Here is a 1153433-nt window from a genome sequence, read left to right on the forward strand (position 1 = left end):
AAAAATGGTTAGTACGGGACAAAAAATGGTTAGTACGGGACAAAAAATGGTTAGTACGGGACAAAAATGGTTAGTACGGGACAAAAAATGGTTAGTACGGGACAAAAATGGTTAGTACGGGACAAAAATGGTTAGTACGGGACAAAAAATGGTTAGTACGGGACAAAAAATGGTTAGTACGGGACAAAAAATGGTTAGTACGGGACAAAAAATGGTTAGTACGGGACAAAAAATGGTTAGTACGGGACAAAAAATGGTTAGTACGGGACAAAAAATGGTTAGTACGGGATTTTTTCTAGCCATAAAAAAAAAAAAAAAAAAAAAAAAAAAAAGGGTTGTTTTTCTATTAGTCCTGGCATTTAATTGTATTGATAATTCAAAGTTAGGACCAGATGTATTAATTAGGTTAGGACCAAGTTTAACACATTTTTTATTACATATAGTAGTAATTTAATCAATCAACTCTGGCTATTTAATGATCTTTATTTAATTTTCACGACGTTTCGGCCATGGATTTTGGTTTTTATCAAGTGCTAAAACACAACTTTCTATATAGAAACTTAATTTAAAAAAAAAAAAAAAAAAAAAAAAAAAATTGAGTTGGTTGATTAAATTACTACCATTTTTTATTTATTATCTGGTGATTTCAGAGATTTTTACATCTTTTTTTTTATTACATAAATTTTTTTTTTTTTATAGACATCATTTTTTTTTATTTTATTACAGATTTTTTTTTTTTGTAATGTTATTTAATTTGCTTTATATTAATAACATTTAAGACCGGATTTAATGTAATTTTTATTAATTTCATAAGTAAAGAAGTATTCAATAATTGTCACGCTATTCAAATTATTTTTTTTTATCATTTTAATCTATTTTGTAGCTTTTTATAACTGTTAGGATCAGGTTACGTTTTTAACATTTTATATTTTATACAAATATTTATTCATAATATTGTTAAATTTACCGTAAATAAATGATCGATGGAATTCGGTTTTTTTTTTTTTTTTTTTTTATCTATCTATTTGAAACCGCATTCAGCAAGAATTGTCACCTTATTTATTATACTTTTTATTATTGATCCATTTAACATCATAACGTTTCATAACGGTTAAGATTTTATTTATCATACTTTTCAACAATTACAACAAGATTAAAAAAAAGTTATTTACAACTTTTACTTAATTAAAGATACTCTGTCGTAATAATGATTTTATTAAAATTGTCGATTTGGTTTTATTTAACTTGATTTTTTAATTGTTACAACAAAATTAATATTTTTTGTTATAATAACAATTTTTATCGTTAAAAAGAAAAGAAAAAAAAGTTTTCTCTTTATTAAATTAATGAGTTTTTAAACAATAAAAGATTATTTTTAATAATATTATAAATATTTACGAATAGGTTTTTATTCGATAACAGTTAAAAAAAAAAAAAAAAAAAAAAAAAAATTCAGATTACTTATTTTTTTTTTAAATATAGAAGAAAACGTCTTGAATAAACATGATTTACAATATCTAAATAATGATTTTAAAGTAATCATAATATTATTATTGCAATTAACGATACAAACTCTTCAAAAAAAAAAAAAAAAAAAAAAAAAATGGATGTAAAAGATATTAGCAGAATAGTTCTCTTTTCGATACGAAAACATACTGAAATAAAAATCATGATCTTATGTTTATTTAAAGTATTTGCATGCTGACCTTAAAGTAACGACAAAATTAGTTATCGCAATTACTGATTTAGATTATTTTTAAAATAAAAAAGCGTCGTTAAAAATATAACAGTATATTAACAGAATAGCTTTCTTTTCGATAATAAATAATATTAAGAAAACACGTGACCTAACGTCAAGTTAAGATATCTGGTGACAAAATGGAACCTAAAATAATAACAAAATTATTATATTTTGCATTTTAATGTTTAAAAAAAAAAAAAAAAAAAAATGTAGGTGTATGGTTAAAAATATAAAAAATATTTACAGAATAGCTTTCCCTTTGATAATATTTATAAAACATTGTAAAAAAATCATAACCTAACGTCAATTTAAAATATCTAAATGGTGATTTTAAAGTAATGACAAAATTAATAATCGCAATTAGGGATCCAATTTATTTATGGCCGGTATTTCAGAAAGTCTTAAATCTGTCATTTTCGCGCTGGTAACATATCTTTGACTGATATATCGATGTTTCGTACCGTTTACTCTTGTGTCAATAATTCATTTATGACCGACATGTAAGTAAGACTCTTACCGACATATTCGCATCAATAACTTATCTATACCGATATTTCTGTTTGTACTATGAACCAGCCTTGTTCGCTTTCAATAATTTCATTCACCACTGGCGGCGCACTTTTCGGGCGAGTGTTTTATGTCGCTTTCTTTCTTACCATCATATGTGCTAATATGTGGTGCTAGCGCGTGCCGGAGATGCAGCACCTTTATAATTTTAGATTTGTTCTATGGCGAAACATCTGTCAGTCGATCATCGACAGTTGTACGGGTTGAAACAAGACTAAAGTATAACTGTGTTCTTTTTCGCTATTTTCGTCAAGTGTATTAAGTTATGTTCGAATAACTCAAGTTAATAAACGTTAAATTTTTGATAGGTCGATACAAATAAATGTGTATTTAAATATTTGTAACTAATGTGTGTATATGTATTTAATTCAGACGATATATTTTATTCCATCGTGCATATTTTTTTGATTCCAAGTACTTTGTCTAGAATGTCAAATACGATTTGGGGTAGACTTATTAGGTTAGGTTCTGTCCAGATATTATTTGGCGTTTCATGAGCGCGAGTGAGTGTTATAATATAACTGTGTAAATTTAACTAATCTATTTAAAAGTAAAGAAGTCTACTATATATTTATGTGATATATATATGAACATATTACAATATTATATGTTTATCTACTTCATTTAATAATAAAATACTTTGAAAGGCGAGTTACATCCGATCGAGATATATTCTGGTAAGAAAAAGAAAATTAAATAATATAATTTCATAAAGAGAATTCTTTTATTTTATTATTAAACAGATATTTACATCAAATTAAATTATTCTAGAAACTTTCAATATTTGCAGAAATTAGTAAATAAGCACGTTTACATATAAACAATTATATTTTATTAAAAACATTAATTCTGCTTTTACAGATATATTCTTTTTCTAATAGATATGCATATTCTCTCTTTGTTTCTCCTTCCCTTATTGTATTTTTATTATAAAATTCTTTCGTTTCTAAAAATTAAAAAAACTTTAAATAATTAAAATCTAATCGTATTGTTATAATAGCTAACTTTATTATTTTTTTTATGTTTACATATATATATTATTTGTATATATACAATGTATATACAAAAATAATAAGATTTAAATATGTATATAGTTCATAATAATAATATGTAGCAACATTGAAAATTTTTATTACACAGAATGTATACTACAATTCTTCCTCTAAATAACACACCAAGTTTTGATTCCCTTGATTACGTTTATATGACAATATTTTTTATAAGTATATATAGTAATAAATCTTATTCTTTTATGACAAATCATGAATAACGCATAATATTCATTCATGTAATACCTATGTATGTTACGCGTACATATAGTTATAAATTAAAAAATAGTAATAGATCAATTTCACTCATAATAAACATATTTTTAATCACATGATTAATTACTGATTTAAAATAAAATATATATTTCGATAAAAATTATAAAGTTATTTAAAATTATATTTTATTCTTGTAATATCTTATTCACTATTAACATAAACTTTTATATAATTATTTAACTACCAATAATTATTTTATTCTTAATTAGGAAAAATATTAAGACCGTAGAACATTAATTTTCTTCCAAGATTATCGACAAACATGATAAAATATTATTTTCAACGTAATAAAGTTTCTATTCCCATTTTATGTTTAGCCTGATTTAAAAGGAAAAACTATATGTAAATTTTTAATAATAAAAGAAAATTATATTTTATTTATCATTATTGAAAATTATTTTCTTCAAGTTTTGAAAGCAGTTTCCATATAAATTAAATTTTATGTCGTTGATTTTTTATTGTATATCAATAACTGATATCGTGAGATTAGTGCATGTACGATATATTTCATTATCATTAAATCGACATTATGCAATGTATCTAATGAACGTAGGCGCTTCTTGGAAGAAGTGTATACCTGTCGGTGAAAATAGAGTGACGTAAATGTACGATGGTATAGGAGAGCGCGTGAAATTTTCAAATCGTATTCTACGAAATAGACGTCATTGCTACGCAATGTGATCGTCGTTATTGTCTGCCACGCCAAAAACCGTTTTTCTATACAAGTTCAAAAATTCAGAGCAGAGCAAATGTTTTTTTAACAGAGTAACTAAAACTCTTGCACCATTATATAACGGCTGAATAAGATATTTTGTTATTAATCTATTCAAAACGTACTACACATTCAAAATAGTATTTATTATTGAACATACTCGATAAAAATGAATCTATGAATTTCAGGAAGACATATATAAAGTCATATTAAAAGTATCGAATAATTGAAAGAATCAATATTAATTATTTATTGTTGTCGCTTTTTCCTGTTATCGATGTTTCTCTCGTTGTATTGATTTCACAAATAGCTGCCATCGCGAATAGTTTGACAGTTCGAAGAGTTATATACGTGTAACTTTAATATATTTTTAAGGCAAAATTATATAAACAATTTATTCAAAAGCTTTAAGAACCGTTTGCAGGATTTTAATGCACAAAATAATCTTACAATTCAGACAATGCGAACGTTTCAGCTAACAAAATTATATCTATATATATATATAATACTTTAGTTTATTTTTTTTTATTTTAATTTATTTTTTCATATACAATTTTATCAACTTCCCAATAATTATATTATATACGAGCTATTTATTGCGTTTTTTTCGAAAACAAATTAATATTTCTTTATTACACTATACATATCTTAGTTTTAAAAAAATTCTTCAACAAAGAATTTAATATACACACAAAATATCATTTTGCAAAATAGAAATTTTTTATCATGCATTTTTCTAAATACACAGATTAATATTTCTTTAAAAAATACACTCTCTTTTAATAAGTATACTCTCTTTTAATAAGTAAAGCATCAATCAGTTTCAAGCAGTTTTATTTGGCAATATTTATAATTATATTTTTAATTAAATTTATAATTTTATTATCATTTTCATAAACTAAATCATTTGTGCATTATAATATATGCGCAAATGTGATTAAATATGTTGCGTCGGCGAATTCTTCGAAGTTACGTTCTGTTCGTGGCGTTTATCTCGAAAAATCTACATAATGCGGTTAAAAGATTGCTTCGCGGAATTCCTTGCGAAGTATGTCCCACGTCTTTCCGCCGTGTTGTTCCTGATATAACCAGACCAGTTTATTAATCGAGAATTGCATATATAATAATCGAGAATCGCGAAATCGTATAATTACAGATAAGAATTTATTGGCAAAATTATTATATATTTACCTATTTGTATTTTTATATAAATTATATATTATATATTTTTATTATTATATATTAGTTCTAATCTAAAAACTTTTTTAATTAATTTATTTGCCAATTTTTACAAAAATGTAAATATTAAAAAAAATGATATTTAATCTATTTCTATATCGGACAATTTAAAATTTGGTGCAATATAACAGTAGATAATCTACGATACTTAATTCTCAAATTATCTTTACTGCAAAATCACGGGCGTCTTTGTTGCTTCTGTTATTGTTAAACAATATCACAAATTTCAAAAGCTTCGTGCATTTATGATATGATAAATACGTCAATTTAAACAAATTTTATACAATAATGTTTATAATATTCTTTTCTTTTTCTTGCAATATTTGATTTATCAGATAGATATAGTTTTTTACATTTTTTTATTTAAATGCAAAATAAATAATTTTATTTAAAAATGTACTATTCTGCGAGATTCAGATAGTGTATGTTAATTCCGTAAATTCATAATATCAAAAAACACAGTGTATCTTTTTATAAAATATATATATATATATATATATATATATCATAATGCATATATATATATATACGTATATATGCGTATATATGTATATGTATATATATATTTATATATGTATATAAAATAATAAATATAAAGTGCTAAAGTTTATCTCAAATTTATTATTGGATTTTTATCTTATTTTTATCTCTCGCAAATGTTTTAAAACATTTTATATAATATATTGTTTATTTATTCCAGATTTTCAATTTAAATACAATATATTTTAAAAAGATAAAGTTAATATTCACAGCCACCACACATTATGGAACATAATACATATAATTATATTTACGTCATTTGTTTATATATTTTTTAGCCAATTTATGCCTTTTATATATTAAAATTAATAATAAAATCTCTCTCACTTTCACTCTCTCTTTCTCGCTCTCGCTCTTGCTCTCGCTACACACACACAACGCGCGCATATACATGAAATCTTTTATAGTTGTATATCGGATAAGAATATATTTGATCATATTTTTTCACTCAAACAAATGTTCTATCTTCACGAAAACTTCCATCTTACTCGACCACGTGCTCGCTATTTAACCTTCGAAGACGTGTTTTGAGGACAATAATAGCCGTGAAAAAATAAAATGAAATAACGTGTGCGCGTGAACGTATACATGCGTCATGAAAAGAGAACCGAAAAGAAAGAGGTCTCTAGATGGATGCTTGGCCTTCTGGTATTACGACACTCGACCATTCGAGGTCCCGAGTCCCCACTTCGTGGAAGTACGACTTTGAACGACTCCACGAATACTTTGAAATCAATGACACATGGAATTCATATACGAGAACGAGACAGAACTAACAGGAATGTAATAATACAATAGATAGAATATTTTTAATAAAAACGCTACACGTTGCAATATTAAAAAGTGATACAACTTTTCTTTAATAAGGGCGCATTACGGCAATTTTTTTCAATTTACTTTTAACAGCAGTTACTACAAACAAGTTATTATTTATAAAAAAATAAAATATTTTTATAATTTTATTTAAGACTAAAAGAATTGTAAAAAATTATAAAAAAACTATAAAAAGATAATAGAAATTGGCTTAAATAAGAATTAAAGAATATCCATTTTTTCGTGTAAATTTATTATATGCAAGATATTTTAAAGATAAAATAATAAATACAGAATTATTTATTTTCATTAATACACGACCAAACTAGCTATGGTTACAAAAAAGTAGATCACGACGTTACGACCATTGATTTCGGTCCTTTTCAAGTGAGCTTATAGTAAATTAAATAAATCACGATCACCTGAGAATTCCACAACAGAATTCCTTTCCCACATATTAAAATAGATGTTTCACATTTAAATTGACTTTGTAGAGTGAATCTCTAATACATATATATGTATCTTGAATATTTGTGTATAAAAGATTTTTTAGACTCTTTTTACAATACACGTTAAAGAGAAATTGTATTGCGATTTAAAATAAGCAAAAACTGAATATTTAATTCTTAATCGTTTATTTCATTGTCAGTCATTGTTTCTCATCTAATTTCGACTTTCAATTTTTGATGCAAATCACGATGCAAGCTCAATATTGAACACAATATTGCCCTTATATATTCTTTTATGCTTAGTTTTTCTGCACACTATATATGCATGCACATACGTGATATTGTACATATGTATGTAGGTCAAATCATGATAAAATTCCGCGTATTATAACGCATTATATCACATTCTTAGATACAATTGTCAAGATGCATAAAATAGTATGCGTATATTTACATGCGAATGCGTGCACGTTTATACTCGCAATGTACGCACTCGCTACCTAGAAATCTAGGTCAAAGCAGAATAGAATTTAGACTAATAATGCAAATGCGCACGACTCGGTCAATAAAACTGTCTGCAGATACATGTGAATTTCACGCCTCTTACTGGCATTTTTTATCGGATCCATCCCAAGTGTACAAATGTGTAAATCACGAATATATTAGTAAACAAATATTTAATTCATATAATTTTATAAGAAATATAATTTTATAATTTATATATATATATATATATATATATAGAGAGAGAGAGAGAGAGAGAGAGAGAGAAATAATTTATAATATATACACATACTATTATACAGATTATCTATCAATTCATTCCCTACATTTAAAAAAAAAACGGTTCAATATTATGATAAACCGTAAAATACCTGTTTGATCATTTCAACTCAAACATAAAATATTCTTACCAATAAAGACGCAATAAACTACTAATAAATCCAATTGTACTTATTTTCATGCTTGTCTTTTTTTTCAACACGAGACACGTATACTGATTTTACTAAAAAATGGCATTACGAAGTACGTAACAACGTTATGTGTTACATAAATAATTATTTGTTGCGCTACCTATGTTAATTTTTTGAATGGTTGATTCGTTTTTGAGCAAATTCTTGTTAATTTTTTTCTTTTTTTTTTTGTAGTCATACAAATATAGTAGGGTCACAATGGAATCGCAATTGTCATCCTATAAATGGCGATTACGAAGAACTCGTGTTGCAGTTTATCATCCTTTTAATTTCTTGGTAAAGATCGATAATTATGAGGGAAAGAATGTTTATTATCGTGACTGATCTTATTATTAGGATGGAAAGTATATATATCTTTTCTCGATATGACTTTCGCTATTTTGATACTGTTTATTCTTATTCTCTTGCTATTCTTTCGTCACGTAGAAATTGTAAAAAAGTTGTGTTTTGTTATATATATATATATATATATATATATATATCCACTCTTTATTTGTTGGGGATATATGTATTTTAAAGAAATATATATCGCAAAATTTTAATCTCAATTAACAATAAATATCAATTCATTTCAACTAACGGAGAATTATTCCTTCCACTTTTTATGAGCTCAAAACACACGTTCTCAAGAATTTTTAAACTTAATCTTGAAAGCTATATTATGGCCCTGGCCGATAATATATTATCAGGAGCAGAAAGAACGATATACTTTGTCTGCTGTCATATTCTTCAGAAGCATCGACACACACGCTACTTTGCGTTACCTCGAATTTTATGATTTCTGAGTATCGTTTACCGTTATTTATTATATAGACTGATAATCTTAATAGAAGAATGACATCGCATTTGTAGTTCTCTTAAATATAAGCGTCATCTGTATTCGTCTTTGAGTTGCTTATTGTTATGTAACGTTATAATCTTCGCTTGCGTAATTTTATCTACCATATCTATCCATCACAAAGTAAAATCTATTAGAACTCTATTATCAGAAATGTACAAAAGTATCTCGCGATTAATATCTTTTCATAGCTCAAGTAAATTACATTATATAATATTCAACGGTGTAAATTTTATACAGCAAGATTAATTTCTTCTTAATTAATTGGTTGCACAAACTTTTCTTATAAGTACGAATCTTTATTATCGTTCGATATCATCGTGAATGATGACGCGTCTGCCATATTTACATATATGTATACTTTACAATTATTTCTTAGTATCGATGCAATCACACGTACAATCTCATCACGAGATAACGATTAATCGTGTGTGTGCATGTGTGTGTGTGTGTGTCTCGCATGCGCATTATATCGTTATCAAGAATGAAATGACTTTGAAACTCTCTTGTATGACGAAACAAATTATTGACTTTTTAGTACAGAATACAAATTCTCTCATTGTAACCTACTTGTAATCTATTATCATAAATGGAAGAGAATGAAGCAGGAATAATCAATAACAAACATTATAATTTCTATCTATATTTTAGCGCTAAACTGTCCGGAAATCTTTAAATTAAAATAAGAGCGGAAAATTCTAACAAAAGAAAAATGAAACCGACTCTCCACAGTATACGAACTATTCAATCGTCTTGCACTTGCTCGAATACTTGCTACAGTAGCACACAAAGCATTGTCATGTAATCTACTTATTGTTAGTTTGACAAGAACGCGACATTAATATTAAATATATGCGTAAAGGGATATCAAAATTAAGACTACTCACATTTTTCATTACACGCACACAAGAGGTAAACACGTGCGCACATAAATATGCATAAATATGATCATCTTTTATGACATACTGTATTTATGCAGTCACGTCTTGCGAAATAAACTTAAATAAATATAAGAAATCTTATTAAGGATGTGCATAGTCATAATACAGATCTTTTTACCAAAGATCTTTTAAATATTTGCCTAAAAATTTACAAGTTTCATTTTCAAGTAATGTACACAAATGAACAATTTAATAATTGCTCCTCATTGATAAATATAATACACAATAAATTATTGTTTATTAATATATTATTTGCTTTGTTATTTCAGATTAGAACGCTGTAACTGTATTATATCGATTGCAATGTTCCGGTCGCGAGTGTACGAAGATCGCCAACGTCGACAATGATGTGTCCGAATTGCCGCCACCGCTTTCCAGCATCGGAATATTGCCAGGAGCGGAACAAAGCAGAAACTAACTTGAAAGAAACGGAGAAGCAAGAAAAACAAAAGAAAAAGGAAGGTGAAAAGGAGAAAGAGACCTGTTACGTCGCTGATCTTCTAGTGTCGCACAGTTATACCAACGGTGACAGCAACTTTATAAACCTGTCGACAATCGTCCATGAGCCTACCGTCTTCCAGTCAGCCCATTGCTGTTCCAATATTCAACTTGTTGACTCTGAGATAATGAAACTCTCTTGTGATGCTCAGATGTCGGCGGAACAGAATCCATTCTTAAAATTACCGATCGATCAATCGAATAATCAAGATTCTTTGTTTATGACGATGAAAAATGTTAGCTACGGAATGACATCTTCGGAAAAACATGCCACGACCACATGCAAGCCCACTGATGACGGCATCACATTTACTACATCACCCAATATATACTCTGGTGGTTGTTTAATCCAGAGCACGGAAGCCGGAATTCTAGTGCAAGCCCCACCCATCGAAATACAGCGAAAATTCACCGGTGGTGGTTGTCTCGTGGAGAAGAAACGTTTGCCTATCGAGGACGAGCGGTTAGCGATGTTTAAATACATGGAAAACTTTGCTCATCAAACATTTGTCACGCCACCAAGCAGTTGTTTAGAATTGCCTGGAAGAAGCAGAAAAATATTGTCTTCATCCAGGACCATGAGAGGAAATAGCGAAATAATAGATACAGGATCGAGGCAGCGGAAGATATCGATCGGAACAAACGATTGCTGCAAATGCTACGGTACAATTCAACAAAACCTTTGCCAATGTCACAAACGATTGTCCGATGCATTCGACGACTCGTTACTGTTTAAGCCCATTGGTAATAGCATACAGATTCGAGTGAACGCCAATTCGCAACTACCCGTAAACTTACGTGAGTGCCGAATAAACATTACGGCGAAAACAGCAATTCCGTCCAGCCAGATCGCGGCAACGAAACTACGCGCTAAGAATAAGCAAGAGCGTAATGATGAAAAAATTAATTCTAAGGAGACGAAAAAGCAGGAGAAACAGAAAAAGGACAAGGAAGAGAAAAAGGAAAAAGAGGCCGCTGTCCATTCATCAGCGTCCATGACAGCGAAATGCTATGTCACTGATCTTTTAGTATCTCACAGTTACACCGACAGTGATAGCAGCAGTTTCATAAATGTTCCGCCAATCATTCGCGAACCCGCCATTTTTCAGACAGCCCATTGCTTCAATGCTCAATTCGCCGAGCCCGAGATAGTGGAACTCTCGAATAATTTCAACGAAACCATTGCTACCGTGCAATCGGACAATTTATATTATGCAACGGAGAATCGAATTTTCGCCACTGGAAATAACGGTTGTAACAACAACGAGCAGAAAGATGAAACTATTTCGGTGCCCCATCCTTGGGTGATGTCTAGTCCCTGGAGTCTAGATACAAAATTGTTGAGCAAAGACATAAGATTATGCGAGATGAAAAGACTGCTGCAGACTTGCGGATGGTACCATGAGAACATTAGTTGGAAGCAAAGTGAAAATCTTTTAAAAGATATGTCCGTAGGACGGTGGCTAATGAGAGATAGCTCGGACAGTAGATACATCTTCGCGATATCCGTGCAGACGGCTAGAGGACCTACTTCCGTCAGGGTTTGCTATTTCCTTCAACATTTTCAATTCGACGCTGAACCAGGACTTGCATTGGCGATTCCGACTTTCGACTGTCCTATTACAATGTTGGAGCACTACGTCGAATATTCGAAAAGGATGGATCGCAGAGAAGTGTGGGTTGATTATAGCGGGCAACTTTACAGCCAAATCTATTTGACCAAACCTTTGATGAAAGAAGTCAAATCGTTGTCACATTTAGCCAGACTCGTTGTAAATAGAAACAAACTGCCCACCGAACATCTGCCACTCTTGATCAGAAACTATCTCGCGGAATATTCGTACACCCTTTAAAAGTGCAATCATATTTACACAAGATCAATGCGCTTACTTTTCTCTTCCGATATCTATAAATAAAAATTTATTTTTCTACGCCTCTACAACAGTAGTTGTTTTTCGATGAATGATCTACAATACCTTGATTATATATTAATCACAAAAATTATGCGATAGCAAAAAGAAATTGCGGTTTGTACAAATGTGAATGAATATTCAATTTGTTATACAATAATTATACTCATGTTCTTATTACTTATACGTAATAAGTTCAATGTCTAATTTTTAAACTTCGCTAGTATTTTTTATTCCTTGAGAGACATTATATGTATACTTTATCACAAAGAAAACGTTTTCTTTGTGATAAACTATAAAAATAAAGTATGAGTTCACTTTTTTGTTATCTATTTGTATGATGATCAAAATTAAGAGCACACTCTTCCTCTATTATTCCAAAACTTTCTCCTATCTTTATTGTATTGTATTGTATTCAACTTGAAGTAAAGATAAATTTAAAATGAGTTTTAAAAAGAAAAAAAAGGAATAAATTAAATGCATATAGATAGATTTATCCATAAAATTTTTAACCATTTTTTCAGTGTTTATTTCTTTATTATTATTATTATTCTTATTATTATTATTATATATACATATACATATATATTCGAAATAGATATTATATATATAACAAATAAAGTATACATGCATCTATATGTATATATAAGCATAATAAATAGAAAGAAAAAGATTAAATATATTTTCAATGAGCACAGAAAATATAATGCTCACAGGCCTCGAAGAATTCAAAGGCAATAATCAGCAAACTTACACATATAAAATGCTTTTTTTGCAGCAAAATAATATTATAATATATTTGTATATTAAATGAGCGTGCGAAACTTAGTTCTCTCGTTCTTACACACATATCTTACATGTATATATATATTAAATAATATAGTACATAACAATATATGTTTCTGCTGCCAAGCCAAGATCGTTGACCGATTCTTGCAAAAATTTATTGTTCGAAATCTATAAGGGTACCATTTACATACCCTATTTCTATAATTAACCTCATATACATCTATATAACATACATCTATATAAAACTAAAAGATTTCGATAATAATTACAGCACTAATAAAGTCATATTATTAAGATGCTGCAAGATATTTAATTAATATATCATGTAGAAAGAAATCGAAAGGGTGATTGCGTATATTTATCTGTACAAAATTTCTGTTGGCATATAGTAAGCAATAATTTATGTTATTAATAAATTATCACATTTGTACACACTATACATATATATATATATATATATATATATATATATATATATATAACAATTGATTTAATTAAGTATTATATCGTAAAAATAGCATAACAACCAAAGAAAAATTAATTTTTTTTTATTTTTAAATTACGTCGTCGATTGAGCTTTAAATTATATTTTTCTAATTTAGACACGTTATGTGTGTGTGTTAAATAATAATAAAATATTTTATTAATTTTCTGTATAAAATTTAGAAATTGTGTGTATATAATTATAGAAAATTTATTTATACATATGGAAATTATTAAAGCTACAGAAAAATCTAGTTTTTACTATAATTTCGCTCATTGTCAGCTATTATTCTATTTAAATTACTTCATATTTTTTTAACATAATTTATAATAATGAAAGAAATATTGATATTTTACAAACCAAAGGTTTTTCTACGGTAATAAACAATCAACGAATCTTACTGACGCGACGCAAAATCCCAAAATCCTAGTATCAAAAAAACAGATGTATACGAAATTCAGGTACAAAGTTACTACATGTATGTGCACCTCGCACATTCGCAGCTTACAATTAGTCGATTTACACATAGATAAATTTTATATATAAGATAGATATATTTTTCAAGAATTATACACTCTCTTAACATAATTAGAAATAATGTGAGTTATAATAGATATAAAAATAAATTTAAAAAAGAACAGAAAAAACATTTGAATGTGCCACTTGCAAATATAAATTAATATAGAGTAATATATACACATGCATTATATGAGAATTATTGCACCTTTTAATATGTGTGTATATATATATCTTTTAGACAATTATTTTGAGCCAAATGTGTTTCTATATTAGAAATACACAAACAACTTTGCGAAAAAGTGTAATGTTTATAATACTTAATTACGAGGCGATATAAAAATTGCGCGCGTGTACGTGAACGTGTATATGTTAAAGTTATAGGCACAGTCAGATTGTGAATACAATAGACAAACAATAAAATTACGAAATCTATATGTAGTTGTTACTAGGTTAATAAGATAATTACATAGCTAAAATGCAAATAAATTAATGTACATATTATTTAATATAGCTAATAGATTTCAAGAATTTTTACGCGTACGGACGTCCTTCTTTCCATTTTAAAATCAAAATTTTATCTAATTTTCATAAACATAGTAAATATAAACTGCGCTATATCCTATTGTACATAAAAAAGGCGATTACCTTCGGCTTTACGGTTATGATAAAACTTATTTTTCACGTGTCTATGCTATTTTAATCATAAGCAAAATTCGTACGTCAAAATTGGAAAGAGAATACAATATTTCAGAAATCTATCAATTTTTCTTTTCAATTCAAATAAATAAAAAATAAACATAGACTTCCTCCTCCTCTATCGCGCAAATATAATCCTCTCTAATCTAACATTTGAGCAGAAAGCTAAATTTTCCGAAGCTTTCTTCCTTTTTCTGATTTTGCCACGTTTGATATACACAATATTGATATCACTATATTTACTATGTCTATGCTATGAATAAATTCAAAAACTTTTTCGTTTTTCAAATTGGTATGCAACTACAATTATCAGATGTATCGGTATACTGCTTGAACCAAAAACTGCCATAATGTACAATTTATTATTCATGTGTCTATGTTGCGACTTATTTATATTATTTATATATAGATATATATCATGCGTCCCTTTATATACGAATAAATAATAATGTTGATGCTTTGGAACAATTACAAAATTGGGCCTATCGAACTCAGATATTTATTAAAAGCTGCATAGAGTTGTCCAGCTCTCTCAATTTCCCCGTTTCTGAAAAAATGACACGATATAAAATATAAATATATATAATATAAAAGTTTACTTAACTTTTTTCTATTGAGAGAAAAATTATTTTTTAAGGATATTTTGAAAACTGAAAGGTATATTATTCTCCAAAAATTGAATTTATCAAGAATTTTTTTTTTTTTTTACATTGTGTACTAAATAAATTTTTAAATTATTTTCTAATAATGGCTTACATGGATTTTTGTTATATCACACAGTAAGTATCTCACTATTGATTCATCTCATGTGTGATTACAATTTATATACAATCAGATAAAAGATTAAAAGGATAAAAATGAGAAAAAAGATTGAATCTTAAATACTTCTTTTAATTGTGTGTTTACGTAAACATCTACACAATACATAGAAATATCGCGCGCACGCATATAGGAAAGAAAGATTAACTGCACAAGAATATTAAAGAACGTAAGAAATCTCTAAACTGTTATGAAAGCAAATCTGTCATAAACTGAATCATTGATATTCATTAAAAGAAACATAAAAATTTTATTATACACGAGTGCATAGATCTTGTCTCATAAATATGTTTTACTTTTATTCACTAAAATTAATGTTAAATTAGCAGATTTACCGTAATTCCGTGAGATTATGTTCCTTGCTAGAAATAATGTCTTGAAGTTGTTTTCTTTCTCTATCGCGATCACAAAGCAGTTCACTGTGAATTATTTGAACTTTGTTCAGTCGTATATTGAGTTCAGTGATCTGTTGATTCATTTTTTCCATTTGAAGATTTTGATCTTTTAATTTTGCTCTTTCCTCAAAAAGTTCTTGTTTTAACTTTTCACTTATCCGTTTCTCCTGATCAAGTTCATCCTTGAGCAATTTGTAATGTTTTTGAGGCTCGATTAACTCGCTCTGAAAACTTGTTACTTGTCGCTGTAAGAGGGACACAGTTCTTTGAGAATCGGTCAATTTCTCTTCCAATGTGTTCTTCTCCTCTTCTATTTTCTGATAATTTTCTTCTAATCTTGTATACCTGTAAAAGAGTATTTAAAATAAAAATTGTAGGAGAAATAGAACTTGCATTCTTTGTTTACTGCGCGTTACATCAACGCATCTTAGTGCTGTTTACTTGAAAAATATTGTGAAAAATCTTGCAAAGTATATATTTTATATATCGCATACCGCGACCATGTAAAATAATTTTAGTAACTCTATATTTTGAATGTATAAAAAATTACAAATAAACTGATATAGACTCGGTGGATTTCGGTATGATTGGTAAGCGAGTGTGTCAATTATAATACTTTTTATATACTAATGAGTTTTCTAATTTAAAAACTTTTTACATTTATATTAAGTTTAAAAGATATAAAACGAAATAAAAATTAGATATTGAACAACCTTAGCATTTTGTGTTCCGCGTCGTTTAATTTTATCTTTAGAAGATCTTGTTTTTCGTATAAATCGTGCGACTCGTTTCTGCTTTTATGTAATTTAATCTGGCAAACTTTAAAAGCTTGTGTGATCTCTTTTAGCGTATTCTTTAGAATGTTGAGTTCAACTTTGTGCTTATTATCACGCTCTTTGAATTCTCTTTTCAGACGATGCATCTCAATCTTTTTCTTCGATAGCAAATCTTCGTACGCTCGTGTAGTAGACACGAGTTTGTCCCTTCGTAAGCCAATCTCCAATAGACTTTTGTGAATTTCTTTTTCATATTGTCGAATCTGTTAGATGTAAATTAGAGTTATCCAATTTAACAATTTAATATTGTAAACTATAAGTATATTAAATATGCAAAAATTGTTTATGTATATAACGCAAATTACATACAAGGATATCTTGTATGGTTTATATTACTGCGTTTTACATAGATTGAATTGTTTCCGAAATTTAAAGATTTTTATTTTTTTGGATGAAAGGATCGTATCGATAAAAGAAATTTTAATTATATATTTTAATTGAAATATTTCTACAGCAATTTTTCTCTCAAAACTGACAAACAAAAAACATTTTTAAGAAATTATAAGTTTTTTAAATTTTACCTTAGAATCTGCCTCTTTTTTCTTTTGCGAACATTCATTGTAATCATTTTTCAAATCCTTGTAACTCTTCTGCCAGTTTTTTTCTGCTTCATGAAGACTCTTCTGCAATTCGGCAATTTCCCTTGCTTTATCCGAATCAAATTTCTCCTTCTCCTCCTGCAATTGATTAATCTCAGTCTGTAGCAAGCATAGCTGTGTCCGCATATCATCCATCTCTGCGATTTTCGTCGTGAGCTCACCAGTCAGCAGATCTATTACTGTGGTACGTTCCTGTAACTTTTTACCGAGATCGACAATCTTGGCATCTGTCTCGGTTGTCCTATTATTATCTTGATCCCTTAAGGAAATATTTACACGTGCGTTTGAACTTTCGTTGTTGCCTTTCAATTCCGTATTTATTACCGAGTTTATTTCTGAAGGATTAATTCGATTGTTAATCTCTACATCTGTAGATGCTTGAAGAATCTCAGTCTTGGTTTTTTCTTTTCGACGCGGTGTTAAATGCTTTTGCTTCGAACAAGTAGCTTCAAGATCGCTAGTAGTTGTTGACATTGTAAAACCGTTTTCCATTAATGTCCAAAATTTCGTGAATTTTGCGTCGACAGATAAAGCAACTTTGAAATATCTATGACGATTTTCTTGTAGCTGTTTTTCAATTGCGAGTATAATGTCTTCAGGTATGCAATTTCCATGCAGAAAAAGATTGGTCATAATCTTGTTCTCACATACCGCTTTTAATAGCAGCCGCCCGCCTTGCAAACCCAATGTATTCCAGGACAAGTCAATACTTTTTAAAACCTTGTTCCGATATATCATTTTACATAGATGCTCAGCACAATGCGGTGATATTTGATTGTACCTGCATCAACATCATTGATTAGCTCTTTTCATTCCTTACTCGATTGATCTCAATTACAAACTATGTATATACCATATTATTGACTCTTAATTTAGTATCTTTATAAAAATTAATTTTATTCAAGCAATTTTTCTTTGCTATGCTTGTATATTTCTTATATAAGTGATTTGTTTTAAATAAATAGAAAGAAAGAGAAAGATGTACAATTTAACAATAGATATTGTTAGATAATTAAGAACAAATTTTGGAGCTGTCACACAAATAAATTCTGTACAATTTATCATTATTAATGTACTTTTACTAATGTAATGTACTTTTTGTCAACTAATGATGTCAAGAGATATTTTAAATCAAATATAATTTTTCTAATGCGAATTCGAGAATAAATATTTAAAAAATATAAAAACTTGACATCTGATATAAATAGTAAAAGATACATGAGTGAAATTTATATAAATGCCACATAAATTTACATACATCTTTGATCCACATAATAGATTTCTTTATTTCAGTTCCACTTTATTTGTATATCTTGTTTTTGCCTTTTGAATAAACCAAATATTATGTATAAACCTGCAATTTCAAATGCAAAAAATAAAAGAAAGCAAAACTAAAACGAATATATTTTCATGTTACCTGAGATCAAGTTGTTCAATGTTGTGATTTCTAGTTAAGCCATCGCAGAAAGCAGCAAATGAATCTATGTGCGATCCTACACTATTCCATTCGATATGTAATTGTTTAAGCGTGTTGTTGTATGCAAGGACCCGTCCTAATTGGGCAACGGAGGATCCATTCACATTATTGCCCTTCAATTTTAGAATTGTCACAGCAGTACCTTCGCAGAATGCCTTGAGGATACTATCAAGACCCTTGGGTAGCAACACACAGTCGCTTATATCAAGCGTTTTGATTGTAGAGCTGGATATTAATGTTTGTGCTATAATCTTGCAAACTGGTATTATTATTGATAGACAAGACAATTGTAACTCCCCGGTGATACTGTGGAAAATGAATTACAGTTGTGTCTAAATTTAAAGCAAATTTTTTTTTCAAATATGTAAGTAAGATAATACATAAGTTTGATCATATAATATATATCTTATACTCAAAAATTTCTAGTAATTACAATTCCCAACTTTGGTAAAATATAATAAAATACTTGACGCTTTAGTATAATACATTTAAAATTAAATTCCAAAATAATATATGTGAGAAACAAGTTTTTCCAAATAATAAATTTTAATTGAAATATTTATATTTTTATTACTGAAGAGAGAAAGGAAAACATTTTAAATAAATATTATCAAGCGCATTTTGTACATATAACTATAATAAAACATAACATTTTTTTATTAGATTTTATATTCTTGAGAAAAAGTAAATAATAATCGCTCCATTTCATTGATTAAATTAATTACGTTAACGTCGCATGCGAAAACAAAATGTAGGTATAAGTATAGACATATATATATATATATATACATATATATACCTGCTAACTTTGATCGCATTTGAGATTTCAGGAAATGAGAAAATCCCACGTTTTTCGCATAAGCGAACAAAAAACTCGTAATCTTGTAACATTATATAGAATTTCAAGTTTTTATGATAATTTTTCTACAAATAATTTTTCTATAAATATATTACGTGCATAATATATATTCATGTCAAATATCATAAAAATTGCTTTTCATTTATCATCCATTTTAATATAAAAAGGTATCGAATGCGAGTTTACGAATGCTTGAAACTTCAAACTGCTCAACGATTTGATTTGTGCAGTGATACACATTCATGTGTGTGTAAAATCATTTTACTTTTTGTGTAGTTTTACTTTGATGACTATTCGTCATGAGACGATAGGTTTCTTTTCACAATTAATAACGCAAATTTTATATAAATAGGAAAACATTAATATATAACCTTAAATATTTCTTGAATTTAAAAATATTTGTCTTATCTTATCTGTCAATATAAGGCCTGGTCCACAATAAGTAATTTAAACGACCAATCAAAGTTGTCAATTTTTCTTCTGAAAATGGAATGTTTTCTTCTCTCTGCTACAACGTACCAGAACCACAGATTAATAGACAGATCGCCAAAGGCCTGTCTAAAGAGGAGACCGTCATTTTTGCCTCTTACCGACACACTTTGCCCCTGGTTCGAGTCCAGGCTAATAAAATCCTTTGACTTTACCAAAAAACTTTGCCTTTGATGCGAGTTCAGGCTAAAATCTTTTTATTTTACACGTATAATCAAAGGAGTTTTTTTTAGCCTGGACTCGAACCAGGGGCAAAGTGTGTCGGTAAGGGGCAAAAATGACGGTCTCCTCTTTAGACAGGCCTTTGGCGATCTGTCTATTAATCTGTGACCATGTGCCATGTGTCATGTGTGTGAGGCCAGAGAGAAAGACAGCGACGTCTGCTAGAATTTGCGCTACTACGCATGCTTGAAATTTGGCCCTCCAACCTCCAATGCTCCAATTCGCAATTCGCAACTTTGCTGACATCACTGGTATCAGGACGCATGCGCAGTGCGGCCTTACGTGGCATCGTTTGCAGTCTGGATTACGTTGACGTACATTTCTTGCAACGTTTTCGTGTAAACATTTTCGGTGATATCAAGTTTTGTTATGATTCAAACATATTTTATATAACGTAAGTAGATTCCATAATTTACGATTATTTTAAATTTTTATTACTTTCATATGTATTTCGTTTTCAGAATTCAAAATGTCACACATACGCTTTTATTACTTGTAATATTTCATGCCTTTTAACGCATATTTTTTTATTTTCTTTGAACGAAAAATTATCACACACAAACATGCATTATTTACGCTATATTATAAATATCACTATCTTCTCATGTATATTGTGGTCTCGCTTTTTTTTCGAAATACATTTTCTAATTATCTCAAAGTTTATTTTATTCACATACAGTGTATGTATATGTGCGCGCGCTTCCGTATGTTAATTCTGTAGTTAGTGAATAATACAGTTTTTCTATGCATATTGGGGGGAATATACACTGAATTTTTGCAACTATTTTCATGTTACTTTTATATATAAACTAATATGAGTAACCTGCAATGATCTTATTGTTAGCGCAATGTATCTTCAATTTATACTTAATTAATAAACTTTGTTATAACAGATGCAGCATATTCAGGAAATAGGCAGGCAGCATCCATACGCTGCACCTGTGTCTCCGATGAACAGTCAGCAAAACTTTTCAAGACCAACAATTGTAGGACAACAAACTTTGACAGATTCTCAAATGCACCCTCACTTATCACCTATGCAACCTGTGAATCACTCTCAAATAACAAATCCTCCAGCAACAGGTGCTCCTAACTCGCAAATGTCTCCACCTTTACCGATGGGTCCTCATGGACAAGGGCAATCTTCTGCAGGTTATCAAACTCAAATGACCAATCTCCCAAATACTAGCCTATCTCAATCTGGAATAGGACCGTATAATTCTGCACCACCATCGCAAGCTGCGACGAATCTGACAGGCTCCATAAATCCATCAGGGTTACCACAATTTGAATCAAAGCAGTTTGCTCCTCCTCCTTCAACAATGGGACAACATGTAGCGAGTCCTCCAAGTGCTAGCCTTTCTCAAGCTCGACAGAAGCAATATTTACAAACTGCACCTCCAATACTAGGCCAGACTACAGCAAATCCTGCAGGACCAGGCCTACCGCAGTCTGGACAAAGACAATATGTTTCTACAGCACCTCCATTGCCAGGACAGACTTTATCCAGTCCTTTAGGAATGAATCGTGTGTCATCTACTCCAAGCTATCAACAACCAACGTACCAACAGCCAGGCTATCATAATCAGATGGTACATCTGTGATTTAAAATTATTCTATTTTAAGATTAAATTAGGTTGTTGATTTATATATATATATATAAAAGGAAGAAAAATGTGTGTGTGACACAATTGTCTTCTTTTTATAGGATATGTATAATAATCAAAGAAGTCCGTATCAAAGCGGAATACCTAATGCTACAGGATATCAATCAGGATTACAACCCCAACAAGCTAGGCGACTCGACCCAGAACAAATGCCGAGCCCAGTATGAGTTTAAAAATTTTGTCCATCCAATTTATTTGACAATATTAACTTTTATTATTCTAATATAAATCTAAATACATTTGCTACACAGATTCAAGTGATGCAGGATGATCAAAATATGAGAGGTGGAGTGTTTATAACGAATCAGAGAGGTTTGATACCACCTTTGGTGACGACAAAATTTGTAACTCAAGATCAAGGAAACGCATCCCCTAGATACATACGATCCACTATGTATACTGTTCCTACTACTGCTGATATTATAAAACAGGTACATATTTTAATATTGAATCAACAAAACTTTTACTATTCTATTTAATATTACAATTTGACATCCATATCTTTTACAGACCAATGTACCTTTTGGACTTGTGATAAGTCCAATGGCTCGTTTCGTTCAAGGAGAGTGTGAACCACCGATTGTGGATATGGGTGAAATTGGACCGGTACGTTGTGTGCGTTGTAAAGCATACATGTGCCCATTTATGCAATTCGTCGATGCCGGTCGAAGATTTCAATGCATATTCTGCAAAGCCACAACGGAAGGTAATGATTGTGGATATTCTGTAAGATTTTGCAAGGATTTTTGCACTATATATATGCATAATTATCTTATTTATTAATAAATAATTATTGCACTTATTTATATTTTTATATTTTCTCTATGTGTTTAGTACCAAATGATTACTTTCAACACTTGGATCATACAGGTCAACGTTTAGATCGTTATGAGAGACCAGAATTAATGTTAGGTACATTTGAATATATAGCTACAAAGGATTATTGCAGGGTAATGTATCACAAATTTGCAAATAATTGCAAATAATTAATAAATAATAACAGAATTATTTGCACATAAGTTATTTGTAGATTACTTGATCGGTAAAATTGCTTTTAAACTTTTCTTTTTGGAAATTATTCGCAAATATGTTACACTTTAAAAAAATTAAAGAAAGCATAAAATAAAAATTATTTATTTATCTGTTAGAATTATATTAAATTTATGTGTATATTGACCTCTGCACATTTCTTCACACAGGACAATGTTTTTCCAAAATCACCAGCCATTGTGTTCGTAATTGACGTTTCGTATAATACAGTTAAATCTGGTTTAGTAAACTTATTGTGTACAAAAATGAAATCCATAATAAAAAATCTACCTATTGATGCTGGACAAACCAAAAGTAATATGAAAGTTGGTTTTATAACATATAATAATACTGTACATTTCTATAACATCAATCCTTGTCTTGCTCAACCACAAATGTTGGTTGTTGGAGATATTCAAGATGTATTTATGCCGCTTTTGGATGGATTTCTATGCGACGTTGAAGAGAGCGAAACAGTTATCGATAGTCTTATGGCACAGATTCCACAAATGTTTATGGACACTCGAGAAACAGAAACGATTCTTGCTCCTGCCATACAAGCTGGATTAGAGGCGTTAAAGGTACTTGTACAAATAACAAATATGTGTATGAAAAAGAAAAAATAAACATTGTAATGTACACAAAATATTTTTCTTATCAATGATTTTTTTAAATTATGTATGCATTCGGTAAAAAAAATTCTTATACAGTATCATCTTGATTTTTTTAGGCGTCTGAACGTTCTGGTAAATTATTAGTATTCCACTCGTCTTTACCAATTGCCGAAGCTCCTGGAAAATTGAAAAATCGTGATGATCGGAAAGTACTTGGTACAGATAAAGAAAAAACAGTGTTGAGTATGTATACTACGATATTTAATTTACGATATAAATTATAAATATTATATATATATATATGTATATACATAGTTTAAAGATATTGTTTTTTTGTAATTATAAAATAAATAATTTTTATTCATAGTACCGCAAAACAATGTCTATAATAATTTGGGTCAAGAATGTGTCGGTGCAGGTTGCAGTGTGGATCTGTTTATCTTTAACAATTCGTATGTAGATATAGCAACGATTGGTCAAATTTGTCGTCTCACTGGAGGAGAGATTTATAAATATACTTACTTTCAGGTGAGCGCTTTATATCTACATTAAAAATACATGTAAGAAATAATAAGATGGTAGATTAAATTTTTAAATTAAAGACTTTAAATGTGTTTGTGCGTGCGTGAATATACACGTAAAAGATTACATTGAAAAATATAAACTTTCTGTTGTAGGCTGATATTGATGGTGAAAGATTAATTTCGGATATTATTAATAATATTAGTAGACCGATCGCTTTTGATGCTGTTATGCGAGTACGTACATCTACAGGTGTCAGAGCGACTGATTTCTATGGACACTACTTCATGTCCAATACAACTGATATGGAATTAGCCAGTATAGATTGCGACAAGGTAATCAATTATAATAATAATACATTAGAATTAGCTAATATTATAATTACAACTTTAGAATTTTTACTTAAAGTATTAGAAGATTAAAAGAGTTCTTTTACTCTATTTATTAATATGTTTTGTAATCATATTTTATTTTAATAAATTAATTTGATTTCCAATTTACAAGGCTGTTGGAATAGAAGTTAAACATGATGACAAACTGACAGATGACGAAGGTGTGTACATTCAAGTAGCTTTGCTATATACTTCCTGTGGTGGTACAAGAAGATTACGAATTATAAACCTAAGTCTGAAAACTTCGTCGCAAATGGTCGAACTATATCGCGCATGCGATTTAGACGCCATTATAAATTACTTTTCTAAGCAAAGTAAGATATGTCTTTAACATATAATGATAAAAATAATACTTTGTTTAAAATAATATAATACATGTAATAATCTTATACTTAGATGTATTTAAATTACTGGAATCCACTCCAAAAACGATAAAAGATAATTTGATTGCAAGATGTGCCAATATGCTGGCTATATATCGAAAGCACTGTGCGACACCATCTAGTGCTGGACAATTAATATTACCAGAATGTATGAAATTGCTTCCACTTTACATTAATTGTTTATTGAAAAGCGACGCTTTGTCCGGAGGTAAATATATATATTTAACCAGTTGTATTTATAAAATAGATATTATATTAAGTACTAAGTTTATCTTTCTTTTTTTAACTTTTTTCTTAGGAGCTGATATGACCATCGACGATCGATCTTATGTTATGCAAACGGTTGCAACGATGCCTATTTTCATATCTATTGCATACACTTATCCTAGATTATTTCCGTTGCACGACGTTGATCCTCAGGACACAGAATTACCACCAATGTTGCGCTGCTCTATTGACAAATTTGCAGACGATGGCGCATATCTACTTGGTAATATCAAAGTTACATACTTTTCAGTCATGTATAACTTGGAGAGATTGTTGAAATTATTTTTTTTTTATTTTAACCAATAATTGTTACATATTAGTTTTTAATAATAATTTTAATTGCCCTATAATTTTAAATAATTTTTTAAATTTTTATTTTTAGTTACTTAATTTAAATTAGCAATTAAGAGAGCCAAACGCGAGAATGGTAATACGTAAGTTAGTTTCGAAGAAAATTTATTTTTTAGTTATACACAGGACATACAAATTTTACCTGATATATAATATCAAATACTTAAATAATCTCCTGTCTGAGATTTATTTTAAATACTATCTTGTAACGTTCTAAATAAGCGTAGGCTAGAAAAGTATCGGGACAAAATGCTGAATCGAAAATCGAACCGCAGTCTCTCGCTTGCCGAGCGACTATTCTTTAATAAATATAAAACAATATGGTATCGATATTATTTTATGCATTTTGTGATTTGTTTTATTTATAGAAAATACTATCCATATGTTCTTATGGTTGGGTATGTCACTTCCCTCCCAATGGGTACAGAGTGTCTTTGGTGTGCCTTCGGTGGTTCAAGTCGATACAGATCGCACTGCATTGCCAATATTAGACACTCCTTTAAATAATAGAATCACGAATATCATCAATCAAATACATGTTGAAAGACATCGCTGTATGAGAGTAAGTTATTAATTGCAATGCATGAAAATAGATATTATATTAATATTGAAGTATAATATATTCTATTGTTTTTCTTTTATAGTTAACAATAGTAAGGCAACGTGAGAAACTGGAAATGGTATTACGACATTTTTTGGTAGAAGACAGAGGAAATGATGGAAGCCCTAGTTATGTCGATTTTCTATGCCACATGCACAAAGAAATAAGAACACTTCTTAGTCAATAATTATTTTTTTAAGTAATCAGTTACCTTGTACTTGAATTTCAGTTCTTTTGCATCAATAATTTGTTATTACACTTGTCTTAATAGGAATTCAATCAAGGTTTTATATTCAATCATTGTACTTTTATTCACGCATCTATTTGAGTATTGAAAAAACTATATATATATATATATATATATATATATATATATATATATATATATATATATACATACATATATATATATATATATATATATACACATACATATATATACACACACACACACACACATACATAATACATATATATAGTGTATATATGAAGTGGGCTGAAAAAAAGCTTCGAAAACAAACGAATGTATTCTTCAACAAATGTAGAGACGCCTTCTCTCCTCAAAAAAAAAATTAAATTAATCGAATAATTATGTTATAGGGAGAAGTATATATTTCAGTAAATTCTAACACTGCGATAAGTTAATTTTTATTTATACATTTGTATCTTTGTGTATCTTAATAATATAATTGATAGGAAATGAGTTATCACAGCGGCACCTTTGATATCATTTCTCTATGTATGATCTAGTTTTCATCTAAATTTAAAATATAGAGAGAAATCTATTTACAACTGCGTCGAATACATACGCATTTGTAATATTACAGTCTATTTTGGACTTGCTCTAGACAGATATGTAAATCTGTTCGACAGACAGATTTAAAAAAAAAAAAGAAAAAGCGACTAATCATTCCGACAAATATCGATACGTATAAAAGAATAAATATGCATCTCAATCGTACAGCAGTTATGAGTAATTAATATAAACATGAAAGAAATTGTATTATTACTTTATATATTAATTACATCATTAATGTTATTATCTTATTAAGTTAATAAAGTCTATTATAAATCATATAAATTCTAACATATTAATTAATATTTATATTAATTTCAGAACACGCAAATACGCACGCGAGCGCGTATATGTTCTATACTATTAAACATTATTTATTATAATATTATTTCTAAATCAAATCAATATTTGTGTGCATGTAGCATATTATTCTTTCTTGAATATTCATGCTAAATGAAGATAAAATAGGCGAAGGGAATTATTTTAACATATAAAAATGTATAGTTGACGAAAAGAATGAAAATATTAATTTACAAAAATGATTGAATTGCCAAAATGATATTACTAATTTGGAAGAAATACTTAATTGGAAAAGTATATTATTTTTATTGTATTTGTATCACAATATAAACTTTGTTTCTCTCTGTATAAGCATTATCACAAAATGTGCAACGTATAATATATATCATATCACGTCAAAATATGCATATCGATTAATCATTTGACATGAAAGTCAAATTCTATAAGCAATACAATATTAATATTCTATGCATATGCACACGCGATACATATGTATATACATACACATGTGTATATATACACATACGCATGCACGCACACCCACCCACATACAAAAGAAAGAGAAGTAACAATTTTATTAACACAAATTTTTTAATATTAAAATTTTGATGAATTTTGAATATATCTGTTATACATTGTACAAGTTGTCCCTGAAATAAATGAATGAATTAAAAGGAGCGTATATCTTTTGATTCATTTGGATTCTCGGGGAAAAAAGTATATATTCTTATATATATTTATTTCAATTTCAATTATTATTTTTCTTGTGTATTTATATAGTATATAAAAATGATAGAGAAATAATATATAGACAAGAGAAAAAAAACATTTTATATATAATTATATAATTCTATATTATTTTTATATGATTATATTTAATTATATATTATAATTTTTTCCTGGAATTTATCTTGATATTTTTTCGTTTGTCGAAAGAACTCGAATACAAGATTAGGCATATATAGGTCTTGACACTTTCACTCTTCAACCATTGGTGTGTATAGCTTATTGATGTAATCGCATTCCGATATTTTGCGCTATTAAGGTAGTTCTATCGTTTTTCACAATTCTTACGAATTTTTAGAAATTTTAATATGTTGTAGACGAAGTTAATATTTATCGATTATGAAATTTGGAAGTTGATTCACCGTTTAGTTTAATAGTTATTTACAATTAAAAATAGCATTTTTTCTATACATCACGTAAAAGAATGGCATTTTCATCACATTTTAATATATAACAATAGAACGGATCTTACGATTTTAATAAAAAACCAGTGGGGTATACAATATGAGTGTGGGATTATTTAAAAAAAAATGAGCGTGTGGGATTATTTAAAAAAAAAAAATGAGTTGTTTCTATGTGAAGAGGTTCAGACTGTACAGACTCAACTAAAATTTAAACGATGAATTTCCTTATTGATTAGAGGCGAAACTTTTAGTTGATATTGTAGCGATAGAACTACCTTAAGTGAAATGTTGTTTTGTCACTTCAGTCAAGAACTGCTGCTATTATCGTGCAGATCAAATTATAATTCGATTATACATTTTTCATATATGTAGGATAAGTAAATATATATAATAAAAATCTTTAATTGGAAGAAATTTTAAATTGGATTATTATTAATTATTATATACAAAAGAGCAATGGATAAATTTAGTTGCTTTTATGAGCCTTTAAAGTTTGACGAGGCCTGCGTAAATGTGATATCTGATAATAATTATACATGGCTTTATTCGCTTTCTACGGATTGTTTATCGGTAAGTACAATCATTTAACACATATTATATGAAATATATCATATAATATATTTATATATATAATCAATAATTTTTCGAAGTTGTAATAATTAATCGTGATTTCTCATATATATTATATATATATATATATATATATATATATATATGTATATGTATATATGTATATGTATATATACAATAATATATTGTATACATTATAGAAATTTATCACTAGTAACGCCAATTTATCACTTATTTCGAGTACTTAAATTACTGTATATCAGTATTTTAAGTACTCGAAATAAATGATTAATTGGCGTTACTATAGTGATAAATTTCTACAAGGGATATATATATATATATATATATATATATATAAAATATATATAATAGAGATTCTCTGAATAATATATCTTTCACAAATATATATATATATATATATATATATATATACCGGCCAATATATATACAATATCTATACATATATATATGCGAATTCATTGTGATCACACATTCAGCTGAATTGTTATTTCTTACTTGATATGTTTATATAGTGTCCATATAAACGAATAGCACAGATCTCGGCTAATGACAATTCTAGCTTGAAATTCAACACAGTCGAAACAATAAAGTGGAGAGTGTTTAAGAATAATGGCACTAATGAATATATATCTGCCAAAATTACAAGGTAAACTTTTATAGTTTAATATAAATATATTAAATTGTTATACTTGCATTTACATATACATATATATGTATACAATATGTAGAAGAATAACGTGCGATAATTATGGATGTAAAATCTTTTAAATATAGTCAACCATTTTTGTATCAATCAGATTGAAATATATATGTTTTATATATATATATACATATAAATTTTGAAATGTAAATCTTTTATTAAGAAAATTTTATATACATATACAATATATATATAGCGTCGACATAATTAAGACGAGATATACACGCGTACAGGGTGCGTTCACAAAGTTTCAAGACTGATTTTTTCTGTGTAGGGGAAAGCGCGCAGACCGGTTCCACCGACAGGGTAAAGTAGTGGGGGGTGTCGGTGTCAGCTAACCGGCCGTTCAGCGGCGACAGCGGCAGTTGCCTCCGAGACGCTGGAGTGAGTAGATCGCTAGTGGCGTGAGTGCGTGTCAGTGACCTCTGTCGAAAACTCGGAAAGTCGAAAATGCAGCGTCATTTGGAGCAGCGTTATTCGATAAAGTTCTGTGCGAAACTGAACAACTTCAACTTCCTCTTGAATCATACCAAAAGTCTCTGTAGCGGTTTTGTTCAGTTTCGTACAGAACTTTATCGAATAACGCTGCTCCAAATGCTGCATTTTCGACTCTCCGAGTTTTCGACAGGGGTCACTGACACGCACTCACGCCACTAGCGATCTGCTCACTCCAGCGTCTCGGAAGCAACTGCCGCTGAACGGTCGGTTAGCTGACACCCCCCACTACTTTACCCTGTCGGTGGAACTGGTCTGCGCGCTTTCCCCTACACAGAAAAAAATCAGTCTTGAAACTTTGTGAACGCACCCTGTACGCGTGTATATCTCGTCTTAATTATGTCGACGCTATATATATATTGTATATGTATATAAAATTTTCTTAATAAAAGATTTACATTTCAAAATTTATATATATATATAAATATATATATATATATATATATATATATAACATATATATTTCAATCTGATTGATACAAAAATGGTTGACTATATTTAAAAGATTTTACATCCATAATTATCGCACGTTATTCTTCTTCTAATTGTTTTTTAAATATTACTTTTTAGCGATATTTTTTGCGAACTGTTACCGAATCTAGGTCAATATGGATTATACAAATTGATAGTACAAAACAACACCTGCAGTTGCAGAACATTGAGAAATCCGACATATCCATATTCTGGTAAATTTCTAAATAATAGTCTTGAAAATTTCGTATACATATATTTCATAAAATTATTTTTTTTCCTTAAAAAATATTGCGGGCATGTATATATATGCGTATTGCTATGTGTGCGTGCGTGTGCGCGCATGCGATATATGTGTACATATATGTATACATATGTGAATAAAAGGATAAAACTATATAATTAAAACCATATATGTAAGCATGATATAGTGATAAAGTATCTTATCTTAGCAATTTTATCATTTCGTTTATCTGTCGTTTAACTCGATAATACTATACTGATATATAAAACATATATGATATCAATAATAATCAGAATGTGTGATTTATTATGTATGACTGCAATAATAAAATAGTCGATAAAACAGTCGCCAACGTTTGTTTAAATAAGTTGGTTTAAAGAAAATGTAATATTTTCAATATTATTATGGATACATCCGTCCATATATATACAGTGCTTGAAATTTTCATAGTTCCACGTAATGTATCTTTTGTAATATTACGTGGAACTATGAAAATTTCGATCACTGTATACTATAAAATATATCTGTAAAATATCGATATATATATAAATCTTTTACAGATATTTTATTGCGAGTATATTATACATATACATGCAAAGTATATTATATATATGCTGTTTGTTTTCCCTCTTTATTTTTTTTTATTTACAGAATTTTTTATTATTCTGGGGATAATTGTATTTAGCTTATTTGCCATATCTACTGGGAGATCTTTATGGTACAAATTTAAGAAACAATGTATAATAAACATGAAGGAAGAAGAAATGCCAAATAGCAACAAAGGAGCAACAATAAAACGTCGCATAAAAGCTATCGATACATTCAGAGGGTATATATATTTATATATATATATATATATATATATATATATATTTTACAAAATAATAATGTAACATATAAAATAAAACGTATAGAATAATATATATAGTCTAGATTGACACAAATTCTTTTACAATTAGTTGACACAATCGTTCATATAATGACTTGCAGGGTCAGTACACTTTTTATGATTTTTATTAACGATGGCTCCGGTAGTTATACCAAATTGGGGCATGCAACTTGGAATGGTATGTTACTAGGAGATTTAGTATTTCCTTGTTTTATATGGATAATGGGAGTTTGCATGCCTATAGCTTTGTCAGCGCAATTAAAACGTGGACTTTCAAAGTTTCAAATCAGCTATTCCATCTTAAAGGTAATTGTTACAAAAAGATAATTGTTGGTAAGAGAGATAAAATTAATTTTACAATATATATATATATATATATATATATATATATAATTGATTTTGCTGATGCTAACAATTATAGCTAAATCAACTATATATATATATATATATATATATATATATATATATATATATAATTGATTTTGCTGATGCTAACAATTATAGCCAAATCAACAACACACATATATATGCACATAATAATACACACACAATAATATAAATTGTAATAGTGATATATATATATATATATATATATGTATATATTATCTTATACTTTTTATAAAATATGTGTGTATGTGTATAAAATATCAATTGATGTGATGTGTATCGCATACCTTATCACATGTCCAATATACTTTTTTGCAGAGAAGTTTCTTTCTATTTCTAATAGGCGTTGCGCTAAACACGTTAGGAACAAATGCGCAATTGGAAAACATACGCATATTTGGAGTTCTTCAACGATTCGGGATTGCTTATTTAACTGTTGGCTTGCTCTATCTTTGTTTTACACCCCAACAATCAACAGCTATTCGAGTATGGAAATATATATATTAAATATTCTTATATGTAATATAGATGCGTAAATGTGCGCATATTGCATATACATATATTTATTACAATACACAAACTCCATCTATCATTATTTTAGATTATTAATAAACAATTAATGACTTATACACTTTTACAACATAGACAATTTCTTTTCTTGCTTAAAGATAATGCAATTTCCAAGATTTAACACTCTCGTAGAGGGTCTTTCGACGTGCATAAAATAATTTTGTGCAACCGGCGCGCGAAAAATCGCCCTTTACGCACATGATGGGATTTTAGAAAGGGCTCCCTTTTCACGCACCGGTCACACAAAATATTGTAGCCAACATGTGCGGGTCATAAATCGACCGATTTACGATCCCCCGCACTTGTTAGCTAATATACTATAATATGTATAACTACACGTCTTGATAACGTAAACTTTAATCAATTTGTAGAACTTGCCACAAATTTGGATTATACGCAAGATGCAAGACGTGTTAAGCCTTTTGCCACACTGGTGCGTAATGCTGACTCTATTAACGGTGCATTGCGCTTTAACATTTGGTCTACCAATCCCCGGATGTCCTACGTACGTACACGTCAACTTCAATACATTTCTGTCTTGTTAACTTTTACTTCAACTTGTTTAATTTCGTCCTTCGATTTATCATCCATCGTGAAGTGAAAAATGAAACGAAAGTTAATTATTATATACAGCGGATACCTTGGACCAGGCGGAAGACACGAAGACGGTAAATATTTTAATTGTACCGGAGGTGCGGCTGGATATATTGATAGAATTCTATTAACTTCAAATCATATTTATCAAAGACCAATCATCGATTCCGTTTATGGATCTGGTTCTTTTGATCCCGAAGGAATTTTAGGTAAATCTTTTTTAGATATACTTGCCAAATGTATACCATTATACGAGTACATATGTATATATAGATGTATAGTGTTACATTACGGTGATATATTCAACTTTTCATCCTTTTTACAATTAAATCTTCTTCTTCATATCATGTTATGTTTCCCTTACATAATAATGTACTATATTTCATTAATATGCCCGAATTGATAGTAAAAAGGAATATAAAATATTAATAATATATAGTAGAGGTACATATATTTTCCTATACTATTTCTAAAATCACGTGTATATAAGCGTATATATTGTGTTTGTCTTCAGGATGCCTCATGGCAATATTTCAGGTATTTCTAGGTGTACACACTGGTGTAATTCTAATGATATATAAAAATTGGAAAGAACGTGTTATCCGGTGGCTTTTATGGGCAGTGTTTTATGGTTGTTTGGGTTGCGCCTTTCATTTCACTAATTTTATACCCGTCAACAAACATTTGTGGTAAGATAATATTAACAAAATGAATTACTTGTTTAAACATTTTGTTGTGTGCGCAATTTTATTTTAATAGAGAAATTTTATGAAACTGATAGTTTGTAGTAATAGTTGTAAATGTCTGTAGATAGTAAATAACACTTGTATAATTACGCAGGTCTTTGTCATTTGTACTTGTTTCAACTTGTTTTGCTCTGGCTTTTCTTTCCGGATGTTATTTGTTGATTGATGTTGCCAACATTTGGCGAGGTGGCCCTTTCAGAATACCCGGTAAGTAAAAATGTGTACAATCTAATCTGACAATTAATTAATAAAGTAAGTACATTAATGTAGAATATAAAGTTAAAAGAAATGCTATCTAAAACATATATAGAACAAACTAGAAAATATAGATTCTCAGAAACACGCATTAAACGTATAAAAATGTATTCTTATATAGGGAATTTGAATGCAAATTGGATGCACTATAGTGCGCACTAGTGCGCATCTAACAGAATTCGCTATTAAGTAAATAAAAGAATAACAAAACGTACATCTAATTTTATTTTGTTATAACAGATTATAAAACTATACTTTAAATTAACGGTAGAGATAAGTAATAAGACAGTAAACATAGAAAACAGAAGAGATTAATTTGCAGAAAGAAATAGCATTATTTGATTTTTTTGCAACTATTTCCATGCGCGCGCGTGCGTATGTTTCAACATTATTATACTAGCGATAGATATATCAAGAGATGTATCAGAAGACGCACTGTTATATTAATTTGTTTCAACATTACGCAAATATAAATTTACAGGAATGAATGCATTAGTGTTATATGTGGGCCATATGATGTGTTATCAAATCTTTCCATTCCATTGGAAAATTGGCGCAATGGACAGTCGTGCTTTGTGTTTAATTGAATCAATTTGGGTTGTAATATTATGGACGGTTATAGCATATGTTATGCATCATAAACGAATTTATATCGCACTCTAACAATGAGTATAAATTTACAATTATTTGGTTATATAATGCAGTATAAAATGTAGCAATATTATATTAAATATATACCATACACTGCATTTTTTTAAATTTTGCACACACATAATAATCCACAAATAGTATATAAGTAATTTTAGGAAATAATATAGAAACTTGTACCAATAAAACACGATTTGAAAATAAAATTGATAAATAATATGTTATTATATATATATGTATGTATATAAGCCAAACTGATATGATTTTCAAGTAAATAAGTGATTGCATAATATACGCATTTTTCTCTGGCAATAAATAATTATATAATAATCTCTATTAGTATTTTACAAATAATTTATTTTATGACTTGGATAAGTATAATACAGTGACAATTTCAGGTAATAGGATTAACAACAAGTGCGTGTATTTACACATATATTTTTAAATAATAATTAATATTGTTAAAAAGTGTTATTATATTTTCATATAACGATTTTATTCGTCTTACAATTAAATAAATAAATCACGTGCATCGCTGCTCACGTAGTATAATATTTACGTGATGCGATGCGGCGTATATCAAGATACACCCAATCTCCTAATATATAGAATTCTTCAAATTGCTTCTTTGGAAATTGTTAAAAAATTTTTTAAATTATTTCTCGTTTATGTATAGTTGAGTAAAATTTCAAAAATAAATATAAGTCAATGATGTAAGTGTAAAGGAATTGTACGTGAATGTTGATCGTTTCGACGATAAAAAATAAAATTACAAACTTTTATTTTTATTCGTTAGAAAATCTGACATGAGAACATTTCATTTATACAGATTTCTAATCTGAATAAATCTAATGTTTAAACAAGTTAAAAATTTGTTTATCATGGCAGTGTATCTTTTGTGAATCGATATAATTTCAAATAATTCATTTGCAATTGTCTTTGAAGAAAATCTTTGGTTAATTTTTCGCTGGAGTAAATAAGCATTATAAGGATTATCTTGTAAACAAAATAGAAAAAAGCACACCAACAATTCGGCCTTGTATAAGGAGAATTTCACTTATTCTTTTTCAGTAATCAGTTGCATCGGGACCTGAAAAATGAGAAATTTGATATTATAAAAACAATTTTTACATATACACTAACAATAAGTATAAAGACACAATTTAAAAAAGAAAGGAAAAACATATATATATATATATATATATATATATATATATATATATATATTAGAATATACACGCATTATGTATAAAATAAATATATGTTTAAAAAAGCGCAAAAATATTGCTTCATTTATGTATGTACATACAATAATATTTCGATTATGTATTAATCTTTGTTGCTACTCGCTCCCTTTCGCTCTCTCTCTCTCTCTCTCTCTCTCTCTCTCTCTCTCTCTCTCTCTCTCTCTCTCTCTCACACACACACACACACACACACACACACACACGCGCGCGCGCGCGCGCACTCACTCACTCACTCTCTGGTATAATTTTGTTATTCATTACATATATGTATATATCTGTACGAAATTTAATACAAAATAACTACAAATATCTTCTTATTATATAAAAGTCTCATTGAATAATTTCTTCCTTCGCTAAATGCCTTTTATTCGTATCTCGAATATATTTCAAACTTATTGTTAATAAAATATCATTCCTGTTATTCGATCGATATTAATCACAACGTGCATAAAGCAACCAAGCAATTTAACAATCAAATTTTTCCGCACAATTGCGAGGAAGAGGACAAGAAAGAAAAAAAGAAACATAAAACAGTCACAAGGAGAAAAAAGAAGAGAAAAAGAAAGATATAAGGAAAAAAGTTATAATTGAATTAGCAAGAAGATGAGATATAAGGAAAAGAAGAGCAAAGAAATATATATATGTAAAGTGAGATATATAAAAAATGAAGAATAGGAAAGAGGGAAACGTGGAAAAGAAATCAAGAATGATAGATGAATATATGGAAACGATATGTACCGAATGAAAAAAAAATCACGTAGCCCGTAGAACATCTCGGGCATACCCAACCCTGCCTTGCGAAGAAAATCGAGAGAAAAGTATGTCCGTGGATCATGGAGAACAGTTGCTCGCGGCGGCGAGCAAACATATGGCCTCATTCCACCCTGGGACGTCAGCAATAATTGGTTTTAGAGTTTGTACAGGATGTTGGGATAGAAGGAACCATCCGCGGCGGATCGTTAGTTCCGTCGTCGTGCCGTGCTAATAGAGTTTGCGGCACACTCTTCGTACTCTTGATTCTCGGGCACAGTACATTCACCTTGTAGGTCCAAGAAGGTATCTTGCTTGAGAGTGTCTTGAAAGCTAGAGAAGGTACAACATCATGCTCGCGTAAATTGGCTAACTTGGAGCTCTTCCAAGTTCGGAAATACGGATCAGTTTTTGAAGAGATTTCATCTTCTTGCTGACTCGCAAGATGATCGGTTTCAACATTCGTCAAATCCGCCGAATGATTTGCATTCGTCGTAGCATCTTGGTGAAATCTTCGCCAAGACTGCTCGTGAATGGGCGAATATTCGGGAGAAGTTAAGCCACTGGAATAATTGGAGCAGTACGTGTCGTCGTAATTGAAAGCCGTAGTTTCGAGTGGCAAGCTAAGATTTTCTTTTCTAGAAAGATTTGTCCGAAGGGAGTAACCGGACAGAGTAGAATCATCGTTCAAAAGCCGAAAAAGTCGCGAATGAGTCTGCGTTCGTTGATATTTTTTCATATTCTTCAAAGTACACTCCGAATCCGTGTCGGCCTCGGATATCATGCGACTTATATCGGAGGTAACTCCGCTATCCTCGTCGTCAGTGTCTTCGCGAGAATCTTGAACATTCGACAGGCACTTTACGTTTTGCGTCTGACAGAAATCCAGATCGACAGATTCATCGTGTTTGTCGTGTTCGTCTCTTATTGTTATCGCACAATTTTTCCGATCCTTTTCATCTTCAATAGTAGTAACATTCTGAAATTGGAAATGGTCTTGCATCAAAGACGGAGAGCATTCGAATGTGGCAAGTTTCGGTCTACCAATCATTCTGTCAAAAGTGATACTTGAAATTCGATTATTATTATTAATGGATTCTACTTGAGTGGAATCAGGATTTTTATTTAATAAGATATCTTGAGTGGAATCAGAATTTTCATCATTTAATAAGCTATCTTGCGTAGCGATTATCGATTCGGAAATAGCATCTGCGTCTACATCTGCATCGGGATCTTTCGATTCTGGTTTTGCTGCGGAGTTTATTCCGTAGCCATGTCCCATTTTCGCAATTGTGAATTCCGCATTCTGTCCTTCGCAGATAGATCCCGTTGGATCTTTCCTTAATGTGAAATCTACATGCGCATGTGGTATTGCACTCTCGACACTTCGCGTTGCATCGCGCGTCGCATCGTCCGAGTCCGAAAGGTGTGTCTTTATCATAAAATCTACATTAGTGTCGTTGCCAACATGAAAGTCGACACAAACGTCATTCTTCATCGAGTACTCGTCGCGGGATTTTTCCGCCTTTATCTTGCTATCGCCGACTATCACGGTGGTGATGTCCTCGTTGTCTTCGGATATGAAAAACTTGAATCTCAAAGGCAAACTCACGCTGACCATCGTACTTTCGATATCGGGAGGATCGTCGGTCGCTATCGGACCATCATCCTCCTGACTACATTGCTCCAAGTAACGATCGCTCTTGTAGGAATAAGAATCGAACGTATCTCGATCATCGGTTGAACGATTCTCCCCGTTATGTCTCTCGCTCTCGCTCGTGAGAGCTTGCTGAAACGTCATACGAGAGTCCGATCGATCGTCCAAATAATCGATACACTCCTCCCTGAAATCTATCTCCTCTCCGGTTCGATTGCAATTTTCAGAAAAGTCTCGCGAGCGTCCACATAGATTGTTAACGACAGTTGAGCACTCAGCGCGGACTACGTCAGTGCGATTCTTGCTCGAAGAGAAATTGTGCGGATCTCTCTCAATTTTCTCGTAAGGATTCATTCTTGTGAAATAAGCTATATATGAATCGGAATCACTATCGGATGACGTATTATTGAAAGTAGTATCATTGCTAAGGCTATGATTTTTCTGACAGGAATTTAAAAATTGTTCATTGTCCGAGATAGAATCGCTCGAATCACTGGAATCGTTCGATTCAACGCTAGAAGCGCTAGAATCGCTAGTATCTATGTAGGTATAATTTGGCACGTTGATGAACGGACCAAATGTTTTTTTTTTCGCTATGTCAATATTATTAACGACTGTAATATTGTCAGGATTCGTCGATATACAGTCTTCCTCGTCAATTATGTTCATCGCTGTACTAATGCAATTATTTTCTCTATTGGAGTTCTCGCTGACATTTTTGGGATCGTATGTCTCGTTCGACTGTGCATTTAAATGGTTAATCTCATTAGGCAAAATGCTGTTTTTTGACTCATTAATCGTGCCGTTTTGCAGACAATCTAATTTATCGTTTCGAGCAAAAAATGCATCGTCAGCGATAAAACGATCATGATAATTGCATTTGCTTGCATCGACGTAGTTCGAATGTGGTTGAATATCGTTGTAACCTGCTGGGGGATAAATTACAGCCGCGTAACCGTATTGCCCCGAAGGATTTTCTTGATCCGTAACTCTTAGTTGTGTCATCGTATAATTTTCATTATAAACCGGGTAAATAGGATATCGCGGATATGCGTAAAAAGGAAAGGAATGTCTGTTCGTTTCATTCGCGGTTTCGTTGGATGTAGCATTATACTGCACGGGATAATAGCCCCACCAACCCTCGGGATACCAGAAAGGAATAGGTTGAAGAGGAAGTAATACACCCTGCTGATTGCCCGGCAAGTTATTCTCTGTTCGACAGGTGTAATCTGCTTGACGATTTTCTTGCGTGGCTACAACAAACAGCACAAGGCACATTCAAAGTTAAATTTTTCACACATCGAACGTAAGACAGCTGTCGTGCGCATCGTCTTTACTTGGACATCTGAGATTTTCTTCTTTTAATCGCACATTGTTTTGTGCATTATATAATAATCCATCAAATAAATAGTACAATAGCGAAAAGCAGACAATTTTCTAAATTGGAAATGCATTTGTATATGTTTGAAATATTTATCCGCGCTAATTATATTTCGCACTTCTCTTTTTTTTCTTACGCTGTGTATATTTGCCCAACTGATCTTAAATCGATACATCTGGCATAATGGAATAAGCGAAATTATTGATCAGCTATAAGAAAATGAGAAAAATAAACTATATCCTGTGTTCAAAGGAAAGTGTAACAAGTTGTAGCAAACAAAATTTTTTATGGTGCGCAATCTCTTTCAATATCTACAATCTACATACTTGTGTATAATCTCTCTCCCCCCCCCCCTCCTTTTACTTTTTTCTCAAAAATATCAAATAAAATGAATAATTTCACTCATATTTTTATTATATTTTCAATAAAATAGTGTGTATATATGTATATATGTATATATGTATATATATATATATATATATATATATATATATATATACTATATTTTGTTATATTTGATTACACAAAATTATTGTTAATATCTACAATATAATGATTAAAATTTATAAATATAAATAAAAAGTGTGTAAATAAAGATTTCTTTGAATATGCATAGATTTTTATATTATATATAGTACATACACAGCACTTCTGTATAATTTATATTATTACAATGTGTAAATATATATATTATGCTGTATATGGATTTTGTTGTGTATCTTATTTTATATTGTATATATATATATATATATATATATATATATATATACACACACACAATATTAACGTAAAATAATAAAACTAATAAGAACTTGCTTATTATTCGAGTTATTATAATATAATAAAACTAATTATCGCAAATACGTGAAAGAATATATTTTGAAATGTGAATATATATCTTTCGTCTTTATACGATTCTTGATCAAAATAAAAAATATATAACATACATACAAATAACTATTTTGCATTGTGAAGCAGTAATAAATATGAAATTATTAATATAGATCTCTTATGTAACAATCTCATTAAGATAAGACTTGTATTGTAAAGTGGCATATTCTTTTATAAGTTTATTTATCTTCAATGTAAAAGAATACAAAGCGAGCAGAATTACGGCGTGAATGGAAAAAAAATATATAAAATAAATTTATTAAGTGTAATTTTTTATACTCGCCCCCTTTCTCTATTTTCTCCCCCCCCCCCCTCTCTCTCCGACTAAAAATATGTACCAAATAATTAATATTTTATTAAATTAAACAAATAATTTGTATTCACACATACGTACACACATGTATATCTTGCGTTTTTAAAGAAATATAAAGTAGCAGCAAAGAAATTTGATTAATCCTGTGAACACAGGATTCGGGAATGTGTTTGAGTGATGCCAAGTATGTTACTTCAACAAAATTTTCATTAGAATATAAAGCTCATTACGAAATATTAATGTACACAAGTATAAATAAGCTTTTACAATTAATTTATGAACGATAAATATGTATGTGTCGTACAAGTGCTTTTACACGCGCGTATTAAGTATTATATAGAAAAGTTAAGTAAATCTTTCATCTAGTGATAAAAATAAATGTAAATCTTTTGTAGAGACTTTATAATCGTTTAAAAAAATGTTTAATCAGCCAGATAACTTTTATACGAAAAATTGATTTCGAGAAATCTATATGTATAGTAGACGTACGTATACTTACCATTACTTTCTGGTGCTGTCATCGCTTGTAATATCCTAAAGGATCGAGAAGGAATTGCACTACCCATGTATTTCTTTGGTTCTTGCACTTGTTGTTCACTGGGTGGCAAATTTGCTTGCATCTCTTCTACGTAAAAATTAATGTGTATGTGTGTGAAAATCAAATTTACAAATATTTAGATTTTTATGTATATATTCGGTTGCTTTGATAAAATTTTAATAATGCAAAATGAATCAATGTGAATCAATATGAATCGCATATTTAATCGCGTACTTAACTTACCGAATACTTTTGAATTTCTATTTTGTTTCTTATTTGAAACATTTTGTATATTACGTGGCGCTAAAACATACAAAAAGAATTATATTATTTGCACATTATATTATATATTCAATCTTTTTAAACTTTTCTTATATGTATTACATTTGACTTGAAAAAAGAAACGAAGAGATATATTGTATAAATAAATCTCTTTATCTTTAAATCTCTATGTATAAATTATTATTTAACATACAATGTATTGTATATTTTACTGCTTGAATTGATTATTAAAACAAAATACTATATATATATAATAATAATATTATTCTTATTATTTAATAGTCTTAGATGAAAGTATTTCTTGTATAAAATTGACTTATGTACCTGCACATGTAACTGTGGCATCGTTCGAATCTGTCATATTTTGTAATAAACGGAAAGCTCGCGAAGGTATTGCTGCACCACGATATCTCGGATCTTCCTCTTGATGAAGATAAGTTTCGTGATCGACTATTGTAAAAAAAAAAAATACAAATGCAATATTTGTCTACAAATTGCTAGTATACAGGGTGTCTCATACCCAATGAATCACTGATATACAGTTAAATTCCTGACGTCATTTAGAGACGATTTTTTCTTAGCGAAAATATCGAGGCGTCGATATACATATACTTTTTAAGTTATAAAACGATTGAAAATAAAGGATTTTTAAGGACAAACTAAAATTGTGAGTACAAAATACCCCGTAGAGTTTCAGAGTTTTTTCAAGTATTATGATTAATATAATTAATATAATTTGAAAAGTTAAATTTTGTTCATTATCTTATAACCATTTTTAAAAGATATAATTAATTAATATTAATAATATGCACACGTTACAAAGATATATTAATATAATATATACATGTATATATACGTATACATAGTATAGCCTCGTATACTAACGTGATATTACGTGAATATTAAAATAATAATAGACAAAACGTAATAATAATAATAATTGTACCTTGCTCTTTAAATTTATTCATAAGTAGCCTTTCGTCTTCACTCAATTCCAATCTACGTATTTGTTCTGTACCCACGTCATTGACTGTGTCTGTATCGGTAATTTTTTGAAGAACACGAAATGATCGTGATTGAACTGGTCCAGCCTCGTGCTGTTGAATCGGGTTGGGATTCCGCTGTTGCATTCTGTTCCGACAATTTTAATCAACGATCGCAAGTATTTTCATAAACAAATAAAATATAAACGTTAGAAATTTAAAAAATACATGCTTTGTGCTCTCAAATCTCTACGATCGATCTCTCTAAAGAGAATTCAACTTACATTCTTGCAGCCTTTTCGGTCATATTATTTTCGGCACTACACGGCACTGACTTTTTGTCGTTGTCTTTCACTACAACAGGGATAATATAGGTTGTTCCGACCGTTTGTTCCGGCCGAGGCAAAGCTGCAACGCAAATTTGTTCTTGATTTTGTGGATGATTTTGCGCCTGATTCTCCAAGGTATATTGAGCAGGCATCTGACCCCATCGCTGTTGATGATGCAAAGTTGGAGGTTGTTTAAATTGATGATGGCCAGAATCACGCTTCACATCAAATACCGACGGTCTATCCTCGATCTAACGAATCAGATATCAGAACCATGAAAACGAGAAAAGATACGCTACACCAATCAATTCAATAGTGCTATAAAAGCTATGTGTATGTTGAGAAATAACTTTTCTCAACTTACTCGAATGGGTATAACACGTTCGTGCTGATGTGATTGCGGATTAGTTTGTTGGGACATTGCGGAAACAGCAATTTGTTTCTGTTGTTGCGATTTTGGCTGCTGATAGAGCTGCGGAGTAGGGTGTTGTTCTTGTTCTTGCTTTTGTTTTGTTTCCGAATGATGCGGAACTGATTGCTGAACTTGAACATAAACTGTCGGAGAAGGCGCGCTTTCCGAAGAATCGTTGTTAAGAACCGCCGTTTTATTAATACATGTGCGTTTCGCCCACTCGGGCAATTCCTCCTGAGGTTTGTTCTTATTTTGCAACCAGGGTGTAGGAGCCTTAACCAAAGTAACTTGTGTCGGTGTACTCGGACTTTCAGGAGTGCTTGATTGATTCATTACTGTAGTAATCGGTACTGCCTTATTTGTATCTATCTTTATAACATTCTTTGGTGGTTCGGTGGTTTGTTTGTCCGCGGCTATAGAAAAAATATTTACAAGATAAAAAATATTCTTCTTTTGATTATAATTATTCTAATGTGCAATATACATAGGTATATAACATATATATATGTATATCATGTATATACACGTATCGTGGCTCCCGTGATGTAAAAGATACAAAAGAAGATAAAAAATAAATTTAGATGATTACCATTCGATGGAGTTCTATTGATAAACTGAGATGATGATATTCTGTTAACATGAGGCTGAGCTGGCACATTGGAAGGAAAAACTGGTACCGCGACCTGTGGTTGCACCAAGAAATTTGTCGCAGTAGAAGCCGCGACCGATGGTTTCGATTCGGCAAGTTTCGGTGGCCCCTCTATCCCTTCATCATTGGCATTTTTCGCAACTCTTCTCGCCATCCGCGGACTACGAATCTGCGAGAGATCTAGTTTACCACCCATACCTGGCGTGTAAGTAAAGGGCTTCTTATCCTTTGTTAACATTGCATTCTGAATAGCTGCTGGTGGCTCGTAAATACCGTCGTTATTCACTGTCTGCGCTTTCTTCGTTCCTGCATTCTGCAAAAAAAGTATCGCCGAATAAATTATTACTATGATAAATGGTACGAACGAAATAATAATTAAATTGCATTAAACATAAATTACATTAGATTAACAGCAAATCCAAAATCATATATAGATTATACTTTGTCAACTTTTAAGATTCCAATAACAAATAAAAATAAGCTCGATAAATAATTAAAGCTTATGATATAATAAGCGATCGCTGATTAATGCTATTGTATGTTTTTTTATTACAGCAAAAAATCAATATCCATATAATTTACTTTATTTTACCTCTATAGTATTTATCCTCATAGATGGCAGTTGACCAGACATTGGAGGTGGAGGGGGCGGTGGTGGAGGAGGGCCTTAATTAATTAAAATTGTATATACGAATTACGAACAATATTTTACATTAAATACAAAAAATTGACAACTTGATCAATGTATTAATAGCAATAATATACAATAATTACTTAACATCTCTCATCCTGTATCAAATAAATTTAATTTTATCAATTGATTTGATAGGTATATTTATACAAAAAAATTACATTTTTATCTTTTATATAAATAAATATTTTAATATGTGTACTTACCCGCAATCATGGCATCCGGATTCCTGTAAGTAAAAAAATTAAACAATTTATTAATACAAATTTAATAAATAATGAAAGAGAGCATTAACAATTTTTATATGCAAAGATGCATATAATATTATATGTCGAGTTTGTGAAAAAATGCGCGCGTGAGTGCATACGTGCGTGCATGCGTTTATATGGTCGCGCGCATGTGTGTGTAAATAGCTTTCCTACAAAATCATTATTATGTATATATAATGTGTGTGTATGTGTGCGTGTAAAAAATATTACATAATATTTTTCATTTAAAAATTTAATGTATCATTTCATAGTGTGAGATAATGTGTGTTTTCCAAATGACAGAAGAAACTATATAATTTTAACATATAAGATTCCGATAATATATATATTTAGAAAGTCAAAATGAATATGTTCATTGGCATGAAACATTGCTATCTTATCTGTGGAATGTAATTACTTAAAACATGAGTCACATTTGCGTATATATACGTTATATTTACATGTTCCCCTTCTCTCTCTCTCTCTCTCTCACACACACACACACAGAGTATGAGTGTATATGTAATTTATATACGTAACATTTATTTATTTATTAGCGCTAACAACTTACAAACGCTCACAGCTTACAACAAGTACCTATAATTAATAAAACATTTATTTGAAAATTTGAAACAAATCTTTGCTTACATTTTGTGATATGTATAAATCCATTAATTTACAGAATAATAGAAAAAATTTATCAAACTTTCAATAATATGCAAAACAATTGCAATAATAAGTAATTGCAAATTAAGAGCACGCAAAATAAATATATATTAAGCGTTCGTGTTTTCTTCTCATTGATCAACATCTAATGTATTGTGCGCGATAAAGATTAATTTTTAAAATAATACAGTTAGACTAACTCGCGTAAAACGTGAAAATAAAAATCGCGAATTCAAGGTATGCAATAATTTAATAAAATCTTTAGATAGATTTACTTAAATCTGAAATTACGTATAGGTACATTTTGCAATATGTTTTTAATTCGTAAACAATTTTTATGTAAAATTACATTACTTTTAAACGAATTTTAATCTTTGTAAAGAAGAACAGTAATTACCGAAAACTTAATATTTATATTTGTTACTTTGCGGTACAAATAATTTTTATATAAAGCCGACCAAATTTGATAGAATTAAAATTCGACGTAACAATGTAACTATCATATAAAGTAAATTGCATAATTTTATTGATGATGAAGGAATATGAGTTATTTAATTGCGAATTAGACAATCCTTTGGCAATAAATGATAAAGGGAGGAAAAATTGAAATTTTTTTTAACAATAAAAAGTTTAAAAGTTCAATAATTTGAATGCGTAACAATATAAGCGTTTTATAGTCTTGTCATAACTATTTTATCACGTGGCTCTCGATTTCAGCAAATGTTTATTGATCGAAAAAAACAATGTGTGCGTTCTCATGGAAAATTTTCCAGCTTTTTCTACGTTATTTTAAATAAGATGCAGCATAAATAAGCTGTTCACTATCCACGACTGCCACTCTCGCTCTCTCTCTTATTGGGCTCTGACTAATACACGTGTGTATGTGTGTGTGTGTTTGGGAGCGGAGGAGGAAAGGGGTGCGAAACGTCCGTTTTTAATTTTCTATTTTAATCATGAAAACCATGAAATCTCTTTCAATAGTGCTGTAATATCTAAAATTCTTTCGGATTATATACCTGAAAAATGTACAGAAATATTGTTGAAAAGAACAATTTGGTTAAAAATATATTTTTGACCCTTTTTCTATATCGTGAATGTTATGCATTTGTCAGTGTAACTTGAAGTTTCTTGGAAAAGCTCGATCATGGCAAATCGAATCTAGTCAGGTTGATGACGATCACGCCATGATGCTGGGAACCCAGCCAACAAATCTCGCAGCAAGTAGAAATATATTTAGGTAGATACGTCGAGCGAGAATAATTTTAGCGCGGGCTGACCTGCGCATTGAATCCTCGTATAAAATGCTTCCAATTATTTTATTTTTAGGATTTCTAACGCGCGCCGCAATAAATGCGCGATAAATGAATTCGAGCGATTTCACGATATAGGAATATAGAACGAAGGGTTTTTCGAAATCGATTTGAGTGATAAAATTGAAAACTTTAAAAGAAACTAAATATACTTTTAGCCGTTGTGACTGAGTGAAAAAAATACTATTAGTAATGTAAACGAGAGAGAGAGAGAGAGAGAGAGAGAGAGAGAGAGAGAGAGAGAAGCAGGGCTTCTTTATACACATTAATCCAATATAATTTTTTCTATTTGAAAGGGAGATACATATGTATTTCTCTGGTCAAGCTGTGCGTTAAACATTATTGTTGCCCGACTATAGATGGCACAAAAAATGCGCCGACTTGTGAGAAAGTTGCGCCTGAAATTGAATCTCTTCGTTGAACGAGCATTGCTCGTTTCGATGGTGAAATATGTGTCGAGGGATTCTCCTTGGAACACGATGGCAAGGCCAATTCAGCCTTGCGACGCCCGATTCGACGCACTATGGTCGAAAAACGAGTTCCACTTCTCTTGCTTTCACGAGAGAGAGATAGAGAGAGAGAGAGATTTGTCTCTCTTCCTTCCATCATCGATGAAGCACACCGTACAAGGAATTTCAATTTTTTCGACTTATTTCTATTTATATATATATATTTTTTTTTTTTTCAAAACTAATCTATGTATTATATAAAGAGTATAATGTAACTCAGTTTTGACTATAAAGTTGCGAAATTTAAAATAATTGTCAATTAATCAATTGTTTGTTAATCAAGTTGTTTAACGACCATTATTTGTAATGTTTTAGATTTTAAATCATACATATTTGAATCTCGATTCTCGACAGCAATCTCGTTTATAAAGTAAAGGGCAGAATTTTATAGTGAATCCAAGTTGTAGGTGCAAAAATAAAAAAATGTCAGATCACTCTCAAAGAGGCGCGCATAAATAAAATTCGAAAAATAAATGGTAAAATGATCTTACCCGGCGTACGTTGAAGAATTCATAGCCAAATAATTGTTGCGTTTTGCACGTTTGGCTCTCTTATATACGATATTAGCCACTATCCGATAGAAAACGGAACGGCAGTTCTCTCCGCTGTTTCCAAAAGTTGAAAGACAAGGCCGATATGTTAAAATAAGGAACGAGAGCAGCAGCGATGCCGACACTAGCGCACGTCCGCCGCTACTACAGAGAGAAACCGTCACTTCGATTCTCACAGCGTTCGCTAACTTTGCAGGCTAGTATATAAGTATATATGTACCACGCAGCTGACGATGCGCGATGACACAGTCCACAGTCTTACATCTTTACCGATTTGATCGCCACATCGCGCCACATCGCTGGTCACCGCGCTCTCATAGTCGTTCTCCGCCGCTGCTTGCCAAAATAGCTCATGCTTATTTTAAGACTCGAACATGAGAAAATAATACATTTCCCATTATACGCGTGTACGCGAAAATGATGGACCAAGTCCGCGCTTACCGCATTGTTCATCCATGCGCGCGCGTGCGCGTACACACACAAAGAATTTTGTATTTTATTCGTGTATTTGCATTGCACTTATATATAATCATTATATATATATATATATATATATTTTTAAAACCGCACATATGTATGATACGAAGCCCTTGTTATAAAAAATGTTGAGTACGTAAAGTTTACAATTTTCGTGACTTTATATATATATATATACGCTCAGTACGATTTTTCACTGTGTTGTGTGTGTGTGTGTGTGTGTGTATCGATATGCGTTTTCATAGTGTAGTTGTGTGAATATTCCCCCTGTATCGCCAGGTACTAGAACTTGGAAAATTAATTTGATATGAAATTATTTTATATTTCGATATAGGGGAGATTATCCGATTTATTATATATTCTATATTGGATGTGGCAGAGAAATAATTGCTGTATAATCAATCACGAGATCCTACATATAGATCTTAAATATAAACTAAATAACAAAGATTTTAATGATATACGTCCTAATATTCTAAATATAGTACGTTAGAAATATTCGTAACGTGAAAAGAGTTTGAAACTTGACTGGATAATAAGTATAATATGTAAAAGTGCCGACACAGTATATATATATATCTAAATTAGCGGCGATTGTGGCTGGAAGCTACAACCTCGTCAAACGCTGCCTCGTGTTCCGAAGTAGCGATCATGTATGCCGGAAGGGTCAGTCCAAGTACCTTGTCGTATCTGGATCTCGTTTCCGATGCATAATCATATGGTTCAGCCTCTTTAGTTTCCTCTGCCATATGTTGCGCTTCGTCGGGATAATCATTGTCTGATTTCTCCAATTTAACGTAAGACGTTTTACTAGCGGACGCGCTAGGTTCTAAAGGATCGAACGCGCGCGCTCTCGTTTTTGTCGTTTTTCTCGAACTCGAACTCGAACGTTGGTCGCGAGGATGCGATGCGGGATCGATTTGAAATTCCTTCGTTTCGCGAAACGCTAGCTGATCGGGTTCTTGCCCGGTGACAAATACGCATTCCTCCTTTTGAAAACCATTCTCATCGATGCACCGATAGCAGGTCATTTTATCACGCATAGTCTTCCTACATTTTGATCCATCTTTTTTCTCAAAATTCTGCAGAAACTCCTCAATCTCCGCCTTCTTGTTTGCTGTGTTCAAGTATCCAACATCCACTTGTTCTTGTCCCTCTGTCGCTGTCGTGGCGTCCTTCAAATCATCCTTCGTTTCACCCTTCGTTTCATCCACCGTTGAAGCTTCGTAACTTTCTTCCGGGGCGTTGTACGAGTCTTTCGCAGTTTTAAAGCTCTTCGGCGATTGCTCATCTTCGCGCGACACTTGCCGATATTTATCGTTCTCTCGTGAATTGCCAAACGAGCTAGATTTGCTGTAAGAGAAGATCTTATCGCTCGGTTGATACGAGTACGAGCATTGTTCAAAATCGTTGCCCGTTTTCGAATCCTTGCAGATTGTGCATGTCATCGAGTCTTTCTGAAACTTTTTGCAATTATCTGTGTTGATATTTTCAGCATAACGTTCCGAGACGGGTTTCGAAGATGATGTTGTTTCGTCCTCGTAAGATTCGGCATCATCTTTACCCGTAGCTAGAGGCTGGTAATTGCTCGGTCCTTTGGAATTGGAGTAATCGCTGCTGTAGTCGGGCGAGTCACGCGACGTACTGTCAAAATCACTTGTAACTCGTTGAGATCCCTTCCTTTTCTCCGATTTCCGTGGATAAATGGAAAGTTTGGATCTATCTGTATAAAAAATAAAATTGTATTGCATTTAAATAGAGTGTATGATAAAACGTTAATTTTTCGAAACGTACGTTTATGTAAAGTGTTGTTGGTGTTGAAGTGAAAAATACTAGTTATACTTTTTTGATAAGTCGAATAATGTAAATTTATACCGAGCTGTATTATATATACTATATATTTTTGTCATGTTTTTGCGAATCAAGGTTCTCGAAACAAGAGTTAATCTTATACGAGCAAGAACATTAAGGATTAACTAATGATATAGACTTACCCAAATAATCGTGCGTAGATTCAGAACTTTGTGGATAATCGAACCTCTTAGATTTTTCTAAAGTTTGAGTTTTGTTTAAATCATGAGCAGAATTTGAATTAGAGATTTTATCCGGATATCCGAAGCTTTTCGACCTACTATATTTATATAGCTTATCGCTGGGCTGATGGTTGTAAGTACACTTTTCATAAACCCCACCAATCTTAGGGTCTTTGCATATCGTGCAGGTTTTAGAATCCCTTTGGATCTGTTTGCAAGCTGCCGCCGAAGATGCATCCTGTACTCGCCGATCGGGTTGATCTTCGCTAGCATAGGAATATTCGCGCGACTCCTTCACAGGATTCCAATCCTTTTTCGGAAGATTGGATTCTTCAGAGTCGGAGAATTCGGAATAAGGATTTGATTCAGAATGTTCAGCGCTATCGACGTTATCGACGTTTTTCTGTCCCTGAGGTCCTTCGAAGGAGTCAGATTTAACATAGGCGTTTGCTTTCTCACGCGGTTGCTTTACATACGAACATTGCTCGTACTTGCTATTGGTCTTGGCATTTTGGCAAATCATGCATACCATAGAATTTTTCACAATTTTGTCGCATTTTTCTTCCTTGTTTTCGTACGTGGCCGGCGTATCGTACGTGGAATCGATGAAATACTCGTCGGTGAATCGGTAAGGATTTTGCGGCTTTCCGTAATCAACTTTGTCATTCTCCTCTCTGTCGTTAGACCTATTAATTATTAATAGACACCGTGTATTAAAATACCAACTACTCTCGTCTCTAGTTATAGTCTATATACAATTATCTATATGCTACACAATTGGAGCAATTTATATAAAAATTATTGCTCGTTTTGAAAATAGAATTGTATTATAATAATTGTAGCTCTTATGCTGATAATGTCCGTTAAACTGCAATATTTTATTTCTCCCTTTTTGAATAAAAAACATATATTCTTCACTTTTGCACATGTAATTAATTTCTTATATTGTACGATTAAAAGTGCAAATGTCAAGTTTGAAAAAAGTATTATTGTACATTATCGTTACCTTCGATATCTGGGGCTGACGAGAAAGGTGGACGGAAAGTGCTTCATCTTTGTACTAGCGGATACGCTCTCTTCCGGAGAACTATTATGTGTAGATATACAACGTTCGTACATAGATTTAGTTTTGGGATCCTCGCATTTGTAGCAAGTCGTGTTTCGTATGTCATCATCTTTCCCGATCGATTTGACTTTAATCTTTCGACAGTGCACAATTTTTGAATTTGGAAGTAACTCTTTGTACTTTGCAGTATCCTTGCTGGTTATTAAAAATGGAATTTTAATTTTTTTCAGATTTTTTTCTTCAACTAATTTTTTCTTGATGTTAATAGGAAAACGCTGAGATGGACTATTGAAACGGTCTCTATATTCATCTTGACTCGATTCAGAATTATAATAATGAGGCAGTATTTCGGAAGAAGCGCTCTCGTAAATGTCATGCTGGCTAGGTACTTGCGGCGCGTCAATAGAATAGCCCAAACTCTTCAAATTACGACTGTACTCGTAATCGTAATTTGCATTTACGTAACACACAATTAGAGCTGATATGATTGTATATATCTGCAAAAATGTTGGAAAACATTTATTCGATAATAGTCGAGATGATATAATGTAACAATGACGTATTACGTATATATAAAGAAATGTTATTACACGAATCGTCTATACAATTTTAAGTTTCATTGTAAATGAAGCTAAATTTCACTTCACTAACCTTGCAACGAGTCATTTTCGAAGATCATCGGTTGCTTCTTATTTGCGTTTACGCGAATAAACTTTGGTAATTTCGGTACAATATCCACACACAATCAGCATCACTTTCTCGACGAATGATCGCGCCTCCGTGTAAAATGCTTTATATTGACTTGTGGTAAACGACAAATATACCCTACCAAAGCATAAATCTCTGTTCTTTTGTTAGAAAAATTCAAAGAATCATCAACCGTGACGCGCTCCAATCAGATTGATCGAAACAATCGATCGATTACCTAAACTACTTTTGCTTTTGCTTTACGTAACTCGGTGCGAGCGATCGTGTTACAGTTTGATGAAAATCAGTGAAAACAATAAAATTATACGCGGCATGTACGATTATGTTGTGATAAGACAAATAAGAAAAATTTCAAAAAAAAGGTATTTTTTTATAATCCGAATGCAATTGTTTTCCTCTAGAGACATTTTACATATATTACTATATATATAAAATTTCTAAAGGTACAGGGCGATATAAATGCGCGTTGTAATATACCTATATGAAAAATTTATATAAATATGTCTCGTTTTCAATAAATTTATACCAACAGCACTTTCGTGACTATTATCAACTAATTATACTAATTGATTGCTCTCATTTTAGGGAATCGATTAATATAGTTTATTACACAAGCAAAAGAAATTACGAATACATCATGTGGTACATTTTTTTAGTAGTAATTGTGCTCTTATACAAAGTTATGTTAAAACAAATACACACGAAATTTTAAAACAGATGATAAAAGAATATCCAAAGATAATATTGTTACTATCCTATTTATACGTTCGGGAAGCAAAATTGTACAATGTGAAAGTATTCGAGGATCAATGACCGCGCGTCATATCGTGTATTTTCGCTTCGGCGCACAATAGTTTGTCGAAAAATATATTCATCTACAATTATGTGATGCATTTAATACGTTTTAATAATATATAAATTTTTTTAAAAATAGCATATTATTATATATCTCTTTATAAAAAAAAGTTAAGTGTATATTATAATAAATATATATAGTTGTAAAACAACATGGTCCCTTGAACAAGAATTAATGATACGCTATATAATAACCAAATAATATAAAATTATGATACGACAATCAATATAAATATAGATAAACAAGTTGTATAGTTATATATATTTGAAATTATAAGTGCAAGATTCTTGTGGTTTTAAAACTTTTGAGAAATAAAAATTTCCAAATTTTTTTACACTTTAATATACGTATAATTAAAGCTTTATTTTGCCGTGCAATATTTAATTAAAAAACTAAATATTGTTTGAATGCGTGTAACAACTTTAGGGATTAATATATTATTAACGATAATTTGTTTAATAAATTCACTTGAAATTTACTACTTATATTTGCTTAGTCATTGTGATATATTTAAATTGATTAAATGTGTTCTTTAATAGTTTATTTACTTATATAATAAAAAGGAAAGGAAGAGAGAAAAGTAGTGTCTGTTTTTTGACAATGAAAGAGAAACACGTAAATACTGATTTGTGAAATAAACAGATTATAAACTGTCATCTATGGCTTACTCTTTAAAGGGAAAATGTCGTGGGTAAACAGAAATATGAGAAACACGCGGCGTAGTATGACTTAATTGTTTGCCGAAAGCTGCGTCGGTGGGCGCGGGCTTCATTTGAAGCTTTGATGCGATTTTCTGCATAATAATCTTGTCGTTCTCGGTGTGTTTTTTCGTTTTTTTGTCGTTTGATTTTTCTTTCTGAGAAATATTACGCTTGCGATAATAAAGAACTTCGCCGGCCAAAGTAATCATTGCTAAAGCGAGTCCAAACAAAGTTGCGATAAATACACCTCCTGTAAATGGAAAAAAAAACTAGATATAAAATGTGTTATGTATTATAAAAAAGATAAGCGCAGCAGTACCGATTTAAGCAATAATTAATCAAAAATTTGTTAAAATTGTCTGAAATAATTATTTTCAACTTTTTATCTAGTTTTCATTATCTTTCCTTTTTTACGTATATTACACACACACACACATTTTTAATAATGTAAAAGAGTTAATGTTAACTCACCCAAACTCTCTAATGTGATGCCTTCATTTTCGTCAGAATTCGGACATTGAGTTTTCAACGTCTGATTCCAATACTTGGCAGCCAACGTCTCAAAATACCTGTCTTTCTGTAAATCGAGAATCCTACAAATGATATTATTTATATAAAACGTTTGTCACCGCATTTCCATAATGACGATATATTATATTATATATGTATATACAAATGTAGGTATAGATATTTATATATCTACAATTTTTATTTTTTCTCAAAATTAAATCAGAAAGCAAATTCATTTTCTCTCACAATTAATCATTATACGTGCAAAAACGTTTTCGACGCAACGCTACCATTTTAACGCTTTTACTATTACTGATAACAAATGCGAGAATAATTTCGAAATAAAGGAATAAATGAAATACGATTGATAAAAATGTAAAGAGAATCCATGACAGACTTTCTACTTATTTCTTCTTGTAAATGACTGCCCTGCTGCACGGCGATAGCATACGGTTGCTCCGCGAATACTTCGCCCACTTCCGTCAGATTACAGTTTTTCGTCACTTCGTACTTAATCTCGGACGAATCGTGAATAAAGGCAAACTCTGCATTTTCACTCTCTATCACCTAAAGAGATAAATAATCGATCGTTAAATTCATATTTGCTCACAATTTAAAGAAAAAGGAGAACATTCATTTCTCTCTTTTTCTTCTACCTTCTTAAAACCTTCCTCGGTCGTCTTTACTGGCCCGACTTGAGTGATGGCTTGCAAAATATGACCGTATTGTTCCTTTATCGGATAATCCCAGACGCGATATTCTACCTGATCACTGGTACTATTTAGTGTAATTTCTTTCCATACCCTACCAATAAATGAAATGTGAAATATACGTGGATATACACACGTTACTATATGTAAATCTACAACTACCAATATACAATTCAAATTAACGAAAGAATAATAATGTTTACACACGTGTAAAGCTTGTCCTCGGCATTTTTCATGTTTGTAAAATATTGATGAGCACTAGAGTTGGCCAAAACGGTGTAATTTATGCGCGATTGTCTCGCCAATTGTTCCAACGATTGTACAGGCGACTAAATAATGTAATATACATGCGAATATAAGAAATGGCGTGTGTTTCACACAAAATCAACACGTAAATATCTGTGACATCGGTGCTTTATATATACTCTTATATACTCTCATACATATATTATTCGTCGAAATAAAGTAAAACAACAAAATAATCTCAAATGAGTTTAATAAGAATAAAGAACGATAAAGATGTACCTGCATTCTTTCTACAGTAAGGAAAGCAGCCAAATTTGCAGTAAAAGTCGCGAGCATCAGTACAACGAATAACCAATAGGCTGCGACCAGAGTTCTGCTCGACAATGCTTTTGGGGCTTCGCCGCCACCCTGTGGTGTGAAAGATGTCAATGCAAACCAAAAGCTTTCTTTCAACGTAAATTCTCTGAAAAGCACAATCTATCAATCTGTTTGTTGTAATATGTGCCCAAAAAATCAAATTACAAGTACAAAAAGATACGACAAAAGATATATGAGCTTAATAAATAATCACCAAATAATTTAATTGATACTTGCGTACCGACAAGGATAGGGGTAGAGTCGTTTATTGTTTCTCGCACTATATGGTGAATATTTATCCAATATCCAAATCATGATACCGGTTAAAGTTAAGGCTCCCACGATGCTAAGCCAAACTTCAAGTCTCAGTACCGTCATAAACTTGAATAAGGAAGTTTTACGAACTGGCTTCCTCATTACTTGAAAACAAAAATTAATATAAATTATTCAATAATTCGATATTCTATATCGTGAGCATCTCGAGCTTACAAAAGACCTGCAACTCGGATATTGCGCGAATTGCAACCACACAAAGAGAGAAAAAAAATGACAAAAAGAAAAGACAAAAAGGATATTGCATACATATATTTTTAACACTGTATAATTTATACACTGTTAAAAAACAGATATAAATTGCGTACCAATGAGTATACCGGACTGTTCGAAATACGGTGCGACAAAATCAATGACTTCTTCCCGTTCCGACGTCATTGTCAATGCCGCCACAGCAATATCAGTCTCCTACACAAGATAAATATATATATATATATATATACAATAAATATCGATAATAAAAATAATTACGTATATATATATATACATATAGTATGTAGCAACTTCAACAAAGATTGGCCTACATTCATATTGTATATTCTTGTATACTTGTAGCAAAAATATAAAAAAATGTATGTGATAACGTATAATGAAAGAAAAAATATAAATAGAGAAAATAATCACACTACGCAACAATGTTGAGAAAGAAAATGAGCAATTATTAAAACAGTCGATTGCCGTCTTTGTACTCGCGATGACAGTGCAAAAGTAAATGTTGAAAGAAAACGGAAAAAGACATGCAAGTTGAAATGTCAGTGAATATCATATTTTATAAATTAAACTTACTCCTTTAGCCAGATCGCCTATTACGCCGCTCCATTCGCCGTTGGGCAATTTCTTACCAAATTCTTCATCTTCAGGAATAACAAGATCGTAATCAAATTGCATTTCGTAGGATAATTTTTGCACAAAATCAATACAGTAACCCTCCCAGATTTGTTTTCCTTCTTCATCGCGCATTTCTTGGCCCGTCGCTGGATCTCTCTTAATAACCGACCAAGGAACTGCCTATTTCAAATTAATCATACACGCAAATTTAAATCAAGATTTAGTAGACTAAAGTTCCACTTGTGATATTATTAACAATATAAGAAATGGCAAAGCATCATCAAATTGAACAATTTAAAAATGCGGCAAACATTTTGCATGAAATATGATTAATTTGCAACTGAAAGATCAGCGTAAACTTTATTTTGCTAATAAATTTAATGTGAATTGACAATTTAACAATTTACCTTTATATTGCTTTTTTTTCGTTGACATTTCGCAGTTAAAGTAGTAAAAATAATAATAACTCTTTCTTTGTTCAGAGATGTAATGTTGTTCCTCATCGTTTAATGATACGTAACGAAACGTTCGTAAAGTAGTGAACGTAGTGAAACGCAGTTCTTACCGGTGCCGTTCCAATCCGGAAGAATCGCCTGGCTGGTTCTATTTTCTTCCCGTCTGCTTCTTTAATTTTTGTACGTCTCGTCCAGGTCGCGAGCGCATCCACAGAGCCACGACTAACCGTTTGTAGCTCGATCTCTGCTTTGTAAGTGATCATCGCCTTCTCCGACCAGTATTCAAAAGTGTCATTACTGTCCAATCTCTATAGAACGTGAAATAAGTGAAAACAATAAATGTTGTATAGGTATCATTTATGCAAATACGTATTGTATTATTATAAAATGAACGCATCTTTTTCTTATCAACTTTTAATCGCTAAAATTGACTTTATAGCTAATATACTTACCGTCATTAAAATTTTGTTAAATGTTTCTGCTGTAGCATTCGAAATTAAGGTGGGGTCGATAGGCTTATCGCACTGACCTGTCTTTGGTGTCACACTTACACCCGCCTTTTGAACGTCGCTCATTAAGCTTATGATCAAGCCAATCAAACGTTTGAAATAAAAAGGGAATATCTAATATGTACAATATAATATGAATTTTTAATCATCACATCTTCTCTTTTGTATAGAAAACTATATATATATATATGTATGTATATAGACTTGTATAACTTATTGAGAAAATATGTATTTCTTTTCGAAAAAAAAGAGAGAAGGAGAAACAAGAGAGCTAGGCTTCTCTTCGAGGTTGTGGCCAACATGTTATATTAACCGACGCTTTCACATTTAGCAAATGTGGGTAGATTTTGTGAGAATAACACATACATCACTAATTTCAAAATTTCATTTTGTTGAAACTTATTACCTTGAAATTTGTGGGGCAATTGCAAGATGCTTCGCCCATTAAGCGGCAACAAATGTCGGGCTTCATAGTAAGAACGGTGAATGAAACATTTAATTGAAGATCACCGGTAATATATCGAAAGTCGTGATAATTATTGTCTGTAAACACTAAATTCCAAATACCATCTCTTTTAACGAGCCCTCCTCCGATAGCCTAAAAAATGGCATTTATATAAGCTTAGATTGTATAACATATAAAAACTCTGAAGAAATATTTTTGTTAGATATTACATGTTCTAAATCTAAATTAATAAAAAAAGCATTTCTAAACCAAAACTGATGATACCGTTTTAAATAGCTCTTCCATTTTCGATGTACTAGCATAAATAACATAATAAGATGGCGACGGCCGCATACTCCGTATTTTCGACACTGTTCTTTCTGTCAATTCGTCAATGACTACCAATCTAATTATCGAATTTCCAATAAGATAATAAAGGCTCTGATTTAGCTCTAAAATCGTTAATATACATCTGATGTATATTAAATATAGAAAAACACACTATATTGTGCATAAAAAACCTGTGTTACTTTCTTTACATTGTATATATATATATATATATATCTATTTCATTTTGATTCATTTTATGAAAAAAAGCCTATGTGCATGGATGTAAATGATTATTATATAATATAATAAAAGAAAGTACGTGTAAAATATCCAAAGTGTGTGCAATCAAACGTACATGTACATATATACATTATTACATATAATATCAACATATATCGGCGGAGAGTACTATATATCGGCTACATATCTTTGCGCGCACCTCTTTCATCTTCAAAGATTAGACCAACGTCCGTTGCATTTTTCATAATCAAAAGATCATCGATCGCTTGAACATATGGATTTATACTGCAGTCGCCACGTTTGTATATTATTCCTCTTTCGTCCGCGACTATTCGTAGTTTGTCCCAGCCGGTCCACGTCATATCCAATATAATACTTATTCCTTTATATAGAGCGGCACAAACTATTGGAAGAAGTAAAAAATAATACTTTTACGTGGATTTTGTATAGAATTTATACCATTAGGGAGCAAATTTTCGTTTTTTTAAAGATAAATATACAACATATATAAAATCAGCTTACGTAATTTATATGTAATTTGCAAAAGGTATATATTTATAAAGAATAATTGATATTAAAAAGTATAAATCTCTGATTTGAGCTTATATACAAACTACATAAAAAAAATACCTTTCTCGAAACTCGCGTCAACACTCTCGCGATTTACTGTAACGGTAGAAACGTGAACGGTAATCATATCGTTGGCAAAATTTCGTTCTGCCTCTGGAATCGCATCATTTAATGTACCCAAGATAGACGAATCGGCCTCCTCTATCACAACCACTTGGAAACGAAATCATTTATTATCGTTAATCACATTGTCGATCGAGACACCGCATATATTATATCCCATATATATATTAGATATTAACTATGTTCCTCTTTGCATTTATATACATTAAATTACATAAATTATTCTGTTTTAAAGTCCTGATATTTTTGCGCATAACAGATATGTATGTACACATATAGTCGATGCCAAGTATGTATATTCACATGTTTAATTTATTTATAAAAAAAATAAGAATTGCGAAAAGTATATACGTATATCTTTAGAATATAATATCTTTTTTTGAAAAAGAAAACGTATCTAATAAATAGACGCACGAGCAAGGAGTATATTCAATCGTCAAATATTTATAATTAAATTGTTAGGAATATATATATAAAAAGAGAAAGAAAAAGGAAAGAAGAAGAAGACGAAGGAAACGATATTAAATGTTGAAAAATTTGGTAAACCCCATAAATATGTGTACTTACGTAAATTCATCGGCGTTTGACAAAGCACAAATGGCAGAAAGGAGGCGAGAATCAATATGGGCGACATTCTCGTCCTCATAGCGAATTAAAGTCGATTAAGGTCGCACGGATGAACGAACAACACTTTTGTCCTCCTGTTTCGGGCAGCAGGTGCTAGAACAATATGATGGTGAACGGGAGGACATTGGCGCGATGAAGCGACGATGGTCACGCCTGCGCCGATGCCACGACGATTGCTTATGAATATTATATATCGGCACCTATCGAATCATGAATCCCTTTTTCCTGCTCCCTACTCACTACGACTATCGGCCATCGGACCATCGATTTATCGTGCAATTTATAAAGTCGCGCATAATAACTCTGCACCAGGATCATCGCGGGAAACGGTAGTAACAGCGCCGGATTTTCATGACCGTCATCGTTTGTGTGTATGATATGCTTGTTGATAGAAATCTTACTACACGTTACTTTCATTCAATTTTATTACAGGAACCGAAACTACATTTTATACATATTGCGTAAAAATCCCATTATCAGTGTGTCTTTCTTTTTATTTAATATAATTTAATATGTACGCACGAGCGGCCACTATTTTTCTCTAATATATATATATATGTATGTATGTATTTTGCAAAATTATGATAAGCATTTATTATTCGAAAATAAAACACAAAAATTGAAAAATTGTTTACTAAACGCAACAACAATAATAATATAACGATAAAATTGATGACGACATCAAGACATCATTAAACGTATACTCATATGTCGTCACAATTGAATTAATCGTGATATTATGACAATGTGCGTATTTTGCTAAAGTTAAAAAAATTATATTGCGCTTGTTGAATTATCAAACCGCAATGTACGTAAGCTATGTGATTATATACATATATACTTGTTAGTTATTAACTGTCTGTGACTCTTGAAGCCCATAACAACTCTTAATAAATGATGAAGTAACGATATTAAGTTTCCGTAATATGCCACTATGACAAAATGATCGATACGCATATTATTGATTCACTATACAACACATATGTCACACACTGCGTTTACTGCAGGTATAATCGTAAATCGCTCCATCGTTGAAAACTCCAAGCATCTGATCGATAATAAGCCACGTCAGACGAAATATCCTAGAAATTGTGAATATACACAAAATGTAACAATTTCCACATTGTGAGTATATATATATATATATTTTGCAAAGAAATATTGTCAAAATTTATTAAAGATAAGTATATCAATTAATTATAAAATATAAACTTAATAATAAGTGCATCGATCTCAAAATTTTTCCTCCAAAAAAAATAGAAAGATATTTCTTTCAAACATTCAACACGCAGTACAGTACTAATAATATAATTATTTTTAATAATTTTAATAATAAGTGATGTATTATTTTTACATATATATATATATATATATATAATTATAATAACTAACAAATATATTTAATTTTATGCACGCTTTATATTCTACATCTTTTTGACAAATAAATACATTATATAATCTACATTCTACATACTTAAAATAAATGTAAAATTTCTCGATCTATAAAAAAAGAATCGTATTTATATAGTGAATCTATTTGTTGATACACACATCTACACACATCTCGGTATAGTCGCGGTACTCTATATCTCTCTATCAATAAAATATTCGAGATTTCTTCCGCGGGGCTGATTAGTTTCCACTTGACAAGACAGCGACTCGTTGATGCGCGGTCACAGGGAATAATAATGTCTTAAATCAAGATTGAGATCGGCATCGCAGATGTATTTAGGCATGACGGACGGCAAACCGCGACAGGTGCACAGAAATGAGGGAGATGCTTCGATAGTTCTTACGTTATTTTTAGGTTGTTCTAAAGTTGTGGCGACGTTTTCAACAAACAAATACTGCAATGTAATGTGATCGTGGACTAATTTGATCCACATTTTTTTCATCGAGTACATTTTTAGAATAAATATAGCTAAATGCAATTTTAAATAACTCGTTACGTATACGTATGTCGTCGCGTGTGTACATCGAGCGCTACATTATTTCGCCAACTTTTTATATCTATACATATTGCAAATTAATAATAATGCAATGTATATGTTATAATTAATTTCAAAACATATATTTTTTCTTGATCGATAATTGTGACAAAGATAATTAACATTGAATAATATATTATAGATATGTGTAAAAAATAATGCCGCATATACAATAAATATAAAAATATATCATTATTTTATCTCTGTATTTAACTATAAATACACAAGAATATCTTAACACGCGAATTTAAATTTATATTAAAAGATATATATTTGTGAGAGAGAAGAACCATTAAGCCAATGCATATATATGTAAAATGCATATAATTATTTCAACTAATAGGATATAAGGATAATAATATTTTATGTTAAAATTATATATTACATCTCATAATTTATATTCTTTTTATACATATGCACAGAAAAAAGAAATCCTTGATTCAAGTATATTTTTATTCTTGAACGCTATTTGATTGATTTAAGCAATTTAGAATGCTCTTTGTAATCGTAAATTTTCATTTCCCTTAATAATAAATAAGTTTGTGTGAAGTATATATTCTTGTTTTAAAATTCATTATATGGTAAAAACAAACTTAGTCACATTTTAACTAACAATAAGAATTATTATATATATATATATATTTGAAAGTACCGCTTATATCCGATGCTCACTTGTCACTTGTCCTTGCAATACTTATAAGTAAATTTCAGCTTCAACCAAGAATATTTTGCACTTTAAGGATAAATTATCCTTTCCAAAACTACTTGTATTTAGCGCTATATATTATAAGAACACAATATACTTGAATCAAGGCATATTTGCATTCTTTCAAGGATACTGTTTTTTCTGTGTGTATTAAAATGAGTCGAGCAGACTTTTTTTTTATAAAAGATGCAACGCACATTTAAATGATACATTATATGTATAAACATACTATACATTATATATATCAATCGTTGCATTATGTAACATTTCAAATATTTATATTCTGATAAAAATATACATATATTGAAGCATTATAAAAACATAAAAATGTGTAATAAATGTGCTATCAATAATAGGCAAAATAATTAATGTGATACATATGTATAGTATTTCTAAAGTCTGCGACCCAGCACCTAGATCTCAGAAAAATGGCTTTAGATATGGAAAAATATTTTGCAAATATATGTAAATTTTAAAAAATTAAACCTCTCAATAAACAGATAAAAATAGTAAAATAAAGATTATTGTAATATATATATATATATATGCTTTAACACAAGATTTATTTAATTTATACAATTTTTTATTTGTATCGATATAAAATAAGAGTAACATTATGTATAAATATTTACCTGCAAATGGAAATTTTTAGTTACTAACTCTTGACAAAACTTGTGACTTCCTTGTCGTTAGATGTCGCCAATGTCCAGTTGAGATATCTGGGACGCGCGCTATAAGCTATTAAAAAAAAAAAAAAAAAATATATATATATATATATATATATAATAAAGTTAAAATATAAAATATCTTTACAAGTAGAAAATAAAATTTATAAATTTGTATAATTATAATTATTTATGTTTAATATATATGATTTTAAAGTTTAAAAATAAATGCATAAAAATCCTCTGCAAATAAAGCATATATTATATGTAATTAATATATGTAACAAAAATTTATAATACTCTTCTTATATATAAAAAATATTTTAGTAATGTTAATTAAAATATACATGCTTTTTATTGTAAATACAACAAACTAAACAACTTCAAAAAATAAATTTTCCAATCCAATTCTATTCATATATAAATTAACGAGAAATTACACAATTTGCAAATTAAGAATATATCATATAATTCTTTAAATGTTTAAATCAAGTAATATAATGAATTAAGAAAAATCAACAAAATGCATATTAAATCGATGTAATAAAGATACTACAGAGAAAATATATATACATATAGAATACATAAACAAAATATATATATATATATATATGTATATATATATAGTAAAAAATATAAACGTATCGATATAGAAATCAATATATATTTTATTATTTTTGTACATTTTGTAAATTTGGATTTTGTATATATTTTGTATTTGATCGATATACGCGTTTTTTAAAATCAAATTCTTTTAAATTATTGGTGATTACATTCCAAAATATTTTGTTTTATAATTGTCAGTTTCCACACACACGTACATACAGACAAAATATCCGTGAGACACGGACATATATTTTACTGCGTTGAGTGATACACTGCTTGAATATACGTATATATATATACGTATATATGTTTTTATATGTGTATGTGTGTGTCTTGTGTGTGTTTGTGTGCTGTGTGTAGACATGAATGAACGTGTCCAGTCTCATTCATATACGTGTATACTTGTGTATATATATATATATTTATTTATTTATTTATTAATCGGTCTATTCAAAGAAATCGTTTTTGCACTTTTTTATTTGTGAATTCATTTTAGCGATATTATATTATTTGTGTGTATGTACACATTTCAAATATAATAATTGTAATATGTAAAATTTAATATTTGAATAAACTTAAGATTCTCTCATCCATATGAAAAAGTGAACATTAATTAAAACAAAAATAAATAAAAAGAGAAAAAAATTTGCATTTGTAGTCAATTATTATATATGAAAACAAATAGGTTCGATACTAAATAATTAATTTGAATCTCGTTATTGGTAAATTATTATTTGAATCTTTAAGCCTTTGAAAGGAGAGACGCTTTGATAGTTGTAGATGTTATAGATAAATGACGTAAAAATGCTGATAAGTAACCATAGTAAGTAAGCGACTGACCACGATTGCCAATGATCAGTAAGTACTGCTCTTTCTCTTTCTCTCTGGCTACTCTAGCAATATGGAGTATAGCTGCGTTGTATATATGTATGTGCAAATGTGTGCATACATACCTATATACATACGTACGTACATACATATAGATAGATAGATATATATGCATATAGGTACGCATATAGAGCAGCAGCAGTAGAGCGACGACGAATCGCGAAAGCAGTGCGAAAGCAACGTGGCAATTTAACCTTGCGAAATAAGAATCGTTCTCGAAATCTTGCGTAGACAGATATTGCGTATAGAAGAACGTAAAGCGGGATAAGGATAAGAGGCATTTTATATCGCTATGATAGATATCCGAAATCGTGGCGAGAGAAACGAACGAACACTGGCGCGATGACCAATCCTGTAACTGGCTCGAACGGAAAGCGAGATCACGTGTCGCAGCTGAAGCTGAAAAGCGTAGTCGGCCAATCGTCAGAGTCGACATCGACAGTCGTCGTTCATCGTCGTCGCTCGACTGCGCTCGACTGCGCTCGGCTCTCGCTCGGCTCTCGCTCGGCCTCGATCGTTTGTAGTTTGCATCTGACAGTGCGAGTGTTTGATTGTCGTGTGACCGTCCGCGAGGGCCCGTCTGGGCCCGTGAGAAGACAATCGCTTGCCGATAATAGACACACCACAATGACACATTCGACAATATTGTCAAGAACATTTTGCATTTTTCGGATAGATGCGACAACGATGATCGACGCGCGAATTACGACAACGTTACAACAGCGTATCCATTTACCACGATAGCGCCTTGCTGCTCGCTGCTCACTGCCAACAGGAAAGGAGCGTATCGAATCGAATCGCGTAGCTCTCGACACGGATGTGTTCACGTTGTATACGCACATTTCAAACGAAACAAAATATACAAGTATCCAGGAAGTTGGAGCGTAAAGAGAGAGAGAGAGAGAGAGAGAGAAAACTATCGTTGCCACGAGCAAACTGCAATAACGTATACATATATATGTATGCAAAAGAGGAAAAACGAGACAGAAGGCGATCGGAATCATACGTGTGGATTTCTCTGGATGAATCGACGCGATAGAGGGAAAGCGACAGAAAAAAAAAAAGCAAAAGAAAGGACAGAAGACAAACAGGCGGGCGTCATTCGGAAGTAAAATAGTGTCAAAGTCCTGTTGTTTGCAATTTGTACAACGTTACAAACTGTTGGTAAACTGTGCGCGGCATCTGGAACGTCAGTAGGACAAGTGAGTGCGCGCGCGTATGATCGTCAACGTGTGTTTTTCCATGTGTGTACGTGTGCTCGGGTGTGCGCGCGTGTATTGACAGAGTGGCGCGCGCGCGCGCGCGCTCGCGCGCGGGCGTTTACTTCTCGTCTCGCACCGTCTCCGTCCAACTAGTCGATTCACGGCGTGCCTCGTTTTCGCGCTCGCGCTCGCGTCGCGAGCGCGACCGCGACCGCTCGTTCCGCCTGTTCGCTAGCAGGAGTGCGGAGTTTTCACCGCGGCCTGGCTCGGCTCGGCTCGGCGCGACGCGACCGCGACACGCGTATACCACGCGTAAGTACGTGTGCGATACGGGACGCGCGCGACCGGCTTGCCGGAGCGGATCGAATCGGAGACCGTGGAAAAATTCCCGGATAATGGAGAGTCCCGCGTGTGTGCCGTAGATTCGAGCGATCCGCTGCAAATATTTCCGTGTGTATCTTTACGGAGAAGGTGGAGAAGGACGGAGGAGGAGACGACGACAACGACGACGACGACGACGACGAAGACGACGACGACGACGACGACGACGACGACGAAGAAGAAAAAGAAAAAGAAGAAGAAAAAGAGGAAGAAGAAGACGAAGACGAAAGAAGAGGAGGAGGACGGAAAGAAGCGAGAAAGAGAGAACGAGAGAGGGAGGGATTAGGTTAGACTGAACTCGCGTCACCCCGTCTCCGCGCTCCCCTCGCTGCGGCATCGGAGCGCTCCATCTCGCTTTGACGTGCACACCCGTCTTTCCATCTGATCCATACGCGCCTGGGAGACCAAGGGAGAGAAAAAGAGGGTAAGACAGTACACGGCTGGAAATCCGAGGAAAAGCTGGAGAAAAGCACGAATGCCGATCGCCGGTGGAATGCTGCTGCTCCCTGAATCGGCTTCCCACTGCGCACCTCCCGTCACTGGCATGCGACGTCTCATCGATAGACTTTCAGGTTAGCACGAGTACATACATACATACATACTTACTTACTTACTTACTCACCTTACATCCGCACCTCTCGCGAATTTAATCGGCGCGAGCCGTGTCGCGACCGTTTGACGCATTCACGTTTCCGCTCTTACGGAATCGGACCAAATTGTAAATCAGACGAGACGGTCTTTCTCTTCGTTTTTACCGCCGCCGCGCCGACACACTCTAATCGTCCACAATCTTTATATAGAGATTATTTATAAAGATTAGACTTCTCTCCTCCCTGGAATTTGGATCCCGCTACCTTTTATAACCTTCTATCCATGTCCCTCTGTCAAGTGTGTTAATCGTAAATTATTATACGAGAAACATTTCATATTGTCAAAATTCAAAACATACATCTCGAGAAATTGTATTGTAATAAGAGATAAAAATTCATCCGCGCACGGCATATAATATTATTGCTGTGTCGCGTATCGCGCAAAAGTAGAAACAACGTATCTCGAGATCGCGTCTATTGCGACTATCCTTATCTTGATCATCAACGACGATAGTTTGCAATATATTGCATAATTTTGTGACAATCGGTATACGAAATGTAAACGTATATAGCGAGCGACGTCTAGACAGAATAAGAGGGACAAGACCGCGTAGACGACGACGCTGTTGTAAAAGCTTCGCGCGAGACAGTGTTCACATATATACGTTTAGTCATCATTTTTTTCTTCGACCTTCGTTACTCCTCGCGAATATATAGTACATACCTACAACGCGTCGCTACATCCTAGTATTCTCTTACAATCATTCAATTTCTAGAACAATTAATCGACTACTTTATTGTCTCTATCGCCCGTGTGTGTAAAAAGTCTGCATCGTTGAATGTCTCGCAAAATTGAAAGGGAACGGGATTCAAATTTTTCTCTCTCGGGATTTCGATTTTGCTACGATTCATTTTCTTTGTCTTCGCGATGGAACGGAATATTTAATATTCTTTCGTACAATCTCTGTTGAAAAGCAGTAACGAAAAGAAAATCGAAAAAGGAATTTCGATTAATTAAGTAAAAAAACTTTTCTACGAACCGACATTTTATTAAAATGTTTGAAAAGGAATTGCGCGACGCTTACGCTAATCGAGACAAAACCTATATATTTCTTGAGAAACTCAAAAGTTTTGCTTAAATATACTTGTCACGGTTTTTCATTTTCGCGATCATTTTAGCGATTAGCGAACATTTATCAAAATAATGTCATTTACTTATTGTTTGTCGAGTATTCATATTATTGTGATCATATTCTTGTTTTATTCGTTGATTGATTATCATACTGCATGTAGCAGCGACCCAAATTTAAATGGACACTTAAAACTGATAAATATTACATGCTTCCGTTAAATGAAATTACGACGATATACAATATGTATCACTAGCGAAATCAAATTGCTTTTGACTTTATTGACCCTAGGTCATCGGACGGATTAAATCATCGGTATTATGTCACGTATATAGTGTTATGTTACACATCTAAACGAGCATTTATCACTTGCCGCTGTTTGATTGTGAATGAAACGTTCTGAATATACACAAATCAAAATCGGACAAAATATACAAACTGAACAAGTAGTAAACAATAGAATAAAAGAGTATTCGAAAATAAATCGTACGCAATATCTCTTAATTTAATGATTCTAAAATAATTATACATTTCTCTGCCCTTTTTCCGCTAATACATATATGTACCTACGTATACTCCAAATTATCAAATTTTTTTGTCAAACCTTTTTTACGATTAGAGTTTTATCTTTAAAACATACAGAAACAGTGTTACAATTTTTTTTCTCTCTTCTAAACAGCATTCTTAACATTCTATTTGTAATAAAATTATTTAAAAATTGTTAAAAGTTATTTTTCTACACAATGTATACGGTATATAAGACAATATCAACGACAATGTCGCGTGAAGATGGATCAAATGTACGTGAGATGTGAATTAATAACGATAATTTAAATTTTTATACATCGTTCAAATTAGAGTCTTGTATTAAAAATTTTGCGCGGTCGAGCAGTTTGATAAACAAAACGATGCACGTAATCATTTATTCATATACTCTAAAATTATTTAGAGTTTAATTAATTTTGAAATTAGTTTTTTCTTGAAAAATTGCGACGCATAAAAGAAGTTAGTTTATTAAAAAAGTATTAATTCTCTCATTATTATTATTAATATTATGGTGGTTTTATTAGTTTTCAAATGTGTATATATTCTATACTCTGGTTATAACAATAAGATAAAGACAAAAGAGGAAGAGAAATGTATAAGCATGAGCATTTGCGTGCATGCATAGTGCGTGCGTGCGAACCATCGTCTAAAATTTTACACGGAACAGAGTTAAAGCTGTCCCCGATGGCAAATAGTACATAAATTATTACACACACATCTTTAATGTCGGCTTTAATTTACACAACAGACATACAAAATATTACGCGATATGGATTAATCCAAGAAATTTATCGACAAATTATTCAAATCTATGCACATTTCAAAAATACATACCTAATATATTTTTTTTAGAAAAATTATTGGCGGACGCACGCACGCACACTTTTTCACGAAAGATGATAGATACTAGTTATATCAAAAGTTTTGTATAATTTTCCTCAATCGATGGAACACTTTACTCGAATCAATAGAATATACAAAATTAAAGAATTTCAATAATTTTCCATTATTCGAATAGAAATTTGCCAAGTTTCAATCTTCGAAAAGTTTTATCGGAATAAATCTGAGATGCTGTCGCGAGTTTTAAATAACCTTTGAAATAAATATTAATTTTTGCGCGAGACGAAAACGTGAGATATAAGCTCTTTTTATTTTTATTTTTCAAATTTTTATTTTGATCTTTTACATCTAATCGCTGAGATTTTTTATTTTTAACGTGTAAACTCTTTGACTCTTTATTGAAAAGATCAGAACTTTATCAATTACACATTGTCTCCCGATTATTAGATCGTTGCTCGGAATCGGTGGTTATCTAATCGGGACACAAACTTGTTTGCCTTTCAGGGCCTAACCCATAAATCTTGTTTGTGGCTCGTTTAAACTTTTTCTTTGGCCAAAAGTGAGAAATGAGATAAAAATAAAACCGCAAGAAACAATATTTTATAATGGGCTATTTTGACTTTAGATGAGAGATTTACTCACTCGAGAAGTAACAAAATAATAAATTTTAACAGATTTTGAAAAGATTAATTACGATATACCTGCACCCTATGCAAGAAAGCGAGAAAACTTACACGGTTATTAAATTATTTGTACTCAAAAATGAGTAAATATAAATAAACAAATTTGGTATCTCTGCTATATCTAATCGTTGTATAATAACTTTAATATTAAAATAGTAAGATTGATTTTTATCGTTATTGAAAGTCGACAGGTTAATTGTTTCGATGTACAATAGGTCGATCGATATTGATGTACGCGCACGCTCCATTAATCGAAATCGATTCTTACAAAAAAATATCGCATGATAGATCTTGATTTTATCAAACCCTTGCTATTCTCAAGAGCTGTGCATTTATGTGCACACCTCTTACAATATAAAGGCTATAATCTGTGAGTAACAATATAATCGGCAATCGAAAAATGACTCGAGTACTTTTGCATTTGTTCCAATATAATGTGATCTGATATGCGAGAGAAGACGCGTATCATATCATACTTACGAGATTGCAAAATGAAACATCACCCACTATTTTCTCGTACGTAAGACTTTGCCAAAATTTGGATTTGAATGAGTAGGAAATTGAAATCCCATCCAAGTACCTATATATATATATATATACACATATATAGCGAGTACCTACTATATCCTATTCCGTCACAGCTGGATTAATGGAGTGGTACTGCGTCGGATATACATATAGATATTTGGTCCATATAGCGGCGGGTATAACGAGCCGCTTAACGTGCAAAGACGCGCTAACGGGAGGCAAAGGCCAAAGGGGCACAGCACAGGAGGAAGGGTGCTTATGCAGTTTGGGATAATATGACAAAGATCGAGAGGCATACGAGACGATAGGAGGGCGAGAGCACGGAACAGAGGTAGAAATGCCAGGTGTTTCGTGGTGTAGCGTAGGACGGGTCCTAACCACCCCCTGCCTGCCACTTTACTCCCTCCTGCGAGTACCTTTACTGGCCTCCGGCCGTTCGGTTCGGCACGGCGTGCGCACGCGCCTTTTCTCTCTTATAGCCTTCCTATATACATATATATATATATTATATTTTACAATTAGTCTATCCATAAATTCTATCCACTTTGCGATCATCTTCCTTATTCAAACCTACATCTTTCGACATCTTTTTATTCTTTTCTATTTATGATCAACGCAAATGTTGACGGAATATCAGTGATCATTTATATAATCTTAATGGAATCCTCGAGTGTCCCTGTTGTAATATCGTACATCGTTACATCAATTAAACTCGTCTCTCGTTGTTGATTCTGAACAAGCTTGACATCTCGATATAACGATTTCGATATCATTTTACTCATCTTCGTGTTGTCGCATCGATCCTGCAACAGTATACAAGTTGTAGTCCACAGTGAATTCTGTGGGGTGTTGCCATAATATTCCTTATACCCAACTGCTAGAAAATTCCAACATTCTTCGGGCTTCCATATCTATTTCGATTTTATCGAGAATCGATATTTAACGTAGCCCCTGTATTCTTAATATTTACTTTAAAACTTTTGTGAATGCGCAATTTATCTAACTTTAATACTTTTTATATTAGACTATCGAAAACACGGTCATGGTCATAGAGCTATTATGTATTTTGTAAAAGAAATAATAACGTTTATCTATATGATTAAGTGTACAAGATGTCTTAATTTTCTATCGAAATTATAGGAATAAATATTTCAAACTATTCCGGAAAAAATACTTTTGCAACAAGAGTTGCATATATAATTTTCACAAGTTTCTAATGGAAAATTAACAATTACAAGATTTTTGAAGATCTAATAAATTTATTGATTAAAATTATATGATTGATTTACATATAATTCTCCTAGTTGTCCTATTTCTTTAAAAATATTAACTCGTCAAAAGATTTAATAATCACCTACTAATGAGACTAGTCTATTAATTATTTAACATATATACTTAACAGCTCTCGTGTTGTCGGAAGTAGTAACCAGCTCGTCTTTATACAATCGATACAATCGACACACCTATTAGATTAAATTGCAAAAAAATGTACGGCTCTGTAATCGACGAAATTCATATTATTGATAAGATTAAAACGATATAGAACACATTTTAAAATAATATATTAAATACTGTAATAAAATCGCATAGTATGTTCAATATTATAAATAATTTAAACTCAGAGTATAGAGAAATAAATAATATTATAAGAATACAATCACACACAAGTAAAATTCTAAACAAAATGTCGCAAAATCAGAAATCTTTTGTAGCATAGAATAATGAATTGATTTTGAAATTGACGTAAGCGGAGAAAAGGATATCGATTTATGTGGTCCGTAGATTTTTTTTTTTTTTTTTTTTTTTTTTTTTTTGCCGTTTAATTATTTCATTCTACGATTGTATCGCAATAACAATATTTAATAGTAAAAAATATGCGCCAACACAGGCTCAACCTTTGAATAAATTTTTACTTTTATTCTCAATCTAATTTATCATTGTTAGTTGCTTTTTTCTCGAATTTAATGTTTTTTAAAAAAATATTTATATTTGATTTAACATATGTAGTTAAAAGTTTAAAATAATTTAACATCATTTCCATTAAAAGCGAAATAATTAGAATAACTTGCAACGAGAAACTGTTTCTAAAAATAAAAAAAATCAATGAAACAGTTGAGAAATGTAAAATTAGAAATGTTATTATTTGATTAGGCCGCACACTTTATGCCATTTGATGATTTTTGTATTGTAAAAAGTATAAGAATAAAGGTGAATAAGTTGATTATATTGCACTGATAATGGAACATTTTTGTTTCATTTATATACCAACGTTCTGTCCGTCGCTATATTGTAACAGATCGATCAAAATATTCATTCAATAGTACTCTTGTTTATCAATTTTGATTTATCAATCGGTAATTCTACTCGATCGTAAAACAATTATCCTCCATCCGTGTATGGTGAACACATTGAAACAAAGAATCCTGCCAATAACTCTAAATTGCTATTGCTTATATAGAACTTTCTTCTAAAGTTATAAATATCAGAAGAAATGATTATTAAAAATGATTGAGCTCGACTAACAAACAATAAGATTGAGATTACAAGATATATTAATGGAATGGGGCTTGCGTATTAAATGAGAATGGAATAAAAAAAAAATGCATAACTTTGCATGTCGAAAGAAGATTATTGACAATTTTTGTAAATCGTCGGTAACAGCAGTGAAAAATTGCTGCTAGCAGTGATGCTTGCAAATAACGAAATTACAATTGGAACGGAGCGCGCAAATTATATTATATATATATACTTTATAGCGTATAAATGACAGGAGGACAAATACCGTCATATACGTGCAACATTTTGGCAGACCGATCAATTTTGTGACGAGAAATGATCGAAAAGTGCACGTGTTTTACCGCCTGCGCACGCGGCATGCACGACAAAAAAAACCATAATCGCGCACAGGAGGAACCATCTGCGGCTTCGAAAAGCATGATGCGGACCATGTGCCGGCTGCCAACGATACTCGCAGCCCATCGTGTCAAGTCGACTGCTCCAGAGAGAAAGAGAAAAATCTGCTTCGCACATATGTATATTATATTTACGGAAAATCCGAAAATACGGATAATATCCGAGAAATATGCGATAAATGTGATAAATGCGATAAAATCTCACAATGGCGCTTGCTCGTGTATCGTTACCATGAAAAAGATTAATGATTCTATGACAATCTTGTTTTCTGCGAGTTTATGTCCGATAAGTCGATAACTTATCAAATTATGATTTCACAAGACGTTACGAACAAACAAGATGCATGGAGAAGTTGCACGATATATAATTCTTGCAATGTTGTATTTAAAGTTGGATATATTAAATATAGAATAGCATTGAAAAAAAAATTATATATATATATATATATATATATATGTATGTATGTATATATAGAAAGAGAGGAGAGATTTGAGAGAATTTTGTCAAAAATTCGCACATTTTCACCAGTAATGCTCGCATGCCTTGCTGGTGAATGTCACGACACTTTTAGCTTTCGAGTTTAATACCGTATACCGGCGCACAAAAACATTTGCGTGAGAATACAGTGAAATCCGGAAGTAATTACCGCGCAGTAACCGGCTTTTATGCAATCGCGCGAACGCGTGAGTAATATATCGCTTATACCAATTTTTACCAATTCATCAAAATCTTATTTATTTCAGCCTTTCTTTGTTTCTTTACATCGCTTGCTTACGCGACAAATATATGTATAAACAAAATGAGAGATTACATCGAAATGAAAAACATGTTGGCTTATATATAATGCGCGTAACGCTCACTTTTACACAATTACAATACGTATCGTGTCTTGTTCCTCTCTCTTCAAATATTGTAAATTTTATATACTTTGTAATACTTTGCAAACACAAGTGAAAGAAAAAGAATTTTCTCAATTATTAGCCGCGAAACTGTGTGTGTGTGTGTGTTTCGCAGACCTCATTTCCGCACAGAAACTCCATTCTATTTAGTAACATGAATGATACACGTTTTTCTGCAAAAAATTGCATTACTTTTTCTACATCACAATTACATCGATCTAAAAAGGAGCGAGAAAAGGGAAGGAAAATTGTTAATTAATCGTATCGAACGTTGCAATATGATGATATTGTAGCAGCATATAATGACATAACGTGGAAGAAGCAGACCATAGGCCCGTGCCAGGGCCGGCCAGGATATGGTCGCCTCGCGAGTGAGCGTTGCGAAAAGCAGGTAATGGTGTTGAAGTGCATTCGGCAGCTGCTCGCCATGAATACCGACATGAATACCCGAGGTGGACGAGGTGGACATGTGCGATCCCGTCCGTCTTCTTTAGACGCACGGGGCCCCGCCTATGAGTATCCCGAGCTCTATCGAGTGGAAAAGATACGTCCTGCTCTAATCCACCATTATATTATCGAGAGAGCGCGTCATTTTTTCTTTTCTTTTTCTTTTTTCTTTTTTTTCCGTATCAATCGATCGAGATGCTTCCATTTTTCTCGATACGCGTCTCAATTGCTATCCCTTTCAGAGAGAGTTCAAAGACCTTTTCTGTATCTCTTCGGGGGATAACAGATTCCTACTACAAAAATTGACATTTTTCGAAATTAAGTAGAAAACAAGAAACAGTTTTCTCCCGTTTGCCTGGACAAATCATCGATCGTTGAAACGAATTAGCGTAGCATAGTGTGAAAAACGATAACGATAATAACCAAATGATGATTATACATCATTTTCGACCCGACAGAAATTTCTGTCGATGATATCGTAGATTCATTGACCATCTGGCAGAACCGGCTGCACGTTTTCTACCTCCTACTTTGAAAATTATGATATACACTCGTTCGTTATCGCAAGCGCTAAATTTTATTGCCAAAAGTATATAAATTTTAAATAAGCTTGTAAAATTTGATTATATAATATTTATAAATCAAGTGTACGGCAAATAAAAACATTTTTTTTTTCCATTTTTTTTACGTTGACGTAACATATCCAAACTGGAGAATTTCCGTGTTTAGATGAGTCGCAGCTGGTACCGGACCGGTCTCGCTGGTATTCGAGACCCTTCCTATCCGGAAAATTTCCCCTCTTCATCCATCCTCCCAATCCCTGTTTATCCGTCGATAGCTGTAGCTTTTAAAAGACACGTGACCAAACGCGTCCCCAAGATTGTAGCGTGAATGTATGCATGTTTGTAAAATCGCTATCCGCTAATACATGATATAAGATATATAATATACACCATCGTACAGCAACAGCAATTTTTTCAGACGGCTGGACATTTTTATCACGATCAATCATGCGACCTGTATAACCATAAATATCTAGCAATGTTACCTTAATATCTCATTTACGTTGAATTGGACTTGTGCGAATTCAAAAGCTATAATCTTTAAGATAAATTTGTTTTCTAATAAAAAACGAGAAAAAATAAGAATGGTTAAAATAATATTTCTTGCTCGAGACTGCAATGCGTGTAAGCGTGAGCGGATGTTACGCTAAGAAACGTGCAATTAGAAAATAACCTAATTCAAGGCGATTCGCCTTAAGAATTATTTCGCCGGTCCAGAAACGACGACGACGACAAGCTTAAGACGTGACACGGCTAGCAGGGAAATGGCCAATTATCAGAAAGAGAGAACGTGGGTCGTACTTAAAGTTATGCTATGTAGGCTAAAGCGATACCCTCTCGCCGCTTTTCTCTTCATTGCTATTATTTATTTTAAATATATATCGAATACATATTTATTCAAAACTCTGTGCGGAAAAATGCAATTTGATTATTTAAAAACGTGTAAAAAAATCATAGAGAACAATTTCTCTCGATCTAGCCTTGGAAGTAAAAATGTATCAAGATACAACTAACCGATATATATGACTAGTTGATTGAATATTTGAATAGCGATTGACGTCATACTTAATGCTTGACGTAGAATTTCACATTTGCGCGTGTCATGCATAATGTGTGACTTACTTGACGGAAAATTATTTCGATAGTTTACAGAATTTATAAAGTCGAATAAAAACACGACGATATATATATATATATATATATATATATATATATATATATATATATATATATATATACGATAAGACTTCTCGAGAAAAACTACTCTGATTACTTGGTTTTCTATTTAGTGGTAACTCTTAAGTGGCTATGTTTTTCATACCTAACATAGAGTAAAGGAGGAAACTTGAATTCTCGGAGATAATACGAGTGTACTTTTTAATTAAATTGAAATGATGATTGAAATATAAATTTATGAAGTATCGACAACGTTTAGATACTTCTCACTCTCGTTGACTGGAGGCATGCATAGTTGCGACGAGTACGAAAAAGGAAAAGAGAAAAAAAGAGAGCGCGCGTTCTACACTGACAATTGAATCCGGCGCTCCCAAAGTCCCAACAGCCGTCCTATCCTATCCTACCTATCCTACTGCCATCGGTCTGGGAGGCCCGGTGGTGCTTAGCTCGCTAGATCCCAAAGTCTTCGCTCGAGATAAAACACACTATAAATGGCCGCCCGGACGGGTATCTGGTTTCAGGAAAGCGGCGGCACGTGCGCCAGAGTTCTGGCCCAGGTGGTGGAGCCCGTGGTGCTGTGGAGAAAACGCAAGAAGGAGAAGTTGACGATAGAGGATATGGAGGGATAAGAGTCCGAGAGATTAGCCCGCCAGGGACGATGACGAAGGGTGGCAAAATCTGGTGTGACGACAGCGGTATTACCAACCGCCATTATCATTCACCGCCTTACCTCCACCATCTTTGTTACCGTAATCATTGTCATCCGTCGCGTCGATGGTATCACCATCGAAGGGACACCGACGACGAGAACGATAACAACAGCGGCGATAACGGCGATGACGACGACGACGACGATGACGACGACAACGACGACGACGACGACGACGACGACGATAGTGGTGATGACGAAAACAATGACGACGACGTTGCGGACGAGGACGACGACGACGATCACCACCACCACCATCACCACCACCACCACCACCATCACCGCCACCGCCACCATCACCACCACTACTATTACCACCATCACCTCCACCACCACCACCACCACCACCACCGCCACCACGATGACCACGACGAGACGTGTCTTGAACGTCTTCATCCTTGCCTTCATCAACGATTCTACGATCGGCGATCTTGCAGGAGCAGCGACGTTATTAACTCGGCTCGCGTCGACGCCGATCATGTCGAGGTCCATCAAACCGAGACGACGACCGTACATTCTTTCGTACGAACTTCGCCTACTACAACCACGACAGCCAACACCACTACTACCATCGCTAACCCCTCTATCGTCACTGCCATGACGAGAAGATGCAAAAGTCCACCCTACTTTGCGACGATATTACTCCTTTCCTATACTCTCTTTTCTATAGCAGGTTAGTATGATATATACATATAACTCTCTCTTATTTGTAATCAACTCTTGTCTTTTAGTTATTGTATTATCTCAGATACAATGATATCAAACAGTCTACAATCTTTTACAATCTGTCTCTTTCTTTTTTTTTTCTTTTTTTTTTTTACCAGAGATGCTCTCGTATGTGAGGTGCTTTCGCGTCGAATAAAGCTCGCGTCCTCGTGACAAAAAAAACGTTTATTTTGTACGCGACTTATGTCACGACTTATACTCCCGAGCAAATGTGTGTAATATAATAATACTTGCGCGTCACATTGCACCTGGTCTCTACCAGGTAAACTCGACGAGATAATCGACGCAGAGTATCGTTATCCATTTTCCTGTTTCTCTTTCGCGCGCTGCACGAATTATTACACAAAGACTTCGTCTGTCAAATATGCTTATCTTTCTTGGACACATCTGTACTTGCCTTTCTATCGCGCGGTTATTTTTTCAACTATATCCTTCCGAGATAAATCGAATAATAAATTTAAATTTTCTTCAATTAGGTTAAAAATTTAACCGAATAAAATTAAAAACGATTGTGACAAAATAAATTGTACGTAAAAGACAAGTACTGCGCGATAGAGATATTAAAACATTAGAGATGGCCAAGAATTATTATATATAGAAAGGAGGGGGAGGGAGGGAGAGAGAGAGAGAGAGAGAGAGAGAGAGAGAGAGAGAGCGAGAGCGAGAGAGAGAGCGAGAGCGAGAGCGAGAGCGTGGAAACGGCAGATTGTAAAATTACAACAGGTGACAGGCAGCAGCCACGCGCTGCAGGACAGATGCAACCTTTGCCGCCTTTGCCGTACTTTGCAGCTTTGTGTACAGTCTCGCGCCTACGAGATGCTCCCTCTCCCTCTCTCTTTCATCTTTTCGTCCCTTCTCGTTTCTTCTCGCCAGGGTGGCCGCCGCGTGCGGCATAGCCGCGTTAAAGAAAAAGCGAAATGGGTATGAGAGGGTGTGGAAGAGCGAGAAATAAGCACGTTCATCCATTGTGCTCAACGAGCCTGGAAAAGCCGACAAAATTTCTAAAATGTCTATTCAGCCCATCATTCGCTTATTCTCTCGTGTCAATAATGGGGATTAAACGCTTATATATATATATATATATATATATATATATATATATATATATATATATATATATATATATATATAGGATCATTAGTTGTCGAACGTATCTGTCTAATACAATTGATTTATCTATGTATAGTGGCAGATTTGAAATCAAGTTTTTATTCTATATATAGTATTTGAAAACGGGCAAACTCTTGCATTGCGAGCGTAGTTTCTCTTCTTTCAACTTACTTATCAAAGCTTACTTATCCGCAAAAACGCAAAAATAATACATATATATACTGAATTTGACCTTTTTACAGATGCCTGTTCGTCGCGCTCGACGCCAAAACCAAGGCCACCGACACCAACGGATCGGCCGAACATCACATTCCACATGTACACGTGTCCGCAGGATTACGCAGATTGGTATTGCTTGAACGGCGCCACGTGTTTCACCATTAAAATTGTCGAGTCCCCCCTGTACAACTGTTTGTAAGTACGAGTTTATCTTTGTTCAACGTTGACGGATATATGAGTCATCAGCCGACGATAAATTCACATTAAAATTTCACCTGTAGGGTCTTCTTTTTTCCATGGTAACGAAAATTCTTGCAGACTACAATACATAACGATCGGAATTTTTGAAAATATATCGATATTTATGCAGGAGCACGTACGGAACACTTTTTGATGGCTTAGTCCGTCGGGCGCCTACTGTGCAACCGTCGCCAACAATCGCGGCGGTTCTAAGCGAAAAAGCCACCAAGGGAGAAACGGCACCGTTCGCCTCGTTCAACTCTTAATCTTTGACTATGCGACCTCGACACGTACGTCGAAATTCCTATCGGCTCGCGTTTGACACTCCCTCGAGTTCGCTGTCGTATTTTTCTAGGATTGGATTTGTACCATCTCTCTCTCTCTCTACATCTACATTTTTTTCTTTTCCCTTTTCTCTACTATAAATGTTTAAAATACAAATGTCATTCAGTTATTAATTTAACAAGTTTATCAAGTTGACGGAACATCAAGTTGCGGGCACAAATATTGCGAGAGAGACAGAGAGAAAAAAGAGAAGAGAAGAAAGTCTATCGGATTAATATTGGGATAACATCGAGGAGAGCAGCAGAGCACATTGTGCTCGCTCAACCTTACCATTTCCCACGGTGTTTGCTTTGTTGACCGCGATCTACCGCCTTGAATCGAGTCATCTTCTGCTTTCAACTTAAATTTCAATCGTAAAAGTTAAAATGCCGAAATAAAAATACATTTGTGCACAATTTTGTTAGAAAAAAGAAAGCTTACTTATGAAACATTTAAATAATAAATATCGACATACAAAGTTTGTGCGTGATAATTACGACAAATGAGAATAAATTACAGCTATGTATTGTAATCCCTTTTACAAAATACAGCACTTAATCAAATTTATATTTAGAAATATTAAATCAAATTATGTTGAGATGTAAAGGGAAAAAATTTGCACACGCGCGACACAAATCATAAGAGCGCTCGTTTACCAACAACTTTGATTATATACATATCTTCCTGGTTCTTTATAACTTATAACGTTAAAGCTGAAAGAAAATCACGTTTTCGATAAAGTTTTAATTTTTGTTACTAGCAGTAATATATAGATATATGTATATAAATTGTGATCGAGAGAAATAAGCAATAAGAAGATATACTTGTGAAAGAGACAATGTTGATTCAATCATGCGCATCGATTGATAATCCTAAATAAAAATGCAAATGGGAAACGCGAGATTTAAATCGTATATTAATGCCATATTTGCGCCATATAAAGGGGACATTATATTAAGTAATTATAGCGTGTATAAAATAAACCAAGTAACGAGCGGTTTAAACTTTATGCATACACTTATATAATCAATTCTGAGTAAATATTAATTATGTTAATTACTTTAGATGAATTTATCCATCTGATTAATATTTGAATAATAAAAAAGTTGAAATTTATAAAGTATGCTTTTCCAGGTGCTTTCCCAAAAGTAACATCGATTAATTAAACTTGATATTGTACTTTGCAGATGCGCGAATGGATTTATCGGACAGAGATGCGAATTTAAAGATTTGGATGGTTCCTATTTGCGTAAGTATACATTTCTCTCGAAACATTTGCATATTTGCTTTTAAAAGTACAAAATAAAAATGATGACCTCTCTTCGACAGCCTTACGGCAACGAGTAATGCTGGAGACAGCCAGCATCGCCGGTGGTGCCACAATAGCAGTATTCCTCGTCGTTATCATTTGTATAGCGGCTTACATTCATTATAAGCGAAAGCAAAAGGAATTGCGGTCGAGGTAATTGATCGTTCATTATTATCGTTGTTATTTCATTCGCAGCACGAATTTTTTGGCGTATCCGGCTGATATTTACGCTCGCAGTCGCGCAGTTTTCGATCAAGCTCGTGTCTTCGCGACGTCATCGACCGATTTCTCCTATATACATACTTATTGTAGCAAGTATTACATTCGACTTTTTTCCGTCACAGCAGTAACGTCGACACGGTAGACGGTCCTGATCGAGATCCAGAGTTAAGGCCATTTAGCAATCGCAGTCGCTCTCTAATGATCTTTATGGCCAAGAATCCAAACAGCTCGGTAAGAAAAAGAAGATGAATACGACTGAAATCTAAGTGATTTACAATTCTAATTGTGATTTACAACTTTGATTTAAAATAATGAAAATTTTATTCGGATGTTTTTTCTTTCTTTGCTTTAGGCCACAATAGAACAGACGAGAATGCCGAACTGGAATTGCTCAGAAGCGGAATCAACAAGGATGACGTCCATCAGCGAAAGCAAGCGTCCGAGTCAATAGCGAACTACGTGACGCGTCGTCCACGTACGACGCGTTCCGCTGCAACGATTCGGCAACACGCGAAACATACGAAATATCGTCGAATAAATCGATAATAGCTCGAGATATAGATCTCGAGATAGCAGCGGCCTTTAGTAATAGCCTTTAGTAGCGAACTTGTTGAACTGCAATATCCATTTGATTTGAAACATCTTAACGCGGCGCTGAGAAAACAAAGCGAATCAAGTACATTGAGTACTTGATTTCCGAGCTAATGACACATGTACCGAGACGACGCATGTCAGCTCTTTTCGATTCTTGTGTCGAAACATTCCCGTATTGCCGCTCGAGTTCCCCGGATATGAGGGAACGTTCGAAGGGACGTTCGACGCTCGTCAGTTATATCGCGTGTATTCCTTCCAACGAGTATCTATCTCAATGATTCATCTGCAGAACAAATCTTTCATTTAGGGAATAAAAGAACAAAAAGAAATGACAAACACAAACCTCGCAAACAAAAGATGTGATGTTCGAAAATGAAACATTTCCGTATGTATTATTTTTTGAAGGTGACAGGAATATTGTCTTCGTGCAAATTAGTTAGTATCGCGTTTCATTGTCGCAAGTCGCAAGTCATTATCAACAAAGAAAGAAAAGAAAAACAAAAGAGAAAGATACATGCATCACGGTTGCAAAAGTAGTGCCTTTCTACTCTCGTTTTTAAGAAAGCAAAATATGTAACTTTGATACGTTTGATCGAAAAAGATCAAATAGAACACCGCTCGTTTATCTGTCTTATATCCGCGACGAGCGTCGTTCAAAGACGAATCGCTGTGTTATTATGAGCGCAGGACGCTGACACACGCTAGTAACAAATCTTCTTGTAAAACACGAAATTAATAGCTGAATGTCGCTAATAATAGACAAGGTAAAACCTTTTGATGCTTGGTACACATTATCCGTACTCGACAACAAACTCTGGTTCATGATTTTCAGCATTCCGCAATCTATCCTCCCCGCTCCGCTCTGGTTGATTAACGATATATCACGAATGAATACATTCTACGATATCTCGCGGCGCTCACCGCGAATATCTAATATGTACATTGCGATTTACTAGTTTGCATTATATTCTTAATAATAAGTTCTTCCAAAATAATCTTTCTGAATGCGTGATTAATCGTACCATTAGTATCAAAGGGTTAATAATGAACATTGTGTCTTATTATATATGTAGAAGTTTCTAGAATTTAAATTTAAATTATAAATCCGACGTCTTACCAGAAAGCAATAGTTTCCTAAGCGCATATGAAATACGTTTTGCCGCTCAAAATAAATATGCTATCTATTTACTTACTAATTGGTTTAAAAAACCTATTGACGTCAGATCGCCATCTGACGTTGTATTGTTACGTATTGACAAAATATTTTTTCAACACGCTTCGCTCTTAATGAAATATCGTTTAATAAATCTTAGGCATATGGTACATACACGCAATGACATACTTGTAGTAAATCAGTCTTTATTTCTATGTATCCTATAACTAAACAGTAAAAATTAAAAAGCAGAATATATCTCAGAGAAAGAGAGAGAGAGAGAGAAAATAGAAAAACAAATATGCTAGAAAAATTCAATGACTTTATAAGCGCAGCTCATAATTTACTAATAATAGAAAAATTAATAATATTTACTTTATCTACTGTATACTTTACATGAAAGAAAGTTGAACATTTCTGTCCAATTTATCTCCCATATTTATCTTGTTTTTCAAAAAACTGAAATGAATGCGGAATGAGATATGTATCATTCTGTTAGATATTAATCCCAATCATTTTTTCATTAATACTTATTCTATAATATATATAAAATAAATATATCAGAATTATGGAAGAAAGTGCTATAGTGCGCCCAATCCTATTGATCATGCATTCATTCTCGTTCTTTATTTATTTATTTATTTATTTACATAAAAAGTACTGGAATTTTTTTTATCTTCACATTACCTACAATCTACATTGCTACAAGATTTATTCAATATTTTTTTCTACACATCTTTTTGTTCGAATTCTTTCAACTTTCAGATTACGATGATATGATTTTTTAAACAGTATTAAAATGCAATAGAATGGGATTAATATGTTTGCTTGGAGATACCTCGAGGCTGGGCCTCTTTATGTTTCAGCTTCTTGTAAATAGTGAATTATTCTACCTTAAAATATATAATTCTGGATCTCTTCGATAATATCGACTACAATAAAAATAACATTATCATCGACAACTACATTGTACTACATCCTATCATGGTACTTTGTTGTATCACGCTATGCTTTCAAAAAATCCGAAATACATATTTTTATAATTATATAATTCGTCCAAAATATATCGAACAGTGACAGAGAAAATACTGAAAACATTAAACGACATGCTTCAATAATAATTTGTATATTTGTAGATACTCTCGAGTATAAAAGAACACCTTTTCTAAATACTTTGTTTTGACCTTTTTCATATTAACCACGCATCCATCTGTCACTCGTCGCATCGAAATACATTTAATAATAATAACAGCGAACAACTCTTTATTCGAACTATTCGAAATCCCTGCTTATTGTAGAAAGATTGAGAGAGAGAGAATGAGAGAACGTAAGGAAAGAGAGTGTGGCCTAAACAGTTAGAAAAGCAAATACAAATAGTATCTTTTTAATGTATAAAATAGTTATCATTAACAGTGTGTATTCTAATTTAATTTCTCATATTTCATATTGTATACGTGGTTCCTAATTTATTATTATTAATTATTATTATTATTATTATTATTATATATTATATTATTATTATATCTTTTATTAATGTAATTAATTATTATGACTATTAATTATATTATTATTAGAAGTTATTCTTATAAGTTAAATGTGTATTAATAAAACTAATCACTAAGGACTCGTTCGAGGATGAAAAATGTGTGAAATTGCAGTATTTGATACGAATGTTGAGACTGGAGTGTGATTGTGTCATTGTGTCACATTCAATCTTAAAATGCATTTGTTAGATATAAAACTAGCGGATGACACGAAGAAACAATAGTGTCTTTAGTTTGAGCGCGCTTGAAATTAATTGTAAAAGATTTACTAGTAAAATATTTGTTGTATAACATATTAATATCATATGCATTTAGTACATTCAATGTATACACAATATACAGTTAGATAAAAACTATAAATGTCCTAAATATACACATATTACATTTTCTTCCAGATTCGATAAAATATTGATTGCTGCAGGTTTAATGTGAAAATATAGATTATATATCCCTTATAGAAATGTATCACTAGTAACGCCAATTAATCACTTATTTCGAGTATTTAAATTACTGTATATCAGTATTTTAAGTACTCGAAATAAGTGATTAATTGGCGTTACTAGTGATACATTTCTACAAGGGATCCATATTATATTATCTTCAAATTAATTAATTTATCCGTTAGAAACACAGTATATGCTGCGAAAAAATGGTCACGCAATTTCCTCTAAGGAGGGAAATATGCACATGTTATTGTTACATTAAAAAGACATTGTTGCTTGAAAAATAAACATGTCTTTTGTGCCTCCAATAAAAATTAAACATGTAGATTATTCGTAAAAAAAAAAAGACTTTGCAGAATACTAAATTATCTTAATAAATTGTCTTTAAATTAAATGTGTCTAATAAATTAAAGATCACGACGATATTTACAAAGAAAAATTTGTATTAAAAATCTATTGATATTTGAGTAAATAATTTTTTACCAATAAAACTATCTTAAAAACTATCACAAAAAATATAAATTTCTGAAATAAGTTAGAATTTGTTAAAAAAGAATTAATGTATAAAAAAATTAGAATCAGTATAAAATAATCATCAGAATTATCCGATGTAATATACATATATATTTTTATAATATAATGTATAATATTTTTAATATCACGAAATTTATATGTAATATGTTGTGTATATTTGGACAAATATAAATCACAAGTTTTTTGATGTTCTGTAAAAAATTGCCGATGACTGTATATATTTAATGATGATAATTTAATCATGATAGTTTTATTGCTTAAAAATTCATTCATATATAATATATATATATGAGTACTTGTGTGTACTTGCTTCTATTTATTTATTTTTTTACACTTTGGTACTTTGCTTTTTTTCGTGTCATCCAATTTGGTTGATTAAATTTTTTTTCTAATTTAATGTTTTTTTCTAACTCGACCAAATTAGTCAAACGAGAGAGAGAGAGAGAGAGAAGAAAGTAAGAAAGAAAGAAAGAAAGAGCGCGTGCCTTATTATAATTTATACCGTGTAAATTATCGTCATCAGCGATCATACGAAACATTATATATGATAAGCAACTTTAGAAGAGTATACTTTAATACAATCAATTATGATGTACCAATGATAATCTGGCATTTTAGCGCATAAGACACAGTACACTGAGTATTGTATTCCGCAAAGAAGACTATACATGAATACATGTAAAATAACGACACCAAAGTGTCATCCAAAAAAATGACACAAATATGCCATTTTCTTTGCGATAATTTTACTATTTCATATAATAATTTGGATAAATAATATTATTTAAATTATACCATGTTATTTTTTAATTATAAAGAAGTAACTACTATTATAAACATCACGGTTCCTTATGCAATAGTAAAACGAAACATGCGTTTGCCAAACGAATTTTATTAAAATTTTTTTATTCCTTAAATTCAAATGCGAAATTTCTTATTTCTAAAGCCATGCCTCGAGCTATGAAATCTCACAGCAATCCAATGAATATATCAAACGGTACACACATATATGTATACATATATGTGTGCTTTTCCTTAAAAATCATATATATTTTAACAATCGTGTAGCATGCAAAACCACTAACTAAGAAATAATAATATATGAGCATAATTTTTATTTTTCCCAAGTATTTTGTCATTTTCAATCTGCAATAATATGTAATATTGTTCGCACTATTATATAAGATCTATTAGATATAATTATTAAGCATATAAACAATAATATTCATCGTCAACAATTTTATATAGTTTTATTCTTTATTCTCTCTCTCTTTACGTCGATTTTAAATATATCGATTTTATAATCAAAATTTCCGAATTGATAAAATCAAAATATCTTGATATTTATTTCGTATACCGTTTTTCGCCCATTAAGCGCTTAAAAATAATAATCTTGTCCGCGTACAATGTTCGAGAACTCAAAAGCATTTTTTTTTAAGTGCATTTTACAACAGGATACAGTGTGATGGATATCCTCATCTAACATACCAAACTTCCATAGCATATGATAGCATGTGCTGCCCGATGTTATATTATACCAAAGACATCGATTAACTGGAAGAATTAATTGTTTTAAAGAGATGAGAACGCGCACGTATGCAAAAAAAGAAGAGAAAGAGAAAACAGAACAAAGGAAAAAAAGTATTAAATAGAATTTGAAGAAAATGAAAAGAAAGAAATATTACACCAATCAGTAATGTAACATCCAAATATATTGTTATTATTTGTAAAAAAAAATCATACATACATATATATGCATGTACTAAACTTGGCGCGTTCTGTGGTTGAAAGCTTACGATATATATATGTTGAATATTTTATCTATTATTATTAATTATCTATTATTATTATTATTATTATTACTATATTATAATTATACTTTTATTATTATCCACAGCATTATCATTATTATATTAAAAAATAAAAATCTGTAATTTTGTTTCAAAACCTCCGAGTAACATATATAAATATTGATATTCGTATTATTTATCTAACTATTTTCTTTTATTAACATTTATTCCAACATCCATGACAATATCAAGCTTGTCTTATATTCACACAAATAATATTTTAAAAAATAGATATTTTATCATTCCTACTTATATACGATTTAATATATTCTTTATTTCTGATATGGAATTCAGATTAAAAACTGGATTGAAGTCTCATGATTATCTATACACTTTATATCGAATCAATAATTCTGTTTTACTATATTTTTTTGCTGGATGTAATATATGTAATATATATTAATTAACTATATCAAACAATATAAAAATCTTGAAGATGAAATAGCTAGATCATAGAAAATTGCACACATACACACACACATGTATTTACCATAATGCAAGATAATCAACAAATTTTTTGTATTTTTATTTTTTATATTTTTTAATTTTTATTAATTTATCTTTACCGGTGTATAGTATGATATACAAAAAATAATTTATTTCGATAATCTAAGAAATAAAATATGATTTCTCATTTCCTAAATGCATGTATTAATCTGTTTGTGTTATAATTCAATGTATTCTAAAGAAAGGATGAGTCTTAATTTATAACTTATTTGAATTATCATTTGGCAGCTTGGCAACTTTGGACATGTTATTTTTGAATTTTTTTAAACTTTCCAACAATGAAAGGAAAGAGATAATCCTATATCTAGTATATTTTTACCAAAGGAATAAAACTAAATTGTTTAGGATAATATGTAATTTTATAATATTTACATATTTTTTACACATAAAGCTTATCTCTTATATCACTATAAATCACAATAAAACGTTTCAATATTTCATAAGAGAGTTTTACAAAACAAACTAAATAAAATGATTTTTATAACAATGAAGAAAATTAATCTACATTTTGAAAATAAATATTTTAATATATAAACTAAATAGAAAAATAAAAATTAAATTTTACATGAATTTACGTTGTACGAATTACATAAAATTAGTGCAAAATAAAATTAAGTGATCATTATTTGTTAAAACAAAATAAAAACGTGAACAAAAATTTTTAAACAAATGAAAATTTTTAAATAATAGTGTTATAATATAATTGCAATACATTCTTATAATATTGTTTCTCATTGTACTTTTCCTTAATAGTTGTAAAGCAAATTACAATAATCACTGAAAGATAGAAATGTCAGCCTATCATTTAATATATTTATTAATTGGCATAGCATATTTTACTTTGATTCCATACGCTGTAAGTAATTTTTCCAAAATGTTTTATTACGCGTATTTATAAACGCTTGTAATTGTGCAACGACAACCCATCTTAAAGATTCATTTGGCGTCCATCTTAATATAGATGACACAATAACATTGAATTTATGTCTAGAAAGACTGAGCAATGCAGATATTACGCCTTCTTGTTGATCGTGTGTACCTATTTGCAGAAATGGATAAAATTATATGTGCATGTTATGTATTACACATGTATTGTTATATAATGAAGACTAGCTTTTCATGCAAAATTAATATATCACCTTCGTCAGATTGGATAAGATCGCGGAGCTGTTCACTAAGTTCCTGCACAATATTGTCTTTATCTTCTAATGGAAATGAGCGCATAAGCCTTCCTATAAATAAGTAAATAAAATATTTATATATGTATGTATACATATACACAAACATGCATATACATACAACACAGAGAGTCCTATGTGTAATATGAGAAATAGATTTAGCACTACTTTAGGAATGGATTTAGAAACTTAAGCAATAAAAAAATTTATATAAATGTCATTTTAATACTGATCTTATTCTTTCATATCTTTCAAATATTTTTTCTGATTTAAAGTTGATTATTATATATTATCGGACACTCTGTATATAATGTAGATAATATCAATATGTGTAAAATATGATACTATTTATTTATTAAAAGTTTCATCATAGTTCAATAAACGAAAAATGAATATACCGAGTAGAGAAAATGCACTATATATACAAGGATGTTCATAGTTGATGATCATTGGCAATAGATCAGATTGAATGATATCTTTATATGTCCAAGATGATCCTTTTCTCTTTGCAACAAGAATAATGGCTGTATCTAAACCATTACACCGTTGAGCTACAACAAATGTGTATATTTATATACATATACATACACTTTATACATGTATATGTAGCAATTTATATAATTCATAAAAATATGATACAAAAAATATGCTTACTTTTGAGAAGAATCATGAGCTCTTTAACAAACGTATCATTTCTTGCTTCTGTGGTATAAGAATATTTATAAAATGATAATATTAAATTCTTTAATGCACGTAATTTCTTTAATAATTTTGCTGATGCGTTGTGTTTCTCGATTTGTTGCGTGAATATAAGAAAGGCTATACACTTTGGCAATATTTCTGCAAAAAATAATATATATTTATCAATATAAATTCACATTTTACAGCTATTTCTATAACTAATAAAACCATTGCCAATACAATATCCCAAATCTGTTGTTATATGGCATATAATATACAATACCTTTGTTAATCTCAGCATTGGGAAGTACTTCAGGCCAGGACGTTAATATCGTGTATAAAACATTTATCGACATAAGATTCATGCAATAGAGAGCATTGCAGCACATTATGCGTACTCTCGCCCTGTCTTTCTGTATACGTGACAGGATGAGATACATCCGTGTGAGTAAATTCGCATGTGTCTATACATATGAAAAAATTATTATTATTATTAATATTATAGGTTGGCCTAGTAATCATAATATAATTGAGAAAGAGATAATTTCTCGTGCAAAAATAAGTCAAAAGTATAAATTTTACAAAATTTTGTTTTTGAGAAAAATTACATTAAAAATTAAAAAGTTAATAATATCTTCGAGGTTTCTTTAAATCTAAATGATCTTTAATAATGTTATGTCATTGAATTCATTTTATAAGAAAACTCTAATATTTTATTCAGTAAAAAACCAATAATATAACTTAAATTGGAGAAATTAGATATAAAATATCAAAATTATTGTTTTATACATGCACACACATGCATAAGATATACATATATGTGTAAATAAAAAATGTTGAATATAGTTTTTGCCTTTTGTTGATTAAAAATAATCACTATGCCGAATTATTATGATTACTGAACCGCCTAGTGTAGTTTAATTTCTTAAATATATACACATACATACATACGTATAATAACACACACTTTATATTTTATATTAACTGAATATAAATATAAACCTTTGCTTTACTATTGAGTTTGAACAGCTTATGTTCAATAGCAACTTGTACATAATGAACAACCGTTGGTTTCGATACTTCTAAATCGATTAATAACGCCGTAAGTCTCTGCTCAAATATTGTCATCAATGGTGCTGGAGGAGTGAATGACTTATCCAGAGGTTCGTCATGTTTGACATTCTCCAACAAAAATTCAACTATGCATCTAAAATAATTGAAGAGAAGAAATGTTCTGTTTATTCATACATTTTGCATAAAGAAAAATTTCAAATCTATAATATATTTAAAATCACGTGTATGTAAACGCATAGTTCAAATATGTATTAATACTTTTAATATATTTAAAATTTTATTTGTGTGCGATAGTTATATATTCAACAAGTTATAGAAAATATACTAACTTGGCTATAATGCGCGGTCCACATTGCGTATTTTCTAATTTTTGTATTATATCGTAATGTACAGAAGAATCTTCCCAGGCATTATTTATAAGTCTTTTCAATTGCTTCTTCACAAACTTGTCTAAAATATAAATAATATATGTATAATACATATTAATAATTTTATTTAAGATAAATTAAAAAGGCAACCTAAAAAACTAGCTAGAAATTTGGTATTAAAGGATTGCCATCTTGAATATTATAAGTTGTTTTTTACATTTATTTTTTTTTCCAATAATTACTTTTTTTCTAAAGAGTTTATATTGTGCTAGATAATCCATATATATAAAATTTAAAAAATTTTAAATATTTAATATATTTTAAATGTTACTAAAAGAAATTTTAAATAACTTAGTTTTAAATATTTCAAAATAGATTTCTTTAAAATATATTTTGATTATCTTTCTTTCTCTACTTATTAAATACCTGTAATTTTATGATAGGATGTCTTCTTCTTTGACAGCTTATAATTGGTACATTGGTTGTTAATATAATTATTTAATAAAGACATTGGTGTTTGAAATTCTTCAATATCATCATGGGGGATATAGTTAATAAGTTCCATTTTTTTGTCTTGTTGATTCGTGCATGCATTTTCTTTCCGAATTTCGATAGCTTGTATCTCAGTTATTTCATCATTAACATGCATCTCTCCTTGCTTGCCTAATGTATTTTTTACTTTGTTGAGAGATTTGTGTACATCATTGTCATCTACATAATTTTCAACAATGATTTCACTATCTCTCTGTAAAAATTGTTCAGAAGCTTCATTAGATACATTTATATCCATACTCTTTGGTATTTCATGATCGTCACAACTTTCTCTAGTTGTATTACAAATGTATTGTAATTCAATACTTGGTTTTGTTCCTTTTTCAATAGCATTGGTCGCTTTTACTTGTAAATTTTCAGTAAACTTATATGTATCAGACTTCGAATCTTGACAGAGAACATTAGATTCCGACTGGATAATGACTTGTGTTTTCACTGGGATAGATTTTTCAAGCTTTATATCTGTAGCCACGTTATCGGAAATGTTATTATGCGATTCATCCAGCTCATCGCAATTATTTGACATCTCTTCTTCTATTATACCCTCCATTAATATACTCTCTTTGCTTCTATTTTCAATCAAGACATCATCACGTTTATCAAATTCCGATACTATAGATGCACATTCGGTATCTATAACAAACAAAGTAAAATTGTCATTATTTTTAAAGTAATTTTCACAATTTGTTGGAACTAAGTTTTTCTCGAATATTTTTCTAGTAGATCTTTTGTCATCAATACTGTTAGTCTTACCATGCTCCTCCTCAACATTCGTTTCGTTACATTTCTTACTTATTGCATAATCTTCTTTATTCTCAGTTAATGAATTATCTTTACAAATTTGTACATTTAATCGTTGATGACGCTTTTGTTGAAATGCTTCTAAAGATATATTTTTTATAATGCCATGTGTAAAATCTTCTTCATTGTTGTTCGATTGAAAAATCGACATTTTTGGAGCATGTGCAATCCGTAATTTTTTTGTTTGTTTATAATCGTCAGGGTATAATTCAATACTCTCTTCTTTATTTACATGTGAATTTGCTTGCACCTTCCTCTTCAAGTTCCGGATCTTTTTAAACAAACGATCACCAAATTTACTTTTATTTTGACTTTTTCTTTTTATTTTATTTTCTTCTGGAATTATATCAATAATTCTATCATCAGTATCAATGCTAATATCACTGTTACATGATAAAACTTTTATTTTTATCGGGTCATTTGTTTCGATAGTTTTCATATTTTCACTTAATGAATTATTGCTTATTTCCTCAATACTGTCATATAATTTGTCAGTACTTAAATGTGATGTCGTTAGATCATCTTCAACAGGCGCTGCTTCTGCCGAATTTAATGCATTCTCTTTGCAGAAAATAGACTCTCTGTCATCAGTGTCATTAAGGAACTTACTGGGCACATTTACATTCGACATTACATTACTCTTATTTATGCATAATTTATGCTTAGATTGTAAAGTATCACACACAGTCGTTTTTGTAATGACTTCAGATTTATTATAAAGCACATCTTGTAAATATCTTTCATCAATGTCCTCAATTTTCCACACAGATGCATTATCTTCATTAAATTTGTTTAATCGACGTCTTTTCAACTTTACCTTATTTCTCTCTGAATTGATATTTTGTTCATTTTTAGAGCATGCTTCTTTCTTTTCATAATATTCTGCAATGCCTTTGCATATTATGGCAAATAAATTCGAATTTAGTAAAGCATTATTGTTATAATTCATACTACAATGACAAGAATTGGTATCTGATTTTTCTTTCAATCTTTGTAATTTTTTAATTTTATTTTCTAACAACCGAATTTGTTCTTTTATCTCTTTGATAGAAGCAGAGTGCTTAACTAATAAGTTATTGGAATAAAAATGTTTTCTTGTACATTCTGTACATTGAAATGAAGTACATGTTCCAGAAATTGGGCTGAAATTATTAGATAGTACTTTGGTTGCAATATTCGCATTTCTTAATTCGTTATTTTCGCAATTTTGCATCATTGCAGATATTGATTGAGATTTGCAATTGTCAATTGTTGAATCATTATATTGATTACGTGGATTCAGACATGACATAGATAGTGATCTAGAGAGAATAAAGTCTTCATTTATATTTGTGGAATCTGGACACGTACCTAAAATGAAAAATGTATAAGGACAATATATGTAAAACATAGATATTATACAATATAAAATATACACATACATTATATATCTGTATAACATATATGTGTATAAATTAGTTCACTTATGATCTATCATTATATCGAATAATTATATTAAATATTATTCTTACTTACTGGGAACTAAACTTAATGATGAAAGAATTTTTTTTGATGGTGGATCAAAATTTTTCTCAATTAATTCTGGATATCTGCACATTGTTTTGCATATTTTTTCAGGGGTTATGGCTGAGGACAAATGAGATTCGCATTTTGCGCAAAATAACGGATACGGATCATCCTTCATATTATAAAATTCATCAGTCATGATGTTTTTTTCTTGTACCTCAGGTTGTTTAACACCTAATGATACGTTAATACCAATATCCGAACTAGATTTTACCTCTGTCAATATTAATTCACACATAAATAATAAACATACAACAATAAGAAATTATTTGTTTTTAGTTTTATACTTACCTATACTTAATTTAGAAGTATCAGAATTATTGGATATAATTTTTTTCTCCTTTCTTTTATACATCATTTTTGATTTTTGTAATTCATGTTCCAAATCTCTAATTTTGTCTTGTAAAGAAAGAAAAAAATTCTTATATTCTTATATTGTTGAAGATATAAATATAAATATGATTATTTTTTCATGTATTGATTAAATAATTATGTATATAAGAAATAAATAAATAAGAAATATTTAACTTGTTTTACCTGCGAAAACAGACTTTTGTAGATCATATTCCATAATTTTATGAGAACATTTTTCTTCCAAATCCTTTATTTTATATTTTAATTGTTGTATAGTTTGTTTATCTGCAGCTATATTTACTTCATATTCTTTCAACTTGCTTGATAACTTTTCATTCTCTATCTTTTCTTCTGCAATTTGCTGAGGATTGTAAGATATTAATATATAAAACATGTGTGATTCTTCAGACAAAATAAGAATGTATTAATTAAATAAAAAGATATAGATAAGCAATTAATCATTCAAGCTGGAAACTCGAGATTTACTTACTCATAAATAAAAAATATCTCATTCTGATCATGCTACTAAACAAATATTATTTTCTCTTGCACATACGCATATAATTTCATATCTTACATGTTACATTTAATAAAACTTGTAAACCATTTGATTCTTTCTCTTCATCTTAATTTTACTCTATATTTACATAATACTTTCAGATACCAGCTTGAAAGATAATACTTTTTTATATTCTCTATTAAAACTAAATAAAACTAAAACTTAATAAAAAATAAAAGAGAATATTAATGATAATTAAATCTAATTATTATTATTTACAAGTTCAAGTTTTTTTGTTTCATCTAGCATTAATTGGTAGTTAATTTTCATATGTTTGCCATCTTTTTTTGTAACCATCAAATCTGATTTCAAACTATCAATTTCTTTCACTTTGTCAGTATATTGCTTAATTAAATCACTGAAACAGATTAAAGATCATCAAATTTTATCGAACAATTGATTTTAGTACAGTGTATTGTAATAAAAAATGTAAAATAACATGACATGAAAAGAAACACTTACTGCGTCTTACACATTTTCTGCTTCAATAAAGAAGATGATTCCTTCACTTTTTTTGATTTATAATCGTCTTCCTAGAATTATAAAATTATTTACCGATTATATTTCAGCAATTAAGTTTAATAAACGTAAAAAAAATTCTTTAAAGATAAATTAAATCTTACAGCAATCATGATTGTTATCAATTTTCCCAATACACAGGAATAGGAAAAGTGACAGTTATTACTAACGTACCGGTAAACCAACCTATTTTTTATCCGCAAAAACTTATTTTCGAATTCCGAATAAGATTTCCGCACGACGTCCATTTAAATAATTTTCATACAGGAAGAATTTAAAAACATTTAAAAACAATTTAAAAAAATTAATGTTTTTGTCATTTTGAAAAGTAAAATTGTTTAACGTCAGAATCTAACCTTTATTCTCGCACATTCATGCGGTCGAAACTGAACTGTGCTGTACATAATACTTACAATTGTAGCTACGATGTTGTGTAAATTCTTGTTATTATTATCCATCTTGCGTTAAATAACAATATATAATATTTTTATCGGAAAATTGATTTTCACACATTGCTTCTAACAAATATCAATATTTCCCGCTATCGATACACGCTTGTTCATTCTGCCAAAGAATATAAACAAGTACACAGAAGCACAGATCTATCGGGTCAGCCGAGCATGGCGTACTTGCATAGTAGCAGATAGTACCGCAGCTACATGATGGCGTTAGCGACGAGGAATTGTTAAAGTCACTAGATCTTTATTCGGAGTCTGGCCGGATCTCCAATCATTATATCGGCGCAATGTAAATCCTCCATTAACATTGGAGCAATCAAGATGGTGGTTTAATTTGCGTCGTCATACGTCATCAACAATTTGAGATCTTATCTCGCGGAAAAATGCGAATCAACGGTTTGATAAGACGAAAAAATCATTGATATATTTAGAATGATAGATATTTGTACAATGTTAAAAATTTCGCTCATTTCGTAAATTTTATATTCTAACCTATATACTACCACCATATTGAGTATTTTTTCAAGTATTTTAAGAAAATTGCAGATTAAATTATGTAAAAGTACGACATATCGTTATGCCGATATAAAAGAATTTCATAGTAATAAATAAATGTAAGTAAATCGGAATCGATTCAATGAAATAAAATTATGTAATTTTTTCGTTAAATATGTATATTATATTATGTTACATAGAAAATATGGAATCAAACGAGGGAAATAGACTTCCAAACGGAGACATCCAGGTACACAGAGATGTCGATTGGGCTAGATATGGTTTGCGTGATCCAGAAATGCAAAGAAACGCGAAAAGAAATAACGGAGACAACAACGATGCATTTGATCCTGAAATGTATCAGGCTGGAGCAAATGAATTATTCGCACAAGAATATGTAAAAAAAAAAAAAAAATTTTAATTTAATTGTGTAATACTTAGAGTACTTAATATTATTATTACACTTTTTGCATTAAACCTCTTTTAGAGTTCAGATCCTTGGTGGAAATCGAATTTCTTCATCTCTCAACCTGTATTATTTGGTACTTGGGATGGGGTTTTTACATCTTGTCTTATTAATATATTTGGAGTAATTGTATTTTTGAGATCCGGTTGGATAGTTGGTCAAGCAGGTGTTTTGAACGCAGTATTAATCATCTTTTGTACAGGTAATATCATTGCTTAGGAATGATACATAATCGTGTACAATCAATATATATTTATTTACTATATTACTAATATATTATATATTGTACTAATTCCAGCGAGTATTGCATTTGTGACAGTATTGTCAGCTGTAGGAATATGCGAACGATGTAGAGTTGAAAGCGGTGGAGTTTACTTTTTATTATCGCATGTATTGGGTTCTAGATTTGGTGGTTCTATTGGATTACTTTATTGTTTTGGACAGGTGAGAATACAAATAAACTTTTTATTTCTCAACATTCCAAGAATCTGTGTGTGAATTTTATTTTAGGCGGTAGGTTGTGCTCTAAACGTTTTAGGTTTTGGGGAATCAATGGCTGGCCTTGTAAATTTGGAATCGACATGGGCACAACGAGGTTTTGCATGTGCAGCAGTTGTACTGTTATCTGTAATTAACGTTGCAGGTGTTAAATGGGTTGTAAAATTGCAATTTATTCTTCTTCTAATCCTACTCTTTGCTGGAGTTGATTTTATGGTTGGAAGTTTCACCCATACCAACATCGGTAAAATAATTTACTTGAATTAAGAAGATAATATATACAAAAGTAAAATAATTTATAGAATGTTTTTGTCTTTCTTTGTATTTATATATTATTAATACATTTATATATTATATAGATTTGAAGTTACAGTACCATTTTTACTTGTAGGTTCTGGTTTTGAAGGCTGGTTATCAGGGAATTTGAAAAACAACACTTTCCCCAATTACCAAGATGGATATAATTCGTTTACCGTGTTTGGTGTGTTCTTTCCAACAGTCACTGGTGTCTTGGCTGGAATTAACATGAGTGGAGATTTGAGACATCCATCTAGCGATATCCCCAATGGTACTTTGGCAGCATTAGGAACTGGGTAAGAAAACTTGCCCCTGATAAAAGTTATCTTTTGTGAAAATGTAATTTTTCATATTAAAATTCTTCTTGCAGAACAGTTTTGTATCTATGTTTTTCACTGACTCTTGCGGCAACTTGCACCAGAAATGCTTTACTCACAAACTTTACAATAGCATCTACAGTATCAGCAATTTCGGTGCTGCTACTCGCTGGTCTCTACGTATCGTCGTTCAGCAGCTGTTTGGGTGCTATGTATGGCACACCGCGCGTTCTTCAGTCTATCGCCAGTCAAAATGTCATACCAGGAATGAGATGTTTGCAGAGAGGGGTAATTATATATATTTTTTTGTTTTTTTTTTCTTTTTAATCAATTATTTCTAAACTCTTGGCATAGCATTTTTTCGAATTTTACAGTATATATAAATTTGAATGAATACACAAAAACATAATGCAATGAAAACCATTAAGTAAACTATTAAGATGCAGAAAAAAAATATAATTTTTTTATCATAAAATTTTACAAACAAAATTTATTAACAGCAATAATACATATTTTTAGAGAGGACCAAATAAAGTACCTATATATGCTATGCTGGTTGTTGCTGTGGTGACGTTGACTTTCATCATTACCGGGCAGATTAATACACTCGCACCAATCGTAACAATGCCTTTCTTATTGACGTACGCGTGCTTAGATTACGCGTATTTCGCTCTCGCACAAACATTTGATCTTCGACATACACGTGAACAAAGATTTCGTACACAATCTCCAACATTTGATCGCAACTACGGTTCCGCAAGTAGAAATAATTCGATAACAGATACGGATAATGATTTAGACAGCTTATTTCCCGAGAGAATAAGACATAATAATCTTGTGGTAAGAAATTATGTGTATTTTTTAATACTTAATTGTTATTTAACTTGTGATATATATATATATATATATATTTTTTTTTTTTTTTTTTTTTTTTTCATAATTATATATATATATATATATATATATATATATATATATATATAACTTTATCGAATTATTTTTATAGAGAAATAACAGCGTTTCTGATAATAACGTATATGTGGATTCGTCACCGAGCATTGAAGATAATGCTAGCGCTATCAGTACATCGGAACGAAAAGTTCATATACATAATAAACTGGAAAATTGGTACAGTCCTTTGTGCAATAGATGGTTTTCGTTATTGGGTGTAAGTACATGAACATATTGAAAAAATTGTCTGCAAAAAATATTATTTTTTCGTACTAAGGAACAATTTTAAAATATTTAATCGCCTGAAAAAAATGTTCAATTTCTATGTGTATATTTACATTGCAGTGTCTTGTAAAATTGCTTATAATGTTTCTCGTACATTGGGGATACGCTATCGTTAATATCGTCGTGGTATTTCTCGTCTGGAGTTATGTCGGTCATGCCAACCCTGCTGTTAAACCTGGAGTTTCGGCAGAATTTCAATTTTTTAAATGGTTTCGGACTGCATTACTTAGACTTGTCGGGTAAATCTGATTATCAAGCATTATTGAAGTATTCTTAAAGCTAAACCTATTATGTTTGGCTAAAACATTTCTAAAAAATTATGAAAAAAAGAGGATGCGAGTGTTTGTAAAAACTTTTTCATTGCTGTTAAAATTATTTAACTTTGTTGCTTTATTGTTACAGGAGAAAAGTTTATGATTACGAACAAATTGTAGTGACTCCAGTGCATCCAGGTGTTGAAACATGCTCGGCTCAACTAAATGAAGAAAATGAAGATTTTTCAGGGAGAAGAAGATATCATCAAACTGCTACTGTCACAGGTCAATATGTTAATGTCGATTAGATATGGAATTATCTACCCGAAATCATAAATTACATATTAGAATTTACATATTTTTTCAATATCTATTTAGAATACGGTCTCATTGTCGCGAAAGCAAATTACAAACATATATGTCTAATATTTAATATGATACTTCAAGACTTGATAAGGAGCAGCTTGCAACAATCTTTTATTTTATAAATAATAATTTTTAACTTATTTTATAAATATTAATTGCGCAAGCGGCTAATATAATAATTGAATTTATTTAATGTACATACCCAGCCAGAAATGAATAATCAAATCGATGTCGAATCAACGACATCGATTCGACGACGATTTACCCGATCGATGTCGATTCGATATCATTTTTGGCTGCGTATACACACATTTAAAATTTAAATTTATTTAATGTGCATATACACACATAAAAATGCAGTATAATTGCAGCTTTCAGGGTATTTTAACAATCAATGAAATAGATTAAATGCAAAATTGATTGTATGAAACGTACAAAGAATTGATGCTAGTTAATATTGATGCTAGTGTTAGATTTTTATAATGCATTTACTTGTCACGAATGCCGTGTACACAATTGGGATAATCTACTTTTTTTTATTCCCTACAATGTCATTCAGCTTGATTAAACGATTAAGAGAAAATATTAATTTGACTGATAAATTCAGAAAAGAATACTCTTATATTATGATATGAAAGTATTCTTATACTATTAGTATCGAGTTTTTTTACCATCGCGTAAATAATCAAGCAATAATGACAATACGGCAATTCGCGTGAAAATACTCTGTAAATACCTGATAATATATTTATACATTATTTAACACTTTTATAATATATTCTCGAACAAATGCACAAACGAACAAACTTGTGTAGCTGCAGGATATAAATGTATGTATGAAAGAGAGGGAGGGGGAGAGAGAGAGAGAAGTCTAAAATATGTATATTGACAATTTTTCCTATTTATTTTGTGAATTGTTTTTATTAAACCAAATACTACCAAAATAAATATTTAAAAAATTGAAATTATGATACTTATTGACTTATAGATTTTATGATACATAAGTGAAATTATAGATATAAAGAACGGATAAGAAATATAATTAAGAGAAAAAAATAATGTACATTAAAAAATAGCTCGAATTATTCAATGATTTTTCAGATATAATGCAAAAAAATTTGTAACACTTTTCTTTTATTTTAAATTTACATAATTTTTAAAGACACTTCTATAAATTAATGAATGTATTGGTAATTCTATTAAAGAGTTTTATTATAAATAAAAGAATGTAATATATATATATATATATATATTCTTAATGTAATCTTAATATTTTATAAATAATCTCTATGGCATAAAACAAATATTTTTTACATTTTCTTTTAAAATAGAATATTTTTATTCATTTCATATATATTTAAAATTAAACTTATAAATAATTTTATTAAACTTAAGTTATACAATGTTCAAAAAGATGAACTAGTAATACTCTAATTTTTAGAATCGAATTTTTTTTAAATAAAGTCACGAGAAAAAATTCTGTTTGACTTTTTTTTTAATTATATAAACGTAGTATCATATTTTGTGGATTTCATAATTAATAACAGATTGTTCTATATAGTAAAATTTGTGACCGAAGTAGCACTATCACAAAAAAGTATATCAATGTTGATGTGTATTAGGAAATTGTTCAATGATTTTATTGCACTCCCTTAATAAAAAGTCAAATATTATATATACATATATATTAATTTTAAAACAGAAAAAATACATAAAAATCAATTAGAAGCAGCTTTTTTTTTACTATTTTCATATAAAGATAATCTTACATGATAAAAATTATTTTAAAGTATTAACTTAACAAGAATATTTTTGTTAAACATATGTTTATATAGATATCATGAAAATTATTCCATATATAATCTATCCTACAGACGAAACTATTAAATCAGCAACATCTGGATCTTGACAAAGAACAGATAACTGCATTGTAACTTGTGTTCCGTTTAGTGCTAATCTTGCACGTGCTAATACTTCCTTTCCCCCTCGGAAGACACCGCTTAGGAGCAGATTGTGCGCAGCTGCTCCACTTTGTACCTTGTTACTGCGTTCTACAGCCTCTAAGCCCATAAATCCCGTAAGACTTTGAATCGCTCCTTCCAAGGAAGTCACCGAAGCTCCCAAGGCAAATGTTTCCTCTAACTTGACAAATCCTTTCGCAGCAAACGTATCCCAAGCGGTATTAAAATCAACGCCTCTATTACCAACGCCACGTACTTGATCGGCTAAAGTCACCTCCAAATCTTCCAACTAAAATATATATATATATATATATATATAAATGTAGGAAATAATTTTTGATATATGTATAATACAACAAAAATTCTGTTACAAATAAATATTTAAACAAATATATTCTCTCTTATGAACTTTAAAAAAAATATTAATCTTATCGCAAATCTATTCACTTTATCAACGATTCGCATATATAATGAGAAATAAACATAAGAATATGATTCTTCTTATAATATAAAATTAATTTTCTTTTTACCATGTATTCATCACGGTATCCTTGTTCCGCATCTGGTATTCCTGTCGTTGGATCGCAATCTCTCGCCATAAATCGAAGAGTTGTAGCAATGGTAGCGACACTCGCATGTACATCTTCCGGATATTTTAATACTGTATAAGTGGTTCCTGGCTCGTTGTAAGGTAATCGTGGACATGGTACCATGCATACAACAGAGTAGCTAGAAATTGAGATAGCTCGTTATAACATTTGTTGCAAGAATAATATACAAAGTAAATATAGTCACATTGATAATTACCCCTCGGAAGGCTCAACAGCTACTACTACATCCTCGAGGAGCTGATCAGAAAGAGTATTGACACAGTCAAACTGCAAGATGAGATATTCGGGAAATGTATGCTTGATACATTTAACGTTGTATTCTGTTTCGGATTCGGTTAGTTCAAACACTGATGAAGATTTAAGAAGCGACGTGTCTCGGGTAACCACAGCCAAATGCGGGATTTGTGATAATTTCTCCATAAAGCTTTCTTCTCTGGTCAAACGAGGTTGTTTGACAGTGGTGTGTACTTCTACTTGAGCTGGTTCTTCTATCGTCTGAGCCGGCGGTACCTGTAACATATACACAAGGCTCGATAATCATTGATAAATAATAAAGATATGTAATAATAATATATAATTTTTTATTTAAAAAAAAAAATATATATATATATAATCGAAAACTTTCCGACAGAGAAAAAGTAGAAAAAGCATCAAATATAAAAATTAATCTCGTTAGAAATGTCCCTCGTCTTCTTTACGATTGATATTCCGAGAAAATGAAAAGAAAATACCTGAGAAATGTCAAACAATTCTTCCATAGGTGTCTGCATATAATTCCGCAATGCTCTTTCTAGAGTCGGCACAGACAACGCAGGTGGTTGCACCAAGGGCAGCATGGTCGGATCGTTTTGCTGCTGCAAGATGGTGCAGTAATAAGCTGCACGATCGCGAACCTCGTCGTCTGAATCCAGCTGACAACGCGATAACAGGACCAAGACATTTGGGAGCAAAGGTGGACAGGCAGCGGCGAAACGCGCTAGAGCAGTAACGGCTGCGGCGCGCACACTGGCGCTCTCGAGGATTACGCGATTGTAAATGAAACGGATATATCTCGACGGTTGTTTCGATGTTGGGCCTTCCTGTCCGAGTAAATGCAAAATGCGGACAGCAAGGGAGATGTGCTCGCAGTCCTCGATGAATTCGCAGAGATGCGCGAGCCCCGCTTCCTTGGCTTCTGCATTTCCTTCCATTACAGCTATAATAGTGTCGGCGATTGCCGCTTTGTATTCGAGTCCGCCTTCGTCTCTCAACATAGCAGAGAGAAAGTTCATCAAAACTGCATGTTTACGAGGAAACTTTTGACACAAAGCTCTGAAAGAAAACACGGGAAAAGAATTAAGAACAAAATAAAATGTTTATCCAAATGATTTGCAGCATCAAACTTACCTGATGGCTTGTACCACCACCACTTTAAACTCGTCCGAAATTTCCGACACAAATGTAGCGATCTGCTTCATTAAACGGTCCACTGAACTTTCCGCTCCAGTTTTTAAAAGAGTAGTAATCGCTAAAGTAGCGATCGACCTGTTCGAGTCTGTAATCAAATTTTCCAGATCCAAATTACACGCTGTGACTGCCGCTGGATGAGACATCGCGACCTTATTCAGGGTTCTAACAGCAGCAAATCGAAGGGCCGGTTTCTGCGAACCGCAGAAGAGTTGCAAAACGCTAATCGCAGGTCCGATTTCTCTGGCGCCACTTCGTCCAAGATTGACTAGAGCGTGCGCCGCCTCGTACACCACCATTTCCGATTTGTGACGCAGACACGATTCGATGAAACCGATTAATTCCTCACCCTCATCCACCTCGTCTAATAATTTATACGCCATTCTAATTAGCATGCACGCCGCATAAGGGCTTTTTGGACTTGTTTTCATAAGTTTAGCAACTAGTTTGATCACTGCATGCTTATCTGTCTTGCGCGCTTGGTACAGGACACCCAAAGCATGATACTGAACCATTACATTGTTAGAATTTAATGCTTCTTGCGCCTCGTTCGCCCATCTCCTCGCAACGTCACCAGACACGCTCGTCAAATGCAGAGAGGAGACAAGAGCAGCACTGGATACAGCTGGTGAACGGTCGACTATGGCTTGCTTCATATATCGTTCAATGGCTGCTAACATACTGCTATCGGTTATGGTACAAAGTGCCCGGATAGCAGCAGCCCTATATAAGTCCTCCTTTCCTGTCATATCTTTCGTAAGACTGGAAGTAACTATAATTACATCCTCAGCTAAAGAACTCAATTCTTTGATGCCTAAATAAACCAATCGCCTCAATATAACATCGCGTGATTGAAATAGTTTGGTCATAGCGAAGAAAGCCTCTGTCGCTTCCATTGTGCCCAATTGTTCGCCTTGATTGAGCAGATACAAGATCTTGGTAAGAATGTGAGCACATTTTCTTGGATTTACAGGTGTATTATTAAATGTGCGGGCTTCTTGCAGAACCGTAGTCTTTTCCAAGTTTTGAAAAGGATTTCCACCACCTGATTCAACAAGAAAAGTATGTGACGATACAACTTGACATTAAACATTAAATCTTATGTATCGCAATAATTAAAAATGTATATTTCCGAAAAAAGAAATTATATACGATAATTATAAACCTAAGGTTATATTTCAAAGTTATAATTATTATTGACATTTGTGGAAATATGTTTACTAGTAACTGTCAGTTGAAGGATTAACCTATAATAATCGGAGTGCAATTTGCACACGATCAATGATTATGCACAAATATTAATAATTACCATCTTCTTCCTCTTTCTTGTCTCGTTTAAACGCAATCATTTTGTTGCGAATAAAATATCACAAAGTAGAAAGATGCTATGACACGTCAGCCCGTGCTTCTAGGCTTCTACACGACCATCGCGGTTGGGCTGCGTTCGAAAACTATACATTCGGTGTGGTTTCGTGATTTAAGAAATGGAGGGGATACAGTGGTATCGATTCTGTAATTTCTTCTAAAGTAAAAATGTGAAAAGTGAAAAATTTCCGCCAATTACAAATTGAATTTAAAATAAAATCGATATGCAATTGATGGAAATTATTCACTTTAGAAAAAGTTACAGAATCGATACCAGTGTGTTCTCGGGTGTAGAGTGTTTCCGAACGGATGCGTATCGAATCGGGAATTTTTATATTCGACAGCCAATTGGACGATTCGCAAAAGACTCGACAATTGGACAAAATTACTAGATTTTCCGATGTCATTCGACGCTGATTGGCTAGATTCAAAAGCTTCTACCAATCACGTTCGCTGAGTGGGCAATGTTTACACAGGAATCGATATGATTTATTTAACACTTGTAGGTCGGAACTCTCGTAAATATTACGTCCGTGATTGTAGCAGTAACCGCAGAAAATCCAATATGGTGTCTCTCGTTCAGCGGTTTACGTCGGATGTACGTATTTTGAGATAAAATCCTAGTCCGGCGACCGCATAAATAACAATAATGATGAAAATTCGATTGAAAGGGTCGCGTTGCACGTAAAAACTCTCATGCCACTGTGTCTCGCGCACGATTGACAGCCGTAAAGGGATCGGTGCCTCGAAGACAGTGGCCGAGAACTCCTGTCTTCCTAGGTGTGTAGACAATTTTCAGACGTAAAAGGAAAATTCAAAAATGGAAACTGACAAGGTGGAGAGTAACACGGGAATAAGTGATTCGGAAGCGGCGACGATCAAAATCAAAGAGAAAAAACGGAACTCGATCGCAGACATCGCGACCTTAGATATCAAGTCGCGCCTTAATTTGGACAAAACGGAGGAGGTTTGCAACGAGCCTCACGTTAACGGGGTAACTCAAGTGAACGGTGTCTGCGATTCTCCTCAAAGAACTGCCGATGTCGCCGATCTTTCCCCGCAATCCGAAACAATGGAAGCTAGTCATTTAAACCAACATGGTATGCGATGCTAGCTTACTGTACTATGTGCGCAACACAAATACAAACTTCTCTAAAGAGACTTTCTCTCTATAGAAATAATATACGTGCGAGCATTTTATTGCTTGTGCATATTACTATCTATTACTATAAAAGATGTGTCATATATGTTAATCTTTATATAATACTTAATATATATTTTTTTGTATGTATAATGTCAAGTTAAATGCAGACTATTCTAAAGTTTTTTTTGTTAATATTTTTAAATTATATAAACTATACGTCAAGTTCAAGATATTACCTGTAACAAAATTGTATAATAACAATAATTGTTTACTTGTACTTTTATATAGAATACTAAGATTTGTAATGAAAACTCACTCTTTGTTACAGAACAAGCAGAAACATTATCCATGGAAAGTAAAGACAACGATATCCAATATGTTAGCTATATGAGTGAATTACAAATGCCTGATATTATGAAATTAATACAGAAAGACCTAAGTGAACCATACTCTATTTACACATATAGATATTTTATTCATAACTGGCCGAAATTGTGCTTCCTGGTACGTGCATTTTAAAAGATTTTTACCCTATTTCTGTATTCGAGTAATGTTTTGTATATTGAACATTATGAAATGCTAGAATGTTAATAAGATCTTGGCGAGTTTTATCTATATAATATATATATATATATATATATATTTGTGCTCGGACTTTCGAAAGATATTAATATGGCTTTGGATAATGTGAAGGAACTTAGCCACAGTTTTGGTTCGATTCTTTTCACTTTCAGGTGTAGAATTTATAGGAAACTTGCTTTTTGTTTGTCAAGGCAATGCATGGTGATGAGTGCGTCGGTGCCATCGTCTGCAAACTGGACATCCATAGGAAGGTGATAAAGCGCGGTTATATCGCGATGCTAGCTGTTGATGTGAAATTTCGAAAACGGAAGATCGGATCGAATCTCGTGAGGCGAGCCATCCAGGCGATGGTGAAGGACGATGCGGACGAGGTAGTTCTGGAGACGGAAATCACTAACAGGCCAGCGCTACGTTTATACGAGAATCTTGGATTTGTGCGTGATAAACGATTATTTCGATATTACTTAAATGGCGTGGATGCATTGCGACTAAAATTATGGCTCAGGTGAAATTCATTCACATGCTTGTGTCAATAGGTATTTAAATAATTACAATGTTGAAGAGATGTAACATCTATGCTCTACTATATCAGGCAAATGTGTGACATTAATATCAAAGAGATTATATGTTTTTACACATACAAATATATTTTTAATCGCAATATTGTGCTGTTTATTGTTTCAACATTATTAGACATTTAATTTTTGATTATTAATTATGTTCAAAACATGTACATATAAATAGCTTTATGTTACAAGAATATTCTTATTATTATATTGTCTTTTATGTCTAAAACAATATTTAACAATGAATTTATTTTTCACATCAAGCTAAATCTACTCTATCAATTTCCAACAGCCTACTGACTATATATGTCTATGCAGGATAGTATATATATATATATATAAATAATATATCATTTATTGATAGTGCCTAACTGTTGCCTGACTGTTAGTTACTTTCTTTAAAAATTTCCTGCTTTCTTTGATATTAATGTCAGTTAAAGAGATAAATTTTAATTGCAGCTTGAGGATGTAAAAGTAAAGAGTGATAGCAAGAGACAGAATCGAGAGTGAAAAGTGTACTGAAAATAATCAATGTATTGCTGCAAATCACATTGATCAAATGTACATCTTGAAGCATGTTTTATAATTACTTCAAAAGAAATTTATATCGTTACTACTATAATTTATAAGCATGAAGATTTTATATAAAATTATAAATACAAAATGTGTTTTGTTATTAGATAGATGTAACTACAAAGATGAATGGATTAAATTAAAAGAAATGAAAAAATGCATAAACATTAATATAGTAAAAAGCCAATTTTTTCATACAATTTTACATACAATTTTTCATACAATTTTCTTAATCTAATGTAATCAATTATGGCAATAGACTTCAATATTTATAAACGAACATTATCTTCATCATCAACAAAAATTTCCAAAAGTGAACTGAAAGATAATTTATAAAATATTTTAAATAAAAAGGGAGATATTTATATATGTATATATATATTTTTTTCATTATCTTTCAGTATTGAATTCAATTTTTATTTCAATGTCAACATATATAATTAATGGGTTTAATAACATTGATTAAAAATTATTACATCATACATTATAGACAATTATCGTGTAAAGTTGTGTCAAGTGTACCATTTTGTCAGTGTGAACAGCAGTTTAATAGAAATAAAGATAAAGAAGAAAAGACAAACTCTTTCTCTCTCTTTCTCTCTCCGCGACTGAAGAACAGTGCAACTTTAGATAAAATATTTCTTAACTAACTTAGTTAAAAATTGTAAAGTAATATACATACACACAGGACACACATGCGCGAAATATATATATATATATATATATATATATATATATATATATATATATTATTAAACGGATGACGAAAAAGAAATTATCATTTCACAATTGAAATATTACGTGGGAAATGACGCTTCATGAGAATGGTATGCATTACTGTCGATCCATTATATCTATCCTTGTATAAAATAAATGCGAAGCACAGATCATAATGTAACTATTAAAAATGTAAAAAATGTTAATAAAAATACATAAATGTTTTTACAGATGTTTTATGCGTCACATTTATTTACTTGTAAAAATTATTACTGTATTTCCCAAAAAATAATTTTTGCATTTTAATTATATATATATATATCTGTAAAATATATTATTTATTTATTTTTAATTTTCTTTAAATATTAATTATTGAAACTATATATAATCTAATTTGTCCCTTATTGTATTTTAAGTATATACTCTAATATAGTAAATATCTTCAATAATTAATATTTAAAGAAATTTATAAAAATATATATTATAAATATATATAATACATATATTAATCGAGTAGAAAGCTAAAAGTATTTAAAATAGCATATTTTTATAAAGAAAAAAATTTATTTTTAATAGAACTTTCTCTTAAAATATACATAATAAAAAAATATAAAATAATACATGTTGGGGGAAAAATTGGTAATTTAAATTTATTTGTGAAAAAATTTAATTAAATTTAGACTGCATTTTTTTATATATTGTAAATATAATAAAATAGTAAAGAAATAATATTTTATTAAGAGAAGAACAACCAATGTAACGACTGCTAATTGGTTCCGCCATTTGTCAATCTTCAACGTCATCGCTTCTTGTCGTAACCAATTAATCTTTTGCTTTGACGGACAACTGTAAATCGATTGGCTATCTTCTAGGGACCCTAGACGCGTCCAGCGTGCAAGAGCCCTATTCGTCAATTATTTCGAATATCTACATCTAGATAGTTAATACTCTATGTATTTTATATTTTCTATGCTCAGTTAGCATTCGCCATTTGTCTCCCAAGCCCACTCGGAGTCCCTTGAAATCAACCGGAGGTGTACGTTGTGGTAAGCGAAGCCTGTTTCTTTTTATAATCCGAATCGTATCGTCGATAAAAAAAAGCGATCCTTTCACAAAATATATGAAATGACATTCCATGTTCTTTCAACTTGCAATAAAATTCTATAAAAGTTTTCATTTTAGAGACCAAATATACATTTTCAAGCTTAATTAATTGCATGATGCAAGCGTCTCTTCTCGGCACCGGATGGTTGCCGCCAAGAAAATACTTCGATAAATTATTGATATATTGAACGGTATATTTGTAATATTGTTTTATTACCGTTTATTATTCGTCGATAGTCTTCGATTTCTTGTAATCTATCATTTGATGCGCGATATTCAATGTATTTGGTAGTAGAATTTTACGGTTAATAGCATGGCGTCGATAGCAAAGCGGCGGCCATTACACGAACGCGTTTTCGGCAAAATCGTTATTTGTAAAAGAACGCAATGATAAATTAATATGTTTATAGATAATTCTTTCTCTCTCTCTCGCTTGTTATTTACGGAAAACAAACATGATACATATAACATGTAACGTTAATTTGATTATCGATATTATCTATATTTTTTAAACGAAAAAGATGATTAGAGCATTTATTTCCTTATATGCATAATTTCGACACATTGCAATATTATTTTAACAGAGAGAAAGAGCGCACATTGTATTTCTTATATATTTCTTTAAAGAGACTATATATATATTTTTTTGGAAAGCAGCAGTAGTTTTATATTTATATATTTCTTGATTATATATATGGAAACAGATTTTATATATTTATGATCATCTTTTATAATATACAAGATGTGAAAAAATATTTTAAAGAATTAAAACAACTAGACTTGGTATATTATTAATGAAATTATTTTTTTTCATTTTTATTGCCTCTTTCCAAAGAGATAAATGTTTAATTTATATTAAATAACATCTCAATTTATACTATTATATATCTGATTTTATAAATTTCATTCTTGATCTTAGTTCCAATCTTGGAGTGATTATTTAAGACGACAATGGCGGATAATGATGATCTCTTGGATTACGAGGATGAAGAACAAACTGAACAAGTAGTTGATGGAAGTGGAGATGTTCCTGCAAAGAACAAAGAAGTAAAGGGCACATATGTCTCTATCCACAGCAGTGGGTTTAGAGATTTCCTTCTTAAACCAGAGATTTTACGAGCTATTGTTGATTGTGGTTTTGAACATCCATCTGAAGGTGAATAACATAACTGTTTAAACTTTCTAATAGATTTTACTTTAGTTTAATCTACTCAAAATTACAATGATGAATCTCAACTTAGATAGGGACAACTGGATTTTCATGATTGAATACTTTTCAGTCATGAATGCTGATAACTATTTCTGATGTTACAGCTTACTAATATAATCATGTTTTTTATTTCACTACATATGAATAAAACAAGTTTATTGTTTACAGTACAACATGAATGTATTCCTCAAGCAGTACTTGGCATGGATATACTGTGTCAAGCAAAATCAGGCATGGGGAAAACTGCTGTATTTGTATTAGCTACTCTTCAACAACTGGAATTAACAGAAAATCAAGTCTACGTCTTGGTCATGTGTCACACTCGAGAATTAGCTTTCCAAATTAGTAAAGAATATGAGAGATTTAGCAAATATATGCCGCATGTAAAAGTAAGTTTTATAAAGTTTTAATTGTATATAAGCTATATATGTATAAAGAAAAATATTGATATAATAATAATAGTTTTACTTTTTCAAATTTTAAATTAATACATATAAATCTCATTTGATAAATATGTGGTTATTACTAAATATTTTATATGCTATTTATAAAAAAAAAATAGAAAATCTATATCTTCTGATCTTTCTAAAATTTGAATTTTTTTTAGGTTGGTGTATTTTTTGGTGGATTACCTATTCAGAAAGATGAAGAAGTCTTAAAAACTGTATGCCCTCATATTGTTGTTGGTACCCCTGGTCGTATCCTCGCTCTTGTACGGAATAAGAAATTAAACCTGAAACATCTGAAACATTTTATACTTGACGAATGTGACAAGATGCTCGAGTTATTAGGTATGGTATAAATAATTTAAATATTATTTAACATAATATTTTATATATTGTTGGAAAGAATTTTTACATGATGTACAAAACAAATCTTAGTTCACATGATGACTACCCTTTACCACTACCCAATTACTGAGCAATTATTTAAAATTTACTTTTTTAAATATTTTAAATGAGATGCAAAAATAGTTATATTTGCACTACAATTATTGTTACAGATATGCGCAGAGATGTACAGGAAATATTTAGAAGCACACCACATAGCAAACAAGTCATGATGTTCAGCGCCACATTGTCCAAGGAAATACGTCCTGTCTGCAAAAAGTTCATGCAAGATGTAATTACACAATCTTCCTCTTCACTTCAATCTACAATTGCTTCTACTTCGTTGGTCCCATATTTGTATCCAGGACAAAGCTCAGCCCACACTATAAATATCATTATCAACGCATCCGCGGGTTAGGCGACTTAAACGTCACTTCGAAGAAGTACAGAATTTGGGAATGAATCCCATTCGGTATCTTTCGTAAACGGCGCACAATCATATGCTCGACACTCATGCCTAACATAATGTCTCCTTCCAAGCCTAAACTTTGTATTGGATGTGTCAACATCTGCATACATATATATATATATATTTATATATATATGGAGAGCAAGGATATTTGTTTTTCAATTGATTCTTTGACCGTTCAAAATGGCATATTTGAAAGATCTGATTTAGAGTTTTGATCAATGATAAAGTTTTTAATTTGTTGATTGCTATGCATTTAAAGAGCAATATAATACATAAAGATGTGTTAGAAATAATGGGAAAAAAGATAGAGTATAAAATATTTCTGCATTTCTATTGATAATTGTTATGACTTAATAGGATAGAATTGAAATATGTACAATTAACTTGCAATATGGGTGGGGGGGAAGGGGGGAGGGCCCAAGAAGACTTCAAGACAACCTCAAGACAGAAGAGTGCAAGAAAGAAGATACAAGAGGATACCCAGGGGGATAATTAAATTAGGGTTATAACTAGGGGAAGAATCTAAAATGAGAGCGTAGCATATATAATTAACATATATTTACGCGTTCATTACAAAACATTAAAATTTTCTTTATGCAAAAATTTTTATTGCTCTTTACGGTCTTAAAATTGAGGCTGGACGAGAAGACGAAAATGCCATGTATAAATCGAGCAAGCTATTTCTGCTATAGAAAGCGATAAAGTCACGTGAAAGCCAAACGCAAATCTTCAGGTATCACGATTCTTTATTTTGCACGAGTGAAATAAAATCGAGTCGCGAGTCTATGGATACCGAAAGTGTTAAAAATTTAAGTGAAAAACCGAGAATATATGCCAGCTAATTAATATGAATCAATTCTGGGCATCTTCTCAATGTGCCAGAAATTTGGGAGAAGAGATTTGGCATCGAGTGGCCAGCGGATGTGATTGGACGTTCTCTCACGAGTGCGTCTTCTTAAGTTCAATTGGGGTGAACTGCCTGTTTTCGTTGTTGACACTATCCAGAGGTGGAACTCGCCGGACCGTATGTAATCTGTATGATTAATCCCGATCGACGAGATAATTCCACATTTATTCTGCAATCAAAACACGAGAGAGTCTATACTGAGAGACTTTCGACATTTTACAGACGTGTATATATATATATGTATATATGCATATATATTATGGATATATATGTATATATTTATATGATAACTTACGAATATAATTGCATCTAATCGTCTCCCAAGAAAGAAAACAAAAAGTAGTACTTTTTTTTTTTTTTTTTTTTTTTACACCTCAAATATCAACTCTTGTTACAGCGATATGTAAAAAACAATATAACTATATCAAGGAAGTAGTATTATACATTTATTTTTATTGATTTTTAATCATTGTGTATGTTGTCTTTTCAAATACTATATATTTAATCACGCGATACTTGGAGTATCAGTATACAAAATGACGTTATAGAATCACAAAATCCCACAGTCTGAAAATTAGATAGGCATTATAAATTGATTTTTGTTTATCTCATGGAAAAATAACGTTCTTTGTGCAGCCCATGGAAGTCTATGTTGATGACGAAGCAAAACTCACTTTAAACGGTCTGCAACAACATTACGTTAAATTGAAGGAGAATGAGAAGAACAAGAAATTGTTTGAACTACTTGATGTTCTTGAATTTAATCAGGTTTGTTTTGCAAATTAGGACAATCTTGCAATGCATTTTTCTTATTGGAAAGAATCTTTATATGATGATTCAACAATTTTCTTACTTCATCATGATGACTCTGTTCTACCACTATCCATCAAATCTGACCCAGATTCTTCCAAGTATCTACATCGAAATTGTCTTAAATTAATTGTTTATTACGATAACACAGGTATCTTGAAATATAGACGATATGTGATTTATGAATTATGCTCTGTATAGGTTGTCATATTTGTCAAGTCTGTCCAAAGATGCATGGCTTTAGCGCAACTCTTGACAGAACAAAATTTCCCTGCAATTGGAATTCATCGAGGTATGACACAAGAAGAGCGATTATCTAGATATCAACAATTTAAGGATTTTCAGAAGGTAAATGATTTAGTCATCGAGTTTAATAAAGCTCAATTTAGAGAGAATACATAATATAAGTAAGTTAAACAAAACTATAAATATAAAATATGGAATAACATTATTTTCAGCGTATTTTGGTAGCGACAAACTTGTTTGGACGAGGTATGGACATAGAACGTGTGAACATTGTATTTAATTACGATATGCCAGAAGATTCCGACACATATTTACATAGAGTGGCACGCGCTGGTCGTTTTGGCACAAAGGTAATAATTTAACTCTGTAATTTCCAAGATAAAATTTGATATTCCAATCTCTATGTATATATGTGAAAAATAGTTTCACATTTTCTCTAAATATTTGAAGAAGATTACAGGGTGCCCGGTAATAGTCACGTCAACCGTCGTGTGCAGGTAGAGCACGTTAAACTGAATAGAAACGTCTTATACTATTTTGCTAAATTCGCAATAATTATTGAATTATTAATTAAAATATCTAAGCGAATGAGCGATGGAAAGCGGTAGGCCAGACTCGGTGGGCATGTCGGATGGCTGTCGCTTAATAGCAAAAGTATCATTTTACTTTTCGGCGCCGCTACATTGTTCAGCGCTCGCTGTATGACGCCGCCTCTCGATCATATAATGCTTTTGTTTCTAAGCGACTTAAATAAGTCATTCGACATGTCCGCCGAGTCCGGCCTACCGCTTTTCACTCGCTCATTTGCTTGGATATTTTAATTAATAACTCGATAATTATTTTAAATTTAGCAAAATAGTATAAGACTTTTCTATTCAGTTGAAGTGCTCTATCTGCTCACGACGGTTGACGCGACTATTACCGGACATCCTGTATACAATATATATGTGTACAATTGGTAATCTATATTTTTGAAATCTGTATAAAATTTATGAATTTTATTATATTTTACATTATGCTGACAAAATAAGAACAAAGTATTTGATATTGGCTTATTTTTGGAATAATCAATTTAAATCGCAGGAATGATTCTAATCTGATTAACTTTTATGGTCTACATTTTTCTTTTTTTAATATTTAAAATATTTAATAATTTAGGAACATTTTGATTTCAGGGTCTTGCCATCACATTAGTAAGCGATGAAAGTGATGCAAAGATATTGAATGATGTTCAAGAAAGATTTGACGTAAATATTACAGAATTACCGGACGAAATCGATCTTGCTTCATACAGTAAGTATATATATATATTTTTTTTAACTACCATATGTCTAATGTCATATTAATCATTATTTTTATTTTTAACAGTTGAAGGGCGATGAATTGAATTGTACTATCACAATAAAATCTTTTAAAACACTATTTAAGTGAGTATATTTATAATTTAATAAAAAATAATATTAAGCATAAAAAATATATATTCAAATAAAATATTTTTTGGGGTGGTGCAGAAATATTTTATTCCACCTATTAACAAGAATGGACACGAAATAATGATTGAAGTAATTATGATAAATATATAAAAGAATAAAATAATGTTGCACACTCTTACTGCAAAAAAAGTCATGTATAAGTGTATTATTTTAATAATATGACCAATTCACATAATCATACAATTACTTTGAAAATCTACACAATAAACTATATAGACATAATATATGTAGAGTTTCTAGAGTGTTTAACAGTAGAGGTCGAAATGCACGCAGAAAAAACCACTGTTTCGTGTTCCCTTGCTTCCATGCGAGGAGCAGAATGAGTCCTTTTCTACATGCATCTTTATTTCCATCCCTTAAAACTAAATACTCTGTTTATACTATGTCTAAAAACTAATCTTAATAAAAATGTACATTACACATTATATGTCTTATTCCATTAGATTAGACTATATTAGAAAACAAGTCCTATGTATAATAAATTATTGAAGAGTGCAGTCTCCTTACATTTCACAATCCTTTCCTGTGAAAGTATTAAAGTACCAAAATAAAAACTTTTTATAATAGAAAATTCCTATTTATAATTTGGATTTAAAGATAAGGATTAAAGGAAAAGATTTTTTTTACAATTTACGAAACAAAACATACTATATATTCCATAAGAAAAATATACTATGATCATATTGGTTTCCAATTTAACTCTTACAACAATAAGTTTTTATTAATACTTTTATTGCCTATCACACTACTGCAACGTGCAGAAAGAAATTTAACATAATTTTTTTATATACATCAATACGAAGATTTTACATACACACATATGTATATATGACTCCCATTAGCATACGAATGTACGATTAAGATCAATGTTATTGCCATGAATAAATTGTCTTTGTACTAGCATTACATAAATCCAGTTGCACCAAACTTTTTTATATATAAAATTATATAAAACAAAAAATTGATTAAAAGAAGCTTTCGTAAAAAGTTAAATGATATTGAGGTATTCATAATGAGTTAATTGCAATAGAATATAAATAATATAATTAGTTTTATTTAGGTCTTGGTTTATTTTGTGATTTATTCCCAACTTGTGTACCGCCTCCACGGCTTAACGGTGCTGGACCTCTCCCTCCTCTACCAAAAGTACCTGTAAAATATAAACATGTACCAATAATTCAAAATTTTTAGAATACATATTGTAGTTTATGATTTACATTTTTTAGTTTTTTAAATCTAATTTTCAAAAAACTGATTTTTTTTAATTTACTTTTAATTTAAAAAATTATTGACAAGCATTTGATATTTTTGCTATGTTTAAAATCTGTCAAAAAATTTACAACTTGGTGATAGAAAAATAAACAGAGAAATATATATTGCAAATGATTATGGCTAGTTTAAAGACTAATGTGGCAAGCAATGCGCAAATTGTTCCTACATTTAATATTCAGAGCCTACCTTTACAATATATATGTGCATGTAAAAGATTAAATTTACTACAGCATTACCTCTTCCACTACCACGACCTCTTTGACTCTGGCCTCGACCTTTCATTTCCCCACGTCCTCTCGATTTCATTTGTATATCTTCTTTCACCATGTCTATTACTTCATCAGGAATTCTCAAATATTTTATTGTGCTGCCTCTTATATAGCACTCGGGCATCCTCCAGAACTTGTCACCATCCTACAATACAATTGTTAAATATTAATAGCAAATATTTATAAACAAAACTAGGCTTTTTGAGTTAGTTCCAATCAATTTAATGCATTTCTAGATTACTCATAACATTATTCATTTTTTTCAGTTTATTGTCACATTTCTTATATAAATTACACTACATTATATTACTACAAATAAATTATACTACATTATATTAAAAATTAAAGATGCATGTAGGATAATCATACCCTTGAAGTACATATAACTTCTCTGAGGTTTATGTTCATCCAGTTGTCGCAACTAACTAAATGACCATTATATGTCTCTCCATTCTTTAGCTCTACCAACTACAACAACATTTAATTTGATTACAATATATTGCAATTTAAATAAATATATACTTTTTTTCAGAAGATATATAAAAATTCCAAATTTACCATGGGATGATTTTGCGCCGTCTTTAACAAAGTTAAAGGTAACTGAAAAATTAAAATCATATATATATATTAAAAAGATCGAAATATTACCTTTTTCGTTTTTACATGAGAATACTAAACATACCATTGTATTTATAAAAATGATATATTAAAATACACTCTATACATAAACACCTTCTTGTATAGGTTATGCGTCAATTTGAAAATAATACTTCCATATATTTTTCTTTTCTCTACAGTCCCTAGACTCCCTAGATATTTCTGCACTTGAAAAAAAGATGAATATATATAGATTTTAACAAGAGAGAAAAAACGAAAGACTACTGGTGTAGAAGCGCAAGCAAAACGAACGGACCCAAGTTCGATTAAACGTCAAACCTCTGATTGGTCAATTATGCTAGTTACTTTAGGTATCGATCGCTGTGATTGGTTGCGTCGAAACATGTATTTAAACGAAACGCTCTCTACCGGTGTTACTCTCACTTACGAAACTTTATAGTTTTTGGCTGAATGCGTTGCATGCACAATAAATTATCAAAAAATTTTGCAAATTGCAATAATACATTTTTTATTACAAGATTTTGAAGTTCGGCAAACAAATTGCAAAGAATGTACGTATACATATATAATTTAATTATCTAATTTTATAAAAGTAGAAGAAAAGATTATAATTTTCCTTTAAATTAGAAAAAAAATTTCATAAACGGAATATTATAAAAGATATTTAATTATTTCAAAATTTTGCTATAATATATATATATTATACACACGCATATTATGACAACTATAAATAGTCATATATTCAAGCTGCACTCATCACAATAATAATAATAATAATAATAATAATATATATATATATATATATATATATATATATGATATATGGGAATTGCATAAATATATATAGAACATACATAGTTTTGTGAATAAAACAATCTCGCAACGTTGTATATATATATATATATATATATATCGTCTATATACTATCGCTAAACTATATGATAAGATCTTGAAGAACATGTTTTATCGTTTTATTATGTAAATTATATATTACATTAGATTATTTATAATATATATACATTTCACCATTAGAGTTTGTTGGCGTTCCTTGACACGTTATCAGACGTGTTTCGTCTGAAAATTTTTTTTTCCTTTGTGTTACAAATATACCCGCTGATCGTGCCCCTTAATCAATTTACTTTTTAAATATCAATTAATTATAATCCGCTGATGGCCGAAAGTCGTATTGAGACTGGGTCAAAAAGAATTTATAAGAAGATTTCACCATTAATAAGAAAAATGTAGAAGAAAATTTTACATTATATGATAGCGGTAGATATAAGATTATATTAATATTATTCAAAATTTATTTAAATATAAATTTTTATCGTAATATGAGTAGTTTAATAAATTTATTATAATTTGAGAAAATCAGTATAATATTTCGAAATATAGAAAAAAATGGATATAAGAATATCTTTTGAATTTTGTACGCAGACCGGCAAAATAATAGTGTGCTAGCTTTGAGACTTTATAATTATATACGCCAATCACACGCGCGGGTTGCAAACAATAATTATACGGATGTTATAAACTACTAGTATATATATATATATAATATATATAATAAATGTTGCTGAATTGAATAACAATCGAAAGACGATCACTTGTTTGAAACTTTGCGGTATCCTTTGCAAAGACGAAGAATGGCGGTATTTTTTAATCAGAGCCATTGTCTCTTGATTATATTTACATTTATCAACAATGTTATGTTGAAGTTAAAACGGATGTATATACGAGCGTGCATACATACATCGGTATACGTACGTCCTCGACCAGTGCCGATCTTCGCAGCACGCAAGCCCACCACAGGTAAGGCTCATATACTCGGCTTACATATGAGTATCTCGCCCACGACGAAAAACAAGTCGCGTGCGCGCGCGAGACTCCGACATTATTGTCACGCGCGACAGTCCATCGCGCCGTTTATCGCGTCTACCGGCATACAATTGCTCGCTACCAAATTGGAGAGAGAGACATTTCCACGTATTTTTCTTTGATGCATGTCTGACAATTCGTATGCAAAAAATTGTAAGTATATATAAAAAAAATATCGTCATTCTTCTCTCGCCATTATGCGGATTTTATGTTTATTCATACTTTTATGTATATACGTGAGAAACAATGAAGAAGCATAAAATAATATCGATATAACAATAATTCTCGAACATTTTTAGAGTTTCTGCTACTAATTATTTTTTTTAAATATCAAATCTTTATTTTTTAAGAAGCATTATAAATAAAGTGTTCGCTTCCTTTTCGATAAAAATCGCCCAATGTCATGTTTAAAAGTTATCTGTACAATATATACTATACATTTACATATTTGAGAAAGGAAAAATTATTATTAACTAGCCAAAGTTATACAATTTTCACGAGAATTTGTCACCAAATTTGTTTGTATATATATATATGAGATATATTATTAATAATAATTATATCTTATATATATATATATATATATTTAAAATCGTTTCTTAATTCATGATGCATTTCATAAAACTCATTTGTTATCGTATTTGAGTGCTATATAATATATGTAATAAAAATACAATAAAGATAAAAAGTTTTTTGAGAAAACTTGCGACAGTTTTCACAATTTTATATATCATTTCTGTAAAAAAGAAAGAAAATTTCTATCAAAAAATATTTGTGTGATCACTATAAATATATATATATTCTATATAAACAAAGTTCTCTCGCTAATAAACGCGCGAAATCAACAATGTATCATATGTTTGAGATAGTGAGAATGTTATCGGTACGCTATAGACAAAAATGTGGATTAACAATAACAATATTAGATACACGTAGTATTAATCTAGAATTTAAAAATTATTTTATATCTATATATGTGACTCTCTCGCGCGACATGGAAAACAATTATTAATCTTAAAAAAAAAAAAAAATTACGAGAAGAAGATATGCACAATTTTAAGTATTCATTCATGTGTTATCTCTCTTATTACTAAAATGATATTATCAGTAAGAGAGTACACGTCGTATATGAAAAAGATAAGTGCGAATCACTTTTTCGCTGATAAGATCGCAAATTGTATGAAGAGACACGGTATATTGAATAAAACGAATAATGACAATATAAATGTAATATGTCAACGTGTAATATGAGGATATATAATTGTCAACAATTTAGATTCAATCTATTTTAATATGCAGTGGAAGAGAATGTCTCTTTTTCTATCTCTTTCTTTCTTCTTCATTTATATAGAGCCTTTTTATTTTAAAACAATAAAGTAGCAAAGCTAGCGAGATCTAATAATGCTCTTATTTTCAATACATTCCTATCATTGAGATTCTCGTAAACTCGTGCAAATTTTCGATAACGACGATATATAATTGAACTAAAAGAATGATAAAATCCAAATGTAGATTAAAATAGGGAAATACGTATCGCGTGATGCTCCGATGAAAGATTATAATCATTCATTTACAAGTGTAACACGCATAGTCGGCACGCACATATGCATACTGACAAAAATATAATAATGGAGAATGGATGCATGCGTGAGTCTAATAGAAGCCATTTTAGCCGCGACTTGTTCGAATATTCGCTCTACGATGACGTTATAGTCACTCGCTATCTATATGACTGTAAGAGACGGTCATAAAGTTATATATATGTACATATAGGTATACACACATATACCTACTTACATATACCTAGATATTTCGCTTTCGTTTCATCGCAAAATAACAGAAGGTTCGGTCGAAACTTGTGTTACACTTTTCCGAGGTATCGACTTTTCCTGCCTAGAAACACAGACCATGATTATCTTAAAGCCATGTCTCGCGAGTCGGACTTTTTCCTTTCTTCATTAAAAAAAAAAGTCTTCAAGATTATATTAAAATATTATATAATCAAAGGCAATTTATAATATGATATGTAGTACTTAAATATCTATATAATCCATATCATGTAATTGTTGATGAATTTTTCACTTTTTGTCTTTTCAAATTTCAGATTAATCTCATTAAATTGAAATAGTTTTGTAAATAGTGCAATAATTTCGGTAAATTTATATCAAATTAATTTTACTTTCCCGCATTTCATTCATAGGAAACTGATCGTGTGTGTTTCAATCAAAATTATATATGTTTCTTTAAAATCTTATACTTGAATCGTGGTATGAAAATTATCATTCACGTAATTTCGATGTTTTCAAATCTAAAGACTTCATTCAGAAATTATTTAATTGTCTGCGCAATTATAATCTATAATATACTATATATATATATTGTTCTATAGTATGTATTCTACACACAGAGAATAGATATTCGCAGTACACCTTCAAAGTGTGACATTTGGCTTCTTTCTTAAATAATTAACCGTTCACATATACATGTACATATATATGTATATACATAGAAAAACACCCATACACATATATATATGCGGGTGAAATCAATCTCTGTTCATTATGGTATTGTTGATTGTGTTGACGTTTGAAAATATTGACGGATTGCCAAGTTAATCCAAACTATTTCTAATATAGATTAGAAATCGATCGATTTTGAAGAAAATGACAAAATTTCTTTGCAAATATCGCGATGATTGTCGGGATATCTGATATGAGACTTTATTATCGCGAGTACATTTGCATTGTGGTGTATAATCCATTGTGCTTTAATGGTCTTAACGGTCGTATTATTATTTCGAATAAAGAGAATCGAGTTTGTCCTCGACGATGGAAGTAGATTCTAAATAAAGTATGAATACTTTGTGAAACATCACATGTTATATGTGTATAGTAGGAAGTAACGTGTGCGCGCTAATCGAGGATACGCATAATCGTATATAAACTACACTGCGACAAGTGAGTCCTTTACCTTAGCCATCTACACGTTTTGATTTAAGGGTAATTTAAGTATGAATTGTGTTGTGTGTATGTGTAAATTCTATATTATTTTTTACTTTAAAATATATGACCACATATAAAATGCACGTGTATATAAAATATGAAAAGCAAAGTATCTCAGCTCTATTTTAATTTTAAATCTACATTTTTGGATAAAGAAAAACAATTCCACAGGGATTAAATTGATAGATTGAGAAAGCGTCCAAATTATAAAATCGATACACGGAGATACGTATTATGTCATTAACGATTTCCAATATCTATGAGGCACATTGTCCTTGTGTAACTACGAAAGGCTTCATTAAGTGACCTTATATAGTATGCGGTATATATAGTATATTGGTTAATTCTCTTAGGCACGTAAATATGTGCAAGATTTAAAATTTAGTACACGTGTTTGCTTTACAAATATCGCGAGGCGCGCGCGCGATGATATAACGATGAGAAAAAATAATTAGCAACAAATATTATATATATACATGTAGCTTCAAAATATCGTTCATTTCGATATATATATAATTTACTAGCAAATCAGAGAATGAATGAGTAAGAATATCAAAGTAAATTATATAGTTTTCTTTACGTAAATATATTAAATTTTCGCGTCGCTGAATAAAATTCATATGTAAAGGGAAAAATGCAGTTAAAATATATAAAATGAGTTTTTATTTTCCTCGAAAGGGTTAATTCGATCAAGGACTGAAAAATTGTACGAGACCTCGCACGCGACGTGAGCGTCGCTCATACAAAAAGAGAGAAAAAGGGAAAGAGAGAGAAGAGCGTGCGCGCGTCTCGGCACGCATGTGTCGTCAGCATTCGGCATGTGGCCTCTGGCCATTGATGTGTGCGTGTGCGCTAATCGCGCACGTATGTACATAACTAACATATATGTACGCGCATCGACGCTCGCATCACATATATCCACAATCAACCGCATGACGGCGCCACAAGAAACGGCGTCGCGACGCTGACGGGCCGTCGTAGTCATCGTCGGGCGGCGCCGATCGCGGGGAATGTACGAGTATGTGGGTGGCGGGTAACGAACGGGGAACTCGGGGAAGAGGTAACAGCGCCTCCGTCGCGTTTGGTAGTTGTTTTCAGTCATTTTAATCGCCGCGCGTTTCGATCGCGTTATTTTCATGGCTCATCCTCGAGACTCTTTCGAGCAGAAACGCACGCGCGCGCTTCTTCCGCCGGCTGTCGCTCTCGTTTTCTATCCATTCCGTCTCTCCCTCGCTCTCTCTTTTCCTTCCCTTCCTCGTCCCTTTTTCCCTTTCATTCATACTTTCTCGCATTCTCTCCTTATCATTGCCAATTATTTTTCTCTTTGACTTTCCTCTCTCTCTCTCCCTCTCTCTCTAAGACTGCCTTTTATAACGCAGTGGTTCGCGCCCACTCGGCCTATATAGTTAGCCTTTTATTGTGAGTAGTAGCTTCGGTGCGAAAAGTCGGCTCCGAAAAAGAATATGATATCTATTACTAGGAATTTAGGGAGTAGCCGGCGTGAAGAGCGAGCGTGATGTCTTTTGCGAATGCACGCGATGCGATACGATGCGACGCGTACATGTGTGTGTGTGTCTATGTACTACATGTGTTGTATCATCGTACCGGTACGAGAGACGCACGACTCTAACGTCTTCTTCTTTCCGTTGCCGTTATCGTCGCTGTGTGTCACCCCGTTCTAATCACCCCGCATTAGTGACTAATTAAATTTTGTAACGAGACCAATCCTCGCATGGCTGCCGCATCGCGTGTCGGCGATCACGTCGACCCTCGTCGTCGTCGTCGAGGAGACACCTTGGAGCTGCCGGCAGCAGCAAGCAGGTACGATGCCGTATGTCGTATCGTAACGCTTACCCCATTGCGAACAAATGCCGGTTCCTCTTCATCTTCTTTAATCAACAATCGAGTATGCGTATGCATGCATGTAGTACATATGCACGCCTTGTTGCGTCCTTGTATGTGTGACAGGCTGACAGGAGGGGTGCAAGTGTCTATCAAATATATTTGTCGTCGAACTCGTCGATCAAGAATCCGCATTCTTCCTTTGTCAGTAGAAAATACTTTATATCCCACAATGAGTATATTTATGTCTGATTTACGCTCGTTCACGTGTTCTTTGTATGCGAGTTCGTATAGCGCGAAGGTGCTGGCTGCGTGTGCGCACAATGAAGCTTTTAAATCTGTGAGAAGAAAAAATCGTATTAGAAAAAATTGATCTTTTGCATTTAATATGATTGTGTAAAGCGATTCAATGATTAAAAGTCTTGTGAAATAAGTGGACGATTTTTATACGTATATTTATAGGGCGCGATCTCATGTTTAAAATTGAAAAATGAGAAAATCTTTATAAAAAAAAGATCTAAAAACATGGTAATATATTATGCTGATCCAAAAGTAATTTCTACTTCATGATAAGATCTGTTCGTTTTATATAGTTGAACTGGTTGCACTAGTTCAAAGTTTATCTATTCCCTTCCAATGTAAAAAAGTCTCAACTGTAAACTTAATGCAGTCATTTCAACTAAAACAAACAGACTTAAAATGTCTTAATTATTAATTATTTAGGAAATTATTCATTGGACTCACAAAATAAATTTTAACAATAAGCTATTCACAGATTAATAGTGTGCAATGTGCAAGTTTTCTAATATATATGTATAAAATTAATATTTTAATTATATATTAAAGTAAAATGGATATTCTTTCGAACAATATCAATTATTGTATTATCGCTGAAAAAATTATCAGATACCGATAAAATTTTTTATAATAATCTCTTCCTATATCAAAGAGAGATATATATATTCGCCTTTCTGTTATGCGCAAACAGAATATTCAATCGCGTATTGCATTCACCTATGTCGTGAGGTCTAAGAATCAACGAAGTACTTTTCCAATTCTTGACTTTAAACAATTTTGTGTTATGTATTTTTTAAAAGTTTTGTAATGTGTAACGTACACACTATACTGGTAAAAATCTCAATAGTCTTTAGTCATTGTGTCATCTTTTAAAGACGTCAATTGTTCGAAGCCATTAAATTAGCTGGACAAAAGACAAGAGTTACATATAGATACATAGGAGGAGTTATGAATGCTGTTGTGACTCATTGTGTGTAAAGTTGTGTATGAATGCATCTATCGAGAGGACATTTGCAAAGTATGTATATATATGTGTTCCCATAACGCATTTGTATCTTAACGAGAAAGAGAGAAAGAAAGAGACAGAGGGGGGGGGAGGAAGTGCCATTACTTCTATTAAATGCAAGATACATCTGCGAATTGTGTGTATATGTGTGTAAATGCGTACAGGAGAATCTTTGATATATAAGAACACACATATACATGTATATATGTATATATTCACTTACAATACGACGAAGATTGTGACTGGTGCGATTAAATGAGATCACTTCAATCTGTTTTTTCTTCATTCACTTTGATCTCACCTCCTCGCGAGTGCGCACAGTCACCGTTAGTTACACCGTTGCATCAGCGATATTCCTTTCAAATATGTTTATTTCATCGAAGAAAAATCCAAAACTTGGCCTGAAAAAATTTATTTGATTAAATCTTGTAAAATCAGTAATTAACTGATTAAAAATATGAAAAGTATACATGTATATATGTATAGCGCAATATTAATATATCCTATTTAATATAGATTACGTCTGTGGAGATTCCTAGGAATTTAATCATCTCTTTGATAATACTCTTTTTCTCGATTTATAAAATCAATGTCAATTACAAGATAACTTTGTGCAGTATCAACGCTGGAAAAATAATTGTTTTTTTTAAATACTAAAAATAATTTAACAGACGACACATTGTTAAAAAAATATATAATTTTCTCTAATATAATAATACATATCTCTCATGAAATCAACTCTTATAGCGCTTCTAGTATTTGACCACTATAAACGAAAGCAAAAATGCTTATATGGCGCGACGAGCAAAATTTCGCGTGTATATAGATGATGACGTACACGATACGCTGTTATGGCGTAGAAATTGATCGATTACATTGTCGTGCGTGAGCACCTTCAACCCTTCGCCTTCGGTTTAATTACTGGCACGCGATTATTCGCTGGCTGTCGGCGCATATTAAAAAACCAGTTCCTATTTTCAAAGCTCATTCGATTCGCACATATGCCTCTGCGATGGTCTTCCGGAATTTTTAGTCCTTCTGAGATAATGATCTATAATGCACTTTACTCTATTATATCTTCCTTTTCCTACACTGTAATTATCAATCTTTTTTCATTACATGATAAAGTGATTTTACCTTTTGCTACATCGTGAAAAATATATCTTTATGTAATAAAACTTTAAATTAAAATTTTAACAAAGAATCTAATTGAAACTGAAAGATATGATTTTATTTTATACGAAGAATGTGTGTGTGCGTGCGTGTGTGTGAGAGTGTGATTTTATCATCTATTTCGATATCTTTATTTTTATCCATACACTAGAGCTACAGATATGCAATTCGATATTTTTGAACAAAATCGACTCAAATTAAAACTTTGTAATTAACAGATAACATGTACTTAATGAAGAATATTTTGTACATGAGTTTAACATTAAAATGTGACTTCGATGCTAATAAACTATTACATTAAAATATTTTTTAATTGCTTCTATCATTTTTCGCTATTATTATTTAATATGTCGCGTTGTCAAATTAAGATAACTTTCACGTGTCACATTTAAAACAGATTTTGATTCATCGATTATTAAGAATGTTAAATTACGCGTATAACATTTTCTCGTTTTTTGTCAAGTCTTTTTTCAATAATTACTTCAAAACGTGAAATGCAATAGTCGAATTACGATATTCGCGTAAATGAATTGACATCTATAAATATATATTTCACAGCTTTACGTTTGAGATCTGCAAAAATTCGCAGATATACAGAAAATATCGGAGCATATTAACATTAAAAAATGCATCGTACGAATCTGTTTCCAAGAAAGAATACCACACGGTATTTGCAGAGCCATAAAGACAAAGTAACGTTGTCGCGTGTAAGTGCCAAATTAACCCACTTTGTAGTTGCGTAGCAAGTATAATTCGTGGTCTACTAGAATTTCGTGTTCCTGACACAACGATATTGCAATACATAATCGGTTGTATCTTAATATGTGAACAAATGACATTATGTTCACAGTGTGCGCGTGAATATCTAATTACGTATGAATCATGTATGAGCTGGTAATATATCAATGTAGATAATATCACTTTGTTGTAGATTTATACAAGACATATCCCTTATTAAACGCAAGACCTTTCTTGAATAGCAGGTTCTCTCTGATCAATTTTTTTATCGATTTTTTTTACAGAAAATTGTAAAACACTAATAACGTTTTGAATAAAGCGATTGAAAATGAAGGATTTTTTGAAAATTCAGAAGAATCGACAGAAATTATATATTCATATCAAAATCATATCAGTTAATTTCATACATACTTCAGTTCAAGTATATACTTTAGTGCGATAAGGATTTAATTTAAATTGCAAATATATACATAAATGTATATATAATATTGAAAATACGAAAATTATACAAGGTGATACTTTTCGATATTCTTGTTAAGAAAAAAATTGAGCAAGGAAAATCTGAAAGAAAAATTCTAAAAGTGCGAGGGATAATCCGCATAGAAATGCATTATTACGTCGATTATTTTCTTTGCTACAAAATAAATATAGATTATTTTTTATATGTACCTATATATTGGGAAAAGCACTCAAATTATTTGCATCTGATAATACGCGCGAGTGTAACTATATTTTATCTAACAACATTCGATGGCTTATTTATTTACAGATATTTGCCACAACGTCCGATACCTCGGAAAATACGGGAGACCTGAAAGAAACAGGTGAAGAAGAATTCTAAATCTCTCTCAGGATATATAATGCGCAAACTGACAATTCATAGCTTCATTAGACGGACAGGAGTAAATGTCAGTACGTAAATCAGTACGTAAAAAAAAAAAAGCTGTTGCATCTCTATTTCTTTTTCTACGAACGATACACGACAGTATCGTGTCACAATGTCGAAGGGCGAGTCTCGCGATATTGCGCGCTCAAATTTTGAAAGAGCGGTAGAATATCACGTTTAGAATCGCGTAAGAATATATTTCGGCTATATATTATTATAAGAAATATGGAGGATATAAAAGTGCCGAACCTGGGGCAAGCCGCATCGGCCGCGTGTTCTATGGCGACCAATTTCTTGGCTCCTGTGAAGACTGAGCGCCAGATTTATGAAAACTCGATGCTCGAGGATGATCCTAATGCCAATTCGGTAATACCAACGTCGCAAGAAGATAAGACCGTGCCTAGATGGGGTCCGAATCATAAAGGTGCCCAGGAACTTGCGAATCTGTACAGTACCGGTACGTATTAGATAAGGCTCTCATTGTACAGCTGTAGCTCGGTTTCTCGTATATTTCTGAAAATATGACAAAATATAATTTTTGAGAACATATAAAATTATATTTGCGTAGCAATGATAACGTTCAATCGCCTTGAAATTTATTATATCACGACTTACTGTTAATTGCTTGTATCGATTGCAATTTTTGCTTCGTCAAAAATACAGTGAGCACAGTATTAACAATGTATGTACAAAATTTATAAATATATATTTTGTCTAGTGTAAAAGCGAATAAATTTATGCATTTTAGGATGATGCTTTTAACTCTTTGAAAATTTTTAGAAAACATTGTCTTACATATTAAATTAGTATTAAAAAATTATTATAGAATAGCTACTTTTTCAACAAATTCATAAGAAATAAATAATTATACTATATGATAAACAATAATTACGATATAACATACTTTCAGGGAAAAGAACGCAAGAATGTATCTGCGTAGGGATTTGTATCACACTCATAGCCGTGAACTCTGTGCTTGTGTTAATCAGATTACGATTGGAAAATTTAAGTTCTATAGCAATGGCTGCATTATGCGGTATTATCACGGCTGATTTTGGATCCGGTCTGGTTCATTGGGCCGCGGACACCTGGGGATCCATTGAACTTCCAATTCTAGGGAAGGTAAGACACTTTCACGTTAGAAAAATGTGTGCAAATCGTAAAATTTTGAATTTACAAAAATATCGTCTTCTTTCTTTTTCTAGAATTTTTTAAGACCATTTCGTGAACATCATATAGATCCTACCAGCATAACGAGACACGATTTCATAGAAACTAACGGTGATAATTTTATGGTCGCGATACCAGTACTGTCCAAACTCACATGGGATTTTCTGACATTGCCCGAAGTGGAAATGCAACAGAAATTTGTTTGGACATGCTATTGGTTCTTGCTCGCCATTTTTGTAGCAATGACTAATCAGGTAAATATCCAAATAAATTTATATCTAATCAATTTTAATAATATGGAATATATAGAATAATATACGTTTACAGATACACAAGTGGTCACATACATATTTCGGATTACCTACTTGGGTTATTTGGCTTCAAGAGCACAGGATCATCCTGCCAAGGAAGCATCATCGAGTGCACCACGTCGCGCCTCACGAGACTTACTTCTGCATTACTACAGGATGGTTAAATTGGCCTTTAGAAATACTCCACTTTTGGTACATTTTAGAGGTGATAATCGAAAGGACTACTGGTTGTAAACCTAGAGCCGACGATCTGAAATGGGCACAAAAGCGTTCTTGAGAATTAATAATTGCCCTCTTTTCGTTATTGTACATTTTATTATACGATCGAGATGTTTAACAGCCAAATGTTAGAACGAAACTCAAACATCGAACTATGAAATAGAAATTAATTGAAAAGTTTATATGGGCAATAGTAAACAGATTCGTATATACATGGAATCCTCGATTGCTGGAAAAATATATATACACACTCACACACATGTATGTATATACATATTTTTTTAAACTAGTGTGAGGCCTTTTCTGAAGATAAATAGCGTCAGCATAAGGATGAGATTATTGGACTTTAAAAGTTTACACGTTTTTAATACGCGCAATAATATCTATGTATGTGTATATACATGCATATATATGTTGTGTGTGTATGAAACAAATAGGTTTACAAATTTGCAATCTGATGATTCCGTCGACACCACTATATTGATAATATTTTAATATACCGCACAATCACCACGCATCAAATTGCACAAACTATGAACTTATTTCAACACAATATACAAAGCAATTTGAAAAAACATCTGACATTAATGATCAGATATACAGTAGGCTAAAGTATCTTAAAATATCTTTTGAAAAAATGAATTGCATTTTTCTAATGTGTGGTTAAATGAATAAAAAGCAAAAGTAAGAAATTATACATAATAACACGTGATAAATACACGCATATTTGTGTATATATGATTTCGGCATATATATATATATATATATATATATATATATATATATATATATGTTATGTATGTATGTACATACATACATATATAATTACATGTATAACAGGATTTGAAAATTATTGAATCGATTAATTTTATTATGCAAACTATCTGCAAAATATTATTAATTTTTTATTTAACATTTTTCTTTTTCTTTTTTTTCATTATAATTATAACTCATTGTCAATTGCAACACGCATTTACTCTGACTTTTAACTGCTCCATAATTTCGTCTCTTATATAAGTAAAACTATTGTAAATGCCCTGAACCTCTTGAAAATATTTGTATGAGATTAATCAAAATTTTTTTATAAATACATACAAAGAGAAATACACAAATATACATCGATTGAAACTAACATTGCCAATTTCAAGTTTTGAAATTTTATAATTTTTTAATTAAGTTTTTCTAATTATTATAAAAAGTAATTTTAATACAACGAATTATAGAAAATTTCATTATACTTGTTGTTAATTTTATTAGTTTACTATATATACTTTTCAATAATTTGAAAATTTGGTTGTTGTTATTCTACAAGCAGACTTATTTGTGCGATCTCTTGTAATATCTTAAAAGAATATTAATTATTAAAATTTGGAGCTAAGAATTGTATAATAGTATGTTAGATGTCTGCTTGATAGTAGTACGTACGTATTAATATGAATAACAATGTAATTATTCATATGCATATTAAAATCGCATAGCATATTAAGAAATATGCATACATGCATGCTATAAAAATAATTAAAAGCGTCTTTTATTGTAGAAAAATATTTAAAACTAAGAAAGAAAATTACAATACATAAACGATTGATGAGAGAAACAAAGTAGAAAGAAATAATTATACAAACAAAAGAATGGAAAATTTCTACACAAAGCTAGTAATGTTAAAATTTTGTTGCACGCATATTTGCATCTTGCACACTCGTTACATTTCTTAGCTCGAAACGTATAAATAAGAGGATAATAATCTCGAGGTGCTAACCAAGTACAAGTCGTAGGTCGTAGGTTCAGGGACCAAAAGCGACTTACCGCTCTATGTGTAACAATCTTTTGAAAGCTTAGTTTAACTTAGATAAAGCTATAATATGTGCAGTTTACTGTACGTGTCTGTGTCGATAAACTATTTAACGATATTTTCGCTCATTTACGAACACTTTACTTTTGGCTAATTTTGGCTAATGTCAAAGCATATAACTGCAACACATATGTTCAATATACTTTCAAACTTGACCATAATTTAAATTCCTTATGTGCAAATATCTTTTAAAGGAAATATTATTTATAAGGAATCGCAGTCACTGTGATTATTGTAACCATTGTTATTGTTACTGTTATTGTTATAGAAGAGACAAAGTGTAAATTTCAAACAAACTGGTCAGATTCAAATCCAGCTAGATTTGAAACTTATTCTTTATTCTCATATACAATGAGAATTATTTAATATCGCTGTGAAATATTAGGCTCAAAGAGATAACTTTATTTATTTACTTATTTATTTAATTAAATATTATCAGTATATATGAGATATACTAATTATTTTCTTTTTGAATCCTATTACACATGACGCTTTCTCACGTGCGATAAAATAATTTTGTAAATAATTCAAATGCGTTCAAGTCAAACTCTAATTTCAACGAAAGAAAGAAAAAACAGGCTTTATACATATATAACAATATAATTATACGTAACATGAAAAGACAATGCTGTAAAAATTTGAATTGCAGTAAATGCAAACACAAGGCAGAAGCATTTATTAAACTATACAAAATGCTGATTTAATCAAGTATTAGACATTTCTAATACAAATAGAATTGTACAGCTATTTATAATAGATCATAGAGGGAATTTGATAAGAATCTATCGGATTAGCAGATTTTATTCTAGAAATCTACATTTTTAAAAAGAGAACACAATAACATTGGAAAAGCTAATTGTTTAACTATAGCAACATTATTGTAAATAGTCGATATATACGACATATGTTACTGAAAATGTTGGAGATTTGAAATAATAGCAAAACACTACCGCTACATGTAAATTCTACAAACGAACAAATTTGCTTATTCATTCCTGTTATGTGACATAATATAATATAATTTACGTTGCCATCAATATGTACATGATATAAGGCTATAACTTACAATGCAAGCGCTCAGATCTATAACATAGAAGCTGTTTAAAAATAAAAATCTAAAACTATAAAAAAAACTATACTACATTTTAATTTATTCATATATATAATAGTAAACGTTGTGTATGTGTGTATGTGCACCTTTGTATACACAATATTACACAAGTTCTAGTTATATATGAACGGATTAAAATGTAATATATATTTTTAGTATACAATACACACATTTTTATATGCGAGGGATAAATACTGTGTTTCGCTTAAATATGATTCTTATGCTGAATAAGAATAAAATGTAATTAGATATATGCTGAATGAAAGTTTGATGTGTAATGCAAAAATTTGTATAGTTATAAACAAAATAGAATGTTGATGATGTGATAATATTTGACAAATAAGATCAGACATAAATATATCTGATCTTAAAATTATAAAATCGTGGAAGTAAAGCAAAATTTTACAAAACTAACGGTATAAGAAAAAAAGAAGATAAATGCAAATACGCATTATTCTAAATATTTTATATAACCGAAATATTTATATGTTATTGCGCGCACGACAACGCATAGAAAATAATCGAAAAAAAATGCCAAGACACTAAACTGCTATTTTCATATAATAATGATCATAATTATGTTCTTATTTTTTAATGATGTGGGAATTGTATTATACTGTGGCCTTAATCTTTCTAGAATACTCTACTTTGGTGTGTAACTTTAATTCAAATTTTATTTTTACTTAAAAAATGTTAAATGCATTAATTGAATACTATTTATTTCACAGAATGTTTATATTTGCACTCTGCTATTCTTTTTCTTTCATTGTAAGTAACTCGAGTTATCACAATTCTCAGCAAAATTATATAAATAATAAAAACAAATCATATATATAACACACGAACGCATTTGCTGCTGCTGCTGCTACTGCTAAAAGTACAAAGAGAATAAAAGACAAGAGCTAGCTGTGCATATATTATAAAATGTATGATATTTGTGTAATATTTTGCATATGTTATCTATATATGAGTCCTTTAACAATAAGTATACCTACTAGATTGAGAGGACAAGGAACAATGATATTTTTATAATGTAATCTTTTTTGTTTATCAAATTGTCAACAAACAAATTATATGTACTCTTTTTAGCAATTAATTTGCGCATGAAATGCTATCTGAAAAATAAGCAATCTGCTAAAATGATATAAAATTAAAGCAAACTTTTTTATTACTATAAGAACATTTTTTTATGGAATATTAATATTTAAGGAGCTCATGATGAATAAAAAATTTAAGAGCAGTATGTGTTGCTTAGGAAACAAGTACGTATATGTTAAAAAATTAATAGATTGACGAGTATACATATATGTATATATAAATAAACAAAGAGTATCACATTTTAATCTTTCCGTATAATTATCTCAGACTATAATAATTTATTAGAATTATTTAAAAGATACAATATATATCTACGCAATTGAACTATCTTGTTTTGTCATAACATAAAATTGTGCTTGCTAGATTTAAAAAGTAATCAAATCTAAAAAAATATTTTATTTAAACGTAATATATATAATATATGTATATATGTGTTTAATTATAAAAGATTTTTCCCTTAAGAAATTTTATAATCTGATACATTTTTCTGAACAACCATTATATAAATATAATTGCTTGGAAAGATTAAACACCTGAAACACACCTTGTATATATATATGTATGTATGTGTGTGTATATATATATATATGTATATATATATATATATATATATATATATATATATATATGTTCTGTAAGGTTACTCGTCATGAGTTTGTTAAAATAATAAAATGATAGATCGCGCGGTAAAATAACTATTTTAATGATCCACTGTGTGTGGAACGCCTTTGATATATTAATGAAACAATAAAAAAAACTATCTCTTCAAGGCAGAAAATCGTGTGTGTATACTGTTATAGGATAATAAAAAATTTATTCTAGCTAGTCGTTATACACTTTATTTATTAATATATTCACTATTTTTCATCCTTTTTTCACGAAATTTACGAGAGAGTTTAAGGTTAAAGAAACAAATATTCAAATAAATATATGAAATTAAGATTTTCCATACCTTTTCTTCAATATATTGTTCAATCTTTATGAAGAATTTTATTTTTCTTCTCAAATTGCATCACTTATTGCTTGGAAATATTGATCAACAATATGTTTATATGCGATTGACTCAAGAAATAAACGCGCGCACTTGAAATGATAACAATTTGAAAATTTTCTAAACTTGCGTGCAGTGCAGCCAACATAAATAAACTTTAAATACTACTGTCAACAGCCCGATATAAAGGTTTATTCACACAAATTTGTGTATGGATGAATAATGCATGTAAACAGAAAAATCAATCAATCACTTATCTAATACGAAGAAAATAGCAATATAGGACATCCTATACGTCCTAAAAATTTAATTGATTAATTTCTTTATGCATACATGTATTATATAAATTTATGTGGAATGCGGATAGACCTTAAGGACCTGTTTTGACGTAATATTTGTTTCGTAAGCGCTATCAAGATAAATAAATCTGTCCCGATTTACGTCCAAACAATAATTTGCACTGTCATTGGTAACAGCTAATCCATCTAAAAATGAAACGAGAAAGATATGTCATGTAAGATGTTTCCCCTCCTCCAATAACAATTTTTTCCAACTCTCTCTCTCTCTCTCTCTCTCTCTCTCTCTCTCTCTCTCTCTCTCTCTCTCTCTCTCTCCCCCTCTCTGTTGAAATTAAGATCTCTCCCTTCTCTTTCTTTCTTTAAACATCGACAACTACGTCGACCTAAATATTTTTAAAAGTATTACATATAGTATTTATATTACATATCATTGCATATCACCAAATAGCTACAAATTATTTTACACTCAATTAAAGTCAGTGCAGCTAAAACGAACGAATAATATAATGGCTTTTGTACGAAGGACGTGGTTGGATTTTTGGATTAATTCGATAAGAGAACACAGAGAGAAAACTTTTTCCAGCTTCTCTTTATAATTGCAAATGTGATTTTTTATAAAATTCAAGTTTGTCGCTTATTTTATGCAGCTATCTCAATCAAATCTTTAAAAAGTATATCCAGACACTTTTTTTTACATGAAATATTGTGATACTTTTTAAACTTATAAGAGATTAAAAAACAAGTTTTGCATATTGAAATTGAGAAGAGGTAAGAAAAATGTTATGGTCTTATTGTTACTAATTAACTTTTAAATCTCTTCATCTAGCCACATTACCTTTGGTATTTCCTGCTTTTTATGATATTTCACAAGAGTATTTTTATAATATTTCACAAGAGTATAATAAATCAAATTGACAGATTTATATACTGGGTGAAAAGATGGAACAGAATTTTGGATTTGTGGATATGTTAGAAGAGAGACGAAAGGATTGTGACTTCTTTTGGGCAACACGTCCCATGAATCCTTTATTACCACACATGTTGCCAACGGAATTAGTTTATAATAGGGATGAGATAATACAATCTGTTTTGCTTGATGCTCAAGTCAGAGCTGTAATTGAAACAATGGCAAAGACAACAGCAGTTGACGTAAAAGATGTTGAAAATAATGCTCGTGCCATGATAAACGAGATGGCTAGTAGAGCAGATTTGGCAACAGTTCGTTGGCTAGGTATAATGAGTTTGTGAATTCTTGTATTATATTTTCACATTATTTTATTTTATAACTTTTTTATAGTCAACAGAATCAGTATCTGCATATAGTTCTTATCAATTAATAACACATTTGTTGTGTGTGTTATATATTTATATATAAAATTATATCAAGTAAAAGTGAAATAATATCATAACGATAGAGTGTTATTTTAGCAGATGTGGTTCTACTATAAATATCTCATATGTTCGAAAATTTCAGGTATTTTCATTACAAAAGCTATGAAGAGAATGTTCTGGAGAATTTATGTAAATGAAATCAATCTTTCCAACTTGAGGAGGGAAACACAGATATCTCAGATACAGTATGTTTATGTACCGACTCATAGAAGTTATCTGGATTTTATTCTGCTGTCGTACATTCTTTTTTCTTACGACATGGCATTACCGAATATCGCGGCTGGTATGGACTTTTACAATATGAAAATAATTGGAGAACTATTGCGAAAAACTGGAGCGTTTTATATACGACGTAGTTTCTCTAACGATTTATTATACAAGCAAATTTTTCGCTCTTATATCAACAATATCGTTAGTCATAGCGATAGAGCGATAGAATTCTTTCTCGAGGGTACTCGAAGCCGTAGTCAGAAAAGCACAATGCCGAAATATGGTAAGCAGTAGACATTTTCAAAATTGCAAATAAATATTATGTATCCTCTATTTTTTAGGTCTTCTAGCCATTATCTTGGAAAGTTTACTTCAAGGCGACGTACCCGATATACATTTTATACCTATGAGTATTAGTTACGAACGACCACCAGAAGAATTATTATTTACTTACGAAATACTAGGAGTTCCGAAGCCGAAAGAAAGCACAGCCGGACTTTTTCGATCATTTTCTATATTACAGAAGCCTTTCTCTTATGGTCGCATTTACTTTAACATTGGAAAACCAATTTCTGCTCGTCAATTTGTAGATACAGTACATCGCAAAAGGAAAGTCATAAATCCCTCTTTCAAAATCTCATCATCGATTGTAGAAGATGTAGCTTATCATATAATAGAATCGCACAAGAACAATACTGTACTTATGCCGATCAATATCGTTGCCTTGCTCTTCAATGAAAGACTCCAGATGAAACCAAAGGAACCGTATACACTTGATTCATTGACCAAAGATTATCGATGGTTTAAAAACTTTATTACCAAAAAATTGAGAGCGTTAATGTATGAAACCAAAAAAATGTAAGTATATTTGGTTTATAATAATCATTTAATGTTTAAAATTAATTAAATTATTATGTATAATAAGTAGACTTTGGATTATATGCAAATTGCATATTTGTTACTTTTTGCATATTCTATGAAATCATTAATAATGTGAACAAATTATAATGTTAATTAATGTTTATTAATTGAAAATAAGAAATATATAATTTGCATATAATCCAGTCTAATAAATATTAATTTGTTTGCATGTATAAACTACATTCTAAATTATTCAAGTTCTTAATACTAATTGCCTTAGCTGTCTAAGCTATAGATTTGTTCAAAAACAACTATAATATTTTTAAGGTATATTTTGTGACTTATAGTAATGATTATATATTTTATGACTTTGTTATAGCAATGATAATGATGAAATCAAACAAGAGATATTAGAATCTTTAAAACCACATGACGAATTAATTGTATTTGATTCATTAAATACATTAAAACTCAAACAACGACATAAAGCAAGTAAATTACTGAATCAATCATCAAATATCAAAGGACATTCTTTATCTGAACGCACTATGCAAATAGCAGTACCTGCCATTAATATTGCAATTTATATCAATCCAACTTTGACTTTTCTGGCAGAAACAGCTTTCTTTACTGCAACGATAGAAGAAAATGGTACTCAAAACGGTAATAATAGTATTTTTATTTATATATGATATAATAATAAGATATGATGTAAACAATTTTCAACTATTTATATATATTTTCTGGTAAATGGAATACATTAGATTGATCAAAGGGCCTGTTTTCTTACTTTTTTCTTCTCTTCTGTATAGTACTTATATTAACAAATAATTTTGTTTTTTTCATCAATCTTCTATTTTACTACACTAGGAATAGCTTTTGAGCGATATCAGGTACTAAGAAAATTGCTCAGCACTGAGTTTGTAATACGTCCGAGTGAAGATAAAGATTTAATTAAAACAGAATGGGAAAGGACATTGAATATATTACTGTCGGAAGATTGCTTATATATAGCGAAAGACTCGATTCGTCCAGGAAAAAATACGCAACTGTTTTCTATTTTGCATAATGTGATATTACCATTCATAGACGTGATATATGTGATATGTACTTTATTATTCGAGGTAAGAATGAACATTTACTAGCAAGAAACATACTGTGATTAAGAAGAGATAATCTGCATTGAATACATTTGTTTTAAAAATGTTATTTTAGTGGAATGAAAGAACATCAGACAAACTCACGGATCGGACGATTCTTGTGGAAGCGCAGAAAGAAGTTGAAAGATTAATGCTCGAAACTAGAGATTGGTGTCAGCATCCCTACTGTTTATCTCTTGATCTCTATAATACAACATGGTTCAATTTATTATCGCAAGGTATTATTATTACACACCCGGAACGTAGCAATATATATCAAACGGATAAAGCGAAATTAGCATATCTTATCGACGTATTGCGTGAGTTACCATTACGACGTCCCGTAGGAACCTACGTCGACGCGCTACCTTTCATTATTTTAACGTCATCGGTGAATACACAAGCTAAATTGTAATGTTCATTTATTGCGAAATAATAACGGTTTCGGTATGTTAATACTAACAGTGATGTAATAACACTAATTGACAAATTGATTAACTTTATACAAAAATTTAGATAGGAAATGGACTAATAAGCCAGGCACAGCAAACTTTTCTTAAAATATCTTTCAATCAACATTTTGGTCCTTTCTTTTATTTGGGCCATTTTTTCATTGTTATTTGATTAAGTTTAATTAATAAATATTTTGAAATACATTATTATATAATATGTACATTCCAATTTTGCTCAACAAAAGAATGATTGATGATGAGATACCGATATCCATATACAAATATGCTCTATTATTGATGATACAATGATGAGAATCAAATGTTTTTTCGTACATGTTCTCATAAAAATTAATATTGGAAAATTGGAACTTAATAATTATCATAAAGCTTGTATAATTTTTAACCATTTATTGTTTCATATAAAACGTCCAAACGTAAATTATTTCGACATTGACTATGAAGATATTAGTAACAAGAGAGAAAATTTTAAAAAATCTTATTTTAAAAAATAAAAAATAATTGAAATTATAACATGAATATTTGCAAAATATTAAAATTATTTTTATCCTTCTAAGCGGACTTAAATTTTCATCCATATTTAAATTATTTTGAAATAAATTTATCGATTCGTCACACACACTTTACTAAAAATTATGCAAGTTTAAAAAATAGATGAAAGATATTAACTTTCGCATTTATTACTTTTTCTCTCTTTTAAAAAACATTTTATTCTCTTTTTTCGACATATTATGTTTCACATTGAATCATTCACTCTCTATAATTGTATTCCCACTACAAAATATTCAAATTTAAAAGTCAGAAACAAAACTATTCATATTATTAAGTATTCTAGCGGCGTCGTCATCGAGATCAGTGGATCTTTTTCTTTTACCAAGAAAAACCGTTGCAGCTGTTGTAGTTGTCACAGTATTACTCATATTCCGAAACAGGAGCTGCAAAGATTCCATTGTCAATAACACGCCAAAGAAAAGAAAAAAATATAGTTGTAGCTAAGGTAAGATATTCTAGAAGAGAGAAAGAACAAAATGTATCTGTGTCGCAAACAAAATATTTCTTACCATTACTAATCGAACAAGATAAACGGCAAACGTGAGGAATGATATAGCCATCAGGGCTCCTTCTATCGATGGAAATCCTAAGGAATGATCATCGTGACCGTCATAGCCATGTCCGTGATAATCCGCACCTCTTACTTTTCGACTTGGCGACATGGTAGCGGTGAGGCGAGACTCTGTCAATGAATTAAAATGTAAAAGCTTTAAAACAAAATCATACTGCTCGAGATACTATAAATCTATTTTTTTTTTCAGCTGAACTGGCTGCATTAGTTCAGAATTTATATTTCCTTCCAATGTGTCAAAAAGATAAACTCTGAATTAACCAGTTCAGCTAAAAAGAATAAACCTTCCCAGATAGCAAAAGTAGTCATTTTGACTACTTCAATGACTACGTCAAATTATGTTATTTTGAAAACACGTCAAAATGATGTCATAATTACTGTGGCTATCTGGGTTATGTGGTATCACAAAACGGTACGAAAAGATTTTACCTATTTCCGACATTAATGTTTTTTCAAACATTTTGAGAAAGTGAAGTTTTCCTTCGAATGACACTGGCTGCGACTTCAGGGTACGATGAACATTCTTAAGTACGTCTATGGGCAAATATTGAAATATACCATCGTCCCTTTTCAGTGTGTAGTTGTAGTATTTATCTCGTGTTTCTTCTTGTTTGTGCGTAGTAGTAATAGTCGGCGATGATTGAGTTGTAAATGTATTAAATCCCGTCGTATCCTTTGTCGGTGAAATTGTATTATATCTGTTACTTAATTTATTCTAAAACATTAAAATTGTTTATAATAATTAAATTAATATATATATATATATATATATAATTGAAACAAAGTTTTGCTTTGTTGAACAATCATCCTTTCGTTACCTCAGTCACAGAAATATCACTTCTCGTTGTCGGGCGATGTTTACTGATCTTTGTCAAATTTTCGCCTATTTGTTCGGGAAGTAAATTCGATAATGTCGTCGACATTATGACAGAATTTATTTTCTTAATCTCACTTTTTTTCTCATCCATCAGATCTACAGTTTTAATAGGATAATTGTCATAAGTTTGACTGCTGTTTCGTTGATTATCGGGAAAGGAATTAATGTCAGCGCGTCTAAATTTGTAAAACTGGTCCTGGACAGAAGGTATCCTAAAGGAAAGAAAAAAAATGATATTTAATTTAATAATAATTTAAATACTATAACATGTATATATTTTACAGCCTACTTACCTATAAATCTTGTTCTCGTCCGAGAATTGCGGCATGTCCACCCATTCTGCCACATTAATGAAAAAGAAGTCCAGAAAAAATATGGAACATAGAATGCGAAACGTATTGCGTGCAAACATATTTGATTATACAAATGTCGCGTTATTTTTACTTTGTTATATCGTGCACGAGAAAAACGCACTTCATCCTCATCCGTGATTTGTATCGTCTGTAATTGAGTAATGGAACCAGCTCCAGCTTCTATACTCCTACGCTTCTTGCGTATCCGTAATTCAGAAAGTGTCTGACAATGATCAACGGATGTGCTGCAGGGGACATTATTATTTCCAGCAGAGATGTTCTGTTAGGATTAAAGAGAACGAAACGGCTGATGATGCTCATGCATCTGGAACAATTGTCACGCAAAAAGAGCCGCGCTCTCTTATTTCTTCATGATTTATCTCTCGTAAATGCGATACCATATCATTTAATTTATATTTTGACTTAAATCTTTCACATATGATATATCAATTAATTATTTTTTTTCGAAAATTATTTTCTAAGAGAATTTTGCGCGCGCGCACAAAATTAAGTAATTTAGAGAAAAATGTAAGTCAATTTCGAAATAAATCTCGTTATTTATTTTGTTCTTAAAAATAGTTGTACATTACATAGCTTATTTATGGAAAAATTGTTCTTATAAAACTTGCGAATTGGGAAAAATGCGTTATCACGCTCACTGTATAATGTTTTCGTTTATTCTCTTTATAATCTTAATTACTTTGCGCAATGTAAAGTTATGAAGAGAAACGCGTACATACATAGATCTAATCGTACTCTCGCTGTCGTTATTTCATTACTGCTACAAGAAAAAGGATCAATAGTATATAAATTGAAACTTTCGCCTGACATTGTAAGTACATAATAGCCATAATCTCTATATAATTATTCAGGTATTTGTATTTTGTAATGTTTTTTTTATATCGGAATTAATAATTTTCACATATCACTTAATTGCACTACAATACAGCAATTTTTTTGTTTAAATTATCATTTTTTGCATTTTAAATATGTCGATTAAAATAAGTTAAATTTATATGTGTTTAATAACATGAGCTGATATAAATCTCAAATATATTACATAAACATTAAATATTCTGCCATTAAACTATGGAAAAGGATAAGATTAGCATGATGATATACTCTTATATATATATATATAAGAGTATTTGACAATAGTATTTTTACTTCTATGTGTGTTAAAGTTTTTTTCCTTTTTTTCTAAGAAGAAAATTTAAATGCGTTACTATAAGAGTATATATTATATTATATAAATGCATTTTCCATGAGCAGAATGTTAATATCGTATATACGACTTACAGATCTAATACATTTGTATAGCGTAAATAGATTCTTAAATATATAATATATATATATATATATACACACACACACATATATATATATATATATATATATATATATATATATATGCATATATATAATATGCGCATAAACATTGATCTACGATATATTCTCTATGAATAAGATTACAATAAACTTTGAAAAATTGTTATAAAATATAACAATTAATGCCTGCGTTAACGCCTATTTGTATCTCTTATGTTATATGTAAGTATTGACCATTTTTTTATAGTCATTTTGTATTATAATGTTTGGATACTCATTAGATATCTCATTTACTGTCCTTATGGAATGTAAAAATCGCACTGCCGCATCACATATATGATATAGGATAAAATTATTCTCTATACTCTATAATATTAATTGTAAAATTGTTTGAGGTATAGGCCATATATGTTTTTAAAAATTAATGTCAATTTACGCGATTTAATATGTATTCAAAAGTATTCAAGATCGAGAATGTATGTATATATGTGTATTTTTGTGTTTTGCGTGCGTGTACATACTTTACAGATTAATATATTTTTAAGGAATGTCACTTGTATCTTATTTTTATCAGATTTAATATATTCCAAGTACATTAATAAATAAATTGGTAGGGTAGTGCAAAAACATTATTGCGCGCGCAAAACAATTTTTCTACTAAATTCTATTTCAAGTAAAATTATATATTAGATCTGACTTTTTTAAAGAGTAAACGGAAAATTTTCTTTAAATGAAAATAAGTGTAAAGAAATATAATCAACGGTAACTACTTTATTAATTAAAAATTATTTTAAACCATTGTGCAATTTTTCTTCAAATTTATTTAATAAATATAATCAGATCTTTGCATTATCTTAATTTTTAATTTACATTTAACAATACTAATTTCTCTGCTGATTCAGATCAACCATTTCTCTCGTATTGATCGATAGAATTGTCATTTCTCATAATAATGTGATAAATAAAATTTACAAAATAAAAATATATATAATTTGCATTTAAGTACGATTTCCATATTTTACTTAATAATTCTAATATTATGTAATTCTTGCAAAGAGAAAAACTTGATTATATCAGTGTAAATACATTAGTGTTAGTGCAATACAGAAGCGTATACAGAACTGTATTAGAAAAAAAAATATATATATTTTAAGCTAAAAGTTATAAACGATTAAATTAACATCAAGATTCGATTGCTGCTAAAAATTAAAATTTTATACATGTATTGTATAATGCTATTTTGTTTTATATTTTATATGTATACTTCTATATACATACAAATAAATATATATATATATATATATATATATATATATATATATATATATATATATATATAATCCATATGTGTGCGTGTATATGTGTGTTTAGATAAAAACTTTTCTTTTTTAAAAAATTCTTAAAAAAAAAAATAAATTTTAAATATGCATAACAAAATTATTAAAATATATGGAAGATCAAAATGTAAAAAGATATAAAATTTATATATAAATTATACATTTTGACAACAAATAATCTAATTAATATCAACTTTAATATATGATATTTTCGATATATATGTTAGCATGTCGTGCATCTCAACATTTCAATGATTATATCGCTATACCCATACATAGAACATTTAAAAATACATAATTGAGACTCATACACAGAAGATATAAATATTAATCTTTCTTTAAATATGCATAAATATTAGTAATCTGAAATTAATAATAATTTATCACGCATATCAATCTACATATATTATAAATAATTTTATAATTTAACAATATATAATTTAGAATATAAATAATATATATAATTATAAAATATACTGAAATTTATGTATATAAAAAAAAGGATTCTATGTATGGGTTAGTTATGCTCATTATTAATTTGTTATAAAAGCAAATAAAGTTTTTACTCCCCTCCTCCTATAATTTGTTGCATACTTAAAGCTGCAAATTACATGCTATATATTAAAGCATAAAAATAAATTCTAAAATATCAATTATATATTAAAAAGCAGATCAATAAAATATATAATTATATCAACAACTACTTTGTTTCAAAATCAACTTTTTTAAAATGTAGTAAAATGGACGAATAATTTTTATCAATAACATTTAAAAATTTGCATTTTTTAAAATAAACAAATCAATATTAGAGTAAGATCAATATAAGAGTAAGAACAAGACAGACCAAAAAAGAGATTCAAAAATTTAGAAAAAAACATTTGTAATAAAATAACATTACTCATTTAGAGTCAAGTAATAAAAATGTGTATATTACAATATTGCTTGAAATAGAGAAACAATCTCAACAATTAAAATACAAAGTACACATTTAAAAAGAAAGATTTGAGTACTTGTCAATCAGTCAATATAAATATTTCATGAGTAATGCTGCTGTCTATGTAGAGTATTTTTCGTTCATTTATATATGTCGCTATATGTAATATATCGCGAATCAAAATTATTTTATGCTAATAATAAAAATGTAATAATGTTAACGTTATGAAAGCTATTGTGAATGTTACATTTAAATATTAAGTATATTGAAAGAAATAACAGATATATATTCCGAATAATATAATAATAACTTTCAATATATAGATATCGATCTCATTCTTTGATCTAAGTACGAAAAGAAAACGTAACATTCAGGATATTATACCGAAAGGAGTTGTACTAGTTTTCACATACTTCTATGGAATCAGGCACGAATAAACCGTCGTAGAGTAGCTCGAGCACATCGAACCCAGCCTTTGTGCAGTGACAAGGAAGTCGGTAATGTTTCAATGTTCAAAACAGACGAACAGTTCTGTCATGTCTCTTGATTACCGTATGCCATCCAACGTGCGTCGTCGCTTTCATGAGTCAAGTAGCGATAGCCAACTTTTTCCTCCAATTTCCTCAAATCGCACCACGTTTGGTAATCCTTTCATGTAGATAAGAAATACAAATTTTAATAATAATTAAAATAAATAAACATAGTATGCGTGATGACGTATACTCACTTGTAACCATACATGCTGCAAACTTTTGTCTACCGTATATCTTTTTCTCTGTTTAACTTGTAAAAGATTATTAATCAAGTCAATAGCTGAAAGACAGAAACAATGAATATTATATATAATATTATTATATAACAATTTAATGTCTTTAGAAAAAATCTTTTTTTTTTTTTTTTAACAGATCTTGTTTCTTCTATAAATATAGAAGAAACAAGATCAAATAATAGTGAGAGTTAAAGAGGCGGCAGGTGGCCGTGCACGCTGCGTCACCGAAACTCGCCTGAGGCGAAGAATAAGGTGGAACGCAGGTTCGAGCCCACCCCAGACTCCCCCGGTAGGATTAAGGAAAATTTTAAATCGTCGGTGGCTGTGCGTTGCCGAAGCTCGGTTAAAAATGACTAGTACGGCGGAACGCAGGCTCGAACCCACCAAGGAAGGGTTAAAGTCTCTTTGGCGAGAAGCCTGGGGACTCTAAACAAAGTAATAAAAAAATAATAGTGAGAGTTAATTACCGTCACTTGAAATTTCCTTCCACGGAGTTGGCGGATACATAAAGGCGGCATTTTGAATCTGTTCGTTAATATCCTCTTCCTCGTTAAACGGGAATGTGCCGCTCAATGACACGTAAATAATTACGCCAACGCTCCACATATCTAGGGATCGGTTGTAGCCTTTATTTCGCAAAACTTCTGGCGCCAGATATGCAGGGGTGCCGACGACGCTTCTTCGGAAGCTTTTCTCCCCAATTATCCGCGCAAACCCAAAGTCGCATAATTTTACTTGAGTAAAGTCTGTATCACTGCTCAATAATACATTCTCCGGCTTGAGATCGCAATGCACGATGTTCTTGCTATGAAGATGTTTCAATGCGACCAGAATTTGGGTTATCAAGAATTTGGTGATTCGTTCGCTGAGTCGTCCGCGTTCAGAGCTCAAAATCATTTCCAGCATGTCACCCTTTAATTTCTCCATTACCACGAATATTCGTTCTGGCGTTTCGAACATACGTTCCAGATTCACAACGCCGCTGTGCGATAAATTTTGCAAAATCGCTACTTCGTTCTTCAATTGAGCCTCTTGTTTGGTGGGAAAACGTAATTTATCAATAACTTTGATAGCGACTGCGCGACCGCTCTTGCGATGAACACCCCCGTAAACTATGCCAAATTGTCCGGATCCTAAAACTTCATCCGGGAAGATTTGATAGAGTTGTGACATATCAGTGATGCTTTCCTCCGGTTCGGTAGATTCTTCTTGATCTATAAATATAAAGCATAATTTCTTTCATCACAAAATTTTTAATCGAAAAATAATATCTTCATATACGAGTAATAAAATTAAATAATATAAAAAATATAAAATATATAAAGCAAGAAAAGGAGTTGCACTAATTACTTTGCACAGAATATTATGACAGCAAATCAAATATACATACTAGTTGATACAGTTACAGGCATAAGTGCTTGTCTAATAGTAGTTTCCCAAGATCTAGCTATATGAGCTCCGATACCGCTTTCGGGAGGAGAGACTTGGCCGCAATTCTCTCCGTACGATGGATCCTCCCCGACATAATAATCGACATTGGCAGTTTTTAGTTCAAAACAATGTATTATATCTATAATACAAAATAGGCACAATGTGTAAAAAAGATTAACTAAGAAAAGCTCATTGGGTTTAACACATACAATTTTAAAAAGAAAAAAGCAAAAAAAAATAAGTAAAAATATATAGAAAAATATAAAACAAAAAACAAGAAAATTTAGCTACTAAATTGTTTTGCAAACAAGAACATACATACGTGTACGAGGTATTTTAGCGGTTTCAATTGTTGAAATTTCAGATAATGGTATTTCTTTGTAATATTTAGAACTATTCTCATTCTGGAATAGTGTTATAGACTTTGTGTCAAGCCGCCAATAATGTTTCTTTCTCTGAAAAGATTTATATCAATGATTAATGACTCTTGATATGTAGGGATTAAAAGATATAAAAGTAATATAGCTAATATGATATAGAAAACAAATTACAATACATGTTATATATGTTAAATAGTATATATTTTCGTCTATTAGATGACTGTTAATTTAAATAATAAATTGAAAGGGAGATAAGTGTTACAGTATTTTTGTAGATACCTACAACTGGATCACGATTCGTGAAATGCACCATCCAACCCTCTTTTAATACTTTGGAGCCTCGTCTTTTAGTATGTTTTACACTTTGTACTATCCGCATTAATGGAATGTTGTTACTCGGTGTAGAACTACAGCTGTTTTTTAAATACAAAAGGGAGAAGATAAGGAAATATAAATAGTGTTTCAAAAATAAATAAAGTGTTTCAAATTTAAAAATAAAATTTAAGATATTTTAAGAACTGCATATTATATAATAAAGATTATACCTTGATGGTCGTGATTTTTGATTTTCATCATAAGCAACGTCGTTATTACTTTGTACATGATCCTGTAAATGTACAATTTTGCTATTAGCATTTTAAATCAGTCTTTTCAAAAATTCTATTCCAACATAAGCAGAAGAAAATAACTTACTGTATAATCATCGGGTATCTTGGTCTCATCACTCGTAAACGATACATCTTGCAGCGGAAGTGATGATTCTGTGTCACTGTCAGCATCACCTTCTTCATTCTTAATATCACATTTAGTTTCTAATTCGCTGCTAACACCACTATCTGGATATTCACCTATGTGCAAGCATTTTCAATCTATTATTTATTATACTGTATAGAAAATTACAAAATCTCTTTACAATCACAAAAACCATTATACCTATATTGTCTCGCAAGTTTTCTCCTGTACAGTCTTTAGGTATTTTATCCAAACACTTTTTGTGCGTATTATATTGACAATCTTTACACTGCAGGCCTTGTTTAAATATGCCCTTTAGCAATTTTTTACAGTGCCCACACACAGTCGGACGTGTATATGTATGTATTACGAATGTATGCGGAATTTTTATTCGCGTTGCGAGTTCTCGCTCAACCCAAACAGGCCGTCCTCCTAATGACGGTGAAGCGGACTGTTTTGGTGCCATAATACTCGGTATTGCCTACAAGATAGTATATATTTATTTATTTACACACACACATACCGACAGACACACACATACATACAGACAGACGCAAAGAATTTCATAAATAAAAAGAATAAAAATATCGTTTGTATTTATTTGTTTTCTCAAAAATATACATAAAGTTAATAAAACCATAATAAAAAATAATACTTTTCACTCATACCAATGTACTATTATTTTGGCTTGTGTTAGATGTGCTATTTGAACTGTGATTATCATCGGTAATACTAGTCAGGCTGCTAGTGGAACCTTGACTTGGTGATCTTGGAACATTTAGCATAGCCGAACTACGTCGTCTTTGACTTGTATCTTGGGAACAATTATTTGGTACTTTAGTGACACATCTCTTATGATAATTCGTACCACAACCTACAAATTTACATAAAATAAATTTTGTAATTATTAAATTACAGATATATTGTGAAATCAACATACAATATAATACAGCTTGTATCATTTCAAGTATTTATCATATGTACCTTCACATTTGAGACCTTGTCGAACAAGCCCAAATAACATTTCACCGCAAAAATCGCAAAATGTTGGAACTTTGTAGGAATGTACTGCTAAAGCATGAGGTCGAATAGGAATGTATTCACTTGGCACTTGTGCTAAAATATTCAAAACAATATTATTATAGAAATATATAAATTATATATAATTATATGTTGTGTCTATACGTGTGTATAAATAATCAAAATTGTACATTGCAACTTGGAAAATACTTACCAGTCAACACGATTTCAATTAGCGTTTCATCAATTACTTCTGTAGCATTTGTAATAAGCTGTAAAACATTTGTAGAATTGTAATCGTGCTTGAATAAAATTAATCTTTCAAATAGATGATTTAAGCCATGCTCTGGACACTTGGTGTTTATAAAATCACAGGCGAGGTCTTTCAGAGCCTTAAGAGTAAGCGTGCTACTGTCGACTGTGACTGTGTCACGTGTCAGACCAAATTGGAATAAAAATGTAACTTCTGTTCCCTCCATGATGCTTTGTGATTCTTTCCTGTAAAATATATTTATGAATGTAAAAATAATATCATGTAACTATTATGTTTAGATATTTCCCAATTTATTTTATTACAATGCGATAGATTTGAAATAATTTATCTTCTCTTTATTCTCAAATGTGAAGAAAAAAATTAATAGGAAAACCAATCGATAAAACATTTTGTACTTTGAAAAAAAGTAATATAATCTTCTATAAAGATTGAACCAAGACATATAACAGAGATGTAAAAGAAAAAACCTGAAATATACACATATGATGAAAAATGAGCAAATTGCAAGACAATTTTTAAATATATACTAAAATGTAAATTTAAAAAATATGAATAAATCTCCAGTTTATTATACTATTTACGTGCAAACATAATTGAGTCATTTGTCATCAGTCATAATGCCAAAGAAGTTTCATTAAAAAAAACCAGTTGTGGTCTATCAAAAACAGTCAGTTATTTCTGATTTAAGTATGTTGGTCTCTTCTGGTCTGCTAAGAAATTATTCATCGGTTTTTTGGAAAAAAACGACCGAAGGACGGACGAGCAAGCGAGAACAATCTGACGAAGACATGTAATCTTTTACGACCCAAAGTATCCTCAATGACGCGGCTTACCCGGTAAGAAGAAAATTCCACACAATCGATCTGTAATATCTCCAATATATTCGATATATCCTCGCGCAAATTGTTGTTGCGGAACAAAGCTAGAGAAATAGCGAGAAAACGGCGGGGAAAACGACTCCGCACAGCGATGAAATGTTCAACATCGAGGAGCTTCAGACGCAGTCTCTTGCAGGGAGAATATTGACTCTCTTTACGTACTTGTTTGTGCGCCTCGGATGAGCTGGGACTCAGATGTAGCTGTACGACGCGGCTGTTATCCTTCCTTTCAGGCTCGCGGCGACATAATTGACAGAACGGCGACGAAACAACCAGCCAGCGGTGTCACACCGTAATGCACGCACGGCGTCAAGTCCATACCTGAGTCTGACACACATTCGCCGATGACATTTTACAGTTATCTCCAGGTAACCGACCTATCTTGACGTAAACCCTCCGTCAGCCAGTTTTCCGCTACGGCTGGTCAGTCACTTTTCATTTCCGGTGGAACCGGCAGCGCTCCGAGAGCAGTCGGTACTATTCAATTCCTAATAATATCTCATATACATATTTAATAATTAATTATGTTGAATATAAATAACTATTATATAATTATAATTTACAATATAGTAGAACGGATAAAATATTCTTATGAATAATTTATTATCATGATTATCGATGCCGAGCCCACAGGGCTGCCGATCTTGAATAGTACCTCGTCGGTGCTTTCGCACATGCGCATTATTGCGCATCGGACGCAAAGCGCCAGCCAATCGAATGCTCGCGCGCGGACAAACTGCGAGTCGATTGGCTCTCGACGCGTCTTTTGTCCGAGTTGCTGTATGCTCGTCTATGTTTTTTATGTGTTCGTGGTTGGTATGGCCCACACGGCCCTTCACCATTTTTGCGGGTACACGTGTGCTGGCTTGATTTTAATTGTTAAAAGTGAAAGTTTAGAAAAATCACGCGATTATCATGAAATTTAAACTCGTTATCGACTCCGTCTCTCCCGAGATAGGTATAATATACTTTTATAATTAAATTCTCAAAATTTTTAATTCTAGAATTCTAATTCTAGAAAAGACAAAGAAGTCAGGTTAATGTGTTTAATATTTACGTTTTCTTCATTTAAAAATATTGTTTTTCTCTTTTTTTTTTTCAAATTTCTCTGATTTATTTACACTGCTTCAATGTTATTTACTTTTATTATTTTTAATTCGCATTTTAGTTATTATCTGTTTAAAACATTGTCATGTATCTGGAAAAACTCGTTCCATATTTTATAAAAAATAATAGTTATTTTTTCAACTGTAATATTACACAGAGTTTGAAGAAACATTATTAAATGTTTATACATGATAAGATGTAAAAGATTATGTATTTTATAGAAAGACTAAGTTTCTTCATATTATTTTATATTTGTTATATTGTTTCACAAATACAAAAATATATGATTATTAGTTCTTATAAAAATACATCCGCTCTTATTTTATATTTTTATAGGAAGTTTTAAAAATGTTTCTAAAATAATTGGAAAATAAATGAGATAAATGCTATAAAATTTATTATATAGTTACAATTATGGTATTAACTTGCCATAAATTATTCAGATATCTGCGTATATATTTTGTAACAGTTTTTAGGTATCTATATTTCATATTTGAAGAATAATTTAAAATATAATGATACAATTGTTTTATATACATATGTATATATAAAAAAATTTGTGATATTTGAAATATAATTCTTATTACACAAGAAAGTTAATAGACAATACATGGATATAATATTTACTCTAATTTTTATATTAATATTATACATTATTGTGATATTAAAGGTGCGAACAAAATTGTAATGTACATTAATTATTTTACTCTTTTGTGTAGAGTTGCTGATAGTGACTGAGATAATTAATGCTGAGGGTAGCGATAGTATAGATATAATATATGAACAAGGATTGCACGGAAAGGTTTCTTTATATGATAAAGATAACAAATTAATAATAGAAGGAACTAATAATGAGATTAATCGATACTTGGCAAGAACAATAAATACTGCACTTTATGGTAAAGAATATGCAATTATTTTTGCATACTTACAATCAGTTAAAGCATGCAAAGATCCAATTGTTAATGATAATGCTATTTCTTTCTAATAAAACTTTATTACATTGAGCTAAAAGTTTAAGATATACTTACAATTAGTTTAAAATAATGTAACTTATTATTTTATATTGTATATTAGGTGGTACCTCTCTTCATGAGAGAACAGAAGTCGATCATTGGATGTCGTATTCCATGCAAAAATTTACTGATGTATCAACAACAGAAAATAAATTGAATTATATCAATAATATATTAATAACACGTACATGGCTAGTTAACAAAAGATTAACATTGGCCGATGTATACTTATTTTGCTTTTTGCGAAACCAAGAGTACATAAAACATTATGGAGAAGCCTATACTAACATTACTAGATGGTATAAGCATATGCAATCACTTCCTGCATTTAAAAACGCATTGCATATAGTTAAAGACATAGAAAATTCTACATCTTCTGAAGCAAAGAATACAATGCCTGAAAAGGAAAAATCTGTTGTTAAGCAAACAAACATGAAGAAACAGGAGGGTAAATTTATTGATTTACCTGGAGCTGAAATGGGCAAAGTAAAATATAATATAATCACGTAAATTAATTTGTAATTAATTTCTAAAAATGTTGTAATGACTTGACACTTATCTGTAGGTAGTAGTAAGATTTCCACCAGAAGCAAGTGGCTACCTTCACATTGGTCATGCCAAAGCGGCTCTCTTAAATCAATACTATGCCGAGGCTTTTCAAGGAAAACTCATCATGAGATTTGATGATACAAATCCGGCGAAGGAAACCGTAGAATTTGAAGAAGCTATATTGCAAGATTTAGAATGGTTGGAAATTAAACCTGACAAGTTTACGCATACTTCAGATTACTTTGATTTATTAGAAAAATATTGTACTAAGCTAATCTCAAATGGAAAGGCATTTGTGGATAATACTCCGGCGCATATTATGAAGAAACAACGCGATGGAAGATTGAAATCTGAAAATAGAGACAATTGTAAGTAGTTATTTTGTAAGAGAAGACTTATTTTAATTCTCTGATAATGTCTCAAATGATTTTATTCTACTTTTCTAGCTGTTGAAAAAAATCTTGAAATGTGGCAAGAAATGAAAGAAGGTACTGTTAAAGGTATAGAATGTTGCGTTAGAGCAAAGATAGATTACGAGTCAACAAATGGATGTATGCGCGATCCAACAATTTATCGTTGCAAACCAGAACCCCATCCACGTACTGGAAACAAGTATAAGTATGTATATATATATATTTTTTTTCTTGATTTTATTCAGCAGACATTTATTATATCTCGTCTATGGAAAGTCTGGTAATGCGACGTTGGTTGTGCAATGGCAACAACTAAACAGTAATTGCTAAAGTAAAGATATATTGTATTCTGTCTATGTTGAGTATTTCAATTATATTAATTTTTCTCATTTTTGGATATAGCTTTTTAAATTGTATATAATAATAAAATGTCTTAATATTATCAATCATGAAGCTGATTTTAAGAGAGATGTGTTAATTTATATTAACATTTTACATTTATAGTTTATATATACATATATGATATTGTTTTTACATTAAGTTAGTTATCTCAAAATAAGTTAGTTATCTCAAAATCTATTAAGTTAGTTCTCAAAATTATTATTATTTTTACTAGTGTGTACCCTACTTATGATTTTGCCTGTCCAATCGTGGACGTTATTGAAGAAGTTACTCACACTCTACGTACAACGGAATATCACGATAGAGATGCTCAATTTTATTGGATACTCGATGCCTTGGAGCTGAGTCGTCCGCATATATGGGAATATTCACGTTTAAACATGACTTATACAGTATTGTCTAAACGGAAATTGACGTGGTTCGTAGACGAAGGTATAGTCGACGGATGGAACGATCCGCGTTTTCCGACTGTGAGAGGTATTAAGAGACGAGGAATGACACTCGAGGGTTTAAGACAATTCATCATCGCACAGGGTAGCTCTAAATCTGTAGTCTTCATGGAATGGGACAAGATATGGGCTTTCAACAAAAAAGTCATCGATCCCGTCGCGGTCAGGTATTTTAAATGCTGTTAAAAAACCAGATATACATTGTAATAGTGTATTAGGAAATATAATTTTTTTAAACATTTACTTACAATTTCAGGTATACTGCATTGGATTATGATAAAGTAACAGTTAATGTAATAGATGCTCATGAAGGGTGGTTGAATGTGCAAAATCATCCTAAAGATCCTTCCAAAGGTAACAAGCGAGTGCGAATATGTCCTAAAGTATTGATAGAAAAAGAGGACGCCAAATCATTAATTGTGGGACAGAATGCAACCTTTATAAATTGGGGTAATTTAATGATAGAAAAGATAAATGTGGACAAGTCTGGTAATATTGTAGACGTGAACGCACGATTAAATATAACGGATAAATATTACAAAAACACATTAAAGATTACATGGATAGCTGCACCATTAGACAAAAATGACCAGGCGGTCAATGCCGAATGTGAAATAGAGTTAAATCCAATAATGTGTTATGCCGTTTACTTCAATCATATTATGGATAAAGCAGTCTTGGAGAAAGATGATGATTTTAAAGATTTTGTTGCCAAGGATACAAGGGTAAGAGTCACGAAGAATTTTATCTATGGAAACAACGCGTGTTAATTTGCCAATTATATCATGAAATTTTTATTTATAGGCAGAAGTTAAAATGTGGGGTGAAACAGAATTGAAACGTGTAAAGAAGGGAGAGATTATTCAACTTCAGAGAAAAGGCTTCTTTATTTGTGACGTTCCATATGCACCTAAAAGTTTATATTCATTGCGTGAACAACCTCTTATATTGTTTCACATACCCGACGGACACGCGACAACACCTTTTCCTATTACGAGAAAAAAAACTGTAGAAAACACGAAAGAATTAGCTGGTCAGAATTCTCATATCAAATCTGAAAAGATAAACTCGGCGCAGGAAGAAATCTTAGAAAACTTTGAGAAAGGTGTTTGTAAGATAAGAGACTTTTTGTGTGATATAATGATACATCAAGAGATGAAACTGAAACAGTTCAAGTCCGCTTATAATGAGATAACTGGACTTGATTATGAGAAAATTCAAATCACTTCTACTAATACCAGCAGCAGCGATACAAAGATCAAAGCAATATCCGAACAACTAAATAAACAAATAAATAAAATACAAGAACTAATAAACTCGAAAGCCGACAAGACCATTGTCGACAAGGAAATGAAAAATTTCCTAAGCTTGACAAATCACTATAAAAATGCCATTGATCGAGAGGGGAAATTAACTGAGAGTACAGATACTGCACAGACGAACGAAATTTCACAAATGAAAGCAATATCTCAAAAAATACAAAGTAACTTGCGAATTTTGGGGAGTATTATTGATCGAGAAACGAAAAATTTTTCAAATTTAAAAGAAGAATATAAAATGATAACCGGTCACAATTGGGAGTCACCTAAAGTTGGTTTTACTACTCATAAATTGCGGATCAACAAAAATTCACAAATGGATAACATATACAAGCTAATGGAAAAACAAGAAAAAATAGTACAAACTTTAAAAAGCTCGAAAATCGAAAAGGATGTTATCGATCGCGAAATGAAATTTCTCGAAGATTTGAGAAAGGAACTTACTATAGCTTCTCGTGATACGAGTACGGAAATTTCCAAAGTAGTAGAAATATTTGAAAAAATAAAAGAGCAAGGCGATAAAGTGCGAAATTTAAAGAGCTCGAAAGCCGACAAGAGCGTCATTGATAAAGAAGTGGAACTTCTTTTGAGCTTGAAAAACGATTATAAAAATGTAACTGGGCAAGATTGGAAACCATCTGAACTTACTACAGCTGCTAGTAGTGCTACAACAATGGAGAAGGAAACTTTGAAAGTGACAGAAATATCTGAAGAAATAAAGAAGCAAGGAGATAAAGTACGAAATTTAAAGAGTTCGAAGGCCGACAAGAGTGTCATCGATAAAGAAGTGAAACTTCTTTTGAAGTTGAAAGACGATTATAAAAATGCAACTGGGCAAGATTGGAAACCATCTGAACTTACTACAGCTGCTAGTAGTGCTACAACAATGGAGAAGGAAAAGTTGAAAGTGACAGAAATATCTGAAGAAATAAAGAAGCAAGGAGATAAAGTACGAAATTTAAAGAGTTCGAAGGCCGACAAGAGTGTCATCGATAAAGAAGTGAAACTTCTTTTGAAGTTGAAAGACGATTATAAAAATGCAACTGGGCAAGATTGGAAACCATCTGAACTTACTACAGCTGCTAGGAGTGCAACAACGACGGGGAAGGAAACAGTGAAAGTGACAGAAATAGCTGAAGCATTAAAGAAGAAAGGAGATAAAGTACGAAATATAAAGAGTTCGAAGGCAGACAAGAGTGTAATCGATAAAGAAGTAAAACTTCTTTTGAAGTTGAAAGACGATTATAAAAATGCAACTGGGCAAGATTGGAAACCATCTGAACTTACTACAACTGCTAGTAGTGCTACAACAATGGAGAAGGAAACTTTGAAAGGGACAGAAATATCTGAAGAAATAAAGAAGCAAGGAGATAAAGTACGAAATTTAAAGAGCTCGAAGGCCGACAAGAGTGTCATCGATAAAGAAGTGAAACTTCTTTTGAAGTTGAAAGACGATTATAAAAATGCAACTGGACAAGAATGGAAGCTTGCCTTGAACTTGGAAGCAGAATCAAAAAAGAAAAAGGAAGATGCTTCTAAGCTTGAAAAAGTGTCACCGGAAGAAATTGCGAAAAGCACGACCAGTAAAGATACAAGTAAAACGGGCACGAGATTAGGATTGGAAGCGAAAAAGGAAGAGAACTTCTCCGACTGGTACTCGCAAGTTATCAAAAAGAGCGGAATGATCGAATATTACGACATATCCGGATGTTACATTCTTCGTCCGTGGAGTTTTGCAATTTGGAAGATAATAAAGGAGTTTATCGACAAGGAGATAACAGCGCTCGGTGTTCAAGAATGCTATTTCCCGATCTTCGTTACTCGTGGGGTGTTGGAGAGGGAGAAGACGCATATAGCGGATTTTGAGCCGGAAGTCGCATGGGTGACAAAATGTGGCAAATGGGATTTGTCAGAGCCTGTAGCTATACGACCGACTTCGGAAACTGTCATGTATCCATCTTACGCCAAATGGCTGAGGTCGGATACCGAGTTACCACTCAAGCTCAATCAATGGAATAACGTTGTGGTATGATTATCATTCTCGTCAATACAATATTTCATTCTAGATGACTTTGCATACCAATTGTTCCATTTTTACATTTATTTATTTTCACAGAGATGGGAGTTTAAAGACCCCAAACCTTTCATACGCACCAGAGAATTTTTGTGGCAAGAAGGCCATAGCGCGTTCGCTAGCAAAGCGGAAGCGGAAGAGGAAGTGTTGACTATCTTAGACATGTATGCCAAAGTCTATGAGAATTTATTAGCAGTTCCCGTTATCAAAGGTCGTAAAACTGAAAAAGAGAAATTTGCGGGAGGCGATTACACGACTACTGTCGAGGCGTATATTTCGACCAACGGTCGCGCGATACAGGGAGCAACGAGTCATCATTTGGGACAAAACTTTTCCAAGATGTTCAATATTCAAGTGGAGGGTGTCAAAGAAGACGAAAAGACATTTGTCTATCAGAATTCGTGGGGTTTAACTACACGAACGATCGGAGTCATGATAATGGTAAGATTATTATTATTGGTAATTATACATTCTACATATTATTGTTACATATATGTAATTGCAACATAGTTTATCCTTTGTTTTATATTTATTCACAGGCACACGGAGACGATAAAGGTTTAGTGTTACCACCGCGTGTAGCATCTATAGAGTGTGTTGTTATTCCTTGCGGCGTAACTGCGAATATGCCTGCAATAGAGAAAGAATTACTTCAAAGCGAATGCAGCAAGTTGGTTGATGAGTTGAGTTCCGAACAATTTAGAGTGAAAGGCGATTTTAGAAATAATCGAACGCCCGGATGGAAGTTTAACCACTGGGAGCTAAAAGGCGTACCCGTGAGAATCGAATTGGGTCCCAAAGATCTTGAGAAGAATCAAGTAACATTCGTACGAAGAGATAATTTCCAGAGAATACCTGTCCAAAGAAATGCGGTAGCTACATCATTGAATTGCTTATTGAAAGATATACAAGTGCAGTTGTTTTACAAGTAAATATCGTAAAAATTGTTTTAAGCAACGAGATGTGCTTGCAATAATAGTTTAGTTGATGACTTACGGTTTTTTAATTTACTATTTTATAGAGCAAAGGAGAATCTCACCACGCACATTAAGCAAGTAGAAAAATGGAGCGATTTTTGTCCCGAGCTGAATAAAAAAAATTTATTACTGTCACCTTTTTGCGGTGAACCGAAGTGTGAAGATAACATTAAGGCGGATAGCGCGAGGTAATATTCTTTTTTATGTAAAAGAAGTATTTTTCACGCGCTTACAAATTATTTTACAGTTATTTTAAACGCCGCATACTCACATCAATTATTCATAGATCACAAAAATGTTCTTTTATTAATAATTTAAAATTAAATTTAAAAAAGAGATATATTTTTTTTTACTTAATTTAAATGTTTGATTCAAACGTTTATGAATAATTACAGAGAGGATACTGAAGATAACTTTGACGTGTTATCAATGGGCGCCAAAAGTCTTTGTATACCATTTGAACAGCCGATATTAACAAAACCACTGGATGAACTAGAATGTATTCATCATAGTTGCAAAAACAAAGCAAAGTTTTATACTCTTTTTGGGCGCAGCTACTAAAACATAGATAAAAGTAAAGCTCGTTTATATAATCATAATTTTTATAATTTGATTGAAATAGATTTATGATAAAATATAAGATATGATAAAATACAAATTTTATCATAATGTAGAATTAAATATGCAAAATAATCATTATAAATATATTTTTCGTTCAATTTATGAAATTAGGATACTTTGTAATGCATGCAAATTTTTAAAATATATTATAAATATGCCTAAGTATATATTTTATTTTTAATTGTTTTATTATCCATTTGCTCATCCATTTTCCTTTACTTATTTCTTATTTAAAAAATTCATTTTTTAATATAAAATGTAGATAAAAAATTAATCAATAAGCAATTAGAAATTAAGATTAAGGAATACAACAGACATATTAAAATAAAAGAATTGTATTTGTAATGCGTGATAAATTCATAGAGAACGTGAACACATGAAATGTATAGCGAGAGAAGCTATCTGTGATTACATCGGATCGATCTAGCGTGTTGCGCGATTGTTCTAATTGTTCCAAGTATAATGGCTGCGCTCGAATGAAACGCGGATCTTTACCTTCCTCCCGTCATACACCAAGCGCAAGCTGGTCCCGGGCTTGTCCAAAATTCTAGTGCGCTCAACCGCCTTTCTCTGTCTCTCTCAAATGACCGAACGGATCCGCTTTCTTGTCGGACGCATCGATGTAACAGCGAGAAGATACCGCTCGGTGCCGCTTCAGGGAAGAAATCGCGTCAGCGAAACCTGCTACTGCCAGCAGCCGAAGAATAGCGAGCGACCAAACAAAAAATAATAGAGCTAGAGATTAAAAAGAAATTTTCTTGGTCCTTACTTTCTCGTGGATATATACTACACGCAGGAAGATCCACGTTCGATCGACTGTCCATCCTCGAGAGTGGATTCAGTGGAAAGGTCAGTGATGAAGGGTCGATGAAGAATCACTTGGCATGGCCACGCAAGTCAGCTCCCGAAACTCGGAGGTAAACGCTCTCGAGCAGCGGGGATATCTCATCGGCAAAAAAATCGGACAGGTGCATTCTTATCTCTATATTTGTCCGTTTATAATTTTATTTTGCGCGCCCGTTTCCATTTTAATGCAATTTTTATATATCTTTACTGTTTGAAAACTTATTATTAGGCATATGACATTGGGATTAATGAACATTTTCAGGGCTGTTACGCAACCGTCCATCTGGCAGAGTATATCGATGGAACGAATTCCAAGAAGATGCGTCTGGCTTGTAAGATCTTCGACAAAAAAAAGGCGCCGGACGACTTCTTGAACAAGTTCTTTCCCCGCGAACTCGAGATTTTAACAAAGATAGAAAATCCGCATATTATTCAAGTAAGACAACAGGAATTTTAGTTGTCGAATTGGCGAAGAAAGAACAATTTCATTGAAAACACATTATATTCTTCCTCTTTCTGTTTTCAAAATTGTTTTAGCTTCTTTAGCCTTTGTTGAAACAATTATAATAAGATGCGTATTTAAAAAGTACTCTTGACACTCGGCATAAGTGAAAGTGTCTAACATTTACAATACTGAATCGTGTCGGATGCAGGTGCACAGTATCCTGCAGCGTGGTCCGCGCGTCTTCATCTTCATGCGTTACGCTGATAACGGCGATCTGCTGGATTTTGTGATAAGCAACGGCAGAGTGCCGGAACAGCAGTCGCGGCTCTGGTTTCGTCAGATGGCATCCGGCTTGTACTATCTGCACAGCAAGAACATTGCCCATCGTGATCTCAAGTGCGAGAACATCCTCCTCTCGCGCAAGTTCAACGTAAAACTGGCAGACTTCGGTTTCGCCAGGTTCTGCGTAAACCACGAAGGTCGGCGGGTCCTCAGCCAGACTTACTGCGGCTCGGCCGCCTACGCTGCGCCGGAGATTGTCGCCGGGATCCCGTACAATCCGAAATTGGCGGACGTGTGGTCGCTCGGCATCATCCTCTTCATCATGCTCAACGGCAGGATGCCGTTCGACGACGAGGACCTACGGAAGCTCCTCAAGGATCAGAAGTCGCGCAACTGGGTGTTCAGATCGCGCGTCCGTGACACCGTGTCCGTGCTGGCCAAGAACATTGTCCGGCAGATCCTCGAGCCAGACATCACCCTGAGGCTGACTCTCGAGAAAGTGCTAGGTCACGAGTGGATGAGAGCGAGGAAGGAGGGAACCAACTCGCTCGCCGGAAGGCTCGTCCATTCAGCTCCACCGAGTCATACTCCGGTTGCAACTATATTATTCTCGTTATCGTATTTTAAGCTCTCTACGATCACAAGCGAAACAAGTGAATTTTTTCCTACGTGTCGCGCGATAAATTTGTTTCTTCACTTACGTCCGATAGTTCAGATTGCTAAATATGCAAATTTTTTTTTTTTTTTTTGTAAATTTATAATTCAATTTCTGTGTGTTTCAAATTTCTAACAGAAATTCATCTATCAGAAATATCATCTTGTATAACATTTTATATATCATTATGTTATAATTTACGGTCATAAATATCTTCTGTCTAAAAGCTATACAAGTGCAAGGAAAATTTTCACACAATTTTTCGCTTTATTATATCTCATATGAAAAAAATTGGATATTTTGACGTTTAATCAGTACGATAAAAGATTTTACTTGTTCACTACAAAAATGTAATAGATGAAAAATTTCAAAATTATTCTAATTTATTGTCTCGAATGCGTTATTATTTACGAATCAGAGAAATGTAACAATGATGCATTTTTTAGACTCTGTGTAAGAATGATTTAAAATGAGCATAAATGATTTGTCGCCCATATTAATTAGATGTGCGGAGGTGGTAATCTGAGCGGGTCACGTGCAAGAACCGAGAATGTACCTGTCACAGCGAGAACACACTCTTTAAGAAAAGATTCGGAAAATCAGAATCAGCCGTCCTCAAAGACGATAAATATTTCGGGAAAATTGCAACTGCCTATCACCGTTGGATAAGACAAACATTTATGAACATTTCAAGACAATACGCAATTAGAACAACGAGATTATACAAGCTAATAATTTCTTAAATTTAATCATTTTTTAAGATATTTACACGAATCTTTATACTAGTATTTTTTTCCATTTTCTATTGATTACAGTCAATCAAATATGTGCAAACTTACATGCATGTTGATAATGTATTATGTTATTTTAATAAAAACAAAAATTTATAATTTGGCGTAAATTCTTATCTAAATAAGAAAATTCATTGGCATTAAATGGTATTCGATATAATTCATTTACTATTTAATATCTACAAATTGCAGCGAAATAAATGCTAAACTATGTGTATATGTATAATATATATATATATATATACATGTATATATATATATAAAATTGTATATTTTACAGCACAATGTGGAGAATAAAAATTGAAAATTCTGCCAAATGTATTAATAATAATATAATAGGTTTATTATACAATATTACTCTCTATTAATATACAAAACTATATAATCTTTTTTTGTTACATGTACATATATAATGCATTATTTCTTATTATTGTAATGTATATAACGATGTAAGTGACATATATTTTTCTACATCTAATTTACATTAAAATAACAAATAATTTATACACACACTATCTCTTGCGTTGTAAAGTCGAACTCTCGTTCGATGTAGCACCTTGACATTTGAAAAGAACACAAACACACGCATTATATGAAAGAGAGAGAAAGGATTATAATCGTTCGTTTAAATATTATGCGATATAAAGAAATCTACTAATTAAAAATAATTTTTTGATTAAATAAAAATTAATACATTTCTTTGTTGTGCAAAGTGTTATTTTAATATATCATGATGTTTCGCAGGTTTTCTCATTTATGCGTATTAGATTATTGACTATACATACCTATATTCGTTCATCCAATACTATTCATTCACAATGGCAGATTTTTCACAAGTAGAAAAAAGTTTCGTATAAAAGTATAATTTGTCTTTGTTAAAATAGAGCTTTGCAGACTATTTGTTGTATAAAATCATTATAGATTGTCTTTTTCTTTTTAAAGAAGACTATGATTTCAATAATTGTTAATATATGGTACTTTGTAAAATTAAGATGCTTCGATCAAGGAGCAGTAAATAAACTTTAAAATAGGCTTCTGTCAAAAATAAAAATAGCTATAATCTCTTAAAACTCTTTCGTTTGCGCGCAAAGGGAATACAATATTCTATTTACATCATATAGCGTTAAAATGTGAGATATATATATATATATATATATATATATATATATATATATAACTATGATCAGATTTAAATATTTTTACAAATGTCAGATAGCGTGCAGACGTTTGAACAGAACGCGACGCATGTAGATAAACCGGCAAAACGTATTGTATTATCGCTTTTTAGAATATGTTAAAATCTATTATAATTTTTTCTCTCACATACATTAGATTAAACCCATCCACCAGTCAGTTTGTGGAACATCTCCTCATTCAACGTCTGATTTGCTTCCTTCGAACGCATCGACAAGAAAATATACCCTCCTATAAATTCGTGAACGACTTTGCAATCTGCCGACTGACATTCGAAAATTATATTCTCTTCTTCGAATTGCACCATCATGTGCTTTACTTCCCAGTTAACGTTCCACGCCTGTGAAACAGAAATAATCATGCATTTCTCAGAAGATGTATTTTTAATGGGAGTATGCCAATTTTGAATATTTTTGTGGCTTTGAGTGCGAACATTAAGAAAAGTTATTATTTTTATATAACACAATTTTCAACATATCTTTTTTAGTATCCATATGCTACTCCAATTTTTAAAAAGTTTTATTTTTAATTTATATGTCAAGATATTTTTAGAGGAGAATTTAAAAAATCTAAGAAAGTAAGTTTAGTAAAGGACATTTGAATCCACGATAAGACACGAACTATATGTAGATAGAATATAAATACGCGGAATGCATATACACACACACAATACATATATATATATATATATATAAAAGCACATACCTTCATAGTATTATACCTCCAAGTTTTCAAATGATCACCACTGTGAAGCTCCATTCGCATTAATCTGTTATTGGCAATACCCAGTAATTCATCTTTGTTCTTGCCAGTAAATCGCACGACAAAGAGCGAAATACCATATTCCGGAAGGGATTGCCAAGCCTTAATGTAATTCAGCTTTGCTTCAATAAGAGATAGGTCTTTGACGTTTGCGTGCGCTTCCAAGATCCTTTGAACCAACTAAGAACAAAAAAAAGTATTGATAACACTTGTCGATCTCTCGTTCATATAGATTTGTATGCGCAAAAGTGATTCATTACTTTTCCTTTGAATTTCTTTGCAAATCGGGACGCGACGTAGTCCTCTGGTATGATATCCAAAGCATTCGGATTGATGGCCGGTGCGGGTGCAGGCCTCTGCAGTTGTAGAAAAGCTGTGATACTGTTGACCTCGCTTTCGTAGGAAGCGTCAGCGAGAGTACGTCCCTTGGCCGCTAATCTGCACGCAGCCATCCACTTTGCGTATTGTTGTTCCTAGAATAGTAAAAGATATAATCAAATATGTACTCGCGCGCGTGAGTCCCAATCAAATACTTGGTCTTCATTTTTTTTTTTTACAAAAGCTTTTTAAAGCTCGAGTTATTTTATTCGTCTTATTTACAACTTACAATCCGTCTCAGACAGCACCAAGTCTAAAATTGGCACACAAGATCATTAAGAAATTTTTAAGACAGCTTTAAGAAATCTTATGATATCAAAAAGACATCTTAAAGATATCTTATGCGCTAATTTTAAACTTGGTGTTGTCTGAGGTATATATTAGCTTTATATGTCAATGCATATACATATACAGAAGCGACATTTAATATGAAATGGTGAAATGAATAATGTCGCAACTTGACAACATGTGCTATAGCGAGTTAATCCGCTTACGTTATCACATCTGATCCACATCTCAGTCATGCCTTCGGCACTGGGCACCTCAAGCCTGATACCGTAGCGTCCTTGCGACAGATGTACATCCGGGGTGACCTCGCAGCCGCGCAAATTGATCACGTAGACCGGTGATTCCGAACCGCTCGCCTCCTCCCTGTTCTTGTAGAGTCTCAGCTGAAGATCACGGCACGTGAACCAATAACGTTTGAAGGCCTTTAGCGTGAAACGCTTCGGCTTGAAGAACCGTAGCTCGTCGCAAAGCTCAGGCACCTGCGTGATGTCACTGGGCCCGTTACTGATATTGCTACCTTCCAAAGTCACTTGTAGATCCGTCAGGGCCGCGTCAATGTCATCTTCGACGGGTGAGGTCGCCCCGTTGCTATCGTACGTGGGCTGCGGCACGCTCGCCTGAAGATTAACTTGTACCTGCAAAGAGAAAAACGTAGGTGAGACACATATCGAGAGATATTTTACATTTTTTTTCTTCTCAATGCTCGCCGCACAAGTATAATATATAGGTGTATAAGATATACAAGATACATTTTGTGGGTCGAGGCAAAAGATGATTACATCTTGTCACGTGACGGCATTACGGTTACGGCAAAACACCGGTTGGCAAAGCAATCGACTTAAAGACGCAGTTATTTGCATGCGTTACGCATCGCGTGGGGTTCTTTTCTCGGAACAATGGGAATAAACATATCAAAAGAGAGGGAATAAAAACACATATCTACACATTGATAAAAGTAGAAGAAAAATTGCAAACTAAACGTATTTTTATCTATATAATATTTATATCAGTAAGTTGAGATGTTAAAAATTAATAAATATACCATTTTTTGCTAATTATATTATTTGCATAATTATTTAGTTACAAATACCTGCAGTGCTGCAAACATCAGCATTTCTTCTTCGGTGCAATCAATCTCCTCTGCGAGCAATTGCCACTTAGCCTGTTCGTAAATCATGTTGATGCGGACCGCGTCGGTCTTGGGATTCAAGTCATAAAAGGAATAGAATTTAAATTTTAGCCTGAGCGTGTCAAATTCGCGGATACCCTGTTCCATAATCGATAGAGAGGAGTCCAGCCAGGCGACGTTCATTCTTGCCCTCTCGATCAGACTCTTTGGCCTGATCAACTTTGTTCGCGTTTCTGGTGAAATTGACGTCGGACTCTGCGCCAAAGATTCTGACAATCCGCCGTTTAATGCCTCGAGACTCATAGTGCTGTTGTTGGCGTTGAAGGAGCCCGTGCTACCGAAACCGGAAGAATTATTGTTCCTCTTCCATGTTCCGGTATGCTGTAAATTTAGAAATAATGTAAAGGTCCACGTTATTAATGTTGCAAAAATATCAACCAATTAACTATCGTCATTGCACTATTTAGTTTTTATTTAATGTTGATATGTCATAAAAAGATTATGAACCAAAGTCTGGATGTAGAGAAACATGGGTTTTTTATCAATTATTTTTTATGACATCCATACTATAAAGCTTAAAAATAGTGACAGTTGTTTCAAAAAGGTTCAAATAGTTTGCAATGATTTGAATATGTAATAACCGAGTTTATAATAATTGCGAATGACACTTTGGATAGTTTGCGATAGCATTAAAATATTTGTGTTACATATGATAATTTTGGAATGAACGTTTTCTCGTCCAAGTTACAATTATCGCGGTCTCTTTCTTTCTTCATTCTCTTTTTATCCTACATTTTATATAGAGATGTCTATATATGAGTAAACCTACGGAGACGGGAGAGCTGATCGGTGTGCTGTGATTTCTGTTGTTGGATGTGACTGGCGCGCACATAAATGGACTGGATTGATCCAAGCTTCCCGTAGATCCTCTGGGACTCTGGCTAACTGGAATGAAGGTATTCGTGTCGGCCGGCACGTTCCAGTGACCGTTCTTCTGATTCTCGATCTTCTTCTTAGCCGGCAAGTCCTTCAAATTGTATTTCAAGTGATTCGGCTCGAGCGGCTTGCAGAACGAAAGCTCCTCCGGATGTCTAATACCTGCGGCAATATTCGCGTGTTAATCTCGTGTTTTATCTCGTGTTCATCTAGCTAGATTAAAGAGATACATTTATTATTTCTCTTCTAAACGAAAGGCAAAGTCGACGCAGTCATGGCATTCATTCCCCAGTAACATAGTAAGTATATTCTTATAAGGGAATCGAGTAATTGACGGACAAAGATCGCGTGCAACAGTACTTTGCATATTAAAGTCTATTTATAAATATGATACACACTGATATCGGTTGATGTTTATTTAATAGAATCGATCAAATGAACGATTCACATTTAATCACCGGTTATATAAATCTTTCTAACTTTTTCCAACGACAAAACATTAAATCGACATTAAACAATAAACCCATCAATTTCGTCAAATCAAAGGCTCGCGTATAATTATTTTCTTTCATACATAATTCTGGGAATTATTTTTAAGTCATTATAAAACACGAGATAAGCTGGTATCTCTTCTGGCATTTTTTCTATTCAAAAGTCAGCTTTATCCTCTCGACCGAATTATCGCGTTAACCCACTTCCTTGATTAAAAAGCCAGCTTAGAGCTTGGTGAATCGACAAGCCGCAATGGCTTGTGCAACCTTCGCGTGACTACAAATTTATCATTTCTATGTCTCAAGTATAATATTCCTGCTGATATAATTATACGCTTTAGAGAAGAATTGCGACGCACTTGTATGCAAAATACTATTGCAATTTATTTATTATGTGCATGTATATGTATCACTTATAATAAAATACAAGTGTATCTAATGTATTAATAAATAAAATACAAGTTTATTATAATAAATAAATCCAAAAAACTTTGTAATTTTTGTTTAAAAATCTGTCTATATAAAAATTACTTTATTATTCTTTCATATAATTATAGAAGTACTGCGAAATAAATTACACAACGTTATTTTGAAATATATTTGAAGTGTACAAAGTTCCTCATTTGTCAAAAATGTATATTCTTTAAACTGCCTATATTTTATTGTTATTCCAAGTAATTTTTTCTTATCAAAAACCAAAGAGCGCAACGTATACAAGAGACATCTTTTCTTTCCCAACTTTTACTTTCCTAACATATCTTCGTATCAATTTAAAAAAATATTTATTTCCCGTAATTGACGTTAACAGAGGCACGCGATTGGAGAATCTGACGTCACGCTTGTTTCTATTACTTGTTCTTAAATGAAGTTAATAGGTTCGCGACTCACCGAGTTCCTTGCACAAATTAATGACCGCGTTGAACGTCTTGACCGAAAAATCAACTCGACAATCGAGGCAGCGCATATCCGGCAACTGTACCCTTAGAGTTTTATGCATCGGCGTGAAATGCAATAATGCATCCGCTGCTACGCCGTATTGGTCCAGCGTGCTGCGAGTTCTGGTCAACCAATGATTTCGAGCCGGCCACCAAAGTGCATGATCCGACCAGTCCATTGCGATGTCTGCAAAAAGAGAAGAAAATGGATAAAAATTCTCAAACGAGGAAAAGACGATTGTCGTTCTTAGAATATCCTTTAAAATTAATATATTTCATTCTTTCCAGAATTAATAATAAATTATAATTCGTTTTACTCTCTCCTCTATTGTTGATTCGCGATAATCGATATCTTTTCAAAAATAATTTATAAAATTTTTATCAATGGAAATGTTTATTTTATTATATTAGTTAAGTTTTTGATTATGCTTAATTGAAAAATACACAAAGAGAGTTTTTTCTTGGAATTTACCCTGAAAATCTGCCAATCGTGAGACAATATGATAGCAAGAGTTTATCTGATTAATATTTTTATTACAATAAAAAATATTAATATCTACCACAATAAATATTAATCCAGAGAAACTCTTATAAAATTCTTCCACGATTACCATATAATTTTCAGGGTAGATTCTAAGAGAAAATCCTTTCCGTGTATAATGTAACAAGAATGAAAGAAATATCGAAGAATCTGAAAGTTTGTCGGCTGAAAGAATACTTAAAGTAGAGAATACGCAAAATGTTCATGAATTCCGAGCAAATATATTTAAAAACATGTATAGGTAGTAATGGACAAGTTCGAATACGGAAGACGAGAAGGGGTGTCGAATAACTCGAGGGTTTTGTCCCTCGAAACCGCAGGGAACAAGACGTGGAACATGAAGCAAACGAGCGTTTACACTTGGACGAAAAGTCAATTTTCACAGCTGTTCGCACAGCACCCCATATACCGTATATTTCCTATAAATGCTCCATTTAATGACTTTGGGGTACCGAAAATCTGTACAAGTTCCAACCCCGAGGGGATAGTTTAAAACTTTCATCATTAAGCTGCACACATGGGACCGCGATCAAAAGGAACCATGGTATAAATTAGTACAAAGTAGACTTAATATTGAAATATATAAATGAGAAGAAATATACGTAAATATAATTTATTAAAAAATTTTATATATATATATATATATATATATATATATTCTCTTAACAAGAAGCGGAAATAAAAATAAACCCAAGTAAAATCTGAACATGGATACGTCATAATCTTAAAATAGAGTAGTATGCAAAATATTTTGCATACAATCAAGTGGAATATTTTTTTATCGTTAAATCGGAAAAATGGCGCGTTTCGCGACCTGAATCGAATCGACAGCTGTGATCTAAAAATATTTCGCAAATTTTATCGCCGCGTGAGTAGAACCAGCCACTCGCTTGTTAACTGCTTGTTTTCGTACGCGTACGTTCGAATAAACAGCCCACGAGGATTTTCGCCTACACAACAGATGTACAAATTTATCTCTTGTGTCTTTCATTCCTGTTTCTATATGCATTTCCTCTCCGTTCCACTTTTAACCGTGACAATTGCGTTGCGCGATGAATACATCAAATAAAAATTGTCTATATTTGATATGAATTTCTCATATGCATATATGTATACGTATTGTATATATATGTCAAGAATATAAGTATTATTTGCATAAATCTAATGTGAAAAAACCCAAGTGTAATTACGATGACAATACTTTATGAATGATAAGCAATTAAAAATGAATTTTCTCTCGAATTTTATAGAGAAACTTAAGGAATTATAATAAGATATTATTTATTTCTCTATCTCGTTTTTTTTTTAATATTAATTATATTTTATTTCAAGTTTATTTGATTTAATTAAAAATATGTATACAATATGTAATATTACGAAAGTTGCAGTAAAAATCTTCTTCGATATTATTTCATAGAAATTTTTATGTTAAATATTTTATAAGTTGGTCTACTTTATTGATTGTATGCTGATAATTTTATATAAAAAAAAATTAAAAAATTATAAAATTTGCACGCTAAAATTTTTCATATATTTGAAGTTTTATTTTCGAGAAGATATTTCAGGTGATAGTATATGTATAGTTAATAAAATCTTTAATAAAAATACGAGAGACTAGCAGTTATCTATATTTGTATACACATTCTGCAAGAAAACATGAATAGAATATTAAAGTGCAATACATGTGACAGCACTCAACATGTAACATCAAAATTGAATGAGTAATGAAAACATATATGATTTTGAAGGAATGTGTAAGTAGAAATTTTATCCAATATACAACGTCTCTACAATTGCGTAAAAGTTTGTCATGCTTACATTAATAATAATAATAATAAAAAAGTCGCCGAATTATTTCTTGTTATGAATTTATATAATTGAATAAATTTTTAATTTTCTTTATTTTGTTATTCGCATAAAGTTCTATATTTTATTCGAAAATATTTGTATAATTGATATTTGATTTATTTTTACCAGTCTCTTGTGTGTCTAGTTTAATAAGCAGACTGATTTCTCGACTATGAGAGTACAGAACGGAAGCAAACGGTATGTTAATTGGTTGGACAAGAAAATGTTGGCGGCATAACAATAACGTGCTGACGTACATACACACGTCTACATTTCTATATACCGCTAGGAGCGGCATCGTGACACACAAATGGTGAACGTTTTCTTCCTACTGATTTTGTAATCCATATTTTCTAAGCCTCAGAAATACATCTAAGCCGCGAAATAATGCCGAGTCAAGATGTATATTTTTTATATTGAAAAAACAATATAAATATATACGAATATTTCTTCGTTTCATCCCTTTTTCAGTTTCTACTTTTTCATCATTATTCTTACTTACAGCGAATTCGATTGAATGCACCAGTGCGCACTGAGCGCATATAAAGATTTATCACACACAAATTCACAATGACACAAGTAATTAAAAAAAAGGAAAATAATTAATAGTAAGAGCTATTATTATTATTGTTCAATATGAATAATGATAATAATAGATTTTACTATTTGTGTCATTGTAAACTTGTGCATGATAAACCTTTATATGCACTCAGTGCGCACTGGTGCATCCAATCAAATTCGCTATTAGTTAGAGAATAAGTCAAAGTGGAAAGCGGAGAAATTTACGAGCCGATCTGTAGGTGCAATGATGAAAGATGTAAAATGAAGGCGTTGCCAAGTATAGATTAGATTTTTGCAGATTAGATTTGCTTTGAGACTCGCCTTCGTCCCGGTAGCAACGACCGCGATATTTGCGCATGACGCCTATTTATAATCCCTCTCAAGAGTACGAGGGATCCATGCTCGCGACACTCGCGACCGGGCACACGTGAAATCGGTCTCTGGCACGAAACAGAACGCGTCTGTTTTTGTTACGTCGTCGAAGTAGAGAGAAGAGAACGCTCTCGCGTAGGCGGTTTAGCATATGAAGTATCCAGGAGCCAATGTTTCCTGATACGACGAGGACGATTCTATTTTAACGTTCGCGCTTCAATCTCAAGAGTCTGGGTCTGGGGTGCGCAGGCAAAACGATCAATTTCTATTATGTATACATATGTCATATTCTCCACTTTTTACTCCTTTTACTTATTGTTAGCTTTTACTATGGCTACGATCGCGTATGATTTTATCCTACACAGAGAGATTTTTATTAGAGTTTCTCTCATTAATATTTGCCATAATCAAAAATTTATTAATAATTAATATTTAATATCTACGTAATAAGATATAAAATATGTTCGATTAATTTTACTGTGTATGTACATATTAATATTTTTTATTGTGGTAAATATTTTGTTTAATTAGAAAAAAACATAAAATTGTTATTATATTTGCCATGATTTTCAGGGTAAATCACTTTTCTAAACGCGGACTTTAAAACTGAAACACGCAAACTGCGAAATAATTATTAATCTTTTTTCTTTATTAATTACATGGAAATCTCGATAGATCTGAACCTCAACATTGCGAAGTTTTGTGTGACGAGAACATCCGTAAACGCGTCTAAACACAACGAAAAGGCTGAAGGCTTATGGAGGGCACGTGCAGCCTATGTAAACTCCGCAGGAGCGTTTACAAACGCTGTACGAAATAAGGAGGGTGAGCTTTAATAAGAGAACAAAGCGGAACGCGCACGTAGCCGCATATAACATCCCCTTTTCCTCTTCAACGACAAATGTTAAGCGGAAGTTGGCACATCAAATTATGCCACACAATAATGACGCACTCGTAATCGTAGGTATTATATACATATATATATATATATATATATATATATATATATATACGACCTATAATAAGAATTGTACTCATTTCTCCCATTCCTTATCCCAATTCCAGTACGGAAAGCAAAAGAGCTTTCACGTATGCACTCTCTTCATCTCGCGTGATGAAATGTGAGATATTCAGCGTTGGAAAGGAGTTGGAAGGACACGTGCTACTCAACTGTTTGTCAAGATCGAGGGAGATAGGGATGCTTCCCTCAGGGCTAAATCGAGCAACCGGATCAAAATGGTATACGGAATAATCATTTCAACGCTGCAATTAATGAAAAATATGAGCCAATTGTTGCGCTTTCACCGTCACAAATAAATATATTACTTATTATCACAATGTCGAGATTGTTTTTGCACATTCTTCAACATTTCATATACCCAATATAAAAAAGAAAAAGTATAGACAAGAGAAAATTAAATTAAATTTATCTTTGTATGTAATGACCTTATTCAACGAGGATTTATATAATGCACTTTGTCAAAATGCGAGATATGATATTACACATTTTTAATTTCTTTTTATCCTAAATAAAACCTTAAACATCCTAGTCATTCATGTTTGAAGAAGTTAATAAATATATAAAAAAGAAACAATTGATAATTGTATAATTATACAATATCAAATTGTATCGAATAAAATAAAGTGCAAAATAAATTAAATATGTATATGTATAGAGGAGAGATAATGATTTGTATTTATTTATATATTATAACATGTCATAAAGTGTACCAAAATTAGCGCAATGAAATCATAGTACGTTTCTAACGTGATAATTTAATGTGCAATTGTAAATTTATAATGTGTAATTAAATATCTTTTTCGTTAAAAAAAATAAATAAATAAAAAGGGTTGGAAATCCGAGTCTACCCTTCATATTTCTCATTCCTCCTCGTTTCAAAGTCCAAAGCGTTTTGAACATCGTCGAGTCACCCCCTTATGATGCACAAAGGCACACATATGTTTGTGGTGCTAGACCTTGTGTTGGCTAGAACTTACACAGTTCCAATCCTTTTGGCTGCGACTTTATAAACGCGAAACTTCAAATAACCATAAAATCAACGAAATAAAATCTTGATTTAAAAAAATGAGAAAAAAGCATTATAATTTAGCAATTTTGTTAAAAAAATAAATTATTCCCGTTATTTATTTTAATATTTATTATTAAAATAAATTATCTTTGTTGTTAATAAATTGTGTATGCAAAGATAAAAAAATCTCGAATCAAAAAATTATTTCTAATTAACTTTTATTTTTTAATATTTATCCATAACTATAAACTTAATCTATATTCCACATTATCCACAATTACAATGTAATATAATCAAAAACATATAAGCGATTAGGCTAAAAGATTATTCAGTCAGCAGTACAGACGAGAGATATGCAAATTGGCAGACCTGTTGCTCTGCCTCTATTTAAACCGAATCCCCCTTTAATCGGATTTTCACGATACAAGCGATTGAGGAGGGGAATACAATCGCTTTGATCGATTATGTTGTTAGTGATGTAACAGCAAGAATGCGTAAACTTACTAATATGCATCGACTTTATCATCCAACTATGTATATCACATATATAACTATATAATTACATCACAATACTCTATCTTATGCGTATTAATAAACTTTACATATACTTCTTCCTTACATACACACACATATGCAATTTAATTAAAGAAATTTATTAAAATAAAAAACTTAATATTTTTAAAAATGAGAAATAAAGAAAACATTAGACGCATTTAATTAAATTTCGCCGCAAAAGCCAATTTGTCAAACAAAATACTCGTCATAAGGTTCAAAAGGTAAGCAAATGAAGTTTATCGTGTATGAAAGGTCAGTCAGCAGAGAAAAGGGAAGAATTTACGACGATAAAAAAACATTTGCTTTCATATGCTGGCTTAATTGCTCTAAAATAAACGCTGACTCAGGTTCGACGCCTTTAATTCGGCTTAATCCATTTGTAGCGCCGCGATACGTAGCTCCAGATGTACCACTCGTAATTTAATATCATGCGAGACGAAAGATCAGCCGCGAAATGATCAGTTCGTTTTCAAGAGGCATTAAGAAAGCATCGTTACAACTTGGCACCGCATAGCTAGATAATTAATTCAATAAATCAAGAAATATATTTTAGATTACTTCATTTCGCTATTCAGGTAAAATTTCATCGTCATATTAAAATTATTTATTGTTCGCATTATTTGTTATTCATATATACCTGTATTATAATATGAATAACAAATAATGCAAACATTAAATAATTTTAATATTATAATGCGGATACAATTTTATTTGCAGCATGTGTATTTACTGCATATGATAATAATTTAATATTTCTGCTATTTGAAACATATATTTATGTAAACGTAAAAAGCGAAATCTTGCTCGTGAGAAGCATATTATTATACGAATCACACGTTTATAAAAATCATACGTTATCGTGCAACATGCGACGCGGATGCAACTTTTATGAGAAAGAAAGATATGCTTGTTTAACAAGTGTAGACAAGTTTTTATCAAAATTGTAGTAATTGGAGCTAATTTGAATGTTTATTTCATCTCGTCCCCGTTAGTCGGGAATATAACAGTCTGTTATACTTGAATATAATTGCATAAGCAAGACACAAAATATGATTATAATAAAAATGTATGAATGTTGCAAATTTTGTAGTTTGTTGACTTTTTAGAAGCCAATTAAAATAATTTACATATTAAAACATTAATCATATATACTGGTACTAAAATTTTAAAAATTATAAAAATGTGGTTAATCAATTTGAATTTTGAACGATTCGTTTATTAATAAAACCGTGTAAGACTCCATAAGTAATCCAAGTATCACATGGTATCAATTGATCGTCCTCTCATGTGCAACAGGTGTCTATTTAATGCACCTTGCGTCGTCGTGCATTGGAATCACTAGTTTACTAAAATATAGATTTAAACATACATACATATACAGTATTATGATCAAGAAGGGGATAATCAAATACATAAAAAATGCATGCAAAAAATAAAAATTTCTTCTGATTAAAGCTTTTCTTTTTCATTCAAATATTGGTACACCTATATGAGACGTATGTACATATATATACTTATTTTATATTATATATTTTTGATTTATTTTTTTCAAATAGAAGCTCTTCTTTAGCATTAATATAATATTATGTGGTCGAGTTTATTTTTTGGGAAAAAATTAATTAAAATAAAAAAAATAAAAATTAAATATATGTATAGAGAAATAAGAGCATCATACAAAAATGTACCTTTTTTATTTCCATATCTCTTGAATGAACAAGTTACGATAAAACGTGATTGTTCGATACAACGTCGGTAAATGAGAAAACGCAAAGCAAAACGCGATGACACTATATACCTGTACAAGACTTCCTCCGTGCAAATAAATGAACATGTATGCTGAATTTAATTAGCCAGTCAAAGCTGTAACTGTTTCGTTACTGTCGTTCTAGAGACTTCGTCATCACCATCATCCTCATGTCATATATAATTACAATACATAAAATGTAAAATATATAGTATGTTCAATTAATTTTACTATGTACGTATAGTAAAATTTACTATATACGTATTAATATTTTTTATTGTAGTAAATATTTAATCAGAGAAACTCTTATTAAAATTCTTTCAATACCATGTTGTCCTATAATTATCATGATTTTTATAGGGTAAATTCTAAGAGAAAATTCTCTCTGTGTATATTCCTTTTCTCGATAGTCTTCGTCTTTTTCAGAGATTGCATATTTCGTTTAATAATCAATCTTTTTTTAAGTAATAAACTATAATAATTATAGGGTAATAAAAAAAAGTAAAATAAGAAATAGGAAAAAATACCATCATCTATCATTCATTCACCATGTAGCATTTAATATTGATAAAATTAAAATTTTTTATAACTAGGATATGTTTTTGTTTAGTATTTTCTTTACAGTACACTTCACGGAAGCTCTACAAAAGAGAAAAAAAAATAAAAAATGAGTTCAGAGAACGAGAAAGGATATTTTCCAGCTGTTGAATGTTTGCGTTATCTAATCAAATTGTGCACAATAAGATTAAAATATTTTCTCAGCAACGCCTATCTTGCAAGAGATATCTAATCACAAGATAGAGTTATATGATTTTATTATGTAAAGTAGCACGATCGTTATATTTTTTTAGCAATACAAGTTTGTTTTGAAATCTACTTAACGGTTGATGTTTCTAATAAAAATCAAACATCAGCAAAATCATTAATTTAATGAAATACAATAACTTAAAAAATCGTTCATCATAAATCATACTAGTTTTTAGATTTTGATATTGAAATAAGTTTTAATTAGTTATCTGATAAATATTTGCGCCATTTATATACGTAAGATGTAGTAGATTTATATTAAAAATAAATATTTATACACACACAATTTTCTCGCAATATTTTTATCAATTAAAAACTACGAGTTTCACTAACGTGATCGATAATGAAAAGCAAGCAAGTGAAAATAGTTGTCTTTAATCGAGTTATAAGAGAGAAAGACTGTACTGGCATTTCCGAAGCATAAAAGACTATCATAGTTTATCGACGATAGAATCGGGTCAAGAACACTCCTTCCGTTCGATATTCGTTATCCGTGAAATAATCGATACGAGAATTTTATGAGATTCAACTTCGGAAAAAATAAAATATTCTCAAAATTTCTAAAGGAAGATAGATTTTTGCTTTTTTCAGGATGGATCCGAAGATTTGTTTCACTGATCAAACTTTTTGTAAGAAACAAATGTTTGGATACATATAATTTGGTAAAACCCCGCTATAATATTGCGATGTAGGAACAATACAAAATGATGTAATCGATGGCAAATGCTACAAACATCAGACAGGCATCGCTTAAAAATACGCGAATAGGTGGGAAGATTAATGATGACTACAGATGACGACGTAGGGATGTATCGATTTGGTGAACGTAGGCCGATAACAACACGGGTGTGTCTAACAAATTAGACCAATTAGACGCAGTTGCGCAGATAGGAACCAACTTTTTCAACAGTTTTTTTCAATACAACTATTTTTTTAATTATCAGAAATAAAATTGTATAGTATATTGGATGAAAAATCAAACAGCACATCGCATGTTAAGAAAATTTCGTAAATTTTGAGTAAATTTTTAAAGCAATAGAATATAAAAATGTTGCATAGAGAGTTGATTTTTTTCCAACTGACATAACTAACATATGTCTATATTATGTAAGAATCTCCATCTCAAAGCCTATCAAATAATTTGGGGTTTAATGTGTTATTTATTGAAGTTAATCGCTTCTAATCAACCTCTAATTTTTTTTTGAGAATGTCTCTGTCTCTCAATTAACAGCAAACTGGATTATGTTCTTTCTCCCTTTCGATGAGCTCTTAATCATCCTTTTAAAATACCTCAGAAGTTGTAAAATTTTTCGAAAAAGAGAATTTTATCTAACGATTATTTCAAACTCTTCTGAAAATGGAATGTTATATTCGTAGAGGCGTTTATTATATATTCACATTTAATTTAGAGATAATACACAAACGACAAAAAAATAGATTGAACCAACATTTAAATTTAATTGCGTGCGGAATAGTATTTACATATATTACTATATAATATTATTATCTATGCTTCAGGCATATAAAGTGACGTGCGTGTGCGTCGCCCACATGTGATATCATACGAGATGAAAGATTGCAGGAAGTACTTTTACATAATCCTACGTATTACAATGACGCTCTTATGCTTCTCGACCAAAGCTCCTGTACCTTTTCCACCTTTTGAAGTGAATAAAGAATCGCTGCGCTATTCGTAAAAAAATTATATTCATTGCAACATGGTGATACAATAAGTGATTATATAGATTTATTGTTAGATCAGCACAAGAACATTCGAAAAGTTAAAATTTTTTTCAAATCTGTTTAACTATAATTTCATCAAAAATGATACATTTTTTTATATTTTTACACGGAAAGATTATATGTATATAATATGGTATTTTATAAGAGTTTCGTTGATTAATATAAGATATAAAATATGTTCGATTAATTTGATTATATGCATAGTAAAATTGACTATGTACTTATTAACATTTTTTGTTGCACTACATATTTCCATGATTTTCAGGGCAAATTCTAAGAGAAAATTCTCTTCGTGTATATAACTTCATATTTTATCGTAAAGTTATTGGAATTTATAAAATGTTTAAATTTGTTCTATAAATATAAAACTTTCTGAAAATAGTTAAAAAGACAACACATACGGAATGGCGGCGAAAGAATCCCATAGCACGACAAGCGAATAGTTACACATGTGCAATTACGCGGATGACGAGGGAAGGCGAGAACGGTTGAGAGCGCGGTTACAGAGAGAGAAAAGGATGCCGAGAACCAGGGGAAACAAAAAAAGAGACTCCTACAAAGGGAGGAAGACGAACGAGCGGTAAAAGCGAACCGAGGGCGACATAGAGGGCGACATAGAGGGGGCGGAAGGGACGACAATAAATGTCAGAACAACGACCTCGCGGTGGCTGGTCGACCAGCCCAGACAGATCGACCATTGTGAACAAAATCCTCATCGCGACGCACAATTCGAGATTATCAAAAGTTTCGTCTTACCCCAAACAGAGACACATCGACATATTCAGTGTCCAGCAGACTCGATGAAAAAAATTCCCCGACCTTTTAGTATTATTTTTTCCAAATACATATATCATTTGCATATATCTATACGATAAATCAATTCAATGTTCAATCATGAAATCCGTATTGAGATATTTTTGTCAGCAATGAAAAGGTTCGGAAGTTGAAACAAAAATTTTCATCAATTCTCTCCGCGTGAGAGATATGTATATATTATAAAAAAAAAAAAAAAAATGCAAATAAATTGCTAGTAAAAAAATGAATGAGTTTGAAATTGATGAAAGAATTGATATCTCCGAAGTGGTGAACAAATATCGCGTTTGCCTCGAGGTGGAAACTTGATGGCGCGTGAAAAAAGATATTCGCGGAACGATTACAAAACGATTACGTAGTCTTATTTCTGATTTTGCACGATATAGTTTTCCTCGGATCTCTCCCTGCAGCAAGTCGGAGTAAGAAATATGGCGTCATACGATAAATTTGGTTTATGGCGTCTGTTGCTCTCCTCTCCTCTCCTCTTCAGCCCTTTCGAAGAACTGGGTCACCAGTAATATATTTATAGAAAGGGGGTTCCTCGAGGGGGTAAGGAGATGACTAGCAAGTCTGGAGAGATATTATTGGATTCACGCGATACTATAGTCACGGATCTTTGTATCTTCTTCAAACAAATCACTGAACGCGCTGGCTTAAAAAGGTCAACAGACGGTAGAAGACTGCCTCAAGAATGTCTTCTCCATCTGGCACATGCAAGTCAAAATGTACTTTTATGATTATTTTCTCTGAGAACGCACGACAATGTAAACACACAAATCCAACTTAATTAGACCGCTTTAAAAACCTAGCAATATACATATATATATATATATATATATATATATATATATGTACAATTACCATCGTTATGCGAATGCTTGCAAATTTTATAATACAAAACTTTATAATGACAACATGACATTAATATAGATATTAATTATAAATTATAGTCTTTTAAAAAATGACATATTTAACAAGGAATTTATTTGAAATTCATTGCTGTGTCTTTTCCATATAGACCGCCACAATTTGTTAATATTTTAAATTAAATTTGTCTAAATTTGCATTTCTCATTATTATGCGTTCGCAATCTCATTCTGATTATACTGTCAAAAATATGTAAATTGTATAAATATGTATATATTTTCATTAATATTTATCGTGCAGTTTTACACTTATTATTTATTTAATTTTATATATTTTTATGTAATATACAATATATTACATATTTTTTTCCAGTGTAGTTTGGTCCTTTAATACGCGCGAGAAATTGATTATGGAGGCTGGATGAGGGAATTTAAAAGCGGGATCGCGAGACAAATTGATTTCACTCTCGACGGCGACCGTCACAAAAGATATCCCGACCGTTTTTCGTTACAAAACCGCGCGAATAGAGAGGAAAGCGAGCGGAAAAGGCAAAAGAGAATGAGGGAAGGGCGAAGGGTTTGAGGGAAGAATGAAAATAGCCGAGAGGGAGTCGAGCGCAATTAGTCGCTCCACGGGAAATGCACGCGGTAATGAGACACGGATTCGCGCGCACTTCCGGTACGTCGAGTATAATTTCATCGCGTGTGACTTCGCTTTCTCGTCAACAGAACAAGACCATTCTTTTCGAGACATTGATTACGAAAATTATTGTTCCTAAGGTTGAAATCAAGTGTAATTTGTGTGCAGTGTTTGTTGGTATATCTAAAGAAAATTATATGTATGATCATCTAGATAAAACTTTGACGTTATCTTATCTTTATATAGATAATAAAAATATGCATCTTAGATTTAAAAAAAGTATTATCCTTAGTAAATTGTCTAGAATAAATTTTCAGATAATATTGATTTAGAATCGCGATTTGCTAACAAAGTATATAAGATAAATCTTTAAATTTAATATCTATATAGTTATTAAATATTGCAATTGGTTGATATCATTCCAGAGTAACTTTCTATTATTTTTTTTAGTAAAAGGAAATGTAAATATTTTCCCAAGACATTAGCACCCCATTGCGAAAAGATCGCATTCGAGAATGTTATGTATATGCATAGTAAAATGTGCGGTTCTCGTAAAGACCTTCATAAAGTGTTGCGAGAATACGAGTAGTAACCTTTTCCAGTTTGCGCGGGAAACGAGTGGGAGAAAGGAACCAACACTGTAAAACATATATTTGCACGATTGTGAAAGTTAACTCAGGGTTAAGGAGTGAAGATATACATATGTATGTATATATATATATATATATATATATGAGAGATGATGATTACCAATATTTGCATAGTGAAAATAGTGATACGAGACGTCTTTTTATGGTAAATAATTCGGATCATAATTAATCTGTCTATTTTAAAATACTTGGATTTTTTTAAATACTTTATATATAAATAAAATAACCGATGAAATTTATAGATTTCGTATTTTTATCATATTTAATCGGTTGTGATATTTTAATGAGAATTAAGAGCTCCTATATTAAAAAAAAAATATAAAATAAAAATTATACAAAGTTTCATAAAAGAAAATAGTATGCACGTACATATAAAAGTAATAAGCATATCGCTTTATCAACTCTCATATATCCTTTAACTTTACGCTGAATATCATTGACTTCCGTTGATTTGTCAAATCATTTTGTTATTTAGAATTTCCGTTTTGCAGAAAGCAAAACTTCCATTTAATTCATGTCTTGATCATGAATGAATGTGCGAAATCGATAATGATATGCTGTTTTCCTAGATGCAATTTATTCTAAAAAATATTTTTTTTCTATCTTATAAAATATATTAATTAATTATATTGACTTATAATATATACATGTAAAATTTTAAAAATATAATTTCTTAAATGCGCGATTTTATATAATTACAAAATTGTTAAAATTAGTAAAGTAAATTAGACTCATATTTACCCCTCATGTTTGATCCTCAAATTAAAAAATGTTTATGTGCGTCCAATTTATCATTGCACATAATAAATATTGATTAGCTCGTAGCTTTTTTTATAAAATCTATAATTACATTATAAAAATATTGACCTATGGTGAAATAAATAGTATGTGCAAAAATGTTAACACAATATGTATTACACTTAGTATACAGTTAAGATATTAATTTTTCTCAGGTTCTTTATCATTACTTATTAAGTGCTGATACAATGTAAATATTGTATAACTCAAAAAATATGGATAGAATGATTAATAATCATATGTGGCCGATTGCTTCCGGAAACAATGATAAGGCGTGATTGTGTACATTGCCTCTTTGTTCCTCAGCATTGATACAAGATTTCGCTGCAAGTATTAATGCATAACTCGGCCGCAGTAATTATACTATACCACTCGCATTTTTTCATGTGCAATACTCCGATTACTATGAATGGATCTCTTTCATGTAAGAGCCACACGCGTTCTGTACCCGATAAACACTCCGATTCATGTAGGTACGTCAAAAACCTTCTCCCTATATACAGAGTGTCCAAAAATATTCGTAACGAAAATATTATGATATTATTTATAATACAAAGAAAGATGAAGGAATAAAAATGAAAGGATAAAAGTATAGAATAATATGTGTAACTTGGAATCGCAACTATAGTTATAGAAATGTAATTTCATCTTCTGCTTGTGTGTATATATAAAAAGTAAAATCCTATTTTCTAAATTTTTTAAATATATTAACTGATATAAAAATTTTGATTTTTTCTGAAGAATTAAATGTAAAATAATAGTAAATACATATATGAGATACGTTATACATACATGTATGTAATTATACAGAAAATTTTCTCTTAGAATTTATCTTGAATTATGGTAAGAGTTTCTCTGATTAATATATTTAACATAATAAAAATATTAATATCTACCACAATAAGATATAAAATATATATTCGATTAATTTTACTATGAACATAGTAAAATTAACCAAATATGTATATATTAATATTTTTATTTATGGTAAATATTATCTCATAGAAACTTATAAAATTTTTCCAATACCATATTATCCCACGCTTTCAGGATAAATTCTAATTGTATAAGAGAAAATTCTCTCCGCTTTATGTTTTCATGGTACAAAAATTGGTAATAATTTTTTCAATTCGCGCAATCACAAGATCCATTTAAAAATCGTGAAGCTTTTTCAATATAATTTTCAAACTACTCTGACTTTGATTATTGTGCCTCCCGTTGTATCGTTCATCACTATATCGAACATTGATCTTTCATACGTTATTCAAACTTTTTGAAAGACTCTTAATTATTGTATATATCTATAAATAAAGCAACGCGTAACGCTTTTGTGATAATTCGACATAAAGCGCATTGTGCAGACGCCGTCACTCACAATGGACGTTTCAACGAGACGTTCAACTACAATGAGAGGAACAATATTGAGCGTGTCAAAAGGGCGTGAATGAACGGAAATCCCGAGTAATCTAAAAAAAAGAGAGAAAAAAGGACAAAAGGACAATAACGATGTCGCCGCAAGTTGCATTTTGCAAAAGAATAGAATAAAGAAGAAATTGCTCTTTGAAGTTTTCGCAATAACTTTTTATCGATATCATCATAAGTTTATCAATATACGTATATAATTGATAAACTTATAATATATATAATTATATATTTATAATAATTATTATAAAATAATTTGTAAAATAATCTTGTAACTGATATATCGACAACATTTTATTAATATATTTATATATGATAGATCTACATATTGTAGAATTTGATAAAGAATTGATTAATGCAGACATATAAGTTTAAAATACATACGTCGAGTCTTGCTTTGAAATTGAATGGATTTTTTGTCGAAAGCATTTCCATTCATCACGTTTCGATGAAAATCGTACGAATTCGCGCGTGATAAACATCGCATCGTGGCACTAAATACCATGAATGGGCACGAAGGCGTCCGTCCGAGTGAATGGAAAGCGCGAGAGGCGGGTTTCGCCCACGCATATCGAGAGAGACCTCATACAGGTAGATGGATAGTGCACACGTCGGTACACTTAGTTACGCGCTAATAGACCTTGTGGAAGATGGAAGGGGACCCCATATCGGCGTGTGTAGGCGCGAAAGTTCACCGCCTAACAGTTCGATTCATATGGAACGGTACCGGAGAGATCGGCAAAGTCTTATTCAAATCATGTAAACGAGAGAGATCATTTATTTATGACCGACGAATATATTTTCATTTCATTCGACTATATTATTCAATCATTTCTTCATCAAAATCATTTTAATGCAACGCTGCATTTAATTATTCTTATTCGAAGCGCAAAAAGTTTTAGCTTCTGATATACATATATTATTTCATTCTACACGGAGAGAATTTTCTCTTAGAATTTACTCTGAAAATATATATGGTATTGAAAGAATTTTATTAAGAGTTTTTCTGATTAAAAATTTACAACAATAAAAAATATTAATATTTTTATTGTACATATTAATAAAAAAAAATCTTAACCATGATTTTCAGGGTAAACTCTAAGAATAAATGTACTTAGTTGATTAAAGTTTTACAAATCTTTGGAGAAAATAGAAGGAACGTGTAATCATCGTCTAAAGAGGAAAGCTACATCATTACGAATAAACGGCTCGATAATGTACGATGAGAGAACGAGTATGCTAATTAGTTAGTTTGTGTCGCGGCAAGGTGCCTGAAGGTGAAACCGACGAGTAGCAAGGTTCGAGAGAAAAATATGTGATAAGATAAAAACCAGCTAAAGACTAATAATTGCGGCACATAATATTAGCACAGCCTGATAATTCGCGTATATGCAAGATTATACTTTCTCTTTTCTCAAGTATGCTATTTTTTTCGCGATGTTATGTTTGATCGTTCGCCTTAAAATGCCCGGAACGCGTTAGCACAATGCTTGCGTTTAATAAGATAATATTTGCCTATATACATCTTTTTTCATTTTATATTTTGATTATACATATAATATAAAAAATCAACACATATTTATGTGGAATGTTTGTAAAAAACAAATTATTAAAACTTGTAAAAGTTAAAACTAGTTTTTATAAATTTTAAATTTAAAATCTTTTAAAAGCTCTGCGTAAGAAAATAATTTCTAATCTATGCAAAGTTTTTTTCCCAACATTCGCAGATTACTATATATATACCTATATAGATGTCACGCGAATTTATCATCGTAATGCAATTCGCAGATCATGTCGTGTCTTCCGCTGAACGGTGCCTATATTTTCGCAAAAGACTAATGCATTACGTGGATGAGTATTCTGCGGACGTTATTCTTCAACATTACCCGCGTAATAATGCGAGTGCATCTACGAGTGCAATTGCTTCACGTGATCGATAATGTCCATGCAAAGTTAATTCAAAAAATCCAAAGTTTTCTCGAGAGAGATAATTCAATTTGCAGTCATAATAGTCTATACGCGATGAGTTGATACATATAATTGATTTACTATAAAATACGATAAAATAAAAAAAAACTTGTGGCAAGTTTCTACGTATATTATGGTCGACAGTTACGAAATTCGCGAGAATAAAATTGAACGGCGCGAGTTCCAGGCATGCACGCACACATACATATACACACCCGCATACATGCGGGCATATATATAGATGTACATATATATACAAATATATATACATATATATAGTAGGTACCAGCAGCAGCAGTTCGGGAGCAAAACTGTTCTGCTGACGTCACGAGCTATCTTTAAACTTAAAGCAAGCATCGAGTCCAGCGCTCCGTACGCACGCACGCACGCAAGCACGCACGCAAGCAATACGTTCTGCGTGTGCGAGCGCGTGAGATCAGAAACGGATGCGATGCGATGCGCTGCGCTGCGACGTGCTGCCGTACTCCCGCCGTTGCTTGCACAACGTATCGTTGTCCCAGTCGCTTTCTCCTTCTTCTATGTTATGGAGAAACAAATCCGCGTGCTAGCTCGTGTTTGCGAATATAAATTGAACAATCAAGTGATTTTATCTTAAATGCAAAAAGCGATAAAATTAGTTCTCCAATATTCAAACTTTTGTTTCCAAACTGCAGTCTATAAAAGAGTATTATACTTTGTTTTCAATTTTTTGTTCAATTTTTCACAATTATTTTCTTCTCCCTGATTCTGGGTGTGTATATATTTTACGTCTTATTTTTCAAATAAAAACAAAAAAATATATTTGTTTTCTTGGAAAAATATTAGTGTATACGTATACGTAAATACTGATGGAAAATAAAAATGATTAAAAATATGAATTATAGGAAAAAGAGTGGCGAAACATTATTCAATTAAAATTATAAAAAAGTTCTTTTGAAAGAAATAAATGATTGGAAAAATAATTACGTGCAAATTGTTGGTTTCACGGCAAAACCCATGATACATATTACAGAAACGCACCGTATACCGAGCAGAAAAAGGACAGCTTGCAGAATGCAGTCACATCCGCGTGAATCATCGTTCTTCCTGCCTTTAATGCGATTTCGGTAATCGAGGTAACTAACGATGTCTCATGAATAATCGTTTTCTCGTTAATTCACGAGCGGATATATTCTACGTATTAATGTTATTCTAAGTGTTAATGTAATTTTTATTCTTCCGTAATAATATTCTTGTATTAATGAGTCATATCGAATTTGCTGTAATCAATTGAAATATGTACAATGATTTTGTTTGCTTTATCGCTCTAGTTTAATAAACAGATCCATTGCATAAAAAAACCAAAGAAATATACAGTCTAGTAAAATATGTACGATATATTACATATATAGAAACTCAGGCTATTTTAAATATTTTAAATATTTTTAAATATTATAAGTACTTATTTTGTTTCAATTAATCTTTCTCTATATACTTTAGATGAAATAAATTTAAATAAAATAAATAATAATATTTAATAATATTTATAATTCTATTTTCCATATAATCATATGTGCAATATCTTATTTTTTCGTTCAAAATTATATCTTTTCTGTAAAGTAGGTGATTAAAGAAATTATGCAGTTTTATATCGTTCTTTACAAATGACATCTCGTCATTAAAACGCAAAATAAAATAATGTAGAAAATAAATACGAAATAAGTATCACGTCCTCGTATCGAGTTGCGAGCGGCGTCGATGTCGATCGCAAAGAAACGAAATAACGTTCTGCACGAGCGAATGCCATCAGCCGGAACGATCGTGCTTCACTGTCGCAAGAACGATCGACCCCGATCGAGCATCGATCGCGACCTCAAATCAATAATAACAATAATAATAATAATCTAGATTGCGAGCGCAATATGATTCCGCTATAGCAAACACAGGACAGAGATTAAATTCTGTGGTTTGCACGGATTAAATGTACGTATCGAGAATCGAATATAAAAAATATGTAGATATAGATAATTCCGCTTATCAAACTATTTTTCTCAATTTTCTTTATTTTAATTGCCAAACAACATTACGTCAAAAGAAGATTTTAACTTCTTTCATACAAATTGTATGGCAAATAAAATAAAATGATTTAATTTAGCTTAAATAATATATAAAAATGTATTATATAATATATAAATATAATATAAATGTAAAACATATAATATATAAATATATTATATATTAAATATAAATATAAATATAAATGTAAGAAAAATAAAATTTTTTTAAAAATTCATTTTAAAAAGCAACAGCTTTTCTCATTATTTGCAATATGTTTAAGATATTTTAATTTGTATACTTAGCCATCTGTTACATAATTATATACGAATGCAAATCGCCGTTTGATTAAAAGAGATTGCTCGCGAAGAAAGATCAGTCATGCATACAAGCGAGCTTCCGGACGTAGAAAATATGTGTAACAGTGAACTCATTCAACAATCTATGATTGTGTATCAATTATGTGCAGTCAATTTTACGCGCGATATGTTCGACAATGCATTAAAAAAAATCATTTGTATACCAAATACAAGTTTAAATTTTTATTTAAAAATAATACTGAAATAACGATATAAATCTCAAGTTTAGAAAAATATATTCATTATTAAAATCTTGTGACTAAATCATTATTATTAAATACAATCGTTTTTACTATTAATCATAGGTATTAAAAATATCTAACTTAATGTTATTCTCCTTTATTATTCTTTTTTAAATTATATATTATTTATTTATTAATATAATGGATTATATAAAATCAATTTTGTATTAAATATAATTAATATAATTATTGTATATGTGCGTTATATATCTTTATTATTCTCTTGTTGTATACCGGTATTAAACTATGTATTATATCGCGGCCTCCGTATATGTATTCTATCATGCAGTCTTGAAAAGCACGCGACAGAAAACATATTTGTCGTATTATTGAACGGTCAATGAACGTAACAATATGTACACCATGTAGAGGCAAGAATCGATCTACATTACGCGAGACAGAGAAGGATAAACTGATGGTCGGGGCTCCTATTAAATCATCATTTAATACGACAGCATTTACTGCTCGAGCAGCATTTCGTTTGAGAAAATAGATTTAGATCGCAGCCTCGACGGAGGCTGGAGCTTTCGAATGATTTCCAAGAGAATATTTCACGAAATTTCTATTTGTATCGATCCACTGTATATATATGAAATAATATCCAACCATTTTAATTCGTATAAATAAGATAATGATAATTACTTCTAATTACTTATATATTTCTAAAGTATTAATTGGCCAAAATTATTCATTTTGGTCATTGATGAAAGAAGCAAATTTTATTCTACAGTAGGTGTATCCGTAAATAATCCCATCATCTCATTTGAACGAATAAGTACCATATACGGACGCTCTAATTGAACGGAATGAACGGGGATGTCGGTAGTTATTTCATCGAACTAACTAGCCGTTTGTCGACTTCGCACATCCTTCTCCTCAACGCGCAAAAACACGTTTTAACCATTTTTCTTTTGAACAAAATATTAAAAAAAGATTACGTAATATTCAGAAAAATCTAAAAAGATGCATAAGTGCGCGAATTTAATTAGAATGCAATAATTTTCACATATTTATTCAGAGGAAAGATCGTATTTTTTAGTGTCTCGTATAATTAAAATAGTAATATTTTTAATTTTTATAAAATTATTTTTATATTAAAAATGAACTAATAATATATTTAATTGCGTTCATAAATATTTTCAACTTATAAATTAATTAAATTAAATTATTCCTGTTTTGCTTTCACCCGTACGACTACTATACTATTACTCTATTGCGAAAGAAACATGGGTATTTTATTACGAATGAAAAAGCTTACGAGAGTCGATATGAGCAATATGATTCAATTTTATGTAAATCACTTCAATAGACTGGCTATCGACATTTACGCCCCTCAAGATAGATACTTATAACGTTTAATCACTCGTGACATAATGAGACTTCCAACATGAATTCCGATGACGTTTGCTCGATATACAGAATCACCTGCATTTCGTCATCTGTATATGTAAAATGTAGAGAAAAAGAATATATCTCGATATATATTTTACTATTACTTTATAAAAGTATAGACGTCGATTTGCACTTTTATTTTTCGATATAACTAACATGAAGAATTTACTTTGCAATATAACAATTTAAATTTTAAATTATAATCTATTAATTTTAGCAGTTTTTTAAATTTTACGAAGAGTCTCTTTTATATAAATAAATACACACGATACGTACATGTATATTTTATTATGCAAGAAATTAAATGCATTTTTAAATGCATCCTGCTATGCATCAAACGTACGAGCCAAAAAATGAATTTTTTTATGTTAGACGAGCCTGATATTTTCGCAAACTAATTGTTTCTTCCATTATCGTTTTTTAGATAATTTTTTATCGAACGAAGAATTTGAAAAGAAACGTTAAGCCGAACATTAAAACGAAACATGTGACCTAAGAAGCGTGTACATGCAAAGCTAAAATATAGAAGCAAGACGAGAAAAGAAAACAAACTCGTGGGTTAAAAAAATACAGATGAAGAGACAAAGCAAACATTTCGACCTAATTAATATCTCTATATGTATACACTCCTAATCGCTACATCAACTCAAATCGAAATATAAATCGTCGACGAGAAAATAGCTGTCATCATAAAATTCCGAGATATTCAGACATGTGCGTATGGTATATACATATACGCTTTAAATAAAATTCGTGATATATTCGCATTTTATCTACGTTTTTTTATTTTATCTACAAACCAGCAAATATTAAACGTAAATTAGTGTATATTAATTAAAATTAAAATTCTCATTAATTTTACTGTTATACACACAAACAGTTCGCAGTTTAAGTAAATGACACTTTTTCGAAGAAAAGAAAAGCAATATACTATATACGTTCCAGTAACATATTTTAAGAGTAATTTAGAAAATCATATTAGAATGTAGGTCAATCATTAAAAATATTTCTGGACATATTAGAAGGAACACATTAATAAGGGTGTGGTCTGTTTGATCTTATTGTCGTTCAACTCGTGCTCTTAAGTTACCTACAAGGAAAATTCCCGTTACGACCCGAACACATCGCGGTCTTGAAGCGAATATAATGATGTGCGCATGGTCGTTTCATTTTTCCTAATGAAAGATATGACGCGTAGCCTACGAGCTGTTGGATATATTTTCAGAATATTATCTTTCCGGTTATAAAAGTACCACAGTTGTGCCAATAATAATATCGATGCAAAATTTTGTGCTATAATAAGGACATTTACTTAGGAGATAAAGAGCATAAAGGTATGATGAAGGTTTCACATAAATAAATAAAGTATTAATGCAACGAGAGAGACAGATCTTGAAACATTACGTAGCTTGCATATATAATATTACATATATAATTGATATATTTGTGATTCATTAAATTAAACTCATACACATAGAGAATAGTTTCTTTTACAATTAGAATTTACCCCGAAAATTATGGTAATCGTGGGACAATATAGTAGTGGAAGAATTTTTATCTGATTAATATTTATATACATGTTACACAATAAAAAAATATTAATATCTATATTACAATAAGATATAAAATATGTTCTACTAATTTTACTATGCACATATATATTAATATTTTTATTGTAGTAAATATTAATGAAAGAAACTCTTATAAAATTCTTCCAATACCAGCATATTGTCCCACGATTACCATGATGATTTTCAGGGTAAATTCTAAGAGAAAATTCTCTCTGTATATAGTTTGTGCGTAAATGTACTCTTAAAAATTGTTTTTGAAAACAGTTTATTATTCGAATAAAATTTGGTCTATTTTTGAGCGATACCCGCGGTTGCCTTTTACAACTCTTCCGTCTCTCCAATTTGTCTGAACGTTGAAACCAAGAGTCATAACCGCGTAAAAATTCGTGTTAATGATGGTGAATTTGTCGTCGCGACTCGTAGACTTATAAGGCTCGTCCTTCGTGCCGTTCAACCGCAATAACGAGGTCGTTCGGTCAAGGTTTCGGAGCGGAGTTTTATCGACGCTGCTAAAAAATCATCGTCATCTCCGCCATTTCCGTACGGCGCATGTCCGAGAGAGAGAAGAGCTCATCATCTCGAATATATTTCGGTCCAGCGGAAAATATATTACTCATTCTCGACACGTACAGATAGATCCCTCGTGCTCTCGAGTTATCCGAAAGAACATAACTTTGTCTTTATCAAGCATGATTCACTCGCTGAATTTATGAAATCAGACACGTTTCTACGGACCGTGAAAAATCGTGAGAAAATTGCTCGTATTTCGGAGAAAAAATCCTCGGTTGATACGCAATTTACACAACAATATCTGTCTTATTATGTACTTATCGAGAGACCGGCAATTTTCTAAAGGTCAGAATAATTTTGATATTAAGCAACGGACGAAAATACATATATACTCGATACTCAATATCTCATTACTCAATGTTAATTATATAAATTATGTCAGTCGCAAAAAATAACGATATGAAGATATGTAATCATTTATCCAAAATGTCTTTAACCAAGTAATCATTTACTTATGTCATCAAAGCTAAAGAATTCGTATGAAGTAATCTTTGTGACTCATAATATTGAAACGTAAACATCGTCATCACATTTTACGTGGAATTATGTGTTCGTTGTTTATATTTGACATGCAAATGTTTTCTGGAAATGTATTTGTTTAAACAAAAACTAATTACATTTTCATATTTTTAACTATGCACATTAAATTGTATATGATAATAAAATAAAACAGGTTTCAAAGTTTGCGATGGACATAGATATTCCAAAGACGTTAAAAGGCTTTGACTCGTTATTTCGATTCTTTTCAATCAACGATTGATTATTAAATCAGACAGGCACGTTTGTAGTCGACTCGTCGTATTAATAATAACGCGACGCGGCTGATTCTTAACGTCATCTCCAATTAACGCAGCGCTAAAACCAATTGAATTGAGATTGCAAGCTTAATAGCAAGTGCAACTATGTGCGAGCTATTAGCATATCTACGTAACGCGGTTGCAATATTATCGACCATATTCAATGTCAATTATCGTCTCACAAGAATGTTCGAACTGGTTGGACTTTGAAAGGTCAAGGATAAACAATTTTCAACGCAATGTAATCAATAATCGCGATTATTCTAATCCGTCAAAGTATTTTACATGCTGAAATGTAGGCTACAACTTAACGGTTCTCTTGAAAAAAGCATAATATTTTGTAGAAACTATAAAATATTCCAGATAAAAATTAAAAATATAACTTTACACACAATCATATACAGGGTATTAGTGATAACATCGAAAGCATGAAAACTTTTTCTATACAAATTTTTAAATGATTAGATAAAGAATGCATTCAGCCAGACGACATTTTCAACTTTAAAGAGTAGGTATCCAAACCAAAGGAAAGCAAAACGATAATTTAAATCTCTCGAGTTTCTTTCAGAAAAAAATAGGACAAAAAATATTCTCGATCCAATATCACGCGCAAACAGAATTAAATCACTCATCTACAATACGTCGCCTTTTCGTCCCTCGATTTTTTTATTCGTAATTATAAGAACGATACGAGTGTAGTCCGTGCACCAACAATACATTGTTCCATTTCCAAGTCATAAATCTTGTGACAAAAGTGATATTTCTTCTCTCGCCCCAGACGAAAGATATATATTAAAACTCTATAAAGATCATTAATTAATCTCATTCATAAGGAATCACTATAGTGTGCGTCTCTGTGACCATTTTCGCCAAAACGATTCGCCTCCATCGCGAACCGCCTAAGGTAGCCGACGTGATATAAAATTACGGTGTGTAATCCGACACTATACATGTAATCTGAGCAGATAATTCGACTTAAGCGCTTCGCGGTGACTCGACCTTCGGATTTTAACCTTCGCGCGCGCTTACTTGTCACTTCGATGGCTAGAGAATCTAGAGATACGTATAAAAATCGACCCGACACCCACATATCTCCCCCCTTTTCATCTTTGCTACCTGATTTCAATGGTCAGTCAGAGATCGTAAAAAAATACACGAGTTTGCCAAAAAACCTGATTAATATGCTCTCTGTTTTAATCTCGAAATAATTTTTATAAAGATTTCGTCGTGCTTGAAATTTGCCTTGATCAAACAAGTAAATAGCGTGCATTTGACGCATGATATAAATTCAAAATGACGGAATTCGAGACCGTGAAAAGAGAGAGCTTCGCGGCGGCAGGTCTTCTATGGCTTCGCGGAAGAGTCGTAAGAAGAATGCAGTCTTGTCGTCGAGTTCTGACGTACGGTACATCGGCTCGGGTGTCGCTGACTTTTTCTTCTTTCACGAAGCCACGTGTCTGACCAACGAGCGTCAATTATTCGAGCGGCATTTCATCATCGTGCATTTTGATAAGAACTAATTGTAAATATCGAATCAGACACGCTCGCAAAATGCCATTCGATTTAGTTTTATCTCTGGCATTGTATATGTATATATGTAATCCTCATCTCACATAGAGAAAATAATATACATATATATGCAGGGTTGGGTAGTTAATAATTTTTTAAACTTTGATTTTTTAAAGTTAAAGTTAGTTGCTTATATAAAATTAATTTAGTTAAGTTCGAAGTTTTATGAACAAAAAATTAACTCAGTTAAAGTTAAGTTAAGATTAAATTAACTAAAGTTAAATCAAAAGTTAATTTTTAAATTAGAATTTTATTTATTAATTCTTTTAAAATATATAATAACAAATAACAAAGAAATTTTGAATTAAGCTAAGTTAAAAGTTATTAACTTTTTAACCTTTTTTCAACTTTAAACTAATTAACTAGTTATATTACCCAACCCTGTATATATGTAATTATATAAGAATAAAATTAGATGAAGCAAAAAATAATAATTAAATATATATATATTTATATATATTCCTCGAAACAAGAATGAAATTGTACAAAACATGGAAGTTTTAAATAATGTACCATTGCATGTTGTGTAACAAAGAACGAAAATACTCGAACTATTTCGAAGTTGCTTGCACAACGTGTTTACAAATTATAATGTTGAATTTATGGGGCAAACAAAATCAGCATGAAGAAATAGCTAAGAAAAGATGAAACTTGAGATTGTGTTCGAATCGTAGATACGGGATTATTCTCGCGACAATCGCGAGACATAACATAGTTTAATCGTTTTTTGCATCATTCGAGTTTTATTGTGTGTGTGTGTGTGTTTATTTTATAGTCCAAACAAACTATTTAAAAAAAAACATAAAACATTTATAATTTAATTTTAATTTATAAATATTTGTTAAACGTAAAAGAATAGCTGTTAATAAAAAAACTCTATAAATTATACATATTATACATAATTAAAAATATCTCTTTAAAAAACTCTCTTCTATATATATTTTTGAAAATACTTGTTAGTTAATAAATATCATTGATAATTTATTTTTGAAATTTATTATTCAAAAGTCATAGAAAACATGAAATTTTTTTCTCGTATATTTGGATATAAGCTGGAAGCAGGACAAACAATTTCGTGCACATACCTGAGAGGACATTGTATATATTTTTTCCTTTGTTTTCTTAATCTAATTAAAATTGTATAACTATTTTATCTAAAAGCAGTAAAAATACAGAAGATCATTTTTTCAGGAGAGAGAAACGTGAAACAATTCAAAATATATACATGTGTGTGTGTGTGTGTGTGTGTGTGTGTGTGTGTGTGTGTGTTCTCAAAATAATTAAGTAAGAATTAAATAAATGTTAAAATTGAAATTTGCGCATAAAAATAAAATAAGATCTTTATATTATTTATTTTTTGAGAGTAATTCTTATGTTAAAAATATAAATTTTTTTCTAATTTGTAATGATTTTTTAATCTAATGTCAATTTATTCTATGTTGTGTGTATATATACAGGGTGTTATAAAAGTACCGGAACAGCAGAATAACTCGAAAAATATGTCTTAGAAAAAATGTTAAGTACTGGGTTTTTATGATTTTTTTCCTGGCTATCTGAACGTCAGATAGCCAGGAAAAAATCATAAAAACCCAGTACTTAACATTTTTTCTAAGACATATTTTTCGAGTTATTCTGCTGTTCTGGTACTTTTATAACACCCTGTATATACATTTTTTGAAATAATTATATATACAATTATTTTGAAAATTTCGAAGTTTTATATATATTAGAAAATTCATGTTTTCCATATTATCTAAAAAATATATTAAATCTGACCACATATTTTAACTTAATGTTTCTCGTTTTTCAGATACACACACAGAAAATTGTAAAAAATTGTTTGATCAAAATCGTGATTTAAAAACTTTGACGAGATCAATATTAAGCATTGTTTAGTCAATCTTGCAAATATTTGTATTGTATGTGCATTAAAAAAAATCTATAGAAAATATATTCCTTTCTAATAAGGCTATATATATTATAATAAATAGATATATATTCAGGGGCAAAGACTGAAATCCCTGTGACTCATTGTAATGCATCGGATCGCGGCTACGTGCGCTGCAGGACACCCGGTGTATTTACATAAGACTCAGGGGCCGGTAATACGCGTCGGTCCGGTTCGGGTTCGGAGTGGTCAAGCAGTAGATAGATGCAGCGAGAACCTGCACGACCGCGCTAACCTGTTGGGGCCGGGCTGGTGCCGCAAAGTAAAAAAAAAAGGACCGGTCAACAAAAGATATGGCTGCCAGATTTTTCTACCTGGCAGCGCAGTGTGACATGTTCGACGCCTTTTTTCTTTGAAAAAAGAACAAAAAATCGATAATCCGATGTTTTTAAATCAATGTATACATAGTTAATATTTTATTCATATTTATTCAGTTTTCTTCGACAACATCGATTCATAATTTCATCCCTCGCATCGCAAAGGTTTCGTAAAAACAGGATTGAATAATGCATCCGCCACTCGGTACTTTACGTTATAACATATTCATGAGTCACGACCATCTCTATATATTGTGTAAAGGGCGGATAAAGAGTTGGATTATTACTATGATAAAAAATATTCTATTTTAATTATATTAACTAAAGGGTAAGCATAATTATGTATTTTATTGTTAGTACGTAAAAAATAATCTGCGCGAAAAAAATCAAAAAGTTAATTGATTATTTTCCAAATAAATATAAAAGAATCAAATTTAATAAAATTGTTCGCGAAGTAAATAAAAACATATGCATTCTCCAAAAGAACTTGATTTTCTTGGACATTTTAAATTGATGTAATTATTTTAATCAAATTATTATTTATATTCATTATTATAGAAGAATTTGATGTAAAATCTTATAATGTCGATTGTTCTTCATATATCAGCACGTGATTTGATATGTTTAACCTTCACTAAAATATTACGTACTCGATGAATACTCAGTTGACAAAAAAACGAGAATATCGAGTGTAAAATTATCATTATCGCATGCAAGCGAATCACGTTCGAGATATGACGAGGTATTCCTTATCGCACGACCGTCGAATAAACAAAGTGAGCTTGAATTATTTTTTCACCGGAAATGTTTCTTCGCTACGTTTATTCGGAAATTTTATATCGCCACGCAGCTCCGCGAAAAATTATAATTTGCAAAAGTAAACAAACGACGACTAATGACAGAATCAATAAAGAAATTGTGTATCCTTGTATTAAATTTTATTTCTCAAATATTTATTTTCCTTCACATATGTGTACATACAGGATGGCTACGTGACGTCAAAAAAGAGAGAACAGAAAAAAAAATAGATTAAAGACAGAAAATTTTTTTCGCATATACAAATTATGCATGTTTTCGATTTTTTATATATAAGACTTTTTCACACGCCTTCGCATTTTCTTCGATTATCTCACCACGAACAATAAACCACCCTATATATACATATACTCCGTTCTCCATCTTCTTCTTTCTCAATCGATCGAAATTGGCTAATTCAACGAGAATGAAACCGTCCCGCATCAACTTGCTTAATTATGAATGGTATGAAGACAATCAATGATTTTAGTCTCGTAGAAAAACAAAAGAGCTTAAAAAAAATTAATCTCAGTAAAGATTTAAATAACACTTGAAAAGATTTATTTATGAATTAACATTATATGAAGTTTTTGCATCGGTAGTTATTTTAATACAAAAAACTAACGTGTAAAATATATTTTCTATCAATTTTTTGTTTCTATTTTTAATAATTAAAATGTATTTTTGTGAAAAAAAAAAAAAAAAACACATTTATATATTTTTCTCTATAATTTATTCTTTATATTTTGCTATATAGTTACTCCAATATATTCGATCAAAATAAAATAAATATTTATTATAAATAAAACTTGAAAATTTGAAAAGTTGACTCGTACTTTACAATCACATGGTATAGTATATTTTATCTTGATCTATCACGGTAACGATACCTCGAGCTGATTTATTTCTTGTTTCTCTTTAGTATGCGCGAGAAAATATCTTCTTGAAAAAAAAAATGAATTTTGTATCGATTATTGTTTGTAGCCTCTTTCGTAATAAACTGATTTAACAAAATTCATTCAGCAGAACTCGCATCGTTCTACTTGAATTTAACGAGTGCACATGCATACGTATATATGCATATACACATAAGTATATACAATGCATGCGCGCCATTTTGCCGGCTGTTTGAAAACGCCTGTTGCGAGCTCATGTTGTGATTTCGTACTTATTGCTTATCGACAATTTCAAATATCACACATTATAAGAGCTCTGTTCGATGCGTAAATGTGACAAAGTACTGTATTTTACCTGGTACGGCGTGTAAAATCAAGAGTCGGAGCTAGACGAGATCCCGACGAGAGAGAGGAATGACAAAGAATCGAAAGGAAGAAAGAGAGAAGATAGACGTATGTACATGTACTCACCGAGATCTTCCACGAGACGCAGCATGACACCGCCGATATGCAGCTCTCCCTTGACACGTAAACTCCTTTCGACCTGCAGATCCGTGACGAAAACGCGCAGCACCCAGCTACCGTCTACTTCGTGGCCGTCGGAATACATGCTGCAATCTTCTGTTTTCTTCTGGTTTCAAATGTACAATATGCAAAGAGAGAAGAAAACAGTTGTCACTCGATCTCACAGTTGACAGATACTCTTCGATTTTCGATCGCGAAACGCGCGTTCCGATACTCAAAGATCTTGTAAACACGCGCAACGTAATATTCGACGTCCGGCAATAACCGACACCGTGTCACACGCAATTGAACGCACCACTGCCGTTTACCTTCCCTCGATTCGCCTTTCCTGGGCGCGCGCGCACGCGCTCATACACATTCGCACACACTCGCGTAATCGCGTAAACGGCGCGGCGGAGCGAAATTCGCGCGACCTTCCACCTTCGCTCGCTCGGACCCGAATGGCTGCGCGGCGCGGCAGTGCGCGGCTACATTCAGGAACGTCACGTCGGACGGCTTCGGCGCTGTTCGGCCGCGCTCGGCTCCGCGACTCCGAGCACTGCCGAACAGCGCCGAAGACGACCGACGCGACGTCCTTCGATAATATTCGATATGGCGCGATTCGCGGACATAAATATTCACACTTAACCTCAACTTTTTCACTCACTACGTAATAAAGGCATAATTGCAAGCTTTTAGTTATACTTTTGCACGATTTACATGCGTAATTGCTGCCGATAAAAACGAAGAACATAATGCTTCGGTCACGAATATATATGTATCACTTAACCTAATTGTTCAAGATACTGTAAATAAATATATACTGTACCGGTTGGCGACGCGTTAAACTAAAAAAAAAAAAAAAAAAAACCAAATACTAAAAAGTTATCAAGATTTTTGAATAAATATTCTACACAGCAGTTAATATTACGATAAATCTGAAATGCATGTTATTGTGATATAACAAAGCATATTATTTGTTTCTTGAAATTTTTACGATGCTTCAGTTTTATAATTATCGCGCAGCAATATATTTGTTACTTGTCCTAAATCTGATTTTACATGAAATAATGTTGATATTTTTCAACATCTTTAATGCAATTAAAATCTCTTTGTAAAAGATACAAAATATGTTAATAATATAAATATGAAATAATAGTATAATTGACTTACAATTTACTATTCACTTTACAATATTTTTTTTTATATTTTGTTGATTTGTTTATAGTATTGTTTATAGCACAAACATTGGATATGTATTTTGATTTAAAATTATCTAATGAAGAATTCATTTAAATAAATGAAATGAATAATATTCACATTATTAGATTTAAAGAAGTTTTGTTTAAGTCAATACTCCCTCTAAAGATGAATTGTAAAGTGAAACAAACAATTTCTGTAAAATACCTCAACTGACTTTATTCTCGTAATCTACATTCATAGTATTGGATCGAATGAACATACATTCATCTGCAATGTCCAGGGTGAAAAGTGCACGACATTGTGAAAGACTGTGTTAATGAGTCTCCTTGCGACAAATAATCTCATTATTCCGTTTTGAATAAATTGTGGACAGAATGTCACCTAATTAAACTATCACGCTAAACTATTACAAATGCTTTAAATGTCTAAAATTCATAAAAATATTCACTCTCACACACTAAGTATTTGCTCTGAGGATAAGCAATCGAGTTTAACGCCACGCCCTTGCGAAGAGCACTTTTCACCTGGAACGAGTAGAGAAACGATATTTATACTGTGTTCGTCGTGCGATAAACAATTGTTTCTATCTAAGAGTACAAGGAAAGAATACTGCGTTTCGCCACGCGATATTTTGTTCTTTCTCTTTTTGCGATAAAAAAAATAGTATATTAGATGCTCGTTTGTTTTTTTACATCCACACGTGACAGTTTTTTCTCCTCACTCATCGAACTGAAACGTATTTAAGGTTACAGCACACCTGGAGGGAATTTGCAGTTGCAATTGAACTTGCAGTCGCTTTTACAGTCCATATAACATCTTTGGTACTTAATACTTTTTAACATTGTACTCTTAGATATTGCTGATGCGCCGCGCGAATTAAAATCAGAGGCATACGCGATCGAATTGATTAAAACAAGGAAAAAAGTCATTAATCATTAAAAACAATTGTGTTAAACATATGAAGAGATGTACGATATTAGTTAAAAATTATTATTATTCAACTCGATATTGCACTGACCTGATTTCGAGATCGATAGCATCAATAATTCTTGGCGGCCAATTACGATCAGTAATTCTCCATCTCTTCCTAGATCACAGCCTTTCTCACCGCGACACAAATAAGATAAGAAAATTCAGCTAACTGTGTGAAATGTTGTTGATGCAACCGATCCGATAACTATTCGTCTATCAATTTTCGCGTGCGTGCGTGTCGTCCACTTGGAGAATTTGATAAGCTCGAATGGTCCGATTATACATATTTTTGCGCAAGCAAAGACAATATCTATGATCTATTACGGACGTCAGCGGGTAAGCAGAACTTTATGAAGAAAAGAAAAAAAGAAGAATCGATTCGCACGATATCGATCGTAATTGGCGCGCTCCAAGAAGTGGCGTTGTAGCTCGAATGTAAATCATCATTAATAACATTAACAATTTTCGTGTTAAAGATAAACCTTCAACGTGTAGAAGAAATGTCAATGACATTACAAGATATTATGTCAGACATTTCGACACGCGATGAAACGTATTTTAACAACGCCTGATTCGAACATCGTTCTTTATGCACGTAATTCGTTTCTCTCGTGCACACAATTTTGAAAATAGAGCTATAAATGCTCGTACTTACAAGCATTCACTATTCGCGCAACATCGCACTCTTCCTCCGATGCTTCGAAAGGAATAACTTTTCTTCAGAACTATTCACGGCTGTTCGTGTTTCTCAAACATTTAATTGCTTAAAATAATGCCTGCAATATACCGACATCATCGTTGGTGGAGCGTCAATTTTATGCAATAATTTCTCCTCATTTTCAGAGAATTTCTCTAGAGATAAACTGTATTCTCTATCGAATACGCCTGTAAGAATGATGATCATTATTATTGTTATAGAAATTGAAATTAATATGCTACAATCAAACTTGATAAATAATTAGACTCAATAATTAGATCAGTTATTTAGTCAAAAGCTTTACATAATTTTTTAAAAGATTATACCCACCTTGGTCAATATTCGTTCTGCCCAATACAATAAATGCCAAAAACAGAATATCCCTATATATAGAAAATGGATGATCGCCTGTTTGATGTTTACTTCTTTCTAAGGCCACTCTTATTATAGGTTCTGCTAAGTCGTTGCAACGGACATATGTTATCACTGCTTGCATCAATCTAGAAATAAAACAAAATTAATAAAATGACAATTATTTTGTATATTTACTTATTAAAAAAAAAGGTACAATTATTTAATAATCCAGATAATTATTGTTTTAATTTCTCCTTTAATTCATAAAAAAAGTCAATATATAGATATTTTTTAATTTAATTAACCAACTACTATATTGTGTTTACTAATTAGTAATTTGAAAGACAATCTATTGAAAACTTACGTTCTATCCTCTGTAGAATTTAATTTCCATTGGAGATACATAGGCAAACGATCCATATGTAATCGTTCATTGTCCCACATTGTTCTGACACCCACCAATCCTACAGTTCTTTGAAGTTCTGAATTCTTATCGTTATTCAACCAGAGATCAGGTAGATGGCTTGTTAAATTAATTCTTTCAAAGTACCAAATCAGATTCCAATATACTATCGGATGTTCCTGAATAAACTTATGCTTAGTGAGACAGGCATCCCCCTCTTGACTTAGCACGCTCTCCAATTCTTTTCTCAGAACTAATGGGTTTAGATAAGGTACCGTTATCGGTTCCTTCGATTCCTTCGGTTGATCTAGCAATTCCACCAATGCTCCCATTAAAGGATCGTTATTTTTTTCGCTCGCTTCACATCTGCATAAATAAATGTTAATATTATTCTCAATTCTTTTAATAATTATGAAAGGATAAGGACGCTTATAATATGGTTTTTTACCTGTAATCTAATATTGTAACTGTAAGAAGAGGTACAGTAGCCTTATCGCAATACTGACAAACTGTATTTAAATTGGAATCTTCTGGTTGCCAACCAGCCATTATTTCTTCATCGTATAGGATAGCGGCGCAATGATGGCATCTACTGGCACTGGAAAGCACAAGCTCAATGGCAAGACGTTCCTCCAACTCTCTAGTGCCCTTTGGATACAGACACTCTGTGAGTTCGTATAATGAACACAAATCTAAATTTCCTCCATCACCTGTTTAAAAAAATGAATATTATTGCAAAATATAAATATATAATGTGTTCATCGTTTGTGTAATTTTTATTACAAACCAGCTGCTCTCATGGAAGTTTCGTTTCGATCTTGTAAAGATCCATCGGTAAGAGAATCTAAAGATTCGTGTGATATTCCATAAGCTATTTTTTGTTCACGTTCCTTATTTTTTACTGGTGTACTCGTCGCTGAGATGGCCTCTTTTATCTCGTCGAATTTTTTGACGACAGTTGTTGCAGCAGATTTCAAGCTATTCAGACCACCAAGTATTATTTCGTTGGATTTTTTTCCTGTTAAGCTTGATGGGCTAAAAGAAGAATTTATGCTTTATAGAATCGAGAACGCACGATCAGAGGAAAATTAATTTGTGTGACTATTATAAATGAACAATTCTATAACAATAAAAAGAGACATAGAAAAATAGAACGCATATCGAATAAGCATCTATGCAGCTATTTACATTACATACCTGATATAACTGGAGAGACTAAGAGATTCAATAAGTTGATTCGATGATATTAAATCCTTATTTTTAGCAAACGCCAATCCACCCGTGGAGTATCGTCTACATTTAACGTATAAAATAAAAACACAAATGCGCATGCAAAACAATAAATAAACGAAAATAACGCATCGTTCCTCCATCAATGGGATTAAAAAAATATTTAATTATCAGAGACGTTATTATATATGTATATATTCGTAATTTTCACGTGCATTGATTATGCAATTTGCATTATATATTTTGTTAAAAAAAAAGTAGATATTTATATAACAAAAATAAAAGTATGATTCATTTATGTACTTTTTATGCAAGACAGTTATACTTTTTCTTTCTTCTATATTTACAAAATATTAAGTATAATGGCATCTTGAGCATATATCCACATTTTGGAGGAATGAAGAGACAATGCACACTGTGCAAATTATTATTTAACTACAAACGGTGCATGTTTTTAAATTAAATATCTCGCAAATATCTTACCCAAAACTAAGTTTAAGACTAGATCCTAAGCTAGAGAGGCTGGATGTTACACTATCCTTATTTTGAGACCAAAGACTGCTTATTTCTAGTCTCTCCTTTTCTCTCTCCTGTTCACCTTGTTGCGCCACAGAGTGAGGCATTGTCTCGCTTCTCTGTAAATGTCCACCCACTGTCATGCCACTTTCATCTACTGCTTGATGAAAGGTCGCACTACGTGGGAGAATGTTGCTGTAAACACATTAGAATGCTTTTTGTGTTTAAAATTAAATATATGGAATGAAATGATATATACGTATTTAAAAATTATGAAGCATGATTAACGCAGCTAGTCTTTACAAAAAGGAAATATACTTTTAGTGTGCAAGTACTCGTGATTATTTTCATCACCAGTAACAGTTTCCCATTAGATGTAACTGTGAGAATTATAATCTTATGTTTTTTTTCTTTTTGAAAAAGTATTTGTTGCCATAATTTGACTCTATATTTATTTCTAAATTTCACTTTTTTTTATCTTTTATCTAAATATTTGTATCAATATATATAAATTCAATGTTTTACATGCAGATACAAGTTATATATCATACCTTCTAAATAAAAGCGGCCCTCCTGGTCTCTCTTCAGTCGTATTATTTAAAACAGTTAAAGTACTTGTTGAGCAATTTGAATCATTCTCCTCGGAAGGTGACACAATCGGTGTTTCGTCATTAATGAGAGCACCCAATGGGTCATTTTCCGTAACTGGTGTGCGTACGGGACTTTTTAATGGTGATTCAACACTGCGCGTTAGCCTACGTAAAAAATATTACGTCTACATAAGCCTATACATGCAAATTAGCACTGTAAGATATTCAACACATACACGCAGATTAATTATTACATAAAATTTCTGTAACAAATATTCTATACAATAAATATACTCTCTCTTGCATTTACTATCGTAATACTAGTAAAATAATATGATGTATATAATCTATAAAAGAAAAACAAGCGATTTCAGCGACTTGAGCAAACCTGAGAGCGAGACTAACGTTCACAAATCCTAGTGAATAGTGAACATATAAGATACCTTGGATTACTAGGTGCCCGTTCCAATTCGTCCGATTGTAACATACTCAATGTCGCTTGGTCTTTTACAATACTATTCTGCCGAAGAAGAGCTTTAGCTTTCAAATCAAATGATCCGAATCCAGGTAAATCTGATACAGAACTGCCTTTAGTGGCTGCCGAATGAAGGGAGATCGTTATTTAGCAGAAAACTGGTAAAGTTGCATGTAAAAAAACAAAAAATGAATAAAATAAACTCACAATCACTATGCGCAGCTTCAGTGTCTTGAGAATGGGAACTGTCGAGACTAGACCGAGAAAAAGCATGTTCCATGCCTTCAGTCTTATCGGTAGTTAAAAAATCTGCATTGGAACTCAATCGTCTTCTAGCGCTCTTCTTCCCAGCCTTTTTAAATAACGCTGCGCCGACAATGACATTTCGCAACTTGTTCCACATCAGTTGACTCGAATTTGTCATATCGGAAGGCCATGTTGCTTCGAGAACAGCCTATTTTAACATATAAAGAAATATTAAAATTTTAATGATATTTTAACATAAAGAAAATTCTTTACTAATTTTACATAACTGTGGAAATTTACATTTTGACAGATATCTTATATTTATTAGTTTAATTTAAGTTATAACTAATAGTTTACCTTGTTGTAAAATCCATATGTTAAAGCGTTAGGTTGTACGCCGCTTCGTTTCATATGAAACAGTAACTTTACAGCTAAAACTGGTTGACCATATACACCACAAAGTTGCATCATAACTCTGTAGCATACCTAAAATGTATATTTAAATACATCAATGTTTTTCTTGAACTATTTAATTATTACTGATCTATAATTCAAAGTTTTCACATACCTCTTCCATAGGATCGAGACGTAATTTTTGCATTTTAACTAATAATTCGTAAGCTTGATGCAAAATTGCAGCGGGTTGATTGGAAACTTGCAACATGGCTGGTAAATGTAAGAACCAAAGACTATAACATGTACCAAGCAAACATCTACCCCATCTGTCAGGCATCGCAGCCTGTATAAATACACAATAGCAAATTTTATTAACTGCGTGTAAGATAAATGTTTTATTATAATATATCGTTTTATTTACTTGTTTTCTAGCCATCCTTTGAGCAACTTTGATTTCATGCTTTGTTCTACGAGCCATAGGACTCCCAGGTACCATACTAAAGGCACTTAAAGATGGATTCTTCAAAGAAAAGTTCTTTTGAGGCCTCATTAGATCCGGGTTCAATTTGAACAATTTATATATTATTGGTGTTTGATTCGTTCCTGCTTCAGGTGGAGGTATAAATACTGTACGTTCGCTGTGTTGAGATTCATCCAGTTCCAAAAGAATTACTAAAAATTTAACAAGAAATAAAAAACCATTTTTCCATATTACATACACTTTAATAATATAGAAAAATATGTATTAATTTATTCATACCATTTTCTTCCTCAACTCGTTCTGTACACTCATCGAAAAATGCTAATCCTGCCATATCCATATCAGAAACAAAACTTCTTTCTTCTATAAATCTGTAAATTTATTCTTTTATTAGAATAAAATAAAAATTATACCTAGCAATTACACGATATTTTGTGTGTGTGTGAATGTGTGCGTGATTATAAAATTGAAAAGAAAAGTGTAAATTTATTCACCTGGCAAATATTTGCGTTTTGACGAGCATGGAGTAAAATTTAGCGTGGGCTTTATCGCGAGTTCTTAAAAACGCTTGAAAATTAAATAAACTTGTCGAATCTGTCGTCCCTACAGTAGGTGCTTTTGTAATTGGTACCAAAAAACTTCGGTATCCTTTGAGAATTGTTGCCATAAATCTTAAGAAAGCATCCTGTATTTCAAGTTCTAAAGCTTGCTCTTTTCGTTTTTGTTGAAACTCTCTGTCCACACTAAAATCTTCGTCGCCCCTATCTGAAAGCATAATAAATAAATATCAATAAATAAAAAAAAGGAAATATAAATTAATAATAATATACCTTTTTGGGAACAATTAGTTTTTCCCCACGAGATTATTTTTGAGGACAACATCTCCAACCAATTTCTGAGCTGCCTAGCTGCTTTCTTAGGTAATAATTTTACATTTAAATATTTTTTGTCTTCACATATTGCTATGTTATTGGTATCCAAATTTACACAGTTGACATCAGAGGGAGGATCATATAAATCAAAGAATCTTGAATCCACGCCAATCAGAAATGGTAATGGTGCATGCAGTACCTGTAAATGTGTATGTAAATCTTAATAATTACCATTACAAATTTTTTACATTTATAATCAAACATTGAAAAGAAACAATATAAAAATGTGTGTGTATATGTATATGCATTACCTCTGCTAATCCTAGAGGACACAATGGTATATAAGGGCATTGCCATTTAAAAGGAAACAAAATCATAGCGATAGCTTCGCTCACTGAAGTAAGTACATCCGGACGTAAGGAATGAACCAGTATTTTCTGCTCGGTTAATATTAATAATAGTATTAATAAACAATTGTCAGGTCCCAAGTTTATCAGCAGTTGCCTGAAACTAGCGCCTGATCTAGGCAGAGCCGAATCCTCCGGTTGCGTCAAGATCAATCTGTCTCGACTGCTGAGTTGTACCAAGATTCTCGGACGCTGCGGGCTCGGGAATGGTATATCGCATAAAAAATATGAAATGTACTTTTCAATCGGTACACTTTGCGGTTTACCGTTCACCATGCTATGCAGAAAAACTAGAAACTTTTCGAACGTGTCGAAAAACGGCCAATGGGACAGTATACATATAGATTTACTAATATTCAGCGATTGGCTCGCAGAATCTGTGTATTGCAACTTTTCCAATTGCAGTATACTGAGCTTCTTAAGTATACCAGATCTCTTGAATAATTTTATTTTTTGTGACTTATTTTTGGTTATCACTTCTATACTATCTGCTGAAACAAAAAATATACATGTAATAAAATATAAAATTTAAGAAAAAATATTCCTTACTTTCCATATTAGATATAACAATCAATTATAGAGAAAAGTCAAGAGATTTGAAAATTAAGATTGTGAAATACATTAGTACCATTATTTTTATTATTCTCGACTGTATCCATGATTTCTTGATTATTTTTACAATTTGATGTGTCTGTTTCCAGTTGAAGCTCCTCGTAAAACGTTATCGCTGAGCCATACATTTTTTGAGCAGCATCGCCTGTTAAGACAAATGTCGAGAATACTGGTTTAGGTTTACACGCTACTTTAGGCCAACATTCTATAGTCGCACCCATCGGTAGACAAAACATGGCGACAGAATTCGGAAAGACAAAACTATTGTAATCAGCTGTAGGATATTTGTAGAGTATTGCTGGCTTAAATGATATCAAATTAGCGCGATTCATGGACTTTTTGTAGCACAAAAATACATCGCTGCCTAGCATTCCTTTGTTCAAATTCTTATTGATGACACAGAATGCATGTGGAGGGCTCTCCCCTTTATTTGCCAAGATAACGCATATGTCAGTAACAACGAGAGAATTGCAAGGCATCTTTCGACTCGCTCGTCTGTAGGTTACAAAAATTTTTGAAGTAGAATTATTTACGTTTGCCACATGGCCTTTAGGAGTCTCCAACACCATTTCAGCATCTTGCATAATACGTTCTTTTCCATCGTATATTACACCTACGAAGAATAAAATATATAAATTTAACATATCTAGAGTTTACTATATTGCTTCTTTTAATGTTGATTTCATAATTCCTATTTTCTAAAATGTATCCCTTTTTTCCTTACCAATATCAACCAAAGGAGGTTTGTCTCGTCCTCTTCTGTAACATAAGTAACACTCGTTTGTTCGTAAACTCCCGTGATTCAAATCGGCCGGGAAACCTGATACGGATTGTTCCAATAATGTATATCCCTCGGGACAATATTCGCCGAGAGCGGGAAATATTACGGCAAGATCTGTGATAGGAGGTGGCATGTGCATGTCTTTGAGATGAGTGCCTTCCTGACACCAATCCTCCAGTTTATCATTACTGTCATTAATATCCTCGCTAAACTCATCATCTTGACCGGGTAAACCAGCGATAACAAAATAATCCGCTACTCTTCTCTCGTCCATATTTTTGATGAACGATGCAGACGTATTATATCAGAGTACGTAACAGCCTTCGGGTCAGGCTTTATCCTCCGTACATCTCATACCGCAGATATAACAGATATATTAATTTCGGCAGATACAAATATTATTTCTGTACATGGCACAAAGTTGATTGTTCTCGAACCACTCTAGTATACATGTGGCACTCAACGTGCGATCTCTCGCTCAGGATTCACTGGCACGTTATCAAAAGTATTCCCCTTTCTATGCTGCAACAATCTGGATAATCAACTTTCTACGTAACGCCTTAATAATATTATTACATATGAAACATTATAATCTGCCAGCACTGTACGCTCTTTCTCTCTCTCTCTCTCTCTTCTTTATGAGCTTATAATCTTATAAAAATATTTCAGCTATCCATTGGTGTGTCTCCGTTGCAGTGGAGTGGAGTATTCTTTCGGCCTCGCTGTGTGTTATTGCTTAAATATACGAATAAAACTTGGTCAGAGTCGCATAGCAGAGATTATTTAAATTTCTTATCGAGTAAACGTCTCATGCAGCATACAAATATAGAATCCCGTCGTACAAAAGAAAGCGTACAAATATACCTTCTCATACAAATCGCATTGATTATTGTTGAATTTCGCTCAGAGCGGATGCAATTTTTCGCATAATTCCGAGCACTCGGTCGTCGTGCATCGTTGACGTTTATACAAGCGAGTAGTTTGATTTGTAAATAAAGAGAGACGGTGTGTGCGTTGTGTACATACAAGAAAATCTTGTCGCAAAACGCCGGCGTAATCTCTCGCTTTCGCTCTCGTGCGCGCTTTTTCTGTTCACTCGCTGTCAACACCTGTCAAATCGGTCGATCGCATATTTGTCCTGAAACGAAAGAAGGGCGGAATTTTCACTCTCTCGTACTCTCTTACGAAACGGAGCCGTATAGGTTAGACGTCACACGCGACGATTATGCACAAATGCACTCGTTCTCGGTTGTCGCGCGACTCGCATGACTGCCATGACTGGCGAAGAAAGAACGCGCGAGTGAGACGATCCTTGTCTCGCTCCCGACGTAAACACCGAGTCGACGCGCTTCGTAACTGCGTTGTTGTTTTCGCCGTGCAAAGTCGCGTTGTCGGACGAACTTGTCGCAGGAATTGGCGTGTAGGTAGAATGTCAGATGGCCATACCTAGTTTCCTTTTTCCTTACGGCTGGCAAAATGGCCGACGATCGCGAGGCGACGACTCCCGGACGATTCCGCGAGAGCGGATAATTGTTACGCGCTTATGTCTGAAATTAAAGTGTATTGGCCGCGTCGCGATGCATCACTGATGACCATTACCGACGACTGCGAGTCGCTGTCGCATGCGCCGCCAAGTGCGTCATGCTCCGTTTTTTTCCTCCCGTCCTCTACCTGCCTCTTTTTTCCTTCTCTTTTTTTCCTATTCAACACATTTTAATGAGTATCCTCGTCATTTCGAATCGCCGGGGATAAATAGATGTAAATAAAGACTTTCGAATGCCACGGGTCAATTGTTTATCGGCGGATACTACTGCGCTAATCGCATATAAATTATTCTTGCTTCAGGGAACCAATTAAAAGTTTTCGTTCGAGATTATTTGACCTTCTTTAAATTATAATGTAATTTAATAAATTATAATATAATGTATATGAAAACTTTGTTTTTTTCCACAATATTCTTTAACGCAGTAGTGTAAAACAAATGTAATAGAATTTTTACTTTATTCTCTCATATCTTTTTTACAAATGTCTTCTCTGCTTGACAATAATCTATCACTTAAAAATATATATATTGGAGTTGCACCATTTGTATTTTAGATGAAATATAGATGTGCATTCTAATTTTGGAAGAAAAAAGATAAAAAAAATATAGAATGGAATAATTAAGAAAATCTTTGAGAGAATAAATGTCGCTTACAATTAGTTGCATTTTAAATATAAAAAATATATATAAAAAAAAAAAAATGCAAAATAAAAATTACATCTCAAATACTGCTTTAAAAAGTTATAATAGTAAGTTTAAAAAATGACCGAGTTCCATTCATACAATTATAATAGGAAATATAATTTCATGGCAACTTCAATACTATATCTTCTTTATTTTGTATCTGCTTTTTTAATTTTTGGGCGAAATGCTTTGAACACGGTCTTTACAAGACACTGTTCCAACAAGGGACTTATATCTTTGTGAGCCTTGTTTAAAATATCCATGGAATGTACAATGGTATCTGTATCGATACTTCCTACTACAAACATTTCAGAAACTTGGCCGTGTTGTGAAAGAGCAGCCTGTATTATAATCCCATGATCGTGAACTGTGCCTGATACAGATTTTGTACAACACGTAGTTTCTTCCTTGTCTGTTGGATCCACTAAATACGTGTGATCGTATATGCCCTGGAGAGGTAAATAAGACATTTCTTAGCCGCACAGATTATATCAAATTAAAATTAATACACAATACACTAATTAACTCACTATAGTGGACGCAGTGACTAAACCAAACATTGGCACACCAGCGTTTGCTAAGGCTAAACTAGCTGCCATTATCGCCGCAGCTAATGCAGACCCACCATTATCAAGAACTGTTGCATAAACGTCAACTTGGAAATTGGGAAACTCTTGCTAAAATAGAGATAATGGTGAGTAATTATATAAGTGCATTTTTAAATTATCAGTCAATTATCGATTTTACAAGTATTGTTTTAAAAGTGTGTGAAAAACATACCAAACACACAGCTGGTTCCAAAGCTCTTTGCAATATTAAACTATATTCCTTCTCTTCGGCATCTTGCTGATACAGTTTCCGTTTGCGATGAGAGAAGGGTGCAAATTTGAATTCACAAAATAATTCCCCTTGCACGCAATAACCAGTTTTATTAGGCACTTCTCTAGGATCGAATACCGAGCAGATGACTTTGGTATTGCCCATTTCGATGTATGCGGAACCTTTAGCCTGGCTAACTATACCTATTTTTAAAACTGCCGACAAAATTTTCATTTTAAATTTTCTCTAAAAAAAAATTGAACTTGTGGATTAATCCATAACTTTAATCACATAACCTTACATATATTTCTAAGCTCGTCATTTGACCGGCCGTCATGTCTTTTTGGAGCATTAAATTGTATCCCTTTGTCCTTTAATTCCGAATGGATATAAATATCATATGGAACAGAAGCTTCTGGTCCATTGATGCGTTTCTGATCAGTCGGCATTATGTATATGGATTGCAACAGGATGCACGTGTAAAAATAGAACAACAGACTGTATATAGGACAATATAGAGGGTGTTTCATATGTAGTCACCTGTCAATTTCTTGACCATTTCTGGTGCTTTAGAGAGTCTATTTATTACATTTTTAATATCTTTCAACTTGCAAAAGTACATTGATATACATTTTTTAAATAGAAAAAATATGTGTATAATAAATAAGATTTTTACTATATACATAGATATATTAAATGTTTTTATACATTTTGTTAACACTTACAAAAAATCCTTCCAATTAAAAAAAATCTTTGATTTCATTGCTTAGAAATGATCAATTCCTCGATATTTTTGTTGATAAAAATAGAAAATGCTTTATTCGATAGATTTGAACATCCTATATATATATATATATATATATGTATGTGTGTGTTTGGGAGTAAAATCGATTTCAAGATAATTATACAATATTACGATATATATTAATTATAATAAATTTATTATTTATGAAATACAAATTTAATAAATTGAAAAACAACACATTGTTCATGCAAAAAGATGTTTTTATCATATTATGTATAAAATTAATATAGTCGAGTTATTAGCTACCATTGCTTTTTTTATTTTTTCGTGATATTTTATATGTAGCTAATAGGTCACTTTTTGATTTTGCAGCTTCGTCTTTCAATGCAACAATTTTTTTATTTAATTCATCCATCTATAAAACAGATATACAACATTAAATATTGAGCAAATTAAATAGAAGCTGATAATTGGAGCTGACTCACAGATGTACAATTGTACTTACGTATCTTTTTATTTGATATTTTTTATATAAATCATACATTTCATGCACCGTCCATTCCATTTCATTCTCCTTATTCAATTTTACAAAGGTGCAGTTTGATGAATGTTTTATATGTTCATTCCTATAAATTACCATAGAATTTTAGAATGCTTATTACAAAAGGAATAACACCAGGCGATGAATATGATATGCAAAATTATTTAATTGCATGTAACTGACCATGGATCATCGTGTGCTTCCCAGCCATCGAGTTGTTTTCCACAAATAAAACATTCAACCAGATCTGGTTCATTGTTGTCTCCGATAACATAAAATCCAGCAGCAGCCATACTTTTAGCATTACACTTGTCGGATGCTTTTAAAGGCCAGCTATTGAATGTTTTTATTCTGTTTTGTTTCCAAAAGAAAGATGTAGGGTCTCTAAAGATAAAAATTAAATTAAATTATTTCAAGTAAAGTTACCTAACCTAATTTTGGCAATTTTGTTTTGAACATTTGCTAAGTTTGTAACATCTATAATCTGTAAATCGTGATTTGAATGCAATTCGCAAATTACGAGCAGAGATGAAAAGATACACAAGATGTTTCGATTTGCTCTTTTACTTCACAAATCTTACTTATTTACAAATATTAACTTACGGTATTAACAGATTCTCTTTATCCATATCGCTCGAATATTCGCTATTAATTACAAACAAAATGTGTACAAAAAGTCCTGATAAATATCCTTATTTTATATTCGTGGAAGTAAAATTCGCATATGTATGTGTCTGACGCTGAAACAAACTGAAAATTTAAATTGTCAATGTCAATCTTGTTTTCATTTACAATTGGCCGCGTTCGAAAGCACGAGTTTTCGAAACGTCAACCAATCGGCATCGCGCATGATGTGAAGATTGGAATCGGACGGAAAGTAACTAGAGTTCCTTCGTCCTGATTGGTCGAGCGTCAAGGAGTAAATTTTGGAACGCCACCACGAATTTCTAAACACGTACGCGTACCTACGTGAAACTAGCCGACAAAAATGATAAAATACGATTGTTTTCATTTTTTCTGAATATATTTCGTTTGTAAATCGTTTGTGACAAATTAGGTTTTTTGTAATTTTTTTTAAATCGTAAAGTTAGCCGACACTTTTTAACAAACGAGAATTATTTAAGGAATTATATAATAACAAGAATAACACAAGGATATATTAGATAAGTATTATTTATTTATAAAATAATATTAATTTACAAGTTGTAAAGTATGATAAAGTACGCGCTATTAGCTAGAGCCCTAGTACTTTGCGCATGCGCACTATAATTATAAAATTATTGCAAATAATAAAGAAATTATTAACTCACAAACAATTATATTGATATATTTGTAAATCACAAACGATTTCCTATCGATTACAATTGTTAGTTATTACAAAATCTGTTTATTACTAAAAAGTGTCGGCTATATAACTTCACGATTAAAAAAATTATTAATTGTCACAAACGTTAAAAACAGACTCACAATCGATCACAAACGATTTACAAACGAAATATATTCAGAAAAAGTGAAAATAATCATATTTTATAATTTTTGTCGGCTAGCTTCATGTAGGTCGTACGCGTTCACGCATGTCGTTCGAACAGACTTTCGACCGATCCATTGATGGAGTTTGCGCGACGCTCATCCCCCTCATTCGCGATTATTGTTGCTTTGTTGTGAAAACGAACAACTGTCAAAACCGCCGATTTTTCTCTCGTATCGGCGGACGTGCTGTTCGTTCCTGAGCGAAAGTCAGCGTCGTCTCGATTGAGAAAGCACAAAATGCGTTCTTTCCGCGCGAATGTGACGAAATTGAAGGCGCGATGATCCTCCCCAGCTGATTGCGGTCGCTTGCCGCCGCTGTGATTCCGCAGCGATTTAAACCGTTCGGCACTCGCGGACGATCAACAACGAATAAATCCGGAGAAATTTCTTATCTCGATTGCGACGAATCGCGGGAGCGAATATCGCGTTTACGGACGAGTTTACGGAGGGGAAACGTCAAGAGCTGATTTTGACGATTTTTTGACAGCTCCGATTTTTTGCATCACTGTGTTCGGAAGAAAAAATATATCAACGAAATTATCAAATGATAACTGTACGATTATTCTGTACGAAATATGAAGATGGCTTCCTCGGAGATTGACGATTTTTTGACCGGGCCGTTGGTCACCTGGGTAAGTTTGGATGAACTCTCGATACAATGAGAGTGTATATTTAAGTATCGATTCGATTATATTACATGACACATTCGCATATTTTTGTCTCGATAGTTTGTCAGCTGTCTGGAAGATCCCAATATAAATTATGAAGATTTAGTGGATGGTGCTTTGTTGCACAGTGTCTTTCTGCAAATGTAAGTGAATGCAGTAAAAAGATTGAATTGTTAGTTGTTTAGCTTATATACACGCAGTTGCGATTATATTAAGATATTAAAATGATATAATTCTCAAAAAATAAAATCTGTTTTTGTTATTCATCAGCAATCCAGAACCACTGCACGACGAAGTAGTGCCTTCCAATGGCAATCCTGTTGTTCGAACAAAAAACTTGAAGACTATAGTACAAAATATGAAGCAATTTTATGAAGAGGAATTGGATCACTTAATTTTAAAATTACCAGACATTTCAAATTTAGGAAAGGAACCGGAATTGTATATAGCAGATATGAAATTGTTGCTGTTGCTACTTCTTGGATGTGCTGTCCAATGTCCAAATAAGGAAAAATTTATTACCAAGATAAAAACACTACATGTTGACATGCAACTTGCAATAGTGGAGTGCATTAAACAGGTGCAGTATAAATATCATTAATAAAATTTATAGATGATAATATATTAATTTTTGTGATTTAATATGTTTAGGTTACAGATCATCAAGATATAGTCATTACACAAGATGGCATGGAAAATGCTAACATGGGTTATCTGTTTGTCCAAATTAAAAAATGGCTCCAAGAATTGAATTTATATCGAGAGGTATATTATTTGTCTCAATCTTATAATTGCTTGTAATGGATGACTCTTTTATTCATGTTTTTAAGAAAGCATCTCTATAATTGTTTATTACAATTACATACAACTAAAATAGAAATGGAGAGATGCAGCGCTAGATGATAGTGTTGAAAGAAATGACTCCTCTATCAGTGCGGAATCTGAAGAAATGAGTAAGACGCAACAATCTCATCCTGTCACCAAAGCAGAAAGAGAAGATAATCATCATTATGCGGAATTGGCTGACTGGAAATCTAAAGTTCGGAAACAGCGCCAAGAATTGTATGTGTGTCTTTCAAAATATTTTTTCTTTTTATCTGATTAAGGCGTTTATATATTAAATTTTGATATAATTAGCAAGAAAGTAATTTTTTACAAAATATGAAAAAATATAGAATAAATGTTTTTAATTGATTGTATTTTTTGAAAAAAATAATTTTCAATGAAAATGTCTAGATCTCTGTTTGATCATGCATGATGCGGTGATATAATTAAATTGCACATGTCTCTCAATATTGTATACTGTTATAACTTTTTAATACTTATATAAAAATTTTATAGGGAGGAAAAAACGGAAGCTTTACTTGAATGTAAGGAAGAATTGGAGCATAATAAAGCATTACTTACAAAACTAAGACAAGAGGTAATGTATATTAAATAAATTTTTATAGTGGAGAAATCTATATGTATAAAGTATATAATTTTAGCACCAAGAACTGATGCATGAAGCTCGTACTGCTAAATCGTACAGGGATGAATTGGATGCTGTAATTGAAAGAGCAGATAGAGCGGATCGTTTAGAAATTGAAGTAGCACGGTATAGAGAAAAACTCACAGATATTGAATTTTATAAAACTCGGATAGAAGAATTACGTGAAGACAATAGGTAATATATTTACATTATTCTTATAATATTTCAACAATATAAGTAAAATAATTGCTACAAAATGTTTATTGTATGTATTTAAGAGTTTTAATGGAGACTAGAGAAATGCTTGAGGAACAATTAAGTTCATCAAGAAATAGGACAGACAAAGTATTAGAGCTTGAATCTGAAATTATTAAATATAAACAGTTACTTAATGATATGGCATTGGTAAGAAGTTTCAGAAAATTGTGCAATATTATAAGCCTAATAGAGAAATACATAGAATTAATAATAAATTAAAAATAATTTTTAGGAACGTGCTGCTGATAAAGAAAAATATCAAGAACTTGTTGAAGAAAATACACAATTGCATCAATTGACAAAAGCTGCTGCTAGTGAGGCTGCATTAGCAGGATCTAGCGATTCTGAAGAACCAGGTATTTATTACAGAATAACAAAACATTATTATCATTATTTTTAATAAATAAGGCTAAATATGATTAATTTGTTTAGTGCACGATGATAATAGACTGTCTGAACAACTAACAAGTAATGCTCAGACGCGAGCATTAAAATTAGAATTAGAAAATCGTCGTTTAAACACTTTGATCGATTCATTAAAAGAAAGTTCGTTTTATGAAAATTCGTCTCGCATTTTGGAGTTGGAAAAAGAAATAAAGAAACTTTCATTGAAGATTGAATCATTAAATGATAATAAAGAAAGACTTACACAACAAAATTCCGATTTGGAATTGGTCTGCAAGCAAGCATTAGAAGAAAATAAAAAACTTCAAAATACCTTAAAAAATCAACGAACTTCTTTTGAGAAACAACAACAAGAAATCCAAGTACGTTAAAATTAAAACTTATACTTTTCTAAATCTTTTGTTTCAGTAATGATAAATTTATGTTATTATTTTTTCTTTACCATCTTTAGACTCATCATACAAAAATGATGGAATTGGAAAAAAATTATGATATAGCAGTGAAAGAGAAGCAACGTGTTCAATTATTATTAGAGAGTGTACAACGACGCGCTGACGAATTGGAACGTACTCTGGAAATGACAAATCAAAAAGTTGAAAAGTTGAAAGTAATTGAAAACAGTGCTAATGATATTAAATCCAAGTGCCTTGATCTTGAATCGAGATTAACAACAATAGAAAAAGAGAAAGACACAGCACAACGTGACATTTACAAATACAGGGAAATGATTGAAGTAAATATTAACTGTACATGCTATACCCCATAAGTATAGTATACATATGCTTGTGTATAAATAATTTTTTGTATTTTATTTTAGGAAAAAGATGTAGCTTTAGATAAAGCAACAAATACAATAGAAGTTTTGGAGAGAAAAGTCTTGCAACTTGAACAGGAATTACAGGATTGTCTTACACAAATATCAAGGTATGTTTGAAGAGATTTATCATTTTTATAAATTGTTATATTTAATAATATAGTGAATATTATGAAATGACTTTCATTTTAGATTGCAAGAAATTGAACAATCTAGCAAAGAGCTTGATTCACGAGCTGCAATTGACAGAGAAACTTTAGAGATACTTCAGTCTAATCTCGTAGCAGAAAAATTAAACAATCAACAGTTGTATACAGTTCTAGAGAAACTTGGCCTTAGTGATAATATATTGTTATCCCAACCGTTGGAGACTATATTGGAAAAGTATGGATAAAATATAATTTTATGTGAAAAGAGATTCTTTTTTCCTTTTGTTACAATCTATATTATGTGTACAAATTTGATTGTGTGTTATAGAATTGCCCAAATACCAGAAGTAATAAATCACGTTAAAAAATCATTTATATCAGAGAGCAGTGAGAAAACGACGTCTGAATCGACCACCAATTCCGACAAGGAAAGCGATTTGGAAACTATGATGGAAATACGGGTATATTTACATTCTAAAGATATAAAAGCTATTACATTAATTTACGCAATTAGTACTTTATTACATTATATTTTATTATTTATTTTCAGCGAGAATTGGAACAGGTGCAAACAAAGTGGTCTCTGTCTCAAACGGCAATGGAGCAGTTATTGTCTGAAAATGCAAAACTTGAAGTTCACATAACAACGTTACAATCACAAAGCAATTCATTAACCGCACAACATACCGCTTTACAATTGGCAAATTCACAGCTTGTCGCGGAAAAAGAAGAGGTATTTATATTCCAATTTATTTATATTCCAATTTATTTATATTCCAATTTATTTATATTCCGTTTTACTTAATTTTTGTATCATTTTTATTCTTATTTCTTGTATTGCGTTTGTAATAATCTGCATATTTATATGATTTTTATCTGTAATTGTACACGTTTAGCTTTTGAAAGAACGCAGCACGCAACAGTATGTATATTCCGCGCTACTTCATGATCAGAATACTTTGCAATCATTACACGAACAATTAAATAACGAATATGAGAATTTACGTCGTGAACGGGATGCCCTTAAATCGAATTTAAGAGATGTAAAGAATGAAATCAGGACGTTGCGCGAGACTTACGAGCAACTAGAAGCGAAAAGTGAAACATTGCAATCTGAACGGGAAGCTTTGATTAATAACACAAAGAGCTTAAATAATTTACGAGGAGAGCATTCAAAGTTGAAGGTACTTATTTTAAATGTCTGAAATGCATTGTTCGATTTTGCATGTATACTTTGTTTCATTAATGTAAATGTATGTACATGGACTGTAATTGCACAAATATTTTAGGACGACTTTAGAAATCTGTACACTGCAAGTGAAAGATTAAAAGCAGAGTATAGGAGTTTGCAAGATGATTACAGAAAGAATAAAATCGAGACGAATCGCTTGAGTCTAAAGCAAACGGAAATGCAAGGCCAACTTAGCGTCAAAGATGAACAATGTTCGGATTTGAAGATAGAAGTCAATAATCTTAATGAACGATGTGATGTATGTACATATATAATTATGTCATACGAACATACAAAGCAAAATTGATTTGCCTTGTGAAAAACGTCAAATGTATATTTTTTTTCAGATGCTTTTAGAAATGAATTCCGGATTGGATAATGATAGACGTTCCTTAATGGAGCATATAAGTTCATTATTTGCGCAATACCACGAACTTTTAACGCATTCGCTTCAAGATAAAGAGCATTATCATATGGAAGAAAAATTATTTGCGTTAGTATAATGGTTTAGTTGGTATTATATACAAAAGTTAATATTCCAAATTTTTACATTTTATTTACAATCATTTTTATTCTCCAATTTGCATTATTTATTTTCTTTATTTCGCAATGTTTAAAAAATATCGATTCGTGTGTTGCAGGGATAAAGTTAATCATTTGTATAGACAAAAAGAAAAGTTGGAGGACAAGATTATGGAGCATTATAGACAATTGAACAGTTGCACTACCAAAAAGTACGTTTAGTAAATATTTTATTTTATATATAATTTATATATCTTTTCTTTAAATTATATACAAGATACAATTTTTCCCTGTAGTAACTTGTATATATATTTCTAAAATAGAAAAGGTTTCGGGGCCAGTTTAGTTCGTAGAGTCAAGAAAGCTGGATCGGAGCTTCTTAATAAGGTGAATATAAATAACTATAATGATTATTTATTTGCTTAATATTTATGTTTTACTTTATATTTATTGATCTTACACAATTCCATTCACATTTTAAATTTTATTGACCACTATTTAATATCTATTTGTTAAAAAATATATTATTCTTAAATGGATAAATAAAAAAAAAGAATTGTAAAACATGTTTATTAGAATCGACGCTCGTGGGCTGAAGATCCCAAACAATCGGATAGTAAAACGTACGAGTCAGATACAGGCTGGAATGATTCCGATGCGAGTACTGACGATTACCGTTTACCCGGTAAATAATTTGTCAAAATGAAATATTTAATTCAATGATTTTAATGAAGCCACACAGTACCAATAATATAGTTTATGCAATTGTAGGGCCGAGTAGAGTTTTCGGATCAGATGCACTTGGACAAGCTGGTACCAGAAGAACAGTATACTATAATGACGATTCTCCGCCATCATCTGCTTCTTTACCCGTAAGGAACAATATCAATAACAACTGTTACTGTTTTGCAATAATTGTATAATAATCATAAAATCTGTCGCATTGAATATAGCATTATTAAGATAATTATTATAATGCAGACGGACAGGATACTTAGCGAACCCTTCCAGGAGCAAGGAAACGACGCTGTACAGATGGAGACGAATGCAAAATCGGAAACGCAAGTTGAGTCACGGCCCTTTTTGATCTATAATAAAGTATCGGCGGTCATAAACGAATCCAAAAACGTCAGCAGTACTCCGATAAAGGACGCGACGCGGGATGAAGTACTCGCGGAAGCCTCCGTTGACAAAGAACCAAAGACCGGAAGTCCAATATGGTACGAATACGGTTGTGTATAAATTCCCACTGCCTTTCATCCTTCCATTGAGATGTTGGAGACGGAAAGAGGGAAACAATGTATAAAGTATTTTCATATGTATATTCTCATTCACAAGGAAATGTACGTAAGTATTTTTTTTCCTATTTTGATCCATATTTTTCCTTGTTAATTTAATTACATACGTTTTGTATGCTATAACGAATAAAAGCTACACGAGTATTTGTTCAAAAGTATCGCAAAAACATCAGAAAGTATTATGAGACTAAAGAATTATTTCTTCTAAGTAATGTTTTTCTAGTAAATAAACTACCTATAATTAGATGATTAGAACTATAATTAGATGCATTGCTTCCAAAATTATTAAATAAATTTAAGAATAGAGCGCTAATACGAGTTCCTAAAAAGCTGTTTGTTAAGATAAGTTGAAGATATGTTAATTTCATTGACGTGTAATTTAAGAATTTTTCGTGTAATGTATTTCTGCTTAATCTTATTTATTTTTAATCCAAATCTTATTAAGACTATGATAACAAATATTACTCTTTTTATTCTCTCTTTCTTTCTCTTATGAATAGAAGAGAAATTGGAAGAAATGTAACTTGTTGTTCAAACATTTATGAATCATTTTCGTGAATGACTGCCAATATATAAAATAACAAATTTACAATAATTAACAATAGTGTGCTCGATTTCATTTAATGATTAATTGGTTCTATTTTTACGTATTTATACATATACGGTACTCGTATATGCTTAATAAGGTTTTTTAATATGTACATTGCTAAAATTGATAAAACACTACTTAATATGTACATTGCACACCTATCTGCCGTTGATAAGATTTTAGAAATATAAGGTAAAATTATTCTCTTTTTTTTTGTAGACGCCAAGACTAGTAGTAGACAAGAATTTGTACTGAAAATAAGTAGTATAAGTGTGCATTAATTTTTACAATTACACTGATTACCTCTTCGACTTTTATTACAATATATACATATACATAATAAGTGCTGCTAGATTATTTTTTACGTTTTGATAACTTATATTTTTATAATAATTGTGTGTGTTTTATACATATAGGTAGTATATATACATTTTCCGTGTCTTAAAATTTTATTGCGCGATTTTACACGCAATAGAATGTAACTAAAATATATAATTCATCGATTGAACATATTGAATAACGTCCGTTCTTGCCATTGTCGAGTATTATTTTCTAATGCGTCTTCCTATGCAGAATAAAATATAATATCGGTACGTGACTTGTAATAACAATTTCGTTATATCGCATGTTAAATAAAAGGATCATTTAAGATGATACCAAAGTATTCTTGCTTCTTTCGTAAAATTAAGATATTGATAAATGAAATATCGATTGCGGCACATGGTGATCGATAATGAACATTATACCAAGTACATCCTATATATTTTAATTAAATTAACATATGATTTGAAACGATCGGGTCGCTTCCTATAACAATAGTATTAAGAGCAGAGTTAAGAGTTATCAAACATAGCGTGACATAGTCGAGAAAACGTTGTAGGTACGATTCTGAAATATATTTTCTAGAAAAGAAAAACTTTAACATCTTTATCTTATAATGAAAGAGTTTTACTTTTTTGGACAGTAACAATACTGAAATTTTTTTCGTGCCGAACAACGGTATGATAATTATAAAATATGCCTTGTTTATAAGATATGATAAGATGGCTAATTATTTCTAGAAATATATTTTAGAAATCTTTCGGAAAAATATACATAGCAACAGCTTACAAATTTTTGAATTAGGCAGGAATTGATAATAACGATGAATTAGTAATTGATAGTGATAATTTTGGCATATTTAGACTATTTAATAACTATATATTTATTATATAATCCCCTATATATTAAAGCCGTCGTCTTTAATTTGCGATTGTTGATTCACACGATAATTTATTCCGTATTCTCGATGAGAATTGTCTGTTGAAAAAAATGTTAGAATCTCGAAATAAAATTATCATTAGGGTATCTCGATCCTGCGTGACTTCCGCGAGAAATAAAACAGCTGCGATCATCTATGGCATTTCAGTCGAGAATCTCACGCATAGTAATGTTCACCGGTTGCCTATCCCCTTCGTTTTTTGCCGGTTTTTCTGCTATTAGCATTAGTACGCTTTGGTCAAAAAATTGTCCATTGCGCGACCCTTTCCAAGTGTTTCTCAGGCTCCTCCTGTAAATTTGCATATTTTCTAGCCAAGGAACTATGTTCCTTCGTTAAGCACGTTCTATGCACTTTTTTCTCTCTTCTGGCCCGTATTCATGTCGCACATTTAGCATTGTGTACATATATATATATATATATATATATATTTTTTTTTTATATAATTTTTATTTTATATATTATTTTTTCATATTGAAAAAGAAATGGATAATTTTGTTACAATATTGTACCGCTCAAAAATATTTCTATACATAAATTAATATTTTTTACATTCAGAGGAAAAATAAAATAAAGTTTATAGAGATATACGTAGATAAAATAATATTTTGTTACTCAAAAATTTAATTTTGCATTTTTGCGTAGATTTCTGTCACGTAAAATGATGTCTTTGTCGCTATTGTTTGAATAATGGAGCAATGCCCTAAAGAGAGAGAAAAGGAGTGAAATGATTGAATGAACGGTAACATCGAGCTCGCGTAATGCACGCGCAATCGGCATCGCTGTATGCAAATCGCGAATAAGCGAGCAAGCCAGAGGCAGAGTCGGAGCCAGCGTCGCGACGCCTTTGGTTTCTACCGGCGCGGCGCTCTCTCACCCTTTCACGGATTACGAAGCTGTCGCAAAAAACGTCCGCCTCGCAGTAACGGTCTGCCGGCAAAACCTCCCTTTCCGCCTTGCTTTTTCTACGTGCGAAAATAAAAGTCTCTCGCGCTTTTCCTACCCCGGTCCGGAGAAAGGCTGTGGGAATGGGGAAGGGTACGGAGAGGAGAAAACGTATCGGGATGGACGGGAGGGAAAAGGCGGGAGAGGGCAAAAATAAGAGAGAGAGAGAGAGAGAGCAGGGGGTGGCGGCAAAAAGAATCGCAGTGATGTCGACGAAGGAGGAAAAAGAACAATCCGCGGTAGTGAGAAGCGATGAAGGATGGTTCAAAGAAAGAGTTGAGAGAGAAGGAGAGAAATCTATATTTTTCAGGGAAAACTGAGATTCCTCGAAAATTTTAGGACTCTTTTAATTTAATGTGTTATTGCAAACTTGGAGAACGAAAGAAGAGAAAGAAAGAGAGAGAGAGAGATAAACTTTTGATAACAAATTTTGCGATATAGGTATTTTTTAAGTCACTTTTGAAGTGACAGCTTAATAATCTCAGTGGAAACCAATTGATCAAAGAATACAGAATATGCTTTATAAATTTTAAATTGTATCAATAATTACTATTGAATGTGTATATAAAATCTGTAACTATATATACATTCTTAAAAGATGCGAAAGTTGTTCTATTAGAGAGATGTACACATTCGATACATGTAACATTTTATAACGAGAAATGTTCTTTTTATTTATATTTCAATATGATTGCAGTTTTCAAACTCTATCAGCCTTGGCATTATATCTCGAAGGAGCGAGGATTATCCAGACAAATCTTTTGTATCGCCTCAGCAAACACAGTATATAAATGTTATATACTTAAGCATGTTACATGTAACGTATATGTTAGTTGTAATTTCTCACTCATAGATGTAATATTTTTAATATTACATATATTACATTGTAGTTATATTGTCATTGTATCCCAAGATAGCACTGACTTATCAATACATCAATGTGCTATTTGGTATATAATTACAATATAACTACAACGTAATATATGTTATATTAAAATGTTACATCTATGAGTGAGAAATTACAACTAACATGGATGTTACATGTAACGTACACGTTATATTACCTGTTATATTCCGTTTTATTATAGCAATGTAACAATTATATATCGGTGTTTGCTGAGCCCAGCAAACACAGTATATAAATGTTATATACTTAAGCATGTTACATGTAACGTATATGTTAGTTGTAATTTCCCACTCATAGATGTAATATTTTTAATATTACATCTATTACATTTTAGTTATATTGTCATTGTATCCCAAGATAGCACTGACTTATCAATACATCAATGTGCTATTTGGTATATAATTACAATATAACTACAACGTAATATATGTTATATTAAAATGTTACATCTATGAGTGGGAAATTACAACTAACATGGATGTAACGTACACGTTATATTACCTGTTATATTCCGTTTTATTATAGCAATGTAACAATTATATATCGGTGTTTGCTGGGCTTGTTTCTGCTCAGCAAACACAGTATATAAATGTTATATACTCAAGCATGTTACATGTAACGTATATGTTAGTTGTAATTTCCCATTCATAGATGTAACATTTTTAATATTACATATATTACATTGTAGTTATATTGTCATTATATCCCAAGATAGCACTGACTTATCAATACATCAATGTGCTATTTGGTATATAATTACAATATAACTACAATGTAATATATGTTATATTAAAATGTTACATCTATGAGTGAGAAATTACAACTAACATGGATGTTAGATGTAACGTACACGTTATATTACCTGTTATATTCCGTTTTATTATAGTAACGTAACAATTATATATCGGTGTTTGCTGGGGCAATTTCTCCTATTAACCCTTCAATTTTAACGTTCAAATGCCAAGGCATGCAACGCAGAAGGGAGGAGAGAGCGAGAAGGAAGACTCTAGGGGTAGGACATGAATTTTACGGGGAGCCACATGGTGTTCCCCGTGGAGGAATTGGGGTACCACCCTGCAAAAATGTCGGTTTCTCCACGTGCGTACAGATACGTAAAGGAGGCAGGCGTGTATTTCGCAGGGATTGCACGGTGCATAGCGGCTAAGGGTGTTGCGCAGAGGGAAGATAGGTTTTTACGACGCGCCCTTCCCATCGTTCCATCCCCTCGTCAGTCGTTTCCCGCCGTCACGAGGCAGGCAGGGGGCGCGTTTTTATGACAGCCACGACGGGGAGGAGCTTATGTATACCACGACGACACCGGTAAGACGAGCGGTAGAGGAGAGACGAAAAGGGGGACACATGACGGTTTTCGCATCTCTCCCATGGACCCCTGCGAGAGACGAGAGAGAGACTCTGCGGAGCTCGATCTCTGACCGATTCGCGCGGCCACGCCTCTCCAACGATTGGCTCGTCGCGGAAAATCGTGACATTCGTGACGTGCCCCGGCAGGGGTAGCGATGCTAATTATCCGTCGTGGCCAAAAGTTGAGATTCGCTTCCGCTTTTTGGCTCTAGGACGCGTGTCTAGTGTCATACAAAAATTTTTACTACTATAATTTAACTAACCCTTAAATTTACTATTTTTTTAATTGGACATGTATTAGTATTCAAGTTAAATATACGTTTTGTTAGATTTAATATGTTGCATTTAATTTAAATATTTTTATATGTTCAATTAACAAAATAATACTTAGTTGAAAGGTATTTAGTCAAATTAACCATTTTTTTTTCAGTGTACGTAATACATTTATGTATTTTTTTCGATCAGAAACTGGATATTATTCGTTGAAATAGAATCTTTTTTAAAATTAAGGAGTATAAAAAGGCTTGTAAGAGCTGTGTAATTAAGTTTACTAAGAATCAACGCATATAATAAGAAATTATAAGATACAAGCAAAAAATTAAATAAAACATGAATCTTTTTTATTACGTATTTACATATATGTAATAAAAAATTACTATAAATATAATTTTAGTAATGCGTACAATTATGATTTAAATTTTTCAAAGAGTAAAAGTATATTTAAAACATTTTATACAGCGTGTATCTAAATAAGTGCGAAAAATTTTAGATAATTCTTTGTCGAAAATTAAGGGAAGTTTTTTAGTTTTTTATTAAACATATACTCTCATATCTCACTCCCTGAGGAGTTACACTTTTCTAAAGAGGGAGGTAAAAATTGGAGTTTTTTTTCTCAAATTTCAGACTAATTAAGAAAATAAAACTTGGAGACAGAATCAATATATGTTTATATAAGAAAACCCTTTTAATTTTTGACAAAGAATTGTTTTAAATTTTTCGTACGTATATTTAGATACACCCTGTATATTCTTTAAAGAATTAAAATTGATTATTTCATTAATGTTAAAAACGATATCTGAAATGTACGTAAATATAAATTAATATAAAGTTTTATATTAATTTATGGTATATATTGGAAGGAATTGAAAGTTTTCCATTTTCCGTTAACGCTCTAAAATTATATGTAACACACAAAAGGTAAACATCTCTCGCTTATTGACGCAATATCACTCTTGTTTACCATATGCTTCATGCGTGACATATGGGATGTCCTAGTTTCACAGTTTTTTCTTTCAAATCTCCCGCGGATTCTGCCTTCTTTACGATCATTTAAAAGTTCCTTTGTTTAAAAATTAAATTTGTGATACATTTTTTTATATTTATATAAGAATCATGTTTTCTTTGTCACAATCAGTCGAGCGTGTGTATATTAATGACGGGTTGTTCGAAAGTTTGTATAATGTATCATTTAAATGAATAATTTGACACGACAAATGATGTAAATAAAATATTTGTCAATCGCATTCTTACTCCGCTTTGATTGACAAATTCCGGGACGCGGCGCGGCGCGCTGCGCCGCAACGCTATTGGTCGAGAAGCATCGGCGGCGGAGTGGGGGAAGCGCGAAAGATACGCGGTGTATTCGTCGCGCGGCGCGCAATGTGTACCGCGCCAGCATTCGAAACGCGTCGGTGTTGTAGTCTCGCACGGTGCGTCACGATCTTTTTTTTTCATCACGTTCGTACATGGTGCTCGCTCTCTCTCCCGCGTTTCTTTCTCGTTATTCGACTACGCCTTTATTTTTCCATCGAGTCGCGATATTTTCTTTTCTCTTTTCGCGAGTTAACCTAATCGTCGCGGGACGATGATTCGCGCGGCGCGATAACCGCCGAGATCTTCGGGAAGGAGAGCTTGCGCTGGTTCTTTTCTTTTTTTTCTTTCTTCTTTCTAAATTCTCGAGATCGAAACGTAAACGCGCGGGCGATCGAATGCGCCTCGTTGGATGCTGGTCGATCTGGAAGTCCGTGCTCGTCGCGGTCCCGTGAGCGGGTGCTGCGATAATCCCAGGTAGCACCGATGGACGCGCGCGTGGTGGTCGTCGGTGCGCCAGCCGCGGAGGAGACGTCGGCGGCGACGACGACGGTGGCGGCGGCGGCTGCGGTAACGCGAGGCGTCGCGACGCCCTCGCCGGTGCCTTCCGCCGCGCCGAGCACCGTCGTGACCGCTACCAACGGCGGAACCGCGTCCGCGTCCTGCGCTCCGCAGAATCCGCTCGTCGTGGTGGCCAATCCTTCCGGCAACCATCAACAGTCGACCGCCGTGCCCAGGATACTCAGCAGAAATGTCAACGGCACCTGTAAGTTCTTTTCAAAATTATTTTACCGCGATTTTCAACATGTTGGAGAAATCGTAACGATTTCATTTTTTTTGTGCCTGTGTAAAATGTTTCGCAGCGATTCTTCTTTTCTTTTAGTAAAGGTAGGATCTTTTAAATAAAGATATTTAATAAAGGTTCTTTCTTTGAATAAAGGAGAGGGAGAATATTTTGAAGCATTTGTAGCATCAAGTGGAATTATTTGCATATGTGTATGTATTTTTTTTATACATACAAGATATGGTATACACATGTGCGATTATTAAAGCGCTTGTATTTTATTTGCGATTATTTAATATCAAATTGTTAATTGCTCTTCGCACATGAACAATTAAATTATCAATTTGGAATGCAGGAAAGGAATAAAATAAAATTATGAGGTATATATAATTTTCGAGATGACACCTCGCATTGTGTTATTGTTTCGTCGTATCAACGACGAAAATGATTATTGATTTATTGTAACAATTAGACTGATTGTTATATTATATTGTGTGAATTACATTTGTAATTATTTTTATACACTTATAAAGAAATAGTAGAGGAGAAGAGAGGATTAAATTATAAGATATTCATTGATTATATTTGATTTAAGAAAATTAAGCATTTATATAATAATTACTTAAAGGAAAACACATAGCAGGTTGATGATATAAACTTGTATGCATTTTATACAATGTGTAAAATCACTCAATTACAAGTTTACAATAAATAAATATTTTTATTTTTATTTGCATAATGCATAATTGAATAATGTATTTTGATTTTTTAAAAATCCATTTTTTTAGTTTATCTCTTTGATTATGAGAATAAAGCTTCTCTTAAATATTCTAAACAAATAAATAAGAATATTCTCTCTCTTTCTCTTTCTCCCTCGGCGTGATAATGGTTCTAATCCTCCGAAGCTTTCTGTTTTTCACTTGCTAAGGTGCAAATTTTATATAAAACTTTAAAACTCTTACGCTTTGAAGAAATCGTAGAAAATTCGACAGTATTTTAATCCAGGAAGCCACGAATTGTAGAAAGAATTTTCTTTTAGAATTTATCCTGAAAATCAGGGTAATCATAGGACAATATATAGTATTTGAAGAATTTTATAAGTTTCTCTGTTAATACTTTTACCACAATAAAAAATATTAATATCTACCACGATAACATAAAATACTAATATTCGATTAATATTACTATGTACATATTAATACTTTTTATTGTGGTAAATATTAACCAGAGAAACTCTGATAAAATTCTTCCAATACCACATCGTGATTTACTACATCCCACGATTAGCATGCTTTTTTTTCAGAGTAAATTCTAACAATAAGAGATAAAATTCTCTAACAAAAGGTGGTCTCTATATACAGGGTGTCCCAGAACTGGTGGAAAAGTTTTTAATAGCACATTCCTGGTATATCATTTGAAGACGATTTTTTTGAGTGAAAATGTTGAGGGAGGCCATCATTTTTAGCATGTTTCCAATTCATGTTATTATGTACCTTTATAACTAATAACTAATTGTAAGCCTTATATTAAAATTCCATTAAAGCAAACTCTACCTAAAATTAACCGAAGAAAATGCAGCACAAGACTTAGTTTCCAAATAAGAAAATCAAGGGATTTTCAAGTGCTTGTAATTCGAAAATGATTGGTGTCTCGAGATTTTCGCTGAGGAAAAATCGTCTCTCCACGATACCAGGAATCTGGCAGTAAAAAGTTTCGGGACATCCTGTATACATTTTGCCAAGGGATCGAACTATGATTCGATCGCTATACCGCGCGCACTCGTATATATCCGCGAACTCGTTTCTAAATCGCGCATCGTGCGCGAGTCGCATTTCGATCGCAAATGCTCTGCTCTCTCGCCGGTGGATTTACGCAAGAAATGTAATCGCCAGCAGTTACCTCCCGACGAGGCGAAGAAGTTTCGACCGAGGAGCTATCGTGGGCTATCGCGCTTCTGTGTATGTTCGTGTGTGTGTCTTTCTCTCTCTCTCTCTTTCTCTGGTCGAAAAACTGGATGAGTCATACCGGCGGCAAAAAGCTTGCAGCTTCTTTCTCTCGCTCCCTCTCTCTCTTTCTCGTGCGAGAAAAACAAGATTTTTCTTCTTATTCCATCTCGACGAAACTGCGGGCGAGCTCGTCTTCGTCTACTCAGGGCGTTTTACCGCGACTCGGTGCATCGAGGCAAAAAGCGCTCGACCGAGTTCGATATGTCGCTTGTTTCGAAAATTCTTTGGGACGTGGCTTTTTGCGTCGTTATTTATCGCTTTCGTAATTTCCCCGATCTTTACCTCCGCGAAGAATACCCGTTAGCTCGCATGCTGTTTTCTCCAATTTTTCTCAAATGGTTCGATAAAAGCTTTCTCTCTCTTTCTCTTTTCACAAGATATAATTATTATGTTATTCTGTTAAAAATCGTTAAAAAAAAAGCAAAGTGGTATAATTTCATAGAAGCTCTGATGATTAAAAGTAGCATATCGCACAACACGATATACCATGTAACGCCCCTGACGCTTTTTGCGGAAAATGTTTACCGTTTCTACTAGCAACATTAGCGTGACAAAGCGGGAACAAGCGAAGCAAGTAATTAGTAAACAGCAAAAACATACTCATTAAAAACATAATATTTTTATCTCGCGAGTTATATTTCACCGAGGCACACATTTTACTTGCAGGATTCGATATTATTATCGAGTTTTCACTAATAACACAATAACACTTATATATACGCAACGAATCAAATCAAGATTACGTTTGCCATTTTTTTTTCAAGCATTTTTGACATCAATTTTATTATGTGTATATCGATGGAAATTCTACACGGACAGAATTTTAAAATTTATCCGGAAAATTATGATATTCGTGGAACAATGTGGTATTGGAAGAATAAAAGTTCTTTCTGATTAATATATTTACCACAAGAAAAAATATTAATATGTACATAGTAAAATTAATCAAACATATTTTACATCTTATTGTGGTAGGTATTTAATATTTTTTATTGTGATAAAAATATTATTAATCAGAGAAACTCATAAAATTCCATATTGTCCCACGATTATCGTGATTTTCAGGGTAAATTTTAAGAGAACATTCTCTCGGTGTAACTTTCATCGATATATATAATAAAAATTTACTATGCACATAGTAAAATTAATCAAACATATTTTATATTTTATTGCGGTAGATATTAATGTTTTTTATTGCGATAAAAATATTATTAATCAGAGAAACTCTTATAAAATTCCATATTGTCCCACGATTACCATGATTTTCAGGGTAAATTCTAAGAGAACATTCTCTCGGTGTAACTTTCGATATGTATAATAAAATTTTACTATGCATATAGTAAAATTAATCAAACATTTTATATCTTATTGTGGTAGATATTAACGTTTTTGATTGCGGTAAAAATATTAATTAGAGAAACTCGTAAAAATTCTTCCAATGCCATATATTGTCCCACAATTAGCATGCTTTTTAATTCTGTTTGTGTACCGAGACGCTTTTGTATCTTGGTGCATCTCGCGGTTTCAATGACGTTTTCGATATTATTAACACTCGAACGGTCTCTTTCACTCGTATTCTCTGTCCGTTCGCGATGCCGCATGACTCACGATGCATCGCGCAAAACCTGCAGTTTCTTCCTGGCCGGCGAGCTGCGTTTTTGCCCATTTCTTACGAACGGAGCTCGCTCGTGTAAGCGTGTTGACTACCATACTATACGACGACGGTGACGATGACGATGTGCAAAAAGCGCATGGTTTTGCTCCGCGATATTTCCGCGAAAGATGAAATTGCTATACGGAAGTAGAGGATCTTTCTTTCCCGCTTTACATTTTTCTCGGACGATTACTTTAATCATTTTCATTTCGTCGTATATATATATATATATATAGTATCTTTAACGTACACGTTATTTATGTCGATAAATATCTAATGTTTTTTTTTACCATTATATTGTGTCGTGATTTTTTTAGACAAAGATTTTTTCGATCTCGAGCATGAGATTATTAAGACAGATCAAAGAGTTACCGTAATTATATGCTTGCGTTATTATTACTACACGACGGTCTGATAGGCGACATTATACATTTTATAGGGGATAAAAAGGGGCTCATATCGACGCCGGCGCTGCTGGCGCTGATGCACGGCGAAAAAGCTCTCGCTTTTTTGCGGCAAGTTTGCCGTGTACTCGTGCCTTCGCTTAAGAAAACTTGGCGAGCGTGGCTTTTTTGCGTCGGGCGCAAGAGAGCTCGACCACTCTCTCTCTCTTTCTCTCTGTGTGTGTGTGTGTGTGTTCGCTCGCATTCCCTCTCTCGAGTTACACATTACAACGGAAAATTTGCCGCCGCCGATGTGCACGCGGATTTCTATAATAAAAAGGAGAAAAAAAGAGTCGAGTCAAACGCGCGATTAATCACGTTCGAAAAAAAAACTTGTCTATATATTCTTAATTATCTTTAGCATTGAGATACCTCTTATATTCGCTTGATATATCTACGAGGCGATTATTTATTTCGTCGATAATTTCAAAAATTGATTCATTTTGCACAGAGAGAATTTTCTCTTAGAATTTACCCCATATCTACGACAATAACATATCAAATGTTTGATTAATTTTACTATGTATGTACGTATTTTTTATTATAGTAAATATATTAATCAGAGAAACTCTTATAAAATTCTTCCGTATCATTATAATATCATTATGAGTTTTCTTCGATTAATATTTACCACAAAAAATATATCAATATCTACCACAATAAAATATATAGTTTAATTAATTTTGCAGTAGTAAATTAATATTAATAAAATTTTTGATAAAAAAATTCTTATAAAATTCTTACGTATTAATATTTTTTATTGTAATAAATATATTAATCAGACAAACTCTTATACAATTTTTTCAATACCATATTGTCCCACGATTACCATGATTTTCAGGATAAATTCTAAAAGCAAATTCTCTCTGTGTGCGGCAGAATATGATATTGGAAGGATTTTGGAAGAGTTTCTCTGATTAATATTTTTATTATTAATTTACTACTGTAAAATTAATTGAACATATTTAGATGTATTTTATTGTGGTATAGATATCAATATATTTTTGTGGTAAATATTAATCGAAGAAAATTTTTATAAAATTCTTCCAATACCATATTGCCCCACGATTATCATGATTTTCAGGGTAAATTCTAAGAGGAAATCTCCGTGTTTAATTTTTGCTAAATTGGCACGTAATTCTCCGATGAAACATACAACATTGAAAATGTTGTAGCGGTAGTAATTTATTGCATCGTATTTTACTTGCGAATGACTCGTCTCGTTAACTTTATGCTTAATACAGCCGATAGAGCCATGTCGGACATTATTGCGCTCATTACAGCCGTTCCCTCAGTGCTCGTTAATATTTTCACCTTATCGTTTGCCGCTTTATAGCCATTTTTCTCTCCACGAAAAATATCCTCGCCTATAATAGCACTTCCTTTCCCCTACTTGGCGATAGATTTTCATAATTGTTTCTCGATTATATGTTCCTCTCATTACGCGAACTCTTCCCAGTTTCGTGTTTTTTTTTTTTTTAATCGAAATGTTGGAAGAAAAGTAAAATTTAATATTTTATGTTTACATAAATTTTTACATATACGTGTAATTTTGAAAAAAAATTAGAGAGTAATAATAGTCAGTTTGAAGACAACTTAAAGTTTACGAAAAAATTGAGAAAAAAATAAATCGTTAATAATTTCTCTGTTACATATACAAAGATCGTTTCCTTCTTACTTTGTAAAATCGGAAACAATTTTTATTGTATTTTTTTTAATTGCTTTAGGGAAGTAAAGCTGCACGCAATGGTGACCGAAAGAAAAAGGAAACAATGAAAGAGACACATTAAATAACTGCAATATTTCAAGCATGCAAAACGTGCTCATTATTATCAATTAATAAAGAAACATTAGCATTCTAGGTTTAATAACGTATAATATGATGTAAAACTGGTATGACATGATTACGCAATCGGAATCGGACGCAGCTGCTTATCCCTCTGGCGTTCTCCTTCCGATCGAATCGCTTTTCGGGGTTTTGTGTACGTTCACGCCCGGTGGAATCAAAGAAAATCCTCCGGAGAACCTAATCTGAATACGATCGCGGTGCCGGTGGGTGGTTGCATTCGAATAAGCGCCTAATTCGAGCGACGAATATGAATGAATGGGGGTTCGCGGCTCTACAAAGACCAGAAGAGAGACAGAGAGAGAACGATAACCCTTCGTTTGTACATCTTATGCTGACCGACCGTTGCGAGAGCCGCGAAGTCTCCTCATTCTTCTTCCGAGGTTTCATCTGCCCGGCCGAATAAATCTCGATTCTTTATGTTGGAAATTAATTTTATTTTTTATTTATTATTTAAGAGAGATATATAGGATTTAAATTTTGAATGATAAAGAAAATTATGGTAATCGTGGGACAATTACGATATTGGGAGAATGTTATAAGAGTTTCTTTGATTAATATTGACAGCAATAAAAATATTTTATATCTTATTGCGATAAAAAATTTATAAATCATCTTGATTTATAAATTTTCAATTTTGATAAATGTTTACAAAAATTGATCTTCGTTTACCTTTTTTTTTCATATATCTGTATCATATATTTTATATAATTATAAAAATAACGAGAAAGAGATCGACGAGAAAGGGAAATTTCATTTTCATCGGTTTAATAACGATCGTGTGGAAAATGCAAATGACAGATAACGATCATCCCATCAGCGCAGCGTGTCGCTTTGTTTCTCTTTTACGTTTCTTGAATCCGCGCGTTCCCACAGGAGACAGGAGAGAGCGAGGCGCGCGAATAAATTAAAAAGGCTTGCGGGCCTCGGGAGTTCCGCACCCTGTCGGCGGACAAAGGGCGATGCGAGACTCCCCGTTTGTCTGCATTTTTTTGTTCTAAGCGATAATCCGGCAGGGTGATGCTCGGATGCGCCCGCGTCTCGTCTCCTCGTGTATCCGTTTTCGGAGTCCATCCGATGACCCGCGAACTCACTCCGTCTTTCCCTCCGTTCGATATACATATACGTATACACACATACATATATACATATATATGTATATGCATATCGCGTCGTCCTTTGGTGCGAGAGATAGCGAGGAAAAAAAGAGAACCGGCTGAAAGAAGGGAGAAAAAAAGTGGAGACCTCGGGAGGAATTCCGGTGCGCTGCTGCCTCCTCTCGGTTCCTTTCCCGTCGAGTTTTTGCCCTCGTGGAGGACATTCTTTCGCTTTTTGCCACCGTGGGGGCCCCCGCGACGACGACGACGACGACGGGGGCAACTTTTTCTCCGTTTTATATTCTCGGGGCCGTTCGATCTGCATGAGTCACACGCGAAGATATTACGTTCGCTCGTCGGGATGAAGGACGATGTCTTTCTAGAGTATCCCACGATCAGTCATTTCCGTTGAGAGCCACGATTACTCCTTCCATCCCGATAAGGGATTCGCTTACGTCATTTGTAACAAAAACGTAGACTACCAATATCATTTTTATTACAAATTATTTCTATTAATTTTATCGGTTGTAATCGTTTTAATTTTATAAGTTTCCCCGATTAATATATATTTACCACAATCAAAATTATTCATATCTACCACAATATAAGATATGAAATATGTTCGATTAATTTTATTATGTATATATATATATATAGTAAAATTTACATATTAAATTCTTTCAATAGCATATTGTCCCACGATTATACCATGACTGCTATAAATTACAAGAAAAAATTCTCTCTATAACTATTTGTTATATTTTATAAAAAAAGTTTTCCTTGGACTTTATATTTAAATTGATGCATATTTAATTGAATTAATGATTGATTCGCGATTGCTGACATACATATATATATATATATATATCGTTATAGTTTTGAAAATAAACGCACGTGAATGATGACGGGATCTGTGTACCGCTTAGTTGACTACAGGTGTAGATACAGATTAACGTTGACAATGGACACGTCGATTAGTTCCCGCAGGTGATGAGCTCGTTCACTGAAAAAAAGGACCCCTCAGCGCGGCTAACCCTTTCGCTTCTACGCCAAAAAAGGGTCTTCCGTAAAAGAAAAAAACCATTTATTCAAAAGAGGTCTGTGGGAAACTGGCTTTTTACAGTCTCTCAATAACATTTTTATATAAATTTAAAAAAAACTTATCCTTGTATGCGTGTGCGTGCGTGTCTTGTAAAATTTGAGAGAGCATAGCATGATGAAAATTGAGATAATTAAGCATTTTTTTAATTTTCAATAGATTATTTTTTAAATTGTATATTAATAAAAATATTAAATTCAAAATTTATTCTTTTTGTAATTACATTACAATATTAATTGAATTCGAATTGTTGAGATATTGCTAAAAAGTTTATAGTTAATTAGTACGAGACATTATTACAATATGAAAAATCAAGTTATGTAAACAATTATCTAAAAACATGAAAGGATTATCATTAATAATACATTTTGAAACATTTCATAATTATTCTAAATTTCTCTTTTTATATTATATTTTATCATGTAGTCATTGTTTGACATATTTAGATACGTCAAAATTAATAAAAACTAAGCATTATAAACCAGAGCCACTATAAATTTGTAATATCTAGACTTGATAAAAAAAAAAAAAAAGAGTTAGTTGGATAAAAGTTCATAAAAATAGCTTTACAACTATCCTAAATTTTTAACCATTATTGCGCACAAAGAAATGCATTATAAAAAATGTCATTTATTTAGAATATTTCAACATATATATATATCTGAGATGTAATTATTATTCAATAAACATTTTTGTTGCAAATTTACATCTTTTAAATTTAAAGTAAATATTGGATTATATTAATTAATTGCATTTTATTCGATCGAGATATACAGTTTGATATAAAAGGAATTTAAGAAAATTAATAAATGTAATTAAATTTGTTGAATTGTCAAGATTTTCAAGATATTAACAGTGAACATCTCGTAACGAGAAAATTAAAATGGCGCGTAAATAGGAGCGTTCAACAGCAATCGGAGAAAGTGTGACGTAAGATAGAGTAGATTCACCCCTCACGGGAGGGGTTGGGGTTGGGGTTGGAATATGGGCCGCACCCTTGGGCTTTAAGATCGCACATCCGACCAATACCAATGACGATTTTAAACGACCTCCATTGGGAAACGGTTTGCCGCTCTCAAGGATAAACAATTTATCTGCAAAACAGAGTGACTAATTTCTCAGTGGTATCCAATTCATTATTTCATATACTTTTCAATTAGTTTTTTTCATTCATTAAAACACGCATCTTTAATCATTTTGATTGAAAAATCATATATAAATGCTGGATTTATTTCTAAAGAGAAAGTATATAGATTAATATTTTTTCTCGTGGTAAATATAATTCTTCCAATACCATATTGTCCCACGATTACCATAATTTTCAGCTGAATTGTAAAATTCTCTCCGTGTATATATATGCATATAATATAGATTAATTCCTTTTTTTCATCATTTCGACATCTTCGGCTTCTCGTTAATCGAGCGAGCTCTACTTTTTTCCATATATACAGGGTGTCCGGTAACTAACGGACCAACGATTACAAATGGATTCTTTGGTCAATTTGGGAACGATTTTTCCTCAGCGAAAATGTCGAAAAAGGTCATCATTTTTTACAACTTTCCAATATTTGTCACTATGTATCTTTATAACTAAGCCTCAAATTAAAATTTTATTATAATAAACTCTACCTGAAATTAACCGAAGAATGTAATTATGTTAGACTTTTAACTCCAAAACGTTTATAGTTTTCAAAAAAACCAATTTTTTTCAATCGCTCATAACTCGAAAATTATCGACTTCTCAACATTTTTGCCAAGGAAAAATCGTCTCCAAATTGGCCGCCCTTAATCATTGATCCGTTAGTTACCGGACTCCCTGTATATATACATATACTCTTCGAAGGGACGAGTCGTTCCTTAAACCTCCCAGGGGAGTGAAGAGGAGTTTTGGCGCGGTTTGAGGAAGCCAAAAGATGAGGGAGCCAAAAGAAAAAGGAAAGGGAGAGAAATAGACGAAAACAAAGACACATTGTACTAAAGATCGAGGAAGAATGGGAAGGATGTGGGGGCAAGGAACGACAGGGACAGGATAGAACGCGAGGTATAAAAACGGAGGAACGTGTGTGTAGGGGGTAAAAGGACGCGAAGGATAAGGAACGACGAAGGCTCCGAGAGAAGAAGAAGGGAAAGATTCGAACGGCGAGTCAGTCCATCTGCCCGATGTTTTGTACCGGGGAAGGGTTGATGGGAGGGAGAAAGGGGCAGCGTGCACGGGGTGACAAAAACTCACCTAACCCTTCCTTGATTACAATGCCGGCAAAAAGCGAAATACTAACCGCCGCGCCGCATCGCGCTGAAGAAAGGAGGGAAGATATAACAGATAGAGCGCGCGGAGTCGAGAGAGAAGAGAGGCAGTACGCGCTCCTAAGAAACTAGACTCGTTTTTGCGGGACCGAGAGCGGAGGAGAGCGTCCGTTCTCCGTGAAGTATCGGACAAAGAACGTGCACCACTAACTCTGCCTCCTCCTTTTCTCCCTGGTCTTCTCTCGCCACTCCGACGAACCTTCTTGGTTCCATCGTGTCCGGGCGCCTTCTGGGTTTATCCTCCGTGTCTCTCTCTCTCTCTTTTCTACCCTTCCTCTGTCTGTCTTTCTTTCTTTCACCCTTACGAGAGCCTAGCGCATCGTCTTTCCCTCGTTTCCTCCCCATTATCTTCGGTCTGACCTTTAGCGGAGAGTTTCGCAGCTCCCTCAGATGAGAATAAGTGCACTTGTTATTTCCGTGGTTCGCAGCGGGCGACAAGGCAAATTAAGCGTTTCAATGATTATTTATTTGTCGATCGCATCTCGCGTTATTCCGACCACTTGCGTTTTCTCTTAGAATTTACTCCGAAAATTATGGTAATCGAGGAATAATATGGAATTTTATAAGAGTTTCTTTAATTAATATTTACCACGATAAAAATATTCTATATACATATATTATTACCGTATTGTTCTATGATGATTATCATGATTTTCAGGGTAAATTTGAAGAGAAAATGCTCTCCGCGTAATAATAATTAATCAATTTCTCGTAGGTCATTAGCTTTTGCTCTTTTCGTCCATCGATGACTTTTCATCGGACGTGATGTAAAAAGTGTCATCCTAGTACTGTCTGTCACGAATATCGTGTCTTTTTGTCAACGGAAGATGTATAATAAAAATAGCAAGCACACGCTCGTGACGAAATTGATACGGTCCAGCGACTTCTCTTTTTCGCAATCGCTGTCATCTATCGCGACCTTGATATCGATATTCATTATTCGTCTCGCAAGAAAATCGATAGAAAGAATTTAACAGAGACAATTTAATTTGTATAACATTATCTAAGACAATAATATATAATTCGATAAAATTATTCTTTATTATAATTTCCAAAATTTGCCGGAAAAATAGACGAACGATTAAACGTGAAAAATTTCCTGTTTAAGTTGTTCGAGTTGTGCATTTGATTTGAACAATTTAATCACACAATTTATTCGAATCTTTTGTCCGAGTTCTATATGGTCTCGAATTCGATTCGTGGCAATCGTCATTTGACTCCCGTAGCGACAATTCGGTCTTCTTTCGCCACGGGATACCGTCATGGTGATTTCCTTGGGAATCATTTTCTCCCTCGCGAGAGCAATCATGAGTCGAACTCGCGCGAAAAAGGGATAATGCACTCGAGGACGTTCCCGCAGGATTCGAAATGCTTTTCTTTCACCGGTTATAGTTAACCCTTTGCGATCCAACTCTACTTTTGTTCCAACCATTTCTATACGTCGAATAGAAATTTATTACTATTTTAACGATTCTCTAAATATTTCTCGTACTTAGTACTAGAAAAAAAAAAAAATACTCATTTTCTTTTAAATTGTTAATCTAATTAAATTCTGTTTTTATTCTCTGATCAAACAATCGCTAATGACAGAACTGCCATGTGCGTGTATGCGAAAATGTTGTGATCAACTTTCTCATCGATAACACGAATATTACACCGCGTGGGCAATTTTTAGGCGCGATTAATTGCACAAATCGTCCGAAATTTAAGAGAAAGAAGTATCGCAAAGATGACAGATCGAAAGAATTACGTTTCCCGCGAAACGGCGTCCATTCGGGATTAGCCAACCTCTTCCCTTTGTATCATTCGAAATTGTGTCTTCTCGTAAAGAGACGCGCGCGGTCTCACGCACACACACGTTCGCCGTTTCTTAATATTGTAATTATACCGGGAAACATAATTAAGGCGCGGTTTTTTGCGGTCGCATTCGTCGCATGACTTGGACTATGACGGGTTATATGCGCATCACGGTCGCCAGAGCCAGAAGAGAGTTCGGATTCGCTTCTGATTTAGCGCGCCGCCGCGCCGTTTCTCTTTTTCGCCGTGGCCGCGTCTAATCTGGTTCTCCTTGCGAATGCCTCCCCGTTTTTCTCCATCTCCGGCCATCGAGAACCTGGGTTCATTCTTGCCACAATCATCGTAAAACATATATCCAAGGATAGAAAACAATGGTAATCCCGAAGTTGTCGGCGCGACAGCACACACGATGATTCCGCCGCGTCGTGTGGAATTTCTCCGTTTTGGAATTTACGTTTCTCCTTTTTCCAACAAACAGGTTCAAATCATTGCTTCGCCCCTCTATGTCACGAATCAAGTTTGCTCCGATATTGGAAAGTAATTAATACATTACAATTTTCTTTCTCTATCTTTAATTCTGTATAGAAATCATTTGGTTGAGAAAGGAATTATATATTGTTTAGATAATAATGTATATTAATGTTATTTATCAAATGCACGTAAAGGATCAAAAATATACGGAGATAATTTTTTCTTAGAATTTATATACCCTTGAAAATCGTGGTAATCGTGGGATAAAATATGGTACGTATTGAAAGAATTTTATAAGAGTTTCTCTGATTAATATTTATCACAATAATAAATATATTAATATGTACATAGTCAAATTAATTGAACATATTTTATATCTTATTGTGAATATTAATATTTTTTATTATGGTGTAAATATTAATCAGAGAAACTCATAAAATTCTTTCAATATCATATTGTTTCACCCTGACTTTCAGGGTAAATTCTAAAAAAAATCCTTTCTGTGTAGAATAATATATGTAGTTGGAAAAGAAACTACTAATTATTTTTGTGTTAAATATTAGATAGTAATGTATATTATTACGTTATTTATCAAATGCATATATTTATTAAATTTCCCAACAAAATTTCAATTAAATTTTGATTAAATAACATTTTCCGACACAAAACCAGAAAGGTCGATTCTCTATTTGACGCGGTTACAACTTCCACCAAGTTTAATGCGAAAATGAAATTTATCGCCTATATATATATCTTTCCGATCGCTTTTTTTTTCTCTTATTTTGAAAATCGCTGGACCGGTCGCGCAGGTCATCGTCGCCGTAGAGAACTCGCAGACCACGACGACGACGGCCTGGGGTACGCGAGCCTCCAGGGTTTCGCTGCGGTGGGATCAGGTTTTTCTCGCCGTCGCGACGCGTCTCTCCGCCTCCGGACCGCGTTCGCGTTCCCGGCCGACAAAAACCCCGTGCCAAAAAAGTCGTTATGTAAATGCGCCGCGAAAGCCCGGCCTAGGCCGCGCCGATGTTCTGTTGGTCACAGGTACGTATACAGGGTGAATCGTGCAATTCGATCACCCTGTGACGAGTCTCGCTTTCAAAAAGCGAAGGTGCGGCCGTGAAAAAAAAAATTACGGAATAAAAAAAGAGAGAGGCGAACAATCCTGAAAGACGTAACTCGATTTTCTGCATAACTTTTCATTATGCGAATTTGATAGAGAAGGGATGAAGGGTTGCTTCGGTTATTCGATGCGAATGAGAGAAATACACAACGATCATTTTCGTAATTTTGTAAATACCGCAATTAAAATTTCTTTTTTAAAATACACGAAAAAGGAATATTATAGTTACTTTTTTGTTGACTAACGAGAATGGTTAAAACCTGAATCGGTTTTGGAGTAGTATATAGCTGCTCTTGCGCTTTGAAATTCTTATTCCATCTCCAATTCTGGAATTAGGTCAAGTAAATAAATGCAGGATGAATTATTAATAAATTCAGCTAATGCGGCGTAAAGTTGATGATGCGAGCGGACGATTGCGCTTGTGGTTTTATTTTTTAACAAAAGCACGATCGAAGTGTTGCTGCGCGGATGACAGGCTTAGTTAGATGATCAACAACGTGTATATCACATACGCGCGGTATTAATAAAGTCATGAAAACGTGAATAAGATGTCAGCGACGGCGATATAAATAAATGATGGACAATAATAATGGGATGCAAGGTGGGAATCGACATAAAAACCGCGAGGAAAGTTCGTGCACCTCGTGTCTATATGAGAATTTTTCGGATCGAACCAGCGAAAATGCAAGATTCGCGATATCTGAAAACAGAAAGTGACATTTTTATTTTTTCTTCTTAACAATTTTATCGAGGAGCAAGCATAAACAAAATTCATATACGCGCGAGAACTAATAAGATAATACCGTATATATTTTAATAGAGAATGCCAGAGTATCTCTGCAGGTTTATTGGTAAATTTTTTCTCCTCGCAAAAATGTCATTAATTTTTAAGTCTACTCAGAGAAAATTTTCTTTTAGAATTTACCCTGAAAATGAGACATTATACGGTATTGTACGAATTTTATAACAGTTTCTCTGATTAATATTTTTATCACAATAAAAACGATTTTTAGAGTAAACTCGAAGAGAAAATTCTCTCCGTGTAGCAATTAAAAAATGAAAGGGTTTTCGCAAATTAACATAGAATTGTCACAGAGAAATAAATAAGGAAGAACAAAAAATGTCTAGCAATAAATAAATACGAATGGCATAAATGTTTTTCCGTCATAAATATCCTTTTTGCAAGACGCATGTCTCAATCGCATCTGGTTCTCTTTCTTCGTTTAACCCTGCTTCCTGCTGATCCAAGACCGAGACTCGAGACACGGTGCTTCCACGTAGATCCTTTTTTCGCGGGTCGCGCGGTTCGCGCTAGAAAAATCTCGCGGAACAAGTCGCCACCCCATCGTCGTCGGGGACTTATTCGCGGGCCCGAGAGAGAGCGTGAGACCGGGATCCGGGCTCGTAATAAGATCCGCCGGCCAGTTTTTTTTACATCTCTCTCCCTCTCTTTCTATTTCCCTTCCACCGATCTCTTTCTTCGGCTTCACCCTGCGCTCTTCTCTCTTCCCTGGCGCGCTACCGGTATTAATTTATACGCGGTACGTGTGTGCACGCCGCTTTTTCTCGCAGTTCCTCGAAATTTGCAAGAAACTAGTCGGACACTTTGGCGTCTCCTCGCTTGGACTCGCGTGATCGTGTCGTGTCGATATACGACAACGACGACGTATAATAATGATTGTGTGGCGCGGATGCTTCGAGAGGCAAGGGTGGTTGTGGCAAAAATGCTGCTTGCGATCGAGATGGACGACGTACTATTATACAAATTCATTTAATCCTCTCTCCGTAATTTATCTTTCTCATTGTGGTTTAAAAAAAAAATAGAAAAAAATTAACATAGAGATATGTATATTATTATAAAAAATGGAATTTATATATATTTAATCGTTCTCAAGAGCAGGAGGAAAATTAATAAATCTGACATTTTACGGTCAAGTTTTTGCAAAAGTATCCTAAATTCTCAATTGATGATTAATAAATGTCAGATAATATTTATTTGGGAGCACAAATTTTTTAAATTAATACAATGTGAAAAATTATAATCTCTGTTTAATTTTTTCAAAAAGTTGATAACAAATATTATTAATGAAAATATATGTAACTAATAATATATTACAAATATACACGGAGAGCGTTTTAGAATTTATCCTGAAAATCATGGCAATCGTGTGGGACAAAATATGGTATTGAATAGAATTTTGAGTTTCTCTGATTTTTTAAATATTTAACACAATAAAAAGTATTAATACGTACATGGTAAAATTAATCGAACATATTTTATATCTTATTGTGATAGATATTAAAATTTGTATTGCGGTAAAAAAAATATTAATCGGAGGAATTCTTTTCCACGATTTTCAGACTAAATTCTAAAAGAAAATTCTCTCTGTGCAGCAATAAAATATATTTTCATACCATAATTAATAAGGCAAAAAGTTAATAATTTAAAGTATCCATATATATTCGTATCGCCCTTCGAGAACCGGTTCGATGAATTATGTCCGCGCTGACCGCGGAATATCAATGGCTCTTATATCAAGCGCAGGCTGTCTAATTATGACATAATTGATTGTGTCGACTGTGAGTGCAGAGAACGAGAAGCTAAGCGAGGAGGGAGAGAAAGATATACAATCCGCACACAGCGATCATTACCGCTGTCGGCGCAAAACTGTACCGATTCGGTCGGAACCGGCGATTCCTCGGCGTTGTTAATTGTGTCGGAGCTTCGCTTAATGAACCTCTTTAACGATCGTACAATACTATGCGATTTGCAGTGGTGCAGACGTCCGTGCCGCAGAATGAGGCCGAGTTGCAGCTGTACCGAGTGATGCAGCGCGCCTCGCTCTTGGGATACTACGACACGCTCCTCGAGATGGGTAAGTTGTAATGGATGTTTACTAGTTGAGTCTAATCCGGAAGCTGTTTTATTGCATAATTATATCCAGGAAATATATAGTTTTTTCTCATCTTTAGATTTACATGTAATTTTTGCTTAAAGGCACTTTATACGATTTTTATGTAATCTTATATAATAATAAAAAACACTTTTATTAGCAGGATATGTAATATGTAACTCTAACAAGCCTGAAATATTTATATTTGCTCTGCCTCTCGAGGTGTATGTAATGCAATAATATGAATCAATTTGTAAATGAATATTACATAATTGACCGTAAAGAGATAATTCAAGACTGCTTGATGCAATTCGTGCAGTTTAAAAAATCCTTTAAATTATTATTTGGCACATTTTTTATTTTTTTTAACTGCGGACTTTTTTAATCTGAATGACGATCTGTGTAATCCTTATAATTTTATTAATATTGTGTGTCATTTATAATAATGCAAAATTATAGGAGGCGATGACGTGCAACAACTGTGCGATGCAGGCGAAGAGGAGTTTCTGGAGATTATGGCGCTGGTCGGCATGGCGAGCAAACCCCTTCACGTCAGGAGGCTACAGAAAGCTCTGCAGGAATGGCTCACTAATCCTTGTAAAGTATCATACGCATTACACAAGTTTCGAATTTTATTTAGAATATTATCGCGTAAATCTCGAATTTTCCCATAAAAACTTGAAGCTGAAAATGAATGCCATTTAATGTCATTGCATTATATAAATTATCTAATTCACGACAATGACATAATAGCTGATTAAAATTGTGTTTGCAGAGATTATTGTATTTTTTTTAAATTAACAGACACAGATTTTTGATGTCATAAACTAATTTAGAAATACATAGACAAACAATAAGTTCTATAATTTTTTTTTTACTTTAGATAAGTAAGAGTAAATTTGTAAAAATTGAAATTTTTATATAAATGATGTATTTCGACAGCGTTGTTTCAAACACCGGTCGTGCCGACGAACGCCACCGCGAAGAGTCCGGTCGCCGTCACCGTGGGCTTCGCGTGTGCGAGTCCGCGGTCGCAGATGCAGAGTCTGCCGACCAGTTTCGCTGCGACCTCCCAGACTTCCCTGACGTCGATGCCCTACGTGACGACGACGCCCCAGGTGCCGCTGACGCCGTTGCCTTGCCGGAGCGCCAGCCCGGTCGTGCCGGTCACCAGCGTGTCTGTGCCGACGTCCTCCACGACCTTTCGCCAGAGCCCGAGCCCCAACACCACTTTACCTTACACGACTACGCACAGTCCAAATGTGTTGCAGGTAAAGATCACCCTGATCAGGTCATATCAAACATCGAATTTATCATTGTTTTCACAACTTTTTTATTTTATAACATAATTTTTTAATATAACATATGCATTTTATATAATATATTTAATATAATATAATATAAACAACTAAAAATAATATAATATATTTTAAATATAAAAGACTGAGCTAAATATATATTTATTATAAATAAGTATAATTGATTATATTTTGATGCCAATAGGTAGGAACATGCGAGTCTTCGTGCGGCAGCGGTACAACACCTAGTCCAAGCGGCGGCGGCGGCGGCGGAGGCGGAGGCGCACCTGCGAGTCCGCCGCAGCCGACGCCAACCCTCTTGCAGTCGCAGGTGCAACGGCTCGCCGAGGCTGCGGAGAGGCTCGTCGCTACCATAAGGCCCCTTGATCCTAAACCCCATAACGTGAAGAAAAAACTCTGCAAGAACTTGGAGGTGAATCGTTAACTCTAAACCGACGAAGAGCGTGTGCTTTCAAGCCTATCCCAAATTACGAAATGAATCTTGAAGACTATCTACGGGCAACTGGTTTTTTTTACACTAGATATTACATTCTCTAAAGAAAAATGGTTCTTTTTAAGTGACTAATTAAATTGTAAAACTAATTGTAAATTGTATCATTTTTGTATTTAGTATTCATTCAGAATTTTTAAAAATGTAAATCTATCAGCATATTAATTATATTATCTTATCGTTATACAATGCGCGTCCACCCCTAATTTATAATTACAAATGTTAAAACTTAAGGAAATATTTTACAATTAAATTAATTAAATATATATATATATATATATATATATATAATAAAATTAATTAAAATAGCAAATTGTACTTTTTGAATGTATATATTACAGATGGTGATGACAATGTCCGATAGTGATCCGCGCAAAATGGACGAAATTCGGAAGTACGCGGCGATTTACGGCAGGTTCGACTGCAAGAGGAAACCGGAGAAACCGCTTACGTTGCACGAGGTGTCTGTGAATGAAGCAGCGGCGCAAATTTGCAGATTCGTACCTGCCCTTCTTACTAGGAGAGACGAATTGTTTCCTTTGGCGCGTCGTGTCGTCCGCGATTCCGGGTACCATTACTCCAAGAGCCAATAGTAAATATCATACATTTATAGAGAACTTTATATAAAATTCACAACTCATATTTAAAAAATTCAGATTTATGATTCAACGTTTATCTAAAAGATCCTAAAAGATCAACAGTTTATTTTCAATTAAACTCACGCTCAAGTGTATTTTGATAAACAAAAGACACCGATTTATTAATTAAAACATCTGAGAACGTGAATTAATATGCGTATAAGTGTACTGAAAATTGATGACAGCTTTGTACCAATGTTTACAGCTTGTCGATGTTGAAATCACGCGAAAACGGGGAAGAGGTCGATGGCGAACGTTCGAAACGCCAGAAGCTCGAGCTGGAGGGTGAGAGTGAGGACGCGACGCAGGTTAGATTATCTCGGCCACAGAAGTAGATCCCTCACTGTGCACTGATCTACCGCGTCCGCATGGTCGCTAATCACTAACTGTCACGTAGAGATCGCCATGCATTAACCATCCGCACTTGTATACGCGCGAAACAAAATGGATGCAAAAGCTCTAAAAAAAGGTCAAGTATAGTTGCGTGTGCATGCGCTTTCACCTGATTGAATCGAAATAATTGTCATTTGTTTGCTGTCATCTATGTAGCAAAGATCTATTTATTCAATATTATTTCACGAATTTGCAATTTCTACACAAATTGTAAAAAGATACAATTCCTCTCTCTCTGAGAGGATGCATGCTAGCTAGAAATGTTTTTCTCATTAATATTATTTAAGTTATCTTTCTAAGATAAGAATTAACGAACAAGATAAGAATCATCTCAGTTGATCCTGTCTTTATACTGATGCTTATTGCATGTGCTTACACTAAACTTATATGCTTAAATAGATATGTAGATACATTGTAGATGAATACAAAGTTAGAAAACGCATGGAATTTTTTATGAAAAAATAAGGTAAAGGTCCTTTTAATATCACTACTTGTTGGATTCGATAATGAAAATATTTAATCGATGATTTCGAAAGTTGATTCATTCGATACGACTTGCTCGGACTCTATGCTTTATGCCTGGTATCCCGCCAAGTCGTGTTTATTCACTTTTTATAGTACATCTATTTATATCTACTTACTTATCTATTTGTGTGACCTATATCTGTCCACATCTTTTCTTCTCTTAATTTTCCTTCTTCTTTCATGCATCCAATTTCCTACTTCTACTGTCTGTAGCAGTTCACCGTTTCAGGAGGAGTTGGACCTTCGTTGTTCCGGGACGGACATTAATAATTCCATCACGAGGAGACACAGGTCATCGAGGTGATTATCCTTCACTCACATCTAAGCATAATTTCTAAGTGTTTTCTCTCTGTATTAAAAATAATTCAATAATAAATTAAAATAATTTAAAATAAAAATTAATTTAATGAAAAAATTATATAATCAAAATAATTTATTAGAATCGAGATTTTGTAAGAGTAAAAATCTCGTCAAGATTGAATATGTACTTACACCTTTTTTCCGCTTATATTATCTGATTGTCCAATCTATATATGACAAGTATATATTGATGTTCAGATATTGGCAATGTTTCAGTCCAGTCTGGAGGAAGAAGAATAACAATGGCATATTCAGTGCTAGCGTGGAGGAAATCAGCGATTCGGATAGTCAATTCTCATTCTCTAACGAGGAATCTTCCTCTATGCATGTAAATATATTGTAAATATATATTATAATATCATTTAAACATTCTATCTGCATCGTAGCTTTTTACATGAACTAAAGATCTCTGGGTTAACAGAGATATAATATCTACACATGTGTGTTGCAGGATACAAACGAGGCGGAGGCTGACAACACCGATAAAGAAGGTGACTTTAATCTAAAGGTGAGCAGGCGACTCAAAGTCCTCGTTTTCTTCTTCATTTTTTATCTTTTGTTGTTCACTCTATGGATATATTAGAAAAAACTGTGTATAAAAAGAGAAAAGAAAAGACTAAGGGCATCGACAACAAGTTTTTTTATCTGCTACGCTCTTTTCTTGTTACTCCTGAATGATGATGCATGATTTAAGAAAAAAGCTACCGGTTTAGAATAATAATAAGATAGATAGTGATAAGCGTCATCACATTTTATTGTGGCTGTTAATTATGCGAATAAATTATGCATAGGTAATAGCCTCGCGAGGAGACAACATAATTGCTGTGGCGAATCCTGCGTTAATGGAATGCAGCCATCCTGTAAAAGAGGAGCCCGCGGACGAGAAATCCACACTGTGATATTACTTAGCGTTATTTACTGCCGCACTATCGACGTCACGATGGCATAAATGGCTGGTCCTGCTAGTCATCATTGCCGTTATCACCATCATCACTTGCGCGCATATATGTATGTCATCCATATATATGTTATCGAATAACGATGGCATTCCTGGCAGCGTTCGCAGTAATCGTGAGATTTTACTCGCTAGGATTTTCGCGCTACGCGATCGCGATCTTTTTCTTGCGTTTGTTTGAATGAAATGTGAAAAATGTTTATGATATACTGCCTCTCCGTTATCCAATTCTAGCGAAATGCAAACACACATGATATTATATATATATATATATATATAGCGATTACGAATGTTTATAGGAAGAAAGAGTGAGAGAGAAAAGGTGATAGAAAATAAAAAATAATAAACCGTTTAAATCAAAAGATCGACTGAAGGATGTAGTATTATAAAATGTAAATCGCATAAGTAAATATGTAAATATATATATAAAGATCTTTTTATGCGTCTCTCATTGTAAATACATAATTTTATTTAAGAAATTTTAATCACAGCTCTATTATTAGTTTGTTACTTTATACTCGTATAACTCTGTGATATAAGTGAGATCTTACAAATTATTTTTTCTTTGCAAAATGAAATTCAAAATTTTAATTGAAGAATCTTTTATATATTTCTTAAAATTTTTCTTCGTACACAGAATGCAATATGTTTAGAACAAAATGTAATAGCTAATCGATCTTCCACTATGCATTTATATATTATTTTCGAAAAGCGTAACGTGAATATATTAAATATTTAAAAATTTGCGCATGCGTCATTGTGATCTGTCCATTATGAAATGCGTTCGAAAATCCTAGATAGAGTACGATTTCATTGACCAATCAGGACAAAGAAATCTTTTCCTTTTCTCCTGATTGGCCAATCCCCCTTTCTTTACTCTACAGGTCAGATTTTCGAACACACCTATAATTTCGAGCTTGTATTCTCGTATAGATGTCTCTATATATCATATCACACATAAAGCGTTGAGCGTTGCTGAAGATAAAGAAGTCTGACGTGGTTTAGGTTATAGCTAAACTGTCTGTGATTACATGTTATCTCTGATTCGAATTATAATGGAATTATTCGAAGAACACATCAAAGTCGGTGCAGTTTAGTGCATCAGTGCAGATTTTGGCAGGTTTGTATTCTTACCGCAAATTTCAACTTTTATATCGGTGTTTCTTGACACAAAGAAAGCGGCAAGTAAAGAACCACGCTTCAACGGCGATAACTGCAACTGGGGTGCGTTCCGTTATGCACTGCAAGTACTGACATTACTACCAATAGCGTTCCGATATAGATAGCAGTGCACTGCGAAAGTACTATCATGAGTATATGACGTCATTAATTTTGACGTTATTTCCTGTTGCGATTACTGCAACCGGCGAGGTAAAGCACTCGCAGTAATCAAGATGGCTACCTCCATGTGTACGATGGAACTAACTTTTAAATTCCATATCTGAATATAATGATACAATATTTTTAACGTAATTTTTACATTTTATTCTATGTATTTTAATTTGTCGTCTCATTTCATTTATTAATTCCATTTCCAAATCGCTTTCACTTGATGCCTCACTCGAATCATATATATTCTCGATTAAATTATATGTAATTAATGCAATAATGGTATTATCCATTTCACCAATTTTTCACTCGATGATTATTAGCGAAAAAGGTTAGTTAAAAGTCTGCTGAAAGCGTACTGTAGTGCGTTCCGTTTTACTATTTTGCAGTAGCTTCAAAGTGCACAAAATTAAAAAGGAACGCTGTCAACAGTACACTTGCATGACGTCATAGTGCCAGTACTTGCAGTGCATAACGGAACGCACCCTTGGAGTCATAAAATCACGTGATAAAAAAATGAGTGGAGGAGTGGAACAGATAGTGAAAGAAAGGACGACGCACAATGAGATATTATCGTAAAAGAATAATAAAATAGAATCGAATAGATTCTTATCTGAAATTCTCAAAAACAATCGCCAAATAAAAATATCGCAAAGACTAGTTAAATAAGATTGTTTTATTGTGCAACGTGAAGTGAATTCTTTTTTATGACATACGTCACCTTAACCTATGCAGAGGAAAAATCTTTGTGCAGTCGAATATAAGTTCCTAATTGGTGCATTAACTTCCAAAAGTACTTGAATCCAAGTATTGTATCCAATTTGTCAGTGTAAGTACATGATATAAAGCGAATTATAATAATAAATCATTGCAAAACGCTTGATGAAATAATAAACGCTTAATGAGATTATAGGGTCTGTTGTGTTGTAGATAAAACATTTAGTTATAAATTTTAAGTGTAAGACAGGAAATAAGAGCCAAATCGCGGATGACAGTGCGTTATTCCAACAAAATTAACATTTTTTCCGTTAGAATTAAATATCTGTGCACAAGTCACCAAATTTTCAGGGACTTTCGGGTCTATATGTTTCTCTCGCATTTATATTTCCTTAGAGGGGAACAGGGGATGTATGGAATTAAATCTATTGTAGAGATTATTTCAATTTTAAATTTTGGCCGTGACTAAATAAAATTTGGTGCCTTGTATTTAATTCTAACGGAAAAAATTTTAGTTTCGTTGGCATAACGCACTGTCATTCGCGATTTGGCTCTTTTTTTTTTATTGCCTGTCTTATACTTTAAATTTATATTTATATTACAGAGCCTTGTTAAACTCTTAATTAAAACATTTAGGAAAGATATGCAACGTGATTAATTGAATAAGCTGTAGTATTTTCAGCTTGAAAAGTGAGTTGATAAAAATATTAATAATATTTGTTTTTTTTTGCTTTCTATCTTTTCACATATACCCACACATATAGACACGATTTAATTACATATTTATTTTGCTCTAGAACAGAGTTTCATTACAATTTTTTATAGAAAGAACGAATCTGATTTGAATAACCTACATTGTAATATGTATTTGATATATTTTAGCAAAAAGGCTCGCTTTTAATAACGAATTTTTCAAATTTTTAAGGTACATTTGCTTTGAACGTTTATGCATTTTTTGTTCTTACATTTATAAATATTAAAAAAAAATTTTTTTAGTACTTAAGTCAAAATAATTAAAGTTGCTTACACTATTATTATAAACACAATTGAATATATATAATAATGTCAGTATAAGATAAAGAATCTATATGTATTTAATGAAAAGATAAATATTATTTTATATGTTTTATATATATATATTAATATATTTGTAGAATGGCAATAATAAGCTTTTAATACAATGTTAAATTTCATAACATCTTTATTAATGAAATTATAAAATATCACTTTTATGAGTTTTTTTTATATTAAGGTTTAAAAACTGTCTTATGAGCTGTCTTGATGAACTAAGTTTTGTCAGCAGTATGTGCATGTGTGTGTGTGTGTGTGCGTGTGCGCGCGCGCGCGCGCGTGTGTGTGTGTGTGTGTGTGTGTGTATATATTTTTTTTTTTGTTTTCTAAATATACAAGAATTATATATGCAAATAAACAATTATATAATTTGTATACTATTTCTTGAAAACTTGTACTGGTCTAAACGTTGTACCATATACATAATACCATCATATATTAATCAAGATTAATTACAAAGTAATTTGTTTATTAAATATGTTATAGATGGATAGCTCTGACGAGGAATTATTTACTGCAACACCAAATTCTAATAAATCAATATTAAATACAAGTTCAAATTTGTCAACCACGCAAACAAATGATTTAACGCAAGAGAGAGATTGCAATAAATGTTCCATCAAAGATATTGCAGTGAACGTTACACGTTTATCCAATAAGCAGATAATGAATGAACAATCAAATACACACTTAGTTACAATTAGAAAAAGACGGAAATTAGCACGATGGAGAAAGGGAAAGTATGATAGAAGGAAAAGAACTAAAAAATTAGTGTCTCAGCAAACATCCCAAAATAAGAAACCTACTGAAGTTACTATGGAGTTATCAGAAGCTAAGATGCTAGATGATAATACACATGAACATGAACAAGAAGAAGAGGAATCGTGTGGAGCTATTGAACAGAATGATCTACAAGATGTCCAAGATATCCAAGATATACAAGATGTCCAAAATATCCAAGACGTTCAAGATGTGCATGGAAATGTTGAAAATTGTATTGAAGCACAAAATGAAATGAAAGACTTATGTTCTGATAAAACATATGTATGCGCGCGTGTTTTACCATTCAAATTTTCGAAAGAAAAGAACACGACATCATTTAATGAAGTTACTGATGCAGTTGCGTGTTCCTATGTTTCATCTCCGTCATCATCAAATATTGAGACAATGGAGAAGGATTCTCTGAAGAATAATAATCAGATTTATGTATCTTCTTCATCTAAAAATAAAGAACAATTAAGGAAAAGAATACATCATCAAAGATTGAAATGCATGGTTAAAAAACTTACATTGCATAAGAGAAAGTTTAAAAGAAAAATATCTTCGTCTATATCGTCTATATCGTCTATATCGTCTCTATCGTCTTCATCGTCTACATCATCAATATCTAAGCAATCAAGAAGAAAACGCTATCGAAGAATACTGTCGAATGAATCTAGCGATAATGAAATTGCGGATGAAACTATAGAAACGACTAGAGATGATAATCGAAACAAATCTCATGAGATGGATCAAGAAACATCACGAACGAATATGCAGATAAGTCGTGAGGTGCGTGTTAGTTTAACAAGATTGGAAGAAATGGATGACTTGGATATTATTAAATGGCGAACAAGCAGTATAAAAAATCGTTTAGAATTGTTTGAATCTCAATTGATAGAAGAACAACATTTGAATAAACAGAAGCATGCAACACCGAAACGTCGAAGAGACAAACTAATTCTGTCAAATGGATGCAACTTGTCGGAAACAGAAGATGTCCATAAAAATCTATCACAAATGTCAGTGTCTAATACTCATGTCGAGAAACATAGTTCAGTGAATTTATATGATTCATTGGATATGGTCAAATTAAGGAAGAAATACAAGCTGTTCAAAAAGCCTAAAGTTTTGATAATAAAACTGGAGGCTTTAGGGAATTCTGTCAAAAATGGAAAATATTCGGCAAGTGAGGTCGATTATTTAACAAAGAAATATATAAATTTTATAATAAGTTCTTCGTCAAAATCTCGTAAATCGTCATTGTATGGACTTGCACACTTACAAAGCAAAAGCACGATGGACGATAATGTTAACGAAGATAATAATACAAACTTCAGTTTGTCTGGCAGGCAAAATATGACTAAAAATTTCAAACAACTGGATATAAATAAAAGTCCAATAAAAGGTACAATTCTTTTTTTTTCATTTTGAACTTTTAACTACAGCTTCTTTTTCTTTAATTGTAGAATATTATGTGATTTGTTTGAATGATTTATCTATTATTATTTAAAATATGTTTTTCTTTTTTTATATAACCAATATTTTGTGTAACATTATTGAAAGATCAGACCTAAAAGTATCTGATATATTATTATCAATCTTTCGAAATCTTGTGCAATTTTATATTCAGAATTTTTTTTTAAAGTTGTATATACAGCAATGATATACAATATGTACATATTTTAGATATTTTAGATTAAGTTAATTATTACATAGGATTTTGCTATGTTTTTTTTAATCATATATTTTTTAGCTAATTTTAAATCAGTTTTTTTCTTCAAAAAATTTGAAATTTTATAATTTAAAATAAATATATATACATATTTCAAATAAATTTTCTAGTTACAAAGAAATATATTTTTTATTGATTCTGAAGCAGACATTTTATTTTGATAAAATTTTGATTTAAAAAATAAAAAGATAAATATTCAAAATTAAAAAGTTGATAGCCTGTATATTATAGATAATATTATATCATTTGTTTGTCTTATTAATTCTTGACTTTTTTTATTGATTAATTATTTATGTTTAATACTTATGCTTAATTTTTGCAGATGATCAAGTTGTGGAGAGCAGCAGTAATGAGAATGCTTTGTTTAGTCGTAAAATTTTGCTTGCTTCTAACCAAAAACGACACACAAGTTTATCATCGAGAAACAAAAATAATAATTCGCCAAAAAATAATCATACACTACTGGAAATATGGCGAAACGCATTTTGTGCACAGTTAAAGAAGAAACCGCAAGAAACAAATGCCGAGCAATCTGCTCCTGTACAATCGAAGATAGTCTCTACTTTGCAAAACTTGTCAAAGAAATTGGCGGACACGGAATGTAAGAATCCAGGTTCTTTGACTTCGACGTTTACATCTTCCACAAAAGATAATACACCAGCAAGATCTCCCCAAAAACATGCTTCGCCGAAAAAACAAGAACCAGCACAATCGGCAGAGTGTAATAACACATCTAAACTCGAATTATTCACCAGTAATACGAATATTCCAAGTAAAGCGAGAGTTGAAGACACTATTGCTAAGAACGATCTTCAATCTAAACACAGTACTATTTCCAGAAGTCCGTGTAAAGATGCTACAGAAAAGATTATATTAGATCCTTCCTTGAATTCAAACATTTCGAACAAAAATGAAGGAAGAATAAAAGAGAAATCATTTGAGAAAACGAATAATCTTCAATTGTCAGTTAATGATGTAATACCTATAAAGATGTTGAAGACCTCAGAAGTGTGCAGCAGTAATCAATTGCTCAAAGATATATTTACGTGTATTCTATGTAATATGTCGTTCGAGGATTATCCATCGATACAAAAACATAAGGCAAAGTGTAATGCATCAAAATGCATAACACATACGAGTGGAGAAGGAATAATAAAGAACATTCGCCAAGATAGGAAAAAGAGCTCAAAACCATCGACTTCTTCTGTCAAATCTTCTGTTAATAAGACAAGTGATTTACGTAAATCCACTCGCTTTATCAGTAATACCGATAAAGCAACCACTTCATTTTTGCCCTCATCACGAGTGTCGAGTGGCAACAAAATGCATAGTAAGAGTTTACGAAAGCAAAAAAATAGTCCTCAAAAGGACACCAGAACCAGATCGGTCAAAAATGTAACATCAAACTTCGATTTAAGATCGCAAAGGAGAACGAGATTTTTAGAAATTGGACGTCAAGAATCTAGTAGCGTACAGCGCGATAAGAGTAAACAATGCAAAGTTTGCTTACAATTTTTTGCTACCTATATGGATCTATTTGACCATATGTTTGAACATGCGACTAATACCATCAATATACCAATTAGAAATAATATTACTTCTAAAAAATCTGACAAAACCAATCAAGTCTCCGATACTTTAACAGAAGCACCTGCTAAAAGGACCAGAAGTATCGAGCAAGAAAAAGGATTATCAGAGAAGGCAAATGAATCGAACACGGATCGAAATCTCGCTGCTTTGGAAGTGTTGCAGCGCGATGCAGTTAAGGAGAAAGACAAGATATTGAATTTATTACAAGCAGAGGTGAAACAAAATTTGCAAAAACAACAGTCGATACCTAATGCAGCTAATGACCTTGAACACACGGATAGGATTCGGTACATGGAGAGAGAAAATATATGTACTGCTGCATCGAAATCAACGAAGCCTAGCATCTGCGAGTGTCATATGTCCAAGGAGAAGATTGTCGACGGAAATGTTCAGATTGAGATAGTATTATTGTGCGAAACTTGCCAGACGCTTTTTCGACGCTTCGAGTGCTTTGAGACACATTGTCACCGCGCCGTTAATGCACTTTGTGCCAAGAACCGACGACGCAACAGAACAATGTCCAAATTGTTTTGTGTTGCCTGTCAGAGAGTGCTGAGCTCTCTCCAGGAGTTAAAGATCCATCTGACGATGCACAGGCAATTGTTCAAACGCAAAACCATAAAACTGATCTTCCGCTGCAACATATGTAAAGTAATCTTCCATACACAAGGACCTCTGTTCAACAAACATTTTCTTAATCATATGAAGAACCGGTTGTATTTGGCTAGTCGCTTGTCATTTTCGAGAACCTGCTACGTTGGCTCGAAACTCATCGAGACGTTGCCGGCCGTGGGTAACGAGAAACAGATGGAAGTTTATATCGAGGTAGCTGATTACAAATGCCAGGATTGCAATGCGCTTTTCACTTCGGAACGGGATCTGAAGTCGCATGAAATCCTCTGCCGATCCAAGTCTGCCAATGACAATGGATCTTCGAATGCAAGTTTGGCCATCTCTGAGAAGATTTTGCTGATATGTGGATTTTGCAATAAGACTTTCTACAAGAGAGAGCTCTTCCAGTTGCATTCCTTGGAGCACAAACAAAAACGGGAAATACATTCGCATTACACCAGCGTCGCCGTCACCGCCGTTACGAAAGTTCTTATCTGCAAAGTGTGCACGACCGTATGGAAGTCCCTGAAAGAATTCGAGGAACATTGGCTGACTCACGACACGTTACAGGAAGAATACGTGTGCTCTCTTTGCGAGAAGCATTACGATACTATCGAGCTATTTCAAGAGCATGCAATCACGCACAAGAACGATGCCGAAAAACAACACGGGCCGATCTCGTGCAAGGTGATATATCGTGACTCGAACTCTGAGACGAATTTGCAAGGTGCCACTGTAACCGACGATAATCCACCTTGCGCGAATTTGAATTCTTCTGATGGAAAAAAATCTCCCGAGAAGATTATTGCGGTTGATAATCCGATTCAGAAAGAACAGAGATCTGTACAGCAAAAATCGCCGCTTAAAAATAAACAATCCATGAGAGTCAAGACGACGTTGCCGAAAGTTATCTCGGTATGTCTTCTTAACGAGACGCAAAATATTCGGAACGACGCGAATGTCCAGCAGAAGCAAGTCTCCTCGAGCAATAAGGCAAAACGAATGTCAAACAATAACGAAAAGAGCAACAATAATTCACAGAATCTCGAGGACCTTTCGGAAGCCGAGGAGCTGATAATTGTGATGTCGGAGAGCGATGACAGTTCAGTGTCGAGCAAGATTAGGAAGACTCGGTCGAAGAAATCCGATGACGCGCCTTCTATTAAACGTAGCGATGCTCAAGAAAACACTACGATGTCCAATCCGGTTGCTTCTGATAAGCAGAGACAAAGCGATGCTTCTGCGATCGTTGTCTCTGCAGAAACTTCCAGCAATGCCAACAAGACTTCGAATTCAAATGCCGATGTTAATTCGACGACTTGGACGAGAACGCTCGAGACGAATGATCCGAAAGTTTCGCAAGATAGCGAAATAATCGCTGATCGTACGAATATTGTAAATTCAACAGCAATGAACAGTACAGACGGTGACTCGACGTCGAGCTCGAAACCTTCCGGAGAAAGAATCATGAACATGTCGTTACCGCAGAACGTCATGAACGTTATACCCAAGTCTTTTCTACGCGTAAAGTCTTTGGCGGAATTAACGGGCACGAGTTTATTGCAAAAATTTCGATGTCAAATATGCGATCAGTCCTTCGATAGTCTGCACAAATTAGTAAAGCACAAGTCAGTGCATAACACCTCTCTGTTGGCCCAAAGCCAGTTGAGTGTCGATCAAGCACATACGCCTAATAATGTGCAAGAAAAGTCAGAGTCTAAGTCTTCGATGAACACAACACAAACAACCCAACGTCTCGCGTCTCATCCGGCGGTGACGAGCACCGTGCCTTTATCAGACATCCTATCTCTATCCGGGAATTCTCTATCCAGCAACGCAGTTTCATCCAGTAACGTGCCTTTATCCGTCAATGCACCTCAATCCGATAACGCATTGCTATCCGGCAATGCGCTTCCATCCGGAAACCTGCCTCCGTTCAGCAGCCTGCATCCATCTGGCAGTTTGTACCTATCTAACAACATGCCTCTATTAAATCAGACGACCAATCACGGCATTTCTGGACAATACCAAGTGGTTGGTATAAAGCCGTTGAAGAAAGTCGCGACGATGGCTAACAGAATGGTAAATAATGTGTCGAAACCGAACGAGGTACAGCAATATGGACTCTCATGGGCCATGATGAATAATTCCAATAACGCGCCGCTGCAGCAGGTGACGCAACAAAAGCCAATCTACCATCAAAATTTGCCAGCTCAGGTCGCTTATTCCACAACGGTTCAACCTATCAACCAGAGCATCGGTCCCGTGGCGATTAGACCATTCATGCAAACTACTTATCAAACGCCCAAACCGTCTCAACCATTATCGGCGTATCAATCATTTCCATATCTGCAACAGCAGCAAATACAGCAACAGCAGCAGCAAGGACAGCAACAGCAGAAGCAGCAGCAACAGCAGCAGCAGAAGCAACAACAACCACAACAACAGCTGCAGACAAGTATCAACAATGACATGCATAATTATTCGATTATATTACCCAAAGAAAGCGTGCCTTATCAGTTGACGTCGAATAATACAATGCCGACGAACTCAACTGACGTGATGCTCATGACTATGAACACGATGCAGCAGGTATCACAAAATCCGGATCGTTACAATTGCATATACTGTCCGGGTTTCGAGTGCAGTTCGGTGCATGCTTTCTCGGCGCACCAGCGTTCACCAAAGCATGAGGCACGTAGTCGTTATAACAGTACGTCTTACGTGTCTCGGACCTGAAGCTATTATGATTGTTATGAGAGATAATCGAAGGATGAATGAATGACGAATCGATCAGTTTTTGTTACTCGTTGACACGACAGTTTCGCTTAAAGTTGCTTTTACTAATTGTAAGTAAAAGTCCGGCAATACTGCCGGAATACAACCGGTTTTTTTTGGCCTAAAACAAATTTCATTTTAAGTCGATAGTGTATTTTGAATTTTGCATGATATTGATAACACTGACTGCAATTAACTGCGATATTTCTCTTTCTGTTCAGAATGTCTTTATTTATTGTTTTGTGAACAGGTATTAATTAAAAGTATATCTTACAATTGCTTTTCATACAAATGCATGTATACATATATGTTCAAAACTTAAGAAAATATCTCAATAGATATGCCTTATTTAAATAATTTTTCTTATTTATGTAAACATTTTTATATTTATACATTAACTTTTATAATAGTTAATCAATAATAATGTATGTATATATACATGTGATAAAGACTGTGGTATTTATATTTCATTGACTGTTTTTTTATCACTTTGGTGTATCAATTTTCTCTGTATTAACTATTACTCTCAATTTTTGAAAGAATAATTTTTTTCCTTTTTCTGTTGTCGAAGCAGTTAATCATTATCAGTATGTCACACATGTGTGTGTGTGTGTGTGTGTGTGCGCGTGCGCGTGCGCGTGCGCGTGTGTGTAGAAAAAGATTGATAATGTAATATTAAAAATGCGAATTTTAAACATAGAATTCTCTAATATACAGTTTAATCAACATGTGAATCGAAATTGCTATATAGCTTTCAATTTTATAGTTTCTGTGTATAAATTATTTTCTACGTTAATGTTTATGTATCTCTCTATGATATTTATGTGTTCCTGTGATACTGAAAATAATATAATATCGCAACTATTGATATACATAATTGATGAGAAACTGAAAATATAACACAAATAAAGAAATAAATATTCAAAAATATAAGAATATACAATAAAATTAAATATAAATTATATAAAATCACAAACGCACGTTAACTACATAGAATAATAAATTCTATATACATAGATTCTTAATAAAATTGAATAAAAATTTGATTTTTGTAAATTAGTCTCAAACTAATGATTGCGATACTGTACGAGTTTAATTCATATAATATTCATATTTTCCAAAATACCGTAATTGTATTAATATGACTGTTAATGTAAATTATCAAAGCGATCAATATAGTTTATATTCGACATCAAATATGCTTTTTGTATATAAATTACAGCAGCAACCAACAAAAATAGCAATTCTCTGACTGAATTGAATTATTCCTTTATTAAATTATTGGAAGCGAGAAATAATGTGAATACTTTGCAAAATATTTCGAAAGAAATTAGTTTTTTTTTTCATATACCGTTTGCAGTTGATAGTACAGATTAATGAATCTTTCAGAACTCTTTCTGGTTTGTGGTTTAAATAAATAACGGTAAATGTCGGGATTGTCAATATTTCCATTTTCTCCGAAAACGTAGAACATGCAGATGAAACGCGTTCACTATGCAGTGAGAAAATTAAAGCTTTAACGAGGTTTTAAATACGTATAAAAAAATTAATTTTTAATCAATTTTATATTATATGTTGCAAAATTTTTTAATAAAAATTGCTCGCCAATCAAATTTTAGAAAACAAAAAATAACGAAAAACATTATTTAAACATCTAATATTTCTATAATACTCGTTTGTATAATTATTTATTATAGTGTGTTTCTCGCAATTTATTCTAGAGTTCCGATTTTCTCTGTCATTTGTATAACATCAACGAAAAGAGTAAAAATTTCATTTATAAATTCATAATAAATTTTAATTTTTTTGAAATTTATATTATTAAATCTCCAGAACATATAATTTGCAATACATGTTCTTACAAATGATGAAATAATACACAATGGAAAGGAGTATTATATTCGTCGTTATACGGCTGCGTTATTTCTTTTATATACACATATAAAAGGAAAAAAGATAATTATCCTAGCTATAGTAATACAGTAACTCACAAAAGTATCCCCTTATTCTTAATTTAAAAGATTAATTTTTTTTTAAGAAATATTTTGAGAATTCTTATTGCAATGTATATTTTTATTAATAGATATCTATCAATGTCTCTAATAAAAAAATGAAAATTGTTTGTGATAATCAAAGGGATACTTTTGCAATTCATTACATATATATATGTAGTAAATATTATATCATTTTATAAATAAATAAATTGGCGAACCGCAGAGCGATATTTGTATTGATTATTGCAACTTTTATTTTTATTATATCTTTTAAATGAAAAGATTGATTTAAAATTAATGGATTATATATTTTGTGTAGCTGAAGTTATTACATAGATATTTGATGTTTTTTGTGAAGTTTTGGACAATTTCGATTTCGAAGTTTACAGCAATTTCAACTTTAGTCTTAAATTGATCGTAGATTAATCTTACAATCAGGCGCAATTAAAACCAGCATAAAGATTTGTTTAAATTATATTGCGAACATATGAAAATAATTTTTGATATATATTTTAACACAGTAATGTATACATTAGTCAGTTTGTTACTTATTCATGGAATTATACCGATATTTATTAACTATTTTTACATTGGCTATAATCAGTGATTAAATGAAAAAAATTTCAAACCTTTTACACTTTCGAAATTATCACATTAAAGCCGTGTTACTTTCGATTAATAATCTAACTTAATCATTTCATATTTCATCATTATAATAAATACTTTTATTTGTTTAGCTCATTATTGGTATTACACAAGTATGTTTTAAATACATTTTTTACGTTTTATATGTAAATTAAGAAAGTATAATGATTACATACACACACACACATATGTACACATGATTAAAAAAGTAAAAATTTAATTACAAAAATAAAATATGAATGTTTGCGTGTGTATGCATATGTTAACTATCTTCAAAAAAAATGAACGATTAACAAAATTATAGAATATAAGTTAAATTTTATGACTTTGTCATTCTGGCGATTTTTCAATTGCCTTTTAGAAGTATTACATTACGGAATAAATAAATATCATATGAGCAACATAGTCATTTTGAACATCATTTTGACACAATTTGACGTCAAAATGACCACTTTTAGTGTCTGAGCTTGTATAAGATACACATGTTTTTAAATAAATGTTATTTCTTGGGATTTGCGTTTGTCTCTTTTATTCGATATTTTGAGCGACATTTTTTACAGATTATTCTAATAATGCGATTGTGATGACAGGTAATGATAATACTATAAGGACTATTGTTAATGCGAATGATTGTTATATTAACGAAAATATCTAGAATAAATATTATTAAAATTTCGAAAAGATTTCGCAATAATTTTCATGAAATTTGGTGAAAATTTCTCAAATAATATCTCAAATAACAACAACAATAATAATATCTTTATTGCATGCAAAGTAATATACACTTGAACAAAACAAAGATGTAAAAAGTATGTACAAGATTATACTACAGAAATAATTGAAAACAAAAACTAAAACAAATATATTCAAATAATAATGTATAGCATCAGATATAGAATACTTAACAATTAATAAAATGAGGATTGAGAAAATCTCTAAGAATTTTAAATGTATAAATATATAATAATAAATTATATGGAGAGCTGCAGAAGTTTGATAAAAAAATGGAAATAAATAAATATAAAAAGAGTCAGAATATTGAAATATATATTCTATGATAAAATATTTTGGATTTTGCTTTTTGTACGCAAAAAATAAAAATTTATACTTTTTAAACACTATCTCGGTTAATTTTTATTTGCAATAAATATCTCTTTAAGTATTTGTTTTGAAGTATTTGAGATATTTTCATTCAAATCGTGAAAGTCTGAGGGAAAGCCTTTTCGAAATTTTATTATGCATATATCGGACGTCAACGCTTTCATCTGTCAATCTTACTGTCATGAACAATTCTTATATTAAGGCAAGCTTACATATTAATTTATATGCTAAATTGTACATTAGCTGACCGTATTCGCCGAAAGATTCAGGGAGCCAATTGTCAACAAATTTTATTCATATTTTCAAATCTTATATTAGATATTTATCGAGTTGAATTATATTTTCGTGTTAAAAAAAATTAATTTCGATAAATTCGTTGAAAAATTAATTTTCCATGTTACAGATTTGTCTTTAAAGCATTGTGAAATTGAAACCCGCTAAAATAGATAAAAATTTTTAATTGGATCCTCTTGAACGCAAATTATCGGCGCGGTCATGCCAATGGCATTTTCTTTATATCTTACGCTTTGGCACATAATTCACGTTGCACAATATCAATGCGTATTTTATTCCAAGATGAAAGTACTTGTACGTATACTACTTATTAATAATGTATAATACATGATATAGGTATAAAGTGTACAAATGCTATTTCTTACAAAAGCTCTTTGATGGTATACGTGAGAGCTTGAAGAAAGTTTAAAGTTTCTAGAGAAAATAGATACAGATTCTAAATAAATGTTTGCTATATTATTTCTTATATAAACATGAAGAATTATCATGCATAAGAATGATAAACACCGTCGCAGAAAAATATACGATGATAGAAATATCATTCTTATGATATTGAAGGAAAACGAATTGATAAACAACAAAGTATTTTATAAGAGTGATCCTATATATTAATGAAAATTAATTTCCTATTGATATATTGTTAATAATATATTCTAATAGTTATATGTGCTTGTAATGGAATTATTAGGATTAATGATTTGTACACGATGGAAATGCTTAGGAAATAAGATTCATATACGATTTTAGTATAAGATTATCGAATTATTCTATCTTAAAGGATTAAATATCGCTACGAGAATTTTTTCACGAAACCTTTCACGAGTCAATTAAGTCTCGTCGAATGCTCGTCCTTAAATTTAATAATACTGATGCAGGTATTCGATGTTTATCTTCTACATTTTCTATTATTTTACATTATCTTTGTCTTTATAAAAGTACGGAGAGAGCCTAAACAATGATTCTTATCAAGAAGTATGAAGTCTCACTCATTTTAAGTATTACGAGATCGTCTTGTCATCTCTAATTAATTATTCATTTACAGTGAAAAGGTATATAATAGTCGCATAAGAATGATATTTAGAAAGGATATTAACGTAAACTTTAACTCATCGTGTTTTTCAGTTAATGTTTCGTTCAATTATTTTGTACATCTATGCTTTTTCTAATGTAAAAGTATATTAAGAATTTGCTATATATTTTTTAGATAAAGAATAAATATTATTTTATCAACACAGAATATTTTTGTCGTCGTTATATAGAAGCTTAAATTATTACTTGATATTGCGTTTCTTATATCTACAGTCTATCTTCGAAATTAATAGTAAATAAAGATTTAACATTTAAATTGATATTTAAATATTTTTTTTTTGCGTATCACGAATGATGGAAAAGATATCTTTATTATTACTTATGCGACATATATATATCTATATAATTATAAAGACAAAAGCACTTTTCTATATTTACAATAAAATAATCATTTCTAAATATCATTCGTATTTATCCTTCCTATAGATACCAATATTGAGCTTAAGGAAAACTGATTGTTGCTTTCCAATAACTAATGTAACGTCGATTAATCGTAAGTGTATATATAGAGTTCGCATTTTTATATAATTAATTGTACAGTAATACTACAGAGTTAACGAGATATCGCGTTGGTGGAAAAATATCGTACCTTCTTGTCGATATATGTATAATAAATTGTGACACTCTTTGGACGTTCCATTTTATCAACGATTTATAAGCTCCGTTTCTTTTTTTTTTGCTCGACGGAACTTGTGACGTTTTTTTTTACGATTACATTTATCATTTATCAGATTACGTTTCTTCTTCTTTTTTTAATTAGACTATAAGAGGACAATATAAACATGTATGTATATGTCACTTTCATATGCATTATTATATTTACATCAGCGTCATAAGTATACTTTATCACATGAAGTTCCTTCTAGTATGACGCCGAATGTATATAAAGGTAAAAGTGAGAAAAATGGAAATATTTCGTTTTTGCATAGTACATTCATTAAATGCGCTGAGATTTACAAATGTCGAATTGATGAAACGTTGAGAATAAATTTATCAAAATAACATGACACGATTGATGGCATGTTTTATTAAGATCTCTGATTAAGGTGTTTATGAACTTTTCGTATGCTTAATGTAAAACGTCAGTTTGTCTCATTTCTCTCGCCTTTAACATTATAATTTTAAATGTCTAATGTAAGTGATGTGTTTATCTTTAAGAAATTATTATTTTATTACTAATATAATTGAGAGTTATTACAGATTTAAAGTTGCAAATGCGCATATAATCCTTTTCGTTTTATGTTACATACATACATATGTATGTTTATACATATATGTATATTTATATATATACATATATATATATATGTATATATATATATATATATATATATATATATATATATATATATATAAACACATTCATACTTGCCAGATGTATGTGTGTGTACAAAAAATTTAGTATTTATAATATTAGTCGAGCCTCTCAGTTTCTTAATAAAACAAAATCGCTTATCTTGGTTTTTGTCCTATGTATTTAAATGGAATATATTGCGAAATAGGAAATTTCCTATAATTTTTTGTACAAAATTGCTTACATTGTCTATAAACTATTGGTTCCGTTATATAGTTATGTCAGTCTGATGATTTGGTATATATGTATAAGAAGTGGATCTCTCCTGAGAACTCTCTACATTTAAAACACTACATTTTTCATTAATGTATAAATGTTTAATCGATCAAAAATCTACCTTTAATTAAATCTAAGTACCCAGATAGCCACAGTAATTATTATGACATCATTTTGATGGCAAATGCATTTTGACATCAAAATGATGTCATATTAATTACTGTGGCTATCTGGGTAATAAAAGAACTGTTCTTACAAAAGAAACAAGTTTTGTATTATATAATTGTACACATAATTGTGCTATGAGATTTAATCAAAATTGAATAAAAATTAATTTAAATGAGAAAATTTACACTTTCGAACTTATTTTATAATTATACAAAATGAATTTTTAACAATTCGTTGTAATTTATCCAATTGTTGCAAGGAATTTTAATATTTGCTATATTCCGGAAATTATTCAGAAGAAGCAAGTAGATAAAAGTTGTATATACAATATTACAGTTTCTCTATTTTAAAGTTATATTGACAGTGTGACTATAGTGTAATTTAATTTTTACAGTGCAGTTTGAGAGCTATCGACTAGCCCTATTAAATATATACTATTGCATCATTAAATTGACAGTGTGGATATACAATACAATACGAATATAATATACAAGGAGTAATGAGATACTCTTATGAAGTAACTTACATAAGACTGATATACCTCCTTCATCTACTTGATCTTTCATTTATGATAACACGATGAAAAAAATCGAGAAAGTTCGTGAGATTTTTACAAGAATGATAAAGTTTTTGAATCGAAGAATAAAATACAATATAATAACAATAGAGCACGTAACATACAAATTGACACAAATATGGAGAACACAAGTATTTCGTCAAACTTTATATTTAAATGTCTAATATAAATTCTGTCAAATATGTGAAAAATTTGAGATCGAGAGATGCTTGCATATGTTTTTGTGTAAATTTCTGTGTGTAAGATATAATCTTTTAGAATCTATAAAATTTAGCAAACAACAAATAAAATCGCATAGGGAGGGTTTTATGATTGTCCTTTGTGTTCTTCGAAAGAGAGAGTATTTTGTGTCATGTGAAGAGAATAAGAACGTAGAATATTGAGCGAAAAAACTCCGACATAATTATAATTTGTTTTTAAATAGGATAATATTGTATAATTGTTAGTATACTTAAGAATAAAGAAGGTTTTTGCATGTCTGTGTGGTGTTAAAATCTGAACTGAATATTATATGAAATATTTAAGATATTTTGCTTTCTTTTTCAATCTAAAAACAATGAACCTATTTTTTTATAATTAAATTTAATAAAAATAATAATACAATTTTTAAATCCCTTGTTTAGGCGAACTCTTTCTTTTTAATTGTATTATATTTTTTGAAAGAATATAGAAAAATTAAAAACTGTCAAAATGCTTGCATCAACCAATGATGCTTGCGCTTTAGGTGAAGTTTCTTCGCTCTTGGGACGAAAAAATGTTACGTTACGTTCCCGCCTTAGAACCTGCTAACAGCTTCGTCGTCGGTGACGAAGTAGTTGGAGCTCTTCGCGGCCGAGCTGTACATGCTGAAGGTGGGACTGCAGACGATCATGCTGCTCGTGTTGCCGAGTTCGGTTTCATTCGTCATCGATGAATGCCTGCCGATGGTAGCCAGCCTCTTGTCCTTCTTCACAAGTGTCATACGGCCGTCCTCTGGTCTCAACGGCATCGACGGATAATTGGGCTGTCTGGCGAGCGTCGTCAGCGTCGTTCGGTCGCCTGTGTCATTGAAGCTGCGCAAACGTTTGAGAGCAAGATCGGAGAGAGTGTTCTACGATCGAATCTTTTACGCCAGATGCGAATCAATCTTTGTTAAGAATTTATTGCGTTTAACAAACAGCGGTGTTCAGTTCATTAAAACAATAATATTTATTTATTTTTATATTATTTTGTAATTAAGAAAAATTAATATTAAAATATAAATTAAGATATAAATTTTTTTTGTTTAATAATATGCACAGACATCTATAAATTTTCGAAAAATTTATAGAATGACGCAGTAAATTTCAGAAAGAAAGTAAGTTTTTACGATGGACATAATCTTTTTTTTTTAATTATACTTTTTTTTAATTATAATGTAAAGGTATATAGATTCAGAAAAAGAGAATAAAATAAAAAAATTTAATTTGTAACGGTCTGCAAAAAAAAAACATTCTCTATCATGTTTTCTTTTATAGATACCTGTGATGTCGCACGATGCCTCTCTTTATTTTGCAATGCTCGTTTCCAGTCTGTCCTTCGGTCGCGGTTCCATGGGTTTTGCACGCTTCTACCCCCATAGATGGTACAGGGGACAGAGACCCTGGACCAAACGAACCGCTGCTTTGTCTCCTATCCAGAATGTTAACTAATTCCACGGACGGTGTCGGCGAGAATGTGCCCTGAGGACACATGACATAAATTGCCGTCTTATGGCAGAGTTAAGGAAGACGTGCGGAAAATCTATTCGAATACACGTCAAGATTTACAAAGTTCGCGATCTTATTTTCGTGGACTCTATGAGAATCCTTCAGTCTTCGTTTCTCGATCTTTCTTTGATAAGTAATTAAATATATAAAACAAAAATTCAAATTTAAAAATTTATACAAGTAATAATCCATGATTTTTTCGTACTGATTGCTTCATGCATTTTTTGTACAATTGTTTCAACCCCTCTGCGAAATTGATCTTCCCAAAGATATCCAAATAAAATTACATTTTTAAAACAATGCGTATATTGCATTGGATAATCATAATCTTCAAGCAATTTAAGCAAAAATTATAATAAAGAAAGTAAATTAACAAAAGTAATAAACTAAAGTATCGGGAAAAGAAAATTATATATAGCAGATATAGCAAAAAATTTATTTGAATTATAATAAACATATTGAGAAGAGAGGATAAAGGAAGTAAGTTTAGGATCTTTCGAAGACTCTCAAGAGGATAGCCCTCTTTTTTATTTTTATAAAATAAAGAATAAAGATGCAACTCATAAATAGCGAACCATACATATACATCCATACATAAAACAAATGCATAGAATTTAATTCACATAGAGACAACTAAAAAATACAAAAACCAAAATGCGCGGCAAATTAGACGAAGAGAAGCTCGTCTCCTTTACAAGGCTGACGATTCATGGAGATCGTCGTCTCTCACCTGCAGCGACGGTCTTCGCAAAGGTCCGCCTTCCATACCCACTAATTTCACCCCTTTCACACTCTTTTTCGGACCCACGCTCGCAGGCGGATTTTCCTGAGTATTAAGATTGTACTCTGCGTTGCTTCTGTCGACGACCGCAACTCTGTCATTGTTGTCACGCGGCTTCTCGTTGCTCGGTCCAAGTTCGCAGCCGACCTTGGCATAGGACGGGGCACACGGAGCGATCGGTGTCGCCGGAATAATCGCCGGGATCCCGATCGACCGAGTGGGCGAGAGCACCAGGCCGGCCGGACCAGTTCGCAGGTTTCTCACCCCCAGGATCTGGCCCCGATAAGCATCGGTCTGAACGGACGCGTACTGATTCGCCGTAGGAGTCCGCGCCGGCGTCACGCAATTCCGCAAGTTCTGCAGATTCTGTAGATTATAGTTCGCCCTCTGTACGACCGAGATGCCGATGTTCTTCGTTCTCGGGTCGACGTGACCGCTCGTGTCCCCGGAATCGGTCACCACGTCCTCCACGTGATGATGATACGTGGTCCTCTCGTCGTCGTAAACCCCCGTGCCGTCGCACGAGTCTATGCCCGAGGTTGATTTCTGAAAGTTCACAATTTCGATTTATTTCACATTTTTTCATTTTATCTTATTATTTTTCGATTTGTCACAGAAAAAGAGGAATACTTCATTCAAGTATATTTTTAGTCTTGAACGCTATTTGATCCATTTAAGCATAGAATGCTCTTTATTGTAATCCAAAATCTTCATTTTAAGTTTGTGTGAAATATATTTTATTCCTAAGATATTATCTTGTTTGAAAATCGTTATATGGTAAAAACAAACTTATAGTCACATTTGAACTAAGAATTATTTTGTATGATTAATTACCGAAGATGAGTCCATGAGCGCGGCGCCAGAGTTGCTTTGCACGACACCCGAAGGTTCCTTGGATTTGCCGGGCGAATAAATGCTCAACACGTCGCAACATTCCGGGAAATAACCCTTGCCGAGCAGGTTTCTCGTAAGAAAACTGGTGAAGAGTTGAGTGAAGAGAGCGATTATCATGACGGCGGTGCGAAAGGGAAATTTCTGGGTCCGCGTCCTCGCGTCGTAGAATGGATATTCAATCAGGGGATATATGCTGAGTCCTTTTTCGCCGCCTGAAAGTGGCCTTTTACGTTCAAGTAATTTTATCTAGAGATTTATGAGAAATTCAGAAGTTGGAGTATAATTACGTCTCTGACGTTTTTATTTATATCATCTGAATAATTATGCTGAAGACTTGTTACTAACCAGCAAGACGAAGAGTGATAGCGATAAAGTATCCAGCCAGACAGCCGTAAGTATCCACCATGGAGGGCCAATGAATAACAGCTAATAATTGCGGGAACAGGACGACGTAAACGAGATCGGCACACAAATACCTTGGAATAGATACGATACCTTTATGTATCGATTGTACTTATTTATATGCGAGACAGGCGCATAAAGCTATATAAAAAGACTTGAGATAATAATGAAGCCAAATGTCATAAAACATGGAAAGTGAAATTAATGATGCTAAACAAGATGTTCTTTGCAAGAAATATTATTGTCATTAATTTATTGTCGCAGCTGTATCTGTTTGAAGTTTTTCAAATATGTATGATGCAAATAGAATTCTATTTTTATACTTACGAGAGATAATAAACACTGCTGACCATGAGAGCAACGAGAGTGGACAGCACGGAAACTGCGATTACGGAAATCCTCAAGACCCAGTTCAGTTCACGTTCGGATGCCTAATAAAAAAAGTAGTTTGAATAACGCCTATCAAAACCATCTATTAAACAATGATTATATACGAGTATTACTTTTGGTCGAATAGTGAGTTTGTAGACGTTTCTGGTGAACATGGAACTACTGGCGAGTATGCTGGAGTCTGCCGAAGACATCACTGCCGCCGAGATCGCGCCAAGACCTCAAAGTTAATTAGTACAGATATGGTAAGTTTTATGCTCAAATATTTTTTTTCGATTAAAAAAAAGAAACAATTCTTCTTAATCAAACCTACCAACAAAGGAGACCCATTGCGGCGTGAGATATCGCAGGACCATCGGCAATGCGGCGTTTCCATCATCTGTGGTGAACGATCTGTTGTATCCTGGAACTATGGACCAATCGGTAGCACGGGCAACTACTCCAATCACGGCCGATGGTACCGCGAGTATCAGACAACCAAACATCGCAGCTACTGATAGAGTTGTTGCGACAGAAGTGCTCTTAATACTTAGGATTCGTTGAAAATAACCCTGAAGAGAAAGAGAAAGAATTTTATGTCAAGAAGTTTATGCATCACACATTTATGATAAATCTAAAAGACATTTTGATAGTCTGAATTAAACTTGTGGTCTTATAATTTTTTATAAATAACAATGAAGAAAAAATGTTTTAAATGATTTGTATTAGTAATTCTTTTTCTTTTTAAAATAACACATGATTTTTTGCTTAAACCGTCCGCAAACTGAATTTATTGAAATGATTATTCTTCAGACGTGCTCTGAATATTCTTTCGACGTCTGTTTTGGATTTGAATGTTGAAAGTTTTAATTACCTGCCAAGGTATACCGCCAAACACCAGGAGCAACATGCCGTCCACCCACTCGCCCAGATCCTCGTTCTTTATATGTCCCAACCAGTCTCGTACATTGAGATTGTTCTCGAATGATACTGCGGGATGAAACATGGAGAAGGGTGCTGCTATAACTAAACCCAGCATAATGCATAATAGTTGCAGCGCGTCTGTGCACGCCACGGAATACAACCCTCCGAAGACTGTGTATCTGAAAAAAAACAAGATCATCCTTCTCTACTTTTCAGTAGTCGATCAACAATAATTTGTATTTTGATTTAAAAATATCTCGTTGAAATCAAATGGAGCTTGCAACCTTTCACGAATGCAGTAGTTAAATAAGTACAGAAATATATTATTGGAATAGATTTGTATTTACGAATATTGAAAATATTGAATTATTATTCTTACACGGCCGCTAAGAATGCTGAGGCGCAAACGCTGATATTCGGATCTACGCCGGCGACGACGGCCAGCGAGCTTCCTAGTGCCCTCAGGACGGCGCCGCACCAGAATAAATCGCCACACAATGCCGGAAGAAAGAGCAAACCCCCGACACCTGCGCCATATCGTTCTTGAAAGGGATCCAGCATTGTCACGTACTCGGCCTTCCTCATCGGACGTACGAAGAGCATGGCGCCTATAGGTGTAAGTTTAATTTGTCATTAATTAGTAAATTTAGTTACTAAATTAGTAGTAAGTAAATAAGTCTAAGTTGCCATTCATTTTATTAATTAATCAAGCATACAGAACACAAAAAACAAAATCGTCAGTCGACAATTCTCCGATTATTTTTTGCAAATATTGATTTGACATTTGGAACAAATGTCGAATTTATAGAGATCTTAAATCAGGACTATGTGTGAGATATATTTTGCATATATAATTGATAATGTTCGTACCGAAAATCAAACTGAGACTATATCCGATAGGAACTTGACACCAGGCCAGACCCTTCGTAAACATGGCCTCGGCAGTCCCGTTGACGAAAGCTCCTCCAACCCATGTCGCTGCACATGTAAGAATGTATATCTTATTGTATAACTCACATATATAAAGAAAAAAATTATTCTGTTTTTTAGATAGTTGACTTTAATTGATATTTTTAGGAGAAATATATATGTATTATATACGATTCTTTTTTTTTTATAAAAACTATTGTAATAATTTAGCTTTTTTATATATCTATATTTGTCACAACAAAAAGTATATATGCTTCTTTTCTCTATGTATAAATAACCAAGTATATTGACCACGAATATTTTTTCTATCTCATTTATATCACGAGAAAGGGGGATGAAAAAGAAGATAATTAACATCATGTTTTCTTATATTGCGAGTCTCAAAGTTTTTATTTTACGATAACGCAGAAAGAGAGATATTTAGTATAAATGGGAAAGACGAATAATAGAATTGTAAATTAAATAACGAAAATATAAAATGCGAAAATAGGTGAAAAGTAAGCGAATTAAAAGAAATCGATAGAAATATATTTCGCAAAATTTCGTATTCTATTTCTTCAGAATCAGAGTTGGTTTAAAAATAATAAAATCCAAAATGGGAGCAAGGAGCGCAGAGTGAATCAATATTAAATAAGATTACCTTTTCTTTTACACGATGTTACAATGAAATGTACTTGACACATGTCGATATCAAGAAGAAAATAAGCTCAAAATACGCGAGTGCTTTCTGCAAGGCAATTTCGTAAAATATGATGGAAAATGTAACGAACGTGGAAAGAGAGAGTGTTTCGTGAACACAACAGCTCATCGTAAATTATTGGTTTCATAGTGAGTTCAACGCCTGCAGAGAAACTGGTACCTACACCGCAGAAATTTTTTACATTGATTCTCGAAGAATTAATTTTGATATATTTTTGATTTTTTCCTTTTTATACATTAAAGTGTACAAAATATAACAAAAAATATATGCAATAGCTCACACTAAGGATTTAAAAATAAGAAAAAGATTTTCATAAATATATAAGAAAATTTTCTGCATTATAAATGAAATTAAAAATATAATTTAATTAATTTTTGTATTCATATATCTTTATAGATATATATATATATAATATATATATATATATATATATATATATATATATAAATTAAAGTATAAGTAATAAACACACACATATATATATATATATATATATATATATATATATATATCATTTTGTTTAATCTAACCTAATATAATTACGCACGCAAAGCGAAGTTATATTATTCTTTGATAATAAAATCTCAAAAATTGCGACGCATGCATACAAAAATTATTATTGCAATCAATGCATAAAATATATTAATTAATTATTCTACGCATAAAAATTCAATATTTAAATCTTTTACAGAAAATATGAACAAAGAAATAAAATTTTCTACAAGAATCTTTTGTGTTTAAATATCTACGCTTTTTTTAAACTCGCGCGAGAGTCCATACTCTATACTCCCATTACGCTGCGCGACTCGCGCGAGACTAATTCTCGTGAAGGGTATTGCAAGCGCGGGCCCGATGGTCACATGACCAGTGGTCACGTGACCACTGGTCATGTGACTACTGGTCATGTGACCATCGGGCCCGCGCTCGCGATACCCCGCATAAGAATTAGTCTCGCGCGAACCGCGCAGCGTGTTAGACGTGTGGGATGTATTAATCTAATGCAAAGGATTCACATTTTCACACGCTTGTGTTGTCTAGTATTATAAATGCTTCATCAATATTCGTATACTTATATATAAATATCACATTTTGTTTTGATTCTTGGCCTTGCTATCATTTGAAGCATTCATTGAGCAGGAAATTCGTAATACGGATAACAGGGTTGATTTATCCTAATTGAGATCACATATTGCGCGATCAGAAAAGCACAATCGTAATAAATTTCAATAATAGTTTTATGCTAAATTCATATATTTTGAACTGTCTTGACATTACTTTTCTAATATAAATATAAGGAACTTTTCAAACAATCTACAAGTTATTTATTTGCTACAATAATAGTTCTTATTTCATGATCAAAGTATGAGAGGCTCTATATTTATTATTTTTTTTATATCGAATCTTGAAATATAATTACCAATAAGAGTGAAAGAGCCGAGCATAGGACCAAGGCGACGATTCGCCAGTATCATGTCATCTTGACCTTGCGCAGCCTTTCGTCTCTTAAACGCGGCGGCCCATATCCCGACCCCCAGCACCGCGATGTAAAACAAAGTCACGCCGATTACGCCTGTTACGTACAACCCCATCCTCTTCGTGGTCTCCTTCCGTATGTGGACCCTGCAACTGAATGGTTGATAGTAAAAACGAATGCGATAATAGTCGGTGTCGCTGATATATCCGTAACAGGACTCTCAAACTCGATATGTTAACGGATCATATCGTAGAAGTAGAGGAAAGGTGGCTATTTTCCGTCATCTCTTGATAGGTGATCCTACATGTCATCACAGAAAAAACAGTATTCTTGAAAGAATGCAAATATGCCTTGATTCAAGTATATTTTATCCTTATAATAGCGCCAAATATAAATAATTTTGGATTATCCTTATAATAGCGCCAAATATAAATAATTTTGGATAAAGGATAATTTATCTTTAAAACAAAATATTCTTGGTTGAAGCTGAAATTTACTTATAAATATTGCAAGGACAAGTGACAAGTGAGCATCGGATATAAGCGGTACTTTCAAGTATATATAATAATTCTTAGTTCAAATGTGACTAATCGTAAGTTTGTTTTTACCATATGCGATTTTTAAAACAAGAATATATTTTAAGGATAAAATATACTTCACACAAACTTATTTATTATTAAGGCAAATGAAAATTTTTGATTATAAAGAGCATTCTTTGCTTAAATCAATCAAATAGCGTTCAAGAATAAAAATATCCTTGAATCAAGAATTCCTTTTTTTCTGTGATGTTTATCCGCTTTTATTCCATCCTTTCTACAAGATCCAGTTGTAGGTCAAACAAGCCATGGAAAGGAGAAAGCTGATCATATTTTCTTCGTTAGCTTCTTCTGAGTTCTTTGATTATCGTAAGAGAGTTTTGTCTCGTTAAAATTTTTATATAGGTATTTCTACATTCTTTTTTACTTATTAAAAATTGCTGCTGCATTGTTTATTTTTCGATTCTTTTATTTCTTTGCTACAATAGCTTTCTTCTTACAAACAATTTTGTCAAAAAAATTTTAAATGTCATTGATTATGATACAACATAATGACAACAGCATAACAACTGATTATAGTTAACAACCGGATGTATGTTGTTAAGATATTTTTTAGATGCGATTATATGTATACTATAATCTTGAAATTTGATGCATATCTTTTATGTATAATCTGTACTCCAAATACTATTTTTCTCTGTCTGTCTTTTTTTCAACATTATATGTTTAACAAGCTTAATAATGACTATCACGTGTGTCGATGATTGGATAATAGAGAGATAGAGAGATGGAAAAAAAGGAAAGAGAGTAAGAATGTAAAGCCGCGTTCTCGCGATCAATACCGCGTATTAATTGTTCCGTCTTCTTAATTAAAATCTCTCTACAAATAAATCTGCGTAGTTACGCCTCCGTTCATTAGTCGATACTAATGAGAAGAAACCTCTAGCCTTTGATATTTAAAAAATCGATATTCGCGTATCGAGAAAGACAGTAAATCCAACAAAGTTAAATTACTATAAAATATGATCAGATATGTATATTTTATATATATTGCATAATGTTATATTAATGAATAATAAATTATTTGCACTTAAGAGAATTGCCAAAAAATTCTGATTGTTATTTTCTGTTAAATAAAAATATATAATTTATGAAAACTTTTTTAACACACGTTCCGATCTCTTCAAAAAATAATGCAACATTTATGATTTACATTTTGACAATTTATTTTTACATAATATATACTATGGTAGAAAAAAAAATATATATATCTAAGGTAATCAAAAAACAAATTTTCGAAACAATTAGCACATTTGAACTAACAGAGATATAATTAAATTAAAAAAAAAATAAAAGCCTAAGAGTTATGTGATGTTTGAATATATTTTTATCTAAGATCGAGAGCTTATTTAATTGCATACGATATCACACGTGGTCATGACCGATGACATACAGGGTGACATTTATAATTAAGCAGCATTTCGTAAGCTGCTACGCCAATGCACAATTCATGACGCGTTCTCGACGTAGAAAAGCTAATCGAGTGCGATGGCAATTGTATAACACAGTTTAAAATTCAAGTATGCCCCAGATATTGGACAGGATGGGTCGTGGGGTCATGACCCTTAGCGCGCATGGCGCACCACCAACTGGATTCTACAAATTTAGAAATGCTCTGCATTATTAATTCGCGGGAGACGGCACTTTCGACAAACTGACGTTTCACGTACGAATGTTCTACGTGTGCGTAAAAATTTGCCACATGTACACAGGACACGTGCAGAAATGAATCTATTAAAGAGAAAGAGAGAAATATACGATCCGTTCGCGATATTTATATGAAAACTGTATCTCTCTAGTGCAGATGTGAAGTAGCAGTAAACTTAAAAGTACAAGATGCATCCAGAATCAATATTTATTCTTAAATGTATCGCGATATTTTAATGACTTTGTATATACAATTTTTCACGTTTAAACAATATTGTTGCAAAAGCTTTATCCTTCCACATTGATTAAAAAATAGTTTTAATATAATATCTAGTTTAATAATCTATATATGCTCAATCTATATATGGAATAAAATATTTAAATAAAGTTACCATATTTAATTACACGTACAAAAGAATAACAGAATAATTTTTATAAATCTATGTATATTAGATCTATCTATTTAAAGAGTGATGAGAGAGAGAGAGAAAGAGAAAGAGAAAGGAGATAATTTATTTATTTTCATGTTATTATTCACGATTTATTTTTTTAATTTTATGATTGATTTTTGTTTTATTTTTATTTATTTCAATTAGATAAAATATCAATCAATTCTTATTTATTGAACAAATATTTAAATTTTTTAAATTTACTGCATGTTGCACACACTGAATGCATAAAAGATCCTTTATAATTCTGACATATAAAACCGTTTTTAGATTAAATTATTAAAGTTTTTCATTTTACACACACATACATACACGCACACACGTATGTAAAGCTATTTGTTCCTCGTTTCTCACAGTTCTAAAACTATCGGCACATCTCTTTTAAAGCATGTGTGCTTTTACAAATGCGTTTGCACGTAACAGTTTTAGAATACAACCACGTCAATTGGTGATCTATTTAACATAGCTCTATATAGAGATGCATACGTACAGTTACATACTTAAACGTCAATAATCAATAAACACACGTTGCAGTAATAGTTCTATATATTGCGAATACCAATATTTAATAATTTACTTGTGAAAACATATAAAGAACAATATAATATTAGGAAAATAATTTCGAGAACTCGAGGATGTTATCTTTCCTTATTGATTTGGAATTTATATTTCACGCAACAAAAATGTATTAAAAAAAATAAAAAATACAGAGAGAAAAAAATGAAAAATTTTTTGCACGCTATTGAAGATAAAAATAAATTACGAAATCTTATTCTTGACTTAATATCAAGCGCATCCTTTGAAAAAATTGAATTTTTAATTTTAATTAAAAAGATATTTAATACTGAATAATATTAAAGAATTGCATATAAAAATTTACACCTATATTAAAGAATTATATTAATAAGAAAAAAAATGGAATACAATTTTTGATAAGAAATCAATGCTAGAATTCGATAGATGTACCGCTTTAAAAGTGCGAGAACGGGTAAATTTATTTCTTCCCAGATAGGGAAGTCTATCTCTCTCGTCGATAATATGCTCACACCTATAATCTCGCTATCTCACCGATACAAAAATAGAAAAACATGCTAATATATGCGCTTGGTCGTGATGAAGGGTAAGCAGGTCTCTCAAAGGACGAGACAAAGCGAAGAAAAAGATGTGAGAAAAAGCTGTTTGATAATTTTATGCGAAAGTGCTTTTCAAGGCTTACCAATCGTAGAAGAATTTGTCAACAGGATATTTCCAATTATGAATATCACGGCCAAGGGCCCCGTTCCGATAGGGAAGAGGTGAATAGAGTAGAGAGGAAGAGATTATATTTACTATGGGGTATAAGAGCTTCTTGAAAGAGAGGAATAAAGAGCGATAAACCAATGTATATTCGACACGATTAATAGATGAAGAATAATTCATCTTATTATTAGCGAATAATTGCAAAATCGATGTCAGAGTAAAAAACGTAAAGTAATTTGCTTACAATTCGCATTTTATAAAATGCTAATTGTGCCAATTATATTACTAAAAAATACACATATATTGAAAAACAATAAATACAATAAATATGCAATCTTTGAAATGCATCGAATTTCAATATGTAACATGTGCATTGTAAAGTTAGAAAAAAGCAAAGCTGATTGTGAGTTGCATATGTCAAGTGAAAGCTGCATCAGTGAACGCATATTGACACCAGATGTTAAAATTGCTCGAAATTGACTGGGAAAATTTCTGGTGAATTTCGCGAAGGCGTTGGCGAGAAACAGTTCGCGCAAGCTGAAGATCACTTGGCTCACCCTTGACGCGAATAAAATCAGCGCACACGGTTTATCTTTGAACGTGAAGTCCGGGCCTAGACATCGGCTAGTTTGCTGCCAACTTTTCAAACCAGTCAGAAACATATTTACGTCGGATCGATCTCATATCTTCGAGTTTACACTCCAAAGTGAAAAATATCGTGCTTTTTTTTCATTGATAGCGACACTACTTGCAGTGGCATGAATAATATCGAACGAGAGATGTCGATTTCTTAATTTCATATACATAGAAAGATAAGTGTTTCTAATTCACATTTTTTAGTTACTTTATTCATATATAAGATGTAAGATGTGAGAATTATTCTTACTACTTTCGATTGACGAGTTTTAGATATTTCTATAAAAAAGATTTTACTCTATGTTCTTTTTTAATTCTTTTTAATAATTAAGATTAAATATTTTAATAATTAATTTTTGGGTTTAAAAATGCTATTTAAGATAGTCTAAAAATAATTATTTATAAAATATTTCTGCTTAGCTTAAGTAATTCTATCTATGTACTTTTAAAGGGTTTGTAATCCATAAAAAATGTTTATAATTTTTATTTATTATTGTTATATATTTTATTTATAAAGCGAGCAAGTAATCCTCAACACAAATGAACATTATAAATTAAGAGCGTTGGATTGATAATAAATGAGTAAAGATTTTAGATACTTGAGAATGATTCCTACATTTAATGTTTACGTTTTACGATACATCAATAATACGATACAAAATATTTAAATATAGATTCGTCTTTACATTTTAAAATTAATGTAAATAAATATGTTTATATATTACAGGAAAAATATATTTTCATCGTTCTGACATTTTTAATAAAACTTTAACAAGTAGAGAACAGTGTTTTAAATATATATTGCTAAATCCACCACTCCTCCCTCTCTCCCTCTCAAACATTTATTTACGTCCAATTATTTTATTGAATAATAATTAGAAGAAAACAATATAAAAAATGAAAGAGAAAAAAGAAGAGAAAAGAGAAGAAGAGAAGGTCGAAATTCGGAATCATATTACTTACCACGAGCTACCCCAGCGAGATCATGCAGAGAGAGAGAGCTCCTCTCACGCGGACACAGCCATCTCACCGTCTGCGTCTCGATTTCCTCTCTTTTCGCGGGGTGGAAAAGTTCGAGCAAGAAGGAAATCGGGTTCTCTCGCCGGCGCGACACACGAATTCGATGCACTTGGTCCCGACCGGGCGTTAGCCGTGCGACAGAGAGCAGCCTGGCAATACGACTGAATCTCTTTGACGGCACTCTCGCAGCATTCGGCTGACACGCTGCTGGACCGCCAACCACCTCGCTGGGGGTAGCTGGGGGTAGCGCGCGCGTCACGGACAAGGACGGAGCACGCGCGCGCGCAAGATACAGATATACAGGGTGCCTCGTTTCATTGCCGCTATCTGTAATAAGTGCATCCACTGTGGAGGAGACAAAAATCGATTGTCACCAAATTCTCTCTTTCAAATATATTAAGTATAGTATTATACAAAATATGCAGTGTTTGCTGTTATCTCGAAATAAATATCTAGAATAATGTTCAGATAATTTACTTTAGAGTCAGAGCGCATAAAAGTATGAATATATTTTTATATCCCTTTTATAATTTATATTTTTTTATAACTGTGTTTACACATAGGCGATTTTAAAAATAATATTATCTGGAGGTTGTCTAGATTCTAGATGACTCGCCATATCATTTTATTTTTTATGTAGATATATTTAAAACAAAGTCATCTTCATCTTATCTAATATGAATTTACATATATTTTCATCTTATTCTAGCTAATTTTAAAATCTAATTATTTTAATTATTAAATTATATTATTAATATATATTATCTAATTATAAAATTTAATTATTTTTTATTGTTTCTCAAACACAATTTGAATTTTTTATTTATGCTTTGTAAAAATATAGCAAAAATGTGATTTATGTTGCCAGATAGTTAAAAATGTAACAATAACAATTGTTAATTTCCAAAATTAATTTTCTCGATAACAAAAGTTTGAATGAAATAATTTTATCTCTAATTGTAGAATTATCTCGTTTTTAATTGCATTAATAACGGGGTAATTCTACATAAAAATAACATTCTGTATAGTCCGTAAAAATATTGTGTATTGAGATCGCGAATGAAGAGAAATGAGAAACGAGTTTCAGATCGATCGTAAAGTGGGACAAGTGATCATCATTCAGAATCTCAATTTTGCATAGTAAGCTGTATCTGACAAGGGTTGTCACAATTTTCATTCAACAATTATTAAAATAATTATTGAAAATTATAAAAATTTTTCTATGAATTTCAACCCCTTTAAAAGGTACATAGATAGAATTACTTAAGCTAAGCAAAAATATTTTACAAATAATTATTTTTAAATAGAATATCTGAAATAGAGTTTGAACCTAAAAATTAATGATTAAAATATTTAATGTTAATTATTAAAAAAAAAAAATTAAAAAAGCAAACAAACAAAGAGTAAAAGATCTTTTCTATAGAAAAATCTAAAACTCGTCAATCGAAAGTGGTAAGAATAAAACGAACACCTTATATATGGGTAAAGAGTGACAGAGTAAACGAGAAGAAGAGCTGGATCCATCTATGGGCCGTGATAAAAGAGGGAGATCTAGCGAAAGAGAAGTATAAGATCCGAAAAGAGACCTGCGATTCTTTAGAAAAAAGAAGGAAAATATAAGGGAGAGAGAGAGAAAAATTCGCAAAAGTAGAGAAAGACAGTTACGCCTGGGTGGGTCAATGTTTCATCGTGACAGATGTAATGTCAATGCTACAGGAGATATCGAGAAACAGCGAATAGGTGGATTCTAAAAAGATTCATAAATTTTTTTATTAAAAATAGAAAATAAGAAAGCGAGCAGAAAATGTCGCGTAGACAAGTTCTAGATTATATAAGGAACAAATTGAAAACGTTCGCTCGAGTTGAAGATGGAGCCGAAGACTCTTTGGGAGATTCGATCGAATGAGAATATTAATAGAAAATACAATAGAAAATATGTGGGTTAGTAAAAGGAACTTGTAATAATTCGTGAAGAAAAAACGTATAAGAATCAAGAGAGGAAAAATTGAACAAATAAAAATAGAGATATAGTAAATGTATAAATAGATAAAAATTTTGAAGAATTATATATATATAGATAAATTTATTCTAGACTACGTGAAATCTCCTTTACATAATAACTATATTATGAGCTTATTTAAAAAAAAAAAGAGAAAAAACAAAAAGATGATATACTTTACTTCCTAGACTTACCTAAACTTAAAATCCTAGAATAATTAAAAAAATAATCTTATTCATAGAACGTATAATTAAAAGACATAATTTGTATATCAAGTATTAGAAATATAAAAAATATTTCAAAACCAGAAAGAAAATTCAGAAAGATACACAAAAGAAATAGGGAGAGCAAGAGAAAGATAGGAAAATAGATAGATCGATAGATAGAGATAAAGTGAAAGGGGGATGAAAAAGGAAGAGAATAAGAAAGCGACGCGAAATGGAAGGAAAGAGTGCGAGCTAGTGAGAGGGAAACACGTTCGTATACGGGGGCGAGGGGATAGTATTGATCTGTTCGCGCAAACTCCTGGTCCTTAGGCTCCCTCCGCGAGCAGAGCCGTCAGACCCTCGCCCTGCCTGTCACCACCCTCGTCCTGTTCCACTCGCAGCTTCCGAAACGCACTCCGTGCAATTCAGAGTTCTTGGGAGATTTGCAGCTTCCTCATTCTTCTTAAACACCGTTTCATATTTTTATATAATACAGAACGCACATTCTTTCTCGTCTTGTTCTACTTTGACATGTTACAATATTATCAGAAATAGATAATAATCCTTAAGGTTCGCCAGTAATAATTAAAAGTCGACTTTTACCATTGAGGAAAGATTTTTATTAATTATTACTGGCGAACCTTAAGGATTATTATCTATTTCTCTGTGCAATCCAGAGTTCTTGGGAGATTTGCAGTTTCCTCATTCTTCTTAAACACCGTTTCATATTTTCATATAATACAGAACACACACTCTTTCTCGTCTCGTTCTACTTTGACATGTTACAATATTATCAGAAATAGATAATAATCCTTAAGGTTCGCCAGTAATAATTAAAAGTCGACTTTTACCATTGAGGAAAGATTTTTATTAATTATTACTGGCGAACCTTAAGGATTATTATCTATTTCTCTGTGCAATCCAGAGTTCTTGAGAGATTTGCAGCTTCCTCATTCTTCTTAAACACCGTTTCATATTTTCATATAATACAGAACGCACACTCTTTCTCGTCTCGTTCTACTTTGACATGTTACAATATTATCAGAAGTAGATAATAATCCTTAAGGTTCGCCAGTAATAATTAAAAGTGGACTTTTACCATTGAAGAAAGATTTTTATTAATTATTACTGGCGAACCTTAAGGATTATTATCTATTTCTCTGTGCAATCCAGAGTTCTTGGGAGATTTGCAGCTTCCTCATTCTTCTTAAACACCGTTTCATATTTTCATATAATACAGAACACACACTCTTTCTCGTCTTGTTCTACTTTGACATGTTACAATATTATCAGAAATAGATAATAATCCTTAAGGTTCGCCAGTAATAATTAAAAGTCGACTTTTACCATTGAGGAAAGATTTTTATTAATTATTACTGGCGAACCTTAAGGATTATTATCTATTTCTCTGTGCAATCCAGAGTTCTTGGGAGATTTGCAGTTTCCTCATTCTTCTTAAACACCGTTTCATATTTTCATATAATACAGAACGCACACTCTTTCTCGTCTCGTTCTACTTTGACATGTTACAATATTATCAGAAATAGATAATAATCCTTAAGGTTCGCCAGTAATAATTAAAAGTCGACTTTTATCATTGAGGAAAGATTTTTATTAATTATTACTGGCGAACCTTAAGGATTATTATCTATTTCTCTGTGCAATCCAGAGTTCTTGGGAGATTTGCAGCTTCCTCATTCTTCTTAAACACCGTTTCATATTTTTATATAATACAGAACGCACACTCTTTCTCGTTCTACTTCGACATGTTACAATATTATCAGAAATAGATAATAATCCTTAAGGTTCGCCAGTAATAATTAAAAGTCGACTTTTACCATTGAGGAAAGATTTTTATTAATTATTACTGGCGAATCTTAAGGATTATTATCTATTTCTCTGTGCACCTTAAGGTTCGCCAGTAATAATTAAAAGTCGACTTTTACTATTGAGGAAAGATTTTTATTAATTATTACTGGCGAACCTTAAGGATTATTATCTATTTCTTTGTGCAATCCAGAGTTCTTGAGAGATTTGCAGCTTCCTCATTCTTCTTAAACACCGTTTCATATTTTCATATAATACAGAACACACACTCTTTCTCGTCTCGTTCTACTTTGACATGTTACAATATTATCAGAAATAGATAATAATCCTTAAGGTTCGCCAGTAATAATTAATAAAAATCTTTCCTCAATGGTAAAAGATTTTTATTATAAGAAATGCTTCTGAAGGACCTACAACTCTGATCATCAGCTCGAGAGATGATGAGAACAACGGCATTTGTAATATTATTTTCACATATTTTTCTAATATACTGTCATTGATAGAGAAATTCCATTACTTTCGAGAATTTCTATTATTGTCCTAGATATATATAATTATATATATATTTTTTTTAATGCTACGGCTTATTTCCGAAACGAGATAATCAACAATGATACATAATTGCACAAACACGTTGAAGAAAATTGATCAAAGTAATTATAAAATTAAATACCTCGTCTCTTTTAATCGATATAATTAGATCTGCAGCGTATTAATTTTTATCGCCCACGCAAAGATCTCTGATCATAGCTAAGCTCTCGCAAGGCCAATCGATGATAATTACACACCTTGAAGATACGCTGTGACCCTGTTCTTCAGGCTCTGAGCTTGACAGAGTTTTTTTCCTCGGAGGGTGCGATCGACACAACGTGTGCGTCAATGCCGATAATTCTTAAAGTGGTGCTAGAGTGATGAGAACTACAACTTTTTCACATTTCCATTTAAAACTTAATTCGCAATAAATAAATAAATAAAAAATAAACAAATTGAAAAAATTGACAAATTTATTTTAAAAGTTATACAAATCTACAGGCTATTTTGCAGACACTTATATTCTTTAAACCTACATGTTTTCTCTCTTTTACTCATAATTTTTTATAATATGAAAAATAATTATATCGTTGTTTGCGTTGAAAAAAATAGCTATAGTATTTGGTGAAATTTACATTAATCTTTGCTTATTATGCCATCCTGCTGAGACTTGGAAGAGTTTATACGTATAATTTTCTGAAACGATGTTGGCAATCGATTTTTTTTACCAGAAGTCGAGAAGATAATTACTGTATGCAACAATAGCGGTTTCTCTCTCGTGTCAATAATGAGCACGTTAACGATGTTGCGGTGATCGATGAATGGGGGACGGTGTCGTTTTCACACACTAAACAAGCTGTATCGCTTTTGGCCTGTAGGCGTTCGATTAAATGTTAGGGAGGATCGAATTCGGTGGAATGGCCCAAGCATCGCGGTAAACGCATAATCTTCAATCACGAGGAATTTGATGAAACTGTTGACAAATGTGAAGGTTCGACAGTAGATGTGGTGCGATTGGAAAAGAGTTTTGGTAGACTCGGATTCGAGATGTCAAAGTTCAAATTAACTTAAAATAAAAATAACTAAAGCCTGTTAACTAATAAACCTTTCAACTAAATTACTATTTTGTTCATTAAACATATATATATATATATATTGGTATTTAAGTCAAATATATGTTTTGTTAGATTTAATATGTTACATTTAATTTAAATATTTTTATATGTTTAATTATCAAAATAATATTTAGGTAAAAGATTATTTAGTCAAATTAACAAATTTTTTTTAATATACGAGAAAGAAAAAAGAAAGCGATGGTGACAGGAAGAGGGAGAATGTCAGGGATGGTTGTTAGTACAAACTGTAAGAAGGAACGAAGAGCGATGCATTGGACAAAGTGAGAATAGGGAAATTTCCGAGATGATAAATTTTATATATAAAATTTCAAATTTCTCCGAAAATAAATTTATAATTGTTTCTTCTTATGGATCATTTGCGTCCGATGACGCGATGAACTCTGGCCTCTTTTCCAAAGCCTCCTATTATATGTTTAAAAATATATTACGCCCTAGAGAGCATATTAAATATCTACCCAGTAATACATGTACTTTACATGCGCTAGCAACTTTTTTTAGACTTTAAAATCATTTTTACAGAGGCTGTTATTCGCGTTTCCTCATTTATTAATAATTTTTATAATTAGTTTAATTGCATTTGTCGGGTATATGTAATATCGAAAATTAATTATATTTTCTCATTAAAAGAAATAAATTTATATATAATATAATAAAAGAATATTATTATTTTAAATAATAATTGGAGAATATAAATGAGATACGTGTAATTGTAATAATATAATGGATAACAATTACATGCGATATATTATCTATCTATCGATCACTCGCAATAAATGCTATATTTAGCCTTATCGGAAATTTAAAAGATCTTTAAATAACGAAATAGTGTTATGTTAAATAAACTATCCGCTTTAATTTATATATATATATCATTATTTCATTATATTTTGTTTTTATTTTGTAATTTTATAATTGTATATATTAAGTTTTTGCAAAAGTTTGTTCCGGTTACAAATATATGGCGCGTAGTTTATTTGTACCATAACAAAAGATGAACTTTATTTCTGGTTCCATTTTCAATAGCGTTAAATTAAAATTATATTCGGAATTGATTTATCAGCCATCAATTCTGATTGAATATGGTCAACATATTTAAAAACAAAAAAGTAATTTAAAAGAAAATAATTACTAATTGTAAGTAATGCGCCATATATATTTGCGCCTTATGAATTTTTGCAAGCACCTAATTATGAAAAAGAGAGAAAACGCAAAAGAGTACTGTTTTTAAATTCTTAATACTATTTTTATTTTATATGAAAAATAATTTTAAATGTATGTATATCTGTCATACATCACATATATACATATCATATATGTATATTACATACTTGTTAATCAAGTACATTTCGCCTATATATTATATTTTCAGAACACGATTTTATAATTTACTCTGTAATGATTTTTTCATTTAATTTTGGTGGAAAGTAAACGGATCTGATTAACATTGATGTTACTGACGGCACTTGCTTTTTATCATGCATAGATTTATCCGCAGGATAAACAGAGGCGAACTCGGTGGCGACTTTTCGAGCTGTCAGCGTGAGCATGCTCATTAAATCCATCTCAGTCCCGTGTTCATCTAGAACTTTGCACAAGCATTGTACATACCATGTACCTTCCACAGGATTCCTCCAAGTATAAAAATCTGGAAGTAAAAGAATTAAATGGAACGTATTTATATTTTTTGAGTATATTTTAGAGATCAGTTTTATTTTAAAAATGTTATTAAAATTTTCTTTAAAAATTAAATCTTTAAATTCTAAAAAAGCGTTTTAAAGCTTGTGAAATTTTTACTATTAAGAGGTCACAGCTATTTTTCATTTTCTTTAATTCTGGTATTTTTTACATACAGGAAACGACGAACTTAACAATGAGAAGAAAATTTTCCATTTTGTTAAGTTTGTCGTTCTCTGTATATAAAAATATACTAGAATTGAAGAAAATGAAAAACAGCTGTGACCTTTCGAAAGTAGACTTTTCAAGCTTTAAAATTCTTTTTTAGAATTTAAATTCTCATTTTTGAAAACAAAGTTACAGTTATTTCAAATTTGCCTATTTTTTAGATAATTATTTTGATACCTTAATTATTGCGAGGAGTGTATTTAATACTTACCTTGAACCGAACTGTGAGCTATTAGAAAATCTGCGTGAGTGGGAATTTTGTACGATGTGACAGAGTCGGTAGCTTCCGATGGTGTCAAAGTGCGAGGAGACAGCACCACACCGCTGTCAACCTGGTCTCCTCTGCAAGCCTAAAGAAATATCAGACAGAGTAAGTAAGCTGAATAAACTAAAGGTATAAAATTAAATGAACTTTGAAAAAATGTCAGTTGTTTTACCTGGAAGAAGAACAATTTTGGCTTTCCCGCGAGTGTTATACACTTATCGGCGGTAAATGGTTTCCAAATTTTGTCGGATCTGTAGGCGACGTCTTTCGCCCATATCAAGTCGTTTTGGAGTCCATGAGTTAGCACGATAATGCAGATGCAGTCGTTATTCGAGTGGTCATATTGGCTCACTGCAACATATATTAAATAATCTTTTGGTTTATTATTTCATATATTTATTATTTTATGTCCAATATTACATATTTAATTTTGATATATTAAATAAATTAAACATCAAAGAATTTAATTAAGTAATTGTCTTTTGAATATTACATGCTTAATTTTGATATATTAAATAAATTAAACATCAAAGAATTTAATTAAGTAAACATGTACCTAATTCATTATTTATATATAATATAGTAAAATGCAATTAAAAGTAAAATATTACTTACTTTTCTCTATCTTGTCCATAATTTCTGCGTGGCTTAAGTTATTTTGCACTTCGACATCAAAGCCGAGTCTACCAAAACTCTTCTCCAATCTCATCACATCTACTGTCGAACCTTCACGTTTATCGACAGTTTCATCAAATTCTTCATGATTGAAGATTATGCATTTACCGCGATGCTTATGACTCATGTTATAGCGATCAGCATCTATCGATACTGACATGACTGTAGCAGATGTCGAAGGTCTAAAAATAAAAAAGAAAATAAAAAAGAAAATTTAATTAAATGAAAATGTACATTAACTTGTATAAATTTTATGTAAATATACTTTTTTATTTTTACAATTAATATTAATGTTAATGAATTTTAATTCAAGTAATATTTGCGGCTTTTATCTGTTGTTCATATCAATAATATCAAATGTGTGTATGTGTATGTGTAATTTTTTTTAATAGTCAACTTAATAAGTATTTTCGCGTGCATTTATTCATACATAATATTCACATATTTATTAAAATTCTTACACTTTTATCATTTTTTTACCAAGTTTTTAATTTTCTGTTCAATCCGAATTTAATATTGTTTAATTATATATTCTATGTAATTATCTCTTTTAATGTAAAATGATTCGTGAAAATTGATAAAATATCAGATTGGATCATTTATGGTTTTAGTTGACAATTGTCTTTATAAATGTAGATTATAATAAATAATATCTTCTTACATATTAATCAAATTGTTATTATCGCTCATGTTAAGATTTGGGAACATATTGGCATCGATTACATCTGATAAATTATACATGTATACATTCTTCGTGCAGTCGACCTTGACTGTTTCTGCGATGTCCAAATTTTGCTCTTGATCTTCATCCGGCGATGTCTGATAAAATAAAAAAAAGAATAATTTAAATTCATTGGGAATTATGTGCATGAAGCCGTTTAAGTTAAATTTAATATTATCAATATATATCTTAAGGATTAATTTAATTCCGTTTGATCATACGTACACAAGAACCAGAACATATATTTGCCTGTATTACATATAATATATTTCTTATCTATTTTATCTTTTACTTCCAAAAAATTATCTTATCTATTTTATTTTCTACTTTAGACATTATTTGAATCAATTTTTATTAGATTTATTATTTGCATTATTATATAATAAAGAAGAAACGTATCGTATAGTAAGAAATTCTAAATTATATCTGTTATTATTATTATTATTTGTAAAAATAATTATTATTTATATGAATAATAGATTTATATATAAATAAAAGATTAAAAGAATATTATATATGTTAATATAAACTACTACTATATATATATATATATATATATATATATATATATGTTATTTAATAATTACCTGAATAAAAATTTAAATGCAATAAAATAAAGTATTATTCGAATAAAGATAATGTATTTCAATCACACACGAATATTCTACATAATACACGAAAATTCCCTATTTTATATATTATTCACAAGATTGTATTTTTCTGTAATCTTCAATTTTAATTTTCGATAATTTAAAATTACATAATTTTAATTTGTAACAAATCATATACAATTGACAGCTACTCGGAATTTGTTTGGCTTATCGCAAAGGGCCGGTTTAATCATAAATGTACATACATAATAATCTGAAGTAGATAAAGATTTGCTTCGGTATCGGCATGGAGTCACAGTGTCTGTGGTCAGATTTCTAGTGCCGATTGAATCTATTACCGAATTGGATCTACCTATGTATTTAGATACATTGGGTGACGCAACATTTTCGATAAATATCTCATCATCATCCATCTAAAAATTAGAATTATTTAATTACTTATTTATTACTTATTATTATATTAGACATAAAATAATAAATATATGAGAGAAATAATAATTATAAATATTAAAAACCTTCTTGAAAAATAAAAGCTAAGAATATGAGTAAAATAAAAAAAAATTAGAAAAAAATATAGAAAAGGAGATATATACATATAAGAGAGAGGTATATATGTACACACATGCAAGATAGATACAATAAGATGATATTATTGAAGACGCGAATCATTATAAGTATATGTTAAAATAAGTACAGTAAAAGAGAAAAATTGACTATCAGAATAATCGTTTGCTAATACAAAAGTATAGTTAATAAAAATTAACAATTTTTCATAAAATATATATACACAATATATACTTATTCCTTACGCAAAGTAAATAATTAATATAAATATTAAAATAATTTTACCAAAATATCCTATCCACAGAATAAAATTAAAAAGTTCCAATAATCACAAATAATCAGAATAAATAAAATATGCTTATTTATATATAAGAAATCTTTTTAACAACCAATCTAATTCCTCGAATATGAAATAGTAATCATAGCAAAATAATGACATAGGAACTCCGCAACGTGCTCAAAACAAACATTTAACAAAATATTTACAGATGATTATAAATAAAGGACGTGATAATACCTATATTATATTTTGTCGTTGACGACAAATAACTGCGTTTTAATTAAAATTGATTGATTATTATGCAAAACTGCATGTGTGAGTGTGATTATATTTAAATGATGAAATGTTGATACATTGATAATGCTTTATTTTTAAAACATATTAAATTTTATTTTAACTTTCTTTTTAATATATTGCTCTCTTGTATATTATATTATATCTATATATTTTTATATCTTTGTCTACATTATTTGAAAGAACAGTAATTTTATCAAGTTTGCGCTATTCTTCTATTTGTTTTATTAATTTAAAAAAAATATACATTTTTTTCCAGAAACCTTTTTTTCAAAGAAAAGAGCAATTAAAAGGGCAGAAAAGTCTCATTTGTTATTAGAGAGAAGTGTTAGTTAATTAGATTAGTTTGCTATAGTTAGTTTACTCACAGCGATACCACTGTCTTCCCTGACAATTTTTTTGAGCCTTATTGTGACATTTTTCATCATTTCCCACGAATTCTCATGATATTCATCGTTATTTATACGGTCAGTAAATTGCTTGTGCAATTTAAAAATTTGTTCACGTGACATACAATCCTTTCCGTATGCTTTTCTTAGTAGATAAAGAGATTCCAACGAATTTTTTTTCAATTTGATGAGAAATTCTAGATTAATGCGTTGCATAAGTTTTGAATTCGATTTTGATAGCATGATTTCGGGAGTCCAATGAACCAATATTCAATTTGGCTGATATAAATTGTATAATTGTTTATGTATGTAATACACACAATTTAAAACGTATGAGTGTATGTGTTTATCTTTAAAAATATTAACTTTTCAGATAATAAATTTTTAGCCAGTGTCAAAATGTATACTATAGCAACTGAAGCAATTCAAACTTATAAGAAGAGAGTAGCTTATCTGTCAACTTATATTTGATTTTTGGATATATAAATACAAACATTGGTTATCATGATTCGTACGAATTATTTTTTGTTCGTGCGAACATTCGTGCGTGTATGTGCGAGTATATATAAATATATTTGATATATATATAATTATAAAATGATTAATTATGAAATAATTCGTATAAAAGTGACCGATAAAGTATTTACAAAATTTAAAGTATATAAAAAGCTTACATAATAAATGATTCAAGGAGAGATCGCATATTGGAAGTAAAGAATAATTTTAACGTCTCTCATTTTTAAGAAATTTTTTGTAGAAAATAAAAATTGAATAAATTACATGGTTAACAGATTTCTAATTTTAATAAGTAAACAAAACTTTTTTGATAATATAATCCATTTTTTAAGTAAAAGTATAAAAAGTTTTAATTTTCGATTGTATAAGGCAAGTGTAAAATTTTTTTTTATTTCTAATGTAATAATATGATTTTGTGTATAAATTGATTTCTCTTGTCACATTCGATGTATAAAATATTTAAGAACACTGAAAAACAAATTTGTTAAGTGCTAGCGACTAAACTTTTTACTAATATTATTTTCTTAATTAAACATATAAAAATATTTAAATTAAATATAACACATTAACTCTATCAAAACGTATATTTGACTTAAATACTAATATATTTTCAATTTACAATAAAATAGTAATTTAAGTGAAAGGTTTAGTCAAGTTAACAAATTTTGTTCAGTGTAAAAATAAAAAAGCAATAATTGGAGATAAAGTATTAATTTACGTAATAATTCGTAAATAATAGTTACGTAATAATTGAAAGTTATATTTTTTACAGGTTTACACATTATAGTATCTGCAACATGATCGTCGTAATGCTAATTTATAAAAATCTAAATTTTATTACACGCAGAATAGAAAGACGTAAATAAAAAGTTTATTGATAAATTGCAATGGATAACAAAAAAACAGTATAAATTTATATATCTGTCTTTATATTTTAATATATGTATATTATATATGCATATCTACATTCTATTAGGAGCAAGTTTTATATTGATAATTATTAATATTAACACTCATCTGATTGAATCAATCTTCCTTATCTATCTTTAGTGAAGCAATTTATCTAAAAAGTAGCAATCGCGATAATAAAAATGAATTAACCAAGACTCGATATGCAACAAAGACTTCATGACTACATTGCGAAAAATGTTGCAGTCTATTTAAGCTACCAAATTAGTCATCCCTCTTCAGATTAGAGAAAATAATTGTTGATAATGACATATATAAACCACTTTCATCGATGACCTGGATTATCACTTTCATTTTTTTTGAGCAACTATATATATATATTTATTTAAAATTGTACCGAGTGTTTGTTTTGCGCATTATTTTCTTAATGATAAATGTTTTTGATTTCTGTTTAAAGAAATCGAGAGAAAATTTAAAGATGAAATTTAGCAATATAAATATATATATATATATATATACTTTTTTTTGTTACGTAAAATATACATATAAATTTCTGTTTTTGTTGTACTAAATTTATATATTGCCCTAAATTTTCACAAATTTATATATTAGTCATAAATGTATAATTAAAATAAATATACATACATATATATTGTTTTAATTAAAAAAATTTGCGTGACTAATTTAAATATTATACATATGTACGTATAATAAGTATATGTATTGTTTTATGTAATAAAGAAATCGCGATGATTGATGTAGCTTACATTTCCTTTCTCTCTCATATGTATAATACTCGCACTTTAAAGCTTTGATGATCCTATATAATTTTCCGATAGAAAAAATTAAATTTAATAAAATTATTATTTTTGCAGACATTATGCATGCTCTTTTTCGATATTGTAATTTTCTTACCTGTGATCTTTCGGGTTCGCCTTCGCTATCGATCGTTGAAGATTCCATATCGCGAAGACAAAATGAGTACACACCGAGGTCACTGAAGCTTGATTGCTTCTACGTCGACGAAGACTCTAAAGAAGAGAAAAAGACTATGTCAAGATTACGATGTCAAGTCTGCGAGACAACTAAAAGGGCCGATCTCGGATGATTCAATCCACCACCAGATATCTATACGATTATCGAACCCCCCTACTGCGAGGAATTGGCTTATCAGTTTTTATCACGTTCGATTTGTGTCGCGTCCGTGTCGCACTGCCAAATTGCCGGTGAAGCGAAGTGCGTTATTGTTCGTCAACCGCAATACCTTATTGTATCGCAGGATGCTCGTGGCTTTGATACGCAATACTCCAAAACCTTGGGAAGGTCGCCGTTGTAAACACAGAGTATAAGTAAGATTATTATCTATTTTTCTGTACAGACTTTAGGACGAAGTTCTACTGATATATACAATATATATAGTTTTATACGTATCGCTGTATATCTGTTTTGCTGTTTGTATTCTGATTTGTGTCGAGTTTTGCGTACTAAAATTATAAATATTTATATAATAATTTTCTCTTTCGTAATTTATAATTTATTATTTTTATTATTTTAAAACAGACTTGACAAAATTGGTATATATATATAATATTTTACATATATATATTTATAAATATATATATATATATTTTTTTTTTTCAATTATATATATATATATATATAATTATATATTATTTATATTTTTATATTATATATTAAATATAATTTTATATATATATATATATATATTATTAATGAATGAAATGACGAATTATTAATAATATATAATTAATATTAAATAAATATTAAATAAGAAGAGAAAAATATATTCAATATAATTTTACTCATTCGCAATATTGTTAAATAAACTTTTACTACTCTCGACATTTTATTTTGCAGTAAAAGAAAGTATTATATGTGCCGGGTCATTGCTCCGCGCGTTAATTCTGCCAAGTCCCAGGCGCGACTAAAAGTTCAAAATGATTGGCTGCTCGAGGAGAAAGTCTCGATTAATCGCGCGGATGCATCTATCATGACTGTCGATGCAGGAGTGCATTATTCGCTACAGTTTGTGTTTCCTGTGCTTCGTAATATTATAGGAAAATTATGAGGAAAATACGCAATTGCGAAGATAGTGAATAAGTCGTTTGTCGAGTGCAATCTCGACTGCCTGACAAAGTAAATTCTCGTCTTGAAATAATATATATCTTGAAATTTGTTTTTTCTATTTTTTTTTCTGTATCCATTGTATTCGAGCGTGTTTGTCGGACTGTTATTGTCATTGTATAGTTATTTGCTATGTATATATTGTAGGTAAGTATAATTGGTGAAACGCAGTTTGTGAGAGGTTAATGCGTATAAATCTTATATATTTCCATTATTTTTGTTCTATTTTTCATTTATTTATTTTTAATATCTTGTTTCTTTAATAATATCTGGTTTCTTTTTTCATTATTGTCAGCTGATGTATAAACTTTTGCCAAGTAATTTTTTCACGAAGAACTTGTACTTGTCGTTACCATGTCATTGCACTTTAATATTTCTTTCTTTCTCTTTTTTTTTAGGCTATATACATATATTTATTTTTCAGTGAAACTAGAAGAATTTTTCAAACTATGATAATATTTTAACAAAACTTATGGCAACATGTCTACTGTGAATCAATATATTGTAACCAATCCTTGTCTCGATGCTAACAAATCACTTGGAATAGACGAAGCATGTTTTAGTATCATTAGTGAATATAATAGATCAATCACATTATATTCTCATCTATTGGAATGCTACTTGGTATATATATATATATATATATTTGACAGATCAAATTTTTTAATTAAAATGGACATTTGCATTAATAATTTTAATTTTGTTTGTAATTGTAGTGCAAGGATGTACCACTGGTTTCTTTACCAGGAAAAAAGAATACCACATTAGTCATCCCTACAAAATATCCTCTACATATATTTTATAAAGATACACATGAAGTGTGCCAGTAAGTAATTAGACATATATATACAAATTTGCTACAAAATTATATTATTATTTATTATATATGTTTTTTCTATCAAAATATATATAAAAATATATTGCAATGTAACATAATTTGTTCACAGCACTACATACAATTTTAAAGAACATGGAAGTTATGGATGGAATATTTCTGAAGAGCAATTATGCTCAGAAATTTATACAATACGTCAACCAGTAAATAGTTACCTTCGTAAGTTGAAAGATTTTACAATTTTTTTGTAATATTAATATTAATATTAATTTCGTGAATTAAGACTATTTAATGTATGTCTTTCTTTGCAGCAATATTCACAGCTTTCATGGTATTTGTTCTGTTGATGATTTTATATGCAACTGTCAAAGTTATTATACGTGTGATAAAAGGAAAATTATCTCCAGATAATATACACGATGTAATTTATATTAATATATATTATTATATGTAATCAAGGACATCTCTGAATATTTCTTGTATATTTCTAGGATTTGGATAGACTTCAAGAAGCAGAGACATCAAATCCAGTCATTAAAACAAACAGATCTAGTACTAGAATTCGTTCGGTTGATACATTTAGAGGGTATCTTTTCTTTTCACATATAAAATAAAGTTTAATGCACATCTACTTAATGTGCTAAATACTTTTAAAAATTATTTCAGGATTGCTATATTGTTAATGATATTTGTCAATAATGGTGGTGGCAAGTATGTGTTTTTCAATCACAGCGCATGGAATGGTTTGACAGTGGCAGACTTAGTACTACCTTGGTAATTATCTGTGCTCTATTGTGTGCTATTTATACATTGTGTTCTACTGTTATTATTCTCTTGTATGTGTTGCAATTCAGGTTTGCATGGATTATGGGATTATCGATTACTATATCGAAACGATCCGAGCTTCGTGTATCTAATTCACGCAAAAAAATTATTTTGCGTTGCCTGCAGCGTGCATTTATCCTTATACTTCTCGGACTGATGTTAAACTCAATTCATACAGATTCGCTAAAGAATCTTCGTTTTCCGGGTGTTCTTCAATTGTTGGCTGTATCGTATTTTATATGCGCGACAATCGAGACTATATTTATGAAGATGCACTCTCAGGTTCAAATCACATTTTATTATATCAAAAATATTACGCATATCTGTTAAGAAACTAATATGTGATAATTAATAATCTTTTAGGATGATTTGTTACAGTTTGGTCGATTTACAATTCTACGAGATATCTTGAACAATTGGGCGCAATGGTTGATCATTTTGATAATTGTAATGACGCATACCTTAATCACGTTTCTCCTGCCTGTCCCGAACTGTCCAACAGGATATTTGAGGCCTGGTGGTTACTCTGATTTCGGAAAATTCCCAAACTGTACTGGAGGCGCAGCTGGTTATATAGATCGACTTATCTTTGGAAATCATATCTATTCCAAAATAGAAAATCCTGTGTATGGTACCATCTTACCTCACGATCCTGAAGGTATATTATAAGAAAACTTTTTGATATAAAATTAAATAAGCTTAAAAAAGTTTTACGTTAATGAGAATGCTAAATTTATAAGTAACATATTGTATAATACAGGTATAATGAACACTATGTCTATAATACTTGTTGTATACTTGGGAGTCCATGCTGGAAAGATCTTGTTACTTTACTACCAATGCAATGCTAGAATAGTACGTTGGCTGTTATGGTCAGGAGTCACGGTAAACTTAAATTTTTTATATAACAAGATAATATAAAAAAACAAGATTTATAATTTAATTTAAGTAGTGCAGTATATATATATATATATATATATATATATATATATATATATACATACAATATATATATATATATACATATAATAATTGATATTTATATTTATCCACAGGGTATTATTGCTGGAATATTATGTTATTTTGATAAAGAATCTGGAGTGATACCAGTTAGCAAGAAAATGATGTCACTTTCGTTTGTTTTAACTGTATCCTGTTTTGCATTTTTACTATACGCAATCTTGCATTTCTTTATCGATTATAAGCATTATTGGAGTGGAGCACCATTTATTTATGCAGGTTTGTAATATTATTTAATATAATTATTTCTTTTTCCAATATCCTTTCTTCTCTTAAATAACATAATCACATTTATTTTATTCATTAAAAGTGCAATTAATATTAACTTTGTTTTGCATTTTTTTCAGGTTTAAATCCAATTACTCTTTATATTGGACATATGATTACAAAGGGGTTATTCCCATGGGCATGGCATTTGTCCCATCCTACACATTGGTCATTCCTTGCTATGAATTTATGGACTACAACTTTGTGGGGTATTATCGCATATTGGCTTTATTGGAAGGACATTATTATATCTATTTAAAATTATCTATAAAAAATAATATAAAAATTGACCCATAAGTAACATAAATTCGCGAAGGATTAAGTAAATTATTGAAGATTATTATACTTAATGTGGATGTACAAGCTTATAGAATTATGCGAATAATGAAGCAATTCAAAGTTGTGATAAAAGAATGACAAAATGGAAAGAGAAGATAGCTCTATTGTATAGATTTGCGTAAATCATTGCTCATTAACAGATAAAATAATTTTTATTGAAAGTATTATGGTGTTAATTAATTTTCTGAATAAAAGTGTTTTATAAACTTTGTCAAACTATATTTAATTTTTTCCAACATTAATTTTCACATAGAATTAAATTATTACATCCTTTTTCAATAAGTAGTGAATTATACAATATAAATAATATGAAACAAACAACACAATAATTTATGCAATAATACATTAGTATTGATATATAAATATTTTACTATTTATACATTTCTATCTTTTGGATCTTTATAGGGTAAATCTAAGATCTTAAAGATATCTTCTTCGCATGTAATTTTTTCAGGTTCTCCTGGGCAACCTGAAAATATACATATATTTCTTACATTTATGAAACATTTTAAATTGTTATACTTTTACATATTTTATTTTTCTTTTCAATTCTACCTTCAACTGTAAGAGATTTAAGTGCATATTCATTTAAAGTGTATTTCTTCTCTAATGCATGTGCTCTCATATTTTTGTTGAACAAATCACTTCCTGTGAAATACAGTATAGCACAATAATATTGATCATAAAATGTCAATCGTATGTCCAACCTCCTGAAAGGTTTATCCTCCGACAATTGACATACTCCCTACAAAAGCAATATTATAATTGAGATATATATATATATATATATATATATATATATTGTGATCGAGTATCTAGAAGTATTTTGTTTCATTTTTCCAATACCATGTATTTAGTAGATCCAAGAGATATTGTATCTGTGATCAATTCTTTCTTTTCAAGGCATTCAACAATTGTTTTCAATGATACAGCTTTCTTTTTCGCATCTTTTGCTTTTGATATATAATTAGGATGTGTGACAAGAACATCAATATCTCCACTTTCTTCTTTGCCTCGTCTGTAACTTCCACAAATAGTAACAAGATAATCATGATTAATTTCTTTGATAGCATCTTTTAGTATCTTTTCTATCTGTACAATTTCTGCTCTAGGTATTTTTTTCTCAAAGTCATCAAAATATCTAAAAGAATTTTATGTTAGTTAAAATGTCTCCAATTTGTGAATTGATTAGATTCATACTTCAATCCCAACTTTTGATGATGCGTGAGCTTGTTTTGATGTTTCTTAAGATCTTCTAATGTTTTGATGCCAGCATCTACTAATTCTTTGGCCTTGGCAGGACCTATGCCAGATACCCGAGCCAATAAACTAATAGCGATGTTATTTTCATCTTTTCTAATCTAAAAAAAATATAATGTGAAGATTTACACAAATGTAAATTTTTGTCTGTATTATTAAAACAACAAAACTAAAAATGATTCGAGTACATCTTCCAGTTTTTGCAGTTTTCCAGTTTGAAGAAATTCATCTATCTTCTTTGCAATTTTTACTCCTATACCAGGTAATTTCTTTGCTTCTTCCCCGCTGCAAACTTTCTCTGGTAAAGCGCTTAATGTTCCAGCTGCTTTGCGATACGCATTGTACTTGTAAACATTTTTACTGACATTACGCTCAAAATCTGCTAGTTCTGTAAATAGATATTGTTTATATGCAATCACACATATTCTTTTATAATATAAGAAATAAGTAAAATTGGATTTCTTTTTTGAAAAAGTTAATTATTTATAACGTGATTATATAGGAAAGAGTATATTTATTACCCAATAAAAAGTCACATATTTCTTGATTTGGATTATTTGCGTTGTTCGTGGCTTTTCTTTTGCCCATTATGTAGGGAGAAATGCGAAACAAATTTCGAAATAATAATCGATTCAGTTTGTCACTTTTTAATTTTGCAAAATATCGTTATTCTGTGCCGGATGAGAGATTTGAAAGCTTATTTTGAAACACAATATTTTTTTTTTCAATTCTTGCAAAACTTCGCAGAGCATCGGCTACATCAGAATGAACCAATGACAGATGGCGTTAGTACATGCGCGCGGAATTATAAAGCATGTATATAATACGAATATTTAACTTTTTTACGATTAAAATAAATTGCATACTTGCATATATATTTTATATATATACAAATATTTTATAAGGTACATATAAATAAATTTATCAATTAAAATTTGCTGCAATAATGATATAAATCATATATAATATCAAAATAATACAATGTATAATAAAACATATTTTAACATAAAAATTATTTGTATATATGTATATAAAATTATTTATAACGATTTGTTTCAACATTTAACATTTATTTCAGGCAAATATGTATATATAGATCCGGAGAAATATAAATTGATCTACCTCTAAAAACAAACTCTTGCTCAACAATTCTTTCTTATATTTCTATATCTTACATGTATATATATGTAAATGTATATGGTATGATAAAATCTCTTATTTTTTCAACTAAAAGAAAGTACAATCGACTTATTTCTTTTATGATTTTCTTGGCATTATATGACGAAATTTTAAACAAACAGTGACAAAAGTCTCGTTAAAGTTTGGCATCATATTTACAAAATTCATAATAAAAGAGAATAATTCTAAGAAAAATCACTATATGCATTTAAGTACTTCTTGCACTATCCTGACTTTAAAGTTTAAAGAATAGCCAATTCAGGATGTCTAAATCAGGACAAACATATACTGTAATTGTATTAAACATTGTTGTAAGAAGTAATTCGCTATTTCCAATTTATCCAATTTCTTATAATAAAGAAATTTGCTAGTCACTTGAATTCATTCAAGCAGCGCAATGATATATTCCTAGAGCTGGCACTGTTGCTAAATAGAATATTATAAGTTTTGGCATTACCATATTATTCGACTGCATGGCGAATACATTAATTAAGATGGATATATCCATAATTTTAAAGAATTTAAAGAAATAAAATTTTTCTACAAATGTTTCTAAAACCCTGCTTCAGAAACTTAAGAGATTATGTAAAAAATATAAATTTCATTGAAATCACTGCAACTCATAATTTTTACTTATTTAAAAAAAAAGTAAGTAGTAAACTAATAAAAAATAAAAAATCTAAAAAATGATTATATGGAGCCTCGTTTTTACTCGGAATATAAACAATATAAAGAAATAATATTGTCTGGACGGATCTTTGTATCTAAGTTACATCAAGTTAATTCATCATTTAAGCATGATATAAGTACTTTTGATTGTATGCTACTTTATACAGAAGGTATACGATTGTAAGTTGCATAGCTTTTCACGCAACAGCCTGAGACAAAAGAACAAGTGGCAAGTACAATGACCAATATAACAATAAATATATAAGCACGTAGCTGCGGAAATCTGCCTGGTAGCCATAAAATTGTGAACTCGACAGTTTTTTCTTGAGTATCTGTAATATATACACACATGTAATTGCCTATATATATTCTAGATAATTTAATTCTATACCTATGTATGCGAGTCCGTAACCCATATGTGGTGTACCCATTCTGTAAGAACAGGTCGGTATTTGTACTTCATGAATATCCCCTACATCCATTCTCAATTGATACAGAGGCGTTTCGTATGGCGGAAGAATCCAAATCTCGCTCAATTGATCTGTTGCTGTGTCTAGACTCACATGCATCGCTTTGTGCTCGTGTGCAGTAAAAATCACTTGCGGTGATAATTCTTTGATTACCTATAACAAATAGTGATGCAGTGTGAATAAGTAAAAAGTGTGTTATAAACTTTTTTGTTATCTTAATGCACATTACATTTTGCACAAAGCTGCCAGGCATAAACAACAGAGGCATATGACTAAGAATAACATTGGTCGTGTTTCTTTCTGCGTAATCATTAAGAAATGCATCCTTTGGCGCTTCTGGCATTGTACGCGTCAATCTATTGACCTATAATAAAATACATATATATACATATTTATTTCTTAATTAATATGCAAAGGTATATCTATTTATATATAAATTTCAGATTTACCTTGAAAAAAGTAACGGTTTTATAAACTAATGTATCTGGCTGAGTATATGCAAAATTGAATCTTTTATGAATGTTAGAAGAGACACGATCATCCTCACCTCCTATGTCATTATCCCCTGGTAAATAAATTTTCTAAAAAAAAAAAAGAAAGAATACATAAATTATTAGCAATAAGACATAAATTTTTTGTGAGAAGGAGAAAAGATATTATGTGATCAAAGTACCATTATATCTTCTGGCATTGAAAATATCGAATCCAACCTTCTCTTATATCTTTCAAAATCTTCTGCATTAGCTACATGACCTTCGTCCATAAGATCACCAAGAAAAGCAATAACATGTGGTTGAGAATATTTTACTGCTCTTGAGAAAGTTTTCTCTAAGTACCTGAAAGCACGATACAAGCTTTAGAACAAGACTGAGATTATTATAACATAGGTAAAATATAATAGAATCATACCTGTCGCTGTCCCATCTCGCTATCCATGAACCAAAATAATTCTCATATTTTTCCCCGAGTATTTGCGGGTCTGCAACGAGGAGCACCTTGACGCATTCAGAACACTCGCGCATAGCCCATTTGAACTTTTGCACTTCATATACAAGAAATTCATTGTAAAATATTGTCGCAAGAATGATGAAACCGATGGATATTATTCTATGTTTCAACCTGTTTAATACAATTTATTAATTATTTATTATAGTAGTTTCACTATTTATTACAATTAGATCCTCTTTTATATTGGCTCAATATATTTTTATTATTTAATTAATATATACATATATCTTCACATTACATTATTAATAATTTGTTGCAAATTTGTACTGACAAGTTTTTAATTTTATTTGAATAAGAAATTGATCAACAAAGAATAGCAATCATAATTTATAAATTAACAGACTCTCTCTATCTTTTGTATTATATTTCATTTACACTAAAAATGATTCAGTAAATCAAATTTTAATTTTAATTTAGTATTGACAATAATGTATTTCCAACATAGTTATTGGTAATTGTACTAAATAATTACCTATTTCGCCGTAACATCTCCGTGATTTACAACATTATACGACTGTGTATAAAATTAAATCTTCAATCCATTCATTAGCATATTACCGGCAATATTATTCGACTTGATAGCGTCGTTGGCACACAATGCGATTTTTTTCCTTAAGTAGCTTTAACCTGTTAAATTAATTATTTGACACAGACACCATTGTGTATATTTATGCGGAATAAATGCAATATATTTTCCTTCTTTAAGAAAGTATTTGTAATTCTAAAACAATTATCTGACACATCTTGACGTTTATTGATGTCAAGAATTGTTTACGTTATCTTTTTGTCTATGCAATAAAATGACATCACTTACTACTACAAGTGTTTTTATTGTTTCCTTTTCCAATCAATTCCATACTTAGCGTGGTCCATTAGCTTCTATTCTGGCTTCAGTTCGTTTATTTAGGTTAACTTTTATCCGACAAAAAGTTATGCGATTACAAGGTGCGCCCGATAAACTTCGGAAACATAATTCGTTATCGTATCACTAATATTGATCCCTGAGATCTGTCAAAGTAAACTTCGTGTTTGATTTATATCAGTAAAATAACGAAATTAAAACGAAACGTTCAACAAACGTGAATGCGTCATACTATATTTAAAACTATATATATATATATATATATATACGATATATTACATATATTATATATTTACATATCTATAGATATATTACATATATACATATTTTTTAAAATTTATATTTATATTTTATTTCTATTTATAAATTATATTTATATTTATATATTATTTATTTATTTATATTTATATTATATTCTTTTATTTATTTACATTATATTTATTAAAATGTCTGTTTATATATTTCCTGAAATAAAAATCAGGAAATATAGACATACATTTTTATTCGATGCAATTAAATCTTGAAATTGAATGCATATTTCATATTGCGCAGCTAGATTCACACATTCCATTCTGGGAATAATCTGGGGGCTGGGGCCCCCGAGTCTGAAGCGCCGGCCCTAGGCTGCTACATATGTCAAATGTTTACATGCGTCGTTCGCGGCTCGCTTCCGCCCATCCAGTACACCTACGCGCTTCATGGATTCGTTTCGAGGCTCTGGAGAAGGATAACGACGACGTAAAGAAAAAGCGTGCTTTTACGGGAACGCGGCGACGTCGTCGAAGAGTGTCTCGGCGCGAAAATGGGTAGCTTCGCGAGTAGAATCGCGTCGATGTCCAATACAGCTGTTCACAATGTGTATCGTGGCTGCAAGCGCAAGTACATCGAGGAATACGACTGCGATTCCGAGTCCGATTACATTGAACGAACGCTGCATACACCGAAAAAGTAAGATAATCTCGCTTTGAATTTTTCCCCATTTTTTTTGTTCCCCGTCTGTCGACAGTTTCGCGGGGTTATACCTCGATATCGTAATGTCATTTCATATTTTATCGCATAGTGAATATGTCCTCTTTGCAGGAGAAAATTGCTCACGACGGCACAGTACATATACAAAACTCTGTTCCAAGAAGAGAAAGGCAGTGACATAACTGTATTCATACTGGGAAGAGCATGGAGATTACATAAAGTTTATATTAGTCAGGTATGACTCACACAGGCGCGCGCATTCTCCACATGCACACGATACAACACATGTATATGTTTGACCCTGTTTTAATTTTCCTTTTATAAATGTAACATTTCAATAACAGATTCTTTCATTAATTTTGCGATGCACATTTTTGCTTATATAAATATATGCAATATATATTTTAGTAATTATATAAATATAAAAAATATAAACTACACAAGTATCAAATTTAATTGTTAGAATAAAATCTATTCGAGAAATTAAGTCTTGTTTGCAAAAATTTATGCACTTTACAACTACTAAATACTTTTGTTGCAAAATTTTAGAAAAACAATTCCAAATTGATACAAAACATCTGTTATTTTGATTATATTTTATATAGTTCTAATGCAAGATTATTTAAAAAATGTATATTTTTTCTTTGCAGAGTCCATACTTTGCTAGCATGTTTTCTGGTTCTTGGAGAGAGACTAATGAGAAAGTCATTAATGTAGAAATCACAGATCCTAACATTACAATGAATTGTAAGAATATACATATTACCTATTATAGTTTAATTAAATATACAGACAGTTACTCTTACATATTGTATCAAAAATTTAAGAATTATACAAATATTATCTGAAAGAATATTTACAATTGTTTCAGCATTGTCTACGGTCTTAGGTTCGCTCTATCAAGACGAAGTCATTTTGGAGCCAAAAGAAGTTATTTCTATTTTGGCAACATCTGTTCTGTTTCAATTGCAAGGCTTAATAGATGAGTGTGCGGACATTATGATAGAAACTACAAATAGTGAGACTGTTGTGCCATATTATAATGCAGCTGTGTCATATGGCGTACCTACTGTGAAAGCAGCTGCGAAACGATGGTTGGAAGTCAATCTATTGAATTATGGATGGCAACATCCTCCTTTTTTAAAAGAAATTACACCAGACTTAATGGCGGAATTAGTTGCCAGTCCTGATTTAGTTGTCTTGCAAACAGAATTTTGCATATATCTTATGTTGCGCATATGGTAAGTTTATAAGTGTCTATAGATATTTTATTCAATTTCGAAAAATGTCGAATAAACATTAAAATTGCATTTATGGTATATATACATTTTTGTATTGTCATGTAGGTTATTTGCGCATGTACATGATTATGATGATTCATTGAAAATTGACGATTATTTTAAAAATCACAAGTGGACGGAACCATTTCTAACGACTGATGAGGGAAAAGAGTACGCAACACCCTTCAAGGCATTAAAGATGAAATATTTGCTTTTACACGAACAAGATGACAAGATCTTGTATAATGATAATTTAATACCACCAGATTGGTTGTACAATGCTTATAGAGAACAGTGGCATCATTTATTAAGAGTTGATGGAAATTTAGATAGAGGGTAAGCTTAAAGTTAAATATTACAATTAAATTTTTTAAAAATAAATTTAGATAAAAACTAGATTATTTATTTATTTATTTATTTTTTTTATATATAGTCCAATGCAGATGACGGAAGAAGAATTTTCAAAGGAATGCTTTCGATGTGGGAGATGTGTCGAAAAACCAGGCGAACATACTTGGAGATGGAAAGCATTCCATTATGGACTGGACTTGGTAATGACTGTTGACACAACTGGCTTGCGCATTATGAGAAATCATAGAGCAGACACAGAACATATTAAAGCCAATCATAAAGAACATAAAATTCTAATAAAGTAAGCTTGTAATTATCTTTGCTTGAATTTAAAAACAAATTTTAGATTAAGAGTAATAACAAAAATATGAAATTTTTCAATTTTAGAGTCTGTTTATTTTCATTGGACGAGCAACGTCAAGTAAAGCATGTTCAAAATTCGGGTATGCTAAGATTACGTTTGAAGAAGAATACAGAAGTAAGTTACCATTTCAAGATCAATTATGTAATATAATTTACATAAGATTATGTAATATAATATGTAATTTTTGCAATAGCACATCTTTTTTCAGCACGAGATAATGTCTTTGGACAAGCAGCTAACTTACCCCCTGTACATATCAGTCAATATGCAACTAGTCACACCACTCTCATTAGAAGAAGAAAAGACGTCGGTCGACGTCGTGCTTTCGGATACTTAGCATTTCAAGAATGTAACACTTTATGAATATGTAAAGGTAAAACATGTCGAATTTTCCATCAGTAATGCTTTGTAACATATTCCATTTGATTACGAATGTTGGATAAATTCGTAGACACATGTTACTATTTGGCACAACACTTAAGTAGCAAGAGAATCAAGAGATACAGATTCTTAGTAGAGATCAAATTCTTTCTCTTGCAGTGATATACAGGATCCATTTTTACTGTACTAGTCTTTTATACTAGGATTACTAGTTTATTATTAATCTTAACAAATTCTTTTTAGTTTAATGACTGACAATTTTTCAAGCAAAAATATCCTAATCAAGGAATTAACGTTACTATCAAGTATAATTAATAGTTGAAAATATAAAAGAAAATGTTTTAAAAATTTGGGAATAAAATAGATACAATTATATTTCTTAATTTATTTTGAGTAAACTATAATAGAATTTTAATTTTGGTTTTTGTTATGAAGATGTACATATAATGTGCATAATTTTAGAGATTGGAATATTGTGATAAATAATTATATGGTATTTTTGCTAAGGAAAAATCAATTCTCCGAATTGGTTAAAGAATTTATCACCAAAAAACACGGTAGAAATGGAACATTCTGTATATACTTTTATATCAATGTATATTGGATTTGATATAATTGATGCATTTGTATTAATTATGACGATCATTCCAACAACTGACAAGAGCCTTTCCCTCCCCCTGTCATTAGATAGATTTAATCTTTTCCTCTAATCATTCCTGAGCATGTTTCTTTAGACTGAATAAAATTGCATTAATGATAATTTAGTAGATTAGATACATTGCATAATAAGAGAATTCTCTGTTTGCTCCTTTAATACTTTAATACTTTTTTAATACTTGACTTATTTTTTGTGTAACTTTAGAGTGTGAAAAATAGTTATATAATTAGAGTAGGTATTATAGAAAATGATTAATTTTTCTTTTTCGGTGCTTATTAACAAATTGTAATAATTTGATTTCTGTATTATTTTTTAGAGACAAATATTAAAAGACAATGTGATAAATAAATGACATTGTCAATTGAAAACGGAAAAAAGCGCTTTTAAACGCTTTTATTAAGTTGAAAGTTACAAATAAGCAAAGTCATGTCTCTGTATAAACACACATTTTTATTAATAGTTTATAGAGGAGAGTAATTTATTTTTTTGATTGCACCATTAAATTATTTTGTTTGTAAAACTGTTTAGATACCACAAGGGGTTATTGCAATATTAAACATTTTTTAATGTATTTAAGAAGCTATATTTATATACGCGTAAATTATATATATTTATAAGAAAATTTAAAAAACTTGGAAATATTTTTCTCCATGGTTTATATTTTTTATTTGTCATAGTTTATATTCTTTATTTGTTCAATTGAAAAAAAGTATATTTCATTAATTAAATAACACGCATTATGCAAAAAAGAGCGACTGATTGAGCACTTTCCTGTCTTCCCAGTAAAGAGTTTTTTCGGATATATATTGTAGTGCCTTTTCCATATCTATCTACTTAAAGAGAAACTAATGCGTATAAGCAAATTAACTTTTATATTATGCATAGAACGATAACTTTTGTAGACGTTTTTTTTTGTAAAAATATTCTCTTATTGCAACAATCTTTCGGTAAGATTATAATAAATTTGATAGATACATGTAGTTTATGGGATTTTTCTCATATACCTACTCAACTCATATCCTTACCTTCTTAAAATAATCTTTTCAACATGTGCAATTCAAGTTTAAATAATCAATTTTAAATAATAATTTAATTTTAATGTTAATTGTTTTAGTGTGACAATTACTTTAATTGATTCCTGTATAAAAATTTCAGAATTGAATATTTTATTTCACACAAACCAATTATTTATTAGCCTTCAGAGAAATTCTTATACGACATTGTAATTGCTCGCTAAAAAAAACGGGTTATTATGAAGATTTGTAAAGAAATACGCCTTGTTAATCGCTCAACACTTTATTATTGGCAGAATACTCTTTCTTTCTCTTTCTGTACAGAATATATGATATTGTAATGTTACATTTGTGTATACGCGATACACACAACGAACATTACGATTTAATGTGATTTGATACAGGCATTCTTTTGACATGTGTTACAGACAATAAAAGGCGTTCTATGAAAAATGTCATAGAATCTTGCGATTTTATTACGACGATCATCAATCTCTTTGATCATATTATTAAAGTAAATCTTAATTGACGCATTAATATGGGAAATAATTTTCACGTAATTTCGAGTGATGTAATTTCAGTAGAAAATTTACGCTATCGTAGTTTGAAAATAGTGATTTATAAATTGAAATACTTTCATATAATAATATAATAGTAATATATTTTTTATATCACACAATAATATAATATTATAATATTATATTTTATAATATAATATAATAATATAATATAATATATTTTTTATATTACAATATTTTATTAATGTAAGAGCTACATATCGCTATTTTCAAAATATGACAGCATTTTATTATCGATATAAGTTATATTATAGCATCGTTTTCTTTAGTCATTAAAGTATCACGTGTGATAGATATAATACAAAGAAGCAGATTTTATGCTTGCAATATTTTTCTATTTAGAAAAGATTATAAAATTAATTTGAATAGGTCACACATGTAAGAGCAATTAATATACTCATTTATTTCGCGCAAAAAATATATAAATGTCACAAGCATATGGCTACAATAATATAAGAGATTATAAGAAGAGATTGAAAATTGAACAAATCATATCAAGAAATTAAGACAGTTGCAAAAATCCGATAATGAATTTAAAAAATGTAGAATATAGAAGCAGGATATATATATACATATATACATACACATATTTCATAATTGCGTGAAATTTTACATATACGAGACATTTGGATATTCAACATATGCTTGCAATAAGATCGTCATTTTCGAGTCATTCTTGAGAAATAATGTATTTTCATGTCAAAAGAATGCTAGTCAATCTCAACAACAATAACTCCAAATTTTTTTTTTAATTATGGAGTCGCAATATTTCCAATGACATGGAATAAAATCACTCGTCTTGAAACGACAGGGGAGATGAAAGAGAAAGCGTTGGAAGAAGGTAAAGTTTTTTTTACTATCAAATTTGCTAATTTATATAACGAAAATTGTTTCTAGTCTTAAATATAGAGCATTGCGGTCAATACTAAAAGCATGTGATTTTACATTTAATTTATAATCTTCGATAGCATCAAAATTTCAATCATTTACTCCGACTTCGTATCCATTTCAACATTTTTTTTCCTTTTTCCACCCTTTTCTCTCTCTTTATTTCTCCTGTCGTTTCCAGTCTTAACAATACCATCACGTCCATCAAAAGATTGTTGCCATTTGTCCTCTAACAATAATAATTATCAGCAGTATTATTTATATAACAACGGGTCGCGTTAATGTATACGTACTAACAATAACTATAATAGTAATAATAATAGTAGCGGTGGTAATAGTAATTATAATAGTATAACGATTGTTATTAATGGCGACGACGGGTGATGGACAGCAGCAATAGTGACGATCACTTTTGTATACTACTCTGTAATACTGTGATGTAGTTTATATTGATAAAGCACGCTATTTCTCTCTTTCTCACTTAGATTAATTTTTTTTATCGAAAAAAACCTAAACTAAAAAATCTATTATCTTCCTCGTTATTGCTCGCTCGTCATTTGCTTATATCGCACATTGCTGTATTTTTTTTTATCATTATTACTATTATTATTAGCATTAGTATTATATAGTGTTCGATCACTATTAGTACAAGCACATGTAGCAGTAATCGAAAAATGAAATAGGTTTATCTTGTTAAAAATGTAATTGTGGGCATGAATGAATTTCTATGAGCTGTGATAAGGAATGTGATTTTTGTAACGAGTTGACAGATTGAGAAAAAAAATTCTTTTTAAATGTCGACATTATTTCAGCTTTTTCGATCAGGAATAACAATGATCGACACAAATTCGCTTATTGCCGAACACCCTGTATTTACCTTCTTACTTTTCGTCGTCCGTGAGCAAAAAAGGAGAGCAACGAATTATATTAAGGGCCGGTTTTTTCAATGTCAGTCAATTTATTTGATCTCTCTGTGTATATTTATTATGAGCAGTATGCTGTACAATCTAAAAAGAGAGAGATAAAGGAGATTTATCCGTTAGATAAATTATAGCGGAGATTTTACATATACCCAAAGGTGCAACAACCGGCCCTAATCGAGTTTAGCGTTCCGCTCAATTATTATCAATTATTATTGCACAGACACATGCACACATACAATCAGCCATGTATCGTCATCACACATATATATATGCACATACGCATACAAATGGCGGTTATTGTACGCTCAGGTGACTCAAAAATTGCTTATTTGCTTAAACTGCACTTATTGCAAACTTTTGCGAAACACGCGAATAATCGTGGACGCGATGGTGGATTTTCAACCCTTACTAGAGCTAAATGCGAGGTTTCTCTCGGCATATCGTCGATATGTTATGTCCCGTTCTTTACATAGCGCTACTTTAAGATGTTAAGGTATAGTGTTTTACCTTAAATCGGTTTAAGGAGATGTTTTACATCCATTCAGATTTTACTTCAGTTTAATTAGAGAACTCTTGATTTAACATCAAGTGTTTCAAGTCAAATAATTGATATTTTGGAATAAACATAATGATTTTTTAAAAATTAATAAATTTTTAATATTCTATAGTAATTATTAATTTTGTTATACATATATATTTTAAAAAACTGGCAAGAGAAATAATAATAAAAATTATATGTCATAAAAATAATAATATATATCTATAAAAAATAATTATACTATAAAATTACATGATATAATATTAAATATTATATATAATAGAAATAAGTCCATTAAAAAAAATTTAATTAAATAATAATACGTGAGAGAGAGAGAGAGAGAATATTGAAGTAGACTGAACGAATGCAACGAGTGCATCCTGCATATATACATATATGCCGTTTCATCATAAACGCTACATGACATATTGCACTTCTAGAAATAAGCAGGTCTATCAATCTCGCGTGCAATTCCATTTCGGCTTTGTTCCAACAACAAAATATATATTTTTTTTATTTTGCGTGCATTATACGTACATCGTAATTATGCATACACACATACATACAGAAACATTGCATTCATGCACAAACACACATTTATGCTGAGTAGTAGCAGGCGGGGTGCGAAATGTGTCGCGATGCCGCTACTTTGTTACTTTACTTTATCGTGTGTGTGTGAGATTTTTTTTTGTTATACTAATCATAATTCCTTCGTAAGAGGTACCTGTCTCTTTTCCTACCCTTCTTAGTTTCGATAATACACTTGTCGTGCAAGAAAATAGGTCGGTCCTATAAAAAGGTGAGCAAATCAACAAGAATCGATAGGAATGCATTTTACGAAAGTTTATAAATTTAAAGTTTACAAATCTTTTTTTATAAAATTTAGAACCCTCACGATGTATGTGAAAAAAATAATTGCACGTTACTTAAACACGTGTGAATAATAAAATTTCGTAAATTAAGAGGTATTTTCAAAAAATTAAATTTCTAATCGATTCCTCTTAATCTACTTGAGCAAAAAATATCCGCAGAAGTTCTCTATTCGACACTTGGTTGAGCCGACATTGCAAAAAATCACGCGACAAGTGCGATATCAGCGAAAGACACGAAAGACACCGATTTTCTTTTTACGCATAGATAGGCCGCGTTTATCTTTTTTTTTCTCTTACTTTTTCTTTTTTTCGCGAAGATATGTACTACTGAAAGTGTTGCCTTCGCGTATCTGGCAGTTATCACCGTTACGCTATATTATAATCCGGCTATTTTTTGCAGACCGTTCGCAGCCTAAGACACTGTCGAGGAGTCGATTAAATCTACCCGATTACTACCTATGAGATTAAAAATTTCCCTAAGATGTTCACTATGTCTTTCGAGAGACATGCCATATTATTCCAGTGAATCCTTTGAGAGAAAACCGTGGCGCAAATGTATGATAATTCTTTGTCTTTGATGAGAAGCGAGAAGTCCAAGATTTTATATTTGTTTGGTGAAATATATTTATATCGCTTGTAACTGACTAAGAAAATAAATTTTATACGTAACAGAATAAAGTGAGTCGAATGTATACATTTACAAATTATAGTAATTGTTCATGTTTTAATAAAAACTTGCTAGATTAATATAAATAATTTGTATTATCTTGAAATGAAAGTTGTTTAAATAGATAGATTATATGTAGATATATTTATATTTTATAGATATAAGTCCCAACTTGACATTTATGTCTCCATATTTTTTGATCTTCCATGACAGTTATCTACGATTGCATATTTCTTTTTTTATTTTTATATTTTTTTGAAGAAATAAATCACTTGTCTTTAAACTTTATCGCAGAAAAAAAACTAACAAGGATAATTGTTTGCTCGATCTGTCTCAATAAGACTACATACTATATCATTAATTTGGATTGTATTATTTATCTCATGGATATAGTTTACCGTTCGTAGCTTGATTGATATTAGAATTATGTAACATATACAGAATATCCGATATTCTTGAATATTACTCAATATTAATTGCATATCCTTTCGAATCGAATTTCAGTTTATCAAAATTGTAAAAGAATCTCAAGAATAATAAAAAAAGAGAAAGAAGAATAAAAGGAGCTGTAGAAAAGAAAATGATAAAAAATTGCACTTTTTTCCTTAAGGCTTTTGCAATACGTATGCGCGCGAAAAATTAAAAAGATTCCTGAAAAGTAGGGAAAGTGATTCGTTGTATAGCATTCAGACAGAAAGAGGGAAAAATTCGATAGCTGAAATTCTAGCAAAATATTCGTGGAAGCGATCATATCGTTTGACCATCGGTTCAATTAGGCCGGGAGACTAAGATTAGGCTAAAAATAGCATTTTTTCCTCGTTCCTCTATCATCCCTCGAATCGGGGAAACCGTCTGGCGAAATTGACTGTAATCTTGCGTATCTCGATATACGAACGGTCCGTTTGTTATTAGCGGCTGGCTGGATTGACTCGGGTGACTCGGTTGGACACGATGAATCGTTAGGCAGAATTGGGCTGGCGAGAGACAGGAGGGCACGACAGGAGCAGACTCGGTATCGCCAGAACGGCGGTCAGGAGGGACGCCAATGGCAGTAAGGACGGCGTGCGGAGACTCTCGACGGAGTTGCAGAGATCACCAGTGCACGAGCAATATTTCGCGCGCACGTCGTGGGTGCCGGTCCTCTTAAGGCACTCGCCGTTGTCCGTGTCATGCGTGAGGTAGCCGCAGCTTCGGACGACTCTCACCTTGCCGTATACTGCAACAATACGTATCACGGGGGATTGTTCTCTGCTAATTAAGGGGAGGTTCTAGTCTAAAGGCCCGAAAATTAACGTAATTTCAGGAATTTTTTTTGAGCAAACGTAAATCTTTTTTGAAAAAAACTGTTTGTGGCATTTATTAGTACATATTTGACGAATCATACAAAATTTTGTCGAGCAAAAATAATTAAAAATGGTGGCTCCAGCCCTCACTGAAGAAAGCGCGGCGATAGTGAATGTGCGCGAAGCACTCTACAGCCCTGCCAAGTGATTTGAAACGAAAAAACGAAAAATATTCTTAAACTAGATGAAATTCGGGGGGCCTTATAAATTTCCGATTTTTAAAAAACCCTTTTAAAAAAAATGGCGGCCATTTGAAAAAAAAACCTGTTTTTCCTATTTTTTTGGCTTTAACGTTAAAAAAAAAGATTAAAAATTTTTTTTTTGAAAAAAACGCTTCCTGAAGGCCCCCTAAATTGAATAAGCTTTAATTTGAGCCGTCAAACATCGAAATCGGTTCAGTCGTTGAAGCGGAATCGTGCTTCGCGCGCAAAAAAAAAGGTGTTTCGAGAAAAACGCGTTTAAAGTTTGACAAAGAAAGATAAATAAATAAATAAATTAGATATGAAAATATCCTTTTGCCTACACATTTTCAAGACCCAAAGAATGAAAATAAAGCAACAAAAAAAAATTTTTTTTTGATCGATTTTGACCAGAACCTCCCCTTAATCATTCCTTTCACCATTTCAAGCTGTCTCAAACAGCACGCATGTCTTATTCTTAACGTCTTTTTAATATGTGTGCTGTTAGGGATGTATTTAGATTTTGATATTTTTTTAGAATAAAAATGCGCATAACCATAGGACGTTTGGACTTTTGAATAAACACTGGAATTTATTTGCATATTTAATATGAAAAAATGAAAATAAAAAGGAACAATATATAAGTATAAAAGATTAAAGGAGAACAAGAAATATAAAACAAAAGAATATTTTAATTATGCTCCCCCTTTGGGGAAAATCCTGCGGAAGCACATGTATACATATATGGCTGATAATTGCATTCTGCTGCAATTAATTAACACAAAATGAAAATAAGAAACAATATATATATAAAATTAAAGGAGAACAAGAAATATGAAACAAAAGAATATTTTAATCATATGTTCCCTCTTAGAAAAAATCCTGCGGACGCACATGCATATATGACTGATAATTGCATTCTGCTGCAATAAACACAGCTACACAACAAGTTTGTTACATTACTATTGTTATTTGTAAAATATGTAGGATATTGCGGGTTTATTAATGATAAATAGAATCATAATTGTAATCAATATATAAATTATATTTGTTAAATAACAATCTATAGAGATGCAACTGCAATTTCTCGTGGTTTTTGGAAACGATTATTAACAATTAAATATAAAATTGCTAAAATATATACTATATTTGAGATATAATTGAAATATTTTTGATAGAATTTAATTACATTTTGTATAGAATATACAATTGCGGAAACAAAGCTTTATCTAAGAGTGGCCTCACCTTTTTGACTGATTTTTCGGCAAAGAGTAGGTTCTAAATGACTGAGATGTTCCAAGCGAGGTTGGAAGCTGCAGTTCACAGTTCCCAGACTGTACGGATCGAACGGGTCGCCGCATCTCGGGTCGTACTCGCTGTTGCATTGATAACAAATTATCGCCTCACCTGAGATAAAAAAGAAAACCGATTAAAATAGTTTCTCCCGAAAACTTTAAAATTCCGAAAAGTTTCTAGAGTTTCTAAGGCATACTTTGACACATGCAATAAATGTAAAGTGCGCATATATTTTCCTTATGCACTGTAAAAATGTATATAATATTACATTAAAAATATATGTAAAATTACATAAATAATAGATGTAAAATTACATGATAAATAATGAAAAGATGTCGGTATATATCTTCATTATTTATCGTGCAATTTTAAATCTATTATTTATGTAATTTTACATATTATTTTATGTAATACGTTACACATGTTTTTACAGAGTGCAATTATATAAAGATCGCGCGTCGGAATGCCAGCAGACTATTTTACATATACATGTGTTTGAAATTCCAATAATTAAAAATAGCAATTTTAAAAATTTGCGATTTGATCGTATGTATATATGATAGGTTCGAGACAGGATATCAGACTCGAGCGCGTCGATCGGGGAAAGGTCTGGTTCACGTTTTCTCGCCCTTCTGATGACGTAACGCTGCACGCGCACCCGTTGCATCCCACGACTACGGAACTAGGCTGATACGGCGCCAGCTGATATCGAACAGGCAAGGCACGCGATGACCTACACTCAGCTGTGTCGTGGATCGATACGAAGAAACCGAATTTTATAACCAGGTATAAAATTAGGCGATTAGAAGGAGAATGGATGAGCGACATGAGTAAGTCAATTGCACGTTTTACTTCGAGTATCTATGATTGTGACCTCACATTTGCCAAATATTAATCCTTCATTTTCTTTGTACACCTCTATACATTTTTCCCTCTTAATCTTTACATTTTTTATGTATTTTTTAAAATATTTTTTTTATATTTTACTATTTATTTCTGTATTATTTCTTATCGTAATATTCGTTATAATTTTATTTCCGGACAAGTATATTCCTAAAGTACGAAATAAAATATTACTACTACTCTTACGTAATTTATTCCTATTACACGCGATTTTACTTGAATTTATTTTATATATACTTTATTACAATAGATAATATATAAAACGTGTATAAAAATAAAATTTATTTTTATTCAAGCTACTTTTGTAAAAGAGTTGAATAAAATTAGGAAATTTGCTGACGATGAATTAAATATATTATTAATGATATCTAAACATGTCAGAGGATAAAACATTATCGTTAATCTCAATCGAATTTTGATCGTAATAATAGACAGTATTGTACTTTCACTCTAATAATGTATAATTTATATATTTACAATCGAAGTTATATAATTTTCTCAATTCGCATTATTGCCTCTACATTAACGATAAATTTTTTATGAACAAGAATCGAGGAAACTATATAAACACTATAAGCATATATAGACAAACTAGCAGAAAATATTCTTATCTAGAAAAGCAATCTATATATTTTGGAAAAAAGAAAGCATATATATATATATATATATATATATATCTTATTAATATATCTTATAAATATGATATACGAGATAATGTAGATAAAAAATAAGAAATAATGTGATAATTAGGAGAAAAGGGAGATTACGCACAAGACTATACTGAATACTCAGAAAGGGATGAGGAAAAAAGGGGAAGAGGGTGAATGAGAGGAAAGGGGTCGGAGAAGGAGAAAGTGGGTCGCTCGATAACTTTCACAACGGTAGCTTTCGTAGACGCTATCCTAAATTTCAACAAATTGTCGGAAATAGCGCACTTAACCGCGATGTATCAAATTGCGGATTGCCGATGCCAATTACTCTCATATATCGGCAACTGCTTCGATCGGCGCGAATGGAAAAAAAATCGGACGTCGCGTTAAGCATCTTCCGATCCCCTGTTCGCGAGAAAAAAATTGAGAGAGAAGCGGAATTTTTAATTCGAAAAAAAAAAAAATAACTCAATCGTGTATATTGAATCGATCGCGCGTGATAAAGTTCGCCCGAATATCGAATATCGAAGAAAGTGACGTCATCGCGCTATTACTCTCCGTTGTGTCTCCATTTTTCGTCCGAAAACTTTCACCTTTACTACGATAAGGTCGTCAACATTGTAGATAAGGTTTGTTAAGAAGATAGCGAGACGTCCGGCTTATTTTGCACTATCAAAGGAAACGAATTTATCTATTTCCCGGGTTTGACTTTTCCGCTTTCGCACTCGCCGGACACGTATCGACAACGTCAGCTGAGAAAAATGCGATTAAAGCTCGACGATTCGTTCGATCGAGGTCGTGAATTTAATACCAAACAATGAAATCTAGCTGGACAATAACTGGCTTAATTTAAAAAAAAAAATTAATTGTTGTTTAATTTCCAACGTTAAGTGACTCTGCAAACAATTTTTCTCATTTTGGCAAAGATGCATAAGCGAATTATTTTGTTAAAATGTTTAATGCGTAATTTTGCAATCATTTTTTTGTCACAAAAAGCAAAATTTTTATTTCACGATAATTAAATAAATTGCAGCTCAAAAGCTCGGATAAATGCATAAAAAAATAACTATTACTTTTTTCAATTTATTTTCGTGCGATTTGAAACGATTATTCGGTGGCTCTGTGAATAAATTTGTAGCTTATGCCGAATGTGGAGATATATAGTATAGTTTTACGATATTTTTTCACGATAATAAAATTCAATCCGACAATATCACGCCTCGCTTATTTAATCCGAGATCCGAATCTCGAAGTACCACAAGTGCTACTGTTGTAAGAATTCGCCGATTGGTTTTTCACTGGCCGTAATACCGCGTATAATGCTAATATCGTTAAATAATGTCGCAAATCGATGCATAAAGTGAGAAAAGAAATAGATGAGAGATCAACTATGCCTTAAAAAATAGAGAATCGAGAAAGAGTTAATTTCTACGAAAACCAAACTCTACTCTTAAAATAAGGAATCAGTTTCTCTCAAACTTTTGATAGTCATGTCTTTTTCAAATACTTAGAAATATGTTTAATCGAATGCCAAATAGGAGAAATGAATTTATCTTGAAGTAAGAAGACGTAAGGAATTGTTAAAAAATGAATCTATATCTTGAAGTAAGTTGTAAAGAATTTATCAATAATATAAAGGACTTATCTTTTTTTAATCTGCTAGATTGCTCTTTGTAAAAAATAAAATAAATTGATAGAAATAAAAAGAAATTAAAGCCAATTCTCTTTTTCATCAGAAACAATTTAGAAACTTCGAACCGAGAAGTTGGTATAGTTGCTCCTTTAAATGACCTCCTGTTTTACTTATGTAATAATGCTGAGTTCAAATCTTTGCGTAACAATTTCCAATTCTTTATAGCAATACATATTCGCGATAATATCGTTTAAAATAAATGATACTATTTTATATAATTATGTATAAGTAATTTAACTTGCGTGCAGAGTGAAATTGAAAAGATACTTATTAGCTTATTTAACTGCAAAGTAAAATTTAAATGAAATATGCAGCAGGTATAATGTAAATTTGTAAATCGTTACATTGATAGCGTATTGCAAAGAGATATTTTTTTCCAAGAAATTGCAAACATCTTATAAATCCACTTTGAAGATTTGTTTTTACAGGAATCAATTTCTTTCGATACATTTAATTCGTCAAATATATTAAGCTTGCAACGCGTTTTCACTTTTGCATGCACTTTTATATTTCTCGCGAGCTTGGAACAAGCAAAAAAGAAAAGAAAAGATTTGAAGATGTTATTTCCCGAATGATACAAGACGTTGTAAAGACATCTAAAAGACACACTCCATTGAGACATTCTTTAAACGTTTTTCAGATAACGCCAGGTCTATAAGACTTCGTAAAGATGTCTAAGAGATATTTAAACATCTTTTAAACATTCTTTTCGTAAGTTTAAAACATCTATAAAAGAACCTGCAATTTCTCGGATATTTTTTAACTCTTTACAATCGTAACTTCTTCGCTAAATTGGAGAATGCACAATTTAACGAGAAAAAAATTATCTCGTTATAATCTTTATAAAATTTTGCATATGACAAAAAATGATAATTAATTATATTAATGTAAAAAAATATGTAATATATTACATGAAAATGTGAAAAATTGCATAAATAATAAGTGTAATTTTACATATTTTTGAAGACGGGAAAGACTTTACATCCGAAATTAATTGAAATCGCAAAGATTTGAGTATTTCTTTCTTTTTTTTTTTAGATTTTTGTGTTGTACGAATTTTGCCAAGTCACCAAACAAGATATAAGAGATTTCCCTTATTCGTCTAGACGGTGCATTCACGGCGATAACTTTCCCTGTTATCAGCTCTTCGCCGCATTGCGCCGTATATACGTATATTTTCTACGACTTGCGAATAAAATGACCGAGGTCGTATTTTATCGATCGTTCCGGCGTTTTAGGAGACGATATTCGCAAATGACAAATTCCAATTATCGTCCAATTAATTAATACGTATTGAGAATATATGGGAATGTTCTATTCAACTCGCGCGCGAGGATACTTCGATGTTCGAACTCGTTACTCACAAACTTTTCGTTCAAATTTCCTATGCGAACTTTCAAGTGCTTCTCTATTGTACTAACAACTATATGTACATTTTCCTGGAAAATGTGCCAATGAAAACTAACGCGACTAGTCGCGACTCTAGAAGCTCGTGAGAAAAAATATTCAAATTTTTCATACATTCTTTTGCACAATATTAAGAAAAAAGTTTTGTGTAGACATTTAAAATTGTATAATGACTGCAAAAAAATGCATTTAGAGTACCTAATTTATTATCATGTCAAGTACAAAGGCATTTATAATTGTATCAATTTTTTAAACAATTATAATAGCTTGTGTGAGATAAAAATAAGCATAAAATTATTTGCTTACATATTTTTACAGTGCTTCGAATAAAAAAAGCTACTATACTGTTATACTACTTTATTCCCGCATTTTATATCCATGGTGAATTGTAAATCTAAGGAATCGAGGGGAAAAACATTTTTATATATAATTATATATAAATAATTGTATAATTATACCATATAATCGTAAATCTATCTGTGAAATATGTCCATTTTTATACATAATTATATAAATTTATATAAAAATTATAAGGGTTCATATATATAATCGTGCCAAATTATATATGAAACATATATTTATATATATGAAGAAATACTTAATTATTGTATATAATTATATAAAATATAATACTTAATTATTATATATATTTTTATATTTAATATATATATATATATATTTTTATATAAAAAGCACTTTCATCTAATTATGTATGGACATATTTGATATATAATTTTGCAGTTATGTGTATAATTTTCTATATTTCTATATATAATTTGATATTGTTATATATAAAAATGTTGTTCCCGGGTTGCTTTCGCGCGCGTACAAAGAGCTAAATTTTTGATATCCGATTTCGTTCCTTCTCCTTTCGCGCCAACTGAAACGATCATCATCGGATAGAGGCTCTCTCGCTCCGACAATAATCGCGCTCCTTGAAAGAGGATCGATCCGCTAGTATATAAATTCCCAGGAACCGCGAACTGGTGAGTCCGCGATCGGCACTCACCGCGATCGAAAGTCGCCGCCAGGACGAGGACGAAGCCGATGATCGGCGCGGCTCGACTCGCGATCATGGTCATCGCCGTCGTGATCGCCGGACCATGTGCTCTAATCGCGCCGGATCCGCGGTCGTCGCATGGAAGTCGAACGAGCACGTCGTCTGGGGGAGTGCGGTTCCGTCGTCGTCGTCGTCGTCGTCGTCGTCGCCGGGGAGAAAGGATTAGGCAGTGTGGAGTGAGCGTATTTTAATACGGAGATTTAATTCGCGTCCGCAACCGGGATGAGAGAGAGACTCTCCTTTTCAGGGACGGTGGTTCGTTCTCGGGCTCTCGCGCGCTCCGTTCGCCACTTTGCCCGGACGCATAGCAACTGACGCGCGATATCCGACCGTGTCAGAGTTTCCCTCTCGGCCTCGGCTCGCTCGGCGCACTCTATATCTCCGCGCACTATGCGGCAGATTCCACCCCTATCCACCCTCTCTCCTTCGCTTCTTCCCTCCGTCCTGAGAGACGCATACAGACTACCCTTTCTTGTCGCAGCGAGATTCCGAAAGTGCACTTTCGAGAAAGCGCACTTTCATCTCCGACACACATCTCTGTTCTTATTTCATTCATTATTATAATCGCACAAATTCATGGGAGACCGCACAGGGGGGCATTTACCTTCGTTGGAATTGGTAAAACATTTTTAATCATTATTTGCACCCCTTTTGAATAAAATTGCTGCAATTTAGTTTTAATATAACAAATCAAAATTAAATTAAATTTAAAAAATTAAGAAAAATTTTAATCGTGCATCCCTCACCCCCAACTGAAAAAATCCTGCGGATGCCCATGCAGATCACAAATTAGGATAGTCTAAGAATAACGTATTCCGTTTCGATACAATTGTCACATTTTATCTCTGACATTCTGTTGTTATTTCATTAATAATTATAATCACAGAGATCCATGGGCGTCCCCTTGGAATCGGTAAAAAAATTAAGCATTTGCTCCCCTTTTAAATAAAATTACTGGAATTTATTTGCATATTTAATATAAAAAATAAAAATTGAGAATAAAACAATTTTAATCATGCACCCCCTCTGAAAAAAATCCTGCGGACGCCCATGCAGAGATCACAAATTAGGATAACGTATTCCGTGTCAGTACAATTGTCGATCTTACAATAATTAATATTTAGTAACATAAATATTTTGTAAAAACATGCATATAAAAGATTAAAAGCTTATCGTTACATTCTTTCGACAATACAATTTTAAAGAATTGTGATAACAATTTTTATCTTCAAACAAAATATTATATCGTATCTCTACAAGGATTAATGATCTAAAAAATTCACAGTTTGTTAGTTTCCATACATATATATATATATATATATATATATATATATATATATATATATATATATATATAGAATCGTCTGCATTCTCTAGGACGCGATGTCTCACGATGACAGTCGGCGACTTCCGCTCAGTCGGATATATTGGCTTTTCAATATCTTGCTGTTTACTGTATCCGCGTATGTGTACATATATATAATGTCCTATTTCTTTTATCTATTTTCCTGGCAGCAGCAACGCCTTATAAATTATGATTTCTAGAAAGAGAGGAAAATAAAAGAGATGAAAAGGAGAAGACAGTATTTTGTATGGTGTGTTTCAGGCACATATTTTATAGTCGTGTTTCTCTCGAGGACAAAATAATTTCATTTAAAGACTAGATTACCCAGCTATTTAATATTAAAAATTAAGAGAGAAATAATATATATAAAAACAATATATAATATAATAAAATAATTCATTAGGTTCTTGCTAAGGTAAAATATTTAGAAATTGAGAAATACATAAGTGAAAAAAAGTGCGAAAAGTAGATGTATGTAAGGAGATCGCTCCTTATAAAGGAAACTTTCATCTCTCCGTTGTGTATCTGAATCAGGTGAATCGTTATAAGAAAGTGTCGCGAGGAAACCCCTGCATCGCACAGGAAGCACTAGTATCGAGAAGCACTACAGTTTGACATAAGTAAATAACATATAGGTACACCTTTTTCGAACAAATGGAAAATTTCAATAAACGCACAGGATTTTTTTTTCTAGAAAAATATTTAAAAAATATATTTTAACGTGTATGTATATTATAATATATATTGTTGCGTCCACACGGGCTGGAGATCGATATCTCGTGACTTTCACTATTACTAGTCACACTCGTGCTCATGAATGAGGAACAGTTTTAAAATACAACTTAATAAAAACACAGAAACATACAAGGAACACGCAACAGGAATTATAGAATTAATAGAGCCGTAAAAAATGCGCTCGCACGAGATATCGATTAGCGTAAAATTTTATATTATCTCAGGACATTTTCCCTTTCTGATTAATAACATCTCATGCATCGGATGATCTTATCATCTCGTTTCGTATCGATCGAGCATAGCGAATTACAAATATTATCGCAAATTTTATCGCTGACAAACAAGAACGCAACAATATTATTATATAATTTTATATTCATACATACTTTCTACATTTATTGCGAAATGTGGACATTTGAGTCTAAATTTTACTTATTATATCTCCTATAAAAATTATGTTGTATATTCATAGACTGAGAGCGACACTTTTTTAAACACCATATTTAACGATAAATATGGGATATTTAAATGCAAAAATATAATATTTATAAAATATATATTTGATAAAATCTTTAAGACATTTTTTATCAGACATGCTTTCGATGTTATTTAGATGTTTACGTCATTGTGCTTTATCAACATTGCATTTCATTATAAATATTATTTCTACATCTTTCATGGAATATATCATTATTATATCATACGTTATTATTAATTAGTCAGAGGTATGATCGCTTTAATGTCGCTATTATAAATATATCGAATTCATTCTAAATTTTTTTCGACACGTTTCTTACATCGAATTCCAAATAGTTTTTTTGTCTGTCTTGTTAACATAAATACATAATGAACCATAATTCATCAGAAGTGAAAAATAGCGATGCTAAATTATTCTTAAAATTATAACGTAAATTAGAACAGTTAATATAAGATAAGCTGTACAATATATATATAAATCCATTGGCAGTAGGTCGAGCACGTTCAAAGCGCGAGTTAAATTCGCTTTGGCAATAGCAGTGCCAGAGAAAGTAGAACATAGCTTCAAATCTATATAATATATTGAAATCATTGTAGGAAAATATTTTTAGCAAGGTTGACATTTTTATGAAAATTAATATTTTTGAGGAAAAACGTCACGTTTAATATAGAAAAAAGTACTTTCACGGTAATATTTCCATAAGTTTATTGCAAATAAAATTTTGGATAATAGATTATTGTAAATAAGCTATATATATGTATGTATATATAAAATAAACTTACGGAGACAATGTACATATTTAAATTATGTAACATTGTTCTGACTTTTTGTTTTCTAGTTATAACTATGATCTTGGATATCCTTAGAAGGAATTCATTTTGTATCACAAGGCGACACATAAAATTACATAACACGAAATAAGACGTCAACATGGATACACAAAACATTTCTTAAAAGGGAATGTATTTTAACATGATTAAACATTCTAGAATCCTCAATATCTTCCCCTCTATTATATTATCAGGGGTATCGTGAGAAATCCCTTAAACACAAGATAACTTACAATGGCATTGGAAAATTGAATACGTTATTTGTAGGAAACAATTCTAGAGTGATTGTAATCGATATTTTAAAATTTTTTATACGTTACTGTAACTATATTTAATTATAACGTCACGAATAAAACATAATTAAACCTAAAAATGTAAGTCATATACGATATAAATTACATAGCAGGCAATGAAACTCGTATAATTATTTCAATTTTTTAATTTAAAATTTATTTACCGTCGCTCTAGAACTGCTTTTACTCTGCGCGGTTTACAAATAAAATTGTTATATAACGTTGTAAAACAAAGCACGTACAGGCACGTTTAGTGTAAGTACTAATATCAATAGCCTCGTATAACAAACACCTCTACATTCGTACGATTACGCGTTAAAAAAGTTTTTGTTCAAGGCCAATTAATAGCCAAAGATTGACGTCGAGTCACGTACAATAATAAATTAATATCTTAAAAAATATTTTCGTTTTAAAAAAACATGTGTATGTAAAGTAAAAATTGCATGTGCAATTTGATGAGAAGCAATTTGACTGTAATAGCTTGTCATAGATTAGCTATGGAGTAATAATAATAATAATAACAATGAGAATTGTCATTAATATATATTCCCCAAAATTTTACTTTTACTTAAATTTTTTAAAGATATTAATTATTTTTAACGTTTCATACGTGTCTCACATCCCGTATATTTATATTTTTTATAAAAACAAAATTGTCACGTATAACGAGGCACATATTGTGATATAATTTCAATCTGTCCACTACCTTTGATGCAGTTTCAAACAACCTTTATTTCTCGGGCTCATCGGGATGCTCTGTCTTGATGTGATGGGTGAATGTGTACTGCGTCGTAAAGCGTTTCTTGCAATAAGGACACTGATATGGCATCACAGGATGTGCGGACCTCAAATGCGCTACTGCTAGCTCTCTCGAGACGAATGGTGATTGACATACACCACATCGATGTCTAGAGATAAATACAATACAAAATATTACTTTTTTCCTTTGCCTGTGTCTCTTACTTTCAAGAACAAATCACATAAATTCAATAAATAAGATCAAATATATTTATGTATTTAAAAAGATTTAAATATATAATTTTTTAAAACATTTCTTTACCCATTAGCGGTTTTGATGAGAGTCCGTTTAAGAGGTGGGGGTGTACTTTGTTCACTGATTTCAATTTTTGGCTCAATAAGAGACATATTGTATTCCAACGATGTCTCTGGGCGTAATTTTGGCATCGGTTCATCCTTTTCAACTTTAATCTCGTGTTTCTGTGCCTAGATGTAATCATCGGTTAATGTAATTATTGGCTTCAAGATATGCAGAATGTATGTATATATTGTTGGATATGTAACACTAAAATTGTGCGTTAATCGTACATTACATACCGTACTGCTATGCGTGCCTTCGACGTGCATTCTCATATGAGCATTTCGTGATTGCGAACTTGCGAAAGATGCGTCACACTTTGAACATTTGTATTTCTTATCCGTATCGTGAGACGATGTCTTCTGCTGAGATTTTGCGGCAGTTTTCTTTCCAATTTGTGCCTTGCTCGTGCATTGATGAGTGAGAAGCGATACTTCTTTGAAAAAAATTTTATTACATTTTGCGCAGTGATAAGTTCTATCCACTGTGTGCATCTTTTGTTGCGTTTTATCCATAGACGATGATTTGTTGCAAGTAGCAGATGTATATAGCGAAGCATTATCGAGCGTCAGGCGTTTATGGCAACTCTATCAATAAAAAAATAAATAAATAAATAACTCGTTATTTAAAAATGCCACAAATGAACAATCATACTAATAATTTTATTGAATCTCTTACCTCATGCCTAAGCAGTTGCGATTGTTCCTTAAATGACTTTTTACATATGTGGCATACGAAGTTTTTATGGGAATTGTCCGAGTGTGTTTGGAGATGTGTTAACATTGTTGTATGGTCGCTAAACCATAGTAGACAAATGCCACATCTTGCAACGTTTTTGAATCCACTAGAATTGCGCTTTGTTGAAGATTCGTCATCTAACAGAACATTATTTTTCTCCATCACCTATAAATAAAATAATAAATAAAATTTTAATCAAGCAATTTAATATCTGTTATAATTTTAATTTATTTTATAGATATCGTACGTTTTTTATATAGAGAAAATTATAATAAATGTTTAATCAAAAGATCTTGGAGATTAAACAAACCTCGGAATAGAATCTATTCTTGGTACCACGAGTTTTAGCTTCTCTCGCTTCTCTTGCTTCTCTTTCAGCATTCAAAGCTTCCTCCTGCTCAACTGGTGACAAAACTGGTAACATTGTTGGTTGCACATTATGCTCGGTTACTCTGTGTGCGGCCAGACGTATAAAAAGTCCGAACGACCGGCCGCAAATGTCGCATTTATGTCTTTTCGGTTCATGAGTACGCATGTGATTTGATAATGCACTTTGCTGAGTGCAAACCTATAATGGGGATAATATAAAAGTATATAGTAGAATTTAACAAAAGGATTCTTCATATAGAAGTATAGAAGTACAAATTATAATTTAATACCTTTCCGCAAGTGGGACACATAAGAGACTTTACGTTTTCATAGAATTGCTCTTCTCTTTTAATTTCCTTTGGCCGTTCTGCTATCTTTGCAGGCTCTACGACAGGTAGTTTCTGCTGTATTATCGAATTTGCTTGATTATGCGTGTGTAATAGAATGTGATTTTGATAACTTTTTACAGTGGGAAAAAACCTAAAAACAGATGCATATATGTTTATAATATATAAAAAGAGCAATCTATAAAGTAAATTGTATCTTTAAAATAATCATCTATAAATTACCTATTGCACAATGAACACCAGGTGTTAGTTCCAATCTCAGTCAATTCGGCTAAATGATCGCGCAATCTATGTTGCCTTAACATTTCATAGCTTATAAACTGTCGATCGCATTTATGACAATCTTGCAAGTTTTCCGTATAGTCTAATTTGACTTTTAAATGATTATTAGCTTCGTGCTTTGCTAAGACTTCCACAGAATTAAAAGATAAAGAACATTTTCTACAGGTATATACACGCGGGCAGTGCAAATGCATGTGCTTCATTAGACTGTCCTTTGTTCTGAACAGAAACAAAAAAAAATTAAATTAAGTTATGGAATAAATCTGGCGAATATGGAACAATCTGTTGCGATATATCGCAAAATTATTATAATAATACTGATTACAAATACTTACTTGTAATAACTGTTACAGGGTGCGCACCACCATTCGGAAGTTAATTTTACTCTAGGTTGTAGCTGTTGATGATTATTCATTGTCAGACTACCAGTCAAAACTTGTTCCAAAATACTGGTTCGTTTCTCTTCCTTTCTCGTTTGATAATCTGCCTTGAAAAGTGTGTCTTCCATGTCTTCAAATATAGAAACATTTGTACCCATTTGCATATTTGCGTCAAATATATCTGACAATTTGCGTTTCTTCTTCGATGGCTCACAGATTGTAGTTTCAGCATCCAAAATTGGATCTGCATTCATCTCTTTGATTTCCACCTCGCAAGGTAGTTCAGGCAAGGTCTCCATGCAAGCATTTTGCAAGTGATCTTGACTAATCTGATTGAGCGGAGTCACGGAATCATCAAAGGGCATAGCTATCGATAGAGGAACCAATGGCGGTGGTGCTCTAGACTTCTCCTTGCAGAGTTGCGCCTGCGAATGATAATTCTAATGAAATCCATGATTATTAAAAGAAGAAAAGTAAGTTGAAAGAGCAAACTATTCCATCGACAAACCTGACATGGATCCGCTGAGTTTTTCATCGCGTCCAGGAATATCTGTACAGAGTCTGTCCGCGTACACTTGTTCAACATGGCATACATACTCTTGTAGACGTTCAGGCAATACTCTCTGAACTCGTACACGTCGTCCAGCCTCGCCGCGCAGAACTGACAGATCTGTTTGGGCAAGGGATCGGTTTTGTAGACCAGGACGGGCAGGCAGGCCCGCAGCTTCTGAACCACCCTGCGTTGCAGACCCTCGTCCCCGAAGATGGGCAGCATCTCGTTCCTCTGCTCCAAGCACAGTCTGCAGGCGTTTTCCAACTTGTCCATCGCATCGTCCATCCCGAAGAGAGTCGGGTTCATTAAGGAACACATATCGCTATCGTGAATTGGGTTAATTCACACTCGACCAAGTTGCCACAATCACGAGGCACGTCGACGCGAGCATGTTTCTCCAATGTATTTCAATATCGCGAAATGCGGTTCCTTCACGCGTACACATGTATATCTTCTCGGGGGAACTTTACTTTCACCTTGGCTCGTTCAGCTTTTGAAGCCTAAACTGAAGACTTTTGGGGAGCGAAAACTCGAATTCACTCCGACTTTTCATGCGCAACAGTCGGTCAAGCGTCTCAACTATTACGGCCGTTCTTCTCTAACGTGGACACCTTCTACGAGGAAAGCGAGGGTTGTACCTAGTCGACGAGAGCCTGCTTGTTACCATGAAAAGCCTCGCCATGCGCCATGCAGACGTCCTGCAGACGCCATTCTTCAACAACTCTCTCTTTCTCTTTCCCTCTCTTTGCCTCTTCGTCGTTGCTCTGTGCTCGTATTCATTTCATTTCATCACGCTCGAGCCTGCTCGGATCGGGCAAGAACTGAGCGAATATGTCCGTTGTCCATGGATGGGAACGAATATTTTTGTTCAGACACCTTTGTTTCAACTCTATTTATTTATATGAATATATTTTATGTCCTCGCAGGTACTTGATCCTGCTTTTTGCACTATAACTAGGACTACTTTTACAGATGCCATTTAAGGAAGAAGAAGAAATGGAGCGAATATTATGCAAAAACATTAGAGAATATATATAGCTCTAAAAAAATATATAAATCTTATAAAATACATATAATTTTATATTCTTGTATTGAATATATTATTACGAGCATAATTTTTTATGAATTATTTCTTCTAGATTTTTATTATATCTTATTCTCCTCTCTCTAGATTATTATCTTTTAGCATTTTAAATCTTTATTCAATATAATAGTAGATTATTAATTGTAAAAGTAAATATATGTGCTCTACTTATATATATTTTACAGTATAATTTATACTGCTTATATATATATATTTGTTGAATATAATTTATTACATAAAATTACATGATTTTTCAACATATAAATATATATATATTTATTTAATGCTTCATCTATGTGTGACAAAACTTTAATTTCACTATCTCTTTATAGTTTGCGAGCTAACAAGATATACACGTATTTATAAACCATTCTAACTCATATATAAATTACAGACAATACATCAAAAAATGATTAATTTATAGGAAAACTTAAAGACAGTGTAAATGTATTAAAAAATCGTATCATCGATTTTTTTATAAATATATAGTGTAGAGTATAAATATATAATAAGAGATTATATATAAACATTTTTTTGTCCAATAGACTAATAGATCTTTGCACAAGCCCCTGCCAAACCACTATAAAATAAATCTGTTTATATTATTAATTATATTTTAGTGCCAGGCAGTAACTTTAATAATATTACTGTAAGAAACAATTATTTCGCTTTTAGAAATTATTTATTTTCGGATTTAATTTCAACATAAAACACAATGATAAAATTAATCAATTTAGCAAATTATTTTTAGATATTTTTTTATATTTAAAAAAATAAATCCATTTTTTTTTTATAAGTTTTCAATTTTGTTTTGCTATATACATTGTGATTATGTTCCATAGATAAAACATATTACATATAACAAGTCACAATGTGTATAGGATTTATACATTTATTGACAAAGAATATGTAAGCGTATCAATATATAAACGTATTTCTGTAATCTTATTGACTAAAGAAGAATAAAAGTCACTCTAGCTTCAAAAATTACTGTAATAAAGATATTATCATTAGCAGAGCGTATATAAGGTCATTTAAGTTATAAAAGATAATAATATCTGTCTTAGTAAATGTGTCTGGTAATTAAATAATTTTAAAATTTTTGAGCGAAATAAACAACATATATTTTTTGTTATATATTATCTTCAAACTCATTTATTTCCTAACTGTGCGAAGGAGTTTACTTTCTATAAATTGGGGTAGATGTTCTTAGTATTAAATCTTTTCAGTGTATATTAAATTAGTTTATCATAAAAATATAATGTCATTCATAGATATATATGCATTTTTATCAAGCATGCCGAATCAGACAGTAATATGCAGTAGTACTGCATTATATAATTTACCGGTTTGCATAGAAAGTCTCATATTCATTAAAACAAAGAGCGTTTGACGATATACCTTTATGATATAACGCGGTACTCTTATATCAAATGATTAATATTATAGATGAAATGAAAATTCATAAATGATGAATGATTTTCATGATAAATCTTCCTCCATAATTCGGAAAGTGTTGAAGTGAATGAACTCTGATGACGTTTCAGATAGCAAGCATATGAATGACGTCATTTTGACATCTAATGACGTCAGTTTGCTACTTGAGGCAGGCCCACAGTCTATGGTTTACAAACTTTTGCATCTAATAACCCCAAACTGTAATTTGCGGATTACTGTTGTAATCCGCAAACTTCATATTACAAGGCATTAATTGAATTTTTATTTCATAAAATTCATCTTGCGTTTCATTGTTTGTGTTTTAGCAAAGCATTTGCTATTGAAGGACCTGTACAGAATCATTCATAGATATATATGCATATATATACGTGTGTATCTCTTTAATACACATGTACACACATACACGCATACAGTTTATCACTTTCAAATGATATAGTAATATCTAAAGTTAAAGAAAGAAAAATGGAAACCACTAAAAAAGATTTGACAGGTGTATGTCAAAAAATAGTGGGAAGACCTTGTTCCATAAATATGTTACACTGTACATGCTCTATATAACTTTCCCTAGCACAGGCCAACGTGCAAGTTTAATGTGCTATAATATTGTACATGCTGATAACTATTCACAACCGAATGAGGAGACGAGTCAAAAGCTTAATTGATAAAAAATCAGTAACAAAATGAATTATATTACATGCTCCAGATTCATTCCTATATATATATATATAATATATAGATCTTTCTTTCTCTCTTTCTTTCCTCAACTAAAAAGAAGTTTTTCATTTTACTTACAATCAATTTGTCTATAAAGGAATTAACAATCTTTGACATATGTCGATTTTTTTCTTCATTTTTCTTTCTTCTCTTTCGTGCAATTAAAATTTATCTATGTAAAATACCTAAAGTTCATTCCTATTGTACCACTCTTATTCATTATCTTAATGCTTTAATCAAAATATGATTAACTTCTTTCTTCCTTTCTCTTTTAAGCAAATATTTTAATCGGACGTCTATATTTTAACAGCAAGAGTTAGGAGCAGTCGGCGCGTGTTTCCTAGATATCTGCATTCTAATTGTGTTTATACAACAATATGTAATATTTACGTATAGACAGAGTACTTTTAAATGCGGCGTGAATGCGAAATATCTTATAATATATTTTTATATAAATATATCAAAGGATAAACTTTTCAAACGACATATTTGTTACGCTTCCTGATTGAGAGACGAATTATTTATATACTTTTACACATCCCTACTATCTCGCTGGCATGGTTGGCATTTTTTCAAGGAAGTCCTGCTCGATTACAGTCTCTAATTGTGTGTTATTTATCGGCACGTACGTGTCACATGTGGCGCGACTAAGACTTGAGAAAAAGTGATGCAAATCTTGCAGAGAGCGAACGTTATTTGATGTCAGTAAAAGCTCTCCTGGATTCCTTTTGGGCGATGGACCGTCTGGTTTGAACTGAAAAAATATGAAATGAAAAAAGGATCAATATATAAGTTTTTTTTGCAAAAAAGATTCATTCTCAAAATATATTTAATATACAAAGTATTTATAATTGAAAAGAAAATTCCATTTTTCTTTATCAAAAAGAATTCATCATTTCTTGCAATTTTTTAAATATTTGTATTCAGTAATTTTTATTTATGGAACTTTTTTTATCATTGCAACAAAAGAATTTCATATACAATAAAGGAACAATGCTAATTAAATAACACAAATAAAAATTTACGTTTGTAGCATTGAAAATGTTATGCAATATGTCCTACGATTGACTAGAGAGCTGTATAGAATTGGCTTAGTTGCAAAAACGAATATACATATATATAATGATTTCTCATGTATATGCTAAAATAAGTAGTTCAGTTGTAGTGCGTGTATATTCACACATCGAATCCCTGCGAGCATAATTATTTATATTTTTATATGCAGACTGAAAGATATTAACAACAATATAAAAAGAAAGCTTCTCCGAAATTCTAATTTCTCTAATCTAAGCTCTCAAAATTCTCTACGTTTCAGCAGAAAAGGTTGCATTAAATAGAGATTTTGCGTTGTAATAACAATGTCTTTAAATGGAACCGATACACGGAGTAGGGTCACAATAATAGAGAATACTCGTGCGATATAATCCAGTATGCACGTAGTTTGTGAACAGAAGCGCTCGTACAGAAGCGACTATAAAATACACAATGGCTTGGTTGAAAATTTTATCTTGTTACGTTCTGTGGACCATAATAGCTGTTATTGCACGTGAGTATTAACACGACACGTGTGTACGTGTGTTATATTTATTCATCTTCGTTAAAGAGTGACAGACTCGCATAAAATATTTTATTTCTTCTCCTCTTTTATCTTTTTTTACATTTCGTTTGTGCAATTTGCACTTTCGATTATACAGATTGTTTTTACTAAATATGCTTTTTTAAAAATCAATTTTAAATCGATTTTTTTTTCTTGTTAGCGCAAATTTCGAGCAATTTTATTGTTTAACACAATCTTTTATTAATTTACAAATATTTTTTTATTTGTCTTTTGGCAATTTTTTTTTGAAAAAGTCTTTATATTTGAAATCGTTTATAACTTGTGAGTTTTGGATATTTTGACATTCTTCTAAAAGAAAAATTGATTCAAAGTTGACAGTTAAAAAAGCGCATTAAAAAAAAAATAATTTACACATTTATCTAAACAAATTTATAATATTATTCATAAACATTCATAAATATAAGAACACTCCTCCATCTATTCCAATTCTATTTTTGATGCTTTAAATGGCTTTAATCTAAGTTAATTGTGATGCTACTTAGAGAATATTAATGAAAACATGCGAGATCTTTCCTATCCAATTAATTTAATGAATTCTCTCAATTTTCTCTTACTGAAATATATCATTTAATCCTTTTATTTTGACTTTTAAAATATTGTTAAAATAATTTTCATTTTTATTTTAATAATAAGTCTTAGATAACATAAAGCGATTTATAAAACATCATCGACATAATAATCGATCTTATTATTTAATTTGAACATGCATTTGGAAATTCTATTTGCAAAGTATCATTTAATTGAAAATCAAAACAAAAAGATTTTTGTTCTTGAATGATCAATTAAATCTTTTCTGTCTTACTGGTAGGATTTCCGAATCCTTAATGAAGATTGCAATAATTTAATTAATATATCTGTTTCACAGAATACAGGGGTGATCCCGATTACAACGATTTTGATTTTTATGAAGATCTACCAGCGGATTCGAGAGGTTCTGATAAAAAATATAGCAGCGTTGCTCAAGATGATTTTTATATCGCAAAAGTTTTCGACGATGCGTATCCCGATTCGAATCTCCCTGACTTCAGAAATAATCTCGATACCTTTAAAAAGAGGGGTCCGTTCGAAAACAAGCAGTTCAACTGGTACAAAGTGTCCGAGAAAGTTTACAGATATACTAAGCATCGAATTCCCGGGTACGATTACGACGAATTCGACTATGGACGTTCCAAAAGTTTTCACAAATGCGACGAAAAATCGACCTGGACGCATTGCCTCTGTCAATTCACGTGTTCGAAGCGAGACGTAGTAGATTGTTATACACCCTGCAGAAGCGGGTGCGAGTGTAAGGAAGAATACGTTTTCGACGAGAAAGCGCAAAGATGTCTATTACCCGAGCAATGTTCGTCGGAAGATAATTATAATTACCAAATGTAATCGTTAGAATATTAATCAAATATATTTACAATATTTTATTAAGCTTTGTCAAGCGATTTTTTTCATGACGCAAAAAGTATAATTGATTAAGGCTTCTGGATCCTCGCTGTGGCTGTTAGATTGTGACATCAGAAGCGAGGAGCCAGGAGCCTTAAAATGTGCCTAATAATTTATTATATTACAAAATAAAATTACAATCGAGAAAACTTACCTTGCTATCCATCAATTTCGCTATTCTCGTAATGTGCGGTACAAAGTCCGAGGATAGATTATTGTTATCTACATTTCCTGCTGCTGCGTCTCCAACGAATGCCCATTTATACCTGTGAATCAAGTGAAGCAATATATAATTATATACAAATAAAATACGCATTGTATATCGTCTTGTTTTCTATACTTACATCTGAAATTGCGGTAATCTGTGCGCGGGCAACAGTAGCGCGAGGTCCAGCAGCTTGGCAGCAGCTAGTTGCAGTTGCAACCAGTGAGGATGTCCGTGTGCTTGAAGTCCATTGCTGGCGTTGATAGCCCACGATGAGTCCAAGGCAGATAGCAGTTTAATATGCGAGCTGTGCATACGAATACAAGTATTTGTGTCATTTAGATCAAACTCTCTTACAACATGAAATTCAAGAAACATAATTGCTTTTAGGTCAGATACAACAAACAAAGAATTCTCCCCACAAAGTTCAATCAATGAGAAGGTATTATTAGTATGGTATTTTTTGACACTCGATATATACTCAAACAGTGATATATAAAATAGTTCTCTCAAAATATCTTTTTTTTATATTAGTATTAAATGAATGTACATTTGTTTCATTTTATTCCGAATAGATACTAAAAGAGTGTACTTTTTACGTCACTGTACATTCGAGTGCTTTTATACAATATTAACAGTATGCGTACGCGTGCTATATGTACGTTATACGTTGGAGACCATTAAATTACCTGCTATGACGACTGCTGTCCCAACACCATTCAAGTTACGGAGGCACCACAAATCCCGAGGATGCCGAAACAGGGAGCCAAAAAACAGTATGATATTAGATAGTATCCATGTTAATAAGGGGAGGGAGGGACATATACAAATGTTCCAACATTCTCTTACTTAACATTCTTAATGAATACAAGATTTCAAGAAGTAAAATCGCTTTTACGTCTTGCATTTCTATTCTACACAGCATTCACGTCTATATTTCGAGCATTTTGGAAACCTTTATTGAATTTAAGATGCCAATTTCAAAATCAATTTGGAATATTACCACACGAATCGCGTTAGTACGGTGATAATATATCTACAGCAAGCTCTTCATTGCAAAACTTGCTGTTCACAATCAGTTCTTGAAAACCAAAATAAAATGCATAGTTTTGAAATATAAAAAAAAGTAATCTCTTGATATTTTGAATGAAATAATCCCAATCGCGTATCGTAAATGAACATGCACATACGAAGCAACAGTGTCCCATAAGCAAAGAAGCACAGGCATCGGAAGAATTTGCATACCTGAACTCTTCGCTGTCCGTACTCAATTCTTGCTCGATATAAAGAAAGACTTGAACAAGTTCGCTAACTATGACTGGCCACAAGGACGTCGCGTGTTGCGGCGACATTCTCAATAGCAATACGCGAAAACATAGAAATACTTGTGCCTGAATAGACGGGATCACTTGAGGTAGGCGTAGACTATCTGCTAAGCGTTCTGAAAGAGCAAAATGATCAATATGTAGAAACAATTATATATGTTACAATCATAATAGGTTATATATATTTTATACTTATATATATATTCACCTTGTATCTCTGGCATATATTTATGATATTGATCCATCTCGCTGCAAAGAATGACGAACGCCAATCGCTTCAAGAGCTGCGCTTTCTGCTCATACTCTTGTTCCTTTGAAGAAAATATACTAATTCCGCTGCCTTGAGCCATGGACACGCGATCTTTTTAATGAAACAAACAAGTGTAACACGTTAGTTTCTATATGTATAAATGATGAGCAAACAAATGTACTGCAATGAAATCAAATATGTGCATTACTCATTAAATCTCTGAAGGTAGTATTATCATGCGTCATTAGATTGTCTATTATAGTTCTCCAGTACGGTAGGCAGGACGGTGTCATTTGGAAGAAGGCCGAATCGAGTAACAAGTCTAAAACGTCTTTGCGCCATGCTTTCCTCGTGTATTGATATCCCGACAAGGAAGCCAATAATTGAGAACAAGCGGTAAATGAAGCGATATTCTTCATACTGTAAAATTAAATAAAATATTATTTTTTCATCTTATTCACATTATAATGTATGTATATAAAATTTATTACATTTAGCCAATTTCTAAACTCACGTGTGATTTTTCAGATAAGGTGTAACGTTATACATGAGATTTGTTAGCAGCGTTACAACACGTTCTTTTTCTTGTGAACCATAACTAACGTCCAATAATGGCGCGAGTATTTCTGCTAATACTGCTTGCGCTTGAACACTGTATGCTGCATTAGGTGGAGTTCCAGGTGTTACTGTAAGATATAATTCACATTGACTATACTATAAGAAATTAAAACTGAAGCTATTTGCAATCGCCAGATTGTAAAAAAAGCTCGATAACAAAAACACTGCGTGCGTTATATTTAAAAAATTCTATAATCTGACATCTACAAAATAAAATGTTATATTTTACGCACCAGCACCATTTTTTCCCTCTTTACCTTCCGAAGAGCCTTCCACTACTTCGAATACATCTTCTCGAACGGCTAAATTCCTTCTTAGCCACGTTGTTTGCTCTAGACACGCACCAGCTATTTGTGAACACGATTCTATCAGCTGAAATATATTTATTACATGTAGTCGTTGTGTTATTAATTATAGGCATATAACATCAGATAATTACCTTTGCAGATACATCTTGTAAATCTTTGATATCCTTTTTCTCTTGCATAGGCGGACACTTTTGTACATATTCGTTCAGTATAGCCAGCAAGAGAAATTGAGCGGGTGCCGTTAGCGATAAACCATCTTTCAATAAACTAAGTAAGGACGCCCAAGACTCGATAAGCGACTGCGACGTATTACTCTGCATATATATGTAAAGTAATTCTAGCACTGAGACTTCTAGTGAGAAATCTTGTTTGATTCCGTGTATCGGCGGTGGCGTTTTCACTACTTGATGCACGGTGTGCACCAAAGTGTCAATCGGCATCACACGAATAGCACTAACCAAATGAACCATCACTTGTTGATTGGGACAAGCTTCTGGAAGTATCTGCACCAAAACGAATTTATAGTGAATAATATATTTTTTTCAAAACTAATAATACTTATTTCTAATTTTGTCATCTCTTTTTTTACCTTCTTTGACGCAGTGGATGGTTGGCGCCTTTCGTGCCAAGCAACCGCGACCGCAGCCAAAAAGTTGGCTCCGTGATGGAAAGAGATTGGGGATAAGAGTTCCAACAATTGATATTTCACTATTCTCGGACTGCCCACCACGCAACTTGCTTGTTCGCTACACATTATTGTCAAAAAGAGTAAATTATACAATGTAAACAATTTCCATGATCAAAAAATATAATAAGACGCATACTTGTCTTTTGTTGCTAGAACTGCTTGCCATAAGGCAGATAAGGATGCTATTATTCTCGGTAAATGACTCAACGCTGTTCTTCTGGCGTGTTGTTGCAGTTCAGTTGCGCCAGTTTTATCCTTCGTTGTGGATAGATCCTATAAAAATATAAAAACTTTATGAAAACAATTCTAGAGGCCAAAATTGATAATTTCTATCAAATATTAAAATAGGAGAATAAATATATATATATATATATATATATATATATATATATATTAATTTTCTTTTATCTAACTAACCGGAGAAAGTGGACTCGGCATAAAAACATGTATGAGATTATTGAAGATCTGTCCGGGATTAGCACCAGGAATTCCTGTTTGTATTGTACCACTTAGCGGCTGATTAAACGAGAATCCAATTTGCTGGGAGGTATCCAATAGACAATAGTGCAGTAAGTATGTCAAAGCCTCGAGATGTGTCACTGTATAATCCGCGGGCAAACAGCATTCTACCGTGGTTATATCTTGTAACTTTGATGCCGCCTCCTCATTAATATAATACGACGCTAGGTGTTCAATATTGTTGCACAGTTGATGAATAACTGATGTTACAACAGACGTTAAAGATGATCCCATAAAAGGGAGACTGGACGTGACAAGAGTTGTCCAATGTTGATGAAGATGCCTCATATGATCCTGTGAAATTTCATTGAATACATAAATCATTTGTTTGATCGATTCTTCGCTTAATTATCCCTATCAATTATTCATGATTTCATACATATTCATTTGGATATATTTCATAATTTGTCGTGATTAAATTCTGATATAATTTGTATTATAATATAAATTAGAATATAATAAATTAGATATAATGTAATATAAATAATATATATTAAAAATAATATTATAGAAATTAAAATATATATAATTATAAAAGATTGGAAAAGTAAAAGATGACATAAATAATTTTTGTGTGATAATAATAGAATATATAATATCGTAAATAAAGAAAAAATATATAAAATATATTGTATTTTTTTTTAATTCTATAAAATATTTAGGATCGATCTAACAGTATACATGATATGTAAGTAAATTACGTACCAGTTGCAGTGCACTAAGGATACTAGCGAGAAACATCGGTTGCTGTGGAATCGCTGCTCCAGAAATATATTTCAGATTGTTCCCGATTAAATTCGTAGTCCTTGTCGGTGAACTTGGTATAGACGACGTCGTTGGATTAATTTCTTCTCCTTTTTGATTACTACACTGATGTTCCAACATAATTAATGCCAACAACAACCTTAAAAAGTAATAAAATCGTTACAAATAAAATTATGAGTATGAATCTAATTTTAATGCAAATTTTGAATAGTTTCATCAAACTCACATTGAATTAGCGATATAAAATATTTCTATTATCTATTGCATATATTTACCGTAATAATTGTATCTGGAAAGCTTCTGTATGATCGCTCGCTCTATATTTACATTTGTTAACATCGTTATCGATAAACGGATCGTTAAATAGTACAATTTCTTCGGTGAATGTGAAAACATCTTCATTCTCTTTATGAGCGTTTTTCATACTCATAACACTGGACACGAGACAGTGTAGAGCAACCTTTTGTACTTTACATTTAGTCAGTAGGTCGACTATGTAGCAACTGAAACCTTTCCCAGAATCGCGAACAATTGGGATTAATTCGGAAAATATTAGCGTCAGTAATTCTGCACTTGCAAGTTGTACCTGTGTAAAAAATAACATTTTTGTAACAATATTAAAACGATATTTGCTATAAAACTTAAAAGGAGAGAAACAGTTTAATAAGTTTAATAATATATTTATAGGATAAAGAATATTTTTTAGAGTCTGAACATACCTGGCGATTACCCGCAATTTCTTCATACGTAAGCCTCATCTGTCCGAGATTTGGATAATAGCTTCTCGCAAAGTACAGGCACACGCTTATCAAGACCTCGAGATACATACTGCTTCTATAAGCGGCTATAAATTCCGTGTTAGCTATATCACCATGAAAGTTTCTACCGAAAACACTTTTCCGATGCCTCGCCAGTAGATTTAACAGCACTGTATTCTTCGTCGCATTCGCCACACCTGTCGTCGCCGCACAACACAGAAACATTCGCGTATTTGTCAAAAGTTCGTTCCTGAGCGTGCGTAAAGCGTAAAGGGTTCTGGCCGAATCGTAAACTCCGCAGTAGAGCAACATGTGGGAGTGAAGATTGTGAACACCCAGACCGACATTAGTTCGATTAGTTTTTGCGGGATGCTGCTGAACTTCCTCCTGTAAGTAGAAAATCTCGTTGAAAGAAAATGTATTGTATTGTAAGTCTTATATAATTTTGACGCATGATAATATTAAATCTGGTTTTAGTATTCTTCTATCAATTCTTAATATTAGATCTATTCTTTTCAGCTGTTCAGAGTTTATCTTTTTACTCCACGTTAGAAGGAAATAGATAAACTCTGAATTAGTGCAATTAGTTCAACTGGGAAAAAAAAACAGATTTATTGCTATAAAAGATACTTGCACTCTTTGGTGGTTCGGCAATGTCGCACAATTGCATTGCGCGATCGAGCACCTCGTTCAGAATCTCTTCGACTATACTGGCGCTGCTGGAATTGCTAAAGTATTCTTCCGCGGTGGTGCTAACATCCAGATCGCCGTCTTCGTCGTCGTCCATCGTCCAACTGGGCACCTCCGCACTCGCTTCGAAACTACCGATCATTTCGTGATCGTAATTCGTGTTAAATTCGTTCGTACTGTAATATCTGCCTTTCATGATGGTGCCCGCAACTTCTCTGGAACCACCCGGTAGGGCGTTCACGACGGGTTCCTTCTTCTGTTTGGGTTGTTTATTAGTTACTTCGGGACTGCTCGAGTCCAAGCTATTCGTTATAGAATCCAGAGACGAGTCGACGTCGTCGTTGAGCTTTTTGAAGTTATTCTTATCTTTCGCTTTCAAACTAGAAGAGTTTGCCGATTCGAAAAGACTCTCATCTAAACTGGCAGTGGAACCTTTATCGAAATCTATCTTCTTGAAACGTGTGGCATTTTTAAGCAATGCCGTCGTCAAGTTTGCCTTACGTATACTGGGCAGCGAGTCGTCCTCCGTCAAGGAATCGTTTGAGTTTTCATTACAATTGATTGAGAGAGGATTCACGAATACGGAGATCTTGCGATTGCCGGATATGCTAGGCGGCACCTCGAGTTCCTTCATAAACTGATTTCTTTCCGTGACATAGTGATTGCAATTATCACCACTCGCTAACGTCGTCACGGCGAAAATCCGTTTTATTTTCACGGGATTTATCGTCTGTTTCTTCTTCTTACCCTTCTTCCATTTTTTATCCTCATCCACGTTATCGCTCACGTGATATATCACATTGCCGTCGACCGAACTAATCGCATAAATTTTTGCGGCACCTTCCGTATCGTCCTGAATCTCCGATTTTTCCTCCACCGGGTCGTTTTTCGTTAGGACGGTATTACTGTGTTGTATACTCACGTGGAGGACGCTCATACGACATGTGGATGGATCTAAGAGTATTGTCAACAAGGGATCTATTACACGCGATATGTCGCCGCGCATCAAGGAATGTAGTAACCACGATTGAGCTAGTAGTTTTAACGGCGAGTTGTCCGCAAGTTGAAGATTGTCCAGCATTTTTAACAATGATCTAGACAAGGAACAAGAACAATGTGAAACTTGTAATATGAATTGCAACTAAACAAATTACAATTCTCTTACTTACTGGTCGAAAATTCTGAGACAGCCGCGCAGCCGCGGATTCGTTTCGATTTCTCGTCCTAAGTGCCATAAAGTGGCAAATCTGCCGAATGCTTCGATCTTTCTTTCAGGATTCTCGGAGGTGAGCGCAGATCCTATTAAGTCCTCGACCGCGTCGCAGGAATTGTATAAAGCATGATGTAACTCGTGCAACAATTCTACGCAACGCATCCTAAACTTATGGGCGGGAAGCTCGCCCAAATGATGCCACAAGGAATGCGCCAATACCTTTAATACATTAAGCAATCATTCAAGCTTTTCAACATGCTATCTTTGCCAATTACATGTCTAACATAAGATATTGCAAGAAGAATATTACACATATTATATATTACATACCTGAAATACATTGGTATATTGCATTAAGTAAGTTACGTGCCATTGTTTCAACAACGGCACCATGATCACTGCCGTTACACCTTCTCCACTCTTTGGATGCGTCTCGATGTCGTTATGGGCCTTCAACAACGCCACTAAGTCCAATAATGTGGCTATGCTCGTTAATTGTAACGCTGGTTGCTTCTGTAACCAGCAGGAACAGACTATCAAGACTTTCAACCAATCTGGAAGAACGTGCTCGAACTTGGGTTCTTCCTCTACGAGTACATCGTCGCCGGGCAGGAAGTATTTTGGAAACGTGGACAACTCCACGAATAAGCTGGACGCTATTTTCATGGCCTCGTTCCATTCCGAATGCGTTGCGATATCAAGGAACAGGTGAAAAATATCCAGGCACTTGGTATCTTCGATTACAGATGCATCTTGACTAAAGAATCCTGAGTCGTCTGTATTTAATCTGGAATTCAGCAGGAGTTCCAAGCAACGCATCCTCTCGTCGAAACTCTTTCTCGGGCAAGATACTACCAAGTGATTGAACATATCTTGCACAGTTCTCTCCTTGCTAAGTATTCGATTGCTAATTAACTTGACGTAAAATATTTCATATTGACGGAGGCACTTTTCCAACATGGAATGCTGTGCCTGGAATGCCGGAGATGGTCCCCTACATAAGGATCCTGTCGATCCCATTGGACTGACGTTCGTAAAATGTTTTGACGTGGTGGTCAATTTACTGTTCGAGGAAGAGCTTATTTCGTTTTCGACACAGCTTGCTTTAATGTCGTCCATGCTTTTATTCCTAGGCAAAGATTTCGCATCCTCGCTTACTACAACCGATATATTGGTACCGTCGGCTTGTATGGTGTACGTATCAGTTAACTTGGGAGTGCTTTTACTTCCCTTCTTCTTCGACTTTTTTTCGCTCCTCTTAGCGGCGCCGCCGGAATTAGCTCTTCTTCTCGTACTTGGACTCTTTTCCGCGAAGGAGATACCGGATATATCGGGCTTATTCAACTTGCTATCCGACTGACTTTTTTCCAAAGGAATCGCCGTCAGGGAATTATCACTAGGAACTGTAATGTTATTCAGAGATGTTTCTACTTTGGTATCTACTTCGTACTTGTCCGCATGAGTCGTCACCATCGTCGGTTGTACCTTCGACAAAATCTTGGCGCATAATTTCAGACTTTTCGAGATCTCCATCGAAGACAAAATATTAATATGATATAAAAGCTTGTTGGTTATTTCGTAAAACAAACCAGGAAGGTGCTCAGATGGAGTGTCTATGAATGCATCTAATGATACCGTCTCAAGTAAGAATTCCGTTAGTATGCACACTTCTACTAAATTTGGCATTCCACTACCAACAGTTTTTACAGTAGCATCCTCTATAATAACCTGTGTTTTTGCTCTTGTATTACAGGCCTTTCCGAATAAATGTCCACAATGTATCCAGATGTATGATGGTTCCAATGTCGAAAATAACAGATTCGCAGATTTCACTACTTCATTCGTTTTTGGTATGTGATTCAGTGCAGATTGTTTACAGGCATTATAAAATGTCCTACAATACAATGCATAGTTAGAAAATATTTTTAAGAAAATGATTAGCATCTTATCTCTTTTTATAATCTAGTAAAGCTATATTTACCTAAACACTTCAAACAAAATATCGTCCAAAATTACTGGTCCAATATCCACTTTATCGAGTAACGAAACAAGTATTCTATATGGCTTCAAATCCTGTGAATTTTCTTCACACACTTCTTTAAGCAGACATTTTATCGCTTCGACTAGCATTTCTTTCGAATACGTATCGAAATATGTTACAGAATCCTCCTTGGTGTCCACAGTTATGTGGTTCTTTTTCTTTAAAATCGATGTACTCACTTCAGTACCCAATAACCAGGCAAACAAACACCTACACGAAAATATGTAGTAAGTAAAGAGATTTTTTGAAGAATCATATATATATTTATTGTATCTTTCTTTACCTGTTTAAGCTCATGTCTCTTCGCAATATAGTAACTAAAGCAGCTTTGATTAATAATATCATATCTTGATGTGTCAATTGACTGTTATGTATAGGAAAACCTATTAATAAAAAATCAAGTGCACTTCTTTGCACTAGCACCGAAGTGTCTTGTACTCCTGCGCATAAGGCTGATACCTGATTTATAAATTGAAAAAAATTATTAAAAGATCACTTTAGTGTTCTAAAAAATTTATCTAGTATTCAAAATGTAATTTTTTATCTTACCATAATTTTAATATTAGTACCCATAATGTATCTTTGCTCCTCCATTGACAGTTTCTTGTTGAAGTGTGCTAGCACAAATGATATAGCAGGCAAGCGAATACCAGAATTTGAAGCTAAGCAATCCCAGAGACATGCATAAAAGTGTTCCGCACCCACACCATCGCACACTTTTTCCAGTAAGGAATTTGTCCTGATAAAATAATATATATACTCATAAATATTTGTGTATGTTGTGATATGAGTCATTTATGCATTATTCATAAGTATTATCTTTAGATTAATATATGAATAAAGTGTCAGAAAAAGTTAATATAGTTTTGCATAGAATATTAATAACTTAATAACCTATCGAAATGATCAGATCCATCTTCTAAGCCTAAAAGAACACCGCTTAAAAAACCGCTTAGTCCTGGCCTCAATCTTTCACCAAGTGGCACAAAGTGTGTCTCGTATACTGTTAACAATGATGGTCTGACATTCATAGCGGCATTACCCAACAATGGAAACAGTCCTATTAAAAAGATAGATGAAAATGTAGAATGTGTTGAAGTTGTATGTAATTTTTTTTCCATTACTCAACACATATACATACCTGCGCTATAAATAAAAAGCTCATGACTGAGTCTATTAGTGCCCATACACTTAAAAATAATGTCATATGTTTCTAAAGCTTTCAAATGAACACCAGAAGGTAATGCTGGATGCATACATTGGGCTAGTCTCTTTGATATTTTAATTCTCCTTGGAATAACAGGAAACTTCATATGACTTAGCAACACCTTGTTAAGCTTCCCTAACGCAGAAATAAGATCTGCCCATTCACTCGTATATTCAAAGCTTTTTAAAGCCTTGTCAACAGCGGACACATAGCTGTGTAACAAATACAATATTTTATTAATAAATTTTTTAATGATAGTATGATATAAATATTAGTTTTCATAATACACATAAAAATTGTATTATAAATATAATTTATATTCATTATTATACTTACACTCGATATTTCGAGTCTTTCATTAACTCGTACTCCTCTAGAGCGATAGAACCCATTGTTGTCTTTTTTGTAATTTATTTTACGACTAAATAAGCTATGTAATATTATGTCTCAGTGTCACTTTACATGATCCCAATTATATTTTGTAAAATGAATCATTGCAAAGTTCCTTCCTGCTTATACCACAGATCTTATCATATAACACATCGTATTTAGATAAGAGGATACTTCAATACCTAGAAATTTACAGCTTTTATTATTACAGGACCGAGTTACACGTATAGTTATGCTTCGCAATCGTGTATTTTTGTTCAATCCAACCAGATATTTCCATATTCAGAAAATCAGAAATATTTTACCCGAATTTACAAGGAAGGAAAATCCTGCTTTTTCTTACCGAATGAATAATCGTCTATAAAATATAATCGGATCACGATTCATCGTGTGTTTACACAACCAATCTATCGGCTCTCACTATCAGCTTGGTTATCACGACACAGAGAACCTCACTTTATTCCCGTCGAAATGTTCAGTAATAATTGATTATTGATATATCTTTGAATCGAATCTTGATTTTGAATTACAATTTGTCTATCAAGAAGTCTCCACGAAAGAACTGATTTTTGACACGTAGCTTATTGAGAAAACGGTACTCCAGCTGACCTCCAGCTGTCTCGAGCGGGTTTGACGTTTGACTCGACGCGCTTCCGATTTTCGAAATTGACGGAACACTGGCCCCTGCTTCTTCGGGCTTACCTCTAACAATAAATGTTGACATTTCGTGCATGTGCCATCGACGGAGATGGCAAGGCTGAACGTCGGAGCGTCGACGCATGTTCGACGATTAAAAGCACTCTTGACATACGTGGACCCACGCTTGTCACATACATATATGTATATACGCGCACACACGCACAGCTTGCGGACACTAATATATTTTCATATTCCGTCAATCTAAATTAATTTCGGGATCAACGGGATCAAGTAGCATAACTCGCCAATTTTCCCTTTTCCGTTCCTAGTTTCTTACTCCACTCTCGTTCGATAATATATATATTCATGGACGATGACGACATTGGATTTCACGCGCACTGCGTGTGCATCATGTGCGTATGTCGGTGTGCGCGTGCATATAATATGGCTGCATTCGAGAAATATATAGAAATTTGTTGAACGAGTTGTTATCATCGAATTAAAACATCCTCTTTTAGATTAGATACACCAATGAAAATTGAATGGCTGTCCAAAGTTTTTTCTTCATTGCTTGATAAATTAAAACAAATTCTTAAAAAACCAACCTCTCAATGTTTAAAGTCGACCAGACTGGCAATAATTTATTATAAATAATTATTTGAAATACAACAACGTTTCGGCTGTCATTGCAGCCCTTTTCAAGTACATCAAATTTAAAACAGTAAATCAACTTCTATGCAAACTACCGACAATGTTAACGCTTGTTTTGATGAACAATGTAAGACTTTACTGTTTTAAATTTGATGTACTTGAAAAGGGCTGCAATGACAGCCGAAACGTTGTTGTATTTCAAATAATTTTTTATAATAAATTATTGCCAGTCTGGTCGACTTTAAACATTGAGAGGTTGGTTTTTTATTAATTATTACTGGCAACCTTAAGGATTATTATTTAAAACAAATTCTATTTTTTGGTATAAAAAATATATGTTTGAAATTCATATCATCATATATTATCATTTTTTCTCTTGACAGTTGCGCACGAATGATAAAACATGAAGAAAATCTCTAATAATTAATGACATTATATTAACATTTTTTCATAAAATTGTCCTTCATACACAATCTATGAGCACCAAAATTACAGACTTATAAAAGTTATAAACACATTTCCAGATAAGATGAATTTCATCTATAGTTAATACACTGACTTATTTAATAAACTTATCAAATAATCTACTTTTGCAAAAGCTTAAATACAGCCCATCTAATTGATGTATAAAATTCATATGGAATGTTTACAAATATCATTTTTAGCAAGGAATAGACATATCGACAATATTTGTTTACATATTATTATACATTAATTCGAAATTATTAAGAGAAATATTTAAATATTGAAAAACATTTACAGACTTTCATAACATAATTTAAATCAATTTTTCTAAAATTATAACAATGCAATACACACATTAACACAGTTTTATCATTCTATTTAAAATGAATATATTATACTCATAAATTAACCCTCTATTGCCTCAATTAATTTTTGAAAATTGGAAAAAATGTGTCCAACAAATATATAAAATAATAAATTAAGTATCTATATTATTAAATAATAAAAAATGTAGAATCTTTATATACAATTTTAAAGTTACTGATTAATAAAGAAACAGGGACCAGAAATGAAATAATAGTAAAATTGGCATGAGACTCAAAAGATTTGAGCCAGCAGAGGGTTAATTCAAATGAGATAATTGTTATGTTAAACATATCCAGTATGTATCCCATAAGATTGTACATTATTGTGTATTTTGATATTAAATCCCACATATTTATGACTCTGCATCAGGAACATAATTTTGCACCCAAAGGTTGTGCTTTTGCAGTACGTTCCAGTCTTTTCTGCTGCTGTTCTATTCTTTTCTTCCTCTCTCTTCTCCTTCTTTGTTCTCGCAATGCTTTGGTAGGGTCATTGAATTCTTCCATAGCGTCTACTTCCCAAGCAGCAATATTTTCTTCCCATTCCTCCAATTCATTCTACATTCATAATATAAATGTAAATTTCTACCAATATGTCCTAGTTTTAGTTTTTTTCAAGTAAAAACTTACAGTTGGAACAGGATCCATGGGTATAAATTTTGTAGCATTGGGAGACGAGCTATCCAAATGTTTATCCTTTATTAAAAGTTTTGTCTGTCTAGTGATTTTTGGAGTCATATCCTATATAATGTTTAAAAATAAAGTTAGTAAGATAAAGTATAAGTTTATTTAGATATCAGCGCATTGGAATTAGTTTTAAAATTACCTCAAAAAAGTTAAGCCGTTCCTCAGTAGGTACTTCAGGAGGTTTAACTACTTGTTGTCGATACTCATCTATCTTTGCCTGTACCGTGTTGACTGGTTTATCCGGTATAACGACAACTGGATTCTCTTCCCATTTATCCCATTGTTCTAATTCCTTAAATAAATAATATTTGGTAAGCATTAAATTAAAGTTTGAATACATGAAAGCTAGCATTTCCTTATTTTTAATAAATCTACAAAAATTAGCATTTTGTGATATTACTATAATTTTTTAAACTTGTTTTGACATATTTTAGAGCAAATGTCACAATAATCTCAAGCTATGAGATAAAAATGGCGCGTTAAAAATAAATTTGCATAACCGCACAAATGAGCAGGCTTTCGTGACATTTTGACAGATTCATCAATGGCGATAATTATATTGACAGATGAATATTGATAAACATACCGTCGAGTTAGTTAAGACATTTGGTACGACACCGACCGTGGACAGGGGTTCGCAGTCGCAGGACGATCTTCTACGACGTCGAAGGCAGCACATCGCGCGTTTTAATAATCCGAAAAATATTACGAACAGAGCCTTGAGCCAATTTATCAGAAACTCCACAGCCATTTTTCACGGTAGCTAGCTAACCTCCCTCCTCGGAAGACAGAGATCCGTGCCGGTTTTACCGGGTGCGAGGTCGATGATCCATCTTGCGTGTCGTCGAGTCTTCACATCCTCCCGCGTCTTTCTCGCGCGAGACACGATGACATTTCAGGAAATTGTTAGCCCTATTAATTCGGAGACCCTCTTATTGTTAGACGACACATAACCTACATCGTCGACCCTTCTTTTTTGGTTAATGTTGGTTACGTTGTCAGGTATCGCTCGATTCGACTTGAACGTAAAGTCGATTGTCGATTATCGATTAGTATCGAGGTGCGATTCTCGAGATATTCTTTCAACGAGGAAGGAGTTCAGTCAAGTCGCAGACCGTGTCGCATCTTTACGCGAGTTTATCGCTTCGTCCACGTATAAATACACAGGTATGTACCGATTTTTCTGAATGTCTGTCATATTGAGACTCGGGCTTCTGTCGAGCCGTTGACGTTAAATATCTCTAGTGTCAAAGATGCGATAATCTAATGCGCGGTAGGCAAAAAAAATGCATATATGTGCGTTTATTTTTATTACCATTACATGAAATATGTTGACACACATAACTCTTCATCATTTCCGTCATTTCTCAGAAATTACTTAAATATTATGTTATATATATATATTTTTTAATTCTATATATATATATATATATCAAAGATTAATAAAGTAAATCATGAGAAATAATTATAAAGAATCTTTATTTTATCGGGGACTCAGCAGGGCTTTCAATTTTTATTTTTCACATGGATTATAATTGCATTTAGATGCATATACAGTATTTTTTCTGGTCTATTAGTAGTTTTAACTTTAGAAAATCGTTTTTCAGGGAAAGTTAATTGGATCATGAATTAAAATCACATAGATATGAAAAAAGATGTACACCATATACCATAGATATACTTGAGATACATATATATCACTATACTTTTTATTTATGTTGTTTTTAGCCGCGCGTGCATTTCTCACGCCTGGCGTCGCGGTCGTACTGACACTTTTCATACGGAGCGCACTTCACTCCGTTGCAGTAAACGGCTTGTTGATTTTGATCTGCAAGGAAAAACGGCGGCTGCGGTAATTCTCCCGGTGAGTTTGTAAATTTATATTTTCAAGAGGCCCATATGCACATGACAGATTGCGTACATTATTCGCGTATGCAAAGGAAAAGAACCCATACAGCACACAAGTTTATAGCAATATTGCAACAACATTGCAATATTGCACATTGCATAGCAATATTGCAGAATATTAATACGCATGAATTTGCAATGTATGCAGCAATATTTCAGAAATATTATGAAAATAAAATTCACGCAAAAAATATTAGGTACAGAACATTTAGTCCGATCATGTATTTGGCACATTTCCAATAATTCAATAGTAATATGACATATTTATTTTATTGCATTATTACTGCAATGTTATAGAATAATATTACTGAAAGCGGACATTTTACCGTTGTTGCAACCTTGCAACAAGATTGCTACAACATTTCACAATGTTTATGCAATGTTGTAATATTGCAATGAAATGTTGCCACAATGTTGCTGCAATCTTGTTGCGCACTATGGGAATAGTTGCAAAGAAATGAATTGCAAAAAAAAAATAAAATATAATTCTTGTTACGTACTGCTCGAACCCTTATATCCTCCATCGGCGCCGGTGTTTACAGCGCTCGATTGGGCGCACGATGTGGAACCGCATTTATTCGGGCAACATTTTTGATTGAAAGAACATTGTGCGTCGCCCATGCATCTAGGGGTGCAATTGGTCACTGAATTTCTCAGTGGACAGTTGCCGCTTTTATCTGTAGAACGAATGCAACGTACTATTAGTAAAGAGAATTTCTACAATTTATTTTTGTTAGATTAACACTTTTATATATTTTTTTATATTAACATTTCTTAAAATATATATTGAAATATCAAAGGGCAAAATAAATTTTTTTACACTTTACAAAATGTATTATTAAAATATTTACCCGTTCGTTATTACTTCAACATGTATACACGCGTTATACAAATACATTTTTATGGTTGACGTATTGTGAACAGCAGCTCATGCGAGAATATATTTTAATTGAATATTGCGTTGCTTAAATGTCCATATTAAAATTTTTGCATTGCAATACGCCGTTCTTTTTATTTGATACGCAGCAAAACATTTTGATATAGATATTTAATCAGAAAGAAATATTTTTATCGGCTCTCAGTATTAAGAATATAAATAATATTTATATTCTTAATAAATATGTAGATATTTAAATTATATAATTTCTTTTGAATTCGTATCATATGTATATTTATATTTATACATATAAATGTCTCAGAAAATAAGTAGATTATAATATTTAGATAAGATAATATATATATATATATTTTTTTTTCTTTCTTTATAAAGAATTTGGAATTAATTCTTGAAGAATTTTTAGCGAATAATTTAAGATATTAATAGTATGAGATATAAAAAGATAACTGAATTTTTTATAAACTGAACTTTAATAATGCAAATAAAAAAGTAAAAATAAAGATTTAAAAAAATATTAATACATAATAAAATAATAAAAATTATTTTATTTTTAATTTAAAAAATAGATTCTATCTTAATATTTTCATTTCATTAAATTAATAAAATAATGATTTTCCTAGAAATTTTTTTACCAAAGTTGAATAGAATTTTTACACATGGAAAAATTAGTGTTTCAAAATTTTCTAACTATTAAAAAAAATCAAGTTTTATAGCAAATAATATATGTTTAGTTTTATTTTTTTTATATTAAAGTTAAACAGTATTTTTACTTTTTACACATGAAAAATTAGCGTTTTGAAATTTTCTAACTACTAAAAAAACTCAAGTTTTATAAGAAATAATATTATGTATGTCTATTTTTATTAAATCTTGAGGAACATTTGGTATAAAATAAAAGAGCTATAAACGCAATACTTATTGTTAGAACAAAACAGGTTTTCCAAGATTTATGAAAGATATGCAAAATTACACATTACATACATTTACATTTATTATTCTCGGGTATAATTAATAATGTTTACTTACGAAATTGAGCAAAGGTGCTGACAACTAGCAGCATCAGCACCACGGTTGAAAATAATAAACTTTCTGCAAAGTACAAATATTACATATTAATTACACAAATAAACTGCAAAGTATTATATAAATTTTTTTGATTAATTTTCATTTTTTATAATACGAACTTAGATAAAACTTTATATTGATGCATATAATTATATATATATATATATATATATATATATATGTGTACGTATTTGCATACAATTGTAAAATGTGTGTATGAAAATTGAAAATGATAAAAAAATAATCTGATATATATATACATATATCTTATAAAATAATAATTTGATATTTTTATAATGCAAACTGCATGGAATTTGTTATTTTACTCGATTTTTAGAGTTTTGTGTCATGATTAAGATATATGCTAATATATCGTGTGGAAGTTGATATTATTTTTATGCTGTGAGAAGTGTGTGCGATGTCAATCATAATAATCAAGGCTACGAAGCGTTTAAATACTTACGTTTCATTTTATGAGCTGTTCTCGAATACTTCTAAACGCACAACGATAACAACGTCCGCCTTTAAACACTTTCCACCTCCACTTTGACATTGAACAAGTAAGGACGAAAAGAGAGTGCGAAATAAATTGCGATATGCGTGTTCGTCTATAATGTGGTCGGATTCAGGAAAATGTTGATACAATTACTTGAACTTAAGTGCTTTTTTAGACGTTGTTTATGTAACGTTTACATTGACGTAATTGATAGCAGTGAAATCCGGAGATTACTCATCGCTATGAAATCACGTAATTAATGTTACGATTTTTTTATTTTTTTTATTTTGTATAACAAAACAAATCCGTTTGCTTTTTAAAATCGTGCATCTGCTGGATTATGTGTTTCCTTGAATATCATCGACGAATGCACTAGAGGTTTAAATTCCTTATTTTTCAATTTAATTTAATACAAAAAAATCTTTATATAATTTAAAATATAACTTATATATAATATTTTATTTTTATTGCTTATATTTTTGTTAGGAAAGAATTTGAAGGAAAGAGGATTTAAAAATCAGAACATCTTTGAAACAGATAAATATATCTTTGATCGCTAATTGAAAGCATAATTAATTATATTTGTAAATCGTTACTAAGTGTTTTAAATCCGTATTTCACGAATAGCTATTAAAAAACTCGACTTAATCTTCTTTTATATTATTCATAGTCATTAAATCCTTATTTACTATCTTGAATTATTGATTCGCTAAATAAATTCACGATTATTAATAAGTAATTTACTTTATAATATTTATCAAATTAAGAAATTAGTTGCATATAAGTGAGAGTTAATTTTATTAATTTATATATAATTTATATTAATTTATACGTCTGCACATATTTAAGTGTCGGCGACTTCTTTATTTATATTATATATATATATATATATATATATATATATTTTATATTTTAAAATCTCGAACGTAACAGTAGATGCGCCACTGATGACAAGTACATTTTTCTTGATTGTAGTCTTTTATACAGCCTTGGCTTTTGTTATATCATACTAGAATTATATGTATATGTCGATCAACAAGATTTATTCCCAGCAAACACCGATATATAATTGTTACATTGCTATAATAAAACGGAATATAACCAAATAGCACATTGATGTATTGATAAGTCAGTGCTATCTTGGGATATAATGACAATATAACTACAATGTAATATATGTAATATTAAAAATGTTACATCTATGAGTGGGAAATTACAACTAACATATACGTTACATGTAACATGCTTCAGTATATAACATTTATATACTGTGTTTGCTGGGTTAAATATTCCTTTACGATTTATTACGGATTATTCTCTATAGGTGTTTTAACAGTACGTTTTCGTGTATAGTTTTTCTACATTTTATAGAGATATAAATTTAATTAATTAATTTTTTAAAATATTTAATAATCTTATCTTTTTAATATAGCAGACAAACTAAATCATATAAATACAATTTGTCTAATTGTTTCATGGTCTAAAAAAATTTCTGCCGATTAAATGGATTCTTCTATTTTTCCATCATACAAATTTATTAAAATTATGATAAAAATATGTCATTTTTTCTTTCTTAATACAATAATCGTTGTTTGAAAGTTACAGAAAATAAAATTATAATAAATTAATAAATTATAATAATTAATAATTAATAATTAATAAATAATTAATTCATACATACGTCAAATATAAAAATCATAAGCATATTGAGTTTGTATATATTCGTTATTATACGGGGACAAAAATAAGGATTAGCAACATCGTTAGTAATTATTGTAATCATTTCCAAAACGTGAAACATTAGGTCTAATTGGAGTTTCGCTGGATTCAAATATTTCAACCTCTGGTTTTTGGCAAGCTAGAGCCCCACATCTGTTTTTGCAGCACTTTAGATTTCCTTTACAATCGTTGTCGTTATTGCAAGTCGATGAACAGACCCATCTTCCTGTTGGAATCGATGGACAAGATCCTGGTTTTTCTGCACAAAAAATTCAATTTCTTATTATATAATTATGATTATTATTATACTTATATTTTTTATTATATAGTTATAGTTTATATGAATCCCTATATGCTGATTTATTACTTCCACTAATTTTATAATAATAAAAATAATAAATTAGTTGTAAGGCTTATTTTCCTCTTCTTTTCTTTTAAACATTTTTTATTTATTATAGTTACAACAGAGAAAGATACACAATATTAATAAAACGACATATTAGATTTACAATTATATTTTTTAATTATATTTTTTAAGAATATTATTAATAGAATAACACTCAAAAATTGTTGCTAATAAAAATGTATAGCTATGATAAATTTTGATCTATACTGTAATGTTCATTTATATTGAATTCTATTGAAATTTTTGCAATTGTTTGAAAATATCGCGTCGATGTTACTGTTTCAGATGACTAATCAACAATAAGTCTAAGGAGCTTACTCCGTTGAAAATTACTCACCTGTTTGAGTAGGTCGCGTCATCGTGACAGGCATAGAGCAAATAGAACCACCACATCGGGTCGGACAGCACTTGCCAATTCCAGCACAATGTGCGTCAACGTAGCAGGAACGTCCGCAAAATTGTACAGGTAAGGCAGGTGGACACGAACCTGCTTTTGCTACAAATCTGGTCTGTGCTTTTGCGATAGAGATTATCGCTACAAAGATTAGAAACAGGATCAGCAACTTCATTCTTTTGCTGTTTCCAAACACTGGTTTGTAATCTTGCGTATCACGGGAGAGGCTAAATACGACAAATATTTTATTTCAAATTAATTTATCAATTTAAACCAATAAATAAATTGAAAAACTCAATTTAATCATAGAACTGATAATAGGAATCTTTGTTATAAATATCAAATGGTTATAAATAGCAAATGGATACGATATTATGAATGATTACTTTTAACTGAATGTTATGAGAATTATTTTCATAGAAATATTAAATATTAAATTAGTAATTATGTTACACAACTCTAATAGTTAATTTAAACAAATTTTAAATACAATTTTTTCGGAAAATAAAACAATTGTCATAATTATAAATGATCAATTATTGCTTTCATCAATTAAAAAATATAGACTATTGTGGCAAAAATTTTTATTTTAGCAGATTCTTCATTAATTTTTTTTTTTAATTATAAATTTGAGAAATTAAGTAGAATAAAAGAATGATTCACTGATATTAATAACCTAGTCTGGAATTTATATTCAATGCTAAATGTAACACTAAGAGCGACTTATATCTTGACCTCAACTTTGTCTCTCACTATTTTATAATGCGTAACACACTATTTATATTATGAGAAAATTACACTTCTGCACTCAAGGTTTAAAAAATACTTGCTGATTTGTTTATGTCATACTTTTTACTCTGGGAATATAGGAGGTAAGTAAAGATGATCAGAGTCTTGTCGTTTTTGCCAGTCAACAGAATAGTATATATATGCCTCTGATATATATATGCCTACCATTCGTCAGCTTCGTTTTTCCCCCTCTTATATTATCGTTCACTTTTACTTACAACTCTATAATATCGTACACGTACATATAAAAACACATATATGTATGTATACTCATTTGATAATTGTTATAATTTATAATATAAATATTTGAAAAAAAATTTTATTATTTATAATACTATTGATATTAAAAAAATTTTACGTGTGAATACAATCTTTTTCAAAACTACACTGAAAATAATTTATTAAATTTAAATAATTATTTCATTACTGTCTTATAAATCATTTATTTGAAATTAATAATATTGATTTGATGCTAATAAATATTTATTTGATATAAAAAATTCTTTTCAAAACAAATAAATATTTATTTGTTTCAAATAAATGATTTATAAGGCAGTATATATTGAAATAAAAATATTAATTTAATAATTTTTTTCAGTGTATATTTATAATATATTAATTATATTAAATGTGCTATACCATCTTGATATGGCATAAGATGTTTATTTAACTTAAATTTCGATTTGATCAAGATAACTATTATTGTTGCAAAATGATGGAAAAATATTTTTATAGAAAAAAATGATGCCTTTTTGTCATGAGTGATAAATTTAGCATAGCTATTCTTATATGCTGCCTTAACAATTATGTCTTAATATATATTATGCTTACCAAATATGCCTTTAAATGAGGTTATATGGTATAATCAGAAAACGTTGGTGGTTAACCGCAACCGCAATTAGAATTATTCATCAACCTCTAATTAGTTCCAATTTGACCGGAAGGAGACAAACGGTTTTCGAATCGTTCTCGTGACAGTTTTCTTCGTGACAAAAGTATTTAACAGGGTATAATAACAGGGAAAAAAGAAAAATTTTTTACATATAATATTTGTCTATATTATTTATCAAAGAAGTAACATAATTTTTATTCAAAGTACAAATTATTTCTCGTTGCAAATATCAAAGACATTGCACATTAATGAATGTATAATACTTGATATTATATATCGTAACAAACTTACTTACGTTACGTATAAAGAGAGTAACTTGCATTGCCGAGTGACATTTTATTATTTTAGTTTTGTATTTATTATGCATTTGAAATGCATTGCATTTCTTATCGCTTAAAAATATACAGAAAAATAAAGGCTAGACTTTGAATGTTTCTCTGTCTATATTTTTTTAATAATACATACATATAAATATAAAATAAAATTGGCGGCGGGCATAATAAAAAATATTATAAAATATTTACGAAATTATGCATTAGTCTTAAAATTAATGATAAATGCATCCTTGGTACTCAAGCCTCTTTATACCTGAGAAAAATCGAGACGATTATAAAGAATAAATGAATAATTGATTTAATTAATTGGGCTAATTAATTTAATCTAAATATATTGGGTTCTAGTGTTATACATATAAAACGCTATATAAAAATAATACAATATTTTTAAAAGTTAGACTTGATGTTTGTATAATCAAAATGGACGGGAAGTGGGGAAAGGAATTAAGGGAGAGGAAAAATGCAAAAATACATCTGCATTCCTCATCTGTAATTTTAGCATTCTATTATTGACATGCAAATTCTAAACTCCTTTGCATCCGGAAATAAATGTTTTGTCTACGCGTTTTTAGTTATTTAAATTGTTTGTTTGATACTAGTTATATTCTTTTCTTTTCATGTGGAATTCAATAAAGTCTACAGTTTATTTATAAGCCTGAGTCACATCCTGAATTCTAAAGTTATAATGAAAATATAATAATTTTATATCTTAATTTGCACGTAGACTAATCAAATTGACGCTTTAATTTTGTACGAATAATATGGTATGAGTGAGAAAATTCACGAATATCTTTGAGTATTTTTACAAATTAAATATTTTCGCAAATTGAATATTTTTACTGTGCATATATAAAAATAATTATGAGTAATAACCACTGCCTTACACTTAACAATCTTCCTCCGTAGATAGATGTATAACGTCATAATTATTATACATAATTATCGAGCACATCACGATACATGATATATAGTAAATGGCTAACACTTAATTATTTTATCTATTATAATAGTTCAGTCATTGATTTAAAATATAAAAGAATCAATGTATTAATTTGTATAAAAACATGTTAATGAGTATTTTTGCACATGTTTCAATTTCTGTTTTCTACTTCTTAGTTGTACCTGCAACAAATAATAAAAATACATTAAAAACGGTTAAATTATATATGAGTTACAGACTGTACAGATAGTTTACATAATTATATTTTTTTTATTCATTATTTATTCTTTTTTAATTATAATTACTTATATCTTAATTGTTTGGAAATTATATTTTTTTAAAAATTGCGAAATTATGAATTATGCATTATAGCATTGAGGCAACGAATAAAACTCGTATTTCAGTGATTGATTGATTCAATATGTTAATATGTGATAATCAACAGCTCTTATCTTTTCGAATGCTTTAATTACTAAAAAAAAAAAAATAAGGATTTTTCTTTGAACGTATATTTGTTACGAGTTATAAGAACAAGTTAGTGTGAATCCCTCATAAATCTTTTTCTTAATCATGATTTCTACGAAATTTTTATAATTTTCCCTTGACCTATTCTTGGAGAACTGCATTGAAATATGTTGCAATAGGTCAGTGATTCATTTTGCACGTGGTTCAAACAAAATAATTATCACGTCATTTTCATTATAAATTCGAGTTTTCAGTATTATTATGAAATTATATAATTATATAAGTTATGTAATTATAATAATTACCTATATAATACAATAATTATGTAATATTATTATATAACAATAATATTTAATTTATAATTAAAATTAATTAATATTAGATATCATAATAATAATATTACATAATATTTGATAAATGATTAAATTACATAATATCAATTACAAATATATATCGTACCTCTCGGTGGCACGGGTGGCGCAGACAATTTCTTTGGTATGGCGCCGAGAACCTTGGCAGCCTCGTGACTCATATTAACAGCAAGGTTCATGTAATCCGGCACTTTGGTCTCAGTGGCCTCGTTCGTATTTTTCGAAATGTTGGTCGAGTCCGCCGGTACGTGTCCCTCGTCGTGTTTCATCCCGACTGTCTCTTGACCGCGCACAGTGAGCGCAGAATCAACCTCGTCGATGGACGGTTTCACCTTCGTTATTTCGGAACATGACGCCTCGACGCTCTCGTCGCCGTGATATTCCTTCATTGCAATCTCGCAATCTACGCGAACAGAATCCGCGGCTACGGTTTCGTTGCAATCTGGAATGCACATTCCCGGCGGTGCAACTGGCGGTGGAAAATTCGACGTCGACGGCTCGATATTCGTATAACTGTTGTTACCGGTGTGCTTCGCCGCTGCGATCTCTTCCGGATTTTTGTCCGACGAGACGTTCGGAATAAAGTCGAGATATCTCGAATGTTCGCACGGCGAACTCGGTGTATCCGGTTCTCTCGGAGAACCGTCCGCTTTAAACGCTGCGAAAATTCAATATTGCAAATTCACATTTTTATATATTTCTCAAATCCTAGATATTATAAACACGGAAAAAATTAGTTAAGCTGTTACACATAAAATTTAGTTATCATGCTTAAATTTTAGCTATGATAGCTAATATTTTTTTTTCGTGAACGTTTAGAAAGATGTCTAATAAATGTCTCTTAATTTTTCGACATTTTTCGAACGTTTTCGCACTTGATGCATAAATGTACGATTTAATGAATGAAATAGTACCATGAACGGGTAAACCTGACGGTGGAAACGCGATGTAATACTCATTATCACCAGCTCTGGATGGTGACTGCGCTTGTCGGAGGTCGAGATCACGCGCGATAGAGACGGTCGGTGATGGGGAATACCCAGATGCTGGTGAATACCTGCCTGCGAACGGCTTGGGCGCAGGTGGTATTTCGTAGGATGTCATGCCAGTCTTCTCGTCTCTGATATTTTGAAGCTGAAAAGTCATTTTAATATAAATATAATTAATAATGGGAAATAAATGGAAATTATGCGTTATTTTGTATTTATTCTCTTTTTCTAATATCTATTTTTCTCGAATGTATTTTTTTTCTCTTGTATGTGAAATGGTAGTATAGGCTCATTAAGAGCCTGACGCGGAAGATGCTGCGCGAAAACAATTTTTAATAGATAATTATATGTAGAAAAATTGTTTGAAGAATTTTTCTATACCATATTGTTCGAGCGATTAAAGAAATGATGAAATAATTTTTTCATTCCTTTAATCGCTCGAACAATAAAGAAAAATTCTTGAAACAAATTTTTCTCTATATAATTATCTATTCAAAAATTTGTAGCTCGCTTCCAATTTTATATATTGTTAACAATCGAGCCTTGATTTAATATTGAAAAAAATGTTTTAATAAAAAAATATTTGACAGGCTTCTTAAATATCATTTTTAATAATTAGCGTAAAAACATATTTATACATATAAGGGAAAAGATAGCGATTGTTTTATTCCTCTGAGTCATTTAGAATTGATCGGTTCTAATTTCTGATATATTGTACGTACTCTTCTATCGTCGGAATCCGAATGGGTTCCACTATCGCCCAAACTAGTGCCACTGCAGCCACTGACAGTGCTCATTCTGCCAGATGAGGACGAACCTAGAAAATTGTATGAACGCGTTAATAAAGTGTCTCACTATTCATATATAGCAATTTATAAATTATAATAAGTCTAAAAGATACTTAAAGATGTTCAATTCTAGATATCTCTGAAGTTTTTGTTTGAAAAGAACATTCTGAATGATAATATTCATGTTAAATTACTGAAAACTTACTGGAAACACTACGAAGACTTAAACTGCTGACAGGTCTGCGATCAGCTAATCCACCGTTAACACTTTCAGATTTCGAAGACGAATCAGCGACTGTACTAACAGATTCCTTCGTATCTGTAACAAAATTCAGTCGAAAAATTTTAATTATTATTTCCCATTTCGATAATCTCACATGAAAATGAGCGAAGGAATTCTAAAATGCAATTACGCTTGCCTTTCTTTCCTTTGGAGAAGAATTTTCGTATCTTCTCGAAGGGCGTCGGGGTCTTCATTTCTTCTTTCAATTTTCTTTGTATCCTGTCGTATTCCTCCCTCATCGCAGTAAGCTGTCGTTGCTTATCTTTAAAACTTTGTTGCACATCGTTTCGCTTCTGCCAGTTTTCAACTAGTCTCTCTACTTCGGATATCGTAAAGACATTATTTTTGAAATCGTTTATAATCTCCAAGAGTTCGTCTTGAGGACCCGATGGCTCTCTAGACTTGGTGCTGCCGTTAGACGACGTTCTGTTGTAGAGAAAATTCTGACATATCTTTTGAACGCAATTTTCGTCTCGTACTCCTGGCGAATTTTGATGACATTCTTGACGAACGCCTTGTATAGGTGTACTGGTTCGGGATTGTGGTGAATTAGTTGTGTTTGTGCTAAGTATCTTTGAAGTACCTTTAAATATCAAATATTTTTCGTCAGATATTTATTCTTATGTATCCATTTTTGAAGATGAGATTAGATAAAAATGAGTCAAATTCAAGGTTAACGTAATCTATATAAAATTGTTGAATCCTATACAGCACAACAAGATTGCAGCAGCATTGTGGCAACATTTCATTGCAATATTACAACATTGCATAAACATTGTGAAATGTTGTAGCAACGGTAAAATGTCCGTTTTTAGAAACATTGTTCTATAACATTACAACAATAATGCAATAAAATATATATGTAATATTACTATTGAATTATTGGAAATGTGCCAAATACATGATCGGACTGAATGTTCTGTACCTAATATTTTTTGCGTGAATTTTATTTTCATAATATTTCTAATGCTGCAACATTGTTTAAACTATATTGCAAATTATATATTGCCTATATAATATTTCTGCAATATTACTATGCAATGTACAATATTGCAATGTTGTTGCAATATTACTGCAAACTTGTGTGCTGTATGGGATCTTTATATTTAATTATATTCAATAAAATATATATTAATATTTGAAGATGCTGGCAATTTTTGGAAATACATTATAATAAAAATAATGAATTATATATGCTAGTTAAGATGAAAAATTGTGAAGAAACGGGTCTTTTACCAGCGGGCTGCATTTTTATGTAACCTTGAAAAGATAGAGAATCCAGTCCGTTCGATATGGCAGTGGTCGTTGGTGTGGACGGCAATATTACTGGCGTAGGTGTCGGCACGATCGAATAATTCGCTGCTAAAGTGTTGTTCGTGGACGTACTAGGAACCGTCGTCGTTTGTAGAGTCGAGATTAGAGTCGTAACTGGTCTCGCGATCGGTGGTACCAAGTAAGCTTCGCTCAAAGGTCTCGGTCGACAATAATCTTCCTTTTCGCTGCCGGTTTCATTCGCTGACGAGACGTCCGTGCTTGAATTCGTTCCTAAATACATTTACATTTTCTTTTTCAACAATAATTGAACATTATTTTTCAAGACATTAGATTGATTTGGTTTTCGAAAAAATATGTATTATTATTGCGATATATTGCTTAAAATACCTGTCGATCGGTTGTTGGTCTGGCTTATGACTTTGAGATAGCTATACATGTTGGTGAACTCGTTCATTTGCTGAAATTCCGATTGGGATCCAAAATCACGCCCGAAACATGCAATGCAGAGTTAATAACATCGGTTAATTTTTTGATTGATTGAGATTATGATTTGAAAAGTACGAATAAATAACATGCAAATTCGCGCGATTTTTCTTCTTGAAATATTCTTGCTTCGAGATAAGCAAGGAAAGTTTAAAAGTGATTAAAAGTAAGATACCTTTCAAAGAGAAAAAATGAAGAATTTTATTCTTATTTATCAGACATACATTAAAATAAAGTTAATTTATTCAAATAAGTATTTTTTTCAAAATGTTTTTGTTATTTCGCTGAGGCAAAATCTTTGAGGTTGTTTAGATATTATATAATAAATAAGACAGAAGCTTCTCATTAAATAAAAATAAAGTCTTTGTTCTTTCTCTTTTGAAGTACATACAATTTATTTACTTTGAAAACTTTTCTCGCAAGGCAAGCACGCGTATAATAAGCGTGAAAAGTCTTGAGAGAGGCGAAGAATAAAATCTCGCGAAAGTACCGATTGCGCTCGACTATTTGCGACGTCGGTCTAAAGGCGAGGTTTTTGTACCATGTAACCCCGTAGTTGATGAGCCAGTCTCGCGTGTCCGGCTTGCTCGGCGAGGTCGGTCGGTGTTAATTCGGAGACATTCTTCAAGTCGCAGGCCAGATCGCCACCCGGACACTCCAGTAATTGCCAGGCCAGTTTTTCCAGACCAAATCGCGCGGCGAAATGTAACAATGTCGGATTTTCCTCCGGACCTGCGAAATCAATACGAAAATCGCGTTGTCAATGAAATTGACTCGAATACATCACTTTATATATTTATTCAGTTATTAAATTAGATGTTACTTACTTGTATAATTTTTGTGAGAAGGTATCATACCATTCGGAGAGGATAGAAGATTAAAGTTGGGCGGGATGTTTTTCTGAAACGCGTGGACCATCCAATTGTCCAACTGTTCGCGATCGGTAGCGCCGAAGCCAAAAGTCTGCAACAAATAAAAAAAACTAAAGGCTTTATAATATCCCTTAATAATAGTTTATATAATTTTCCATTATAAAATAATTTTTAATTATTTTATAAAATAGCTGTAGTAGTTTGATATTAGATTAAATGAATTTTTATGCAAATAAAATTAAAATGAAATGAAATTACCTGGCACATAAATTCGAGAGGATTATCGTGCGCCCTGAGGATCTGATCTAATTCTCTGAGTCTGCTTTCACACTTGACTTGTCTAACTCCGAGCGAACATCCGTTTTTAGATATCCTCACGCCGACTAACATGGACACTTCGAGACATCTCTCCGGTATTGAAAATTGTAGCGCATAAGGATTTCTTCGTTTTACATTACTTATATTGATAGCGTCACCGCAGCGATCAACGACCACTGAGACGTTATCCTCGGAATTCAATGGATCATTTAACAAAACGATTAGCTTGTTCTGCCCCTGCGAACGCGTGCGTACATTCTTTATCTTCAACTCTTGGAATGTATATATTTAAAGAATTTTTCTCAACAATTACTTACTAGTTTGACCTTTTTGGGATGCACGGAAAATGCAGTTTTGTCGTTTCTAAGGGCTGGTGGTGGCATAGTGCCCAAAATTGCGACCGCCGCGCCCAGTAACTCACTTACGAAGGTCTCGTCCTGATCTTTAACGAAAAATTTCCTCCACTGATCGTAGGCGATCAGACTAGATCTATGAGTGTCGTTGATGTGATTATCTTGGACTCCTAACATCATCGCCAACACTTTCTCGGCGACCAGATGACTGGTCAGATGGACGGCATTTTCCGGACTGGTCCGGATACGTTCCAGTAATATCGGACACACGATGACGATCTGAAGACGAGACGATTGAATCTTCTCTTCCATTTTTGGAGCTATCGGTTCCTCGATCGCCATATGACGTACTCTGAAACGATACATTATCGGTTTAGAAAATCAGGCCATTTTATTAAATTAGTCTAACAAATATTGCCTTCTAGGTATTCTATTTCATTCTTCTTACTTGAACGGGGCTCGCCCTTGTTGACGACTGATTTGCTCGAAACATGCAGTTAAATAATTAACCCACAAGTTGGAAGCTTCGCTGTCCTTGCTAGAGACAAAGAGGACATCGTCTTCTGCGTGTCCGTCTCTCGATAAGATTGTTGAATGCGACCCTGAAACAAGCAATTGAAACATTAAATTAATTGACTCAAGTATCTATAAGATACTTTTTATATAGGGATATTAAATAAAGCTTATATTTTTAGATGAAGATGTGGAAGGCAAAATGTTTTTGCTTTCTAAGTAGAGATAGCTGAGGATTATACATAATTCTATCACTAAATAATTATTAAAATATTACTAGATTTTAATTATATAATATATTTTATTGATTTGGGGCGGGTATATTAATAATTTGCGTTTTTCCCAGTATATTTCTTTACTACCGTCCTTTAATTTACGGAATGTATTCTATGTATGTCACATAAGCATTATAAGCAACCTTGCATGATTTAGGTTTGTCATGACGCACAAGGGATGCGTTTAATTTCGGGTGACGCATATCACGGAACACGCGACGCAACTATAATACGTTTAATGAAATAATGTCGCAGATAACGTGGCTATTTCATGCTACACGCGAAAACGATGACCGTAGGATGATGAAACGTTGTCCTAAAACGTAAAATCAGCACACTGTGTATCGCCAGTAATTCGAATCAATTGAACAAACTTAACGTGACATATAATACACCCTAACTGAATGCTAGTAGCAGTAAATGATGATTTATTCCAATTTTTATTTTTATATTTATAATAGTAATATAATTTATATAAAAAAATATTGTGAACGTTTTCGCTAAATCGGCTCTAAATTGGCTATGGAAAAGTTATTGAAAGAGGATTTAGTCTATTTTTTATGCCTTATATATTTTTATAGAATTTTTTCTACAATAACAAATATTAAATAAATTTAAATGAAAAATATTTCCAATAAACTATTTTATGACAGAGCTAAAAATGAAAAAAATTCTGCAGTTTCTATTAGCGGAGTGTTACGACAACTTTTTTTAATCTCGTTTGATCTCTAATACGTGAAGCGCGTGACTTGCGTTTTCAATATTTTCAGTTTTAAGCTTTAATACTTGGGTTTCAAGACCAGAGAAATTTATTCTGTTCACGCACAAAAAAGTTTATTTAAAAAATTTTTTTGTTGAAATATTTAATATTACTGCAAATATTTTATTATGCATTATTTTCAAAATTTACACGTTATCTTAATGTTTTCTATTTTCTATTTTATTCCGATCTTAATTGCTAGCGGTATCTGACAACTTTGACGAGAAATTACAATGATAATATTGCGGAAAATACATTCGTTTGTAACGCACGTGGGTTGTAAACCGCTCTTCTATCATCTGGATAATGATAATTATTGCTGTAAAAAGATCAATGCACTCAAAGAGACGCATGTCAGATTACTTTAAGACACACAATTTGCTCTTTTACGATTATCGGGATATTCTCGTTAATTATTCACGCAATAATATGCATTTTCGAGAATTTATATTTTCTCATTTTGACTTACGTGTTAATGCGTAAAGATTTAAACAATTTGGCCGATTTTTTCTTCTTGGTCGAGGACTAACGCAGACATCGGCCATCATTTTTCTTTCTTCTGATTATATTTGAAAAATTCAATTGCATACGTTTTTAAAAGGCAAAGCATTAAAAACACATATTTCTTTCCGTTGCTTCCGTTTTAATGACAAAGTTTTAATTTTAATATTTCATTATCTTACTATTATACTGAATGTTTACAGTTGCACAAATTTTGATAAGGTTTTTTCTCGGAACAAAATTGTCTCTTTTAATCGGATGAAGATGAGTCGTCGGATGACGACGTACGACTGCTCGAAGTATATCTCAAGAGGAAATCGTACCGTTTATTCCATAGCCCCACCCTGAATGCATTGTTTTCACGCTCAGCTTTAGAGGCGAATTAGGCGATGCCCATAATTTTTTTGTACGCATGATGCATATTAAATTGCGAACTCTCTATCCGAATGTCTGTTTCTTCATTATGGTTGCATCAAACAATGACAATATTATACATTCGTATCTCTCTCAAATTTCTGGCGATTTAATTAGCGCTTTATTATTAAATTTTTTATTATTAATTTAATTTATTTATATTATTTTATATTTGTTCAAAATATAATTTATTAGACCTGTTTCAAATGTCTAAGTTATCCATATTATATTTAGCAAAAAACATTTTGAAAAGAAATAATAACTATTTAAATATTCTTCAAAAATAAATTATTTATGAACTTGATTAAAATATGCACTTTAAATGAAGAAATTTTTAAGATGTATATTTTTTTAATTAATGTAATAAATAATTTTTTTGCAGAAAATTTTAAAGATATTTACTATCATTTTCACAATTTTATTTATATATAACAGTAAATATATTCTTTTAAAATTGTTAAAAATTTTAAATATATATATATTTTTTTTATTTTTAATTTGTTCAGAAAAAATTAAAGAATTAAAGTTGTTAAACAATCAATATAAATATTTATCAGAAAAAAATATTTTTATCGGCTCTCAATATTAAGAATATAAATATGATGTTTTTTTTCTTTTAAATCGGCCAACAGAGCCAAAGCACGAAAAATTAATTATTTGGAACTGTATCTCTTGGTTTGAGATCACTAAGTTCTATATATAAATTAATCTCGAAACTTACATATGGAGAAATAAATATTTATATTTTTGTATATTTATGTCACGTTGTAAAATGCAAGCAACATAGCAACATTTTGCTTTTTATTTTATTTTAAATGTTTTAGAAATGTTTTAAATATTTTATAAAACCATTATCTCTGTGGGAAAATAAATTAATAAACAATTAAAGAGGTATAATTATAATTTCAAATACTAATTGTAAGTAAAATAATTTGTGGATAAACAGTTGATAATTGTATAAACAATAGCGTTATTTAAATCTCATTGGTATTCAATCCAAACATTGCTTTTGCATATGATTAATATATTGTGTGTTTGTATTGGATAAATCAGAACATGCACAGCTGACGCTTAAAAAAATAGTAAATGTACATTATAAATCGTCGACGTGAATCGTTAAAAACCTACATTTTACATTTTCAATGTTAAATATTATTAATTTTATAATATATAGGATGTCTCGCGATATTTCTATACAATTATGCTCCATTAATCTCATTTGTAATTAATTTATAATAATATTTAAACCACCATTTGATTTAAAAGCATGTTTCTGCGAGGTAATTTCATTATACTCTTATCCTTAATTAAGCACTTAATTTTATTACAGCTATTGATAAAAAATTGATAAAAACATAAGATTAAAAAATAATTACCAAAGTACTCTGCGCTCCTTTTGGCGTAATAATCTTCAGCTTTTATCCTCATTTTCATTTCGCTATTATGATATTTCTATGCGATTAATGTAATTCATCTAGTTTATCCACTCATTTCGAAACACTGAAAAAAACGTATCATCTACAATTGACACTAATGAATCACTTAATTGATTTGACGACAAAACACTTCCACGAAGAATAGAAATTAAATAAATTGATATAAATCGATAATCTTTTGATTTTTATAAAAAAAAAACAATAATTTAAAGACTAATTTTTATTTATAATAATATACTGTAAATATTAGTAAACATTTTTTTAATACTAATTTAATGGATATTGAAAGTTAAAGTAATTGAAATTATGCCGACATTTAATTAATATATGTTAGAAAATGAATAAAGAAAAAAATACATGTATTGTACACATATGAATGACGACGAGCGTGAAACCGATCTCGAACGTAAGGCACGGCAAGACTGAGTAGACATTTCAGTGTTTCTCGGAGGATGCACTGACCAATGCTTATGTCTGGCGCAGGCGCATCGCCAAGACATTATTCGTAGAGAGAGATTTTCTGGGTCCGGCACGTGGCGATCCATCGATTCTTCTTCTTTTTCGATCGCGAAATCATAAAAATATTTTCTCATTATAAAACTATAGTATATTTTAGAAAGAGAATTATTTGTACACTCTTTCTTCTATAAATGCAAATTTTTTTAAAGAATGATTTTTTGAAGCATATTGCTAGGAAAATAAGAAATTCGCAGAGACAGCAGAATTTAATTATCATGTGCATCTGTTTTATATAAAATTAAAAAAATAGACATTTCTTATATATTCGATACATTAAAAAAATAAATAACAAGAATGTTTTCGTATTATATCAGTTTTGTGAATATTAAGTACACGATTTAAATTTTTGAATGCTATGTGAAAGATTAATAGAAAGCGAAAAAGAAAAGATTAGAAGATGATGAAAATTATCATTTAGTCTAATCATAATAATTAAAAATCCGTATTATGTTTTAATTATTTTCAATTTTATATAAGCTTTTTTTGTGCGATTTTTTTATTTTACATTTATTATTTTCGTATAAATAAATAAGCGCCACTTGTTATACAATAACTTATTGTTAGAAAGCAAATATTATGAGTTTCAAAGTTGTTTTAAGAAAAATATATAAGAAATTCAAGTAATAATTTATATTAGCGCGTGGATAAGAATATATTAATTAAAAATGGAACATTCTACATCTAATCATAAATCCTATTTTCGGTATCTCATATTCTACGTTTAACTTGTTTAGACTCTTCTTTATGATGCAAAAATAAGAAATATAAGAATGATATAATGCTCCTTTTTCATTTGTTTATCTTCAAAGTTTCTTAAATTCGAAGACCTAAAACAGAGGTCCTATTCACGGATGAATCAAAAGTCCGAATTTACGCGTCGCGACATTTAAAAAGCGGTAATTATTTATTGACTCTTTTATTTGTCACGCTTCTCCCTTTAATTATCTCTATACAATATATATATATTATATATATATATATATATATATTAATTTGATCGTGAGCAACAGAATACATAAAACACACAATTTTCTTAATATCTTCTTATATCTTTTCTTTTTCTTGAATCTTTTTATACGAGATCCGAAGAAAAATACGACGATTTGATACAGTTATTTAATGCAGAATTCGACACGTATATTTTTAGTATCCAATATGTCGCATACATGTAACCACATAGTTAGTATAGTTGATGCAAAGAAGTTAAGACTGTCTCAATTAATCAGATTAGAGGAGGAGACTGAGTCGTACGATGGACTCGAGGGACCGAATTAGGGAATAATAATGCAGATGTCTACGAGAGCAGTTCCTCGTATCTTACACTCGACATTATCTCCGTTACATTTACATCGTACATGGCTCATTGACGTGCTGAGATTCGAGCGGGTATAGTGTTTCATCCTAAATTTGACTTGAAGAGAAACCGACTTATTTAACTTTCATGCTTACTTAGATTTTATAAGATTATAATCTGTGATATCAAAAGGATTTAAAAAAAATTTTTTGCGATATGCTGTTTATAGAAAAGAGATTTTAGATTAATTAGTAATTGGCAGGGTGCAACAATATTGCGATATACACGCACAGATGAAAAATATGGGCAGTGCAAATATTTTTATTTAACGAAAGTATTGATTTTTTTAACTGGCCATTTTCATAAGCGCAGCTGTTCTACCTTTCGTGATAAATCCAGAAATAACGTACAAACTAACGAATGCTGGGGCTATTTTTGTGACGGAAAAGGCAATAGAAATATATTACGGGAATGCAAAACGGATACGAAATCGCGTATATACGCCAACGCAGCGAGATGCATTTAACTGTTGCATTCGGGGCATATGTGCTGTTTATAAATTTCTCGGAGGGACGAAAGAGACGATAACTCGGCAGCATTTATAGGTCCCTCGCTTTCTCGGAAATGTCGACTGACAAGAGAATCATTAGTCGTTACGAGGAATAATATGACCGATAAAATTTTCTCATTGGAATGCAAATTTCGATTATATAGACTATATCCCAGATGTTAAGCATTTTTTTTACACAGATTTCTTTGTCAATTTGAAATTAATTTTTTGTAACAAAAAGATCAGAAAAACTTGTGATTGATTACAAATGATTAATATTATAGAAATTTTTGAAAATTAAATTTATAAAATACAAACATAATAATGTGTGTATTTATACATGTATTAAAAAATACTATTGATTTAAGATCTTTTAATTATTACAATTTACTTTATTGTTATACATTATTTTTGTTTAGAGAAACATTTTGTAGATGTTATCTAGAGAAGTGAGCCGTATTAACTATTCTGGCGCCGGTTATATTTAGCTTGTAGAACCTTTGAGAAAGGATATGTAGTTCTCTAACAAGCTTATACGAAGATTTAATCTTTCAATGAACTATGATCCAATGATACAGCTGAATTTGAAGAATAGCTTATTATTTTTAATTCTTTGCAGTCTATTTTTTTCTTGACGGATTCAGAGATTTAATATTTTAAGAAAGGTATTTGTTTATGAGTAAATTTTCAAATTTTATTTTTTCTTCTCTTTTAAAAGAAAAATATGTGTTCCCTCATCGATCGTCTAGTCTTTGTTATACTTTTATCGATTGTAATCGATTGAAGTCAAAGTATCGAAATAACGAAGTATCGAAATTAAATTTTCTAGTATTTCTAAAAGGATTTTAATAAACTTTTTAATGATGAAATGAAATATGACGACAAATTTTATTCATTCTCTCTTTTATATATTTGATATTTAATATTAACATAGAAAAGCTTTTTCGAGTTTTTCAACTTCATACATACTTTTATATATTTTGAAATTATGAAATATAAATCTGCAAAAAAGAAATATAGTGAAATTATTCACTGTTTTTCGATATACATACATATTTCATTGATAAACTTTATAAAACGATATTTTTACACAGACATCTAGTTCTGTGTTATAAAGAAAATATTAATTACATTATAATCAAGAGAGGCATAATTATAAGAATGGTTAAAATTATATTTTTATTTTATTATATAATGACATAATATGTCTCTTGAATAATTCATAGAAAAGATTTGATTTTCTAAACGTTTATCCGTATGTGTAGACAAATGCGATTTGATCGACGATTGAGGAGCGATCGAATGAGAGTTATCGAAGAATAACTGCGGATGTGTGTACAACTTTTGGTTTGCTAATAAATCGTAGTTACCGGACATCGCGTATTGACCAATCAAAGCTCGTTTATGTACTTGATGGTCGTTTTGATCGCGCCTCTCGAATCCCTTTTCGAGCACGAATCTCTAAATTGACGTTTCAAATCAAACGAATCGAACGTATATTTTCAGCAGATCAATTTTCGATATTGCCATTTCGATCGTCAAACATTTTATTTTCGAGATTTCATCGATCTTTAATCCTTATAGATTTTCTACGCACGATGTGTACAGGTTTTATTTTTAATTAACAATTAAAAGAATTGAGATAAAAGTATTTTGATATATTTATGAAATATTACGTTTCATTGATGATGTTATATTCATTATTTTTGATACATTTTTATATTAAATTTTACACTAAAATTTATTAGCAACAAAATATTTGTTAATATTATTTATAATTTTGCAAGAATTCTGGACAGCATAATTATATGTGTGAGTTCTTGATTTCTATATTTAAATGAGCTTTGAACGAAACTATTTTATAGAAAGTTTGGCCTCTGTTTCGTCGCGATTTTTTCTTTGGAAATAATATTTAAAAATTCTTAAAATAGATTCTTTTGGTATATTAGAATTGAAAGGTGTAAACAATTCGCAGTTTCGAGCAGTTTACAGAAGTTCCGCTTTTCTTGGGTTTCTGGACAAAATCTCGAAGAACGTAAACGTTTATAGTAGGGATAAATATCGCAGCAAAAGGGTACTCTTTCTCCTTTCGTCCGGATGTTTTCGTCGGTCTTCGAACATATACATGTACGTATCGTGCCGTCTCATGATAATCCTTAATAAATTCAAATAAAATAAATGCACAGATACACAACAAGTAGAACACAACTCAATATGCAGACGCAGACGCTAATTGCACTAATTACACCGCTGCGATCCAAACGGTTTAATTAACACAATTTTAGAACTCGAGGTTTGAGAGCAAGATAATTAATGATGATTAATTCCGCGAAGATGTGCTATCTGGCAATTTTTTATTATCCATACGTGTATGGTAAAAAAATCAAGATAAAAATAAAGATGAAAATAAAAATAAAAAAAGAAAACATTTCGTTCTCAAGATATTGCGATATATTTATGAAGATTTCTATTGAATTAATGTGCATAAAATTTATCCGATTAATCGAATCGAGTGGTCTTTGAAGGAATGATTTTTGAAGCATGATTTATTATCATGTCGGAGAGATCGGTACAACGTGACGCCTTCTGGAAGTTAACTGTCAGCGCCGGAAGCATTAGATCTGCGCTGGGGTAACACCAGGAAGTACAACCGGTAAATAATATGAGGATAGAATCGAATATGCTGGCAGAATGCTTAATCTCGCGGTTACTGACCCCTCTGTCTTTCAATAGATTTATGCGACTCGGTTTATCGCTCAGCACATCCATTTTATTGGATATCGTGCGCTGCAACTTGGTCTTTGCAATATATATATAACACGGAATAATACGTTTTCTTGAATTTATGCAAGTCAATGTGAAAAACGTTGCATAACTAATTCTCTCGCTTGCACGTACATATATTAGATTTTATTATTAGCAATATAACTAGAGAGGGATAACTCTCTTCCCCTATGTGTATATGTAAAAGATCAAATTTCGTGGGACAAGATTATGTTTAAAGAAAATTAACTTTGAAAATTGAGAAATTAATAATATTTTTATAAATAAAGTTAGGTGAAATATTTCATTATAGTTGAGATTTTTTAATTGCAAAAGAGCCGGACGTAATCATTCCTTTTTCCTTTAGATGGAAAAATAGAATTCGAGGCATATGGTCTTTTCCCCAGACGAGAAAAGAAAATTGATGGTAGAAGAGAAACGTATTCTTTCGATGAAAATTGAGAAATTAGTAATATTTTTATAAATAAAGTTAGGTGAAATATTTCATTATAGTTGAGATTTTTTAATTGCAAAAGAGCCGGACGTAATCATTCCTTTTTCCTTTAGACGGAAAAATAGAATTCGAGGCATATGGTCTTTTCCCCAGACGAGAAAAGAGAATTGATGGTAGAAGAGAAACGTATTCTTTCGATGAGGCTATAAGACGTACGCCAGTATAACCGTCTGTGACCTCGTGTCAACATATGGACGGATATTTCCGTTTCGTGTCGGCAACGACACGCTTTGCAACGCTTGCAACGGAAGATACGTGAAAACAGACATCCCGAAACGAATCTAAACTTTCGAAATACATTTGATTATCTATCTTTCTTCACCTTCTGTAAATAAATGGACCTTTAAGAAAATGGGTTAACTTTGGTTGAATCGGTTTTTTTTTCGATACATCCGAATTAAAGTAATTTCAAAAGTTGATTTTTTTTTGCGTAAAAATTCTCTTCTACGTTATCAAAAAGCAGATTAAAAATTACATTTTATATATAATTTAACGAATATATATAGGGATATATAAATATTATTTCTCTCCACCGGATGTGTTGATTTGACCCAATTGTTGAGTCATTTAATTGAGATAACGGAGATATCATGCTTACCATGAGATATATACGTTGTCTTATTTATTTACACATATTTTATACAGGATTTATTGCCGGTAATGCAAATAAAATTGCTATTTTTGCTTGTTGCATGAATATCTACGATTCATTTCCGGCTGTAATTAAACAGCGGCCGGATGCTGGTCGAGGTCGCATCTTCTTTGTTAAAAGCATGTGTTACAACCTTACATACTTCACTTTCTTAATTAAGACATACGCTTGATGCTTTACACACACATGTGAAGTATCATCATACCTTATTACATCTTTTAACAACGTTTCTTAGTTACGTATTCTCTGCACAAATAATATTAATCAAAATAATAATTTTAAACAGTTATAAATTATATGAAGCTTTTAATATATTATGACATTTACACGACTTTTTAAAAATCTATTTATTAAAAGAATATCTACAATAATTTAATAGCAAAATATAATTTAATAATAAATATCTATATATTATTTTAATAAAATAAAAAAAATATTTATTAAAATAATATGTAAATATTTATTATTAAATTATATATTTTACTATTAAATTTGAAAGAAACTAAATTTAGTAGAAATTTAAGTGAATAATGAGGATTTTATTTAATATATTGCAATGCAAACTAAAAACTTGAGATATACGAAAATAATTTACAATTTTTCTTACAAATTTTCTAGTACGCTGCTAACGCTAAGACATTTTTATTAAGGAAAAATTGATTTTATATGCATCAGAGAACCTTCCGTTGTCCGTGTAACTATTCACGTAACGTCGTAAATTTTGGAGTTTTATGACCATATGCACGTGTCTACGTACATATGTGTGTGCAATCCGACATGACATCGGAAAAGGACGAAGTTGTTCGTAGAATACTAAAGGTTGTGAACTTCCGGACCTCATCCGACCTGCGCGTTCATCTGCGAAGTCCCTGTTTTTATCTCTTACGCGATCTCGAGATTACCGGATATTCTTCGTTGGTTGCTTGGCTTAACTTTCATTCGGATTTCACCGATTTTGTGCGAGTTAAATAACTAATGGTATAATTATAACATATTCAATATTTAAAATATCTATTTTTAAAAACTCTTAAGTACGAATTAAATGATTAATAATATTATTATTATTGCTGATAATATATGTTCTCGTTTATAGATAGTTTTTGATTAACTTGATCAAGATTTACAGAAATATGAATATATTTATAACGATAGAAGAAAGTATTATTTTTTTTACAGAAAATAAAATTTAACAACCAATTTTATACATATATTCTCGAAATAATAATAAAGAGTCTTAAATTTTTTTATTACATATTATTGTTTTCTCAAATCAATTTTAATATTCTTTTAAGATTAAGTATATTATATCGACTTTTAATTAAAACGATAATTTTCATATTATTTCTCACATTAATAGGAGTGTAATTTAATGTGCTTGATCTTAAATAAAAATAAAAATTGAATAAACTCGTAATAAAAGACAATTTATATTCTTTTCTCATATATAGAATATAGCGTTTAGTTCTTTTTATATAGAAATTGGTCAATAAAAGTACAATCACTATTGCAGTGTCATAATTAAAGGCAGAATGAGCCGCGAAAGTGTCATCTAAATGGAAATTGGCGAACAATCGATGCGTTAAAACGATCGAAATTGTGTCGCAATGCTCCGAGTTTTATAACATGCAGGCGTGATTCATGCGGGCGTGCGACAGATGTAACGTGGGAATGCGAGAACTCTTCACTCTCGCAAGTGCACTCTCCTCTCGCCACAGAAATTATAATCATCATCATCCGCGATGAAAAAAATTCACGCGATTGCCTCAATAATTTTGTGCCATTTCAAAAATGCATTATATGCGGGTAAAAAATATTTTTCATTGAAATTAAAATCTTATATTCAAATATATAAGATTTGTTGACTGCGAAGCAATTTTTCCGCAATATAGTTTCGAACTTTTTATTTATCATTACTTTGAAAAAATAATACTTTTATATTAAATACATATTAAAATGAATTTTGTTAGTCCGATAATAATTTTTGAGCAATTGGCCGATGATCGTGGCGATATTATTGAATTAATAATTGAGAGCGCATGAAGAACATGTATCCCATCAATGATGCTTTAATGATTGAAGAACGCTTAAATTAAACTCGATAAGAAAATCGCTACACATATTAATCGATATTTACCTTTATTAAACGAGCTCTTGTGTCTTCTCCGTCTATTCCTGTTGCAAGACGTTTGTCTGTCTTCGTTACACGAAGGAGCATCAATTTGGTCGACCGATGTCGGAGCTGCCATTGCGTCCACTTCTAATAAATTCCTACATTCTCCCGTTTGTCGTCCAGGAGTCGTGTTACTACATATGCTTGCTTCTTTTTCGAGAAAAGTGCCGATCGAATGTCTTCTTCGGCAAGCGGTCGAGCCACTCGTAGGAAAAGTGGAGGAAATATTGTAATACCTGAAAAAGAATTTTCCTTACTTTATTTCAAACAATTATATTTGATAATGTAATAAGAAAGAAATATATATGTACGTATATATATTTGCATAATATTTTTTGTTTCTTATACATATCTATATATATATATATATTTTATATATAGTTTAATATTACAATATTGTATAAATATTGTGGTATGTTGCAGTAATCTTGCTATAAAGTTGCAGCAACGGTAAAATGTCCGTTTTCAGTAATATTGTTCTATAACATTGCAGCAATAATGCAATAAAATAAATATGTAATATTACTATTGGATTATTAGAAATGTGTTAAATACATGATCGGACTGAATGTTCTATACCTAATATTTTTTGCGTGAATTTTATTTTCATAATATTTCTGAAATGTTGCTGCAACGTTGTTTAAACTATATTGCAAATTCATGTCTATATAATATTTCTGCTATGCAATGTGCAATATTGCAATGTTGTTGTTGCAATATTGCTGCAAACTTGTGTGTTGTATGGGTATATATATATATATATATAATTTGAAATTTAATTATACGAAACATATATGGTACAATTGATAAAGAATGACGTTTTTCGCATAGATGAAGTAATAATTTTGTATTAACCTGGCATCGTCCAGGAAGATCTCTACGGTATCGTCATCGTCATTGCTATTGTCATCGCTGCCATTATGATTCTTGGAATTGCCCCCTGTTAGACCACAGTAAACCATATCGTTTGACAGAAGTTCGCTAGCGGATTTCAGGACTCTTCTGCCTCGACCAGGACGATATCGATCTCTCTCGGAATGCGAATGCGATCTGCATCGACAAGACAAAAATATTTTCATTATTATTCATCTGGTTCGAATCTTGCAATTTGCGATCGGTACTTTTTGCCAAAGAGTTATACATATAATTCTATACAATATTTAAATAAATCAATAATATTGCATTTATTTATTATATGTATTATATGTATATATTTATTATATATATATTTATTACATTGAAAAAGTTTATTGAATTCAAATAAATATTTATTTCAATACTGCCTCATAAATCATTTATTTGAAACTAATAATATTTATTTGATATGAGAAAATTCTTTTCAAAACAGATAAATATTTGTTTGTGTCAAACAAATGATTTATTAAACAGTATTGAAATAAATATTTATTAATTTAATAATCTTTTTAGTGTATATATTTATTATATTTCAACATCTTATCAAAGAATTCTATCCTCATGAAAGAGTGATATTTACACAGGGTTGGGTAATAACTAGTTAATAAATTAAAAGTTAAAAAAGTTAAACTTATTAACTTTTTTCCCAAGTTAAATTTTTTTTACCTCCGATTACCATTATTATTTTTTTACAAATTATAAACGTATCATTTTTAAATTAAAGTACAATTAATTTTTATGTTCATTTGTCATCAGTTGTAATGATCAAAAAATACATTTCTATATAAAAATCAAAATTTCTTTGTTATCTCTTATTATATATTTTAAAAGAATTAACAAGCAAAATTTTAGTTTATAATAAATAATATTTTTAAAAGTTATTTTTGATTTACCTTCAGTTAATTAATTAAATCTCAACTTGAACTGAGTTATTTTCTTGTTCATACAATTTTTCACTTAATTAAATTAATTTTCGTACAGTCGAAACGTTTATCATTTGTAATATTATTTTATAACGTATAATAAAAAAATTTTTAATTAACACCTTATTAGCTCGTTAAGTTGGCCTTTTAATTTAGCACATATTTTAAATTAATTTTATCATTAACTTACCCAATCCTGTATTTACATACCTATGAGGCAAATAGGGCGAAGGTGGCGCGACATCGGACGGTCTCGGGTCGCCCTTGAGGAACTTTTGGTGGTCCGCGTTCGCACTCACGGACCTGAAGAGATTCCGGAAGCTTCTCCTCTTGCCGGACGGCTGGACCGCGCCATTTCGCGACAGCATCGGGACTCGTTCTTCCGGCGTCGACGTCCCCGAGACGTTGCTGCGGCTCTCGTGGTGCACGCTGGACGTGGATTCGGAGATGCCACTCTGGGAGGAAGCCGCGCCCATCTTGCCGCAGGCTCTCCGTCGAAACAAGGCGGAGAAGCCGCCGCCGTGACCTCTGGGCGACCTCAACGGGGACGTCAACGTCGTCGTCGTCGGCTTCGTCGACGACGGTGCCCCGCCGGACAGCGAGAAGTACGACGGGTTATCTGTGAACATGCGGATCGGACGGATCCGGGTCACACAAGCACTCGATCTCGCACTGATTCGTTATATTCTCTTCTCTGCGCAAAAATTATTTATTTATTTATTTTGAGCTCCGCAATTTTTATTACAAAATTCCGCGAATTCCCATGAAATATCTCCATCATACAAAAAATACGTCATATTATATAACTCGTATAATTAAAAATTGTTGCATACAGCACGTTCAAAGGAACTTCTTTCTTGTTAAATATTTTTTATTAAGAAAACTTTTTTTTAATATTACAATTTTTATATTAGAAATTAGTAATGATTTTTCAAAATTTTTTTTATTTCATATTTTTTAATTAAAAAAAAACTGAAGGGAGGGAATTAATTGATTAATTAGTCCGATGAAATCAATTTTTATTCGCGCTGCATTCAAAAATACAGAGTTATCTGAATGCTACGCGCGCAATTCTTTCAACCCGATTTTGCACAAAAAATGTCCCTCTAATCTGCATTGAAATGTGCCATTTAACGATGTCGCGCTTATCACGTTGCCGGTTATCACGTCCGCGTTTAGCCGCGACTATGCTAATAGAGGGTCTACCTGTGACTGTGGGAGCTGAATTACGTTCATGGGACACCATGAACGAGCCTTCCTACGATTACCATTGGATTCGACCATGGTGGGGGGATACACCGAACCGGACGTTGCATTGTTCCCTCTCCACCTAGAGAGCCTCGGCAGGAATACGTAGTAGCCGCACCGGAAATACATCACCCCGATTTGCAATATTCGCGCTCTTAATCCCCGACAACGGGCATTAATTGGATAAATGTTTATGCAAGTTATATTTGTACGACATTTTTTTATCTATTCTTATTTAGTTGTATTTTATTACGAGTTTCTCTTGATCGCGATTTTTTATTATATATATTTTTAAAAGCGGGTTAATTAAGATCCAAACGCGATGCGAAGTCTTCTTTCTTGTTTAATATTTTTTATTAAGAAAACTTTTTTTTAATATTATAATTATATTAGAAATTAGTAGGTAATAATTTTTCAAAATTTTTTTTATTTTATATTTTTTAATTAAAAAAAAAATTGTTTTTAACAAAATTAGATTTGCATTAAGTTATAACATTTTATTTTTTCTCATTTGGAACTTCTCGATACTCTAGACTCTAGGGTTATCTAATGATGCTGTGTCGGAAAATTCTTTTTTTTTTCGTATAAATTATATTAAATTTTTCTACATTTTAAAGAGAAAAATATCTCGACAAATAATTTGATCTTTAATTTAAATAATTAATAAATTATATAATTAATTGAATCGAAGGAATTTAATTGGATACGAGAAAAATAGAAGAGTATCCCCGAATTTCTTGTGTCATTACGTATACGTATTAACATCGTGAATTGAAATCTGACACTGCGTGAAATTACATTGTGAATTATGGCTTGCGGTTTTGTCCAACAAATGTTGCGGGTAGGCTACTATCGTTCGTCTGCGAAGGAAAATGAGAGATGTGAGAGACGCGTGATTATGCGTAAACGGCGTGACTCGCGTACCGAATGTCGCATCGTTAAAATCTGTATGCAATCTCTACCGATCTTTGCAATTGCTGCATCGGGAAAAAATAAAACTCACCGACTGCCATGATGATATTTTCTATAGGAACGTTCAGCTGGATGCCGCGAATACCTGCAATATAAAATAAATTTATGTTATTGTATGCAAATATTTCAGAGAAACGGAAAAAAAAGAGTAAAATTATTAGATATATATTTTATAAAATTATTTGAGAGAGACAACTCCTCAAAATTAATTTAATTATTTACTTATTTATTTTTTACATTATGAAAATATTTATCAACAGAACAGTTTTTCTACCAAAAGTGTGTTTTGTAGCTACAAATTTCTTCCTAAACAAGCTTTTAAATTGTCTTTCAAGTATAAATCATATTTGTTTATTTATTAATTAATTATTTATTTATTTAATTAATTATTTATTTTATTAATTATTCATTAGTTAATTATTAGATATATATTTCATAAAATTATTTGAGAGGGACAACTCCTCAACATTAATTTAATTATTTATTTATTTATTTTTTCCATTATGAAAATATCTATCAACAGACCAGTTTCTCTACCAAAAGTGTGTTTTGTGTCTATAAATTTTGTCCTGAACAAACTTTTGAATTGTCTTTCAAGTATAAATCATAGTTGTTTATTAATTAATTAATTATTTATTTATTTAATTAATTATTTATTTCATTAATTATTCATTAGTTAATTATTAGATATATATTTCATAAAATTATTTGAAAGAGACAACTCCTCAAAATTAATTTAATTATTTACTTATTTATTTTTTCCATTATGAAAATACCTATCAACAGACCAGTTTCTCTAACAAAAGTGTGTTTTGTGTCTATAAATTGGCCTTGAACAAACTTTTGAATTGTCTTCCAAGTATAAATCATATTTGTTTATTAATTAATTAATTATTTATTTATTTAATTAATTATTTATTTTATTAATTATTCATTAGTTAATTATTAGATATATATTTCATAAAATTATTTGAGAGAGACAACTCCTCAAAATTAATTTAATTATTTATTTATTTATTTTTTCCATTATGAAAATATCTATCAACAGACCAGTTTCTCTACCAAAAGTGTGTTTTGTGTCTATAAATTTTGTCTTGAACAAACTTTTGAATTGTCTTCCAAGTATAAATCATATTTGTTTATTTATTAATTAATGATTTATTTATTTAATTAATTATTTATTTTATTAATTATTTATTAGTTAATTATTAGATATATATTTCATAAAATTATTTGAGAGAGATAACTCCTCAACATTAATTTAATTATTTATTTATTTATTTTTTCCATTATGAAAATATCTATCAACAGACCAGTTTCTCTACCAAAAGTGTTTTGTGTCTAATAAATTTTGTCCTGAACAAACTTTTGAATTGTCTTCCAAGTATAAATCATATTTGTTTATTAATTAATTAATTAATTATTTATTTAATTAATTATTTATTTCATTAATTATTTATTAGTTAATTATTAGATATATATTTCATAAAATTATTTGAGAGAGACAACTCCTCAACATTAATTTAATTATTTACTTATTTATTTTTTACATTATGAAAATATCTATCAACAGATCAGTTTCTTTATCAAAAGTGTGTTTTGTGTCTAATAAATTTTGTCCTGTGAACAAACTTTTGAATTGTCTTCCGAGTATAAATCATGTTTATTTCCCGCGTTATTTTTGACTCGCCCTCAGGCAGGACGTGGCGAAAACTATAGAAATTTGGAACGTCCGAGAGATCGTTATCACGGTCGGGACTCTTTCCCTTTCGATTGAGAAAATCATAGGCGGGAAAATCTACGACTGTCTGTCGGCGCTTTCATTCATCGCTGAAAATACGCGCGAATATTATATATTTAGCACGGTGAGAGAGGCGCGCATCGTCTCTCACGACCCGTTTACACTTACACGCAGAAGAGGGTGGAGAAATGGGGGTCGAGAGCGAACTCATTCACATGTTATGCACGCGACATTATCAAGTTGTTCTCTGCATCACGTTGTCCTCCGTGTCTCATCCGCTGCTGTTATGGACAACGATACCTATCACGGTGCTTTGTACGAGGAAATCTCTCTTTTAACCAACAGATTCTTTTCTATAAAGCCAACCTCGTAAATAAACATCCTTGTATCTCGTATTTCAATTTATTTTTTATATAATCATTTGGAAAAATTATCAAACAGATAAATTTTCTGTAAAATCGTTCTGAATGGAGGCAGCCATATATTTTGATCAAACACGCTTATTTTTTTTTTAATCCCTTTATTATGAAATTTGTACTAAATAAAATTTTCATACCTTCAACGTGCGCACAAAAAAAGATTGATGCTAATATGTATAATTATAGTTAACGTTTAATGTTTTTGAAAAATTTAATTAACTTGAAATTTATAATTTAGTTTTTTTTATTATCGACAAATCGTGACAGAGCTATTTTTGCACGAAAAATTGCAATAATTTTTCTTGAATTATATTAAACTTATATGATCGTTATTGGCCTCAATTCACTGATTGTAATTGATGAAATTAAGCGGGAATCTGTGCGTTTCCTCGAATTTAGTTCAACGAATACACGCGACTCCGCGACAATTTTCTGCCCTCATAGTTGCTGCAACGATGGCAGTCTCTATTTTCGTACAACTGGGAGAGGCAGAACGTGCCTGGTAGAGGCAGAGATAAATAGAGAGGTAGAAAGAAAGAGAGAGAGAGAGAGAGAGAGGGAAAAAGGGTGATTGTACCCATGAAAAGTCAAGCGTTTTCATATACTCTTTCACCCAAATAGGGAGCGAAAGAAATAAAAATAGTTCTTTTAAAAAATGCGACTATTTTAAAAATTTTTATGAAGCACATATATTATTAAGAATTTATAAAAAAGGTGAAGCTATAAGAATCATCAATTTAAGATATATTTATCATGTTTTACAATTTATTTCTTTCAACAGAGAGAGAGAGATAACTAATGCATATGTTGGTGCACGTTAAAGGTTGTTGTATGCATACAAATTTACACTATTATAAGTAATTAAAATTAAAATAATAAGATAATAAATATTACGACTTATTATCACCCATATTATATAATAATAATAACAACTTGTAGTATTAATTCTCTTACTGTTGTAATTACTTATGCTATTGTAAATTTGAATACAATAGCTTTTTTAATGTGTCCTGATGCGCAGTAGTTTATCCAATCAAATTTGTTATAAGTGACTGTGCATATAAATGAATTATGTACATATTTTATAAACAAGAGATTTTTCACGTGCGACGTGACGTATTTTATTTTACTTTTATTATTTCCTACAAGTTGGTTCGCACGAACGCCGCGAATAATTCTGCAGAAACTCGCAACTACTTGACTCGTGAAAAATAAAATTCTGAAAAAATGCTAAAAATATACATGATATTTTGCAAAAGCTCGTATTGTATCGCGTATCCATATAGCTGCGTGTAAACGCGCGGGTTTCTCGAACAAATCACGCGCATTCGCGGCTATTAATAGAGGCCCGTTCCTTCCGTCGCGGAGGACTGCATTGCGTTGCATCGCGCCCTGCAACTGCACCTGCACCGAGGTAGTACGGGCCCGATAAAAAGGAGCCTGTATCCGGTGGTGCACGTGCCCCTGTAAAAGCGCGCACATGTGCGGCACACGCTATATCTAGAATGTAGCGCCTTGTTCGAGACCACATAAAGACGCGCTTTAGTTTCAAGTATAATTGAGAAGTTCTTTCCTTTCTGTGTGGAAAAGAACGGACGCTCGGCGCCTTCGCTTGATTGTTTTTTTTTTAATTGCGCTTTTGACTCACATGGAGTTTCTCTTATTATTCTGGAAATTTTTTCACATTTTTCGATGGTTCTTTTAAAGATAAGATAAGTTAATTTAATAGTGCCAGAGGGTTATTTATAAGGAAAAGATTTTTATAAATTTAAGACTTAATTTTTATATATTTGCAGGTATGTATTGTGCATTATTAATTTTTATATTCAGTGATTTAAAATTTATATTGTTTCCTTTTTCTTATTTTTACTTTATATTGTATTTTTCAAGGTTTATAAAGAAACTAAATATAAACTGATATAAAATATAATCGTGTCTAATTTACATATTGGAGTCAATGTTAAATAAAAAAATGAGAATATTTTTTATGTAGAAACTGTATATAGATTGGTTTATTAAAAATAATTATATGTAGATTATTTTGTTATCGATAGAATATTCATTCAAGTTATTCTTTTTCCATACAAGTTTAAATATATTAATGCATAAAGTAAACATTGATGTATGTAATAATAATATTTAAAAAAAAATGTAAAAATAAGAACTAAATTTACATAGGTCCTAGAAAATACAAATATGCAAATATAAATGTTTTAACTAATTTGTTTAGTACGTGATCTGCAAACTCACCTTCAGTGCTTTGCTGTTAATATTGCTTGCATTAGTGTTGAGTTTTTTTTTCTATAATTTGTTTGAAATCTTTTAAATTAAGATCTCGAAAGAGAAGAAGTTTGCAACAAACCACATTTTTCATTCATTATTTCAACACTGAAATAAATGAGTACTTTTTCATTGCTTCTAAAAAAATTGCCAATTCTCATTTTTACTTCTTCTTTTTTCTCTTCTCTTGAATTGTACGTAAAATATTAATATTAATATTCGTCTCTATCTCTATCTTATAATCTTCAATCACTAAGCATTTTCATACTTAAAAATTCAGGATTTCAATATCCAATGATTACATGAAAAATTTCAATGTAAAGAGATTATATATTTGATTCAGTCTCAATTGTCGATGAGCAATATTCGAGAATGTGATTCATTCATCGAGACGATCGATGATTGCTTCAAGATTTCTTCAAGTACATTTTCTGCATAACATACGATTGGTGTAAGAAAACAACTGAAACAATTTTCCCAATCATTAGATATATTCACACAATTTGCTTGGCATTTAATTAATATAATCGGTTGCGATCCATGACACCGATCATTTCCGATTCCGTAGCACTTGATCAGGAAACAAACATTAAACCTGCAGTTCTCTCTTCTTTTTCACGCTTCGTACACTCCAAAGTCATCTCTGTTGCACCCATCTCCATAGAAAAGCTCACTAGGGGAAGAAAGTCTTTTTCGTAGCCTCCAAGTGAACGTTTAACGTTGAGATTTCGCAAACTTCGTCAGGGTCATGCTCGGTCAGGGATCATGCACGGGTACGGCGCAACACTTCATGAAGAACTGACAGGCCAGACCTGGAGGGAGCCCCACACATCGGCTGCACTACCATATGATCGCTCTTCTATGCTCTCCTTCTCTTCTTCGCTGCCACCACCCACGCATCTGGCAATCGTACGAAGAAACGCCCATGTATGCTTCGTAGCGAAATGTTATTTCGGGATAGACAAGGACGGGAAAGTGTTGGGACGCCGAAGGACGACCCGCGTACGATAAAGAAACTCACGTGGCTTCTTCTTGACCCTCGCACCATTTTTTCTTTCTCTCGTTTAATAGGAAGATTCGTCCTATTCGTTATCGTTTGACAGCTAGAATGTCCCGGGACACGTGGCGAGAATATTGTTGGAAATTAATCTTGTGTATTTTTTTCAGTAAATTGGATCGACAAATATGATTTTCATTTAACTTGTGTTATTGGATATGCGGAATGAAAAATCCTTTACTAGAATGAAAATATTTATAATAACAAATCTGGGTTACTATATATGTGTATATTAAAAGAAACCAAGAAAGTTACATAATTACAGTTTTCTTATTGTTTAAGTTAGATCGACCCAGTGTAAAAGACTGATAAAAAACTAATTATTTAGCTTTTTCATTTTTTTATATACATATATAGTAACCTAGATTTGTTGAATTCTAATAAAAGATTTTTCATTCTGTATAGCCAATAAATATTATAGTTAAATAAAAATAATATTTATCGACAAAACACAGTCAGTATCCCCTTTCAGGCGTGACTCTTTTTTTCGCAACATACTTTTTTTTCTATATCCTTTTTGTAATTTAAATTTTTTTATAACTGTGTTCATAAAGCAGCCTTAAAACTAATATTATCTGGAAATTATCTAGATGATTCGCCATATAACTTTGTTTTTGAGATAAAATTAAAACAAAATCATTTTTATCTTATATCTAAGATGAATTTACATATTTTTGGGCGAATTTGTTCAAATTAATAAAAATCGGGGAGTTTAAATATTGGTACGGTTCTTTACAGATATTTAAAATATATATATATATATATATATATATATATATATAGTGCGAGTATTTAGCAATCTCTGTTGAGGTAGTGCCGCGCGTGCATGCTGCGTGTCTGTCACGCATATGCGTGCGGAAACGAAGCGGAGCATGTGTTTCCTGTGAGCGTATCTTCTCGAGCGGTGAAAAGGGTTCGACCCTTTCGACACGTGTCTCGTAAAGCTCTTCGAGCGGTACTATACCGTGACGGTCAGTAGTGATTGCTTCTTGATTTGGTCGCAAAACGTAAGAGGTGAAAGGTGTATTAGTGTAGACAGTGTTATTTGCTGTTATCTAAATAAAATTATATAGATGATTAGCTGGATAAAACTTTGGTGTCACCTTATCTAAAAATATGTATTATCTATATCTGCAGCTTACATAAACAAAGTTATTTTTATTAAATTTTAGATAATTTAGTAAAGTTACCTTTACTAAATTATCTGGAATAATGTTCAGATAATTTGGTGTAGAGTCATGGCACATAAAAATAATTAATTGGTAGTAAAACTTAAGCAGCAAGCGATAAAAACTTATAAATAAAAATATGAATATATTTTTATATTCCTTTTATAATTTATATTTTTTTATAACTGTGTTTACATAAATAGTTTTAAAAATAATATTATCTGGAAATTATATCTAGATAAGTCACGAATATATAATTTTATTTTTTAGATATATTTAAAACAAAATTATTTTCATCTTATCTAAGATGAATTTACATATTTTTGGGCGGATTTGTTCAAATTAATGAATCGTACTTTGAAGTTGTACATAAATTAGAAATGAGTCTTAATTATAGAAAGTTATTACGATGGTCTACAGTCTAGTAAGATTTTAATTTAACTTTTATATAATATCTATCTATATGTTAACAATATGTTAATTTATATTGTTAAGAAATCTTGAAGCGAGATAAATGAAACATTTTATTTTCTTCACTAGGCTTTGCTCGTGCTTTTTTAATCAATGAGACTCTTTAATTAACAATATTTTTTGCAATTTTATTGAATTTTTTATTCCACCTAAAACTGAAAAATTGTAAAATTGAAAAATTGTAAAATTAAAAATATTGTTTTAAATTTCAAAGGTTTTACTCGCAAGAAAATTCACAAACTAGGCGCGTAAATAGGTACCGTTGTGTAGGTACTGTACGTGTTTGACATGTGTCAACTAAACGGCTATACGTCTTTTCAACTGTTGAATGCTACTACACCGACATTGTATTTTTTTTCTTTATGTGACATGCTGGTAGTGCATTAAATTTTCAGAGAACGTTGTTTCTGAGAATTTACTATAAATCACACAACAGTATTTACGTATCTCTCTTTATTTAAGATTTCTTTTAATAAAAATGCATATTAAAATAATTACAATTTTTTATTATCTAGATTAAATTTATATAATTACATAAATTTAAAAACATATTAATTTATGTGATGAAATTATTTATTTAAGTAATATATTCAAAACATTTATAAATTTGTATTTATTAACATTTATAAACATGTATTTATTAACATTATAAAAATATTTGAGATTGATTTCTATACACAATCCACCTACATATCAAATATAATTATTTTATTCGATATATTATGACTTAAATTTGTTTTTCTTTTTATATATAATATCTAGGTAATTTTTTTTCGTTCATTATTTGTGATCCGTAAAATTGCTCAACTCTGTTATTTATGTCATCGCCTGTAGACAATATGGTGCGCTAGAGAGTTAAAACAGTGGCATCAACAGTTGTAAACGAAAGTGCCGGTGATCATTATCTGTCGTACCCCCGTAGAACTGAGAAGAATACATAATTGATTCATGCATTCATTCACGTGTCTTTTTCGTTCGTCCTTTCTCGTAATTCCTCACAAGATTTGAATTTCTAATCAAGCCCGTCTCGCTTCGACATCGCGACAAGTGATCTTTATAGTATGTCTCGCAAATTGGATTTTTTTAAAAATACTGTACAAAATAATAGAAATGCGAGAGAAATAGAGAGAGGTGATTAATTTAATATTTCTATATTTTTATAAAAAAAAAAAAAAAAAAAAAATTAAAATTGCAGCTCGTTAAATTTCTTTTTCTTTCTCTCTCCTTTTTTTTAATAATATATAGAATATCTCGCATCGCTCAACTCACCTTAAATATAACATTTATTTTTGAATAAAAAAAAACATCAATAAAAGAAATCCCGTTCTCTCTCTCTCTCTCTCAGTCGGTAAAACTGTGAGATAAAAGAGGTTCAAGGTTGTTTAACCGCGAGTGAAAGCCACGAGTCTGGAATCTCGCGTCAGCGATACGTAGATGCGTTGAGTTCAATATCGCATAGTGCTCTTTACGACACGTACAAGTGCGTGTTCTAAAGAGAAACGCTGTGCAATCTCGCGAGAGAGCTGTCAGAGAGAAACACGGATTAAATCCTTGGTCTTGTAAGTGCTATATATTTCCATATGCGACTGCTTGAGAGGAAAAAGTGGTTTCGTAACGACAGCACGATCTTGAAAGCCATTTCAACGAGTTTAAAAGTTTCGCATTGATAACGATGCATTCCACGTACATTATATAAGAACGAATGTATCCATCGTCGCGCTGTCGATATTATTCGTTGAAATCGCGAATTTGTGTCGAGTTTATTTCTAATATATTTCAAATTAGGTTTAAATTGTCGTTCCTAGACTAACTTTTTAATTTAGAATAGCTTTATCTAATATAAAGTAAGGTAGTAAAATTATCCCTCCTTATTTCCTTTTATATTACACATTATTATTATTTTGTAATAAACAGGCTTTTTTTAATAAGCTTTTTCCAAGTTTTCCCTTCTACTAAAATCAATATCGCGATCACTTTTGCGATATAATAACTAACAGTAATTATATTGCAATTTACGATAATTTAATTAATGAACTTCTAACTTTTACTAATTATAAGAAAGTAAGGAATAAAAATTTTGCATTTTATATTTCTCAAATGCATAAAAAAAAACGAGACGCGAGAGCATATATTAAAATGCGTAGTAAAAAGATTGCGTAGAAATTTCTCTCTCTCTCTCTCTCTCGCATCATCTCGTATAATCCTCGCAGAGATGACGGCGAGAGATTTATTTAGGTGAAATTTAATTTGACAGAACTTCCTAAGAAACAGAGGAAACGAATTTGAGAGAAACTGTAAATTATATCGAGATTCTAGAAATACGTGTGCACGTACGTATATCTGTATACGTATGCATATGCATGTAGAGCAGCCCTTTACGGAGCGATACAAGGGAAGCAAGAGAGGGTGCAAAGCCGGCAAGTCGCAACTGCGCGTTTTGCGAAAGGGGATGCGGGCTCTTGCTCCGGATTGCGAGTACGCAGTCGCGCGGGATTCCCCGGGAATCGGGTCTTTCCGGGTCTGCGACACGGTTTTCCCTTTACTCGGCTCACTTTGGTGCCCGTCGTAGTCGGCGACGTGCCACTCACCGATTCACTTGCTTCGCAACAGGTGACGGACGATCTCGATCGACTTAGTTCCTCTCTCGCTCGCGGACGAGAAGTTTGGCAATCGAGGACACCCGGCGAGAGGCTACAAAGGGGAGAGCCAGGAAGGGAGTGTTCGTACTTGAGGGTTGCGAAATGAATGTCGAGGACGCCATCAATTACTCGCCCAGCGAGGAAGAGGACTATTACGCGCTGTTATCCTGCGATGAGTCTTCCACGGTAAGACAGCACAATTTCTATTTATTGCGTTTATTTTGTGCTTCATATATCAGCTCAAATTTTATGTCAATTTGATGGATTCATCGTTCGATGTGATGGACTATTTGAGTTTCCTTTCGATTCACGTTTCACGCGTTTGTTACATTAAAAAAAAAAGAAAAACTTAGAATCAAAGGACCGTATTTACAAATCAAATATATGTATGCAGCAAAAATGTGAAACTAAATTTTGAGGGAAAGTTGGGAATACATTTTATATTTTTTCTGTGTGTAAAATAAAATCAATTTAGAATTGTAAAATTTGCGTTTGCTTTTTTCTCTGGAGGCGGTTTGTTATTGCGCGGAAAATATTCGCTCCTAAACTATTCGTGTTGCATCGCGAATTTTTTTTGGATAATTCAATATTTTAGTTGGTTTTATTATACAGATTATAATTGATATAGAATTTATCTTAAATTCATAATGTTTATCAAGCATATATTATTACATTTTGACAAGTTGTATGTATCACATGGTGATATGTCCGATCAAGCTTTCGTTTTTGTGAGCTTTTAAATATTTGTAAAATATTTAAACAGTGAGTGTGCATATATCATGAAAATTATAATTACAAAACCAGATATCTTATTTCGAAGTCAATTAGATTAACTTAATAGATGATGCGTAACTAAAATAGATAAGATAACAATAAAACAAAAAATATTTGAAGAAATATTGCTTAATAATTAAAAAAAAAACAGCTCAATACTTACTTAAAATTAATCTTAATATAAATAGAACATTCACATAAATAAATAAATTAATTAATAAATTGAAAAATTCTTTATCATGTACAGTAAAGGTATTTAAAACAAAGGTATTTTGTTTATGTATCACTATTAATTTAAATTCTAATTTTCATATTTGATTGTTTGTGACACAGCATTAATTAATAAAACTAATATTGTCAAAATGTAAAATTCATAAGGAGTAATCTTCGTCAAGAATTTAATAGTACTGATATGTTTTAATGGTGACCCTTCCAAATATATGCACATGTACGAAACCAATTTTCCCTACTGACATAATTTAATTAAACGTCGAGTTGCTTCCGTAATAATTACAACCTAGAAGGAAAATGTAATTTAAACTCGCAATTAATTGAATACTCGATCAACACAATTAGGTACAGTCTCATCTGTTCCTCGTTTACGATATACTGCCTAACTTACGAATTTGCGAATTAAGCAACAATATTTCTGTTGAAATCGAATCACATTCTCCATTGTGCGTGAAATTGTTCTGATTTGTAGAAACGCGAAATTCGTTATTTCATATGCAATATAACAAGATTTTAACGAGTGAGATATAACGAGAGAATTTTTATTGTTTGTGCTGATATAATTTTTATTGATGTTACCAATATAATTCGTATACATTAAAAATAAATTCTGAATTCTAAAATAAGTATTTAATTGATCTCGTTATTTTTTATTGGAGTACACAATGTAATAACGATATTAGAAAAATCTTAATAGAGATATAAAGGTCGTTTGCCTCTCGATTCTTCAGTTTATGTTTTGCTAGAGTTATCTCTGTGAACTTTTTGATAAAAATTCTCCGACCCCAGTCGATAAATTACAGTCAATGTGTTCATGACATCTCGTTTCCGTCGGCGAATGATACTATGAACGTGATCTTGCGGCAGACAGCCGAGATATTTAAATATAATATCTGTGTCATAAATATTGAAGTATTTTACAGAAAGAGGAGAAAGTATTAAATTAAAAGTATCGAATGTATTGTGATTTTTTCACTTTTATATCTGTAAGATTTTTACCATTCAGAGTGTGTCATCCCAGAACATTATCTCATGAATTAAATTGAACGATGTTCCGTTTTAATCAACTAAATGTCACATTTTTTTTATGATTTTTTGAATCGAAAGGAAACAAATTATTTCAAAGTACAATTAGATTAATTTTTCCATCTGGCTATTGAATGATGTCGTGGACAATCCCTGTTTAATTTTAAAAATTAGATCGAGCAAATCACGGCGGAGTATAAGGTATTAGCTCTTCAGTATCATCCGGACAAAAACGAAGGTGACAAAGAGGCCGAAAAGAAATTCCAACAATTGAAGGTACGTCTTCCACACATAGAGCAAAGTTGAATTTTATTCATCTATAGTCGAATTAAATTGCTCAGGTTTTTTCGAATCTTAAACAGATGTACTCATTTATATTATAGTATGCGAAAGAGGTTTTATGCGATCCTGAGAAAAGATGCAATTATGACAAATGGCGGAATAGCGGTATCAAGATTAGTTACAAGCAGTGGCTTGGCATGAAGGAACATGTGCAGCAGGTAAGATGTAATAATTTTGCAATTATTGTTCACGACGGTATGTTCATCACAAAATAGTCAATGGTACGTAATTCATTATTATAATTGGAATAAATCAAATTTATTTCTTTTTATTTGTAAATTTATAATTTTAAGCAACTATTACAAGATTTATTTTTCCTGCAAGCATATAAGATAAGTATTTGTAAATTTATTTGAAAGATTTGAAGAAAGAAGATTTTACATATCGACATGCTGTTTATTATAATGCATTGATGCTTTGATCAAACATCAATTTGATGTTTTATATCGCGTTTGACTATTGTTACGTCTTATATCGACTTGTGAATTTTCTCCTGTTCACAGACTATGCATTGGAGCACGCCGAAGACAAAGGACAGAATGCTGCCGGATACGACTGGAGAGGCAGGTGGTTCACCGGCTCATCTAAGAGGTCATCCTACAAATGTTCATAGAAGGGCTTCAGAGGGTGGAGCCATGAATCTCTATTATCGTTCGGGTCACGGAGTTCCATTCGACTATCAGGAGCCGAACGAGGTCGTCAGTAAGTTTCGCAATTATGAGATTTAAAAGACATCTTGAACTTATATAATTGTCATCGGTACCGACCTTTATTACACCGGATACTCTACATGAAAAGAACGAGAAAATGTTGTACTAGATAAATATATCTACCTGTATACAAGTGTACAGGGCGTTGGTTAGATTACGTTAGCATAACAAATTATATCGCACGAAAGAAATACGCGAGTTTCATCATCGAACAATTATCGACATTTTTTTCAATCTTGTTTATATCACGTAGATTCGTTTCGGAAAATAGTCGAAACGTCATAAAAATTGATCTGACAAAACGATGAAAATAGAATGCATTGTTTGATATTTCGGGCGACTTATTTCTTCATTCGGGATGCTAACTTGATCCAATAAACGATTCTGTACACCAGTACGTGGTCGCGCGATCGCGCGCATACGTATGTGTCGCCTTCAGATTTATATTTTGTTATACTATACTAAGCACGAGACGAGAGAGAGGAAAGGATCGTGGAAAACGCTATAAAGGACGTTTTGATATTATTTGAGCTCTCTTTCTCTAAAGTCTCTCTTGAATAACGTCCGACCTGGACCAGTTGTGAATTTATTGTATACCCGAGAAGTCGAGTCTCTCGATCGCGCATTCCATGTGTATGTCTCTTGATCTTACAAGATGTTTAGCGAACAAAAGTTAAACAGTGTAGTATCGACGGGGGCTGTATAGTTATCTGTGATTCCGCGAATAAATTTTCCACTAGAGATTAACTGGTCGTTTCAACCGTATAAACACTTTAGAACGAAATACTCAAGTGTCTGTTCAATGAAACTGTTGAGTTTGCATGTATATTATAGAACAAGGACGGTATTTTTTATTAGATAATTTTTTTATTAGATCAAATCTGTATTTTTAAGCATTAATCGAACGTAAATGCTTTTATTTGAAAAATCAGGGAATTGAAGGTGGTTTCCAACACGAGCAACGATAGATGCACATATTTTCTAAAAATATCGAATTTATATATATCATACATATCTACGATATGTCGATATGTTGTGGAATTGAAAAATAATTGAATCGGAATTTCGGAAAAACGTTGAAAATGCCGGATTTACTAAATACGATGTTTTAATGGAAAGACGTAAATATATATACATATATATATATATATATATATATATATATATATATATATATAAAACCCTAATATTCCCTCTATTAAAATGTAAAATATCAAGAAAATTAGTAGTTTATAAATTGTTATGTTTAATGTGATAGCAATATACATATATTAGTATATATATATTTTTTTCAATAAATGTTGTTATCGATTCATGTAAAGTTGTCCTAAATTTTCAACGTTCTTCCGAAAACTCGTTTTAATCACTATTACTACGTCGTTTATAAATGTTTAATATCATGAAAAGCGCTTAAGTATTTCTTTCTACAATGGGATAAATCGACGATGGCGCACTTGTACCTGTGTCCGATGTCAAACGCAAAATACATCGTTCTTTCCCGACGACAATCGCGACGGCTATTCCTTGAAATTACGATAAGCATAGATAGATACTTTACTTTTCCTAAAATTGCGAGATTGAACATTTAAATCGACACGGTTTCGATGAATCATTTTTCGACGCCATGAAAATATACAAAAACGTATCTCACATATTACTATAAATAAAGAGGAATTAAAATAGTAGATAAATAGTGAAAAGTTACGCACGGTGTTTCTAGCGTCGAGATTTGAACTTGCCGGAATTATATCGATTTATATCACTTGGAAAAAAATTGATGAGATTGTCGGTGTATCATCGCATCGCATTTGTGCACTCGAGCCTTTTCGAGAGTCGATGTAGCAGTCGAGACAATTCGTCGTCGGTGAATTGATTGCGTTTGGCATGCAATTGAAAATGCCTATAATCGGTAATTAATAATAACTTAGCGATAATTTTAATCCTGAATGTGTCGATGTGTATAATCTTACAATATAATACGATAAACGGTAAAAGCGTCGTTACACATGGACAGCTCGTCTTTCCCTTAAATGCATTAAGGCGGTGTTATTAATGCCTTTCGATTTTGACATTTCCGAATCGAGCACGTGGTATCTAAATATTCGTGTAATATGACAATTTGACATATATATATATATATATATATATATATATATATATATATAAATCTTTAAATCTTTGGCATATATATAAAAGAATAAAAATACATAAGATATTAAAAATAAATAAGAGATTATTTAATATGTATATAAATAAAAAAATATATATCTATATATATAAACCAATAAGAATACCATTTTTCAAAAATATATTATATATATGAACAAATAAGAATAAAATTTTTCACGAATAATTTAATACATTTGATTCGGTTATGGTTAAAGTGGAACTGGAAATATTAATGACATTGAATGTATGTTTCTTGCCTGAATCAATCTCTCTTCCTATTCTCATGAAAAGAATATGATCTTTCTTATCCTTCGCTCAATAAGGTCCAAAACATATCACGACAGGTCCATTTCGTCTTCCCGTTTTATTTTCAAGTTCCAATAACGTATAGGAACCAAACCAAAATATAACTGTACTTATATCTGTCTTATCTGTACAAAATAAGACAGCGGGATAATAATTGAGGTCACTGGGTAAATCGAGAGCTCATTTTGCGCCTACACAGGCGCAGTGCATAGCTAGCAAATGGCTAGTAGAGAGGCAAAATCAATACTGTCAACAATGAATTTAATGACATTTTTGTATTTTAATTTTAGATCATCAGATCAATTTTGTTGTTGTTGTGATAGAATGAATCTCCATTGTTGGAGAAGATAATATATATAAAATGTATACGGAGCAGTGGTTATATCATATTTTTATAGGTCTTGCATAAACAAAACACAATGTAATGAAAAGTTAAATGATAAAATTAGATAATTGAAGAATCGATTATCCTACCAAGGGTCTCAATTCCCCTGCTTAATTCTAAATGTTAGAATCCGTATTCATAGTAACGATGAATTAAAGGATCCGCGGTTAGTTTGCGTTGAAATACGCAATACAATTTGTGAAAAAAAAAAAACAAAAAAAAATACGCAAAGCCAATAAGGAAATGCAGGTCAAGTTGTTTACTCGCTTACCTCGTCGAAACGCCATATTTGATCGAGCGTTTGCGAAAGAAGCGCTTTTCGAATTGGAAATTAGAAAAACGTAAAGTAGAAGATAAATAAAAGTATTAGAGAACAAAATAGTATAACAAGGAAGAGGAAACAAAGAGATGCAACTTTAGATGAGACATCCTTTAAGATAAAGTCTCGGAAGTATTCGCTTTTTTGTTCCATTATTTCTTCCCTCACGTTTCTTAGATCCTTTGTTGAGAAAGCTAAGCAAATATTTTTTGCTGTTCGACATGTCTCCCTATCGGCTCTGTGTATGCTCGATATTAGTGCGCAGTCAATCAAATTAATCGAATATGTAAGCGCTCGTTCGCGCTTCGTGGGATTCGCCGCGTGATCGATCTTCCTCTAGACTTGCGAGACGACAGACACGTGGTTAAATTAAATGAGTTATCTCGTTATAAGAGAATCATGTTTAATATGCCATAAAAAACAAAGGCTGATAAAAAATGTTTTTCTTACATTTCAATCCATCTTAAGCAGAGAAACAATATTACTAATCTCTAAATTTTTTTTTTCAAAATAAAGCTTTATAAAATAAATTTTATTTATACAATTTAAAGTTATTTTTTATTTTGCGAAACATAATATATAAATTAATAATTTATCGCGGGTATATTTTACGATAATAGTTGATATAACAGAAATATTCATTTTCTCTGTAATTACATTTTTTATAATTGTAATTTTATATATTTGATAAGCGTATTTTGCATAATGATTGTCAAAAGATTCTTTCGCAAGGATATTTGAATTAAAAGTTTTTTTTCGATTAAAAAATAATTGGGTAAAAAATCGGTCGAGCAAATCACAAAAAGTTTTAATCTCGTCGCGAAAATACCACGAAGTTTAGATTAGATAAAAACGGCACCGGGTAATGATGTTTCACCAAATTATTTTAGTCCTGGTTTGCCGACTTCTTCAACCTTTGAAGAAAATGGCAATTAGATCGATAAGTCGCTGAAGTTACATGAAGAGGGAAACTGAAAAAATAGTAAATATACAGTATTTTCCCTTTAACACATAAGTTAAGAGGAAAGAGATTAAAAAATGTTACTGTTTATTAGAAATATTATTCACATAATTTTTCGTACAAATATGCGTATACGTGTGAAAGTAATAATATAATGTCCAAAACTTGAGGCAATAATTATTATTTCATTTATTGAACAAACTTGTTGATATTGAAATTTTGAATTAAACTAGCGTCATATAATGTGTGTGTTGATTAAAACGAATATGAAAATGTTAATTCTAACACAGTTTTTCAATAATTTTATTATTTTGTAAAAAAAAAGAAAAAATAAGAAATATAAAGATAAAAAATTGCAAGAGCTTTTGTAATGCTCCTGTAAAAAATTGTATGACAAATGACAAATGAGATTAGAGTGCGGCCGATCTTGCCCGCTGCTGTCGAAAGTCTATTGGACCACTCTGTGTATAGTATGTGCTCTATATCTATATTTTTCTAGATGGGCTCGTGGTTTTGGTCTGCAAAGTGTTATTTACACGCCTACATCTTACATACCTATCTATCGTTTACGATTGACCTATCGCAAACTCCTGAGAGAAAGGTCGGAGTCTGTTCAAATTCTTATCAATATGATAACGCTTACGATCAAAGACCTCGACGTTCCTTTTACACTTATACACGCGCATTCGTGATAATATGATTGGATAAACTGAAACTTGTTTGTTTAGAAAATTAAGTCATATACAAAGCTGATTTTTTTTTTATTTTAAGAGATTTTGCGTTAATTTAGGAAACTCGAATATCAAATCATGCTAATTCCAAAAATTCAACATATTTAATTAAGTCTTTGATGTAAAAATGTTAAAAGATATGTTACATCAGAATATAATAAAATGATTTTCTCTATTCCGTATTATATATAAAACCCACCTACGAAGAAATATTTAAATTTAAAAACCTTACAACATGCTGCTATGTTTTTCCACTTATTATAATTAAAAAATTATATATAAAAAAATATATTTTAATTATAATAGGAGTAAAGTATTTCTGTTTTATAAAAATAATGTTTTATAGAAACAATATCTTTTGTATTATTTATTATATACAATGAAAAAAGAACTAAAGATACGAAGAAAATAAAAGAATAAAGCAGACATGTATTAGATTTTTCTTTTTCGAATATATATGTGCTTTTGTAATTAGTGTGATTTGGAATTTAAATGTTCATAAATGACGTTTATTAAAAATATAAATTCAAACTTATCTTTATCATAGCTTTTAACACATTTAATTTCTAGATTAGAAATGCTTTTATATGTAATATAAAAATTTGAGAGTTAAAATTTTATTCAAAAAACATCATATATATACATATATGCATGTATATATGTGGAATTTTTTCTAACATTAGCACATTTGTGAATGACAAGTTATTAATAGTGTTCATTAGTCCTTTTTAAACTAATTATATAACGCTAATTATATTATCCAATGTTTATATAGAAATCGATGGCTGTCTTCCACTTGAATATTTAATAATCGTACTTATGAAATACTTTGAACAATTAACTACAAAGCCATACAAAGTAAATTGTAGTTGTGCATTAGAAAAAGTAGCGGATTTCTGCTTTCTTATATGTTAATGACAGGAAATTAATGCCGCAAAAAATTAATTAGTTGTTTAATAAAAACGTAATGATCAACATGGCATTTTTATTAATAATACATAGCTAAATATTTGAATATTTTTAAAAAGATCATTACTTTGAAGTCTTTATGCTTCGAGAAAGATATTCAATATGATTGCATAAAAGCATTCTATTATAATTCTATTATAACTCTTATGTCAATATAGCTACAATAGAATTTTCTGTATATTTAATTGTACATTTATATAAAAAAAAGAAAAATACGTACAATAAAAACGCATCTTTAAAGACAATTTTTTAAAATGAAAGTTTTTGAAATAAAATTTAAAGAGGTATATCGCTCATTTTATACAATGGCAAAAATGTATTGTCATATTGTATGCTGAATGCGCATGAATTTTATTTATATATAAATTGACTAATGATTGCATAATGCAATCACTTTTACAGTTTCGTATGAAAACATCCCGAGTTTGTTAAAAATATTACATCACAATGTTAAGATATACATATATAGAAATAATCTTGTCCCATTTACTGGTTGGTGAACAGTATTTTCGATCGCCCTCTCTCATGAGTTGTGCGACATTTTTTCGCGCGTCGCAGTATATAGATGTAAGATGTAAATGCGCGCGTGTGTGTGTGCATGTGTGTGTGTGTGTATATGCATGATGCGTGTATATGTCTATACGTTTAAATACGTAATCAAATACATATATTGTATATTCGTCTCGCGCTGGTCGATGCGGCGATGTATTACTCGTAATAAAACAAAAAGATTCAATAAATGTGTTTAATTATGAAATTACTTCCGCACTTTAATTTTCATAATTAAACGTGTGTTTAATTATGAAGCATTTGCATTTTAATCATCTTTAAAGTTCACGATATGATTTATGATGACATTATTTAAAGCAAGTTTTTTTTAGACACCTTGTAAATAAAATAGAGAAACCTTGGCATTCTGATTTTTTAAAATGTATTGTGTAATTTACTTATATTTTAAGTTTTAATACACTTTAAAAATAATTTGTAAATTTCTACATTTTTACTGTTTTTAGGCATATTTCTCATGCTTTTTTTCTGTATGATCTACATAAAATTATCTGCTTTGTATTACATAGGTTGTGTAATCTCATGTCAGATCATAATTCAACATTACCATTTGATGCTTCATTAAGGAAATTAATGTGGCTTTCAGGCTAATCGAATGACATTATTACAGTGGTAATATCGATAATTGTCAAGTTACTGGTAAACCAGGCGATTATCATTTAATATCATCTTGTTTTATCACATTTTCCCTAAACCGAAAATAAACGAAAAATGATGTCTCTTAATTTGACGTTAATATAATTACATTATCCTCTATTATAGTTATAAGTGAAGATAATTCAAAATTATTTACCAATTAAAAATGCAATTTGCAAAATATGCAAGTAAAAATGTCAAATAATGTTATTGGTTCAAACTGTAAACCTTTATAGATTATTATTATTCATTGGAATATGGTAATTTTTTTTCCCATGGAAACTCGCTCTTGTTTTGTGATTATTACGTTCTATCGACTGTGTTCGAGTTGGCGTATACTGTTTCCATAAATTTTCGAAGAACTTTGTTTTCCATATAGAATGGGAGGCTCGGCACGTTGCGCCGGATGATTGGGAACTGGAGCGAAACATTTGCTTCTCGCTTCGAAGGTTTCTCCACAATTTCGGTCGTTTATCTGACAGCTCTCTCCCTCTCTCTCTTTTAGTCTCTGCGAGTTTTATATTCATACTGAACTATTCATATGGTATAATTAGAACGCGTAGATGATATTTTTTAGATATGTGACGGATTTCGACTCTTTTAAATAAGTGTCGAAACTGTAATTAATGTCTATGTACGCGAGAGAATTTTGCTGAAAATATTGACGGAAATTAAATCGAACAATCGTATATCGTATTTTTTATATGTCAGTTTTCGTACATCGCGTATCAAAGTCAGGGTGTCCAGCAGACCCAATGAAAAAAATTCTCTGACTTTGTCGATTTTCCAAGACCAGAAATTTATTTTTTTCCTGACTTTTTAGTATTATTTGTTCCAAATATATAATTTGCATATGTCTATATGATAAATCAATTAAATGTTAAATCATGAGATCCTTGAGATATTTTTGTCAACAATGGAAAGGTTCGGAAGTTAAAAAAACAAAAATTTAAATCAATTATACAATCTGCATTATGTACAATAATTGAAACAAACATGTCACTACAAACTATTTAAATAATCACCTTTTTTATTTATATTATATTAAATTTTTTAGTTTTATCAAACACATTGAAATAAAATAACACGACGATGAAGATATAACATAACGAACACGCTGTCAAGGAAAAGTTGATATTTATTTAATAAGAAATGTCAAATTATTGAGACAAATGTAGAATAATGTGAAAAAATTTAGGTAAATAGTAAAATTTCCTGACTTTTCCCTGACAATTCGAGATTTATAAAATTCCCTGACCGCTAGACGTCCTGAAAGTGCGGCATCAAGTGGACGCAGAATAAACCTATTCTTTCATTTGCCTTGAGATACGCGTATAAATACCTTTCCATCTCTCCACCTTCCCTCGCGTAAAGGCATAGAACGCGCATCCCTCCACTGAACTGAAGCAAACAGCCCTTTGAATGCCATTATCCTACCTACGTTGTTACTACTTAACGTTGCGTCCGCAAGTGTGGCTGCGTTAGATAACGAGAGCTGGCCGTTGTTCCCGATCGGCTTTGCCGACAACGGCTGTCTGTCGAGTCCGCATGTGTCAATTTAAACTTTGACCTACCAGCACCATTTCGAAACGCTTCCAATAAACCACCCACGCTTCTCTCTTTAACCTTCGCAAGCATTATCATTCGACAATTTTTCTTCAAATTGAATTTTTGAGGGCGCTTACCACTTTTCTACTTTTCGAGAAGAATTATCTCGACGCGAAGGAGGGAAACAAAGAAAAAGAAAAAGATGTAATTATACGAGATAACAATTCATTTATATTGCAGAGTTTACAACAAATAAATGGACAAGGAGATTTTATTTGAATCAGATAATGACGTGAGAAGTTGTGACGTATTTGAAATAAAATCCAGAATCACGTGATCAAATTCACGTGCCACTCGTGAGACAAAATATTTATTACTAACGTGCAGTATATATTTGCATTTGCAAATTAAAATAATTTTGTTATTTTGCGTTAGAACGGAAATGAATAAATATATAAGTTAAAATTAAAGATAAATAGTGCAATATTCGTTTATATGGTTTCGATTGAATAAATCTCGTGAAATATACACTTTGACAAGTTATAACAATACAAACGTCGAATTTATAGTGTGCGAATAATAAATATTCAAATGTAGGAGTAATAAAATATGCGATCATATTTATCAATTAAACACGTTGAAATGTCGTTCGATTCGCAATCGATTTATAGTATACTTGTTACTTTATTTATTAATACAAATTAACGAAAGTGATACCGACATCTTTATTGCAATTTCGCGCAATATTACATTGTAACTCGAGGTAATAATGATTAAGACTTGATATTGCAAGCATAGAAAATTTCCAACGAAATTGACGTTATATATTATTACTAGACATATCGTTCCTTAATTTTTATTCGAAATAGGCCGCGATATTACATGTCGTTTCTAGTACAAGATAATTTATAGCACGGATATTAATAATAGTTAATTGCAATAATTATACGAAAGGAGTAATCTGGTTTCAAGACAACGAGATAAACGGAGCAGCTCATGTTGCTGCCTACTCGAGTGTCGTCGTACGAATAATAGCGAGATGACGACGTGTAAACAATAGCGCGATCTACATATGTATGTATGTACGTCATAAAGACGAGTGTCGTGAACATTGTAATTTGTAATATTTTGCTTTTGTTGCTGTGAGGCTGTCATTTGTACGCTATCGCTCGCGCGAGTCGGCAACAAAGCAAAATTGCTCCGAAACTCGATTTATTCCGCCTCGATGATTATTACAATTAACGATTAATCCGCGCGATTAATTAACTTTTGCTATAAGCGACGTGTAATAATACCGCTGTTTCAATCAAATAATCAAAGAGCATAATATGTATATTCATTGATATAATACATGAATTTTGCAGGATTTAGATATCGGAAATATACTATGTTTGATACTATCGAGATTCTATTATGTATTTTGTGTCCGTTTATCGCAAGTCTTAATTAGCTATTAGCTCAATTCGCGATAATATGCGTATGTAATATTGCGCGATATCACAATATAAATTGTCGATACATTTTCGTTAATTTTATTAATAAAATATGGTAAATATATATCGATTTCGAATCAAAACTTAATGTTTTTAATTGATAAATATGTATATTTTGTTAATCCTGCATTTTAATATTTATTATTCGCACATTATAAATTTCGCATTTGTATATTACTATAATATGTCAAAATGTATTTTGCGAGATTTATTATTCGACCAAAATTTATCGTATAAACAAATATTGCAATCCACGAATATTTATCTTTAATTTTAATTTCTATATTAATATGCGTTATTAAATAAACACCCGCAAGAATATTATGTCCCTTGTTTTTCAAGTTATGAATTATTAACGAATGATTGATATACAATATTATATCTTTTTATTATTTTAATTACTCGATCCCGCGATTTGTGCGCGATTAACATTGAAAATGCTGTGCATAATATTGTGTGATTATTCATAATTTAATTATTTATATTTTTGCGACATGTAAATATAATGAAGAAACAGCAAGAGATGAAGAAGAGAGGTAATAAAAAATTTAGGGAGACGTCGCAGTGAAACAACTGACAGGTGAACACAATTTATAAATTATTTGTTATTTGCATAAATTATTTACATTAATTATTCGTTCGTCATTATCCTAGTGATTCTTTGTGTTATTTACAAAATGTACATAATATAAACTACTCCAGATTTTATTATGGAGTAAAATATCTATAATAAAATATTTATATTAATTAATATTTCTAGATAAATAAAAAATATTTCAAATATTGCAGGATTTATGAGTTTTAAATTATTTATGGATATTATAGATTTTCACATTTATTGCGTATTTTTCAAGAGTTTAGAAGAAAACTTTCTCTTCTTAATAATTATGCAATTTATTTGAATAAATATTTGTTTGAGGTACGAATTGTAAAAATTTGCACCGCAATAATTAAGTTTTATAAAATATTCGTACTATAGACAATTATATTTTTCTTGCTTCGAAAAAAGTTGCCTGTAAGATAAATGAAACACTATGACGTGCGTTGTAGCTACGTTAATCCGTATCGACAGAATTAAGCGGAAGGGAAATACGCCACTAGGAAAGAGGGCAAATCGATATCGCTTTGCTCTCCTATGTATTTGTACATACACGTACATGGAAAAGTGTGATTGTGTTATATGTTCTCTCGTGATATTGCTTTGTGAGAAATTGCGTTTTATGATCGTCGTAAAAGACGCCCACGCATTTCGATAACAATGTCGCGGAAAGAATAAGAAGAAATTCTTTCTCTTCCTTTTCCCCATTTTCCTGGCAAAAATATGAGATTTTTATGATGATACTTTTGATCATTTATCTGTACGGAGTGTCATCTAGATTGATTTTTCTCCTTTGGAACCTTGTAACACTGTTGATAAAATCACTGATCAGATACTAAAAGAGATACTGACTGTAAGTAAGATTATATATTTATTAATTAATTTTATGGGAATGAAGTTAGTGCATCGTAAAAAAACGAGCATTGGGTAATTCTTCTCTTCTAAAGCGTGAGAAATAAAAAAATTAATGAAACAATGATAACTATATGAAGGTGCAGATGTACATAACACATACATGCTTGGGAAATGATGGGGTAAATTTTAAATTATACCGCATATATTTTGGAATGAAATGTTCGATGTTGAAATTGGATAAGTCAACTTGGCCGAGTAAATGGAGAAAACTGAGTGACCGTCGTCGACCATCGACAATATCTTAGTTCAGGACATTGCTGACAGGTAGCTGCGGCGCCACAACGTGGAGGATCGTCTCGAGGGAAGCTTCAGTAGCGGTCTGTACCGCGGCGTGTGAATGTTTGAATTCGGATCGACTCCTCGATATATCCGGTATGTGACATACGCGAGTGCATCTTGACACTGGGAAAAGAATCCCCGAAGAAATACGAAGAGGAACGATCCGCGCATTTATCGCGAGCCTCCGAATTTTTTTTCCAATTTTTTACTGAACTTTCCTTCACCGTGAATGAACACGCACAAGCAGCAGCTACACGCGGGTAAGCGTCTGGTCGCCCCCATTATTAGAATCAGACCGTAGACTCTCGGATCGATACTGATTCTCTGTCTCTCGCCGCCGGATTCCGCGCGACGGATGCTGTGCGAGAGAATTCGCAGTCTCTTGCGGAAATCGCAGATCAATTTATACAATTGTCGATTCATTGGTTTCCAATGTGTTAGATTGCTTTCTGATCAGTTGAAGTAGAGAAATTTTATTTTCATCTGGACCTGCGTTATACATACCGTATCTGTCATTTATTATCCGTAGATTATTTTTATTATATGTCGTGCAATGTTTCTTTGTATTTTTAGATCAAAGAGATTACTTATGAAAATGAAGATATTATTTTTATTTTCATTTTAGAGCTAACATCATTCAAATTATAATCTTCAATTATTAGATATATTTGTTTCTTATTAATTCTGTAAATCAATATAATAGCAAAGAATTTGAAATTTATTCTCGAAATTTTTTCGATCAATGATTCATTTTATATTCTTTTAAGAAAAATCGAAATGTAATCGTGCACAGAAATATAAAAGTGAAAATATATATTTCGATATCTGCATGTATAATGTGTCATCCACAAATATTGTATAGAAAGTGGAGAAATCTTTTTCCTATTCGCGGCAACTGTAAATTTATGCAAAAACCAACAATTTAATCGTTTGATTCTTTGTTGCTGTGTACGAAAAATTAAATTTCGGATTTTCCGAAAAATATTTTGTATGTATGCATGTGGGAGAGAAATGATGACTATGTGGCATTTAAAAAGTAGGTCTTACCCGAGCAATGGTATGCCGTGTGTCGCCTTGAGCAATGCATTGCCCTGGGAATTTCAATGAGGATTCAGCGTTTTTTTTCGCTTCCTCTGACGTTGCGTAAGATGCTGCATGCCATTTTCCCCATTGCATCCGGTTCCATTTATCTTTGCGGTGCAACGCGTGCGAAATTATGTTAATAATCGCTTATCAGTTATTGGCAATCGCGGAAAATTGGCCGCGATTGGTTGGATCTCGGTGAACACGCTTGTTACTGATCGATAAGTGCATCGCTTATGGGTCCAGTGCATCGAGTTAATTTGCAACACGAATTGAATTCGCGCGGCGTAATTGTTAAAGAAAGCGATGCACAAACCGCGATAACGTTTTTCTCTTCAATTTCGCATTTTTTCAAAGTGCAAATCAGATATCGAATGTTTGAAAACTATCGAAGATACTTAGATTCATTTATAACGCTGAAGATTATTTAGAACATGAATTTAAATAAACATTACACTCTTTTTTGTCAATTTTTTGTCATTATATATTAAATTTAAATTATCGGAAATTCTTAGTGAAATTTTATGATTAGTATTTCCTAAATTTCGATAAAGAGAGATAAAGCAAGCGAGGGAAATCGAACCGTTTTTATTGTATAATATTGCTAAAGTAGTTTTTACGGGACTTCCCGTAACATATAAATTTTACGCATCCCTGGTTGCTGTACCGGCAAATTAAAGTCTGTCGCGGATTTCTCGTATGTCACTAGACTATCCTCTATAATCCTATCCTACTTTCTAAATGTCAGAAAAGAAGCGAGAAACCTCGAGCTGAATACTATGAATTCGTACACGTACTATGTATTCGGAGAATTCGTAAATGTGATAATTGCGTGTAATTGGCGCAATAAACGTTGATTAGAAGCTCGTTTAGACATATACTTGTATAAAAATATAATTGTTTAAATGGCGAAAAAATTGCCATTTATCATACATGATATAGATGAGGCGTATACATAGATAATTTGCTATAATGAGACGAGATTTATGCACTTAAAGTGCAAAAACACGCGTTTACACCTAATTTTCCTGAATATTTAGCTAGCGAGATCTGTAAATGTAACACCGTCCTCTAAAGCACCATATAGAAATTTCTCTACGCTTTCTAATTGCATGAAAAAAAAGCAGTCGTGTTTTGCGTAATTAAAAATTACCTTTCTAAATAAAATATTACATTTGCCGAGGGAGAGTCTGGTCGACAATTTGTTAAACGAGGTTCAATAAAAAGTTCGCATGTTAACGCGTGATAATTTTATAAACGCCAACATTTACTGGCAATATGTTATTACACAAAATTGACGTTTTCCCTAGATATATTTCTTATAATGACGCATTATATTTATATTTTTCAATGATGTAGAAATTCGTAATGGGATAAATATGCATTAACGAGGTTCAACGAGACGTTTCATAAACTCTAGAATATTTTGTATCTCAATTATTTTTTACTTTTTGACTGTGAAGAATAAAAAAAAACATGAAAATAATTTCGACAGTACTTTTATACGCTTGAATATTCTTTCTCCAACATTTGTTTCTTCAATCAATATTCTTGGCATGAAGCATGAATACGGTTCATCGAACCTTAAATGTGATCTGATGTAAAGTATGTACATACATCTGTGGTTCGCAATGCTTCGACATCAATATGCGATGATATGTATTTATGCGCACGATACGAGATCGTCATAACATGCGAATCAATTGCCTATATTTTGCATATTTTAGAGAATGCGTTTTACATTTTCTTGTATATATCTATATATATATATATATATATATATATATATACTAATATATTGGCATTTGCGCGTCAAATAAAATTAATTAATTAAATATTTTTGCAATTTAGCTGTCATAAAATGGGAAGTTTTAAAACGGATAATATATATGCGGCAAATATTTACCGACTACCGTATTTTGGAGAATGCGTTTTACATTTTCCTGCACAGGTGACTATATACGCTCTTTTATATTTACTAATTAATTTATATTAATAAATTATATTTACTAATAAATATTATCGGCACTTGCGCGTAAAATAAAAGAAATTAATTAGATCGGAATAAAATAAATTAATTAAATATTTTTGTAATTTAGCTGTCATAAAACGGGAGGATTTAATACGGATATGTGCGGTAAATATTTACTGACTACCGTATTTTTCTGATGTTTCCGCTTCTTTGAGCAGATTGAAAGTAAATTTAATAGAGTGCTTGTTTTGACGCGATAAGGTCGCGAATGTCAGGAAGTCCTGTTCGCGAAGAAGTTCCTTGTGCGCGGGAATTTACGCGTTTTTTATTTGAATAGAAAATAAGAGAAAGTGTGCGATGCGTTGTGTATGAGAAATGAAATCTGGCAGATTAATGGTATCAATTATAAAACATTTCGCTAGAAATTATAGTACAATTGCCAATTCTTGACAGTGACTTAATGGCTTAAATGACATTATAATTATACATTTGCCGAATTGCAAAGTCATTATATATTCGCTGATTCTAACAAAAAAACCCGGAAATGTGATTTTTATGAGGCTAACAAATTTTTATTCATTCTTTAGTTGGATAAAAACATGGATTATTTTTAAAGTGTCTGTATTTTATTCTTACGTAACTACAAAATTAAAGAAGACTAGATTTGCGTTTTTTTTTTACAAACTATGCGATCTTGTGCAATTTTTTTCTCATAACACACGAACACATTAAATAATTTAATCTGTAAATATTTCATATTACGTGAAAAGATGATTTAAAAATTATTTAAGCAAAATCTTTCTCGCAGAGGAGCGAAATTTGGCCTAAAACTCGATTGCTATATAGATTTCTCTCTCAACGCGAAAGCATTTGCTTTGCTCGAGGTGAAAGTTGACTTATTGTGCAGCGAGCGTGCAAAATGTCTCGATCGAGCCTTTGCTATGTTGTAGCCTCTATATATCTGAGAACTGTCGGCACGTCTCATTAATTAGTTTCTTGGGACGCTCCAGCTGTCTGAGATACGATTCTACATGTAAATCGGGATTGAAAAAGATGATACCTTCAGAAAAAGTCGATCTTTATCTTGATTATCGCGAAATGAAATGACTATCAGAGCATGAAACTAGAAACAAGTAGATTAACGAACAACAAGGCGCACAAAAGGGAAGTGTAGAAGTTGTAGCAAATTCTAATTACATTCCACTGAATCTCTATGTGCTATAATAAGGATGTCTTATCAATTAAGAAGAAAGTACATATGTTTATTTATACGGAGCTCTGATGTAAAGTAATTCTTCAAGCATGTAATTTATAATGCGTTTCACCAAGGATTGTATAGAGATTTGACAGAATAAATGGTATGTTTTGTAGATTATATAGATAAAATAATGACCGTGTTAAATTTCAATTTACATTATAATTTATTGAAATATATTTCGCGAAAAATTAAATACAATTAAAGCGCGCAAACATTTTTCATCATTTTAATTATGTTGTTTCACTGTCGCGTCATTAGACGATGCTTCAAGAAATCTAACAAAAAGTAATTAATGCTCATATAATCGTCATCAATGAAAAAATGCAAAAGTTAGATTGCAGAAGTCACTGCACGCGATTCTTGTATTTAATGAGCTGTTATTTAACGCGTAAAAAATCATTATAAGTATATATCAATACTTTGGAAGACTTCTCTATCGTAGAGTAGGTATACAATAAAAAAGCGTAATAGCCAATGAATGGATTCTTGAAAAATTGTCAAATTACGAAATTATTTGTGTCTAATGATCTGAAATATATCTCCGTTACCTCAATAAGCGGTTATTATGATGAAGCGAAATTTGATCGTGACTTGGATCACAATTACGTGAAAGTTGCAAGGACCGTTTTATTCCTTTAAAAGTGATTAGTTTTTATTTCTTTCTTTAAATTAAATTTGATTCTAGCGCAATTTAGAAAAGAAAATGATACTTGTCGCAAGTTCATCTCTTTCGCACGCGTGAATTCCACATCTGGAAACGCTGAGAAAAAGATATATCATTTGTTTCCTAGCAAGTTAAATAGATTTAATTCCATATTCGTTGTTAAACTAATTATACGAAAACAGTAAAACGATGTATGTACAAGCGTAATTGTATTAAAGATTAATCCGCAGAGATAGAGAAAATTATGGGAGAAGGCTTTCTTTTTCTTTTCTCTTATTAAACAGAACTTTTGGCTTATATAACAAATTATTCCGTCGCGTTACGATATTGCTCTACGATCGAAAAAGTGCAGGTGTTTCGATACTTTTTTTTTTCGTATCAATGTACGGCCCTGAAATCCCGGATGCCGTTATTCGAGTGGGTCGTTCTACTTGCTCTTGCGTCAAGCGAGACTTTGTCAGCCTTTCTAAAGCGCCGCTAGAGAATCTCAGGGCTGCTGAAATATTCTCAAGACATTTGCAAATCATCTCGACAGAGTGTTTGTGTGCACTATAGTGCCTTTACGAGCAATACAATTTAAAATATCATTTTCTTTCAATTTGCGGAAAGTGCATTTCAAATAAATACGAACATACGTTATAAATACTGCATTCTCTCTTGTCCAATAGAAATAATTTCATGATTTATTATTAATTTTATTTCTTTATTATTAATAATTTTATTATATATTTTATTAGTTGGATGCGCGCGTTTATAATTCATTTGCTACTCACTGATTCGGAAAATTGACAGCTAGCCAAATCTTTCAATCTGCTGAGCGTTAATGTATTTATTCCTCATTTTTGTCACAGTATTTCTATAATTTGTCGTATTTTTCAAAAGTAAAATACTCATAAAAAATATAAACAAATTCAAAGAAATAAAGGAAATGTTTCCAAAATTGTTGGGTAATATATATGTTACCTCTTTTTCAAATCTTTTCAACAGTTTTCTACAGCAAGAGCGACCGTGGAAAACGGCATGTAATGTAAATGTATTATTTCTTTTAAAATGCCACGAGTCTTTTGTACTACGACGCAGGAATAGAACGGAATAGAAAGACCTAGGCACCTTGTAATCTTGAAAAGTCGTAACGACGTTGGTACGTACCAACACGATGAATAAAGAGCGAGATGAGAGGAACGTAATAGAAAGAAAGAGACAGAAAAACGCTGAAACATGCATAGAAATGCTCAATTAATTTGCTTTGTACATTTATACAGGACTACTGGAGACGAAGAGAGGGCTAATTACATCTCGTTTTGCGGCACGAGATACAATTAAGCAATTATAGTTATCATAATCATCCGGGCACACTCTTCCCTCGAAGTAAGCTTTTTACGCAAATGCGGATCGAGTAAATTAATTTTTCGCGCCTTACGGAACACTCTCTTCATTCACTTTTTATCGAGAAAGAGAAAAAGGAAGTGATTACGATTCGCGATTGTCCCGTCAACTGGCTTCATGATGTGTCGCATTTTCCAAAACCGGTTGAATGAAAACCGGTCTCACATATGGGTCTCTCCCACGTGCTCATGGGAATTATTGACGATAACGGAATCACAGAATGACGAGGGAATCGACGATGAAGTGCATATAATTATCATACATTGTTGTTGTTTGCAACGAAAGTGCGAGAGAGAAAGAGAGAGAAAAAGAGACATGCGACCTTGCGCTTCTAATTTTTTCTAAAAAAATCTTGCTCATGTTTATAAAGCGATCTGACGAGACGTATATATATAACACGCTGGTTATTTATTGGACGATAATTATAATATCGTGTGTTGTTATAAACGTTAAGACGGCGCACGTGATAGGCAATTTTTGTATAACGCGTACATCGTCTCTTTGATCGAAGTACAAAAAATAATCACACATATGTGTAATGCATAATATACGCATTAATTTGCACAAATAGCCGAGAATCATTGGTGCGTAAACTATGACTAGTTAGTTATTACTTGGAGAGGCGGAACTAATCACTTTTTCCACTATTCAACATTGCATTGCAACTTTATTCATTTCTGCTTCCTTGTTGCGATGTATACCATAAACTTGGTTGTACATTTTTTTTATATTATTGTACTTGATATTATTTTTCTTAAATTATATATTGTCCTTCAAATTAAGAGAAATCGTAGTTATTTTATAACTGACTTGATCAGAATTATTCCATTATTTCTTCCTTGTAATCAAAATATATTTTTTTATATACTTCAATCCAGAATAAAACTAGAAAGTACTTTAATCAAATTATCAATGCTCAAACCACGCGTCGAATATTCAAACCAACGATTCATATTTTGACGCATTAACGTTTTTGCAATTTGATTGCGAAATGAATTGACGAGACTCATCATCCTGTATCCCACGTATTACCCAATTCTGTCACGCGTTGGGAACACTTTCACCATTTTAGCCACTATAGTTTTCACGAAAAATTCTGCTCGTTCGGTTTTTTGTATTCACGCGGGAGACAAATTGTATTGGCGAGTACCGAATTGATTCCACGGGGTTGAATGAACAAATGGAGTATTCGGGCGAGCGATCCCGACATACCCAACATGACACGTATACCTATTCGCGTTAGCGTTTGCGATCATCTTAGGAATTTTTTTTTTTACGAGCAAGTACACGAGAGCTATTTCGTTTATGAGTTAGGAAGTTGCACACCGTCGAGTAACCACCGAGCGTGGAACCTGTCGTACCGGTTTCCGCTGGATTCCGGTCCCCGCCGGAAGGTTAGGTTAGGTTCGACGGCATCGGGAGAAGCGAACGGGGTGATTCGCATCCTCGAGGCAGTCTTAGAGACATACCCAATCACGATCGTATCTGCGCTCTGCGGTTTAATTAGACGCTGTCTTGCCTCTGGAAACTTAGATAATCCTTATTCCCTCGGATTTCAAACTTTGTCCTCGATCAATATATGATTTGGGGAAGACGAGATTAATTGGGAGAAGCGTCGCATCCCAAGGAAAACAGAAAAGTCAAAATGATGTCGATTTGACGTCATATTGACTAAATTTATGTCATTTTTTGGTTAATATTTCACAATGTTTATGCAATATTGTAATATTGCAATGAAATGTTGCCATTATGCTGCTGCAATCTTGTTGTACTGTATGGGATCCGATCGAGGCTACTCTTCGGGGTGAGCTGAATCTTAATTAAATATTGAACGACAGGAATATAAAATCCCAAGGAGAACAGAAGGTCCAAATGATGTCAATTTGACGTCATATTGACTAAATATTGACCAAAATTGACATAAATTTAGTCAATATGACGTCAAATTGACATCATTTGGATCTTTTGTTCTCCTTGGGATTTTATATTCCTGTCGTTCAATATTTAATTAAGATTCAGCTCACCCCGAAGAGTAGCCTCGATCGGATCTCATATAGTACAACAAGATTGCAGCAGCATTGTGACAACATTTCATTGCAATATTACAATATTGCATAAACATTGTGAAATGTTGCAGCAAGATTGCTGCAAGGTTGCAGCAACGGTAAAATGTCCGCTTTCAGAAATATTGTTCTATAACATTGCAGCAATAATGCAATAAAATATATATGTAATATTACTATTAGATTACTGGAAATATTTTTTGCGTGAATTTTATTTTCATAATATTTCTGAAATGTTGCTGCAACGTTGTTTAAACTATATTGCAAATTCATGCCTATATAATATTTCTGTAATATTGCTATGCAATGTACAATATTGCAATGTTGTTGCAATATTGCTGCAAACTTGTGTGTTGTATGGAAATATGTCATGTTTTTTTTACTGTCTAATTTATTTTTAATCTTATTCAGTAATTTCTTTTATTTTTAATAACGTGTAGGATGTTATTAAAATTCTTGTAGAAGTTTGGGTTTAAATTAGTAACGTCGTAAGTCATTTATGACTGGCAACACAATTAGATTGCAGACTCCGTTTTAATTTCAATATAGCTTCGCGAGAATTTTCTACGAGGAGATACGCGATAAAGTTGCACATCTATCTCTCGTTTCAGATAAAGTAAACGTGCATGTGCATTCGCGGTACCGGCGAAGATAAAAACGCTACGACTGCAATGCGGAGATGTAGCTTGAGAGAAAGAGAGAGAGAGAGATGCTGATGTTAGCTGCATAAATCTCGCATGCTTTATCACGTGTGGTCGGAAGTGCGACGTGCGTTTGTAGTGAAAAATACCTCTGGATCTTCCAGCTATTTATCACCAACTAGATCAAGCTGTCGTTGAAAGAAGATATATCACTATCGATATATCAATAGTCGATATTCTTCTCGATTATATAATACGAAAAAAGCTTTTAATCATTTTATATATATATATATATATCTTGGGACAAAATATTAATATTTCTGCTAATCAGCCATCTGTTGATAAGCTTGTACATACTGATAACATCGACATTCATTTTATCACTATTGACAAAATACTGACTATATTGATTGTTATGCAATGAAAAAAGTTCTTGAAATATACACTTCGATGACTATATTAACATTGATCGATCAATCATTGATAATTTATTCAGGAATATATTTACTCAACGTTTAACGTTATTATTAAAAATGTATAAGTATTTTATAAACGATCGTTTTGTATAAACTTAGGTCTTTCAAATATGTATATATATATAATTCTTGTTAGTACGCCGCATAAATCAGAGGCAATTACGCAATTTTAAAATTATTTTACGAGGATGCATAACGATCCCACGGTTATGCATGTGGAATCTCATGCATCATATGACGTTTTACGCTCTTTGAAGCGGAATAGACTCGCTTGAGTGCACTTTCTCAGAGGAATTTATCCCATTCGATCTACATATATACGATGCTTAAACCGGTGCATTATATGTACATTACAATTAAAAGATCATAATTATATGAATTGGATATGTTGTAATAAAATTTTTTGTTAATATTATATTACAGAGATATCGCAGAATTTTGAATATAATATATAACATTATTCTTTTTATGATATACATACGAAATTAACTTTTGTTAATAAAATTATCAAGATATATATATTGATAATTTTGAAATTGTTTATCAAGAATGAGCCGCTTTTTATGGATTATAATAGATCGATAATAATATATTATTCATCTCTCTCTCTCTCTCTCTCTCTCTCTCTTTCTGTCGTTCATGCAAATAAAATTTAAAATGTGAAATAAATTGGAAAAATTAAATCTCATAAATAATCATCCGCGATATTTGTACTAAAAAATATAATGAAAAACAATATTATAAAAAATAATCGGTTTTTCGCACATCATCTATAAAATTTCGCATATACATACAAATATTTTGCGTTCTGCAATCCTGTTTACTATTTTTATAAATTCCGATATATTTCTTATCTCTACATTCCACAGTTTCTTTTCGAAAAATAAACTAAAATATTCAAAGTGAATACGATATGCGATTGCTAATTAAATACTATACATATTCATATATAGTCTTCTTACGAAGCTGCGAACGAGTTCGTCGACACGAGAAGAGAGAGAAAGAGATACCGTGACGATAAAATAATAAACACATTATACTACCAGCTCGTCCATTGTCTGGGCAGTTGCTCTTTGTGACCCACCTAACAACGCTACCCTAGGCATCGGTTGCATACGAGGGCCCTTTTGCATGGATGGAATTCACCACGGCTCGCGTGTGCACAGCCGGGTCACGGCTCGAAGGGAACGTGAGAGCATGTATCTACACATGATCTGCTATACACTGTCGCGGTATATAGCCACCTATGTATGTAATATCGCGTATGCGTATGGAATTCCTACACGAAGCTATACAGGCTTAGGCGCGTCGACTGGGCGTTTAAAAATAAGCTGGGGAAATTACACACGAGGGATCTCGTGTGCACGATCTTTTTTTTCCATCGATAATTGTGGAAAAATAACATGTGAAATTGGAGCTACAGATTTTCACAGGATAGAATCTTTTTGTCATCTGTGTTTTTTTTTATTTAGCTTTGTACGATTTCAATGGAAATCGATTCTTTATTTAGGATGCATTGTAATCTGACAATGATTGGCATAAAAGATTATAAAGCAACTGTCTCTTATTGTTGCATGTCTAATCTTTCATTCATAACGTTTCGTCATACGAGAGAAATGTATTTTCCTCTTTTCGTGTTTTATTTTTTATAAAATCGATAAAATTAATCCACAGAAATATTTATTTGCGCACAAATATTTGGAAATAAATTTTATAAAATTTTTGTTGTGGGACAAGATTTACATGATAACTGATATATATAGGTATATCTTTAAAGAAAGGCAAAATTTATGAAAATAATCTGAATTACAAAAATATTTACTTTGAAACAGATAAAAGATGTGAAATTTAAATTGACATAAAATATTGTACATATATAAAATAAGTATGACTTTATTTGCGAGTGTTTAATAAAGATGCAAAGGATGAAAATAATTTATTAAGAACAAGCGTCTTTTTCGATCTTAAGTTTCCCGACGTTGTAGAGCACAGAAAATGAATATTGAAAAATGTAATTTAATACAAGCAGCAGCCGCTGCTGAAATATTACAGACAATTCAGACGCCGCGTAGTTTAACTCCTAAGCATCAATTTTTCAAGCTTCACGTCGTACGGGAGATGTTCCCTAGAGTTTTACGAACATTTTTCGTCGGTGTAAATTTCCTGCACGAATTCTGTCGCATTGTGTATTTTAGAAAAAAATCATATTTCTTGTATATATACGCTTATACTATATTCCGACGCGTCTCCGTCGAGGCAAAATTGGCTTCGAAAGTGACGAAATTCTAAGAACCGAAAATAACTTCTCACGTATAAACAATATATATATATATATATATATATATTCAAATTGTATTTCAATGTATTCATGCGTGTACGTAAAGAATAATGATCTTTGCACTTCTTTTAAATTTTGCAGGCATCTCTTGATATATTCTTGTTTACAACGAAACATTTCAGAAACATATTTCAATTGAAAAATCTTTTTACAAGAAGTCGTGATTGTTGTACAAACAATTTTATGACAGCGTAAAGTTTTTATTTTTGTAAAAAAAATTATTTTATTCCTTTTATTAACCGGAGAAAAAAGTAAAATTCACTCGATAATAAGTACTAATAGCAATCTTACTCGCATTAAACAATTTGGAGTAGAATTTTTTTCTTTTATTTTTCTTCTCTTGTCTAAAAACTTTATTCGTTAAAAACTTCCCATTTATTGATGAAAGTTAACACAGTCTAATTATGAATTTCATTAACAAACTTTTACTGTGGAAAAATCGGATAAATTTTAATACCTACCATATTTTTTTCTTCGATAGTATATTTTCCTTTTATATAATTCCGGCCTCAATTCTTTCGAAACAAACTGCTGTCCTATTTATATATACAATACATAAATTAAAAATTTCAATTAAAAATGGCACGATGAGAAACTTTAATTTGACGAGGTGTAAATTTCATTATCGACCGGATGTGCAGTCGAGATCTCACCGAGTCAAAGTTGCAGCGAACAATGCATCGCGGTTGCGACGGTTGTAAAAGGAATTGTCAATTGCTCTTGCGATGCAATCATCATTTGGAAAGCACTGTGGAAGATATTAACATTGCTTTCAATGCTAACCGAGTCTTAAAATGTCGGAGCAAGAGCACAACATTGTTGCACGCAAAGAAAAAAACGAATAAAATCCTTCTATTATTATCTTCTCATTATTTCGTATACATGATGATAATCATAATATAAGTTTATGTGGAATAATATCGGCTTTCATATATTTCCTGGAAAAAGCAAATTACGTGCTTTAATGCTCAACATGCGCGTAGGAGGAAAAACCAGTAGATGATTAGCATTAATGTTCTTGTAGCCACGAGATACAGGGGTCGTCGTGAATGAAGAGTCACATTTATCTCATTGAGTCCTATCAAACTCAATTACCAATTCTATAATTAACCGGCTAGCTGGCCTACTCGAACGTGAATAGATACAAGAGGGATGTGTTATTTTCGAAAACTGGGCGTGGAAGAATGGAAGGTGCTATCAAACGGATAAGTAATCAGATAAAAAAAAGAGAGAAAAAGAAAATGAAGAAAATGCTAAATATAAATGATAAGCAAAAATGGACAACCATTTGACACTTTATAGATAAAAATATAACCAGTTAATAAGGCGTTTGTAATATTCCGCGAGAAAAACAAGCAGTCCCGGATTCTTTCCTGAAAGGAGAAAAAACTTGCTTAAAGACAATTCATACTGGTAGAAACGGATAATGATTCTAATTGTTGATTTTATCCGTAAGATATGATCGATGACGCATTTTTTCGGAAATTGATCAAAACAGATATTCAATAGATAAATCATTTTTCAAAGATAATTATTCTTTTATTACGCATTTTTTGTTGAGAAATTAATCACGAGATAAAAGAAACGAGAAATTTCCATGCAAGAATCAAGTAAGAGAATAATTTAGAAGTTTGATTTTGAGCTAAAAGCTGGGTCTTTACAAATTACGGAATTCTCTCTCGCACTTAATTCTTCAATTAGCTCGACGAGTCTATATTTGAATGACTATCATTGACTATACTACTTCTACAAACGTGCATCGCGGTTGCACAACAAAACTTCTCTCTTGGATCGTCGCAGCAGGTTGATGATGTACGGCGAAGAGGATGATGATCGTGGCGATGCCAAGTGAAGGAGGAGAGCGATTATTAGCGGATCTCCGAGAGTGGGAGAGGCAGCAGTCGGTGGGTTCAGTCCGCGTCGAACCGCCGCGAAGCGCGGATTCATAGTCACGCTCGTGCGGAACTCGCAGTTTTGCCTTTGTCTGCTTTGCCATTGATTTCGCAATTATCTCTCGCATGATTGATTGTCTTTTATAACTGGAAGTAACCTCACGAATGTTGCTGACAAGGCGCACCGAGAGGATCCCCTTCGCAAGGTACGCTCGCAACTCGACGTCAAGTCGCTTCTGCGTCTGACAACAGCAGTGCTGACGTTCTTGACGGGACGCGCTTCTGTGTTTATCGTAATCAAACTCACAAAACAGAGATAGTCTGCATCCTGTGCCTGTCGTATCTTCACGACGTCGGTTCGTGTTTTCTCAGTAAATGACATATGTGAGAGTACAGTTGTTTCTCTTGAATTTAAATCTATAATGAATCGAGTCTAATTTCGGAGCAAATATGCGTGAGAGAAGTTTAGATTGGATTTGGAGAATACAATAAACATATAAACGAACCCAGTACATTTTTGTTATGTCGCATCGCATCGACGAATAAAATTGACATTTTTATAAGTTGTTTCTTGAATTGTAATCTAATGAATCGAATCTAATTTCGGAGCAAATATGCGTGAGAGAAGCTTAAATTGGATTTGGAGAATACAATAAACCTATAAACGAACCCAGTACATTTTTGCTATGTCACATCGCATCGACGAATAAAATTGACATTTTTATAAGTTGTTTCTTGAATTTTAATCTAATGAATCGAATCTAATTTCGGAGCAAATATGCGTGAGAGAAGCTTAGATTGGATTTGGAGAATACAATAAACCTATAAACAACCCTAAAACATTTTTTCTATGTCATATCGCATCGGTGAATAAATTTGACATTTTTTAACTTGTTTCTTGAATTTTAATCTAATGAATTGAATCTAATTTCGGAGCAAATATACGCGAGAGAAGCTTAGATTGGATTTAGAGAATACGATAAACCTATAAACGAACCCAGTAAATTTTTTCTATGTCATCGCATCGACGAATGAATTTGACATTTTTATTACCATATATATTTTTACTATTTTTACAACAGCAATATCGGTGTTAATTCATTTCAGCAATTGCAGAAATCCTGTCGTTTGCAATTTGCAACAAATATCGAATCTCGCGAAATCTGACCCTCGACCTCTCGATAGCAATTCATTCCCGGATTAGTCAGATCGTGTTTGATAGAGCATATCACAGAAAATTACTTTAGCATATTTTTCTAGAATGATATTTTTTTTCACGGCATTTGCCGCCGTGAATTAAACTTGCATCGAACAAATAGAATATGCAATTCTCATTTGTCGCCAAAAATTAATTTCAGATATATATGTCGGAAAAGAGAGAAAAATGAATCGTAGCAGCGCGTTTAATATATGCCACATTGTTACATTGCACATTTTAATCGCTGGATTTGCGTAATTTATTCGTTTTTATTCGCATTGGTTCCTCCACTTGTTCTATTTACCTGTTTGTAATCGCATTGTGTTGAGCGGGTGTTTTGTTATCAAATGGAAACCAGATATCAATATACGATAACGCATTTCCTCATTAATCCTCTCTTCCCTCTCATTCGTGCGTTTCCTAAGCGTTTAATTGTTGAATAACTGATTGCGGTGAATTTTGTTGTTGCTGCGAGATAAAACGTGGATGTTTAATTAAATAATTACTCGGTCGATGCATATTGTATATGCTCAATTAATATTAAAAAAGCAATCCAGTTATACGTATAGGTAATTAAAATTAGCAAATAACAGTTAATTATATCAAGCATTTCATTTTATATGATATGATATTTTTTTCTTTTTCTATATTCCTTGTGTGTATTTTTTATATGTAGTAAATATTCAATTTTTTATGATTAATTTTTTTATTTTATATTTTACGTAAATATTCGCGTTAATCAATAAGTAATAATATTGCTAGCTTTACCGTTTTCGTTAAATAATGTATTATCGTTCGTAAACGCAATACATCTCGAGACCATGAATACTGTATAAATTATGCGATACTATGTATGATACTGTTAGTCAGCCACGATGCTACGAAGCGAAACACTGGATGGATTAACCCGCGTCCTATTGTCACTATATCTCATTCACGAAGCGGCATGTCGATCTTACAATTGGATGCTATACAATATCCTATATTGTAGCTTCCGTACACCATGTGTGATTAAGAACAAAAGGGAATATATGATGCTGTGCAACTGTACATAAACAAAAAAAAAGTTGCGTTTGTTAACCGTGACGCAACGAATGAATACGTCGTGCTTTTGCAAAAGTGAAATAATGACACATTATAAATATAAAGTGGTATGCGTCATCGATAAACGCTGTACAAAAATGTGGAGAAAAAAATTTTGTCACGAACTTTGTACATTACCGATAAAAAGAGATACAGTTACATATATATATAGATACATAAATTCCATTTGCTGAAGGTTACATATATATTATTTAGCACGTAATTATATTTATATAATATTTCTCAACAATGTACAATAATGAATTCGGTACGAAATAAAACGTACCGCGCAATTTTGAGGCGCATCTGTCCAAGGTGTCAAATCAAAGTGCAACAATGTGTAAAGCGATACACGCTCCAATTTATATTTTAATTTTTTCGCACATTTGCTTTATGGTAGCATCATATTTTTGCAACTTTGTATTTTTTTTGTATATGATTTAATGGAAAAATAATTTATGTGGAGAATTTTTATTTTTATTTCTTCTTTACAAATAGTAACTTAAAGTTAACATCTAGTAGCTAGATAAAAAAATATAGAATGTGTACAGTTATCAATAGTAAGTAGTAAGTACTATACTGTTGCGAATTTACGTTAGTTTAACTTAATAGACTACTTAACTGCGCAGGCGTGACTATACTAGTGAGCAGGAAATTAAATTATGCTTCCGTTACATAGGTGCATCTAGGTCATGTGATTGAGGCCTATTTTCTAATATAATTTTCAAGGCAAAAGTATCTTTGATTCCAACATTGTTATTATCCTACACCTTGATCTTCTTGATCCCTTGATTGAGTAACACAAGTTTGCACATTTAATTACCCGAGTTATCAGCTTTTCAGATTATATATGTACGTCAAGTTTGGCATTTCAAATTATCTATGTTGCTACATTTTATCTGTCGACAAATACTAAATATTTATATCGTGATCTAATATTCAATTTGACTGAAAATGGGTAACTTATTCATGTAGTATTATTATATTGTGAAAGAGAACTGGGAAACGAGAGCAAGTGTAATTATTAAATAAGTGGAATTAATCTCATAAATAAAATATCAGTCGTGTCATTAGTGCAAAAGCGGATATATTTATGTAAAAGGATTCCGATAAATATTTATCCGCCCTCCTAGATCAGATAGGAAGAAGCTGTAACACGACGAGAGCACGAACTTACATCTGGCACTTTAGCTTTGCCCACGCTAAGTTTATTTGAAAACTCTGACTCACGAATTCCGAAGATTTCACATCGATGATTCCAGGCGGTAGAATTTCGAGTCCTATATTTTAGCGTGTGCGAGAAATAATTTTGTTTTTTAAATTAATCGTCGCGTTTCCATTGAATTTTATTTCGAATCAACATGGAAATTCAAAATCAACCCTTGTTTTGCGTCCTCTCATTCTCGCCTTCCAAAAATGTCGATGATCTCACGACAGAAAAGAAAAGATCATTCTTCGTTTATATTCAATGGACGGAATGAAAGCAAACACGGAGTGAGCACAGTTCGTGATGTCTTTCGCTGTTCATAAAAGTATTCTGCGACTGGTACACGGTCGCACGCGGCTTCTGTGTTCGCTTATGTGTGTGTGTTAACGTATACATCTCATGGATATGTGAGTGATAGGTACCCACACCTCCGAGATATACCGTCGATTCAGAGATTATGTGTGTACGTAACTAGCACACACGAGGCATGAGAGGGAGAAAGAAAGAGAGAGCAAGGCCAGGGCCGTATATCTAAGAAGTTTTATCGCGGATCATGGAATTTTTCGCAGGAAACGCGCCTTCCTCCATAAACGTTGTTTATATCTCTTGATCCTCCCAATCTGTGCTAACTATCATTAAGCGAGAGATTACTTCAGTCTTCGTCGGCGCGAAACGATACGAATCAGATGTGTTGCCTGTCGCACTTTACGTATGTGTGTTGTGTTTTAGTTGGTATTTATTACTTAATTATAAATAGAAAAATAATACGAGTTGTTCTCTGCTTCTCTCTCCAATTAAATACACTTTACGCACACAGAGTTGATTTTTATGTTTTTTTAATTAATTTATTTGTAGCTTTAAAGTAAAAAATATTTAAAAAGATATATATATATATGTCTGACTTGTGACTAAAGTGAATAAAATAATACGATTTGTTCTCTGCTTCTCTCTCCAATTAAATACAATTCACGCACACAGAGTTGATTTTTGTTTTTTAAATTAATTTATTTGTAGCAAATTTAAAGTAAAAAATATTTAAAAAGATGTATATATGTCTGACTTGTGACTAAATTATAAATGAAATAATACAAATTGTTCTCTGGTTTTCTCTCCAATTAAATACATTTCACGCACACAAGGTTGATTTTTACGAAATGTTTTTTTTAATTAATCTATTTGTAGCAAATTTAAAGTAAAAAATATTTACAAAGGCGTATACATATATGTCTGACTTGTGACTGAATTATAATTAAAAAAATAATACGAGTTGTTCTCTGCTTCTCTCTCTAAATAATACACTTCAGCACTAACACGCACAGGGCTGATTTTTATGAAATGTTTTTCTAATTAATTTATTTGTAGGAAATTTAAAGTAAAAAAATATTTAAAAAAATGTATGTACATCTGAGTTGTGTTATCGCGTGGTTCTGACCCGTGATGATACGTCCGCGAGATATACTATTCGCATAAGCGTAACGTGTACCCGGCTGTACCATTCGCCGTTTTCTTGCACGATCACGATTTAACCGTGACGTAATTCCCGTGCGACCCTTATATAGCCCCCAAGGAAATCATCCTCGTGGATTCCGCGACGCTGGTTGCGCTATATTGTTAACAATCGGTTTATCTCTCTCTCCCTCTCTCTCTCTCTCTCTCTCTCTCTCTCGTGAGAATATGCGAAGACAATCCACGCGCGATGTTCTTGAAAATCTAAATAGCAATTAGTATTGTTTTTCGTGACATTGTGAAAATTACGACCCATTTATGGTAAATCATGTGAAAAAGAAAAGAAACGAGCAAGGGATAGATTATAATTATAGGCATCGTACATTGTATTTTTTTATTTATATCCGCAGTAATTTTTTTCTCTCTGTTCATCGTTTGATGACAGAGAATAATTTTTAAATTTATAGAGAGCTTCTTGTGCAGAAAATAGTAGTCTCTGCAGCAATTAAAATAATTTGATGGATGCATGCAAATCAAGTTGCATACTCTTCCGCATATTTTTTTACGCCAATTAGCGTTATTCTACGAAATTAAACCGGAAGTTTACTCATATTTGCTCGCTGCGTTATTAGGATACGAAATATACGGTTAGAAGCATAAATCTGTTGTTGAAAATAAAATTGGAGTGTTAATTAAAAACGTGTGTATTGTATCCGTGAATGATTTAATGAAAGAAGTAATGACACATGTGGGATTTTTATTTAATCACCTTTACAAGGATATTATCATATTTTTAGCGTCAATGTCATTCGAGACACAGGCTGTATTAGCAATCTACAAATAAAAATAGAAATTTTACGAGTTTCCTAATTGCTCTTGATTTACGAAAGGGTGTGTGAGTGGACACATTCCCTTCTAACAATAAGTATTATGTACACGAGAGATATGGGACAATGACGTAAGAACATGCGTGCAGCACGATAGAATTCGTTCCTTTTTATTATCTCAAATGGTATCTGCAAGCATTAGAGTGGTTAAACGATATTAGAGTAGTCGAGAAACACATACACACACGTACGCAGTTGGACAGATAATTTAATGGAGATAGTATATTTTTCTATAATAATAATCTTAATTTTATACCTAATGTAATATATAAGTTGTTTTCTATTTATTAACGCATTGATTTTATCCTTATAGTTTATCGAATTATTTTCGCTTTGCGAAATATGTGTAAAAATTCGAGACTGTCGCAATTTAAATTTTTGCACAATCTATATTATGATTATCAATAATGACTACAAATAATAGGCTTATATTTGACGTTAATAAGCTTAAATTTGTTAATAAGCTTAAATTTCTCAAAGTGTGCTTACATATAATGAGCCAGGAGTGCGTGCGTGTGTTGCCTACGCAAAGCAAACATGGAATTTGCGAGTTATTTATAAAACAAGGATTTTTGTATAGGGCTTCAAACCGAGTAAGAGTTCCACAGGCTTTTCACAAGTTTTAATATCGTTGACGTACATCTAAGATTATAGAATTAAAAGCAAATTATTATATAAATTAGCAATTTTAAAGAATTATATAAATTAATTTAAGAAATTATATAATTAATTTATACAATATGACATAAGTTATCTATTTAATTATATTTTTGAAATAATGATTAAATCTCTGTTTTCTTAAGATTACGAAGTTATATATATTATGAAATATATTTAAAAAATATAAAAAATAGGGTTGCATTTTCTACATATATATAATAAAACGAAGTTTGTAAGAAGAAAATTTGCGTATTATTCGTGAAATAATCGAGAACGTGAAATAAATATTCCAGCTTGAAGTCCGGCCACAGTAAGGCGTCATGAAGGAGGTCCAGGAACAGCAGCAGCCGGAATCAATGGAATCCAACGAGTCGGTTTCCGGCTCGAACGAATACGCCTATCGACCGCTCACGACAAAGCACAGAAGGGCCGGAAGTACCGGGACAACCGGTGACGAGGAATACACCACGGACGAGGATGAGCTCTACACGGATGAGGCTGATTGTTCGATCGGCGCGACGCTGCATCCGCCTCATCCCATCCTTAAATCAGACCTCGCGAGGGCAGCCACGGACCTCTTCGGATACGCCGCTAAGCGCGAGGACGAAGACGAAGAACCCACTAGTCTGTTCGATGAGGATGATAACAAGTTCCTAGGTGATAGGTGCGTTCGAGCATTCGTTTCTTCCACATCAACATTTTTTGTAATATATAACTCAGAGTTGAAATAAAATTATGTAGCTTTACTAAATTATTTCGAATAATAGTCAGATCATTTGATTTGGACATGAAAATACTTCAGAGTAGAACTTATAAGCAGTAAGCGATAGAAAGTTAGAAATAAAAATATGAATATATTTTTATATCTCGTTTATAATTTATATTCTTTTATAACTGTGTTTACATAAGCAATCTTAAAAAATATTATCTGAAAATTATTTAGACGAATCCTCATATAATTTTATCTAGACATATTCAAAACAAAATTATTTATATCTTATCTAAGATGAATTTATATATTTTTATCTCTTTATTTAGTTAATTTTAAAATTATCTAAGCACAACACTGCTTATATTATAATTTGAATAAAGACAAATAGAATACACAAAGAAAACAAGTTGAAAAATGTTTTATGTGATGTTTTTATTATAATAAAAAAATTTGGATTGAGTATTATTATTAAAAAATATTGTAATATTTTGTATATTATTATATAAATTATAATGTGTTTTTTTTTGCGTGATATTTTTGTTTGTAGTTTAACCAAAACCACTCCACTTATCGCGTACAACGAAAAACTACAAGGTGTTCTATCGAGACATCGAAATCCATCAGAGGAGAAAAAGACAGTAAAACCCTGCGAGCTGAAATCTCAGGACTTGGAAGTTTTGGAGTCTACAAGTCAACATACAAAACCCTTGGATTTTCGATTGAATGCAACTGAATCTGCGGGAGAAACAAGCAACGAAAAAATTGATACAGACTCGACAAAGGATGACGATTCCCACGAATCCTCGAGAAGATTCTCTCTTCCTAAAGATACTAAGGTAAGATTTTCTTTTTCGTCTTTGATCATTCTTGACATATAGAAATAAAAGGAGGATATTAAGGAAATAAAATATTCTTATTGTGAAATTGTCTTTTATATTAAAAATAAATGTACTCTTTCTTCGAACAAAAACTAACAAAAATAACAAAAAATAAATATTTAAGAAAAACCAACATTTAACGAATGTCTGAAAATTATTTTAGTCGGAAGTACCATTGAAGCAAGAACTGTGCGTTCCTAAGAAAAACAGTACTCCGCCATCGCCTACCACGTTGCAATGGGAAAAAGCAGTGGCCGAAGTGAAGGAGCACGCGGTGGCGAAGCTGCAGGAAGAACTTAAAAGTGCTCATGAAGAATTGAAACTAAAAGACGAGGAAGTAGCCAGACTCTCGCGCATCAGGCAAGATGTGGAAGCCGAGCTGGAAGAACTCACTGCCAGTCTCTTTCAAGTTAGTCCAGTTTTATATTTGTCAAACAGAAAAATCAAAGATCAATACATTTTTATACATATACATGTAAAATAAAAAATACAAATTAATTAAAAATGTTTAATGAAAAATATGTAACACATTGTGAAGCGTTAAAAATTTAGCTATCAATTTATGTGAGAGTTTAAATGCTGGCAACTGCTGAAGCAGTTGTTATTTTGAATGATTACATGTTTGATCGTTCGGATTCATTTAATATAAGATATGCGTGTTTAGGAGGCACATAATATGGTTCGAGAAGCTAATGTACGTCAAGCAACGGCAGAACGTCTCCTAGAAGAAAGTCGCATGAAATCGGAAGTGCTCGCAGCCGAAGTAGCAGCTTTGAAAACTTTGGTGCTCACATCTACACCATCAAGGCCCAATCCCCATTTGCATCCTCAAATCGATACGAAAGGTCGTCTCAGTAATGGGGAAGAGAGTCAGCAAGGCCTTTTTACGAAGAAACATCGAAGGTAATAATTAATTTTTACATTAGATTATTAATTTAAAAGTATTTCAATGTATCTTGAATATAACTCTGAATATTTATATTTCTTACATATTGTTATTGAGAAAAAAATTAAATTGTTTATAATTTCTAACAAATAATTATCTTTAAAGTAATTATAATTTGTAAGATAAAATTATAAATTATTTGTAAAATTATGGAAATCACAAATTTATCGAAAGATTTTTAATGTTTGATATTATATTTAAAAATATGATAATTGCAATTTTGGTGCAGATCGCCGTCGCATTTTAATTTAAAATACGGACGCGAGAATTCTCCGCCTGATTCACCGGTGAAGGAGCAATGGCTACCCTTACCAACTGACAAGGAAATTCTCGAAAGAGATTGGAAGCGAGAACGCGAAAAGGAAAAAGAACGGGAATGCAAAGACTTTGGTTTGGAAGTCGATCCGAGAGTACATACAGAATTTCTCAGATGGAAGGCGAATCCTTGCGTTGACAAGAGCGATTCCTTCGTCGCGAGGGTATTTAGGGAGGATATCGACTTGTGTCTGGATTTTCCTAATAAAGAATTGGGAACTAAAGTCAGACAAGCCGTCCTGGACGGTATTATTTTTATCGAGGCGGTTAGCGACAAAACAAAACTCGCTTTTCCCAAGTACGTATTTACGAATTATATTTCAATACTCGATATTACATTTTATAGTCGTAACATTTTGACAAAGGTTCCGAAATATGCATTGCATTACAAGCAATTATATTATAACAATGTGTTGCAAGACTGTAAAATTTTTTCAATCATTTAAAATATAAAATATTTTGATAAAAAAATAGCGACAATATTTTAATTGCAGAAAATGCGCACTGTTGGAGGCGCCACGACAATGTCATTATCGTATGCGACTTGGTGACCAAGAGAATCAATGGTACTGCATTTCGCAGATCTGTCGCAATCGAGTAAGTTTTATTAATGATTAGTTTAATTTATTTTTTACATCATAAACGATCCTGCTTTGTAAGCAATTCTGTGTTTTATATTGCAGATTATAGCAGTGTGCGATTTTCTTAATTATCTGAGATACGTCGAGCGCGGCCTCGTCAAAAGCTCAGGTAAAATATAAATACATTTTACATTATAATACATAATAGAGAGTAAAGTTTCAATCAGAAAATTATGTATTGAAAAGTAATAATAATTGTTTAAATTTAATAATTAATTAGGAATGTAAAATGTTAAATGGGAGTGTTGAAAATTGTCAAAAATTTAAACATCGAAAAACATCTCTCTCTATTAATATTAATAATGAAATCTAATTGAATTTTGTAATACCCTTTCAGTTCATGACGTGTATTGGGAAATCACGCGGCTGAGAAAGGAAATGGTTTTCGCACGATTGGGTCTGGCATTGTCATCCTGAGGTACGCGCAGACGGGATGTTATTTAGTCTCGAATTAATTCTAGCCAGGAATTTTTTGGGAGTAGAATCGATCGTGCGTAGATTGTGCAAAAAAAAAAAAATTGATAGAATTTAGCGACGATCTCGTCGATCATCGGCCTTTCGCCTAGCAAAAGATGGTAGTTTTTATTATCACTTCTGAGATATTAGTCTCTCTTTAACTCTGTCAAATAATTCTGACGATAACGATGTTTCCAAGAAATTTACATATTTGTTGAAGAGGCTATATTATTTATGAGAAAGTAATTTATTCATGGAACTTGCTTCTATTTTGAATATCTCACAGCGCGATCAATGAATTAACTCGCTGTATCAACTTTTTTCTACATCTTTACTGACATAAAGTTAACTCAGGATTAGATTGACATTAAGTTCCAGTAAAAGAAGCGTCATATTTTTGCCGCGTATGAATTTCTTCGAAATATTGATACCCTCTGTGGCAGAGGTCTTAGGTTTAGTTATATTTGCAAACAAGTTAAAAGGTGACAATGAAGCTGATTACAAGGCTGTGAATGATCTTGACATGCGGATCAGATATTACTGATGGCTCTCCTATATGAAAAGTGTAAATAATAGAAGAGATTTTTGAGAGATATTGTATCATGTTTTCTCAAGTTTAACTGAACATCATCAAACTTATCGTTAAATTCACTCGTATGAATTACAACGTTCAACAATTGAATTTCAACGTGTAAATTACAATACAACGGTTCAACGACAGTTTTGAATCTATTGACGTTTATTCCATGAGATAGTTAACGGTTAACAATCACCTTATATAATCATATTATATAAAATTACATTACGTCGTGGTTTGGTATTAACATCGAAGAAGAAACACTCAGTGTGAATTATTTATATTTAAATCTTAATTTTTGATTTGTCATTGTATATTGATGTCGTATTAATGAGTCGTCCCGATGATTATTTTGTTGTATTAATTTATCGATTTGTACGTTGCGTTAATTTCTATTAATAGCTTCCACTAATTAATGGTTGTTAATTATTAATATATTAAAATTCTTTAGTGTTTGTACCGAATCCCGAGATTGTAAAATTGTCACTTAGATCTAGTTATACTCATTGTTGGATCATGATGACTATATATTATATATATACATTCGATATTATTACTCTTAGGAAAGAGATTTACATCTGTGTGGACCATACGAATCTCCAAATTCTTAGTGTACATAGAACTCGGAACTTCTATATCATGTCTCATCTTCTACACGTCTATCATAAAGCATCCGGTTGTACGGAACATTTGTTTCTACTCTATAAATATTAATCATGGCATGTTGAAAGTATAGATTCTTTGACAGAGATTACGTTAATAAATGTCAATCAAGACTGATATTTACATCAGTCATGTATTTTCAGAGATTGTATATACAAAATATCTATTATATATTTTGTTTACTACGAAAAAAATATTTATAATGTTTTCCATTTTGAATCACGATATATTCGATATAATCGATTCTTCGAGGTAAATAATCTCTGCAACAATTCGCTTGATTCGAAATATTAAATTAGAAAAATGATCGAGATGAATAGTTATTTCGATTCTTATAAAGCGATGCTGATTTATTAATAAGGCTTTTATTTTGACTCTGTGTTGTCTTCCATTATTTATCTTTATTCGCTATGACAGTGAGCAAAAATATGCAAAATAATTTGTGAATTATGTAACTCATGCCAAGCGTGCAAATTGTGGCCAACGATAAAAACGACTCTAACAGCACCACATATCCCGAAGACGTTCAGAGAACATCCTGAAGATGTTCGAATGTTCTCTGAATATTCTCTAAATATCTTTCGGATATGTTGTGCTATTAGAGGAATGACGTTCTCTTATTATGGGGGACGTAGAAAAAGACTTCTTGTAAGCAGTTTTCTCCTGTGAATAGAAATGTGTTAATTGTATATCAAATGTGTAAATAGCCTTCTAACATTTCTTGAGATAGAAACTTGTATTTAAAAACGAAATATAAATTATCGCCATTGCAAAAATGTGATGTGACTAATTATTACAATTCTTTTAAAAAATTTTCTCTTCCTCTCTCTCTTTCTCTCTTAATTAATTCCATTTTATAAATTATCGCTTTTTCGCAGAAAATTATAAAATACTGTATAATGTTGTACAGACATAATACCTTAATAGACTTTACCTTAATATATAATATATAATATTAATATAGCGCATTAATATTAACGAGAAATAATTATTTTCTCTTGATAACATTAACACATATATCAGGTGGTGCAATTGTAAATCCATCGACGCCATCTAAATTAGGATGCGGATATTCCGGAGATAACGTAAACTGAAATTTCTGCAGCAGACACGCAGTGAACAAAAACACGCTGTTTCTCGCCAAGATTTCGCCCAAACACTTTCTACGACCTGTTTTATCGTAAATTTTATTACAATCTCTCTTTCTCTCTTTTTTATATATATATTTTGTGTGCACATAAAATTACATGCGTATTTCCTTCATACCTAAGCCAAACGGCATTAACCAGGGATCCTCGACGTAGTCTCCTTTATCGTTGATGAATCTCTCGGGCCGAAATTCTTTTGGATCGCCCCAATGTTTCTCGTCCATATGGACACTTCTGAAATTGGCCAACAAGGTATAGTTCTTTTTGATTTCATAGCCAAGTAAAGTAGAATCGATCATCGCTCGATGAGGAATTGACGTAGGGCCGATATTTGCTAGTCTGGATACTTCCGCTATCGTTGCATTCAAGTATGGTAGTCTGAAAATTCTCGCGGTTACTTAAATATCTGCGCGAAACAATATTTGCGAATGAAGATAATATATTGTATGTATACCGATTTTTGTGCGCTACACGAGGTAGAATTTCCTTGCCCAGCACCCTCTCAATTTCCTCGTGTACTTTTCCTTGCACATCCTGCCTCACCGCGAGATGCGTTATTATAAAGCCAATTGTGTTGTTCGTCGTTTCTACACCGGCGGTAAAGAGGTCTTTCAGGACGCTAATTAATTGCTCCTCTGTAAATAAGAATATTCTTAAATTTATGCAGTTTTTTAGCGCTTGAGAATTTAATGCATACATATCCATTTATAGAATTTATTACAATATATCATTAAAAAATAAGCTATTTTCTTAAATGATGCTCTTTTTTATTTTCTCTTTTTGATATAATGGTATTATGATTTTTTTATGATTTATGTATATAATATGATTTAATATACAGGAAATACAACTGATATTGAAATTTGTGTTTTCATTGTATGCGGGACATTGTATACCGTCGAAGCACGATATAATTGAGCTAGATTGCTCCATTTCCGCTAGGTAAACATCAATAAAGTCTCGAAACTCGCCGTGCATTTTAGTTTGTTTGTGCTTCGCAATTTCACTCTGAAACAAGACATTTTGTATATACGGGTAATAAAGAAAATAATATCGTTAGACGTAATGTATTGCAATTACCCTAAAGAATTGTGACATTCGTGCTAGTCTCTGATTTAGTACGGTAAATCCGGTAAAATTTGGGATAATGTATCTTAAAAAAGGCAAATGGGTCAAGATGCCGCCGGTGACGTTGCTGTTTCTGATCAGATCGTTTACCACTGATAAAACTTCTCTTAATTTTGGGTTCTCCTTGGTCAAGTCGAATCTACGATCAATGTTTTCAAAGTTATTTTTGGAACTTAATGACACAGTAACTTTAAATATCATACCTCGATCCAGCGATTAACGTCCATAAACTATTAAGGACTGCTATGGAGGTGATATTGTGTAAATTTGTAATGGATCCTGATTTAGCCAACGATTCTATTATGTTGGTTAAGGAAACTGCATCGTTTAATATTATATCTTCCATCGCCATTTTTCCGAATCCAAATTCTTTTAATGTTCTCAGAACAAATCTGAATAACTTGTAACAAGTTGTAATCTGATCTAATTTTTTTTAATCTTATACAAAGAATGATTTAACAGTATTTTAAAAAGAGAGTGTCTTTATACATTTTTTAAAAATATTAAAAAAGTATTAAATCACTTATTATTATTGCCTTAATTTAAAGGATAATATACGTAATAATCAAAATTTAATTTCTAATTGAGGATGAAAAATTTCTTTTATTATATAGAGATAGAGAGAAAAATTGATATATTAATAATATTGTAGATATCACACACAGAGAAGACACTTTTTATACAATAAAATTATATAATATTTATATAGGTATTTTGATATAATAATCGTACACAAAATACCTTCTTTGATTTCGCCAAATATCACCATCGGTGAATATTACACCTCTTCGTTCACCCCCTGTGCGATGTTTATATAAAAATCCATGGGGTCTACCGTCGAATTCAGGTCGACTCATCATTTCGAGCACGGCATCCCTACCGGAAACAATAATCAGCGGTTCGGCTGTGCCGAGTTTCAAGCCGACGATGGGTCCGTAAATGTCGGCCAGCCGACACCAAGCATGAGAATAAAATTTGGTCTCCTCGACCAAACGTTTCATGTCGAATATGTTTCCTACGAGTGGCAGGCCGCGAGGTCCTCAAATAAAATATTTTGTCTCATATAAGCAAATTTTATGTCGATTCAAAATATTGGAGCGAGCAAACCAAATTAGAAACACTCATCGCAGAAAATAGAATTTATTATTATTATTATTATTATTATTATTATTAAACAAAATAATTTCATTTACCTGGGGGAAATTTTGATGAGTGTCGCCAGTCGTGCAGGATTTTTATCGTAAATCCTATCGCCAGACAAATGATTGCAAACCACATTATTTCTTCGTTATTTAACAAACATTAAAATCTTCTTACATTTTAAAGAAAAATTTGGAGAACAAAATAAATTAGGGATATGATCGGACGAATAAGTAAATTTGACATACAATGTCGAACATATAAATCGATTGTACTTTATTGTCACGCATCGGATTGTCAACTGGCACGAATCGGAACTGCATAGGTCTCGCGGAAATGCCTATATATGAGGAAAACTTCCTTTCACTAGTATATTAGCCAAGAGGGCTTTGAGCTCAAGGTTGTTCCGAAATCATATATGTGACTAGACCTGCACATATTTCTTCGCAAGTGTCTCTATCTTTCGTATTTTTGTTTTATTTTGTATCATGTAACCAGATCTTTTACGATAGCTGGACATAATTAGAATGTTCTGAATCGTATGTTATGCAAACTTTGGTTATTAAAATTTTTGCTATTTTTATGACACTTTATCATGTGCGTTGAATAACTTGGTACATTTATTGGTAAAAAATCCAGCTCGGTATTAATTTTTACATTATTTTTTAATAATATTATTTTGCAAAGCGACGTGAGGCGAATTAGAAATATGAGATGGTGCTTTTGCAAAAGTGTGTACCTTACAAAAGTAGACATAGAAAAATCATTCGGAGGAATACGGTGTTATATATTGGATCGTTGTTAATATCGATGATTATAGTGGTGCGAGGTGGTGATGACGGAGAAGTTATAAGCGACAGATGTGAGAATCGTAAAGTACAATTTCCAATCAAACCCGCCCACATCAAAGCGTTCCGATCTCTCATTTCGGCGCCGGAACTCGAAGCAATAGGGTGTTTACGATTTCGTGTTCGAAACACGTGCGATCTCCCCATATATCAATCTTCCTCTTCTATTCTCCGACTCGTATCGACATCCGTCTCCCTTCGATTTCTTCCACCTAATGTGCCACGTCAAATCGAAACGAGAACGATCGAGCGAACCGATCGCGACATTAACGATCGCGAGCCATTTCAAGTCGTCGAGTTAATTCGACTGCGATTACTCGGTTCAATTGCCGAATCGTAGTACGCGGGTTGTTGACACTGTTAGGTATTGGTAGTTTATTCATAAACTTATTAATCAACTATATCCTTTGCACGGCTCGTTTGTACATTGCAAATAATTAGACTTCATATAAAACAGAGATACATATAAGAAATGAAAAATAATTATTCTCTTCTTATTTCTATTATTGTCGAAATCATGCAAGAAAAATTTCACAAATAAGGTACACTTTGAAAAAATAGGAATTTTTTTTAATAATAAATTTTACTTGTTATAGATTCATTAGATAGAAGTGTATATATTTTTTAGCATTTTTCTCATACAGAAAAATTTGCCTATTACTTTATTAATAACAAAATGACGTCGTAGAGGAGGCCATTGGCGATTCCGGAGTTTTCGTTCTAAAATCGCAGCATGCGATGGTAAATTGCCTCTTGGCGTTCAGTAGCTATAAAACGTTCAGCGGAGAGACAAAGAAAATTGTACAAAGCAATTTGGCCTCACTTCTATCGGTATACAATAGATGACCGCGAAGTCGCGTAACATGCGTATGACGAATGGTTGTGTGCTGGTGGCAATGTTGAGAGAAAAGGGGGACCGAACACTAATAATCATTGAAAGAGCAGGAGCGGTTCTTGATTTTCCCGTACGCAATTATTAATTGACGTTATTCGCTGAACGATCTGTGTTCTATTAAGCAAAAATTCATTTCACGAGATGATTTTTTGTCATATAGAGACTTCAATATGTTCCTGCAACATAGTGCAATGAAAAATTGAAGAATATTTTCACAAGAATACATTTTTATATTAGACATAACTTATTTATAAATGGACATAATTATATGTAAAAAAAAGACAGTTATATAAAATATAATTAAATGCTATTTGGAGCGAACTGAATTACTGTAATTCAAGGACGTAAGATAACTGGAATTAATTAAAATTGCAATTTATTAAATGTGGCGAGCAAAATGTTCTTCTTGTCATGTAGACGAACAAAGCAACAGGATTTTATCGTGCATAACGAACGAAGACTTCTAAATTAAATATTTCACGGTCAATTATCGATTGCCTGTTAAACTAGAATGGATATATAACCATATGTAGAATCTTCTCTCATAAATCTAAAGAAATCAACGTCGTACAGCTCTCTATAGTCTCTGAAATAAAAATTTTTATATAAATAAATACCAAATAGTACAAATGTCATTACAAAACAATACAAAAATGATAAGCGAAAAGCTTTTATTTATATTTTTATTCGAAAATTGTTTTATTAACAGATCGTACTAAGTATTTTCGATTAGTTGAAACTACTCGTACAAAATACTCGTCGTTCGACCACGTAAGGCTTTTTGATGAAGTAATTATGTCGACAGGATGCATTGACGGCAAGATAAGTTTAACTGATCAATCGAAGAGGAAAGAGCTATACTAGAAACATTAACGCGAGGAACAAACGGACGAGACGTTACCGTTTCTGATAACAACTCCGGAAGATCGAGATGTTGGATCGTGAGCTTAAAGTCGGAGCGGGGTTGGAAGGATTTGATAATAGGTGGGGATGGTGGCCTGTGCATTTACCGAAGGTGCTGGATCTAGCCGAGTTGGCATTCGTGAGCAACAGAATCCGAATCAACATCGGACGAGGGCTGCCGTGCGTCATTTTGGATCATTCGTCGTCAGTATCAAAAGGGAAATCGTGACCCGATTCTTGGTGATTACACTCTTATCGTTTAGTCGAAAGCTAGACATTCGATTAATCTATTATCGATATGTATTATCAGGTAGATTTAGCGCAGAGCAACGAGTGGGATTCTGATCTGATGTTGGGTGCAAATTGATCGAGATCAGGACATAGAAGATTTGAAACGAACGGAGAAGCGACACACATTTTGGCGGCGATGTTGGTTCGCGCGCCTTATACCCTATCTTTCGTTCTTGTGGTAAGAATTGTCTTCTTCTGTCAAACTTTTTGCATCGCAATCTATTTAAAAGTTAATATAAATTTAAAATTATTGAAGAATATTTTTTGTCTTGTATAACCAGAGTTTATTCAATTTGTGAAAATTATTTAATGATAAAACCTTTTTGCATAATTTTTTGTGTAATTTCGATGTTTAATTGATCACAAACACATCTAAAAACACATTTAGAAGAAGATAGAGAAATTGAAAAAAGTTTTTATTAATGTACAGAGTTTGTAATATATATCTATAAACAAGTATATAAAAAATTAATGAAATATTATGTTTACAACAGACTTTTTTCTCTATTTCGATAAACTAATTATAAAAGTTCGTTAAATTTCTCACTTTAACAAAATCATAAATATATCAAATGCACGATGGAAAAGCAACTAGATTCTTTGTTTGTCTCGGCGAATATTGCCGTCTTATCGTATATAACATTTTATTACTCGATCATTCTCACTTTCGTGCCGGCGTACTGTGCGGTCATTTCGTTGGTTAATCTCGCGTGCCGAGATATCGGGTTTGCATGGATGGATCGGATCAATTGTGTGAAACTGGTGTTTTCTAAATTAAATCATTTGCATGATCGCGTCACCGGACGATATTAAGCGTCTTCGCGAAACTTTCACATATATTTCGAGAAATTGTATTACGTATTTGTTCGTACAAAGTAATTTATTTGTACTTTAATTAAATATACATCATTGATATTGAAAGATATTTTTTAGAATGTTTTTAATAATAATTTATCGACGAAATATTTATATTTGTTCGATTAAAATAGGTGTGCAGTTGGTTTAGACATAATGCTGCGATTCCATTTCCCTCTCGTTCTTCAGACGCAAGTCGAGTATGTAATCTGTAATTAATGCATATTTCTATTTGCATTAATCTATTTTTATTTCTGCAACACGTTTATAATTATTTTTATTTCATTATAACTCTCAATATATTTTTTAATATATTGGTCCATAAATACTTTATTCTTATATTGTATCTTAAATCCTTTGTATATGTTTTACATATTTTTTTTTCGATTTCTTATTGTTTGGCTATTTATAATGCTTTAAATTAGAAAATTTGTGTCAAGTTTTGTTCTTTTTAGCGTAATTGGAAAAAATATTTCTTCAGAATATTTTTATATTTTTGTCGCTATCGATATATTTGTAATTTTTTTTATAATTATATGTTTGAGTACAGCAGTTTCTACGTTTTTATTAAACAATGCTTAATTAAACACTGCTACGATTTTTCGCCATTATTGCAATGCTTCTATTAGAATTTCTTATTATTTATTTATCAGCTCATAAATAATTTGTGAATAAATCTTAATTATTTTTTACTGAGATATATATTAATAAAATTATGCATTATTATGATTTGTTTTGGTGCCCATATAAGTTTGTATATACATATATTCGTATTTAAATTATTTTGTACATATTTTTCCAATTTTATATTAATTTTCTGTACTTAATTCTTTAGATACGGGATGTTATCAAAAATAAAGAAACAGATTCTTCTCAAAGTTACGATGTTACTTCGCAATCTCACGCAAAGAAGCCGGAATCATTGGATGATTCAGTCTACGATGATGGTGACAACGAAATTTATAAGTAAAGTATAATCTCATTAAAATAAATCTATATAATAAAACGTATAATCCGAATTAATATTAAGATATAATTGGGAATAATGCGACTGATGAGAATAATAAATATAAGAATATTAATTCGTTAATACAAAATATTATAATTGCCCGCATTATCAGTCAATGATTCGACTTTTTAATCTTTTTTTTACACAGCATAATAAAGAATGAAAACGTGAATCAAAATGTGAATCAAAACACGAATCAAAACGTGAACATGAATGTCGTCAATCATGGGCGCAATCGTCATCGAGTCAAACAGTTTCATAAACAAGGCAAACAGGAACAAACTTTTAAAAAAGAAACTCCTAGAAAGGAAGTTTCTAAGAAGGTTACATCACCATACAATTACTACAAAACGCTGGAAAATATTTCCGAACAATCGACGAACTGCTCAAGCGGCAAAAAGGAAAATCAAAGGTACTCGAGTAGCTTCGTCGGAAACATAACGAATCATACGCTGAGCGTCGACAAGGAGTTCAACGAAGTGCTCGGCAATAATTCCAAAGTAAAGAAGATCAGCAGCGTCCACGAGGACGAGGATATCACTTTGTGTTGGATCGAGACGACGACCATTAAAGAGAACAAGACCGTACAACCGCCGAAGAGACTGGTGATCCGCGAATATACGATTTCCTTTGAGAATTCGGCGACTATACCGGATAAATATCTCGAGTGCAAAAAGCTTGAGGGCGAATTAACAACGAACGACAAAGAGATTGGTAAGACGATTTTATTCGAGGTTTTGGACGAAGACACCAAAGTCAGCAGGATCGTCAATTTTACTTCGGTCAGTCATGTTGGTGACATTATTGTCTGGCAGCACAAAAAGGTAAAATGTGGAGTTGGTCCGGTAGTCAAGAAAAACATTGTAGAGTGGAACGACGGTTCGAAGAACCCGAAGAAGAGAGTGGAAATCAAAGTTAGTCCGAAAATTAATAAATTAACGGCAAACACTGAAGAAGAGCTCTGCACCTCTTCCGAGGAAGCTGAAAAGGGACATTCCACTACTGAATCCTGTACGGAAAGCGGCAGCTGTGAAGTGACCACAAAGTCTGAGAATATTTCAACCAAAAATAAGAGCGAAGAGATCGCCAAATCATCAAAAATCGAAAGAAGCGGTGAAAGCGAGAGCGTAGAAGATCTGTCTACCGGTATCACGAAACCTTCGACGTCATCTAGCGAAGAAGTATTTAATAATACAGTTGAAACATCTACTGTAAGGAAAGACATCTCGGACTGTGAAGAGGACTCGTCGGATCCAATTTGTACGACGCAAGAGAATATCACGCCTTCTTCATCTTCGGAAGAACGATCCTCCGAATCAGGCGCGAAGGATGTATTTCGAACTGTTATTAAGGAAATAAAAAAAGAGACTCCTGGCAAGAGAAAAGAACCGAGAATTGCTTCTGAATTGAGCGAGGAAGAAGTTCCTGATTTAGTTACTGAAGCGACTACTCCGCTCGCATCTACGACAGAAATTTTAGTAAAATCTTTGGAAGAGCTCGAATCCCAATCGAAGGACAAAGGATCTGTTACAACTCCGGAAAATATAGATAATAGCACACCAGAAACGAGTACTACGACAAGCGTAACGGAAAATGAGAAAGAAGAGCTCGCGACGACCGAAGAAGATAAGGAATATACTTCTCTCGAGTTGACGAGCGAAGAATTAAATGAGATAAATCAAATTCTGCTTTCAGATTTAAGTACAATAACTTCAAGTGAAATTAGTGCTGAGCAGGTTATTACGACTACAGCATCACCGTACGAATTCACCGAATTTGTGAAGGAATCCGAAAAAGTTAACAAGAGTTTAAGCAAGCTATCTAAAGTTTTAATCGAAAGGGTAACCACTCCGTCATTATCGACATCTGAAAAAGTATCTAAGGAAAGCGGACTAATACCCGAAGAGGTGTCGACAATTGGACCGAAGATTACAGAGAAAGGAGCAACTACTTCCACAACATCATCTACGGATGTCAAGTCGACAGCAAGCAACAAGCTTGATTATTCGTGTGGGGACTCCGAGGATTGCTCATACGTCAGCAGTTCGGAATCTTGCGAGGAATCAGAAAATTGCAACAGTGCGACCACCGAGTCCTGCGAATCAGGGATTTGTTCCGAGGAGGAAATCGAGGATCGATCGAAGAGTCAATCGGTCGTGACAACTGATTTGTCCGAAGAATCAGCGACAGTCCAAGTTCAGCACACGACTGTAGCAAGTGTTGCGACGACTATATTGCCTGTTCAGGAGACGGAGAACATTTCAACGATCGGCAGCGTGGACTCGCATCGAAGAAGCACGACTATAAGTACGCCGCGGCACAAATTGACCTTGAAAGTAAAGGTTCTTCTGGAACATGTCGACGAGAGAAAGGAGAAGCACAACCTAGTCGAGGTTGAGAAGCATCTGTCGTTGAACGAGAACTCGGCAGAAAACGATCATTCCGACTTTCTGAAAAAATTGAAATCCTTGAACGACTCTGTCAACGAGGACACCTTAGGCGCATTGTTAAATTGCACCAGCTTAGGCAATTTGACAAAGAAACCGATGCATATCAGTGTCACGCAATCGAATCATCCTATCGATTATAGTTATGAGGAATTGGAATCTACGATATCTCCTTCTGCCTATGAAGAATTCATTCCAGAGCAGTCGACTTCTGGACGCAGCCTTGAAAATGAGGACTCCCAGTATCCTGATTACGCTGAAGAGAACGAGATATCTCGAAGACGAAGACGCAGAAGCCTGGATGATCAAAAAATAGGAGATTTAAGCGGATTCGATACTACTAAACAGAATCTCTCTGATCAATCGATTTCGGCTAATTCTTTGAACGTTTCAGAAGATATTCATTTGACGAACGAAACTATACATCTTTCCACGACGACGAGTAACCCCGAACAGGAGACAAGTGCTGCGTATATAGAGAATGAAATCAATATAACCAAAGAAGGAAATGACAGCGTAACGTTTTCGACAATAAAGGACAGCGATATTGATTCTTCAAGTACTTTGGACTATCAGGATGTTAATGCGACAAAAGAGATCATACAACTTTCCACGACGACAAACAATCCTGAAGAGGAAACAAGCATAGGACGTGCAGAAAACGGAAACGATACAACTACGGAAACTGTTTTAAGCACAGTAACTTCGATAAAGGAGAATGTTGACAACGGGACGGGATTAGACGTTGTGCGACAGACATTATCGGAGATACGGGAGGACGTTTCAGTCGGATTGCAGCACGTGATGTCGGAATTGATGCAAAATAATCTGACTTCTGTCAATAGCATTAAGAAAATACTCCAAACGAATGTGCTAAATGTCATAGCGAATCCCAAGGATGCCAGGATTCACTCGAGGACAAGACGAGCGGTTGAGGAAGAGGTCGGACACTGGTTGAACGAAAGGATCACGAAGACGCCGATGGGCGGCAGTCTTAGAAGTTTCACCGAATTCACTTTGTACAAAGTTCTGCCTTGAATAGATGTTTAGCAAGCTCAAGTTTGATTTTAATATCACATAAAAGATAATTTTGAAAAAAGCTGAAATCACACACACACACAAACACAGAGAGAGGGAGAGAGAGAGAGAGAGAGAGAGATTGCATTGTGTGTGCGTACATTTCTCATTATGCCCTATTAATTTGATCACATAAATTTATAAGAAAGACTTCGTAATTTAATTATAAGTTTGTCTTTCGAAACATGGTAGAAAATTGAATCAAATTATATAAAAGTATGCTTTTATTTTTTCCAAAAAATGTATTTACAAATGTATAAAGAAATATAATATGTGCAATTAATAATAAAATTAAAGAAAAATATCATTTGTTGATATAACTTATATACATATTTATTAAGATAATTTTCAATAAATTGCCTTAGCAATATGAATTTAATCAGTCAATTTATCTGGCTTTTGATATGGAATAAGGAACACATATTTACAACGTTTAATAAATCTTTTAAGCGCACGATTGATTATCGCGCGAACGATTATAGCTCACACGTTTATAACGTTCGAAAATAATTAATCGCGAACAACAGGAGCACAATTGCATGGACCGAATCGCTGTTATAATGGATTGTACTAACGAGGAATTGTTACGTACTTTTATTGTTTTCATTAAGATGAAAATAATCCCGCGAGTAATAAGCATGACTGTTAAGCACTCGATAGTTAATAGCCTGTTTATTATTTTTTCCCTATCAGTCTATAACATTTCTTTTATGTCGGAAACCTCTTTGATAATGTGTAATTATAAATAATTATACTATCGCGCCGCATACATTCTCCTTTATCTTCGTTTGAGATCAAATGATTATTTCGCGTAATATTTTTTAAATATTTCAATTTTCTTTCTTCTCGATTCACATTACTTTCGCTATTCAATTACAATATGTATTTGTTACAATTAAGAAGATTATTTATTTCTACATTTTTATAAACTATTTAATAATTAAGAACGATATATTTAATTCGACCCAAACTAGCCAAGAAAATTTTTATTTTATTTTCATTTATTTGTGGAAATAAAATAAAAATTTTCTTGGCTAGTTTGGGTCGAATTAAATATATCGTTCCTATTTTAAATACCACTAGCAACGTTTTAAGTATTTAATTTGATTTTATTTAATAATTGTTAATATATAATTACATAATAATATATCTGTTTTCATAAAACATTACATCTTATGCAGATTGCATCGATGCATTTGCATAATTTGATTGTATTCCTGAGCATACGTATTTCTCTGGCAACACGCATTTCTCCGATGTCGGTTGGAACACTAACGTTTTCGGGCACGAGAGATTGCCCATTATGGTGTAAGAGGTGCCATTCCAGTAACATAGATAATACATCTTACAATATACGTCCTGTATCGGGAATCTGCCGTATCGAGTGCAGAGTGGAGTTTGCTCGCACGTAGTCGAATTCTTGGGCACGCATTTGCCTTGATCAGGATCGAATATGGCAGAATTGGCACATGACAACATCACCGGCGTCAATTGTTGGCCGTCATCTATGCACATGTAATAATTTCGACACGTTCCATCGACGATCTCGAAAAACCCAACTTCGGTGCAGTTGTATTTCGTCGTATCTTGAGCCTCGATGACTTTGAGCGCTCCGAAGCACAGAAGACACAAAAGGATGATTGAGAAACGTTCCATTATTGCGTGTCAAGTTGTATCGATTCGATGTGCGACTGCGATCCAATTTATAATGTCATTTATAACGACGAAGTTTATGGTCCAATTATACCACCTGACATACGCTCGTTTATTAGGGATTTAATTAGGATTTAATTATCAGACAATGCAGGTAGACATCTACATGATCACAGTACACAGATAAAATGACAAGACCTTGGCATCAATTTACGCATCTCATCTCTATTTAATATCTTGAAGCTGCAATCTAAATTTTCTTTTTTGATTAATCTTCGTACAAATTGAATTCTTCAATATTTCTCTATTTTTCCTCAGAGTTATTTTTATCAATTTGAATATCTACCATTTTCTAAATCAAGTGAAATAATTGATCGGCTAAATATTGATAAATTCAATTACTAATGCGATGAAATTGAAATGTATGTTCAATTTGAAATCAAGACAGTACGCGAAGACCATCCCCAGAGACGTTTCTGTTCAGGTAAAACGTTGGACGATTTACTTATCTTAAAGCTGCAATCTAAATTTTCTTTTTTGATTAATCTTCGTACGTAAATTGAATTCTTCAATATTTCTCTATTTTTCCTCATAGTTATTTTTATCAATTTGAATACCTACCATTTTCTAAATCAAGTGAAATAATTGATTGGCTAAATATTGATAAATTCAATTACTAATGCGATGAAATTGAAATGTATGTTTAATTTGAAATCAAGACAGTACGCGAAGACCATCCCCAGAGACGCTTCTTTTCAGGTGAAACGTTGGACGATTTACAATGCGCCGTTTTGAACTGGCGACAGCCTTACGACGAGGAAATCGAGGGTGAATCTACGGAATACAAAATCGCCAGAAAGCGGCGAGAAAGTCGCGCACCGGGTTTAACGTCCTGGCGTTATTAAATTGCACGTTTCTATACGTGCTGGCGTTATGTGTCGATTATGTGCGCATATCCTGTATGTAATCATCGGATCAAAATAAATCATTTCTACGCTTCATTTCCGCTCTCTCGTATCAAACGTTTATTTATTTCGCAGCTTGCTGCTAGAGAGTTTCAAAATCTCTAATACAATTATTTTTCATATAAAATATAATTCTATCATCTACACATAAATGTTTATTGCTTATGCATTTATTTTCTTGTTTTAAATGAATTTTATTAAGATTATTTGACAACTGCAATTTGTTTAATATAGCTTTTACAGCCCTTCTTTGTTCACAAACATTAAATTTAATAGAGCTTATTACTATTTTTATTAAAATATAATTTTTCATCAAATATAATTTTAATTAATTGTCCTATATATTTTTTTATAATAAAAATATATAAAATATGCGCTAAAGAATATTACGTGAAACTCGGTTACGAGCATTCGAACAAAGGAACCATTTGATCGACATTCCAACCCTCGACTCCAGATACCTCTTCACAATACTCGTACTTATCGCCAGGACGATCGAGGGATGAGATTTTCCGATCAGGTAGAAAAATCCTCCGTTTTTCCTTCGTGGAAGGTCTCACAAAAAGAAAAAGAAATCGACCGAATTGCATACGGAGGGATCCTTATTTCGGAGCGAGGGAAAGGTGCAACGGGAAGGAGAGAGAGGTGTCAGATAGGAAGGAGAGAAGCGCGAATGTATATAAGTGACTTGGACCGAAGACGCTTCAATGGACTCTCTCTTTGACCCTGATCGAGAGCGCATCCTTCCTCCTATTTTCATTTTTTTTCTTTCCATCTCTTTTCCCACGCGTGATCGGGTCGCGCGTTTCAGGGTCCTGCGTCCTTCCACTTCAACCTTCACCTTCTCGCGGCGAGGAACAGAATCGAGTGTCCGTCGCGCATTACGCGTTGTGACGATGCCACAAGGTTGAAAGCTAACGAGAAGTCGATTTGTTATAAAAAAATTTTCGAACGAAGAGTGTGATTTTGGTTTTACGTGCAAACTGTGACATGTTCTGGACAAGAAGGCCCTGACTGTGGGAGAAATGGATGCTCGAAGAGTGAGTAATACTAGTAGTAAAAATCGTTAATTATTAATCGCCACTGTTCCATCAATAAATATAGTCGTGGAGTTGTTATAGCTATTACATTAAATTTCAAGTTTATATGCACAATTTGATTAATTAGTATTCATGTAATTATATCAACAACTATAGTTAAATTGTTAAATTTTGCCACTAAATTTGATGTCCATGTAACGAAAATGAAAAGAAACCAATATTTGCTTGTATTTATTATGAGTTAAAAATTAATAATAAACTAATTGACAAGTTCACAAATTAATTGTAGAAGCATAGTAAAAGTCTTCTAATAGTCTGATTATTTTTTTTACAGTAAAAATAAATATTCTGAAAATTTCAAGTCTAGTAACATTGCAATAATGTAGAACATTCGTTATATTTTAAGATATTTATAATATGAAATTATTTCATCGCGATAAAATATAGTTTTTGACCGAAAAAAATGCAAATTGCTCTCTTTACGTTTCTAGGCCACTTTAGAGAATTTAATGATGGATTATTTTAATACGTCATAAGTCGACTTTATGCGATATCGATAACGAGGCGAATCGTGTAGATTGCACGATTATAATATACCAAGATAATATATATACCGAGAGTCATGGGAGTCTTGACGACATAGAAAAGATGTGCGCCGCTTTCGAGTTTAATATATTGTATAGTATGTTGCATATGGATGAAATAAAAGCGTACTCTCTGCATTTATATTAAACATTGTTTCATCAGTAAAACTCTAGCATTCGCACATATACTTTGTACTATATACAAATGATTTTTACTAGATTAGGGACTTGTAATACTTCTAAGGGAATTTTGAAATACAAACAATTATGAAAAAATAAAGAATAATAAATTAAAATGATATTTTAAATATATAAGTAAAATATTTATCATCGGGAAAAATAATGCAGTAAATAGGACATTTTACGTAAAATTAAATATATAAATAAAATTCTTATATTTTATAAAAATAATCAAATTGTTATCTATGACATATACATGATATATTGAAAAGTGAATTTTATTTATGACAAATTATTGATATTAGTAATCACGAGTTCTTTCTAATCCTGAAATTGATTTCCAATTGATTCGATTTTCTAAATCGGCGGAAATCATCTCAGAGTCACGTTTTTTAATTAATCGGCAGAGAGCAGAGTAATAGTATGTTAATGCGCACGGCCGGCGTTTTGTGTCTCGAGAATCATGACTGATTTATGCACACCGCGAATCGTGCTCGTCCGAACGACGAAGACGTATGCCGCTTTCGAGACGGACGATCAAGCTGTTGTTTGGCACAGCTCCAGTCGAAGAGGGAAACTCTTTCGGACGACCTGAATCTGTCGCTTTCCGTTTGTCCGTTTCATCTAGTCTCGATTTCCAAAAAACGTGTACGGAAGCGCGAATATTTCGCAATTGCAATTTCTTATACATTTACTTAAGATAATTAATTTTTTAATTAATTTTTAAATTGACGGGAAGATACGAAGCATTATTTCTCGTCTGTTGAATCTGGAGTTAATGTTTTGTTAACAAAAATGTGTAGAAAAGCTAATAATAAAATTTGAGTTATGGGATAAAAATTGAAAGTGTTTTTGTGAATTAAAAATAAGAATAATTATTCGTTATTCTGAAATATTTATTACGCTTTAATGAAATTTAAATGTAAAGCTTAATTTAAAAGATATCTATATTTTTCTAACGAGTTTGTTAAGGAAAAATTGATTTCAATAATCTGTCAATTATGATATTGTAGTATTATTTATGAATCAAAGTCTAAAGTATTTTTCAATACTTTTACTGTCAGTCATATTGTTGATAACATTGCATGCAGACAGATTATCTGATAACAAATGAAATGTAGGAATGTGAGAAATTATTTAAAGAAGTAGGAAGAGAAGATTTTAGACTTACTTTCCATTTGTACGTGTTTTATCTATTCAACTTTAGTGAAGTGTAATTACTGTTCTTTACGAACATGCGATATCTAAGCAAATACAAGATTATTTTTGTATTGCAATTATGCATATTGTTTGCTTTAATACAATAACATTTTATTTGCACGAGATTTCGCAAGATTTCTCACTGTCTGTCAATATTAAGAAACGAAATAAATATACTGCGAGTCTTTATGAGTAATATCTATTATATTGTAATGATTACAATGGTATTGATTTAAACGAGCATAGTGGAGAAAGTTTAGCTAACAGAAATGTTTGCATTGACAAAATAAAGGTGAAGCCTTCTTCCGTTTGTTGGGCACATTTTTTCGTTACATTGCGCTATCAATAATTTTCTAATAACGCGTTTTCTTTTCTTTTTCTTTTTTTTTTATAAAATTGACAATCCTAATTTTAATAATACTATTTTCAACTTTTATTGTTACATATAATCTTGTATTTTGCAAATATTTATGCAATAAAATTTTTTAAAACAAGAGAGTTAAGAGTGTAATTAAAATTAATATTTCTAACTTATTTTGCAAACAAGATGATAATTCGATGGGAATAATTTTTGTTCTTCCCCAATTAATAGTTATAATAAAAGAAGCAATTATTTCAATTACTTATCCTAACAAAATCATATGAAAGGCAAATACAAATGACATATTTTTTCGACATTCGTCGAACTGGAGCAGAGAGCTCGCGATTTAAATACGCGATGATAGTTAACTCTCTCTGTCTCGGCGCTCTTGTAATTATCTTCTGCGGCATTGAAGTACCGTTAGGGCTCGTCTCTTTCCAGCAAGATCTCCTGACTTTTCACTCGACTATTCCCACGGGATGGGGCTCGGAAGAATTTAGACTCTGTCTTGAAAAGTGACAGCATAATATAATTATCCTTTTAGCCTTGTTGCGTTGGACATTACAGTTTCAAAATTATTTTACAAGAAAAAAAGTGAATATATATACTCTCAAAAATATTTCGGAGGTACATAAATTTCCTTATATCCGCATTTGCTTCATACATTAATTTCGCCATACAATTATCGCGCTGTGTCAATAAAGAAAGCCTCGCGCGCACGTGGTCCAATACGTTGAATAACACCGAAAGTTTCGCCTTTGGATATATCGATCTCGTCGATGAACAATCTCGATTTCACAGGAGATACCTCACATGTGACTAGAGGATTTCTCATAAACGCGATGACGGTTTCATTTCGGACGACTTTATTTATCCCAGGCGATGGAGAGCGCGCAGCCTCATTATATCGGCACCGGTTCGTCTCGATTAGCGCTGACATTCATTTTCCGACAAACGCGCGTATGTCGCGTGGGACACGCACGTACACACACGCACTCGGATTACACGCGAGCGCGAGCGCACGTTACATCGTCTTCTCTCCCGCGTTGTAGGTCTCGACTCTCGTAATACCCACAGCCCACTTACCTACATTACTCGTCGTACGAGTGTGCGCGCGGCAGCTATACATCCACGACATCCTACGACGAGTTCATGAGCGCAGTGGCGTAATCAATTTTAATAATCGGTCGTTTTACTAATGAATTTCTGCGGCAGCGTGAGACGCTCTTAATGAGAAAGCGCGCGAATGACCTCCGCGCGATTGCATCTTCGTCAGATTTTTTTTCAAATCACGTTTGTTGAAACCTTCGTTATTCATTTCTGCGTCTTTAAGGGGATCCTAAACGCTGTCTCGTTAAAAAAATAAATAAATAAATAAATTTGTTAATCCTGAAAAAGCTTTATTATTCTATTCAACCAATAAAAAGAAAAGGGTGCGCAAAAATGATGTTTTTATGATGACGATTAAGTAGAACGGCGAATCGTTTGTATATTTATTAATATTATTTTTTGTTACCAAACGTAAAATTGATGTGTAAAAAATTGTAAATTTTCTTAATGAAAGAAGATGAGTGCATTTGAAGTCAATTGCGTTGACAGCAAGAAGTCTACTTATTTTAAGAGCGGAAGTTATGTCACTGAGATGCATCTTCGATTTTCAATGTCGTAAAGTTACGCTGCTGCATGCAAACGCATTCAGTTTTCTCATCGTGTCGAGACCCCGCAATGTTGCGATCGAAATCGGGTATAATGCAGCAGCCAAATGGAATCATAATCTTTCATCCGAACGTGAACGATCGGAGAAAAGAATCGATATACTGGCTGTAGCATGCTCGATACGATCCGTCAGTCGTAAATAGTGGATCGTGGAACCGGTGTGCCAAATTGATGCTCTCCTCCAGATGTTCTCTCGTTCTGATGATCGCCAGCCGAGAAATCGGATCTATTCGCTTCCTAGTAGATTTCGACCTGTTCTTCTATCCTTGATTCCAGCCTTGACTTAAGAGTGCGGAGTCACTATTATTCGCAATCCATGCTTGATTAATACCTTCCGGGTATTTGTAGCCTACTGACTTCTCTCATTAGCGTTTTCATCTTAGGAAATGGCTACATCATTTCACTTTGCTTACACTATTATGTTAAAAAAAAACCATAAAAACAGATTTACAAAAATTCATGGTAATTAATAAAAAATCGAATTAATTTATATGTTACACGTCTGAAGAAAATTTTCTATTTGTACGTACGAAATATCTCTTTTTCTCTTTCTTTGTAAGAGACGCGTAATTATTTTGACTCGCGTGTTACAATCCAGAAAGCACTTTACCTCGAACACCTGTGAGCCGTAAACGCAACCGTCTATGAGATGCGTCGCGAATAACATGTTGCAGGTAGAGAGAAGAAGACGCGCTCTCGTCGGAAGTAATTTGCATAATGCACGTGCCTGTATATGTTCGCGAGGCCGTAATGCGTTATTATTAGAGGCGAGTCCGTGCATACGCCTCCTTATTTCGATGTACAGGCACGCGTGTGTCGCCATTTTTTTCCATTTCTTCACTTTCCTACGCGGCTTCCGGTTCGCTCGGGACAAACACGGTCACCCGCGACTACTCTCGTTCTCTCTCACGAGAACGCGGTGAAGGGCTCGGGAAGGAATTAGCACGTGGAGCACTCGCATTCAATTCTACGTGAGAGAATCTCAGCATCTAGCAGGTGGGTGTTGCGAATCGCGACAGATTCTCGGTCTTTCTTTGAAATTCATTCGTTTTCCTCGAGACTTTCCGCAATAAAGATTTCCTTGTACCAGTTCTCCACATTTCTACCTCTTTTTCAGAGAGAGAATAATTTGCATATCGAATTTCGTCGTATTATTATTTTTATACTATTTCTGTGTTAAATTATATTCTTTATTTTATTTTATTAGAATCATTATATAACATTCTTTAATTTTGTTATTATATTGTATCTCAATATACCACTCAAAAGCAGTTTGTGATAGACTTTAAAGATTGAATTCATAATAAATATTATAGGCAGTAGGGGTGTAATATTTGGAAATAAATTCATTATACGAAAGATTGAGGAATTAATTATAAAATCGATTAAAAAGGTACATTGGAAATGTCTTGTCTGCAATTATCGATGTAATTATCAGATAATGATATTATGTTAATATAACTAAAGAAAAGAGAAATGGATGGAAGAAACTTTTCCAGCAGAAGCAATCTATGGAATTGAATCCGTGGCACAGAATCCCGACCTTACATCGCATTCTATATGCCTTATGACCTCTCATCGGTAATGACTTAGAAAGAACTCTTCGAAAGAACGATGATTGCGGGTTCTATCTCGGTGAAATAGGTCGAAAGAGCCTCGGAATCTCGAACGACATTTACGCGTGCTTTTCACTCACTTAGAAAGCCAATTTTGAAATTAGTGGTAGAGCGTCGGGCGAAATCTAATAACGTTTAGTTTAATAACGCTAAACAAGTGTGAAAACTAAGAATTACTTGGGGTATGCATTTGTAGCAGTCGTTGGAAACCACTTCCGAACCCAAGTGCCACCAAATTGTTGGCTGTTTCGCGTAATGATATTTGCGGTACAGGGATATATTGTCCGTATCTTGTGTAAATTTTGTGCGTGATTTACTAACGTAAAACGGGGTAATCAACTGCATCCAGGACTAAAGAGAGGGAAAACCAAGTCCAACGAGGACTCCATTCTAAAATAACGAGGGAGAAGGCGTCTAGTTTCGCGCACGGCATACATAATTCTCGGTAGAATGATTCCCATGATGCGACCTAGTTTGTTCTACCGCACGATTATTTCCACCGTCGTGTCATTGATTGTTGCGGAAAGTGTACATAATAATATTATACATACGAGCTTTCATCGGTTCAATGATACCAGGAATATCGACAAGGAGAAAAGCAACCAACAATTTGAACAACCAAACGATCTTGTCATTTTTATTCTCCTGTCGCTTTTATTGTTTAGAGATAATTGTATAGAGAGAATGTCGACCACTAATATTTCTTATGCCGTGGGGAATAATTTGTAGACGTTTTTCTTCTTCTCTGCACAATAATTTTCTTTAAATGAAATTACTATTCTTTTATAAATCCTCGTTGTAAAGCAATAATTTGCTATTTCAGGCCTTGCCATTCTTCCTGCTAGTGATCTGCGCGATCAGCGCGGCCTCTATCATCAGGAATGGCCGGGGTGACTCTAACAACATTCGACGCATTCGCAGAATCAATTTGAGCGAATACCTTGTTCCACCACCACCGCCGAGGTTTCATTCACCGAATAGAATCCCAAGATTGGTTAACCTTCATTCGGTTGAGGCGCCAGGATACTTTGCGCAGCTGATGAATTGGTTGAATCCCTTTGCTTCCGGTTCTCCGTCCGACTCATCAAAAGTGCCACCTTTGTCACCACCGCCACCACAAACACCCTTGCATGCCGAAACTGCGTATCCTCCACCGAATTTTATTCCACCTCCACCTCCAGCTTCAGGGATCTATGGGGATCCATCTCCTGCGACTTATGATAAACCACCTCCTCCTTTACCCTCCCTCAACAATCACCAGGGATATCCCCCTTCGGATAAAGTCAAGAGCTGCAATCCTTGCAACAAAGTTCCCTGGATACCGATGCAGCATGGTGAATTTTCTCATTCGGGAGATGCTTCCTACGCACAGCCGCCACAACCGCTGCCTCAATTACCATCATCAAATGGCGAATATCTGCCACCCAGAAATCGTGAAATACCTTACGACGCTCATCATGCCGCGTCGCAGGAAGTTAGAGCTCCAGATTATTCTTTCGCGTCACCCATCGGTGGACAAGACGGGTCTTTCATCAACCCGCTGCCAAATCCACAACTGTATCCTGGAGCAATGCCGCCGCTCTTCAAGGCGGAAATATTCAATAATCCTGCTGTACAAACCGTTACGGATAATAATTCGGAGTTATCGCCATATCTCAACGCGCCGCCACCACCATCATCTATTTCCGGAGATGTTGCATCCACAAACGACTCTTTTCCGGATACAGCGCAGCTCAGTTTTAACAATGGAGCATCCGTTCATCCAGATCTTTCGAGTTTCCCCGATCGAGAAGTTTATCACGAATTAAGATATACCAATCCTGACGCGAGCAACAGAGAGTTCGAACACTTTAATGCTCAGAATTATAATGTTGACTTATCTCCTAGCGGCACTCAGGTGTCTCAAGGTCATTCAAATCTTGTAGCAGATAAGGAGAGATTTGATAATACCGCGACACAAAGTTCCATAAGTCATCAAACGTTTGGCAATTCTGGCGATGTGCTGATTGATCCAAATCCTCCTAGTAGTTACGGAATTTCCGGTCGCGATCAAATACCGGGCAATCTCGAGCATGGATACAACGATTTGTCCTCCAGCGCCAACGTTGCTGAAGACTCTCACGCACCTTTGCGCGCTACAGGATCTTCCGTGAAGATTGAAGATTCAATACATTTTGAGGAGTCACTGTTGCTAGATTTCACGCACAAGGGTGAAAGTCGGACGGACTCGTCCTCGTTACCGCCGACCTCTAACGCGTTCACGGATTATACAAACACCGAGACTACCGGGACGACTTTGGCACCTGACGATGAGATTTTTGGAACACGTCACGCAGCTACGACAACAGAATCTTACTTTTCCACGGATCGCTTCCGGCAGACAGTCCATTTTGTGACACCTTCGGAGGAGTCGAAGATCAACGATAGCGTTGCACAAGGCTCGAATGGAAATATTTATGATCATAAGGCTCTTCGGGGACAAGACGTTTCCTATATTCCGCCATCCGATCAGGTTGGATATTTATGGTCGAGTGTCGCATCGACGACTTCAAGGAGTACAGAGGACGGAGGACTTTGGGACACTCTGAACTCTGCATTGAGTCCTTACGACGACGTAGAGGAGGAAACATTGAACGAAAGTGTTAGTATTAGATCGAAAGAGGAGAATACATCTACAAAACAGCAAGGCGCAAAGAGGAATAAAAAGGTGATGCGATTAAATAAAAGAATACATCTTCCAAAATTGTGTGTTGATAAGTATTATAATTAATTTTTTGCGATTATAAATTCAGGTACAGCTCATTATTCCCTACACGTCACAGTACACACCACTTCCGTTCCATTCATCACACGAACGAGAGCACGAGCGAAAGACTTTGCATGTCGCGACTGAATCCAATCACGACAAATATTTGGCCGAAGAATCAAGGAACAGAATTAAAGTCACCAGTCCTCCGAATTCTTCGTATATTTGGCCGACTACTTCGGTATTATCGGAAGATATTACTAGGAAAGTCGGTACTAAAGTCAACAACTCTATAGACGTACATAAATTGCAAAAGAATATTGATAATTGGACGATACAGGTACTTTATACTATTCTAATAAATGTATTTTTGTAAATGGATAAGATAAAATAATAGATTTCAAATTTTTCATCCTGCAGGGTAAGGATAAATCTGTCAGATGTATCTATAATAAATGATGAATTCTAATATAAAAAGATATTAGTTATAAACATTAGTAAAGCATATATTTTTATTTTATTTTTTTGTAATGCATCAAACGTTATGATAAGAAGGTGTATAACCTGTTACAATTTTTTTAAGCATCAATTTTCAATAAATAGAACAATACTATTTCAATTTGATTCTTTATAAATATTATATAAGATAAAAATATATCGTGTGTGCATAACAATTTTTAAATTCTTCTTAAATCCAACATTAATACTGGCAGATTAAATTCTAGATTGCAGAAATAATTTTAATGATAAACTTTTGACAATGTAAAGTCTATAATTAATGTAAAAAAATTATAATAATGATTGTAGTATACAACAAACACGATAACGTGTTCTTATTTGTGTTCAATTTAGGAATATTCAAGGGGTACAACTGTTAGTACAATATCGCCCAGTTCGGCAAATCCGTATCTTTTCCCTTCAAAGCAGATTCCTAGTGAGTACTTGACGACCACCGAACCTGTTAATCATGGAATCGGTCCTTACGATGATAACGTTAAAACCTTTACTCTGGCCGGATTCACTTTCAATGATCTAGACTACAAAGGTTCGGCTAGCAACCGTGTAGAAGGACCGCGAGTACAAGTAATTAATTCAAATTTTAAGGAAACATTAATATAAAGAAATAATCTACACTCCATTCCTCTCAGCCAATAGAGCCACACGCGATGTTATTGCGACAATTAAGAAAGAAAGAAAATTTGGAAATTAAGGAATTTGTATCCTATGGTTGGGATCTCAGAAATTTCTCTTTGTTCCTTCTCCTAACTTCCCCTGTAAAGAAATAGGCGAGAAAAATATTGGTCCTATTGGCTGAAAGAAATGGAGTGTAGATCGTGTTTTTAAAAATTGAGGAGCTGACTTAATATTCTTATTATTGTTTCGATAAAGAAATAATGTCTAATTTTTCTTCGACGTCTTCATTTTAAGGTGATGCAGGTCGGAAATGCAAAGTCGACCGAGAGTCCTACTGACTCTTCCACCGCATCCACAAAAGACGACGTTACATGGCAGGGCTTCTCCGTGGATGTTTCTTCGGCGAACAAGGAACGCGTCTACGTGGTGACGCCTCAGCCTATTACAACCACTACTAAGTCGAATTCTGCCGACAGGAAGAAAGAAAAAGCAGCGAAAGAAGCGGACAGAAACTCTAAAGCCTTGGCGACAGACACGAAGAAAACCAAGAAGAAATCCAATTCGTTCGAATCGATCGAGAAAGCCTATCAAGTGTTACCTCAGGCTGTGAACAATTTGGCTGTGGCTTCTACAGGTCCAGATAGCGTTCCCTTGTGGGGTATCATGGAGCACGAGGAGTTCGCGTCGCTTGACGAGAGTGAACACGAGAGTGAAGAAGACAGTGAGTCCCTTGAAGTTCCTGTGCTGTATACTGGACATTCAAAGGTATGTTTACGATTGTATTATTTTTTGTACATGCAACTTATAATTATATCCTTTATCTCAATTATTTTATATCTGCCTGTTTTAATTTATTTTTTGTTTTATTAAGTTTTGCTTCTTAATGTTTAATATGCTACAAATTTCTTTGCTTCTAATATTTCTTTTAAAATAAAATAAAGCAGCGTTTTTAAATAATTAATCAATTATCGTTCTAATTTATTTTGTTAATATTTATATTTAAGCCAATTGAATTTTGTCGATAATAATATGAAGTAAATATTTTTTATTTAATTTTATATTATAATCTATAATTATTCTAAGTTATAAAATATTTTAGAAGTACACTTTTTTTTAATTTTTTATATCTTTTTACATATTTTTTTATCAAAGAAATGTGAAGAAATACTTTTATTTAGTGTGATTGATAAAACTTTTCAGATAATATTTAATTTTTTCGTTTTATAGGTATCACGTGCCAGGCGATGACGCATTAATCGTGAAAAATGCTCAAAAGGATTATTTGTGCATGTGCAGACAATATTGATGATATGTTTCAGTGAGCGATGAGTGAGTGTGAACAGTTATGTTCAAACGGAGTTCTTTCACTATATTTCGACGAACATTTTAACTTAATAATATTTAATGCAAACCGGTGAATCCTCTCTCTATTTCTATTTTGATTCTACGTATGTGCGTAAGTGATTATTGTGGCCAGTGTACTAGATAAATGTATTTTGTAATCCGAGCATGTGTATCTTTATGAGTTTTGCTATATGATTGTAATTCAATAAGTCTAAAAACACAAGCAGAGAGACTAGGAGAAACTATGACAGCGCGGCATATATTTGCATTAAGTCGTCATCACGATTGTTGTCCGCTATTAAAGTGGTTGGAAACCAAATATTTTAAATACAGAGAGAATGCCAATTTTTATACATAATTTGTAAATAAGAGCTACATAGTTTTAATAATTTTCATTTTGAAAATTCTCTTTTTTACAAGAGAACTATACTGTTTTTGGCGGTTTAATCGTATTTACGTTATTTGGATTAACATAAAAAATAAGGAATATGTCATAATCTTTTTTATATTAAATTTTTGTATTTAGAGATTTGTTTTTTAATTATTTTAAAACGTGTTTTCTCGCGCGAAATCTTCCACAAAAAGGTTAAAAAGATTATCATTTTTCATGATCTTCCTGGCTTTAATATTACATGTCTTCGTAACAAAATCTAATTCAAATCCCTTGAAAGTAAAGTCTGCTAAAAATTAATCGATAAATAATTTTGTCACTTATTTGATTTTTTTAAATTTATTTAAAAATTCTTACTTTAATTGTTTCAATTACTTTTATTATTTAAAAAAGAAAACATTGATACCTCAATATTTCTGTAGAAAGAGGAAATAGATTTTAAATTAGTCAAAGAATATATCAGTTAAGCACAAATATAGTAGCAAGATATTTTGTATATATTGATCAAACAGGTCAGTCTAATATAAACTGGGTTTTAAGCAAACACGGTTTTGTTTCCTGAAGTGCTTTCATCTATTCTGGAAACTAAATCAAGGTGAGTTTAAGGTCGATCTTCTCAGAGTCTATCGTGAATATTAATAACTTTTCAATGCAAAATTTTTCACATTCATACTTTATTTAAAATAAACGATGTTTCGTCGCGATATAAAAACAATAAATAATAGAAAATAAGAGAATAATAAATGTTGATTTATCTGATATATTGGTATATAAAAAATTAGTACATTTTTATTTTTATAACAAATTAAGATAATACTTTTAATTTTTGCAAATTATATCAAAGTGATATGTGCTAAATATTATTTAAAATTTTTCTGCACAATATAATAAATGCGAAATATAATATTCTTGCGGTAACGTGTTATACTAACCCGCGTACTTATGTGTATAAATTACTAAAACAGCGCAAACGTTCTCATTTTGATTTTAGAAAATAGCAGGCGCGGTTCTTTGGAAATACAGTCGCGTTTACATGATTTGAATTTGTGTTTTATGCACTTGCCAACAACGTTCGATCATCACTTTCGCTGATTTCGTAAAGCTGGACTTCCGCCAAAACGTGTCACGAGCATATTGCTGCATCTAAATATACGTTCGCAGGTACGTGATATGCATGTATGCATATCACGCAAGTGAGTCTCTTCCGATTCTATACGGTAAAAGAGGATTGTATGTCGCGAATTTCGCTCGTTGTTTGTTATTCGTAGTTTGAGTAAAATCGTATGAAAGGAAAATAATGTAATACTTGAATATTATTATAATGTTACTATATATATGTTCGACAGAAAAGATTGTACATATTTTTTACACTCAGAAAAAATAATCTTGCTGTAAGAGAGAAATAAAAGTCTTTCTGTACTTTACTTTTTTTCTCAAGTCGTCGCACGTTATGAGAAAATTAAGTGATATCGCGCGTAAATCATAACTCTTACATGTAATAAAATAGATGTTACATTTAACGAGTAGAGACTTGACAGAAAAGAAAAGAGGAATCTCCGACATTGTTGAATAGATTGGCCGGCTTGATGCAACATTATCTACATTTCATTGACCTTCGAACTTCCTTTTCAGATCTCTTCAGGAAGATCACACATCGTGAGACGTGAGAATTCCCGCTAGAAAATAATGGGAAAGATGTTCCATTGTCTACTACAGTTGTCTGTCTTTAAAGACTCTAGTCATCTCGAGAGGTGTTAGTGCTCTAATTGGATTCATTTCTAAATGATGTCGAACAAGGACACGACCTTAATTGCGAAGTTTAATATGCCGTTCGAGAAACGGGTAAGAATTTTTCATAAAAATATATTTTATTATAATTACATATTTTTATTAATTTTTTACCGAGTTTGAAATTTATTTTACAACGTAGATGCTGTTGAAAAAATAATTAATTTACAAAAAGAGAATTATTTGTACGTAATCCTATATTAACACGTTTCAAGCAATTTTGACTTCCGCCGTGTAGACTTTCTTCGTACAAGTAACATCTCTATTGTCCAAATAAATATCGTAGCAGCAGTCACCGAATTCATCAATATAATACAAATTGTATAATTCCCTGTATTATCTCGTATTAAACCTACAAATCAATTTTTTATTTAAATTTAAAATCTATATAAATTTTTTCTTTCTTTTTTTTCTTTGGGCATATATATTTTATATAAATATATATATATATATTTTTTTTTAATATATATATTTATTACTTAAGAAATTTGATAGTCTCATTATTAAATTCTCAATAATATTATTTATATATATATATATAATATATATATATATATATATATATATATTAAAAAAATATATATATATATTTATATAAAATATATATGTATAAAAAATAATATTATTAAAAATTTAATAATGAGACTATCAAATTTCTTAAGTTAAATTTTATACTATTGTATTTATACTATTGTAGTACCTAGCATAGGACCAGCGCAAATAAGCATCAGTCCGTTGGTCAACATTTGCATCCCCGAAGCGCCGGGTAACTTTTGAATGGGAACATAACTGGGTACCACTAAAGTCATATACACCGAGCGAATTCCTTTTGCCATTCCCAAACCGATTGCAACGATTACTACCGAAGCGAAGCTATTTATAAAGATGAGTGCTGTACCAAAAATAAGTAGAGATCAATTTTATGCTGTTATGTATCGTCTAATTTTTATTTTTCAATTTTATTATTTTTTTTAATCAAAACTCGATAGAAAATAATCAATATACGTTACCCATTCTGCTAATTATCAAAAGAAATAAGCTAAGCATATACATCTTTCTAGGTGTCTGACGTAGCCATTCACCCAGGAACGATGATATGCTTCTGCCAAAGAGATCGACTATTGCGATGATGCTCAATATGTTGGCAATTTGTGCCGTTGTCATTCCCATATCGGCGAGAATGAATGGCGTCAACATGGAAAAGTTTACCTCCGCGAAGATTGCCATCGACATCCCGAACATAATGTTTACGTAAATAGGATCGCGCAGAAGATCAAAATCGTAAAGATTAATCAGTCGATGCAAAATTCGGCAGATGGCGGATTCATCCTTGTGACTGCAATGCAATTACTACATAATTTGTTATATTTTATAATAAAATATTTTATTAAATTTCTTGTGGTTATAAAGTTACAATTATATATATTGTATATATAAGAATAGTAATTTTTATTTATATGATATTGATCTCCACTGTATAAATTAAAATTCTTTGAGGTTTTTTATTATTATCTTAAGCATAAGTTTATTGTTTTATATATCTTTTTTGAGGGAACCAGTTTGATAAAATTTCATATACTTTAAGAAGTTATAAGCTTTACTAAAATAATATTATACATTATTTAATATTATATTTTCATAAATATTCATGCATATGTATATTAATGAAAACCGTATATTTTTATACTTACTCATCTTCGTAATTTGCTTCAATTGTCGAGCTATCAGTCTCTTTTTCTAATAGTGAATTATTTTCCATAACAGTCTGATTTACACCATTATTTTTATTTACTCCATTATCAATAAAAGTCAATTTTTTCGTTATTGGTGCAGGTTCATCAAAAATCTTTATACTACTACCGAGATTTATACTTTCCACACTTTTTGCTATAAAAACATATATAAAATAATGCTAAAATACAAAGTTCATTTTCTTCGAATTGCGGATAATCATGATAACATTTCGTATATTACGCTTAATTGAAGTCTATACATATAATAACACTCTATTAATAACTTTGTAATATCTAGTTAAAGATATGAATTTGTTATTTCGCTATCTACATATAATCTTTCCAGGAAACCACAAAAATTTTAATGAATATAATAATCAATATATTTACCTGAATTTTGCAATGTGTATTTTGAATACTTGCGATTACCATTTAAATTTGTCATTGACGGTCCTTTCATTATTTTATTATTTGACGTTTCGGTGTCATAATTTGCATCATACACTGAAAGAAATGTGATACCTTTTTTATTAAAAAAAAAAATTTTTTAGACACAGAATTTAATTCTGTACAATTTTTTAAATAAATTAATAATTCATTAAAAAATTTAAATTATCGGATTACATACTTGTTCTATCTACAGAAACTTGTCGAGATAAGTTATCAAATCCATAAATGCTTCCAACTTCGACATCGTGATCGATACTACTCATTTTTCTTTTTCTTTGATAATTGTTCAATGTCAGTCTCGAAGAATGTATATTGGTTTCATCTTCCGCGTTATAAGTCGATGTATCTGTTAATCACAAATTATTATACACAAGAGAGAATTTCGAGTATTGAAATATTTTTAATTAGCAAGTAGATACCTCCTTCGTTATTCTTCAAAATTTTAGGACTTTCGGCAACTTTTGTCTCTAAGCAAAGAGGTGCATTTTTCATATGCCATTTAACTGGCTGTAGCAGCAGGCCGCCTATTATCGAATGAAGACTGTAAGCGGCAAGTAGCAAGATGGTTGCCTGTTTAATATTACATTTTTTAAACTACATATACATATTTTTAATATGTGATTTATAATAAACGTTGTCACATTTTCGTAATTATTTATTATAATTTGTACGATAAATCACGATTGAGAATTAGAAAAATAGATCATTAAATAATTTGTGTTAGATTTTATATTACAAAGATCGATAAAAAAATGTCTGCCTTATGCTTAGAATAATATTAACATTAACTATAGATGATAAAACTAAGGAGAAAATAAACAGTCCATGCCGACCCGCATCGATAAACAATTGCTGTTGTATTTATGATCGGTATAATTCAACGCAAGAAGGATCAGATCAGATGCCTTATCGAAACGCAAATATAAATACATATATCTTTTCCTGCTCGGCAGAAAGTGTGTTAACTTATCAATTCTGATTCTCCTATTCTCGGCATAATCAACTTATATATCAAGAAAATATTAAGAAAGGATATTTGGATTTGTTAAATATTCTTTTAGCGAGACATAATATTTGACATACCTGTATACCGTAGAATGTCAGTAAGAAGGATGCTATTTGAGGCATAAGAATCGGACCTATCCCGATGATGGTTATCGTCAAGCCCATAGCTCGATTTCGTCTTGTAGTGAAGTAAGAATTAACCGCCAAAGAAAATCCAGACATCGACATACCCAAACCAATAGCTATGTAAAAAGAGTATAAACCAGATCGAGTTAATTCATTCTAAGCACGGATACACGCGCGTATGTATCCGAAAAACTTGAAAAATATTTGATGTCTGAATTAAAATAAAAAAATTAGTTTTAATAATTATTTACACACATTCGAATTGTTTGCGATATAACATAAAAATAATTTTTTTACAATTATTTATTATTATACAGAAGCGATTTATAGAAGTATTATATATATATGCATAATATGTATATATAGTATATACCATATATATACAGGGTTGGTCCGGAAAGTAATGCGTCGCATTTTTTTGTGACGCGACTATACATCGCAGAGCGATGGGACCGGTTGGGGAGGAAGGGGGGTACCCTTAGCTTTCCAACGGTAGGTCGCTCAATTGTTTCCATGCGCTTGGAGGGTTAGGACGGCTTATTCTGTGAACCTCTGCTTAGTGGTCGCGTCGAACTTGTGATGGAGAGAACGATAGAGCAACGCTATGCGATAAAGTTTTGCGTGAAGCTGGACAAGACGCCGCTGGAAACTTTTGAAATGCTCAAGAAAGTTTTCGGGGACGATTGCCTTTCCAAATCGCAGTCAAACAGATGGCACAAGATGTTTAGAGAAGGTCGGAAGGAGGTCGCCGACGAGGCCCGCGCAGGACGCCCGTCAACATCGCGAACGGACGACAATGTGACTCGTGTGCGCCAATTATTGAATTCAGACCGTCGAATGAATGTTCGCTTAATGTCGGAATTATTGAACTTGCCGAAAACGATTGTTCACGAGATTGTATCGGAAGACTTGGCCATGCGGAAGATTTGCGCAAAACTTGTGCCCAGAGTGTTGACCGATGCGCAAAAGCAACACCGAGTGGAAGTTTGTGAAGAACTCAAGCAACTCTGTGCAGATAATCCCAATTTCCGGCGGACTTTTTTTTATTTCCTCGGCTGAAAAGGGAGCTCAAAGGACAACAGCTCGAGTCGGTTGACAACGTACAAGCTACTTCGACGGCCTCCCTGACCAGCATCCCAGTCAAGGCTTTCCAGCAATCTTATGACGCATGGAAATCGCGTTGGCAAAAATGTATTGACGCAGAAGGGTCATACTTCGAACAATTTTAAGTTGTTTTACCTATGCGATCAATAAATTCTTTTTTAAAAAAATGCGACGCATTACTTTCCGGACAAACCCTGTATATATATATATATATATATTTTAATTACGAGCGCAAAGCAAAGTTATATTATTCTTTGATAATAAAATCTTAAAAATTGCAATTCATGCATAAAAATATATTAATTAATTATGCAATGTATAAAAATTTAATATTTAAATCTTTAACAAAAAATTATATTTTCTGTTAAGGATTAAAATATTGAATTTTTATGCATTGCATAATTAATTAATATATTTTTATGCATGCATTGTAATAATAATTTTTATGCATGCGTTGCAATTTTTGGGATTTTATTATCAAAGAATAATATAATTTCGCTTTGCACGCGTATAATTATATTCAGTTAGATTAAACAAAATAAAAAGTAAAAATATATACATAAAACACATTTATTATTATAATAATGTGCTCATCGAAAGACTTAATTTGTTTTACTTACATGTTAATATTCCATAGCAAATAATGATGAGAGCAAAAGAGTTGGCAAATGCTGTTAACATTATTCCAATTGTGAAAAGTATACTTCCAGTTATCGCTACTTTCTTGTATCCAAAAGTCTTTAAAAGAGCTCCATTAATCATGCCGAACAGCATACCAAATGCCAAATTTACATTGATTATAATTGACGTATCTGTCGCATTTAGCTTAAGTTTAGCAAAAGAGTCTTTGAATATCAATCCGAATGCTTGTATGATCGGAATGGTTGATATCTATAAAGTTTTTATTTGATTTTATTTAATCTTTGTTTCGATTCTGGGAGAAGAGCTAATTTGAGTTTATGTTATAGTTTTTTTTGTTACACTTATATTATATTTTTAATGTATTATAAAATGTGCATAACTTACGCCATTTAATGCACTCCCCAGGACAATGATCCATCCCCATCCTCCATTTGGTGGTACTTTTATAGACATTTTATTTATATTTAAATTTATATTTAAATATAAAATACAGTGCGGCAAATTTAATATAATATTATATTTAATATAATATTAATCATCCAAAGAATAATAGAAGAACATGCAGAGAACACTAAAAATTTATACAAGTTTATTAATATTTCGATCTAACTGGCCAGTACAAATTATTACGACCATTATATACGTTTTGACTCTCAGGTACGGGTCCTTATCAAGTAATAAGTAACTGTACAATAAAAAACATACATTGATGAAGATGCGAAACCGTATTTTACAAAATTATTACAAAGAAATTTAAGAATAAAATATAATTTACCCTTCAAGATGCTGATTCGATAGCAATGATATTACTAATGTTAAACTAAAGATAAGTAAATTATTTTAAAATATCATAAGTCAAATTTACAAAACAAGATTATAAAAATGCTCGAAAATAAAATGAAATAAATAAACAATCATATACTGTGGATTGACTTATCATAAATTGGGTTTTAATTTTCTGTGTCTTTTTACAAATTAATATATTATTGTTATATTTTTTAATAAAAAACATCTCAGCTAATTCTCTCTTCCTTTTATGTTTTTCATAATGTAAAATCTTAGGTTCCATCCAATTAAAATCATGGTCATATGTTATTCGATGTTTGCTGATTACGTTAAAATTGCTGAGATGTTGTTTAATATTTTTGCAATGTTCCTTTACGTGTGTAGCTAATTGTCTTTCTTCATCTTCATCAATGTATGTTTTTTATTGTGCAGTTACACTTGATAAGGACCCATACCTGAGGGTCAAAACGTAGTGTTTGTGATAATTTGTACTGGCCAGTTAGGTCGAAATATTAATAAACTTGTATGGTTTTACTCATTATTGGCGACTTCATTTATCGGTAACTAAAAATTTATTTGATTAAATAAATATATTTAATATTTTTCTTAGATAAATATTTAATATCTTATAGTTAATATTTATTAACATTATATATTTAATATTTAATAGTCATTAGTTGTTGTAAAGAGTTTTTATTTAATAATTGTTTACAGTATATTAAATAATACATTATAACATCATTTATTGCAATGAATTAATTAATCATGTTATGATGGTACCGATTTTATATCATGATCGTGACTTGCGATTTTGCAGGCTTAGTTGCTTGTCAATCGATTTTATCTACGTTGGTCGATACTATGATTGTTATTTGACGTTTATTTGAGAATGTGCCATTCGAATGTGACATGAGAAACGTCAGAATCGATCTTTTTTTATTCACGATAAGTAAATAAACTTTTTACATACCACTCACTAATATTATATAATATTATTCGCACTGAAAATTTACAATTAAATATATAATATCTACAATTTCAATATTTATAACACAGGAAAGTTTGCAATACTGAATGTTATGCAATTTCTTATAAATTGTGTTAAGATCTTTCCCTCTTTATAAATTATAAATCGCACTGATTTTAATTTTCACATCTGTTCAACACTGATACACAAAATAATGTAATAAGCTAAGCTACATAAATATCACAATATATATTTTCCTAGTCCGATTACATGTTGTATCTTGCGTTATGATAAATGTTGTACTGACGGTAACGCATATTTTTGCTAATGATAAAAGAGATTCCAAAGAGTAATCTAATCGCAATCTATGACCATTCAATTATCAAAGTACAGAAAATATCTTTCATCAGATAAATCATTTGGAAATGTCAATGTCACACATACATACATAAGATCTAATATCACATCAGTGCAAAGCAAATATAATTAATAGAAGTATAATGTATATTTATTATTTATATTATTCTATTACTTTATGAATTAGTAATTGTAAAAATATTCTAGCGAAACTTCTACAAGCAAGACATGCCTTAACATAAAATAAAACAATTTTATATACTTTTTATTACATATTTTTTTATTATTACGTACAATTAAATTATGATTAAAGATTATACAATATATTTTATTAGTGTATATTTAAATATAAAAATACATAATTGATAAAAAATTCTTTAACTTTAAATGTATGTAACAATAATAATGATAATGAAGATTTCACATTGTTCTATCGCTTTTGTAAGAAAAGTGAAACAGAAGATAAAGATTAAAGTAAAAAAAAATTGGATAATATGCAATTGAGCGTGCTATTTATGTATTCGAAAAAGCAAATATGTTTATGCGTGCATATACATATCCATATTGTAATGCTTATAATTGCATAAGTGAACCTTGATGTGTGTGTGTTGTCGAGTTGTTATTCATTAATAAGATTAATCAGAGCATACGTAGAGATTTATATGTAACCGTTTCATCTTATATTAAAGAATTGTGTGAATTATTATTATTTAGATCGGAACTGTCTTTGGTCATCGAATATATCTATCGAATATATCTTGCTTATATGCAATATATTGTATGTGTTAAAAATAAAAATAATCGATATTTTTATAAAATCATTGATGATTGCACGCAAAAGGAACCGATTACATTTTGAACCATTTAACAATAAAATTTGTAATTCCATACAATTGTTAGAAATTTCGTAGAATCATGAAATTAAATACTTTCACGTTTTAACGTATACATTATTAAATTATATCACATACAATACTTTATACGTAAACTTATAAATTTTTTATATTATTTTTATACACAATTTTCAGTCAGTCGAAAATACTAAGCTATTATAAAATTAATTTTAATTAAACATTTTGATGAGAATTTTCTTGTTCTTCTAGATTTTGTTGATTCAATCTTAAAATATTCTTACCAGGAATCCAAAGTCCACTTATAAACCACAGAAAGACACAGGACAAGCTTAGAAGAGATGTGAAATATAGCGCACCAACATAACTGTTCGTTAAATCGTGCACTAAACCTAAAAATATTTAATTGCAATTAAAATAGAATACTAATTTGACATTGTTCTGTTTTATTATTAAAATTAAAATTAAAATTAAAATGCTCGAAAAAATTGCACATTTAGAATCTCTCTTTACCGATAATTGGTCCCACGCTAATAGACAGGATGCCATTACAGACCATCTGAATTCCGGATGCGGATGGCAATTTCTCTAATGGCACATAATCGGGAATAATTAGAGCTTGAAAGACAGCTTTGGTTCCCTTTGATAATCCGACAATTAGAGATACTCCAATTACGGTGACGTAAGAATTACCCCATGTTGATAGAACTGTTAAGAAACTAACATGAGCATTGATTTTACAAAAAATGTACATAAAACGCTGATTGTGAGAATGAGAATATTAATGCGCGTATTGATTCAGATAGACATATAATAATTTAATCATTAAGATTATAATGTATAAGTAGATGAATCATATATAGTATATATGTATATGTAATGGTACTATAATAAGAAATACTATAATATATAAAGGATGTCAAACAATTTGATTTTCACTGAAAACCGTCGTTTGTATAATATTAATATTTACTAATGATAATATTTCGTCGATTAATAATAATAATAATAATATTAATATCGTTTAATAATATTAATATTAATAATTCATAAAAATATTGTAATGAACGATTCGCGCGGATCGTATCAATTATTATATTATGTCCAGCTATCAACCCACCCCAAGGATCGCGGTCTCATCGGGATTCGTGAAGAGATTCCTCGTGTTCGTATATTTTATCTACGTACTAGTCCTTCCTAGGATCGATCCCAGCAGGGATATCACGTAAAGGTTCCTGCACGTCCAGCCAACTTTTTGCGCCATTAGTGGCACACAGAGTCGTCCTGCGATATCTGCAGCAGCCTGGATCGACATCACCGTAGCTATCGAGGTTCTGTCAAGACTCGCCAATTCGGCCAGGACGAAAGGTATCATTGCGTTGAAATTCGTTTCCGCCACCAACGAGATACTCATACCTATTTTTTAAGTGTGTGTAATACATATGTAGCTTAAAACTTTCTAATTTTGCTCTAATGTAAAACGCTTGTGAATTCTACCTAATACTATGGCTACATAACAATTGTCATGCAGAAGATCGAGATCCAAATTTGTGGCGATTTTTTTCAGAAACGAAGTTTTTCTATTTTCATTCTCTTTTATTTTGCTGTTCTCCAGATGATGATTCGATCGTCTTTCCTTTCCGGTATCTTCCTCATCCGATCGACACTCTAAGTTTGCCTCATTCTCACTACAGGAAGTCTCTGTTTTTCTCAAGCTCTTTTCTTCCTTCAATATATCAGTAGTTTTATCTACCAGACTAATCTGTTAAAAATGGGAGAAGTCTTCCAAATATGCTCTATTTTTTTATATTGTTGATGTGATATACAATTTGATGACTGAAATATATAAAAAAATAGAATGGAGAAAATCTCAATATAAAATTATGCTTCTTCTCGTATACTTTCAACCCACCTCTTTCTCCTTTTCAAACGGTCTTAATAACGATGCACCGATGAAAGAGTGTGCGGCAATTCCAGCAAGAATCAAGAGAGTGCCGGTCGTGGCATAATTCTCGAGAAGTACATCTATCAAGAGAGGCATCAAGATTGGACCCAAACCGGTCATTGTAATCGAGAAACTCATAGCTACATTGCGCTTCTTGCGGAAATATGTGTTTAGAGCTAAGGTTGTCGCTGGAAAAATGATTCCTTGTCCGATACCTGTCAAAGAATATATATTAAATATATATAATAAATACTATGCTTAATAATTAATACTATTATTTAGTTGACCGTATAATAATCAATTATATTATTATTCCCTAGAGTTCAGATGAGGATTGTGTTGTCGTTTTTATTAGAGCTCTGAACATTTAGGAGAGAAAGAGAGAAAGAGTGGAAATTTCTGTGGCATTTAGTACAAGCCATCACGCACATTATTTGATCTAGTAATTATTTTGTAACACAAAGTTATTTACCGATAATAACGCAGTAAGTGATAATAAGAGTAGGAAGAGACACCGCGAAAGCGGTAGCGCAGATTCCAAGGACAACCGTTAGGCCGCCAAAATATGCGACTTGACGAAAGGCGAATCTCTTCATCATCGGACCGCTTATCAGGCCTAGACTACACGTTATTGTTCCATTGAGATGAAGAATTAGGCTTGTTTGCGTCGCGGCGATACCGAGAATCATGAAACGCTCCGCGAAGATAAGACCGAAACATTGTTGCATTGGCAGCACGGCTAACTGATAAAAGCAATTGCAATCAGTTTTTTAAAAATTATTGTCAACATTTTATAATGTTCAACATAAGATACTGTATTTACCATAAGTACTGCAAATATCGATAAATTACTATTATCTTATAATCGAATTTTGAAATAAATCTTCTTAACTATATTATAATTTTTGAAATATACATATATATATATTAAATAAATTTTTAGATGCAATTTTTCGTTAGAAAAGTAAGAAAGGGAATAAAATTTAAATTTTGACAAAATTATTTTTAATCAAAATAAAAATCACAGAGAGGCTAAAATGTTATGTGTTAATAAGGAAGTAATCGGGCTTTGAATTATAGCAATCATAAAAGAAAAATGAGCTTACATTGATAACAGTCACGCCGACAACGATCGCCCATGCCCAGCCTCGATCCGTTTGGCCACGTGCCATCCTATCAATTTTATCGATCGCTCTTTTCTACAAGTGCTTCACATGAGAGTTACGTGACTCCTAGAAATTTTCAGTTGTATTCCGCGTTCGTACTTTTGGTAAACTGCTGGCTTAATCATCCTCTAATGCGATGTACGATCTAAAATTCAGATTGGCCAAGTGTTTGATAAGATTACGAGTTACAATATCTCTTGGCAAGCTATAAGATAAGGTTTCTTTTACTTGGATTCAACTTCCAATTATTTGTCGTGAGCTGAGCTCATTAAAATATTCGTATTTAATTGTTGTGTGATTACATAATAGATATTTCTTTAAGATATGTTATTGGATTCTGTGATGAAAAAAATTTGATGTATTTGATATTAAAAAAGGAAATAATATATTAAAACAAATTTTTAAATTAAATAAAATATTTAATTAAGTAATGCATAAATTTATATAAAAAAGAGAGATACATATATTATATACTATCTCTGTGTATGATCGATAAAATTGTGTGTGTGTGTGTGTGTGTGTGTGCGCGCATGTGTAATGCATTAATTCAACATAATGTATACGATTAATAAAGTGATATTGAAGTAGTAATGAAAACGAGCAATTTGTCTCCATTCGACTCAATTGACTCTAGAAACTGCGAACGTGTTTATAACAATAAAAGATAGAAACGATTTTTACACAAATTGTCAAAGTTGAAAATGTCATTTCTAATTTCAAATTAGAATAATTTTATAGTAATTATATATATATATATTTATTTTTACATTTAATTTTTAACAATTTTTCAAATTTTTAATATATTATTAATAACATTGATTTTTTAAATATATTACATTTTTATTATATTTCTATTTCTTTTATTTAAATAATAATTATAACAAAAAAAATCAAAATTAATTTGGTAAAAATATATCCTTCAAAAATTTAATACCGTTAATTTGATAACTTATTACTTAAATGACGCGGTAATAATTACGCGTAATAACATGCTTCATTTCTTTTGCTTCGTCTTCCTCAGAACAGCTTAACTTTTTTATCTGTAATAATGACTCATGCGTTCTTGTTTCCTCTCGCAAACTTGGCGATCAAGCGAACATATTTAGCGAAGATATTTTGGCCAAGAGAAGTTCATCGAACTTACATTGATAAACTTTGATATTTTTATCGAATAATGATATAGTTAAATACTTATAATCTAATTAAATAAAATTAAAATTTTTCCAAATCTCACGTACAGACATCGATTCCGGACGCGAACAAATTTCTCACGTGCGTTTAATTTTGAATCCATTTAATCCATTTAAATACCGAGCACATGTTTAAAATGCACATTCTTAGGACGATATATGAATGTTCTGCACACGTGAAAGCTGGGAACATGTGTTCTGATACGAGCAACGGACGCTCGGAGACTGGCTCGAGGAAGAGCGTGAGCGATAAAAACCGGCTCTGCAACTCCATCCGAACGTTGATCGTTCGTAACAAGTGGTAACAACAAGCGCCTTTGTTCTGGAGCGCGAATGCAGGCGCACGGTGCTGCACTCGGTGTATTTTTTTATCAATCAATTCTTTGCACACATTGCGGATGCAAATTAATCAACCTTATTATCTCGTCTATAAGTACAATGACACGAGTGACACGTATGTGTGTTACATCATCTGGAATATATATGGAGCATCAAGATTTTATCGCGCTTTTAAGTTCATAATTTTATATCAAGATATTCATTAAATTTTAATAAAAATAAATAAGCAGATGTAAAAATAAATATTGATTGTATATGTTGGAGTTATTACGCATGCAAATCACTTTCCTTTATTTGACGTTTCTTTTATCAATTTGGAGTCTCTAAAAAAACAGAGTATAAACATTTACGAAATAATAATCAGTTTGACAAGGAAGTGGGTAAAAATACGAGATTGGGTTCGTTGTACCTAAAAATACGGCGTATACAGTTGACTGTAGATAAGATAACAGAGCATGAAATTACAAAATTGTCACGGAGATACTTTTTATTTGATTTAATGCATGAAAATTTTTTAAAAGAAAATAATATGTAGCCTAAATTAAAAATTTTTATTGACGCATAATGGATTATCATGTTAGATAATTATAGGAGATCAATTAAGAGAAAACTCAATTAAAAATTATACTACTTTATTTTACTAATATTCTTCTTTCAAAAATTGGACATTACACAAATACACAGATTATCCTACACGCACTTACTATTAAATTTAAATTACTACTCAATTATATCCATTTGTAATTGTTTAACTACATCAAGTTGTCGTTCGCGAGAAGCACTGTATAAAAATTCAACGCTCCACATAACAAATGTAACAAGTGTCATGGCGGTCATTATATGGATGCAGATTTTGTAACTACCACTAACATCTCTGACGTATCCTTTTACAAAAGAAAATAGATAATAAATTAGAATTTAATGTCAAATTTAAATAGGCACAAGAAAAATATAATGTTATTCCTGATACAAAAAATCGATATAAAACATTAGGAACCGATAGAATTTGTAAAAAATTTTATCGTTTCCTATTGTAACTTATTGTTTCACTTTTTATATTCTGAAAGAAATGTTATCGTTTCTTATCGTCTCTATTGTTCCTTTTATTTTTTGTTAAAACTGGATTAGGTTGTTAGAATACGATAAAATTCTTATAGTAATATATTGCTTTTTATCGTTGGAATTTATCGAGAAAAATGATTGAAAATTTATCGTAATCAATTATATATTCATAACTACGAGTAAAACCGATGCAATCGTTTGTTTTTCATCGATCGTTTTTTTATATCAGGGATACTTATTATATCGTATCAACGTACCGATTAAAGGACTTATAATGATTACGCACAAGCCTTTAAACACCATAAATATTCCAAATGCACTCGGTAGTTTCTTCAAAGTACAGCATTCCGATATGCAGAGATTAAGATTCACCAATGTGGCGCCGCGCAAGAAACCCGCTATCACAAGCATGGTAATCAATGGTATCATTGCCGTTTGTTCTGCCAATACTGTAAGCAAATTTTATATTTTCTGGTGTTTTGTCTTCACAACTTTAATGGAAAAATTACCGGAACGTGCGCTTCCAAGGAAGAGGCAGAAGACCCAAAAGATCACGCGCTTCTTCCAGCCGAACTTGTCGAAAATCGTCGGCAACAACAGCCTGGCAATGATGTCAACGAATGCGGTCAGGGATAGGCAAAAGGCGACCTCCGCTTTCGTCATTCCTGTCGATCGTCAAGTTCCTACGAGCAATCTATGTAATTCCCGAGCAGTGCCGTAGAGAGGATGTTTGCTTTTTTTCGATCATCGAATTTCCTACAATATTGTTGAGTACAATATTGTTGTGCGAATAACTTGTAATTTCGATCTTTATTTGTTTGTAACGCAGAAAGATTTTATTCATCAACGAAAAATAATAGACATCCTTTGCTACGGTACACTGATTACGATTTGCAATTAAACTCACCGATATCCGAGAGGAAGAAAGGCATCATTAATTTATAATTCGATTCGGCTACATAGTAAAAACTACAGCCTAGAGAGACATTTAAGTACGTGGAATTCTTGAGAAGATCCAAGTCAAAGGTTGCTTTTATCTTCTTCATGAACGATTCACTTTTAGATGAGAGTTTCGGTTCATTTTCCGCCTTTTGATCCTCGGTCCAAATTGCTCCATTTGACATCCTTCGTGATCCACTAGGATTCGTTTTCATTAATAAAGCCTCGTTTTCTCGTTCCTTATCAGTCTTTTCCTGGAGAAGAATTTTATACATGCTATGTTATTTCACATATTATCATTTTTAAATTAATTTTCTGAATAATTTAACATGAAAAAATTCGCGACATAAATTATACGCCATTTGACAAATATGTTTGTCGCTTAAATATCATTTAATATTTTTTAGATAAGAATAATTACTTCAACTGGTTGTGGCAATGATAACGGTTTTTCTTCAAGTGGACGTAATAAACATGATCCCACTACAGCATGCAACGCCCATCCTCCCATGATAAGTGTTGTGCCACGAAATCCATACAATTCCAATAGCATGTGTATCAGCTGTACAATGTATCATTATAGATTATACGAGATTTATTTGTTTTTTTTTAAATATATATTTCTTACCAGCGGTACGAGCATCATGCCCAATGCAGTTCCTGCCATGGAAAATCCAACCGCTTGGCCACGCTTTTTGTCGAAATACGTGTTCAGCGCGACGAAGGCACAAGCCATTGCAAGGCCAGTACCCAGGCCTAAAAATAATCATTAAGTCTTAATAATAATTAAGAAAATATATGTAAAAATTATTTTTAAACGTGTAACTATTATAATAAGAGGAACTGTATGCAAAAAACTATATAATTTATAGTAATAATTTTATACCTCCTAAGATACTGTAGGTGCAAATAATATAAAGCATGCTATTTGATCTGGATGTAAGTATCAAACCACTACAGCTGAGTAAAGATCCAAAGAATGCGATTTGTCGGTAAGAATATTTTTTTAACAATGGCCCAATTAGAAAACCTATAAATTTATAACAAATAAATAATTTAATAAATAAATATAGTTTCTCTTTTTTAAATTTCAAAAATTTTTGATTAGATATTGAAAAAAAGTCGCATTTACCTGAAAAATTAATAATAGCATCTAAAACGCTCATTATAACAGACGTTCCTGTAGAGTCCACATTGAGTTCTTCTAGCAAATCTTTGAAAAGTAGTCCGAAAGATGGATCCAAAGAGCGCAACGAAAGCTGCAATTTATGTATTTCATATGTATTGTCAGTAATACATATACAGGGTGTTATAAAAGTACTGGAACAGCAGAATAACTTGAAAAATATGAGTCCTAGAAAAAATGCTAAGTACTGGATTTTTATGATTTTTTCTTGGCTATCTGACGTTCAGATAGCCAGGAAAAAATCATAAAAACCCAGTACGTAACATTTTTCCTAGGACTCATATTTTTCGAGTTATTCTGCTGTTCCGGTACTTTTATAACACCCTGTATATGTATATAAGATAAAAAATTTTTAATTGAAATAATAACAAATATATGTAACAATACATTAATTTGCACGATATGCAATAATGTGCAACATATATAATTATTACAATTTTATTTTATGAGTGCATAAAATTATATCTTTATCTCTAATAATTTTTTTACATTCTTTATTAATTTTTTTCTATTATATTTTTATTAGAATGTAAATAAATTACTTTGACATACTAAAACGCAATAATAATTCTGCTGGAATTTACCGAAATTAGACTGCTTCCAAAACAAACGAACCAGCCCCAGCCTCCATCCAGAGTTCTCTTAGCCTCTTTTTTTGTATTGTCTGTCATTTTCCAAGAACTGTTTTTAATGCGGTTTTGTATAAATTAACACTAGTGTTGAAGGACAATTGCACACATATACTGACAATGAGAGAGCTACGTTGTCTGTCAATGATCTCCTTCAATTTGCTCGAGCGGTTTTTGATCGGTTTTAAATAGCTCTCGCTGATGACCAATCAGATACGTTTGCAACAATATTATACTTCTTATTTCTGATTGACTAATTGTTTGTCACGATGTCAGCAATTTAATTCTTCGCTCGATTCCACTCTTGCTTATATAAAAGAGCACAGTGGACAGTCTATAATGGAAAATTTTGAATGAATTGACATATAGCAATGTACGATCGATGTCTACGTGTACGATCGAAATAACAAATAATCTTATGCATTCATGTATTAATGTATTATGTAATGACAAGGAAAAATATTACATTAAGATATACATTTACATAACAAAGAAGACACAATCTATTGTAATCGAATTCGGCGAACATAGTGAATGAAAAAAATATCTATTGCACGTTTGGAATTTGACGGAAAATTACGTCAACTTTTTTTTGCGACTTTTTAAATATTTTATCCTTAATCATGTCACAATATGCACAATGTAAGATATTGATTATGTATGTACCTATAATATATATATATATATATATATATATATTCTATATCTCTTTTAATATTATCTATATTAAAAAGATAACACATACACATATAAGAAAATCTACGATTATACAATGTATTATCTATAAGTATAGATATCATTAATAAATTTAGTCGAATATGACATTATATGTATATATTCTACATCATAATTATTTTAGTTCTAATCTTTATAACTAATTATCTATACACATTATGTCATGTAAAAATATTTTTTTTTGTGTTATAATTTTTTTACTGAATGCTTCTATAAGAATTATACTGTATTATTATATAGTACATATATACATACATACAATACATATAATAAAATAATGATGAAATCTTTGGTTACGTATCTTTATGCAAAGTTTTATTTAAACATTCGTGATTGTTTCACGTAATTATGTCATTTTTCCTCACTTCTATTGTATTTTGCATTATGCATATTTTCTGTAACAATTATTTTCAACATTATTGTAAAATTATGGGTAAATTTAATACATGTTAAAACTTACATTTTTTTATTGTAAAATTTTTATTTTATTAGTTGCTTCTATTAATTACGTCATCTCTTGTGCCACTTATTTATTTTTCACTGGTCACTTTTTTCTTGCTTAATAATGCAAAGATCTTTGTGGCTTGCTAACATAAATGTGACTGAATACGACTTGGTATAGTTGGCACGTAATTGTTAATACGCCGGTCTACTGGTCACACACAAATCAGTTACAACACTGGCCGACCTTCGTCGGATGACCGTTTTATCGGTTTCCATATTGTATATGTATACATATATATAGGTAACTACTCACGAGATAAATATAAAAGCTAGGTTTATATACAAACATGTTATTTTTATCAATACGCATTAATAATAATTTATTATAATAAAGTTTATGTAACGTGTAATATAGTGATATAAAAATAATTTATACGTTATATATATATATTATTATTATTATATATTACAATATATTGAGTTATGTATATGTGCAATATATATACTTTAATAGAATATAAATTTTGATTGTAATTATAAAAAAATTTAATATTATTGATATAATGTGTAAATTTATATTGTAATTTTGATATTTTATGTAAAATAGATATAATTATATTGATACTATAAAGTTTTTCTCATATAATGCAAACAGCCCCTTAACTTATGTAACTGCAAAAAATAGATGTATATATGGTAAACATTGTTCAGGTTTAGTTCTTCTCTATAAGAAGAATATAATTTTTTTTATAATTCTTATAATAATTTTTTAGTACACATACAAATTAATCTTAATTATATATATTAACCTTAATTAACTAAAATTAAATTTGTAAAAGATATGTAAAAGCAATTACTTAAAAATATCGAAATTTAATTGTTACTTTTTTTAATTATTGCCAGTTATTTAAAATATTACTGCACAGTGAAATGTAAGATTTTACTAGATAATTGCCTTAGCAATAGTGTCAATTTTTGTTAATCTATCAATGATAAATAGAACAGTGCATCAACAAGTTTAACATAAAGTCCGAAATTTTTGTATAATTATCATTAGCAACAAATATTTAAATTCTGTATAATAACCAAAAAAGCATTAATGCGCCGAATTATTAACTATTAATCAAAACCGATCACGTCGATAAAAATACTACATTTTATAAAAAATTAATTTACGCAATAGAAGCTTATATGTGCGTTATTATTTTCTTTTTCTTAATATTTTGCTCAAGAGAAGAGGTTTGTATTTGTTTTGTATTTATATTGACATTTGATAAAAAGATTAAGTGATTCTTGAGATAAAAACGATTTTCTGCTCTTGTCGACAATGCATTAAGCAATTAGCTTTTGTTGCTTATAGATTCTGGCGCCAACGTTTGTAAACTTCACTGTTACAAAGTGGAATAGTTGAGATAAAATTGAAAGTTTTATAGTTTTTGTATTAATAGTGGATATAAAAACAAAATATTTATTTTTTGTAACCATTATTATTATGAAATTCGCAAGAATAAATGAGTATCTTTATATAATTTAAATCTTTAATATGTAATAAATAAGCTATCACATAAATCAGTTTCTTAAATAATGTATAAAATATCACGATTCGTTTTTCATTTACAAGTTTATAAGTTTAAAAGAGCGTAAAACAACGGTAATCGATATCACACATTCTTGTGGTTTCTGCATTTCATATCGTTAAAGATGTCAGTATAGAAAAAAGTCGTTTCAGTTATGGTATTTTTACTATTATTAGCGGTTTACAATAGTCTTTATTTCCTTACATAAGATCAGATTCTAATTAAATTTCATGTTTCACATATCTCTAAAATATATTATTACAGTCTGTTCAATAAGAAAGTGACTGCCATAATTTGGAAGAAATAAAATTTCCATTCAATTTTATTTTTTTTATTGAAATACACATTATTAGTTATTGCGCAATTACTTAATATTTTGTCCAATTACCTTCATTACTCATGATAGCTTCACATCTTTTTCCATGCTTTCGACGAGGTTTTCTGCATATTCATTTCACAAAGATTACTATATCTTCTTAATTTTCTTAATTCTTATCTTCCGATGTTTAGGTTTTTTCAAAGTTGATTGAAAAGACGCGTTTCTTTCATGCAGGCGACTTCGAATCGTATTTAGAGAGATGTAAATTCCTTTATTGCGGAGTTTTATTTGGGAAATAGCAAATTTGGGGGAGATAGCAACTCAGATAACAAAGTATATGCATTCTGTACTCATATTGTACTCATATTTTTTAAAACATGATGACAGAGATAGACAGCTGCAGACTCATATACTCAAAACACGGACATATTATGATATCTTAAAAATGTTTACAAAAAAATGTCATTATGAGTACATAATTATGCTCAAATTAATATCTGAGCTCACATTTTTCATCATACGTATGTAACTTGTGCTCATAATATTTATCATCATAATATGATTACAAGACATACAACACATTTCAATTATATCAGAAGATTATGATGAAATCTGATTATCAGGCATTTCTATCTGAAAAGATCATTTTATCCTCTATCGTTGTTGTCACGCGGTTTAGTCTTCTTTTCGGCAGGTAAGTCTACATTCCGAACTTCCAAGTATCGCTTTACCAACTTTTTAATGAATGTCTTCGACTTCCATATATATTTTGTACCCACTTTATCTGACAGTTTTGGTGCTTTTACATGATTCAGTAAATAGATTGCTTCGTATCGCTTCAGGAATTTTGTACTCATTGTAAGAATATTATTCAGAATTGAACTAATAATCTTGTGTGTGAAATAGTATATTAAATTTCTCTGATATTATACAGTGTGCACATTGTAGCTCAAGCTTTGAAATATTTATTTATATACATTTAAAAATTGTTAAAAAATGCGTAAAGGATCATACTATATAAATAAGTTTGTATCCGCTGACAATAAAAAAATTAAGATAATAAAAAAGCACCATTGAAAAGCTTCCCAGCGAGAAATGATGGTCGAATCGATGTCGATTCAATCAATTTGACATCGATTCGACGACGAATCAACGTCGATTCGACCCTCATTTCTCGTTGGATTATTATGCTTGAATAAATGACTCGCTAATTTAGTTGTCGAAGTAAAAGAATAAAAAAACGTAATAAATGGATGTCTACTCTTTTTTTCTTTTACATTTTTTATATATATATTTAGTTATTTTTGCAAAATTTTATCAAAAAACGAGTAATGGCAAAAAGATCTGTTTTTTCGCCCATTTGATAAAATCGAATTTTGGAATCTCAAATTTCAAACTTTTTTTATGTCAAATATACTATATGATGAGACATTAATCCCAGAGAAATTTCAAGATGAGCATAGCCACGGTTCCGGAGAAATATAAAGAAGTGAAAGTGATAGTTTCTCATCCCTGACTAGAAATTATCACTTTCATCTTTCATCCCCTTGTATCTTTGGATTCGTGCTTATGCTCATCTTGAAATTTTACTGGGATTAATATTTTATCTAATTGTACTATTTACCATGAAAAAGGTTTGAAATTCGAGCCCCCAAAAATGAGCGAAATTTGCCATCACTCTTTTATAAAAAATCAATGTTTCCTATATTTAGATGCATCTTTCAATCATTAACACACATTTGCATATTTTTTCTCGATGAATTTTTATTTTTCGTGCAACATAAAAATCTTGGAACTCTTACAATTGTTCTTTTAAACTTATATGACTAAAGAAAAAAATTTAAATAGATATTTATAAATTATCAAAATTATATTTTCCCTTCCTGTTTGATAGGAAAAGTTTTTTGGGAAAAAGGAAGCAGTCTCATTTATTAAAGATTGATTAATCTTTAATTTAGAGAATTAAATATAGAGATTCTTTAATATCTAGAAAATAATTAAATTTTTAATATTTAGAAAATAATTAATATAAGAAATTAAATATTTATTAATTTTTAATTCATTTCATTTTAGACTTTTATTTAGTAACTAGAAACAGAAAAATGTAATTGTATTAAGTTTTATCTGACAGATAGCAATCTTCTTTTTTCAGATAAGTCCTAAAAGAAAAGAAGATATGCTATCTGTAAGGTAAAAGTTACGAAGAAGTTGGAAACGTCCACCCTAAAGATACCAAAATCGATGTTTTCAATAATTATTCTCTTTTCAAAAAAGGTAATGTTTTATCGCTAGTCAAAAGTCCCGAAGTAACTATTGCCTCTTTTCTTCTATAACGATTCTTCCTGTCATCGTGCTCACGTTTACTTCGTGAGCGGCTGTCATTACATATTTTAACAGTTATATGTATATCAAAAGGTAATAGTGTAGTGAGACTTTAAAATTGTGAGAAATTAAAATTTGTCCAAGTTTTATAATAATTTTTTTATTGCTCGTTTCACATGGCCTCGTAATATTTAATAAGTTATCATTGTGTAGTGAGACTTATATATATATTAAAGGATTTGGTGTACATAAGTATTAAAATCTGATAAATAAATACGTGTTTATTAATTTTGCTATTGAGTGGTTTCAAATACAGTAGTCTCTCAGTTAGAAAGAAACATAGAAAATAGGTGAATTAAAATTATCTGCATAAATAATGGAAATTGTAATGTAATATGTACATAATAGAAATTCGAATAATTAAAATTATGCATTTAATAGAAATTCGGCGAATTAAAATTATGTATATATTATAAATCCGGTGAATTAAAATTATGAACATAACAATCTCAATCATGAACACATTTTTTGCTTTTTGCAAATTAACTCTCATATTAACATACACACATACATTATTTAATGTTCATGTGGATATATCCGGACAAGGTATAAAATGTTGTACATAGTGTCGATCGTTAAAGATATTGTCGTGGTTTATTGTACATATCATACAGTTGTTTGGATAAAGTGAAACGTTAATAAAATTACAATATACATATTGTAAATTAGCAAGATTGTCTTTTAGCAATACGTATCTGTGCGAATTTCTGGTCCAGAAGGGTAGAATCGTAATACGATCAATTAATTAATATCTTGTCGAGAAAAGAAGGTGGAGAAATCATATAAGACACGAGAGACTCAAAGGAAACAACGGTTACTTACAAGTAAAACATATAAATCGTGGAGAATTTTTGATGAATTAAAATTATGTATATAATTTTAATTAATATTATGTATATAATTTTAATTCGCCGTATTTCGATTATGCGCATATAATTTTAATACGTCGAATTTCTATTATGTATGTAATTAATTCTTAAATAATAAAAGACTTATTTCTGAAATGTTATACATAAAAGAACATAAAAATAGTATAAATTTAAAGAAAGACATCGAATCTTTTGAAAGCCGTTATTTTGACATTTTAGAAAAATTATCTGACACACTTTTTTAATAAAAAAAATTAACCTTTAACTATTGACAACATTATTGACTATATAAACAGGCTTTGATATAATAATGACATATATTATTCCCTGATATTGCTGAGTCGCAACAACCAACAAAAAACATCAATATGTAAGTTATTGCTAATTTATATTTTACGGAGTGTTCTTTTTTGAGATTATGTTTAAATTTCTTTTTTATATTTTATACATGCGGCTAATCGTATTGATAAAGACTTAGTAAGGTCGAAACGTCTACATTTATATTATGAATAAATAATTTTTAATTATTCTTACATCTAAATTATTTTGGCTCGTATATATTAAAAGGATTCCTGCTTTTTATGTTTTATTAATCTTAAATTTCCATTATGTACATTTATAATTTTAGTTCACCGAATATTTATAATGTACATAATTTTAATTTACCGAATATTTATAATGTATATAATTTTATTTCGCCAAATTTCTATTATGTACATAATTTTAATTTGCCGAATTTCTATTATGTAAATAATTTTAATTCGCCGAATTTCTATTATGTATATATTAATTTTCTAAATTAAAATTATGTACACTCGCAAACCAAAAAGATGACTGCTGAAATATGAATTTCAGCGGTCATCTTTTTAGTTTGCGAGTGTACATAATTTAATTAAATATTTAATTAAAATTAAACTCAAATTAGAAATAGTATTATATAGTGTGTTATACGTATACATATTTATTATTTATCTGGCTCTTTGAACTCTAGAATTTTGAATTGCAACTTATCCTATGTTCATAAATATAAGTTTAGAGATTCCAAAATCTCTGGTTATACATTTTCTTGAAGTATTTTGAAACAAATATACGTATAAAAGTCAATATTATATTCTCATCTATCTCGTTAGATTCGTTTATACATGCGTTACTACATACGTTACTACATGCATTAAATTTATTATTTCAAGATTGAAAGGAAACATAATATGACAGTAACAAAAACGAATAGCCCATCGACAAGTACACCTACAGTCGATAACATAACCGGAAATAAAAAAGAGGAGGACAAAACTAGAAAAAGAGAAGAACTACTAAATAATGAGGATGATATTACGTTAGCAGATCGGGCACCAGACGGCGGCTGGGGATGGGTGATTGCATTGGCAATGATATTTACCTATGTTAGTATAAAAGTGATATAATAATGCTTATTGTTAGCATAATTTTTGAACCAAACAAATTATTGCACATCTGCAAATAATATGGCCTTAATTTTTTTTAAATCTTTTCTAACGTAAAAATAGATTTTATATAGAAATATGTAATTTATATTTTAGCTCACCACGATTGGCCAAATAATGTCATTTAACTTAATCTTTGGCGATTTCATCCAAGCTTCTGGACAGGCTGTCTTGGCATCAAATCTCTTCCATGCCTTCTTCATGATCTCCTACTTTATTGCATGTAAGCGTTTTATATTTATAATAACTAATCTCGAAGAGAATGCTTTAAATTATGTAAACTTATCGATAAATAAATTTAATAAACACATATAAAAATTACAATTAGACAATAGAAATTTGTTTAATATCATTTTTCTTAAGATTTTTTCCTTAAAAGAATACGTTTGCATTTGCATTTGTGCAATCTATGATAAGAAGATTCTCAAAGATCTATGATAAGGAGCGATTCTCGAAGATGGTATTCCACAAAACTGCGTTTTTAATGGAAATTTCCTTTGAAATAAGTTTAAATATAACACTTTTGTCATAAGTTAATTGAGATTTGCAAGTAAGTTAATTTGCATGAATTTTACACAGTAATATATTTTTTGCAGGCTTAGTGACCAACACTTTGTTGAAAAGATATTCTACAAGACCGGTCGGAATTGCAGGAGCGCTCTTATTCGCAATACAAAACATTATGCGGGCGTTTGTCAGAAACATATTTGACATGGCATTTCTTTTTTTAATACAAGGTTTTGGAATGGGTCTAATCATAACAGTCTGCTATACGGTTTTCAATGCGTACTTCGTGAAAAAGAGAACGAAAGTAAAACAAAAAATCATTACTCATGCTCGAATTTATTTTAGAATTTTAAATGCTCAGAAAATTATCTTTTCAAATTCTTCAGGTGATGAGCGTAGCGCAAGTCTTCATCGCGTTGGGTGGAATTATTTATCCAAAATTAATCGGAAAGTTAAAGATAGTGTATGATTTTCGCGGTAAGACTCCAATAAAAAATTCTAGAAAATTGCAATGAATAATGATTTTCTCATCATTTGTATTAGGTACCGCAGCGATTATCGGCGCAATAAGTCTTAATGGTATCATCGGCATGGCACTGATGCATCCCGTGGAACGGCACCTCAAGAACATTGATGTTGTTCGTGCTGAAAAGGCGCGTGAAAAGGAAGAAAAGTGTCAAGAACTGGCACTATCGAGTCAACGTCATTCGACCATCTCGGGAATCGAGAGTGAAATTAACGAAAGGTCGGAATCAGTATCTATGCGGGAAAATTTAACGAGGCGGATGTCGACTTTATCCGCATCCAGCGTAGCCAATTTGGCGACTAGCGTCGGTGCATTGAGTGATATACGTCAACAATATCTGAAAGAGCAAATCTTGGAGGACCAGACAAATAAAGAAACTCTGAAGGAGAGAGAGAATGAGAAGGAAAACGCCGAGGAAAAACAAGAGGAGTCAAAGTGAGGATCATTTCTACAATTTAAATTCAACATGTCTTAAAATTTTATAATAGATTAGTATATATGCTTAATAGATTTTCAGTCGCTTCAATCTCGGGAATCGAGAGTGAAATTTGCGAAAGGTCGGAATCAGTATCTATGCCAGAAAATTTAACGAGTGGGATGTCGACTTTATCCGCATCCAGCGTAGCCAATTTGGCGACTAGCGTCGGTGCATTGGGTGATATACGTCAACAATATCTGGAAGAGCAAATCTTGGAGGACCAGACAAATGAAGAAACTCTAAAGGAGAAAGAGAATGAGAAGGAAAACGCCGAGGAAAAACAAAAGGAGTCAAAGTGAGGATCATTTTTACAATTTAAATTCAACATGTCTTAAAATTTTATAATAGATTAGTATATATGCTTAATAGATTTGATCATTTCATATTGATATAATTTAACATTAAAACGAATATACAAAGTGATTAATTTTCTTAAAGGTATAAGAAATTTGTGAAGGAGCTTCTGGACATGTCGCTCGTAAAAAATTGGGCTTTCTTGAATATATGTTTTGGCGTTTGCTTTGTGTCCACTGCCGACTTTGACTTCTCCTCTTTTCTGCCTTTAATCACGACCAAATTGGGATACACTGCACAAGAAACTGAGTTAACTGTTTGGATTAATGGAATTGCTGAGCTGGTGTCGAGAGTTTTACTAGTATCTTTCACAATGATAGTGGATGTAAAGCCAAAATATCTGTTCTTCGCGGGTATGATTTTGATGGGATTTGCAAAACTAGGTGAGCACCTTCCTGCGTGATTAATAAATATAATAAAATTAAATTAGCTTCCGTGAATAATAAATCGATTTTTACGCACATATTTTCAGTTTCTAAGATAAAAAAATTACAATTTCTAGGTTTTTTATTATGCGAGCATACGCTTAAGGGAGTGTTAATTACGACAGCGTTAATCGGTTTTGTTCGTGCGTGGCTGTTGGTTTCACAGTCTATAGTCATTATCGATGATGTTAGCATAGAAAAGTTTGCCTCGGCTTACGGTTTCTTTGGAATGATTTCTTGTTTACTTTCTTTAACCTGCAGCGCCACCGTAGGTAAGAAGAAAACGGGGTAATATCATTGTTGATATTCATATATTTATAATTGTAATATTATACGTGCATATATTGTAGGACTTATTATTACTGGGAACTATGATATGTATCAAGTCTTTCTACTAGTATTACAATGTACATTCATTATACCTTGGGCTCTACAGTTTATCTTTGTGCATCTTAGAGAACGACGAAGGCCACATGCACAGAATATTATTATATAGTCTTTATCCAAAAAAGAATATAGAATATATGTCAGGTATTTTATTATAAATTTTTGACCCACAACTCATCGAACATGTTGGAAGAAAAAACAATTATCAATTAAAGTACATTATCGTGCTTGTTTCTTCTATAATACTATTAGTTTTATTATTTAGCTTTATTATTTGCCATCTTTAATATAAATCAGTGTAGGTTTTTTCTTATTTAAAAGAAAAATTATATAAATTATATATAATTTTATAATTATATATAATTATATAATATATTTTATAATTAAATATGGTATTTTAATAATGTTTAATCTTTTTGTATATTAAAATATTGAATATCTTTAAATATAAATTAGATCTAATATTTTTATATTTAGAACACTAACTTGTATATGTTAGTCAAAGCCCGATGTGCGAGCGTTTCTAGGATCGACTGGTAAATCTTGCGGAACAACTAAGCGTGTTGGTCAAAGTCCGAAATATTTTTGTCCGAAAGGCTTTTGACTAGTACGGTTTTAGTAAATCTTAGGAATAACTAATATGGCTGTTAAAGTTAAAGACTAAAAAAAATCATTTCGAACTTTGACCAGTTAATCTTAAATGTGGTTTAATTCGGACTTTGACTAAAAAATATAACCAAGATTCTTGACAGGTTTTTATTGTTAACATAGCTTGTAATTTACTTTACTTTTGTAGTTATTTTTCTTAAAGCACTTTTTTTAAAAATATACATATGTTTTAATATCTTTTAATAATTAGTATAAAATAAAATTATCTTCTCTCGCAGCGATCACTCTAGAAAAAACAAATTTTTTATCGCCTTTGTCATTAAAAAAAAAAAAATATTTTCAAATTAGACACGCTATTACTGCACAGTAAAATACGAGATTTTACTAGATAATTAGCAATAATATCAATTTTTGTTAATCTATCAATGATAAATAGAACAGTGTACCACAATAGATTTAACGTAAAATCTGAAACTTTTTCCTTTTTCATTTATATATCATTATCATTAGCAACAGTATTTAAATTTTGTATAATAACAAAATAAAAAAAGCATTAATGCGTCGAATTATTGACTATTAATCAAAACCAATCACGTCAATAAAGATACTACATTTTATAAAAAATTAATTTGCACAATGAAGCTTACGTGCGTTATTTTATATTCTTTTCTGAAGACTTTGCTTGAGAGAAGAGGTTTGTACTTTTTTTGTATTTATATTGACATCTGATAAAAAGATTAAGTGATTCTCGAGATAAAGACGATTTTCTACTCTTGTCGACGATGCATTAAGCAATTAGCTTCTGTTGCTTGCAGATTCTGGCGCCAACGTCTTTAAACGTGACTATCACAAAGTAGGAATAGCTGAAATAAAACCAAAAGTTTTACTTATAGTTTTTGTGTCAATGGTGGATATAGGAACAAAATATTTGTTTTTTGCAACTATGATCATTATGGAATTCGCAAGAATAGGTTAGTATCTTTAATTTTAATTTTTAATATGTGATAAATAAGCTATCACGCAAATTTTCATTTTCTTAAATAATGTATAAAAATATCACGATTTGTTGGTTTTTTAGAATACAAACTTATGAGTTTAAAAAAGCGTAAAACGACGACAATTGGTGTCACATATTCTTGTGGTATCTGCATTCCATATCGTTAAAGATGTCAGTTTAGAAAAAGTCGTCTCAGTTATGATATTTTAATTTTTTATTAGCGGTTTACGATAGTCTTTAATTTGATAGTATATAGTTTTTATTTTTACATAAGATCAGACTCTAATTAAATTTCATGTTTGACATATCTAAGATATATTATTACAAGAGATTTATTTAGAATTGAACTAATAATCTTGAAATAATAAGTATATAAAATTTCTCTACTAATATTAAACAGTGTATGTATTTTAACTTAAGCTTATTGTAATTAGCTTTGCAATATTTATTTATATACATTTAAAAAATTGTTTAAAATTGCGTAAGAGATGATACTATGAAGTTTTTATCCGCCGACAATAAAAAAATTAAGATAATAAAGAAGCATCATTAAAAAGCTTATTATGCTTGAATACATGATTCGCTGATTTAGTTACTCATTATCGATAAAAGAATAAAGAGACGTAATAAATAGATGTTTATTCTTTCTTCTTTCATATTTTTTATACATATATTGGATTGTTGTGCAAAAATTGTAGAGATAATTTTATTAAAAAAATTTTATATATATAAAAAATCAATGTTTCCTATACTTAGATGCATCCTTAATTATTAACAAACGTTTGCATAGTCTTTTCTCGGCGAATTTTTATTTTTCGTGCAACATCAAAATCTTTGAACTCTTAAGATTGTTCTTTTAAATCTATATGACTAAAGAAAAAAATTATTAATAAAAATTTAAATTATCAAAATTATATTTTCACATTCTTTTTGATAGGAAAATTTTAAGAGGAGGGAGGGCAGTCTTATTTATTAAAGATTGATTAATTCTTAATTTAAAGAATTAAATATAGAGATTGTGCAAATAGAAAATAATTAATAAAAGAAATTAAGTATTTATTTCTAACCAATTTTTGTTTAAGACTTTTATTTAGTAACTAAAAACAAAAAAGTAATAAGTCGGTTTTGATATCTTTCTTTTACAAATAAAATTTTTTTATTATCTTATTTATCTCATTTATTATCTTATATTTATGTAGTGACTGTCCTTAAAAAATGAAAGAATTTAATACAATTCCATTTTCATAATTAAAGCTTATTTAATGCTTAAAGATTCTACGATCTTTTATGATCTTTATTAACTTGTGTATTCCGTTTATTCCTACACTAGTTAACATATTTAAAGCATATTATAATATCAGGTCATTTTATCATCATTAAATAATTTATTAATTCATTGATTTATTAATTAATTGATTGATTAATTGGGCATTAATTAATTGATTAATTAAATATATTAAAAAAAACATTTTCGATAATTTCTCACGCATACTATCTCATATTATATTTAATTGGTACACCTTATATAGCAGAGAGTACTTTTGTTTACATTCTCAGATTCTCTCTTGTGTAATTTCTTCGTGATATTACAACTGGTAATATTTCACTCCGGATAAGAATAGGTATTTAATATGATGGCATCTTGTATGTAGATAAGGGGGCGATTTCTTCAAAATCGTTTCTTACATGTTTCAGTTAGGTTACTGCCTTCGATTATCGTGGAAGTATATGTCGAAATCGTTGACGTTTGCCATATATATCTATCCGTGTGACAAATTCTGTTAGGTAAATACTTAAATCTTATCTTTAACCTGATTAAGAAAAATAAAAGAGGTATAATAAAAATTAAAGAAGTATTGTTTGATTTTATTAAGTTGACATTGCAAAAAAAAAAAATTTTATATCTTATTGTATATAAACAATACTAACAAAGAAGGATATAAATAATTTTATGTAAAAATGTTTTTCTGAAAAGAGATTGTTTTGCAATTACATTCTTAGACCAATTTGATTTAACTATTCGCGGTATATAATATTTTATTTAAATTATCTCGTCTGTTTTATATTATGCTTATATTTATATATTTAAAAACCAAACTTTAAATATCAAAGATTATTCGTTCTCCAACAAGGTAAATTTATTTTACAACAAAAGAATAGAAAACTATTTATTGTACTTTATATATAAATCTGAATAAATTCAAAATCGCTTTCTGTATGATCAAGTTGAAACTATTCTCAATGCAGGGTTAAAAAATAAATTACTTATTTGACAGATATTTTTGCAGAAAATTATGATCGTAAAATATTAAATCTCGATGTCTTTCATTTAAATTTTTTCTAATTTTAATAATACTAATTAAAATAAAATATATTTACCATATATTTAAGATATATAACTTTGTTTTCGTATTTGCTTCTTATTAAATTCTTCTACACATTTTCGATCGCTTTGCCCAAAAAGAAAAGAAAAAATACAATACTTATAAATATATTTGAATAAATACATTAGGAAAGCGATGCATTTTTTTTTCTACATGCATTAAATTTATTATTTCAAGATTGAAAGGAAACATAGTATGACAGTAACAAAAACGAATAGCACGCCGACAAGTGCACATACAGTCAATAACGCAACCGAAAATAAAAAAAAGAAGAACAAAACTAGAAAAATAGAAGAACTGCTAAACAATGAAGATGATATTACTTGGGAAGATCGGGCACCAGACGGCGGCTGGGGATGGATAATTGCATTGGCGATGATATTTACTTATGTTAGTATAAAAGTAATATAATAATGCTTATTGTTAGCATAAAAAAGTATTATCTTTACTAAATTATTTAGAATAATTATCAGATAATTTTGGTTTAGAATTATACCACATAAAAATACTTAAATAGTACAACTTAAGCAGTAAGCGATAAAAATTCATAAATAAAAATATGAATGCATATATTTTTATAACTCTTTTATAATTTACATTTTTTTATAACTGTGTTTATATAAACAATTATTATATAGAAAATTATCTAGATAAATCCATATAATTTTATTTTGTCTAGATATATTTAAAACAAAATTATCTTCATCTTATTTAAGATGAATTTGCATATTTTTATATTATCTTTAGCTAGAGCTAATTTTAAAATCATCTAAGCACAACACTGCTTATTGCTAGCATAATTTTTGAAACGGGTAAATTATTGTTAATGTACAAATAATATGGCCTTTATTTTTTTCAAAGTCTTTTCTAACACAAAAAAGGTTTTATATAGAAATACCTAACTTATATTTTAGATTACCACGATTGGCCCATCACCGTCATTTGGGATATACTTTGGCGATTTCATTCAAGCTTCTGGACAGGCTGGCTTGGCATCAGGTCTCTTCAATTCCTCCTTCATGATCAGCTTCTCTATTGCAAGTAAGCGATATTTATAATGACTAAATTGGAAAAGAATGGAGTCATTGGTGTAAACTTATCGATTAAAACTGATAAATAAATTTAATAAACACATATAAAAATTACACTTAGGCAATAGAAATTTGTTTAATATCATTTTTCTTAAGATTTTTTCCTGGAAGAGTACGTTTGTATTTGCATTTGTGTAATCTATGATAAGATTCTCAAAGATCTATGATAAGGAGCGATTCTCGAAGATGGTATACCACTTTTATTTTTGTATAACGATACCAGTGCTTTAAGTTATGCTAACTTCTGCTGTAAATTTATAGGCATTTAAGTATAATTGCATTACATCATATACACGTATTCTATTTCGACACAACTAGTTTTATTATGCCGGATTATGCTTTTGTTTTACAAATCAGCGCTTTTAATGGAAATTTCCTTTATAAAGAAGTTTAAAGATAACACTTTTGTCATAAATTAATCGAGATTTGCAAATGGGGAATTAAGTGTATAAATTTAAACTGAATTTCTATATATGTATCTTTCTTATCAAGTATGATATAATTCGACGGAAAAAGAGAGATTTAATTTATACCTATAATTAATAATATTAATATAATACTATAATAATGTTGTGAAACATAAAAATATATTTGAAATATAACACATATTATTTAAAATTTATTAAAGTTTTGAAAAAAATGTGTCAAATGTTTAGCATTTTTAAGAGATTACATTTTGTTTTTTTCTATATTACTATATTATTATATTTCTATATATTATTATATTTTTATTGATAAAATAAAGTTTTCTTATTTTTTTCTGCATGAATTTTACGCAGTAAAATATTCTTTGCAGGCTTGCTGACCAACACTTTGTTGAAAAGATATTCTACAAGACCGGTCGGAATTGCAGGAGCGCTCTTATTCGCAATAACAGACATAATGCTGGCGTTTGTCAGAAACATATTTGACATGGCATTTCTTTTTTTAATACAAGGTTTTGGATTGGGTCTAATCATAACAGTCTGCAATACGGTTTTCAATGCGTACTTCGTGAAAAAAAGAACGAAAGTAAAACAAAAAATCATTACTCATGCTCGAATTTATTTAAGAATTTTAAATGTTCAGAAAATTATCCTTTCTAATTCTTCAGGTGATGAGTGCGGCGCAAGTCATCATCGCGTTGGGTGGAATCGTTTATCCAACATTAATTGAAAAGTCGATGATACTGTATGGTTTTCGCGGTAAGACTACAATGAAAAATTCTAGAAAATTGCAATGAGTAATGATTTTCTCATCATTTATATTAGGTACCTCAGCGATTATCGGCGCAATAAGTCTCAATGGTATCGTCGGCATGGCACTGATGCATCCCGTAGAATGGCACCTCAGGAACATTGATGTCGTTCGTGCTGAGAAGGCGCGTGAAAAGGAACAAAAGTGTCAAGAACTGGCATTGTCCAGTCAACGTTATTTGACCATCGACGTCATTCCTACATCCTCGAAGACTAAATGGAGCAGTCTTCAAAGTCTTAAGGAAGAAAGCGATATACAAGTGCCCTTATTAAACGACACGTTTAAGGTATCGTGAAATTTAATTGCAACTGACTTAATTCGTAACTTTTCGATCAACAACATTCCATCTTTCTCAATTCGAGCATACATTGACCATGTAAATCAGCCTTCTGCGCAGAGAGTCGCTTCAATCTCGGAACTCGAGAGTGAAATTCGGGAAAGGTCGAAATCAGTATCTATGCGAGAAAATTTAACTAGGCGGATGTCAGCTTTATCCGCATCCAGCGTAGTCAATTTGGCGACTAGCGTCGGTGCATTGGGTGATATACGTCAACAATATCTGGAAAAGCGAAACTCGAAGGACCAGACAAATAAAGAAATTCTGAAAGAGAGAGAGAATGAGAAGGAAAACGCCGAGGAAAAACAAGAGGAGTCAAAGTGAGGATTAGTTTTACAATTTAAATTCAACATGTCTTAAAATTTTATAATAAATTAGTATATATGCCTAATAGATTTCATCTTTTCATATTGATATAATTATTTATTAAAACGTATATACAAAGTGATTTATTTTGTTTAAGGTACAAGAAATTTGTGAAGGAGCTTCTGGACATGTCGCTGGTAAAAGATTGGGCTTTCATGAATTTATGTATTGGCGTTTCTTTGGTGCTCACCGCCGACTATGCCTTCTCCTCTTTTCTGCCTTTAATCATGACCGATGTGGGATACACAAAACGCGAAAGTGCGTTAACTATTACGATTAGTGGAATTGCTGAGCTGGTGTCGAGAGTTTTTCTAGCAGCTTTCACAATGATAGTGGATGTAAAGGCAAAATATCTGTTCTTCGCGGCTATGATTTTGATGGAATTCGCAAGAATAGGTGAGCATCTTCTCACGCGATTAAAATAAATATATAATAAAATTAAATTAGCTTCCGCGAATAATAAATCGATTTTTACGCACTCTTCAGTTTCTAAGATTAAAAATTATATAAAAAATTTACAATTTCTAGGTTTTTTATTATGCGAACATACGCTTATGGGCGCGTTAATTATGACAGCGTTAATCGGTTTCGCTCGTTCGTGGCTGTTGGTTCCACAGAATATAGTCATTATCGAAGATGTTAGCATAGAACAGTTTGCCTCGGCTTACGGTATCTTTGGCATTATTAGTGGTTTAGTTACTATAGTCTGCGGTGCTATCGTAGGTAAGAAGAAAACGGGATAATATTGCCGATATCCATATACTTATAATATTATACGTGTATATATTGTCGCAGGATTTGTTAAGGATTGGACTGATAGCTACGATATGTATCAAATCTCTCTACTAGTATTACATGGTGCATTTATTATACCTTGGGCTCTACAGTTTATCTTCGTGGATCTTAGAAAACATCGAAAGCAACGCGCACAGAAAGTCATTATAAAATCTATATCCAGGAAAGAATAAAGGATATGTGACAGGTGTTATTACAAATTTTTGATCCAACTCAACGAATGCGTGAGTGAAAAGAAAAAAGCAATTATCAATTAAATTACGTTATCGTGCTTGTTTCTTCTATAATACTGTTAGTTTTATTATTTAGCCCTGTTAATTTTCATCTTTAATGATGTATATCAGTGTAGATTTTTTCTTATATAAAAGAAAAATTAGTATTTTAATAATATTTAATTTTTTTGTATATTAAAATATTATATATTTTTAAATATAAATTAGATCTAAATTTTTTGTGTTTATAACACTTATTTGTACATATAATAAATAAATTATAATTATGTAATTTCAAAATAAATATTATAATATTGTAATATGTATTACATAATATATTCAACAAACTAGTGCATAAATGTCACAGATTCTTTATGAATTCTGTTTCTTTATTATCGCAAATATATTTTTTATCAAATATTAATTTATATGAAAAAATGTCTGCATTATATAAATATCTTTTTTTTCTTATGAAAAGATTATATCATATAAAAAAAAAAGTATTGTTAAAAAGAGGATCAAACAAAAACTTTTATATAGTACTTTACTTGTAAAATTGTATTAAACAGTTCCATTAATCTTATTGTAAGTTAGTATTAAAAAAAATATACAATACATATCATATGTGGATTGTATGTAACATGTTTGTATATTGAAAAAATAACGCGCAAGAGTAAAATGTTTTACGTCATTTATTTATAGATATATATACACACGTACTATTTTAAAATTGTCATAACAAGGTATGAAATAATGTATTTGATTTACGCAGATAAGGGAATGTTAAATGCCGATTCTGGATTACGAGATACAGGCTTGCGTGGCTCAACCTTGATTTTGAATCCATCGTGCCTTTTCAGAATAATGTCGCCTCGTAATATAAAATCTTTATCTGCCACATCAGAAATGATATGGTAATTCCTTAGTATCGTCGATAATAAGACTTTCAATTTCAGCATAGCGTATTTTCGCCCCACACAGGATCTATATAAAATATTTTATAGTCAAATGTAAGAATGCGTCCTGCTGATTTTATGATAAAATATATTTTTTTGTTAAATATGCATGCAGTATTCAATAAAATTATTATATAAAGAACTAAATTAAAGTATATAATTTTCTGTGTCGTACACCTTCGTCTATTAAATACCTTGGTCCAGCACTGAAAGGAATGAAGGCATAGTAATGTCTTTGCTGCATTTTTTCCGGTAGGAAATTGTCTGGATTAAAAACTGTCGGATTTGGATAATATTTTTCCAAACGATGCACTGCGAATTGTGGTATCAACACCGTGGCAGTTTTAGGAAGAATATAATTACCTGTAACTATCGTTTGAAAATGCTTCATTATTTTTGTCTTTAAAATTATACACAAACCAATTTTTATAATAAAGAAATGTTTAATTCGCAATATATTATTATTGCATTCAATCAGATATGCTTACTTATTTTTACGTCTTCGTTAAGTTTTCTAGCAATCGCAGGCACCGGTGGAAAAAGTCTCAGAGTTTCCAAAATAACTCTTTCAAGATATTTCATTTCCAAAGTATCTTGGAAAGTGCATTGCCTGTCGCTGTCGCCGAAAATTGCATCTAATTCTTCATGCACGCGAGTCTGTGTATAGTAAAAATCACACTGTTATATATAAAGATCAATAAGAAATCATCAAGTTGAAGGGACAGCAATCGATTTGCGATTAATATCGAAATCAGAGAGCATCGATAATTCTAACAAGAACGAAAGAAAGTGAATGTCACCCAAACTGCAATGATTAAGGTACGGTTAAAATATATAATTTTAACTTAAACAGATTATTCTAATTAATAATTTATTAAAAATGGGAGATGCGGTTAACGGTAAAAAATTGTTTATAAAAATGTGTGCTTCTTGTCATACTACAGAAATTGGTGGAAAACATAAAAGAGGACCTAATTTACATGACATCATAGGCAGAACTTGTGGAAGTATGTGTATAAATGTGTCGTAAGCTTCTTACATATACAATTTGTCAACTCATTAAAAAGAAACTGTATTACATAATAACACTATATAAATATGTATAAAGTAATAATAATTCCATTTATATAAATATGCAATCTTGACGATACTTATTTGTGTAATGAGTAACTATTTTAATTTTTTTAGCTGTTCCAGGATTTAAATTTTCAGAAATCATGAAAAAAAAAGTTGTTGTATGGAACGAGAAGACTTTACATGATTATCTCGAATTTCCTAATAAGTTTGTTCCAGAAACGCATAAGACATTCCATGCTATTAAAAAAGTCGAAGATCGAAATGATATAATCGCCTTTCTAGCTACTTTAAAATCTAATTAAATCTTTAAAAAATTAGTATGATATCATTATTCGATAAAAACGCAACAAGCAATTAGCATAAAAATACCAGTATCATCGTATAAAATAAGAAACATATATTGTAAAATTATTAGAATACTATAGCACCTTTTTTACATATATGTATTTTCCGTAGAATGTTAATACAAAAATGATTGAAAATACATATATATTAAATATTTTTAATTGTTGATTATTAAACATTATATGCAGGTTGTTATTAAAATTGATGTACGTAGAAAATGATTTATTATATCTGAGAATTTTCTTTTGAAAAAAAGTTACAATATGCATATAAAAGAATATAACACAAAATTGGGTTTTATAATTTTTTGTGAAATAAATATAAAAATAATTAAATATAAAAATTGGTAAAAATTTCTAAAATATTAATATTAAATTGTTGCGAAATTTACCTGAATATCTTGATGATTTCCTAAGACACATAATGCAAAACTCGAGCCGGCGGCCGTGGTATCATGACCCTGTAATACAGATCGATAAATTTGAATAAAAACAAATCGATTTTCAAACAATGGATCAAATTAACATAACTCGTGTACAGTAGCGTGACTTGCAATACATGACTATTTTTAACAAAAGATGTGCAAGAAAATTTAATTACAAAATTTATTCTACATATTAGAAGATTAATTATATAATTGAGTTGACTATATTTAAAAAATGCAGCACGTACCTCAAACATGATAGTATTTACTTCCTCTCGAATCTCCTCGTCAGTCATTTGTCCACCATTTCTTTTCAAATCCAACATCATATCTAGGAAGGCAAGTCGTTTCTTTTCACTTACGTCGTTTTCATCGATGTCATCAAGATCATCTCTTACATAATGCAGCTTTGTATATTTAGTAACATTATTTTTATCATTTCCGTCATTTCTGGTTGCATTTAAACTTTCCATAGGCTTGCTGTTTAGCACTTCTTTTTGCTGTTGATTTTTTATACATTTCTCTTCGATTTCCTTAGATTTCTCTTCAATAACACGATTTGTCAGTGTGTGAATAATATTGAGCAATTTCTCTTGCTTCTTCGCAAACTTTGAAAGTTTAAAAATTAAGTCAGAACGTAATGAAAAATTATAATGCCTTCGATGTACAATATCGCTCATTCTGCAACATTTCAATTATTATTACATTGAGTTTTTTCGTTACAAATGTAATAATAATATAGCAATATAATTTTAAGACAAAAACAATATCTACTTCATCACGGCTACGGCATAATCATATCCAGTGCTTTGCCTCTTTTCTCTTTTGATTCCCATCGCAGTTTCAGTTAAAATGTCAACTGTTACACCTGATAGATAATCATGACAGTCGAACTCTTTTCCAACTTCATCGCGAAGTCGTCTCACGAGATCCATGCTATTCTCATAAAACAGAGGTACAAACGTCTTCAAAATACTCGTGTGGAATGTAGGCGCTATCACTTTTCTATGTCTGCGCCATTTATCGCCAGTTGTGATAAGCAAACCATCTCCGAGCCATGGTTGAAAAAATCTATATAAGGAGAAGAAAAATTTGAAGCTGTCGAAATCTCTCCTTTATTTAATGTAATAATACTAAAAATCACTCAGTGTGAAATTATATAACTATATTAATTTTATAAAAACATTATAATATGTAGATTTTTGATTATTTGATTTCTTACTCGTATTCCACGGATTTGTCGATGTGTGCAGGGTTACTTAAAATTATTTCAATATCCTGTGGATCTAACAGAAAGATGACTACTCTTGTTCCCAAATATCCGCCTAATACTAATCCGTATGTATTAAGATATTCCATGGTTTTGGATACTGTGATCTCTGGAGACAGTCTAAAAGTGATTAATGCGTGACCTAATATAGGTACATGTGGTGGACCTGAAGCAAAGGAGCTTAATGTTAAATATTAAGTAAAATATATAACTTGAAAATCGATTCTTATTTTATAACAAAGAAATATTATTACTTATCAAATTAAATTCATTTTTGTTGAATACTTACATGGTAGCTTTTTCACAAAGCAAACTGCTCTAGAACACTCGACGTAATAATACAATGTAATTAACGTTAGGATAAGTATAGCCAGCACACAATAAGCTATATTAGATAAATACAATATTGTCGCGTCCATTGCAATGACAATATTATATTTTATTTTGATATTACTATATTACGATCAACTGTTTTATAATAACGACGATGTTATTCAAGTTTTTTGTATAACGCTATTAATTAATAGAATCACTTTAAAAAATTATAAAAAATTCAATTTTTTCTTATTTTTTATCGCCAATCGTGAAAGCGTCAAAGATTTTCACAGTTTGTATAAAATTGGTTTTTATATAAATATTCCAATTTGCTCGCAACAGTCAGTAAAAATAGTTGTTCAAGAATGACACACGATGACAGTTTCGCTATCACTACTGCGACTCACTGTCAGGCAGAGAATTGTCTATCTAACTCTCTTCTCTTAAAAAGCTCATAAAATAGGAAGTTAGCTCATAAAATATGTCGTTGGTTTTGTATGGAAATTTTATCTTGCATTCTTAATGTGTATATAAAATACATTAATTTACCACAAGTATGGCGCCATAACACAAAAGTGGCGTCATAGTGGTGAAAGATAACATCAGAATTGCAATAGACCGGTTACCGCTTTTTTATGGTCATTCTTTAATGATTTGGGTGAATATATCTCAATACTTACATATGTATAGTTTTAATTATCATTTCCTCACCTAAATTGACGTTGGAATTGACGTCAATACAAATTTTGAGGTCATATGTCTCGTTCATTCGTAATTTTCGAATGAGAAATTTATTTATACTATTTATAATGCGTGTTTAAATTATCATCCAGCAATCGAGCTTTGATTTAAATTTAATCGAGCATGCCAATATCTAATTTTATCAACTTTGAAAGCATTAGAGCAGTCCATTAAATTTTTGATTTAAACTCTTTTCAGTAGAAATTTAGAAATGTACCAATAAACATGAAAATGTTAACAGGATGTGTTTCAAACAGAAATGGCAATATTCGATTTTAATATTTGATAATTTTTTTCTTTTAAACATATACGTACACGAATGCAAACATTCGCATAAGATAAACGATAAGATGTAGATATTTTTTGAAATATATAATAAATTAAATACAATAAATTATATATACATGTAAATATACGTTTTATACATATACATATATTTACATACCTATATATTTTATAAAATATATTTTAAATATAATAAATATAATTTTTTAAATATATCATTATATCAAAATATTGTGCTGAAAAAATATTATAATCAGAATTATTGTCCTTTAAAAAAAATACCCGCTCCCGAAATGTATATTTGTATAATATATAAAAAATATAATTTTCAAACTTATATAGTATAACGCTTACTCGCGTTTGCACGAGAATTAAATTATTTCACCGTTTTCCTGAATTAAATCAAAGATACTGGTTTGCGTGGTTCGATCTTGATCTTGAATCCGTCATGCCTTTTTAGAATAATATCGGCGCGTAAAACGAAATCTTTTTCTGGCACATCAGAAATGACACGATAATTTCTTAGTATCGTCGACAATAGGACTTTCAATTTTAGCATAGCATATTTTCGCCCCACGCAGGACCTTAACAAAATTTTTTAATGTCAAATATGACAACGTGTTGTGTTATTTTCATAAAAAAATTTTTTGCGAAATGTTTGTAATATAATATAAAAAGTGAATTTAAGTATATATATATAATTTTCTGTATCGAAGACTTTCATCTATATTAAATACCTTGGTCCAGCACTGAAAGGAATAAAAGCATAGTAATGTCTTTTTTGCATTTTTTCCGGTAGGAAATTATCTGGATTAAAAACTGTTGGATTCGGATAATATTTGTCCGAACGATGCGCTGCGAATTGTGCTATTATTGCCGTGGCACCTTTTGGAAGAATATAATCACCTGTAACTGTTGTTTCATAAAAATTAACTATTTTAGTCTTTCAAATTCTACATAAGTAAGTTTCTATAATAAATAATAAAAAAATTTATAATTATCCATATTATTGTTGTGTATCAGGTATACTTACCTATCTTTACTTCTTCGTTAAGTTTTCTGGCAATGATAGGTACCGGTGGAAAAAGTCTCAGAGTTTCCAAAATAACTCGTTCGAGATATTTCATTTCCAAAGTGTCTTGAAAAGTGCATTGTCTGTCGCTGTCGCCGAAAATTGCATCCAATTCTTCATGCACGCGAGCCTGCATAGTAAAATTTATCAAGTTGAAAGGACAGAAAAAAAGATAGACTTGCGATTAATATTGAAATCAAATATCATCCATAATTTTAACAGAAAGTGAATGTCACACAACTGCAATGACTATATAAGATTTAGTGAAAAAATAAGAGAAAATTGAGTATGAAAAGATAAAGAATTTTAAAGATTTCTTTCCAAAAATACTAAATTGCAAATAAATTTACCTGAATATCTTGATGACATCCTAAGGCGCATAGTGCAAAACTTGAGCCAGCTGCTGTGGTATCATGACCCTGTAATAAATCACTAATTGGTTTTTTAACAATGCATCAAATAATATAACTTACAATAGCATAGCTTACAATACACCGAATTTAAAAAAAAAAAAAGTGAAAGGAAACTTTTTATTATAAAATTTAATACGTCAGTTAGAAAATTCATTATACAATTGAGTTTACTATTGTATATTAAAATGCAATACGTACTTCAAACATGATAGTGTTTACTTCCTCCCAAATCTCCTCGTCAGTCATCTGTCCAACATTTTTCAATTCCATCATCGTATCTAGGAAGGCAAGTCGTTTTTTTTCATTTATATCGTTTTCATCGATATCATCGAGATCATCTCTGACATAATGCAGTTTATATTTAGCATCATTATTTTGGTCATTTCCTTCATTTTTGATCGCGTTTACGCTTTCCACAAGTTTGTTGTTTTCATTTTGCACTTCCTTTTGCTGTTGATTTTTATCTTCTATATCCTTCGATTTTTCTTTAATAACATGATTTATCAGCGTATGAATAATATTGAGCATTTTCTCTTGCTTCCTCGCAAACTTGGTAAGTTTAAAAAGTAACTCAGAACGTAATATAACATTATAATGCCTTCGATGTACAATATCGCTCATTCTACAATATTTGAATTATTATATTGAATTCTTTTTTTATATATAAAAATTCAATAATATAATATTATAATTTTAAGACAAAAAACAATATCTACTTCATCACTGCCATGGCATAATCGTATCCAGTGTTTTTCCTTTTTTCTCTTTTAACTCCCATCGCAGTTTCTGTTAAAATATCAACCGTTACAGCTGATAGATAATCATGACAGTCGAATTCTTTTCCAACTTCATTGCGAAGCCGTCTCACGAGATCTATACTATTCTCATAAAACAGAGGTACAAATGTCTTTAAAATACTCATGTGAAATGTGGGCGCTATTATTTTTCTATGTCTGTGCCACTTATCACCTTTTGTGATAAGCAAACCATCTCCAAGCCATGGTTCGAAGAATCTGTAATAAGGAGAAGAAAGATTTGAAACTATTGATCTCTGCCTCTTAATATTGCTTTACGTAATATTGTACTACGTGAAGTACTTCAAGCATGAAATAATATATAATTTTATAAATATGTCGGCTGTAGGAGCTTAACGCGATGTTATTGCGAAAATTAATTTTTTCACTAATTATCGACGCAAAAGACATTGCGTTAGGCTACTATAAAATTACATGTTGATTTCGAGAGCCGAGTAATATTCTTAATATTATATAATATATTAATTTTATTGCATATAATATATAAAAGCAATATAATAGATGTAGAATTTTTTGATTTTTTTTACTCATATTCCACAGCTTTCTCATTATGCGCAGGATTACTTAAAATTATTTCAATATCTTGTGGATCTGCCAGAAAGACTGCTACTCTATGTCCAATATATACGCCTGCTGCTAATCCATATATATCACGATATTTCAAAGTTGTATTAAACATGTCTTCTGGAGACTTTGCAAGAGGTATTAGTAGGTGGCCTATGATAGGTAAGGATGGTGGACCTTGTGATAAAGAATATTTTAAATCAATATTAGATAAAATAATAATTCACCTAAAAATTTTTATTGAGTAACGAGAAAAGGAAAAATATTATTGCTTTTTAAATTAAGAAGTTTAATTTTTGTAGAATACATACCTGGCATTTTTTTAATGAGACGAACTGCTCTAGAATGCTCAATGAAATAGTACAATGCAATTAACGTTACGGCAAGTGCGGTCAGAAGCCAATAAGTTGTATCGTTAAAATACAATGTTGTCGTACCCATTGTGGTGATAAATTATTTTATTCTACGATATTACTGTGTCTTACGATATCGTATTACAATTTTGTTCTGCGATAACAGTGATATGTTATTTTTCGTATAACGCTATAATAAATAATATACTCACTTTAGGATATTATAAACAAATTTCTTTTATAGTTTTTTAATATAAAATATTTTATTTCTTGTCGGCAATCATGAACGCATCAAAGAGTTTTGCAGCTTGTACAACAGCAGTTTTTATACGTTTAATTTATTTGCAACGATATGTGACAATAGTTGTCGAAGAGTAACACTCGATGACTGTAATAAGATATTACCTTATTTCTGCGATACTATTATCATACATATTTTTTTAACTCATTTCCCGGAAAGCCAACTCAGCAAATTTGTTTCTTTTGTTTTGTATGCTAATACAATTTTGAATTCTTATGCATAAATTGATGTAAATGACATTCATACATTAATAAAATGCAATGTAAAAAAAATGTTACCTTAATATAAAGAAATTTATATATATATATATATAAATATATATTCGTATAACTTTCCAAAAGTAATACTTTATTAGAGTCATCGAGTGTTACTCTTCGACAACTATTATCACATATGGTTGCAAATAAAATATTTTATTTCTTATCGGCAATCATGAACGCATCAAATAGTTTTGCAGCTTGTACAACAGCAGTTTTTATACGTTTAATTTATTTGCAACGATATGTGACAATAGTTGTCGAAGAGTAACACTCGATGACTGTAATAAGATATTACCTTATTTCTGCGATACTATTATTATACATATTTTTCTAACTCATTTCCCGGAAAGCCAACTCAGCAAATTTGTTTCTTTTGTTTTGTATGCTAATACAATTTTGAATTCTTATGCATAAATTGATGTAAATGACATTCATACATTAATAAAATGCAATGTAAAAAAATGTTATTTTAATATAAAGAAATTTATATATATACGAGGGCAGTCCGATAAGTACTTAGCCTCATCGCCTGATGGTGCCAGTATCGCAAGAGAGTTTTACTATCGTGTAGTACATTCTCGTAGACGGCTACTGTCAAAATCAATTTCAGCCGAATCGGACTCGTAGTTTTGTTTTGACCGCGTGTGGAAGCGGGCGTGTCCGCGGATTTTAGAAAAATGGAAAAAGAGCAATATCGGTCGGTGATTCGATTCTTGTTTTTGGAATGAAAATCGCGCAGCAAAATCAAAGATGTCAAAATGAAAAATCTATATATATATTCAATGATATTAGTGTCTGTTATGTGCCTCGGGAAGTATACAAGGGTCGCGCCGAATTGGATAGAAATCCGGGGCGCCAGGAAAGTCTTTAGGTTTCTTCCAGAATCAATTGGAGTTTTTTTGTTTAATCAAATACATTTTTATTCTTATTCACATGTACTTTGGTTTTTTAATTGCATCTTACTCAAGTTATCACTCTGTTCAAACTCCAGTATTATACTTATAATTCGCGTTTGCGGGTTCAATCGGCTATTACTTGTCGTTCTCACGCGTTAGCGTCGGCATTGATCTTAGTTCGCGATAGGTAAAATCTGGCTGCGATTTATTTAATGACAGCCTTGAGCGCGTCTCTTGCTTATTTTATATTGCCGTGATTTGAAAGGTTTTTTGACCGGAAAGAGTGCCTGGCAACAGATTTTCTCGGTCAAGAATCTAGGTGTAAGCGAAGGAAATCCAAAGTCCTTTTGCTTCGCTTGCACTTTAGGCATTTTCACACGTACAGTGCAGCGTTTCCTTTGTTTTGTGTGCTAATTAAATTTTCCATTTTTAATGTATGCGAGATATGTAAATTATATATACATTATTGGAAAATATAAAATATCATATATACACACCTATAATATATACATATAAAATAAAAAAAAATATATACATAAATATATATATATATATATATATATATATATATTTTTCTTTTTTTATATTAATATTATATTTTATAACATTGCTTTTCCATAATGTATGTTATTTACATATCTCGCATACATTAAGGTAGCAAAATTTAATTATATTTAATTATATATATAAATATATATATATATATATATATATATATATATATATATATGTATACATATGTATATTCGCGAAAGAATTTGTTCTGTCAGAAATATATCAGGTAAATTACGATTTTTTTCGCGTATAATTTCTGGCAATATAATTGCAGAAAAAATAATAAGAATAATTAAAAATAATTTAAAAAATAATTTTGTATGATTTAAAAAAATAATATAATTCGAAGAAAAAAGGCCATATTATGAATAGTTATATTTTATATATTTCGAAAATTAGATGAGAGCCGCTAGTAATTAAAAATTCAAAATAAAATTGTAATCGACCAACAACTTGAAAAGGGCCAAAACCCATGGTCGAAACGTCGTGTTAATTTTTAAATAAATAAAACATTGCCAGTGTTGGTCGATTATAATCCTTTTTCTAAATTTTACTTCGTGAAAAAAAGAACGAAAGTAAAACAAAAAATCATTACTCTCATGCTCGAATTTATTTAAGAATTTTAAATGCTCAGAAAATTATCCTTTCTAATTCTTCAGGTGATGAGTGTGACGCAAGTCATCATCGCGTTGGGTGGAATCGTTTATCCAACATTAATTGAAAAGTCGATGATACTGTATGGTTTTCGCGGTAAGACTACAATGAAAAATTCTAGAAAATTGCAATGAGTAATGATTTTCTCATCATTTATATTAGGTACCTCAGCGATTATCGGCGCAATAAGTCTCAATGGTATCGTCGGCATGGCACTGATGCATCCCGTGGAGTAGCACCTCAGGAACATTGATGTCGTTCGTGCTGAGAAGGCGCGTAAAAAGGAACAAAAGTGTCAAGAGCTGGCATTGTCCAGTCAACGTTATTTGACCATCGACGTCATTCCTACATCCTCGAAGACTTAAATGGAGCAGTCTTCAAAGTCTTAAGGAAGAAAGCGATATACAAGTGCCCAATTTGGCGACTAGCGTCGGTGCATTGGGTGATATACGTCAACAATATCTGGAAAAGCGAAACTCGAAGGACCAGACAAATAAAGAAATTCTGAAAGAGAGAGAGAATGAGAAGGAAAACGCCGAGGAAAAACAAGAGGAATCAAAGTGAGGATTAGTTTTACAATTTAAATTCAACATGTCTTAAAATTTTATAATAAATTAGTATATATGCCTAATAGATTTCATCTTTTCATATTGATATAATTATTTATTAAAACGTATATACAAAATGATTTATTTTGTTTAAGATACAAAAAATTTGTGAAGAAGCTTCTGGACATGTCGCTGGTAAAAGATTGGGCTTTCATGAATTTATGTATTGGCGTTTCTTTGGTGCTCACCGCCGACTATGCTTTCTCCTCTTTTCTGCCTTTAATCATGACCGATGTGGGATACACAAAACGCGAAAGTGCGTTTACTATTACGATTAGTGGAATTGCGGAGCTGGTGTCGAGAGTTTTTCTAGCAGCTTTCACAATGATAGTGGATGTAAAGGCAAAATATCTGTTCTTCGCGGCTATGATTTTGATGGAATTCGCAAGAATAGGTGAGCATCTTCTCACGCGATTAAAATAAATATATAATAAAATTAAATTAGCTTCCGCGAATAATAAATCGATTTTTACGCACTCTTCAGTTTCTAAGATTAAAAATTATATAAAAAATTTACAATTTCTAGGTTTTTTATTATGCGAACATACGCTTATGAGCGCGTTAATTATGACAGCGTTAATCGGTTTCGCTCGTTCGTGGCTGTTGGTTCCACAGAATATAGTCATTATCGAAGATGTTAGCATAGAACAGTTTGCCTCGGCTTACGGTATCTTTGGCATTATTAGTGGTTTAGTTACTATAGTCTGCGGTGCTATCGTAGGTAAGAAGAAAACGGGATAATATTGCCGATATCCATATACTTATAATATTATACGTGTATATATTGTCGCAGAATTTGTTAAGGATTGGACTGATAGCTACGATATGTATCAAATCTCTCTACTAGTATTACATGCATTTATTATATCTTGGGCTCTACAGTTTATCTTCGTGGATTTTAGAAAACATCGAAAGCAACGCGCACAGAAAGTCATTATAAAGTCTATATCCAGGAAAGAATAAAGGATATGTGACAGGTGTTATTACAAAGTTTTGATCCAACTCAACGAATGCGTGAGTGAGAAGAAAAAAGCAATTATCAATTAAATTACGTTATCGTGCTTGTTTCTTCTATAATACTGTTAGTTTTATTATTTAGCCCTGTTAATTTTCATCTTTAATATACATCAGTGTAAATTTTTTCATATATAAAAGAAAAATTAGTATTTTAATAATATTTAATTTTTTTGTATATTAAAATATTATATATTTTTAAATATAAATTAGATCTAAATTTTTTGTGTTTATAACACTTACTTGTACATATAATAAATAAATTATAATTATGTAATTTCAGAATAAATATTACAATTGTGTAATATATTCAACAAACTAGTGCATAAATGTCACAGATTCTTTATAAATTCTGTTTCTTTATTATCGCAAATATATTTTTTATCAAATATTAATTTATATAAAAAAATGTCTGCATTATATAAATATCTTTTCTTTCTTATGAAAAGATTATATCATATAAAAAAAAAAAGTATTGGTAAAAAAAGGATCAAACAAAAACTTTTATATAGTACTTTACTTGTAAAATTGTATTAAACAGTTCCATTAATCTTATTGTAATTAGTTGGTATATTAACAAAAATATACATATCATATGTGGATTGTATGTAACATGTTTGTATTGAAAAAATAACGCGCAAAAGTAAAATGTTTTACGTCATTTATTTATAGATATATATACACACGTACTATTTTAAAATTGTCATAATAAGGTATGAAATAATGTATTTGATTTACGCAGATAAGGGAATGTTAAATGCCGATTCTGGATTACGAGATACAGGCTTGCGTGGCTCAACCTTGATTTTGAATACATCGTGCCTTTTCAGAATAATGTCGCCTCGTAATATAAAATCTTTATCTGCCACATCAGAAATGATATGGTAATTCCTTAGTATCGTCGATAATAGGACTTTCAATTTCAGCATAGAGTATTTTCGCCCCACACAGGACCTATATAAAATATTTTATTGTCAAATGTAAGAATGCGTCCTGCTGATTTTATGATAAAATATATTTTTCTTCCGACTGCTGCCAACCGTAGGTTGGCGAAAAGAGAGGGAGTATGCGTTTCATCGAGCCCGGATCGGTCGTGACCTTAATTCTCATATATATGAGATATATATATATATATATATATATATATATATTTTATAAAATATATTTTAAATATAATAAATATAATTTTTTAAATATATCATTATATCAAAATATTGTGCTGAAAAAATATTATAATCAGAATTATTGTCCTTTAAAAAAAATACCCGCTCCCGAAATGTATAATTGTATAATATATAAAAAATATAATTTTCAAACTTATATAGTATAACGCTTACTCGCGTTTGCACGAGAATTAAATTCTTTCACCGTTTTCCTGAATTAAATCAGAGATACTGGTTTGCGTGGTTCGATCTTGATCTTGAATCCGTCATGCCTTTTTAGAATAATATCGGCGCGTAAAACGAAATCTTTTTCTGGCACATCAGAAATGACACGATAATTTCTTAGTATCGTCGACAACAGGACTTTCAATTTTAGCATAGCATATTTTCGCCCCACGCCGGACCTTAACAAAATTTTTTAATGTCAAATATGACAACGTGTTGTGTTATTTTCATAAAAAAATTTTTTCAAAATGTTTGTAATATAGTATAAAAAATTAATTTAAGTATATAATTTTCTGTATCGAAGACTTTCATCTATTAAATACCTTGGTCCAGCACTGAAAGGAATAAAAGCATAGTAATGTCTTTTTTGCATTTTTTCCGGTAGGAAATTATCTGGATTAAAAACTGTTGGATTCGGATAATATTTGTCCGAACGATGCGCTGCGAATTGTGCTATTATTGCCGTGGCACCTTTTGGAAGAATATAATTACCTGTAACTGTTGTTTCATAAAAATTAACTATTTTAGTCTTTCAAATTCTACATAAAAAAGTTTCTAAAATAAATAATAAAAAAATTTATAATTATCCATATTATTGTTGTGTATAAGGTATACTTACTTATCTTTACTTCTTCGTTAAGTTTTCTGGCAATGATAGGTACCGGTGGAAAAAGTCTCAGAGTTTCCAAAATAACTCGTTCGAGATATTTCATTTCCAAAGTGTCTTGAAAAGTGCATTGTCTGTCGCTGTCGCCGAAAATTGCATCCAATTCTTCATACACGCGAGCCTGCATAGTAAAAATTATCAAGTTGAAAGGACAGAAAAGAAGATGGACTTGCGATGAATATTGAAATCAAATATCATCCATAATTTTAACAGAAAGTAAATGTCACACAACTGCAATGACTATATAAGATTTAGTGAAAAAATAAGAAAAAATTGAGTATAAAAAGATAAAGAATTTTAAAGATTTCTTTCCAAAAATACTAAATTGCAAATAAATTTACCTGAATATCTTGATGACATCCTAAGGCGCATAGTGCAAAACTTGAGCCAGCTGCTGTGGTATCATGACCCTGTAATAAATCATTAATTGGTTTTCTAACAATGCATCAAATAATATTACTTACAATAGCATAGCTTACAATACACCGAATTTTTTAAAAAAAGAAAGTGAAAGGAAACTTTTTATTATAAAATTTAATACGTCAGTTAGAAAATTCATTATACAATTGAGATTATTATTGTAATTAAAATGCAGTACGTACTTCAAACATGATAGTGTTTACTTCCTCCCAAATTTCCTCGTCAGTCATCTGTCCAACATTTTTCAATTCCATCATCGTATCTAGGAACGCAAGTCGTTTTTTGTCATTTATATCGTTTTCATCGATATCATCGAGATCATCTCTGACATAATGCAGTTTATATTTAGCATCATTATTTTGGTCATTTCCTTCATTTTTGATCGCGTTTACGCTTTCCATAAGTTTGTTGTCTTCATTTTGCACTTCCTTTTGCTGTTGATTTTTCTCTTCTATATTCTTCGATTTTTCTTTAATAACATGATTTATCAGCGTATGAATAATATTGAGCATTTTCTCTTGCTTCTTCGCAAACTTGGTAAATTTAAAAAGTAACTCAGAACGTAATATAACATTATAATGCCTTCGATGTACAATATCGCTCATTCTACAATATTTGAATTATATTAAATTCTTTTTTTATATATAAAAATTCAATAATATAATATTATAATTTTAAGACATAAAACAATAGCTACTTCATCACTGCCATGGCATAATCGTATCCAGTGTTTTGCCTTTTTTCTCTTTTAACTCCCATTGCAGTTTCTGTTAAAATATCAACCGTTACAGCTGATAGATAATCATGACAGTCGAATTCTTTTCCAACTTCATTGCGAAGCCGTCTCACGAGATCTATACTATTCTCATAAAACAGAGGTACAAATGTCTTTAAAATACTCATGTGAAATGTGGGCGCTATTATTTTTCTATGTCTGTGCCACTTATCACCTTTTGTGATAAGCAAACCATCTCCAAGCCATGGTTCGAAGAATCTGTAATAAGGAGAAGAAAGATTTGAAACTATTGATCTCTGCCTCTTAATATTGCTTTACGTAATATTGTACTACGTGAAGTACTTCAAGCATGAAATAATATATAATTTTATAAATATGTCGGCTGTAGGAGCTTAACGCGATGTTATTGCGAAAATTAATTTTTTCACTAATTATCGACGCAAAAGACATTGCGTTAGGCTACTATAAAATTACATGTTGATTTCGAGAGCCGAGTAATATTCTTAATATTATATAATATATTAATTTTATTGCATATAATATATAAAAGCAATATAATAGATGTAGAATTTTTTGATTTTTTTTACTCATATTCCACAGCTTTCTCATTATGCGCAGGATTACTTAAAATTATTTCAATATCTTGTGGATCTGACAGAAAGACTGCTACTATATGTCCAATATATACGCCTACTGCTAATCCATATATATCACCATATTTCAAAGTTGTATTAAATATGTCTTCTGGAGACTTTGCAAGAGGTATTAGTAGGTGGCCTATGATAGGTAAGGATGGTGGACCTTGTGATAAAAAATATTTTAAATTAATATTAGATAAAATAATAATTCACCAAAAAATTTTTATTGAGTAACGAGAAAAGGAAAAATATTATTGCTTTTTAAATTATGAAGTTTAATTTTTGTAGAATACATACCTGGCATTTTTTTAATGAGACGAACTGCTCTAGAATGCTCAATGAAATAGTACAATGCAATTAACGTTACGGCAAGTGCGGTCAGAAGCCAATAAGTTGTATCGTTAAAATACAATGTTGTCGTACTCATTGTGGTGATAAATTATTTTATTCTACGATATTACTGTGTCTTACGATATCGTATTACAATTTTGTTCTGCGATAACGGTGATATGTTATTTTTCGTATAACGCTGTAATAAGTAATATACTCACTTTAGGATATTATAAAAAAATTTCTTTTTTAGTTTTTTAATATAAAATATTTTATTTCTTATCGGCAATCATGAATGTATCAAAGAGTTTTGCAGCTTGTACAACAGCAGTTTTTATACGTTTAATTTATTTGCAACGATATGTGACAATAGTTGTCGAAGAGTAACACTCGATGACTGTAATAAAGTATTACTTTCGGGTAGTTATACGAATATATATATATTGTAACCGTTGTTTTGATATTAGTCCGTCGGATCGATAAGGATCCGGGAAATAGGGCCGATGTAAGTGGCCGACGGCACACCTTCGGCGCGGAAAGCGGGAAATTCGCGAAAACACGAAAAATATGCTTAATTGGGCGCGAGATTCGCGCCACTCTGAAAATTTACAAATCGACAGATGACCTTTATAATCAGTAAATCATCCCGAAAATTTCCGCGACGGCGATAATCGACTCGCTCAGATCGTCAGGGGGTAGAGGGGGGAGTTCGGACGGGAGAGAGGACGGAATTCGAGAGAGGCTATTTGAAATCGCTCAAATGTAACAAGCATTAAATATATTTGAACAATGATGAACGAAGATAGACAGAAAAATAATTGTATAAATGCTTGAGTAAAATGTTAGGTCAAGAAAGAAAAATCAATATTCTTTCGATATACTATGGAGTGAACTCCGTATTAGTGACGCCGAAATACAAATAAGCGAGGCCGTAATTCGATTCGAACAATATAATGCCGCGTATTTACGGCCGAGACGCGGCGCGTTGTTATTGTTCCGCGCCTTTGAGACGACCCGACGCGATGATATCGGGCGACACGCGGGACCCGGAAGCAGTGTTGTTAGACGGGCTAGGTTTTTTCGCGCATGCGCGTATTACCGTGACGTAACCATGACGACTACAGTAACGTACGATATGATGTTTGCGCGCGCAACTACGGACCAAGACCCTGGACCACGGACTTTTGGCGGAATCGCAGGAAGCAGATTAATGAAACGTACGTAAAAATAAATAAATTATTACAATTTATATAATATAAAAGTGCATTATGGATCCAAATGTTAGTAAAGGAGCTATTAAAAAAGTCCGCGCATTTCAAAGTTTATGGTTAGACGAAACAATTTTTAAAGGATGGTTGGCTCCCCATTCTGAACCAAATAAAGCATTTTGTAATATTTGTAAAAAAACTATTGCTTGTTGTAAGACAAATTTAGTAGCTCATTCACAATCGGTCAAACATATGACAAAAATAAGTCAACATAAAAATGATCAAAGTCCTCCCGATGTTGATAATACTTTAACATATATTAATAAAGTAAAACGCGCGGAAATTAAATTAGCATCCTTTTTCGCGGAACATAATATTGCTTTTGGAAATGTAGATCATTTAGTTCCTTTATTAAAAGATATTTGTATTGAGCCTGGAATTGTACGAGATCTTTCATTAGGCTGAATAAAGTGCACTCAAATTGTTAAAGAAATAATTGCAAAACGCGAAACAGAAAAATTGATAGAAATTTTAAAAACGTGTAAATTTTCCATTTTAATAGACGAAAGTACAGATGTGACAAATACAAAATTTATGTGCGTACTTGTAAAATACGTTTGTCCTATTAATAAAAAAGTAAAAACACAATTGTTAGAATTATTATCATTAGATGCCACAAATTGTACCGCGAAAAATATGTTTAAAGCTTTTAAAACAATTTTAGAAAAAAACGAAATTCCGATACAGAATATTGTTGGAATGGCAAGCGATAACGCGTCAGTAATGATCGGATGTAATAATTCCTTTTATTCGCATTTAAAATTAGAAATATCGAATTTAATCATGTTAAATTGTATTTGCCATTCTTCCGCGATTATAGCAAGTAAAGCCTGTGAAAAATTGCCCTCGCTTTGTGAAACTTTGATTAGAGGAGTTGCTACTTACATTTCGGACAGTGCAAAGAGATCTGCAATTCTAGAAGATTTTCAAAATTTTTTTAACGTTGAAAAAAAGAAGATCTTAAAATTATCCAATACCAGATGGTTATGTTTGCATAAATGTGTAGTTAGATTACTTGAAAATTGGGATGTATTACGTAGTTATTTTGCTTTAGCTGTTTTTGAAGATAAATTAAAATCTGCCGATAATATTTTAACATTATTAAACAATGATTGTATTAAAGCTTATTTGTTATTTTAAAAATACTGCTTAAATTTTTTTAATAGTTTTAACGCTCTGTTTCAGTCTCGTAAAATTTTAATTCATAGATTATTTAGTACTAGTAATCAATTAATTTCTCAATTAGCTCAAAATTTTGTAACTTCGGAGGCTTTGATGCACATCGCTACTTTAAATGTAGACGATGAGAAAAATATTAAAGATCTGACTGATGTATATGTGGGACCAGAGTGTGAGGATTGATGAAGCGTTTACCTTATAAAGATTTCTTTTTTGAACAATTGAATTTTTTAGAAGCTAAAATTACTCTTTATAATGAAAGTAGAAATAAAATTAAAGATTTGTCTCATATTGCTTTAAAATTTGGAAATATTATTGATATTACACAATTAGCTTATGGGTGGAGAATATTGCCAACAATTTTTAATAATTCAGAAAAAGAAGAATTAGCTTCCTTAGAAATTGATGATATGTGGAGAAAAATATTAGATTATAAAAATTATAACGATGAAAAAATTTTTGTACAATTAAAATTATTAGTTGAAATAGTACTTTCTTTGCCGCATTCTAATGCTGAAGCAGAACGGATATTTTCTATAGTTACCGATGTTAAATGTAAAAAAAAACGAAATAGATTAGCTAATGATACCATTTCTGCTATTTGTAAAATTTGATCAAGTTTCCAATCCGATAATATTAATTGCACAAATTTTACTATTGATTCAAGACATTTGGAATTACATAATGCACAAAATTTATATTCAAAAGTAGACGTGCAATAATTAATTTTATTTATATTTTTTTATATTTTAGATTTGCGATTATCTTTATTTTTCGTATGTGTACTAATAATTTTTATTTTTCAGTTGTGCAATAATTATTTTTATTTTTTATGTTGTGACGTGGTCTTTTGAGCCCGTCACAAGGGCGGACGCGCCCGGCCGGGAAGCGTCTGAGAGCGCTATATTATTTTGTGTCTCGTGCGGGTGAGCAGCGACCTTTTCGCTAGCTCGCCCGCACTCTGTATCGGGATCGAGGTGGTAGGCCAGGAGAACGGCCATTGTTTTAGGGAGAAGAGGACCCGGACAGGCGACGGAGGAACGACCTCGAAAGGGGAGGAGCAGAGACTGAGGGACCGGCCCGGTGAGTATTACGAACGATAACCTATACACGGTACCGAGAAAATAAGGAAGCGATACTGCAGAGAAACTCATTACAGCTTCGATGGGACGAACAGGAGCAGTCCAGATCAGGGAGTAAAAGGCGCCTACATCCCTAGACAAGGATGATGCCCTGAGGGGCCCGCCACCCACGCCTCGAGAGAAACACGGAGATCTAACGGGATTGATCACCCCGGAACGACTTCCCTCAGCCAAGAAAGGTCGTTTGGAACATCAGCATACGGCCATACGAGGTGTGGACGGGACCGCCGAAAATGGACCTGCTACATCATCGCTCCCGAGGGCTGGAATTTGAATTTGGCGGCGGAAGTCCGCGACCAGCCGCGAGACACCGGAATCGATACGAGGATCGATTCCGGGTCCGGCGCGGGGCGCAAGCGCTGCCGCGAAACCTGGCAACCGGGCCGGGGTGGCGCGCATTGTCTTCCCCCTCCCCACCAGCGTACCTTCCGAGGTCCCGCCGGCCCGAAAGGAAATCACTGTTCGGCAAGCCGGTGTCCTGCGAGCACACCCAGGGACAACGACCCGCTACAGCCCACTGCGACGGCGAAATTTTGTAAGGCCACCTCCTCGATCGTCCGGTAAGCGCGGATTCGGCAGAGACCCGTGAGTCATTAGAGAAAAATAACGATACCGAGCAATTATGCTGTAAATCATTTAGTACCGAGAATTAGTGGAGAGACTCACGGGACTCACGTCGATTTCCGCGTCATTAAGTTATTGCGTAAATCTTTGCCTTCTTCGCCTCTCCGAGGGGCACCGAAACGAGTCGACAGTCATATCGTAGTATATTATATTTGTAGCATTGTATCGAGTCATTAATTAACGAAATTTGAGAATAAGTTACGCTGGATTGGTATATGATCCATTCGATTCCGAGCCGGATACAAAGGGAGGAGAGTAACGATAATTAGAGATTTCGATAACACCCAGCGATCTCCCAACGGCTCGATAATAAAATTATAGCTACTTTGATTCACACCACTTATATACTATTAATTGAAAATATATTCTTATTTTATCCTATTTCTGAGTACAATCAATATCGAGATTTCCTCTCTCTCTCCGAGACTGCGATTCCGAATCTCCTTACGGAAAGAACCACGACACTCTACCCCCTGTTGATACCGAGCTACCGAGGCCGAGCCGTCGTGTCCGCTGATTATTAGTTGAGCTATTGTTGAGTGGTGCGGCCTGACCGCACCTGGCGCCCAAAAAGATACGATACCGAGCAATCAGTGATACCGAGCAAGTATTGAGAGAACGGAGAGCGGCACGACGAAGTTGCGCAGCAGTCCCTCTCGCACTCTCTCTCTTAGTTTGACGAGAGAGGACGGAGAGACGGTCGCAATGTGCACTAATTATTTTCATTTTTTAAATGTGTAACGTGCAATGATTACTTTTATTTTTTATGTGCACTAATTATTTTTATTTTTCAGATTTTCAGAAAAAAATGTAATGTACAAAAAATACTTAGCGCTGTTTTTGTATTATAGCCCTTTGACTACGAAACGTCCTTAAAAATGATGATTAGTAACGAAATGTGTATATACAGAATATATCACACACAGAAGTCGCATCCTATCTTTGGAGAGTGAAATGATGAAATCAAAATAAGTCGAAATTAAAGAATCATGAAATTATATTTGAACCTTTTTTATAAAAAAATTCATAATGAAAATAATGCGCTTTAAACATCTATCTCGAAACTTTGATTGCGATCAGGAAAACATTGCAAATGCTTTAAAACATGTATCAGGATAAAGAAATTTTTATTCATTTATATTTTGATTGATCAATTAAACACTTTGAAATGCTCCATATACATTAATTAATATATGTATACATCAGGGTTGGGAAAGTTACTTTGTAAAAGTAACTAGTTACAGTTACAGTTATTTCATTGAAAAAATAACTAGTTACAGTTACAAGTTACCGATTTTAAAAAATAACTCGTTACAGTTACAGTTACTCTAAAAGTAACGAGTCGTTACTTTTCAGTTACTTTTTAAAAATAATTATACATTGTTTTAAATATAAGGAGCTTACATTTTATGCACAATTACAGTCAAGTATTTAAAAAAATTCTTGAATGTAATATTGATCGATTTGCTTGCGACTTTGCAATTAACATCAATGTATGAATGATCTTTATATACAACAGTAAAAATAGTTATAGTAAATTACTAGATGGTAATCGCAAAGTCGCAAGCAAATCGATCAATTATTACCTTTAAGAATTTTTTTAAATATTTGACTGTGATTGGTCGATCTTAATTATGTGTTATATTATTTTATGTACACAAAATGAAAATTTTAGGTAAAAGATTAAATCATATGAAGATCCATATGCTACTGTTATCAAAATTTAATTTAATAATATAACGGCTACCATACTTAAACAATACTTTTAGCGCATGTTTCCAAAAAAAATAACTAATAAAGTAACTATTAAAATAGTTACTAGTTACTAAAAAAATGTAACTAAGTTACAGTTACAGTTACAGATGGAGAAAAGTAACGAAGTTAAGTTATAGTTACCGAAAAAAAGTAACTGTAACTGTAACTTCGTTACAAGTAACTCGTTACTTCCCAACCCTGGTATACATATATTAATAACATATATATGTATATGTATACGTCTTTAGCATATATTAATGTATAGTAAATTCATTTTTATAATTTTCACTTAGCCCATTCACATTGCCCAATCGTTGAATCTGTTTAATATGACAATTATTGCATGTTACATTATATACATATATTTCATACATGTATATCGGTATGTTCAGCTAGCCACATGTCATTCGAATATTGAGCCACGTAATATGTTTATAGATTTCTATTGAAGCGTATTACAGTAAAAAAATTAGTCTATACTTTGATTTATATTTTATTTTATTTACTAATGTGTTAAAATAACAACACAAAAACAGCGCTAAGTATTTTTTGTACATTACATTTTTTTTACTTTTATTTTTTAATTTAAATTAAAAATTTTTATTTAACTTTAAATTTTTTTAATTTCCTAAATTTAATTCTTTGTGCCTTATATTACTTTTTTTGAATATACGTTTAAATATATTTGAATTAAATAATTATTTAGAGATAAATAATTTATTTTATTATATATATCTACTTATCTAAATATTTTATAAAAATATATAATAATTTTACAATGTATATACATTCCAGTTTAAATTAATTACATAATTATTTATGTTATTTAAATGTAAAGATGAATAAATATATATATATATATATTTTACTGAATTTATTTTGTTATTGTATATATTATAAACGTTTTAAAATAAAGCAATAATTATACATTTGTATCATTATAGGAAATTTATCTAAATATTATATATTATGTTGTCACTTACTTAGTGCAACTTTTTGATTTGACTACTTTTTGATGCTAATATTTTAACCTTTTTTTTCGTATTATCAATATAATTATTTAGCGCAATTTTTTGATTTCACTACTTTTTGATGCTAATATTTTAATTTTTTTCTAATATTATTAACAAAAATAAAATATAATTTATAAATATAATTTTTGAGAAAATATTTTTGATAATAATTAATTTTTGCAAAGAATTATTTTGGCTATAAACATAATTTTTGAGAAGATTATATTTTTTATTATTATAAAGAACTATTTTTGCTGGCGAAAGATATAACTTAGCGCTTTTTTTTTACATCTGTGATGTCTTTTTTTGTGGGATTTTACATATTTTTGCAAAGATCATTAAACAAAATGCATTAAATAAATGTATATTTTTTATATATTTATAATGAGAGAAGACGAGAGAGAGCGAGAGGACCCAAGAGAGAGAGCGGGAGAGAGCAAGAGGGAGCAAGAGGGAGCAAGAGAGAGCGAGAGAAAGCGGGAGATTGATTGATTGATTGATGAGCTTTTATTTAGCTTTCTCAGCTATTTTCTTATACAGTTTAACATTTACATATGTAAGATATGCGCTTTTAATCTTCTTTTAAATAATTCGAGCCTATCGCAAGTTTTAATTTCTACTGGCAGGACGTTATACAATATACTTCCTTCATAAAACAAACTTTTCTGTGCACTCCTTGTTTTTTGAAATTGAATTTCGATATTACCCGCTTGTCTTGTTTCCCTATCGCATTCGTTCCTTACTATTTGTAACTTATCTCTTAACTGAATTGGTAACAGGTTATTCAATATCTTGAAAATAAATATACATATATTATATTGTAATCTTTGTCTTACTGACATAAATTGCAACGCCTCTAGCATGTCTTCCACTTTGGTGTATCTATCACATTGAAGTATTATCCTCATAGCTCTGTTTTGTACCTTCTGCAGTTGGGTTATCTGCGTCTCCCCCATGCCTATTAATATCGTCGCGCAATACTCAAAATGAGGAGCTATGATTGTCTTATATATAATGCATCTAGTATACACTGATATGTAATTACCTACTCTATTTAAGAAACTCGTTTTTTTACCTATTTTCTTTAACATATAATCACAGTGATCTTGAAATCGAAGTCTGTCATCGATAATTATACCTAGATATTTCATAGTCTCTACACGCTCTATTTCAATTCCGTCCAGACATTTCAAAATAGTATTACCTCTCAATTCTTTTCGAATACTTCTAACTATCATATACTTCGTTTTACTTGCATTCATTTTTAACTTATTTATATTCATCCAACGTTCGATTATATTAAAAGCCGTGTTCAATTTTATCTCTATATCCGTGCTACTTTCTCCACTTACGTATATAAGCGTGTCGTCTGCAAACATTTTTATATTGCACCCTTCTGGACAGCCTTCGATTATATCATTTATATATATTATAAATAGTAAAGGTCCTAGTACCGAGCCTTGTGGCACTCCGTATTCTGTTGTCAATAATTTAGACCATGTATGATTGAAACGCACTTGCTGTTTCCTATTATTTAAATATGATTTGAACCATTCTAAGGCCATTCCTCTAATTCCATAATAATACATTTTTCCTAATAATCTTTCTCTGTCTATTGTTTCAAACGCTCTCTTAAGATCCATGAAAATTACACCTACCATTTTTCCTTCGCTTACTATTAATTTCCATTCGTCAATGACAGTTTGAATCGCTGTTTCACACGAGTAATATTTTCTAAACCCCGACTGATGTTCTGTTATAATATCGTTAGTTTCCAAATATATTTCAAGTTGTTCTTTTACTACTAATTCTAACACTTTTTCAAATATTGGTAACATATTTATAGGCCTATAATCGCTCGCTTTTTTCGCTTTATCTATCTTTGGAATCGGTATTATCGTAGAGGTTTTCCAACTTTCCGGACAGAGACCTTCTCTTAAAGAATTGTTTATTATATTCGCAAATTCCTCTTTTATTACAGAAAAAGTTGTCATTCCCTCTTCCGTACCTTTCTTTTTCGGCAATCCCATAACAATTTTTTCTAACTGCTCTAGTTTAATAGTCACGAAATTTTCCATAAATCCTTTATTTTCGATAATATAAATAATTTTCTTATTTATATTCATCCAATGTTCGATTATATCACCGGATCTAACGACCTTTATAGAGTTTATTATACTATTAATACTTTGTATATAATATAAATTAAATTTATCAGCTATATTGCACTCTTCGATATCGCCTAAAATTTCAAAATCTATATTTCCTACTTTTATGCCTACTGGCTCGCCTCTAATTATTTCTTTCAAGGTTTTCCACATAGACGTAGGATTTTCTTTATTAAGATCTATCATATTTTCATAATATTCTTTTTTCTTCTCCCTAATTAATTTTACTACTGTATTTCTTTCAATTTTATACTGCGACCAATTTTGTTCGGTATCGTCATACAATGCTCTTCTATATGCCTTATCCCTTCTATCCGCAGCCTCTTTTATTTCGTCTGAAAACCATTTCTTCCCTTCCCAAACTTTCGGAATTTTAAATTTTTTCCTCGGCGCCATTACATCTAACGCACCCACTATACTATCGACAAGTTTTTTCGCCCTCTTACTGACACCCATACATTCACACTGACATTCCTGGCTTTCTTGTAATTTATTTTTCACTAATATAGCAAATTTATTTTCATCAAACTCTTTATAATTCCTAGCACTAAATTCTCTATATTTACTTTCAGTTTTACTAACACTCAGCTCAACTTTCAGCTACGCGTGATCCGTAATTTTAGGTTCATGAATTACCTGTACTATTTTATTATTATTAGCGAAGATCAAATCTATAATTGTCTGACTGTCTTTCGTAATTCTCGTCGGTTCGTTAACATATTGTTTCATACCTAAGCTTAGCATTGTCGTTTGCAGTTTATTCGCATAAAACGAATCTCTCATAAGATCTATATTAAAATCTCCTATTACCATGCATTCTCCCTTTATTATAAACTCTTCTACTATATCCTCGAAAAATCTCAAGAAATCTCCGTGCGATGCGCTCGGTGAGTGATATATTACCATTATCACTTTTTTATATAATTTATCTTGTACTTCTACCGCAACACACCAACAATTCGATTCTAATTTTTTTTTTCCTTCTAATACTATTTCATATTTAATATCGCTTCTAACGTATAAAATAACTCCTCCCGTATTCCTATTCTCAGCATTACATCTAACTATACTATAACCCGGAACGTTCACTTCACTGTCTTCGATATCCTCAGTCACTCTGGTCTCCGATAATGCTAAGAACGCAGAATTTATTTTCTTCATGATCTGATGTTGTATCTCATCTCTGTGCGCAATTAAACTTTGCGCATTTGTATATAGTATTATCTCCGCTTCTTCCTGTGGTTGCTATTTAGCGTCCTCCCAGCCTGCTCTCCTCTTCTCCTCCCGTAGCGCCCTCTTAAAGGTCGGACATTCCGGACTAAGGGCGTCATGGTCATCGCTTATATTCAGATTGTATGTTCGATTTTTGAACATACAATTCACACATTTCTTCTTTGTCGCTGTACAATCACGCGAGTTATGACTTCCTGCACATTTATAGCATGCTTCCTCTCGCGTACAATTTTTTGCAATATGATAATATCCCCAGCATTTGAAACATCTTTTAACATTAATGTGATTAAATACAGGACACTTCTTCCATCCTACACCTAGCTTTCCTTTCTTCAATATCAGCTCATGTGTCTCTTCATCTGCTTCTATTATTATTGACCCTTCTTCATTTCCTTTTCTTTCAGATTGATTATTTCTCCTTTCTTTGATCATTCTCTTCACAATTCGCATATTTGCTGTATCTATTTTATTCTGCATCTTTATCGTATTTATAAGTTCATTATCATCTAATTTCATCTCTTCTACACCTATATTAATAATTTTTATCTTTGGTTTTGATTGAGGCGACTCTATCACTTTATAATTTTCTCTGGAGCTTAGCTTGAACTGTCTCCTTCAATTTTTTCACCTCCTCGCCGGTTTCACAACCCACGATCACTGTTCCCTTGCTACCTTTCCTTAATTTCGTTATTCCCATAGCCATACTCTTAATATCCACCTTTTCTTTTATCAATTTTTTAGTGGCTTCACTCTCTTGTTGCATTTTCGGCTTAACAATTATAACGTTTTCTTTCTTCTTCCCTTTAACCGCTTCACTGTAGCTTATCTGCGATTCTTCCTTTGATACACATGTTACTCCCTGTATCATTTTCTTCAAGTTTTCCAGTTCTTGCTTAACATTTACTAATTCTTCTTGAACTACTTCTTTAATCATTAGTTTAATTTCATTTTTACAGGCTGTTTCATTTTTTATTTCCTTTACAGTTTTTATGATCCAGTCTACTTTTACATCAATGCCTGATCCTTTACTTGTGAACGATCCTGCAGATCCCACGGATCCTGTAGACGATGTCCTATCTCTTCCTGCCGTTGGCGTCGCTTTCTTCATGTTTGTTTCTTTACTATCAATCAAAAACTCCTCAAATGGACCTTTACACGGCACTAATTCTTGTCTACTGTCCAGAATTTTATGCTTAATTACACATCCTGGATGGTAAAAAAGCTTATTTATACAAGTTTTGCATTTGACGACTTTATTCTTTATTGCCTTCCTACATGCCGAGCATCGATACTCTGCATATTCATCGTCCATGCCGATAATTACCGGCCGAAACCGCTAATATCAGCCTAATCGATCACTCACCTGTGATCCACTTTCACACGTCAGCACTATTGTGTCCACGTATAATGTCTACTTGTCTTACGAGACTTCAATGTCCCGAAGAATAAATTCACTGCTCACAGGAGAGAACGAGAGAGAGCGAGAAACAGCGAGAGAAAGCGAAAAAAACCGAGAGAGTGAGAGAAGACGAGAGGGAGCGAGAGAGAGCGGGAGAGAGCGAGAGAGACCGGAAGAAAGCGAGAGAGCGAGAGAGAACGAGAGAAGGCGAGAAACAGCGAGAGAAAGCGGGAAAGAGCGAAAAAAACCGAGAGAGAGCGAGAGACGACGAGAGAGAGCGAGAGAACGCGAGAGAGCGGTAGAGAGCAAGAGAGAGCGAGAGACAGCGAGAGAAAGCGAGAGGGCGAGAGAGAGCGAAAAAAGACGTGGGAAAGCAAGAGAGAAAGGGAGAAAGAGGGGGGAGAGAGAGGGGAGAGAGAGGGGGAGAGAGAGAGAGCGAGAGAGTGAGAGAGAGCGAGAATTTATTTTTCGTTTGGTTGCTTAAAAGGTTAAGCAGCTGAGGAAAATGTCACTATACTAAGATGGGTGACCGCGGATAAGGTAAAGCAGCTTCGGACAGAATCACTTTGTCGGGATGGGTGACCGCGGACAAGTACGACGCCGTAGTCTTAAAAAAAAGTGACACCTTTTCGACCAAAAAATAACTTGAAAAATTCATATCTCCGCAACCAATAGAGCTATCAAGTTCGTTAAGGTCTCATTTTACTCGGAAAAAATCGCGCTTTCGATTGATATGGTCATCTTTTGAAAAATATGTTTCCGTTCATGAAATATTTCAAATTTTTGTTTTCAAGGTTACGAAAATCGTGTTACGTCCGGTAAAGGATACACAGTAGCGTCCTACGGATAATTTTCGCTATTGTTTCGATATTTTCGCTATCTTTTCGATATCTTTCGATATTTTTTTTTGTTTTTTTGTAGATTGTATTTTAATTTGACGAATGAAAGATATAACTTAGCGAGACGCTACCGCGTCTCCTGATGACGATTTGGCGGAAGGTACAACTTAACATGTTTAGCGACGCTCCTAAGATATAGCGTTGCCCGGAGTAACGACGACTCCGCCGTCGAGCCTCGACGGTAGTGGGGGGATCTACCCCGTCGCTCGCGAAATCGGCTCGAAAAGAGCAACTAATTCCGAGCACTGTTCTAGGCAGTACAAAAGTTCCGGAAACTCGAGTAGGTCCCGCGCGCCTTCCTTTGAGATCGATCACGCCGGTCGTCCCTTGCACAATATTACAACGAATCCGAAAAATGCGCGAATGATGATATGCGCGAGAAAGATTGCGCAACTTCTTATGCGTGACTCTAGACAATTTTCCCTTCTCCGATATAGAAATCCTAATAGACGAAAACAACACAGTAATTACGAGACGATACTTTGATGTTACATTAATGTGACCAAAATCGCGGCGACTGTCGGCGTATCCGCGGGAGAGAGAGCCTCTCTTAATATACGCGCGGGAGAGAGCACGCGGTCGGCCGGGCGCCGGGATAAATTCTACGCGGAACGAAACTCTAAATCGAACCTCCCGAAATATCACGAAATTACACCGGTGAATCTAATAACCGGCCGCGGCCGTGACACGCTTCTCTCCCGAATACGGTACTCACAAAAAAAAAGAATTTAGCGGCTTTACAAAGTATATAGGGCCGTTCGTCTCACCGGTATCGTTGGATCCTCTGATGCTTCGGCATCCGCGCGCAGGAACCTCTGCTCTGGACCACGCTCCGCCAGACAGTGACGAGCAAGAGGCCTGCCGGGATCACGCCAATAATTAATTGGGACATTTTCCACCCGTGGCGCTCCTTATCTTGGCAGGACCGCCGGGTGCCCCGCGGGGCCCTGCGAATTTGCTTGATGCAAATTTTCTCTCGCTGTTCCTCTTTTCCTCTGCATTGAGTTCCGCTGTTCCTCTATATTGGTCGTCGGGAAGACTCCTACGAGCGCACCTCTTTGCGGTTCCTCCCAAAAATCCGCCAGATCGATTGTTTGATCGATGGTGAAATTTTGTATATCTGGATCTGCGGAGGCTCGAGGCAGAGTATCTCCCGCGCCTTTTGTTTCCAGGGCTCTCTCGCCTCTCGCGAGAGAGTGGCCATCCCCATCTCTGGTCGGAATCTCTGTGAAAGAAGGAACATTTTACGGCGGTACCCAGGTTCTTAACGGGAGGAGCAATCCAGAACATCTATGTGAAAATAATATTTACCGGGCGTGATCCGGACTTGGTGGCCTCTGCTCGGTCCTAAATCGTCCTCTTCGTCCTCTCAGGCTTTCTCTCTTTCTGTTTCTCCGGTTGAGACACGTACCCTATGCAAAATTGCTCGCCGAAAACGCAAAAATCGCTCAAACAAAAATCATAAATAAAGTAATTCGCGAAACGGATGCGCGAAGCGCATCCTCCGACGCGGTAGTAAACGCAAAAATGATTTTTCGCGTGCTCTCTCTCTCTCTCTCAAAGATTGACGAGAGAGCAAAGGTTCCCGAATTTCCCGCCTTCCCGGCCGGGCCTTCGGCCTTTGTGACGGACAGTAAAAAATGTCACGTCACAATATATACTATACACACCTATAATATATACATATATAATAAAAATATATATATACATATATATATATATATATATTTCTTTATATTAATATTATATTTTATAACATTGCTTTCCCATAATGTATGTTATTTACATATCTCGCATACATTAAGAATGCAAAATTTAATTATGTTTAATTATATATATATATATATATATATATATATATATATGTATACATATGTATATTCGCGAAAGAATTTGTTCTGTCTGAAATATATCACGTAAATTACGATTTTTTTCGCTTATAATTTCTGGCAATATAATCGCAGAAAAAATAATAAGAATAATTAAAAATAATTTAAAAAATAATTTTGTATGATTTAAGAAAATAATATAATTCGAAGAAAAAAGACCATATTATGAATAGTTATATTTTATATATTTCGAAAATTAGATGAGAGCCGCTAGTAATTAAAAATTCAAAATAGAATTGTAATCGACCAACAACTTGAAAAGGGCCAAAACCCATGGTTGAAACGTCGTGTTAATTTTTAAATAAATAAAACATTGCCAGTTTTGGTCGATTATAATCCTTTTTTTAAATTTTATATGTTATATAAATATATAATATATATGTATATAATATATATAAATTTATATTTGAGCAATTTTTTTTTATTGTGTATTAATTTTAAATTTAAAAAATAAATTTTAAGTAATATAACAAATATGTTTTTTAAATTAGTTTTAAAAATATTTCTATCAAGACGTTTTTTTTATTAGTTTAGCGATTGTAAAACATTTAGTACATTTAGAAAACAAACATGTCCTATCTGGAATATGTTTTGTAAGAAATATCAACATTATACATAAAATAAAACAGTATATAAAATGTTTTTACATAATGCTTTATTTGTCAAAAGTTACATTAAATAGGTCAATCTTAGTGATTATTTTCGTAATTAGCAACAAGCAATTAAAAAGGAAATATAAGTTTCTGTTTCTTTTTTCTATAAAAAAATTGTATCCATAATTGTATATGCTATATACACGAGGCAAAAAATATATACATTTGTTTTTTAAGATATTTTAAATATAATGTATTGATTTTTTATAAATATATAAATAATACATCACGTAAATATTGTTCTGGATAAAATATTATAGGTAGTTAATAATTATAAATTGCTATATTCTTTGAAGAAATACAAATACCTACACCGGAAACATATAATGCATATAACAAAATGGAATTCTTATAGCAAGGTATATAGATTAACAAGTTTAAATTTATTTGGTTCACTTTCGCACGAGTATAAAAATTTTTAATTCTCGCTGTTTTTATGTATAAAATACCGACTTGCGCGGCTCGAGTTTGATCTTGAATCCGTCGTGTCTTTTCAAAATAATGTCGGCTTGCAATATAAAATCTTTGTCTGCTATATTGGAAGTGACACGGTAATTCCTCAGTATCGTCGATAAAAGGACTTTCAATTTTAGCATAGCGTATTTTCGTCCGACACAGGACCTGTGTGAAACATTTTTATAATAACATATTTTTATAAAATATCCGTATTATAAAGTATTGTATATGATAAACTTAAAAAAACGAATATATAACTTTCCGCAAAATTTTCTTCTATCTGTTAAATACCTTGGTCCAGCACTAAAAGGAATAAAGGCGTAGTAATGTCTCTGTTGCATTCTTTCCAGTAGGAAATTGTCCGGATTAAAAACTGTTGGATTTGGATAATATTTTTCCGAACGATGCACTGCGAATTGTGGTATCAATACCGTGGCAGTTTTTGGAAGAATATAATTACCTGTAACTGTCATTTAAATGAAATTAACTATGTTGGTCTTTCAAATTCTACACAAACAAGTTTTTATAATAAAGGATAAAGAAATTCGAGATTTTTAATTGCTATGTATATTCTCTTCAGACGCCCCTAAAAAGATATAATAAAATATCGAGAAAAATATCGGTCAAAGTCGTTAAATCCGAATTCGAATTCGAGTCTTTCGGGTGACTGCTTTTATAACTTTCTATATTATTATTGTATTTATTGAGACATACTTATTTTTACATCTTCATTAAGTTGTCTAGCAATCGCGGGCACAGGTGGGAAAAGTCTTAGAGTTTCTAAAATAACTCTTTCGAGATATTTCATTTCCAGAGTATCTTGAAAAGTGCATTGCCTGTCGCTGTCGCCGAAAATTGCATCCAATTCTTCATGCACGCGAGCCTGCATAGTAAAAATTATCAAGTTGAGAGGATAGAAAAGAAGATGGACTTGCAATTAATATTGAAATCAAATATTATCCATAATTCTAACAGAAAGTGAATGTCACACAACTGCAATGACTATATAAGATTTATATAAATGACTATATAAGTGAAAAAATAAGAAAAAATTGAGTATGAAAAGATAAAATATTTTAAAGATTTTTTTCCAAAAATACTAAATTGCAAATAAATTTACCTGAATATCTTGATGACATCCTAAGGCGCATAGTGCAAAACTTGAGCCAGCTGCTGTGGTATCATGACCCTAAAATACAATTAATTTTTAAATAATGCATTGCATTAACATAACTCATGTACAATAACATTGTTTTTAATACTTTTTCTTAGTAAAGAAAGAGAATAAAAGGAAAAGAAATTTTTAATTGCAAAAAAATAATACAATACATTTACTAGAAGCTTAATTATTAAATCTACTATTGAATATTTCAGAATTTACTATTTTCTTTCTAAAAAAGACCTGAAAAGTCGATTATCGCAAAAATTATTGTAATCGATGGATAAAAATGTATTAATTAATTATGCAACGCATATAAAAATTTAATATTTAATCTTTAACAGAAGATACAAACAAAGAACTAAAATTTTCTACAAGAATCTTTTGTGATTAAATATCTAATTGTAAGCTTTCATTAGACTCGTTCAAGACTTTACACCCCATATATCCATTACGCTGCGCGGCTCGCGCGGAACTAATTCTCGTGCGAGGTATCGCGAGCGCGGGACCGATGGTCACGTGACTACTGATCATGTGACCGATGGTCACGTGACTACTGGTCATGTGATCATCGGTCCCGCGCTCGCGATACCTCACACGAGAATCAGTTCCGCGCGAGACGCGCAACGTGACAGATATGTGGAATGTACTAATCTGATCACGTGATCAGTTTTGTGTGAGCCGTGCAGCGTAGCAGACAAATGCACAAATTTAATGGAAGCGCAGATATTTTAATCGAAAGATTCTTGTAGAAAATTATATTTTTTTGTTTTCTGTTAACAATTTATATATTGAATTTTTATGAATCACGTAATTAATAAATATATTTTCTTGCATGCATTGCAATAATAATTTTATACATGCGTTGCAATTTTTAAGGTTTTAAAACCTAAAAATTATTTAAGGTTTTAAATCCTAAAAATTATTTAAGGTTTTAAAACCTTAAATAATTTTAATTCGCCGAATTTCTATTATGTATATAATTTTAATTCCCGAATTTCCATTATGTATATAATTTTAATTAATTGAATTTCTATTATGTACATAATTTTAATTTGCCAAATTTTTATTGTATTGTTCAAGAACTATTTTATATAGATGTATCTCTTCATATATTTTTTTTTTCATTTTGTTTAGTTTAATTGAATATAATTACGTGCGACGAAGCGAAGTTATAATAAAGAGATACATCTATACAAAATAGTTCTCAAACAATACAATAGAAATTCGGCAAATTAAAATTATGTACAATAGAAATTCAATAAATTAAAATTATATACATAATGGAAATTCGGGAATTAAAATTATGTACATAATAAAAATTGGGGAATTAAAATTATGTACATAATAGAAATTCAGCAAATTAAAATTATGTACATAATACAAATTCAGCAAATTAAAATTATATATATATAATAGAAATTCGGCGAATTAAAATTATGGTCATAGCATCAACCAACTGCCATTGCGAAGATTAACAATTTATGATAGTTGTAAAATAAAAAACAGAAATAATATCAAAGGAGCACACGAAACGCGCACGTGTATTGTTTATAATAGTTTAGATTAAAATGCAAATTTATACCTCAAACATAATAGTGTTAACTTCCTCTCGAATCTCCTCGTCAGTCATTTGTCCCCCATTTTTTTTCAAATCGAACATCATGTCTAGAAAAGCGAGTCGTTTCTTTTCACCTACGTCAATTTCATCGATGTTATCAAGATCATCTCTTACATAGTGCAGTTTTGTGTATTTAATATCATTATTTATTTGATCATTTTCATATTTAGTCGCGTTCAAATTTTCCACAGATTTGCTATTTTCTACTTCCTTTTGTTGTTGATCTTTTATATGTTTTTTTTCACACTCTTTAGATTTCTCTTTAATGACACCATCTGTTAGTGTGTGAATAATATTGAGTAAGTTCTCTTGCATCTTTGCAAACTTTGTAAATTTAAAAATTATGTCAGAACGCAACGAAAAATCATAATGTCTTCGATGTAAGATATCGCTCATTCTACAACATTCAAATTATTATTACATTGACATTTTTTGTTATAAATTAATAATACAGTTTTATTTATTATTAAAAAAACATTACTTACTTCATCACTGCCATGGCATAATCGTATCCAGTGTTTTGCCTGTTTTCTCTTCTGACTCCCATCGCAGTTTCCGTTAAAATGTCAACCGTTACAGCTGATAGATAATCGTGACAGTCGAACTCTTTTCCAATTTCATCACGAAGTCGTCTTACGAGATTCATGCTATTTTCATAAAATAGAGGTACAAATGTCTTTAAAATACTCATGTGAAATGTGGGCGCTATTACTTTCCTATGTCTGCGCCACTTATCACCTTTTGTGATGAGCAAACCATCTCCAAGCCATGGTTGAAAATATCTTAAAAAAAGGAATAAAGAGAGAAAATTTTATAAGATATAAAATGATCTTATTGGATACAGTAAAATTGAATATTGATTTAAGGCATCAAGAATGGGCAAATTACATTTCTATAAGTAAGTACCTACATAAGTTTATACAAACGAAATATAGAAATAAAATGATATAGATTGTTAATTATTTAACTTTATACCTATATTCTATAGATTTGTCAAGATGCACGGAACTGCCCAAAATTATTTCGACATCTTTTGGATCTGCTAGATAGATTATTACTCTTGTCCCGAAATGTATGCTTCCTACTGATCCATATGTTTCATAATATTTAAGAGCTAAAGGTAGCACAGTTTCTGGAGATATTCCTGCGAATAATAATGCGTGACCTAGTATTGGTACGCGCGGTGGATCTAAAAAAGAAGATAAAACGTTTATTATTACTAATTAATATAAGATAATAATATATCGCTTTAATAAATTCAATTTTATATTGTTTTAAAGTATTTGAAAATACATGCATTAGCGGTTAAAGTGTTTAAATCTTATACATACGTGGTAGCTTTCTTGAAAGACGAACTGCTCTGGAAGTCTCGATATAATAATGTAATGTAATTAGCATTGCGATAACGATGGCCAACAGAGAATAAGCTATGGTCGGTAAATACGACGTTGTTATCGGAATTGCATCCATTCTGATGATAAATTATAATTTTACCGTGTCACAGTAATAGCGTTTCGATCTTTTGATATGCTCAATTAATAGAATAGAGTTGCATTGAAAAAATTATATCAAGTCCACTCAAACAGCACTTTAATAAAAATGTTTTAATAATTTTTCGATAGTTATAAAAACATCAAAAATACTCACAAATCGAAACAAGAATAAACTCACAAGTCTAAAAAAGAGTGTTCTAACTTTTAAGCTGCTTGCGAAACTCGATCGATTCTTTATAAGCCAATTGTCAGGAAATACGAAAAATATTCACTAATTCACTCTTTAATTATACAATGACCTTATTTATGACAAGTGCTCATTTGTATCAAGCATAGCAAATGGAATGAAACAATTTTATAATATATGATGTTTTTTAAATCGGCCAACAGAGCCAAAGTACGAAAAATTAATTATTCGGAACTGTAGCTCTTGGTTTAAGATCACTAAGTTCCATATATAAATTAATCTCGAAACTTACATATGGAGAAATAGGTGCGAAAAATATAGGTCCAAAAAGTCGGGAATCGAACCCGCATCTTTCACTTTCCGGGCGACTGCTTTGACCAACTAAGCTATTCAGACCCTTTTGATCCTATATTTTTCATTTGCCTTTTAGTAGATGTTAGTAAATAAGTTTCGAGATTAATTTATATATGGAACTTAGTGATCTCAAACCAAAAGATACAGTTCCGAATAATTAATTTTTCGTGCTTTGGCTCTGTTGGCCGATTTAAAAAACATTATATTTGTATTCTTAATATTAAGAGCCGATAAAAATATTTTTTTTTTATTTTATAATATATGTTGCAATTTTGATGAAATCAAAGTATTGTTTCTTAAATAATTATTTGTACATATGTCTTTCTTTTTATTTTGTAATAAATATTTATAAAGATATTTGATTTAAATTGATTTAAATTTATTCAAAAATAGTTATTAATAATGTTCTCACAACATCAGATATCAATTGTGCGTCTACACACACACACACACACACACATAATTTATTTAATTCAAATTATAATATTTTTGTATATACGTTTTTTGTCTTTTAAAATTTTTTAATACTTGTAATATCTTTGAGATATATCATTTTATTCATTCTCTAATAATTTAATAAATTTTAATAAATAAAATACATAATATAAATATACTAAAATCTTTTTTAAAGTGTATATATTAATATATATATATATATATATATATATATATATATATATATACTAAACTATTAAATTTAAATCTTTTTTTGCAATCTTCTATTTCTATTGGATAATAATTATTTCTTATATTAAATATAAACTTTTGTATAATGCATAGTCATTGTTATTGCAAAATGTTTTAGGATATGAATATTTATGCTTTTCCGACATCAATGCGTATTAATTTATCATTAGAATTCAAAATGCACCTTGTCTAGTAATTATACAAATACGATTAAATTCTCACGCGGTAAAATGATATTGAATGGTAGACATGCAAACGCATATAGTGTATAATGATAGTTGCAGGCATTTTGGCATTTTCCGTGCTCAAAAATCAAACTTTCCACAATAATTCCAAAAGGAAACAAAATAAAAACAAAGGAAAGAAAAAGTAGATTTACTCCTCGTAAACTTTTACGAAATTCTTTATTCGTTATCATTATTGTTGCGATTTTGTTTTCAATTAAATTAACGTCAATTTTATTTTCAATAATTTTTTCAGTTTGATAAATATGTGAAAATAAAATAGAATATTTTAAATATTTTTAAGTTTTACGATTTTAAAAAAAATTATCAAAACACAAAATAATATTAAATAATAAAATTTAAGTATTAATTGTTTAGTTATTGTGCACATAAACACATGTAATATATTTTATTGGTACATTTAAAAATTATTAAAGTATGATAAATTATATTCAAGCTTAGATAATACACATATTTGTGATATAGGTTGCTGTGTAAATCATTAAAAGTGCAATGTGCATACTTAGTAATATATATTTTCTAAATGTAAAAAGATATATCAAATACACAAGAGATTGTAGAATACTTATTTTAAGTTGAATCAAGGCACTGATATTTACAAAAAACATCAATATAGTGTATTGATGGCAAAAAAATAATGGTTTACGTTTGCTCATAATTTATAGCAAGTCCTTATTAATCTTAAAATAAAGTTTTCGACATTCCTATAATAATTCGATTCAACTCGAGACGAAAAAACGATCGAGTATTTTGTAACGCACTTGTGATATGAAATTTACAACAAGGAGATAATATTCATTATAATCGACGCATTGCTCTCAAGAATCTATATATTGGTATATATATTATAAGAGAAATTGTTTGTATAATTTATTTATATTATATCGTGAGAAAAGCATGCATTATAATGAATATAATCGCATAAGTTAAGGTACATTTATAACAATTTCTTCATTTCATTAAGCGCTTTTTATAAATAATATTAATATATTCTTACATAATATATATATGTGTGTGTGTGTGTGTGTGTGTGCATGATGGATTTTGTGTGTGATGGAAGCGGCATTCTATCTCTTGATATATATATATGATAATGATTTAGAATAAATTGAAGACTTGATCGCAATGACAGAATAAGGCACGTGAGCATACATATTTTCTTAGCACGCTCTTAAATACGTATACACCTTATAAAAATATGCAATATTAAAAATATTTAATAGTTATTTAATTGCCGTAACATATACATATAATCATGTACTTTTGACTGACTGCTTTTATTATTAGATAATTAGATCATAATATCGCAAACAGATAGCACGTTTTTTTGCTTATAATATATAGAGTAATTCACTTATTTATATTTTAAATACTTTGTCAAAAAGTCGAATATAAAATATAAATATTAATACGATTTATCTCTTACAATTAATTAAGGCACCTTTATATACAATTATTTTGATTGTGTCTCGCATTGTTAAAGTCGATTCACAGGTTGTTCCTATATATAGAGTGCATCAAAAGTCCAAACTTAATAAGGGTCAAAAGTAAGAAAATTTGCAAAAGAAATTGTATAGGCAGTAAGAAAATTTTCTGCATTGTAAATTAAAAGATATATTGCGTGGATATAAATATTTTATAGTAAACTTTATATATAAATAAAAAAAATATGATCGATATCCTTAAAGAAAAAAGGCCATTACTACAAAATATTTATGACGATTATAATTATGGCAGAGAAAAAAATGTTTATATGCATTATACAATCTATACATTGTGCTAGCATCTTTCATAAATTTTCTCGTTGTTTGATCTCGCTTTTTGATGTATCCTATATATTGTGGTTTTTGTATTATTTTAAATATATATTTTAATTGTGCAATAAAAAATAAATATGCGCATAATAAATATTTTACAAACATTGTCTTTAAATAAAAAGTTACATTTTACTCTCCAAACATATAAACCATGTAAACATGGTAAAAATTTAATAAGTCGTATACCAACAATCGATGTCATTAGTACAACGAAAATTATTCATTTCACACGTGTATTATGCATATCTTAATTTTATTGATGATTTGCGATAAGCGGTTTTATATATAATGAAATTTATGATGCAACTAAAATCTAATTATACTTGTTGCAATATAAATAGCCGAAAAATACGTATTTTCTTTTTGGAAGCGCGAAATAGCATATTGCTAAAGAGAATTATTATATAAATAAATATTTCTCTCTATCTTGCTCTTACAAAATTATTAATTAATATAGCTGAGAGTATGTATAGGCACTATTATTTCAATTTTTTATGCAAAATTAGTATATAGAAATATATAGAAAGTTTTAAGATATAATGCAATACAAATAATCTTTTTCGTAGAGACACGAGATGAAATATAATATGATGTATAATATTAAAATTCAATTTCTTTTAAATAAACATATTAAATTTCTATATAAATAGTAGAAAAATATACAACATACATGTTTCAATAATGATCCGAAAGACGGAATGATGAGTAAGTCTGAATTATAACGATAAGTACAATTTTCCGACTTTTGCTATTGATCACAATCAAAATCACTCGCGCTTATATTTGGACGTCGTATATCTTTGAGAGTGGATCTTCGTCCAGTGAGATCATGCGAAATTTCAATGAGGTATATTATGACGTATAATGGACCTCGAATTGTTGCAAGTATTGACCTTTCCTAATTGAAATCTGTAACTGAGAAAAATCACAAAAGATATTAATATATTTTGTGTATTATACAATATTAAATTGTTATACATATAAATATAGGAGGGTACTTTATATATATATATATATATATATATATATATATATATATATATATATATAGAATAATGGGCAACGATCAGCAGAAATAAACTGTAAAAATTAATTTTCGGAAAATAATTAGATAATTACTTAATATTATGTGTATTTATGGATCATTATTAAATTGAATATTTTTTTTTGATTATTCTATTACATACATATATAAAATTAAGAATTAAATTGTTAACTTTATATATGTTGTTAATTGGGTTAATTATAGATATAATATTTTTTATGAAAAATTTAATATTTATATATATATATATATTTTTTTTTTTTTTAGTGCAATATGATTTATAAATTATATATTTTTAATTATTTATAAACCATTTTTTAATTTTGGTGAAGAAAGGTTTAAAATAGATAAAAAGTGAATTAAATTTTATAGAAAAAATTTTTTATTAAATTTTATTAATGAATTAATTAATATAGAGTTAAATTTAAAATCTTTAAACATTTTTATATTTGTGTTTTTATTAGTTTATATTTATATAAATTTTATATTTATAATCGATTTTCTAAAAAAGTATACTATAAACATTTAATGTTATAAAATACAGCAAGTGTGCAAACTTGATTGCACACTTATTTCTATTTCTATGAAGTACAAAAGTAAAAAACATTATGTATCTCTTTTTTTACTCTAACGATTATTTTTTATCGTGATATTCTGCGAAAAGAATCTCTTGCGACAATAGTTACTACTCCGAAACAGTTCAATGAACCCTCGTCGAAGATTTATATCGAAAGAAAACATTTTCCATCACAATTTCGTGATTCTGAAAGTAAGGAGAGGAAGAAGGATCCCGTGTGTATTCTCGAGAAATCTCTTTTGTCCTGTCCCCTATTGTATTCTGGATCACGTGGATCCTCGTTTACCTGAATTGTAGGGAAGCCCTAAATTCGGAAACGAATCATCGCGGACATCCCGGTAGATTCCGGATATATCGTGGGAAAAAAACGTACGTACAAATAATGTGGCAAATCCTCATCTTTCTTCATGGAACGAAGCAACGGGAAAAAGAAGGGGACACGATAGTTTCGATGTGAAAAAAGATGTCAAAGAATGCCCTGTGCTTTTCATAATACTTACATTAGGAATAATACTTAGATTAGGAAACTTTAAAGTAAAAAGTATATAATATGTAATACAAATACAAAATTAATTAATTAATAATAATAATGTATAATTTGGGTAGTACAGTTCCAAATATCCCATACAGCACAGATTATTGCAATTATATTGCAGCAACGTTGCAATGTTGCAAGTTGCAATGCAACATTATAAAGACATTGCAGAGATATAAGTGCACAAAATTCCAGCACACTTGTAGCAACATGACATTAATATTTCGGAAATATTGCATGTAATCCAAATTCTATAATTTATATATTGTAATATATATAAATTAACTACAACGTATTTTCATTAATGATTTATTTACATTTATATACCTGTATATGCAACATTAGTTTATGGTTGCAATAACAATGCATTATTGCAAACTCATAACATATTGCAATATTGTTGTAATATTTTGTTGCAATCTTCCAAAAAGCGGACATTTTAACATTGCTGCAATTCAACAGCAATGATGTAGCAATATTTTGCAGTGAATTTGCAATATTGCAATATTGCGGTGAAAGATTGTTGTAAAGTTTTTGCAATCTATCGGTGCTGTATGGGATATTATAGAGAAAAGAATAATATAAAAATAATTTGTATGTCAAAATTGTATATATAAATGTCTGCAAAATAGTAATAAAAATGTTTGTTTGCAAATTTATATTTTCTTAAACATATTCTTATTATTGATATAGGAAAATAAATATTATGATCAATAAAATTTTTTGATTATACATAAATTTTGAGAAAAACTACAATGTAGTGTAATAAATATGCAAGTTATTATTAAGTATTTAGTTTGAAGTCGGCAATCATAAAGAGATCGATAAAAAAATGTCATCTTTTTTTTCCACGTAGCCGCAAAGACGCCGATAAAAGGAGCTTGGGAAAAACGTGTGTGGTATATGTAAGTGGTGAGAGATAAATTGAAGGATCTGCCACGCCCGTACTTTTAAGATACTAGGAACCGACATGAAGTATCTTCAGAAGACGTGTTTGTTGTCTGGAAATCTTCAAACTTGTATTTTCTTATCTTACGCGTTATGATAAAAAAGCAGCACGTGTATATACTATACGTGTTATAGAATGCAATTCAATTTTTTTTATTAAAAACTTGCATATATGTATATAAATATATGAGAGAGAAAGAGATGTAATTTCACAATTATGTCATAAAAGCAGGTTAAAAAATTTAATATTTAGTAGTATTATAAAATCGACTCGAAACGGTTGCTATCGTTTTAAAGCAGTCGCATTACCATGCTGGTAATGTTTATTGATAAGATAACCAACATGCGGGTTCCACCAGCATAATTGTTCGTTGGATTCTTTGTTTCGCGCACTAAATGTCCATGAAACGAGTCGAAGGCGGAAAATGATTAACATCGCATTTTTGTTTCACGACGTAATTCGTGCTAATTTACGACCTGATATTTGTTTTTGTTTTATAAAATATTTCTTTTTGGAAAACATGCAAACGTTAATTCCTACCGAACAATAGTTAATTTCTGTTAAAAATATTAACTATCATTAAAATAAATTATCATGTTAATAAAGAAAGACAAATTTGTTTCATATATTGCGAAATGTTAGTTTACATAAAGAATCCTACTTTCAAGATAAATCACCAAGCTTTCTCGTCATTCGCTCTGCAAAGAATTCAGCTAACAGTATAGAACGAAAGTGCTCTCTATACCCCTTTTTCTATTTTCATTTTTTTAATAAACCGAATTTATGGACTCTTGTCATCGAAAGAGTTTCAAGAAAAATTCTCGCCATTACGCGGCTGCAATACGGCCGTGCCTCATACCACATTTAATCTCTATAATACGTTTCAATTATTAAAGCGAGACGCGATCGTTATTTACCAGAACTTTTAACTCATGACTTTCCGACCTCCTGTCTTAAGTTTCTACCGGAGAAACTCCGTCGGCGCGACGATATGCTACTTTGATTAATTATTTTGATTACCGTGGATAATTTCGCGCTTAATTCGCATAGGGCGATTAGCCGTATCGGTATAATACGTTATTCAAAAAAGGGATTTAATTGGACTGCCCGCGGCTCTCGGACGGGAGGAAGGTTGGGAGAAACCGGGTCCTCTCCTTACGAATTAACACGGGGTTGAGGCCTCTCGTGCCGAGAAACGAACTAAATGCGAAGAGAGGAAGAAAACCGGCACAGCGGCCGCGCATACCGATATAGTACGTGACCGGGAGCCACAAGCAAGGAATTGATTAAATTAATTTGACGCGACGACGCATCTCGTAAACTTCGTAGATGACCTCACTTTATAATTGTCGGGAATTACTTGCTGGCTACTCATTCCAGCGCCTTTGCTCCCTGCGTTGTCCCCGTGATGATATATTTCTATAATAATATTTTACCAAAAATGCAAAAAAAATGCGAGAGGTTCACTGGAAGAGGGATCTGTTTGTAGATTTTATGAATAAAATCTTTTAAATTTATTAAATAAATATATCGGCCAAGCGAGCCAACGCGATGTTATCAGGAACAAGGGGAATTTTGAGATCTCAACCACAAGATACGAATTCCTAAGTTTCTTAATTTTCGCAATAATTGGCTCGCTTGGCTAATATATATATATATATATATATATATATATATATATATATATATATAATATTTGTTATCAAATTAATAAAATATTAAATATTCTAAATTGATTTATTAATATAAATTAATATTGTAAATAAAAATAAATAAATACTAATACTAATTAATATTAACGATATAAAACTATAAAGTCACCGGACGATAATTAAAAATGGTAATGATTTAATCGATCAACACTGGCAAATAAATAATTTTGTTGAATTTCACAACGTTTCGGCCCTTATCAAGTGCTGTAATATAACATTAACAATTATGGGTAAAGAAAAATAAAAATAATAAAATATATAAAGAACTTTCACACGTTAATACGCAAACATATCTATGTTCTTAAAACAAAGTAAATCACAACTTTTTTGAACATAGGTATGTTTGCGTATTAACGTGTGAAAGTTTCTATATATTTTATTATTTTTATTTTTCTTTACCCATAATTGTTAATGTTATATTACAGCACTTGATAAGGGCCGAAACGTTGTGAAATTCAATAAAATTACTTATTTGCCAGAGTTGGTCGATTATATCATTACCATTTTTTACTAATTAATATTGTAAATTTATTAAATTTTGTGGAGAAATATTTAAGATACTGAATGTAAAATTAGAATACTCTTCGAAATATTGAAATATTGAAAATTCATGAATTTGGTTTATTGATTAACTTAATATTCACCGATTCGTCATAAAATTCTAAGAATAAAGATGAATATAATAACTTTGAGAGCAAAAATTCCACGTTCTATGGCTCTGTGACTTGGCTTTTTTAAATCGTCATGCCACGCATATGTCAGCAACGCGGCGGTAATGCAGCTTCTGGTCTCGCTTGACGTATGTGCATCCAACACAACACTACTCTCGTCGGCCTGCACGTGGGCGCTACGCACGTTTCTAAGGAAACCGCGACTTCTATTTGTGGCACAGCGACTGGCACCGCCCGCCAGCTGATTTTTTTCCCGTCGCAATCGCGCACCCCACGATCGAATGCATCGGTTATACAACGGCTAATATATGCACTTTTTCCATTCTAGGAAACGTACCGATCTAAAATTTGTTTCAGACAGAGACTCTCGAAAATATTAAGAAAAAAAATGTTTAACGTTAAAAAATAAGAAGAAATATTATATAATAAATTAAAATGTGTATATGCAAATTTCAACTTTCTTATAATATTCCGCTTAATTTTTAATTGTTATAATTTTAGCAGATTTTCCAGACATATCGAAAGGAATATATAAGTAATTCTATATATTCGTGTACGGATATCAATTTTGTATTTAGAGTATTTCCTCAAGTGGATTTAAAAGAAGTAACTCGGTCGTGAAACGAACATGTGTCAGATATCCATGGGAATTGATGACCAGCAATTGGAAACCAAGAAGATTGAGGAAGGTCTGGTTGCGAGATATTTCAAGGAGAATATCCAACATATGGCTAGACGTTCCGCCACTTCCGTTCGTGGTTGCACGCTTTTAAGATGACACGCCATGATCCACCACCGGCCATGTGTCATCCAAATTGCATACTATGGACTTGTAAGATTTCTCCGATCTTCGATGCACAAATGTAATTGAACAAAATTAAAAATTGTAGTTACGCGGTTACAAAAGTTAATTATGTGTCAAATCATTATTTTATTATTTCAAAAATAACTTATTAAAAACTTTTCTTTTCTGTCATTACATAATGATAAGAATAATAAATAAAGATATCATGTGTGCATAAAGATGACAAATTACAGAGGAAGAAAAACACATTTTTAGGGTAAAGTATTATTAAAATCGAGTACTATTAAGTGCGCGCGTGCGAGTTTCTCTTATCAGAAAGATACTCTCTCCGTGCAGATAAGGGTTTCTTTAAACGAGAGGGTTTTTGTGATAGAAAAGCATAGAAGAGAGGAGACCGTGACATCCAAGTGTCACGTCGGCACGTACTTCGCAAGTGGTTTTCGGTGCGTAAAGTTTATTTTCGGGCCCGACACCGACGTAGCACGTGTTCAGGGCGAAGCGTCGAACACGAGTTTCCACTTGGCGACGCTTCCGCGACGCGGGTATCACGTGTGCATCCTGGATGCATCAGAAACGCGACTCGCGACGCCCGCAGGAACAGACACTTCCACCCTTACCTCGTTCGTCGTTTTCTCAAGTCGCAAGTAAACTTTCGCCTACCGGTTCATCATCGCATATTACACTTACTCTATTTAGCACGTGATGACACAAATATATTCTATTTCTAACAAATAATAAGATGCAATTTAAATTCGACCAAATACTGGCTATTCATTTATTAAAAATAAGCACACACTACGTTTCGACCCACATTGTGGTCCTTTTCAAGTGTTGTTCTTATTCAGCAATTACATTAATTAAAAATTTTCTATTTTTAATTAATGTAATTGCTGAATAAGAACAACACTTGAAAAGGACCACAATGTGGGTCGAAACGTAGTGTGTACTTATTTTTAATAAATAAATAGCCAGTTTTTGGTCGAATTAAATCTTATTATTTGTTAAAAATTTATCACTGGCGATCAACAATTAATTGTGGATATTCTATTTCAGCAATATGATTTTCTATTAATAAAACAAAATAAAAACCCGTATGTAAATCATGAAAGTTCGTTGAAATAAATTAATGCTCGATTCTGAATAATTATAATTAAATTCCGATATTATGTGAAGTTGTATGAATTTATATTTCAAGAATTATACTGAAGAAGACCGCGTGCGGTCGAAACGTTTATAGAATGATTTTAATTTGCGTTAGTTTTAATATCTAATGACTGTAGTTTTATAATTTATACATGTAATAAATGGTAGTTGACTGAACATCTCGAATATTCAGCTCGATAAGTTGGCCTTAGATTTATCACTTTGTTTTCAATATACGAGCGACAATTTGTATTAATTTATAAATTAATGCTTATTTCTATTTACGTATTTTTATTTAATTAACTAATTTAATTTTTATTTGTTTACTTTTATTCATTTAATGCTTATTGCGTTTGCTTACGCAAATTTCTATAATTTATCGCCGAGATTATCAGACGTGACGTCTCCCTTTGAATACAGGTCGAAAACTCGTCGGGAACTCACCTACGGTTACACGTGCGTCAGCCGTTGCGTGTGCTGTTGATGAACGAGTCTACCCTGTTCCTGTTCCCACCAGCTGACGACGTCCATGAATTCTCCCGTCTCGGTGATCTCCTGCTTATAGTAAAGGGCCCCGGAGAAGGTCTCCGGACTGGTCGCGTATACAGTCGTCGCACCCTCCTCGCTGTCCCCGGCGCCGCTGTACGGTGAAAGAATTTGCGGCTCGAGGTTCTCTTCGTTTTGAGCGTAATATTCGGACGGCGGCGAGGCTACGGAATTTGGCGATAGTCTGGAAAAATTCTGTCCACCGCTCGCGGTTCGGGGCTCCAGATTTTCCTCGTCGCCTGCCGAGGATGCGTAATAGTCACGTGGGGACGAGATGGTATTTCGATTAGGAGATAATCTGTGTAAAGAGAAAATACCAAGTTACAATACGACTGACAAATTGTTCCTTGTTCTTGCGTTCAAGAGTATCAATCCCAGCAAACACCGATATATAATTGTTACATTGCTATAATAAAACGGAATATAACAGGTAATATAACGTGCACGTTACATGTAACATCCATGTTAGTTGTAATTTCCCACTCATAGATGTAACATTTTAATATAACATATATTACATTGTAGTTATATTGTAATTATATACCAAATAGCACATTGATGTATTGATAAGTCAGTGCTATCTTGGGATACAATGACAATATAACTACAATGTAATATATGTAATATTAAAAATGTTACATCTTTAAGTGGGAAATTACAACTAACATATACGTTACATGTAACATGCTTGAGTATATAACATTTGTATACTTTGTTTGCTGGGTATCATACCATCCTCAGAATGATTGATAGAGCGATAATTGGGAAGAGATAATAAAGACAAAAATTCTGCCTCTTTTCAATTATTGCTACAATTCAATATCCAGATTTGATAATTTACCTAGACAACGTAATTTTCGACTTGACATTACTTCCGTCCTCTTCCTCATCCAATTGCTCCGCCTCGTCGTCTTCCGCGGGCAATACGTCATCCTCCAGAACGAGCCTCTCGCCGGAACCGTTGTGACTCGAGGAGATGACGCTGCTGGTTGGAGAAGGAAGCGCATTGTGCACCGGTAGCGATCTTGGAATCGTATTCGACGCCGTCGGCTTCAGCCAGGAGCCTCTGAAGGCCTCTGATGTATTCGACGGCCATCCTGAGGGTCTCCACCTTGGATAGCTTCTTACCCCGGTCTCCATAACCCGCGGCGATGTGGCTCGGAATGTGCTGCCTCAACGTCGCGAATCCATTGTTTACTTGTTTCACGCGATTCCTCTCTCTGGCGTTTCTTCGGGCAACCGCGACGGGCGGTGGCTGCCCGTTTTTCCCGTGTTTCTTCAAACGAGAAGGGTCGTACGGGGGTAACACGCTCGCGGAACTTGTCGCGTTACTCCCGCCGTTGTTTTTCGGGACTATCAGCGTCGATTGGTTGCCGATGATGTTGTTCTCGTTATCCTGCAGCGTCCGCAGCAACATCAATTGCTCCTGATCGTTGCTGTTTATTTGTACTCTATTGCAAAACACGGTCACCCCCATGGTCGCCATTGTGCTCGTTTCAGCGAGTGTTCTTTAATCACACACAGTTCCTTTACTTGTGGGATCACTCTTGAAGCGCGTAAACTATCATCGAAACGCCGCGCAATTTTGCTCCAAACTGAAAAAGGTATTTTTTCCATAAGGTTCTCGGTACTCCAAACAATTTTCAATAATTGCAGGTAATTAATCGCATAAATTATTTATGAATTTTTATAATTAAATTTATGGGATCGCAAAAATAAAGAGGCCAAATAATTATTGTAATAAAAATACGAATATAATCGGTAATTCAGCATATCTAGTTAGAATATGTCGGTAAATAGACTTCGTAAATTGTATCACGTTTTGTATATTATTGTGCCGTTTCCACAATAACGTTGTTTAAATGAGTTGCGTTAAGACAGCGGCGTCGACCGGTCGATAAACGACACTAACGCTTGTCGAGGACGAGCCTAATTGCCGGACTTATAAATAAAACGTATTCTCTTGTCGGAGACAAAGACGATTATCGAACGCAAACCGTTGCAAGGCGCCTCGATTGGGTATCAATTCGAATCTGGGTCAAACCTGTCGTTTGCAAAAATTACTTCTAAATCTTTCTTGCAAAGAGTCAACGCGATTAACACTTTCAAACTATGATTAATAATAGTCTTCAAATTTATTTAAAATAAATATTACATATCTAATAGTATGTGTATATAGTTTCCATTTTACAATTATTTTATTATAAAAACTTGTTTTTTTTTTCCTAAAACCAACAATTGACTAATTGTTAGGTTCGAGATAGGAATGTACAAATATATTTTGCTACAGGTCTTTGCATACAGATATGTCTCTCTGTAATAGAGCTATAGTTTCTCTCTTTACTAACCTACGATGCTGATGACTGAAACCGAGATCTAATTGTCTCGCTGCCGGTCGCCATGGCTTAAGTAAAGCATGAGGTCACCGTCTATTCTTCTCCGCGACGGTCGTCGACTCCTCGGAAACTATTATACAATTCTTCCAAAACAAATCTAGCTTTTTTTTTTTTATAAACTATCAGCTTTACTTTTAATAAAAGGAGAACGCCTCTTCTATCCATAAGATAGTATCAAATACCGAATCCGATTCCGTACATGTTTATTCTCGAGATTGATTTCACCGAATTATTAAAATATAATAATTTTTAAATTTTGAATTATAATAGGGGGTAGATTTTCTCGTTGTACCTACTTACGACTATCGTGCCTTAATTGAAAGTTTAATTAAAAAATCTAATTACAATGAAGAAAATGATGAATAAAAAAAATTATATTTTTAAAATAATATGTCTTTCTACAATTTATTAAATACTCACCGAAGATTAAGATGTGCCTGCTGATGAAAATAATGTTGTATAATGTTTGCCATGAAGATGAAGTTCTCCAGCAACCCACATTCGACGTCTTTATATATAAAATAGTAACATTGTTATAAAGCGAGAGAAATCTCACTTGAAGGCACTTGGGTTTCAATACATCATCCGTATTTATCGTTCATTCATAATTATATTTTTCATCGATATTTTATTGCTATCGATTGATGCACTTTTGATCGAAACGTTGATCTACGTAATGCATGTTGCGTACGATCAACGGAAATATTGAGATTGCGATTGCAAACTCGAGTTTATTAACAACAATCGCTGTGTCAGCCACTCTCAAATCGTTTATGTTGAACACATCGTGAACCTTTGATCAATTAGTGATTAATATTGATTCAATGTTCTCCTTTCAGACGGAATGATAACCGCAATTGACTCGGCTTTAATATCGATGATCAAGGTTATCAGACTTCACATGTCCTATATATCAAATAATTGTCAATATTATACACACAAGACACACAATTAACGTTTCCTACATTTCTTCTCTAAGAAGACGTTTCAAATATTCATGAAATATTCGTGAAAGAAAGAAGAATTCCATGAAAACTGGTCGAAAAAAAAAAAACAAAAAAAAACGCACTCAGTTCGACTGCAGATTTTCACTCCTCACTTTGCTTCACTTCCTCCTCAATCAACGACAATTCACACTTACAACAATTCGCAATCGAATCATGTAATTTCCAAGCACAGAAAAATTCGAAGACTTGGGGAGGACTTATATACGCTCACAATCGCGTATCATCAGCACCTCTGTTCGATGATCATACTTCCGTCCTATGCACTACATGGCGTCCGCCTCGAGAATGAGCGCGGACATCGATAGATGGGTTAGCATCTCGTCGCTAGCACCGCGCCGAGTTGGATCGCGCGGGGTTGGAGCAAAAAGGGAGAAGGAAGGGCGCCTGTGCACGAGAGGGAGCGAAACGCGGGCCATAGAATCCACGAAAGAGAGGAGAAAAGAAAGGCGGACGAGAGAGAAAGAGAGAATGGTGGGGATTTTCAGCACGCGCCGCAGCCCCACGTTTCTTCTCCCCCGGAACTGAAAAAGGGGGACCGAACGCGCCATATGCCGAGGGAGAAAGAGCGCGTGTGCCGGTTGTACGTTGCTCTACGTGTGTGGGTCTACCGATAAATGTGCGTGCGTACCTTGCACGCAATTACCGCTTCTCTCTCATATATATAGTCTCATTTATGGTATACGGCGGCGGAAGACCGAATATACGAAAGACAAAGTGATCCCTGGTAATCTAATGCGTAATTGAACGGCGCTCGATATACGATTAAAGAGGGCTATGTTATTATGTACTTTGGTCTTTATTGCCAAGTGTACGCGCGTCATTCGGATATATGTACGCGTGGAGCGAAATAATATTACTGTATCGTGTTTGTACTGTTCATATCTATTTAGCGTCTGTCCACATCCGGTATATTCCACTTATGTCCGAAGTATCGCGTATTTCATCCCTTTGTAATCAGCCAGCGATAAACTGTCGTCTAATATTTGTGTTCGGGGTACGTGTGAAAGTCTCTCTACGTTATTTAATAAAAAAAAATTATTTATGCAGAGACATTGTGATTTTCTGCTGATCAAAGATAAGGTAGATCCTCGCGCGAGATATTCATGTCGACTAAATGCGTTTCGCAATTTGCATTTTTCTGCCCTATCCGAACCGGCTGCTTTAATCTTCGGTGTACGTGATAGAATTCATCATGAGAAAGCGCGTATGTGCATTGTGCATGGTACCGTGCGAAACTATATAAAAACGTTTAATTATTTTATAATATGTAACGCGATTAAAAATAAGGTCAAAAATATATATGAAAAATCATAAGATCAAAAACTGTATTTAGTAATTTTGTAATTGTTTGAAAAAAAAAATTTGAAAGAAAATGAATTTCACGTACGTCCTGGCACGTTTTCTACTTGCGATAAAAGACAGGAAGAGTCGCATACGTCGTGCCGCGGAAGTTTCGTATTTCGGGGCGGTTCTCTCTTGCGAGAGAATGACATATCGAATGCGAAATATGATTTTTGTTCGAGAAAATAAAAAAAAAAAAAAAACCGGTTCTATAACATCGTGCCTTATAAGCCAAAGTTCCGTTACATAAGCTTCTCATGTGTATTTCGCAAGATCTTTGGCTTTAAAACTCTTACTTTTGTCAATAATTAATTTCGGAAACATTTAATACAAGCTAGACAAAGAGAAATAAGAGCGAAATTATTTTTTTAAATAAGCAGAAAGATTTATTTTTATAAATGAAAAAAATTTGTTTCGGTTACAACGCAAAATAACTGGACTGGACTGAATATTGAATTAGATTAGTACTTAACCGCGGTTTTTATGCGCATACGTAAATTATAATTTAAGAAGCAACCGCGAAATAAAAAGAGCTTTATGTGCCGGGGGCTGTACTCTGATTATGCCAAAAGGATCGGGGGGATTCGACCTAGATCTAGTCTGCATTTGTGCATTTAAACCTGAGAGCCTAAACCGACCGTACGACTAAAACGTTGTGGCCCGAATTTATAATTTATATTATATGAACTGGGACTCTTTATACGAGGGTTACTATTTATATTTCGGAAACTGCCAACACTGATGTCATGTGAATTCATCTGATGGTTCCATCGTAAAGTTATATGTACTCAGAACATTTTGTCATACGGACGCTATTTGTTTATTTTATATTTAGTTGAAAGTTTCGTCTCGGCAAAAGATGGAAGTGAATCGAGAATATTTTTGTGCGATGATTTTTTACGACTTTCCACGTGGATTATCACAACAAGAGTGCATCAATCAACTTAATTTGACTTTTGGCGATGAAGCTCCATCAAAAACCACTATGTATCGCTGGTATAGTGAATTCAATCGTGATCGTAGTTCGCTGTCCGACGAGTTTCGTGAAGATCGTCCAAAATCGACTGTAGTGCCAGAAAACATCGATGCTGTGCACGAAATGATTAAGCAAGATCGTCATGTAACTTATTGAGAGATTGAGGCATCTCTAAGCATTAGTTCCACCAGCATATATGCGATTTTACATGAACACTTAGTTGTGCGAAAGTTATGTTTGCGTTGGATCCCACATAATTTGACAATCGCTGAAAAAAAGGCTCGTGTCGATTGGTGCAAAGAAATGCTTAAGAAATACAATCGCGGTGCTTCAAAAGACGTTTATAAAATCGTGACAGGTGACGAATCATAGATATATTCGTATGAGTCCGAAAGTAAGCAGCAGTCAACTGTATAGGTGTTCCAAGATGAACCAAATCCAACAAAAGTTGTTCGCGCACGAAGCACTTCAAAGAAAATGGTGGCTTGTTTCTTCGGAAAAACTGGTCATATTGCAACAGTGCCTCTAGAGGATCGTAGAACAGTAAATTCTAGTGGTACACAACCATCTGTTTGCCAGAAGTCTTCGGTGAAATAAGGAAAACAAGAGATTGCGCGCCGGATTGTTCTTTATCATGACAATGCGAGCTCTCACACATCGGCTCAAACAAGCACTCAAAACATCAAATTGATGGGTCATCCGCCGTACATCCCTGATTTGGCACCCAATGATTTTTTTTTGTTCTCATCCGTGAAGAATAAACTGCGTGGTCAACTATTTTCATCGTCCGAAGAAGCTATTAAAACGTTCAAAAATCATGTTTTGAAGATACCTTATTCGGAATGGAATAAATGCTTTGAAAATTGGTTTAAGCGTATGCAAAAGTGTATCGATCATCGTGGCGAGTACTTTGAAAAACAATAAAAATATATTCGCAGCTTAACTATATGTTTTCGTTCTTATTCCCGAAATATAAATAGTAACCCTCGTACAATACAAACCACTTTTGGCAAAATTTTATTTTCAGATTTAAAACGAACAATTATTTATTAAGGTATACATATGTATAAGAAGTGTGAGAGTTAATATTTTACGAATAACATTGAGTTATATATATTTAAAATGAAGTTAGCGATTCTATGGAGGAATACGAGAAGCGGTGCTTTATTCGACAGCTGGAAAAAATCTGTTTATGGGAATAACGCGAACGCGTCGCTATGGTTTTCCCACATGCGAGGAAGATCCGTTCTTCCCATAGGGGATTAACGCAATTTGTGTGCGAATGGCATGCACGTGACACTGGTTAAGTCCTTAACAGCGGTTAAGACGATGATTTATAATATCGTTCTCGATATGAAACCGCGCTCCTGCTCACTTCCTCATTATTTTCATTGAAAACGGGAAGGGCTCAATCCTCGCATGCGATGTTCATTAGCGATATAATGAAATATTTCCCACTGGGACGAAGTGAAAAAATACAAATGTAGAGAATTTCGTGTGCGAGTTTGCTTTTCTCGCGCAATATCGACGCATATACAATCAGAGTTTATAGGACGCTATATACACAATATATATATGAGAACGTCACGCGAGGAATATAATGCGGCTTACATGAGTATGTCGGGACATTGTATCGCCAGACACTTAAGCATCGTGTCTTATCGCGCGTTAAACGTACGTAATTTTACGATTATCATTGGAAAGATAACGTATATATATATATATATATATATATATATATATATATATCGAGCGTTCGCCGTTTAAAAGCGAATAAAGGATGGAGCCGAAATCACCCACACGTAAAATCCCCGGATATGGTGATCGCGCGCAAATGGCATCAAAATCTTTTCAAAGGCGAGAGAGTTCCTTATGCGCGCAAAAGAAAAAAGGGTAGGACGCGAAGGACCACAGAGAGAGGCACAAAGTGATCTCTGATCCTGATTTACGTATCCAGACGGGGGCGTGCGATCGGGATATCATCCCCACCCGGTCGACCTCTTTTCCGCCACAGATCGTGTATCACGGAGCATCTCGATATTATCGAGCATCGATGCCGGCTCGCGACCGTCCGACTGATAAGTTTACAGGCTCATCCGGGGGGCATTATGCGTCGGAAATGATTCCCAACAATGGAAAAGGGGAGGGGGGGCAGAAAAGGGGAAGGAGAGGATCGAGGGATATAGGGCCCCACGGCGGTCCCCCGGTTCTCGCGCATAATCCTCGAGCACTTCTCGTGGGACTACGAGGCGTGCGCGCCCCATCGGTGCCCCCTCGTGGCAACGGGAGATTAAGGCTTCTTTCTCGCGACGAGGGTCGTCGCTCCATATATTCCGTTATACACTGAAAAAAAATATTTTTATGTAAAATTGCATGATTAGGCTAGATTTTTTTCCGAGCATAATCATGCAATATTGATACTTACATGGAAGATTACAAATTGTATGTAATTTTATATGAAATATATTCTTATATTTTCAAGATTAAAAATATTTCACTGAACATGTAATTACATATAGGAAATGTTAGGAATGTATAAATGCTGTAAAATAATGTTATAAATAAAATAGATAAATACTTATAAAAAATAAAATTCTAATAAAGTAAAAATAGTAAATTTAAAATTACATATGATTTTTGCATAAAAATAGTAATTTTACCTATATTTTATATGTATTTTTACTTTAAAACAAATGGAAAAAAAAATTACAATAATAAGCAAGTAAACTTTTCGAGTCCTGAGCTAGTAATTTCCATGTAAAAGTACATGGATTTTTTTCAGTGTAAATTCGGCCACGACCTCCTCGTTTTATCCTGCGCGCGCCCCATCGCAGTTCAGCTATACGTACCCCTTTGTACCCCCGATGTATCTCGCTAATTTTCTGCGATTATCGCAAAGGGGATAAACCGTCTAGATTATCGATGGCCGTATTATTGCGACAATGACAACGCCTCTATATCTGATCGCGTTTATTAAGGGAGAATCCGACGGTGCCCCCCTTATTTCTTATTTTACACGCGATTGTATCCTTCTCAAGTTTGTAGATTTTATTTAAATTCGATTCCGTTTGCAGGATCTGAAATTCCAGTTTATCGCTTTTAAGGAAATACACATTTTTTCTCGCGTTAAATTATTGAAAAAATTCACGTGACATAAAGTGTCGAACGTGTTATTGCTTACTATTGATCGGGAAGCGCCGAGGCTCGGCGTAGGTTCATCGGACGTACGTGATCGCCATCGCCTGGTACGAACATGACTCGCTCTTCCGGTGTGCGATGGGGTAAAGAAAATATAAGTCCCCCGATTCCTCCCTGGCCAAGTCATGACGCAACTTTAACGTGCGTTATGCGTAAAATTCGCAGAGCCCAATGCGCCGTGGGGGCCCCACGTGCTCAAAAAAAAAAAAAAAACGCTAATAACACGAATGTGCTTCCAACCTAGAGACCGCGTTAAGCGACCGAGCAGTCACGTCGGGTCGCATAGAGAATGCGAGACAAGAGGGATGGTGGATAAAAGGGGGGGGGGCAGAGAAAGGGGGTGGATCAGTGCGGGCCCTTTGTCACGACGCGTGCCCCTGCACGTGTGCACGACCAATGCCTACGCACTTCTGTTACGCACCGTGCTCCGTTGCAGGGGCGGATTTCGAAGTCATAAATTCGTGCAACTAATGCTTCCTGCGCACTTCCGGTCTGCCGCAGGTTTAATAAACCTTCGCGCGATGCAATCGAACGTTGCTTCGAATATTACGACAGAATTTAACACAAGTTTGGGTTTATATTTTTTAATATATAATAAAGAAAGTATAGGATATTGTCTTCTTTAATTTTAATGTAATAATAAAAATAAAAATTGTTCAATTGGAAAAAGAAAAATTTGTGTACCAGCATTGAGATAAATTATGAAAAATATTTTACTTTCATGATTGTGAGAAAAAATGTCTTAATATGTAATGAATGGAATGTTGTACCTTATTTAAAAAAAATATAATTCTAATAAATATTTAATTGGAAAAGGAAAGGTTTGTAGAAATCAGATAAGTGATGAGAAATGCCCTGTTTTCACAGATGGTATTGTGAAAAAACTGATACGATCATCCGATCCTGATTCGAGGCGCACTTACGCTCCGCTATAGAACTCGTCCTACGTGCCTACGTAGGTGCGCTCTATTCAACTACGAAAGGTAATTCTACTCCCCTGTTCTCTATCGAGCCCACCCCGGCACGGGCTGAGCTTTACAATGTGCAAAATTATACGATCAGCCTGCTCGATCTATCCCTAGCTGACTTTGCTCGGATTTTTCGATTGTAAACGATACGTTTCCGTGCAACAAAATGCAATTTTTGCAATGTTGACATTTTTGTAGCGATGATAATTTTTTACAACAGTCAAAATGTGTCATTATAGCATCGCAAAAGTTAGTATATCCGTTGTGAAAAACATTTCCATTATCAAATTATAAAAATATAAAAAATTAATTATTTATTAAATCGTAGTAAGTCAAAGCTCTTATTAAATTCTAATAAATTTGATAAAAGGCTGTTAAGAGCAGTAAATATAAAAATTCAAATTATGTTGCACAATAATTATTTATTATTATATTGAACAATTAAATACATGTTGCGTGATAGCACCGTTCAACTATTACTATGTTACAGAAGAAAAGAAATATAACAGAAAGTTATATTATTCTATGTTATATTTTTTATTTTATATCATGCTTTTTTCAATTTATATATTAACATCCTTTTTTTATAAATTATTACCGTTCAATGAAAATCACGGGAATAGATATCTAGATCGAAACGTTTGATTGTCATATCGATTCCATCTTAATCTCAATGTGATTACCGAATCTTCAAAATAGAAAAGCAAACCGCAATCATTCGTGCGAATCCTTTAGCGGCACCTTTCATGCGCGCTTTAGGATAACGAAAGTTGGTCCCTTTTATTTATTTTTTTTTTTTTTCACACGAACGAATATTCGTTAGACGGTCTCCTTTTCTCTCGCCATTAAAAGTTGAGATAACTCAGACCGCTTCGATAATAAAAGGTTCGAAGGCGCAAAAAGTCCAAGCCGTTTCCTGCTCCGAAATTCGAGGGCTCGCTAAAAAAAAGGGCGCAGAAAGGAGCCCGAGAAGAAATCGCTCTTTTTTTTTCCCTCTCTTTCACTCTTCTCTTTTTCCTTTTTTTTGCACACATAGTCCGTTCAACTCGCGCGGTGACTAATCCGTAGCGCCAATGGATCTCACGCTCCTCTTTGTTCTTTTTTTCTTGCCGACCCTCGGCAAAAATGCCATCGCGACGCTTCGTCGAAGGAGGTGTATGACGCGATCGTTTGCGACAAGAAACCAACTGTCGTGTCCTCGAAGGATATATGCGACGATGATAGTAATCAAACAGCAGCCGCGACAGTTTCCTCCCGGAAGGAACCATATGCATCGCTCTTAATGTCTCGTCATAAACATCCATCTGGAGTTGACTTGCATTACTATATGTTTTCATTATTATATATTAATTGATGGGTAATATCCACAAAGGTTTATCTTGATGTAATAATTTGTGCCACTTTACAATTGCAAGATAATGAAGCTCATTTATTTTTAATAAATAAAAATAGTAATTAGCTCTGTTAAACTTAATAATTGTAAACAAAGTAGGGCTATAAGAGCTATTAAACATAATACAATTGTCAGATGATATTAATAAAATTCATTTAAACGAAATAATAAATACTCATTTATTTTTATTTGACTGTTCTTGACCCATACTTTTCTATGTATGCATGTTCCACTAAATCTAAAGCAACGCGAAATCCATTCTCTAAACTATTTTTCAGAAATGTCCTTATTTATCGTAGCTGAAGCAAATCTGAACCAGTCGTCAATGAACAGCGCGCAATAGACTTGCTTGAGAAATAAAAGGCAAGCTAATTAGTGGGTACGTAATGTTGCAATAATTGGTCGATTAATTTCGATTGTTATCGAGAGATGGTTGTGCGTGTGGTTATAACTTACAACCTCCGACCTACAGGCATGTAGAGCGCAAGAAGAAGAAGAAGAAGGCTTCTGTGTGGTTGGAAGTCGCGTGGCCGAAGCGTGGCTACGATCTTCCGTCCTCGTTCGTCGTATCGGTTGGAAGGAACCGGCTGTCGAGAAAGAGAGGGCAGATACGCAACAACGATCGTGCGAGCGGGACGACTACGAGAGCGCACTTCGTTCGTGTGCCCGGAACGAGTGACGTGAGACCAGCTGCACATTTTAGGCGCTGCTTCGCGCGCGCGAACGGGATCTCGTTCCCTGTCCGTTCCAGGTCCGCGCGTATCACAATGCAACGATCGGTCCGTCGTGTCGTGTTCTTCTCTCCGTCGAACTTTAAAGGGAACAGAACGATCTCTTTCTTTCGCAATCTTATTCAGCCCAATCGAGGCACGCGCGCTCTTTAACCCCATCTTTCGCGAATTTGCAATTTCCCTGTCAGCGAGATCTCATCCTTAGCGAGAAAAAGGAAGGATATATGGGGTATCCCGGAAAATATTGGCAAATGTTAAACCAGCCGAATTTTTCCATCAATTTGTAGAATTTTTTTTTCAATTAAATCTCCGAAAAAATACAAGAGACTGAAAAAAATGACTCGCGATTTGCGAATTTGCAATATTCCGGAAAGTATTAGCAAATGTTAAACCAGCCGAATTTTTCAATCAATTTGTAGAATTTTTTTTCAATTAAATCTCCGAAAAAAATACAAGAGACTGAAAAAAATGACTCGCGATTCGCGAATTTGCAATTTTCCTGTTAGCGAGAAAAAGGAAGGATATATGGGGTATACCGAAAAATATTAGCAAATGTTAAACCAGCCGAATTTTTCCATCAATTTGTAGAATTTTTTTTCAATTAAATCTCCGAAAAAAATACAAGAGACTGAAAAAAAATGACTCGCGATTCGCGAATTTGCAATTTTCCTGTTAGCGAGAAAAAGGAAGGATATATGGGGTATACCGGAAAATATTAGCAGATGTTAAAGTAACCGAATTTTTCAATCAATATTTGTAAAATTTTTTTTCAATTAAAACTCCGAGAAAAATACAAGAGACTGAAAGAAATGACTAACACCTATTGGTAGACAAACAAAACTTTGAGAAATTAATATTTAACGGAACGTAGATTGGCAAGAATGATCGATTGACAATGATTCCGAAATTTTTTTTCTCCAGCATCGTTAATGAAGTGCATTTATGCTATGACTTGCGGATCTCGCGATGTAACGCAGGTGAGAGTAACCACTTTTGCACCTGGACTTACCGCGAAATTGAGCAATAAGAAAAATCGATCGTCGACACTGTTGTGAGTCGATATTCGTAACAATATAACAAAAAATGATTAATTAATTAATTAATTAACTATCAACTTGCACCTGTCCTATGTGTGTTATGATATTCATACGTTAATCATTGCATACATATTCTTACATAAATACTTTGTCAGTAGCTTTTACAATATTATCCCTAAGTATTTAAAATAATGAAGACAGAAAATTCATTTCATTAATAAAATAAAATATTTAATTAGAAAAAAAAAATGTTCCATGATTATGTGCAACATTTAATATTTTCACCACATTATTCATGAATATTTTAATTTCAAATTTTCATGTTACGGACAGATTAGAGTAGCCGAGCCAGATATTAGAAGAGTATCGCGTCGAAGGGCTAAAAACGAAAATGTGTGAACCGAGAACAGCCTAGGATCCGGAATAAAATCAAAACGTGCCGTTTCGTGCCGACACGAGCCAACCCCCGGGAGCTCAATTTTCCTCTTCCTATACTACAACATTTCCTAATTACGGAAACACTCGTTTCCTCGTGCGTTTCGGGGGAGGTGACGGAGTTCGTTTCCGGACTTCCTCCGTCGAACAGACAGTCGGTTCCCGGTCTCGGACGAGCGGTTTTCTCTTACGGCTCCGACATACGCAGGGCATAACATATGCGGGCAGATGGTTTCTGCCCTCCCCTCTTTCTCCCCCTTCCCCTTTCTATGTACTACCTTCCCCCGGGTACATTCGATTTCTGGCCTCCCCTTCTTCGTGCCGCATCGCGTCTGAGCGACCCGATCCGAAAAAGCTCGGGGCACCCTCTACGAGCGCGAGCGCGAGCGCTCTTGCCTGTTGCCCACCCCAAAAATATCCCGAGACTCATCCAACCACCCTGGTGTGCGGCGCTCATCAATAAAGCGCACAGTGGTTCTCCCACCAACCACTTGTAGAGTCTCGGCATTTATCCCCATCTTCGCACATTTCAATATTTCAAATGCCAATCTGGTTACCGAGGACGTACATCTGGATTATTCAATATCTTTGCAGAATTGATTCAATTAATCTTATAGTTTCTCAATTACAAATATGAATGTGGAGAGATGCGAGGATTATACAACATCTGTATCTGTGTTTTATGCAATTTCGTCGTTCAATTTATAATATGAAATATGGTATATGCGCAGGGTTGGGTAAGTTTATGATTTTTTTAAACCAAGTTAACTCAATTAAAGTTAACATTGAATTAATTGAAGTTAAATCAAAAGTGAATTTTTTTTAATATTAAATTAGAATTTTGTTCGTCAATTCTTTTCAAATATATGATAATAAATGACAAAGAAATTTTGATTTTTATATAGAAGTATATTTTTTGGTAATTACAATTGACGACAAGTATACATAAAAATAATTAATAATACTTAAATTTAAAAATAATACGTTTATAACTTAAAAAAAAAAAACAATAATGGTATTCAGAGATAAAAGAATTTAAAATAGGAACGATATATTTAATTCGACCCAAACTAGCCAAGAAATTTTTATTTTATTTCCACAACGTTTCGACCATCTGTTTTTGGTTCTTTTCAAGTGAAAAACTAGAATGGTACAATTAATTAAAATTAATAAACATTTTTGATGTTAAACGCAAGAATTAAATATTTTTTACATACATCCTTAATAAAAGCGCAGTTAGTTGACACTGTCGTCATGATTATTAAACAATATGATTATCGAAATTTTTTAAAAACATTTGAAATAACTTTTGAAAGAACTTTTGAAAATAAAAATTTCTTGGCTAGTTTGGGTCGAATTAAATATATCGTTCCTATTTTAAATATCACTAGCGACGTTTTAAGTATTCAAAAGAATTTGACTTGGGAATTAATATATTTAAACGCAAGAATTAAAAATTTTTTACATACTTCCTTAATAAAAGCGCAGTTAGTTGACACTGTTGTCATGATTATTAAACAATATCGGAATTTTTTAAAAACATTTGAAATAAAACTTTTGAAAGAACTTTTGAAAATAAAAATTTTTCGGCTAGTTTGGGTCGAATTAAATATATTGTTCCTATTTTAAATATCACTAGCGACGTTTTAAGTATTCAAAAGAATTTGACTTGGGAATTAATACATTTAAACGCAAGAATTAAAAATTTTTTACATACTTCCTTAATAAAAACGCAGTTAGTTGACACTGTTGTCATGAGTATTAAACAATATGATTATCGGAATTTTTTAAAAACATTTGAAATAAAACTTTTGAAAGAACTTTTGAAAATAAAAATTTCTTGGCTAGTTTGGGTCGAATTAAATATATCGTTCCTATTTTAAATATCACTAGCGACGTTTTAAGTATTCAAAAAAATTTGACTTGGGAATTAATACATTTAAAATTAACAAAAATTAATAAATTAAAAGTTATCAATTTTTTTTAAACTTTCAACTAATTAACTAGTTATTACCCAACCCTGTACATGCGAATCTCTGATTACGACCGAGACCTGATTTGGAAATCGATTCGCTCGTCGCTACGTCACGTCTTTCGTCGCGAGGAGCGTTTTGTAAGGTTCGGGTCGCAACCTTGCACACGTGAGAGAGAGAGAGAAAGAGCGGCGCGCAGGAGAGTGAATTTTAGGGGTGGGTTCAGCTCCGTGGCATGCGACGCTATTCTTTTGTGCCTTCGACCCCACGGCCGACACTACCTCTCGTCTTTCTCTCTTTCTCTCTACATCCCTCCTTCGCCCGTGCGCGAAGGGTGCCGCGTAACCCTCCGTCTATCAGGGCGAGCGCCTGCACATGCGTGTTCGCACGCGAGGACAACGGATCTCATATTGTGTTTTACGTCGCGGAAAACGCGCCGGTGAGACTGCCGTGTCACTTAATGTATTCGCGGCGTGCTAACGAGTACCTGTGATTTATCGCCGAGAGACACCCGTGTTTTCTTCGCTCCGTCATCGCGTGTTCTCTACACTCGAATACAAATATAACTGGAAATTATATCATCGAAATGAAATATGATTTGGAGAGCCAGCTTGTCCCCGAAAATTCACATTTTTTACAGGGTTTTTTTATATCCAATTTTTAATATGTATATACTAAATCAAATTGTGATTTAATTGTATTAATATGTTTTAATGTTTTTTTTTTTTTTATGGTATAATTGGGAAGCAATAAAAATTTATAATATTCATTAACATCCTAATTATTTATGCTCTTAAGTCGGCCTGTACTTACATTAATTTCACAATTTTATATAAATCAAACTTTGATTAACCCGACCGACAAGAATATCTGTAATGAAAAGAATTATTAATTTTTCGCTCCAATTGAATTAATCGCCGATTTAATTATGCGGAATTTGGTTAAAATTATTCCGAGACTCGCTCTCGACAGACATAAAATCCAAGACATTATATTATCTTTGGATAAATGATTGGGAAACTACCCATACTTATTTTATAATTGAGAACCCCTGATGTCGCTATATATACGATATCAGTACAGTTATGCCGGATCACGGTCTACGTATCGAGATCCTGGGCAGGGGCGACATATGCCACCTGAATGCCGAAAATCAGGGGAGCAGTCAGGTTTCTGGATCGAGTCGAAATTCGGGGATGCAAATAGAGATTAGCCATTGCCGGTTCACCCCTGCATATACATATGCGTGCGTGCGTGTCTGTATTTTATTCGCATATATGCATACATAATTTATCGTACCGCGCATCGATACCGGGAACGGCGGTCGTATGTTATTGTTAAAAAAAAAAAAAAAAGAAAAAAAAAACGTGGCCACTTCGAGCACAATTGTTATATATCGCGCATATACGCGCATGGGGCATAAATTGCAAATTTGGTGCTTTATGTAGTGCATGCGCCGCTTCACTCGATAAAAGGGAGACTTGTAATGCGCTAGGTGCACAATAACGATTGCACTATAGCATTGTTACGTATATCTGCGTCCATTCTAGTATTTATTACCGTATGTTCACTCACTTGCCGTACGAAGATATTTTTTTATACATTTAAAGATGTTTCAAAACGAATCGTTATGAATTAATTATGCAGGATACAGAGCTGTAAGAAAATTCGTAAGTCTTATATACAGGGTGTCCGGTAACTAACGGACCAACGATTACAAATGGATTCTTTGGTCAATTTGGGAACGATTTTTCCTCAGCGAAAATGTCGAAAAAGGTCATCATTTTTTACAACTTTCCAATATTTGTCATTATGTATCTTTATAACTAAGCCTCAAATTAAAATTTTATTATAGTAAACTCTATCTGAAATTAACCGAAGAATGTAATTATGTTAGACTTTTAACTCCAAAACGTTTAGTTTTCAAAAAACCCATTTTTTTCAATCGCTTATAACTCGAAAATTATTAACTTCTCAACATTTTTGCTAAGAAAAAATCGTCTCCAAATTGGCCAGAAAATCCGCCCTTAATTATTGGTCCGTTAGTTACCGGACACCCTGTATATTATGATAGGTATATCGAATTCATTTAATGTCATGACATGAACAGATGCAACTTTTATGCAGAAATAAAAGTAAAATATTTATTTATTATACCGTAATACTTATATGATATTTAACGCGTTTAATATTTTTATTTTTATGTGTAACTAATAAAATTAAACATATTTTGAGATTGAAATTTTTTCGCAAAGTATTGAATGAGAATAATTTATTTTTAATGTAACAATTATTTGACATAATTTATTATATCGAGATATTTCGACATTATCGAATATTATTTCGTAGTCACATAATTCTCATGTAAGTAAAAATAGCTTTAAGAAAGACTCTCCTTTTTCAATTCGAACACATGTAACTTTCTGCCCGAACGAATAAAGGAAATCAATCTGCAGATATAAATGCGTTTATATTGTACATCCGCAGATTGATTTCCTTTACACTGCATAAATGAACCGTCGAATAAATTTAACGTTGCGTAAGATTTAATTAAAAAGAGCCTCGTGCAATTTTCGGGACGCAATAAAAAAAAACCAAACGAGACAAAGTCGGGAAAAAATTTACACATCAGTGAAAGCAACGGGATCGTTCGTAAGAAATGGAGATCGGTATGACACGATCGATTCTGTACAATGATAGTCCCTCGATATGGAAGAGAGAAAGATAAAGAGAAAGCGAGAGAGAGATACGTTCCAATCGTGGAAATAAATCTCCATATCTGACACGAAATGGAATACTTTGGCACTTTTCTATGGATGACTATGGGTGAATACTCTCGCCGCAGAGCAGGAGGGAAGAGAAGACGAGAGGGTGGAGCAAAGTATAGAAAAAAGGAACCCGATGATTTCTACTTTGCTATGAAAGAGACTGCACGGACTACCAAGAGAACCGGGTCTGGGGGATAAACGGACGAGGAAGACAGATAAAAAGAAGAATGAAAGAAAGATGAAGACTGGATGAAGAAACGGGCCCGTTCTCCGATGGCACGGGGACCGTCTCGAATCCGTTTCTTTGAAGAAGTTTTCTCGAAGGAAACAAGCGTCCCTTCGTACATCCCTCTTCAGATTTGATAAAGAAAAGGGATAATGACTCGTTTAGTTTAATCGATTAAGTGCGCTGCCAGAATTTGATGTTTGTTATTGTATATTAGGATACGCAACTCGGAAAGTTTACTTCATACAATTGCCAGCAGACTCATTGTCAATGAACAAAATTCCGACTTTTTCAGATTTTCCAGAAAACCAGAAATTTATTTTTTTTTCTGATTTTTTGTAGTACAATTTTTTCCAAATATATAATTTGCATATATCTATATGATAAATCAATTAAATGTTAAATCATGAAATCCTTGAGATATTTTTGTTAACAATGAAAAGATTCGGAAGTTAAAAGAACAAAAATTTAAATCAATTACACAATCTGCATTATGTACTTTAATCGAAACAAACATGTCACTATAAACTATTTAAATAATCACCTTTTTATTTATATTATATCAAATTTTTTATGATGAAAATATAAATTAACGAACACGTTGTAGATGAATCGATTTTTAACAACACAGAAAATTAGCGTGCTGGGAGTCTCAAGGAAAAGTTTATATTTATTTAATAAAAATTTCAAATTATTGAGACAAATGTAGAATAATGTGAAAAAATCTAGATAAATAGTAAAATTTCCTCACTTTTCCCTGACAATTCCAGATTTATAAAATTCCCTCACAATGCCCGGTTTTCCAGATTTCCCGAACCGCTAGACACCCTGAATTGTCATCCCTTGCGCTAAAAGCGAATAATTAAAAAAATAAAGCATCGAATAAATCAATGATAATAAATTTCTATAATAGGAACGATATATTTAATTCGACCCAAACTAGCCAAGAAATTTTTATTTTATTTCCACAACGTTTCGACCATCTGTTTTTGGTCCTTTTCAAGTGAAAAACTAGAATGGTACAATTAAAATGTTTTTAAAAAATTTCGATAATCATATTGTTTAATAATCATGACAACAGTGTCAACTAATTGCGCTTTTATCAAGGAAGTATGTAAACAATTTTTAATTCTTGCGTTTAACATCAAAAATGTTTATTAATTTTAATTAATTGTACCATTCTAGTTTTTCACTTGAAAAGGACCAAAAACAGATGGTCGAAACGTTGTGGAAATAAAATAAAAATTTCTTGGCTAGTTTGGGTCGAATTAAATATATCGTTCCTATTTTAAATACCACTAGCGACGTTTTAAGTATTCAATTTGAATTTTTATAAATTGTATTTGCCTTGCAAAAAAAAAACAGCGCGTTTTTGTTATAATAAATCGCGTTTGTACATAGACGGTGTACTCGGTAGCCTAAACAATAAAAGAGAGACCTAAGGTCAATGTACAGGCAAAGGCTCAGCCTTTGGTCGGCGATCAGGTTCTTTTGTACGTTTTAATCCGCAGAGATGTTGCTTGCGTAGCTGTGCCAACTTTTAAAGCTGACGATCGATTTGTCGATGTATCTACGAACGTAAAAACTAGTAAACATAAAATTCGAGATTGGATATATAAAATTTGTTCAATCTAAATTTAAACAATACAAAATTGAGAAAAATAATTTTCCTCTACCTAACATAATAAGATAATAAATATAAATATTTGCAGTTCAATTTTATACACTCTTATAATACGCTTCAAATAAAGTTACTTGCATAAAAGTATCATACTTATAAAATTAAAATGTTCAACGTAAGAACGAGCTAATTTTTCAAAAGTTGAACGCTTAATCTGAAAGTGTTAAGAAAATGATATTTTGAAGCTACTAGCTAACTCTTTCAATTAAAATAAAAAATAGAAGAAGTTACTTCCTTCCTTTGTTCATGATATGTTCATGCGCGTATCTTAATATCCAAAAGCACTTTCAATGAATAATTCTTAGCTTTCTATTTTTCTTCCCGAAAAAGTGCACTCTAATGGTTGGTTAATAATTGACCCGCTCTCGGTCTATTATGCCGCAAACCGGGACTCGGGTCTGCGATGTAAGGGTTAAGCAATAAGCCCGAGATATCGGGCGATTAGCGCTTCCTGTCTGCGGCAACCGCGAGTTAGCGAGTTGCCGGCACGCGTCCAGGATTCGCCGAAGCTGGACTCACGATCCTCGTCTGGATGGAGTGCGGGAAGGGAGTGGAGAGGGAAAGGGAGACAGGTGCATCGCACCGCCAATTATATTTCGGAAGGGAAAAAACGAGCGGTGCGTAAAAACAGGAAAAAAGTCCGAAGGCTCGCGCGCGCACGTACGCACGTGCGAGAAGGAGAGAAATTGGGGGGTTAGAGGGGCAAAAGGGGGAGGTAGGGAGGAAGGGGAAGATTGAGGGTCTCACGGAGCGGGGGAGAGAGTAGACGGAAGAGAGGATAGAGATGGGGATAACGCTCGAGAGGAACAGAGTAATGGATGTGTATCTCTTGAGGGAAAAAGGAAACGGCGCGTCGCGTCGCCGTGTAATTTACGAATTTAATAGAGAATTTACGTAATTATATGGGAAACATGAGTTGACGTGGAAGCTTCCTACAATGTTGACGCGGTGAGATTGCGTCTTATACACAGAATTGGGAATTTTAACCAATCATGTCCCTGAACAGTTCGCAAGCACAAAAATCTCGAGTCAACATTTTTAAATCTGTAATCTTGACGAGCGATAAAAAATGGTCAAATAACAATATATATATCCCATATAGCACAATAAGATTGCAGCAGCATTGCGGCAACATTTCATTGCAATATTACAATATTGCATAAACATTGCGAAATGTTGCAAGCGATCTTGCTGCAAGGTTGCAGCAATCTTGCTGCAAGGTTGCAGCAACGATAAAATGTCCGCTTTCAAAAATATTGTTCTATAACATTGCAGCAATAATGCAATAAAATAAATATGTAATATTACTATTGGATTATTGGAAATGTGTCAAATACATGATCGGACTGAATTAATGTTCTGTACCTAATATTTTTTGCGTGAATTTTATTTTCATAATATTTCTGAAATGTTGCAACGTTGTTTAAACTATATTGCAAATTCATGCCTATATAATATTTCTGCAATATTGCTATGCAATGTGCAATATTGCTATGCAATGTGCAATAATGCTATGCAATGTGCAATATTGCTATGCAATGTGCAATATTGCTATGCAATGTGCAATATTGCTATGCAATGTGCAATATTGCTATGCAATGTGCAATATTGCTATGCAATGTGCAATATTGCTATGCAATGTGCAATATTGCTATGCAATGTGCAATATTGCTATGCAATGTGCAATATTGCTATGCAATGTGCAATATTGCTATGCAATGTGCAATATGCTATGCAATGTGCAATATTGCTATGCAATGTGCAATATTGCTATGCAATGTGCAATATTGCTATGCAATGTGCAATATTGCAATGTTGTTGCAATATTGCTGCAAACTTGTGTGCTGTACAGGATATTGAAATATATGCTGTTATCGAAGAGTCTAAGTGGCGGAGCTAAATTCGCGAGCGTGATGGCAGCGTATAAACTTGACAAACAGGCTCGATACTTTCATATTTATATTTTATTTTGACGAACGAAGAGCCGCGCGATTTAACGACAATAATAGCCGGGCATTAAATTCTCGGCATGTATGTCACCACGTGGCAGCTTCATGTCGCCGGGCAGCCTTTAATTATCGCGAGAATTCGGAAGTGGACCCGAGAGCCTCTTGGAGGACCGACGATGCATATAACGCGAAAGAGGGAGGGAGGAAACGTGTCCGAGAGCGACGGAGGAGGTGCGGTGCGGCAGGAAGAAGAATTTTGAGCAGCGGTTTATACGATCATGAAGAGGTCGTGCACCTGCTGTTCGCACGCCACTAAGGGCTGTATTTATAGTCGTTACTTGAATCCTGTATCAAGAGCATATCAGGTGAGATATACTCCGGAGGTACGCAGAGTTTTGTATCTTCAAAAAACACGGACGGTTTAATAGCGAGTTTTTCAACCGGAGATTAACAAAATTAACATCGACTCGCCAATTATTTTCGTCTTTTACGCGACATAAAGTATCGAACCGAATCATAATCTATATACAAGATTGTTTAATCAAGATTCCAGAGATAATAAATTTCATCCCTTGTAGAGATGATTTCGTGAAAAACAACGACTGTGCGCGATTATTTCCTACAAAATAATTGTGAGAAAAATGTCACGAGTTCTCGCACTTTCGCTATTACGCGTAATCACGAGACTCTGCTCTCGAGTAATTTCCTTATCACGCGAAGAGGATTCGCGCTTACGTTCGATAGGGGTGTCGTGCGTGTTCGCGTGCAGAAACGCGTACACGCGGCGAAGCTCATTAGCTCGCTATCGCGCGGGCTACCTTCGCCTCCTTGCACCTTGCTTTCGCGACAGACAGGTGCAATCTTCAGGTATCACCGTCTTCGTTCGACGGGCCGCATTCGTCCTTGTCGGCCCGTACGATAATAAGAAACGACGAGGCGGCAAAGACACACAGAGGAGGGTCTGGGGCACGTGGCACTAAAATAATCGCGGAAAACGCTTCTGAGACGCGAAACACTATTGTATGCAGATGGAAGAGGAATATATATATATATATATATATATATATATATGTATGTATACTGGAGACATTTGCAAAAGCGATATTACCCGGACGTGTGTGTATCGTGAAACGATAACGGTTGAGTAATGCCATCCTTGGCACGTGTGGAACGAAACGAGAAAGTCAAATTATAGGGCAAATTGATAATGCGTACTCTTGCGTATGCTTGCTAAATCGTTACATATACGTATGTATATATAGATTACATAATATAATTATATATATATATATATAATTACGGCTTATTACATATATACATTCTTATACATATATTCATATACAATATATTTATATTATATATGCTTATATATTTTTATATTAATTTATTTTATATTTTTGTGTAATAATTACACCATTAAATGTACATTAATAGTGTAACGTTATGTTGTTTGATTTAAAAAAATGAATTAAATGCAGTCATTATGCCATTAAAAATAATAAAGTGTTTGCATTCATTTGTTAAATACTTTTATAAAATATTCAGAATTAAATTATTTCATTGTATATAAATATATTATTTATTATTAGTCACAACAAGATCCTTTCGAGATCTATCCACGCCTGATAGTAGACTACATCGCGATACATCTCTGGAGAAGATGTTTCTCTTATACAGGCGATAGAGATAGTTGACATTTATAAATATCAATTATGAAAAATATTTATTTTTTATCTTTTTATTTTAATATAAAATGTTATAAGAATAATATATATGCGAATATATATATTCGAAAGTCACAATTATCATACTTAATTATAATAATAAAATTGATTAAAAAATTTGAAAACTTTGCGAAATTTGATAATACTATATCACTAAAATTCTTAATAATTTTCTACAAACTTTTATAAATGGCAGTATTTATTTTTGCATTGATAAAATTATTATGTACGGCATATTAACAAAAAATATGCAATAAATGTTCCCACATCCTTTTGCTTTCTGTGTATAAGCTATTCAAAATTAATGAAAATTATGATTTTAACGATGAAATTGGAAAAAAATAATTTGATTGCAATTTGTTTAATTAATTATTTAATTTTTTTCTGATATGCAATTGTCAGAAACTTAACTAGCGAAAAACTGGACAATTACACAAAAATCAATTGACAATACAAGTGCTATAGAGTTTCAACAAGAATATTGTAACGCTACGTCATAAAACTATTTGTTTATGCGTATATTTTCTCATGTTAATTTATATATCTCATTATTTCTACACACATAACTCAACATATTTAGCAATCTTTTTTGTATGATACGACGTAATAATTTTATTTCTTTTATAATATTGTATGATAAATATAATTCAGATTCTAAATCGTAATGAGACAAATGATCTTTATAAATGTAATATCTTACCTTAATATATATATATATATATATATATATATATATATAATTATGATCATTGTGATCACTTAATCACACTTGATTCGCTTTCTTCATTTATAATATTTGATCGTTATTATATTTCATTACAAGAGAGTATAATAAAAATAACATCGCGACACACAGAAATGAGCAGGGACAAGATTTATTCTTTTCGAGTGAAGTGTTGCAGCAGTCCGATTCCGCTTGAACCGCTCCACTATGATGGCGCGCAACATTTGGCGCGCTTTATTTGGCGCGTTAGTCTAAACCAGCGGAACTTTGGAACAGGACAGTTGCAGCGCGGGAGCGCTATGCGTCGCGCGGCTATTTTCATGATTCTTGTGGCGCAGTAGTGTGAATAATGATCGAGCATGAAAGTCGAAGAAATATAATTAATTGTGTTAAAAGAACTGAAAAGGACTTATTTTTTTAGATATTGTTTTAAATATTGCTTTAAAATTTGTAAATATTTGTATTTTGCAGATCAACATTGAACTATAATTCATATTGGTAAGTTATTTATTCTTTAATGGTTTAATTTCACAAAAAATCTTTTTTAAATAATAATATAACAGTTAATAATAATAATTAGATAATAATTAGTAAATATAATTTATTTCAGAATGGCGAGCGAATAGTTTCCGTGGTTATTTTTTGTCGAAATAATAATAAAATGCGCGCGTTGCATAAGAGTAATTCTCGGGAGTGCCGTACAAAGTGCCGTGCGATTGTCATTTGTTTATTTTTACGCATGATCATAATTAATCGTGTTTTCGCGAGTGTTATGTGAGTGCTACAAATAAGAGACCAGCAAGAAAGATGACCAACAACAAGAGAGGAGAAGGAAGCTCGGAGAAGCATCGGGCAACAGCGGGGCAATCATGAGATGAGCAAATTTTAATTATTTAATACTTGACAAATATATGAAATTAATTAATTATTTATTTTAATGATCCTTTTTTTATTATTGTATAGTAGAACATGCATAATGTATTTCATAGTTTATTTTAAAATATTAAATAAATTACTTACAATAATTAATAATTTTTTATATAAATATTTTTGAAATTATTTTATTATTTATATACTAATTTTGTGATTTTTATTTATTATATATATGGTATATATATTTATAATTTAATCTTTAAGAAAAATTCTTTTTGTAACATTTTTTATGTAACATTTTTTATTTGTTTTAGTAAATAAGATTGAATAAATATATATATATATATATATATATTAAAGATAGTCACAAGATTGAATAAAAAGTTCAATATTTGATATAATTATTATTCTCTAAAATATTAATTATTTTAGACACTGTTTTATAATTTATTAATATTTCTATTTTGCAGATTAATGTGTGGACAACTGCGCATCGTACCAGTAAGTCGTAATTTATTTTTTAATAGGCGAATTTTATAAAGAAATATTTCTTAAAAGTTTATATTAAAAATTTATATTATTTAAATATATAAATTAAATAATTGTTTTAAGAAAATAACAAATAACACACCAAGCACATATAATAAGATCTCTTTATTTTGAATGTACTTAACATTTTGTTTATGTGTATGTATGTATATGATTGAAAATTCCTATGAAACAATTGTTTCTGCATTTTGAGCTGCACAACAACGCAAGTGTTGCACTCTTAAAAATTTCCTATGCAAAGTGTGATAAAATATTTCTAAAAAATACTTCTTTAAAAAAGTTGGCTCATTATATTCTTTTATGTTAGAAGATTTCTTGAAAAAGAAATGATTTCTATGGATCTGTTCTTGTTGATATATGTGTAAAAGTACTAGTAAAGTTTAAATTAATATTTCAAATTATAATTGGTATTCTGATTTCTCATTGATATAATGATTTACCGAGCGAATATAAAATAAACTAGGAGCTTATTGAGAGAGACGTACGCAGAGCAGGAATGGTGGCCAAAGTTTTAGCAGAAATAAGAAGCAGGTATTGATTTGTAAAAAAGAAAGAGGGAGGGCAGTTTAGTTTATTGAATATTAAATTTCATGTATAGGCATTCAGGTTTAAAGTGGCGAGAATCCTTTGGCATTTAATTAATTCACAAACAGCGATAAATTCTGTGTAATGTATTTTGATTAAAGGATAATACCTCCAGAATCCTGTTTGAGTCGCTCTTCTGCTTTTGCTTATTGCGTTCTCTCTTTTCCGTACATTTTGCTCCGTTTCCCTCTATCTGTATAATTTTTTCTCTTCGCTTGTTCGCTAACTAATTATACTCCCAAACCCTCGAAAAATCGATAGCACATCGGTAACTGATTATCTTGATTGGTCTAGCTTCCATTCGATTGCGCGATCGATTGTAACTATTTTAATTGTTAAACTATATGATTATAAATTATTGTACTTTATTTTCGAAGCTCAACAGATTTGTCCCATCACAAAGCAGATAATTTTTATATTTTTTTACGTCAAATTTTACGTTTTTTATATAAAATTTACCATATACTTAACAAGTGATAAATTGCTTCGTAGATTATCGCGATTTCAGAGATTTTAATATTTTAAGGACGATCTCGATCGTCGATTGAGCAAATATTAATCGAGAAAACGTTGCGGGCACGGAAATTTTAACAAGCGAAGCGTTCGTTAATTAAAAGCGTGATAATTAGTCTTCGATCAGCGGCGTTGGCGCAAGCCGTAACAAAAAAGGACAGTCGTAAAGTACATTGATTAAATGCGGGCGCGCCGATAATATTTTCTCGACATATACGCAAATTGCCTGCTGACTCGCGTGCGTTATTAGTATGCATTCCATCTTGTTCTCCCCGGTCGCGTCATTTTTATCGTTTTATCACGCATCAAAAGCGTGACGCGATCGATCTCGAAGATCCAATAGAGAGTTTCTTTAATCTCGAACTCGCTTATCAAGTTGGCTTAAAATAAATCGACAGTCGCGATAATTGATTTATAATAATTGAAGCGCGCAGAGCGCGTTTATTTTGTTAAACTTCGTGAGCGACAATATGAAAAATCCGCCAATAACGAGTACTTTATTATGTTCGTCCCCTTCAAGTGACCTTGAATAAATCACTGCATAATTAAAGCGTCGCATCTGATACCGATCCACCTGCGTTTAAATTTAAATTTAAATCTTCGATTTTCTCGAAATTATAACAAGTGCCAATTTGGTGTAATAATGATGCTATTCGAGTAATCAATCTTTTATTATGATATCCAATGTACATTTAATCATCCTAGCGCCTGATCTATATTTCATATGAATGCTATATATCGTTCAGCAATGACAGTATATGAAGTCTCGTAATTATTTCAATACATAATTTGATTTTATTATTCTATTATATGCAACAGTTTTATTCTTGAACTAAATAGCCTTCAGTTTAATTTAATTTTAAGATACATTGACAAGGTGCAAACATTATCCATGAACCATTTATGGACAGAACTACTAAAATTGATCGATATTTTTGCAAATAGGTCAACTTATTAGAAAAAAGTTAAAACAGAATACAAGGTCCACGGCCTTGAAGGTGTTAAATCGAGCTTTAATTAAACATAAGTGCGGGTTGTATAAAACTCGTTATAGGATATAATGCTAACGACTGGAACAAGAAAAGCCAGCTTGCACCAAGCTGGAAGACGAATTCGTTGTCAAATTGTCTAACAGCAGGGTGGCAGTTATTATCAAGATGGTATAGCACAGGGATGTATACGTATGTGTTCGTGTGTGTGTGTGTGTGTGTGTGTGTATTTGGAGTCTCTACGTTTATCTTCTCTCGGCACACTGTCGGGGTGCACTCGATTTATCTCTAAAAACGATCTCGGACGTGTTCCTGCGCTTCCTATCCGAATTTAGCATCACTCCGGTGTTGTTTAACGAGAACCAAAGAGGCATCGCTCTTCCGCGTGGCTAATGCAGTATCCACCGAAATTAATTCGATCATCAGTTCCGAAAAAAACGGCGATTGTTTGATAATTATTTTGTAAATCTCGAGACGAGGAGCTTTGAGTCTAATTTGGTTGTCAGATCACAAACGAGGTTCCCTCTGAGCGAATCAGTCATTTTGGGAGCAACGTCGAGAACTCTTTTTATTTTCGAAAAATAAAAATAATAATGACTCTTAATAATATACTAATACAATATGTGTTACTATTTTATTATCATTCTGATTCTGAATAAAAAACAAAATAAATATACACCATTAAAATCGACATCCAAAAAATTAAACTAGTTATTTATCAAAGAATTGTGATCTCTGTTACATTTAATATATACATAATAATTTTCTATATTCTAGAGGAAAAAAGGCTTTGTGTCAGGTATAAATAAATAATTACACAGCACACTTTCTAAGAAATATTATTTGCAGCTACGGTTGCATTAAAAACGATGCGATATGCTTTACTTAAAATTCCGCGAGTCTTGACTTGCAGATTCTCTTAATGGGTTATAATCAATTCCACTTTGATGTTTAGCGACGAGTCATTTCCATGTCGGTCATGCGAAGCGAATCAATTGACTCGTGTTCTCTGGTAGCGAAACGGAAGATCGATTTTCGCAGAGGAGAGATTGAGGTGCGTCCACGAATAAGAGATCGACAATCCTCGGGAGATCTCCGAACGTATTTCTCGAGGGTCAAAGAGATAAAGGAGGAGATCGAGATCAGATATAACATATATATATATATATTATATATGTGTATCAACCTAACGTCGTTCGAACCGCCGCCGAGTGCAACGATGCACTTTACAAATAAGATATATAAGAAGGGAAGAAACAGCCCTCCCATTATTTCCTATCCAAACGAATCTTTCTAGAATTGGTTCCTCGTGACTTTTGAACGCGTCCAATCGCGATCGCGGATTAAATTTGCTTTCGGCGACAAACCAAAATTTATGTGCGATCAAACATTTGTATCAATTTATTTACAGAGTCTATTTTTTTTTATAACATATAAACGCTGAAATATTCTAAACAGCAAGTGGAGAAAAATTGATGATATTATTACATTAAGGAATAATTATTTGTTGTATGTAAAGAGATGTCAAAATCAATGATTGACAGGTTTGTTGGATGAAGAGATGTTCCATGTAACAAAAGAATCGTAGCGAGAATATGAAATTGAAAAAGGCCTCAAAAGGATCAGGGCATCCGAATCAAAGGGCATAATCGAAGCAACTAGTTTAGTGCACATGCTATCCGTTTCACATTTCAATCTCTCCTCTGGGGCAGAGAGCGCGATTAACTCTCCGACGTAAGTGTATCGCATCAATTTCCACGGCGCTATCGAAAGAGAAGCGCGGTTGTTGCCGCGACGGGAAGATCGATCGGCGGTACGGGCGATCGTTCGATCAGAGAGACGTGGTGCGTCCGATATACCTGCCTCTCCGTCGTCGGCGAACGTTGGCCGCGTTCGCCACGGGTGCCGAAAAAAAGAGGAGCGAACGGGCGCACGCATACACGTGTGCGCGATCTCGGAAGCGAGCGAAAGAGGGAGATGGGGAATCCAGCATCCAGCTCGAAAGATGAGACGAGAATGACCGGGGGCAGCGCACGCGAGTCCATAATGATATACCGCGAAGAGGAGGGAGAGAGCTCGCGACCAGCTCGATGAGGAAAAAGAGAGTGGACACTCGCACGAGCGAGTGGAATTTCGCGCGCAGGATCGCACTCTCCTCGGTGTCGAAAATCGCCGGAAAAGTATAAGCTTGATATCCAGCGTTTGCTGGTATTTAAAGAAAATTATATAGATGATCATCTAAATGAAACTTTGCTGTCATCTGATCTTTATATAGATAATAAAAATATGTTCCATCTATATCTGTGCATCTTATATGAAGAAAAGTAGTATCTTTACTAAATTATCTAGAATAATTTTCATTTTAGAATCATAGCGCATAAAAATATTTAAATAGCACAACTTAAGCGGTAAGCGATAAAATATTATAAATAAAAATATGATTGCATATATTTTTATATCCCTTTTAGAATTTACATTTTTTTATAACTGTGTTTATATAAGCAGTCTTAAAAATTATTATCTAGAAAATTATTTAAAACAAAATCTTGTTTAAAATAAATTTACATATTTTTATCTCATCTTTATCTAGCTAATTTGAAAATCATCTAAGCACAACACTGTTAATATCCTTCAAAAAATATTTACATTTATAAATTACGGGGTACGAGGGTGGAAAGTAAATTGTTTAAAAGAGTCATCAATTTTAATAAAAAATAATGTTAAATGTCTCCGTATAAAAAGTTTCGTGAAAAGAGAACCGATCCGATATTTTGCGTCTCGCCGATTACCGATGAATGAAAAAGCGTTTTCAATTAACGGCAGCGGCAAATTGAAAGTATTCTGGCCGAGAAAAAAGCACTCTATGCCTTCGCTATTCTACATTGTGTATTCTCGATAATAGTGACACGTTCCCCGCTAAAGCGGAGATTGTAGTCGCTAATGGAAGCTAGATTGATTGCCAAAGCGTGGACTCATTTCGCCGATCCAAAGGGAGACAAAATTCGATAGAGTCTTTGCAAAATTCAATAAAAATTCTTCATTGTGAAATTGCTCCATTGTCTAGGGAAGAATCGTGTAATCTTCGTCGGGAATGCCACACGCGACTTGAGAAAGAGGAAAAAGAGCGGGCTCTCTGATCTCTTTGGGAATGAGGGACCGGCAATCAATTTAAGCTTCGATGTCTTCGATCGGTCGATCGATCATTCATTCGCGTGAAAGCTTTTCGGATGCCTCGGGGAAATCGCCCGGTAGGCGACTCGTTTCATCCTTTCGCTCGACTTTCTGCATCCATATGAGGATGCACATTTCGGTGTAAAAGTTAATGCGTATCGGAGTCATGTTTTTGCGCTATCGAAAGAAATTTAGGCTCAAATATTAAACTGCGTGCATTCTACTCATCACACGATATTCATCTCATACAAGGAATAGTATATTGTGTATCAAGTGCGGAAAGTTGACAATTGTCAATCCGCACGTGATACACATACTATTTTGTATTACAAGTGCAGGCAAGGTGACTTTGTGCGCGTTTTCTGTGCGCGAGGTGGCCGATCGCACGCCGCCATCTTGCGGCGTGGAAAATCGGCCGCTTTCCGCACAGAAAACACGCACACAAAGTGCCACTTTGCCTGCACATGTAATACAAAATTTATTTTATAACAAAAAATTGTAAATTAATATAGATTGTTGAAGTTACTCTTTGCACATATGTATTGGGACAACTGCACTTTGAGTTGACCTACGAATAACGTCGAATATTATTTCACGACACTTTTTTTTTTGACGAAGTAACGGGTCAAAAAAATTCCCGGGTAACATTGGTAATCACGCGAGGAATACATACTTTTGGGACGTATGCATTGCAGTCGCACATTGTGCAGCGGTACAAATTGTCGACAGACACACAAAGATAATTTCGCGCTCAGGGAAGTCGCCAATTATCATAATTCCGGGAATGCCTCAATTTCCAAATGCATCCAACGATGGCGGCATTTAGGGAATGCATGCGTTACTTGTCGGATGGAATTCGATGGAAACACCGTGTTGCGCGTCAAAGAGGCGGCGGCAAGAAAGATCAGGCAACGAGAGGTTGACTCCGGGGTAGAGAGACGTGTACGTACATACGTGTTGTCCGTTTGTTACAGATTCTGCTCCTCTCTCAACGATGCAGAGAGGAAAGAGAAAAAACAGGAGAGAATACTCCGTGAAACGTAATTACGCGTCGTCGGCCGGCAAAATGTTCGACGAGTTAAATGCGGCCCCGCGCGCGATATTAAAGTATTTATCGCGTGCAAAAGATAGAGACAAGATGTAATTTCACGTCGGAACGCGATGTACGCTACGCCACGTACGTGTGCTGCCGGCCGCGGTTTCTTGCGTTTTTTGCAGATCCTTTAAATTTCTCGTCGTTGTATTTTTCGACCGAACGCCGTCTTTATCATAAATTGGATTCCGCGCGGAGTCGGGGAGAGAGAGAGAGAGAGAGGCCTCTCCTCGCGATAAGCAGCAATTTATTTTGCCGTTCGAGTATATATATAGCAACTCGCGCTATCTCTATCTCCTTTATATCGCGACAACGACAAATAAAATAATTGCGTTAAAAATTTAACGATCAAGACCAAGCGGGTGCCGATCAAAGTTATCGTAATTCACGAAATGCGGGATAGTTGATAACCAAAGGGGGAAACGAAGGCGAAAACGCGCAACGCGCGGTAAATTATCAGGAGATAAACGCGGCGGTAATTTAGCGACTTTGTGCCAATTACCGTGCTTCTAAGAATGCCGCAATTTTGATACGCGTGCGTGCGGTTGCGGTTGCGCTCTTAATGGGCCGACGTGTCCGCAACCAGTTTCGTGAATGAAACAACAACGTTGCGGGAATGAGGAGAGAGAGAGAGAGAGAAAGAAGGTATATTGGTAGAGACAAAGAGGTAACCGACGTACGTACGTACACGTTCCTCGGCATCCACCGTGGATGCACATTGCACTTACGCGAAGAAATGCGATTGCGTGTGACGGAAAATGGCTACGCAAAAGGTGCATTCCTCTCGGCTCGAGACGCAAATATCGCGCACTCATCGCACGTGACTCGTAGATAGATACGTTTTGTTATTTTCCACTTACGATATAAGACGAGGTCGAATACACGATGTATTTATACGTAACATTAGCATAAGTTCGCGCACGGTCATGTCATGACTTTTCAGATAGTTTATACGAAATTATACATTCACAGTTTTTCCGCGATTATTTTAATCGGGGCATAGGAGGTGTGATATATATTTTTCTGTTTCAAAAATACATTTTTATACGTAAAGATTACGCTTATTAAAAATTCCACCGATTTATGTTACGTTATTATAATATTAACTTTAACAAGACCTTTTTGTTTCAAATAAAACTGTAATTTACTCATCTCTATTATATTATAATAATTAAATTGAAGAAACACCTTTCTTCAAATAGAAAGACTATATGATGAGATCGATGGTGGGATCATTTTTATCGTAAAGTCAAAATATCAATTAAAAACTACACACATCTTTGACATTATCTGAAAAATCCGTACAATAACGCAACTTTATACACCATACTTTACACATAAAATGAAATCTTTTCGAGTTTCGCATTAATTGATCATCATCACGCGAGAAATTAATTTTCGTCGCATACCTCGCCCTATTTTTCGAATTGCGCGCGCGTGAATATTACATTAGTACAATCAGTATGCATGCATGCACATTTATTATATAATTCGCGTGCCGCATAACATTCACCGGGTTCTCACTTTCCCATCCATCCCGTCTTATATGTGCGCGCACGCGGTCCCTACTTCTTCTTCTTCTTCTTCTTCTTCTTCTTCTTCTTCTTCTTCTTCGGCGGGCAACACTGTTGCAGTCGGTGTGCAACGCACGTCGAGAAAATAAAACACCGCCACCGCCCCAGAAGCGCATTTCACGATGCGCCGCCTCGCTCTTTGCTGCTCGAGAAAGGGATCGACTATGCGGCGAATATAGTAGGGACAAAGATGGAGAACAGGGTTCGGTGGGAACCCAAGAAGTTGCTGCTGGTCCCGCTGCTGCTGTAGCTCCTAGCGATGGGAACTAATCGCGCTCGATCGTCTCTCCTAGGGTTTTTTTTAACGATAAGTTTCAAACATACCGGATGTATATCACCATCACACTTATCCCTCCCTTTCCAACCCCTCGATTCTTTTTAAAGTTTGCGACTTTCTGTTTCGAGGAAGAAAAATATGTCACTTTATTTCGGGCATTTTAGCAAAGCTGATAAGCAAAATTATCAAAACATGTGATTAAACATTGAAAAATATTAAATAATTATCGAATTATTATGAATCTATTTTCTTCCGACAGGTAGGATATATACTTTCGATTTATATAGAAAGAAATTTAAATATAAATCATTCTCAAACGTTGTAACGCCAACTATAGATATCGAATCTCCCTGCAACACCTGCGATATTAAAGTCCAAAGTCTTCTTTAGCACCTGATTATTGGGATCGGTAAAAAATAGCGCAGTTTTAAATTTACCAACGCCGAAACTCGTTTCTCTTCACAGCCATAATGTATTAAGTAACAATTACCGACCGCAAAAGCAGCATCGATGCGCGATCCTCCGGCTGCTTAATACCATCAGCAAAAAATACATTATTCCGTCAATTACATAAGGTTCAAGTGTCGATTCAATTGCTACATATCTTACCACCGGTGCAGAAACAGGAGGACGAGGAGATGGATGCTCGGGGGAAGATGCACCCATCTCAGGCGATTATCTCGGCTATTATAAACAGACTCTAAAAGAAATATGTAACTCGAAGTGATGAGAAAGGCGAAATCACGAGCCCCGAAGAGACCAGGGAAAGACGAAGAAGAGATTCTCTTTTGAAAGGGGGTGGAAGTGATGCGAGATAGCCATCGGCATTTCATAGAAGGAAAGCGCGGGAAGATGGCGGGATGAGATGAGAAGGAGAAAGAAAGAGAGAGAGAGAAGAGAATAAGAACCTCTTCAAGATAGCGAACTTGGCGGTCGCGTGGCTGACGTTCATCATGATGTTTAATTCAGTAGGATGATCTACTACGATATATCGAACCTCCTTTTCTCTTTCCAAACAGGACAATTATACTCTCGTTCATTAATATTGATAATATCAATTTTTCAATACCTCTACTTCAATTTCAACTTAATTACAGTCGCTTTCATTTCTTTTGTTCATTGTACATATAAAAATACAGAGTATTTTTTGAAGTAGAAGTATTGAAAAATACTCTGTATTTTTTATATGTACAATGTACATCCTAATGTATATGTACATCCTAATAATTATAAAAAATACTCTGTATTTTTTATATAAAATACAGAGTATTTTTATACAGAGTATTTTTATACAGGATGTACTAAAATTTATGTACTGGAATCCTAACAATTAAACTTTGCGTACATCCTAATAATTATAAAAAAATACTTTGTATTTTATATAAAAAATACAGAGTATTTTTTATAATTATTAGGATGTACACAAAGTTTAATTGTTAGGATTGCCAGTACATAAATTTTGTAAAGTGTGAGAATCAATTTTCTTCACAGCAGATAATCAAAAATTTCTTTCGATTTCATCGCGTCTCGTTTATTAGCTAGCTTATACTCGAATCCGACGAGGGCTCTTAATCCCGTCATTACTTATCTCGACATTTGGTTCAAGCATCCGACCGACGTCGCGTCTTTTTGCACATCGTCGGCAAGGAATGCGCGTCTCTTCTGGGTTCTGGGTCGTAAACGTTTTTCTTCCCGCGTTCGACATCTTCTCTTTACGGATCATATCCCTCGAAAAATTGGGACAGCGCCAAACTCGTATGAAAATTATTCCCACAAGAGCGATTTAGTTTTTATGCGCTTGTAAAAACTCGAGACGCGAGATTCTACAGATTTTATTAACTTCATTTAAAAGCTCGCTTCCCTCTATCTCTTTCCCACTTTTCTCCGCACGTGATCCAAGCGCAATCTCTAAGTAAGTGCAATTTGTAGCAGCGCATCAAGTAGCGGAAAAGACAGGCGGGAGATAACCGGCTTCTTCGTTACTCGCAACACGCGGCGCGATTTGACGCATCAGCAATTACCAACGACATCTTCATTATATTCGCACCCACGAGAATATCGGCTCGTGGGATCTGAAATAAAAACGAAGTACATTATATATATCTAACACTTTTTTTCCACAAGATTGTTGTTGCGCTTTAAATGCCTCCGAGAGCCACTCCTCGTTCTCCAGATCAGCTCGGCAAGTAATTTCGACTTTTAATGCGCGTAGCCGCGGTCTAAGTCTGAACGAACGTTCGCCAAGGTCTCGTTACCCGGGGGCGAGCTCGCCGAAACCATTGTTTATCCGTACGCGCGCGTTCGTAGAGGTACGCGTGCGTGTATAAAGTTCGAAAGGCGAGTAATGGAGATTCGGTCTCTCGGCGTTTGTTTCGCTCGGGCCCGAAATGATTGGGAGCCCGCTCTCTCGTCTCGCTCGCTCGGTCTGTAGGTTCGTATGCCACGGGGCCAGTAGGTCCGCTCCCGTAAGGTCCGCGTGTGCGTGTGCCACCGGACACGCGAGCACGAGCCGCGTTTCGTTTTTTAATCCGCGAAATCATTTATAAATCAAGCGCCGAGATCAAATGTAAGAATTATGCGTTTCGACAAAAAGGGGATCGTTACTCTCCTTTTTATTAAATGCAAATATTTCTATCCGCTTCTTTCAATAAAGAGAAAAATATGAGACAAAACCGATAACTATATAGGTATACACGTTTACTTGGAACGACGTCGTCGAATCATCTATATGTCACAAAAAACTTCTCTCTCTCTCTCTCTCTCTCTCGTTTTCCTCTTTTTTTATCTTGCTCCAGCTTTCTCTTTCTCACATTAATAATTGCACCGCCGCGCCGCCGAAACCTGTCCGGAGTGCAAAGAGAGAAGTAGCGAGGTCCGCTCGTTGCCGCTCGCGCGCGAGCGCTCGTCTGGGGTACCGGTAATTGTCGGAGCCTCTCTTTCGGGTCCTCGTTAGATCCGCTTGACTCGTCGTGGATTTGGACTCTCCCGTCGCTGCGCTGGTGAGCCCCGATACCACACAGATCGACCGCAGGCTCCGCGCTCCTGGCCTCATCAGCCGAAATTCGCTCGCTCGCCGAATTGCTCCGGCTTGTGGCCACCGAAAATCGAGCACGTGCTTTCTACAAGTAGACATATATATATATATATATATACACGACTGCGTTCGCTGCTGTAGCATTTTAAATTATACCGCGTCGCACGTGTCGAAATGTTCGACATATAGATCGTTGACATCGCGAGTAAACTTGGTCACTTATTCGTGACACTTTATATATTGTTGTAAATAATATAGCAAATCAGTAAAATCTTACTGAAAGAATCAGTCAGTGGTAATAGCTGTTTTAATAATAATAATAGAATTAATATTTATTTAATTATAAGATGCATTTAAAAATATTCATTATATATATATATATATATATTTATAAATGCGTCTTATAATATTGTATAAATATGAGATATATTTTATAGTAATATATTTCGTTACAAAACTATCTGAGTCTTTTAACAGAGATTTTATCTATTTTTATTGCATTTTAAAAATATAAAAGTAACATCTAATTCTGAATTTGAATATTAATTATACATGTTTCATTCCGTTGTGTGTGTGTGTGTGTGCTTCTTTAAAAAGATAACAATTTAAAATAAGTAGAGAGAGAGTTTAAAGTGAATTAAAAATAATTTCTCTTTATTCATGCACTATATTTATAATCTTCGAATAATCTCGAAACTTTCGCCTCGACACAGTGCACAGTCGAAGGTTCGAGCACGTGCTAACGTTTATCTGAAATTCTCCGATAGTTTCTTACGGGAGTCTCCCTTTTGTTCGTGAACGATTTCGGGGTCTCTCGACAAGAATCACGGCGACGTTCTGTCTGGTCGACGGAAGGGCGTGATTTTCAGATGGAAAAAGTGGCATACCGAGAAATACCGATCTCTCTCGCATTCTATTGAATACGGATACTCCACAAGCGGTCGGTAATTCCGCGAGTCGAGCCATCTCATCTCTCATCTCTCATCTCGCCTCTTCTCTCGCATCCCCGTTTCGGCACCGTACACAATTTCTTCGGCGGGCCACTTTTCCTCCCTCCTTCTTCTCTCTCCTCTGTCTCTCTCTCAGGGTGGTGACAAAGAGTAGCTGTCAAAGAAAGAGAATGGCAGACTGAATGGCGGCGGTCAATGTCGAGGCGTGAGACCCCGGGATACCGTGTGGAATTGTCCTCGTGAAAACGCGAATATTGTGAATGGCGAAGAATGGTGGCCAAACGAAGCAAAGTTAGTCGACCCCAAATGCGGTTGCACCGACGACGATGCTTCTGCTAGTCGTTATGGAGAAATGGTACTATTGAGAAGATATATATCCAGAGGATATTTCTCGTCATAAAAAAGTCGTCCCTCCCGGCGACTCGGAAAAATCGCGGCTCAAAGTACTATACTGCGATAATATTTTCCTAGGAGCCTAGAAAAACTCGATGCACTCTCTGTGCGTTTGCAGCCATCGGGATCCATCCCATCCCTCGAGCTCGCGGTCGGATTACCGAGACGCGATCGTAGAAAGGATCCGATTCGAGAACGGATACGTCCTCGAGCTTGTCTGTTTATCTTTTCATTCGACCGCGCTTCTCTTCTTTGACATGACAATCCACATTTTTTTTCATACCGTTGCGTTCGCAAGAATCGTTTATTTAGTTAATGAACCGGTAACTATCGCGCGGTAATTTCGATCTCTCCAATCCAATGATTTGTATATAAATTTTACGAGACAAGAGAATCCTACAGATCTTTCAACGCCACCTGGCTCGTAGCGATATTGATTTAACGGATATCTATTCGCACGTGGCTTAGATACAGGCTAATTCTAATCGTGTATCAACAAACATCAGTAAGATGTGTCGTGATTGACCTCGAGAGAATAAAATTCCGAGATAACGAAATAAATAAACAGAGACCAGTTGAATGAATGACAAGTCGGTCTCGCGCGGTTAATGAATAATTTAATATCCTGAGGAAAAAACAGTTCTATGACGTGAATCATCCCTTAAGGGGATTCTAAATGTCCTTGAGAAGTCTGTGATTTCCGTCCTGTTTTATCGACAAAATGTGAGATTAGATAAACTATAAATCTATTTACTCTTGAATCCAACCTTACATTTTGCCAAGAAAACAGGAATGAAACTTAGATTAGCTTAGGATCATCTTAATCAAGTCTTAGGAAAAAACAGTTCTATGACGTGTCGTTGAATCCATTCCTTAAGGGGATCCTAAACATCCTTGAGAAATCTATGATTTCCGTCCTGTTTTATCGACAAAATGTGAGATTAGATAAACTATAAATCTATTTACAGCTGAATCCAACCTTACATTTTGTCAATAAAACAGGAATGAAACTTAGATTAGCTTAGGATCCTCTTAATCAAGTCTTATGCATTACGCGGAATGATCTGCTCGGTTTCGATAAACGAAAGATGATCGCGTTAGTCTGAAAAAGAGAGAGACAGGGTTGAAGGAGAGAGAGAGAGCTAAAAAAGAGGAGAGAGTAAGAAGCTCGCCGCGCGTTGTGTGTTGCCGGGATATAAAGATCTTCTTAATTCGCGTGAGGAGCGGCCGTGCTTTTTTTAATCCACGTGTACTTTTTGCGGAGTCCCTGCCTACGAACGTCGGTCGCGACGTGTATATTTAGGCCGGCATTAGACCGGCCCAGCTTCTAGGCGGCTGCTTATTAACTCTTCTTCGGCATATTGCCTTCTGTAATGCGACCAACAACTGCAACGCCTCCTCTGTGTTTGCCTACTTTTTGCCTCCCGCTGCTCTTTCGTGGGGCTCCTCAACTAATGCCACGATATCGCGTCGCGACCAATTTGCGGTCGTGATTGGGAGCGATGACCACGATGGGTCTTTAACGATTGATTGGAACCTTTTGTTTGACTTTGTAACGTTGTCGTAATTCCATCGAGTAATCGCGCAGTCGTGGTTAAATTAACAAGGTGTGTGCTTGATGCCTGTGAATATAGCCTTATTCCAAGATTCGTACAAGCCAACGTATTACGTCATTCGAACACAATCGAGCAGTCAGCCTGGATCCAGGTAATCGTGAACGAAGGTTAGGTAAATATTTGTAGTCACTTCCGGCCTTGGGACTTTCTCACAGAAAGAAAGAGAGACTGACTGATTAAATTTCTATCTTGGAAAATTAATATTTATATAATAATACATTGAAAGATAAGGCTCACAATTTGAAAATTATACATTCGTCTAATCATTTTTGCGTTTAAATATATTTTAATAAAAATGCCGAAGCATATATTTTCAGGTCGTTTGATTCTTAAACGATTAAACATTTATAAAAAAAAGTACGTTGTTTCTTATCTTAAACTGTTCCACAACGTAAAAGCTTATTAAACTCGACGAGGGATGATTGCATAGGTTTTCTCGTTAGATTTATCTGATTTTTTTGATAATTTTTTTTTGAGGGTTCACCAGGTGGTCCGAAGGGGCTTCTTGCGGCTCCTCTCGATGATGTATTTGCTTCCTATCGGAGAGCGTTGATCACAACGAACGACGATGAGGATGAGATGGAAGGGGAGGAGAAAGAAATATAGAGCGATAAACAATTGTTTTTTGGCAAAGTCACATCGCATCCGTTCCGATGATCGTATCGATGAGCGATTAGAAAGTAATTAACACCTCGATAACTACTGATCCTCAGATCAGACCCCTGCTGTTTCCACTTATCTTCTACCGGATGTTAAATACTTCTGGGAATGATCCCATTGTTTTTCATCAAGCGGAGCATTCTCACGACCGGTTGCCGAGCACTGAAAGTTAAATTATTATTATTATAATATGTCGTTTTTACTATAGCGCTATTTCTTCCATCAAATCCCGAAGTATCGACTCTCGCAACGTAATAATCGTTGCCTGGAATCGCAATTCGCATAGACGATAGATTTACTTGACGGTGTATACAGCGTCATTATGTTCTCGTCGGCTAATGTAGAGACTAACGAGGCCGGGATATGGTTTTTCCGCGACAAAGGCGTAAGTTACACAGCGAGACGGCGCGAGTAGGAAAAAAAGGGAAAAAGGACGTTCACATATGCCGTCTCCCCCGTTACTACCACCAGCGCAATGAAAGGGAAGGCACGGTAATTGAAGTTAAACGAGATAGCCGGCCATTCATGGGTTACGGGATCGTGACAATGAAGCTCTTGGTTGAACGGACGCCTCGGGCGACAGACAATGGCTCCGCTGGAGTTTATACCGCGTCGAGGAGTTATGCCGTAATACTGTGGCCGTCCTGGTAGTTTCCTGCGGACGTCGATGAAGGTGCGAGAAGTTCTTCACCATTCTTCGATCTGCGCTGTTGTTACGCTCCGGACCTCCGTTCATGGCTGAGAAATTGAAGAGGTGCGGAAAGAAGCGCTTGGAAATGATTTTCGCTGCATGGAACCGATTGATCTGTCGAGGCGAATTTATCCGGTTGATTGGCCAAATTATCACATTCGGAAGATTTTTGAAACGCCTTATTTTTTTCTTAGATATATTCCGAGGGGGTAACCACTAGCTAAAATGTTGTCCCACAGATTACATGATTTCATTTGATTTCATGATTTCATTTGATTTCATGATTTCATCTAATTACAAACGATTTCATCTGATTATAAATGATTTCATCTGATTACAAATGATTTCATCTGATTGCAAATGGATTTTTTTTATTACATATGAAATCATTTCATAAAAGTAATGATTTCATCTGATTACACAATGCATTTTCGCGATTGCACATGTAATCATTTCGGATTTTATGTGACACATAAAATTATAAATAGCATTTTATCTTGAATTTGATCGCAATTTACTACGGAAAGTGCTCGTGCCACACATGATTTCATCACAGATTTCATAATAATTACACATGATTCCAATGATTACACGAAAATTCAAAATGATTTCTGCTGACTACATATGATTTCATTATGATTTCTAATGATTCCGCATGATTTCATTTGACTTTATCAATTACATCTGATTGCAAACGATTACACGGGATTTCATAAGGATTTCATAAGGATTTCATAATGATTTCGGGGACACTGTCCCACGATTACATTAAGTGGTTACCCCCTCGATATATTCTGTGAGACAAATTTGCGAGAAAATTACAGATTGAGTAAAAATTAAAAATAAAGTATAAAGAATTTATATTTTTATAAAAATATTCTGCGGTTGTACGTCTTATGCCTTCGGAATATGAAATAAAATTTAATTAACAGCTTAACGAATATCTTCGTCTCAGGGCGAAGCGTCTGCAATTAATGTGCAGTCGTTACAATTTGAAAGTACAACTCTTATCCTCCGTCGAGATAAAAGAAACATCGAGTGAGAAACTTACTGCCGTACGATCGATATTCGAAAAGCACGATCTATTGACATTTCTTCCCAATCACCTAACGAGCCAACAGCGCTCTCGTTCTCCTTTATTCATTATGCATTGCAATCAGACGCGTTGCGATAATGGGAACCGTGCAAGCGCAAATTTTTATGCGAGCATGAAACTGCATGCAAGGTACAGTCGAGTTGCATTCGAAAGCGCATATAGGGTGAGTGCTGCGAGCGACGCATTATTCCTTCTACTGGTGCTTTAAAAAATCTACGGAAGGCAGAACTGAGGGATCTAAGAGCGCCGAGAAAATCGAAGGGAGCCGAGAGAGAGAGAGAGAGAGTTGAGATGATCTAACCGAGATATCACACCTTCCTCGTCGCGAGCAGATTTTTCTCTAGGATCCAGTTATGACGTCAAGAATTATAAGATTGATTTTCTTGTTCCCAGCGGACGCTAAAAGTCTCCCGTCGCGATCTCCTGGAAGCTGTAAGTTCCACTGCGACATCGAGATTGAGATCTCGAGTCTCTTTTATAACACTTTCCTTCTTACCGTCGAAACAAAAGTAAAGGTTTTATGGGGATTTCACGCGGTGACCCATCGTGTTTCGGAAAAATAAGCGACGATCGCACGACATCGGTCTTGATACTCGAAAAGAGGAAAATGACGCGCTGTCGTTTACTTATTTTTCATACGAAGGAGGTCTCATATGTTTTCAAGTAGTCACCTGTTTCTCGTTGACATCCCATGTATCTCATGTGTCATGCTGTAGACAAGATAAATAGAGACCTCTGAGGAGCTGATGCTCGTGGTAATAATTCTTTCTACCGTGCTAATAATGTTCTAGAAATCATAAGAAGTCGATATAAAATTAAATTTGTACTCATTAACTATTTATATATATAAAATTAAAATTAATATATTTTTTATAGATTAGTTTTGTTATTCATTAAATTAAAATGAAAAAATAAGATGTATGCGTCTACATATGTCATTGCGAAAGAAAGGATTTAGACTAAGGTTTGATGTGACGATATACATAAAATGCATCAACATGAGATCGTGGACGACTTAATGGTAGAGGTAGAATGACTGCTGGACGGGTTTGCCGAGAGCGATCGGCGCGTGATCGTTGATTTCGTCTCTCGGCTGGTATCTCGCTCCCTCATCTTTTGCGGTCGCATGTGAATTCTTCCCTGAAGAGACGCGGCATCCAAAATGCGCATCTTGGGACGCTATTTGGCCGACCACCCACGAAACTCGTGGTGGCGAATCCGTGGGCACGAGTCCTTCTTCCTCGTCTCTTTCCATTCTTCTCGCCTTTTGTCCTTCGCTCGCACTCACATCATGCGTCTTTCCGGATCATCTCGGACTCGAAAGCCGCCATTTGAATGACTAAATGGAATCGAAGTGAAATAGAACGCGCCCGCCCGTGCCATTCACGTTCATGTGTCACGTCTTACTCCCGAAAAGCCGGTCCGGAATGATGATTTCCGGCGATGAGGCCCCGATGACTTTCGTGACTTAAGCCTTTCTGGCTGTCACGCGGCCGTAATTATATGCCAAGAGAATTGAATATTCTCTCTTTTTTTTCTGAGTGACTTGGCAGCGTGGGGGATAAACTGCCTCTATTATTATGTGTTATCACGCTGTATTGTATACGATGTTTTCACCTGATTATATAATTTGTTATGGGTCCATAATGGCTTCTGATTATAAATTTAGCGATATAAAAAATGTTAATAAGCTAGTTGACACGAGATATGCATATATTATACAATATTATATATTAAAATCGCTTGTTTGAAGAATTATTTTTCCGCAAGCTCAGTGTCTTTATAAATATAAATTTTAATATGAAAATATATATTTATAGGAAAAAATAAATTTGGAAAGGATCTGAATAGCTCAGCTGGAAGAGCAGTCGCCCGGCAAGCGAAAGATCTCGGGTTAGATTCCCGATTCAGCGATTTTCGGATCTATATTTTTCTCTTGCATTCATTTATTTATTTTCCGTAGGGGGGTTAAAGGGGTATTGAAATTAAATCTCAAAATATGAGATTATTTCATATTTAAAATCTTGGCCGTGTCCAAGTAAAAATTTGGTGCCTTGTGCACCGGTATTTAATTCTAACGAAAAATTATTTAGTTTCGTTAGGATAACGCATTGTCATCCGCGATTTGGCTCTTGTTGCCCGTCTTATACGTTAAAAAAATAAATTGTTATTTTTACAATTGCTATAAATATGTATTTATATTTTAAATTTATAATTAAATTTTAAATTTAAATATCGTACATGTTTACTATCCGAATATTTCGCGATTTGGAAGTGAGAAGGTTAATGGCTCGCGGGGTGTTCCAGCTTGTCTTCTCAGACCGTCTTGCTCTCTCCCTCGGGCAGCTTCACCTTGTTCTCCTCGCGCACTTCTCGTGACGTATGGGATCGTGCGGAGAGTGCGTCCGGAAGCAAAATCGAAGAAAACGATAGTATATACGCCGGGGTGGTACAGTGCTTTCCATAGCACTACCAGCCCCCGGCGTTCTTTCTCACACTCTCTCTTTCTAACGGAACAGAGCGTGATGCAGCGCGCCGGATCCCGGCTGACTTGGAAGACTCGGAGAGGAAACTTGCCTCTAATTATCCTGTTGGGGCCATATAGTAGCCGCGTGAGTGCACGCGTGCGCCGCGCCGGGATATGTGAGTGCGCGCGTGAGTGCGTGAGTGCGTGCGTGCGTGCGAGTAACGCTGACGCGCGACCGAGAGGAGGACCGGGCTTCAAGGAGAGAAGGGCGGCTCCAACGCAACGGAATATATTATAGACTCGTTCCTTTCGAGACTCGCGCCGCGCCGCGCCGGCCTGAAATCTTGCTCTGGGTTTCGTGTTAACTTAAGTGTCCCTGAAACGGACTTTGTGGGAGAGCGCGGCGCGCGTTTGCAGCACGTCGCCTCTTCTCTCGGTTGACTTCTTAACGGTCGATCTCTTCTTTTTTTGTTTTTTTTTTGTTTTGGCAGAATTCCTCTTTTCGAAAGTAGATTATCGATCGCCATATGTGAATTGTTTTTGCATCTCGAGTTGCGCTCTTGTTACAATTAATAATTGCATTGCGATACCAAAGTAGATCACATAAAATCATATTATACGATAAACGTCAAATGAAGAAGTATATGACATATGTCAAAAATAAAAAAATAATTAAGAAAATATGACTATGTCAATTTTGACGGCAAAAAATGATATCATTTACGCGTTGATTTAATGGACCGCTAAAATGGCTATATCGAGCGCGTCCTTGAACTTTAAATATAATTTGAAACAGTCTCTGAAAGGACCAACCGCGCAACAACGAGGACGAGTCGTTAGTTGTTTTTTCAATGAGGATCCTTACCGGTCAGACGGATCTGGATTCGCACAGTCAATTCACCATTGAGGCAGCTCGCGTCGTTTTAACTCGTTGCACCGGTAAGACCGGGCTCACGATCCGATCGTGAACCTCAATTACCGTTCCTCTTCGTGTTCTCGCACGGCTCGCCGGAGATAGATAAGGGAATATGAATTATTAATTGGACCACGAAAAATTCCGCGTCGACTATTCTTTTATTTTTTCTCTCTCTCTCTCTTCTTCGATTAAAATAATATCTACATTAAACTTTGCATAATCGACTAAATTTGCATTTATACGGTGATAAATGTATTTTTATTTATTTATTTTTTTTAATAGACCCTTTTGATTGGTTTGACATTATACTAGATTGATATGTTGCATTTTGCAAGTCAATTAAGGCATACGCATCGCAATCTTTAACACTAAAACTCAGTCGTTTTAAGTCGTTTTGCGGTTTCGAAAATTGTGAGGCAGCCAACGCCCGAAAAGGAACGCACGACGGGGAAATTACTGTTATTTTCTCGTGTTATTTACTCAAGAACCACACAGCGACACGATCCGATGGGGCTAATCGAGAGCAGCTTCTGCGCAGTGACATGGTCAACTTCTTTTGCGAAATATAATAATATTCGAAAATACATATCGATAAACGACAAATTGCAAATTCTTTCTCTTTAAAAAAATTTATAATATCAAGATTTAAAAAACCAATCTACTTTTTGGGAAGAAATACGCTTCACCTAAAGTATTAAAAGAAGATTTAATTTATATGACAGAACATGTGCACATTTCTTTGTTATTAAAAAATTTGCTGAGTGTAAAAAAATTTGTATTACAAAAATAATGAATGTTTCGTATTCACGTTATGCAAATAACAGAGATAAAACCATTATAATATTTTCAATGTAACGGATGAAATCGAGATCATCAAACCCGCTAGAGGGGATGAGGATTAGATTTGACAATGTAGAGAAGTCTTATTTATAATAGTTAGTTGTTAACCCTTGGCAGCAAAAGAATACAAGAGAAGTTAATTACAGTAAGTTACAGAAAGCAATCCGCTAAATTTAAATAAATTATATGCTGCAAAATTATTACGATTCTAACGTAGAGATGTCGTTGGGGAAAGGGAGGTAAAAAGATAAATAACAGTTTTGTAAAATTATTCATAACGTCACATCCGTTATAATCAACGAATTGCCGTTAAATTTTATTACAATATTTTTTTATTTACAAAAAGGCACTGCCGATCACGAAACGTCGTTGATCGATTCATTCTGGGCGAATACATAAATCTGATTGTGTGAGCGATTCATCGCTCGTATTTATACACAATAATTTATAACATAAAGAATTAGTGTTGTCAATATTCAGGTACATAAATATTTCTAATAGTATACTTAGATATTCTAATATTTCGGATCTAGGCACGGAACTTATTTTAAAATAGGAAACTCCGAATGCTAAACAATGAGGCTATGTTTATATTCTTAAAAACGACGTCTCTCTCTTTCTCTTTTTTCTTTCTTTCTGCAACTATAGTTAAACATATCGTTGTTTGAATGTGTAGCATCAGAGAATAATATTATAGTCTAACAAATATATTAATTATATGTGCTTGTGTGTATGAATTCCCTGAATCTTCTTTGATCAACAATATTTCGATTCTTATAATATACAGTTATATATAATCTTAAGTTAATATATGTAACTTCGTAGCATCGTTTTAGTATATTATTATTATATAAATTACCAATTATGATTGAAGCACATTTAAATAAAAATCTACAATAAAAAAAGAATAAAAATTGATCGAAATATCAAAATTTTAATCGAAAAATAATGTAATGGATTTAAATACTTGCGTGTATTTTTTATAAATTTGAATAGACACATATCAGATATATAACCCGAGAAATATATATAGAGATGATTCCACATACTAACAATACTAAAAATAATTATTACACAATAATATAACAATATTTATAATTATAATTATGATATAATATAAATATAATAATTAAGTAACGTAATAATGTGATGTGCTTAAAATAGTAATAATTATGTATAATATAATAATAAGTATATTATATCGAACATACCGGGAAAACATCCGAAAAAATACTCGGACATCTAAATACTGACAGCACTAACATTTATTCATTAACACTCAGTTACTAACACGGCCAGCGATTCTATAAAATCTGTAGAGATTTTATAGAATCTTTACAGATTTTATAAAATTACTGCAAATTTTTAACATATATACAATACATATATATGTGTATAATTATTATTGTACAAAAATTAAATAATATAATATAATGCAATACATAATATAATATACAATATAATATATATAATATAATATAATGTAATATAATATAATATATAATTATTATTAAAATTATTATACACAATAATAATTATGACATATCAATGAATTAATTTCTTTTTAAGAATAATCTCAAGTTATTAGTAAACTATTCATTTGAAATATTTCAAACGAGAATTGCATGATTTAAAGAGATAGTTTAAAGCATCAATTTTTTTCCTCTGTATGAAATATGTACGTGTGTGGAATATGTATGTATGTGCTTTCGAAATATGTACATTTCTCATAATTTATTCACACTTTGCATATATTTTTATGTTGCTCTTGAGAAACCACGCAACTTTTGTTTAAAATATATTTTTCAATTGCAATAAATAATTAAAGAATAAATTGAAATCGTTAAAATATACGAGATATCTTGAATAAATAATCAATTGTCGATGAAATGCATTCTCTATCTCGGAGAGCATGTTTATTCTTAAATAATAAAATGCGAAAAAGTATATTTTTGCGACAATAAATTATATAAAATATACACAGATAATTAAAAATTGCAATTTTATATTTGTTGTATAGCTGTGTACTTTCAAAGTACTGCTTCTTTTAATCGTATGCTTCGAAGGTGTGTATGTTTGTGACATCTCGATACGACAAACATAGTTTTTAAAGATAATCCATATAAAAAGCTTTCGCATTTGTACAAAAGAAGATAACATATTACACTAATTTAGACGACAAAATGCAAAATATGATAATATGACTAGATTATAATTAATGCAACAGCCGCTTTCTTCGTTTACCTTTGTTTCGCTTAATATTTGTCTTTGACCCTCTTGATGTCCTTCTGCATTCGGTCATGCTGTAACAAAAAACGGGAAAAGATCATTAGATAAATTAATATTTATTTTAACCAAAAAAATTTTTTTTATTTGTAGACTCTATGTGAATTTTGTGACATTCAATGTTTACGCACGTAAACATTGTTGATTTTTCCGACTGGATCACACTTCTTCTTAGTAGAAAGATGATAAAAAAGAAGCTTTGCAGGTATACGAAATGAAAGAAGGGGATGATTCAGGTAAGGGCGGTTTACTGCAAAGGAGTCCCGCTCCTCGTGAGCAAAGTGAGAGAAAAAGTGGAAATGAGAGGAGAAGAGAAAGAAAGGAGAACGTCGTACCGGTTCAAAAACCGACAAACGGAGGGATGGGCATATCCTGAAAGATGCATTCAAGTTAAACGCGGCAGACGAAATCGTCTTCGTGAAAAAGAGAGGTGGAACGTTAGATGGATAAAGGAGAAGAGCGATAGGGGAAAAGTGAGAGACAGGGATAAGGAAAACCATATATACGCGTTGAGTGAAAGTTACGTCCATCAAGATTAGAGTTGAATTTGGACGTGGATTTAGTGAAAAGGGCAAACTTCGAATATTTGTTCATACTTGCAATTTTTATTGAATTCTTTCAATCGAAAAAGATTAGAAGCAGGGAGAATATTTTACTTCAAAAATTATCGTAGAAATTCTTCACATATTTCCTAACTTGAATTTGTCACGTTTAGGATTTTTATAATCTTAAATAATTTTATTCAAGTATTATAATCTGCACAAAATGATAAACTTGTTTTATTATTTTTATATATTATGTTTTAATTTTATACGCTTGTTTTAAAAGTGGTAGCGTTTTAAAACTCACACTTTATACAATATATATACAAGTTAAAAAAAAAAAAAAAAAAGGTGTCTTTCCTCGATCATCGGATCGAGCGACTTGGAAATCTTGCTGAAGGGTGAGAGGCGGGTGAGGTAGAGAAAAAACGGTAGAAGAGGGACCGCACTGACGCACACATATATACGTATTAACGTATCGTGAAAGAAATTGCGGCACAAAAGCGTCGCTCCTCGAATGTATACTCGGTACCCCTCTGAATGGAGTCTGCGATTTGAATGGAGGGTTTCAGCGAGGGTTCGCGCGCGCCATTGTGAGGGGGCAAGGTCACAAATCTAGTCGGAAATTTCTTTGAGCTTCCCGTAACATAGCGAGACATTCACCCTTGGATGAAATATATGATTGCCAACTGGTGAGGGTGGCAACGAAGGGAAGAAATATTTTAAAAAATGGAACGAATCGATCGAGTTCGTGTCGAACTGTGTTCATCTGATTGATTGATAATCAATTATAAATTATTTCATTATTTCAAAGTTAAATATATTAATTGAAAATAAACTTTATCGGCAGAGATTTTTATTACAAATCTCGTAAAAGATTATAAATCGACTCGAGATATCATAAAATCCAATTAATTACCTAAGAAATGATTAAACAATAAGATAAGGCTGACGTTCACAATTATTGGCACGCGATGCAGCAATCGAAGGTCATGAAACCTTGCAAAGCGAATGATCTGCGAGTTACAACTACCAACTAGAGATAAACGATGAATCACGACACCAACCTTGAGAAGGACACTCATTGACTCTGCCACCAAGTGATGGCATCCAGTAGCTCTTCGTCCTCTGGGCTCATCGGCTCGTGATTGTCGTAACTGTCGGAATACGTCGTGTAAAGCGTACCAGACGTGCTGTAACCTTGACTTCCAGCTGACGAGGTTTCAGAAACGAAGCTCGGCGTCGGCGAACTCGACGCTTCCGAACATGTTGTCGGAACGAAAGTCGGGCTCGAATTCTGCCGGATATGTTGATGGTGGTGCAGATCAGACTCGTGCGGACTACCGTGATGACGTATTTCCGTGATGCCACCTCGTAGTCTCAATTCCGCCGTATGACCGGAATCCATTCCATTTTCGGAATCGGGCGAATTGGAGGACGTGGAAGAGATGGGCGAGGCTCCGCTCGACTCGGAACCGCCGTTGTGCTCGTCCAGAAGACGTTGAAGACTTTTGATATACTCCACCGCCATTCTCAGGGTTTCCACTTTAGACAGTTTCTTGCTGCCGGCTCTGGATCCACCGTGAGTCCCGGCCGTACTGCTACCCAGCGCCTGAGCCACCGTCTGCGGTATATGTTGCCTCAGAGTGGCGAATCCATTGTTTACCTGCTTCACCCTGTTGCGTTCTCGCGCGTTTCGTCTCGCCACCGAGGCAGGCTGATGCGGAACCGTGCCGTAAGGCCCACTGGACTGGCCGTAGATCTTGGAGCGCTTACATCCATGTTGCAGGCCACTATTATTGGTCGGCATACCGCTGGTGGAGACAATCACGTTGCCGCGATGGGTCTGCGCGGTCGAAGTAGCGTGAAGGCCGTGGTGATGATGCTGCTGCTGTACACTCAGCATGATGGGTAGGACGCTCTCTTCCTTGGGCCCCACTAAAGTCATATCACGGGTCCAAATCCCCCCACCACCCAGAAGTAGGATTGTGGTAGCGCGTGCCAGGCGACCTTCGTAGACTGCACTGTTCGATATATATATATATATATATATATATCGAAGAGAAAAACTTGATCGAGGATGAGATTCTCGTTGACACCTCGTGGTACGCGCAACTTTATAATTAAACCGAGCAACCGATCGACCGACCGACCGATCGATCGAAAAGACAAGCGTAGGAAGAAAAACGAAACTGCACCCTCGATGCTGTCGGTACGATTCTGGCTCCCGAAATGCTTAGCCAATGAGGGCTCGGGGCCTTATATAGCTGGGGCAGGCACGCGCCTGCTATCCCCTCCACCGAACCTTCGTACTCGATCGGGTCCTAAACCCCCGGTCTTCTCTCTTTCTTTCTCTCTTTCTCTTTCCCCGTCTTACCGGCCCGCAGTGCCTCATACCCTCGTGATTTCCCACTACTGCGGACCCAAAGCCCTACGCTGCCCGAGATTCTCATTTCCAGTCGTCCTCGTACTAGTACGCCGATACTATTCCGATCTGTTTACCGATTTACGTCTCAACGCATTGTTATCGATGTGATAGGACCTGTCATTAACACGTGCTCGAATTCATTGATTAACTAATAGAAAGGATCAATTTTCTCCATTTCGAAAAATACGAATTATATACATTTCTTTCATTATATTTTTCATGAATAAGATAATCAATGTGTGAAAACAAGTACTAAGATTAATTTTTATTATTTTTTTTTTATCTTTATAAACTATAGTTTACTTAAACCATAGAATTTTAAAAAACTATACGTATATTAAAACCTGATTTCTCTCTTTCTCTATATTTAAAATACATAATTTATTTATCAATAAAAAATACTGGTTATAATTGGCTATTTATAATTGAGGAAAGTTTAATCGAATATGAAGAAGAAGAAGAAGAAGAGGGAAAAATATAAATGTTGATACTGTGAGTAAAACAAGACACGGGTTATCATCATTTTGAGGAAGATTGTCGATTTTTTAATAAAAATTCAATCGCAATCAACAAAATACAAATAATCCGCAATTGAATAAGTGTCAATAAGGCCCAATGTCTGCGTATTCGGCCAAATTCCGGCCCGATTCCGCGTGAGAGACACTGTTGCGCACATATGAAGGGTCCACATCCCCACCGGCCTCGCGGTGTCTCGGGGATCGAAATTTGAACAGTTACCGGGAGAAAGAAAAGCTGGTCCGGGCAAGTTGATGAAGCGAGACGACGAGAGAGCGAGGTGTAGAACGCATGACAAGGAGAGAAGCCGAGGAAGAAGAGGAAGAAAAATGATGAGGAACAAGGAGTGGGAGGAGATGGAGAGGTCTGCGGCTGGAGGGAAGCTGTGCAGAAGACGAAGAGGTATCGGAGAAGGGTGAGGGAGCCCGGTGGCACGGAACATACGAGTACCCGAGACGACTGCAACAGGAGGGCGAGAGGAGAGAAAAGTAGTGATGGCAAAAAAAGAGATAGCGATGGGTACGACTGTAGCACGTCTTCTCCGTAGCAGTGTCCTCTCGTTGTCTTTCTTAAGATACGCACAATTTATTAGAAATATATTCCAATTATTGCATCAAATAATGCAAAAGGGTTGAAACATTTCTATATCTCGTCGATATAGATTTTTATTATTCGAACAAAAAGAAATTCTTATTTTTGCACATTTATTGACGAAATGGAAAGCTTCAGTAGATCAGAAGATTTCGTGCATCAAATCATCATACTTAAAAAAAAAAAAAAAAAAAAATTACGGAACCAACGATATCAAGTTCACTGCTGTCACTAGTAAAGAAGACATGTATGACGACAAAGAGGAAGGGGAAGAGACGCGAGCCGTCCTCCCTTCCTCACATTCGTGGCGCGCGCCTACTCCCATCCGCTGATTCCCTTCTCCTCCCTTTCATTCGTCCGGTTTTATCCTCGCCGAACGGAGCGTGCGTGCGTGTACGAGGGCGCACGCGTGCTTGCTCGAGCCTCGTGCGCTTAAGGGCGCTTGCATGGGGTGGGGGGTGGGAGGGGAGGAAGGGGATGCGCGTACATGTGTGTGCTCGCGCGTGGAGAACAGGTATACGCGTTCCTTTTTCCTCCTTTTGATTCTCTCTGGCGGTTCTCCCGCGTCTCTCTTTTCTACAGGTTTGTCTTTCTCCTTGTCGAAAAGGCGACTCACGAGGGAGCGCTAGAGGACGACCGACGTCTAGAGAGAGGCTCCTGCTGGACACATTTTTACGTGAATAAATAAACGTTGCAGGACGATTCGGATTTAGATAATAGATGCGCGCTTTGAATCCCTGATAAGGACGACGAGTATGTGTGGGAACGCGAAAGAGGATAACCGACATTTCAGAGTGCTGAATGTTTAAGCGCGGGTGGGAAATATATATGTAAAACTGAATATATAATTTTACAGAACTGCATAGTTTACATTAATATAAATAGATACATTATTACTATTTCACTGAAAACTCACTATGAAATTCACGTCACACGTATAAATTTCTTCATAGGGTTGATGATATTTGAATATATGATTCATGTGTTAAATGTTATAAAATCGCTTTGACGGTACAACGAATGATTAATTCTTATATATATATATATATATATATATTGAATTAACGAAATATTTTATACTGGCGTTAATCTCCGAAGAGGAGAAAGGAATTCGAAAGCGGATATATTGCGTTGCCAAAGAGGAACGCGGCAAAGGACAGACAGAGAGTATTCTGAACATTTTTAATAGCCTTATTATCTTGAAACCTCCTGAAGTCAGAATTTATTCCGTAATTATATATTCTCGGACCTCTCTCGCGCGCGCGCGCGATGCCTCGATTCTCGATTGCCAGACACTTCGCCGCCAATTACCGTGAAATTAATTACCGTGCCGAGTGGTGAGATGAACGATGCCACGTTGTTGCGTTTCTCCCTCGAGTCAACCCTTGCAGTCGATGCAACTGCGCGTTGCAGTCTCTGCCTCGGGCGCGGTTTTATGTTAGATGTTAGATCGTTCGGATCATTGTCCCGTGCGCAATCATAGAGATTAGGGGGTTCTCTCTTTCTCTCTGGTTGACCGGATGAAGTATGGACCATGGATGCGCTATGCAATTGTTACAATTTCTCGAGCCCTTCTTCTCCTCTCCATCATTTTCACGACGGAGGCGTTTAGAGCAGTTTAGTTCTTCATATTATACGTTTGTTGTAATAATACACCGCCGCTGATTTGTGTCGATTACACGTTATCGTAAACAGTCTCGCGAGTATTTAAGTAAAATGGATAATAATAGTTGTGGAGTTTGTGTCTCTACATTTTTTAATGTTCTCATGAAAAATATGTTTTTCTCGTGTCAGGTATATATTAAAATAGGAAACAGCTAAAATTCTTATTATTATTTTTAGATACTGTGAAATTAATTTTTTCTTAAGAAAAATTATTCGGATAATAACGATGTCACAGAGAGAATTTTTCTTCATCTCTAATTAACTGCAGACGCTTTCACGATTGTGACGAGGCCGATAATGATCGTCCTCGAAAAATTGCATCGAGTAAAATGCATCTCATCATCGAGTTATTTATAATAATATATAAGGACATTGAATAACGAGCTTTGACATCTATGCAATGAAAGAAAAATATTTTTTCTGTTTTTCTATTAAATTTTTCGTGCGTAAATGTATACGCATAAATGTAACAAGTGCGCAAGTAGTAATAATTCCGATACCGGCTAATTAATATTTATGCGATAAATTTATAATTTTTTAATTATATCTGTGAAAATATCGCATTTTTGCACCGATCTCACGATAAAATTTTTTATCTACGATCGTAAATCAAATTTACACATTTTTTTGCCAGATTTGTGACGAATATATGGATTTTCACGTGTCGGCACGTCAACACCGGCTCGCATATATAATGCGCAGATAATTGTGTTCCGGAATGAACGGGGGATCGAGGAAAGGCAATTCGAGGGAGAGAATTTACGCTTGCGTACGTCTATATTTTATACATAGGGTCATATGTGGGGTTGTCGAGCGGAATATAATCGGCGACACATATGACGCACAAACGTACATGTTTGGGCAGGTATGCGTATCGGTGGGTGAGCTAACGTACGTGGCATATGTCGCAGCAGGTTGACCGGATACCGATATTGCTGATTAATCCGCTCGTATGAATATCGAGAATTTTTCTCAAAATTTTTCGACGAATATGAAAAAAAAAAATTCGATGTAATTTGTCGCTAGAAAATTGAACAGATTGTCTATTGATTATGCAATAATGAACAAGTTCGTGATTTGTTACGTATTACGCGTATTACATAAAATGAGACACGATAACGTTCAATTGTAAACTCGTTGGATCAATCTTTTTGTGAGTTAATTATAAATTAAGTAATTAATTACAAGCAAAATAAAGAAGTAGAATCGATCGATATATTAGACAAGAATTATATAATATTTTGTTGAATCTTTAGATATCTGTATTGAATATTCGAATAAACGGTACGCGTTATTAAGATGGTACCAATTACCATCGACGCATATGCACTTATCATGCAGTGATTAAATTGCACTTTATATCCAGACGTAGATTAATGGACAACATGCACTTGGTTTAAGAGACGCGGAAAAATGTCTGACAAGAAAATACTTATCGGAATTTATCTTCCCTGAATCATTCTTCCTGAATCCCAACGCAAGAGAATAAAAAAGATACCTATGGCCGCGATGAATTAATACATACACATACATATATCCGCATTACTGGTTATATACAACTGTATAGAATGTACACTATAATATGATAGAACAATATATTTCGATATTACGGTGCACGGTGCGTGTAATTAATTATTTTAAAGATTAAAAGGCGCCATATATATATGTTGGTTGCACATTGCAAAGTTACATCGACCTGCACAGTACGGAGATTATATATATATATAAATATTTTAAATTCATCTCATTTTATTTCGCTAAAAAGCCTTGATTGCGGAACTCTGCGCTTATCCCGCGGGAGGTCTTCAAGGTCTTGGTTAAGCGAGAGCCGGATACGCGCCAAGAGTGCGAGGCATTGTATTCCGGATTTGTCACGTTTAGACAAACACGTTATTTGCATATTCCCGGGGATACACCCGGCGGATTGTGCGTACGCGTGAAACTTTGCAATTACCTCGGCGCGACGGACGCGAGCGAATGCGATCGCTGTATGACACCCAGTCGGCGCATAATTCTCCCTGGTTTAAGCATAAAACGACAAAGGCCTTACGGTTCCATCGGGCCCCATCGCCGAGGCTGATTAATGATCCACGACACGTTCCGACGAACCGCCGCGATTGTGGTTTCCCATGCGAACGACCTTGTCGGCATTATCACTATGGGAGGTGATTCTTTTTCCACAAATGCCACGTCATGTAAGGATAAGACGATAATCGCCGTACATGCGATTTCTAGCCTTCGAAATTGTAGTCGTTTAATTATATTTTTTTAACTGCTCGCCTTCTCTTTAATCTCGACGAGGGATCGATACTCGAGAGAGGTATAATTATATCGAATTTTACGAGTGAAAAATTTCCTTAATGATATTGGACGATTTATCTCGAATGATTAATTATTCTAATTCATGATTTTAGACTTATACTGATGTTGGCTCCTCGATGATCGGTTCGATTATGTAAATACGCATTGATCTCATAAATGGTCTCTCAGATACACACATACGCACAGGGGATGAGCCTAAATTAAAACATAAAATTATTAATAATTTAAAAATGATATACCTTGAATCTTAATGACATGTATTAAGCAGGTATCGTTGATCGAACCTTCGATAATACGGTGCATTGGAAAAGGAGAATACGAGAGCACGATTTAAGCGCCTGTAATCCGCGATCGTATTGTACGGATCGGCTGATCCACTGGCACAATTCAATCCGGTGTAATCGCGGTTTCTCCCTGCATCATCGTTGCTTTACGCGCGTAAGAACGCGCGTACGAATGGCATCGCCATCCAGATCGGGAATGGAAGCACGTTGATCGGCAACGGCGATTCTTCTCGATCGGGAAGATTTATCGTGCGTAGTACACCGTGGCATAATTCGAGGTGGAAGGACCTTCTGCGGCGGATCGTTCGACGAGTCATTTTTCACGTGAACGCACAAAGGGAACTCCCGGCTATTCGAAGGGATGACGCGCGTTCGCACACAACTATATCTGGCTGGACTATCTGCGCGTATATACGATAGGGGCGGACGTCCCGCAGGAATTTCTCGTGTCCGACAAAAGAACGGAGTCATGAACCCTCACGAAGGCTCGGTCAGGTCGTTGAAAGGATCTCGGGCGAGAGCTACCGTTTGTTCGTGCCAATGATTCGAGGCGGCGATATCAGTTGTTATGTATAAGAATCGGCTACCGGAATCGATAGTTTTTTTTTACACAAGGGAGACTTGATTGGTGGACAATTTTTATGCCGAGGATGCAAAACGATGAATACGTCGTTTGATTTCGCGCTATTCGACGGCGCTTTTTTTTTTTTTTTTTCTAAATGAAACGTCGAAAAGGAAATACTTATTTAGTCGTGTGTATTCAGAAATTGACTCTATGACGTTACGTCATAATACTATGTTCTGTATCGTCGCGCGTTTGCCGACAATGATTCCATTCAGCTTTTTATCGCATCGCGCTTTATCGCCGGCTAATATTAAATCGCGTTTACACGCCGTTAAGATTAGAAAGAGAGAGAGAGAAACTAAGAATAGCAAGGTTCAAACGCAAACTTGATCTGTTGTTCACAGTTTTCGAGAAGTGTAGATATCCCGCAGTTTCTCTATAAAAGATGATGCACATATTATTCTCCCTGTCGTCGATCCTCGCAAAAATTTCTACAACAAACGCAAACAATACTGAGATTCGTTTCGGGTCTCTTTATGGTTTTTCGGATTTCGAGGGATGTTTTCACGCAGCAAGAGAAAAATATCGGCTTTATTTTCTTTCTTCTCCGTCTTCCTTTTTCTTCTTTCTCGATTCTTCTACCTGCTACTGTATATTCCGGGCAAAGGGCCCGGTACAGTTTTTTGACAGTGTTATCTAAATTGTCACCGATGTTCCCTTTTGGCAACCGGGCGCCGAAAAATGTCAGATATTCCGAGATAGCCTTAATTACAAGCATCGGGATCGAGCAGAGACCCCATATAGAGGCACCAACCTCCGTCGTAAAATCCTTCCTCTCATTTGCCCACCGACTCGTGACGTTGAAGAATCGAATCGTGTCCTTATGCATTAATCGATTAAATCCCGAGGGACCTTGAATGCATTAGCGGGAGAACAAGACGCGCGAGAAAGAGAAAATGTTCCATGGACCTTTCTCCTTGAACCGGCAACGTTGAAATATCACGGAGATGTGCATTCAACTGAAACTTGATTCATACTATTCATATAATCGACCTCAAGAAACGAAACGGTGTATCTTTCTTCTCTTTATCTTCTTTTATTTATTTAATATTAAATCTGTCCGTTCTTGGTGCCATTCTGACACTTTACGGATAGCTATGAAACATCTACTTGGATTCGTTGACAAGTTTAAAAATTGATCAGGGTGTCTAGCAGTTAGGGAAATCTGGAAAACCGGGTATTGTCAGGAAATTTTACTATTTATCTAAATTTTTTCACCTTATTCTACATTTGTCTCAATAATGTGAAATTTTTTATTAAATAAATTTAAACTTTTCCTTGACTCCCAGCACGCTAATTTTCTGTGTTGTTAAAAATCGATTTTTATATTTTCATCGTCGTGTTATATCGTGTAAATTATATATTTGGAAAAAATAATACTAAAAAATCAGGGAAAAAATTAATATCTGCTTATGGAAAATTTTAAAAAATTCAGTAAATTTGTTCATTGAGTCTCACCCTGTTAATAGTGGCAGACATCTCCTTAATATACATGTAAACAGTATTTAGAAAATTAAATTACCGAAGTGAAAAAAATGCGTGGATGAACGAAAATACAGTGCGTTCGAGCAAATTGCAGTGCTTCTGGGGTAAGCAAGGTAAACACGCCCGTTCACATCGCCACCTACAATTTTCAGGCTGGCACGCGATTCCTCGTTGACATGCAAATATCGGGCAGCTGATGTGACGATCGGACGCGAGGGATGCGCGCGCGACAAGAAGCGATCAGTTGCATGCGCTCGGTTTCCACTTTCACGAAATGACGTGGTCTACCCTGAGAGGTCGGATGCAATCGCTCGGGATGTCAAGGTCTCGCGGTCAAGGACGGGCCCGTTCGTTGTTCCTGTGACCCGCGAGAGGGTCCAGGGCCCCGCCGACGCGTCTCGAGGCACCATCGACGAAGAAAAGAGAGAGGGAGAAATCGGAGGATAATAAAACACTTAAATAAACTCTCTCTTTCTCTCGCCACCATGATCGCGGATAATAATAAAATACGGATATACATCAGCTCTTTGGATTCGCGCGCCGCGGCAACACCTGGTTATATATGAAAAAATACTTTCGCGGAGGCTTTTCTTGTAATAATCGATGAGTAATGTTTCGCGTGCCTCTGATTTGAATTTAATTAATTATTAAATATTTTTTCTTGAAATTGAATATTATATTACGATATTATATTTTTCTTTTGTATTGATATCCACACACACACACATTATATATATATATATATATATATATATATATATATTATTAATACGCGTACTTGATTGAAAACATAGAAAAAATGTACTGGATATTTTTGAGAGTAGAAGCTCAGATTTCTTTTTATATAATTCTCAAATAAAACACATCATTATAAGAAATAAATCAAATTTTGGCATTTCCGCATTTTTATTCTCACGACTCGCTTTTAATGCGACTTTAAACAAATAACTCACACGTCGCGTTATTTTTTTACTCAAAATAACAGCAATTACCTCAAACGGTATTTCGGCAAAAATTCGCAGACTACTTATCGAGTTTGCGTTCAAGTGTAATTAACTTTATCGCCGCGTCACTCATCTGTGAGACGCTGCGACGTCCGTTCGCGCAAAAGGTACGATCGGGTTGTACGCAAAAAGAGCGGGTCCCAAAGAGGGTGCCCACTGTTCCGAGGTGCTAAAAACCTCGATAATCTCGGCTGGTAATAACGAAGGACAAACCCGAAAAAGGATCCTCGAAAGAGGGCGTGGCAAAAAAGATACCGAGGCTCTCGACAGGGAAAAAAAGGACGTAAGACGAAAGAGGAGAGTATATATCAGGGAAGAGGAAGAAGGAGAGACGTTGAAGAGGGACTAGCGCGAAGAGATTTTGAAGATAGCGAGCGTGGCGTGCGTTCTTCTTTCGCTTCTTAGCGCCGATGTCTCCCATTAATTACGCAGTCGTAATTATCTCTCTCGGCAAGATAATGAGCCGATTATCAGGACAGCGTCCAACGAAAGACCGATTGCTTTTGCCGTCGTCATCATTTTGCGAAACCATATATGTATTTAGCACTGATTGTTGACCAATATAAGTAAGAAAGAAATGCTGATTCTATATATTTTTTAGAATCTTGGATTACCAAGAGAGATACAGATTTCTCGAATTCTGTTATATTTAATTACGGCTTGATCGATGTCGAAAATGGAAAAAAGAGAGTAAGTGCTACACTGTGATAGAAGGAATGAGAGAGAAAAAGCGAGGAAAAAAAGAGATGGGAGCAAAAAGAGGAAACGAAATATGGCAGGTGGAGAATTCGCACTAAGTTTACTCGCGCGACGAAATTTTTCGCGCGAGAACAGGATATACTCGAATTCAAATATTCGATTTTTACAATTGATGCAAGGATACTTCAACTTCACGTTGGTTTAACGACGATTCGATCGATTTCTATTTTCGGATCCCGGTAATGCGACAAAAATCTTTAACGCGAGACAAACTCTTCTTAATTAATGATTTCATGTACAATTTACATACTCGAAACCTGTTTTACAAGTTCGCGCTCTTTGTTGCGCCTTTTATCGGACGATTTCCGAAATCGGGGGATGTTTTAATTCATCCGGCGACGTTAATATTATAACATATTGTTCGCATAAACGGTCGCGACGCGAGATAGTCAAGGAAATGTTCCTCATCTCCTCGTACCAGGTTCGTAATGAATCTACCATGCAGCGACGTCGTTCTAAAATGCCTCGTGAAATTAAAGTCGACGACGCGACTTCTCCGATCGCTTTTCACGACGATCGCCCTTACTTTTACGTCGATTACAGGTCGAGATACACGACGACACTTTGAGCATGTGAGCCTCCGAGGCTACCAATTACGATGGCAGCTGCCGTCACCATCTCTCTCTCTCTCTTTCTCTCTTTGTCTCGAATATGTCCGTCGATTTCTATATCATCAGACTACATCAGACTACAGATATAGATATTTGACTACGAGCATTTTCATTCTATATTCACTGTACCCAGAAAAGACCTTTGGTCTAAGAAAGAAGGGAAAAAGACACATGTCGAGTGATGTGCGAAACACCTGCGGAAATGTAGCACGTACATAGCAGCCTTCGATATTAATTTGCATTTAACGGTAAGAGAACGATCGCACGCGAGTCACTGCCTCATCTCGTTAACTGCCTTTAATCGCGATATAGGTGAATGCAATCGACGCGTGCACCTCGACGAATGATAAACGAGTGTGTATAAACGACGAGATATCAAACATAAATCATTATCAACTCTCCTTCGCGACTACTTTTTCAATTAGCTCCCCGGCGATTAAAGTTTAATCGTTTGAAATGCGTCGATAAAGCCGAAATTAGATAAAAGTTTTAGCGCGATATATAATACGCCTTCATGAAGCTTCTTAATTCTCTTTATAAGACATTTGTATTTAATCTGCAACGAGGTAACGCATTAATGAGCGAGTTTTGACATTGACGGAAAAAACAAACCATTACTATGCTAATGTAGGATTGATCCTCTATCAATTAACGAGTATGCATAATGAAATACTCATCTTTCACGCATCTCTAACATTGTACCTATCTTTAATGAAGTGAAAGTATTATAAGCTCGTGTCACATATACAGACACACAAGTGACTTTCTTTACATTACAATTTTTTATCGATCATTATTTATACTTTTATACGCGCAACCAAATTTGTAAAACTTGTATTTCAGTGACATGTCTGATTAAAAAAAAAATATAATTCGATGTAATGCGCGAGAGGAGAAGAGAAAAAGAGATGTCGTGCGCGAGAATTCGAAAAACATTATTAATGACACGCGCTCTCGCGAGCGCGTGCTCCACTCGGGATCACGCACGCGAAAGAAACTTTGTGCATCAAGATTCATCTTTGTACGCGATGCACCTGCTTGCCCAGGAGTTGGTTTAATGTCGCGTCCCTGTTACGTCAGAATGAGACTTTAAACGGAATTTTCGCCAGAGAGAGGACCGAGGCGTAAATGGCTACACCGAGAGAATTTTCTCTTAGAATTTACCTTGGAAATCATGGTACTCCTAGGACAATATGGTATTGAAAGAATTTTTCAAGAGTCTCTCTGATCAATATTTTTATCGCAACCAGAAATATTAACATCTACCACAATAAGATATAAAATATTAATTAAAGGGAAACTCTTAGGATTAGAGAAAATTCTCTCCGTGTACTCTCATCTCTTTGGTGTTGTAAAGAACAAAGATTAAAAAATGGTCAGCATCTCTCGATTCTAGTAACTTAAACTATTTGACACACATAAGTGTGCTTAAGAGAGACGATTCTTTTAATGCTTGTCGTCCTTCGATATTTATATCTCGATGTTGATAATTTTTCAGTATGGACGAGAAAACACTGGAAGGTACTTAAACTAATAGCAAAGAGCATAAATTAGCGTTTTTCAATTTATTCATTCATTTAATTAATCAGCTCGTCTTATCGATTTGCACCTGCGTCAATAAATTTTCGATCCCTTCGTGCTTAACTCTCAAGGCAATCGAATTGCGCATCGTACTCGATATTGCGATGTTACGTGTTGACGTAAACCGTCAGTTTGACCACGTGTTGGAAATCTATTTACGCATCTAACTGTATAAAAATAATGTCAATTCCCAAATTTGATCGCTCCCCTCCATCTCTCCCTGGACCCAAGAAGTTGGGCAAGGTGTCGACGGTGGCTGTGGGACCGTTGGGAGTCTGCTTGCTAGGCTGCAGGTGACGAGTCCGGTGGTCCTCTTTGGCGCACGACCCCGTCCACGTGAGAAAAAGGACAGCGATACGGGGTAGCCGTTCGTCGGCGCGAGAAAGAAACAGAGCAAGGTGGACAGGAGACGAAACGAGACGACAGGACGGGAAAGAGGAAGAAGGAGAGAACGAGCGTCGTGGAAGCGGATCTGTAAAACGGTGTACGAAGAGGGCCGAGGCTGGCAACGACGACGACGAGGGCGCGTGGCTGCAGCTGCCGTTTTCGTCGTCTCCGCATGTGCGCGAGGGACCCGGCGCTTTTTCCCTCTCTTTCTTTCGCTCCTTTCCATCCGCGGCGAGCGCGTGCTGCGCGGCGCGTTGGCGCGCGCCAACACTCATTAACGCGAAGCTGGCGGCTGCATACTTTCCCATTCTTCATCGGATAAATTAACGCGTTCGTTTGGAGAAATCGCGAAAATTCGACGAAGGAGATCCGTTCCGTTTCATCGATAAAACATCATTTTTCTTTTTGTTGCTTCAATAGACTAATGTAAGTGCATTTTGTTTTAAATGAAAAAATTAAAAAAAATATACTTTCCCATTCTTCATCGGATAAATTAACGCGTTCGTTTGGAGAAATCGCGAAAATTCGACGAAGGAGATCCGTTCCGTTTTATCGATAAAACATCATTTTTCTTTTTGTTGCTTCAATAGACTAATGTAAGTGCATTTTGTTTTAAATGAAAAAATTAAAAAAAAATTACTTTCCCATTCTTTATCGGATAAATTAACGCGTTCGTTTGGAGAAATCGCGAAAATTCGACGAAGGAGATCCGTTCCGTTTCATCGATAAAACATCATTTTTGCGCACCCTTTTCTTTTTGTTGCTTCAATAGACCCAGCAAATACCGATATATAATCGTTACATTGCTATAATAAAACGGAATATAACAGGTAATATAACGTGTATGTTACATGTAACATCCATGCTAGTTGTAATTTCCCACTCATAGATGTAACATTTTAATATAACATATATTACATTGTAGTTATATTGTAATTATATACCAAATAGCACATTGATGTATTGATAAGTCAGTGCTATCTTGGGATATAATGACAATATAACTACAATGTAATATATGTAATATTAAAAATGTTACATCTATGAGTGGGAAATTACAACTAACATATACGTTACATGTAACATGCTTGAGTATATAACATTTATATACTGTGTTTGCTGGGGACTAATGTAAGTGCATTTTGTTTTAAATTAAAAAATTTAAAAAAAATTAAAATTAGAAGAGGATGCGCAAAAATGATGTTTTATCGATTAAATAGAACGAGTACGGGGAATTATGAAAGAAATCATCAAAGGGTGGCAAATTTCCTTTGTGCTCCTGGTTTCTTCTCGATAATGATGTTAAATTGTTAACTCTGCCGTGCGCGGTATATAACTGACGACAACGCGAGACGCACTTTGCACGATAATAAATTTCCTGTTTCATAATTACATGATATATATTGCATTCCCGTGCAGCTTCGGTGCCGCTGCATCAGCCGAGACTTGGATGATTACCGACCGTTTTTCATAACGGTAGCTTAATTAAGACGGACCATCCTGGCATGCAGCTTGATGAATTTTGTAATATTCCGAAAGTATTTGGCAATGCGTGCCAGGTGAGAGTCTTAATGCGTTACAATTCTATATATCTCGAAATTTGCTGGATTTCGTAATAATGCATTCACTTACTTAGTGAGAAAACAAGCATACATTGTGAAAGTGTAAAGACATTACGAGATATATATATGTATGTACAAATTAATTTCAACTGGTGCTGTGTGTCGAGTTGAATAAAATATATTGTAATATTTAAAATATTATAAAAAATTACACGTACTACAAGAGGATAATTGATGGATGAAAATATTTCTAACTGAAAAATTCCAAACTATTTTACACTCAATGCGATCCTCGAATCGTCTCTAGAAATTATTTCGTGTAAAAAGAATGTATCCGGAGTGATAAATCAACGCGATATTTAATAAAAGAAGCAGCGTTCTTAATTCGAAAAATGAAATATAAAGATACCATGTCTCGGCGGAAACACCGGCCGTGGAACCCGACAGAGGAACTTTTCATAAGGACGCCTTAATTAAGACGGAGCGACGGAGGTGCATCTGTAATCGCACAATCTTGATCATGCGGCACCTTATATGAGAGAGGATCTCTTAAATCTTTTTCATGTGTTATGTATGTAGTCCGATGTGATTCACGTACGCAGGGTACGCATTTTTACTCTGTGGTCGCTCTCAGATAGCTAATTTAACCAAACCAGCAATATCCGAAACTCGCGTATATACGAGATCAATATTTTATAGCGATACTTAAAAATATATATTTCGTCGAATTAACTTTTTCTTTCATTAGATGGGACTGTTAATGTAAAACAAAAACAGATAATAATCCTTAAGGTTCGCCAGTAATAATTAATAAAAATCTTTCCTCAATGGTAAAAGTTAAAAGTCGACCAAAACTGGCAATTGACTTTTACCATGGAGGAAAGATTTTTTGTAAAACAAAAAAGGTTCTCCAAAAAAAATAAATAAATAAACATTTACATTTTCGTGTCGGCTCGCAGCGGGATATCAAAATAGAGTCGACAATATTATAGAGGTACCTATATACGAAATGTTGAAAATGCGATTCACACACATAGACAGTACTTTGTGAAATATAATATTCTATTAAAATTATAGAGAGACGCTGTTATATTAATTCCCTCGGCACAGGGGGCTTATGACGCGGTGCTCCTTGAAGAAAGAGCGAGGATAGCTTCTGGTGGTATTCGCGCTTCATGCTGAGAAGCCATGTGATGAGAGAGAATCGGTAACTAACTGGTAAATTAGCAGCGGACAACCTTAACATCCCATCACCCCGCTCATAATCCTTTTTTAAATTAGTTAGTTAAATTAGTTGAAATTTAGCAGCGTCGCAGCTGGAGTTCGGCGATTATTTTTGGATCACCTTTTTTTCTCGCGAAAACGCGTCTGAGTCAGATGCGTGGGCCGCCGTTGTAAACAAAAGACCTTATAGAGTATCGGTTGATCAAAGGTTCTTGATAAACTGACGCGATTCTTCGGCAAATAAGAAAACGGATTCTTCCTGGAAATATCACGACGACGGCTTTTGATCTTGGGATCTCGCAGAAAATATGAATGAACCGGTCACTAAATATCGCAAAGTTTGCCACTGCCAATTAGAATACCATCGAAAAGCCTTAACCCTAAAATAAAACGGACGATGAATAATCAATGTTGACGTGAGTCATATACCTTATTCGATAGAGGACAGACAATTTTCTATTAACAAAATCTACATATATGGTTTCTATCATTATTTTTATACAAGAGATTCTAATTCTTGCGGTGACATATTTTTGTTTATTCACATGGATAAGTGAAGCATTGGTTTCAATTAATTCGTGATTGAAAGATTCTGAATGGTCCGTGTAGTGAGAGAAAAAAAAAACACACGTGTTTGCGGCATAAGCTGTCGTTAGGAATATATTATGGGGTATTTGAATGTCGATGATAGTGTTTGGTAAAAGATTAGGAGTGACTACCGCTATGTTAATGATCATAGACAGACAGAGAGTGAGAACTTTCACAAAAAATACCTGAGATAAACCGAGGACCGTTATATAAGGTTAAGAGACACGTGACGTTTCAGTTTTGTAAATACATGTTTTTTATTTTAATATCGTTTTATTCGATTACAGTTTGAAATTACGTTCTATATATCTTGAAATGTATCTCGAGTCGGGATCGAAGAAAAAGATCGGGTCAACAGGTATATGGTATCGATCGATACGCACAAACACAAACACATATATAGGAACTGGCGTGAGATTTCGCGAGAGACAGGCCTTTTTTCTTTTTGCGAAGGCAATCCCCATCCTTGCATCCGGCCGATTGTGATCGGGTAGAGAGCACTTTTTTACGACATTATCCCTCGTGACGCGGCGACGATCGTTTATCAATGCGAATAATGATGACGGGAGTTTGCGCACACAAGTGTCCGGTAATAAAGCCGGCAATAATAATCCGGTCTCGGCCGGCTCAATGACTTGAATGCGAGGAATTGAAAATAATAGCGGAGTGGGTGGGTATTGTGTGTCTTTGCTCGTGCTTTTTGTAAAACCTTCCCCGTGTTTCTGACATGACCGAGCACTCTATGCGACGAGGAACGACCTCTGAAAAGACAATCGCGTCTGATTCTAACGGAAATCAAGTGCGCGTCATCACGTTGCGAGGAAAAAAAAGATCACAGAAAAAAAGGAATCCTTGATACAAGTATATTTTTATTCTTGAACGCTATTTGATTGATTTAAGCATAGAATGCTCTTTGTAATCACAAATTTTCATTTGCCTTAATAATAAATAAGTTTGTGTCAAGTATATTTTATCCTTAAGATATATTCTTGTTTTAAAAATCGCATATGGTAAAAACAAACTTGGTCACATTTGAACTATCAGAATTATTATATATACTTGAAAGTACCGCTTATATCCGATGCTCACTTGTCACTTGTCCTTGCAATATTTATAAGTAAATTTCAGTTTCAACCAAGAATATTTTGCACTTTGTTTTAAGGATAAATTATCCTTTATCCAAAATTATTTATATTTGGTGCTATTATAGAGATAAAATATACTTGAATAAAGGCATATTTGCATTCTTTCAAGGATACTGTTTTTTGTGATTAACTATTTAATTACATCAAAGAACAGAATTTATAAAGAGAATGTCTTCTTTTGTCATTTTCACTATAATTAATCATGCAAAATTTGTATTCAAAAGAAAAGTTTCCAAGAGAACAGTCGAAAATTATTGCAGCTATGAACGTCCGCAAAAGGGGGTAAAAGAGGGTAAATTGGGGGTAAATTTGCTCCCCTCTTGGAATCATTAAAAAATTATACGTTTGCTTTTCTTTTGAATAATTGGAATTTATTTGCGTAAATAAAATAAAATAAAGTGACAAAAAAAATCCTGCGGACGCCCATATATATGATTGCAGCTACCGTAGAAGGTAAAATTGTACTATCTCATCATTTTTTACAAATTTAAGCTTTCCTTATTCCTTTCTCCAAACAAAATTATAAATAGCTCGATATGTGCGCCGCTCAAGTCTTTCAAATTGTATTAAGAAACGTAGCACTTTGGGTCGTTATAAAGATGTCGACGAAAGCTAATACGATTCTCAGAGACCGTGGGATTCGTATTTCCATTTTTATTCTTATCTGCGAGCAATATACAGGTAATTTTATTACGTCGAAGTGAACGCGAGCGTGTTGCGCGATTGTTACGATTCTCTTCGCTTATGCAAAACAGCGTACGAAAAATGTTGCAAAGTGTTCCCGTGTCATCGTATTCGCGCGCGATATATTTTCGAGCCCGAATCGAAGACATCGGCGACAATTGTTTCTGCGGCGGTCCCGTCGTATCTTAAGGAATAATCATTAAAGAATTACATACGAGAACGAGATACGTTTCGCGAATAATCTTCTATTCCCAACGCGCCGTAAAATGCGGTCTTTACAACATTCTTACGTTAATCCGGACCGCGAGACAATTTTGGACGAAATATTCCTCGGAGGTCACGATTTCGCTTCGCAGTTGTAATTTTTTTTTCTCTTTCTTCGATTCGTTCTGCGGCAACAACTTCGTAAATTCGGCTTGTTATTCGATATATTCTCCGCAATTTATAGCATTTGCCCGAATGATCATAATACATCGCTAATATGCACATATATTAATTAATGACCACGGCGAGGATCATCACTCCCCTTCTATTTCCGAATCAAGGTATATCGTCAACATTAACATTCCAAACAGCTGAGAGTCCCGACGCCATTAGATGAATGAAAGCGTCGATTTCGTATAGACTCGAACGCAAATTGGACGATTTTCCAGGCGCGAAGTGCGCGATAAGTCGGTTTATATAAGCGGAACGTGAATGCACGTACATGCGTACATACATACGCGAAGACGAGCGAAAGGAGCAACGTGCATACACAATAACAGAGCGCCGACAAGAGAGTAGAGGGGATCGTTGGCGCGTGGCTCCGATCCTCTTCCCCCTGGTTCCTCTCGACTCGTTCGCCGATCGCCGACTCGCGCGACCGTTCGGGAGAGAGAGAGAAAGGGAGATGGCTAGGCAGATGCCGTGGTGCCTCTTTCGGGTTCTGGCCTCTTACCCGAGGCGGCATTGAAGGCACGAGAGAGAAGCGCGCCGGCATCAGCGAGAAAGACTGTACAAGAGGCAAAAGCACCTGTCGCTCATAGCGCCTGGCCCCTATGCCCACATCTCTTTGCCCACCACGAAAAATCGTCGGCTGTAGAGAAAGAGAAGAGCGCGTCTACCTGTCGCATAAAGTAGCCGTGTCGTTAACCGGTCTCCCTCTTGTCTCTCGCCAGTTGTGTCGTCTTCTCCCGGATAATGATAACGGTCAGGGCATTCCTACAGAAGGTCTAGGAAAACTCCACCATCATGGATTTGGATCGAGTAATTCGTTCAATTTCCTTAGGATAAAGATCTAAAGTCGCCCGAGTCTTATCGTGACTCTTCTTCGTTTTCGTCTTTGTCTCGGATGGAAGATATATTTACGTGACTTTGCGAATTTGCTTGTAACATACGCAAATCCGAATTTATAACAATCTTATTATAATCTTAATGAAGTAGGCTATTACAGGCTTGATTAAAATATAAAGTTCTTCGAATACGTTTAAATACTCGACAGATGCAAGCACGCCAACATCCAGTTTTTTAATCAATTTCATATATAGATCGAAGTAATCAAGGCATCAAAAAATCAAACAAGCAACATTAATATCAAGAATATTATTATAAAAAGGAAGGAAGAAGATAGGGGACGAGTCAGACAATTTTACGTAGTTGAGTGAAACGCCAGTCATATGCCGACCCGCATGATCAAACTGAAGAAATAGAAGGCTGAAAAAGAGAGAACAGTAGGCGATATAAGAGGCCGGTGACGAGGCACGATTGCACAGATCGGCAGTACTAACCCACTGAACGCGATGTCCGGCTGCATGAGCCGGAGACTGGGAAGATTTTTCTTCGCGACCGGTCTAGCGTCTAGCTTTAGTCTGCCGTCTCGAGGATTCCCCTTCTTCCCAACGGGAATGAACGAGGCGTAAAGTACGTCGAGAAATGCTCGATCCATTGATAATTACGATCGTTTGACGATTCCAGACGCGAAAGTTCTTCTGGGCTTTCGCGAAATTTTTATTTCATGCGTTCATTCGATAAATTTTGCTCCATTTTTTTTATCGCATCCTATATTTTTATTATATATAATATTTTTGATAATAGAATGCGATATAAATATATTTATTTCTATTTTCTTTTCATTAAATTCATATTTAATTTAATTGAGGAATTTTCTTCATAATTTCCTATATTTTTATTGTATATAATATTTTTGATAATAGAATGCACATAAGATGCGACATAAATATATGTATTTTTTGATAAAATGTTCTATCTTTTCTTAATTAAATTAATATTTAATTATATTGTGAAATTGTTTTCAAATTTTTTCTGTGTCAAATAATTCAATAAGTGTTCAATAATTCAATAATTGTACTAGATTAACTGCAGAAAGATTCTGTCATTTGCATATATTTTTGAATCGCATTTTAAATATTTTGTATTACACGTGCAGGCAAAGTGGCACTTTGTGTGCGTGTTTTCTGTGCGGAAAGCGGCCGATTTCCCACGCCGCCATCTAGCTGAGCCGCGTTCAAAGTCATTACCCACGGCTTCAGCCGTGGGCAATGCTTTGCCTACGGCTATTCCTGCACCGTGCCGCCGCAAGATGGCGGCGTGCGATCGGCCACCTCGCACACAGAAAACGCGCACAAAGCCACTTTGCCTGCACTTGTAATACAAAATAGTATGTATGTATCACGTGCGGATTGACAATTGTCAACTTTCCGCACTTGATACACAATATACTATTAATTTCTCGACGATGCGAACACATCTAATTCATATATATTTCCTTATATTTTTTTTCTCAATTATCATAATACATATATGCAACTTTTAACAAAGTTATACGTGCGTGCGTTTCGCATACCGTGAGTCAACTTCTCGCATTGCTACGCAGCGGAAAACAAACGACCGGAGATTCGATAAGGGTGTTGGAGAAGGGTGGCGCGGATTGTGGCGCCCTATGGTTCTGATTACGTCTGACACCACCTGCCCCCCGCAGGTGGTTGTCCGTCGAACATACGAGGAAAAATTTATCCTCGTGCTCACGATCGGTAAACAACTGGCGAACAACTGGTGAGTAACTACGCCTCGCCACAGTGTTATACTTGTGTAGATAGGGACTCAACCCTTATTCAGAATCACATCTAACAAAATCCGATGGAAACATCGACAGTCTCGTTATTCTCATTTGCATGAAAAGTAGGCAAATTATTCTGCCATGTCATGCATAAAAAGTTTTTAATAGATATCAATCAACGGCAGAATTTTTAAATGACATATGCAATATCGACATATAAAAATAAAGATATTGTATAAAATGAAAACTGCCCTTTTCTCTCATTTTTATAAGAATATTTAACTGTATCTTGAAGATAATTTTTTTTCTTCGTTTTTAATAGATAATTCGAAAGACGATGATTTTGTTTCCTTATATCGCAAGCCGAAAGGGAGGAAATGTGTACATTGGTATCGATATTGGATTCTCTCTTGTAAGTTTCATATATCTCTCGCAGTTTGTTTGATCTGCTTTTATCACTGACCACGGTTATATATCGATACAACGGTTCGCACACGCTGTATACATATTATATATTTTTCTCTTTCATCCACCCTCGCTTTCCCAATCACTTATGCGGGAGTAGACACCTGGCCACCCCCGCACGCGCTCTTATCCCTTTGACCACCTTGCCGGGATCTATGCATACTTGCACACGTGTGCATACTTGTGCTCGTAATCCGGCATATACTTTTACCTTCGACCGACGCGTTATCGCCTCAGGCAAAGGATAGAGAAGAAAAAAACGAAGAGCGAAAGAGACATAATTTATATGTCATTTAGACCTTCCGACAAATATTTACGCAGCTTATTAATGGAGATACAATGTTGGAATATATAAGATTATTTTTATTTCGCGCTGTGTACTATGCATAGCACAATATCGTGTAACATTTATCAAATCTGATGACATATACTTAATTTTTAATCAAACAAATAGGAATTAAAAATCTGATTAAATTCAGGCGCATCTATTATTGTTTATATCGAACGGCCGCTGGCGTCTCTCGATTATCAGCTTCTTGTCCAATTAACGCGTCGACAATAGCCCGGTTAACTACGCTATCGAGAGCTATCGAGAAATCATTTCGCCGCGAACAATCGAGGCGGAATAGCAGGAAACGAGGTTCGCTGTTGGAGCGAAACCGTTGAGCGAGGCCCGGCGCGAATTGACAACCGAGGCCAGAAGTCATCGGCAAACAAACCACGGCGTATCCTCCCGACGAAGCCCCGATATACCTACCCAACGTCTGCGTGTACATATGCTGGTGCGACCACAATCGCCACTTCCGAAGGAGAGAAAAATCCGAGGTAACGATCGCGCGGCAGATGCGAGCGCCTATATACATGTACATATATATACATACGCGTTTCTCTTTCGACCGACGCATAATCGTCAATAATGGATGCAGCGAAGGCGTATTCAACCCTTGCCGCGCCGCGAAAAACAGCCGTACCGCGAATGCAACCCTCGTTTTCCACGGAAGCGCTGCATTTTACATGAATGGGGACGTCCTTCCTTCCAAATTTCAGTTTCACTAAAGGCATATGTAACAATGATAGGTTCCCTCGAAATTCTATACTTTCAACCCTTCCTTTTGTACGTACAATTTTATTTTTCATTTCTTGCGTTTAATTTTGTCTTCTTTTTTTAATGAGTTCGCGTACCATTTTTTTGAAATTATTTCTCTAGTTGAACTATTCTTATTTAGAATATACAATAAATATGTTTTTTTTTTTTTTTTAAATCGGCCAACAAAGCACGAAAAATTAATTATTCGGAACTGTATCTCTTGGTTTGAGATCACTAAGTTCCATATATAAATTAATCTCGAAACTTACATATGGAGAAATAGGATTAAAATAAAAAAATTAAAAAAAAAAAACATTTATATTCTTAATATCGAGAGCCGATAAAAATATTTCTTTCTGATTTTATTCTTATTTAATCGTGATATCCGAGATTATTTAAAATATACTTCATTTTATTATTACGCGTGTTATTAAATCGAATCGCTGTCGGCCTTTAATAAAATCGATATTGCAACAGAATTTGAATATGAAATTCGCAATGCGAATATTTTTACTCGCACCATTGTCGCCCCGACATATCAATTCGAATGTGAAACGATTCGGGGGTACTTGAACCCTTTCCCGATCTTTTCGAAATGTGGAATCATCCCTTCGACGCGCGATTGTCCGCGCTCTCTCTCTCTCTGCTCGCGGAAACACCCGGCTCCTGTTTGAATAAGACGCGCACATCGGGCGCAGCTGTCAGAAGTGCGTGCGTAGAGGTCTTCCGTAGTTTTTCCAGATTTTTGCGTGCCGCAGGTGATGCGGGCACGCGACCTTCCACATGCTTGCACTCTCTCTCTCTCTCTCTCGTTGGTTGTTGTTGGTCTTTTCGGTGCCCGCAGGGAACCCTTTCGAGAAGTGGCCACTGTGAATTACGAGGATCGAGATCCTCCGGCGAGGCGTGGGAGAGCTAAGAGGCAGATGCCAGATTTTGGTGTTGCTGCCAAGGGATGCGATACCGCCGACTGCGTACATGTCAAAACAGGATTAATTCTTCTCTGACCGCTTGCACTCTCTCTCTCTTTCTCTGATGCGAAATCTTTTTTCTCCGAGGTGTGTGTGTATGTATACGCTTATTTATTTCAACACAGAAAAAACAGTATTCTTGAAAGAATGCAAATATGCCTTTATTCAAGTATATTTTATCCTTATAATAGCACCAAATATAAATAATTTTGGATAAAGGATAATTTATCCTTAAAACAAAGTGCAAAATATTCTTGATTGAAGCTAAAATTTACTTATAAATATTGAAAGGACAAGTGACAAGTGAGCATCGGATATAAGCGATACTTTCAAGTATATATAATAATTCTTAGTTCAAATGTGACTAAGTTTGTTTTTACCATATGCGATTTTTAAAACAAGAATATATCTTAAGGATAAAATATACTTCACACAAACTTATTTATTATTAAGGCAAATGAAAATTTGTGATTACAAAGAGCATTCTATGCTTAAATCAATCAAATAGCGTTCAAGAATAAAAATATATTTGAATCAAGGATTCCTTTTTTTCTGTGAAGTTTTAACTCTAGAGTATAAAGAAATTTTGGAGCAATGCATATTAATATATTATATAATAAAATAGATATCACAATAATAATTAACTTCTCTAATTTGTCTTATTTCGCTGCATAAATTTATTAATGATATATTAATATATATGATAGATGATATAGTAATATATGATATATTAATATATCATTAAATTCATGCAGCGAAATAAGATAAATTGGAAAAGTTAATTTTATTATTGTAATATCTATTTTTTATATAATAAAAGTATTGTATTCAATGTACACCTGGAACGTAGTGTTTTTGTTACATATATAATTATATAAGATGTGCGCTATGATAAAATAAAAAATGCCGGAAAGCGCGGCTTGCAGGACAATGCGATACATCACGCGAGTTCTCACGTGATGGGGAAACCAGCGGCGTAATTTGTCATCAAGCCGCGAATACGTTACAATAGGTCGTGCGAACGTATCTGTATATGCGCGATTACTCCTTTCTTTTCCAACGAACCTAACGCGCGTGTTCGGATGATGTAACGATAATCATGCACAATGAGCAATCTCTATTCCCACGCAGGACACGTATTGCGTGGCATACGCACCCCGAAATTCTCCACCCTCGTTCGCTGACCACCACTCGCCCTTTTTTGATGTGAAAAAAGGGATCGCGTGGGGGCCACGTCGTGGTATAATTGCCGGCTCGAAACGTCGAAGAGCGAAAACCGGGCAATAACAGCAAACTACCTGGATTCGACGCGATTCCATCATCCACGCCATATGGCGCTTCCTCTCACGAGAGAGAGAGAAACCTCAACGGTTTTGCTACGTGACACCTACACGTGTGTATGTACACGACCCTCATGGACGAGACAATTACTTGATTGAGATTGCTGGGCGATCGATAGCAACGTGTCACCAACGAACATTTTCCACGCCCTCCGAATATAAAATGACGCGTCGCAAAATTACAGTTCGTTCTGTAAAATTTTGCATTTTACAATCGCGCAGGGGAAATATTTTAAAATTGATGCTTCACGTAATTATGAGATGTAATTATAAGATAAAGACAGTTATAAAATATAATTTTTTACAGTGAAAATATAGGTATACGTATTAGTTACTGAAAAATTTTGCGAATACATGAAATATTGCAGGTTTCGGTTGTCTTGAAAATTATATTTGCACAATTCAACTATTCATTAAATATATAAATTACTTTAAAATTTATTTCAAAACATGAAAGAAAAAATAATTTGTCAAAGATCGAGAAATAAAATATTTTTTGATTAATTTTAAACGCTTGTACTTGAATAATTATTATTTGAGGAATTAAAAATTTACGGGAAGATTTTCATCAATTACTACTAGTTTTGTACGGCAATTGTTTTGTTACAATGACTTGCAGACACAAATTAGAGACACCCTGTGTACTCGTAAGTGTATACAGTCTAGACGCGTGAAAAGGATCACAATAGTGAGACTATAAATAGTGTTCGGACCGCCAACCACATGTTATCGAACCGCGCATAAGCATAAAACAGTGCGAATTGCCTCGTGAAACCAAAGAAATTGGTAGCAAAAGGCGACAAAGGTGACAGCAAACGGTTTTGTCATCTATGGTAAACTGCGCGCATATGGCTTTTTTTAAAAATAATTTTTAAATTTTCGAGACAATTATTTTTGAAAATTTTAATTAAAAAGAAATTAAAAAGTACAGATTCTGGAATTTGAGTAATTTTTGGCAATTAATAATGAATTTAATTAAAAAGAAAAATAGCGAAAGAGAAGAAGGTAAAAGTCGAAGTGATAATGATGATCGAGAGTTCGTCCGAACAAGAGAAACAAAATCTCATCGATCGCCAACCACATGTCATCGCGTCGTCTGTCTCGCTCGGTGAGGATATACCGTGCGGAATACATATGCGAAAAATAAATAGGAGGTCGTCGAAACCGAGAGCGAGCGGGCGCTCTCCTTGCTGGCGAGGAAGCCGCGTGAAAGCGCTCGGGGAGGAAAAAAAGAAGCGCAAACGCGAAACGCGAAGAAGAAGAAGAAGAGGAAGATGAAAAAGAAGTGAAAGAGGAAAAGGTAGGAGAGAAGGTGAGCGAGGTGTGAGCTGCCTCTCTCGCGACCAACATTTATACCGTTTACGATCTTGCTGGCGCGAGCGATAGACGAGGAAGAACAAAGAGGGCAAAAAACGAAGAAGGCCGCGCGAAAGTAAAACCGTCGCGGTTTACGGGGAGGTGAATTTTACGGCGTAACCCATGGAAAAAGACAGAGGCAAAGAGAGAAAGAGGGATAGACTACGGCGCTATTATTATCTATCTGGGCGAGATAGAAATTGACTGTCTTTTAATAGGTGTCTGTCTCTTCTGCGACAATCCTAATGCTTACCCGCGAGTTGAAGACGCAGCAGCATCAGCGCGCGCCATCCCACATTTTACACGCGAATATAGTATTATAGCACAAGCACTGTATTTTTGTTCGTGATCTTATGCCAGATCTTTGAAGACGCGAAATTATAGTGTCTGCATCTTTCGAAAGTGCAATAAACAGATTAGTCGTACACTGTCGTGATATTTTGCACAATCTATTATACTTAGGGGTTGCTTTTGATGCGCGACAATTCGTTTGGTTTACATATGTCTAACGTAAGTGATCTATGAGAGTTTTGAAAGTCTCTACACAAGACTCTTGGAGCGTTTGGGATAAAAATGCAATCTCATTGTTTTATTTTGCGATGGATTCGGACCACGAAGAGGAAGAATGCGAAAGTTCGGCATCAGATGGTAGAGCTGGCGAACCAGACCACCGTGGACCATCTGTGATCCATCGTGGCATACGGCGAATATCCGAGCGGGTACGAAAAAAAGATTAAAATCCGATCCTGGGCTATAGGAGTCTAGAGATAAGTAGCAACAGGAAGACAGACATTATTGTGCAGGATGATCCGTGTAGTCATAGTAGGAAAAGAAGAAATTAACAGGTATAAAACTCTTTAAATTAAATTAAATTAGTTGACGCGTGTCATTGTGTTTGTATACATTAGTATTAAAAAGAATTGAGAAGAAACATGACATATTTCTTTACATTTTCATATAATATTTTGAAGAGAGATTGGAAGTAAAAATGAAATAAAATAGAGCAGCAGTTAAGATTAAATACCTTACATATTGCAATTTAAGATTCTAATAAAATAAAATACACAATTAATTGAAGAATAAGATTATTCCATCACAAAAATTACTTCATCTTCCGATATTGTGTTGTTTAGAAAAAAGAATTTTAATTATTAGGAACAATTTCCCATATTCACGCGCTTATGACACCCTGTACAGTATATTACACATACATGAATTATCGTGAGTTGCCAAACATCGCGTATTTTTGCAATATACCGTCTCCCGGTGCACTCTGATCGCGAAAGAGAGAAAACGAAAGCGAAAGAGAGAGAGAGAGAGAGAGCTGGTGCAGGTTATTCCGTCGGGATTCTTTTGTCGGTGCGCGAAGCCGAAGCACGCGTGCTGCACGTGCCCCGTTGCGGACGTGACTCGGCCAGCATTGCGCCTTATATTGCGTTAACCGTCTTATTTTGCCCCGGTTGCGCCCTGAAAAACAACGCCGTCCGGCAGCCACGCGGCTGGTTCGGCGCCTGAAATTGCGACCCCGCGCGAGCCGCGAGTGTGTGACCTAAAAATCCCATTTAACTTTCGACGTGCATTCGTCGCGCTGCCTGAAGAAAGGCCCGGGTCTTTTGCTCTTCCTTCACAATTAGAACCGACTACCGATTTCGCATTCGTTACACGAATCACCTCGATATTCCGTAATTGTCTGTAATTGCAGGGAGAGAAAGAGAATCTCAATCAAGGAGTATTTCCATATTCGTGTCACATCGATTTTGTTCTAATATCGATAACAATAATTTTTAATCATTTCTTTTATGTTGCATTTCGACATATAATACCTATACTCTCTCGCAGATGTAAAACTGAATTTGAGAGCATATCTCAGCCTGCGTGAAAAAAATGGGAGAAATGGACCGAAGCTCGCGGAGGAAACGCGCGAAAGAGTATACCATCTCGTTCCGTAGCGAACGCGGTTGTTTTGCCTCGATTAAGAGAGAGACCAGGGCCCTTTTTCCCCCTGGTCGGGCTTGGTCCCCCTTTGTCTCCCGTGACGGCACGTACCCCAGTTTCGGTGGAGTGATTTACAAGTCACTCCAGCATGAAGGCAGGTGACCGGTGCCGCTCGAGCGCTATTTAAGCGCTTGCACGAGTTATGGACCTCGTCGGGGAATAAGGAGAAAAAGATGCCCTCGCGACAACATAGCGATTCCACCCTCCGACCAGAGATCGCGTTGCTTTTCGATCGCCGACGAGGATTGAACGACAGTATCCGATCGGAAGATTATGCGAAAGAGGATTTCACAAGACAACTGTATACATTATTAAGTCCTCGTGTGTTTAAATTTGGTACGATTGTGTAAAATGTTGAGAGAACATTTTACGACGAAACGTTTATTCGAAGGCGGTGTAGAACCGGCGGGGAAAAAATAAATGTTTGACAACGGACGACTTCCGCCGATCGAGATTTTTGGATCCTGAATCTTGACGGACCTTTTTTTATTCACCTTTTTTTTATACTTTATTATCTTCGGGAAAGGTCGAATCACGAGCGCGACGGGATCGCGCCGGCCTTCGACCGTAAAATCATCGTCCAGTGGTGGTCCGGAATTTACCCCACGTACATCAGAGATCGCTCTTGGAATCGTTCAAACGTATCGAGATGTAGTATAAAAGATTCTGGGGAAGAAAAAGAAAATCGTGTCGATAGAAGTCATCGGAGTGTAACAACGTCGTTCGAGCATCACAAAACTTATCCACCTTTTATCACATTATTCCGTTCTCCACGTCTCTTTTATTTTTTCAGTATAGTACACGACAGAACAAGAAGAAATCTGTTCGAAATCTGTAAACTTTAACATTCTTTTTCGCAATCGTTAAAACAATATTTTTTGTATTACACGTGCAGGCAAAGTGGCACTTTGTGTGCGTGTTTTCTGTGCGGAAAGCGGCCATCCCCCGTACTCGTGAACAATTGTCAACTTTCCGCACTTGATACACAATATACTATTATCTTCCAAATTGATACGCGCGTTAAATCTCTTCATCTTTTACGATTCTTGAGATCAGAATTTTCCCTAATAGCACAACATATTCGAAAGATATTCAGAGGATATTCAGAGGACATTGAACATCCTCAGGATGTTCTCTGAACGTCTTGGGATATGTGTGCTGTTAAGGTTGCGTTTATAAAAGATAAAAAAGACTCTAAATAGGTTCTGAATCTTAACGAGAGTAGAAGAGAGTGCAGAGTCGCTTATTAAGCGCGGGAAATTGATTTGGAAGTACGGGGGTTAAAAGCGCGGCACGTTAATGGTGTCAAGGTTAAACGAATCCGCAATTTCGTGTCTCGAAGAAACTCGGAGAGAGAAGAGAGAAAGACGATCCGTAATATTAGGCGTCGAAATCGTTAACACAGCTGAGCCGCGCGCACACCCTTCAATTACTTCTCACGTACACCGCATCGTACGCTGGATGGGTTATGGTTTGCACTCACGCACCGCCGTAATGCGCTAGAAGCGTCGACGCCATAAGGTAACCGTAAATATCACTTCAACCGAGAAACCGATCGTTTCGACGCGAAATGCGAAAGTTTACGCGGCGCGGATCCCCCTTTCACTCCTCGAACACATTTCAACACGCGTGTTACAGAAAGAAAGGCTCGGACGGATGCATGACGGAAGCGGAATCGAGAGCTACAATTTAGCTCATGCTTATCGAATTATATTCTTCCTCTTACTCTTACTTTTTCTTTCTTACGCATATTACTGCATTATTTTTCTTATTTTGCCGTCATACTTTTCGGACTACTTTCATGCGTATGTGTAATATTATACTTTACTTTTACATATATTTTTAGAACAAAATACTCTGCTATGAGCGTCCGCAGGATTTTTTCCAGGTAGGGGTATGATTCAAATTTTTTTGTTTCTTATTATTATTCTTTGTTAATTTTTTAAATTCAATTTTTTAATTATTTTGTTATTTTAATATTTTTATATTAAATAATATTGTAAATAAGTTTACTACCTCCTTGCGAACGCCCACGTCTGCTACTATCCTATCTTCGGTATAAAATGGTAGAATATATTTGTTTGGGATTTTCTTTTTTCTACTAGAAATGGGATTGAATAATAAAACGTTTTTATTAAACTTGGCAAAATTGATTTCGACGTAACTAGCAATTTTATTCAATACTTTCACGACGTTTCGACCATTTGGTTGTGGTCCTTATCAAGTGAGAATTTTATAACACAATATTACATAATAGTTTTTGACAATGTTGAAACATACAAGAACATATTCAAATGTTAAGTTATGATCACAAACATACCCATCAAATCTCTCTCTTTCTTACATGTTTCTCATTATGTAAAATGGTCGGTGATTTCCAATTAAAGTCATGTCCAAAATCACATCTGTGTTTACTCAAAATCGAATGATTAGACTCATGTAATTTAATATTGCTAGCATGCTCCTTCACTCTAGTGCATAAATGTCTTTTCGTTTGTCCAATGTATGAGGCATTACAATTTTCACAATTAATCTTGTATACTACATTCGTTTTTATATCATTAGTTATTAAATCTTCACCTCGTTTTATCAGCCTATTCAACTTTTTTGGCAAACTATAAACGACATTTAAGTTAGCATTTTTAAGTGACCTTTTAATACTGTCGCTAACGTCTTTAACATATGGAAGTGGAATCACATAATTCTTGAGTCGAATTCACATTATCGTTTATTATTATCCAAATCATTATTCAAATTATCGTTATTATCCGCATTGTGACGGTTAACATTCCTATTATTATTTAGTACATTAATTCTAGAATAAAATTGCTAGTTACGTCGAAATCAATATTAATCGTCCAATATTAATTTTGATCGATCTTATTTTTATTAAACGTAAAACTTCACTGACGACATGTTTCGTTCTGTAAATAGAGCGCAGCACGGGCGAAGTGCAACGTAATACCGGTGTGGCGGCACGTGCTCTCACACACAACTTGTCGCCATATTGGCGCGGGTGTAGATACGTTGTATTTGTTCGCCGAAAGAGGGAGAAAAAAGGGGAGGAAAGGTGCGAGAGAGGAGATGAAAGTAAAAGACTCGGCGCTGAATCGCCTCGTTGTGTGTCGGCAATCATCTCCCCTCCTAATCCCCTCTTTTTCCCGCTTTTTATCTATTCACGCGTGCGTCTCTCTCTCTCTCTCTCTCCGTCTTTCTTCCTTTGCATCGGGCGCGGTGTTACGCATCTTTCTTTCGCCATCAAACCGACTGCTCCCTTCGACTACCCGCAGGAAACGTCGGCTATCTCGCCGGTTATCTCTCGGTGGAGAGAAGGATACACACCTTCGTTGTCGCGTCAAATATACGGAAAGCGATTTTCAACCAAACCCGGGATCCGCGATATCCTACGTCTTTCGTCGCTTTTATGTCCTCCTTAGACGAGAAGTCATATTACCAATTGGGAGATCATATCGTTTAATCATATGTATTACGCTTTTTTTATCATTCTATTTCTCTCGGTTTGTTCTACTTGTCCAGAAGATTAAATATTTCGATTTAAAAAAAAATAATTTATTAATTCTAAATATACTTGCAATTGCGCTAAATATACACGCAAAGAAGATTATTTAAGGGGATCCTAGGCTAACCTGAGTTTTCTCTCTGTTTTATCGACAAAATGTGAGGTTAGATAAACTATAAATCTATTTGTCGGCTATACGGATTGTTTTTCATCTCAAATTAGAACGCTTCGCCCTTTGTTAATATTATTACTTTAATTTGTACAGGAAGAAGATTTATCAATCTGTATAGTCTCATATATCTTGGTTACAGAATTATGAATTCTAAAAGCATTCATAATTCTGTAACCAAGATATATGAGACTATACAGATTGATAAATCGTTTTTCTGTACAAATTAAAGTAATAATATCAACAAAGGAGGGAGCGTTCTAATTTTGAGATAAAAAACAATCTATATAGTCCATAAATAGATTTATAGTTTATCTAACCTCATATTTTTCGTCGATAAAAAAGGAAAAAGCAACAGACTTCTCAAAGACGTTTAGAATCACCTTAAAACATCGCATCAATGCAAATTATAGGCTTATATACCAAGATCACCCACAGAAAAAAAGGAATCCTTGATTCAAGTATATTTTTATTCTTGAACGCTATTTGATTGATTTAAGCATAGAATGTTCTTTGTAATCACAAATTTTCATTTGCTTTAATAATAAATAATTTGTGTGAAGTATATTTTATCCTTAAGATATATTCTTGTTTTAAAAATCGCATATGGTAAAAACAAACTTAGTCACATTTGAACTATTAGAATTATTATATATACTTGAAAGTACCGCTTATATCCGATACTTACTTGTCACTTGCAATATTTATAAGTAAATTTCAGCTTCAACCAAGAATATTTTGCACTTTGTTTTAAGGATAAATTATCCTTTATCCAAAATTATTTATATTTGGCGCTATTATAAGGATAAAATATACTTGAATCAAGGCATATTTGCATTCTTTCAAGAATACTGTTTTTTCTGTGCCATAATCGAGCCTGATGCGCTTACCGCCGAGTTTCATTAAAATCGCTCTTCTTCGCACTAATTACTTTGGTAAACGCATCTCGCTCCCTTTTCGTTCTCCCTTACCCACGTGCTCTCGCTTCTATTGCTCAACGTGTTTCACAGGTTACCCCGAAGTCGCGTTAGCAAGGCGTCGCTATATTCATTATATCGCGGTCTCTCGCCTGCTTCTTTTACCCGCGAGTAATTTCTTCATTCGAGGTTTCACGTTAATAAGCTCGCTTTTACGGCGCGAGCTGTCAGCTCGTCGTCAGCCGGCCTTAGTTAAAACTTCTCTGACCGTGACGCGATTTTTCCCAAATGCAAATCATATAGCTCGTGGCTACGGCGTTTTACTCGAGAAAAGTAAGTATACAGACGAGTCTCGAGAATCCCGTGTTACCCTTCGACCTCTCTTGCAACATGTACTTAAACTCGATGCCGTGCATGTATATATTTTTGATGATTGACGGTAATAATGTAAGACACGAATCAATCATTTCAACCATCTCAATTTTGCACAAGTACAGCTTTTAAATGAGTGGGTGATTTGCTTCTTTTCAATTAACAGAGTTATTCTGCCAGAGGGAGAAAAGAATCGTGCGTAAATTATTGTATTATATTATTATTATTATTTGAAAATTATTTCTTTTTTTATTAAATATATATTTATCGTAATCAATCTTCCCTTCGAATGGTTAATCATGAGAATTAGTCCTCAGAAAGAAATGTAATCAGCGCAATCTCATTTTACTTATAAGACTACAAAATATTAGATTAATTAGTTTATTCAAATTTTTTAAATTGCTTAATGAATACAATTAGCTACATATTGTATATATTATCGATGATGTTTCTGCATTAGTACGGTGTTAATTTTTGGAAGTAACGTTTAATTTCTGCGCGCCGAAAACATTGATGCATAATTGCTCGGGGCTACCCACAGTTTAGGTATGCAAATCCGACCTCGGAGTGTCTCGTGCCAAATCGCGTGCATAGAAATTTAGTCTGAAAAAAAAAACTTGTCGGTCGAGCTGTTAACTCGGGAATATATCAAATCGCATTCCACAGAAAGAGAGAGAGAAAGAGAAAGAGAAAGGAATGTAGTTTCCGTGTGTCCCCAAGTTGACGCTAATAACAGTGATTTTTGCCGGCTCTATTAACGTATTATTATGCAGGAGAGAGCTTCGTGTGATGTCGTCGAGTACAATAGAAATATCTGTTGTGGATCGTTTAACAAAGTTTACAAAGTCCCTACACGAGGATAAATATTCATACATTATTATATGGGAGGCGCGCGTCCTTTCTTCCTATTCGTTCAAGATTTACATTTTCAGGTTCTCTCTCATACAGTTGGGCAGCAACACACGCACGCACTACCGTCGCCTATCGAGATGCCATCAGACATTCGTGACTGAATCCCCAATACACAGGTCCATTCTCGTCCTTCCAGAAATTACCGAGTAGTAGTCCTCGGCGCGCAGACTGCATCAGCATTTTAAGCGCGCGTATCCTTTACTATCGATACTTATTGTTAGACCTATTTGAGATATCGACATAAATTGCGAGCGCGATGATTTACGCGCCAATATCGGACTCAGATGCAGCGGCGGGGTTAATCCTTTATACTCTGATATGGTAATGCACTAAAACTTGTAACGAGTATCGTAAATTCCCAAAGTTATGCCGTGATCGACAAGTCCGATATGTTTTATACGAAAACAAATGTGTCGTAAAACTTTGCTCATTAAATCTTTGCCATTTTTACGTCGAGTCCAGTGCAACAATCAGTCCATACTTGATAAACGATATTATTTTTATTTTTCATGATAAATTTTTAATAAGTTTTCAGGGTATCGGGATGTCTAGCGGTCAGGGAAATTTAAAAAAAGCGAGCATGTTAGGGAATTTTATAAATCTAGAATTGTCAGGGAAAAAGTCAGGAAATTTTACTATTTATCTGGATTTTTCACATTATTCTACATTTGTCTCAATAATTTGAAATTTTTTATTACATAAATATAAACTCTTTCTTGACTCCTAGTACGCTAATTTTCTGTGTTGTTAAAAATCGATTAATCTACAGTGTGTTTGTTAATTTATATTTTCATCGTCGTGTTATTTTATTTCAATGTGTTTGAAAGAGACTAATCTAAAAAAATTTAATATATAAATAAAAAAAGTGATTATTTAAATAGTTTATAGTGACATGTTTGTTTAGATTATCGTACATAATGCAGATTGTATAATTGATTTAAATTTTTGTTTTTTTTTTAATTTTTGAACCTTTTCATTATTGACAAAAATATCTCAAGGATTTTATGATTTAACATTGAATTGATTTATCATATAGATATATGCAAAGGAAATTTTTTTCATTAAGTCTGCTGGATCCTGATTTTACACAAAAACAAATTTTTACGACAAGTCCAGTACAATCAGTTTTCATATTTGATAAACAATATTAATTTTCATTTTTATTTCAATTTTTAACGATTTCGAAGCGCGCTAATAAAACGGGCTGAATATCCCGCGTCACTAAAATAGAAAAAAAAAAAAAATGATTGCGTTATTATCCTCGGACGTGCGAATGCCATCAATCCGGTGCACCGAGACTACTCTGGTGCAGCAGCACGTGCGCGGGAAAGTAGAAGCTATCGGGATTCCATCGCGTTCGCGTGACCGGACCGTCGATAGATCGAGTGGCTTCTCGTGCCATTTTCGTCCTTCTAAAAATTAGTAAATCCTCCACGCAGACTCCTCGCGCAGGCTGCGCCGTCGACATCCCCGAGCGTTTCTATCCTTTCTAGCGGATGCGTCGGGAATAATAAACTCGCTATGCCGAGACTGTGTCGGGTCCGATGTGAGAAGGAGAGACGCGTCAGTTCCTTCTTTTCTTATCTTCCTGCTTTTGCGGTCGGTCGGTCGTCGTCTAGCTGGAGACACCTTGCCACGCGCCGGACTTTTTCCTCTTATCTTCCTGTGTCAATGTTTCTTCGTCCGTGACGTCCAGACGCGAATAAACATTTCGTCGCCGCATTAACGTCATACTTCGGAGAGGGAAATCAACACTTTTCATATCGCGCTACTTGAGCAAATTTTATGTTTACGATGCTCGGCCATTGCTAAATATTTGTCGTTTATTTCTCTTTCTTTCTTATGTATCCAAACTCTGAGGTCCGTGTGAGATTTGTAAATGGAGTTTTGTATATTCACGATAGGTCAGAATTCGTATACCCTTTTCTCGTCGGAAAATGCTTCGGAAAGCCTGCGGTTTATTCTGCGAAGGAAAAGAAAGACCGGCGCGTGGGAAAATCTGGATCTGAAGAAAATCTCTCTCGTGGGAGCGAAACGCGTTTAAAAGATATATCTGGCACGTTGCCGAAATTTCAAAGATTTTGCCTATTGCTTTTATACGCGATGATAAATGTGTCGAACGTCTGAATAGATGCTAAATTATACTTTCTATAAAAATAAGAGGGTAGATAATTTTACATATATTATTTTTTATGTATCTAAAAAGTATAATTTTTCATTATCGTTACTTATTTTGCTACGGCAAAACCATTTTGTAAAAATGCACAAAAATGAATTGTCTTGAAAATAAAACAAACATGTATAATGGGAAGAGTGAAAGAAGAAGTGTTCTCCTCGTGATACAACGGAACGAGATATGATTTGAAAAAGAGATAAAAAGCGACGAAAAAAATTTCAAAAGTTTCCCAAGTCCCTCGCGTGCATCGCGATCGAAATCTCGTGAGATGAGCCAAGGAGATGAAATTTTAACATATAGCTATGATGTAACGATTTAGCAGTTGAAGGCTCGAGAGAGGATATAAACGCTTCCGTTGGCAGCAGTCTCGAGTGGGCGAGAATCGATTCGTAATCTTTCGGAAAATCTGCCCATTAGTGATCCAATTTTATACGATTGTTTGGAATCTTTCTTTAAATCTCTCGACTGATCTCTAAATCCTTATGAGTATAGAAAAATCGCAGAAATAATGATTTCATAATCTCGATCGCGTGAAAGAAAAATGTAATTTCTCTCAATATATCCTACATCTACATTGAATTATTAATTATAACCACGTGACAGTTATATTCTTCGGCAATCCTCCATATACCACTTGGAAGAAGGCACGGATCCAAGGGTCCGAAGGATCCAGCGAGAAGGAAGTTCTCCCAACGGGGTGTCTCGTAGTCAGCGAGTGAAAATAATTAATGCGCCTCGTTAACTCACGAGATGGCCGCAATATGTATACAAACTCGGTGGAAAGGGTGTGTAATGGATACTAACGAATGGTCGCGTCTTATTTCGCTCCTCACCGGGGGAGGACGGCGTTATAATCCACTTTTCGGCAGGAACCGATTCGTCGGATGAATAATTAGGCCCGTTCATCCCCGGGGCCCCGAGATGATCGAAGGGATCTTTATGGTCGTCCGCGAACGGACCCATCTTTGGGTGATTTAATAGGCGGCTAGAATGGCGCGTTCCGAGTTTTTCTCTTCCCTGTTAAATAACGACCCGTTATTAATTGCGTCCACCGTCTCGATACGAAACGCTCGTTTTCTTGTATTTTGCTGCTTGAATATTAATAATACTTTAAATAATTTTAATCAATTATTTCAGAAATAAATTATTATAATTATGTATAATCATACATATAAGTATATATAATTATAATTAAGCAATACAGTCATCGCTTTAGGAAATATTGATTTCTCGAACGAGTGCATTTATCGTGTAAATATGGATGTACAGCTGCTTGAAAACCGCGAAAAAAAAATCTCACGTACACTAATAGATATTTCAAACAAACTTATTCGTCGAATTTATTTGCACCTAATATAAAAAAGTATAAATATTATATAATTGATAAATTGCTATTCCTATATATTTGGAATTTTATTATAGCTATTATAGCATTTATCAAAAATTAATAAAATTGATACCTATATAATATAAAAAAAAAAATAATTATACAACACATGACGCGATACATAATTTAATATAAGAGACGAAATAAAAACTAGCAAAATATGAGCAAGAAATCGCTGCATATCATAAACGTCATATCGTGTTGAGCAATCTGACAGTAATTAAGAGCAACAAATTGTGCGTGGACACATTAGCAGAATCAAGAAGCCGGTGACATCGGCCAAGGCTCTTTTTGCCGACGTTACCGTTTTGCGGACGTTTCTCGATCGAATTTCAGGAACGAAAGTCGACAGTCGACCTCGATCCCGAATGCTCGATCATGAAAGCACGAGTACAATTACGAAGACGATGAGGTAGTTCAGGCACGCCTTCCGCGATCGAGCGAGAACAAAAAAAGGAGTAATAAAGTGGAGAAAAAGAAAGGCCGCACACTATGTAGTGAAATCAATTGATAATTACTCTTGATGGGTGGAGTCGGCCATTAATTTTACGTAATTATCTATTTGAAAATTGCGCGCGCATTTTCGCCAAAATGACACAATTTTCATTTGTTTTAACTTTCAAGTTTATTTTTATAATTTTTTTATATTAATGTAAACTTTATTGTTTCTATCAGTACATATTGATTAAATGTAATAAATTAATTTTTTTATAACCGTAATATTACTTCTGCTCTTATTAGCCTTTTATATGTGTAATACTTTATTTGAATTAAAGAGCATTTAATTGGTATATTGTTTGACACAATTTATATATTTTTATTACATTTTTTTATATATTACTCGTTTCATTAACACAATTTAATTACAACGCGACTGCTCCTTCGTCGGCGGTTTTTTTTCATCAATTATACAAAATTTAGAGCATAAATTCGATTATTCTTGATTATCATAATATAAGCCTGGAGCGCATAATTTCCGAGAGATTGTATAATACAGTGAAGGATAAAAATATATTTTTCGCAGGCACTCGTACAATTCTTCTGTTTGTGTAACGCTTAAGATAAGCGATACACTTGCGCTTCACTCGCGTATCTCGAAATGAAATCCGTTTCTTTCATAATTAGGTACACGGGCTTGCCTTTTTCTTAATCGGTACTCTACTCGGTTTGGGTTCCTTTTAAAACTCGGCTTTAATTTGCAAAATAACCTGCGCACGGCGGTTACTAATAATGAACTGTCGCGCACAATTAATTGCGCGTTTCGTGCTCTCCCAGAGTTTCGGTGTCGGGCGAAATTTTTATTCCCTCGGCGGACCCGAAAGAGAGGACCTCGTCGAAGGTATATAAAACGAATAAAAAAAAATGGCACCTTTCATTATCTCATGCCAGGCACGTGGCCCGTTGCACGACAACTTTCTCGATCCCGCGTTTTTCATCTGAGTAATTATCTCCACTCCCCTGCGGCTCTCTCGATGTAGATTAAGTTCCGCAAAAACCCTGATGCATCGCGCGCGTACTATAATATCGCCCCGATAAAGGTGCCTTTCGAAAATTACTTTCGGATACGGCAATCAATTTCAAAAATTTATTTTATAAGGTTAATTAAACTGTAAAAAAAAAATATATATATATATATATATATATATATATATATTATATGCGTGCATGAAATCGTTATTAGTATAAATAATACGATACGATGTTAACTCTAAGTAGACACCGGAATACTTTTACGCATTAATTAAGCAGTGAAATATTTATTATTGCCTAATTGAGTACGTATTAATCACGCAAAGTGTATAAATTAATTGGTTTAAATCATTTTTGATAATCCATGGGACAGGTATATATCGATATCTGCGCGAAACACGCACGTATTTTCTGAGATAATAAAAATGATTGAGAATCGTTACGTAACCAGTGGACCAGATGTTCCATCCGCGGAGAACCGGCGCGCGTAATTAATAATGAAAAATTTAATTCAAAAATCTTACGATGAGAAGAGAAAAAAAAATGAGAAGAGAACAAAGTATTTTTCGAAATATTTCAAGTAACGAAAAGTAGCCGCGCGTGTGGATGCGAAACACGAGAATCGAAGGGGGCACTCGAAGCAAGTCGCCCGGATAATTTGAAAGCGATCCGATCTTCTCGGGGCAGCTGCCTGCCTTACGCGTAAAATATTCAAGAACTCTGCCCCCTTCTTTCCTTATGTTAGTCGGTTTGTTAAGCGAGACGCGATGACGAAGGGAGACGGAGCGGCGTTAAACTCTCCTCGATATCTTCCCTCGTAAATTCGCCACGCCGTATTATAAGAGGATTGCATCAAATTTGACGATTCCCCCGATTTTAATTTACAATTAGTCCATCGAAGAGACGAACGCTCAATTATTATCTTAGGATTTTCTCAGCCTCGATATCCGAAGAGGTCTCTAAGGAATATTAATAAGTCGATCGACGACTTGATATAATGGAGTATAACGGCGGCAAATGTAATCGTATTTTTTTACTTTTACTTTCTTTTGAGAGCAATAATGATCTTCGTATAGGTATCCTTAATACACATCCAGCTTTCACCGAATCGGTCGTTCGATGAAAAAATTGGCCCTCTTCTTTCCCTTCCTTTTTTCTTCTCGCCACGTAAAGTGTCACGTTACTAAAAATGCAGATGCATCACGCATCGTCGTCTGAAGTTTCGGAAAATTATTATCAGGGTTAATAAAAATATTTATATAACGACCAACTCATAAATATCTGCAAAATGAATAATTAATCTCCTCGTGTGAGTCGAGTTGAAATTCGCAAAGGGAGGTTAATGCTCTTCCAAAACCCGAAGAAAAGAAACTTTTGACGAGTAACGCACGATCCTCGAGGGAATTATAAAGCACCCGCTGGCTGAATTTTTAAAATGGGTTTCTAATTTTCACGCATCGTCGTTTGAAGTTTCGGAAAATTATTATCAGGGTTAATAAAAATATTTATATAACGACCAACTCATAAATATCTGCAAAATGAATAATTAATCTCCTCGTGTGAGTCGAGTTGAAATTCGCAAACGGAGGTTAATGCTCTCCCAAAACCCGAAGAGAAGAAACTTTCGACGAGTAACGCACGATCCTCGAGGGAATTATAAAGCACCCGCTGGCCGAATTTTTAAAATGGGTTTCTAATTTTCAAAAGAGACCGCCGAGGTATCGATTTCTCGCATTGTGTCGTCGGGTGTGTTGTTTATCCTTGTGGTTTACGCAGGGTTGTTTCACGTGAGAGCGAAATACCTCGTCTTTGAGGTGATTCAGGAGCCCGAGGCACTTTCTCTTGCGGTTCGCTCCCTTAATTTACCTAATCCGCGGAGATGGCGGGCTTAGAAGAGCATCTGTGCACACTCGTGTCAGTAACAGGATACTAACCTCCTGTGGTTTGGTAGAAACGATAGAAACCGCAGAAAAAAACGACGTGTATACCTCGATTATGCACCGCAACGTAACAATGTGCGTGTAACTTTGAAATTTCTAACGAGAACTGTCATAAGTTAAAAATATTTTTGCATATAAAATTATTTATTTAGCAAAATGTATACTTTTCGCATATTTTTGCATATTTTTAATCAAAAGTTTTCTCAAAAATACTCGAGTTTGTTAAGAAAGTGTGCTCCATATAATAACGTGTAAAGAAAGGCAGACTTAAATGTCTCATTAAATGCAAGTCGAGTGCACCGGAAATAGCTCGATTGAGAAGAAGCGAAGTCAAAAGAACGCCGACGAACTTTCTTCACGAATTTTCACGTAATTTCCTATTGCTTGAGCGTCTTTCAGCGTTTTTGACGGTAATTATCCCGAAAATCTTGACAAGAAAATGAAACTCCCTTTTGCTTTGACGTCCGTTGAAATTTTGATTACCGGAAAGACACTTGTAGAACTAATAGAGGACTCTATTCAGATTTCAGAAACTTTTCAGATCCTCAATTTCCGGGATTTCTCAAACGAGCATATCTGACGTTTCGAAATTTGAAATAGGTCTTTAGTGGAAGAAATAATGTTTCTGCAAAGGAGTAGAGAAACAAAGGACTGTTTCACACGCTGCTACGGACCAAGCGACGAGCATCTGAAATTGATTCCCAGACAAAGGGATGAATTATATCTGTCATTTTTATTCTTGTTTACACCATCTCTCATCTAACTGTCTCCAAATATTTTTGCCATTTTTTTGCGTGTCGAAATACCAGCGGAAGATAGTCTCCCTTTCATTGTGGACAATTGTATAACATTCGAACAGAAAAACGAAAGAGAATTATTCGCGGTAACAAAAAGAGGATCCGGTGGAATTAATGGCGGACAAATTGCACGGCAAGTTTTCGGGACTTTGTCGTTGAAGATTCTTTCAAGGCAAGTAGGAACAAGGGCGTAGAAATTAATTCTGTGAATGCAGAGAGAGAATTGCACTTTGTGAGTATAATTAATACAACTACTTGAATATATTTTTTTTGAATTTATATTGCAAACGTATACGAGTAAAGGTTTATATTTCTATGTTACATTTAATAGCAATAGTATATTATATTTATATAATTATTGCTATATATACGAAATAACGATATATTTTATATAATCATATTTATGATTAATTTCTCATTTACATGTTAACAATACGATATGAAATTGCCGTCGCTCAAAAGGATGCATGAATGTGCATTCTCATGTTTACCTATGGGCTACGCCCATGTCACTGGATGTATGTAAATGCTCTTCCTTTACCGAGAAATAAGGAACGACGAAAAAACTGATTGTCGAGTAATTATGCATTCCACGATCCGATGCGCCCCTCTTTCACTCTTCTTCCTCTACTTCTTCTTCTTCTATGGAACTAAGGGTCGCGGAATCCCGAAATGACGGGACAGCTACCTGGAAGAAAAATTCAGATCAAGAAGGGGTTGATCGCCATTCATGATTCTCGAATATTGCGCATTGTTAGTAATCTTTTCGTTGCCCTCTGCAATTTTTATTTGAATTCTACGTCTATTCTCTGTGCATTATTGTATCATGTATCCTGTTGATTATACATGTATCTTTCGCTTATATCTCGGCAGAGACTAGAACGATAGACGTTATATTTATAATATATACAAACATTTTGTATGCAAGATTCAGATGCGTATTTTTATTTTCGCACACACAATGAAGCAAGTAATAGTATATTGTGTATCAAGTGCGGAAAGTTGACAATTGGTCACGAGTGCGACCACCTCACACGAGTGAACAATTGTCAATCCGCACGTGATACACATACTATTTTGTATTACAAGTGCAGGCAAAGTGGCTTTGTGCGCTTTAGCCGTGGGCAATGACTTTGAACGCGGCTCAGCCGTAGGCAATGGCTTAGAATGCGGCTTATTCACTCACCGCGTCGCCGCTAGATGGCGGCGTTGGAAATCGGCCGCTTTCCGCACAGAAAACACGCACACAAAGTGCCACTTTGCCTGCACGTGTAATACAAAACATATTGAAATTAAAGCTGATTATATAATAATGTATAAAGACTAACACAAGTGTATTGCTCAACGTTTTCAACCTTTATTAAAATTCGCGCATTCAATGAGAGGCACAAAGTGACGCTTTCAATCTTTTCGGGTCGCCTTTGAAAGATAAGGGCCGCGAAATATCGAGGTTTTGCAGGTAGAAGAAACGTCGTAATGGAGGGATTCGACGCGGGGTTGGGATCCGTTTTGAAAAAGAGGACGATCATTGTCGTCGTGCATTGTTCGCGTACGCGGGAGCCGTGTCTAGAATGGCATTAAGCTTGATTCTAACTCCGGAATGATTTCAGGGTGAAAAGGGAGATTGTGTCGTGTGTCGCGCGCGCATTTTTCTCCATTTTTTGTTTCCCCCTCTCTCTCTCTCTCTCTCTTTCTGCCGTACTTGGCCGAGTTGTCGAACAGTGGCCCGGGTCTTCGAAATGTTGATTATGCCCGGTGATCCCGTCGGGAATCTTCTATACAAGGTGATTATGTTCAGATCGAGCTCTAGATATGAAGCTGAATTCGCTTATATTTTTATGCAACGATAATTTATAATAATTGCGTGGCATGAAAATAATATTCTAGAAATTGTATATCGAACTGTGTCTGAGTTTTACATCTTATTAAAAAATGTGGATTAATTAAGGCATTGGAAACAATCTTTTTTTTTATTGTTTATAATATTACTTACAAAATATATATGTATTTAATTTAAACGTGATTGATTTATTCTACAGATTTTTCTTCAATCTGTCAAAAATAGCTTTACGTTCTACTGTAGTACGTGATACTATACTTTTTGATCACCCGTTGTATTCAGATCGGGGTTTTTCACGTGCTTCATCACAGAATAAGAGACGAGGCAGGTAGAAAAGTCGTTGAATGTGATATCGCGTAGAAAAGGAGTCCTGCCCCAAATATCCGTGATCGACGAGCGGACTAGATCGGGACAAGAACCCCGAACACACAGGTAAGACCGTTATCCTTCGCGGCAACCACCATCGGTGTTTCACTGATGGTTTATGGGACACTTTTCAGGGCGTAAGCCCCAACTGCTATCGTCTATCATCTAGTTAAAAAAAGTAATCAAAATCTTTTGGAGCGAGTCTCGAGGCCTAAAGCTTCGATAAAAAAAAAACAGCACAAAGAACCACAGTTTATAGAGAGTTATATAAAAATGTTATACAAGTATATATAATTTTTTTATTTTATAGAAACAAATTAATTTGTAATAAATTTCCGCGTTACGTGCGGTAATAGATATGGCCTGCATGTTTCGGTAATGATAGGCTTCCACGGATATCTTTAAATGATCTCTAAATTCTTGTCAAGGGTCGAGAGATTATATCGATGCGCCCAATATAAAATAATTTTATTTACACGAGAAAAAAAGAGTCGAGTTGTTTTAAACGTTAGAATAACATGTACGCGCACGCATTAATTAAAATAAAACTTCTACGTACAATAATCTCGCAGGCTGGACCTTCTGCTACTTTTTCGATGGGAACCAGTAATGATGGCTTCTCGGGATATCCATGATCTCTAAATTCGAGCCCGAGGGCAAGTAACGAACGGGGTAGTAGTTCACGAAACTGCCTTCGGATTTACGATCGGCATCTTTCGATCTCGTTATATCAGATTATTAGAACCGTATGATTATATATATATATATATACCCCGATATTTCGGCTTTGAAGCAACATTTTACACGTAAAAATTATGCCGATCGCAATTGTCGATGTAAGCTAATTTATATTAGATATAAAAAGATCCAATATATACATTTATGTGCCTTTTCGTTTTCCGTAAACAGTCGACAAAATTTACATCTAAAAATCAAGATAATATATGCGAATGGTGCTTAAAGACATTTTCAATGTCTTAATTAAGGACCAGGAATATGAAGATCCACGCGAAGATCAGGCGCTACCAGAGACCGGTCCATATTTTGTTCCGTCTGGACCCAAAGGGAGACGCGTACCGGGGATCTCTCGAGATAGCCGTGATCTCTAAATTCCTCCCCGAAGGCAAGTAGCGTATAGCAGAGTACTGATCCACGAGACCGCCCTTGGATTTACGAGCAGCAACCAAGCCGGGCCCCACGAAAGGGAGTCGCGTGGCCTCTTATGCAGACTCCCTTATACCGCGAACGAAGCTCTTTCAACTCCAAGCCCGCTTCTTCATTTTTATATTCGCCCCTTGAGAGAAAGAATAACGCGATAATCTACGACGAACATTTCCGAGGTTCGACGGTTCGTTTCGACACTCGAATTGAAAATTTGTAAATGAGCCGCGGCACCCTTTGACGATTTTCGAGAGATTTAAAGCGCGAGAGCGACGCGCCGATAGACATTTTTACGATCCCCGCCTTTCTTCTTCTCGAAGATGTCAGCGGGAAGGTGTCTTTCAATACACACATTGATGTCGATCATTTTATATCTCTATTTCCATTCGAATTAAAATCGAAGACACAGCGGGAATGAGATGTCTTCTAATACAATCTCATGCGCTCAAATTAATTGAATACATTTTTCATTTAATTATTCTTTCGCAACAAGGTTCATTCGACGTATCACTCGGTCATTTTTTCCATCATATCGCAGAGTGCGATTTTTCTACCGAAAGGGAACCGAAAGATGATAATATATCTCTGGCGAGAAGTCTCGATCGTCCGAGATGCACAAGGGTCAGTGAGAAGGTATATCTCAATCTTTAATATTCATAACGATCCATCACACGTGACGCGCATTGTGCACCCGCGCGTGCATTGTGCACGCGCGTGGGTGAGCAAAGAAGAAGCGCACGGCGCCGTCCAGTCTCTTTTTTTTATATATATCTTTCTCCCTCGATAGAGAGAGAGAGAGAGAGCACGAAATCTGTTCTTGGTCCCGCGGGTCGCGACTCAAATTTCGTCGTGCTAACGCATCGTCCCCGTCCGCGTCCTGTGCACACGAAGTGTCCATTTTTCGAGACTTCCGACAGAAAGGACACTCCCGCCGGGTTTAATGGACCCTCCGTCGTGAGAGAGCTCCGATCGCGCGCGCTCCTCCTTTAATCTTTTTTTAAGCAACCACTTCCAAAGAGTCTCGAGTACACTTCCGAGTGCTGGAGGCGCGTCTCGAGGAGTCGTCGCGACAAGATGAGAATCTGTCGACACATTTCCGTTCACGGGGAAGAGAAAAAAATTGGACATTTCTCTCGTAACTATATATATATATATATATATATACAGAGTGTCCGGTAACTAACGGACCAACGATTACAAATGGATTCTTTGGTCAATTTGGGAACGATTTTTCCTCAGCGAAAATGTCGAAAAAGGTCATCATTTTTTACAACTTTCCAATATTTGTCATTATGTATCTTTATAACTAAGCCTCAAATTAAAATTTTATTATAGTAAACTCTACCTGAAATTAACTAAAGAATGTAATTATGTTAGACTTTTAACTTCAAAACGTTTAGTTTTCAAAAAACCCATTTTTTTCAATCGCTTATAACTCGAAAATTATTGACTTCTCAACATTTTTGCTAAGGAAAAATCGTCTCCAAATTGGCCAGAGAATCCGCCCTTAATCATTGGTCCGTTAGTTACCGGACACTCTGTATATATATATATATATATGTTTCTTCAATATTACGAAATTACTGGAAATTGTGAAAAATAATATTGATCAAAGAGTTTCTTATTACATTCCCTGGAGCACAAATCAATTTTAGAACGCTTGATATATACTAGATAAATTTTATTGAAGCAATCCTATACAGATTTTTTGGAGTACTTAAAACGAAAACACATTAATCGCCTTGTATGTGATACATTATACGTAACACGATATTTTTTCCCAAAACCGATTCGAAGACATGCGCTTTGCTTGCGCAACTGTTATTCGTAGAGAATTTTTTCCTTAAAATTCTTAGAAATCTACGAAATAATATCTAATAGGTTACACAACCCATTTACAAAATGTTTTTAAACGAAATAGTTACATTTTATACATGACTTATTCGAAATAGTGCTTTTACTTATTATGGGTTATTCGATGCATCTTTTATTATGTATAATGATAATGAAAATATATATACGGATTACAAAATATAATATATGTGATTGTACAAGTTTTTCGTTTCAAAAATTATTTTGAATTAATTTTTTAATTTAGACTAGAAATTCTAAAAAATATTACATAAATAAAAATGCATCGCTAGATGTGAGAAAACTCACACAAATTAATCAACAATAGATAATTTAGACAGAACAGTAAAATAAAAATTATTCTACTCAAAACAACACTTTAAAGGCATCGCATTGTTTATTTAAATTCAACTGGTTTTAATTGATCAAATGCATCTTGCATAATTTTAAAGTACAATCATAGATAAAAGAATCGCTTTAAATGGGAGTTTCTTGATAGATAGCATCGATGAACGAGATTTAGCACGAATTAATGTCGATTACGATCCTTCTGTTCAAAGACAGGTAGCCGCCTGGCTTTCGTCTTTCTTCCAACAGCCGACGCTAATTAGGAGTTAATTGTATTAATGGACGATCGGACGGTCGGCTACCACAAAGGTAAGACTACTTGATGGGCTCAAGTATCTGTTTTGGCTGGATAGTTGATCGAGAGGAGAAGGAGTTTCTTCTCGCTCTGAAGCTGTAACACTCTCTCTTTTTCTTAAATTGCTTTTAATTATACTTTTGAAATTCTTAATTAGACTTAATTATCAAAAAAAAAACCGCAATTTTGTGACTTTTTAAATACAGTTATGTTAGAAGAGCGAGAAAAATAAAATTTGACAAGAATATTGATAAAAACAAAATAATTATTTTAACTCACAGTAAATTTTTTTTTTAATTGATTATTCTAAATGACATATAATAATTTTATTCTACAATGCAGAAATTGACAATGGATTTTTTATTGCATAATTGTTGTATCGTCTATAATTTTTTCTTCAGATAACTTATTTTTCTCGCGTATATTAAATCAAGAATATATGTTTGACAAATATATCTATAAATTGTACATTTAATACTTTCGGAAACCGTTCGATTTGTTTGAGGGAATTTTGATTCAGTTTGAAACGAGAAGAGTGCTGAGTAACTTGACATGGCAAACCGAAATTTCCCGCGAACATTCTCTCGTTCGCTCCCTAAAAGCAAAGACTTTCGAGCTACCCGAAAAACGGATGTTCGTTCCGCGTGTACGCACTACCGGGGACAAAGTAGGTACCTACGTAGGTACACATGACCCACTTCATCCTAAATAAATCGAGCGACTTTTAGTAGCCTCGGTCGACACAAATATTGTCGCATCAATTAAAACCATTGTCCTAACGGTACCACGCGATCGTGCGTCTCTCTTTTCGTTCATACTAAAAAATATGGCGCCGTTCTGGAAACATTAATTTTTATACAATTATATACAGAAATTTCAATCTCGAATCATTTTATTACATTAAGTATTATGAAAAAATGTAGATGTTTTTTATACAGATATCATCTGTCAGAAAAATATCGACAACTATTATACAAAACAATATTGTCGCACCAATTAAAACCATTGTCCTAACGATACCACGCGATCGTGCGTCTCTCTTTTCGTTCATACTAAAAAAACATGGCGCCGTTCTGGAAACATTAATTTTTATACAATTATATACAGAAATTTCAATCTCGAATCATTTTATTATATAAAGTATTATGAAAAAATGTAGACGTTTTTTATACCGATATCATCTGTCAGAAAAATATCGACAACTATTATACGAAACAATATTGTCGCATCAATTAAAACCATTGTCCTAACGATACCACGCGATCGTGCGTCTCTCTTTTCGTTCATACTAAAAAATATGGCGTCGTTCTGGAAACATTAATTTTTATACAATTATATACAGAAATTTCAATCTCGAATCATTTTATTATATAAAGTATTATGAAAAAATGTAAACGTTTTTTATACCGATATCATCTGTCAGAAAAATATCGACAACTATTATACGAAATAATAAGCTATAATTAATCTGATAAAGTGTTTATAACGTCCGACAGGATTGACTCGAGATCGATTTCGCTCTCGTGAACTAACCAATACGTGTCACTTCGATAGTCAATAACAAACAAGCCTCCTGAGCGTTTAATCGGAGCGACTCGAAACATGAAATCGGGCCCTCTTTCGTGGTTTCTTTTTTTTTTTTAAACTGCACGCGTTGGATGCGAGGCAGATGCGCCCCCGAGAGCGAACAGCTGTACGATTGTCCATTTCGTTTCCACGTCCAGTCGTTCATCCTCCGAAGGGCCCCCCAAAAGATACCAGGATAAGGATCGAAGGCTTCTCCCTCGTGCGAGAGAAAAGAAGACGGCAAGAAATATGAAGATACGTCGACGGATAAAGATTGCGCCCCGAAGTAGGGGGTCGGCTATGGATAGAGGCGTCGGTGGCGGCGAGATTAGGAAAAGGGTGAACGGCGAAAAGGAAAGGCGAATCACGTGAAAGTGCCACGCGACCGACACAACGGAAACATAATGAAAACTGATTAGGAATCTTTTTTGACAGGGCCCCGCCGTGTCATCGGCGATGCTGGCGATTTCGACGGCGTCGGCGGAACATCTGGCCCTCCTGGCTATCGGTAATAATCACGGCCGGAGCGAGAAATCAAACGTTCGCGTGCGTGCGCGATCCGTTTAACGGATGTAATGTGTAACGATACACTCCAATTAGGTAGCCCCCTCGTTGGATTTTTTCATCAGGCCGGATCGTTGCCTGCTTTTGCGAGGATGCAGCGTGGGCGTACGAAAAATATTCTTCAGAGATGCTTGATTTATTTTTATTTATTTATAAGAGACTCAATTGTGTTTCACGAATTTTTTGGAGGTATTTGACATTTTTCTTTGAAGATTTTACAAATATTTGTGCATGATGCATACAGCATCTTTTGCTTGAAAGTTTGCAATCACTTTCTTGAAAAGAGTACCAATATAGAGGATAAATATTTAAATATAGTAATTTTTAATATCTAAATGAACTATTAAGAGCAATTTTAAACTATAAAGTAATAAATATGAAACTAAGCTTTTCCTTATTTTTAGAGCCACAAATAAAGAAGAAAAAATTATTTGTTGTTTAAATTAAAATAGATTCTACTTTACTGAAATTAAAAAATTTGCAGCTTAATTTCTACCTGTTAAAAGCTAAAGTAACATTTCATCGAACATTCTTTTTATTAAAGAAGAATTGAGATTTAGGGGCTAACGGTCGGTTCACTTTCCATCAACCTCGAGAGAAACCTCGTATTATTATACTGTAAGATTATTATATTCCTCGTTACTCGCCACTTTTTCGAGGTAAAAATGCAGGCTAATTTGGATCGCTACGTGGCGGCATGGCATCGGAAAAAAGGGCTGCGTTAAAATCGCGAGTCATCGTCGGCGAATGGCCCTTTCGGACGGTCACGATCGAAAATACTCCGCCCATCCTGAATTTCAGTCCGGGCAAGGGGTTGCGTCAACACAATGCGCGGCTCTCGACTTTCATTCGAGAAATTCGAGTGCATGGAGAACTTTGTAAACGAGACGCGGACAAATAAGCGCGGATCTATCCTCTCAAAAGAGTCCGCGATACGTGGCGTGAAAATTTCGTTTGCAAATTATCCCGTGGAATGTTTTTGTAGCTGCAGCAGTAACATTAACGGATTATTGACAAAGATCTCGTGAGGAGATTTTCGTGAATCGCGATTGTTTGTCTTCTACTTTTCCAGAAGCCAAAAGATCAACCTTTACAAGAGATCGTATTGAGTAAATGCTACTTTTTTTTTACTGAGCTCCATATCGAAAATATCTGACAATTTTGAATATAAGATGGGATATTTATAAATATTCACCGTGTGCATTACGTTATTAATAATGAATACTATATACTAGTATATTACATTGATTAAAGTTTCTTTGAAAATTATTACAGTTGTATTATCAATGTATACACTGAAAAAAATTTGCCTAATAAATTATTTATTTGAAACAAATGTTTTCTTATATCAAATAAATACTTTTCGCATCAAATCAATATTATTAGTTTCAAATAAATGATTTACTAGGCAGTATCGAAATAAATAAATTAAATATTAACTCTTAAATTAGACTTTGACATTTTTAATATTTATAATCGATGTATTCTAAAGATCATAGATGGAAACCTCTTCCTTTTTGCACGTTCCAAAAATCCGACTGTAAAGAACTTGATCGGATTTGCGGAAAGTCCACTTATGTCTAATCCGAGTGCGGCGATCTTTGCTCATCCCGATCACAAAACACGCATCGTTCATCGCTAAAGGGCGCTCATAATGCTTACGTGAATTCTGGTAACCGCAAAATCTCCTCCGAGTGTCCTGCGGTATTCGTTAGTGCCCTTTTAAAGGGCGGCTTCCGCGTCGACGTTGCGTGGACAGCAGCGTCGGAAAAAGTGGAGAATCGTAGGAGCGTGAAATCGATTGACGGGTCGATCGGGTTTTGCGATTTGCTCGCTCGACCGGTCGACACAGTGACATCTGTGCCGGAGGAGAGCCGATTTTTCCACGCGTTACCGTCGCTGCTGGTCATCCGCACGAATTCTTATGGATATTAATGGGATTTCGGGGCGAAAGAGAAGCCGTCCAGCTGCTCCCTCGCGATACGCACGCGGGCAATACTCATATGTTTTAAAATATATGAAGCGTGCATTTTTCCATAAAAGGAGGGAGCGGTGAAAATCAGACAAATTCGACTTTATTATATACTCTTATATGCAAAAAAAAAAACCAACTGCCGATGGTGATCAAATCTCGGCAGCTTTGTCGCTTAAATCGCACGTTATAAGCTTCATTTGTCGCCGAATCAGTTATCAAAATTATTCACATTATCTCGACATTTGTGTGAAGATATCATGTATATTTTTACACTTTTTTTTTAATACAACGTTAGTTTCTACATGGAGAGAATTTTCTCTTAGAATTTACTCTGAAATAAATTTTATAAGAATTTTTTTGATTATTATCACAATAAAAAATATTAATTTGCACATAGTAAAATTAATCGAACTAATATTGACTAACTAATATTAATTAATTAAATTAACTAATATTAATCGAAAATATATTTTATTGCGGTAGATATTAATACGTATATGTATTTATTGTTATTAATATATGTATTTTTTATTGCGATACTATTATAATCGGAGAAACTCTTATAAAATTTTTCCAGTATCATATATTGTCGCACGTTATAAGCTTTATTTGTTGCCGAATCAGTTATCAAAATTATTCACATCATCTCGACATTTGTGTGAAGATACAATTATTTCGACCTTTGATCAAAGAAATTGTAGGATATATCATGTACATTTTTACACGTTTTTTTTTTTTAATACAACGTTAGTTTCTACATGGAGAGAAATTTTCTCTTAGAATTTATTCTGAAAAGAATTTTCTAAAAATTTTTTTGATTAATATCACAATAAAAAATATTAATTTGCACATAGCAAAATTAATCGAACATATATTTTATTGCGGTAGATATTAATATATGTATTTATTGTTATTAATATATGTATTTTTTATAATGTATTAATATGTAATATATCATGTATATTTTTACACGGTTTTTTTAACACAACGTTAGTTTCTACATGGAGAGAATTTTCTCTTAGAATTTACCCTGAAAAGAATTTTATAAGAATTTTTTTGATTAATATCACAATAAAAAATATTAATTTGCACATAATAAAATTAATCGAACATATATTTTATTGCGGTAGATATTAATATATGTATTTTTTATTGCGATAATATTAATCGGAGAAACTCATAAAATTCTTCCAGTACCATATATTGTCCCACGATTAGCATGATTTTCAGGGTAAATCCCAAGAGACAATTCCCTGCGTAGATGCGCGCGGATATCGGTAGATCTCGCGGTGAATTCCACATGGATGTTCCTGAATCACGTGGGTTATGCACTCGCACGGGTGACAGCGGGGCACTCGCAGGAACACCGAGGGTGCCAGGCTTGTCGCATTGTCCCGCACGAGATGGCAATTTGTATGCTTTTGTGCGGGAACTAAGAGGACACGGCAAAGCTACGCTATCTGATGAGTGAGAGAACTTTTCCTTCGCCGACTATTGCCGGGAGTTGCATTTGACAGCGCGCGGAATAACAGGTATCAGCTTAAGTTTGAAGAAAAAGTTCCCTGCAACGGGATACATTTCGATAATTCTTGACAATCCATTTCGAGTGTCCAAGCTTAATTCGAAATTATCTAAGGACTTTATGATTATGACACATATACGAGTGACATAAATCTTGTTGAAATATTCTGAAAATTTCTTATAGGGGTCTCTCACGTTCAGAAGAGATTAAGGTTAAAGTTGACGAGGGATAATGTGACATACGGTGGATTTTCCGTCAATTCTGAAACACATGTGCAATATAAGAGTGTGATATAAAAATATCTTTTATATATATATATGTAACATGATTCGAGTAGTTGAAAGAATATTCGCAAAATAACTTGGCACATGACAATTCGTTGAAGTGGCAGACAACTCAATAAACGTATCCATTCCTGGAACGCAGCGGAAGTCGCAGGAGAAGGAAGGGTTGAAAAAGAGTCTCTCTTTCAGAGAGAGGACCCTTTCTCGAAAAGCAACCCGATCCTCCCACCCTCTCTGACCCTTTTTTCCTTCATTGAATAAAGTAAATACGTTCGTCTATGCAGGCGGTTTACTCGAGCTTCGCTTGGCGAAGATGTTCGAACGGCAAACAGCAATTCATTGACCTTTCTTGGGTATTGAAATTTCCTTTCCGCAGGACTCAGGTAGATATCTTTTCGATTTTTATTCTTCATCCTTGCGCATCTACATCACAATTTACGAATCCGCAAATCACCTCGTGACATGTTCGGTTTTTTTCATAACTCTTTCCTTCTCTTTCACGATACATTATTGTATTAGTGATTAGTTTTGAAAGGTAGCCTTCACAAATTTTTATATATTAGTATATATATAGAAATATATAGAAAATAAATAATCTGTAAATAATAATATATAATTTATAAAAATAATAATAATAATCTATTAAAAGTCCGTGGTAGCTCTTGAGAAGAAAAACAAAAATTTATGCGACTCGCGGTTGTAATCGCCCCATTAACTTGGCGATCGTTTCTGGTCGCGAATGTAACACGATCTCGACAAATGTTCTGTTAATTTTATGCACCCACGTTGAAAATGAATTTTGCATACCAAACGTATAATGCGCGGACAAGTAATTGCGCATTTAATTAGTCGCGCGGCGCAAATTCTTCGGGTGTACGTATACATATAATACGTATGGCAAATATCCAAACTCTCTCGAAAACAAATTGGCAATTCGTTTCCGACATGTTCGGCACGGCGCATAAATCGTTAACGTAGGTACGTGAAATAATTAATGTTCGTGCGGTTGTCACTCGAGCGCGCGCGAGTATCCGTACATTTATGGTAGCCATAAATACGGAAAGTAATATTCTCGTTGACACAAATACAGCCGCGCGTTCTCGTGCTGCTGATGGATCGATTTGATGTGCGTTCGGTCGAAAGTAAGAGTATCCGCGCAAGTCGAGAGAGAAAACGTGCTCTCGGAGATAGGAGGAAGATGCTGGTCCACTTTTTCGCCCCATCGCGAGAGTGAGGAAATGCACTCGAAACAAGTTAATGAATCACTGGAGAAATTAAAGATCTCTAGCAGTATCGCAAACTATGTCAAGGAGTTTATCAAATCAAATATTACGATTTCTAAGTAAGATGTGAAACAATATAAATATATATATATTGTTTCGCATCTTACTTAGAAATCGTAATATTTGTATATATATATACAGGGTGTCCGGTAACTAACGGACCAATGATTAAGGGCGGATTCTCTGGCCAATTTGGAGACGATTTTTCCTTAGCAAAAATGTTGAGAAGTCAATAATTTTCGAGTTATAAGCATTGGAGTTAAAAGTCTAACATAATTACATTCTTTAGTTAATTTCAGGTAGAGTTTATTATAATAAAATTCTAATTTGAGGCTTAGTTATAAAGATACATAATGACAAATATTGGAAAGTTGTAAAAAATGATGACCCTTTTCGACATTTTCGCTGAGGAAAAATCATTCCCAAATTGACCAAAGAATCCATTTGTAATCGTTGGTCCGTTAGTTACCGGACACCTTGTACATATAATGAGTAATTTATATAACAAGAGGTAGCCAATTTGCTTGAAGCTAGCGTAGAAAAATATTTTTCCTACGAAAAATTGATGCGTTATACCTATATGTATATACGTGAATGCATTTTTCTCTGCCCTTCGTCGTGTGGCAATGAACAACCCTCTACAATCGACCACGTAGAGATCTTATCGCTTACAATCTTTCCTGTAGATCTCGAGAAAAGCAGTCTGCGGAGAACAGGGGCGAATAGCGAGTAATTAAAAAATTATCGCGGAATAAACGTATGGCAAATAGCTGTGAAGATCAAAGATACAAAAAAAAACAACTTTTAAGTAGTTACGCCTAATACGACGATAAAAGCTCTCTTTTAGATACATAGGGTAAATAGAAATTAGTAGAAAATAATTTTTCTCTGATATAATTTCAAGATTATAGTATTTTATAATACCAATTTGAGATTAACAAAAAATAATTATTTTTTTTATCTAATTTATATTAATTTTATCTATCTATTTATCTACCTATTTATATTCATAAAATGATCCATTATACACACTAATAGAACACTTTAACGTTTAGATTTTTTTCAAATATGATACAAACTACTTCGCTTTCGCTACCTGAGACACACATAAAATATATGTAAAAAAAAAAACGGAAAAAAGGAGAAAAATAATTAACAAGAACTCCTGCTTGTCAGTATTTACACGGTGCGCGTTTTTAAGTCTTACAAAAAAAGTGAATGATGGCTGATGATGATAGATCGAAGAAACTATTACGTAGAGTACGGAAAGGCTAGCTTCTCAGCTACCCTCGAGATGAGATTTTCCTTTATGGGGGTGTGGATACTATCTCATTAAGACGAATCTTTTCCATTTACCTTCTCTGCCTCTAGCGTGAGAAAATTAGAAAAGTAACGTTGCCTATACCGAGTATAAGAAGATAAAAAGCTTTTTATATTGCGTTACACAATATTTATTTATTAATACAAGAGGATTTGTTTTAGAATTTATTTTACATTTAAAAATTAATTGCGCGCGCCATTATCATATACATCAGCGATCACAGAATTTCATACATGTATGATGCATATGCGTATATAATTACCTATAATAATGTATAATATACATAAACTTTTTTTCTCAATTTTCTATATCTTATAATAACATTCGCTTGATAGAAGATATAATGATGAAAATGAGAACATTGTGGAAGGGATGCGCTCGTCTCGCGCATAAAATTTCCAAGGATCAACGCCACTCCGAAAAAAGGATCTACAGGAACGAGAGAGCCGATCGATAACGTCCGTACCTCTTTTCTCGCTCTTTCTCCCTCTATCCGCCTATCTATCTCTCTCCACCGTCGCGTCCGAAAATTACGAGGGTCTGGCTCGCTCCGGTTGCGTCAATGACCAAAGTTGGCTGGGCCCCGGAGTTTCGAAGCCGGCCTGCGCCGCGCCGGAGGCTGCCACGTTCGTATTTATATAAGTGATTTTTTATTCATGCAGCTTTTTGTTCGAGAGCCCCGAGAGAGGGTATATCGCCGTCGTCGTTCAGCATCGTCTTCGTCGGCTCGCACGTGGAGAGCTGCGTGTGTATGTGCGAGAGGCACCTGTGTTTTTCATATACACCTGCTCCATCGGCTCGAGTGTCTTTCTGGTATAGTTTCGGCATTTCTTCTCGCCGCGCCACGCCGTGGGGATATACATTCGGCGAGAAAGAAGTCAGTTGTGGGACGCGTGCCCGGTGCAAGCTGATTGGCCGACCCGTTAAGAAAAGACGGGGCCCGCGCCTTGATGAAATATTCCCGTCGGTGCTTCTTCTCGACTTATTTTTTTCTCCTTTCACGTTTTTTTTTTTATTCCCCCACCCTTCTCTTACTTTGATAGATCGTAATGTCCGTCGATACTTCCGTTCGCCGGATAATCACATATACAGGGTGTCCGGTGACTAACGGATCAATGATCAAGGACGGATTCTCTGGCCAATTCGGAGACGATTTTTCCTTAGCAAAAATGTTGAGAAGTCAATAATTTTTGAGTTATAAGCGATTGAAAAAAATGGGTAGAGTTTACTATAATAAAATTTTAATTTGAGGCTTAGTTATAAAGATACATAATGACAAATATTGGAAAGTTGTAAAAAATGATGACCCTTTTCGACATTTTCGCTGAGGAAAAATCGTCCCCAAATTGACCAAAGAATCCATTTGTAATCGTTGGTCCGTTAGTTACCGGACACCCTGTATATATATATATATATATGTTACAGGGGGAGGATTTTTTTCCAGAGGTCTCTATAGCGAAATAGAGAGTCTAGAGACAGACTTCCTGGAAATTCGCAGAAATTGCGAGAGCGATTATACATTTCGGCAATCGTCAAAATATAGCTGTATTTTAATCACGGGGGATGATTTTGTAGCCCCCTTATTTTTCCCCTCTATTCTTTGGCAGATTTCATTCTGACATTTGCTGCACTCCAGGCACATTTCATCAAAGATTATACGTTTGTAAATTATCTTTCCGTTTCACGATTAATCGTACTAAAATATAAAAACTACTGTACTCGGCTCGAATTATTGTGTTGCAATAAAAATAAAATATCGACGGCAATCGGAGCCTGTGCGGATGTCATGCACAAAATTAAAAAATTAAAATGAGATCTCAAGTAAAACTCATTTATTAAAATCTAAACGTTTCGACCCACTTCGGGTCTTCTTCAGTAGCTGCAAATTACAAAAAAAAAAAATTCAAGAAATCAAAGATCGTCGTTACAATTATAAGAAGAAGACCCGAAGTGGGTCGAAACGTTTAGATTTTAATAAATGAGTTTTACTTGAGATCTCATTTTAATTTTTTAATTTTGTGCATAACATCCGCACAGGTTCCGAGTACTAAAATATGTTTCATATATTTAATGAAATTAAATTATTGTATATTTTTCTAAGAAAAGTAAATATTTATCTAGAGACCCGAAACTAGTTTTCTCATCTTATTTTGCAAGATGTAGATATCGCGCGCACAGAAACGTCGGTAAACATAGGTACGTACGTCTGTTGCAGGGAAAGGGTTAAGGAGATCCCACGTGTGACGCTTCTCGTAAAATGTTCGCCGCTCCTTTTTAAATTTAAGCCGGTTGACAGGAGCGTCGTTGCGAAACGACCGGCTGTTGCATAAAACGTGCCGTAATCGTAAGTTACTTTATTATCTCGTGGCGGTCCGCGCTCGTATCACTTTTTTGCGATCGGCTTTGCTTGAAGAGAGAGAGAGGGAGAAAGAGAGAATTTAATTTATACGGGTCTCTCAAAAATGGATACTCTACAAGGCGACGGAATGTTTTAAATATACGAAAGCAAGGAAATTTTTTATAAATGTCACAACGATTCTCGCGTGCGATAAAACACACGGTTGCCGCGGCTTATGTATATATATATACCTATATCGTTGGAGAACATTGGGGGAGTAAATTCAAACGAAAGGGAATACTATACGTTGTCATTAAACGTGTCTGTAAAAATAGTTACAACGAGGCGATAAACACGCGCTAGCCGAAAATAACTTTGGCGCTTGTTTTATTTACATGTCATGATGACCTTCAGGTATCATTCGCAAGGTGAGACTTGTGCGAGAAGGCAACCACACAAACTGTTCCTCGGATCTCGTCGAAAAAGGCAATCGTTTCTTATATAATGACAATTAACAATTATCGATCCGCGCGATTAATCAACTCCTGCGATAAATAAAAGCGATGGTTTTCGTTTAATCCGATAATTGAAGGGTGATAATACATCGATTGTTGAATAATTTAATAATACGCGTAATTCGCGTGACGCATTGGAAATGTATATATTATATATACAAGATTGAATTCCGATTGTCGATGTACCTTAATTAATCATGAACTCGACTCGCGCGTATATAATTGTGTAGTTTCGAAGTGAAAATGCCGGTCTCATTTTCGTGTTTTTCGATCATTAATAAAACGTTGCGGGTAGAGCATAGATCGATTTCGAGTCGAGCGGCGTCTTGATGTGTATATAATTAATGAATGTACACTCGTTATATTATAATTCCGTTATCATTATTTCTCGCGTATCATAAATTCAGTCTTTGTATTATATTGTTGCAATTTGTCACAACATACAATATATTTTGCATGATTTATCGAAATCTGTCGTGTAAAGAAATCTAACCGTATCTCTAAACATTATTATATTTATCTTGAATTTTTAATTTGAATATTCATATTAAAAAATTTGCCGAGCATATACTATCGCAATTCTGCCATATTATATTTTTACATTATTTGTTTTTGTCTTATAATCTATTTAAATGCGTATATAATATAAAATAGCGATTTGAAATTAATCATTTAGCATGTTACTTTAAAAATGTATCTACATTATATTGATTTGATCAATTTGTGTCTCACAATTAGTTTGTTTTTATCTTTGATTCTAATGAAGCTCTTTCTCACTTTATCTTTCTTCCTCCCTCGCTCATTTCCTTTTATCTCTCAGGTCTTGTTAAAGACTGCTCGAACCGTAGGGAAAGTGGAGGTAAATTAAAGAATCTCCTTTTCGGAGTAAGAGCCATTCCTTGTAGACGTTTCGTGGATTAATGTCCGACAACGGACGCGTATCAGTAGACAAGATCGACGAGGTATCTCGCAAAAGCAGCTCTCTCGCTGATCTAACACCCTGCGACACTTTCGGTCTCGTTGCCCTCGACTTTAACAAGCTAGATCTTAGTCGATAACGCAGCTGGCGCGAAGAAGACAAAGTTCCGCGTCGCAAATTCCACGGGATGTGTTTCCGAGATGTTTCGCATTCCCCCACAATGTAGCGAGGCTGCTCCATGCTGCGCAATTCCACATAAACTTTAGGTCCAAACTACTGCTTGAACATGATTTCTCGTAGAGCTCGCGATCGTTTATTTCTCCAAGAACAACATCTTCCGCCACTTTGCTAGGATTGCGCGAAAAAATCATTGCGGTCCTTACAAGATGGATTTACAAAGTTGTGCTTCTTATTAATTGAAAAGTGTGTTATGTTTCAGCGGTCCTTACAAGATGGATTTTACAAAGTTGTGCTTCTTATTAATTGAAAAGTGTTGTTTCAAGATTTTTTTCTTTATGTTGCATATTTATTATTAATTTATTTGTTACTGTATATGTTAATTTTTATTATTATTTGTTTTGTAAGTACTAAAGGGTTTTCTTAATAAATAAATAAAATTAGTATTTACATTTCTATGATGGATGGTAACATCATTGTAGTTTGAAATAATTTAGAGGAACAGTGAAAGCTCGCGATCGTTTATTTCTCCAAGAACAACATCTTCCGCCACTTTGCTAGGATTGCGCGAAAAAATCATTGCGGTCCTTACAAGATGGATTTTACAAAGTTGTGCTTCTTATTAATTGAAAAGTGTTGTTTCAAGATTTTTTTCTTTATGTTGCATATTTATTATTAATTTATTTGTTACTGTATATGTTAATTTTTATTATTATTTGTTTTGTAAGTACTAAAGGGTTTTCTTAATAAATAAATAAAATTAGTATTTACATTTCTATGATGGATGGTAACATCATTGTGGTTTGAAATAATTTAGAGAAACAGTGAAAGTTAAAAATTCGCTTATGTCAAAACTGATAAATAGATATAATTTGAAACTCGATGATTGAACTTGATAATTTCTTGTACGTCCACCGTATCTTATTGCTCGGCTCGCCTCGCGGGAAGTGCTTGTGAATGAAGATCGGTAGTGTGGACGGCCTGGTCATCGTTTTCCCACGAGAGGCTCCTTCCTCGGCCTCTGAATCGTCGGTGGATACACCGTCGCGGGAGAGCCAGGACCATTCGTCCTTCCGTTCTGAATGGGCAGGATAAGCGAAGTGAGTCTCCGCGAAGAGCCGTCCAACTCCGCGGGTGAATTTATCAATGTCCGGATACGAATCAGTGAGGCTTCATTTACAAGACAAAGCTGCGCCATGTGGTCGGGAAGACTCCAAGGAAGACAACCTTCTCGAAGAAGGAGTAAACGGATGCGTGCGTAAGCTCATAGGCGCCGATTTCCTTTAGATCGGTCAGCGCTATTATTATCTAGGCGCAAACAAGGATCCTTCTTCTATTAGTTATTAACAATTCTGGGAATTGAAGATCAGGAATCATGGGTTATATAATTGTGAAGGCTGAGAATTAGAAATTAAGATGTTGAATGTTCAGAAATTAAGTGTAAAACAGAAGGGATATAATATGTTTTAAATATTTACGCTGTAAAGGTATTTTTAATTATTGCTATGTCATAATGTAATAATTATTTGTTCGGCAAGATTTGTAAATGCTTTTGAGTGCCTTCATGAGGTCGGCGCTTATGTGTGAGGGAGTCGGATGATAATCAAAAGACTTCTCCAATCTTCCTCTCAGGTCGGGTCCACCCACGCCGAAGACTTAATTCGCTCGATTGGATGCACTGATTTAATCGCGGACACTCAAAGCGGGATGAGAGAGAGAGAGAGAGAGAGAGAGATATTTGGTTTCTGGGACAATTGTGGATCCACCGGCGTCTTAATTAGTAACTCGGAATGCGGTAGTTTCGTGATCGAAACTATTTCTCTCTTGTCATCGAGAAACCGGTGGCTTTCTTTCAACATAGTTTCGATACACTAAATTACATTTCCGTAATAATATTTCTACTAATAGGAATGCAATCTGTCCATATTGTACATTTTTACAATAATTATGACAGCTGATATTTTTATGTGGATAGTTTAAACCGAGGATTTTTACAAGAGAAACATTTTGTGTAGATTTACATCATCATAGTAATTCAATTCGCAAATTGAATCGCAAATTTAATTACAGCAGAAATATTTATCTTATGTATATGAAAAACATTGTCACTTCTTATTAATTAGCCAGATGAGGAAATTATCAAAAATCTTGGTATAATTTATCTCTGGTACACTGATGCGAGATAAGCCGACATGGCGATGATAATTAGCTTATTGAAGCGTGCAAAGTATTATCAAAAGTTTTGCTATAGTAATTTTTGTGATTTACAATCTATGGCTAATAAAATCCAATATCGAATTTATTTTACATACGCATACATATAATGTAATATACAGCATTTGCAATTCGATGCAAGGCTGCTGGTCTGGTTGCTGAAGATTAGGGGCACTATATATACATACGAGTAGAAAATACATACACATCTACATATATGCATGTATATTTAATTTTTTATTTTATATATTATAATTGTTTATGAGAAGATTATAATGAAACTACAGCAGAGCTATACATATAGAATTGAAAGCGAAAATTATTTTTTTAAAAATTATATATACCATACAGATAAAATAAAATATTGATATCATTAATATCATAAAATAATAATATCAATAATATTTAAAAATTGCAATTATGTATTTAAACGTTTGTAGTGTAATTGAATACTCATGAGAAAATGTTTGATAATAGGGAAAGAAGGGACAATATAGAAATAAATATTTGTTTAGATAATTGCCCATAATTTTCAAGGCACGATAAGTATAGCTTGGCAACCCACAAAAAATTATTGTAGTCCTGGAAAAATAGGTAAGAGCTTGATTGTGTTGGTCGGTTCTTTTCTATCCTGAAAACATGAAATGCTCGCTGATGAACCGAGAAATCTCGCGAAATGGGAAAGGGAGCTCTAATTTCTCGTGAGGGTGTGGCGAGGAATCGTTAAGGGAGCTTATTGGGACTCTCGGGAGACGATGAAGAAAACATAACGAAGAAAGGAGCAGTTGGAAGTTTCGAATACCCCGAAAATCGAGAGCACCCTGATTTCAGATGCCGGAAGAGAAGGGTGTGGTAGTAATATTTTGAAGATGCACTAAGAATCTCTGTGATTTGAAAAATGGTCAGTCCTTCTTTCTTCGACACTGCAACCGGTCTTAATAGCGGTTTTCTCTCTATATTTTCGGTGCTCATTCTTGTCGTTCCATCATAAGCAACCATATCTTTTATATGCGATTAGGATTACAGGGAAAGAATGATCAGGGCATTTGGAATTAGAAAAATTAGGAGATGTTCATATTCCTTATTTTTATTATACATATCTTTCCTTTTTTAATAAAATCATGTTTATGTAACGGTTTTCTCTCTATATTTTCGGTGCTCATTCTTGTCGTTCCATCATAAGCAACCATATCTTTTATATGCGATTAGGATTACAGGGAAAGAATGATCAGGGCATTTGGGATTAGAAAAATTAGGAGATGTTCATATTCCTTATTTTTATTATAAACATCTTTCCTTTTTTAATAAAATAAATAATAAAATCATGTTTATGTAACGGTTTTCTCTCTATATTTTCGGTGCTCATTCTTGTCGTTCCATCATAAGCAACCATATCTTTTATATGCAATTAGGATTACAGGGAAAGAATGATCAGGGCATTTGGAATTAGAAAAATTAGGAGATGTTCATATTCCTTATTTTTATTATAAATATCCTTTTTAATAAAATAATTAATAAAATTATGTTTATAATGAGAGATAAAAATATGTCTTTAACGCAAATTTGATTTTGTTTGCTATACATGATTACGCACCATGAACACACACCGTTCTCCAAATATTCAACGTTTATATCGTCTCGTTCGACCTCAATACTTCCAGTAGCACCTGGCGACTTGTTCGACCGAAAATGCCAACTTTACAGAAAAGTCATTCAACAGCGGAGGCACGCGTCGTCGATGAGACGTGCTGAGACGAAAGTACAGCTCAATCGGCGCAAACATATACAACTGACACAATGCCCGTCCGACGAAATTAACATTTCCCGATTCTCTCGCACGGCGAGATACTTCCGGACAAAGCTCCCACAATGACGGGCGAAATCTAAAGCAAGTTGTTCACATCCCGACGACAGCCGATCCCCTGGAAAGTCCTACGGGGCTATTAGCTATTAAGCCTAGATTACCGCTCGCGTCCGGACGGCTCTAATCTCGATTTAATCCGGCTTTATGGAACGAACGGCATTACCGAACGTTTGTCGGGCGCTAACGAAGTCTAAGCTCGAATTAAAATGGACCCTTTTGCTCGCTGCTCTTCGACTCCTTTTCTCGCCATTTCGCGTCACTTTGCGAGCATCTCGAGTTAATTTGGAGCACCGCTCCACCTCGTTTGTGCGAGGGATTTGTCGAGTGTGCGCTTTCGATATAACACGAATCGCTAGTGGCTGTTAAATTTAAGCAACTTAACCGAATCCAACTTTGAGCTCTAATGCGCAGATATGTAGACGATAATATTCAGATTTTATTATACTTTATTATATACAAAAAGTTCCCTGAATCTTTTCCCAAATTTTTGGCAATAAGAGCTAATTAAGTTCTTTCATTAATATTTATTTGTGGCAAAAGATTTATAATAACATAAAATATTAGACAGAAATAAATTCGAACGTTTCGGTTGCCTTTTTCAACCTTCTTCAGCGCATCATTTAAAATGAAAGATTAATAGAAATTAACAATCAATTATTCGTAACTGTCCATATAATAAAACTATACAGAAACACAGTTATTCGCATAAAACTACGTCAAGCTATTTTTTTTTTTTTTTTAATTATATGTATATTAATTTTTAAAGAGCTGTTACAAATTATATTAAAAATATAAAATAAAATAAATAAAAATATAAAACAGATCTTGCTTTAGGTACATAACAATAACACTTGAATGACATGAGAAATAATCAAAGATCTTGCTGCGAATTGCATATACGCGCGATAAACAATCCATCCTCCCAATTAAACAATGAAATAATTACGCAATAATTATCTACGCCAATAATCACAGAGCGCCGTCGTATTTACACAGCGTAATACCTTTCATTATTTTACGCAACTAGAGGCGGGCGAGCGCGAGAGCGGGAACGGGATCGGAAAAAAAGAAGAGAAAAGGAAGAAGAAGAGAAAAAAGAAAGGAGTAAGGGACAAAATTCCTCGAGGGTGGAACGAGCACGAATTCCCGAGAGCCATCGTCCGATGCACCTGTACCCTGCACGGTTAGGTTCTGCATCTCGCCCGCCTCTGTGTTGCACGTCAGTCGTCCTCTCTCTCTCTCTCCGGCCAGGTTCTTCTCCGTCCGGCTCTTCCGCTCTCTCACGAAATCGTTCTCCATGGACGCTCGCGGGAGACGAAGAAGAAGGAGGAGGAGAAAGCAAGTTCTTACCGAAGGAGACGCGTGCCTGTCGTGCGCTTCTTTTCCCCCACTCTGTACTTTGGCTCTCGACTTGGAACTCTCCGCGAAGCAAAAGGATCGAAAAAAGATCAGATGCACCCGGCAGAAATGCATTCTCGGTTTCCGATACGCATACGTGATAAGAACGTTGCTTTGTTAGAGCGTTGCGCTTTGAGATCGTGGGACCGGTTTCTTAAGGTTTGACTCTCCGCCATCGATTAAGTTCTAACTGGAAAAGTATGGAACGACGATTCGGTATTTATCCATTTCATTGAGATAACGCGTCGAGGGAATTAGCGAACTTTATAAGCTCCGTTTCACTCGGCACGTTTTACGTTTGAAAACAAACTCGTTAAAAGGAAGAGGGATGAACGAGATGGAGGGAGAAACGAGAGAGAGAGAGAGAGATGTTGACCATTAAATACATATATTACATGGTCAATATGTGTAATAGTGCTTCAAACGTATAATAAGAGGAGTATAGAGGAGATTGCTTATATTTGCCCAGTAGCGAAATAGATTGGTCGGTTGGGATGCAAACTAATATTCGTCCTTTCATTTATTTTACAAGTGTAATCAGTTACGGATCGGACAACTTCTTGCAACTCGATTTCAGAGTTCTGTTTCCGAGAACTCTATTAGTACCAGACATCCAATGATATACTCCGCAACTACGCTCTGAGCTATTTTCTATGTATAAATGATGAGGTATTACAGAGTATATATGAGCGAGTGATAAATCTCTCTCTCTCTCTTTCTTCCTTTTTACAAATGTAATATTTTCGTTCTCATCATTTTTATATTCGCGCGATAATATTTTCACACAATTCTATCGCTTCGTCTCGATTTTGTCTAAATTTATAGAAGACAATCGGTATCGCAAACTTATGGATCATAATTTATGATCCAGCGACTATCTTCCGAGAAGGGCGAATCTCTCGGAGGAGTTTAGAATGCAACGGCACATCCGCCGAATCGAAGTCGAATAAAGAGTGTTTGCAAGCAAAAGGAAGAGAGAGACGGCAAATAAACGAAGAAGCGCAGGCGGTGGCCCGGGATGGAAGAAGGAAGAGAAAGAGGAATTGCGGAGTGCGCGCCGTCAGTTCGGTTCTCCCTGCAGCAGGTTGGCAGCGACTAAATGATTTACCAAACAATAAATCCTCGCCGAGATACGATCGGACGCGGACCGAGCCTGGGAACGAGCGAACTGCTCGTCTCGACCGAAAGCAACGACTTGTCGTTTCGGCTTCACTTCTTTACGTCGTCGTGATGCGCCTTCGACGTCTTCCAGACCATACTTTTTTTTGAGAATCTCTCGCGCGCACGTTCCTGCACGGTTAATTTAATTCCTACACGAATGGTATCTAAACATTGTAGCATAATGGAATCTTTTTATTTATATTTAAGCGAGGATGGTAAAACGAAGAAAAGTTGGTTTAGCGAATAAGATATGATTGTACTCTCTTGTAACCACACTCTGACGGCGTGCTTAGCAAGATCACGATTTATTATAACGAATAGACACTGCATTTCCGCGGCAGGAAATGGAAGCGATAAAAGATAAAGAAAGACGAATGCGGGAAAGGTAGGTACTATTCGAAACTTGTTGCGAGTTGTACAGAGAGAACATATACCTAACCAAAGATCTTCAGACTCGAGCTTCTTCTGCTTCGATTGGTACTCTTTGAGGCGGTAAATCAAGTTCTCGTCGCTTCTCAGAAGTTATTTATACGCGCAATTTAAATGCACGCGCTGACAATGATTAAAGAGATTGAATGGAAAGTCACACGCTACAACGCGATGTTGTTTTCTCATAAATAAAGTTGCATTAAATTCTTATTAGAGAAATCACATTAGCTCTTTGTCGCTCATAAATTTGTGTCAAGAAACAGTTATCAAATTACGATAAAACGTTACTGCGAATCGTTAATGGCGCAGCAATGTGTGACACACATATATTAGGGTGGTCCTTATTTATAGTCGATGAAAATAATTAATAAATAAATAAATTAATTAATTAATTAATTCGTGCCTCGAGAAATTTTTAAATTAATTTTGTCTTATTATAGCTATATAATATATAATATGATAATATTATATAATTGTAAAAAACGAGCAAGCAAATCGTGAAACTTTGCAGAAACATTTTTACATGTTTGAAGAATATTATATTATATAATAAAATCAAATTTTTATCATAGATTCTTTGCATAGTTTGTAAATAATTTACTATCAGTCTCTCGAACGTTTACATATAAAATCCTAAAATTAAAATTTATTAATTAATAACAAATTGAATACTTAAAACGTCGCTAGTGGTATTTAAAATAGGAACGATATATTTAATTCGACTAGCCAAGAAAATTTTTATTTTATTTCCACAACGTTTCGACCATCTGTTTTTGGTTCTTTTCAAGTGAAAAACTAGAATGGTACAATTAATTAAAATTAATAAACATTTTTGATGTTAAACGCAAGAATTAAAATTTTTTTAATTAATAATTTTTAAACAAACAAGTAAAAAAATTTGAAATAATTTATCATGATTTGGGATATCACTAAGAATGTTAAAAATTCCAGTTAAAAATTCAATACATCCGTAAAAAATAAGGACCACCCTAATAAAGCGAGATACTGGACGCGCATCATTTCATCAAGTTTCTCGACACACAATGCGAGGAACCTTCCTCGATACACATTACAACATCGGTTTACTCGGCCTGAGATAGGATACGCGTATCGTATCGCGCCTGCTAAAACCCGCGCGGCTACTTTGCACATTGTAGGGCGCACAGGTACACCTACCTACAGGTACACAATTCCTCCTCCTTCGCAAGGGTTCATTTCTCCCGAGTCGACCGGAGGCGTCGGCCCTTCCTCCATCTTTCGGTCCTCCTCTCATCCTTCTTTCCGCGTGTCCATTGTTCCTTCTCTTGGCCTCCTGCCACCCCCACCTTTCCCATTCATCTGTTGGGCATCTCGCTCTCATTTCGTTTTACGTCTTTGTACATAACGCTCTTTGTACCGTCTGCCCGTGGAGAACCCCGCGTTCGTCGACCTCGGACGATCGCAAGAGTGCACGTGGGTGGCACAGATCCGCGTGGTAATTCGGACGATTGTAAGACGAACCATATACTTGTGTCAAAATCAAAATTCTTTGCTATGTATAAAGAGGATGAAATGAAATAGAAGAGAAAAGGAAGAATTTAGTGCTTCGAAAAATCCTGTAAATTTTGCTAAATGCATACGAATATTCTAATTTTAAACTAGTGACAGTAGAACAGGTTTTAATCTTGTCACATTACTCGTCATCATAATAGAAATTGATAGCATAATAAATCGCACTGTAATATCTATATCGAATGTACGATTACATAAAACCCAATTAAACGCGTTTAACTCTGTGTCCTTTAGTACCGAGAGCTCCACAATTAATTATCGAGCACATAATTTTTCGAGCACCATTCATTGACCATCGGGTCGAATTGATACTCTCGGTCTTGAAACGCGAAGGTATAATCGATAGCGATACACGCGTGACAGCGATACATACCCTTTCCGCCTTGTGCAAAAAAATCTATCCGAGATTATCATCTGGATCCGGTCCGCCCGGCTCACACACCGAGGTATTAAGATCGACTCTTTGCCCACGGTATTATGATCGGGTCTCATTAGCTTCATCGCATGCAGTCTCGCCAGAGGTAATTCGATATCGAAGAGAGGACAGGTATTCCTCGTAAAGGAATGTCACTCGCGGATCGCGTGGTTCGTCCCGAAGAGAGCGAGAACGAGCGAAGAAATAATTGTCTCGTAGGGTCGTGTTATTCGGGCCGTGCTAAGGTAACGGCATACGCCGATCGGATAAGAGCTTATGCAAATTATGCTTCTAGGTGTCGGGTGGATTATAACCCCGGGTGTGTAAATTCGCGCTCGCGTGCGCGCCGACCGACCTATCGATATCAATCCGAGACGAGAGCGTGTGTAGTGCTTTTAAATGAAACGAGACGTGTCCAGAGGCGACAACGAGCTCTGCTCTCGGAAGTCGATCTAATCCTTTCGTAATACCTTCTCTCAAATTAAAGTCTTCGCATGCGTACTATATAAATACGAGCATTCGTTTCGTTTACAAAATACTATTTATAACAAATATTTAGGCAAGTTCAAGTAATTTTTTATATAAAAAGAAAAATTACTATGCGTATTTTATATATATGTATAAAATATTTAATAAAAAAAAATATATATACGTATAAAATAAATAACACATATATACATATATATATATATATATATATATATATATATTATTTATTTATATATATATATATATGGTTGAGAGTGAGAAAACATTTGTAGAAATCAAAAATCAAATCGCTGTTTGTAGTATAATTTTGTGAAGGAATGTACGGCGAATTTCGTTGATTAAAAGACTGCCAAAGTTTCATTTGGCTGAATGATATTCTTCTATCCGGAAACATAGGCTAGCTTTTACCTCGCGTTACGAAACATTACGAAAATAGGTTTCGAGCTATAACTCGCGGCTACACGTTGGTCAAGCCGCAGCGCGAGTTTTTGCCGAAATGACATAGTATTTTCGCCGTCTTCTTCTCCACGGAATCACGGGTTTGGCTGGCACCATAATTAGAGAATTCATTTGGCTCCGTAGGGTTTTCTCTCCCAAGCTTCTTTCCAACGGACGTATTACGACGCGATCTAACATTTCTACGTATATAAACATCGTTCTTCTCTCACCACCGTTGAATTATTAATTTCCGAAACGCGTATATAATTCTCTACGCACGTATATATAATTCGCATAATTATTATACGCGCGGGTCGCCCATCATTTTATATTTCTCGCGTCTCATTCACGAAACATGTGATCTTTCCTCGAGCACTACTGCATTCTTCTTCCAGAAGATTACAAAAGCACCATCCGGAAATGGATGGTGGGCGTTGAAAAACAAATCCGGAGAAAAAGGTGTACATCTTTTTTTATAAAATTATATAACGAAGGAAAAGAGAGAAAATATTTATCATTGCATCAAAATGGAATGTGATTGCGTGCGTGTCGGTGTGCGAAGTAAAAAGTATATTATAATTATCATAAATAAAACATCAGATGCTTTTTATTAATTAATAAGACTTAAAAGAGCAATAACTCTCTCTTTTTTATCAGAGTTACGTATATCGGCGGAATATATCAAAGTTATTGCCACACGTGATGCTTTATAAAATAATTGAATTTGATTTTACTTGGAGAGAGAAAAAGAGCGCGTAAGAATTTATATTTTTACGTTTTATCATATTGATTTATCATGTTGATATACACATGTTGATTCAGAATATAATAGGGTATAGTCGGGGCAATCTCTTCAAGTACAGGTACGATCCGCCTGTATATCATTCCGAGCACCTCAATTACAGAGTACGTCACTTTTAGTTCTTGGAATCTGGCGCTTCGAGCGTAATTCGGCAAAGTGTTGGAAGTTTAGGTTGCCAAACCGCTTTGCAATCGGCCGAATTTGCGAAAAGGAGAAGAAGAAGACGAAAAGAAGGACGAGAGATGGAGTACGAAAATCGCGCGTGGAATCAGCAGAACGCAAGTCGACCGCGAAGAAGTGAACCAAATCGTGGCTGCCAGATAAAGAGAAAGGAGAGAAAAAATGAGAGAGAGAGAGAGAGAAAGAGGGGAATTGGTAATTGTCGGGTCGTTGAAATCGCGTGCGAGCGACGATCGAGAGACCGGGGCGTAAGAATGTCCACACGTGCCTTTATTTATTTTGCATAATTAGCGCTGCCCAGGGTATCACGGAGGCCGGCAAGTTTTGTGAGCGGACTTATTCCTTTATCCCCGGGAGATCCGAGTTGCCCGATTATTATATTCGACCAGATTTCTTCTCCCCTCTTTTTCCTTTGGCGCAAATTAATTAGATCGTTAGCCATTGATCGCGTGAGAGATAATTTTCTCGCTAAACTGCTGAGAAATTGTTCCACTAGGGAAGTTTTGAAATTATTACTCCAGCATTTGAAATGGTAATTATGAATTATTTTGTTCTTCCTCCTTCTTTCATCGATGTGCGTCAAGTCGATTGCTTTTGCACAAATTAATGTAAAATAGCTTTCTAAAATATATTTATAGCTCTCTATACATTTTTCATGATATGTTGTGTGAAAGGAATTGCCAAATTTTATTTGCAACATATATACGTGAGTTCTAAACTGTTGATTTTTCATTCCGATAATTCGTCGTCTCTCTCTCTTTCTTATTTGGTACAACTTTTTATCACGTATTTTTCGCGACCACGAGCGCTCATTTAGGAAATAATTTAGGTTAATAGATTAACCGGAGGAAAGCAATTTTCTTCCTTTATTATCCCTCGCAATTTCCGTAATTGCCCACACCCTTTTCGGGCGCAGCGCAAAGTAGAGCGCGCGCTCCTTTATCAAGAAGTCCGCGTGTTTCGAGACATGATTTGCAAATAGCTGAGAACACACATGTCGACGTGCATCAACCGCGCACGCCACGCGACCGAAGGAGTCCGCTCCTTGAATGCAACCGAATGCTCTTGCTCTTATATGTATATTCGTGTCTCTTTCGAAACGATTAAAAAAAAACCACGCACGAAATCTCAAAGCGCCGCCTTCAGATTGGTTACGTGACATTTATGTCCTCGTTATCGCGACGAGTTGTGGATTATATTAGATTTTTACGATTGAAGCGGCATCGATCTTTTATGACACTCGGCATTCCTTTTTACCGCGCTGATCATTTTATCCATCGATTTATTACACGAGATTTTTCAGATTTGAGACAAAATCTCGCTACGAAAGAAACGGATTCGAGATTCTGACACACGAAAATTGGACGTATCATTGGAGGCCGTTCGTGGAAGACGTGCAGGACGTAAGTGAGATGGCATTTCTTCCTTCGCGGGAATCCACGCAACGAACCCGAGTTTTATCGCCTTGCCTTACCTTGTCTTGGTAAAAAGACTGAAATTTGGCCGGACCGGAGTCCGGTTCGAAATTAGTATTCATTAGAGTTTCACGTGAGATTTTCAACGAGTCACGTGGGAATAATGAAGATAAATGTGGGGTCCGCGTTACCACTTTATCTCTCTCTCTCTTTCTCTCCGGTTCGACCCTTTCACTCTTCTTGCCACACAAACTATCGTATGCGCATCATCGTAAGTTGTTTCGCAACTTATCGTTTGTTTACAGATTTTCTTTTATTTGAAGATATCGGTGATGTAACACAAATCGGAAAAAATTTTTTAACACAGATATATAACAATATATTTTTTAAAATTTCTCTCTGTACAAAAATCAATCCGCAAACTCGATATTTATATCGATTAATATAAAAAAAAAATATAAAAATAAATGTATAAGAGATAAAATATTTAAATATAATATATGTTTCCTTATAGATCGAGATTGACAGGAACCTGTCTGTTCTCGGAGCGCAAACTCGCTCCACTGATCGCGTTATAAATCGAAAGCTGATTGATCGTGAAAATTTATAATCACGCGAAAAGAGAAGGGAGGTAAACCTGAAAAATTAGGAGTTATGAGGTAACATGTTATCTCCTCGGGAATATAATTACACGCACGGGAGTATTAATAAGCAGCGAGATCGTTAAAAAAACCACGGTGCAAAACACCTCGCCGTCTTTTTCTGAGACGTCCGCGGCTTTTTCGAGATACACGACGAAGAAATTCCTTCGATATTACCTTCGCGGCTACTTTTATTATTCATCGATACGCTCTTCTCGCTTTTACGATCCGTCTCTCTTCCGGATGCATTAAAACAACGGCCTTTTTGGGGAACTTATTATTGGGAAGAAACGCAACGCGCGCGTCGAGTTTCGTCGAGGCGGCAACGAATTTCGCCGATGGCCGGCCGTTTGATCTCATTTCAGCGAAATAAAGCAACAGAACAGAAGTAAAGAAAGAGAGAGAGAGAGAACTTGTTGGTGGAGAAGACCGGTTGGATATAAACGGCACTACGGAAGCTTCTTCTCGCGAGCGCGCGTGTCCAGCAGCCTGTATCATTACTCCTTGCTGCAACGTCTCTATCCATCCGCATCTTCGCATTTTCTCGTTTCCTAAGAAAGGGATAAGCAGAAGAAATCTGGAAGATAAGATTTCTAACAAAAACTATTAGGACCAAATAAAATTCTCGTTGCTTAAAGTTAGAAATTCTAAATTTTTTAAGTTTCGCAGGTGTAAAATTTTTTGTATTACACGTGCAGGCAAAGTGGCACTTTGTGTGCGTGTTTTCTGTGCGGAAAGCGGCCGATTTCCCACGCCGCCATCTAGCGGCAACGCGGTGAGTGAATAAGCCGCATTCAAAGCCATTGCCCAAGGCTGAAGCCGTGGACAATGACTCGCCTTCGGCTCGTGACCAATTGTCAACTTTCCGCACTTGATACACGATATACTATTTGTGGAAATCGGCAGTTCTGTTGACAGTTCTGGTAGACCCCCCAAGAGTTCTAACGAAAACTATTAGGGCTCGAAAAATTTCGAATTTCTAACTTTAAACAACAAGAACTCTTTTATTTGGCATCGCAGCCCTTCGAGTCCTAATAGTTTTTGTGAGAGCTCTTCGGAGGGGCTATCAGAACTGTCAAAAAAAATGTTATCCCTACAAGACTTAAAAAAATGTCGAATTTCTAGCTTTAAGCAACGAGAACTCTTTTTGCGCGAAGAATTTCTACAAAATATATATTTGATATACAATCTTCCCTCTTCGCATTCCTTCGCTTCGAAAGAAGAAGAACAATATCGTCCGAAAAGTCAGCCTTGCGCGGAGCACACGCGCAAGAATTCCGCCTTGCCTCTATCAAGATTCTTCGGGAGATGTCGCCGCTAATAAGCTCTAATCATTTCTTTTTGTGTGGAAATCGAGACGCTCCTCCCAAACGTATATATATATATATATATACATATATACCTGGTACCTCCCGAGGTGATGTACGACACGCGCGGGCACCTGTCTCCCTTATAACCCGGTCCTCCCCGCGGTCACCCTCGAATCCCTCGATACCGTTTCACGGCTAACCAATGAATTTTATGGGTAGTCTAATGAAGTCGTTTCAAAACTCGCCACCCAGGACCGCGGCGATCTTATCGTGACTTAATTGGACAAACCGTATTTCATCGGGATCGGATCTGGCCGGCCAGTTTCATCTACCTCTTCGTGTACCGGGCGACCACTACTCGTTGACGTATCTTTCGGGGTACTTGAGTACTTTGGTCGAGCGCCTAACGATCGCAACAAAGACGTCGCTACTACCCTTTTAACAGGGAACAAAAAGCGACAGTCTTTAGAAGAGTTAACGAGCGTCTCTCTTCTCAATACTCGACTGTCAAAGGGCTTCCGAAGTGGCCGAAACTGGTTGACGCGTCCGAATTTTTTTACGAGGCTGGAGCCTCCTGCGTAAAACAACCGTAGATTGTTCCATTCGCTAACGCGTCGTTTAATCGGGGAATCTCGTAAACGTCTCGGCTTTTCAGCACACGTAGCTATCTCTCGTATCTCTTCTTCTTTTTCTTCTTCTTGTTTTCCGATTTGATGCCCGTTCATTTTCGTCGCGCGTCACCCGTCGTTTTTTTCCCTCCTATCAGCGATATTCGATGTTTGATAATAAATCGTTCTGTTATCGCTTCCTTTTTACCCCTTCGTCGTTCGATACGACTTGTCCATCGCCGTTATCTCCCTCATTTTTCTTGTGGCTCGCACCTTTGATCTGTTTTTCCCAGATTTCACTCCCCTCTTCTTCCTTTCTTCTTTCTTATCCTACCTGGAAGAACAGGCTACGCTCGTTAGTCAGTGCACCTGTACACTTTGCGACCAATTCTTCTGTTGAATCCCGTCTCGATTCTGATTTGTTGTTGAAAAAAGGTATCCAGCTTTAGCGATTGATTGGCTTAGCAATTTACATTTTAAAAGAGAGCACTTTTTTCAGATGTTCTATTTTTACTTGATGTATAAATATGTTGATATATGCAATTATACGGTACTAATTAAGAAGATGTCTTAAATGTTTGTTGCTTTTAAATGGAAAGATTTAAAAATTGTGGTTAATTGAATTTGTTTAGTAAAAGCTATATGGTAAATACCAGTTTATCGTACTTGAAAAAATTATTTCAATTCTTTTTAACGAAGGTTTTAATGAAGATTTTAATAAAGATTTTCGGTACAGATAGATAATTTAATAATAAATAAGAAGAATCAAAGCTCGACGTGGGTTTTGGATAAAACCGAGGCTGTTCGTCGGGACACAAAATAAAACTTGTGCACCTGCCTCATTTTGCCAAGTTCTCTGCCCCTTTTCTTTCCCTCTAGCTCACGGTAACGTAACATTTGTGGAATCCAAAAAGCAACGTTACAAATCATTACAAATCATACATGAGATGTTTACATTTATTGTAAAAGATTAAATTAAAAGAAAGCAGCTGTGTAGGTTTGTATAAAAAAAAGTTATAAAATTTATAATAACAAAAAGTTTACAGCTATATATTATAATATATGTCCATATATTTAAAAAATATAAACATTTATATTATATTATGCATAATTCTGTGTGATTCTTTGCGATCTATCTCATGGATGTTTTTCTACTATATAAGATCGATGCCGGAAAGCACGAACCATGAAAAACACGTGCCACGAAAATTCGAGAGATTACACAATCTTCCTTTTCTTTTTTTCTTATAAAAATTTCTTTCTCTTTTAAATACAAAAATTTTGCCTTTTTTAATTTATATTCAATTAGAGACATTTTAAAAGTTATTTTAGTCGATGATTGTTTACATCATAATGTTTAAAAAATTCTTTTATTGGCAGTGATTATTATAGATATTTCATAATTTAACCAGTCAATACTCGTCGATTTTTTACAACATGAATATGTCACGTTAATTGCAATTGTTATCTTTTAAAACCAAAATTAATATGTTGTTTTTTCGAAAATTTGATTTTGCTCTCATTATTCTAAAAAAAAAAGTAATTGTGTAAGAGATGCATTGATACATATATGTATCTGGTATGGTGCATGATATTATGTGATTCATATATTTACACCGTGTTGGAAAACTCACTTTCTACCAATGCTTTATCCAGTTCATTCCGTTATATATAACGTGATTTCTATAAAAGGAAAACCAATCTACTGAGCCATTAAACCTGCTTAATCTAAAGTCGTTGGCAACCCGTCTCGTTTGATGTCAGGATGGTTGCTGAAAGCTCAGGCGTTGCCACTAATTCATCTTGCTCTGAGAAATTCTCATCTCACACTAAATTATTTTTTTTAAGTTTTAGCAGCCCAAGAATAAAATTGCTTCTCGGATATTGTGTCATAAATTTGATATATATATATATATGTTTTTACATATATAATTTATATTTATTATATTTAAATTAAATACTTAAATCTATATAACACCTACCTTTTTTACAAAGAAGATTTATTATATAAAAGTTCCATAATATAATTACTCTATCTTTCGTGTACATCCAAAAATACGCATACTAAATGAAAACGAAGTTGATCACGTTGAGTTAACCGTCAATTTCTCGTTGCACAATTGGATCCGGCAAATAACGAACTTTCCTCGCGTCGTTTATGTTATTATAGAGTTTTATTCGCGGTCCGCACCGTTATTTCACTGAATCCCCTTCAATTTGCAGCTGCGACCCATATAGAGCTCATAGGGACCATCGTACACCAATTATTTCATTACAATCAGATCCCGGAGACTAATGATCGCAATTTGTCTGAGACCTTCAGAAGGTACCGCTCGCGTCCAAATACGTCGATGACCCGTATGTAAAATCCCGAGTCTGCCCGGAGGCAGAAATTTATTTTGGAGCGCGTGGCGCAAATGGAATTAACGAGCGCCGCACATACAAAGTGTCTTATTGCGCTGCAGTTCGTTCATATTTCGCATGTGCGATAAGACACGCAAATTGTTATGAAAGCTCGAATGATTAACAGTTTATGAAAATTGCGTTCAAAAATTGTAATTTACGCAAAATAATAGTATGGTATTACCAACAACATATCGTTGTGTAAAATAATTGTACACTCCAAATCCTGCTAATGATCTATACTTATCGTGCTAAAAAGAAGCTTAACACTGATACGAAGCGATGTGCGTAGCTTGTAATTACACGTACAATACGTCAGCGTTGCATCGGAGAGCTACCTGCGCATTCCCCGATAATTATTACCGCGAAATGCAAATGGAGCAATTAGCCGCGTAGTTGAATCAGTTGATACGTGTGTAATGACGTAACTCGAGGGTTACTCGGAACACTTTCCCGCGGTACTTTTTTCTCGACGTTGCACTTTCCAACTTTAGCAGTCATTTGCGTCCTCCACTAAAGAGCTTCCGATGGTAATTGCTTATTTTTCGGAAAAAAAATTAATTCGTTATTTTCGCGCGTGTTCGCGTAAAAGATCGTAATTGCGAAAATGTTCAGGTATAACTGGTTTCCAGCGGTGGACAAAAATGTTGAAATTCTTGAAATTTTTTAATCATTCGCAAAAAAAAGCGTCTGATGAGAAAATGATGGGCGGCGACGAGCCGCGGTGATCTCTGATGATTCGAGCGAGAGAGTGGCCGCTTTTAAATTACCATGTCAACTAGAAAGCTGTCCGGGAAGCAATCTAGGCAGCCTTGACGAGGCCGCAACGATCGCAAAGAAAATGCCTTGACGAAGTCGGTCCGCATTAACGTTCGCGGATTGACGAAAGTCAACTAGATCAACACAACTGGATGATTATATTATACTCTACGGCCGAGTTAGGCTAATCCACGATGCTTGATAAGAATGCGCACCGTGCATTGACCCACTTTCATTTATGTACGGCGTTGCATGACTGATTAAATCGCGCAAAATTCATTCGGGTCTGATTTCGAATCTAACGTTCGTGAAACCAAACATGCAAATGGGTAAAATAAGTAGCACATGATTTAATCCGTTAATCAAGCGATTACATAAATAACAGCTGATTAGAATTCGTGAGGCATGACTGCTAAGCTTGTTGATATCTCAAGAATTTCAATTTGTCACTTGTGTTGTGTCATTTTATATTTTATGTAAAACTTTAATATTTCCTCGATAGTAAAAACATGTCTAGCAGACGTGTATTAATAATTTATAAGTTAAAACGACGTGATGTTTGCGCTGCAGATCGCTTAAATTTCTAGACCATAAACATAAACTGTAAATTGCTCGGGCTTTTATCGATTTTTACGAAAGTAGGAACTCCAAGAACTCCGTATCTCATTCAATTTCCTCAAATCACGTAACTGTCGTATAATTATTATCTTGTTATTGCTTCGAAGGAGAGGCAAAAGGAGATTTCCTGACTTCTTTACGGCGCAAATTGAACGACGCCAGAACCAAACATTTTTCAGGATATACATTTATCGGATTATTTTTATCACTCCGCTTTACTTTTTTTTCTCTTTAATACAACTAACGTATTCCGCTAGAAGACAATTCTCGGCCAAACGATCTTGCATTCGATTTTATCGTTAATGTCGCGCGTGTCGTCGATAATTAAACCGAAATAGTGTTTCTCGCCCGCCGGCAATTATTCATTTTCGCAAATTCTGATTGCATCCTTCAGGAAGAGCGCGCTGATTAATGAAACGCAGCCAAGTCGGTGGGTGGGGAGGATGAATAGGGAAGAGGAAAGGAAAGAGAGGGCGACGAGAAGGTGGACCGAACGCAATTTCAGCCGTCAGTTTGCGCGGGAGAAGATAACGGAGAGCTCTCGGGAATTTATTCCCGGGAGCCCCGATCATCCGTGAGACAGACGGCGGCTTTTTGTCGTCACCTCGTTACGGCTAACGAATGACTTTTCTGTCCCCCTCATTTTTTTTTCACGTGTCCGAGAGAGTCCGAGCGGTTCTCCCCGATGGCAGATTTATGAATTTAATTAAATCGCTATCAGATTCAATTTAATCGCGTTTGCGTCCACGGCTGACATTAAATTTTAAAAAAATACAATTGTGCGCGCAGATCGATTGTCCATTATGATTTATATAGAAATGCTTGCTCATATCTCGTTTGCTCTCATTGCGCGAGCTTTGCCTGCAATTGTATGTCCAACTATGGCAAGACTAGTCACTTGCAATACGTTGCTTTACTTCGCAACTTTTAAAATGCTCGCAATTTAGCAGCAACTTAGTTAAAAACGGGAGAAATCGTGACTTGTTGCACGCTATTTGAGAATTGTAATTTAATTTATGGTATAATGTTACGTATTAACTGTGTAATCATGAAACATTTTACATAAATTTTCTATTATTTTCGATCATTCCAATAAATATAATTCTTCTTATTCATATACAACATTAATTATTTATAACAGCGACTATCCGAGAATAATATAAAGAGCAAATTTCTACTTGCAAGAAGAGAACTTTATGTAAATTAAAGAGAACAATTTTATCTCTGTAATCGACACCCTCCGAATTCATTCAAGAATTTGCGATTCAAATGTGATTCCGTAGAAGAGAGACATCTTTCAAACACTTTATTATTCCTTTCAGTAGTAAATTACGGGTTTTCCGGAAATGCACATTTCTGAGATAGATATCACTGATGATAAATTCAATAATAACTAAAGTTAAGGCACGCGTGAAGCGTATGCCTTTTCCCTCTCCTAGACTAGATTAGATCGACGCGTCTAAACGCATAAGTGCAGGTGCACACAATGTCCGTACTGGTTGATATAGGTTTGGATAGGCGCGAGCACGAGTGCAACCGTCAAGATGCATTTCTCTCTATGCCGGGGGGTACGGGTTTCCACGTGATATGAGGCACGATTTAGTCGTATAAGACCCAGGGTGCTTTATATATAGCGAGCGTATTACGGGAACATGCAGTTTAGGACTGAAGGAGCGCCGGTGACTTTCCGAGTGTTTAGAGTACAAAGTCGCGATTTTCATCCCTCTTCTCGCGTTTCTCGTCAATCCTCCAATTTATCTAGTATTTCTGTGTCTTCGCTCGGGTGCGATTCTGAAGATCCTGGTTCACATCGCGTGTTTCTGTTTTGGATAAATGCGGTAAATATCGAGGGATGCGAGATGAAAATTATTACAGTGAGATTTTAGAGCTTTTTTGATTAGTGATGAAATTGTAATTAAGAGAAGATTAGCTGTATTTCTCAGATTATGTTGTGGAAAAGAGATATTTTTCATTTAATTTTTGGATACATAAGATCGAGAAGTGTATTGTAGGAGAACCTATATTTTCTCTTTTTCTAATTTTTTTGTATTATCCAATATCTTTGAATTAAATTTCGTTTTGTTTTAGAAATTTAAAAAAATATGACGCTATATTTTGTTAAGAGTTTGTTTCGAATTTTCAACTTTCTTGCTTTTTAAATTTTTGCGAATCTTTATTTAGAGCTATACATTTAACAATTGTCTAAAATATGCACGTGCAACATGCTATATTATAGATTCAATAATTGTATTGTATTTAAATTTAATTTATTTACTATTTTATAATTATTTGTTAGATAATTAAATTAAATAAATAATATTTAATAGTTGAGTGGAAATTGTTGACTAGAGTTTATTAACTGAAAAGTTGCAGGCTATTAGAAAGTAAGTTTACGTAATTCCGTGGTATCATAATAATTTATTTTCTAAATCAGCAGACAGATTTTTTGTTAAACTGTGACATTTAATAGAACCGAGAAATGATAACATTATTTTAGAGAAATGAAAACATTATAAATAAATATGAAGAATATAAATATGAGGAAATAATGTGAAATGTATTTTCTTCTCGTAATATTTTCTACATATTCTTTACTATATTCTTTGATTGAGGATTTTTTTTTATTAAATAAAATCAATCTTACATCAATCTTTTTCTTATAACTAAATTTGACTAGCAATTGCATTGAGCTACACTTTTTTTGCTTTTGCTAAAAATTGATACATAATACATAATATATGATATCTATTTAATTAATTTATGTATAAAAATGCGATAAGTTAGATACGAGTCTGTATAAAATCGCAATAAATGCATATTTAAGATATCGAATGTAACAAATACACGCATCTAATTAACGTTTTCTATTTTTAAATTTCAATAATTTATAACAGGGAAACTAATTTAATTGTTAATTTACATATTGATATATATATATATATATATATATATATATACTAGATATTTAATAGATATCTAATAGATATATGTATGTATATAATAAAATACTATTTTTATAAACTATATTTATAGTCAAATCTATAAACTATATTTATATCTCTAAACTACATTTATAGTCAAAGTGCAGCGCGTATTATAATCTTTTTGTATAAATTATTATAAATATGTTTTAGAATGCTACATCAAAAATTTTTAACTTAATGTATCAATAATAATTTTGATATTTTAAACAAAATAAACTCTCTATAGCTCATATATCGTTAATAATAATATTTAATATAATGCTTTTAAAACATTTATCCGCTTAAATATGCGTGAATATATATAGATGTGCATTATTTCAAATGTCTTTCTCTCTACATATATATGTTTCTATACAGACTGCGAACAGTTATGCACACATGACACGTTTAATGGCGGTTTAATTATTTATAATTATATTTTTGCAATACCTGTCGCGAAAGTTCGATTTTCGATTGCTATTTAGCGTGCGGAAAATGGCTTACTTATTTCTCAACGATTCAATGTGTGCCTTACTTTACTACACTAGTGCGAGAGAAAATATTGTACTTATATTACAAGATATAAATCTCAAGGCAGATTTTTTACGTTAATTTTCTATCATACAATTAGCATTTTTATTCCTACGTTCACTTTTTACTCACTTATCGCGACGACATAGATAAATACAGTTTTGCAATGCCAGTTAGAATATCGTTATATTCTAAATTATAGTTAATTGTCGTAAATACTAAATTATAGTTAATTATCGTAAATACTAAATTATAATTAATTATCGTTAAATATTAACGAAAATATTGGATATTAACGTAGATGTAACGTATAGACATTGAAGAGATAGTAAATGCTAAATTATTATTAATTATTGTTTAATAAGGAGATTGATGCAAATACAGTCAACTATGATAAATCTATAATTGCTGTAATTTTTATAAATTATAATCTTTTATTAAATAATTTTGTTAATATTCATGAATTGAATAAATAATAGTGTTAATTTCTTCTAATATATAATTTGAATTATATTGCATGTTTCTACGTTGTTTTATTTTTATTAATAATTTAAGAGCATTCCATATTAGTTTTTATTGTCTTATATATTGTATTTAAATTTTAAAATAGCTTTAAAAATATGTTCAAAGTACATTGTTAAAAGTTAGCGGAGTTTTATCAATTTGAAGGATATGCTATTTATTAAAAATAAAGATATATAGACTATTAAAGAACTATATAATTTTTTTAAATACTACACGTGTCATAAAAAGATACAATATATATATATATATATATATATATATATATATATGTAGAATGCGTAGATAAAGGAATTCTGTATCGTTCTGTTGAAGGTGTTCAATTTATTTCTCAAGCTGTATACATAACGAATGTAAGCACGTTCTCTAATTTGTAAGTCAATAATTTCAATGTAAATATTATAAAAAAATGCGATATCTATAATTTAAAGATTGGGATATAAATATTTTAAAGACGTATTCTGAAGACAAAGTAGAATCGAAAAAATATGAAACTGTCACAAGTTTTTATAAGTGATATTGTATAAAATTTGTATGCTCAAGTTTCTAATTACACTTGCACGCACACCATCTATATATAGAGAAAATATAATGATTATATAATTAAAATTTGTAAGCAAATATATTTTGTGTACAGAGATTGAATAACGAAAATGAGAAGCCGTTGCGTCTGGTATTCTCTGGCTCTCCTCTCGATCTTGCTCTCACTCTGGAGCAGAAACGTCGACGGTATTCAAATATGGGGCATGCAGACAGGACGTGCTCCGCTCGTGGAAAAGTTCGTCTGGAAGACGCTGGACTTTGCGTATCCGGATCAGCGCAGCAGAGAATTGGCGATCAGAAACGGCGAATACGTGCCGGAGAATTCTCTGCCTGTGGGCATCGAGATTTGGAGGAACAAGCTCTTCGTCACGGTACCAAGGTGGCGCAATGGTGAGTGTGAACCCAACAAACACAGTATATAAATGTTATATACTTAAGCATGTTACATGTAACGTATATGTTAGTAATTTGTAATTTCCCACTCAAGATGTAACATTTTTAATATTACATATATTACATTGTAGTTATATTGTCATTATATCCCAAGATAGCACTGACTTATCAATGCATCAATGTGCTATTTGGTATATAATTACAATATAACTACAATGTAATATATGTTATATTAAAATGTTACATCTATGAGTGGGAAATTACAACTAACATGGATGTTACATGTAACGTGCACGTTATATTACCTGTTATATTCCGTTTTATTATAGCAACGTAACAATTATATATCGGTGTTTGCTGGGAAGTCAAGAACCCAGCAAACACAGTATATAAATGTTATATACTTAAGCATGTTACATGTAACGTATATGTTAGTAATTTGTAATTTCCCACTCAAGATGTAACATTTTTAATATTACATATATTACATTGTAGTTATATTGTCATTATATCCCAAGATAGCACTGACTTATCAATACATCAATGTGCTATTTGGTATATAATTACAATATAACTACAATGTAATATATGTTATATTAAAATGTTACATCTCTATGAGTGGGAAATTACAACTAACATGGATGTTACATGTGACGTGCACGTTATATTACCTGTTATATTCCGTTTTATTATAGCAATGTAACAATTATATATCGGTGTTTGCTGGGAAAAAATCTATTACTCATTAAAAAATGACGTCTCCTCGCGATTACATGACATCTTATTGTCAGACGACGCGACAGACAGACAAACGCGTGTGCGCGATGCTTCAAAGTCAGGAACCGGAAGCAGACGTCGGCATAATACGCGGAAGATCGCCATAGGAGGTGCACGCCTCGGTTCTCGTCTGAGCGACTTCCGGTCCGCGCGGGACAAAAAGCGCCGAAAATCGCGAGCTTGCTCTCAATGGGAGCGTTTCTGTCTTTGTCGACCACCGCCCCCATGTCTCCACCTTAACCTGAACCTCCTCCCACCTCTTTGCTCGCTGGGGAAAGGGAAATACAGCGCGAGGGAACGGGTTTATTCAACCTCTCTCGGCTGCCCTTTATTCACTCACCATTTTTTTTTACGCGCTCTATGTTTATTATATACGTTGGCGCGCGCCACCGTTTTTTCTGACGCACAAAGGCCAAACAATGACGGCGGCACGCTGTGTAAGCTCTTTAATGTTCCACCCTTCCATCCTTCTCTTTTACTTCCTTCGTAAGACCTTTGCGAATTCAACGCAGTTCCATCCTTTCGCGCATTTCCTACATCTCTCCCTCTCGCATTTTTTTTTCTTCTTTTTACACCGTTTAACTTTTAACTACATATTCGATATTCTTTAAATATGTTTTATTTAATTTTGTAAAATTTAATTTATATTTTGCTGATTTTACAAATCATATGATAAAATTTAATTTTTATTAATACAATAATTGCAAGATTTTGTGATACTATAGGAATACCATCTACATTGAATTACATACAGTTGGACGTTAATAAAAGTGGATCGCCGCAGTTAATACCCTATCCGAATTGGTCCCAGAACAGAGCTGGTGACTGCGGCAGCGGGTTGACCACCGTCTACAGGTGATGTTACTTAATCAATTAGCTTGAAAACATCTTGTAAAACATTTGATAAATATTTTTGTAGGATTCACGCAGATGCGTGTGACAGATTGTGGGTGTTGGACACCGGAACGATAGGAATCGGCGATACCACTGTGCAAGCCTGTCCTTATACCTTGAATGTTTTCGACTTGAGAACGGATAGAATTATAAGGCAATACAGGCTCCGATCGGAAGATATTAATCAGGTAAACAGCTCTTTTCGCGCTCGACTTAGATTATATCTCTGATTTTTATAATCGATCTGGACGGACTTTTTTATTTATTTCATCAGAATACCTTCATCGCCAATATCGCGGTTGATCTCGGGAAAAACGGTTGCGATGATGCCTTCGCTTATATGTCCGACGAACTCGGCTACGGTCTGATCGTGTATTCGTGGCAGCAAAATACATCCTGGCGAATAACGCACAGTTATTTCATGCCGGATCCTTTGACGGGTGATTACAATATCGGAGGCTTGAACTTCCAGTGGGGAGAGGAGGGTATTTTTGGAATGAGCCTGTCACCGATACAATCAGATGGCTATCGAACTCTCTTCTTTCACCCTCTTAGTAGTCATCGGGAGTTTGCGGTTTCCACGAGGATCTTGAGAGACCAGCGATTGGCGCAAAACAGTTATCATGATTTTCAGGTATCTCAGTTTTGTGTATTTATTTAATAATATTATTCAATACATTTTTCGTCCTTTATTTTGCTGTCCAGATTTTTTTACACAATAAAAGAAGCCTTTTTTTTAAGAAATAAAAATATTTTGAATTTGTAACTGCAACAAGAAAATAATTTATCATATTTATTTCAAATTAAATAAAGAATCTCTTCTAATCACATTTGATTAATTTTGATATACAATGTAGGTTTTGCCGTCGAGAGGACCGCTTTCTCATTGCACGGCATCTGTGATGGACGAGAACGGTCTTCAGTTCTTCAACCTGATCGATCAGAATGCAGTCGGCTGTTGGAATTCTATGCTACCTTACGCGCCGATTAATCAAGCAGTTATCGCCAGACACGACGAGGCTATGATATTTCCAGCAGACATTAAGGTAATGCAAGCGCTTACGTAATTAGAGCAGTTATATCGAAATAGTAAATAGACCAGCTATATCGAATTTTCCCGTCAAACTCGTTATTTTTCATCATTTTTCACCACTCCTTTTAGGTGAAACGTGGCTTACTCTGGATCATATCGGATCGAATGCCGATTTTCCTGATGTCGACGTTGAATTACACCGATATAAATTTTAGAATTCTCACCATGTCAGTTCAAACAGCGATCGCAGGAACGATTTGCGACAGTATGCCGTTGAGATTCATCAGCAATCAGATCTGGTAAAATTGACGGTCCATTACATGTAGCCATTGAGAAAAAAAAATGATAAATATTTGAAAACGCATTTCATCCCTCCTATATCTTTTTCGAGACTTCATTCGAGACGTTCTGACGTTGAGAAGCGGCCAGAAAGTTTTTCGGCTCGTGCGGTGCGAAATGGATTGGCGTGAATCAGCATCGTGTCGAGTCAGCCAGGAGGCAGCAGCCAAACGGTTTAACGCGCGTGGCCCATTAGTTTTGGCCCTCGTTTCCGATAATTTGAAGGCCGTTCCCGCGCGGTCCCTGATATACGACCCGATTATTGCTTCCTTCGAAAATTATCCGTTTCACGCCTCCGCCCGTAAAATATGGCCACGCGCTACGTCTGTTCTCCGGTGGGGCCGTGCAGAATTAGAACGTTCTTTCTCTTCGGGCGACGCGATGCACGCGGCTCCGTTTATTATGTTTCTCGTTTCTTGTGCGGTTACTCCGTGTCCAAGTAATCGCGAAGAGAGAGCGCCGTCATTATATCTCTCTCTCTCTCACCTTGATTTATTATTCTTTTCCTAATCCACATAATATGGTAATACCGCGCGAATTGTATCGGGCGCGCGGATCTACTCGTCAGGACAGAGCGAGCCGATGATTTACGCATAGATCGCAAAAGTGAGATCCATCTCCTGCAGGGAGACCCTGAAATTTACGTGATGCAGCCCGCATAGAGATCCGCGGGTGAGATGCACCCGCCTCGAATGCTAATTCCGTGAACCGATAAATCGATAGATCGCGGCAAACCCGAACCGACTAACTGGCGATTAGAGGGTCGATTGTTCGACCCGATATCGGCGCGGTTTTCAATTTGAAACGAAAACGAGTCTTTTCGCGTGCTGCCCGACATATCTTCCTTGATCGTGATAAGCCGGAATCTTAATGGAGCTCTGGAGCTGTCTCGTTAGCGCCTGGACCGACGAGAAAGATCGATCGAATCTGTAATGAATTAGATGTGCGCTCGGAGCCTTACCTGAAAAATCGGGCTTCCCATCTCGTTTCTTATCGGAAGGAATATTACAGGAAAAATTGCCGCGTTTATCGTTCGGTGTTTCTCTCGCAATCTCTGACGATAAGAGAAGAATTGTCTTATCGATAATAATGAGATATCAGTGATAACGTTTGCGGGATCATTTGCATAATCAGATACGATCGACTTTTTAATAGATTTAATCAATTGCTCGCATCTCGAACTGTCGGGAACATCAGGAAACTGTCTATTTTTGCTCTACGTGAGATTATAAACGGAGATATTACTAGCAGAAATAAAATATCTTGCATACATTTATTTTATATTATCTTATATATATGTTTCGCGGCGATAATGAATTCATTTACTTCATACGATGTTTAGCTCTCATTTTTTTGTGGAATGTAAAGTATTTTATTTATTTCGCAATAATTCGATCGAAATTTATCATGTGTACTAATGCGGCAAATCTAATTTATATTCTTGAATATTTTAATCCGGTTTTACTTGTGTTAAAATATGAGATATAATCCTTTACTTGAAAAAAATAAATTACGAAATATATATATATATATATATTATAAAAAATTATATATAATACAATCGTCCGAATAGATACATTTTGATGGTAGGAGAGCTTAGCTGGAAGGTTTATCCTGAAGGAGAAGCTGAATACTCAAAGGATTCGTGATAATGTTGTAGAAGCATCCTCGAATCGCAAATAACTAATATACATATATACATATAATGAGTGCATTTCATGCATTGAGCGCACATTAACGCATTTTGTGTTTTCAGTACCTCGCATATTTATCTCGTTTTCGCGTGATAATTTTATGCTAATAAAAACAACAATTTACTGCTGTGGCCGCGTAGTTTTTATACGTGTATCAACTTTCGCCCTAGACTCTCTGGAGGGCGTTGCTCATCGCTTCGTGGACGCGAATCGTAAAATCATCTTCGAGTGATGAGAAAGAAATAGGAAGGTGCGAAGGGAAGGTGGCCACTGCGCCCGAAGGTAAACATAAAAAAAAATTGGTTCGAAACTGCTGTGCTGATTACACGTTATATACGAAAATCTGCTATCGCAGTGGCGTGTTCTGAGCTTGTCAAAATTGTTCGAATGTTACGAAAATTTTGCAAAAAAATCCGCCTTATATTTCTTATTTCTAATTAAACAGAATTTTTTCTCATTCATATGATAATCATTTTTTTATTATTATCTATAAAACATTTTTTGCCATTTATAATACATCTTAATATATAGAATTTGAAAAAGAATAAATAAATGAATTTACAAACATAATTCTCTCTATATATAATTATATACAGAATTATATATCATAGAAAATAATTGGATTAAATCGCACAACTCGAGTAAATATGAAAAGAAATAAATGAGAATTTGAAAAAGAATAAATAAATGAATTTACAAACATAATTCTCTCTATATATAATTATATACAGAATTATATATCATAGAAAAATAATTGGATTAAATCGCACAACTCGAGTAGATATTCTTTATTATATAAGACGGAAGAGAATATCGTAAATATCGAGAAGAATAAGAAATCTTCTCGATACGCCACTGAGGACCGGTCGAAATTTCAGGACGAATTAAAGTACACGGCGGCCGAATTTCAAATCGGCGCTCTATCCATAGGTTTGTTTTAAATTAACACCTACCCCGCGTGGAACACACGAGCACAAAGCACACTTTAACACCTTTTTAAAAGGTGGCTGCACGGCGGCCGTCCGTTTTTGTTTTGCATTTTTTCTTTCTTTTACATCGGCGCCAGTAATTATGGGGTACCGGCGACGACGTGAGTCTCGTTATAAGTTACTCTCGGCCACTCTCCCATATCTTCCAATCTTTTTGATTTATTTCAGTTTCTGACTCGAAGTAGAGAAGCTCTCCTCTATTTCTTATACGCTGATATTCTTTTTACACTTCTGCGAACATATTATAAAACGTTCAAGTCGACGTTGAAAACGTAATTTTCATTGCTTATAATGAATAATGAAACGTGCATTTTAATATTATTAACATATTACTTGTCAAACTTGTTATCGAATTACACACAGCATTTATTTGCAAAATAAGTTGAAATGAAAAAAATTGTGATATGTAATAAATATTTTAAAATATTATTTTAATATATTTTTATCTCTGTACAAGTTCTATAGGTATATAAATTATATTTTTATTAGCCATAAGTTTAAGTTTTATTTATCTAACATTCAATTTTATTATAGATTTTTTTAAATGTACAGATGGATGTTTAATATTAAATGCATAAGCTCTCTTTTACAATACAAAAAATGTTGTCTGTAATATTATATAAGCATGATTGCAATGAGAATTGTTGATAAAAAATAAGTTTCTATCTGTACAATAATTTTCTTTAAGATATATATAAGCAACAGTCTTGATTAAAAAATAATACAACATTTATTTCTTTCTTCCATGGATTGAAATTATGGAGAAATATAAACAAATATAATAGAAATAATTATAATAAAATAATTTTGCATTACATGTAAATGTATATATGTAAAGTATACATTAAAGAGGAGCCAGAAAGCGACTATTTCGACGTTTTTCGTAAAATTCTTCTATCAAACCTCGTTTAGTATCGCCATCTGGACCCATTTTAGAGACTATGTAGAATTACATAGCCACATGTATACTTTTTTCGACACTGCCGGTAAAAGCATTATTTGTTGTAAATTCGTATTACATCTATAAATTATGTAACTTACAAACATGTCCTATGTGTGCATTTAACGGAATATTTTATTAGTTGTGTCTAATCTTTTTCTATTCTACTTTTATAATGTAGATCTCAATATATATTTATTATTAGAATATTTTTATTTATACATGTATAATATGAATGTTATTCAAATAGAAAACAAGAAAAGAAACAAAAGTACTTTTTAATAAATTCAATTTGTTTAAAATAAAAAAATTTTAAAACATAACTTCTTTTAGAGAAATAGTAATAGAATATTTTTTGTCAATAATTTAATAATTTCAAAAATATTGAACACTGAAATAATTTTTTTATATATATTATAATGCTAAATTTATTTCTATAATAGCTTTCAAATAATTTTAAATAAAATTATTTTTAATTTACATTAAACATTGACATTAAACATATTTTAAATAGAATTAATGAATTTAAATATAAATTTACAGAGATCAAATTTTTTAATTTGAAAAAATTTGGCACAATTTTAATCAAATAAAAAGAATTATATTGATTTATAATAAAAAAAAATTCGTAATTTAGTAATGTCTTTTAATTTTATTTTTTTCGAAACATAAAATTTTGTCGCAGGATGATAATACTAATTCATTAATTTATATATGTGTATAAAATAAAAGTTTCTTTTATTCCTCAAAAACAGGATAAATTTAATTTTTTATATAAACCTTAGATTTTATACACGATGATAATCCATTTATCAAATTCAATTTCATATACAGACATAAAATATTTAATGTCTGATTTTATTATCAAATATCAAATATTTTGAAGCGGCAACGAATTTATTGTCATATAGCATTTGATCTTTGCAGTTTATTATTATTGATACAACTGCGTTCAACCTGTTGCCATTTTGTATGTCGAAATTAGAACTAAAAGTTTGCTTTAGTCGTTGCTGGGTCGTCAGAGATTATTCTCAAAGAAATGCAATTATTTTCTTTATTGTAATTAACTTCGTAAACACGTTGAAACCAATAATTGTGTGAGTTCAATGAAGAAGCAATAAAAGACAAACAGGAGAAGAAAAAGTTTAGGGAGACATCAAGTGACGACAGAGCAGCTTCAAAGTGAGTAAGTTATAATTAACTTAATTTATTGTTTATTTACTCGCAGGAGATTAATTGCTTGTATATTCCATTCTTAATTAAATATAGCAAGTCGATACTTCAATGCATCAAACGTATCAAATTGTAAACTATTTCCGCGATATCGATTGATTCTTTTGATGCTTATATATACTTTGCGAACTGCTGTCATCATCGAGATCGCATATTTTGAAAAAGAATTGAAGAAATTAGAACGATACACATATATATTTATATACAGGATGTGTTTTATAAATCTCACTATTGATGTTTTTATACACCAGAATAAAAATATGTCATGAGCAATTAATAAAATATAGAATTAATTAAATTTATATACTGAATGTATTCTTAATTTATAATTATAAGTATGAATTAAACGATGATTTTACCAGCAGTAAAATAAGGCGAAAAATGTAAATTTGGATATGTAATTCTACGTAGCCTTTAAAATAAACTCAGATGGCAGTACTAAACAAGGTTCGACAAACATCAAAACGCTGGAAGAGCCACTTTCAGATTTTTTTATACACAACTGCATATGGAGCATTCCATACCAAATCAACAATTTTTTTCCCCGACCATTTTTGATTTGCTTCATTTTTTAATCTTTTTGTATTTATTGAAAGTAGCTTTCACGAATTTTTTTAGATTTCTATCTTCATTAATTTCCGAGTTATATATTTTTAAAAATATTTATTTTAAAAAATTTTAACCTACATTAAATAATTTTAACTTAAATTAAATTTTAACTATTAATTAAATAATTAAATTTATTAATTATTCAAACTATGTAAATTAACAACAAAAAGTGTTTTTATATACTAATTTTTAATAAAATATGTTTGATTGCATTAATATCTCTTATTTTAAGAATGTTCTTCTTAATCGGAGTTACCTAAATAACTGACAAACATTATTTTCGAAAAAATAGCAAAAATCTTTAAAAATTACAAATATTGGATTTTTTCCTGACTTTTTTCGAAATAAGTGCATATTAATTTTGTAAATATTAATTTTTTTAAAATAAGGTGTAAACAACCAAAAATAATTTTTAAAATTTTTAATAATCAATATTTTTAAAAATATATAACTCGGAAATTAATGAAAATAAAAATCTAAAAGAATTTATGAAAGCTATTTTCAATAGATACAAAAAGATTAAAAAAATGAAAAAAATAAAAAATGGTCGGGGAAAAAAGTCATTGATTTGGAATGGAATGTTCCATATATAATTACTTGCAAATATGCAATTTTTACTAATAAAGCAGCGCATATATATATATATATATGTATGTATAATTATAAATAATATTAGTTATAATTTAACAAATAAATATTTACATTTTTATATTCTAATTATAATTTGTAGACGATAACTTTGTATGATAAAAGGTTACAATCAATGTTTTGTAATTTAAAACATTTTTTAATTTTTTTTCTCATACTTTAGAGGAAATTTGTTATTAAGCTTTAGACTGCAACATGATGTTTTCATTATACAGAATAATATCGATTTTATGTAGAAAAACATATTAACTTTGATTACCGTTGTTATGCTCGAGAAAGTTAATAAAATAATTTGAGTTTAATTCTGAATTCTTTGTAAGAATGTAAATAAAATATTAAATAAAAAAAATAATACAAGTATTTTTAATAATAAAATTATTTCTTGACTTGTATTTTACAAGCAAATTTTGAAGAAAAAGACAAGCAAATAATGAAATTGACAGCTGTTTGCTATCTATGAGCAAAAAGTGGATATAAGACTTTTAGATATTAAAAAGTTCAGCTCTTATTAAAGTTACGTTCTAAGTCCACAAAAACTGGATACTAAAAACCTATTGTTTTTCAATTATAAATGACTAAAAATGAAAAAAGTAATGTCAAAGAATAAACTTTACTAGTGCAGAAATATTAAGGTTTTTAATCAAGAAAAAATCTTAATTTAGTTTATTTTTTAGAATTTAAAGTGAATTTACAAATTAATAATTTCAGAAATAATTAGGAAAAGATATGTAATGTAGAAAAGTGAGAACTAACGACAATAATTTCTATTTCGAATTTTTGATTAATTAAAGATTGACATAAATGAATCAAAAACATCATCATAGATACATAGAATGTCGTCTAATAATAAAATTCAGATTTACTATCTTAATAAGTCCATATATTTACATATACATTTTTCTTTTTAGTTTAATTATTTTATGTTTGAAAAAGATTTTATATCAAGAGCTATGCTTTATATACACTTCAAGTTTAATATTATTATTGTATATATAAGTTGACATTATTATAAATAATTCATAGGTATGTATGAGCTTCTGCAAATCTAACTTTATTCAGATTCTAAAAACATTTTTTTAAATATAAAAAAATGTTCTAAAATTTTTCTAGCCTAGCATCTTTGCAATCAATAGTTTTAAATAATTCGTGAAAATAAAAGTTTTAATTAAACTAGTATGTTAGTACGTAAAACACAACAGTATGCAAAACATAAAAGAGGAATTTAAGAGGAATTCCTTTCCTTTGAGATAAATAACATTGCAGATGCATAATATGCATATTTTAGCCTGCTTTATACGTATGTTATAATTTATTATAGCATATTTTGCATGTAAAAATGGTTTTACACGTGGCGCAAAAAAAAACAATAATAATAGAAAAAACTTGCACTTTGATATGTACTCGATTTTATTTCATGTCGATATATTTCAAAGCGAATTGGCAATAAATTAAAATCAAATAATTTTAACATTTTAATATTAAAGAAAGAGAAATATTTGTATAAAAAAATATTCGATACATTAGCATATTGGAAACATGATAAATGATAAATTACCATATTTTAAAAAATTCTTGTTTTTTTTCAATGGCGTCTATAGAATTATATTTTAATAGACAATTAAATCATTGTTTTAATTTAATATGAGAATATGCGAGACCAGTGATATATATATGTCTTATTTATATACTTGTCTCTTTGCTCAACACTCTCGTAATACGAGGGTCTAGAATTATTTCTCAGCTGGTTGTAGAGAGAAAGTCAGATCAATAAATTTGAAGCGCCGCTCTCAAACGATTATGTCTTTTCCTAAACTGATACGTTGAATTGTAAAAATTCTTTTTAAATAGTGTTACGCCTCGTTATATTTCATTTAATTGACGTGTCGAAATTTAGAATTACATATGACATTTAGTTCGGAATTTCTGCTCGGAGAGATTCCTCGCATTTACAACATATCAGTATATAAATTAACTTAATTGAGACGCGGTATTTCATATCTACGAAACAATGCCAATATGAAAGGAACCTTTGAATAGCGATGTTATTACGCATCATTCAAAGCTTGATTTCAATTCTATTTTCGCAATTGTTCGAATATCATCTCGACAAATTACGCGAAAAGTCAATTTTTGTGTAACGTTTACATAACAATACAGAATCTTTCGTAACGATGCATTCACATATATATATACACACACGCGCGAATAATATCAATTTTCTATTCGTGAGATTGCAATAGTATACCTATTGAAAGCGGAATATATTCACTTTGGGAAAGGCAAATTATGATTTCCACGCCAAAAATTGCTCTTCTCCTGCATTTTGACTCCTCTCTTTCACAATTTTCTCCTCATGCACCAGTCACGTCTATGTCTCTCTTCTTTTTTCCTTTCTTTTATCATTTGTACCTGTCTGTAAGCGCTGAACTGTAACACGAGCAGTAAAAGAACCTTCAAGTACACCCCATAAATGGTAGTGGAAGAAAGAGAACGATAAATCGCACGTATCCGAGTGCATTTTAGTGAAAAATTGCGGAGACCCTACACGAGTTTTTGAAGTAAACTATCTGAAACGCGAATTCGAATTTAGTAGTCCTCAAATCTTCGAAAACGCGAGAGATATGTTTAGAAAAATAAGGATTTTCTCGTTTACACGTGTATGCCATAATAATACGTTTCTCTAGATGTTTCACGATAAGAAATACGTAATTGTCTAAATCCACGAACAAATTTTTTATCCTTAATGGCCTTTATATCTTTCAGTTAGATTAAGCGAATTGTACGTTTTCGCGGCATTTGTAGAGCTATTTACAATAGTGAAGTATTTACTCTGAAATTTTCCGATACGACTTTCCTTTATCTGCAGCCGTTCAATATTAGATAACATAGATTGGTAAATGTAATTAAACGCATTATTGGTGCGGAACTTTAGTGCTTTTAGTGGCCACAAGTATATACACTACGATAACGACTGATTTCCGCAAGAGTATTATATTAGATATCATGTAGTAACTTTGTACGACGTGAATTCTATCAGAAGGAAGTTCAGAAGAGAGACAAATAGATGAAATAGAATAGCTAATTTATGTAAAATAATAGAATAATGGAAAAGCCGATTTATATGGATTGTATGAATAGTTAGAAATTACCTACAAGTATAATATTTGCAGAAATCAGTCTTTCAAATATTATATGTACATAGCTTCCCTCTAGTATTAAATATCCCACTTATGCAAAAATATTAGTATGATTATTATAATACATACATATAAAAGACGAAATATTTTACTCGATGTGTGCCACAATAATTTTAAAATTATATTAATAATATAAATTTATAATATAAAATTTAAATAATATAAATTTTAAAATTATATATGTATAATGAATTTAATGAAAAATATGTTAAATTTGAATAAGAAAAAAAGTAGTACAAATAAGATCGTGAAAAAAAATATCGTATAAGTTTGTTTTGTGATTTCCTTGAAAAATAAAAAGTTGGATGTAATATGCTTCTTTTATAACGATTTATATAAGTATGGTATATATACATTTAAAAATTGTTTCGAAAAAAATGTTACATCAGTGCGTTAGATTGTTGTACATTGATTGCAGCATTGGTTTATTTGATGAGCTTATTTTGATAACAAATTGTACAGTGGATAATGAGAATATATACGATACTGCAGTTTACGAATGTTTGTTTACGCATTATTGTCAAATTAATATCAAAGTAAGCTGAAACACGCATTTATCGGCACGTTTTCCTGGCGATGAAACTAAAAGCTGATGTATTTCCACGTCGCATCAGAATGAGCATGACAAACGAGATACGATTGAAGTTCAAAATGCTTACAATTTGTCTTCAATTTCTCTCGATTACCTCGATTTACTTGTGTAAGATCTCGATTACCTCGATCTACTTGTATCATGTGAACGATCGATTCTAATAATAGTCGGCGAGAGATCGATAATAAAGAGATAGAGCACACAAAAGGGATGAAAGAAGGGCTAAATTTTATTGTCATGGATAGAATAAAAAAAAGAGGAATATTCGCGAGACACAAGATCGATTCTCGAATGTGATGCAGGAAATACCCGATTCCTCCTCTCAGAGAGATATTTTATACGGGAAATGCACGTTTACCCCGGAGGCAACTTTAAGGCTTTAAAAGCAACGCTGTGGTTTTAAAGCGACTATACCGTTTCTGGAGTATCGACTTGGACACTCAACGTAACGATAAACCTTTTAGCAGGACAAAACATATCTCAGATTTCTTCTTCATCAGACCCTATTTATTATAGACGGTAATGATTTTCTTAAAATTACGTCAGACATGCTTTTTCATACAAATATTGAAATATATTACAATTACATTATACCGTGCAATTACTGTCATTATTGAAGCACATCGACGTGTCGTAAGTAATTATAATTGATGAGTTTAGAATCCTGCAACACAGACTTAATCGCAGAGTTAGCCAAGTGAGCTTCGCTCCAATAAATTAATTATATTAAGGATTATCATCTCGAAGGGAATCGAATCTCGTCGGAATCTGTATAAAACATTACACAACAAGCATTAAGTTACGGAAAAAAAACAAATGACCCCTGATACTATGTTGCGATAAATTTATTCCGAGAGTAACTTTTGCAAATCCTCTTAGAAAATAGAAGCATTTAAAGTAAAAACATATATTTTAAATAATGTTATAAAACAATTAAATTATACGTAATATTATAAAATAATAGAAACCTTTAATTAAACTGTACTGTTAACTTTATAGTTTTTTTTATTTAGACTTTATTACGTTAAAAATGGTTTGATAAATATATTTTGTAGATTATTTTATAATACTTTTTAATTAAATAAAGTTTTAAATTTTATCTCACGTACGTATGTGTTATTACGTATAAATCATTATATAAATTGCACATATGTATTTAGTTCAAACGGCTTATTTTATAATTTTTATATACTTTTCGAGAACTACGCGAGGGATATGGATTGGTGTATTGCAATCACTGCCACGCGATAAATTTATTATCCGGTTGCATTCGTCACGCGGATATATACATAAATGTGCAGTGACCCTCTTAGAACAAATCATTACTCGCCTACCTTTCTAAGAATCGTGTAATGCACATTGTATTTACAATCTCACGCGATTGAATCCACACACACACACACAATCTCTGTATAATCTCTCTTTCAATTATATTGATGAACATTTGATTATTTTTGCGGAATGCAATAAAATAACAAAAATGTGATAAAACACTCGAAAGATACTTGTATCGAGAAAAATTCTCAATTTGTTTTAAAAATATTTTAAATACATACATGTTTTTCGCGAGATACTTGTTTTTTTTTTGCTCTTGAACGAATAATAAAAAAAATAATAAATTAGTAATTTACTCTTATTCATATTTCTCGTATTTGAATGAAACTAATATGATTAATAAGATGTAATCAAAAATAAAATAAAATCTATTGAAGAATAGAAATGAGTACTTATAAACAAAAAATAAGTAAGCAAAACTGTATCACATGATATCAATAAATGAAAATTTGTGTAGAAATAATAGCACATCGTTACGTTACTACATTGACTAAAAATATTATTTTCAATAAATTAATTACAAAAAGATGCTAATTAATATTCGCAACGTTACGCGCAAATTACATAATTCATCATGTGTGTTTCACATTAGAGAATCAGATTATTTCGTTTATTATTCTATAAGAAAAAGTACATTCGTACGTGACTGTACTACAATATATCAAATGCTTACTTTTGCTTGGATGCTGCATTTTATAACGCATATATCTCATCAGAAAAACATATGTGCACGAAACCGATATCACACATAGCAAGTGTTTCTCGTTTACTTTCACAGAGAGACTGTTTTGTGGTCTATAACTTATGCACAAAAAACTTGCACGGATGAGACACGTTTATTCTCACTTTGAATACGAAACACTTAGATTAAATCGGATTATTTCGCGGGATGTTCGTGGCTCTTTTGCCAGGTATGAATTTCGCAAGCAAAGTTGATAAGATCGGCTGGCTATGTTTCCGGGATTCCACTGGGATAGAGCGATCTTTGCATATTTTTTTCATTCCATCGCGTTGGCACGATGAAGCTTATTAACATGCGAGCAACTCCTTCTGTTATCAGTAGTTTAAAATTTTTGTAGAATTTAATTGAACTTAAATGCGACTAAACGTTGCGAAATTTCATAATTATAATGAACATGCAAGGTGCTTTCATTAAATTGCGAGATAAGTCCGTTCTAGTTTCTAGTTTCAAGAAGCGAAACTCGTATTGTCAGACTTACTATGACTAAGGAAACGACATTACTTTGTTTTTTGTTTATCAAATTGAATCTCTACAGATTAAACGTGTAATCGTACACTATCAAAACAAGCGGATAGAATTGCATGTACAGAATCTTGGATTATTAAAACCTTGTGGATTATTAAATTTCGTTGTTTTGTGAAATGTTTCATCCAATAAATTTTAAATATTTTTATCAAATAAAAAAAAAAGCTAGAAATAAATATAAAAAAATATTAAAAAATTGAAATTTTTTGTATTTAAGTATTTTTTAACACATATATATTATACTTTACGATCTAGAATACAAAATATTTGAATTGATAATAAAATGAGACATAAAAATATGCAGGAACATAAAGTAAGATATTGAAAGTAATCATCTAACTATAATGATATGCCATAAAGTTATTTTTATGCATATCGTCATTTCTATTATAGCTAACAGCTTTTACTTGGAACTTTATTTTTTGCATTAAATATCGCGTGTTATAAATGCGTTATTATGAAGAAAACTAATTTATTAATTTGCTGATTTATATTATGTTTAGAAAAAAAATTATTTCTCATGAACACACTATATAAATGCTAGTATATTTTACTTTGAACAGTTGTTTATATTTCTAATTCATTATGTAAAATGACAAGTATATATGTATATAGCCAGTTGCAATAACGTGAACGCGTGCAAAATAATTAATTAATCTAGTTTTACTTAATTCTGGTTTTATCAATTTACTGATTGCGCAGTTAAATGATAATAAGTATTATTAATGTAAACTGCAATATTTCACTCCCTATTTCACAATTTGCATTGTAATTAAAAACGGATAAGAGTTAAAGAGGAAAATAAAGTTTGTTTAATTCCAATGAAATTACGGTCATATTTACGAATATCTTGATTATATTCCCCTCTTTTATCGATTAATTATACCTAACTTTCTCTAAGATTAAAAAAATAATATCTTGAAAAATGCGATTGTAATGAATATATAAATTTATTTTTTCGTTTATTATTCACATTTATTAGTTTGTATATGATGTATTGTATATATACATATATTGTTTCTACATATCTCAGTATTTGTATTTTGCGAGAAGGCAGCTTTTTATAAAAAAGTGACATATTTTCTTTTCAAAGAAATTTTTATTAAAATACGTCGTCAACTTTTCAAATGACAATTTTCATCTGCACAAAATTTTAATCGAATTTGTCACATGTATGAATGCTTTAGCTTTATAGTGGGACAATCGTTACTGACAGATTTAATAACTATGTCCGACACGTACTTTACGTAAAAGTTTATTATACATTATACATCATTTATAATACATCACATTAATGATCTTCCACGTTTTTTCGTTATATAAAGAACAGGTATAAATTGTGCTAAAATCATGAAAAAAGTTTTCATACTGGTCTATTTATCTTAATCTTCATTCGTTCGTGGGAAAAAGTATTTGACGCTAAATTATTCATATACGTATTAAGAATCGCAAAAATGATCTTGTTACGTTAGATTAAACCGATATTACACTCAATTGAAATAGACCACATTGTCGTTAAAATAAGACTTGAAAGCTTTAAAACACTCTGTATTTTAACTTGATTTTCTGTATCCCAGCCGACGCCATTACGGTGATCGACAAACCTCTTTGGCAATCTTGGGTCAATTTATTATGGGATTAAGTCACCCCATTGTTACCGATTGTAAGAGTGATAATATAAAAGAACGATAACCAATGGAGTTGCTTAATTTTCTCGATGAGAGACAAAGAAAATGTTCTCCCGTTTATATTGCTGTTAAATGTTAAATAATACAATTTAAATAATATATAAAATCTACCATATCGTATATATTTTTCTCCCTTACTTATTTCTTTTCGCTTCTTTTTTTCAAAATGATGCAATTTTTTAAATGAATCTATTCTGCGAGATATTTGAGATGATATATTTGTTTACACAGTTGCAGTATAATAAATTTAACATGTTTACATATCATTTCCATTGTTATAAATATTGTCTGTAAACATTATTTATTTAATTTTTATTTATTATTTTTTATCGCACGCATGCATGTACATATTATTTATTTATTAAATTTGATGATTTTTGGATGCAATCCTGATTGTACACGCGCGAGAGTATTATGTAACAGTCTGTGCAAAGCGTGTTTAAAGTGAGCAATGTGTGGATTTATCGCGTCCTCCGTTCGTGACAGCTGCAATCTGCAGGAAAGTTCGTAATTTCGTTGCTAGGATAGAACCGCAGGTAGAAAAATATCTGTCGTTACACGAAATTGTACCTGGGAGTTGTTTACGAGGCGTTGTTTAACCTACAGATTAACTCACACCGACTGCAGCAAAACGATATAGATACTCTTCGCTTGTCAATAGTCTTAATTAGAAAAGTGCTTTATTTAACCGTATTGATTTTAATTGTAAATGTTATATTTAATATTGTATGTAAGTTAAATAATAAAAATATAACAGTGCGATTTCTCTTCAAAATATTTTTAAACATGTATTGTATATGTGTGCCTTCTATAGTATATTTTTTAAAATGTTTAATTAATTAGTGGAATATACATACACACGCGTATAGAGAATGTATAGCGGTTACTGGCTATGAATATATAAATTTTTATACGAAATTGCAAAATAAATTGATTTTGTATGAAACTATCTCTCTTTAAGATTGAAAAGACAGTATTTTCTGTCTTCTCTAAATTAGGAAAAAACATGAAATATTCAAAATTCTTTTGTTGTAAATGTTTTATAAGGAAGTCGAATAAATAAGAGAATATTAAATGTCATTTCAGAATGTCATAAGAAAATGTTTCAATTTTTATATACATATAACTAAGGTAAAAAATATATGTATATATAATTATTTCTAATTATATTTATATTTTTTTTAATTAAAATTATATTTTAACAATTATTAATAGAAAACATATGACATGTAACATAAAATTGTAAAAAAGAGAAAACTGCGGTATTTTTTAACCAACTTTCACGATTGTCAATATCTGACATTTCGAACTATTTTCGTCGCTTTTTAACGGTTGGAATCGATGGAAGATTTATTGGAAACGTAAGTCGAGTATGAGAATCAAGAAGCATGAATTTTCTTTATAACTTTTTGTCAATTGATTTGCTGAAGATATGATTCAAAGGGGATGAATTGAAACATTCAAGTCGAGTAGCGAAGCTTTTAAACTAAAATCAGACGTTTCTTCGGCACCTGGCTCTTCTTAGCTCATTATTATCCTTTATTAGTTCTTATTAGTCTCGAATTTTTTATATTTATATATTAGAGTTTTTTTATGTTTTGTTATTTTTTTCAAAATTTTTTAATTAAAAAAAAATTTTTAATTAATTTTCTCTAAAGAAAAACTTTGTAAAAGTTTTTTTTTCACAAAATTTTATTTTGACACGACATGTGCAAAGCATATTGCTGTTGCACCCTTTACAAATATTGAGTGATTACTTATGTATGACTTTCTAATTAGCTTAATTATCACTGCACGTTTTCTTGATTAAGGTACTTTTAATATAGTGATCAAAGAACAGGCTAATCACTTTGTGATCAATGTGTATGTTATGTCACTATAAAGTCTGTGTGTGTATGTGTGTGTTTAAATTATATGTAGCAGCAGTGCACGTGTACATACACATATGTACGACGGTTAATATACAAAATGCCAGCACTTAGCAATGAAAGGCTCACAAGATGGAAATCGTAGGAAGGTGAAAGGGTGGTAATTAGCCGAAGAAAAGCGACGCCGCGCGCTGAGAAACTTGATGTAATTTTCCGTGTTAAATTACAATGCGAAGAAGATGCAATTTATCAACTAGCGCATATGGTGAATAATGTAAATGCGCCAGAGAATAATGGAGAATACGGAAAATTCGTTCTGTATAATAATTCACGTCGCGTTAATAAAAATGTTAAAAAGTAGGTAAATGACAAAGGCGAAATCATGCAACAAATTTTTAATCTGCTCTTTATTTTCTCTTATAACATAATATTATATTTTTCCGCATATTCTTACCCATGTAAAATATATGTGAGTTTCTACTTTAATCCAGAAAATATAATCGTATCGTCATGGAGATCTACAATAAATTGCTGGAGTCAGTTTATTACCTCGTACTGTGTAAACTACATGTAAATGTCATAATGTCGTTTTCTGCAGAAAATGCAACTTCTCTGATATCAACATCTCTCTCCTCTTCTCTCTCTCTCATCAAGTACAATTATTGTGTTTAGAATTGTATATATTATAATTGTAACAATTTTTCCCCATTCTTTTCAAACAATATTTATACAATATATTCATGTACTATATAATATATTCATAATCTGTGCTTGCTGAATAGATCAATATTTACGTATTATAAGGTTTATCTATTAGAAATGATAGCGACACATTACGTCATTACGTAAAGTTTTAATTAAATCATGGCATTATTGAAAAGCCTGTAATAAGCTCCGTCGTTCTCCATTATCTACTTGCACTTATTAGAATGAAAATTTACCAGAGTCAAACAATTTTTTAATATAAAATATAGTTTTCCAATAAAATAGTATAAAACAAGTTTTGTTGGATTTTATTAAAAAGAGTCTTGAATGTAAACTTTTTATTCCAAAAATATATTATTGAAAAACTCTATCCTTTAAGATTGATATTTATTTTTAATCTTTTATATAAGTATTATATAAATATTTTTTTCTCTCAAAAATTAAATAATTTATAATTAAATCAAGTCAAGTTATACTTTCATATATTTTAATGTAAGAAGAGATTATACGATCTTACGTATATATACGGTAGTTACATCCATTATTAAAGTTTTACATTAATCGGATTATTGTAATGAAGAATAATTCTTCTCAAAGATATTCGCTGCAAGAATATTTAAGCGACAAAAAATCCCGACAAACTTTCTACTCGGCTTTTGCAACAATTTACGAGAATATTTTGCTACTAAATTTTTCACAAAACATAAAGATGGAAAATGCAAGCCTCATGAAAATTAACACAAACTGCTACGCCATTTAATCACAGAGAAACCTGATTTTGTCTCTAGCATGACAAAAAAATCGTGAAGAATGCATTCGTGTATGGCTAGAAATCCCTCGAATTTTCGTCAAAAAGAATTCTCACCAACTCTCGTTCCATTTTCTCACAAACACGATTTTTTCCGACGTCAAGCGAAAACATCCAATACTTTATTGTGTAATCAAACGTCATATTTCTTTAAATTTTTAAAAAGATATGTAACAAGCGACAATTTTCGATAATAATTTTAGAGATGCTTTACCGATTTTGGGGATTTTTTTCATCTAAAAAATCACGAACGCGAAGAGCGTATAAATGGATCTCGTGAATACTATCAAGCATGCTCGATAGTTACTGCAGAGGATTTCCACTGCTGGTTGCGGGCAACACAGTGGCTAACAAAGTTCTGTTTCAATGTTAGGACAAAACGATCGCGCAGCAAAGGATGTAATTTCGCAAACGCGTTGCCATGACGATTTCAACAAATGCAAATTGTTCGAGAGCTTTTATCACCGATTAAAGCTTTTGTACTACGTTATATTTTTCGAGAGATAAAATTATTTAGATAAGTCTGCATATATTCTACAGATAAAAAGCTTAAATCTATTTTTTAATGTATCTTTAATTGTATATTTAATATGTCATATACGATTGTATATTTAATATGTTATATATATATATATATATATGTAATTCGTCTAAAGATTTTTTTAATCGATAGCGTTCTCTTCAAATTAATGTCTGCTTGACAATGATCCGCAAAAGTGCAAAGAAACGAAGCACTCTACACATTTATTCGCGCACTTGTATCTCTTCTTTCGAAAAATATTCTTATATAATCGATTTCGAATGCAGGCGCAACAAGTTCCGCGCGACAGCAGCATTCGAAAAATAACAAGCTCTCGAATCGCGGAAGCGTGAAAAAGGTAAAGGGGATGTTGATAAACGCGTCGTCGCGACGACGCGTAGAATTCCAACCCATGATGGGACGCAGCGTGAAATTGAGAGAGACGTTTCTCCGTCCTTATTTCGGTTGGAATTCCGTATATGCTTTAAACCAGGATACGTCCTGCACTCCTGTCTCTCTTAATCATCTTGACAGACGGTTGCTTAGTATTAAGGACAATATAATGCCTCTGAATTTGCAATGCTAAGGTCGTGGGATGTTCAATTTTTTGAAAAGTCGCAAAATCTCACGTATAGTATGTAAATGTATGTGTGTCAAAAGTTCTTAGGACGCAATGAAAATTTGCCAAGAAAAATAATTTGTGTGTGCGTACAAGAACCGCAGAGTTTAAGTTCACTTTAAATCACCTATCTACCGATCTCTAATAGACGTAATTGCTTCAAAGTTCCATAATAATTAAATAACTCAGCGAGGAAATAAGATTTTTTTATGAGATTCGATCGATGGAGTTTTTTAGCTTGTTACAAGTTGTAACAAAGAGAACATTTTTGTACGTGAACGTTTTGTATAGAGAGTACGTGAACAATTTTTGTACAGAGATTGAAATGTCTTGAAAAATGTTTCATTTCAACTTTCACGTGCATTCTAAATTTTATGCAACCTGAAACACCTATTTTCTGCATTATTACAATACAGCATAAATCTGTAAAGGAAAAATATAAAAATTTCCTATCTACATATATTTTATTTATTTTCTTACAATTAGCATAAATCAAAGGGCGCATAATACACGTAAAAATGATGTAATTTAACGTCGTTGTAATAATATTGAAACAAGTTATATTTTTACAACCACAATAAGTCCCAATGTAATTGTTCTTTGATTGAAAATGAGCACAAGTAATAAGAATTATAGATATCAGCACATTATATTCATAAGCAAACAAACTGATTTATGAACAAAGTCTATTGTTTGCGTCCAAACAATGGGAAATTTCCAGTTTAGTAGAATGAATTCGAGCAGAGTCGCAGCGGGAGTTTGGCGGACTAACACAGTTGGGATGCAAAACAGAGAGGAAAACATTTCTGTAGGAAAATCTGGACGGTCAATGCTCATGCAATCTTGTCAACAAAATCACATCATAGTTTAAATGAACTTTACAATAGCGTTAATAACTAAAAAAAGCTACGTAGAAAAGAACACATTTAAAAATTAATTATAATTAAAGTACACATATACAAGATATATGAATTTTAAAATGTTTTATATTTAAATCTATATATTTTTCACTTGAAATATTCAATCGTGATAAACAAAAAAAATATTATTAAAGAAGAGTTTAAATGTGCCATAGAAACGTTATATGAGCATTAAATTAATATCAGAGACAAAAAGTATCTGAATAATTTGCGATTTTGATCTGCATATCTTAGGCAGGCTATAATTTGTTTTTAATGAATTAAAATGTTTAGGGATGCAAATATTCACTCTGACATAAATTTATGTATCACGGGAAAATCTCTTGTCGAGGTGTAAAGAGCAATTAGTCACGAATTCTCAGAACGTCTTACGTAATTTCGGCATTTCTCAGAACAGTTTACACACCGAGATCATGCTAACGACTTATGTGGTGTTAACGTTTACGCTCAATCATAGTCGCTGTCACACTTTCCATTAAATTAGCGATGAAATTGGTGTCGAATGTTCAAAATAATAATTGGATACTTGTCACACTTAACCCGTTAAACGTCAGATATTTGTTAATTTTGCTTCGAATGATATCGAGCTTATTTTTCTAACGATAAAAAACAATTTAAAATTCAATAGATTAATTAACTATTATTATTATCAATTGATATAAGGTATTGCGTTGTAACATGGTTTTTTTTCAACTAAATTAAAAATGAGAAATAAATAATTTATAATACATAATTGTAATTAAATTTTCTTGTAATAAATATAACAATTTAATAAACAATTATATTATATAAAAAATATAAAGAATTAATTTTTGTATTATAATAATAAAATTAAAAATACGTAGAAATAAAATATGTAAAACTTTTCCTTTTGAAATTAACTTGCAATTAAAATGCATTTAAGCTTATAAATAAGTTTTATCTTACTAATAAATTCATTCAGAGTAACATTAAATTTTTGAGATTTTTATCAGAAATAAATGAGAGGATAGATAAAACTTTTTCATTTCTTTTCTTTTTTCTTTCCATTATTCTAGCATAATTTCAAAAAATGTGGTTTAAATTGTAATAAAAAATACATAAACATTCTTTTACCCTTATTACCAGTAACACCATTTCGACACGCTAATGCAGATGATGCTATTGGCTCTTTTTTTGTCTGTTAAAGATACAGACGCAAAATGCAATTCGACAAACGCGATTGGTTTAGACAATTGAATGACATAAAAAAGGGTGAAAAGAATAAAATTCAATCGAGGTTGAAAAAGATCTATGCTTGAAATGAATCGCGCAGCGTCATAAATCCAACTAACTTTATCCGCTATTTAGATAGGCAAAAGAGAGAGCCTCGTAAATAACAATGAAAAAGAATATACGTCGATATTGTTTTCTACGTCATTTTTACGCGATAGAACAAAAGAGTTAAAATGTACGTTTGAATAAAACATGTTTAACTCTTTTTATATTGATATTTAAATTTTTTTAATTTAAATTTTTTGTTCAATAAAAAGAATAATTATAAATCCCAATATTTATTAAATTCTGTTTTATACATTTCCCTTTTACAGATATCTTTTTTTTATACGCATAGATATTGTTACATTACACGCATTAATTTATTTTTGAATTTGAAATGAGTTTGAATAAATAACTAGTATAAGTATAGAATTTTTGTTGACTTTGATATGTAGACATACATAGAATCAATCTTTCCACGTCGATATAACTGCACTGCGCAATCTATTACAAATCTGAATGAAACCGGCATGCTATTCATAAATGTACGCTACATTGTTTAAGCACAATATGACTATTTATCATAATTTAAAGAAGAGCTTAACATACAAAATTATGTCGTGCTTTGTAGCGTGGATTAATATTTTGGCAAGTATATTAATTATATTGCAATGTTATGGTACATTTCGTATCGCGGAGTTATTAATACATAAAATTTAATTCGGAGAAATATCACAGTTTCTGCAGAAATAAAATAATCATTGATAATTTTTTTTAGAAAAAATGCAACACAATAATTATGCGTACATTATTCTCTTAATTGTGACTATTATTACGCGAGAAATATGCAAAACGAATTCCGAGATTTATTCGCGATGCATATTCATTTTTTTTTTTTTTTTTTTTTTTTTTTTTATTAAAACGCAGTCAAATGAAAGTGTAGGACGTGGAATGTGAATAATTATGTTATAGCCAATTATAATTTTTCCCTTTTTGTTTAGCTCTATAGTGAACATTATATAACGTGTGCATGCACTTTTTAAGATTTATGATTTAAAAGAGAAGGAAAAGATTGGATGTTTATTAAATGATATATATATATATATATATATATATAATATTTATATGTAAAATAAATAGTACTAGTACTTTTGTCAGTTAAAGAGGATAAATGATGTTATGTCGGATTTTAGTAAATATATTAAAATAAAATAAGTCCTCCCTTCTTTATATATCACATTAAATTATATATGTGTGTGTGTGTGTGTGTTATAACGTAAGAATTAATTTTTGCACATTTTTATAACATAAGAATTGATTCTTAGACATTTGAAAAATAACATAAGAAAAAATTGGTAATATATGATCTTATGCAAATTACGAAATAAAGGTGTAGTCCACATTCTTTGTAATCCCTCTTATAACATTAGAGCTGTGAGTTAAAGCCGATCGAGCAAGGTTGTCCGCATCTACTGTGCAAAGCGCAAGGTCGGAAAAAGCACTTCGCTCGCACTAAATCAATCTGATATATATACTAGACACGTCCGGATACCGTCGAAATACTCCAGTGCAAGATGAATCTTGACTCTGAAACAGATTGTCGCACAGAGATTGTTTGCGTGATAATAAGCACGGCTTGTAAAATATAATGAAACATATTATCCAAAATACACCGGTTTTTTTTTCAAAGAAACGCAAACGTGATTTTTTATTTTTACGTAGATATAAATATTATTTATACACACATTTATGTAATATATTTGCTTTGTTTTACAACGCCATATTTCACTAAATTTGATCCATTTTCCCACTAACTAAGAAGGTTCTTAACTCTCCCAACCAAAAGCTTTTCGCGGTTTTTTCTCATCGACATTGATAAATGTAAAATTTTGCGCGAGTTTAATTTTTCTTTATTCAGAAATATTACTTTTTATTTATTAATTTTACGCATATAAAGTGATGGTTTTTTAAAGTTTCTTTTTTATCAATATAAAACTTTAATGACAGATTAATTTTGAAATGTATGTACGACAAAGGAGAGAATTTGATGATAAAGGATTCGATCAAATAAAATTACTACTTCTTTGGATCGTCAAGGAACATCAAGATTTTTTTCAGGATAATACCATTAGTCTAAAGAAATCTCAATATTGAAGAATTATCTTTGCTTTCGACGGCCAGTTAACTCGTATCTCTTTGTATGTGTATTCTGGTATCTTTGTGACGAGTAGGGTTGAAATCGATTATATAGGATAGCTGCAAAAAGCGGTGAGTTGCGAAATCGCTTTTCCGTTGTACGACTTTTATCTTCCAATATAGCGTGCATCCTTAGAATTCTAAGAACGTGTACAGATAGGAAATCCTTTCAACACACTTCGTCTTCCTTCCTGGTATACTTTCTACCGCTGCTGGAAAAACGGATTAAGTTAATCGTTCTACACACATGATCCTAATTCAATTTCTAATCCCTTGATTTCTGTGTTGATATTGTGAACTGAAATTAATTTTTTTTATATTTATAATTATTCAATATATATTGTATATATTACTAATAATTTAGTTTATATTAAATTAATTTTATATTATATATTAACTTTCATATTTTATTTTGTTAAGTTTAATATTGAATTATAATATCGTACCTTTATTCGAATATTTTTAATTCGCGGACAAATAAATATTAGTATTATAAATATGATATATAAAAATATATTATATTATATTATATATATCGTTAAACTTTTAATTGTTATTAAATAAGTAAAATTTAATTAATAATTAAATAAAATATAAATATAGTAACATGTAATAAACGAGAGAGAGATTACTGCGTTCATAATTTACGTCAATTAATAATATAGATAGCATTTTATTTTTTGCAATTAATTAATTGCGGATTGCGTCAATAAAAATTGCCGTTGAGCGTCATATAAATTACAATACATACAGAAAATAAAACTGCAGAAAGGCAAATTAAACAATGGCTATCCGGTGGTAACGGTATTAAATCTGGTTTCCATTACAATGGTCGGATTAGCTTTAACCGTTTATTCGAAATGCAAATTAAAATGGATTTACCATTGTTCCATCTCTCATGTAAAATGTATGACAAGTTCAGTAAGAAACAAACCATAGGATTGTTCACGGCCAATTTTAGATAATCAAATATTTCGTCAATAAACGCGTTTGTAATTTGTGCACAACTCTGCCAGAATTATATAGATTACACACGCATAAATGAAATGTGTAGCAAGAGAAAAATAGTGATTAAAATTCATTAAATATATAAAAATAATTAATATATAAATTAAATGTATCTCGTACGCGTATTGTGTGTGTATTTATAATTCATAATTTTTATAAAAATTACATAGTAATTTTTTTATTTCGAATAAAATTGTATCAAGTATGTAAACATTTTTATATATTATTTATAAAAGTGAAACATCAAGCAAACATGTTATTTTCGATTTACTGTCAAGAAACTTTCAATCTAGTCGGTTAGATAGAGGAATAGAACGAGAAGTATATTTCAAGAATGATAAACCAGATATAAAATATGATGAGAAAACGAGTAAATCTTTTATCAGAAACTTTACGATCTAGTGCCTTGAGAGAATATATTTTGCTTACGAGATTACCGAGAGTTTATATCGCGCGAAAAGATTACATAGCCAACAAAATCGAACCCCTTCTTTTATATAAAGTAAATAATATTTTTATTAGATAAAAACAATTTCTGAACGATAGCCGCGCTTACGAAATGCCATCACAAAAACTTTATGTATTATGCATAACATTCCGGATGGTTTTATTAATCGCATTAAACATCGGGCAGCCAAACTTTTCGAGATTTGTATAAAAAGCCACGGAAATAACGCGAGAAACCGTTTTTTGCATATGACTCTTTAATGAATTTATTCAATAACTTCATTTCCAGTCACGTCCTCGCATCTATTTCCATAACTTTTCGTGACAAGAACGAGATTAAATATTGTAGGAAAATGATAAATGCACGTGACGTAATATATTGAAGTATTTTCGTCCTTTGGGTTTTTACTCCCTGAAACAAGCCATAGTCTCTGATTAATAATTGGGTTGGGATAAATTCCTCGTGGACCGATAAGACACGAGATTAAGTGGCCGACATGGGACAATATCCTTTCTTAGCTTTACAAGAACTCATGTTTGTATAGATGTAACCCAGCTTTACCTCAACCTTTGCGGTAAGAATTATTAATCCAAGAAAAAGTAAACAATAGCGATACGATTCACATATATATGTATGTAGGTGTACAAAAAATTTGAAAGATGTTCTTTGATATGAGAATTTTTATTGAGATATTTTTAATCAAATTTTTTCATTTCTTTTCAGGAGAATTCTCACACACACACAATATAGATTTTATTGTATCGAAAAATTGAATTACAAAAAAGTCTCACTCTGTGATTGCTTGATTTGTCGAATGTATATTGTATATATATATATATATATATATGTATATAACTCGACGAGAGTAGAGTAACAAAAAAAATAGATTTTTTTTTTAACATTTTCTCCATATTCTCTTGATTATTATATTCCGCAATATTCTGCAAAACAAACACATGAAACGAAAACTTTATAAAGTAATCTGTAATCAATTTCTTTGTGAGAATGTCCTTTCACAACGAGCGTGTCAATGCAATGAACAAAAAATTAATAAAAGTATAAAAGTATATTTTACAGATAGGTATATTAATGTATTACGTAACAGAAGAAAGTTGCGTTACATCACGATCAATTTTCTTTTAACTTGCTTACATAATTACATTTGTACTTATTAAAACAGAAATTTAATCCAAGTCAAGATCTTAATTAAGATTCTAGTTAAAACTAACGGAATTAATATTTCGATAAAATATTATTTTTCATGAGTGTATAAAATTATTCTCGCATCTTGTTATGTTGTTGGATAGAAGGATCATAGTTTATGTTTTAATTTAAAATTTATTTAAGCTCGTGGAAATGTTTTCCATATTTAGAAAATAACGTAGAAAACAACAGACGGTGAAAATGAAACACTTTTACAGTATTCATTCATCAGAGAAAATGTTGGAGAACTAAAGGACAGAGTAAATAGTGAAATTGGGAGAGCAAAGGACTCTTGAAATTCAATCAAAAAATAAAAGCGAGATTGTAGTTGTGTTGAAAAAAGTTTATTAAACATCTTTGCGCAGTGTCTAAAATCGATCAAATCTTATTTCTATTTTGTTACAAGTGTTGCAGCGGCGCGAAGAACTTTCGAATATATTTTTTCAGAAGAATATAGAACCCTACGAGGAACAAATTTTATTTTTATACGCGATGCACAATCTGTATTTTTGCAAATAATTATGTGATGCCGGTTGAGCCACGATATGTTTATCTTAACAGAATTTAAGTAGTAATATCTATATTTCGTCGTACAATATAACGATCAATATACTTTTTGTACATAGAGATATATCCATTGCATTTATGTGTAACTTTTTTTAAACATTTAAACATTTTTAATAAATAAAAAACATACATGTAACATTGTTATATTATTAGATTAAAAGATTATATAAGAGAAATTGAGAAGTATATCCAAACAAACACAGTTATTTAATAAAAGCAGCAGTTTCAAAACTTTAGGCGGATATAGATTTTTCATTATATATACAATATTAATATATATTTCACAGAAATCTGATATCTCTGGACGTGGAAAAACTACTATTAATAATGAGAAGTATTTTCATGATATTTAAAAATATATTAAAATGATAAATGGATTCAAGAGTAAATTCTTTTTAAAATGCGCAAATTTTAATGTAGCAATTTGTAACAGGCTTGAATCTGTGTGAGTGCTCGCGTTACACGAGCAATAATACTTGGTCACGAAAAAAGACATTAAAGTATTATATATAAATGTAAAACTCTGGAAACACAGCAAGTACGGCTTTAAGCGACGTGGCTGTATATATATTATATCTCGCGTTATCATTTAAGGGTTATTCCCTGGCAGGTTCATGAAACGTGTGCAACAGGTGTATCAAAGATATGTATGATGAAAGTTATGAGAACTGCATATAACATGTGGCATTTGTATATAAAAATTCTTTTTTCCTCTTCTTCTCTCTTACACGCGGAGAACGATACATTTTGTCAAAAAAAATCTTTTTAAGCACACACCAAATGTATTTCTGGAGCGATAATTAATTAATGGCAAAGAATTAATAGAAATTGAATTAAATATCACCTAATATTGGAGTTATAAAATGGAATTATTTGTAAACTATATTTGATACATTTTGTCAAAAAAAAATCTTTTTAAGCGCACACCAAATGTATTTCTGGAGCGATAATTAATTAATGGCAAAGAATGAATAGAAATTGAATTAAATATTACCTAATGTTGGAGTTATAAAATGGAATCATTTGTAAAATATATTTGACTGGATATAATATGTGTGCAAACATTAAATTTAAAACTGCTTCTCAAAATTAGCATAAGTAACATAAATGAGCAAGCGTTAAGCTGAAATAGCATAACTGTGTTTGTTTTCCACATAAAACTCCGTTTACTGAATAAATATGTTTTACGGCTCTACAGCTTTAAGCTTACCTGTGCGAAAGTGCTCAAAGCGCTTTTAACATTCTTTTTATGAATACTTGAAAAACATTATTTCGCAAAATCAGATGAATTATTAATCTTCCGAAAATGCATTTTTTACGATATCGCAAAAATTTAATTAGAATGTGCTATATCATTATTATATATTAAATATATTTCAAGGATAAGAACCTGATGAAAAATTACAATTTTTTTCAATATTTGTAACTATCATTTTGAAGTATTTTATCATTATTAGAAACGTATCGATCAATTATACACTTAATATATGACTTATTAATGAATATCAATTTCATCAATTTTAAATTGTTAATTCATTAAGATATATAATATATTTGACAAACTAATTTAATTTTACGTATCTGCGATTACATTGTAAAAAACTTTCATCCGTCCGATCTGTTTGACAGAGATCTGTACAAAAAACACTAACGCGATATTATATTTTTCTATGAATGCGATCGATTTTATGCGGAATAGAAAAATAAGACATATTCAACGGAGAAGCCGGCAAGATACTATATAGAGACGTTTCTCCGAACCTTTCGTAATCTCCATATATGAATGAACTAAAAGTATAAAAAGAGATCTCCCGAAATTTCTATGTTAGGCCAAAAAATACGCGCCTCGACGTCGATGCATCTCGCTTACTTTCGCTTAATCGTAAAGGAAGTTGAGATTGTCCATGCAAGAAGATCTCGATGAGCAATGAGACGCACACGCGAGTGTTTCCTTGCCGCTTCCACGACAAGCGATCCTGTCGGCGGGCGAGCGCCAGGATATTTTCAGGAAGAAATCCTCCTCCTGCTCGCGAAATTGGGGCAGAGATACATTCGGTTCCGTCGCCCCATCGCATAATCCGCACGACCTATACTAGACGCGATCTTCCTCCTCCAGCAACCGAACCACCTCTGAAACAATATTCCCGTCCCGTGAAGACGAGCGTTCATACAAATACTCCGGATTTTCCGTATTCGAAATAATCATTATTTGTTTCACTCAAGCCCGATATAGTGTATCCGTCTAAATCCGCAAATTCATTCATTCGGATCAGATGCGATAGGATATTTTTTCTTCTTTGGTAAAAATAAAGATGTACTCGAAATTTTTTAACACGACGAGAGAGAAAATTATTTATCAAGCGAAATTCTCGTAGAGAAATTTAAACAGATTCATCTTCCGAATTAGAATCCGGATTATATGGATATTCGGACTTGAGTAATTATTTTTCAGATAATGTAGAATGTTAAATCGTTCACATATTTTTACCAGTCTTATATTTTTGCACAAATTATTGCACGGATAAAAAATAAAGATTACGGAAAAATACATTTTTTACGAAATAAATTTTTAAGAATAAAAAGGAAGCAATGCATTTGTGATGAGGGGAAAAAAGCTGGAATATTATCTTCACGTGGAAATTTATTTTAAATTGAAGTGTGTCGAAAGATAAGCAGCGCTTATAGTTTTTATGAAATTCATTATTATTTATTGCGTTACGTAATCTGATTAACAACACATGACAATTCTCAAATTTATTGTTGAATTTAAATTCGAGATTGTTATAGATTACTATTACATTTTATATGGCCATTTTATCTGGCAATCAAACTGCACAATGTTTCAATGTTTAATGATTTCAAGATAAAACGCAAAAAAACAACTGCCAAAAAATCAATTTTGAAATTGACATAAAATTTTATTTTTAATATATGTTTAAAAAATGCCATGATCCAAAAAAATTATGTTCTAAAGATGGTATTTTTTGCATAATAATCTCCAATTATCTATGATGGATCGATATTAGTTTGTCATCCGTAAGATAAAACTAGTATATCCTGTTTTGTGAAAACATATTCTCATTTTTCGCTACACTTGCAAAGTAATAATTTTTTCCTCTTTTGACAATTAATTAAATCGCACATCAAATTTTTGAAGCACAAATTAAATGAATTTATGTGTACTATGTCTTATGTGTACGCGTTTGCTACTATTTATCGTTGAAATTCCTACTTTTATCTCCACATTATTATTATATATGCAGACCGAGAGGACAGTCGTATACAACAAATACAAATAATTAACGTTCACACAAGTAAGAATTAGAGCACGGTCTAATTATTCATTCAAAAGTTTAGAGACACATCCGGTGCATATATATAGTAAATGTAAGCCGGTATCTCATGAAGGAATTACACGTGGGAACACTAACGTATGCCATGAAAAGCCAGTGAATGTTCGAGACGGATATCGATCACGTCAGTGCTTTAGTTTAGTTTTGGTTACGAACTAGACTCTATTAACTTGGAAAATGTCATGCATTAGAAATGTACATTTTATTCGTATTTATTACAATATGGTATGTAAAATTTTTGTGTGTAGAATTTAATTAATGTTTTGACATGCGGTAAGATAAGCTGACAGACTTCTTGAAAGTTACGTGTAATGTTATGATAATTTGACAGAATCTGGGCCACTGTGGTATCATATATAACATCTCGAGGTAACGTAATCGGAATCTTGAAAATGATGGACGATGTCGCAACCGGATCTACGAGAATGACGATAATGAACGATCAACTTAGCGGTAGGATGATACCTGATCTGGCGACGAGGGATGCTCTGCCTAGATACACCGTCGAGTCATTTCCGCTTAATTCGCTGTTATTGCCAGCTTGCCCGGCATTTCCCGTGGCCGCCATAGCGATGTCGCTGTGTCTGCAACCTACCCTAAAATAAAACGCACGTCCGTTTACGTGACCGTTCCATTTACGATACAACTCCAGCCATGGATTCTTTCTTTCCTCTCTAGAATCGTGCAGTTCTTAAACTTTCTTCAAAAGGTGAATTTTTGTATTTATGTAACTAACATACGCAAAAACTTGTACGTTTCATAATTTTATGCATTCAATTCCATGCCGCATTTAAAAGGAACAAACTGAACTTTTTTGTAACTCTTAAGAACGAGCTCTGTTGTTAATAACTTTAACAAGGTTTGGTAGGAGAGATGGCTATTACGTAATTATAGCCTTCTTAACTAGTTGCGGCAGCTCCAAGAGGGAACTCTTCTACATATCTTCGGCGAAATTAATCCCTCGCCGGGTGAAGTAGTCCAAGTAGTACAACTCATAAAGAGAACAGATTTGAACAAGGGAGAGCTCCGTCTTACGTGTCGTCATAATTCCTTCAAGTTTACGTTTTGTCTGTGTTAAGGGATATACATATTATGCACGCGCGCGGTTTCACCTAAATTTTACCTCCAGCAACGGTGGCAGTCGAAGAGACCAAGGAACGCTTGACGAAATTTTCTGTTCATGAAACAGTACGTGATGGGATTGCAGCAGCTGGACACATAGGCCAATAACTGGACCAGACTGATGCCGGTGCTACCGACGATCGAATAGACCAGATCGGGCGCGAAAAGATACCATGTATTGATCACGTGCAGCGGCGCCCAGCACACGAAGAACTCGAGGACAATCACGAAGAGCATTCGGATCACCTGCGGCAACCCAAAAAGAAGACGCCTCTTCAATGCGGCGAACGAAACGTGTCTACTTAATATCCGGTCGCGAGTCAGAAACTACTAACCGGGCTGAAATATTCATGTTCAAATTTGTGATATTCTTGTATCATGCGTATTAATATGGCGCTACGATTGTCTTCTGATTCGAGCCCGGATCTATGCATGCATGCATGCGAGATTAAATCGTCTTACGCGCAAAATATATTACGATTTTTCCTCTATATATTTATAGACTGCAAATATACAGGGTGCAACTAAATTTCGGTGTATTTTCTATCCAATACCAGATTTTCTGGAAACTAGTTTTCTTCGGTGAACATATCCAGGTAATTTTCGAGTTATAAGGGAGCGAGAAAGAAAGACTTTTCGAAACTAAACTTTGTAGAGTGTAAATACTAACAAAACTCACAAAAATTCTTCAGTTAATTTTAGAATTGCAAGAAATGACCTCGACATTTTCGCCGAGGAAAAATCGCCTCCAAAATTGGCCGAAGAATTTGTTAATGGAAAGAAAATGGAGAAATTTTGCACCTTGTATATGTACGAGATTCTTTGCGAGTGAGCATTGCAGGGGAATAATAGAGGGTTAATATAGTCTCGCGAGTTGGCGATAAATATCTCTCGACCTGGCGTGCGCCAGTAAGCGCGGCTTTTTCCTACGTTCGCTCCAGATTTCGCGATTTCCTAGAAACCGGGACCCGCTACGAGCGCACTTTATATGCATGCAAAGCGCATACGTAATTACGCGTTAAATTTTACCGAAGCGGAAATCGCGCGCAAAGCATAGCGTTCGCATAGTTTCGTTTAATCAGTCGCTCGTATGAATGCATACCTTCTTCTTGGCCTCGATGCTTTTTCCCATGTAATTACTGCGTATCACGTGTTGTCTGCTAAACGGGCAGGTCGAGTCCTGCTGATCCTCGTTAGGGAGATCCTTCGTGTCCCGCGTTAAGCAGTTGCTTCCGTTCGCTCGTATCTGAATCCTGGATCCCTGGGACAAATCTGTACCGTGACACTTGTCGGTAAGAAGCACCCTGGAGACTACTGTCCGTGGTGACCGCACCTTTTTCTGGGAGGGGGATAAAGGGATGAGGAAGAGAATGTCTGGTTGATGATGTCTCGGTTAACTGTTACACGTGTTTTTGCTCGAACGTCTCGAAACGTCAAACGACTTCATTTGTCATTCTATTTCGCAAAATCTACCGCGGTCCATTTCGCTCGATCATGGAATCTCGATTAGCCGAGGGAAATTAATAATACAGTGGTTACACTCTCCCAATTTATAATCAAAACCGCAGCCGATTATATTAATAAGCTGCTTGTTATGATAATAAAATGATAATTAATTAAAGTAAATGAATTGTTAACCAGGATAATTACCCGAAAATTAAGCCCGAAAAAACAATTACGTATAATATTATCTATTAAATATATCTTTATGGATAACTGGCAATTTTTAGTATTTCAACTATATTAATTCTACGCTGGTAACAAAAAAAACAAAATTGAATTTCGTCAATATTAAAATAAACCAGATCTTTCAACAATTTATTTCAAAATTTAATTTGATAAAAAAACGTTAAACAAGAGATAACAATTTAAAAACATTTTTACAATTGCGAAATTTACTTTTTGCTTATATTTATAAAGGATGGAATAAAATAATATATTTTATAATATACTTTATTATAAAAATTTTTTTGTTTACTTATTATAGAAAATAATCTAAGGATATCTGTCAACGTCTGTAAGCAAAAGCTAATATCTTTGTATACGCATTGTTTAGAGAGATTTGATTAAACTAATTGCAGGATTAAGAGAAAATACTACAAACAAGACAAATAATTAAAACCATTAAGCGTTCGATCTCTTGTCTCTTCGGCGACGCTCAATATAAATCGTGATAATTTAATTTGACATTGATATTACATTTTCCAAGGTAATGTTTACTCAATATTTTCTCACCCTAGATGGTGCACCCTGAGCGCCTTGAAAGTGCCTCGAAGAAGACGAGAAGCCTCGACGCGACCTCGAAGTTGGACCGCAAGCGCGAAACGTCGTCGATCTTGCTTCTCTGTCATTGTTATTGTTGTAAGTTGAGCCTCGAACTGTCGCGTTAGACGCTGTTCTCTCTACTGTAATTCACAACGTTCACAACCTTCAATCTTGATACGAATTTGACTTTAAGACTATCTGCAAGTGGCATTTCATTACATATAACTTACAATTAGTTGACATTTGTGCCAAGTTACACTTGAGATTCGAGTAAAAGGATGTTTCGAAAAGTAACAGCAAATTAAATATTTTGATATCATTTAATCAGAGATATAACAATAGGTCAATTTTTTTATATATATAATTATCTTCTTTTTCAATACACTTCTTACACTGTTACACCAATAACTTCTTTATTCCATTACAAAAAAATGTTTTTGTCTTCAGCCAGGAATGCATCGTTTCTTCTTTGATCTTACAGCATTTCCCTATCCTTATTCCCTCTAATTAACATGTGTTTAGACGCTTTGAAAGGATAAAGATTTGAGAATGATAATAAAATTAAAGAAGCGGTGCATTCCTAACTAAAGGCACAACCAAAAATATTTTGTCTAATGGAATAAAGAAGTTGGTGCAACAATATAAAAAATGTATTGAGAAGAAGAATAATTATGCAGAAGATCGACATATCATTTGCATTTCTCTAATTGAATTATTTATCTCAAAATATTTAATTTATTTTTGGAGACACCCTCTTATATAGACGAAAACTATTAAGACGAAATTATTAATTGCACCATTAAACAATTTTGTTGATTTGTGTGTTTCACGTAATTCTTTCAAGAATTCTTTATTATTTCCAATAAAGTCGAATGTCAACGAACTGTTTTCTGACATCTCGCGAGAATTGACGTACACATGCATTTTGATATATCCGAAGCGACACTTGACTTACGTCTTCTAGTGCATGTCGACGACTGTCGTATCTCGAGCTTCAAACCGCGCCAGAGTTTTATCGCTATCAGCGAATAGGCCAGACTCATGAGCAGCAGTGGTATCAGAAGCAACGTGCCATCCAGGAAAAGATTGTACGCTCTCTCGGTACCGACATTCGGCCATTCTTCGCGACATTTACGTCTTCCTGAAAGCGTTATGCGAGAGAGATTTTCAATGGTTTAACCGTAAAATTCGACTGATTAGATAGAGCTGTGACGTAATCGGGAATTTGTATCCCAGTGGAAAACGACTATGCGGTTAAAACAGGGTCTCCTAATTTCTTATTTGTTCACACGGAGAACCTAAATGCAACCATTAATTAAAATTGTTAATTAAACATTATTCTATTTTTTTTATTTTATATAGAGTGTTTAATTAATTAATCAATTTTAATATATTCATATCTGTATAATTATGTATGTGTGTATGCATTTATTATAATGTATAATTAGATTAATATATCTATTAAATAATTTTATAATAATTTGTAGTATTATTAATTGTTGTAAAGTTGTTAAAATAATTACGTTATGTATGACAAATTTTGTATTCCCTAAATTCACGACGATAATTAATATTCTGGAAATTAACTCTTGTTAATGAAACGAAATGTAGGGAGTATAAAAATAAATGTGTGAAGTAGTCGGTAATGATGCTGCGATGCAATTAACTTTCATTGCCTCAATATCAAAGTTTAATAAGTCGTATACGATTTCTGTATTATATATATGGTATATTTTAATATAATATTAATATATAATATAATATCACAATATTACTCTTCACAATTTACTTTTAATATCTTAAGAAGAGAAGCCTGCATCAGAGAATGTGTAATTAATGCTGAAGGAACTATGTAATATAATGCAGTCATATTATCCTTATACATAGTTATAGATAGTTCATACATATATATTCTACATACACATATCTCTACTTTAGATTAGATTAAGTGCTAGAGATCTTCCGAATATCACGGCGAACACGAATTACTAATTGATATCTTAAAGCAATATATCGATATAATACATCGATTTTATGCAACAGATCACAAGTCAATCATAATTAATATTAAATTTAATTGTTTGGTACTAACTATTTATTATTGTTTTAAGATATCACTAATATTTCACTGATTAAAAGCACTTTTTTATTAGAATAAAAAAACATCTCTTACGTAACGAACAAAATTTTATCCGCACAAAGGGCTCAATTTCTTCTGTTCAATATTGCAGAGTGTTCAATATGTCTCAGTTGTTGGATAATATGTATATGTATAAGCCACCTACACCGACGAGTGCAATTCCCGGAGGAAGACGAGATGCGGATGTCGATATATTGGGCTGAGAGGAAAATGTCAACACGGTATAAAAAAAAGTTGGCCTCACTTCTGCGAATAGTTGCAACATATAACGTTTTTTTAACAAATATTGCAAATGTCGCGTTGCAAAGTACATGCATTCATGATTATTTAATGGCTGCAAATGGTTATTTTAAGCGCGTAAAAAAAGATGAATCGAAACAAACAATTTAATCCATAATTCTCATAGCTATTGTATTGTCAGTGCTGTGGTAAAATATTATTCGGTCACATTTGTTATTCATTTCTCCATGTTTGTTATTCGCTTAAATAAGATACAGGTGCCATGTATCAGCGTTCTCTTACCTCCACGCAAATCCTTTAATCGAGATACGATCAGGATCGGCGCGTTCCACGTAAGACTGAGAGTCCACACGACAGCAATCATTTTGTAAGCATGAAATTGTGTCTGCCATCGTCTCGACTTCAACGGTCGGCAAATAGCGAAGTAACGTTCTAGAGAAATAGCTACCAAAGTCCAGACACCCACCGACACCGACACGGCTGAAAGAAGCATATCTTGGATTTAAATCGTATCATCGCGTGCAAACTTATTGTCTGCCTTTATACTAAGATAATTTTTATATCTGATTCGTGACAGTTCAATTTGATAGTCTGTCTATACGGAACGGAGGAAAAAATGATATTGTATAATATTGTGCGATATATAACATATCGACGGTCGCGTTTGGTATATAATTTAATCTTTGTTATTCTGCTTGGAATTTAAATAAATCGATAGATTTAATTATCTGGAAGTAGGTTTTTTTCAATTTTCTGATGACGTCGAACTGGAAGAGATGAGAATATCGTTCCATTGTTAGCAAAAAGTATCAGTTGTACGTTGTCGGTGACAGGAAAAAAAAAGAGTTCAACATTCAATAACAGAAAGTTGAAGGGTTAAGGCTAGCTAGAGTTTCCACGATGTACATCGCACAAGAAATGAACGAAGCCACATGACGTGCAGCTTTTAGAGGACCGCTTTTATACTTCAGCTCATCGCTTTCTTTTCATCCCTATCAGTCGGTAGACGAAAGCTGTCGGTAGAGAGAAATTTCTATTTAAAAGTGTCGCCAAACAACTTTCACGATGTACAACTTTAAGTACACACAGATGGAAAAAATAGAGGATTTAATGAGAAAGTTCTCTTTACTTTGGTGATGGAACCAATTGCAAAATTCTTTCATTTTGATCGTGCCTTCTTTACGCGGTGTTTCATGTCAAGGCTATAGACAGAAAATTCTCTTTAAGATCGAATTATTTGATCGGGAAATTTGATCGAATTACTTTACTTGGAAAACACTTTGTTCATTTATCGTTATTTAGTCTGATTGCGATTTCACTTTGCAAAAGTAATATTACTGTGTATAGGTAAACAAATACAATTGCAATTTTCTTTATTAAGAACAAATTCGTTGATAAATTTGAAATGAATTTTATTGTTTGGCAAAAATTTCGAGGCAAGACGGTTCTCATTTTTTATCTATATGTAATAAAATTTTTCATTAAAATAATTTTAATTTTATTTGAAAATTACTCAAGGATGTCATTTTATTATCCATTCATACTCTTTAAAAAAAATTAAAGTTTAGTAAAAGGGAAGGGGGCTTTTTTTAATCTTGTTTAAAAAGCTTGAAAATTCCAATCTTCCGACATTTTTGTTATATAAGATACAATTAATTCCAAATAAATTAAAAAATTATTGTCAAGAGAGATAACGTGCGTAAGAAGTAGGACATTTTTTATGAAAGTATAGGATATTACATTAAAATAATTTTCAATTTAATTTAAGAACACGCATTACAATATCTAGAATCACAAGTACAAATTATCTCATTTAATATAGATTTTTGATCGACACAGCAATTAAAATACACGTACTATTAATTTAATATAGATTATAAACAAGATTATCTGTTGTAATTAGTACTTTAGTTACGGTGTCTGTAGAGTACATGTTTAGTATGTGTGCAAGTGTTACAGTTTTTTTCCATAATTTTTGTAAAAATTATTTCGTGATATCGAATATATCGACGACGATACTATACGATGTTAACAACAATATTAAGTTTTTGCGCAAAGTTTTTAAGAAATTAAGGGAAAGTATTCGCGGTAGCAAATACAACTTAAATAAATTAAATAATTTAAATAAGCAAGGTCATGGGGATACCATTAATTCGGTTTAATTACAACAAAAAGTTAATTATGCACTTTGAAAAGACAAACAATGCAAGAAGTTGGAACTAATTTGCACACAACAGAGATAGTCAAAGTTAACAAAATTAATGGTTGAAAGCGACTCGTGGCACTTGTTCACAATATTACGTAAATTGCTTCGAAAAAAAAGTTCTTTTTTATTCTTTTTATATACATATATTTGATAACATATATATATATATGTATATATACATATTTTATCAACAATGAACGTTATTTATAACATGCTACATTTACAATATTAGACAACACAAGCGCGCGCTTCGTGCGCTACTTTGTGCGCTACTTCGTGCGCTTTGATATCATTTATGTATTGTTTATTCTGTAATTGTCAAATTGTTAATTTTCGCAATGACAGTTGTTTGATGTCATAACCATAATTTTAATTCGCCGAATTACTATGTACATAATTTTAATTCCAGAATTTTTATTATGTACATAATTTTAAATCGCCGAATTTCTATTATATACATAATTTTAATTCCCGAATTTCTATTATGTATATAATTTTAATTTATTGAATTTTTATTATGTACATAATTTTAATTTGCCGAATTTTTATTGTATTGTTTGAAGACTATTTTGTACAGATGTATCTCTATATATATTTTTCTCATTTTGTTTTAATTTAATCGAATATAATTCCGAGCGCGAAGAAAAGTTATATTATTCTTTGATAATAAAACCTTAAAAATTGCAATGCATGTATAAAATTATTATTGCATATAATGTATGCATAAAAGTATATTTATTATTTACGTGATTAATAAAAATTTAATATATAAATTTTTAATAAAAAACAATTAATATAATTTTCTACAAGAATCTTTCGATCTGTACGTGTCCGCTATGCTGCACGGCTCTGCACGCTGCACGATGAAAGCAACTCTCTCTTTCTAGCCTTTTCATCAGATTAATACATCCCACATGTCCATCATACTGCGCGGTTCGCGCGAAACTGATTCTCGAGCGGAGTATCGCAAGCGCGGGCCTGATGGTCACATGACTAGTAATCACGTGACCACTGGTCACGTGACCATCGGGCCCGCGCTCGTGATACTCCACTCGAGCCTCGAGAATCAGTTTCGCGCGAATCGCGCAGCGTGATGGATGTATGGGGTATGGAGTTTCGCGTGAGTCTAATAAAAGTGTAAATATTTAATCACAAAAGATTCTTGTAGAAAATTTTATTTCTTTGTTTGTATTTTCTGTAAAAGATTTAAATATTGAATTTTTATGTGTTACATAATTAAAAATTATTATATTTTTATGCATTAATTGCAATAATAATTTTTGTATGCATTTTTGTCGCAATTTTTGGAATTGTATTATCAAATAATAATTATATTTGGTTAGATTAAACGATATATATATCGTTTCGTTTAATCTAACCGAATATATGCTACATAAATATGCGAATTTTAGATTAGTTGATTAATCGCTTTTTGATGACTTTATATCGCCTATTACAGCCTAATTAATTAAAGTCAAAATTTTCCATTACACAATTAAGTGAAATTAAACGTCAACGAGATTATAGAATAATTAATGGTTAGTCTTGTGCATATTTTGGAGTCGCATATATGTATCTCGTACAAATTCACGTATAGTTGTTAGTTTTGTTGATACAACGTGAAAGCCTTTCGTCATTTTAACGTCCTTAATATGAACTATGATGAGATATGATAATGGAAGTAACGGAAAATATATAACATACTAGGCAAAATTGAGAGGGACGGTGGCCTTTTTGAGAACGTCGCTTAAAGCTGACATTATTCGATAAATTTACGTTACACTCTTGGATTTATATTTCACTAGTAAACTTTCGCATATGGCAAAATGAACGTCCATCTAGCCGTCCTACGCCTTGTGTGACCTTTATGGCGATGTTCATTCATGCCCTCAGTTTTAAAGCCGGAAAGGAAATGCACGACGCGGCAAAGTTAGTTCAAATTGCAATTTATTTTTCGCTCGAGTAACTTTGCCGATACAGAGGAAGGATATGTGCTGCTATTTTTATCGCGAACGTGGAACAATACCGAGATAAAGATAAAAGTAATAATTTTATTATAAACAATGTGTGTATACTTATTATTTCCATAAAATGTTACAGTTAATTATGATCACTGTAACGCAAATCTGAAACATTCATTTACTTGTTTTCAATTATGTTTGCACCAAAATTTATATAAAAAACTTTTTTAAGAGAGACATTTCAATACGCTCTTTATTAATGTATGTAATAATTAATATGGCGTGGCACGTCAAGTTCGTTCATTACGTAAAAGTGATATATCGTACGCTACAAAAATCCTTCATGAGCGTGATTTTTTTGTTATCGTATACACGTATATACTCGATGCACATTCTTTGTTCTTTGTAAAAAAAATCCTTGTTAAAATCTATTATTCGTCTATTCGTTTTTTACGTGAGTGAGACGCGTAGGATAGTTTTTTGGGTGGGCGGATTTAGGTCGTTGTAAAAAAAAGGCTGATATAATTCGCGACAATGAAAGAAAAAAAATGATTATATCCCATTTTGGTGCCGCTGATAATAAAAGTGTCTCGAGGAAAAAAACGATATTTATACATTACGAAAAGAAGATTATATTTTACATATATATGAATCTCCTTGAAAATCCTTCGTATGCTTGTGCAAATAATCCATTGAAAAAATATACATATACGCGATAAAACGAAAATTCTTAATAAATCGACGAGCACAAGACTATCTTTATCTTTGATTTCCTTTATCCTTTTTATGCATTCGATATGCACATCGCGGGTTATTGTTATGCGTGCAAAAGTTACGTTCGGTTTTACGGTTGCGCAATCGTGTGCTGTTGTGCAATCGCGCGTATATATTGTAACTTTTAAAAATCCAATATCATGAAGCTCCAAAGAAGAATATGAAAAGCAAACAGTGAGAATCATTAGCGAGATTTACCAAATGATAATAAATATTTTATCAATACCTTATAGTATATTTTATTTTAAGATAAACGCTTTATTTTATATTACTTATATGTATGTGCATATTATATGCATATTATATATAAGTATTATATATGGTTTTATTACATGAATATCAAATCATAAGCAAGCAATAAATTTGATAGCGCGTTATATACATCTAAAAAAATATCAAAACATCCCAAGGAATTCAGGGGTGTAATAAAAGTTCCTGCCGAAGTATGAGGCATCATTTTCCTTTATCGGTGAATATTCGAAACGCGATTTTCACGGAAACAATCACTATTGGCGCATTTGAATTCCGCAAATGTGGCGAGGCTATTATGAAATACAACAAATATGCATACAACAAATATCTATCGGAATTTTTTTTGGAATAACATTTCTTTACAATCGAAATTAGACTTTCGAAAGCATACCAACGCTCATTATACAGCGTAATTTTATCCGAGCAATTATCTGTTGCCACAGCTTCCAATACACAAAGATAAAATGTAATAAAATTTAATAACCGCACGTGCGCGGTTCGTTAATATATAAAAATCATTATTATACTTGAGAAATATTTAAATTAAATGCATAAATTTTATTTATATTTAATTTTTTATTACATAACAAATATATAATATATTAATTTTATTATATAATATAAAACTATCTCTCTTTATCTCTATTTTATTTTATTCTTATTATATATGTATAACATTTTATATAATATTTTATATAATATTTTTATTATATATAATATATATGTTTACGGTTATTTTCATTAGTTACAATGTCTAGCAATCCAAAACATTAGCATGACATCATTACGGTTACCCGACGTACATAGCGCAATAGCAATTTGCTGTTCGCTCAGCAAATATATCACGTCTGACAGCTACAAGCTCTTTGAGTATTGCATTGGTAGCAGATTAATCGTTACATCAAAGATCTAAAGATACGTTTATCTATTTATTATCAAAAAGAGCTAAGAAAATTTAAATTATATCAACCGCCTTTTTTAATAGCATTTTATTGTCTTATTTTTTAATAATTATTATTATATTGTTTATATAAAAATGTTAAAGGATTTATTACAACAATGTCTTATAAGAAGAACATTTTTCAAATAATTTTTATGTAAAGATTCAGACATATCTTTCTCTCTCAGTAATGTTTTTCTTGATTTTCAAATCTTCATCAAATATTTATTTACGAGCTTTTCTAAAAGATTTTGTTTTATTGTTGACTGCTTGTTATCAATTGTTTCCAATTTTAACATTTACATATTTATATAATTTTTTTTATCAAAACATTATACAATACTTTCAATACATTTGTTTGAATTATCTTTAATATTCCATCAATGGCGAAAGCAAAATACGCCGCGAGCAAAAGTGGCTGTTGTACGAAATTTTTGTGAAAAATACCAGCTTTCAAAAAGAAATTGTAAACTCGAGAAAAATGCATCACAATTTTAAATTCTTTCGAATAATCGATTCTATATGCATTTTGTTAAGGGTATAGTGAAAAGATCTTAGGCGTGCATAAAAACAAAATTCAACGTTCGCGTTCAATAAGTAGTTACTTTTCCATAATTATCTCTCAGGTTTTTAACCATATAAAGCTAATCATTATCCCGTATCGTAACATTATATTTGAAAATGTTATTACAACATGTCGACAAGAATAACAAAGACATCGTGTGCTCCCTCAAGAATGTTTCCCTAATAGTGTATCTTTCTCCTGTCCCGCCATTACCGTCGCATTTGCTTAGTATCATTCTCTTTTACTCTCAATACGAGACTTTAAAATTGCATGTAATAGCTGCAATTTCCATAAGAGCTTTTCATACTTTTGAAACACACAATTGAGACTCGTCAAAGTATGCGCATCTTTATTGTTACATTTTCAACAAAAATTCGATATCAATAAAGATTAATATTACTAAAAACGTCGAAAATTTAAAACATTATACATATCTGCAGCTAAAGGCCCAGTGCGTGTCGAATAATTTTTCAAACTATATATTAATGTAATTTTTTTATTTATATAGAAATTATTTAAAAAATAAAATGTGCGGAGAAATTTAATATTGAACGAATAAATCTTTTTTTCCCTGTGTTATCTATATAAAAACGTGACTTTTTCTTACATTCTTTATTGCGAAAATACCGATCTTTATATAGAAGATAAAAGAATAAATTTTTCTGTCTAATTAAAAATAAAATGTCACGATAAATCATTAAACGCATTTCATTACGAATAAATGACAAAGCGAAATAATTCTGCGTAATTATTTGAATAATTACACTTAGTAATTGGATCTTTATTCTTTGATAAAACTTTCGAGGATATAAGACATGGAAATTATTCAAGCATACGCGATTTTAATTTGCACTCATTGTACCAGTATCGCTATTTCCGTCTTTTTCCAATCAAAGTTTATATATACGGAAAGGGAAGACGCGATAAATTATGGAAACGGATCTTCTTCGTCTGTACACTTTCGCAAATTAAACTAAATCGATTATTGAGGAAATTGAACAGCGGAAACTATTCTGAATCCAAGTTGAAATATACGGAAGTTTATCCATCATGTTATATAACAAATGTGTATATAATATTCATCTCTAACAACAAAGCGCCGTTTATTCAATCGATATTGCCAGATTAAAGCCAGTCCGACTATAAAATAATCACTTCATGCGTTGATTTATACGAACAAGCACAGAAATAAATCCAGATTAAGCAGTTATTCGCTGAGTTGCGTTCGTATTATTTTTCCTTTTCTACTTTTGCAATTTTTTACTCTTCAAAGACACTTTTATATTTGTACAATTATGTATATACGCGATATAAAGTGCGCTACACAAAAAATATAATTGCATTTTTTTAGAGAGAGAAATATAGAATAAAAGCTATTATTCTCATCTAGCGCATATCTCCAAGGAAAGATATTACATTACCGCTCATTCTCAGTGCTTTTATGAAAGAATGATTATATCTATACTAAATTCTAACGTTTGTATTAATATGTGCATAATTATAAGTTTCTATAAAATTATAAATTTATATTTATTATAAAATTACAAATTTATATATTAAGAACAATTTAATCACGTTTTTCATAATAGAATATAAAATTAAAAATATATTTATACAAAAAATCGAATTAGTAAAAGTTTATATTTAATTATAAAAGCCATGTATATATTAAGGCAAAAATATTAAATCCGCTTAATAAAAAAGATTTTTTATAATAACGGTAACATAATAAAGGTGTTAAGAAAAACGACTTATTTATGTGTTTATTTTTTATTCATCAATAAGGCTCTCGATTGTTTACAGATTTTTCTCGATTTAATCGCTTGAAAGAGCTAAATACTTGAAAATATGTCTTATTTTAGTTCGTTATACAGAACACATTTTAGATAAATAATTATGAATTTTATTAATTAATTAGCAGATTAACGATTTATTACTTCTTAACGTCAATTACAATTAATTAACAAAATAACGATTACCTTGCACTTTAATAAATTATCGGGATAAAAAGGTCGTCGATGTGAACTTAAAACAATTATTTTTAATAATCTAATAATTCTTTATTTAATAAATTTTCCGCCTACATCTTGAGAAATATTTTAGTGAATAAACGTGCCTTTTGTGATTTTCAAGATATTATTTTAGTTTCTATGGATTTGTGAAAATCTCTCTGGTCTCTATTATTATTATATAATGTATAATACAATAGAGAACGGTAAGACGAAGATTGGACGTCTATTTCCAATAATATCCGATTTTTATATCATTGAACACGTTGAGCTGACACTTACCTTGAAAATAAGGTATCAGTTTACACATTGTGAGACCAAAAACAAAGTTCTTGAGAATCTGACCCAGAAGAGTAAAAGGCATACAGAACACACCAAGCAGAAGATCCGATACAGCCTGTAACAGAGGTCAGAGGAAATTTTAATTACGTTTTTTTACTTTTTTATTTTTTTTCGAAATAAAGGTATAGAAAATATATCGACTGTAAAAATGTAGAGTAAGAAAATAACTGATTATACGGATACGATTAAACAATCAGAACAGCCATTGTTTTTTATTTAAAGATTTATTTTGCCAGATTTTATTTGTATGTGGGTATGTGTGTGAGACGAAGTAAAAAAAACTCACCGTACGAAACATTTAAGCGTTTATTTTAGACCAAAGTGGAAATAGTTTTATCGTTTCTTTACTGCGAACTCTCAATTTCTAAGGCTGCAAATAAAATTCGAGATATTAGGTCGATCGATCATTGCCAAACAATAAGAGAATAGCTCTCAATTATGTATATAAATTGAATTTTTACTGGAAAATATTTACTTAGTTGGAAGATTTCACGGTTTATTTATATATTTAAAAAAATAGTTATATAAGAAATATACATCATATTTGTCTCTACAAAATAAAGCGCGTTTACAATACATTTATAGAATAATTTTTATTTCCCGAGGAGAATATATATCTCGTAAAGAGAGAGAGAGAGAGAGAGAGAGAGAGAGAGAGAGAGAGAGAGAGAGAGAAAGTCACTACTTTTAATTAAACTGAAGTCGTGTGATCTTAGAAAGCACACATATAGGATTCTTATTTTTCTTTTATTCAATATCCATTGAAGTAGTTTTAACGATGAAAGTCTTAACTTTTAGATTGCTGGATTTTTGATATTACTTCCGAAAAAATTAAGCTAAATAACCAAGAATAAAGATGTAATCAGTAAGGAAATAAAAATAAAATAAAAACAAACTGGAAGCTATTAACAACTTGTAAACAGTACTGTATTGGATCAAGATTCTTATTACACAAGCTTAACTTTATTAAAATATACCGCAAAATTACACTTTTTATTTCACATTACATCTATTTATTTATGTTTTTGACGTTATAACGTTTTACGCTAAAATGTATACGGAAGTATTAATGCAACAAAAGAGAATTAAAAATCATATTTTTAATAAACTTATTAATATGTGTTTTAAAAGAAAATAATAGTCTTAAAAAAGTCTTAAAAAATAATCTTAATAAATAGTCTTAAAAAAGTAAAAAAATAGTTTTTTAAAAAAATGATTACTAAATAGTATTAGCAATAAAATAGTAAAAGTATAATTTTCAAATCAATGTTTCTTACTACTAGATAATATTAATAATAACAAAGTTATTCTATTAAATATATAATGCTGTGTATTAGACACATAAAAATTTTACAGAAACATATGCAAACATATCAGCTGCCATTACTTTGCTTTTATATAATATATTAAAAAATTAAAATAACGTAAAAGGAGACCATGAAAGATATTATTGATATATGAATCTCGGTACTTTAGTCTACGTAAAAAAGGTGAGAATGTAATCTTTTATCCTATAATATTTATCACATCCGGATAATAGATCATCCCTTACGTTCACTTATTTTCACTACGCGCGCTACTTTATATTAATGGCTTTGCCCAACTTTTAATCCTCGCGTTTTGCATTTTGGCCATTTTGTCAAGCGGAAAGTTTAAAAGTAATATTTTTAATAGTCGTACACTTCCAAGTAACAAAATTATATATAAAACATTTAGATGAGACAATTACGAATTCATTGTTAGAAATATAATTTGAAGCTCCTTGTATAAACGTCGAGCTTTAATTTTAATTTTAATTTTAATTTTAATAGAGCATTTCAAAGGGCAAGCTTAATGTTATATATATATATATATATATATATATATATATATAACATTTAATATTTTTTCTTGTTAAGCTTGCTCTTTGAAATGCTCTATTAAAAAAAAAAATATATATATATATATATATATATATATTTATATAATTATATAATATACATAACTAATTCTTACATATAATACGTATTCTTATTTATTATTCAACTTTTAAAAAGCATTTTGCGACAAATTTAATTCTCAGTCAAAAGAAAATATGGTAACTAAGAAATTATAAAAAAATTAAAAACGATAATAATACCTAATTAAAATTTTTTGCGCTTGATTTTAATGATTTCGGTTAATAAAAATTGTCGGTAAAGCTAACAAAAATATCCATTAGCTTATAATTAATAGAAAAAATAGATGGAAAATAGTGTGATGTAAAAAAGCGAAATAATCTCGTCTGTACAAAACACGCGTATTTTTCTGCATGAGACAGCACGTTCTATTCTCTTCATATCCCAAGGGAATTTGTCATAATACTGGAATTATGATTTTTCAATCGGTATAAATCAGCGTACATGACATAATATTCTGCACAAATATGTTTTATGTCCAACGATATGGAAAGGAATTTAAATTAGTATAAACGTTGCAAATAGTATTTAACTTTTTGTCATATATAAATTTAAACAGAATTTCTCTCTCAGTATTTTATGCCATTTAAAAATATTATACTAGTGACAGAAATATGATTCGCATATCATTCTAAGTAGTTATTACAGAATCTAGCAAAATTTAATTATATGAACAACAAGAAGAAATAATAAGTTTTAAACTGCAATTTGCAAGTCGGAAATAAAAGACCTTTGAAAAGACTTTGTTCTTGTCATTACTTTAAGTAGCAAGCTTTTTCAACGCGTTGCAACTTCTTGATCTATGTCGTGTAAAACTGAAAGTTCTGTACTTCAAAATATCTTTAATTTCGCCGTTCTGTTTTAACAATTGTCACACTAAATGTATCAACTTTTTGATTTTTCTTTTCTATCAGTACGTTATAATTTAATCGTATATTTATTTATATATACTTATACAACAATAAATGAATATTATTTGTATAAAGTATAAAATTAAGTCAAATTTTTTTCGCAAATTTTCGAATAATAATATCATGAAATATGTAAATATATATTTCATATATGTATATGTGTATAACATTATTTTAATATTACTGTATTAAATGATATATTAACAAATTAAATTTTTTAATGTAACGTTAAAACGTTTAAAAAATTATATTTATATTTAGAATTCCAATTCTATATTTTAATACAAAACATGTATTTTATTTCAAACGTAGGAGTAAAAATTAATATGATAAATGTCGATATGCGCTTGATCTCGATGAAAATGCAGTGAGAATAAAAGATAAATACAGAAAGATTAAATTTCAATTCAATTTACTTAACTTAAACCATTAGTCAATTTTTTTTATCGGCATAAGTATAATCATATTTGTCCTTTTATCTTTCTATCTAAATTTATCACAAAATAAATGACTCTTCTATTTGAAATAATATATTTGAAAAAGGAAAAGAAAACTCTATTCTCTCTGCTTTCTGAACAATGCGATATCCTAATGCAAGTAAAAATACAAAAGTTTTGAGCGTATGAACAACATTTTACAATCGGAGTGAATATTTGTGTTTCTCACTCGTAAAAATAAACTTTTGTATGTTTTTTAATTAGTTGCGAAATTTCCTCATTAAATTACTTTTTTTCTATTTGAAAAATATCTATTTAATTTCCTATAAAAGAATCATTAGAATAGAAGCTAATGTTTATTGATTAACAAATTTTTAATTATAAACTAATTTTTGAAAGCCTTTAAAGGCTTAAAATTTAATTGCTCTAAATCGTAAAGGTAAAGGATCGTTCAAACTTCCTGACAAGTTTCTTTTCAGTAAGAAAATATCAATGATTTGACTAGAACTCAAACAGTTAAATAAGCGCGAACATTAAGTAAAGTATTAATTGCGATTTATACGTAGAAAAGCTCTTTCAGTCAGCAATTAATGAGAAACAGTGAAACACGTGTATAAAATCAACACGTACCTGAAATTTGTTAGTAAATTAGAATGCATGAAATATAGTAGGATTATCCTAGTAATACATGTATCGACCAGATTCACGTTGCAGCTACAGATATAGAATTTCAAGCGCTGAACTATTTTCCGTAAAACTCGGTTCGAGAATAAATATATTTCTCAAGAATAAAATCGCAGACTTTTTCGAAAGATATAAAGTCTTACATCTCGATTAGAGTCAGCGGCACAAGGTGTAAAAAATTCAACGCTGTAAGAAATACGTAACTATCTAGTAACATCGCTCACAAATGTCAGAAACTCTATTTTTAGTAATCTAAATCTAATAGCGTTAGTTAACTTTCAATTTTCACTCTCGTTGATTGCATTCGTTTCAACATAGAGAAACACTACATACACTTGTTATCTCTGACAGTCACTTGTTAACTGATATCTGTATATATGAAATAGTTGTCCCTTTCAATTACTGACTTTCTGTCAGAGACAGACTTGAACTTTTTATTTCCCCGATAACCGATGTTGCGAAATAACGTTAAATTGAATCACGTATATTAGAGTATTCTGATTTAAGTTTAACGTAAAGGATTATATAGCCGAGCAAGAGAGAGAGAGAGAGAGAGAGACAAAGAGAGATCGACTTTTGCCAACTTTCAAAGATGAGCTTGGCTTGGCGTGAGTCGGAGCTATCACATCTTATCAACTTTTATTAAACGCGACATTTTAAAACCTCTAAAGCCCAGTCCAATTTCCATCTTATCGAAATATCGCACACATGTAATATAACATAAAAGGATAAAAATTAAATATTTGCATTGTTAATATAATATATGTATATAAAAATACGATAAAAATACAACAGATTTTCCGGAAGAACTGCAGGACAGATGACGTGTGTAATAATAGAAACGCATGATGTATGAATGATCACTTTAGTCGATAAATTGTTATCGTAGCGATAAAAAATTGCGTTGTATATTGACTTGCGGTTGCAGGTATATTGCACAAATAGAAAAACCAAATATAAAACGGCCGAGTTAGAAACGTCGAGTATCGATCATTTTTGATTGATAGCAACGCCAGCGCAGCATTTAAGCAATCTCAACTTTGACATTTTATCATCCGTAACGCATGGAAAAAAATCTTATTTTCCTCGTTGCTGCCCTAAACCAATTTACGGCCAATATTTTTCAGCGAGTTGATGTAACAAAATAATGCGAAAAAATCGCATATAAAAATTATATCAATATTTGCATACAAATGTCCCAAATTGGAAAAATAAGTAATATTTGGTATACGAAAAATTATTAAACGTAAATAATGTTGTGTGTATTGTACTTTCCCCCGAGAAATGCTTCACCTTTAAACGTTTTGCAGATATATGCGCAGAATTATAATGTCATCTCTAGTTAAGAAAAATTTACCATACACGAACATCATCATTATTCTCCCATGGTGTCAAGAGCACGTTTACTGGTTAAAAAAAAAGCCGATATTATAGAAATCACACTATATTTTATTTATAACAATCATTTACTCTCTTGGAATTCGAGAACTCTCTGCAAAAGGATAGGTATATTGCAATAACGAATTTGAAATAGATAATAATGATCGATAAATCGAAAAAGTGTGCGAACTTTTTGGCGTATTAAGCTTAACGAGGAAACGCCAGATTCCAACAATTTTTTACACATAAATCTTTCGGCGTCAGTAAAACGTAAAAATGCACTGATACATGAGGATTGTACGAGTCGTTTCCACGATAAATGAACGAATATAAGCTACTGTTGCGCGACTATAATACCGATAGCTCAATTGCACTATTTTTTAGATAACAAAAATATCGTATGGTATCAAAAATACAACTAAATCCGGGAAAATTGATTTTTTGTCTATGTACACTATCTTTTATATATATCGCAATTTTTATATATACATATTGCAATGTTTTGTACAACAGATAGTAATCGCCGATTCACCAATACTTAATAAATCGTATCAAGCAAATATAAAATAAAATGTTCTTCTGGTTTAGAGGATAAAGTGTATTAAACGAATTTGTTACTCGCGCATGAATATATTTTATTTGAATATCGATACTGTAATCTTGCGCTTTACAAGTGCTCAGTAAATTCACAGGAGATTATAGTTGTTGATTGTCTGCATTTCCGCTTCCGAAAAGCTTCCTGGCGCCGAATCGAAGGCTTTGCTAAGGCGCTTATCAGTATGATGAATCTTTGTTGAAGGAAGTCTGCGGAAATGCGGAACGGAGTGGAAATATTACACATAAGCAGATTGGCACGAAAGGAAATTGCTATGAAATTCTCTGCGTTGAGATAATAATGTGTTAACAATGTTACTAATAATGTATAGGATAATATATATCTAAAAAGATTACATTTAATAATCATTAATCGTTAAATAAATCAATTACGATATCATTACATCAATATTCTTAATAAATGTGTCACTTAACGTGTAAGATAAAATAAAAATTATTTTATTTACTCTAGATTTTTTTAATAATTATGTTAATTTATACTAGAATTTATTTAAATATGACTTTATAAAAGATTATACATATAGATATAATATTGTTCTCAATAATTTAAACATTATTTTTTAATTGTATACAATAAAAATTTTATTATATATATAAAATTTATAATATAAATATATATATAGTAAGCTTTATTTGTCTGATTTATTATTATTAAAAAGCATCAAATAAAATTGAAAATTAAATTATAAAAAAAGACTATTGAGCAAATAAAGTCTGTGTAAACGAAAATGTAATTATATTGTAGTATATACAGAATTATATTACACAAAACGAGCCCATTTAAAACAAGAAGATATTACATTTCTTTTAAACGTAAGTACCGTAAAAACTTTATTGATTCATAATATAACCAATTTATATATAATTACAGAAAAAGCTAAAATGTTAAAAAATTATATAAGATATTTTATCAAAATTTTTCATCAATTTAATATCAGTTTCTTTTAATACATGTTTTAATAGATTTCTTTTTACCACATATTTAAAAAATTTTTTTATTAAATATCTTTATAATTGAATTAAAAATAAAATTATATGATCTAGTAACAGCTATAAGGATTAATTTTCGTTTCTTTTTTATTTTTAATACTTTATATGAGATGAGGATTCTTTCAATTTTTATGATGAGAACTTGAATTTTGAGCCTATAATTTTAAAAGTTTCACATATAAATTTTTAATGCCTTGTATATCAAAACATTTTCAGCGACTATAAGCATTTCTCTCTTCACTTTCTGAAGATTCTTTTTTTCTTTTCAAAAAAAAATCTCGTCTTAAAAGAGTTCTTTTCTTATTCAAAAAGCGTCACATATCACATGGCGATGCGACTTATTGATGATATGACAGTTATTGCTAACTTTCCTTGCTTTTGTGATCAAATGCTTTGTATCTAAATAACATTTATGTAAAGAAACACGCGCATACACATCTTTGGCATTTATGAGCTGCTGTCTTGATGAAAGCTGTGAAGCATAAAGAGCAAATCCTATTGATCTCTGAATATTTAATATATGCATAATAAATTATTTTTACTTGTTAGCTACCATTATTTGTATGATTTAGTCTACATACAGTATAAAAATCATAATAATTATTAATATTTTTTAATAATACATTTTAAATGATACACTTTAATTTATGTAATTGTCGCATTTTAAACTTGTGTATTATTTATTTCAATACCTATATTTAATATATTTTTAATAGCTCTTATAGCCCTTCTTTCTTTACAATTATTAAATAAAAAATGGTTACATTTACTATTTTAATAAAAATTAATGTAATCAATTGTATGTAATAAATTTTAGTTCGTATTTAATAAGCAATCATTTTTATCTTACATAACGATTACATGTTTAAGACCGTTATTGTATATTACTTGTTTGTAGTACGAGTCTACATGAGTTCGGATTAAAATAACACTATTTTGAAAACAATTTTTCAGAGCTGGCGCGTGCACTTGGCACCTTTTTTTATTTATTTTTTTTTTTTAAGTTATTTTTTTGAGATTGTATTGTCACGAAACTGATGGTATACGCTATTCATATCACATTTTCAAGTCGAAATAACTCTCTTTCGTGCAATCAATATGCTATTTTACTTTTGTTCGCGTACTAAATCCAGAAAAGTGTTAGAAAACTTATTTGTCAATGTAGATGGATGGTTTGATATGAAAATAGCAAGAAAGATAGAAAAGGAAATAACAAGTTTGTTTATTATCTCCGATATTTTCTCACTTTTATATTGCAAATATTTGTATTATTTGCGCACATTTTTTTATGCAGGTAGGTTATTCACTAAAAACTGAAATTTTTCGTTCAATATAAATGTGAAAAAATGTATACATTTCCTCGCGAATTTAAAACATCGTTATATTTTTAGAATATTAATATTTAAAATAATTTTTTCATCGCATTTATGTATGCCGCCTACAAATAAGCAAACGCTATTCAACAAATAAGCATATTGAATGTTCCTCGTTGCATATTCAACGAGAAAAATTACATATATCATTATGAGATAATTTTATCTATTTTATCTGTTTTATCGAATTTAAAATCAACTATTGATATATAAACGCTGGATATACAGTTTATTGTTTTAATCTTTTTGTATTTTTTACTTTGTGTTTTGTGTTTGTAATTATTTATTATTTATATGTATATATACCAGCATTACATTAAAAAATTTTTAAAAACAAAAATTATTAGCTGCATTAAATGTTTGTTAGATATATTATATTTTAAAAAATAATTATTGATAAATGAAACTTATATATTGTACTAATAAATAATTTATATATATCATGTAAATTAATAAGTTAATTTTGTGTTTGCACTTTTGTAAGCAACAATTTTAAATAATAAAATAAAATTGGAAAATAAATTGACCATCGTTCGACGTCTAGTAAAGATTCCTTTGAAGAGCCTATTTTAACAATAACCAATTTCACGAAGCTTACTCTCATTGAATACATAGCAGGAAAAGGTTTCAGGTTTCCGAAACCCAAGAACGTGACCAACATACATCTTCGTTCTGGCAAAATGATGACTATGCACGCGTGACGAATCGCCAGCAGTCGGTGCAGCCGAAAAAAAGATGCAGTCGGCAGCTTTTTTTCCCTCTGACGCACCGCATGCACGAAATATGCAAAAATGAGAAATAGATGCGCGGGAGACACGTTGCAGACTCTTGAATTCCGTTGCCACTCTTACCATCTTCTGTTTTTATTTATCAACCCATGCGCGAATCGTACCGGGTATTTTTGTTCGAGTAGAAACCTGCACGAGATATCATAAAAGTTGCAAGAAATATTACGTGGAGCACGCAACATTACATTTTTATCTCGGATCTGATGTGAAAAATTGTTCAGCTGAATCTATAGATGAAACACTGGCTCATTAGTTTTAAATAATATACTATTCGCGCAAATCATTGTCAAACGAGAAATATTAAAATCTTTTTTTACACAATCAGAAATACGAATTTGTATATTTATGCATTTCGGGCATTATTTTTTGTTTCATTTTGCTCCTTTGCTTCCTAGCTTTGCAAAATGAGTTTACACACGGAGTCTATGTGTTAAAGCAGCAACATTTATAACGTAGTAATCGAGATAGTCGATATATGTATAGGTATATATATATAGTTCAGATTTTTAATGAAATTTTTTGCAAGATTAAAGAAATAACATCTATCTTTATAAAAAATATTAATATTATCGTACTAATAGAAAATTAATTATCATTGTAACACGATAAGAAAATTAATTAGCATTGTAATGCAATCAAAATAACAATTTTGACAGCAGCGATAAACTCGGCTTGAAATAAATTAGGACAAAAATAATAAATAACATATACAAAAATGTACATTTTGGACGAGAGAGAGTGCCAGGAAATTATGTAGCTTAAAATAAATTATAAATTAAAAAGCCAACTTAACGAGCTAATTAATTAGGTGTTAACAATTTATTCTACGTCATGAAAATAATACAAATGATAATTAGTAAACGTTTCAACTATACGACAGTCTTTATCAATACAAATATCGCTTTGCTAACATATCTATAAATTAAATAATTTGGAAAGACAGAATTTATCATACATGTAAAATATATAGACTTATAATATGAAAAAACGCAGTATAACACATTATAATTGTTGGCTTGAATTACGACTGATCGTTCGAATTAGTCGTTAAAGAGCCCCCGAACATCAGATTTTTGTAGTTCTTATTAAATAAACATTTAATTTTGTAATCCATGATGCAATAATGATACGTAATACGATCTATGTCAAGACGATAAAAAATTCTTTAAAATATTTCTTGTTAAAAAACATTATAAACAATGTGTACTTTATGAGAAGCAAACTCAATATCTGTGATATTGATACGTAACAGGATGTGATAATGATACGTAATACGATTTATGTCGAGACGATAAAAAATTCTTTAAAATATTTCTTGTTAAAAAACATTATAAACAATGTGTACTTTATGAGAAGCAAACTCAATATCACAGATATCACAGATATTGAGTTTGCTTCTCATAAAGTACACATTGTTTATAATGTTTTTTAACAAGAAATATTTTAAAGAATTTTTTATCGTCTCGACATAGATCGTATTACGTATCATTATCACATCATGGATTACAAAATTAGACGTTTATTTAATAAGAATTACAAAAATCTGATGTTCGGGATTAGGCTCTTTAACGACTAATTCGAACGATCAACCGTAATTCAAGCCAACAATTGTAATGTGTTATACTGCGTTTTTTCATATTATAAGTCTATATATTTTACATGTATGATAAATTCTGTCTTTCCAAATTATTTAATTTATAGATATGTTAGCAAAGCGATATTTGTATTGATAAAGACTGTCGTACAATTGAAACGTTTACTAATTATCATTTGTATTATTTTCATGACGTAGAATAAATTGTTAACACCTAATTAATTAGCTCGTTAAGTTGGCCTTTTAATTTATAACTTATTTTAATTTTACACGAACCAAATTTTATTTTTTATTATATATATTTTATGTAGCTTAATTAGATTCGATTAATGTCGATTACGAAACACATCAATACTATCGAATCGTTGTTGTCAGCAATATTGCCGGCACACAAATAACCAATTGCATAACTCAGCGTGCAGTCGCCGCATCCAGTTTGCAAAATATTATATGAGGACCTAAATCAAGCGCTGACAGTGAACTCTTCGATGAACAATTCCTTTAATATTTTCCACACCAATAACGGAGCATGTCATCGTGTGAATTTTAAACGATAGAGCTGCATATTCATGAATAAAGAACCGTGTTCATATTTTTTTTTTCAGGAAAGAGAGACGTGATTATATGCATCGCTGCACATTCTGCATCGTAGTACTATTTGAGAGTTTATTATTAATTTCATAAAAAATATATTACGACACGTATTTGATCTAAACTAAATGGAAAGAATAATTCTCGTGTTAAGTAGACATATAAATAAAACGGAATGAATTTACGCTATTGTATAAATATATAATATTAAAGTTTAATAGATCCTCTGCGACTAGACGCGCTATTTATGTGGAAGACATCAGTATTCTTTATTTAATAGAAGTCAAGTAGACAGTGCAAGGGCTCACCAAATTTAGCAGATAGACATTTGTCACTGTCCGCATCCGCTTGTTCCTCGCCAGGGTGATGAGCACCAAAGAATTTCCGACAATGGAGAGGAAGAAGATCGTCCCGTACAACGGTATAATGAGGTTCTCCAGTAGGCTGTCCTGACTCGACGATTGCGAAATGACTGGCGTGGTGACGTTGGTAATTTCGGAAGTGACGCTGGAGAACCGCGGAAGCTCGGTAACGATCGGCGAGCCGTCACCGATCACCAAGGCACCGAAATATTCGGTGGAGACCAGGTTTTCGGACAGGTTGCGCTCTTGAATCGACATTTTCTTCTTGTCGCGAGCTCGTCGATTTTACCTCTTTCGTCGTTTTCACCCCTAAATCGGCTCTCAAGCTCTTATATCGATGAAGGTATCCCGTGCCGGACGTTACACATCATTTTTCGAAACGTCGCTTTATCAAACTCTTGTCACATAACTGCACTGCTGACTATAGCTTCCCGTTCGTCGCTCGTTAATTTCCTAATGTCGCTTTAGGTTGAGAACTGCCATGCACGATAAAGTCAACAATTTTTTGCCACAATTTGTAACATATATCTTTTATAGTTCTGCGGTTCCTTGTCCCGCGGGTTTTTCGCGAATAATTTATTTGTCACTGCGAATTGCTTCGACAATCATCAATTATTGCGGCAATTTTGGTTTTGAGCAACAATGCGAAACTGTTGTTATCAAATATTAATTTAAAAAGTTTCAAAAAATATCCGTATATGTATATATATGTATGGCACTGACAATGAGATAATTTAGGTTTGTTAAAATAAATCGAAAAGTGTGTTATATAATAATGACTTTTGCGATCCACATGATTGTAATTTTATTATAGGCGGTCTTCTATTTCTGATTGCTCTCTCCATATATCTGTAAAGAAAAAACATGATTTATTAAGGTCATAATTCTATAAAATAATGATATGCTTAACAGATAAATTATGCATGCATTTACATTTTTATTTTCCATAAATGATACGTTTAGCATAAATATCCCTATATGAATTAGAAAACTTTTCTTTTATCATACAATTTATTTATGCCGTCTATTTTTATAATTTTACAAAGCATAAAATTTTGAAAAAGATTTCAAGACTGTCAGAAGTGAAATTAATATTTATATTACATGGTGAAAAAGAAGTTAAAACCATTTTAAAAAATAAAATAGGTAAAATACAAAAAGGAAAAAAATCTTTTTATAAATAATGTTTGTTCTATGATAGAAATATTAATGATCTCATCTGTATGATTTCGATAGTTTGTTTAAAAATCCGCGAAAAGCAAAATATAGATATACGCGTCCCTTTAATCAGCCACCGTTCTTTAATCATTCTCTCTGTCTCATCTCAACTAATTATTACTTTCCCTCGCGCATAGATTACAGATTCTATGTTATTAAAAACTTCAAGTTCACGCGTTATTTATCGCAGCTTCTAATTCTCCGTTTATGTCATCGTGATTTTTATCGTTCGATTTTCTACATCATTTTATTATTTTCTGATAGAAAGAAATTCTATTTTCTCCATTAAAGATTCTATTTCCTCCATTAAAGAACTATCATACCTTTTACTCTCAGAAATAAATGAGAAACAAAATTATAGAATTTTACTATAATATTATAGTTATTGCAACAATTATATATTGCAAGCATTCAAAGCTTGTAATATTGTATATAAATCTTTGATAAAGATAAGTAATGATACTCGTATTATCAAGTAGAACGCAATATTATATATTCGAGAAGTCTGCTCACAATTTAATGTTAATATTACTAAACTTTACTCTCGTCGGAGAATGACTGTAATAATGTTTAAGTTCATGCTCAAAAGAACGAGACGCATCATAAGTCATAAATAAAACAGTTTTTTCCTTCAGTTAGTGGATTGTGCGAAAACAGGCGTCCTCGGGCAAATATGAATTTTTCTTTATTCGTTCTTTCCTCATACTACATTTTCTTCACGATTCTTTACACTCTAAAAAAACTTGTGCTGCATAGCTGTTCTCGCGATAAAAAAGTTTTGCGTTATCTAGTCTTATATCGCTGTTCTTTCTTACACGTTTTCTTTTTCTCTGCTCCATTCTTCGTGAAACGTAAGAAATATGCTGTGTGCGCTTATTGTAGGTAACTCTTTCTCTCACTCGTTCAATTTTCCGCCATATTACCGATAGTGTCAGGTCGATGAAGCACATTCGTTGAAGATAGAGGATACCATTACGATCAATGAGCATTCTTTACGATACTGCCTGTGCGAATTTGTCATATGTATTTCGAAAACCATGAAAGTTCGCTCTCATATCTGTTGATATATGTTACCAATTTTTCAAAAAAAGAATAAAGTATTGTAAAGACGAATACACGATTCATTATTCATTTATATATTATTATTAATTTATTTTCTTTTCAATATTAACCATCAACATTTAATTCGAATTTTTTAATAAAATACAGAATTCATATGTGAAATAATGTGTGTATGGTTTTATCAGAAAAGATTTATATATATTATAAACTTTTAATTGTAATATATAATTGTTATAATAACTATGATTATGATACAACTCTGTAATTTTACTTCTAATTCAAAAAACAATTGCAATTCAAATGTTGTAATAAAATACAGAATTCATTTATGTGAAATAATGTATAGCTTTATCAAAGAAAATTTATATGTATTACAAATTTTTAATTATAATTATTATTATTATTATTATTACTATAGTATAATTATTGTAATTATATAGTACATCTCTACAATTTCACTTCTGATTCTATGAGTAAAAAGTATGATGCGATTTAATGGCGAATGGAATCTTTTTCTATCGGAAAATAATATTGTGAAGTAATATTGTAAGAAAAAAGCATATTAAATTACTTTTTTGCCGGCAGATTTAAAATGCGTAAAGCGGATTGTACAAAATTTGTATTCGCAAAGTAAATAATATTGATTCTCTCGTATTTTAATAGAAAATCCATCAGAATCAAGCAAAGTCTCTTGGCATTCTTGTTTAGTAACTCGTGAATCTTCTTCAATTTTTATATGCTTTTTTCGTTTTTCTACTAGATACTTTTACAAGAAAGTACATTCTGTAGTATTCTGTACTGTAGTATATATTCTCTCGCGAATCTCTTGACCATTTTTAGATCATTTTATACATTTTTGTTTGCACAACTAAAGCTCTCTCAAGCATTTCTTTGATTTGCTGTAAAATTACACAGCGGACAATCAACGTTATTTAAATAACTTTTTTCATCTCTTTGTACAAAGAAATGAGTGTTTCAAAAAAATAAATATACGCGGGTATAAAAATAGTTAAATGAAGTAACTGAAAGAGATGTAATAAATGTTAAAATGAAAATAAAATGTTAACTATAATCCTTCTTTTCACGTTTTTTCATCAGCAATAGAATATTGTTACAAAAAAAATTCAATCTTTTAGATGTACTGACTGTGCAAAATTATTTAAGAGTAAAAACACGTTTATCATGAGTTCTGTTAAAAATAGCAATTTTTTGCATTTTTAATTTAAACTGTATATTGACCAATCCGGCTATCATACATAATTATTCTTTTCAATCCTATATATAATTGTTCTTTCGGACTGCGTTCAATTATTTAAGAGTGAGAAATATTTATACATTATGAGGTCTCTCTTTGTTAAAAATAACTTTTGTAATTTTAACTTAAACTGTGTATAATATTCATTAGCCCGTGGCTATAATAAATAATTATTCTTCTCAATCCTTTTTCTCCACAATGTTTCAAAAGGATATTCCATATATATGCATTAATATATACATATATTTTTTATACGTAAGTATAGTGGCAAAAATTGCAAAAGATGTCACGCGCAGATGTTGCAAACAAATATCTTATCGCATTTATAATCTACCTTTGAGAGTCAAATTTATATCAGAAATATATACATATAATTATTTCTTCCATGTATCGCACTTTAAGATTACATCGAAGATTACACGCTATAAAATAGCGATACACCCTATAAAATAAAAAGTGAATTTTTTGTATCTAGACTAATGAAAGATTCCGTTCACGATGTTTTCCATTCGATTTTCGTTCTGTCTACCGTAGTTTCACTTACAAATTGCAATATACAGCAGTGCGACGTGCCACGGATATTCGATTTATCATTTGCGGTTATCGTTTGTGTGATACTCTTTCGAGTACCTATCAATCGATATTCAGCGAATTGCGATGTATGAAAATCGCGTATGACAGGACGTATAAAGTTATATCAACATTCGGCTAGCTTTCGCGCTCATTCCCGAGAAAAGAGAAAATCGAAATCGCGTGAAATTCATGTATATACAGGATAAAAGCAGGCGCGCGATATTTGACCTAATTTTCGGAAAGTCTAACGAGAGTATTATGCATGTACAGGATGATATCAGCACGACAGGGCTCGCGAGATGCAGTAATAACAAATGTACCGTTGCGTGACGATAGAATTGCGAATGAAATTTTTGCCCAGTGAAAATCGCACGAGTTTAGTTTGTATACTCGTGCGTTTTCAACATGATCCATATAATTTATTTGCAATATCTGTTATCGGCGATCCGAGCCGTTCGATGATGTATTACATAATTTCATATCACTTATATGTATATATTTTGTAATAATTATCCCGCCGTCATTTTGCTTTGATACTATTAAACAATAGACCGTTTAATATGAAAATCTATCAATAACCGCATATAATTACAGCCATATTCGATTAAATTGATATATTTAGTCTTTGTAGTGATACTAAACGATGAAATATTATATTTAATATTTATTTTATACTAATAATTATTATAGAAAAATCGATTATACACGGATGAAAAGCCGTCAACTATTTACGCGACAATTAATAATCCCGTTTCGCGCGTGTTATATATTTTTCGTTTATTCAATCGTGTATAAATCAATCAAAGCCGAGAACTTTTCGCAACAAATTCCCGAGCGAAGTTAAGCAACGAATTAAAATTTTCAAACAATCGATTTTAACATTAGAGCATCCCCATGTGAGAGCAGAGAGCGAGTCTCTAATTGGAGTATAACGCGAAGAATATTCGCGATAAATTTTCGTCCCCGAACTATTCAACTCGAGGGTTAACCGAAGCCCTTAGAGAGAGAGACCCGGTTGTTCGCGAGCTAACACGTTAAATTGTTAAACGCGCCTCGGTGTCTGAGACAGTTTTCACAATTGTTGCCAACGGCTGGGAGAGAGAGACCATACTTCTTCACTCCAATTTGTATACTGTAACATGTTTACGACGCGACACGACACTGAAAATTTCTGAACTGTTTCGAAAAAAATCGAGGATCGAAATAACATGTCCACGCAATATTTGCTGTTATCTAAATAAAATTATATAGCAGTAAGTGATAAAAACTTACAAATTAAAGTATAAATATATTTTTATATCCCTTTTGTAATTTACATTTTTTTTTAATAACTGCGTTTACATAAGCGGTCTTAAAAATAATTATCTGGAAATTATCTAGAAGAATCGCCATATAATTTTAACTTTTATCTAGATATATTTAAAATAAAATCATCTTCATCTTATCCAAACTGAATTTACATATTTATATTTTCGTCTCATCTTTATCTAGTATAGTTTTGAAAATTATCTAAGCAGAATATTATGTATACGTCAACTTGAACGTACATATGAATTTTTGATGTACAAGACGAGAAAAAATGTAGACGGGAAAAAATTGAATATTACACACAAGAGTGTTTTTTTCAATTAAATTTTTATAATTTAACAATGGTCGAGAAAATGCACGAGACTCCCTGGCCTTTTTAGACACACACCCACACGCACACACACGAAGGAAAGACTGAGGAAAATTGCGATCTTTTTGTTGATTCTTCCGAGGAAAGAGTTGACATCAATTTTATCTGTATGAAAAGCGTCTCGCGCAAAAAGGTAAACGCTCCTTTAACAAACGAGAGCCTTTATGTAAAATTTTATGTGCATTTTACTAGAAAATGATTCCATTGTTCGAAGAGGAATATCCGCGAACTCTATTTGAAATTTTCATTTCGAATGAGATATGGAAATTTCCACGAAATTTTAATGAACCTCCTCGCGGAAGTGACGTGGACAGTGCAAAGTGAAGAGGATAGTTGATATATCTATCGAGGAAACGTATCGTCTTGGGGACACATTTCATCTCGTCCTCCCAGACCGCCGGATGGGAATCGAGTAAACTCACGAAAGACGTAAACAATGTAGTAGTGTCAGGTTTACTAATGCAACGAGGCGATAAATGTTTCGAAGATACATCCTATCATTTGTATACACCTCTTACCGCCTTCAGATGGATTGGGTCAGGTCTTGCGTCGCAACCAGTGTTTGCTGTTATCTAAATAAAATTATATAGATCTAGATCCAACTTTGGTGTCATCTTATTTTTATATAGATCATAAAAATATGTATTATCTATTTATCTGCATCTTAGATGAAAAAAGTATTATCTTTATTAAATTATCTAGAATAATTTTCAGATCATTTTGGTTTAGAATCATAGCACATAAAAATAGTTAAATAGTACAACTTAAGCAGTAAGCGATAAAAATTTATGAATATAAATATATGTAATAAAATTTATAAATAAAAATATATATGAATGCATATATTTTTATATCCTTTTTATAATTTACATTTTTTTTATAACTGTGTTTATATAAGAAATCTTTAAAATTAATATCTAGAAAATGATCTGGATCTTTATCTTATCTAAGATGAATTTACATATTTTTATCCTATCTTTATTTAGCTAATTTTTAAATCTATGCACAACACTGGCCGCAACAGAGACATTGTTACGTATGCATTGTATCGTACGATCACAAAATCATGGTGAAAACTGCGACAGTAAGTGCTCGAGGAAGAAAGGAAAAATACGCGTATGAAACGTATCGTGCCATCTTTTTTTCTTCTTTTTTCATCCCCTCGTCATTCGATTCTTATGTAATACGCAGAGTAAGCGAGAATATGTATGTATATCTATACGGTGTTGCTGCTTCTCGATATACGTTTATACAGAATACATATTTTATGCGTATCTCGTTCCCGATGTACACTCTTTCTTTCATTTTGATCCCACAACTCTATTATTCTTTTCTTTATCGCTTTCTTTCTCTCCCTCTTTTTTTATTCGATTTTTTTTTCCTAAATTTCTTTAATAAATAAATTTTATAGTAAAATTATGCGTTACAGAATAATTTATAATAAAATAAATGTTGCTGCTTCTCGATATACGTTTATACATACTTTATGTGTATCTCGTTCCCGATGTACACTCTTTCTTTCATTTCGATCCCACAACTCTATTATTCTTTTCTTTATCGCTTTCTTTTTCTCCCTCTTTTTTTATTCGATTTTTTTCTCTTAAGTCTCTTTAATAAGTAAATTTCATAGTAAAATTGTATGTGTTACAGAATAATTCCTAATAAAATAAAAGAAATGTTATACAGTATATAAGAGATGTGTGTAAATTACACTTATATATGTATTTCTGTAATAAAACTTAGAAATGTAATCAAATATTATACGGAGTTACGATTGTGAATGAAAATGATTGCCTTATTAGTTCATACACGTGATAATTGGCACTAAATCGAATGCGTAACATAAACGCCATTAAACCGAATAAATCTGAAACTTGCGGTGACATTTGAAATTCAATCACATGTTATTAATAGTTCTGCGTATTTCTCTATAATAATATTAATCGCGTGCCGTATAAATCATCCGAACTAAACGTGGATCATTTTATCATACAATTTAGTCCTCTGATCAACTTTCAATCATACGAATTGATCGAAAGCTGGGAATAATCGATGATTTATTGAGCAGAGAATGTGTCTGACATTTAAAATGGATGTATAACGGTGCATATATTTCATAAGATATAATGTTCCATTAAAGAGCCTGGAACGTAAATCTACCTGATTTCTCGAGCTTGTCCCAAACTTCGCCCCTAATATTTTATAACTTAAGTCATTATTTGACAGAACAAAAGTTTATTCATCTTTTCATATTTTTTCCGGACATTATTGCAACTCATTTTTACATTATAAATAATTAATTAACCGATAAATTATTAATAATTTGACCAATTTTTCATATTTTCAAACCCACGCTATATCGAAATAATTAGCGATGAAATTCGAAGAGCTGCTGTCAAAATTATCTCTGGCCATGACGTTTTGGCCGCAGGGTTAATTTCTTCTATTCATGCGTAATTATTTTTTCCCGCTGTATTATAACTACAAGAATATTATTGCATATTGTAATGTATATGCATAAGCAATTTAAGCATAGATTTCAATAGCCGATTTGGCAAACACCATCATCTCTTAACAAAGTTGAGTTAGCATTTAAATAGCAAATAATGGTACTTAATTAATTAACAGAATATCAAAGAGAATATCTATTAATTATTGAATATGTCAAATCAAAATGTTTTGTTTCAAAGTCCATTAGAATTATGCAATAAATTCTAGTAACAATTATATTTGATCATGATATATATTTTCGATATTAATATTGACCAATATCGATCAATGTCTAAATGAACGCGAGACGGATTGGCTATTAATCTTTTTTTACTTGTAGTTGACAATGTATTTCACTATATTAATACACTTCTTTAGATGGAGTTGGTCCGATATCAGTGGCTATAAATTATATTAAATGTCAAAGCCGCAAAGAAGATGACGAGATATGGCTGATAAGCTCGACGAATAGTAAATCGCATTTTCATCTCGAGGCATCAATCAGTCTTTGATATATTCGTCAATCTCTGATCTCCCTGACTTTCAGAGAGAAGCAACTCTGAGCAACTTGGGAATAAGCTTCGTGTTTCTCGAAGAGGGGAACGAAAATAATATCATTCGACACACACATTAATTATTTGTATAGTATGATATTTCAGTTTAGCCTCTCTTTTTGTTGCGAATTTAGTTTGCATGATAAAGGCTACAAATTGATATATAAAGCGTAACACGCGTAAAATGTAAATGGTGCACTAATGATACCATTTAATATATACGAGGCATTATTTATTATAACCACAATTTATTCTAAGTGTTTTAATGGTTAATATATTTTTGCGATATATACATACGCGTTCCGCAATGCATTCGACTAAATTCGCTATTAGTCATCATAAAACGGTAAGGCTAATCATTTCCTCGTGCACAGTAATAATGTCGATTAGCATATACGTATTACAGGTATTACAGGAAGACTATTATATGTAAATTACATTTCTGTATAGCTGATCCTGTGCGATATTTAAAATTAATAACGACCCATAATGTGCATTACAACATTAAATATTGACATCTTATATTGAGCAAATATATATTATATGATCATAATCTGCGTAATGTGTATTTCATATATAATATATGATATGTGATGCAGATATACAAAATCATTATAGTTTAACGCGAGTAGTTAAAAGATGTCTTTTCATATGCAGCATGCTGCAGCAGCGAATCAGTCTCACATGATCCAAATTTATTCAAGCATATTTCTTTGTTTTTTGCTTTTATATTTTCATATTAATCTATTTTATTTTTAAATCCATTATTTAACTAATATAATAATAATAATTATAATAATCATAATTAGTATCAACTAATTACGTATTTTTCCACTTTTCTGCCTTTGCTGTTCGTTCAATTAAACTTCACCAATAGCCACAAACTGCTGCAACAGTATGCTGCACATGAAATGGTACTTATAAGCGTGCAAGTGATACCAAAAAAAACAACTTTTTATATGCAAAAAATATAATATGCACTTTTTAATATTTTATACTATATTTTTTAATTTGAAGATAAAAAGTATCGATATCATTCCATGTTATAATTAAATAGTGTAATAATTTATAGTAATTTCATTGACAATATTTTTAACACAGTGTAATTTAAGAAAGAATTAATTTAAAATAGTAATTCTACACGAATAAAATATTTATATAAAAATGAAATATAAATGTGTACATTTTGCATGAATCTCTTTCACTCACCAATATAATTCCAATGCCAGTATTTATCGACACCCCCGTTAAAAAGTTCGTGCTGCTCGTAAAATCGTGTTCACTTTTTATTCAACCCAACATAACAGACACATTTGTGAATGTTTTAGATCGTTTAAAGTAACAATTATTCACTTCAAAGATGATGTTAGTTCAATCACGATTTCATATTCCAGATTTTACACCACGAAAAACGTTCAAATTAATCGTCCACGAACATTTTCATTGTATTAAAATTAATTTAGGAATTGTGTGCTAAAAAATTAAATTTTAACAATATACATCATTTAATTAAGTGTGATCTTTTTTATGATAAAGTTATTCTTGCGTTTAAAAAATCGCGAAAAGAAACCTTTACCTCTTTAAAGCAATTAAAACGTGGTCACTTTGAAAGAAGAATTTTTCTTATTGTCCGTTTTGCGTTTTAGCATCACAGTAACGAATATCGTCGTCGCTTTTTTGATAAAAAATTAAGGAAGCTTAATTATGTTGATCTCCTCGGGGAGGGGATGCTGATTCAAATTTTATTCGATTGACTGCAAAGCAATAATTTTGCCTTTGCTTCCAATACGGGTGTATATAACTTTCCACCTCTTTCCCATCTGTTTTATTCAATAAAACGGAAATGGTATCCGTATATTGGAATTTTATACGATAGGCCGAAAATGAATCGTCGCACAAAACCCACCGATAAATTACATAATTTATACTTTACATCCCATCAGGACTCAAATCGTGTCTGTAAACGAGATTGAGGCTTTCAAATTGCATATATAAATGCCAATAAATATTGATATTTCGTTTCTTGCATCGCTGCGTAATATTTCAGAGGAAATTTTTTATAACGTTACGTAAAGAGCGATATTTCAGTTTACACAATGTCAATCAAACATACACGATAATAAGATAAAACATATACAAGTTTAATTTAAAAGATTTTTATAAATATTAATTGCATTATTTAATTTGTTAATTGTAAATTTTTTATAATGTTAATTTTACCGGTTATTATTACATATTAGCTAAGTCTTTCGCTTAAACATTAGCATGTATCATAATTTTTAAAGTTTAGTTATCAAGTTTTACATAGTTGAATACACCTGACGAAGAACGATTAGATCAAAGTTTAATATAATTCTCACCGACAAATGACTTTTCTGTCCATTCTCTAATCGCTATAAGGATCTAGGTACTTTACATTGCAAATGTCCTTAACGAGAGGCGTATAACTTTATAATTATATATCCTACAATTACATATTGTACAGTTGAAAAAAATTATATTTTTTAAATTTATAATGTTAGAAGAGAGAAAAAGAGAAAGAGAGAGAGAGTGAAAGACAGAGATAACACACAATTAATAAAAAATATTAATATTTTTACATCACAAAAATATGATATTCATTTCCTAAGTTGATTAAAACTTTGTTTCTCGCAAATGAATCCAATAGCTATATTGAAATATAATTCTCGAGGAACGCCACGTATTTATTTGATAATATGCGAGCAGAGTGTCCATATTTTTATTCATTGGTATTATAAAATTGAATGAAATATTTCACATCGCTGGCGCGCGGATTCTCGCGATCTCGGCAAGTAGTGACGGTCGACGTGATGCCCGGCATCAGCGACGCGTACGCGACGGTTCTGCGCCGCTGACTGAAACCAGGCCGGCTCTCTCTCCGGACTAGTCCGGGATACCGCACACCTCACGGTGGCCAATCGTGAACGAGCTGCACGTCTTTATGTTTCTCGCGCCATCCTCGTGCACGCGTCACTTCTTACGCAAAATAACATATTTCTCACCCTTCGCCGATCGACGATTTATTAACCCTCGTAGCTGCCTCGATTATACTTCGAAGATAACGCTAAATGTGTATCGCCCAGGGTCCCGTACCTGCTTTTTTCCACCCTGTTTTATTTCAGCCGATATAAGTCGGCGCATATATAAGCTTCCCCGAATTCTAAAAAATGAAAATTTCGCGGTAGAAATTCAAGCTACTCGGGAAAATACCCATTTCTCATCTCTGCCTTTTTTTCAATTTTAACCCTTGGAGGAACACGTGACAAATATTTATGGAAAGAACTGTAAAGGGATAACTAGAGTCCCCCAGCAGAATTTTTATGTACAATCCATAAATATAAAAAGCTTCAGCATAGAATAGATGAATCCTTCTGTGTTATAGTAAAAAACAGGACGTTTTTCAAAATCGTTTGTAATTCTTGTAAAACATGATAAAAATTTGGTGTGATTATTGTATAAATTCGAAAGAGGATTAATACTATAAATCTGAAAATTAAACATCAGAAAATTACATTAAAATTTTTTGGCTATATAGAGAAAATCGACCCACGTTTTGTATATTCACACTCGTGCCAATAGCGAAATTAAATTGTGACAAGTTAAGCTTCCTTTATGAGGAGCAATAATTGAAAAACCATCCTAATTAGCGAAATAATATGGCGAAGAAGCAATTTGCCAATTTGCACACTTTTTTCACATAAAATATTATCGCTCAAAATGTCACGTATATGTATGTGTGTACCCACTCTCGTGTTTCTTCCATAAAATTAAAAAATTTACAAAAATTTTTAAAAATTTAAAAACCTTTTTAAATTTTTGAAAAATTTAAAATTTAATAAAAAATAAACCTATTCACCGATCCTCGCTAAATTGAAATAACTTTCAAAAACGTGCTATTTTTTTACTGTAACATAAAAGAATTTATTTATTCTATGCTACAAAATAGTCACATAGTCAAAGTTTCAATAAAAAAGATTAAAAATTGTAAAAACGATAAAGACAATAAAATTTTTGGAGTCCCTTAGTTACGTCTAATGGTCCTTCAAAGATTAAAATAAAGTCTAAAAGATCTTGTAAGTAAAAATATACGAGAAGCTTGAAATAGTCAGCAGTATTTACGCGTGATTATTATGATGAAGTCTATTAGCACTGACAACACAACTCATCTCTGCAAATATAATCTACTTCCTGTTCACAACCATCCATCTATTCTCTATATCTGCACAGCTATATTTGAAAGATGTTTGTATAAGGTTCTATATAAGAAGGTGACGTCTCCGATATAAAATCAATTGTTTGCGCATCACTTTTGTGTTTCCTGATAATCTAACGCTTGGCCAAAATTCTACGAACCATATTACTACCGTATTTCTTTCATCATTACCATTCTTATCCGTTGTTTTAATTTTTAATTTGACAAACATAGCTTTGAGATGGTTCTGTTTAACATAATCATTTTATTTCTATGATCCTATAAACTTTGCACCAAAGATACATACACATTCTATTGGACAAACAAACTTAGTACTAATTCTGGACGTAACTATGCTATCAAATGTTTGTACATTAAAGAGACAATATTGCCATCCCCAACTCTCGCATATTAGCTTCTAAACTTTAAAGAGGCGTGTTTTGCACAGTGATTATTATCATTTTTTATTTAAAAATTTAGAACTCTATAACACGTCTATAAAAAGACAAAACAAAAAATATTTAGTTAATATATAGAGTCATAAATCAATCTTCATGTTGAGATAAACTGGAGATATCCAGTTCAATTCAAATTTTTATTCTGCTTTTCTGTTTAACAGAAATATCCCGTGATTTTGTCTTTATAAAATCAAACTCTAATATACATAAATCTAGTTTGTAATAAATATCAGTATTAGGTATCATTATTTAAAAATCGATTCATATATAGACGTACATTAATTTTTCTTCTACTTCAATCTTCTATACATTTATATGTCGTCAATTTCTTTTTAGCCTTGTGTTTCGGATCGCTTCGCAGAAAACTAAAATCTTTTATGCGACAAATTAATAAATCTTCGAACTAGTCTAACTGATAAGCAAGGTGGAAAAATAACGACGTTTCTCGTAGTTCTCGCAAAAGCGTCGCCTTCGCGAGGTATAATGCAGATCGATGAATAAATGCACGTGTGTGTTGAACGATGTAGGCGGGCGTGACGCGGAATCTTGTAATTTTCTTCCTCGAGCTCCCATTGTTTTCTTTGTCCCATGTGGCGGTCATCAGGTGACCTCCGGATGACTCGCGTAATGATGCTAATAAAGCGCGTGTGTTTCGCGTTATCGATGCTCTAATATCCGTTGCATTTTGATGACGCGAGGAGCGAGATAAACCAGATAAATGCGAACAAATATGTGTATCGTCGCATTTTGCACCGCGCTTGTTCGCTATCATCAACGCGACATTTAATGTATGCATTAGATAACATTCGAGAGAACTAGGGTCGCATATGTTTCCTGGCTGTATATAAAGCGAGGTTAATCGTTTAAATAAACTCTATGCAGATATCGTCTACCGCGTACTTTCTTACACGGTGATTAATCATCGTGGACGAGAGAGAAAGAGAGATAGCGGAAAAGAGGAGCAGGAAGGATGAAAAATCATTGATGAAGCGGATTCTGCGATTTAAATTTACAATTATAAAAATATTGCAGCGTCACGTTTACCGTGAAAAATTATTCCGTTGCAAATTATAAATTATTAATGTAAACTTCACACAGGCAGAGATGTTTAGAAGGAATTCAACGTATTATTTACCTATCTGTTAGATGCGGTACAACAGGAAATAGTATAGTTATAATATATACGTTCTCTATTTTTTTTTTGCAGCATTTACAGCAGTTTGCACCTTCTGAATGTAATAATATTTTTAAGATTAATCGCAATGCGAATTTTGCATGCATAATTTCAAGCCATTTGCATCCATATAATTACATATAAAATCGAACGACTCTTCATTCATGCATTTGATATGCAAATTTGTATCTGACATTAAATGACGTAAACGTTTTGCTCTCTGCAAGTTTCGCCTTTGATTACTGATTTGGTTTACATATATGTTATGTAATATCTTGGTAAATACTACGCGATGTACTATTATAAGCATGATACAACTCAAACTTTGATAGTTCTGTAACGACCAAGTTTCATATCTTGCGGCGTTTATGCTGTTGCATATAACATGCGCTACAATAATCACATTTTAGACAAACACACTTATCAACATTTAATTACTTAACAATTAATATATAATTGTATACATAACACAATTGATTTCAATGAAATTTATTTTTGCCTCACCGAGAGAAAGTTTAACACGTAAACCGCTTTTCATTAAGCTGCTAGCTTTAATTTACTGTAATTAAACGATTAATTAATACTTTAAATTATTTTATCTTTGATAAGATTTAAGAAATGCTTGGCCTCCTACGTGATGTGCAATTATATGACAAATTTAATCAGACGGAAACCTGATTTAAATTCCAAATAAATGCGAAACCGTGAAAATGGCGCGAAATCAAAGAATGTCTATATTAAATATTTCGTCAAATTGAAAATTTCATTTTCAACTAAATTAATGTCGATGTTATACAAAATACATTCAAATACTTTCGAGGACTGTTCGAAAGTACGTCGGAGAGATTCATGGTATACTATATATTCCTATATATATAGTATATGTATACATATATCAGCGTTTTCGTCTGAAAAACTTTCCTCATCCTATTTGTAGCACGAAAGGTGAAATCTGCGCACAAATTTAGATTACTTTATTTCATTGCAAAATGTATTCTGGAATACATAAATAAATTTTCGAATGAAGTAAGTAATACAAAATTATATTAAAAAAAGCACGAACATGAGAAAACAGTTTCAAAAATTGAATAAATTTTTATTACATATATTCATATATTTGCGCACGCTTATGTTGCCTAGTAAAGGAATAAAATATATAATACTAAAAATTCTCTCTCTCTTTTAAAGACTCTCTATATTGATAAATCACATTGGAAATAAAAAAAAACTATGAGAGCCGAATGCGGATGTATGTGCGTGAAGACCGAAAATTTAATTTTTCGCTGTCTTATAATTGTGCACAAGGCACGAAATTTACTTAGCAATTGCCAAGACTTATTTAGGAAAAATCTCTTACTTGAGATATTGATTCCCAAGTTCCCCTTTTACCCACCTGAAGCGATGTAGGCGAGAAAAATATATCGGTCTGAATAAAATATATATTGTGTGCCATATTTATTCGTAAGTCAATAAAATTATCTAGTAATTCAAATAAAAAAATTATGTATATTGAAATTTCTTTATTTTCAATTTAATCGATGCAGCAATGAATTGGTGCATTATTATTCGATAATTTAAGCATATTTGTTTCGTCGTATCGAAAATTGGTATGAGAGAATAATTATGACATATTATATAAAAGGTTTCCTTTATGGAGATAGATTCATTGCATTAAATATTTCCCGTCTTTGACGTTCTACGCCATCTGGTCTCTCGAGTTTACATGCTATATATACGTATACGAAGCTCACAGGAAATTGAATCCTATCAGGTGGCACGTCACATGCACCTAGTGACGGATCCCTTTTTGTATGGACCTCACTTTTATTGCCAGACGAGACTCAGGTGGACTATCTTGTACCTTTTTGTCTCTTGCATTCCCCATTTTTTATCCAGATCTCATCGCTCATCTAGTCTCTCTTAAAACTTGCTCGGTAATCCAATCTCTAAAGTTGGCTCGAACGTTACGTGTCTGCTTCAATAAATTGAATTTTTAATATACAACGCGGAGAATTGCAAGAAAATAATTAATATTTATGAATGATGCGCGAGCGCGCGTGGTATCAAAAAGATCGACAAGAAGGTAATTTGGGTTGAAAACTAACTACCTACGCGCGCGCTCAATAACGCAAAATCCACGATCACACGAGAGTTAATTAAGCTCAGCCCCTGGGTCCATCTGGGAAAACGTTGATGCGGCAACTTCTCCTCGTTAATTTCCAACATTCGCCTCGAAAATTCTAGGACGGATTACGAGGAAAGTCTGATAGAGAGATCTTCGAAGGATCAGAGAAAGAATATATAGAAATCGTATCTTTTCTCTTATCCACTTCCATCGCAAATCGATGTTTCAGAGTACATGATTGGAAGGTGGAGGACCATCGATCGCAATCGGAAATAGCGGGTTTTTCAACATTTTTACATCGATCACTTGTCAGAATTCCGCGATCGCGAGAAAATTGCAGGCTTTAGCTAAATCAAGGGGTGAAAACCGACGTCACGCGCGACGCGTGATATAATTTTGCTGTGTCGAGCCGGCAAGCAGATTAATATCAATAGTGATACATGTCGAAGATAATGTCTACGTTCCTCGATATAGTGCGCACATGAGAATTACGATAATAAACCGTGTCAATGACAGCTTGTTTCCTGCGTACATGTATCATCAAACTATCTGACATATATATACATATAAGAATAGAACTATTAAACAATAAATAATTTCCATTTTATTAGAATAAAGTTGACATCGCCGAGAAGATAAACATTATTTTGTTTAGTTTTCAAGATATTGATAGACGACAGAAATATTAATAGATGAAGAGATCAAAATATACTTTATAAGCGGATGTTTCTATACTTTATTAAATAGGTAGAAGTCGAAATATTAATACTGTAAGCGGATGTTTTCATATTTAATTTTGTAATATTACGGATCAAAGCTGCGATACGTGATGACATTTGTTACATATGCACCAACAGTGCGGTTTATATAGTTTACATTTGACTGTGTATGTAATAGAGTTATAGTTCACAGAAGAGAAAGTTAGACTATTCCGATCCCGTTAGTTTATATATTTCTATGTGTATCAAAATATTTGGACAGTGAGAGAATTGTGATAGCTTTTCCAAATATGTACCGAATAATACAATACAACGAATTGCACGTGCAACTTGTTACAACGAATTTCCCAATTTATTATATCTTGCAACGTGCATATAGAAATTACGATTCTCTCTCGAAGTCGCATTTAAGAAACTTTTTTAAACATTATTTTATAATTTATCAAAAAGCATTAGTATTAAAATCACCTGTTTTAACTCTCGATATTTATAGTTAATTATCCTTCGCGATATGATTTTTATTTGGAGTATCTCACTACTGATCGCTGTATTTTTTCACATTTATCGTGTTATTATCGATCGAATTATTTCCTACTCCTGCAAGATATAACGAAATTTTTTTGCCTAATTGATTTAATCCGCTAATGAGGATGCGTTCGAAGCGTCTGTAACGTTATCCAGTATTACTCTCCGTATGTCAACTACTGCATTACCATAAATTATACTGCTACATATTACGTTAGGGAGCAGTTGACATTATAATATGAAGAACGTCACATGTGTTATATTATGCATTACATCCTTCTAAATGTAACGAATATTTAAAGTTTTCCCTCTCTTTTTCCCAAGAATAAAAACACATTTAAGCTGAATCTTTTATGCATATATAACAGAATATACAAGTTTTGCCGCGAAAAATTTCCATTTCAGCATTATATTCTCTTCAAGAATCCATTATTGTTATTTAATCTTCAGTTCATTGTTAAAATTAAATTGCTGCGAATGTTGCGTTAATTAAAGAATAACTATATAATCTCGCGACAGCAACTGAAAATAATCCGATATTTAATTCTAGTGTATAACGAAAACAGTATTGTTACATGTATGCTGTTTTTTTTTATTGTTTTATTATCCGTTTGATTATCCCGTTTTTTATTATTTTTTTTTTTTTTCGAAAAGTACGATTTCCCTCAAAAGAAATTGCATTCCATGTTCACTGAACAGAATTGTACGTTTCACTCTTTTAAATATTAAATAAAGCTAAGCTACTTTAACTATTTTAATGGCGCACTTTATTCTTCCTAATTATATTACATGCTTTTGAACACAATGATCAGAAGTGGCCGCAAGTCATAAATCGCTCAACATTAAATTTTACGACGCCTATAAAAAAAATTATACCAAACTGTGAATACCTTTTTACGAGTTTTGTTTGGTTTATGTATAAATTTTTCTCTATTGCTATTTCTGCTTTGTGATGTTTAAATTAAGAAAAGATTTATGCAAATAAAATTTAAAAATAAAGCCAGTGTGTCGAATTAACTCACAACCTTTTTTTACATTATTCCTGGCGAAGAAGAATTAATTTCTTAAAGTTTAAAAATAAAGTTAATTTATAATATAATTAAGTCCTAAAAATGCCTCTTATTAATTTATTAATTTGAATAATAAGTTTATTTTAAATGAAGCAATTCATAATTATAAAATAATATTTTCAACTTACTTCATATTAAAACAAATTTCTTTTTCTAAATAGGATTAAACTAATAGTAGTACATTATAATAATATGAGTTATGTATATAATAATATGATACTAATATGAGTTATGTATATAAATAATTTTTACAATACTAGGAAAACTGCTGCAAATAAATAGAATAATATAAATTGTAAAAATTTAATTTATTCTAATTAATAAATTTAAAATATTTATGTACACAACGATATTAATATTTACATAAAAATTATATTCCACCACATAAAAAAGTTAGAGGTTAAATTATTATTTTATAAATATTTATTTATATTTTAAATTGAATAAAAATGTCATTAAAAAGACAGATCTTTGTGCAGAGTATTTCAAGAGTATATGTATCTAAAAATTTTCGTTTATTTGGAATCGCAAACTCATCCAATGAGATCGCACATTCGTCGACAATTAGTCAACGTTCCGTCGACAAGAGAAAATTACTTTATGATTCAATTAATCATCCGAGTTAATCCTAAGTACATGAAGGATCTTCTATTAAACGAAAACTAACTCAAAATTTTTCGGACAGTTATAATTATCAGGAATTAATAAAAGATCTGTTTTAAAAAATACAAATCGGAAGAAAAATAATTTCTGCAACAAATTAGCAATTGTTCATTAATTTATAATTAATCTAGATTGAATGCAAATCAGTGTCGTAACATATATGTTTATTCGATAACAAAACAAACGAACAATATGCGATTCCGCCATTGCCAAAAAATATTCAATAGTCGACTCTATAAAACGCTATTAATGTCAACGAAGGTCTTGGACTTGTATGCCTCCTCATTTTTCTCAAGTATAATCAATATCGAGACATCTCAATGTGGAATGTGAAAACGCCAATTCACTGCGCGATAAAGAATAGTTATCAGAACCATCAATTCTGTTAACACGACACTGCCGAAAATCTATCTTTTTCAAAGAGGAAAAGGTTCCCACTCGTGATTCTTTCATTCGATAGATGTGGTAATATCAATGTCTGTTTACTTATATGTCGCGTTTGCTTGTCAGATTGAAATGCAACATCTTCCTCGTATCAGAATTTGCAAAAATATATTTTTATTGAAATATTCATGTAAGCTTCTTGATGGAGTATTTCTCATCGGAAGTAAGACGTTACGAGAGCGCGAGAATCGTATCTTTACATAAAATCGAGATTATTTTTCGCGATTACACAGCTTGTGCTTGTCACGTTTAAAATCGAGAAAAGCTATCACACGAATTTATATCGCATTTTTTTCGAAATTTATACAGAAATCGAGGATCACTGCCAACCGAGAATTGTTAATCGAATACATGATGCAGATGGATGAGTTGGACGTAAAAATGTTCAATAGAGATCAATCACAGAATCAGGTTAGTTCCGCTACTCGAATTTTACTGAAACACAAATTGGTATATTTTTATTCAACTCAAATTGCTTTACCGATCCTTTGACGGGCCGTCAATTAAGTGTATCAAAATTCGGGAGTGAAATAAAATTGCAATGAATGTTTTAGGTTGTCGTTAATGAGGCTCGTCGAGAAGAAAATGGCAGAACGCTAGCAGTGGAGTCGGAAATAATTAATGAATCTGAATCCAGTAAATCTCAGGCACCAGCCTCACTGAGTAAGTCAATTAATTTACTTTCGTGCTGTGTATCTGTTACACTTAATTTTAGATCGTCTTCAGCGCACAAGTAACATTTAAACATGCGCTTTATATAATTTATTTGCGCTAAATTAATACTTGTGTTCACAAGATCGAAGAAAAACAGATAAATAATTTAAGATATTTGTACAATTGTATAACATTCAAATAGTTAATTATTTTTCTCGTTAACTTCAATGTGTAGACAGATGAATAAAAATAATTATAGACGGTCAAAAACTCTTGAACCGGATATTTTTTCTTTTTGCATAGCTATCGATCAATCTCAATGTATGTTTTTAATTTTGTGTCCCGGCATAATCCATCGTAAAATTATTGCTGACACGTTCGGAATCCATTTGTTTATTTTTATCGACTCCGAATATCGATACGCTCATTTCGAAATGGAAATAAAACTTTAATAGGATTCTTAACGCGCTCTTCACGTATTTGAAACTTATATATATATATATATATATATATATATATATATATATAATTTTCTTTATATAAAATGTATTTTTATATTTTTATATTTTTCTGCTGCTATTTATAAGAATGCGAAACATACAAAATTTAGAAAAACTACCGCAAGGAGGATAGACAGAAAATTGCGAAAATGTTAGTCAGAAAAATGAGATTGCAGCTAAAATTCCCACATTTCGTACTCTATATGAAAGCTTTAAAGAAGTTATCCCGTGATTTATTTCACTGCACCATCTGCGGCTCTATAAAAATAACACGTTTGTCCGATCGTACAAACTACATGATTTTCCTCACTTTTAGAGTTTACACTCGCATTAACGAATAAGATGATATTTTTGTTTAATTTTTTCTCTCAAGAACTTTGCCATCGAATCTGTTACATTGATCGTGTGCATATTACCTCGCACGAAATAGGTTTCAATTACCCCAAGACTCACCCCGTATTTATTGCTGCAACTGCGATTGGCGAACTAGTTATCGATTGACACCAAATCGCAATATAGGAAGAGAGTGATTTATTTGTAATGGCAATTCTCATAAAGTATAATTACCCATATTGCGCATTTGAGTATTCAATATAAGAAATTATCAATATATTGAGAATACACTGTCAGTTATTTAATATTGACAACTAATAGAGACATATGCATCATGTTGTATAATTAAGAATTTTTTTGTCGAATACATACATCAATATTATATCGAATATGACAAATGTCATATATATAATAAATATACGAAATATTTTCAACTTTATATAAAACGTTTATTATTATATTATTAATACAAATATAAATACAAAATGTAAAATATAATAAATATAAAATATGACATAAAATAATATAAATATTAATATTAATATAAAATTAAATTACTAAGTGACGACAGAGTCTGCCAGCACACGACAGATTGCACCATCGATTGAGCAATCAAGAGGTTCGTCGGAATTACCTCGTACGATATCAAGGACCGAAGCTGTCAGGCAGGACGTCAAGAGGTTGAAAAGCGTCACGTTGAATAGAATGGGAAAAATATTTAAGACGCATACACCATCTACTATAGGAAAATCTTCTTTGGACTTGGACAGCGTAAGTGATTTGGATCCTCTGGGCGTCATGTTTCACAAATGTAAGGTGCTTCTGGGAGCTTCGGTAATATCTCATGATATATGAAGCAAGTTTGAATCCTGAGAATGACAGAGCATAGTAAGAACAAATTGTACCGTACCCGACCTTGAACGAATTTTACTGCTGATATTATACGTTTTTATATCTGTGCGTACTGTAATTTTTATTTTTATTTTTTTTTTGTTTCAGTTTATTTTTTCACTATATATCATCTTTATATATAAATAAATTTAATCGTTAAAAGAGAATTTTCTCTTTGTTATTTTGAATTTATTGTTCCTGTTGTTCAAACAATTTATATCTCGCGTCGAGAAAAATTAATGCATTTTAAATTGAATAATATATATGCTTTATACTGCTCTGTTCGCGATGATTCTGAAATACGACCTAGATCAAATATACATAGAATTTACAAGATAAAATGCCATGTTTGGATGTGTTATAAATATGTTTTGCACCAACAAAAATATTAATGAGACAATCAAATATCTTCAATTACTTTATCAGTGTATAATAAACGCTCAATTATGACTAATTAAACGCGAGTCGATGTAGTAATCAACCGTAAATATTGTAATTGTAAAAAAACGTTATTTAATAAAAATTATATTTTAATCAATATTAGCTAATTTTTCGCAATTGCATTATTCTCCATCGTATTTTCTAAACTCGAATAAATAAGCGAGAAAAGTTTTCGCGACTTATAACATTTTTGGCTCTTTTATTCTCTTAGAATGTGAGAAGCGTCGATAATTATGAAGAGAAAGCATCGGTGAAAGAGAAGACAAACTCTTTGGGAAGGATGTTTAAGCTCGTCGACAAAGACGGCTCGCCCAGAAAACTTTTTGCCCGTCCCCGGACAGGATCGCTGAGTCGTATACTACGTAGGTATCCTCGTAATGAGGAAAATGGAGTTACCGATAAATCCACGGAGGATTCCGGGCGTGGAATTTTCTCCAGAATACTCAGCCAACTGAGAGGAAAGTAAAGATTCAAAGAAACTTGTCGAGCGATCCTTTATTAGGCGGCTATAGCATCTTGTTGCTGATACCTTAAGTCAACTATTTTTCCAGAATGCGGACAAATATTTTCTTTGAGGCGTTCACATCTTTTTTTTATCTTACTTTGCCGGAAATATTTATAATATCGTTACACACACATCGTCTTTTGATATTATAAGTAATTTTACGTAAAACTTATATGTATATCGCTCGTGTATAATGATGAATCTATATTGACATTTTAAAATCAGAATTGAATAATTCTATCCAATAAATCTCTCTTCTAAAATAATTTTTTTATTTATCTGTTTATCTCTACTCGCACAATGTATCGATTATTAATATGGTAAAGGATACGGAAAATAAAACGACAAGGATTATTGATAGAGCCACGTTTATTATGCAAGCGTGTCCCTTTTTTCATATATTTGTATAATATGCGATATTGCGGGACAACCCGTGTCCTCCGTTCGTGCTTTGCACGTTGTACAAATTCTTCAGATATACATATACCTTAATATGTATTATATGATATTACGTGACAGAAATAATTGAACGGGTTTGCGAAACTTATTGTTACAATAAGGGACATGAGATTCTTCTTTTTTCGTAACGCTATCCTATATGCGTCGAACTGACCTCTCTTCTCTCGCAATCGATACAAAAAAAAAAATATATATTTACAAAGGAGGTTAAAAAGCCCTCTATACGTACGAGAGTAAACGTCGATTCTTTGTGAAAAATATTCCGACGAAAAACTTGCTCGCGGCAACTGTGCTTTTTCTTTTTTTTTTTTTTTTTTTTTAAAGCAAAAGCACACATATTCGTTTTCTCACAGAGAATCGCTCCCGAGGATGAGGGTCCGTGAATAAGACCTTATGACGTAAAGCTATGTATGTACAATATTGCCCTGCAGGATACGCACACGCTTTGACACGTAAAATACATTTAAAAACCTCGTTCCCGCAATTTTTGGACTTCAATGTCAACGATTGATTCAACGGCAACAATTGGCACGTATTGATACACGTGCGGTAGCGATAAAAAATAAAAAACGACTTCGCTATTTCAATTCGTTTTTTGGAAGACCTACCGCATCTCTGTGCCTAGTCCTTTCGTTCCTCGTCCTTGATCGACGATCATGATTTATCACAGAATAAAGTAATGGAAAATATAGTCCAAGCGCTAAGCTACATTTGTAAATTTGACGTCATTTCCCACGCACGTCTTTTTTTCAACGCGATTTCGTCCCTAAATTAAAATCTAACGAAGAATCTTAATCACACATGAATTTCCACTATATGAAAAAACAATGATTGCACAAAATTGCTAAATTCTTTTAAAGTAATTAATAATTGCACAAAATTGCTAAATTCTTCGAGTGTAATTCTTAGCCGCGAACAGATAATCTAAATGAGATTATTTCTTGTTTTTAGACAATTAGCGATCTGTCTTCAGTTTTAAAAAACAAAACACATAAATGCATCCTTAAATTATGCAACTATGCAATGTCCATTACATGTACATTATACGGCGAAGAATTTTATTAATTTTGTTAATTAAACGAAAGACAATGTATTTTAATATTATATATTAAATAATGATCTTAAAATCTACTTAAAATTAAAAAGGAAATTTTTCACAATATTAATTAGATAATAATATAGTTTAAGTGAAAAAAATTATCGATAACAATAACAAAATAGAAAATATTTGAGCTCAGCTATTAATACGAGAAATTAATTATAAAGTCATTTCATTTAACCAAACATCTCGCTATGTTAGCATAGAAGAAATATACATTAAATTGTTCACGATATTTTACATATTCGATCCTAACATCATTGTATTGTTACAATTAGATAAAATGCACACAACCTCATAGTCCAAAATAGGTTTTCGATCTTAAAATAAACGCGAAATAAAAACGAAGAGTTTCAACGTATATAGATCAGTAAATAAATTTATAAATATTTGGTAATATATTTATTAATATTCGGTAAAACGAGAGAGAATGAACGTATCTATCTCTCATATTTGTCAAAGCATAAAAATACGATCGAAAAATTTGTTATCTAAAAAACTCCTCTCTGAGTATTGAAAAGAATCATCGATCATCGAATTATTTCAACAATAGCATTTAAATGAGAGCTAAAGATCTCGGATGTCAAAGCAACATTACACGCGACAAGAATTATTTAATTAAAATTAGAGAGAAGATCAGGATTACTAAAAAATTCATTATTTCTCTCCTTTTCTTTGCTTTGCTCCAATACATTCTTCCGTGAATATAAATTGACATTGATAGTATGTAGCAACATGTTTCAACAGCACTACAATTAATAATTACTGTCGATGTGCGTTCGTACTTGTGTATGTATATTACAATTATATAAGATTATCTTATAGGAAATTTCGATAAAAATTAAACAGAATTTTTATCAATCCGTCTTGAATAATTTAAGGATTATAGTAAAAGCTCTTCACTTATACATATAATATACATATGTATATAGACTCAAATAAAATCTATCTGACAATGAAATTTGTAGCTTCGTCTCACGTTGTGCCAATTTATTTAATTTTATTAATTATATATACGAGATTATTCTCATTCCTTAACGGATTAATATAAATTCTGGAGAAAGTGTTTATGCAAAATTTAATTTTTAATAATCTCTGCAATCGTTTTTGTATAAATTTTTCGATTCATGATGTGACCGATGCTATAAAAATGCTCATCCAAAAATACAACATCGATGAATACAAATTCTTTTTTTTTTTAATTCTTCGAAAACTCTAACGAAGAAAATTCAACTAACCCTGATTTACGAAAACAAGTTTACTTACAACATGTAATCACGTTTTGGTCAAGAGTACAAAAATTAAGTACATTTAATTATTTATCGTAGATAGCCGCAAAAACGACGTTTAATTATCGAAAATGATGATACAATCTTCGATTTGTCCTACGAACGGTCACCATTACAAAATAATTGGTCGCTTTAACTTTAAAATTAAGATCTATCTTTCTGAGAATCTTATTGCTCAGACGATTAACTATGCATGTTTACTGTAATTATTTTATCTCGGATATTCTATTATCCCAACAGCGATCGCGATTCGCAATGATGGAAGGGAACAGTATGTATCGCCTCAATCGATTATTATCGATTAATTACATACACACGCGCACACATTACATCATACACATATACGCAGATACGCACACACGCACACACATACACACGTACCGTGATTCCTTCCAGAAATGATATGGCTTCTACGAAAATGCGAGTTTTTTGTTCCCACTGATATTGTTTCGCCCATCTCAGAAAGAAGGATCGATCAAAAGCTCTGCACAACCACACCCGCTCGTCCTTGAGATTTCTTTTCTCTTCCTAGATTTAATTTGATTGAACATTAACGTTATTACTTATTAAATCATCGTCTAGTATAGCTCTTGGACGGACACTCCGAACAAATAGCTGAACCAGCGTGATGTCGTCGAACGCCTTATCGTTATTTTGCGCCTCGCTTCTGTCAACGAAGTCGCTTTTAATCGCGATCTCACCTCCGGATAGGACTATATTTAATTCCGTAGAAGATAAACACGACAACGTAAAAAAAGCCATTTTCATCTATCTGTAGAACATTGAACAAAGTGTTACTGTTGGTGGTAATCTCAGAAAAATGTTTGCGCGTGCATCGAGAGAGAAGAACCAAGACGCCAGTTTTTTTTTCTTTTTTACACGGATCGAATACTAAAACGCTCTCTGTCTCGTCTTATATATATATATGTACATATGCATTTGCGATCTAACGAAGGAACGTTCGCTAGACTCATTGCGGATGCGATGTGGTCCGAGGCCCCCTATCGTCACACAACCAGTGGAATAATGCATCCTTGCATTCGTTTCACGGCCTACAATAACGTCTATCAACATCGCGCGTCTTATCTCGGTTTCTTGCTACTTAATGTATATATATATATATATATATATATATATATATATATATATATATATATATACGTATATATCTATAGATATGTATATGAGTTTTTATAGGTATATATGTGTATAAAGACGTAATCTCCGGTCGTTGCGCGAAACGTCGCGCACGCAATTTGATTCGTAATCCCACTTCTTGGCAGCATATTCATTTTTGACACTGTGTTTCCCATTTGTTATTGTCCTACTGGCATCCCTCCTTTCTTTGTGCGACATAATTAATCTTAATCGTGAGACTATTCTACGCGTATCACGAAATTGAACACGCTTCCCTTCGATATGTAGACGGTAGAAGAATAAAGACAAGTGTGGACGTACTCGCACACTTGTTGCTCAACACGCTATTCGATATTCTTCCGAGAAATTTTTATGTTTCGTATACGACAATTTATTAATTCGATCGATCATTCTCACGCTATTTACCCTTTGTTTTTCAATCGAATTTTCATTCATTTCTCTATGGGTTCTCCTGTCCGAATCAGCTTGAAGAATCCTGAAGATTCAAGCGTCTTTCGAAAACGAGATCTTCCGTTCTTATCGCCATTAATTATTACTTCTAACCAGTAATCGAACCATCACATTCCTGACTCGGCTATCCCTTCGTCATCTGTAAAATAATAAATTATATTAGAAAATGTTTAGAAGAATTGTGATTAATGCTGCTCGTTTTACACATGGCAAACATGCTCGATGCAAGCTACGTAATTATTTTTGTAATTGCAAATAAATTGACATTATTGTCGAAGCTGTATATTTATGCGATAAATTAAAAATAAAAATATATCTTATTCTTTCATTTTAGATAGATTTAAATCCTCGAATAAGCATTCAATCATATTTTGTACTTAGCACACTAATATTAATCTCTTCTAAGAAAAGTATGTTAATTCGATTCTCGTAAGTATTGTCTTTTTTCCGCGATGCTAATTAGCTCGATTCGCATTATATTCAATATTTATAGCATCGAGAGACTATTGTCGCGAGGGTTAGCAGTTCGAAAGTTCGTTCAAAATAAAATAAAATGGAATAAAAAATAATAGATTATAATTATTTAAACTAGAATATTTTTTCACAGAAATCAGCTGATAAACTAAAGCTCTATAATCTGTGTATAAATAATATAATATAAATTTAAATTTGTGATCAAAACTTTTTTGATTAAATATTTAATATCTAAGTATTAATAAGAGGATATTAAAAAAATGTTGTTCTAAATTAATCCTTTTAGTAGTCGATCAGTAATCTTGATTGCTGGAATTATATGGCTAAAGCTTATATGCAGAAAATTATGATAATTAAATGTAAAGTACAGGCAAGCATTCTCTGTTTTTCACTGTTAAAGCATTATATTAATGTTTTTGTATTCTTCTCTTTCTCTCTCTCTCTCTCTCTCTCTCTCTCTCTCTCTCTCTCTCATCGTGCTTTCACAAACAATGCACACCAATAAAATATAAAAATGTTGCATATCACTTTTGTACATATATAGACTCATGCAGGGAAGAAGGAAAGCAACGATCGAAATTACCGTCGACGCAGGAGTCGCTGTTTGAAGGTCACCTCTCCTTCTCATCCTCGGCAGGACTCTTAGTGTTTTCGACCGAGCTTCGATTTTTGCCTGAATATCAACAAAGGTCGCAAAAGATTGCAGAAAGAGGGGAGTGAGTTATTAGGCAAAGGAAGTGAAATTGTTTTACAAAAAAGAAAACAACTATATATAGTTTTCTCAAGATACGTGTGCTTATAACCACCATCACCGCCCACACCATATTATCTTCTTATTATAAAAATAACCAATTATTTTATTCTTGGTACTACGTATTTTTTGTATAAAAATGTTTTATTATCTTTTTATGATCTATTCTTTAATTTGAGTATTCTCTGTGAAATATTTAACCTGTTTCCATGTGCAAGAAAGGACATAATACGAGAGAAAAAACAGGTAACAAATGACAAATATTCCATTTAGATTTTTTCCAATACATGCACTACTCTCGACTCTCTCTTCAGCTTCTCAACTCTTCGATATGAAGCTACACTTTCAATTACCTATCACGGATGCGTTCTCAAAGTCGCACTTGGTCATTGATCACCTAATTTGCCTCATTGTCAATTGTAATTTCGAATATCGCGATAGAATTTCGGAGCGTACCTTCGAATCCCTGATTGTCATGAATCTCTCGCGGCGGTCCAGTTGTATCCTGTCCCTCCAAAACAGCTAGAAGACACTGATGGATGCAGATGTACTGCTGCTCCGTCTGGACCATCCAGACTCGCTCCTTCCTCATCGCCCAGACGATTCCGAAGATGTCAACGTACTTTGATACGAGAATCTGTTGCAATATTCTGTCAAGGGTGATAAAGGTGCCGCTACGACCTACTCCGGCACTGCAATGAACAACTATGGGCCTCTGATCGGGCCTGACACGTTCCCTGAAAGCTCGCACGAACCTCGCCAGAGTCTGAGGTGGACTTGGAACGCCGAAATCCGGCCAGGTGGTAAAGTGAAAGTGCTGTATCACTCTCTTTACGTCACCCTGTAACAAGATATTTCACAAATGTATTTCAAAAATCGGAAATGACCGGCAAACGTCACAAACAAACCATGTTTTAACAATATATAGATATTCGTAATAAATATAAGAGAAGAAATACTAATCACACTCACTCTGCATAACATAAACTCCGTGATGCTCCAATCCGGATAGTGCGTCTCGTTTAATATCGTCACACAAATGTCTCCATAATATACCGGCAAAGTGTCCACCGGCCAGTAATGATCGCATTTTTCTCTGCCCTTCTCGATGCATCTCGTCAGCATCACGATAGCTCTGCTATTGCTCTCCCACACCATTCGCCAGAAATCGTCGCGAGTCGAATGCAAAGGTCCTTGGGTCACAATAAATTCTCTCGGCGAATTATGACCCTGTCGAATAAAACAATTTCAGAAAAAGAATTTATTAAATTAATTTAAATGATTTATAAAATATTCTTACGTACCGGAACATAATTGGCGTTGATGTAATCGGAACCCTCTTCATCATCGACAGGCTGAAGCTTGAATCTACTGTGATCGTACGGAAGAATATTTGTAAAGCGATTTTTTGGCCTGTTACAGGGCAAATCAGCCGCTGTGCAAGGTTGATCTCTTCCAACGTGTTTCAGTTCTTCAAACTCTTCCGAGAATCGAAAGTCGGAATCCGCCGACATTGTACGATAATGCTCGGCAAAATCTTCGACTTTAATAGGCCGGCTGCAATAGACACAACAGCAAATATTACATTATTTTACGAGTAATACTATACATTTTTTCAAGAAAAAATAAAGCTATAAAAAAATTGTCTCTCAACACAAATTATTTATCTTCAAAATTAATATAATTATTATATACAGAGTATTTCAGAAATATGTGGAAAATGTAAAAAAAAAAGAAATAGAATATAATATTATAATTTGTTGGTACCTAGTCTCAATGACGCTGTCCGGCAATGACAGGTTGTCGGTTGCTCTGGTTTCAGTCGTCTTGCGACCCTGGCTCCTTCTCCTTCGCATAAACAGGCCGATGCCTAATAGAAACAGCAGCATCGCTATGGCGACGGTAACACCGACTATGATGGCCGTGTTGTCCTTATCTGTTCGACACGCACAGCGAATTTTGAGTATCACAATGAGTCAAACGATCGCCAAGGATAGTGCGAGTTAGATAGATTTCGCGCTAAAAAGAGAATTGTCGCATTTATCTCGCGAGGCGTGCATTAAGACACTTTAATTCCTGAGATCTTACCTGCCAGCAGCAATCCTTGGGCAGACATGTACACGAAATAACGAGGCATGAATTTAGCGAGGCTTTCACTACATGCGCAGTGTGCCTCTAAAGCTTTACAAACCATCTATCGTATCCGATGTTTTTTCACATTTTTTATTTTTATATATCTTTCAGTTTTTGCTGCTCGACTAATGAGACATCGGATACGTTAATGGTATGTACGCGATTTTCTTTCTTACTTCTTTTAAGACTTTTCACGCGATCGCTCTCACCTGTTTGGATGGGGAAGCTGTAGCTGGTGTCTGTAAATTTGTCTGGTGCTGTAAACGCACGCACTTTCACCCGATAAGTGGATCCTGATTTCAATGGTCCATTGCAGTATCCAACTTTGTTGTCGCAATTTTCAGAACCGATTGTAAAGTCCTCCACAGATCCGTTTTTGAAAGGATAATACGGCTCCATTACCTATAAATCGTATATAATTATGAATATGCAGTTATTTTGATATAATATCACACGCGCATCGCGTATTTTTTCATCTAATAGTTTACAATAATGCAAATAATAAAATAGTAATTAACGTAAATTTAAGTTTTTTAAATGCTAATTCAATCAGTCGTATAGCTAAATAAATCGTTTTCTCAATTTATGTATATCTTATATTTCTATATCATTAAATTTTATAATTAATATACTGCACTAATCTATATATTAATCTATATATTTAAAATACATGAAACAATTTTTTACACCTATAATAATAATTACATATTTGTATAATAATATATTTATATATAAAATGCATATAATCACTATAAAAACCTGCATAAACATTTGCTTGATATTTGAGCTTAAGTTGCTGAAAATATCCATCTCGTCAAATTGATTAAACTTGTTTATAACTATAAAAAAATGCGATAATTTTCCGTGTCTCACATTTCGCAATAAACTCTGCTTTTAATTTGCTGCGCAGTTTTTCCTATTGAAACGTTAATAATAACACTCATGGATACTAGAGTATTCGGTCAGATGAAATTAGAGTCAATTAATGCAACATCCATTAAATACACAATTAATCCGTTAATATATCTCGTAAAATTTCCAAGATATAATCTGCTTGTTTTACGATTTTATATATTATTTTCGATTAAACCTAATAATACGAGATCCAATAATAAAATATATAGAAATTGTCAAAAATTAAAATACGTTTCATGACTTGTAAATTTCAATTGCACAGTTTTTTTCGAAAATGTTATTAAAAATTAGTCGTATGCACGCACACACTGCTTTCTCTATACGATAACATAAGCGTGTAAATAATTAAACACAAAATTGTATCATTTTATTGTCTAAAATGTCACCGGGGAAAACCACATCTTTACATTCGCAGTTTCAGATCGCAACTAGATATGCCATATCCTTCGATCTGTGCATAATATGCGCTGACCGCGAGCGTTTATGCGTAATTGCGGATCCACGTCATAACGTATACATACATTTTACGACAATCGTCCATGATCTTACAAGTCAATGCGAGTCGTGCCGTATAATATATGTTGCATCAATATTAAAAGTTTTATATTTATTTCTTTGAACTTATACTGAACTCGTTGATTTGAGATTGAAACCCCTATTGATTTTTAGGAGGAAAAATTTACGCACATTTATTTCACAATTATTAAGTTCAATAACTTTCTAATGTTATGTTTTATATAATATTTTGCAACTTATCAATATAATATCTTGAATATCTAAATTTGTGAATTATTAATTAAATAAAATAATTAATAAAAAATACCTGTATATTTTTTTTTAAACTTATAATGAAAAACCTGTAATAAATAAATAAGCAATAAAATTTACCTGATACGGTGGCCAAATGCTGTAGGCCTGAACGTCCCTCCAACTGGGCATCTCCAGTCCAGAAGCGTTTTTGCTATCGTCTTCGGCAACTATAATGCTGTACGATGTGACTGCCCCGTTTTGCTCGCTGAAGTAATTCTTCCTGAACCTAATTTGTATCGTGGTGCTGCTTCTGCAAACCTCGGTAGGCACCACCTGCGTGGACGGCTTCGGCGGTGCCAGAATCGGCATCTTCTGCTTCCAGATCGCCTCAGGACCAAAACCGATCTTCGTCTCCGCTTGAATCCGGAAGACGTATGTCTTACCAGGTATGAGGGTCTTGAGGACCCCGCGGAATTCATTCGGTCTAAAGTCCTGTGTCTGAGTATGGGTTGAACTCTAGTGGAAGTTACGAAAAAAATACTTGAATTTAAAGCCACATTAATTTTTTTTTAACGCGTAGAGAAGCGTATAAGAGCGTCATTCTTGGATATTTCTTTTGATATTTTTTTTTAATAAAATAATTGTATAAAAATATAAATTTGTCTTGCTAGTATATTTTGACAAAAGGGAATCTTACTTCTAAACCGTAAGTGATGCTGAATTTCCTAATAATGCCATTTTGTTCCTGACTGGGTAGAGACCAGACGAAGCTGATGTCGCTCGGTTGAATGTCAATAGGATGGAACTTCTCCACCTTTCCTGGATAAGACTCGCTGGTGGTGAAGCTGGCGCTGAGCGGATTCGAGACTCTCAAGTTGGAGGATTCTGTGCCCGAACGTACAACAAGCGTGAACGTATAATTTCTATGTGGCTTCAAATCGAAGATGGTGATCATGTTGACCGAGGTTATATTTTGGATGTAGTTTTCTTCTGTGTTTATGTATTGTACTTCAAAAGTGTCAAACTCTCCATGCGGGATGTCCCAGGTCAACGTGATCCTCGTATCATTCACATCAATCGCATGGATCGCAGTGATCGGTTCGGGATCTAAAATTATATTTATCTTCGAGCTAATAAAGATAGGTAGAATTTAATAAGATTGTCTAAAGAATTTTACGTAAATATTAAAAGAAGATTTTTGTTGGTGCGCGGATAAATGTATCTCACAATACAATAACATTAAATAATAAAAACAATATACTAATATGAATTACTGTCGATATAGAAAAGAAATTAAATATTATAAAGATATTCTCATTTAATTTCTTTACTGGGATCTTTCGACTGTGTGTATATGTAAAATAATTACATAATGTATCGTTTGTGTAATGCTACGTTTTTAAGTGAATTGTCTATAAATTATGTTAGATACAGAAATATGAAAAATTTAATAAAATTTAAAAAATTCAAGCAAACATAGCTATTTCTGAATTTAGTTAAAAATCGCGGAATTAGCATTTATAGGAAGAATTATTGCATAATCAAGCTGTGGATACTCACAGAGTCGGTCTTGCCGGATGAGAGGTCTGCTCTCGACATTATCGCTTACAGTCCAAACGGTCACGTTATACAATTTGCCAGGTGTTAATCCACCAAATGTAACCTTAGTGTCAGTGTCGTCCACCATACGCTCTTTCGTGGTATTATTGTCATCGCTAATCCTGAATCGGTAGAGATCGAACCTCGAAGACTGTATCGGCGTCGGCGTGTATCGCAACGTCAACGATCCAGGTTGATCCCGATCGACCACTACGACGACCTCAGACTGGATCAGCGGCACTAGATTTCAAAGTTCTCGTTTTTGTTTGTCTAGTTATGAATCGACCTACCATGATCGTCTCAATTCGCCCATCGTTTGTTCGTCAGCTTTCAGATGAAATTGCCAAGACGAATAACAAAACATTTCGACAGACATATGTGACGTAAGAAAAACAGAAAAGCAGACGAGACAGACGAGATTAGTGATAAAGGAAAACAAAGATGTTTGTTAGTACTCAGGCGAAATTCATTAATAAGCTGTCAAATAAATTGCGAAAAAAATAACAAAGCCTAAGGAGATCAACTCATCATTAATGACGAAGAAGATCAATGCACTTACTTGTTCTGGTGGTTAAATTACTGATGTCGCTGACTAGATCGTAAGATACTGTGTAGACGACGAAGAAGTATTGTACTCCAGGCATTAGGTCGCTCACCAGGACCTTTCCGATTTGCACAGAATTCTCCTCGAAACTGATATCAGATACATCGTTGCTCTCGCTGACGTTTTTCGTTCTAAAGTCCTCTGGATTCTTCACAGGCCACCATCTTATAACGTAGGTCTCGATACGACCTTCCGGTCGCGGCCATTCGAGAGTTACGTTGGTAGAGTCAATGATTGGTGTTATATTTAAAACTGGATTAGGTCCTGAAATGACAAGAAAATATAAAAACGAGTTCTTCAGCTCGCGCCCTTAATTATTTAAATATAGATTAACTATTATTGAAAAAATGTACGACAAAATTATGATGAATACTTACTGACTGTGTGATTCACTTGCAACGGATACAGACTTTCGACCCCATAACTGACGGTGTTCACTTGTATAGTATATCTTTCTCCAGGTGTCATGTCCGCGACTTCCGCTTCCGTGACACGAACGCTTTCAAGTTTGACCCATCTAGGGTCATCTTCCGTACGATATCTGATGGAATATTCGGTAAATATTGAGTCTGTCGGAGCTTCCCAGTGAATGACAACAGTGTTGCTCGTGACTTTCTCGATGCTGAGATTCTTCGGTGGGTGAGGCACTAAAAACATAATTTAACGGTTTGTTAACAAGTCGAATAAACTTGTGCAATTGATACCAAATGGAAGATAAAGTCTAAAGAACTCAAAAAATGATTATCACTTACAGACAGCTTGCATATAATCATGCGGCTCGCTTCGAAGTCCATGACTAATTGCGAAGACTTTGACCTCGTATGCCGCACCTGGATAAAGATCTTCCAAGACGATATGCGACTCTGTAGTCAGAGTGGTCGCACTTTCCCCGGTATCGTTCCTGTTGTGGGTTACTTCGAATTTCTCCTGCTTAGAATTGACATCGCTCTTCCAAGAAATGTTCAAACCCTTTTCAATAGGCTTCAGATCCTCGATCACAGGACTGGCTGGACGCGTCGCTTGATACAGGACGGTTTCGTTTGACTCAATTTTATTGCTAATCGCTTGCACTATTATGGAATAATTTCTTCCTGGCAGTAGAGCTTCCAGGGTAACCTGTTGATTTAACAATTACGTTAGAAAAATAAAATAAAACAACACGGTGAAAAATTAAACAATGGTCGAGGAATTATTTTATTTAATAAAAACCTTTGTTTTATCAGTCGTCAAAGTGTTACTATCACCACCAATCGCCGTTTCCACCTCATGGTATTGTAACTTGTAACTGTCTTGTGTACTGGAATTCTCCGGACTCCAGGAAACCTCCACCATACCAGTTTTCTCATCGATCACTGCTCTCAGATCGTGAACAGGTAGTGGCTCTAAAAATATGAAAAGAAAAATTAAAAACATTATAGTACTAAATAATAACAAAAAAAGCGGATTCTCTAGACAGATGCTAAATTAAGAGATAATGTGGGTAAAACGGACAACATACTCAGAGTGACATCCCCGCTGGCCGGCCAACTGGTGACCTTGCCGGAAACTGTTTTCACGACCACTTGATACGTTTTGCCAGGCTCCAAGTCCTTGAACTCCCATCTGTTCTCGTCGTCTCGATTTCGTGTAACAGGCGTGAGCCTCCGATTACTACCGAGCGATATTTGATACTTGTCGAACTCGGAAGTTCCGTTGGGCGGGTTCCAAAACATACGAAAGGAAGTCGATGTTACGGAAGATTTATCAAAGGTCACGTTGAGAGGACGCAACGGCACTGTACGATACTGAGCTGTGGTGGGTGCAGATGTTTCATCTTCGGAAACGGTTTGCACGGAAATGTTGTATGCTCTGCCTATAATATTTTGAGACAATTTAGACAAATAATTTTATCGTTTCTATAAAAGGTGATACATCAATTTATGTGCATATTAATTATAATTTAATATCGCTTTTTTCAGATAATGCATTTTTTGGAGAAGGTCTCAATAATCATCAATAATTAATTGACAAACTTTAAATTAAATAAATTTGATTGTCCAAAATCTGTGCGTATTTTTTCAACGTCTTTTATAATTGAATTTATTAATATTAAATATTTTTAACGCATAGGACACACGCGATCAATGTGAGCTAATATCTACAATTAATTTAAGCGTAATTTTATTACGTAAAATATATTTGTGAACTAGAAAAAATGCGTGCACATAAATCAACAGAATTTGCAATTTGATTTAAAGCAATTTTTGGAATTTTCGTAATAGACGCATTTTTTTCCTATTACACAATTAGCTTTCTAAAAAACATCATAGATAACAGTTGTATATAATAACAAATTCCATTGCACTTGTATAATCAAGTTAATTAAACATCTGCAGAATATTAAGTGTAGAAAATGATACGTTCGATGCACAACTCAATAATTAGACCTAAATAAATACTTCTGTAATTATTTATCTTACATAATGAATAAATGAAGTCTTCAAATGTTTCTTTAACAGACCTGCTTAAGGTCTTTCTTTTCGTTAAAAATAATAAATAGATATTAATACAATTGTACATGATTTATTCTTCTTGAAATTCACGAACTGCTCTATTTAACAGCAGACGCGTACTTTCTCCGCGATTCTATTATACTTGAAATAGTTCCGCTTCGTATATCCAGAAAAAGGAAATAATAAAGCCAATTCAATTTCAAACGTGTGTATCAATATTTTGTAACAAACACACACATAGTTCCTGTTTTTATTTTTTAAAATTAATTTCTCACGGTGCAATGTAATACTGTGTCTCAAAGTAAGTTTACGTAATTTATACACAATCTCGTCTATTTGGTATATCCGATAGTTTGACGCGTGTAATTACGTGATAGCAAACAGCTGACCTGGAACGAGTCCTTTGAAAGCAGCCTGTGCAGGACCAGGGGGCTCGCCCTCCTTCTCTACATAGAGTATGGATTCTATGGCGTCCGGTGGATCTATACTAACTTTGTAATGTGTGTATATGCCAGCAGGATAAGGCGGCTGCCATAGCACCAGCAGCGTCGTTTCGTTCCTGAACCAGACGATAAACTTTCCCGGAGTATTCGGCTCTGCAAATAATTCAATGCGACACGTGTATTTTTATGAAAAGAAATAGACTTGCGAAAAAAAAACCATATTATTTAGATGTTTAATCAATTATGTACTTGTCGTAAAGTTCCGGCTGGTGTAAGCAACGCTCTCTTTGGCGTCCAACACGGTGAAGAGCTGAAGCGAATACGTGGCACCGGGAGTGAGATCTCGGAGTGTATACGGCACCGAGTCAACCGGGATGACGCTGGTCTTGGGATTTCCGGTGTCGCTGAAGCTCTGCGTCCGCAACCGGAAACCCGAATAATTCCCTTGAGCCGGAGGCGACCAATATACGATCGCGGTTTTCCCATTTCGCACGGATACCGTCAAGTTTGAAGGCGGATCGGGTGCTGGTGAACAGAATTGTACTTGAATTTTTTTTCATTTAAAAATTTGTTCAAATTTATTCAAATTAAATTCGTTACAAAATTAATTAAATTTTAAAAAATTAAATAAAATGTATTAAAATTGAAAAAAAATAAATCGCACTCTTAGACGACGAGAAAATAGAAAACAAACTGTTCGTATTAGAACAAAATCATGATCGCTGAACAATCGCGAATTACATACGTGTCGTAATCGAGGCGGTCCACGTCAGCCAGTCGTGAAGAGTACTATTGCTGTAATACAGCCAATACTCGTATCTAGTCCCAGGCAAACCGTCCTTAAACTTTATGACATCGCCGATCTCGGTGGCGGCTATAGTGGTATTTGGCGGTGGAGAGCCGACGGGTGGGCTGTAATCCAAACGGTACCAGGAACCACCCTGGCTTAGGTTGCCTGGTATCTCGATCGCGAGATCAGCCGAGTACGTGACCTGCGGCGAAACACCCAGGAATTGCCGTTAATTCACACGCACACATATATGGTACATACGCGGGTATCGTGTCGTAATTATTAACTCTGCGGCAACATATAATATTTGCATTAATAATGTATTTAACATACAGAGAGAAAAGGCTAGCATGTACAGCATATCATGCTATTTACTGTAGCTAGCATAAATTTTACTTGAATTGTAAATAGAAAAAGAGACACGCTTGTGAAATAAATAAACTAGTTTATTTGCCAAAAACATTTTTGCTGAATCTGTAGATTAATAATATATATGTAAATTAATTTTTATTCAGTTGTTAAAAATATATATGCAATATATTTTACTTTAGTAGAGAAATATAGATCAAATATACGATAGCAAAAAACAATAGCAAAATTCTTACTTCTTTTAGCAAATCTTATATATAAAGTATTATATTAAATTTACAAAGTTTAATAAATAATTAATCATACATGAGTGTAAGAGTTATTACGTTGAGTATGCTAGAAGCTTTGAGTAAAATCAAATAACGCAGTGTGTTTCTATGCAAAGTTGTGGTTTTATGAGAATGTGCGTATATCTAACTGTTTCGGACAACAATGCTGAATTTCAAACTCGTCTCTCAACGCTTATATGTACTTTTACACGCTCTCGTCACGCAATATTGTAAGCATGATCCGTGGGTCAGATTCGTGTTAGTGAGGACCCGTTATAAATCAGCAGTGTACCTCGAGTTTCAAGGCTCTGGTGTTCTTAAAGATGATCAAGATCATTTTGAAAATGATCGAGCTCGCAAACTATCACTTATCGCGTCGTCGAGTTTCCGTCGTCTATCTTTATATTCATTTACATAAAGTAACTCCGATGACGGCAAAGAACTTACATTTTATCGTGTAATAACGGTTATTCGATTCGACGTAATGTACTTTTGTACGGTATCTTGGTTCCCACGATTCTGCTTCAAGTTTTAACGAAACCCACGACCTCTCAGTTCAACGTTTCGCTTCCTTATAAAATATCGGCTATTAATGCACGATCCTTCGATCCCGAACGTTTTTATTCTCCTAACCAGTAAAACTGCAGCAATAGTCTGCATATTCATCTATTCATTAAATTCTCTTTGTATAAAAACGTTTTATAATTTTTCAAGCTGACATATTAATTTTTTGTAAATAAAATACATTTATCAGAAAGAAATATTTTTATCGGCTCTCAATATATATTAAGAATATAAATATGATGTTTTTTAAATCGGCCAACAGAGCCAAAGCACGAAAAATTAATTATTCGAAACTGTATCTCTTGATTTGAGATCACTAAGTTCACTAAAATACATTTATGTTTTAAGTTTATTACCTAACGTTTACAATATTTGCATAATTTTTTTCGGAATCAGAATGATCGCTTGAAACTGAAACGTTTTAGCTGAGTGCGAAAGATTGAAAGATAGTTGTCTATGGGAAATAAACACGAGTATGTTGATTTAAAATGGATATATATACGCGACTGTTCATCGTTATGAAGTCTGATAAACCGCAGACGTATATAGTATATGTGTGCATACACACTGGAAAATACAGTTCGTTCCCAGAGACGTGGGAAAGATGGAGATCTATAGTGCTGTCGTTGACGTGTTGATGGAGGATTTGCTGCGAACGATGTTTGAAGTCCAATATTAAATTTTATTCGGGAATTCGGGATTTTTATAAGGGAAATAAATATCTAGCTAATATATATTCAATAAAAAAGTATATATATATATATATATATATACATGTGCATTTTTTATTGAATATTGAATATCCTACACAATCTGTGTATAAATTTCTAAAATATATTTGACGCGAAATTAATCTTACTGCACATCGAAAACACATGAAAAATGTATGACCAATATGACAGGAGAATTCCTGGCGATTAATCAAATTCCAATTACAACTGTCGAAAGGGCAATTTGTCAGTCATCATACTTATTTATTTATAACCGGCATGACATGAGTGAAATTATTCAAGATATGCAAAAGCACAAAAAATGTCTGACTTTTTAGAAATTAATGTAAACGTAAAAAGAGCAACTAGTCTTCATAAAAAAAGGCTCTCCTTTTTTCCATTTATAATTTTGTTAAATGATGGCTTAAAATGAAAGTTTATGACTAGTAGAAATCCTAAAAAATAATTATACTAGTATTAATTCTGAGAAATATTATATATATTAAGGCAGGCAAACGTTCATAAGAAATAATTTTAAATGTCGCTATGCGTTGCTAATATTTCTTACGGTTAATTTATGAATCGTAAATGTTTATTTAAGCCATCATTATTTCAATCTGTGTAGTGAGAGAAAAGGAAAGGAATTTCGTCCCACTTTTTGGAAGAAACAATTATTTAGCTCTTCGGTGAACGTGTAAATATAATTTGAAGTTTAACTTAATAATTAATTATTTAACCACGACAGTTTAATTAGCTTTGATTACTGCTAACAATACGATGAATCTCTCGACACATTCAATTTAGAAGCGACGAAATCACTTCTCCTATATTCACAGTATGAGGTGCATATTGATCCCTGCTCTATCTCTGTCTATCGCAACGTCTCTTTTCCCGCCTTCCTTTTGCTTCTGTCGACTCTAGCTTCCCCAGGCAAGCTTATCCCTCGTGCCCACTGTCGCATAAACGACGGCAAAAACTTGTAATTGTACAAAGAAGAGCTGAATGGTTTGCCGACGAGCTAAAACGGAGAAATCAGAAAATGCGTAGCTGTTGCGAGATATATTTTCTCGCGTAAATCTCAGTTATATTTCCAAGTATTCAAAAGGCAGCAGATGTAATTCGTCATTGAAATGATGTGACACACACGTGAGATTAAAGTATGATGTGAGTTTTTAGCGAAATTAAAAAACCATTGTATGATATCATAGCTAGCATCCCGTCGTTGACATAACGTCGAGTGGTCGCTTGAAAAAACAAATCCATCTTTGAAAAAAACAGATCCGTATGAGTCACACGCGAATACGAACCAGCGTGACCCCGTACATATATATCTGCGTCATTCGAGAAAAAAAATAGATAATGTAGGTACGGATGTAACTTAAGCCCCCGTCATATGGTATACGCGATCTCGCAACGCGAAACATATCGTGGCTGGCACCACTCGTTCCATCATAGACAGCTGTTCGTCATGAAACTCTGAAACAACTCGTTGCAATGAGCTACAATTCCGCGCGGTGGTTCGTTTTAAATTATATCGCGAGAGGGAAAAACCGCGATTCTCTCTGCTTCTGCTCTTATCAATATCCCGGTCGACTTATAGTCCTGAAAATACATCATCAAGTTATTTCCTCGTACGTATATATTTTTCTCATCTTTTTTTTCTTTCATCCAGCAGGCCACACGTGTGTTTCACTGGAAAGCCTGATCTTCTCATGTATGACGATGGCGTTTAACTCTTATCGCTCCTGGTTTAAGATCTTTGAAAGTAGAAAGTAGCATCCAGCAGGCCGGCTCTCGATCGTGCGCGCGAGCAGCGCCCGTCACTTCCGGTTGACCGTTGTTGACGCAGCTCTGACCTCGAGCAGTTTTCGTTCATGTTGAACGCGCGTGGAAGTAGGTAGGTAGAAATGTGGAAGTGACGCGTGTCGTGACACTCCATCAGCGACGCGTCCGTGACACTTTGTAATGCGTACCGCTCGTCACCCTTTCGTATCCGCCTTGGTATCCTGTTATTAGAGTATCCAGCGGCTTTTGCCTTCTTTTTTTGGCGCGCGTCGAACAGGTCATGTACAGCTCGTCCCAAAAGTATTGCTAAAATTCTGGGTTCTTTCGATGGGATCTATCTTCTATGAAAAAAAGGAAGTGTAGCTTCTTCCTTCGTAAGAATATATCTATTTAATCTGTTGAAATTATATGATACTACACGCAGAAATATCAATGCGATGATATCATATCGTATCATTTCATTGACAATGAGAAGATCACAAGATGTAATGCCGATTTTAATAAAATAAGTACAGCAAGTGTGTTGTGATGAATCACGATTATTCTCTATCCGGTGCATTATGTCGACATCGGAATTGGTAGACTGCATCCTCCATCGCGTCATTTAATATATATACCGTATACTCTCTGTCGTCACATCCTTCTCTTGAACAAAAAAGTTTCTATTAAAATTCTCTCTCCTTCTCTGGCCAATTGTAGGCGCGCATAAAAGAAGGATATTGGAATGGGATGAAAGATAAATTTCCTGTATATACTCGGCTACGCTTTGATTCGTTCCAAGCTAGGCGAGATAAATTCTCGTTGTAAATTTTGTCTCGTGCATTAGCTACCACGACAAGTCGTTTGGTCGACGTAGCGCGACAGGAATCCAATATTCCCTTTGTCTCCCTAGATCCAAGAGCCAGGACCAAAGGCACAAATACACGGAGCGCATTCTGGTTCACGAACGAGTTTCGAATCCGTAAATAAGTGAGACGTGATCGTGCATAGAATAACAGAAACGGATCAGCCTCGGAAAAAATTCCAGCAAACAAACAACGCGTTGGAAACAAAATATGTGTCCCGAGGGAGAAATAGAGAAAGAGAAGTTGGCTTTACTGTGGCTTATAAAAATGAAGCCACTGTCACGAACCAGCTACCATAAAAAGAGTAACACGACAATGTGCATTTCGAACGTGTATTGTTAATTAGTTTCTTTTGAGTTGTGATGAATTTTTATTATATAGAATACGTAACACACAAGAAACATTAATAATTACTTTTTCTAAAATTCGTATATTTTGATATATTACATATTACATCATATATTCGCTAATAAATTCGATAATGATCAAACTTCTTTTTTCAAAATTATTATATATTGTTAAATCCTTTTACTTTTAATAATAAATATTTTAATAACTTAATGGCTACTTTTCATCTACAATTGTGTCAAGATATATTATATTTTATGCAAATGAACAAATAATAGGACCTCTTTAGGAAATATACGATGCATACAAATATATAAAGGGTGCTATTCTTTTGTCCTTATTGTAAGGGCATTTAGAAAAGAATCGGAATACCTATCGTAGACCCAACGATCGCTTTATTCCTACAGAGAATGAAGAAAGAAACTCGTTTACAAATGTGCACTTGGAAGATTCTAAGTAGCTCGCGTGCTTCATCATCATCTTTACCTCTTGTAAAACCTGTTACACGACCTTGTTCGATTCGTGTATGGTAATCTCCCTTTTCTCCCTTTTAATCGCATTCAATAATTTCATGTATAATTTATTATAAGTATAGTTAAACAATTCTCCGTAGCCCGCTTTCGATTATATCCACACAATGTTTTTTACGATATTTATTTTTTTAACGCGTAGTGACTAAGATTCTTGCTAACTGTTAACATCTATTTATTTCTTGCTTACTTCTGTCAGTTCTACATTGTTCATTAAAACAATGGTGAATATTGTCAGTGGTATGCAGTGAATTTGATTTATTGTATTAATTTATTATGCATTTACGTTTGGTATGTAACATATTTTTGTATATGAATTTATAATTATTTGTTGCGATAAAATGTATTAAAATTATAATTATTTTTATTTAACTTTTTATAGATTTACTTGAAAAGGGCTGCAATGAGAGCCGAAACGTTGTATTTTAATTAATTATTTATAATAAATGATTGCCAGTTTGGTCGACTTTTATCATTGAGGAAAGATTTTTATATTTATTTTATCAAATTATTCTATTTAACGAAAGATATCACAGGTATTTCCAAAATTTTTCTCGTAATTCTCCTTATTCGAAAATGTGTAATTAGAATAATGGCGTACGCGCGCTTCTTTTCACGATAATTAATAGCGCATGGTTAATTAAATGGGAGTCTTTTAATTTGGCTAATAAGCCAGGTAACTCGAAATAACGGCAAGATAAATTGGCGGTAAAATAATGAAATGCATGTTGCTCTTAGATAATCACCAGGCTGACGTCATGCACGTCTCGCGTGACGAACGCATTCTTTGCCGTTATCGACCGTCATTTGCCAAGAGATTTAACCGCCAATTTGTATAGTTAAATACCCGTATATATACAATATTTTACTTGGACAAAAAAAATCGAAATTGTGCAATCGAGCGGCTCAAAGTGGATTTGGAGCACTAATCTATTTTGCAAGACGCGGATATTTCATTGCGCTTGTCTAAACTCGCGGATGCGAATTATATACACCTACATTTGATCGGTCACGAATTGACCCACATACCCATATATCCTTCATATTTCTTGCGCCGACTAAAGCTGCAAATTTTACAGCCGGACGTTGCGTTAACGCTTTAATCCGGCTATTTTTTTCTCTCTCTCTCTATCAATCGATTATATAATTTTTACAGCGTGTAAAGCCTGTCACGTGATCATCCTGTTGCGATGATGTATCCGCGTTATTCACGAAGCGTGACACTGAAACGATCGTTTCGGAATTTGCAGAAGCAGCGCGGATAAAAAAAGTGCGATCTGCGTAATGCAATTATCGCGTAATTGGAAACGATACAATTATGGTAATTTCTACTGCGACGTATCGTTGAAGCTGCGAGAATCGCGGAAACGTGCGCAACTGTCAAATAGAAATCTTGCCTGTCGCGATCGCGCGTTCAAATCTCTCTCGTTCGCCGCATTTTCCGCACAACTGGATGATGAGCGAAGAATGACTCTCGAGATTTCTGATGAAATCCCGTAGACAGCTTCTTCGGTATATATTATCGTTATTGCAAATTTATTTGACGATGAATTCCCGATGCTTAAAGCGATTATGTGCGTCGACGAACAAATCCTCATTAACGATACGCTCGTATAATGGTATTTCGAACGGCGATAACGCTGTTTGCGTTTAGTTATCGCTCTCCGTAATCCGCTTTTCAGCGCTACTATTTCCCGGGTGACAAACGGGAATACTTCTTTCCAGCCGGATATAGCGTCTCGTAAAACGGTGAAAATATATCGGAGGTCGAATATGCGGGGTCTCTCGCAGCGAAAGATATGTGTGTTTCAGTGCGAAGCGCGAAGCAATGGCGAAATAATATTATCCACAATAAGCGCAATATATCACGTACACATATAATATAATATACACAAACCGTGTATATTTTATGATAATGCGTTCGGTCAATTTTTCCGTTGAAAGAAGCGATAAAATGCGACGACGTGCCATATCGAGCGTAACATAACGCTTCGTTAATTGCTTTGGGGGATCGCTTTGACATTTTTTGCAAGAATAACAAGAAGGATGTGTGAGACCGATTGTGAAAATATTTTCCACAATAAAAAGAAATTGAAAAAAAATGGTCTGTCGTCGATCAACAAGCTCACTCGTGTTTTAGTAATTGCTACACGTCAATTTTTCGATTCTCACCTTCTCTTGTTAATCCGATAAAAATCTAGCAAAGCTATATACATATATCGATATGTATATATTGTTATATCACTGCACGCTTATTAACAATTGTAATTAGTGTTGGCGAAAAACTCGGAAACGTGTATTTGTAATTATATATAGATTATTGAAAATAAGCCATTAATACGTCATGCAAATTATACGAGATCAATCGCATTATATTTTTATATAACATTATTCCAACATATATCACGAAATGTTTTTTCTTGTAGAGCTTTTGTCAATGACGTATAAGAAGAAATCCGTAAACAATTTTTTAAAAATAATTAATCGATGATTATGCACACATAAAAGTATCGTTTGATTACTCTTGAGACATTGAATTCCATTGAAGGAATTTACTACCTCAGGCTTATCTGCGCGACTATTAATATTTTCCAACATAAAGTTTAATCGTCGTACAATGAAAAATAACTTATGCGAAACAATAAACATGCATCTTTCTACTGAAGACAATTGCGATTTGTCGAATTCATCAGTTACATAACGAAGCTACTTATTTCTCGTCAATCGCTTAATTATTCAATGCTCTTACGATGTTGCGTTATTAGCGAAGAAAAAGTTATGACAGCGGAAACGAGTAGTCCAATAAAAATGACATTTGCATAAATTCCATCTTTATCTCGATCAGGTATTTTTCATAATAACAATCCGATGCGCACCTGACTGTATTAGATATGTATTTTTGATGTTCACACTGTGGTGTGAACCTAGATAGAATCTGCGTGCACTTAATGATCTTGCTTCCTGTTTACCGGATGTTCGCTTCGACTTCCTAATAGTAATTCAAATCTTTGTGCAGTCTCCCCACTGTGAAAAAGCGTTACCTGCGCGTGAGATGATTGATGATTGTGTAATCCAATATACAGACGTTGTAGATGAACGTTACGTCGCTCGCCAGCCATTTCCATTTCCGCAGCGAAAGTTAAATGAAGTATTGTACATTTCACACGTAGCAACGACATAATATTTAAATAATATAATATTATTTAATCATTAAATATATATTTAATATAATATTTAATATAATATTTATTATAGTATTTAATATAATATTTAATATAATATTTATTATAATGTTTAATATAATATTTAATATAATATTTATTATGATATTTAATATAATATTTAATTATTATTTAATATTTAACATTTAATTTAAATAATATAGTATTTAAATTAATTTATGTTTAATAAAAGGAAACACTGTATGTAAGAGTATAGCACTCCTTTCTATTGAATTCGTCATACGACTTGAAAACTGCGAAATTAAAAATTTCATAGAGATATCTCAAGAATGGAAATTAGTAGGTAGGTACACTTGTTTTCGTTACAGCATGCATAGTTGGTTGGGTCGAGAAGAAAGTGCGCGGTTTATGTATTCATTCTGTTTTGAAAGCAGCTATTGTAATAATATACTGTGAGGCCAAGTTTTTGAGGCAAAGCCAGATAATGAAAGTATCTTCGAAGGACGTTGTTTAGCAAGACGCGATTAGGAAAAAAACAACATTCTAAATTATCAAAATTTTCATTATATAATAGGTAATAAATATTTATCATAGAAAATATCAGGTATCATTAAAGCGTCAATCTGTCGAAATGTAAAAGTCCAATGCTTTCGATCAAGAAAGGAATAGGTATACTTTGCTGTACATGCATAATGTCCGATGCAAACTCATTTGGACATAAAACGCGCGCTATTTCTCGACTGTCCGTAACGCATTTATCGCGCAACTTTTGACTTTGCGCAATTAAGACTTGCGTCATCGTTCGCGCAATTATACGATGATTCTTGAAGCAAGCAAGCACGTAGCTCGAGAGTTTGGCGTTTAACGTTTCAATGGAAACACTGGCGAGGCCATTATGAGACATAGCAATTATATACATAAAATTAAACACAAATAGTTTTTTTCTAATGAGTCTGTTTGTCACATATTGAGAAGATTTAAATAATTATATTGAAAATAGTGAACACAACACAAATTACAATTACATAATGCAATTCCTCTACAATTTTGTTCAACAATGACTGTATATTTGCTAGACAAAGTGCAATTCTAATGAAATAATTTTTTTTTTCTATTAGAATTTAATTTGATTTAATTTACAATATTACTTACTTTTTCTTAGTCTCTTTCCAAACTTTATAAAATTCAAATAATAGCATTTGCAAATTATTTAGTAGGTATATAAAAATTTATTTAATAAAATGCTTTAAAGTAACATGATTATCAAATAAGTAATTATTTCACGCGTGATAAATTTATGGCATGCTATGGCAATTATATGACAATTTATGGAATGCTATCATTAGAATCAATTATCATCAACCTTTCGCCACATTTTTCAAGATAATACGTATATACACAAATCTGTTTTGAGCGTAAATTGAAATTTAATTACTACATCCAAGAACATTAATTGCATGATAAATTAACACTTTTTGAGAATAATATTACCTGATCAGCATTTTTAATTATAAAAATGTTTATTAAACGCGCAATTTACAAGTTTATAAAAGACAAAATTATGAAATTCAAAAATAATTCCTTTATTACAGCCGGAGGGCAAGCTTTTTGAATCGACGTTTAATTTATGTAAAGTTCCACGAATAATTGAATAATACATTAGGAGACTGTTGTATATTATGATATGTAAATTTAATTTTAATAACTGAAAAATTTATTATTATATTTACATTTTGTAGATATATATATCGACCGTGCATATAATTAAACTAGGTCGTTAATTAATAACACTTATAAATACAACGTGATTTAATTCTATATTTTACTTTTACAAAACGTTTGTTTGTCATATGCACAACGTAAGCCCCGGGCATAAAATCATTTTATTTAATTAATTCGTCAATAAAGTCATTGAACTACATGTCAAAAACAAGTGTACGAATCTCTTTTGCTAACGAATAAATTCCTGAAATTTATTTTCTCAATATTTCCGCTTAATATCAAGACAGATCGTATTACGACACGCAGTGCATTAAATTAATGTATATTGTGCATTAATATTGTATATACATATAGTGCTAAATGTTGTTTCGAAGAAATAATTTTTTAAATTATCATATAAATATCTTTATATCGTGAGAAAAAAATTTTGCTATCGTAGCGAAATTATTAGCATTGCATATTTGATTTGACCTAACTTTGTTACTAATTTATTCGATGCGCAGCAGAATCTGTTGATGAATAAAAAATTATGCTACGTCAATTATTCATAAAATTAAGAAGAAAAATTTATATAATTCATATATATATATATATATATATATATATATATAATTATTTTTAGGTTTTAAGAAATATTTTAGAAAGTATTTTCTAGAAATTCATTTGCTATTCATACAACAATTAACAAAATTAATGCAGCATAAAATATGCACAATGCCTCTTTCTGTGTAAACAATATAAAGCCAAGGTTAATTAATTTGCATTTTACAAAGTACTTGTCAATACAAATGTAATCATTACTTTCCCTGTATATCATGAAGATTCAATTCAGATACAACAGGAGATCCGCACCGCACAGAATTAATTGCGTACGGAGTATAGGCATCATTTATCTTTGTAGCAAGGTACATAAGTAACTCGGGAATTCCACGTATAAATCGCAAACTACCAGACATCGGCGCGTATAGAATTAATCAACCTAGGATGAAGCAGGATGCGAGACGCAACGCGCCTTAATTAAGACGCGATGTTGAGGAAAAACATAGCGGCGCGAGGATCCCGCTGCGATCCTTGAAAAGCGTGTAAAACAACGCTGCAGACAGAATGGAATGACGTCAATGCATGCATGTGATTTTTTTCCTTCATCTTTTTCCTTTCGAAAGCGCGACGCGACGTGCGATTTATCCAAATAATCCTTGGACGGATGCAACGAGAAGGGAAAGAACGAGAAAGTGAAGGCGAAACTTGAAGTATTTTACGGTCGTGTGTTCACAGGGTAAGGACAGAGAAGGGAAGAGTGCATCGGGATATACCAAAAAAGCTATCACAAGCTGTTTCTCTTCCTTTACTCCCAACATCAGGCAACGTCAGAAATCGGGCGCACGTGGTGCACCATCATCGTTTTTTTATTTCTGTCTTTTTATTCCACGTCTTTTATTACTCGGCACAACACGCGGGAAGACGGATGAACAAACGGATATCAAGCGGATGAGTAAAATCGCGGATGTTTATTTGCGCGGAAGACACATAATGCACCACAGAAAAAAAAAACATTATTACGAATTAAAATAAAATCGTCTCCATTTTCTGTTAATTAAATGTTCGCTCTCTTTTACAAACTTATGTATATTTCTAATTTATTAATAAAAATTTAGACCCAAAATATGACTTTTTTCGAAATCTATATATTGACTAGATAATATTTCTATTATCGCGTTTCGTCTGCGAATTGACACGCACATTAAGAATTTCACTTTTGTTCAAATTGCTTCGAATGAAATTTTTCAAATCCCGTCATTCGCGACAGCTCGCGAGATCTCGGATGCTGCTCAGACGAACGAACGGTGATTTATTTCTCCCGTCTGCTTTATTTTCGTAACCGACGTACAGCCGGTATCTTCTCTCAGGCTAGTCCAGGATATACTCGGATGCATCCGGATGAACGATTCACCGAAGTCGTTTGACACTCAGCAGAGCAACCACGTGCGACTTGTTCCTGCCTTTGCGAAATACCGTTTCCGGTACGTCGCATCCGTAACGGAATAAAGGAAATATTAAACTTACTAAATCTGGTCCAATTCAATCAATAAAGTTATAATATATTATGTGTATAAATATTATAACTTTCAATTAATTAAGTATAATTATTTTATCATTAATATGTATTATTTTTATTTTTTTTTTTATTGTTTCAATCTTATTATTTTAAATATATATTTAGGAATTAATAATCAATTGCAGATATTTTATTTGTATGTAATAGCATGTGCAAGTGGACAGAGAGATGCACATATTGCAGAGATTGCACTCGATGCGTGAATAAATGTTGCATTGTCAATTGTGTACCTATTCGCTGCCTCTTCGATATTCCAATAATTCGTTATTTAAATTGTTCAGCGATTCATAACGATTTATACGAGCGCTTCAAATGGCGTTGTTTTTATCCTGAATCATTTATCCGCGTGTAATTGAAATGCATAAAGTTTTTGTGGGAAAAGCACATTTATATCTCTTTTTTAATATTTAAACGAAATGATACACATGTTTTTCCATCATATTTTCTAAAAAGAATATCCTTAATAAAAAATATTCTTAATAAAATATATCTTTAATAAAAAAATATTCTTAATAAAAAACAATAAAAATACGTGACAGCTGTATATCCATTCGAAAGATGAGACTCGAATAAAGTTGGCTTCATCGCCCGCACCCATGAAGAACTTCAATTATGAAGAAACTATATATCAGAGACAATATTTTTTGCTCGCCTCTAGTCTAAGCAACGATATGCTCGCTTGTCAACCTAACTTATCGCATGTGTATAGCGTAACGCCCGACTTAAAAGTGACGACGCCGGCTATTTGCGAAGCATTCGGCGAATAGGGTCTCCGTAGTAAGAGCTTAATATAGCGCGGTCATGGGCCTCGAATTCTGGGCCAATAATGTCATGGTTTCTATCATCCTTCTTAGAAAAGGAGAAAAATCCAATCGAAATGTTATACTACGATCTAATCATTATTTAATGAGAATTATCCGATTAATATTATTAATTTTTCTACTTTTTTATAAATTACACAAATATTATTCTAAAATAATTTAACAAAAAACGAAAAGCTGTGGAGCTTGCTTATTTATCTGAAAAAAAAAAAAAAAAGATTTGTTGGAAAATGATACATTTATATTTTATATATGCGTAAGCATAACGGAAATTATGATCTCATCCAGTAAGTTAGAAAATTCTTTTACTTTGGTTTACACAAAACGACGACGGATGTAAATTTTGCGGAGGATAATGAAAGGCAAACGAGCATCCGGTATACTTGACCGTATTGCAAAAATATGTAGAGACACCCCCGCAAAGAACGGATTTATAAACAGAAAGCCAAACACATACGAAACCGGAAGTGACTACTGTAAATTTCATCAACTTTTGTATTTCAGTAACATTCTTTTGCATATTTATACAGTTTTTTACATTGTCGTAAAATCATTAAAATGTTATGCTATTTAAACCCATAATTATACTAAATGATAAAATTTTTAATTTTATAAAATTAATGTTTTATCCAAAAATGTACTCCGAAAGTTTCTCTGAACCAGATAAGCTTTGCATTTTTACAAAATAAAGCAAGTTTTTAAAAATTAAAGTAATATTAAATTGATTAATTACTGGTTTGTCATTATTTATTTAATTATCAGATTTGCCAAATTAGAATTTTAATTAACAAATGTTTTTAAGTAGCAACCTTTATGCACTTGTTAATTAAAATTCTTATTTTCACGAAATGCACACGTATGATGTCAATCACAACGTATCTTCTCCGCGGTTAATTATCACTTTGCATCACTCATTTCCCTGCGGTCAAATAAAGCAACACAAATTCAATGTTACATTAATGATTTTCGCGCGTATATGTACTTTATGTGATATATAATTAAAGATATAATTATAAAGCACGACTCTTCTCATGCTTTATTCTATAATTTATACGTTTATTAATTAATTTTAATTAAACTTTGCAATTAAATCGTCATAATATTTATCCACAAATAATATCATTGCGACTGATTTAATATCCCAAAGTGAATGACAAGATACGATGAACTTTGATTTTTTTTAAAGTGGCGAGGAATGTTCCGTGACAAAGAAATTGGCGTAAAATCGATTTTGCGTATAGAATAGCATCATATAAGGGTCGTTGAAATGGGCGTTGGCTTTCTTTCGAGCATGAAACATTCAGACAGTCCATTTTGTCTATTACGAGCTTCGTTGGATAGTAACACGAGGTACTTTCGCCAACAAAACTTTCCTTTGCTCGATCAAATGTAATTCAACTACAAACAGTTCCCCTTTTTCGCCAGCTTCCTCTAAATATTATCATCTTTGAAGAACGCTATTATTCTTCCGCGTCAAAGAGATCGCTACGTTCAAAGCAAAATTATTCAATTTACTTTTCTATTGTGAAACACATTATATCATATCTTTGAACAAAATATCGAACAGCTTTCAGAATTCGATAATACATTGAGATCAAAATTAAATCGCATATTCCTTAAATTTTGTAGCTTCTTAGTTTAGAATCGATTTTTGTTTAATATAAAAAATGTCGAAAAACTTACAATTTATTGTCATTTTTCAATCTCTAATATTTTTTAATTAATCCGTAAATTAAAATGCGCTATAAATGTATTTAAAATTAATCGAGGATGTCCTGTTAGGTGTATTTACGCTCTTGAGATTTATAATTAGCTCGAGAAAACCTCTTTAATTTCATTCACTAATTACACAGAGGCTGATAATGTCTCGACATTTTTACTAAGGAAAAATCGACTCGAAATTAGCGAAGAAAGCGTGGTTAAAGAAGCATGCGATGCATTACTGGAACAATTTCTTTTATCTCTTTTTTTTGTATATATATACGAAGGCGGTCCGATAAGTACTTAGCCTACAAAAGAAAAACGAAAATTTTGGAAAAGTGGCGATTTATTTCTCAACATAGTCTTCTTTTAGCTCGATATACTTGACCCAGCGATGCTCCAACTTCTTTAACCCATTTGAAAAATAGGTTTTCTCGAGGTCTGCAAAGTAGACCTCCGTGGCGGCGATGACCTCTTCATTCGACTCAAATTTCTGCCCGGCGAGTGACTTTTTCAAATTTGAAAACAAAAAAAAGTCGCACGGGGCCAAATTTGGAGAATACGGTGGATGGGGCAGCAATTCATAGTGCAATTCGACCAATTTGGCCGTGGCGACGGCGGAGGTGTGAGCCGGTGCGTTGTCATGGTGGAAGAGCACTTTTTTCTTCGCCAAATGGGGCCGTTTTTTCTGCAATTCGGCGTCGAATCGGTCCAATAATTCATCGACTACCTGGAGAAGGGCAAAACGGTCACAGGACATAGTAAAGCCCTGTGACCGTTTTGCCCTTCTCCAGGTAGTCGATGTAGATCACACCTTGTGAATCCCAGAAAACGGTGGCCATCACCTTTCCGGCCGATAGGACAGTCTTCGCCTTCTTCGGAGCACGTTCGCCGGGTAAAGTCCACTGTTTCGACTGTTCCTTGGTCTCTGGTGTGTACCAGTGGATCCATGTTTCGTCGACGGTCACGAAACGACGCAGAAACTCCTTCGGATTGCGCTTAAACAGCGTCAAACACTGCTCTGAAGTGGTCTCACGGTTGCGCTTGTTGTCCGGAGTGAGCAAACGCGGCACCCATCGCGCCGACAGCTTTCTCATGCCCAAAATTTCATGCAGGATATGACCCACGCGGTCTTTTGAGATGCCTACTGTTTCAGCTATCTCGCGCACCTTCAATCGGCGGTCTGCCAATACGAGATCGTGGATTTTTGTCACGTTATCCTCTGTGGTAGCCATTTTCGGGGCACCTGGGCGTGACTCATCAAAAACCGACGTGCGACCACGTTGAAACTCGTTAAACCAATTTTTGACGGTCGAAGGAGAAGAGTCACCGTACACAGCATCCAAGCGCTCTTTGATTTCGCTGCGCGATTTCCCTTCCAAAAACAAGAATCGAATCACCGACCGATATTGCTCTTTTTCCATTTTTCTAAAATCCGCGGACACGCCCGCTTCCACACGCGATCAAAACAAAACTACGAGTCTGATTCGGCTGAAATTTTGACAGTAGCCGTCTACGAGAATGTACTACACGATAGTATTATAAATCTCTCTTGCAATACTGGCACCATCGGGCGGTGAGGCTAAGTACTTATCGGACTTATATTCTCCGAAATTTTACAATAGCATATAAAACAGAGTACAGTTAAACAAAAATTGTGAATAAATTATTTGATACAAAATTTTTCAAAAATTGTTACCATAAATCTCTAATAACGCGAATCATGAAAAAATCTTCTTATACAGACAAACTACGCTGTGATTATCACTTCCGTGTATTGTTTTGCGAGAATAATGTTTCCGTAATGCATGTCACTCCTGTCCGATTACCGTATAATAAAATCATTAGCTCCAGGAGAAGATAATAATAAAAAAAACTCGTTTACGTAATCACACGTGTTTGTAATCCTCGCACTCTGTAGCGTGTTAAATATTTAAATTACCCGGAAAGGCAGATTTTCTTCGTGTTCCCTTCTCTAAAAGAGAGGGAAATCTCGCAATCCACGGTTTAACATTGCCGGCGAATGATCTCAGCAAATCTTTTCGATTATCCGCGGCAAATGCAATTTACAACGCTTTAATTTCCTAGCTCTCTGGTACTCGATTGAATCTGTCATCAACAACTGCTAAAATCCCTCGCTTTTGAAATTATTCATATATTTTGTTCATGTAAAAAATTTAAATAATAGCTAATAATAAACTATAATTAAGTAATTTATCGTATTGGAAACTCAGTTCTTGTTAGAAGAATTTTCGAAGAATTTTCTGTACACATGTTGTAAATGACATAGATTTATTTTAATGACACTAACACGCCGTTGAATATTCATCGACAGATACGGGAGTCAGAGCAGACATCGGTATTCAAAGCAACGTATTCGCAGTTGAGAAAGTCAGGCGCGTTTCGCAATGTCCAGACACGATTCGATCGAGCAAAGAAGACTGGATGTCGGTCGCGTTCCCCTTCACCAATCGGTTGACCACAACTCAAACTCTGACTCCGGTATGTCACATGGAGGCACACAATTTTCTCTAGTATTGATATTATACGTCCAATATGCTGCTTCCCGAAATTTATAGTCTCTTCATTCGATCTCGAAGTCTCATTGAACGAATAAATAAAATCCCACGCAATGCTTACATTCGAATTTTATCAAATCAAAATATCGCGTTGAAATTATACTTGCATATTTGATGTTAATATACGTGAATATAATTAATTATAGATAAACAGAGACAAGAAATTTCAAAAAAAAATTTCTCTCTCCACATTAACTTTTATTTATAGCTATTTATTCGTTCGCTTAACTTGATTAGCATATCTGCATCATAAATTTAAATATTTTATGCTTTTAGACGTGTTTGTCTCAAGACTACTTCAAGTACGCGCATTTCAATATAAAGAAACGTTTTAGAGAGGAATGTCCTAGATCGAGATTGCTTTCTGCCATTCCACGCCCTTGATAAATATAATGAGAACAGAAGATTAATGTAATAATTCCAGGAAATCGACTAATTCTAAATAAATTAATGCATAGATATGAGCAATGGCAAGCAAGAAAATAATTGTAAAATCTATAAACTTAATATAAATTTATACAAAATGCAAATAATAATAAAATTATTGACTTGACAAAGTTGATCATCTACGATTTTTTAATTATTTATAGAGAAGCTAAGAATAATGAAAAATTTGAACTAAAAATAAAAATTCTCTTTTTTCGATGTATACACAAACAAAAGCAAATTGACACTGCTTTCTTATGATTATATCAATCTTGCGTTTCATCTCGATCCTCGTCCTTCGCGTTAATACCCACATCTCCAACATAAAACCACATTCTATCCGTACGTCCTAGATCCATGTGATTAACAACACTCACCTCGGTTAAAAGAATCAGCGACAGCAGGAGGATGCCGCTAAATTTGGATATCGGTTGCGGACAGGAGACTTTGCGGCACGTCATCCTTGATAAATCTAAATTTACTCCGAAATCCTCTTATCTTCCTGGAGCAGCCACGTTCTCTCGGTCCACCTCACCGAGACACTCACTGGCACCTCACGTAATTGACTCCCACGAGTACACACCTCCGGTTAAGTAACGAGGAATGCGCGAGGAATGTGCGTGTCACATCGATCGATCGACGACTCACTTCTTCGTGGTCGCGCGTGTACTATCACAAGAAATCGCGTATCCCACTCCGGCCGCCTCGCGGTAACACCTGTTCGGTCGTTTGACAGCTATGCCGGTCCCGGAGATAGTGACGATGGTAGAGGAGCCGAGGGATCGCGACGGCAGGCACGGCTGTCATATCAGACCGGCGAACCGCGTGTCGCGAACTCGACGTCTTCCGAGTGACTGAATGACTATGACTACGCGCGCGAGTTATCGCGATGAGTCCGAAACACCAGGAAACAATGATTCGGTTGAACACGGGGAACCTCGAAAGTCCGCTTTCAGTCCTTGGACTCTCCTCTTCCTCCTCCCCCCACTCGAATCCGGTGCATCCACTCTGTGTCAGGTGTACCGGAGTGTTATATAAATTTTTCACGAATCGAGAATCACTCGCTTTCCTCTGTATCTCAACGCTCACGCTTCATTCAATTCCGCTTCGACATGCTAATTGCTGAACGGTTCTCACAAATTTAGATGGTTCGGCTTCGTTGCGTACATTTTCTTATCTTTTAAATATGTGTCCAATCGTGGAATGCTTCTTAATTTTGATTGTATCGCTTTTTCTTTGTGTAGGAAATTTCTTTATAAAACGAACAGTAATTGATATACATATATAGATATTAAATTTTCTAGTATATTTTCATACATTCTTCATATTTTTTACTCCCATTAAAACTTTTTTCTAAATTTTGACATCTATCTAATGTTGAAAATATATTTCAACAATTAGTATATACATAAATAATTATATTAGCAAAGAATAGTTGCCTTTACTTTACCTCGTGCGCGTATCGCATCTTTTCATTCTGCCTTTCTTCATGTTGTTCAGCAGAATACCGGTTCCTTCGCTCATTAAAGATCAGACAGCTTTGTTTTCCTTCACGTTATCCTTGAAGTACGTGACGTAAAGAAATCATCTAATATATTAATGTATCTAGCTGAATCTCTCGAAGAAAAAAGACGATACAGAATTGCACTATTTCTATTTATTTATTTAACTTTCTTGTCCTTCTCTCTCGTCTATCTATTCGCAAAACGGAACGTGAACTGACTATTTCTGGACTGGATTAATTTCCTCCCTTCGTTACTTTGCAATTTGAGCACTCCAATGTGCGGAACGGAATAACGAACTGCAGGGGTGGCGCCCTTCGGCGCGGTCAATGTGACAACAATGAGGTAACGAAGCAAGCTTCACAAAACACTGGAAATAGCCGCGAGATTGTTCAGTGATCGGAAACGTGTGATTTTGTTCCCAAGGAAGGGTCGGTCCAATCGATCCCTCCTTACATTTACTGCTACGTTCCTGGTTTCGTGTATTATTGGCGCTGATATTTACTTGTCATTTGACAATACGACTTTCAACCGCGGTTTTTTGTGCGTACCATATTTGTACGTGTATCTAGTCAACGGAATTTTTGTTATATCTCGCTACAGCTTCGTCTAATATCACCAAAGAGAAATATTACGAGTCCAAGCACATGAGACGGAACACGACGCGGAAATGTGACACGGAATATAAGTTATGGCCGGATTATGAGCGGATTAAATTGTTCTGTTATTTCATACGTCCAGAAGAAACTTCCTTCCGTTATTCTCACGTGCGAGACATTACTCGTGAGAAGATCTATAGCGCGAGAAACGTCAAGTCAACGACACGAAATTATCCTGAACGATCCGTCGAGGAATCCCCATGAGAAAGGAGAAATGTCAAATGCTCCGTCTTACTTAACAAAGAAGCAGCCATCCAAGCGTTTCGATGCCATTGTCCTTGCCGCTCCCTAGACATTTATTTAAATTAATCGCTATATATACGCGCGCATCATCGTAGAATATAAAAAGACTCGAATTCCAAATGAAAACACCATCGAACAACACCAACTTTCTATAAACGCACACGCTGAGTCTTTTTTCTGTTATCAATCAATCAATCGAACATCCGCCTCGAATCACGATTTTTTAACGAGGAAAGGAACAAATTCGCGATCTCGCTCATCGATAAAGCCACTATTAATCCGTCTGTCATCCTGAGATCCCGAAGAACACCTGGGCTAGTCCCCGAGGAACACCTGGGCAGATCCCTGAGAGGTTCGCAGCCGCTGTGTCTACGTCGAGCTCCCAAATTAGATAAAGGCGCGAAGTTGACGAAGAAGGCCCGGAAGAAGCGAAGCGTTCAGCGTGCTTTCGCGAGGACGTAGGTGCACTCGGTCGACTGGCGCGCTTTCATGATGCCTCACACCCGGTGCGGGTGAACACCAGGGCCAACGGGACTCACGGTTGCTCTTTCAACACTCAGCTCGTGGTTACGATCGAGGCAGCGCCAGGCTAAGCCGTTCCCTGCCTCGTCACCCCTCATCCCTGCCACCTCGTCGAGCAACCTGGCTGTCTTTCCATTCCAACTCTGGCTCTTTCTCTTTCTCTCTCCTTCTCTTTTTCTCTCCCACCTGCCTCTCGTCCGCCTCCTTCTCTCCTTCGACCTGGCCTGCCCAGGCTAAACATCCAACGCAGCCGCCATCACTACTGCATCCGCTGCCTCGGACTCCCACCGACTGTCGGAGCTTGCCTTCTCTCTTTCCCTCTTGCTTGCTCTTGCCGTGTATATTGTGTGCACGTGCATGGTGTGCATGCCGTATACAGACGAGTAGGGTATAGCTGTGTGCGGGTGAATCCAGTAACGTAGCTAGAAGAAGAGACTACAAGATGGTAAGCAAGATAATTTACTGATGAATCCTGATAAATAATTCATTGTGTTTGCTATGAATATATTTAGTTTTTATCGTCTGCAGCTGTCAAGTAAATCGCTGACAATCAATCATCTTTTTCTGGTATTCTCTTATTCTATTTGCTAATAATGATATCTAATAGAATATGCGCATTTTATATATTCATGATATTTCACCTGAAATGTATAAAACAATCAAGTTTTCTAGCTGTATAGTTTTACGAGAAATTGATCAAAACTCCGTCGAAATATATTTCCACGATAGACGTGAGAACGAAACATATTGGCCACGTGTCACGTCAAATAATAGAAGACGAGACCCTCCCATAAACCCTGTCAATTCCACGCAATGGCATTTAAAATGATGCGACGTCTTCACGGAGCTCGAAATTCCGAACGTGGCATCTGTAATCTCACATCCATGTTGACTCATCTCTCTCTTCTTTTACATCTTATTTTTCCCCAGGTAACACATCATTCCCTGCCCTTTCCTGACGTATTCCCGAAGTAAGGTAAAACACTAACACACATTCGGGTCCCCCTCGCTCGCACTTATACGCGTGCACTAACGACCACACGCATACATACCACCTCCTGTTTCTTCCTCTCTATACCAGCATCTCTTGCTACATCCTCCCTCAACCCTCGCCGCACTTTGCCGCCGCGTTTCCCCGGCCTTTGCCCTCCGCAACGTTGTTCCTGAAGCGACAGTCGCCACCTGACACACGTATACGCGTGCGCACGCACACAGATACCCCTGATGTATAGGTATACACCATCTTTATTCATAGAAATCGTTGCTCTCCCACACCTACGCAGGTAGGTCTCTGCGAGTCTCGAAGTCAGAAACGTGGTTAGCGTAATTAGCGCCCCGTTGAAGACATCTGTAAGCGTTAGAATCTGTAATTGTGGGTGTTTAATTCCGTGGAGGGGCGGCTAAAGGGATGAAAAAATCAATAACAGCGACGCAGGTATTTCGGCTCATTCTATCTGTAGAAAATTTATTTCACTTTTATCCGCGACGATAAAAGCGCGATTACCGTAAAGAGAAACTTTCTACGTTCTGTCTCTTTATAAACGGTTTATAAGAATCTTGATCGAGTTTGACAGTAGCAAAATAACAGCTCAACCAACTGTCATTTAGTGATAGTATCGAAAATACGTTCTAGTTTACGTCATCAAAATCACGTTACTTTCACTGCCGATGAATCTTTTCATGTCTTCTATAATATACAAGTTTGGGAATAAAATAAATTTCAAACTAAACTCGTATATTCTTTGTCTAATTTGCATCTAGTATATTCGTAATGTAAAATAATAAAATATTGACAGATGTGTAAACATTTCCATGTGGATTTAAAGAGAAACTATATACATGAACTGTTACATAAATAAAAATATGCGTAGTTGTAACATTCGCGCAGAGTTTATTACAACAAATAAAATAATCAACTCTGTAAAAGCTCTACTTTTCTAAGAATTATTTTGTAACGCTGGATTTACATCTACATAAAAACTGTATAATGATACGTAGAAGTCTGTTTTGCATGCCATTACATACCATTCTGATGAACAAAACAGTTTCTGTTAGCTACATCCGGTATATTACATTAGCAGGCAACGTCAACTTCTACCATGACAGTTGTTGATTTGAAGACACAAAAGTGAAAAGATGAATGTGATTTTATTTATTATATAAAAAAATCGTTTTTAAATCATAATAATAATAAACTAGTATATATCTAATGAAAGATTTCCTATGAATTGTTATTTTATATGCATTTTCAATGCTTCTTTTTAACAACCGACGATAATAGACTTATAGAACGAAACTGAATAAATTTAGTGATCAATGAAGCGATTTCGTCATTTTCGTCAATGACACTTATTAGCTATAGTTTATTCAACTACCCACAACCTGAAATAAATATGTATATCTGCGAATGTATGGCGAGGACCAAGCAAACTGACGTCAACAACAGGTTGAGGTATCTTCTGTCATCTTTATCTCTTCACATCATGACATCATTGTCGGAGCAGTTGGTCCTTTTACGAATAGATCAACAACAGTTTGATATTAAGGTAATTAATTCATTTATTACATCAGTCCTTTATCGATATTTGTTGTGTCATAATCAATTTTTTCTATACAGAAGCATTGACGATTAAGGAAATCATAGAAAGATAATTATTATATCTGTACGTATTAATTAAATAAAATAATTTTATATTTTTTTAATAAGAATTTGTAATTCTTAATAGTATTTTATGCTGATAATATATAATAATAAATTATATATATATATTTAAAAATTCAAAATTTGATTTCAATCAACTACTTATAAATGACATATAATACGTATAATTTTAAGAGAAAGTTATAATCACATTGCATTATTTTCAAGCATTTGCAAAGTATTATCCTCTTAAATCAAATTATAGTGACGGAAATGATTACGATTAATTTATAGATGGCTGTCTATATTGATATGCATTATCACCGTTTAAGGAAATTAAATAAAATGTACTTACTATTTTATAAAGCAAATTTCAATTTAAATAAAAAATTACTTATCTACATCTAATTAATATCAATATTTATAAAATGATCAATTATTAAAATAAAATTAAAATAACTACATTAATTTTTATGATAACAGCGCATAACATTAAAATAATATAGAAAATTTTCATTAACGATAAGACTTTAAAAACATAATAATATAATCTTATAAATTACATAATGTGTCCTTGAATATAAAAGTATCGTGACTTGTAGACACTCGGACAAGCTGCATGAACGCATATATCTGACTTAAGATGATTGATCGTATCTTGTACATTTAAATTGACCAAAAAAAAGATACAATTCTTATATTGTTGTGTAACTGTAAATATGTTTAAAAAAATTCGTACACAAATCCCAATAAAATTGTAATAAAGATTATGTAATCATCATCTCATGGTCGATGCGACGCGATTCTGAATGGACATAAGACCGATGATGTTTCGCAATATTGATGATCTCGGAACACGATGATCGAAGGTTTCCACAGGTCGGGGACATCTAACAATTCGCGATCCATCGCGCATGCGCACACGCTGGTCCTGTCTACCTACGACGGATTCTGGCGAGCGGCGCAGCAAGTGTAAAGTGTAACCAGTCCTGGACGGACGGTCAATCCGGTGCCTCGTTCTCTCGATCAAGATCGATCGATTGGATTTGTCGCGTGAGCAAAGTCATCGGGAAGAAAACAAATCGAGAGAAAAAAAGTGATTTAGCCGGTGTGCGAATTTTGGATTACCCTTTCTCGCGAGGTAACAAAATAGTCAGTGTTTTGTAATATTTCTAAAGTTTACAGATATAAACTGAAAACTCTTGTTGATGCAAATTTAATTTTCTTAATTTAGATTTATTTAATATAACGTAGATAATTTGCAAATGTACCAATAATGCAAAAAATTGTCAAATTGTCTAAAAAAAAATATATATTTACAATAAATTTAAAGATACTTATAAAGAAATTGATAACAGATTTTTATGCATATCAGATTAAATATGGCAAGAAATTAAAAATTCAAAGTATTGCACGCAGAGATTAAAAGGCTATAAATTAAAATCACACTTAAAGCATAAATAATAAAAAAATTACTCAAATAATATAGATGTAACTTCCCATACAGCACACAAGTTTGCAGCAATATTGCAACAACATTGCAATATTGCAATGTTGTTGTTGCAATATTGCAATAACATTGCAATATTGCTGCAAACTTGTGTGCTGTATGGGTTCATTGTATATATATATAAATGAATTAAATATATTTTACTAATTAACAAAAACCGATAAATTAGCAATGTCAAAATTGAAAATTAATATTAATTAACTTAGCATAGAGCTTCTCTATGTAACATATTTATTTCTTTTATGTTACACCGCGTTATCACAACCCTATGTAAGTAATTAATCTTCCGTCACTGAAAAAACCTCGGTGGTTTTGAATGAATGACTCCAAACAGTGAGCGTCATTATACTACACATGTCATTGGTTAACATGCGATGATTCCTGACATTGCCAGGTTAAAAAAAGTTTATTCCCAGTCGGAAATTGTTCATAAGTCTTGTCGCGACTTATTATAGCGCAGAATAATTTAATAAAAAGTCACGCGTTAAGAGCTGCATTACGTATTATATATATACTGAAAGACTATTTATAAGTTTTATAGAGATTATTAAATTATTATGTAAAGTATCACTCTTACATCAGCAATTTTCAAGTAATTTGCGAGCAAATAAAATATATGTAATTGAACAATGTATTCATATGTTTTATTTATTTTTAAAATATAATATAATCTTTTTCCAAAATTTGTCGTTGTTTTACATATTTTTTGTGAATTAGAATTCTGCGGTTATTTTATAATTTTGCAAAATAAATATGTCACTTTTTAACTTAATTTTTTGTCATTATCGAATGATTTTATTTTACAAGAGAGCATTTTCTCTGTATGAAATTGAAGTTCTGAAATGCGACAGTTTATATGGAACAATCTGATATTAATTACAAGTCTGTAATGCAAGATTGTGATTTGTCTCTTCAAGTGTACGTAATACAGTAAGTAGATGATCGAAGATAGAGAAGGAAGGTCAAATTCCACTTTCCATCTTCGCAGATCTCTCAACCATGTTAGGTGCGTTTTAAAGACCGCTCGGAATAAATATCGGTATGCATAATTCATGCGTCACTACAGACATTACAATCTTCATTAAGATCTTCATAAATCATACATAAAACATAAAAATAACAATTAATAATAAATTAAAACTCTTTGACATATTGCAATATTTTATCTGAGTCGTAAGCGATCATCTCACCTTTGACACAATTACTAATTTAATTAAAAGAGAAGCTATAGTGCAAATTTTATGTGTGTTGAAATTTAAAACAGAATAATAATTTTTGGAACTTTTTTTGGTTTTATATAACTCTGTTTCTCCTCCATCGACACTACTCGACCTACGCTATATTATTACACGAGCAGATTTATAAAAGAAAAATAAATGAAACAAATTTGCAGCTGAGCTAAGAAAAAAAGGGGTCGCCATGCAACGAAAGTAGAAGCAAAAATAGGCGCAAAGCCAAAAACATATTGGCCCGCGGTTTATAATACTCACATCGTTGGGTTGGCATGCCAAAAATAAACATCGATATATCTTTCAGTGAGTTTTTTTACGATGTCGCGTAAAGCGATAAATTTGATAAAAAAAACTTTTATCCCCAAAATATTGTTCAACGTCAAAATTCTGTGCGTGTATCTCGTGCATATGTGTATGTTGAGATAAATTTTATATAGAAAAAATATGGTCCAAATACATCCGCTCTTTTTATTGTTTTTCGTACGTCAAATTATAACGAATTACGAGCGGTGCGATTACACAGCTGCCTGAAAACGGTTAATGACAGTCACGTGTACAAATTTTATCTTGGCACTGTGCACGCGCCAAGATTCACGCTTCGTTTACGAAACGTTTGCAAAATAGCTATATTACTAATTAAACAAAAAATCGAAAATATCATTAAAATGCCGTTAAAAATTTATTGCCCGTGTAAAATGTGCCGACAGCAGGAAATCTATTGAGAAACGGAAAAAAGATGAGTTATATTTAAACAGGTTAAACAAAGAACGGAGAATATAGTGACGGACAAAGACGGAGATGAGAAAGAGAGAGAGAGGAAATGAGATTCTGGGCGCCAGTTGGCTGGACCACCGCCACCCACGTAATGTCAAATGTCGCCCATTAAATATGCACGGGAGAGATTGGGGTTTCGTTTTTTTTTCTCTTTTCTTTTGAATACATGCTTATGTAACGTTAATAAACGACTGGCGCAATTTGTCAAAGTTAATAATGTCCCGTGATAAGTTTGCCGAATGTCAAACATTTTTTTAACACCTTCCTCGAATTCGCTATTTTATAACGAAATCCTTAAATAGAAAAGAAAAATGTATGAAAGTGTATATAGTAAACAGTGTGTTGCATCTTTTATACTTCTCTGTATTTATGTAAAATATATTTAAAATTCATAATTTAAAAAATTGATTATATTTGAAAAAATATTGATATTATTAACGAATTGCATTTTTCTTTCTGCTGTGTTAATTACACAGAATTGATAAAAACATTCGATATTATTTGATAAGCTCACATGGTTGAATTGATCAAGACCATTAAGATGAATACATATAAAACTTTTATGTGACTTTTCGTTCGTGCAATAGTCATATCTTATAAGAAGTATCGGACACGCGAGAATTTCTCATTGAATCTCGAGAACTCTAATAATCGTTCACGCACGTAATCAGTGGTAATATCATGTTTCAATTACGTTCGAGTTACCAGATCGAAATTATGTTGCTCAAGAATTTAAATCGGTACTTTCAATCAAGTCTTGTAATTTATAAGATGATAACTTCTCTCACGCACTCGTGCACGCAGACACAAATAATACGGATGTAATAAAAATTATTTAATAGTAATTATTTAAACATAAATTAGCTCCCGTAGATAAATATCATTTAAAAATAATTTTTTATTTATAAATTATGCATATATCCATATTTAATCTCATATAAAATAAAATAATATTATATTTTTTGATATTGCAAAATTAAATAATATAAAATACTGAAATAAACTTTCTCGCAAATATAATAAAACTTTTTTGACACAGCATTGATAAAAATTAAGTATAATAACTGCAAAAATAAATGAATTTTTACAGACAATTATTTGCATTAGTTTTCTTTCCAACAGGTTCTGACAACTACAAGGAAGATTTAAAAAATGAACTTTTATAATACTTTTGATCATTGTCATCAATTTTCTCAATATTTTCAACATTCAATGAATATTACCGAAACATGTCACAGGCCTTTTGAAATTCGATGAATACGAAATGAGAGGAAATCATTCATATGAGACCTATAATATCGATGCTTTACAGTCGTTTGCGCAATTGCGTTGTGAATGCAAATACAAAACTTTCTCCCGTTGACACAGACATGTAATCTTGCAATGTTTATATGTTTTCGTTGTCTCAAGTATGTCGAATAAATATGACACGGTAATCGATGTGTGATTCTATAATTAACAACATCAGGTATCATCAGACCATCATTATGCAACACACGTGTCTTCGCGTAGTATGTTGTAACATAGAATAGTGTATTCATAGTGCAGGATTCTAGAATATACTACAGCAGTAGTAACGACGTAACGTAATTACACAGTATTTACGTTGCTCTTCTCTCTGTCCAAGTCTAGCTTTCTACAACCAGCTACTAGCTTCGACCTTCGGTTCCTTCTCAGCCAAAGCTTGACAATTAACTGAATGAAAGCTTTAAGAGCCTTCTCATGTTGCATGTAGTAAATACAATCCCCCCACTCAAGTGTTCATTGACTTCGTATTATTAAGACAAATTGTAAATAAATAATATTTACATTTCAATCCATTAATTATGTCTATACGATTTTCTTTTGTCCCGAGAATACACTTGCTTTATTCGACAAAGTTTTCAACGAAAAGATATAAGATGCAACATCCGCGTATCTCCAACAATTTAAATCTCCATGTAAAAAAATATTACCATATTTAATCTCTCGTAATGCACACGTATACATTAACTTTGTGATATGATTTAAAGGGAAAAAGAACTGTGTTCCGGTCGACAAAAAAAAGGAGCGTATAAATTTTCTGGGAGATCATATCGCGTGGACCAAAGGCTGAATATAATTTCTCGCAGTATGAACGATCCTTCTTCCGTTTCTTTTCTCCTCGCAGCTTCCTCAAGTGTTCAAATGAGACGAAAGTGATTGCGCAAGATTCGCGATCAGTAACGCGCAGGTGCTGCGCTGTGAAATTATTACACTCGTGATTTTCTCCCTCAGTGAGCGAAAAATACACTCGTACGTATGCAAATTAAATTATCGCAATGAAGAAAAAAAATGACAACATTCCACGTGAGTGAAAGTCCCGCCATACTCTTATCATATAGAGGATTTACTAACTTAGAGATACGATTAGGTAGACTTTGTTCGAATTGCAGTCATCATTTCGATTGACACGATGACCTTGGAGGGCGCGGTAGCAAAGTCAATGATGATCTGCTTAAAGCAGTTGCATCGCTTCAATGGCGTAACTTAACTGCATCCGACAATTACACAAATTCTCCTAATTCGGGCTTCCAAACGCGTTGTTTGAAGTTTGTGATCGTTTTATCACTCTAGTCTCTTATCAGTTCTCCATATACGCGTCTTGTTAATAATGCGCGTTTAAAATGTATTTTTATTATTATTTAAAAAAATAATTTTATCGTACGATTTTTTTCTCGATCAAATAACTCGCTCAAATTTTAATTACGCCACTGCAATCGATACTGCTCATTCGAGCTGATCAAGTAGTTATGTGTGCTCTATATTAAGCCGAGAATGACGCGGCATACTTTGAAGTCAACTCGCCATCTGAAAGTAAAATTATACGATAAGATTCCTGAATGACACAGATTTTTTATTACGTCTTTTATAGCTCCCGATTTCTTGCACAAGTCTATTCAACTATTAAAATTATATTTGTGTCATACTTATAGATAATACATACAAATATAACTGATAATATTGTAATAAAAATACACCAGCAAAATTAATAATAAATAATATAATTCTTAAATTTCTAGGCATACTAATATAATTTTTATTAATATACAATGTATATTAATATAAAACGTATACATATAAATCAACATTAAAATTACTTTGCATGGAGATTTAATATTATTATATTGCAGTAATTATATACAACTCGAGCGAATTATTCGAGTAAAGAGAAAAATCGTACGATAAAATGATTTTTATGAATTATTATTATATTGGTAATATGCTGGAAAATAATGTTACAAGGTTCGACTTGAAAGTAATATGTATTCATCGTATATTGTGTTTTAGCTGGGAGTAATCTATCTTTAATGGTAATCTTGAGAAACATGTGTATACAGCTCAAGTGCCGTGTCATTAATAACTCGTAAGTCATAATCAAGGCAGCGATATTCGTCGCGGGGGCACAATACACGTAATTGACCTTGATCTGTATTCATCTGTCCTTGGACCGCTTCGCCCAAACTTGTTTTCAATAAAAAAGAGTCTGTCATTGTCGAGCTAACTTATTGTTAGATCGAGACGCTCTTTCTCTTTTACACCACGAGTAATCATATATTACTCAAATAAAAGTCGGAGGAATAGGAGTTGGAAAATTTACGTGTATTTCGAGATTTTAGGGGCCCCTCATACGAACCTCTTTAGCTGCCGATTCTTGGAAGGTCTCCTTGGCCCGATGGCCTCATTCGCATTGATGCCTCCTCCTCCACCGGAATAAATACAAGACTACTTGGCACTTCCGCCGAATTAGTTTCCAGGCTCATCTCTTAATCCAGTTTCATGTATATTTTAAACATAATAGATCAGTTTCTGCGAGACTCCCGACAATGCATTACGATATATTTGTAATAATATGGAACGCCAGCGCAACAAAATCATTCAAGTCACATATGTGACAAATTTCAAGTCTTTCCTCTAATATATTTTGTCAAATGGCCAAATAATACGTTTGAAGAAATTGCTTTTACGAGCGAGACAAAAAGCGTGCATGCGCGACGGAAATCATGAAACTACACCCACACTCGAGCCTAAAAGTGGCCGTTCTGGCTCGCGAGTGTTTGCGCTTGTCCATAAACCGGCTTCGAGTGGCGAGTGCGAAAGTTTCTGCGAAAGTCTGTAGAGATCCGAATATCTGTGTGTGAATATCAATTCTATTTATAACTGCAGACGTCTATAAGTAGCGCGGATGTTGCAAGAAATATCTATCCACCCTCGTTACTCGGTACCAAGGATTATTATTTAAGAGATCGATTCGATGAAAGAAGAAAAATGATGACGATGAAATTAATCGGAATGTCGAAAAATCCAACACCTCGACGTTACGTCTACTTATAGATTTCGTGAGGCAGGGCTTTAGAACAACACAATGTCGGCAGCTGTAAGAGAGCGGACGACGACGCACACCAGCAGGAAGCTCGTGACTCATGGCGGTCCTATATCTGGCCAGAGAGACGGAGCAGCTACGGCTAGCAGCCTCGAAAACAACTTGGGTAAACCTTTAAATGTGCCACCGGAGATGTGTAACCCTATCTACCCGTTGTTCTCTTTTCCCGAGTCCGCTCTTTTATTCGCGCTCTTCTCATATTTGCAAGTCTTGACAAATAAATGAGCTACGAACACAATTCATCAAATTTTTAACGACACAACTACTTTCACTTTGCCTACTGATCGATATAAATTGATATTCCTAATAATACATACATTTCTCATATTCGCAAGTCCTGTCAAATAAATTAGCTACGATTCATCAATTTTTTAAGGACACAACTACCTTGAGTTCTCCTACTGATCGACATAAACTGACATAATATGTATTGAAATTTAGTGTGGTATCGCCAGTAGAAAATTTTCATTTTAATTTATTTAATTGACCAAAACTGGCATCACTTTATTGTATGAAAAATTACATAACGTTTTAACCACTGCTTGTGGTCCTTATCAAATGTAGATAGAATCAAATCATTGGTGATTGCAAATTTAACAGAGATTAAACATTTTTCATGTCGGTTAACTTGACAGACGAAACGAACGATTGTTGTAAGTGTCAAAATTAATACATCTTTGATTCTATCTACATTTGATAAGGACCACAAGAAACGTTATGTATAACTTTTCATACAATAAAGTGATACCAGTTTTGGTCAACTAAATAAATTAAAATTCTTGATAAAATATTGATTTGCATATTAATGTAAATACGATACGATAGCTTAATGAGCAATAATATTTTAGTGACGTCTGTATTTGTATATAATTGTCTGTATTATCTACTCGGATTCGCGTTCTCTCGGCTTCACTATTCATTACTTCATGCCTCGTTAAAGCAGGGTGAATGACGACATGTTAAATTGGTTCGTTTGGCTCTTTCAGACGCACTTCTCGAGGATCTACAGACGAGTGTCTCGAGAAGTGCCACTCCTAGTCGAGACAGAGCACTCGCACCCCAAGTCGAATATCGGGTAGCTGCCAACCCTATTAGAGTATTCTCCGAGGGAGGCAGGTGAGAGGACAAAGTAGTGCGAATTAGACGATAATTTGAACAATTAACGCGTCTCTGCTCTGTTATACTTTTTATATCAAAAATATAGATAGAAAAAATATTCAGATTTTTAAAAACATTATTTTTAGACCTATATCTCCAAATCGTTCAAAGGTGACTACCACTGAAAAATTTGTGAGCACTGGACCAACCGGCACGTCTAGCGGCATCCCGGGATTAGAATTTCTAGACGAGGAACTGAAAGACGTAAGTTTTCTAATTAAAATAATGCATGTCATTAAAACTACAATTCTATCATGAGCGCAATATTCAATAATTATAATGACTGAAAAACAATGTAATTACTCGCATATTAATTTAAAACTCTGCTAGATTTTTACAATATTTCATTTTAAAAAAATTATATAAATCTTTCGACAAGAGTTTAGACAAAAAATTCATTTGTATGTATCATTTAATTTTACTTTTAATATTGCGTTGTTATTTACCGGGAAAACAAATTCGATCACTTAAAGAATGATAAAATGCATGTAATATAAGCGTCTAGAGTATGATTTGTGGTGATTATGGTTCTTTTTATTACTTGGTATAAATATTAGCCCGAGGATAAAATCTAGAAGCAGGAAAGAATTATAATCTCGACACACGTCGCATGAAATTACATAGACATCAATGGCGCCGGTTCTTGCATAAAAAAATGCGTACCGTGATCAATGCATGCAAGAAACTAGTTTCGCATACCATCATATGTGCCGAGATTACTAAATATGCTATATTAAACAGAAAATCACCATTTGATGCTAATTAAGTGAAGTTATATTTAAATAATCGGCTCCAGTAAGCAGAAAATAAAAATTCGATTAATAAAAACTGTATTATTTCAGTAACATAACAAAATGTCGAAAATATTTCGTCTTAATTAAATTAGAAGATTTTATCTCTTAATTTTGAATATTTCGAAAAAATTGCAATCTTAGGTCCATCGTACAAAATCATCAAATGTACAAATATCAATTAATCATATCAAAACATGAGCATATAGATAATCTACAGTGATAAAATGTGAATAAATAGATACTCGATGATATATAATATTATCATTAATAACTTGTATAACATGTGTCTCTCATTATCATTTTCCACCAATATTGTTATTAACAAAGATTTTATCTGCCATACTGTATAAATGAAGCAGATTTTTTTTCATCATAAACTATTGATCATTTTTCTGTTAACACCCACATAATGGGTTTTACGCGTTCCGCTGGAGTTCCAATTATACGCCACGCAGATTGCATCGTTTATGTATTCGCCCCGAGGTGCAAGTGCCGTGTCGGTGCATCTAACGAACGTTTAATGTTGGCCTCGTCGTTGCGTTAGAAGGATGAAAAGAGAGACCGCGGGGGAATAAATGAGATCACACTTATACTTGAAACCGCGAAGTAATCAACGCGTCTCGTGTCACATCCCCGAACATTCGAACAAGAAGAAGAAGGAAGAGCTAACGCTAAGAACAAAAATAGATATACCGTATAATTTCATTACATAGTCGCGCGGGCGACTAACTAACTTGTCCAAGCCAAATCACGATTGTCTGACAATCCTTTCACTCTTGCATTTATTTGTCGACCTTCACGCGAAACTTTAAAAAATACTTAATATGCAAAAAAATATAAGATGTTGTAAATTGAAAATTTTTTCGTTTTCTTTTAATACATCGCACATGAAAAATAAATGAGATAATTAAAATGCAAAGTAAAACGCTATTAGTTTTTCGACATGTATGATGGTACAAAGATAATAGCAGAGTGATAATTTGCATTCTAAATTGCATAGTCGAGCGTGAATATTTTCTAAGAGGCTTCTAAAAAACAAGAATAACGATATGTTTCTCGCGCATTCTCGATTTACTCGATCGTATATAGTCTGGGAAGAGAGAAACGCGTTGTAAAACGACTATGCTTTGCTCCGTAAAGATTTTCCGGACTGCCTCATAGTAATAATACTGCTATTTTACGCGATATATTAAACATTAGAAAATCACATTGAGGAGGATCGGACCGGAGAGATGATTGCAACCTTCGCCGATCATACGCCTTATAATCCGACATCCGATGAAAATAAATTGGTTTGCTCGTGCTCCTTTGCACACACGCTAACCGGATGTATCTTCGAGCTAACGGGCTCTTAAGATCTCTAAACGATTCTGTCTATCGTCATACGTAAAACGATAAAATGTATAATAAGATCTATAAAATTTCTACACGTGTTACTCGTATCATTTCGCTGTTTCTGGCAGAATTCGCTATTAATTTAATGATGATGACAAATAGTGCAAAGTGGCAAATTAAGTTTCTAAAAAGCACACGGAGGGAATTTTCTCTTAGAATTTATCCTTGAAATTCGTGGTAAACGCAAGACAATATTGGAAGATTTTTTTTTAATATTAATATCCCCACAATAAGATATAAAATATATGTTGGATTAATTTTACTAAAACATTTATAGCAATATTTCAATAATTTTAAAATATTTGAAAAACTTATTCTTTAAGTATTTTAATTAAAATAAATGATGTCAAAAAGTGATAAACATATAAAATATTTTATATAAATTTTACAATGAAGTATGCTATTTTCAATTTTAACTTATAATCTTTCATGATAATTTGAACATGCAGCATTATTAGCAAACATGATAAAATTATTAGTGAACTTTGTGGTAAAATATAAGGAAAAAAATCTCTTCACGAAGCACAAAAAATAAGATGTTTGTCGTAATACACTTGGATGACGTTAGCTTTTTCTGCATAGCTGCAGAATTGAAACACAATCATCGTTCCGCGGAATTTGAATGCTGTTACCGATCCGCCCATGCATTTTACGCAGGATACTCGTAATGAGAGTCTTATAAGGAGAGTCCCAGTGCTGACACTGCCCACGCATTGCTCGCACTAATTTCTTACGATTGGATCGCGATGCTGAGCATAATGAGGGATGGCCTGAATGCCTACGCACATTCATATGAGAGATTCCGTTCCATAACATTCTCTCTTGTTTATTCGCAGGTCCAACCCGGTCAGAGCAAAACGATAGCGTACAAACAGGTGTCGTATCAATACAACAAGGACTTGGACGGGAAACCAGGTGAGAAAGTCTATACATTAAATATTGAACTAGAAAAGAATCTCAAGATCCCTTGAGACAGGCAACACGTTGATCGCGTCTCGGGATCGTGAACGCGAAGCGATGGCGGAAGGTAGGGAGCCGGTTGCTCGTGTCGCGCCTTTTAAGGCGCGTGACGGCCTTGCCTGGTTTACGGTTAATTGATAATGAAAAAAGTCAAGCGGATCTCTCTCTTTCTTTCTCGCAGATTTGTGCGCTATACATGATCTTCGATGCAATTCCAGTTATATCTCGCGCAGAGTATTGGCGAGATCGCACCTGAAGATCGAGAATGCGAACCTTACCTTATGATCTCTCGAAAGAGGACAAAAATTAAAATCGAGCTCCCCAAAGAAAATTTGAGCCTCTAATTTTTAGGAAATTTGGTAAACATATTTCGAATAATTTAATACGGCTACATGCAAGCATTTTTTATATAAATTAAGTCTGCAAAGAGTATTATTGGCAAGATCGTACTTGAAGATCGAGAATGCGAACCTTACCTTACTGTAATCTTCCTGATGATGATCTCTCGAAAGAGAAAAAAAGTTTCCCCGGAAAAAATTTGAGCCTTTAATTTTTATAAAATTTGATAGACATTTCGAATAATTTAATACGGCTACATATGTAAGCATTTTTTATGTAAATTAAGTTTTCAGAGTATTGGCGAGATCACACCTGAAGATTGAGAATACAAACTTTATTTTATGATCTCTCGAAAGAGGGAAAAAATAGGAATCAAGTTCCTTCGAAAATAATTTGAGCCTCCAATTTTTATAAAATTTGGTAGACATATTTTGAATAATTTAATACGGCTATATATAAACATATTTTTATGTAAATTAAGTTTGCAAAGAGTATTAGTGAGATCACACCTGAAGATCGAGAATGCAAACTTTATTTTAGGATCTCTCGAAAGAGGGAAAAAATAAAAATCAAGTTCCTTCGAAAATAATTTGAGCCTCCAATTTTTATAAAATTTGGTAGACATATTTTGAATAATTTAATACGGCTATATATAAACATATTTTTATGTAAATTAAGTTTGCAAAGAGTATTAGTGAGATCACACCTGAAGATCGAGAATGCAAACTTTATTTTATGATCTCTCGAAAGAGGAAAAAAATAAAAATCAAGTTCCTTCGAAAATAATTTGAGCCTCCAATTTTTATAAAATTTGGTAGACATATTTTGAATAATTTAATACGGCTACATATAAACATATTTTTATGTAAATTAAGTTTGCAAAGAGTATTAGTGAGATCGCATAAATATCGAAAATGCAAACTTTATCTTCCGATCTCTCTGATTGATCTCTTGAAAGAAAAAAAAATAAAGATTAAATTCCCCGAAGAAAATTTAAACCGCTAATTTTTATAAAATTTAGTAAACATTTTAAAATATGACATGTAAGCATTTTTGACGTAAATTAAATTTGATAGAATTGATGTTGAAATAATGGATAAAAATGTTTATAAATTAAAAAAGAGAGTTGCGCAAAACACGCATGCAAATATTTATCGTTTGTTATTCGTCAAATTTTATGAAAATTTGAAAAAAAATCTTTGGAACTTTACTTACCTCTATTATAAAGAAGTCTGATGTGGGAGCGAAAAAGTTCTCCTTGTGATTCTGTATTTGGCAAAGATATGGTCGTAGTTCATGTTCTTCGTGGTCACACATAAGCGTAGCCATATTAGGACCGCTTATAACAGAAGGTTGACCCGATTTCTTCTTACCTCCGTTGTTCTCTTGAAAAAAAAGAAAGAATGAGGAATAAAGGAGAAAAAGGACAGGGACGATAAAGAGATAAAGTAAAAGGTAGACACATTATACTGGAAGGACAAAAATGATTATCATTGGATCAGTAGGTGAAAATATTCGTGGACCAGAAATATATCATTGTTAACTACCTTAAATTTATTGCTAAAATAGTTGGCGTTATAAAATTTTATAAAATTAAAATCGATAATTACTGCAGCTCTTATACGTGACATTTCATGATTGTTCAAATGCTAAGTATACTTAGACTGAAAAGTATTTATAAAATTTTCGATCACATCATTTTCCTGGAAAAAACATCGCACTGTTCAATCGCAATGTGGTAACGTCATTAAATGATTCATTGTGTTTCAGATTCGTGGGCCATATCAGAAAACAAACGGCCTGGCGCGCCCTTGATGTAAGTATAAAGTTCTACCTCATAAGTCCCAAAATATCACTGGTTTCTGAAGAAATGCCAAACGACTTGGTTGCGCAGAGCACTCTTTCCATAAAAATAAAAATAAAAATGCATATTTCTTTTCCGATTGTGTTTAATAATTCACGCACATTCAAAAGAAATTTATCGCAGACATAATACAAAGAAAAGCTTTTTTATCACTATACTAAAATTTACATGTATGAAAAGAGTTTATATGTTTACAGTGACGACATCCATGAAACTTCTTACGAGGAAACTAAGACTCCAGCTTTATCTACATATCAAAGTCCAGAACCGATTATTAAAAAATCAGTGGTCAACAGAGAACTGGTAACTAAAAGAGTATATTAAATAAAGCGTAAAAATTTAGCATGTGATATTAGCACTTTAACAGCGATGTGTAACTGTATCTATCAGATCTATGGCGACAGTTCAACGTCTCATTCGAAACAAACCTCTCCTCTGTCAGGAACTCAGAGGGATGTCAAGTACATCCAAGAAACTAGTACGTACATGTTATAAATTATCTACAAAAAAACTATATACATAATATATATCTGAATGTTGACAATGGCATCAAACAAATAAAATTCTTCGCTTCTGCAAGGTTCCTACCAAGCTGATCCACGATCGACTCAAAGCGTAACTACAGTACGCACAAGTACACCGCAAGAATACAAAACTATCGAATACGTGTCGACGCCAAGTCCGGCGATACCGATCAACCTGCAACCAGGTCCGAACACGAAGGTAACCACCACGATCAAGACGTACACGTACGAATTGCCAGGATCGCCGGAAACCTATTTACCAGGGTGGCAGTGTGCCAAGAGGTAAACGTTGTGCTGCCCGGTGATCAAACTATCACGTACACCTTACCAGGGAGAAGCAGCACAACTGCAACTACTGACAAGACGGTCACCTATCAAACCGTGACGGAGAATGTACCTCCCGATCCCCCGGTCAGATACAATAGCCCGACGTCGACCGATGTCACCGAGAAGTCCACGACCATTCATAAGGAGGCGAAATTCTATCGCGAGGAACTTCTCGACGATCGTCCCGGTTGGAAGCCTTCCAACGTTTACCAACGCAACGCGCCAACGCCAACAAATCTGGAGACCAAGACCACCGTGACCGAGAAGTACTACCAGGTCGACGATAATTATCCCAACGGTCACGGACCGGTCGATCGTCCGGATTATCCCAGGATATATCAGAATCAACCTCCTACCGTTGAACACACCAAGAGCATCAAACGGATCGAGGAGTACAGATCGGACAGGCATCCGACGTCCGATAAATCGGACAAAGTGACGACGACGGCTTATTGGGGTCCACCCAATACGACGATTTACAAATTCTCGAATACTACGACGACGGTACCGCCGGGCAAGAATGCGGATGATCACGAGGTCCTCCTGCCGAAACCGTTTCCGACCGGTGTCCAAATGTATCCCACTAAGCCAACCAGCAACGGCGAAGGACCACCGGCAAAACTCGAAGACCTCATGGCTTCCTTCTCCGACTCTGAGGTAAAGTAATTCATGTTAATCATATAATTGTATATTATAATTGGAAATATATTAATTATATAATTATAAAGAGTAATTCGTTATAATTATTTGCCGAACGATAATAAGAGTTTCTATATAATATTTTATCTTGTGTATTCAGCGTGAAGTAGTGGAGGATAGAGAGTGGCAAGAACGTCAGAATAGCAAAGGATCATCATCCAAGAAGAAAGAAGTCGATTTTATCCCGCATACTCCGCCGAAGGTCAAAAGCAAGAATGTTGCCAGCACACCGGTCTATTATCCTCCTGGCTCGGCAGAATTCACCAAGAAGGAAGAATCTAGTGCAGCCATGTCGCAAGCTAGTGTAAGTTAATATATTATACAATACAGAATGATCCCAAATTTGATATAAAATTATTCTAATAAACATTGAAAAGACAAAATTATATATAAATATTATATTATACAATAATAATTCAGCAATCACTCTTCAGACCAGAAATGATGAGCACTTTCATTATCCAAATTTTAATTCATTGTTACATTGCAATGTTACTTATCAATCGGTCTAGAGTCTAGAGAAAAAATGCATTTTCTTAGTTTCCTGTATTTCTAAAAGAAAGAGTTTCTTAATTGATGCTTGATTTTAATTAATTATTATTTGCACCATTTTTCAGGGAGGATGGCAAAAGGCAAGCGGAAAGTATGAATATGAGGCTTCTAGCAAAAGCAAAACCAAAACCAGCAAGGGAGGTGCAGTCGTCCCAGTTTGCCTGCCGTTATGCTGCGCATTGCCATGCGTTATTATGTAATTTAATTTTTGCATTAACATATATATATTAATTAAGCACATAATACGGTCTGAAACATCTAATATCACAATATAATAAAGAAAAATATAGCCTGCAACAGATAAGAACAAGAATTAAATACAAAACTATACATAGTTTATGTTTAGAGCACGTTATAAGTTCTTTTTTTTATATTTTTTTGTCACTAATAAGTACAGCCATTTAAATTACATATTCTGCTTTTTCCTTTCGAGATCTAAACATATATATATACATGTCTTTTAGTTTTCTTATTTTAAATATAAAAAATGCGACTGAAAGGCACAGACAAATATGTATATGTGTTAATATAACATATGACAAAATTACATATATAATAAGCAAATAATCAAACAAACTTATCATAAAAGAGTAGTTTTATGTATTAACATACTTAGACACCCAGACAGCACTAAATTATTTTTAAATGATGACTTAAAGGTGATATTTAAAAAAAACAATAATTTTAGAAACGTTTAATATCTTTTAGAAATCTTTCGTCGAAAAAGTAACTCGAAAGACATCTTTTTGTCCTCTTTGTTTTTTATGCTGTTTGGATATATACTTTGTAATAACAAGTGTTTCCAAGTTATATTTATTTATATAATTATTATTGTTCTAAGTCTTAATTATCTCCTTCAATGGCAAATTAATGAATTTTTTGGAATGTGCTGCAATGTAAAATTTGCTATTATAATATAAATAAAAAATTAAAATTAATAGTATGATGCACAATAGATTTTTTAATTAATTATAATTTTTATTAATATATTTTTGTATTTTTATTTATATTGCCTGTTATTACGCAAATAAATTATGTCTATATATAACACTAATTGTAAGCTTCATTCAAATTGTAAAATTAGAGTTGTTTTTTTGCAAAATAAATATTAAAATTTGTTACAAATAAGAAATATTATTAATGCTATTTTATGAGATACTACTACTTAAAAGTTTTTTTATCAATCTCAAATTACTTTTTCCAAAAAATATTAAAAATATGTATGAAGCGAACAAATCATGACAATAAGTTAAATATTGTAACAAGTAGGATAAATAATTTTTAATTATATTGTACTACCGTGAATTATGGTGCTATAATAATTTTAGTATTAAAACCAGTTATGTAAATGAAAAATATATCATTGCAAACACAGTTATGTATATCCCTCTCTGTCTCTGAATATAAATATTATTTGTAATTATATGTAAAAAAAATTGTGTCATATAACATGTGTTGCATATGTGTTAATACGTATGATAATAATAGACTGTATTTTAATAAATTCGATATTTTTAAACAATAATATTTATCCACTCATGCTCACTTTTATGCATTCTCTCTTCAGAACATGTCTTTTTAATAAAAATAAACTGCATAAACTATAGCCATGCAGAATATAGTATCCTGAAAAACAACATGCAATTAACCGTGAAAAAATATATATAAGTATCAAATTATGACAATAGGTGAAAGATGTAAGGTGTATCCTTACATTGATAAAACTATCATAAGCGTATGTATCAGCTTCTGCATCCCAAATGCATCTTGTGCCTATTTTTACACCAGCACCATGTTGCTGTCCCAAAACCACATTGACAATATATTTATATCTTTTGAACTGTAAGTCTATAAAACATATGAGAAAAAAAAATACATAGAATGAAATATTTACCATAAAACTTTAAATATAATAATAAATGTAAGTAATTCATAAATATGCAAGAAAAGCAAATATTACCTTTGATTCTTCTTTCAATAACATCTGCTATATCTTTGGTCCATTGAGCAGCTGCCTGAGCATCATATGATTTTGTTGCAAGTTGATCAAATAATACATCATGTATTATCTCTTTTGCACTTAAAGGTTTAAATCTGTATTAAAAATATTTCCATGTTATTTTAATTAAACTTAGAAAAGAACATTGACTATCAATAATGTAATTATTTAAAAATAGCTAATTTAATAAGACTGATCTATTTATCTTTCAAATCATATTGTATATATATCATTATTACATATAATATTGTATATTATTATTATTATTATTATATATTATTATATAATATCCTTTTTTATTTATATATTATATTATATTATTGGTATAAGAAATAATCGTATCTCTTGATCTCTTAATAAACCGGCTTACTTTTCGTGAAGAGGCGGTCGAATTTGATAAACTTGTTGCTGAGCTGTTTCCTCGACATCTTCGAGGACCTCCAAATTTACATCCTTCTTTTCCTTCTCCTGTGCTATATCCACTGCCTCTTGTACCGGGTTACGTTTCACAGAATGCGTTGCTCGCTTTCCCTCTGCCATTTATGATAGATGACCGTCAGTTGTCAGCGCTGACAGTACTGAAAAATTATTTATGTATTCTTTTTATATTCATATATAATTATTGATAAAACAAAATAGCTTGGATCCACACACACTAATTATCTATAAGAATGTCATTCAAGTTTGTTTGTCAATAAAGTCAACCATGTTGATGACAAACACCAACAAACCAAACTGACACATACATGTTTACGTATATATATGTATTCTGTATGTAATAAATCAATAAACTTCTGTCCTTTTACTTACGTACATGACGTATATATGACAGGATAGTTATAAGCATTATTTTTATTTAATTATCATTTTTTAAACAAGTAGATGTGCAGCTGATTATCAGAAAAAGTTTAAAAAACAAGAAAAAATATTCTTTCAGAGTGCGTTCAAAAATCCTACACGTGAGCTACAGAAACATTCAATTGACCAATCAAGATAAAAGATTTCTTTGTCCGGATTGGTCAAATAAATTCTACCCCACGAATAGGATTTCTGAACACATCTTTATAAGTGAGTGTAACATTCTAACCTATTATATAACTAAAATCTATTGAACTTGTAACATATAAATAAATGATATACATATAGTATATAATAACGTTAGTAATAATTATTTATTAACACAAACATAGACTTTATACGATTTGTTGAGAAAGTAATATTTTTTTATATTAAAGGTTTCTGGAGAAGGATTCATCAGAATTAAAAAAGTTGATCTAAACCAGCACTTTATGCAGCTAGTATTTTTCTAAAGTGTTTAGCCTTCTGGAGGAAGAAAACAGAGCTATTTAAAGCTGAGCTCTATTTCAATTTGGTATACATATTTATAAATGGGTGAATAAATCAATGTAAATATTTATATGCATGTATGCATGTAATTTTAACTAATTATAATTATAAAATGTGATAAAAAAATCACAAAGCATGACTATTTTCTAAAATATCTTGGCGACTTTAGTTTCAAGATTTGAAATTGCTACAATGCATAATTAAAAAATACTAGTTATATTTTATGTTAACTTGCAATATAAGAAAATTAAAATTGCAATTGTTATGAAAGAAAAATTATTGTAAAAAAATGTTTCTTTTTAAAACATTGATAACTTATTAAAAACATAATTTCTATATAATAGATTGTTAATGTGTAATCTATAGCCTGTACTATTTATTTAAGATGTGCAATAAATAAAAAATTAAATGCTATACTTAATTTTCGATAATTACACAATGATTATGTATATACCAGTTTAATTTATTGAAATCCAGACAATTCTGTGGTAGAAGGAAAGAAAGAACGTAATACCTGACCGCGTTCTTTATCTATATATATGGTTTTTCGTTTTATCATTATTTCATGTTCGAGGGTACCTCTTGTCTTGACTAAATTCGCCTGAGATTCCTCAGTGCGTTTTAATTCTGTCAATATAGCAGAAGTTTGTTCGCCAAGAGATTTCACTTCTTCGATAAGACTAAATAAAAGTTTTTTCATTCATTCATTGCTTGAATTTGTTTTGATAAAGCATGCTTTATTAAAATTATTAACTAATAATCTTTTTTTAAGTTACTTACGCAAACTGAGCTGCATCTCGACAACTTTCGATATTCTGTCGATTCAATCTATTATCCAATCTCGTTTGTGCTAATTTCATGGCGTTATTTAATCCCTTCGTCGAATCCCGAAGTTCTTCAATCAACTTTTCCGTGCTTGCTAATTCACGTAAGCACTAAAAAGAAAAATGTTCTTCGTTAAATTTTACTTAATTTTGTTTTGTGCATTTTGTTGTACACTCATAGATTACTTACACGAAGTAATTCCTTTTCTAATTGCTGAAGACAATCTTGCGTAAGTTTCACATTTTCCGCGAGTGCAATATCAACGCAAGTTGCTTGATCGCGTAGGTCTTTAATAGAATTAATATATATTTCGTTCAAAGTCGACCTTAAATTTATTGATTTTTGTCTAGCATTCTCGCTGACGGCTAATGTTTCTCGCGTGAAGTCATCATAACTTGTAGGAGTTGATTGACTGAAAAAAAGTAAAATATTCATTAGATAAATTGACGATATCGAAAATCTGTAATTAGTAGCAATTAAACTATTCTCTCAAGTAAAAATAAATGATTAAATCGATTATCTGTATTATTATCATCGCTATTTCTTATGAAAATTTAACTTCTTATAATATTCTATTTAATGTCAGACTTGTATATATAAAGTGCAAACTTACTCGACTGGAAATCTCGTAGCTCCAGCTTTCCATAACAGAAGAGGAGAATCGTTAGATAAATTCGTACACAAAGATTCTATATTATAAGTATGAGCCTTATCAGACCAATCGTTCTCCATTCGCGCTTTGACGGTCTTTAATTCAATCATCTGTGTCTCAATCTGTTCGTAAGTTCTATTGAACAAATTTCGTATTTCCGAACAAAGCGCTATTTCCTAAAACATACACGGAGAGAATTTTCTATTAGAATTTATCCCGAAATTGATGGTAATCGTGAAACAATATGGTATTGGAAGAATTTTATAAGAGAATTTTATATTTATAATTTTCTCTAATTAATATTTACCACAATAAAAAATATTAATGTCAATCACAATAAGATATAAAATATGTTTGATTAATTTTACTAAAATATATAGTAAAATTTCAATAATTTTAAAATATATTAAAAACTATATTGAAAACTTATGATTCTTTAGAATAGATGCCAAAAAAGTGATAAACATAAAATATTTTATATAAATTTTACAATGTAGTATATTTTCAGCTTAAGCATTCATAATTTTAACATGCAACATGATAATTTTCGGTTATTTTTAAATATGATAAAATTTGTAGTCATTTTGTGATAAAATATGACAAAAAATTCTCTTCGTGTATAAACTCAATTTAGGAATGAAGAGATTTAATTGCCAATCATTAATTGCAAATTTTTTGGGCGGGGAATTCATCGAGATTCAACCTTTGTCAGTTGCTCCTCGACGTTATCGCGGACGAGATCCGATTCCAAGCGAAAGGAACGTAATTGCAGAAACTCGTTTGCAATAGATGTAGGAATGATCAATATTGACAAGGATCGCTGTACTCGACGACGCTCAGCCTCCAACAGTTCTATCTCTTCCACATTGGCAGCGATCGCGTGTTCCAATTCCGTCTTCCAACGATACACCACGTTAGCTCGTGTTTTTAAATGTTCCGTCGTCTCTAATTGTGTTTTATCAGCTGCCGTATATGTTTGATCCACGCATTGCTTCGCGTGGCTGGCCGTGACTCTAAAAAATTAATTTTTATGTCAATATTACAAATATATAGTAAAATATATATTTTTTATACATTACATATATTTTTCTATATAATAAATATATTTTTTATATAGTAAATATATATTTTCCTATATAATAAATATATTTTTTAAATGCGACTGAATTGATAAGTAATACTTTTATCACACATAATAATGTGTGTTCATTATTAGTTCATTTAAAAAATATATAGGAAAATATATAGTGTGTTGACTCATACTGAGCGTCATAAATTTTCTCATCCGACTGCTGAAAGGTATTCCAATTATGGGCTCGCCATTCACTTGGTCCATAACGAGTGATGGAATATCGATCTGTGACTGGTCTTAAACCTGTGATTCCACCTTTAGTGGAACACGTTACGCTGCCCGTGGCCCATGGTCCAAGTGGTTCCATTGAACATTCAGGCTTCGGTGGATAATCATCCTCGGGCTGAGGTAAATAGGGTGGAGGTTTTTCGACGTTGTCTCCGCAAGCATCTCCGTGTTCCACCGCAGGACTCGGTTGCATTTTCTACCTCGAAAATTTGTCACGAGATGAGGGATAATAGATTGTGCATGTCATGCAAGATCAACGATAAATAAATACAATTCTCTGCAAATATACACGCCATTCATTCAGTTTGCTTTCTATTGTTATGTTTAAATTAACGTGCAGTTGCATTTTACATATATTGATGAGACAAATAAATATAACATAAAAATATAAATATAATTATAAAAAAATATTTATAATTATAAATATAACGTAAAAAAACTTACCGCAGTTTGTTGTGAAACACCCTGCGAGGTTTCGACCAAACAATCATGTTCGTTCAAAATAGACATTTCTTAAAGCAATTAATTACACAAAATTTGTATATAGCTTTTAAAATTTAAATTTTACAAATGTACTGCAAATTTAAAAGATTTGTTTAAAATGCACGTAACGTAATCAATATATATATGAATTTCCATGAGTTTGAGTTGCCACTTCTGTGTTGCCATATACGTATGCTGAGAAAACCTGGTTTAAGTATCGATTTAATACAGCATAGAGTCGCTTCATTTTTTTTACGAATAAGAAAGAATTATTTTTTCATTAACCTATTCTGTGCGTTTTTGCTGTCAAAGAAAAATTATTATTAATAAAAATATCTACGAGTGCCCAACTTCGGGATATTTGCACATCATAAATATTTTTCAAGATACTATACTTATCTACATCTCATACAAGCGAATAAATGTTATCGCGCTTCATGTAACGAGATAAATAATATGCAAAATAATATTATGCATTCGGGTAAATGTTTAAAAGATATAATCTTACTGCTATCACAATTGATTTTTTAGCCTACACTGAATATATAAAAGTGTATTAATACTTTGATATTATTCTATCAAAGCTGACAATAAGTAAGCACAAAGATGCCCCAAAGGTCGAATCTCTTTATCAACACTGAGAATATTTTTTACTGACTGTGTTATTTTCACATATGTGTAATTTTTTGATAAATTCTATGAATAATTAAATTCAAAAGCTGATATCTTTCTCTAAAAAAGAACATTATTTAAGAATATTTCAAAATTGACAACTATATATCTATGATAAGATAAGACAGATAATTTAAGAAAAAACAAAGCTCTGATAAGTGTTACTTTGTTTACAACTAACATTATATAATTGTAACGAATGATAATCTCAAAATAGCTTCATGAAACCTATATATTTAGTAGAATTCTAAAAAGAATACAGTGCTGTTTCTACATAAGTAATATCTATTATAAAGGGAAAAATAAAATTGTTTGATTTTTATACCATCAGGATACCGATTTAATAACACAATGTTTTTTTTATCGAAGTTTCAGTCTCACTAATCACATTGTATATATATGAATAAGGACGTAAAATATGATATAAGAGATATCTTCCCGAGGTGTAATTAGAGCTAAAGTGTATCAAATCTTATCACACGTTTAAAATAATTAGTTGATAACGCTTGACTACTTAAACAAGTATTATCCATTTCTCATAATTGCTGGTTAACTGTCGTCGAGTATAGACGTAAAATAGCTGATTGTGAGAAGAAAATGGCAAAGCATTCGGTGGAAATTAAATATACCAAAGTAAGTTGATATTTCGTATAATTTCATAAAGAGTGCATAGTGATATTATATTTTTCAAATTAATATATATGTATATATATATATATATATATATATATATAATTGTAGCTTTTCATTGACAATGAATTTGTGGATGCTGTGAGCGGCCGTACATTTCCCACAATAAATCCCGTTGATGGCAAAGTTATCACAGAAATTTCCGAAGGAGATAAGGTAAAATTGTTTGCGTAATATCACATAATATATATTTCAGTGTTTAGTCCTGGAAAACACAGATGAAATTTTACAAATGGCGAATTAGAAAATTCTCGTGCTATTTTTTATTTTAAAATCTTTAATAAACAATTAAAATTAACATTCGATTTCTTTATTCGAAATTTATTTAATATAAAAAAGTAACGATTTAATGTAAAATTGGAAAAGTATTACACAAAATTAGACGCTTTATTAATTTTTGCACTTGGAAATTTATTAGATTTTCTCATTTGTGTTTTCCATGACTTCAAGAAAAAATATAGAATTTGAAGGGCACTAAAAAACTCAGAATAAAAAATATTAAATGAAGAACATAGGTAAAAAAAACTTAAACTTGTCAAAATTTGAATGTCAAAAAAGGAATCCGAAACTCTAAATAAAAAATGCTTCAAATATGAATATTCAAAAAATAGAACTCGTAAAAATTTTTGTTTTTGATAAGAGATGATTTGTTTGCTTGTTTGTCGCGTGTGATAAAAAAGATATTAACGTATCATTTATCTTCATTCTTTGTCTTTATTCCCAAATTTTTAATTTTTTCTTCAAAAAAACCGACAAAATATGTACGGAATATATTTCTACTAATTTGTTTTCCATTTTAATATATTTCACATCTGTGTCTCACACAAAAAATTATGCATTCTTTTTTAATTTGACATGTTTACGTTTCTTAGCAGATGTAGATTTAGATATTGAAGAGGAATCTCAGTGATTTTTAGAATGTCTTTTAGATAAAAACATTGATATAACAATCTTCTGTTTATGCATCATATTTAATAGATAAAAGTTATTGATATCAAAGATTGATTAAAGAGATAATAGATAGAAACATTTTAAGTAATATCAGCTGCATATGATTAAAAATTGTAATTCCTGATCTAATTCTAAAAAAAAATAAAAACTGTATTGCTGCACATAATATTGAAATTAAATTGTATCTCATTAATTATGTGTGACGCTAAAAATGTTAACAAATACTAATTTAAATAAGAAAGATTAATCAATTATAATTTAAAAGATAAATTTTTTAGCTCGATGTAGATAAAGCAGTGGCTGCTGCTAAACGAGCTTTTGACAGAAATTCGAAATGGCGTCAAATGAATCCATATATTCGTGGACAACTCATGCACAAGGTAAATTATACCGTATAAAATATACCAAACAATAGTTACATAATCTGAATAAATCTAACAAAAATTAATAAAATAGTTGGCAGATCTCATCACGCGCGATTTAGATTATATTGCTTCTCTTGAAACTCTTGATAATGGCAAAACATATGCAAGTGCTAAAGGTGATATACAAGCAAGTATTGCTTTTCTTCGTTATTATGCAGGCTGGTGTGATAAGATAGTGGGAAACACTATCCCAACAGGTATTTATATTTTCGACATTGTTTATGATTATTTTAACGTTTCTGTATGAGATTACTTGTATAAGATAATTCTGAATTTGTACGTACAATGTATATTGTTATATCAACAGATTATTAATTAAGAGAGTGACCACTAAATCGAATATAAACTATATTAACCTTATTAATATAAATTATTATATATTATATCAATGTTTATAATTTTCTACTATATTCATGAAGAGATAGATAAATTATAAATACCAGTAAATAATTTTATTTATTACTTGACTAGGTGATTCCAATGTTACATTGACGCGAAGAGAGCCAATCGGCGTTGTAGGACAAATCATCCCTTGGAATTATCCTTTCATGATGTTAATTTGGAAATGGGGTCCTGCATTGGCAACTGGATGCACTGTAGTCTTAAAACCAGCAGAACAAACGCCTTTGACTGCACTTTACGCAGCCGCTCTTGCTAAGGAGGCAGGATTTCCAGCAGGTGTTGTAAACGTCATTCCAGGTTACGGTCCAACTGCTGGTGCAGCTATTGCTGAGCATCCAGAAATTCGTAAAGTTGCATTTACTGGATCTACTGAGGTATTCACATTTAAATAAATATTTTATGTAACATTATAGAATAATTAATACAAGTAAATTATATTTTGCTTCTACAGGTCGGACATGCCATAATGGCAGCAGCTGCTAAAAGTAATCTTAAACGTGTCAGCCTTGAATTAGGTGGCAAAAGTCCACTTGTTATCTTTGATGATGTTGATGGTACGTTGTAAATAATATATTTAATAAATAATTATTATATTTTTATTTCTATTGCAGTTTTAATATCTATTATATTAATTTATAGTGAAAGAAGCTGCGAAAATCGCGCATGATGCTATATTTAGCAATCATGGGCAAAACTGTTGCGCAGGATCGCGAACATTTGTGCACTCTAAAATATATGACGAGTTTGTAAAGCACGCTAAACAGCTAGCTCTTGCTATAAAAGTAGGGAATCCATTCGATTCTACAACGGATCAAGGCCCGCAGATCGATCAAGTTATGTTGGACAAAATTATGGGTCTAATCAGTTCGGGGAAACAGCAGGGCGCTGTTGTGGAAGTTGGTGGAAATCGCGCGGGTAATACCGGTTACTTCGTACAGCCTACAGTTTTCTCGAACGTGACCGACGATATGCGAATTGCCAAAGAGGAAATTTTTGGCCCCGTTCAATCAATTTTGAAATTTGATACCATGGATGAAGTAATTGAACGTGCCAATCGCACCAACTATGGTCTTGCCGCTGGTGTAATTACTAAAGATATTGATAAAGCTTTGGAATTTGCCCAAGCCGTAGAGGCAGGCAGTGTTTGGTAAGTAAACAATTTTATGAAACATACTTTGCCATATGAATATAAATAAATATCTATGCTAAAGTCGTAATTTTTATTAGGGTAAATTGTTACGATGCTATCACACCCCAAACACCATTTGGTGGATTCAAACAATCTGGCATAGGACGTGAATTGTACGTAATAATTAATTAAATTACATTAATCTAAATACTATGTAATTAAACTAACAATGTTATTAATTATTAATTATTTTTTAGGGGTGAAGAAGGCCTAAAAGAATATCTCGAGATTAAAACTGTTTCCATCAAAGTTGCAAAAAAGAACTAATATCCAAAATATACAATGTGTCTTGATTTTTACTATATCTTTTTTTAATCGATTTGAATAACGTTTTTTGTAACAGATGCTTAATAAAATACAATTATATATATATATATATATGTAATAATATTTACCTTACATAATATTGATATGAAAAAATCATATTAGAATATGTATTAGTAATTTAAAAAAGTAAATAACATAGGATTACAAAAAAGATTAAAGAAACAAAATAGTGTTTCATATTTTTACTAATATATTGTACTTTTATTCTATTATAAGCATTAAAATTTTTTATTTCAAATAAAAAGAAGTATTTTACCTTATATAATATTTGAAAAACTATCTATGTACGAGCAGGCTCTACATAATCATCTGGCGGTATACCTAATTCTTCATCTGTCCATTTGGATGTTTCGGGATATGGAAATTCTCCCTAAACATAAAAAGTTATTATATTAGAAGCTATAGCAAAATTGTTACATTAGAGAATAATAATAAATATTAGAATTGCACAAAAGTGAGATGTTCAAAATTATTCGATACTTACAACAATATGACCAAAGTCATGCCAGAAATGCCATAAGACCCACCACCACATAAAACCTCCAAAAACTTCAGCTGCATATACCCATTTCTTTTCTACTGGTGGAATCTCACGATATGATCCATGATAATGACTGACAAAATAACAATAATACATATTAGTACATCTAATAAATCACATTAATAAATTATAATATTGCAAAAAATGGTTATAAGAAACTTTTTCTACATCAATATTATATTATTAATCAATATATATTCGATGTGAACACATTCGAAATACATTTACTTTTATTTAACATGTTCGAACACTAGTAATATAATAGACTGAGAGTTAACCTATAAAACATACAGGGTTACATAATAATTTTACTTACTCGTGACCGAATCTGACGGACCGTAAATTCGTCGCAGGAATTTTATTTTGGCTACTTCTACAGGCAATTCTCAATAAATTCAATCCTCGTGAAGTTATCATTGTGAAGAATCGTTACTCACAGCGGATCCTTCTCAGCCTCAGCTGCAACTTGCGCCCTTGCGCACTGCGCAGCAGTACTACGCATGACGTAAGACAGGTTAAGTTAGAGTAGAATAGTTTGTGTGTGTGTGTGTGTGTGTATGTGTGTGACAATAAAGAGATATATTATATATATAACACATATACATCTTATTACTAAATAAAAATAAAATTGCTGTTAGCAATTGATACAATGATTAGAATTTGTCCAAAGTGTAATTTCATCTTTTTATATTTATTAAATTCTTATAATCATTTTGAAGTAAAATAAATATAAATCAATTTTGAATTTTATATATATATAGTATATATATAAAATTCAAAATTGATACAAATTTAATTCTTATTATATATAGTATAATTCTTTTAAGATGTAAGATACATATACATACATATATATATCATTTTGAAGTAAAATAAATATAAATCAATTTTGAATTTTATATATATATATATATATATATAAAATTCAAAATTGATTTATATTTATTTTACTTCAAAATGATATATATATGTATGTATATGTATCTTACATCTTAAAAGAATTATACTATATATAATAAGAATTAAATTTGTATCAATTCTAGATTAAATATAAAGATTAAATCTGGGGGGATACTCTACCCAGACAGCACCAAGCCCAAAATTGGCGCATAAGATATCATTAAGAAATCTTTAAGACAGCTTTAGGAAATCTTATGATATGATATCCGAAAGACATCTTAAATATATTTTAAAGATATCTTATGCGCCGATTTTGGATTTAGTGCTGTCTGGATAATATTATTTCTAAATATTTCAATTACATATTAAATCAATTGTTCACAAAGCAATTTATAAATTTTTAAAATTTTAAATAATTATATCCTGGATTATTTTCGTACTTTATATGTATTGAGTTTCGATACTTCGAGAGTTGTAATTTGACATTTCGAATTGCGATCATTCATATTTCTCTATTAATATATTGTAATTTTATTCTATTATATAAGTACTGAAATTTTGTGACTTATTTTACCTTCATATATATAATTGCGACTTGAGAAATTATCTATGTACAAGCAAACTCATCTCTACATAATCGTCTGGCGGTATATATATTTAATTCTTCATCTGTCCATTAGGATGTATTTGGATGCGGAAATTTTTCCTAAACATAAAAAAATTGTTTCATTAGAGAAATGATAAAATTGTGACACATTAGAGAATATTGTTCAGCGCTATACGTTGAATCGCGCGCATTCAAATCGCTTTTTGAAATGTTCACTATTGTATACACATATATAAGCGCATGATATTATTTAATATTCTAGGCGTATTCTTAGAATATTAAATATTCTAAAAATACGCCTAGAATATTGCTTAAATATTAAATATCATGCGCTTATAGGGTACATATATGTTAACTGCGTCTACATTTTGTTCGTAGAAAACTCTTAAAAATGTCGCATAAAATGCTTTGTCACAACAAAAATATTACATCTCGTATAAAAATCTACCGCTCTTATATCTAAAAATCAACAGATATCATATGTCACATCTGATAAAACTGTGTACGTGAGATTCAACGAAAAAGCAAAGTAATCACTTTACAAAATAATCATTCTTTTAAAAAGCATACAAAAATATATATTCAATAAAATTATAATATAGAAAATCTTAGAGGATTTGACGCAAAATTAATTTTATAGTCTGAAATTATCAACCATCTTGAGAAAGAGATCTTTTCTTTTGTATTCAAAATATCATACTAATTTGATAATTATATACTTTGACATTTATTTAGTGGAAAAAAATAATCTAATAAAAATCTAATATTTTAGTTAGCATTATATTATTGTTATCATCATTTTAAATTATATTGTATATACATTTGTGATTTACACTTTTATAATATTTAGCTTTTAATAAATCAATAACAAAAATTTACTTGTAAAAAAAATTATCTAATGATTTAGTTACCAAATTATTATATTGTTATCATAGTTTTAATTATATCATATATTTATGATTTATCCCTAACAGCATAACATGTCTGAAAGACGTTTGGAGGATATTCAAAGGACATCTGAACATCCTCTAAATGTCCTCTAAACATTTTTTGGATATGTGTGTTAAGGATACTTCATAATATTACGTTTCTCTTTGATATATTTGTTTGGTATAAGAAAAATTTTTTGATTGCCTATTTTACTATTATCATTTTAATTTGACTTGCTATTATTCGAATATTATCAAAAAAATATTGCACATTTATTTTTAAGAAGAGAAAATGTCGAGAAATACGTACATCAAGCGTTTTTATCAGAAATATCTAAACGTTATAATCATCTCATAATTATAAATTAACTTACAATCATACAACAATAAAGTTATATTTATACTGATTAGTATATATACTTGTTTACTAATAAATGTCATAAATCATAAATCGAAATCGTAAAAAGCAAAGAATACAATGCGCCTGTGTCTTATATTTGGAAATAGAATTTTTGCAAGATAGTGTACGCATTTTATTAGAAATAAGATTATATTTTCAAGGTGTAACGTATTTAAGTAAAAAAACTACCTGGCTGCCCTTTTCCATTTTGTCCTGTCCTTCTTTTATGAGATTAATTTATGACAGCTTAACAACACAAGTCGATGGAAGTCGTAGAAGTATATCAGCCGCGGAATGTTCGCCATTATCCGCGGTACTACTGAAACTTGGGGAGCAAAAGGGGCGCTCTTCTATATTAGGGGAGCGTCGCGGCTCGTTGCTATTGGCCAAGCAGGGACGCTTTTACAAGCTGCAGCGAGGCATTTGGTTCCCGAGGTAGCAACCCTGCCGAGACTTATCCCGCATTGGCGCTTCGACCGTAACATGTGGCCCCCGGTCGTATCTAATATATTTTATAGAGGCCGTCGTCCAGTATCTTTCTCTGGCGAACGATCTCTTAACCGTAGATACGAAACACCCATGTAACCTGGAACAAAATTGTCTTTGCAAAAATACATGAAGTAAAACAGTATGAAAATTTAAGTTAATAAAATGTTAACATTTTTTTAACAGAAAAAAAAACAAATAAAATACAAAATAGAGATAAAACAAAGATAAAAAAATTTTGTATAACATATTTTTCCGTTCTAAATATTATCAGTATCATCTGTATATATGTATATTTATACATTGTCACAATCGTATATAATTGTTTCTGTTTTTATCATATGTATTACTTTTAGTACATTAACTGCCACAAATATGATCGACATTATATTAACGTAAAAGTAAACGTCATATTTAAGTTAAATCTTGTATTTAAATGTCTTTGCCATAATTCATATTTAATTCTGATTGTACTAAATCATAACACTAAATATAAATCACTAACTGTAACAATATCATTTATATTATGCAATATATCATACTTATTCTTAATTATTGTATTTTTTGTATATATGTTCATGTTATTTAATAAAAATTAAATAATTGTAAGAGTAAAAAAGTAATTAAAACAAATTATAATATATTTGAAAAATATTTTATCGTGTCTGTGATATTTTTTAGAAGAAAAATATACATGTTTGTTTTTACAGCGATCTAGTTGCTTTGATCTATTTTATATATATGTAAGAGAGACAGTAATGATTTTTATTGGCATTTTTTCTAAAAAAAAATCAACACACTTCCAATTTGTTAAGATTATTATTAATAATTAATCTTACAGAAAAATAAAATCTACTGTGTATATTATAAAATAAAAAAACTTGATATATAAGTAGTATATATCTGCATTAATTTTAAATTGAACTTTTAAAATCTCTTGTTTAAGTCGTAATATATACTCAATTTCTTATAATATATGTTTTTTTAAAAATGTTATATATATTGCAACTTTGTAATTTTTTACATATACTTTTTACTCAGCTCAAATTAATAAAAATTTTGTTATAAAGTAGTCTGTTTAAAATGAGCAAAAAATATATATAGAATAAGATAATTATCATTTATTTTATATATTATATGTATATGTTTCAAAATAATATATTGCATAATTTTTGAAAGTAATCGACAAATAAATAACTTACTTTATATTAATTACATTATGATTAATTTAGTTTTTGATAAAAAAGATAATATATAAATGTAGTTTTCATTTGTTTCCCTTTCATTATTTCAATGTATACATGTATAAAAATTTAACCGTATTTATCGAAATAAGAATTTTATCAAAAAGATATAATTAAATATTATATAGAATAGGCATAGAAATGCATTTAATATTAGCAAAAATTGCATTTCCATTTTTGCAAAGATAGTAAAAATCTAAGATAATTGAAATATTTATATATAAAGCATCATAGTTTTATTTCTATATAAATCAAATTATATAATAATATAATTATATAAAATATTAATATTATATTTTATAACTTTTTAGCACATATATATTATATATATCATAATTTAATCGCGAATTAAATTCAATAGAAAGTATTATAAGATTTCCACACAGTGTCTCGAAATCAATCGCATATTATACAAAAAATGTATCATTTAATTCTTAATTAAACGAAAAGTTTCGTTAACTTGAATATAGTTGTAGAATGCATTTTTTTCAAGAAAAATATTATTGTAGAAATAAATCTTCTGAAAAAAATTAATTTTGTAGCTATACACTACTTTTTATTCATGTTTTCTTAATTTATTATTATTATAATTTGATTTATTATTGTTATAACTTTAATTTTCTTTTTGAATTTGCGCATAGATACTTACATCATTAAATCTATTCTCTGTAGACGACTCTGTATATGATTTAATCGATATGTCGTTCATAAGCAGCAAAAGTATCCCATGATTAGCTATGTGCATACGTGTATTAACCAGATGCGTCAGCGCATCATATCCGACCCATTGTTAATTCATATTTTTAGCGTCGCCACTTGGGCTAGTGTTTATACCATCGCGGTAACTTTCGTTTAGAGAAAGAAAATTTATTGATGATCCACGTTTACGAGACCATTTGGCGGTTTCCGTATACGCTCCCTGTAGATTAAGAAAAAGAGCGGACTAAGTCGCACCCCTTTTACGACCACGTAAACTGCATTAGATTGCAAATTCTCGAGCACATAATAACGGTCTCATCGTCATCGTCGTCCCCATGGCGAAGAACGGGGCCTGTAGATTAGATGGCTCGTTCGATGGGAGATACGAGAAATATGTCAGCTCGTATCCCTCGTCATCCGGGGGGCATCCACCCCTTCTTTTGGTTGACGTGGCGCGCACGCAATTTCCTTCATCCCTTCTTGCCACGAGAGAGTGTTTCCATGGATACTCAGTCGGCCATTTTGTTCCATGGGCGTAAGGGATGCGCCTGAAGAAAATCCGATAAATTAACCACCGCTACGTGGGAAAGTACTTTTAAAATGGCGACACATTTCCAACCATAACATAGTAAAAAATATTGCATTTCAAATATAATTTTATACTTGTTTCTTTATGCAATCTACTTTTTCGTTACCTACACAGAGAGGATTTTCTCTTACAATTAGAATTTATCCCGAAATTCATGGTACAGTATGGCATTGGACGAATTTTATAAGAGTTTCTCTGATTAATATTTACCACAATAAAAAATAGAATATTTACTACAATAAGATATAAAATATGCTTGATGAATTTTACTAAAATATATAGTAAAATGTCAATAATTTAAAAATATATTAAAAACTTATGATTTTTTAAGTATTTTAAGTAGAATAGAGAAGCATATAAAATATTTTATATCAATTTTATAATGCAGCATAATATTTTCAATCCAGCTTAATTGTTCATGATAATTTTAACATACTGCATACTTTTCGACGTATTACAGATTATAATAAAACTTGTAGCGAATTTTACGGTAAAATATAAAAAAAATTCTCTCCGTGTAACTTTTTTAATAATATATACCAACAAGAAAAGTATTGTAATTGTAAAATTATTTTTTTAATAATGTTTCATCTTTAACATTATTTTTATACAATATTTTTTGTAAAAATAGAAATGCACGAATATGCAATTATATAATTACATTCAAATTAATATATAGAACACATAAAATTTTATTTTTTTCGAGAGAGATGAATCGATATATATTCTTTTTATGTACGACTTCTAAGAAATAAATACTTTGCTCTAAAAATGCGATTACATTACTTTTCATTTTGTCAATTATAAGAAAATATTTCTTATTTTTTTAATCACCCGTGATTGCCACATACTACAAGTTACAAAACCATATGATAAAATAACCCAGAAAAATAGAAAGTAAAAAGAAATGAGTGCACCTGAAACTGCTTAAAAAAGCAATAAAACTGCCATATGAACCGCACATCTCCGAATCGCATTCTTTTCACGCATATTTGGCATTATTGTATGACCAAAATTCCGCGACGTTGTGTTCCACCAACAGAAGGTTTCGATGAATGGGTTGCTAAAAGCGTACTTTTATTGCGCCTGTAAATATTACAACCTCCAATGCGTTCAGCTTGCTCCTTCTTTTCTGTAACGAAAATCTCGTAACTGAAAAGATCAGGAAAAATGTCTAAAGAATACTATTATATTTGAAATTTTTATATCCTTTTATATATGCACATATTCATGTACTTCTGAATTTTATTTATATAATGGAAAAGTTAATAATATGAATATGGAATAATTTATTATATGGAATAGTTTTTTTCGATAGATTTGTGTAATCGCGAAAGTTTAGATTTTCATACATTTCATATTAATAATATTCATTGCAATATGATACATTAAATTATATATGTATCTATTATATATGTCTTGAGTGTGTAAATTGTTATTAAAATGTTTAGATGACCTTTAATGATGTATTCTTCGATCAATTTAGAATTATTCTCCATAGCTAATTTAAAATAAGCTTTTAAATTTTAACGTAACCTTTTAATTTCCAAGCATCTTAGTAATTAAATTTTAAAATATAACATTATTGCATTAAAATGTATTCAAAATTAAATGCAAATCTTAAAATTTGATTATTAATTTTACATGTTGAAGCTTAATTTGCGGCTTTTATCTTTAGTTGATCACAATACATATATAATGATTAAAATCTCGACAGTTTTATTAAAGAAAAAAATGAATTGATTCAAGAATGCATATATGTAAAACGTATTTAACTATTAATAATAGATAGATAACGTATTGTATATTATCTTCGATACATATGAAATATTTTAATCTTGCCAATTTAATCGGGAAAGAATGAAATATTTACAAATCTTTCATGTGTTAGGGATAAAAATTGAAAGTCAAACAGAGGCAATAAATATCGCTAGCGGTAGCTAGTTATCCCAAAGACTTATACGCACGGTTTCTTTTACTTGTCAATAAAAACGTGCCACATGCCCTGTTTCCTTGGTAACGATCGTAGAATATATTTCCTTCTTCGCAGTCAAGTCCTCCAATATGTCTTCCGTGAAAGTAACGAGGAAGTCGTTGGCCGCCGGTACTTTCGATGCGGTAGCAGCTGCTGAATCGCCAATTGGTTTTGGCAATCTATTTAGAAGAATGATAAAAATGTCATTTTCTTTTTTTTCAAGCTACTCGATATAGTATATTATTGTATTTATTAATCCTAAAAGCCCAAATAAAAAATAAGTCTGGTTATATCACTTGTATTATTAACAGTACCTTTATCTTACAATTTATTTACTATAAAAAAAGAATTTTATGACAAGTATTTTCTTATGATATATACATTTTCTTTTTGATAATGTAAGTAAAAATTAATAATACATTTATCAAAGAATCTATTCATCTTTTCTATTCTTTATTCTATTTGTCTAACTAAGACGATAATTACATAAATTATGTATAGCAATAGTAATCTTATGTTGTCATTATTTGTTTTTCTTTCACAAAAGATATTTTTTTATTAATGTATGCTGTAAAAAAATCTGGCAACTTCTAAGAAATTAATAAGTCATTTTTTAAATTGGATACAATCAATGAAATACCGTTATTTTTACAAAAAATAAAAGAAAGAATTAGGTATGCGCGCGTGCAACTAAAATTGCACAATTTATCAATTATAAAACATCATAAAATTTAATAGCAAAAAAATGCAAGAACAAAAAATATCTGAAAAAATTTAAAAGTAAAATGTTATATATCTGTTACTTATATCTTTGCTTCTATAATAAAAATGTTCTTTTATAATAAAAATTTTATGCTAAAGATTGAATAAATTGTTCAGTAAATTCATTACAAAATATAATGGAATAATAAATTTGTTTATAAATATGAATGTACCAAAAGTGATAAATTTAAATTTATATTTTCCTTTTCGATTTATTAGATTAATTAGATATAAAAATAAAAACTATTTAATAGTTTGATAATGATCAGGTTATATAAATACACGTCGGCTATAAATCTAAAGCAGAGTGTGTACTAAATCTACTATGTCATAATTTCTTATGCGCGTTAACTATACTTTGTTAAGATAACGAGGACTAGAATTATCGCTTGCAGGGAGATCCTTAGAAAGTTAAGAAATCGTTCGCTCATACTAACCGCCAATCATTGCTTCATAAAATATACAATGCGTGTAAACCCATTACACACGAATTTAAAGATATTGCACGAAGGATCACATCGTCTTGTTTTCCTCGTTAAGTGCGGCTCGTTCGTGTGTCTGCAAAAAGAGAAGAAAATAAAATACTTATCCCTTTCGCAACTGCTTATAATTATATATATCGAACGAGAATTTAAGCGAACTGTCTGTAATTACCGAAGATAAGCAATTATATATATATTAGATTCTATAAAAATTCGTATAAATTTGTTTAAAACCAAATAAGCTTGATATTTTCGATTCATATAAAAAATTTTATAAATATCTCGTAACAATTTTCAACAAATACTAATATTTTTTTCGAGAAAAAACTGCATATATATTATTTTTATATTATACATATATATGTATATATGTGAATTAGTATCAAGATAAAAGAAAGATAAATGTACATTCATATACTCATATACTACATAATGTATATTGTATATACATTATAATAGAGCATTAATATATAATAAAAAAATATTTATTGAAATAAAACTGTAATGCCAATTTTAATGCGCAATCAATTAATATATACGTTAACTAACCTGTATGACCGGCTCTTTGCTTTCATATCATCATCAACCGTATTTGTGTAGATCTCCGATCCATTTATATCCATATTTATATCCACAATATCATAACATTATCTCGTAAACATTTATAATAATGCGGATAATTATAAACGAAAGAATCGATCATGGAAAATGCGATTTATTCACCTGAAAAGTATTCATAATATACTCTTTATTTTCAAGACAGATATGAAGATAAGCTAGATGTTCGCATGAAAATAATTTGTTAGATTTGCATGCTGATTGTATTTCTCTACGTGATCTCAAATATTATCATAAAAATTACCATTTGATGTAATATTTTATGTCGTCGCATTCCTAAACGGATCGGTATCGGCTTCGCACTACTGTGTTGCAAAATGTAACAAAACAAAGTGGCCGGGTGGTTAGGAGGCCTGGGGGTCGATTGTGTAACTTTTTCTAAAGTAAAAACGTGAAAAGTGAAAAATTTCCACCAATCACGCATTGATTTTAAGATAAAATCGATGTGTGATTGGAAGAAATTTTTCACTTTTCACATTTTTACTTTAGAAAAAATTACACAATCGAACCCCTGGCTCGAGCTGTCACTCTCTCTCTCTCTCTCCCGTTTCCCGCCAAAACAGTACAGCGCTTCCCCCACTTTACTCCTTTATTTTATGTATCCACCTCCCCCAATAATCGCGCCACCGTAACGAATCCGCACACGTCACGACTATCCTGTCACATATACATGTATACATATAGTATACAAACATGCACGAACGAATTTTTCAGTCTATATAATATTATTACGAGAATGAGATAAATCAATATTTTAGTTAATTACTAAATATTCTAATGCTATTATTCTAATTACTAAATATTCTAATATATTTGTTGATAACTAAAAATAAAAATTATATTATCGATTTTCGCGTTTAATGCACATATTTATGAATATTCGATTAATTAACGAGATTAATTTTTGATAGAGGCTTATTATTATACAAGTATGTGTTTAAAATAAACAACATTGTTATACATTAACAATATCTATGTATAAATGCTTTGAAAGTTATATAAAGAACGCAAAAAAAAAATAATTGTCACGGCATGCAAGAAGGGGTCCATTATTCCACTTGTCATTACAAATGCTTCAAATTAGTTCAAATTTCATGTCATTGATCATGTTAAAGAAAAACAGCATAATTTATACTAGCCATATTAAAGTCCCGTAAATCGGAGTCGCGTGATTGGCTCCGCGCACTCTGACGTAATGAAAAGTACATTGTTGCGAGTCTACGTGTCGCGCTTGTTTATGCTCGTTACTAGGTCTTGTTAGGAAAAGCGCGGGCAATAGTGTCGAAACTTGCTCGGTGCTAAGCAAGTCTAATCGCGATCGGGTCGTGAACTTCATCGAATTAATCCAATTAATCGTCTCGTGCCATCGTTTACTTGTCGCGCGTCGTATTCGTATCACGATTTCGAGTTGCTCCAATAATTAAATATCGAGTCGGCCGCAACAATTTCGCGAGCATCTCTCTAAACCGGGTGAACGACACGAAACGAGAAAAAATGTCGGGCAGTAGCGAGTATCGGGAGTGTCAAAAAAGGGTCGATCGCGGATTTTACGCATATAAATACGTGAATATTTTGCGTTGCGCGCGACCGAACTTCGAGACCGAAAATATTTCGCGATACCGGGTGCTTCGATCTAGATCGATTCGTAGACGAAGTTGAGTAAGATGGCGGCGAAGATGATATCGCCTCCGAATGTCGGAGTGTCGGAGGACGATATGTCGGGAGTGTCCGAGTGTCGAGTGCGCGTATTATGCGAGTGTTTTATGTGTGTTATCGTGTGTGATTGGAAAAATCATATTTTTCCGGAGTGAGTGTGCCTTATTGTGGATTACGGGAAGAATTCTTCATCGTCGACGAAGGACAAGGACAAAGGATTGAGCAGAGGAAGATGGCCGCGTTTCAACGACCGGCAAGTGATTTTTTTTTTTAATATTTTTATTATCTTATACTCGCCTGATTAATGTGATATAGAATTGTGTTTCTAACAAAAGTTAGAAAAAAAAACCAGAAATTATATTTAAGGTTTAGGCACATGAAATATTAACATATCCCTTAAAACTGGGATAAATTACGAAGAATATAAAAATTCGAAATGCGTTGCTTGCTCTTGAAATATTTTTTTTTTCATATATTATTTATTGTATTTGCAACATAGGTGTTATTGTAATTAATAGAGAAACAGCCCGATCTTATATTAATATATCTATTAATTCGATATTTAATATTGCAAAAATATTGAGATCGTTCAAGTTTGAAATTTGCACTGTAGATAATCGTTTGCCACAGAAGGTAACTAGATTCTGAGCATTCTACTATACCGACTGAAAATTATTTTGGGTAACTTCTTTTCCAACATCTTTCTTCTTGAATTATTATGAGAGAATTCTCGCTAGAGGGCAATTCTTTACGTGGGTGTTTTTTCTTAATGCAGCATTGAGAGCTGTCAAGAAAAAAGTAAATATGCCAAAAAAGAAATTTGGTTTTATATTAAGTTTTTTCAGAAAATATTCTTCAAATTAGCAAACGATAATTATGTTGAATTTGGTGTTTATATTTATAATAAGAAAATAAAAAAATAATTAATACATAATAAATCAATTTTTTAAATATTTTTGCATCATGTAAAAGATTTCGTCCGATAGTTATTTGATGTGATAGTAATAATAATAAATTCACAAGATGCTAATAAAAAGATAAAAATGAGTTAAAGAAATAAATATAAAATATATAATATACTTTTATTTTTTAATAAACAAATTTTAATTTAAAAACATTATTTATATCTGCTTAATTATTTTGCAAACTACACCGAATTACATAATTAATAATTATTTTACTTTATTACGTCGTACATATTGCAGTGTATGGAATGATAATTAATTTATATTATGTTATTATCATATGTTTATACATTGTTATCTTCGCAAAAGTAAAAGATTATTTTTTTATGACTGCGATTCTCTTTATTACTCAGTGAGGCATATTAAACGCAAATATATCGTTTATTAATTAATTGCAACTATTTTTTATTCTAATATTTAAATTATGATATTTATAAAACACATTTTTTTATAAATGTACCTTCACCTGCAAAGATATAATATTTTTGTAATTTATGTAACTAAATAATGACAAATATTATACTAATTTTCAATTTTTGAATTTTATTATTATTTTACTTTTAATATATTCACATTATTTTTAATATTTTTGTAAATAAAAATGCTCAATTATTCAAATAACGTATCCTGTCGCAATCGATTAAATTCTTTTACTAAATTACGTTACACAAATTATTTGAGAGAGAATTTATACATTATTAGAAATTTGATACACTGCAATTGTTATAATTAATATACCGATGAAATATACATTGAGAGACTTTAAACGGAATATAACGGAAAGAGATTCTGTGCATTATGAAGGTTCTTTCTCTATAGGCTCTGACATTTTCCAGCCGCGACAGGTTTTTGAATTGACACTTTATTTCATCTGAAAAAACGGCATCGCAGGTTCGGATACGAAGAGACGACGGCGATATAACTTTGAAAGATGCACCGCGTATTTGTTCGTACACCGCGATAATCAGTTGAGCAAACAACGAGCGAGTCGTCTTTGGCGACGGCCGTCGGATCTCGAAGGACTCGACTGGTTTCAGCAACCATGACGAACGATCAGTTTCTCTCGAACATCACATCTAACTGCATTGCATTTCAATATTAGTCGATTATATTATTGATTTATCGTCATTTTTCTCGACAAGTGTTCGCGAAACTCGTCAATAGGGAAAAGGATTATTATAGTGATAAATTGGTAAAATGTTTGCTTCGTTCTCTTCCTATAATTTGTGGATTATTCTGCAGACTGAGTGAGTGAATATATATAAAACACACGCATATATGTACACACATATTATAAATTGAAGATATTAATAGATAAGATAAATATCTTTGATCCACCCCTTTTAATGCCGCGATTTAATGCGTAAATTTTAGAAAAGTTACATAATTTTAATACTTTCTGCTAATTTGTACATTGAAAAAAATTTGTTATCTTGACTAAATCGTATTATTTTGTTAATTGAGCATATGAAAATATTTAAATTAAATATAGCAAAACGTATATATTTGACTTAAACACTAATATATGTTCAATTAACAAAATAGTAATTTAGTTGAACGGTTTAGTCAAGTTAACAATTTTTTTCAATGCACGATTGTCTATAATTACTTTTAAAATAAAACTGACTTTTACAAATTTCTGATTCATTAAAAATTCGTTTTCTATTACGAAAAAAATATTATTATATTAGATGTTTTCTGAAAAATTATATATTTTGAAGTACAATGAAAAAAATTTGTAAACTTGATTAAACCTTTCAACTAAATATTATTTTGTTAATTGACTATATAAAATATTTAAATTAAATATAACATATTAAAGCTAACAAAACGTATATATTTGAGTTAAACATACTAATATATGTTCAATTAACAAAATAATAATGTATAGTTGAAAAAGATTTAGTCAAGTTAACAAATTCTTTTTCAGTGTATTTACCAAAAGAACAGTGTCTTTCACCTCTATTCTTTATCATAATACCTTTGTTACAATTGAAATTTGCTGGATTACTCAGACACACAAACATATTATTTATACAATGATTATTTCTCTCTGCCTCGTTAATGACGCGTCCGCGATACGTTTATTATCAATCTCTGTATTACGCCTGTGCAAAGCTGGTAAATACACTTAAAATTCGCCGGCAAATCCAGACAAAACTCTTCTTCGTCGCGTAGAGTAGATCTTTATGAGTCAACGTCGTGTAGAGTCACACAGAGAGAGACCGCATATAAGAGAAGCGAAGAGAGCAGGGACCCAAGAAAGAAGGCGCGCTCTCTCCAAAGTGGGAGAACACGCATAAGCACGTTGTTTTTATAATACACGTTAAATAACTTTACGACGCCTCAAGTATCGTGGCAAATTGATTTCGTAACGACAATCACGGAATTAATGCACAATAAAAGTATCATGGCGGCAATTAAGCCGAGCACTTGCTTAACTGTGAACCGCTCGCGGCATTTCAGTCGCCGCCTGGGAGCGCCGAATGAATGATACATAAAAACGGATCGAGTGTTTCCGCGCCAATTTTTTTTCTCTCTCAAGACGTCAAACATTGTTACGTTCGGAGGAATGACGGAGAGTACCCCAGATAAAGGCTTTCTCATTATTGCGCTCGATACGTTAAATGTGTCTCGATGTTGACAATCAGCTGATTCGTGCATCTCACGTTTATTCTCAGTGCATGTGTATCGGAGGAATTTTTTTTTTCCGGACAATCGAGCGACAATTGCTTCGACAAACGCTGTGCCACAGTTATACATTTGCTTAATACGATATTAGATCGTCGAGAACCGAGCGGAGTTACGGCGCCGCGTTTCGCGCGCGTGCGTTTGTGTACACAACTATTAAGTGCTTACATTTATGCCTGTCATAATTGGCTTCGTTAAATGAAGAGAGTGACTGAGGAATTAGCTTGCCGGTAATAACGCGGCTATTTATTAACACGTGAAACGAGACGCCAGGGGCCTCACGAACGAACTCGAAGAGCTTCGGGAAGTAGATCTCTTTTTCTTTATAATTCGGTATCTTTTCTCCCTTCCCTCCGAAGATCGGCTCTATGGTGAGTGCAGCTGATTTAAATCTAGCTCTTCAATGTTCCGTTCAATTTTAATCTTATTATTAATCTCGGGATTTTTTCCTTTCTGCTTTTGTCAAATAACTTCGCGTATCTATATATAGACAAAATTTTTTCTTAGATTTTTAGTGCCCTGAAAATTATAGTAATCATGGGATATGATATTAGAAGAAGATTTTATAAATTTCAAAGAATTGTATAATAATAAATATAGTAAATTTTATTTTATAGTAAATTTTATAATAAAATTAATCGAATATATTTTACATCTTATTGTGGTAGAATATTAATATTTTTATTGTGTGGTAAATATTAATTGGAGAAACTCTTATAATATTCTTCCAACACCATATTATTTCATACGATTATCATGATTTTTTTAGGGTAAATTCTATACATATAAGAGAAAATTCTCTCCGTGTAGTGAACACTTATAACTTGTCCTTATTTTTTTCAAAGATAAATAAATTAGTTTAATAAATTTCACATAACGAATAGAAAAAAGATGGTTCTCAGAGCAATGATGGAAGGCGCCAGGTAGACGAACCAACAATAAGTCTAGAAAACACAGTATGTTAATTCTGAACGATAAAAATTATCTTTATTTCACCCTCCGACCTTTTGACGTTTTTAAAAGAAACACGTTTAATCTTTTTATGCTTTTTCGCATTCGTTTTCCTCATCGTTTTCCCAGCTCTCTCGATTTTTTTCTCGGTTATATTTTTTGATTGATTGTTCTCGCTATATATATATGCTTACCTATATATTAAGTATACTTTTCATGGAAATATAATAATCGGCTAGTTTTATAGTCTACCCCGATTTTACTTCGGTTTCCGCGCTTCTTTGCGGAAAGGATTTTACAAGAAGCAGGCAGAAAAGTTTTTTCCATAGACCATAAAAGATCATAAAACGGACGTTCCTCTTTTTTTTTTAACGAAATTTATGACACATAAGGGCACTAAAAATGAAATATATTTCTATAGTGGCATTTTTTAAATATCATGCACTATATTCAAACTAATAAGATAATTTTTTTCTAAAATAAATTTTAAATTATCTCTCTTTATTTATTTTATAAGCAACGCTTCTTTCTAATAAACTTTTTTTTTTATTAAATAAGTTGATTTGCAAATATTAATTTATTACAGAGGATCTTATTTTAATCAAAATAATACAGCTTCGTAAATAAAATTTCTAGGACGATACTATATCCTTCGTATAACTGCCACTTTCTCCGAAATTGTTATTCGTCGTATATCTCAAGTGGTACTTGCGTGATGTTGATTGTCCTTTCAGCACAACCCGAGATATAGTTGAATGTGTCAATACATTTTATCGTAGATCGCGATCTTATTAGTCAGTGACGCGTTAACAAGTTTTTCTCAAAGTAAATTTACCTCAGTCCGCGGGAGATCAACAAGCAAAGATTACGAAAGATTGCTCGAAAGGGGAGCTAATTTTATACGGAGCAGGTTAAAGAATGTCCATTCTTAAGTCGACACGTGTAAAAGAAAAATTTGTGGATGCATTTGCTTACACTTGACGTCAGAGCAGGTTCTCTCTAAACTTCTTGTCCGACCCTAATCTTTCCCTCCGATAATGCGATTCACATTCCATGTGGAACGAACATGGATCTGAAAATGGATACCGTGGAAGGCATTTCGGCGTCTTGGAAAAAAGATGGAGGAGGGCTCCGTGAAAGAGGTAGATTTACTATCAGAGAAAGAGAAAGAGAGAGAGAGAGAGATTTCATTCCTTCGGGGTTTAGGTTTTCTCGGCAATCCCATTACGGGAGTCAAATGTGATTTAGGATCTTGGCCTTATATATATCGTGCACCGGGGCCTCGCTATAGGCTGTTGTACACCATATAGGCGTTTCATATCTCCTCGGAACAGATACCAACCGCCGCGCTCTCTCCAACGTTTCACCATAGCCGGCCATAGTCATGGGCGTTTCCGTGGAATTAACTTTCCGTGAACTTTCGTCATCAATATTTCAATCGGGGAAAAAAAGAGGAGAAGCTTTTCACGAGCGCCTTAGAAAAAATGGTCGCCGACTCAGCACGATATTATAAGTATTAAATTCCACGCCGATAAATTATGACGTTCGATGACTTGTCGTGTTAATACGACGTTCTTCACGTATTACGAATCATACTTGAAAAATTGTTTCTCTTTTTTATTTCGTTAAATTATAATCTTAAAGAATAAATTATAATATTATTAAGCAAGCACACAGAGAGAATTTTCTCCTGGAACTTACCATGAAAATCATGGAACAGTATATGATATTGGAAGAATGTTAAATTTATTATATAATATTTATCACAAAAAATATTAATATCTACCGCAATAAGATTTAAAATATATTCGATTAATTGTACTATGTATACATATACAATAAATATTTTGTATTGTGGTAAATATTAATCAGAGAAGCTTTTATAAAAATTCTTCCCAAACCATATTGTGCCACATGATTTTCCGAAATTAAATTCTAAGAGAAAATTTCGTATGCAATATATGCGAGTAATATGGAGCCGAAATTCGTTGCTACAGTTGTTATCGTCCTTGCTACGGCCCTGCATTTCATTTGGCCCCAGGACGTGGCTTACCGAGATTCTCGTACTGCAGGTTCTCTCTCTCACCAGCCTCGCTTATCCGCATTCGCTATACCCGCTATTATGTAGACGATAATGGTCGCCGCATAAATATTCACGCCGGTGATGCCCATAAATGCTACCGTCGCCGCGTGCTGCACGGTATATATTCGATATACCGGGCAGCTTGCGTACGGACATTAGCGTTGCTAGGTAATTCACCATCTTGCCTCGGATCGACGTCAGATCCTCGATCCTGCTGAGGCCAAGCGAGGCTGTTAATCACGCGCGCCGACTTTACCTCGCTATCGAGAGAGAAGCGGAGTCCTTGCGGATGATTTATATCTTTAATCAGGAGATGAATGGGAGAGAATTGCTTTCGTTCACCGCGAGTTACCCCGCGAGGCCGATTCAATTATAATTTTTCAAAAAATGACATTACGAATGTATATTTGCATGTTCGGATATTTTTATCGTTATCTTAGCTTAATCGCCTTGATCTAATCAATGGATAAAGTTCGTTCATGGAGTAAAATAATTATTATTTTGTATAGGCAAAGAAAATTTAAAGAAATTTTAAATTAAATTTTCTTTGCCTATACAAAATAATAATTATTTTACTCCATGAACTCCTTGATCTAATCAATGAATAAAGTTCGTTCATGGAGTAAAATAATTATTATTTTGTATAGGCAAAGAAAATTTAAAGAAATTTTAAATTAAATTTTCTTTGCCTATAAAAAATAATAATTATTTTACTCCATGAACTCCTTGATCTAATCAATGAATAAAGTTCGTTCATGGAGTAAAATAATTATTATTTTGTATAGGCAAAGAAAATTTAAAGAAATTTTAAATTAAATTTTCTTTGCCTATACAAAATAATAATTATTTTACTCCATGAACTCCTTGATCTAATCAATGAATAAAGTTCGTTCATGGAGTAAAATAATTATTATTTTGTATAGGCAAAGAAAATTTAAAGAAATTTTAAATTAAATTTTCTTTGCCTATACAAAATAATTATTATTTTACTCCATGAACGAACTTTATTCATTGATTAGATCAAGGCGATTAAGCTAAGATAACGATAAAAATATCCGAACATGCAAATATTAGCATTAATCAAGTTTTATTTTAATTGAACTATCCGAAATTACATAAAGTGTTGTATCGCTTAAAAATAAGCAAAACTTTAAGAAAGTTAAATTATATAATTATAATATAAATTATACTCTGAAAAAAAAATTGTTAACTTGACTAAATGGTTCAACTAAATTACTATTTTATGTTAATTGAACATATATTATATAGTATTAAAATCAAATATACATTTTGTTTAAAAGTTACGATAAACGTTTCGACTGTACGACAGTCTTTCTCAATATCCTAATAATATGTTAAAAAATTAATTTAGTCATTTCGACATCATAAATAAATACAACAATTATAAGATTATATGACGAACGCAGTACAAAATTCATGATTGTTGGCATGAGTTAGAGCGTCAGATGCTGTTATATTATGTAACGACATTTTTTGTCAACGAACATAACACCTTTGTTAAAAAATTATTTCTTTTTACTTAACATAATCACAATGTGTACTTTTTTAAAAAACAAGACAGATATCGATTTGTTTTTTAAAAAAGTACACATTGTGATTATGTTAAGTAAAAAGAAATAATTTTTTAACAAAGGTGTTATGTTCGTTGACAAAAAATGTCGTTACATAATATAACAGCATCTGACGCTCTAACTCATGCCAACAATCATGAATTTTGTACTGCGTTCGTCATATAATCTTATAATTGTTGTATTTATTTATGATGTCGAAATGACTAAATTAATTTTTTAACATATTATTAGGATATTGAGAAAGACTGTCGTACAGTCGAAACGTTTATCGTAACTTTTAATATATTTAATTTAAATACTTCTATATATATATATATGTTCAATTAACAAAATATTTAGTTGCGCGATGTAATCAAGTTAACAATTTTTTTAGTGTAATTATATATAATTATAGTATATTATAACTATATGTACATTATTATAATATTATAAAAATGATTATATATGATTTAAACTAATATGTGTGCACATCTTATACATGTGAGACGCGGCTGTTGAAGTTATCTTGGGAAATATGTTTTTTTTCTTTCAATCATCGCAATCCATCGCAAACGGGATATCAAAAAACTGGTCGGGGCTGTCTTCGTATCCAATATCTATCGAAGCAACGCGACGTGAAGGGTCCACTTACACAATTATCTGCTCGCGGAATCTCCTCGGCGACCGTTCGCTCGCCGTTTTACTACCCGCCTGTGCTCTCTCTCGTCCTTTTTTTTTAGTTTTATTTCCAAGCTGCTTTTTAAGACTTCCCTCGCATCCCTTCTTCCTCCACGCTATGTCTTCCGCCTGTTCTTTTCGTCCGTAATCTCTCTCTTCTTTTTTTTTCTCCGCTCGACTGGCTGTTTTACCGCCATTCTCTCTTCCTACGCGTCTCACCGATTCGTCTCCCTTTTAGTCCTCTTTCCTCTCTCTTTGGCACCGATCGTGTCCTCTGAAAATTCCGAGCGGTAGCAACTGCAGCAAGTTGCCCGACTTCAAACGCAACCGACTTGATTCGTGCGAGTCAAAGATGGAGAGTCTCGATTACGCGTAAATTGATCATATTGACACGTTTGGGAAAAATAATTTTTGATATACAGCTTGATATATACGCAATTGAATTTAAAATAGATCATATTGTTCTTCATATCTACAACAGGTAGAAAAAAATGACGGAGAATATAATATCGCGTATATAGTTTAATGATGTCTAATTTCCTATAATTACGTTACTTTTTTCACAGCAATGTAATTTAAAAAATGAAGATAATGTGAGCTAATAATAAGAGAGCACAGAGAGCGAAGAAAGTATCAGCTGATGCGTTTTTCTCGCGCGACGTAACGAGATATAAGTGAGACGCCGGTTATGGTTGGGTACCTTAGTCATAATTATAACCAGCCGTGAAATGTAACGAATTTCAAATTATGCGACATTCTCACCGCGCGCGATAACGACGCTAAGGCTTTGTGCGTGCAAAACTTCTTCGCGTAGTATATAATCGGCTTTTTTATACTTCGACAGTTCTTTGGTGGTGATAAGAAATATCTGGCAGCTTTGTTAGCAGGATAAATGAGCCTCCGTTAACAAGCCTTTGTCGACAAAACAAAATAAAGCAAATAAAAAAACAAAATAGAAAATGTGAAAATAGAAAGATATGTAAGATGAAATTACATGTAGAAATCATTTCGATATATTCTGAAAGCGTTTATATCTTCGAGATATTTTATTCCGTTGGCTCGTATATCCGCAATAATGTTTTTCTGATAGAATTTGTAAATTATTTCTGGAATGTTTAATCCTTTTATATTTTGGCGAACGAATCCTCCCTGTTATATTGCTGCGCGGCCAGTAAAACCAGTGTCACGGTGAATCAGAATGATTTGTGCCCTTGATAGAAACTAGTTTCGAGCTTTTTGTGATGGCGGCTAAAATGGAGAGAGATGGTTGAAATTTTTTTTTATTTTATATCTTACGACGATCTCTGAAATACTAATTTGTAGAAATTATTTTATTAAATATAATTTATTTTAAATTTTAACTTCAAAATATACATTTTCCAATTGTAGATTTTAAAATTATTTTACGTAGAAAAAATAGTACGAGAAAAAAAGTGGCATTTCGATTGACAAAATTTTCAAGAAACAGTTAAATAAATGCAACAAATTATTTAATAATTGAAATTAATTTAATGATGACTGACATATTAATAGTAGTGTATCCATACATATTAATATTAGTGTAATTTCTTGCATAACTACAATATACATATATACATATATACTTGCAATATACATATAATTTAACAGATGACAATTTGATATTTGAATTAAATGCAAATTTTTTTTTCATAAGTAGTTTCTTTTCTCTTGCCATTGACAGCAATTTTGGTCTCAGTTAAAAATATCTCATTTGTCTTATTAATGCGTGTTCGAATTTGTCTCCTGGAACAAAATTACATTTTTTACTATCGACCTATTTGCTTCTTCGATGGACGTTCCACGTTGCTTTCAGGATGCTAAAACACTGGCCAACAATGAACCGCGTTGGCTCGTGTTTTGAAGCGTGCTAGCAGAGTGGACAGTCGTAAATACGCGTGTAAATATATAGCGGCTGTTACGTCGGCCGCTGTAAAGTCGTAGTATGTAGCCAACGTTAAATGTTTGAATCCTTACGGGGGATTTGTGACTACAATGAATCTTATTTTGCGCGGCGTGCGATGTTAATCTGATTACGATCTGCAACCTTTTCGCAAATAAATCTGCAACGGAGTACTTATATACCGAGAAAATTACAGGCGGCTTCGTTAATTAGAAAAGATAATTATTATTCGTCTGGTTACAAGAATTATATTGGTAAAGAGATTACACAAAGTATAATAATAATAATTTTAATTATTATTTATTTAAATTGATTGAATTTATGCGTGATAGATATTTTCGAGCAGATTTTTCTTAACTCCAGGTATATGATATAGGGGTTAATTCGAGCGTAGTTTTAAAAGGATTCGTTTCTTTATGGTATCCTGACCGCATCCTTTTGCCGTTTTCGAAAGTAGGTGAAACTATTTCGACCGCTGAGGAAATCTGAAGATACCTTGTAAAAAAAAAAACACGGAAGCAGCGTCTAACCAAGAAATTCTAACACTAGAAAAACTAAGCAAAAAAAGCGTTTTATGTCGGTCATTTGAAACGTAATTCCTGTCAATAAAGTAATTAAATCAGCAGGAATCCTTTAGCTTCCTATTTTACTATTGAATTCTTAGGTTCTTTTTTTAAACTTGAATTGTATTTTCGATCTTGTGAATTTCCGTAAATATTTCTACAAAGATTTTGCTCTGTATAAAAGTCTGTGTTCAATCATATTATTTAAAATCATTTTTAAACAAGATATCAATCATTATGGAAGTTAATTCGAGTTTTGATTGATTTCAATCGTATGATCAATTAATTAGGCATTGAAAAAGGATTTTTATTATTGGCCCTAATATAGAGTTAAGTTTCTTAATTCATTTATATGTCTCATTAGTGCACTAATAATGCTGACACGTAAAAAATATAATGATTATTCTATAGGTTTATATCAACTAAACCGGTTTGATTACTTATAACGAATCGAGGCTGTTTCTTAACATGTAGCAAGTGTAATAAAATCAAATTATATTTAAGAAAGATAGAGATAAAAAAAATTAAATATTAAAATAAGATATAAAAACGTTAAATATTAAAATTGAATAAAATTTTGTTACAAATAAGTTATATCTATCCTTTTCAATTTGTCTGAAGATAATTGCGCGGTAAATAATAATCTGAAGTTAATAAATATTTATACATAGAAAACAAAAATATATTACGGATTGACAATTATATATTATTATATGTATGTACATATATCACATATATATGATTTAAAAATATTCATACATTGAAAAAAATGTGTTAACTTGACTAAACCTTTCAACTAAATTTCTATTTTGTTCATTAAATATATATTAGTATTTAAATCAAAATATACGTTTTGTTAGATTTAATATTTTATATTCAGTTTAAATATTTATATACCTATGTTCAATTATAATAAAATAATTAGTTGAAAGGTTTAGTCAAGTTAACAATTTTTTTTCAGTGTACGCATATATACTCGATGTTAATAAGTTTCATTAGCTTTTCCGCGCATTTTCATTATTTTTTATAAAATTATAAAATGGATAGAGTAATGATGCGAGATAAGACAGGTCGTCACGGAGTTAATCAAAGGTGCCGATCGACTCTCGTCTGTCGGTTTCGCGCGAAAACAAGATGAAACCTGAGACAGAATGTTGACTATTCTCACGTTAACCCGGACGCTACGAATCGGTAAAAATCAGGTCTCCTATATGAAAGACGTGCGAAAACGATTGTCGAGAGGAAACGAGTAAGTGAGATATCAAGGAAAAGCGATAGTTCTCGCGGGAGACGTGTGTATAGGTACGTGTGGATATACATCGGGGTACTTGGAGTGCTGCGTTTAAAAGGATTTACGACGTCAACAAAAATAATCGTTTAATACAAGAGAGAAAGAGAGAGAGGGGTAGGAAAAGAAGAGAGACGGATTGTTCGCGCTGCTGGATGACCGGTCGAACGGTCACCCGGTGTCTATTGCCCATCAAATGACCAGTCGAACGAGCGCGCTTCGGGAAGACCGACTTCCGTAAAAGCATCAGCTTCGATCGTCGTTACGGTTACGAATCGGCAGGTATAGTGCTCACTTTTTCGCGGCTTTAGTCGTCGACGCGTCAAACATCGATTGTGAAATAATCACGGTTATACGGAATAACTCGTGTCAAAAGTGAGATTTGAACTAATCTTCATCCATGCCCAGTATTTTGACACAAAATCTGATTATCCTGATGTATATCCAGGGTGTCTAGCGATCAGGGAAATCTGGAAAACCACGGGCATTGTCAGGGAATTTTATAAATCTGGAATTGCCAGGAAAAAGGCAGGAAATTTTACTATTTATCTGGATTTTTTTCACATTATTCTACATTTGTCTCAATGAAATTTTTTATTAAATAGATATAAACTTTTCCTCGACTTCCAGCATGCTAATTTTCTGTGTTGTTAAAAATCGATTCATCTACAGCGTGTTCGTTAATTTATATTTTCATCGTCGTGTTATTTTATTTCCATGTGTTTGATAGAGACAAAACTAAAAAATTTGATATAATATAAATAAAAAAGTGATTATTTAAATAGTTTATAGTGACACGTTTGTTTCGATTATCGTACATAATGCGCAGATTGTATAATTGATTAAAATTTTTGTTTTTTTTTTTAACTTCTGAACCTTTTCATTGTTGACAAAAATATCTCATGGATTTCATGATTTAACATTTAATTGATTTATTATATAGATATATGCAAATTATATATTTAGAAAAATAATACTAAAAAGTCAGGGAAAAAATTAATTTCTGGTCTTGGAAATTAATTTCTGGTCTGCAAAAGTCAGGGAATTTTTTTCATTGAGTTTGCTGGACACCCTATTTTTTATTACCGTCTTCTATTCCAGATTGAAAATCTTTCGAATAATGTTAACACGCGCTGTACGTTCAGTACTTAGAAAAGGGGTAAGAATCAGGTGTATAAGGAGGTAATGATTTTAAAATCGCGATATCTCGTCGGTCGAAAATGAGTTTGACAACTAAGTATGGATAAAGTGGAATGTAGATGCGTAATTATGGTCGCAGTTTCGTTGTTCAAAGGTCGTCAGCAAAGGGCCGCGAAAGAGGGTTGTCAAGGACAAACGGCAGTTATTACTCCCGAGGGATTATAAAATCGCGTGAGAATAGGTCTGTCTGAAATTCCGCACATATTCATGCTGCAATCTCTGTTTTAGTGGCGGAGATACACGACTAAAATCTGCGATATAAGGACATAGTCGACATAAGTACACGGAGAGAAAGAATGTTCGAATGTTTTCTTATTTCCCTGAAAATCATAGTAATTGTGAGACAATTTTGTATTGAAAGAATTTTTATTAATATCTATACTATAATATGATATAAAATTTTAATATGTGTACATATTAATGTTTTTTATTGTGGTAAATATTAATCAGAGAAACTTTTATAAAAATTCTTCCAATACCATATTGTCCTTAAAAAATTCTAAGAGAAAATTCTCTTCGCGTATCATCTATCATGAATAACTTTCACATGAATTATGAATAAAAACATATTCTATTTTTTTCGTGATAAAAATTGCTTATTATAAATCTGTTATATATTTTTTTTAATATATCTAATATAATTACTAAATTCTTTCATGATAAAAACATTAAGAAATTTCTTACGGAATATGCCATATGATTGATTTATTTTGAAATATTTCGTACTATACAGTTAATCGGGGTTTAAAATTGCATTATAGAGACAGCTTGTGTCAACCGTTATCTTCGCTCCTCACTTTAGATTGCCTGTAAATTTTTCGTGATAATCGGCAGCCAAGATAGCATTTTATCCTGCTGGTTTATGGCGGTTTTATTTCGTGCTACTTAGGATTTCAGAGAAAAGTGTAGTCGCATTCTTGAAATATTTTTTCTTGATAATTTGAAAAGTCTTTTCGAAATGCATTAAAATAGATTCACGCAGATAAAAATTATTATATATTGATATATTATAATGTAATATATAATTTTTGTCTAAAAGAATTTTTATTTATTAAAGGTCAATTTAATCATGAAATGGCATTTTCATGATAGAAACTAACAGTTTTGAATGCTGTTACGAGCTCTTATTTAAGCTCTCTCCTTTGTTGAACTATTCTTCCATCAAAATATATACCATGAACGTTCTGCAATATAAAATAAGATATTAAATGTCAGTTGTATTTTAATAACATCGTTAATCATCGTTAAGGGGGCATTGTCAGGTGAAATTTGTTCAGTGAACAGGAAATTTATAATTCATAGGCCGTTACTATGATGCGCAAGAAGTTTTTGTGAGAAACATCGTAGACACAATGTTGTACGCGCGAGTGGACGTTTACCTACTAAGATTTATGGAGAGAAACGGAAATGAAAGGGGACCGAATTATCGAGAATGCTCTCGTATTATACATATACATATAAAGTACGTTTCAGTACTCTCGTAGATTTCATACGCCCCGTATCGAAGTACGCGTTAATATCCGGGTTCTTCTCAGAGCCTTTCATCCAAACTTCCCTCTTTCAAACGCAGTCATCAGCTTTTCTCCCTTCTATTTCCCTCTATCATCCTCTTGCCTTGAATTTGTCACCGCCCTTAAGCATACAGTCCCACCCTTATATGAAGTAGTTAAAATAATACCGTATCCCTTCTCTCACGTTTTATCGTTTAATCGAAGATTTCGTTTATATATATAGATGTACACGGAGAGAATTTTCTCTTAGATTTTATCCTGAAAATCATGGCAATCGTGGGATAATATAATATTGAACACATTTTATAAGAAGTTTTTTGATTAATATCTATCACAGTAATATTAATATGTACATAGTAAAATTAATTGAATATATTTTTATCGTAGTAGATATTAATATTTTTATTGTGATAAATCAGAGAAACTCATAAAATTCTTCCAATACCATATTGTCTCACGATTATGATTTTCAGGGTAAATTTTAAGAGAAAATTCTCTGTGTACATAATAAGATACACTTTTGTACGAAACTAACAATAATCGTAAGAACGATAAAAAAAATATAAATTATTATCAAAATTTTAAAATATAGATAGAAATATAGTTAAAAAAATTATAAAACGATGTAAATAAAATAATTACTTCTGTTTTTGCACGATAAAATGGCTGCAGAATATTAAAATCACTTCGTTAGGATACAAATATTGTCAGATATACATCTATATCGGATCTAATTGGAGTCGATCACCCTTGTTCGCGCGAGTAAACTAGTAAAGAGAGGACGAAGAGGGGCACGCACACAAGTTATACCTATAAAAGTGAGCGTCAAGCATAATAAACATGAGTCGTTAATGGTATCGCTAATAGAATCATTCCGCTAGCTCGAGATAAATTTGGTTCTCGGCGAACGAATGTGATTTCATCTTCGGTTCCCCTATGATTTCGTTTTCAATGAAGAATTTCTTATATTATTATTCGTCGTCGTTGATTGCAGCGTATTATACGCTCGCGAATAATATAATTTTTTGTTACCGTTTAAAATAAAGATAGAACTATTTAATATTTAAAAAAATACTAAATAGCATCGCCGCGCGTTCAAGTTATTTTTATTATACAATAATATATAAAATAATATATGTTTAAAATATCATCGCAATATATCATGATTTAAATGGACGAGACAATCGTATTAATGTTTTATTATTAAAATATATATACAATTTTGAGAATTTGCAATCGTTTGTTATATATATGAACTTTTTTCATAGAGATTCTAAAATGAAGAAATTTATAAAAGTTGATCAGTTTAGTTTCGACGAGATTTGTATATAGGACGAATGTATCCATAAAGAATGACATAAAATGTGGAAATGGTATTGTGGGTGTAGTTTAATTCTTAATTTAACGAACTGTAAAAGACTTAGTTATCGATATTAATGGCTGGAAACATAATTATAGTTTATATCGATAGCATGATTAAAGTATAGCGTACAATTTGAAGGAGGAGATTGACGCGCGATATATTGCGAAGCACTCGCTGAGACTTTTATGGCCGCGTTGTATGTTTATAGAGAGTAAATATTTAAATATGCCGTAATCTTCCAGGTAACAATATGTACAGCTCGCAACAATCTTTATGTCACGTTACACGCGTTACACGCCTTCCGTAACGAAGCGTTTCGCTGTAAGTTATTTTGCACGTGTGTGACGTATATATAAAATACGTAAAAAACAATTTATTTCTAACATATTCGTTATGCGATCGTAATATTAGGAACAATACACACATATAAATCCGACAGTCGAGAAACAAAGGCGTTACGTCTACCCCGAAGTAGTAAAATGTTTAAAAAAAAAATCGTAAAGATATATCTCTCTTGCCGCGGGAGACCACCTCAACCGATAACCGCGAACAGTCGAAAAGGGAAGAAGAGACACAAAGAAGAGAAATTGCAACTTGCAGCCATTCAACCGTCGGCGGTTAAGTGTTATTATAAGCGTCGTGATCTGTACGAACATTGCGAGCCCTCTCAAAAGGCACATATATACGGCTCCTCTGCTCGTATATTCAGCAATGATTTCACGTTTACGCCCTGGCTGTCTACGTTGGCAACATTCTGAAAATGCTGATGGCAGGAGACAGCTGGAAGATGGAGAGAAACGGAAAATATGTCTCTGTGAGAACGAGAGAGAGAGAGAGAAAAGAGAAACAAAAAGAGCGAGAAAAAGAGATATCTTGTGGAGGAAAGAGAGAGAGAAAGAGAAATAAGAAGGGAGAAGAAAAAAGCGCCGGATAAGAGATGAAAGTGAAAGATGAAGGCGGCGGGGCCGATAGCAGCGAGTGGAATGGGGTGGGATGTGAAGGCAGAGGGAGGCTTTATTTTATTTTAATGGCGCTGTAAGCTTTCTTGGCTGCGCGCACCGAAGCTACTAAGACTTGGTCGGAGTCCCCCGGTATAACATCACTACATGGGATTTCGTCTCATCCTTTATTCATGAAAGATTCTCTTATCTTCCCCTTTTTCCTTTGTTTTTCATCCACGATCATACATGCACTGGAAAAAAATTTTAACTTGACTAAACCTTTCCACTAAATTACTATTTTGTTCATTGAACATATATTTAAGTAAAATATACATTTTGTTAGATTTAATGTTACATTTAATTTCAATATTTTTGTATGTTCAATTAACAAAATAATATTTAATTGAAAGGTTTAGTTAAGTTAATAAACTTTTTTTTCAATATGTGTGTAGAAAAGCAAACATTTTTAGCTAAATTTATGATTTGTAAGAATGCTTGACAAATTCAACTAGTTTCTACTGATCACGATTAACAATATATGTATGATAAAAAAAATTCTTTCTAGCAAAAGAAACTTAATCCAGGGAATTAGATTTATAATAATACATTAATATTCTTAACTTTTTTGTTCATGTTAGTATTATACAATGAAAAATTGATGGATTACATTATTATTTCTGTTTTATTTTGTATGTTAAATTTTTTGAAAATTATTTGAATGTTTTACTGAAAATTTAATCCAAATAGATAAGTTTATTATTATATATATTTTAACAAAAACTAAAATTTATTTAATTTAATTGTTTTATATAATTTAACTATATTCTAAGAAAGCTTTACATTGTTTTCGTCGCTTTACATTATTTTCTGCATGAATTTACTCTTGGTGAATACGAATATACGAGATTTTCAATTAATGTTATTTTATGATACAAGTCGTGGAGTTAAATCATATACCTTCTTTGATTTTTATCTTCTTTTTCTACTGTCGGGATAAGGAGATACTGGCAATTTATTTGTGAGATAAGTATAAGAATAGCCATGAATTAAACCAGTCTGACGTGAATTCATCCAAGGGCGAACTCGATTCGCGATGAGATCAGGTTCTTTGGAAAAGAATAGAAATGAAACTCGAAACACACATACAGAAAAGAATCATTTAATGACTAATATAAAATAAATATCTTTACTCAAAGTTAATATAAGATTCAGATAAATACCATATGTAAATAGGATAATATAAATCGTTTGAAGAAACGATATAAGAATTATATTTTGCAAAGTTTCAATGCAAATCTAATTATATTGGAATAAAATATAATACGATTATTGTTGATTTCACGTACAACTATACGTCTCGAAAGTGCATCTCGAAAAGTATCACGAGATCCTCGACGCATAAGTAATACTTTCTCATTATCGGACCGTTGCATCTTAATGTGTACGCATTCTCGAATGAGAAGAAGCTAGTTGTATTAACGTGCGTAGTCGAAGAGTTATTTTTCAGGCACGTCGTCGCATACCGATGTCACCCTTAGTTCAGTTGGAGCAGTTAGAGCCGTAGTAAGCGCCCGTTTATGAGATCTTAAACAAGACATGAAGAGGGAATATTGTGAATACAGCCCGTGCGCATAGGAAAATTATCGTGCACAGTAATCCTCTCTTCCCGGGAATAGAATAATCTCGATAGAGTTTACATTTTTGTTCTACGATAATAAAATATCTCCAAAAATGTTTGCGCTCAAATTCGATATTTGTTTGCGCGTCGAGGATGACTTTTTCGAACTTGGATCAAATTTTCCCCGAAAGACGAGACTTTCCCGTTCGAATTAGCGCGAATTTCCATTTTCCCCAGATTGTTAAAACACGTATATACGAGTGACACGACCGCGATATACAACCTCGATGGTGGCGGAGGCTCTCGTGTCGTTATTTATGCTACGCGGCTCGCAATCCACCCTCCGACGACAGCCAACGGCATAAATCCCTCGTGTCCCATCTCTCCGAAACGTTTCCACGTCGCCTCTCTTCCATCTTCCACCTTCTCTCCCTCTCTTTCTCTTTGTGTCTCTCGTTCTCCCCCATATCCACCCCAAACTCCTCTTCCGTTCTCGTTTCCTCTCGTCGTTTCCTCTCTTTTCTTCGATTTCTCCCCTAGTCTCGCGTAGTTCCATATCCAGCCGAGTTCTAGCAGGGCTCTCCCGGCCCTTACATCTCCCCTTATTCGTTTCTATCGTTCCACGGTCATGGTGGTGTCAGCCAAGAGCACCGGAGCGAGCGTAACATCGACCCAAGCTTCTCTCTCTCTTTCTCAGCTCCCAGCCTCCAGCCAACCACCACAACGATCGCGCAGCGCTGCACCGCCGTTGGTGGTTCACCGTGAATCGAAGGACGTGTGCGCGGGAAATTTATGGACGCTTTCAGAGTGATATCGATCGTTGCAATATTAATAAATTGAAGGACTTATTTACGTTGGCCTAAGCTGCAGGTTGGAATATCTCGGGACGCCGAAGAGCTGCTTCGGCTGACTTCTTACACGCATGGGTGGCTAAATAATTTAATCGACCGACATTTCTCAAAAACTATCGCGGAAGACAGAATCATTGATTTTTTGTAAAATTTATTAAAGTATAAATGACAAGATTATGATAAAAGTATATTCGCGGATCGCAATTAGAATCTTAGTTTTTCTATGACACGAAAAATTAAATGCTCTCAGCATCTCTCCCTTTGCGCAGCTTTTTTTGTCAATAGGGGCATTACTCCGCCATTTCATCCCCATAGGTCGCTAATTAAACGCGCTGATATCGCGTGGGATAAACGTGGGAATGAGTGTACGCCCGGAAATTACGGAGGGTCGTGCAGGTCGGATGGTAATATCGCGGGAATGACGAAATGGTTGGAGAAGATCGATAGGAAAAAAAGAGAATAATCTACAGAACGTGAGTACGATTGTGAGATCGGTAGGAAATTGTAAAACTGAGATACGTCGCGGTAGTTGCGAGGAAGATGACTCTTTTATACGTCTTCGAGTTCCATCCGCATTAACGTTTGTACAAAATAAAAAAAAATTACGATTTTGTCTGATAAGGTTTTCGTCTTTCTCGCAGAAGTTTGTTGACAATTACATTCTATTTTATAGGAAATAGACGAGTCACGATTAATATTTTTTTGGTTGAACATCTGTTAATAAGAGAACGCTCAGGGTGTCTAGCGGTTAGGGAAATTTGGAAAATCGATCATTGTCAGGGAATTTTATAAATCTGGAATCGTCAGTGAAAAGTCAGGAAATTTTACTATTTATCTGGATTTTTTCAAATATTATTCTACATTTGTCTCAATAATTTGACATTTTTTATTAAATAAATATAAACTTTTCTTCGACTCCCAGCACGCTAATTTTCTGTGTTGTTAAAAATCGATTCATTTACAGCATGTTCGTTAATGTATATTTTCATCGTCGTGTTATTTTATTTCAATGTGTTTTGATAGAGACAAAACTAGAAAAATTTGATATAATATAAATAAAAAAGGTGATTATTTAAATAGTTTATAGTGACACGTTTGTTTCGATTATCGTACATAATGCAGATTGTATAATTGATTTAAATTTTTGTATTAACTTCCGAATTTTTTCATTGTTGACAAAAACATCTCAAGGATTCATTTAATTGCTTTATCATATAGATATATGCAAACTATATATATGGAAAAATAATATTAAAAAGTCAGGGAAAAAATTAATTTCTGGTCTTGGAAAATCTGAAAAAGTCAGGGAATTTTTTTCATTGAGTCTGCTGGACACTCTGACACTAACGTCGCATCGGATATGATTATCAAAGTGGAGTTATAGCTTATTATTATAGCAATAGTTATAAAACTGATGGAAAAGGAATGAGGGGCACGGAAGATAGGGGGTGACTGGCCGTGAAATTGAAAAAGTTACCAAGACCCTGGAACACCGAGAGTGTCGGCGTTGGCAGGAGGCGGCCATCGAGCTCTGTAATTTGCGTTCATAAAACCCCGTGGAGGCTCAAGCCAAAGCCCCTCGAATACCATTAGTCGGTCGTGAATTTATTTTCATTTAGTTACAAGAAAATTACGCGCCGCGTTTATACCTTACGTATACCGTTCTGTATAGTTAGAGCGCAAATGTCGATGCATATTTTATCGTTTCGATGGAGAGAGAAAATCGTGCGCTTGTCTCATTGGTTCTTTTGCCGAACCATATTTGTATAACTGTTAAAGGAATATATTATAATCTCGTTACATATTGCGAGAAAATTAGAAACCGTGGAACCGAAACGTCATTAACGAAATAATTTTATTCCATTAAAGAATTGAATACTCAGAGAGGTAAAATATATTTTTCGACATATATACAATTTTCTTCCTTCTATACAGATGTTATTTATATGTATACACGGAGAGAATATGTTCTCTTAGAATTTATCCTGAAAACCATGGTATACATATAATCGTAGGACAGACTATTGGAAGAATTTTATAAGAATTTTTCTGATTGCATATTTATCACAATAAAAAATATTAATATGTACATATTAAGTAATTTTTCCAATACCATATGATTTCCAGGGAAAATTCTCTCTGTACATAATATAATTATATAATTTCACAATAAGAGCTCATCTTGAAATGTTTCCAAGTCTCTATAAAATACACATCTATCTAATGTTCGACGCGTTGAGAACGCAATGAATTGCACGAAACACGGAGATTATGAGAAACAATTGATATTTATGGCGACAATGGCACAATAAGAATTCGAGACACGCCGAAGACGTAAGACCGCGTTCGCTGACGACTATATTTAGCAGGGTTCGAACGCGCGGCGGTGGTGGAAAAAGGCAGAGTATTACGAGAGGGGGTTGCACGACGTATACGTATACGCGAGAGGAAGTGAGACATCTATCGCGCCGACCTCCCACGAATGGAAGGGATGAATTTTGCGCCGCGACGTCCGCGCAGGGGTGCAACGACGCCGACGCGGAACCGCGACCCGCACCCCATTTCGATTCGTCTCGAGGGTTGAGGATGCGTTTACTCATGGTCGGCCGCTTGGTCCATACCTCCCGACGGTCGTAGAGTCCGAGTTTCCATTTACATTCGCGGTGTCTCCTGTTATTCTGTCGTTTCCCGTCGCGCGACTCCAACGAGCGAATTCATCCATCTTCGCTGAAATCTTGCCTGCGAGCTGCGATTCGCGCTTTTCCGAGTATCTCGAAGGTAAGAACGCAAGAGAAATGTGTGGAGAATATTTTACCAAATATTTAACGTCCTTACTTGCGCTGTTTCACGATTGACACATGAATTATAATTGTATACATATAACGCGCGTGTGTGATTGATAAAATAATAAAAATTAATACGCAATTCTATATACACAGAGAATTTTCCGAATTTATCCTGAAAATTATGGCAATCATATGAGACAATATTATTGATATTATGGAAGAATTTTATTAGAGTTTCTCTGATTATTATTTACACTACAATAAAAAATATTAATATTTATAAGATATAAAATATGTTTGATTAATTTACTATGTACATATTAATATTTTTTATTGTAAATATATTAATTAGAGAGAAATTCTTATAAAATTCGTCGAATACTAATATATTGTTCTACGATTGCCATGATTTTTCAAGAAAATTCTCTTCGTGTACAGATATGTTTTTAAAACTATATACTTTTAGAATTCTAATCTCTTCTAAAATTGTATTTAGATTATTAGTCAAACTTCTTTATCACAGTTTTTTCTTCGATTATGTACATTGGTCCGATAATTGGTCAAAGTGGAACAGCGATAAGGATAGTTGCGTGAAATTATCATTCTCGTACGTCTCCGATTGCACAATCGACAAAGTATTTGTGTTTCACTTTCCGCGTATATACACACTTTGTGACATGCGACGCCGTCATTTACGATATTACTTGATTAATGTTTCTTTATTTTACGTTACGAGCTCGTTAATTGTCAAGCGCGATTTATTATACAATAATGTATGTATTTTTAATGCTGATCGCAAACTAAAACTGTCTTTCGCACATAAAACATTTTTCGAAGCAATAATAATGACACTATGCAAAGTTGTTCCGCTAAACATTTCGCGATTGCTTAGATCAAAGTTTTGCCGTAAATTCGAATCATGTATGTATGTGAATATAGTATTTCCTACGATGATTGACATATTGTTTCATTTCCCAAATTTGCTCGATGTGACACTCACGCGAAATTCAGATATTACGTTTTGCGACAGACGGGGCGTCCCATAACAGACGTTAATGGTTCGGTTATCGTAACTCTATTTAACTACTCGTTTTTGCGTACGTCAGTTCGTTTTCCCGTGTGAAATCTAAGGCTAAATAAACAGGAAACACGATTCGGCAACTGTGTGTCGTTTAAAAATAACATTGTCGTGCACTTCTTAGATTTCATCGAAGCAATTAGTATTTACTGACCAAATGTTTATTATTTGGGTTATCTGTTTAATATTAAACAACGATTTTCTGTTTTGATAATATAAGTGTCTTGTGTGCGCTCTCCCTCTGCTCATTATATGCGATGCGAAAAAAAAAAGATTATCTTATCGCATTGCTTCGATGCGTGTAAGTAAATATTAGACATTGGATTTATTGTGTGACAAGTCTGGCTTATATTGTGAAAAGTGGAAATAGAAAGAAGGCTCAGTCGCGTGTCTCTTTCGAATAAACTCTCTGGACCTTTTTTTGAGGCTACTTAAATAGTTGAAGAGTTATTTATTTCCAATAGACAAAACAATTTAGCAGATTGACGATTAGGTACAACTAAAAAAATGTCAATCAAATAGTTTGCAATAAATCACATTTTTAATTAATTTCCTAAAAAGCACAAAATTCTATGATACAATTGTGTAAAATTTTTATTTTATAGATAGAAAGATACATGTGAGATATATTCTTCTTATTTTTTTTTTAATAAAAATCAGAGATTTAAATTGATGTTTAATTATTAAAAAAATCTTTATATAAAATAGGATAAAAAATAAATCTTGATATTATTTCTTGCATTGAAATTTTTTCAAGAAGTTTATAATCATTATTTTTAATCTGTTGGCACCACAAATCTCCACTTTTTATCATTCTCGAAAGTTTTTTCAAAAGTACCTATCAAAACTAAAGATTAGTAGCCTTCACCTAACTTTTCTTTTATTCCGTTATCACTTCCGATTTCCAAATAATGTCCGTGACTTTTTCTGGCAACACGGCAACCACACGTTTTGTACATTGTGTGTTTATAAGAACAATATTGTTGTAACAGAAGGGTTACAGCAAAAAAAAGAAAGTTTCAAAGAATAATTTTCATAGACTTTAAGGTAGTGAGAGAAATGTAGACATTAAACTTTTTCTCCTTTCAATATTTAAAAAGAAAAAAATATTAAAAATGTGTTTAACTAATTTTCTTATAATCTATGTAAAAGATATTTTCATTTTATTTAATAATTTGTTATCCTTTCAAAGTAACGTTTGTTATATTTCTTATAATTTCCGTATTTATACACAAGCAGTTGCAATTTTCAAATGAACTTTTGACACAGTTACCCTAATTATTCTAATTATTTATCCTAATTTTTATATCACCTGGCATATCTTAATTTAATACAAGAGGCGAAAGGGACAAGTTTTCATTAGTAAAAGCGAAACAAGCGTAAGCGTAAAATTGATTTCGAAATTAGGTAGGGTGCTGTCACGTGTTCATTATGATGGTTGCGAGTGACAGGTGGGCCTTAAAAAACAAAAGGCTCGTGTACACGGTTGGTATTTTCCATTCACTCGTGGCCAAGCGGCGTGTAACGGCAATAATGAAGTTGCACGGTCATGTTAATTGAGAAGTTAAACAGAAATAGGAGCATTAAGCGCATTGGCCCGCGGGCTCCGTTGATATCCGAAGACGATGCAGTTAATGCTCATTCAATTACGTGATAAATGCCCAAAGTTTGAGCGTTATGGTTTAAATATATATTTAATTGAGCTAACGCGTTTCGATTTTTTCCCTCTAAAGTGTCCCTCGATTTTTATAATCCTAATCCCAACTTTATACATCCGATTATTAATCGTAACACGCTTTTATCTTCTTAATCACTTCAATACAGATCATGTATTTTTCTATGCAAATTTTTTACCGTCGTTTTATTCGACGAAATATTTTTTCTATGCATTTATATTGCAAATTACTGAAAATACTTACAAGAAATGCCTCGCGTGTGCAAAATAAATTCGTTGCACGTATGCTATCTCTAAGTCAAGGAATAATAATAATAATCACGAGCACGTGGATGTTTTAGCATAAGTCTGAAAAAGGGCCTGTCGTCGCAGCACGACATGACGCATTTGATGCGGTGTTTAATAGATCATAAAGAACGTTTGAGTGTCACGATAAATATAACAACTCGCGATGCTGCTGAATGTTCGTGTCTTAACGCTTCAAGCGTGATCACTTCCATGTCGGGCAATAGTGCGAATTCGCGTGCGCGACTGGTATAGTTACTCCCATATATTGTATTTGTCTGTATATGTGTGTATGCATTACATAGAAAGACACGCGTAAAAGCTTCAATTTTCAATTGTAACATTAATAATAATTACGTATACAGCATACGAGAAATTTATATTAAATTAGAGAAATTTTCTCAAGTTATGTTTATATGCAAAATTTTACGCAGTTTATCACAATTTGCTTTGTGCATGCAGTTGACAAGTCAGAATTTATATAAAAATACACGTCTCTACAAACTATAATTACTATTGCAAAAATTATAACATTGATTATATATATACACAGGCATACGAGAAATTTATATTAAAGAAACTTTCAAGTTACACAGAGAGATTTTTCTCTTAGAATTTATCCTGAAAATCATGGAACAATATGGTATTGGGGAAGAACTTTATAAGAGTTTCTTCGATTAATATTTAGCACAACAAAAAATATTAATACGTACATAGTAAAATTAATTAAATATATTTTATGTTATTATGGATATTAATACTTATTTCTTATTGTGATGTATTGTAAAAATATTAATTAGAAAAACTTTAATAAAATTCTTCCAATACCATATTGTCCCACGATTACTATGATTTTCTGGGATCATTTTTAGATAATTTTAAAACTCTAAGAGAAAATTTTCTTGTGCATTTTTTATATTGACAAGTTAATTCAAATTTAACAGACGTCTCTGCAAATTAATTACTATTATAAAGTAAGAGTGAAAATTAATTATCAGTGATCTTGCATATCGTATTATGTATATGTACATGAAGAATACAAGAAATATCGAATGCCACATCTAGATGATCTGAAAGAGAGAAAAGAGGAGACGAGAGGATCAGATCCGAGATACTTTGACTTTGGTTCTCCAAGGATCGATTCGTTGCTTTCCGACGCGAGTGAACCATCGAATCTGCTCTCATGTGTTTTTACATCCCATTTCTTCATATAGATGGCATTCTTTTTCTCAAATTTTTTATTTCCTATCAACCTGCTAGCATTGCGTGTTTCTGTGTCGGGTGTTTTCTCTATCTTGCGTGTCTTTCGAGAAAAAATTTTACGATATTTTATATAGAGGACACAACCATGCATATGATATATCGCACTTTCAAACGCGGTAAAATTCAATATTTCTTATCTTGCGAAAATATAAAATCATAGAAACGAAGAAAGATTCGTGTGTACAGAAAAAATATAAAATTCCTATTTTATAAAATAATGATTGGATTATTTATATAGAACGATTGTTTCAAATATATTGCTAAAATTATTCTCTTTTTATATTGTACATATACATATATGATTCATTATACATATTATACACGTTACATCGAGATTAGTGTCATGAAACGGAGGGGCTGGTTAGTGTAATACTTGTTTATTGATAGCTCGTGATTTAATTTGATTGAAGCTAACTCTGTCAAACATTCCTATCTTCCTACAACAAATACGCGTATATACAGATTTGATCCTATATCATTAACAATATTAATGATCATGCAATTTACTTGAAATAATACGTTTGAATATCTCATGAAAGCAGATTTGATGAAAAAAAGAGATCTTTAGGTATAGAAGAAGCTTTGTTTGTCGGGAACAGCTTTTTGAAACCTTCTGTATATGGACACGTAGGTGTGGCTTGTGACATGAGACAGAACTAGCTCGTATTTTATTTTGAGTGTCAGACACCCTCTCTCATGATCTCTCGAACTCCGCGTGAGAGCGTTATATGTTCACCGAAGATGAAAAAAGGAGAAGAAAGCGGAGGCGAGGCGTTGTTCATTTCGATGATGGCATGAAAGATAGGACTTGCGGAACGAAAGTTCAAAGGAAGATATATATGTTATCGGTCGCACGATTCCTATTAAAACCAGCTTATAAAAGTCTACGACTTTGACATTATACGATTCGTAAAAATCTCTGAAAGATCAAAAATTGCATGAGTCAATCCTTTTTCTTTCTTCTAAATTTTGTTGTAGATCAATTTGTATCTTTTCAAGCATACTGGATACAAGAGTAACATTTAATCAATTTGTCATGTTTCAATTTAAAAAAAGAGAATTGAACTTTATGCAATATTTTTCAATTAAATCTGTTTATTAATTTTAATATAAAATAAAAAAAATATTTATATGTTCTTATGATAATCTGCATTATAGAACTTTTTAATATAATAAATTTAAATTGTACACACAATATTACATCTTTTAAATAAAATGTACATATATATATATGCATATATTTTTTATAAATTTTTATTTAAAAGATGTAACATTACAATTTAAATTTATTATTATTAAAAATTGCAAGCTCTATTAATAACTTGCCGATATTCTTTGTCGTTTGAACCATTCATTGAAATGTCACACCTTATTTAGCGCAGGGGATACTAGATTTCTTTAAGAGCTTTCTTAAGAAATGCGCATTCTTTGCACACGTTTTAGATTTTTCAAGCGTGAAAAAATAGTACTTCTTAAATCTTCGATTTCAAGAGCGTGAGTAATCTGTTGATTTAACAATGATAATTGGGGACGAATTTACAAATTTATTTAACTTGAAAAAAAATAGGAACAGGAAGAATCTTTTACTTTAAATGCTACTAATTATTTCACATATTTCAATGAAAGTAATATATAAGTAGTACAAGTATAGTATAGTGCATACGATAAATTTTAAAATTAATCGTATATTTTTATTCTACATTATTGAGTGCAAGATAATAAAATTTTACAATATACAATATATATATGATGAGGAAAAATGAATAAAATAAAGCAGATAAATATATGTATACACATAGATAAATTTCTCTTAGAATTTACCCTGAAAATCATAGAAGAATTTTATTAGAGTTTTTCTGATTAATATTTACGCCACAATAAAAAATATTAATATCCGCAATAACAATTTTACATTTTATTGTGGATATTAATATTTTTTATTGTGGTGTAAATATTAATCAGAGAAATTTTCAAAAAATTCTTCCATAATACTGTCCCACGATTACCACGATATTTTCAGCAGGGTAAATTCTAAGAGAAAATTCTCTCCTTATATTAATATATACATATATTATAAAGATACATATATTTATTTTAATTATTCCGTTAAATATATACAATACAAAATTAATCTGAATATTATTATGTTGTTTATTGAACATATAAAAATATTCAAATTAAATGTAACATATTAAATCTAGCAAACGTATATTTGATTTAAACGTTCAATAATTCAATTAACAAAATAGTAATTTAATTGAATTTAGTCAAGTTAACAAAATGTTGTTCAGTGTAAGTACGTTTTTCTCGCGCACCCAGTACATCGGCGGCATTCGAATCGAAATTCTCGTACTCGGAGCAGAGAGGGTATTCGCGGCGAAGCGCAAAAGCTCAGTTACTCGCCGACATGTAGTGGGGGACAGTCTTCTACCGGAGGGGAGAATGGCGCGGCGTTCTTTTACCGGCCGAGCCTTTAACCGGATACCGCCGATGGTGGGGGTCGAATCGTATCGAGTGGCAAGTTTCGAAAGGGGAAATGAGGGAGAGGAGGAGCGTTGCAGTCTGCGCGACGGAACGACCGGCTGAGTGCGCGGTACGTCCCATCCGGATATCACGAGCCTCGTTTCACCAACGTGGTCCATTGTTATGTGCTCGAAAAGTACCGGCGGAGTACATTGTTGGCGGCACGCACGCGCGCACGACCTCCTTCGGTGACCTACGTCTCTTCGATGTTCACCTCCATCGGAGCTTCGTACGCGCTCCCAGGCCGCCGGCCTTTTTGAAGATTCCGCGCAAATTGCCCCGGAGCTATCAATGCTCGACCTTCGCGGCGGGACATATCGTTTACCGTCTCCTCTCCCTTTCTTTCGTCACCCTCGATTCATCGCGCTTTGTTCCTCGATGAGCGCGCGCCATTTAATTGTCCTCCGTTTTCCACCGGCAAGCTCGTGATAGGTATTTCAGTGGGGAAAATTTGACAGTTCTCTCTGCCCGCGTATACGAAGTGATGATATTGTAATGACCCGGTATTATTATTTCTCGGTGACAGTAAGGATCGTGTAGAGGACGAACGAATCTTTGCGGCTGTCATACGAAGAGACTATATAAAAGTGAAAGTGAATTTTTGTAGTGTCGCTCTAGTAATTTTTTAGTTTGTCAAATTTTAAAAAGTCTCCAGCAGAAGATTTTATAATATATGATCATAATAGATGATCCGCTGAAACTCAAGGTATTTATTCATTTTTATGTTTATCATTGTTGAATTAGATTGTAATTAAATTAATCGAAAACAAATATAAACAGGCAACATTTAAGAATATGTTGTGTTATATTATAATAATAGGAAGAGAAGACACACAGAATGATACATATATTATTGATGCAAAACATAATATATTCACACATGATTTAGATATTAATTTTGTGATAAATTTTTCTGAGATTGAATTTTTAATAAATATAAAATTATATCGCATATAAATATCTTAAATAAACTAAAATTACTAATTAATATATTCATATTTATATAATTTTGCTTTTTCAAATATAAATAGAGTGTTGATATATACATATTTATAAATCTTTATAGTGCATTGTTCACGTTTGTCACATTAAAAAATATTTTATTTTAACATAATCAGAGATTGCATGTACACAATGAAAACGTCATAATCCAAAAATTTAAAAAGCTACTAATAAATATTTCTATATGCGTATATCATGTGTGTAACATTGTTGCACGAGTGCGCAAAATACCGCAGTGTCATTCGAGAATTTGTACAACGTTAATTTTTTTTTATATGAAAGTGCAAATGTTGAATTTAATATGTTTCGATATGTCACGGAGAATCTGAGAGCGGGAAGAAATTGAGCTGTCTCAGGCGTGGATCGGCGCCGTTAGACTTTCTCATTAGTTCGTTTGCTCTACCAATTAGAGAATAGTTCTCGAGATGGGACACAGAGTCACTGTGCAAAGTGTCGTGAAATCTGTGTGTATAACGGTACGAAATTTTCAGAATTGCGACATGTTCTCGCAAGGGAAAATGTGTACGAAAAAAAATGTTTGATTCGTCATTTTGCTCCGATAAATTTTTCGATTCGCTGATATAGTTGAAGCGCTTCCGTGCGCTAAATTGCAAGGGTCAATTTCACGTAAATTTCGAATTCATATTATCGCGTATAATACGTGAATTGTACATGAATTACATGTTTTATATATACGATATAAGGAAGAAGGGGCGTGAGAACTTTATGTGATTTTCATGTAGGATATCGCGCTGCATCATATATTTTATCACTGCATCGCGCTTTTTGATATTAGCCTAGAATTGTGTCGTAACATACACGATCGGTTTTATTTACATTTAACTTCATGATATTTGTGCAGATACGATAAGCGATAAAATAAAGAATATAGATGAAATAACGAACGCATAATAATATAAATGTTATGTATGTTTAAGGATCATAACGCGTAAGGCGTTTATATATGTTTAGACAACGAAATGGAAAGTGTATATAACTGGGAAACGATTTATTAGTCTTGCTTGGTTGTTACGAAAATACAAACATAATTTACAATTTTTATATTGTGAACTATCTTTTTTATATTTAACTACTATTTTTTCAGTCGTTTTTCTAATGAGAGAAATGATCAGAAAACTCAATTTTTTCAGAATATTTTAAACATTATTTTTGAACAAATATAAATTTGAATATAATTAGAATTCGCTTCTAATTTTCTTATTGAATTTAAACTTTGTACGCTTATACAACATTGTGGATAAAATTACTTCGTTAATGAGATCGGTAAATTTGTTTTTAGAGTATTAAACTTATATGTGTGTACGCAGAATCACCGACCGCATAATCGCACTATATAATAATCATTACAATTACGACCAATGTAATAGTGCTCACTTGTCAGGCTCCATAAAGTCTGGTTATTATTTTGCTCATAAACACCTGCACTCGTGTCAGTATTCTCCGCCAGTATATCCTCGTGTATATTTGGCTTTCCGGCCGCGTATATTAGCTCACTCACTTAAGATAATCGAAGACAGATATTACACAGATAATTGTAATTGAATGTTATATATCCATCATCAGAACTCTGATATGCTCTGATCTATTTTCAGCTATATTACTTCCTTCTTATTTTTCTAATTTTAGATAAAGTCATAAATCGCAGATGAATATGCTAGATTTAATTATTAATCAATCTGATCGAATTAAGAGAATAAACTGAATAGACGTGAATTTGTTATATATAATAGTTCAGTAAAATATATGCATAGAATATGATTTACAAATAATTAACGTAAATATTTATCGTCGACATTTAATCTGTCGTGTTTACATAAATTCATAGTTTTAATTAATTATTGAGAGATATTGAAAAAAATGTGCTTTTCTTATCGTTCATTATTCTATTTTAAGTATAGCAAATAGAAGTTAGTCAACCTTCGTTATTGGTCCGTCGTCTTATCATAGACTGACGTCACTGACATCGAGGGTTTCACTTATCTTCTATTTTTTTTTATTCAGACATGTACTCGCGAGAGAATCTACGTTATATAGAATATATTATCAACCACGACGCGCGGCTAATAGATTTGGCGAGGTGAGCTTGAAAATAAAGCTTATAAACAGGAATGCATGAAATCTTTATTGCCATCCGTGAAGTAGTAAATAATTCGCGGATCGTGATAGAAATTATCTTTAATTTTCACGCGATGTTTGAAAGTTTATACTCAATGTCTATATAGAATGCGCGAACAGGAAGTTTATATATTTATTCATATACATATATTTCTTAATTTAAACATCTTTTTTAGCGAAAAAATTGAGTGATAAATATATCGTGTGAAAATACAAATTAAAAGAGGAAATGTTTTAAGTAATTTGTATTGTCACTCATAGACGTCATTTTTCTCAAAGCAAATTCACTGTCATTGTTTCAGGACAACGCCTCCAAAGTTCTAAGCATCAGGTAGTTATTTCATTCAGTATTTCATATACTTGTGTCTATATGATAAAGTGATTTGCACGCTTTAGCCATTCTCATAGGTATATTGCACATATACCTATTTAGCTTCCTGGTATCGGTAATATATTTGTAGCTTCAATCTCCTATGGGGTCATTCGCTACGATTTAAAGTCAATAATCTTGTTACAACTCACTACCGTTCACTTTTAAGAGAATAGTATACATAACCTCATGGTAAGAGACACGATAAACCTTAAGTGTCGGTTTGCACGGTAATTCCTTCCTCCGCCAACCATTATGAACGGTCGTTATCACATTACCTATTGACCTTATGAACAGGTGAAAGATGATTCTTGCTTCTTGTTTGCCACAGTGACATCTCGCACTAGGTAAACTATAATTTTGATTGATAACAAAAATTAATTAATCTTTGCCAGTATATTAAGTCGTGCTGTTAATTAATTTTTCCAATAATATATTGTTGATTAAGCATAAAAGAAAATTGGAGCAAGAATTTTTCCTTCCGCAAAATGATAGACAAAATTGAACACATGAATATTTTTGTTTAGATAAAATAGATAATTTTGACAAAAATTAGTTAATTTTGAACTCTATTGTATTTTTGACAAATTCATCATTTTAATAATAATTTTTGTTTAAATTATTTTATGAATTAAAGGATACAATAATTTTTAAATTTTATAAAATGGTACAATCGAAATTATTGTAAGGTTGCAGCAATTTTCTATACGTTTTTTCTTTGATGCATGATCTGCAATTTTTGGGGGGTCTACCGCACTTTTAATGAAAATGTTAACGCACCGATGGGGCAGTTTAAATTAAAATAAGAGATTTAAAATATTAAAATAAATTATAGATTATGGAAATAATTTATAAATATTATAAAGGACATCACACACTATTGATTTGTGTTAATTATAATTTGGAGCATCCTATTTGATTCAATACAGCCTATGCTTCACTTTTTCCAACGTTATACCAAGTGAAGCAAAGTCAAGTACAGTCCACTTTTCTGTGGCAGCCATGTTGAAATCCATGATGGCCGTCTTGTGTTCCATAACACTTTGGCTCTGTAGGAATGGCACCAATAGCGTCTGCGAAACTTTCATTCGCCATCCCTACCTGTGATCCGTTGCTCCTATAGTTGAGACGATCCAACCCCACTCTCCATTTTCTTAACATCTATGTTTTCTCCCTCTACCAGAGGATCTTCGACGGCCATCATGGGTTCGTGCGTGCGCAACATCTGATTCACTAGACTCACGAGACTATATGACTGTATAGAATACGATGGCCTTCAGAAATCGATGTGTGTGATGTATGGGTTGAACAATTTTTAGTATTTTTTTAGACAAAAATATTCCTTCAAATGTAATATTCAATTAGTTTTTTTTGTTCTAAATTGATTAAGTTTTGTATATATATTTATATATTTACGCGTCACATTTGCAAAATTATTTCAAACTCTTTATGGCATGAAGTAGTGACGAGAATAATTTAGTTTTCAAAAACTAAGAATAAATTCTGTCTTGATTTATAAGTCCATTTTTCGTATTTAATGTATTTGCTCCGTTTGTTTTTTTTTTATTTTGTTTTTATTAAAATTTTAAGAAAGAAAAAAATTTAGAGACAATGAAATTACAATCTGATATAACATATAAAGTAGTTTATTTTTAAATAATTAAAAAGTATTTTTACTATAACTTTTAAACGATTTAGATTTCATCATTTCTGCAATGGTCAAATATATCGTTTAAGGGTTAAAAAATAATCAAATATGTATATGAATTATGATAAAATAAGGATTATTTATATTTATAGTATAGCAAGCTGTAATAGTCTTACACATAGAATTTAATGAAAATTATGACTAATAATTATACATGATATTTAATATAGTGCTATATAAATTTTGTTATTTATTTCTATGAAAGCATGTTTTTATATCTTTTTAAATTATTGTTTTTAAATCTTTTTATAGAACGTTATATTGAATAAATTGTCTATTTTGCTTTCATCTCAGCAGCAGGTAAGATGTTTATTTTACCTGTGTGAAATCTTGCATAGAGTTTCTGCTGGTAAGGAAGAAAATGGTTTTGTGGTTTCGGTACATCTCTCTTCTTCTTATCAATCGAGATATTGGCCATGTAGTTACGAAATGTACCACCGTTTCAGACTTATTCAGAAACGCTGTGTATTTTGAATATTTTAAAATAAAGTTGAAAATATAATAATTTCAACTTCTTTACTGCACATAAAGTACTGCATATGTCCAAACAAATCATACCAAACACTAGTTTTATTTAAATCTTTAATTGAATATTCATATGAATTTATAAAAAAATTTCATTTATTTAATATATGTATACTTTATCATTAAAATAACAATAGTATCACAAATAACACGTAAGCATATAATGAGTAGAAATAATTTCCATAAAAGATAAATTACATCGAGACATTTTGTAATCGCTAGACTATTGCATCTAAGATATGAGAAACCATTTCTCATGCATATCGACTTAAGAAAAAACATTTTTGCACCTTGTTTTATTTAATATTCTAATTCCTGTTTCTCCTCCCGTAATCGATACGAGAGAGAGAGAGAGAGATCAATTGTGAGTGCGTTTGTTACCGCGAAGCCTTATTACATATTGGTTGGGGATTGCGATTCTGCGCGCTCTCTCGCGTTTTTATCATGCATATAATTTCAACATTATACAATGCGGAGAGGTAACTCGGGGTCGTTATGGGGCAACTAACTAGCGAACACATCAAGTTTGCAACCCATGCGACGCGTATACACGCGCTTTATTCCTTGTATAGCGAGCCAGCTAACTAACCGGCATGTGCGAGGGTAATTACTGAGCTCGTCGAGTGCAACGTGGCCCCGACGTTATCAGGAGTTCGCCTTCACCTCGGTGGCGTCCGTGTGTTCACGCACACATGTGCGCAACGTAGTATCCTGAGCAAGGAGGCAGGAGAAAGGCAAGCACGTTTCTCGAAGAGGGAATAACAAGCGAGAGGAGAACGAGAATAACGAGGGACAGGGATTAGGTTCTCGAAAGGAGGGAGGCATCGGCTTGAGAAAGGAATTGGTTAGAGAAGAGGCAAAGTGAAGGGTGAAGCGGGAAGAAATGGAAGATTCCAGCGACTCCACGGTTAATTTGTAGCAGTGCGCATCTCTACGTCTCTTCTCCTCCTCTCGAAGTTCAGGGTATATATATTTTTCTGGCTTGTGCACGGGTGTTTGTGATTCCCACGTGTTTTAATGCCTCGTGCGGTTTTGTATTTGCGCATCGCGATACATCGGTGCAAAACGACTCGAGGACGATCGAGAGTAGCGATGACGAGGGAAGAGAGAAGGTTATAGAGGAGACCACCCAGGAATCGCGAGTGCGTTTCCGTATAATGATATCTTGCGGTATTCTTGTTCTTTCTTGAGGGACTTTGCATCGTCCTCGCTCTCTTTCTCTCTATCCTGTCTTATAACTTGTAACGAACCGACAGATGTTGGGATGGTCGAGATGTCAAATGTCGACGCTGCAAAATTGACGGTGCAGGAAACGATACATTATTGTATATGAATAATATACAGTAATAAAGTAAAATTAAAGGCTTATTCAGAAAAATAAATTTTCATGAATTTTCGTGACATTACAAAAATTAATTATACCATAAAGGCAGCATGCACGATTTTTAATTATTGAAAGTATATATGGTTACAACCGTTTAAAACGTAAATTATCATAATAAAGCTGCCTGCTTATCATGTATTTTTTTAACATATGACTTATAAAGACCTGTCCGTGTAGTTGCATAAAATAAACATGTGTGTGAACAATGTATCTAATTTAAAGGATTTTAGCATCATGACATCTCGTATATTAGACATGTTTTTATTTTATTATCTTTATAATGAAACTTGAATATATAAAATCCCTCTCTCTCTCTCTCTCTCATTTGATATTTATAAATCCTTTTGATTTTGCGATTGCAAAAAATATCGTCTGACGTGAAATTGCTCTTTGTTTTTTTAGCCTTCTATCATTTAGTTATATCGTGACTGGAGCCTAGCTACTGCCATCGATTTCTGGGCATTGAAAAGACGCATGCGCAAATAAGAATAGGAACTGCCCGCTTACGATATATCCTCCCTTCAGCTAACGTCAGTATTAAAAGCACTAATATGTACATTCGCGAGAAACTGAAACTTACAGAGTTCAACATTCGCGATATCAATTTTGATGCATGCAATAATCTGTTTGATGAAACCTGCGCGTGCTTCCAGGAATATTTGACCAAATTTATCCCAGAAAGTTGTTGATTATCCCGCTTCTGTCATGCGCGAAATGATATACTTTCTTGTATGTCTATCGGCTCAACAAAAATCTTAAATTATTATTTTAATTTACGGAGGACGAATTCATTGCTATTCAGAGTTCGTGTAGCGCTATCCGATTAAAAACAGTATCAACTTTGAATCTTGTCCCGACGCTTATTTGGTCGAACCAGCCAACCCTTTTAACGTTGGTAATCCCTCCATGCGGGCGTTCCATTATCTGACCATCTTTATTCACCTCATGCTGGGATCGCGGTCTGAACAGAGAGAAAGAGAGAGAAAGAAAGATGGAGGGTGAGGGTATATAGAAAGAGGGATAGAGAATGAGAGGCGGAGGACCGGGATGGATCGAGGTGGGTTTTATGAGCGCGCACAAATCTCCTCATCAAGCTCCCGCAGGATCCAACGCCCGACATCCATGGGGGTTGGAAATTGCAGGGCGGGTTTCGCCATCGTTTCGGAAGAACGGGTGGGAGAAAGGGGGGAAGCAAGAGGGGAGAGAGGGCGGCACACAAATGAGGCAGCTTGATTCCAATTATTCAGTAAATTAAATACGGGGGAAGTCAGGCTTTACGGGCGTTCCTCCGAGTTTCAACATTATTCCAGCGAGTTTGGTGAACAGGGGTTGGGTAGAGAAAGGGTTGAAACCGCGCACGTCCCTATTGTATCTCGTCGCGAGGGGGACGGACTACGGGTTATCTATAGTTAATACTCGCTGTGTTTGGGGTGAATATGCGTGAACGAAGAGAGATACTCGGTGTTTTAATACGGGGGAGAGACATTCGGTTATCTTGCCGCGACCGCATGGGTTTTTTTTATATATTGGCGAGGTCCCTCGAGAACATCGTGTATGCATACATAATCGACTCCATTACACGAATTTATCGCTAAACTAATAGCATAAATTTATTTCGTTTTCTACATAAAGGAGTACATTTACATACATTTTTATTAATTACTCATCCGCGATATAATCGCGACGAAATTGAATATTCGTTTTTTCATGTCTCACAATCAGATATATAAAACGTTTATTTTATATTACTGAAATAATTTATTGTATTGATATTATCGTATAGATATATAAAAACAATCGTGGCATTCGCGGACGGTTCTTGGAGCGATTATATAAAAGTTTTCTCGATCACCGGCTAGCTGCTTTAATTCGTATTTTCTTTGGGGACTACGCTTCGTCTTTTACGAGCGCGTATTTCTCTTCCCTATCCTACGGTTGGAAACGAGCTGAGTTTTCCCTCTTCTTCCCTTGCCGCACTTCTCTTTCTCATTCCACCTTCTTTTGCGTTGCCCTTGTGCAGTTCCGTCAAGATCTCATCCTTCTGCGTACTTCCCACGTTATTTTACCGGTCGGACATTTTGACAAAGGTTAGAACCTGCTAGATGTGAGATGTGATTAGGACACAAAGGGCGAATAAGATGCTGATAAATCGTTGATGTCGAAAAAACATTTCTCCATGCAAATCAGTTGGTATATCCATAAAACTCGTATTCTTTTATTTTTTAAATCCTTCAATATATTTTTATTTCTTAAATACATTTTTAAATATATGAACTATAAATAAATACAATTTTTTGGAAAATATTTTCGTATTATATATAGTATATATAGGCTTTAGACTTTTAACGACGGGGAGACATAAATTGAAGACGTAATGTCAGATCAGAAACATAAATTGTTTTATAAGGAGGAGATATTCCCTGACAAAATTCTTCAAACTCGAGCAGACATTTTAAAAGGACGCGCGGGGACAAAAAGGCGTGTTTAATAACTTGTAAAATATGAGATGCAACCGGGGACATTTGCTCAGTCCTACGTCCGGAGGGTGAGAGACGTTCTTCTTCCTCCAAACATCGTATAATTGTATTCACGTGCGGGAGCCCCCGACAAAAAGGAAGCGCGATCGAAGTCGGAGGGAAGGTCCATGGCGGTTCCGCGATGACTGAAGAAGTTTATAATCCATGACGTTTCCGGCTTTGCACAGGGAGCGAAGGCACCTCTTATGTCTTCCGAGCCGAAGAAGACGAAGAAGTGCCAGATTACAGCCAGCTGTCCCCCAGGATACGCGGATATCCGCGAACGCGTGTCCAGGATCATTTTTTTTGAAAATGGCCACCATTTGCCTGGAAGCCGTTTCTTTCGTCCTCTTTCCTCGGGAGCGAACGGAATAAACATTCAGATTATCTGCATCCTGCTTAACGCCGGACACGAAGCCGGGGACGGTCCGGCTGAGAAATGACTGCTTGCATTCCTTTCGGTGAGAAGCACTTTACGCCAACACATATAGGGATCGTTCGGAGTGACACGTACGAGCTGGCAGCATCGTATATTCCAAAGATTATTTCCGTCGGTGCGCGCCTATACGTTGGGGCGATCACGCGACAACGCGATACGTTCACAAAACGAACATGAGTCTTCTGTTCCCTTAAATGTGTCATCCGTTATATGTAGATAAATCGTGCTTTTCTCCGCTTATCAAATTGGAGTGTTTTTTTTTTTTTTTTTTTTCTTTGAAAATGTTACACTTAAGCCAATAATTGCTAATTGCTCTTCGTCGAATTTACGAGTCTAGGATAAGAAAAAAAAATGCAAACCCGTCACTATCTTCATATCTCACAATCAGCGTCAGGTTATTTAGTATTTTCTGAAACGAATTATTAACGAATGCACGGAGAATTTTCTCTCAGAATTTATCCTAAAAATCATGATTAATCGTGGGACAGTAAGAATTTCTCTGATTAATATTACTGCAATAAAAAATATATTAATATCTACCGCAATGAAATATATGTTCGATTAATTTTATTATTAATATTTTTTTTATTGTAAATATTATCCAATTCCTTCCAATACCTTGTCCCACGATTACCATGATTTTCAGGGTAAATTCTAAATGACATTGGAAGAATTTTATAAAAAATATTTTATTTTAAAAATATTAATATGTACATAGTAAAATTAATCGAACATTTTATACCTTATTGTGATAAATATTAATATTTTTATTGTGCTAAATATTAATCAGAGAAACTCTTTTAAAATTCTTTCAATATTATATTGCTATCGCACGATTACCATAATTTTCAGGGTAAATTCTAAGAGAAAATTCTCTCTGTGTGGAGATATAGTTAAGGGGAAATTATATATAGGTATACCGTGAAATTGACGTAGAGCAAAACTCAATTTCGCGGAAACATTTGTGTACATAGTAAAATTAATCGAACATATTTTATACCTTATTGTGATAAATATTAATATTTTTATTGTGCTAAATATTAATCAGAGAAACTCTTTTAAAATTCTTTCAATATTATATTGCTATCGCACGATTACCATAATTTTCAGGGTAAATTCTAAGAGAAAATTCTCTCTGTGTGGAGATATAGTTAAGAGGAAATTATATATAGGTATATCGTGCGAAATTGACGTAGAGCAAAACTCAATTTCGTGGAAACATTTGTGTATGCCTCGGCGTAGGTATGTACACGGCCATATTATCCTCGTCAGCTGTTTCCATACTCTATCGTTCTTCGCGCAGCGAGGCTCTCGGATTTTTCGAATATTCCATCAACGTACGGAAGTCGTATATTACGAACCGAGAATGTGTACGAAGGCTCGGGGCGTGCTTCGCATGCTAGCGATTACTTTTACCTTCGCCCTTTCGTCCTGGCAGGCGGTAAACGAGCAAGCCGGTCTTTTCCTTCGGCCTGCCCTCCGCGGACTCGAAGGACCACCCTTTTTTGCTCCCTCCTATCCGACCGTCGTTCTTTTCTTTTCCCCGGTGCGCGTCTACCTGCATTTTTAGCGTCGAATCAACGGATTGGTAGTCGATTACTCGTGGTAGGCGAGAATACCACAACTTCACATTTTATATGTGTAAACTTAAGTGCTCTCGCGTGTGACATATAAAGTTGCCATTTTTTTATTTCCTTTATTGTTATTAATAGTAAAAATATTATGCAGATATATGTAAGTATCTGTGTTTCAAAAATATGCGACGTGGTTTTCTTTGGTTTTAAGAAATTTTTAAAGAGCTGTTTCTTTATTTTTTTTTTTTTTAAACAACAGACGTGAATATAATTTAAATTATAGCGAAAAAACGAGAATTTATACAAACTGCGGGTAAAATATTTATAAAAGAGACATATCTATCCACAGATTATTTCAATCTTCACTTTGCTATTTTTCTTGATTGCCTAGCCATTACATTATCTGTACAAAACGTCAATTTTCATTAGATTCATCTTCTCCTACCTGCCGTTATTACACAAACTAATCTGTAAATCTCTCAATCGTGTGGATCTGGCGCCAATAAGTAGAATAAAGTGGAGGGTTGATATAAAAGTAACGTGCGCCAGGCGCCATCTACTGTCGTGATGGTATTATGGCTTTCGATTTATAACGTCACACACGAAAGGATGATTGCCTTTTGCGATGAGTGGATATCGAGGGGAAGTATTGGAGTAACTAGAATTGCTTTGACCAAAGGGCACAGGGCTCTTATCAAACAATCTCTCTTATGAAAATCATGAATGTATATCGAATTTCCAATGAGAAAGAAATTCGTTCTCTCGAGGATGAAAAATCCTTCGTATCCAGATTTTTATTACTATTTTAATATGCATTATAAAGCCATATATACTAATATAACAATATTAAGGATTCAAAGCTCCATCATGAAAATGTATATTTTTCAATATGAATTTTGAGAAAAGTTTTATACGTTTAAATTTGAAGAGAAATATCTATTTAATTAATTATTACGAATTATACTGATAGTGACAATTTATCAATATCAGTCGACAAATTAAGCTTAGGGTTAGTTACATTATACAATCGTCGGAATAACGCGAATAGACGTGTATGTAAGCAATACGTAACATTGCTTATGTTTTTCCGTAATAAATTGTCATAAAAATATTTTACTACGAGCATTATGATATGTTTCAATTAGAAACGCAAATGAATATTAACTTATACAATGGCAAGCAACGTGTTCCGATTGCTCTCCGTCGGACGGCGTTGAAATGGCGACGCAGATATTTCAGTTTAACATATTCTAACTTTTAATATTTATGCATTATTAATAGCAATAACATAATATATTGTGCAAAATTAATACAATTTTTAAACTATAATAAAACATCTTAAAACGTAGAAAAACGTTTTTTATATTAACTAACGCGTAAAAAGCACTTTAATCTTTAAATTTGTTGATATAGTATTAAAATACGTAATTTATCATAAATACATGATATTATGTATTATTATATTATGAAATATAATTTATATAATATAAAAAAATGTTTTATAAATTATGGAAATAATCGACCAAACTAGCAGATAAAATCGTTTATTCAGTTTCACGACGTTTCGACCATATGGTTGTGGTCTTTTTCAAGTGAGACTACAATAATTATTAAACATATTATTATTATAAACCAAAAACACTAAATACAATTCGCAAGTCGAAACGTCGTGAAATTGAATAAACGATTTTATCTGCTAGTTTGGTCCATTATTTCCATATAATTTATAATGAATACTAGTGACTATAATTAATAATTTGGAAAATTTTTTATATCTGCTCAATATTTTTCGAGAAATAAGAATTTATTTTTTCGAATTAATATTTATTATATTTACACAAAGTGTAATAACATTTCCATTAGGTATAATAACTATGCAATGCCACAATTGTAATGTAATTTTTATATACAGATAGAGATTTTAAATGATTCCTATAAATGTTCTTAAATAAAATTTATAATAAACACTAATAATAGAGCCATATAATATATAATGTTAATTTAATAATATATTAAACATTTTTAAAACATATAGTTAGGTATTTATTGTTAGACATAGTATACTATTATGTATTTCATAGACTGTTATATTTCAAAAAACGCGTGATGACAATTTAACTGTTCGTGCTGAAGGCCAAATGGACAATTGGGGAATCGCTATAAATCTTAAGAATTTTTTTCCCCTGACAAAGGGTTCTCTTCCGCCAATACTCCAATTTTTTTCTAACGTCTCGCATTTTGCCGAGATGAATAGAGATTCAAGGCCTCGCCGCAGTGACACTGCGTTGATTTTTTTATTAGATATATGTTTTACGAATGCATCCGTAGAAACGGTTCTCAGTTTTCGTTTCGGCGACATAGCATACTGACGTCTGTTCGCACGATCAACTTATAATAATGTGAATTTGTGAACGTTTATATAAAAGAAAGTTTTATCCATAATCTGCCATGTTTACCGACGCTATCAGATTCCGACGGTTTTGTTATCGTTTCGTTACTTGGTCGACAATAATCGACAGTCAGGTGATTTGTCCACATTTGAAGCTTTAATCTGTTTATTAATATAAACATTAATATTTCTATTTAATTTTTAATCGATGCCATAAGCAAAATACGTTACATATTTTGTTTTATCTATTAAGATATAAATCGAAAATTTGTGATCTTAATTAAGTTTCCATTAAAAAATTTAATAATCCTGCAATAATAAATGTAATCATTGCAAGCGAGAGAAATAAAATTTATAAAATTGTATATAATTATTTAAAGATGCGGGGGTTTCTTTTATCATTTAAATTTAATATAATATATTGAAATATGAATCTAAATGTAGACATCTTTTTAATAATAAACACTTTGAACAATAAAATACGTATTACAAAAATAATCGTAATCGCTGATCATAATGTTTTAAGTGTTATTAATTAAGAAGTATACCTAAGGTTTTCAAGATTTCTCTTATTTTTTTTCGATTATGTATGATTAATGTATAATTTATTGATATTAACGACTGTTAGGCTAATAATTATATTATTTTTATTGCAGGATTCCTCATGTGGCGAAGAAGAATTGTCGTTATTGGTTCACCACCCAACTTGCAGCTTATTAAAGGTTAGTGTTATTATTATGCATAAATTTTTTAAACATTTCCAATTTGAACGCACAAGATAATGAAAGCTAAAAAAGAAATTCTTTATTTGATTATCCGAAATTTACAACATTTTTTAACAAAATAAAAATAATGAATGACATTAAAGCATGAATTAATATCTACCCATTCGATTACTACTTGAATAATTCAATTATTTTATTTTTTAATTAATTCTAATTACTTTAATTACATATTATATTATATCATTATATATACATATCTTTTATATCTTTCTTATCTTGTGTTATACATATAAAAAATGCTTGGGCTTCTTATGTATAAGTTATTTCTTATAATATTATGCACATGACTTAGAATAACGTTTAAAGACATATAAGTAAATATCTATACGTATATTTTATTGTTAGTAAAAAATGCACCCGATGTGTTTTTTGTTGGTTGCAAATATTTATCGTGTAACATAGAGGATAAAACGATTTTTAAGCATTTATAATAATAGAGATATATGCAGATAAAGGAGAATATCATTATTGTTGAAAGTAATCACAATTAAATCAAAATTAAAAAATAAATTATACTTTTATTACATTTGAATTCAAATGTTTTTTTTTTAAATAAGAATATCGAGATTTCAATAGTTTTTTATGAACAATTAAAAAAAGTAGTAATAGAAAGTTTCGGCAGAAACAGAATTAGGTACATATAAATTTTTTAAAAATAAATTTTAATATTATGCGTTTTTATTCATGAAGAAAGGAACAAATCATAATCAATCGTAAATTAAAATCTAAGAAACAATAACGATTTAAGGAAATTTTCGTATTTAAAAAGAGTGAGAAATTATATACCTAAATATATTTTTATATCAAACATTACAATGTGTAAAAACATAATATTTTTGAAGCAATCTCGAAATTATCCTGATGAGCGAATACGGATATTTATAGCTAATATCTTTTTTCTCCCCCTTATAGTACTAGAATCAAATTAATCTAAGGAATAGAGATATATGATTCATCGAATTACTACTTTACTATAATATAGAAATTTAATAATATTTTTTTGTGAAAGCTATGTGTTTCTGACATTATCAGAAATCATTACGACACAGTTATAAATAAATTTTTGCTTTAAATGAAACTATAATAACGATAGAATTTTTCAATTTTATCAAATATTATGACATTGACGAAAAGTAAAAAATAAATGCGCCAATTTTTTAGTAAACTTTTGAAATAATGAAAAATTTCATTCGATATATATCTAATTTACGGAACAGTGCAATTGTTTAAATGCTTTACATAATCAAATAATCAGCAGCTTATAAAATATAATTAAAAAACCCGGCATTATATGTTACTGTATATTTATCGAATATAACGAGAGGAATATCAAAATACTTTTCTATAACGTTTTAGAAAGAATTCAGGCATAAAAGACTGCGTCATCTCTCGATGACATTTAATCGCGCTATCAGCTGATTGAGTAAGTTTGGCAATAGAATTACTCTCTAATAAATGAGATTAATCGAACAAACTGAGAAGTCCTCGAGCATCTCGATCATGTTTACCCAATGCATCCCTCATCTTATCCCTTGTGAGAACGTTAAAAGGCTCTTATCATCGTGGGGTCCGACTCATCGTGGGTCTCGATCGGAAATGCCGTGCAATTTCGTTCTGCGACACACGCGTACCGCATTCAGCGTGTGTTGCGTGATGTCCTCTCTCGGAGACTGTCGAGGGCCATTATTTACGCCCGCGCGTGTGAGATCCTCGTTTTATAAGGTGATAAAGGCAAGTCTCTCTCTCTCTCTCTCTCTTTCCGCTAGCGGCGTCCTCTCGCGCGCTGAAAGTAGTATAGGACATATGTGAGCCGACATGCAAACCGATTCCTCGGTACCGGCTCTCTCGCGTCGGACTCGCGCTTGCACGCATCCGGAGGAGAGAAACTGCTTAAAGTGTATATTCGCGTTACGAAACGACGAAGCGGCTCGTCGACACTCGCGAACGCGGCAGTCGGTTCTGCCTGTCCCTCGCGAATAGCTATCATGAAGCCATTAACTTTATTATACCGAGCTATTAACTTAAATATTACGACTCGCGTGTCGCGCACCTTCGGGCTCACTGATTTATCGCCGGGGAAGATATCGTGATGTAACCAAATCGCTTGTGTGTTCTGTCGCTCGCGATCGCCCTGGCCATCGTTCACCTGTCGAGCATCGGCAGAGCATATCGGAGATCTACGATCTAAATTTCTCGGAGTGAGATCGTACTCCAAAAGAGCGAGATTCCACTCTTTTGAAGCGATATTCCGTTCCAAGAAATTTGGAGAACGATGTTGTGGAGCGATTATTTAAGGATGCACCTAGATAAGACCGTCGAGATATCGTCGAGATTCAATTCAAATGGGAAACTTATCGATAAATCGCGTTGCGGCTTCGATCTCCAGATATTCTCGAAGAATGTCACCTAAACTTAGATAATATCGCTCTCTCAAGCAGGGTATTTTTGAAGGCTAAAGAATAAATAATGGGATATGTATTATGAATGTGGACGATTTGCGTTGTAATTGTATAAGAAAAGAGGACCAAGATTTTATATCGGATCCGTTTAAAAAGGAACAAAGAAAACGTATACCTGCTCGGACTTCGCAAGAGAAAAAAATTGCGAAAAAGGATGACACGTTTCGCTGAAAGGGTGGGTGTCTCCGATGTAGACTGGGATTTTTATATTAGTCTCAGGATTCGAAATGAGGATTTACGAGCGGGACGCAGAGAAAACATTGTTTCAAATAAGACGTCTTCGGACTAACTTTCGAGAATCCTACCTACCTACAGTACTGATCGCTTGGAGGGAAGACACTACCGCAGATAAAAGGATAAAAAATGCCCTGGGACGAAAGCGGCCGAGGAGATGCTTGGGAAGGAAGATCGCGGATTGAGAGACAGTTGTAAAAAGGATGCGTGCGAGAAGGAAAAAAAATAAAAGACGAAAATTAAGGCGGAGATGAGGAAGATAGAAGAGAGGAGATCTGCGGAACACGAGGGAGGAGATCGAGAAACGAAGAAGGTATATATGTACATATATCTTTAACAAAGAACGAAAGGGAGATCCTGAAGACAAAGAGAGCAATCTCATGGAGGAGAGGAAAAAAAGACAGAGAGAGGACGGAGTCTGATGAATATGGCTGAGGAGCGTCCCACGATGGAAGGGTTTTCCTTCGACCTATGATTGTGCTTTGGGACCCCTATAAGAATGTAAATGGAGTATATTATTCAAACGCGCGCGCGTGTGCGTCATTCGAAGATCATCGCACAAACAAAGAAAGAGGGGCGGTAACGTGTGCGCATGCGCATCAACATCTTCATGAACTTGTTATTATACCGACCAACGGATAATCAAAGAGCGGCCGCTCATATATGGCCGCATGCTGTAGTTAGCCTTTCCTTCGCTTTCCTCTTCATTCTTCCACTTGCCGCACGTTCTGTCGATCGCGGTATATCGTTTTATCGGCGATTATTCTTCCGTTTTTTTTTTGTAATTTACATTCTTATTATACATTTCTCTCGAACATTCTCCCCTCGGAGTTAACCTCGCAAAGTCTTAAAAAATTGAACTTACGATTACCGCTGACCGTCTCCAATTAATTTTTGCTCCTTTCTATTATATTTTCATCCAGCTTTTTCTTCTCTGTAAATTTTTCAAAAATTTATTTATAATAGTTATGATAAAAAAATTAAAATGCGATCTCATCTCTGCTATATATATCTATATAAAAAATATCGAGCTTCAATTATTTGATGTATAATAGAATGAATAGCAATAAAAACGGCAATAGTGTTACATTCACTAGAAGAAATGTAAAACTTTTGTGCATCTTTTATGTGATACAACTTCGAAACGATCTATGAATGATTCTTTTTTGTACGGATTAACGATAGACGAAATAATCGTTAAACTTGGAATAACCAAGTGCTCGCATATATGGTCTTTCGTAAATTTTCCAGCGGTAGTCTCACGTCGACGTAGCAATTTAGAAGCCCCCAGTCTTCAGCTCGTGCTTATACACATTGCACTGAATGTGCACGTCACTTACGTGCCGACGCAGCAAGAATTGTTTCGAGACGGAAACAGCTCTCTCGAATAAAATCTCAATGCATCCTTTTTATACATGTGCAAGAGAGCTTCTAAAAAAATTTATAGATACGTGTGTATAAAGAAACGATCGACAATTTAAATTTAAAATTTTTACTTAACAAAGCATTTTTTCAAGCATTCAGAAAACTTATAATAAGTTGCTGGCTTACTTGTTATAAAATTGGCTGTTTTATTTTAGAGAGAAAATGTTTTTTATTCAAACTTTATATTATAATTAATAGTAGGTATCTTGTATCGCCACTGATGAATAAAATTAAAAATAACTGTGAGACGACCCAACTGAATTAAATTAATTCTTATTATTATTAGTTTGATGCCATATACAAGAAAAGACAACGTTTCGACCTTAGGTTTAAGTCCTTATCAAGTCTAAAATTAACATTAAAAAATACAATAGATGTACATACAAGAATTTCTATTTTTAAGAAAGCAAAGCGCAAACCAAGATTGTAATAACAAATTACAACGTACCTTGCAAAATATTTCGTGCAATATATAATTAATTTTTTCATTTTACATATTTCAATATAAAAACTGTGTCACGTAAAACGTTCAGTATGGATGGTAAAGACGAACTAAGTTAAACAGCTTTGATTATTCTATCATAGATCGGATTCAGATTCTCTGTGTCTTTCTGTAGGTTGATCGTGTTATTAAATTTTTTTATAAAAAACATTTCAGCAATCTCTCTTTTCCTAGTGTTTGTTTCTCGATGTAAAATATTTAAGTTTGTCCATTTAAAGTCATGCGAAAAATCATAAAATATTTAAGTTTGTCCATTTAAAGTCATGCGAAAAATCATAAATGGACAAACTTAAATATTTTACATCGAGAAACAAACACTAGGAAAAGAGAGATTGCTGAAATGTTTTTTATAAAAAAATTTAATAACACGATCAACCTACAGAAAGACACAGAGAATCTGAATCCAATCTATGATAGAATAATCAAAGCTGTTTAACTTAGTTCGTCTTTACCATACGTTTTACGTGACAGTTTTTATATTGAAATATGTAAAATGAAAAAATTAATTATATATTGCACGAAATATTTTGCAGGGTACGTTGTAATTTGTTATTACAATCTTGGTTTGCGCTTTGCTTTCTTAAAAATAGAAATTCTTGTATGTACATCTATTGTATTTTTTAATGTTAATTTTAGACTTGATAAGGACCTAAACCTAAGGTCGAAACGTTGTCTTTTCTTGTATATGGCATCAAACTAATAATAATAAGAATTAATTTAAGCCAGTTGGGTCGTCTCACAGTTATTTTAAATTTATATTATAAGATAGAAAATATATCTCTGTTATAGTTATCACGATATATATATATATATTTATTTATCACTGATAATGTGATTATATGTATGCTCCACATCACTCCACAAAATTAATTATTTCCCAGGTAGAGACCGTCGTAACATGTTGATATAACGTACCTACAATAATAGTTTTGAACTTGAAACATTTACTAGATGACAGGATGGTGCGGCGCATTAAGGTAGGCCCTTAATGAACAAAGTTTTCATTACAGTGAGCATTTAAAATTAAAGTAGCCTACCTGACTCTCTCTATGTGTACCTCTTCTGCTATAGTTTCTTACCCCGATGGGATTTCGTGTATTTCACGCCTCCATGTTTTCACTACTTCATATCTTCTCGTTATATCGACCTTTCGAGCTTCAGTAAAGACATTTAGAGACCAAACGGTAGCCATGTTTTCGTATCGTTAGCAGAAAAGGTTGCAAGTGAAGATCGATGTCTGAACATGATTTTATATATGTATATCAAGTGAGGAGAGAAAAAAATGTTACATTTTATTTAAAAATTTACTCGTGAGAATTATTTGTATTTATGCAAATTATAGATTTATTATATATACGTAACATTAAAGACATTTTCGCATTTAATATTAACTGAATTAAACTACAAAAAAGTTGCTAAATGAGTTTTCTTAAAAATCAAGTATAGATATATTCTATTTAACACAAGCGTTTGCGAAATTTCGAAACACAAAGTTTTAATCGCGTAAATGTTAGGAATAAATTCCTTCGTGAATTCGAAGACTGTTTTCTCAACATTGTAATTTCTAGCTTTTCCCGGCTCCTAGCTAGAATATAGGTAGCTGTTGTTAGGGAATGGCTTCGATATTGATCCGTTCGAAAGGAGCTCGACTCGGGGTGGAGCCGCTTCGCCCTAAGGGTAGTTTTTGCCCCACCATCGCTCGGCAGTTTCCGATTGGACGAGAGAGGAAAAGATGGCCGCCGAGGCACGTACCGGAAACGTGATGCCCTGATATAGTCAGATGAGGGCTTTCCTTCGGCTTTTCTCTCCTTCCTCCTTCGCGTTTCGCAAGAAATAAGCTCCGCAGCCAAGAGTGGACCAAGCAAGCGAGAGAACCTTTACCGTATCTTCCTCCCTCCATCTCTCCGTCGGCTTTTTGCAAAATTTATTACGGCGATATATTCACATCCATTAGATACCTCACTTCTTTCGCCTGCATCTTGTGCCCTCCGTCTTTCTCTTCCTTCGTCCTGTCCTCCTCCACCCTCTTCCTTTTTTTCCTCTTTACCTCAACCTCCATAACTGAATGCACTCTACCGAGATCCCAGCGTCCTTTTCATTCCGCTCGGTTGCATGCAAAGCCCTTTAAATTATGACGGAATGCTCTTTTAGGGCTTTGTTTTAAATTCGATTTCATCGAAAATACATCAAACGAAACGATTCATTGCCGATAAATTATATCGTTCCGCGCGAGTAACTTTCGATTTTATTCAAGATTTCTGTATCGATTTATTCTAAATATGCCCCTTGATAAAAAAAATATAATGATAAAGCTATACTTATAATGGATTATATTATTGAACTGCTATAGTTTTATTTATATGCTTTTGCATGAAAATATAACATAAATGCATATATTTAAAAATTGCATAAAATTATTTTTTTTTGTTTTAATATTTTCATTCGATCAATTTACAAATTTTTCGATATCTTACACAGGAATTTTATAAACTGTTTAACATCGTTTTAATAACCATTAAACCATTCGTTTATTAATATTTCTTCTATATATATATTTTTTTTTGTGTTGCTTTACAAAACATTGATGTAATCCGAAAGTACATTTCCCTCGATTTTATATCCCGCGGTGTTTCGCTTATCGCGTTACTCGCTCGAGCTGCGAAAGGGTGAAGAGGTCGTGAATCCTGAAGGCTTGGACTACAGAAGGAACGAGAAACTCGGAGGTTGAGACGGCTCGGCCTCTGGGAACCGCGGTCGATACTGCGTCTCTGCGAGGAAGGCAGTGTTGCCACTCGTTTTGCCTGGAATTTGCACTTTCTGGGTAGACTGCAGTTTTTGATGCAAACCAGTTCATTCTGTGTCTTAACATCTTTTTACAGAAATTTTATTTTTATTTATTTCTTTTTTACTAACTCTTTACGAAGATCTGTACAATTGATAGCTAACAATTTAATTAAAAATATATAAAATATATGTCGTATATATCACAAAACATTAGTTTTATTAAGAATGCATTATAGAAAGTGTCAAGTTTTTTCTTACGTTTATAAAAATGATTGATTAACATTGATAGTGTTATTTGTGGTTTTTTTTTCGTCTATTATAATTAGATGTAACGAAAGACACAATGAAATATTTAATTTAAATATTCACTCTTTTTTTCTTAAATGTATTTGTAAATTATAAATAAAATGGATCACATTTAAAAAGTTTAAAAACAAAAGAATAAGAAATACATACGTATGTGTATACATATAGTATATAGAATAAAACATCAAAAACCGATATAATTTGGCGATAAATTTAAGAAAATTAATTTTGGAAATGTCAAAAACGATTTAGATATATCACAGAAGTCTACTCAGAAGTGTTTTTGCAGGCACCAATAAACCGTTTATGAGAGCTTTGACCTTTCGTCAGAACCTTCTTGTACCTTAGATTATTTCGGCATTTACAGGCAAGGGAAAAAATTGTATCGTGACGAATTCAAGGAGAAGCATAATCTCAAAGGAGCAAACAGACCTTTGAGAAATAATTTTTTTAACTCTTTTTTTATATAATCTTAACATGCAAGAAAAGCGAAAATACCATCGGTCCAAGGGTATCGTGCCTGTGTTGATGACAAAACTTTAATTAGTATAAAGTACGAATCTTAATTCTTTCAAAAAATGGGTTGTATAAAACAAAGCTGAAAAGACAGCATATTATTTTTACGATCCGACATGTTAATCTAGAAAAATTAATGGTTACATTACACGAAATATATATAACGTATAAAACGTACAATTCTTTACAGAAAATTAGCTTAGGTAAAATTCACACAAGATAGTAATTTGTTACTTCAATTATACATATACAATACGTTGTGTCAGGTCGCAAATTTTTCATAAATGCCGCAAATGAATAGTGATATAATGAACCAAATCCCGCAATCGTTGAAGCACGTGCTTCCGCTCGTTCACTCTCGATTTCAATGTGTTTTTATTGCGTCTCTTAAATTCGCATTTATGAGCTCTTATGTTCTCCCCCGTCTTCTCTTTTCTTCTATCGGAGTGACTGGACCGAGCTGTAAAACGCTGCGCTATGTTGAAGACAAATCGTCCGGCGTGAAGTTAAATAGGTGATAATTGTGACCGATATCCCATAGCAATTGCAATATCATAAATACTTTAATGAGTGAAACGACCTTGAATTTTATTGGTTCCCGTTATACCAGCTGAGTTGAGTGATCAATCACTTTATTATACATATGTGTGTCTATATATATTACGGTATTAAAACACGCGATATCTTCTAGAAGTACTATGAATGAATTATGGTGTCTTCGGTTTAGATAAAAAAATTTGGAAATATTGACCATTACAAATTTTTATATACATTTAAAATACATATATACATATATATATACGTATCTATATAAAAATATATATATAGCGTGACTTATTTATATTTTATACAAATTAAACTTGCAAATCTTTTTCGATCATTTTTCATTTATATTAATTCTTTTTCGCTTCTCTAGCTTTTCAGAGCAATGTATTATATTATGAAACTCTGAATACAAAATTAGTAAGATAAGAGAGTTGTCATCCGCTCTATTGAATTTTGATTAAAGTTATTTAAATATTCATGTAACGCGAATTTCGTTTAATTAAAATAAATAAATATCTGATCCAAATATGTATCTCTTCGCTTTTATGATCTTTTTTTTTAACGATCGCTTAAATTCTCTACAGACTGCATTTATAAATACTGATCAGCATGTAGTTATCACATAATGTATGAATGAAATATTTTATCTGGAATGAATCATCGCTCAAATATAATTTACGAGATGATTATTCGTCAGATGACATGCAACAATTGTAGTCGTAAATATTTTAATGAGCGAAACGACCTTGCCGATTCTATTAGCCGTCTTTATAACATTCAATGCTTAAGTTCATAGTAACTAATGATTTTATCGCTACTGTATCTATATGCGATTACGGCTGTTTAAAACGACGATAAACGCGCTCGATGGATCAGCCTAGTTTTTACGCGTTACATATTACACGCTATATAAAGAATTACAAGTGTAAATTATTAAGACGCGCCAAAACGATTTATTGGGTTTTTAAGTCTTTTATTTTTCTTAGCATCGAGTCATAATTTGTAGAGATAATAAATTCTCTTCGGCTCTCAGTTCATTAAACGATTATAAGAAATATTCGTTACATTTACATAATGTTGAAAGTTCTCCTAGTGTAGGGTCTTCGCTGCCTAATTCAAGAAATTTCTCAGAGATCAAAGAATACAATGATGCTTGGATATATCCTTATAGATATCTGCTGCAGAAATGAAACAAGTTTTATGCTTTGGTTTCTCCGGGGTTGTAAATTTATCGCCCCGTAGATTTTCGAACTTTGTGTGTCTCGACGGTCTTTTTGACGAACGACGATCAACGATAAAATATGACTTTACAAACCTATTGAGCGTCGTTATTTAAACGCGGTGGCCGGCTATTTAAGTCTTAACTGCCTACAGATTACGTCGCTATAAAATAATAAACATAAACCATAGCTATATACACTTAACTAGAAGTGCCTAACTGTTCTCTGCGTAAAGTTCTTCTGCTTTGTTTTCTTTGTGTTTCAAGTTTCGAAAATTTGTCTTGATTGCATTTAACAAGATAAATTAAATATATTTGCGTTAATGTGAAAGTATAAGAATATTTGACATAAATTATTTTGCAGGGTAAAGTCGACAATAAATTTAAATCTAATTATAAAATGTTTTTCTCCGCATTTTACGACTTAAAATTATATATTGAGGAAATTGGGATTTATAGAGATGTGTTGGCGTTAATAATAAAAATATCGGGAGCAACGGTGCAAATTATTATTCCTGGCACAAGATGGTTGTTGAAAACGAAACAGGATCCCTACGAGCAGCCATGGCACGATTGAAGTAGAAGGGAATCTATTAAGATATCGTGGGCCGAACCTGAAATCTTGAAACGACTCCGAGTTAACCAATCGCGGACATCAACATCGAAATCCGTTCCTTCCACGTCGTTGCTATTTTAGAATTCATGCTCGCCAGTCTTTCACGGCGCGCGCTCGTGTTTCCCAAAGTATTTTAATTAAAAGTTTTTAAAGTCCACAAAGAAGTCGGGCCGTCAAAAGTGATAAAGATACTTGACATTTTTATTGTTAATTCCCCTGAGCACAATCGATGAAGATGAGGTCTGTCGCGACTTATAATATTATGCAAAAAAAAAACTGAATATGTTTCTAAATTGATATATTATAATAATTTGACAAGATGATAAATCGTTGATAGGATCGTTATATTCGCAAATGTATCAAACATGAAATTTTTATTCCTATTTGAATTATACATTTTTTATAGATTGATGACATTGATATAGATATATACTTAATCATTGATGATCGATAAAAAAATTAGATGAATCAATTGATGTTAGTTTGAATTGTAGAAGATTTAAGTAGCAAATTTTAAATGCTACAAAAATATTCGCAAATAATGTTAAGATCGATCGAGCGCTTCAGATTCTCCATAATAATGTTGATGATAGGCGAGGATAGCAACGGAAATAATAATAACGATAATGACGAGAAATAATGAGAAGTCTCGACGGGAGGAAAAAACCCATTTCGCTAAAAGAAGGCCGTAAGTGAGCGTTAAACATTTCTCAGAGGGCAAATCCAATCAATGACCAGACCTTTTGTTTCGCATTTGCGGGAGAGTGTTAAGAGCCAGGGGCACCGAAATAAAACTGGCTAGTGACTCAATTTTCGGTGCTCTGCTCTTCATGCTGGTATAACAACTCGTTTCTTTCCCCAGTCCCAAAATTCTCATCGAAAGAATAAAGCGTCGACGAATTTTACTCCGACGAATTCATCTTTGCACATGCATCTTTTGGATTTTGTTTCAAGTGACAGATATACTGTATGTCAATTTTGTCGACGGCATACCTATCAGATATATCGTATATATTTTTTTAATTTATTACACCCATCTACGTCTTCTATCTACGTACATCAAAAACTGTTTCGTTGACTTATCGTTGACAATCAAGTCTGCGAAGCGCATCCGACAGCTGCGGAGACGTTATAGAATCTTAACCGGCGAGTTTCGCAACCGCGTAATGTCGACCAAGTAATGCAATCTCATTGAGCGTGGATAGAGAGAAGCGACGAGAGAGAAAAGGGATTCGAAGAGCGAGCGATCTGTCATCGGTGCTCGAGCTCTGCCGCTGACATTTTACAAAGTATAAGACCGAGGCATATCTTCCGCAGGTGCTACACAGAAGGCAGTCCGCAGGTAGATACGGTGGGCGCCTGATTGGCCTGCTTCGACCTGACTCCATCCTACAGTTTTGCGACGGCAGTGTATGCGTGCGAGAAGCAAAGAGAGGCGGTCGTTGTTACGTGTCGCTCGCAACAACTCGTCTTGCTGCGCCTTGCTTCTGCCGCTTGACTCGACCGACAGAGCGGGAAAGAGAGAGAGAGAGAGAGAGGTAAAGGGAGAAGGAGAGAGACAGAGAGAATCCGGTACAGTTCAAGCATAATAAATCCCGTTGGCTGGTACCTACGGTCTCTTCGGCCCGTGCACGCGTCTTCGCTCGCGTAGTGGAGCTGCCAAGCTTTGGCAGCGAGCTAACTCGCTCAGCTCGCGGTGTATATTTCCGTTCCGTTACGTTCACCAGCGTCGCCTGGCTTCGTCTCGGCTGCTAGAAGTCGCAGTCGAAACCCCGACGACGCGACGCGTTTCTTCTCGGATCCGGACGTCTATAATATTGTGATTTCTGGTGAACGCCCAGTTGTTTATTGTTGTATTCCTCTCTTCTATATCTGGTTTTTTCTTCACCTCCGTGCGAACGATGAGAAAATTACGCGCTCAACATTCGGTGGGAGCATTATATCGTACGCATCATTATCATCATCTTCCTCGTGTATTCCCGGACGAGAAGAGAGAGGGAAAATGGCGTATTCCGAAGATTCTTGCGACTGCGTGATTACTTCGTAACACGTTGACATCGGCCATTTTGAAGCGGACTTTTAATTGCGGATTATGAATTACGTGATCGATAATTGTTCCTAGTATTGGAAATTGTGCAATTTTTCTCGTCATTATCTGTGAAAGTGTCTTGATGAAAATGATTGTAAAATCTTTGGCTGTCTGAAAGAAAGAAACATGGTGCAAGCTTTATGATTACTCGCGTCTCTTGAGAACAGACTTGACAAAAGTGTTTATTAGTGTGTGACATTGTAATTTAAAATTATATAAACATTCTTACTCTTTTATATGATTGCTGGCTTTTTAAGGAACAATGCCCGTGAAATTTCGCAAAAATAGCATAGTCAAATGTCCCAGTTTTTAATCAACTGTGCTAAACGCGGATCCAATGTGCATTGGCTGTTTCAGCAGCTGAAAAACGGATCGGCATGGAGTAACTACTCGGGTCACAGCGACCCTTGGAAGGGAAAAGGGCAGCAGCATCGCCTCCCTACGCCCTTCTGCCGCCGACGACGACATTGGATCGTCGTCGTCGTTCCGCAGCGAACCCCGCGTCATTATTATTATAGCCGCAAGGTGAGTGTTGAAATGTCATTTTTTATTACATTAGAATAATTTCCGTAGACCGAGTATGTCTCCGAAGACGGCTCTTCCGCACGTCGAGTGCATCAGAAAGAAGCTTCGAATAAAAATCTCATTTTTTATTATTCAAACTTTGCTAAATCGGGTAAAATTTTTACCACACGCCTAATTAATCCTCTTATACTTATATCAGTTTCTTTTGAATGTATCGAATTTTTCTTTATTAATTCTCTCTCGTGGATAAAATAATTCTTTGATTTGGAATAAAATATTCTTACGAAATATAATATTTATATAACGTGCGATATATGAATGACATTTAAGAAACTGATAAAATACTTGGATTATTTAATCCGAATTATATGAACTAAATTATATTGATTTATTTTATATTGTGGTATTTAACACGAGGGTTGATATTTATTCGCTCACCAGATTATTGAGATTTCTCTCGCGTAGTAAAACTACCTCATTAGGCAATAACAGCAGAAAGAAATTCGTACGAGACGATATCAACTCTTACGATTGGATCCTCCGGTTTTACGATCCTCCAATGCGGCGTGCATGTTCAGCATTATTTTGTTCTTCTCCTCACGAATATCTTCGTTCTCTACTCTTCCATCGTCGTATCAATTCACGTACACATGCACACCGATGACCGTGAAAACCTGCGAGGGTGATATAAAGTGTATAAAATAGCATCGCTATCTAAATTACCTCTCGCTGATTACACGATTGACCTGAAAATTTTACCTAACCACCTAACATTTAAATATATACCATACATATACGATCTTCGCGAATGGATCTTAAATGTCATTTGTGCGATAATTAATGCATAGGATTATGAATATAATACTTGAGTGCAAAATGCACTTTTTGAGCTTGGACATTTTTCGTATCTCGGTTTTTTTATGATTTTATTTTTCTTATCGAACATTTAACATTAAATTTTAATTAATATACTCTCAACCCAAATAAGAACAAATTTTAACAAGTTTAAATCTATAGCTAATTTTAGCATAGGTAAAAAATAGTATATTTTTATAATGATAATTAAGATAATATTTTTTTCATTTTTGTCGAGAAAAAATACATTTACTCTAAATTATAAATACGTCGAGAACGATATTCCTCTTTAAAAGCTAAGACTTTTGTATCCATTAAATTCGAGAGATACTACGATATCGGGATATCTTATATAATAGCATGTTTCTGATTGTGCATTCTGAACACGCGAAATCTTTTCGAGATACAACAGACGAGGTTCTCGTATTTTTTGCTATAGTAGATATGGGAAAAATGCATAGTGATAGCGAGCGGATTAAATAAAATTTTGGAATTTATGGAAAATAAGGGGGAGAAAAAAAATAAAAAAGGAAGGGTGCGTCGGAGGGGCTTAAAATACTCACGACGAAAAGCTTTTGAATTTGAATAAAAATGAGGCGGAAAAAAATAGAGGGACGTCATAGAGAAGATATATCGTGTATTTTCTGGGATGACCGAACGAGTAGGCGATTATAGCGCAATTTGAATTTCTATATACGTAGATGCATGTTCCGAGTACAATCGAATGCCATGTTTTCACAACGAATATTTATGACGATTTAATATACAAGTCACTCTATATGCGATAAATCAATAATATAATGCTTATGGCATCAACTATTTGTCTCGTCACGTTAATAATTGTGGTGTGCGTTTCGACCGTCGTTCCACGATGAAAGTTCGGTTTGGACCAGTCATGATGGCCGAAAGGAGGAAAGTCTCTCCCAAAGTTTACATTAGGGATCATGGCTGCCGTCGAATGATGGCGCGAAGCATGGCCGTTTAGCCAGCAGCCTTATTTTTTTCTACCTTTGCATCTTCTCTTACTTTCACCTGATTGCAATTACAATAGGTATATTGTGCCATACAGTGATAGAATTTCGAGTATTGTAGTTCAATAAACTCATACAATAATTAAATGTTTTAAATGAGATGCATAAATAAAAACTCCAATCTGAAGATTAATTGATACATCTGTTTCGTTAAACCTCGGGTCAACATAAAAATGATTCCGAGGGAGAGAGAAAATGATGCGAACTTCTCGAGTCGGAGAATCATCATGGCTGAGATGACGCTCTTAAGCGACATACCACGTGCCACGAATGCGAGATGGTGTGCGTCGAGAGTTGCCCACGCATAGCGGCTCGCGATCCCGCGTACGACAGCCATTTTGAATTCCAAGACTCTTTCTGCAACGAACTCGCTGCTCGGAGAAGGGCAGGAGCCTTCTTTTGCGGATACCGTCGCGTTCTCGTCTTATTTTTCGCGTGTCAAAAGACCGAGACCGTGAGCAATATTGTTGATACTTGATGTTGCAGCCTCCTCCGCATCTCCCTATATTCTGCTTGGCAGGAGGCCGACTATGCGTACACTTTTTTTTTACTTCACGGATCTCGTATAATATCGGGTCTTCTTCTCTTAACTTCAATTATCTATTTATTGTTTATACATAGTTTAAAAATTATGGACACTTATACGAATATAATTTTAGAGATTTTTGGGTGAGAAGCTGTCATTTGGCACATGTATTTTAAGTAGAGCATTGATTCTTCTTTTTTTATATATGTAGTATTTTTATGTAGCAAGATAAAATACTAGATTTTAATATGTATTTTTTTCATAGTGATTTTGAGACGACTTTATAATTTAGAGTAAAAATAAAAATCTTTTAATAAGTATAGTTTCTTACCTTTTTAAATATTCTTTAAAATATATAAACATTTGTATATTTATCTAAATTTCATGTTTGAATGCAAGATATTCATCGGTTGCCATACAATTTCATATATACTAGCGATATGACAGAACTATATCCGTGTTTTACCGTCGGACGTAAATTCTGTATTATATTACATTTCAGTATTTTGTTTTTTCCCCGCATAAGCATTCATTTACATTTAAAATCAAACATGGATTTATATGAAAATATTATTTTGAAGAGCGTTTATACTTTTATTAGCTGTCTTTCTATCTCTCTTTTTGCGAACCTTAATTTTTTTCGATTTATTCTATTGATATGATTTTTTCTTTATAAATTCAGCGTATAAAAGATTTTCCCGTAAAATCCTCTGATATAAATTACGATAAAATTTTTTTTTCATGCATTAAGTACAAACAGTACTATGCAAACTTTAATAAAATGCGTATATATACTTGTGGTTTTTCTTTGATAAAATGATTTCTTGGATGAACTATATAATATACATATTTACATCTAATAATTATTTCAATAATCTTATTCTTTTTCAATTTATATATCATTTATAGGGCTTTGGTTTAATATATTAGCATAATTGTCTATTCAACAAGTATCTTATCTATTAGTAATTTAAAATGCGAACGTTTAAATATTTTTGTCCCTCCATATATCAGCGATTGCATTTCGAAGCTAGACTTATTACGTGCAACAGTAATTAACGTTCTTTCCCACACATTTGTGTCTTGTTTTTTTTCAACTTTATTATTTATAAGATGTTGGTCTAATATATTAGCATAATTGTCTATTAGCAAGTATCTTATCTATTAGCAATTTAAAATGCGAACGTTTAAATATGTCCCTCTGTGTATCAATATTGCATTTCAAAGGTGTAGACTCATTGCGCGAACAATTAATGAAAATGAATAAATATAAAAATTACTGTAGATGTGTGTGCGGTGATAAAATAAAAAAAAAATATATAAAATTAGGTGAAATAAAGAATAGAATATAAATTTACATTTTTGTTTTATTTTTTTTTTTTTTAATTAATTTAATTCTTAAATTCTTTACCGATACTCTCCAGTAGGCAGACAGATACGTATTTTGAATTTGCAGGGATTATTTGTTTTACAAGAATAGACTTCTATATCAACTTCCTATGTTTAGGCTCGCGTATGCGTATGCAAAGTCGACGGATCGTTCCGGTGATATGTAAACGTTCTATTTTATGACTGACGACAAGTTTATGTTGATTGCTCGTTATAGTCATTCTTTTTCTTTGATTAAAATTCCAATACAATGGATCCAGTTTATAAAATTTGATTTTACTTTTCCTCACACGTTTACTAAACACATAAATCTATAAACATATAATCTATATAAAATGTAATTTTTTTAACATTATTATTTTATATTTTTGCTGAGTATTTTTGAGATTACCTTTTTACTTTATGCTCTTTCGCTAATATTTAAATGAATATTTATTGAGTTAAATTTGTTGCATTCATTGAGTTAAATTTTTATCAATGTTTTACCTTCATACGCTATTATCAAACTTATTTTAAATTAAATATCACATCTCCTTGATATTAGGAAAAATGTGCACTAAATATATGAAAGAAAGCGCACTATTTATTGTATATTTCCTTAATTAAAATTCATTAATTTTATTTAAAATTAGGTAGACATTTTTTTATTAAAAAAAACTTCGAGATGAGATTGGATTTCTGCATTTTATATTAGATTAATGCAATCTCAACTCCTTCTCTCGAGCTTCCCTTTATTTGCGTTGGGCTGGCAGAAATTTATGAAACCACTTTATTCTCCGCCCGGAAAAATAACTTTTCATGTTTTCTAGTGGTGTCACCCTCTTATACCACCACACTCATTCGTCGCCCTATGTACAGTTTTATATGTTCCGTAATATGGATGAGACGAAAGGAGTTAGAGAGAAGTATTTCCTCATTTTACTTCCGAGATTACCGACTCGTCCTTTTCTGCTTTATCGATCTCTAGAGTTGGTCCAACTTTTAGTAATCTTAGAAAGATGGCACTTGTATCAAACAGAAATCTAATCATATAGTTTTTAAAAAATTGTAACAAAAAATCATTTTTTTTGGTGCAAATAATTATAGATATATTGAATATTTAACATTAAGAATAATGTGATCAAATTCAATTATGGAAGTAATTATAGTGTATCTTCTATAATGGATAAAAGTATAAATTAGTAAGAAAAAACAATAGTTATATATTGTTATTACTATAAAATACATTTTATTGATTATCATCTTTATATAATCTATATATGATCATATAACAGCTATTTTAATAATTCTAAAATATATTTAGTAATAATTAAAAATATGACAAAAATGCAAGATATTTCTATCAATATTATAAATAAAAGGAAATTAAAAAATTGTTTTGAGAGAAATTGTTGTAACTTACCTCAAATTTTCGAACAACGTGCTTTTTAACATACGTTGTATATACGATACCTCTTTCTTCTCTCGTATTACTCATTTTTTATGTCTCTCATTTTTATCTTTGTTCCCTTTACTTGCCGAAGATTTCATCGCAGCAACCCATCTATTTTCCGTAACAATGATTCCAAGACCTCTTCTTTCCCTTTACACCACTCTAAATACCCTTACCCAATCTAAATAACGCTCGAATGGGAGTTCCCTTCAAGGAACCATCTCGGTTTACGTTTTTACCATGATCGATATGCGGACAAAAAAATGCAAAGTGGTTTATTCGAACTTATTTATTGCCTGCCCTACCCTATCTCTTTATCTCTCAACCCCTCTAAATCTTAAATCAAATCTTAATTCCAATAGTATTCTGTGAAAGCAAAATACGCTCCAGTTCGTTTACTTTATCGCTTTCCTTTGCAACATTATTTTTTTCATCAAATTCATATACATAAATACAAAATTATTTGCTATTTTCTCGTAGATGCAATTTATTTTTATTTATATGTTTAACTTTTTAAAAATATTTAAAAATATGTTTATATGTGTGTGTGTGCGTAAATTGTTGTAATATAATATACATATATTTACAGTGCAAATTATTTATTGAATTATTTAAAATATTATAGAATATTTTTAAAAAAATTAGAGTACGATTTATATTTAAAGATTGCGTTTTAGCATACACATAAATAACTATTAATATGGAAGGTTCTTAAAGATAATATGTCATATAACTGTCGACGTCGAGTGTTCGTTAGATGTCTGAAGTGTTTCTGTTTAAAGTTTCATGGTCGAATCTGGATTTGGTTAATTTGAGCGGTAGAGTGATTCATTCGAAGTAAAAAAAGAAAAATGAATGTAATTAAAACTTCCAGACTCCGGTCTGATCTATTTTTAATTTATTTCAGTACTTAAGATAATAATTAAAAAATATTATACCGCTGTCGTAAATTATAATAGTATATAATTAAAGTAAATCGATCATTTTAAATTGATACAAAAATATATATCATTTTATAATTAATGAATGAATCGAACAATTTAGTATATTATATTAAAATAGAAATAAAAATTTTTGAAACTTGAAAGACATGAAAACGAGTGAAATAAAATAGACATAAATAAAATGTGTTAAACAATGGTTGTTTTAAGATTTTTATAATATAAGTTTGATAATATGATAAGAAAAATATCGTGTACTTACGGTTGTATAGAAAATAATATAAGATTAGTCTAGGACATTTTTGGATCTATATTGTGAACTCTCGACACGATTAAGTAAACCATGTAATACAGCTGATGAGCAAATGTAGTAATATAAACGGGGATTCGCGATATATAAACGAAGATTTCTCGACAACCGAATGTAAACGTTTGCATATGCGTACGATTCGTAGAATCTTTGTCGCTTCAGATCTGAATCAGAGTTTAAGAAAATTTTTTAAGATTGTGAACAATTTAAATATATTAAGAATAAAATTAGAATAAAACATAAACTTGAAATTTTTAAGAAAGACTGTCTTCAGTAAATTATTTAATTTTAATTTGCTAAATATTGATGCTTTTTTGTAATTAATAAAATTGCTTGCGCAACATCCTTACTATTTATAAAAACTGGTAATTAATTGCGCAGGTTTTTCTTTAGTTAAAACCATAAAAAATATAAATATATTAATTAATAATATACACATACGAGTGAAAAATATCGCCGATACATATTTTTTAGAATTTTATTTTTTTTGCATTGCAATGAATGAAAAGAAATTGAATGGATTATTTTTGGATATAGATGACATATAGTAATTACACAGTGTTGCGTGTAAAATTTTCATTATAAAGTTGGATAGACAAAAGGGACGGGTTTTTGGAAAGTAGATTTTAAATGAATAATATATATCGCCCTTTTTTCTCCGGAATAGTCGGGGACTAAAATCTAGGAAATGTGCGGAATCTCGAGGGAAGAATAGAGTATTACTATAGTACACTGGCCGACGAAATGGAGGCGGAGAATTGGGCGAGGTATGCTAGGGGTGGATCGGACTGCCTCTCATTAAATTTAATTGTCCCTTAAGATGAGCTTCCTTAATTATTTAGTCTTCTACGATTCTCAGCACCTCTTATATAAACACTTTATATAGATCTTGGATCCCCGCACATTTGTAACAATTTAAAGCATTAGGACACATTTTTTAAACATTCTTGATCATAGACAGCATTCGGATTCGACGAGCAATCGGTGAAATGTTACGTAATTATATATGTACACGTAATTACGTCACTAGGTAATTTATCTGTGACGAATAAACAACTGTTCACATGCATGTTACATCATATATCATTAATGTTCAAAACAAAAAAAAATGATAAAAATTAAAACGTTTTTCTTGTCGAGATAAAGCATCAGCTGCATCTCTACCTTCCACGATGGGGGGTACACAGCGGGCTGACAGATCGACTAGAGTGGTGGAAGTTGGGCAGGTGGGATGAAGTAAGGGATGAGAGATAGAGGTGGGGCAAAGCGAAGAAAGAGGGGAAACAGTCTCTAAATATGCTAATACCCGCGCCGTGGAGTAATGAGTTTCTCGCGTCACTACGATTCACCGGACTGCCATGCATATATATTCACAGCCATAAACACAACTTAGATTACTATATGTAGCGTATCAACTGCCACGGCACTTGTGTATCAGTCGCCCTATCACAGTCTCGTCTCTATAGTCTTATGCTATACAAGACGTTACATTATCTATTATTATTGTAAAAAAATTATTTATTGTGAATTTCTGACTGATTCTTTCTCGAAGAGAAAATTGTCTCTCTCATGAAAAGAATTTTCATAATTACTGATTTAAACAGACACACGATGCATATTTTTATAAAACCGTTATACATACGTCTTTAATATTTCTGGTCGTAATTATAATATAATGCATGGTAACGCATGTTACTTATTATTATTGTAAAAAAATTATTTATTGTGAATTTCTGACTGATTCTTTCTCGAAGAGAAAATTGTCTCTCTCATGAAAAGAATTTTCATAATTACTGATTTAAACAGACACATGATGCATATTTTCATAAAACCGTTATACATACGTCTTTAATATTTCTGGTCGTAACTATAATATTGTATAATGCATGGTAACGCATGTTACTTATTATTATTGTAAAAAAATTATTTATTGTGAATTTCTGACTGATTCTTTCTCGAAGAGAAAATTGTCTCTCTCATGAAAAGAATTTTCTTAATTACTGATTTAAACAGACGCACGATGCATATTTTTAAGACTGTTATACATACGTCTTTAATATTTCTGGTCGTAACTATAATATTGTATAATGCATGGTAACGCATGTTACCTATATTATTATTGTAAAAAAATTATTTGTTGTGAATTTCTGACTGATTCTTTCTCGAAGAGAAAATTGTCTCTCTCATGAAAAGAATTTTCATAATTACTGATTTAAACAGACACACGATGCATATTTTTATAAGACCGTTATACATACGTTTTTATTATTTCTGGTCGTAATTATAATATAATGCATGGTAACGCATGTTACTTATTATTATTGTAAAAAAATTATTTATTGTGAATTTCTGACTGATTCTTTCTCGAAGAGAAAATTGTCTCTCTCATGAAAAGAATTTTCTTAATTACTGATTTAAACACACGCACGATGCATATTTTTATAAGACCGTTATACATACGTTTTTAATATTTCTGGTCGTAATTATAATATAATGCATGGTAACGCATGTTATATGTATACATGGAATACGAACGTAGCTCCCGTAATTTCCGCAGCTTTTCATCTTCATCCCGGATCGCCATTTCTATCCCCTGTGTCTCGTCGTCCATCACATTTTCAATTTCCACCACGTTCTCCGTTTCCTGCTTCAGGGCTGCTTCGGCTTCTTTTGATTGCCGGGAATACCTCGGCAATGTCCTTTCATTGTCGCCGTCAATCTTATACCGTCGGCGAAATCTTCGTATTAACATTTTAACAAAATTTATTCGTATATATTCTTAAAGAAATATATAGGATTGATTTTTTTCTCGAATGAAAATTTGAGCGGGTATCAACTTTACTTCAGTTTTTAACATTTAATATCGAAACTCAATTATTGAAAAATTAAATAAAACCGTATAATAATATATTTTCAAAATTATAGTTTGGACTTGATATTTCGTTTCCAAACGTCTCTTCGAGAATCTGCTAATAGTATTGTATTATAATCGGCCTTCGATTAATACGGTTGACATTCCGATCGACATTGCGCGCATGTTATGCACTTGACGCAGGTTAAAGAGACGTAAATCCGAGTATGATGGAGCGATGTTTAGGAAATCGCGGTCATGAAACGTCAAGGAGGCGCGTAGCCTGCGCCGACGACGGATGACGATACCCCGGGAAAAACTAGACTAGGCGTTTTTATGGGCCATCAAATTACACCGACCACCCTATAAAATGTTTAAGCGGACTTCCGTGTAAGATACGCAACTGGCGACTAGGATAATGTACTTTGGCAAAAGTGCTGCATCTACTTACCTGTCCAGTGTGCGATGGATCTCGAAAGGAGTCTCATCGAATAGTCGCTACATTTACATTTTGCTCGTGTTTTTGACCGTCTATCTTCATCCTATCTTCCTGTGGCCTTATTTGTTGATTGAAAAAATTATTTAAGCAATTTTTAGTTACATTTTCTTCGTCTCGAAAAGCGCAAGCTCTGTGTGCCTTATTTTGGCAAAAGTGAAGAATATAGACACTACATTTACATTTTGCTCGCGTGTTTTTGACTGTCCATCTTCATCTGTCTGATCTACCTACCTGTGGTCTCATTTGTTGAATGAAGAAATGATTTAATCAATTTTTAGTTACATTTTCTTCGTCTCGAAAAGCTTAAGCTCTATATGTCTTATTTTGTATGCAAATTATTTCGTGTGACAATTACTGTAGATTCTTATTTAAGCTTTATGTAATCTAAGAGCGGCTATAAGTAATTATGTATGAAAAAAATTTATTGCGTCAACTCTCTTTTTCTTTCTGTTTCTTCTCTCTAATATGGGGGAATGAAGACATCAGGAGTGCGTGCAGGTGGATTCTTCACGCGTTTAGCTCTTACTAATCCAATGTCTGACATTGTGAATGAACGCATAAACGACAACAGTCTACGCGGACAACTGCGTCGTTAATATCGCGTGACAAGAATAAACGTCGACTATAATTCAATATTATAATTATACCCTCGTAAGAGCTTTTATTATCCCAATTAATATGCGTCGTTAAAGTAATTGCTAGTAATGTAGACTACTCACACTCATTGTGAACGTTCAATCATCTTATAGATGGACACTACCGGTACCGTTTCGTGAGATTTACAATACATCATATGTACATACCTGTTTTGTCTTTCATTAAGAATTTGATTTTTAACTAATTACTTCAAGCTCGATTTGATTTACTTATAAAAATAATTCTATTGCATTAAATAATATAGATTTGCATTTCTTTTAACATAAAAAAGTTTAAATTAAATATGTTATTGAAGCATATTATTAAGTGGTTCAATCGTAAACATATATATAATTTAGTAATTTTTTCTATTGACAATTTATCACAAAATTACGCGCATTTTGGTACAGGCGATTTTTCTGTCGAGACACACAGCATCTTTCCTGCGGATACGTAAAGGTAAAGGTAAGTGCAAGCGACAAATCAATGCGCATACGTGTATGGGCGCGTTAATGGGACTTCACATCCGTCCTTACTATGTATCATCGATGATAGCGCGACGTTCCGATGATGACGCGGCGGTCATTTTAAACGAGATTCACATGCCGGGGACCACCCACCTCACGGAATTGGTCGATTATATATACCTTGACTTCGGCATTTTCGGCGTCCCGCTTTTACATTCGCCAGAAAAATTCGGGTAGAAGCCCTGCACCGGCCGCCTGATTCGTGAAGTTCGTTTCGGAGATTACCGCAAGTTTGTGGCCCCGCGGGCGATTTCTCTCCTCTTCGGGGCTTCTTTGTTTCTTCTTTTTCCATACCGCAAGGTAGATAGGTATGTTTCTGGATCTACTAATTGGTCGTAAACGAAACGATGTTCGGGCTGAGAGTCCCGAGTTCCACAAAATGTTCTTCGCGGTATGGCCTCGCGATGATTTGCATCGACGAGTGACTTCTTTATCGAGAGATCTCCTCTGAAAATTAATATTTAAAGTCCCACGATGATGTGTTTACTTTAAAGAATATATAATTTACAATATTATATCAAATAATCTAATACAGAATTCATTATGCAATTTTTGCATTTGATTAAATTAAAAATATATACAGAGAGAATTTTCTCGTAGATTTATCCTGAAAATCATGGTAATTGTGGGAGAATTTTACAAGAGTTTAATTTACCACAATAAATATATAAAATATTAAAATGTGCATAGTAAAATTAATCGAACATATTTTATATCTTATTGTGGTAGATATCAATATTTATTAAATATTAATCAGAGAAGACTCTTATAAAATTCTTCTGATACCATATATTGTCCCACAATTACCATAATTTTTAGGGTAAATTCTAAGAGAAAATTCCCTCTGTGTATGATAGTATAATTAGAGCACGGATAATTTTATTATAAGAAATACATTATTTTATAATTCCGATCTCTTTAGATTTTCTAGCACTTGAATGACAAAGGAATACGATTTCTCGCGTCGCTTGTTGCAGGGATAAGTTTTCGATTTATTAAATATTAATCAGAGAAGACTCTTATAAAATTCTTCCGATACCATATATTGTCCCACAATTACCATAATTTTCAGGGTAAATTCTAAGAGAAAATTCCCTCTGTGTATGCATGGTAGTATAATTAGAGCACGGATAATTTTATTATAAGAAATAAATTATTTTATAATTCCGATCTCTTTAGATTTTCTAGCACTTGAATGACAAAGGAATACGATTTCTCGCGTCGCTTGCTGCAGGGATAAGTTTTCGAAGCGAGGTGATGCTTCCCGTTCGTTTCTCCGATGATATTCGGCACGCGAGAGCACGGGAAGGTTTGTATGCGCGTATTTACAAAATTGTACCCCGTGACATTACGCGCACGCAACCGTTCCTTCTTCGTTCGACTGCTTGATACCGATGTCCGTGATGATGGTAGTGGTGGCAAATATATTATGTCTCTCGTAAAATTAAGTTTTTACGATCATTTTATGGTCGCGCGCGACCCGTCGATGCTTAGTACCTATAGGTGTGCATTTCTCACAACTGCGCTTAGGGGCTCGTGCCGACTCGTCACGGATCTCTTTCATCATACGCGCGTCGGTAGAACATTGTAACTATTTTTATGGACCGCAGATTTGGCCACCGAGCACCCTCGCAGGTGTAGTTACCTCGAGCCGAGTCATTTTCAAGCCCGTTACGATGGAAACGAAGCCAATTTTACGCCAGACGTCAACGACGATGATTGCACACCCTGCGCTGCGTGTTAATATGTTCCGCAAATACATTAAAAAGTTTACATCTCCTTCCGAAATAGAGCAAGAAGCTCGTCAAACACATGTTGCACTAATGGCACGCACTTTTACACGGATTACTTTAAATCAGAAATATAATTTTATTGATACGATATGAATGTATTTTCATTGTGTAGACTACTTTTAATGAAAGATAGTGGAATCTTCTTCAGAAATTAATTTTCTTTGAATTTATTGATAAGAGAAGAAATTGTTCGAAATTATTTAAAATTGAAGCAAGGATTCTTCACATACTTTTAACGACATTTCACTGTGTAAATTAACACGGAAATAATTAGTTTCTCCTGTAGGCGAATTTGCGTGATGCAGTTTTCTGATATATTCAGGCTCTCGTATGTTCTATAAAGCGCGCAGATGTACACATTTAAGACACATTTGTATTCCCGAAGAATCTGGAGAAATCACTTGGATGAACATCTCTCGAGCGACAAGCACAGAATGAAGCTTCGCAAAAGGATCTTCGTCCACCGCTTACTCTCACGGGGTTGCCGCTTTCACTTTGTATGAAAAACTTGTCGAGCAAACGTTGAAAGAGTTTCACCGAAATTCAGGTCACGTCGGACCACATTCGTAAAAGTCCTTTTCAGTCCTTTATTATTCTCAAATCTGAGGGTGCAAGCGTTATCGAGGAAAAGAAATTTATTATGCATCTCTCCGGCGACGTATAGAAATGAATTTTATTTACAAGCATTGCAAGTAACGTACGTAATGCAGATTCTTACAAAACACTTCTCTAAGGTAGATGTATAATTGACAACAATTTTAAAATACACGCGTTGTGCTTAAAGGGGATAAATATTGAGTCTACGAATGTAATTTAATTGCTATTGTCATTAATATTTCGTATCTGCGAAGATATTTGACGAGAAAAAATTGTAAGTGCATTGACGAAGATATGAGAATTTATATTCTCGCAAGAATATCACAAGCGATGTTTTTATAAACGATATTTTATTTTATTTCTACCACATTTGTGGTGCGTGCAATTTATTATGTAAGCTTTGTGATTTGCAATCTCGAGATTTGACATTTGTGTACATATTTATATTATACATGCATTTAAGATTACGCAATACAAAAGTACATTTGCATATTATGCGCGATAAAAACATAGGTACATTTTTTCGAAAAATATTTTCTATAGAATTATTTTATTTTCCGCTTTATTGTTCGCAATTGAACTTTTTAATCGCTTACGCGAATGAATAATTTTTTTCCAAACACATACATCTCACCTCATTGTATAATTTAATTTTTATTATATTATTTAATTTTTAATACTTTCTCAGTAATTTTTGAACTTGTTTAATTAAAAATCGTAATATCTACACATTTTAATTTATATGACATTTAAATTAATACATGACATTTAAATTAAACAGTAGTGCATAATCTTTTATATTTTTAAAAAATTTTTATGTACTGTCATGTTTCTATTTCTGGACCATATATGGTATTATCGTCGCAGACGTAAAATATTTTGGTACGACTGGGAAGAAGCTTTTCATTTTTCTCGGGTTGCGACATCGAATAAAATGCGTTCACATATCTATCTCGCGCATAATTCAACGACGGTCATGGTGTTTACGCGTTTCTGTGAAAGCAGCGAGACTGAAATCTGAGGAGACATCGTGCCTCATGGCAGTCGGAGAGGAACTATATTATTTTAGTTGAATTATTTATAGAGCATTGCTAGGGAAAAATAGTGGCGGCGCAAACATATATGCGGAATGCAGTTTACGGTGTGCGTCGTAAGCTTGAGCTTATTCAGTCAAATGCTATTTCGTTGTTTTTTCTCTTGTTTCGAAGATACTACACTCGTCCAGCCATAAATCAAGCATTAAAATGTCAAATTAATCGAAAAACGGTAGAAACGTCGTAAGCTGTAAAGTTGACAGACGAGCCACTGAAAAAATCCGTAAATCACTGACTAGTTTTTGTATTTTTTATTTTATTCTTTAACATTTAGATACTATGTTATAAGACACAACGTCAGAAACGACAAGAATTTCTCGAATAGGATGTAAAGTTATACATTTGTGAATAACGAAATAAAAGCTATATTTATAAATTATAGTAAATTATTATAAGTATATTCGGATTTTAAATGAGTATAAATTAAGAATCTTAAATTTTTTTTAGATATATCGATCGAAAAGCAAGTTGTCTCTATCAACATTTTTTTTTTGCTTTATTATATTATTTTTAGTATCTCTCTCTTTCATGTGATATACTAAATATACTTTGTTCAACGATTAAATTATAAAGTCAGAACCGAGCGCCGTGTTAATCTCGGAATGGCGATTTTTTATCTCGAAAATGGCAAAGCGTTAGAGATTCTTTACAGCAAATAAAATTCGCGAGTTTACATTTTTGCAGAGTCCTTGTGTATCCGTACATTACATATATACGTACATGGAATGTGCATATATAGTGTCCTAAATCGTGTAGAGACCATTGGCATCGTGTGTGCCATAATATATGAAAATGAACCGAGAGATAAGACGGGATTGAACAGGGTAAAATGTGGATAGGGCTAATGCCTCGGCATCTGGATATCTCGCGAGGCGTGGCTGCCAGATAGCTTTCTATCTATAGCTTCGCTTCCATGCGGCTCCAATCTCCTCGAGTACTTAACGCGAGGAAAATGTCGTGGGCGCGACATTATCCTGTATCGCTTCACTTACCCTTATTACTTCGAGCATCAATTGATTATCTTCAATCGAGTATTAACGCTTTGGATAATATTATTTTTACAATAACGCCCGTCTTCTCTTATACCGATTCATTCTTTTGTAATAATAATCATTGCGAAACTGTACCAAATATATTGCCAGAATTCACACACGGATAGAATTTTCTCTTAGAATTTAGCCTGAAACTCATGGGATAGATAGGTAAAATTAATCGATCATATTTTATATCTTATTGTGATAGATATAAAATTATAAAATTCTTCCAATATCATATTGTCCCACGATTACCATGATTTTCAGGGTAAATTTTACGAGAAAATTCGCTCCGTGTAGAAGTTAACATAGAGGACAACAAAAAGCGTTCATCTAGTCAAAAATTACAGATTAATTAAATATGTATTACAATAATTTAAAACAATATTCTCTCATAATACTGAAATCTTTCGAACGCGAAGGATGCATAGACAATGGTTGCACGTTCAGGTAAGGCGATGCAAAAGAGAGAAGGATATAGAGGCGGCGATGGAAGAGCGACAGAAATGGAAGAATGAAGAAAGATCCTGAGAGACTTTGCCTGATGAGGATGGTTCCCATGACGACGCAACCCCAGGAACACGAAATGGTCTAGCCATTCTTGACTCAATACCGAGTCGCCATACACTCACGTAGACGCTACGCGCTCAAGCTCACCACCACTTTTCCAGTCTTCAAACCCTCTTAGGCTTTTCTCTCCTCGCCCCCCCGCGTTGTTCTCCCTTGCTCCTCCTCTGTCTTTACTCAAATGGAATATCCTGCGCTTATACTTTGTTCCAGCTGTGGCTCGTATTGTATTGTAACTGGTGAATGTGACGCGAAATACAAACCAACGGCTAGTTTCGAGCTAGCAAAAAAAAAAGGGGGGAAAAAAGAAAAGACACGGTTGGACTTGGAATTGCTCTATTATGAAATGCACTGCGCTTGGCGAATCAATGACTACGTCAACGTATAACGAACATACATTTATTAGGGACATTAAAAATTGCGGATAATTTTGCTAACAAATTTAACTGTACAATCTCTTCAGAATTATATGTCAGGGGGTTTGTTTCAGGGTTTTTAAAGCCTGCGATATTATATGATACAATTAGTTTTGAAAAAATACTGATCAGATAAATGGAAAAATGTTTAGCAAAGCTGAACAATTTTTCCCAATTTACATCAACATCTCGTTTCGCATCATTTCAAGATGATATGGCTCGTATGTCGCCACGTCGTATCCCAATGCGTGCGAAGAGAATGGGATTAGTGAATACGATTATAAATTAACACGGGTATAAGATCCGCGACAAAGCGACAGGAGGATTCACTTGTCGCTTTCATCAGACATAGTACGCTAGTATTCTTCGTCCCGCTAGGCCACACTGCCATATTGGAAGCGTTCCTCGAATCCGGACGACCAGGATTGGTCGTCCGGCCATAGCATCTGCCTCTGAAAGGAGAGAGGGCGTCCCGGTGCCGACAGCACTGAAGCGCCGAAAGGCGTCTCGACGCCCCGCTGAAATTGGCACGCGTCACGTCACGCGGTTATGAGAGAGACGCGTTATTTCGCTCCTCCACCTCATGCGCTCCTCCGCGACTCCACGAGCTACTTTGCATACCGAACGTATTTTCATCTTCCGTTCCGCGAATGTACGCGCGTATACCTTAATTAGATCTCTTCACGCCTCGGAGGCGTAAGGTATTTGGAGGGTGTAAATAAGATGATATTGATACAGGTTATTGTTGTTTACGTGCTTTATTATTTTGGCGTGTTGCTCAGCGTTGATATTTTTGCACGCTCTCGTTCTTAAAATGGCAGCATCCTAAATACTCTATATTTCAATTTCGCCATCCGGGTGGGACTTGAGACTTCTTCTTCGTAGAAGGGTTGAATTTTTTTAATCATCAGTCTCGGAGAGATGAATTAAATCTCTTGCCGTGTCATGCTTAGGGTTGCTGTCTGTCGACATAATGTCTTGCTGTATAAAATATTGATGAATGTAAAGTGATTGTCAAATTGTCCACGCGTAGAAATGAAATTTTTTGACAAAACATTTTCTATTTCAAATGGTAAAATACACTTTTAAATTAGACTTAAAATCACGGACACTTAACACACGCGACCGATTTAATGTTCAATGCTACAGAAGCAACGAAACCTCATTTCAACTCCAGACTGGAAATGGAAGGAGATAAAGAGCGAGGTGTTAGAGATAATGAAAATTATGAAAAGACGTCCACCCAGTGTATATCACTGTGTTTGTCACGTAATCATAGTGTAGTGGAAAATATGTGTATATATATATATCAACTTTTTAAATTATTTTTTTCTATACGTAGAATCTTATTAAAAATAATTATTTACCATGAAATAAAATTTGTTACAAGCATAATGGCAGACGTTTGTAGAGAAAAATTTAATAAAAAGTTAATTTTATTTCTCCCTAGAAATAGCACTTTATCATTCATCTATTTCATTAAATGTTAATTTTCTGGAGTCTTTGTTGAAAAGTTTTTTAGCTCCATATTTCATATAACGAGATGCTAAATATATCGATTTATCTATCCAGAGTTCATTGTCATAAAAAAACGTGTGTTAAGTCAGTTTACGTTTTCATATCGCGTAAGTCATCAAGATTAAAAAACCATGTATTTTTTTATATCACTTTATAATTTTATATGCTTATACCTTTATTTCTCAATACTATTAATATACGTTCACTTATCAAGATATTAAACCAAAATACGTAAATTAAATACAAAATACACATGAAAAACGTAAAGATCAGATATAAACGAATAATTTACTTGAATTTACGCTCAAAATGGCGCGTAATAGTTGAGAAACATACGACATTTGATTTGATTACACAAGTGCGTTCGCTCGAAAGGGGTCGAAGGGATAGCATTGAGTGACAAATGGGCCGGTTCTCCCGAATCTTCCGCGCGAGTGGACCGTTTGTGTGAGCTTTGCGAGTGTGTGTTGGCATCCCAGCATAACGTTTTCACCCCCTTGGTAACGAAAGGCATGGTAGGGAACCAAGAGCTTTCTCGTGTCCGATTGTTGTGCTCCCTCGACCAATCTCCTCTAGTTTGCACAGGCTGAGTTTGCCAAACGCGTTCTCCGATCTTCCTCCATCCCCTTATTGTTCAACCTTAAAAGTAATATCCTCCGCAGCACGTCCTGCCCACATTTCGCCGACACCATTTCTCCCCCGATCTGGGAAAACGGAACTTTTTGCCCCCTTCTGACATTTAGAGAAAGGCTAAACAGTCTTTATTATATTATACAGCAGACGTTTATCTATATAAATATATCTAACGAGGTTTTATTGAGATATCAATTTATTATATATAATTGTTAATCTTGTCATCGTGTGTATAATGAGATCTTGGGACGAATAAAAAGGAGATAAATGAAAAAATAAAATCTACAAATAATAATAAAATGGAGATGCAGCAAGTTGCACCAGCCATTTTATCGAATAATCTGTGTGTGTGAAGGAATCTTTAAGAAAAAAGAAATTTCTTAAATTTATTGAGATATCAATATATTCCTATAATTTAATAATTAATATTTTGTTATTGTGTGTATGAGATCTTGGGATGAATAAACAGAAAATTAAATTTGAGGTAAATTGGAAAAAAATAAAATCTGTAAAGATAATAATAAAATGAAGATGCAGCAAGTTGCATCTACAATCTTATTGAACAATCTTAAGAAATCTTTAAGAAAAATAAACATTTCTTAAATTTATTGAATTGCTATTATATAGATTTCGTGATGATTGTTTAGGAAATATCCACTTTTTTGCATTTTGTCTCAAGTTTTCCCGTTTAAGATTTCGGTATAAATTCACTCTCGGAGAGTTTACTCCGCAGATTTCTCCAGAGAGTATTTCTACATTTTCTATTTTCAACGCCGGCCCTGGTATTCACGCTCGTCGTAGTAGGTAAATCGAAATTCATATAGGTGCTTTTCGATTGAATTTATTTTCTATCTGGAGGAAAATAGTACATTTTTTAATTGCTTCGACAGCATAGACAATTTTGCTCCTTAAATAAATCTTTATGTTTTATTATACATATTCGTTTAAATATAATGCAAAAAATATTTTGTAAATTAAAATTTGCACTATATAAAAGCTTAACTGACTTTTGCGACCAACTGTTGGGTCCAGAATAATTAAATAACGTTTTTGAAATATCAAGTTATTTTTTTTTCTGGTCGAATTTTATTTATTTCGATATATAAAACGCATAATGAACGTTTTTAAGAGGTTCGACGAAGTTGAGTTTCCGAGTGTAGGAAGAGGGAAGGCTAAGTAAAGTTTCGTTATGGAGCATGGCGTCGCATTAACGGTTGTACAAGGTAGAGAACTTTATACCTGCCGTGATGGAGGCTACTAAAAGCCGTATAAAACTCACGGCGACACGGCCCGTTATGAAGGGCAGTTATCAGTGAACAGACCATTTAATTTGCACTTCCGTTTTTCTTTTTGCAGGCTGACGTTTTTCCTCTTAGACTTGTAAATAAAAGGCCTCAAAGTGTACGGCGCCGTGGAGAAGACGTTTCACCCGTTCGAGCTGAGCAGCAGGTTAGCATCTTCCGGTTTATCATATATTTTCCATATCGTAAATAACAGCCATTAGTATATAACTAATTAAACACAGCAATGCTAAATTATTCATAATTTTGCAAAAGGAGTGTCTCTAATTTTTTAAAATCTTATTACATATTTTTTGATATATTTTTTTTCATATATACAAACAATTTTAAATATTATAAGTAAAATATCCTCTAATTATTAAAGTCATAACAGCATTCATTAGTATATATATGTAATTAAACAGCAATGCTAAATTATTCATAATTTTGCAAAAGGAGTATCTCTAAATATTTTTTGATATTTTTTCCATAAATATAAAAATAATTTTAAATATGGCAAATAAAATATTCTGTAATTTATTACAATCTGTTTATATTTTTAGGCTTTCCCGCGTGTTCCCCGGAACACTGCCCGGTATACAAGGTGAGTTGCATAATCAGTTATGTATACTAGTAATTCTATTTTTCTAAATAGAAATGTATTGATCTTTTTATAAGATAGAATCAGTTCTTAAAGATATTATATTTTTAATTTAACAGTTCAATAATCTTTTTTTTACATATGAAAGTATCTAAAAAAATTTTTTTTAAAGAATATTAGGTAGTTTTACACATATGATACTTGGCAATCAATCGACAACAAGAAAACTGAGGTTCATAGGAAGGCAAATGAATCAGAAAAAATGTTTTCGACACGTTCGTGTATCCGTAGATTAATTAATAGCAATGCGGTGAATGATAAGCGTCGCGAGAGCAGAGATGAAAATTTGACGGTCAACCTATCCATTTCCTAGCTACGTACATACTTGTAGTAAACAGAGGATTGTGTATACAACCACGTCTGTACTAAGCCCATAGCTACTAAACCGCGCATACTACCTATAAATGGACGGGCTGCTATAAAGTCCATTCATGATCGCGTCGCTTGTACAACAAACGTCGGGTGGCTCGCGCCTCCTGCGCGATTTATTACACTCGTATTCAGGCACGAGTTGTATTTCCTACTTAGTGTACACGTGTACGCTGTCACAATCGCTCTCGAAATCGTCTCGTTGTCTGGCTCGCCGATGACAGACCAATCGACCTCGTTTTCATTGCATCTCATTAATCATATAATCGTGTATGCATAGGCGTCATAAATTGTTTAATATTCCTTATTCTTTTTCTGAAGATACTGTTGGAAAAGAGAAAACGAGAGAATACAAACATATCATATGAATATTTAAATTTTATTCATAACAGACATTCTAATAATAAGATAATATAGACTGAATCAGCTTTATATCATATAAGCAAGCAATAATCGATATCTAGTCGGATTATTTATTATATCTTAAACATAAAGTTAAAAAATAAGTAAATCGTTTTTATTTTGTGTAGAGTAAATTGATAGAGATTTATTTGAATTTTTATTTCGCAGATAAAATTTTTTTAAACTTGAGAAATGCTTAGTTTTTTATCGACACTAAAATAAATTTATTTAAAGCAGAAATGTATCAGGAATACATAGGATGTGTATGGTGTTAGAAAAAATGAATAGATACTTACCAAACGTGCAAGTCTTGATATAAAATTTTGATACGAAAATTTGTATGAAAATAATTTATTTCTAATCAATTTTAAAAATATCAATCTTGCAAATTTAATTTTAATCTTTTACTGTGCATAAAATACAATTAAAATAAATATAAATTAGTAATTTAAAGTATATCAAAAAATTTTTTCTAATTATTTCAACTTTTTCAAATTTAAGAAATAACGAAACAAATATTCAGAAATATATATTCTCAATATATTATTGCAGTATTTATATCTTCCTTAATTCATTCTTTCTTGTATTTTACATAATTTACTTGTATTGAAAAACTATATATTTCACATTTTTTATTTTCAGTTTAAAACGATAATATACATACATTTTTTCATACTTATTATAATCTATTTATATACACATATTGAATTTTTACTAATATAATAATTGCATTAATAATTATATGTAATTAATAAAATTTATATATGATCTCTATGAAAAATTTAATCATTAACATTTTTCTTTAATTTCACACCAGAACGAAATTCTTTGAAAAATTGAGAATTTTTCTTTTTACATACATTTTTTCATACTTATTATAATCTATTTATATACACATATTGAATTTTTACTAATATAATAATTGCATTAATAATTATGTGTAATTAATAAAATTTATATATGATCTCTATGAAAAATTTAATCATTAACATTTTTCTTTAATTTCACACCAGAACGAAATTCTTTGAAAAATCGAGGATTTTTTTTTTTTGATTACTAATATTGATTACTAATGATCATTAACAATAAGAGGTGACTCTCTCGTGAGCAACACGATCTGGTGGCACACGACACTGATGGACAGACAGATGGAAAGCGTGTGTGCTGCCGGAGTTGTTGTCAGACCGTTTTACTTTACTGCCCATAAAAGTACCGAGATTTAGACTGCAATACTGCCATGACGTATTGCTCGCGCGCTGCGTGTACATACATGCACATACACACTATTAAAGATGAGTCCGATGTTAGAAGGCGTGATCCATGAGAGCATTTCACTAGCCACGTGACGTTTTCTGGAAATGAGAGAGAGACAATTGAAATGTACATTTCTAATGAGTTTGACAAAATCATACGAATATAAAAAATTCTATCAAACTAAATAAATAAAAAAATATACATGCATCTGGTTTAGAGTCAACGAGATGAGAATATTTTAAAAAGATGCATATAATAAATATGATAGAAAAAAGTCACTTGTCAAAAGCTTAATTATTTACAATTAACAAATTGAAATAAAGATGTAAAAGTTTTTGATAAATATATTTTACTGTAAATTAATTATAAAAATATCAAAAAATCAATGTCTGATATTTTTATTGTTTATTCATCACACTATTATTAATCAAGAAAATTACTAATACAAAAATTAGCCGATTAGATAATTGTTATATACCAGGTAATTACGCAATAATAAAAAATTATTACGTAAAAAAAAAAATACTTTTTAAATATGAGATATATAAAAAGTTAATTCGATATTATAAGATTCATTAAAATAGAAGACATCTCTCGACATAATTTTCCTATAAAGTTTCCATCAAGTTCCATCAAGTCTATCATTGATCTGTCATTTACCGGTGAATCATCATTTTGTTTTTCTCTCCCCCCGTTGATTGCGAATCGATCGCGTTCGAGGAAAAGAAGGGGCATATTGACATTCGGCGGATTCGCGCGATATTTCTCGAAAACCCAGAGAAAAGGCAGCCTCTCTCGTAAAAGATAGTTGGTATGTTTGCGCTCGCTGGCTCGCGACGCGGCGCGGCACGGCGGAGAAGAGAAGAGAAGAGAAGAAGGAAGGAAAAGCAGATTAGAGCGCGAAGCGCACGGGCAGAGAAGCAAGGGTAGGGGAACGCGCGCGTTTCCACAACCGCGCGCGAGAGAGAGAAGCGGAGAGTGGGAGACAACGAGTTCGTCCGGACCTCGATCGCCAAACGAGCCGAGAGATCGCGCTCGCGTCGCTCTTGGCCCGTTCGACTCCGAGTCGCGGGCAGAGCTCTCAGTTGACGCTCAGTACGGCTCAGCGAGGCCAGCGAGAAGAAAGGGGGTTATTCCCTTGTGTGTGAGCGCCGTGCGTGTGTGTATCGGCGCACGATCCTCGGGACCGGAGAGAGAGAGAGAGAGGCGTTGCTACCTGCTTAAGATCCTTCGCCGTATTAAACTTGTTACACAAGGGGTGGTTCTACCTGACTCGAGACCGACTACTACCTGAAAAGATTAGAAGACACGCGGGGGATAAAAGGGATTCCGGTCCGATCAGAGATACGCTCTCTCTCCTTAAGACTTCTTAGTCACTCCAAATGCTTCAATTTCCTCGTCATTGAAGGTTCAAGGTTTCGTGATTGGATAGGTATAACGACGTATGCAGATTGCGTGAACAGGCGGGGCACGTTTGACGATGAAGATGACGACTGTCCTAAGTGACAGAAACGGAAGCACGACGTGCGACTTGTGTATAATCGGTCGCGGGACGATCGTAACCCATTTGGTCGCTCAGTGAGTTAGTTCGTTGAGAGCCTAATCGACTGATTGTCAAGTGTCTGGTGGTGATTTTTTTTTTTCAAGAACCGCACGCGCTCTGGTACTTGAAGAACGTACTTGGGCTTTAATAAAACGAGCTCGACTCGAACGATGATGTACTCTCTCTAAATCGCGTTGTGTCATTTTGTTTTTGTTTCATTACACACTCGTCTCTGCCACATCGCTGGACCTGGACAACTGTCTAACATATCTACACGACGACCTGTGTGCCGACCCCGATCTACATTCGTGCACGTGGCTCGTTCGGCTGACCCTCATCGATCATCCCATTTGTTGTCATCAACGTCAACGACTTGGTCGTCTTCATCGTTATCTCGCCGCGTGTGGATCTTTCGTCGCGGATTTGCCACGCACTTGATCTCCATCCTTCGCTCCTGTCTATCCTTCGCGCTGCCTCTTCGCTTCTCCGTCCCGCGTTTACCCCTCCACCTGTCTGCTGCTGCGGCGCTACACCCTCTCTCCCCCGCCGTCAACCCCATCGTTCGGACTACGCGCACGATTTTCCCTATCCCCACCCGCCACCTCTTGGCTCCTCCACTACCTTCTCTCGTGTGTGCACGCGCTTTCTTTATTTACTCCGTGAATTCACGGACCAACACGACCGGCTCGGTCACGATGAGCGCTCGGTTTCTCGCTCCGCGGTGAATACCCTTGAATGTATATACACGTTCGTCGCGTTTTCTCCGATTGAACTGATTCCGTCTGCGATTTATACTCTGTGCTTCGGTGTGTTTGGAATATTGAAATAAAAAAAAAAAATATATCAATTCACAAACCACGTTGTTACTTCCGCGTATGATGACCGCGCGACGACTTTCGGGGTGAACACGTTGATCGATTCAAACCTTCGCGCGGATTTTGTGATCTTATATCGCTGAACGCGGACGGTCGCGGGACCATCGTCTTATACGCCGATTGACGCCGATCATCGGCATAAATATTGTTGTAAACACCGGCAATAAATCGTCATCATCTGCACCATCGCCGATCACGTGGCTTGCTCGACGGCGACGCTGTACGATAATGTTCACGCCGCGCCGCTATGTGGCTCCGGCGTGGGTCACCCTGGCTCCGTCACCCCGATGGGAACAGCAACCGGAGCGGGGAATTCCACCGGGGTGACCTGGTGGGCCATGATGAACGGTTCCCTCTACGAGGACAGCCCGCCGCCAGTTCCACCGACCGCCTCGACCCTCGTATCGATTCAACAGCAGACCACGACCCCGGGTTCTCATCAAGCGACAACGCCGACTTCACCTGGTGCACCGACATCATCGACAACGACAGCGCCCCCGGCGCCTACAGCGAGTGCCAGTTCAACCTCGCCGAGCGCTTCCTCGGTAGCGAGCAACAGCGCGGCCGGACCGCTTCACATACCCGCCAAGAGATTAACGGCGACTCCGGGGGGCGGTGGTTCCACTTACGGTGAGGTTGCCTGCATAGAGTCGACGGGCGCGCCGGGCGGTGCGGGGGCAGCGGGCGTGATAAGGCATTCACACTCGTCCTCGGCGGGGTCCCAAGGCGGCTGGAGTTACAGTCCGCATCATCCCCAGGACTCCCACTACTCGTCCACGACGGGCGGCGGCGAATCGTTGAACCATCATCAGGCCTACGGGGGTAACAATCCCCCAACGTATTACAACCTGGCGGCCGATCCCACCTCGACTTCCGGTTCCTCCAGGGACAACCGGAAGGCCGGGGCAACCCTTAGCTTCTGGTCGCCCGCCACGGCCGGCTCGGCCGGCACCGCCGGTTCTACCTCGGATTACAAATCCTACAACTCAGCCGGTGCCGCGACAACGACATCGTCCACTGGCGGTGGTGGATCCACCGGTGCCGCCGACCCGGCCGTCTCCTCCTGCCATCAGAGCTTCTCCCAGAGCTGGTGCAATTACACCCCGTACACGACGGGGAGGCATCACCATCCGGTGGACACAGCCGGACATCATCATCCTCACTCGCAGGCGGGGGTACCGTATCTGGCGCCATCCGCGGCGGACGACCGTGGTAGGGTAGCCGCCGCTATGGTCGCCGCGGAAGGTGCCTTTCCCCACGACGGATACGGCGGGCTAAGAAGCTACGGAGCGCCCGAGCCCGTTACTTCGAGCCCCTACCCACCTCCAGGTAAGCATCTACTCCGGCTCCTTGTTTTTCTCCTTTTCTCTCGCCGGGATCTCGCGGAGAGTTCCGAATCTCTTTTCAAGTTCATATATTCAGACGTAACGTCATATATATATGTATGTGGGTATATACACACACATATATAACTCGTTGAGTAATATTTATATTATCGCGAGAGATTATCACTGCTGATATATCTTATTTATTCATTATTTGTTGAATTATTAATAAAGGAGAGAAATTAATTCGTCAGATTATATATATATATATATATAGATATTTCGTCACTCGTAATGTAAAACTATCGTCTACACTATCTTATACAACCAAGAGATCGTAAACCTCGGGCAGTTTTCTGCGTTCGCAAGTATCATAAATTGATATAATGTTCTTCGGCCGCCAGATCCTGAGAGATCATTCGAAATTAATGAACCTATGATTTGAAATTTACAATTGATTTGTCACCTGAACGTATGGCGAGACAGATTGAATGAAAACGATTCGAAAAACGACGTAATGTCGTAAACGTGATCGGGTACATATATGTGATCGCTGTTAATTTATATTTAATTGTTATTACGACCTTTCGAGAGTATCTCTCTCTCTCTCTCTCTCTCTCTCTCTCTCTCTCTCTCTCTCTCCGAGGAACTTAGTCGACCGCCAGTTATCGTTCATTCACATCGTTCCCTTTTGTGCTCCTCTTCCTCCGTCCTTTTCTCCGGGACCCTGCAACCCATGAAACGTCGCATGAGCAACAACGAACGACGGCGGCCGGGGTTTATTGGCGGCCGTAACTCGTAAACTCTGGCGCGCGCCTCCGATCAGCTGATCCGTTCCATGACCCGTTCAGTCTCTTTCCGGCTAACGGCTGTTCGCGCGCTTGTATTGTCACTCTATCTGTCTCCATCTTACTTCATTTTCGTACAATACCTTTTTTCCCCACAAAGGAAAATGATGCCTTAAAAAATCGTCGCTACTCGATATACATTCTTTATTGAAAAATATTCACAAAAGGATATTCTTGTCAAGAAATTATATAATAAAAGAATATATCAAGTCTAGAGCGATGTTATTATTTTATTTTTCCATCGAGAAACTGCAAAGAAAGAGTTTTTATATCATTCTAATTTATGTATTTGTTACGTCACATTACACACCCAGTACATAATATAGCATTGTGAATTCCATTCGGCATAATTATATCAACGCGAGCCTCTCTCTGTACACGTGGAGAAGAAATATTTGAATTTCATAGCGGGCGTATAATAAAGAGGTATTTTTCATCGATCGTCGGCTTTGTTCTCGCCTTGTCCTTCTGAAAAAATTACCGGGACTGTGTATCGCTACTTGGCATGACGCTCGTCGTTTCGATTATCGCCGCTTATTGTCGCTCGTGCGACCGCCATCGACGGTACTCCGATAACCGAGATAACGCTCGCGTGATCATCAGGGAGCCAAGGAGTTTTAATCGTACGCGCATGATGATGAGGAGTAGAGAGAGAGAGAGAGCAATATATGTGCGCGCAAGCGTGATGCCTCCACGACGGGGCTACATACAAAATAGCGAAATGCGGGCGCGCACTGGGTATAGTTTAAGCTTAACCCAATAGATGGCGGCTCCATTATCTTTACCCGGTCGCTCGACACCAGAGAGTGCGCCGCCTGCACCGTATCGCGGTCGTGCCATCCCATATTAGTCCGGGTTATCTCCGAGAGGCCGGATTACAATGTCTTCCAGGTGCCCCTCTCTCTTTTCCTCCTTCCCCTCCTTCACCACAACCTGGGATCCTAGCTCTTGTGAGATATTATCTTCACGCATTCACGGGAACGTCGGCTATTTATTGGTGTCCGTACTTAATATACCGCGGTTCGGTCTGTCCCCTTAATTAGGCCTTTGAGGCCTACCGGTCATCATTATGCGCACTTATATCACGGGACGGAATAAATTTAACATAAAGTATGGCTTTATCAAGTTATCCGAAAATTTCTATCCTTCAACATCAAATATTCCATCTGCTTGTGTTTGTACAAATAGGAAACTAAGTAGGCCATTTGAGAACATTTTTTTAATTAAAAAAAAATATTCGATTTCTCTCTTATCCTCTCTCGCTTTGTGCAAAAAAATTATTTGCTATTGCGAATTAAATGTGGAATAGAAATAACTTAGGAATCTTAATAGCTTGAATATTTAAATAAATTATACAATATATCGATAAAACATTTTTATAATATTACTCAATATGTTTAATATTCCATCTGTTTGTGCTTATACAAATAGGAAACTAAGTAGGCCTTTTAAGAAATTTTTGTTTAAAAAAAAAAAAAAAAAAGATTCTATTCTCTTAGCCTCCCTCGCTTTGTGCAAAAAAAATTATTTACTGTTGAATTAAATGCGGAATAGAAATAATTCAGGAATCTTAATAGTTTGAATATTTAAATAAATTGAATAAATTATACAAAATACATTGATAAAACATTTTTATAATATTATTCAATATGTTTATTAATGTTAAATTTTTAAAATTTTATTTTACTTAATTTGTATATATTTTATCTTATATAAAGTAAATAAAATGAAAAAAAATCTGTACGGCAGATGTGAAAGATATTGAATTATTTCCAATCGATATTTCACTTCCATTACTTTCGGCAACCCCAAGTTACGAACCCCTTCGACTCTTTCTATCAAAGCCTTAGATATTGAAAAAAAACTACAAATTCTGAACTATCGAATATTTTTCAATCCGTATTATATTATTTATTTTATTACTTTTTTATATGAATTATAAGACATTTATTTTAATTTCTTTAATAATGAATTTTCTAAAATTATGATTATACGTGCTCTCTCGATCTATTTGTTTTATACGTCAACATTCGTGAGAATCTTGTTATTTTTGTTAAATAATTTGTATATATAATATTTGATGTTGCAAATAAATTCTTACCATTTAAATAATTATGTTTAAGCAATGAGAAAGCATATTAAAAATAGGGAAAGACTCCAGAACCAAACGGAAAAATTTAATAATTGAATTTGGATGAAGTTCGAGGAGCGAAACTTGTATATTTTTTTTATGAGATATCAATTAATTTGCATATGAAATAAACTTGTATTTATATATTTTTATTTTGCTTACGCTAGAAAGAATTTTTTTTTAATTAAGTGAGAAATAGTAATTTTAATGGTAATATATGTAAGTGTGTCAACCGAGATCTATAAAAATACCTGCGTGACATCTGAGATATACTTAATGCTGCGCGGATGGCGCCCATCGCAAGCATATGTTCCGACGGATCAAACATAATGCTACATCCGGTAGTCAATGCGTTTGTTCAAAATCTTAGGCTAAAATTAAGCCGCCTCGATCCCTTTGGATAATTTGCAACATTTTTTGCGCGAATCAAATTTCCTTTAATTTCTAAATTAAAATTTTTTACACCAATTAACACATCACGATTATATATCTTATTGTTACAAAATCATTATGTAATACATACATATGAAACACGTGGGGTATCGGCTATAATTTTTTTTACTGTTTGACAAGAAAATGTAAGTGACGAAGCGAGTCGCGATATTCATTGGGGAGGAGGAGGGAAAGGAGGGATATTTATTCGCGCAAAGATAAGGAAACATTTCAACATTTTTGCGATATCAAATGTGCACGACGATACTCGACATTATTTCCTCGTCTCTCCTTCTCTTTCTTCCTCTATATTACACGAAAATATTTAACGTATGGGGCACCCCTAGAATTTTGTTGCATTCACGTATAGGCACCAAGAAGCAGACGTTTATCCAGTCGCGCGACTGGGTTAAAGATAGACCACGCGGGCTGATGATGATGATGATGATGAGTCCGCGAGCTTTCGTAATCGCTATCCGTTCCACTCTGGCGCGGGTATGCACCTTGCACCATCATCCCGTTGTATATTCCGCTTTAACAAATGTATTCGCGTCGCTCCACATTCTTGGTCCGCAACGGGGCATAGAGTATGCCCTGTTAAAAACCACCAACCAGTCGAGAGAGAACCTAACAACGGTTCGCGCCGCGGCTTCATGTTTTTCGTGCGGTTAGTAGAACCGGTCCAATTATATCATACCACTGTGCCGGGAACGGCTGCGGCAACCCTCGTGTGTTCATGTATATGTGTATGTAGGTATATATACACACATATGTGTATGTACTAGTAACGTTGCGCGCACACATACGTAGCTTGAAGTGCACGCTTTGACATTCGGAGAACTGTTCCAGGCACGGACTCGATCGAGGATGCACCCCAATCTGGGAAAAAAATAAAATCGAAAGATTGAGAATAGCGAAATGTTGAATTTTTCAAATTTTATTTTTTAATTTGGAGAAACAGCAATTTAATTTCGAATGCTGCCGCGAACAGCACTATTTTAATAATGTTTACGAAGTAAATAAAATTTTATTAAAAATATAACAATTTTAAATTAGATCTATTAAAAATGTAATTAGAAATATGAGGAATTTTTTTGAAAGGTATCGTATGCGTTAAAAGCGCAAAACATGCTTTCTCTATTTATACTTTGATTGATAAAAATGCGTATACATATATGGAACATATAAATTATTGAGTAAAGAATATTTTTATTTAATATTAGGAAAAATTCATGATCAATCAAATCAATATTAGGATCATATTTCAATTTTCAAAAAGAAACTTATATATATAAATTACTAACATTTTTGCCGAAATTTGATGGATGAAAAATTGATACATTTTTTTTAATTTATCAATAAAATTTGTTTGCAAAAGAATATCTTCGACAATTTGCCACATTAATAAAAGAAATCAATCGAAAGATGCTATGCATTTCTATGCGTTATAACGGCGATCTGAATATTTTAATGTAATTATGCGACAGGTGCAATTAAATGCTGGATGTCCGTTTTATTTTCCCTTTTTCGAGGTTTGTGAATTTTATGAAATTGGTAGAGAGAGTTACTTTTACCATTTCAATAATTTCTCGTTCAATCTGATTCGCATATATGATGGTGATAATTTTTCACAACAAATAACAACGCAATTTGCTTTTACCAACTTAATAAATGTACATAATTATTTATAGTGGACGATTATGAAATGTTTATTGATTAAAAAAAAAAGAACTAACGGTATCAGTTACGCGCCGATACACTGATTAACGAACCGATATATCTGCGCTCATTTCTGTTGAGTCGCTTCGCAGTAATGACTGACGGTAATAAGCAAGAAAAAGGAACCGGTACAACCGCTTTCCTCATTCAAAATCCGCTTATGTTAAATATGTCGGCGAGTAAATGAAAAACCGGTGTATAAACACTAAAATAAACTTTTTAATATCCATATATTTTGGCTTATTAATTTGTCAAGAATTAATGTTTGAGAATTATTGAGACTATAATAAATTTTGTAAGGACAGAAGCGCAGAGCGAGATTGAGATATGAATTTATTTGTATAATCTTATTTTTTCTTCGAGCGTCACACCAAATATTATTCTAGCTAGCAGCTAGGTTGTTTATCATCAGGCAAACTAATTGTGTTAAGTGATGTGGGGTTCCTCCCCATCTTCCTTGTTTCCCGCAGGTTCGCTTGCGGGTGTCGGGGTTGGAGTCGGCGTAGCCGGGATGGGCGTCGGATGCGGCAGCTCCAATCCCCTGGAGTGGACGGGCCAGGTGACGGTGCGGAAGAAACGCAAGCCCTATTCCAAGTTCCAAACCCTCGAGCTGGAGAAAGAGTTTCTCTTCAACGCGTACGTGTCGAAGCAGAAGCGGTGGGAGCTCGCGCGCAATCTGAATCTGACCGAGCGTCAGGTGAAGATCTGGTTTCAAAATCGTCGTATGAAGAACAAGAAGAACAGCCAACGGCAGACTCAGCAGCAGAATAACAACAACAATAACAACAGCAGCAGCGCCAACAACGCGAACCACCACGCGGCGACCGGTAGTCACCACCATCCGAGCACCGCGCACGCGCCACCCTCGAGTCACCACGTGGTCGCGCAGGCGCATCACGCCAACGGCTCCACGAAGCATCATCAGTGACCCGTGGCCTTCTCTGGAGTCGTCTTCGGGCACCATCATCACAGCCACACCTCGTCCGGCAGCAGTGGCAGCCACGGGGGTAGCCATAGCAGCCTGGTAGCAGGTCACAGCAGCAGCCATAGCCTTCACGCACCGCAGCCGCAGACCCCGCTGCCGCCGATTCACGTGTCGTCGTCGTCGTCGGGCAACGTGACGCCCGCTACGGCCGTAGTCCATCCACACACACACGCGCACGCACACACCGGCGGTCACCATCATCAGCTGACGCACGTGGCCCAACAGTATCCCGCGCTCCTACATCAGACGCCTCACGGCTTGGCTGCCTGAATGAAATGAGCACCGGACGCTCCAGAGAAAGAAAACCATCTCCGGGGACGTCACCGATCCTCGGTGAATAATCGTCGATCGATATCCACGTCCACGGGAACGACGAAAAATCCTCAAGGACTCTGTCGAGCAGCCGTTCAAAGACTGCCTCCACTTAAGGAAAGATAAAGCTCGCGCGTAGTATATTATATATATTAATAATTATTAATTATTATTATTAATTATTATTATTATTCAACAAGCGAAAACATCGCTATTGTATAGAAAACAAAGGCGCCGCTATTTCAAGCGGGCCGAAGACTCTTCGAGTGTCGGTGTCGGATGTCGCTATTACGCGAGTAATAACGCGTCATCGAGCGACACCAAGCAATCTGTCCAATTCGTAATTCGGTAGTATTTTCTCCAGTTATATATACATATACATATATACATACATATATATATATATATGTATATGTATATATAACATATACATATACATAAAGTAAAAAGGTAATTAATGTCACTTAGTGTACCCCTACTCCTTCCACCGTCCCCTTCCCCCTCTCTTTCCCCGCTCCGCATCGTGTATTTACCTCGTCTTACATTGTCGGGTCCAGGTATGGGAACGTGTCGTTACAGTTTACATCTGGGACCGATCCAATCAGACATCATTGATTTTGGAGTTAGGGCTGGATGGTCCATCGAGAGTCGAGCAGGTTATAAAATGGATGGGTCGCTTTTAGGGGTAAGTGGACTCACTGATCTCGCGTAAGTGCATGTGCATTGTTCTTTAAATTAATTTTTCCACTTCGATATGGGTTACGATCGCGTTATATAAAGGCTTACAAATCTCTCTTTTGTCGAGTATATATCTATATACAACTAATATTAAAAAGTGAATATTAAGGAAAGGTTTTCCTTGATACGTGTTTTCATTTGTGCTTTTATCTGTTTACATCATTTTAATAATTTAGTGTAAAAATTTTATAAACAGTAGATTCTCAGTGCAAATGTTTGCTCTTAACAAGTAATAGTTTTTCAAGTATTTGATTCAAACATTTTGTGAATAAATGTTACACTTGATCTAACCAAATTTGCAATTTACATTTATCGGGATATATATTTATAATTTCTCGACCGAGAAGGAAAGACGTACAAATAGTTTAAACGTCCTCTTCCTTTTCTATTTCAATTTAATTGCCTGTCGTGACGAAATAAAGAATGTAGTAAGTTTCGAAATCAGTGTAGAACACAAGCGTATCCCAAAAGTTAGATGATTACGTCCACAATGTAGTAATAATCACCTACCAAGAATCGCAAATTAGTATCTATAATTCTTGTATTGAAGGAAAACGACTTATGTTAAAAAAATATACCTAGTAGTCGGATTCTCTAGTGAGTGGTCGTGATTGTATGGTTCTAGGCTGAGTTTGGGATCTTCACACAAAAACTATGGTATTATATGCAGGGTTAAGCTCGCATGTACGCTCAATATTCTTGCCGTGGAAAGAAAGAATAAAAGGTTGTGGTACTTAACACTTTGACTAGCTTTACAACTTGCTAACGATAGCATAACTATTATTTTTATTGGCAGTAACATCTATCGATGAAACACATGAGACTTTTGACTTGTGTTGCTAGAAAATCGATCTGGAATGATTTTCTAATAAAATTACGCGTTGGAATACTTTTTTTAATTGTACCATTGGATCTTCCAAATATTCGTCGATAAAAACTGGACGTTATATCTACTTCAAATCGGTGCTCGCGATTATTAATATTAAAAATCCGTAAAAGATCTCAATCAAAATCTTTTTTTCTTTATCATATTTTATATATTTTCTAAATTTGAAAAATAACAAGGAATCAATATCAAAAATTTATATACATATATTTTTTATGCGTTTTATTATATATGTACATATACATACACATATGTTTGTGTGCATACATATATGTATGTATTTGTGGTGTCCAGTAAATGTCGCGAGTATTGATCTCTGGAAATCCAATGAATGTGTATCAAGCGACGGATGTTTTCCGGTCACTTTTCTTTCGTTTAAGATCCATACTTATGTCTTTCACGACGAGAACAGAAAATAAATAAGAAAAAATCGATCTCGTATGAACGAAGTCCTAAGCGCGGCCGGAATACAATTTTAAACAAGACATCAGCGAGTAAGTAGGTAATTTAATCAGATGTTTAATGCAAAAAAAATTATACCAGTGGATCTCTATTCTCTAAGGTGCAACATTATCTAAATTACCAAGGGCTATTAAGTCTATGTGAATGGCTACAATATATTATATACGCGTATTTTGTGTATGTATATGTGTTATGTTGTGCGTGCGTGTATGTATGTGTATAACATATATGAATGTGTGCTTGGTTGCAAGCAAGTGCATCTGTTTTGTATGTTGTACGAACGTATGTTATACGGCTGTGGATTTGAATGTTAAAAGGAAAAATAGACACGCGCTTTGCATTTTGGGAAAATCGATAGGAGAGAGAGAGAGAAAATGTGTGTATGTGTGTAAGAGAGAAAAGAAGCAAAAATGAGAGCGAGATCGAAAAAGAAAGATGAAAAGATCGAGAGTAAGAAAGAGAGAAATAAAAACCGTGAATCGAAAATTCTCTCGGACGTTCGAGACAGACGCGAGCGATGAAAATAAATAAAGCTGAACGCGAGAAGAGAAGAGAAGAGCATGAAGATGTGGAACGCGACGATGATAGAGAGAGTGGGTTTGAACTCGTGAGAGATTGAGTTTTGGACAACTGTATAGTTCTGCCACGGTACTGTAACACAGTTATAATTATGTAACGACGATAATATAATACAATATAAATGATAAACGAAATAAATGATTTCTCAAGCGAAATAATTAAATGGGAAATTTCGATTGGACGGTCGGTGTGGCGTTTACCGTATCGTCCATGCTTTACTGCAAGAGTTGATTGTAATTAGTTATTAAATATACCACTGATGATGTTTATTATGTCTATTAAAATTCTTAAGATTATATTATTATTATTATTATTATTATTATTATTATTATTATTATTATTAATATTATTATTATATTATCATTATTGTGAGCGTCACGTTAATATTATGTTATTGTTTTTATTGTGTGTTGTTTTGTATGTACCTTATCAGCCTATAATAATAACATTATTACAATAATCCATACACACGCGCACATATAAACACAAACACAATAGAGGAACGGGAAAAGAAAGTAAATAGACATTATTATTATTATTATTATCTTTGTCCGCTCTAAATACCAATATGATTTTCCGACCCACAAATTTACGGTGCTTGATATAATAAAATTTCCAATTTGTTGATTTACAAGCGAAAATTTTATGTTCGCAGAAATTTTTTTAACACTTAAAATCATACTAATTTTCTTAATTAATAATGTGAAATACAAAAAAAAAGCAAATAAAACTAAAGTTGTGTTATACAGTTGAGGCGCTGGAAAAAAGAAAGTAGGATACTCGAAAGCACGTTTTATTTTTTAAAAATTTGTTTATATATAGAGAGATGTTTTTTAGATATTTTTGTGACTCATTGCTAAAATATTTTTCTGTTATTTTTATTTTGCGACGATTAAGCTTTACATATAACGCACCAAATTATTTCTGATAATTGAGAAAAATACAAAGATTATATAATTGTATCTCATTTATGTTGTCCAATACTGCTCTTTACGCAGTAAAAAATTGTTTCATCATCGATTTGCTGCTTCATGTCATACTGTATATTATTATCATGCGCTGTATCTTGTAAATTATATGCGTGAATATTAATTATTTAATGTTCCGTTTAAAAATCTCCATCCTTTATCATATATGACAAACATATAACGAAATATTACAAATAAATCGTCATGTTTTTTTTAATCAAAACTTGAGTTTGTTCGACCCATTATGCACTTGAAAATAATGAAGAAAAATATTTTTGCAATCTCTTTACAATGCATTTTAACAATCATGTATACTTCTTGAAGAATATAATGTAAATTTTCTTTCATTTATAAGCTAAAATTTTATATTTGTTTAAAATTATTATGGTTTTTTTTCAAATCTAAAAGTTATGAGAGTTATGATATAGTTTATTTAAAAATATTCTCATATATTGTAAAATTTTAATTTAATCTTGTATAATACTACGATAATCTAAGGATGCGAAATAATCGCATTTATTTAATTGGTTTAGAACGTATTAACAAAGATTATGTAATTTTTTTTACATTTGTGTTCTATTTTTTTTATAAAATGCAATTTTTATGAGTTTAATTATCAACTTTTGATTTTACAAATTTTTATGGGTAAATGCATTACAGTTACAAATAATGACACAAACAAATACATCAAAAATATTGATATTACATAAATTTTTTGACGTTTATGCACAATTACAAATGAAATATAAATAAAGTATATGTCATATATATTATTAATTGTCCAATCTGTCAAAACGTAATGCTATTTAATCCATGAAAATTTACTAATTTACTTAAACTTGAATTTAATTTTATTAAAGAGGATGTAACGTATAATTAAAATGTTAAAAATATTTAAATTGTAACTTTATTATTTTTTATGACGTGACTGAAACCTGAGATAAATATAAAATGCAGTAAGTGCAAATTGTTTTTGTTACTTTTAAATGTTTTTTTTGTCAAATGTATGCATTTTATTCAAATTTTTCCATTCCTACATTCATCCATTTTCATTTTAATTGTATTTGTACGATACTAAGTATATGTGTCCGTAAAGTAGAAATTATATATGCTACTTGTAAATAAAACCACAAGATTATTCCTGTATCGAAGTGCAATAATAAAATATGTTATAATAGTGCCAAAGTATAATTGCCGAGAAAAAAAAATACGAAACTCCTTCCGAAACGATATATGAAACGAGAGTGCAATTCGTCAATTTTTTTTATTTCTTAAAATGTGTTTTGCGCAAATGCCTCTGTTGCATCAGTGCTATTATATAAAAAAATTTTAATAATATTGTGTAACGAACAAAATTTAATATAGAATATTTCGAAGAATTCAAATTTATAATTCGATTGCTTTTTATATTTTTAATTTGACAATTTCGTGCATATTTTTACGACATAAAATAATAGAACGGGATGTATTTACATAATTATATTTTAAACAATTTATGCAAATAATTAGAACAGTAGCTGATTGTGACAGAGGTATGCAAAATTGTCGAAGCAGCGCGGATTTAGTTTATAACGAGTGCATTGAGTTTATACAAGTGCACATTATGGTTCCAAAGCTCATTTTGTCGTTGTATTTTATTCATAATACAGGATTGTAGTAACAGTTGCCACTATAATATATAATAATACATTACTCAAGGTATTTTAATAATTAACTAGAAAACTGGCTTAAATTATTATATAAGATTGTGTACATTTAAATTATTATATAAAATAGATATATTAAGACATTGACAGATAAAATGTAGTGTACATATCTATTGTTGCGATAGGGTTTCATAAGCTTTGCCGAAGAAGACCTTGAAATGAAAATTTTGTCGGTGAGTACTAACATGTATGTATAAAAATTAAGATTATGGATCTTTTCCTTATATACATATAGTAAAAGGCATTCTTCTATACATTTTATATATGGAAAAAAAAATTTGATATCAACACATTATTGCTAAACCAGTAACTTATTGTGCTCTATTTTCTATTTGATTAAGCATATTATTTTAAAAAAATTAAAATTTTTGCAATTACTTAAATTCATTGCAATTGTGTGCAGCACGCATTTAATAGCTTAAAAACATGCACAGAACAGCATGCTGCAGTTAACGGAAAATAGGAAGATTTATTTATTGTGAATTATTGTGCCACGTATATCATTCACTCCAGGGGGTGTGTCCTACTTTCGAATGATCAAAAAAATTGGGTCGATCCTAAGTCAATGCTCTTTCCGGTCATAAAAATTATAGCTAAACCCTTGAAAATTCCTCCGACGCGAAAAAAAAAAAGAGAAACTTCTGTCACAAGTTTCCAATTGGTTTGTAGAATATTCTCAGTTTTGTGTGACACTGCGACGAGTAATGATGTAACATTCGAGAGTTATATAATTAAAGTTTCATAAACAATCAATAATTCGTGTCGGTTAATAATGTGTTTGGCATATGAATAGTGTGGTGAAGTTTAATGTGTAATTTTTTTCATTAAGAATCATATATATTATTTTTAGTTTAATCTTATAAAAATTTAAAACCAAAGAAAGTGTTTTTTGATTTATATATTTATATATTTTTCTTTTTAATTTTTTGAACTTGCACTGTCGCGTCGAATACTTATATTCGTTTTAAATAAAAAATTTTTTAATATCTTTAAAACGTATATGAATAATTTTAGAAGCAGTGGTTTCTTAAATAGTGCTACGTGAAATAATTTTATATTTGACTGATGATTTACAAGATATTAGTGAGAACAATCAGCAATCACATCTAAATGGTTTGTAAATACATTTAATTATCTGAATTAGAAAATATAAAAAAAATATTAAAATTATTTTGCTTAAAACATTTTTAAAATATAGAAAAAATGTAAAATAATTTCATTAGATTTTTAAAAATTAAGAGAAAGAGTATATAATTTTTATGAAATTGATATTTCATTATCATTTAAAAGTGATCAGTCTTCTCCTCTTTTAAAAATATTTTTCTTTTTCATTCTTTATAGAAAATATTTTGATGTAGGTTTCTTATAAATATAATACAATATGTCTTATATTCTCTTTATTTTTGATCCGCGAATTTCGTTTTTAATCTATTTATCTATTTCAAATCTCTATCAAATCAATCATACTTGCACTTAATATTAAGTGTCGAAAATGATTTGTGTTTATATTATTAAACCAATTTGAAAACTGCATCTTGTAAATATTGTGAGAAAAATTAATTGCTATTCTGCGTTTAATTACGTCATCTGGCAAAGGTTAAAACAATCTTTTTTAGTTACTCCTCGCAGTGCACGATGTTTTTTCGTTTTTTTTCTCGAAAATTATATTTTACAATGGCAATTTCCATTATTCAAGTTGCAATTATGATGATGTAACAGTTATTTTGCTACGGACGGATAATAGGTTGTGCGCAATATTTCTAAGCAACTGCAAAAACAGAGTTACGCATTTCTTATCAATTAGCCGTGCAGGAATATAGAGAGGTGATATGACATTTAGAACAATTATGTATCATTATATTTGATGTAATTATATATTATATATAGATTAATTACGTATACAAAAAGAAATATAAAAAAGCAACATATAAATATTGTTAAACATAATATGTATAGGAATGCCATAAGTGACTATACATATGATATAACAAAAGCAGAAATGTAGCATATTATATAAATTATAATAGAAATTGTATTACAGTAGTATAACATCAATGAAAATATCTTTATAATAAAATATCGTTATGATAGAGAAAAAGATTAATTATTTTAATTATTGATTATTAATTAACTAGTTACTTAAAATTTTAAATCAAGAATTGTTTTGATAAATTTTAATTTTTATAGCATTGTTATGACTATTCTTTCGAATGCTTGAAAAAAAAAAATTGTATTATACATATACTAAACACAAAATTATGCTAAAACGCACAAACTACAAAGTAGCTATGTTACTAATCACATATGCTAATAAAGATTTTATGATGATAAATGTACATTAATCTTGGGATTTGCATTACTGATAAATGAATATAAATAGGTTTTTTTGTACGATAAATCGTGCCGAAAGATTGTATCTCTCGAATGGCAATTATACGATCTACAACATTGTCCGAAAAATATAAAAGCGATGTAAAAGACTCCCGGGTTCTATCTCCAAATAAAAGATTGATGAAACGTGTCTTTCTCAGTGTGGAGCCAGACTTTAGATGGGGCAAGAAAAATATTCGCCCCTATATTGCTACCTCTCCTATTTTGGCGCCAACTTGATACAACTACTAGAAGTCAGACATTCGAGAAAGAGAGAAAAAGAAAGAGAGGAAGGTAAGAACTGATCTCTATCTGTAGCTCAGTTTTGTTGCTTCACTTAAATTGAATTTCGCGTTACGAGTTGACTCGCGCGTCGATTTTTCCATTCCCCCGAGGATTAGTGCGCCTTGGATTTACCGTGTTCGACGTGTTACGCGAAAGTATGGAAGGATAAAAGTTACCCGACACAGAAATAATCTCAACTTTTCGTACTTCTTTTCCTTTTCTTTGCGACACGTCGCAAAGAGTCGCTATGATATAGTTTTGTCATTTTATTTAGATTGTTATAGTTCGAAATAACAATATATTTTCCTAGATTCTAGATTAATATAGTAGGAGAAATGAGAAAAAAATATGTATATAATCGTGATACTTTTGCAATTGCTTGATAAAATTTTTGAGAGTATAAAGAAAAACTTGATTGTGATATAACGATGATAAATTCACAAAAAAGTTTGTATTATTAGAGTCTACATAAAAATAATAGTCGGATAAAAGTTGCTCGACACAGAAATAATCTCAACTTTTCGTACTTCTTTTCCTTTTCTTTGCGACACGTCGCAAGGAGTTGCTATGATACAGTTTTGTCATTTTATTTAGATTGTTATAGTTCGAAATAACAATATATTTTCCTAGATTCTAGATTAATATAGTAGGAGAAATGAGAAAAAAATATGTATATAATCGTGATACTTTTGCAATTGCTTGATAAAATTTTTGAGAGTCTAAAGAGAAACTTGATTGTGATATAACGATGATAAATTCACAAAAAAGTTTGTATTATTAGAGTCTACATAAAAATAATAGTCGGATAAATGTTGCTCGACACAGAAATAATCTCAACTTTTCGTACTTCTCCTTTTCCTTCTCTTTACGACACGTGGCAAGGAGTCGCTGATACAGTTTTGTAATTTTATTTAGATTGTTATAGTTCGAAATAGCAATATATTTTCCTAGATTCTAGATTAATATAGTAGGAGAAATGAAGAAAAAATATGTATATAATCGTGATACTTTTGCAATTGCTTGATAAAATTTTTGAGAGTCTAAAGAGAAACTTGATTGTGATATAACGATGATAAATTCAGAAAAAAGTTTGTATTATTAGAGTTTACATTAAAATAATAGTCGGATAAAAGTTGCTCGACACAGAAATAACCTCAACTTTTCGTACTTCTTCTTTTCCTTCTCTTTACGACACGTGGCATATACAGTTTTGTCATTTTATTTAGATTGCACGTTATAGTCCAAAATAGCAAAAAAAGTCCTAGATTATTATAGTGGAAGAAATAAGAAAAAAATATGTATTATATAATCATGATACTTTTACAATTGCTTGATAAAATTTTTGAGAGTATAAAGAGAAACTTGATTGTGATATAACGATGATAAATTCAGAAAAAAAGTTTGCATTATCAGATTCTACATAAAAAATAGTAAAGTCTTGTCACGTTTTTCTCGTATCTTTTATCGTTCAGCAGATATTTCAAACGGTATTTATCTACAGAGGTTTTGTATATATTTATATGTGTATATGTATGCATATGTATATGTTCACAGTAATATAACAGTAAAATTGTTATTAATTGTACAATTTTAAATTTGTGTTTTGTTCTTCTCCTAATTTTTTAGCGAAAGTGGGGAGAATATTACAAATGTTTAAAATATATGAATGATTTACGAATAATTCATATTATTTCTTCACAAAATATATTCTTCAATTAACTCAGTCAAATTTTCGGGCGTATTAAGACATTTATTATTTTTCACGAAATATTCTAATAAGTCAGAAACGAATTTTCGAGCCTATCGAAAAATACATTATTGCTTGTAAACTCTGAATTAGAATATCTGTTTGCACAATATATGTATGTATACTTCTAACTATAGACCTCTTTGCAAAATATATTCTCCTACTAACTCAGACGAATTTTCGAGCGTTATTAAAAGACAAATTATTGTCCGCATATTATTATATATTCTGCATTATCTATTTGAATGCATTTTCTGTGCACAATAGCTTACATACGATTAAATAATATTTGATATGACTGTTAATTAGCTCACATAATTATAATTAGTTGCTTTTTAACGTAAAATTATTTTTAATTTTCAATACTTATTTATATTTAAGAAGTAATTTATTAATAATATAAAAAAATATTATTCTTATATCTTAATATCTTAATAAAATGTAATTGGATCATTTCATCAAAAAGTAATTCAATAGGCTTTGTAAAATTATTTTCATGATATAATTTATTCAAGAGATGAAACAAATTTATATCAAGATATCCATATTTATTTAAATACATATTATCTAAATGCACAAATATATGATCGATATCTTTTTGTCTTCTTTTCTCAATTTACATATATTGCACATCGAGCAATAAAGTGTTCTCCAAAAAGAAGGTTGAGACTTGGAGAGAGATGTACGTGCAATATGATAAATAGATTATTTTATTTCTTCGAGACAAAAATTGTAATTTTTACGACGAAATAGAGTCGGAGTAGAGAAAGAAATAACACAAAGTTCGTTATATAAGGACATCGCCATTTCCTTTTCATAACGTTTTACTATTACTCAAGCTTCATCCTCTCTCATATTGGGGTTGGCAATTCCATTAGGAGACAGAGACGATTGGATCTTGGCAAGAGGGAAAAGAAATAATATTCGACTGTATCTGAAATTCCGGTTGAACGAGTAACGAACTGAATTGAGATGTTGGCGAACCGAGACGCGCTCGCCGGTTTTTTCGTCTCCGGTTGACTGGACGAGGGGTTACGATGGACGTTCTCTGCGAACTTTATTACCGTTTGTAAATTAACACGCGTGTAAATGAAACTCGAACGAACATGCCGACCGCCATTGTTGGCCGCGCGTGATTGCTAATAGAAAATTCAGGATGCTGTGCGCGATCTCGACGATATAAACCAAATGTAAAGAATACTGAATAAAAAAATAGATACGAGTACCTTCAAAGAAACACACATAGTGACATTTCTTTAAATATCAGCTAATTAAAATAAGATATCGTTAACTGGACCTTATTTCCCCTTTTTCTTTCTTGATTACTCCGATATTAAATTATAGAGATCATAATATGAAAACTAGAATATTTTTTAAAGAGATTTTCAAACAAATATGCATAATAAGATAAGATAAATTTCCTGCATTAATCTTTTTATATTGAACTCATATGCATGAGACACAAAAAGATTTTTGCTAATAGAAAATTCAGGATGCCGTGCGCGATCTCGACGATATAAACGAAATGCAAAGAATACTGAATAAAAAAATAGATACGAGTACGTTCAAAGAAACACACATAGTAACATTTCTTTAAATATCAGCTAATTAAAATAAGATATCGTTAACTGGACCTTATTTCCCCTTTTTCTTTCTTGATTACTCCGATATTAAATTATAGAGATCATAATATGAAAACTAGAATATTTTCGAAAGATATTTTTAGCAAACACGTATAAGATAAGATAAATTTCCTGCATTAGTTTTTTTATATTGAAATTATATGCATGAGATAGAAAAGAATTTTTTAATGTATATACTTGATATATCTTTCCACATTTATATATATTTTTTCAATATTTGAGAACGATTTTAAAGATTCATTCCATATACTTTTGAACAAATACTTAAATAGAACCATTTGCATTTTTGATTCATCAGTTATTTATCAGTAAGGAATATTTATGCTTCGCGTGAAGGCAAAACTTGCCTTCTCTTCATAGGAAGATATATGTATAAAATAAGGATTTATATGTGATATTTTTAAATTAGAAAATAAATTATCTTGTTGATGTTAAATAGAAAAATGTGGCGATTAATTTGACACATTTATTGTATGACTATCATGAAATGAAGATGAAAAAACATCGTAGGGAAAAAAGCTCATCAGGTAACTCTTTAAATTCGCGTATTGTAAATTGACATTTTTGCATGTGTGTATTATTTAGAATTGATCCTACAGTGCGATTTCTGCTCAATTAAAGTCCATACTTCTCTAAGATACATCTCGCGGCATTCTTCTTCGTCCGAAGAGGCCTTGGAAGCTTTTCAGCAACACAAAGAGCGGAATCTGCCGCGCTGTATGATCTCTTCAGCGTCCGAATGTCGCAAGTTGAGTCTATTCTTAGAAAGGATCTCACAAAACACCGGTATTTACAATGTAGGTGTATCGCATTTAAAATATTAGCTTTAATATATAGTTGCCGCCGTTTTGTGGGTGTCTGTGTGCGCTCTTCAAGAAGATCTCGCGCATAGTGGGGGCAGAAAGCTATTTAATACGTTTCGGCGCATAAATTGCCAAGTATATGGGGCATTATGGGGTGGGACGAGACCGTCGGTTGTCCATTGGTCTCTCTCCCTTGGAGCAAGAATCGTCCTCGACAACCATGTTGACTGCCGCTGAAATGTGGAACTTCTCTTCGTTTTCTCCTACCATACCACCTCGCCTGATTCTCGTTTTTCTTTATCTCTGTCCTCCGTCCTTACTTTGTAGCTATGTGTGAACGAAATCGGCAATAAACGCGCTCTCTCTCTCTCGCTTCGTTTCTCTCGAAAGAAACATTTTAAGATTATTCGAGATGGAAAAAGTCCGTACAACAGAAATCCTCACACATTTTTCACCAATCTTTATCGTCTTCTTGTGTCACGATGTGGATATTAATAGAAAGAATAGCTTAGAGTATTTTTTAAATAAAATATTATATTAAAATTCAAAATTCATAAGCGCAAGCATTTGACACACCAAACTTTTTGTAAGTAATAAAATATAATCCCTACGGAAAAACTTTAGACTCGATTACATATATCATTGCATAGGATACAACTAAACATTTCATGTTTATTTATCATCATTTTAATCTATTATTTCAAGTCATGCTTATTTTATTCTTCTGAGAAAGAAATGCCAGGTTATAAAAGCGAGACGGTCGCGCATCCTACCTTCCAAGCAAATTTCCGCGTTTTGTGCAACATTGTTCTCTCATATCATCATCTCTTTTATCTACACATACACCTAATGTATTTCGAGAATATACGCATATGTATACATACATGTACTACATGTCGCATCGCGAGAGACGTCTTCTCGATTCCAGGAAGCGGCCCGTCCAATTTATTTACTCGTCCCGCAAAATCCCATGCTCCGATTGGTCAGCCCAGCTCCGCGGCATAAACTCCAACTCGCTCGTCTTTCCCAAGCGGTACGGGGGTTCCTCATATTAGACTTTTTCGTATTCGTTCGGCGCATTTAACCGGGTATTTTATGCTTCACGTGCGGACGACCGTCCTCTCCCTTCATGGTCGGTTCCCTTGGCAGCGCGAGCGGATAATATCGCGCCAGCGCATGGTCAGCGCCGTCATTTTACGATTTTATTATATCGCGTCGCGCATCCCCGTCTCTCTCTCTTTTGCGAAGAGGAGGAGCCTTTTAACCTGCCCGGTATATCCTCGCTTTAATTGGGATTAATATGGACGACGATCGCGACATGTGTGCATATTATACGCGTGCGTGTGTTGCAGCCGGTCCTTAAAGTTTCTTCACGTTTTCATATTCGAAACCGGCCCCGCGAGCTGATGCGACGCTGACATTTTGCGAATCCCATAGCGAACTGGCTCCATTTGCCGCTTTGTTGGAAGTTTGTGTTACATATCGTGACGCGCGCGTCAAGAATTTCTATGGCACCCCAGTTCAGCCGCATAGGTACACATAACGAAATTTTTCCTTCTTCCCGCGTTCATGCTTGGAATTTTTTTGCGGATGAGAATCTTTGATTTGATTTAATAAAGAGTAGTTTTTCATGGGACAGAAATTTGGGAGGAATTTTAATGAATATAAATATATATTCGAGAAACATCGACTAGAGAGATAGTAAACTAGATGCAATATATTACAGAAGATAGATGAATAGTTTCTTAAGATGGTTATTCAGATACAGAAAGTGTAGTAAAGTAAAATTGTAATGTAAAATCAAATATAACATGACAACCATAAAAATGAACGAGTACAGAATTTTTGTTACAAATTGCGTTTTGAAATATGCTATAGAAAGATTAAATTAATTATATATATATGTAAGAGTTATGTTACACTCTGATTAATTTGACAGAAATTTATTCAAGTACGAGTTTCATAGCGAACGCCATTATTTTCACTTGCTAATAACGTTGAGATATAACTATGTAATGAGCTGTATAAGAAAACAATTTTGGGTGTGCTTTTTCACTCTAAATAAATTAAATACTTTTAGTAATTTTTTTTTCAAGCGGTTTTGTGCAATAGCTCTTCATATATAGCCTGAAGTTACGTTTAAACTCTAAACACTTGACCAGCAGCGAATGTTACCCATGATGAAACAATACATTTACTCTTCATAGTTGAATTGGTTGCACAAATTCAAAATTTGTCTTTTACCTTTCGATATGGAGTAAAAAATAAATTCTGAACTAGTGCAGCCAGTTCAGATATAAAGAACAGACCTAATATCCTCTGCATCAACAAACCGGGAATTCGATGGACGGTTTCACCCAGGGAGAGAAAAAAATAGCGAAAACGACCACGATGGCAGCGTCGAAGTCTGGCCTCCTACATTCGCGGTTGGTAGACTGATCGGATGCAACCGATTGGGAGATAGATTCGGGAAAAAGTGTGAGAGAAATGCATGGTTCTGGCCAAATGACGGAGGGCGCCACCGCACAGTGGCGAGAAGTCGCGTGTTAGCAGAAAACCCTCCTCTTTGTCCTTCATTTCGTGGCATCTCTTGCTAGCTCTCTCTCCCTTAACACCCTCTCCTTGACACTAGTGCGATAGGTAGAGAAACATTTTTCTCTCTCCCTTTCTCGGCTATCCCCCCATGAATCCTTTCCTTCCCGCTCGCAGCTTCTCCTCTTCTGGCTTCGGGCGCCGCGCCCATGGCGACGGTGACGTCACCTTGACGATGTGCACCAATACGACACCTTCCTCCCCTCAACACCATCACGATCCTCTGTGTACATCTCTGTTTATCTTATTTCTGTGCGCGATGTCCTTTCTTCCAAAGACTAGTCAACCTCATCTTTTTCCTTCTGCCGAGACTAAACGCAGCTGTAGTCTCTTTTTTTAATTCCCTTTCCTCGATTAGCAACAATCACACGGAGGATCCAAGCGTACGTATCTCCCCGAACACACTTTTTCCCGGATTTCGTTTCCCTCTTCCGGTCCTCGCCATCTTTCTCCGGCGCTGTCGAGAGCTCGGAGAAGGAGAACCAGGAGGGGGACCACTACCGGATCTCTCTCTTTCTCTCCGTCTCTCTTTTTCTCTTCTCTTTCATCTCTTTCCCGGTGTTTCTAGTCGCCCATGGCCGCGGCGGGGTGAGAGAACCAGGGCGCGGTTCCGTGGGGTGCCGTACCGGAGTGCGAGGAGAGGGGAGAGGGTGTTCGCAAAGTGTCCCTAAAACTTTTACAATCGCTCGGCTCGGCTCGCTCGCTCTCGCGCTCTCGCGCTAGGGCTATGCTTGATGGCGTATCTTCCAATGTGAGTTGCCCATAATACTAAGATGTACGGCTGCGCCGGTAGGGGTCCCGGCTTGGTCTCTCGCTCACTTACTACCTTATAGTATAGCAAAGCCAAAGGCGTATAGTGTGCCGAACGCCGAACATACGGACGTTCCATCGCGATTGCCGGTCGTATATTCGCCCGACATTTCGGTCCGGTTCGCGAGATATCCGCGAAAAACAATCGGCCGCGTCGTCCGCCGTTCGCCGATACGTCATTCGTCTCGGTCTGCCGAAGGAAAGAGAGAGTCTCGTTCTAGGTATACATGCATCACGTCAACGTGTAATCGAGTGTCGCGATAGTCCGGGAAGTCGCGTTTCTTTCGCGCTAAAAGTATCTTAATAATGAGTAGTGAGTGCGAGAGATGCCGGGTCCTCTTCCTCAAGGTTGCCACTTTATGCTCGCCACCGTATAGATTCTTCTTCTTCTTCCTCTTCCTCTTCCGTCAGTGTGATGTGCGCCGAGATGAGTTTCCACGGTAACCGTACTGAGTCGGTAAAGCGGCCGATGATCGCGATGATCGAGCACCGCCGCGGATCTGTCAGAATCTCACGTGATGTTGAGTGCTGCCGACGTCACCGGCGGATTGGGAGCTGTCAGTCTTCATGGTAAGCTAGCATAACGAGCTAACGTGTGAAGATAATTATATCTCGACAGTGTGAATATTCTCAAGCCTGATAGAATATACGTGATCTTCAAGAGAATTGCAGCAAATCAGTCAATTGTACAGGATTCGGGAATTGTTGCTCGAAGATATCTTTGTTAATAAATTCCAAGTGAAACTTCCATTAATTGTCTTTACTTTCTCAAGTTAAACTTGTACGCTTAAATCTTAAAATTTATCTACTTAACTACAAAGATACATATGTTACATAGAAATGATGCGGATGACTGTCCTAAGATAGGAATTTAAATGTTTCCGCTGTCAAGTCTAAATACTATTATTTTTTGTAGAAATTTCGTAAACTATGAAAATGATTAATCAATGCATCCTTGTACGATATTCGAGATGACATAATAGTTTAACTGACAGCCAAGGCAAAACAAAAAACGGAACAAATCTAGCAAACAAAGTGGCTAATCGTTCAAGAATATTAGTGACACGTTTACATTGGTATGCGACATAAGTGGTATGTTGGCGGAATAAACAAATCCTGTAGTTCGAGCAACCAATTAGAGGATATTTTTTTCACCGTCGACGACGTCCAGGTCCAGAGAGCGGAGGATAAGATCCTAAGAATGTGAAAGAGGGGGAAACTCATGAATTCCTCCACGAGCCGTCGTATTGCTTGAGGACGGTGTGGAGGGATTCCAGGCTTATCGATTGGTGGAGATGTCGGAAATGGCTGTTGACCACGCCCAACAGCTAGTCTCGCTAACGGACTGCACATGTGACTTGTATGTGCACCTTAAATGCAATGCACGAAAATACTTGCGCAGATCGAGGAAGCACTATTGTTGAGTCGAGACATTGAGATGCAAAGCGGTAGTCTCGAATTGTCTCAACGGATGATTAATTTCTATCCCTAGATACGCCGACGAACGTCTTTTTGATCAATTCGATTCTCCTAAGTAATAATAATTCGTAGTCTGCACTATAGCATTAACAAATTATAATAGCACTTCATAAAATTAAGAATGTTCCAAAATTCGTGAATGACCTGTTAATGGTTAATTCCTTAGGGCCATTTGGAAATGATTTTTCCTCAACAAAAATGTTGAGGTATCAATAATTTTCGAGTTATAAGCGATTGAAGATACAGGGTTTTTTTTTACAAACTAAGCCTTATAAAAATAAAATATTAACAAAACACACAAAACCACATTCTTCAATTAATTTCAAGTAGAATTTACTTTAATAGAATTTTAATTTAAGTTAGTTACAAAGACGCATAATAGTAAAAATTGGGAACTGCAAAAAATGATGACCTCCCTCAATATTTTCATTAAGGAAAAATCGTCTTCAATGATTCTAGAAATTTACCCTTACACGTTGATCTCATTTACGGGACATCCTGTATGTATTATAATAAACAGTTTTACATTATATATATTTCAGCAAAATAAATTATGCATCTAAAATTTCAGGAAAGCTCGAATAAATCAAAACTCTTTGACAGATATAACAATGAGATATAAATAAGACAAATGCTGAATTATTACACCCTATATTAAACTGAGTGCATTGTAAGTTTGCTAGTTAATAATATTTGAATGTTCGGTCTAAGTTTTTTACAATTTCTAAAATTTGTACATATGAAATATTTTTATTATATACACACGCGATTAAATTATTTACATTCAACTGCAGTTTCAGTAATTTTGCAAGAATAATGCTTATATCATAACGGTCCTTTCTATATCTATATATTTTATCATGATAATAATATTCTCTGTCATATTATAGTCAGCTATACGAGCTATACAAATCCGAAAATTATTACAAAGTTCTATGTATATTTTAGAATCAGGCAAATAAAAATATATATGCGTGAGAGTAAGGAAAGCTTGAATAATCTCGAGATGTTTTCTCACATATATAAAAATTCCTGTAAATATATTAACGTCTATGTCTAAAGTCATGACATTATGGTATCGTACAACGTATCGTTCAAAGCATACCCTTGTTTATTAAGTGGCGATAAGTCAATCTAATTTATGTGCTAAATTTGAATAAACAGTAAAAGTTTAATCGGTTGCACGTAAAATCCTTCCAAAACAGATGTATACGTATCATGTATACATATATACAATACAATAGACTGCTACATTATGTAATTAGTCATTATTTTAATTTGAAAATTGTTACACTCATATTAATGCACATTTTTTGCTTGTGTTAATTACAAAAATTGCGAATTAAAATATTTTCAATATATGTAAGTAAATAATCTTATAATATCACTATCACCGATAAACAAGTAATAAATTGACGTTGTAAAACTTGATAATACATCTTCTCAATATATACTATCGGCGATGGAAATTAATTTAATAAAAAGTTTATTTTTGAAGATATGTAAAAAGTTCTAGAATTAGCTTTTTAAAATTAATCTTTTTTGAGAAAAAGATTCGTGAGTAATCAATAACTCTTTGCATTAATATAAATAATAATTTTTTTGTAAAATATATATATCCAATATTTCCTAATATTATATCATTAATATTAAAATATAAAATAATATAAAATTATATACTCAGGAAATTTCCAAACTTTCTCTTTGCTTTCCGTTGCGTCGTATAGGTAGGGTGCCATTTTTTCATAGTAGAATTCTCTCTAATCTCGCCAGATGAATATCACGAAGTGAAAATAGGAAATTATTTCCAATTTCGACCTTAGTTTTTATGCAATCACCCTTTTAAATCGAGTTTTAGAAGTTAGAATACATTGCCTTTGAATAAAGGTCCTATTTTCATTTGTATGCATCTGTTTTTTTTTCCTTTATGTCACTTTTTTCGCTCTTTTTTTTTGACATTTAAAAGAATTTTATTTATATTCACAGTAAAATGTTTAAGAAATATAATTTTAATAATATTGTACAAAAATAATTTGAATGCAAAAAGAATTTACATAATCTGCATATAAATTAGAATACAAATTTTATATTAATGCCATTTCAGTCTACGGCATCACTAAATTTTTTTGGATCGAGCGAGCTTTAAATGAGATAACTTTTTTCATTTACTTCAAAATGCTAAAAATTTTTCTATTTTATATGTATTATTTTCTATACATATATGACGTAATAAGTTTTTTTTGTAGTCAAAAATTGTATCAAACCACGTCTCGGCTATCAAATACATAAACATTTTAAAGATCATATTTAAACTAAAAATAATATGTAGATAAATCTGGTAATAATAATCGAATAAGATAAGTAAAAAATCAGGCAATATACAATATGATACAAAAAATATAATATGTACAAATGAAATTGTATATCCTTCTACACTTATAAAATATAGATGTTACGATATGTTATTTTCTTTGTAAGCAACACTAGCAGATAATTTGTGATATTGTAGTATAGCATGACTCTGAATTAAGGTTGCCAAGAATATTCTCTTGTTATTTTACGCTACACTACATCTTTCGCAGTTAAGGAGCTTATTTCATCTCTGCGTTAAAATTCAAGTATTTTGGAAGATTGAGACATAGTCAAATGGTTTTGATTTTCTCTTAGTTCTAAAATTCCTGGCAACAGTTTTACTTGCTCGAAAGCATTTTGTTTACTTCTACTCTCGTTAAGCAAATACCAACCAAAATAACTAGTGATGCAAATGCTATACTATCTTTATTCCTCATCTTTAGAAAACTGAAAACAATTTTATATAAAAAGCTTATACAAAAAAATGAGCAAAAAGCTCAAGTCACATAAATTTTTCAACCGATAAACTTGGACATAAATTAATTTTATTCGTAATAATTGAGAAAGACAACGAGATGGTGTGCAGTCACATATTCGCGTTGTACTGAAATATCCTTCGAAGTTTTATAAACGTCGTATCGTAAAGGGATATCGCGGCATCGAGACGTTATCGTCATTTCGTATGCGAAAAATGATGGGAATCTGCATTTCATTATAAATAAAGGGAATCCGGCGTGACCGCCCACCCTGACGCCATTGGTTCGTAACCTTTGTGTCCACCGGGTATCTACCTATGTGACGCGAATGTTCGATACACGAATAAGGTTCACCTTCTTCGACGGGATGCTGCCTCTTTCGTTTTTCGTGCAGTGCGCATGGGTATACCTGTGAAGGAAACTCGGCGGCGGTCGAGGCGAGTGCGTAAAAGGGGGTGCATCTCTGGTGCACGGGATGTTCCGGGAACGCGGCGATACTCCGGAGATCAGTAACTCGTGTCGGTGCAGTTCGCGATCTTCATGCGCGTGTTTACATCATTTTTTTCGCGGTTCATTCAGACGAGAAGCAAAAATTCGTCAAACATTCCAAGGTGTTTTCCACGCGGAATAATATCGCGCTAATTTACGTTTCTCGTCGAATCTTGCGTGTGAAAGAGAAACGATTTTTTTTCTCCATTTTTAAACTTGAGATTCCGTTTTGTTCGTGATGCTTTTTGAATAGGTATTAATTTTTATCCGTTTAAATGCATCGGAAAATCGACAAGCTTTCAGGACGAAATAAAGATTAGACATCTTCGAATACAGATCTGTGTGATAATTGTTACGATTGAGTTCTTATCGAATTGAATTTATGTCCAATTCGATTTTTCATTAAAAATATAAGGCATTTTAAGACTGACAAATGTATAGTGTTCAATAAGAGAAGAAAAATTCTTTGTAACATTCAGAATCTTGTTTTTCTTTATCTCTCTTATATGTTTTTTTTTTAAACTGAATAATTTTAAAGGGAGAGCGAGCGTAAACTATTTCCATGAACTCTTTTGATGAAATACGTACATATAAATGTCGCAATTTTGATTTTGAGTTAAGATAAAATCACCATCATTAATTTTATTCGCTGTATAGTACTTAGATACAAGATGGTTTTTTTTTTTTTTTTATTAAAGATCAAAGATGCGGGGTTCTTACGCAACAGACTACTCGAAAGATAATTGCGTAATACTCATTAGATATGTACAAACAAAATGATGTCTAAGTTTGTAAAAAATATTATTAATTTGCTATCCTAATATTTCTTATATTTACATTGTAATTTTTATTTCACACATTCTTCATTCATATATTCATATTATATTATATTAATAAATTTTTGTTACACATGTATCCTTTATTTAAATGTTAAATAGATTGATCTTTTTTATTGCTTTTCCTAAAGATATTGACTCAAGCTAATATATATATAAAACATTATATATGTATATTATTATTAAACGAATATATATAATATATATGTATACTATTGTTAAAAAAATCAATTCCAACTTGATCGGAGCTTTGTATCCCTAATGCGCGTAAGATGTTTATTATTAGATCGTCGACCCTGCGCTTTATCTATTTTTTCATAAAAAATCTTACAAGACGTTTCAGAAAATTCGGCTAGAACCGAGTGGATAACAAACCGGCGAGTACATAAAAGATATATCGTAAGAAGGAAGTATATAGAAGAGCATCCTTTGTGCAAGAATACAATGTGTTACTGGATGGATAGACATATATCTCGCACAATCTCGTCCTCCTTCGCGGAAAGGGTCTCTTTTCCTTTTCTTTTCCTTCTCTCCCTCTCTCTTTCTCTCGCATCTACACCTACACGCTCGTGACTCAGGGGGTTGTTTTAGTTGACTCTACGGGGTTTTACGGCGTATCCATCTATCCGCGTGTGTAGCTTCGTCCAGGCCGGGAGAGCACGAGCGTATAGCGACAAAAACAAGGGGGAAGAGCGATGGAGGAGCTTTCTTCTCGTCTGTGACGTGCGTAGGGGTCAAGCTTAGCCAAGGGGCGCAGGCGCAGTTACGTTCGTGAGCCTCGCGAAGCACATGGTCGCCCCCAGGCTACTATTCCGCGGTACTTCCTCTACCTTCCGTTTCAAGTAGATCCGAAACCAATCGATCATCATGGTGGGTTTTGTCATCTTTCGCGCCTTCGAGAGATGAAGATAGGACACGGCTCTAGGTCGCAGTCGAGGGAGACGCGTATCACGTGGTTACGTGTCATCGCAGTGGAGGAGAATCAACGATATACACGAGTTTATTTATCGAAACCGACTTGACATGTCGATTCCCTGACCTATCCTAAACGAGAAACATATAAGCAAACAAACGCGGTGGTTTCGTGTTCGATTTCACGTTGTGATTTTGCATTCGTCACGTGTCGCGGAGAAGTGACGGAAGCACGAAGCAATATTTTGCAGAATCATTCGAGTGAACTGGCTGCTTTTGATTATTCCGAGGTCGTACAACTTTGCACTCATCAAATCGCCGTATCAGTTTTGTTGTCGGGTCTGAGAGAAATAAATAATAAATCATGTCAATGTGATGAAATCGATTAACTGAAATAAACAATGCGGAATATTCATCGGACAAGGACGTCTTCGTAATAAAAGTGTTTCAAAATTTGAAGATAATTGAGAGACTCTAATTTGGAAAAAGACATCGTGATGTGCTCCTTTTTTTAAATTTGTTTTAATATATTCAGTTGTTAGATAATATAATTAAAGAACACAAATTTATTAGTGTTTGAGAGGTTCTAGCCTTATGATTGTATAATTTTTTTGTACGAAATAAATTATAAATTATTTTACTGTATGAGATAAAAAAATGACGAATGTAATCGAAGGATTGATTACATAAGATTTCAATAAAAAAATATGAAAAACTTAAAAAAGTGTAAAAAAAAAAAGAAAAAAAAATAGATGTCTATATAATTCCACACAAATCCAATTCACGAACTTGTTTATTTTATAAAATTATTTAATTACGCAATTTTATATATTCTAATTCTAAATTCTTATCTTGATTTCAAGATTATAAACTGCATCAAGATGATATAAAAATTCGAAAATTACCGACACGTTATTATGAATAAACAGCAAGGAAATTTAAATAATATTTATGAGAATATAAAACAGTATTTTGTTTACTTAGCGATATAAGAGAGATGTTTTTCGCTTTTATAAGTGTTACGAGAAACGGAATCTTAATGCGGGTCGAAGTGTTTGTTGATAAAATAAACGCGGAAGTGAATGAACCGAGCATATACGTTAAAGAAATAATGCGTGCGAGACTATTGGACATATATTGTGTTGCATCTCGACAGGATGTGGTAAACAAGCTGTTAAAAATTCATCCATCCTCAATACAGGTGAGTGCATATATTAATTCTCCGAAATCTATATTTCGAATTTACAATATTTTTCTTCGCTTTATATCGCATTCTTGCTCATTATTTTACGTAACAGACACACATCGTACGACGATCTTTATTATCTGCGTTTAAAAATCTCTAGCTTATGCAAGAATACCTCATAATCAGCATCTATAAATTGCTTTGTAGAAGATTTATTACCGCTGTTCACACTGTATACAATATACAAGCTCACAATTAGTCTCATTTGGATCTATCAGTAATCTGCGGAATAAAGATCACTTTTTATACGATCACGGCTAACTTGGTGATACAGTCGGCACGGGCCGACAACCGATGATTGTGCGATAAACACGCCGTATAGTCGGGAGCGTGAATAAATAACATCGTATGATGTCCCTTGATTAGCCGTGATTAGTGCCTACGTAATTATACACTACATAATTATACATAATCGCTAAAGTTATCGCATGTCATCGAAAAAACATGGCGCGGAGATACGAGGGAATAATTAGAACTGTAATATACCTCCCCTAATTAGCGGCACGCGATGCAATGAGATCGATATACAAGGCGGGTTCTATGACTTCTACTTTATTAATACAATCTCGATTTTTCTCGATTTTATCATAGACTGGACACTGAATGAGCTGAACTAAAATTTTCATGATTAATTCGCACATCTCACGGTTTTTTGTAAAAATTATTCACGTTTAAAAAAAATTTACGTTTGATGTGAGTACAATATGTGTTTAGAAGTTGCGATAAACTTAGAATGTGTTTAGAAGTTGCGATAAACTTAGAAATTTGGTAAGTTAGTGCGATTGATATTTCCGTGTAAACGAAAAATATGTATAATAAAATTTACACTTTTTCTCTATGCATTAATTTGCGACATCATTTTCTATCTTTTAAAAGAAATGAGCTACGAATAATTATTTTTTTACTCTTTGTAAGTTTTAGAAATTTAAATGAGACGCGATATTAGCCGACGGAAATATAAATTATAGATTTATATTCTAAAGAATAATATTAACAGACAAACAATATATAATGTACTCTAATACACGAGTTTTGCCTCGTTTTAATTTATGCAAGTAAATTTACATTAACGTCAGATAAAATGCAACTTGAGAAAAAACGTTGTATTTTTTGCATTAAACTTCAAACTATCGAGTTTTTTTTATACTTCAGAAGAATAATTACCTTTACATATGAAATTCAAGTTACGCAACACTGTTTGTCATAATTTGCAGATAAATTTTGTTAGATTTTTTTTCAATGTTAATGAAAATTATTTACTTTACATTTATAGATTACTTTGATGACTTACTTTGATGACTGTTCGCGCTAATCGGCTATTAACTGTCGCCTATGTTATAATTATTGTGCTATTTGATAGCTACAAATTATAAATTAATACACGTCTCATTATCGTACCTGTATCAAATACACAACGTATAAATTCATCATATTCTATATTTTATCTATGTATATATATATTCTTTTATTTGTATAAAAGTGTAAATTATACATATGAATATTTTTAATAATTACTTTATATGAAAATATTTATTAAACATGCTATACTTGCAGTTTTTTCTTTTACATTTCTAAAATAAAAATGACAACACGTTCATATTTTATTTTTTTTCTATAGTATCTCATAATAATCATCGCACTTCTCGTATAGATGCGACGATTTTTAATGGATATTTTGTACATATGTAATAATGTACATAATAAGATATTATATTGAGTTATGTCACATTGTGCTTTAAATATAATTAATTATTTTGATGGTGATATAAGCTTGTATTATATTTTAATCTCATATTATTCAACATTCATATTACACATATTGTTTTTAAATGGCCTTATTGAGACAAGTAAATTTCGTGAGATACATTCCAGACGGAGGAGAGAAGGGGAGAAAAGGGGGTGGGAGGCATATTTTTACTAAAGAAACTACATGCTTCAGCAGATCGGTGCATTGGCTTTGCACGAGTATAGTGGGGAATACACATAATTTTTAAACTTTAGTATGTATAATCTATAAAGGTCATCATCAGTGAGACAAATTTGACTCTTTAGGACCAATTTCACCAGTGTCACTTAAATTTAACTTCCACTTAAACTATATTTGTGTCTCTTTTTAAGAACGTATCTGAAAAAGGACCAAGATATAGATATAATTAAGTTGAGGTTTAAGTTAACCAACATTGGCGAAATTGTTCCTTATTCAGACAAGTAAATTTTGTGAGGTACATTCCAGGTGGAAGAGAAGAAAGAGAAAAAAGGGGGTGGGAGGCATATTTTTACTAAAGAAACTACATGCTTCAGCAGATCGGTGCATTGGCTTTTCACGAGTATAGTGGGGAATACACATAATTGTTAAACCTTAAGTATGCATAATCTATAAAGGTCATCATCAGTGCATGAGACAAATTTGACTCTTTAGGACCAATTTCACCAGTGTCACTTAAGTTAACTTCCAGTTAAACTATATTTGTGTCTCTTTTTAAGAACGTATCTGAAACAGGACCAAGATATAGATATAATTAAGTTGAGGTTTAAGTTAACCAACATTGGCGAAATTGGTCCTAATTGAGACAAGTAAATTTTGTGAGGTACATTCCAGGTGGGAGAGAAGAAGGGGTGAAAAGGGGGTGGGAGGCATATTTTTACTAAGAAACTACATGCTTCAGCAGATCGGTGCATTGGCTTTTCACGAGTATAGTGGGGAATACACATAATTTTTAAACCTTAGTATGTATAATCTATAAAGGTCATCATCAGTGCATGAGGCAAATTTGACTCTTTAGGACCAATTTCACCAGTGTCACTTAAGTTTAACTTTCACTTAAACTATATTTGTGTCTCTTTTTAAGAACGTATCTGAAACAGGACCAAGATATAGATATAATTAAGTTGAAGTTTAAGTTAACTAACATTGGCGAAATTGGTCCTTAATCAGACAAGTAAATTTTGTGAGGTACATTCCAGGTGGAAGAGAAGAAAGGGTGAAAAGGGGGTGGGAGGCATATTTTCACTAAAGAAACTACATGCTTCAACAGATCGGTGCATTGGCTTTTGAAGAGTATAGTGGATGATACACACATAGCTTTTAAACCTTAGTACAAATGTATAAAGATCATCAGTGAGACGAGTTTGAGTCTCTATCAAAATAAGTAAATTTCGTGAGGTACATTCCAGGTGAGAGAGAGAAAGGGGAGGGGGAAGGAGTAGTTTTACTAAAAAAAAACTACACGCTTCGACAGATCGGAGCACTGGCTTTTTACGAGTATAGTGAGGAAGAGGGGGAGGAATCATAGCAGGGGACAGTTTCGAAAGCGGGGTGTAACTTCCAGGCACGCAATAAAATTTTTAACGCTTTCGTGTCCAATAAGCGTAACGTCCATCGAGTTTTACATTGGGCGGATCCCCGCGGCCATTATGCAGTAACGGTTCAAACAGGCACCGCGATTGGCTTTCCTGTACCATCATGGCTGCTGTTGCTGAGCATTTCCCCTTCCAGACCATTGTGACATGCGCTTCCATCCCTATAACCACCCTCTCTAACTTTCTTCCTTTCGTCGAAAACGTCCGATAGGAATGGGTGCGCGTTCAGGTTCAGGTTCAGGTTAGCAATTTTGTACCCAGGTGCTCCAACTATCATTTTAATGGAAATTTTTTGGATTGGAAAATATCCAATGTATACGAATGATGGTTACCTATTTTAAATATTTATAATAATATAATTCGATTTAATTTGTAGATATTGTCAAGTAATTTTAATTAAAATTATTTTCAATAAATTTTAATTGTCACTAAATTTAGAAAACAAGATATTATGGCAAAGCTATAGAAAAATGTGAGCGTATATCCTGTACGTATATAAATCTCATAGTTACGCTGTGTCTAATGTGTAGTATTCTACTTTATCGACACAAGTTCCCGCCTTTCTGACGTCACTAGCTATTCTAAAATAAGGAATCTAGCTACTACTGACTTACATCTTTATGGAGCTCCTTTTTGTTCAAGTATTATCTGACATGCAACACAACATATATTCCTCTATAATAATTTTATACATGTATAGAAGCTTTATATCTTTTCTTTACATGTATAACATTTTATTGCAGGAACTTGTCTTAATAAATTCAATGGAGGGTTTAAGCTCACATAATATAATAAAATCGGACATTAATCAAATTGAAACGTGGTTATTAACTTGTCAAAAAATATGAAGTAATCGATTATTTCATGTTTAATACAATATAAAGTGTATAGAAAATTGTAAATCTTGTATTAAAAAAATTTGTAAATATACTTTAATTTATGCAAACTTGTATATTTTTTAATTTAGTGAAAAGATGATAGTATTTTCGAATGTAATCTTTAAAATGCAGACTTTGAAGTGGCGCGCGATGAAAAAATGTATTATACCTCGAAGTAAGATGCGAGCTGCAATAGACTGATATAACTCGGTGAGGAAGAGGGGCATGCAATTCAATTTTACTAAATGCACTCAACGTCTGCATACAGACACTCAGGAGGGTTGCTTCGCGTAGGGTGGATACTGGTTATACGAACTCGTATCAGCTGCATGCTGATACGTTCGCGAACACACCCACACATACACATACATATATGTATATACAGGGTGTTTCAGAACTGGCGGAAAAGTTTTTAATGGTAGATTCCTGGTATCATTTGGAGACGATTTTTCCTCAACGAAAATGTCAAGACACCAATAATTTTCGAATTATAAGCAGTTGAAAATAAAGACTTTTTTGGAAACTAAGCCTTGTGGAAATAAAATATTAACAGAACTACATCCTTCAGTTAATTTTAGGTAGAGTTTGCTTTAATATAATTTTAATATAAGGCTTAGTTATAAAGATACATAATAACAAAAAATTAGGAACATATGGTAAAAACGATGGGCTCCCTCAACATTTCACCAAGGAAAAATCGTCTTCGAATGATACCAGGAATCTGATATTAAAAACTTTTCCGCCAGTTCTGAAACAACACCCTGTATATTTTGTGTGTGGAGAGAATTATATACTAGATATAGAGAGTAACAGTAACGTCACGGGGAAGGTTATACACGTGGGTTTTGTCGTAGAGCCATAACTAGGGATACGATGGAGTACATAGGATGCAAACCCATAAACCCCCCACTTTATTCCAACTCTTCCTCTCGCTTCTGGATGCTTCAGCGAGAGACGGCGTTACCTTTACTTAGGGACCGAAACGGCCGCGCACCACCTACGGTAGCAAACACCTTTTGACGGCGACGACGAAAGTGACGAGGGTAAGCGCGAGCGACGACGACAGCGCCAGGCGAAATCGAGCTTCTCGCGCGCGTTTCCATGCCCTCCGATTATGTCGTCTGCTACGCAGTAGTCAGACAGACGTTTCGATCCGACGTTGTTTGTCGCGTGTAACTCCCCCGAAAACGCGACTATCCGACCTGAGAGATCGATAGATACCGTTCATAAGAAATAATGTGTGTTGCTCATCAAATCCCGCGCGTATCCTTTGTACCAAACAAAATTGTTCAGGATAAAAGATAGATTAAAGAGCAAGAAGGGTAGTAGGGATAAAAAGAAGAGATTGTCCTTTTGTTCTCGCGTCTTTTTAACGCCTGGCCTCGTCGAGAGAGGAAACGCATAAACTTTAAAGCGTAATCGGCACGTGATGATGACTCGGCTTCGTCATACGCTGATCCGCGCCTGTCGCGCTTAGTATTCTCCGTGTATATACGTGCACACGAGGACAGAGAGAGGCGAGAAGAGAGGAGGAACCTTGCGGGGGAACTAAACTGTGAACAGTTCGAGCCGCGACACACAGCCGGTCCGATGTCAGGGTTTTACCAAATCTCTCCCTCGTTGGGGCAGCCTCGTCGCCCGAAATTTCCGTTTTCCACGATTTTTACACAGACTCCCATTCGTCCTTCTCTCTCTCTCTCTCGCGTGTGTGTGAATGAACGTCGCCCGGTAACGCGCATGCGTAAAAAAAAGTATTATGGAATCCGCGTCTCTCTCTCCTTCTGTGTGTGGAAACTACTGTAGGACATGCGTGTGTACCACGTGACCACGTGTGTCTAGTATTTGGTCGCCGATCCTCTCATTTACCACATAATCGCAGGTCAGTATACGTGATGGGTTTTCCTAAATCCTCTAACACCCTCTCTTTAAATGGCTGCTTACTATGATGGATATCAAACGTAGCTTGTGTGTATGTGTATGTGCCATGTTTAGCCGACAACTATATTGTGTGCGTTTACACTCATTCTCATAGATGCACTTACACATGTAACTATGCACAGCTGTGAATGGCGATTTACGTAGTTAGGATGAGCGCCTAACGATGGCGCCTGGTGATATCTTAGAATAATGATAGCTTTATCAATGCGAGAACATCAATATTTTATACAAATCGTACAATATCGTATTGATTAATTAGACAAAGTATCTGCATCAGTATTCATTTTTCCTTTCTTCTATTAATAGGTTTCCAATTTATATACACCTTCGTGCCTATCTCAATTACGGTATCTATTGTTAGATAGTTGTTGGCGTGATTGAATGTAATAAATGAAAACTCGTTGAGAATATTTTATTCACAAATATCAGAAGCATAAAGAAGACAAATAAATAAGACTAATAGAGTAATACAAATTACTTTATAATCTTTGTCTTCTCTATCCTTCTGATATTTGTGATTAAAGAAATTGTTAGTGTATCTCTTGATAGAAATTCTAATTTTGCTTATCGAAAAATTAAAAGTCATTTATTTTATTCAAATAACGTAAGTTTTGGAAACTATCTTCTAAAAATCCTATCTGTATTTCTCATTAATTTACATACGCATTTTGTCGATTTTTATAACGAGAGTTACACCTTCGAAATAATTTTGCTTTGTATTTTCTGATCTTTGCGTAGATTAATTATAATAATTTACAATTGAAGTCTCATTAATCTATGGAGAGAGAGAGATAAAGATTTTACTATTTTTGGTGCTACATAAATTATCGATATGTTTAACGATATAATGAATGTAATGTGTTTAATGACATTTACGATATAATATATTTATAGAGGTATCTAAATATATATTTCGCACACGTTTATTTCGGTCACTTTGTTACGGAATATGGATCTTTTCGGTCTTAATGCAAGACGTGCACACGCGTATGGATTTTATATACTTCGCTGTAACACAGCCGCGGTACTAGTGCTATTATATTTTATAGCTTCACATCTTTACTAAATGATTTATCATTGTCTGCGCACGGATAATTGCGGTTTCCCGCTGATCGCTTGATTTACTGCAATTGTACAATTAAGCGCTCGTGAGATTTACGTTCGGGATGGCCATATATATATATGTATATATATATATACGATATTTCGATGTAGATGACACTTAAAAGTCTGTACGTAAGATAAAGTCGGAATCTTGATTTTTTTCCTATACGAATGGGAAACACACAGATCTTTTATTTCCCCCTTTCTCGCTATGAGACTTTCTTTTTTCTGATCATTTCGTTTTTTTTTTATTAAAACTGCAAAGTGAAAATAAACGCAATTTAAAAAATATTAATATTACATATTGATGTTTCAAGAATCTAGAAGAAAATATATTATTTTATATTCTTTATATATTGACTCCGTGATATAATATCGAATTTTAATATTTTCATATAAATGATAAAATAATGTTGAATAATTATGTCATGAACTTATATAATGTAAGAAAAATTTCCGTTCCGTCTTGTTATATACGAGGATACTTCAGTTGATTATTTATTCCTTCTCTTCGAGGGTGAAACGCGGATAATAAATTAGAAGATAGCGCTTTCAAAAAGAAATTGCATGTCCGATAAAATCTAACATGCGAATGGTGTCGTGACTGAAGGAAATTGCGAGCCGCAGCCCGACACGAGTTAAGACAATCGAGATGCAAACCCGACGTATATACAACATATAGTTGAAATTATAAATCATCCTTTTTCTTCCACACAAAACCCGCGTGCGGCCTAAAGTGCGCCGATATATAGGTATGGGCGAACTTTTGATAGCCGGACAATTTTAGCCGGGACATTACAATGTGTGTCTCGCGTGCGTAATCCACCGAAAACCTTCTCTCACCGACTTGCATGAAATATTTTGTCGGACATGAATAAACTGGAACCGCAGCGTTGCCGCAGTAGCTGATGCAGTCGCTGCAACATTTTCACGTGTCCTCCACAAGCTCATCCGCCCCGTTTGCGCGTATCCTATACACACATATACGCACACATGTATATATATATATACACAACTCACCTCTTTTCGACTCACTGTCGCGCGCGTTTGCACGTGTCGCCATTGGTCTTCCAGTATACGAGCACGTCTCCGTGCATGCGCTCCTCTTTTATTGCGGGTTGCGGTCCTCGCCCGCGCTATGAAATTTACTCACACACCGTCAAGGGGGGTCTGGATGTAACATTGTAGCTGTTACAACTATACCTGAGCGCGATAAGGAGATATTATGCCCCGAGTGGTGGTCTCCGCCACCCCGGTTGATTATTTCGAAAATCTTAAGCATGTAAATCGATACATTTCATTCACTTATCTCGTGGGTTTTAAAAGAAACAGTGCCTTTTCATATATATTTTAATGTAATACCCACGCGTAGTATCTTTATACTTCATATTTTGAAAAAATGTCGGCTTTATTTCCATTTGAGATGAAGTTTGCCGAGTGTTTTATAATATATGCTTTATATTAAAGAATAAAATCACAATTGACAACAAAAAATTGAAAAATTTTAATAGGATTTCGGATCTGTGGCTTTGCAAAAGCGATTAGTCCTAAAAGAGATGAAGGAAGAGAGGGGTTGCATACATAGACGATTAGATAAATAGGAGTTTACTCAAATGAAGAACAGTTTTTTCTACGCCGTGAAAAAATATGACATATTACATAAAAATATGCAAACTTACATAAATAATAAGTGTAAAATTACACAATAATGAAAATGTATATATCTTTATTATCGTGTAATTTTACACTTATTATTTATATAATTTTACATATTTTGTTACAGTGTAGTAATAGCTAAGTAAATTAATATTTACAAAAAAAAAAAAAAAAAAAGAATTTATATTTCTACTAATTTGACAATAAATAAATTTATATACGATCAATGCTTTTTTCGATATTGATTTTATTTGGCATTGTTTATAATCGACAAGATAGTAATTGACGAAGAAAAGAAAGAAAAAAAGGAGAAACAAAGCTGTACCTATACGAAAGCATGGCGACGTGATTATCACAAATAGGACATTCACGAAAAAGATCCAATCTACTGTAATGGGCGCACGCACGGACGAAGATTTTCTCATCCCTTTATTTACATCGATGAGCACACCCCGGGCAGTTCCAATGTCGTTTGCCCTACGTTCTCGCACCGGAGATTGAGTAAACTCCTATTTATCTAGTCGTCTATGTGCGTGACCCATCTCTTCCTTCGCCTCTTTTAGGACCAATCGCTTTTGCGAAGACACGGATCCGAAATCTTATTAAAATTTTTCCCTCCACATTTACACATTCGCACAGTATTATTATAATGATTAAAATGCGATTAAATGTACTACGAGATTAAAAATATATCAATGTGAAAAAAGTCACTTTTGATATAATAACATATGATGTATAAAATATGATTAAAATGCAGTTTACTAATTTTAGAAATGGAAACTGGATAAAATATATCATCTTTTTTGCCAAGCATTTTATATTTCGTTCGGATAAGTCGAGTAATTGAAGGATAAGAAGAGGAAGACGTAAGAGGCGAGAATAAAAAAATACGACATAACTCTGAGCAGGTATCTAAATTCCTATTTCTCGTTTTTATTTCTTGAGTCGCGTTCCTCCGATTTTTTCCCCTGGTTGATCCAATTTTCTGGATTATATTGGCTGCAATAAAATTTCAATAGAACTTTGCTGCTGCTTCACAGATTTTTCTTTCTCATTTCCTAAAATAATAATGAAAATATAAGTTGTTTGCATTCGTTTTATATCTTGCAGACGTATGGCTTCTCAAATATATGCATTGCATTTAACATTTTCACACGTGTCTTCCATATGTTTTCGCGTTTCTTAGTCCTCCATATCTGCTTATAATAACATGGCGGACAATATTTGCTCGCAGGAAAGAGATTTCACGCTATTATCGCGTTTCATAATCTTTTACACCAATTAGCCGTTCGACGATGCAATTTGGTGCATCGTACTCGAGCAATTCTGCCGCGGAATGGCGGTGCATCTCTCCGAGATGCCGGGCGCCTCGATCAAACGCGCGTAAAATGTATGCATCCTTCCGATAGGATTACACTCCGTGGGAGTCTCTCTCTCTCGTGGATATTAATATACGCAAAGTAAGCTCTGCGGATCTCGCGCAAAGATTTCTTAATTAGCCAGCTAAGTCAAGTCATCGTCGCGAATCCTAACCCGTGTTGTGTGTGCGCGCATGTCTCGAAACCCGCATGACAATATCGTAAAGAGGATTCTTTACGTTCATATACGCAGACTACGATCGTACATGGTAGTCTGGATGTCTGATTTTATGTTTCTACGCGGACGCTTTGTCCAGCTGGTTACCACCGTTTCCCCATCTTTACACCCCCTATTATGTTTACGATTACCGAGCTTGTAGCAGAGTTATAAATGTGAGCCGATCTAACAAGTCGGCGATATGATCCGCCGTATGTTTTCTGCCTTGATCAAATTGTCAATCTTCTCGAGATAAATATTCATTGTATTTATCCGCCTCCATCCTTCGAGTCTTCCCTTAGAAAACAAAGTTCTAAAAAACTTTTTTTCAATTTTCCGACTTGTAATAAATATTATATTTATTTCTGCGATTTTTTGCGACTTAAAATAAAGAGATGTAGTATAAGAAAATATTACTACAGCAAGAAACATTAATTGTATTTATCCCCCTCCATCTTTCGAGTCTTCCCTTATAGAAAACAAAGTTCTAAAAAACTTTTTTCAATTTTCCGACTTGTAATATAAATATTATATTTATTTCTGTGATTTTTTGCGACTTAAAATAAAGAGACGTAGTATAAGAAAATATTACTGCAGCAAGAAATATTACTAGTAGATTATTATGAGATCCAGTTAAGGCCAAGTAACGTCAGGCATGTTTATTTCGTTGCCAGAAACTTATTACCGTTGTATTATCTCGGACTACATTTTCTTGCTATCGAAGAAGACGGAACAACAAAATTCACGGGGACAAATTTCGCGAATAAGCATCTCTTAACTTTTCTCATCAGGGACCAGGTCTCTCTCTCTCTCTCGCTGGCGAAATTTTATTTGTCTCCGCCGAGATGTAAAGCGTATTACATTGTTGACGTGAAGATTGGCTACGTAAAAGTGACGTCGTCGGATGAACAAAGTAAAGGAGATCGGGCAAGGAATGTCGTGGAGTTTCCGAGAGAAACGTCGCGCTGATGTTAGTGAGCGCATTTCCGTTGCGTTGGTATGCGCTCGTACCTATATAAGGAATCCCGGTACTTAGGGATTTAGGTATGGATATACATATATATATATATATATATATATATGTATATATACGTCCATGCGCGTCTATCTCGATGGCGACGTTGCAGTCTCATTAGACTCGAGTCGCAGGAACGAGTCGGGGAAACTTGGAACGAAGGGATATATTTCAGGGACATGAAAACTTGGAGATTGTGAAAACGTAAAGGAAATATATATCTGAACGCGGGGGACAGGGACGAAGGAAGCAGGAAATGAGAAGGGTAGAAAAGATGGAGAGAGATACCACGACGCCCACAGAAATTTCTCGATTCAAAGTCTGTGAGTTTTATTTATCTCCGAAAGAAGCGCATTGATATAAAAATAGCTAGATAATTACACAATGTTAATTAAACGCGTATGAATTTGATATTTGACTGGTTTGCGAATCCAGCGACTGTAAAATTATATTTCCAGGGTGTTCAGCAGACGCAATGAAAAAATTCTCTGACTTTTTCAGATTTTCCAAGACTAGAAAATAATTTTTTCCCGTACTTTTTAATATTATTTTTTCCAAATATATAATTTGCATGTATCTATATGATAAATCAATTAAATATTAAATTATAAAATCCTTGAGATATTTTTGTCAACAATGAAAAGGTTCGAAAAACGAGTTGAAAAAAACAAAAATTTAAATCAATTACACAATCTGCATTATGTACGATAATCGAAACAAACATGTCACTATAAACTATTTAAATAATCACCTTTTTTATTTATATTATATATCAAACTTTTTAGTTTTGTCTCTATCAAACATATTGAAATAAAATAACACGACAATAGAAATATAAATTAACGAACACGCTGTAGTAAATCGATTTTTAACACAGAAAATTAGCATGCTGGGGGTCAAGGAAAAGTTGATATTTGTTTAATAAAAGATTTCAAATTATTGAGGCAAATGTAGAATAATGTGAAAAAATCCACCAGATAAATAGTAAAATTTCCTGACTTTTCCGACCATTTCAGATTTATAAAATTCCCTGACAATGCCCGGTTTTTCAAATTTCCCTGACACCCTGATTTCCGGGCTGATAAATATGCACCTGTCAATTTTGGGAATTTTTTTTACACACGTGGGATGTACCTGTACATGCGATACCTATCATCCGAGGGAAAAAAAATCGAAGACAGTTTCGGATCAGACTGCCGTCTAGACTCTCTGATCAACGCGGACTGTAAAACCTTGTAGGCACGTGATCTTCTATCGAAATGCTCGAAGACCCCTCTTCCCTCCGTATACATACATATGTATTACATCGGTGGTACCCGAGAGGAGGCAATGGCGTAATATATTTAACAATGTCTCACGATATGAGACGTTTTTACGGAAAGTCGTTGGAATAGGAATTGCTCTTTGGCTCCGGAGGAGGTGAACACATTGGAAACGAGTTTGTTCCTCTAGCCAGTACAGTTCGCGGTTGTACACACACACACACACACACACACATCTCCTTTTTCTCTCGGTGTACATATAATACATGCAGTATATTATATACATACATGTATAAATGTATATAAGCAGCCATGACGATGCGGAATTTTATAACCGTCTCGAAATTCTGCTCATTTGCTGGAATCCACCGATAACAACCGATGTTCTTTGATTTAATTCCGTCCGACGGTGGATTGCTACGGAATTTTTCGATTTTGCCGGACGATTCTGCGGTATATACATATATAAAACCCTTGGACACGCCGGTTTATCGCGGGTCCGTTGATTAAACCAGCGAGTGTCCAGCGAGTATTATGCGAAAGTCGTGAAAGTTACACGTATATGTATATGTATGCGCGATTTGTGACATTATATTGTAACGAGAGAAGCGACCGCGAAATAATGCGCGTGAGAAATTTCTATAATAAATGTGATGCGTTTTGTGGGTTTCACCGACATATTCTGTAAAATCGATAAAAAAAAATGCCGCAAATATTTAAAGATGACAAGTTGCCCGAAAACGAGATAATTAAATACACGCACTTGATGATATCACATATTGTATATAATAGCATATATTATGCATTCAGTATATTTTTTAAATATTCTTAAATAATATATTTCGTAAAGATCCGCAAAATTCGCGTATGATTCAGTTTTGTTCATTTTACAACTTGAATTTCTCAGCGCATCACGCGTGCTTATCTATTCAATTTATTCGTAATGAGAAAAATTCATGGGAAAGTATATAATTGATAAAAAAAAAGATTCTCTTTAGAAAGTATATAATTAAATCATAATCCGCAAGAAACTCCCAGCTCGGGAAAGCAAATTACTTCACCCAGTCGAGGCTTATACTTCGTTATTCACTCGCCAGTGAACGATCATCACGCGAACGCGCCGCTTGCTAGTATACGTAAAAGAAAAAAAAAAAAAAAAAAAGAGAGAGAGAGAGAGCGAGCGAGCAGGAGAGAAAAAAAGGTAGCGAGACGAAAGAAGATGAGAGAAGGAAACGCAGGGGGAGAGAGAGGGAAGCTCAGACCTATTCTGGGAAGGTTGAGTTAGGTTGCAACGGTGGTTGGTTAGGGCGGTTGCCACGGTTGTTGGGGGGGAGGAAAGAGGGAGGGGGAGGATGAAAGGCCGAAGGGGTGGGTGAAGGGAACGAGGTTGATTCTCAAGCGAGGTCACGTATCTCGAAGCCAATCTAATACACTCGCCGAAGTAAAGAGAACCCGGCTTTCTGGTCGAACGTCCGCCTTCGTTCCTATTGGACAATCGACGGCCCCGTACTTCGCGCGCGAGATCCCGGGGATTCACCGAACGAGAGAGATGCCTGGGCGCGCGCGATCGAAGGGAAGCGCAATTTTGAAGTTCGTTGCCCTCCGGTTATGATCCGTCATGCGGCGAGTGCAAGGTGGCGAAATTTTACAGGCCCCGAGGCGAAGTTAATTAGCTCCTCCGGAGAAGATAAGCTTCGTCCTTTCTTCCTTTTTCCTTTATACACGTTGCACATTGAGCGCCCGCTATTTTGCAACGCGCGGAATATTACGCGGATTCTCGAGAGGAAGAGATGCGTTTAAACGCAATCGTAAATTTTCTCGAAAGCGCGCTTTAATGACGTACGGCGATTCGTCGTTAAATTGGATAACACGCGACGTTTCGATGCGCGTAATTTTTTTTTTACAGCTTGAAAGCTCTTCTTTACCTTTTCAAAGCGCGCTAATCGAAATTACAACACCGGAAGATCGATCGGGATAGAGCCGGTTACCCAATGGGAGGAAGCTTCTAGCTTCTAGAGAAATAGCTTGCACGCTCGACTGTACGGAAACCGCGAGAAACTGACAAGATCGAGGGACCTCGCAATTTCGTGGACCATTGACCCCTAACGATAGCCATCATAAAACCGGCCGGAGAGAACTTGCGTAACAGATAAGGTGTGGGAAAATATATGTAAAGGTATATATACTACGTATATGTGCTTCGCGACACTTTTTTTCTATTCTGCTTCATTTTCCCTTCCTGCCGATCTTTATTTTTATATTATATCGGTATGCGACCTCAATCCTTTGAGCTTAAATTTCTATCATATACGTGCATACGACTAGTCTTCGCGGAGAAAAATGAAAGATGCAAAATGTTCGTAAATTTACGGAGCTATACTGGCACGTTTCGCTACCTTAATTTTTATATCTACTATTTTGCAAATATTTTATATTTTTATTTCGAGTATATGGGAGAAAAATAAAAGTTTAGATAGAAGATCATAATGTTTTTAAGACAAGATATGTTGCGGATGTGTGTGTAATACGTTTTCTCTTAAATCTCTTTTCTTCAAAGCATTTTATAAAGTAAAAATATAGAAAATTGTAGAATCACCAGATCATTAAAATATTGTATAAATTCGAAATACATACTATTGCGCGCGTGCAAATTCTGTTGCAATTTACATATTAATTTAATTTCCCACAAGTGAAGCATTATTAAAAAAAATCCTTGTATCATATTATAAAATATCAAAATAAGCATTGAAAAATAGATACACAAATAAATAAATAAAGAGGAAAATATTTGAATAAAATATAAAAGCAAATTAATGAAACTTAATAGAAAAGAATTCCGAGACACTCTCTCGCGCACTTAATTTCCATATCGAGAGTTGTACAAATTTCTGCTATTTCTTCTATGAGAGAGAAATTTTCGCATTATTCTGCTCATTTTCATCCCGGGTGTTTCACGCGTGCGCGCAGCTTCCGTACTTACATGCTACGATCCGGAGAGGAAAACTGTGCGCAAAAGAGCAGACGGATGCTGCGCGCGACTTTTACAGGCCGGCGACGACGCGGAATTCACTTGGCCGGTGGACGGACATGCGGCAATATTTTCAGCGCAGAATCCAGTCGCATATTTTCTCATATTTTCCCAGATAAAATGTCGCCGCGCCGAGGCGCGAGTGAAGTTAATCGGACTTACATCATGCACAAAGTTGCAAGTGCACCGGACGGAATGCAAAATATACGATCCCGTTTCACGTAATTGACCGCTCTTAGGGAGAGAAACTCGCTTACGGTGACACTTTACGTTACTATCGCATTGCCATAATTCAATGAGCTACCGTTTATATGTGCATTTTGCCTCGCCGAGATTTCTGTAAAATCTTCCAGCTACGCTGTCTTTTGGTCTCACAAAACTATGATTCTAGGTATAAAATAATTTATATTTAATATATTATTTACTGAAGAAATGAAGTGAATATTTATTTTGCGGCGGATAATAAACCATCGCGAGAAAAAATATGGTAAATGTTAAAAATACAAAAATTTTTCATGTATGCATTTTTTGGTAGATTATTTTTTCTCCCTTTATATTACATACGGAAAGTGTAAAGATTTATTAACAATTTTGTGTCGCGCTTAAATTTTTGTACTTTATTGCGTCAGAATAATATCGAACTGTATTTGCATTTACAGCGTGTAGTCATGCGTAGAATCTACGAGCAATTACTTGATATTATCTAAATGAGGTTCTGTCGAGAAAGATTTATCTCAGGATATGCACAACAAAAAAAGAAATGTGCAATCTGAGTTTCCTATTTTGTTATTTACTTTTGCTATAAATATATTTGTTAAGGCACTATGCATTGAATCTATCGCTCGAAAATATAAATTACTTTTCGCGTTTCGTTATTGATAAGAATCCTGTGAGTAAAGTAAAATTAATAATGAATCAAAAATGCTTATTGAACAAATTTAAAAGAAAAGATTACGTATTCTTATAGTACACAATTTAATTAATTAAAATATTAATTTATCTCGAAAAAAAGATAGAAGAAAAGAAATTACAAAAATTCGGTTCAGCAAACTTGAGCAGTCTTGATAAAATTCAGATACAAAATGCTGTATTTCGAGATTGTCTCGGAATACCGCCGCCTTTTACGCTATTTCGAAGCAAAACTGTGCGCACGTCGCACAAGAATCGGATCGATAGAATGAACTAACCGTCTGGTATATATCTTTCCTTATTCTTTTACAACTTATGTGTACGTTCTGTTGTTTATATAGCTTTACGTCGATGTAACACGTAAATAATTTTAGGGGAACGCCTGAAACGTATAGGTAAGTGTGCGAACAGGCGCGAATATTTCGGCGATAGTTTGCAACCGTGTTGTTGAATTATAAATTTGTCGAAATGCGAAACTCCGAAAGTCTTAAAATATTTATCGTTTGACATACTGTCGAAAGGTAGAAGTGAATTTTTTAGATACGATATGTATATGCGATATACGTTTGATACATCGGCTTCTCGCACTTCTCTGCCATTTTCGACAAAGTTATTGAATTTTAGTATGTATAATAATATTAACTTATATTGCAAGTGTTTTTTCTTGCTTCTCTGTAGTAGGTATTGAAACGATATTGAAATTTAATTATTATTTAGAAATAAATAAAAATAAATTGATATAGTAGAGAAGAAATGTATAAATAGAAGAGAAATATTTTGATGAGATAAATATTATTAATTTTTTTTTACATATTGGAACATTATTTTTAAAATGACTTTAATTTATTCGTTTCTCTAAATAACTGATTCGCGCGATGCATACATATATTTAGACGAAATCATTTTTTAGACGAACATTTTTTATGCGAAGATCGGGTATCCGAAGATTTTCTACACTAAAACTCTGGCGCCGCTTGACAATTTCGCTGCTTTCTGCTTCATTTATCCGTCGCTTTGGGTCGTTCAAGATTAACTCTGTGTCATAGAATTTTTATCGCTGCCCGCGTAATATATTTTTCTCGATACATTTTTCGAAAGCATTGTCACGATTTATTTTTTGAATTGTAATCGTACGTATATGTGAAATTCATTATTCTTTGTTAAATCTATATAATGCTTTTATATTTTCTATATGTGCGTGTAAAAAAAGAGAACCAATAATATTGCAATCATATTTCGGATTTGCATCGTAGAAATAATTATTATGTAAGCTTGAAAATCTCATGGTAAAAAAAAAACAAATTTACGAAAGAGTAATAGCAAGGAATTAAAAGAGATTAATTTAGAAGGGGTTTGTATTTTTTTTTAAAAAGAATGTTTATGCAAATGTGGTTTTTGAGTTTATAATTTAAAAAATTGAAATAACATTTAAATAAGAATTATTTTAAATATGAATTTAAATAAGAATCTATAGTGATATAAAAAAATTATGAATTTTTATCTATTATTTTTGCCTATCTATTTTTGAATTTATTTATTACAACTTGTCTAATAATTACAATCCTTTGTTATGCTTTATTATACGTGAGAAAAAAGATCGAAAATATATAACAAAACATTCAGAAACATATTTTTTGACAAATTAATTCCGCAGAATCGCATCGCTCATAGTTTATCCAATAATTTTGAAGAGAAAAAAAATCGTTTCATCGAGTGTGAGTTTTCTACAGTGTTTTCAGTCGTGATTGTCTTTAGGAACATCGCGTTCTTAATTTTCGCGATGGACTTAGCGGTTAAGAAAATTGGAAACACGGTCACACGGAAGCGTTCCCACAAACGTCTCAAGCGGTCTCAAACCCATTTCGTTTGAACGAAACGAAACTTTTTGCGGAGTCGTAAGAGTCCTCGTGCACTATGAAACTTTTAGGATCCGCGCGCTTCAGCGACATTTTGGTTTCCTCTGCGCGCAAGACTTGTAAAGCTTAGAAGCACTTTCGACTTTATACCCATGCGCATATCAACAAAGGAATGCTGCTCGTGAATGCGTGAGGACGGACGAAGATAAATTCTGAAATTCCTAGAAAACCGAGATGAACAGAAAAATGGATGATTCTTAATTGAATTATCATACCATTAATCCTTCGGACTAAATTTCGAAATAGAACGGAATCGGATAAATGTGTAAGTAGAATGAAATAATTATTTCTACGTGTGCAAATCTGAAATATATATGTATAATTGCAATAGCGTCGCATGAGAAAAATAAAATTATATTTATAGATTTATTGAATAATTTAATAAAAGGAAAGAAGCGTATGCCCTTTTGAATTAAAAAATTATATAAGAAATTAGAGATTTAAAACGATTTACATAAATATAATTGCAACATCATCGCACGCGCACGTATAAAAAAATAAAATTATTGAATAATTTAATAAAATGGAGCATTTTATATGCATGTCATTCTTGGTATAAAAAGTGAGAGATTTAAAACGATTTGAAAGATCCAAAGAAAAGAAATGATCAGAGAGAGAAGATTCGGTAAACGAGTCATTCAATCTCCTCAGTTTCGAAAGTTTGACATCATAACGACGATACAAGTTTTCTAACTAATTTCAGACTTTAACCCTTTTTATCGTAAAATTTGTAATAACCGCGAAGGCTGACGAAGCGAATACGTTGGCAAAAGGATAGCAAACTTTTCGCCCAGTTTGTGTAAGAGCTTTACTCACGACGGAACTTTCCAGATCGCAGCGAGCGACATTTAGGTTTCTCTCTTAGAACTTGTAAAGCTTAAAAGCACTTTGGGATTTATGCTCAGGCGCCTATCAACGATGGTCTGCAGTTCCTTGGAAGAGGAAGTGTGTTATCAACCGTGGAAGGAAAGCCTTAAATTGATAAAACTTAACGTTTCACGAAGAATCGCGGGGTGTGCGCGATAATAAAATATATATTTTTTTACATTTCATCAACGAAATGGATGTAAGTCTGAATAAGGTTTTACCTCACTGGAAAAAGATCTGAAATCATCCGACACTCTCGAGCAATTTCTTATTAACGATTTGCAGTAAATTTCTTTTATTCAATAAACTTCTCTCTCTATCCTCGAAACTTCCCGCAAATTAATTTCTAAAACAGATGCAATCGTAATTCTCGACTGGCGCCTGAACATTGAAATCGCGAGAAATGTAAATAAGGCAATTTTCGCAAAAATAATAATTTATAACGATTTGGCGATCTAAAAGATTGGAATATGCCGCAGTCTCGTTCATTATAGCCGGCAGATGAATCGGATGTGTGTGTGTGTCTGTACGTGTGTGAGATGCCATCTCCGTATCTTCTATCGTCGTGAAATTATAGCTAGAAAGCGAATACCACGGCTGAAGTTTCGAACTAATTTTGCACTTACATGAATTGTCCATAATTATCACTGGCAGAAATTGGATGTGCCAATCGAAGGGAGAAAGAGAGAAGTGGGGAAAGGAGGGGAGAAGAGATTGCGTCGAAATTCTGGGCTCACGAGAGTTGATTGGATACGTAAGGTTGTAAGTCCGGAAAGATAGTCAGTAGGGGAAGTAGGTATCAAGGTAGCAAACTCGATCCATTAACAAGGTACCGCCATCCTTATCGTTAGCCGCTGTCTTCGTTTCTTACAAAGTTGTTCGCGTGTAATTAGCTCCGGATTCGTTATAGGCTGCGGTATGTAACTACGGATACATTAAGTGCTAATATTCCTTCACGATTGATCTTTCATTATTAGACCTATATATATATATATATATAATTCTAAAGAATTTTCTGAAGAAACGAATAAATTCCAAGAGAAGATATATATATATACATATATCTTCTCTTGGAATTGATTCGTTTCTTCAGAAAATTCTTTAGAATTAAAATTTTCGAAATATATGCGCGATAAACATTTGCAAGGTCGAGGAAATAATTATAATTCTAGAAATAGGAAATATTGAGAAAGTACAAATAAATAATTTATGCTTTAAAATTAAGTTTTTGCTTGTGAGAAAGAGAGTTTTCTCTTATCCAAAGAAAGATTGTTGAGAAATATATTTACATCTTATCGCGCTATAATAAAATGTGTCGTTCTAATTATCTACATGTATTCTATGTCTGTATTATATTTTAATTATCGCTGTTAACGAATTAATCGTGTTATAGCATCTTAAGCAAGATTAATACTTCATCAACGCGCACAAAAAGAAATCCTCATTCTCCTTGTTCCTTTTTTCCATTAGATACATATATGCAAAATAGTTTGACCTTCTTTAATCAGTCTCACGGTGTGTAATTACTTCAAAGAGAACGCCGCTTTCTCGCTGAAATGCATAAATGTCGAACCGTAACTTTCTATATCACGAGTTATTTATTCCCTTTTATATTCGTAAAGCGCAACGTTGTGTCTAATCATTTAACACATTTTCCGCGTGTAACGTATTTTTTCGTTATAAAGAATTTTCTTCTTTTTTTTTACATCATACGCGTTTTTGAAGCGAGTTGAGGTCGATCAATAACTCGCGAGACTCGGAGTCGGGGATGGGCAAAATTTTAGTATCTATCTCACGCTTCTCGTATCCTCGTTTTTTTTTCCAGGCCGCGTAAGAGAAACAGTGTAATAGTATCGCTATCTTCTATTCTCATTAGAGAATTATCGATCAACGTACTACGCTTCGAAGGCATGGCTCGCCGAAGGGGAAGATAGATATATGTAGATGCGCGAAGCTGGCTTTTTCGAAGTCGCGCTGAGAGGGAATGGGATCGTATCGACAAGAGGAGGCCATCAATGCAAATGAAGATATTACCACCCGTTCTCCAGCTCTCTGCCAGTGTTCGATCTCTATATACTCTCTTTTCAGATATTTGCGCCGAGCTTCTTAACAGCTGTCGCGCCCGAGTTTCAAAGTTTTTTGAAGAAAGTCATAGTATAATATATATTGTATTATAAATTTGTTTATTATATTATTATTATTATTATTACGTATAAAAATTTTCTATTAATTTATCAATACAAATATATTTAACACTCTATATTTTTATATTATTATAATTTTCGCATAAATCAAATAAAGAAAATATCGTTTGTATTTCGATACTGAATATTAAAAAGATAATACTAATTATACGGAAATGGCAGCCGAAAATATGGTTTCATTTACAATCTAATCAATGACTACATCAAAACCCGTATATATTTTCAATGACGTCTTTAATAAAAACCTGCAGCGATTACTTTACAATTTGGTCGTCTATAATATCTTTCATTTATGCGTGCATTCTCTAATTTGATTTTATATTGCATTTCTATTGTATACTGATATTTCTCTTGCATAATGTGCACATTTATATTTCGCGTTTTTTGTAAGTTAATTTGTTCCTCTTCAACGGGGTAAGAGATAGAAAGAATATGAAAGATTATGTAACGATATGCGCGCACGATTGTTTCTCTCATCCACGACCGTCATCAAAAACCTATTTGCACATTTCCCATTCATCTTGTTTGACATTATATCGCGGCATTACTTCATCTAGACGGTAAATCAAAACGCGAATAAATCGATTATAAAAATGAAGATATTTTATTTTCTTTTTTTTCAGTGTAATGCGAGTAAGGAGAGCCTTGATGTATATAAAGTTACGTAATGAAATTTTTGCTAAAATAATTATCGATCCTACACATAGTAACACTATTTTCATAAATTAATATTGTACTAAATTTAATGTTCCGGAATATAATAAATCATGCTCTCAAAATACAGGAAATAGATTGCGTCGTATTTTCCGGTTAAGTTGCAATATTATCGAGTTGTAAAATATATTTGTTGGAACGTTAATTAACCGAATACTTAGAAAATGACGCATAAATGATCAACAATATTTAATCATTTTCGTAAATTTACCTAAAAAATGTAATTTTTCTATTCGATATACATAGATTGATTTATAGATCAAAATCTATATTCGTGAAAGTTCTTTGTTAAAACGTCATGTCGTTTAAAATCACTTATATTACATATATATTGTTTAATTTTGAAAATAATTATTTTTGATGAAAAGATTACCGAATTTCCTCTCCTGCGGCGCAAATTTGTGTTACACAGCTTCCGAACACAGTGAAGAAACACCCAGAAATAAACGGCGAGCATCTTAATATCGCTCAAGTAACTTTTTCTCGTCTTCAATAAACATGTCGAATGTCAAGGATTGGTGAACACGTGTGTACTGTTATGATAATTGGTCGCTTTTTACTACTTTTTATTATTTACCGCTTTTTATTTTTCAAAGCAAGTCAAGATGTTTCTACATATTTATACGAAAAACAAAAATGTAATTAACTTTATTTTAAAAAATCAATAGAAAGAAGAATATTTTTTTATCGACTTGAAATAGCTTCCGTTTTAATGAAAGATAGATCTTGAAGAATGTGATTTTATGCGACAAAACTATATATGCATATATGTATCCAAATTAATCAAGCTGAATGAATAATAAACTGAAAAGCGACAAGTCTTTCGAAGTTTTAATACAGTACATACTAAGTTACTTCATCTCTCGCGTTTATTCATGTCAGGAGATAACTTCCGTTCTACGTCCAGTGAAGTAAAACCACAAAGCTGTGCGTATCTTTACTATATACGAGACATAATGAACTGTCTGGTAAACGATAGGCCAGCGACATGAATTTCGAGAAGTGAAACAAATTAATTTGGACATTATCGATCAAATAAGAGGATCCGGGGACACTGATTTTTCACTAAACCGTACGTGCAAAATTGTTCAATTAGCGATTCACTTCCGGTATCGATACAACGCGACCGGATTGCCATGATCACGAGGATAAGGCACAGTTTTCCCTTAATTAGCGATTCGCCGACTCGCGCGTGATTAAGTTACGACGCTTAAACGTGTTACTGTCGACGGTCCGGAGGTGAGTGAGCGACAGAGGACATTTTGCATTCGACGTAATAATGGTGACCCTTACAAGCACGGGCTCTTGTGCTCTTAAGGTCCGGAGAGACCCGAGGGAGGCAAACCCTTTTTTGCACTGGTGCAAAACCATAAAGTTACGTGAGAGGCGAGGTTTCTCTCAAACGCGGCACCGAACGACCTGTTTTTCGTGCTCGAATTTATAACGGTACGATTCTCATCTTGCACCAGCTTCCGCCATCTTTCCGCTCGTTTCTCCCCCGCAGTCGGACGTTAAAGTGACGGCGAAGAAAAGATTGCCCGAAATATATTCTATTCCTTTCCCTTTTCGAGGACAGATCTGACAAAAAATTAGACGAAAAAAAAACGGTAAAGGTAGGTAACGGACAGCAGATTCTTTTTCTTTTTTCAGTGTCTATGCGAGGTCGCCAGGAAGCGGGATCTTATCACTCATCGCGTAAATTACTCACAGTGTCGTAAATCGTAATCGTCTGACTAAGCGAACTCTCTTGCGCAATGACAATTACTCAATATTATTTCTCCTTTTCTTTTTTTTCTTTTTGCGCGATGCAAGTATCTGACATACATTTATATTTCATGTTGCTTATGTGAAACAAGACTAATACTTATTTTTACTTAAACTTAGAGAAAGGAGCAACTATCTTTTTTATATTTATGCAAAATTCGTATTCGTGAATAATGTAGTGTGGAAGAAAAATGTGAAAAGAATAAAAGCAGTGCAAAAAACACATCCGTAAGAGAAGAATTGATACCAATCACAAAAAATCGAGTGAAAAAATTCAGGCAGCTATTCAACCGATACATATAAAAAAAGATATATTGTATGTAAAAAAAGTATGTAAAAAAAGCACTCTCTGAAAACTTTTGCTTAGGCTTAGATTATGTTTGTCAAATTCATTTCATTCATCACGTTTACGATATTATTATATAAATAGGAATATATATTTTTTAATAAAACTTGGAAATATATTTTTAATAGCTATAAATGAATATTTGTATATCAATTTTATTTATGCCACTTGCATCGTAATACATCGTAAAGGGAAATATGATTGAATGAATAGTCCTGCTCATCGTTTTTCTTCGGTTTCATTGGAAATTACGATGAAAGGGGATGAAGTTCCCACGCGAGGGTATATCTTTGTCTTAATTGCTAGCGGCCGTTTTTTATCATCGCGCAGCAGGTCAAAAATTCAAGAAATAATATTCTCGAGAAAATGTCCATCTGATCTTCGTGTGTGGCCGGATCCTCTTTTTCGGTAAAATCCCCGATGCACGGTTGGCGCGGATTAACATCCTCGACTTTCAGTTCGACGTTCGGCATAAGCCGAGGGAACCGCTTATTGGGCATCGTTCATTAAAGTAATGGGCATGATCTTCGTAACTTTAATAGTGGCTCCACCCTTCCTTCGTTCGTTTACGATGTTTCACGTGGAAAGAAACGACGCTCGAAAATCTGAATCTCAAAATGTTTCGATCATACTCGAATTAATGAAGAATACGTTCGATAAATATTGTATCATTTATTCATTTTTTTATTTTACACGGCTTGTTATATACGACTCGAGTGGCAAATATATATATATATATAAATAAAGAGAGAGAGAAAGAATAGAAGCTAATTACGACTTGCTACATGCGAGTTTTACTCGGTGTGTCTCCTTAAGTACCGCGACTTGTGGGATTTCATTTTAAAGAGGAATAATATACTTATTCGAGAAATATTGTACATGTTTTTACGCACGTGATACGCAAAGTAAACGGGCTTCGGCTCGTCATTCTAGCAATAACACCGACTTTGTCCGCGTTAAACCGGCATTCCACACGAAGAATCTAATACGGAGCCGCGTCTAGCTAGCGTGCTACAGTGTTGCTTTTCACCGGCGGTCGCCGACATTAACGGCCGCAGTTCCAGTCGTGAGTATATTTCACAATCTTATCGTTGTTAATTTATTCGATTTTTCCCTTCTTTTTTTTTTTTACTTTATTCGCGACTTCTCTCTCTCCATCTCGAATCGTGACGCGTCACGCCCCCGCGTTTACCCTTTCCGAGACCAGAAGCAGAATCGAGGGAGAAAGCGAGAAAGAAAAGGGAGACTGATAATGTATTTCGAGCGATCGATGTGAGCTACACAGTACAAACTGCTGTTTAAAACCGGCACGAACCGGCGGACCCCTGGCTTGATGGTGCTGGCGGAATGTTTGGAGTTTAGAGCATAATCGTTGCCTCATAAAAGTGCATGATGCGTTTTTAAAGGGTGCTTCTACGGAGCAATAAACGAGGGGAGGAAGGTACCATTTTCTCTCTACGTATAGTTTAATCTCCGATCTCTCTTACTTGCTCGACAATCACGTTCTACGAGATGTGGCCTAACTAGCGTTCACGGTACCTCTCAGACTCGCGATTCATTCTTTTATCATGTTAATTAGAGATCTCTCGATTCTTGGATATTCTGTTGCGTGCCCGATATCTTTGCCGGGGAATTAGCTATCTGGCTCGCGAGAAATTCGAAGGCATGTTTTAATTAATTTAATTTTCCGTTCTCGGAATATCGGGTGAACATAGTAGCGATATATTTACGACTAACGTGGTAATGATAATTATTCGATCACTGATTGGCTTCAAATGTATCTGTGTAATACTAATTAAGACATGTTGGATAAGGGAATTCGTGTTTTTCGAGAAATTGTTAAAAGATATATCTGCACAGACATATACAACATATATACATACAAATGCAATTTATGATCTGGATATTTGCTGGAAATTGACAGTTGTATAATAATTATATAGATATTAATCACATGTGTTGTGATATAAAAAGTAATATATGCTGGACATTTTTAATAAGATATATAGGTACACATGTGTATAATGAGATGAATGATGAAAGAATTATTTTGTTGCTCAACTTGGTACAAATAATTCAAAGGCTGCAATGTCGCGAATTATTCTGTACTTTGAAATTTTTGTTTTGTAAACTGCATTTTAATCAATGAATCGCAATATGGAAAATACGAGATGTATCGTTCTTCTAAATTCAATGACAAGTATGTGAAGCGACTTTTGAGATAAGCGATTGGTCGAGAATCGTTTGGATAAATCTAACACGCAAAAGAAGAGACGGACCGAGGCTGAGTTGTCGGATTTTGCGTCGTTATTTTCGAGTATTTGTATGCAAAAGAGGGTACGAAAGAGGGAGGGGATTGAATAAAAGGGAGGAGGAAGAGATAAGAGAGATGGCGATCTTACGATGCGGCGGTTTTACGAGTTATTCCAGTCCAAAAGAGAAGTATAATTTGTCCCGGACTTTGCGCGAACTGTCCAACTTGAACGATCACGGTAAAATATCGGTCGATTTCAAACGGCGTCATTTTGAGAAATTTCTTATTTGCAATTCTAACTAAGCAAAGCGATCTGACACGATGCTGTATTAACATGAGATTCGCTAGACCTCAAATTTCGATATATTCACATATATATATTTAAAAGATTTTTAAATTATATATCTATTTTTAGATACACGCATTATACTATATGATAATAAGAATACATAAATTAAATATTTAATTTACATTCTATATTTTAATGTGTTTTAATTTAATAAAATTATTAAACTTTTTTATTAATTTTTAATTAAAGCTTAAATTATTTACGATTAATCAATGATTTCTTCAAGTCGAGCTGATGTTAAAACATAAGAATAATATAATTGAAATAATTATATATGTATATATTTTGAAGTTCAGCCCTGCGACTCATTTTACGTACCTGCTTCTCCGATTCATGTATCTTTGTAACTTAGTCGAACTATTTTTTGCCACGACTTATCCCCACTATACTTATTCTCCCATCGCTCAGATCTCGATTTTTTTTCGGCTGTGGTCTCCAGAAAGACGAAGTCATGGATTCTTGCGTCTGTAAGAAAAAAATTCAACATTTTTTCAGTTACATCAAAGAAAAATACACTGCTTTAACAGTAGTATTTTTAGAAAGAACTAAAAACACTAATGTTAAATTAAATATATATGTATTAAAATTAGTTAATATATATATTATAAGTATTCAAGCTGTGTAATTCTTGGATATAGTATAATTAAAAAATGTTGAATTTTTGCTTACGAACGCAAGAATTCATAACTTCATCTTTTTAATATCCAGTTGAAACAAATCAAGATCTAGGCAAGAAATAAGTAGTGGCAAAAAATCATATATTACAGAAACAAAAAATATTATTTATAAATTATTTACATTAATATTGTATTAATTTGCACATTTAATAATAAAATAATCCGAGTTATATGATGCAAATAATAAATATATAAGTAAATATAAAATAATATAAAAATAAATATATATATGTCAATATTTCAAAATGAATTTTTGAAAGTATAACAAGATCGGTTCCTTTTCTCTTAACATCAGTCTTTTATCATGACAGTTTAAGTATAAAAGGTCCGCTTAGGAATCAAATTTCTGGTTAACACTATGGCAGTAAATCATTCTATCTTCGAGAAACTCAATTTGTTGGAACAAAGAAGACTTTGTAGAACACATCAAATGTCTTTAAGGCGGGTAAAATGTTTCGTTTCGACCAAACGCGCTTTAGGGAAAACCCCTATTTCTACTACAGATATTCCACCCTTGCTCTTAAAACCCCCTCCAGTTCTAGAACTAGCCCTCTTACATAGTCCTAAATTTTATTCTCGGATCTTTAGTTTTTCTTCTACTTTCGTGTTAAGGAAGCTACCGTACAATCTTCGTCAAAGAATCTTATTTCAGCGTAAGCATCATTAGATATTGCACATCTGGCATTACGAATAATCTACCAAATATTATACGTAAATACATGCGTTTAAATTTCATCGATTTTCTCTGTTTTTCATAAATTCATACATCTTTCGTTTTGCGATTATGAAACATCTTTTATTAATAAATGAAATATTATTGATTGATATCTGTTATCGTTGCGTCCGATAAAACATGTTTTGCATGTTCGATTATTTTCTACATCTACAACAACAAATTAATTTGACAGTCGCACGCATAAGTCTTGAAATTCATGTCGTCGCGCTATAAACGCAAAGCCTACAGGTTGCCTATATACAACTCCCCTTTCTGCCATATAATGTGAGGTACGACGTTGCTTTTCCGTAGTTATATTTACGATGCAAGTTCGATTTACACGCGAGGTAGAGTGAAGCACCCGGATGCACGACATCGTACATTCAGATATACCTTCAGATTGCTCTACTCATAAATTAATAGATTATAACGAAATTATAGAGATTGAAAGATATTAAAAGTTGTACGATGGAAAAAATTTTAAAGACTATATAATATGTGTAGTTAAGAACGAACAAAATATTTTTATATTCTTTGTAGGAGATTCATATATAGAAAATATAGAAGAAATGGTACAGTATGTTCTATATAGCATAACACAATAAAAAGTTATTATATGTATATAATATATATAAATACTTTATTGTACTATGCTATATAATATAGTGCAATAAATACGATTTATCTTGCGCGAATGCTATATATTACATTGAAACGAGATAATTGTTATTTCCTATAATATAAAGTAATTAAATATAAAAGAAATTCCGAGAAGAAAATAGAGAATATATGTCAAGTTGCGTTATTTTAATCTTATGACGTGCCGTTTATTTTTATTTCTGTGTGTAATATGTTTATCGCGGATTATTCGCTAAATATAATCGCGCTTACGCATCAACTTACGCTTCATTAAAGTATACGATACAAACTTAATGTGTCGAACTCGACTTCAGTATCGTAAATCTGCTCTTGTTTTAATGTGTAAAAAATGAAGTGTTTCTTTATGATTATTTAAACTGTATATTATTATTTTTCGGGAATATTATTATTCGGAAGTAAAGAGTATTTATTAAAATTTGTTTAATCGAATTTCTTTTTAAAAAATTCTTTGAGAGAATATTATTGCTTTATATGAGGCTCTATTAACGCGCGGCCATGCATTTCGAATTTTCAATACCATTTTCATTAATTCTCCGACTCTAATCGAATGGATTATTAACGGATTAGAGAACCCAGGTGTAATAGCCGGTAGAATCGATCATCGTTTTGGTAATAAAACACTCCAAGTAAGCCTATAAGTCACTAAAGGTTATCGGGAAGATTACATGGTTTCCTGATCTAGCTATGGTAATATAAAAAAATATCTATAAAATATATATAGAAGTAAGCATGATTTCATAATCGTACACTAAAAAAAAAAATTTGTTAACTTAACTAAAACTTTCAACTAAATATTATTTTGTTGATTGAACATAAAAAATATTTAAATTAAATATAATATATTAAATTTAATAAAACGTATATTTGACTTAAATATTAATATATTAATATGTTCAATTAACAAAGTAGTAATTTAATTGAAAGGTTTATTCAAATTAACAATTTTTTTCAGTGTAACATACTTTCTTAATTTCTTTGGACTCATTGTTAATCAAATGATTTAAAAGAGTTCATTGTTCCTGCGTCTATGACACGTACACTGAAAAAAATTTTACTTGACTAAATCGTTCAACTAAATATTATTTTGATAATTAAAAATATTCAAAAATATTTAAATTAAATATAATATATTAAATTTAACAAAATGTATATTTGACTTAAATACTAATTTATATTTAATTAACAAAATAATAATTAGTTGAAATGTTTAGTCAAGTTAATAAATAGTTCTTTCAGTGTATAATAAGATAGTCCGCATAATATGATAATCACCCGATATTTTTCTCGATATTCTATGCATGCATACCATAATTAAAATCTTAACTTTGATAGCATGAAACAAGTGACTCTTATAATTGTAATGTCGTACCGTAGTATTATACACTTAAAAAAATTGTTAACTTGACTTTTAAATCTTTCAACTAAATTATTATTTTGTTAACTAAACATATATTAGTATTTTAGTCAAAAATATATACATTTTGATTTAATATGTTATATTTAATTCACAAATATTTTTATATGTTCAATTAGCAAAATAATATTTAGTTGAAAGACTTACAATTAGTTAACTTTCTCAAGTTAACTTTTTTTCATTGTAATTATAACGATCAGACAGAGAATTATACAGTCATTAAATGATTTCATTTCTTACACTCACAATGCTAGTTTACGATTATTCATGGTTAAATATGTACAAGAGTTGCAATATTACAAACAATACACTATACACCATATCCTTGATACATATTAAAAACATACATATTAAAAACTATTAAATACAGAGACATCTCAATTTGGGTTTACTGCAATGTCATGTAATCAAATATGTGGTTGTCGTAAAATAAATAATTATTATATTAATGAATAATTGTTTCTATTAATATTAATATACATATATTGAAAAAAAGAAAAATATGTATTCTAAATAAGTAAAAAAAAAATTCTTTAATATTTCTTATTGAATGAAAATAACTTATTTATCAATTAAATAATTTCTGTTGTTGACTATGATTCTGTATAGATATAATATCATATAGATATTGTTTGTTTTAGATGCATACATACATATATGTATATAAAATCATCTATGAAAAATTAAATCAATCCAATATATCAAATATGCGCAACATTAAAATTTTTTGATATTAAATATGAAATGTAAATATTTAATAATTGAATACAGAAACATCTCAATTTAAATTTACTGCAATGTCATGTAATCAAATATGTGGTTGTCGTACAATAAATAATTATTATATTAATGAATAATTGTATCTATTAATATTAATATACATATATTGAAAAAATAAAAATATGTATTCTAAATAAGTAAAAAAAATTCTTAGAATTGCAAAAAATTATTGTATTTTTTATCGAATGAAAATAACTTATTTGTCAATTAAATAATTTCTGTTGTTGACTATAATTCTGTATAGATATAATATAATATAGATATTGCTTGTTTTAAATGCATATATACATATATGTATATGAAATTATTTATGAAAAATTAAATCAATCGAATATATCAAATATGCGCAACATTAAGATTTTTTGATATTAAATATGAAATGTAAATATTTAATAATTGATTGATAATTGAGATGTACCTATAATAATAATTGTTATAAAGTAAAAATTGATGAGACTCACCGATATGATGCACAGTAGCGAAGTTGTAAACTGTAAAATACAATTAATATTATGAAAAATAAAATTATTTACATTGAATATAAATGGTAAAAATAGTAATAATAAATAATAAATAAATTACCATATGGTTATTCTGCCGTTACTCGATGCCATCCCGGGCCTCCTCCTCCTCTTGTAAAAGCCACGAAACACTTGCACTTGCGTTATTTTTTTTTTTTGTTTACGACGAGCGGTGACGTTCGGATTTTTTATCCATCACATTTTCGACGTTTTGACAAAACACGAGAAACGCGGGAGCTTATTCGAGTGCGAATGAAACCGAAGCTCCGTCATCGCGTTGGCGCTTTTTTGAAGGTCATTTATCGGATGGCCTTATCAGCCATCATCGAGCTTTATCGGACGACAATGATGCGGCTTCCTCCGCGACGTAGCTCCCATCCCAAGATGTCCAGCCGAGGCTAACTTAGGGCGTATGATCACGATCGGCATTTATACGATAATTATCGACACTAATCAACACTCACACTTGTACTTTTGCAAACAGATCCGGTGATAACAACGGAAATGAATATATAAATACACAAGAAAGCAGCGACATCGCCACGGTGGCGGCGCCACTAGTCTCGGCAGCAAGCCAGGGTCGAATCGTGGGGGTAGAGCTGGCGGCGTACTTACGTACTTATCATACGTTGCAAGCCCGCCCGAAGTCGGGCCCCGAAGCCGAACTCGCCCGAACTGGCCTGAGCTTCTCTTCCCCACTACGACGCGGCGCGCTGTGATCTCTCAAAGCTAGTAGTAGTGCTGCTTTAAGGTGTCTTAAATCGCTTGCGATTAACCTAACCTTTGGCTTGTCGATTCACGAAAGCACGAGTGTGACTATTAATCAGTGGCGTTAATTATCGTGTAAATGCGAATGTCGCGTGAGTCGACATCGTGATCGCGATCACACGTCCGAAGTTGGCCTCGTCGGGCGGACATCTTGGAGCATTTCCCTCAATTTCGCTTCTTTGACATGACGTTATCGCTCCGAGCTGTGATAATCGGCGATTCTTGAGTGCGTCGGAGGAAGTCGCCGCAGCTTCTCATCGTCCGATAAGACACTGATAAGGCACTCTGATAAGGCTCTCCGATAAGTGACCTTCAAAAAAGCAGCGACACGATGACGGAACTTCGGTGTCATTCTTGCGCGAATAAGCTCCCGCGTTTCTCGTGTTTTATCGAGTGTTTGATCAAACCTTCGAAAATATGACAGCTAAAACGCGAGTGCAAGTGTTTCAAAACTTTTACGAGAGGAGGAGGAGGCTCGGGATGGCATCGGGCAACGGCAGAACAACTATATGGTAATTTATTTATTTTTACTATTATTATTAAATTCAATGTGAATAATAATTTTAATTTTCAAAATATTAATTATATTTATATTTTACAGATTACTTTGTTGCCGCTGCGCATCGACCGGTGAGTCAATCATCGATTTTTACTTTATAAAAAATTATTATTATATGTATACCTTAATTATCAATAAATTCTTACATATTTGAATCTCATTTAATAATGCAAAAACTTTACTGTTGCGCGTTTTGTGAGTCTCATCAACTTTTACTTTATATAAATTATTATATATTTCAATTATCAATCAATTACTAAAAATATATTTGCATTTCATATTTAATATTTAAAAAATTAATGTTGCGCATATTGTGAGTCTCATCAACTTTTACTTTATATAAATTATTATTATATATCTCAATTATCAATTACTAAATATTTACATTTCATATTTAATTTTTAAATAATTTAATCTTGCACATATTTTGAGTTTCATCACTTATTTTGAATCTCATTTTTTACTTTATAAAAATTATTATTACAGATATCTCAATTATATCAATCAATTATTAAATAATTATATTTTATGTGTAATATCTAAAAATTTTTATGTTGCGCATATTTGAAAAATTGGGTTGATTAAAAAGTTTGATTTAATTTTTTATAATTGATTTCACATACATATACATATTATGTATGCATCTAAAACAGGCATATTGAATTTAAACAGAATCATAGTCAACAACAGAAATTGTTGAATTGATAAATAAGTTATTTTCATTCGCGATAAAATAGTTTTTTTAATTATAAGAAATTTTTTATTTTATTCAGTAAATATGTTTCTATTTATTCAATACGTTTTAATATCAATAGAAATAATTATTTATTAATATGACAATTATTTATTTCGTGACAACCATATAATTATATGACAGCATCTCAAATTGAGATGTTTCTGCATTTAATAATTTCTGAGGCGTATTATGTATCTTTATGATGTATCAAGTATATATGATGTATAGTGTATTTGTAATATTGAAATATTCGATAAAGCCCTCCGAAGGGGCCTTAAAAAAAGCGGCGACGCAAAAACGGAACATTCGCGCGCGAATATGTTCTCGCGTTTTTCGAATTTTATCAAAACGTCGAAAATGTGAAAGTTAAAACCCGGACGTCGCCGCACGTCGCGAACAAGAAACGTAACGCGAGTGTGTTTCTAAACTTCTCGAAAAAAAAGTAACGCGAGTGCAAGTGTTTCGAAGCTTTTACGAGAGGAGGAGGAGGCCTGGGATGGCATCGAACAACGGCGGAACAACTACATGGTACATGATTTATTTATTATTTATTATTTATTTATTATTTATTATTGCTATTTTTACTTTTAAATTCAATGCAAATAATAATTTTATTTGTCAAAATATTAATTATTTTAAATTTTACTATACTATTATACTCAATGTTTGCTGTTATCTAAATAAAATTATTTAGATGATCATCTAGATGAAACTTTGGTGTCATCTTATCTTTATATAGATAATAAAAATATGTATTATCTGCATCTTAGATGAAAAAAAGTATTATCTTTACTAAATTATCTATAGAATAATTTTCAGATAATTTTGATTTAGAATTATAGCATATAAAAATATTTAAATAGTAGAACTTAAGCAGTAAGCGATAAAAATTTATGAATAAAAATATGAATACATGTATTTTTATATCCTTTTTATAATTTACTTTTTTTATAACCGTGTTTATATAAGTCTTAAAAATTATTATCTAGATGAATCATCATATATAATTTTATTTTTTACCTAGATATATTTGAAACAAGAAAATCATTATTTTATCTAAGATGAATTTACATATTTTATCTCAGCTTTATCTAGCTAATTTTAAAATCATCTAAGCACAACACTGATCGTACTTATTATATACTGTACTTATTATATACTATATACATATAATAAATTATTATAATTTCCATGTTTTTTTACAGTTTACAACTTGGTTTACGTTGCTGTGTATCGGTGAGTCTCATCAGCTTTTACTTTAATTTTGGGTAATAATTTTGTGAAAATCATCTTCGATTTTTTCAAAACTTTACAGTATTGTATATTTTTATGCGTGAAACGCGAATCTGTATACTATAAAAAAAGAATTGTTAACTTGACTAAATCTTTCAACTAAATTACTATTTTGTTCATTAAACATATATTAGTATTTAAGTCAAATATATCTTTTGTTAGATTTAATATATTATATTTAATTTAAATATTTTTATATTTTTAATTAGTAAAATAATATTTAGTTGAAAGATTTATTCAAGTTAACAAATCTTTTTTTCAGTGTGTAAATTAAAATCTGCTCTCTTCTCACGGGGGATGGGGCGAAACCCATTGTAATTTTTTTCCCTACTTAGGAACGACAATTTTTAATTACAAATTCGTGTTTTACGCACAAAAATACACAATATTGTAAAATTTCGGAGAGGACGGACCTCTCGCTCCTGCAGCATTTCTCATCTTATTTATCCCAACTATTATATTTTATCTGAAAAGCAAACACGCAAACCGTCTTACGTAATGAGTATTTTCTTTCGATTTTATCGCAAAAATTGCGATCGCGGGACAAGGAAATTTTCAATTCCATTTAGGGGGGCGCAATGTATATATTTTTGACTAAAATACTAATATATGTTCAGTTAACAAAATAATAATTTAGTTGAAAGATTTAAAAGTCAAGTTAACAATTTTTTTTAAGTGTATAATACTACGGTACGACATTACAATTATAAGAGTCACTTGTTTCATGCTATCAAAGTTAAGATTTTAATTATGGTATGCATGCATAGAATATCGAGAAAAATATTGGGTGATTATCATATTATGCGGACTATCTTATTATACACTGAAAGAACTATTTATTAACTTGACTAAACATTTCAACTAATTATTATTTTGTTAATTAAATATAAATTAGTATTTAAGTCAAATATACATTTTGTTAAATTTAATATATTATATTTAATTTAAATATTTTTAAATATTTGTAATTATCAAAATAATATTTAGTTGAACGATTTAGTCAAGTAAAATTTTTTTCAGTGTATGTGTCATAGTAGACGCAGGGACAATGAATTCTTTTAAATTATTTGATTAACAATGAGTCCAGAAAAATTAAGAAAGTATGCTACACTGAAAAAAAAATTGTTAATTTGACTAAACCTTTCAATTAAATTACTACTTTGTTAATTGAACATATTAATATATTAATATTTAAGTCAAATATACGTTTTGTTAAATTTAATATATTATATTTAATTTAAATATTTTTAAATATTTTTAATTATCAAAATAATATTTAATTGAACGATTTAGTCAAGTTAACAAATCTTTTTTTCAGTGTGTAAATTAAAATCTGCTCTCTTCTCACGAGGGATGGGGCGAAACCCATTGTAATTTTTTTCCCTACTTGGGAACGACAATTTTTATTTACAAATTCGTGTTTTACGCACAAAAATACACAATATTGTAAAATTTCGGAGAGGACGGACCTCTCGCTCCTGCAGCATTTCTCATCTTATTTATCCCAACTATTATATTTTATCTGAAAAGCAAACACGCAAACCGTCTTACGTAATGAGTATTTTCTTTCGATTTTATCGCAAAAATTGCGATCGCGGAACAAGGAAATTTTCAATTCCATTTAGGGGGGCGCAATTTTCTCTCTCTCTTTCTCTCTCTCTCTTTTTTTCTCCCTCTCTTGCCTCAATGTAATATCCCGTCGATCTGCGTCTGCGCATGAGACTCCGATACTCTGTACAATCGTCGGGCGTTGTCGCCGAGACAACCCGGTGGGGGTTCGAATTGAGGGAAAGGCTGCTGCTGCAGCTGCCATGATGGCTCAATTTATTTTCAAGCTTAGCCGAGACTCGAACCAGCGAGTTGGTCGTTACCGTTAGCGGAATGGACCCTGGACTAACCACTCCCCATACACTCTACGACCTATTTCAATAACCACCTTCCAGATGCCGCTGCAATAATCGTTGCATCTCGATGATCTCGAGCTATGCACGCGGGATGCATATATTATATTCGTAAAATCCCCCACCTTTTTCTCCGCGAAGATACACACACATATATATATATGGGCTCAAGTAATGATGCGCGCGTCCATATCACGAGCCATTTTATTGTTTTACTATAAAGGAAAAGCTTTTTGTTATTAATATTTAATATAATAATTTATAATATATATATTAAATAATATAATTTATCAGCGAGATAATAATCAACCTTATTCCTCGTTTGATAGATTAGTATAACACAGAGATCTATTTATAAAACAAGACCAACTTTGTCTGATAATAAATTATGAAGGATATGTTTGTGTGATGAAATATTTTACTGTATTATTACGTTCTATTATTGAGATGTTGATACTTTAGTTCTACTTTTATAAAAACTTGTTACTTGCATAATTATTCAAATAATATGAATAAAATGAAAGAAATATTATTCTTAAGCAAATAATAATGAGAAAAAAGTTGTGTATATGTGGACTTATATTTTATATTCATTTCAATGTTTGAAGAAGTCTTTGATCATAATAATTGCATAATATAGCTCATGTCGTTTTTGCTATAAATATTATGAAACTATAAAATGCTATAAATAGTATGATAGTAAATGAAAATAAAATCTTTTTGGATATTATTTATCAAAAATATTCTTAAAATAAAATTAATATTCTTACAAATAAAAGGTACAATATAAACATGATTTTGTTTCAGGGAGGAATAAATTCTTATTATTTATATGTATTTTTTTTATTTGTTCAACAATACATCATTGGAAAATTATACTATAATATATTATTTTAGGTGGTCGTATAGTTATAAGTTTGTAGTCTAAAAGCGACCACCTGTTGGTACGAAACATTAAACCATTTAACACCTTCTCTCATAAATGGTAGTTAACTACCACTGTTGAAACGTGCGTCATAAACATTTGTAATAGTTATTTAACATTTCGAATCAATAATTTAAATCGTCGCGTGTCACTAAAAATGTGTTTATTCTTCACATAACAGCCAACATATTTATTTTTTAATTAATATATTTTTACACACACAAATGAACATGACTGACAACAAGAAATCAAACGTATGTGTTATCTTATTCGAAACAATATTCTCTCGTGCTAATAATTCAAGCAAATATATGTGATTTAATTAATTTTTCAAATGCTCAAATTTATAAAAACGAAAATTATATCTTTCTTTAAATATTCTTATATTATATGTTAAATATATAATGCACCTATAACAAAATTATTTATTTAAGAAACAGGCATAACAAATTTATAAGTATAACGAAAAAAAATTCATTTTGATTTATAACTTTAAAATAGTACAATTTCTATTTACAATATCTTACATACACTGAAAAAGAATTTAGTTAATTCTTATAAGTTTCTTATTTCAATACTGTCAAATAAATCATTTATTTGAAACTAATAATATTGATTTGATATGAAAAATATTTATTCGATATAAGAAAATCTTTTTTCAAAACAAACAAATATTTATTCGTTTCAAATAAACATTTGTTAATTTAACAAATTTTTTTTCAGTGTATGTATACATATATTGAACAGAAAAGAGAATTTCAAGTTTTTAATGATTTCTAACAGACAATAAGTTGTCTACGCGTGGAAATTTCACATCTTTTTATAACTCGTAGTAATTCGAAGCCTATATATCTGTTGGCACAAAATATCAATATGATTGAGTTAGAAATATAGATAAGAATCTCGTCTCTTATGGGGTCTAGTTCGATACGATGAGCCCCGTTATTACATCTAGATCATTTCCGCGCAACCACATAATATACTACCATCTTTAACGTCTCGAAGGAGAAAAAAACTGCGAAATGAAATGTTGAGACACAGAGCATATCCAAGAGATACAACCAGTGCTGTATATAGCGATAGGATACTCTCCGCAAGCCGCATACACGTAGTATCGGATACCACAAGTTATTTGTTTGGCATCAACCTCGCGGATTTTATTCTTTCATCCGCGACATTACTCTAAATCATGTTTGCACCCGTATCCCCTCGTCACATCGAATCACGAGAGTGCATCGAAGTCGCGGGAGAGAAAGAGGGTTGGGGACGACACATCGACGAGGTAGAACAAACCAGAAAAAGAGCCTGTAGAAGGTGGGAGAAGAGTCTCTCTCTCTGGTAAGATGTTACCTTTTCATTCTCGTAAAGAGCCACGAATAAGAAGTGGAAGAAGGAGAAAGGAGGGACGAGGAAGGAAAATGTACGAGGCATGAGATCCGTGAAATGACGACCTCCTCTCTTCTCCGTCTCGGCCCTCCATCTGCTCTGCCATCCCGTACGAAAGGAATCGCCAGGAGTCTACCACCACCCGTTCACGATGACGACAGGAAAGACGACTTTGTAGCTAAAATGTATTTCACGGATGACATCGAACTCGATTGGTGCTCTCGGTGGAAGGGGGAGATATGAGGATGAAACGATGGCCGGGTATAGGACGGGTTGGATCTTGGCTCGCGGAGAGGAGGAATCATTTGCTTCATTTTCAGACCGAGAGGGAATCTTTCGTCCGCGCATTCGTTTATTTTTGTCTGCTGAGATCGTTCCATCGTCCGCGATTTTCTCCCTCAAAATCGATATCGCGCATTTCTTTCCTGCCTTTTCTCTTTATTAGACCCCAAAAGCGCGCATGCGGATCAAGCAATTTCGGGTAATGGAATTTATCAGCCAGATCGTTTGCGTTGATAGTCGAATGTAAGAAAAATAATGAGAGAGAGTGTCTCTTCAGTAACTTATCATGGAAATGTAGATATTAAAAAGATATCAATATGTATTGCTATAGTACTTTGTTATTGACATATCATAGAACTCTTCATATCCAGATTATTTATTTCTAATTCCGGAAGTCCTTTAAGAAAAGCTAATAAAATTCCAGTGCAGCGAACCGAGCTGCCTTTGCCTTGGGAGGTTTGTAAAACATCGTTTGCGCTGATAGTCGAATGTAAGAAAAATAATGAGAGAGAGAGTCTCTTCAGTAACTTATCATGGAAATGTAGATATTAAAAAGATATTAATATGTATTATTATAGTACTTTGTTATTGATATATCATAGAACTCTTCATATCCAGATTATTTATTTCTAATTCCGGAAGTCCTTTAAGAAAAGCTAATAAAATCCCAGTGCAGCGGACCGAGCTGCCTTTGCCTTGGGAGGTTTGTAAAACATTAGAAGAGTCTATAGAAATGTTGTGTTAGGACGCGAGAGGTGTGAATTAGAGAGTAAATAGAATTACATTGAAAATATTTGTGCTCCCACTTGTGTGTATCTATCGTTATCTATATTTACGTACATAAATCATTTTCAACAGACACATTAAAGATTGAATCACTTTAAGAATCTTTGCAGAGCAATAAACTCATAATCCTTCGTAAAAGAACGAAAAATAAACAAAGGAATAATAGTATATGAAGTAGTATTTCTAGAGTGATGAAACTATTAATTTAACTATTAAATCTAACGCTATTTTATGTTACGTTTTTATAGAAAATATATTCAACAATGCTGTCTATATGCATATGTATGAATTATATTTTCATGATAAATTTATGGATAATTTATGGATCGCAGTTATAGATACGATTTCTCGATGTGATTTGTTGAAAATGAATGAAGAAGACTTATATAATATTGAGTGAAAATAAATAATATTGTAGTATAAAAACAAGAAGATATTCTCTCCAAGAGAAGTCATTATTATACTAGCACAAGTTTCTTAATGACTATATTCATCAATTAGGCAATTGAATATTCAAAGAAGGATTAACATTGCAAATTTCGAATATTTAAGCGTACAGAATAGTACAGATTTCGAATGCTCAAACGTATAGATAGCCGGAAGAAATCCATTTTTAGCAATTTTCTAGACATTACTTTTACGACAAAACGTTTCTTTCGTGATAAGTACTGGACGGACGGACCAGTTTCGATGTTAAGCTAGGTGAGAGACAAGAGAAGGGGTAGGTTTGCGGTTGGGTGGTTTGTTCGTGGAGTTATATACTACCTCGTAAAACACGATCATTGCTTTATTACGTGCTCCCTGACGTATACCAGCTAATTGTTAGGTGCGAACACATTTATAGGCAAGTCATTCGCCTATTCTTTCAGCCTTCTCTTTTATTGCCGTGGAAGGAAAATGTCGACCGCAAATCGTTTTGATAATAACGCAGCTTGTTTGTACTAGCTCGCAGCTTGCTTTTCGATAATATTGGTTATTATGACATCCACACGGCTTTATTTCTATCAAATATCTGGGAATCTTGAAAGGTTTCTGTACGTTTCAATTTTTAATCAAATGAGCACTTTTAATGAGCATACAATTTATTGCTACACGCGCATATTCTATATACGTAATTATTAAATCATGATAATAAAAATTTTCTTCTCAATAATATATTTTGCTTTTTGATATATTATTTATTTGATTTTAAATTTATTTTTTAAAACGTATTTCTCATTAATAATTTAAAGTTCATTAAATATGTATTATGTAAAATATGTAATAAATTAAAACTAAATTTATTCTGAAATTATTAGCACAAGAGAACATTGTTTTAATAGGATAACATATGTACATATGTGTGATTTTGTTTTTTTCTAGTCACATATTTATATAAAGATATAAATATCGACTAGGAAATGTTAATGACGCACGTGTTTCTATGCGGTTAACCGATATTTCCTGGCTTCGTACATTGCTAATGAAGCAACCTGAAACGTATTACTAGTTTATTATTTTTTCACATCTTGTTCCGTGTATAGAGATATAAATAGAGAAAAAAAAGTAAACGTGAAACATATTATTTAATATGTTACATTTGTCCTTCTTGCAACATTGCAATATCACGCATTAAAATACTTTGTTAGATAACGCGTAACAGGAAGATATAATTCGCTAATAGAATAAAATGCAAATATTTATCTGTGTAAATTAAAATAAGAAAATAAAAATGATAGATATAACATAGCACATTATAATGTTAATGGAAAAGTTGTAAAGTTTATCCGTGTAATAAAATTAATTTTCCCGTGTACTTTGCAATCTTTTTTATATCCTACGGATATAAAAATGTCGTTTCTTATCAAAAGCGATTCGCTAATTAACGTAATAACATATTTATATTGACAATCATTAGGTCATCTACGTAAGTTTTACTGTTATTCGTCTCTTTTCTTCGTCTTTGCCACATTTATATCTGCTTTCGGTAAAATGAGAATAAAACACGTTTCTGCAACATAATTTCTGATGGATATAAAAAAAATAAAAAAACCAGTATGACATAAAAAATCGTATCTGAAAGAGTGATAATATACCTACATATATCTTAATTTTATTTATATTTGTTGTTATGTTTTGACTCGTTTCAATTTATATTGTTTAACTTTATCTTCATTGATTAGTGAAGTTTAGAATCTTTTGCGCGTGAGAACTTTCTTTGCTGCCTTCATCCAATTATTCTCCTTATCGTCGCTGAAGGAGTGTCGTAAGCACACATACGGGAAGTCACAATGCACTAAAATCTGTGATTTGTTAGTTGAAGCATCACCTTCGTAAAGCAGGAAACTGCACGACGACATGCGATCCGAGTAATCCATGGCACAGTCAGAAATCTGTAGAAAAGTCCACATAAACACAAGATTAACACTGAACTTTAGTAATACATATAATATATAAATAAATAAGAAAAAATAATATATAAATAATATATAAATATATATAAATAATAATGACAATCTAAGAAATAAGTATGAAAAAGTATTAGTTATTCAGACTAGATAAAAAATATATATCTTGACATATATTTATAATTATGTATGTAATAAGAAATTATCAGATATATTATGTAATTATTTTTGTATATTTTTAATCGAGGTTCAAAAATATATATTGACGCATTTTTTCATGTAAAAAACTGAAGATAAATCTTTAATATATATACCTATATATTATAAATTATACGTCTGAATCAGTGTATCATTGTAAAATCTATTGCAAAATATTTGAAAAGAAGCGTGCATATCGAATAATTAATTAAAAGTATAGAAACGCGCGACAGGGATACGTAGCATAATTAAGGAAACGCAAAGCAACCACGATATAGAGTGAGCATCGTGATTTATGATCAAGAGAGCATTGCAACTATGGGGATGATGGAACCGCATGATAACACGCAATCTCAGAAAGCACGTGATGTACGAAAGCCAAAGAACTCTTAAAAGATAGGTGCATTACCAGCTTCCCCTTAACTATATATGCCTACGTGACATTTCCCCAAATCACGTAAATGGAATTCCAATAACGTGTTAACAGAGAAAGCACCACGGTGAAAGAAAGGAAAGGGAAATGTACAGTCGGAGGGGTTGACGTCTGAAGGAACGCCGAAAATATTTTCGGGATTTGCCCGAAGATTTCATACTTTATTGACCGCACAATCACGGACTCTCTCGCATACTTTTGATTCTTGCCGATGCATCTTTATTTCCGTTTCTGTGAACTCTTTTAAGAATTTGTATTCGATTGCTCTTCGCGGGCTTCTCAAAGAAATTTCTTATTCAATTAAATTTAATTGAGCTTACGCAAAATGGAGGCTCTGATCGCATTTAATAAACGTGCGCGATCCGGTTTAATTAGTAAGCATAAGACGAGATATTTGTGGAACGAAAGAGGATGAAGTTCGTTTAAATTTTTGATGATTATCAACATCGGCTCTTTTGATCTTTAGATCAACAAAATACAGAAAAGTATGCAACATTTTTGTACTAAAATATGTCCTTCTACATATACATATATATATTCTTCTCTTCAGGTTTAGTAATATGTTGATTTTTAGCTATGTACATATACCTGACACAAATTTTTCAGATATACACGTATTCATTTTTTATGATAAAATATTCATTATAAAACGTTTACTGAAAAATCATAGCAATTATATTTTTTTTTGTGTAATATTATAGTATTTTGATCAAAAGAGTGTGCATACATATAATAGCTGACAAATAACTTAATTTTATTAATAATAATAAAACGTATATTCTATTAATTAAAAAAACTTATCAATGAAAAATTGATACGCCTGTTGCACGCAAACAGTGGACGAGCGACTTAAATATTTTATCACATTCTTTATCATCGTCATCTTTAGAATTTATTAACTCAAACGCAAAAGAAACCCGCGGCTGTGAAGATGAGTGGAGTATCGAAATTCGTCTCACGAGGTTTTATTTTAATCAGAGAGTATATCTAGTGGTTTCGGTTACACACACACACACACCAAAAAGAAAAGAAAAAGAAATAATCCAGGTCCAATCGTGGGCGTCCGAGTAGCGATACTTATACTTAGCGTCATATTTTCCGGGCTGATCCAGGTTTGCCCACGCCCGGCCGTCACTCGGTTCGTTGTTTGGCGAGAAGCAAATATCAGTTTGGCCGATGATGACGACGACTACGACACGTATATACACGGCCCGGTCGCCACGTACGAATTTTCGTATTTGGCCGAGATCACGTTTGGATAAAATGGCAGCACGGATCCTCTGCTGCTGACGCCGATATATCCCGCCCTCAGCATAGACACGAATACAGACGCTCTACGGAGCAGCTGGCTGCACACGGACAGGTACTGTGTCATACATACGAATACCTAGCCCGGGGTACCTATACTACCTGTCCATGCTTTTCTTCATCATCGTGCCGTCACGTATGCGGCAGAGGATAGCTGAACCGAAAGAGAAGCCGGGAGATCGAAGTACGAAATAAAAACTTGAGCGGCTGGCATCTAAATCAGATGAAGACTTGACGCGGAGAATTTCTTGATTACGGCTTCATGCAGGAATGCGATTCAATCGTATCAATCGTACCAATCTGCTTGTTAATTTTATGATTTTTATCTCGTTGATTCTTTCCATTCACGTTTAGCTTTCACTATGCACATACAATGTCAATGTTGGTATCGATAATCATTTTAATTTTATTTATTAATTGAATGAATTTAATATTAATAAAATAAAAAAATCACATGTACACATATAATAAATTGATTGTTTGAAATGGTGACAGTACATTTATTGATTGGGAATAACAGAAAATGTTGTATATATATTCGCTTTTAAATAAGGATAAGAATGACATGGTTGTGTTTCCGTATGAAGGATAAAGTCCTGATAAATTGGACATTGAAAATTTGCGCAGGCGGAAATCACATCTCGTCGTCTCGAAAGAATTGCCAGGAAATTCAATCGCGAGGATATTTTAACAGCATGTTTACTACGATACCGGGGATTGGTATCCTCAATGTTAATGTCGGATGTATCTAAGCGAAATATACATAGGTACATGATAATTTTATGAATGTATTCCCGGGAATATTTCAGAGAGGAAAGAGGAGAGAAATAAAGAGAGATGGGAGAATATATATTTTTTATAGATAATATAACTTCTATATAACATATCGTTTTTCACTTTCATTATTTTTTTATACAATACTTGATTTGGTTAACATGACTGATGCTTGGGTCAAGAATTGAACAATAATAATTTATCTGAATAATAAGAGTTGAGATAATAAGAATGTTAAGTATGAATAAAAAGCAATTCTTCGTATTTTCATTGAAAATATTATCGTACACTGATTATATTTTATAAGTGATGATTTGATTTGATTTAAATTACTTGAATTGAAAATAAAATAAAAATGACATTTTGGAGAAAATACTGTCAGAATTGAAGAAGTAATTAGACAGATATTTTTATTCGGGCTGCGCAATTGTATAAAACGTGGCGACAGTTGTACATAATAGCTTCTGCAAAGAGTCTCAAGGTAGCACTTGAAAAGTTGAAGGTTAAAACATAAGTTTGAAAAGCTTATACTTCCAGAAAAAGAAAATGCTATTTTCGCGCAGTCTGCTGTATCCGTGCGAAATTGGTCCGTAAACAAGCTAACTCATGAAACTCGTGATGTAGATGTGGCAAGCATAGCCAAGAGTAATATTTTCCTTCTTTCGCGTTCGACGAAAGAGAAACCTTAACTTATTCTTTAAACGGAAATGAGAAACTCGTTTAGACAAAATATTAAATTAAATATTAAATATTAACACAAATTGATTTAACTTTCTGATTAACATGATATGGTATACATAGATATACACGTGATATATACATATATGCGTAAAAAATTATGTATATATAATTGCCTTTGTTTTTTGCGAATTAGCGCGATTATTCTACCGTAGAGCGACAAAAAAATTTCTTTTGCCGTTGTGTTAGATTAGTATCTAACACAATGGGGATTCGTATTCCCACCGTTGCCCATGCAAAAAGATTAATAATACATAAGTGGCGAAATGGTTCAGTGAATTCTTGATAGCTATCATATGGTACGCTACTGTTTACGTTACAGTTGCTGAAAATAGACATATTCATTTCCGTATCATGTAATCTAATTAGTAAGCTAAAAATACATAAGCAATTAATAACAAATTCATTCCGTAAGTGAAGTAAACTCGCACAGCATGTGCTTAATATCGCGATTTATTGAAAATGATATATATTACAAATAAAAATGCAATAATTTTAGCATTTGAAAATATTGTGTTCGTTGCACAAATAAGACAATTACCGCCTAACGTTATATCTTGGATTATTTGAATGATATTTGAGAAAGAGAGATATGTTATGAAAGAAAGGTATCTGCGTTATTTTATAAGCCCTCGCTTTTTGTTGCCTCTACTTTTGTCCTTTCATTTATATACATAGTATACATAATACATGAGCCACAGGGAAAAATAGCAGACCGATGAAATTTTATATTATATGTGTTTGCCAGAAAAAGCACGAGAAAAACAAGGAAAATGGCACTTTTTAATTTTTCTGCGATATTTTATCGGCTATTAATACGATTGAATTTAAGCGACGGAAAGCGAGCGGTGAAAAATCGCAGAAATCTTTATGATAGGGAGGAATAAAAAAGAGAGGTCGAAGTAAGAATGTAAGAAAAAGATATCGTGAATCACGCAAAATCAGTTAATGTCAAATCTCGTGATGTAGTGCAGATAATTTGTTACCTTCACGTGGCGCGAAGTAAAAATAGATGAGATTGCTATCACAAAAATATATATTATATATTACATAAAAGTATATCTACCTTGTGTGTCATATATATCTTATATATATGTATATGGTATAACGTATTCCGGTCGTGTCGGTATACAACTGTATTCGGAAACGTCCGTTTTGCCGCGAGCTGCTAGAGCAATATGGACGAAAATGTTATCCGAGAAAGGCGAAGGTTCCTCTCCTCAAGTTTTCGTTCCTTTTCTCCGTCTCGCGCGGCCACTCAGTCGTATTTGGAGAGACAGGTATTGCTTCCTATTTCCCAGAGGGATGTTGGGCCAATTCCAGATCGCGGAGATCACAGAGAGAGCGTATAGAGGAAGCAAATGTACGTCGGCCATTTTTGGGGGAAAGCGGGTAAAGTAGGGAGATGAGGAGAGAGAAAGAAGGAGATTCGCTAGCCGGAAGGTCGACGACGAGGGATGGTATCCCAATTTCCACAAAGTACGAGATATGAAAGATTTCCTCGGGCAAATATATCCCCGCGTTTCTTTTACGTCGCCCGAGTTGTGTCCGAGATGTTAATTGAATTTCTTATCGTTCTTTCTCTTCGTAAAGAGTTCACTCACGAAAAAACGGACAAATTCATCTTGGTTCTCGATGCACTTTGTTCGCTTTGGGGATTTTTGCAATTTATAAATTGGAGAAATACGACGTATGTAAAAGATGAGGAAAGTTTGGGAGGAGGGAGATAATAAAATAATCCTCTCCGCGGAAATCCCAATTCCACAAAGTACGCGGACAATTCTGTTCATACATAAATGATCTAATACATTTTTGCGAATCAGTCTCAATATCCTCGTCCTCTCGTTACGATCCATCATTCAACTTACGAACTTTGTTCTCCGGCTCCGATATATATTTTGGTTAGCCGTTCTCTCTCTCTCTCTCTCGGACTAGCGTATTTTTACTACGCAAAGTTGGGAGGAGTACTTTGAACGAGAAGCGACTCTTCGTGACTATTCGGACGAAGGAAGAATTTTCTTCGTATTTATAGCGACGTAAAAAAAAAAAAGAAAGAAAAAGAACCGAGCGATATTTGTACGCGATACGAAACAACTGGTGGAACAACTCAGAGAGAAAAATACGAAGCTTTAAAACCTTTACTATTAAAAAATTGTAATCAATTAATCCGCGAATCGAAAAAAATCGACGCGGTCGCGCTACAATTTCCTTATCTCGGGGTTAGTGGGTCATCGCGATCGTAAAAGCCGTTCATAGATGTTTCTATATGGGAATAGTCGATTATGTACATGAACATGCGGCATTTATGGCGCCGAATCCTTGATACATATAGAATAGTTGGCGGGGGATGACGGATGAACGGTGGGGAGAAAATATAGTGTACAGAGAACCAACCGAAAATATTTAATTAAATCGTGTTTTCGATTCGATAAGAAATTACTTTACGCGCGCAAAGGCGCAGGTATTCGTCGATTATCAAACATGTGCATATATGCATCAATGTTATCGCCCGATATTGCCAATTATACCTTCGAGTCAATCACGATTGTATACAATATTCGGAAATTTTCTTATTCAAAATTTTAATTGAGCATTAAAAAAATCTTTATCTTGCTAGGACGTACTAAATTATGTAACTATGAGAGAGATTGTTAATATTATATCTTTCTGTACTAAATTTTTAGATGCGATTATTTCATCGTTTATCGTATGATTAAAATAACGAATAATTTAATTAAAAAATGATGTTGATCGTAAAAAAAATTTTATCTTGCTAGGACGTACTAAATTATGTAACTATGAGAGAGATTGTTAATATTATATCTTTCTGTACTAAATGTGTTAAATTTTTATTATGTATGTGATTATTTCATCGTTTGTCGTATAATTAAAATAATGAATAATTTAATGAAAAAATGCTATATTAATTCGACAAACAAGATTGTTTATAGTGAGTGTTAGTTAAGTACGTGGAATCTATGTACGTGTAATCATATCGAAACAACTACATATGGCGTCGTCATTAAGGTGAACCGTCCTTGACGGTATATAGGTTAACAACTTATTTATTTAATAGAGATTGCTTCGTATAATGAACACCTTCGTGATTGATTTTCCACCACCTAAGGCTTCTACGTATAATTAGTTCATTCTCCGTGTACAATTAGTCGATGGTCCTGATTCGTAGGGATTATTTTCCGAACAAGAAAATATGCTCTCATCGCCATCCGATAAGGCGATATAACAGTCTATAACTAGCGTATCTGACTGCAATAAAGCTAGACTGAGAATAGCCGACATATAAGAACTGCCTCGACACAATCCGTCGCAGTGATGACTTAGACGACGACGATAGACATCGACATATCGGATCAGATCTGTCCAGGCTTTTCCAAAAATCCAAAGACTTCTCTTCCTTGGCCGCGACGAACTTGTTCAATGACGATGGCGGATGACAATCAGTATCGAAATAACTGGCACGTCTTCTCACCGTTTCCGGGTAAGAGATTGCTATAAAATGTACTTTTTCTTCAAGATATTCATCCAACTTATGGAGACTGCCAAGTATTTATTTAATTTAATCGACGAAGATGTCGAATAACGTTAAGAACAAATGAGATATCAAGTGACACTTAACCGAGGGGTCGGTAAACCGCGTGTGAGTCTGATCTTTGTAGAAAGATAAAATTGCAACACATTTACAACGAGACACAAGATGCACGGAAAATAAAATCTCAGCTGCGACACTCGCGATGGATCTCTCTTGCTGTTCAATCCTCTCAAAGATTAAATGTTAATGTTCGCGTTCCGAGAAAAGTCTTTCCTTTTGCTCTGTTTGTCCCTGCTACACTGAAGATGTGTGCATCAAAAGTTTCGAAATAAAAAGAGAGAGAGAGAGAGAGAGAGAAACGTGTCACCGACTTTTGCGAGGTGAAATTTTTGTAGCCCTTCTCCGCCCGCCGAAAGAAAGAGGACGAGAAAGGGTTTATTGACCTAACGGTATCAAGTAGCCGGACAAGAGAGGAGATATTTTTGAGGAGATCGAAGGCAGGTATTTTTTGTGTGGCCGAAAGAATATAATATATCGTGTGAAATTTCTACTTTATTTTTTCCTCATCGCAACTGTCTCTTCTGTCGAGGTATTCTTCTTCCTAGAAGGGTTGCGCGCTATTTTTTGTTCCTATTTGCTTTGGTTATCCGGAAGCTACCGCATCTTCAATAGCTCAAGTTTATTTTACTTTATGGGATAGTCGCCTTCTTCTCGTCAAAGCGAAGAAAAAAATATTCGCTCGCAATTCCGTAGATTGTAAATCTTTCCTTTCAAACCGTCTCATTTTATCGTCTTTCTTAGTCTTCATATATATGCATCTTTTATATAGTATATATTTATACAATATATATATATATTGCAATATCGAAAATTATATTCTACACATATAAATGACGCGTTCAGTGAAAAAACTTGTAATATATCTACTTTAATAATCTCATTTTGACAATTTTTAAATTAAAAAAAAATTTGTTATAAAATTAATATTATTTTTACATTTTGACAATTGTGTATTGCATATTATATTTACTCAAAATGATATTATTTCTTATAAAAAAAATGTTAATATTATTCGGCCTGTTATTTTTATGTTTACTGTACTTGCGACAATGAATGGAAGGACGGCAATATTTATTGTACATATATCTGAAATACCATATCTCTGAGACTATAATATTGGATCCTAGCCGGAACATCTCTGAGGGATATATGTCCTGATCTTTACAGAAAATAGGGTTCCAACATTTCGTTGTTGAAGCTCTAGTATTGAAAGATATCCGATTCTTTCGTCCATGTCCGCACATTTCCAATCATCCGACCGTAATAAGTTTTTTTCTTTAGGATCCTCTGTATCTTGAAATAAGATGCGATTTATGTTTGATATAAGAATTTGTCGCGATGCATATAAAATTTGAAGCATTTTTGCATTTGTATTATATATCGTAAATAATCTTATTTAAATCAGAAAATATTCTTATTGTTAGTTCTTTCGATAAAGCGAATTTTGATGATAAAACAAATTATCTCGATGTAACATCCTAATCTATAAAGTATATTATTTAATTTATATGTAGGTTGTAATTTTATCTGATTATTTTTATAAAGAGATAATAAAATATAATGTTAATGTAATGAATTAGATGTGTTGAATAATATTCTCTGATGAAAAGATAAACGCAAAACGGGTTAGCTAATTAAAACACATAACTTACAAAACAATATATATAACTCTATTTTAAATAAGATTGTGGAAGAAATTTCAAATAAATTATAAAAAAATTGCTTCAATTATGTGAGTGATAAGTCGCGATATTTAAGAAGAAAGTCATTTTTGCTGATATTATATTCATTCAACCCTGTCATATAAAAATAAATGAAAATATAAACGCATACAAAAATTCTATAAAGTTTATCAGCAATATTAAAACACCAATTTTTCAAAAAGAAAAAAAGCGCAATATTTTCTTATAAATTTTTCGGGAACAAAATGGATCGCGACGAAGCAGATTTTATACTGTCGAGCAGCAAAAAGCACTCTGTGTGCAGCCAGGGATCGATAGACTCGGTTAGTTTCTCATTCAAACAGACTGTGCATGTATACATGTGTGTGCATATGTGTCGCATATACACACATATACATCTACATATGTACCATATATATAGTATAATATACATAGGTATATGCAGATATGCAGTCGCGAATGCATGGCAGGCGCGGACGGGTTCCGAATTTATAAACTTTGCATGCGCAGCAATATTGCGTGAGATTGCCACGCGCGTTCGCCATCCTCGTCGCCTGATTACGTCAATTTACTTTCATGCAGTTTGTTGCATAACCCGCGCCGCGGTTGTGTGTCCGCGAATATTATTCCCAACCCGGAGGGGTTGTACGCGCTATACATTGTATATATATACGTATCTATGTAGGATGTATATGCAATGTCGGTCGACGACGAAATTTCACATCGACCGTGCATGCGCGTGGTCGTCCTCCTGCAAATGCGCGCGCGCGTCATCCAGTGCGTCTACGCGTCTCTCCGGCAACGATCTTTCGCACGCCCGGAATTCGGGTGGACCGAGATGCGTCAAGTGCATCGAGCAAGAGAGAGAGAGAGAAGGAGAGCATTAGATGATGAAAGTCTAGCGTCTCCCTTATGGCCAATTATTTCTTCGGTCGGTGTTGCATCCAGTGTTTTCATATACTGTTGTTAAGAAATAACGCGGAAATTACGGACACGAGCTCTTTGGAGACGAGAACTAGGTCAAGCCTATCGCACACGATATCGATTTCCTTCGTTAAACACCTTTTTCCTCTTCGTTTAATTATTCGCGATGCCGCCCGAAGATCCTTTGACGTTTTCGCGCATTAAATTATTCCGGCGACTTGAGAAACGAGATCAATTTGATCCTCGTCATTATATACTTTTTAATGACGATCGTACGTTTCGTCGACGTTTTATATGTACGACGCATCGAAAAATGTAAGATAACGCGCGGGCCTTTTCGCATTTTTATGTAAATTACACAAACTTGTGTAGATGCAGTTCGATATAAAATATACGTCTCGGGATAAGGGGACGCTAATGAAACTTTCGTGGGCAACAATTTTTCATTTTACGATAAGGGTCACGGCAAAACATCCTACATGCAGGTATTGCGTGCGCGTATATCCGTCTTACATCTACATTCTGCGTTTCTTTTCCTCCACGTGGCATATACGAAGTTGCGTCTGTAGAAAACGACTATATATAAGCGGCTTGAAACTTTATATATTTTCATAATCATAGATCATGCGTCGCTTAAATAATTACTACCGCTACCTCATAGAGATCTATACAATAAAGCCGCGATGCAAAAGCGTTAAAATATCATAATAAAATATCGCAGAATATCTTAATGTTCGCGCAATATATCTTACAAAGAATTTACAGCACGTGCGACATGTTTGTAGGCGATTAAATTATAGTTAGGGACATTGTATTTACATCGAAATAAATACCAATAATTATTCAAATTCAGACAGAATGGTTATATCATTTTTAAATTTTGGACGGGAAAAAAATATACGCTTCAACTAATAATAATTAACTGACACTCTAAATATTTATACCAAAATAAGTATTAATATTTAAACCAAAAATGGATATATATTTTAAATTTGGCGTAAATCACAATTAACTCAAATTAACTTAAAGTTGCATATTTTTATTCCCGATTGATTTAAACTCGAGAACCAAATTTTTTATATTTTTAAATTTCAAGAAAGGACAAAATCGATCGAGATTATTATTCTGCGAATTTCTCGGCGGTTTAAATCGCGATCCAAATTGCGATGTTTACGAAACGTGGGAGACAATTTAGAATAACCGTGTGATTTCGCGTTATTCGTTCGTCGGCTCGGTGTGTGTTGATTATAAAGAGAGATGCCGAGAAAAAAAAAAAAAAAAAGATAGCCGAAAGGACCGGTCGGGACTAACGCGCAGGAGCGAAACATGGCGTTGCAGTTCAGGCATGGCCGCCACGAGGAAGAACGCCTTTACCATACTCTCTCGTTCACAAGACTGTGTTAGACTCCCGATTTCCCTACCACTTCCTCTCGCCGGCGTCTACTTTGTTTTCTTGGCGCGATAGCTGCTACCTTCAAAGAGAGATGCAGGTGAAGCGGATAGGTGGGAAAAGACGGAGGAGGATGGAAAGCGATTGGGTTGCCTTGATGGGTGCATCTCGACATACAGTGTACGGTCGAAGGTACAAGAGAGCCTCGAACTGCGAACACCGAGGAACCATTTCTACATATCCGGTGTATCTCGAAAATCCTATCTCTCCTTTCTTCTCGGACTTTTCAGAGATATTCAGTATATACAAAGGCTACATTTTCGCGAATTTTTGACTGATAAAATAATAATTTGAGAACGGGAATCTTTTTACTTTTTGTCTCTTTTATTTTCAATATATTCCGAAATATTTTTCATTTTATAACTTCATACTGTTATCACAATGTTGACTTGTTTTTCGTAATTTTGTATACTCTTTCTCGCGCTGAGGATGGTCCAAAAAAGTGGACCGAAACGTTCGCGATAAACGTAGCAATAAAAAACTCTTGCGATCTAAAATCTTTGCTTTGCTCTGAAGGCCTACCTAAGGTTTTTCTTTCTTGAGTTTTTAAAATAAGAGCAATTACTCTTAACTATTTGATTTAAAATAATAATAATGCATCATGCGCGAGGGGAGAGAAACGTATTCTCGTTTGTAATTCATTTCGAGGCTCCGGTATGATAAATGAAAAAATTGAGCTTTCTTGTGGTCTTAATATTCTTTCCAATCTTGAATGTTACTTTGAATTTGGAACATTTTTTATAACGATTTCTTGCACTCGAGTACCTTTTTTACGAACACACCCTGTATGTCTCACTTTGATAAATGCATGAAAAACCGAAATTTCCGTCGTAAAACCAGCACGAGGCACATTTAGTCTGCTTCACGTCGCAGCATACGTATCCGAAAGTAAAGCAGACACTTGTGGATGAATGTGCGCTACGTTCTTGCCCGCGGCGAGTTTATACACGTTGCGGGGTTATGCAAAGCATCTGTCGTGTAAAGTTAGGAGGATTTACCTGTTCAAAATACATGCATATATCCGAGATATTATTTTTAAACGTATACCCTTTCAAGCAACGTCGCGCTCTCTGAATAAGGTATGACCGAAACGAGATCTGACACTTATAGTATTTTCTGCTATTAGAAATTATTTATTCAATTATTTCTAACCATTCTGTTACATCATTATATATCTCTTACCATGGCGTAGACTTATTTTACATTTTAGTCATACGGATAAAAAAATTACATCGGGAGTAAAATAGGAATTTCAAGGTAGCATGTCTAAGCAATCGATCTTGTCTCTTTCTCAGAACGATTCCTTTTCTTTCTTTCGTACATGCAACTTACATTTAGTGTTTCACGTATTCACGCATATATTCTCTACAAGCGCGTGAAAGTTGTCCACTTAGATATAGTCATACTATGACATTGCAGTGCCGGGTCTTTCCCTCTGTACCGCGTCTCTTCGGGAAAACTCCTTAAGTTGTAAAGCGGCGTATGCACTTTCGTAGGGGTATAAAGCGAAACGTGTCGGTAAAAGAATTGCCGCTATGTGTTACTACGTCGGTACGACCAAGGGGCTAAATATGTCAAGTGGTATATCAAAGTGGCGTGTGTGTTTTCTTGGAAAACTTGGCTCCCGCCGGGATACGTCGGGAAAGAAAGAGCGGCTTTTTGATCCTTCACGATTCTAACACGCGACTTGACGCGCAACGAAGAATCGATGGCTCATCTAAGCATTTAAAATTATTATTATATTAAAAAATGATATTTTTCCATAACGCGCATGTTTGAAATATTTTCCTTATTTTTATTCGAAAATAATTATATATATACATACATATATAAGATAAAACAATTGTAGGACATTTTTAGGATTTATTAAAATTCAGCAGTTTTCTAGATTAGAAGATATTAATAAAACTAATAAATATGCCACAATGAGTACTTTTAACCGAATATTTATAATAAAATTAAAACGTAGAAAATCTATTTTATTCAAGCTATTTAGCATCTCTCTCTTTCTTTTTTTTTCTTTTGCTTTTATCATACTTGATAAAACTCTGTACTTTTTTTTTAACGTATAAAAGAGCATATATACACATAAATATGAGGTTTTGAAATTTAGATTTATAGGACAGCTTCTACATTCGTTCATATAAGCCGCATATGTTAGACAATGCATTTATTTGCACTGATCGTAAATTATCGGTGCTCGGTGATAACATAAATGCAATCATATGCGATTGTGCTCTTGATCCAATTGTTCTTATGGGTTAACTCTTATCGACTTTGTGACGATAATTGAATGGTACACCGCTAGTAAAACTCGAACTTGAATATTATATAAGAGTCCATGCGAAACATTTTCCATTGAAATATGTTTCTATACGTAAGATAAGAGATAGATTTCTCAAATAAAAAGTTGTGATTGAAACAAACGGCCATTGTAAATTATAGAAGAAAGAAAAATAGAAAATTAATTAATATATTTTTATTCTAAATTATTTTAGATTAGACATTTAAATATTAAAAAAGAATTGAAAGATATTTTTGCGTGATATAATTATGTAAACAATTATTTTAACATTCTCTCTCTCTCTCTTTCTTTTGATAATATAATGTAGTATTTTTTATTCAGAATATAGCAAATCGATAGCTCGATTGTGTCATTAATTACAAGTGTCCTTCATAGTTCGAACGCTTAGAGGAAAAATCAAGAGTTAAAAATACGACACGCAATTGTAAGTGCGAAAATAGAAGTGTAGAAGGTATAGTTCGCGATATAAGCTAGGATAAATGAGAATGCATATGCGTGCCTAATCTGACGATCAAATCGTTTCAGTTATTCAATGTAAGCGAATTAATGGTGCGAGACCAATCTCAATTTCAATATCTATCACCGTAAATACTCATTCGTTCATTCTGCCTAGAGAGCTACAAAGTTTCTTTCTCTCTCTTTTTGTCTAGAAGAGTTTCCACTTCTTTTTATTTTGTCTATACATGAATAGACTTGTTATTTCAAAGCAAAGCGTAAATATACATTGATATTAATTATTTCAAAATATTGAAGCAAATCACACACTTACTACTTTTATGATAAAAATTTCTAAAAATTAATAATTATTTAAAATATATCTCGTCAAGTTTGAAAATAATACAGCGAATAATATGCTTCAAATGACGAAGATTATTTTAAATAATTTTAGAAGAATATTATATCCGAAGCGCAGTTTGAAAATAAACCAAACTACTCCCGCGACTTTCAGACAAAGTCTAACGCGTACCTCATATAAATTACCTTATTGTTTGTACGTGAGCGCACATTGTGTTCGTGAGCAATGTCGTGTAACGGTGCCTGCTCTGCCATTGCCCTTTCCACTGGACTCAGCTGTTTCATTTTTTTCATTTTTCAGCGATTGAAACAATTCCTCATTTATTTAAAATTCTCTCATAATTGCATGGGATTTTTAACCTGCGTAAATCGACAGATACGAAATTAAAGATTCAGAGAAATTTATAATGACTAGAAATATATAGAAATATATAGAATGCAATTAGCAACAAATAGTTTCTCCAAATATTTTTGATTCTTTAAAATTAAATTCAGAACCCCTGATTCTGCGAATTTTTCACCAGTGATGTTTTTATCTTGACCGAAACACTTTGTAATATAACAGGCAGAGAGATATCATCTACTTGAAGCAATTGAGAGGAAGCGTTCAATAACGTGAACAATATGCTTTCTGAAGTAGTAGTTTTTAGTCGCCCTTATACACACATGGATATCTATACACGTAATATCTGATTGTTTTTCGGAGATTTTTTCTCGATAAAAAAATTGAGAAAAACGTCATCATGCCGTATCTTTTTAAGCAGTGATATCTGATTTCGCGAGAAGTTTTGGCATGCTTTTAAAAGTGCAGTGAACAGATTCAAGTCCCCAAAACACAACGTGTGTGAACGATCGAGAACTGGGAACAACGTTATTAATGCTGAGTGGTGCCCCGCCTTGACCGTGGCTTAAGAATGTCGCTCGATTACAATGCATCGCGACTGAGGTCCAGGTAATCGAATGAAAAAACATGATTCGCGGGAACAGCGGGAGGTCGCTGATCACGATCACAAACACTTTGTAGTCGAGTGGGGGCGAATGACACACTAGATGGGAAGGATGATCATGTCCCTCGTGAAGCTTACAGACAAGTTGAGCCGAGCCTAACTTCTGCATTTGTATATCAGGCTTGAACACTCGTGCTCCGATAAGAGCCCGCGATTGTGATAACTCATTGTGTTGATATAATGAGCCTTTTTCTTAATTTATTTCATATCGTAGAGTGGGCTATATTCAGTGAACTCGAAACATGTTCAAGATTAATGTAAGTTTCTGTTTGAGGAAAGATTTTAAAAATACACGAGATTTATATACGATTATTTGGAATTTAAATTTTCACAGATTAAAATATTTTTAGCTTTAATTAAGAAATAAATTGCAATAAAAAGCAACCTTATGTATTTTATACGATTTTAAGGTTGATACATAAATAACAATGAAAATAAATTATAGAGCATTTAGCCAACTCTTTTAAATATACATTAATTAAAATAGATATTATATTTTTATACTTGCGTAAAATTGCAAAACATTTTAAATGGACAACATTGTTTTATTGTTGCAGGTTTGGGAAGTGCATTTTGGCGACTTAGCGTCTTATGGGTGAGTTGAAACATTTTGTTTTCAAAGGTAGTGAAGGAAGGATTAAGCTGCGAATCAAACATTTGATTAACAATGAGAATTGAATCGTTCAATCAGCATTTATTATGCTCCGAATATTAGAAACCTTATAATAGGTTTTTTAAAGTTCATAGCTACAAATTAATATTTTGTTCCCAATTTAAGTATATAAGCGTGATAGGGTGTATTCCCAATCATAATTATTGCAAAAAAATTGAGAAAAATTGCGAATATATATATATATATATATATATTGCGTAAGAGCTAGAAATTTTTCTTTGACCTCGCGTGATGTAATAGAAAAGCTAAAGTCGCGTGGAAGGGGAGAGTTGATGTTGGGAGAGAGAAGGTGGGAGAATTCCGTGCGTCCATATATAACTCGGAAACCTCAATTTTGGCAATGTGTCGTGGTAGAAAATTCTCGGCGTAATCTGACGGTTTATGCCGATCCGATGCTGGACCGGATAAACATAAAACATGAGGCGGCGTAATGGAGGGACGTATAACAAAGAAACGTTCTAGCAATACTAAGAACCTGAGGAACTAACCTCGCTGGTCCATGTTTAGTACATGTATGTACGTAGAGAAGCTTTTACCTTTTTTGCCCTTACACGAGATTCACCCGATACAGCAATATTTTATTGCGAGCGCGGAATCTCTATCCGAGTAATATTATTATTAGCATTAATTTTGATGCCGTACTTTTGAGAAACATTTGATAATATTACACGTATATTATTTTCCTTGAACATTTATAATGAAAATATAAAAATGTCGCGCGACTGGAGCAATCAAACATGTTTTTTTAAAAATAATATAATAATTGAAAGAAAAGGATAAAAATTATAAAGAAATATTTTATATAGAACAAGAAAAATTAAGCCTTAAAATTCACATAAAATTGTTTTTTAATCGTTACTTTCGAAATTCATTCTAAAACAATTTTAGAATGCATAAAGAAGAAAATCTGTATATTTTTAAGATAATAGGAATTTTAGAAGAGAGAGAGGAAGCAGGGGGAAAGAGGAAAGGGATTTAACAGGGTTGATCTCCATGAAGATCGCTGAAAGAGTTAGCGAAGTATCTTTTTATCTGATATTTTTTTTAAGATATCCTTTTAAGCTATTTGGAAATCTCTTGACGAGATCAAAATAATAATTTTTTTTTGCCATTGATCCTTGAAAAAAAGGGAAAGATTTGAAAGAAGAGTAAAAAATTTAATGTAATAAATGTGAGAGAAGAAAATTCATCATGCTAAGCTACATTTAAGTTAAATCGAAATCCGGAGAAATTGAAACCATTTTGATTCGCTCAGCAATTTTTAGAAACGAGTCTGATCAGTTCTAAATTTCTGTTGCATTAAATTTCAAGTTATTCGAAATTAGTTTAGAATAAAAAAAAATAAGATAATAGCTTTAATTAATAGAAATTTCTTTATCATTACAAGGAAATATTTTTTTATTAACTGTTACATTTTATTAGCAGCTCAATGAGAAAACTACAAGCAATATAATAATTTTTATTTTTCTGTTCCAACTTGAATCAATATGCGCGGTTATGCATCTGCAATAAATATACCGTTTAGCGGAAACAAGCATGTAGTAGGATAATGTATAAAAATGATGTTAAATGAATTGACGTTATGCTTTAGACTAAAAGTAGATGTGCAATAAAATATTTCTTTTCACAAGAATTTTTCGAACGTCATTGGGAAACCATGTCCGATTTTTAAAAATGTCATGGCAATTGCATTTTTCATACAGCATCGATATTGTATATGTACGAATGACGTTTTTCTTGATCCGAGTAGTTGGGTTGGGTCTTCCAACGTAACAGCAAAGATACATGTCGGTACAGTGGAGTTTCTCATTGATCGGCCGACACTAGAAAAGCTTCGCTCTGATTGGTCAGACTCCACTACATTCTTGTTTCCACGATGCGGATGACAAGGATAAACGCGTCCGCGTAGTTCATTGATTAAAAAAAGACGACCTATGCTATATGAAGAGGAAAGAGAGGGATATATGTCAATTTATAAGATTGAAAAGGAGGGTAAAGATGGGGAAGAGAGAAAAGGAAAACATAGAAGGGAAGAGAAAGAGAGCAAAGTGATGCAAATAATACAAAGGGTAGGGAGAGGGCCACAATATCTGTGTATGTGTGTGTCTGTGTCTGTAAAAGGAAAAGAAAATAAAAAATTAGAAAAAAGAGAGAGAGAGAGAAACGATCGATCTTATAATACAAGCAGTGATGCTTAATGATCATCATATTATACAAAATTCAGTGAATAATTAATTATTATTGGAAAAGCAAAGAGAACATCGTATTAAATGAATTTGAAGGGAATTGATCAATTTTTCGTTACACTGATTGTTTTTGGAAAATATGGAGAGGATTTGAATGCTTTTAAGAATCTTCTTTTCTTTTCGCCCTATAAATTCTTCCTTTCAACACGATCAATTTCTGCCTGTTTCTTCCACTTTATCAATTGCTTCTTTCTTTTAGTCCCTACCAGTGCTTTTTTTCTTATTAGTCTTGCTATAGGAATTATATGACTATGTTTTTACAGAGAACGAGTGTGCGAGTATGGTTGACTTCGTGCCATTAAATAAAGCACTTCAATGAATTAACCGGTTAATCGACGTTCTGCATCGGCGACTCTTCTTTCCTCCTTCCTTCTCTCGTGCTTTAAGCTGGCATTCTATCTCCTCCTTTCTTTTTGTTTTTCCATTTTCATTGCTTCGCGGCGGAACCCAGCATCAGCTGCGTTCGACGTCAAAACGTATATTATAGCCGGCGTAATAAGTATGATAATCAGACATCCCGCTGCATCGACGTGGGGCGGTACCTTCTTTCTTTTTGTACGTTTTTTTTTTAATCTTGCTCGATCTTGCGTTAACGCAAACGTTTGCGCGAAAGCGCGGGACGAATTTTAGAGACGCCGCGAATTAAGGAAAGGATATCTGAGCTACATTTATGATTATCTGTATCAATGAACGGTATTAGCTTTTAAAATACGTTGTACGTTCTCTGCCCAAAAGCTAGCCTTCTGATATTTCTTAAATATCGTACTTTATATCCTTGGAATCGTACAAATTAAGACGTTGTCATCTAAATTGTATCTTCGGGATAAGATTTCCGATCTTTTGGATCTTAAAAATATTCCTACGTTAGGTTCCCTTTCTTGAATGGAAATAATCTTCACGTTGGGTCCCTCTTATTGATTAAATGACAAACAGTCCACTCTGATGCACGTGGCGCCATCCTTGGAGAAAATCGCTAGTCACGAATCCCTTTTCTCCCCCTTGTAGTCCTCACACTCACATCAGAGTTCTGTGTGAGAAACGATGGATGTGGAATGTGGCAAAGGAGGCAGGGGAAAATCAGGGTGAAGTGGGTTGAGACCAGGCGAGACGGGTCAACCAGTCCAGACCAGTCGGTCGCGCCCCAACAACCCTGTCCGATCCCTGGAAACCGGACGAATAAGAGGGGTGGGAAGGGGAGGAAGAGGAGGGGAGACCGACTTGTATCGATCCGAACATCCATGTTACACGATTTGCAATCATTTTGAATTACACGCCCAGGAATTTGTTCAAGAACTCGGGACACTCGGGACGCTTGTCTTCTCTCAGAATATTTTGGTCAGTTTGACGACCAGTGTTGTGCTTAGATGATTTTAAAATTAGCTAGATAAAGATGAGATAAAAATATGTAAATTTATCTTAGATAAGATGAAGATGATTTTGTTTTAAATATATCTATAGATAAAAGATAAAATTATATGGCGATTTATCTAGATAATTTTCTAGATAATAATTTTTCAGATTGCTTATATAAACACAGTTATAAAAAAAAATGTAAATTATCAAAAGGATATAAAAATATATGTATTCATATTTTTATTTGTTAATTTATCGCTTTCTGCTTAAGTTCTACTATTTAACTATTTTTATGTGCTATGATTCTAAATCAAAATTATTTGAAAATTATTCCAGATAATTTAGTAAAGATAATACTTTTTTCATCTAAGATACAGATATAGATAATACATATTTTTATTATCTATATAAAGATAAGATGACGTCAAAGCTTTATCTAGATGATCATCTATATAATTCTATTTAAATAACAGCACTGTTGATAACTGTTGAGAAATATCATATAATACCCTTCCTCTCTCGAGTAACGCATGTAAATCCAGTGAAAAACATACATAAGATTTTTATATAATTATTCTTTCTTCTTTTGATTTTTATTTATGTGCAAGTTATAAGAAAATTTTATTATATTTTATTAACTGAAGAAATTTGCAAAAAAGTTCAGAACTTTTTTTACATATGATATATAAGAATTCTCTCTTGGCTCGTTTTTTTTTAATAGTCAGTAATGATTATACGATAGGGAAAGAAGAACCTTCAGGTACACGTTTTAGAAAGTACTCACAGTATATTCTTCTTAATATATTCCACTTCTGTAGAATTAAAAAAAGGTCGAAGCTAGTACCGAAACGAAAGAAGACGAAGTTTACCTTATTTTCTAGCACACATACATTAGTATTCAAAAATTCGTCTAGATTTGCCTACATCAGCTTATTATTATTTTTCAGATCTGTTTGATGTTTCTAATAATTTTATATTCTATATTAAATATAATTTATTATTATATTCTATTAAACAATTTTGTATTTTAATATATTTAATAATATCATATTTTATTAAAATAGCATTGTCAGTCAAAAAACACGTGTGCAGGCGTATACATAATCACGCAGCAATTATACTTGAATAACATATTTCTATGAATTTTTATTTCAAGACTATTCAACTTTTATATATTAATTTACATACATGTGTATGTAAACGTAATTTAAAGAAACGTGCATCCGTTCGTGAATTTCTCCGAAAGGCTGACTGTTAAATCGAGAGCAAGCTTCGCTATAAATCTAAATGTCCTTGAACTTAAATCGTATAGTAGCAGTATACAAGAATAGATTCGTACGTCAATGTGTAGCACCCATACTGATTTAAGTCTGCGAAACCTCGGGATCGATTCGTGCCGCCGTAGCACGAGCGCAGCGGTACCCTTGTAACTTTTGTGTCGTGTAACTTTTGCGTCGTGTAACGTGGACGCAAGTAAAAGCTTGGCCAACTAGCGACTAGATGGCGACACAAATCAGTCGCTTCATGGAAGCTGAGTGGTCCAACCAGAGAACTCGAATCACGTCCTCTGTAATCGAGGACATGGCGGCAGCATGGCGTCGAATTTACATCGTTCGTATTCCGAGAGCACGACACTTTTTTTCGTAACACCCTGCCGGATTTTTTCTATTTATTTCATTCAGAGACGCAGGTATTTATAATCCGCTCCAAAATAAGACGACTTTCACGCGCGCGAAGCATCTTAACTTTTATCTCGGATTAGCTTGCTCTACAGAAACATATGTATCTGTGATGCGCGTTGAAATTTATTCACGTAATCGAGTTTGTGATACATGTAAAAAAAAAACTCGTTATGATAGAAGCTTATCTTGGGAGAAAGTTTCACAATTTATTTCAGTTGTATCTACCACCCACACAACTTTATGTGTCATGATTTAATTAAAATATTTAAATAAGCTTAAATTATAAAGTTTAGAGTATACTATAACCACATATAATTCGTACTTATTCATTCGGCTTGATAGAATATTCTACACCTACAATATGTAATGTGTGCAGAATTAAATATCTAAAAAATGTCTAATATTAATTAATTAATAATTTAAATTATTAAATTTAACCTGTTATTAGCTTTGATCTTTTTTCTCTGTTACTCCTCTTCTTGAAAATTATTAAAAATTGTATTCCAAATTTAGTATTTTTTTTTATAACAACAATATCACGCTTTTCATTATTGCTTTATGTTTAGATAATAATGTCAATAATATATAAATTTTAGGATTAAAAAATAATAATTTCTTATTATATAATTACTATGTGTTACAAAGATTCGTGGTTTAAGATAATCTTTTTCGCATCCCCACACGCAACATACGCATGATATAAATTAAAAGACGAGAAAAAGGGAAAATACAACAAGAGTCTTAGTGCGTCATAATATGATAAAAGATACGAAATACACGTAAATAAAATAGGGAAGAAGGGAACGCTTATATATGCGTTGCGGATGTGAGGTCGCTCCCTTACTACGTGATAATTATCGTCGAGGCTATAATATACTAATTAAATTTTATTGTTCGCATGTATATTACATAGTTATTTGAAGCGTTATAAACGAATACCTCTCCCACATGATAAGCAAGGCGTGCAACTTATAAAGATTGCATATAACACATTGTAAAAGTGGAATTCTTTGTTCTTATACCGCGAAACGAGCCTTTTTTATGTCAAATTAAAAAGTAAAATGAACATTCAACTACATTAAAATGATTTCGTTTAGAAAGCCATACATTGTGAGCGCGTTGCGAGCGGAGTATTACACTTTTCATCGCGTTAATTGCTAATTATAGTGACTAACAATTTCAATTCTCGCCCTTCAACGTGTGCGTGAACGCAACGTTTGTATATTGGCTTGAAAGTTGTGTGTCGACGATTTTTGTTCAGGATGCAATGCATGCAGTTTCCGTTGAGTTCTCAACCGAGAAAGTTCTCAGAGACGAGAACGGAAATATCTTCTTGCAAGAAGAACTGCGGAAAAGTTAATAATCTGGATCGGCGGTTGCCAATGCCATAAGCGCAATTACATCCGATTACGAGTAATATAGTCCGAGAGAGACAGAGAGAGAAATATTCTCATTCGACGAGTAGTAATATTCGCAGCTGCGCCGACATCAGTTATGCACAAACGCGTACATCCGATCTGGAGAGAGAGAAAATCGTATTTTAGCTTGAAATAAAGTTTCCCGTGTTCGCACAGAGAGAGAGAAAGAAGAGAGAAATTGATCAAATTACCCACACCTCATCTCCCGTTCCCGTCGCGGGCAAATGGCAGTCGAGTTTGTAAAAGCTTCCCTCACGAAAATCCGGACCGAGCCATTTGCATTCTTAATCCCAGCGTTTTGGAGTCCACCCGAAAATGTCGGCTTTTCTCGCGAGAGAGCGGACCGAAATTACGAACGTGTAATTTCGGGAACACCTGCCGTCGGCTGTCGATCACGCTGGGAAGACTCGCGCTATTTCCGAACTATACCGCTAAACGTTATCGCTTCGCGTACTTTTAGAAAATTACATTGTACATGATCGATACAGTTGCATAGATAGTTGGATGGACAGATCGATTCTCCCAGTATTGAGCAAATAAAAAGTAGACACATATATTTGATTAAAAGAAAAGGAAGGAATATGCTTCTTCACTTTTAAAAGAAGATTATAAAGTATCTTGTATTAAAAAATTTAAGAAATGAATCATTTGAAGAATTGTGACGTGACGTTTTAGCCTAATAATTTTTTTTTTTTTTTTTTTTAGTAAAAACTCTTATTTATCTTATTGTAGTTTATTGCTCTTTCATTTGTTAAGCTAATATTGGGAGAAACTTTGCCGCAGTTATTTGCACGGGATTTGCATTCTTAATTTCTCCAAAATTAGCTGAAATGTAGCTAACAATAAGTTGATCGCAAACAGTTTTGCAGACACCTGCTGTCGATTGATCACTCGGTTCATATCACAGTCGCCGTCGAATAAATTAGAATGTTTTGCAAAGACGAAGTCGGGTTGAAGTGCTGCAGTTTGGACAGAGCGCAAAGTGCTTCTATTTTTTTTATTTCTCCAGACAGTCGTGGTAACGATAAAAGCGAAGCTCTTATGAGCTTTATTTAATATAGTATCTTTAACAATGTTGTTATTTTACTTGCGTCTTATAATCTCTTACCGCGCGTGAAACTTCAATTTACTGCTAACTTGGTGTATCTTTAGCAAGGGCACTCGTCTGTTACATCTCTTGAATGTTTCGAGATGCCGACGGAACGATGTGAAAGACGCAACAACGTGTGAAGATTCAGTATACCATCTTTTGATATGTGCATTTCGTTACAATGTAATTTTGTATTTATTATTTTAAAGAGTAACACGTGTAATATTTAAACTTTAGATACAATAATTTTTCATAATCTTTTATCGTGGAAAAAAAATGTTAAATTACAATTTCTTTGCTATTATTTTCTTAAAAGAATTAATCTGTCAAAATATTGATTAATGAGCTAAAATACTTTTTAGACATTTTATACTCTACAGATTATTACATTTTACACGCGGGTATATTTTCGAAATTTTATAAACACAATTTTAAGCAAGAATGTTTTCGCGTTCGTGTTTTTTTATTAAATTAAGTTTGAAGTTTTCTCTTTCACGAATTATGTCTCACTGAAATCGTTCGGGGAAAAAATCTTTTTCTCGCATTTCCTTCGCTTTAAGTCTGAGAATTCAGAGTACCAATAAATCTACGTTTCCTTTCCGAAACGACAGATAGGGATAGCGGTAAGAGAGCAGCTGCAAAATTATTTTTCGAGGTATTTCTGCAGATCAGTGGAATTTCGTGTAGCAGCCGGCTCTTCCAACCTCCTGCTCTTTGCAATCTGTTTGCGCGCGCCCCTCTTTATGACGCAACGTTGAAGAAATATTGTTCCAGCCATATACGAAGCGCCCAAATTTAAAGTTACTACTAACAATATTCTCATTTTTCCGAGAAAATGTAGTACGCATTGTTCGCTTTGAATATACGCGTAAAATTTCTTTTCTGACGGAGAAGAAAGTAAAAGATCGCGCATGTCGATGATACAGATATATACGTATTTTATCCAAATAATTTGGAATAGAACATTTTTTCATTTATACCAATTTACATTTTTAAGATACGCTGTTGCGTGTATTAAAAAATGTGCGACCTATTTAAAGAGAGCGATGAAAATATATTCACGTGGACGCGTATATTCAACGTCATATCTTTTTTTTTTAGACTGCTGGCTCGGGATAGAGAGGAAAGCACGTTACGCTGGGAAAGATTTTTCTGCGTCATTTCTGGAAATTGAAGTTTTGTTGTGTTTCTCCTATATCGACTTGTGTGCTCGTGTGTCGTAGCGGCAACACCTATCTCCCGTTTTCTTTCGGTGAAACACACGCGAGACTCCCCCATCTTATTTCACCTCTTTTGTCTCGCCCCTCGAATATTTCCCGACGTTTTTACTCCACCCTCCCACACATACGTACAATACGCGTCTGGTAGAATCAACATTTTCGTCTCGGTAAACAGAATTCGGTGTTCTCCGCTACGGAATTTAGGGGAGTTTGCTCATACTTTGTCAACGCCAAAAAAAAAAAAAAAAAAAAAAAGGACATTAAAGCTCAAGATTTATCCCGATATATTATCAATTGCGCATATATAGAAATTATTTTTGAAAAACTTATTGATTTAATAAAAATATAATGAAGTAAATTTTTTATATTATTATTCTACACATTTAATATAAATTTTATGGGTGTGTGTGTATGTAACGCTGTTTTAATCGAAGCTTGATTCTGCTATTAATTTAGTTTACAATATCGTAAGTTCTCCTGCATTTACTTTGTACACTATTTTCTTTCTAATTGTCATATGATCGCGCGATACACGATATAATACAGATATGTTTATGTCAATCGGTATCTCTCATGATCCTCCGAATATGCGATTCTCGAATCGAAAAGTGCAATGCGCGGGTACGGAGAGATGCCGTATACACTATATAAATGAAAGTTTACAACTTCATAACTTTTCTCTATGGGTACCGGAATGTGCGCGCGTAAGGGTTACCGGTTTCATACTTAAATGCTATCACAAAACGGGGGAATAACAAATTTTCAGCAAGCACCGGCGAGATGCTCCCGAGGTTATCCGCGTGTGAAATTGCGGTTTGTAAGATCTCGCGTGTGTCAGACGCATATACGTGTATACAGAGGTGCCGACAAAACAGACACGGATGTGCACACACGTCACGTCCGCGAATATTCGCGACGATAACGAGTTTCATGTGCATGTGCGTTCGACGTTATAATAAACTTCAGCATTATATACACTCCGCATTATACTTTGCGGTTCGCGGATCACGAAGTGTATTAGTGACGGTGAACGCGCGGATCTCCCGCTGCTAATTTCGCGCCTTCGGGCTTTCTGAAATTCGCGGAGCGTGATATAGGATCTGGCTAATTTTAATAGCGAAGCGCCTGAAGGCTGCAGTATTATTGGATGAAAGCTTTCGTGTAACGAAAGGCTTCCGGGTACAAAAATAATATAACTCTTGGATTTTAGCGTTTTGCAAAATAAAAAGAAAATGAACGAGGCTGTTTAATCAATAAATCGTTTTCCTTGCAGATTATTTGCAGCTCTTGAAATAATATTTGATTAGAATTATATTAATAATATATTATATTATTAATATATTATATATTATAATATAAATATATATGAATATGAAATATAAATTATATATATATATATATAATATATAAAAATTATAAATGAGAGTATATATCGAAATAATATTTTTGCTTTTATGTCATACAACGATCGATCTTCGCAGCAAGATAAATCTATGTATTTATATATAGTCTTCCAACGAACCGAGTTCTTGCTTTTTAATACTCGCTCTTCAACGCTTTTATATAGCTCGATCGATGGGAGGAATGGCGCAATAAATCTTGCATTTATAACGCGACGGTTTCGCCAATGTTTTCCAGAACGACGCAGTACAGGAAGTATTGATCATGGAAATTGTATTTACCGAGCTCTCGCGGAAGTCACTATCATCGTATCTCCGAACTTCCCTTACATAAGTAGTCGCGTATTGCACGCATGCTTCACTTTTTACCGGAATTTTTGCCAAATTAGGTTGACGTAGACGAAACGAGAAGAAGACTCACCTTGTGCGAACAGGTGTATGACGGAACAAGGGTATCCTCGTGAAACCTTAAGCCGGTGTTAACCTTGAGCAGTCCAGGAACGTTCTAGCCGCGTACTTCCCTTGCGAGACCTTGACGTAAGACTGTGTCTCGTGTTCTCGTTCCGTGGTTTCTCGAGTAGTTCGTCGTCACATTTGTCAAGACAATAACGGTGAAAAAGGGTTGAGCTCTTTTAGCTCTAATTCATATGAAAAGACACTTTTTCATCTTTCGTTCTTTATGTTTTTTTTGAAGAAGAGCCCTTTTTCCGGTCAGTTTTTAGCACGCATTCCAGGTTAAAATGGTTTATTACTCGCGCACAAACTGACCGGATCCTCTTTTTCGACCGTGATGTTTTATTGCCAAGGTGAACATCAGGTAAATGGTCGTCATCGGACGACGTGCCGTGGAAAAGTTATAAAACAGTGTTTACGCGGAGTTAACCGTCCTCTTTAGCTTATTAACTTAAACTACCGAGACTGTTTTATTACTATGCTAACAAGATATCGATTTTTGATCCAATGATTATTACTTTGGTACTACATAATACGTTATGTCCAAAATATGATTAAGTATTAAATTTGGAAATATTATTGTAATTTCTAAGAAAAAAATTTGCAATAATTTTGAAGATATTTATTAAAAATAATTTTATGGAAAAAAAACTCTTACGAATTTGCATGAAAAATCTGGAACGTGTATTAATTTAAAATGTTATAAACAAATTTTACGATAAACTTGAGATTACATCCGACACTTCTGATCTCCTGGATATTTTTCGCTTTCGATGCATCGCTGCATCGAACGAAATTCGGGGTGAGAAAACGTAGTTCGGGTAATACAATGGCGATACATAGTTCGTATACATTCGTGGTCATGGATGATCTCTCGTCACGTTTCGAGATAGAACAAGGCGGCTGCGCGCGCAACAGTTCAATACGGCTGACCCAGCCTCTTTAAGTCCTGGCCATGCGTGTGTATCCATATACATATATATACCATATATACCAGCCAGAGAGTCATAGATCCTCCCGAACGTCGCCTACTCACCGAAAATGCATCTCCTCTATTCTTCTCTCGGAAGCTACTCTTTTGCATCCAGAGTCCCCCTTCTCTCGTCCGTCCTTCCATTTCGCCCTTCCTACAAAGTTTCCTCACGTTTCAACCCGAAAGACACTTCGCATGGTAAATACTCGGTTATTGCGACATTCAGCTGCGTGGTGTTAGTTTTCTCCATGCGCGGTGGAATACGCGGTCATTTACTTTCGTGATTCTTCATGCTGTTCAGCAAACTTTTGCATTAAGATAGTAAACCTTTCTCGCAGAATCTTATGGCCCCTGCTACTGACGTTTGACGCATTAAATGTGCACGCATTACTCGTAGGATATTTTCTCATTTTTGCATGAGAGGAAGGAAGCGTACCATATCGTTCTTTTTTATCATTGCGTTATTAGGTAAGTGAAGTTTACGTGAACAAAAATTCTTGCAAAATTTCTACACAATTTTTTATACGGCAAAATGTGCGAGGCGTCTTGTGTATTCTTGTGTCGGTCGAGAATGAACTGTATTATACACTGTTTCAAATAATTACAATATTATTTTTAATGCATATTTATTCTGTCATTTTTTAAAAATATAGGTATGTTAAAAATTTTTGCTAAACATACTTATATATAAATACATATATTTTTGTTTTTTTAACTTGACTTTATTTACAAGTGTTGAAAAAAATTCCCTAATAATTTTGAGTTGTTTTGTTTTATTTTACATAACATAATGTAACAATTATCCGAGTGATATTAGGATCAATATATGTTGCGCGAATTTCGTGAATCTGGAAAAACCGGTTCTCGAGAATGGGGTTGTTTACCAAAACAAACTCGTTCACCGCGGGATACAATTTCGCGGCTTGTCCAAATTTAAATTAAAAATAAGCATTTCTGACGCGACGCTACTTTCTCGCGGTTTTTGACATATGAAAAAGGAAGGAAAAACGACGAAACTCTATGAGCATGCTGAAACGTGACGCGGTAGCTTACTCTCGTTGGAATATGAAAAGAGGACAGGAGAATATGTGACAGAAATAATATGGAGTGAAGCAAAATTCTCTCTCTCTCTCTTCCTCTTTCTACATATATTTCTCTTTCTCTACAGAATAATTATCTTTTGCCCTCCAAAGTTGCATTGTCCAGTGTCGGTCAGGTGCAGCATCTCTATATGTTGCCTCATTTTATTTTTTCTTGTATGTTAAAAATTCTATATGTATATACATATACTGCGTGTACGCATATATACGCACTCTTTTCTTTTACCGAGCTTACGCGCGTTCGAAAGAGACCATTTTTCAAGATTAACGAGAGATGAGAAAAGTTTTAATGCTATCGCGTGATACCAGAGAGCGAGAATATATTTTCACGCCGATATCCACCGACGCCTATTAAAGCAAAGTGAGTCCCGGGAGTTACGAGGCCTTGACGCGAGATAAGTATTTCCATTTGATTGAAGTACTTGCTAAACTTGTTGTCCGCGTTAGAATCCTTTTGTATAAAATTCGAGCTTGTATGCGATGTGTAAAATCGCACACTCGCGAAGGGATACGTAATTAATCTATCTATTAATATATATTAATAATATATTTATTATTTTATTATAAATTAGTATATTAAATATGTAATAAGTGTGACGCAATTTATTTCTTTTTTTTCGCAGAAAAAACTTTTCGACTTCGAAATTTAATTTATTTTAATCGCAAAGTTATTTCTTTTTCAATCTATTCATACGAGCAATATCTTATTATGCAAAATCGGAATTACGATAATTTCACTGCGACATCGAAGCGAAAAGTTTCCGGATAAAATATCATATGCAAAATAGCGTATATCAGTAGTCACGGAACGTGCATAAAGTTACATACTTAACGACACGTTACGGCGACGTGTTTCGTTACTTACAACCGCTAAAAAGCCTTACATTCTCTTCTCTATATTATCGTCTCTTGATTCAATTCGCCGAAGATGCAATTTCACGCAATCAGCTTCCTATCTAGCTATGTATATCGTCGGTCAACGCTCGGAATCGCGACGATTATATGTAGAAGAGTAAATTATGTTATTTTTATTCGCATTTATATATCTGAGGGGCGAGCACGATATGTATAGTATATGTATATTTCGCGTGTGCAAATCGGTGAAGCGCGACGTGGATCTGTGCGCAACTGCAACGTGCACTCTACCTGGCGAGAGATAAGGCAGAGACTGCTCTCGCATGCAGATCACACGTGTGGGACTCTCGTTACGCCAGATAAGGAAAATCCCGACTTCCCGCGAGCACTTAAACGCGTTAAACACTCTTTACGACACGCTGTACGCCCGTAAATCACATTCTTCCCGTCACGTTCCATATTTTCGTAAAATGCCCGAAGAATGCTAAGTGGGATGAAGACTTATAAGGTGTGATAACACGAAGATGGTGTATTTAAATGGCACTTTATCGCCGCGTAGAAGAAAATAGTCTTCTTCCATCGCGCATTATTAGAGTACGTGAAAGCGTGAATATAATCGATTGATTTCCCTTGCACACATTTTAGACATTTTATTTCGTAAAGTACGTGTGTCTTATAGTGAATTGTGAAACTTGATTTTATTTTACCGTGTGTGATATGTAATGTTTACTATTCAAATTTTGTTTCTATAAAATACAAATAATATTAATTAATTTATTTATTTCAAGTTTACGAAAAAAACAGATATAATATTATATATTTTTTTTCAGTTTAATTTAATTTTACGCAGAGTTTTCTCAGATTTTTTCTTGAGTTATTTTAATTTAAACAGATATTTCGAATCAAAATCTGCTCTGTATGTAAATTCGCTGATATTCGGCTTCGCTCAAGAATTCATACAACGTTTATGTCGATTTCTTTTCCATAATTTACAATCAATTGGGACCGAAATGCATTCTTGATTGCATGCTTTTTCTTTTAATACCTCTTATCAAGTATGTAAAATACTGAATCATTATATCATTATAAATCGTTAATTAGCCTTGTTACGAATAAATTATTCTCTGTGACATTGATTGCGTGGCTAGCACTCTAAAAATGCTTCAGTTAACGAGATATTATTGCAAGGAACATGTATAAATGCCCCTTAATTTCTCCCGTTGAGAGACGCCTTTGGAAAAGAATGTCGGAATGAAACGAGCCTTAAAAATATAAAGAAGTTCGGCCCATGAAATTTACGCGCGCGCACCAGAGAGGTCGAAATTACATAAATTGACTGGCGGAGTAAATTATCGAGTAAATTAGACAATTACACACGGCACTGGCTGCAAAAGTGCATTCTGAACGGCATCGAGAGAAAAAGGAAGAGAGAAAACATGTGTGAGGAGAGATGGCGAGAAGAAGAAGAAGAGGGAGAGGGTCGACATCGAACTGGAAAGATGATGCGCCGGGTTGGCTGGTTCAGCCAGAACTTGCGAGAGCGTGAGAGGACGACGAGTTGGGTGGGAGAGGAGGATTGGACCCGCGGATTTTCGTCGGTGTATGTATATGATAGGGTTGGCAAGGAGGGGATGCCAATCAAGTCCTAATTAGCCGGTGCGGCAATTTCGGCGGTAACTGGTCGACCCGTCTACAGTCTACAGTCTATCCCGCAGCCTCCAAATATGCGAGTTTATACCGCGCGAGTAAAGTTGGGTCTCTCTCTTTCTCTCTCTCGTCTTCTCGGCTTGGTCTACGCAATCTGATGTTCTCCATCGGTCACACACTCGGCGGAGCAAGTCTGATGAAACTTGCGCGAGAGAAATCTCGTAAAAGCTCACCCCGTATCGGAGAGGCGAGATTTATCGTTGGCCTTTTTCTCCTGATTTAACCCTAGTTTTCCTAGGCGTCCCTTCGCGTTTCACTTCAAGTGAATATTACTTTGAATGGTCGTCGAGATATATATGTATATATATATATATATATATATGTAGTATAAATACTGGATATTTGGAACTTCGTAAAATGTTTTATTATTTTTCGGTATAAAATTCTATAAACTTCCATGTGACAATATTTATCGTGATTTTTTTTTATCGGATAATGTTTCATGGATCTTTTCAGAGTAACATTCTTCCGTAACTATGTATGCACACGTTATCGTTCGGCTTGATAATACATATAGAATCGGTGCATTAGTCGAAGCTGTCAAAGTAAGAAAATTAAAAGAAATTACTACATATGTCTTTCGTTTTCCCGCACAATACAAAATATAAAAATTTATTGAAATTTCGACTTAACTGGCCAGTACAATTTAATAAAATAACCCTTAGGTACGGGTCCTTTTCAAGTGTAACTTTCAAGATGTTGATTCGACAGCAGTAAAATTACTAATGATCATTTTTACTGCTGTCGAATCAACATCTTGAAAGTTACACTTGAAAAGGACCCTTGTACTGGCCAGTTAGGTCGAAATTTTAATAAATTTGTATGGTTTTACTCATCACTGGCGACTTCATTAATTTTATTGTTACAAAATATAAATATTATCCAAGTTCTGTCTTCTAAGCTACTCTAATTAAAACTCCCCTGTTTTGTCACTATTTTTTTTATTCTTTCCTCTTCTCGCTGTACTCTTGCCTTACAATCAGGTTCTGCTGTTATAATATTATCTGACCGACGTTGCGCGAATGTATTAGTAGAAAAAATAAAAATTGTTTACGAAGAAAAATTTATTATTACGATAAAATAAGGCAACGCCTTTTCGAAACGGTATATATTTTTTTTATCCCGAGATTCCGTCCTCTTCTCTTCTCTTCTCTTCTCAAGCGCGCACAGAAATATCGATGCGAGGGAGTAGGGAATCTTGAATAAATATTCTGATATAAGAGACCCACGCGTTTAACCCGGCTCGGTCAAAACATTTCGCGACATCCTACATAAGTAACGTATGACACTTTGTATTTGATTATAATTTTGTCCCTCTTCCTCCCAATATATATATATATTCGGTCGCTCCGTAATATTTTCTACGTAATATACGCAAATGTACGCAACATTTTAGCCGGAGGATACATGCGTGCATATACATACATGTTTCCCCGGACGGAATCTACAAGAGACCAGCGGAAGACCTACCCGGCGTCGTAAACATTCTCCGCTATGAGAAAGAGAGTAAGGAGCAAGCAGGAGTGGGCAGGAGTAGCTAGAAGGGAGAGAGGCGAAGGATAACATTCCTTTTAGGGTACCATTTTGTCTGGTTTGGTTCCCCTCTCACGTCAGACACCGAGTGTATAATTCATTTCTCGTAACTCCCATGGGATTACGCCATGGGCTGTTCCTTTGCCTTCGCGAGGGTCCATTTCACGAGGTCCGTCCGCTTTGGCGCGCTCGAGCGGGTTGAAAGAAATATTGCTTCTGAAATACATACGGCGAATATATATATAAGAGTATAAGGGGTTCGGGACGGATCAACTTTTATCAGTGTATACTGAAGCGCGCTTCTCCAAAAGCGAATATATATATATATATATATACGATTTTCTTCTCTTTTCTATTACAACAAGTATATAATATACCGCATGTGCATGATTATCGAAGAATATTGCATAGAGAAACATGGAAAAAAAGAAATATAGTATTATCGAAAAAATAAATTATTTTTATATGGCGATTTTTTGAGATATATAATAGACTATTAGCATATAGAATAGATAGGCATGTATAATAGAAATTTATTCAAAGTTATTAAGAAATGGAAATTTTCTTGCGAGACCTGTATTTGATAAAACATGTTAGGTTCATTTGAAATTTATATTTTACTTTGCCTGATTTAATTTACTGTTGCACAACATATCGTATTCCATGGAAATTAAATGTCCGAACTAATCGACCATATGTCTTGAAATTAAGATATGATAAAGCAATCTTTAGTATCAAGGAAATGTTCACCGGAATGTATACGATACTTTGCGACGCAATGTAATATTTATTTGTCGATTAGACATATATAGTGTATCTCATTCTTTCTTTCCTTTTTTCTTTTTTTATTTATATTACAAAAAGAATTGAGAAATTCAGTTTTTTTTACGCATAATAATAATTTTATTTTTATTAAAATAATATAATAAAATTAGTTTAATAAAATTAATAAAATTGGAAATCTCTTTATAAATAAAATATATTTGTTAGTACAATTATTTTGTAATAAATTATTGTTAAAATAGCAAACAATTATAACATAATCTAAAATTTTACTTATAAATTTACAATCAATATAAAATAAACTTTTAATGCGATAGATTGTTTCGTTAGAAGTGTCAAACTTATTTTCTTACTCAATTCAGTATTTATCTTCTTAAATGCGACGAGATTTCTTGACGGTGATGTATATAGCTTGGAAAAGTTGAGAATCTCATCACGCTATCGATACGTGACACAGCTATTTCTATGCTAATGTGATCTTCGATTTCATGTAAATTAACTACAATTGATTCAGGAATTTGTACAAATATCCGACATCCCTAAATCGCATTCTCTCATTAGCTGAAAAATCACGTTGCTTGTGAAGATTCCTTTGAAAAGAAAGTTTTACTTGTCATAAAAACTATTAATATAATTAATTTTCAAATTTATAAAATGCAAATCTATATTCTTTTGACAGCCAATTACTTAATTTTTTTTGTTCTTCTTTTTCCAAGAATTAGGAAAGTTGATTGTGTCAATTAGCTTTCAATTGATATAGAAGCCAAGTTAATTTAAAGAACGTCATTATATTACTTACTTTTTTTTCTGTATTTCTTTAAATAATAATTGATAGTTGATTTAATCCAATGAAAAAAGATCTATAAATATAAAATAAATTCTATGTAAAATACATATACTTCAAATACTTATTAATTAAATTATAAATATTTAATATACAATCGTAAATATAAAACAAATTTAATTTAAAATTTATGATTGGATTAGTAAACAGCATTTATGCTATATATGATTTTATGAAAAAAAAAATACGATATATACATATATATGCCAATATAATTTTTTATATAACGTTAAATTTGATGAAACTTGAAAAATATCCTGGTTTTTGTGAATGCAAATGGAGAATGTCACAATGGGTTACAAGCATATGTGTCCTAGGAGCATAAAGATGTTTTATTACGTCATGAGGTTTATTACTGAGACTTTTTATAATGTTATACGTTCGTTGCCGAAGTCAGTTTACTTACTGTTCGTTCTGCCAAAACGTCTTCGTCCGGAAATATTCTCCAAGAAGGTTTAGTCAAAAGTAATCTAAAGAAAGATAGGAAGTTAGTTCGAACCCCGAGGTCAAAATGACGAGGTGTGCGAGACCCGACTATTCTCAACCCTTTCACTGCCGTGCTCGCTTTATAGTTTTATAGCTTTTCGAGATGATTCAGTGTCGGAATCTCTCGAGGAACCTTGCTCGAACCTTTTACAGAATATTGTCGTTCGAAGGATATTTACATCCTTTCCGCATATCTATTTTACGTTATTGGATAACATGCGTAACTGGCAATAAGTTGACAGAAATTTTCAAGTTTCAATACGTTATATTAAAAATAGTATTAAGATTGCAACTAAGATTTTTTTAAATTTATTAATGATTTTATATCATTTTAAAAATATTTTTGATTCTTATTTCCGAAAACATATTTATGCTTTATCGCGGTTAAATATTTCAAATACGTTACATATAGATTGCAGATAGCGGATTCTCTGATCTCACGAATATCACATAAGACCATTTACCGTAAACGTTAAAGTTTCAAAGTTTAATGTCACATTTGGCTGGTGAAGCCATCGGTTTAAACGGCAATTAGCTATTTGAACGATCTAAAACTTTTGGAACTTATAAAAGAAGTTAATTAAACTACACGTCGCGAATTTATTTTGTTCGCTTTGAAAGAAGAATTTATTATTGAAGCTCACAGTTATATGTACAAACATAATAAATAATTGTCAGGAAAATGAAAATAAAAAATGTGTATATTTTGCTCTTAAATTTTATGATATTCTTTAAATTGTTTAATAATACTGGAAGAAAAAAATTGCACTAACGATAACAAGGTCAATGTTTCGCGTCTTGAGATATCTAGATTGCAACACATTTTTTTGTAAGTAAATTATATATTTGTAAAAGTGACATACGTCGCCAAATTATTTTGTTCACTTTGAAAAAAACAATTTAATTTAATAGTAAGAAGAAAAAATTGCATTAATTGACACACGTTGCTAATTTATTTTCTCCGCTTTGAAAACAATATTATTGAATCTCACATTAATAGGAAATTATATTATATGGAAAAAAATGATAAATATAATTATCAGGAAAAAGAAACTAAAAAGTATGTGTAAAAGTCTTCTCTTTAATCTTATGATATTTTTTATATTAGAAGAAAAAATTGCACTTACGATAAAAGGTCAACGTTTCACGTCTTGAGATATCTAGTTTGCGAATATATTTTTTTGTAAATACATTTTTCTTTAAAAAAAATTGTATTATATACGCTCGCTCGTATGCCGCATGCAGTGTATCGATTCTTCGTATGATACAACACGGTCCAAGAGAATTTGGCGGATATTTCGCGCGATATATAAACGACGGGAAGAAGGGGAGAAGAGAGGAGAAGAGATGAGGTAGGGAATAGTATTGCGTACGCGCAATGTTGTGCATATTCAACAGCGTACTCGTACTACGCAACGTACATACATACACGTGGGAACAACACATGCGCGTGTTTTTGCGAACCGTAAAGCCACGTATTTTACCGATCGTAAAGTCGATGAAGGTGGGTCACGTTTGCCCTTTCAACGTCTTTCCGAGGCGTCTAGGCGTCCATCGACGGGACCTAAGGTAGCCAATGGAATTATGAGCTCGGGTGGATTCATGAATATTTGAATTCCGAAGGTTGCTATTCCTTTTGTTTCCAAAACGGTTGGACGCAAGGGGATGCAAGTGCAAAAAGCTGCCGCGTTTTTGGCTCTTCTTCTTTCTCGGGTTGCGCAATTTCTTGCATGCTTCCAGTTTTTGAATAAAAAACTCGAGCTCTTTTTCTTGTTTAATACATTCTTTTATTCTGAATATTTCCTTTTCATTCTTACATTTATTTACATTTTATTCTTATAGTAGTTGCTACAGAGAGAATAATTATTTTATAAAAGAAACGCAATATTTAATCTCGAAATGTGTCATCGAAATTTTATTTTGTATTTAAAACTATTCTTTTTCTAGAGATGAATATTATCTCGTCGCGACTTAATTTTATATTTTCCATATAACTCTGATAATTTTAATTAAAGTTTTAGCTCTCAGAGAAATGAGATTAGAATGAGTCGAATGGTAGCTTGAGAGAAGTTTGTTAAAAGTTTCAACATACAGAAAGTATGAGCAGGACGGATCGTTTGAAAGGGTTCGATAAGTGGATTACTGAATAAAGTCGCGCGTAGGATTCATATAGATTGATCACCATTATACCGTTTACTTCAATTGGATTAATTAGATCTTCCTGGCTATTCGCTAACGAGTGCAGAAGATATTTCGTAGCCCACGTCGATGACAGGCAGAATCTTACTTAGAATTAAAATTGGGAAAGCTAAATATACACAGACCATCTCTTTACTTATTAGCGTGGGCGAATTTCTCGAGGCCAAAAAATAATTATTACGACTAAAAATATTATTGATTCCCTAATCTTCTCTCCCACGATGCATATATATATATATATTTCTTTTTCTCTCTTTCTCTCAGATAATTTTAATTTATTAATTCATCGCCTTCAAAATCATTTTTACATTGATAAATATTAAGATGTCGATAAATATTTTACTCTGAATATTTTTAAATTTTAATGAAAGCTTAAAAATCAATCATCATTTATTTCCTTAGGGGGGAAGAGGGGATGTATGGAATTAAATCTCTTGTAGAGATTATTCCAATTTTCAATCTTGACCAAGTAAAATTTGGTGCTTTGTATTTAATTCTAACGGAAAAAATTTTAGTTTTGTTGGGATAACGCACTGTCATCCGCGATTTGGCTCTTATTGCCTGTCTTACACTTTAAATTTATATTTATATTACAGAGCCTTGTTAAACTCTCAACTTAAAAATCAAATTTAACAACGTATTGGAAATGTTTAAAATTTATTCTCTCAGTTAAAATATGTAAAGTGTTTGGCGAAATGTCTTAAATTCGAGTATATATATGTAAGCCTACGCAGAACCGTTAGGGTCTCTTTCCGTAGCTAATTATATAAAGAAACAGTGGAGCCTTTTGTTCTTTCTCGCTTATACGACCTTTCAGTCATAGCTAGCTGTTTTGTCAGTGAGCGAATTTTTTTTTACTTCCGTGGAAAGCAAAAAATTAACCCTTCCAACCCGCAAGCGGTTTCTTTATGGTTTTTGCTTCTAGAGAATTATTTATGAGCGTCCACATGGACTACCGGAACATATGTACATATGTGTGATATATATGTGTGATACATATACATATATATGGTTTTCTGGGGACTTCCGATAGGGATTTGACTTTAGTTATGCCAAGTATATGGTCCTCAATGTGTCTGTGCTTCTGTATATTGTTACATTTCTATTCTGCGAGGAAAAAAGAATGGCATTTTGCCAATGGTTTTACACACACACACACACTCTCTCTCTCTCTATCAAAGAATCTTCAATTCTATTTATTATAATTTCGATCGTCTCAGGTGTACTATAAATTAAAGTGCAAGTTGATCGTATTTTCGTGTTAAAGTGACGGCATATACGAGTATCTAAAATAGGTGCCAGTTCTCGGTTTTCGGATGCAGTATGGCCGTTAGCTTAGGGCTTCCCCTACTGGATCCCAAATAAGGTATCGCGAGACCTTCGAAGGGCGTGGACATAGCAGGAGGATCCCGACTGGTATACGCAATGAAATTCTACTTGGAACGATTTTAATGAATATATTTATACATACGGTATACTGATCAGCAATCCGCCATTTTCGGTCCCGGTTGCGAATCACGAAAGCAAACACGATTGTATGAGGATAAGGAGTAACGGAGGGCGTCGCTTTGATTTTAATTAGACGCGCTTGTCGCGTTTTTTTTTTTTTTTTTTTTTTTTTTTCGTTCGCGTATACTTGTGCGATCTCCAATATAATTAGCATAAGCGAAATAATTAGCAGAGTGGACGCGCTAAGCTCGCGTGAGAACCGGCTGAGGCACGTTTTCAGATAAATAGCGAGAATGACTGAACACAGAATATTACTGCTTAATGTATAACCCGGCTCGCATTACGCAAATGAGATTCCCCGAAAGTTGAGAAGCGCGAGGAGTCAAAACATCGAAATTGAATCCAAAGTTCCCCGATCGTTTCATATAGTATATATGTATATGCATATGTATATACATATTCGCGCTTTAATCTCGAATTTATTTAACGGATAAATATATGCATACGAAAGGCGTTCAGGTTCTCCAAGAAATCGTGGAAGGTTGAAATTCCTCTCACGAAATCGCTGATCAAAATAAATGCGACATTCCATTTTTAATCTCAGATACGAATCAAAGTTTAAATACAATTTATAAATTATTCACAATAATAATAGCTCATACTGCAAATTTTTATATTAAAATTGTATTATTATTTACAATTTTACTCTTTAGTGGTTTTGCATAAAATAAAAGTATTTATTAAAGTATAGATGTATCTTTTATTGAATATCTTAAAAATAAATTATACATAAAATTAATTTAGGAATTTATTGTAACGTAGTTATTACATAAATAAAAAAACTATTTTTATGGTAAAATATGAAGTAAACTGCAGCTTCTGTACAATTAGCTTAATAATATGAAACAGATAGTGAAAACGTGTGGTGCGAAAATTGCAACAACCAGAACTTCGCGAGAAGTCGTAAACATGTACACACGAATAAACGGGGGAACCAAAGTTACTCGTGTAGAATAATTAACATGCTGGCATATAATTTTCGAGACCTGCCGGGACCACGGAAATAAGCAGTCGAGCATGGAATCACTGATGATACGTTTGCAAGATGGCAATTTCGTTTTCTCCGCAACACTGCTATTTCACTGCTAAACCACGAAGAACTTTTCGGTAAAAATATCTGTCACTTTTTTCGGCCTTTCTATCCTTTACCGCACTATGATTACGAATTAGGTTGTTGATGAAAAAACACAAGATAGAGTTTTTTATTATTTCCAAAAATTATTTAATGTCAATTTTTTTATTATATAAAATCGCTACACGTTATACAAAAATTTCAAATGTTTATATCGTGAAAATTCTAGACTGGCAGATCTTGACAGAATATGCGGTAGATTGACTTCTAATTTTATCGAACACGTGAGCCGTTTGATTTTAAAACATCAAGAGCTAAAAGCAAAAGAGATTTTAGTCGATCACGTAGGGCGTGGCTTGCTTAGTTGACTTCCAATGGAATCGGATCGTTTGCTAGGTACGTGGTTCGAATTTATCCGACGAAACAAGCGACACGACAAAATTGCTATTCGTGAGTGGCAGCCCCCAACCGTAAAAGGTTCTTTTGCTCTCGTTGTACTCTTACTTTCCTCCGAGAGGAGCGTCTTAACGTGCATGATGCATATAAATTTAGGATAAAAATAAAACCTAATCTATGCAGGCAACAATGTGACATCGATAACTTACTCGATCATGTTATAAAGATACTTCACTCACGAAATTGTGTATATCGCAGCGACGTATAATTGGTCATTTTTTCACTCTTCTGCAATTAGTTATCTACAGGCGGGTTTACTCGTATATCTGCACACAACAAACGGAGTACAGACTGCGTGTATACATTATATACACAGTTACAGCTTGAGAGCATAAATTGTGCAATATTACGGCGAGTAATGCATTTAAACGGGCAAAGTAAAGTTTCTAATTAAGGGTCTCTCCTTAAGAGCGTGCACCGGAGGATAAGACCGGAGGAATCGCGAAATATTACCAGGCACCGAACGGATAACGACCCTGCCGGCTCCGCGAATAAACGTCGGACTATCTTCCTCGTCCCCATCCCTCTCTCTCTCTTTCTTACTCACCCTTCCCACGCTTCGAACTTCGGGTAGAACTAATGAACCGTAACGAAACGCAATTACGCAGCCGCTTTCACGTGAATTCTTCTCCGCGCGAGTCGCCTCTTTTCTTCCTCGTCTTTTTTTTTTCTCGTCCAACTCCTTCCACAGAGCGCTTGAGGGCCCGTAAATATGACAGGATCGCGGCTAACCGATGTTGTTATCGATATCGTGTTATCTTCCTGCTTCGGATATCCCTTCCCGCGTCGAGCGGCCAATCCGCGATCGTCGGATTCGAGCGGAAGTGTAAAAAGCGCATTTTACGACGGGAGGAGATCGAACCGCGCGCTGCCATCTCTCTCGTAAACAAAGTTTAGTAAATTAATTCGAAGCTATATGTAAATGACCGGTTTATATGCGCCGAACGTATTCTTTTTGCGCGCGCGTATTCAGTGTTGTGTGTGTGGCAATCTTATTTATCACAAATTATATTTATACCGCCAGCGGAAAGAACATCGTCGGGAAATATCGCACTGCAGCGTGGAATGTAAACCATTTTCCCATTTTTTATACGTGCAACTGAGGACTAAAAGCTATTTGCGCTTCATAAAAATTATTAGTTTTTTCTAAAAAAAAATATATATTTAATTATACAATTTATATATAAATTATTGAACCTATATTTTTCAACTGAAATAAATTTCTAAAACTTTTTCTAACATTTACGATACTATATAGATAAGTTCGAAGGCTTATCGTCATAAGTTACGTTGTCACCATCATCCTGATACGAAAGTCGAATGCCAATATGAAAACGTGAAGAAAAATTTATTGACTGGATTGCGTTTCATCGCGTGGAAGGTCGAGTACAAGCGCGAAATCTCAACGTTATCTCTCGTCGGAAAATCATAAATATTTAACACGCAAGCCACTTTCTGTATTACTAGGGACTAGTGGGACGTCTGAAACGGGTTGTCTGACCTTTTGCGATTCGTTCCTTTTCAGAAACACGACGCCGGCCGACATTTCGCAGGGACGAAAAACTCTGTTGTCTCCGATAATCCACCGTCGTTTGAATAATTTTCTCCTCCTCGAGGCGCGATAAACGTATCCGGGAATACATGTCGTCTCTTTCTTCGATTCACAGTACGACGACGCCTCTTCGAGCACAGTCAAGGTCAAATTAACGATTTTCTCGTGTATATTTATCATCGGTGTGTCGCTTACACGAGACATCGATCGACAATGACTGACAATGAGTCTCGTTGATAAGCACTTCCGGCAAGCATCCTAAATAGGGAGGAAATGTAACGTAACGCGTGTCGCGCATCGTCGAGCACTCGTCGTAAAAAAACGGGCTTGCGGACGATGAGGAGCATAACGTCTGTTTACGATGGTCGCATAAAATTCCCTCTCAGGATGGCATGCGAGCATGAATGAAGGCGGCAGTGGGTATAGGTACGTGTCGTAGGAACGTAGAAGCCAGCCAGTCAAGCCGGCCGAGGGAACGAGCGATTACGCAAGCGGCCGACTTTACGAGCAAACGCGAAGCGGTATCTCTCCTGCCTTTAGACAGTCCCCAGACAACAGAATAGCGCCGATGACCTGCACACGCCGCTATGATGATGATCACAATGACGCGAGATCCGCGCGCGAATCAGCTGACGACCTGTCATTTGCGACATCTTGGCCGACCGCGAATTTATTTCTACGAGCGAGTTCTCTAATCGTGATTATAAACCTCTCTCTCTCTCTTGTTACACGAATAGTTTTAAAAGATGATTTGGATGAAGGATATCCTTGAATTTTTGCATTTTTAATTTCTTCGATCGAATGTGTTCTTAGACTACTTACAAGAAACTCTTGGCAAGAGTTTGATCAACGCAATGATCCGTATAGTATAAACTGCGATAGCCTCGATGAGGAAACATCCAAGTGGGGTAGGAGAATAATAAGTGTCTCTCAGTACTCGTATATAATAATTCTGATAGCGAGTGTATTTTTTTTCAACTGAATTGCAGCTTCAAATAAAAAACAAACACGATATGAATTGAATAAAGAGACGGAAAATATTGCATGTCTCTTCTGAATAGCGTGACTGCACGCCACTCTAAACAATGTAACAGACACTGATGGCGAAAGAGAACGTCGATGTTTCCCCTGTCCTTCCTCTTTATCATTTGACATTCGGCGTTTATAAATTAGATAGGAATCTAGAACATCCTTGAGACTCGCATTGTTATTTCAAATACGTGTCTTCTTTTCATAATCGATTTATATATTATTATTGAGTGTAATTGGTTCAATATTCTACAATCGTGCAAACTGGTCAAATCGTATATATGTAGTTGACGAAATAAATTATTGCGACAGTTATGTGGGCAATAAAATTCGCGGACAGACGGCGTTCAGACAGTAAATGAATCTTCCTCGCTCTGCCCACGATAACCTAGATTGTAAACCAAGACGAGATGTACATATGCGATGATATCTAATGTGTAACTTCGAGACCGCGGATTATCATCACTCAACCAGTTCAATTAACCTTCTCTCTGTTGTTGCATAAAGATTTTGCTCTCCGTGCTAGGAGGAAAACAAAGATAAATCAAATCGCATTCATTAAGAATCATGAAGAGGGATACATGTTTTTTTTACAACTGTCGCAGGAATGTTCCTTAAAAACTCTGCACGTGCGATCAAATGATCCGAGAAATGATCTCCATTTATAAAGAGTGACCTTTCTTTGTTGTTCTCTCTCAATTGACGAGTCTTGCGACACTATCTGCTCCACTCATCCTTCGATCATTGATCACACAAGTTCAAGAGTGCACGACCGAACGTGCATCAGCCAGCAGTAGATAAGATAAGAATGTATCATCTCTTTTATCTCTCTTCCACGTCGCGTCCGGTCGGTACAGACTGCGTTCTCCTCTCTCCTCTCCTTCTTTTACCCCCGCCCCTTATATTGCCCAAATAAAGCTAAACGAGCGCCTTTACGAGCGTCTATAAAGCTTTAAGTGTTAGCGAAACGAGCGGAGCGACTCTGACTTCTCACCGCGGCTTTTAAATCGCGTCTTTGCAAACCTTCTCTGTGTGTGACACGTACGGCAGCTCGTGTACACAAAACACCTGGAATGATGTCGGTCATTCACATGAATCATGACTGCCACGCTACGTATCGATGTCAAGGTTACTTGAGTAACGGATAGAGCGGATTCATAAGCGACAGCTGGGTCAAGCTATTCTTTGTGATGACCATAGTTGCTTTTTCGTATTCTTTTATCCCTGATTTTTTATGTTATTATATCTTTTATCCTGAAAGAAATATGATAATTTTTCTCATTGTAAATGAACAGTAATAAGATATCTACAGTTAATGTTTAATTTTAATGAAACTTTGATAAAATACTAAGTGAGGAATTTAATATACACACGTAGAAATAAAAGAGAGGGAGATAGACCATAGTTGCTTTTTCGTATTCTTTTATCCCTAATTTTTTTATATTATTATCTTCTATCATGAAAGAACCATGATAATTTTTCTTATTGCAAATTAACAGTAATGGGATACAGTTAATGATTAATTTTAACGAAACTTTAATAAAATGTTAAGTGAGGAATTTAATATACACACGTAGAAATAGACGAGAGGGAGATTTTGCGAAAATGTCTTTCTCGTGAAGTTCTAGTTCGCTTTCTCGTACAGAGTCAAGGTCACCGACAAGTCCGCTAACGCGAGGTACGAGTTACGTTTCCTGGGAACATTACGATACACGGCTGGCCGAGAACCTCGTTTATCGGCTCTAAAAACGAGTCGAGGTGCGATATACGTATAGAGCGCGCAAAACAGCAACATCTCTCCCCGTAAAATATATTGTATCCGGTACAAGGTTTTCACGTGTGTGTCTGTCTTATGCTATACGTGACGTCACATGGTACACACCAGGTTCGCGGGAGAGAAGTGCCACGACCTGCCCCAATCCGGACGGGTGTAAAGGCAGGGCAATATAAACGAACGTTTACAGGCTCGTTACATTTTTATGAGCTCGACGCCACAACTACGCCACTACGGCCATCAACAGAATGTCGTAAACCATCAGCCCAGCTCTGTCTCCCTTTCGCGTTTCCTCTCTCTTCCTACCCGGTCGCTCGTTCAGTCATTCTTACCGATTCTGTCTCCTTTGCCCCCGCGTATCTTCCACTTACCTACCCCCCTGCTTCCTCCTCCTCATATCGATCCACGTGGCATTTACGCGTAACTTCCGGTCTGTGACGTCATGTTGCCACTCGTAGACCACTTAGGTTACGTCATTTTATTGACTGCGATCATAAAAGTTTTTACACGCGGACCTCCTGCGTGCGCCCCCTCTCTTCCCCTCCTTTTACTCGAGATCGCGGTGGAGTATCGTTCAGGGTTTTATGTCTCGCGCCATTTTATTGTTTTTACTACTCGCAGGCACATTGACCTCATTTTAATTTCTCGATACCACGCGAACCTATTAAAATATTTATTATGTCTCACCTGACCGATACGATCTTGTATCACACGTTTAAATTATAAATTACGTATTGTATCAAACAGCTGTGCTTCAAACTTATTTCAAAAAGATATATGTGTATACTTATAGTTTTCTTGCCTTATAAAAATATTTCTACGGAGTGTCCCTCTCTTAATAATTGCCGCATTTTTCATATTCAGGTGGAGCGAGTTAAACCGAGTAGGAAGTTCTCTATTGTTTTGTGATTTTAGCAATAATTAATGGAAAGTTAATTAAGAAAGCTCCATTTAGCCTGCTCTAGCAACATATGAGAGATGCGAAGTGTGTCGATACATTTTTTTTTCGATTATCGCAAAATATCTTTTAATTTGTGACATATGAAAGAGCTTATAAGTTTTCAATATGTATTTTTACGTGTATTTTTCCTTGAAAGAATTTACACATGGCAGCATGTCTGCCATAAGGGGTGCGCCATTTTGCAGCAGTACTTTGTTTTTCATTAGGCACCACCCCTCTGACGTCATTGGTGGTTGTGTCGGCCATCATGAAGCTCATTATGCAATCTTCTGTGTCTGGAATTCATGATGGCCGCCGTCGACCCGGCCAATCCGTGCTCTCTCTTCGGCAGCCATCATAAAAACGGTCAATCCTGCACTCTGCCAGTCGTTTCCGCAACTTCCGGTTTCACAGCTTTCCCCATAGATGTCTCTACCGCTTAGAACCCTGTGCTGATCTTTTTCAACAATTGCAGCACAAATTTTTGTTAATTAACAAATTTTGTTTTTACTAGTAGCAATAATGATCGCGACATGATTATTAAAATCAAGTTTGTGACGTAAGATACGCATTTATTATTTAATCTAAATTATTTTAAAAATTTTGTTATTGTTAATTAATTTAACTAGATTATTAGTAAATTCAATTTGGATTTTACAGCTATTAATAACATGACAAAATTCCATTTATTTTTTTAATCAAACCATCAATAAATTGTAAAATATTTGCTTAAATTTATACACATTATAGATTAATTATTCAAATTTATATATTATTATATTATTTATGTATTATATTATGAAAAAAGAATTTCCGATAAAATGGCAATAGCTTGTAATTGTATCGCAATTAATAAGTAAAGAATAAAATTAGTATATTGCATTATAATTTTTTGATGCTAAAGAAGTTTAAACAATTTTTGATAAATGTGACAGAACACGTACGAGATAATACATATGAATTATTATTAAAATGTGAGTATATGTAAAAGAATATATTATAATATACATGATATTACGATAAAGTTAAGTTATATACAAAAACGTGATGTTTGTTCTAATTTTAATTGACAATTAATTATTGGATATAATGCAATAATATAGTTTGCATATAATTGATAAAATATATATTATGGATAAAAGGATAAAAGGGAAAAGATATTCATCTCTCAAATATAATGAATACATTTCTTGAAATATGCAAATATAAGCAAGGTTTTTACGATTGACGATTGTGTTCATGAAACGTTGAGCTAATTAAAAATGACGACGGTGCCACACTTGGACCTAGGAATAATTAAAAAAAATCCCCAATCTCCCCGGCCAAAATAGATAAGCGAAACAAATACAATACAATATAATAACGCGGCCTCTCTCCCGTATCTGTTCAGTGTTATTCCATATCTTCAATGCTGTATACGTGACAGGAAGATTAAATTCACGGATATTTTCCTCCGGAGACGAGACACAACGCTTGTACAAGCGACAAGCCGAGAGACGCGAAAAAGCGAAACGAAAATTTACAGTAACCTTACCCTACGCGAAGAGATCAGCATCGCGGTGCTTTAAAGGACAGGAAGGGGTTGAGAGGGAGAGGGCAACCTTATCCGCATCTTGGATCCAGATAATTATGTCGGCGTGTTTATTACGCTCGGTTATCCGCGACTTTATTTCGTCGGATAAAAGAACGACTCGCAAGCGGCAAGATATCCCGGAGACGTTTGCAAAGAAAAGTCACGGCTGGAATTCATGATGGCCGATCTTCTCTCTTTCCCCCGTCGCGTCGATTCCGAAGCAGTTAGCCTGGGCGTAGGTAGGTAGGTAGACGAGGCTACGTGTGCATGTGTCAAATATACGTACATGTGTGTTTGTGTGTACGTGTGTGATGTGTACACACGTGCGGTCGTATATATCCGCTGTCTGGACTGCAAACCCTCTGAGGCAAGATTGGTAATTTCGAAGCGACTCCTTTTCCCTCCATCACGAAATCTATGCGCAAGACTTTCTTCGGAAGATAAAGCTCTTGTTTCTCCAGCCTATGTATCTCTTTCTCCCTCTCTTTCTCTCTCTTCCGGGATTTACATCTTATGCCTAACTTTCTATGGAATTTCTATTATATATCCCGAACACCAGGCATTTCTTTAAAAAAAAGCGACAGTTCATGTTGTGAAGCGAAGAGAATCACATACAACCGAGTGACAAGCGGATTACGTAATTATAAGTATAGTATATCGTGGTGTATCGCTATATCTTTACGATTTTAATCATATACTAGTCACGTTAAATGCGGACATTTATCCGATAAATATTTCATGAAGAGAGTACGAAGAGAGAATTCCGTTTATAAGATTGAGGATGTTTTCTTATAACGACAATTAGTCGTTTTCTGTAAAAGTAAATTTCATTAATTGCACAATTTGTTATTTGAAAAATAATTTTTACCATTTTTACTATTTTTCTCTGGGACTTGTAATTTCATAATTTTAATCTTTACGCCGCATTATATTTTTTCTCACAACATGACATAATTGTAAGATATACAACACAATCGTTTTAGAACCCACAATTTTTTTCTAAATAAAGAAAATGTTCTATCATGAACTTTATCAGATTCTACAAATAACGTTACATGAATATTACACGCAATATTCTATGTTTTGTTACACCTTAGTAGTTATTAATTACATTTAAATTATTAAATTTAATATGTCTCCCTCATATATGAAGGAAAACAAGTATAAAGAGTATTAAAATAAATCTTGCAAACGAATCTCTTGGTTTGTTTATACATATATATGTATAGATCGCTAAAAGATTGCTAAAATAGAACGTGCTCTCTCCCTTCGACGATCGCAACTTATTCTTACCACATGTTTACGTTACAAGAACGTTGTTCGAACTCATCGTTAAAATCTGGGCGGCCTTAGACTATGATAATAAACAAAAAATTAAGGGAGCGATATTTCCATTTGAAACACGTTACGGCCATTATAACAAAATTCAATCGCAGCTCCGATGAGTCCCCCCAATTTAATTCTTATCGGACATTCCTGCGTAAGAATCTCTCTCCCGCCGCTGAATTTGGAGCGGCGGCAAAAGAACGAAGAGGAGGAGCACGTCCAGGGATGTCCAGGTAAGCTGCAGGGATAAACAACCAGCTTGGACGGGATCCGGATTCGAATCGTTGAGCTTTGAAGATCCAACGAACTGTTTATTTCCACTTTTCTTTTGCCCTCGCTACCAACGGGGCATCTCGGTCTGTGTGAAATATCGGGGGAACCGAGGCGGAAAGAAAGTTGACGTGTAACTCACGAGCGCGTCTTATTTACGACGTTATAAAATTACCGAGTTGATGCTTTAAACTGGAATTGAAACGATCGCGGTGTAGAGCCGCGAAAGAGTCGCTCCGCGTGTCCGGGGTATTAGTCAGTTTTTTTTTGGCTAACCGTCCTCCCGTGGATTATTGACAATGCATAGATTATTGCTCCCTGTCTCTACGGTAAAGTGACCGAGGGATATTCGTTCGGCTAATAATATTCGAAGAGTTACACGTTACGTATCTTTATCGGTTGTTAAAGGAATTCTTTTTAGATAAACTCTTTTAGATGTGTATATGTGTGTGAAAGGAATTCTAACTCGCGCGAATGCGAGGAAAACGCTGACCTTTCAAGAATCTCATCTATCTATCGTATTTCCGAATGAAAAGAAAACTCGAGCACTGTATCTAAGTGCGACTACAAGGTAGAAATACATATTATACGCTGCGATAAATAAAATTTACAATGAATATTTATTTAAAAAAATGCAAAGTAGTATGATATATTTGCAAAATCCAGTTAAGAAAGTTTGAAATTATATGATAAGGCTTGAATTTAATTATATGCATGTTTCTTTTTTTTTTATACAAATCACAAATCTCTAATTATTCTACAAGATGTTTATTTAAAAAATGCGTAGCATTTAATAAAACTTCCGATTTTATAGCGCGATGTCAAGTTAAATGAATCTTGAATTGGATCGACTTTATAAATAAAATATGAATAGGTGCGTGTTTCTTTCCCGCGGTTACATTTGCCTCTACTTGTCATAATTTATATCGACGACGCTAAGAACTGACGATAACAGAGAGCATTAAATTTCATGCTTTATGTCTTTAAGATTTTTTATCAGAAATGATCGGTCAATAAATTTCACGTAAGAAGCTTTTAAAAAATACTTCATAACTGTGCTTCTTCTTCATTTTTATAGATAACTTTTACTCATTGTTATAAGCAATATTTTGAAAATATATACGTATTCTCTTTTTTAAATGACTAAATATTTCAATATTCTTCGGACATGTTAATTTTTTTGTTTAAAAATTCAAAGTTACGTATATTTGCAAACTATTGAATATAAATATATATATATATATTTTTTTTTTTTTTCAATGATAATGACCGTCTGGTTCTTGTATTGTCTTCCGAAACTCGCGAAGCGGTTAAGATAGGTCAACAATCTCACAATGTAGATCCCGGATTGAAAACGGCGATGAGCTTTTCGGCCGACTTTGCGTCCAAGCACGGGTGGTCGGCACGTGTGTCGTTTTCACGGACCTCGTAAACATTCGCTGGGAGATGCAATCGTTATACACGCGTGTTTCTTGCAAGCGGGCTGGTGAGTTACGGTAATACACCCGCGAAATGAGTCTGGATCCGTCGCGGAAGAGTGTGATTTAAGAAAGCACACCAAAGAGAATGGAACGCTGGATTATTTGCGGCTACGGTGCTATTTATAGTCTAACTTTGTGGAATACGTAATAATCGTAAAGTGATTTTTTGGCAGCCCATACCACCTTACGAAAATTGGATCAAGAAACTCCGAATAAATAGAATGTTTTTCATTTAGCTCATTGCATTTTATATAATTACTGTAATCTGATTTGATATTACTTTTACTCTTTTAAATAATTATTCAAAGAAACATACCGCGTGCAAAAATATTTAATATAAAAGGAATTTCATATAATATACATGTATTATTATATATGCGTATATTTTATATAATTATATATTATATATATTTATATATTATATATGATTTATAATATAATAATATACTATAATATATGTATTATATAATATACATATATAAAATTCTTATATACAATAAAAGAATATATAAAAATATGTAAAAATTTTTTAAATATTAAAGCAGATATCAATTTTATCAGACATTTTTTAAACGGCATTTAAGTAATTAAAGGCACTTTATATGAGAAATACAATATTTCAGTGGCTGATCGATTTTCCCACTTGCACCATGTGTGTGTCTATATATGGAACGAGTAAAGCAAACTATCGATGAAGACTCGAGAGAGTTCTAAACTTATCAAACCGACGAGAGTAGGGTAGTTGCCTTCGTTGTATTACGCAGTCCCGCCATTTTCATTCCCCTTTCTTCGTTCCTTCTTTTCTTCAGAGAGCGCTCCTTTGCCGGACCATATGGCCGGTTTGTATCGGCAATCAAGCGCGCCAATATCTTCTGGCAAAACTCGAACCCGTTCCATAAGGAACAGTGACGATTTTCTCCGCGCCGGTCGATAATCCCTATGGCTTCTCCTCGTTTCTCGCTCGTCTTTTTTTGCACGTCATCACTAGTGGCTTCCCATTGGACAGCTCACATAATGCGTACTTTTTATATCCGAGAGCTCGCAAGGTCCCGGCTGCTTAACATAACATCGGATTCTCTCGTACAATTTCTTTGCGAGCAGAGAGAAGAGAGAGAGAGAGAGGGAGGATAAGATACTCATTTCCTATTAATTAATTTATTTATTCCGACCGTGATATGCGCACATTTTCGCGATATGTATACAGGGAAAGAGAGAGAAATCGAGAATTTGTTTTCCAAAAATATCAAAATAGCAGCCTTAAATGATAAAAGTTGGCTGCAAAATCTAATTGTAGCTAATATATGAGATAATTATTTTTCTTAATTACAATATTTTGCCTTATACAACAAGATATAAATTTTATTATCTTCGATTTGCAAGGCTACTTGAATAAATGTTGTAAGAGCAGCATCCAATTTTTTCTATATTTAATAAGATTTAATTTAGACGAAGAGAGGATGCCGTTTATTTATCTATTATTGAGACATGATGAAACAAATAGAAACTCTTTGGAATTCATATTTTACGATGTTTACAACTTTATCTGATTTTTTTTAATGAAGTCCAGCAATTCTGTCCACCATCTCTGACAAACATTGAAAGAGTCACGTAAAGAGAATTTTTATAAACACGAGCCGGTCTTCAAGTTTCCTCCGCGGACTAACGACTTATCGGATTCCTGTATCAACTTTATCAGATAAGGTACCGCTTAATAATTTTTTTTTTTTATTTGTTCACTCCATCTTTCCAAGATTCAAGCTTTTGTTTTTCGCTTTATCCATAATATTATACTCTCGACACGAGAACATATGATGCAGAAGTGAAACGCGTTTATTATGCATACTACTCTGTTGATTTTGACAACGCACATGCAGTAATTAGTTAATTATGTAGGTAGTTTATTAGAAATTCACCGACACCGGAGCTGAAGTTATCCCCCTCTAATTTACCCTAAAGCTATCGATCCACTTAGCGTTGAATTAAGAAACGAAAAGAAATCGGTGGGCCAATAAAAGAGATAGTCCCTCGCGATGAACAATAAAATTGCCAATTTGTGTCTGACAAAGTTGACCGATAAAGTCGATTCGTTCTGCGTGACTGTTCGACAGTTTTTTCCTCTTAAATCGATAATACTTGCTTCGTGCTCCTTACAAATAACGTTTTATTAAAGTAATCTGAGATGTATGTATATCATTTTATCCCACAAGGGAAATTGATGAAAAGAATATTCAGTAAACCAACCGAATTATTTTTTGTCTTGATTAAAAGAAAAAATAAGTACATTGTAATAACAAGCTTCATTCTACGGAATAATTATTCAAGAAAAATTATTCGATTCGACTAATTTATATACTTTTTGTATACGTATACCAATTTTATCACATGAAGAAAAATGTTTTATACATTTCTTGATAAAAATTAATTAATTATCGCTAATTTGACAAGCACGTAAAATACTAGAAGGTAATAAAATTTTGCGCGACGGGAGAAAAAAAGAATTAACTTATTGCATTTATATATATAAATAGCTATTTGTCGAGGGCACGGCTAAGAATGCCGATAAATTATTTCTCGCGGTAAAAACATATTCTCTCTCGTCTTTCACTCGCACGGATAAATAATAGCAACATAAATAATGAACGTAACGTGCGAAAGTTGAGTCAAAAATTTTCATAATTTTCCTCGACACTTGTTTCGAGATAACGACATCGAAATCAATAAAATCGAGGAAAGCCGTTCTAAAGAAACTAGACATACACAAATGTCTTACGCCCACGTGTGTCACTACCACCAATCCAAGACATGGCTAAACGGGCGATCATACTTTTGCATACTGGAAGGGAATACGTGCAGGATGGTTGCGATATTCCGAATCGTTGCCGAATAGGTGAGCCGGGAGCGCGTATCGATCTGAACTTCGTGGACCCTGCCTGCCCTAGCTAAAGGGAACACCACTTTGGAGCGACCGCACACTACTACTACATACTACCACCACGACTGCGTAGCAGCATCCACACCCACCTTAAGAGCTGACACAAGTGCCTGGACTACCTACACAATCAGCTGTACTAATACCAGGACTCACACGGATGACTCACACGTCTTTGCGTTACATGAGCGTTTTCAAGCGCCTCACACATGCGCGCTCATCGAAGAGAGAGAAAGAGCATGCAAGTTCCGTCCGCGCTAGTTTGTTCAGACGTGCACATAGGTACCAGCAGCCAGCATCGACATCCGCATCATTCCCTTCTCTTCTCTTCTCCTCTCCGAGGCAGGAGTTCCAACCTCGAATCGACCCTACCTTGTAGTCAAACCTACCCTACGTGGGTTCCCATCGACGTTTTCAGGGTAGAAGATGAAGGTGTAGAGAGAAAGAGAGAGAAGGAGAGGAGGGAGAGAGGGAGTGGCAGAGCAGGGCGTGTCGTTGCGTCTGCGGGGCTCCACGAAGAAAAGGTCTGAAAACCTCTCTTCTCCGTTACTTTCTCTACCCTCGTCCATTCTTACTCCGGCACGCACAGCGGTCCAACTTTTACCATTTCGCCGTCTGGCGAGATAATCCCCCAGTTCCACCTATAATCCAGCGAGAGAAAGAAAGAGAGAGAGAGAACGGAATCACGATTCCCTATCTGTCTCTCTGGCAGACTTTTTCTATGCTTTCTCGGAAAAAGGACCATCGTTATTTCAAACTTGCGCTGTGCAGGTGTGTCGCGGGCTGTTTCGCGCTAATGATATAGGTTGAAGCGAAAATTTAATGGAATCAACCTGAAAGAGAGAAAAAATTATCAGTTCGTCTAGTGTATATTAAAATACATATATCATATTAAAATAATATTTTACGCAATGCGAAAAATTATTTCCCTTTAAAGTAAAGAGGAAGAGGTATATAAGTAAAAATGCATTTAATTAATTTTATTTTTTTCTATCCTAAAGTATATATTTATCTAACAAATTTACTTTAAATTCGCTGCTTTTATTTAAAAAATATCTACATGCAAATATGAATTAAATTCTATTATTTCAAATAATTTCTTTCGAAACAGAATAATCGCGACGTGCTAAATAAAGAATATTTATGATCAATGAATACGTGCTAATCTTGTCGACTGCAAAATGTAGATAACCGTCAATATGCGTGCGAATAGGTAAAGGGCAAATATTGTCAAAGCAGAGACTCGTGTACATACATGCATGTCTAATGTACAATGTGTCGAAACCAAAAAAAAAATACAACTCGAACATATCTTTTATCGTTATGTATTATATTGTATCGACGCGAGCATCAGAGTTTGCCGAAAGACAGACTTCGGCTAATAACGTGGGCGTGGATGCAGGTGCGACATGCATATTGCAGCGGAATGGATTCGTAAGTGGAGAGTGCGCGAGATGGTGGGATTAAATTGCTCTTCGTAGACTCCAATCAGGGACGCTCGGAGAAAATTAGAATGGACGAGACTGGTTCGTGGCTGGCAGCGAGAATTGGGCGTATTGAACTGACTCGGGGACCGAAGGATGACATTGAAATAAATTGTAAGACTACGAGAAGTAAAAATACTACTCTTTTTCTTTCCCATCTATTTTCGATACATGAACCGAAGACCGAAGAACGAAACGAAATTCCTGATATCTCTGGCTCTGTCATATGTAATATTTGTACGCATGTCGCAGTTGAATATTTAATTTTCATAGATGATTTAAGAAACTTAATCTTTATGTAATATTCAGCGGATCGGATTGAGATCCTAAAATTTATGTCTATTTCGATATCTTTCTCTCTCTATTTTTCTCATCAAGGAGAGCATAAATTACTTCATCCGCGACAGTGGATTTAATTCACAATAATGAAATCCTCTCGAACCTTGAAATGAATAAAGTCTGACAAAGTCGCTGGTGCGTAAAAAGCTATTTGTTTTGAGCTGTACCAGGGATTACACATCTTACATCCTACAAAGGAACTATCGGTAAAATAACGAGGCGCGGGAAGTTGGCGAAATCCGGAGTGCCACGTCGTAAAGATATGCTCGGCGAACCGCTCGGGAGTCAGGCGGAAAGCATGAAATTGCTTATATTTTATAAAAGCCAAGGATAGAGAAAGAGAGAGAGGAAGGTCTTCGTGCGGCGCGAGAGATGAGGTGGTATCGACGGGCAAATAAAAAAGACGACGAAGAAAAGGAGGCAACGTCTTCTCTCGTGAATAAACAACAAGTATCGTAGGCTGTGAGAGAAGAATATAGTGGACGCGCGTGTATATGAACACATACCAGTCGCTATCGTGTACGTATGCAGGACTTGCATTCCGAAGTCGCTTTCGTGGTCGTGTCCGACGAAAAAGTCGATGCGAGAAATTAGACTGTGCACAGAACAATTCCGAATCGAGACCCGTTTTGCTTTCATTTTCACAACTTTAATTTTTTAGATTTTTTTTAGAATTTTGATATGTTTAATTTATAAATCGAGCTCCTCCTTTGTATCTCAAATAGACAACAAATAAACACTTTTCCATTAAAAAATTTAATAAAAGAGTTTTTGACAAAACTATAAGTTAAATAGTTTCAAGAAAGATGATATTCATAATTTATATATAAAAAAGGTACGTGCAAAATAATTTTCTATGAATCATAATTTATTAATACTCTTGAAAATTTGTCTGAGTTGGTAGGGGAATATATTAAAAAAAGATGATTCACAATTTATATATAAAAAAGGTACGTGCAAAATAATTTTGCTATGAGTCAAAATTTATTATTGTCTTCGAAAATTCGTCTAAGTTAATAGGAGAATATATTTTGCGAAGAAGCGAGTGATGCAGTTCACGAGCAATAATATGTGTCGTTTACTACGCTTGAAAATTGATTTCTGATCTATTAAGAGAATATATTTCGTGCACAGGTATGTAATTAGTGTCTTTCAATATACGCTCGAAAATCCGTTTCTAAGTTATTAGGAAAATATATTTCGCGAAGAAATAACTGATGCAGTTTATGAGTAGTAATGTCTCTTCTAATACGCTCGAAATTTTGTTCTTGACCTATTAGGTGAATATATTTTGCGAAGAAATATGCTGGCTTGAGATAGATCAGCTGGCAAAACTGGGTCAATTTTGACCCACAGTAAAATTTTTTGCAGGTATCACAAATTAAAATTTTATAACAGACTTTATACATATGTATGTGTATATTAGATATGTATATATAAATTAAAAACTATATTAAGTAAAAAAAAGTTTGTATAAAATAACTAAAAAAATTTTTATACGCATAATTAAGAGATTTTATAACTAGTAAATGCATATAAAATCGAATTAATTAAAAAATTGAAGATTTTCTTCTCTAAAACTTTAAACTCATTCAATTTATTTCGCTTCAAATTTTATGATTGCTCTTGCAACTCAATAATTATATTTTCTTGAAGACGCGTTTAAATTCACACGTTTTAGATTAACTTTGTAGAAAGTAAAATGGGAGAATCATCTATAAATATATATTATTGCTATCAACATGTCAGAGCGTGTTATTTTAAATCACATCTTAAGTCAAGGCATTTGGATATTCTATATGCAGTTTGCAGTCATATTTTGGCTATAATCCAGTTCAAACTATCGTCAGTCAAATAGTTAACGTTGTTCGTAGTAGTTGAAACCGCCATATTATTATTTAAATGATTATTAAGTAATATTACGTCATTTTTGTTGCTGCAAAACCAAGTGTTGGGAAAATATCATAATTTTCCAGGGCTTGTTTCTCAAATATGTTTGCTGTTACATCTAAAACGTCATAATTGACGATGATATCCAGTAAAATTATATACAATATATAATGTCATATATATGTTTCTTAACGTGCCCTTTAGAGTCTTCAATATATCAATTCTATATCTTTTGTTAAAAGCTCTTCAAATAATCAATTATTAAAATTGTCACAATTTGTTTCTCGAATTCTTAAAGATATATGTTAAATTTAAAATTCTGGTGAAACAGAAAGGAGAGAATGCTACCTTGCATATGTAAATGCATTGACATGCAAGAGGAGTATCGATTTTTCTACCTATATATATATATATATCTGAAGGTTCTTCTCGAAAAATATGGCGTCTTTATCGCTGCATTGTCAAGCTTGCGAAGACGGGAAGGAGAAAATGGAATATCCTATATCAGGCTCCTCCGTCAAATATGTTTCAGAAGGGACGAGGGCATATGTAATCAACGCGCGCAAGAAACAGCATATTCTTGTTTTGGAGGAATAGTTTACTTAGGTTAGCTACATACCGTCGGTGTGTGTTGTATTTATTATAAGGGCGAACACACACATACAACGTGTCTCTGCGCTAACATATCCGTCGCTATTTTCTCAACGTATCCCAAAACATCGATTTTTAAAATATATTATACTTCGAAGTAGTATATTTTCCTATAACTGCAAAATAATAAAATATAAGTTAGGTGCTCGACTCACAATCGGAGATTGTATTTTAGCTTCAAGAAGTGATGATGAAAACTCCATGAAAAAAGGTTTATATGGTATTCAGTTTTGACTATTTGAAATCAGTTCAAATCCTTAATTACTCTTACAGATGAGAACAGGAATTTAATATTCTCAATCAGAATTTAATATTCGTTTATATTCGATTATCAATTCTCGCGAGATTGAAATTAATTTATTGGAATTAATAAGTTTGATATTAGACATATTAATAATATATGATATCCGCACAATTATATTAAGATTTGTTTGGAACAGCGTCTTCTTTAAGATATTGCAAACGTTATTGCCGATTGCATAGAAATATTATATTCTTTTATCCTTCTTATCTTGTACTCGAGTTAATTTGTTGCGCTGTTTACGCGGCGATTCTCACGTATTATGTGTCTGTTTCTATGTAATGAGATGAATCCGGTCACGGTTCGAGACCCTTCCACACATATTGTCTGTGCGGATCTCGTTAGCGAAAGATCATCTCTGGAGATTAATTAGTCGCCGTCGGGGACGATCGTTTTGAATTTCCGTGATTGTTGTAAAGTATGAATTTAACAGCTTTAAAGGTCGGTATTCAAGCTTCTCTTCAAGATCTTGTATTTAACTCGCGAAAGATTCGATCGTAATTAAGTTTCGCGAATTAAATTCCTTACGAAATGTCAATAATACGCCAAGAACAGATTTCGTTGAATTACATTGGAATTTAATACGGCGATTCTAATAAAAAATAAGGCGCATACAAATTATTAGAAAAAAGAGGGAATCTTCGTAAAATATCTTATGCGCGATAGAGCTCGATTTCAGATGACAGATATGTATGTCTCCCGCGGAAATATTTTTCTTTATCTACATCTTATAAATGAAAGAAAATCCTTTTTGTAGTTATATTCCAATAAATTTGGATAGCTAAATAAAATTTCCTTTATATAAAATATAAATTAGTTTATTAAAATATTAAAAAATTAATAATATATAAAATAATTTATTAAAATATTAAGACAGTAATAAAATAATATTAGATAGTTTTTATAAATCTTATATAAAATTTTCTATAAAATACATCTGAGAATGTTTATGAACAGAATATTGGCTTCACACGAGTTAATGATTTATGACAATTAATAATGAATCCTACTTCGCAAAAAATTCTTCTCGACCATTATATTAGATTATTTATACTACTATTTTTTATATTTATTATTCTGTAAGAGAAACACGAGGTTGAAGAATCGTTATTTAACTTTATCGAGAAAATTCGAACGCAACTAATTTGATCTTGAATGAATGAAGTTTACGTACTCCGAATTTATTCATCGGTTTTATTTCCACGAGTCGAGTCTTCCGTCATCGAGAGCCCGCTGGTAGCCGAAATCAGAAAGGAGTCTGCGGAACGACTTTGTTTGCTCATCGAGTCATCCCTAACTATATTCACGAACTCGTGCAAACTCAAATGCGAAGAGGGCGGATATTTCCTATCTGAAAATCCGCGCGTATATCATCATGTAACATTCACCATTCGCATCGCGACGAAGTTGCAGCGTCGAACTCACGCAGCCAAAATCCACGTGGTGTTCGAATCCAGCTCTATGTATGCGTATTTATATACGTGTGTGTATGTATACGATATATTTGTAATCGAGCACGTGTACGAAAGTATTTTCGCATCTATACGTAGGTACGTGTTTCCCTTCCTCTTCTCTTTCCTCTGGTCTCTCTCGGTTCAGTTTCCATGTCCCGCCAACAATCCAATTTATACGCCGGATTATTCCAGGAACCGTCGAAGGAACGGAGGGTTGCTCTCAACCCTCTCCCTTCCTCTTCCACCTGGTTGTTGCCCTCCCCTGTCGTCTGACCTTCTCCAACTTCTCTGTCTTAGTACGTGCCTGCATCGACCGCTGCTAAATCGCAATGGCCGGATCGAGGGAGCGAAGCCTCGACATAGCGAGACACGATCGAAACTGCTTCTGCTTCGAGGCATGGCTGATCGTCACGTCCTTTCCGTCGTCTCTTAAATTAGATTGACACGAAATATTTTTTTTTTTTTCGATATCGTCTTAGCTTAGCGAAACTTATTGGACTCATTCATGGAAAGAAATTCTCGCTTATGATACAATTTATGTGAGATCAATTTAAGTGGTGATACTTTTTGCATATATGTACCTACATGATGTACATATATATGTATTAGATCGAAATACGCGTGCAAGATTTTTCTTCCTGCGTATGTATAAAGGATATCTTGGATTTATTCGGAAGAAAAGCAATTCTATAAAAATAAACGATTGAACTTACTGTGATCAATTGACCTGATTCCATCCAAATATCGCTGTATTTGATTTCTGATAACTCGAGATAGAAATCGTCTCCGAATGCTGTTTCTCTATTTCCAACTTGTCTCTGTGTTTAATATTCTAGATTTCATATAACGCTTTACTGTCTCATTAATGGAATCTTTTTAATTAAATTTAGAAAATTTTTGTAATTCTCTAAGAAAATTACAGAAATTTTTGAGCATTTTTTATAAATTCTGGCAAATTATTAGGGTCTATAGTCTTTTTAATCGAATTGTTTTCGTTTTCGAAAGCGTGTAGCTGATTTCTTTTATCATCTCTTTCATTTTCTTTATGAAATCGTCTGCAATAATATTTTTATATTTTTCTAACATTTGATTTTTCAGATTCCCCTTTTTATCCGCTTTCAATAGACTCTTGAGTGATCAGCCAACGTAAAAATAATAATATTGCATTTTTATTGCACGATAGAGCTCTGAATCTTTATACAATATTTACGATATAGAATATCACACACAATGTATTCCGCATTATACCTTTATCAAATATTTGGCGAGTTAGAATATTTCAAGATATACATATATTATATCTCTTTTCCCTCCTTTCATATAGTGTATCGTATACATTATTGATTTTTCGCAATTTTTTTCTCTAAAATTTTATTAATATCCTTTTAACGAAATCAGAGAAGAATCATAATAGCTGCATAGAATTTTTTTAGTACAAACACGTCAACTAAACTCCGCGATTGCATCATTAATTTAATAGCAAGAATAACTTGATAAATTTTTATAAATCCGGATCGTCGAGATCTCGTTCAGCTTTTATCGAACTTGCATAGATCGCATCAATATATGCCGTTACAGAAATAGAACTGCACTTCACACAAGTGGCGCAATTATCCGATTCATGTTTCTTGCGCATGCATCGTGTCTGGAACTTCAGCTCGTTGACGTACTAAAAATCCACCGTCGAAGAATGGTCGACGTTCACGCAGTCTCTTTATAAAAAATTCAGAGCTTCTTGGAGAAATGAACGACGCGACGGCGGTTTATCGATTCTCGATTAAGCCAAAGTTTCCAATTGCCTTATGCGGCAAGCTTTCTCAAATTTACGGGATGTATAATTTTCTTGACGTTTTGCAGCGCTCAAATTTTATACCAAGGTTTCTTCCAATTATTACCAATCACATTATTAAAACTCCCATTTTCTATACATATATCATACGAATAAAATTCAAATAACTTGTATCCATAGAAAATATTTGAAGCTTTTTCTTATTTATGACAACTTTTTTTAGATTTTTGTTTAACAAATATTTAATAATATAATTTTATATATTTTAATATACTTGATATATTTAATATATTTTATGATTTGTTTCTTTCATAGATAAAGAAACGAAAGTTTCTATTTGTCGATATGACGTCCTAATTAGTGGAACTGTGTAGCTCTCTTACTCCCTTTGTGAAAATATTTTTACGTTTTAAATTCGTATTTCTCAAAGTAGAAATTCGTAAAATCGGGACTTTACTGTGCCGAGGAAGATTATCGACTTATAAACATGGACTTCCCGCAAGTATAGTTTATGAAAAAAAAAAAAAATGAGTAACTGTGAAACAATTTATATCGCGGCAGGTGTATTAACAGGCGGTATCTTTATTTAAAGATTTCTTTTTATCGAGATGCATCTCTTGCGCGAGAAGAACGCGAATCCGTCCGAGAGAAGAACAGAAGCGCGCGCGAAATACAGAGAGATGCGCAAACTGTGGGTGCAGACAGTTTGTGGCGCTTTAGGATGAGGATTTATGTCCTCGTCCGAGACGTAAACAATGCGCGAGACGTGGCGATAAATCCGCAACGAGGCCCTCTCTTACTCCTCTCTCTCTCTCTTTCTCTCGTACTCTTCTCCTCCCATGTCGTAAGTTATCTAGGTCTAGGAAATTGTCGTTTATTGCGCTCTATTGCTGAAGTTACATGCCGCTATTACGTTGCCACTGCGTTCCGTGGAGATGCGCACCCGAGTTCTAATGCTTGACACTATTTGATTAAAATATATAAGCTAATACAGTTGACACTTCTTCTTTTTGGGAGATAACAATTATTTTTTAAAATTTGTTTTGTTTATTACACACAAATATTTTGTTATAAAGTCATTGTCATTGTTTTATTACACATTTCGAAGAATTTTATTCACACTATTATTTGGAGGAAAATGTTTTCACGTATTGCTTAAATAATTTTTCGGCGTCGACTGTATTGAAGCTCTGTTGTATATAAAAAGTAAGATTTACTTTGTTAAATGATATATACGATGCACATAAGTATTAAAGCAGTTCCTTCATAGTCATCATATCAATAAAAAAATTGATGCGCAAAGAGGAATGATTATGACAGAGAGAGAGAGAGAGAAGAGGAGAAACGAGTGGCTGACGAGAGAGGTAAAACTTTATAGAGAAGCATAAAACGAAAAGGATTGCGCATTGTATAGATTAACGTTCCGTAAAATTACAACAACGTCACCGATACCCGACATTTACAACTACGCTGAAAAAAAATATGATCGTGCTTTATTAGTAAATTATTAATATACCTACAAGATATATCAATCTCCAGCTTATCGATCATCTTGTCCAAGTATATTTTATACCGCGAAAATTAAACGACGGAGAGGAAAAAAAGAGCCGAGTAAATTGTTCGATAAATACTTGCTCGGGCGCGCAGTAATTAGCCACGCAATTAGCCACACGCTCGACGCAAATTAATTTCGCGTACGGAATGCTGAAATTGGCGATTTCAAGGATTTCAAGAGAGAGAGAGAGAAAGAGAGAAGAAAAATTCTTCGCACTATCGTCCAAGAGAAAAAGAGACGGGGAATAATACTAGTAAAAGTAGCTTCCGTAATGTGTCTTCGAATTTATACATCTCCGACGATGTAAGACAATTTGTATTTAATTGACCGAGGTTTGTCTTTCCTCCTAACGACCCGAGTGTGCGATTTGCGGCCAAGTTACACCGTGAATACATCGACGGATGTATAAATCGTTGAATCGTCGCGAGGGGTTCGTGATGGAGAAACCGCGATGGAGGATGAGGGCTCTGACCATAATAAGGTACACGCGAGTATTGCGACCGCGATAAAGTGACACCGATTATGACACGCTTAAATGTTTCTAGCCTTCACGCAATTGTCTCCTATTGACACACAATCCCTTAATTGAACTTTCCATTAAACACGCGCGTGTTTCACCGCTGATACAACTCTGATATTTATAAGAGCGCTCTCTTTCTCTTTCTGGCATTTATTGATTTTATTATTTATGGGACTAGACAAAACATTTTTGCTGCATAACGAAGGATATTTACGAGTTCTATTCTTTCGAAAATGTTTTTGTTCATCTTCGTTCCATTTAATAAACGCCTTAACGTGCGAAAAAAATTTTGGACCGATTCCTTTTTTCTAGATCATAAAAAAGACGAAGTACAGTTACTTAGGACGAAACGATCGCGTATTGTCTGGAGAAACCGCACTGCGCCGACGGCGATGGATAAAAGGTTCGATAGAGAAAAAGAGAACCCTTTTCTCTGGCGTTTTTACAGCGCGATAAATAAGGGACTTTCTCCCAACCCTTTTTAGCGTAGAATCAAGCGGCACGCATCAGCGAGTCCATGAGGTTGCTTTTACCATTCCGGGCTATTTTTTACCCCCCTGGGTCTTTATACAATGTTCTACGAAATATTTGATATAGTTTAAAAATAAATGCACTAAAGACGAAAGGTCCTTCATCCAAATTTATACGATTTATTTTAGAATTTTTTAAATATTTTTACAATTGTTTAAAATTCTTATCTTTAATTACAGATTACTGACATGCTAAGTCGTTGAAAGTCGCCGAGCTCCGAGTGGCGGTAAGTTGAAGCAAAAATAATTGTAGATACACATAATAAGCATGAGACGATTGAACGTATAACTGCGTACTTTCTGGGGTAATTAGAAAAAGAATAACGATAAAGAAACAGATCACATTGCTGAGAAATTGATCATAATTCAATGACAGTGGCTAATTAAAACGCCATTATCACTGGTTTTATTTCGCATTCGATAGGATCACTTAAATTTGTAAAAAGAATAGCTTTATATAGTCAATCTTATAGAGCAATCTTATATCGCGGTATGCGTATAAAATAGCGCAACGGATAGTAGCTGTAAAAGATTTGCGGAAACGATTACACCGTCGAAATAAAAATGACAATGCATCAAAGAAATTGATTGCGTCCGCGCAAAAGAAACGCGCAACGTATAGCGAAGTTTCCTAGTAATTTTCTTCGAGACTGACTTTCTAGACCGACGACCATGAAAAACCGCTGATGCGAAACCGCCGCGTGTTTTATTACAGCTTTAATTGCAAAGTATCCTCTCGTGAGACTGCACTTTACGCCAATCATAGTCGGGAAAAATGTAAAATATAGATACTACGATTACACGTGTAATTTCCTTCAACTTCCCGCTGTTCATTATATCAGGAATCGATGGAAAATATTTTCACTTCTAATTCTATCTGTGAAAAAAAGGAACGATGAATGAATTTTTGAATAGTTCGCGTTACACAAACCCGGATATTTTGTAAGATATTATGCGTTAATATTAGAAAAGTAGGTTACTTCACTATATAAAATGTCTAATGTAGTTCATAAATTTGTTGTTTCTGATCGTTATCGTTATAAAAAGATCATCTCCGTGAAAATATTACTATCCGATTACGTTGAGATGGAGATAGATAAAAACCGTACAAGACAATTTATTCAGACATTATATCGTTAAATGTATATCAAATTATTTTGTGTTATCAGATCTGAACTGACTACGCTTAGGAAACTCTCTTTGGGAATGTAAATTAATTCCATTTATCAATTTCTTACACTCACACAAAATTTACAAAATTTCACTCCATCCTTTGTATCGTTTTCCGTGTTTCTCCAATTCAATGGGCGGGAATTCTTAGACATATACGAGATTTTCTTAACGCGGGCACAAACGTCTTCGTAAACGAATCCACCCTATTCTTTCTCCGCCCTCCCCCTTCAGGCACCCCCTGTTCAATCGACATTATCTTGTTAGTCGTGGGAGACGTAATTTATAACTTCCCTAAGAGCGTAGTTTGCCAAGTACAACGCCATTATAAATTCATGTTTACGTCAGACGCGGAGAACCGGGAGATCTCGGCTCGGTGGTGGAGAGAAACGCTCACTTCAGAGACGTACGTTGGGACGGAGGAAAGAGAACACGTGGGGGACACTTTGCGCGACACACCCTGCGCCGTTAATTCGTTACTTTACTTGACCCTTTACGGCAGATAGGTACGATTTTCTCCGCAATTTATAGTAACCGATACCGTCGATGACCATTCGTATTCGAAAACGAGCCGACGCTCTTCTTATCTTTCCTTCTCTCCCTCTTTTGCGTTCTCCGCATGTGCAACTTCTTCTTTCGCAAAGTCCGCCTCCTGCTTTTCGCAGACGAAAAAATCGCTTCCCACCGCGAAACAGCGATAGGATCGTATATACGTACGCATACATTAATGCCCTCGAAAGTTGGTAAACCCGCGTAATGCGAATCCGCGGACATTCCAGGCGACTTCAACCTCGAAGGATACGTTATCCTTACTTAGTGTAACTCTCTCGCGAATATATCCTCTCTCCGGGAGAGAGGAGTACATCGAGATTGCGTGTTTCCATTCGCAAGAATCTCCTTGGTATTATAAAGCGAATTTGTGTCCGCGAATCTCGCGCGTTATTATAGCTCTTCTTCGCGTATGTATAGTTTTCAATTTCTTTACCAGGAGAGACAGAGACAGAGAGAGAGAGAGAGAATATTTCTTAAAGTTACGCGCGTAACGTTATATTCCATTCCGGATTTTTCGGAACACGATGGCGTTCGCGGGCGCAAATATGGAAATTAATTAAACGGATTCGCTATGAATTTCAGGCTTAATATCCGCAAGACGGAGCGGAGCCTCTCCAATTTTACGTTCGAATTAATTGACGACGTTATATATGCTGTAACCTTCGCGCTTCTCGCGAACTCCTCAACCTTTGCGCGTTTGTCGCGCGAAACGCCATGTTTTTATGTATTTTATAAGACTCGCGCAAGACGCGATATCTCGTTTTTTTGAATAACGATCGAACGCACTTGGTTTCGCCGATTTTGCAGTCTAACGAGGAAATCTGCGTGTACGCCTTCGATTTCGATAAACTTTGAAATGCGTTATCGAGTAACGGAGAAAATAAAGGATGTTTTATTATAGTGTTTTATCGCGTATTAAAGAGTTGAAACAGACTCTAGAAGCTAAATCGACATATTCGAGTTTATTCGAGTATTATTAAAACCTTGAGATGTGCAAAGGAATATTTCGAAGTATGATTCTATATATTTAATGTAGGCACTTTTCACCATTGTGTTTAGATTTTTTTATAATGTTTTATTTATCAAGATAGCCGGACTCTTTTATTCTTCTCGCGATTTTAAAAGTAGAATATGAAAATTCTTGATATATCATGAAAATTTATGAAAAGATATTTCTACAACATATCTACATAAATCAAAAGTAGATGTACTTGCAAATAATGTATTCTATTTTTTATTGTGTTAAATAAACGATGAGACTAATTTTTAGCGATAAGCAAATTATCAATTCATTTCTTAGCAACTCATCTTGGAATTTTTCGCGAACTTTGTCGCAATTAATACTATACGATACATAAACTTTTTCTTTAATTATTACTATTAAATTTATTCAAATGATAAAAGAAGACAAAAATATTAGCGAATTCATCTTTGATATATACTCGTAGATGAGTACAAAACTATCTGATTTTGCTTTCTCCCTATGCAAGAAAATAATTCGACTTGACCCCCATTTTGCAAAACGTTCTTTTTCTTCCTCGAAATAAAATTAACAGTAAACTAGTCTCGTTTTTCACTCGCCCTAACAGCACACATAATCCCGAAAACGTTCAGAGAACTGATCCTGAGGATGTTCGAATGTCCTCTGGATATGGTGTGCTATTAAGGTCGTGATAAAAATCGTACTAGAAAGATAAATATTAAATATATTCAGATTTTTTTAAATCTCGATATATATATGTATACATTTCAGTAATATTTAATTATTATAAATATATTGCAAGTTCTTTATAAGAAGCGAGAAAACTGAAATTACTTTGTTCCATAGGTATACGTTTGCTATCGGTAACTTCAACATTTTTTCGGCCGAACGTGAGAAAATTGAGAAACGAATTGCTCGTACGTAAAAAGCTCACAGGGAGACGACAATTATCCCGTGCTATTTTTAGACCCCGAAGTCGTGGATTACGTTTCCATTATTTCGAAAGTTTCCAGAACCATGGAAATACGAAGAGTGTTGCATTTCCTATCCTCCCATGATGGCTGACAACGTCTCACCCCGTCCCACCCCATCCCGCGTGCAGTTCTCTCTCACAAAAGCGACGGGTCCAGAAGGACGAGCCTAGTCTAACCTAACCCTTACTTAAGCTCCCTTTTACACTTGGCGGCCATGTTGCTTCGAGGGTTGGGCCACCAAAACGTCGGCGACTCATTGGCCGCGAGAAGAGGGAAAAGAGAGAGAGAGAGAGATTAGCGAGAGAAAGAGAAGAGAATCTCTCCACTTTCGTCTCGCTTCGTTTCTCGTTCCGTCTCCCTTCCTTCCGTTTCACGCTCTCTTTATCCAACAACCCCTATAGCGCGTTTCTCCGTCCTTTTCCCCAGGTTTCGCTCCGACCTGACGTTCTTCGTTCTTCTCGTTCTAAATTCCGTTCCTGTCCTTCTACCTCCCTTTCTCCACCCCCTGTCCCCCATCCACCCCCCTTGGCGTCTCGCAAATTCCGCCACACTATCTCGCCGCCAGTCTCTCCGCGACGCGGTAAAGTTAGGTTTATTTTTTATTATTCCTCATGTTTGTCGGACATGTCCAGAGGCATCCTTCGACCATGCGACCCTTCGCGTTTCTTACCTTGGGGCTACGTGAAATTTATTTCGCAAGTTCGATGTTCTAGATATCGCTGCACGAGGAGGTTCGCGAGGGGAAGAAACTTTGCATTTGTCGCACACGACATGCTCGGTACATGCTTGGTTCATGGAAAAAAGAGAGTCTCGAATTATTGCCCTTTGCATATTTTACGCATATTTACGTAGTACGCCGAGATTTTACGCGAATTTAATTACTTAAATGAGCGATAATATCTTAAGTGTGTCTGTAATTTGTATATGTATGAAGCAGTCAAAACGATTACTTAATCTGTCTGAAACAGTATATTTTGCAGTCAATGTTGTTTATGATATTGTCGTGACCATTTTGTTGCGAAGAGCGAAAGGGGCAAAATTAATATATTTTATCTAATTTGATTTAAGACAATTTTACTACAAATAAAGAACAAATTTCAAATATCATCTCTTCGTTGCAGCGAAGAATTATCGTATTATCATTGTTTTCAGTAAATATTTCTCAGAAAGTTAAGAATGGTGTTAAAATATATATAATTACTTATTAACTTGAAACGTTTCCAATATTAGTCTGGTATATAAAACTGCATCAAATTAACTTTTCTTAATTTCACAGTAATTTTTTTTAACTGTAGGTAATGTATATCATTAAAATTACAAACTGTGTTAGATGACATTTCAATTTTTTATTTCTCTTCCCGAGTCTATCGTCATTAATTCAATTATTATTCAATTGTAGTCTAGGATTGTAAAAAAAGTAAGAAACTGCTTTGCACAATATAATGGAAAAATTAGATGATATATATAGAAATGATACCGGTCATTCTGGAATTTTTAAGGAAGCCTATTATCTGTACGAAAGAACGTTCAGAATCTACTTAATAAGTTTGTGCGATAATAAATTAATGAACTCACCTGTTATAACGTAACTTCTTGAAGTAGCACTTTGAAATATCTTGGAGATCTTATTTACTTTGAACACGTTCGTTGACTGATGAAAACTGAGGGACGTTCAGCTTGCTCCAGTTAAAAATGTGAAATTTTCACCCCACCATTTTACCTGGTCCTTTTCTCAGGAATTTTTCTAGTTTATCGCATTCGGCCGCTTTCTCTAACTCTTTCGTCGATTTCGTTCGATTTGTGAAAAGTTTCGTTCTGTTGCGGATTATATTCTTTTAACCCTTTTTAACCCTTTTTATGAATGCTCTAAAAGAGAAAGTCTGTCATAAGTTAGTTTTTATGCAACTCGAACAAAGGGTTGTTTTGAAAATATTATTCTTGAACTAATTCGTTTCGTCTCGAAGAAAATTTATTATTAATAAACCTTGTATTTTATAATTGATTTATGACATATACATAAATCTGATTTTTAATATTATGCTTATTCTTTTTTATTTTCATATGCAATGAATGAATAATGTATGTCTGTTGCCTTCTTGTATGCACACTTAAAATAAGTATATAATAGTTATTGTTTTTACATTTTACAAACTAATTTAGCTAATATTTTATTGTTATGAACATTTTTACATTTAGACCGACTAAAGGTATTTTGTAAATAAAAGAAAAGAAACATTTTATTTCTTATGTAAATGAAGCATACAGGTTTCATAGATTTATTGTTCTTTTAATAAATCTGCTAAAAGTTAAATAATAATCAGATTCTAGAAAAAGAGACAGAAATATTAAAAGAGGAGAGGTTTCTAAATTTGTTAAATCGATGGAAATAAAGATGAAGAAATTAAATAAGAATGTTTTTCTGATAATTATTTATTTAATTGGAAAGTAAAAGAAAATCGTTAAAAAATATTTTTTAATTTGAAACATTTATCATACGATTGTTTGAACTGCTTGGATCCATTTCACTTAAATGAATATAACATTTTCTTCTATATATCTGAACAACGAAATAATACTGTTTATATATTCTATTTTTTTATATTAGAGATACATATTATTAGAAAGAATAATTTTATTCTTCCCCCATTTAGAATGGGATTTAGAAAGGGATGAGATTTTACAGTTTTGATAGACTAGATATAGTCAACACACACAATGTTTCGCAAATGTGAAAATTATTTAATACAAATATAATATAAATAATTTTGAAATATATATAATTTATTGTATATAATTATGTGTAATATTAATTTTAAAAATACATATATAACAAACTTTAGTAAGCGAGAGTAAAAAGTCAACATGTCTCATTTGAAAGAAAGCTGTATAAGCGATTAAAAATCTAAACTTTTTATATAAATTTTCTTTAATTCAATACAAATGTGTGCGCGTGTGTGTACACAACAAGATGTATACATGTATGCTTACAAACTTAGACACATATTTCATTCTTCATTAGTCTCATTCAAAAAGAATTATATATGACTATGATCTTCTAAACTATATTAATTGTCACGTATGCAAAGTATGCATGAAAATGAGATATTTAAGCAAAGAGCGTCAATGGAAAAAAAAAATTTATAACTTATTCAAGATATACGTCGCGATTTGTTAAGCATTCTGTGTTTAGACAAGCTCTGTTTATATTGTAGATTCATATAATAGTATTCAACAGGGATAAAAATGATTAATACTATCAATTGTTCGTACGGCAAAGTTTAATCTTTACATGTGTAATATAAAATATAGGTTATTCTGTAAACTATTTATTAGCTTTATCTTTATAAATCGATTAAAAGAGAATGCAATATTTATTTTATCATTGAAAAATAATTCAAGCTTCTTTCGACTACGAGAAAGATTGACATACGTATCGCATGGTCAGGTAATATCATAAATATTTAGTCTAAAGTGATGGTGTTATAAACATAATTGGTACTATTTAAAAAAATATTTTAAACGTATAAACATATATTAATATTATATCTATATAATGATTATATAGATATATAATTACACTATATCTTTTTATTGATACACTTTATACAGTTAATCAATTCGTGTAAAAGTCTATATGGAAACGTAACTCTATTGGAAGATTATATTAAATATATCTTAGTGTAAGTAAATGATATTATATTTGTTAAGTAGATAGATATTTCTGACACATTTTAGATGAATAAGTATATATATCTTCGCTCTTATTTATTTTTATTTCTATTTACGAATTATTCTCTAGATTCTTAAGATTCTATATTTTATAGCAGGAAGACTAATGATATTTGGGAAATTGCGCCGATGAAGAAATCCAGCGTTGTTCGGTGTAGCCTCCTGTTACGTATACTGAAGGTATACCGGACAGGAATACACTCAGGATACATTCAGTATACGTACAGGGGGTTTCACATTCCTCAACAGTTACCACCTCGTCCACTTCGCCAAGGATGTCAAGGTTGATAAGATTGACGGTTATCTGGTATAGTAATTTAACGTTTCTAACATCTTCTGGAACTGCTGGCAGATGACGTCGATCGTTGCTATCTCTCCTCCACTCCTCCATTCTAGAGAGCCTGATGAGAGGTAAAATTTTGGATTAATTTCTCTTAATTGAAGTTATGAAGAAATATCTAATATCATAATTACACATTCTCTCACCGTAAACAATCCTGATCGCGGATAAGGCCCAATTCAATCCTAGGCGTAGAGTATAAGGTGCTTCTCATCGAACAATCGTTGTTGATAAGGCAAGTAATCTTGCAAATCCAAATTGAAAGCATCGTCTTCGAGCACCGTCAGGAGTCCGGACGCGTTTCATCTTTTCATGGCGGTGTCTCACCTACGGATACATAAATAATATTCGAGTTATTAATGGCTATTGAATGTTGGAAGAGAGATCGACTGAAAGACTTGAATCTCAGAGTTCCGCGGGGCTGAAGATCAAAGATTTATTTAACGCGTTCGTAAAAGGATCCCGTGTGAAAGAAAAGAAAAAGGGAAGAAAAAAGAGAACGGTGACTAATCGGTCATAAAAATATCTCATCGTTCTGCAACCTGCGATATGGAACCCTATGGTTCACGAAAACCAAGCGGAGCTTGGAAGCCCAACGTGCCGGGGTGTCGGACCGGTTGCCTGCAGTTTGGGCTACATCGAGATGTAAGGCATCTCTCTCGCGTGACAATCGATCAATATCTATCTACATAAGCCACTAGCATGCACATTAAACATTACATATGTTTACGCGCGTAATCGCGTTTTGTAATATATACACATGTGATGTAGAAATATTCTCTCATTGTCAGAAATATTCTCTTATTGACGAAGAAACAAATTCGCAGGTATACTGACCTCTGATTGATGTTATTATTTATGTTTCCGCCCGTATCTCTTTCTCCCTCCCTCTCTCTCTCTCTCTCTATCTGTGGTCTGGCAAATTTCTCAAGAGGGGGCATCTTTCTCACACGTAGATCGATCCTATTCGTCAACTGAAACCAACCGATATGTGAAATCTGATGATCCTTCTGAGATATATGAGCACCGCACATTGAGGGCTTCGAAGGGCATTCGAGGGTTTTTTTTTCGTTAATCACAGAAGGCACTCCGATTCCGTCCTCACGACGTACGAGAATGACAGCTCCGCTCGGTCTACATGCTACGAGTGACGTTCACAGCAGCGGATGAGCTCGGTCCCTTTCGTTCGCCGAGTCGTGGACAAGAGCGCTCGACGCATCTCCGAGGAGGAAGAGAGACGGAGTGAATCGAGCGAGAGACGGAAATGGGGGAGGACGCGAGAGGAACGGATAGAACGGGAAAGAATGCGCGGCTGGGGAACGAAAAAAATCGTCAAGAGGAGGCGCGACAGAGGAAGAGAGAGAGAGAGAGAGAGAGAAACAGAGGACGCGATGAAGTGACGTGTGCCATCCATACGTCAGACGGGACTCGGCGACTGGAGCAAGACGAGGAGACGCAGCAGCTGGATTATCGGCGTCCTACGGACGACTGTCGCGGCAGCGTTTGCACGTCACTCGCGAGAGAAAATCCTCGGGGGTCTCTTCAGGTGCTCCTCGCGGTGCTCTTCCGACCGTGTCCAGGAACGCGCTAAGCGAAGAAGCGGCTTCCTCTGACGATGGTTGGCGATGGTTGGCCGACGATGTCGTAAGAGAAGTAGCGCCGACCTCGCGACGCCGACGCCATGCGGCGTCGCTCTGCGCCCGGCCGCGTCCAGGGACGAGCCACGTCAACGTTGTGTGGGTTTTCACCACCGCACACACGAATGCATGCTACTCTTTGGATGCACGGGGGGTATATAAAGTCGGGGTGGATATATAGAGGCGACACGGGAGGGGCGGCTCTCTCTTGATAACGCGCAGGGTCGACCAACCCCTCTCGCTCCGTCTCTGTCTCCCCTTTTTGTCTCTACCTTCCTCCCTCTGCGAAAGCTCCCTCTCCTTGTCTCTCGCCCCGTTGCTCCTGTCCGTGAGAGCCCAACTTTTCCTTCTATCTCACACCTATTCTATCTAGGTTCCTCTCTCTGTGTATCTGTCTCTCCCTGCTCTCTCTCTCTCTCGTCCTTCTTGTCCCCTATTCCTTCGTCACCTACTGCTTCCCTCCAAATTGTTCCATCCTTTTTGTGCTTATCGGGATCGATCAATCCCTTTCTGTTACTCGCGCTCATCTAACTCCGTCTGTCTTTCTCTTTCCATCCACCCCGTGGTTTCTATCCGCTTTTCTCCCGTAAGAGGGTTTTCCTCTTTATCTTTCCTCGTCTATTTTGTCTCTTTCTCCCTCTCTCTTTAACTGCCCTCTCATATAATATCCTCTCTGTTTTTCTCGACGCTTAGTTTTGACGCTATCGCCCTTCCTTCGCAGCGAGCTGGCGTCGATTTGATTTCACCGCGTCTCTGTGTGTGCGATATCGCCTCGCTCCATGAGTCTCCCCACCATTCGCTGATTTTTTGCGTGTGACAGCGAGCTGCCATGAGCTTTATGCAACTCCCCATGGATCGGGAAACGCGGTGTAGCCTGGCGCCACCAGACGGCATCCACGTAGAAACTCCTCGCCCCTGAATCGTGACGTTTTTATTGGACAACGTTCTCTTTCGTAAGAGAGAGAAGGTATAAATATACTGCGATCTTCCTCCCGTACTTTTGTCTCACCTTCTCTCCTTTTCTCCCTCGTTCCGACTCTTTGTCTAGTATGCAGGTGGGTTACGACCTCACACATGAGTTTCCTGCAAACTATTTGCAATGGCGAAAATTATTAATTCGACAAGTAGTTGGTTCATGCACGTATACATCGTCAATCGAGAGGAATGGGTCGCGTGTCTGTGAGCTAGATCAAATCTGTATCGGTATTTAGAGAACGGTGAGTCAGATTTCTACACTCTTTAGTACTTCGAACAGCCGTTTTGTGTTAATAGAGCTCATTAATATATTACATAGAGCTGGTTTTTCCAACTTCTTGGAAGTAAGTTTTATCCGACAGGTAGCATATTTTCGCCTCTTTTCAGATAAGTTCTAAAATAGAGGCGAAGATATGCTACCTGTCGGGTCAAACTTACCAAGAAGTTGGAACAATCGGCTTATAATGTATGAAAAAAAAATAGAAATGTTTAGTTTTAATATTCTGTAGCTTGAAGAGATCATTGTTTGAGAGAGGCAAGATCAAAGAAATGCGATGATGAATTTAATTATATACGAATGAAAAGAAATTGTTGTATTGTTGTATCAATAATGTGGAAAGAGCTTGCAAACATTTATTGGTTAAGCTTTGTTCAATGAAAATCCGAGCTTCTCTAAATTTCGATTATTGACCTTCGTAAGGAATACCTTGCTAGCTGCTGCCATCTGTACAACACAATCCAAAACACTTGTTTACACACACTCCAACGTTACACATGTAAATATATACGGATGCGGCATGCAAGCATGCATACGTTAGAGTAATATAAGCGATGCTTCTGAGGAGAATTTAGCTGAAGAAACTGAGTGTTTCAATGATAATTTTAGGTTTTCTCGTTTTACATTCATTTGTCTTTTATTTACAAAATATATAATTGTTTTATTTAATATTATTATAGATTAGTCTAATGGAACCATCTTGACTATTTTATGATTTTTTATTGTTAACATTTCTATTTTTTCCTGATTTTAAAAAGTAACTTTAATCATTCAAAGGATCGAAAGAAAATTGATGAAGAAAGGATAAAAAAATATCTACAATATTTTAACGAGATATTTTTTAATTTTATGGCACATTATCGTTTATTTTAATATAAATGTATCATCTTTAGAGAATTTTTCTTAAAACCTATCGCGATATTAATTTTTCTATTAATACTTTGTACAATGTTAATTCAATGCCAAGTTTTTTATGCTAAAATTCATAAAGACACTAATTTATATATTTTATCATATTTTATGTACGCATATGTTTATCTTATTATATAGGGTATTTTGAACTTTTAAACGACTTATAAGGATTATATTTAAAATAATGTATTTATCGAAATTATATCAATCTTATTAAAACGCAAACATATTAATTTTAATGAATTTTCCAAACGAATGAAGTCAAAGTGCATCGATTCGCGAGTAAGAGAGTTGAATGGTATAATTATATCTGTCAATTTTTTCGTTTCTACGTTTTTGCCCGATTCTACGCCACTGTACATCTCGCGACTGAGATCCTAATATATGCAAAGGAATTCCGTGGTATCTAGTTAAGCGATACCGCATAAAGAAGCACGGCCGTAGGACGCCACCATGAAAATCCGAACTTAATCGTCCGGATCCCGTGAAAGAAAAAAAAAAAGAAACGAGAGCGAGGCCACCGACAGAAAAGTCGATCCTCCCTCGAGGCTTTAAGCGTGGGGAGGCTTTCGGGAGCCGATGTAGTCATAAGCAACGTGGGTACGCCAAAATCGGTGGCAATAACTTCGCACGCATCTCTCGGTAAACCGTCGTAAAATTGGAGAGCGAGCGAGAAGTAGGTTGCGAAGACAGGGATATGAGGGGAAGAGTATAATATATATATATATATATATGTATATTAATGCGGAGTTTGATAATTAAAATAATGACTATGCGTTTATAAGAGACCGGAGGATCAGCTAGTTAATCCACAAAGCGTATACATTTGCGTATGATAGCTTTTCTACCAGCCCCGATATGATCGAGAGGGATTATTACGCAATTATTGTTGCAATTTCGGCGTTTCTCGCCTGGTCTGTAGTATAAGAGTAAAGTCTCGATTAGTATCTTCAGACTTTTAACATAATATTTATACTTGCGGCTATTTGATGAAAAAAGTTTGATTAAATATATTATAGTTGATTCATCAACTAATACATTTATAATATAGAAACATATATTTTAATATACATGTATATAATACATAATGTATAGGAAATTTTTCATTATAATTGTATGTGTGCATGTGAAAGAAATCATCAATCAATATTGGAAATATATATATATATACGGATAGTGTAGAATTGATATATTTGTTTGTCTCATCATTGATTTGATTCATAGTTAAATGAAATGTTTTATTGTAATAGAAACGATTGCAATAATTAAAATAAATTAAATTGCCATATATTTTTCGAAACAAATGCAACGACATATATTTATCGGTATAATTTTACTTGAAAAAATAATCTTCACTCGCATATTATTACTTCATATAGAATAATATCTCATATCTCACTTTTTTCGCACTCACTTTTCTTAATTACATCTCGTTATATCACTGTGCACTCACAATCTTTAATTTTACTCAACCTATTCCGACAAAGAATGCTTTTGATATAGAAAATGTGTTGTACATTTATTTTTCAACTATTCTGCTAATATTACTTAAATATATCTACCTATATAGTGTGTATAATTGACATTATTCGATCAATTCGACTGTTCTCTATAAAATATAAAAAGTGAATAAAAATTAATTATTCCTACGAGACATTTACAACGTATAATATCAACGGTATAATATCACAATCGAAGAAGAGAGAAAGAGAGACAACGTACACAGGGTTAGCCTGGGCAGATCCGGTATCGCTCTGGTTCGAAAGGGGCGAGCCTGCCCGAGGCAGGCTGGAGGCAGCCCAGCAGCAGACAGGTTCGCACAGATGTGCGGCGGCCATCATGAATGCCTGTAAAATATGTATTCTCGCGCGGCCCGGTTGGTAAGAGAACAGAAAGTGGGGAAGGGCTGGCACAGTGTAGCAGATGAGAAAGAGCTGGTAGAAGGGAAAGGCGAAGTGGGGTTCAAACGTTTGGCTCGGCAAGGGAGAGGAAGAAAAACTGTCGGAAAAGAGAAGAGAGAGAGAGAGACAGAGAAGAGGGTGCGGTGGGGTGAAACGGGGGTAAACGCATTCAGCTTCGGATGAGCGGGAGAGGGTGAAGAGAGAGAGAGAGGCACTCGAAAGAGGGAGAAAGAGAGGAAAAGGGACAAGAGAGAGAGAGCGGGCAGCGTGTGTATGCATCGCAGTTTCATTTCACGGCGGAATAGAGGCAAAAAAAAAAAAGAAGAAAGAAACAGGGAGGCGAGAAGGTATCGAGGGTACGCTATGCGGAATAGAGATGACCCGGGCGCATTATAATGTCTCTTTGTATATCGCGTATATTATATTGTATACATATATACCCCGTGAAAGTGTCGGCTGCGTTTATCGTTGAAAACGTAATGCGAAAGCTCCATGGTAATTTGGCATATTACCGAAGAGGAGGAATAATGGCTACCAACGAATGCGGCACCATCGGACAACCCCCTATAAACACGTTGAACGCGCTCGAGTATTTTTACATTGTCGCATATCACGTCGCCGCAATGCGATCAAACGGTGAGTATAACCGGCTCGCCGAAAGAAGATCGTCGAGAAGAAGCAGTGTCCCTCGAAGAGAAAATAAAAACCCCGAATAATTGATACCGTCGTGCAAAAATGCGCCGGTTGACGTAAGCGACGAAACGCATTTAGACCACTGGTGTAAGAAACACGTTTTCGCGACATGTTATACGCGCATAATTTCTATAATAAACCAAGCGATCCCGTAACGAAACGAAGCGCGAGAGACGACACCGTCGCATGGAAACGATCGAAGAACCTCCCTTTCGCGAGGATAGGATGCTTTCGTAGCAGATTGAGTGAAAGGAGACGATGATCTCGATAATATGTATACGCATAGTCGAGCTGATTAAATCCATAGGCATAAATCATTGCTCGCCATCATTTTTATTTCTTCTAATTAGAGATCGGAAATTTTATATCTATCTTTGGATTGTGTCAGTACTCGTTCATTTAATCTTTTAATTATTTGCAAAAATCGGAAAGCATATTTTAAAATAGGTTTTTATTGATAATGATAAAAAGCATACATAATGTCTTCTTAATTTTTTATCATTATGATACATAAGATATTATATGATTAATACATATATAAATAAAGAAAGGATAAATAAATTAATAAATATATAAATTAAATGAAAAAATATACGATACAAATTTCTGAGACTAGAATACAATTTTTTAATGATCGCTTTTGACTTCTGTCTTTAACATGATTAAGATTTTTATTTCGGTGTTCACTAAAAAATTTGACGTTTGACGTGGCTTTGCCTTTTCTCGTAAGGAATGAAGGAGGAGCTATACTCGGCAACAACTTCGAAATGATTATCCACGGTCGCCGAAAATTGAGAGAATTATAATTCTTTGATCCTTGTACAACTCTCTAAAGCCATCTCTCTTTCTCCTTCTTTTTTACAATTATCGAGGAGAGACCACCCACGAGACATCGTAGATCTCTTAATTAATGAGTTTCACGGATTCCTCCTATAAGAGATACGTAAAATGATCAAAGTTATATTTCACCAACAAAGTTATTTTCAACGTTTTCGCAATTTTCTTCGTCACAGATGAAAATACATTAGAATGTACACATCAGTTTTACTTGCCCTTCGCCTATTTTATGAAACATTTTACAAATAATATTAAATCTCTTAATCTATTTGTTCTTATATATATATATAGTCGCGAGATATTTCTCTTACCTATATATACTATGTATATATACATATTTCAAAGCGTAAATAAAATCAAATAAAATACACATACATCGACGTACATACGAGATGTCGTACGAATCTACGAGCGATGCGCCTTAATTAGCGGCCGGTGCAATCGCGCCAGATTCGAGCGAGGCGACGTATTTATACGCGAGAGAGTAGCGGAAAAAAATATGAAAAAAATTAAGGAAATATGTATATATTATATATATATATCCCGTCAGAGAGGGAAACCGGCGTGGTGAATCGAAGAGAGAGAGCGCCCCGGCTCTCCATGTAACATGTCCCGCGACTTTATGTAATGCCCGCGTCACACCGCAACGATATTTACGATCGTCCGCGGGATTATAATATCTTATTTCTGCGTGACGTCCCGGACACGTATCCGGTTCTCCTAGGGCGCATGCGTGGGCCAGGAGAGCGCGAGAGGAATATTTTCAAACCTTTTCTCTTTCTACGGACGCATAGCTTTTCTTCTCTCTCATCCGCGGAGCACGTGCGATCTCAAAGGAATCGCGAATCTTTGAATAGGACGACGCGAGCATCGTCCTCGCGCTGGAAGGTATCGATTCAACAGTATTGCTATCTTCCTTATTACGTCCGCTAAGGTAATCCGTTGATATCGCTGGATCCAAAGTGGGGCTTTACAGCGGGACGAGAAAGGAAGGGCGAGGATGGGAGTTAAGATGGGGTATGTCGGAATCGAGCGAGACGATCTAGCGTCGTCGTTTGCTCGCTCGCAAACTTAGATACGCACATACCAGAACCCAAGAGGGAGAGAGAGAAATGCTTTCGGGATAGGTCGTTATTTACAGCTCGCATGAATCACGGATAAGACGTCGAGATAAAGCTAATGCAATGCTTGGATATTTGTCGATGGATTTTTTTTTTTCTAACGACTAGTCTCTGTGTAATCATTGCACGATCAATTGCACAGTTATCCGATGCGATAGTAGCAGATAATAACCGCTACGAGGCATTTCATTAAGATTATCCAACGATCCATTTTGTTCTTGGATTCCTGTACGGCTTTTCGTAATTATTGTCACGCGTAGCTCGAGATACGTATGAATTATTATTCGACATACCGCGATATATGAGACGGAATAGGGGCGCGAAATTGCAATCGACGATATAAAAAAGGAAATGAGTGACGCTCTAGGAATTTTCCGAATGACGATTGCTCCAACTGATCAACTTGGCGTCATCATCGTCTCACGTAGCTATTATTCTTTTTGTCTCCCGCTTCGGTAAGTTTCTCATGTCGACCTTTAATATCCGAAGCCATTCGACTGTCTATTCCATCCGCCTCCGCATTATTTCTCCCTCTATGTGGCAACTAAAAGGAACATACAGGCTTCTCTCTTCACACGTTCTTCCACTTATAACCTTTATTCCAATAAAACTTCCCCGTGTACTGAAAATGGCAGGGAGGTATCCGCTATATCCTGGGAGTGTGCACTCGGTTTCATAGGATGGCCACGGCGAATGGTCCATCCCCTGACACCTATACCCTTGTCTTTATTTCTGCCGGCTTTATATGTGAGTCTCTCTACTTCTTTCTCTCTTTTTCCGCAGCTGACCTTAGGTGCGACGATAGCATGTCCTGTAGAACGTGATCGATTATTTTGCGGTATCACCTTACGAAAGTTTAAATGCACATCATTATGGTATTGTGATAAATGTACGATCAAAGTGAAAATAGACGTTTATTAATCATTCTGATATCTTTATAGCTGGAAAATTCGAAAACCGAGATTCCCGTGTAAAGCCAATCGAGGATACGGAATTTCTCGAAACGTTGGAATATTTTCACGCGATAATAAAATACGAATAGAGAAGAAAAATCGTGTAGATAAAAGACTAAAATATATTGCGCGTCGAGATGGAACGATGTGTTGCAGAACTTGAGAGAGGCCTGCAATGATAAAGTTCTTAAAATACTAGTAGATGCAAAACCGTGAATGGAACCGGTATTAAACAGCCCGTGTTAATATCGGTTTTTATTCGTTACTTAATTACAGAGCGATGCGGGAGAATCCAGAAAGGAAGAGATTAGTCTGAAGGATACAAAAAGTGAGCTTGTCTCTTTTTTCCTCTCTCTTTCTCTCTCTTTTTCTTTTGATTTTATTCAGCATTACCGAACCAGCCACTAATAATCCTGAATATCTTGACTTGTGCTGCCAGACTTCTTAATCTTATATCCCGATAATTGGCCATCATATAGCATCAATATTATCGATTAACATCGTGTCTTAAAAGAGTCTTGCATTACGTGTATTATAAAACTTGCGAGTAATCTTTAATTTCCGCGCTGATTATTAGAAATGCAGATGGATTAATTGATCCTCGATAGTCTTAATGCGATAAATCGTTTAATGCATCGTATAATATCTATCTCGCTGGCATTTCTCGCTAATTATTTCATTATTTCTAATCTTGAATATTGAATATACGAATCAAGCGGAGGTTAATAATCAAGTTTATAGGATGATGATGCTCGAATACGCGGCATTATTAGTATCGCGAAATGAACAGAATAAACGATAAATAGCGGTATTATATGCAAACTTGAAGAGAGAAAGAGAAAGAGCCATTCTTTCCATTCTTTCTGAAATATATCGGATGAAATCATCGCCGGAATACTCGCGACGGAGGGTAACGAAAACAATTCCGTCGCATTAAGATACGACATTTTACGTTTTTGTTAAAAAGGTAGGACGCGGCGGCCGGTCATCAACTTCTGATTTTAATTAAAGCAGGAAGGAGAACGACTGGAATTGGAACGTCGGATTCCCTTTCTGGTTGAATCGAGGAACGATTACAGAGTCGGCTCCCGCCTCCCTTTTCCTCGCCCTTGCCTCTCTCACCGGACGTTCTCTCCTCTTCTCTCTTCTCTCTTTCTCTCCTCTCTCTGCGCTCTTAAGTTACCTACGCAGACAGAAATATTCGCGGAGAGCCCCGCCTTGTGTGCCGCCATCATGCTCTCAACCGGCGCGCGATTATTAGGCACCGTAATGCATATTTTCTGAAGTGACGTTGGCTTCTTTTTTCTTTTTTTTTTTCTTTTTCTTTTTGTTTCGGGACGCCTCTACGAGGCCCTATAGCAAATTGCTTTCAGTGCGCAAGGGAGACTCTCTAAAAGCGACACGGCTTATCTGTACGGAGTGACAATTTGTTTCGGACTCTATTTTGCTTGTTAAGATTCGAATTCTCGGTGCAATTGAATTAATGTCCGGAACGAGCCGGAAAACGTATATTGCAGCGTCAATGTTTAGACTTAAAGGGGTGTACAAGTATTGATGCGACATATTCTTATACGTTAAATTCAATTTATTAAAACTAATATATTTCATTATATTAATTAACTAATTAATGTATATTTATTTATTTTATAATATTTCTGATCATGTAGAGAGATTTTCTCACGGCGTTATTTATTAACATCTACTAAAAGGCAAATGAAAAATATAGGATCGAAAGGGACCTATATTTTTCGCGTCTATTTCTCCATATGTAAGTTTCGAGATTAATTTATATATGGAACTTATTGTTAGTGATCTCAAACCAAGAGATACAGTTCCGATTAATTAATTTTTCGTGCTTTGGCTCTGTTGGCCGATTTAAAAAACATCATAATTTATATTCTTGTATTATACATGTATAACATACACTATATATAATCTTCATAGAAGCCAGAGGAGATGACAGAAGGGATGCGTTTTAATATCGATCTATCATGTGGGATTATTATGACTTCTCACATTGCTAATCCTCCCCCGTAATATCTGCAGATATTGATCAGCGCCAATAGAGAATCGCCACAAACACACACACACACACACCCTGTCAAATTCCTGATGTCCTTTTTGCTCGTTCATTTCGGCTGTCCACAATCTCCCATAGGCGAAGATTATATTCCCCTTCCAGTGCAAGCCAACTGAATCGCCCATTCTCTCCTCCAGGTTTCTTCGGAGTAGCTCGACTACGTTCCTCGGTAATTTGCATATTTGGGTAGGTTAAATCTAAAAACGGCCTGGAATGCACGACCGGTGAGATTGGGTAGACGCTAAATGAGTTCAGCGGCAATCTCACGGTAAAGAGGAAGAGAGAAAGAGAGATTTGCGCGAGTGCACGCGCGTGTTTAGGTCGCTCTGCAGATGGACTTCGATGAGGGCCACTTTGTCACGATCGCCCGTACGTCATTCCGATATAATGTGTCCTCTGAACTATGAACTAATGGCGATTTTAGTTATACGAATTTCCTTCCGCTAAAGAATCCAGAAATTACGCTCTGTAAATTAAGAATGACTATTCTTGTCTTAATTTATTTCTCTATTAATTAAGAAGTATTATTTTTCTCTTAATGTATTTTCTTATAAATTAAGGATACTATTTTCTTCTTAATTAATTTTTTAATGATTTCAGATTTAGGTAAGAGTACACAAGCATTGTGTGACTGTACTATTATAATATAATTATATAATTGTTATTATATTTTTGAAAACTAATTATTATCTTGTTCTATGAAAAAAAAAATATATATTCTCTTTGTAATTTAAGTGATTTTGGATACGTGAAAAAGAAACGTATAGAAAAAATTTATATTTCTGTGTTAAGCAGAGAATTTTCGCGATAGTGAAAGTCTTATGGATTCTTACCGATTCAATCTTGTCACGAGCAGAGGTTCGCTCTTGCTAAGAGCACCGCCATTATTACCAATATCATGAGAAGTTTTACGGTCACTTTGTTCCATTTCCCGCGAATCGTCGCGGCTGCAGTTTGTACTGCATCTCTATTGGCGTATTCGGTCGTCGAAGATGATTCGCCGAAGAGGGGATCAAACGTGGATGGGGAATCCGATATCCGTTCCGGGGATAGTTTGCAAACACGATTAGATTTCGGATCGAGTCAATTGCGTAAAGTCTCTCCGAACTTTGCAATTACCAAGTTTAGTTATCGCTGCACGATAAGAGGTCGCGAGATATTTCTATTTATGAAAGACAAGTTGTTTACAGCAACAATGTGCATTTTATAGCGAGCTACAAACATTCGATTCCTGCGTTGCTATTTTATTTTATAACCGTGGAAACCTTACATCGTATCATGCATCGTACGACAGAGCACATGTTATTTTATCAACGTTTTATCATCGTCGAAAAATCTAGTAAAATTTCGAAATTGAGACAAGCTCGACTTTAAAGATCGGAAATGTCGGCATTAAATGAAACTCTATGAGAATGCGTATAGCGTGAATTTTGCTCGAATCTGAAAATTCTCCCACAATTTGGAAGCGGGCCAATTAGATTTTCAGACTTGAAAAATTATCAGAGGCGCCTCTCTCTCTCGATAATCTGCGACGCGACGTAAATTATTAAAACAAATGCAACGTACTCCTCAGGGACAGGTGTTAAATCACTCTAAAGTCCAATTCTCGTACTCGTCGCGGCCGATCAGATTAACGATCCATCGTACGTCTCGGATTCTCGTCTAGCGAGAATTTCAGCCGCGAGGTGTCCGACTATAAACGTCATACGGGAATTTACGATCGGGCTCCCTGACTTTTGACGATCCTTAACTTCTGCCTGCCCGGTGTGTGTATTCTATTTGCTTGTCATTAGCGGAATTACATTTTTGACTTTTACTATGATCAGAATCCGGCCCGAGTGTCCCTAATGTCGGCCAATTGAAGATATATACGATCATACGTAATATTATGCGTTTTCGCCAGCGAAAATTGCGCGCTTTTTTTATTCATATCTCGAATGATTATCTTTATGGAAATTTATAAGAGAAAATTACACAAAAGATCGATGATTCGCGCGAATTGGAAGAAAAATCATTTCTTCCAGAAGACATTATGTCCGCACCCATCGTATAAAATATTCATTTGGTCACAGCTGCATCAAAGTTCCCATTTTCGAATGATTATCTTTACGCTTTATGGAAATTTATAAGAGAGAATTACCTAAAAGATCGATGATTCGCGCGAATTGGAACGAAAGCCATTTCGAGAAGATATCATGTCCGCACCTATCGTATAAGATATTCGTTTGGTCACAGCTGCATCGAACCAAAGTTCCAATTTGCGGATTCGCGATGCAGCTACAGCTGCATCAGGTAAAACTGGTGTGTGTCGCATCAGGAATGCGAAACATCCGTGTGTGTTTCAAATCTCTCTAATTGAAGACTTCGTGATGCGAGGGGACATTTCACTTGCAAATTAAAACACCTAACGCCTTGCTCGGGGAAACAAAGAGATAATTGCATTTATACTATGTATACATCTAACGCGATCATATCCTCCGACGCGATATCTGATGGGGGATTGTTTCTTCGGGAAAACGTATCGACCATATCCCGGCGTTTATCTGTCAGCCGAGACTACGCACCGACGTGTTCGATGTCATCCTCTGCTATCTTGATAGGAGTAACGAGGATGGGGTGAGCAAGAGGGAGAGAGAAAGGGACATGAGAGATCGGTAAACGAAAGGGGAATGAGAGACCGACCCGTAGAGATCCTCGAGAAACTTTCGAACTAAATGAGCTCTGTTCAGGCGTATATTTCGCCGACGAGATTCTCCATTTTCCATTCTCGGCTACGCGATAGCAAAAGTTGAAAATGGCCGGCCATTGCGAGCATCCTGCGCGCTTTTAACCAGGCTTCGACCTTCCACTCACTTCCACCCTGCGTATATACATATATATATATATATATATATATATATATATATATGTATGTATATATGCGTGTGCGCATGCGCCCGCGCTTTTCTTTTAGGATACGGAGGTCCTGCGCTATGTAAACGAAAATGTACACCAAGTAAAAAGGCGGGCAAACTTTGTAGAGAGGCATCGCTTTTACCTACCGACTCGACGTAACCCGGTTCATTTCCTGTTCACTTTATATGCAGATTTCTCTCTCTCTCTCTCTCTCTCTATATATATATATATATATGTTTTCTCTCTTCCAGCCTCTTTCGCCTCTTCTTTCTCCCGTTACCTCCGCTATATATGTATGTATGTACGTTCCCTTGTACTCGAAACTAACTATCGCGCGAGGTGAGGCTAACGCCATCCTCACCCCTTTCCGTCCTCCCCCTTAATACGAGACTGCCTCGTTCCTTTTGTTTAATCTCGCGCTTGAATCTACATAAGAACGTTAGAAGGATTCTTCGCGCGACGCTTCCTCTTTGTTCGGTCTCGTTACAGTTTCGTACAGTCGCTATTATCGCACGACTTGCAGGCGTGTCTCCGAAATTGTTGAAATGCACGATTGTAGGACCGTGCATTCCCCTATTTTTTTTTTTTTTTGATGTTATGCGATATATTACGCACTCGGTCCGATACGTATCTCGGATTTTTTTTTTTGCGTGTAGATGATCCCTCCTTACTCTTTCAGCCCTCTCTTATATATATTTGCTATTTGCATATTCCGCCGTCCCACGATAACTCGTAAGCTAGATAAGAAGGAGACATGTCGCGCATTTTCCTATTTCTGTCTTTAACTCTGTAAGTCAAGCGAGACTTAATTCTATTGTTTATCGTTATTGTGTGTGTGTGCGATAAACGCAAGAGAATAAGGTTTGAAGAAAATTTTTCTGTTTGCATTCAACACACCACTACCATAAATTAACGTTATCTCGCATTTACATTTTAAAAGGAGATGTAATCGTAATAAGATCAGATAGCTAATGATTTTTACGAGATTATTATACACTGCTTAGTCGTAGTTTCTAAGCGATAGAGGAACAGTTTTGATTAGAAATGATCGCATCAAAGTATTAAATAAAGGTATACATCTCGTAGAAAGGAAACTCGCTGATATAATTAAACTACAGTTACACTTGCCATTATTTGCCATATCTTTAATCGCCACCGTAATAACTTGTAAAGAAAGTATTAATTAGAAAAAAGAAAGTGTACATAAGAGTGAATTTAAGAAAAAAGAGTGAAAGAGGTTGAGGGACCGTTCTTCGAAAAACCCACCGACTTGCATACCGAGTACCTATCGCATCGACTGCAGTCAAGTTTCTTAATGTAATTTTTTTTTTTTTTTTTGCCATGTTCTCCATACACACATTCGCTTTACGAGTAAAACTTTTGCCTCTTTCTCTGTTTTCTGTAGAGCCATGTTCTGCCTCTTTTCTGCGCCACCTTCAGCATCTTTTCGATGCCTTCTCTGTCAGTCCTTAGCCCATCTTAGAACGTATCTCTCTCTTTCTGTCTTTCTTTCGCTTCTTCTTTTTTATGCATTCAACCGGCCGTTCGCACGAGTTTGCGAACTTTCATGATTCCATGTTGCGTCTCTTCCATCCTCCTTTTATGTCTCGCTTTGCCCCTCTTTCCTGTCGCAGAGGCGTTCAACTTCTGTCTGTAGGGCAAAATCCGTTGCGGTCGTTATGCGTCGAATTTACAGGTTAAGGGGGTTGCATCCGATATAAATAGTATGTTTAATAATTCATGAGAATGCAGCTTCGTTGCATTGTATGCATGTCGGCGTGAAATTGAAGCTTGACGGAACTGTCTCTCTTTCCTCTCTCTGTTATCTAATAGGAACTTTTTGCCGCTATTAAACCGCATGTACGAAAGATTTTCAAATACGCTCTTTATAGACATGCGTATGTTTTCGCATGCAAATAATGTTTGATTACGTAAATTTATGCTGCAGTAAAAAGTACTGAAACCGTCGAGGAATAATTAATGCTTATAATTATTTATACATCACACCGTATGATTCTAAAAAAGATTTATATTTATACCATTTATATTTATTTTTGAACTGTAATTTCGTCCATATTTTGTAGAATATGTTTATTTATTGTTACCCCTCTTTGATGAGGACAATGGTACTTTATTATTGTAATTAAATAATTGTTTTAGGTTACTATTTAAAATTATATCGTGAATTACTTTAAACTTTGAATTATTATTTAAAATTAAATTTAAACTCATATTATATATATCATCTCATATATGTATTATATTCATTGAATTCTTGTCAGAAATTAAGCAAAACGCGAATTTTATTTAACATATATATAAAGAAGCTAATCTATTTAAATTATGTATTTAAAAATCAAACTAGTAGAAAAACAAAGAAAACTGGCTTCTATATTTATTGGTTTGATCTGGCAATTTTACGAGCGAGGAACTGCTATAAATACTGTATTAATACGTGGTTCATTAGATGACGTCATTTTACGACGTATACTGCTATTTTAGTAAGCAATAACCAGAGGATGCATGCTGTTTCTTGACGATAGCGGAACTTTTCAACCAAATGCAAAATACATACTGTGTTTCATACATATAAATGATTTGGAAAATAAATTGTTATTTTTACCTAGGAACATTAAATTACATTTAATACATTTTTTTGATAAATTATATATATATATATATATATATATATATATATATATATATATATGTTTTTAAAGAAAGATGACAATTTTTTTATTTATTATTGCAATAGAAAAATTTTTCTTTTATATCACATTGTTGATCTACAATTATATAATTATTTAAATTGAAAATCTGAAACAAATGCAGTGAAGATTAAATCGATCTCATCGAAAAGTTTTAATACATTATAGATAGTCAATTTATTATGTAGGATTCTTCATTTTGAGTCAATAAATGTATTTCTAATAACTGCATAATATATTGATTGCTCAGCATTTTAGAGCGTAATCAAATAATGAATTTCGATAGAATTTAACGATAGTAATCAATCTAGGATTTCGATAAGGATCATACTCGATAAAGAATCATTGTTAATAAAGAAAAAGACTAGGAAGTGTTTGCATTGAGATTCATTGGTCTATTGATTTTTCACCTTGAAGTTTTCCGGTTCTGTATTCATCCTTTACCTGCCCGACAAACTGTCGAGATAAATCTTTCGAAAGGGGGAAGCCGTATTTCATGGTCTTTCAATCGTCCTGTCTTGACCAAATATACGTACTTCCTATATATAGCCACATTATTTTTTTTTTGCAACGAGATCCCAAATTTCGTTCTTCCATGTCTCATCGATTCGAGTAGCCGGATTCGTAAATGTAACTCGTGGATACGTCAAAGTTAATTTCTGCAGAGGATTTTCTTCAACCATAAGAGATCCTTCGCACTTCTTTCGCATTTCCGAGCCCTTTTCGATCGTTACACTAAGTGCTTGGACAGAAGACAAGCAGAGGTGTTACGCTCCATCGAGGGGCATCCACTATGAATCCATCCACGGCTTAATCCTTGTTATTACGCGAATCCTATATATTCGAGCCACGATTCGTGGGATACAGGATCGCTCCCTACGTCTCTCTCTTCAGCCCTGTGCCACGTGTGCTAATTGCTGAAATGTTATTTATGATTCTAGCCGACGCTCGGTTGGCGCACACGTTTCCAGAATGGTAATGCGGTTAACCAACGCTCCGACGTCGAACACATTTTATGGCGTTTCCACTTGAAATCGCGAGACTCGAGACACGACTCGAGACTCGACTCGTTGAATCTCGCCGCCCTTACATAGGTACATGCACGCACAGCTTGGCGTGCAACGAACTCCCCTTTAGGAGTACTTTCAGTAATCCCTAATGTAATTTTGCCCACTTCTCTCTCGTTCGATAAAGTATTATAATTCGTACGAGGGATGCAGAAATGCCGTTATCGTTTGTCACTCTATGTCGATCATGATATTGAATTTCATTTATAAAACATTTATATGAAATGATTTTTTTTATATATGTATATGTGTATTATATATTTATTTATTACATGTTATTAAATTAAGTATTCTTGAATTTTAGACAAATAATCATAGATTCCCCTTCAGATTGATTGATACTTTTTTGTGCATATTTTTATATATAATTATAAATTATATATATGTAATAAATGATAATTAAACCAAATAAATATATAAATATATATATAATGATAATTTTATATGTATATACACATATCTTTGAATTAGTTGGACAAAAGCTTGGAAATTTCTTATAATTTGCGAGTAATAGAATTTATATGCAGTTTTCATTAGCATCAAACGTTAATTGCTAACTATTCTTCGATGCTGAGTGTAGCGAACTATAAAGTCGCACGTTCCTAGAATGGGAATGCGGTTAACCTATAGCCGGGCATTGAACGCGGTTTATTACGTTTGCATGCGAAATTGTGCATTCTCCGCAATTTCTGAATCATTGGTACACCAGTTGCAAATAATTGTTATAGCTGACGTTTGAATGGCGAAATGTTCCAAGTGTATGATATTTTAATGATTTGACGATATTTTAATTTTTACAATCTCAACTACACAAATGACCGCTAATTGTCTACCATTAATTATATACTTTAAGAATACGCAAGTGACAGTAATATTACAGTAAAAATAATATAAGATCAAAGATTATTGGAATGAAAGATTTATTTAAAATATTCAATTTTTATAGCAGAAGATGTTAACTAGAAGACAGAAAAATGAGCTAAATGATATACAGTAAAAATATAACACAGATTAAAATATGCGGGTAGCCTGAAGAAAATAGATACATCAATATATATCGCAATTATGATTGTGCAATAAATATAAAAACTAGCATCACAAACACCATTTTTATTCATCTCGTTTAAATGTGTCGGCGCATATATATATGCGGGTATCTTTAAATGATTTATAACGCTCGGAGTTATAACCGCGTAAGAAGTCTATTTCGCGACTTGATCGCCTGTTAAATCGCAGTTTGAGAAGAAAAAAAAGAGGCGAGGAAAAAAAAGACAGATAGTTAAACCTCGCTCGGCGGTCGCGACAGTATTATTTACGACTCTTCCGCGCGAGTAACAAAGGTAGCCCGGGATCGTCAATCCGTTCGCACATTGGTATATATATGTATAAAGGCGCAAAGTCCGAGGGCGAGTCGCAAATTATCCGTCATTGCCGAAATGTCCGTCGGGATAAGGATCAACGCGGGAAAATTACGAATGTGAAAATTAACATGATCGTAAATGCGAATGACCTCGTAAAACACGTTGTTGGAGGAGATTTATCGAGGTATTCGCTTTCTTCCCGTCCTGTATAAACGTATAAATTCTCGGATTATGCGTTGCATAAGTAAAATCGCAATATTGGCGATATTATATTAATGATGGCAATGAAAATCGATACGCGTTATTACCGAACACTCGATTCCCATGAACATATAGGGAATTACATATAGGAGATAGTCAATTTTCCAGGATGATATTCAATGAATATTTACGCGATGGAAAATGACATTTGCCATTCTAATTGGTCCCTAAGATCCGATCATTAGGCGTGACGGTAAAATGTTCATCGTCGCGTATATAAAATCCAATTTTCGCACGATCGATGCAATACAAGATGCGTAAGATAAAACGAATGCGTGAAACATCAGATCGCATATATTTTCCGAGCGTTATCGGTTCGCGAACGGCCGCTTAAGCAAATGTTAAGTTATGCGTAGGCGAGGTGGTAGAGAGGGAGGAATCTGCATAACGCGAGAACGCAACGTCGAGCACGCGAAAAGGCCGTTTTCATTGTTCGCTTAACGTTATACGTATTTATTGTTAACCAGATAGACGCACAGCTGATTTACGTCATGACGCGCGCGCAGGCGCGCTAGTAGTCACGCGCGCTCGCCGAATGGATTACGTCTGGCGCCGATATGCATCGCGCGCATCTCTCTTCCACGTACACACACACACACACACACGTACAATAATGCGTTTACGTTTGGATTTTCCGCTTGTTTAACATTTCACGTCTCTACATTTTTGTATCCGCTATCTCGGACGGTTACTCATCCGGTTAATTGAAACAGAGCGCGGGAAAAGAGAGAGAGCAAAAATGCGCGAATATCATGCGAGAAACCTATTAATAAAGTGTACGGTCTCTTAAGATCCTTATCGTAATATGTTTTTCACCGCATTTTATTAGCGTCTAACCGACGGGATAAAACACACAAGACCGATTCTCTTCGATGATATCTCGCGAACCATTTCGTCGTGTAATTAAATGGTACGATTATTGTTATCGAGACATTGCATTATTCGTACACGTTGTTTAAAAGGAAGAAACAAAATTATAACTTTTTATATTTAACTGGATGCAGTACGCACATTTTTTATTTGCTTTCTATCTGTTGTATAATGTAGGTATATGCACTTGAACAAATTAGTGTACCTACTTTTCCGCCTCATTAGCGCATATCCGATTATTTTATTAATCTTGTGATTCGAAAATATGCGAGCGAGATTATCGGTGATTGTACGATTAAATATATAATCGGAGCGCAAAGTGGGATAAGAGTTGTAGAACAAAAAAAAATTTATATAACTATAATCTTAGAAGAATCGTATGCCATTTTATTTTTCTGTAGACTGATTGTTGTTTGATATGCAAATCGTAATCGACGCATAAATTAATTAACGAAATCGTTTGATGTGTTTTTTTGAGATCAACGAAGATCATCTTTGCATACACGCAGATGTACACAAGAATATTTATTCGATGCGAGCTAATGAATCTAATGAGTCGCGGCTTTTTTTTTATCTATGATGGAATACGCCCACCTAATTTTGCTGGATCGTCGAATCTCTTTCTACGTTTCTCCATCTATCTATCTATTTATCTATCTTCCTGTTCTCGTCTATGCGGCCATTTCGAACCCTCTTTACCGTTCTTCTCCCGTAAAAGATTCCGAACGATTTTGGTGAAATTGCCACTGCTGACCAAAAAGTATCTGACGCCCATAATGCCCCCAAAAAGACCCGTCTGTGTCTTGGATTTGAATTGTAGCGACGGTTTCCTCTTCTCCCAACCGTGCTAACTGATGAAAGCCAGAATTCTCGGTATATTCGTGCACGTGTGCGTTCGCAATATTTTTGGTGGAAAGATCTGCGAGGGAGGAGATATATGGTATATATATACATATATTGTATATAGGTTTGTGTCTCTCTTCTCCCGAATATATTGTATACGCGTGTAATTGTCGCAACAAGCATAATTATAGAAAACGAGGGAATATGCAATTGCCGCGCTGAGAGCTAATGAGCTAAAACTCTATATATAAATATGACGCTTGCGGTCATTTGAAACTCATTGGCACAGGTTTATTATGGTCGGCAGAGACGATTTCCTTGCCTTTAAAAGTGGAATACGCGCGCGGCACGTTCACAACGATATGATACTATATGTTTTCTGCGATTCTGATACGCACGCAATATCCTTAAAAGACCAGTAGGTCTATCGTTGCTTTTTAGATTAATATTTAACTCGGCAAAAATGTACATAGCTGAATGTTTGCATTTATGAAGATAGAGATAGAATCTTATTAACGCGTATAAGCAACATTGTACTCTCGTATTAAAGTGGATAAGATTTCGCTATTCGCTTCTGATCAAATAATTTTTCAAGATATCCTTTAAAGGTGTTTTTGCAATTGTAATGGAAAGACAAATCTGACTCCGCTATATTATCATAAATGAATCAGAAATATCGAAATAGAGATGATAAAAGTGCACTATTGTCAATGTAAATAAATCAATATGGAGCAGAAGTGTTTGACGAATTTATAAAACGATCTTTTAAGAATATTCTATGATTTGCAACACGAACTGCCATCGCAAATTCTCTTCACTTGAGAATTATTCCATAAAGATAACAAATTGAAAAAAAATATATTTCTCGATTTTTTATTTGTATCTCTATTTGTTCAATTATATAATTTTTTGAATGTTGAATACAAATCTGGTTTCTAAATTGCTCCATCATGTCACAATTTTGAGAAATTTTTAATTAAAGTTGCAAAAAGAGCTATTTTCGTCATATTATAACTACAATACGACGTGACGTGCTGGATAAGTTTTATTGCAATAAAAATAAAGTATGTTGTTAGGACTTTTAATCGGCAAAAGGAATTTTTGGTGTCGGTTATGATTAATAAGATATCCATAATTAAATATGAGCTGTGTTGCGGAAGTTAACTGTGACTTATGTATATGTAGTTAAATCATTGACGATTTACTAAATAGCTTTAAAAAATTTTTTAGGTCACTGAATACGAATTCAATGTAAAAATTGTCAAATTCAAAATGATACTCAATATGGGAGATATCAAAATAAAAAAAAAACTCTTTTTTGAGTTCACCATTTTGAATTTGATAATGTTGATCCTGGATTTAACCATGAATATCTTATTGATCATAACTGACATCAAAATTTCTTTAGAGGGTTAAAAATCCTAAGAATCCTAAGAATATACTTTATATTTTGATTGCAATAAAACTTCTCTAGCACGTTCACATATCGTAGCTATAACATAACAAAGTTCATGAAAAAAGTCCTTTTTTGCAACTTTAATTAAAAATTTCTCCAAATTATAACGGAATAATTTAGAAATTAGATTTGTATTCAGCATCCAAAAAACTATAAAGAACGACAAGTCATGTCGGTGACTTTTTCGGTCACCGGTTTTTCGGATGCTGAATACAAATCTAATTTCTAAATTATTTCGTCATAATTTGGAGAAATTTTTAATTAAAGTTGCAAAAAAGGACTTTTTCATGAACTTTGTTATGTTATAGCTCAAGACATGTATTGTTCTGGTTAATTTTTTGTTGTTGAACAGTGTTATTATCATTCGTTCGTAACTTAAAATGCGTATTAGATAAAAATGTTTGTGATAAGGTCGAAGCGCCATATTCCGAGGCACTCGATTCGATAAGAAGATTTTTAGCCGTGACAGTGAAAAAAATCGCGCGTCAATGATCCGAGAGAAGAGAGAGAAAGAGAGAGAGATTGCCATGATATCGACGTCGGTAGCATCAGTGGATTGGGGTTCGGGCTCTGCACGAATGGCCGCCTTTCCCTTTCCCTTACATATCCGGCAACCGGTAGCGAGGAGGATAAACCGCCAGGGTCTCTCGAAAAACCGTCGGAGGAGACCGGTATCTCTCGACAATGTCCAACTAAGATGGCCGTGCGTGTATTCGCGCGAGCGACGTCCGTGTCCGAGAGCATCTCCTTACGTAGGGTCAGACCCGAACGCATAGAATGGCGCGTACGACACGACACAGACTCTCTCTTCTCAGCCAATTAATGCGGCTGAGTATGCCGCCGGAATGATATTTATGCGCGAGCGACGTGGAACGTAAACTGCGAGATATACAACTTGGTTACTATCCATAATCGGGATGATCGCCCTCCCGGCACGATTATCGCTTCTTAATCAACAATCGCTCGAGAAATTACGACTCACCCGAAGAAACGTATATGTTTCTTGTATGAACGAGCGTTAGATAAACTTATATTCCCCGATATATGCTTCTGTGTGAGTGACTTTAGGTATTGCAAAATGGAATGCTGACAGTTGTTACGTAACCCATTACGTATCTCGTTTCTATGTATTTGATTATCCATGTTTATTAACAACTTTATACTCTCTGCTTCTCCCTATCGCTCTTTGTCTTTGACTTATTTATTTTTTTTTTTTTGCAATCTGTCATTAAATGTGAGATTATCAATGATGTGAATGTCCGCGTGTCATTATATAATGTATATTCGTGTAGTAGCATCGGCTACTGCGGTATATGTGTCAAATCAATATATTTCTTAACGAAATAATTAAGAAATAACGCGTTAACAGAGCCTTGATATTTTACCATTACTTCTACTGGAATTATAATAAAGTAATACAATTGATTGCAAATATATAAATTGTAAATGACCGTTTGTTTTGTACCTAAATAACCTGAATTTTACATTAAATATAGGACAACGGATTAATATTTTTTTGCCTTTTCTGTTAAATTAATGTTTGATAAATATTATTAATGTAGCAGAGAGAAAGAAAAGAGAGGAGAAACAAGAAAAGAGATTTAATTAGTAGATAATTACGTTTTACGAAATTTATGCAAAATTTATGATACTAAATGTACTATTGAATTAATTCTGTTTACACACATTTTCCAATCATTATATATACATGCATTAGAAAGAAATTGAGACATATAGAAAATGAGGTAAGCTAGAGAGACTGTCATGTTTATGGTTTATCAATAATAAAGCGTAAAAAATGGATAATTTCTGTCATGTCATATTTGAAACTAATAGCATCTTATGTTAATTATCGTGCTCGATATTATTCGAGTTATTAATTATATGACATTGATATAGTTTGTTTCCTGGAATTTTTAATATATCGACTGCAATTACGCAAATACAAAGCAATGCAATAGCAAGTACAAAATAAAATACACTATGCGGCTTATGGATGATATAAGCAAAATTAGAAGTTAATTAGAAGCTATCGGTCCAAATCGATGTAAGAAGTAGATAATAGAGTAAACAGGAAATTCATAATGATAAGCTGCAAGCAAGAAAGTGGAAGTAAAAACCTAATGGAATGTCGAGAAAATCTTGCAATACGATGCGTAGCTCTTGAAATTATTATTATTATTATAGGAAGCATTAGGAATTTTTGTAGCAAATTTTTTTATCAAATCAGCCTCGATATTTTTACACCGCAAATAAAAACTCTACATCGTATAAAATTAGAATATAGCTTGATCTGACTAATCAAAAATGAAATCTCTTGTTACAGAGAGTAAGACATATTTTAAAAATAAAATACTTAATAAAATTAATTTATAATGAATTTAATCAAATATTTATAAGATAAATTTTTATGCAACCTTTAATCGCATTATGCATAAGAAATAATTCGAATTTACACAAATTGTACATAAGCAGAATTTATAAATATCTAGATAAACTAGTGTTGTCGAATAACATCTCCATATCTTCTTTACGTGCTGGAATATTATCTGGCATGTAAAGAAAATATGTAAAGAGCAGGTAATGATTGAGCTACATTACCATTTCTTATGGCTCTCAATTTTCTATCGTTCTTCGATAAACACAAGTGCTTTCCATAATAACAATTTGCTACTGTTGCTTATTATATTATACAATATACGCAACGAATGAATTTTGCGCAAATATTGTTTAATTAATGTAGTCTCATTATGATATACTAATAACATAATATAATAGATTAATTTTTTTTAATAAAATTTTATTGTTCCTTAATATTTTATATTAAAAGAAAGTAACTAATAAGAACAAAAAAATAAACACAATATATAGAGCGTTTCTTAAGAAAGTAATATATATGATTGCAATTGAATTTTATATTTTTTTATTTATTTAAATTATCTAACCAATTAAATCGCTGAGATTAATTGGACGGAAATGACAATAAATAGTGTTACATATTTGTATATGTAACGTCCGCAATTTTATCGATAAGATGAATTCGAATACAATTTTTGCGCAATTGTCTTGTAAATTGTTACTCTTATTCATTACCTAAAATTTTATTTTAATTAACTTTTGTATCAGATTTTAATCAAATTACTAATAATAGGGTAATTATTGCGGTCCTGATATTATTCGTGTTTCGAGAGATTTGTACTTGACAAAGATATTTGGAAATGTATATCTAGTTTATTGATGCCGTCGGATGTGAAAAATTTATTGAATGTCCGATGCACTTTTTCTAATTTTCTTTAATAAAAATGCATACCGAAGCATATATTAATTAATGTTGAATAATTTTTCATAAAAAAATCTCAGTAGGAATGAATAGCAATTATTCCACAATAGATAAATTTCCTCAATGTATCAAAATTATATTTTATTAAACGTCAAGAGTTATTTTTCGTAACATGCATTATTAATTTTTATTTTTTATCTATTTCGGAATAAAAAACAAAAAGTTGCAATATTTAATATAATTTAAAATGAAGAGAGAAGAGAGACTGCAACTCTAACAACGAAATTACCTTACATGCATTATTTCTTGACAGAAAGATAAGAGATATATCGATAGGTGAACGTCTTCGATTTGCGTTTATCCAGAGGTTGATCGATTATCGATTTTTTTAAATACACGACAAATCAACCACACAACTCACTCAGCGCCGCCGTCGATGATAAAACGTAAATTGCACATTTTGTCAACACAACACGATTTTCGCACGAGGCTCACCGGTTAGATGATCCATGCTTCTTAGACAAACTTCAACGGTAGAGTGACAGAAGCGCAGCGACGCGACACGCATACCGAGAACGCGGAACACTGACACACCTTGGTGTGGTTGACGCACGCACTGACAACACAGAATGGGACATGCTAGAGTGGCATTTTACAGTCAAGGTTCGACCCGAAGAAGGCTGATTACCCCTTTACGATGCTGCCTTTACGTCCCGTCGCTTCTCAGGAGGTACTGTCAATCCTGGCAGGTCGGATTGCGCGTCACCTTGCGCACTATCCTTCTATATCATAAAAAAATAAATAAAAAAAAACGTCCGTTTTTTTCTTTTCTTTTGACGTTTAGCAAAAAAAAGTGTCGTATATAAATTTTAAATTATTAAGCCCAACTGCGCGGGCGGTAATTATATTGTCCCTCACGGTGCGAGTGCCGAAGAGAATGCGTGTACGGAAAAAAGGGTTGCTATTTGCTACGGTGGTATCTCAACCTTGACGCGTCTTGTCGGCAATAAAACGTACAAAACAACCCTTTTCGCTGACCGCTCGTTGACGATCCCGGGGACCCGTAACCTTGACTCGGTCTAAAGTGCGGTTAATAGGCCGTCGCCTTTTTTTTATTAGAGGCTTGTTAAAAAATCTTTCAGGCAAACCTGTCGCTTACAGAGTCTGTTCTTGTGTTTTTAGATACATATGCGATTGAAAAAAAACCCTTCGTATGCTATAGATATGTTTCCAATCAACCTAGTAAAATTAATAAAATTTTGCACAATATATTAGTGCAATATCTAGTTGAAATATTTATTATATTTTATATTATACATTCAAGTGATAAAATTAGATGAAAATGTTGGTAATTATATATATATATATAAAATTAATAAAATTTTGCATGCATTAAAATTTTTAATTGAAAAATTCATAATTGTATATGTGAGTGGGAAAAATAGTCTAGAACGATGGTTCATTATTTCATTACATCATATTACATAAATTGAATTGCGTGCACGCAAGAAGCACGAAAGGTATATTTTTTAAATTAAAATTTCTATACGCATCAAAATGCATTTGCCATCCTTAATAACTTTATACATTACATTTCAAGTTTCGATTTTATAATTTCGATGCTCCTGTCTCTTTTACTCCTCTCTCGCGAAGAAACTCGTTTCACGTGTTGCAAAGTATATTCTTCGCGTAACATTTCCGCCATATTCTCCTTGTATGTATACCAGAATATTTCTCAACAATCCGGCAAGCTACGAACTGCGTGTGTACGCTATACTTCGCGGTTATTTTTCTCGCTCGAAGGTTTGTCTTCTCTCTTCTCTCTTCTCCCTTATCCTTTTTTAGTAAAGCGAAACGCCTCGGGGAGGAAGTATTGGATATTACGGCAAGGACGTGGTTCTGTTCTCAGACCATGGCATCCTCTCTTTCTAAGGTTTAGACTTTTTTTTACCCGTTGGGGAACCGAGAAGTGGGTTACAAAATATTTTTCTTCCATCGTGCTGAAATGGATGAAAAGAAGAAAAAATAAAAAGAAATCGCGAAGAGGATTACTTCGAGGTGATTTTGATAGGCGAATCTAAATCAGCTGTCTCATCATTCACGTCCATATATTTTATTAATTTGACATATCGTATATTTCTCTCCCTCTTTCTGTAGCTAAAAAGAGTCTATTAATATACGCAAAATTTGAAGTATCGTGAGTATGATAAATTCTCGTCAAGAGCTGACATAAAATTCTCTCCTGACGATAAATCCCGCGCTGATTGTATTGTCATGTTAGTGCCTAGGGTGATTTATATAAGACGTCTATATACTTGCGCCCAACTGTTGCACGAAATTCGACGCTTGCTTAAAGCACAATCATGATCGACCGTCGCTTCCTGATACGATGAATTACTTTTCTTTCTCTCTTTCTTTCTATCTCGCGTTATATACATATATACGTATCGAAGAATCGAGAGATGATTCTCGAACGTACACGTTTCACAACATGATTTATACCCGGCTGATGGTTTGTGTGCGCAGTCACTGGTTTTATGCGAGCGTTTTAAATGGGAGATAAACATAAAGAGGCCTTTTATGGCGCCATCAAATAAACAACTTGACTCCTCCTTCTGCTTTGCCTCTCTCCACTTTGCTCTGCTCTGCTCGACACCACCGGGCCTCATCTGCCCGACGTGTTCTTCTTCAAGAATCTTCTCCGGAGAAACTTTTCGGAGCAACGATGTCACTTGTAAATCGGTCAGGCTCCTCGATTTTACGAGGACGTAGTGCCGCACTTGGACTTGAACCGTTCGTTCGCGTGTTATTATCTCTTCTCTCGGGGAAAGAAAAAGTGGTTCTTTTTTTTTCTTTTCATTAGACCAGACGCGCATAAGGATGAATGTGCTCCCGATCGGAGCGAATACTGTCAATCGTTATCGTTGTTATCTGTTTCTCATATATATATGTACGAGACCGTACATGGACCAGGCGCGCAATCGAGCCCCGGATCGATACTGGATTTAAAGTCAAAGGCCACGAAACCCGTAATAAGGAGCGAGGAGACATCTCACTCTCTCGCCGAGACATTTTTCAAGTGACAGCATTTTTTTTTTTATTAAACTTACACATATACTTATTTTGAAAAAGTATAAGCAGATTCTAGAGAGAGAGAATTTTTGTCGTTCTTTCCGAGCGAGAAAACTGCATGGAAAAACTATTGGGATTGTACGAGAGACGCGAAATACGCTTGCGATGCGAATCGAAATTTCCAGTGTTACGGCCGATAGAAATTAGCGGAGATTGTCACTTACCGATGTCGGTGGTGGAGTCGGAAAATTCGGAATCCCGGGATGAGCCGAGGGCGCGCGAGCATACACGTACGTATACGCAATGGCGGCCATGACAGGCGCAGAATTCCGGCGTCGCGACGCTTGTCGGGCACGCGGGCCCGTAGTATCGACCACCGGGGGTGCGAGCGGGGTTGGTCGGCGCAGAGGGGTGGTGGAAAGTTGGGGGGGTTAGCTGGCGTTAGGCTACCACGCCCAACCCTCGGTGCGAGATCTCGGAACCCCTATCTACTCACCACAGGGGAGGGCAGCACCCACCCTACGCGAAGAGAGCGAGAGAGCGCATTATCATATATTTTCCTTTTATATCCTTTTCCGAACTGCACTCTTACTCTTATCGCTGTCCCTTTTCAAACTCGACTACTACCACCCTTCTATGCTTTTTGTGGTCCTTGTTTTTCGCCGCTCGATTCGCGCACGGTGTCTCGCCTCTTTGGTCACTTTATATCGAGGAACGGAGATTAAGGAGTTTCGCCGCGGCGTGGTTTTTCGTTGGGGAGAGATCTCTTCGAGAAGGTCCTTTTAAAAAATCCGAGAGATAGCCAAGTTGTTTTTTTCGTATCACTTCGATGTGTTTCAATCTAGCGATTTGGGAGACCGCTTTGTCCCTTCAAAAGGGATGTCCGTTTCTAATTAACACGTTATTACGGTATACTAGAGACCTTTTTGCATTTTCATTACTTACGGATATGAATTAGAATAAATGGCGAATTAATTAATTTTTTTATCTAATATGATCTATATTGTAGCGGGATACAAATATTTTCTAATAAATCCTGAGATAAAAACTGACACTCGCATTCCTGTAACCGATAGAATACATGTTGTCACGTAACTCACTAACGGTGTAAGATACAAAACTTGACGTTATACGAATAGCTTATAGCGGCCATACTCGCCGAGAGATATTTTTATCTTTCCTATATTCAAAGCGTATGGCGACGTCGAGATTAATAATATGCGGTGGTCAACGAACCGAAATGTACGCGCACGAGATCGTATAACTTGCGTTATCTCACAACGGGATAATAATTTGCTCTATCCGAGTTTACATTTGTCTTCTCCCCTGTGTGTTATAATTTACATGAAATTCAAGAGAATTAAAACTTAACGGAAGAACATTTTTTTCGGGACGTCTGAAAGTAAGGAATCTCGTTCCACTAGATTCACCCCAGATTCTTATCCAAAATAGATAAAATAATAGAAAATAATGATCTTTTAATTTCTAACATGTACTTCTCTCTTATTTCGAAATTAAAATCGAACTTTGCGCGTCGATGGAAATTATTATTTACGATATCTAAACAGAAAATAGAAATTTCGTATAATATAAAAAATAATTTTTTTTTAATAAATATTTCTATTTATTAAAAATAAAATCTGGTTAACGGCAAGAGAGCTCTCGTATAATTTTACCATTATCTGAATTCGTATACTATACGTAAATTAAATAATTTCCCTTTCTCTCTTTTGGTACACTTAAGTCTGGGACCGAAAAGTAAAGGAAGGTAAAGTAGATAAGAAGTCTACAGGCAATTATCATTCGAATGCTTGCAAGGTTGCCTCTGCCACGGACCTTCGGTTTTCGTTTTCACGATATTATACACTCGTACTAAATACTTCTGGCCCCCGTGTACGACGTCCGCGCGTTATCCGGGGATGGGATTCTATCGTATGTATACTTTGGCGAGAGAACTTATTTTCTTACGTTGTTGTTTGTTATCGAATTTACTAGAGTCGCGGCTAAATTTTACTACAATCTCGCGTTTTTGCCAACACGGGAGAATTTCGCGGCGGGACTTGATAAAGTCTAAGTTTTTCTAACAGCTCGTGGTGTTATTACACGTAATTTCTTAGCACCATTAACAACGCCCGATTATGTTAATGATAACGAGAACGATACGTTTCTTCGATGATGTCATTCGTGCACAGTTGCGTTTTTTTTTTTAATATATATATTATACCATAAGTATATATATTTTGTAAATTTATATTTATATATACATATGTATATATACTGATCCACGCATTTAATGTAGCGATTGAAAAGAAACGTAGAGATTTTCTTATCTTAAGCGCTCATTATCGTTGAAGCAATAAAGCAGGCATGCTTATGCCTGAATTTTAATTGAAAAATGTTGCGAATGCAATATGCAAATTGGCCAAAAATCTTTGGGAGAGAGCGCAAATTTATATAACAGAAATACTCCGTTAACAACAGAGAGACATATAATGTAAGAGCAATAATGTAGTTTAAGAATTTATTGTCGGATATATACAGATAATACATGATAATTTAAAAAAAAAATTTAAATTTATTCGCGATTCGAAGCTCGAGGAAAATTAATTATTGATTTTGAGGAAAATATTTTGAATATGAATAAAAATGCAGAATTTCTTTGTTTGATGCTACTAACACGTTCAGCAATTCTATATACGTTTCTATGTCTCTGCTCCGATGTTTAAAGAGAGTCATATGCGTGCACGCGTGTAGTAAGCCTACGTCATCGTCACTTTACGACACAAGGCCGTGCAATCGCGAGCGATCATCCGCCGACCGACATCGTAAATCCGACAGGGTTCTCAACCTTATCGAACGACCATAACTCTGCCGCGTTAAATCCCGCTGAATGCGCTGGTTTTACGTTGGTTAAACGTCGCAGTTCGTCGCATTCTTTACGGGAGGTAAGCCGCCTTATTATGCCTCGCTTCAAATGTTTTATGTGCACTACTATTGCGACAAGATGGTTTACATAATTTTAATTACGCTCGTTCCACATTTCTTCTGACAGTGACAGTTCTACTTTGAAAAATTATATTTGCGTTAAAAGGAAAAATAATATTCGATGTAAAGACACTTTTCTTTCAACAAAATTGTGGATATAATTTTACTATTATGCTTTGATTGTTTTTGTCAAATGCAATATTGTCTAAATAGGCGCGTCTACACTTTGATATTCCATCATTGTTCTTCGCCATATTTCTTTCCACTCACACTCTTTCAATACGGGCGCACACACTGCAATTTCTAGGATTTTTCTATAAGAATTCTCATCACGTCGCAATAATAGCAGTTTGCATTCGACTTGGAATTGAAACGTAAGACGAGGCAGGATGTGACCGAGACACGGGGCGATTGAATGCAACTATGTTGGGCATTCATGCGCCAAACCTCTTTTTTGAAACGTACAATCTGCATTAATACTTATATATCATTTATCTCTTGTATACACACGCATAAATACAGACATAGTTGAAGAAAAATATAGTATAAGATTTCATATTAAATAAAAAGAAGAATTGCTTTCGCGAAAAAAATGCATTTCCCAAACATGAATATTCCTCAAGGATCTACGATATGTCAAAAATAAAAAGAAAATTATTTTCCTTGTACGAATAACATGTGTTATCTCCGCAATGAGTCTAATGCACCTACCGAGATTCATACATTCCTCGAAAGATTCTACGGAGAGGATGGCCACTCCGTGCGATGCGGTCAAGAACGGTGCAAACGACCCTCCAAGGCCAACCACGCAACCCTTCTATGGATCCGAGCAGCGCCTATGCACTTTACTTTATGTCACCCTGAAAGACCGTCCTACTAGTATCCGAGAGATCTTGGCCTCGACATACCTAATACATACCATTTTCTAGTTTCTCCAGATTCTACAAATATATTTTAACACGTAAATGTTAACATTAACACTTTACGTATCTAGATTTAACAGCGTGCGAAGAAAAGTAAAACAATTTCTTTTTTTTTTTTTTTTTTGAAAATATGAATACGCTCGAAGCGTTTATATTTGTTGAATGTGCGCTCTCTGTAACGGTGTAATTAAATAGGTACCGTAATTAAATAATGCACGGCTCTTTTGTTCCGCGTGAAAAATAAAGAACAGTCGTTCGACTATTCTGAACGCCGGCGCTTCGACGCGCTAGCGTGAGCAGCGCAATTCGGCGTTGACTTTCTGTACGAGACAGTGGCTCGTATAACGCTTTTATTAAGCAGTTAAAGTTTTATGAATGTGTCAGTCGACGGACAACTACCGCGCGCGCGGTTTGCGCCGCTGGATGTTTGACAGACCACGTGTTTCGACGACACAGCGAGAGATGTCACAAGCTGATCCACCCGAATCGAACAAGCGAGTGTGTTGTATATCTCGTAAAGCCGAAGATTGACAATATTGTATTGCAATGGCTGATCTCGTAAATCTTAATTAAAGATTCTTTTCAATTAATATTTGCCGTATGTTTATTCCGTACTCTCTCTATTTCTGTCTCTAGAGAAAAACATCAAGTCATTATTGTTAGTATTAATTATTTTTATATTTATATATAATTATTATCATATTTATTTTATTTTTTATTATGTCTATGCAATAAAGACTCACGATCAGATTTGCATATAGGTTGCGATAAGATTTTATGAGAAATGTCAAAACACCGAAATAATGTGCAAAAATAATTAATTATTAAATATAATGTCTATTAATAAAATTTAATGTAGCGTTCTATAATTTAATAGTGACCTGAATTTAATAGAGAACTGAGTATAAGAATTTTTTAACTGCGTGAAATGAAATATCGCTCATATGAGTAGCGAAGAACGGAAGACGCGTTTATAGCTTTTTGGCATTTATTGCCAACAATGAGTATACTTATGTGAACACGGGTGTGTTATATGTGACAGTCAACAATTTATACGCAATGAATTACTCCTTGATAGAAATCAGAAGGAACAACTATATGTAAATACAACATTGTGTGAAAAAGACGGAATATTTTCGACTCTTAACAAATACATTAAAATTCATAATAGGGTCATAAAAATTGTGCTACATTAAAACACGTACCTATATGTACAAATTACTCTTAAATATATGTCATTTTGATACTTGATAAAGCAAAAAAATCGTAAAAACGCAAAACGTACACCACATTTCATCTTTCTCGAAATTTATTCAAATATACAGACCGAAAAAAATAATAGCTAGAATATTGTGGTTATACATACTATTGTGGGTATTCATTCACAAATACATTACAATTCATAATAGGGTCATAAAAATTGTGTTATATTAAAACACGTGTGTGTTCTACAAATTACTTTTTAATGTATGTAATTTTGATACTTGATAAAACAAAAAAAATCATAAAAAAAGAAACCCACATACCACATTTTATCTTTCTCGAAATTTATTCAAATATACAGACCAAAAGAAATAATAGCTGGAATATTGGCGTATACATACTATTGTGTATATTCATACTATATATATTATATAATATACGTAAATTTACATTTAATTCTTAGTATTTTTTTCCAATTATTGTTAAAATTCAAAATTTATCATTTAGATATTATTTAATTACCACTTTTATCGAATAATTACAGAAAAGTGAATTCTCTTAAATGCTTTTAAATGTAAGATAAAGTATATACATTTATATCTTATTCATATACGTATTTCTCATGTTAATAAAAATTTGCTTATTCTTGCTCTAATATCGTAATATAATATAAATACGAAGATTTAACAAAATATATTCTCTATAAAGGGTCCTTTTTTTAACGCCACCCTGGTGACATTTGGGAGAACTATTTATCTCTGAGGGTACACCTTAGATTTTCACGAAAACTACGGGGTACAGGAGTAAGGGAGGGTTTTGCCAATCGGATTCTGTTTGATCGGCAGATTTTGCGGAGAAGCTTGGAAACGCGATGGAGAAGGGTGAATCCAGCAAAGATACTTTAGTCTTTCAACCCCACGCTAGATGACGCCAGTACAATACAATATTTTTGTGCAATCTTTCTCTTATTTAATAATTATAAATACTGGCGTTCACATTTTTTTCTTTTCTTTTTAATTTTAATTAAATGTGACACATCCCCTATAATGTGTGTATTAAATTGTCTAGAAAAAACTCACAAAATATGAAATTACATTCAGTAAACAGTATGAAAATTAATTTGTACATTTAATCTCAGAAATATATTTACATTATTTGACGCGTACAGTTTTAAATAATGTGATATTATCAAAGTTATTTAAACATTAAATTAATTATTTGATTATGCATGACTTGGTCGAAACTGTTGTTTGCTTTTGAAATAATGTAACCTTTTATATTTATGTGTATACATAAATATAATTCGGAAATTGTTATGAGAGAAATAATGTATGTAAAAAAACAGCATCTTTATTCATATGTAGCCGATTGTATCCCACCATATGAGAAATCACATTGCTGGAGCATTATTGATTTTCACGCGAAAGCTGAGCATTTCTCTTATTTTGCAAACAATAATTTATGGAATTTCTATTTCTGTGTATATTTAGGATTAAATTAGGGATAAAAAAATAGACTCGGGATACAAAAATTGCGGCAAATTTTTATCTAATTTTTCATGCACTTGTACACTTGAGTATTTTAGGATGTAAATTTCCCGACAATTTCTCTTTCTTTTCATTCCCTTTTTCTCACCGCCTGTCTATAAGTGTATGTGTGTGCATAGTAGATTTAAATTTAAATAATTTCAAAGTAAGAGGAGGTTTTAATACGGGTTGCATTTGTTTAAATAATTTATTATATATAAATGCAGAAGATATCAATGTACGCGGTGCAATAATAGAGACTGCAATATAATAAAATATTGTCGATATTAATTATACACAGATAACCGATTAAACAGATATAAATAAAAATCAGATTACGCGGCATATGGGGAGGAAGGGAGATTCTAAAATACTTTCAACCTCTCAGTTATACGACCAAACACGACACGATTAATAAAACTTGCAATACAAGCTTGGCTTGGTTTACGAACTTCGCGGTCCAATAAATATCCCATAACGCACCTCTTTCAGTTGTCGAAAGCGCGCTGTTGCATCTCGATGCCGGTATCCATTACCGTGGGGATCGAAATGGAAATCTAAAAGCTGCGTTCCTCTCGCTCTCTCTCCGAGACAAAATGTATGCGCCAAGCGCATCAATTTCATTATACGTGCATTCAAGAAGAAAAATAATGGCGTGACGGGGCATCTCACATGTTCACGATTTTCTTTAACATCAATGCTGAATGTTGCGATTGCTAAAGTTAAATGAAATTATAAACTCTACTATATTAATTTTTATTCTTATCATCTTGAATAATGAACAAATGTAGAGGAAACAAAATTGACGAAAGGGGACATTGTCTAAGAAATTTAATTGCACTATCATCGCCCCATCGTAACATAATAAAATTTGTATTCATCTTTTATTGAAATATATTTTAATCCTATAACACTATAATATATATTGTTACGTCCGCGTGTATATAAAATATTTCGTTATTGCGAGATTAGAGACTCTTGGCTCGCATCCGTGAACCGCTAAATTTGATATTCACGGAAATATCTTCCAAAGTTGCCGCGATCATCGGAGATGAAGGCTACCGAAAATCTTCGGCGATCCGACAGCGAGAGATCAGAAAGTGAACTTTTCGAGACTCGAGGATGGGGACTGGAGGCACTGAATGTGGCGAATAAAATTCGTGATATCAAGAAGGGCGTGAGCTCGACGGAGAGACGAGAAAGAAGCGGTCCAGAAGAGAGCCAGTGACCGCGTTCGGGAAGAAACGGGGGTTGAGGAAAAGGGGAGACAGGCGAGAGAGAGAATCTGCGAGATGGGGCCGGACGAGAGAGCGTTCTCCGGAGCAAGAAATCGGGGAAATGTTGCCCGGTTTAACCGGCAGTCGGCGGTAAAAGTAAAGTGGGGGTGTACCCACGCGCATGCACGCTTCCCCGGGCATTTTATGTTTTGATGGCGCAATAAACCGCCGTAAAGCAGCAGTAAAACGCATCGAGTCACAAGTCCGACCGTTTTGCTGGCCCCGCACGATCTCCTCTCTCTCTCTCTCTCTCTCTCTCTCTCTCTTTCCACTTTTCTGCAATCTTTCTCTCGCTCTCCGCGACTATGTTTTTCATTCCCTCTCGCTTCCTTTCACGGCAGATGTCGTTAAGAGGCGCGGCTACGTTTGCGAGACTGTCACTGTCACATACTCGTCCCGCGAGCGTTCCGGACCTTCCGCACGTCATTACGTCACTAACGTCACGGCTGTCAGACGATCGGTCGACTGTCACGTGCTTCGTGGTCGACTCTTCGGCGTCGTGGGCGCCGCCTCGTGATTAGTACTTTGTTGTATTGCGAAGGGGAATGTGGTTTACCGCGTACACACAAGAAGCAAAACCGGAGTTTTCGCATTAATTTGCCCTTTGGCACGTCATTATCGAGCTAAATTGCTCGAAGGGGTCGAACGGTTTATTCCTTTGCGCAATTTGATTCGGTGAAATAGTTATTGTCACGTGTACAAGTCGAGTAATGAGATTTAAGAATAAAATATCCTTTATTTTATACAGCTGTATATATAGCCGTAGAACAAAATTTTAGTACATATTTCGCACTAAGGATTATGACGTGGTTGAGATTTTTCAATCAAATGTAAATGGAATATTATTAGCCCTTATACATCCCTTATATCTAGATTATTGACTGACTATTGACTGATTATTGATTATATGGCACTGTCACAACTGTGCCATATAATAAATAATTTTCTATAATATAAAATAAAATAAAATTTCAATGGTGGAGAAGAATGTTAATGGTTACTTAACTATTTATATTTTACAATTATTAGAAAATGATTAATATTTTTATGAAGTATATAATTGGTTATAATTTTTAATAATTGCCTCTTAATCTATGCGTACGAAAGGAGTCATCTCTTTTATAGCATTTTTATCATTATCGTGAAAGAATTTGCCAAGTGCTTCTCTCTGACAGAAACTTAATTAAGTAAACCAATGATTAGAAACATTAAAGGAAGGGAAACTTTTAATGCTTATTGCTCTGAGAAAAACTTGCGTCCGTAATAATCCTAACAACAGCTTTTAAAAATCCCCGCATTTCCGGTACTTGAGATTGTCGTAAAGTTTCATGAGTATATCCACAGTTTATACCGTGAGTATACATTTTATAATTAGAATGTTTTGTGGCGGAAAGTGCGCCAACTTGTGAAACGTGTTCGCTTTCTTCTTGGCCAATTACTCATACTTCGCAGAAGAATATACAATGTGTAATTTTCCATTTGCAACTTACGGATTTACTGTATTCTTGGCTTACGTCAGACCTGTCCAAAATTATTGAGCAAAAAGAACCTTCGTCTGTAATCGCTCATATTGCTTCATGTCTGTAATAGCTCATTTAATGTCTAATGATAGTAACTGACAACATAGGATACGTTGTGTACATGTCATACGTAATATGGGTGGGGCTTCAATATCTATCTTCTTCGTTTCTCTTCCTTAGCAAAGCGATAAAGAGAAGGAAGCGTTCTGGTTGCAAGATTTTGACAAGTCTGTTTTATGTGATTACAAGTAACGAATCTATTTTCATCTGGACCTAATATTGTAATGTTTTTTTTTAAATCGAGTTTACAAGTATATAATTAATATTGAATTTGGTTTTATTAATCAAATTTATTAATGACAATTTACCATCTAACTTTAAACGTCACCTACTAATTGTCAAAGTTGCAAATTGCAGCAAAGGAACCACATTGCGTACTCTATATTTTTTACACGATCTCGACAAGAATTATTAACTTTTGTGTAAGATAAAATATTTACGATCTATCAATATATACGATACAATTAAATTGTATCAAGTACCATTCATTATGAATTATATCCTCAACTGCGCAACCTTGTATAATTAATAAAATTTTTATACATATTTTATAAATAGATAAGCTGTCTATTTGCTAAGCTTCCAAAAGCTTCTCACGAGGTAAAAGCTGGCTTTTATCTAGATAAGCTCATACACAGTCGATAATGTAGATATAGGAACCTTGACCCTGGTGAACTCCATGGTTTATTGTTATATAAAATGTACAATTTATGTACTTGTCAAATTTTTGTCTTAGTGCAATTATTGAATGCTTTTAATGCTTTATCGTAACTACACATTTATGCATGCTTATTTAAATTGAAAGCATTTCAAACATAAAAATAAAAAATAGAATCAACATTATATCAATTAACATAATTAGTATTGTGGAAAAAAACTTCATATATGTTATTTGAAGTTGATGATATTAGTATGTATATGTCTGAAGTTTCTCGGTACCCCGGAGCTCTGAAATTTAATTATTAATATACCGCTATCGATAGATTTAACATTAAGAGTTCATTAAAATGTTTTTGATAGCATTACTATTTTTGTAATACATATTTTTTTTATTTGAATGATACTTATGATAATTTTTTTTGTCGAGAGAAATGATTTGTATTGAAGATTTATGACAGTAGTTAATTTCACACATAGATACATATGTGTATAATATATTGCTGTTTTACTTTTATGTCTATGATGTCTCGGAATTTAAAAACTATCTGCAAAATAAATGCCTTTAAATAAAATTAGAGATTAGCACGTGACAAATTATTAGCAAACACTGAAAAATGTACCAAATAAATGTTGACCTTGTTTAGCATGTGCTGAATAAAATTTAAAAAAATATACATATATGTATATGTATATGTGCGTGTGTGTGTATTAAAATTATAAAATATTTAAAAATGAACTTTGTACGCATATTACGATTGCATAACAATTAGACCTATGTTCTTGTTTGGCATCTCATTATTTTTCCTCTCTGTTCTCTATGTAAATTAATCTCTAATATAAATCTAAGTTCCTAAGAAGTTCTGATAAGTCTAAAGCCAAGTTTTTTGTCGAACAGACGTACCGGTATACAGTCGAAGTTGAAATCGTGAAATGCTTTTATCTTCTCGGAGATGGCGCGCTAGGTGCTCTTCCCCAAATGTTAGGGCGTCTCCCCGAATGGATTCGAGGACCAGCATCCACCGATGCCTGATTTCTCTTTTTTGCTATCCAATTCACCGTCCATCGAAAAGCCTTTGCGAATTCGCCGAAGGACTCGGCGTGTCCACCGACATGTTTTCAGCGGGGGGTGCTTTCTTTCTTTCTTTATATTATATATATATATCTCTCCCAACACACATCCTTCCGCGAATCCACGCACCAAATTTCCACCTTTCCTCATCTCTTTTGTAGCTCCGCACGCTTGCAATTTACATTCTTCGGTGTGTTTGAGATAGGTACGCGTGTCTTCGTCGTACGAGAGGAGATTCTATGTGTTTACATACTCACTCTCAGTTTGTATTTGTATGTGTACGAGTGTGTATATGTGTGGGTGTGTAACTCTGGCTACATTTGTGTTCGTGCCTTATCCAGTCGAGCAAAGACGTTGAGATCCGACAAGCGATCGTTGATATAATTGGACCGGTCGGACTCTATACACGCTGGTCAGTTTTCTGGGATTACATTCTTGAAATCTCTTTGTCTCAACTCATCACGGCAACTTTACTCTTGTATAGCTGAACAACGAATTAGTTGCGCTTCAGGGAATTCCGACGAATTTCGCGTTATTTTGAAAGATTATTTATTAATGATAAAAAGGAGGAAGCTTAAGCACAAAGATGCGACAAAATTAATCTAATATCATTTTAAAATTAAGGGATGGAATTAATTAAAATAATCCATGATTTGTTCAAATGCAAAGTAAGAATATATAATAATATAAACATTATGTTAACAACTCATTTTTTTATAACTATGATGACCCAATTGTATAATTAATTGCATAATTATTTAATCAGTTATTTATATAAATAATTTTTATTATTTTTATTATATATATATATATTGATTGTACTGCATAAATACAAAGAACTACATAGACATTTATATTTTTACATATAAAATGAGCTGTAAATGATATCTTGAAGAACAAGAATACCTTCATAAATTAAATTAAAAAATATTTCTATCTCGATTTAATTTTTACATTGAATTATTGAATTATCTTCTTTGTCTCTCCTTGAAATTAAGCGATTAAAAAGAAATGTATTTCAAGGTAAATTGTATAACTTTACATGTATATAAACTGCATTTAGCAAATATGTAACATATAATAAAGTCAATAAAGTTAAGAGATTATCATAGATATTAATAAGTACATTTACTGAACTTTTTTATTCTCTTGCGCTTTGCAAAATATCAAAATTAAGATTTTTTGAATTTGATTTCAGGGGGCGGTCTTCAATTTATCATCCAATAATTTATATGGTAAGTACTTGCATGGGTGTTGGCTCCAGGTAGCTTTGTAAAAGTAATTAATGCTTATTAATTTTAATTAATGTAACATTTGTATATATTAAATAAAATGTCAATCTAAGTGCTTCTACAACAGGTAAGGTCTCTTAATAATTTTTTAATAATAATTTAAGTAGCTGGGGTGATTTTTTTAAATTAAATAGTTTAAATAAACTGATATGCGTGAGAATTTTGATTTATTTTTGAGATTGTAATCAAGTAGAGAAAAGTAGACAAAAAATTGAAGTAGAGCAAAAATACTAGAGTTAAAAACATCATTATAATATATCGTAAGAGATCATCAAGATAAAATTGTCCGTTGAAAGAGTTAATTATTTCTTTGGTAACAGTTACTAAAATAGAAGAACAGACGCGTTAAAAATCGTCGACTTAATCCATATTTATGATATCATACTTTGCCTACTAATTTCTACATCAAGCTTTTGAAATAGATTACATTATCGTAGTTTTCATTAATACGCCGGATATAATAATTCTATAAATGCTTTTATAATTAAAAAAAATTTCTTTTAATTCGTAATGTAATGTATAATAATGTTGATAAGGAAAAAGCAAATTTTTTCATTCTCTTTTTTAACAAATTAATTAATTATCTCAGAAAAACAACCACAGCGGTACAATAATTACGAAATGAATAAATATGTTTTCTATTAAAACAAAGGCGTCAATTGTATGCGAGGTTTGCGAACGGGAAATAGGATGTGTAAAATGAACTGTCCATCGTAAGAAACGTCGCAATCCAAGCAAGCTGTAAGTTTTATCCGCCACCCTCCAACCCCTTATGTGTACCTTATTACCTTTGCGTGCGATATTCTCGGTACACCTTCTATCATGATATTCGCCCCCTGATGTAAGCCGCTCCCTCTCGCGAAAGCCGCGTCACCTCTCGCCCCAACGCGGCGCCACCATTCTCACTTAGAAATGCCGCCGCGATATCCCAACCGGGACGAGTTGGTTCAGTGGTTTCCAAAAGTCGACGAGTTGACGATTCGACGGCGGCCAAATCGCGTCAGTTTCTGCAATACTCGGCGAAAGCAGTCGAGAGAGAGAGAGAGAGAGAGAGAGAAAGAGGGTTGAGAAACTAGGGTAGAAAAATGTGAATCAAATGTCTTCCTGCGCTTTTGACAGATAGTCAATGAAACTATGCATATTTTATGAAATGAGAAGAATAATTATCTAATATATTTTAATTAAACTATGCATAATGATGGCTATTTGCACATTGTTCTTCATAAGAAATTATAAAACAAGTATGGTCTATAATATATACATTATTTTTCTTGAAATAAGCTACTTTTGGATCTCTTGATGATGATGATGATTTATAATTATATTTAGCAATAAAACGTTTGAAATTGAAATATATCTTTTGATTGTAATGTTAATTTGAATTGTAATATTATATGTATCGGTATGAAATATAAAACAGGAAAATAAAAACTTGAATCGCGAAAACAACGAACAGTATAAGAAAATATAAGAAAAAAATAACGAGCCTCCGGATGAAAAATGTATATGATTATATATATAAGAAAATGAATAGAATGTTATTCTCTTATGTGTCATAAAAATACTCTTGTGGAAGAAGTAAAATTTATAGTGGACTAATGAGTAGAAATAAAAATATGATATACATATTTATGAAGAATGTTGCTGGCTTCTTTTGTGAAGAACTATAATCACACCATGCACCTCAGATTATCAGGTATAAAGGAATGAGAGGAAAATTCTGCTAAAATAAAAAAAATGTGATACTTAATGCAATTACAAGATATGAGAAAAGTAATTTCTTGTTGCAAACGAAAGAGAAATATACTAACTACTATTGAGTGTGTACATATTATCTCTTCAAGATTTCACAGTATGAGTATAATCTCTGCATCTCTAAAATCTTAAGACTAATACAGGATAGGGAAGGAAGTGAATAACGTGTACGAAAAATTCGAAAAAAGTGCTGCCTCGTAGGATCTAAAAGAAAAAAAAATAATTTCGACGAAGATAGTGTAAGAACGAGATAAAAAGACTGCACTCAAGCAAGAGAAAGAGACAGAAGGAAAGAGAGAGAGAGAGAGAGAGAGAGAGAGGAAGAGACAGAGAAAGAGTGAGAGAGAGAAAGATAAATAGAGTAACCTAGAGAAGGACAGAAAATACCGTGTGAGACGTTGGAACGTTGCGAAGTATAAGGCAACGTGGCGAGCCCGACTGCACTGGCGAAGAGGCGAACGTACGGACCGTCGGACGGACGGAGCACGCCGGGTATACGCGGGCGTGCGAGCGAGAGATGCGTGGAAGCCTAAGTGTGGGAAGAGAGTCCGCGGTATCGGCGAAAAGGAAAGACCGGAGCGAGAGGAGCGCCGATGGAGAAAGAGACCCATTCATCTTGGCGCACCTAGCGCGCCTGCGATTGGTCCACCTCGGGTGAGGCTACATTGGGATTGGACGGTTCTGTTTACCAGCTGGTACCCCGGCGCGTTCTACGCTCGTAGAAGAAGAGGGGGGAACAGAACGGGAGAGACAAGCGGCGCCATTATTGTAAGGGGTTACATTTAGCTCGCCGTGGGTTGTAGTACGCGGCGTTCGGGATAGGGGGCTATAGTACCTTCATGCATGGCCCATAAAGGATTCGTCGACTATCCGAGAAGTACGCAAGAAACGGCTTCTAACACCTGACAGGGGCCACGCTCTTCTCTTCTCTCTCCTCGTGCCGTCGTCGGGTTCTCATCGTCGCCCAATTTCCGAGTTGGGACTACGAGTTGGGTCGTCCGGGGTGGGTCCGAATTGTGAAGAAAGACCCGCTGCTTTATCGCCGATTTTTATTTCCGATACCGGGTGGATTCGGTAATTCCTGGGAGGGCGCGCGATTACGAATTTGAGCGAGGGTTCGGAAATTTTCACGAACACGGGGATCTCCGGCACAAAGAGATCCGTGGGCTCTCCTGGCTCCGAGAGAGAGAAACCGGAGAGGAGGGACATGTCATTTGCCATCGCGGACGGTCGGTGATTCGTGGTCCAGTCGTTTCCCAGTGACCGCATGCATCCCGCCGCGTTCGGTATTGTTGTTGTGATAATGTGCTGAGAGTTGCATAAGTGGTACCAGTAAAAGTGGACGCTGATTGCTGATAAAGAAGGAGATAGTGGACGGGCGCGGGGAAAAAGCAATTAATCTTCTTGGAACAGGCACCAACAAAAAAAGAGAGTGTTTGCGCGCGTCATTCTTCCCTGAAGAGCAAGAGAGGGAGAGAGAGAGAGAGCCCTGTTTTCCTTGACGTGGTTCCGAGAGATACCAGTGTATGTATTCGTGATCTGTGCCGAGATTGCCAATTATGCAATGAGGTATCAGCAGCAGCAGCCGCCGATGGACGTGTCATCGCGGTGTCGGTGTTGAGGCACTCGTCCCGGTGATCCCTTGGATCCGGGCGTGTCTTCGGCATCGGGTCCGCATCGGCACCGACAGCGGCCCCGATATGAGTACGAAATTCATAATTGATAGTATGCTACCTGCTAAGTACCAACAATTTCATCCGCAACAGTTGTTCTCAAGCGCGAATCCAGGTAGTATCCAGGCGTGCACGACGAGTCCGGCCACCGCGAGTCTAGAATCGAGTCTATCCGCGGCTGCAGTTGCGGCCGCGGCAGTCAATTACGCCCAGCAGCACAACTCGCCGAGCCCGACGGGTTCGAGTCCCCAGCACTCGGGTAGCTCCGCATCGACATCACCGGCGGCCCGCACCACCTCCGGAATGTATCCCTACGTATCCGCCGCAGCGGCGCATCATCATCATCAGCAGCAGCAGGCGGTCGCAGCCGCCGCCTTCGGCGCCACGTCCAGCATGGTACCCGGTTTCGGGTCCACCGCGGCGTCCAGCGCTGCCCTGGCGGCCGCCGCCGCCGTCGACGCCGCGACCGCCGGAGACAAATCCTGCCGTTACACCGCCAGTTTAACCGGGAATGTCGCACCCGCGTCGGCCGACCCGATGGTTAACTATACCCTGGGTCACCATCATCAGAACGGCGCTACACCCGGTAGCCTCGTCTCCTCCGCGTCCGCATCCTCGGCGGTTTCCGCTGCCTCGGCCTCCATGGCCGCGGCGGCACAGTTCTACCATCAGGCGGCCGCCGCGTCGGCCGTCGTTGATCCCTTGACGTCCTGCCAACAACCCACCACCGGTCAACCCGGGATCTCGGACATACCTCGGTACCCCTGGATGTCCATCACCGGTGAGTTTTCGGTTTTATAGTACGGTTGGTAGAGAGCTTTTTTTATTATCTCTTTTTACTATTATTTTTTTATTACCTTGGAGATTGATGTATTAACGAGATATTCGCGTGATTCGCGTGTAATACATCACAACGAGGATTCGTGATTTTATCGTCGCAGTTGCTTGACTATATCATGAGTAGAATGTGCGAATATATAACTTTTGCAGAAGTAGACTTATGAGGAGAAGTTAAATTATGGCGTCGTAAAACACGTCTTAGGCACGTCTTTTTTTAGCTGGCTAATTCGCCGTTGAATTGTTATTCCCCCGAACATCGTTGTGGTATTAAATAAAATTGTAATACACCATTTGCTGCAAATTAATATCAACCAAATGTACAATCAAATGTACATGGACTACGATTTATTTTAGATAAGTGCTGTGCTTTTTTTTATTTCGATTGTATAATTAATTATATATATTAAAATGTAACAAAAAGCGATTAGAAAAGTGCATAAGTCTGTTTCTGCATTTTTATGATTTAGAGATTGATTTGCTGCGATGTACATTTTTTTATATTGCATGATTGAAAAAATATGCATTAACGAATGCAATTTGCATGAAATTTTCAGCATGATGTGAGGACAAGATATACTAAACTGCTCTCTATCGCGATTAATCGTTTCATACAAAAAATGTTTAATGTAAAATGTAAAAGATTAAAAGACTAGAAACAATTATACGTTATAAAAAAACTATCATTTATTATTATATAATAAGATTAATTCATAATTTATTTAATGTATAAACTCTCTTGTAGTTAAATGATATGATTTTTATGCAAAACGTGAGATGAAAAATTACGTATAAATAATTCTCGATTGCCTCTATACTTTCATTGCTATTTTATTAAAGCTATTTGAGAGATATTGAATTTATTAATTATTATACATTCTTTTCTACTTTCTTTAAATTATAAATTGTGGGAAAATGCTATATTAAATATTTTGTTTATGAAAACACTTATATATGCAGGAAAAAAGATCAGGGGAAAGCGGATATTTCTTATAAAATTCCTATATATAATTTACGATCTTAATTAATTTCTACGGTTTGCAATTTTCATTATACAGTTATGTTGAGAGACATGTAGAACAGTAATTTATTTATTAAAAATATTAAAAATATTAGACGCAGTATACAATGCTTGTAAGTATACAAACATTGTTCATCTTTACACATGTTTTCATTCGATGCCGCATTTTGATAATGCTTGATAATAATAACACCAGCTATTCATGATTTAACACGCATCAGAAAACGTACTTTTAATGTATGTGCACATATACATACAAAAATGCTTCCATTTTATCGCAATGTTCTTTTTATGACAGAATTATTTTGCCAATTTTAGTTGATTTTTCTTTAAAATAAAATATCGAAATACTTATATGTAACTTTTGAGTAATTTGGAATGGAACGTGACATTTAACAGCTGATAAATCTTCAAATTAATTTTTAAAAATTCGTCTATGAAGCTGATCAAGATATTTTTATATTTTTCTACGATTTTAGAATCGCGTGACATTAATTTTCCTGCATTATTATAGGTGTAGACGTAACAGAGTTTTCGAGAACGAAAACATTTCGCAATTCGGTATGTAACAGATAATTTTCCAAGAATACAAGGATATATCTATTGAAGAGTATACACACTTTACATTTATAAAATCGGAGTCCCAGACGCTGTTGTTACCGCACGAAACTTGCAAGTTATTCCGATGTACATAATACAACCGTACGTGAGTCTCGTCGAGGTGTAGTGTCTTTGTCCACCAAGGTGTTAGCTAGGACAAAGCACCGACGGTATTTATCGCGGTATATTCGCGGCGAGCACAACACAACAAGAGCCCAGTTCTCTCTGCTGTCTCGCATTCTCTGTTGACGCTGACGCGCGCGAAATTTTTTTTCCGACATATTTTTTCGCGCGTTTGATATTGTTGAGACGAAAACGGCACACGCGAAATAACTCCGAGTGAAAAACAGGCCTCGACTTCGCGCGAAAGAGATCAGCTGATTTTTGACGTTTCTTACCCGCGTGCACAATTCATAGTTGCGATTTTTGATTTGTCGTTCCAAGTAAAAGCTCTAGTTCAATTGCAACAACAATCGTGTCTGTCATAGTCTAGATGACGTCGAGTTGGCTGAATCATTTTTTAATCGACTTGAATTATTTAAGGCATCGCCACGTCTTGCGATGAAAATTTTCGGAGGATGCTGCGATCTCTCGTTTTGCCAATGCATATACACACAGATACACTTGTGTATGTGTGTGTTGGGATGCAATAATATAATACAAGGCATACTCTCGCACGGAGTAAGGGAATCACGGAATATATTGCGATTAAGTTGTAATCTTTGAATATGCAAATTATTTTCCGAAGCCCGTTTCGCTATCAACACGTTATAATAATACTTGGCGTTAACGTGTTAACTTTCCGTTTCGCCAACTCGTGAGGTCTCGCATTATTTCGAATTATAATTCGCTCTCGTGTAATTTCTAATGCGAGTATCGCGATAGCGCTGATTAGCGATATAAGTTTAATTTCCACCTTCTGTTTACCTTATATTTTAGCAATTGCTTGAAATTGTCAAAAATAAGTAACAAAATTGACGCATTAATCTGAAGTGATTCTTCTTTCTGTGTTTACGTTACCTAAAAAGTCTTAAATCATAAATTATTCAATCGTGATTTTCAGATTAATCTCTGATTATTTATCATTTTATCTTATAAAATCTTGTAAAATGCTTCATTGATGTCTAATTATTCTCGTTTCATGTTTTAACTTCGTGTATTTAAATTTCTTATACTATAATTAAATGTCATCTTTTACTTTAGTAGCGCTTTTGCACACTTTTAAATACGACAACAGAAAAGTATAATCTAATATTATTTTCACTCTAGTTCACGTATGTGCCTTTATAATTTTATTTACTTCTACTTTTATATATACATATATATATATATATATATATATATATATGTATATGTATATATACATATATTTGATATACCTCTCTAGCTTCTTTTAAAGAGTTTACGGTTTTTCGAGCACTTTTACTGTCATATGTCTATTCATGCGTCAATATGTTTCTTATCTATTTTATGAGTGTGTAAGAATAACTTTACGGCTTTGGGGAGAGCGAGGTGAATGATTCAGCCGACAATGTAGCTTGACGATTTTAGTTCGCGAAACCATAATGGAAATCAGAATCACGTTGCCACGAGTATATATATTTTCCCTCTTTACAGCGCGCAATTCTAATATTTTAATTATTATTAGTTTTTATTTAATTTTACATACATGGTTGCGCATATATGTGCGAACATTTATATTTTTATAAAATAGAGCAATGTAATACAAGTAGTTCCTTAAATTAATTTTATTATTGAACAACGTAGATATCGATTGTTTATAATTTTGAATCTAATTAATTTCAATATGCACACATGTCAACGTTAGATATTTTAAAAATTATTCTGAGGTTTCATTGGGGGGAATTGTCAAGGACAACTCGTTAAGATTCTTAATGCCTCGCAGATCACTAATGCCAGTCTAATGTTATCTATCAATCATTAAATCCAATCATTTGCCATTGCCGTTTATTTATTTAATTAAATTAAACTTACGTATATAGTTCCCGTATTTCTATTTCTTTATTTATATCTCAATGTTATGTATTTATGTAATATTTAATATTTATGGATATGCATGTGCGTTTGAATGTGTCTTGCGACTTGGTTACAATATGCTTAAAAAATCTTGCCTATCGTATTATAAGCTTATCTCAAGTGCATGCGTAAAGTTTTATAGCTTTAAACTACGCATGAAGTTGAACTTTCAAAGATTTGTGTTACTATCTTATTTGACATTTTAAGCAAGAAGACGAAAGATGCTTCTTTTTGCCTTCCCTTGTTTAATTTTTTTCGGATATTTGAATAATTTTTTTTATTTTTCAGATTGGATGAGTCCATTTGATAGAGTCGTGTGCGGTAAGTATTGCTATTAAAATTTCAAGTTATATACCATTATTACTTATACAATATTGTCATTATTTGCGCACATATTCGTTACTATAAATATATATTCCATATTTCTGCGAATATACAATATGTAACAAGATTCTATCTAAAACTGAAACATTTTTTTTAAATTTGAAAGTTTGATGAGAGAATTGTGAGAAATGATATTAATTCGGGAAGTCACAAAAATTATAAGGTTTTTTTTAAAGATGCAATTTGAGTGATCAATTACTCAAATACTTAATCAATTATGAATCAATTAAATTAATTATGAAATACTTACTGATAATATAATTTTTGCACACGTAGATTGTTAATATAATATGAAAATTTTTCTATATGCACACATTTTCACTTTTTTGAGCTCTGTCGCAAAAAGCTACATGTTTTTAATATAAGATCTGTGCAAGGACAAAATCTAATAAGGATCAAAGACTGCTAGAGAGGAATGATTCTTCCCATACGTACCAAATTACGGGCCCCATATGTTAGCCACATTTCGTTCTTTCTTCAGCTCTTTCTCAAGTTTAATGTATAGTCGAAACATACTCGAATAGGATATTATAGTCGGCTCTTGAATCGAAAGAGCGCAATGATCTAGCCTTTCCTTGAGTTCTCTTCTACACACGCGCACACACACACACACACACTGACTTTACTCGGGGACATTGACACTTTCACGTACATATACACATAAAATTGAAAGTTACCATCATATAACATTTCCCCAAAAACAAAATTTGTTTTCGCACGATCGAGTCGTTGTCGATCAGCTGTTTATCGAGGTTTAACGACTTGGTCGTAAACGTGTATATACGATAAAAATAATGTAATTCCGAGAGTGTGTCGAGATGCCAAGGTCATTGTTCGGGATCGTTTACGTGCTACCGGGCTCTGCACACGCGCTAAGTCCTTATACCCTATTCATTTATGTTAGTTGCGCATGCAAGAAAGGACATGTATATGGGCAACTACACCTGTCGTCACTGTGATAATGTTAGTCGCGAATAATCTCCGTGACTATCTTTTATACGGCCACTTACAAGTCCACAATAGCGCAGTAAATACCGATTAGATAAAATTAAAACTTCAGCCGTTGGCTTTTATCGTGATGGTTTGTTTACATCGGACGGATCATAATTTCAAATAGGCATCGGCGATCGCTATACCAGTGTTATACCAACCTTCAGAGAAGGCAGTGCTTTAGCTTAACACGGTAGGAAATTACATTCCGATATATTCAAACGGGATATACAATATCTGTCTCTGTGTACATTCAATTGGCCGACGAGAGAATATCGCGTTCGCCATTATATACATTATCCTGCTGTTTCTTGCTAATCTTTGCCAGAAATATTAAGATGCGCACCTGTATATTTCAAACAAAGCAAAGTAAGTCAGATTGATTTTTCATTTTTATCATTTTATATTAGCATTGATTAATTAATCGTACGTTTGTATGGGATTTTGGATTAATGGTGTTACATATAAAATTAATAAAATATGATAAATAAAATGTATATCTAAATGTGAGTAAAGCATTGAGATAATCACTTGAAACTTGAGGTAAAATAATATTGCATGGCAATAATAAAAGTAAAAATGAAAGATATTTAACATTATAAATTAAACTATCTGAATAAATATATTATTTTAATTAATTTTGGCACTTGAATGTAATGTTGGAGAATTTAATTTTTGGATATACAAATATTTTTTTTATATATAAAATATTATTTTTGAAATTCCATTTAATTAAATTGATTAAAATACATGGCAAAACTCTCTTTATTATTACTATAGTTTTTTAGTATATCAATTAACGTCACATTCGATACAAAAGGTATCTAAGATAGTATTTTATCTAATCTATATCTAATAAGATATCTAAGATATCTTAAGATATTTTATGATTGCGATACAAAAGATTTATAAAATGTTTTTGCTTTTCAACATTTATCAGACGTATGAATTCAATTGAGAAGTACTTTTAAATCCTTTTTTCTTCATTCGTTAACTCATATACTCTTCTTTGTTTCATGTGATTAATACCTATGAATGCTATGCTCTGAAATTTAGAATCGGCAAACGAGAAACTTGTCTTTCAAGGTCGCATCTCATTAAAATTTGCTGCATCTAGAAATACAGGGATCCAATAATTTATGATACAAGTGAGATGAGAATCTGATATTTCTCTGAAAAAGAAGGAACATAGACTATGTTTTTTACTGATTGTCTAGTTCTCGAGAAATATAATTTTGAATATAAGAATAGTATATGTATATTTATTTGATTGTATTGTAAGTCTGGTATGCTTATTGATTATTGAAATATTAAAATGTGTGTTTCTCGTGTGACTTAGAATTTATGCGCATGACACTACGTGCTTATTTTAGGAATTGATATTCGTCCTTAATATTTTTTACTAGGTTTGATATTGACGAGATAAGATAAAATACGACATAAGCAATCGTGATATTAGTATACTTCTGGTGTCAAGAACAAGTAACATGTATCTAATTATTACAAATTCTATTTTAACAGGCGTACAAGTACAATATATCAAATAGATGTATATAACTTTTATATTTAAAATTATGTTCCATCAATTAAAAATAAATATAATATGTTAATTCTATTTTTAATTTATTTTTAAACGAGAAATCAGGTTCTTATTGATTGTCAAATTTTTTATATATGCAGATTTGATTGCAGTTCGATTTTCTAACGATGTGTGAACAGATTGCGAATGCGATATACAGCGATGTATATTTTATCGAGTGCTACATTAAAGCGTGTACGCCAGATGCGATTAAGATGATCTTATCTTCTCATTCATACCGATACCAAGCAAGATAAAATAGCTTCACATTTGTATCTGCGCTCTGGCAAATTCGACAGATTCTTTCTGATCTTTTTCGTCTTCTTCTCTCGATTCGAGAACAGAGAATGGTTTCCAAAGGACATTTTTGTGCTACGAAATTAACATTTCTTCCGATTAACGAAACTGTACACCGAAAAAATTGTATTCTAAGCGTCAAGAGGATTCTCTTAATTTAAGAAATTCCTCTAAATTCTAGTATATTTTTTTCTGAAAATAAAAATAAATTAAGAATATCATCTTAAATTAAGAGGATCGATCCTCTTGGCGCTTAGAATACAATTTTTTCGGTGTACGGTAACCAAACAGCGAAATTGCTGGCGAGGACGAATTTGTAATCTGTCTCGCGAGTAGATACGCCAACACATTATTCCGACATCGAGGTTCACGCAGGCCCGGGAAATCGTCTACCTGGATTACGGTGTGTGTACACGCAGGACTAGCACGAGATAATGTATAATTTATAATCAGGCCGATCCCGCGCGCCTGCTCTACGGGGCAGAGTCCACTGCCCCAAAAGCCGCCAACCCCTCATTAGCATTCGATGATGGCTGCCGCGTCCTGCAGCGTCGGTATTATCCCATTTCATCGTATCCCCCTGTCTCCCCTACTTGGACCCTATCCTCGAATTCTCCCGCCTCCCGGTTCTCTCTACGTCGGCTCTCTCTCTCTCTTTCTCTCCTCGTCTCTCACGCACGTAAACGTTTTCTCCCTCGCCCCTGGATCGCATCAGCAGGTATCCGACGTTGGCTGGAAAAAGAATAGCTTCCTCGCCATCGAAATTTTATCCGGAAAATTTCATCAGGAATTCTGCTTTATGCCATCGATGCTCTCTCACGCATTCTTTTTGTTTTGTTTTCCCATCGGCTTCTTTTTCTTCGGTTTTCGGTTAGTCATTAATATACGGTCCCTGTCGATGGAAAATGTCCGCGTGTAATGAAAACGAACACGAACGTGGATTTCGTGAGGCGTGCGAGAAATCGGAGAGTTGATCATGAAGCGACTCACAAAAAAAAAAAAAAAAAACAGAAAGGGAAAAAAAGAAAGAAAAATTCGGTAGACGCAGAAATCGATCGAGAGATTCGTGAACCAGGAGGGGAGACAACCATCGAAATTTTGTTTCCATTATTCGGTAGCTCTCTCTCTCTCTCTCTTTTTTTCATAACGGAGTCTCTTCCGGGAGTAAGCCACGCTTCCGTAGACAGGTCAGAATCGTGTTGTCACAGAGATTATTGAAACTGCAGTTTTATGGGCCTTAAAAGCAGTTTAATTGCCGTTATATAAGTGTTTATATACGTTGCCGCAGGTTCGGCCTGCGCCACCCCGAGGAACGTTTATTTTATGGTCATACGGCTGCGGCGGCGCATATTCCGTTATGTCGCGTGCCGAAGCCATCACGCCAGTCAAATCCTCAGGACCCGACCGGTCGATTCCGAAATATCAGCGCGGTATAACGTTTACGCCGACGGCCACCCCGGAACGATACCTATCTCGCGGCGTATGCTATTCGGAATTGGAACGACCGAGGATTTGACTGATGTAAGACTCGCTCGACCCGAGCTTACACTTTCGCATTTTACTTTTTTTTATCGAAAAGACAATTCTATAACGTTATTGAATATATGTTAATAGAATTATTATTATTATTACGCGTAATAAAAAGAGATGCGTGAAAGGAACAATATATCTCTGCATCTTTCAGAAATATTGGAGTTGCAATTTTACATTTATAATGATTCATTTAATTTGATCTTCAATTATTTAAATATATTTTTTATGTATTTCAATAGCTTTTTTTCAAAGTTTGTAAAAGAATTTTTATTTTATATGCATATATATTGGACATTTTAATTCTTGATGTATTGATACATATTATAATATGTTAAATTTTACATATATATTTTTTTTAGTATAAATTTTATTAAAAATATCTTTTATGTGAATCGTTACGCACAAAATGTAACATGTTTTTTCTCTCTCTTTGTTGTTTTAAAAGAATCATATATTATATGCCTATATATTAGTTATTTCTAGTAACTCTTTTTCGAGAGAGTCTCTCTTTTAACTTTTTGAAACTTTTATTCTTTGTCCCATGAGCTATGCATTTTTTTATCATGAAATTTTACCTGAATCAGACGAAGAAAAAAAGGCCAGTTGTGCAATAATTTAAGATTTTTTTTATTGTTAGACATTTGTAAATTACGACGTATTTCACGCTGTGCAAAGTGAAAGTAAAGGCTTTGATCGAAACTCTAATACACAAATTAATGGCGTCACGTTCACAACAAAGGATAGTCACGAGTATCGACGCGCATTCTTTTTTACTAATTTATTTCTGTCTTTTGTGTCAAAATTGATTCAGAAATTTCGATGTTGCGCAAAATCGGGTAAACAAGGTTTCTCTGTATGCAATCCTTTAACTTTGGTGTATCAAAAGGGTTTCAAGGTTCTTCTTTCTATCAATAGTCCCTTTTTTCTGTTTAAAAAATTGTCAAATTTCCAGAATGTGCACTTTTTGAGTTTCATAGTTTCGTAAAAATTTCTACTCAGTATTGAAGAAAATTATTGTAAAATGAATATAAGATTACAATTTGGGATCTTAAAATTAATTTTATAGATAATTAATATTAGTTATTATTTTTTTATCAAAGCCTGACAATATGCCATTTTTAATATCTGCAATGCGCTTGCATTATTTATTATAAATTATTTGTATTAATAATTATATTTATTAAGTTACAAGAAAATTGATAATTGTAAATGTATTCGAATTAATGCATATACGTCTTGGATTATATCATTATATCAAAATCGCATTACTTGACGTCATTAATTTGCTTAATTTTAAATCAATGATATTAAAGTACATGAAAATAATTTTGGATTAATACTTTTCATTTCGAGTTTTAGTTTAAAAATACCGATGAAGACATTTCGAAAATATATTTGTATATCGCTTCTCTTAGCATATGTTTGTTGATCTCTCTCCATATTTAATTATGATTTAAATTTATAAAGAAAACAGATATAAAGTTTAATGTTAAAAAAAAAAAAATAAGAAATACTAATAAATTATATAAAATGATATATTTATGCACTCTTTCGTATTTTAAATCATAACTTTAAGAAGCGTGTCTTGAAAAGTCTATTTATTGTCAATAAACTTGAGAGAAGCGCAGATTTTCTGAGTCATTGATCAAAGAATGAACTATCGCTTTAATGGAGTGCTACGGCGTCAAATGGAACTCTAAACAACGATATTATTATCTGCACGACTGCCGTTGTAATCTCATTAAATTATTTCAAACAAACAGCGTTCGCAGTGCACTTATCGCTCGGCAGTGTCGGCAGTTTAAATTAACCCACAAGTATACTCGTGTCAATTCGACTAATATTAGTACACCCGCTTCGAACATTTTGGCCCAAACACGTTTTTCTAAATATATATATTTTATATATATATATATATATATATATATATATATATAACGTATATACATAAGTCTCTATGCAGGTCAAGTAATAATTTATTAAATTACACAGTGTTCTAATAAATTAAGCAAATAATCATTCACGAATAACCTAGAACGAAATCAATAAAATACTCGTGAAAGAAAAAAAATAATAAATTAAAGGATAAATATGAAATGAAAAATAAAAAACATGGCATAAAATAATCAACCTATGAACGCTTCCGCGAATATGTATTTCGGATTAATCATTTGTTTTTGAAGCGATGTCTGCAGCATATTCAGATAGATGTTTTTTTAAACCATGTTTTATCCTTGCCTTTTTATCAGTATTGCGATATCGAAAGAAAGAAATTCTTTCTCTTTAACATGCAGAACTTAACAATATTTTTTTTAAGTATTGATATAACATTTACTCCGTATATCGTCTCTAATAATATATATATAATATATCTCTAAAATATATATATATATATATATATATATCTCAAAGATTTATATTATTAACATATATTATTAATTAATATATGTATATGAAAGGTACAGGACATGAATTATTAGAGACGATATATTATATAAAATTGATCATCTGCCTCGTGAGTGGAAGCTTCTCGTATTCAAAGATTTTTTTCCACGTATAATTTCGTTCGGGAAAATATATTCGCGAGATACCGGGATTAAGATGGCGTTATTCCGACGCTATTACTCGGCTCGCTATCCTCCTGGAGTGTGCCATTATATGAGCGGAGAAGCGGCGGATATAAAAGGAGCCGACGGACTCCTTAAGGTGTTTCATATTTTCGCGCTGCCGAGAAAAAGAGAGACATAGAGAGCCGGTACTCAACGTTGGAGGGAATATCGTCCGCGTACTTACGGAAATGTATAGCGTTGACATACGGAACGACGTTGTCCAGGCGAGAAAACGTGCTCTCTCTCCGGCTGTAAGCCGCGCACACCTCCTTCGGCGTCTCTTCGGCATCGCCGAGACACACTATCATAACAAATGCGGCCGTTTGCATAACACAACGAGGAGCAATTCGGGCAGGTTTGACGGTGCGCGATATAGACCTTTAGCCGACGCGATGTCGGATATCCAGGAGGGTGAAGGACCGACGTGGGGTGGTAGAGGGATGGAAGGATCGCGACGCCTATCTAAGGGTTCCCGACGAAGGGCGACGTATCCCAAAAGGGGACTCCTGTATAATCTATAACGGGACGGCCGAAACCCCCAATGGTGTACGACCTCTTCCTTCTTACGCGCGTGTGTTGTCAGACAACAACGCCGTGTAATTGTTGGAAATCCACGTCCGGAAATGCATTTGCATTTTAACGTGCGGCGAAACGTATGTACTACGGCGTGTAATACGGGACACTTGATTGTCGAACGTATTATTTATACAATAGCGCGATAGGGATAGGGAGGGAAGTGTTTCTCTTTGGTCGGGGAGTTTCATCCGAGGTAGAGTTACTACTACTTCGCTGGACTTCAATCGTTCGTAAGATGATCCGTTTGCCCTGGACGACCTCAATATAATCCACTATATGCTTCTAACTATTCGCTCGTGAATTACGTTCTGGTTTGTCGCAATAAAATGTACTTCTTTCCTCCCGGTGTCCATAATTATCCGTAATTTCGCGATTTACGGATGTTCTCCCATAAGGAGAGAAACGAGCCTGTTTCACATATATATCTCCTCTTCCGAACTCGTTTACTTCGATCATAAATCAAAGCCGTATACCGGCGAATCATGGCGGATACATTTTTACACACGTCGCATTTTCTCCTCTGGGATAGCACTTTTTATTTCCCGTCGTAATTAAGCTTTTATAGAGAAGTGAAGATGCTCTCTCGATAAAATAGTAATATTTAATAAATTGCGGTCTTTTAAAGATATCCCTTAACGGTAACAGTTTCCGGAAGTTGCTTCACGAGAAGGGAACGGTTGTATATACCATATATATATATATATATATATATATATATATATATATCGTAGAACGATTCGGTTTACATACCGCGCGGAGTACATCAGCTGTTTCACGCTGGTGCTCCGATACCGCTTACCCACACGACTGTGTTATCCCTCGATAAAAACTAAGAGCACTATTTCCAGCTTTTGTGTGTCGTCTCGCCCTTAGAGCTTAGATACATACCATCCTTTTTCTTTCTTGCTTTCTCCAATCTCGCAACCTGGCAACGCACTCGCAACGTGTTTACTTCAACATCTGATTATTATGTAATTTTATATGAATATTAATATGTGTATGCACTTCTTTTCTTATGGACAGATAAAAACATTCCGCGATTTTTTCATCGTTCGAGAGAGCAAGGTTTCGCGGTCTACACAATTTTTCGACGAAAAGAATAAAGTAATGTCTTTGACTTAATTATTGAATCGCAGTTATCAATTGGAATGCACGCGTATGATAAATAAATTACAATCAATTGAAGCACATACGAATATATATTCTTCCCTTTAGTATACGTGTATTTTGGTTCATATAGATTTCTTCTGCATTTGTGTGCACATGATACTTCGATATGATTCTCAAATAGCGAGATGCACATCTAGAGCTTTCGTATGACGTTTGTGTTGTACGTTCACACATTCGTCCTGTGTGTAGAAGCTACTCCTGCACCTTGTGTCGAGTCGGTGGATGACCAGAGAGAAGAGAGAAAGAGGGAGAGAGAAATTGGAGGGTGTGCTAGCTTATAACAGGAGCTAGAATCGTTACCAGTGCTGTAGAATCGAGTGCGCATGTGCGCGCAAATCCCCTTTGTTCGCGTGATGTGTCCAAGTTGAACCGGAGAGTCCAGGAGGAAGCGCGCGTGTACCAAAGTAGACGAGAGAGAAAGAGAGAAGGGCTGTGTCTCCTCTCTCGGAAAAGTTCTTTTATCTTGCCAGCTATTGTTATATACGAATGTTTGCGAAGGTTCCCTAATTGCAGATTATCTCTATAGGCGGATGAACATGCCGCGATTTTTCACCGATGAGCTAAGAGAGCGACGTTTTTCTTTTTCCCCCGAGTCTTCTGCAAGTTATTTTTCTTTATTTTTTATTTTTTTTTTTGACAGAAAAATAATATATATCTTTGACTTGATGATTTAATCGTAATTATTAAATTAAAAGTATGATAAATAAAATTGAAGGGTGCGAATTTCGATTTACATTTTAACGGGACGATAATTTAATCAAAGTTCAACTGCACTTCAGCAAATGGAAGATAATTCGAGCTTCAAGCAGTGTTTGCGAATAATTTATTAGATGCGATGCAAGGAGATCCTTGTCTCACGAAAGCTTATATACATTAAACGCACAAACCACAGAGATATATCTGCTGTATACCTGACGCTCGCATTTTATAGCAACTGCGAGGAGGAATATACTTTTTCCTGGCATAAAATCAAAGAACATTGTATTCCTATGTGGCTGGAGACGCGTGACGTTTGCCTTTAGCCTCAATAGAAATATTACAAGCCATCAGACTCAATAAACACTCGCGGGGATCTGTTATATAGTTAAATATATTCTAATGGAAGCGAAGGTCGGGGAATTCTGATTGAGTTGTTATCTATCAGCAGCAGGTCATATATGATATCCTCTTCTTAATGATGATGTATCAAATTTAAATACGACGAATATATTATAGAATTACGATACGTGAAACTTTCAAACAATTCATCGATTATATCACCAAAGTTATCACGATGAAATATTAAATTTTGCCTATGCACATACCTGTAGAGAATTCTCTACATTAAGCAAAAAAAAAAAATCGGTGTACAAGAGAAATAATATAATTTTTTTACAAATTTTTCGACTAGAAAAAAATGTAATGCTCTATAAATACATACAATTTTGACAGCAATGCATTTTTTCTGTTTTATAATACTAATATTGTACAATATATATAAACAAGATAAATAATTATTTAATTCTGAAAAAAATTTCAATTGCTTTTCTGTATTGATCAAATAATATTAAATACATTTATAAGTGCATCATACATGATTTAAAAAAAGAATCTTTTTCTAAATTTGAATTTCCTCGTCGAGTTCGCGTTGCATAGAGAGTCTTCTGCCTTCTCTCTTTCTCCGCGTCTTTACTTTCAACTCTACTAATGAGTAATAATCCTCTCGAAGTCTCTCTCGCTGTCTTTCTAGACTTATTCCGCGTCTCGTTTCGTATCTTTCGGAAGCCATAGCGCCCAACGTCGGATGTTCTAAATTGCACGGGCACGACTTTTATTAGCGGAAAGAGACAACCGTGGCATTTGCATGTAATGGCATAAGAGGGGTGGGTTGTAGTGGAGTGTGGTAACACGGGGAGTGTCAGAAAATATGAGAATGGTCGGAAAGGGCGCCGCAGGACGCGAGAGAACGAGAGAGAGAAGGGAAGAGGGATGGTGGGGGATGTAAGGCCGTAATTAGAGTCTAGGGGTTCCACGGGGGTAGCTGTTCGCGCTGTTGCCCTGTCGGAGGCGGAGGCCGTTAGTCGGAATATAGAGGGTAGCAAGCCTCCGTTACGAGCTTTAAGAGGGGAAGGAATGTTTGCCAACGGCATTCTAATACTTCATTCTTTATTGTAAAATTAAAATTTAATCTCGTTTCGAAACGGGGCCTCCTCGGGATGAGATTACGCGTATTTCGAGCCTGGCGCATTGCCGACAGGTTTATTTTTGAGAGCTGCCGCCGCCGCCTTCCAAGCTTCTTTGAGTAGAGCTCTCCAAGATTCTTTGAGTAGAGGTGAATTAAGTAAGCGTGCGTTATAGAGGATAACTAGCACGCGAGATATGTTCGATAATAAAAATTAACGCTGTCGATCGGGCGATAAATTTACGGTATGTACATCGTACACTTTATTTGTGATAAATTTAGCGGCAGTTTCAAGCGACATTATGACATGCGGAAAATGGCCGGGATTTCTTCGGCGTATACGGATGAATTATCGATTTGATAAAAGTTATTGTGACGTTTACACCTCGTTCACGGGCACTCAATTATATTTGAGTATTATCTGCATGATCTCTCGTATTGCGTCCGCGACAGTGAATGTCGTACAAAATTTAGTACCCTCTGGAATTTCACAATCCGGGGTGTTGATGAGAAATTATTAAATTTTAATTTCTCGATATTAAATTTTTCATATTCCTCAGTATTGTTTTAAACAATAATATAACGAATAAAAAAAATCCCAAGTTATTTTTGTCTAACATTGTTTTACTTTGAATTAAAAATTATTTTATTTCAAATTATTTCATTTTCCTCTATAAATTAAAATAACACTCGAGAAAAAAATAAATATTTAAACTGACGCTATCCTCATCTGGATAATTAAAAAGATATTATCGTATTGAGTCGGGGGATTTTTACGCCAGCAGCTTATCTAATATCTCTTCCAAATCCGCGAAATATGCGCGGCCCTTTTTCTCAAAACCCCTTCTATCAGTGCGGAGCGGTGATGTTCCGGTAGAGACTCTCTCTTTCTCTCTCTGGATCCTTCTTATAAATTTTCCTCCTCGACTTTACAATTTCGTGGGAGATTAGAGCTCTTATTGTGCGCTGTGGCGGCACAATTGGTCGCCATGTAGGTGTACGATATATATACACCACAAACACCGTGAAAGACACCGCCACGCATCTGGGTACATTCGATCTTTAGGCGGACGAGAGTCTGCGTATCTTCGCGTGTGCATGTATATGTACGAGAGCACGCCGAGGTGTGCGCGTGTGGTAGATACACGCCGGATAATGGGAGGCACCCTTATGGATGGCGTTTGGGTTCCGCCGGGAACAATGGAGCGAACTTCCCCCTCTCACCATCCATCCTTGTCGGAATCCTTTATTGCCGCGCCCGATATATACGAACACCGTACCCCCATATATATACATATATACATATATATATATATATATGTATGTATATAGGTATGTATATATGGATTTGCTCTCGCCCCTCCAAACGCTCCCTTCGGCGTACCTGTACGCTTCGCACACAGTCTCCAACTAGCTGTCCAATCAGGATTTAAGTCTATTGCCGGTCATGACGGACCTACGCGTGCGCGCGCACCTGTATCCAGCTTCCAGGCTCGTCGGTATCATCTTTGCGGCTCGCGTCATTCTTCGACGTATACGTAATATAAATGTTCGCTTTCGAATTTTTTTTTCTTTTTTAGAAGCATTCTTTCTCCCGATTATATATTACTTAACAAATTTGAAAATAATTATCATTATTGATAAAAAATATTTAACTTTTTTAATTAAAAATATATATTTAATTTTTATATTAAATATTTTAATATACTTAATTGCAAATAAAAATTTTCTAAAAACAAATTATTTAATTTCGCTCTTAAATGATATTAACTGATTTATGATAGGATATGCAGTTGGATTTGAGTGAATAATTAAATAAATAATTAAGATTTTATATATAATATATATATCAGCCATGTGACATCCTCACAACTACTTGTGGAAGCTCGTACCGCTGTTTTTTATGTGTGCAATAACTGAGGGGAAGCGATAAATCGTTTTTGTAGTGATTAATGTCAATGTCAGGTCGGCCATGCACCGCAGCCACCGATCGGAGCACGAGACTGCTCCAGTTTCTAAATCGGCAAAGATTCTTCGAATTGTTCTTGTAAAATGTCAGTGTTTATTTCTCTCTTATGTCCGCAACATGGTACGCTGATATATACATATAATCGGCATATGTAAAAAAAATGTTTTTACATAAGTTAGGGAAGAGCAAAGTTATAATCATACATACACAATCACGACACAAGTGCAATAAGATTGAGAAAAAGATTTGATATGTGATTGAATATAAAAATTGTATATTAAATAAACTTTATAAGTCTCATAATATTTTTATCGCATCTAAATATTTATATATATATATATATATATATATATATATAAAATATATATATTTGACATCTCTTTTTTAACATATAATAAAATTATTAACAAAACGTGCAAAGGTCTAATAAAATTATCAGTATATATTCGAGTAAAGAAGAAAGTGACATTTATTGATTTTTTTATTTTAATATCCTATTTATAAAAATGTAATGATATGTGTAATGTATAATCATACATTAATCGCTAAGACATTTAATATACCATAATAATGAAAATAAAGACAAATGAAGAGAAAAGAGAGTTGCAGGTTCTATAAAAATTTTATATTAATTTCAAAAGAATGCTAAATATAAATGTATAGAAAGTATTTTATACTTTCTCTCGTGTATATATATATATTTAATTTTTTTAATATTACATTTTTTAACGTCATTATATTAAGATTGAATTTTTTACGCACAGAAGTTTTTGTACGTAGGCGCTTATATCTACTTCTTGTTTATTATTCACGGTCAATTATCATCAATAGGCTAATAATTGCTAATTTATTACAATTAATTACATGGCTCTATTAACGACGTGTTCTTACAAAAATGGCAATTGATAATATATATGAATTATATGCCCACGCGTGTATACGTATACTTATATATCACAGATGCTAATTTTATGTAGTTGATTCTCCTAATTAGTCACATTACGTAAATGATTTATTAATTGTATATCCCATCCCTCTTCCCTCGCAAAAACGATAAGACCGCGTCAAGAGATTCCAGGTTTGGATCACGAGAAGTGACAGTCACTTCGAGTGAACCGGACAGTCATTCATTCTTACTCGAACAAAATAGCTGGTAGAGACTGCTGTGTCGTAATAGGGCCAGGTTGTCGTAAATCTAAAAGGTGTTTAAATGTCAACCGCGTGCCTTGTGCGCGTCTCGATGCGATTTCGATTCTTCTCCAAAGCTATGCGATTGAAAACACTAATGTCGTTTTCACGCTGGTTTAGCTCATTCGATTCTTATTTATAAGAAGGAGATATTGAAATAAGTTTTCTTTTGTTAAAATCACACAGAATAATTTGATCTTGGCTATATATTTCTTTTAAGTTTTCAAAATTAGGACAATGATATTTTCTTTGAAAATTACACAATGGATTAAAATGGGAATTTTTATTTTTATATATAAAAAACATTTCTCAATTTAAAATTATTTATAAAAAAATTTAGAATTTTTCTTAATACGAAATCGGATTTTAACTTTATTTTTTTTGAATTTACAAAAATAAAATGCTAGAATAGGATATTTTGGTGACGAAATTTATGATGAATAAATAACGAAAATAATATTGTTTAGTTTGGTTCCGAAATAGGGTAATTGTCTAAATCGTGTTGCATTTTGTAAGATTGTATTAGCAATAGTGATTTCTTTCAAAAGGAAAGTATGTCATTGATATACTCTTATAAGCAACTTGGCAATTTATTTTCGAAATATATCGGAATTCGAAAATTATGCACTCATAAATAATAGAACGTAATGGTACATTTTAGTTAAATTAAAGGAGATTAAATTAGGTTTCTTCTTTCTGGTTCTGTTTACAATATAATCACGTGCAAACGGAGACTTTATACATACAAAATTTATGTAACGCGTTTTTTTCCATCATGATGTTAGACAGATCGAATGAATTGCATATTATTGGTAATAAATGTCAAGAATATTATTTTGTTTTCATGACATTGCGATAGAAAAATGTCGGTGTTATCAGTTACGGCATAGAAATTATAACACTGTCAGCAAATTCCATATACGCGACTACTACGCTTTTCTCGGTCGTCAGATTCGAATTTTTCATGATTATGTTCTCAATGACGCGCTACAACCTCGTGATAATAACATCGCAACGAACTCAACTTGCCAAGAAAGAGTTCAGTCAACAACGATCAGATTTAGTGCTTCATTATACATTTATTATATACATATATACATCTACATAAATTTCTTTGCACGTGATTATATATGTGTCTAGCGCAGCTGAATAATTGGCGAACGGCCTTGAATTAGAGTCGAACCGGATACCTGGCGAGATGCAGATGCGGAGAGGCAAGAAAAAGCGCGGGGATTAGCCATATAAATCGCGGTCGGAATCGCGACGGAACGGACGGTGGAGTTATCGTGGGCATTTTTCCTCTCTTGGCACTCTCCATTCCTCTCTCGTTCCTTTACATATCTCTTCCACTCTCTCATCTTTCTCTCCCTCTCTTTCGCAGAGTCGCATTCCACCTCTATTCCCTCCTTCCTTTAACATGCCTCCTACCCGATCGGCCAACTCTATCGTTCTGGCAGAGGTTGCAGTGACCCGAGACGACGATCAAGCGAACCCGTGGGTCGTGGCTACGCCGTATCGTCCCTCACTTCTCGCCGTCGTCTTTCCCCCTTCATCTGGCGAACTGTCTACATTTTTCACCGGCTCGAGATTTTATTCGCCCGCAGCGCCGCGAAATTAAGCCGTTTTGAGATATTTATGAATGGATCGCTATGAGAAGGGGCTCACGCATGGTTCCTCCGGCGCGGCGCGGTCGAACAAAGAGAATTTCAGACCGTATAAACGCGATGCGTCTGATGCGAGCCAACGAAGAGGGTCCCCGCGATTTGCAGGTGCTGTCAAATCCGGGCGACGTCGCGACGTCTCTCCGAAAATCTATCTTTCCTCCGCTTCGCGCGTGACATTTCGCGGCCGACGAACCGCCGCGCTGCGTTTCTTCTGTCACGCTACGTTCGCTCGAAATTTTTTTTTTCCCGCCGCGATCGATGTAGTCTATAGGAGAGCTAGGAGCTAATCTTAGAACGCCGATGCCACGTGACGCTATCCTCTGGAATGTTTAGCAGCGCGATCCTAATCGGAGCTTAATCGAAGCACGACGTCGTTAATAAGTCAAGATCTAAAAGCATCGGTCTTAAAATCGTTTTCGTGAAACTGAGAGCATTTGCATTGCATTTGACAATACAAAACGGCGACGAGACTCTGGTATAATTTGACAGATATGAAAGAGATGGGGAGAAATTGATAAATTATTTATAAAATTGGAATAATCGTATTTTATTTAGACTTGGACTTTAGACGCGAAGGTCTAAAAAATATCGAAGAAATGGGATACGAATGTCGTATATCAATTTATTTTGTAATATAGAGGGGACAATAAATCTGTAGGCAGAGCTATTCGAAAAAGTGGCGTGGGCGAGAACAATTTGATTAAACATGAAGGGATACGTAGTAGAGTTATACATGGAACACAGCGGGCACATGGCATGACAAACTTCCACAATATCCACGATTGTTCCCCAAATCCCGAGGTGCGTGCTAAAGTAGACCTAAAGCAGATATTAAACTTAGTATATGACCGTAATTAGACACAGGCCTGTGCCATCCGTAATGGCGCATCCCATTGTAGCCGCCCTTCTGTAGGGTGGCAATGGACCACCGACAATTGACTATAATTTATTTGTCTCGGAATCGTTTGCGGCAAAACGCTAATTAACGCTTCTTCATATAGATAAGCTTTCTCCGATAGTAGGTACTCTCGATAGTGGAAAATTCCGATTTTTTTTACATTTTTTTTGTATAAAAAAAAAGAAGTCTATCGCATTCTTCGAAAATATTTCTCCTTTGTGTCTTTGGAAAATTTAGCCTCTTGTTATTCTCCCATCGAACAAATATCACAGCCGCCCGGATAAGCCTCGCCGTCACCTCAGTCGACTTTATTCTCTCGCCAAATAAATTCTGACACACCCCTCTCCCTCTCGGCATTAGTTCTCCGCGTCGAAATTATTGATAATGCTCGCGCCAGCACTTCGCCGATGGGCCATATTTATGGCGAATGGAGTGGGCGCAATCAAGTTCACCCGTCTTCCTAAGAGTACGACGTGTACGCGCGCGGCTGGTCTTTCATCTCTCTCTCTCTCTTTCTCGTATGTAGGGTCGAGAGGCGGTAGAGAGGATGCAAGAGAGAGTTTTCTGGTAGCTCTGCTCTGCTCTGCTAGGCTTGGCCTCTCTCGCGTGATATGCCGCCGGGAGGATGGAATGGTTTCCCCTCTGGTTGCCAAGGTAACCTATGTCCCACCCTTCGGGCTTCGCGGTAACCACCCCGGTGGTGGCTGCAGCGGATGTACGTGTGCCAAACTGACGCACACGTAGCGACGCCGCTAAAAACCGTGTTGATTCGCGCCAATACGGACGCCCGTCTACTACCTACACACGTGCGCGAAAGAGCGGAATTCGTGAGTGTGCGGTCGCTGATTCAGGTATGTATATATACGCGCTCTGGCGCTTGGACCCGCGCCTGCGAGAGAACGGCCATGCTGAATTCAATATCAGCATTCTCTGCATTCTCCAAGAGTTTTCTGCTCCGGGGCGATACGTATTTCATGGGTCATCCTGCATCGGAAATTGCGCACGTGCGTGTCATTCGAGCGCCACCGCACGACCGATCGTTATGACAGGAGATGGAAAATATGGCGCCGCTACGTTTAAATCTGTCGTACGGATAATGCGTCCTCACTCCCTACTCTGCGTGCTCGCCTATTTGTTAATCTAATTCCTCGATACATTCTAATCCGCGAGGTGTAACCGGATCACGTTCGCCTATAAATTCAACACAAATTGCTATCGCTTGCTAATCGATCTCTCATGAATAGCACTTTACTGTCTTTTTAGGAATATCATTACGCTTCTTCAGGATTATTTATTTACGGAAATGAATCTATTTATAGAATGTGTGTCCTGCGCGTACAGTATGTCCTTCATCACGATTGTCTATAGTTAAACTCTAAATTAAGTATTTGAGACTAATTGTTATCTTCCTCCCAAAGAATTTTAATATAATAATTGATACGATAACTGGATTTAACCGATACATCTTCCGTTGTTCGCGAAATAAACGGGGGGAAACGAAAAGTCTTGCTATCTTTTATTGGTCAGTAGCACGCATTTGCTTCATCACGAGGCAATAATATGGCCACTCAGCGTCGCTCCGCGAATGATTGTATTATAGCTGTCTCCGTTCTTTGCGCTAAGGAACCGGTTCTCTTCAGCGATTTACCGAAGAGTACGCACTTCGTTCGTGACAACAACTGAAAGTGAAGTTACTTTCGAATTGATTGCGAAAATACGTTCAAAATTTAGCTGTGACATTATTATAGCATTTCAAATATCCTTTTCCCGTTTTAAATGCAGTTATCTTCAATTTATCTCACTAGCATTAATTAATTATTACATGATTATTACTGTTTTTTTTTTAATATTTTTATATCGATGACAGTATTGTGTCATTTGATTACATTCAGCTGTCGCGAAGATCCATCTGGATCTGACATTTCGCAGATGTATATAAATCTTATATCACAAAATTTACAACCTTTTTAGGTTTTTAACCCTTTTTAGGTTTTTAACCCTTTTTAGGTTCTTAACCCTAAACACGAACAAAAAAATTTTAAATGATTGACTTTCTGTTTATATGACATAAATTATTGGAGAAAGTAAAGGCGAATAAAGTAGCGTGTCTTATATACAGAAAGGGTTTTGCGAGTTAGAACTTTCCGAATGGCATCTATTGTTTCGCGTTCTTTTTTTACCTTTTTTTCCGACGTCGCAATAAAACTGCCCGCAAAAGTTCGTATTTTTTTTTTTGATGAGAGAAAGTGAGGAGAGAGTTTAGATTTGTGGAAATGCGATACCTGTCGGTTTATTGAGGGGCTGACAAAAGAGTATTGTCACTTAACAAAAGATTGCGGTTTACGATTTAGGGACAATCTTTTCCAAATAAAATGTTATCAAAAGCGTAATACATTTACGTAATACAATTTATATTCTTGAGAGAGAAATATGGAATATAAATAATTAAATATGTATCTTACATTTGCAAAATTTATAATTTTTATAATTAATTTATACATAAATATTTGACAGAGTATATTTTTCAACGAATATGTGACGCTAATAAATACAATATCAGAGAAAATATCGTCTCACATATAGCATCAATTCGTTTGCGCGTTGACGTTTCAGTCCGTCTTCTGAAAAGTGTGTCTAAAAATCTCCTGGAGACTCAAAAATTAGATTTGTTAACATTTTCAGGTCCGAACGGCTGTCCAAGGCGCAGAGGCCGGCAAACGTACACGCGGTTCCAAACGCTGGAATTAGAAAAAGAATTTCATTTCAATCACTATCTGACGCGACGGCGACGAATAGAGATCGCCCATGCGCTCTGCCTGACGGAACGACAGATCAAGATCTGGTTTCAAAATCGGCGAATGAAGCTGAAAAAGGAGTTGAGAGCGGTTAAAGAGATCAACGAGCAGGCCAGACGCGAACGCGAGGAGCAAGACATGATGAAGAAACAGCAGGCGGAGAAACAGGCCAAGTTGCAGCAGGAGCAGCAGAGCGCCGCCCTTCAGCATCAGCAGCAGCATCACGTAAGCGGCTTGGAAAAGACGCAAAGCGATCTTCTGAAGGCAGTCAGTAAGGTACCCACATAGGATACCTTACTGAGCCGACTCTCTTTCTTTTAAGGAAGACACAAGAGACTGGAGCGGCCTGGACGAAGACTCCGAAGCGAAGTAGTTGGTAAACACGGCTATGGTAAGGAGATCCTGAGTTCTCTCCCTCTCACACGCCTTCGCACGCGGGAAAACAGGTACGAAACATACGATGCGAAAGATTTTTGCGATCTTCTTCGGTGCTTTCGGTGCCTCGTGATCACCGGTCTTGTATCGAGGTGGAGAAGATGGAAGAGAATTTAGGAGGCCTGTTGAGGAGAGAGAGAAAGAAGACGGAGCGCGCAGTCTTCTCCGGGCAGAGAAAGGTACGACGAACGCCTTGCTGAGTCGGTTCTCCCTTTTGTTTTTCTATACAAGAGAAAAAAAGAAATACATAGACATTACAGTAGAGAAGGAACTCTGAAAGCATATATAGAGAATGAGAACGCACCCTATCCCCCAGCTACGTACTTACTTGGCTAGCCTCCGTGGAGCGAAATTTTCTCTCGGGGTTCAGCCTGTGACTGATTCCTAGAACGTAAAAAAAATGTATATTGTTAATCGGGTGCTACACAATGAGCCATTATCGCACGCGACGAACGCACGAATTGGCGTGATACTGCCATGGACAGAGCCACGTTTTATTACGTGGTAACGAGTAGACTAGTTAAATGGGCCGAAACTGAAGGATTAATGGTCGTATGGCCGGCCAATCGAATTTATCAACCACGACAACCAGTACTAATTAATCGAATTAATTGATCGAACTTTGAAAGAAGGAAGTAAGTGACTTTGCCAAGCTGCGAAACGAGTTAACGTCGTGGAGTTCACCAATTGTATGACGGCGAAGATTAATCGCTCTAAAACATCGATGAAGATTTAGCTGATCTTACCATATATGGCTGAGCCATAGCTTTTCATATATGTGAATTTTCAAGTTCAGCTAACATCTTCCTCCGTTCTATTTCAATACATTGTACGGAGGAAAAAAACGATGAAGCGATTTCCAGATAACCACTTTATCGTTCTCGATGGTTGAGTCGTTTAATCTTCAACGTCACACGAATAAAGTTTTTCTTGCTTCCTTCGTGTGATTGCAAAAAAATGGAAATTTAAAGAGGCGCAAAATTTCGCGACCTTTTCGTGGTCAAACAACGAACAACGTGTCTCTCGCGCGATTGCGGACTTCAAGTATATCTACGATATCCATAATTTGATATCGGGCTCAAATTGTAAGTAACTCTGGCGTACACACATCAATTATTTTTTTTTTTTTTTTTGTATCGCTTACTTCGACAGATTCAACAGTATTTGTGAGCACTTTACTTTTCAAACGAGTTAGCTTCGACGTTATTAGTGCCGACTTTATTAAAATGTCAAAGTTTTTCGTGGAAAGAATAGAGATTAGTCATTGGCCATTAGATAGATTTGTAACTTTTTTTTAATCTATAATATGAATTTTATGAAAAAAAAATTAGCATAATTCTCGATTTATTAGTCATTAGATATTTGTAACTTTTTTTTTTAAATCTATAATATGAATTTTATAAAAAAAAGTTTGCATAATTCTGTCTCACACATACATACATGTATACTTACACACGTACATTTACACACACACACACACACACATATACACTTGAAAAAAGGAATCTGATTTTACAAATTGTACAGTAATACATATGAATAATATGTTTAATGTTACAAAATTTGAATTTTCAGGCTCTTCTTTCGATCGCGTTTAATTTAATTAAACGATGAAAAATAATCTATATTCGTAAAACGAAAAAGCGAAACATTTTTTAATTTGTCAGCCCTTTTAAAATATACGTCAATTCAGACACAAATTACAATAAATAAAAACTTTTTGTCAATGAAGTATATAATAAATTATTTTAGATCCGACACAATAAAAAAATTTAGAATATTTATTTTTTTACCAATGTGACTAAAAAAGTAATATCCTATCTCATGAGCAATAAAATCGTCATTCAAATTCGCAAATTGTACCGAACAATTTAAGGAAACGTGATGAAAAAATGATATGACATGCCGTGAGCATATTAATATTGAATCTCGAGAATAAATCTTTCTGAATGTTGTTTCTAGGCATGGTGATAGTATAATAACTGTACAATATACATTTGGCGATTCAAATTTGCCAAGAGTTCAACAAAGAGTAATTATCTCGATCATCCTGCCGTGTTGATAGACAGAATGCACTTATATGTATACAAGTACACATACACATTTTGATCATTTATTCATTGCGAGAAGAAAGGTATTGATTATTAAAGTAAAATATTCATGTGAAAAATTTTACGGTTGTTAGATTCTATAACATAATTTATATAACGTTTTACTTTTTTGATTGTTTCAGTTTGCACAGTCTTAAGTTATTCTTCTGCGTTTTGTTAGAAATTATACGTAGATGTTTATATGAGTGTATACTGGCTTTGATAAAAACGTGAAACAGAGAGTTATGGAAAAAAAAAATAAAATATACATTGTACACACATTCGTACACATATGTACTAGAAACACGAGCCACATCACCCGGACGAGTATCTCACTCTTAGTACATTAAATACGTAATTTGGTGTCAGGGTAGACCTTTCCATAGATATATAGAACCCGTTGTTGGTATTACTTACTTAGAGTTCGTAAAAAAGAAAAAAGAAAGGTAAGCGTAAAACACGTGGAAAAAGTAACCGAGATATATAAATTATTACCCAATTATTTTTTTCTCCTCCATGTTAGCGCGATCGATGCAAAGATCTTGATTTTTGTCAAAAATAAAGTTTCGACTAAATTTCATTCGTAGCTAACTATAGCTGTTTTTAATAATGATAAAATCGATAGAAGAAAACACATTGTCGTTTAATGCTAAACTGCAATATATTCTATCAATTTTATAATTATTATTACGTAAGAAAATTACGTAAGAAAGGTAAAATAAAATATGTATATATATTGCATATATATATTTAAAAAATACATATATTATTAAATAATACAATATATATTAAATAATATTTATGTAATATTATTTAATATTAAATATATATATTAATATTATACATTAATATATAAAGTATATATTTAGAATATGTATTATTTAATATTGAATGTAAAGAAGAATAAGCAAAATATATATATTAAATATATATATATATATATATATATATATATGGTATATTACATTCATCGTTAAAGAGATGAGATTTTAATCGAAAGAGAAATTTTAACAAATAAAAATATACGTAAAATGTGTGGCAAAAATCACATCTTTTTAGATTCCCGACAAGATCTATTGCACAGATCGCCTAGTAATATATAACGACGTAAAAAACATATATTGTACACAATATACCACATAATATATATTATTAAAAGTAAGAAGTACTATATTATATATAATGTAATGAGAAAAAACAAACAAAAGAAAATGAAAAATCTGTTGTATCGCGCATCAAGGTAGACTTTTTCGCTGGCGCGATGACATTTTAGCATACGTTTAAACGCAAAGTACGTAAATTAAGGGAGAAGAGATACCTTGTTAATTTAACTTGAATAAAAAGCAGCATAAATGACGACGAGCAGCTCCAACAAAATAGTACGTCCGTAATCAAAGCAAGAAAGCACATTTTAAATTAAAAAAGGAAGAAAAAACTCATATATTCGTATTAGTACTTTATCCTCTAATTACCTAAACTATAAAAGTAATACTATAAATAATATTCCCCATACGTAATGTAATGATTAAGCTGCGTATGTGAGTAACCGCGTAAACTGATGTACTCACGTAAAAAATATCTCCCCACATAGCGAAGTACCTACCTACATACCGTAATATCGTAATAATGTTTTAACATGTAATGTGCAAAAAAAAAGAATGAAGGTAGAACGTAATATATGCGTGTGTAAGATTAAACAGTTTTGCAGAAATTAAGTCTGAGCACATAATGAGAGCGAGGGAGCATTCGCAGAAATATGGTCGTTTATATTTACGCGAATATTATAACCACTCGGTATAATTATAATTAAAATATTTAGAGAGAAAGAGGTATACGTATATACACTTCATATTATTTCTGGCTAAAAAGTTCGTACCGTCTCTTAAGTGTGCTATAATAGTGCATCTTTCGTAATGATGATTACGTCAATATTTATTTAGATTAATTATTTATATCATAAAGTATGAATTTATTTACGAGAGAAAAATTGGTCATAATACGATGCATTTTGTAAAATATACTTAATACTTAATAATTAAGAGTATTAATTTTTGCTAAAATCCATCGATTATTTATCATTTTATATTTGAAAGACTTCGAAAATATTTTATCTATTATAATCACGAAACTTGTTAGTTTCAAGAAATATTCTCTATATTTCATGGTACTTTCACAGACAGACACATAAGAGACTATTCATGCAAACATTATAATTGATTGAATCCTTACATTAATTAACGTTCAGATTATTTATATCAAAAATATATTTTTTTATTGTTTATCAATATGTTTGCGATATAAATTATACTTTGGACCATATTTCATGCTTGTGCTCTCGGCTTACGCAGAGATATACAGAAAAATTATGAGATAACGCAACATAGTCGTATATCGGTTCCACTCGACGTAATCTGTTATCGTGTTAAGAGTACGCAACAAGTAATTATTGTATATTTCGTGGCCGTAGCCCAAAGGATCTTTCGGTTGTTCTGTCGGAATGTCGAACTGAAAAAAAAAGAAAAGTATTATCGCGCCTAAATCTACTCCGGCTCATTGTATACGGAACAAAAAAAAGAAGTAATATCGTGGAATCGAGAAGTGAGAAAGACGCATGTGACGCGATTAGCCCCGAGAAAATCGGTGTATCTATTTGTAGAAAAGCTTTATAGAAACACATGACTCTATATATACATATACATATATATTTACGAACTATTATTATTATTATTATATTATTATCATTATCATCATCATTATTATTATTATTATTATTATTATTATTATTTTGTTTTTGAAATTCGCTTCTCAGGTCCGCCCTGTAGTCTTGACGTCTACAAGGCGAACCTGCTGGCACTTATACTCATATATTATTATTATTATTATTATTATTATTATTATGAATTATGAGTTATTGCCATTATTATATTGCTTAGTTATGTTTTGATGTTATAACCGCAAACACACACCGTTAATTATTAAGTGACGCGGTAGCAGCAAGTACTGCGACGATGGCGGCGCCGATACGTCCGACAAATTAGAGATATACGTAATAATGCGTAATAATAATAATTATTATTAAACTTAGTCTCTCCGGAGGAGTTTGTACAGTACACAAGAGCGGTGAAGATTTATGGAACGGCCGTGTTAGTGTTTCTACGTACGATATACATACATTAAATCTTAACTAAGCGAGGCGCGGCGAATAAAGGCGGCCTGTGGCATTTTGACGTTACAAAGTCGCGCCGGTTTTTTGGCGCGCATATATTAATACGTCAGGCATCGACCGGCAGCGTCGGACTTGAGAAATGGATCGACGACGAGGATCAGTATATTTTTCCCCCTCTTTTATACGCGATTCTCTTTGACAGAGACTCGAAAAAAATTTTTATTCTTTTTATCGATTACAATCGGAGTTATTTCGAGTTTAATGTAAAATTTCTTTTATTAATCGACTATATTTATAAATTACCATTTTTTAACCGAGAAATTTTCAAGAGTGCTGTATATTTTTACAAGAAGTATACGAGTAATTAAAAAAAAAAAAAAGGAAGAATGACTCTTGTTTGGAAATTGCTGATAAGAAACGCTGTAAAGATTTAATTCACGCGAATTAAAAAGTATATGCGTCTTTTATATTCTGATCAATGAGACGGTCCCTTCTCGAATCTTTCGCGCGGGTCAGAAGAGAGCAGAGTAGAGATATATAAGGCGGAAACTTTAGACTAAAAAGAAGAAAAAAATTGTGCGGGCGCCGTCCACATATGAAGCTTTTCTCTCGGCTTATCTCTAAGCTAGCTGCAGCAACTCTCTATATGGTTATATAGAATATTATTCCAAATAACTGAGACGCGTAATCATATCATATAACGTTCATAACGCTTCCTCTCACCCTCTTTTTCCCTCTACCCTTTGAGATTTACCCTTCTCCTTCGTCCATCCCCTTTTCTTCTCTCTTTTCCGCTTCTACCTCTCTGCCATTTACTTGTTCTAATCTTTACCAATATCGTAGATGTACTATATCGAATTGATAGTACCAATTAGATATTATAATTATACCGAGAGGTTAAAAAAGGAAGCACGCATACACATACATACATACATACATGTAATAATATGTTATAATAGTACAATTGCCCGACTTGCCAAACTCGCGTACACGTCTTTCTTGAATTCGCGTGGCCATGCACGGCCGGTTGTTTGACGTTTGAAGCAAGAATATTTATTGAAGCAACTCCCTCCAACCTCTTCTCCATCCCCCTCATCATCATCCAAACCCCCGCGCGAGGACTTCTCTTATCCGAATTAAGAAATATGAAAAAAGGACACTAAAGTGTGGCTCAAAACATTGATTAAACAATGTAGTAACATTTAATGTGCGCGTATGAATAGCAGGGGAGATGATCAGCTTGAGAATCAACATGATTGCATGTGTGCGAGAGTGATGATGAGACACTGAGATGTGAATGCCAGGAAGAGAGAAGAAGAGAGAGAGAAAATGTGCGTGTGTATGTGAGAATGTTAGCAGGAGAGAAAGGGAACGAAAAAGATAGAGAGAGAGCGTGGGATATGCAGCGTAAATCACATCGTATTATCTGTAAGCGAATTTCTATTGGCAAAATTTAAATATTATATTACCTTATATTCTTCACGATATATATCGGTTGAAAAAAAAAGGGAAAAAAAATGATATTTATACGAAACGAATAGCCGAATCCGTCTGGCGGAATAACGCATAGAATTGAAGTGAGAAAAAAATTGTTTGTTATATTTTCTTTATCTATAGATGTCATTGTTTATTTATAAACTGTTTATTTTACGTATTTTTTTCGTATATTTGTTTTTTGTTAATGTAAAAAGAGAGAGAGGGATACTGATGAATTTTTTTTAATGATAGTGTAGAGTGTGAATATCGCTTACCGTCTCTTATTGTTTCGACGCGTGTTTTTTTTATATATATATATAGATATATTATATATAGAATTTTTTTAATATCCTGTACACTCGAAGACGATGATGCTGTTGCGTACCACAATTTCCGAGCTCGACATTCATTTAAAATTTAAACATTTCGCGAACGCCGAAGAAAAAAGAGAAACTAATTCTAGTCCTCTTTTTTTTTTTTTTTTACAAAAGGATACGCTGGTACGAAACAATTTCGTTGTCTTTTGCGCAGCTGGTTGTATTATACTTATTGCATTTGTCCGCGTTAGATATATGTGTCCGGTTAGCGTAAATAAAGAAAACACGAATCTGGACACTTATTAAGGCCGGACTCGATTGTGAGCAGTCTCTGAATTTTTCGCGAGAAATTGACATTTTAGAATAATTTGAATTTGGAATAATTTTATGTTGAACGTATTTATAAATTGTTCCTCTTCGAAAATATTGTCACACTTGGTTATTTTTTAAAATCATTTTTTGACATTGCTCGCAACTGATTCCGCACAAGTGATAAGTTAATGGATTTCGTATACATTTTAGATGTTGTATTTCCTTGTTGGCAGCTGTCCTATTTTGCGCTTAAGTTTCGAGTCCTTTTTAACGATATATATATATATATATGACAGCATTTTCCGCGCCTTTTATTTTCGACACGCAGATATACCCATAATAGTTTCTTTTGTTCTTCGCATTCGTTGTAACTTGGCGAAATCTCTTGGAGAAATCCGATGCAAAATGCTCTTTGTTGTTCAGCCTGACAGCAAAGGATTTTCTCTCGTTATTCGTCGAAATATGCCGCGTGTGTGAAAAATTTACGCGAAAACGTACGTAAGTCGCGATGACGTTTCATTTTATATGTGCCAGCGAACATTTTATTCGAAGAAAAAAAATTCCCCAATGTGTGTGTTGTTGATAGATTCGAGAATTATGTCCAGCGAACAACTTGTTCTGCCCCCTCGATTGTTTGATTATTTATTGTTTGAAAATTAAGACGATGTTTTCGCGTACTTGTTGTACGCGAAACAGCTAGCCGGGGTCTGTGCACATTTTTTATATCGATGATTGTCGAATTATAGAAAATAATTCGACTTTATTTTTCTTTTCTTTTCAATTGTCGATTTCTCTGCTCAAACAACTAAAGCTTATTCAGCGTAGTTTTTTCTTCTAAGTCTTTGCGATGTTAACATTGCAATAATATCGATTGTGAAATTAATATATAATCTAATTTTCAATTTCTAATTTAATTTAACCTTTGTTTCGTTTAAATCTTCACATACGTGTTGAAATAATCCAAGTACGGAACTTAATAATCTCTCGATCATTACTTACTCTGTATCTATCTGAATGAATGGGAAGCCGTACATTATACTTCGACACAATTTTTCGATGTAAATATTAAACGCCATGTAACGTTAACATCGCCCAGTGAGTGAAGAGCCGCGGGTGAAGATTAATTAATTAATTAAGACGAATGAATCCGCGGGTCTTAACGTCTATCGATGATACCCAATTAACGTAATACTGTAACCATAAGGGGACGTAGCTGTCCTTCAATACCTACCTACCTACCTACCACGTTAAGTAATAGGAGTAAACGGAATAATGGAGTCTCATGTCTACTGACTATTAATGATTAGTATTATGCCGTGTGACCGGGAGCTGGCGGCAAGAGCGACGATGATGATAACGATGATGATGGCGAGCGAAGTGGTAATTCATTGACAATGAATGTAAATGTATCCATTTTCAAAACTTGATGTAGAATTATATTCATAAGCTATATCTATGACATAAAAACGAAATAAAAATATATAGTAAATTATGAATGCCTCTTGCTTTTCTATTCCTGTTGTGTATAAAAATAAAAAAAATCCTTACCGTTTTCTCCGCATGTGTTTACGTAATTATATTATATAACTGAAGTTAAATCAATTTATTTGCTAAGTATTTCAGAAGAAGCACCATTTTCTTACCTGCGACAGTTTGCATTTCAATGGTAAACTTCCGAAGATGGCGGGCTCTGCTCCTATTTTCTTCTGGTTTTCCACTTCATCCCTACAACCTTCCTCCTCTGCCTCTCTCTCTCTCTCTCTACGGCTTGTCGAATTTTCGCCACTTTTACGCTCGCAAGGGCGGAACATTGAAATGGAGGCATCGAGTGGTCGCGTATGGCTGCGGATATTTGGAAATAACCGTATCGGTTTATGCGTTACGGTCCCCTAGGCTCTCCTCCTATTTGCCGATCACCCATTCCTCTTGCAATCCGTTTGTTGGCGTATCGCACTATTTTTGCTTCGTATATCGCGCACTTTGTTTCAAACTCGATTGTCTGCATCGAAAAATGTGGTACTTTAGCTAAAAAAAATCTCACAATATTAGAAATAACGCGACATACCTATTTATATCCGAAGATGTCGAAAAACTAAAAAGAGGAAAATTTATTATGTTCTTTTTTATACAATCAAATTAATTTCAAATCAATTAAAAAAATTGTCATCTTGCCACCGTAGAATTAGCTTTTTAATTTATACATATATACGTATATGCATATACGAGTTTCTAGAGGCGAATCCACAAAGTATTACCGTTAATGCACGCGAAACCAGTTGTTCCCCTAATGTTGCACCGCGGAATCGGCGAATCCGCTTTATGGAATCTCATTCTCCACGGTAGGCGGAGAGAGACATGGCTTTCTGGTATTGTCCGAATTGACGAATGAAATAGATCCTGGTTTGGTCTGAAACTCGTCTCCGATCTCTTTGTCCTTGCTCGGTGTTTCCGGAGGGTCCAGCACGTTCCCGCGCCATTGGCAATCCGCGAAGCCTTCGTAGCAGCAACGCGTATGGAATATTAATTCGCGGGGTTAAGGTTACCAACGGCGTCGCGGGGATACATAAACACATACAAACACATATAGTATATATGTATATATATATATATATATATGCAGCTAGCCTATGGGAGTATATATTCGCACGTAGCGAACATATATCCACGTCGCTTCGAATGTATGTCTTCTCTCCGACGCACTGGGTCCTCTCTCCATCCCGTTTTTCTGCCCTTACTTATTGGTTTCGTTTCTGGCCTCCCCGACGCTGGGGCAAGTATAAGAAAGTGGCGAGAGAACCCGATAGGAGAGAGAGAGAGAGAGAGAGATCGAAAGGATACGTGCTGCCTATACGCGGGAAAGAGAACAGAGGCGAAGGGCGACGTCCCCCTCGGGGACTTTAACTGAAACGTATAAATGGATGAAGGCGCGACCCTGAGCACAACGATGCCGTTGTTCTCTGTAGATCACAACTAAGTAACTCCCAGAGGCACGCTGTT

At 33.2% G+C, this 1153433-nt stretch overlaps 73 protein-coding genes, 8 long non-coding RNA genes and 3 pseudogenes across 161 annotated transcripts; 36 read left to right on the forward strand and 48 right to left on the reverse strand.

Annotated features, from left to right (window-relative positions):
- Window positions 1-2466: 2466 nt before the first annotated feature.
- On the forward strand, window positions 2467-16369 carry LOC114942446 (uncharacterized). Its single transcript, XM_085480716.1, has 2 exons — window positions 2467-2985; window positions 10409-16369. The coding sequence occupies exon 2, from the start codon at window positions 10484-10486 to the stop codon at window positions 12488-12490; it is 2007 nt and encodes a 668-aa protein (XP_085336842.1). The 5' UTR covers window positions 2467-2985; window positions 10409-10483; the 3' UTR covers window positions 12491-16369.
- On the reverse strand, window positions 13331-20385 carry LOC114942393 (uncharacterized). Of its 2 annotated transcripts, XM_029317738.2 has the most exons (7): window positions 19961-20385; window positions 19304-19467; window positions 19102-19237; window positions 17607-18465; window positions 16963-17288; window positions 16190-16594; window positions 13331-15582 (listed from the first exon to the last, which is right to left on the reverse strand). In XM_029317738.2, exons 1-7 carry the CDS (start codon window positions 20050-20052, stop codon window positions 15504-15506), a joined length of 2061 nt encoding a protein of 686 aa, XP_029173571.1. In that variant the 5' UTR covers window positions 20053-20385; the 3' UTR covers window positions 13331-15503. The 2 variants fall into 2 exon arrangements, with proteins under 2 accessions (XP_029173571.1, XP_029173569.1); XM_029317736.2 differs by having other exon boundaries at window positions 19102-19467.
- A 415-nt stretch (window positions 20386-20800) lies between these two features.
- Sec24CD (COPII coat complex component secretory 24CD) lies at window positions 20801-27260 on the forward strand. The gene is made up of 15 exons (XM_029317735.2): window positions 20801-21125; window positions 21625-22323; window positions 22440-22559; window positions 22650-22829; window positions 22909-23104; window positions 23233-23348; window positions 23598-24008; window positions 24158-24284; window positions 24409-24569; window positions 24719-24898; window positions 25068-25269; window positions 25352-25546; window positions 25637-25828; window positions 26325-26518; window positions 26601-27260. The coding sequence occupies exons 2-15, from the start codon at window positions 21625-21627 to the stop codon at window positions 26742-26744; spliced, it is 3117 nt and encodes a 1038-aa protein (XP_029173568.1). The 5' UTR covers window positions 20801-21125; the 3' UTR covers window positions 26745-27260.
- Window positions 27261-28579: 1319 nt separating this feature from the next.
- On the forward strand, window positions 28580-35652 carry LOC114942442 (heparan-alpha-glucosaminide N-acetyltransferase). 2 transcript variants are annotated; one of them, XM_029317813.2, is made up of 11 exons: window positions 28584-29413; window positions 29947-30080; window positions 31200-31315; window positions 31996-32173; window positions 32335-32539; window positions 32939-33106; window positions 33562-33695; window positions 33824-33993; window positions 34299-34473; window positions 34625-34737; window positions 35267-35652. In XM_029317813.2, exons 1-11 carry the CDS (start codon window positions 29300-29302, stop codon window positions 35446-35448), a joined length of 1689 nt encoding a protein of 562 aa, XP_029173646.2. In that variant the 5' UTR covers window positions 28584-29299; the 3' UTR covers window positions 35449-35652. The 2 variants fall into 2 exon arrangements, with proteins under 2 accessions (XP_029173647.2, XP_029173646.2); XM_029317814.2 differs by lacking the exons at window positions 34299-34473; window positions 34625-34737 and having other exon boundaries at window positions 28580-29413.
- A 1050-nt stretch (window positions 35653-36702) lies between these two features.
- LOC114942431 (uncharacterized) lies at window positions 36703-49139 on the reverse strand. Its single transcript, XM_029317796.2, has 12 exons — window positions 49061-49139; window positions 48781-48984; window positions 45763-45785; window positions 45458-45531; window positions 44806-45178; window positions 44169-44629; window positions 43760-44055; window positions 43439-43623; window positions 42817-42942; window positions 42454-42513; window positions 42172-42297; window positions 36703-40340 (listed from the first exon to the last, which is right to left on the reverse strand). The coding sequence occupies exons 2-12, from the start codon at window positions 48801-48803 to the stop codon at window positions 37573-37575; spliced, it is 4515 nt and encodes a 1504-aa protein (XP_029173629.2). The 5' UTR covers window positions 48804-48984; window positions 49061-49139; the 3' UTR covers window positions 36703-37572.
- A 714-nt stretch (window positions 49140-49853) lies between these two features.
- Window positions 49854-53082, reverse strand: LOC114942467 (uncharacterized). Its single transcript, XM_029317840.2, has 4 exons — window positions 53068-53082; window positions 52357-52913; window positions 51312-52036; window positions 49854-51040 (listed from the first exon to the last, which is right to left on the reverse strand). Exons 1-4 carry the CDS (start codon window positions 53080-53082, stop codon window positions 49902-49904), a joined length of 2436 nt encoding a protein of 811 aa, XP_029173673.2. The 3' UTR covers window positions 49854-49901.
- Window positions 53083-53713: 631 nt separating this feature from the next.
- Ir8a (Ionotropic receptor 8a) lies at window positions 53714-61088 on the reverse strand. Of its 2 annotated transcripts, XM_029317822.2 has the most exons (16): window positions 60905-61088; window positions 60275-60427; window positions 59844-60047; window positions 59360-59526; window positions 59036-59227; window positions 58573-58743; window positions 58231-58428; window positions 57624-57845; window positions 57146-57245; window positions 56746-56923; window positions 56427-56610; window positions 56109-56230; window positions 55848-55995; window positions 55589-55758; window positions 55153-55274; window positions 53714-54931 (listed from the first exon to the last, which is right to left on the reverse strand). In XM_029317822.2, the coding sequence occupies exons 1-16, from the start codon at window positions 60981-60983 to the stop codon at window positions 54645-54647; spliced, it is 2697 nt and encodes an 898-aa protein (XP_029173655.1). In that variant the 5' UTR covers window positions 60984-61088; the 3' UTR covers window positions 53714-54644. The 2 variants fall into 2 exon arrangements, with proteins under 2 accessions (XP_029173655.1, XP_029173656.1); XM_029317823.2 differs by lacking the exons at window positions 59360-59526; window positions 60275-60427; window positions 60905-61088 and having other exon boundaries at window positions 59844-59910.
- Window positions 61089-61547: 459 nt separating this feature from the next.
- Window positions 61548-68451, reverse strand: LOC114942407 (uncharacterized). The gene is made up of 3 exons (XR_003821800.2): window positions 68023-68451; window positions 64291-64396; window positions 61548-62046 (listed from the first exon to the last, which is right to left on the reverse strand). It is a non-coding gene; the product is annotated as an uncharacterized LOC114942407 (long non-coding RNA).
- LOC114942405 (uncharacterized) lies at window positions 66263-85491 on the forward strand. Of its 2 annotated transcripts, none has more exons than XM_085480719.1 (7): window positions 66263-67972; window positions 78237-79097; window positions 80503-80674; window positions 82231-82292; window positions 82373-82505; window positions 82700-82805; window positions 82927-85491. In XM_085480719.1, exons 1-7 carry the CDS (start codon window positions 67876-67878, stop codon window positions 83023-83025), a joined length of 1530 nt encoding a protein of 509 aa, XP_085336845.1. In that variant the 5' UTR covers window positions 66263-67875; the 3' UTR covers window positions 83026-85491. The 2 variants fall into 2 exon arrangements, with proteins under 2 accessions (XP_085336845.1, XP_085336844.1); XM_085480718.1 differs by having other exon boundaries at window positions 66264-67972; window positions 82697-82805.
- A 4257-nt stretch (window positions 85492-89748) lies between these two features.
- On the reverse strand, window positions 89749-97444 carry LOC114942397 (uncharacterized). 2 transcript variants are annotated; one of them, XM_029317741.2, is made up of 15 exons: window positions 96956-97023; window positions 96795-96865; window positions 96552-96690; window positions 95957-96134; window positions 95711-95818; window positions 95369-95635; window positions 93806-95203; window positions 92927-93685; window positions 92462-92582; window positions 92061-92265; window positions 91342-91522; window positions 91032-91217; window positions 90776-90928; window positions 90339-90431; window positions 89749-90238 (listed from the first exon to the last, which is right to left on the reverse strand). In XM_029317741.2, the coding sequence occupies exons 1-15, from the start codon at window positions 96962-96964 to the stop codon at window positions 90036-90038; spliced, it is 4071 nt and encodes a 1356-aa protein (XP_029173574.2). In that variant the 5' UTR covers window positions 96965-97023; the 3' UTR covers window positions 89749-90035. The 2 variants fall into 2 exon arrangements, with proteins under 2 accessions (XP_029173574.2, XP_085336843.1); XM_085480717.1 differs by lacking the exon at window positions 96956-97023 and adding an exon at window positions 97265-97444 and having other exon boundaries at window positions 92927-95203.
- Window positions 97445-97591: 147 nt separating this feature from the next.
- LOC114942398 (solute carrier family 12 member 8) lies at window positions 97592-102203 on the forward strand. Its single transcript, XM_029317742.2, has 11 exons — window positions 97592-97923; window positions 98005-98201; window positions 98292-98472; window positions 98569-98714; window positions 98781-99012; window positions 99160-99361; window positions 99436-99670; window positions 99902-100222; window positions 100389-100550; window positions 100679-100857; window positions 101021-102203. The coding sequence occupies exons 2-11, from the start codon at window positions 98010-98012 to the stop codon at window positions 101178-101180; spliced, it is 2010 nt and encodes a 669-aa protein (XP_029173575.1). The 5' UTR covers window positions 97592-97923; window positions 98005-98009; the 3' UTR covers window positions 101181-102203.
- Window positions 102204-102960: 757 nt separating this feature from the next.
- gammaCOP (coat protein (coatomer) gamma) lies at window positions 102961-106719 on the reverse strand. Its single transcript, XM_029317749.2, has 6 exons — window positions 106566-106719; window positions 105197-106301; window positions 104542-105121; window positions 104007-104320; window positions 103730-103928; window positions 102961-103488 (listed from the first exon to the last, which is right to left on the reverse strand). The coding sequence occupies exons 1-6, from the start codon at window positions 106603-106605 to the stop codon at window positions 103102-103104; spliced, it is 2625 nt and encodes an 874-aa protein (XP_029173582.2). The 5' UTR covers window positions 106606-106719; the 3' UTR covers window positions 102961-103101.
- Window positions 106720-107159: 440 nt separating this feature from the next.
- LOC114942401 (N-alpha-acetyltransferase 30) lies at window positions 107160-110435 on the forward strand. Of its 2 annotated transcripts, XM_029317747.2 has the most exons (4): window positions 107160-107721; window positions 108094-108269; window positions 108539-108852; window positions 109373-110435. In XM_029317747.2, the coding sequence occupies exons 1-4, from the start codon at window positions 107442-107444 to the stop codon at window positions 109383-109385; spliced, it is 783 nt and encodes a 260-aa protein (XP_029173580.1). In that variant the 5' UTR covers window positions 107160-107441; the 3' UTR covers window positions 109386-110435. The 2 variants fall into 2 exon arrangements, with proteins under 2 accessions (XP_029173580.1, XP_085337053.1); XM_085480927.1 differs by having other exon boundaries at window positions 107161-107721; window positions 108539-110435.
- Window positions 110436-111165: 730 nt separating this feature from the next.
- Window positions 111166-117700, forward strand: Hel25E (ATP-dependent RNA helicase 25E). The gene is made up of 11 exons (XM_029317745.2): window positions 111166-111249; window positions 112227-112463; window positions 112686-112906; window positions 113125-113308; window positions 113521-113639; window positions 115363-115494; window positions 115738-115884; window positions 115995-116132; window positions 116958-117075; window positions 117151-117209; window positions 117294-117700. Exons 2-10 carry the CDS (start codon window positions 112259-112261, stop codon window positions 117162-117164), a joined length of 1278 nt encoding a protein of 425 aa, XP_029173578.1. The 5' UTR covers window positions 111166-111249; window positions 112227-112258; the 3' UTR covers window positions 117165-117209; window positions 117294-117700.
- A 286-nt stretch (window positions 117701-117986) lies between these two features.
- Window positions 117987-119708, reverse strand: LOC114942402 (U6 snRNA-associated Sm-like protein LSm4). The gene is made up of 5 exons (XM_029317748.2): window positions 119499-119708; window positions 119375-119416; window positions 119186-119284; window positions 118784-118961; window positions 117987-118425 (listed from the first exon to the last, which is right to left on the reverse strand). The coding sequence occupies exons 1-5, from the start codon at window positions 119499-119501 to the stop codon at window positions 118328-118330; spliced, it is 420 nt and encodes a 139-aa protein (XP_029173581.1). The 5' UTR covers window positions 119502-119708; the 3' UTR covers window positions 117987-118327.
- A 1581-nt stretch (window positions 119709-121289) lies between these two features.
- Window positions 121290-136262, forward strand: Kua (Plasmanylethanolamine desaturase Kua). 8 transcript variants are annotated; one of them, XM_029317759.2, is made up of 5 exons: window positions 121290-121465; window positions 130140-130713; window positions 131167-131378; window positions 131462-131680; window positions 131754-136262. In XM_029317759.2, exons 2-5 carry the CDS (start codon window positions 130482-130484, stop codon window positions 132012-132014), a joined length of 924 nt encoding a protein of 307 aa, XP_029173592.1. In that variant the 5' UTR covers window positions 121290-121465; window positions 130140-130481; the 3' UTR covers window positions 132015-136262. The 8 variants fall into 8 exon arrangements, with proteins under 8 accessions (XP_029173592.1, XP_029173594.1, XP_029173595.1 ...); XM_029317761.2 differs by lacking the exon at window positions 121290-121465 and adding an exon at window positions 125282-125398; XM_029317762.2 differs by lacking the exon at window positions 121290-121465 and adding an exon at window positions 125282-125374.
- LOC114942413 (uncharacterized) lies at window positions 122584-131728 on the reverse strand. Its single transcript, XR_003821801.2, has 4 exons — window positions 131161-131728; window positions 130506-130769; window positions 127683-127860; window positions 122584-126494 (listed from the first exon to the last, which is right to left on the reverse strand). It is a non-coding gene; the product is annotated as an uncharacterized LOC114942413 (long non-coding RNA).
- Window positions 136263-137605: 1343 nt separating the features above from the next.
- Dhap-at (dihydroxyacetone phosphate acyltransferase) lies at window positions 137606-143286 on the forward strand. 2 transcript variants are annotated; one of them, XM_085480721.1, is made up of 8 exons: window positions 137606-138075; window positions 138226-138538; window positions 138782-139192; window positions 139251-139767; window positions 140150-140433; window positions 140641-140894; window positions 140986-141148; window positions 142207-143286. In XM_085480721.1, the coding sequence occupies exons 2-8, from the start codon at window positions 138247-138249 to the stop codon at window positions 142212-142214; spliced, it is 1929 nt and encodes a 642-aa protein (XP_085336847.1). In that variant the 5' UTR covers window positions 137606-138075; window positions 138226-138246; the 3' UTR covers window positions 142215-143286. The 2 variants fall into 2 exon arrangements, with proteins under 2 accessions (XP_085336847.1, XP_029173588.1); XM_029317755.2 differs by lacking the exon at window positions 142207-143286 and having other exon boundaries at window positions 140986-141565.
- LOC114942411 (uncharacterized) lies at window positions 141867-146387 on the reverse strand. Its single transcript, XM_029317756.2, has 5 exons — window positions 143673-146387; window positions 143321-143591; window positions 142932-143217; window positions 142441-142613; window positions 141867-142314 (listed from the first exon to the last, which is right to left on the reverse strand). Exons 1-5 carry the CDS (start codon window positions 143789-143791, stop codon window positions 142171-142173), a joined length of 993 nt encoding a protein of 330 aa, XP_029173589.1. The 5' UTR covers window positions 143792-146387; the 3' UTR covers window positions 141867-142170.
- Window positions 146388-146408: 21 nt separating this feature from the next.
- PKD (serine/threonine-protein kinase D3) lies at window positions 146409-153278 on the reverse strand. Of its 3 annotated transcripts, none has more exons than XM_029317802.2 (13): window positions 152979-153278; window positions 151879-152162; window positions 151629-151760; window positions 151313-151518; window positions 150846-151125; window positions 150606-150760; window positions 150458-150519; window positions 150196-150325; window positions 149855-149987; window positions 149492-149671; window positions 148569-149315; window positions 148060-148145; window positions 146409-147980 (listed from the first exon to the last, which is right to left on the reverse strand). In XM_029317802.2, the coding sequence occupies exons 2-13, from the start codon at window positions 152141-152143 to the stop codon at window positions 147867-147869; spliced, it is 2490 nt and encodes an 829-aa protein (XP_029173635.1). In that variant the 5' UTR covers window positions 152144-152162; window positions 152979-153278; the 3' UTR covers window positions 146409-147866. The 3 variants fall into 3 exon arrangements, with proteins under 3 accessions (XP_029173635.1, XP_029173636.1, XP_085336848.1); XM_029317803.2 differs by lacking the exon at window positions 152979-153278 and adding an exon at window positions 152772-152971; XM_085480722.1 differs by lacking the exon at window positions 149492-149671.
- A 364-nt stretch (window positions 153279-153642) lies between these two features.
- Window positions 153643-161908, forward strand: GluProRS (Glutamyl-prolyl-tRNA synthetase). The gene is made up of 12 exons (XM_085480723.1): window positions 153643-153774; window positions 154643-154822; window positions 155001-155425; window positions 155505-155856; window positions 155935-156106; window positions 156518-156919; window positions 157009-157477; window positions 157557-160097; window positions 160188-160586; window positions 160685-161073; window positions 161167-161310; window positions 161518-161908. The coding sequence occupies exons 1-12, from the start codon at window positions 153732-153734 to the stop codon at window positions 161681-161683; spliced, it is 5682 nt and encodes a 1893-aa protein (XP_085336849.1). The 5' UTR covers window positions 153643-153731; the 3' UTR covers window positions 161684-161908.
- A 45-nt stretch (window positions 161909-161953) lies between these two features.
- Tssk (Testis-specific serine/threonine kinase) lies at window positions 161954-164861 on the forward strand. 2 transcript variants are annotated; one of them, XM_029317765.2, is made up of 4 exons: window positions 161956-162711; window positions 162852-163025; window positions 163243-163908; window positions 164476-164861. In XM_029317765.2, exons 1-4 carry the CDS (start codon window positions 162628-162630, stop codon window positions 164638-164640), a joined length of 1089 nt encoding a protein of 362 aa, XP_029173598.2. In that variant the 5' UTR covers window positions 161956-162627; the 3' UTR covers window positions 164641-164861. The 2 variants fall into 2 exon arrangements, with proteins under 2 accessions (XP_085336850.1, XP_029173598.2); XM_085480724.1 differs by having other exon boundaries at window positions 161954-162711; window positions 163243-164542.
- Window positions 164862-165081: 220 nt separating this feature from the next.
- LOC114942432 (unc-112-related protein) lies at window positions 165082-201691 on the reverse strand. Its single transcript, XM_029317797.2, has 8 exons — window positions 201195-201691; window positions 170829-171062; window positions 169343-169611; window positions 168475-168894; window positions 167591-168019; window positions 166979-167191; window positions 166662-166898; window positions 165082-166296 (listed from the first exon to the last, which is right to left on the reverse strand). The coding sequence occupies exons 1-8, from the start codon at window positions 201331-201333 to the stop codon at window positions 166096-166098; spliced, it is 2142 nt and encodes a 713-aa protein (XP_029173630.1). The 5' UTR covers window positions 201334-201691; the 3' UTR covers window positions 165082-166095.
- Window positions 201692-202620: 929 nt separating this feature from the next.
- On the reverse strand, window positions 202621-213112 carry Crag (DENN domain-containing protein Crag). Of its 5 annotated transcripts, XM_085480725.1 has the most exons (21): window positions 212909-213111; window positions 212327-212600; window positions 211406-212197; window positions 210698-211294; window positions 209974-210560; window positions 209621-209861; window positions 209285-209555; window positions 209070-209161; window positions 208731-208981; window positions 208482-208652; window positions 208271-208399; window positions 207875-208121; window positions 207636-207789; window positions 207154-207357; window positions 206570-206797; window positions 206054-206149; window positions 205644-205891; window positions 205305-205566; window positions 204818-205222; window positions 204430-204599; window positions 202621-204287 (listed from the first exon to the last, which is right to left on the reverse strand). In XM_085480725.1, exons 3-21 carry the CDS (start codon window positions 211734-211736, stop codon window positions 204151-204153), a joined length of 4821 nt encoding a protein of 1606 aa, XP_085336851.1. In that variant the 5' UTR covers window positions 211737-212197; window positions 212327-212600; window positions 212909-213111; the 3' UTR covers window positions 202621-204150. The 5 variants fall into 5 exon arrangements, with proteins under 5 accessions (XP_085336851.1, XP_085336853.1, XP_085336852.1 ...); XM_085480727.1 differs by having other exon boundaries at window positions 206570-206779; window positions 212327-213112; XM_085480726.1 differs by having other exon boundaries at window positions 209974-210557; window positions 212327-213111.
- A 708-nt stretch (window positions 213113-213820) lies between these two features.
- Window positions 213821-215031, reverse strand: LOC114942396 (exosome complex component MTR3). Its single transcript, XM_029317740.2, has 4 exons — window positions 214810-215031; window positions 214470-214723; window positions 214220-214366; window positions 213821-214138 (listed from the first exon to the last, which is right to left on the reverse strand). Exons 1-4 carry the CDS (start codon window positions 214955-214957, stop codon window positions 213839-213841), a joined length of 849 nt encoding a protein of 282 aa, XP_029173573.1. The 5' UTR covers window positions 214958-215031; the 3' UTR covers window positions 213821-213838.
- A 401-nt stretch (window positions 215032-215432) lies between these two features.
- Det (baculoviral IAP repeat containing deterin) lies at window positions 215433-216582 on the reverse strand. Its single transcript, XM_029317804.2, has 4 exons — window positions 216398-216582; window positions 215978-216178; window positions 215759-215879; window positions 215433-215668 (listed from the first exon to the last, which is right to left on the reverse strand). The coding sequence occupies exons 1-4, from the start codon at window positions 216421-216423 to the stop codon at window positions 215552-215554; spliced, it is 465 nt and encodes a 154-aa protein (XP_029173637.1). The 5' UTR covers window positions 216424-216582; the 3' UTR covers window positions 215433-215551.
- On the forward strand, window positions 215551-216080 carry LOC146723912 (uncharacterized). The gene is made up of 2 exons (XR_014924304.1): window positions 215551-215758; window positions 215896-216080. It is a non-coding gene; the product is annotated as an uncharacterized LOC146723912 (long non-coding RNA).
- Window positions 216583-217379: 797 nt separating the features above from the next.
- Girdin (protein girdin) lies at window positions 217380-225390 on the forward strand. 2 transcript variants are annotated; one of them, XR_003821802.2, is made up of 24 exons: window positions 217380-217956; window positions 218053-218135; window positions 218263-218572; window positions 218644-218757; window positions 218870-219054; window positions 219334-219415; window positions 219480-219658; window positions 219742-219868; window positions 219954-220077; window positions 220154-220488; window positions 220578-220859; window positions 220944-221050; window positions 221133-221324; window positions 221418-221550; window positions 221640-221822; window positions 221986-222273; window positions 222379-222579; window positions 222668-222813; window positions 222962-223054; window positions 223166-223229; window positions 223419-223527; window positions 223614-223714; window positions 223824-224189; window positions 224949-225390. XR_003821802.2 is itself a non-coding variant. In XM_029317795.2 (23 exons), exons 1-23 carry the CDS (start codon window positions 217900-217902, stop codon window positions 224082-224084), a joined length of 3756 nt encoding a protein of 1251 aa, XP_029173628.1. In that variant the 5' UTR covers window positions 217380-217899; the 3' UTR covers window positions 224085-225390. The 2 variants fall into 2 exon arrangements, 1 of the variants encoding a protein (XP_029173628.1); XM_029317795.2 differs by having other exon boundaries at window positions 223824-225390.
- A 3729-nt stretch (window positions 225391-229119) lies between these two features.
- Window positions 229120-253432, forward strand: nab (NGFI-A-binding protein homolog). Of its 2 annotated transcripts, XM_029317837.2 has the most exons (11): window positions 229841-231557; window positions 248187-248288; window positions 248766-248903; window positions 249249-249577; window positions 249810-250037; window positions 250457-250707; window positions 250959-251061; window positions 251901-251971; window positions 252248-252359; window positions 252483-252539; window positions 252823-253432. In XM_029317837.2, the coding sequence occupies exons 1-11, from the start codon at window positions 231278-231280 to the stop codon at window positions 252928-252930; spliced, it is 1779 nt and encodes a 592-aa protein (XP_029173670.1). In that variant the 5' UTR covers window positions 229841-231277; the 3' UTR covers window positions 252931-253432. The 2 variants fall into 2 exon arrangements, with proteins under 2 accessions (XP_029173671.1, XP_029173670.1); XM_029317838.2 differs by lacking the exons at window positions 252483-252539; window positions 252823-253432 and having other exon boundaries at window positions 229120-231557; window positions 252253-252335.
- LOC114942465 (uncharacterized) lies at window positions 249754-254422 on the reverse strand. Its single transcript, XR_003821806.2, has 4 exons — window positions 254121-254422; window positions 252164-252253; window positions 251788-252020; window positions 249754-251212 (listed from the first exon to the last, which is right to left on the reverse strand). It is a non-coding gene; the product is annotated as an uncharacterized LOC114942465 (long non-coding RNA).
- On the forward strand, window positions 253911-266728 carry LOC114942464 (uncharacterized). 3 transcript variants are annotated; one of them, XM_085480731.1, is made up of 4 exons: window positions 254506-255144; window positions 255637-255722; window positions 256590-258270; window positions 258920-266728. In XM_085480731.1, exons 3-4 carry the CDS (start codon window positions 256590-256592, stop codon window positions 263536-263538), a joined length of 6300 nt encoding a protein of 2099 aa, XP_085336857.1. In that variant the 5' UTR covers window positions 254506-255144; window positions 255637-255722; the 3' UTR covers window positions 263539-266728. The 3 variants fall into 3 exon arrangements, with proteins under 3 accessions (XP_085336856.1, XP_085336857.1, XP_029173672.2); XM_085480730.1 differs by lacking the exons at window positions 254506-255144; window positions 255637-255722 and adding an exon at window positions 253911-254106; XM_029317839.2 differs by lacking the exon at window positions 255637-255722.
- Window positions 265859-285030, reverse strand: LOC114942444 (high-affinity choline transporter 1). The gene is made up of 13 exons (XM_029317819.2): window positions 284747-285030; window positions 279160-279368; window positions 276983-277090; window positions 276492-276720; window positions 276063-276291; window positions 275523-275760; window positions 275323-275429; window positions 275147-275250; window positions 274763-274893; window positions 274358-274629; window positions 273473-274069; window positions 272516-272715; window positions 265859-272067 (listed from the first exon to the last, which is right to left on the reverse strand). Exons 2-13 carry the CDS (start codon window positions 279329-279331, stop codon window positions 271791-271793), a joined length of 2664 nt encoding a protein of 887 aa, XP_029173652.2. The 5' UTR covers window positions 279332-279368; window positions 284747-285030; the 3' UTR covers window positions 265859-271790.
- Window positions 285031-289821: 4791 nt separating this feature from the next.
- LOC114942416 (caspase-1) lies at window positions 289822-298886 on the reverse strand. Of its 2 annotated transcripts, XM_085480732.1 has the most exons (7): window positions 298544-298886; window positions 294922-295089; window positions 294006-294163; window positions 293285-293526; window positions 292842-293020; window positions 292616-292754; window positions 289822-292147 (listed from the first exon to the last, which is right to left on the reverse strand). In XM_085480732.1, exons 1-7 carry the CDS (start codon window positions 298589-298591, stop codon window positions 291888-291890), a joined length of 1194 nt encoding a protein of 397 aa, XP_085336858.1. In that variant the 5' UTR covers window positions 298592-298886; the 3' UTR covers window positions 289822-291887. The 2 variants fall into 2 exon arrangements, with proteins under 2 accessions (XP_085336858.1, XP_029173606.1); XM_029317773.2 differs by lacking the exon at window positions 294922-295089.
- LOC114942415 (heparan-alpha-glucosaminide N-acetyltransferase) lies at window positions 298842-303268 on the forward strand. 5 transcript variants are annotated; one of them, XM_029317770.2, is made up of 13 exons: window positions 298842-298977; window positions 299507-299920; window positions 300198-300397; window positions 300490-300599; window positions 300721-300827; window positions 300920-301029; window positions 301100-301194; window positions 301275-301382; window positions 301463-301715; window positions 301812-302091; window positions 302194-302318; window positions 302489-302672; window positions 302801-303268. In XM_029317770.2, exons 3-13 carry the CDS (start codon window positions 300254-300256, stop codon window positions 302977-302979), a joined length of 1695 nt encoding a protein of 564 aa, XP_029173603.1. In that variant the 5' UTR covers window positions 298842-298977; window positions 299507-299920; window positions 300198-300253; the 3' UTR covers window positions 302980-303268. The 5 variants fall into 5 exon arrangements, with proteins under 5 accessions (XP_029173603.1, XP_029173599.1, XP_029173600.1 ...); XM_029317766.2 differs by having other exon boundaries at window positions 298843-298977; window positions 301797-302091; XM_029317767.2 differs by having other exon boundaries at window positions 298843-298977; window positions 299507-299785; window positions 301797-302091.
- On the reverse strand, window positions 302530-305099 carry LOC114942418 (DNA polymerase beta). Of its 3 annotated transcripts, none has more exons than XM_085480734.1 (6): window positions 304841-305099; window positions 304508-304707; window positions 304260-304420; window positions 303906-304077; window positions 303615-303804; window positions 302530-303528 (listed from the first exon to the last, which is right to left on the reverse strand). In XM_085480734.1, exons 1-6 carry the CDS (start codon window positions 304905-304907, stop codon window positions 303434-303436), a joined length of 885 nt encoding a protein of 294 aa, XP_085336860.1. In that variant the 5' UTR covers window positions 304908-305099; the 3' UTR covers window positions 302530-303433. The 3 variants fall into 3 exon arrangements, with proteins under 3 accessions (XP_085336860.1, XP_085336859.1, XP_029173607.2); XM_085480733.1 differs by having other exon boundaries at window positions 303906-304083; XM_029317774.2 differs by having other exon boundaries at window positions 303906-304200.
- A 269-nt stretch (window positions 305100-305368) lies between these two features.
- Window positions 305369-308764, reverse strand: Mppe (Metallophosphoesterase). The gene is made up of 8 exons (XM_029317752.2): window positions 308460-308764; window positions 308118-308272; window positions 307547-307756; window positions 307311-307473; window positions 307087-307218; window positions 306867-307001; window positions 306559-306790; window positions 305369-306499 (listed from the first exon to the last, which is right to left on the reverse strand). The coding sequence occupies exons 2-8, from the start codon at window positions 308132-308134 to the stop codon at window positions 306327-306329; spliced, it is 1062 nt and encodes a 353-aa protein (XP_029173585.1). The 5' UTR covers window positions 308135-308272; window positions 308460-308764; the 3' UTR covers window positions 305369-306326.
- A 328-nt stretch (window positions 308765-309092) lies between these two features.
- On the forward strand, window positions 309093-318042 carry gcl (germ cell-less). 3 transcript variants are annotated; one of them, XM_085480743.1, is made up of 9 exons: window positions 309093-309455; window positions 309588-309711; window positions 310127-310223; window positions 310348-310717; window positions 310823-311092; window positions 311190-311408; window positions 311495-311585; window positions 311665-311844; window positions 312827-318042. In XM_085480743.1, the coding sequence occupies exons 1-8, from the start codon at window positions 309310-309312 to the stop codon at window positions 311806-311808; spliced, it is 1461 nt and encodes a 486-aa protein (XP_085336869.1). In that variant the 5' UTR covers window positions 309093-309309; the 3' UTR covers window positions 311809-311844; window positions 312827-318042. The 3 variants fall into 3 exon arrangements, with proteins under 3 accessions (XP_085336869.1, XP_085336867.1, XP_029173643.2); XM_085480741.1 differs by having other exon boundaries at window positions 309094-309455; window positions 317723-318042; XM_029317810.2 differs by having other exon boundaries at window positions 309094-309455; window positions 311680-318042.
- LOC114942441 (UPAR/Ly6 domain-containing protein crok) lies at window positions 313788-327800 on the reverse strand. The gene is made up of 3 exons (XM_029317811.2): window positions 326470-327800; window positions 320757-320918; window positions 313788-319205 (listed from the first exon to the last, which is right to left on the reverse strand). Exons 1-3 carry the CDS (start codon window positions 326540-326542, stop codon window positions 318949-318951), a joined length of 492 nt encoding a protein of 163 aa, XP_029173644.1. The 5' UTR covers window positions 326543-327800; the 3' UTR covers window positions 313788-318948.
- LOC114942439 (uncharacterized) lies at window positions 320856-334815 on the reverse strand. 4 transcript variants are annotated; one of them, XM_085480740.1, is made up of 10 exons: window positions 333922-334815; window positions 333369-333838; window positions 332974-333252; window positions 332695-332884; window positions 332346-332603; window positions 331976-332200; window positions 331528-331884; window positions 331262-331425; window positions 330908-331109; window positions 320856-320918 (listed from the first exon to the last, which is right to left on the reverse strand). In XM_085480740.1, exons 1-9 carry the CDS (start codon window positions 334282-334284, stop codon window positions 330932-330934), a joined length of 2484 nt encoding a protein of 827 aa, XP_085336866.1. In that variant the 5' UTR covers window positions 334285-334815; the 3' UTR covers window positions 320856-320918; window positions 330908-330931. The 4 variants fall into 4 exon arrangements, with proteins under 4 accessions (XP_085336866.1, XP_029173640.1, XP_029173639.1 ...); XM_029317807.2 differs by lacking the exon at window positions 320856-320918 and adding an exon at window positions 327859-328061; XM_029317806.2 differs by lacking the exon at window positions 320856-320918 and having other exon boundaries at window positions 328958-331109; window positions 333922-334813.
- Window positions 334816-335259: 444 nt separating this feature from the next.
- Window positions 335260-352681, reverse strand: LOC114942470 (protein DOP1 homolog). 5 transcript variants are annotated; one of them, XM_085480738.1, is made up of 26 exons: window positions 351954-352681; window positions 351198-351433; window positions 350796-351073; window positions 350549-350714; window positions 350204-350393; window positions 349938-350113; window positions 349595-349864; window positions 347944-349507; window positions 347570-347832; window positions 346345-347494; window positions 345672-346097; window positions 345228-345538; window positions 344893-345091; window positions 344086-344481; window positions 343805-343941; window positions 343570-343726; window positions 343112-343483; window positions 342906-343044; window positions 342569-342740; window positions 342263-342474; window positions 342013-342165; window positions 341725-341920; window positions 341169-341180; window positions 340619-340786; window positions 340429-340540; window positions 335260-337976 (listed from the first exon to the last, which is right to left on the reverse strand). In XM_085480738.1, exons 2-26 carry the CDS (start codon window positions 351251-351253, stop codon window positions 337767-337769), a joined length of 7485 nt encoding a protein of 2494 aa, XP_085336864.1. In that variant the 5' UTR covers window positions 351254-351433; window positions 351954-352681; the 3' UTR covers window positions 335260-337766. The 5 variants fall into 5 exon arrangements, with proteins under 5 accessions (XP_085336864.1, XP_085336861.1, XP_085336862.1 ...); XM_085480735.1 differs by having other exon boundaries at window positions 341169-341183; XM_085480736.1 differs by lacking the exon at window positions 351954-352681 and adding an exon at window positions 351595-351925 and having other exon boundaries at window positions 341169-341183.
- Window positions 338335-340594, forward strand: LOC114942471 (uncharacterized). The gene is made up of 2 exons (XM_029317845.2): window positions 338335-338768; window positions 339706-340594. Exons 1-2 carry the CDS (start codon window positions 338708-338710, stop codon window positions 340215-340217), a joined length of 573 nt encoding a protein of 190 aa, XP_029173678.1. The 5' UTR covers window positions 338335-338707; the 3' UTR covers window positions 340218-340594.
- On the forward strand, window positions 342201-342900 carry LOC146723913 (uncharacterized). The gene is made up of 2 exons (XR_014924271.1): window positions 342201-342450; window positions 342583-342900. It is a non-coding gene; the product is annotated as an uncharacterized LOC146723913 (long non-coding RNA).
- Window positions 352682-352879: 198 nt separating the features above from the next.
- On the reverse strand, window positions 352880-355068 carry LOC114942433 (uncharacterized). The gene is made up of 4 exons (XM_029317798.2): window positions 354645-355068; window positions 354198-354350; window positions 354002-354112; window positions 352880-353929 (listed from the first exon to the last, which is right to left on the reverse strand). Exons 1-4 carry the CDS (start codon window positions 354807-354809, stop codon window positions 353738-353740), a joined length of 621 nt encoding a protein of 206 aa, XP_029173631.1. The 5' UTR covers window positions 354810-355068; the 3' UTR covers window positions 352880-353737.
- A 452-nt stretch (window positions 355069-355520) lies between these two features.
- On the reverse strand, window positions 355521-358471 carry LOC114942435 (waprin-like protein). The gene is made up of 4 exons (XM_029317801.2): window positions 358393-358471; window positions 357891-357953; window positions 356467-356643; window positions 355521-355886 (listed from the first exon to the last, which is right to left on the reverse strand). The coding sequence occupies exons 1-4, from the start codon at window positions 358397-358399 to the stop codon at window positions 355783-355785; spliced, it is 351 nt and encodes a 116-aa protein (XP_029173634.2). The 5' UTR covers window positions 358400-358471; the 3' UTR covers window positions 355521-355782.
- Window positions 358472-359925: 1454 nt separating this feature from the next.
- On the reverse strand, window positions 359926-361878 carry LOC114942434 (antileukoproteinase). Its single transcript, XM_029317800.2, has 3 exons — window positions 361794-361878; window positions 360888-361171; window positions 359926-360403 (listed from the first exon to the last, which is right to left on the reverse strand). The coding sequence occupies exons 2-3, from the start codon at window positions 361117-361119 to the stop codon at window positions 360189-360191; spliced, it is 447 nt and encodes a 148-aa protein (XP_029173633.2). The 5' UTR covers window positions 361120-361171; window positions 361794-361878; the 3' UTR covers window positions 359926-360188.
- A 1171-nt stretch (window positions 361879-363049) lies between these two features.
- Window positions 363050-391794, reverse strand: stumps (DBB domain-containing protein stumps). 5 transcript variants are annotated; one of them, XM_029317789.2, is made up of 19 exons: window positions 391552-391794; window positions 390927-391419; window positions 386548-386601; window positions 384507-384915; window positions 383314-383508; window positions 382423-382694; window positions 370546-370699; window positions 370062-370449; window positions 369685-369981; window positions 369382-369517; window positions 369096-369286; window positions 368459-368528; window positions 368033-368341; window positions 366933-367379; window positions 366719-366832; window positions 366448-366542; window positions 365651-365870; window positions 364825-365394; window positions 363050-364082 (listed from the first exon to the last, which is right to left on the reverse strand). In XM_029317789.2, exons 3-19 carry the CDS (start codon window positions 386555-386557, stop codon window positions 364066-364068), a joined length of 3894 nt encoding a protein of 1297 aa, XP_029173622.2. In that variant the 5' UTR covers window positions 386558-386601; window positions 390927-391419; window positions 391552-391794; the 3' UTR covers window positions 363050-364065. The 5 variants fall into 5 exon arrangements, with proteins under 5 accessions (XP_029173622.2, XP_029173623.2, XP_029173626.2 ...); XM_029317790.2 differs by having other exon boundaries at window positions 368057-368341; window positions 390927-391794; XM_029317793.2 differs by lacking the exons at window positions 382423-382694; window positions 383314-383508; window positions 384507-384915; ... (1 more) ...; window positions 390927-391419; window positions 391552-391794 and adding exons at window positions 373937-374060; window positions 374354-374421.
- Window positions 391795-395093: 3299 nt separating this feature from the next.
- Window positions 395094-405972, forward strand: jdp (DnaJ domain-containing protein). Of its 2 annotated transcripts, XM_085480744.1 has the most exons (5): window positions 395094-395212; window positions 396264-396478; window positions 398498-398599; window positions 398707-398823; window positions 399169-405972. In XM_085480744.1, exons 2-5 carry the CDS (start codon window positions 396395-396397, stop codon window positions 399391-399393), a joined length of 528 nt encoding a protein of 175 aa, XP_085336870.1. In that variant the 5' UTR covers window positions 395094-395212; window positions 396264-396394; the 3' UTR covers window positions 399394-405972. The 2 variants fall into 2 exon arrangements, with proteins under 2 accessions (XP_085336870.1, XP_029173638.1); XM_029317805.2 differs by lacking the exon at window positions 395094-395212 and having other exon boundaries at window positions 396147-396478.
- A 5306-nt stretch (window positions 405973-411278) lies between these two features.
- On the forward strand, window positions 411279-437469 carry LOC114942451 (guanine nucleotide exchange factor for Rab-3A). Of its 3 annotated transcripts, none has more exons than XM_029317830.2 (9): window positions 411279-411511; window positions 431799-432169; window positions 432765-433053; window positions 433259-433504; window positions 433760-433998; window positions 434271-434654; window positions 434851-434953; window positions 435040-435106; window positions 435335-437469. In XM_029317830.2, exons 2-9 carry the CDS (start codon window positions 431826-431828, stop codon window positions 435412-435414), a joined length of 1752 nt encoding a protein of 583 aa, XP_029173663.2. In that variant the 5' UTR covers window positions 411279-411511; window positions 431799-431825; the 3' UTR covers window positions 435415-437469. The 3 variants fall into 3 exon arrangements, with proteins under 3 accessions (XP_029173663.2, XP_085336871.1, XP_085336872.1); XM_085480745.1 differs by lacking the exon at window positions 411279-411511 and adding an exon at window positions 425023-425230; XM_085480746.1 differs by lacking the exon at window positions 411279-411511 and adding an exon at window positions 428409-429221.
- A 167-nt stretch (window positions 437470-437636) lies between these two features.
- LOC114942456 (methyl farnesoate epoxidase) lies at window positions 437637-440247 on the reverse strand. Its single transcript, XM_029317832.2, has 8 exons — window positions 440163-440247; window positions 439711-440008; window positions 439173-439361; window positions 438922-439108; window positions 438738-438849; window positions 438296-438476; window positions 437960-438219; window positions 437637-437863 (listed from the first exon to the last, which is right to left on the reverse strand). The coding sequence occupies exons 1-8, from the start codon at window positions 440245-440247 to the stop codon at window positions 437682-437684; spliced, it is 1494 nt and encodes a 497-aa protein (XP_029173665.1). The 3' UTR covers window positions 437637-437681.
- Window positions 440248-442663: 2416 nt separating this feature from the next.
- On the forward strand, window positions 442664-448645 carry LOC114942421 (uncharacterized). The gene is made up of 4 exons (XM_085480747.1): window positions 442664-443224; window positions 444737-444867; window positions 445059-445113; window positions 445186-448645. Exons 1-4 carry the CDS (start codon window positions 443183-443185, stop codon window positions 448393-448395), a joined length of 3438 nt encoding a protein of 1145 aa, XP_085336873.1. The 5' UTR covers window positions 442664-443182; the 3' UTR covers window positions 448396-448645.
- Window positions 448646-449449: 804 nt separating this feature from the next.
- Window positions 449450-450131, reverse strand: LOC114942458 (uncharacterized). Its single transcript, XM_029317834.2, has one exon. The coding sequence runs from the start codon at window positions 450088-450090 to the stop codon at window positions 449608-449610; it is 483 nt and encodes a 160-aa protein (XP_029173667.1). The 5' UTR covers window positions 450091-450131; the 3' UTR covers window positions 449450-449607.
- Window positions 450132-451782: 1651 nt separating this feature from the next.
- LOC114942448 (uncharacterized) lies at window positions 451783-463322 on the forward strand. Its single transcript, XM_029317824.1, has 6 exons — window positions 451783-452092; window positions 458573-460456; window positions 460542-460835; window positions 461348-461578; window positions 461924-462394; window positions 462857-463322. Exons 1-6 carry the CDS (start codon window positions 452078-452080, stop codon window positions 462875-462877), a joined length of 2916 nt encoding a protein of 971 aa, XP_029173657.1. The 5' UTR covers window positions 451783-452077; the 3' UTR covers window positions 462878-463322.
- A 1891-nt stretch (window positions 463323-465213) lies between these two features.
- Window positions 465214-472331, reverse strand: LOC114942450 (uncharacterized). 5 transcript variants are annotated; one of them, XM_085480749.1, is made up of 12 exons: window positions 471779-472331; window positions 471454-471562; window positions 470597-470783; window positions 470191-470461; window positions 468419-468582; window positions 467755-467905; window positions 467514-467681; window positions 467276-467389; window positions 466844-467039; window positions 466163-466488; window positions 465853-466044; window positions 465214-465504 (listed from the first exon to the last, which is right to left on the reverse strand). In XM_085480749.1, the coding sequence occupies exons 3-12, from the start codon at window positions 470663-470665 to the stop codon at window positions 465353-465355; spliced, it is 1803 nt and encodes a 600-aa protein (XP_085336875.1). In that variant the 5' UTR covers window positions 470666-470783; window positions 471454-471562; window positions 471779-472331; the 3' UTR covers window positions 465214-465352. The 5 variants fall into 5 exon arrangements, with proteins under 5 accessions (XP_085336875.1, XP_085336876.1, XP_085336874.1 ...); XM_085480750.1 differs by lacking the exon at window positions 471454-471562 and having other exon boundaries at window positions 471969-472331; XM_085480748.1 differs by having other exon boundaries at window positions 470597-471562; window positions 471969-472331.
- A 364-nt stretch (window positions 472332-472695) lies between these two features.
- On the reverse strand, window positions 472696-477729 carry LOC146723914 (monocarboxylate transporter 9-like). Of its 2 annotated transcripts, none has more exons than XM_085480753.1 (8): window positions 477523-477729; window positions 476225-476429; window positions 475591-475857; window positions 475086-475333; window positions 474671-474935; window positions 474362-474589; window positions 473687-473881; window positions 472696-473565 (listed from the first exon to the last, which is right to left on the reverse strand). In XM_085480753.1, exons 2-8 carry the CDS (start codon window positions 476256-476258, stop codon window positions 473390-473392), a joined length of 1413 nt encoding a protein of 470 aa, XP_085336879.1. In that variant the 5' UTR covers window positions 476259-476429; window positions 477523-477729; the 3' UTR covers window positions 472696-473389. The 2 variants fall into 2 exon arrangements, with proteins under 2 accessions (XP_085336879.1, XP_085336878.1); XM_085480752.1 differs by having other exon boundaries at window positions 475591-475861.
- A 699-nt stretch (window positions 477730-478428) lies between these two features.
- Window positions 478429-483068, reverse strand: LOC114942459 (monocarboxylate transporter 3). 5 transcript variants are annotated; one of them, XM_085480755.1, is made up of 11 exons: window positions 482825-483068; window positions 482624-482759; window positions 481585-481963; window positions 480947-481073; window positions 480701-480844; window positions 480443-480570; window positions 480236-480376; window positions 479783-480068; window positions 479385-479540; window positions 479133-479324; window positions 478429-478697 (listed from the first exon to the last, which is right to left on the reverse strand). In XM_085480755.1, the coding sequence occupies exons 3-11, from the start codon at window positions 481669-481671 to the stop codon at window positions 478534-478536; spliced, it is 1425 nt and encodes a 474-aa protein (XP_085336881.1). In that variant the 5' UTR covers window positions 481672-481963; window positions 482624-482759; window positions 482825-483068; the 3' UTR covers window positions 478429-478533. The 5 variants fall into 5 exon arrangements, with proteins under 5 accessions (XP_085336881.1, XP_085336880.1, XP_085336882.1 ...); XM_085480754.1 differs by having other exon boundaries at window positions 482620-482759; XM_085480757.1 differs by having other exon boundaries at window positions 478615-478697; window positions 479162-479324; window positions 482620-482759.
- Window positions 483069-488287: 5219 nt separating this feature from the next.
- On the forward strand, window positions 488288-493868 carry LOC114942420 (uncharacterized). The gene is made up of 11 exons (XM_085480917.1): window positions 488288-488325; window positions 489146-489358; window positions 489515-489641; window positions 490015-490229; window positions 490312-490402; window positions 490469-490886; window positions 490961-491224; window positions 491368-491666; window positions 491786-491980; window positions 493520-493675; window positions 493783-493868. Exons 2-11 carry the CDS (start codon window positions 489164-489166, stop codon window positions 493866-493868), a joined length of 2046 nt encoding a protein of 681 aa, XP_085337043.1. The 5' UTR covers window positions 488288-488325; window positions 489146-489163.
- On the forward strand, window positions 493487-502210 carry LOC114942449 (monocarboxylate transporter 9-like). Of its 3 annotated transcripts, XM_029317826.2 has the most exons (13): window positions 493487-493675; window positions 495259-495323; window positions 495397-495486; window positions 496263-496475; window positions 497000-497126; window positions 497973-498187; window positions 498270-498360; window positions 498427-498698; window positions 498798-499069; window positions 499213-499511; window positions 499644-499838; window positions 499911-501897; window positions 502023-502210. In XM_029317826.2, the coding sequence occupies exons 4-12, from the start codon at window positions 496281-496283 to the stop codon at window positions 500081-500083; spliced, it is 1839 nt and encodes a 612-aa protein (XP_029173659.1). In that variant the 5' UTR covers window positions 493487-493675; window positions 495259-495323; window positions 495397-495486; window positions 496263-496280; the 3' UTR covers window positions 500084-501897; window positions 502023-502210. The 3 variants fall into 3 exon arrangements, with proteins under 3 accessions (XP_029173659.1, XP_029173660.1, XP_029173661.1); XM_029317827.2 differs by lacking the exon at window positions 495259-495323; XM_029317828.2 differs by lacking the exons at window positions 495259-495323; window positions 495397-495486.
- On the reverse strand, window positions 500797-505536 carry LOC114930882 (cytochrome P450 4g15-like). The gene is made up of 8 exons (XM_029302743.2): window positions 504484-505536; window positions 504147-504360; window positions 503699-503995; window positions 503173-503605; window positions 502892-502960; window positions 501567-501735; window positions 501273-501447; window positions 500797-501106 (listed from the first exon to the last, which is right to left on the reverse strand). Exons 1-8 carry the CDS (start codon window positions 504611-504613, stop codon window positions 500887-500889), a joined length of 1707 nt encoding a protein of 568 aa, XP_029158576.2. The 5' UTR covers window positions 504614-505536; the 3' UTR covers window positions 500797-500886.
- On the forward strand, window positions 501896-502578 carry LOC146723915 (cytochrome c-like). Its single transcript, XM_085480762.1, has 2 exons — window positions 501896-502085; window positions 502267-502578. Exons 1-2 carry the CDS (start codon window positions 501959-501961, stop codon window positions 502455-502457), a joined length of 318 nt encoding a protein of 105 aa, XP_085336888.1. The 5' UTR covers window positions 501896-501958; the 3' UTR covers window positions 502458-502578.
- Window positions 505537-505607: 71 nt separating the features above from the next.
- On the reverse strand, window positions 505608-509162 carry LOC114942453 (cytochrome P450 4g15-like). 2 transcript variants are annotated; one of them, XM_029317831.2, is made up of 9 exons: window positions 508965-509162; window positions 508711-508906; window positions 508363-508576; window positions 507737-508033; window positions 507219-507642; window positions 506958-507026; window positions 506569-506737; window positions 506273-506447; window positions 505608-506119 (listed from the first exon to the last, which is right to left on the reverse strand). In XM_029317831.2, exons 2-9 carry the CDS (start codon window positions 508838-508840, stop codon window positions 505933-505935), a joined length of 1665 nt encoding a protein of 554 aa, XP_029173664.1. In that variant the 5' UTR covers window positions 508841-508906; window positions 508965-509162; the 3' UTR covers window positions 505608-505932. The 2 variants fall into 2 exon arrangements, with proteins under 2 accessions (XP_029173664.1, XP_085336884.1); XM_085480758.1 differs by lacking the exon at window positions 508965-509162 and having other exon boundaries at window positions 508711-508924.
- A 642-nt stretch (window positions 509163-509804) lies between these two features.
- On the forward strand, window positions 509805-513358 carry LOC114930885 (uncharacterized; annotated as a pseudogene). The gene is made up of 6 exons (XR_014924272.1): window positions 509805-510990; window positions 511424-511514; window positions 511581-511978; window positions 512122-512420; window positions 512553-512747; window positions 512820-513358. The product of XR_014924272.1 is annotated as an uncharacterized LOC114930885 (transcript).
- Window positions 513359-514186: 828 nt separating this feature from the next.
- On the reverse strand, window positions 514187-530728 carry LOC114930881 (cytochrome P450 4g15-like). Of its 2 annotated transcripts, none has more exons than XM_085480759.1 (9): window positions 530667-530728; window positions 517187-517418; window positions 516839-517052; window positions 516213-516509; window positions 515698-516121; window positions 515437-515505; window positions 515048-515216; window positions 514752-514926; window positions 514187-514607 (listed from the first exon to the last, which is right to left on the reverse strand). In XM_085480759.1, exons 2-9 carry the CDS (start codon window positions 517314-517316, stop codon window positions 514421-514423), a joined length of 1665 nt encoding a protein of 554 aa, XP_085336885.1. In that variant the 5' UTR covers window positions 517317-517418; window positions 530667-530728; the 3' UTR covers window positions 514187-514420. The 2 variants fall into 2 exon arrangements, with proteins under 2 accessions (XP_085336885.1, XP_085336886.1); XM_085480760.1 differs by lacking the exon at window positions 530667-530728 and adding an exon at window positions 517441-517638 and having other exon boundaries at window positions 517187-517382.
- On the forward strand, window positions 518488-519849 carry LOC146723916 (zinc finger BED domain-containing protein 5-like; annotated as a pseudogene).
- LOC146723917 (uncharacterized) lies at window positions 524603-529327 on the reverse strand. Its single transcript, XM_085480761.1, is given in 2 exon segments — window positions 524603-528192; window positions 528194-529327. Coding segments are annotated over 2 exon segments (1299 nt in total). The 5' UTR covers window positions 528914-529327; the 3' UTR covers window positions 524603-527613.
- Window positions 530729-532705: 1977 nt separating the features above from the next.
- LOC114928524 (cytochrome P450 4g15-like) lies at window positions 532706-537387 on the reverse strand. Its single transcript, XM_029299762.2, has 8 exons — window positions 537009-537387; window positions 536653-536866; window positions 536163-536459; window positions 535642-536074; window positions 534018-534086; window positions 533612-533780; window positions 533189-533363; window positions 532706-533062 (listed from the first exon to the last, which is right to left on the reverse strand). Exons 1-8 carry the CDS (start codon window positions 537145-537147, stop codon window positions 532876-532878), a joined length of 1683 nt encoding a protein of 560 aa, XP_029155595.1. The 5' UTR covers window positions 537148-537387; the 3' UTR covers window positions 532706-532875.
- Window positions 537388-541131: 3744 nt separating this feature from the next.
- LOC114928533 (uncharacterized) lies at window positions 541132-552124 on the reverse strand. The gene is given in 5 exon segments (XM_029299781.2): window positions 541132-541375; window positions 548342-548741; window positions 549285-549442; window positions 549444-550038; window positions 551260-552124. Coding segments are annotated over 3 exon segments (1038 nt in total). The 5' UTR covers window positions 549930-550038; window positions 551260-552124; the 3' UTR covers window positions 541132-541375; window positions 548342-548347.
- A 44685-nt stretch (window positions 552125-596809) lies between these two features.
- On the reverse strand, window positions 596810-600302 carry LOC114928532 (achaete-scute complex protein T3). The gene is made up of 2 exons (XM_029299780.2): window positions 599153-600302; window positions 596810-597560 (listed from the first exon to the last, which is right to left on the reverse strand). The coding sequence occupies exon 1, from the start codon at window positions 600031-600033 to the stop codon at window positions 599167-599169; it is 867 nt and encodes a 288-aa protein (XP_029155613.1). The 5' UTR covers window positions 600034-600302; the 3' UTR covers window positions 596810-597560; window positions 599153-599166.
- An 82859-nt stretch (window positions 600303-683161) lies between these two features.
- On the forward strand, window positions 683162-686470 carry Y-y (yellow-y). The gene is made up of 6 exons (XM_029299773.2): window positions 683162-683441; window positions 684947-685076; window positions 685141-685303; window positions 685390-685749; window positions 685973-686161; window positions 686278-686470. The coding sequence occupies exons 1-6, from the start codon at window positions 683162-683164 to the stop codon at window positions 686449-686451; spliced, it is 1296 nt and encodes a 431-aa protein (XP_029155606.1). The 3' UTR covers window positions 686452-686470.
- Window positions 686471-712538: 26068 nt separating this feature from the next.
- Window positions 712539-754326, reverse strand: LOC114928531 (cholecystokinin receptor type A). 8 transcript variants are annotated; one of them, XM_029299775.2, is made up of 12 exons: window positions 754039-754326; window positions 753015-753395; window positions 752648-752911; window positions 742555-743457; window positions 730887-731001; window positions 722180-722377; window positions 720473-720658; window positions 719488-719657; window positions 718355-718591; window positions 717254-717498; window positions 716596-716726; window positions 712539-714907 (listed from the first exon to the last, which is right to left on the reverse strand). In XM_029299775.2, the coding sequence occupies exons 4-12, from the start codon at window positions 742864-742866 to the stop codon at window positions 714870-714872; spliced, it is 1632 nt and encodes a 543-aa protein (XP_029155608.1). In that variant the 5' UTR covers window positions 742867-743457; window positions 752648-752911; window positions 753015-753395; window positions 754039-754326; the 3' UTR covers window positions 712539-714869. The 8 variants fall into 8 exon arrangements, with proteins under 8 accessions (XP_029155608.1, XP_085336891.1, XP_029155609.1 ...); XM_085480765.1 differs by having other exon boundaries at window positions 753015-753902; XM_029299776.2 differs by having other exon boundaries at window positions 753015-753110; window positions 753799-754326.
- Window positions 754327-763440: 9114 nt separating this feature from the next.
- On the forward strand, window positions 763441-766146 carry LOC114928523 (uncharacterized). Its single transcript, XM_029299761.2, has 3 exons — window positions 763441-763492; window positions 764879-765087; window positions 765860-766146. Coding segments are annotated over exons 1-3 (465 nt in total). The 5' UTR covers window positions 763441-763491; the 3' UTR covers window positions 766115-766146.
- A 358-nt stretch (window positions 766147-766504) lies between these two features.
- On the reverse strand, window positions 766505-802717 carry Ptp10D (Protein tyrosine phosphatase 10D). Of its 3 annotated transcripts, XM_085480767.1 has the most exons (20): window positions 799904-802717; window positions 781515-781761; window positions 781019-781294; window positions 780716-780922; window positions 779333-779686; window positions 779044-779216; window positions 778587-778950; window positions 778212-778481; window positions 777790-778098; window positions 777192-777470; window positions 776329-776738; window positions 775770-776147; window positions 774176-774368; window positions 773922-773936; window positions 773601-773769; window positions 773138-773390; window positions 772806-773063; window positions 772290-772674; window positions 771666-771755; window positions 766505-770747 (listed from the first exon to the last, which is right to left on the reverse strand). In XM_085480767.1, the coding sequence occupies exons 1-19, from the start codon at window positions 799985-799987 to the stop codon at window positions 771694-771696; spliced, it is 4686 nt and encodes a 1561-aa protein (XP_085336893.1). In that variant the 5' UTR covers window positions 799988-802717; the 3' UTR covers window positions 766505-770747; window positions 771666-771693. The 3 variants fall into 3 exon arrangements, with proteins under 3 accessions (XP_085336893.1, XP_029155620.1, XP_029155622.1); XM_029299787.2 differs by lacking the exon at window positions 773922-773936; XM_029299789.2 differs by lacking the exons at window positions 771666-771755; window positions 773922-773936.
- LOC146723918 (uncharacterized) lies at window positions 802686-804662 on the reverse strand. The gene is made up of 2 exons (XM_085480768.1): window positions 803505-804662; window positions 802686-802874 (listed from the first exon to the last, which is right to left on the reverse strand). The coding sequence occupies exons 1-2, from the start codon at window positions 803703-803705 to the stop codon at window positions 802686-802688; spliced, it is 390 nt and encodes a 129-aa protein (XP_085336894.1). The 5' UTR covers window positions 803706-804662.
- A 1398-nt stretch (window positions 804663-806060) lies between these two features.
- On the forward strand, window positions 806061-823148 carry LOC114928525 (uncharacterized). Its single transcript, XM_029299763.2, is given in 12 exon segments — window positions 806061-806234; window positions 812963-813117; window positions 813998-814127; window positions 814256-814373; window positions 817195-817273; window positions 819428-819473; window positions 819719-819824; window positions 819912-819999; window positions 820102-820328; window positions 820331-821029; window positions 821172-821375; window positions 821689-823148. Coding segments are annotated over 11 exon segments (1956 nt in total). The 5' UTR covers window positions 806061-806234; window positions 812963-812993; the 3' UTR covers window positions 821824-823148.
- Window positions 810489-813756, reverse strand: LOC146723919 (uncharacterized). The gene is made up of 2 exons (XR_014924273.1): window positions 812265-813756; window positions 810489-811438 (listed from the first exon to the last, which is right to left on the reverse strand). It is a non-coding gene; the product is annotated as an uncharacterized LOC146723919 (long non-coding RNA).
- LOC146723920 (dynein light chain Tctex-type protein 2B) lies at window positions 818972-824532 on the reverse strand. Of its 4 annotated transcripts, none has more exons than XM_085480774.1 (5): window positions 824279-824366; window positions 823993-824200; window positions 823584-823717; window positions 823338-823471; window positions 818972-819042 (listed from the first exon to the last, which is right to left on the reverse strand). In XM_085480774.1, the coding sequence occupies exons 2-5, from the start codon at window positions 824160-824162 to the stop codon at window positions 818998-819000; spliced, it is 483 nt and encodes a 160-aa protein (XP_085336900.1). In that variant the 5' UTR covers window positions 824163-824200; window positions 824279-824366; the 3' UTR covers window positions 818972-818997. The 4 variants fall into 4 exon arrangements, with proteins under 4 accessions (XP_085336900.1, XP_085336899.1, XP_085336898.1 ...); XM_085480773.1 differs by lacking the exons at window positions 818972-819042; window positions 824279-824366 and adding exons at window positions 819189-823249; window positions 824437-824532; XM_085480772.1 differs by lacking the exons at window positions 818972-819042; window positions 824279-824366 and adding exons at window positions 819189-823249; window positions 824433-824532.
- A 164-nt stretch (window positions 824533-824696) lies between these two features.
- On the forward strand, window positions 824697-832992 carry LOC114928526 (aldehyde dehydrogenase 1A1). 3 transcript variants are annotated; one of them, XM_085480770.1, is made up of 11 exons: window positions 824697-824779; window positions 824858-825028; window positions 829331-829594; window positions 829703-829807; window positions 830881-830982; window positions 831059-831224; window positions 831499-831803; window positions 831881-831983; window positions 832069-832576; window positions 832657-832731; window positions 832816-832992. In XM_085480770.1, the coding sequence occupies exons 3-11, from the start codon at window positions 829559-829561 to the stop codon at window positions 832883-832885; spliced, it is 1470 nt and encodes a 489-aa protein (XP_085336896.1). In that variant the 5' UTR covers window positions 824697-824779; window positions 824858-825028; window positions 829331-829558; the 3' UTR covers window positions 832886-832992. The 3 variants fall into 3 exon arrangements, with proteins under 3 accessions (XP_085336896.1, XP_029155598.2, XP_029155599.2); XM_029299765.2 differs by having other exon boundaries at window positions 824858-825014; XM_029299766.2 differs by having other exon boundaries at window positions 824858-824994.
- Window positions 825387-831384, reverse strand: Tektin-A (Tektin A). Its single transcript, XM_085480769.1, has 7 exons — window positions 828251-831384; window positions 827710-828002; window positions 827150-827459; window positions 826408-826622; window positions 825984-826206; window positions 825750-825904; window positions 825387-825649 (listed from the first exon to the last, which is right to left on the reverse strand). The coding sequence occupies exons 1-7, from the start codon at window positions 828314-828316 to the stop codon at window positions 825433-825435; spliced, it is 1479 nt and encodes a 492-aa protein (XP_085336895.1). The 5' UTR covers window positions 828317-831384; the 3' UTR covers window positions 825387-825432.
- On the reverse strand, window positions 831465-833991 carry Ndufb2 (NADH dehydrogenase (ubiquinone) 1 beta subcomplex, 2, 8kDa). Of its 3 annotated transcripts, none has more exons than XM_029299771.2 (4): window positions 833803-833991; window positions 833430-833559; window positions 833202-833315; window positions 831465-831756 (listed from the first exon to the last, which is right to left on the reverse strand). In XM_029299771.2, exons 1-3 carry the CDS (start codon window positions 833901-833903, stop codon window positions 833226-833228), a joined length of 321 nt encoding a protein of 106 aa, XP_029155604.1. In that variant the 5' UTR covers window positions 833904-833991; the 3' UTR covers window positions 831465-831756; window positions 833202-833225. The 3 variants fall into 3 exon arrangements, with proteins under 3 accessions (XP_029155604.1, XP_029155603.1, XP_029155602.1); XM_029299770.1 differs by having other exon boundaries at window positions 831465-831795; XM_029299769.1 differs by having other exon boundaries at window positions 831465-831798.
- A 975-nt stretch (window positions 833992-834966) lies between these two features.
- LOC114928537 (uncharacterized) lies at window positions 834967-843660 on the reverse strand. The gene is made up of 8 exons (XR_003819078.2): window positions 843422-843660; window positions 843109-843282; window positions 842515-842635; window positions 841308-841494; window positions 840258-840472; window positions 838702-839299; window positions 836512-836908; window positions 834967-835092 (listed from the first exon to the last, which is right to left on the reverse strand). It is a non-coding gene; the product is annotated as an uncharacterized LOC114928537 (long non-coding RNA).
- Window positions 843661-874699: 31039 nt separating this feature from the next.
- On the forward strand, window positions 874700-923224 carry LOC114940272 (uncharacterized). Its single transcript, XM_029314857.2, has 5 exons — window positions 874700-875344; window positions 889338-889403; window positions 902520-902687; window positions 922693-922785; window positions 923180-923224. Exons 1-5 carry the CDS (start codon window positions 875312-875314, stop codon window positions 923222-923224), a joined length of 405 nt encoding a protein of 134 aa, XP_029170690.2. The 5' UTR covers window positions 874700-875311.
- Window positions 923225-925806: 2582 nt separating this feature from the next.
- Window positions 925807-938433, forward strand: LOC146723921 (uncharacterized). 2 transcript variants are annotated; one of them, XM_085480775.1, is made up of 2 exons: window positions 925807-929049; window positions 934607-938433. In XM_085480775.1, exons 1-2 carry the CDS (start codon window positions 928008-928010, stop codon window positions 935101-935103), a joined length of 1539 nt encoding a protein of 512 aa, XP_085336901.1. In that variant the 5' UTR covers window positions 925807-928007; the 3' UTR covers window positions 935104-938433. The 2 variants fall into 2 exon arrangements, with proteins under 2 accessions (XP_085336901.1, XP_085336902.1); XM_085480776.1 differs by having other exon boundaries at window positions 934646-938433.
- Window positions 938434-1000698: 62265 nt separating this feature from the next.
- On the reverse strand, window positions 1000699-1006564 carry LOC146723922 (uncharacterized). Its single transcript, XR_014924305.1, has 3 exons — window positions 1006298-1006564; window positions 1001473-1001765; window positions 1000699-1001397 (listed from the first exon to the last, which is right to left on the reverse strand). It is a non-coding gene; the product is annotated as an uncharacterized LOC146723922 (long non-coding RNA).
- A 67185-nt stretch (window positions 1006565-1073749) lies between these two features.
- LOC114940476 (uncharacterized) lies at window positions 1073750-1075567 on the forward strand (annotated as a pseudogene).
- A 41812-nt stretch (window positions 1075568-1117379) lies between these two features.
- LOC114940293 (homeobox protein abdominal-A homolog) lies at window positions 1117380-1144806 on the forward strand. Of its 2 annotated transcripts, XM_029314889.2 has the most exons (4): window positions 1117385-1119113; window positions 1123116-1123148; window positions 1142528-1142865; window positions 1142963-1144806. In XM_029314889.2, the coding sequence occupies exons 1-4, from the start codon at window positions 1118360-1118362 to the stop codon at window positions 1143011-1143013; spliced, it is 1176 nt and encodes a 391-aa protein (XP_029170722.1). In that variant the 5' UTR covers window positions 1117385-1118359; the 3' UTR covers window positions 1143014-1144806. The 2 variants fall into 2 exon arrangements, with proteins under 2 accessions (XP_029170721.1, XP_029170722.1); XM_029314888.2 differs by having other exon boundaries at window positions 1117380-1119113; window positions 1142528-1144806.
- The last annotated feature ends 8627 nt before the right edge of the window (window positions 1144807-1153433 follow it).

Source organism: Nylanderia fulva, unplaced genomic scaffold, assembly GCF_048542155.1.
Source record: "Nylanderia fulva isolate GAGA-0341 unplaced genomic scaffold, ASM4854215v1 Scaffold16, whole genome shotgun sequence".
In the NCBI taxonomy this organism is placed as follows: domain Eukaryota; kingdom Metazoa; phylum Arthropoda; class Insecta; order Hymenoptera; family Formicidae; genus Nylanderia; species Nylanderia fulva.

Bases quoted from the DNA above. Each gene is read 5' to 3' on its own strand.
- LOC114942446 (XM_085480716.1), top strand. From the start codon at position 10,484: ATGATGTGTCCGAATTGCCGCCACCGCTTTCCAGCATCGGAATATTGC.
- LOC114942393 (XM_029317736.2), bottom strand. From the start codon at position 20,052: ATGTTACAAGATTACGAGTTTTTTGTTCGCTTATGCGAAAAACGTGGG. The intron at 18,466-19,101 runs GTAACATGAAAA...ATGTTGATGCAG, and splicing joins ATTGAACAACTTGATCTCAG to GTACAATCAAATATCACCGC. The intron at 16,595-16,962 runs GTTGTTCAATAT...ACTCTTTTACAG, and splicing joins GCGGAACACAAAATGCTAAG to GTATACAAGATTAGAAGAAA.
- Sec24CD (XM_029317735.2), top strand. From the start codon at position 21,625: ATGCAGCATATTCAGGAAATAGGCAGGCAGCATCCATACGCTGCACCT. The intron at 25,270-25,351 runs GTAAGATATGTC...TCTTATACTTAG, and splicing joins AAATTACTTTTCTAAGCAAA to ATGTATTTAAATTACTGGAA. The intron at 25,547-25,636 runs GTAAATATATAT...CTTTTTTCTTAG, and splicing joins AAGCGACGCTTTGTCCGGAG to GAGCTGATATGACCATCGAC.
- LOC114942442 (XM_029317813.2), top strand. From the start codon at position 29,300: ATGGATAAATTTAGTTGCTTTTATGAGCCTTTAAAGTTTGACGAGGCC. The intron at 31,316-31,995 runs GTAAATTTCTAA...TTTTATTTACAG, and splicing joins TCCGACATATCCATATTCTG to AATTTTTTATTATTCTGGGG. The intron at 32,540-32,938 runs GTAATTGTTACA...ACTTTTTTGCAG, and splicing joins TCAGCTATTCCATCTTAAAG to AGAAGTTTCTTTCTATTTCT.
- LOC114942431 (XM_029317796.2), bottom strand. From the start codon at position 48,803: ATGAATTCTTCAACGTACGCCGG. The intron at 45,179-45,457 runs GTAAAATAAAGT...CTTTTTTTGCAG, and splicing joins TGAGGATAAATACTATAGAG to AATGCAGGAACGAAGAAAGC. The intron at 40,341-42,171 runs GTAAGTATACGT...TGTTTGTTGTAG, and splicing joins GACAGCACCAGAAAGTAATG to CCACGCAAGAAAATCGTCAA.
- LOC114942467 (XM_029317840.2), bottom strand. The intron at 52,037-52,356 runs GTAACGATAATG...AATAATTAATAG, and splicing joins GTCAGCCCCAGATATCGAAG to GTCTAACGACAGAGAGGAGA. The intron at 51,041-51,311 runs GTAAGTCTATAT...TTTTTTATACAG, and splicing joins ATCTACGCACGATTATTTGG to ATAGATCCAAACTTTCCATT.
- Ir8a (XM_029317822.2), bottom strand. From the start codon at position 60,983: ATGAGGACGAGAATGTCGCCCATATTGATTCTCGCCTCCTTTCTGCCA. The intron at 58,429-58,572 runs GTAAGTATATTA...CACGTTCTATAG, and splicing joins TTAACAAAATTTTAATGACG to AGATTGGACAGTAATGACAC. The intron at 57,246-57,623 runs GTAAGTTTAATT...TATCTTGTGTAG, and splicing joins TAGGCGATCTGGCTAAAGGA to GAGACTGATATTGCTGTGGC.
- LOC114942405 (XM_085480718.1), top strand. From the start codon at position 67,876: ATGCCGATCGCCGGTGGAATGCTGCTGCTCCCTGAATCGGCTTCCCAC. The intron at 80,675-82,230 runs GTAAGTACGAGT...TGTACTTTGCAG, and splicing joins TCCCCCCTGTACAACTGTTT to ATGCGCGAATGGATTTATCG. The intron at 82,506-82,696 runs GTAATTGATCGT...TTTCCGTCACAG, and splicing joins CAAAAGGAATTGCGGTCGAG to CAGTAACGTCGACACGGTAG.
- LOC114942397 (XM_085480717.1), bottom strand. From the start codon at position 97,309: ATGGATAATAATAACAAGAATTTACACAACATCGTAGCTACAATT. The intron at 92,266-92,461 runs GTTAGTATATTT...CAATTATTTTAG, and splicing joins GGACCGCGCATTATAGCCAA to ATGCATAGTTGAATTTTTGT. The intron at 90,432-90,775 runs GTATATTCATTT...ACTTATTTATAG, and splicing joins TAGTGCATTTTCTCTACTCG to GAAGGCTTATGCGCTCATTT.
- LOC114942398 (XM_029317742.2), top strand. From the start codon at position 98,010: ATGGAATCAAACGAGGGAAATAGACTTCCAAACGGAGACATCCAGGTA. The intron at 100,223-100,388 runs GTAAGAAATTAT...TTATTTTTATAG, and splicing joins TAAGACATAATAATCTTGTG to AGAAATAACAGCGTTTCTGA. The intron at 100,858-101,020 runs GTAAATCTGATT...TTATTGTTACAG, and splicing joins GCATTACTTAGACTTGTCGG to GAGAAAAGTTTATGATTACG.
- gammaCOP (XM_029317749.2), bottom strand. From the start codon at position 106,605: ATGATTGCGTTTAAACGAGACAAGAAAGAGGAAGAAGATG. The intron at 104,321-104,541 runs GTATTTTCTTTT...TATATGTTACAG, and splicing joins AATTGTTTGACATTTCTCAG to GTACCGCCGGCTCAGACGAT. The intron at 103,489-103,729 runs GTAAAAAGAAAA...TATATATTTTAG, and splicing joins GATACCGTGATGAATACATG to TTGGAAGATTTGGAGGTGAC.
- LOC114942401 (XM_029317747.2), top strand. From the start codon at position 107,442: ATGGAAACTGACAAGGTGGAGAGTAACACGGGAATAAGTGATTCGGAA. The intron at 107,722-108,093 runs GTATGCGATGCT...TCTTTGTTACAG, and splicing joins TAGTCATTTAAACCAACATG to AACAAGCAGAAACATTATCC. The intron at 108,270-108,538 runs GTACGTGCATTT...TTGTTTGTCAAG, and splicing joins GGCCGAAATTGTGCTTCCTG to GCAATGCATGGTGATGAGTG.
- Hel25E (XM_029317745.2), top strand. From the start codon at position 112,259: ATGGCGGATAATGATGATCTCTTGGATTACGAGGATGAAGAACAAACT. The intron at 112,907-113,124 runs GTAAGTTTTATA...AATTTTTTTTAG, and splicing joins AATATATGCCGCATGTAAAA to GTTGGTGTATTTTTTGGTGG. The intron at 115,885-115,994 runs GTAAATGATTTA...CATTATTTTCAG, and splicing joins AATTTAAGGATTTTCAGAAG to CGTATTTTGGTAGCGACAAA.
- LOC114942402 (XM_029317748.2), bottom strand. The intron at 119,285-119,374 runs GTAAATTTGGAA...ATGTTGTTGTAG, and splicing joins CGGCGCAAAATCATCCCATG to TTGGTAGAGCTAAAGAATGG. The intron at 118,962-119,185 runs GTATGATTATCC...ATTGTATTGTAG, and splicing joins AAGTTATATGTACTTCAAGG to GATGGTGACAAGTTCTGGAG.
- Kua (XM_029317759.2), top strand. From the start codon at position 130,482: ATGGAGGATATAAAAGTGCCGAACCTGGGGCAAGCCGCATCGGCCGCG. The intron at 131,379-131,461 runs GTAAGACACTTT...TTCTTTTTCTAG, and splicing joins AACTTCCAATTCTAGGGAAG to AATTTTTTAAGACCATTTCG. The intron at 131,681-131,753 runs GTAAATATCCAA...ATACGTTTACAG, and splicing joins TTGTAGCAATGACTAATCAG to ATACACAAGTGGTCACATAC.
- Dhap-at (XM_029317755.2), top strand. From the start codon at position 138,247: ATGGAACAGAATTTTGGATTTGTGGATATGTTAGAAGAGAGACGAAAG. The intron at 138,539-138,781 runs GTATAATGAGTT...CGAAAATTTCAG, and splicing joins GGCAACAGTTCGTTGGCTAG to GTATTTTCATTACAAAAGCT. The intron at 140,895-140,985 runs GTAAGAATGAAC...ATGTTATTTTAG, and splicing joins TATGTACTTTATTATTCGAG to TGGAATGAAAGAACATCAGA.
- LOC114942411 (XM_029317756.2), bottom strand. From the start codon at position 143,791: ATGTTTGCACGCAATACGTTTCGCATTCTATGTTCCATATTTTTTCTG. The intron at 142,614-142,931 runs GTAAAATCTTTT...ATTCATTGACAG, and splicing joins AACATTAATGTCGGAAATAG to AGTCTCGCCTCACCGCTACC. The intron at 142,315-142,440 runs GTAAGAAATATT...GAATCTTTGCAG, and splicing joins ATCTTGTTCGATTAGTAATG to CTCCTGTTTCGGAATATGAG.
- PKD (XM_029317802.2), bottom strand. From the start codon at position 152,143: ATGGAGGGAACAGAAGTTACATTTTTATTCCAATTTGGTCTGACACGT. The intron at 151,126-151,312 runs GTATGAGTGAAA...ACTATCTTGTAG, and splicing joins GCCAAAATAATAGTACATTG to GCAATACCGAGTATTATGGC. The intron at 149,672-149,854 runs GTATGTATGTTC...TTTGTATTATAG, and splicing joins CGCTAAAATACCTCGTACAC to ATATAATACATTGTTTTGAA.
- GluProRS (XM_085480723.1), top strand. From the start codon at position 153,732: ATGAAATTTAAACTCGTTATCGACTCCGTCTCTCCCGAGATAG. The intron at 156,107-156,517 runs GTATGTATATAT...TATTTTTACTAG, and splicing joins CGTACTGGAAACAAGTATAA to TGTGTACCCTACTTATGATT. The intron at 161,074-161,166 runs GTAAATATCGTA...ACTATTTTATAG, and splicing joins CAAGTGCAGTTGTTTTACAA to AGCAAAGGAGAATCTCACCA.
- Tssk (XM_085480724.1), top strand. From the start codon at position 162,628: ATGGCCACGCAAGTCAGCTCCCGAAACTCGGAGGTAAACGCTCTCGAG. The intron at 162,712-162,851 runs GTGCATTCTTAT...GAACATTTTCAG, and splicing joins TCGGCAAAAAAATCGGACAG to GGCTGTTACGCAACCGTCCA. The intron at 163,026-163,242 runs GTAAGACAACAG...TGTCGGATGCAG, and splicing joins AAAATCCGCATATTATTCAA to GTGCACAGTATCCTGCAGCG.
- LOC114942432 (XM_029317797.2), bottom strand. From the start codon at position 201,333: ATGTATTCCGACGGCCACGAAGTAGACGGTAGCTGGGTGCTGCGCGTT. The intron at 168,020-168,474 runs GTATTTGTAACT...TTCTCTTTGCAG, and splicing joins TGATGTTTGCAGCACTGCAG to GTACAAGTTAATCTTCAGGC. The intron at 166,899-166,978 runs GTAATGAATCAC...TTTTGTTCTTAG, and splicing joins CAAAGAAATTCAAAGGAAAA to TTGGTTCAAAGGATCTTGGA.
- Crag (XM_085480725.1), bottom strand. From the start codon at position 211,736: ATGGACGAGAGAAGAGTAGCGGATTATTTTGTTATCGCTGGTTTACCC. The intron at 209,556-209,620 runs GTATATTATTAT...TTATGCTTTCAG, and splicing joins AACTAATTGTTCCCAAAAAG to ATAGGGGCGACGAAGATTTT. The intron at 208,400-208,481 runs GTATGTGAAAAC...TATACATTTTAG, and splicing joins GTCTCGATCCTATGGAAGAG to GTATGCTACAGAGTTATGAT.
- LOC114942396 (XM_029317740.2), bottom strand. From the start codon at position 214,957: ATGCCGACTGATCAGAAACGCATCAATGGACCAGAAGCTTCTGTTCCA. The intron at 214,724-214,809 runs GTAAGGTTATGT...TTTTGTCGGCAG, and splicing joins TGACGAGCTTAGAAATATAT to TTTTAAAAATAGGTATAGTT. The intron at 214,139-214,219 runs GTGAGTTAATTA...TTACCTCTCCAG, and splicing joins TAGTCACTGCGTCCACTATA to GGCATATACGATCACACGTA.
- Det (XM_029317804.2), bottom strand. From the start codon at position 216,423: ATGGATAAAGAGAATCTGTTAATACC. The intron at 215,880-215,977 runs GTCAGTTACATG...GGTAATTTATAG, and splicing joins GAAGCACACGATGATCCATG to GAATGAACATATAAAACATT. The intron at 215,669-215,758 runs GTAAGTACAATT...TCTGTTTTATAG, and splicing joins AATATCAAATAAAAAGATAC to ATGGATGAATTAAATAAAAA.
- Girdin (XM_029317795.2), top strand. From the start codon at position 217,900: ATGAAGATGGCTTCCTCGGAGATTGACGATTTTTTGACCGGGCCGTTG. The intron at 218,573-218,643 runs GTGCAGTATAAA...TAATATGTTTAG, and splicing joins TAGTGGAGTGCATTAAACAG to GTTACAGATCATCAAGATAT. The intron at 222,274-222,378 runs GTACTTATTTTA...CAAATATTTTAG, and splicing joins GAGAGCATTCAAAGTTGAAG to GACGACTTTAGAAATCTGTA.
- nab (XM_029317837.2), top strand. From the start codon at position 231,278: ATGGACGCGCGCGTGGTGGTCGTCGGTGCGCCAGCCGCGGAGGAGACG. The intron at 251,062-251,900 runs GTTAGATTATCT...TCACCGTTTCAG, and splicing joins AGAGTGAGGACGCGACGCAG to GAGGAGTTGGACCTTCGTTG. The intron at 251,972-252,247 runs GTGATTATCCTT...GCAATGTTTCAG, and splicing joins AGGAGACACAGGTCATCGAG to TCCAGTCTGGAGGAAGAAGA.
- LOC114942464 (XM_085480730.1), top strand. From the start codon at position 256,590: ATGGATAGCTCTGACGAGGAATTATTTACTGCAACACCAAATTCTAAT. The intron at 258,271-258,919 runs GTACAATTCTTT...TAATTTTTGCAG, and splicing joins AAATAAAAGTCCAATAAAAG to ATGATCAAGTTGTGGAGAGC.
- LOC114942444 (XM_029317819.2), bottom strand. From the start codon at position 279,331: ATGGGGTTGTACGTAACAGGCGTAATCGGCGTGACTTTGTTTTACATC. The intron at 276,721-276,982 runs GTACGAACATTA...TTACACCTATAG, and splicing joins TAGTCTCAGTTTGATTTTCG to GCGCCATGCTCTTCGTACGT. The intron at 276,292-276,491 runs GTAAGAATAATA...GTTTTTTTTCAG, and splicing joins TCAGCATTCTTAGCGGCCGT to ATACACAGTCTTCGGAGGGT.
- LOC114942416 (XM_085480732.1), bottom strand. From the start codon at position 298,591: ATGGAATCTTCAACGATCGATAGCGAAGGCGAACCCGAAAGATCACAG. The intron at 293,021-293,284 runs GTAAGTAATATT...TATATGTTGCAG, and splicing joins TATGGACAAGATAGAGAAAA to TGAGCCAATATGACCACTCG. The intron at 292,755-292,841 runs GTAAAACAACTG...ATATTTCTTTAG, and splicing joins CAAAATTGTTCTTCTTCCAG to GCTTGCAGAGGAGACCAGGT.
- LOC114942415 (XM_029317766.2), top strand. From the start codon at position 300,254: ATGTCTACTGTGAATCAATATATTGTAACCAATCCTTGTCTCGATGCT. The intron at 301,195-301,274 runs GTATCTTTTCTT...AAATTATTTCAG, and splicing joins TCGGTTGATACATTTAGAGG to GATTGCTATATTGTTAATGA. The intron at 302,673-302,800 runs GTTTGTAATATT...CATTTTTTTCAG, and splicing joins AGCACCATTTATTTATGCAG to GTTTAAATCCAATTACTCTT.
- LOC114942418 (XM_029317774.2), bottom strand. From the start codon at position 304,907: ATGGGCAAAAGAAAAGCCACGAACAACGCAAATAATCCAAATCAAGAA. The intron at 304,421-304,507 runs GTACTCGAATCA...TATTTTTTTTAG, and splicing joins AACTGCAAAAACTGGAAGAT to ATTAGAAAAGATGAAAATAA. The intron at 303,529-303,614 runs GTAGAATTGAAA...GTATATTTTCAG, and splicing joins TAAATCTCTTACAGTTGAAG to GTTGCCCAGGAGAACCTGAA.
- Mppe (XM_029317752.2), bottom strand. The intron at 307,474-307,546 runs GTATGATTCTAT...TCGTGCTTTCAG, and splicing joins GCGAGATGGGACAGCGACAG to GTACTTAGAGAAAACTTTCT. The intron at 306,500-306,558 runs GTATAGAATTAA...TATATATTACAG, and splicing joins TTACGGACTCGCATACATAG to ATACTCAAGAAAAAACTGTC.
- gcl (XM_085480743.1), top strand. From the start codon at position 309,310: ATGGGTAGCTTCGCGAGTAGAATCGCGTCGATGTCCAATACAGCTGTT. The intron at 309,456-309,587 runs GTAAGATAATCT...TCCTCTTTGCAG, and splicing joins ACGCTGCATACACCGAAAAA to GAGAAAATTGCTCACGACGG. The intron at 310,224-310,347 runs GTAAGAATATAC...CAATTGTTTCAG, and splicing joins TCCTAACATTACAATGAATT to CATTGTCTACGGTCTTAGGT.
- LOC114942441 (XM_029317811.2), bottom strand. From the start codon at position 326,542: ATGACCATGATCGCGAGTCGAGCCGCGCCGATCATCGGCTTCGTCCTC. The intron at 320,919-326,469 runs GTGAGTGCCGAT...TTTTTATCTCAG, and splicing joins GGCGGCGACTTTCGATCGCG to GTGAGGCGATAATTTGTTAT. The intron at 319,206-320,756 runs GTGAGGCCACTC...GTATTGTTGCAG, and splicing joins CCGAAAAATCAGTCAAAAAG to TATACGGCAAGGTGAGAGTC.
- LOC114942439 (XM_085480740.1), bottom strand. From the start codon at position 334,284: ATGTGTTCCTTAATGAACCCGACTCTCTTCGGGATGGACGATGCGATG. The intron at 333,839-333,921 runs GTTTGTCGATGG...TATCATTCGCAG, and splicing joins ACTCAGCGGATCCATGTCAG to GCGCAACTCTGCAAGGAGAA. The intron at 332,201-332,345 runs GTTTGTTTAATC...TTTTATTTATAG, and splicing joins AGAATAGATTCTATTCCGAG to GTGATGGAGAAAAATAATGT.
- LOC114942471 (XM_029317845.2), top strand. From the start codon at position 338,708: ATGGCTTGGTTGAAAATTTTATCTTGTTACGTTCTGTGGACCATAATA. The intron at 338,769-339,705 runs GTGAGTATTAAC...TCTGTTTCACAG, and splicing joins CATAATAGCTGTTATTGCAC to AATACAGGGGTGATCCCGAT.
- LOC114942470 (XM_085480735.1), bottom strand. From the start codon at position 351,253: ATGGGTTCTATCGCTCTAGAGGAGTACGAGTTAATGAAAGACTCGAAA. The intron at 343,942-344,085 runs GTTAGTTAGATA...ATATTTTTATAG, and splicing joins TGCCGAGTCCACTTTCTCCG to GATCTATCCACAACGAAGGA. The intron at 337,977-340,428 runs GTAAGTTTTCTC...ATATTTTTTCAG, and splicing joins CGAAATTGATGGATAGCAAG to TTCAAACCAGACGGTCCATC.
- LOC114942433 (XM_029317798.2), bottom strand. From the start codon at position 354,809: ATGGCTGTGGAGTTTCTGATAAATTGGCTCAAGGCTCTGTTCGTAATA. The intron at 354,351-354,644 runs GTATGTTTATCA...TATTTATTTAAG, and splicing joins ATGTCTTAACTAACTCGACG to GAATTAGAACAATGGGATAA. The intron at 353,930-354,001 runs GTAAGTTTTTAC...TTATGAATGTAG, and splicing joins CCATGGATCCTGTTCCAACT to AATGAATTGGAGGAATGGGA.
- LOC114942435 (XM_029317801.2), bottom strand. The intron at 356,644-357,890 runs GTAAGTAAACAT...TTCGTTCTACAG, and splicing joins CAGCACCTTTGCTCAATTTC to ATAAAAGCGGCAACTGTCCA. The intron at 355,887-356,466 runs GTACGTAACAAG...TTTTCCTTGCAG, and splicing joins AGGATATAAGGGTTCGAGCA to ATCAAAATCAACAAGCCGTT.
- LOC114942434 (XM_029317800.2), bottom strand. From the start codon at position 361,119: ATGAAGTTGCTGATCCTGTTTCTAATCTTTGTAGCGATAATCTCTATC. The intron at 360,404-360,887 runs GTGAGTAATTTT...TTTTTTGTGCAG, and splicing joins GACGCGACCTACTCAAACAG to AAAAACCAGGATCTTGTCCA.
- stumps (XM_029317789.2), bottom strand. The intron at 365,871-366,447 runs GTACGTACAATA...ATGACTTTTCAG, and splicing joins CGGATTCCGACGATAGAAGA to CTTCAAAATATCAGAGACGA. The intron at 365,395-365,650 runs GTACTATTTCAT...GAATTTTCGCAG, and splicing joins GTCAGGTTTACCCGTTCATG to CGTTTAAAGCGGACGGTTCT.
- jdp (XM_085480744.1), top strand. From the start codon at position 396,395: ATGAATGTCGAGGACGCCATCAATTACTCGCCCAGCGAGGAAGAGGAC. The intron at 398,600-398,706 runs GTACGTCTTCCA...TTTATATTATAG, and splicing joins AGAAATTCCAACAATTGAAG to TATGCGAAAGAGGTTTTATG. The intron at 398,824-399,168 runs GTAAGATGTAAT...TCCTGTTCACAG, and splicing joins TGAAGGAACATGTGCAGCAG to ACTATGCATTGGAGCACGCC.
- LOC114942451 (XM_029317830.2), top strand. From the start codon at position 431,826: ATGAAGGAGGTCCAGGAACAGCAGCAGCCGGAATCAATGGAATCCAAC. The intron at 433,505-433,759 runs GTTAGTCCAGTT...ATGCGTGTTTAG, and splicing joins TCACTGCCAGTCTCTTTCAA to GAGGCACATAATATGGTTCG. The intron at 433,999-434,270 runs GTAATAATTAAT...ATTTTGGTGCAG, and splicing joins TTTACGAAGAAACATCGAAG to ATCGCCGTCGCATTTTAATT.
- LOC114942456 (XM_029317832.2), bottom strand. From the start codon at position 440,247: ATGTGGTTTGCAATCATTTGTCTGGCGATAGGATTTACGATAAAAATC. The intron at 440,009-440,162 runs GTAAATGAAATT...ATTTTATTTGAG, and splicing joins CTCATCAAAATTTCCCCCAG to GACCTCGCGGCCTGCCACTC. The intron at 438,477-438,737 runs GTATACAATGTC...TCTTATTTACAG, and splicing joins AATTATATCGTGCTTCGACG to AGGAGCAATTAATTAGCGTC.
- LOC114942421 (XM_085480747.1), top strand. From the start codon at position 443,183: ATGTTGGTTCGCGCGCCTTATACCCTATCTTTCGTTCTTGTG. The intron at 444,868-445,058 runs GTAAAGTATAAT...TTTTTTACACAG, and splicing joins GGTGACAACGAAATTTATAA to CATAATAAAGAATGAAAACG. The intron at 445,114-445,185 runs GTGAACATGAAT...CAAGGCAAACAG, and splicing joins ATCAAAACACGAATCAAAAC to GAACAAACTTTTAAAAAAGA.
- LOC114942458 (XM_029317834.2), bottom strand. From the start codon at position 450,090: ATGGAACGTTTCTCAATCATCCTTTTGTGTCTTCTGTGCTTCGGAGCG.
- LOC114942448 (XM_029317824.1), top strand. The intron at 461,579-461,923 runs GTAATTAATTCA...CTTCATTTTAAG, and splicing joins TAGAAGGACCGCGAGTACAA to GTGATGCAGGTCGGAAATGC. The intron at 462,395-462,856 runs GTATGTTTACGA...TTCGTTTTATAG, and splicing joins TGTATACTGGACATTCAAAG to GTATCACGTGCCAGGCGATG.
- LOC114942450 (XM_085480750.1), bottom strand. From the start codon at position 470,665: ATGTCTATAAAAGTACCACCAAATGGAGGATGGGGATGGATCATTGTC. The intron at 470,462-470,596 runs GTAAGTTATGCA...AAAACTTTATAG, and splicing joins TGGGGAGTGCATTAAATGGC to ATATCAACCATTCCGATCAT. The intron at 467,040-467,275 runs GTAAATATATTG...ATGTTTTTATAG, and splicing joins ATACACATTGCAAAATTCAG to CAAAAAGTGTGGAAAGTATA.
- LOC146723914 (XM_085480752.1), bottom strand. From the start codon at position 476,290: ATGGCACGTGGCCAAACGGATCGAGGCTGGGCATGGGCGATCGTTGTC. The intron at 475,334-475,590 runs GTAAATAACTTT...ATTCTTTGACAG, and splicing joins CACTTACTGCGTTATTATCG to GTATCGGACAAGGAATCATT. The intron at 473,882-474,361 runs GTACGTAGATAA...GTTTCTTAACAG, and splicing joins ATCGATCCTAGGAAGGACTA to TTCTATCAACATGGGGTAAT.
- LOC114942459 (XM_085480756.1), bottom strand. From the start codon at position 481,671: ATGACAGACAATACAAAAAAAGAGGCTAAGAGAACTCTGGATGGAGGC. The intron at 480,377-480,442 runs GTAAGAAATATA...TACATTGTACAG, and splicing joins GCATGATGCTCGTACCGCTG to CTGATACACATGCTATTGGA. The intron at 479,541-479,782 runs GTGAGTTTAATT...GACGATCGACAG, and splicing joins TTTCTTCCTCTCGGATATCG to GAATGACGAAAGCGGAGGTC.
- LOC114942420 (XM_085480917.1), top strand. From the start codon at position 489,164: ATGACAGTAACAAAAACGAATAGCCCATCGACAAGTACACCTACAGTC. The intron at 489,642-490,014 runs GTAAGCGTTTTA...TATTTTTTGCAG, and splicing joins GATCTCCTACTTTATTGCAT to GCTTAGTGACCAACACTTTG. The intron at 490,403-490,468 runs GTAAGACTCCAA...CATTTGTATTAG, and splicing joins GATAGTGTATGATTTTCGCG to GTACCGCAGCGATTATCGGC.
- LOC114942449 (XM_029317826.2), top strand. From the start codon at position 496,281: ATGACAGTAACAAAAACGAATAGCACGCCGACAAGTGCACATACAGTC. The intron at 499,070-499,212 runs GTGAGGATTAGT...ATTTTGTTTAAG, and splicing joins GAAAAACAAGAGGAGTCAAA to GTACAAGAAATTTGTGAAGG. The intron at 499,512-499,643 runs GTGAGCATCTTC...TACAATTTCTAG, and splicing joins GATGGAATTCGCAAGAATAG to GTTTTTTATTATGCGAACAT.
- LOC146723915 (XM_085480762.1), top strand. From the start codon at position 501,959: ATGGGAGATGCGGTTAACGGTAAAAAATTGTTTATAAAAATGTGTGCT. The intron at 502,086-502,266 runs GTATGTGTATAA...TAATTTTTTTAG, and splicing joins CATAGGCAGAACTTGTGGAA to CTGTTCCAGGATTTAAATTT.
- LOC114930882 (XM_029302743.2), bottom strand. From the start codon at position 504,613: ATGGACGCGACAATATTGTATTTATCTAATATAGCTTATTGTGTGCTG. The intron at 504,361-504,483 runs GTAAGTATTCAA...CCTTTGCTTCAG, and splicing joins CTTTGTGAAAAAGCTACCAT to GTCCACCACATGTACCTATA. The intron at 502,961-503,172 runs GTACGTGCTGCA...TCTGTATTACAG, and splicing joins TAAATACTATCATGTTTGAG to GGTCATGATACCACGGCCGC.
- LOC114942453 (XM_029317831.2), bottom strand. From the start codon at position 508,840: ATGGGTACGACAACATTGTATTTTAACGATACAACTTATTGGCTTCTG. The intron at 507,027-507,218 runs GTACGTATTGCA...GATTTATTACAG, and splicing joins TAAACACTATCATGTTTGAA to GGTCATGATACCACAGCAGC. The intron at 506,738-506,957 runs GTAAATTTATTT...TTTACTATGCAG, and splicing joins GATGTCATCAAGATATTCAG to GCTCGCGTGCATGAAGAATT.
- LOC114930881 (XM_085480759.1), bottom strand. From the start codon at position 517,316: ATGAGTACGACAACATTGTATTTTAACGATACAACTTATTGGCTTCTG. The intron at 517,053-517,186 runs GTATGTATTCTA...TTTTATCACAAG, and splicing joins TCTCATTAAAAAAATGCCAG to GTCCACCATCCTTACCTATC. The intron at 515,217-515,436 runs GTAAATTTATTT...TTTACTATGCAG, and splicing joins GATGTCATCAAGATATTCAG to GCTCGCGTGTATGAAGAATT.
- LOC114928524 (XM_029299762.2), bottom strand. From the start codon at position 537,147: ATGGATGCAATTCCGATAACAACGTCGTATTTACCGACCATAGCTTAT. The intron at 536,460-536,652 runs GTATAAAGTTAA...CCTTTTTTTAAG, and splicing joins GACAAATCTATAGAATATAG to ATATTTTCAACCATGGCTTG. The intron at 533,781-534,017 runs GTAAATTTATTT...TTTACTATGCAG, and splicing joins GATGTCATCAAGATATTCAG to GCTCGCGTGCATGAAGAATT.
- LOC114928532 (XM_029299780.2), bottom strand. From the start codon at position 600,033: ATGACTTTAGTGGGGCCCAAGGAAGAGAGCGTCCTACCCATCATGCTG.
- Y-y (XM_029299773.2), top strand. From the start codon at position 683,162: ATGAGAAGCCGTTGCGTCTGGTATTCTCTGGCTCTCCTCTCGATCTTG. The intron at 683,442-684,946 runs GTGAGTGTGAAC...GTGATACTATAG, and splicing joins GGTACCAAGGTGGCGCAATG to GAATACCATCTACATTGAAT. The intron at 685,304-685,389 runs GTAAACAGCTCT...TTATTTCATCAG, and splicing joins GATCGGAAGATATTAATCAG to AATACCTTCATCGCCAATAT.
- LOC114928531 (XM_029299778.2), bottom strand. From the start codon at position 742,866: ATGTCGATTCAAGAGCGCAACCTGTCCGAAAACCTGGTCTCCACCGAA. The intron at 717,499-718,354 runs GTATGCATTCAT...GGGTTGCCGCAG, and splicing joins GCATCGAGGCCAAGAAGAAG to GTGATCCGAATGCTCTTCGT. The intron at 716,727-717,253 runs GTAAAATTTAGG...GTTTTATTTTAG, and splicing joins GACTGCCACCGTTGCTGGAG to GGTAGGTTGCAGACACAGCG.
- LOC114928523 (XM_029299761.2), top strand. The intron at 765,088-765,859 runs GTAAGTGATTTG...TTATTCTCTTAG, and splicing joins CTTCTTTGGACTTGGACAGC to AATGTGAGAAGCGTCGATAA.
- Ptp10D (XM_085480767.1), bottom strand. From the start codon at position 799,987: ATGACGTGCCGCAAAGTCTCCTGTCCGCAACCGATATCCAAATTTAGC. The intron at 780,923-781,018 runs GTACATAATTGA...AATTATTTGCAG, and splicing joins CAGCCGGAACTTTACGACAA to AGCCGAATACTCCGGGAAAG. The intron at 776,739-777,191 runs GTGAGTATCCAC...ATATAATTTTAG, and splicing joins CATCCGGCAAGACCGACTCT to ATCCCGAACCGATCACTGCG.
- LOC146723918 (XM_085480768.1), bottom strand. From the start codon at position 803,705: ATGAATAAAGATGGTGTATACCTATACATCAGGGGTATCTGTGTGCGT. The intron at 802,875-803,504 runs GTATGTATGCGT...CTCTTCTTCTAG, and splicing joins AGAGGAAGAAACAGGAGGTG to CTACGTTACTGGATTCACCC.
- LOC146723920 (XM_085480773.1), bottom strand. From the start codon at position 824,162: ATGGCAGAGGGAAAGCGAGCAACGCATTCTGTGAAACGTAACCCGGTA. The intron at 823,718-823,992 runs GTAAGCCGGTTT...TTTTTAATACAG, and splicing joins CGACCGCCTCTTCACGAAAA to ATTTAAACCTTTAAGTGCAA. The intron at 823,250-823,337 runs GTAAGGATACAC...GTTGTTTTTCAG, and splicing joins CTTATGATAGTTTTATCAAT to GATACTATATTCTGCATGGC.
- Tektin-A (XM_085480769.1), bottom strand. From the start codon at position 828,316: ATGTCTATTTTGAACGAACATGATTGTTTGGTCGAAACCTCGCAGGGT. The intron at 827,460-827,709 runs GTATGAGTCAAC...TTAATTTTTTAG, and splicing joins GAGAAAATTTATGACGCTCA to AGTCACGGCCAGCCACGCGA. The intron at 826,623-827,149 runs GTTGAATCTCGA...TGTATGTTTTAG, and splicing joins TCGAGGAGCAACTGACAAAG to GAAATAGCGCTTTGTTCGGA.
- LOC114928526 (XM_085480770.1), top strand. From the start codon at position 829,559: ATGGCAAAGCATTCGGTGGAAATTAAATATACCAAA. The intron at 830,983-831,058 runs GTAAATTATACC...TTAATAAAATAG, and splicing joins GTGGACAACTCATGCACAAG to TTGGCAGATCTCATCACGCG. The intron at 831,804-831,880 runs GTATTCACATTT...TTGCTTCTACAG, and splicing joins CATTTACTGGATCTACTGAG to GTCGGACATGCCATAATGGC.
- Ndufb2 (XM_029299771.2), bottom strand. From the start codon at position 833,903: ATGATAACTTCACGAGGATTGAATTTATTGAGAATTGCCTGTAGAAGT. The intron at 833,560-833,802 runs GTAAGTAAAATT...TTATTTTGTCAG, and splicing joins TCCGTCAGATTCGGTCACGA to TCATTATCATGGATCATATC. The intron at 833,316-833,429 runs GTAAGTATCGAA...TTTTATGTTTAG, and splicing joins ATGACTTTGGTCATATTGTT to GGAGAATTTCCATATCCCGA.
- LOC114940272 (XM_029314857.2), top strand. From the start codon at position 875,312: ATGATCATAATAGATGATCCGCTGAAACTCAAG. The intron at 875,345-889,337 runs GTATTTATTCAT...TTTTTATTGCAG, and splicing joins ATGATCCGCTGAAACTCAAG to GATTCCTCATGTGGCGAAGA. The intron at 902,688-922,692 runs GTGAGTGTTGAA...TTCTTTTTGCAG, and splicing joins ATTATTATTATAGCCGCAAG to GCTGACGTTTTTCCTCTTAG.
- LOC146723921 (XM_085480775.1), top strand. From the start codon at position 928,008: ATGGGAACAGCAACCGGAGCGGGGAATTCCACCGGGGTGACCTGGTGG. The intron at 929,050-934,606 runs GTAAGCATCTAC...AATTGTGTTAAG, and splicing joins GAGCCCCTACCCACCTCCAG to TGATGTGGGGTTCCTCCCCA.
- LOC114940293 (XM_029314888.2), top strand. From the start codon at position 1,118,360: ATGAGTACGAAATTCATAATTGATAGTATGCTACCTGCTAAGTACCAA. The intron at 1,119,114-1,123,115 runs GTGAGTTTTCGG...TTTATTTTTCAG, and splicing joins CCCCTGGATGTCCATCACCG to ATTGGATGAGTCCATTTGAT. The intron at 1,123,149-1,142,527 runs GTAAGTATTGCT...TAACATTTTCAG, and splicing joins ATTTGATAGAGTCGTGTGCG to GTCCGAACGGCTGTCCAAGG.